A 1,153,433-nucleotide genomic window follows, 5' to 3' on the forward strand; every position below is an offset into this window, starting at 1 on the left:
TGCTTGCTTTTCCAATTTGCATTTTTTGTCATTGTTGTTTGTGTTAATTGTTTTGTACTGCTGCATTGCCTTGTCCCTTAGTATATATATCTGAGCTCAGTAGATTTAAGTTAGCTTAAGAGGGGGTAGAATATATAAGAACCTAACTATGGAAAATAGGGAAAGAATGCAGTGGGAAGTTATATGAAAAAGATTTGGGCCAAAATGAGTATTGTACAATGATCAATAATTATTTTGAAAGAAATATTGTTAGAATACAGAAAGGAGGTATAGATAGGACTTTTTGGGAATAATGATGAACGAAGGGAGATCTCCAAGAACAAAAAAGGTTTTGTTTGCAAAATACTGCAGTACCAAATGTTACACTGAAAACGAACCCTGTCCTTTCCATTGTGTTATCCCCCTATGTGTTTGTGTACCCCTGTGTATTTGTGTTTTTCCTGTCTTGATGTGTTTAGCTAATAAGATTTATGTTGTAGAATTTTTCTAGTACTAAGGTACATTCACTATGATGAGGAATACTGTTATCCTTAAATATAATTTATATTAATAATATGTTATTCACTTTGTAAAGATGTTTAGACATTATTATTAATTCTGTTCTGTTTCAATGCTCAAGTGTGAAATTAATGTTTTGAAAACTATTCTCATTATTTTATATATTTACTTATGTCATAATTCCTGTAACACTGATGTATATGTTTGTTTCTATTCTTTTGTAAAGTCTGTGTTACTACAAATGTTATCTATGCTGTTATGTTCTTTAATGATGTATTTTGTTATGTTATAAAATTGTAATTGGCACCAGTTCATCAAATTAAGTAACTTGTAAGTTACATTTTACTGCACACGTTGCTGTTGGTCATAGTATATGGACAATATGTGAGAAGTAGGGACTGTTAGTGTTTGGATGTGTGTTAATAAGTCAGCAAGGGACTGATTAACAGCATTGCTGGTTCTAAGGACATTTCAAAAAAAATTTTTTTTGAGTGTACAAGTGGTGGTTCATGGACTTACTATTTGTCCGCAAGACTCTTCGATGGTGATTGTGCACCTGCACAGTCGCAACAGATGGCTGCTGGCCATCTCTATAAGCACTACAGTGGGTCTGAATCTTTGATGGCCCACCAGTACCATTATCTCTACAAGGACTGCAGTGGGTCTGCACCTCTGGTGACCTACCAATACCGTAATCTCTAACAAGACTACAGTGGTCTGTTCTGTGTTGACCTACCTACCAATATTCTTCAAAACTTTGACTCTGCGGTGGGTTTGCTCTGTTGTGGTGCATGTCAAGAGTCGGCACTGTCTTTCCGTTGGAATGACAAATGACAACACTACTTCTTCAAGACTGCATGGAATTCCACTACTTCCGTGTGCATTTTCTTTTACTGCTCAGACTTTGAGAAAAACACTGCAGTTTTACTGTGATGAACGATGAGGACTGTCTTTATGGACTGTGAGAAAATTTTAGCTTTTAACCAACATTGTATCAATAAGTGTGTGCATTTGATTTCTTTGTTATTGTAATTATGAAAATCTTTTCAAATCTGTATTGGCCACTGCCCAAAACAATTTGTAAAAACTTTTGTGGGGAGCATGGGGGCTATGTTAGTAGGCTGTTTAGGTTTTTATATTGGTAACGCCAAGTAGCACTATGAAAATCACTGGCTGTGCTGTGTGCAGTCTGTGGCTGGGTGGCATTGTTGTAATATTCGCTATTGTAGTGTTGGGCAGCTGAATGTTAACAGCACGTAGCGTTGCGCAGTTGGAGGTGAGCCGCCAGCAGTGGTGGATGTGGGGAGAGAAATGGTGGAGTTTTGAAATTTGTAAGACTGGATGTCATGAACTGCTATATATATTATGACTTTTGAACACTATTAAGGCAAATACATTGTTTGTCCTCTATCAAAATCTTTCACTTGCTAACTATGCCTATCAGTAGTTAGTGCCTTTAGTAGCTTGAATCTTTTATTTAGCTGGCAGTAGTGGCACTCGCTGTATTGCAGTAGTTCGAGTAACGAAGATTTTTGGTGAGGTAAGTGATTTGTGAAAGGTATAGGTTAATGTTAGTCAGGGCCATTCTTTTGTAGGGATTTTTGAAAGTCAGATTGCGTTGCGCTAAAAATACTGTGTGTCAGTTTAAGCACAGTCCTGTATAATTTTTCTAAGGGGACGTTTCAACATGAATTCCTGCTTCAGTGCTTCTAGTAACTAATAGACACAAAAAAATTTATAATAATTTAAATAAGAAGGGGAGGCGCCAGTGCAACACCAGAAATGAAAGAGTCCCGCCCAGTAGGTCTACGTAGACTGCACGCAACAGATATACACATGAGTTGCTAGTATTGTTTCTTATTCCCAGTACGGCTCTGAAAAGCAGAGTTCTGAATGTACTCGAAAATTCTGAGGAAGTTTTAGTGGTTGAGAGGTGATACTTATTTTCGACCAAGCCGCTAAGCGCGAAAAAACTTTCTTAAAAAATAGAATTACCAGATGTTAGTAAGTTAGTGTTATGGAAGTGTTGCTGGGGAATCTGGCCATCATAGTTTAAATGCAAGTCCTTAAGACATTGCTGCAGGACAGTGACGAAAACATTGTCATCCAGCCATATTCGAAACTTGTTCGAAGAATACTCATTTGTCGTCACGTGTAGCCGGACATTTACAATAGTAATTGCCAGGTACTATTATAAATTTCACTACTAAGAGAGTAGCGAAAACTGTGGTTTGCGAGTTCTAGTATTCAATACAGTAAGACCCGTCTTATCCGACAGCAGTCGGCGTTGTAAAAGATTGCTGATTATTGTAGGCTTTAATATGAAGAATCTGAAAGTTTATATTTGACACCTGTAGCAGGTTCGTTGATCAGCCGAATAAGAGCTAGTCTTAAGAACGACTATGAAATTCTAACCTACCAGATAAGGTCACGAAATTTATTTTGGATTAATAACGGTTGAAATGCTATTCATTGATAAGAATCGGTAAATAATTTGCCGTTGTAAGTAAGTTGACACCATGGAGTTCTTTATTAATTCACGATTACATTATCTTAGAATGGCTTTCGCATAAGTACATCACAATAAGAGTGTGGAACTTTATCATGAAATAGTAGTAAATATTTATCGTAATTAACCGACTGAATCAGCGCTAATACTGTAATGAAGCCTGAGCAAACTCTAGCCCAGATACTGGCTTTAGCAGAACAAAAAGCTATCACAGAAGTGGGCTTATCGAAGAAGTGGGGTTCATAAAATGATGGTTATACCTTTCATATTTTCTAAGAGTCAGTGAGCAGAACGAAAATGACTACAACGATTTCTGAAGTGCGTATGTCAGAGTCTCTGGAATCTAACTCAATTGACAGTCAAAGATGTGGAAATCACGTAAAAAGACTCGAAATATAATGATATACATTGTCCGTCCGAAATATGGCACGCCGTGAAGAAGCGGGAGTGTCTCGTCTCAGGAACTTCTGTGAGTTAGCGTTTACTGTACAGACTGTCGTTCATATCAAGGGATCGAAATTGCACGTTTTATTCAATGGCTCCATAAACCACCAGTATTGTCACTTACCCCTTGTGCCATTTGGTAATATACACACAAAGCTGTATCACAGGCTACCACACACGGTCTTGGCACTCCTGCAAGTTTTTGTTATCTCCGCATTAGCAGAGCACCAAGCGGCTAACAACCCAGATCGCGTTCGCTATGTTGGTCTGTATTATGCTTTACAGAAACAAGAACGTTTGTAGCGCAACAAGTTATAGAAACGTCAAGAAGAGGCCAAATTCGTCATCTTTAAGTTTTATGAGGATGGTGAGGGCTCACCAGGTTTAAGAAATCAAATATGAGACTTTTGCAACCAAAAATTCTCTGGAGAAGCAAATAGACCACATAAGCGTAAACCTTATTAATGACAATACACATTGTAGCTGGTTGTTTAACTATTGAACCAAAATTTCCGTTCATTCCTATCTTTAAAAAACAAATATTTCTGTGGGCATGTTTGCTTTCATTCGTTCACAAAAATCTGCAGCTAGAACTGTTTGTCCTTTTTACGATTTGTATCTATACTACTTTATAGAGACAACTTGTAGTTTAACGTTGGATAGATTGCTACTCACCACTTAGCATCGGAGATATTGATTCGCATACAGGCACAACAAGGAGACTACGAAACACGTAAACTTTCGGCCAGAAGGTCTTCTTCTTAAATAGACAACGTATACATACACATTCATGCAAACTCATCTCTCACACACACACGGCCACTGTCTCTGGCTGCCGAGGTTTCAACAGAAAACTGGAAAAATGTATTTAGCACTTATCGGCTTATGATCAGAATACCACTATGTCATCTGAATCGTCCGAAACTTCGTAATCTTACCCATTCGCAGATTAAAACCACACGAAATACTGTCGTTGAAGATACTTCTCACAAACTCAGCAGCGGGAGAGGTCTGTCTCACCCCATATGCCGATGACTCCAACCGATTTACCCATTCATTTTAAGCGACTTCAGTTTCCAATCAAGGTTTCTTTTGTAGCACCAAAAAACAAGGTTCAGTGTCAGAGAGATAGAGGAGGAGGACAGAAAGGGGAGTGGAAATGAACGTAGAGAGGGAGAAGGAGCGGATGGACAGGGAGATGTGGGCAGGCGGAGAATAACAGAGAGATGGAGAAGGCGTTGATGGACAGTGAAAAGGGGGGCGGGAGAAAGAGATGTATAGAGACATGGGGGAGTGGGGGAGGCGACAGAGATTAGGACGTACATACAATTCCCAGACATATTTAGCAATGCGAAGCATTGTCGGGTTCGCTAGTATAATAAAAACTGTGATTAGAATGTTGTTTTTGCTGTCTGGTAATAGTACAGCATTATTTGTTGGACGTCTTTCTTCGTACGTAGTTCCAGTCACTGATAACACCTGACTGATATGAGCTCTTACTTGTACTTTTCTGTTTGAATTATATCTGTTTAATACTTGTGATCACATCTTGCTTGCACTTTGCATCAGTCTCTGCTCTCTTTCCGCTATATTTTTGTAAGCTATGGTTTAACTTTCGACACAACTCACTTTTGTCTCCAAAAGATGAATGCAGTACTTTGTGTTCACAGTTGGTAAAACCGTTGTTACTGCACGAAATATAACTGTTGAATATGTGTGTTGGTTCAACAGTTTCATGAGGTGACGTGTTGTAAGGACAATTTTTCAGTGATAAAATTATTGCTTGAGATTCATTCACATAATTCGTGAATTTAAGTGAACTATAATACAATCAGTTAGCATTATATTTACACCATTTATTGGTAGCACTTCGTACAATATGGAATAATGATAAAGACGAATATTTTCGTCAGTTGGCGTTTACTGTTATTTTACCATCGTTCATGTCTCTTATTATTAGACCAGCGTCTGTAAGATAAAACTACTGACTGATCCAAAGAGATAAATCTGATATGACAGGAATGTCTTCTACATGAATGACTTTGGAAACATCTGATGGTCTGTAACAAAGGCATAGAACTACATAGTTTTATTTTCAAGAGAATGATACGATTTTACAAGAGTATATATTTCACATGCAAGAACATAGAATCATAGCGTACCTTCTACAAAACATTTTGAATGAAAGTTTTTATTTATCGATCACAGATGTTTAACGCATGGCAAGCATCCACACTTTCTCGAGCATGCCTGGAGTTAAGCGCAGTATTTTCTGTGCAAAAATATTGTGTCAATATATTGCGCGAAAGAGCGAAGCCACGAACGGCACACTATTATTTTCTGTTTATACTTGGGAAGCATCAGTTAGAACTTCGACTTCGTAGCCAACATGTTGGTCCTCGATCGCATGTATTGCGATAAAAGTTGCTACGTGCTGCAAGACGAAAAATAAGAGCAAACGCGTTCGGCGGAAAAGGGGCTTGGAAGGCGTTCTATACGAGGCCATACTAATATATATCTCGTGGAATTAACTTTCTACAATGCTGGAAGCTATTTATAAACCTGAGAGTAAAATAAATTATTGCGGTGGAGTGGTAAGTAGTGAGGTTGTATATTTCTGCAGTAAATAATTCAAGTTTCCGAAGCGAACAAATAAGCACTTGAACACTTTTGTCGAATATTTCTGAGCCTAATTACTAAGTACTAAATATGTAATCAAAATACTCCCCTGAAAGTGCTTCAACAGATCAACTCTTTCATCTCCCTTCCCTTATGTATTCTTATTCATATGGCATCGCTATATCAGGTGTTTGCATGCCCGGAAGTCACGATGTCTCGGCAGATGCTGCCGTGTATTGGACAATATGATCCTTACACGGAACAAAATTTTGCGCAATGCGTTCATCGAGCGTCAATATTTTTATAGCTCTGAAGTCTCCTTCGCTATATTGCACAAACAGGAAATATCGCTCTCACACGGTCAGTACTATTGCGCAATACCGAGTATTGCATGAAACTCTGGAGAGAGTCTTTTGTATTCGGCTATGTGATTCTTGCCGTGTCCGCTACGTTCTTATGTTGTGGCGGTCCACTTATCCTCCTCAAAGGAGCATAACCTGATCACTGAACAGTGAACGTAAAAGAAATTATTATCTTCCATCTTCAAACCCAGTCTGAATTCGCAAAACTCAAGACGTTGCTTACATATGTAAGTAAGGCAAGATGGCCAATGATCTCTTCAGTGCAGGCCGCGCGGAGTGGCCGCGCGGTTAAGATGCCGTGTCACGGACTGCGCGGACGCTCCCGCCGGAGGTTCGAGTCCTCCATCGGGCATGGGCGTGTGTGTTGTTCTTAACATAAGTAAGCTTAATATAGCTTAAGTAGTGTGTAAGTTTAGGGACCGATGACCTCAGCCGTTTGGTCCCTTAGAAATTCACACACATTTGAACATTTTCTTCAGTGTAGCTGCACAAAGGATTCGAACTCTCACGGTAATCTGCGAAATGCCGCGAGTAATGAGGATAATGGGCAAGGGGCTCTACATTAGTAGTGTGTGGTATAAGTTGAGACTTTGGGTCTGGCGGGAGGCTTGCTAAGATAGTCCGAGTAGTTGCGATGACCACAGTGTCCGGATGGCGCAGTGCTCAGTGCGTCTGCCTAAATAGGCAGGAGAACAGGGTTCGAATCAGTGTCCGGCAAAAGTTTTCAACTTAGCTCATTGATTTAAATCAATGCCCGCTCGTAGCCAATGCCTGTAATTCCTTTGTGTATAGAGTACTGGATATATCTAAAAAGGACATTCACAAATGTTGGACAGACAAAAATGGGGACAAGAAAGGTAACTGCGAAGGAACCATGGGTAACAGAAGAATTACTACAGTTGCTCAATGAAAGAACGAAGTAGAAAAGCGCTCAGGGAAATTCAGGAATGCGGATATAACTGTACAAGTACTTAGGAATGAAATAAAGTGGGGGGAAGCTATGGCGAAATGGGTGAGTGAAAAACGTGAATAAATCGAAAAAGGAGTGGTCGGAAGGAGTGCTTGAACAGAGTCAAAATATTGATTTTTGGACAACATGGTTGCGGAGATCAAGCAGTGATTAGTATGATTAATCAATTATTCAAAAACAGTCTTAATCGCATTTATTATTATTATACCGCCAACTGGTTTCAACCCGGGTGTTATCTTCTGGGCATTTACACCATTCGTCGACTGCTGGTGGTGTCACTCCTGTCTACATAACGGCAGGAAACTATAGTTTAGAGTGTCACTCTTGTCTACATAACGGCAGGAAACTATAGTTTAGAGTGACACCACCAGCAGTCGACCAATGGTGTAAACGCCCAGAAGATGACTCCTACGTCGGGATGAAACCGGTTGGCGGTAACATAATAATAAATGCGATTAAGACTGTTTTTGAATAATTGACAGTCAAAGCAACCTTTGGTGAAATTAACAGCAAGGATGGTAACACGAAGACAGCAAATATAATTCCACTGTTAAACGCAGGAGGGAGAGCTGATAGGAGGAAAGAGTACATTGGTGCCGTGTATAGAGGGGGTTGGGGGGGGGGGGGGATACTTGGCTGACGACGTGGTAGAAGAAGAAACAGGATCCATATAGAAGAGGTAGGGAGTCCAGTATTAAAATCATAATTTAAAAGAGCTGCGGAAAGGCAGAAGGAATAGATAAGATTCCATCAGAATTTCTAATACCATTGGAGTAAATAGGAACCGAACGTCTATTCAAGTTGGTGTGTAGAATCTATGGTACCATCAGACTTTGGAAAAATATCATCCACATAATTCCGAAGACAGCAAGGGCAAATAAGTGCGAGAACTACCGCACAATCAGCGTTCATGCATCCAAGCTGCTGACAAGAATAATATACAGAAGAAAGGTAAAGAAAAGTGCGGATCTGTTAGATGACGACCAGTTTGGCTTTAGTAAAAGTAAAGGCACCAGAGAGGCAGATCTCACGTAATTCTTCTTCACTTCTTGGAGTATAAGAAATTTCACAGTATGTAAGATGAAGAACTGCTCATAGCTCTTAAGGCGTGCATTTTAGAGCCCATGTTTCTTAGAGTTCTTTTCCTTCGAATGAGCGTTTCTGTCATCTCTCTGAATATTGGCCATTCCTCCTGGGACCGCTGTATATTTTCTCATGAACTACGGACCTTGCCGTCGGTGGATTGGCTTGCGTGCCTCAGAGATACAGATAGCCTTACCATAGGTGTAACCATAACAGAGGGGTATCTGTTGAAAGGCCAGACAAATGTGTGACTCCTGAAGAGAAACAGTCTGAGTGATTGACTGACGTAACCAAAACGATGTTGCTGTGCTGGTACTGCGAACGGCTGAAAGCAAGGAGAAACTACAGTCGTAATTTCTCCCAAGGGTATACAGCTCTACTACGTATATGGCTAAATGAAGATGGCATCCTCTTGGGGAAGATATTCCGGAGGTAAAATATCCCTCATCCGAATCTCTGGGTGGATACTACTCAGGAGGACGTCGTCATCACGAGAAACAAAACTGGCATTATACAGACCGGATTGTGGAATGTTAGATCCCTTAATCTGGCAAGTGGGTTAGGAAATTTAAGGAGGGAAATGGATAAATTGAAGATAAATGCAGTGGGAATTAGTGGCAGCAGGAACAGGACTTCTTGTCAGGTGAATACAGGGCTGTAAACACAAAATGAAATAGGGGCAATGTCGAAGTAAGTTTAATAATGAATAAGAATACAGGGTAAGCTGCTATGAATAGCATAGCGAATGCATTATCGTAGCCAAGATAGATACGAGGCCTACACCTAGCACATTAATCCAACTTTATATGCCAATAGCTCCTCAGATTATGAAGACGTTGAAGAAGTGTATGATGAGAAAAGAAATTATTCAGATAGTTAATGGAGACGAAAATTTAGTTTCGATGGGGAACTGGAAATGGATAGCAGGAAAAGGAAGGAAAAGTAGTAGGTGAATAAGGACTGCAGGAAAGGAATGAAAGAGGAAGCAGCCTGGTCGAATTTTGCACATAGCATGATTTAATCTTCGATAACACTTGGTTTAAGTGACATGAAAGAAGGTAGTATGCGTGGAAGAGACTTGGAGACACTGGAAAGTAACAGATTGACTATAGCAGTCTTGAACGACCTGTGACAAAAGCCTGAACAACAGGGGTCTGAGTTACTGGGACATCCACAGATACTACGAAATAGTGCACTGATAATTGTAGGCAAGAGCTGAAATCTAGAATTCCTTAATAAAACCTGAAAGAAAAGAACTACTGATTGCTGTGCTCCATCATTTAGTAAGTCGTATCACAGTCGCTGAGTGCATCCACATTCCTAATGGAAGGAACTTGATGAGATTGATTATATATTGATAAGATAGAGATTTCGGAACCAGATTTTAAACTGCAAGACATTTCCATAGACAGATGTGTGCTCTGGCCACAATTTACTGGTTATGAACCAGAGGTTGTTGAATGTTTCAGAGAGAGCATTATGTACGGTAGCTAGGACAGAGGAAAGGAATACAGTAGAAGCCGAATGGGTAACTTTAAGAGATGAAATAGTGAAGGCAGAAAAGGATCAAGTAGGTAAAAAGACAAGGCCTAGTAGAAACCCTTGGACAACAAAGAAGATACTGAACTTAATTGATGAAAGGAGAAAATATAAAAATGCACCAAATGAAGCAGGTGAATGGGAATACAAAGGTCCAAAAAATGAGGCTGACAAAGTGCAAAATGGGTAAGCAGGAGTGGCTGAAAAGAAAATGAAAGGATTTAGAACCATGTTTCACTAGGGGAAAGATATAAACCGCCTCCAGGAAATCTGAAGAGGCCTTTGGAGAAAAGAAGAGCAGCTGTATGAATATCAACAGCTCAGATGGAAAGCCAGTCTTAAGCAAAGAAGGGAAAGCTGAAAGATGGAGGGAGTACTTAGAGGGTCTACACAGGGGAGAGGACCTTAGAGGCAATATTATAGAACTAGGAGAGAACGTAGGTGAAGATGAACTGGAAGATATGAGACTGTACGAAGAATCTGACAGAGCACTGAACGACCTAAGTCGAAACACGAAACAAAGCCCCAAGATTAGGCAACACTCCGTTAGAACTACTGATGGCCTTGGGGGGGGGGGGGGAGCCAGGTATGACAAACCTGTTCCATCTGGTGTGGAAGATATATGAGACAGGCAAAATACCCACAGACTTCAAGAATATAAGTCATGGTTGCAAAGCATTAAAACCAATTCTTTACAGAAGAATGGAAAAACTGGTAGAAGCAGACCTCGGGGAACATCAGTTTAGACTTCGGAGAAATGTAGCAATAGCCAAGGCAATACTGACCCTACGACTTATCTTAGAAGATACGTTAAGGAAAAGCAAACCTACGTTAGCATTTGTAGACTTAGAAGAAGCTTTTCTGAATGTTGACTGGAATACTCTCTTTCAAATTCTGAAGGTAGCAGAGGTAAAATACAGGGATTCAAAGGCTATTTACAGCTCAGGTAGCAATAGCCAAGGCAATACTGACCCTACGACTTATCTTAGAAGATACGTTAAGGAAAAGCAAACCTACGTTAGCATTTGTAGACTTAGAAGAAGCTTTTCTGAATGTTGACTGGAATACTCTCTTTCAAATTCTGAAGGTAGCAAAGGTAAAATACAGGGATTCAAAGGCTATTTACAGCTTGTACAGAAACCAGACAGCAGTTACAAGAGTCGAGGGGAACAGTTATTAAAGGTGTTGAATGATTGTCTTTAATTACCTTTAACTTTCGGTTCATGGGGATGGTTGGAATATCCCATACTAATAGGTACATCCAGACAAACATAGGTTATTAGAATAGCTGTTCAATTAGAAAAACCTCAATTCATTGTACTAACGCTGCAAACTGAGACTGTCTGAGACGACAAGGGATCACCAGCTTAGTATTAAAGGGAAGCTTGGAGGGGGGGGGGGTAAAAACCGTAGAGGGAGTCCGAGAGATGAATATAGTAGGCAGATTCAGAAGGACGTAGGTTGCAGTGGTTATTCGGAGGTGAAGAGGCTTGCACAGGATAAAGTACGAGTGTTGCCCAGAAAGCAATGCACCGAATTTTTTTCTCAGCCGAAAACAATGCTGCGAATGCGAAACGTTACGTATGTATTATTTGAAGTCTCCTGAGTGAGCGCACCAAGTTTCCGTCACTTCTGGCAGATAGCGTAGCTAGAGGTCAGTTTCAAAATGACGTCTGTAGGTGCTGTACGCTACAAGCAACGTGCCGCCATTGAATTTATCACTGCAGAGAAAGAAACTATGGAGACTATTCACAAACGCTTGTGCAAAGTCTATGGAGCATCTGCTGTCGACAGAAGTACATGTAGTCGCTGGGTACGGGGGGTGAGGTCATCAGAAGGCGATTCGGCGGAGCTCCACGATTTGCAGCGGTTGGTGAGATCATCTACGACTCTAACACTGTAATGTCAACGCCAACATTTTGTGTCGCCAGTGTATTCGACTATGCTCAAGACTTATGAAGCAGTGAATATTGTTCCAGAAATGACTTTTAAGCCTATATGTAAAAACCGAGAAAAGACTTATAATTACATTGTGACTAAATAAAAAAATGTAAATGTCGTGTGGCTAGGGCCTCCTGTCGGATAGACCGTTCACCGGGCGCACGTCGATGGGGATGAAATGATGATGATTAGGACAACACAAAACCCAGTCCCTGAGCGGAGAAAACCTCCGACCCAGTCAGGAATCGAACCCGGGCCGTTAGGATTGACATTCTGTCGCGCTGACCACTTCTTTTCCTTTTTTTTTTTTTTTTCTTTTTCAATGTAATTTTGTTCGCTTTCGTTCGTTGCATCTGCTCTGGGCGGACGTCGCAAGACACCCGTTTAAGTTCGTTGTTGATCGATTAACTCAGTTTTTTATTACAGAGGGCTCCTAACCCTCTGACCGAACACGCTGAGCTACAGTGCCGGCGAGCACTCAGCTACTGGAGGCGGACATATTGTGACTTATTATTATATTGTGAAATGACAACAATATATTTTATTACTTTTATAACCAGTTTTCTACAAAGAATAATCCTATAACAAAATATAATGCCACTAAAGGAATGTAATGGCATTGTGTTGTCTGAGATTTTTTCCTTCTTCGGTTCTTCTCTATGGTGTATGAAGCGGATGAGATCGAAGATAAGCTAGGGTCTGTTCTTTTAAATAATGTAAATGGTAGCCATAAGTGATAAAAAGAAAAATATAACGTACAGTTTACTAAACAGAAATCTAGTATATGGACTTTTATTTGAAACTAGATAACCAACTATGAATATTTTAAGTTTGTGTCCGCAGCAGTCCAGACTGTTCTCTGTCTGCCGCCATTACGTGAGCGTATGGAGCGGCAATTTCAAACTGCAGAAATAATCAGACGTTAATTCTTTCGATCGTTATTACAATATTTGAACTCCGAGGACAATAATCCACAGGAATTTATCATTTGGCTATTCTAACACTGAAAATAACATTCAGTAGAACAATTGTAGACTCTACGTATATGGAGTAATTTTTATGGCTGGTGCTTAAGATTAATTTTTGTCAGAATAATTTATAACTGACTTTCAATAAAAACATTTACGACACCAGTGTTGTTATGGGTACATGTTGTGGTATGACATGTCGCAGCGAGCTGATGATGTAGTTAGCAAGGACATTAAAGGATACCGTTTATAGAAGACATTTCGAGGACGATGAGGTGATCACACAGTGAAGCACTGGTTCCGCCATCAGCACAAGGATTGGTACCCTTCAGGGCGTACTCGTCCTTGTTTTGCGCTGGAGCAAGGCCGTAGAACGGGATGGAAATTACACGGCAAAATAGGGTGTGCAGATAAAGCACCATTCTTTCGCGTGTGTAATTCTCATTATGTTCAATAAAGAAGTGCTAAAGAAAGAAATGCATTACTTTCTGGGGACCCCTTGTAGCGTGGAGAACTGCATCAGACCAGTCTTCGGCGTGAAAACCCCAACAAAACATTTTTATTCATTATGTTTAATCATTAAGATCAAATATCACAAATGCATGTGTGTGAACATAAATGTCTCGATGTATATTGATGCATATTTCCCGTTAGAAGGCCTGTTTCTGACTATCGAAACTGATCTATCGATTCGTAGTATCGGTGACCTTGGATACGGTGATTGCTGGCGTAATGGTATGACAGATGGATTTGATTTCGTGTCGAGGGGCCGTCACACGTCAGTATTTATTGCACAGTACTGACAAGGAACACTATGACTGCGAGGTTACAAGTTCATTCTTTAGTAATGCTCATTTGAAAGTTGTGTGTTAGCTTCTAGTGATTCACATGCGCATCAAGAGGTCGACGGAAAATGAACGTCCGCGAGGTTTAGAGATCAGCCTTCTATGGGATACGATGGATTACCCTTTTCCTAATGGACATCGTCTGCATTCAAGAAATTTTCAAAACAAATGATTAATTTGCACTACGAAACCCGAATGACAAGAGGCGCGTCACAGTGATCGCAAAGGTTCGCGCCATCAATATCGAAGGCTAACTCCTTGGGAGCTACAAACAGTGCAGGACGTTCAGTTTGCTATCCACTCGTGAAGAATGCGTATTGGAATGCGATGGCATGCAACCGAATGCGAAACAGTCTCCCGTGGGGCTTACCTGGAAACTAGGTAGCTGCAGATGTATGATAATATGTTTTAAAGACACGTTAAAAACAAACACCCAGAGGCAAAATTAGTCCAGTCGTCCCAGGTGGTATTGTAAGAAGGCTGTTTAGGTTTTCTTATTGGTAATGCCACGTAGCGCTCTGTATGAAAATCACTGGCTGTGCTGTGTGCAGTCTGTGGCTAGTTTGCATTGTTGTCTGCCATTGTAGTGTTGGGCAGCTGGATGTTAACAGCGCGTAGCGTTGCGCAGTTGGAGGTGAGCCGCCAGCAGTGGTGGATGTGGTGAGAGAGATGGCGGAATTTTGAGAGCGGATGATCTGGACGTGTGTCCATCAGAAACAGTACATTTGTAAGAATGGATGTCATGAACTGCTATATATATTATGACTTTTGAACACTATTAAGGTAAATACATTGTTTGTTCTCTATCAAAATCTTTCATTTGCTAACTATGCCTATCAGTAGTTAGTGCCTTCAGTAGTTTGAATCTTTTATTTAGCTGTCAGTAGTGGCGGTCGCTGTATTGCAGTAGTTCGAGTAACGAAGATTTTTGTGAGGTAAGTGATTTGTGAAACGTATAGGTTAATGTTAGTGAGGGCCATTCTTTTGTAGGGATTTCTGAAAGTCAGATTGCGTTGCGCTAAAAAATATTGTGTGTCAGTTTAACCACAATTTTTTCAAAGGGGACGTTTCAGTATGAACTGTAATGTCACACATTTCTCACGAGAGATAGTTTGCTGTAAAGGAGTACGATTTTTATACGCAGAACAAGAACCATGCAAAAGCAATTTATTTTGACCAGCTATTGGCCAAAAGCAGTGCCCACACCACAGTTGTAGTTCTCTTTCGCCCATTTTACCATCTTTGCTTGCTGTGACGTAAATATTCCCCACTGCCCTTGCAAGATCACGCAGACGAGAAAGAATCGTAGGAGCAGTGCACCTCCAACTTTTGGCAGCGCAATAAATAACTTTCCACCCATTTTACGATTCAGATTAACAGTCGGCAGAATTGTTTACGAATGCTTTAATGCACTGATGTTAGTCGATCTTGATAGAATTCTCTTGATACCTCTAACTTCAGCGTTCCGTTCATAAGCATTCCCTCTAAATATCCTGATTGGTCGGAACTGAAAACAAATTCCTTAATGAACGATGGGATAACTTTATTTATCTCGTCTACAGATTTTCGGGCCTATTTCGCATCGTCAAGTTGACGCTTTGTCTGAAATGTGGTTAACTTCCATCTTACAATTCTGTCGCGCTGTCTGAAGTTATGCAATCATGCAGTGATTCCCTTGAAATTAGTGTACTCTATGTCGCTCACAATTCACGTCCTGTAAACTGTATCGAGCATGGTTGAAATGGGGAAACACCAGTTTTTGTAAAAAGTGTGCCTTGTTCTCCCTTGAATGTCCTGCATGGTCATATTGCTGCGGACTTATTCGAAATCTGTTCATAATTGTTTTTTTATTATGCTGCGGATCATCTTCCATGTACGTAATTATGTTTAGTACCCGCTCCTTGGACAACGATTGTCCTTTAATACGTTTCACTGGAGACGGGATTTGTGACTCCCTGTCCGACTAGGATGATGAACAACATGGCTCGACACATGTTTCAAAATCACTTTCACTTGTTAAGCACGTATAGTGACCATTGTACTCCTGAAGTACATTGTACGCACAGTCGAGCGTATACGACACCACACATTCCACTGATTCATCTTCTCAAAAGCTAATATTTCATCTGCCACTTCTTATCACTTTGAAAAATTCCTGGTTGCCATTCTGGCGAAACGTCAACTTCGTCAACTGTTGTAGATATAATGCAATGTTTGTTTTGTTTATTGTTGCCATTGCTCTGTTTTGTACCAACATCACTAACACTGTATAGCTGATTTGGGTTACTCATCGACTAATCATTTCAACTACTCTCCGTAGCATCATGCTATGCTCACCACTGGATATCTCCAGTCCCGCCTACTATCGCCATTAGCAGCCGTTATTGTGATTGTAGGCGTAGACAATGTGTGCGGCGTCAATGCCGTGAATGTCATTGGCCTTTTGCAACCCCGCACTTTCGGGGTTCCTCATGAGTACTGCGCGATAATTCTGATCGCCTGAGAGCAGCATTGGCGGTTTGCGGAATATAGGCCTATTAAAGGAAACTGCAGAGCTTTAAAAATATTGGTGCGAGCTTCTTATATTGCACAATATGTTGTACCGTGTAAAGGGGCCCTCAACACTCAATATTTATTGCCTGATACTCAGTATTGCGCAATAATATTTATCGTCTGAGAACGGCATTGGCGGTTTTGCACGATATATTAAAGTAGACACCAGAGCTTAAAAAATATTGACACCCACCCAATATACTGCGCTATACTTGGCGCCGGGTAAAGTTCCTGCAGAGACTGACAAATTCAAACCGCTCCGAACGAATTTCCGTAAAGAAATGGAAAACGTAAATGATAAAAGACCATGCAGTGTGCTGGGGGATGTAAGAATATGTTAAAGCAACATGCCGTACTTTAGAAAATGAATTTTTTTGCTGTTTAGGATACGTTAGACACCCTGTTGACCACAACAGCAGAGTAAACTGCAGATCATGGTATCATGACAGTAAGCAGAAATGTGTATTTTACATGTAATACTTTTCAGAACTGACAAATAAGTTCAGGATAGCTTTCCTGTGAGCATACATGATATTTGTTTTTGATTGAAACAGTTGGCACACTACGTACTTAAGATCATGTAAGCTTTCATCAGTAATCAGCAAATAACTCTTTTACTTTGTTTGAAGCAATTGTGAATACGCATTTCAAAAAAAGTTTTGCACCACCTCAGTTCCGAGAGTTCCGGAAACTGTACAGAAAATTGGAATAGAGATCGACATAAACATCATTTCCGCCCTTTTTATTGCTCATGAAAACCACATATTGCGTGTTGTACCCCATACAGCTAGACCTTCAGACGTAGTGGTCCAGATTGCTGTACACACCGGTACCTCTAATACCCAGTAGCACGTCATCTTTGCATTCGTGCATGCATGTATTCGTCGTGGCATACTATCCACAAGTTCATCAAGGTACTGTTGGTCCAGATTATCCCAGTCATCAACGGCGATTCGGCGTAGATCTCTCAGAGTGGTTGGTGGGCCACTTCGACCATAAACCGTCCTATCCCACGCACGTTCGACAGGGTTCATGTTTGGAGAACATGCTGGCCGTTCTAGTCGGGCGATGTCGTTATCCCGAAGGAAGCCATTCGCAAAATGTACACGATGGGGGCACGAATTGTCGCCCATGGAGACGAATGCCTAACCCATATGCTCCCGATATGGTTGCACTATAGGTCGGAGGATGGCATTCACGTATCGTGCAGCCGTTACGCCGCCTTCCAAGACCACCAGCAGCGTACCTCGGCCCCACATAATGCCACCCCAAAACAGCAGGGAACCTCCACCTTGCTGCACTCGCTGGACAACGTATCGTGTGTCTAAGGCGTTCAACCTGATCGAGTTGCCTCCAAACCGTCTCCGACGATTGTCTGGTTGAAGGCATATGCGACACTCATCGGTGAAGAGAACGTGATGCCAATCCTGAGCTGTCCATTCGGCATGTTGTTGGGCCCATTTGTACCGTGCTCCATGGTGTCGTGGTTGCAAAGATGGACCTCGCCATGGACGTCGGGAGTGAAGTTGCGCATTATGCAGCCTATCGCGCACAGTTTGAGTCTTAACACGACGTCCTGTGGATGTACGAAAAGCATTATTGAACATGGTGTAGTAAATATGCTCTCGGTACACTTAAATGTTTATTGGAAACTTTTCAAACTTATTTCGTCCGTTCTACATAATTTCTGCTTACGTTTTGCAAGATAAGCAACTCAGTCGGAATACAAACGAGTTCCACACGTCCGAGAGCCGACATGATCGCTAAGAAGGCAGATTTGTAACTGATCGGTTATTTAAATCACTATGTGAACCGTATCGATATGAACTTCAGAAAAACAGTGATTACTACCGAATTGAGTAAACTGTGTACTGCGCTTTTGTTCCTAGATGAACAAAGACAGTTTCCGCGTCTGTAATGGAGACAAACCACAGGGTCGCTGGTGAAACAATACATGTGCACATTATCATATCTGAGAATTACGAGATCATGTTTTGATTCGAATAACCCTTGAAAAGCGTTCTGTTGCTCAAAGATGAGGAACTGTTTCGCGTATGCCACTGAGGGACATTGTATTCATAAAATAAAACTCCGTCCATAAATCAGCTCCACGTGTATCACATTGTGCACACTCTGGAACTGCGATTCCACGAAACTGAGCTTCGGCACACTATCTTGGAATCTTGCAATGAGTGAGATGCAACCAAAGTGAAAATTTTTGAAACAAAGTGGCTTAGGTTCTCAATTACAAAAGTGGTGTCCTGTGTTTTTTTTCTCTAAAACATAATTTATGGTTCTTGTAATTTTGAGTAAGATATACAGTACTGTCACGAACTGCCGCAACAGTACTAATATATTATATGAATGTAATGTTTGACCCATGTCTCTCCCTACAATTTTTGGTCAAATGTTTGAGCAGAGCGAAACCAACGCTCCCTAGAAATTGCGCAATGAACTTTTGCCCGACTTTTTATAGTCAAACGAAGAATGGGAAGTGGAGAAATGGGGTATGAAACTGACTGGCGTTACATCTGGCCTTGAAATTTTTTTTAATTGCTTGAAAATTATAAGCGTATTTAAGAAAAACTTAATTAATGATCTGATGAAAACTGTAATATTTCACGAACAGATTCTGCTAGCTATGAAAATGAAGTGTCAAAAATGTCAATTCAGCAGCATAAACTGAAACCTATCTGCTTTGTCTTGGTCTATATACTCTTAACAGAAAACCAACCGATATGTAAATAAATTTCATGGTTTCAGAACAAAACTTGAAAAAGAAAAAAATTGAAAAATAAAACAATTAAATGTTAAGTGTAATGATTTGTCGTAAGACAAGAAATAAAATATGTTAGGTTGGTTGGCTGGTTTTGGGGGAAGAGACCAAACAGCGAGGTCATCGGTCTCATCGGAGTAGGGAAGGACAGGGAAGGAAGTCGGCCGTGCCCTTTCAGAACAACTATCCCGGCATTTGCCTGGAGCGATTTAGGGAAATCACGGAAAACCTAAATCAGGATGGCCGGACGCGGGATTGAACCGTCGTCCTCCCGAATGCGAGTCCAGTGTGCTAACCACTGCGCCACCTCGCTCGGTATATGTTAGGGAAACATCTGACGCGCCTTTGAATGTTACTCGAAATTACGTACAGCAAATTGGCTGTCAGTTGAGGATTTAAAGTTCAGTACACAACCTAGAATGTACAGCCACTGTGCATGATTGCGAGCACCACTCAAAGGTGCCTCAAATGTTTCTCAAATATATTTTATTTCTTTTAGGCAAATCATTTTTCGAAACATTTGATCGTTTTTTTCCAAATCTTTTCCTGTTAGTTTGTAAAATAATAGTCACACATTCTCCCATTCGTTCAGCGCATTTGCCATTCTGATTTTTCACGTAATAAATGAAGTGTGCCTGCGAACCTACCATAAACCTGATTTGCACTGGTTGGTCGAGAACCGCGGGAGGTGATGTGTTAAAATTTAATAGCCGGTGTACATGTGTTTGGGGCTGGTTTGTTTACAATATTATTTGAGAGGCATGGGTTGGGCGGTCAGTGGATTTCAAATGACTGTGAGCGTTTTTCCGCAACCATAATTATTATTCAAAAACATTGATGTTTGTTTAATTTTCTTGGTGATGCTTTTGCGTGCTTGGGTAAAGCTACAGGCGAATATATGAGTACGACTTCATTGATTTTGAGTTGGACAGTAAATTTAATATTTTTTTATTTTTATGTCAGAATCCCACACGTGGAATTAATGACCCTTGACTTACACAGCCAGGTTTATTCAGTGTAACATAATGATATTACAACGCCTGTCGAAAACCATATGCGAGCGGTTCTAGGCGCTTCAGTCTGGAACCGCGCGACCGCTACGGTCGCAGGTTCGAATCCCGCCTCGGGCATGGATGTGTGTGATGTCCTTAGGTTGTTAGGTTTAGTAGTTCTAAGTTCTAGGGGACTGATGACCTCAGATGTTAAGTCCCACAGGGCTCAGAGCGAATTGAACCATTTTTGAAAACCATATGAACCAGTTATTTACAACTGATGCGATAGTAGGCTTTTAGTTTGATCCATAAGTTAAAACGTACCACAAGTTCGTATCTTCATTCATGTAGAAGAGGGAACTTTATGAAATAGAATGAATCTTTTCTGAACGTCCTGTATCTTCCAGGGATCGTAACTGCTGCGTAGCAATACCAGATCGTCTGCCAGCATCTAGGTAACTGTAACTGAGACTCTATATCTACATCACCTGTAGTAAGCTCTGAGATAATGACACACCTAAATCTAGAGAATAAGACTGTTGGGTAATGTGCTCTAACATGACCTCAAACGATCCCGTGGCCAGTGATTGCAACAGATCGGTTAAGTAAGCAATTAACGCAGCTTGCCCAACGCCATCGTGTGGTCGGGCTCTCAGGTTCACTTTCCCGCGTACTCGTTATACGAGAGGAGCGTTTAGACGTTTTTCGAAAGTCTCCTGAGACTGGAAAAAAGCGCAGGTGACGCCTGGATATAAGAAGGGTAGAAGGACGTATCCTCAAAATTACAGACCAATATTCTTAACATCGGTTTGTTGCAGGATTCTCGAACATATTTTCAGTTCGAAAATAATTAATTTCCTTGAGACAGAGAAGTTGCCGTCCATGCATCAGCATGGCTTCAGAAAGCATCTCTCCTGCGATACTCAACTCGCTCATTTTTCACGTGATATCTTGCGAACCGTGGATGAAGGGTATCAGACGGATGCCATATTCCTTGACTTCCGGAAAGCGTTTGACTCGCTGCCCCACTACAGACTCCTAACTAAGGTACGAGCGTACGGGATTGGTTCCCAAGTATGTGAGTGGCTCGAAGACTTCTTAAGTAATAGAACCAAGTACGTTGTCATCGATGGTGAGTGTTCATCGGAGGTGAGGGTATCATCTGGAGTGCCCCAGGGAAGTGTGGTAGGTCCACTGTTGTTTTCTATCTACATAAATGATCTTTTGTTTAGGCTGGATAGCAATGTGCGGCTGTTTGCTGATGATGCTGTGGTGTACGGGAAGATATCGTCGTTGAGTGACTGTAGGAGGATACAAGATGACTTGGACAGGATTTGTGATTGGTGTAAAGAATGGCAGCTAAGTCTAAATATAGATAAATGTAAATTAATGCAGATGAATAGGAAAAAGAATCCCATAATGTTTGAATACTCCATTAGTAGTGTAGCGCTTGACACATTCATGTCGATTAAATATTTGGGCGTAACATTGCAGAGCAATATGAAGTGGGACAAGCATGTAATGGCAGTTGTGGGGAAGGCGGATAGTCGTCTTCGGCTCATTGGTAGAATTTTGGGAAGATGTGGTTCATCTGTAAAGGAGACCGCTTATAAAACACTAATACGACCTATTATTGCTCGAGCGTTTGGGATCCCTATCAGGTCGGATTGATGGAGGACATAGAAGCAATTCAGAGGCGGGCTGCTAGATTTGTTACTGGTAGGTTTGATCATCACGCGAGTGTTACGGAAATGCTTCAGGAACTCGGGTGGGAGTCTCTGGAGGAAAGGAGGCGTTCTTTTCGTGAATCGCTACTGAGGAAATTTAGAGAACCAGCATTTGAGGCTGACTGCAGTACAATTTTACTGCCGCCAACTTACATTTCGCAGAAAGACCACAAAGAAAAGATAAGAGAGATTAGGACTCGTACAGAGGCATATAGGCAGTCATTTTTCCCTCGTTCTGTTTGGGAGTGGAACAGGGAGAGAAGATGCTAGTTGTGGTACGAGATACCCTCCGCCACGCACCGTATGGTGGATTGCGGTGTATGTATGTAGATGTAGATGTAGACACGTCTCAAAAATGTAAGATCCCCTCACCGGCTACCCTGGGACGCGGGTGCGGTGCGTCAGTTTCCATTCGTGGCCGTGCAGACGTGAGCGTATGCGGACGCTGAGTGCGGGCGTGGCCGGGGGTCACGGGGAAAGGCGGCGCCCCTGCCTGGGGCCACGCCTCGCCGTCGGATGGCCGGGAAGGCGCGAGTGCTCGGTAGGCGAGCGGCGCCTGGCGGCAGGCCAGCGGTCGGCGCCATTCCGAAATCAGATACTGCACTGTAAAGCGTACTCAGGCGCGGATACAGAATCAGATCGCAATTTAGCAGTGATGAAGAGTAAGCTGAAGTTTAAGAGAGATAAGAATGAAGAGTGGTGCTTGAAGTTCCATGAGGATATAAGTACACCAGTAATGAATAGCTCAGTAGGCAGTTCAATGGAAGAGAAATGGACAGCTCTAAAATGGGCAGTCACCGAAGTTGGAAAGAAAAACTTTGGTACAAAGAAGACAACTGCGAAGAAATAGTGGTTTAGAGAAGAAGTACTTCGATTGATCTATCAAAGAAGGAAGTACATAAATGCTGAGGAAAACAGAAATATAAAACACATTTCTTTTAAAGACATCAGTCTTCTGTTTTGTTGCGGCCCGCCACGAATTGTTCTCCTCTGGAAACCTCATCTCTGAGTACACTTGCAACCTATGAAACGTCCCCTTAGAAAAATTAAGAATGACTGTGCTGGTAAACTACGTTATTTGATTTTCAAACAGCTGAGCAAAACTGAACGTACTCAAACAGTTTTCTCTTTACTTATTCTGATGAACAGACACACAATATTTTTAGCGCAACGCAATCTGACTTTCAATAATTCCTACAAAAGAATGGCCCTGAATAACAATAACCTATACCTTTCATGAATCACTTACCTCACAAAAATCTTCGTTACTCGAACTAATGCAATACAGCGAACGCCAATACTGCCAGCTAAATAAAAGATTCAAACTACTGAAGGCACTAACTACTGATAGGCATAGTTAGAAAATGAAAGATTTTGATAGAGAACAAACAGTGTATTTACCTTAATAGCGTTCAAAAGTCATTATATAATTTTGGGACATCAAATTAATCTAATTTCCTTTTTCTGATACACACACCTCCAGTTCGTCCGCTCAAAACTCTCGCATCTCTCTCCCCACATCCACCACTGCTGGTGGCTCACCTCCAACTGCACATCGCTACGCATTGTACACATCCTACTGCCCAACACCACACAAGCGAATATTTCAACAACGAGTCCAACCAGCCACAGATTGCACACAGCGCAGTCAGCGATTTTCATACAGAGCACTACGAGGCGTTACCAACATAAAACCCTAAACAGACTACTTACACCTACATTCTCAGTTATTTTCCGGGTGTATTTCAATCTCCGTTTTCCCCTACAGTTTTTAGCCTCTACAGCAACCTCTAATACCTTGGAAGTTATTCCTTGATGTCCTAGCAGATGTCCTACCGTTCTGTCACTACTTCTTGTCAGTGTTTTCTATATATTCCTTTCCTCTCCAGTTCTCCGAAGAACCTCCTCATCCTTACCTTACCAGTACACCCGATTTTCAACATTCCTCTGTAACACCACATCTCAAATTCTTCAAGTCCATTATTATCTGGTTTTCCTACAGTCCCTGTTTCAGTACCACACAAACGTACATCCTCAGAAATTTCTTCGTCAGATTAAGGCCTAAGTTTGATACTAGTAAACTTATCTTAGCCAGGAATGCCCTTTTTCAGTGCTAGTATGCCTTTGATGTCGTCCTAGCTCCGCCCGTCATTGGTTGTAGGTAGCAGAATTCCTTAACTTCGTCTACTTCGTGACCATCAATCCTGATGTTAAGTTTCTCGCTGTTCTCATCTCTGCTACTTCTCATTACTTTCGTCTTTCTTCGATTTACTTTCAATCCGTATTCTGTACTCAATAGACTGTTCACTCCGTTCAGCAGATCCTATAACTCTTCTTTACTTGCACTGAGGACAGCAATGTCATTAGCGAATCTCATCATCCTATCCTTTCACCTTGAATTTTAATTCCATTCTTGAATCGTTATTTTATTTCCGTAATTGATTTTCCGAACTATAAATTGAACAGTAGGGGCGAAAGACTCCATCGCTGTCTTACACCCTTTTTTAATCAGAGCAATTCGTTCTTGGTCGTCCACTCTTTATTCCTTCTTGACTCTTGTAAGTATTGTATACTACCCGTCCCTCCCTATGGCTTACTCCTGTTCTTCTGAGAATTTCGAACATTTTGCACTATTTTTCACTGTCGAACGCTTTTTCCAGGTATCTTTATTTTTCATTAGTCTTGCTTCTACTATCAACTGTAAAGTCAGAATTGCCTCTCTGATGCCTTTACCTCTCCTAAAGCCAAACTGTTCGTTATCTAACACATCCTCAATCTTCTTTTCCATTCTTCTGTCTTTTATTCTTGTCAGCAAATTGAATGCATGAACTATTAAGCTGACTGTGCAATAATTCTCGCATTTCTCGGATGTTGCAATCCTTGGAATTGTGTGAATTATGTTAATCCGAAAGTCAAATGATATCTGATCAGACTCACACATTCTGCACACCAACGCGGGTAGGCGTTTTATTACCACTTCTCCCCATGATTTTAGAAATTCTGATGGAACTTACGCATCCCTTCGATCTTAAATCCTCGAAAGGTTTTTTAAAATTCTGATGCTAATACTGGATCCCTACCTCTTCTACATCGAATCCCGTACCTTCTCCCATAACACCACCAGACAAGTCTTTCCCCTCAGAGACGCCTTCCCACCTATCAGATCTCTCCTCTGCATTTAACAGTGGAATTCCCGTTGCGCTGGTAATGCAACCATCCTGCTTTTAATTTCACCGAATACTGTTTTGACTTTTCTGTATGCTGAGCCAGTCCTTCCGACAATCATTTCTTTTTCGATTTCTTCACATTTTACCTGTAGCCGTTTCGACTTATCTTCTCTGCATTTCACATTTATTTAATTGCTAAGCAACTGATACTTGTCTGTTTCTGAATTTCCCTAATCATTTTTTACTTTCTTGTTTCATCGATCAACTGAAGTATTTCTTGTGTTACCCATGGTTTCATCGGATTTACCTTCTTTGTAACCACGTTTTTGTTTCCAGATTCTGAGATCGCCCTTTTTAAAGATGTCCGTTCCTCTTCAACCGAACTGTCTACTGAGCTGTTCCTTATCACAGTATCTATAGCTTCAGAGAACTTGAAGCGTATCTTCTCATTTCTTCGTTGCCGGCCGGTGTGGCGGTGCGGTTCTAGTCGCTTCAGTCTGGAACCGTGTGACCGCTACTGTCGCAGGTTCGAATCCTGCCTCGGGCATGGATGTGTGTGATGTCCTCAGGTTAGTTAGGTATAAGTAGTTCTAAGTTCTAGGGGACTGATGACCACAGACGTTAAGTCCCATAGTGCTCAGAGCCATTTGAACCATTTCTTAGTACTCCCGTACCATCCTGCCTCGGGCATGGATGTGTGTGATGTCCTTAGGTTAGTTAAGGTTAAGTAATTCTAAGTTCTAGAGGACTGATGACCTCAGATGTTAAGTCCCATAGTGCTCAGAGCCATTTGAACCAACTCCCGTACCCACTTCTTTTCGTGTTGATTTTTCCTGACTAATCTCTTAAACTTCTGGCTACTCTTGATTACGCCTGCCGGGGTAGCCGAGTGGTTCTAGACGCTACAGTCTGGAACCGCGCGACTGCTACGGGCGCAGGTTCGAATCCTGCCTCGGGCATGGATGTGTGTGATGTCCTTAGGTTAGTTAGGTTTAAGTAGTTCTATGTTCTAGGAGACTGATGACCACAGACGTTAAGTCCCATAGTGTTCAGAGCCATTTGAACCATTTCTTAGTACTCCCGTACCATCCTGCCTCGGGCATGGATGTGTGTGATGTCCTTAGGTTAGTTAAGGTTAAGTAGTTCTAAGTTCTAGGGGACTGATGACCTCAGATGTTAAGTCCCATAGTGCTCAGAGCCATTTGAACCATTTCTTAGTACTCCCGTACCATCCTGCCTCGGGCATGGATGTGTGTGATGTCCTTAGGTTAGTTAGGTTTAAGTAGTTCTAAGTTCTAGAGGACTGATGACCTTAGAAGTTAAGTCCTATAGTTCTCAGAGCAATTTGAACCATTTTTGAACTCTTGATTACTAAATTATCTGAGTTTGCTTCTGGGCAAGCATCGAAATCGAGTATCTGATTTCAGACCGTAACTGAAATCTTCCCGTACCTCTCAGCCCCTTCCAGGTTTACCGCCTCCTCTTGTGATTCTTGAGTACCGCTTTTACACTTAGGAACGAAATAATTGGGAGGTACAGGGAAGCTACATGAAAAACGTGAATAAACAGAGAAAGAAATGATCACCAGAAGGACTGTCTGAACATATAGAACAGTCAAAACAAGATTTGGTGAAATTAAAACAAGGGTGGTTGCATTACCAGTGCAACGGGACTTCCAATGTTAAATGCAGAGGAGAGAGCGGGTAAGTGGAAAGACAGCATTGAAAGCCTCTGTGACGGTCAAGATTTGTCTGATGTGATAGGAGAAGAAAGAGGCGTCGATATAGAAGAGATAGGGGATCCAGTAATAGAATCAAAATTTAAAAGAACTTTGGAATATTTAAGATCGAATAAGGCAGAAGGTTCAAATGGCTCTGAGCGCTATGGGACTTAACATCTGAGGTCATCAGTCCCCTAGAACTTAGAACTACTTAAACCCAACGAACCCAAGGACATCACACACATCCATGCCCGAGGCAGGATTCGAACCTGCGACCGTAGCAGTCGCACGGTTCCGGACTGAAGCGCCTAGAACCGCTCGGTCACCGCGGCCGGCTAAGGCAGAAGGGATAGATAGATTCCAGCAGAATTTATAAAATCATTGGTGGAAATGGCAATAAAATTCACGTTGGTGTGTAAAATGTATGAGTCTGGCGATGTACCATCGTCCACAAAATTTTCAAAATTATCGCATAATCAGCTTAACAGCTCATGCATTAAAATTGCTGACAAGAACAATATATAGAAGAAACAAAAAGTAAGTTGAAGATGTGTTAGAAGGCCATCAGTTTGGTTTCAGGAAAGGTAAAGGCAACCGGAAGGCAATTCTGACGTTGCGGTTGGTAATGGAAGCAAGACTGAAGAAAAAAAAATCAAGATACATTAATAAGATTTGTCGGCCTGGAAATAGACAATGGACAATGTAAAATTGTGAAATATGCTCCAAATTCTGAGAAAAGTAGGGATGAGCTACAGGAAAACGCGAGTGATATATAATATGTACAAGAAATAAGAGGAAAGAATAAGGGTGGGAGACGAAGAGCGAAGTTCTCGGATTAAAAAGGATGTAACACAGGGATGTTGTCTTTCCCCTCTTCTGTTGAATCTATACATCGAAAAAGCAATGACGTAAATAAGACAAAGGTTCAAGGGTAGAATAAAAATTCAAGGTGAAGAGATATCACTGTTAAGTTTCACTGTGTTTCTCCCATGATATTAATCTCATACGGTTGATGCAGTTAGTTAAATTAATTACAAAGTCAGTTGATTGTTTTCTTTTATTGCCAAGCTTGTTTAGTATTTGCTGAGTTTAAGAATAAAACCAGATTCTGCTAAGAGCCGAGTTGTTGCAATATACTTCTGATTCCCAAGAAGTAAAGCTAATTTGTTTGTGAAAGTTAAATAACATCTGACTCATACTGTTAAACCTAAGAATCGAAAATGTTAAAAGCAGAACTATCTTCTATTGAAAGATCTTTAACTTGTCCCATAGCTTTCTTCATTAGGTAGGATAAAGATAAACTGGTGTGCTGCCAAATTAATACTTTGCTGCGTCGTTGTTGTCCTTTGTGTACAATGGCCAGATTTAATATTAGGACATTGTTTTTTCACTAACTGCAGCAGAAGCAGCTTGAGCACACATGCTCTACCCAAAATTTATAATTTTAATTTAAGTCGACCCTCTTCAACTTTTATCCCTAAGAGTGAGGGGTGGGGGTTGCGAAGACATTCGCCTATCAGCATGATTATTTCTGTAAGACCTGAAAGAACTTCAAATAAACAAGGCACAAGTATTTTTTATCTAGAAAAATATACTCTGGCGGTGAGACACCCCTAGCAGCCCTATGATTGAGGAAGAGTGAAAAGGGATTACATGAAAGCAAACATCTCGACCATTTTCAATATTTAAAAAAATTGAGAGATTGTGAACAAATGATATGATACAGTAATAGCTGGGGTACCCAGCCTCACGGAGGTTGTATTCATTGTCCTGACCCATGCTTCTCTTAGGGTGATATTTTCATGACTGGCTTGAGTTCGCAGTCTTATGAGATTATGTCGCAATTCTTGATTTTTCATTTTTTTGTTCTTCAGTTTCTGTACTTATCAGGATTATCATTGCTGTTCGTTGAGAAAACCGTGCTTCGCGCTTTTCATTTGTTTCGTTTTTTTCGCCGTTCTTTTAGTTTTCGCCGTTTTGATTGAGAACTGACAAGATCTTTCCCATTTTTACGTTTGCGCACTGTCTAAAATATAAATCAAATCAATTTTTTATTAATAAATACACTAAGCACACTTATCACACTTTACTTTCGATTGATATTCAATCACTGTATAACTGAGTACTCACACTTCAATGTTTGTAATTATTCACCACTGTACGACTATTTCGGTTCCTCGCTTCGTCACTGATAAGAAACTGACGTTAGAACCCACGACCGGTCTTGCTTTGAGCCCGGTCCACACGCAACGATCTGTCTGCGCAGACATCGGCGCAGATGTCTGTACATGCAAAAGATAGCTGCAAATGTGGTGTGTTCACACGACACAAACCCCAATCTACTACTCGCCCGCCATCTGTCGGTGTAGACAAGAAATATCAGTAGCAAGCGACTACACTCCCCGTAAACGTCAAAAATTTAATTCAGTTATTTTGAAATATAAAAACGGACGAAGTTCTGTTGTGGTCTGTGTTCGCAACTTCTGTTGCAAAAAACATTCGGACCAACCGCAGGAAACAGAGAAAGCGGTCAAAATGGTGTAGACAGTGGCTGCTAAAGCGAAAGCAGTTTTCTCACGTAAATTTACTGCAAGAGTTGCAGGGCGAACCTAACGACTGGCGAAATTAATTGCGGAAGGATGTCGAAACTTATAACTATCTCTTAAAGCTTGTAACCCGTCATATTATGAGAAAAAATACTTGTATAGAGAAGGGCAATTTCTCCTCATGAACGGGTGGCGGTAACATTAAGATTCCTAGCAACAGGAAGGAGCTACAAGGATTTGGAATTTTTAACTGCAATATCGAAACAAGACTTGAGTGAAGTAATACCCGCAATTTTTCAATTAGAGCATTGTATGCTGCTGTCTTTTTGTCTCGGTCACTATATTCTTTACCTTAATCTTCCACAAACATGGGTGGTTTCTATATATTTCAATGAATTCACTTACAAACTCTCGAGAACACTGACGAGTAGCAGCCATTTTAATGCCCTGTGCGCACAAATACAAACACTAGACTGAGCAAACATCTGTTTCGCGCCAGATTTGCGGCGATCTCCTGTCCACATGCTCCAACTTGTCTGCGCAGATGTGGTTTCGCTCAAACCTCCAACTCCAACTTCCAGGTTTGCACACACCTCAGGTTGGTGCAAATCTTCTGTCCACACGCAAAGATCTGTCTGCGCAGATGTGATGTGCGCAGACATTTGCGCAGACAGATCGTTACGTGTGGACGGGCCTTTAGATACCCCTAACAATGGGTAGCCCCACCAGTGACGAATTCCAGAACGTGCTAAAAAGGCTTCGGATGGTCCTCAATGTTCCAGAACATTCCACAACATACGACAGTGTTCTGGAATGCTCCACAATGATGTGGGATGTTCCGAAATTATCCAGAATATTCTGGAATCTTTCCGAAAGCTCCAGATTATTCCCTAACATTCCAGAACATTCTGGATCATTTTCGAACATTCCTTCTTCATGGATAGGGGATAGCAGTCTACCACACAATAGAGACTCCCTTGATCGTCCCGAGACTCGTTTCTGAGTTTCAGCGGCACGCATATTGAACACTTACTTTGGTAATACACGTTGATTACAATTGTAAATAGTGTAAACAGTTACCCTACACTTTTCCCACTTCTTACTTAGGCAGACTTACAAGTTTACGTGGGATTCAGATGAACCTTCAGGGTGTAATTCACTGCAAATAAGATCAAATGTGTTATATGCGAACTGTATACATATGCAGAAGGGAAGGAGGAAACTAAACGAAAATTCACGAGTTGAGAGTGTAGGCAATGTTGTTTCAGAGGTTGCAAAATCGACTCAAATCAAAAGATAACCTTGAAATATGAGCCAACTCATCAGTATGACGTTGCACCCTCTCTGATCTGAAGGTAAGCAACGATTTGGTTGAGAAGAGTACCGTAAAGTCGTTGTATGTTCTCCTGAGGCAAGCTGGTTCGTAAGTGTTTTAAGTGGTCCTTGATATTCTGGGTACTGACACTGGGACAGAGTTGATGTCTGAGTTGTATCATTGAGAGGTATGGGCACTTGGTGATCGTGGGAGTACTTTAATATCAGGCAGACAGTACATGAAGACACTTGCTATGTGTTGAGGAACATTGTCCTGTTGAAAAATGGCGCCAATTAATGAATGAGACATAACACGTGAAGACGCAGAACATCCTTTACGCAACATTGTACCAACAGAGTTCCGTAGATCACTACTAGCCGTGACCTGAAGTCATACCTGATGGGTTTCCACACCATGATGTCAGGAGTGAGACCGGTGCATGTCCCCAAAGCACTGAGGTGGGCATCTCCACAGGTCGCTACCATATTCGCTGACGATTGTCATCTGCGGTAGAGCTGAACTGCGATTCATCACTGAACGCTTTGGGAAGCTATTCAAAAGCAGTTCATTCTTTCTGGTCATGCAAACACAGCCGTTTGTTGTATGGTGTCAACAGCAGCCTACACATGAGAGGGCAATTTCCTAGGCAAGTGGGTCAAATGGCTCTAAGCACTATGGGACTTAACATCTGAGGTCATCAGTCTCCTAGACTTAGAACTACTTAAACCTAACTAACCTAGGGACATCACACACATTCATGCCCGAGGCGGGATTCGAACCTGCGACCGTAGTAGCAGCACGATTCCGGACTGAAGCGCCTAGAACCGCTCGGCCACAGCTGCCGGCTAATTTCCTAGTCCGACTGCTGCCAGTCTCTGACCAATCATGTAGGATGGCAGACGATGGCACTTTGAATCGTGAAAGCTTGAAGTATATATGGACTGTCACATCATGACGGTAAGTAGGTCATTCATGAAGTTGAAATTCGAACCCTGCCATACCCACACTATACACTTAGGTGAGATAGAGAGAGTGGATATATCTGCAAAAAAATGTATGTGCGAATGTATACAAAACAGTATGACCCATTATCCCAGTGTAAATAGAAGTGTGTGTGTGTGTATGTGTGTGTGTGTGTGTGTGTGTGCGTGTGTGTGTGTGTGTGTGTGTGCGCGCTTTAATTGCAACCTGTGTATGCATCCTTGATTTTCGTTTCCCCACCAATATTGCACCAGCTGTTGTCAGAGAAAGAAACTGTAAATATTCTCTTTAACGTTGCAGCAGATGTAAAGTTTGATTATAATCTTTTTTTTAAAGATGCTAACAGGAAGAAGAACATATTGTACAAAATATGTTATATTTTGTGTATGAACAATACAATTTATTTCCAAAGAAAGAAATATATTGTATATACTGTGAATAACAAAAAATTAATTGGTTACCACATGTCAATGTTCTTGTTTACAAACAAAACCATACGTCGATTTTCAAGCCAAATCATGTAAATATATGCTTGGAAATGAAACAACTCAGTATAAGGAGTTGAAACCGCTGAGTGCCGGCCGGAGTGGCCGAGCGGTTAAAGGCGCTACAGTCTGGAACCGCACGACCACTACGGTCGCAGGTTCGAATCCTGCCTTGGACATGGATGTCTGTGATGTCCTTAGGTTAGTTAGATTTAAGTAGTTCTAAGTTCTAGGGGACTTATGACCAAAGCAGTTTAGTCCCATAGTGCTCAGAGCCATTTGAACCATTTGAACCAAACCGCTGAGTGTAAAAGGAAGTGTTTGACACGAATAGTCATATATATATATATAATAATCAGTTCATGACATCCAGTCTTACAAATTTACTGTCTCTGATGGACACACGTCCAGATCATCCGCTCTCAAATTTCCGCCATCTCTCTCCTCACATCCACCACTGCTGGCGGCTCACCTCCAACTGCGCAACGCTACGCGCTGTTAACAGCCAACTGCCCAACACTACAATAGCAAATTCCAACAATGCAAACCAGCTACAGACTGCACACAGCACAGTCAGTGATTTTCATATAGAGCGCTACATGACGTTACCAACATAAAAACCTAAACAGCCTACTTACAACAGGTCCGGAGTGGACAACTGGATCAGGATTGTTAACTAACCCTACTGTGAGACGCTTAACAGGTCGGTACCATGGACTGAATCCGTGGGACACTGTGGGCAGTCGGCCCTGCCTTCAAACTTTTAGCAAAGAATTAAGAAATGGTTTGTATTTTTTTTTAATCTACTGCTGTTACCCTCTCCAAGTGGGTGGTTCCTACACGTTCTTCCCCCTTCCGCAGGAGTTGAGTATTAATGTTTAAATTTTTAATAAAATTCAGTGATGGAAAGTCACGATTCCCTTTGAGAGACAGAACGGACTGGGGCCTTATGAACTGGGTGGGCGAGTGGGGGGAGGAGGGACATCATTACTGTCATCTCATTTCCAATGAATACGTCCGTACTCCAGAACTTAATGCAAGTAATACAAGGTTTTAACAAAAGTCATTGTTTTTACGATGTGTTTTTGTTTGTTGTTTCTTTTTAACTCTCTTTTTGGTCACAAAACTTTCTTTGGATCTCAAAACTATGGCCTTGCCACGTCTCACCTTGTATACTCAGAGAGGTGATCTGGTCAACCGTGAACAGGTGCGGTGCGCAGTGGCAGCGAGTAGAGCGTTGCGGGTGGGGGCGAAGGCCGCACAGCTGTAGCGGCGCAACACAGGATCCGCAGATCGTAGCCACTGTGCGGAGGTGCAGTGTCTGGTGGTGTATGCTGAGCTGGTGTCACCCCGGTAGAGATCCCCAAAAACCCAACACTCTGTCTGATGGGTACTAGCGTGAGGCCCAGGCGGAGCGTTTATACAATGAAAAGGATTACAGGCACTGGGAGTTCTTCCCCGTGAGATTATATTACCTCCACTAATAAAGACGGAACAAAACTATAAGTAATTAGGCTCTAAACTAGTCTTTTCTTTGTTGCTGTCAATATGAAACTAATCTTTGTCGAGAAAGTCCAAAGAAACAGATATAAAGCCCAATAATCCCTTTAAAACCGATTTAACATGAATAATATAACTATCTAGACATTTGTGTGGGGGAGGGGGGGAGGGGAAGGGGGAGGGAGTGTCCGTGTTTCACTGGCTGTTAAAAGTTGTCTGAGGGCTGGCACTTTGGAACAATAGATTGAGGCGGTTTGCAAAAGCGTTTACAATAACCCGATTTTGTATAAAAAGCGCATAATAACACCAAGAGCACAACTAGGGCTAGAGGCCTGGAAATGCTCCTAGGCTCTGGTGCCAGTCGTCAATCAGCGCGATTGTCTGACCCACACCAATTCCTCCATTTTCCTGGGTATGAGTTTATCCAAGGAATTTAGTATACGGTCGTCGCTAAAGTTAAGTGGCAACGACGAAATGTAACGGGAGCGCATCTCTAAATATAATTCGGGTATGTAAATGCCGTGTGGCTAGGGCCTCACGTCGGGTAGACCGTTCGCCTGGTGCAAATCTTTAGAGTTGACGCCACTTCGGCGACTTCCCTGTTGATGGGGATGAAATGATGATGATAAGGACAACACAACACCCAGTCCCTGAGCGGAGAAAATCTCCGACCCAGCCGGAAATCGAACCCGGGCCGTTAGGTATGACATTCCGTCGTGCTGACCCTTACTTACCAGGGGCGGACGTAATTCGGGTTAAAGCCATTGTTAAAGTGGTTTTCCATCTGAGTAGAAAATTTAGAGGAGTGGGTGATAATGTCACACTGGGACACTGGGCAGGGGAGAGTGTGAGAGTGTGGAGTATAGAACGCTGGTGCAGCCCATTTTTGAGTACTGGTCCATTGTTTCGGATCCGTACCCAGGTCGGATTAAACTAAGACTTCGAAGCAATTCAGAGGCAGATTGCTAGATTTGTTACCGGTAGGTTCGATCAACACGCAAATATTACGGAGATGCTTCGTGAACTCAAATGGGAATCCCTGGAGGAAAGATGACGATCTTTCGTTAAGTCACTATTGCGCAGATTTAGAGAACCGACATTTGAGGCCGACTGTGAAACGAGTTTACTGACCCCAAAAGCACATTTCACCCAAGGACCATGAAGATACGAAAATTAGGGCTCGTGCAGAGGCTTGTAGGCAGTCGTTTTTCGCTCGGTCCATTTGCGAGTACAACAGGAGAGGAATGACTAGTAGTGATACGAGGTACCCTCTGCCATGCACCTTACGGTGGTTTGTGGAATATGTACGTATATGGTCGCTATTGCATAGCTTTACACTACCAATCGTAGATACATGATAAGTTTGAGGTGCCAGGGTAAAGTCGTGGCGCACTGGGGTAATAGTCAACTGTTTTGGCATGAAGCAGTCTGCTACTGCCGACTGGAATGAACATTGGCGACTGTAATGCAGCCACAGTTCGTGAACACGATGGTTTAATAAACTCGGCAGCCGGCCGCTGTGGCCGAGCGGTTCTAGGCGCTTCAGTCCGGAACCGCGCTGCTGCTACGGTCGCAGGTTCGAATCCTGCCTCGGGCATGGATATGTGTGATGTCCTTAGTTAGTTAATTTCAAGTATTTCTAAGTCTAGGGGCTGATGACCTCGGCTGTTAAGTCCAATAGTGCTCAGAGCCATTTGAACCATTTTTGAATTAACTCGGCTAGCGTAAGAACTACCTCACAATTAGACCTATGTGTTAGAACTGCTAAACCCGAACTCAATTTTTCGTTCGGACACATCACTGGAACTCGGCAAGTGTCAAAGTGGCATGTGCTTACCGGTCCTTAGTAGATAGGGAATCATGGGCCTGCAAGTAATATATTTTCACAGAGATTCCCACACAACAGGAAAACTGTGTAACTGGTAGTATACCAGCTCACAGGTAGTGCTGGTGGTATGTAGTTTCACTTGCACCTTGAGACTGTTATACAGGGGAGACATTTCCAAATAGTCAGCACTGTAACAATAAGACAGGTACGAATCAGTCACTGGGTAGATCATTTGCAACGGTGCCGTAAGGCAAGTGGAAACATTAGTTAATACATGCATGAACAAGTCAGTAGGCGAGAGGGTAAAACAAAGTTCATGTTTCAAAATAATTGGGTCGTAGCACGCAAGGCGTTTACATGAAGTTGAGCTGCATGGATGTAGGAGAGAAGAATCTGTGTTGCTCGTGTTACTTCTAGTGCAGTGATGAGATTCGATAAGTCCTCACGTACAGACAGGAAGTCTTGGACCAAAGTTTTTTCGAATTTCTCATACTGCTGTGTCAACTCTGTTGTGATTGTTCGGACTTGTTGGGAAGTAGCTATCAGATTGTCCTCTAAATGCATTAAGTAGCACATGTTTGTAAATGAGTATGTTGTTCAAAAAGATTTCGGGCTTTCAGCCGGGCGTGTTTTTACGACGACCGGCTGCAAGCCCGAAATCTTTTTGAACAGTTGATTCGCCGGGAAAATTTCAAATTTTACAATGAGTATGTTATGAATGCTACCTGCATTGGCAATGGCATGATGAATAATTGTTTTCCAACGATTGGTGTCTACGTAGTCAGGTGATCCAAATGCAGTTTTGCAGTTTTAGGTGTAGATCCTCCTGCTTTAAGCAATGCTTTCTTCCTACTCAGTGGGGTGGGACGGCATCAGCGATGCTGCGTAACTGTTCACGGACATCAGTACATAATTATCATTTTTATTGTATGCCGTAAGGAGCAGAAGACTTCAGTTTGCACGATGTTGACCAAAGCTTACTCGCACTCTATTAGTCTTTCAGTCACGAACAGCAGTTTGGCTTCTTCACTGTGGAACAGTGACAGCTTGATTTCTGCAAGAATTACGACCTGGTGTGACGTATGCAATAGGTTGTTCACACGTCCAAATAACGCTTCCGATCGAGTTGGATGGATGTGGAATGGCGGCAACCTGGTAACAGTGGTTCGACAAATGAATATAATACGACACTTCATTCTGATGCACTTGTTAGAATGTTGAAGTTCATAGGACAGACAGGGTTGCGGTCAGTTCAACACGTAATTTCACCGGTAGGTCGTGCAGTCACAACGATGACGGTAGACACAACTACCCAAAATCACAATTATAGGATGGAGTTGAAAATGTGTATCATTTATCTCCGAGCCAAAAACGATGTACTGCTATATAATTACCTGTGTTCAGTGTTAGAGGTGCCAAAATGCGGTGTTTAGCCGACATATGGTAGCGCGAAAGAAATACAGTAGAAGAAGAATGGGTAGCTCTGAGGGATGAAGTAGTGAAGGCAACAGACGATCAAGTAGGTAAAAAGACGAGGGCTAATAGAAATCCTTGGGTAACAGAAGAAATATTAAATTTAATTGATGAAAGGAGAAAATATAAAAATTCAGTAAATGAAGCAGGCAAAAAGGAATACAAACGTCTCAAAAATGAGATCGACAGGAAGTGCAAAATGGCTAAGCAGGCATGGCTAGAGGACAAATGTAAGGATGTAGAGGCTTGTCTCACTAGGGGTAAGATAGATACTGCCTACAGGAAAATTAAAGAGACCTTTGGAGAGAAGAGAACCACTTGTATGAATATCAAGAACTCAGATGGCAACCCAGTTCTAAGCAAAGAAGAAGGCAGAAAGGTGGAAGGAGTGTATAGAGGGTCTATACAAGGGCGACGTACTTGAGGACAATATTATGGAAATGGAAGAGGATGTAGATGAAGATGAAATGGGAGATACGATACTGCGTGAAGAGTTTGACAGAGCACTGAAAGACCTGAGTCGAAACAAGGCCCCGGGAGTAGACAACATTCCATTAGATCTACTGATGGCCTTGGGAGAGCCAGTCATGACAAAACTCTACCATCTGGTGAGCAAGATGTATGAGACAGGCGAAATACCCTCAGACTTCAAGAAGAATATAATAATTCCAATCCCAAAGAAAGCAGGTGTTGACAGATGTGAAAATTACCGAACTATCAGTTTAATAAGTCACAGCTGCAAAATACTAACGCGAATTCTTTACAGACGAATGGAAAAACTGGTAGAAGCGGACCTCGGGGAAGATCAGTTTGGATTCCGTAGAAACGTTGGAACACGTGGGGCAATAGTAACCTTACGACTTATCTTAGAAGAAAGATTAAGAAAAGGCAAACCTACGTTTCTAGCATTTGTAGACTTAGAGAAAGCTTTTGACACTGTTAACTGGAATACTCTCTTTCAAATTCTGAAGGTGGCAGGGGTAAAATACAGGGAGCGAAAGGCTATTTACAATTTGTACAGAAACCAGATGGCAGTTATAAGAGTCGAGGGACATGAAAGGGAAGCAGTGGTTGGGAAAGGAGTGAGACAGGGTTGTAGCCTCTCCCCGATGTTATTCAATCTGTATATTGAGCAAGCAGTAAAGGAAACAAAAGAAAAATTCGGAGTAGGTATTAAAATTCATGGAGAAGAAGTAAAAACTTTGAGGTTCGCCGATGACATTGTAATTCTGTCAGAGACAGCAAAGGACTTGGAAGAGCAGTTGAACGGAATGGACAGTGTCTTGAAAGGAGGATATAAGATGAACATCAACAAAAGCAAAACGAGGATAATGGAATGTAGTCAAATTAAATCGGGTGATGCTGAGGGAATTAGATTAGGAAATGAGACACTTAAAGTAGTAAAGGAGTGTTGCTATTTAGGGAGTAAAATAACTGATGATGGTCGAAGTAGAGAGGATATATAATGTAGACTGGCAATGGCAAGGAAATCGTTTCTGAAGAAGAGAAATTTGTTAACGTCTAGTATAGATTTAAGTGTCAGGAAGTCGTTTCTGAAAGTATTTGTATGGAGTTTAGCCATGTATGGAAGTGAAACATGGACGATAACTAGTTTGGACAAGAAGAGAATAAAAGCTTTCGAAATGTGGTGCTACAGAAGAATGCTGAAGATAAGGTGGGTAGATCACGTAACTAATGAGGAGGTATTGAATAGGATTGGGGAGAAGAGAAGTTTGTGGCACAACTTGACTAGAAGAAGGGATCGGTTGGTAGGACATGTTTTGAGGCATCAAGGGATCACAAATTTAGCATTAGAGGGCAGCGTGGAGGGTAAAAATCGTAGAGGGAGACCAAGAGATCAATACACTAAGCAGATTCAGAAGGATGTAGGTTGCAGTAAGTACTGGGAGATGAAGAAGCTTGCACAGGATAGAGTAGCATGGAGAGCTGCATCAAACCAGTCTCAGGACTGAAGACCACAACAACAACAACAACAACAAATGGTAGCGCTGACTTACAGTACTTCCTGATCACTAGCAAATTTTAAGGATGGAAGCCCCAGTGCGTAGGAAAGCACTGGTCAGTTATTGCTGAAGAGTGTTGAAAAAGGCATTTCTTCTCGTCAGTGAATGTCGCCTCTCGCACGAAACCAGAATCAGTGGCTGTAATTCGAGATGCTCCCAGGGCAGAGTTTAAATTTTAATATCACGGATTGGCCACACAATATTTTGCAGGATGACAGTAACCATTGTTGACTGGAGGTTAGGTTAATCGATTCGACATGAAGTTTAGGGCAAAGTCGGGTTACGAATTCATTTCTGGGAAATTGTGCAAGGAAGTAGGAGTGATTTTCAACTAGCTTTAGGATTGGTGGTTTTTCATACAAACCATAGCTTCATAGTCAGTCTTTTCATTGTGCGCTATGAAAGACTGCTGTACCGACACTAGTTTGGAAACAAGGGTTCCAGAAAAATTGGAAGTTAGGAGGGAGGGAATGACTTCTTCCTTGTAAGTAGGGTGTGATACCAGTAGGTGGAGACCGGATAAGGCATCGAAGCTTTCGCTGCTTAGATCTGAAGCAACAGAGATCCTCAATACCTTTTCTAGGGCCAAGTGCATAGATTGGTAGCTGAAATAAGTGCAAGCCGGAGGCAAAGGGTAATGGGATTGACAGTCACGGGAGTGTATTGTTAGAGCATATCGAAGATCTGGTGACGAAATTAATGGAGAGTTGGAGACGATGTAAAAGATGTATCCAGGTACGAAAGTACAACAGGAGCCCTGATTACTGTCAGCTGATGACATAGAGAAGGTGAGAAATTTTACCTGCATCCACACAATTGTTTGAAGGATACAAAACCACAACATCTTAGAGAAGAAGATCAGGGTCACACTGAGGGCAGTGGTGTAAAATTAAACGTGTAAAATTAACAATGTGCATTCAGCATCAACTGCATATCACATAACCACATTTATAAAAGGTTCATCCTTACGACAGAATTTTGTGTAGATGCTAGTCGGCACGGTAAGAATGGAGACAATGTCTCTGTGGTCTTGGCTGAAAAAGGTGAGATGGTGAACCGCCAGCAAAAGAAGAAGCGAAAGCTAGCGTCGACAGTAGAGTAACAGACAGGGACGTACTCAAATAAGTCCAGTAGCAAACGACGACAGTTGCCCATCGATACTAATTCACGACACAGATCGACGGAATAAACGACTGCTGTCATGCATCTCTGGTACCGGAAAGAACTGAGCTGCTCAAAATATATCGGAAACAGCCTCTATTTATCGTTTGTGTCATAGCATCTCCCTAATTACCCATTCGATAAGCAGATACGCAGTAAACCAGCGGACAGATGGCGCAGTTTTTCATCGTGAACTTCTGTAGCATGTGTTCCTTGGTACCGAGGTAAAGCAAGGTAATCTAACTTACAGTATGTAATCCACAATGTGTAAGACGTGGTTGTTAAATGTTCCATCAAGCTGAAGGGCGATAGAAAAGAAATCCATAGAACTGGACAGTGTTCCCTCACGAAGATCGTCCTCGATAGATTCTGCTGTTAGTAACGAGTTTAACGATCAACGTGGGTGACTTAATTACGTGTTCCGTAGAGACGTAATTTCATCAACACCAGGAAGCGTGCAAAAAGGTGATACGGTGTAAATAAAATAATGTAAGACGTGATATGATGTAAGCAATACTACATCGACGAGTGTGGTTAAATATACCCTGAGGTGACAGAATCATGGGATAGCGGTATGTACGTATACAGATGGCGGTAGTATCGCGTACACATGGTATAAAAGGGCAGTACGTTGGCGGAGTTGTCATTTACGCTCAGGTGATTTATGAGAAAAGAATTCCAGCTTGATTATGGACGCAGACAGGAATTAACATACTTTGAACGCCGAGTTACACTCGTGGGACAATCCATTTCGGAAATCGTTATGGACTGCAATATTCCGAGATCTACGGTGTCTACAGTTTGCTGAGAATACCAGATTTCTCACCATGGACAAATCAGTGGCCGACAGTAGAAATCAACGAGGCACATATGACGAACGTATCTATCAGGATAGTGCGGCGAAATTGGCCATGAAAGGGCTGTAGCAGCAGACGACCGAAGCGTGCGCCTTTGCTAACAGCATGACATCGCCTGCAGCGATTTTCCTGGATGATATAGGTTGGACCTTGGACCACTGAACAAACATGGCCTGGTCAGATAAGTCCCGCTTTCAGATTGTGAAAGCTGATGGTAGGGTTCGAGTGTGGCGAGACCCCACGAAACCATGGACCCAGGTTGTCAACAAGGCACTGTACAAGCTGGTGATGGCTCGATTAATAGTGTGTGGGCTGTGTTTACACTGACTGGAAATGGTTATGCTCAGTTACTTGGAGACCATTTCCAGCCATTCATGGACTTCATGTTCCCAAACATGTTTCCGGGCCACAGTTGTTCGTGATTGGTTTGAAGAACATTCTGGACAATTCGAGCGAATGATTTGGCCACCCAGATGGCCCGACACGAATCCCATCAAACATTCAACAGACATAATCGAGAGGTCAGTTAGTTCACAAAATCCTGCACTTTTTTTTAATTTTTTTTATAGAGGTTGAGCTCCTCCACTCACACACCGGCATGATGGCCAAATCAAAAGGTCTACTGCCATCTCTGCTTAACGGTTACATTTCACTAATGTGGGTATGTCTGGTTAAGGTTAACCGTTAATATGTGCTCAAATGGAGATAGATTGGGTCGAAAGTCGAACGAAGGGTAGCGGTTTAAAGGGCAGAGGAAATAAGGTGCCAAGGCAAGAGTCAACGGAAAAAAACCTCTGCGATAGTTAGGTCGGGTAATAAGAGCGGTAGCGGATGTGTTGCTGCCTGCGACAGGTCATGGAAGGGTAGGCTTGGTTAGAAGTAGGTATCATGCATGTCGATACCTTTGACGTTGTGCGGTGCTGTTACTCGGCGGCTGCCGCTGGGTGTATTTGTTGATTTCTCGGTCAGCGTGAGAATGCCTGTAACAGTTAGGTTCATCATCGTTAAGTGTCCGATGGGTCAAATATCAGATGCACAGTGCAGGGTGATGTTGGCGATTTGTTTGTGCGTTTGTGGGCGAGCTCGTCGGTTTCCCTGCTGTGGCCAGTTGGTCGGCTTTAATGGCAGCTGGCATATTCAGTCAACGTTGCTGATATGCAGGGGCTTGCCGACGTTTGTCGCTTGTTGGTGTATGTTAGATTGCCAAAAGTGGTTATGCCCTAGCTAGTAGTGTCTTTGGCCGATTATGCTTCCACCTATGAGTTTTATCATAGTTTCCCAAAGTAAGAAGTGTCTCGAGTTTGATCATAGTTTCCCAAAGTAAGGAGTGTCTCGAGTTCCTTTATAGTCGTGTGGCGTGTTTTTTTTAACACTTCCTTTAGGGTTTCAAGGCGGATTCATTGTGAAGATCCACGGTGCGTGTGTAGCGTGGGGCGTTGCTGATGATGCGTAGCACCTTGTTCTGTATGATCTGCAGGCGGTGCAGGCGTGTAGGAGCTGCACATTCCCAGACAGGAGCTGCGTGCATCAGAGGCCTTATCAATATCATGTATATGGACCTCTTCACCCTCCTATTCAGTGTGCTTTTCCTCTTGAGCATTGGGTAGAGTTGTTTGAGCCTTGTGTGCGCTCTATTGACAACGTATTTGATGTGGTTCCCCCATGTAAGTTTCCGGTCCAGCCAGACACCAAGATGTCTGACTTCCTCTTGGAAACGTATTGGGGGTGTATGTAGGGTCTACAGTTTGATGTTTGCGCAGTAGTTTCGGTCTGCGTGTCAACAGAACTGCTTCGCACTTGTCGACGTTTATTTTAATACGCCATCGTTCCAACCAAGGCTCAACTGTTCTGAGTGCCGTCTGTATTCGTGAATTAATGTTCTGCTGTTGCCAAACTTGCGCAAGGATGGCTGTGTCATCCACGTAGATAGCTAACGTCGTGTTTTGTGTTGCTGGGAAGTCGTTAATGTATAGGTTAAACAAGATGGGACCTAGGAAGCTTCCCTGGGGTACTCCACCTTGGATACCGTGTTGTGTCGATTGTTTGCCCTGCACGTCAGTGTTGAAACATTTGTTCGTGAGATATGAATGTATGAGACGAACGAGTCTGTCTGGGAAACCAGCTTCACTTGGTTTGCATATAAGGCCGTTGTGCCAAAGACGATCGAAAGCTTTTTCGATGTCCAGGAACACGGCCCCTGTGGCTTTGTTTAATGTTGTAGCCGTGTGTTATATGTTTGACTACGCAGAGGTCCAGCGCCGGCAACGCTTTCGCAATTATGGACGGCTATAGAGGCAGCATGGCCCAGTATTTCTTTAGGGGACTTCCAACCACTTGAGTCCATGCGAAATCGAGTTACTCTAGTAGACGAGTCGTCATAAACAAACAAAAAGTGAAGCGTCTACCTTATGGGGGTTATCTATTTATGTGTGGAGTGACTAGAGTTTCGTGCTAATCATTCCGCATGTCAAAATCACATGTGTGTACGTAGAACACGCAGGAGTTGCAGGCTTATAAAAATTGTCGCTGCAGACAGCCAGTTAAGATAGACAGCAAGCGGCATAACAGTACAAAACAATCCTTAGTTCTGAACTACAAAGTGTTTAGGAAGGGGTTCCTGCACAACAGTGTATAAAGATCATAAATAGGACACAGATGATACAAAACATCGTCAAAATAGCAAATCTTTGAAGCATCACGGAATTACACAACATAGGAATTAACCACAACATAACTTATTCACCTCGTTTACTGATTATCACAAGCTCTGAAAATAATTGTGTGTTATTCTGTCATCATTCCTTATGTTGAGGAGGAAGTTCGAGGGGAGAACCCTTATTACCAAATGATTAGCTGACTGACGCCAGCGCTTCTTAAAAAGAAACCCAAACGGAGCTAGTGAGGGCTGACGGTCGTAGGAAGTAACAGCAGGTATCTGTACCCTAACGACTAACAAAGACAGGACTGAGCCACTTGTGGGCGCTGTTTATTAAAATTAATTGTTCCTGCAGTGTGACATGAAGCAGTTCATGCCAACAGGGGGTGGGGGCGGCATTTCCTCTAACACGACCCTAAACTAGACATGCCGTAGAGGACAGTAATTTGTATGCTTTTGTGGCGTCCCAGGAGCAGGTGCGAAGATTGCTGGCAGAAGTTGGGGTGTTTTAAGAGCAGACACAACAACTCGTGACAAAAGATGTAGAGTTAGAAGGTTTCTGGCCGGACCAGCGTGTAGGAACACGCGATTCAATTTCCAGCAGTAAAATTCCTAATTTATACTTTGCATATTAATCGTCAACGTAATGTGTGTGTATCAATTGTGTGACATTAGCAATAGTCTCGTTAAGTGTAATGATTAGTTCAACATAGGTTGCCTTTAACTGTGACCCATGGAATATGCCTTGCTACACTCCAGGAAATGGAAAAAAGAACACATTGACACCGGTGTGTCAGACCCACCATACTTGCTCCGGACACTGCGAGAGGGCTGTACAAGCAATGATCACACGCACGGCACAGCGGACACACCAGGAACCGCGGTGTTGGCCGTCGAATGGCGCTAGCTGCGCAGCATTTGTGCGCCGCCGCCGTCAGTGTCAGCCAGTTTGCCGTGGCATACGGAGCTCCATCGCAGTCTTTAACACTGGTAGCATGCCGCGACAGCGTGGACATGAACCGTATGTGCAGTTGACGGACTTTGAGCGAGGGCGTATAGTGGGCATGCGGGAGGCCGGGTGGACGTACCGCCGAATTGCTCAACACGTGGGGCGTGAGGTCTCCACAGTACATCGATGTTGTCGCCAGTGGTCGGTGGAAGGTGCACGTGCCCGTCGACCTGGGACCGGACCGCAGCGACGCACGGATGCACGCCAAGACCGTAGGATCCTACGCAGTGCCGTAGGGGACCGCACCGCCACTTCCCAGCAAATTAGGGACACTGTTGCTCCTGGGGTATCGGCGAGGACCATTCGCAACCGTCTCCATGAAGCTGGGCTACGGTCCCGCACATCGTTAGGCCGTCTTCCGCTCACGCCCCAACATCGTGCAGCCCGCCTCCAGTTGTGTCGCGACAGGCGTGAATGGAGGGACGAATGGAGACGTGTCGTCTTCAGCGATGAGAGTCGCTTCTGCCTTGGTGCCAATGATGGTCGTATGCGTGTTTGGCGCCGTGCAGGTGAGCGCCACAATCAGGACTGCATACGACCGAGGCACACAGGGCCAACACCCGGCATCATGGTGTGGGGAGCAATCTCCTACACTGGCCGTACACCACTGGTGATCGTCGAGGGGACACTGAATAGTGCACGGTACATCCAAACCATCATCGAACCCATCGTTCTACCATTCCTAGACCGGCAAGGGAACTTGCTGTTCCAACAGGACAATGCACGTCCGCATGTATCCCGTGCCACCCAACGTGCTCTAGAAGGTGTAAGTCAACTACCCTGGCCAGCAAGATCTCCGGATCTGTCCTCCATTGAGCATGTATGGGACTGGATGAAGCGTCGTCTCACGCGGTCTGCACGTCCAGCACGAACGCTGGTCCAACTGAGGCGCCAGGTGGAAATGGCATGGCAAGCCGTTCCACAGGACTACATCCAGCATCTCTACGATCGTCTCCATGGGAGAATAGCAGCCTGCATTGCTGCGAAAGGTGGATATACACTGTACTAGTGCCGACATTGCGCATGCTCTGTTGCCTGTGTCTATGTGCCTGTGGTTCTGTCAGTGTGATCATGTGATGTATCTGACCCCAGGAATGTGTCAATAAAGTTTCCCCTTCCTGGGACAATGAATTCACGGTGTTCTTATTTCAATTTCCAGGAGTGTATATGCCACAATTTGGAGTGGCGAGGAACGGAATATACTTAGGTGCAAGTTACACGCTGGGAGGAATAACAGTGGCCGAATACTTTAGTTTATTTGTAAAAATTGTGCTTTACATGATGTTCAGTTGGTATCGGTCGATGTCACGGTTGTTTAGCATCACTGTACTCATTGCCCATTATTCAAAACGTCAATGACCGATGAACAGATAACCGAAGGCTCCTAACTGTCCTTGCTGAATTATACCGGTCTAGCAGTTGGGTTCTGACAACAGCCCTGATTTATTCACATCGGGACTGTCTTGACTTTGAACTCATGTTAAATGTACTAACTACTCAAGGCGTGCTTGATTATGCATGTGTAAACAGAAAGGTAAGAGTTGGCGGAATCCAGGCAGACAGAATCTGTACATAAACCAATGATCGAAGCCTGGTAAGGGCGGAAGCACTAACATCACTGAAATATTCCTTCTGAATGATCCATATTACGAATAACTGCCAATTAAATGTTATATCACTTTTGGTAAATTTGCAACAGTGTAAGTAGAGAACTACTGAGCATGTGTGTCACTCGCCAAAACGTCGACATCCAAGACAGACGAATGGCGGTCAGCATGTGATTCCTCAGCTCAGTTCAAGACAATACTTTTACGAAATGAAGTTCTGGCAACGCTGTAACTATGTGCAGCGTGGCCAGGAACAGGTAGCATTAACTCTGCGCTGTGCCGGAGGTGTCCCATTAGCTCAGTGAGCCAAGCCAATGCCGGATATACAGCTTCGCCGATATTCAAGTCGCATTCGCGCTAAGCATTTCTTTCAGATAAAACATCCAACTGTATCCAGTTTACACTTCCACAGTGCGGTATCTTCGGGAATTTCTTTCTGTTACAGCTATCTTAATTTAAAGATAAAGACATATCATGAACTTATTACAGACCTAAAAGATGAGTTTTTTTCCATGACACAAGTAAAGACAACATACAATAACAGTGAATACAGAAACATCATTCGTATTCAATGAGGTACAAAGAACGCAATAAGTAGGCCACAATAGGATGGCTACACTAAGTCGCATATTACGCTATGCACAGTAATTCCATTCCGTACGTTTGACGTCCAGACTTATCTTCACAGTGCCGATACGTACAAAAACGAGTAACGTTGACTTCAGAGAATATGTTCAAAGCGACCCCCTTGCATCTACATCGCCACTGGCTGGATCATATTGTGCTGGACCCTATGCAACACACTTTCATCCACCACTGCCGAAGCGGCATGCAGGCGACTTGTTAGATCGTGCACATCCATGGGTAGACAACTTAAACTTATACTTTTCAGTGTCCCCACAAATAAAAAAAAAATAACGGATTAATGTCCGGGGACGTGGAGACCACAACATTGGACCTCCATGACCAATCCATTTCCCTGGAAACGCTTCACTGCAATAGCTACGCACATTCATTCCAAAGTTTGGCGGTGCACCTTCATGCTGGAACCATAGCTGTCAACGAATACGAAATGGAACGTTTCCTAATGCGTCAGACAAATTTTTACAAGGAAATGTATGGCCGTGCGGTTAAAGGCGCTGCAGTCTGGAACCGCAAGACCGCTACGGTCGCAGGTTCGAATCCTGCCTCGGGCATGGATGTTTGTGATGTTCTTAGGTTAGTTAGGTTTAACTAGTTCTAAGTTCTAGGGGACTAATGACCTCAGCAGTTGAGTCCTATAGTGCTCAGAGCCATTTGAACCAAGGAAATGTACGGTACGAGGACGTATTCCACTTGTCTGGCAACAGGTAAGGGCCCAAAAGCACTCCTCTCATGATTCCAGCCCACAGGTTTATGCCAAAGCATGCATAAAAGTCACGTTTTTCACGATGACGTGTAGTTGTGTTCCGGCCAACAATGGCTGTTGTGGAGGTTGAAAAGACCTTCACGAGTGAAACTAGATTCATCAGTCCGTATCACGTTACTTATAAAACGTTCGTTACCTCCCACTTGGTGCAAAAGCCATTCGCAAAACTGTACTCGTCGAGTGCGGTCTTCTGGCCGCTGGCGTTAAACTGACGTGCAATGATATGGATGCAGTTCTTGACCATGGAACACATCAACAACCAGTCTTGATGATATTTGCAACTGGCTTGCAGTATCACGGGCACTTCACCGAGGTGACTGGTGGACGGTTTCAAGAATCGCGTCCTCCGTTTGTGGGGTACGTCTAGTCCTAGGACGACCACTGGCCATTACTTACGGACGAAGATTTCCGATTTGCCTAAGGCGTTGCTCCAGGCAACGAAAAACACCCTTATCGGGATGGCAACTTTGGGGTACCTTGCAACATACGCACGAGCAGCAGCAGCAGCAGTAGCAGTAGCATCAGCTTGGTTATCAGATACACCGGCACCGAAAGTATATCGACTGATTCATCGTTTGTGTACTCCACTGGGAAGCCGCCCTAAATGAACTTGACGGTATTAGTTATGGTCGTGCACCGCGTGGTTGGTAGACACATGCACGCACTTTAATGGGTCATACTGTTATGGGATAAGCTGTTGTCATTTGACAAAAATGATGTTCAACTTCTAAACGACGAGATCTGTGGAACATATTTCTAGAAAATAAAAAGGAACCTGAGGGGATTTGAACCGTAGTCCCATGGTGGATGTGGGTTTGATGTTCCAAAATTCCAGTGAGTGAGCTACAACAGCTGGTGCGGCAGTGTCGGCTGATACATGTTCCGCTGCAAATTCTAATGCGCTGCACGAAATGACAGTGATGCCAGTTTCGCGTCTTCGTGCACGTGTTAAGTATACCCCATCCGATTTAGCTACATAATTTTGCTACAAGTGCGTCATTTTTTCTTCACCCTGCATATGCCATAAGAATGTGCAGGGCAGAATGTGGTAGTTTTCCATGCTGCAGCTGCACTGCAATAGTAAGAGGTGAGGCGAGCAGATAACAGTGAGCGTAGCCGAGCAAGACTCACAAGGGAAGGGTCAAGTCCGACATGTCGAAAACTACCCTGAAATTTTTCACGCGGAGAGAGTGTACCAAAAGAAATACACCGTCAAAATTTTATCTGCTAAGGCCTACTGTAAGTATTGAAAAAAAGTTCAAGTTACTCATTTTTGCCGTACGAAGAACCGCCTATAACAGTGGTTTGTACAACCCTTCTTGCCTTGCTCCCCACTCGACGAGTAAGCAGAGGCAGCCGGGACAAGAGGACGTGGCGCCGCGTAGCGTCAAGTCCAAAGAGTACACACGAAAATTTTAAGCACGTGAATCATACCAAAAATGTCTCAAATCATCATTCTTTAAAAAATCTTTTCAATTCATGTCGACAGCTACACTGTTGCAGACCGAATTGTTACACGTGTGACAAGCAAAGGAAAGAAAATGAAGGCAGTGTATAATGTTACGTTACAGACGATTTCCATCAATCGGGACTTTAATTTGTTTGGCAGTAAGTATTTTATAACAATTTCTGTAGCACAGTTCTGATAATAATTTTTGAATAATGTATATTTTACTAACAATGAAGAAGTTCCTCGTTTATTCTCTGTAATCACGAAACTGCGTTTTACTGGATGACGAAAGCAAACATTTTCCTTCCACCTGGTACACCTGATAAAAGAAAAATTAATGTAGTCAAGTACTTCACAGTAATTACTAATTTTATTTTGACATACTCGAACGCAGTAAGAAACTGTCGTGGCCGTTGTTCTGCATATTGTGCTGTGTATCAGGCATATTTAATCAAATTCCTAAAATGCGGTGATGCAAGATGACAGTACAGAAATGACTGGTGTTTAACTATAGAGTTCCACTGAAAAACCTGAGATGGCAAAGATCTATCAGTAATTGTAATTGATCGGCAACTTTATGAAAAATGCTTTACACAGTTGAATTTTTTTTATCGACAGGCTGAGATACACTGTAAGTTCCGGGTGGAATCCGAATTATATTAAGTCTTTTCGTCACCCTTCTAAAGAAAGAGCTGTCGTTATGTCCAGGCGAAGGGTCCAGAAACAGCAATTATTTTCTGCAAATGGTAAGATGACGGTTCTGATATAACACTCAACATTTTTCTCTCGAGTTTATCCATATTTTGCTACCTTAATTACAAGATTTTTGAAAGTAAACTGTCCTTTTGTCTAAGTTTTGGTCCTAATTAGCCATGATGTTCCTGGAGACAGATATAAAACTGCGGAAACAGTAGCCACTGCTACATATCACTGTCGTTGTTGTATACGTTTGTATTTTATAAATTATGCAGTTAAATTTTATAAAACTGAAACATGGATGTGAAAATGATAATAAATGTGCAAATAAATTGAAAAACTATCACCACAGGCGTAATTATAATTATGGGCTTCATGTTTATGTAAGTACGGACATATCTTCGACAAATGCTGCCTTGTCACTTATAATTGTTCCACTTGTTCTGTCACTAACAGGCGTCTCATCATAGATCTTAACCATCATTTATGAGCCTCAGCCGCAGATTTCTTCACATCAAAGTAGAAATTTAAAACTTCCCTCACATGACGAGAACTAGGCTCGTAAGTTAACATATTCAGCCGAGAATATCTTTAAGATGCAATCAAAAATCGACTAATATATTGATGGCGTTATGTTCTCATATGATTAAGCTTACTGTATGACACTTACGACCTACGACTTGCGCCACTACTTTCCAGTAATGCCGTCTACTGCAAAAAGGCGAAAGCAAAGTTGTAGACCTAATATTTATACAGTCATCTCCAGCAATATAAACAAGTGTGTGAATGTACAAACACCTGAGGATGGGCACAAACCCGAAACCGGTCGTGTGGCGAACAAATAATCTTTTATTGTGACTGGTAGCGTAAATTTTTCTAAACCCTACTCCATTTTTGTTCTGGACTTTATTAACACAATAATCATCGTTCAAACTACAGTTCACGGAAACGTCAGAGTTATTTCCTGTTTCTTCTAACATTTCCACAAATTATAACTAAATGTCGACGCGATTCGAATGAATGTCTAAGAAATTAACATATAAATTATAATTACGTAGCTCTTCAACAGAAGTATGTGACTTCGATTGCATACTGTGATCGTCACATTTCACTTTCACAAGGTTAAAAACATTAATTGGATTCCACATTACTGTGACATTATGGAACCTGCACAAGCAAAGACATACGCCGTTAGAAAGTATATACGAAGAAATCGCAAAGAAAAATAGTTCAGCTTTACCTCCAACGTTCACAATTAGCGATACCGCATAGGCAACTGGTAATATTGTGTGTATTAATCCTAGCTTACTAAACCCTCGTAGAATGAACGATTGCAGTACGATACGAAACAGGACATTTTGCACTTAATTTAGTATGTAAAACACAATTCGGGATCTAAAAATTGTAAGTAACTAATTCATAACCTTTGAATAAATTTGGAGCTGTACAATTTACGATTGTCTAGTGGCAATGCAACATTTTACCTTCTGTAGTATTCTGGGATTAAATGAGTTGAAAATTCGAGCGACATTAACTGTGAACAGTTGTTTCAGAGACATTATTAATGGGAGCTGGAATTCGCTTTACAAATTACGATCGCTTAGTGCCGTGTTATCTGTTTTACCGATGTCCCAACAACCAAGGTTATCTGCCCTCCATGTTGCGCATGTGCTGCCTGCTATAGCTACTGCATGGGTGTCCAGCGAGCAATGAATTTGGAATTTTTCCAAATTGCTAAAAATATTTGGATTGGTTCTTAGCAGCTAAAACTGACATTGTATTTCTTCCTGTATAAAAAAATTTAGGGCATGTTCCGACAGGTGGAGTGGACCATTCCCTTGTCAGAAGCTGATATGGTGGATTCTAGACAGTGCACAAATTCCAGTCAGTGTGATTGTCTCAGCCATAGGATAGCGCACAGGGTCTGAATTCTAAAGAGCAACTCGCCATTGAATAAGGTGGTGGTGGTGGTGGTTAGTGTTTAACGTCCCGTCGACAACGAGGTCATTAGAGACGGAGCGCAAGCTCGGGTTAGGGAAGGATTGGGAAAGAAATCGGCCGTGCCCTTTCAAAGGAACCATCTCGGCATTCGCCTGAAACGATTTAGGGAAATCACGGAAAACCTAAATCAGGATGGCCGGAGACGGGATTGAACCGTCGTCCTCCCGAATGCGAGTCCAGTGTGCTAACCACTGCGCCACCTCGCTCGGTCATTGAATAAGGAAGGAAGAACAAATGGGAGTGAGTGTAAGGTGTTGTGCATGTTATTGTAGTGGTTCAAAATGGCTCTGAGCGCTATGGGACTTAACATCTGTGGTCATCAGTCCCCTAGAACTTAGAACTACTTAAACCTAACTAACCTAAGGACATCACACACATCCATGCCCGAGGCAGGATTCGAACCTGCGACCGTAGCAGTCGCGCGGTTCCGGACTGAGCGCCTAGAACCGTTATTGTAGTGTCTCTACATCATGGTTGTATGTAAAATATATGATGGGCACTTACCAAAATGTCATACAAGCAAAATGATATATCTATCATAAAACAAAGGCAGGTAAAATACATCACATGGAAACTCTAGAATACTTTGTGGATACAACCCACTACTGTACCGATATCAAAGATGTTCCAAGAGGATTCAGACAATGTCACGGAACTAAAAATATCTCTAACTAGACACAGGTGTTGACTGTTAGTATCGGTACGATCACGACCGTCATGTAACGCAACTTATGGGTGGAAACGAAGTGCGGTAGCGCCAATACTTGACCAGTGTACTTCTGAGGTCTAAGATTAAGAAACGTATTTAGTTTTTAAGGGATGTATGCTTGTGTTGATACAATCGTATAATGTGTATTGTGTGTCTATTATACGAATGTAAAATGGCTTGTGCGTGTGCTGGATACATGTAGTAGAGTCAACACTGACTGGATCTGTCTATAAGAGTGAGGTAAACTATGGTTATCCTCTTTATTCAACTTAACTAATTTCATGCAGAGGATTTAGGCCACAGTTGCATATGTGGCTCTGCTGGGTATCTCTCTCAATATAGGCACAGATTGTGTACACTTGAAATACCCTCTAACAGCAAGCACATTAAAGTGCATACCAACGCCAAACTAATCCTTGCATGTTACCTTCAAGAGCGGCCAACAGTCCCATCCGTAAACACGCAATACAACAAGGTATGTGCTGCTACGGTAAGGGAAACTCATTGCCGTAAGTTCCGTCACAACATATATAATGTTTTTATTAGTGATGCGAAAGGATATTGTTTCTGCACTATTAGAATAATTTTTATTTAAAGGAACGTTAATACCCCTTCTACACTGTAGTACTAACCTGATTTTAATAGAGGCCATACACGGATGATAGCAGAGTTGATAGGTGGTGGGCATGTGGCTGTTATCTCAATATGCAGGCAGTAGCGGGCGCGGGAGACGGCGGTACTAGGGGTAACAGCCCCATCCTTCATCTTGGCCAGCTGCAGCACATGAAATTCAGCAGCGCATGGCGAGTTTATATTCACAGTTACTCTCACCTTAATTAAGACAGCCAGAAATCTTCGAGTTTAGGGACGCCGACACGGTTGAACGATACGATACACATACAGTCCACGAATTTCAGTCTTTCTAATCACGGGACCACTTTCCTTGTCTAATAAGAATCCAGTTCGAGTGAACAATTGTTTCAGAGACACTATTAATGGGAACTGGAATTCGCTTTACAAATTACGACGTGGTGAAAAGTAGCATGTTTGTAATTGAACATAGTTCCTTGCATTATCATGATAAGAGTTCTGGGAAATTTAATTAAATAGATGAATTTAGTGCATTACATTTTAGGTATACCCTTTATTCAATTTCAGATCAAGTAGGGTAAGAAATTGCAGCCGGAAGATACCGTCTAACTGGTAGAGTATCTAACTCAGACAATAACTGCGAAAATGCTTTTGGAATCTGCAGTAAGGGTCGACAGAAATATGTGAGAGCCCACTAAAGAACTAGTTTCTTAACACAACAAGAAATGTTTTCACAGGTGTTATTCTAAGGGTGCAGGCAAGTTGTATTCAACTTCCTCCACATATGCAAACGCATAAAAAGGGTTGTAATAAAACACGTATTTTGAGTGTACAACTGGCAGTAACTTGGCTGTTACGAAGGAGCAGCTCATAGGATGGCCATAAAGTTCCCAAAATGGAGTATAGCATGTAGACTCGTGGATTGTGCTGTTACAAGCAGACTGAATAAAGCGAACGTATCTGTTCGAATCACATTGTGTTCTATTTACGTAATAGGATTACATTAGCGCGATGGATTTATGAACTTGCTCAGCATGTACAGTAGCCTTAAGATGAAAGAGGATGGTCCTCCTCTTTTTAATTCTAAGCAGCTTACACACTTGTACAAGCAACTAGCCATAAAACTTGTTCTCTTATCGGTTAAGATAGCATCAGGGCTACAAAATGGAAGTACCATGTGATTTGCAAGTGCCTTACTCGTACTATTATTACATGTCTAGAGAAGTGATCAATTATTCAGAGAATATACTTATTTTCATGCTGGGTTCGTGAAAATGGCTCTGTGTTATCGAATACTACAGTCAAATGGTAGGTTTCCAAAGGCATTCATAAGCACAATGGCTGTGACCAATGTAGAATGCAAGGGAAACATGCATGTACTTACTTATCGACCGACGTCATGGAGACAGTCCGGCCATATGGTAGCAATGCAGAGGTTCATAGCATTTTTGCGGCTACAGCAAGCTTGTATGTCATGGCACTGAACAATGATTTGGATCTGGGGTGACTGTGGTATCACCAATCAGTTTCCCAGGGGGTTTTGTGTCTTCGGGCACAACATCAACCATTGCGGCATATTATTGGTCTACAGAAATATAGGAACCCCACTGGCTTTTATTATTCTTGCATATCCAGATTTCAGCTATAAATAGCTATCCTTAGCGTATTTGGGTGACTTATAACCCAAAAAGCTCCCACTAGTACATGTCACCAAGAAAGTCGTATGGTGACTTGTGTTGCAGGGGTTTCGTTGGATTATACATCCACATACACTGAGGATATGCAAAAATAATAAAAAACCAATGCGATTGCGACTGATTGCTGTGTTCCTATCTTTCCTTATAATAATATACAGTTGCTGTGCACAACAGTTTCGTATGGAGTCAAAGCTGACACTGTTGGCAATTGGGGTCTTCTTCCTGGGTATCTTAATCCTACTATTCTTTTCTTCTACTTGTACTACTTGAGAATTTCTGCTGAGGATGTCTGCATTCAGGCGCAGCTATCTGGGTTTCATATTCTGCTGGTTTTCTAGCTAAACGCGTCAGTCGACTACTGCAGTCTTAAGTTCAACAGCCATAACAAGGCAGCATGGTCAGTTGCCACAGTAAATTTCCTGCGATGTAGGTAATAATTAAAATATTTAGCACCAAACAATAAAGCCAACAACTCGTTTTCTGTGGCAATGTAATCCAAAAGTTACTGCTTTCTTTAACAAATCAGTTAAAGGTTTAAGCATAGTAGCATAACACTTTACCAAATAATGATAATAATTTGACAATTCCATGAAACTTTATAGTTATTTTAATTTTATGGAGTAGGGAAATAATCCATGGCTTCTATCAATCATGGATCCAGCTTAACCCCGTCAGAGCTAACAATGTATCCCAAGTACTGAAGTTGTGACCCTGCATAAGAGCATTTTTTTTTTCAACTTCAGACTTAAATGAGCATTCTGTAAACACACCAACACATTTCTCAATCATTCTGCATGTTCCTCAGTAAGTCAAGAGGATACCAAATAGGTTAAAAAAGTAGTGGGTTTCATATCTCTTCTCTGCCTCGTGATGACTGGGTGTTGTGTGATGTCAAAAAAAAAAAAAAAAAAAAAAATGGTTCAAATGGCTCAGAGCGCTATGGGACTTAACAGCTGTGGTCATCAGTCCCCTAGAACTTAGAACTACTTAAACCTAGCTAACCTAAGGACATCACACACATCCATGCCCGAGGTAGGATTCGATCCTGCGACCGTAGCAGTCGCGCGGTTCCGGACTGCGCGCCTAGAACCGCGAGACCACCGCGGCCGGCTGTGTGATGTCCTTAGGTTAGTTAGGTTTAAGCAGTTCTAAGTTCTAGGGGACTGATGACCACAGCTGTTAAGTCCCATAGTGCTCAGAGCCATTTGAACCATTTTTTTTTCATATCTCATAACAACAAAGCATAAATTCTCTTAAATGTAGCAGGCGAATTTCTTAAGTCAGAAGGCATCGACAAAATCTCGTAGAAATTATAAGAGAAATAAAAACTATTTTTGGTCGGTCCTGAGGAGCTATAGGAATCGGGTGATAGCCTGAGTGCATGCCAAGGGTAGCGGAAAACTTAACATTTCCCTAAACTATCCAACATTTCGTCAATGCATGACAAGGAGTAAGTGTCAGGGATTGCAATTTTGCTTACAGCTCTTACGTCCACACAAAGGTGATAGGTCTTCCCATCGTTAATTTATTCAGTATAACTACAATCGGACTTGACCAGGGATTGGCTGATGGTTGAACAGTTCCTGTATCAAGCTGTTGCTGGATTGTATCTTTCGCAGCAGACTGTAACTGATACAGTAGATTTCATGGTATACGAGATCAGTAACTGGGAAGTATTGCCTCACTTCAAACAACCACACGAATACCCCTTTAAAAGTGTGTATAACCAACCTTGCTCATCAGTCAAACAGGAAAACTTTTTCTGCAATAGCTGCTTAAGGAGTGGCATGTTTGTGTACACTTCTTGGACTGGTAATCATTTTTCTCTTTCCTTAATTCTCTTTTTCGGTAAAATTCTTTCTTCTCACAACTGTATAGACAAAAAAGAATTCTTACTCTCTCCCCCCCCCCCCCTCAGTTTCTGCTCTACATATGCTTATATGCTTCGTTTCAAATACAACGTCATTTCGACAGAGCATCTCAATCAAAAAGACGGTCCCTTTAGGCTCCTTCAGCTTGGCTACCGACCAGAGAATTCTTCCAGTGTCGCCGTTTATTGCTGCAGATGTGTTTGCCTTTAACACCAAGATACTCGGTGTATCGGAATTTTAGGGAATTGGCCACTTCTCCGGATTTCCTGCATCTGTGAGATGCTGCCATCACCAAAACAATAAACATCTTCACCTAATTTCATACTTATCAACCAGAAATCAATCATATCCCGATTGTGTCTTATAGCCTTCATCTCAAACTCACAAATGGTACTATCAATTTCGAACTTCACTGCGACTTACCTAGTCACCTGTATCCGCTACATTTCAAGCCAGATTTCCTAGTATTTCTCCCTTCACAGATACATCTGACAGCTCCTTTAAACATCGGTAAGGTACAGAATTGATAGGCTTTACTGCGGGATGGAGCTGCGTGGCTGTGGCTACCCCCTGACATTTCCATGATTAAAATGCACATTTCCCTGGGTACATGGATGACATCATGGCCACAGGACGGCATATTATGGTTCTGTGGGGAGTGCAATCCTAAATAGCCAAAATATTGGCAGTTAGGTCAGTAAAGGGCTATTTTTTTTCCATATGACTAGCTGCTTGAAGTTGGTACAAAGACTGGCTCGCTAATAAATATGCGGTGAGTCTCACTGTTACATCTCGAAGCAGCAGTAGTTCCAAGCAAACTCCTTCAGGAAATGAGGTGGTTGAGGGTACTCTGGCCTCTCCTGTAATCTGTGGGATGAATAAAAACATCAACTGCATGTGCTGTGGCTTGTACCACATTGTACACCCGAAAAATTTGTCATTTTTTCTGTTTTCCGTCGTTCCGTAGTTGTTCCAAATTCGTGGAAGTACGTTCCGTCTTTCGCTTCTTTTATTTGTGAAGATGCTTCACAAATAAAAGAAGCGAATTGCGTATGGCAATAAATTGTCTTCAGTTAGTTGCATAGACGGAACACATCTCCACGAACCCGAAAAATTGTTTAAGAGAGTGTCAAAGAATAGTTATAATTCCCTCCTAGACATCCAAATGATGAAGTAGCCTACTTCCCTATATGATAAATCAACGATTTGGTTCATAAAAACAAAATTTAAAAATCGCCTTTCCAGCTTGTGGCCAGTGGAGCTATAAAAATTCGTTGTTGTTTATAACATGCATCTGATGAATCAAAATATGGCGGGATAGTCTGAAAATATTGTGGTGGAAATCTTTCATTTCCGTCTACTGTTGTTAAGGCTTCGATCGTAAGTACATACTTGTGACATGAGAGAGTATACAGACGGCTGCTGCTAGTTTCATTCGCAGTAATTTAAGTTGGGCTCTTAGATTCCTGTCTGACCACACTCTCGGAAATCGCTACGTATTCCTAAAAAAAAAAAAAAAATGGTGAATTACTTGTGACAAGAAAAAGTTTAAACGTTACTGTCAGTTGTTTCACACACAGTAATTTCATCTTTCATTTCTTAAACATATGGAAGTCACGAAATTGAAGATACTCGTAACTGAGGAAGCGCGCTCTTACATGTTAATAACAACGAATATTTCAGAGAAATGCTTAACTTTGTCGATTAACGAAGTCTCAGTATGCATTAGAAACACGAAGAGGAAAAAAAAATTTTTTTCGTACAGAGCAGTACGCGAACCTACAACCTGTGATACAAGAGTTCGTTGCCATACCAACTTCGCTACAACAACTCACATGTTGTGGGTATTTTACCTTAGTAATACCAGTCGAGAGAGATGCAGGCTGACTTGGTTGCCGAATGACGTGGGCATACATAAGCCGTAAATGCATGAGATTTTGGAGGGTTTTCTCTATCAGGCTTCACAAAATTCTTTTGCATTGTTACGTAAAAGTTTTAAACGCGTTTCGATAATTAATAAGTAACCAATTTGCGGAAAAAAAGTACGCAAAGTCACTAGTGATTTCAGATAAAATTCATGTGATAGAGGTAAGCAGAACCGACCTCTTAAAAATTTAATGATTTTTTAAACTCTTAATTACGGAAGAATAACAGGTATTTTTGTGAGAATATTGACCAAAACTGTTTTTATGTAATAATCATTACAGTACCAAAAACACAAACCATATTTCTAACGAAGGAAAATAGTCTATTATGAACTCACTTTCCACTCAGACACGTCATGGTGTTTCTTCAGTAACACAATTACTAAATCCGAAGCTAAAACCGATCAATATGTTTAAAATAACAAATTCTAGGTCTAAATAAAACGCACCGAACCGAACTAGAGGGTCATACCGAAATTCAAAACCTTTCGGTACAGGAGGACTGATCGGTAAAAGGTTTCAGAAACTTACTGAATAGGAACTTTGGATTAAAAAACCGAAATTGATGTCACTACCGAGGCTAACCTAGCGCACTGTTCGGTATGAATGATACAGAATAGGGCCCCAGTGAACCTCAATCATGTCATATTTGATAGAAAAGGTACAGGCCATAGCAAAGATACTTCCACATTTTCTGTGGATTTTCCCGAGACTAATAATAACTTGAACCAGAGTGAGATTTTCACTCTGCAGCGGAGTGTGCGCTCAAATGAAACTTCCTGCCAGCTTAAAACTGTGTGCCGGATCGAGACTCGAACTCGTTTGCCATTCACCGGCAAGTGCTCTACTATCTGAGCTACCCAAGTACGATTCCTGACCCGCCCTCACGCTCCTACTTTGTAAACTTCACAGAAGCTCTTCTGCGAATCTTAGACATTGACATCTACATTCAGTGCGGTAAATTGACATTCTGGGTACCAGTTTTACATATTTGTCCACTAGTTTAGTAACTTCTTGTTGCAAAGGTCTGACAACGTCACCGTCGCCATTCACTGAGACATATACCCGAGGCCGCGCTTTTGGAGGCATGATTATAACAATAGGGGGCCTAACAGTTAACAATAATGAATCAAAATGGAACAAGAAATAAAACTTAAAGGGTGAAGAGTCCCTGCTCCTTGTGGCTGCTAGGCATGCTCGTACATTCGCCGGAATACCAGTGACAGGATGCAAAAGCAGTACCTGGCATCACTCACATTAGTCACACTGTGCAGAGATGGTGACGGCAGTGACGCGGCTTGACAGTGCAAACAGCTTGCCCCGTGGCACGCGATGGCGTTTGAGGCGTGCGTGGCTCGTGATCCCGCCATCATGTATTTTACACCCTGTTTTTAACGTACTTCCACCTCATTACGTTAACTTAAATTACTACTGTCACTGAGTGACTGCTTTGCCTGACCGTGAGTGACGTTAGCGGCGCGTATCGATATATCCCCTCTCGTAGTATCTTTGCTTGACTTCTATGACTTCGCGGGCGATGTCTGTCGTAAGGCGAGTTCGGGTCTGCCAGTCAGTTGGAACGCGTCTGGAGCTCGGGGAGTTGCAATGCGGCAGTAGTGCAGTCGGGTTGGAGCTGTGAGGTCAGGGTCGACATGGCTCGCCTGACCATTGTCGCCTTTCGCGTTCCGCACCACGTGATCCTGTCGTTGCTATATCCGCTAGCTAGAGGAGAAAAAAATGGCTCTGAGCACTATGGGACTTAACATCTGAGGTCATCAGTCCCCTAGAACTTAGAACTACTTAAACCTAACTAACCTAAGGACAGCACACACATCCATGGCCGAGGCAGGATTCGAAACTGCGACCGTAGCGGTCTCGCGGTTCCAGACTGAAGCGCCTAGAACCGATCGGCCAGCTAGAGGAGAGTTGCACAACATCCTCTCATGGGCCATGGCCGAAAAGCTTACCTTGCAACAATAAACGGGGCTTGTAATTAGTCAAAGATTAACCACCGAGGTTCGGAAACAACTTGAGTGCCGCCACATTTGGGAAATGCAGCGAGGTGACGAGCAGTTACATCAGTATGTCGACAGACTCTTCACAGCCTCCTTGGCCTTGCTGGTCGAATTACCTGAACGCGAATTCTCAAGGGAATGCGTGCGGCGGATAAGTCCCATTTTGTTTTCCGTACGCAGCCTGAGACCTGGGGAGAACTCCGTGATGGGGAGACCTCCACATTACCCCTTGAGAGCCACGGGCGTCGGGAGGTTGTAGGGCGCGACATAGGGGCCGATTTCGGATTATCCACATCCGTGGAAGTTAGCAGTAGGGAACCCAGGCGTTGTTTCAGATGCGGCAGTACAGCTCATTTCGTACGCTCTTGTGATCAGACTCGTGCCCTTAGAGCTAGTAGATGACGCCGGGGTGGTACGCGATCCCGGGTTTGAACCTTTGGGCCTTGGTGTACTCGCGTGGTCGCCCCCGCATCGTCCCCTTTGCCTTATGTTTGTTCTCAGGTAGGTGGCGAGCCTGTCTACGCTCTCTTGGATTCCGGTAGTTCCGTGTCATTATTGAGTTTTGAGTGGTTTTTGGGAATTTGGGCATCTTACTAGACTTCGTTCTGTTCCGTCCCCGGTGTTACCTTTGCAGGGTTGGGTCCGGGTTGTCGATTTTTCCTGGCCTGTATCTTTAGCTTTGGTTAAGGGACTGCCTGTTAATCTAATATTGGGGTGCGATTTCATTTATAAAACAGGGCTCATTTTGAATTATTCCTGACGCACCTTTTCCTTTGGGTTGTCTCCTGGCTAGAAGTTTGGCCTTTGCGAGTGCGCTAAACCTGGTGCATGGCGAACTGCCGGGACCTTCAGCGTAGAGGTGGCAGCTAATGAATTTGATCTGGCCCATCTCTTGCCTAATCAGGCGTCTCAGCTATGCGATTTGTTGTACAGTTTTTCTCAAATGCTTAGCGATAATCTGGGTGTCACCAGTGTTCTTGAACATCATATCCGTTTGTCCGATGACACCCCCGTTAGGCAATCTCCATACCGCCTCTCACCCCCGAAGGTTAAGATACTCAAGACTAAGATATCTCAGATGCTGGAACAGGGAGTCATCGGACCCTCTGCTTCTGCTTATGCTTCTCCAGTTTTTCTTGTACGTAAGGATCAGGTGAGGGATTTTAGAGCGGTCGTTGACTACTGGCGTTTGAACGCCACGGTTGTAGTCGAATCAGTACCTTTGCTGGATTTGCATAATTATTTTACTTGGTTTTCCGGCGCTAATTGGTTTACTGTTCTTGATCTGAATCAGGCCTTGTAACGCCGGAAATGCATATCCTCCTATTTCCATCTATTGTACTATTATTTTTTTTCCTTGTTTTGTTACCTCAAGATATGACATTTCTGTCTCTTTATATATTGTAATTGTTTTACTGTTTGTATATATATATTTATGCACTCATGTCGATGTATAATTGGTTTGTTTCGTAAATATTATTTGTATTTTTACGCTGGGTCTTGCCTAGGGAAAACTGCTATCGAACGATTACATCGATAGGTCGTGTAAAGAATCAAAGTTTGTAGGATCTTTGGTAGTGTTAACTCTGCCGCGTGGAGCGCGGGCGGAACAGAGTCGGAGTCTGGCTGGAGTAGCGAGTGGAGCAGGTGTGTTGTGTGACGCTCCCGCGAGTTGCCGCGCTTTCGGGGTTTGGCAGCATGTAATTGCGCTCGACTCGCGATGATAGTTTCTGACATGGTGTCGCGGACGGGAAGCATTAGCTGGCGCACATCAAGAGCCCGTTTCGCCTGGTGACCGTGTCGAGAAGAAGGCGCGCCAACATCCAGCTTCTGCAACAGCGACGGCCGACAATGAGTGACTGTCGCCACCTCCTCGATCGACGGCTTCAAACCTTCAATCAACCAACAAGGAAGACTAAAAGCACGTAAAGTTTCAGAACTGTATGGCAGACCTCAGCTTTTCAAATTGTTCCATTTGCCTCGCAAAATTACAGCAACTTAGCATGAACCTTTGTTGCTCATTGTCCCAATTTCATTGCCAAGCAGGGTCCCTTCCTTTTCCGAAATGAACCCGAGTGTCGTTGAAATTCAAACGCCAGCATTAAAATAATATAATTAGATTTCACTGCTTTAATTTCAAAGTTCAGTAGCTGGCTACAATATTTAGGTTACACGAGCACAAATTTAGAGTGCGAGTTTTGTTAGCATATTTTAGCTTACCTGTGACTGCAGCTCAGCTTGGTACGTACTAAATTTTACTATTGTTAATAGTTCAGAATCATTTAATTCAAGTTCAAAGTTAAATCTCTTGTTTCTAAATTGCGTAGAGTCAAGTTGCTTTTGAAATGATTGTTGAGGTAGTCCAAGACTAACCGTATTTTACTGGATTTCGATGTGCTTCAGAAAGAAAGCTCACTATTAACTTCAGTCACTAAATTAACTTTCGATTTTCCGGTTTTATTAATTCTTTTGCTAAATTAAGTCAGAGTGTAGCGAAATTTATTACTTCTGACAAACTTTCAGTTTTCACACTACACGTGTCAACCTTCAGTTGCCACGCTTCTAGTGCTAATTATATGTGTAATAACCTTTCTTTTTCAGTTACTATAGTAATTGTCCTTAGGACTGGCGACCGTGATTTCCCCCAAATCTCAAATACCTAATTACCGCTACTTAATTGTTAACGTAACGGCTGCACATTTACCTTCTTTATTAACTTTACCCCTTTTCAAAATTAATTTCCACCAGTTTCATTAGCACATTTCCTTTCATTTAGATGTAACCCTTTCCTCCCTCTTTACCGACAGGTTAACTTCGGTGACGATTGCTTTTCCAAAACTCCCATTAGGTACACGCGGTTTCATTTTTCACTGTCATTAAGGTCGGTAAGTGAGGGGGGAGGTTACACGTGGCGACCTGGTGACGGGACAATCTTCGGATTTGAGGTTGTTCTGGACACGAATTTGGCATTGTGCAAATCTCGTAACAAAGTACTGGTTACGTACAGGCCGTTACGTCAGCGAGAATAAGTAGTGGGAGTAATCCTAATTACATTTGAGATTTGTCATTTATATATAAAATTATTAAAATGAGTGAAGGCAACAATTACCAAAATTTGGTAGACTTGGATACGGAACAATCGGTCGAACAGTGGGAAACGCGCACGGCGGTTCCCATTGTTCAGGGGCAGGCGGCTAGCATGAAAGACGCGACCGCCGAAACGCAACAAAGAGCAGAAATGGAATTCCAAACTTTAGAAAATGTTTCGGAATCGGAAGCGAAAATCAAATCTGTACCCCTTGATGATGAACACGGGGGAACATATATAGAGGAACCAGCTACGGAAGTAAAACCGGTAGTCTCCGGGAATTTAACTGATTTATTGAATGTTTTGATTAATGAAATCAAGAGTCAATCGGTAGAAATTATAGCTCTGTCTGCCAAGCAAGAAGCTCAGTCTGAAAAAATTGAACGAAAGCTAGACAATCAGAACAAAGCTATTAATGTTGTTAACAACAATGTTGGAGTTGTTAATACAAAAGTTGATAAAATCAAAGAAGATATTGTTGTAATTAATACCGAAATCGGTAATCTTAAACAGGAAATGATAGGCGTTCAGGCGGAAATTGCGAGCATAAATACTCGTTTTGATTCCGAAATTAGCAGAATCGAGAAAAGTGTAGGAGAAGCAGTTGCTCCGATCATCGAGAATAAGGTGACGGAACAAATTCAATTAGTGAAAAAAGAGGATCAACAGAAGGTGGAAACTTTAAAGGCTTTAGTGTCCGAAGTGAGGGAGCAGGCTAATACCTGCGAAGAGAAAAAGAGGGAAGTGGAAACGCTTGCGACAACCACTTGCCAAGTAATTACGAGAGTGTCGGAATTAGAAAAGAAATTTGATGAAAAACAGAGCTATGTGCCAATCTGTGCACATAGTTCGGAATTGTTGACGAAAGAGGAGCGGTTCGACCCCTTGAAAAAAGGCGGTATACACGCGACGGATTTCATTAAGAATTGTGAAAGAGTTTTACCCAGATCATGGACTAATGAGAGAAAAATTAATGCGGTTATTGATGCGCTGGCTGGTGATGCCAAGCGTTGGGGCTTAAACCTCGACATTACGAACCTGAATTTTGACGAGTTTAAAAATTTGTTTCTGGCTGAATACTGGTCAGAGCAAAAACAGCAAAGTGTCTGGCGCGAATTTGTCGTATCGAGGCCTTTCGATGCGAATTCGCGCGGTTCGATGAGGGAGTTTTGTGAGGGCTGGATCCGCAAGTTGGAATATTTGCGTGATCGCCGCACGGAATCCGAAATAGTCTGGGAACTCTACAAGAAGCTTCCAGATGATACAAAACGCTACGTAGGAAGCAATTACAGGACAATCAATGATTTCCTGGAAAGAGTTGAGGACGAGGACAATTGGCGCAATAATCGCGACAGTGGTAGAGGCCGTGGTAACAACAACGGGTACCACAGCAACCACAACAACGATAACCATGGGAATAATGCATACCGCAACCATGGTAGCAACAACAATAATGGTTCAGACCGTAATAACAATCGGTACAATGCAAATAATAACAGGAATGACGGAAACCAGTATCATACTAACGTGATACGGGCTTCACAGAATAGTAATAACGCCAGAGGGTGTGACCAGCCGCCTCAGCAGCATCCGAGGAGCGTATCTGCTGGGACGAGACAGGGAAACCATTAGCCGCGCCGGTGAGGGGCCGACCGGGCGTGGAGAAATTTTGGCGGCCCAATAACAGGAGAAAACCGAGGTGTCGTCGTTATGAAAATTCCGTATGGACTAATCAACGGCGGGAGAGTGTGCCAGTGTTAGGAGAAAGGAGTGCGTCCACAAGTAGTAGATCAACTGTATACACGGCAGTAGAAAATACATTCACTGTCAGTGACAACAATTTAAGTAGTGTTCCGGAAATCGATTATAAAGGGGCAGCTGTAATACCCACAGCGGAGCTGGAGATTGAGTTTAAGAATGATTCGCAATTGTTGAGAGAAGATCAGATGTCGGATAACACGTCCGTCATTGAGCGAGGGGATGCAGAGAGGGATGAGGTCTGGTTAAGGCAGTTCGGTCGCTTATACGACGAACTAAGAGATTATAGGGGCCTGTACGGGAGAAGCATTTATGGAGAGCGCGGGCAGAATTTGCCGCGTCTCGTCCCACAGGAAGATAGTATTTGTGAAGTGATAGAAAGTTCTGGCCCTAACCGGCAGACTTTACTAGAAATAGTTGATGTTAATGGGGAGCACGAGCAAGATGCGTCGTGTTTCGTCCCGCGGGAGTTGAATGTTGAAGTAGTAACGGAAAGTTCTGGCCCTAACCGGCAGACTTTACCGAAAGTTGTAATGGTAGAAGTAGCCGACCCATCCGACGCGAACATCCAGTTTAAACATTGCGAGAGTATTAAGGAGAAAGATTACGAAAATTTTAGTGATAGCCGGACACGATTGGTAGAAAAGCACATAGATTACAGCGAGTATGAGGTTAGAGCTGACATTATACGGTCAGACGATAGCAGTGTGGGTTGCGCAGATCTAGAGGAAGTAATTGCAGATACTACTGGGCACATTTCTCCAGGTAGATTGGCAGATGAGATCAATCTGACTAAAGAGGAATCAACGAAGGTTACAATTAGTGAATTGATAGCAAAGAAACACTCACTAGTTGACGAGTTACAGGAAAAGGTTTCGGTATTGGAGGCGACGCTACAGACTAAGCCTCAGGACAAACGTGTTGAAATTAAAACTGTATGTGAACAGAGGCTGAAAAAGCCGCCAGATAAACCGGATTTAGGATCAAAGCCGGATGGTTTTTTCTGGAATGACCTGGATATAGATGAGGATTTACTGTGGGAAAATAAAGAAACAGTCGAGGACAAGTGTAGACAGATAGTAGTGTCTGTTAATATGCACGACCTACAACTAAACGTGTTGATTGACACCGGTGCAGAATTGAGTGCTGTATCTGGGAAAATATTTGAGTTACTGAAAGACAGACCTGGCATCGTAGTTATGCCAGTAACAGGAGTGAAAATTATCGGTGCTACTGGGAAGGCCAGTAAACCGGTCACAAAACAGATTTTTGTCAACTTCGAGATATGTGGGGCACGATTTGAACAAGAGTTTGTCGTCGTGCCAGACTTAACTACGGAAGTAATTATCGGGTTAGATTGGCTATTAAAGTGATTAACTGCGAAAGCAAAACATTGACATGTACGTCCCAAGATAAAACAATAGTAGTTAGTTTTGACGAGGCAGGAGACGGTGTGCATAGGCAATACCAGCCTATACACATTGTTAACTGGCCGAATGGTATTGACGTAGGTATGAATTTGAACTACTGTAATGTGAGGAATCTCGGCATTGACAATAGTGTAGAAAATGAATTGGAAAGTATTGTAGACGGTGTGTCAAACGTAACACACGAACAAAGACGAGGCCTGTATGAAGTAATAATGAGGAATAAGAGTGTGTTTTCAGACAAACCGGGTCTTGTGGAAGGATATAAATGCAAGTTGCATGTAATTCCGCACGAACCATTCTTCGTGAGACCGTATGCTATACCGCTGTCCAAAAAGGAAGCAGTGCAACGGGAGATAGATAAGATGATCGAATGGGGAGTGATTGAAAGAAGTACAAGTCCATACAATAACGGTTTGGTCATTGTAGCAAAACGGGATGGTAGTGTGCGTATTGTGATTGACGCACGCACGTTGAATAGGGTCGTTCAACGTGAAACAGACAGACCAGAGAGTATGGAGGAGATTTTGCAACGTTTTCATGACGTTAAGTTCATGACTAGCCTCGATCTGACAGCTAGTTACTGGCAAATAGAACTCGAAGAAGAATCTAGGCCATACACCGCCTTCTTGTTTGCGGGCAGGTGTTATCAGTATAGAGTACTGCCGTTTGGACTTAATATATCTGTGTCCGTATTCATCAGGGCCCTAGATAAAGTGCTAGGACCGGCTTTGAGTTCAAGATTAACTGTATATGTTGACGACCTATTGTTGGCCAATGCCACTTGGCATGACCTTTGTGACCTGTTAGATGAAGTTTTTAGAGCATTGCGCCGTGGCGGAATGACTCTAAAGCTAAAGAAATGCGAATTTGTGAAGCAGGAACTGAAATTTTTAGGGCATGTAATTACCACTGCTGGTATTACGAAAGACCCAGAGAAACTAGAGGCAATAAGGAATTGTCCTCCACCCAAGTCTAGGAAAGAGTTAAAAAGTTTTCTAGGGCTCACAGGATTTTACCGTAAATTTGTAAAAGGACAAGTGTTTAATGATGAAAATTTGAATAACCTCTTACGCAAAAATGTTCCGTTTGTGTGGACTGACGGGTGTCAGACCGCTTTCGAGAGATTAAAAGACGAGTTGTTAAGATCTAAAATACTATTTCATCCTGATTTATCGCTACCCTTCCATCTGGGAACGGATTCGTCGAATTACGGGGTGGGGGTAGAACTGTTCCAAGAAGTTGGTAAAGGAGAGGATAAGGAACACCGGACGATAGCGTTCGCGAGTCGAACTTTATCAAAAAGTGAGCGAAACTACACGATTTCTGAGAAAGAGTGTCTCGCTATCGTGTGGGGATTCAAGAAGTTCAAGGGTTACCTATGGGACCGTAAGGTGATTATTCATACGGACCATAAGGCGCTCACTTATCTGAAGGATTGTAAACTACTTCACGAAAGACTGACTAGGTGGTCGCTGTATTTACAGCAATTTAACTATGACATCTGTTACGTAAAAGGGACCGACAATTGCGTAGCGGATGCGCTGTCGCGGTTGCCCGAGTCTAATCAAGGTCTATTGAAAGATGAGGCAGATGGAGTGGTCAAATTGTACTATTTTAAAGAAGTTGAGGGACGTAAATTAATAATGAACATTTGTAAGAATCTACGTCGTCATCAGAACGAGGATGGTTGTTTAAATATGGTGAAAACCCGATATGATGAAAAGAGTCCAGAAGGAGAGAAATTAAGGAAGTATTACAAGATATACGATCATATCTTGTACATACGTAAGGGTGAAGATAGTAATATTTGGCGGGTATGCTGGCCCAGCAAATACGTCACGGAAATAATAGACTACTACCATTTGGCGTATGGTCACTGTGGACCAAAGAAATGTACGGAAAAGCTGAGTGAAGTAGTGCATTTCAACAACATGTTAAAACGAGTTACTGACAGAGTGAAAACTTGCGATTTATGTCAGAAGGTGAAGGTTACCAACTGTACGAGTCGTGGTCCCATGCAAAGTATAAGGCCTAACGACACCTTTGAATTACTGTGCGTGGACTTGTACGGACCTTTGCCCAAGTCATCAGGAAACTTTGCCTACATTTTAGTAGTGCTAGAAGCTTTTTCCAAGTTCATCAAACTATACCCGATTAGGAAAGCTACAGCCAAAGCGGTCTATAGCAAGCTTGTGAACGATTATTTTGTTCATATTGGCAAGCCCAAGGCGATTCTATCAGACAATGGGGCACAATTTACTTCTAAGTTGTGGAATGAAGGCATGGAAAGTAATGGGGTCGAGGTGATCCATATTTCAGCTTATTGTCCGGCTGGGAATCCCGCTGAGAGGTATATGCGCGAGCTAGGCCGACTTTGCCGTACGTATTGCCATCACAACCATAGGGCATGGGGCAAATATGTAGCAGTATTTGAGAGAATTATGAACACCTTGAGACATGAATCTACGGGATTTTCTCCAGAGGAAATCCTGTTGGATGACAGAAGTAAAAGTTTAGTGGAAGAGGTAATCAAATTCCCTCCACGGATTGACATTAGTATTGGTGTGAAAAAAGATCGTTTGCGAGAAGTAATGAAGCTTAAAGCCGATGCTCGCATACGTCGTCATGACGCTAAAGCGCGTTTTGCTAAGTTTGCGATCGGAGACTTAGTACTTGTAAAAGCTCATGAGAAATCGAGCGAGATAAACAATGAAATCTCTAAATTTAAGTTTGTTTATAATGGACCATATAAAGTCATTGGTATGCCTCACACAAATGCTTACGGAATATTGTAGACTTGAAATTGTACCAACCTAGGATCGATTAATACCACACAATGGGTAATTTATACAGTATGTAAAATAGAGTGTAAGATTTAACGATTTGCTAGATTGCCATGCTTTTGACTGTCCAAGGTCATTAAAGAAGTTGTAATTAATAAGTAATTAATTTTGATTAATCAATTTAATTTTAATCAATTTAATCATGATCTAATCAACTGAAAAATCCAAGCTGCTAGTTTAAGTTTTCAGCTGAGTCACAGTAGATTAAGGAATGTAAATATGATTTTGTAAATAGCTGTAAGATTTCATGAATATGTGATTTACTAGTCATTGCCGATGTACTTAGACGCTGTTTTAAGTTTCAGGCTAGTACATGCGTGTGATGATGGACAGTGTTGAGTTATCCACTGTGATAGTGTTTATGGACTCCTTGAGATTACTCGGGAGTGAGTTTTTCCGAAAGAATTCAGTGAAACGGACGTTCTGGAAATGCCGTTAGACAGGCGAGTGAGATCAAGCGTGCCGCACAGGCGGGCGCAACAATACTGACGAGGCGGGGCCGCTGTCGGCTCTTGTGCCGCCGTAGGCTCTCCGTGCCGTTCTCGGCATTCTTTGTACTTGCGAGTACGGAAGGCGGAATTGTTTTTCTTCCTGGACAGCTGAAAGAATTCTGCTGTCAATATTTACGTTTTTTTCGATCTACTGAATATTATTTTCTTGTTTAGCGTTAAGTGGAATCTCATGACGAGATAATAATTATGAAAAGGTTATATAAAATGTGTATTCTATGTAATTAATAATTAATTTGCGTATTTTGATCTACCTGTTTTTATGACCATGCAATCTAATTAATTTTGCAAATAGTATTCCATTTCTCATAGTGTTACGAATTTTAATGATTTTGGATAGCTAAACCATTTTCTATGTTTTCTATGAATTTTAATATGTTGTCAACCTGTTTTATTTTGTGCAAGATGACAGAGTGGAATAAGATTAGGAGTGTCTCCACTCAATTATTATTGTCTAAAAATTGGTTTATGGTTAATTAGAAGAATGCTAAATTTTGTTGATGTTTTGAGCATATGCATTTCCGCTGTTTCTTTTTTTGGGACATTTTCTGAGTCTGTTTACGTTACACGAACATCCTCAGACAATGTGGGGCACGTGTAACGCCGGAAATGCATATCCTCCTATTTCCATCTATTGTACTATTATTTTTTTTCCTTGTTTTGTTACCTCAAGATATGACATTTCTGTCTCTTTATATATTGTAATTGTTTTACTGTTTGTATATATATATTTATGCACTCATGTCGATGTATAATTGGTTTGTTTCGTAAATATTATTTGTATTTTTACGCTGGGTCTTGCCTAGGGAAAACTGCTATCGAACGATTACATCGATAGGTCGTGTAAAGAATCAAAGTTTGTAGGATCTTTGGTAGTGTTAACTCTGCCGCGTGGAGCGCGGGCGGAACAGAGTCGGAGTCTGGCTGGAGTAGCGAGTGGAGCAGGTGTGTTGTGTGACGCTCCCGCGAGTTGCCGCGCTTTCGGGGTTTGGCAGCATGTAATTGCGCTCGACTCGCGATGATAGTTTCTGACATGGTGTCGCGGACGGGAAGCATTAGCTGGCGCACATCAAGAGCCCGTTTCGCCTGGTGACCGTGTCGAGAAGAAGGCGCGCCAACATCCAGCTTCTGCAACAGCGACGGCCGACAATGAGTGACTGTCGCCACCTCCTCGATCGACGGCTTCAAACCTTCAATCAACCAACAAGGAAAACTAAAAGCACGTAAAGTTTCAGAACTGTATGGCAGACCTCAGCTTTTCAAATTGTTCCATTTGCCTCGCAAAATTACAGCAACTTAGCATGAACCTTTGTTGCTCATTGTCCCAATTGCATTGCCAAGCAGGGTCCCTTCCTTTTCCGAAATGAACCCGAGTGTCGTTGAAATTCAAACGCCAGCATTAAAATAATATAATTAGATTTCACTGCTTTAATTTCAAAGTTCAGTAGCTGGCTACAATATTTAGGTTACACGAGCACAAATTTAGAGTGCGAGTTTTGTTAGCATATTTTAGCTTACCTGTGACTGCAGCTCAGCTTGGTACGTACTAAATTTTACTATTGTTAATAGTTCAGAATCATTTAATTCAAGTTCAAAGTTAAATCTCTTGTTTCTAAATTGCGTAGAGTCAAGTTGCTTTTGAAATGATTGTTGAGGTAGTCCAAGACTAACCGTATTTTACTGGATTTCGATGTGCTTCAGAAAGAAAGCTCACTATTAACTTCAGTCACTAAATTAACTTTCGATTTTCCGGTTTTATTAATTCTTTTGCTAAATTAAGTCAGAGTGTAGCGAAATTTATTACTTCTGACAAACTTTCAGTTTTCACACTACACGTGTCAACCTTCAGTTGCCACGCTTCTAGTGCTAATTATATGTGTAATAACCTTTCTTTTTCAGTTACTATAGTAATTGTCCTTAGGACTGGCGACCGTGATTTCCCCCAAATCTCAAATACCTAATTACCGCTACTTAATTGTTAACGTAACGGCTGCACATTTACCTTCTTTATTAACTTTACCCCTTTTCAAAATTAATTTCCACCAGTTTCATTAGCACATTTCCTTTCATTTAGATGTAACCCTTTCCTCCCTCTTTACCGACAGGTTAACTTCGGTGACGATTGCTTTTCCAAAACTCCCATTAGGTACACGCGGTTTCATTTTTCACTGTCATTAAGGCCGGTAAGTGAGGGGGAGGTTACAGCCTATTATCAAATTCCGTTGGCTGAGGAATGTAAACATATCACTGCCTTTTGTACTGATTCGAACTTGTTCGAGTTTAACAGAGTCCCCTTTGGATTAGTTACCGGAGCGGTGGTACTTACTCGTTTATTGGATAATATTCTTGGGGATTTGAAGGTAGTTTGTGTCTATAATTATTTGGACGACTTGGTTATCTATAGTTGTTCGTTTGAGGATCATTTGGAGCATATCCGGCAAGTTCTTTTGAGGTTACAGCGAGCTGGTCTAACTGTTAAACCAAGTAAAATTACGCTAGCTAGGCGAGAAGTATCTTCCTTAGGCCATATTGTCTCGGATCAGAGTATTCACATTGAACAAGAGCGGGCGAAAGCCCTGTCGCTTAATTTATAGGCATGACAAATTACTTTATTCATTTTGTGCCCAGTTTTGCTAAGTTGGCGGCACCCTTAAATCAATTACGCCGTAAAGGTGTGCTTTTTGAATGGGGACCTGCCCAGGGGGCCCCTTTGAGCATATTAAGACTGCGATAGCCTTCCCGCCGGTTCTTGGGGTACCCGATTTTAGCAAGAGATTTATCGTGCAGACTGATGCTTCTAATGCCGGCATTTCATCTGCTCTCCTCCAAGAATTTGAGGGGCAGAGACAACCATTAGCTTACGCGTCCCGGCGGTGAACAGATGCCGAGCTTTAGTACTTTGTCTATGAATGCGAGGCCTTGGCCGTTTCGTTCGCATTAGAGAAGTATCGGTTCTACCTTGAGCATCGGGTTTTCCAATTGGAAACCGACAATCAAGCGTTGAGCTGGGTACTGGCGAGGCCATGTAAGACTGGCCGTATTGCAAGGTGGGCAGTACGTATCTCGGCATTTCAGTTCGAAATTAAACATGGTAAAGGTTCTGAAAATGTCTTGGCGGATGTTGTCAGCCGAATGTTTACCGAAGACGTGTCTGGTCAGGGAATCAAGCAGGTAGACGGCGACAATCTTAATTCTATGGTGTTAGGTGAAATTCCCCTTTTGTTTCAAGACATTGCGCACCATCATGATCAGGACCCTGTGTGGGCTGGTATTAAGCAACGTGTGTTGGCCGGAGAGGTTTAGGAAGAATATGAGATAAGAGGGATATTCTTTGCAGGAAGGTGGGCAATGTTGAGCAGTCTAAGATCTGTTTGCCTGCTACCTTGATGCGTCCAGCCATTCTTTATTTTCATGATTCATTGGTGGGCGGCCATTTAGGGACTTATAAGACCCTCCAAAAGATCAAGGAGCATTTAACTTGGCCTTCTATGGACCAGGAGGTTAGACAAATGGTAGCTCAATGTCGCTTGTGTAACGTAGCCAAATCCGACCCTGCCCTTCAGCAAGGCTGGTTGAGTTCTGAACGAAGAGTCCTCTCTCATGCACAAGCTCTATATTGATTATTTGGGGCCTTTGCCTCGGACTAAAAGGGGTCATCGATATGTACTCGTTATGATTGATGCATTTTCTAGGTTTACTAGGCTCCTTACGAGCCGTAACGTTACCGCTACCACCACGATTGATCACTTGAGTAGTGTCTTCAGTGTTTTCGGGCCACCTAAGCAGCTGGTTGGTGATAACGCTCCCGCCTTTCTTCCGGGCCTATTTAAGGCTTTCTTCTTTCAGAATGAAGCTAAGCATGTCACCACCACCCCGTATTATCCCCAGGGGTCTTTTGCGGAAAGGGTTAATCTGAACCTTAAGTCCGTTTTGATTATTTATCATCAGAAAGCACCCAGCAAATGGGACTCCAGTCTTCCCTGGCTCAGTTTTGCCTTTAATACCGTCATTCATAAAGCCTCGCAAGTCACGCCTGCATCCTTGATATTTTCATACCCAGTTAGTTCCCCTCTTTCACACTTGTGGGGAATTCAGGATCTTATACCACCTGACGTTAATCCGCAGGTCATCAAGGAAAACTGGAATCGAAGACAGGCGTAATATACTCTGAGATCATAATAAGCAAGCCGAGCGTTAAAATCGTAATCGGGAAAGCTTTAAGGGTAGGCTGGGGGATCAAGTTTACGTCCGCAATTGCCAAGGGGCCTTGCACTATTGTTGGCCAAGGAGAACAACTTGGGCAAGCAATATCCGGTTCACCTTAGTCAAGTTAAGTTCAAGTAGCTCGGGCTTTGAATTAACCCATTCCTGGGTTAAGTTTGAGGGGGGTGGGGAGGTTGAGCCTTGCTCACTCTCAACTATGCGTTTTCGTGAACTTCACTGTCTGTTTGGTTTCCCGCCCTTGTTGCGGTTACGTCGTGGTTCTTCTTCCTTTTCTTCCTTCTATGTGTGGCAGCAGCGATGTGTATCGATATTTGCACCGTGTACCATCTTCGGTTTTGTGCATATAGTTTCCGGTAGTTTCAGGCTAGGGGGTCTGCAGTGAGTCGGTCGGTTGCTGCGGACCAGGGAAGTTATCTCCGCGCGGTGCAATCGGCTGAGTCCGCTGGCGGTCCCTGCGCAGTGTCGGAGCGTGTGTGGAGCTGTCCGATCGCTACAAGCTTCGTGGTTCACCGACCAAGGACGTCAAAGTTGAGTAGTGGTTTCAAATACCCAAGCAACGTGCATTCACGTTGTGTGGTTCGTTTCGGTGGTTCGCTGTTGGGGAGGTTTTCCTGTGAGCAACTCCGAGTGTTTCTATTCTTGAAATTTAGCCACCATGCGGTGCATTTAACTGTATTGGTTGACTACAATTCGAGTGCACCAGCGGAATTTTCTGCCTTGTGGCCGTTAGTGTTCTGGTTACCTGCCCTGGCCACTAACGTAATTTCAGGCAGCGTCGCCGGCCGGGGTGGCCGAGCGGTTCTAGGCGCTACAGTCTGGAACCACACGACCGTTATGGTCGCAGGTTCGAATCCTGCCTCGGGCATGGATATGTGATATCCTTATGTTAGTTAGGTTTAAGAACTAAGTTCTAGGGGACTGATGACCTTAGAAGTTAAGTCCTATAGTACTCAGAGCCATTTGAACCATTTTTCAGGCAGCGTCCTTTCCTCACCTGTTGTCACTGTCCGACGTGGTGTGTAGTTTTGACAGCTAATACATATTTCATTGTGGATAATCACGTTTGTAACCTTTTGTGTTTGAGTTCTCATGTACTGATTGGTGGCAAGTAAGTCGTTGTGTCGTTTGGTCCATAGCTGTCCCATGGTTGGGTTCCGACGCATCAAGTGTAGTTGGGCTCACCACCTGTCTCACCTAGGCTCACCACCTGTCTCACCTAAGTGAACGAGGGCAGACCGACCTCCCTGGAGGCTCCTGTGTGCCGTTTTCTTTATTGTCCTTCTCACCAGCGTTTGTCTGTTTATAATCTATCATAGCCACTGATTTAAAGATTCTTGTTTTTACTGGACTTTATGTATTTTTGAATTTTGGAAAATCAGTTGTGGGCCTTAAGCCGCTTAAAACCTTATTCTTGAAATTACCCTTTAAGCAAAAACATTGCGTCCTTGTGCCTTTAAATATTATGGTAACATATTTTAATATTTTAAAATTTAATTGTGGCCCTAAGGCGCTTGTATTTCACCTTGCATTGTTTGTTCTATCTACTTTTGCCTTGGGGCTTTCCAGCTTAGCTGTGATACCATACATATTTCTATTATTTCGTTTGCTATTTTAACTGCATTTTTGTTGACTTTTATGATTTCTTGTTTGGAGGCCCTCAGCCGTGAAATAATTGCCTTTTTGGAATTCGTGGTTCTAAAGGTTCGGCTATGTGCCGTTTTGGTTTAAAGGTGTTATTAAATTATAACAAATTACAATTTTGAGTGAACCTGACCGACACCTTATTTGGCCCTTTCCACAATCCTAATCACCTGTTCTGCCCTGCAGCTCTAGCGGGCGTCTCAGCGTTTTTTTGCAGACGACGGCAGGCGGGCTCGAGGTCAACGTGGGGTCCCTCATAGCGACGACAGGAACAGGCAACAGCGACGTCGAGTGGAGTTCGGCCTGTAGCAGCGAAGTGGCAGCAACAGGTGGCGAGATGAACAGGTCCGGGCTGTAGTGGCGTTGCAGGAAATCTGCAAGGCCGGAGTCAGCGAAAGATTCAGCACAATGAGACAGAGGCAGCTACAGGCTGCACCAAAAATTGTGTGCCGCATCTGCCCGTGGTAACTCGGCATGCTGACGGCAACCAGATCGTTTGGTGAGAACGGATACCATGCACATGACATCAGATTTGTACGGGTGTGGAGTGGGCATACGGATCGAGGTCCTCAAGTAAATGAGAAGTCGGCCAATTTCCAAGATATAATTGTGAGTGGTTTATTCGTGGAAAGGAGTATACATTTGAGGCACTTATGGAAGCAACCACTGCCAGTAACAAGAAAATGTGTTTTTATATTTAAATGTGTAGAAGATGAGAGAATGAGTAATAAATGTTTATCAAGAATTCAAAGGAGTAACCTTACTCCTTCTGCAAGTCCAAGGATCAGTTTTTTTTTTTAAGTTCTTAAAAGAGTTTAACTTGAATGACGGGTAGTACTACGGTTTGTCGTGATTCTTTTTCTTTACCTGACGACACCTCTCCCCTCATCCCCTTTCGATACTAGCTTGTTTACATTATGTAAATACCTTATTTAGTAAGAGCAAGCAGTAGAAATTTGTACGAGGCACGCACAGGCTTCTTCAGGAACACTGGATTTCTTCCATTCACAGCGCACTACATTTAGTATTTATTGCTAATAAAACAAATAGGTTTCTGAGAAGTGTCATACACGCAGAATACAAGTCACTTCTGCATGGACTGGCTGTAGTGTTCTTCTGTTTACTGCAGTAAAAAATTTTACTAAGCTGCTTGTTGAAAAAGACAAGAAATTTCGTAGAGATCAAGTTAGCAAATTGAAACAAAATTCAGAGCAGCTACCATATTAGGGCTACTCGAAACAATTACCTTATCAGTCCTCTGACCGGTTTGATGAGGCCCGCCACGAATTCCTCTATTGTGCCAACCTTTTCATCTCAGACTAGCACTTGCAACCAGCGTCCTCAATCATTTTCTGGGTGTATTCCAGTCTTACTCTACTGTTTTTGCACTCTACAGCTCCACCTAATGTACTGGAAATTATTCGGTGTCTTAACAGATGTCCTATCATACTGTCCCTTCTTCTTGTCACTGTTTTCCATATACTCGTTTCCTCGCCGATTCTCCGGAGAACCTCCTCATTCTTTACCTTATAAGTCCAACTAATTTTCAACATTCTGTAACACCATATCTCAAATGATCAGGTTCTCTTCTGTTTTGGTTTTTTCCACAGCCCATGTTTCACTACCGCACAATGCTTTCCTCAAGACGTACATTCTCAGAAATTTCTTTCTGAAATTTCTAGTAGACTTCTCTGGGCTGGAACGCTCTTCTTTGCCAATGCCACTTTGCTTTTCATGTCCTCATTGCTCTTTCCGTCATTGATTATTTTGCTGCCTAGGTAGCAGCAGCATTCCTTAACTTCATCTACTTCGTGATCACCAATTTTGACGCTAAATCTCTCGCTATTCTTATTTCTGCTACTTCTCATTAAAATAGATGAAACGTGGTGGTTTGCTTTTGTTCTACAGTACTACTTTTATTGTGTTAACCGGATTTCGACTTACAAGGCCATCTTCAGACATTTATTGAATATTGTCTATTTCTTTTTGTTACAATACTCAGTAAATGTCTGAGAATGGCTTTGTAAACCGAAAACCGGTAACACAGTAAAAGTAATACTGAGTACAAAAGCAAACTAGCTCTTTCATTAATCATAATGCCATTCTACCAAGAAGAGCGTGTCTTGATTTTTCTTCAGTCTTGCTTCCGTTATCAACCGCACCGCCACAACTGCCTCTCCGTTGCCTTTCATACAATATGTCCTCGGCTTTCTATCCCATTCTTCTGTATATTGTCAGCAGCTTGAATGTATGAACTGTCAGCTCATGCAGTAATTGGTATATCGTCAGTCTCATATATTCTGCAACCAATGTTAATAATCATTTTGTTGTCACTTCCCCAGTGAACTTAGAAATTCCGATGGAATGTTATCTATCCCTTCTGCCATACTTGAGTTTAAGTCTTCCAAAGCTCTGATTCTAATGCTGGATCCTCTCTCTCTTTTATGTTGATTGCTATTCCTTCTATCTCGTCATCAGACAAGTCTTCCCCCTCAATAGAGGAACTCTGTGTACTCTTCCCACCTACCCGACCTCTCTTCTACGTTTAACAGTGGAATTCTCATTGCACTCGTAGTGTTACCGCCCTTGCTTTTAATTTCACCAAAAATTGGTTTTATTTTGCTACACGCTGAATCAGTTTTTCTGACAATCATTCCTTTTTGATTTCTCCACATTTTTCATACTGCCATTGCACCATAGCTTCCCTGCAACTCCTTTTTGTTTAATTCGGAAGTGACTTGTACTTCTGTGTTCCTGAACATTTTTGTACTTCATTCTTTCGTCGATCAACTAATGTACTTCTTTTACCTATGGTTTCTTCACAGCTGCCTTCTTTGTACCTATGTTTTTCTTTCCAGCTTCTGTGATTGCCCTTTTTAGAGATGTTGATTCCTCTTCATCTGAACTATCTACTGAGCTGTTCATTATCTCAGAACCTATAGCCTCAGAGAACTTCAAGCATATCTCTTCATTCCTTAGTACTTCCATATCCCCCTTGTCTGGCCGCTGATTTTTTTCTGACTAGCCTCTTAAACTTCAGCCTACCTTTCATTAATGCTAAATTGCGATCTGAGTCCTTACTTGCTCCTGGATACGTCTTACAATCCAATATCTGATTTCTGAATCTCTGTCTCACCATGAGTCTAACTTAAATCTTCCTGCATCTATTGGTCTTGTCCAAGTACACCTCCACCTCTTGTGATTCTTGAACGGTGTATACGCTGTTACCATCTGGAATTTATTGCAAAACCCAATCATTCTCCTCTCTTATTCCTACTACCAAGCCCTTATTCTTCGGTAACCCTTTCTTCTGTTCCTTCCCCTACAATTGGGTTCCAGACCGCCATGACAAATTTTCATTTCCCTTTACTTTCCGAATTACCCGCTCAATATCCTCTTATACTTTCTCTCTTCATCTTCGGCTTGAGACGTCGGCATGTATACCTGAACTGTTGTTGTCGGTGTTGATTTATGTTGATTCTGATGAAGACAACCCCATTACTAAATTGTTAACAGTAACTCAATCTCTGCCCTGTCGTCCTACTCATATCAAACGCTATTCTCATTATACCATTTTCTGCTTCTATACTCATTTGACCAGAAGCCCTTGACTTCTTTCCATTTCATTTCACTGATTCCCAGTATGTCTACAATATGCCTTAGCTTTCCCTTTTCAGTTTTTATAGCTTCACTACCACGTTCAAACTCCGGAGATTCCACGTTCCGACTCGTAGAACGTTATCCTTTCGTTCGTTATTCAGTGTTTTTCTCATCTCCATTAGCAGCCTTTCCTGCAGATCTGAATGGGGAGATCATAATGGAGGTATGGTCATGACACTTTTCCAATTACAGGGCACACGTCTTGTGGATACATATTACAATTTTTCTTTAAAATAAGATAGAGTTTCATAAAAGGGAAAAGTAAATTTGTAGGTTAATGTAGCAAATGGAAAGATAGGAAAATTTTTATTTTCATGGATGTATAGTCAGTCAGCCGGTATAAAATATTACAAAAATTCTCTGAACATTGACGAGTAAAAAAGTTATAAGTGCGTCGTATCAGTTCTTCCTGCAAATTGTCTTATTTCTGTGTCTGAATTTCAGATGCGTGCTAGTTCCCTACACTTCCCTCATAATTACGCAGTTAAATTGTTTGAAAGTAACTGTGTGCATATGTTTCTGCTAATACGCAGCACACAAAAGGCAATGTTTCAGCTTTCTTATCGCTGTCAGTTTTGTGTCTGAATTTAAGATATTGACTGGATAGGTAGTTGAAACGCAAATGGAAAGCCGGCCTCACAGATATTCCATAAAAAGTGCTGTCACAGTTCAAACATGATACACAAAGGGTTTAACGGCTACATAAATCCACTGCTTTTAGTTAACGATATTACTGTATTTCGTGATAACTGCTGTAGACACCAGTGGTCTCTTTCTCTCTCTCTCTATCTCTCTCTCTCTCTCCGTTTGTGTGTGTTTCATATATTCTTTATTTGCATATATGCTTTATTTGCAGGCATATCACATATTTGATTCTGTATACAACAACAGAGGCACCTCTGTAAAAGGTCTATCAGACAGATATCTGAACACTAACTCCATAATGTCCACAGCAATTTGTGTCAGCCTATCAAGTCCATAATGTCCACAGCAGTTTATGTCAGCCTATCAAGCTTTTTATGAACTGTTTTGAAATCAATGCAATTTTTCCACAGACTGGATTATTTTAATTGTGTATTATATCAACAAATCTGCATTAAAATGCCTGTATGTCTTCCCATTTCAAAGAAAAACTTCTTCAGTTTGTCTGTTACAGTACACTCCGACAGTGAGTGCACTCTTTCAGGAATTAAATAACACCGCCAATAATCACGACTTGCAAATAACACTTATGATAATAGTATTAGCTCATGTATTAATATACCGCCAATAATCACGACTTGCAAATAACACTTATGATAATAGTATTAGCTCATGTATTAATATTTGTGAAGAACCACAGAATAGAAAACACTCTGCAGTTTCTTGTACTAAATACAACAAATCATAAGCTTCTGAAAACAAAATCATATTTTAATTAAATCCATGAAAACTCTCTTAAAATTCCGTTACTTGTTTCAACAAGTGACTGCAAATGAGATAACAACAAAAACTTCTGACTTGAAAAATCATGCTCTAATTTGTGTGGTGTCTGTAAAATGCCTTTGACTTGTAGTAGTGGTCATTTATTTCTACACATAATTTCCCTACTTAAAGAAGCCCTCTTTACTAGGTAATGAAGCCACAAAACATACTGTTACGCGACCTGAGGATGATTTGATACAGACACACATACTTAGCACAATGGCTACTCTTTGGCTTCTGCAGTGATTGACTATTGTTAACTCAGTGAATTTCTCATCTAGCCTTGGATTCCATAAGCATAATCTAGATTACGTCTAGTAGGCAAGGCAGGTGCCATAATTGTGGTTTTAATAATAATTTATAACACTTAGCTGTTAGGATCTCTCAAAACATTGTATCAATACGGCGAAAAAACTGCTTTTCTGGAGCTCTCGAGGTAAACTTACCTTCTGGAATCTGAAAACTATTTCTTAAAATAATGTAAATCTTTTCTATCTATACAATTCATATGACGAGAGAAGTAGTTCTCGTTCTACTAATGATTGGTCTGAAGGCACAAGATCATTTCTCATATTATTCCTGAGCAAGGCATTAGTCTAATGCCTCATAGTTACTCACTGTCACCATCATGAAAAAGTTGTTTATTAAATTGATGACTGAAAGAAATGTAAATAAACATATGGGATTTTCTGTTGACTTGTGATGATTAAATCCCAAAAAATACAGATTTTTACGTAGAACCTCAGGATTAATATTACGTGAATCACATGAGACACACACGTCACCATATTTTATACAAAGACCTGCTCCCCAGGGTAGTCGTGAAGTATACAAAGTACATGAAACATTTGGTGAAAGAAATACTGGCCTGCTGATCTTGATTATGAATAAAATGCACTGTGTAAACAGAACATAAGCTGCCACAAATTACTCGAAACCACAAATGCACTCCGCTATTCGTTCTGCTTCCATACCCATGGACATTTCCAGTTTGGCTCACCATGTTCGTAATTATAGAATCCAGAATAGATACATGGAGAAATATTGTGTGCAATTCTCAAGAATAACTTAATGAAAACAATACGCTTTCATACATTGATCTCCTCCTTTCTCAGTATAATTCAATGCAGTCGCGCTTATTAGCACAAAATGTCATATGCGTCTCAAAGCACATCTTTACTGCAGAACAGATTCGAACAGAGTAGGACGAAGAAAAAGGCTTTGGTTCGTTTCAAACCTGTACGCTCTATGGGCAGGAAAAGCTCTCTCAGTCCTGACTGGCTAAGCCCGGTCTCGCCTCAAAGAAGTTACAATTAGCCAGGACAAACTAGTACAGCACAAGCAGCAGTGAGTATACGGAAAATCGGTCAGTGGTTGGAGATAAGACAGTTAAGATTGCTCGTGAGTAGCAGGGAAGATGAGATGGCAAATTATAGCAGACAACAAAACTTTCAGAACTGCATGGCCACTGGTTGCCGCCTTGCAGTTGTTTCATCGAGCTAAAATTTGACGCAGATAGTACGATCGTCAACGCTCACGACTCTGAGTAGGTAGACACAAATCACGCTGTGTGCCGTTTCCGCTATATTCTTCATGTAGTGCTCTATACACATGGAGTGAAACTCCAAACAGCAGTATTTGTGGTGCGGGACATACGCTGTGGCCGATGTGTGTAGTCTCGATATCTTGCATTTCGCAAAGATTCTAAGGAAGCGTTGGCGTGAGTGATGACAGCTGCATAAATGAAGAGATTCTTAGATTCTAGTACAGTTGTTCACAAATCTTACAACAAATGGCTCATACGTTGACAGAAAATCAGCTGAGCGACAATGTTTACAATTTGCACTTCCGATAGTTCTATTGATTTTCAAGATAGCTTAACATTTCTAATCTCTAATGTTTACAATTTGCACTTCCGATAGTTCTATTGATATTCAAGATAGCTTAACATTTCTAATCTCTTCGCTATCAATTTGAATGTGGGTTTTCCAACTTAGATCTTTTCATCATATGGTGCAAATGCAACTCGTCACTGATCTCTACATACCGTCTGTATTCACATTACCGAAAGTCGCGAGATACCAGAAACTGAGCACACTACATGAATTTTATGAAGAAGGAAGCATTCTTCACTCGGTTATCTGTTATCTGCGGTTATCTATTATAATGTAGGATGCATTGCAAAAGAATGCGAGCAGAGAACACTTGAGTCATCAGAGTAGTCTGAGACAGCACAGAGAATTTAATGTGGAAAGCTGTATTCGATAACGGAAAAGTTACTGTATTGGGTATTTCAGTAAGGTTCGTTCGACTATACAGGTCTATGTCCCCTACGTGAATGAAGATATAGACTTAAGGTCAATTTTAACTTACGCACTGGGCTAAAAAGTTTTTATTTTTGAGAAAACCATCTGTTTTTACATCATTTATACGACCAGTGCTTACATATGTCTCTCAAGCCTGGACATTAACAACTAAGATGTTGAAACACTGGATGCATTTGAAGGAAAAGTACTTAGACGAATTATCGGCCCAATCTGTGAAAGAGGAAGATGGAGGAGGAGATACAACCATGAGTTGTATATCATTTACAAAGACCAATCCATCAGAAGGGTAGTGAAATCATCCAGACTGAGGTGGGCGCGACTTGTAGCTCGCATGACTGATAACAGAAGTACCAAAAAGAATATTACAAGGAAAGCCAGGAGGGCAGAGAGGACGTGGTCGTCCAAGAGCTAGATGGGAAGATGGAGTAATCGAAGGCCTTAGGAAGATAGGCTATAGAAACTGGAGAGTACTGGCAAACGACCGAAAGAAATGTAAGGAAATTGTAGAAGAGGCCAAGGATCACCATGAGCTGTAGAGCCAAGATAGAAGAAGAAGAAGAAGAAGAAGAAGGGTCTAACTTTTACATGCATATACATTCAACTCTGAGATACTTTTCATAGTTTCGTTTTAGATCAAGGTTTTCATGCTCCTTTTGCCAAATGTTTAATGTGGACTTGCAGGCAATGACTCCAATATCGTCGAAAACAAATGTCATCGCAAGACACGCCAGGCAGACACATAGCGAATGGCTAATTTTCGGTTGACACGACGAACAGACTTCCGTGGGCTACGTGCAAAGCTTTTTGAACACACTATATGTCTTGAACGAGCACAGGAGGGGGGGGGGGGGGGGGGGGGGGGGAGCCAACCTGTTGACATCCACTTGAAAGGCGTCAGTCGGTCCACCTTTCACGTGGTTTTATAATTTTATTAAATTCTGCAGAGTGTTATTTCTCGTCCTCCTTGCAGTTGGAATAAAATTTTGGTTGGGAGTTAGTTTTTTTCGTGTTATGTGATTTCTATAAGCTTCTATTCGTTTGTTGGAAGCAATTTACAAGACTCATGTAAGTGATAATTTTCCTGTCGTTTACCTAGAATCATTTAGGACCGACTTTGTTCCTTATTCTATCACGATTCACTTCATCCATCGTGATCCAAATTAAGTCTCGTCTTTCCGCTGTGGGTTGCAAGCCACTTGTCATAACTCGAACTGTGCTCCAGGTGTTGAATTTTGCCTTTTGTTATCTTTGAGAGTCTGAATTTCTGCAGCATGCGAGTGTTCATGTTGCGTTCTTCGCGTAACTTAATACACGCTGAATACTAATGACTAAAAATTGTGAAAAACAGATACCCCTTAAGGAACCACAGTGACAGAATTTTGCACGTATTAAACGTTTACTGAAGCTGAGGAGTGCGCTCCATTGTACGAATAAATGTAGCTTGGAATCAAATTAGTACGGTAAATTTCTTTCTAATAACCACATCATCCAATACTCTAGAGCTCAGTAATCCCAACTGAACTTTAATGTAAATGTACGAGAAGGTAAATCTTGGATTTTATCCCCCAATCAGTCGTCCTGAAGTCTGACAGAATTCCCCTTGCACACAGTACTGTATAATTTAGGACCAAATTCAATTAGCGTTTCGTGTGACTTCATCCGGCTTGGCATTCAGTGGAAGTTAGAGAACGATACGCATTGTTCAAATGGAAACACGCAACTACGAAAAAGTACATATTGTATGGCGATAAACTCGGTTACCAAAATTTAGGTGTTATTAATGATTTATAAACAGTAGGCGGCTTTCATCCTATCCTCTTCAAACTGTTGGTACCGTTGTCGAACGCTTTGAGCTGTAAGAAGTGAGGTGCACTGCTCAGGATGAAAATCATGCCTCACTATTCTAACTGAATTGCACCTGTTGAAACCGAGACCGCAAGAACGCTTCTTGTTTTTGTGTTATCACGATTCGGCGCAAATTGGGTAATGGAAGAGCCAGCCAGCGACCTACCTTCTCCAGGATGACTACTACCGGAAAACATACGAACGACAACTTACGACTAGTTCCAATGTAAACTATCTATTCCGATGTGTAAGTTAAAATTTTACCAATGTTTCTATCTTCATTCATTTAGAAGATTCGGCACTGTGAAATCGATTGAATGTTTTTGAAACATTCTCTGGTACGTATCGTGGCGCTCCAGTGCATCGTAGACCAGTATTCAGAGGAAGTTCATACACAGCCAGTGAAATGCAATTAACGACACACGGTCCAAACTTGATACATCGAATGCAGTGTTCGGGTGGCTCTGTTCGGCGACTGCGATAGGAATCGCTCCGCATGCAGCTGCTGTAGCACTTGTTGCACGATGGCAAGGACAAGCGACTCGAGACGTGAAGTATTCGAGGACGGTGGCTTTGCCGGCCATATGGTGTTCAGTTAAGGCGTTTGGCACTCCATCAAAACGGGTGTGTTACCACGTCTACTTCATGAAAAACCGACGCTTCGGCTGCAGTTACTAGTTGCGTTAATCAAGCCGTTTAATTCAATTCCAAAAGCGAAACTTACTGTCGTACTATATCTTAAGGCGTTACTGACTGGGAGACACTTTCTTACAGACAAACGTGGTAGATAAATACTGTGAGCCGAGCCGCAATTCGCTTCGGAACCTTGGCAGTCCCATGGACGATTCCCAATAGAATCACGTAGGCTGTGACTAAGCCATTTTTCCGCAATATCCTTCCTTCCAGAAGTGCTAATCCTGCAAGATATCCGGGAGATTTTCTGTGAACTCCAGGAAGTAGAAGGCAGTTTTGGCGGATGTAAAAGATGTGAGTGATGTGCGTATCTGGATAGTTCATTTGGTTGAGTATACGACCGCGAAAGGCAAAAACTTGCTGACAGACTGAAGGTGAGGATGTACATTTGAACGCCGGTCCCGTGCGCAGTTTTAGTCTACGCTATCTGATTATAAGTGCCCGGACATCTGTAAGACGACATTGATATGGGGTGTGTTCACCACTCTTTTTGATAATTGTTTTGCTGGAGTCACTTTCAGTGTGATGACGATGTCTACTGAAGAATGACAGCCCTTTCCCCCACAACAGCCGAAACCAGAGAAGATAGTGAGATTGGGCGCTGGGGTCTGTAGCGAAGTCGACGCTCTAACTCATTCCAAAGACGTTCCATTGGGTTCAGGCCGGCACTATGGGCAGCTCAGTCCATTTCAGGAATGTTGTTGCCGACAAGCCATTGCGTCACAGATGCTGCCTTATGACACGATGCATTTTCATGAAGATACAAACGATCATCTAACTTTTCCTCTACTGAACGGAGTACGCAATGCACTTGGCGTTTTCTTAAGCTCCATAAGATGACTACACCCTGACCATTAAATACACCCAAATTGCATTACATCACCTCCTCCGTACTTCACAACTGGAACCACACATGGTAGGTAACATTCTCCAGGCATTAGTCAAATTCAAACTCTCCCATCGGATTGCGACAGGTTATAGAGTGATTTATCACTTCAGATCATTCTGTTCCATTCATCCACTTTTCAGTGGTGTCGCTTTTTACACCACCTCAAGCATCATGTAACACCGACCACAGAAATGTGTGGCTAATGAGATGCTGCTCGACTATTGTACCCCATTCGTATGCACTCTCTACAAAGAGTCATTCTGTTACCTGGACTGCTGGTAGTGGTTCGGAACTCACGAGTGATTCCATCCGCTGATTTTATAAGACTTTTTACAAACTCCTTCCGAAATATTCGACGGTCCCTCTCTCGTCAATGTATGAGACCAGCATGGTCTTGATTGAGCTGTGGTTGTTCCTTCGCGTTTACACTTCACTATCACGTTACCAACAGTCGACTTCGGACTCTTTAGAAAGGCTGAAATGCCCCTGTTGGACAGGATATTCGGATGACATCCAGTGAACAGTCTACAATCGAAGTCACTGATCTGTACTGACCGACCCATTCTGATATTACGCTTTTGTACTGACAAGTCCACCACCTGTGACACCCGGTGGTCAACTCCGCATTACATCTGGTAGTCTATATACATTTGACAAGATAGTGTTTCAGGGCGTTTAACATCAACGACCACTCCAGTGACGGAAATTATCTCCAACCTGTGGCCCCGCCATTCCTCTAATACATCCTATCTCTCAATAATATTAGTCTACCTGAGCGAGAGAATGTTTGAATCGTTGGGAAGGTTTGTCAAAATTGATGTTACGAAGGCAACTCGTGAATCTCGTTGGATAACTGTGTTGGTAAGTGTATTGTCTGCGAGTGGCAAGGGACCAAGCTCGAGTCTGGGTTCAGCAAACAGTTTTTATGTTAGACTTCAGTAAGCACGGTGAGTCGTCCACTATATCAGAAACTGTAGCGACAGCGTCCCTTTTCTTCGATGAGTACACTTAGTGACATTAGTTATGGCTTATTGAGAAACCGACTAGAGCGTATCACAATCTTCTGTCTAGGGATCCTGTCAGAGGCACACTGAAATTTGTCGCTACTACACTTCGCCTTTGTCTATTTTTAAGCAATGTTTTCTTTCGCACAGTTGCTTCACTGAGCTTAAAAGAAGTTCGTTACTTTTCGGGGCTGATATCATTAATGATAGTGGACGAGAAAGTGATTCCTATCTACTACCACTCTCGGGAGGACGACGGTTCAATCCCGCGTCCGGCCACCCTGATTTAGGTTTTCCGTGATTTCCCTAAATCGCTCCAGGCAAATGCCGGGATGGTTCCTTTCAAAGGGCACGGCCGACTTCCTTCCCCGTCCTTCCGTAATCCGATGAGACCGATGACCTCGCTGTCTGGTCTCTTTCCCCAAAACCAACCAACCAACCTACTACCACTCTCAAACGCTATGTGGGGACCGAAAAGGGACGGACTCTGCTCTTTTTAATATTATAATACCCGTCTAAGGGAATCTCCTTTCTCACCATATTAAAGAATTTTTGTTAGTTATCCAGATAACTCAGGCAATCCTTATGAAAAGTTTTACTTCCGTTACTCTTACACTATGTGATCATGAGAATCCTGACACCTGGCTGAAAACGACTTAAAAGTTCATGGTACCCTCCATCGGTATTGCTGGAATTCAATATGGTGCTGGCCCACCATTTGCCTTGATGAAAGCTTCCACTCTTGCAGGCATACGTTCAATCAGGTTCTGGAAAGTTTCTTGGGGAATGGCAGCCCATTCTTCACGGAGTGCAGCCCTAAGGAGAAGAATCGATGTCGGTCGGTGAGGCCTGGCACGAAGTCGGTGTTTCAAAACATCCCAAAGGTATTATATAGGATTCAAATCAGGACTCTGTGCAGGCCAGTCCATTACAGGGATGTTATTGTCGTGTAACCAGTCCGCCAGAGGCCGTGCATTATTAACAGGTGCTCGATCGTGTTGAAAGATGCAATCGCCATCGACAAATTGCTCTTTAACAGTGGGAAGCCAGAAGGTGCTTAAAACATCAATGTAGGCCTGTGCTGTGATAGTGCCACGCAAGACAACAATGGGTACAAGCCCCTTCCATGAAAAACACGACCACACCGTAACACCACCGCCTCCGAATTTTACTGTTAGCACTACGCACGCTGACAAATGACGTTCATCGGGCATTCGCCATACCCACACCCCGCCATCGGATCGCCACATTGTGTACTGTGATTCGTCACTCCACACAACGTTTTTCTACTGTCCAATCGTCCAATGTTTACGCTCCTTGCCGGCCGCGGTGGCCGTGCGGTTCTAAGCGCTCCAGTCCGGAGCCGCACTGCTGCTACGGTCGCAGGATCGAATCCTGCCTCGGGCATGGGTGTGTGTGATGACCTTAGGTTAGTTCGGTTTAAGTAGTTCTAAGTTCTAGGGGACTGATGACCACAGCAGTTGAGTCCCATAGTGCTCAGAGCCATTTGAACCATTTTTTACGCTCCTTACAGCAAGCGAGACGTTGTTTGGTATTTACCGGCGTGATGTGAGGCTTATGAGCAGCCGCTAGACCTTGAAATCCATGTTTTCTGACCTCCCGCCTAACTGCCATATTACTTGCAATGCATCCTGATGCAGTTTGGAATTCCTGTGTGATGGTCTGGATAGATGTCAGCCAATTACACATTACGACCCTCTTGAAATGTCGCCGGTCTCTGTCAATCAACAGATGAGGTCGGCCTGTACGCTTTTATGCTGTAGGTGTCCCTTCACGTTTACACTTCACTATCACATCGGAAATAGCACACCCAGGGATGTTTAGGAGTCTGGAAATCTCACGTACAGACGCATGACACAAGTGATACCCAATCACCTGACCACGTTCGAAGTCCGTGACTTCCGCGGAGAGCCCCATTCTGCTGTCTCACGATGTCTAATGACTGTTAAGGTCGCTGATATGGAGTACGTGGCAGCACTGCAACTAATATGTTTTTGGGGATGTCCGGATACTTTTGATCACATAGTGTATGTAACCAATAACATCGCTCACCGTACGTGTAATTGTCGTACCGAACCCACGTTAAATGAATAGATTAAGCAGTAGTTCAACTGATACTGAAGGTTCAACGAATAGAACGCTTGGGATTCTGCACGACCGTACGGTAGCAAGCAGTCCTCTAAGGATTATTTTCTCATACAGAGAAGCAACAAGTCACTTATGTGCTGTTATTACTGCAAGGGCCTCCTGAGGAATGTTATCACATAATCATTTAACACATACGGCAATGGTAATAAGAGTGGAGACTGTGAGAAGGGTGAATCAATTAGGAAACAGCGTCAAATGTTCAAAAGTGTATGAAATCTTATGGGACTCAACTGCTAAGGTCATCAGTCCCTAAGCTTACCCACTACTTGACCTAAATTATCCAAAGGACAAACACACACACCCATGCCCGAGCGAGGACTCTAACCCCCGCTGGGACCAGCCGCACAGCCCATGACTGCAGCGCCTGAGACCGCTCTGGAAACAGTGTGAACGATTGAGTATTTATTACACAGAATTCTCTCTCAACATCGGAGGCAAACATTACATTAACCTTAAGGTCTCTTACACAATGAAGTCTATATCTACTTAAACAAGATGATCTGCAAGAATCATGGTATTTGATGCTACGGAAGCTGACAAGAAAGGGATAAGACTGGATCATCTAGCAAATCAGTCACACAAAATCTAAGTTCATCCCACCTGACAAAATTCAATTATTTTAATAAAATGCAACCCAGAGAAGAGTTATCAGGTATAAAGGGAATCGTTACACTGAGAATAATTAGTACCATGGAATTAGAGAGGCAGAAAACGGTTAGGTAAAAGAAAGATGGCCATTCCTCAAAATAAGGGACATAAATTTCAACAAAATCTGTTTGAAGGAAATCTTAATCATGGGTGAAGGGATTCATTATAGTCCGCAAGGTGTGCACCCATTGATCGAAGGAATCTCTGACCACAAAACAGGTTTGAAACCACGTGAAGATCAGTGCTACGCAAAGAATAGGCTCAGAATAAATGAAAGAATAATGAGTGGAATTTAAACAACACTGAACCAACAGTACAGTGGGCCAGCGCTCACGATGGAAAAAACTCCGTTACACCAGAATAAATTCATTCAGAACGCGCACCACGACGCATTAACACTCCGTGTAGACACTGGTACTGAAGATATCGAAACCTGAGATACTAAGCTTAGCAATAACTAGCATGCGAAGCCCATATGTACAAAGCATAGCTGCAACATCACATGTTAAGCACGAATTTTATTAGACCGAAAATGCGAGCCTCACTAAAAGCACGTTCGATATGACAACGTTGACTCTTTCACCTCTACCGACGTCCTAGCTCACATAAAGTGACGTGTCACACTAAATCATGTTTCAGCGGAAGAAGTGTAATCATACCAGGACGAATGTAGCAAGAGTGCCTCAAAAACCAGCCTCCGGGAGTCTGTTGGAAACGGCGTCTGGCTTTTTGCACGCCGGCCAATAGAGTGAATCGAAAAACCCGGGAAAGCTCCGTACTTGCAGCATGCTGTGGTAGAGGACGTCTATTGAGCGGAAATAACTAGGTTGGTTTGCTAAGCTCTGAAGCAAAGCAATGTCCCCACTGCATCTGAAAACCACTCATCCATGCATCCATGTCGTACAGACAGATATCCCATGATTGGTAACAGATAAGGAAAGGTGTTACTGATCTCAAATGAAATAACAGAACTGCACCACTGTATCAGTACACCCTCGACTCTAACGCAGTGGCAACAAAACATACGACATTAGGAATGCAGAAATCCAAAATTATGAAAGGGAGCTAAAAGACTTTCCTCTTTGAACCTCATCCGACTAAATATTACCCACTCTCTTAGAAGAGACACTTGTCGCTTCTAGCGCTGTAGAGCGTTGATAGTGTAGAAGTACCACGCGGACAAGTGACCCTCCACGGCTGCGTAGGTCATGGCAGTGAAGAGGTGTGGACGTGAAGCTCGGTTGTATGGAATCTCACAATAATATGGGTCCACGTAGAGACGTGACAGAATGGCAGAAAGGAGCTGTCGTGTATCCACAAGGAATAGTGTTCCATTTGTATCGAAGTAGCGCAGTGTAGGAACAATGATTGTGAAAAGATCCTAACCGTGTAACTTTTCTAGGTTTAATTTTATGAAATTAAACTAGGGTAAACTAAGTTGCTGTTCTTTATGCCCGTGTATCTGAGTTGTTGTCCTGAACAATATGAGTTGTGTAAATACGGAAACGATGTCTGATAAAATGAGTCGCCAAAACTGAAACTGTATTTCTAATTATCTTTCCCAAATTATTGGAAAACGTGTCTGTATATTAAATAAGCTGTTCCGTGAAATTCTGTTGTGAAGTACAATGAAGCATGACGTCACAATACGTGACTTGAAATTCCAACACTGATACTTAACAGAATAAAAATGCCAAATAAATTTAAGAACCGAATTTTGAAAAAATGAATAACCAGAATTATTTCTACTAAAACGCACTGTTATTTTACGTGCGCAAACTGACTAAATAAATTTCCAAACGCTGAGTAATACACTCGCAAATCTAACGGTCCACTGTGAGAATAAGGCTATCTGCATACGAATTGAAATCTTAAATGATCTTTACCTAAACTGAACTGATACTGAATTTTGAAAGCAAAGCCAATTTAACGGAAACTTGGTACTGATAAAAGTGACGAACTAAAACTAGGCAGCGACAGCAAGCAGGCTAAATAGCAATTAAAAAGCATTGCGCAGTGCTATGCAAGATCATGCAACTATTCTAAACAGCTCATGCTTCAGTTTTACTGTGTTCAGCACAATGCATGGGGCGACACACATAGTCAGAAAATACGAAATTCTTTCGTGAGCAGACGGTGGTGGAATTTGAAATTGCTAAATGGCTGAAAGTAATTTACCCTTCAAAACACTGTATTACGAAACTGATAGTCAGTCCTAAAAAATCACAGTGATCTTTACAAAAAATATTGTGTTATAACCAATAAATTGGTAAAGGAGCGGTAAAACTTCAACCTCTGGGTGCAAGCCATGGAAACTGATAATTTTACTTACTCACGTCTGAAGAATGACTCTAAGCCAAACCCATAACGTAAAATTCAATTACAACCTTCCACTGGTTCAAACACATCACAGCTACGCGCAAGCAAGCAGTGCAGCAACAACTTTACCCGGAAATCTTCACGTCTGAAATTAATCTTTAACAAATCATATTTCAAAATCCATCCTTCTCTGGATCTTCATCCCCGTGCTCTGCAAGCCATTTCAGTCCACTCAGTGGCCTAGCAACACACAACTCTCCCACGAGCCTCACTAAGAATGCATGCTGCAACGATAATGCTGTAAGCAACCAAAGCAGTGGACAGCTGGAGGCGAATAACACGCAAATGGCAATTGCACACCACGGCACATAAAACGGCACGTATTCAGTGCGCCAAACAACATAGAAACAGGACAGAAGCTGACTAGAGCCGTGTTGTGTGGAATGGCGAGTCGCAGTTTTATATCCTTTCAAGTGGCGCAAAGAGTCAAGTGCACTGACGACTCAGTGATCCATTTAATCTACAGTGTGTGGAGGCTGCAGTTTAAGCCTGAGGTGCTTCTTCGACGTTTACGGGGTGTTCTCGTACCCGTTCGAGGATATTGTCATCGACATGAACTAAGACGATTATTTACACCAAGGGCGGCCAAGATTTCGGCACGCGGGCCGTGCATTGGCACGAGTGCTATAGCTCTCAGTTTCCCTGCACGCCTTCCCCAACCGCCACACCATGCTGTCACAGCGGGTGGAGGGGGGAGAGGGGGAAACTGCATACGTGCCGCATTTTTGAACATTTCACAGACTTTCGCTTTCATGTCGCCACGTAATCTTGACATTTAGTTTTATAGTCGAAAAAAGTCTTTCACACAAATGTATCGATCGAAATATCGTAATACTTTTGCAACCTTTTTACGAAAACGTGGAAACTGTACCTGAGGAAAGCAATGTAGACGTCCTGCTAATTTTAATGTTTAAAAGGGAATTATCTTGCCGCATCAGTTACATCTGCACATGCACAGGGGCACTTTCAGCTGAAACGTCAACCGCTATCGAAAACGGCTCAAAAACAGATGTCAATTGGACAGTGTCCTTGAGACGTTTAGGAAATTGTTTTTGTAATTATTTTGAGATCACAATGAATTCTTCAAATCTTACCTTTTCCTTAACAGGAGTGATCTTAGAGAACTGGACATTGTTTGTCAGATTGTGTCCCTTCTATAATGTGATTTTCGTTTAAATGCATCCCCATCAAATCAGAAAGAAGTTGCTTCTCACCTTGCAGTGTCTTATTGTAGGCACTGTGCAGTCAAGTTCACTTAAAATGCGAGGTGTGCAACCCGATAAAGATGTTCTAATTTTCCTTAATGCATTCCTTTCTCCTTCACAGATTCAAAAATAGCGAAAAATCGTTCCACGCATGCTTCTTGACTTAAACAAGCTATATATAAGGTCTCCATACTCTTCATTGAACTCCATGGAAAACTGTTACATTTGACAAAGGAACAAGGTGCGTGACTTTAGAAATTTTGGTATTCACAGTACCAATAACTTCAAGGATAGCATGCCTGCCAATTTAGCACAAAGTGCTTCTTGATGTACTGAACAATGCATCCCGTCTGCCGATCACTGTAATTTTCTTGCTCTAAACCATTAAATTCTTTCTGCTTGGAACTGTAACATTGTTTCGTAGCAAATTTCCAGTAGCCGTCCTTATGCAACTGCATGACATATATTGAGAATTCTCATCCATCTCTTCTGTCATTACTATTCATTTTTAAATTTGCCTCTTTTTGTGCAAACTTCCACTGGACCTGTGCGCGGCCTTCATACCACGAATAAACAGCGAAGGTCAAACAGCGCTGACATCACGATTCTGCGGAATTGAAGAGAGTTGTGTCTACCGAAAAATGCCGCATCGCAATATTAAATGAAACGTCGCGCTCTAACGAGTACTTCCGGAAAGGACAGATAGAGCTTCGGGCAGTACGTCGTGGCTTGCCAGATTTCCACATTTTAAGTGAACAAGAGTTATCCTTTCTTCCACACTTTAATAATGAATATGCTGTGGTAACTCCCGTTCTCCAAGATGACAACAGTGTTCGCACGGCTGCGCGCATATAAAATGGTTCAAATGGCTCTGAGCACTATGGGACTTAACATCTGAGGTCATCAGTCCCCTAGACTTAGAACTACTTAAACCTAACTAACGTAAGGACATCACGCACATCCACGCCCGAGGCAGGATTCGAACCTGCGACCGTAGCAGCAGCGATATTAATGGCAGATGGGAGTTTTGAACATGGCTCGTCCGTTTTTTTTTTTTTAATTTTATTTTGTATTGTATGTGGAATTTATTCGGGGCTGATGTCCAATGACACCCGTTCAAGTTGTTCGTTGATCCGTTCACTCAGTTTTTCTTATTATAGAGGGTAGCTGACCCTCTGACCGAACACGCTGAGCTACCGTGCCGGTAAACCGCTCGTCACAGACGCCGGCTGCGCGCATACGTCGCTGGTTTGACGAACATTCATAGGTGTCACATCGCAACTTGATTGGCCCTCCAAATGATCCGATTTTAATGCCATGGGAAATATTTGGGACAATTTGGAACAGAGAACGAAACGCAGGAATGAACATTCCAATACTTTATCAGTTCTGCGGAAACTAATCTTCAACGAGTGGCTATACTTCCAAATGATGTGCTTGAAGAAACTTATGGACGCTCTTGCTCGCCGAATTTCGATAATTTAGAGCTGGTGACACATGGTTCCTGGGACTGACTAATTTTTAGGCCCGTGTGCTTATTTCTTCAGTTTTTTCCTTATTTTCCTGATTCCTAGCTACCCATCGGACCATACTACGTGCCACGAGTCAGCTACTGTCCAGTTTCCCAGTTGTGTGATCCACTGAGACGTGTGGTTCCATGTGCTGCTCTTAGCAATGGCCTTCTGCGAGCTGCCAGACTTCGTGATTATAATATGGTACACTTATGCCACCTACTTCTTTTACTTTCTAAGTAGACTTGTTTGGCTCTACCATAACCTTCTCCAAAACACTTTTACAAAGTAACGGTCATATTGTATAGCGTTATCTGCCAACTTTTTTTCTTCAGTTCATTAACAGCTTTCTCCTGATTATCTTAGTATTCTTCGTGACTTGTAGAAAGATGTTCCTATACATTGCGGGCATCTTTCGATGACTTGCATTCAGGAGGACGACGGCTCAGATCCACGTTTGGTTATTCCATATTTAGGATATGACTTCGTAAAACGCTCCAGGCACGACCGTTTTTCTCCCCCATCCTCGTAACATTCCGAGCGTGTGCTCCGTCACTAATGACCTGGATGTCGACGATACGTTAAAACCTAATCTTCCTACTTTGTCGGTAAAGGCTGTCGTGTCCTTCTGTAGAAGATAATGTCAAAGTCCCACACTTATTCGTGATATTTCAAAGAGCAATGCCACATTTCTCTAATTGTACAAATCTGATCAGTTTCCAGAGATCTGAATTATCCAGTACGCGCTAATACTGGTTTCTGATGAACATCAACCTAGACTTAATGCAGAACGGGGCTTGAATTCGATTTTTACTGAAGTCAGTGTTTATACATTCGCACATCTGCAGTTTCCGGGTCTTTGTATCTTACCAAATACTTTCCACCTTTTAAATATAGAATATTTAATGATTCAAAGTTGGTTACGACCTTCTATAACTGTTCCTTTCATTTTTTATTCAGAAAGAAGTAAGAACCGCTTCGAAGCTTACAACGGAGAAACTGCTCTGATACGCTGGTCGCACCGCTTGCGGCAGCTGCCGAAGAAAGTCTGACGTTTTGTTTCGCAAATACAGTGCTAAGTCGTCTCGCCAGCTTCTTATTACTGTGCTGAACCGATTGCATTAGACATTAGGCATTTTGCGTTTTGTGACAGCTAATGAGCGTTTAACGACATGCGTAAAGTCCGTTTTAGTTTCCCAGACACAGTAACTTGTTCATCGTCTCCTCGAATTTTAAGTAACACAAAAAATGTTGTCAGTGTATACTACTAGCTGAAATGTGAGGGCATTAGGCCCACTGCTGATACGAATATGACAGAAGACTCGTTTAAAAACTACCATTGTTCCACAGATTTGTATTTGTTTTTCGCTCATCGACGAGCATTCTTTTAGAAGTCTTCGAGTCCATGCAGCAAGATTTATAGTTTTACATACGAGCGGCCATTTGGCACTGCGTTAACACCTAAAGGTGACATGACCTCGCCAATAGAAGAAGCAAAAGGGAGACGAAGCTCAGTCTTGGAAAGAATGAGAACAGAGAAGGAAATCAACCGCGTCCCATTCAGAGCAATAACACCTGCGCTTGCCTTAAGCGATTTAGGACATCCATTGGATGATCAGAGCAGTATTTGAACACCAGTCCTCCTGTGTGTGACGCCAAAATCTTAACCTTCGCTAATCACTGGGGCTCAGGTCGAAGGCAATTCTACTCCAGTCAATAAGATTCCAAGCCGAAGACGTGACTGGAGACGCCCTGGACAGCGCTGGAATACCAACCCGACTGTCGTATCGAAGTACATTTCTGGGCACCAACTTTTTGTCAAAATCGTCAAATTCCGTAACTTCCGTTTTCGTTTATATCTCTTCTCACAACGCGTGCTGCCGATGTTACTGTACTGTTAACACGGAATAAAGTCTGTTCTGAAATAAAACAAACTTTCGTTGTCATTTCATGATCTTGCACAGAATTTATACTATGCCTAGTGTCAGATCAGTAAAATATCTTCACTACGTTCGATATAACAATTTCAGATTTTTCCGAATGTCTTTTCGCCCTTTACGCACACCGGCCGGAGTAGTAATACATGTAAGCCCTTACTTCTTCATTCCCTCACTACCAAACACAAGAGACTGCACCGCTACTCGGAAACCACGGGTGAGCATACGATATCGCACGGAAACGCAGAAGATTCAGATGGCGCTGGCCAGGGCTGTTAATATTTTTAAAAATATTGGCAATCCGATATATCGATATTTAAAAGATATCATTGCGACCCTCGGTGAATCAAGAAAAGTATCGATATAACGGCAGAGAAAATATCGATGTACCTGCCTATAAAAATATCGTCAGCACATTGTTAATATACTGCCAGCTTTAGAACTGTATTTTTAAGTGTTGATTTATTATTAGATATACTCTCTAAATCGCAAAGTTAACAGCCTGCCTATCCCCCTTCGAGCAAGAATTGGAAGGAAAACGATGCACGTTAACGCTTGGCGATAGCCGCTTTGTTAACAATGGTTAAAAATGGTCAAATGGCTCTGAGCACTATGGGACTTAACATCAGTGGTCATCAGTCCCCTAGAACTTAGAACTACTTAAACCTAACTAAGCTAAGGACATCACACACATCCATGCCCGAGGCAGGATTCGAACCTGCGACCGTAGCGGTCACGCGGTTCCAGACTGAAGCGCCTAGAACCGCACGGCCACACCGGCCGGCTGTTAACAGTGGCAATTGCATGTAACTGCACAATAAAAGATGTCCAATGGGTCCGTCGATCGGTTTCGTCACGTATCGGATTTGCTAAGAACACTTCACGTCGACTTCTCAATTTTTTCTTTTCTGCCGACGCCACTGACGTAGCAGCTGTGAAGTCAAAATTGCGTGCTGGAGCTAAACGTTGCAGTTTCTGCTGTTAGCGCCGAGCGCCAATTACGTTAGCATTTCCTCCGCATACCGCGAAGACCAATCTTGCCATTTAGATTTTTGTACATAATTTTTAGCACCTGATTTGAAGAATGCCGATGTGAAGAAACTGCACACTAGTTCCAGAATGGGATTTTCACTCTGAAGCAGAGTGTGCGCTGATAAGAAACTTCCTGGCAGATTAAAACTGTGTGCCGAACCGAGACTCGAACTTGGGAGCTTTGCCTTTCGCGGGCAAGTGCTCTACCAACTCAGCTACCCAAGCACGACTCATGTCCCGTTCCCACAGCTTTACTTCTGCCAGTAGCTCGCCTCTTACCTTCCAAACTTTACAGAAGCTCTCCTGCGAACCTTGCAGAACTAGCACTCCTGAGAGAAAGGATATTGCAGAGAGATGGCTTAGCCACAGCCTGGGGGATGTTTCCAGAATGAGAGTTTCCCTCTGCAGCAGAGTGTGCTCTGACATGAAACTTCCTGGCAGGAGAGCTTCTGTAAAGTTTGGAAGGTAGGAGACGAGGTACTGGCAGAAGTAAAGCTGTGGGGCGTGAGTCGTGCTTGGTTAGCTCAGTTGGTAGAGCACTTGCCCGCGAAAGGCAAAGGTCCCGATTTCGAGTCTCAGTCCCGCAAACAGTTTTAATGCGCCAGAAAGTTTCAGCACACTAGTTGTGTTAAAAATTGTTTTTTAACACCACTGCTGTGCTAGTTCCTCACATCGAAAACCCGGTTATTCCTTTCACACCGCCATCCACCAATGCAAACGGACTACTTCTTTTTGTACTACATATACTTGAATCATACAGTCAATTGAAAGATTGCTCAAAAAACAGTAAGATTCCATCGCACAGTGAAAATAAAATTATGATCTACTACAATTTCAAAAGAACTACTTCAAATATTTACCGAAAATTGTGAAAAAATATAATATGAAATAAAAATATCATCAGCCGATATTGCCATTTTGGTATCAATATATCGGGGGAAAAAATATTACCGATGTATATCAATATTTTTTGGAAAAACTCTTATATATAGATATTTTATCAACAGCCCTAGCGCTGAGCCACTGCACCGTCAACGGTGTACGTGAGGCAACAAAGCTATGAGGCCAGCGAATCACAGTGCTTAGCGCCGGCGGACTGGAGGGAGCGCGTGTGACCTTGACGTGTCTAATTTCGTGACGCCTTGTATAGTGTTTAGGAGCACCCTGTTAAGCGCTTACTGTTTAACATGGGGCTCCACAGCAGAAGACCTCTACATGTTTCCGTGTTGCCACAAAGTCATCGCCAGTTATGGTTGCAGTTGGCGCAGCATCATGGTGATATGAAAGGCATCGCCTGGCTGGCTCAATCACTTTTCTTATTACACCAGGTCAATGGTCATGTCAGCACATGGCGTCGTCCAGGCGAAAGGTTGTTCAAATGTGCACCGCGCCATGGATGCAGGCCATAGGGGTCACTGTAGTGATGTGGGTGACTTTTGGTAGTAATCGAAGGCACCATGAGAGTTGTGGACTGTGTGAATATTATCGTGGAACACCTTAATTCTTTTATGCTTGATTCTTTTCCGACGGTCATGGAATCTTCCAGCAGTAGGAAAGTTCATGGAACAAAGCCAGAATCATAGAACAGTGGTTTGAGGAGTATCTTAGTGAATCAATGATGTAGCGGCCATATACTTCGTCTGATCTGAGCCCGATAGAACACATCTATCGGGTGCTAGTTGCGCGCCCACAAGCCACCGGCTCGTAATAGGGAATTGCGTGGACTTTGTGTAGACATCTGGTGCCGCATATCTCCATAACCTACCCAGCCCCGGATCTACGATATTACCGGGCAAAAACCTAATGGTGGCGCCCGACCTCCCGTGCGAGTGCTTAATATAGGATGTCATAACTTACAAAAAAATTAATTTTTCAAAAATATTTTAATTTTGTAGCGCACATCTTTCTGAAGAGTTGTTGTATATACACACATGTTCGAGGAAGTGTAAGACACGTTACTTGGTGTGCAAAAGTGCAGTGCCACACCTCTTCACACAGCATTCTCCTGTCGTACTTCATTGTGTTTTGCTCTGTGGAATTCAAACGTTCATATTTTGTCATCGAAGCCATCAAACCTGTATTCAGCACAGTGGAAGCTGAAGTGTCCTGTCGTGCGTCTCCTACTCCCAGTAGGTATTATTTGTGACCGGGAAAATAAGAACTCTTCAGAAAATTTGCACTCTTTATTGCCTATTAGCTAATAACTTTCTCTTGTGTGATACAAAATCAAATATAGCTTTAGGAAACATAACAGCAGTAAAGTCAAGAGACAAACAAGACAGTACACATTTCTTCAAAAGTCCCAGCCTTTTTCTAATGGTAAAAAATGGCTCTGAGCACTATGGGACTTAACATCTGAGGTCATCAGTCCCATAGAACTTAGAACTAATTAAACCTAACTAAACTAAGGACATCACACACATCCATGCCCGACGCAGGATTCGAACCTACGACCGTAGCGGTCGCGCGGTTCCAGACTGAAGCGCCTAGAACCGCTCGGCCACGCTGGCCGGCACTCTCTAATGTTGCTACAATTTTACACGGAGTGCTTTCCTTTCTGCGAAAGAATCTGTTATCTCATCGAAGTTCGTCAAACGTTTTGCTACATGAAAAATCAAAATTACGCTGTCTAATACTGAAGAAGATGGTCATTTCTATCCACCGAATTTGCATAAATAAGACGACAGAATATAATTCACGAAGTACGAATATCATCAAATGCCCATTTGCAAAAAGTTTTGTATTAGGGTATATGAGGGTGAGTCAAATGAAAACCATAAATTTGTAATAACAAATCGAAATTTCGCTCCGTTATCCTGTAAGATGGCAGGCGTGCTACAAACAGCGTACAGAATGGGCTTTAGGTGGTAGCATAGTGCAGATGCACACATACCTTCGCAGTATCAGTATAATGATGGCCGCCCCACTTGCGACTTGCACCAGGGAAGAACAGCGTTCTGTTATTCGGTTTTTGAGTAGTGAAAGTGCGAAACCTATTGAAATTCATCGACAAATGAAGGTTCAGTAGGTGATGCATGTTTGTCACAGCAGCAAGTCTACGAATGGAGTAGGTAGTTCGCAAATGGTGTGACTTCAGTAGAAGATGTTTCTCGTCTAGGTCAGGCACAACGAATTGTGACCCCACAGACCATTGCAGAGTTGAAGCCATAGTGAAGGAAAAACCGCTGTGTGACACTGAATGACATTGCAGCATGTTTACAGATTAGTCATGGGTCAGCACATCACATTGTGCATGATGTGCTACAGTTTCACAAAGTGTCTGCAAGATGGGTGCTACGGCTACGGCAACTGACTCCTGAAATGAGAGAACGACGTGTTGATGCTTGTGAAGAACTTCTTCGGCGCTTCGAACGAGAACGTGATGGCTTCCTTGCAAGAATCGTTACTAGGGCGCCATTCCTCACCACCAAAACCAAAGAAGTTTCAAACAGAACCATCAGCAGGGAAGGTTATGCGGACTCTCTTTTGGGACGAAAAAAGGCGTCATTTTGGAGCATTACATGCCTAGAGGGACCACTGCCACTAGTGCATCATACACAGATCTCCTAAAAATTCATCTGCGGCCTGCAATCAAATCAAAGCGACGTGGATTGCTGTCAGCAAATGTCCTTTTGCAACATGACGATGCAAGGCCCCACACTGCCCGTACAACAGTTGCAACAATCACAGACCTGCATTTTGAGTTTCTTCCTCATCAACCATACTCACCAGACCTTGCTCAAGTGATTTCCATATGTTTGGACCACTCAAATACTCAATGGGAGGAAAGAAGTTCCGTTCTGATGAAGAGGTACGCCACGCGGTGCATGAATGGTTGCGCGGACTACCAAAAGAATTCTTTTCTATAGTAATTTATGCACTTTGTAAGCACTGGAGGACTTGCATTGAGCGTGGGGGAGATTATGTTGAAAAGTGTTACAGTTTTCCACCACTTATGCACAATAAATAATATTTTAAAAAATATTTAAGGTTTTCATTTGACTCACCCTCGTAGTTTCACATTTCGTTCATATGCTCCAGTTTCTTAAACATGAGATCGAAAAGTAGTAGTAGAACGAAATTTTTATATAAATTTGGAATCGTCATATTGTTCTATATAATTTGTGTTATGTCCCCGATCCTTCTTCTTCCTCGCTCTAACAAATAATATCGTCATCACTAATTCTGTAACTATTCCTGCCAATTCCAAAGCATAATTATCTGGTTAACTTCACTAACCCTGCCAAAATCACCGGTTCAGTTGTTCCGCGTTTATTCCCCGGTTAGGCGTTATTACGTGTTCGTAAAACACGTTTTCCGCACTATTCCGAGATTAGAACTTAAGCGGCTGCTAACTGGGGACTGTACAACTGGCCCTTAGTAGTATAGTTTTCTGGCGAAGATTTTCTGTCAAAATTGCATTTTCTTGGATACACTGACAAGATAATGTATAGTCTTTCGTACCTGTTATCCCTGTCAGTCGTTTATTTTACACTGTGCTAGTCTGAATCTATGGATGCCGCTAATAATTACAACATCGCTTGATCGTGGCACACCCAATCAACAACATAAACAAACAGCGATTTGCGGCATTCACCATTTGGGGTTTATTCGGCTCAGCTCGTCTAGCTTTTGTCTGCAGGGAAGTTTTTTATTTATAGACGCGACGGGGACTCCCCTGGAAGAGATGTCACGTCCACTATGCACACATTCTAAAATCAACTTACGATTCGTTCAGAAATCAACTTAAAATGTGTTCAACAATGTTAAAAAACCAGTAGCGATGCGTTTCAAAAATATGAACAATTGATAGACTAAGGTGCTTTTGATGCTAGGCTCTTTGTGAAACAATGTTTTTTCTTCAAGAATCTGAATTAGACGGCCCTTGATATTGCAGCACGGGGCAGATAACCTGGTTGCCTCTCCCCCCCTCGCTCTCTCCCCCCCCCCCCCCCCCCCCCGTCTACATCCGGACCTGGCCTGAACCTACAAGAGACTTGCCGAAACCATGCCACGCAGAATCGCTGTTGTATTGCTACCAGCACTATAATAAGTCTGTTTTCATTATCTATTGGCTCATCAATGTATGTAAGTCGTAACACATCGTTGCTGTATGCGCAGCACGGTTTGTTTCTTCTGTTGCACAATTTGTTCTTTTAATGCTGAACAATGGAAATCTTTAGTTGCGGGAAGCATTGGGACCTTGTATTTTGCCGTACAGAGCAGTGTGCTGCCAAAAGTAAATGTGCCAGTCGTAAAGATGCCGATATTTACGCTGGTGACAGAGAAAGTGAAAGGAGGGCACTCTGCCTGCTGTGTCAAAACTTTCTGGAGCGCCACTGAGCTGTTCACCTTTACACACATCACTGCACGTAGCACTGTCCTGTTCTTTCATTCCATTACACTACGGAGAAACGAACAGTGGACAGGTGGGAATACCCATGTCATGCAGATTTGCTTCTTTTTTCGTAATTTTGGACAATGTGTTTACATACTTCTTTCTGTGCTTTTTAAATCGTAATTCTGTTGAAGGAAAGTGCCGAAATGTTTCCTACCTTACTACTTTTACTTTAGAAGCTAGCTAATTCGAGTGAAAAACTGTACATGGAAAATTAAATTGCTTCTGCATTCTCACTGACAGTTTATGGAATCAGTATCATTTTACTTGACTTTTCTACCGTATAATTTGTGTCATTTAAAACGAAGACATCGATCGCATTGCATGTAGATGTTCTCACAGATCGGATATTGAATTTGAACAACCTGTTCTAGCCGGAACCCATAGTTAACTGAACTCAAAATCATATTTAACTGACGGTGAATCTTCTGGCTTGTGTAGTTATGGTCCATGAAACTTTTTCGTCCGTAATGTTTCGCTTAGGACTTCCCTGGACATCTTCAGAAGTACCCGTGGTTACGTTAATTAGCAAGACTCAGCGGAACCACGAGTACATCTGCAGATGTCCAGTCCAGGTCTGGACGAGACGTTAGGAACGGAAATGTTTCATGGACCAAGACTGTATAACCCGGAGGATTTACTAGCAGCTAAGACATCCGGTCGTGAAAACATTCATTGTATGATCAAAGCCATACTCATTTGGTATTTGGCTACACTGAAAAGCGAAATTGTTTTTCAATCGTTACATCCTGTCCCCATGTAATATACTTGCCTGCAAAACCTTAGGTCAAAAGTAACTGACAATAAAATAGGTCGATGACTTCGACATACATACATACAAAGAAGAGTTACAGTATGGTACAGAACAGTACATTACAGAAAGTAACTGAAAGAAATGCGCAATGTGATGGACAGAAATGATACATTTATGCAAAGATAAGAATTATACTGAAGTCACGGCGAATCACAATGGTCCCCTGGACATTAAAAGAGCAGGGCATGATTCTTAATAGGGTGTGTGATCACCACCGGCTATAACGCATGCTCTGCAACGTCTCCGATGCTGGCTAAAAAGTGCGTAAGAGTTCTTGTAGTGCGTTCCACTCCAGTATCAGTGCACTTGACAACGCATGGTCGTTGGTGTATTTGGACACGCTGCAATATGTCTCTCCATACGTGCTCGATGGGATATAAGTCGGTGGAACGGGTAACGTACTCCATTCGCCGAATATCCTCTCGTTCCAAGAGATCCAGCACCCTCACAGTTCGAGGTGGTGGCGCACTGACATCCACAAAAATGACGTGAGGGCCGAATGCACTCTTGAAAAGACGCACATGGGGAATGAATACAGTGTCGCAATAGCGTTGATGGGTGTTTATCGCGTTTATCGTGTTCGACAATGTTCCTGGGTGCATTAAGTGCTGCATCCTCTCGCCATATGACGGTACGTCTAGCATTTCTGAACATGTTCTATACCGTTTCATACTGTAGCAGTTATTTCTATGTGTGGTCCAAGTTTCATCGAGCTGTGTTTCTTGGCAGTGACACATAATGTGAAAGTTGCGGAAGTTACGAAAGTTACTTCCGTCCTTAAGCTTTGGATGCCAGTGTGGCATAACGAGCATCATACTTATTGACCTTTCGTGGGGTAGAAGCGTTTCCTTGATGTACTTACTTAAGAATTTCTCGTTGTCATAGTAAAATCCAAGGTATGTGGTCATTATCAAGTCTGAAATTTAATACCGTTGCAGTTAGAATTTTAGCCCACTAGGTATTCTTTAGGAACCATTAAACCCCTAGCCCGACACTACTTTGATAGGAAAGCGTTCACCTGTTACTCTATTAGCGCAGTTAAAATTGCATCGTATACACCTTGGTATCGTTAACACTGAAAGCTGTTCAAGTCTGCGATGACGGGTAAGATTCATGTCAGTCCCTCTGTATTTCTGTTGCCAGGATTTGACCATCAGATCTTAAATCTGCACCGTAATTTAGAATCTTTAACCAAATGTTTATTCTCCCTTTTTGCAGTCTTGGATGTAGTATCCGTTGTAGATGTGAAGACGAGCTTTTGGATAATACTGGCCGCCCGTAGTCGAACTAGACTACGAAGAAACGAACACTTTACGATGTGCCTGCTTGCTAGCTGGATGTGGGAACTGATGAGTCGCACGCTACTATTCTGTTTTATTGAGATGTAAAGCAAACCATATGAGCCCGATTATCCGCGGAGCGTCTGAAGCGGCACCGCACGAAATCCCACTTAGACGTTGCCACGGATTATTAATGATTACCGGTTTGGCAGCGGTTTCCCGCAGGTGGTTCTCGTAAGCGTATATTAAAGGTCGTTCCAGCCTCACTTCTGAATATTTGGGAGTGCTGCGCAACCATGGGGGCTCCCTTCGGTGCAAAATCGTTAACAACATATTTGAACACCTGTCGTTGAGGAGTACTGATGCAGCCTCTTTAGTTTCCCTGTCTATTCGTCATCGCTTTATGAAAAGATACTCTTCAGAACAGCTTTGAGGTAATAATTTCACGCGATTCCGCCGCGGTGCCTATTGTCAATTGTTAGCTCGTTCTAGTCCTGGTGATACTATGAAATTTCGAACAGGTGATTCAGCGTATCCTAGAAGGAACAGCTTCCAGTGCTTAATACACTGTAGTATCAATCACTTTACGTTTCTGTATACTTACAACACTATAAAGTGAAAGTACTCTCAAAGTGCATAATTTTCTTGGAAAAATTCAAGCATGGTTCGTTGACGTTTATGGAAATGAAAATATCTTGTAATTTCACAGCCAACTGTAACGATAGCTTCCGTAAGCCCAGCGTGACGTCGGATGTTGAAACAAATCGGTGAACTGAAAAATGAAATTACCAGACATTGTTGCAAAATGTGTTAGTAATTCACTCCGTTTGGTTTCTCTATTATCGAGTGGTTGTTGTTAAAATATAACCTCGTTAACACGAATCCGAGAGGGCCGAAAAATCAAGAGCTCGTGTTAAAAGAAATTGACCTGATGTGATCAACTATGTCGGAACGTCCACCATGACTTATACTAATAAAACAGTTACATACGGAACACTCTGCTTCGTAATCAAAACGACCTTTCTTAATAAAATTCCATTCCTTGGAATAACAGTCACTGAACTTGCAGGCACGTTTCGGCATTGCGTTTCACAGTACTGCAGCAATAATACCACTAATATGAGAAAAAACTATTGCAGTTTGTCTGACAAAACATCAACTACTACACTGTTCTGACAATGAGTGTGTGAATAAGTGGCGCGACAACAATCGGACGGTTTCATAGCTCTGTTACAATAATACAACTTACTACTTGTTGGCCAAAGTACCGCTCAAAGTAAATTATTGTCTGAGTGTATCAATACTGATACTGTGATTACTAGTATGGGACAATGGAGGTTTTAGACAAATAAGCTAAAATATATTAATTTCTTGTGTTGTATTTCCTGTAATATAGCGAAATCCCAAAAATCTGAGAAACTTTCACGAAATGTACTTAAAAACTGAATTCCGGGACTTTTGAGCGTCTCGAAACAAATTTTCGGGACACCGGAGCACAGGGATGTAAACCGGGACAATCCCGGTTTTCCGGGACGTTTGGTCACCCTATGTTAGGTGCATGCATATGAATGAACCATTCTAGCAGTAACGTCACGTTGTCTTCATATGTAGCGCAATGAAGCCGTTCAGATGTTTCCGGAACCTGATGCAGCAGAGCTCTCTGTTTTCTCTTTGCCATGTTTCGCGAGCTACTGTTTGTAGATTTTTATTCAGTATTCTAACATGATTTGGGTACGACTAAAAAAACACCTGACATCGAATACGTTTCTGAATGTTAATCAACACATTATTCATTTTATTTAAATGTTACGCACACGCTGATTGTTGAGGTGATAAACGCGGTTGTTGACTTCCAGTGCGTTAGAAACGACTCAGCAATTGGTTGTTAGCTTTGTAGTTACATTTCTTGCATTAATTTCGGAAAAAATTAACACTTAAAAATACTGTAACTTCGGAAGTTTATATTACAATGAAATTTAATTACGCTAGCGACTGAAAAAGAGTTCGTGATTCGCCTTCACCGAAATTTGGGTTAACAGATAAAACTTGACACAAGAACCAATGTATTGCTCCCGGGGCCAATATTTTTTCGTGTTTTTCGCGAGTTCGTCTTAATCGATTTCGCGCTAATGATATTATTCTGTATTATTACTTGATGCGTACATGAAGAACGGAAATATGACTACGGATTTGATAAAATATTACAAAACATTAAAAATGTATCCATATTCTGATGAAAACTGAGGAGTATTTAATACGTCTCCGATGTGAAAATCGAGTGATAAAACATTCTAAAATTGATAAACATCTTAAAAGAGACATCAACATGACAGAATGAAACAATAAGATGCAAGCTTCCCTTAAAATGTATGTCGTAGACCTCGTATTAGAATATCCGCCTCTGTAGCCGAGGTGGCCCCCTTGCAACACCACAACTATGTGGATGACCATACATTTTCTACTTGTTTTGCGAAGTTTGCTTTATTAGTTGTGCTTAATATTATTCTTGTAACTATGTTGTCAAGTACCAAATGCTATTTATTATTTAAGAAAGTGAATACACATGGAATGTTAACATTTTGTAAGTAGGCACGCTGGCCTAGTCAGGGAAAAACTATTGTCAAAGACTAATAAACTGTAAATGCATTATCGCTGGGCGTGCGAGCACGCCAACAGGAGTAGAAGTTGGGAGTCGCTAGGAGACGATTGGTGTCGTTGGTCGTGTATTCGCCGGTGTGGCTATCCAAAAGTGCGGAGGAAAAGTCTGTTTCCGAAGTGCGGAACAGTGAAAACTGAAATGATTGTTCTGGCGGATATTTATTATGGGCGAGCTATGGCATTTATTGGGCACAATACAAATGCAGCAAAAGTAATTCACATAACATCAAGAGTACTTGGGCCCTTGTTATTGGCTACGGTATAGCAAGAAGATCAACCTGTGCCCTATTTACCACTAAATGAAGCCACTCGACAAACCAACAGCATCATGAAGTGAAGTAAGATATAGACTTTTATAACTAGAGGTGTAATAGACTGACCAGCGTAGTTGGAATTTTATTGCTTGAATAACATTGTTTTCGTGGTTATTGTCACGTAAATAATTTTTCTAAGTCATTATCCAAGTAGTCTCCATGCTATCCCTTTGTATGAACCGAGATAATCAGAAAACGAACTGAAAGTGAACATTAATTTGTTAAATTATCAGAACATAATTTTTCCAACTTTTGGACGATTACATAATAATGAAATACTTGGTTGCAGTATGAATAACGTCAGAAATAGAATCATGCAAAAGCCAGTATTAATTCACACTGACATGTGATTACATTTTCACGCAATTTGGGTGCATAGATCCTGAGAAATCTGTACCCAGAACAACCACCTCTGGCCGTAATAACGGCCTTGATACGCCTGGGCATTGAGTCAAACAGAGCTTGGATGGCGTGTACAGGTACAGCTGCCCACGCAGCTTCAACACGATACCACAGTTCATCAAGAGTAGTGACTGGCGTATTGTGACGAGCCAGTTGCTCGGCCACCATTGACGAGACGTTTTCAATTGGTGAGAGATGTGGGGAATGTGCTGGCCAGGGCAGCAGTCGAATATTTTCTGTTTCCAGAAAGGCCCGTACAGGACCTGCAACATGTGGTCGTGCATTATCCTGCTGAAGTGTAGGGTTTCGCAGGGACCGAATGAAGGGTAAGGCCACGGGTCGTAACACATCTGAAATGTGACGTCCACTGTTCAAAGTGCCGTCAATACGAAGAGGAGGTGGCCGAGACGTGTAACCAATGGCACCCCATACCATCACGGCGGGTGATACGCCAGTATGGCGATGACGAATACACGCCTCCAATGTTCGTTCACCGCGATGTCGCTAAACACGGATGCGACCATCATGATGCTGTAAACAGAACCTGGATTCATCCGAAAAAATGACGTTTTGCCATTTGTGCACCCAGGTTCGGCGTTGAGTACACCATCGCAGGCGCTCCTTTCTGTGATGCAGCGTCAAGGGTAACCGCCGACGTGGTCTCCAAGCTGACAGTCCATGCTGCTACAAACGTCGTCGAACTGCTCGTGCAGATGGTTGTTGTCTTGCAAACGTCCCCATCTGTTGACTCAGCGATCGAGACGTGGCTGCACGATCCGTTACAGCCATGTGTATAAGTTGCCTGTCATCTCCACGGCCAGTAAACAACCGTACTTTGATTAATCTTTGAAAATTAGTATGATATGTTGTATGTGTTTGCTATTTGATTATTATCCAACTAATGTGGCATGTGTGGTGTGGAGTACTTGAAAGTCTGCGTTAGGTACTGTTCCTACGTCATGACTCCAATAACTATGCTTACCTAAGATTGCTCGGTTATAACTTCGTCTACTTCTCTCGGTTTATTATTCGGAACCGGCCGCTGTGGCCAAGCGGTTCTAGGCCCTTCAGTCCGGAGCCGCGCGACCGCTACGATCGCAGGTTCGAATCCTGCCTCAGGCATGGATGTGTATGTTGTCCTTAGGTTAGTTTGGTTTAAGTAGTTCTGAGTGCTAGACGACTGATGACCTCAGATGTTAAGTCCCATAGTGCTCAGAGCCATTTTATTCCTCGGAGTAGATACCTTTTCTACAGGGAGTAGGGACTTCAGGTACACAGTCTTATAGAAAATCCTAATAAACCGGATAGGTAGGAGGATTATACCCTGTTTCCTCCGCGCCCCTCCATCTGTGGTCGAACCGTAGGTTTTCATTTGCCCGGAGGATGTGTGTTTCCCTGCATTCAAGTCTCGTGCTATAATGTGGATCAAATGATGGATTCATGGAGTCTGGAACAAATTGCGACTCGGTCTTCTATTTCGCCGATTACCTCCGAAGGGTTTTGCGCCAACAGCTGGAATGTTCCTGTCATGGTTGGATCGACTGCTGGCGTGGCCTACTACTAACACATCCCTCACGTTATTCCAAGTCTCTGATGGGCGCAGCGCCTGATACCACACCGTTCTTGTTTTCCATTCCTGTTTCCCCTACCTAGCAATGAACTGTCACACGATGAAATTTCATGGTTACAATTAAGTATCTCCTTCCTTGACTGTCCCTATTGGTCGTCTTCCTGTTGGTTGATGGTGTTGGGGACACCGGGCCCAGGCCTCGTGTGGTCGACCTCTGCCCTCTCCTCCCCCGCCTTGTCACGAGCCTGAGGCGACATAGATATACTCGTATCCCATCATCCCTACCTTCCGTCTTCTTAAAAGGAACAGTCAGTTGTCCCTATACTATTTTCTGACAGTACGCTGATTTGGAGTAATGTTTCTTTTAAATTAAGTCTCTATTAACTTAAAAATGTGGTTAAGGCGATTGTAAGTTTAAAAAAGTTGTAAAGGGGGCCGATCACGATAAGCAGGAAATCCGACTGTGCTGTAAGGTAAGCCGTTTTGAATCCTGGTGGCGGTTGAAATTTTCGCTGCCAAAATTTTACCGGTAATGGGAAGAGAGATAGTGTAGTAAGTTTCCTAATCACCGGTTGAAACGTCCCCTTTGAACAATTTATACACGACTGTGCTTAAACTGACACACAATATTTTGTTAGCGCAACGCAATCTGACTTTCAAAATTCCCTACTAAAGAATGGCCCTGACAAACATTAAACTATACCTTTCACAAATCACTTACCTCACAAAAATCTTCGCTGCTCAAGCTACTGCAATACAGCGAGCGCCACTACTGCCAGCTAAATAAAAGATTCAAACTATGGAAGGCACTAACTACTGATAGGGGTAGTTAGCAAATGAAAGATATTAATAGAGAGCAAACAATGTATTTACCTTAATATCATCACAAATCATAATATATAAATATAGCAGTTCATGACAAATTTCAAAACTCCGCCATCTCTCTCCACACATCCACCACTGCTGGCGGCTCACCTCCAACTGCGCAACGCTACGCGCTGTTCACAGCCAGGTGCCTAACACTACAATGGCGAGTATTACAACAATGCAAAGCAGCCACAGACTGCACACAGCACAGCCAGTGATTTTCATATTGAGCGCTACGTAACGTTGCCAATAAGAAAACATAAACAGCCTACTTACATAGCCCCCATGCTCCTCACAAAAAATTTTACAAAATTTTTTTTGGGCAGTGGCCAATAATGATTTGATAAAATTTTTCATAATTACAATAACAAAGATATCAAATGCACACACTTATTTATACAATGCTGGTCAAAAGCTAAAATTTTTGTCACAGTCCATAAAGACAGTCCAGATTGTTCATCACTGTAAAATTTCAGTGTTTTTCTCAAAGTCTGAGCAGTAAAAGAAAATGCACACGGAAGTAGTGGATTTCCATGGAGTCTTGAAGAAGCAGTGTTGTCCTTCCAACGGAAAGACAGTGCTGACTCTTGACATGCTGACAGGTAATGGGCCACAATATAGCAAACCCACAGCAGAGTCATTCGACGTTTTGAAGAACATTGGAGGTAGGTCATCACAGAGCAGACCCACCGTAGTCCTGGTAGAGATTACGATACTGGTGGGCCACCAGAGGTGCAGACCCACTGCAGTCCTTGTAGAAATAATGGTATTGATGGATCATCAAAGATGTAGACCCACTGTAGTCCTTGAAGAGATGGCCAGCAGCCATCTGTTGTGACTGTGCAGGTGCACAATCACCACTGAAGAGTCTTGCGGATAATGTAGCAAGTCCATAAACCACCACTTGTGCACTCACAAAGTTTCTGGAATTGTCCTTAGAACCAGCAATGCTGTTATCCAGTCCCTTGCTGAATTATTAATACGCTTGCAAACACTGACAGTCCCTACTTCTCACATATTGTCCATGTACTATGACCAACAGAAACGTGTGCAGTGAAATGGAACTTACAAGTTAATAATATCATGAACTGGTGACAATTACAATTTTATAACATAAGAATACAATAACAAAGGTACAAAATACATCATTAAAAACATAATAATACAGATAACATTTGTAGTAATAGGGGCTTTACAAAAGAATCGAACTAACATATACATCAGTGGAATTATGACATGAGTACATACATAAAAGATCACAATAACTTTTGAAACATCAACTTTACACATGAGCATTAAACAGAATAAATAATGTGTAAGCATATTTATAAGGTAAATAACATATTATTAATGCCAATTATATTTGAGGATAACAGTATTCCTCATCATAGTGAATGTAGCTTAATATTAAAAGAAGAAAAAAATTCTATGAAACTACACAGAGACAGGAAGAAAACAAATACACAAGGGTACACAAACATATAGTGGGATAACACCAATAGGAAAGGACAGGGTTCGTTTTCAGTGTAACATTTGGTACTGCAGTCCAACCCAAAACTTCATATATCTTTCCTCTTATTTCATCCTTTGTTTCCACCAAAAAAATTCGATCTAAGCATGCTTTCTGTATTTATATGTTCACACATTTCTTACCTCATTTTTATTTTCCATTATCTTACCTCATCATTTATTTCCTAGAAAATCCTACCTATACCTGCTTTCTGTACGTTTTTCGTATAGATTCTCAATGCATTTCTTCCAATTCATCGCAACTCATTCTCTTCTATAGTCTACCCCCTCTTAAGCTAACTTAAATCTACTGAGCTCAGATGCTAAACTAAGGGACGAGGCAATGCAGCAGCACAAAACAATTAACACAAACATCAATGACGAAAAAAATTCAAATTTGCAAAGCAAGCAGCATTAAACCTGGCTTAGCAGAGTAACACAAATTAAAATTCAGTAGCACTACGCCTGGCAAACAGCAGCAACTTATACCTAGACATGACATAGCTCAAGCAGAAAAAATATTACACTAAAATGGCCATGTCTAAAACCTATGTCACATCTTAACACTAGAGTGATGCATCACGAGAACTTACACTAGCAGATAAGTTACCAAATCGTAAAGAAATTATTTATGCAATTCCTGTGAAGGGAAATGTCTATTTATGTGCCCTCGTTTTCTTGTAAGTAGATCATAAATTTCTTATTGACTGGATCTGTAGGCATAAAATAACTATATTAGTACATATATTAAATTTTATTTTAACCAATGCTGCAGTGCAGCTAGAAACTTGATATTAAACAAAATGTGTAAATAAATACATAAAGCAAGCCATATGGCATTTTTCTTAACTAGCAAGACAATAGCTGTGAAATGTTTCTCATCGTTTCATTAGGCATTTCAGTAAAATATCATAAATTACGAGCTCCACAGTATGCTTTCAACAAGGAGATGTCAGTAGCGCGGACAATGGCCTTCCCTTTCTTTTTTTTTTTTTTTCTACCTGTGCTTCTGACGAGGCACTCACACTAATGGCTTGTTCTCCAGGCGTCTGACACAGCTGGGTGCCCGCGACGCATTACGTGCAGGTGGTCACTTAACTTTCGTACGGAAATATTTACGACAGCAGTTTCTGCTACCGTCTCACATAGAAATATTTCACAGGTCAAGAATTAGCGTTGCAAATCTGTAGAAACAAAATGCTATTGATATAACAGTGTCCAAAAAAATTTTCGTCTGCATTGTAATACATTCACGAATATACACACACATTTCATAACTCTTAAAGTACGATTCTTGGTTTCCAACAACCTTTTCCACAAATCAGAGTCCCTAAACACTACTCATTATTCCTTACCTTATTCGTCGACACTTCTTCAGTATTTCATCATAAGAAATACGTAGCATAATAAACATTCCTCAACAACATAATACACATCGTTGTCGTAATAATAACATCATAACACCTCAGTCAAATCTCAAAATCGTCGTAGCTTCCTCCAATAATTTCTAAGCCTAAAAAGAATTCTCTGCTCATTTAAATAGTGTCATCTACCTCAAACGTACTTTAAAAATCATGATCTCATACCCAATATATCATTCAAAGCTCTCATAGTATCACAGTGATTCCGAAAAAATATGAACAGTTTACAAAGTACAGACAAAATACAGTTTCATAAGTGTGAAGTTATCCAACTGTGTAATTGCGTAAACATGTGTCACTGATATAGTAAAAATAAATGTTTGTCTCTCTCAGTTAAATGATCAGATAGCTGTGTAATTTGTGTGTTAGAGAAATATGGTACCGATGTGTAAAGTTGTATAAGCAAATACCATATTAGCTAGGGTTCCTTGTGCTTGCCAAACACATGGTACACAAAGTAGGCGTGTACCCCCCTGAGGATTAATGTAATTATACCCTCAGGTGTTACAGATTACACCAATGGAATGAAATATATCACGGAAAAACTTTGTATCATTGTGTTTCAAATATCTTTGAAAATAAATGTTTTTTAGTACAAAATTGATCACTCAAATACGTGTCCTGTAGCGCTAAATGTGCGTCTTGTTGCAACATAATCTCTGTGGAAGTGTCGTAGTTATCGTCCTCCGAAAGCTAAGTTCTGCAGAAGTCAATGTACTTACCTCATGATAAACAAAAGTGAAATGCTTTGCGTAGAGATATCTTAGTTATTACGCTTATTGTTGTAATGAGGAAAGTACTGTGCTGTAACGTATTGTTGTCCTACGTAAAAGGCTGTCTCCTTGTAGCAATAGCACAAAAGTTACTACTAAAACATGTCTTACTTTATAGAAGAATTCAGAAAACTGTGCAGATATAAAACAGAAACACCGCAAAATCAACATTGTAAATTGTCACTCATTAGTAGCGTCGTGATAAAATCGTGTAGCTGTCACATAAACTAACCTCTGTGTCATCTGGTATCTCTCAGAAAGCACTTTAAATTCAGAATGTATTTTCAAATAAACCAAAATGTTGCATTAAAATCTCATTAGCAGTACTGGTAAATGTTCTAATCGTGCAACTAACAAGCAAGAATGTACACACACAATTACACTGTGTCGTCTGTTCGCAATAACAATGCATTCGTAATTTCTGTTTAAATAATTTCTCTTGGTTCTTGGCTGGATATCTAACTTCAAACATTGTTGCATGTTAACAGTTTCTTAAGTCTGACAAAGCATACTAGAAATGTGAAGTGAAAAGTTTTATACCAAAGACTAAGTTAAAAAGCAGATTATCTCTCAGTAAGCGGTTTTACATGTGAAGTGTGGTGCAATCCTTTACTCTTCCTAGTACGCAGACTTTCAACTTGAATGCAATTATCATGCGGTATTCGTCCGTAAAGAATACTGGAATCTTGCTCAAGGTTAGCGTCAATGTTATTTTTCTCTGAGCCAGCCGGCGCACGCGGCTGCCTGCGGTGTGAGTCATTGTCTGCTTCTTTGTTGGCGCGCGTCGTTATTGGGATTAGGAGACCTAACTTCTACAAATTCACCTCCTCGAGAGGGCCCTGCTCTGTTTAAATCTCGCCAGTTCTGATGCAATTCAGGTCTGTCGTTTTGTCGGTAGTTTCTGTAGTTTCTTTCTTGTCGGTTAAGTCGTGGAGAATTTCTCCCTGAATCGTAACTGCGCGCTGAACTGTTGCGTCTGAAGTTATTCTGTCCCCCTTGATAATAATTATTTTGGTTCCCATATTGTCTGTTTCTCTGATTGTCTCTGTGATAGTCATTACTGCGGAGAGGTGATCTTTCCCTGTAATTATTACTACTCTGCCAACGGTTGTCATACGGGTGGTGTCTGTTTTGGTCACGATATGTGTTGTGAGAATAGCCTTGTCGTGTCCAGTTATTATTTCTTTCATCGTGGAATTGTGACAGATGTGACCTGTAATTGTTGTGCTCCTGTTTCCGCGTTCCCCGATTGTCAGTGTCAATTTCCAGTTCTTGTAACAGACCCTGAAATGCTTCAATGTCATCTTTGCAGCGTCCTGCTAAAATAATATGTCGTAAATGTTCAGGCAATTTGAGTAAGCAAATACGGATGAGTTCTGAGGGGCTGTATGGGTTTGATAGATATTGATTCTTATGCAACATGTCTTCAAAATATTTGACAAGACTGGAAAATTCAGATTGTTCAAAGTGTTTCATCATCATGATGCTATGTTTTACACGGTCTTGTGTAGCTTGAGACCAATACACTGAGAAGAAGGCATGATAAAAATCTCCTTCACTGTGACAATCGTGAATGACCGATCGCATTCTTACACCTGGTTCATTCTCTAAGTAGCCACACATAAATTCTAACCTGTGCTCCAATGACCAGTTGGGAGGGAAACAATGAGAGAATTGATGGAGCCACGCTTGTGGATGAATGTCGTTGGCAGAATTCTTAAACGTTTTGAATTTACGTGTAGTAATGAACAGCTTATAGTCAAAATCATCGTGTCTGCGAGTAGCATCTCGGTCATAGTTACGTCGTGTCGGCGGTTCCATCTCAAAATTCGGTGTACCTTGCCAATTTCTTTCATAATTACCGAAATGCCCTGTGTTATTATTTTGTGCCTTTTGCGTATTTCTAAGTTCCTCTTCCCGTGTTGGAGCGCGAGTGTCTTCTGAAATACGTAATTCTTGTATTACCTGTGTCAGCTGATCTTGTACTTCCCGGATTTCTCTTTGGTGTTGCGTATCAATTTGATTCAGATTTTGTTTCAGTTTCCTAATTTGTTCGCTCTGTTCTGTGTCATTAAAGACTACCGGTTTTGCGTCATTCAGATTATCATCTACCTTCGTAGATAAATTATTTAGCTGATCCGAAAGTTGAACTACTTTCTCTGATAATGAACACATTTCCTCAGTGTGTTTTTCTGAACCAAGTTTCAGAGTGTCCATTTGTGTTGAAATCGAATCTACTGTGTCCTTTAAGTTATCCTGAGTTTTTGCAAGTTGCGTAACCGAATCGGTAGATGCAACTGAGTCAAATTTAGCTTGCAAGGTCTCATGATTTTCATGAACAATAATTTGCAGTTCTTTTATGGCTGCTTCGTGATTCTGTAATGCATTTTCATGCCGCGAAAAAATAGGTTGAAAATGCTCACAAATTTGTGTTTTTACGTCATTACAGACTTTTTGACATTTCGATTCAATGTTATGTAACTCAGTAGTTAAGTCTTCACGTGTTTGTTCAAGAGTTTGTTCCAATGAGTCTAACTTTTTAAGATTTTGTTCCACTGTGTCTAACTTTTTGAGATTTTGTTCCACTGTGTCTAACTTTTTGAGATTTTGTTCCACTGTGTCTAACTTTCGAAGATTTTGTTCCATTGTGTCTAACTTTTGAAGCTTTTGCTGTGTTTGTCCCATTTGCTGTATTAATTGTAATAACAATGCACTGGTGTCTGGAACATGTTCCTCAGTGCTTTTCGGCAGTGAATTTGCACCGGCAACATTCACATTTTGACAAGCAGAAAATGTGTCTTGACTTATTTGAGAAAACGGTGAGGAACCAAAACCTGAATCTACAGTATTTGCGAGATTGTTTCCTGTCATTTCGGATTCCTGAGGCGAGCTGTTGCCGACCGATCGTTCGATAATGCGTCCCTCTTCACTAATTGTTTCACTGTCCACGCCATTGTTTGCCGCCCGCTCCATTTCCCTATGCACAGTTACCAAATTACTACTTTGAATGTCTGTTAATTCATTACTCTGCGGCGCTAACACACTGCTTTCATCTTCACTGTCATTTCTCAGTTTACTTTGGAGCCTAGTATTACGTTTTTCACACGCCATTATTGTCACAATATTTCACACGACAACACAGAAAAGCACAATTTGAAGAGCAAAAATAAGAGAACACATTAACATAACACTGAAAAAATATCTAGTTAATTGCACGCGCTGCTGAGAAATACTTGGTGTAAAACTGCATGCATGCTACAACTGTTTTACTGTACCACAATGAAAGACTGCAACTACAAAGGAAATTCTCTCTATAATTACGCGCTAGCGATAAACAAAAGCTACACTAAATACACAAACTACAAGAAAAAATCAGAAGATTCCAGTGAGGTATCCTAGGCTAAGGGTCGACATATGAAACGTCCCCTTTGAACAATAATACACGACTGTCCTTAAACTGATACACAATATTTTTTTTTAGCGCAACGCAATCTGACTTTCAAAATTCCCTACTAAAGAATGGCCCTGACAAACATTAAACTATACCTTTCACAAATCACTTACCTCACAAAAATCTTCGCTGCTCAAGCTACTGCAATACAGCGAGCGCCACTACTGCCAGCTAAATAAAAGATTCAAACTATGTAAGGCACTAACTACTGATAGGGGTAGTTAGCAAATGAAAGATATTAATAGAGAGCAAACAATGTATTTACCTTAATATCATCACAAATCATAATATATAAATATAGCAGTTCATGACAAATTTCAAAACTCCGCCATCTCTCTCCACACATCCACCACTGCTGGCGGCTCACCTCCAACTGCGCAACGCTACGCGCTGTTCACAGCCAGGTGCCTAACACTACAATGGCGAGTATTACAACAATGCAAAGCAGCCACAGACTGCACACAGCACAGCCAGTGATTTTCATATTGAGCGCTACGTAACGTTGCCAATAAGAAAACATAAACAGCCTACTTACACGGTATAGGCGCCATTGTCCTGGATTAAAATCCAAACCCCTCTGCTGTGTTCCATAAAATGAGGGAATGTGAAACTGCTGATGGTGATCCGTCGTTGGGCTGGAGAACATAAGTGAATGGGGCCCCTTGTTGCACTTTAAGAGGAGCAGGGTACATGCCGGACCTAGCTTAACACTGTGTCTTCTGTCATCATCATCATCATCATCATCATCATCATCCGACACAGACATAACACTAAACTATACACGCATCCACTTAGCTCACCTTCATTCTACAAATAGACATGCGCCATAACTCTCTCACACATTCGAATGGAAAGGGGCCAATGTGCACAGAGGAAGAGCACCCCTTCCGACAGGCGGCTAAACCCACCCCTTGGGATATCCCATCCGACAATGCCGTATGGCATTTACACTACAATGGCATTCATGCCTCGCTTGTGATGAATCCATAACAATAAAACATTTACGTATCAACCTCAGGCAAGTGCCAGATGCAAAAATTGGATACGAAAATGCTGATACACATGGGTATCCACTGTTCACCGACGACACCGTCCGTTCTAAAACGATGCACGTTACCTCTTGCTATTTCTGTTGCCTGCACCATATCCAGCTTCATTCCAGCAAAGAATAACATCCGTAAGCCTTTTAAAGTGTGTGACCCTAAAGTTCCCGCGGCCGGCCATATTTTATGATGACGTGAGACGGTATGCACCACGGATTGTTGCTGAACGTTGAGATTCAGGCCCACGTAGAATGTGTTGAGAAATTCATATCCACAATGCTGAATTTCATTCTCGTGGGATAATGTCCTCCACAGACTTCATTACTCGTTCCGTGTGTTGACTTGTGCACTAGAAAACGCGGAGCTGGAAACACTGAGTCTAACATATTTCACATACTGGACCAACATCAAGCTACGATTGATGGCAATTTTGTTTACAATCTGATGTGTGGTACAATCGCTTCTGAAAGGAAGATAAATAAATAATTTTGTTTGTTCCACAGTTATGGAAACTGGGGACGTCAGGTGTTACAAATTTTGTTATGGGGAATAATAGGCTATGCCCTTACTACATTTTCTACAGTAAATTGTGTCTGCTATTTTTTGTTTACTTGCTACCGATTTCGAAGCAACTACGGCTTCAACCACAGGTGATTCAGCTCAATGATCGATGTAATTTATCACTGCAAGTATGTCTGACTAGATGAGCAGAAACGATTGAATCAGAATTCTTTACCCACGCGCGTGAACGCACTTGCGAACTCTTTCAAGGATTTCCGTGTTGCAGAACAACTTAAACTGATCATTGATGGTCACTACTCGAGACCTCGTACGTGTAACAATTGAAATGCCACCCCTGGCTCATCGGGCCCAAGGCAGGCTTATTCACAGATTTCATGAGTTCCAAAGCGTTTGGCGAAATTATTTTACCATTCAGGTATTTCTGACAGTTAGCTTCAATAACATAATTCACGCATTTCCATTGGATTTTCTTTCTGTTATACTCATAGAAGTTCTCTGCATCACAGCAGTTAAAAAATATATTCCCAACAGGACCTGGAAAATTCTGAATGCCGCCAAAGATGAAGGTGTTCGGCTCCTGAACCCGAAACCTATTCAGGTGGAAAATACTTTGAAAGGAAGGTGGTGAGTATTTGGAGATGTATGTAGCATGGAAACTGGAGGGCTATTAAATAAGGAAATAGAATTCCTACAATGAGGTTATTAGCTAGACTAATCGATCAGTAATTTACGTTCTTCTGGGCCTGCAGCGTGATTTAAGTCTTGTAATCACTTTATAAATATGAATCTAAGTCCACTGCTTTAGTTTAAGTTCTTTACTGCAATAGGCCTATTTCGGCTTAAAATTCCCTTGTCTAATTATCTGCGAATAATATAACAGAACTTTTTATGACGTTATGGCTGCATGGTGTGTTTATGTAAATTAGTACTTAGGTCATAGTTATTCTTGACTTCCATTTAACTTCGGTGGGTACTGTCGGTTATTAAATTGCTGTCATGGCTATGTTTGTATTTTGGCGAATTTGTGACAGCTTGTTGGTCCTTTTTTACATTAGTCGATGCTGTCCAACATATTTTAGTTTATATTTATATGGTAACGACTTTCTGATGGATTATTTGACAGTTGCACCAATGATGCTATATGATTACAAAGTTGCTACATATAATCTATGAAGTTATTGATTAACCGTTTGAGCTTTGTTGCTAATTTTATATTTGACTATGAAGTGCTTTTGTTATGTTTCTATTCATCCGTTATTGTAATTTAAGATTTGAATAAATTAAAAACTATATAGAAAACGTTATGCAAATCTTAAATTACGATAACGGATAAACAGAGACGAATTGTGGCCGCTGCACTAGAAATTGAGGAGACGTGTGGGATTGGGAGTGTGTACTATTCTGTACGTACAGTATGCTGGACTCTTTTTTGTTTTGGAATAATGTAAATATGTAATATTTAAGTGTTATTACGAAGAAATGACTGAAGTTTCGTAATGTTTCCTTTAGAATTGTTACCCGATGACTGTACTGCGTCACGCCTTTCAATTCCCCAAGCAGAAGTGGTTGATTCAAACATTTGAATTGAAACCGTCTCTGTTTATCCGTTATCGTAATTTAAGATTTGAATAACATTTTCTGTATAGTTTTTACACTTATTCAAATCTTAAATTACAATAACGGATGAACATAAACATAACAGAAGCACTTCATAGTGAGGGCCTAGAAGTTTGTTATGGGAATTTCCGAACACCCTGCATAACAGACCATATAGCCATACCGTATATAAAAAAATAAATAAATAAATAAGCAAATGATGGCCGGCCGTTGTGACCGAGCGGTTCTAGGCGCTTCAGTCAGGAATCACGCTGCCGCTACGGTCGCAGGTTCGAATCCTGCCTCGGGCATGGATGTGTGTGATGTCCTTAGGTTAGTTAGTTTTATGTGGGGGACTGATGACCTCAATTGTTCATTCCCATAGTGTTCAGAGCCATTTAAGCAAATGATGATAACTCTATGTATTATTCGCAGGTAGTTTGACAATGGCAATTATATCAGATATACGCTTAGTGCAATGCAGAATTCCAATTGGAGCTGCGGACTTGGATACATATTCATAATGAGTCCACAGCTCGTGGTCTAGTGGCTAGCGTTGCTGCCTCTGGATCACGAGGTCCCGAGTTCGATTCTCGGCCGGGTTGGGAATTTTCTCTGCCCGGGAACTGTGTGTTTGTGCTGTCCTCATCCTTTCATCCTTATTGTCAGCATTCGTGACAGTGGCTAGATTGGACTGTGTAAAAATTGGACTGCGTAAAAACTGGGACTTTTTACGGGTGCTGATGACCGCTCAGTTGAGCGCCCCACAAACCAAACATCATCATCATCACATTCATAATACGAGGCCTGTTCAGAAAGTAAGCTCCGATTGATTGCCAAATTGAAACCACAGTGAACATCAGAAATGTTTTACTTGTAACAATTAGCTACACCTTTCAGCTACTTCTCTACGTAGTCGCCGTTCTGACTTAGACTTTTGTCATAGCGTTGTACCAACTTTTCAATAGCCTCATCATAGAAGGCAGCCGCCAGTGCTTTCCGCCAATTCTCCACGCTGGCCTACACCTCGTTGTCTGTGTCAAAATGTTGTCTTCAAAGACAGCGGCTCATGTGACCAGAGATGAAACTCAGGCGGAGACAATTGCGGACTGTATTGTGGGTAATCTCACATTTCCATTTGAAAACGATGCAGGAGCATCGTCATTGCCCCTGCCGAATGCGGCTGAGAATTGTCTTGAAGAAGAAACAGCACGACAGTTATGTAATGTTAGCTGCATAGCTTCAGGCGAAATTTCTCACCAGGCCCTCGTACTTGGCGGCAGACACTATTTTCTAGACATCTTTACGCACTCACTGCGAGCTCAGAAATAAGAAGAGCGACGTGATGCTAACTGGGGTTATACTAGAGACACTACCCAACACATCTGTGCAAAGCTTTATCGGATTTTCATAGTCGTTTCCATTTCGCGACCGATCGGAGCTTACTTTCTGAACGCCCCTCGTATCATTAATAGATCAACATTTGTATACGGAAAACGAACACGGTGTTGAGTCTGTCTTGAGGATGAATACTAAGTTCATGGAGGTGTATCTGCAAGTGAGCCCAAGGCAGGCTATGAAAGAGGTAGTGGTAACCATTCTATATCTTCTAGATCTGGAAGAAGTCGTATCAGAAGTCTGCAACAAATCTATTGTGACAGAAGTAAATTAGGTTTACATAAAAACACCATAGGAAATGCCAAAACAAACTACTGTTGGATCCGTCAGAGGTGGGTGCCGACGAATAGGTGGATGCTTAGACAGAAAGCAGAAATAATAAGCACACATAATCTGAAAAGAACAGTGACTTTAGCTAACATGGAACAGCAAGTCTTAGAGACTCCATTAATCAGAGCTTAGTCGGCACACACATTAACAAAACAGATAAACTATTATAAACGCTCCTGAGGCTTCTGGGCAGGCTTCGCTACGGCGTCTTCTTATCCGGCTCGGTGATGGCGGTAAGTGCGCGTGTAACAGAATGTGTGTGCTCTACCATCCCGGCGTTGGCGATGCCCTTACATCAGTTACGACCAACTTCGGGATGGATTCTGTCTAGTATGATATCGATATTGTACGACACCATACTGGCACCAGAAAGAGAGAAACCAGTGGAAAATGCAAGGCTGTAGTGTGTCGCCGACACTGTTCAACGTCTACATCGACGACCTGGTCAGGGAATGACAGACTACATCAGGGAATAAGAACTAGGACAGGTGAATTTCTGAATAAGATGCTTTTTAACGAAGACCAGGTAATCGTACAGGACAGTGAAGACAAATTACAAACAGCCTAAATTATAATAAGTTGTTGTTGTGGTGGTCTTCAGTCCTGAGGCTGGTTTGTTGCAGCTCTCCATGCTACTCTATCCTGTGCAAGCTTCTTCATCTCCCAGTACTTACTGCAACCTACATCCTTCTGAATCTGCTTAGTGTATTCATCTCTTGGTCTCCCTCTACGATTTTTACCCTCCACGCTGCCCTCCAATACTAAATTGGTGATCCTATGATGCCTCAACACATGTCCTACCAACCGATCCCTTCTTCTAGTCAAGTTCTGCCACAAACTTCTCTTCTCCCCAATCCTATTCAATACTTCCTCATTAGTTATGTGATCTACCCAACTAATCTTCAGCATTATTCTGTAGCACCACATTTCAAAAGCTTCTATTCTCTTCTTGTCCAAACTATTTATCGTCCATGTTTCACTTCCATACATGGCTACACTCCTTACAAATACTTTCAGAAATGACTTCCTGACAGTTAAATTTATACTCGATGTTAACAAATTTCTCTTCTTCAAAAACGCTTTCCTTGCCATTGCCAGTCTACATTTTATATCCTCTCTACTTCGACCATCATCAGTTATTTTGCTCCCCAAATAGCAAAATTCCTTTACTACTTTAAGTCTCTCATTTCCTAATCTAATACTCTCAGGATCACCCGACTTAATTCGACTACATTCCATTATCCTCGTTTTGATTTTGTTGATGTCCATCTTATACCCTCCTTTCAAGACACTATCCATTCCATTCAACTCCTCTTCCAAGTCCTTTACTGACTCTGACAGAATTACAATGTCATCGGCAAACCTCAAAGTTTTTATTTCTTCTCCATGGATTTTAATACCTACTCCGAATTTTTCTTTTGTTTCCTTCACTGCTTGCTCAATATACAGATTGAATAACATCGGGGAGAGGTTACAACCCTGTCTCACTCCTTTCCCAAACATTGCTTCCCTTTCATGTCCCTCGACTCTTATAACTGCCATCTGGTTTCTGTACAAATTGTAAATAGCCTTTCGCTCCCTCTATTTTACTCCTGCCGCCTTCAGAATTTGAAAGAACATATTCCAGCCAACAAATTATAATATGAAGATATCAAAACAATTACATTTTTAGGAAAATACTCCATAAGGACTAAGATAATTAACATAGTAATACAATAGGTGTCCCACTTGCCGTATCTAGGATCTGACAACTTTTAAAGAAGAGAGAGACATAAAAAAGAAATTTAACATCTATCAACATAAAAGTGGAACGATAAGAACGTTAAGGAGTTAGAAAAGAAACCCACATGAAATTCTATAAAGTCATGGCAATACCTTCAGTATTAAGTGGAGCAGGAAGTTGGACATTAAGATCAAAAGAGCCAGGACAACTTGAAAGATCAGAAACGAAATCCCTTGGATCAGTAAAAGGCTGCACAAGAGAAAACAAAGTAAGAAATGAAGAACTAATGAAAGAACCGGGGTACAGTCATTAACTGAAAAAGTAATCCAACGAAAGCAGGATTGGAAAGAGAATGTACTGAAACTTCTTTATTTAAATGTGTGTGTCTGTACTTAAATTGCTCAATGACTGAGAAGATGAAACTTCTACCTTATTTGATTCTGAAACAGCTGAGTAAATCTGAAAGTACAGAGCCTACTTTCTCTTTACTTTTTTTTTATCATGTCAACACTGACCCACAATATTCTAGCGCAACGCAATCTGACTGCTCAAAAAGAATTACAACCTGACTTCAAATAATTAATTCAAAAGAATGGCCTGACTCAAAAGAAATCTTAACAATAACCTATACATTTTATTAAGGACTTACCTCATAAAAATCTTCATTACGCGAACTACTGCAATACAGCGATCGTCAATACTGCCAGCTAAATAAAAGATTCTAACTAATAAAGCCACTAACTACTAATAGGCATGTGGTTAGTAAAGGAAAGATTTTGTTGCAAACCAAATAATGTATTTTTTACCTTAATAATGTGATATCCAGTTCAAACACGAATATAACTCGTCATTGACATCTAGTACAAAGGTATATAATCATGAATAACATTCAATCTCCAAGTCGAAAATGTACAGATCGTTAGCCTACACTAACACTTCAGACCCCTGCCCTCCATCAATGCGAACTCCTCACATCTAACATCCATCACTGCTGGCTGTTCATTTCCAGCTACCAAACAGTACTTCCATCACTGCTGGCGACTAACTTCCAACTGCCCAACACTACTGACGATTAACTTCCAACAACGAATCCAACCAGCCACAGAGTCTCTTACAAAGAAAGCACAGTCGGAGATCCAATGCAAAGCGCTACAAAGCGCTGCCATCACAGAAGCAGCCCACTTACAGTACTACGGAAATCACCTCAGAGAATCCTTCGATAAACGATGGAAAACAATCACACTAGAAAAAGGATCGTGGAAATCCGAGGGAGAGTGACGCTGGAGAAAGCCGTTAGGCCTAATTCTAGATTGGCAGATGAAGAAGAAGAAGAAGACAAATCTGTGTACAGGTAACTCGTAAGACGATGCTAATAACAAGTCTTGAGTGAAGAAGCTGTCTTTAGAATCTTTAGAGCACTGTCAAAGTTTTATCAGTGACAAAGACATCAATATAAAGTAATACTAATCACAAACTATAGAAACATAAAACAAGTAACTTAAAGTAGGCATGTCCACCTATAAGTGGGTGGAATGTAAAGATAAGGCCATGGATGACTAAAAGCTGGCTGTCTCAAGAGAATTTGGAGCTGTGTGAATCAGATTTTCGTTATTGCAGGCCGCGGAAACAACTGACAGCAGATCAAGTAATTCGTGTTTTGCGCTTCTCCGCAGTTAGAGTTGGTAGTGACGACCGTAAATCCCCATTTTTGGTGTTACACGTGAATCTTCCAACTCTAAGGCCTAGGATATTGGGAAAACGCTATGTAGTACATTTCTCTTGGTTACAAGAAGGTGTATTTTCAGATGTTTGAGATCAATGACGGCTGTTTGCCGTATCCTACCGGAGCTTTCCACATTCTATTATTGCTTTCTAAGACATTGCTGGTTCTCATCAGACTTTTCCTGAATCTCAACCTCTGGACGGTTGGCACCTAATCATGTAATGCAGGCCTACACATTATGATCAGGCTTATTCTTTCCACACTGGGTGCAATCTGACGACGGCTTCGTGAAGGACAAATACCTGCCAGATGACATGACTTGGCTAATGATGCACGCAACAGACATCCATTAATAAGCCTGCTCGTCTCATTTAGTATCTTGTTGATCTCTTTGCTTGGACAGCCCTGTACCAATACGGTATGAGTATTCTACCACGGAGTAGCAGACTCATAACGCCTTTGCTCTTGAAGTTGATGATTCAGGCTCCCATGTACTGCCGATTATCTTCCTGGAGGAGTTACTTCTGGTTTCCACGTGTAACTTTGTTTTGTGGCAATGCCGCTTGTAAGTGAAAGTGCCACCAAGAATGACATTTGAGATATGATGTAGCATCCAATGGTACGCCTTGTCATGTTACACTGAATTTATGATGTTCCTATCAGTGCTTAAGACGGAAAAGATGTAGTTGGGTTTTAATTGGGTTTGGGAGAAGTTGACCATTGTCGTAATAAATACTCGTTATATTCAATGCAACTGTTCTGGTGACCATTTTTCATCTTCCAGATATAGGATACGTCGTATAGGTTGGCCAACTCGTTCAGCTCTTCCAAGAAATGTCGGACAAGGGTAATTACAAGGCGTACGCGAAAAAGAGTGCGTCGAGTTTCAGGATCTCTAGAGGACAGCCAAAATTGAGTAGTACGGTAAACCACCAGTTGTCACAGGTGACAATTTGTCCCAGGCGCCTGCGACGTCCTTGTGTAGCGAGCGGAGCAGGACAACATTGGTGATGAGCGCTCTAGGTCAGGGAAAACGACGACGGAGTCCGCCACTCCCAGTGCGATATGGACGCTGATGCCACACTTGACCTTAACATTTGGACGGATACGACGAAACAGTGAGCTCTGTTTATGCTTCATAACTTTTCTCCAAGATCTGTTCATGGTACAAAGACAATTCATAAATATGACAAACGTAACGGAAGGTATCGACTTAATTGCTTTTTAAAAATAAAAAAAAGCGATCCCTTAAACATACATCAAATTGAAGGTAAAAATTTAAAGATTGTTAGGCCACATCAAGTTTCTCTTCAATTTATTGTAGGCGAGTGACCTTTCGATCAATGTGCTGCGCTCTTGATGTGCTAGCAGAACACCAACGTCACGTTCACTTGTAAAGGTTAAGTTTTCTCGAGCTTATTCTTAAGAAGTGGGGGTACTAACTAAAATTCTTCCGGTTTCTACTGATTGGCCATCGTCACTGGATAGAGAGCGAAACAGGCAGAGCAAGATAGGAGAAATGTTTATCAAAATATTATTGTCGTGCTGCAGAGGTGGTTTTGTTTGTACTCGTTGTTGCACCGTAGCCGCTTATTTAGTAGCTTGATCGCGGGAAGCCACTTAGCGGGGCGCCTATAGCAGTCTTCTGTACTGAAGTTACATTCTTCGTCCAAATCTCACCTGCTTTTCGGACTTTCCTTCTGTAAACTCTCTTGTAAACGCAACACTATTCTTTGACAGTGTTTGGGTAAACGTGAACAACAGATGTTCCTGAAGCAGATCACAGCAGAGAGGTCATAACGGCGATAGTGTGCAAGAAATTGAAGAGGAATATGAAGGAGAGGAACTACCTACATGGTTGTACCTCCAGTGACAACAATCATGAAAGACTGCAGAATTACATACATGAATGTGGTCAGCACAGCATTTACTGCCAATGCCCTTTTTATCATTGCACCACCATGATAAATAATTTTGAAATTTACTAAGCTGTTATTTACGGGCTGATGATGCAACTTCTGTTTTGCTCCACAACAGTCTTCAGTCAAATAAGATTCCTTATTTTTATGTTTTGAACTCTTTCACTTATGCAGACTATATCGTCGGCGTTTCTTAACAGATTTTACATTTTTATCTCTTTTTCTCAATGTCGCTATGAGTGTTTTCTTGGCTTAGTGATATTAGTGTTACTTAAACATCTATAAACTATCGATTTATCGATAGTATCTGCACTATAGTCACTATCGATAATCTGGTTTAAGTATCGATAGTCCTATCGTTTATAATGTAGTTCTTTTTCAATTGGCGCCTGAAAAATTGTCGGTTCCTATTACCTCCATGGTGTTTGGAGTGCATGGGGAAAGCAGATTGTATGGAGGTATTTAAACAACAACAAATATGATGGCACCTTAGCCAGTCTAAGTTGTTTATAAACTATGTTGTTAATATATTGGTCACTGTGGGGGAGGGGTCGTGAAAGAGGGAATTTTCTTGTTTGTCTTCCAATGATGACAGCTCACGTCCCGCGCATCTCTTACTGATCAGATGCTAATGGTAAAAACTACACACGCAAATAACATAGTTTCGTGAATATGCATTAAACTGATTTTCATCTACAAATGTGTGAGTTTACTTACTTGTAGCAAAGAATACAAATGTAAATAAGGCTGTGTAATACAACACAGTTAGTAGAGGAAAAAATGTCATATTAAAGATTTGTTAAGTGTTTCTGATTGTGCTGTATAATGCATTTTAAAATAAATACAATTATTGCCATTTTTAATTAAACATATGTGCTACAGTTCTCTTCTATCTCTGAGTCCTCATTGTACCTACAAGTGTTATCGGCTGTACATGTTAATGTGTAAAGTGATTCGAAAACACAAAAGACAGACGCAATTCTAATGCCGCTGCATCACTTCTGCTGTTGCAGAAGCACAGATATCATTCATATGTTGGTTCCCCATGTTGTCGCCGGTTAGCGGAGCTTGTTCCTTCAAGGGCGCACCAGCTCCCACAAAACTGAACATAGTTAAAGCACAAACCGTCCAGAGTCAAGCTTTCTTATTTGTATGGTAGCTGGACATAATCATTAAAATATACAGCTGTATTTACATGCTATCTGCTTTCACAGCATTGCACTGCATATTCATAAGTAATTCGGGCGAAATGCGAATGTTTCGGTGGATTTGAGACAAAACTAATCTCTTCTTGCCAAGAGTTGACTGCCAATGTCCAGGAATGTTTTTGCAAAACTCCAAATCCTGTAGATATTTCTTAAGCTTTTTCCCGTCAAAGCTGAAACCCATTGTTTGAAACTTATGCAGTGGGAGGATAAGCTCAAAATTATTTTTATTTTTTTAGTTTACATTATTCTACAACCTGATTAATATCTTTCCGCGCGTCACGAGGAAGAATTCTGTCTTTAAAGCTGCTAGCTCCCACGGGCGGTGACCTCAGTGCGCTGACAATGGCTTCTTCGTCACTCTTTTCGTTATTTGAACGCCACACAACACGTTTATTCTCCATCACGCAAACTATAGTGCCACAATTGTTGAATCGCTGTCGATGGCAGCAATGAGACAAACAGCACAGCAGCGAAGGAGTCTTCCGAATGGTGCCGACATGAAACGATCAGTACTTTTCGTTGGCTGAGGAAATTCCGCGCTTCCAAGATTACTTTGCTTATGTACGAGCTGCATAAATAGAGTTTTTTGTCATGTTATGAAAATGAGTATTAAAAATCAATCATCTGTGTGGAATTTTTTCAACAGATTGGAGGTTTATAGTCGGTTTGTAAAGTGTACCACCTGTATTAAAGATTGTAAACATGATCAGGGAATAGGACTAATTTAAGAGACCACTAAAAAGAAACCACGAATTAGTAATAGAACTGAAAGGTGAGGAATCAACTTGTGAGCTAGATCAAGTGAAAGAGGTGCTGCCAAAAGAATCGAGAAGCTCGAGAAAAAATTATTTTAACAGAAGTCAGTTGTACGATGCCAGTTCAAAAGTAAAAAAGAACTTGATTCTCTTTAATCACAAATGATTGCTATCGACGTGCTGCTGTACAGAATTTTTGACCAAGATTTGAAAAATTTATTTATGTTTTAGACAGCGGATGTGATTAACCAGGTAAAACCAAAAAACTATAGGACAACTATAGGAAGAGATAGAAAATAAATTAGAGAAAGCCCTTCGAAAATGAAATATTTTTAGTGTTACAATGGATATGTGGAAAAGCAACGCGAATGAAGACATACTGCCACTGAGTTGCCATTTTCTTATAGACGAAAAATTAGTTTCACCCGTATTAAAAGTGGTAAAAACTGCAGATCATCACAATGTTGAATCTATGCACATGTAACTAGTAATGTATTTTTTTGGCACTGTCACCCCTCCCCGCCTCCACTTTCCCTCATAACTCTTCGCGATAGAAATCTGATGCCATCGGATCATTTGTGTTCTGTTTCCGGACACTGTCAACCGTAATAAATCATTGAATAATTGTGTTAAAGCAGGCTTAATATATTTTCTTATACATTACTACAAATAAGCAATACGTTTGAACGTAGATGTCTCTATAATGTGCTTTCCCAAAACAGTTACTTCCAAAGTATGCACTTGAGAGTTTGTGCGATGGCAGACTGGCAAGTAAGAAACGAATGCGAACTTGTAAAGCACATTAACGGCCAATGAAGGACGAAGTGCTCTGGATTCCTTGATTAAATGGTTTCACTCTTTCATTGACTGATTTAATATCATTGAATTACTTTTGAATGCATTATGGGAACAGCAGTGATCAATGTCTTGTAAATAATTACTATTAAAAACAGTCTTGATCGCGATTTATTTTATAAGGTGACCGGTTTCGACCACTGCTGTGGTCATCTTCAGACCATTGAGTGGAAACCCCTTTCTGTTGGAGATTCTCCAACAGAAAGGGGTTTCCACTCAATGGTCTGAAGATGACCACAGCAGTGGTCGAAACCGGTCACCTTATAAAATTCTCCAACAGAAAGGGGTTTCCACTCAATGGTCTGAAGATGACCACAGCAGTGGTCGAAACCGGTCACCTTATAAAATAAATCGTGATCAAGACTGTTTTTAATAGTAATGATTTAATATCAGTCAATGAAAGAGTGAAACCATTTGATATATTGAATGTTAATATGCTTGTGACATTATTAGATCTCAGGTTTAAAAACCTTGTTTCAGGACATTTCAAGAGGAAGAGAACGCTGCACAAGTATTTCAGAAAGAAGGTGCTGCTATCATCGCATCAACTACAAGAATAATACCCGAAACAGAAACATCCATGATCAGTGCTAACACATCTACTAAAACGACCAACAGTTTGAAATCGCGTGATCTACTTTTATTACCCAATCAGCAACAGCGTAACGGCTTCAAATGGTTCAAATGGCTCTGAGCACTATGGCACTCAACTGCTGTGGTCATCAGTCCCCTAGAACTTAGAACTACTTAAACCTAACTAACCTAAGGACATCACACACACCCATGCCCGAGGCAGGATTCGAACCTGCGACCGTAGCAGCAGCGCGGCTCCGGACTCAACAGCGTAACGCCGATGTCGTTACACCAGTCAGTGATTCCATAATTGTCTTACGTCAATATTTTGAAAAACCTGTAATAGACAAGCATGCTTGTGTATTAGAATATTGTACAAAATCTGATAGTCTATTACGTATAACCGCCGTTAAATTTTTGTGGTGTCCGGCGACTTCAGTTCCTGCAGAGAGGGTATTCTCCATGGCAGGATAAATAATTACTTAAAAACGCAACAGACTAAAGGAGAAGAATTTAAACACCTTACGTGTATCTTTTAATATTGTATTTTAAACAACAGACTAAAGGACAAGAATTTAAATGCCCTACTTTTTATAAAAAAAATTGCGTATGTTGTATTGCTGTATTTTAAGCAATAAAAATTCTTACAAAGCTATTTTTCATTTGAAATACCTGCCGAAAACAATTGATAGTTAATCGATACATCGAAAGTTTATGATAGTACCATCGATAATAAGGGATCTGTCAACTATCGATGTTTAAGTAACACTACGTGATACACTAAACTAAACTCCTCCCGAACAGGCCATGCAGGCCCAATGGTACCGACCGGCCGCCGTGTCATCCTCAGTTGATAGGCGTCACTGGATGCGGATACGGAGGGGCATGTGGTCAGCACACCGCTCTCCCGGCCCTATATCAGTTTCCGAGACCGGAGCCGCTACTTCTCAATCAAGTAGCCACTCAGTTTTGCCTCGCAAGGGCCGAGTGCACCCTGGTTGCCAACAGCGCTCGGCAGACCAGATGGTCACCCATCCAAGTGCTAGCCCAGCTCGACAGCGCTTAACTTCGATGATCTGACGGAAACCGGTGTTACCACTGTGGCAAGGCCGTTGGCACTACGTGATATAGTTCAAGTAATTTATAGATTTATTTTACCCGTAATGGATTAGTAGAACTATGTCACAGTATCTAGACTCCTAACTATGCAGTGATAACAACCAGTCAGTAGTTAATTATTTTTCTCTTTCATGCTAGGCCCGAGGAAAGAACGAGTGAGTGATCGTCTAAAGACACCACACGTCAGAAGTATTCACGATGCATAAGCAGCCAGTAGACGCAGAAGGGTGTAGGTGCTTACTGGTGAATGCACATGCTATAAATACTACTCTTTTACATCTAGACGATCACTTATCCTTTCTTTTGTCGTCTATTACATCCACTGAAGGTAGGCGTCATGCTAGCAATTGGTTTTGCAGCATAAAATAATCGACCACTGCTTGCTACCATTATTTCACCACCTAAGCTACTGTTTTTCGAGAGAAACTGCTAAGAAAGTGATACAGATAGACAATGTCGGCAAAAAAAAAATTGCAGCATCACGGCGACGGCAAGGAAAGAACGGAAAACGTATGATGCGTACTGCATCCTAGGATAATTATGTAAATGATTAGCATTTCCTTGCAACTACACGAACTAGGTAGCAGCAACACCATTTACAAGGTAGTTATAACTAAGCCTTCGCTACGAGTGATCGTAGGACCATAAAACATTGTGGAAGCTTTTGTGAGGATATGCAGGAGAGAAATAAGCATAAACCATTGACAGAAACACATTTCAATTTCCACATGAGAGGATAACATTTGTTAATTGAATGCCATGTTTACGTTCCAGGTTACAAACGTTGCTCAATGTGACGATCACCTGCATCGAAGACACCCTAGAACCACTTTAGATGTACCATTCTAGAACTGATCTCAACGCTTTTCAAACGGTGGACCATGAAATGTTCAACTGTCGAGACATAGCTCGTGCAGTGCTTGATTGCACATTCCGTCCAGCATTATTAGCAGTGGAAACAATAACTTCCTCAAGAATTTCCAGCGCAATTGGCCGTCGGCCTCTCCCAAGAACAATTCCCAAATCGCTATTTTATTCGAGATTCCGAATCATGTCCTTCAGACCCAGTGCGGAAAGATATTCGCCAAGAGAAGCGGCACTACTGCTGTTGTTTTGATAAAACAGCTTTACGAGTAAAGCCCTGCTCACCTTGTCCAGACCCATGTTGACTGTCTGCAACTGTAATGCACACTGAAGCTTGTGTTTCAAGCCTACGTCGCCGTACCACTACCGGCGCCTAACTGCAAGTCATGAAGTTAACACTACCAAGGGAAATCCTACAGCGCACAGTTTCAGCATTATCCCTATAAGTACGGTAAATAGCTCTACTTCTACAATGAATCAAGTAGATAAAGTTTAAGGATAACCACCCTATATATTTTTGCCTCCCACCAGAAAGTGTGTAAATAAAGCTAGGTAGTCTCTAGAATGAAATTTTAACTCTGCAGTAGAGTACACGGGTATGTTAAAACTACCTGCCGGACTGGACTTTTGCTTTTCGTAGACAAGTGCTCTACCAAATGAGCAACCCGAGCAAGGACTACGACCCGTCCTCACAGCTTTACTTTCTCATAGCCAGCCTTCGAAACGTCACAGAAATTTCATTCCGGAAACAATCGCCCAGGCTGTGGCTAAAGCATGTCTCTGCAATAGCATTTCTTCCATGAGTGGTAGTCCTGCAAATTAGGCAGAAGAATGTCTGTGAAGCTTGGAAGGTAGGCCTCCAAAAACTACGCTAATTAATTGAAACTGCAGGTAGAATGGAGCTGGAAATGCAAAGGTGCCAACTCAACATACCCGGAAAGAAGAAAGATTTTTGCAACATTTATTGGCCTCAGCGGCAATGGAAAGATATTGACCATAATGAACAACTAAATTCCTGAGAAACATAATATTTCGGTTAACAGAATTATTTTTCTTCGACCAAAACAATTATTAATGAACCACACAATCAAAATGGCACTTCAAGTTATTATACTAAAAATCAAATGGAAACAGTCTCCACGGCGTGTTCAAATTTTTATTCTTTAGCAACTGGTTTCGGTCCTTTCCTCAAACAGTCTTCAGGCTTTTCTCTGCTGCTATACAATAATAATACGTGTTCAGTATGGAGGAACGAACGGGAAAATACCCACTTCATCGCAACTTAGGAGATGCTGTGTCCCATCGCTCGTGCGCCGGTTGCAACAACACATTGAAACTCACTTAAATCTTGATAATCTGCCATTATGGCAGCCGTAACCGATCTAGCCACTCCGCCAGACACTTGTTTTCCTATATAGGCGTTGCCGACCGCAGCGCCGTATTCTGCCTGTTTTCATATCTCTGTATTTGAATACGCACGCCTATACCAGTTTCTTTGGCACTTCAGTGTAGGTTTCTATATTTCATCTCATTAATCTTGGATTAAAAAACAATAATGTTAGCAATTTAAGACATGAGTTTTTAACAGGAAACAAACAATTCACAACATCAATCCTTCTTTACAGTTTTAACACATGTGCCTTTGCAAAGCAAACACACCAGTCAAAATGGTTATTTCTATAACTAGTCGTTATTGCCCCAGGCAGTAAAAAAGTTTTTTGGCAAAGTACTGCTTTTGATAAATGGCCTTAAGAATAACTCGGAGGATGCTCTAGTAGTTCTGAATGCTGATCGACATTGAGGATTAAGACAAATACAGCAGTCACCAATTAAAGCTAGGCAAAGTTATACGTGAGAACTCAAATTTAATTTCTCTAACTAGTCCTCGCTCAAAGGACGGGGGTTTTCGTGAGTCACAACCAGCACTTCAATCGCACGTAACAAAAGATGCCCACCATTTTCTGCCTACGTCGGTCCTTGGTTGTGTAGTCGGTACTGGCAGCTAGGCATCCACAAACCAAAGCAGTAGAGGGAAAACGTGCCGACTCCGAAGGAATCCGAACTCGTGACCATGAAGGCTGTGGGAAGCAGTAACTCATCGAAAGCCGGAGGTACACTTCTCGCAGTTATGGATCGCCATCCATAACATGATTAAGCGGTCCTCTGTCGTCGGTGAACAACCCTAGATAGCAACCGGAACAGAAAGCAAAACTCCCTCAGCCGAGAGCGCTTGTGTGGCTGCGCCGCCTCTGGAGGGATGCTTGTGAACCCATCGTTACGATACGAAGCGCAGAGAAGTTGAATGAGTGACAGGCATCGATACTAACACACACACAGCTCAGTAATGCCCAAAAGGTGTGTGTGTGAGAGAGAGACAGAGATGTCGCAGAATCACACGTAAGCTGCAAGCTAGAACGGGGATATCATCTGAAAAGAACAAAACTACACTATGTGATCAAAAGTATCCGGACACCTTACTGAAAAGACTTACAAGTTCGTGGCGCCCTCCATCGGTAATGCTGGAATTCAATATGATGTTGGCGCATCCTTAGCCTTGATGACAGCTTCCACTCTCACAGGCATACGTTCAATCATGTGTTGGAAGGCTTCTTCGGGAATGGCAGCCCATTCTTCACGGAGTGCTGCACTGAGGAGAGGTATCGATGTCGGTCGGTGAGGTCTGGCACGAAATCGGCTTTCCAAAACATCCCAAAGGTGTTCTATAGGATTCAGGTCAGGATTCTGTGCAGGCCAGTCCATTACAGGGATGTCATTGTCGTGTAACCATTCAGCCACAGGCCCTGCATTATGAACAGGTGCTCGATCGTGTTGAAAGTTGCAATGGCCATCCCCGAAGTGCTCTACAGCAATGGGAAACAAGAAGGTGCTTAAAACATCAACATAGGCCAGCGCTGTGATACTGCCACGCAAAATAACAAGGGTTGCAAGCCCCCTCCATGAAAAACACGACCACACCATAACACCACCACCTCCGAATTTTACTGTTGGCACTACACACGCTAGCAGATGACGTTCACCGGGCATTAACCATACCCACACCCTGCCATCGAATCGCCACATTGTGTATCGTGATCCGTCACTCCACACAACGTTTCTCCACTGTTCAATCGTCCAATGTTTACGCTCCTTACACCAAGCGAGGCGTCGTTTGGCGTTTACCGTCGTGATGTGTGGCTTATGAGCTGACGCTTTACCATGAAATCCAAGTCTCCTCACCTCCTGCCTAATTTTCATAGTACTTGCAGTGGATCCTGATGCTGTTTGGAATTCCCGGGTGATGGTCTGGATAGATGTCTGCCTATTACATATTACGACCCTCTTTAACAGACGGCGGTCTCTGTCAGTCAACAGACGAGGTCGGCATGTACGCTTTTGTACTGTACGTGTCCCTTCACGTTTCCACTTCACTATCATATCTGGAACGGTGGACCTAGGGATGTTTAGGAATGTGGAAATCTCGCGCACAGACCTATAACACGTGACACTCAATCACCTGACCACGTTCGAAGTCCGTGAGTTCGGCGGAGCGCCCCAGTCTGCTCTCTCACGATATCTAATAACTACTGAGGTCACTGATATGGAGTACCTGGTAGTAGATAGCAGCACAATGTACCTAATGTGAAAAACGTAAGTTTTTGGGGGTGTCCGGATACTTTTCATCACGTAATGTACATGGGCATAATTCAGTTGCTGTCTATCTGCAAACTAATTTCCTGCAGAGTGCAATGACGTCCTTATCCCTCAGACACTTATCTGAAATCAATAAGTTTTTTGAAGACGTTCAGACGTGTGTTACTCCGTATTCGACAAACCAGTTGAGATCTGGATCGTAAAAGGAATTTTATTATTTTGGAACGATCCTTCCATTGTAGACGAACTAAACGACAATGTTGCTCATTATTTTTATGATAATGACCGACCCTCTATCATAGCAATGAACGCAAGTACTTGCAGTGTCATCTTTGGATATTGAGTATGTTCAGGTGACGGTGTAACACCATGTGGAAGTTACTTCATTGTGATATCGTATGCAACAGAAATCGGCAGTTTTCGTATCCGTCATGTTGAAAACGCACCGAGGATCCTCACAAATGAACTGCAATCCTCATGATGATGTTGTGGTTCGAAATCTACGTTGGATGAAGAAAAACGCTGTAGGTAAGACACCAGACGTATTTCATTTTCAAATTTTCCAACTCATGCACACTCCACTATCTTCTGTACAGTGCGTGTCGGATGGTACATCATACCAAAAGAGCGATTTTCGCTGTTGAGCGAGAAAAAAAAATACTTTCTTTGCGTATGTGAGCAACTTAATCTTCCTTATATTATTATCATGATCCCTAAGCGAGTTATAGAGCGGTGTACAAACAAACAATGTGGGCAAAGCTGTACCGCACGTTGCGGTCTTGGGGACAAGACAATGTCTGTCCCGTTCCGCGGTCATGTCACATGGCTCTGCCATTTCTCCTTGCTGTGTACTGTATTCCATCCACGTATGATGCATATCCCAGCAGACCGACTAGTTTCCAAGCCTTCTAGTTGTATACAAGAAGATACCATTGGTGACTGTGCAGCTCGTTAGATTGAATTCACAATTAAATCAATACAACGAAATGAATACCTTTATCTGCATACAGGCGTTGATATACGTCAACGCAGACAGTTGAAAGTGTAGGCACCGACCGGGACTCGAACCCTGGATCTCCTGTTTACATGGCAGACGCTCTATCCATCTGAGCCACCGAGAACACAGAGGATAATGCGACTGCAGGGACTTGTCTCTGGCACGCCTCCAGTGAGACCCACACTCCCAACTTATTGTCCCGCACTATAATCGTAGTGCCCCTGCCCATTACACTCACTACTCGCGGCTTTACCGATTCCCGTAAGAGTTCGGGCAATGTATGTGCATCCGCACAGAAGATGGTCAAATGGCCGGTGAGCCTTAACTGTATATACCAAAATGGTATCTGATCTTTCGGACATTTCGATGGCTCAGATGGATAGAGCGTCTGCCATATAAGCAGGGGATACCAGTTTCTAGTCCTGGTCGGGGCACACATTTTCAACTGTCCCCATTGTCGTATATCAACGCCTGTATGCAGCTAAGGGTATTGAAAGTCTCTTCGGGTTTCCTGCCGGATCCTAAAATCAACTTGACTCGATATTTCGGCGAACCAACTGATCGCCATCTTCAGGAAAATGCTGCTTCTGCTGATGAGTCTCGCTGAGAACTGACGCCAGGTTGCAAAGCGACGTCCTATATAGGCCACCGTTCAGTACACGGCGCATGCGCCGCCCATCACGGTTTCTGCCTTCCAAAACAGGGAGGTGCGCCGCCCTTAGTGAAACACTGCTGGCAACGATATATCGCAATCAAGGCCGCACCGAAGAACGTTCAGTTTTGATGCGAGATAATACAGGATTCCACGTTTTGCTAAGAGGAAACCCATTGTCTTTGTTGATTAAATTATCAGCCAACCTAATTTCAATCGCCCCTTTATAGACACTGTTCCAAAAACCGGAAATGTTGGCAATTACAACAGTTTCCTCAAATTTCATTTTGTGTCCCTCATTTAGGCAGTGTTCTGCTACCGCCGATTTTTCCGGGTGCTGTAGCCTCGTATGGCGGCGATGTTCCACATACCTGTCATGCACTGTGCGAATAGAACGGCCAACGTAAGCTTTCCCACATTGACACGGAATTTTATACACCCCGGGTTTCCTAACCCCAAATCATCCTTCACAGAGCCGAACAGAGCCCTAATCTTAGAAGGTGGACGGAACACACTCTTAATGTTAAAATTCTTTAAAATTCGTCCAATCTTAAACGATAAGCCTCCAGCATAAGAGAGAAAGGCCACAGATCTATGTTCCTCTTCGTACACCTCCGGAGTTGGTCCAAACTCCATAGCCCGACGAATCTGCTTCTCGGTGTATCCATTTTCCTTAAAAACAGTCTTCAAATGCTCAAGTTCTTGGGTTAAGCTGTCTGCGTCGGAAATGGCATATGCTCTCCGTACCAAGTCCTAAGGACGCCACTACGTTGGTGTGGTGGATGATAACTCTTAGGATGCAGATACCAATCTGTGTGTGTCGGCTTTCGGTGAACACTGTGTCCCAAAGTTCCATCTGTTTTCTTATAAACCATTACGTCTAAAAATGGAAGCATCCCATCATTTTCAACCTCCATAGCAAATTTGATACGGGGATGAAGACAGTTGAAGTGGTCCAAAAATCTGTTAAGAGCATCACGTCCATGCGGCCAGACGGAGAAGGTAATGTCCACGTATCTCCAGAAGCACGTTGGTTGCAAAGCTGAAGTCCTCAGTGCCATGTCCTCGAAGTCCTCCATAAATAAATTGGCGACTATGGGTGACAAAGGACTACCCATAGCCACTCCGTCATTCTGTTCAAAAATGTTACCGTTAAATAAAATATACGTGGAGGTCAGCACATGACGACAAAGCTTCACCAGCTCTTTATCCAGTTTTTCACTGATCAAACTAAGGGATTCTTCCAGACGAACTCGTGTAAATAGGGATACCACATCGAAACTCACTAACAGATCTGAAGGACTCAACTTCAAAGATCCCATTCGTCGAATAAAATCCACCGCACTGGATATATGGTGTTCACACTTGCCAACAAATGGACTTAGAGCAGATGATAAATACTTTGCCAGGTTGTAAGTGGGTGCACCCAAATTACTAACAATAGGGCGTAGAGGAACCCCTTCCTTATGCAACTTAGGCAGACCATACAACCTAGGCGGAACGGCAGCACCAGGATGAAGTTTCTTACGTAAATCATCTGACAACGAACTCTTTTTCAACAGTAAAAGTGTCTTACGTTTGATCCTTTCTGTGGGGTCATTAGATAGTCTTCTGTACGCCGGGTCGTTGAGAAGTAAATCCCATTTAGGACATAATAATCCCGCGTCATTACCACCGTGGCATTCCCCTCGTCAGCTGGTAAAACTACTACTTCGTCATCACTCTAAAGGGAACGAATGTTTGCTCTCTCTGCGGAAGAGATGTTATCCCGCGGTGGTCGAGCCCGACGTAATGTGTGCGACACTTCTTGTCTTATTTCCTCTGCTTGTTCCTCGGGTAGTCTGTGTACTGCTTGTTCTACAGAGCATATGAACTCTGTGATAGGAAGTCTCTTTGGAGTGGGCGAAAAATTAAAACCTTTCTCCAATAATGACACTGTGGGCCCATCCAACGCCTTGAAGAGCTGGTGAAGCTTTGTCGTCATATGCTGACCTCCACGTACATTTTATTTAACGGTAACATTTTTGAACAGAATGACGGAGTGGCTATGGGTAGTCCTTTGTCACCCATAGTCGCCAATTTATTTATGGAGGACTTCGAGGACATGGCACTGAGGACTTCAGCTTTGCAACCATCGTGCTTCTGGAGATACGTGGACGATACCTTCTACGTCTGGCCGCATGGACGTGATGCTCTTAACAGATTTTTGGACCACTTCAACTGTCTTCATCCCCGTATCAAATTTGCTATGGAGGTTGAAAATGATGGGATGCTTCCATTTTTAGACGTAATGGTTTATAAAAACAGCAGATGGAACTTTGGGACACAGTGTTCACCGAAAGCAGACACACACTGATTGGTATCTGCATCCTAAGAGTTATCATCCACCACACTGACGTAGTGGCGTCCTTAGGACTTTGGTACGGAGAGCATATGCCATTTCCGACGCAGACAGCTTAACCCAAGAACTTGAGCATTTGAAGACTGTTTTTAAGGAAAATGGATACACCGAGAAGCAGATTCGTCGGGCTATGGAGTTTGGACCATGTCCGGAGGTGTACGAAGAGGAACATAGATCTGTGGCCTTTCTCCCTTATGCTGGAGGCTTATCGTTTGAAACTGGACGAATTTTAAAGAATTTTTAACATTAAGAGTGTGTTCCGTCCACCTTCTAAGATTAGGGCTCTGCTCGGCTCTGTGAAGGATGATTTGGGGCTTAGGAAACCCGGGGTGTATAAAATTCCGTGTCAATGTGGGAAAGCTTACGTTGGCCGTTCTATTCGCACAGTGCATGACAGGTGTGTGGAACATCGCCGCCATACGAGGCTACAACACCCGGAAAAATCGGCGGTAGCAGAACACTGCCTAAATGAGGGACACAAAATGAAATTTGAGGAAACTGTTGTGGTTGCCAACATTTCCGGTTTTTGGAACAGTGTCTATAAAGAGACGATTGAAATTAGGTTGGCTGATAATTTAACCAACAAAGACAATGGGTTTCCTCTTAGCAAAACGTGGAATCCTGTATTATCTCGCATCAAAACTGAACGTTCTTCGGTACGGCCTTGATTGCGATATATCGTTGCCAGCAGTGTTTCACTAAGGGCGGCGCACCTCCCTGTTTTGGAAGGCAGAAACCGTGATGGGCGGCGCATGCGCCGTGTACTGAACGGTGGCCTATATAGGACGTCGCTTTGTAACCTGGCGTCAGTTCTCAGCGGGACTCACCAGCAGAAGCAGCATTTCCCTGAAGATGGCGACCAGTTGGATCGCCGAAATATCTAGTCAAGTTGATATTAGGATCCGGCAGCAAACCCGAAGAGACTTTCATGACTTACTACACCGGGAAAGCCTACGTAATCACAGCTAAGGGTATTCATTTCATTGTATTGATTTAATTGTAAATTCCCTCTAGTTGTGCCCCGTTCAAGGCGACTATCATTCGGATATTGCAAACCTTGAGGTTGACGAGACGTATTGGCACTTGCTTTCATGTATTCACTCTTTCCGATGGCTCTTCATCTTCTGAATTAGGTGTAATATTGACCTTCCCGCTCCACCAAGTGAGGTTGTAGCCCGATGCTGCAATTTTCATAAACATTAGTTTGCAAAGGAGTGAGCTAGTGATGCCCACTATCACCTACATTTTTCGTTTTTGATCTTAACAGTTGTAATACTAGAATCTGGTATTCACAACGCTATAGATTCTTATGTCTAAATCTGACGTCAACCAGAGGGTAGTGAAGAATAAAACAAGGACAGAAAAAATAATCAAATTTTTTAACATAACATTCCTACCACTGCAACTGTATATTTGTAAGAGACGAATAATAACAAAAAAGAACAATGCTTCAGGGAAATTAGATTCTTAAGAGTGGTAATGGGAGGTCTAGGAGCTTATAGAACACGAAACGAGAGAACTAGAAAATAAGGAAAAACAGAAGTCAAATACTAAGAAAGACAAGGTATTGAAGTTATGGACAGTTCGTGACGTCAAAAAGTGTCTACCAAGCAATCGGAAGAAGGGACGTAGACAGACCAGAGAAAAGAGTAGCACGTAAATCGGAACAAACAAATATTTAAACTACAAATTTAAGAAAGCGACCTGCATGGTCATGACTCTAACTTCTCACACATGCTTTCAGATGCGAATGAGGTATTACGAAGATTCGCCCAGGGAACAGTGTTTTTTGCTTCCAGAGAAAGTAAACTCTAAAAGTCGGCCGGAGTGGCCGAGCGGTTCTAGGCGCTACAGTCTGGAGCCGCGCGACCGCTACGGTCGCCGGTTCGAATCCTGCCACTGGCATGGATGTGTGTGATGTCCTTAGGTTAGTTAGGTTTAAATAGTACTAAATTCTAGGGGACTGATAACCACAGTAGTTGTCCCATAGTACTCAGAGCCATTTGAACCATTTTTTAAACTCTAAAACTAGGTTTCTAGTGGGAACCAGCGCAAAAACATGTATATCGAATTTAAGTTGGTGCCTTTCGACAGCAATATTACATTTGTCCTCGACAACGTTCAAGCGGAAGTGAAACTTATGAAAACACGGTAGTAAACAACTACTACTGAGCTGCTGAAGTTAACTTTAGTAAATATTGCTAGTTTAAGTAGTGTGTAAGTCTAGGGACCAATGACATCCGCAGTTTGGTCCCATAGCAAATCACACACATTTTTTTGAACGAAGTATTGGTAAATGGGCTTGCCTATGGTACTGGAATATAAGAGACCGCTCAAACTTCAACTCTGTTCTTGCTCCGCATTCTAGTTCAGAAGGGCCACCGCAACAATCCCGACCGCCGTGTCATCTTCTGCCAATTGCGTCAGATGCAGTATGGAGGGGAGTGGAGTCAGCACACCGCTGTCACGGTCGCTGTCGGCTTTCTTGCCGTTAGAGCCGCTACGTCTCACTCAAGTAGCTTCTCAATTGGCATCACGAGGCTGGGTGTACAACTTTCCAATCCTCTCACCAAGAAAAAATTTATGGTAGTACCCGGAATCGTACGCGGGTCCTCCGCGTAGTAACCAGACAAGCTGATCACAGAGTTAGGAGACACCGCTCAAACATAGTGATGTGGTCATGAATCTGATGGGTTGAGATATGATCAAGAAAGTATTTAGCGTTAAATCTGTAGCACGTTATTGTAAACACGAATGCATATCCTTCCATGCAAAAGGTACTTCTGTATACGAGTTTAGCAGTAATGATCTGCTATTCTTACTCCGATAAGAAAGACAATTAATTTACTCACTGAGCGGACATTTCAGAGGAAGCAATTCATAACGACATTGGAGATGACACTAAAGAAGTAGCTATAAGTGGGAAGAATACATTATTTTAAACTGAATTTGAAGATCACATTCTGGAAATGAAATAGTGGATGTGAAGGTAAAGCACAAAAGCGAGGGTCAGCACACAATTTTTTTTTTTTTTTTTTGGAACATGAGTATGAAAAACTTTGACTTACGTCGTAAAAAATCCGAGAGCTCACGTCCCAAAATGAGTCAATAAATAAACCATTCTCTCCAACGCACGTCCCACCTAATGAGCATAATGATAAAATTGGAGAGATCCCGGTTCTAATAAAGGTATACGGACAGTATATCTTTTCATGTACGAGTGCCCGCGATCAACTGTCTTCTCGCCATTGGACAGAAGCTGGCAGTGGAGGCTACCCACTCAGTAGCTATTTTGCTCGCATTTTGCGCCTGAGCGAACCACTTGGCCACCAGAGCCCTCGGGCGCTATGTAGTGATGGGAGCAACCGAATGTTAACAGTCGATGCAGTCTGGCACGTTCAGTTCCGAGCGGAAATATTCGATCCCTTTGTCATTATTAAATCACTTGTTGAGTTCATTTGTTCATTGTTATTGGTGTTCCGATATTTCATTTTTATTGAGTGCCAAAAAGTAGCTTTCAGTTCAGTTTTAAGTCCATGTTTAGGAACAAGCGTTATCTTAATAGTGAAATTTGTATCTGCTTCAGAATGCCGAAACGCTCGGTGGCCTGACAACGGAAGAAATCAGATGACTAGATAAAAAGTGACTTTCAAGCCAAATTCAAAGCGATATACAGTATCTGCAAGACGATACATTTTATGAAACTGTATTGATTAAAGAAATTCGAAGAAAATTAATGAATGGTGGTAAATATTTCTTGCAAAACAATGCTTCAGAGGCCGGCCGCTGTGTCCGAGCCGTTCTAGGCGCTTCAGTCTGGAACCGCGCGGCCGCTACGGTTCTAAGTTCTAGGGGACTGATGACCTCAGATGTTAAGTCCCATAGTGCTCAGAGCCATTTTTGAACCAATACTTCCGAAAAGTGCCAGTAAATGCTTAAAATGAGAGTGATTAAGTCACCCGTATTAACTGAATAAATAAAGATATTTTTAAAGTACTTCCTTTTTTAGTAATTTTTATTCAACTTTCCTTCAAATAAGATCCTTCATTCGTTTCTAAACTAGTTGGCAGCGCCAGTCGTGGTTCACGTATAACCGAAAAGACTGAAAAAGTATAAATGAAACCACTCAGACCCGGAGACTGAGTACTAAGATTCTTATAACTGCCGTAACTGCCAGATACTTGTGTCAGTGAGTTACATCTCAGTAAGCGAAACCACGCAAACCCGGAAAATGAGCGAAAACATTCATATAGTTGACATGGCCGCAAAGACTAGTTTCAGTCGGTTCTTTTATTCCACTGAAATAAAAACCGACTGAACGAAGAAGACAGTCCACTGGTCAATCTGTCAATCGGTTGTGAAAAACCAGTCGGTTGTTCCACCAGCAGCGCTCGGCCAAGGAAGTGCAAACGCATAGGCGATAGAGCGGTAGGCTGCTACCTGCTTGTCCACCACTGTTTCCGGGCGCTGAGTTCTCCATAAATACCTCGCTGTTGGCAGACGGGTACTTGAGATGGAACAGAAAGAGCGCGTAGAAAGAGAGGAGAAAGTGGCTGTAGTGCTCCGTGTCTTACCAACCATAACACACTAAAAAGTTACATGTGAAGTACTGATGTACCGAGGTTCATTCAAATGAAACCTGGTCAGCGCGCCTACCTTTGCCTTACACGTAAGGTGGCACCCCGTAACTGCAGTAATGGTGGCGCCATCTATTGGTACAGAGACTGGCGCGTGCGCACTGATGCTGCATAGCACCAGTGTCGTTTCACGCCGAAGAGAAGGTGGGCACACGAGTTATCGTCCACTACCGAACATGCAGGCGAGTAAGCAGGAACAACGGGGAGTGATTCGATTTTTGGCGCCGGAGGGAGTTGGAGGCCGCGAAATGTATCGACGGATCAAGCTGTGTACGGTGAGTACAGTCTGAGTCGTTCAAGTGTTGTGGAATGGCGCAAGTTTCCTTGAGACTGGAAGACTATGCTCGTCCTGGGCAGGCTCATCGTATCATTACACCGGAAATGGTTGCGGAAGTAAATGCTGTAGTCATTGACAACCGCAGAATCACCGTGGAAGAGATCCATCGGTTACTGGGTATTAGCGTGGGCGCCGCCCACACCATAACGCATCAACACTTTCGAAAAATCTGTGCGCAGTGGGTTCCCAGCCAACTGACCGCCGAACAGCGCCATACTCGAATGGCGCTGCCATTCAGTCATCTGCAACGTTATCATGAGGAGGAATACGGCTTTTTATCGGGTACTGTCACAGGTGGCAAAGCATAGTGACACCATTTTGAATTGTAAAGCAGCCGTCAGAACAAGCAGTGGAAACACGTGACTTCTCGACCTCCAAAGAGATGAAAGATGGTGCACACCAATTCTGGTAAGTTCATGATGTCCTTCTTTGCCGGCAAGGGCCCATTGCTTGTCGAGTTCCTAGAATTGGGAACCACGATCAATGCCCAGTGTTATCAAGCCTCTTTACAGAACCTTAGACTAGCCATCAAGTCGAAACGCCGAGACATGTTGTCCAATGGCGTTATCCTCCTGCTCGATAATGCCCGCCCACACACGGCCAATGCGATGAAGACGACACTGCAGCAGTTCCGGTGGGAAACGCTGGAACATCCACCGTACAGTCCCGACCTTTCACCATGTGACTGGATCCGACTGCATCCTACTAGCTTCTGCAAGGATGAAATCGACCGGCTAGTGTCGCAATGAGATAAATGTGTGCTAGCAGTTTGGCGACTATTTTTGAGTATGTGTACTGTGTATAATTACATTTCTGAGTCAATAAAATCGTTATTGTTACTTTACACTAGTGACTGGGTTTCATTTATAATGTCCCTTACATTTGTAGCTGTGGTGAAAGGCAGCCAATTTCTGTGTGTATAATTATGTCGAAATGTAAGTGAAAAATTAGTTTTTGCAGCAACAGTACTATTGCCACAAGCCGTGCATCATCTGCTGTAGCTTAACAGTTATAGTCGCTCGTTGGTGGTGCCCTTGTTACCTATTCGATCCCTAACGCCTACAATGATTTACCATCCACATTCATGACTTTCCAGAAGTTCAGGGACTTACGTATTTATGAAACACTGTAATTTGCTTGCACATACTATGTATGTATAAATTACGACCAATCTCTGGTGAGAAAGGCGTTTCTGGATGGTTAGAACAGGAAAGAAACTGAGGAGTAAAATGACCTGGCGTGCTATTGATGAATAGAATGAGATTCTCAGTGTATCGCAAACTGACATTTTACAGTCAGTATTTATTGATTTAGGCCATTGAGGAATGGAATGTAAATGACAAAATCATTCAGAATACTGTAGGTTGGAGAGATGTATGTTGGGAATTACTGGGAAAGAGAGGAAAGCAAGTAAATGGATCACACAGCAAACTGCAGCGCAAAGTTGTAGGTCACTCCAGAAGAAATGCACACTGCTTTTGTAAAAATACAGTTTTCTTTCTGCATGTGTGAAAGATTTACAGTGTGAAGACACATCCTTCCCGCTTGTTTCCAAACTTAGTTCAACCTGATCCCGTGAGTGGCGCTGTCACAGCATGTCTTCAAGATGGCTGCTATACTTAACGTTCATCAGAAGCAACGTGCTGTCATACAATTCCAGTGCTGTGAAAACGAGACAGTTGGAATCATCCACAAGAGGGTGAAAAAGGTGTATGGAGATGCTGCTGTCGATCGCAGTACAGTTAGTCGATGGGCAAGCATGTTACGTGATGAAAGCGGGCACGGCAGTATTGAGGATTGTCCTCGCAGTGGTAGGCCTCGTACTGCACACACTCCAGACATTCTTAACGAATTGGTGACTGCTGACAGACGCATCACAGTGAACGAATTGTCACGCTACGTTGGGATAGGGGAAGGAAGTGTTTGCAGAATACTGAAAGTATTGGCGTTAAAAAAGGTTTGTACCAGGTGGGTTACCAGGATGTTGACAGTGGCTCACAAAGAAACAAGAAAAACGGTATGCAGCGAACTTTTGTAACAGTACGAGAATGGTGGAGATGAATTTGTTGGAAGAATTTTGACAGATGATGAAACATGGCTTCATCATTTTTCACCAGAGACGAAGTGGCAATCAATGGACTGGCATCATGCAAATTCACCCAAGGAAAAAAAAATTTCAAAACCGCAACTTCTGCTAGAAACGTTGTGGCAACAGTGTTTTTAGATTCCGAAGGACTCTTGCTTGTGGATATCTTGCCAAGTGGAAGCACCATAAATTCTGATGCATATGTGACGACACTGAAGAAACTTCAAGCTCGACTGAATCGTGTTCGACAGCAGGATGTTTTGCTGTTGCACGACAATGCACGGCCACATGTCAGTCAAAAAACCATGAAAGCGATCACAAAAGTCGGATGGGCAGCACTGAAACACCCGCCTTACAGTCCTGACCTGGCTCCATGTGACTATCATCTCTTTGGGAAACTGAAAGACTCTCTTCGTGGAACAAGGCTTGAAGATGATGACTCCCTTGTGCAGGCTGCCAAACAGTGGCTCCAACAGGTTGGTGCAGAATTTTACCGTGCGGTTATACAGGCGCTAGTTCCAAGATGGCGTAAGGTAGTTGAGAGGGATGGAAATTATGTGGAGAAATGAAAATATTGTTCCTAAAAGATATATCTACACACTGTAAGACTTTCAAACATGTAGAATAAAAGATGGATTAAAAAAATAGTGTGCATTTCTTTTGGAGTGACCCCCGTATAATTGTGGCTGTAATGAAAATAAAAATGTATTGCAATGATCTAGCGAGTAAAGACACGTATACGCAACCTGGCACTGCTAAACGATTTCATTCGGTCTTTAACTGTGCATGGTTTCCAGCTTTAGCAGTTACGAAGCACACGAGAATAGGACAGTTTCTTGACCTGAGAATTTCGCCACAGTAATTGGCAGCTTATGACTGTCGAAAATTCTCTACTGGTATAGAAACCGGTCTCGAAGATTAACAGACGTTTTCCTACATATAACGTCGTCCACTTGTGTTTTATGGCCGCGCGACTAATGACGTACAGGGAATGCGAATGCGGTAAGCGGCTGCGCGGCGTCCACATTTCATCACGACGGCGACGTAAATAATATGCGGGCCCCAACAGGCCGCGTTCGGGATCGCTTCCTGGGGACGCGGCGCCAGAGAAACTATCCGCTCCACCTTTCACTGTGTAAGGCGCGCGGGACAGGGCCACACCGTGCCGTAGGACCGACTGTGGGGAGGCGGGACAAGAACGGAGACCGCGCAGCCACCGTGTCGGTTTCGGCTACGCTCGCCACAAATTGCAGCTGCTCCGTATTTGGTCCGCTGGCTGCCGGAGGCGTGCGGGCAGCCAGAGTCGCCGCGGGCTCTTCTTGCGGGCGCCTCGCCTCTCCCTGGGAGACAGCTCACCCAGGCTGTCCCAGCGGTACCAGACTGCGTAGTCCCTCCTATATATGTCGCGCCGATCACTGCCTGTTTCACATATTAAACGTGCTGCAGTACAACAACAAAATAGCTCCACTAGGCATTTTTGTGACCTGTAGAAGGCACTTTGTAACACCATAGCTTAGATATTACATACCTTTTGTTGATTCATTTAACTTTCTATTTTGTTCAACACCCCATCGTTGAACTTCTGTAATTAGTGTTCGATTAATTCGATACTGTAATGAAGTATAATCTCTGTAATGATATGTATTGTTTTCTTACATAATCTCTTTGGTTATCTTTGAGGATGAATAATTTTGTTTAAATAACTTTTTTTATAGAAATGTCAATAGGTGCAAAGGTTCTGTTTTATTTAAAATGTTTGTTTGCTGTTATGTGAACTGCTGACCTTCACTTAGGGTTCTCAGTTATTTTGTATGTAAAAGGTGTTGTGGTTCCCCTCGGGAACGGAACTGTGTAGCGCGCACAAATTGTTGTTGGCCTAGGTAGAAAAGGTGGAACCTCAACTGCTCATGTAAAAATTGTGTATTGATGTCTATCATCGCCACCAAGAAATGACAGAGTCCGGCAATTCTACATGCAAATCCACCCACCAACATGCAATCGCCACCACATTGCGCAATCACTGTAATTGAACACTATAGTAAAGTACAGTGAAGGATTACCTCATTGCATGTTTAGTGTACTCAAATACAAGGTAAATTTTTTTAACTGAACTCTTGTACCTACCGTGATTTATCCTCAGTCACATATCCACTTAGGGTCCCTCCCACGCTAAAGTGCTTACCGAGTGTCCTTTATTGAAAGAGAGTTAAAGTTAATGTGGCAAGAGAGTGAGCTAAAGTACATGATGCTTGTTGAAAATAATTTTTCTATTAAAACTGCTTATTAATGTGTTTTTGCCAACTTCTGAATTAAAAGTTCATAAAACTGAGGCTTATAAAGTTTTGTTTAGTAAATGATCACATTGCTGCCTGTTGTAGATCGCAAAAGGTGAGTCAGTTACTTACAGATAGGTTAAGTCGTGTTTTACTGCAGTAAGAATTGAGAACTAATATTGTTTGTTACTGTTTAAATATTTGCGTAATTCTGACTTTCACTTCCGATAAGCCACCACCGTCAGGTACAACACGGTCAACATAACAAAATTCCTCTCAGAGGGTAACACTGCTCTGTTGCTTTATACCATAATTGCTTTAACAAGATTTTATTTCACGACCTGCCTCCAACTTTAAGGTTACGGTATAGCAGTAACGCACAGTAGTGTTATAACTTGACAGTGCGAATTTCAATAAAGTGAAATTTTATAAAGTTGATGGTTCAGCTAGCTAATGGGTACGGCCATTTTCAACCAAAGGATACAGAAAGTTGTTCTTAACGATTCAGCCTATGGAAGCAGGGGAGACTGACTGCAGAGTAATCACTTTTGGGATCTCACACATGGCGCCCCCAGAAGACGGGGTCGGGTGTCAATGTGACTTCATGCACATACACAACATCGGCATGTATGTAAATTATTAGAGCTGCAATTCCTTGTGACAGATAGAAAAGCCACGACAGTGCATTAGAGTTGCTCCTGTTTATTGTTATTACTATATCTATAAGGGCAAGAACAGCGAACGATGTTGGATGATCTCTGAAGGACACGAACATCTACATCTACATGGATACTCTGCAAATCACATTTAAGTGCCTGGCAGAGCGTTCATCGAACCACCTTCACAACTCTCTATTATTCCAATCTCGTACACCCCACGGGAAGAATGAACACCTATATCTTTTCGTACGAGCTCTGATTTCCCTTATTTTATCGTTGTGATCGTTCCTCCCTATGTAAGTCGGCGTCAACAAAATAATTTCGCATTCGGAGGACAAAGTTGGTGATTGGAATTTCGTGAGAAGATTCCGTCGCTACGAAAAACGCCTTTCTTTTAATGATGTCCATCCCAAATCCTGTATCATTTCTGTGGCACTCTTTCCCATATTTCGCGATAATACAAAACGTGCTGCCTTTCTTTGAACTTTTTCGATGTACTCAGACAGTTCTATCTGGTAAGGATCAGTATCCTAGAAGAGGACGGACAAGCGTAGTGTAGGCAGTCTCCTTAGTAGGTCTGTTACATTTTCTAAGTGTCCTGCCAATGAAACGCAGTCTTTGGTTGGCCTTCCCCACAACATTTTCTATGTGTTCCTTCCAATTTCAATTGTTCGTTATTGTAATTCCTAGGTATTTAGTTGAATTTACTGCTTTTAGATTAGTGTGATTTACCGTGTAACTGAAGTTTAACGAGTTCCTTTTAGCACTCATGTGGATGACCTCACACTTTTTGTTATTTAGGGTCAACTGCCAATTTTCGCACCGTTCAGATATCTTTTCTAAATTGTTTTGCAATTTGTTTTCATCTTCTGATGACTTTATTAGTCGATAAACGACAGCGTCATCTGCAAACAACCGAAGACGGCTGCTCAGATTGTCTCCCAAATCGTTAATATAGACAAGGAACAGCAAATGGGCCTATAACACTACCCTGGGAAACGCCAAAAATCACTTCTGTTTTACTCGATAATTTTCCGTCAATTACTACCAACCGTGATCTCCCTGACAGGAAATCACAAATCGAGTCACATAACTGAGACGATATTCCATAAGCACGCAATTTCATTACGAGTCGCTTGTGTCGTACATTCTCAAAAGCCTTACGGAAATCCATAAATACGGAATCGATCTGAAATCCCTTGTCAATAACACTCAACACTTCATGTGAATAAAGAGCTAGTTGTGTTTCACAAGAACGATGTTTTCTAAACCCATGTTGACTGTGTATCAAATGTCTCTGAGCACTATGGGACTTAACATCTGAGGTCATCAGTCCCCTAGATTTAGAACTACTTAAACCTAACTAACCTAAGGACATCACACACATCCATGACGGAGGCAGAATTCGAACCTGCGACCGTAGCGGTCGCGCGGTTCCAGACTGTAGCGCCTAGAGCCGCTTGGCCACTTCGGCCGGTCCAGGAAATCACAGATCCAGTCAGATATCTGAGGCGATATTCCATAAGCACGCAATTTCACTACGAGCCGCTTGTGAGGCACAGTCTCAAAAGCCTTCCGGAAATCCAGAAATACGGAATCGATCTGAAATCCCTTGTCAAGATGCTGAAACCTTGTGTGAGACAGCGTCATCTGCACCTGATAGTTTTATAGGTTTCATAGTGGGTCTCCATTTGGCGGCTCGTCGAATCATGCAATATACAGATTTATAGGGCATTCGTATGTGATTCTTGCCTGATGATGGTGTGCTTGGGAACTTTAGGGCAGACATGTTCGTCATCAAGATTCCAGTGGACCATGTCTGATCACCACAAAGGGAGTGTCGCTACATTGTGTGTCAAGGACATCGTAATCCCTTCAGTTCTGCACCTGCCATGAGACCGAGCGAGGTGGCGCAGTGGTCTAGCACACTGGGCCCGCACTCGGAAGGACGACGATTAAATCTTGCGTCTGGCCATCCTGATTTAGGTTTTCCGTGATTTCCCTAAATCGCTTCAGGAAAATTCCAGGATGGTTCCTTTGAAAGGGCACGACCGACTTCCTTCCCCATCCTTCCCTAATCCGATGAGACCGATGACCTCGCAGTTTGGTCTCCTCCCCCAAATCAACCCCAACCCCCTGCCATCCGAGAACATGTAATGGACTGCTGACGGCATTGTGAGTCATCTTCCATCCTGACTGTCCTTAACACCACAACACAAACAGCTGCGTTTGCAGTGGCGCCGTGACCAAGAAGTGTGGACTGCTGATGAATGGTGTCGTATCGCGTTCAGCAGTGAATCGGATTTCTCCACAGCCTGGGATGATCATTTCCGGTGGGTATGGTGGTGACCTGGAGAAAGTCCCATTCCTCCAACGTTTTGGAGAGGGCATTTGAGTTTTTTGGTGTCATGGTGTGGGGAGCCGTCGCGTATGACTTCAGGTCACGCTGCTAGTGCTTGAGGCAACTGTCATGGCACAATGGTACTTCACGGACATGCTGCGTCCTCATGTGTTATGTCTCATGCAACACTATCATGGTGCCATTTTTGAACTGTACAATGGCACGTGTCTCTATGAAGTGTCTGGTTCTTGTACTTCTGTGGCTAGTAAGATTCACAGAGCGTCCCCGGTAAAAGACGTGCAGGAGAGAGAGAGAGAGAGAGAGAGAGAGAGAGAGAGAGAGAGAGAGAGAGAGAGGGACGGAAATCGGGTTATGTGATGTAAATGTGCAGATCAACAAACGATTACAATTTCAGAAAAATCGGATGATTTATTCAAGAGAAAGAGCTTCACAAACCCAGCAGGTCACTAGCTTGTTGGTCAACCTACGGCTTTTATGAAAGCAGTTATTTAGCTTGGCACTGATCCATAGTATTGTTGAATGTCTTCCTGAGAGACATTATGCCAAATTCTGTCCAACTAAAGCGTTAGATCGTAAAAATCCTGAGCTGGTTGGAAGCCTCTGCCCGTAACTTCCAAAAGTCCTCAGATGGGGAGAGATCCGGTGACCTTACTGGCCAATGTAGGGCTTGGAAAGAATGAAAAAAAGTAGTAGAAACTCTTGCCGAATGCGGCCTATCATTATCTTGCTGAAATGTAAGTTCAGGATGGCTTGCCGTGAAGGGCAACAAAACTGGACGCAGAATATCGTCGACGTACCGCTGCGTGGTAAGGGTGCCACGGATAATAACCAAAGGCGTCTTGCTATGAAATGACGTGGCACCCCAGACCGTCACTCCTAATTGGCGAGCTGTATGGCGAACGACAGTCAGATTCATACCCCAGACACGTCTGCGTTGGTCATCCGGGCTCAGTTGGAAGCTGGACTCGTCGCTGAACACAGTTCTACCCCAGTCAGATATATTCCAGGCCTAGAACGTATCCAGAGGCGCACCCGACAGCGGTGGGATACCAGCCTCAATGTCTCCCTCCATATGGTCCGACAACCAGAAGTGATAGTCAATGTGACATGTCGTTCCACAGCAGGACGCCTTTGGTTATTATTCGCAGCACCCTTACAACACAGCAGTAGTTCAACGTAGTTTACGTCCTGTTTTGTTTCTTTTCATGACAAGCCATGCGGGGCTTATATTTCAATAAGGTAATGCCCATCCGCAAACGGCGTGAGTTTCTAATGCTTGTTTTCGTTCTTTCCAAACCTACCTTGGCCAGCAATGTCGCTGAATCTCAACCCAATTGAGAATGTATGGATTATGACCTGGGCTCGCCACCCAGCTCGGGATTTTGAAGATCTGACGCGTCAGTTGTACAGAATTTGGCACGAAATCCCTCAGGAGGACTTCCAACAATTCTGATAGTCAATGCCACGCCGCCGTCCAGAGTGGCCGGGCGGTTCTAGGTGGTTCAGACTGAGGCGCCTAGAACCGCTCGGCTACAACGTCTGGCCCTGCAGGGGGTCTCCCGGCCAATGACGCCAAACGCTCATTTCCATTTCCAGCGCAAACGTGGAGCTTGCCCACTCTGAAACAGTATAGGCTGCGATCTGCGGCAGATCTGAAGATAGGGTAAAATGGCTGCCGAGGCACAAGTGTTACGGAGCACATCATTCAGCGCACTTTGTTGAACATGAGTCTTACGACTCAAACAACACATACATTAATTACGATTCCAGTGGTATGGGATGATTATAACTGTACCACGAATCAATGGAAACGTGACGACTGGTCCGATGAATCAAGTTTCCTGTCACACGGCGTCGATAGTCGTGTCTGGGTACGCTGTCATCTAGCTGAACGGCTAGTCGACAGGTGCACGGTGTCACAGATGCAGGCCTTTGGGTTCAGTATTGTGCTGTTGGCAACATTCACCTTCCGCGAGACAGTAATCGAAGGCACCATGGCAGCTGTGGATTATGTAAACATTATTGGCGACTACCTACATCGCTTAGTGTTTGTTTCTTTCGAGATGGTGATTGCATCTTCCACTGTGATAACTGCCCTGTCACAAGACCATACTCGTGCTACAGTGGTTTGAGGAGCATGATAGTGCACTCACGTTGATGTCTCGGTCACTAAGTTCACCTGATCTGAATCTGACAACACGTACATCGGACGCTATACAGGATGAGTCGCGTAAGACGTAACACCCCATTTATTCTGAGGGCGATTGCACGTATCGGCATGCGCTTTTCGGCGAATCATAGCGGACTATTGGGCACATACGTTGGTACATGCACAATAATCACAACGTTTATATTGACCGAGATAATGAGGCCAGTACATGTTTTTTAAATGGGACGATATACTTTTTTTACCATCATTCGAACGCTCTGGAAAAGACGCGTAGAGTAACGCATGTTGCTATTGTGATTCAAACTTTGCTTAAAAGAGGGCGGATGAGGATTTACCTATGTAGCATAGGCCGTGCATGCTGCATAGAGCACGGCAACTCGGCCTGCGGATTGCGCGAGGCGTGTTTACAGTCTGCAGCCGCTTCCGACCGCCTCGACCTTCAATCGTACAATCTTTCCCAGCGTCTTTTAAGTTTGAATCACAATAGAAACAAGCGTTACATCACTATACGCGTCTTTTTCAGAGCGTTCGAATGATGGTAGAAAAAGTATAGCGTCCCATTTAAAAAACATGTACTTGCCTCATTATCTCGGTCAATATAAACGTTGTGATTATTGTGCATCTACCAACGTATGTGCCCCATAGTCGGCTACGATTCGCCGAACACCGCTTGTCGATACGTGCAATCGCCCCCGTAATAATGGGGGTGTTACGTCTTACGTGACTCACCCTGTATATCCCTGCGCCCACAAATTACCGATACGTAATTTACGGGATTGGCGTGACCTGTACAGATACATCTGGTGCCATACATTTACTGAAACTTACCATGGATTTGTCGAATCAATACCATGTAGAATTGAGTTTCATTTCAAAGGCTGACCAACATAGTATTAAGCAAGTGGTCGTAATGTTTTGGTGCTTAATGCCCGTACATACAGCGACATATGTGTTCTGGCGCAACCACAAGCATCGAAACGAACATGAAGAAAGCAAGACCACAGAAGGCGGTGAAACGACGTCGGCCAATGGTGCGTGGAGCAGGACCGCACCACGACAGGAGCGCCCTCAAGCCGAAGTGAATATAAGCGCCGGTCCTGACAGCCTTAGTCAGGCCACTCAGATCGGCTCGGTATACGGACATCAGTGGACTGTATTCGCAGAGGATTAGCTCGGCCTAGCAGAGAGTGCTACGAGAACAGTTATCAGTGACGTGTGTCAACTTGCAGGAACATTGCATATAGCCAAGGATTCTGAAATATATTGCAAGTCGCCCATCGCTTGTGAAAACATTGTGTACATTCAAATTAAGTACTGTCAAATATGCTTTACTGAAATAAAACTACTAACGTTATTATCTTGAATTGTTATACAGGGTGAGTCACCTAACGTTATCGCTGGATATATTTCGTAAACCACATCAAATACTGACGAACCGGTTCCACAGACCGAACGTGAGGAGAGGGGCTAGTGTAACAGTTTAATACAAACCATACAAAAATGCACGGAAGTATGTTTTTTAACACAAACCTACGTGTTTTTAAATGGAACCACGTTAGTTTTGTTAGCACATCTGAACATATAAACAAATACGTAATCAGTGCCGTTTGTTGCATTGTAAAATGTTAATTACATCCGGAGATATTTTAACCTAAAGTTGACGCTTGAAGCCTCCGACGTTCAGTTGCGTGTTGTAACAAACACGGGCCACGGTCGGCGAGCAGCATCTGCAGGGACATGTTTACGATGACGACCGTGTTTACGAGTGTGGCTGTAGTGCACTGTTGTGGTTTGGTATAGCTGTCGCAGTGTCCGAATGTAGCGCTTGCTGCTATTGTTATTCTGCATTCGTCTCCGCACGCAGACCAACTGTAGTGCACCGTGTTACCAGACGTCTGTGATAGTATAGTGTTGTAGGAACTGTGACCATGGTGTATTCGAACTCTGAAAAGGCGGAGATGATACTCATCTATGGCGAGTGTCGACGAAATGCAGCTGAAGTCTGCAGGGTGTATGCAGAACGGTACCCGGACAGAGAGCATCCAACGTGCCGCACATTGCAAAACATCGACCGCCAACTGTATGCAACAGGTATGGTCGTAGCACGCAAACGGGTCCGTAACAGGCCCGTCACAGGAGAAGCGGGTGCAGTTGGTGTGTTAGCTGCTGTTGCCATGAACCCACACATGAGTACACGGAGCATTGCGAGAGCCGGTGGACTGAGTCAAAGTAGTGTCATGTGCATACTGCATCGTCACCGCTTTCACCCGTTTCATGTGTCGCTACATCAGCAATTACATGGTGATGACTTTAATCATCGAGTGCAATTCTGTCAATGGGCATTAACAGAGAATGCGTTGCACCTCTACCTGTTTGCCGATGAAGTGGGTTTCACAAACCACGAGGCAGTGAATCTACGGAACATGCATTACTGGTCCGTGGACAATCCTCGCTGCCTCAGACAGGTAGAGCGACAGCGACCGTGGACTGTAAATATATGGTGCGGAATCATTGGCGACCACCTCATTGGTCTTCACTTCATTGCAGGGGCCCAACAGCTGCAACATACATCACGTTTCTACAGAATGATCTGCCAACGTTGCTCGAAAATGTCCCACTGGAAACACGTCGACGTATGTGGTATCAGCATGATGGTGCACCTGCACATTCCGCAATTAACACTAGGCTGACCCTTGACAGGATGTTCGACGGGCGTTTCATAGGACGTGGAGGACCCATAAATTGGCCAGCCCGCTCTCCTGATCTTACACCTCTGGACTTATTTCTGTGGGGTACGTTAAAGGAGAATGTGTACCGTGATGTGCCTACAACCCCAGAGGATATGAAACAACGTATTGTGGCAGCCTGCGGCGATATTACACCAGATGTACTGCGGCGTGAGATTGCAGTTGTGTGCAGCAAATGACGGCCACCACATTGAACATATATTGGCCTGACATGTCGGGACACACTCTATTCCACTGCGTAATTGGAAACGGAAACCACGTGTGTACGTGTACCTCACCCCTCATGGTAATGTACATGTGCGTCAGTGAAAAAGACCAATAAAAAGGTGTTAGCATGTGGACGTAATGTGCTGTTCTTTCAGTCTCTTCTGTACCTAAGGTCCATCACCGTTCCCTTTGGATCCCAACGTAATACGGTGCTCTCTGATACACAGGATCGAACAGCGGAGGAGTGGTACTCAAGCGTCAACTTTAGGTTACAATATCTCCGGATGTAATTAACATTTTTCAATGCAACAAACGGCACTGATTACGTATTTGTTTATATGTTCAGATGTGCTAACAAAACTAACGGGGTTCCATTTTAAAAAAAACGTAGGTTTGTGTTAAAAAACATACTTCCGTGCATTTTTTTATGGTTTGTATTAACCAATTACACTAGCCCCTCTCCTCAGGTTCGGTCGGTGGAATCGATTCGTCAGTATTTGATGTGGTTTACGTAATATATCCAGCGGTAATGTTAGGTGACTCACCCTGTATAGCATTCCGAGAGCGCAGCATACCTTAGGCACCCTATACGAGACGAGTGGGTAAGACCCATCAATATGAATGGTAAATAACGTTCCTAAAGGTGTTATCGAGAGGTTTTCTGCAAATGGTCTCTCTCAGTTTCACAAACATACAAAAGGTTCAGTTCAGTACATGTAGAGGTACTACCCCTTTGATAAATGGAACACATGGTGAGGATTAGATTAGATTAGATTAGTACTTGTTCCATAGATCATGAATACGAAACTTCGTAATGATGTGGAACGTGTCAGGTTAATAAAAGGTGTCTATACAAGATATTACATTACACAAAATATTACATGACACTCAATATTTTTAATTTTTTTTGTGTGTGTTGGGGAAATTACCCACTTACTATAACCAAAAATTCATCTAATGAGTAGAAGGAGTTGCCATTAAGAAATTCTTTTAATTTCCTTTCAAATGCTATATGGCTATCTGTTAGACTTTTGATGCTATTAGGTAAGTGACCAAAGACTTTTGTGGCAGCATAATATACCCCCTTCTGAGCCAAAGTTAGATTTAACCTTGAGTAGTGAAGATCATCCTTTCTCCTGGTGTTGTAGCCATGTACACTGCTATTCCTTTTGAATTCGTTCGGATTGTTAATAACAAATTTCATAAGCGAATATATATATTGTGAGGCTACAGTGAAGATCTCTAGCTCTTTAAATAAGTGTCTGCAGGATGATCTTGGATGAGATCCAGAGATTATTCTGGTTACACGCTTTTGTGCAATGAATTTTAACTCAATGATGAGTTACCCCAGAATATGATGCCATACGAAAACAGAGAATGAAAATAGGCCTGGTAAGCTAATTTACTCAGATGTATATCTCCAAAATTTGCAACGATCCTAATAGCATGAGTAGCTGAACTCAAACGTTTCAGCAGATCCTCAGTGTGTTTTTTCCAGTTCAACCCCTCATCAATGCGTACACCTAGAAAGTTTGAGCCGGCCGAAGTGGCCGTGCGGTTAAAGGCGCTGCAGTCTGGTACCGCAAGACCGCTACGGTCGCAGGTTCGAATCCTGCCTCGGGCATGGATGTTTGTGATGTCCTTAGGTTAGTTAGGTTTAAGTAGTTCTAAGTTCTAGGGGACTAATGACCTCAGCAGTTGAGTCCCATAGTGCTCAGAGCCAATTGAACCATTTTTTAGAAAGTTTGAATATTCTACCTTAGCTACCGATTTCTGATCGAAGTCTGTACTTATTAATGGTGTCACTCCATTTACTGTGTGGAACTGTATGTACTGTCTTTGTCAAAATTTAATGAGAGCCCATTTGCAGAGAACCACTTAATGATTTTCTGAAAAACATCTTTTACAATTTCACCAGTTAATTCTTGTCTGTTGGCTGTGATAGCTATACTTGTATCATCGGCAAAGAGTACCAGCTTTGCATCTTCGTGAATATGGAATGGCAAGTCATTAATATATATTAAGAACAGCAGGGGACCCAAGGAAATAATAACTGGCGAAATTTAAAAGGAAGAAAAGAAAAAAACAAAACAAAAATCTTGAATTCTTAAAACAACTCAGGTCTGCCACGTTTTCAGTTCGAATCATTTAAATCTTGGGAAGAGGTAGACTAGTAAGGTAACACAGTTTTCGTTTTTTCTTTCAGTACTGTCCTATGCTGGAATATCCTGGGGGAACTCATCTTTAAGAAAGAACATTTTCAGTGGTGAAAAATCATCTGGTAATCTGTGGAGATATCTGTTTATGGACTCAAATATTTTGTGTACTGTTTCCCAGTATGTGCATTCCTCCATGAAATTCGTTGTAAATAACCCACTGCAGATCAAAAGGAACAAGAATGTACAGGATTACAACACTGCAGCAAAAAATGATACACATTATTTCATATTAAGGTCAACTTTTGGGTGTACAATGCAGCTGCTAAAATTTTTCATCACCTATCCTATAATACAAAACATATGACAGACACAGGAGTTAAAACTGAAAGAAACTGAACCGCATTCGAGCAAATTTGGTATGTAGATAGCACATCCTTGCACATAAACCACATTAAGAAGTTAGCAATTTTTTTTGTAACGCATACGTTATATAATTATAGCTAATTTCAATAGCACGCTGCATAGGTGCCCCATACACTCACCCCTCGCTGTACATACCGCTCCGCAGCGACGCTGCGCGTGCCGCTGCACCATGTCGTGGGGCAACTGGACGTGGAAAGGACAAGGGGGGGGGGGGGGGGCGGTGGAGAGTGGAACGGCGCACATCACAAGCCGTGTTACCTGAACAGACAGACACGTGAGGGCAGCTGGTGTCAATGAATGCAGAATATCACTAGCAGCAGGTAACAGCTAGTTAACACATAAAGAAACTTGTAAATATTCAGCATGAAACTGCATGTACGTATGAATATAAAAATGACCTGTTCATTACGATTAATCATATTAATGATTCACGGATCGTGAAAACAACTAGATAACTAACAAGTACTAACCAAGATACGATTACACAGAGTATCGTCGCAAATGTGTGATTGGCTTGAAGAATGTTTAACTAATATAGCCCAGTAAGCTATACTGAGTGCCAAATGATGCACTGAAACGAATGAAAGAACTAGTGCAGATCCAACGTAGTAGGACCATTAATGTTCTCAGAACGCATACACGATTTACCAGATCGCATCAGTTGCTCTTTAAGATTGTTCGCTGGTGGTGACATTGTGTACAGGAAGGTATCGCAGCCGGACGATCGGCGGGAAACGCAGAAAGATGCACAGAAATTTTCCGCTTGGTATAATGAAGGACATCTCTCTTTGAACGCCTGTGAAGGAAGTAAATTGCCCATGCCCTTTCAAAGGAACTGAACTGGTGGTCTCCATCAATTGTCATCCCGATCGTTGTGAGTCGATTTTCGATGCCTGCTTGTCTTCTTCACATCTTTGGCGGATGGCGATTTAACTGCGGCGTGCACGCTCTGAAGGGGCTAGAGATCGAGTATCAGCTGTGTGAGCGACAGTAGCGCGTGGCTCTGTGAATGTAAGCTGTGTGGCGAGTGGACGAGTCGGTATGGCGGAGGAGCGTGGGCAGCTGTTGCGGCGTGTTTAGCTGTTGGAATGCAGATCTGCTGCCGAAGGTGATTGGGATTTCCTTGAGATTTGAAGAACAGATTTCCTTCGCGTCTGTTACATGTTACTCAAAGTGAATGAACTGGAGTCGTCGAATTGTTCGTTGGTGGGTCCTGTTCATGTTAACTGAATACCCGAGTGCACTGATAACTATCTTGATTGTTTCAGTTACTTGTCACTGTATTTGGTCTGGCCGCCTGATATGTTGACGGCATGTAAGGGAGTGTTTTCTACGCACAACAAATAGACATGAAGCCGTGCTTAATGCGCAGCTAGAGGTCATACCAAGTAGTGCGTAAATCTGTGCCTGGCATTCGAGAGCTAGCCGAAATAATTTTCCCTATTTCCTTTTTCTATGTTATTATTTTATTTGTTTGTTTTTGAGAACTGGCTAATCAGTTTTTAAGAACCATTACTGGGCAAGTGGTCACGTAGGTTAGTTCTGATTGGCTTAATTTTGTGCCGAGTAAAATTAAAGGTTTATTTATAACCAGTTGGGCAGATATTTTTTCTGTATCTGATGCACCAGAATGTTGTCTGCCGCTGATGTGTTTATGTTTCAGATAATTGGCAGTGATCAACGCGAGCAAACTCCGATCGGGGTATCACGGTGGAAGTGGGAAATTTAAGGACCTGGATCAGTATCTATGGTTACGTTGTTAGTGTCCTGCAATTCCATATTTCCGGTAGAGCGCTGTGGTTTTCCGGAAGCTTAATCGTAGCTCAAAGTTGAGTATAGTTCTACTTAACCTTCTAGTCCGTGAATCTCCTGTATCTGGTAGATCCTTTCGGTCTGCTCGCGTCCAATTTTCAACGTAAAATTGAAACGGCTCCATATTAAGAGTATTTAATATACTATTATTATATTCTGGGGATGAAATGTGAACCTCGTACCTGTAAGTAATATTAAAGAGAAGCCTAGTTGAGTGTATTAATCTGATAACATTTTTAATTTGTTAGAATTGCTTACGATCAGTCCATGGAAGATGTCTTAGTTGTTGCAAGCAGTTTTAGTTATGTGAAAGCCAGTTTCTATGAAGTCATAAAGCATGTTTAAAGGGTTTGTGTGATTCAATTATGTCAATTAAATGGTTGTATGAGCATTGTTTCAATTAGTGAAAATTGGTTGAGTAAATTTTGAAAGATCTGTGTCTATCTGACGTAAATGGATTAGTGTTTTAGTCTGAGTCCTGCTGGTGTTTCTGTAGGGCAGGTGCCTTTTATTATAATCGTTGCTACTGTTAATTTCATTAAGAGCATGTGTTTATAATAAAGAAGCGTATGACAACTACAAACTGGTTATGTGTTTAATTTCAATATGTCGAAAGGAGTAAAACATCAGGAACTATCCAGGAATTTACATGGAGCGACTTAGGGAAATCCCAGAAAATCTAAATCGGGATGCTCGGACGAGGTTTTGTACCGTCTCGTGCCGAATGTGAACCCAGTATGCTAATGACTGCCGCTCCTCGCTCAGTATCAACGCTAGAGGATCCGAATAAAAGATTTGGATTTGGTAGAAGGCTTCTGGTAAAATGCAGCGCATGTGCAAAGGAAACCACATACAAGATGCTAGGGTGACCAGTTTTAGAGCACTGAGAACGGGTCACTATGAACAGTACAAGCTTCCGTAATCCGACGTATATAGCGGAAGCAGTGGCAATGATGGACGTTATCGAGTACTGTTTACCTTAGAAAGACGAGAAAAATTTGTTTAAGACTCAAAAAGTATCCTCACAGACAGCAGGAACTGGGAAAAACAGTAGTAAAATTATTATCGATAGAGCCCACGAAGAAATAAATAAAATACTCGTAATTTGCTTAGGATACAAGCTCACACAGGCATATGTACAATGAAACAGTGGACTAGTTGGTCAAGGGGGGGGGGGGGGGGGGTTAGTGTTTAACGTCCCGTCGACAACGACGAGGTCATTAGAGACGGAGCGCAAGCTCGGGTTAGGGAAGAATTGGGAAGGAAATCGGCCGTGCCCTTTCAAAGGAACCACCTCGGCATTCGCCTGAAACGATTTAGGGAAATCACGGAAAACCTAAATCAGGATGGCCGGAGACGGGATTGAACCGTCGTCCTCCCGAATGCGAGTCCAGCGTGCTAACCACTGTGCCACCTCGCTCGGTTGGTCAAGGAATCTACTGCATCTGGAGCTTATCTTGATATCCAGTTACCATTCATCGACTTCCTATATAAAGAAAAAATGGAAGTCAGATACCAGAGGTAACAGCAATGCGAAACGTCAAACGTAAATATAGGAAAATATTGTGAATGTGTTCAATCCAACATACCTCGCTTGAGTTTCATAACCCGCTGTCTCCAGTCATTCGAATGACATTCAACCACTGCAGTTTCCATGATGTTTTGTATCACTAAGAAATTCAAAGCTAAGAAATTCAAACTTAATTGATTGCAATAACACAGACATTGGCTATGTTAATCGTTTACTCTTCGCTTTTTCCACGTTTCAGGAAAAGAGGGTGTAATTACGCTCATAACTGGAAACTCTCAGGATTTCATTCCGTAAAAGAGTTAATAGTTCTCCAGAAGGCAGTTCTCAGACATCTGATACTATTTATTTTAGTTAGTACTTTTAACATCTCGCCAGGGGAGAGCAGATGTGCAATCAGTTTGTGGATAATTATAAAACAGTTTGTATCTCAAAGACCAGTGACTTTACATAACTGTTTGACAATGTTTTTTCAAGAGAACGATCTGATAATTTATTCAGAGTTTTTAATTTAAAAGCATTTCCTGTTTTGCGGACAGCAAAGAAATATTGTTTAGTTACTTAGAGCAATATATTACTTTCTATGGTAAAATAAAATACATTTTTGAATTGTTGATGACTAAATAGAATCGTTGTTGAAGACTAAATAGTCTACTCAGGCTGAAGGCCAAATAGAAAGATATAGAGTATTTTTCTAGTGTTTGGGTCCTTATCAATTATTTATTTATTTATTTATTTTGGCCTGGAGGCCATACAGCCATCCTTGTGTATGACAACAGACACATCAAACGATTTGAAAGGATCTTAACAGGTCAATATAGCCCATAGGAAAGTTTAATGGAAATATTTGGCGAACTTAAACGGGTATCTTGGAAGAAAGACAATGTAGTTCGCGCGGAATGTTGTTGGGTACATTTGGATAATACAATTCGATAGTTTAATCTGATCTGAGCCAGTTTTATTACGACAGGCGCAGGCAGTGCTGCAACCAGGTTTCACCTTCTCCTTCTCTCTCTCTCTCTCTCTCTCTCTCTCTCTCTCTCTCTCTCGTCATAAACAAGACAGACATGATATTAAACTCTATACGCACTCTTGGCAGCTCTCTACACTAGGCACGCAGACATAATATTCACACACTGCAGACGAAAGATGTAATTGCGTACGAGCGAGGAAAGTCTTTCCAATCAGGAAGCTGAAGAACCAGTTTCTGGCACAAACCTCTCATTTATTATTATAAGACTAAGAAATTTTGAATAATTTCGAACATATTAAATTCTTATGACAGAAGGACGAAAAGCTTTCTTGGATTATCACACTTAAGATCTTGTGTAGAAAATGTCTTCATTATAAATAGAATTTCCGCTGAAACACGAACGCTTGCTTACCTTGCCGGTACTTACCTCCTATGGTACTGTGTTTGTGCAGAATCTGTAAATTGATTAAGCATATCCTTATCCCAGACGAAGACGATCATAACGATCTGAGGAGAGTTCATGAGCGTTGTACAGCTATTTGTTCAAAAGCTATCCGAACTACATCTTTCATCTACACTCCTGGAAATTGAAATAAGAACACAGTGAATTCATTGTCCCAGGAAGGGGAAACTTTATTGACACATTCCTGGGGTCAGATACATCACATGATCACACTGACAGAACCACAGGCACATAGACACAGGCAACAGAGCATGCACAATGTCGGCACTAGTACAGTGTATATCCATCCACCTTACGCAGCAATGCAGGCTGCTATTCTCCCATGGAGACGATCGTAGAGATGCTGGATGTAGTCCTGTGGAACGGCTTGCCATGCCATTTCCACCTGGCGCCTCAGTTGGACCAGCGTTCGTGCTGGACGTGCAGACCGCGTGAGACGACGCTTCATCCAGTCCCAAACATGCTCAATGGGGGACAGATCCGGAGATCTTGCTGGCCAGGGTAGTTGACTTACACCTTCTAGAGCACGTTGGGTGGCACGGGATACATGCGGACGTGCATTGTCCTGTTGGAACAGCAAGTTCCCTTGCCGGTCTAGGAATGGTAGAACGATGGGTTCGATGACGGTTTGGATGTACCGTGCACTATTCAGTGTCCCCTCGACGATCACCAGTGGTGTACGGCCAGTGTAGGAGATCGCTCGCCACACCATGATGCCGGGTTTTGGCCCTGTGTGCCTCGGTCGTATGCAGTCCTGATTGAGGCGCTCACCTGCACGGCGCCAAACACGCATACGACCATCATTGGCACCAAGGCAGAAGCGACTCTCATCGCTGAAGACGACACGTCTCCATTCGTCCCTCCATTCACGCCTGTCGCGACACCACTGGAGGCGGGCTGCACGATGTTGGGGCGTGAGCAGAAGACGGCCTAACGGTGTGCGGGACCGTAGCCCAGCTTCATGGAGACGGTTGCAAATGGTCCTCGCCGATACCCCAGGAGCAACAGTGTCCCTAATTTGCTGGGAAGTGGCGGTGCGGTCCCCTACGGCACTGCATAGGATCCTACGGTCTTGGCGTGCATCCGTGCGTCGCTGCGGTCCGGTCCCAGGTCGACGGGCACGTGCACCTTCCGCCGACCACTGGCGACAACATGGAGAAAACACTAAGCTCTGTGAAGGTGCTATGTTCAAAAAAATGTTCAAATGTGTGTGAAATCTTATGGGACTTAACTGCTAAGGTCATCAGTCCCTAAGCTTACACACTACTTAACCTAAATTATCCTAAGGACAAACACACACACCCATGCCCGAGGGGAAGGTGTTATACGAACGGGCGGAAGCTCGTACATATGTGTTCATGTACAGACAAACAAATCCCTACGACTGGATAATTTATTCAGGAGAGGCAGCTTCACAAACTGAGCAATTCAAATGGCTCTGAGCACTATGGGACTTAACATCTATGGTCATCAGTCCCCTAGAACTTAGAACTACTTAAACCTAACTAACCTAAGGACATCACACAACACCCAGTCATCACGAGGCAGAGAAAATCCCTGTCCCCGCCGGGAATCGAACCTGGGAACCCGGGCGCGGGAAGAGCAATTCCATAACGCGGAGATCCATCTCTGCCATTATGCAATCATTTATTCAGCTTGGCATTGACAGAGTTGTTGGATGTCCTCCTGGTGCTTAGATCGTTAGAATTCTGAGGTGGCTGGAGGGCCCTGCCCATAATGCTCCAAACTTTTCCATTGGAGAGAGGTCCAGCGGCCCAGAGGGCAATGTATAGTTTGGCAAGCACTAAGACAAACAGTGGAAACTCTCGCCGTGTGCGGGAGGGCATTATCTTTCTGAAATTTAAGCCCAGGATGGCTTGTCATGGAAAGCAACAAAACAGGACGTAGAGTATTGTCGACGTACCGCTGTACTGTAAGGCTGCCACGGATGACAACCACAGGGGACCTGTTATGAAAAGAAATGACACCCCAGACCATGGCTCCTGGTTGTCGGGCCGCATGGCGGGCGACGGTCAGGTTAGTATCCCACCGTTGTCCGGGACGTCTCAGACGTGTCTTCGCTGGTCATCGGAGCTAAATTAGAAGCGGGACTCATCACTGAAAATTTTACTACAGTCAATGAGATCCCACACCGTATGTGCCCGACGCCATTGTAAACTGGCTTGTTGGTTCAAAATGGTTCAAATGGCTCTGAGCACTATGGGACTTAACATCTGAGATCATCAGTCCCCTAGAACTTAGAACTACTTAAACCTAACTAACATAAGGACATCACACACATCCATATCCGAGGCAGGATTCGAACCTGCGACCGTAGCGGTCGCGAGGTTCCAGACCGAAGCGCCTAGAACCGCTCGGCCACTCCGGCCGGCTGGCTTGTTGGTGCACATAGTTCAATGGTAGTCGGCGGGAGGGGCGCCGTGACCTCAGCCTCGTCTCTGTGAGCCGCATATTAATGGTCCCTGTGACCACTGAAGCACCAGTTGCTGTTCGAATCGATGATAACGATGAATCCGGGGCTCTGAGTGCCTCTCTGACGGTTGCTCGGTCTTCTCGTTCTGTCGTCTCTCTAGATCTACCGCTTCCTTCTTGACATTGTGTTCGGCCACGGTTCATCCATTCCTGCCAACTTCATCGAGTAGTGGCATCGTTCCTTTTCAAATGTCGAGTGATTCGCCGATTACTCCAGCCGGCTTCTTTGAGCCTAACTACACGTCCTCTGTCAAATGCTAACATCTGCGTATATTCCAGAATGAGATTTTCACTCTGCAGTGGAGTGTGCGCTGATATGAAACTTCCTGGCAGATTAAAACTGTGAGCCAGACCGGGACTCGAACTCGGGATCTTTGCCTTTCACGGGCAAGTGCTCTACCAACGAAGCTACCCAAACACGACTCATGCCCCTTCCTCACAGCTTGACTTCTGCCAGTACCTCGTCTCCTACCTTCCAAACTTTACAGAAGCTCTCCTGCGAACCTTGCAGAGCTAGCACTCCTGAAAGAAAGGGTATTGCGGAGACAAATGTAATGTATTGCGAATACATAGAAAGAAGGATCCTTTATTGTATGATTATATGATAGCGGAACAAACACTGGTAGCAGTTACTTCTGTAAAATATCTGGGAGTATGCGTGCGGAACGATTTGAAGTGGAATGATCATATAAAATTAATTGTTGGTAAGGCGGGTACCAGGTTGAGATTCATTGGGAGAGTGCTTAGAAAATGTAGTCCATCAACAAAGGAGGTGGCTTACAAAACACTCGTTCGACCTATACTTGAGTATTGCTCATCAGTGTGGGTTCCGTACCAGATCGGTCTGACGGAGGAGATAGAGAAGATCCAAAGAAGAGCGGCGCGTTTCGTCACAGGGTTATTTGGTAACCATGATAGCGTTACGGAGATGTTTAATAAACTCAAGTGGCAGGCTCTGCAAGAGAGGCGCTCTGCATCGCGGTGTAGCTTGCTCGCCAGGTTTCGAGAGGGTGCGTTTCTGGATGAGGTATCGAATATATTGCTTCCCCCTACTTATACCTCCCGAAGAGATCACGAATGTAAAATTAGAGAGATTAGAGCACGCAGGGAGGCTTTCAGACAGTCGTTCTTCCCGCGAACCATACGCGACTGGAACAGGAAATGGAGGTAATGACAGTGGCATGTAAAGTGCCCTCCGCCACACACCGTTGGGTGGCTTGCGGAGTATAAATGTAGATGTAGATGTAGATGTAGACATGGCTTAGACAGCCTGGGGGATGTTTCCAGAATGAGATTTTCACTCTGCAGCGGAGAGTGCGCTGATATGAAACTTCCTGATATGAAACTTTCTAGCAGATGAAAACTGTGTGCCAGACGGAGACTCGAACTCGGGACCTTTGCCCTTCGCGGGCAAGTGCTCTACCAACTAAGCTACCCAAGCACGACTCACGCCCCGTCCTCACAGCTTTACTTTTGCCAGTACCTCGTTTCCTATCTTCCAAACTTTACAGAAGCTCTCCTGCGAACCTGGGTAGGTCAGCTGGTAGAGCACTTGCCCGCGAAAGGCAAAGGTCCCGAGTTCGAGTCTCGGTCCGGCGCACAGTTTCATTCTGCCAGGAAGTTTCATCTGCGTATATTGTTCACATGACTGTGTATGAGGCATTCTTACTGTCCAACTTATGCCCTGGCATCGACATGTTCCCTGCTTACTAACCTTGCCGGCTGCGCGTTGAAATTGCACTGCAGTTTTACACAGTCAGCGATTGCCACCAAAGTGTACAGTTTTAAGTTTTCCGTCAATATGAGTATGAATATCAATTTGTGACCAATTTGCGTAACTCGTTAGTGTTGCATCGTTTTTTTTTTTTTGTTTTGCTTAGAGAGTATTTTTTTTGTTTTGTCTTAGCGTGTATCTTCCATCCTCCCATCTATGGGTAGAATCGGTTTTCTTCTGGCCATTACTTTTCTATCTAAGTAATTTTTCAATATGGCTATAGCCCTCTTACAAAAAAATTTCCTTAACGTGTATTGTACAGTCATTGTTAGCAGAGTGCTGGACGACTTTGAAGTCTAAATCGTGGTGGCCTTCCTTCATTAAATAGATGGTCTGTGTACATACACATACGCGCACCTCACCATAAGATAATTGTAAAACGAGTAGAAATAACGATTGCTTATCCTTGTTTTATCTCACCAATGAGTCCCACATTACAGTTCTCATTTCTGCTCCCACAGAACTGCTTAGCAGATGCGTCGGATGGCCTTCCACTTCTTACAGAGGCAGAATAATCTCATCTAAAAACACTAAACTGTCTCCAAAGAAGAGAAACTACGGAACTATCGCGTTTCTAGTTCTAAAGTCTCCTACGGTCTTCAGGATTTATCTCTGCACTGTTAGTAAAAATATGTGACATAAAACTACTTTTAGATGACGGCTTGTGGTCTGGAACAGCGAAATGTAGTGCTCTTCCCTGCTGTAGCACTGTCGATGAAGCGTGACGGTACTGTTTTCCCGGACCGAGAGAGAAGCGAAAGTCTCAACGGTTCTTATCCGAGTTTCCGGATATTTCTGACAAATTACGTTTTACAAGTTCTTGATTTCCTGTTGAAAAATTGTTAGCAGCAATGTTGTTATTCTTTGATATTCAACAGTGTGAATGTAAAATGACAGCGCTATGTTAAGCAAGTAATTTAGCATTGTTATTCTTTTTAAGGCTGATAAAAAACCCTGCTCTAAAATTAAATAAATCCTGTGTTGGTATAGTAATGCTTACTGTCAAATGATGCACGTACAGAAAATTATGCTAAAAATTTTTATTTGTCTTAGATAACATGGATACGCTGCAAAAATTACCATGTTTTAACGTTTTATATTTATCTGTGTGAAAATTCATGGCATCTTCAAAAAACATAATGAAACTCAAATATGTAAAATATCCGGTGAGGGCACACACAACGTTTTCCTTAAAAATAAATCCTCTGAAAGTTTTATTAATTGCTAAACATTTTTCCTTGTGCCCTCCAGTATCATACTCGTCACTATTTGGCTCTTATTACGGTACGTAGGAAAATGTCCAGAACGAATAAGCTTAGTTTTGAGGAAATTTTCAACAAATCTTCATCTCTTCTAATAATTTATTTGAGCACTGTTTCTTTGTAGAGTATGAAGGTGGAAGTGCAACGAACCTTAAATGTGTATAAAGATTTTTTGCATCTTTCCATGTTAAGCGGAAATTTTGCAGATGGGTGTAGAGTTACGTGTCATATTGTCAACTAATAATTGATTTACACTTTTATTGGCCTCTTCAAGTTGCTAGACTCTGCTTTCAATGTCATTACTATGTCTCCTTCATTCAGTGACTGGTGATTGCGATATCACCGCCAGTGAACCCGAATATCGACCGCTGACAGTGCCTGTCTGACGCTAAGGGTTTACTGAGTCCTCGTTTAGAAATAATACAACTGTTGTCCTAACTCGTGTGTTCAGCTGACTTGCTGCTGTTTATTTACGAATGTGTGACATATTTTATGGGGTTTAAAAAAAGTATTATATTCCTGCAGGACGTAGTACTGGTCAAAATTAGAAGACAACTACCTATAAGGATATGTTCACGAAAAAATACCTTTTGAGGCATCGACCAATGTGTCCTCTGGTTCCCATCCGTCTGTTACGAAGAAACAGGCAATATAGAAAGTGTTGCAAGTAGTTGCCATATACCCGGAAACATTCTTCAGCATTCTTTACACTGAATCACGCACTCTTTCGAATACATCTGGCGCCATTTGGATTTTGTCACAAGCGTCACACGATCCATTAACGACTGTACGTTGTCGATTGGTTGCTCATACATAAATGTCTTTAAATGTCACCGTAGTCAGAAATCCTACACATACAGTTCCAGTGAACGGTGAGGCCATGTTGAAAAATGCGTGTAAATTTTCATAGGAATTTTTCTTCTTCTGGCTGTCTGGAATCGCGTTCGTAAGGTTTGAATTACTTAGACGTGCACGCGCGCAGCGTCGGCAGAGGAGCTGCGCCGCACAGAGATCATTTAGAGGGATCTTTGCTCTGCTAAGTCTGGGGAGCCAGACAGTTTCATGTCAGAGGTGAACAGTCGAGTTTTGGTTTAGTAACGGTAGCAGTAAGCAGCAAACAACGGAGATTTTTGGGAATTACGAGTATATTAGGAATTAATGGGAGAGTTACAATGGAGAGGAAAAGAATTGATTCTTGAGTTGGTACGACTGCGCCCTTGTGAAGAATGGGTTACAGGTTATGATTAAATTTGTTTGATTTGACACAGCAGTTTGATAGCTCAGCACTGTTTGTTCGACAGACACCCACATCATAAATCTTTGTGCTTTTCATTTTCTTGTTAGGATTTATCGACCATTGTGAGAGAAGTGGCTTTAAGAATTATATTTTGGAATTTTGTTTAAGGAAAGATTATATACGTGACGTTTAATTTTTGTAATTGTTGGATTATAGTTACGTGGTTTCAGAGAAAGCTTAACCAACATCGAAGTTTTATTAAATGTTACTAAGTAAAATGATGTGAGATTGCTATTGACTTCATTTAAGCCGGCGCCATTGTCCACATCCCAGGAATCAATTTTCAATTTATTTACAACAGTTATCAAAAACTATGAACCAAGAATAATAGCAAAGTTTTTTAGGTAACGCACTGCATCTTTGCGTATCTCAGTAGTTAGATTTTGCAGCTCTGTTACTGAGACGTGCTGTAGCTACGAAATCAGTTTGCACGGACTTATCCATCACGGCTCAGGTATGCCAAATAGTGTAGGAAACAGATTCTTTCTTTAATTACGTTTTACAAGGACCAACGTTGGTTTCAAAGTAATCATTTTTTTCGTCGAAGTTCATAGTCAGATTTTGTGATAACAGTAGATTTCAGACAGGGCATAATTTACTTGCAGTTCTCGCAATTACATTTTTCTTTCCATTCTCGCAGGTGAATTTTGTCGCAAATAGTTTATAGGGTTACGCAAGTTGTAATCGCTTTGCAAGGTGGCACTCGGGTTTGGCGCTCACAACTTGCGTATTACTATGAACTATTTGCGGCCAAATTCAACGGCGTCGCCCGCCTCCAGCGACAGGTGGACGTCGCTATCACCTGGCGCCGGACAAACCAAATAGCCGCAATATGACGATTGCAGGTGTGCAGGTGACCTGGTCCCCGACAACCACTCATCTCGGGGTCCAGATGGAGCACAAGCCGCTCCTCCACTGTCATGCGGAGTATGTCACCAACAAGGGGCAAAAGCTAACCAGGGCCTTGTACCCGCCCCTTCGCAGTGGTGAACCTAACCTGCATACCAAGCTCCGCATATACCGAACAGTTATCCTGCCTGCCCCGACGTATGGACCCGCTGCATGGGCCACGATTAGTGTCACCAGGATGCGGACATTGCAGCGCCTGCAGAACAAGTTGCTCAGGTGGAGCCTGCACGCCCCGCCACTCACGAGAATTTCCAGCGACAGGTGGACGTCGCTATCACCTGGCGCCGGACAAACCAAATAGCCGCAATATGACGATTGCAGGTGTGCAGGTGCCCTGGTCCCCGACAACCACTCATCTCGGGGTCCAGATGGAGCACAAGCCGCTCCTCCACTGTCATGCTGAGTATGTCACCAACAAGGGGCAAAAGCTAACCAGGGCCTTGTACCCGCCCCATCGCAGTGGTGAACCTAACCTGCATACCAAGCTCCGCATATACCGAACAGTTATCCTGCCTGCCCCCACGTATGGACCCGCTGCATGGGCCACGATTAGTGTCACCAGGATGCGGACATTGCAGCGCCTGCAGAACAAGGTGCTCAGGTGGAGCCTGCACGCCCCGCCACTCACGAGAATTGTTACTCTCCACGAGGAAGCGGATATCGTCCCCCTAAAGACGACCATACGCAACAACGCGCTGCGGCTCTATGAGAAGCTCCGCATATACCGAACAGTTATCCTGCCTGCCCTCACGTATGGGATATCGTCCCCCTAAAGACGACCATACGCAACAACGCGCGGCGGCTCTATGAGAAAGTGGATGCCTTGCGGGACACCGTCCATGGGTTACGCCACGTTGGGACCACACTTCCACGCCGCTGGCATCGACATCCGGTTCCCCTAACCATCCTAGAGGAAACGGATTCCGACCATGGCTAACGATAGGTCTGACACGCCCACCACGGACGCATCCTTTGGCGGGACTAGCCCGACAACCACTCATCTCGGGGTCCAGATGGAGCACAAGCCGCTCCTCCACTGTCATGCTGAGTATGTCACCAACAAGGGGCAAAAGATAACCAGGGCCTTGTACCCGCCCCATCGCAGTGGTGAACCTAACCTGCATACCAAGCTCCGCATATACCGAACAGTTATCCTGCCTGCCCCCACGTATGGACCCGCTGCACGGGCCACGATTAGTGTCACCAGGATGCGGACATTGCAGCGCCTGCAGAACAAGGTGCTCAGGTGGAGCCTGCACGCCCCGCCACTCACGAGAATTGTTACTCTCCACGAGGAAGCGGATATCGTCCCCCTAAAGACGACCATACGCAACAACGCGCTGTGGCTCACCAACAAGGGGCAAAAGCTAACCAGGGCCTTGTACCCGCCCCTTCGCAGTGGTGAACCTAACCTGCATACCAAGCTCCGCATATACCGAACAGTTATCCTGCCTGCCCCGACGTATGGACCCGCTGCATGGGCCACGATTAGTGTCACCAGGATGCGGACATTGCAGCGCCTGCAGAACAAGTTGCTCAGGTGGAGCCTGCACGCCCCGCCACTCACGAGAATTTCCAGCGACAGGTGGACGTCGCTATCACCTGGCGCCGGACAAACCAAATAGCCGCAATATGACGATTGCAGGTGTGCAGGTGCCCTGGTCCCCGACAACCACTCATCTCGGGGTCCAGATGGAGCACAAGCCGCTCCTCCACTGTCATGCTGAGTATGTCACCAACAAGGGGCAAAAGCTAACCAGGGCCTTGTACCCGCCCCATCGCAGTGGTGAACCTAACCTGCATACCAAGCTCCGCATATACCGAACAGTTATCCTGCCTGCCCCCACGTATGGACCCGCTGCATGGGCCACGATTAGTGTCACCAGGATGCGGACATTGCAGCGCCTGCAGAACAAGGTGCTCAGGTGGAGCCTGCACGCCCCGCCACTCACGAGAATTGTTACTCTCCACGAGGAAGCGGATATCGTCCCCCTAAAGACGACCATACGCAACAACGCGCTGCGGCTCTATGAGAAGCTCCGCATATACCGAACAGTTATCCTGCCTGCCCTCACGTATGGGATATCGTCCCCCTAAAGACGACCATACGCAACAACGCGCGGCGGCTCTATGAGAAAGTGGATGCCTTGCGGGACACCGTCCATGGGTTACGCCACGTTGGGACCACACTTCCACGCCGCTGGCATCGACATCCGGTTCCCCTAACCATCCTAGAGGAAACGGATTCCGACCATGGCTAACGATAGGTCTGACACGCCCACCACGGACGCATCCTTTGGCGGGACTAGCCCGACAACCACTCATCTCGGGGTCCAGATGGAGCACAAGCCGCTCCTCCACTGTCATGCTGAGTATGTCACCAACAAGGGGCAAAAGATAACCAGGGCCTTGTACCCGCCCCATCGCAGTGGTGAACCTAACCTGCATACCAAGCTCCGCATATACCGAACAGTTATCCTGCCTGCCCCCACGTATGGACCCGCTGCACGGGCCACGATTAGTGTCACCAGGATGCGGACATTGCAGCGCCTGCAGAACAAGGTGCTCAGGTGGAGCCTGCACGCCCCGCCACTCACGAGAATTGTTACTCTCCACGAGGAAGCGGATATCGTCCCCCTAAAGACGACCATACGCAACAACGCGCTGCGGCTCTATGAGAAGCTCCGCATATACCGAACAGTTATCCTGCCTGCCCTCACGTATGGGATATCGTCCCCCTAAAGACGACCATACGCAACAACGCGCGGCGGCTCTATGAGAAAGTGGATGCCTTGCGGGACACCGTCCATGGGTTACGCCACGTTGGGACCACACTTCCACGCCGCTGGCATCGACATCCGGTTCCCCTAACCATCCTAGAGGAAACGGATTCCGACCATGGCTAACGATAGGTCTGACACGCCCACCACGGACGCATCCTTTGGCGGGACTAGCCCCCATTCTACGTCCAATACTTTCCAATCATACCTGCCCATGTTAGGCAAAATTTTTCTGCCTGACTCATGCAGTACTGTCACCGTCAGAGGGTGGTACGGGACTACAAGTCCCACCGCCACACCTCCAAAGTGAATTGCAGTGACGCAGTCACTGCCCTGTGGAAATTTACTGCCTCACCAACACAGTTAGACCGCAATAGACCGGTGATGCTGTATTGTAACATATCACAAAAAAAAGTCATCGCTATGGTCAGGTATGCGCACCATTCTAAAGAGAGGGCCCAAAACTTCATCTAACACACAATGTAACGTTAAAATCACAATCAACAATTCAGGTCCACTTTCGCTAAAATAAAATTTAAATAGATATCTTTCAACGTTATCGGATATCTTCGACGAATCCATCGCCCATGAAACATTATGGTGGTGCCCCGCCTGAATAAGCCACGGTCGCATTTCTGTTAGGGTAACGTTCTGCAGTAGCGTTGAAATCGGCGATACGCAGCACATGTTAAATTGCTTGGTAAGTTGTTTCACCTTACGCGTCTGTCACCGATAGATCTTGATCATACAAAGATGCTGAAGCGATCCCGATGCATCACCTCAATGACTGCTAGGTGATCTGCATCTAAACATACGTGCGTGTGGTAATTTACTGTACCATCTCTGGCCTACACCACCGAATACTTCACATTATTCGTCACAAGTAAAACGGTCCATACCTCGACAGGTATTGGTCTCCGCATGTTGAATTATAGGAACTTTTCTTCTAGTTTTGGTCAGTACTACCTCCTGCAGGAGTATGTGAAACTTTCTAAACATCCTTATGTCTACAGGACGTTCATAATTATCCATGACTCGAAAGCAACAAATTAGACACGACACGGCGCAAGCGAAACATTAAAACAGAGTGAAATAGTACGATCTGATGTAGGTCATTTTTCATAGGGACGAAAAAGGTGACAGTTTCACAAAACCAAGTTGATTAGCACTAACAGGGACAGTACGTAAGGAATTGTGAGTCACGAAGGTAACAGACGTGTTTATGACTTCCGTAGAAACTCTATGGTATTCTTCTTTCAAAAAATGGCTCTGAGCACTATGGGACTTAATTGCTGAGGTCATCAGTCCCATAGAACTTAGAACTACTTGAACCTAACTAACCTAAAGACGTCACACACATCCATGCCCGAGGCAGGATATGAACCTGCGGCCATAGCGGTCGCGCGGTTCCAGACTGCAGCGCCTAGAACCTCTCGGTCATCCCGGCCGGCGGTTCTTCTTTCAGAGCAGCCGACTGAAGAAATTCGAGCAACTACGGACATGTAGAAGCATTCTAAACATTCTCTGTATATGTACATACTTTACAGGCGCTCACGGTGAGGTTATCAGCACCATCATAAATACTAAAAAAAAAGAACGAACGTGGGGAAAAATAACACTCACTATCACCTCATCCACATTGTCCCACACAGTCTATGTCACACGCAATAAGATAAAGGAGAAATGATGAATGCTGTACTTGGGATTAAAACATAAAAAAAACGACAGAGAAACTAAAGTAACGTCACAGGTAAATGTGACTGGCTGGCCACTTACAAAAACATGGGTGAGCCAGTTACCCTGTTAACACATTAAGAACATCTTGAATTTTATCACAAAACCTTAAATTTCTAACAACATTGGTTTGAACGTCACTGAAAATACTGTCGGCAAATCCGCCGCTGTCCTCTGGTTTGAAAGTAAAACACAATCTAGTAAAATCTGATGTACAGTCACAAGCACCACACATCGAAGGTCCACTCGCCGGTGCAATAAGCCGTACGTCAAAGGACTATGATTTAGGACGACGCCTGTCGGACAAGTTTTCTCTGCGCATCTATTCCGGTTCCATAATAGATCCTGTAACGAGTAATGCTCCAACCTCAATAACCAGGCATAAACTGCAAACAGCCGATACTGAAACTTCCTGGCAGATTAAAACCGCATACGTGATCGGGATTCGAACCCGAAATCTTTGCATTTCTTGAGCAGATAATCTACTGACTGTGTTTTCCTGGTATGTCTCACTGCCCACCCTCCAGCCTTACCTGTCCCTGTAACTCTCTCGTTACTTTCCAAACTTCGCAGAACTTTTGCTGCATACATTGTGGGTGTAGCACTCCGGGAAGGACGTATAGCGCGGAGAAATGGATTAGCCACAGCCTTTGAGAGCAGGTCGTGAGTCGTGCCAGTACAGATCAGTCGATATGAGAGTTGCCCGTGAAGGGTAACGTCCTGTCATCGAGTCCTGGTCCAGCACAGAGTTTTCATCTGCCAGGAACTTTCAGATCTGCTTGTACTCCGCTGTAGAGTAAAAGCTAATTTTAGCGTTTGTGTATGGTTTTTTCAAGGTATAACAAACAACGTGCATAAAAGATATTTGTTGATAAACAGTTTACACACACATACTTCACACGCTTTGCTCACCGAAGTCCTCGACCCGCTTCAAATATTTATTTCCTAACATTGGTTTCTGATCTCAAAACACGCATCTTAGGATTCTTTGCCGTTTACATAATTTGGACCCTGTAGTTATAGGACACTCTATATAAAACTCCACAATCACTTTATTACTTGGAAAGAGGAAGATATCTGTGTTCCAACGTGAAGACGTACCGCACCGCACACACACACACATACACACACACACACACACACACACACACACACGCAAGATTGCATACATGGCTGTCTTGTTTGATGATGTTCCTACCTCTGATATTTCATGGGTGACAAATGGCTCAGGATTTTAAACAGACCAAGACACATCTCTTTCGCTTTATGAACAAAACCCGGAGGCACCGAGGAAGACAACCCATCTCCAATAATCTGCGGTGCACCCAGGAAGACAACGCTTTTCTAATGATCTGCGATGGAGAGCCCTGCACTGACGTTTCCACTGGAAACACTCCCTCTTGTGACGTAGCACACACCTGACCTTGCATTCCATTAAGTTTCCATTAAGCGTTCTGCTCACAGTACTCGATGATATCTCCCTTCCGGAGGCTGCAGCAAGTGCCAGCCTTCTGTGAGCCAAATGTGTGGATAGGAAAGAGAGAGTGAACAAAGTAACATCCTGACCATGTGTCTGAATCTAACCTCTCTCATACTCCGTTTGATGAACAAGGGGTCAGTAAACCGACATTTATCATCCTCTTGTGTGTGTGTGTGTGTGTGTGTGTGTGTGTGTGTGTGTGTCTTGAAATGCTGAATGATATAATTGGTGTAATTTCGAAAACGCTATTTGGTAAAACGAGTTGTCAAAACTATCAAACTGTGTAATTGTTTTTGTATTAACTTTTAGCAAATTAATTAGAAAACCTAAAACTGTATACTAAATAAGTTATACTGTGAAAATCTGTATCGTGCAGTGCAATGAACAGTGCTACAATGCGTGACTTCACAATGAGTGACTTTCACTTCCAACACGCCAAGCTAATAGAATAAAAGTTCAACTTAAAATTACAGATCGAATTTTGAAAAAATAAATGCCTAGAATGCTTCTGTGAAGTTGCTCTGTACATTTGCGTTGGAAACTGACTGAATAAATTACGAAACATTAAACGATACACGCGAATGTAATATAACACCGCACTGTAAGAGTAAGACAGTCTGCGTAAGAAACGTAATCTGATAATAATTTTGTAATTCAAAGCTTAACTGTGAATGATTAACAGATTTTTGTGGCTTACCTGTGGCAACGGCAACTCGGTACTGCTCGAAAGTAACAAACATTAAAATACAGCGCAGCAACAAACCAGCTATAGAAAGAGACCTTGTGAGGTGCAATGCAAGGAAGCGCAGCGATGCTACACACTTCAATGGAATGGAAATAGCAGATAACAAATTACAAAAGGCATGTTTATTAAATCTTGATCATGGTTTCTACAGTTTTAAAACTTCCTTATTCAGGAGGCATTGTATTTTTTATTTATTTGTCCATATAAATATCTTTTTCAGTACATATATTGTACACAGGATATTGGACAGAAACCTTTTTAGCTGTTTGTTTTTCAAACGTGAAACATACATTATTTAAATTTTATGACAAATTGGATCTATACAATTAATAATTACAAATTTTCGAAATACTGAATATTTATAACTTATTTCTACAATTAAAGATACAAATTACATGTTTCTTGCATAAGATACTGTGAGATTGAATAGAAGCCGTTTTTCACAAGGCAGGCTGTCACAGACTTTTTAAAGCTTTGTAGTTCAGGAAGTCATTTTATATGTCTTGGTAATCTGTCGTAAAGTTTTGTTCTTGCACGATATACACCTTTATGTTATAATGTGGTGTTATAGTGATTAACATGAATGTCACTGTCTGACCTGGTACTGTAATCATGGACGCTATTGTTTTGAGGAGAAAGGTTTTCTTTTCTCAGTATGCTTTTTTTGACATGCATGACTACTTCCAGTATATAAATGCAGGGAAGGGGTAGGATCTTTAGATCTTTAAAGAAATATATAAATTCTACAATTATTGTAACCAGTCACCTTTTGTTTTGTTCTTCAATTTTTGCTATCCCATTATTGATTGAATGTTTTCCAGTGACGTTAATTTTACTGCATTAATTTTGACGTCACTGGAAAACGTTCATTGTTTTCCGGAATACTGTGTGCACCAGAGACAATCAATAATTACACTATGTAATCAAAAGTGTTCGGATATCTGGCTGAAAATGACTTAAAAGTTCGAGACGCCCTCCATCGGTACTGCTGGAATTCAATATGGTGTTGCTTCACCTTTAGCCTTGATGACAGCTTCCGCTCTTGCGGGCACACGTTCAATCAGGTGCTGGAAGGCTAAAATGGTTCAAATGGCTCTGAGTACTATGGGACTTAACTTGTGAGGTCATCAGTCCGCTAGAACTTAGAACTACTTAAACCTAACTAACCTAAGGACATCACACACATCCATGCCCGAGGCAGGTTTCGATCCCGCGACCCTAGCGGTCGTGCGGTTCCATACTGTAGCGCCTAGAACCACTCGGCCACCCCGGCCGGCGTGCTGGAAGGTTTCTTGGGGAATGACAGCCCATTCTTCACGGAGTGCTGCACTGAGGAGAGGTATCGAAGTCGGTCGGTGAGGCCTGGCACGAAGTCGGCGTTCCATACATCCCACAGGTGTTCTATAGGATTCTGATCAGAGCTCTGTGCAGGCTAGTCCATTACAGGGATGTTATTTTCCTGTAACCACTCCGCCACAGGCCGTGCATTATGAACGGATGCTCGATCGTGTTGAAAGATGCAATTGCCATCCCGGAATTGCTCTTCTACAGTGGGAAGCAAGAAGGTGCTTAAAACATCAATGTAGGTCTGTGCTGTGATAGTGCCACGCAGAACAACATGGCGTGCAAGCCCCTCCATGAGAAACCGACCACAACATAACGAATTTTAGTGTAGGCACTACACACGCTGACAGATGACGTTCAGCGGGCATTTTCCATACCCACAATCTGCCATCGGATCGCCACATTGTGTACTGTTATTCGTCGCTCGAAACGTTTTTCCACTGTTCAATAGTCCAATGTTTACGCTCCTTACACCATGCGAGGTATCGTTTGATATTTATCGGCGTGATGTGTAGCTTATTAGCAGCCGCTCGTGGCGTAATATATCGATTATTGAAGAGATTTGTATGACAATAACAAGGTGTAAAGATATTGAATATGACACATCACATGATTACATGACTTTCATTGAATACCAAAGATAAGCTAGAAACCTAATACGTTTAAAAGTAAATGAAGTACCGCGTTAGTCAACATCCGTCATGTCTAGCATATTAAGCGATTACGTAGCAGAACAGACAACTACAAGAACTCATTTACTAGATTGGGCAGTTTTCTTAACTTTACTGCAGCATCACATGATATAAAAAAAGATTTATGTAACGTTCTTGGCTTAACAACATCACAAATACGCTCGGCATCTAACGTCGAGAATACACTGAGATGAGAAAAGTCTTGGGATAGCTTCTAGTATTGTGTCGGATCTCCTTTGCCCCGCGTAGTGCAGCATGTCGACGTTACATGGGCTCAACAGGTCGTTGGAAGTCCTCTGTAGAAATACTGACCCATGCTGCATCTATAGTCGTCCATATTTGTGAAAGTGTTGCCGGTGCAGGATTTTGTGCACGAACAGACCTCTCGATTATGTTCCATTAATTTTCAACGGGATTCATGTCGGGCGATTTGGGTGGTCAAATCATTTGCTCTAACTGTCCAGAACGTTCTTCAAACCTATCGCGAACAACTGTGGTCCGGCGACATAACGCATTGTCATTCATATAAATTCCGTCGTTGTTTGGGAATGTGACGTCCATGAATGGCTGAAAATGGTCTCGAGGCAGCCGAACATAGCCATTTTTAGTCAAAGATCTGTTCAGTTGGTCTAGAGGATGCAGCCTGTTTCGTGTAAACACAGCCCATTACCACCAGCTTGGACAGTGCCTTGTTGAAAACCTTGTAGAGTCTGCGCCAGACTACCGTCACCTCTTTTCAACTGAAATCGGGACTCATCTGTCCAGGCCACGGTTTTCCGTCAGTCTAGGGCTCAACCGATACGGACACGAGCACAGGAGATGCGCTGCAGGCAAAGGCTCTCGAGTCGTTCGTCTGCGGCTGTAGTCCATTAACGTCAAATTTCGCCGCTCTGTCCTAACAGGTACGTTCGTCGTACGTCCCACATTGGTTTCTGCGGTTATTTGAAGCGACGTAATTCGTCTGTTAGCACTGACAACTCTACGCAAATGCTGCTGCTCTCGGTCGTTAAGTGAAGGCCGTCGGCCACTACTTTGTCCGTTGTGAGAGGTAATTCCTCAAATTTGTTATTCTCGGCACACTCTTAACACTGTGGTTTACGGAATATTGAATTCCCTAACTATTTACGAAATGGAATGTCCCATGCATCTACCTCTAGCTACAATTTCGCTTTCAAAGTCGTGCGGCCATAATCACATCGAAAATCCTTTCACATGAATCAACTGAGAACAAATGACAGCTCCGCCAATGCACTGCCGTTTTAAACCTTGTATAAGCGATACCACCGCGATTTGTATAAGTGCATATTGCTATTCCATGACTTTTGTCACCTCAGTATATTTACAAGTACAGATCAGCAGGTCACCGGATAAAATATTAATTTACCCTTAAAAGAGCACTGATTCGTTTGGAGTCCTTTAGATGGTGTAAAACTGTTTACTATGTCATCGTGTGACGCTCCAATTATGTACCTCACGATAGTAAAGTGGTGTGTGTGTGCCAGTTCTGTTGTACGGAATCACTGCAGTAAGACGGGACGGTGCAGAGGTGTAACATAGTAGTAGAAAGAAGCTGAAATATTTGGATGTTCCTGTGACCACATTGAAAATGAAGTCGCCCAATTTGTTGGTGTGTCAACGGGTACTGCCTGACGTGTCTACATCGAATGGTGCACCATTCACAGCCATGTAAAGCGGCGTAAGAACAGTGGTCGTCAACAGATCCTAACCAACCGGGACTGTTGACAAGTGTCTCGCTTTTTCAATGACAATCGGTTTCATATCCGACAGAAAGTGTTGTTCTCTGGAAATGCAAGTCCATCTCAGATGGTTGCCAAGTGAACATTGCGAAAAGAACTGTATTTGGAATAAAGTACCACGTAAAAGGCCATTACTTTCAGCGGTAGATAAAGTTGCACGTGTTCAGTTTGCCAAACAACGCAGAAACTAGACAGTAGCTTACTGTAGGCGCGGGTTGTGGTCCGAGAAGTCTCCATCTTAATTCTTTTCGGATGATGCAATGTTTCGAATAAACAAATTGGTCATTGAGGCTTACGTAATCGGCAGTGCGTGGAGGGAGTATTTCAGAGAGAAGTTGGGGGTGTTTTTTTGAACCATGAAATGGAACCACACATTAAGGTCACCGTAAACATGAATCTGGATGTTTATTTCAACGCTTTCGGTGACCGAGTGTTGCCGGTTCTCCTAAATTTTCATATGTTTTCTGTGGACGCACTCGTCTGCCAGACGGACAACAGCGGAGTTCACCGAGCTGAATATTTGCTCAGAGGTGTAGACACTCCGCTTTCAACCTGCCCATGACTGCCTGTTAGCCAGGCAGGCAAGCTGCTGCAAGCTATCAGGAAAACAGGTAGACTGCTCAACTCCCATTGCTATCAGAAAAACATGTAGACTGCCAAGCCGTGCCGAACCCAAGCAGGCTAATAACAACCTCGCGTGCCTACCCGTCTTCCAACTGCACTACGCTACGTAGCAGTTCTGTAGTTTCAGTGTATTCTATTGAGTAGGATTCGGAGGTTGATAATCTTTTTTTTACCCGCATATCAAGGCAACATCCCATTAGAACTACTGACAGCCATGGGAAAAACTCTACCATCTGGTGAGCAAGATGTATGAGACAGGCGAAATACGCTCAGACTTCAAGAAGAATATAATAATTCTGATCCCAAAGGAAGCAGGTGTTGACAGATGTGAAAATTACCGAACTATCAGTTTAATAAGTCACGGCTGCAAAATACTAACGCGAATTCTTTACAGGCGAATGGAAAAACAGGCAGAAGCCGACCTCGGGGAAGATCAGTTTAGATTCCGCAGAAATGTTGGAACATGTGAGGCAATACTGACCCTACGACTTATCTTAGAAGATAGATTATGGAAAGCCAAACCTACGTTTCTAGCATTTGTAGACTTAGAGAAAGCTTTTGACAATGTTGACTGGAATACTCTCTTTCAAATTATGAAGGTGGGAGGGGTAAAATACAGGGAGCAAAAAGCTATTTACAATTTGTACAGAAACAAGATGGCAGTTATAAGAGTCGAGGGGCATGAAAGGAAAGCAGTGATTGGGAAGGGAGTGAGACAGGGTTGTAGCCTATCCCCGATGATATTCAATCTGTATATTGAGCAAGCAGTGAAGGAAACAAAAGAAAAATTTGGAGTAGGAATTCAAATCCATGGAGAAGAAATAAAAACTTTGAGGTTCGCCGTTGACATTGTAATTCTGTCAGATACAGCAAAGGACCTGGAAGAACAGTTGAACGGAATGGACAGTGTCTTGAAAGGAGGATATAAGATCAACATCAACAAAAGCAAAATGGAGATAATGGAATGTAGTCGAGTTAAAATGGGTGATGCTGAGGGGATTAGATTAGGTAATGAGACACTTAAAGTATTAAATGAGTTTTGCTATTTGGGGAGCAAAATGACTGATGGTCAAAGTAGAGAGCAATAAAATGTATACTGGCAATGGCAAGGAAAGCGTTTCTGAAGAAGACAAATTTGTTAACATCGAGTATAGATTTAAGTGTCAGGAAGTCATTTTTGAAAGTATTTCTATGGAGTGTAGCCATGTATCGACGATAAATAGTTTGGACAAGATGAGAATAGAAGCTTTCGAAATGTGGCGCTACAGAAGAATGCTGAAGATTAGATGGGTAGATCACGTATCTAGTGAGGAGGTATTGAATAGAATTGGAGAGAAGAGAAATTTGTGGCACAACTTGACTACAAGAAGGGATCTGTTGGTAGGACATGTTCTGAGGCATCAAGGGATCACCAATTTAGTATTGGAGGGCAGCGTGGAGGGTAAAAATCGTAGAGGGAGACCAAGAGATGAATACACTAAACAGATTCAGAAGGATGCAGGTTGCAATACGTACTGGGAGATGAAGAAGCTTGCACTGGACAGAGTAACATGGAGAGCTGCATCGAATCAGTCTCTGGACTGAAGACAACAACAAAATCACAGAACGTGGCTCAATGATATATAGATTTATTTTGGGTAGTCGTAGGCGAGAAAATAGTGGACCTTATTTGTCCTTTTGCGCCGTATTTCGGGCTTATTTATTTATTTCCACGTGAACAATTGTCACTGCAACTTCAACCTCTTTCGAGGGGTACTGGCCATTCTCGGTTCAAACCATCATCAGGTCACCGCTAATACATGTTTTCTGTAGTAAGCATAATCATCTCTGTAAGTCGAGATGCTGTGTACCTAAAAACCTGAAGATGTCTAATATGCTGCAAGGTTTCGGAAGTCTAGTTTCTGCAATCTTAGTGTGTTCCAGCCAAATATGATCCCAATTATCCGATTTTAATTACTTTTTGAGGATGTATATTGGAGGGTCGGTGAATTCACTCAAAGTGACCAAAATATGTTATTCTAAATTTCCCAAATCCATTATAGCAAACACGAAGTTCGCTTTCCATATTATGTTACTCTCAAAGGTACTTGTCTGAAATAAGAAGCTTTACCTCCTTACTAAGTTCTCTAAGTTGCATATTACCAGAATGCCGTTTAAATGTCTACTAAGCTATACTTTTTTTCTATTTCAATCAATGTTTGCCCTAAACTGAGCAAACCCATATACGGCTGAATGGCTTCAAGTCCTTAGCACATATTTCAATAACATCTGCCAGCCACTAAATATTTCTACATCTACATCTACATTTATTCTCCGCAAGCCACCCAACGGTGTGTGGCGGAGGGCACTTTATGTGCCGCTGTCATTACCTCCCTTTCCTGTTCCAGTCGCGTATGGTTCGCGGGAAGAACGACTGCCGGATAGCCTCCGTGCGCGCTCGAATCTCTCTAATTTTACATTCGTGATCTCCTCGGGAGGTATAAGTAGGGAGAAGCAATATATTCGATACCTCATCCAGAAACGCACCCTCTCGAAACCTGGACAGCAAACTAAACCGCGATGCAGAGCGCCTCTCTTGTCCTCTTTCAAAATTTTTATGAAATAAGTAAATTGATGGTCAAATTTACAAACATGTAACAGACTCGAGTTTCCCGAATGAGTGTTTAAAAACTATTTGCACAAAAAAATGGTTCAAATAGCTCTGAGCGCTATGGGACTCAACTTCTGAGGTCATTAGTCCCCTAGAACATAGAACTAGTTAAACCTAACTAACCTAAGAACACCACACACATCCATGCCCGAGGCAGGATTCGAACCTGCGACCGTAGCGGTCTCGCGGTTCCAGACTGCAGCGCCTAGAACCGTACGGCCACTTCGGCCGGCCTATTTGCACAATCTGTACTGAGAGACACCTACCGATTTATTTGAAGATTATTAGTAAACGCACGACTTTAGCCCTACTGGACGTGGGTTCTGTTTCCTGATTGGTATACATTCCGCAACTCTTAATTTCTCCTCAATGCATTCATATATTCGATTTTTACTTTGCGGTTTTGGCTGAAAATGGATTTAACTGATTTTAGGCATGTTACAGTGTCTGTATGCAATGAAACAGAAATAATAAAATTTATTCTTACGTTCAAACAGTTATCCTACTTGTGTAGCACTTTGAACGAAAAGGGTAGTATATCCACTTATGGCATATTCTCATATTGGTATTACTGAGAAACAGTACCAATGTATATTTTAACTGTTTTACTGTCTAACGTGCTTTTGACTTGGTCAGTCATCCCCAAAAGAAAAGCCGACAGCAAATGGCAAACATATGAAATACTGGTCATCAGCGGCTTCGTAGTTTCGTTTTTAATTACGAAATTTCAATTTCCTGTTAATAACGAGGAGTGGAGCTCATATTTACATTCATGTGCTTCCTTTATCAGCGCAGAACTGATGGACAGCGGATGACGGGAATTAAGCATCCGCTGTTAAGTATTTTTCCACATTTTTAGAGTAATAAGGAGGGCTAACAACTGAATATCCGTTGTGATCTGTCCGATTCGCGCTGCAAGACGCTGTCGATTTCTCTAAGAGGACAGTGGAAAGCCAAGCTAGATAGCCAGCTCTTTTTCCTTTAAAGCCCAGGTTTTTCTGCCGCGTTTTGCTCCATAATGTCGCAGTAGCAATTTTCGTTCCTTCTTTCGCAAGTTTCATTTCCAACGTAGTCGTTTCTACTACAGCTTGCAATTGAAAAGCGTATCTCGTTCACAGTCTTACTGAGCCGTAAAGAGTTATAGATTCTCTTTCTACATCTGAAACGAACCATCGTTTTGCAATATCATTAATCTTCAAACCAACCGAAACAATATAAAAACGTATGTTTACACTCCACTGTGTTCCAAAACGAGTATACGTGTTCTCCGTTACATTCCACTGTGTTCCAAAAGGAATACACGTCTTATCGGTTACATCGTGAAATTACTCCTTTCCTCAGTAAAATATGGCAGACCTTAACGGATCAAAGACGGAAAATAGTACTTCACTTGCTCGGTGATAATGAAAAGGTGAATGACATACTAAATACAAGCACCAGGGGACCAGAAGAAATATATTTTTAGACTTTTTCTTTATTCCCTGTTGTGATAATGAAAAGGTGAATGACATACTAAATACAAGCACCATGGAACCAGGAGAAATATATTTTTAGACTTTTTATTTATTCCTTATTTTGATTTGTAATTCAGTAGCTGTAGCTATTGTTAATTTCAGTTTGAGTTGCTGAATCGTCTACCACAGAACAGCGATACATAAATTTTTGATACAGTGAGTAACATTAAAATAACTTAATAATGTCCATTCTTATCTCTGTTTGCCTAAGTTAGTTTCGAACGTTTCATGATACCTTTGCTATTTTTGTGCACCCCGTGCGAGAGTCTCTGGTTGCAGTGTTTTGAAATAATGAGAATACGTGCTTGACATTGAAAAATTGAGTTGGTCCTGGAGGTATGCGTGAAAGACGTTTATGCTCGCGATAAGTAGAAGACCCGCCTTCGAAAAGCGTTCTGGCACAAATTTTCGTTTGTCACGACATTCACTGCTTTTAATAAAACCGTCCTTGGAAATGCCTCTGGAGACTCCGCTACGCAGCACATCTCTGAAAAGCGATGATTATGTCGATATCGTTCCAGACAATGTTAACCACGAACTGCAGCCGTTGGCAGGCAGTTTGTCAACTCTGTAATCGCTATGGCCTAGCTGTCAGTCATTACCTCTGTTCATCATGGCACCCGAGATCACGAAGTCGTTCTTAGAATTCGCTGGGTGCATTATGCTGGTCCTACAATGGCTGCTACCAGAAGACATCTGAGTGTATGGCAGCTAGGTTATGATCTTCAAAAAATGGTTCAAATGGCTCTGAGCACTATGGGACTTAACATCTATGGTCATCAGTCCCCTAGAACTTAGAACTAACTACTTAAACCTAACTAACCTAAGGACAACACACAACACCCAGTTATCACGAGGCAGAGAAAATCCATGATCCGGCCGGGAATCGAACCCGGGAACCCGGGGGTGGGAAGCGAGAACGCTACCGCACGACCACAAGATGCGGACTATGATCTTCCTTGTGGCCTCACCCCGCAGCGTTTTCAATCAGCTAAGTGAGTGAAACTGGATTTCTCCCCGATTCTTGAAACACCACCAACACCAGGATTTCTATTTTACTTGCAGTCTCTCCCATTACCAGGGAAAGGAGTTTATATCCTGGTCTACCATATAAATTACGTAAACTTATATAAAGGTTTCTTTTTGTTATGTTAGAACTTGAGCAATAATGTGAATTAGGTATCCAACTGATACGAGAAATAGTTTAGGTTTTTATCCATATTTAGAGCACTTGTGATCGGTGCAAATGTTGTTCAAATGGAAAATTAAAAATATCTTGTCATGATAAAATTCTTTCATTTAGACTTTTTATCTCCACTGGAAATTCATCCAAGGTTGCGGAATGTTTATAAGGAATCTGTTTCTTCATTTTGCACGTTTGAGGACTGGGTGGTTGAATGCAAAAGTGTGAGCACTTCTCTTGAGGATGGTTCTTATGGAGGCCGCTGTGCGCCTGATCCCGGCGGAGGTTCGAGTCGTCCCTCGGGCATGGGTGTGTGTGTTTGTCCTTAGGATAATTTAGGTTAAGTAGTGCGTAAGCATAGAGACTGATGACCTTAGCAGTTAAGTCCCATAAAATTTCACAAACATTTTTTATGCAGCATGAGACAGAAATAATTATATGAAAAGGTAAGTGTGTAATATGGTCTCGGAAGATCAACAGTTAAAAGCATAAGAACTAATTAATGCCATAGGAGTATCAGAACAAACAGTACTGTACATTTTGCAGAAAGAAGTAACGATGACAAAGCCGTGTGAGAAATAGATCTGGCATGTGTTGAACACTGACCAATAGGAAATGCGAAGAACGTTTCCTCATGTCTTTGTACCGGTTTAAAGTAATCCAAGTAAGTTTCCACTGGTTTGGCGATAGGAAAGTGATTAATCTGCTCGGTCAGTGCTCGTGCAGTGTAACAGAGGTAATTGAGATTGCAAGTCTTTATTCTGATACAAATCAACATTATGACAGCAGGGGAAAAAAAACAAATTTTTAGGCCTATATTCCGAAGTTCTTTACTACTACACATAATGTATAAATCTCGATAAATGAGGAAGAATTACTAACCGAAAGTACGTGTTGTTTTGAAATTGCAGTTTAGTAAGACCGTGAACATCAATGGGGAGACAGTAAGAAATCCGTTACCAATTCCTGAATTGATATCCAGCTCGAAACAGCTTCCACAGTTTCTTTTATTCATGAAGTATCGTTGTCCAGTGGAAGTTTACACGCCATCTGTTTTACGTTGCTATAATTTTTTGTAGACTGAACATGGCGGGAAACATTGCGAAGTCCCACAATATGTATTGTTGCAGGCCTCACAAAAGCAGCGCTTCCGGGCGGGTCAGTCAACCGGTCTACACTTATTACACTGATAAATACACTGCCACATCCCAAAACTGTCCAGTATACGTAAAAATAATAAAATGAAAAAAATTGTGCCTCTGAACGGTGTCACCTTCTATGACGCAACAGCTACAGTTGAAAACAGAACATGCGTAACTTTTGTTACTGCTCCAGCCAACATCCTGATACAAGACAAACTTGCTTCAGTGCAAACTTCAGCTTTGCTATCTACATTTCACAGCACGTAGCTCACGCCATGACGCCAATGGCACGTACAATAGAAAGTAAACTTCAGTGGTCACGCCGCCGGAACCGCACCCTTCCTTTGCTGCACAGAACAGTCAGTACACCGGCTGCTGTGTGTAACGTATACTGACCACAGATGAGCACATCAGAAATCTGTAATCCGGGAACAAATATATAACTTCCGTTTGAGGGCATTACTGCAGGATTTACAAACAACTTATAGTTAATGTGTCATAACTATTTTTAAGTTATTTGTAGAAATGTAATGTTAATCGTTTCCTAAGATATCTAGGTTTTTAAGAAAAATTTAATTTTTTAAAGTTAATATGTAGCATAGTGCGACTCCGATGCTGCTATATAAGCACCGACATATAGGCAGGAATTAGTGTTGCACTTGTGCCTTTCCCATGTGTTGGCGGTAAATGCGGAAACGTGAACTGTGGCAACGTTATTACCAAATGTGTCAAAACGGAGCCAACGTGCTCTTATTCTTTTGCTGGCTGCCGAAGGACAAACGACAGCAGACATCCATCGGAGAATGAAGAATGTGTATGACCAAATACGAGGGTGATTCAATTATTATCCGCAATTTAGTTATGTTTTTGTTTATTTTGGTAGTACTGTCGTTTTACGTTGATGACGCATGCTTTATTTATTTGTTGTTATATCTTTGCAATTGTCCAGCTGCTAGGTTAGTTTCGTTATCACTGCCGTGCTGTTAATCATGGCTGCTCCGCTGTCTATTTGCACCAAAGTAGAGTAACGTTCAGCGATCCGTTTTTTGTGGTCTGAAGGCGTATCAGTTGCCGAAATTCACCGAAGACTTCGAGTACAGTACGGGAACAGTGTTTTGCCACAACGGAGTGTCTACTAATGGATTGAAAAATTCCTAAATGATCGCACAAGTGTTACGCACGATGAAGGAGCCGGACGACCGTTTACCGCCACAAATGAAGAAACCACTGAGCGTTCACGTGAAATGATTCTCCTAGACAAACGATTAACTATTGACAAAGTGGCACATCGTCTGTAAATTAGTCACGGCTCTGCCTACGAAATTATCCACAACAGATTTGTGTTTCATGAAGTTTGTGCACGACGGGTCCCAAAACAACTCGCGCAGTTGCATAGACAAACGCACTTGGACATCTACAAAAAACATTTGGACCGCTATGGTAACGAAGGAGACAGCTTCTTAGACAGGATCATTACTGGTGACAAAACAAGGATCCACCATTACGATCCGGCGAGTAAACGGCAGAGCATGGAATGGAAACATCCAAATTCGCGGTGCAACGAAAAGTTCAAGACCCAACCGTCCGCAGGAAAACTGATGCTTACGGTCTTTTGGGACGCACGAGGTTCAGCACTGGAACATTATGGGGAAAGGAGCACAATAACAAACAGCGTACATTATAGTGGAATGCTTACTGCCAGGTTAAAGCCTGAAATTCGAAGCAAACGCCCGTCCGCATACTGCTGCCCACATTGCGGAAACGCTCCAGATACTGAAATTTGGAGTACTGGATCATCCTCCATGTAGTCCCAATCTTTCCCCTTCTAACTATGACTTGTTTGGTCCACTCAAACAGGCATTAAGGGGCCGTCGATTTGCCTCGGACGAAGCAGTGGAAGAAGAGGTGCATTCCTGGCTCGCCGCTCAACCGAGAACCCTCTTTTATGAGGATGTCAGGAAGCGTGTATAACGACGGACCAAGTGCGTTGAAACGCATGGAGACTATATCGATAAATGATGTTCTTGTAAGTTTCCTATTTGATTACAATAAAAACTACTTTAAGGATAATAACTGACTTTCCTTCGTATGTCTGTAGAAAAGCACCGATGTGGAATGGTGCTCCAAGTTCCTTGCTGGCCGCGATTCGACACAAGACCTGGTATCTCGAATACCGGGGAACGGTACTACGCACGCTGTAGAAATTATGGCGTGCAATTAGGATGAAACGTTCGGAAAACTGCGACAGGGGGTGCCGCTGCTTCGGGATAACGCACGCTCCATATCGCAAATGTAGCAACGCAGAAGTTTCAAGTGAAGTGGCAGACATTCAAGCACCTGCCCTACAGCTCTGATTTCTCCCTGTGCGATATTCAAGCCTCCAATTCCTTATACATGTCTTGGCTGATCGACGATTTCTGTCGGACGAGAATGTATAGCAGACACTAACGGACGTATTCACGCAGCAGGACAACCGGGTGCGTCGGTAGAATGATTGTCTCAATGCTCACGGGGGTTTTGTCTGATTGGCCTGCCGATTCAGGTCTGTATATTCTTTTAACGGAAATTTTTTGTTCACTCCCTGTATCATCAGAACCTTCTCTTCACCTTGTCCCATTGGTTCCTAACTCTTTCTATTATCACCAACAGGATGATTCTGATAATTACCTTCTTAACAATATCTTAACTATAATTATGACCGTACTCAACGATACATCATATTAACAGAGTGTTAATGGCCCGACACCATAATTACTAATAGATTCGATCCCAATTTTGATCCCAAATATGTTGATGCCCCTACATGATTACAAAGATGACCTGCAAAATGAAATGCGAGGCCACTTAAAGCGAAAAAGGACAGCCGCCGACAATTTTTACTAGTAAACAACGTAGACATTGGCAGAATCACTGAAAATCGAATGAAAAACTCAGATTCCAAGTTACTCTGTTATCAGGGGAGGTACAAATGGTGGGTGATGCATACTAGTAATTTTTGCAAAGAAAAGATATTTACTGTTCAACAGTGAAAACTAGTAAGAAAAAAGTTGCGATACAAATGATAAATATCGATCAACGAATTCGATCTTACTGTGAGCCCCGCTTATAAAGCACCTATGATAGAGTCTCTAAAGAAGAATCAATAAAGATTATACAAGCTGAAAGAAAATGCAGGCACTCGAACTTCGCAACGCTATTCTCACGTACTAGCAATACATAAATGAGTCTCACAAAATTTCGTCCTGCGCATATTACCGATGGTAAACGGACGTTAAAAATTGGCAGTCTGGCAACACTGCAATCAAATGTACGGTAACTACGAGGGGCGTTCAGAAAGTAAGCTCCGATCGGTCGCGAAATGGAAACGACTATGAAAATCCGATAAAGCTTTGCACAGATGTGTTGTGTAGTGTCTCTAGTATAACCCCAGTTAGCATCACGTCGCTCTTCTCATTTCTAAGCTCGCAGTGAGTGCGTAAAGATGTCTAGAAAATAGTGTCTGCCGCCAAGTACGAGGGCCTGGTGAGAAATTTCGCCTGAAGCTATGCAGCTAACATTACATAACTGTCGCGCTGTTTCGTCTTCACGACAATTCTCAGCCGCATTCTGCAGGGGCAATGAAGATGCTCCTGCATCGTTTTCAAATGGAAATGTTAGATTACCCACAATACAGTCCGCAATTGTCTCCCCCTGAGTTTCATCTCTGGTCACATGAACCGCTGTCTTTGAAGACAACATTTTGACACAGGCAACGAGGTGTAGGCCAGCGTGGAGAATTGGCGGAAAGCACTGGCGGCTGCCTTCTATGATGAGGCTATTGAAAAGTTGGTACAACGCTATGACAAAAGTCTAAGTCAGAACGGCGACTACGTAGAGAAGTAGCTGAAAGGTGTAGCTAATTGTTACAAGTAAAACATTTCTGATGTTCACTGTGGTTTCAATTTGGCAATCAATCGGAGCTTACTTTCTGAACAGGCCTCGTACATCTGTCAGGACAGACGGCTACCGCAGTGCAGCTGGTGCAGAGGTTAGTGTTCTGGGTTAGCACACAGGAGGTTGCGGGGTCGATTTGGGGTTGAGGCATATTTGTTTTTATTTGCTAAATGTAGTCTGCTTGGCACGGTATTTGCCGTCTTCATAGTCATAGCGTGATTACAGTGGGTCTTCCAAGACATTCACACCTACGTGTTACCAACACAGAAATGGAAGTACAATCGATTTCACTGATCAGCTATTAAAGAACCCTTTTGCACGTCGTGGAGGCGAATTGTTCCGCACCACTGCGTCTTCTAAATTCCAGACCTGTTTTTCATGTAACCTCCCCAATGGTCCCATGGATTAGTGCCAACTATTGTTCTTGCCACGTTTAGGTCCATTACATTTTGTTAAAGCCTTAGTCGCTAGTAGGGCTATCAACGTGCTTTGTACATAATTTCCAAACTCGATTACCATTTGTATGTATTATTACCATGGAACAACTAATACACATGCCAGGACTGATAAGCGCATGCTGTTAAGTATCTCCATGCGCTACTATTGTTATTATTATAATCTATGGAAATGGATATGAGTGTTTGGCGTTATTGGCCGGGAGGCCCCTTTACGGTGCAGGTCTTATTACATTCGACGCCACATTGGGCGACCTGCGCGCCGGATGGGGATGAAATGATGGTGAAGACAACACAACACCCAGGCTCTGAGAGAGAATCGAACCCGGGCCCCTTAGGACGGCAATCCGTCTCGCTGACCATTCAGCTATTGGGGCGGAAATTATAATCTATGGAAATGTGGAAACATAACGTACATTACCGTTAGGGAAACAGAGTAATTCGAAAACTAGTATTTCATGATTAGCAGTGTCGGGATGAATCATGCAGAGCAAAAGCAGTAAGAGCGGTAATGCGTGTTTAAGTGGAACAGCCCTCTGCGACTAATGGCGTGTTTATACTGTATGCGCTGTTTGCCAGACAGGGACGCGCTGCCTGCGGTGTAACACGCCAGTGACAGACTCCGTGTAGAGTCGTACACTTATCGTATTTTCTTTTTGTATTAATCTAAAAAAGTTTAGCAGACGTATGGCATGCACGAACGACGAATATGTGGATATGCTTCTGGTCCTTGGTGCATCTGGCAACCGGGGTAGTGTTGCAGCTCGTGAATGTACTTCTAGATACCCTAGTCGATATCATCCAGATAAAAGCGTACTTCGTCATCTGGAGCTTTGCCTTCGGGAGGCAGGTTCTCTTCTTCCACCAACGCTGATATAGGGGTCGTCCACGGACTCGCCGTACTACCACTAAGCTACTGAGGATGCTGTGCTGGAGGTCATACACCACGAACCCCATCGAAGTACGTGTGGAGTAGCAAGGTAGCTCAGTGTCTCGCAACGCACTGTCGTTGACGTGCTGCATGAGCATGGGCTACGCTCCTATTATTATTCTGTAACGCAACATCCGCATCTTGCACACCGCCGTTTGGGGATGCAATTCTGTGAAAGGTTCCAACGAGAACAGGAAGCCTACAACGACTTCACAAACACTGTAATATGGTCGCATGAAACAGCTTTCACTCCTCAATATGCACAAGGCCTACCGTTGGTTTGACGTTAACCCGACGTCACCCGCGACCTTGGATATCAAATCGAGTTCGCTTTGGCACCAGCGTCCGGGCCGGAATATTGGAAAACAGGAGTTTCAGTCGCTACTTGTTGCCAGACCGGTTGACTGCACGAATGTATCGCGCATTCTTCTCAAATTACTTGGCTGACGCACTGAAAGATGTTCGACTTTATATTCGGCAGAGGTTATGGTTCCAACATAATGGTGCACCTCCACACTTTGAAATTAAAGCGCGACGGTATTTAGACAGAACATTTCCAGGGAAATGGCTAGTACAGGGAGGTCCAGTTATATTGCCTTCCTGTCCACCTGACCTAAATCCAATAGTTTTCTTCCTGTGGGGACACTTGAAGGAGAGCGTGTATTTTTCTCCGCCGACACATGTGGAAGAATTGACAGTGCGTGTTCTTGCTGTTCTTGTATCTGTGGATGCAGCCATGTTGCGAAGAGTCCAGGGCTGTATGATCAAGTAGATCAAGCAATGTATGGACGCGCGGGGGGAGGGGGCGAGGTCGCTTTGGGTACCTGCTCTGAGGACAACGCATTCTTTTGTAAACGTCGTGCGATCATTAATATGGAAATTATTATTGTCACTGGTTGTTATTGTGTTACATATGTGCGGACTTACTGCATGTAGTAAAAGTGACTAGAGGATGTTGAGTTATTAATGTTGAGTTTAGCATCTCTAAACTGATATTGTTTTTGCATTTATTCTGTCCTATGACAGGTCATTACTTTCATATGCCCATTTCTGACTTATCTGACCACGTTTTTGCCGTGTTCTTTGTTACAAAACACTATGCTATGGAAATGTCGGATACGTATGTCTTCAGAAACGGTGTATACTACAGCGTTATATGGCAAAATAAAATTGGCAAATATAAATAAATACGCCTCCACCCAGAATCGAACCCTCGAGCTCCTTCATGCAAACACAAAACGCACAGCACTACTTCAGTATGCCGACACAGGTAGACACCGTATATGTGATCACCAGATTGCCATTCCTTACCATCCATATACTGGCGGAAATATGCACAGAACGAAATTTTGTAAGCCGGTAGATGTGGCCGAGCGGTTCTAGGCGCTAAAGTCCGGATCCGCGTGACTGTTACGGTCGCAGGTTCGAATCCTGCCTCGGGCATGAATGTGTGTAGTGTCTTTAGGTTAGTTAGGTTTAAGTAGATCTAAGTTCTAGGGACTGATGACGTCAGATGTTAAGTCCCATAGTGCTCAGAGCCATTTGAACTATTTTGAAATTTTGTTAAAGACATTTTTGTATTGCTAGTGTGTCAGGAATCGCTTTGCGAAGTCCAAGTGCACGCATTTTTGTTCACCCTGTACATCACGTATGGATCCCCTTTACGTTATTGGCTTCAGCCGTCATGTAAGTAGGCTGTTTATGTTTTCTTATTGGCAACGTTACGTAGCGCTCTGTATGAAAATCACTGGCTGTGTTGTGTGCAGTCTGTGGCTAGTTTGCATTGTTGTCTGCCATTGTAGTATTGGGCAGCTGGATGCGAACAGCGCGTAGCGTTGCGCACTTGGAGGTGAGCCGCCAGCAGTGGTGGATGTGGGGAGAGAGATGGCGGAGTTTTGAAATTTGTAAGACTGGATGTCATGAACTGCTATATATATATATATATATATATATATATATATATATATATTATGACTATTAAGGTAAATACATTGTTTGTTCTCTATTAAAATCTTTCACTTGCTAACAATGCCTATCAGTAGTTAGTGCCTTCAGTAGTTTGAATCTTTTATTTAGCTGGCAGTAGTGGCGCTCGCTGTATTGCAGTAGTTCGAGTAACGAAGATTTTTAGTGAGGTAAGTGATTTGTGAAACGTATAGGTTAATATTAGTCAAGGCCATTCTTTTGTAGGGATTTTTAAAAGTCAGATTGCGTTGCGCTAAAAATATTGTGTGTCAGGATAAGCACAGTCATGTATAATATTTCAAAAGGGGACGTTTCATATGTCGACCCTTGCCGAGGATACCTCACTGGAATCTTCTGATTTTTTCTTGTAGTTTGTGTAATTAGTGTAGATTTTGTTTATTGCTAGCGCGTAATCATAGAGAGAATTTCCTTTGTAATTGTAGTTTTTCATTGTTGTACAGTAAAACAGTTGTGACATGCATGTAGACTTGCACCAAGTATTTCGCAGCTGCGCTTGCAGTTAACTAGACATTATTTTCAGTCCTATGTTAATGTGTTCTCTTATTTTTGCTCTTCAAATTGTGTTTTTCTGTGTTGTCGTGTGAAATATTGTGGCAATAATGGCGTGTGAAAAACGTAATACTAGGCTCCAAAGTAAACTGAGAAATGACAGTGAAGACGAAAGCAGTGTGTTAGCGCCACCATGTAATGAATTAACTAATGTTCAAAGTAGTAATTTGGTAATTGTGCATAGGGAAATGGAGCGGGCTGCAAATAATGGTGTAGGCAGTGAAACAATTAGTGAACAGGGAAGCATTATCGATCGGTCGGCAACAGCTTGCCTCAGGATTCCGAAATGACAGGACATAATCTTGCAAATACTGTAGATTCAGGTTTTGCGTCCTCACTGTTTTCTCAAATAAATCAAGACACATTTTCTGCTTTTCAAAATGCGAATATTGCGGGTTCAAATGCACTGCCGAATAGCACTGAGGAACATGTTTCAGACACCAGTGCACTGTTATTACAGTTAATGCAACAAATGGGACAAAGGCTACAAAAGTTAGACACAACGCTTGAACAAAATCAGAAACAAATGGGACAAAATCTTCAAAAGTTAGACACAATGGAACAACACCAGAGACAAACACAGCAACAGTTAGACACAATGGAACAAAATCTTCGGAAGTTAGACACCACACTTGAACAAACACGTGAAGATTTAACTACTGAGTTACATAACATTGAATCGAAATGTCAAAAAGTCTGTAATGACGTAAAAACACAAATTTGTGAGCATTTCCAACCTATTTTTTCGCGTCATGAAAATGCATTACAGAATCACGAAGCAGCCATAAAAGAACTGCAAACTATTGTTCATGAAAATCACGACACCTTGCAAGCTAAAATTGACTCAGTTGCATCTACCGATTCGGTTACACAACTTGCAAAAACTCAGGAAAACTTAAAGGACACAGTAGATACGATTTCAACACAAATGGACACTCTGAAACTTGGTTCAGAAACACACACAGAGGAAATAATTTCACTATCGGATAAAGTAGCCGAACTTTCAGATCAGTTCACTAACTTATCTACAAAGGTAGATGATGATCTGAATGACACAAGACCTGTAGCCTTCACGGACACTGAAGAGTATGAACAAATTAGAAAATTCAAACAAAATCAAAATCAAATCGATACACAGTACAAAAGAGAAATCCGGGAAGTACAAGATCAGTTGGCACAAGTAATACAAGAATTATATATTTCAGAGGACACTCGCGCTCCAATACGGGAAGAGGAACATAGAAATACGGGACAGCTACAAAATAATAACACAGGGCATTTCGGAAATTATGAAAGAAATTGGCAAGGTGCACCGAATTTTGAGATGGAACCGCCGACACGAAGTAACAATGACCAATATGCGACTCGTCGACATGATGATTTTGACTATAAGCTGTTTATTACTACACGTAAATTCAAAACATTTAAGAATTCTGGCTACGACATTCATCCACAAGCGTGGCTCCATCAATTCTCTCATTGTTTTCTTCCCAACTGGTCTTTGGAGCACAGGTTAGAATTTATGTGTGGCTACTTAGAGAATGAACCAGCTGTAAGAATGCAATCGGTCATTCATGATTGTCACAGTGAAGGAGAATTTTATCATGCATATTGGTCTCAAGCCACACAAGACCGAGTAAAACATAGCATCACAATATGAATTTTCCAGTCTTGTGAAATATTTTGAAGACATGTTGCATAAAAATCAGTATCTTTCAAACCCATACAGCTCTTCAGCACTCATCCGCATTTGCTTAATGAAATTGCCTGAACATTTACGACATATTATTTTGGCAGGACGTTGCAAAGACGACATTGAAGCTTTTCATGGACTCTTACAAGAATTAGAAATTGACACTGACAATCGCGGAACGCGAAAACAGGAACACAACAATTACAGGTCACATCCGTCGCAATTCCGCGATGAAAGAAATAATAACTGGACACGACAAGGCTATTCTCACAACACAAATCGTGACCAAAACAGACACCACCCGTATGACAATCACTGGCAGAGTAATACTTACAGAGAAAGTTCGCATTACCGTAGTAATGAATATGACAGAGACAATCATAGAAACAGACAATATGGTAACCAGAACTATTATTATCAAGGGAGAGAGAATAATTTCAGACGCAACAGTTCAGTGCGCAGTTACGATTCAGGGAGAAATTATCCACCACGTGACCGACAAGAAAGAAACTGTGGAATCTACCGACATGACGACAGACGATATAATCATAATGACAGACCTGAATTTTATCAGAACTGGCAGGATTCAAACAGAGCAGGGCACTCTCGACAAGGTGAATTTGTAGAAGTTAGGTCTCCTAATCCTAATAACGACGCGCGCCAACAAAGAGACAGACAATGACTCGTACAGCAGGCAGCCGCGTGCGCCAGCTGGCTCAGAGAACAATAACATAGACGCTAACCTTGAGAAAAATTCCAGTATTCTTTACCGATGTATACCGCATGATAATTGCATTCAAGTTCAAACTCAAAGTACTATGAAGAGTAAAGGATAACACCACATTTCACATGTAAAACCGTTTATTGAGAGATAATCTGCTTTTTAACTTTGTCTTTGCCATAAAACTTTCCACTTCACATTTCTAGTATGCATTGTCAGACTTAGAAACTGTTACCATGCAACAATGTTTGAAGTTAAATATCCAGTCGAGAACCAAGAGAACTTATTTAAACAGAAATTACGAATGCATTGTTATAGTGAACAGACGTCACAGTGTTATTGTGTGTGTACATTCTTGCTTGTTAGTTACACGATTACGTAACGACTATCAGGCTTACATACTGAGAACATATACTGGTACTGCTAATGAGATTTTAATGCAACATTTTCGTTTACTTGAAAATACATTCTGGATTTAAAGTACTTTCTGTGAGATACCAGATGACACAGTGGCTAGTTTATGTGACAGCTACACGATTTTATCATGACGCTACTAATGAGTGACAATTTACAATGTTGCTTTTGCGGTGTATCTATTTTATATCTGTACAGTTTTTCTGAATTCTTCTGGAAAGTAAAACATGTTTTTGTAGTAACTTTTGTGGTATAGCTACAAGGAGACAGCCTTTTCCGTAGCACAACAATACGTTACAGCACAGTACTTTCTTCATCATGGCGATACACGTAATAATTAAGATATCTATACGCAAAGCATTTCACTTTTGTTTTTCATGAGGTAAGTACATTGACTTCTGCAGAACTCAGCTTTCGGAGGACGATAACTACGACACTTCCACAGAGATTATTGTACAACAAGACGCACAGTTTAGCACTACAGTACACGTATTTGAGTGATTAATTTTGTACTTAAAACATTTATTTTTAAAGATATTTGAAGTACAATGATACAATGGTTTTCCGTGATACATTTCATTTCATTGCTGTAATCTGTAACACCTATGGGTATAATTACATTTATCCTCTGGGGGGTACAAGCGTACTTTCTGTACCATGTGTTTGGCAAGCACAAGGAGCCCTAGCTAGTATGGTATTTGCTTATACAACTTTACACATCGGTACCATATTTCTCTAACACATAAATTATACAGCTATCTGATCATTTAACTGAGAGAGACAAACATTAATTTTACTACATCAGTGACAGATGTTTACGTAATTACAACGTTGGATAACTTCACATTTACGAAATTGTATTTTGTCTGTACTTTGTGAACTGTTCATATTTTTTTGGAACCATTGTGATATTATGAGAGCTTTGAATGATATATTTGGTATGGGATCACGATTTTTAAAGTACGGTTGAGGTAGATGACACTATTAAAATGAGCAGAGAATTTTTTTTAGGTTTTGAAATTATTGCAGAAAGCTACAACGTTTTTGAGATTTGGCTGAGTTTTCATGATGTTATTATTACGATGACAATGTGTATTATGCTGTTGAGGTATGTTTATGATCAATAAGCTGATGCTATATGAGGAATTTGATTATGCTACATATTTATTATGATGAAATATTGACGAAGTTTCGACGAATATGTATATGTGTAATAAGGTAAGGAATAATGAGTAGTGGTTAGGGACTCTGACTTGTGAAAAAGGGTGTTGGAAACCAAGAATCCTACTTTAAGAGTTATGAAATGTGTGTAAATGCGTGAATGTATCACAATGCCGGCAAAAATTTTTTGGATACTGTTATATTTATAGGATTTTGTTTCTACAGATTTGCAACGCAAACTCTCGACCTGTGAAATTTTTATATGAGACTGTGACTGTAGTGCAAACTTGTGCCATAAATATTTCAGCAAGAAAGTTAAGTGACCACCTTCACGTAATGCGCCGTGGGCACCCAGCTGCGTGACAGTCACCAGGAAAAAAGCCATTAGTGTGTGCCTTTCAGAGGCACAGGTGGAGAAAAAAAAGAGGCCATTATCCTCACTATTGACATTTCTTTGTAGAAAGCATCGCAAATACGACACGCTCAAACTTGAAAACATATGATTATACTGTGGAGCTCTTAATTTATGATATATACTAAAATGACTAATGAAATGATGAGAAACATTTTGCATCTATTGTCTTTCTAGTTGAGAGTTTGCTCATTTTGTTTAATATCAAGTTTCTAGCTGCACTGCAGCATTGGTTATTATAAAATTTAATAGATGTACTAATATCACTATTTTCTGTCTACAGACCCAGTAAAGAATACGTTTAGGATATACTTTTTTAGAAAAGAGAGCACAAATAGACATTTCCCTTCACAGGAATTGCATAAATAATTTTTTTAATGACTTGGTAACTTTCTTGCAGAATAAGTTTTTGTGATGCATCACTCTAGTGTTAAGATGTGACATAGGTATTAAACATGGCCATTTTTAGTGTAATATTTTTTCTGCTTGAGCTTTGTCATGTTTTGGTATAAGTCATTTCATTTGCTGCTGCTGTTTGCCAGGCATAGTGCTACTAAATTTCACTTTACATTACTCTGTTAAGCCAGTTATACTACTGATTTATTTTTCTTGTTTGCTGCTCATTGCCTTATATTAGTTGTAATATTGCTGCTTGCTTTGCCAATTTGCATTTTTATGTCATTGCTGTTTGTGTTAATTGTTTTGTGCTGCTGCATTGCCATGTCCCTTAGTTTAGCATCTGAGCTCAGTAGATTTAAGTTAGCTTAAGATGGGGTAGGCCATATAAGAGAACAAGTTGTGATGAATTGGAAGAAATGCATTGAGAAGCTATAAAAATGGTTTGGCCAAAAAAGTATTTTGAAAGAGGACATGAACCAAAAAAGTAGGGTTTATGGACAACAGGTTTAGGTAGGATTTTCTTGGAAATAAATGATGAGGTAAGATAATGGAAAATAAATAATGAGGTAAGGAATGTGTGAACATATAAATACAGAAAGCAAGCTTGGATAGAATTTTTTTGGTGGAAACAAATGTTGAAATAAGAGGAAAGATATAGGGAATGAAGTTTTGGTGTGGACTGCAGTACCAAATGTCACACTGAAAACAAACCCTGTCCTGTATTTTTGTGTTATTACACTATGTGAATTTGTGTTTCTCCTGTCTTAATGTGTTTGGCTAATAAGAGTTATGTTGTAGAATTTTTCTAGTACTAAGCTACTTTCAATATGATGAGGTATACTGTTATCCTCAAATACAATTTACATTCATAATATGTTATTTTCTTTGTAAAGATGTTTAGACATTATTTATTCTGTTCTGTTTTAATGCTCATGTGTGAGATTAATGTTTTGAAAACTATTCTCATTATTTTATATATTTACTTACATCATAATTCCTGTAACACTGATGTATATGTCTATTTCCATTCTTTTGTAAAGCCTGTACTACAAATGTTATCTGTACTGTTATGTTCTTTAATGATGTATTTTGTACCTTTGTAATTGTATTCTTATGTTATAAAATTGTAATTGACACCAGTTCATCATATTATTAACTTGTAAGTTCCATTTCACTGCACACATTTCTGTTGGTCATAGTATATGGACAATATGTGAGAAGTAGGGACTGTTAGTGTCAACACATGTGTTACTAATTCAGCAAGGGACTGGATAACATCATTGCTGGTTCTAAGGACAATTCCAAAAACTTTGTGAGTGTACAAGTGGTGGTTATGGACTTGCTATATTGTCCGCAAGACTCTTCGATGGTGATTGTGCACCTGCACAGTTGCAGCCATCTCTACAAGGACTACAGTGGGTCTACACCTTTGATGATCCACCAATACCATTATTTCTACAAGGACTGCAGTGGGTCTGCACCTCTGGTGGCCCAAAAATACCGTAATCTCTACCAGGACTACAGTGGGTCTGCTCTGTGATGACCTACCTACCAACATTCTTCAAAACTTCGACTGACTCTGCTGTGGGTTTACTCTGTTGTGACCTATTACCTGTCTGCATGTTAAGAGTCAGCATTGTCTTTTCATTAGAAGGACAACACTACTTCTTCAAGATGGCATGGAAATCCACTACTTCCGTGTGCATTTTCTTTTACTGCTCGGACTTTGAAAAAAACACTGCAATTTTACTGTGATGAACGATCAGGACTGTCTTTATGGACTGTGAGAAAATTTTAGCTTTTGACCAACATTGTATCAATAAGTGTGTGCATTTGATTTCTTTGTTATTGTAATTATGATAATGAAAAATTTTTTCAAATCTGTATTGGCCACTGCCCAAAACAATTTGTAAAAATTTTTGTGGGGAGCATGGGGGCTGTATAAGTAGGCTGTTTATGTTTTCTTATTGGCAACGTTACGTAGCGCTCTGTATGAAAATCACTGGCTGTGCTGTGTGCAGTCTGTGGCTAGTTTGCATTGTTGTCTGCCATTGTAGTATTGGGCAGCTGGATGCGAACAGCGCGTAGCGTTGCGCAGTTGGAGGTGAGCCGCCAGCAGTGGTGGATGTGGGGAGAGAGATGGTGGAGTTTTGAAATTTGTAAGACTGGATGTCATGAACTGCTATATATATATATTATGACTATTAAGGTAAATACATTGTTTGCTCTCTATTAAAATCTTTCATTTGCTAACTATGCCTATCAGTAGTTAGTGCCTTCAGTAGTTTGAATATTTTATTTAGCTGGCAGTAGTGGCGCTCGCTGTATTGCAGTAGGTCGAGTAACGAAGATTTTTGGTAAGGTAAGTGATTTGTGAAACGTGTAGGTTAATGTTAGTCAGGGCCATACTTTTGTAGGGATTTTTGAAAGTCAGATTGCGTTGCGCTAAAAATATTGTGTGTCAGGATAAGCACAGACATGTATAATATTTCAAAAGGGGACGTTTTACTCACCATTCACTGGATTTACAGAAATGAGAACGAAACAGGTAAAAAAATGGTTAGTATACTAGAGTCAGAAAATCTGATAGTCCTAAATAATACGCGCCCAAGACGAAAGCAAGGACCCAATGAGTCCCCAGAGCAACAGATCTCCTACACCATCGACTGGAACAATGTGAGAAGTGGTAAAGTATAGATAATTTACAAACCACAAGTCAGTCGAAATTACAATAAATCTACGACCCACCGAAATCGTAAAGAAAACAACTATTCGGAAATGTAATTCAAATATAGCTGATTAGAATCAATAAGAAATTTCTTTGGATCAAAAATGGAAAAAATATCTGGAACTTGAACTACCGAAAGAGACTATGAAACTCGACAACGCTCATAAATACAAAATGCTCTCTGTTGACATTGATTGCCCTAACCTCAACAAAGCACAAGCCAAGATGTAAATTGTTAAAGAAATAGTTTTTATCTCGGGTTTGGAATGTCGTAAGGTATGGTACATAAAAAAGTCATGACCACGAATAAGTGTATAGTTCCTCAGTCAAACGAACTGTTATAATTTTTCCAGCCTCCTGTTGTACCAAATACTTATGCCAACCTAAGTAATTATTTTCCGTGAAAGAACTTCAAACTGCATTACTCAAAGGAAAGAGAACTGTATGGTTCCAATTATACTGACTACCAAATGGTGAGATATCTGCAACTGAAATGAAAATTACTGTTGATAAAAATGTGCAGAAAAGTGTGCACACGACGTCTGAGCCGTGGCTGGCTCGCGTCATGCCTTGTTGTTTTTTTTTTCTTTTTTTGTGATTGGTTGAAGTCCAGTGGTGTCTTATTTATTCTTCGATTACCGCCATAACATTGCTGCCTTCTCTCCGTGTGTGGCAGCAGCAGCGTGTGTCGATGCTAGTACTGCTGTACTATCTTTGGTGTGGCTGATATATTTTCCGGCTTGCGGTGTGTGACAGTCGGTCGGTTGGGGCAGAGCAGCAAGGAAGTCTCCATGGCGCATGGTCAGGCTGGAGCCGCTGGCGGCCAACAGCTGAGGTGTTGTCAGTAGTTTTGGGCGTTTATTCGGACTTGGCTGGATTGTTCACCAATATCCAGAACGCTGTGCTATTGACATCTTGTTGTCGTTTTGCTGGTCGGGGGAGCAGAACTGATCTTGTTGGTTGGTTCGTCAGCTGGCTTCCGGTTGGGTTGCCTTCCGATTAAGAGGTTGTCGGTCTGGCTGCCTAGCCCACCTAAACGTGCGTGAGCGTTACCTTCCCAGGCCGATCCTTGGAACCTTCTGAGCGCCGCTCCTTGTGTTTTACATAGTGATTACCTTTTTAGTCTTAAGTATCTGTGTGGCCTTCAGCCAAGTTTTAGCGTATTAAAATTGCAAGGCTTTTCTTCTTGGGTCTTAAGCCGTAAAAAAAATTGTTTCTTGTTTGGTATGTGGCCTTCAGCCGAATTCCAGCCTTTCAAAATTAAAATAAAAAATTCCTTGTGCCTATGCCTTAAGCTGTAAATTTGTTTCAAGTTGGTATGTGGCCTTCAGCTGAGTTTTCAGTCTTTTCAAATCAAAAGCTGAAAAATTTTGTCTAGGCCTTAAGCCGTAAGAAATATTTTCTAGTTTGTATGTCGCCTTCAGCCGAGTTTTCCAGCTTAAATTAAAAATCGGAAATTTCTTTGTCTGGGCTTTAAGCCGTGAGATTTTTTGGGTTTCCTGTGTGGCCTTCAGCCGAGTTTTATGTCAAGCATTTTAGGATAAAGCCTTTAGCCTATTTTAGTTGAAATTTAGAAACTCTTCCCTTTAGGCCTTAAGCCGTAAAATTGTTTTCTTCATGGTGTGTGCCCATCAGCCAAGTTTTAATCTCTCTTAAATTATAAATTCAAAATTCTTGTCTTGCCCATAAGTCATAAGATTGTTATTCTTTAGTATGAGGCCTTCAGCCGAGTTTTACACGAAATATTTTAAGATAAGGCCTTCAGCCTTTTCAAATTGAAAGCTCTTCTTCCTAGGCCTTAAGCCATTAAATTGTTTAGTTGATATACGGCCTTCAGCCGAGTTTTCAACTTAGTTAGATTAAACATTGAAAATCTTTGTCTCAGCTTTAAGCCGTAACACTGATCTTGAATAACGTGAGGCCTTTAGCCGAGTTCTATGGGAAAAATTTTGAGCTAAGGCTTATATCGAAGATTAAAAAATTTTGTTTCTAAAGAAATGAAACCTCCAGAAGAACTCCTGTATCTCAATTTCTTGCTTAGGCCTTGTACCTTGGATTTTCGATGTGGCCTTCAGCCAATCTATTTAAATCAAAGGAATATTTCGTTAAAACCTTGAGAGTTTTTGATTCTTGTTTGGGTGATTGTCTGTTTTCAGAAATAAACTTTATATGTTGAGTGCAACTGACAATAACTTATTTTGGCCCCTTTCCACAAATATAACAACAGCCGCTCTGTCCTGCTACCCCAGGGATTTCAAAGACCTGAGTCTAATGAAAAAATTTCCATTCCAAAAGTAGAGAATGAGAGGATAGACCACAGCGATATCGACCTGTCACCATACTACTGTGGTCACCAAATGTAATGGAAATGATTGTTAAGCTGCGTTCAGAGTGGTGGTGAGAACCAGAAAATCCTACGAGAAAAAGAAATTATTTTTCGTAAAGGGAAGCCTAGTACTGAAATCTTATTATGGCTGGTCACTATCATACAACTAAATATTCTAGGAACAATTTGACGGTAGACTAACTCACAATAACGTGCACTGCCTCACATGGCGAGAGAACTTACGGCTGCCCATGTCTGACGACAACAAACTGACTGACTCCCTACAACGGCCTCTTCTTCTTCCTTAAAGATTCTACATGGTCATGTGGCACGATTACACCCTAACTGTTCATTGCCCAAGCTACCGACTTCAAAGACCACAACTGATACTTAATTACTCCCCGTATATCAGACAGAAACATCTAAATCAGTCAACGTGCAGTCATAAAATAAAGGCAAAGGGCTCTCCCGTAATAGATGTGAAAACATATTTGATACGTATGAAGGGTAGCTATATCAACAGACATCTTCCATCAGAGTTCCCTCGAATTGGAGGTCAGACTTGGAATGTTTTCTGTTGAGAAGGTAACAGTACACATTCCCCAGTACACATTCCAAGCTAATCGTGAGCATTACACTTAAGAATTCATCTTCAGCCACCAAAAGCTATAACGTAGAACTTCTTTAAATATACTCTAATACTCAATTACTTCATTTACTTGCAAATGACCTGTAGTTATTTGTATAATAAAGAATCGTGATATCAGAAAGATATTTAGAACAGAACATAATATGTCTGAGGTACTACAGAATCAATTTGGTGGACGAAATTTCGTCGTCGTCGTCGTCGTCGGCTGATACTCGTATCCGAGTTTTCATTTCTCTCCAGAAATTTCCTTTGTCAGGGTTCAGGCGTGGAACTGTCTTTGATGACTTATTAGTCCAATCCTCACGTGAAACATGCGACCACAGAAATTACAAATGATGGAAGGTGGAGGACATGGCTGTGCCTGGAGGAGTTTACGTCTCTGGCGTTTGTCATTCTCCAGTCTTCGACGTTCCAGCTCAAAGTTCTGAAGAGCATTTCAGGTATTTGAGCACCAGCCACTACGATCTTCTCTGAGCCCACTCGTTATTGGGAATTCATTAGATGTTCCATTCTGGCAGATGATCTGTCCAGTCACGTCATCGTTGAGAGCTTTAACCAGGTCAACAGAACGTTCAGGGCAGCCGAAACATTTTAATACCATCAACATGGCTTCTCTGGGAACTGTATCAAAGGCCTTGTCCAGGTCGTAAAAAAACAGTAAAGGTTTTTGTTGTTCTCTGCACTTCTCCTGCAGTAGTCGTGCACAGAAAATCATGTCAATCGTCCCTCCTGACGAGAGGAAACCGCATTGAGACTCAGGAAGCACAGTCTCTGAAAGTGTCTGAAGGCAATTTAAAAGGATTCTGGCAAAAATTTTACCAGCGACAGAGAGCAAGGGTATTCCACGGTAGTTACTACAGAGGCTTCTGTCGCCTTTCTTGAAGTTGGTGACAATTGTGAAATTTTTCATGTCGGCTGGTACCTTGCGAGATTCCCACATTAATAGTATGAGTGAGAAGAGCCTAGTTTTTAGAGGCAAGCCGCTAGCCTGAATAATTTCCAACGGGATGTTGTCAGGTCCAGGAGCCTTTCCTGGTTTCATACTTTCGAGTGCCTTTCTGAATTCTTAAAAAGTTGGAGGATCAGCCATCTAGGGTTGTGGAGGATGCTGTGGGACATGTTTGAGAAAGTCTCCATCGGCAGTAGAAGTGCGTTTCAATAGTCAGCAGAAGTGCTCTTTCCAACGATTTAAGATGACCTGATTTTCAGTAAGGATGGTGGTGTTGACAGCAGCTTTCAGTGTTCCTGAGCAGGAGCGGATGGGCTCATAAAGCTCTTTAATTCCAGCATAGAAGCCACGCAGGTTCCTGGCATCGGAAAGATTTTGGAGTTCCGAAAAGAAATTTAATATCTGGCTTTACTGTAGCTTTGATGCTACACAAGTAAGAAATAATGTAAAATAATTAATGTAAGAGCTTAAACGTTGCCTCATTGTGCCCGTGATATTACATTATTAGATACATCGTCCTCAAATTTAATTGAACAGTTAATCAATTTAAATCTTATGTGTGGCAGCATTCTGTCCGTGATATCACGCGAAGAGGGACATCATCCTTAAATTTATTAAATAGTGAAAATCAATCCGTTGAAGGGTTAGGTATGGCTTCTCTGTGCCCGTGATATTACAGAAGGTGGTGCAACATCCATAAATTTAATCAAAAAGTGAAAATCTAATAATTTAAAGCTTAAGGAGGGCCTCATAATGGCCGTGATGTAACTCAGAGGTGCATCATCCTTAAAGTCAATCAAACAGTGAAAATGAATTAATTTAATTGAATGCACTGCTTTTGCATGACTCATGTTTATGAATTTTTTGGCTCTATTGTTCTACTATTTTCCAGGATATACCCCATCTACATCATCGGCTGCCATTCCTTACAACTAACTACCCATGCAATGTTGGCTTCTTTAAAATACTACATTCGCCATTCATCATTACGTACACAAGCAAAGTTCAATCATTTTCTCTAGAAACATCACCAATCAAGTGAATGGTCTAGTTGAATGCATGAATACGTCTCAGGCCAATTATAAGGTAGAACCTCTCTTCCTGTAGACAAACATTCACGAGAGACAAAGAAATTTAGTAATCAGAAATCACTTGCACGTGACAAGAATAACTACAACATCCAGAACTGAATAATTTCTTAACCTAGGCCTCAACGCAAAGGATCCCCATGTAGACAACAACAGTATTAACAAAATATGAACATGAGTATTTATATCGTTATTAGGTATCACCAACATTTTCATTGTTATGATGATCAACATTATCGCAGAAATGAGTCATGTGAAAGGATGCACTCAGTTAAATTAATTGATTTTCACTGTATCATTCAATTTAAGGATGGCACACCTCTTTGTGTAATGTCACAGGACCATTGAGCCGATAATTGAGCTCTAAATTAGTTGATTTTCACAGTTTGGTTAAATTTGAGAATGATTTAACAGATTATGCAAACATGGCCACTTTAAGCTTTTAAGTTATCTTTCTTATACTATTTCTTATTTGTGTAACATCATAGCTGCAGTCCGACCTGATATTAAATTTCATCTACCAAGTTAACTCATATTAATTGAAACATATTATATTTGATTCTGAAACATTATTTATCTGTAGTTCCTTCATTTTCTAAATATTGCAACAACTACAAGCCATTTTATTATGTGCAAGTAAGTGAAGGAATTAATGTACTAGAGAATATTTAGTGAAGTTCTACATTATCTCTCTCGGTGAATGAAGACGATTTCTTTAGGATAAGTCTCATGGTCAGCTTAGAATTTGTACTGTTTAATTCAACACAAGTCTCATCTGCGGTACCATGGAAGTCTGATAAAAGATGTCTTTTGATATAACCATACTTCATACAGATCAAGCACTTTTTCGCATCGGTTACGGGAGACCTCTTTGTTTTTATTTTCTGATTGCATTTTGACCGATTCAGATATTTCTCTCTGCTACATGGGAAGTATTCAGTTTTACTTGTAGTCTTTGGGGTCGGTAGCTCGGCCAGTGAATGGCTACGCCGTGGTTGTGTCAAGTCATCACGTAGCATTTGAAAGGATGAAGGAGAGACAGTTGTGCGAAGTCAGTCTGTTGTGATCAGATCTGAACAGTCTATCTATGTTATCGTGAGTTAGTTAGTGCTGAGCAGCTTTACGTATGAAGTTGCTGTTATTGTGGAGTGCTGAGCTGGAAGTGACCGTTTGAAAGTTGTCTGTATCAGACAATGTATGGTCTGATAATTCTGATGCCACTCAGTTGAGTGGAATTGGTACTGGAGTGTATATAGTATTATATGTTGAAAGAGCGTGCTATATTTTTTCATCTGCTTATGACAAGTACATGTTGCCTCATCTTTCCTATTCTGTTCAGTGATCTAGGTAAGGTGTTACTGTTTACTTCCTCACGGTTTGGTGTCTCATAATAGAGTGTATGTTACTGCTTAGCCTTTCCTACGACCCGTGTAGCAGACCTACGTGTCTGTGAAATTAATCACACAAAGTGTCCAGACAAGCGTGTTTTATAATCTCGTTCTTTGGAAGCCTATATTTGCTATTCGTTTACATATCAGTCTGTTACTTTGAACTGTGCGGCTGGTCCCGGCGGAGGTTCGATTGCTCCCTCGGGCATGGGTGTGTGTGTTTGTCCTTAGGATAATTTAGGTTAAGTAGTGTGTAAGCTTAGGAACTGATGACCTTAGCAGTTAAGTCCCATAAGTCCCATAAGATTTTACACACATTTGAACATTTGTTACTTCGAAAATAGTGCTAGATTCTGCACTCGTCGTTAAAGTACAGGTAAAATAAATTCTAGACTGAACTTGAGAAAAGAAACAATGAAACGAAAATGTGTAGATGGTTTAGTATTAGTGTTCACATATCACGGAAAACAAGACAAGTTAGACAAGATGACGCCGTTCAGAATAATACTCACCAATCACTAAACAGTGTATTCACGAAAATAGTAACATGAAATCGTAAATGACGAGTGTATCCACGAATATACTAACCTGAAATAGTAAATGACGCATTTACACAGCAGTCGTGTCTGCGCAAACATTCACTCAGTTATAGGGCACAATAACAAAATAGGGTAAGAAACTTTTTCTCACTGTTATTTCTAACTGCAAGTCACTGTAACGTAAGATATCGATATTTTTACTTAAATAATTGCACAAAAATTTTCTCAGTCTAAGACTGTTGTGATTTAGACTAATAAAAATGACTATTGCAGTTGCTATGTTTTGTAGTAGGAGTGAGAGTCATTATAAACTATCCTTAAAGAAATATCTATTGCAGCAAATCTTATTTACATCTATTAATTCAACATCGGTTAGGAATGGGACAACGGATGTAGCGCAATAATACTCTGAAAACGTGTAAGTGCGGTTCTTTAAATTAAATATTCTACCATAAGGAAAAAACGGAGGTAGTGTTCATTAGAGTTCTTAAAAACGGAGGGCAAATTCAGAATGTTTCAAGGATAGGAAAGTAAATCGGCCGTGCCCTTTAAAAGGAATCAACCCATTTGCCTGCAGCGATTTAGGAAGCTCACGGGAAAACCTAAATCTTGGATGGCCGGGCACGGGTTTGAAACATCGGCTTCCCGAATGCGAGTCCAGTGTGCGATTGGGTAAGTGGTTCAGTTTTATTCCTAAGCGGCCTTTTGAATACCAGAAGCAACACTGCAGCGATTCCATCTTTATTTACAACACCGACGGACCATTCTTTCACCGACCAACGGGTATCACAGCTCCGTCGCAAACCCGTGTGACAACCTACTGCCTTATCGCTGCGATTGATGATGGAGAGCAGATTTAGGACAAACAAGGAAACAAACATTCAAACATTCCATTCGTAGATCTGGAGAATAATATGGAATGCAGTAACGTGTTCTCCGTTTGTACAGAATGTAGTGCCAACAACGGGTTATAGAGCAATCAATTCTCTTAATACAAAGAGTGCGGACAGAGCTGATAAAATGATAGGAGAATCCAAAATCAGGAAAGATGAACGGCAGTGTTGCCCATTGTTAAGTGAAGGGTCAACCTTTTTGTGGAAGCTGTTTCTCAAGAACAGAAAATCAACATGACACGGTTCGCTGATGATGTAGCAGTGCTTTCCTTTCTATTCTGGAAGGGGGGCCGTCCGGTGTGGCCGAGCTGTTCTAAGGGCTTCAGTCTGGAACCGCGCGACCGCTACGGTCACAGGTTCGAATCCTGCCTCGGGCATGGATGTGTGTGATTTCATTAGGTTAGTTAGGTTTTTCTAAGTTCTAGGCGACTGATGACCTCAGATGTCCCATAGTGCTCAGAGGCATTTCTTTGGAAGGGGGAAGGGGGGGGGGGGAAGCAGGAGAGGGCGCAGGGTGCCCTCAATCTTCTGGGTGGGGTTGATGGGTTATAAGACCAGAATGTCGCGATTATCTCTTAAACGGTTCGTTTGCGGACCTGTGTTTGCTGGAAATTTTTGCTTCTAGTAGGCGTTTACACCATTAATTGTGCTATCCCTGTATATTGCTTTAGCTGCTGTGCAATTTGTTGCAACTACTAAGAGAAGTCTTCAGCTCATATATCTGCACAACTATTATTAAAGTTCTGATGTTGGTGCTTACGGGCGCTCGACGACGACGTTATCAGTCAATTTTGATGTTCCTGACACAAACCGTAATACTTCCTACTTTTTTTGTGGGGGGGGGGGGGGGGGGGGGGGAATGTCTGTCATCACTCTTCTTATTGGTTTGATGCGGCCCCCGACATGAATTCCTCTCGTGTGCCAACCTCTTCATCTCGGGGTACCACTGACACCGAACGTCACCAATTACGTGTTGGGTATGTTCTGATCTCTGTCTTCCCTTATAGCTTTTGCCCTCTACAGCTCCTTCAACAGTCAAGGAAGTTATTCCTGGATCCTGTAATTTCATTTTGTGTAAATGGAATGAGATTGTGGCTGGTTGAAGACTTAACGAAACAGACACCGACAGCGTAACTTTATTTAACAACTTTATTTAGCTACCAATTTTGGTATCTCATTGGCACAATCTTCAGGCCTCTATACAGGAAACTGGTGTTCTAGTCGTGATTATTCAGTGTCTCCCGGCATATTTCTTGCTCGATCAGTCCATGGGTGAACTGCCCGTCCATAGTGTCCAACGCGCACAATATTTCGGCGATCAGACATGTCGTCATCATCAGGTGCACTGACGAACTGAGCTCCTGAGGGCGGGCGGCCGTCTTAAATCCCCTCCCCTCGCGAGGCGAGAGATAGCCACTGCCTATATATCGTATACTGGGGCACTATCGGGGAAAATAGGACGAATATTGAGGAGACACCGAGTAAGAACTCTCTTTTGCCCACCAAACAAAACATGAGCATTATTGGGAAGTGTCAAAGACGATCTCGGTTTGCGGAAGACCGGCGTATACCAGATTCCGTGTCAATGTGGGAAGACTTATATTGGACTGACAGTGCGCACCATCGAAGATCGTTGTCGAGAACATCAGAGGCACACTCGACTTGGGTACCGCAACAAGTCGGCGGTGGCAGAGCACTGTTTGTCCGAAAATCACGAAATGGGTTACCAATAGGGTCTTGGCACAGACATCTAAATACTGGGACAGCGTCGTTAGAGCGGCTATCGAAATTCGTACCAGGGACGGACTCGTCAACCGAGATTGCGGCTACAACCTCAGCAGCGCATGGGAGCCAGCATAGAGCTCAGCAAAGGAAACGAACGGGCGGCTAAGGCGGACGAGGCAATTGCACCGACGCCACCACAGACGCCGACGCCGCTGACACGCGGGCGCCGACCGGGGGGAGAACGCCTCGCGAGGGGAGGGTATTTTAAGCTCAGTTCGTCAGCGCACCTGACGATGGCGACATGTCTGATCACCGAAATATTGTAACCGTTGGACACTATGGGCCGGTAGTTTTCTAGTCGTTTGTGCTGTTATAGGGACTTCTACATCCAGTTGGTTTCCGTAGGCTTCTTAACACTTCTCGGGGGACGTGGTCTCTTCACACCTCGTTAGAAGTTGAAGGACCCGCGTCGACCGAGAAGTTTTTAGAAGTCTACGGAAACCAACTGGATATACTGGTCTCTATAATAGCACAAGTGACTACAGGAATTGCCTAGTTTCCTTATAGGGGCCTGAAGATAGTGTCAGTGAGGCAGCGAAACTGTTAGCTAAATAAAATTATTAGATAAAATTGCGGCTGCTAATATCTATTTTCTTCAAGTTATTCCTGGATGTCTTAACACATGTTGTATCATCCCAACCCTTCTTCTTGTAAATATTTTCCACAAATTCCTCTCCTCGCCAATTTTGCGGAGAATCTCCTCTCTTTTTATATTATCAGTCTAATTTTCAGCATTCTTGTATAGCACGACGCCTCAAACATTCGATTGCCTTTCCCTCTTGTTTTCTCGCATTTCATTATCCACGTAAATGGAATGCCCTGCTCAAACGTTTATACTCAGAAATTTCCTCCCAAAATTAAGGCCAGTACTTGATAGTAGTAGACTTCTTATGACCAGGAATACTTCCTTTGCCTCTTCAAGTCTGCATTCTACGTTTCTTACGACATTTGTTATCTACCTTCCAAAGTAGCCGAATTCCTTCGTTTCGTGTACTTCTTGGTCCTAAACTTGGCTGTCGTTAATACTTCTACGACTCATTACATTCCCCTTATTTCCTTTTACTACCAATTTATAGTGTTTGCTCGTTAGTACATTCAACAGGCCCTGCAATTCTTCTTAGATTTCACAGGGGATAGCAATGCCATTAACGAATCTTATCATTAATATTATTTCACCCTGAATTTTAATCTCACTACTGAAAGTCACTGCTTCTTCGATGTACAGGGGTGAATGACTACGTCCCCGTCAGGTAACTACATTCTTGGTCGTCAGTTGTTCTTGTTCTCTCTCGGTCCTCGTACGTATTGTACTCGTACATTACCCGCATTTAAGTATCGTTTACACATATTTTCCTGGGAATTTCTAACATCTTGCACCATTTTGCATTGTCATACTCTTTTTGTAAGTCGAGGTATCCTACGAATGAGTGTTGACATTTCTCAAGTCTTCATTCCATCATCAACCACAATGTCAGAAGTGGCTCTCTGATGCGTTTACCTTTTCTAAAGCCGAACTGATCATCGTCTAACAGATTCTCTATGTTATTTTCCATTCTTCTGTATAGAGGGTCTATACAAGGGCGATGTACTTGAGGACAATATTATGGAAATGGAAGAGGATGTAGATGATGATGAAATGGGAGATATGATACTGCGTGAAGAGTTTGACAGAGCACTGAAAGACCTGAGTCGAAACAAGGCCCCCGGAGTAGACAATATTCCATTGGAACTACTGACGGCCGTGGGAGAGCCAGTCCTGACAAAACTCTACCATCTGGTGAGCAAGATGTATGAAACAGGCGAAATACCCTTGGACTTCAAGAAGAATATAATAATTCCAATCCCAAAGAAAGCAGGTGTTGACAGATGTGAAAATTACCGAACTATCAGCTTAATAAGTCACAGCTGCAAAATACTAACACGAATTCTTTACAGACGAATGGAAAAACTGGTAGAGGCCAACCTCGGGGAAGATCAGTTTGGATTCCGTAGAAACACTGGAACACGTGAGGCAATACTGACCTTACGACGTATCTTAGAAGAAAGATTAAGGAAAGGCAAACCTACGTTTCTAGCATTTGTAGACTTAGAGAAAGCTTTTGACAATGTTGACTGGAATACTCTCTTTCAAATTCTAAAGGTGGCAGGGGTAAAATACAGGGAGCGAAAGGCTATTTACAATTTGTACAGAAACCAGATGGCAGTTATAAGAGTCGAGGGACATGAAAGGGAAGCAGTGGTTGGGAAGGGAGTAAGACAGGGTTGTAGCCTCTCCCCGATGTTGTTCAATCTGTATATTGAGCAAGCAGTAAAGGAAACAAAAGAAAAATTCGGAGTAGGTATTAAAATTCATGGAGAAGAAATAAAAACTTTGAGGTTCGCCGATGACATTGTAATTCTGTCAGAGACAGCAAAGGACTTGGAAGAGCAGTTGAATGGAATGCACAGTGTCTTGAAAGGAGGATATAAGATGAACATCAACAAAAGCAAAACAAGGATAATGGAATGTAGTCTAATTAAGTCGGGTGATGCTGAGGGAATTAAATTAGGAAATGAGGCACTTAAAGTAGTAAAGGAGTTTTGCTATTTGGGGAGCAAAATAACTGATGATGGTCGAAGTAGAGAGGATATAAAATGTAGGCTGGCAATGGCAAGGAAAGCGTTTCTGAAGAAGAGAAATTTGTTAACATCCAGTATTGATTTAAGTGTTAGGAAGTCATTTCTGAAAGTATTCGTATGGAGTGTAGCCATGTATGGAAGTGAAACATGGACGATAAATAGTTTGGACAAGAAGAGAATAGAAGCTTTCGAAATGTGGTGCTACAGAAGAATGCTGAAGATTAGATGGGTAGATCACGTAACTAATGAGGAAGTATTGAATAGGATTGGGGAGAAGAAAACTTTGTGGCACAACTTGACCAGAAGAAGGGATCGGTTGGTAGGACATGTTCTGAGGCATCAAGGGATCACCAATTTAGTATTGGAGGGCAGCGTGGAGGGTAAAAATCGTAGAGGGAGACCAAGAGATGAATACACTAAGCAGATTCAGAAGGATGTAGGTTGCAGTAGGTACTGGGAGATGAAAAAGCTTGCACAGGATAGAGTAGCATGGAGAGCTGCATCAAACCAGTCTCAGGACTGAAGACCACAACAACAACTGTATATTATTCTTGTTAGTAACTTGAATTCACAAGCTATTCAGCTGATGTTCCAATAGTTCTCGTTCTGCCCTTACTACCTTCGATACTGTGTGTGTGACAATTTTCCAGTGTCACAGATTCTACACGCCGACTTGAACACTCGTCTGATAGCTACTTCCCCTGTGTTCTTAGAGATTCTGAAGGAATGTTACCTTTGCTTTCCGACTTGTTTGGTGGCAAGTCTTCCAAAGCTCTGTTTAATACTAGGTCTAAATAGCTCTGAGCACTATGGGACTTAACATCTATGGTCATCAGTCCCCTAGAACTTAGAACTACTTAAACCTAACTAACCTAAGGACATCACACAACACCCAGCCATCACGAGGCAGAGAAAATCCCTGACCCCGCCGGGAATCGAACCCGGGAACCCGGGCGTGGGAAGCGAGCACGCTACCGCACGACCACGAGATGCGGGCAATACTAGGTCTCCTATGTCTTCTATATTGACTTCGATTTTTCTTCTGTCCTGTTAGCTAATAGTTCCTCCCCCTCGCAAAGGCCTTCCGTGTTCTCTTTACACCTATTCGCTCTCTCCTCTGCTCTCTGAATGTTGACGTCTTTGACTTTACTTCCATCGAAGGTAGTTTTCAGTTCTCTGTATGTTAAAGGAGTTCTTCCGGCGATCTTTTATTCGAATTAGCGGTAGTCGACTAAAATGGTAATTTACAGTTCCAAATACAAAATGTAAAACTGAAACTGGCATATAAAACGAATATTAGCGAGCTGAAATACTTTTCCTCATGCGACAGCAACTACTAGCGTCAACAGAGCCGCATATGAAAAAATGTGATTTTTTCGAAGTATTTTTGACTGTTAAGACCTAGAGGCCACCGTGATATGGGGCGGTGATTATTTAATAGAGACGAAAGCAACATCTTGTGTAACTAAAAAAACTATCGTGATGCAGTTGATTATGTTCCTAATACATCTACATGATTTATGACATACCGTTAGATGTACTCTAGAATTGCTCTCTGACGAGACTTTCAATAGTAAAGACTATATATGAAAAATGTAGATTCTCACTGAATATCACGCATTTTGTTTTCTCACACTTTCACTACAACTAGTTGAAATCCTTGGGCAGAATTAGACACGGACGGCCCTGAGTTAATCCAAGGGCGGTGGTAAATTTTCCAGATAAGTACCGAGGATATCTAATCAGTTCTAGTTCCACTTTCTGTCTTTGCTTTGAGGGATTCGTCCTCTTTTCCATGGCAGCGTGCCATGGCTAATAGAACGATCGAGAGATGCAGTGTTTGTCTCCCACTAACCGCCAGACAACATTTTACTTCTGTGCTTTTTATGTTACAAACTGGAAATTTCCATTACGTAGATGTGTATTGCTTCATTCTTGATTCACTTCTAAAATAACGAAATTGTAATTCGTGAGTCACCAACTGACAACAATAGATATGAACCAGATTCTTGTGATTCGTACAGATATAGATGTGCAAATTTCCCAATACTAAACGGCAATGTAAGATGACATTCTATTTAGTCTAAATATTTTGACCGAATAGTCGAGGTACTTTAATGAACAATGGACCTTGCATCGGTGAGGTGACTTGCATGGCACGACGATACAGAAAACTGAACCCTACGTGCAACTTCTTCGGGAATGTGTGTGTGGCGAGGCGAGACTTATATACCCCTCAGCCTTTCCAGGGGATGCAGGGTCTACAGTCTGCATAATTGACTGCTCGGGCCTTGTTGCGATAGCCAACGTGGTCATGCTATTTTGGTAATGAGGTACAGCAGTTTGTCTGCATGTAAGATGCGACAAGTATACAGAGACGACTATTTTATACCTGCAGAAAACATGTCGATAAACTGACATTTAAAATAAATATTACATGTTGTCTAGCATAAAGTTTTAAACTAGAGATGTCAGGATGCAAGGTTATTCCCAGTGTCGACTGCCTGACGGATAAATTTAGGAAGGGCTTCGATAACAAGCTGGTAAATACAAATTTCTACCTTGAGAGTTCAAAAACGATTTGTTTGGCATGTACTATTGCTGAATTGTTCTATAGAAATGATTTGAGCCACATAAATATATCAGTTTTAGAGTTAGGTATATATTCTTCTACCGTAATTCTTATTTCGGGCGAATTCTTATTTTACGCTTGCTTTTATCTGTCTACAATCCTACATACAGGATTTACTTCGGAAGAAAACTTCCTTTAGAAGAAAATGTAGTGCTTCTTCAGTGGCCCTTATACGTTACAACCACATTGCGCTGGAATCTGGGTGCATGACAAAATAGATGTATATAAGGAAACCTTATAGCTCCATACAGAACAGTGTTTAGCGCAACGCCATTACTCTTAGAAGTCAGAGCGGTGTTTCAGAACTGGCCGCACAGCATTATGTATGCTCCTCGCCAAGCATTTATAACTGTCGCACAAATTCTGTTCTAGTCGTGCCTACCTTTTATGCACTCCTTTTTTGCAGGAGCACTGCGACACGAATCCCCTGCAGCTATCAATATAACGCTGCCGACAAAGCCCACCACACATACTTATCAAGGTATGATCTTCTGAACAGAATATTTGTGAAACGCTTACAGTGATCGCTTGCATGTTGCCACTGTCGTTCATTAGCGCAATTTAGGTAGTTGCTATGCAGCACGCTAGGCAGCATGTTTCACATTCGACTGTGCAGCTGCAGGACTTCAGGTGACTCAACTGAGATACATTCCTCATTCTCAATCAAGAGCAAAGCCGTAGGTAGGGTGACCAGTTAGTGCAACTGTACTAACGGCCATAATTAAACTAGGCGTCTCTAGAGACCGTGGACAAGGTGGTGATGACGCTAAAAATGCGATGAATCAAGTCTCTATTCACAGAGTGGGGTCGCCGAAAACAGAAGAAAAAGAGATGAAACGTTCCGTTGACATCAAGTTTACTGGATCTTCAAAAGACGTACGTATACCGCAATACCACACTGTCGGTTGGTATCAAACATTACATAATAATGGGTAGTCTATCAAATATGTGATAGTTTCGTAGAATTTTTTACTTTTGGGACCCAGTAGGCCAACGTTATATTGGGCGGCAATTATTTAATGGAAATGAAAGCAACATCTCATGTAAGTAAAAAAGAAGTAATATAACAGATAATGTTCCTAATACATATGAATTATTTATTAACTAGGGCTAGGTCTATTCCAGAATTATTCTCTGATGAGAATGTTGACAGTGCAGTTTCGTTGCTAGATAATTGTAGGAAAGTGCACAGGTAGGTACTATTTCCACTGTAGTGGTTATTCTTCTTATATTTACAGAAGGAAATGGCATAATGATTAAGCTACCGGGCATTCGAGAGGAGCAAGATGCTAAAACTCGTCCAGGCATCTAAATTTAAGTTTCACATCGTTTTATGAACCATTTAGGATCAATCCCGATGTGGTTTGAAAACGACAAGATCGATTTCTTCCTTCATCCTTTGCAATATGAGTTATAGCTCCGTTTCTAATGACGTCGTCATTGGACATTGATTTCCTCTCTTTCCTTTCTATTTAGATCTGAAAAGCAGAAAGAGTAGAGTTTAACGTCACGTCGGCAGCGAGGTCATTAGAGACGGAACAAGAGTGGGTAAGGAAGGATAGGAAGGAATAGGTCGTGCCCTTTCAAAGGAACCTTACCTGCATTTGCCTTGAGCGATTTAGGAAAATTACGGAAAACCTAAATTTAGATAGCAGGACGAGGATTTAAACCGCCGTCCTCCCGAAAGCGTGTCCTTAAATTTGAATACATTCTGAGTAGTACGTATCAATAAGAGAAAGAAACAGGAGGTCTCAAAGTATCGCATGAGAGATAAACCAGTGGCACCAGTCACATCATTTAAATCCTGCGGGTGGAGTTAAACGACTACATGAATGAACTGTAGTGAAGATCAATGGAAGTTTTGGAAGTATTAAGACACTGTCTCATCACAACCTACTTTCAACTCAATAGTGACTTTTATGAACAGACTGAAGGGGTGACTATGGGCAGTCCTCTTAGTCTTGCTGTGGCCAACTTGTGTATGGAGACGTTTCAACAACGGGCGTTGCAGACTGACAGTAAGAGAACAGCCAGATGGTATCGCTAGGTCGATGACACTTTCGTAGTATGCACACGCGGAGCAGAAGAGTTGGGTGCCTTCGTGATACATGTAAACAGTATTAATCCCAAAATCCAATTTACTATGGAGACGGAGAGAAGCGGGCAATTGAATTTTCTGGATGTGCCTGTGATTAAACGACGGAACGGAAAGTTGGGCCGTAAGGTGAATAGAAAGGCCACACATACTGATCGTTATTTGCATAAAGATCCAAACCATCACCATATACAGAAAAGAGGTGTAATAAAAACCCTTGGTAGACATGGCGTACAAAATTTGTGAACCTGATTATTTAAAAGATGAGTCTGAACATCTATGGTCGACTTTCGCTCAAGGCAGAGAATCAGGAGTAACGACGAATAACAGCCGCCCAACGGCAAGGTTTTGCTTTCGTTTATTAGTAAGGTCACATATCGCATTGGGAAAATGTTAAGCAAGTATGGGGTGGAAACTATTTTCAGAGCCACCAGAAAGAAAAAAGAATATTTAAGATCGGCAAAAGGCGCACGACATCCTTTGGCTACACCAGGGGTATATAAAATTCCTTGTAGTTGTGGACAGGTTTATAGCCCTACCCCAAAGAGAAGTGTGAACAACCGTCTGGTTGAACATAACAGGAATTGCCGCCTCGGTCATACGGATAAATCGGCCGTAGCAGAATATGTTTACCAGGAAGGCAATCACGAAATCAGCGAGACGAGCGTCATATCTAAAACCTCGCATTATTATGCGCGCATGTATAGAGAGGCTATCGAGATTGATAAACACCGTAATAATTTTAACAGGAAAGAGGAAGGTGTCAAACTGGATAAAATTTGGATTTCAGCGTTGCACGGGAAACGTGACGATCATTACTTTCAATCGAGAATGTTGGCATCACAGTCTTAAAGCAAAGGCTACTTGAAGGACTGCCTATATAATCAGCGCTTCCTCGAGTTCTCTTTGCAGTTCGTCTCTTTACCTCGGATGACGTCTCCCGCAATCGGACACGAAATATCAGGGGGGAGTTTTATACATCGACCAAGGCTTACCAGCCCTGAAGTTTTAAGTGAAGAACTTACCGGCCGTGAAAGCGTACACTGTATGATCAAAAATCAAATGGCTCTAAGTACTACGGGACTGAACATCTGAGGTCATCAGTCCCCTAGACTTAGTACTACTTAAACCTAACTAACCTAAGGACATCACACACATCCAGGACCGAGGCAGGATTCGAACCTGCGACAGCAGCAGCGCGCGGTTCCGGACTGAAGCGCCTAGAACCGCTCGAATGGTTCAAATGGCTCTGAGCACTATGGGACTTAACTTCTGAGTTCATCAGTCCCCTAGAACTTAGAACTACTTAAACCTAACTAACTTAAGGGCATCACACACATCCATGCCCAGGCAGGATTCTAACTAGCGACCGTAGCGGTAGTGCGGTTCCAGACTGTAGCGCCTAGAACCGCTCGGCCACTCCGGCAGGCCACTCATATTACGACAAAGTTCGGAGTATCTTTTGTGGTAACCAGATGTTGTGAGTCCTGCATGTAGGTCATTTCAAATAGAAATTGTGAGAAACAAAGTCAATGTTGTCCTCCTGAAACGCTACTGGGTAGATTTAGAGACCTGGAAATCGTAGCAGGTTTTGCTTAGATATGATAACGCTTGAATGTTTCGAGTAATCACTACCGAAATTGCCTTATACACTGACGTCGTCATTTATTATATGTGGTGTTCTGGCATACGAGTCTCCTTCGGATAGCCGAGACTCGTTAGCACGCTGTTTCCTGGATTCGCGGAGGCGCGCTGGCCTCGGATCTAGTTCACCTGGCTGATTAAAGACGAGGGCTGGTGTGCCGGTCAGGCTGGATGTGATTTTTAGGCGGTTTCCCACATCCGACTAGTTTAATATCGGGCTAGTACCCATGTCCCACCTCAGGTACACGATTCGGAAACAAAGAAAAACGTTCTCACATTTCTCCTGGGATAACACTAGTAGCAGACAGAATTGGTAAACAAATTCCGTCCTGGGAAGGGAAGGGGTGACGCCAGGAAGGGAATCAGACCACTCTCTTCCACTAACACCGACAAATCCAGAATTAACATTCCGGCCCAGTGGAGACATGGGATAAGGCCAAGAAAAGATGAAAATTTTTATGATACATGTAGGCCTATCGGTTCTGTTTGGCATCAATAATTACACTATTGGACTGCAGTTTTCTGATGTTGATTGAGGACTACGAAGTTGAGTGGCTAAGAAAATGTTTGAGCATATAACCCTCAGTACACACACTGTGTGATCAAAAATATCCTGACACCTGCCTGAAAATGACTTACAAGTTCCTGGCGCCCTCCATCGGTAATGCTGGAATTCAATGTGGTGTTGGCCCACCCATAGCCTTGATAACAACTTCCACTCTCACAGGCATACGTTCAATAGGCGCTGGAAGGTTTCTTTGGGAATGACAGCCCAATCTTCACGGAGTGCTGCACTGCGTAGAGGTATCGATGTGGGTCGGTGAGGCTTGACACGAAGTCGACGTTCCAAAACATCTCAAAGATGTTCTGTAGGATTCAGGTCAGGACTCTGTGCAGGTCAGTCCATTGCAGGGATGTTATTGTCAAGTAACCACTGCGCCACAGGCCGTGCATTATGAACAGGTGCTCAATCGTGTTGAAAAATGCAGTTGCCATCCTCGAATTGTTCTTCAACAGTGAGAAGCAAGAAAGTGCTTAAAACATCTATGTAGGTCAGTGCTGTGATAGTGCCACGCAAAACAACAAGGGGTGCAAGCCCCCTCCATGAAAAATAATACATCGTCTGACGTGACAGTCTTCGCCATTCCACTTTCCCAATAACTTCGTTAGAAAGAAGCCTGCTGCCACATCTTAACACTGGCGTTTATCCTCACCATTGCAACCACTAGTTTGCCTATCGACTTTACAACAACTTCAGTGGAAAGAAGTCTGCTGCCTCATCTTTGGAACGGCGTCCAACTTCACCATGGCAACCAGTAGTTCCAAATGGTTCACTAACAGGCCTTGAGAGGGCAACCCGTGTATGTTAAAACGAATCTCATTTATCCTACATATTTAAATATTTTTAACGCTTCTTAATTGACAATAGCTGTTAAAAAAGCTAAGTTTGGTGTGTGTTTATGTTTATTTCTTGACAATGTTCTTTTAACTAAGAAATTTTACATTGTTATTCGACTTATAACTCATTGGCTAGTAACGACATCATGCCGTCAGAAGTGGGCGGAGCCTCCATTATACAGGGTGAGTCACCTAACGTTACCGCTGGATATATTTCGTAAACCACATCAAATACTGACGAACCGATTCCACAGACCGAACGTGAGGAGAGGGGCTAGTGTAATTGTTTAATACAAACCATACAAAAATGCACGGAAGTATGTTTTTAACACAAATCTACGTTTTTTTAATGGAACGACGTTAGTTTTGTTAGCACATCTGAACATCTAAACAAATACGTAATCAGTGCCGTTTGTTGTATTGTAAAATGTTAATTACATACGGAGATATTGTAACCTAAGGTTGACGCTTGAAACCTCCGACGTTCAGTTGCGTGTTGTAACAAACACGGGCCACGGTCGGCGAGCAGCATCTGCAGGGACATGTTTACGATGACGACCGTGTTTACGAGTGTGGCGTAGTGCACTGTTGTGGTTTGGTCTAGCTGTCACAGTGTCCGCATGTAGCGCTTGCTGCTATTGTTATTCTGCATTCGTCTTCGCACGCAGACCATCTGTAGTACACCGTGTTACCAGACGTCTGTGATAGTGTAGTGTTGTAGGAACTGTGACCATGGTGTATTCGAACTTTGAAAAGGCGGAGATGATACTCATCTATGGGAGTGTCGACGAAATGCAGCTGAAGCCTGCAGGGTGTATGCAGAACGGTACCCGGACAGAGAGCATCCAACGTGCCGCACATTGCAAAACATCTACCGCCAACCGTATGCAACAGTTATGGTCGTAGCACGCAAACGGGTCCGTAACAGGCCCATCACAGGATAAGCGGGTGCAGTTGGTGTGTTAGCTGCTGTTGCCATGAACCCACACATGAGTACACGGGACATTGCGAGAGCCGGTGGACTGAGTCAAAGTAGTGTCATGCGCATACTGCATCGTCACCGCTTTCACCCGTTTCATGTGTCGCTACATCAGCAATTACATGGTGATGACTTTAGTCATCGAGTGCAATTCTGTCAATGGGCATTAACAGAGAATGCGTTGCAGTTCTACCTGTTTACCGATGAAGCGGGTTTCACAAACCACGGGGCAGTGAATCTACGGAACATGCATTACTGGTCCGTGGACAATCCTCGCTGGCTCAGACAGGTAGAGCGACAGCGACTGTGGACTGTAAATGTATGGTGCAGAATCATTGGCGACCACCTCATTGGTCCTCACTTCATTGCAGGGGCCCAAACAGTTGCAACATACATCGCGTTTCTACAGAATGATCTGCCAACGTTGCTCGAAAATGTCCCACCGGAAACGCGTCGACGTATGTGATATCAGGATGATGGTGCACCTGCACATTCCGCAATTAACACTAGGCTGACCCTTGACAGGATGTTCGACGGGCGTTTCATAGGACGTGGAGGATGCATAAATTGGCCAGCCCGTTCTCCTGATGTTACGCCTCTGGACTTCTTTCTGTGGGGTACGTTAAAGGAGAATGTGTACCGTGTTGTGCCTACAACCCCAGAGGATATAAAACAACGTATTGTGGCAGCCTGCGGCGACATTACACCAGATGTACTACGGCGTGTACGACATTCATTACGCCAGAGATTGCAATTGTGTGCAGCAAATGATGGCCACCACATTGAACATCTATTGGCCTGACATGTCGGGACACACTCTATTCCACTCCGTAATTGAAAACGGGAACCATGTGTGTACGTGTACTTGACCCCTCATGATAATGTACATGTGCTTCAGTGAAAAAGACCAATAAAAAGTTGTTAGCATTTGGACGTAATGTGCTGTTCCAGTCTCCTCTGTACCCAAGGTCCATCACCGTTGCCTTTGGATCCCTACGTAATTCGGTGCTCTCCGATACACACGATCGAACAGCGAAGGAGTGGTACTCAAGCGTCAACTTTAGGTTACAATATCTCCGGATGTAATTAACATTTTACAGTGCAACGAACGGCACTAAGTACGTATTTGTTTATATGTTCAGATGTGCTAACAAAACTAACGGGGTTCCATTTTAAAAAAACGTAGGTTTGTGTTAAAAAACATACTTCCGTGCATTTTTTTATGGTTTGTATTAACCAATTACACTAGCCTCTCTCCTCACGTTCGGTCTGTGGAATCGATTCGTCAGTATTTGATGTGGTTTATGAAATATATCCAGCGGTAATGTTAGGTGACTCATCCTGTATATAGTAAGGCGTCCACTGGTTTTTCCAGTAGTGATTCTTCAGCAGAAGGAGGTTCCTACTCATTGGTAATTCATCGTTTTATAGCTTTATAACTTTATGTATTTTCTTTAATGTAAGTAGCCCTCTAATTAAAGCTTTGTATACGACTTATAAGTCTGAAGATGACCACATTAGTGGTTGAAACCCGTTACCGTAATAAATAAATTGTGATTAAGACTGTTTTTAACAGTAAATATTTGTAACACGTTGATCACTGTCACTCCCATAATGTATTCAAAAGTAAGAAGAGAAGTGTGTGATATGAAAGGCTACTTGGGAAATCCAGCAGTTTCCTTCATATGGACAGACGGAACTGTTGTCCTCATCCTGAAAATGCTGTGAATTTGTTTTGCTGTTTGGTTGGTTTCCATTTTTCTCACAGCGTTCACTCAGAGAGCTTTTATAGTTGGACCGACAGGAAATCTAAAGTCAAATGACAGAAGTAAAACATATGCAGTAAATGTAAACAGTGCAGCCAAAATAAATGAAAATATCTGTTGAACGAGTCCCTTTACGAATGACATACCATTCTTTCACACTTTAGGCTATAATCAGAATGGTTAGTATTCCGATAAATGACGGAAGCTGGCATTTTTTATCATAACACTTCCACCAGAGCCTAATGTTTGGGCAACGAACATGGCGGACGTCGGCTTCAAGTTTGTGAAATCTTGACAACTTCCCTTGGGGCCAACGAAATATAGGAGTCTTGCAACGAACATGTGACGTCACACTAGTACGCTTGTTCGCCACAGTTTGGGAACACTCGGCTGCGTGCATGGCCTACGGAAAATCAATATTTAATTGAAAAATTACCGATTAATGGTCTTAATTTTTTCGTGTGCTATCGATAACTTGCATACATTTAAACGCGCAGTCAAGAATTATTAAATTTATCTGAAATAGTTACTCGCTCCCCGCCAGAGGTGGCTGCTGGTACTCGTAAGACCAGCAGTGTCACGTGCTGTGACGTACGCGCAACGGCCTGTCCTTCTCGTGGGCTTTGAACTCCCTTTATTAAACATCCATGTATATATCGATACTGCTTACAGCAACATCTTTGCAAACTACCAGCGAAGATGAGTTCTGGAGTTAATGAAAGAAATCATTGAAATAAATGGATGTGGCCGTTCAACAGTCAACTTCCACAGTGCCAGGCCATGCATTTAGTAAAATACTGTTATTACTTCGGTTAGTTTCATTAAATAAAAGCAGCTGTTCGTATCAGTAGACTACACTGGCAATCTTAGGCAAGTACCATCTGCAGAGAGTGGAGTACCACTGCACAGACTTTATATATTCACCACTTGTAGATAATACTGACTTAGCTGTTTGTTTAATCGCAACTTTCGTCTGCGAAATGGATTTTCACTCTCTCTGTACTTTAGGGGCGGCTTGCTCATACAGTCGCGGTGAATGTTATTGCTCCTTAAAATACCCTTACAGAAAAGAGAAGAAAAAAAAAAACAGATTGCAGCAGTCTCTGCCGTGAATCAGCGGAGTGACTGGTGAATGTGCTGTTCTCTGACCGTTTCCGGACTGCGCGTATTTGCTGGTTTTCTTGCGCGAAATAAATGGGAGAAGGGTTCTGCATCATGCGGTCCGTGGAAAATTTCTCCTGCTCTGTCGACCGACTCGAAAGTGAGAGCGGTGGCGGTCAGTTACGTGCTGTGTTTCGTCTCGTCTCGCCGTCCGCTGCATTGTGTTTCGCACTTCTTGCCCCTGGGTGCTGCGATCGGGATCGCAGATGAGGCTGGCTCCGCTTACAGAGGTGTTGAGACATACTACGACGCGTGTGCTGTTGTTTCTATCCAACAGTAAACAGTTTTCTGTAAACGAATGAAATTTCTTGACAGTCAAATAATTTATGCAGCTCACTCACTTTGCTAAGTGCTGTATTTTTTCCAATCTGATTACATCACATAAATGTCAACGACACTGTCTGCTGAGATAAACAAAATTCTTCTACTTCTTCTTGCGCCATAATCGCACTGGGAGATTGGCGTTCATTGTTGGCTAGATTTACTTTGTAACAGCTCATTGAACATCAGACAGTGACCACATGAACATGCGATGCAAATCCTTCGTAGTGATTCTGCCTTCACGTCTACGGCATGTGCTTCCCTACGTGTCACCGTGAAGAATGGCTCGCTGGAGTTGGAATTTTTAGTGCTGCGTGATGTGATCAATTCATTTTTTGATGTTGTGCTAATCCCTGTCTTTGGAGCATACGTTGTATTCCTGTAGCGTTGGTCACTCGGCACCTCCGTAATAATCTCCTCGTGCTATGACCGACCGACGGTCGTTTAAACTGAGATACGGCCGGGAGAGCGGAGTGCTGACCACATGCCCCTCCATACCCGCATCCAGCGACGACTGTGGACTGAGGATGACATAGTGGCCGGCCGGTACCGTTGCACTTTTTTTTTTTTTTTTTTTACTGCAGAGCGAGGTCGCGCAGTGACTACCACAATGGTGTCGCATTCGGAAGAACGACTGTTTAAATCCGCGTCCGGCTATTCTCGATTTAGGTTTTCCGTGCTTTCTCTAAAAACACTGCAGACGAATACAGGCTTGGTTCCAGAATGAGATTTTCACTCTGCAGCGGAGTGTGCGCTGATATGAAACTTCCTGGCAGATTAAAACTGTGTGCCCGACCGAGACTCGAACTCGGGACCTATGCCTTTCGCGGGCAAGTGCTCTACCAACTGAGCTACCGAAGCACGACTCACGCCCGGTACTCACAGCTTTACTTCTGCCAGTCCCGAGTTCGAGTCTCGGTCGGGCACACAGTTTTAATCTGCCAGGAAGTTTCATAACAGGCTTGGTTCCTTTGAAACTACGTCCCCCACCTTTCATAATCCCAGCTTGTGCACCGTCTCGAATGACCCTACTGTCGACGAGATGATAAACTCTAATCTTCCTGCTTTCCTTCAACGTGCTGTGACGGCAACTGAACATAAAAACATTCATTTGTCATGTGCGTGAGTACTGATGTCTCAGCACTATAAAATTAACTGGAAGAATAATATTTGACGGTTCTAATTCCTAGTTTTAGGCTTATAATCTTGTCATAAGTGTTACTGACCGATTATTTATCAAGTATTGTTAAAATACAGTTAAAGATTAAATAAATTTTGAAACTCAAGGTATTGGAAACCAAGGCAAATTTCCAATTTCAGAAGATGTAAAATTGTTAAGACATTAAAGAAACTCATTGCACTGCAAGTATAACATATCCTTTTGGAAAATAGGTCCTTCTGTTTTAACGTACAAGATGTTGGACGACCGTAGAATGATGGCTTAACTGTCCACATTTTACATAAACAGATCTAAAAATATACAGCGTTTCAATCTCTGTAAAATTCTGTACCAGCAAAGTTAGCAATACATTTCAAAGACCTTTAATATACTATGCAGCACTTAAATGTGTAGAATGTGAAATATTTACAAATGCGACTCAAAACACAACTTCATCTCTAATAACAACAAAAACTGTGGAAAATGGTAGAAACTGCGTTCGCCAGTTTTAGTGCGCATTCCTTCATGAGAGTATAAAATCGGCCACTAAAGAACCGACCAAAAAGCATCGTATGATCCTAGGTACACAATCCTCTAGGTACAACACCCTCCCATACGTTTCTAAGCCAGGAAGAGTCCAGTTATAACATTGTTTAAATGCCGCATTTTTCTAAGGCCTCCGATTTTTTTCCCCGGATCGGAAAGAGATAGAAACATTCGCATTGTTTTAAAATGAGGCCGCGTTCATTGTCAATACGTCCCAGAGATGGCAGCACCGTACGGCAGATGGAATTTTACCGCCAGCGGCGTGAACGAGAACTGTTTTAAATACTTAAAATGGCGACGTTTTCCTTACTTGAACAGCGTGCAATCATTCGTTTTCTGAATTTGCGTGGTGTGAAACCAATTGAAAGTCATCGACAGTTGAAGGAGACATTTGGTGATGGAGTTATGGATGTGTCAAAAGTGCGTTCGTGGGTGCAACAGTTTAATGAAGGCAGAACATCGTGTGACAACAAACCGAAACAACCTCGGGGTCGCACAAGCCGGTCTGACGACACGATCGAGAAAGTGGAGAGAATTGTTTTGGGGGATCGCCGAATGACTGTTGAACAGATCGCCTCCAGAGTTGGCATTTCTGTGGGTTCTGTGCACACAATCCTGCATGACGACCTGAAAATGCGAAAAGTGTCATCCAGGTGGGTGCCACGAATGCTGACGGACGACCACATGGCTGCCCATGTGGCATGTTGCCAAGCAATGTTGACGCGTAACGACAGCATGAATGGGACTTTCTTTTCGTCGGTTGTGACAATGGATGAGACGTGGATGCCATCTTTCAATCCAGAAACAAAGCGTCAGTCAGCTCAATGGAAGCACACAGATTCACCGCCACTAAAACAATTTCGAGTAACCGCCAGTGCTGAAAAAATGATGGTGTCCATGTTCTGGGACAGCGAGGGCGTAATCCTTACCGATTGCGTTCCAAAGGGCACTACGGTAACAGGTGCATCCTACGAAAATGTTTTGAAGAACAAATTCTTTCCTGCACTGCAACAAAAAAGTCCGGGAAGGGCTGCGCGTGTGCTGTTTCACCAAGACAACGCACCCGCACATCGAGCTAACGTTACGCAACAGTTTCTTCGTGATAACAACTTTGAAGTGATTCCTCATGCTCCCTACTCACCTGACCTGGCTCCTAGTGACTTTTGGCTTTTTCCAACAATGAAAGACACTCTCCGTGGCCGCACATTCACCAGCCGTGCTGCTATTGCCTCAGCGATTTTCCAGTGGTCAAAACAGATTCCTAAAGAAGCCTTCGCCGCTGCCATGGAATCATGGCGTCAGCGTTCTGAAAAATGTGTACGCCTGCAGGGCGATTACGTCGAGAAGTAACGCCAGTTTCATCGATTTCGGGTGAGTAGTTGATTAGAAAAAAAATCGGAGGCCTTAGAACTTGAATGCACCTCGTAAATATCAGCACACACTTCATGGATTAATAAGGGGTCTCATACTCGATCTTTGTCGTTGCTCGGTTTTAGGACATGCAGATACACATACATTCTTTAATTCCATAATAAAGTAAAAATAATCGTACATGTTTGATATAATCACGAAGATTATCCAGTCATTATTTTTTGATATTTATGACTCGTGCTGTGTAACAGCACATTTACGTCTGTGAAATATGAATACAAAAGTCAGTAAAGATTTGCATATTATTTGTTACCATCTCTTCGATAGCGATAGGTGTTTCTCTGAAGCTTTAGGAAACCCTCAGGTCTTTGCGATGAAAACGTCCAGAGTCCTATAACTATTTAAATATATTGTAAAGCGTTTTTATAAATAATCTAATGACTAAATTAGACCGGAAAGTTTTCTCCCACGATGAATGGTTATGTTGGCACGCCATTGTGGAATATGATATAGCTCTGGCACACGCACCACTGACAGTAAGCGCAACCACTACTAAAGAAGGTCTTCGAAATTCATGTACGCCTGAAATTCTTTCCATGCATTCCGGCAGCTAACTTTTCAAATGTGTTCCTAATCGTTACGAAAATAATTTCACTTCAACCGTGTAAACATATTTACAGGAATACAATAATACCTACAAGATTCAAATAATTTGCACCTGACGGTGAAGTAAATTAGTTGACTCGTGTTAAGGTAATGTCAGACATTTCTAGTTTGTTCTACTGATTTTCGTACTCACATTTATCAACAAACTGTATATTCCCTATTCATTTATCCGATGGGGATTTTGTAATATTAAGCAATCTGTTAGAAGCATTTTTTTCAAGCCACCTGTTACACAGTTTTTAATTTCCATTCCTTTGATGTACTATGAGTATAAAAAACTGTATTTCGACTTTGAAGCTTGTTTAGAAAGCCAATCACTGGGCTAGCAGGATCACACGCAAGCTGTTACAGGAGTCACTACGTGGTACTGTATCACAGATTGTTGCTACCAATTTGATTACTGTTATCTCATTTCGATTTAATTACGCAGTTGCCCTGTAACATGTCTTTATGTTATAAATTAACTTTTTATGTGAGTGATATTTGACAGTTGAGTATCATTTGTCGAAATACGTATGTCTCTGTAAAGGTAATATCTTTGACTCGTTCTATTGCTGATTTTCTTTAATGACAACTCGTTCACAACACAATGTCTCCAACTACTCAGACACTTTCTATGTACTGGCCAAGAACATAGTGGCTGCACTTTATAACACAAAGATTTATCTACGTTTTCCTGAAATGGCCTCTTGACTGGATAGCCTTTTGTAATTAATAAGGCAAGAAGAAAGCTGACTTAATGGGTGAGTGATCATATGATTGTAAGCAGAATACTGTTGTAAACTAGTTCATGATGATGTGCTTAATTCTCTTCACAATATATACATCAAAGGAATCGTTATTAAAGCCAGTGACTGTTAATTATGCAGCTTTGCTTCGCAGCCTTATTTTAATGGCAATGATACAATGCGCGTTGTTGCAGTCGTGCTTATAACGAAGCAAAAGTCAAGTGAAGGGCTTATAATACATTTTTCGTAGGGGAGTGCTATTTGAAAACACGTGTTATACTGTTTCTAACGAGCTTGTAGTACACTGTACATTACTTAATGAAAAAAATCACTTGTTTCAGAATTACTTTGCTCAAAGGATAGTAATTTAATCGTGTGGTATTAACAGCACACAGTTATTTTATGCAGTGGTGTATTTAGTTCACTCACTTTTTACAGGCACTAATTATTACAGAGTGGAAGATTTGTTTATATTTTCGTGTTCATTTGCCTATCCTGGAGATAGCAATTTTCCGAAGTATGGACTTTTAGATAAATTGTTTGACTCAGTGTGTGTGTGTCATTTCTGTACCCGTTACAATACTGTTCTTAATTCGCCAGATTTTTCTCCTAGTCTCTTACTACACCCTTACAGATCTTTTCATGCAGAGTTCGAAGTACAGCCATTGTGAATATTTACAGAGACACTTTGCGCATTTTAACCCGCTCAACAGTTACAGTTCAAACATACAAACATATTTCTTTTTTTTTTTAATTGCAGAGACTTCAAGACAAAGAAATAATGCTATTCCTATTCCACTATCCTAGCTACGGCTGTCGTTTTTGCTCAGAGCTCTGTTGTCAAAAGCCTTAGGTTCTCTTCCTCTCTGGCCCTGCCCATCTTCCAGGTGAACATTTTTATCAATACTCTGGATACCAGTGGGAAGTGCGTACTACATGTTAGGATGTCTCCCCTTTGCATTCTCAAATAGACTGTAGGAGTAATGATTGCTTAGGCTACGTTTAGATGACGGAACTAGGACGAGTTTTTTCACATCGCTTGTTAGACATCCTACATTCAATTTACAACCGATCATTTTTCACTGAAAACATCTGTAGACGCAGGCGAACGCTTGTTCGTCGCGTGGTTAGAAAGAGATGGCGCTCGTGTGCTGCTCAGTTGGTCACGCTTTTCCGTCGTGACCAGACGTATTTTCTGGCTGGAACTGTTGTTTTTCCTTGTTGGACTTTGAGACAAATTTGCGAAACCTAAGCCGAAATACTGACATAGAGCTGCTGACGAAATAAGATAAAGACCAGCATTCGGGAATACAGCGCTGGAATTGTATAAAAATAAATTTTGGAGACGATGAGCTTGGTTAGGTTTGGTTTCGATTCTATGTGACGGGAATGACTCAGAACATAAGAAAAATATACGTAACAAGTACACTTTCATTCGTATGTTCAAGTCTACCTTCATTAAAAGATAGTTAGAAAGTTGCCCGAACGTTATCCGTAATTGAAATGGACGGTCCATTGCGGATAATATTTGTACTTATACATTTCTATTCTTCTGCGGTGTCTCCATGTTTAAATTCTTTTCTAATTTGAAGATAACTGTGAAGAATTGTAATCGGTTTTACACTGTGTTCGACACAAACCACGCTGTCACCTAATGAGCGATGTAGTATTCTCCACTTATTACGCTATGTACCAAAAGTATACGCTATAGCAAGCCGCTAGTTAAATATCTTTTTTTTTTTCGTAGGTCAGGGGTTCATTAAATTTTCCACTGCGCAAATTCTTCGTCACGTGCGATCATGTAAGGAAATGCCATTTCGTATTTTTCCGTTAAAGATCTTACCTTCGGTACATCTAAAGATTTTTCAGTAAGCTTTTCATGTACAACGGAATGTTTGAAAATTCCTGACTCATTGTGTTTTCCACAAGCGCGAATGTCTACCTGACAAGCGACAGTCAGAGCCTCATAGCGCCAACAGCACGATAGAGGAAAATGTTTATAAGGGAAGTACAAGGAATTTGAATGTTCTGGATTTCTTCTGATATGTTCACTACTGAGTGCTCCGATGCAATGAGGAAACATTGCGTACTCTTAAAGTTCTAGAAATACTACAACCCAGCCGGCCGGAGTGGCCGTGCGGTTCTAGGCGCTACAGTCTGGAGCCGAGCGACCGCTACGGTCGCAGGTTCGAATCCTGCCTCGGGCATGGATGTGTGTGATGTCCTTAGGTTAGTTAGGTTTACTTAGTTCTAAGCTCTAGGCGACTGATGACGTCAGAAGTTAAGTCGCATAGTGCTCAGAGCCATTTGATCCATTTTACTACAACCCATTTTTCTTCACCTTGTGTTGGCATCACACTGCCTTCAAATATCGTCCAGAAAATTTTGCATACTAGGCTAATTTGTTAATGTAATTCCAATTTCATTTGAATAGTGCAATCCCGTCACTGAAAATCAACTTGTAACATGACTGAAGCCGAAAGAAACTGCAGGAGAGTAACTGCATCAACTAATGCACGACTAATGCATTCTACCACTGTTAGCTAAACTCTTTTGAAATTCGATCACGCTTTGGCGTGATTCAACGCGCGTTACGTATAAAGTTATCTTAATGCCTCTAAGCTCACTGTAATTGCTTCCACTCTTAAATTCGCCCAGAAGCTTCATCAGTCTTACATTCGCTGTCCATGCTGGAGCGATATGTAAGCAGCTATAGTATAATCCTGTATATCTCAGTTTAAGCTGATTCCTGAAATTTTGTAAATAGACTCCTGGGGGAAAGTTAACGCCTATATATTCCGAAGATGGCAGGGGTCATATACAGGGAGCGAAAGGCTATTTACAATTTGTACAGAAACCAGATGGTAGTTATAAGAGTCGAGGGGCATGAAAGGGAAGCAGTGGTTGGGAAGGGAGTGAGGCAGTGTTGCAGCCTATCCCCGATGTTATTCAATCTGTATATTGAGCAAGTAGTAAAGGAAACAAAAGAAAAATTCGAAGTAGGAATTAAAATCCATGAAGAAGAAGTAAAAGCTTTGAGGTTCGCCGATGACATTGTAATTCTCTCAGACAGCGAAAGACCTGGAAGAGCAGCTGAACGGAATGGACAGTGTCTTGAAAGGAGGATATAAGATGAACATCAACAAAAGCAAAAAGAGGATAATGGAATTAAATCGGGTGATGCTGAGGGAATTAGATTTGCAAATGAGACCCTTAAAGTAGTAAAGGAGTTTTGCTATTTGGTGAGCAAAATAACTGACGACGGTCAAAGTAGAGAGGATATAAAATGTAGACTGGCAATGGCAAGGAAAGCGTTTCTGAAGAAGAGAAATTTGTTAACATCGAGTATAGATTTAAGTGTCAGGAAGTCGTTTCTGAAAGTATTTGTATGGAGTGTAACCATGTATCGAAATGAAACGTGGACGATACATAGTTTAGACAAGAAGACAATGGAAGCTTTCGAAATACGGTGGTACAGAAGAATGCTGAAGATTAGATGGGTAGATCACATAACTAATGAGGAGGTATTGAATAGAACTGGGGAGAAGAGAAATTTGTGGCACAACTTGACTAGAAGAAAGCATCGGTTGGTAGGACACATTCTGAGGCATCAAGGGATCACCCTTTTAGTATTGGAGGGCAGCGTGGAAGGTAAAAATCGTAGAGGGAGACCAAGAGATGAATACACAAACAGATTCAGAAGGATGTAGGTTGCAGTAGGTACTGGGAGATGAAGAAGCTTGCACAGGATAGAGTAGAATGGAGAGCTGCATCAAACCAGTCTCTGGACTGAAGACCACAACAACATCGAGAGTATGTTGTATGATTATCGATATTATTTTTTAAGTATCGATGTATACTATGTTTATCTATCCCCCTACCTCCACCGCTTCTCTTTCTGAAATTATTGCAGCTGGTTGTGGCATATGAGCCATACCGTTTTGACGTAAGCAAACGACAGTGTGTGAGGAGGGGTTCGGACGGCGCCAAGCGGCGGAGCGGGAAGAGCTCTTCAGGCACGGTGTGTTGTGATTTGGGCCTTGTGATTTCTTTTTCGGACGACTGGACTTTCGGTATTCCGCTTTGGGTTGCGTGTCCGAGAATGTTTTCATCCTGGCGGACACGCGGCGGGCGAAACTATTCCTACTGCGGAAGCCCGTGGTTGCCGCGCCATGGATAAGAGGAAATCTCGCCGTCTTAGAACTACGGTGAGGTACCTGACTTCTTTTGAATGAATTTGGGGGGCAGCTTGAGCAACGCAAAATGTTCCTTTCTATTGTCTTTCCCAGTACTTCGCCGTCTGCTTATGCGCCTTACCCACCAGCTCAATCTTCCTGATTGCTTAGGCCCCGGGTCATGGGTACGTTGAGTGTGAGTTCAAGAGGCCTGCACGTGTTCGCACCAACTGCTTGTTAGACCAGCGTAAGTTTGTGATTTTCTGTAACTAGGACATACTGTGTTCTTACCTCCTTGTGTATGATAGCCTTGTGGATTTTGGTTTAAGTTACCTCATTTATTGCTGTGAGTGTCTTTGATGCTTGCCATTTAACTTGTTAATTCTGGAAGAAAAGGATTCGTACCAATTTCTTGGTATTTAAGGTACTGTCTGCTAATGTATTGAAGATCATTTGTCAACCGTGAGCATCCATTCAAATCCTGTTGATTTTCCGTTCCGCGTAGCTGCTCCTTACCACCGTTACGTCAGTGGGCGTTGTGAAACTGAATCGCTTTTGGCATGCGAATCTCCCTATCTCCTTGTTGAAATTTTGATCTGTGCTCAGTAATAAGTCCCTGATTGTGTGTGTGTGTGTGTGTGTGTGTGTGTGTTTTGCAATTAATACTGGAGGGTTTGGTTTCCGCCTCTTTGTTGATATGTGGGTGTGTGTGTAATTACGCTCTTAGCCATAAGCTACACTCCTGGAAATTGAAATAAGAACACCGTGAATTCATTGTCCCAGGAAGGGGAAACTTTATTGACACATTCCTGGGGTCAGATACATCACATGATCACACTGACAGAACCACAGGCACATAGACACAGGCAACAGAGCATGCACAATGTCGGCACTAGTACAGTGTATATCCACCTTTCGCAGCAATGCAGGCTGCTATTCTCCCATGGAGACGATCGTAGAGATGCTGGATGTAGTCCTGTGGAACGGCTTGCCATGCCATTTCCACCTGGCGCCTCAGTTGGACCAGCGTTCGTGCTGGACGTGCAGACCGCGTGAGATGATGCTTCATCCAGTCCCAAACATGCTCAATGGGGGACAGATCCGGAGATCTTGCTGGCCAGGGTAGTTGACTTACACCTTCTAGAGCACGTTGGGTGGCACGGGATACATGCGGACGTGCATTGTCCTGTTGGAACAGCAAGTTCCCTTGCCGGTCTAGGAATGGTAGAACGATGGGTTCGATGACGGTTTGGATGTACCGTGCACTATTCAGTGTTCCCTTGACGGTCACCAGTGGTGTACGGCCAGTGTAGGAGATCGCTCCCCACACCATGATGCCGGGTGTTGGCCCTGTGTGCCTCGGTCGTATGCAGTCCTGATTGTGGCGCTCACCTGCACGGCGCCAAACACGCATACGACCATCATTGGCACCAACGCAGAAGCGACTCTCATCGCTGAAGACGACACGTCTCCATTCGTCCCTCCATTCACGCCTGTCGCGACACCACTGGAGGCGGGCTGCACGATGTTGGGGCGTGAGCGGAAGACGGCCTAACGGTGTGCGGGACCGTAGCCCAGCTTCATGGAGACGGTTGCGAATGGTCCTCGCCGATACCCCAGGAGCAACAGTGTCCCTAATTTGCTGGGAAGTGGCGGTGCGGTCCCCTACGGCACTGCGTAGGATCCTACGGTCTTGGCGTGCATCCGTGCGTCGCTGCGGTCCGGTCCCAGGTCGACGGGCACGTGCACCTTCCACCGACCACTGGCGACAACATCGATGTACTGTGGAGACCTCACGTCCCGCGTGTTGAGCAATTCGGCGGTACGTCCACCCGGCCTCCCGCATGCCCACTATACGCCCTCGCTCAAAGTCCGTCAACTGCACATACGGTTCACGTCCACGCTGTCGCGGCATGCTACCAGTGTTAAAGACTGCGATGGAGCTCCGTATGCCACGGCAAACTGGCCGACACTGACGGCGGCGGTGCACAAATGCTGCGCAGCTAGCGCCATTCGACGGCCAACACCGCGGTTCCTGGTGTGTCCGCTGTGCCGTGCGTGTGATCATTGCTTGTACAGCCCTCTCGCAGTGTCCGGAGCAAGTATGGTGGGTCTGACACACCGGTGTCAATGTGTTCTTTTTTCCATTTCCAGGAGTGTATATTGTGTTCAGTTCCATGACTGAGGGGTTAAAGATCATGTATGATTTGGTTATTTGTTGAACTTAGAGTTCCTTTTTCTTGCCAGGCTAGACTAGCAATTACTAGCGCCACGAGAAGAATTGTCTCTCTCTTATCCGGGAGGTTTCTGTATCTGATTTACGCTTACTAATTACCTGGGAGCAGTCGGTTGGATTCAGAGGTCGCGGGTTGCGCTGTCTCTTGATCAACAATAATCAAGTGGCCAAAAATATTGCTTGACGCAATATTATATCTGTATTGTTTTCTGTTTTGAAAGAGTTATGTATTTTTGGAAATGTGTATGTGTCCTTTTGGGAAAGTGAATGTAAATTTTAAAGTTATTGTTTAGTAAGTTTTCATTCCTTTAGTCAGTAGTGTTGTGAAACATTCTGTGACCCCAAGAAATTGTATATCAACAGGCAGTCAGAAAACACGAGTTGAATTGCCAAATTGTTTGTGACACAAATTCTTGTTGTAGCTCTCGTTTTGAAGTATACATACTGTATTAAATTTTTTGCATCGTTCTTCTGTCACATAACCTTGTACTACAAAATTTACTGTGTCCTAACTGTTACTTGGTATCTCATTACAGGAATTGATACTTAGTGATAAGTGATTAATTCTCAAGGAACTGCAGCAAATTTCTTTGCCTCTGTGACATGGGTTGTTGAAAGTGCCGGTATTTGCTTCAATAACTCTGTTAGTTAAGTGCGAAGCATATTGTTTCTCTCAACATAGATATTTGCATAACCATATATAACATTTTGGGTTTCCTATGTTTTTAACAGTAGGCCTACAATATAGGTCTACAATGTGGGTCAGTGCGACAGTGTATTAAAGTCTTACTTAAATGAAAAGCAAACACTGCAGCACACGTTCTGGAATGTGCACATTTATGAAATTTGATCACCTTTGAGACTTGTTGTTATTGTTTTTAATGTGTTTTTAATTAATTATTGTACGCTTACTAGTAAATATTTCTTAATTGGTTTCATTTTTTAAGCGTGGGTTGTTCAGTAAATATTTTAGAGCATGGGTTGTTCAGTAAATAGTTTAGTCACGAATGATCTTCAACCCTTACTTGGGCCTAGTCTTCCCTCTCCTAGACAACGCCACGCAGTAGCTATGTAGCAGCATTAGTGTGAATTTCTCTATGGTTTAGTATTAAATATGTCTGACTTAAAATCGCTTGCTATTTGTGCTTCATTTTAACCCAAATATGTAGTGCTTTCGTTTACTTATCTTGCTATAGTAACTAATGATTACGTCTCAGATACAGTGTCAATGTTACCTCCCTCCCTTGGTATCCTCTTAATTATTGATGTCTTATAGTCCACTGCTGTAACGAGAGACTAAACTTACAAAGCTGACCGTCTTCTGCGTTAGATGTTCCTTCTCAAGTTAATTATAACTTGTAATTCTATAGTGAATTATCTTTGCAGTTGACACTAGTTTCCAAACATGGTACTTACTCTCATATAGTAACTTGAACCTGATAACACTGTTCTAACTGGTGCATGGGGAGAGTGATATGGAATGACAGTTAACGATGCATATGTGTTAGTACACTTAGAATAGACGCTCTCCTTCAACCCCTGTTGTTCTGAAGTGTACGACGATATTTGTATACTGCTTCGTGATTAGTTCAAAAAATGGTTCAGATGGCTCTGAGCACTATGGGACTTAACATCTGAGGTCATCAGTCCCCTAGAACTTAGAACTACTTAAACCTAACTAACCTATCGACATCACAGACATCCATGCCCGGGGCAGGATTCGAACCTGCGACCGTAGCGGTTGCGCGGTTCCAGACTGAAGCGCCTAGAGCCGCTCGTCCAAAGCGGCCGGCCTGTGATAGTTCAGCCGATTTAAATTTCGGGTGGCGTCTGCTGCCGCCAAGATTCGTTCCTAATTAAACACATATTTCATTGCAACTCACTCAAACAGCAAGCTAATATGTGGAACATTGTATCATATCAGAGAGAAATCTCAGACGAAATTTTTGATGTTTTTTATGAGACTCTAGCGTCTGTCAGTTGTCAGAAAACACGTGTAGCTATGTCCTTATGCACTAGAATGAAGGAAACGCTATCACATAATAGACTTTATTTGATTTATTAGTCAAGGTATATAATTTTTACTCTTGTTCCGAATTTTCAGCCAAATTCAGCTCCAGATGAATGTTAAATTTCTTTGTAGTCTAAGTGGGTTTCTGAAGTCCACCTCCATTATAAAAGGCATGGTAGCACTGTTGTAGAGAGAAAGGAAAGAAAATTTATTTTCATCTTCTGCACTGAAGCGTCAAAGAAACTGGTATAGACATGTATATTTAATTACAGAGATAGATAAACAGACAATATACTGCGTTGCGGTCGGCAACGCCTTTATAAGACAACAAGTGTCTGACGCAGTTTTTAGATCCGTTACTGCTGCTACAGTGGCAGGTTATCAACATTTAAGTGACTCTGAGTGTGATGTTATGGTCGGCGCACGAACGATGGGACACAGCATTTCCGAGATAGCGATGAAGTGGAGATTTTTCCTTACGACCATTTGAGTGTACCGTGAATATCAGGAACCCGGTATACATCAAATCTCCGACATCGCTGCGGCCGGAAAAAAGATCCTGCTAAAGCGATACCAACGACGACTGAAGAGAATCGTTCAACATAACAGAAATGCAATTCTTCCACAAACTGCTGCAGATTTCAATGAGCCATCAACAAGTGTCACGTGCGAACCATTCAACGAAGAAACGTAGATTTCAGATCGTATCGAGCGGATGGACGAGAATAGGTATCGAGACCTCGTCAATCCATGGACCCTGCATGTCAGCGGGGGACAAATCAAGCTGGTGGAGGCTCTGTTGTTGTGAAGCGTGTGCACTTGAGTGATATGGGACACCTGATACGTCTTTATACGACTCTGACAGGTGAGACGTACGTAAGCATCCTGCCTGTTCACATGCATCCATTCACGTCATTGTGATGTGCTTTTGGTGGGGAGTGGTACGATACCGTTAAAAATTACTAGCCCCACTATAGGATACTTGAAATCTTAAATAACTGGCCAAAATAACTTTTTCCTTAGTTTCTTAACATGTTCTTGTACACGTACTCAAAGAAACAGTTTTGATGGCTACACAGCCTGACGAAAATAAGTTTGTCATCCAAAAGGTACGGCCGGACATCAACTTAACTTCCTACACGTACACACGATTGACGAGTATGTAAATAATATGAGTTGTAATTCTCGGTCTCAAGTAGAACACCCACTATAGTGCATCATTGTTGTTTGTGATTATTGTTGTTACGAAGACTGCTGGGTTATATAAGAGATGTGAACAACGTCATATGCTAAGTAATCATTGTCCAGGAATGGAGAAACTTGCAAAAGACAGCAAGACAGAGGTTGAAGCAGATTTCATTAAGCGCCTCCATTCAGTCAGCTGGTCTAATCATGCAATATACGGATATGGGGCAATCATACCTGACACTGGCCGAGTATTGGACTGTATAGAGTTGTGAGGAGACGCATATTAATCAAGATACTGGCGACCACGTCTGTTCATGGTAGGGGAGGATCACCATATTTTACATTTTTTTTTTTTTTTTTGTGATCAGATCAGTCTACTGACTGGTTTGATGCGGCCCGCCACGAATTCCTTTCCTGTGCTAACCTCTTCATCTCAGAGTAGCACTTGCAACCTACGTCCTCAGTTATTTGTTTGACGTATTCCAATCTCTGTCTTCCTCTACAGTTTTTGCCCTCTACAGCTCCCTCTAGTACCCTGGAAGTCATTCCCTCATGTCTTAGCAGATGTCCTATCATCCTGTCCCTTCTCCTTATCAGTGTTTTCCACATATTCCTTTCCTCTCCGATTCTGCGTAGAACCTCCTCATTCCTTACCTTATCAGTCCACCTAATTTTCAACATTCGTCTATAGCACCACATCTCAAATGCTTCGATTCTCTTCTGTTTCGGTTTTCCCACAGTCCATGTTTCACTACCATACAATGCTGTACTCCAGACGTACATCCTCAGAAATTTCTTCCTCAAATTAAGGCCGTTATTTGATATTAGTAGACTTCTCTTGGCCAGAAATGCTTTTTTTGCCATAGCGAGTCTGCTTTTGATGTCCTTTTTGCTCCGTCCGTCATTGGTTATTTTACTGCCTAGGTAGCAGAATTCCTTAACTTCATTGACTTCGTGACCATCAATCTTGATGTTAAGTTTCTCGCTGTTCTCATTTCTACTACTTCTCATTACCTTCGTCTTTCTCCGATTTACTCTCAAACCATACTGTGTACTCATTAGACTGTTCATTCCGTTCAGCAGATCATTTAATTCTTCTTCACTTTCACTCAGGATAGCAATGTCATCAGCGAATCGTATCATTGATATCCTTTCACCTTGTATTTTAATTCCACTCCTGAAGCTTTCTTTTATTTCCATCATTGCTTCCTCGATGTACAGATTGAAGAGTAGGGGCGAAAGGCTACAGCCGTGTTTTACACCCTTCTTAATACGAGCTCTTCGTTCTTGATCGTCCACTCTTATTATTCCCTCTTGGTTGTTGTACATATTGTATATGACCCGTCTCTCCCTATAGCTTACCCCTACTTTTTTCAGAATCTCGAACAGCTTGCACCATTTTATATTGTCGAACGTTTTTTCCAGGTCGACAAATCCTATGAAAGTGTCTTGATTTTTCTTTAGCCTTGCTTCCATTATTAGCCGTAACGTCAGAATTGCCTCTCTCGTCCCTTTACTTTTCCTAAAGCCAAACTGATCTTCACCTAGCGCATTCTCAATTTTCTTTTCCATTCTTCTGTATATTATTCTTGTAAGCAGCTTCGATGCATGAGCTGTTAAGCTGATTGTGCGATGATTCCGCACTTGTCAGCTCTTGCCGTCTTCGGAATTGTGTGGATGATGCTTTTCCGAAAGACTCATATATTCTACACGCCAACGTGAGTAGTCGTTTTGTTGGCACTTCCCCCAATGATTTTAGAAATTCTGATGGAATGTTATCTATCCCTTCTGCCTTATTTGACCGCAAGTCCTCCAAAGCTCTTTTAAATTCCGATTCTAATACTGGATCCCCTATCTCTTCTAAATCGACTCCTGTTTCTTCTTCTATCACATCAGATGAATTTTCACCCTTATAGAGGCTTTCAATGTATTCTTTCCACCTATCTGCTCTCTCCTCCGCATTTAACAGTGGAATTCCCGTTGCACTCTTAATGTTACCACCGCTGCTTTTAATGTCACTAAAGGTTGTTTTGACTTTCCTGTATGCTGAGTCTGTCCTTCCGACAATCATACCTTTTTCGATGTCTTCACATTTTTCCTGCAGCCATTTCGTCTTAGCTTCCCTGCCCGTGAGGCCATTTTCTAGGATGGCCTTCGGCTGTGCGTCTGAGCAGGACTTTGAGGTTTTTATTCACTGTAGTTCTAATAATTATACCATAAAGGCCTGTACCTTCCCTGTCGAAAATCGTAATACCTATGGGCACACCTTATTCCATTAGGCATAAACACAAACTCTCTGTATGCTTCCCTGAATTGCCGTATTAAATCATCAAGGTTTGGCTTAAAATACCAGAGTTCTTCCAGTACAATTACAGCAGCTGAGTAATTAATCTTGTTTCCATAAAATGTAATTGCTAATTCATCAGTTCTTTCTTGACTGGTAGGGACAAGGAAGGCGAGCCGTAGGTTGTCCGTGTAATTTCTGATATGGTCCCAGTTGCCATAAAAAACGCCAACGCAGACATTAGCAGTAAATAACAATCTTTATTCAGAACGTTACTGTACCCTTGCGTTTACAAAAAGTCACGTACACTCTATTTCTAACAACAAACGTTACATATTTCACTTCACTTTGAACTACATCATTCTTAGCAGGTTCACACCTTGAAATATCTTATTTTTTCCACGACATGGGGTCTCCATATCTGTCCATGATTTAATTTTTGAGATATCAGCACTTGTCTCGGGCTTGGAATACGTTACAAACTTAAATTGATTCTTTCTAGTGTACTTACGCCAAGGAACGCTAGATGAACGGTCAGGTCTAAGACTAAATGGACCTATTTTATTGCTACAGGCTATACGAACTTTTTCCAAAGCTCCTTGGTCTTCAAAAATTTTCTTATTTGCTCTATCATCCAATGTTAAACGTTCCACTCTTACATTAATTCTGCACTTCCTATTTATTTCATTCCTCAGCGACTTGTATTTCTGTATTCCTGATTTTCCCGGATCATGTTTGTACTTGCTCCTTTCATCAATCAACTGAAGTATTTCTTCTGTTACCCATGGTTTCTTCGCAGCTGCCTTCTTTGTGCCTATGTTTTCCATCCCAACTTCTGTGATGGCCCTTTTTAGAGATGTCCATTCCTCTTCAACTGTACTGTCTACTGCGCTATTCCATATTGCTGTATCTATAGCGTTAGAGAACTTCAAACGTATCTCGTCATTATTTAGTACTTCCGTATCCCACTTCTTTGCGTGTTGATTCTTCCTGACTAATGTCTTGAACTTCAGCCTACTCTTCATCACTACTATATTGTGATCTGAGTCTATATCTTCTCCTGGGTACGCCTTAAAATCCAGTATCTGATTTCGGAATCTCTATCTGACCATGATGTAATCTAATTGAAATCTTACCGTATCTCCCGGCCTTTTCCAAGTATACCTCCTCCTCTTGTGATTCTTGAACAGGGTATTCGCTATTACTAGCTCAAACTTGCTACAGAACTCAATTAGTCTTTCTCCTCTTTCATTCCTTGTCCCAAGCCCATATTCCCCTGTAACCTTTTCTTCTACTCCTTCCCCTACAACTGCATTCCAGTCGCCCATGACTATTAGATTCTCGTCCCCCTTTACATACTGCATTACCCTTTCAATATCCTCATACACTTTCTCTATCTGTTCATCTTCAGATTGCGACGTCGGCATGTATACCTGAACTATCGTTGCCGGTGTTGGTCTGCTGTCGATTCTGATTAGAACAATCCGGTCACTGAACTGTTCACAGTAACACAACCTCTGCCCTACCTTCCTATTCATAAAGAATCCAATACCTGTTATACCATTTTCTGCTGCTTTTGATATTACCCGATACTCATCTGACCAGAAATCCTTGTCTTCGTTCCACTTCACTTCACTGACCCCTACCATATCTAGATTGAGCCTTTGCATTTCCCTTTTCAGATTTTCTAGTTACCCTACCACGTTCAAGCTTCTGACATTCCACGCCCCGCCTCGTAGAACGTTATCCTTTCGTTGATTATTCAATCTTTTTCTCATGGTAACCTCCCCCTTGGCAGCCTCCTCCCGGAGATCCGAATGGGGGACTATTCCGGAATCTTTTGCCAATGGAGAGATAATCATGAAACTTCTTCAGTTACAGGCCACATGTCCTGTGGATACACGTTACGTGTCTTTAATGCAGTGGTTTCCATTGCCTTCTGCATCCTCATGTCGTTGATCATTGCTGATTCTTCCGCCTTTAGGGGCAATTTCCCACCCCTAGGACAAGAGAGTGCCCTGAACCTCTATCCGCTCCTCCGCCCTCTTTGACAAGGCCGTTGGCAGAATGAGGCTGACTTCTTATGCCGGAAGTCTTCGGCCGCCAATGCTGATTATTTATCAAAATTTTAGCAGTGGCGGGGATCGAACCCGGGACCAAAGACGTTTTGATTATGAATCAAAGACGCTACCCCTACACCACGGGTACATTAGGAATAGCGTAAATTATTCTGATTTGTTTCTCCCATACAAGGACACGTAAGGAAATTCGTGCAACATTCTTTGTTATCCCGCAACATTGGTCGGAGACTGTCAGCAGTCGGGAATTGCTGTCCCATGCAGAGGCTGCCATTACACCATTTATGGTAATGTTGTGACTGGGAAGCATAGATTGCTGAGGAATGGCGTCGCATCGTGTTCGGAGATAAATCGTCGATCTGCGCTACTCCGGATGACCAACATTGGCTATTTTGCCTCTTAGGTTTCCCGACAGTGACATGTTACTTTTCTGACCTTTGTGACATTCACTTCACTGTCTCTTTGCCTGATGCGTAGAAGAATCGAAGGCGTTCATTTTGCGACTTTCAACAGTAGTGCGCCATATATGATACCTCTTCAAGAAAAAAGTGTTATGTCAAAATATAGTAGACCCGTTACTGTGCCAATGAACTAACATCTACCACTTGTGTTACCTATAGCCGAGCCTGTACGAACATTACATTTCATATCTTCACAAATTGTTACACATAGGTATCAGTTAATCGATTCTACTTGTGAATAACTGACATTTTAGTCATAGGATACTAGATATTTTCGTGTTCTGAAACACATAATTTTAAATTTTCGTACATTTAAAGCAAATTGCCAACCTTCGCACCACCTTGAAAGCTAGACTGTTGGTTTTGTTAGTTACTTAGTTACATGTATCATACATCATTTATCGATTTTTTTATCGAAATGATGGGAACGAGTCAGTATACAGAATATATATATACATGATTAACGTTAACATTAATGAACACATTATTTTTTGTCCTAGTCATGCAACTACACTTAAAGTCACGTCTTTTCTAGGCTACCAGTTTTTACATAGAAATTCATCCATTGAATGGAAGGAGTTGTCCAGGAGAAATGATTTTATGTTAGATTTAAAACTTGCTTTGTTACCTGTCAGATATTTTATGGTATTGGGAAAATGATCAGAAATTTTTGTTGCTACATACTGAACTCTTTCTGGGCCACTAACAGCTTTAATAATGGGTAATAAGGTCATTTTTCCCTCTATTGTTGTACGTATCGACATCCCTGCTTTCAAGATGAGCAAAAGTAGCTGAACTGAGAAGCCTAGAAAATGCATCTTCCAGTTCGAGTTTTCATCGATATGTACACACAAAAATTTGGAGCATTCTACTGACTCCTGCTCATGTGCTACACCAGTTGTCGGTATGCCTGTATTTGTTGTACACAACAGAATATAGCGTGCTTTTTTTCCAATATTTATGGAGAGTCCATTTTCTGAGAACAGTTTAGTAATTCTTTGGAAAGTATCATTCACAGCCTCTTCTGTTGCTTTCTCTCTGATAGGGTTTATTATAAGACTACTATCGCCTGCAGAAAGTACCAATTCTGATTGTTGAATATTAAGTGGAGGGTCGTTCACATATATAATAAATAACAGTGGACCCAAAATTGAATCCTGTGGGACTCCGTTTGTGATTTCTCCACAGTCAGTAAAATGTTCTACCTTCCAACATTGCTCGAATTACTAAGCAAAACGTTTTGTATTCTGTTTGTTAAGTATGATTCAAACGAGTTTGTGTACCTTATCACGATCTACTTGTAAGTTTGTGCAGCTTTTTTCAGACAGTACTTCAATATCAATAACTGCATCAGCTGTAGAAATCATCTGCCAAACGTATTTCCATGATGTATTGGTGAAACATTTCGTTTCATTGCATATATTATCCACGAAGATCTCAATATTAGAACTAACGCTTCATCCTGTCTTTGGCAGACATCTCATTTAATCCGAAAGACACCAACATTGGCACTGAAGTTCTCGTACAAAATACTGGGGAACAGAGAGCTACGTATATTAATCAGCCTTTATAATTACTGAGTGGTATACTGTGCATTCGTTCATGTGTATGATATATTACCATTTACTATACTTTGGTTCTTGTCAGATGAAACGTAATACGTTAGTCTGTCCGTATAAGATAACGTACAGGTCATTGTTTTATGTAAAAACGTATTTAAAAAAGTCTATTTTTACCAAATACGATTTTATAAATATCTTATATTAGATCCACTTTCTACCTTGCCTTACTGTGATTAATGTAGTGTAACGGAGTTCATCAAGCCTGCTGAACTTTTATTGATCATCTGTAATGAACTTTGGGCTCAAAATAGGAATAAGCGTAAAATCATCTAATTAGTCGTATGAATAAAACGGAGAGTGCGCCTACTCTTGGAATTTCGGAGTACATTCTCAGGTTCGAATGAATAAAACGAGTTGGAGAATATATCTCACCAGAGAATGTTCTCAGCTTGAGTAAAAGGGTTGGAGAAGTTGCTTGGCGTGAAGAAAATTCTCCTATTTTACATGAATAAAGTTAGAGAAATTTTTCAAAAGTGGAGAACATTCTCCGTTTTCTAAAATGAGCTCTGTAGCATACTTCGAGCTGAGTGAGTTCTGTTGAGGCTAAATTCTACGCCGAGCTTTTTAGGAGAAATGGGAGGATTTATGTTGCTCGGAGGAAAAAAAAAGGTATTCGTAGCCCGAAGAAATGGGAGAAACAATATAAGCTTATAAAGGTTTAACAATTGAAATATTTCGGCTGGTGAACCATATCCTTCCCGAAAATCATGAAAGAAGAGTTGGCGCCCTTTCAAACGAACGCAAATTAAAAAAAAAGAAACAATTGCTCTATTTAGTAGACCCAGATTTTCAGGCTGCTGTAGGAGAAGACTCAGATATATATCAAACAACTGTGTCACTGACATTCTCAGACGTTCTTCATGTGTTACACAAAATGCAGCTTTGTGGATCCGATTTTCCAGAAAGGCAGGAGAACGAGGAACAGTAAAAGTCAAATGGCAGCCAAGGTATAAGTTTCCATGTGCTGTGGGGAATCTCTATTGGCACGACATACCAACCGTAAAACCTTCTGTATATGGAGGTGAATGTATTAACCGAAAGGGCTTTCCTAGTATCAACGTGAAATGTTTACTACTGTCGAGGTTTGGGTCTGTACATGATGCTAGGATATGGAGGAACTTCGGTGTATGCCAGATACTAACAGAGTAATGTATTAATTTTAGGAGATGAAGTGTATGGCTTTGCTCCATGGTTAAAGACACCATTCTAGTATCCACAAACATCTGATGAGGGAGCCTAAAACACACTTCAACATGGCAGAATGAAGCTATTTTGGAAAATTCAGTGGAGCAGATGATTATTCCACCAAATGACTACTGTGATAAGTGACGTTGATGCTTCAAACATCTGCCATAGCGGTGAGAGTGATGTCACCGAGTTTTTCTGTAATCATCATAGAAATGAAGCCAGGGAGATTCAGCTGAATGCCTGGAGTGCGTAGTTTACGACTGTAAGTAGCTACATAACAAAACTACATTGTCGTTAGTCCTGAAATTTTAATAAGAATGCCTTGTTGGTAACTCATTCCAAATGAAGTTTACCTCAGAAATTTAAACTCTAGATCTCAAAATAAACGTTGGGGTTTTTGTATTGCTTTTGTTCTTTCTCCCAGTACCGGTTGGCCTATTTAAGACACGTTTTCTCACCGGATAAATCTTATTTTTGTGTTATGTTAGAAGTAAGTAAGCGGATCAGAAAAATTAATAACTCGTTAATAACAAACCTAGCGATTTGTTTTTCGTAACGAAACCTTACGCGCGACCACTTGGTACTTGACGCACGAGCGAACCATTGAGCATCACATTTAACTAAAAGTATTTCATGTTAGAAATGTCTGACACAGTTCCTGTTTGGAGTAGATCAAAATGTGATATATTCTTAAGATATAGTTGCATAAGGTGTTCATCTAACTAAAATAACAAAAAAGTTTCCCTCACGCCGAAAATTCGGTAAAGTCGCCAGAAAATGCATTTTCGTAACCTGTCCGTATATCGTCTTAATAATTCGTTTCGCACGTAAAACTAATATCAAAGCATAGTACAACCGTTTCAGAACATGCCAGTTCCATAACTGTACGTTGAATAGTTTGCTTATTGGAGCGAGTTGAATGAAATGTTAGATTACGCTCTTTCCCGTGTCGGACGTGGCGACACATCACACACAGAGAACTTTCTCAAGAAGGAGGGGAGGTAGTGAGAAAGAAGTCCCTCGTCAGAGAATATACTGCCAATTTTTTATTCATACGGAATAGAGAACTTTTCCTGTGAATGTTCTTTTGCTGTGAGAATCTTCTGTGGAGAGTGTTTCCTTTTTTATTCATATGACCCAATATCTATACAAGTACTGAAAAAAATCAACCCAGGATCATTACGAAACCAATTTCTGTTCGTCATAGAGGACAAGGAATTTGTCATAGGTATGGAGATCAGAGCTTATAGAAACAGCGTTCATCCGTGTTAGGCAATGCAATGCACAGTGATATTTTGCAGATTTCCTAAATGTGGAACAGATCCGTGCTAATTACTGTACCCTGGCTGCACTGCGTTGCGCCTGCTATTTTGTGAATTTTTCACGCAAAGTTCGTTGCTTTCGATAGGAGTAAACACTATTTTCATTTAGTTACCTACTCTATACCATTGGTGATTGGTGTTTTGTAGATAATTCGAATAAACCGCTGTCGCTCCAGCATTCGGACAGTGGTTCGCTTGATGAATGCGTGAACCGTTGTAGCAGGCGTTAGGCATGAACTACGAGAGTTTTACCGATATAAAACAATATGTACACCAACTATAGGCGTATGAATAGTTCCTTTTCAGTACGGCTGGGAGCGTTTTCTCGCTGTCTTCATTGTGTTTGCTTTCCATTCCATTTCATGCTACGTAAAGCAATGAGAGAAACCGTCATGTCACGTGCCTGAATAATGCGATCCGTTCTGAAAAAAACGAAGTAGAATGTACGTGTTACACTGAAAATCAAGTGTGGTACCGACCTCAGCTGCGAGCTTGTTTTGTTTACGCCCGACGGAACAAGAGAGATGGAAGCAAAATCACGTACGCTTTGGAATTGCCCAAGGGGACAGTTGTCTCGCTGTTCGAAAAAATAATCACTGAAGTTACAACAAAGTGCTACAAAAACAAAAACTTTTCCCCGTTTTCTGTGCTGCGGCCCGCAACGTGTCGTTCACAATACCCTCGAAAATGCGTTCTAAAGTCATGTTGTACTGTTCGTCAACAAATACCAAGGAAACATCTTTTTCCGACTCGGCCGTAAACAATTATGTTTTCTCTTTGAGGGATGTCTGACTAACTTTCACAATAGGTGTCTTCTAGTGGTCATTATACACTTTTTATTTTATCTATTTACTTATTATTGTTATTATTATTAATATTATTATTATTGTTAGTCTTTGGAAAGGACTTAGATGTGACACAGTAACGGATGTTCTTTCGAAGTATGGTCTCAAAGACCCGGTGGCTTACAGACATGCATAAGATATACGTCAGAAGTTTAAGAGACGTGAAAAGACACAACAATTAAACATCCATCGGCATTGTTGTCTGGCTATAGCAACACAGACTGCTATCTAGCAGGTACTAATTCGACGTGGTATATCTGCATTAACGACTCAAAAACACTACTGGTCTCGTTGTGGTACCTTTCTTCCCTAACAAATTATGGGGAACTGTGTATTGTGAGTAGCGCGAGGCCACTCATCTAATATGAAATCTTCTGAAACGGTAGTTTCGGAAAATATTCCCTTTCCTGTTCACAGCATCGGAGACACACCTGCAACACTGAAGATGGTTGCAGGTTGTCATTAGATTGCCAATACGTTTGTTCCGCTAGCTCAAATTACGCACACTACCGCGTCGTGCACTTCCTTCCATACTCATCACTCCGTCTTCCTTTAGTACTTTAACATGCTGGACACAGCAAGATGGCAGATGGTAAGATGCTGCATTCGTATTCGGGAGGACACCGCTCAAATTTAGGGTTTCCGTTGTTTCCCTAGATCACTTACAGTGAAGGGCAGCATTGTTCCTTCAAATAGCAAGGCCGATTTCCCTAGTCCGAGTTAGTGCTCCGTCTCTAATAACCTAGTTATCGACTGGACGCAGCTCGTGGTCTAGTGGCTAGCTTTGCGGCCTCTGGATCACTGGGTCACGGATTCGATTCTCGGCCGGGTTGAGGATTTTCTCTGCCCAGGGACTGGATGTTTGTGTTGTCCCCATCATTCCATCACTATCGTCATCATTTGTGACTGTGGCTAGATTGGACTGCGTAAAAAAAAAAAAAATTTGACGGTGGAAAAATTGGGACTTCGTAAGGGCGCTGATGACCGCGCAGTTGAGCGCTCCACGAGCCAAACACCATCATCATCATCGACGGGACGTTAATCGCTAATCTCCTTTCCTTTAACGTACTGTCAACTTCTACGAAGGTGTAAGAGTCCAGCTGGTAGCAAAACACATTCTTATCGGCAGCTTTATTTCGTTACTTTTGGATTTAGTTATCATAGAGATAAACTGCACTTTATCACATTGTAATGGGCCTACTTTAATCAGCGCACAGCCAGGTCCTTACAAAATCATTCCATCTGCAGAAAACTTTGCTTTTAAAGTATTTATTGTAATAGTCTCAGTTGCAAATTGTCGCAGATGACAATTATTTTTAATCACACTATGATTATCTTCAGAACTACAAACAAAAATAAAACATTAATGTTTTTAGCATCTAAAGATTGAAATTATTTACAATTCTAATCACGAATTTCGAAAAGTTAATTTTTTTCTGTAAAAGAACACAACCATAAGCTGTACAATAAGAGAAAAGCACTATAGCAAACTTGTAACAGCAGTCAGTGGATTTCACTAATCCCACTTGGCGTTGCACAAACCTATCTGTCATGGACGATGGGTAGGTGAGGGGGGGGGGGGGGGAGAATGGGGGGAAGGTAAAAATGGATGTGGGAGGGGTTGTGACTAGGCAGTATTAAACTGTAACCAAGATATTGCCTAAAATATTTATAGTAATTAATTTAAAACTGATAAGCTATTTAGAAAAATGCATTTAATATTCATACATGAGACGTCTTTTTAAAATTCATCATTAAATTGATAACACTTGGTTCAAGAATCATAAAAGAAGGTTGTATACCTGGAAGAATCCTGGCGATACTAAAAGGTATCAGATAGATTATATAATGGTAAGACAGAGATTTAGGAACCAGGTTTTAAATTGTAAGACATTTCCAGGGGCAGATGTGGATTCTGACCACAATCTATTGGTTATGAACTGCAGATTGAAACTGAAGAAACTGCAAAAAGGTGGGAATCTAAGGAGATGGGACCTGGATAAACTGAAAGAACCAGAGGTTGTAGAGAGTTTCAGGGACAGCATAAGGGAACAACTGACAGGAATGGGGGAAAGAAATACAGTAGAAGAAGAATGGGTAGCTTTGAGGGATGAAGTAGTAAAGGCAGCAGAGGATCAAATAGGTAAAATGACGAGGGCTAGTAGAAATCCTTGGGTAACAGAAGAAATATTGAATTTAATTGATGAATGGAGAAAATATAAAAATGCAGTAAATGAAGCAGACAAAAAGGAATACAAACGTCTCAAAAATGAGATCGACAGGAAGTGCAAAATGGCTAAGTAGAGATGGCTGGAGGACAAATATAAGGATGTAGAGGCTTGTCTCACTAGGGGTAAGATAGATACTGCCTCCAGGAAAATTAAAGAGACCTCTGGAGAGAAGAGAACCACTTGTATGAATATCAAGAGCTCAGATGGCAACCCAGTTCTAAGCAAAGAAGGGAAGGCAGAAAGGTGGAAGGAGTATATAGAGGGTTTATACAAGGGCGATGTACTTGAGGACAATATTATGGAAATGGAAGAGGATGTAGATGAAGACGAAATGGGAGATAAGATACTGCGTGAAGAGTTTGACAGAGCACTGAAAGACCTGAGTCGAAACAAGGCCCCGGGAGTAGACAACATTCCATTAGAACTACTGATGGCCTTGGGAGAGCCAGTCATGACAAAACTCTACCATCTGGTGAGCAAGATGTATGAGACAGGCGAAATACCCTCAGACTTCAAGAAGAATATAATAATTCCAATCCCAAAGAAAGCAGGTGTTGACAGATGTGAAAATTACCGAACTATCAGTTTAATAAGTCACAGCTGCAAAATACTAACGCGAATTCTTTACAGACGGATGGAAAAACTGGTAGAAGCGGACCTCGGGGAAGATCAGTTTGGATTCCGTAGAAATGTTGGAACACGTGAGGCAATACTAACCTTACGACTTATCTTAGAAGAAAGATTAAGAAAAGGCAAACCTACGTTCCTAGCATTTGTAGACTTAGAAAAAGCTTTTGACAATGTTGACTGGAATACTCTCTTTCACATTCTAAAGGTGGCAGGGGTAAAATACAGGGAGCGAAAGGCTATTTACAATTTGTACAGAAACCAGATGGCAGTTATAAGAGTCGAGGGGTATGAGAGGGAAGCAGTGGTTGGGAAAGGAGTGAGACAGGGTTGTAGCCTCTCCCCGATGTTATTCAATCTGTATATTTAGCAAGCAGTAAAGGAAACAAAAGAAAAATTCGGAGTAGGTATTAAAATTCATGGAGAAGAAATAAAAACGTTGAGGTTCGCCGATGACATTGTAATTCTGTCAGAGACAGCAAAGGACTTGGAAGAGCAGTTGAACGGAATGGACAGTGTCTTGAAAGGAGGATATAAGATGAACATCAACAAAAGCAAAACGAGGATAATGGAATGTAGTCAAATTAAATCGGGTGATGCTGAGGGAATTAGATTAGGAAATGAGACACTTAAAGTAGTAAAGGAGTTTTGCTATTTAGGGAGTAAAATAACTGATGATGGTCGAAGTAGAGAGGATATAAAATGTAGACTGGCAATGGCAAGGAAATCGTTTCTGAAGAAGAGAAATTTGTTAACATCGAGTATAGATTTAAGTGTCAGGAAGTCGTTTCTGAAAGTATTTGTATGGAGTGTAGCCATGTATGGAAGTGAAACATGGACGATAACTAGTTTGGACAAGAAGAGAATAGAAGCTTCGAAATGTGGTGCTACAGAAGAATGCTGAAGATAAGGTGGGTAGATCACGTAACTAATGAGGAGGTATTGAATAGGATTGAGGAGAAGAGAAGTTTGTGGCACAACTTGACTAGATGAAGGGATCGGTTGGTAGGGCATGTTTTGAGGCATCAAGGGATCACAAATTTAGCATTGTAGGGCAGTAAACCATAATGGGTCATTCTCAGCTGTTCAGACCTTGCTCCGAACATACGCGGATAAGACGTACTGAACGACGCGTTTGAATGCATTTGTGCTCCACATCTTCGTTCTCACAACTGAATATTTGATATTGACTACTTAGATAATCTGCAATCTGAATACTGTCGCCGGCAGCTGTGGCCGAGCGGTTCTAGGCGCTTCAGTCCGGAACCGCGCTGCTGCTACGGTCGCAGGATCGAATCCTGCCTCGGGCATGGATGTATGTGATGTCCTTAGGTTAGTTAGGTTTAAGTACTTCTAAGTCTAGGGGACTGAGGACCTCAGATGTAAAGTCCCATAGTGCTCAGAGCCATTTGAACGATTTTGAACCACAGGGCGTCTCAGGTGTGTTTTTCTGTTTGTGTACATTAGTCTCCGCCTGCTCGCAGACGCGCTGCCAAGCTGCCAGCAAATGCGGCTAACCTACTAACGTTGTCTTCTGTCGAATGGGGTTGTAACAAACACAGACTGTTATTGCTGACTGGGCCGCCAAATTAGTACTTCGTCAGAATTCTGAAAATACACAGATGTCTAGCAGTCACACTGAAAATTGAGTACTTTAGTTCTTTCTTTGAGATGAATGTCCATAGATTTCAAGTTCTTCCAAAATGTTGAAGAAACGATTTTTAGGCACAGTGTGTAAAATTTCAATATGTATCTCTAACGAGTGTTCAATTTCATTTAGATGGTCTCCGGATGCTGTATTACAGGGGTAGTCAACCTTTTTTCACTTACCACCCCCGTTTGTATCTCTGTCAGTAGTAAAATTTTCTAACAGCCCACCTGTCACACTGTAATGGTGATTTATAAAGTATGGAAGTCAGTTCACTTTATAAAATTTATCAAACAGAATTACAGCAACTTGAAGCATATAATAGTAGTTACTTACCAAACACCTTACCAAAATTTTATGAAAACCTAATGAAATGTCATCAAAATCTGTACCACCCGCCCCCACCACAAAAGCTGGAACGACTGGTGGGTGATAAGAACCAGATTCACTGCCACTGCTTTATTATTATTTCGTAGTGAAGTAAATTTCTTAAAGCAGGTCTCGATAATTCTAGGAGTCTGTCCCACTTAGGCTACAATCACTGCTTATAATTTTATACACAACTGATTCACTAAACTTTTAACTTGATTTATTTGTACCATGTTTCAGTTTAAAACGAAGAATTTTCCTTGTACGAAAGTCTCTTCTGAACTCAGTTTTTGGATACTGTTGACCTATTGTATCTGACTCCGATCCCTTTCTATATCCATATAAATAGCTTATTGCACTTGATTCTCTCTTTTAAAGCAATATTTGTTTTCCGTGTGTGTTCTGTTTCAGTTTACTGAAATAGTCTAGTGGCTTCTTCAACAGTAACCATTACTTACACCGACTAGGTTAAGAATGGCTACTTGTTTCTTTCTTTGCCGCTCACTTAAATGTAGTTTAAATGGCCTCTTGATTATTCAACGAAAGTATACTATGTTGTACGTAGTTGGATGACGTGATGTAGAGTCTACAATGAGCCCCGTCAGAGTTGGTCTCCTGTAATGTTGAATTTTGTCTACCATCTTCTTTACCGACAATTATACCATGGAAATTCATTACCGCTTTATATTCATTTTCAACGGTGAAGTTTACTTTAATGTGGAAAGCATTAATCTTCACAGCAACGTAATTGATCACATTTGCATTCCTTTTTCAACAATAAAATGGAATGGTCAACATGTTTGTGACAATATATTATTTTCTTAGTAATTAATTAAAGCGGGTACGCTCTCTTACAAGAACACAATTTTTGTTTTGATTAATCTTCAAACATGTTTCGTCACAGTTGTGTGATATTCAGTGAGTTTTTTTCTTTTATCGGTTCTAAAAATTTCCCATAGAAATTTTATGTAGGTTAGTAATACGTTGACATCAAATTTAGTTGTTGTTTAGATTACATGCATACTTTAATTGCACCGAGCGAGGTGGCGCAGTGGTTAGCACACTGGACTCGCATTCGGGAGGACGACGGTTCAATCCCGTCTCCGGCCATCCTGATTTAGGTTTTCAGTGATTTCGCTAAATCGTTTCAGGCAAATGGCGGGATGGTTCCTTTGAACGGGCACAGCCGATTTACTTCCCAATCCTTTCCTAACCCGAGCTTGCGCTCCGTCTCTAATGACCTCGTTGTCGACGGGACGTTAAACACTAACCACCACCACCATACTTTAATTTTTCTTAATTTTGTGTGCCCTGTGACTTCCAACAAAAATCAGCCACAAGTCTATATTAACACAGCATGTCGTCTACAACACAGGGATGGCAGAGCAGCGTCTGAATGTAATTTTTTTTTTAGGTTATAACGTTTGAAGTATTTATTCCCGTAAAGTAGTGGCACACTCGCTCTTTGCGCTTACCATTGATGTAGTTGACCAGTCCTGCGTTGTATTTGGTTTTTATTTACCTGCTATGGACAACGGTAAAATTACATGAGGTTCTGGTATGGAAAACTATTTGGTGTGATTTGCTATTTATAGATTGCGTTACGGGTTTTTAACAGCGTTGACCTACATTTTCTCGTGCTCTTTGTGAATTCTGGATGATCTTATGTTGGTGTGGCTTAGACATACTTTTTCCTTTCGCTGCACATTTACTTTTTAGATAGGCTTTTGACAGTCGTTTGCTTCACTGTTTTGTTTTTAATTGTCGGCCGCGAAGTTTGAATTTTTTCTAGTGTGTTTTCATTTCCTTTACGTGTGTGTGCGAGAGAGAGAGAGAGAGAGAGAGAGAGAGAGAGAGAGATGGAGGGGGAGAGTGTGTGTTTTAATGTGTATTTTTTGATAATTCGCTTAGACTACTGAGTAAAGTTTTCTTGGATGATTATGATTTTTTTTTTGTCCTGTGTTTTAACTTTCTTATATTGGTAATAAGTGGTACAGATTACTGTGTTTCTAGGACCCTAGGGTTGTGATTCTTTTCAGTGAGGTTGTCTGCAAATATGGTGTGTGAGCTGTTCGCTTTTAAATGCTGAAAGTATCTTATTCCGACATTTCTACATGTCTGTCCCACATTTACTGAATCACAAACCCTGCAGACCAACTGGTATAAACCTGCTTTACTGAACTTATCTATAGTGGTTTTTGGTGCTTTTAATTTTTTCTGTGTGGTATTGTTTGTTCCTCGTTTTCTCATAATGTTTCCTATTTTGTGGGATATTTTTGTTGTCATATGTCAGCGTGTGACTTGTTTTCCTGTTGTTTGTGGTGTCTTTATCTTGAGTAATTTATGTGCTCTTTGCTGTGTGATAATAACTGGTATGTCATGCTGTAAAATTATTGTTGCCTCAAGTTGGCTCGAGTGGTCATTGACCTCACAGCAACTTGTTTTGACGTTACGGGACGGCTGGCAAGTCGGCAGGTACATAGAAGCAAGTAGTCGTCTGTTACAGAGGATGTGCGAATGGTAACAAGTTCATTTATCATTATCAATACAGCAGTCGAAGGTGTCATCTTGCTTGGTCGTAGCCAGCAGCAAGTGCTGACCCCGGGAACCAGTGCTTGGGTCAGCATTTAGCAGCAGGAGGTGGCTGGGGGTGCGAGTCGCTAAGATGGAGCGTCATGCTGCGGTGAAGAAGCAATGTTAGCACCCTAGTGAGTACAGAGCTGTGTCAGTCCTCGGCAGGTGGGTTCAGTGCTGGAGGCGTCTGAGCATGGGCTGTGAGTCATGGACCATTGGTAGGCGCCTTAAAGTCAGTTGAGGTCAGCCAGCAGATGGTCCTCAGCTGGAAGGCACAAGTTCACCTACCGTCATCAGGACTAGGTGCAGACTACAGACCCGCAGCCAACGGGAGCAGTGTCTAGTAGTAGTAGAGGCAGCATGACCCTCATCAAGTCGACAGCTGGCACGAATTACTTCCAAGCGCTGCCATCGGATGATGCCATGGCGATTTCTACCTGTTGAATGTAGATTTCATCGTATAACTTGATATAATTTTGCGCTGTGATTACTTTCAAACTGGTAAAGACTTTAATGGCTGTGTTTGTGTTACAATGTTTGTCTGTCTTAGCTGTTTTTCAATTATTTTGATTGCTCACCTGGTGTGGAAGTGTATGTAGGTGTGATGTCAAATAAGAGTACTGCAGGTGTGTAAGGTATATTCATGTTTTTGATTTTGTAGATTAGGTCGTAGGAGCTTTCTAAGCTCCATCTGTTTGTATGTGTGTAACGTTTTTGTGGAAATGTGTGCATGTTTCTGATTACACGATATTCTGTTGCAGTTCTGATGTCAACATATTCCTAACATACATAAAATTTGTACATACATATTTTAGAAACAACAAAAGAAAGAAAAACCTAGTGAAGATGCCACAGCTGTGGTGAAACATTATTGAGGATTAACCATAATATAACTCGTGTTCTTATAAGCAACTGAATTCATTACAATGTTTTTGCAAGCATGGAAACATAGCTTAAAATTCCATTGTGATAATTTCAGTGCTGTGCCAGACATTTCCCTCAAATCTCAACAAAAACTACAGCAATGCAGCTCCACCAAACCCTACTAAATATTAAGTTTAATAAAATATGTTTATCTAACAAGGTCATACAGCAATGCAGCTCCACCAAACCCTACTAAATATTACGTTTAATAAAATATGTTTATCTCACAAGATTATTCCTAACTATGCCAAGATAAATGTAAACAGCATTTCATTACTATGTATACAAAAAGCAGAGTCTGAATGGCTCGAAAGGCAATCCAAGAATTGCACTTGAAGAAGCAGCTACTTAGCACCACTCTATACAAGACGCATTTTAAACTAGTCAATCACATTAAAAATCCGCAACACTTTACAACATTACTAGCAGCACAGACTCCACATACAAACAGGAATAGAGAAGAAGCTGGAGAAACAAGACCAGAAACTGGAGAAAATCTTGAACACTAAACCACACAATAGGAATGACAGACACCACCACACAGAAATGCATCTGTGAGAGAGTTGTAATTTAACAGAAATAATGTTTTCAAAACGGGTAGAAGAATTACTCTAAACGGGGCGAAAATGCAATTTAAACACACATCACACTCAGAACAGAGTACGTTATCACAGAGAGTATATACGAAAAAAAGAGCAAGAAAATAAAGATACAGGAAACTTCCATGCATTGATGACCCTATAACTGATAGCAAAAGAAATCAGGGAGAGTATTAGAAACAACAAGAACACCATCAATGACAACAAGAAAACCACATAGGAGAAAACAGCCAAAGACACACACGACAAAGCGAAGGCACATAATAAACATTGGTCATCATGTATGAAAGGGGCTATACCAAAAACACTGAAGTTCATAACAGAAAACAATATACCAAGGCTAAACAGGGATGTCAAGTAAAGATTACAAAGGAACATACAAAAATTATTCAGAAAGATTAAATCCGTTTTCTCACAAAGTCAAATAAAAAGAACAACACTGAAATACCACAGACCACACACAGTAGTTTACCAAAAATTTACAAACCCAATATGCCAGACCAGTGACAACTTTCAGAATGCACTAGCAGTCATTTAGACAGACACATGCACACATTTGTACAAAAATACTACGCATACACAAATAACAAAGCTCATAAAACACCATTCATCCAATCCACTAAATCAAAAACATGTATATATGCAACACAGCTACATTACTCTCATTTGACATCACATCAATGTACACTCACATACCACCTGAAGAAAACAATCAAAATGATAGAAAGACAATAAAGACAGACAAGCATAATACCAGAAACGCAGACACAAGAATTCTCAACCATTTGGAAGGTAATCGTAGGACATAATTATATCAAATTCAAGAATGCATACTATGTTGAACAGAAAGAACGCTCAATTCCATCACTCTTAACTAGTTTATTGGCCAATATCTTTCTTAACCATCTTGAATTTAAAAAAAAGTAATCAGTACAAAATAATGTATTGGTACTGCTATGTTGATGACGTAATTTCTCTGGTCCATGTAACTCGTGGCTGGACACTTCAGATACACAGACATCAATACTCCCAACCCAACATCCATTTCGCACCTGAAGTCAAAACAGACATAAAATACACTTCCTAGACATCACAGAAGAAAACAAAAACTGCCTACAAGACTTCTCAATATACAGAAACCCTCAAAACCAGCAAATAGTACAGTACAGATCAAACCATTCCACAACATACAAACACGCCACAGACAGCCATGAAATATGTTTTCTACCACTTCTTGATTTCAGCAGGGCTTTTGGTACTGTTAACTTCAATATTTTACTTATTAATCTGAAACAGCTCACTCTTAAGCAATATTGAGGTTCGATAACTACCATAAAAACAAATGTAAATGAAGCACTTGTGCACTGGACACGTTACCAGGGGACTTCCAGCGTTCAGTACTTGGTCCATTGCATTTATTCAAGTACAACAATGATATTTCATTTGTTTGATTGAAGGACAACAAAGACAGACGAAGTTGTATGAAACTACCACTTAGATAGAAATCCAGCTGTACCTAAGAATATTACTTCTGCTCTGTTTTATGTGTACGACAGTCAATCAGCATCACAATGGGCACAGAAACTAAGCCTTATAGAAATCCCTAAGAAGTCACATGTGATCCTTATATTACATGAAAAGTTGATCAGGGAACATGTTTGTGTAACACTTCCTCCCTTCTCCACGTAACTCACCAAGAGAAAGTTAAATATTTTGGCATATCTTGGGTGAGCATCAAAAGTCGGAAAAGCAAACTGTCCTACTATACAAGAGATTTCTTTCTTACCTACATGAAAATAAAAAAATAAATAAAAAATTGAGAGTTACCAGCACCTAAAATAAAGCAGAAAATATGGTTATCTAATAACGCTCATACAAGTGTGCCGACATAACGTCTGTAATTTTTTCAGTATGATTATCATCAAAGTGGAAGTAAATGCACCTGACTCCCTTGGTAACCTTATTGTGTTTGGTTTTCTGATCTGACGTTCCTACGATGTATTACGTAATTTCAAAGTTAGAGGCCACAGCCATTTATACTATAAGTTTCGCAGTTCACCATCTTTGTCACATTCAATCCCTGGCAGTAACAGAAACGTCTTCCTCATCCCGCAGTTTCGGGAAAATCCCAGGCAGCATGTGTCCGTTTACGACCAGGTGACATCTTTGTCCCCTCATAGGTCCCTTCTCATACATACAAAACACGCCTCCTGACAATCAGCAATCGGCGCTATCAGACGGCAATAATGTTTATGTTATCCACTGCTGTCATGGTGCCTTCGATTACTACCACAGGTCCAATGGAAGCCCAGGTTAAATATCTCCCAAAACCTAATACCGCCCCCAGTGGCATATGTCCGTAGCGGGGTTCACGTTTTGAGCACTTGTTCGTCTGGACGACAGCATATTTGGACACGCGCATCGACGTGGTGTTACATGTTTCGTCCGATCAAGCGACACATTTCCACTGATCCAGTCTCGTGTCCACTGCAGTCTTATTGGCGATGTCACTGGGTAAATGTGGCAACACGTAGGGGTCGGCTGTCGTGGAGTCCTCATGTTCAACAATGTGCACTGAATGATGTGCTCCGAAACACTTGTGTGTGCACCAGCACTGTACTCTGTCGTCATATCCGCCACAGATCGCCGCATATCCTGTTTTAATTTCTGTAACGAGAAGTAGACATCCAGTGCCTTGAAACCAATTCGTGAGTTCACTGTCCTTTAACCACTTTCCATAAATGCTCACTACAGTAGGGTGCGAACAGTCGATCAGCTTTGTCCTTTCCGAGGTGCTCATTGACAGGCGCTAGGTCATAACAGTCTGCCCTTTGCCAGAGTTGTTTATGTCAGTGGATTTCCCCATTTTCGGCGCGTATCGTAGCTGGAATGATTCACTATTCATCCCTGCTCAGCTTATAAATTTTCCTTGGTGCGGCAGATGCCTGCAACGCTATCAGACGGCAATCAGTTAGCAGTGGCCTGTGGTCATAATGTTTTGGCTCGACTGAGTATGTGAGTAACGTTCAGTTAGCCCGCTCCGTTAGCCGTGCGGTCTAACGCACGGCTTTCCGGGCGGGAAGGAGCGCCTGGCCCCCGGCGCGAATCCACCCGACGGACTTGTGTCGAGGAACGGTGAGCCGGCCAGTCTGTGAATGGTTTTTAGGCGCTTTTCTATCTGCCACGGCGAATGCGGGCTGGTTCCCCTTATTCCGCCTCAGCTACACCGTGTCGGCGACTGCTGCGCAAACAAGTTCTCCATGCACGCGTACACCACCATTACTCTACCATTCTAACATAGGGGTTACACTCGACTGGTGTGAAACGATCCCTGGGGGGGGGGGGGGGGTCCACCGGGGGCCGAACCCTGGGTTCGGTGTGGGGCGGCGGAGGGGTGAAGTGGACTGCGGTAGTCGTCGTGGGGTTGTGGACCACTGCGGCTGCGGCGGGGACGGAGCCTCTCCATCGTTTCTAGGCCCCCGATTTCCATACAATACAATAAAATACAACGTTCAGTAGCTTGATCATGTCAGATCCTTCAATGCTGAGTCAGGTTGCATGCGATTAGGCAAGCCTTGTGATTTATCACACGCACTTCATCGGTTTCTTGGTCACTGGTGTCCTGAATACCTCTGCTTGTATATAATATACAGTACTTATCATCATTCCATAACTGTAATCTAATACATCCAATGTCTAGACTGCATCTAGGCGTAACACTAAATATGACTACATCTTCATCTGCACTTCAGCCATCAGCCATATGACTCTCAAAAATACCACCCAAAATGAATCAGAAAAACACTACATTCAAGAGGAAGTTTAAGCCTTACCCACTGGCATACCATCCCTCTCGTCCCTCTCTGTCCAACAGTGAACCGCTAGTTCTGTCACACTATGCACTTTATGCTAACTTTACTAATCCCATATCCCTTCTACGTTCTCTGCTAACTTAAGCCCATTACAAAGCTATTCCTGTGCATAGTGAACTTCTCTAGAATTGACTCCTTCCATTCTGCTGCTTGCATTCATTACTGTATGTACTGTTATTATTATGATTATTATTATTATCATGTACAGCTTCTTTACTATGCATAGTGTAATTCCGATTCATTAACAAGATACCGTTAGATCTAATAGTGCGCCTAACTCCTCAAACTTGGTAGATGCAACAAATGCATAAATAAATAACGCTAATGGTCTCATAATTCACTAATGGAACGCTTCACATCCATTTTTAACGAGTAAATTATTTCCTCCGCCAGCCACAGCTGATATGTATCTGTGTAGCTCTTTTTTATTTGTGTGATAGTGTTTTTGGTCCATTCCGTCTCCTTCAACATCTAAGCCCTGGCTGCTTAAATGGCCTTGCTATCATCTTGTAGGTAAAATTTACATGGCCATATGCAAACGACCACCAGTAAACCAACACTTGCTTTGTACACTACACACGAAATATTTGACACTAAAAATTAATTTTCCGCTTACGAACACAAAAAAAAAAAAATGGTTCAAATGGCTCTGAGCACTATGGGACTTAACAGCTGTGGTCATCAGTCCCCTAGAACTTAGAACTACTTAAACCTAACTAACCTAAGGACATCACACACATCCACGCCCGAGGCAGGATTCGAACCTGCGACCGTAGCAGTCGCGCGGTTCCGGACTGCGCGCCTAGAACCGCGAGACCACCGCGGCCGGCTACTTACGAACACTAAATGGGATATTGTTATCATGTTCTGGTTGGCATTTAACTTGATAACGTCACCACCAAGTCATCGTACCCGTCCATGAAGCATCTATGTAAGCGATTCTTATGCCTACACTTTGAAATAACAGCACGCATCACTTTACGCTTGATTGCGACTGTAACTAGTCACGTGTTAAAGCTCAGTTGCTGCAGCGAGTGACCAAAAATTTATTTTGTTATAAGTAATTATTTATACATAAAAGGCCAATGGTACTTTTTGCTTGTTTGAGTGTATTTCTCTACATTACATCCAACCTTAATATCCATATCACACTGAAAGGTGGCTACACTGAGCCACAGCGCCAGAGATTGCGCCAAAGAGTATTATTCAGCCGCCTCCACTGGCAGTTCTTGTCGAGAAGTCGTGGTGGAGAGTGCTTGTCGAGATGTGGCAGTAGTCAGTGCTTATCGAGATGTGGTAGTAGTGAGTCGGTGTTGAGATGTTGTAGTAGGGAGTGCTTGTTCCATGTTTTATGGAGTTGTTTGATGGGCTAGACAGCAGATGTTGTTCGAATGGAGATATTGTAATGATCAGAGTGCTTTTCGTCAATATACACTCCTGGAAATTGAAATAAGAACACCGTGAATTCATTGTCCCAGGAAGGGGAAACTTTATTGACAGATTCCTGGGGTCAGATACATCACATGATCACACAGACACACCACAGGCACATAGACACAGGCAACAGAGCATGCACAATGTCGGCACTAGTACAGTGTATATCCACCTTTCGCAGCAATGCAGGCTGCTATTCTCCCATGGAGACGATCGTAGAGATGCTGGATGTAGTCCTGTGGAACGGCTTGCCATGCCATTTCCACCTGGCGCCTCAGTTGGACTAGCGTTCGTGCTGGACGTGCAGACCGCGTGAGACGACGCTTCATCCAGTCCCAAACATGCCCAATGGGGGACAGATCCGGAGATCTTGCTGGCCAGGGTAATTGACTTACACCTTCTAGAGCACGTTGGGTGGCACGGGATACATGCGGACGTGTATTGTCCTGTTGGAACAGCAAGTTCCCTTGCCGGTCTAGGAATGGTTGAACGATGGGTTCGATGACGGTTTGGATGTACCACGCACTATTCAGTTTCCCCTCGACGATCACCAGTGGTGTACGGCCAGTGTAGGAGATCGCTCCCCACACCATGATGCCGGGTGTTGGCCCTGTGTGCCTCGGTCGTATGCAGTCCTGATTGTTGCGCTCTCCTGCACGGCGCCAAACACGCATACGACCATCATTGGCACCAAGGCAGAAGCGACTCTCATCGCTGAAGACGACACGTCTCCATTCGTCCCTCCATTCACGCCTGTCGCGACACCACTGGAGGCGGGCTGCAAGATGTTGGGGCGTGAGCGGAAGACGGCCTAACGGTGTGCGGGACCGTAGCCCAGCTTCATGGAGACGGTTGCGAATGGTCCTCGCCGATACCCCAGGAGCAACAGTGTCCCTAATTTGCTGGGAAGTGGCGGTGCAGTCCCCTACGGCACTGTGTAGGATCCTACGGTCTTGGCGTGCATCCGTGCGTCGATGCGGTCCGGTCCCAGGTCGACGGGCACGTGCACCTTCCGCCGACCACTGGCGACAACATCGATGTACTGTGGAGACCTCACACCCCACGTGTTGAGCAATTCGGCGGTACGTCCACCCGGCCTCCCGCATGCCCACTATACGCCCTCGCTCAAAGTCCGTCAACTGCACATACGGTTCACGTCCACGCTGTCGCGGCATGCTACCAGTGTTAAAGACTGCGATGGAGCTCCGTATGCCACGGCAAACTGGCTGACACTGACGGCGGCGGTGCACAAATGCTGCGCAGCTAGCGCCATTCGACGGCCAACACCGCGGTTCCTGGTGTGTCCGCTGTGCCGTGCGTGTGATCATTGCTTGTACAGCCCTCTCGCAGTGTCCGGAGCAAGTATGGTGGGTCTGACACACCGGTGTCAATGTGTTCTTTTTTCCATTTCCAGGAGTGTATATATATGAAGGTAAAAAAATTCCTTTTTTTTCATTATGTCTTAAACAATGCTTCGTCACAGGTTCAGTCAACAAAGCATCTGGCTCGTGTTCTTGTATTAGAGTGTAATTCTGGTTTTCTTGCGCAATTATAGTATTTCTATTTTTTTTAATTACTTCAGTACAAATGGTATTTAAAATTTCTTGTCTTATTGAAGAAGAACCGTGCCAGATGTGTACGTTGAATCACACTTCCACACACAGAACAGTTACACTTGTGCTTTGGTCAGATTGCAGTCAGATTGCGTACTAAAACTAGTCAGGGCCAACCGTTTACGACACTTCGTAATCGGACAGACAACTACTAAAAAATTAAAAAGTATTTTCATATCTATATAACTTGTTTATTGATATTTACTGGGACTCGTTTGTTAACTTGCATTCGGTAGTTGCTCACGTTCTAATGATAATAATGCCGCTGTATTTAGACCATGCCCATTATTAGGGAACTTTAAAGGCGTTTACGAGGAGAATTTAGAATATAATATTTGGGAAAGGCAGAATAAGCACGACCGGGAGGGATTTGTATCCTACAGCTGGCATTAATTACATTTCACTGCTACTGATGAATAGTAAAGAGAAAGTGAACGTCAGCAGGTTGTAGAGGTAAAAATATCATACGACAGCGGATGACTTTCAGGGAGTCTTCCACAGCAGGCAGCTCATTAACACTCAACTTTCACCCCCAAATAAGCAGTTTCTGGAATTCAAAATAAAACACCAGGGAAAGCTGCGATCTCATGATTTATATCTTCGTTACCAGAAGCTAAAGTATGCGTCGCGTAGGTCGTGGTTTATTCTAGAAATTAGTAAAGCACTAGCGAGCTATATATTAAAAGGAAACAGTGCCGTGTTTACAGTTGTCTTTATCTAGTAGCATAGCATCATTTCCAATTCACTGTAGTCACTGACGTAAATAATCATCCTTTATATCACCAGATATGTTAATCGCACATCAAATAGATCACATCGTGCAGGAATTAACCATCGCATATGATACCTAGACTGTCTCAAAGTCAGTTACCTTTAAAAAAAAAATATTCATGCTGCAGTGTAACTCAATAGTAACTGTTGCAACAAATAGATCGTTAGGTTGGTTTAGACATTCACGTAATTTTATGTGACATTATTCTTTTGTGTTGCCTACATGAGTGTTGAAAGGTATTCACCGGAAGATTCCTTAAACATTGCGATGCTACGGAAACGTAATCACTGAAAAGAATTGCTTTCAAATAATCACGAACATGCACCCTGTTCTGTAAGATTTTTTCATCTCCATAGAGTTCATGTTAGGCATGGGTCAAGTTACACCATCGATACATATAGACCACTCATGCTCATCTCTCTTCTTTGCTCAGATTCGAAACCAATTTCTGTCACGTGATGAGTAGAATAAAACTTAGTTTCTAGCATCACGTAGTTTGCGCAGTGAATCTGGCAGTTACAGTTTTTTCAGTTATTGCTGAAACAAGCATTTATTTGAGCAACTCAGAGACTTTTTGTATGAGTATCACACATGTAGTACTACGTTTAATGTAATTTCTGCGTTTTAACAATCGACCAAGTGAAAGAATAAAAAACAAACGTTTTAGCAATGGATCAAGTGGAAAAGTGATAAACAAAGTCTTAAATATTGTACTTCTATCCTTCTTTTTAAAAGCGGTAAAAATACTGTTTCTTCCGTGAATTATCTCTTTTTGCTACAATATGTGACATTTGGTTCATGAATTCCATAAGACAAAATAACAGTTTGGCGGAAAGCATTTAATTTTCAGACAGTTCCTTAAAAACATGTGAAACGTTATTTTATGATATAAGAAATGATATCTGATTTTTTTCACCACATCCTTGCACTAAATAAGCATTTAGGTTTTATGACGTTTATTAAATCCAATTCTGATACCGATCAGTATCAAGACATGAAGCAGAAAGCATTATAAAACGTTGATTTTTTTTAAACTTCTGTAATGAGTCAGATAATAGCTGTGTAATCTGTATCAGAGACAAAAGTCAACAGTGTTAATGTTAAAATATACCTGAAAAATAAATTTCGCTTTTAAGAGTTCAGCATAATTCTTAAGTTATCGGCAATGAACACAAAAGAAAAATGAACACCGAGCGAGGAGCCGCAGTGGGTAGCACACTGGACTCGCATTCGGGAGGACGACGGTTCAAAACCGCGTCCGGCCGTCATGATTTAGGATTTCCGTGATTTCCCTAAATCGCTTCAGGCAAATGCCGGGATGATTCCTTTGAACGGGCACGGCCGATTTCCTTCGCCATCTTTCAATTATCCGATGGGACCGATGACCTCGCTGTTTGGTCCGTTCCCCCAAATTAAACAACCAACAAAAATGAACAAAAAACTGTGACGGCGACAGTACAAGAACTTTCTTTATTAATTACTGCGATACACGGAAACACCACTTACGTTGTGTTCGTCAAATTTTCTGCACCGATTCTGAAGAGCAATTACAATCATTTTGCTGTGAGTACACACACAACATCTGCAGATGTAATTTTACTCACAGTATCCTCACTATTAATGCTCTGATAATAGCAGCTCTTATTTAACAATGCTAATAATGGTGTTTTTCATATACTTTTGTAGAAACCAAACTACAATTAAATGTTGATGTAGATGGAATGAAGCTGTCCGTTTAGGCTACTCAAGCTTGTGGGCAACTATTTTCTTTACATTCATATAGATGAGCGTAACAAATAAAATTCATGTTATACTTCATTTTTCGACACAGATGAAATTTCTTGTAGATTTCTCTGAATTAGCAATTTCCTTTTTTCCCTTTAGATTACATATTAGTAAGAAAATGAAAAATGTATGACAGAACGCCTGTGTTAGTTTTCTCCCGGTACTTCAGGATCAAGAGACTCAGGCGTAAAAGTTTTGCTGCAAAGCACTGTGTGGTCGTTTGCTTTATAGTTCTTTATTTCCAAAGCAACCGTCCTAATGTTCCTTCGCAATTGATCAATGGAAAACTATTACCAATAATCGGATTACATAAAAGAAATGACGATTCGTAACATGAAAAGTAAACATAACTAAATCTAAAATAATTAATTTGTAAGAAATTTCCGCATGTATTTCTGCATCATTTTCTAATGAATCGTATCACTAAATTCGTGTTTATGTAAACATAAATGTTCTCAATTAGAACACGATTCGCATCTGCAGGTAAACGATATCTCTCATAGCCGGAACCTACTGTTCATTGACTTGGTCTCGAAAAATGTGTTCGTAAAAGTTTTGTATTTTTAAATCCACTTTACCTGTGGAAGGAATTATTATTTTTTTCGTATATTTTTTGATGAAACCAAACGTTTCATAGATTCTCCCCCTGTAATGAAAAAACATTTATTGAACGTGGAACAATACAGAAGAAATCTTTTCGTTCCAGAAGTTACCTGCAGACGGAACGCACCCATGAGCTGACCATGATATTCGATATAACACTGTCAATTGTTGTCTGTATCACCTATGGTTTAACGGTAACTAGGCACATCACATTATAAAAGCATGAGCTACATGTAACAAAAATTTAACACACACTGTAATTTAGTTTTGTGATGTGACATATATACTTGTATATTAGGTATTCATGCGGTTCCTTACATAATGGTCGTCAAAACTTACTTCTTGTAATGAACCAAATATCACAAAGTGCTATTCAGGAGATACAGAGTTCAAATCTGTTTCAAAAAAGGGAGTATAACAAGAAGTATTTTTATAATAAAATCAAGGAGGAATTTTTTAGCAATTTCATTATCCTCCTTCAGGATTTTTCAACGTGTGAGTGCCACAAATATTATTTTGATGATATTATCGAAGCAGCACAACATAACAAACTTTATTTTTTTCGGAAAGCTGTAGTCACATATCGTTCGTAGACACACCACCACATACTGCACACTGGTTTACGGAAAACACACGGCCCAAATACATCAATGTGACTACCGCCTATGTTCGACTTCAAAGTGCAATAACCACTCACAGACGTCAGGTGGCACCACTGGTAGTGGAGGATGTATAAAGCTTGTAGGAAACTCATCGAAAAGTTGCGGCAAGACGACGCCACCATTCGGCTGATCACCCGAGAAGGTTTCATCTTTGTGAGCTATGTTTGTTAGAGCATTGCGTTGAGCAGTAAAAGACGAAGGCAACAATCAAAGTAAGATACTGGCCGAGGTGAAGCCTTAAGGGCGGGTCATGAATCGTGTTTGGATAGCTCATTCGGTAGAGCACTTTCCGCGAAAGGTAAAGGTCCTAATTAGACTGCTGCCCTGGTATGTAGTTCTGTTCTGTTAGGAAGTTTCAAAAATGAACCTACTTCATTTTTCTGATAGGTGAATATCACATTAAAAATAACATCTAAATATCCAGATACTCCAGAATGTCCATGTAAAAAAATTTCTCATCATGCAATTGTATGTATTGTAGGTAAATTTACCCCAAAATAATAAGTTTATCTATCGCACTATCCTATGACCGTTTCATCGGTGTACGAGTACATGACTGAAGGACAGAACATGAAGAAGATCTCAGACTTCAGAAAGTTACTGGATTTCTAAGTTAGATTTACAAGCGAAAAAGTCTGGTACTCACTAACTCAAGGGGATTTATCAGCTGTTGTGGGCTAGCTCAACGTGGCATTAATCCGCATTTACCTCATGGGACAGGATTGATCTCTGATAGATAACAGTTTAACTGTTAATCCTCACCGTATTCAATTTGGCCCTGCACTGCAATTCCATTTAGACGGTTTTTGCCTTACGATTTAATTATATACGAGTTTATACAGGCAGGTGTTTCATCTACATTAAAGTCTAAATACAGTGAGGGGCCAAATGCCATGGGATACGTCCTAACAACGTGTCGGACTTTCTTTCGCCCTGCGTAATACAGCAACTTGACGTGCCATTGACTCAACAAGTCGTTGGAGCTCCCCTGCAGAAATATTGAGCCATGCTTACTCTATAGACATCCATAATTGCGAAGGTGTTGTTTGTGCAGGAAGTGACCTCTCGATTATGTCCCACAAATATTGAATTGTCCAGAATATTCTTTAAAACAATCGCGAACAATTGTGGCGCGGTGACATGGCGCACCGTTAAAAGTCTGGTCTCCAAGTAACTGAACATAACCATTTACAGTCAATGATCGGTTCACTTGGACCAGAGAACCCAGTGCATTCCATGTAAACACAGCCGACTCCATTAGGGAGCCATCACCAGCTTGCACAGTGGCTTGTTGACAACTGAGTCTGTGCCACACTCGAACCCTACCGCCAGCTCTTACCAACTGAAATCGGGACTCATCTGACCAGACTGCGGTTCTCGTGTCCGACTGATATGAGCACGAGCCAAGGAGAGGCGCTGCAGGCGATTTCGTGCTCCCAACAAAGGCACTCGAGACAGACGCCTGCTGCCATAGCCGATTAACGCCAGAGTTGACGGCACTGTCCTAACTGATGCGTTCGTCTTACGTCTCACATTCATATTTGCGGTTATTTCACGCAGTGTTGCTTGTCTGTTAGCACCGACACCTCTACGCGAACGCTGCTGCTCTCGGTCGTTAAGTTAAGGCCGTCGGCTGCTGAGTTGTCAGTGGTTAGTGGTAACAGCTGAGATTTGGTATTCTTGGCACACTCTAGACACTGTGAATATCGGACTATTGAATTGCCCAACGATTTCTGAAATGAAATGCCCCATGTGTCAAGCTCCAACTACCATTCCGCGTTCAGGGTACATTAATTCCCGTTGTGCAGCCATAATAACATCGGAATACTTTTCACATGAATCACATGTGTACAAATGATAGCTCGGCCATTGCACTGATCTTTTTTATCTCGTATACACGATACCACCGCCATTTGTATACGTGCATGTCGCTATCCCATGACTTCATGTCACCTAAGTGTATATTCTCTATATTTATTTATTACAATAGATGTCTTAAGTGTAAAACTCTTTCTTACCCTCGGCCTTTATCCTCTATCTCCACCGGATCGCAATTTGTACACTCCGTCTGTTTGCATCTAGTGGTATCCCATATGAAAGTGGACAAATGTTTGCAAATCGTAGAACGGGACGCGGGTACCAGCCCGATATTCACCTAGTCGGACGTGGGAAACCATCTAAATACCACATCCAAACCGGCCGGCACACTTGTCCCCGTCTTTAATCCGCCGGACGGATTCGATCATGGGCCGGCGCGCCTCACCGAACAACGGAAATGACTGTCTAACGCGCGTGACTATCAAAGCGGGTAGGCATGCAGCCTATCATTTCACATCTTCTTGTCGACCAACTGACCAAACTGCCCACATGTCTACAGCAATTATTATTGGTTTTTCGTGTCAATATGTGCTCGCACTTCATGGCGCTGAGAATATCAGTGAGATGACAAAAAGTCGTAAGATACTGATATGCACATTTACAGATGGCGGTACTATAGCGTACACGAGACATAAAAGGGCAGTGCGTTGGCGGAGCAGTCATGTGGACGGAAGTGATTCACGTGAAAAGATTTACGACTTGATTATGGCCACACGACGAGAATTAACAGACGTCGAATGCGGATTGGTAGCTGGAGCTAGATGCAAGGGCATTCTAATCCGGAAATCGTGTCGGAATTCAGTATTCTGAGAACCACAGTGTCTAGAGTGCACCGAAAATACCAAATTTCAGCCATTATCTCTCACCACTAGCAACTCACAAGGGAACCTCCCCATCGCACCCCCCTCAGATTTAGTTATAAGTTGGCACAGTGGATAGGCCTTGAAAAACTGAACAAAGATCAATCGAGAAAACAGGAAGAAGTTGTACGGAACTATGAAAAAATAAGCAAAATATACAAACTGAGTAGTTCATGTGCAACACGAGCAACATCAAGGAGCGCGTAAGCGTAGTATCGCCGTGGTCCCGTGATTAGCGTGAGCAGGTACGGAACGAGAGGTTCTTCGTTCAAGTCGTCCCTCGAGTGAAAACTTTCCTTTCTTTATTTTCGCAAAGTTATGATCTGTCCGTTCGTTCATTGACGTCACTGTTCACTGTAATATGTTTAGTGTCTGTGTTTTGCGACCGCACCGCAAAACCGTGCGATTAGTAGACGAAAGTACGTGCCTCTCCAATGGGAACCGAAAACATTTGATCGCAAGGTCATAGGTCAACCGATTCCTCCACAGAAAAACACGTCTGATATATTCTATGCGACACTGGTGACGGCATGTGCGTCACATGACAGGAATTTGTTGTCGACCCGCCTAAGTTGTACACTTAGCGAATGGGCAAAAAGATCCTTCTACCTTGCCCGATTTCGGTTTTCTTGTGGATGTGATAATCACTCCCAAGAAACTGATGAAAAAAATAATAGTTTATCAATTAAACTGAAAATAAAAAATTAAACTTTTCACTCGAGGGAAGACTTGAACCAAGGACCTCTCGTTTCACAGCTGCTCACGCTTACCACGGGACCACGACGCTCCCGTGCTTATACTATCCTTGATGTTGCGTATTTTACGCATGGACTACTCTGTTTATATATTTTGCTCATTTTTTCATAGTTCCACACAACTTCTTCCTGTTTTCTCGATTGATGTGTGTTCAGCTTTTCAAGGCCTATCCACTGTGCCAACTTATAACCAAATCTGAGGGGGGTGCGATGGGGAGGTTCCCTTGTCAGTACCGGGCGGCCTTCACATAACGACCGAGAGCAGCAGCGTTTGCGTAGAGGTGTCAGTGTTAACAGACAAGCATCATTGCGTGAAGTAATCGCAAATATGAATGTGGGACGTAAAACGAACGTATCTGTAAGGAAGTGCCTTCAACTCTGGCGTTAATCGGCTATGGCAGAAAACGTCCATCGCGGGTGCCTTTGATGTAAGCACGAAATCGCCTGCAGCGCCTCTCCTTGTCTCGTGCTCATATCGGTCGGACACGAAAACCTCAGTCTGTCAGATGAGTCCTGATTTCAGTTGGTAAGAGCTGGCGGTAAGGTTCGAGTGTGGGGCAGACCCCACGAAGCCAGCGACCCATGTTGTCAACAAGGCCCTGTGCAACCTGGTGATGGCTCCACAATGGAGTCGGCTGTGTTTACATGGAGTGCACTGGCTTCTCTGGCCCAAGTGAACCGATCATTATCTGGAAATGGTTTCGTTCAGCTACTTGGAGACCAGCCGTTTAACGATCGAAATTTTATGGATAACAATGCGCCATGTCACCACGCCACTATTGTTCGCGATTGTTTTAAAGAATATTCTCGACAATTCGAGCGAATAATTTGGTTCAAGAATCATAAAAGAAGGTTGTATACCTGGAAGAATCCTGGAGATACTAAAAGGTATCAGATAGATTATATAATGGTAAGACAGAGATTTAGGAACCAGGTTTTAAATTGTAAGACATTTCCAGGGGCAGATATGGATTCTGACCACAATCTCTTGGTTATGAACTGCAGATTGAAACTGAAGAAACTGCAAAAAGGTGGGAATTTAAGGAGATGGGACCTGGATAAACTGAAAGAACGAGAGGTTGTAGAGAGTTTCAGGGAGAGCATAAGGGAACAATTGACAGGAATGGGGGAAAGAAATACAGTAGAAGAAGAATGGGTAGCTCTGAGGGATGAAGTAGTGAAAGCAGCAGACGATCAAGTAGGTAAAAAGACGAGGGCTAATAGAAACCCTTGGGTAACAGAAGAAATATTGAATTTTATTGATGAAAGGAGAAAATATAAAAATGCAGTAAATTAAGCAGGCAAAAAGGAATACAAACGTCTCAAAAATGAGATCGACAGGAAGTGCAAAATGGCTAAGCAGGGATGGCTAGAGGACAAATGTAAGGATGTAGAGGCTTGTCTCACTAGGGGTAAGATAGATACTGCCTACAGGAAAATTAAAGAGACCTTTGGAGAGAAGAGATGAATATCAAGAGCTCAGATGGCAACCCTGTTCTAAGCAAAGAAGGGAAGGCAGAAAGGTGGAAGGAGTATATAGAGGGTTAATACAAGGGCGATGCACTTGAGGACAATATTATGGAAATGGAAGAGGATGTAGATGAAGATGAAATGGGAGATACGATACTGCGTGAAGAGTTTGACAGAGCACTGAAAGACCTGAGTCGAAACAAGGCTCCGGGAGTAGACAACATTCCATTAGAACTACTGACGGCCTTGGGAGAGCCAGTCCTGACAAAACTCTACCATCTGATGAGCAAGATGTATGAGACAGGCGAAATACCCTCAGACTTCAAGAAGAATATAATAATTCAAATCCCAAAGAAAGCAGGTGTTGACAGATGTGAAAATTACCGAACTATCAGTTTAATAAGTCACAGCTGCAAAATACAAATGCGAGTTCTTTACAGACGAATGGAAAAACTGGTAGAAGCGGACCTCGGGAAAGATCAGTTTGGATTCCGTAGAAATTTTGGAACACGTGCGGCAATACTATCCTTACGACTTATCTTAGAAGAAAGATTAAGAAAAGGCAAACCTACGTTCCTAGCATTTGTAGACTTAGAAAAAGCTTTTGACAATGTTGACTGGAATACTCTCTTTCACATTCTAAAGGTGGCAGGGGTAAAATACAGGGAGCGAAAGGCTATTTACAATTTGTACAGAAACCAGATGGCAGTTATAAGAGTCGAGGGGTATGAGAGGGAAGCAGTGGTTGGGAAAGGAGTGAGACAGGGTTGTAGCCTCTCCCCGATGTTATTCAATCTGTATATTTAGCAAGCAGTAAAGGAAACAAAAGAAAAATTCGGAGTAGGTATTAAAATTCATGGAGAAGAAATAAAAACGTTGAGGTTCGCCGATGACATTGTAATTCTGTCAGAGACAGCAAAGGACTTGGAAGAGCAGTTGAACGGAATGGACAGTGTCTTGAAAGGAGGATATAAGATGAACATCAACAAAAGCAAAACGAGGATAATGGAATGTAGTCAAATTAAATCGGGTGATGCTGAGGGAATTAGATTAGGAAATGAGACACTTAAAGTAGTAAAGGAGTTTTGCTATTTAGGGAGTAAAATAACTGATGATGGTCGAAGTAGAGAGGATATAAAATGTAGACTGGCAATGGCAAGGAAATCATTTCTGAAGAAGAGAAATTTGTTAACATCGAGTATAGATTTAAGTGTCAGGAAGTCGTTTCTGAAAGTATTTGTATGGAGTGTAGCCATTTATGGAAGTGAAACATGGACGATAACTGGTATGGACAAGAAGAGAATAGAAGCTTTCGAAATGTGGTGCTACAGAAGAATGCTGAAGATAAGGTGGGTAGATCACATAACTAATGAGGAGGTATTGAATAAGATTGGGGAGAAGAGAAGTTTGTGGCACAACTTGACTAGAAGAAGGGATCGGTTGGTAGGGCATGTTTTGAGGCATCAAGGGATCACAAATTTAGCATTGGAGGGCAGTGTGGAGGGTAAAAATCGTAGAGGGAGGCCAAGAGATGAATACACTAAGCAGATTCAGAAGGATGTAGGTTGCAGTAGGTACTGGGAGATGAAGAAGCTTGCACAGGATATTGTAGCTTGGAGAGCTGCATCAAACCAGTCTCAGGACTGAAGACCACAACAACAACAACAACAACAACAATTTGGCCATCCAGATCGACCGACACGAATCCCATCGAACATTTATGGGACATAATCGAGACGTCACTTCGTGCACAAATTCCTGCACAGGCAACACTTTTGCAATTATTGACGTCTATAGAGAAAGCATAGCTTAATATTTCTACAGGGGAGTTCCAACGACTTGCTGAGTCCATACCACGTCAAATGGCTACACAAGGATAGTCAAAAGATGGTCCGACACGATACTGGGAGGTATCCCATGACATTTGTCTTCTCAGTGTAATGTTGCAGTTATTAAATTTGGCTTGAAGAGTTAGTATAGTGACCAAGCCAAACTATGAATAATATATGTCTAAACAATATAAAATTTAAAATACACTCATGCTCATAAATTAAGGATAATGCTGATATATGGTGAAACAACGCTCTGGTGGGCGTTTTGCAGGTTTAAATCACCTCGGGATGTGACCATGCGGTGCATTTGACCTGCGATCGTCCCACGGTGGCGCTGGCAACAGTCCACATACGCACAGTTGTGTTGGTGCATGTCAGAGTACGGTGCAGCGAGTAAGTATGCAGACGATTTCAGACGTGCTAATGGTGACTGTTTGTTGAAAATGGCTTAAAGAACACATATTGATGATGTTATGAGGGATAGAATACTAGGGCAACTGGAGACTGGTCATACACAGCAGGTCGCAGCACGGGCCCACCGTGTGCCACCAAGTGTGATCTCAAGATTATGGCAACGATTCCAACAGACAGGAAACGTGTCCAGGCGCTACTGTACGGGACGCTCACAGTGTACAACACCACAAGAAGACCGATATCCCACCATCAGTGCCCGCAGACGGCCCTTGAGTACTTGCTTGATACCTTACCGCAGCCACTGGAACAGTTATCTCCAGACAATCAGTCTACAGACGACTGAGCGGACATGGTTTATTCGCATGGAGACCTGCAAGGTGCATTCCACTGACCCTTGATCACAGGAGAGCCCGTAAAGCCTGGTGTGAAGCACATGGTCATTGGAACAGTGGTCCCAGGTTATGTTCATGGACGAGTCCAGGTATAGTCTGAACGGTGATTCTCGCCGGGTTTTTATCTGGCGTGAACCAGGAACCAGATACCAACCTCTTAACGTCATTGAAAGGGATCTGTATGGAGGTCGTGGTTTGATGGTGTGGGGTGGGTTATGATTGGCACACGTACACCCCTGCATGTCTTTGACAGAGGAACTGTAACAGGTCAGGTGTATCGGGACGTCATTTTGCACCAGTATGTCTGGCTTTTCAGGGGTGCAGTGAGTCCCACCTTCCTCCTGATGGATGATAACGCACAGCCCCACCGAGATGCCATCGTGGAGGAGTACCTTGAAACAGATGATATAAGGCGAATGGAGTGGCCTGACTGTTCTCCAGATCTAAACCCCATCGAGCACGTGTGGGATGCTCTCGGTCGACGTATCGCTGCGCGTCTTCAAACCCCTACGACACTTCAGGAGCTCCGACAGGTGCTGGTGCAAGAATGGGAGGCTATACCCCAGCAGCTGCTCGACCACCTGATTCAGATTATGCCAATGCGTTGTGCGGTCTGTGTACGTGTGCATGGTGATCATATCCCACATTGATATCGGGGTACATGCGCAGAAAACAGTGGCGTTTTGTAGCAGACGTGTTTCATGACGGTTTTCTCAACTTATCACCAATACCGAGGACTTACAGATCTGTGTCGTGTGTGTTCCCTATGTGTCTACGCTATTAGCGCCAGTTTTGTGTAGTGCCTCGTTGAGTGGCACCACATTCTGCAATGATTGCTTAATTTATGAGCAGAAGTGTGGATCATTATTGACAGATACAAAAACTTGCTTGTAAAAATATTTCTAGTGAATAATTACTACGGAAATATGGAACTGTCAAAATAAGACAATCAGCGATAGTTCTTTTTATTTTTCAGAAGATGTTTGCTTAAAAACTCATTTCTTTTTACCTTCATAGTTTTCGTCGAGAACACCCTTGTGTGTATGTGTGCTGCGCAAGGTTTATGTATGCTTATTAGTTGAGACAGATCTACGATTTATAGTGTTGTGAAATGAACCGCCGGCCTCTTATCAGACGCTGGTGTGGGGTTCACTAGGTTGTTAAGAGAACAAACGCCACCGGCTAGCGCTGTATATTACGTTATTGGCCGCATGATATTCGGCAGATAGTAATCAATGTGTGTTTGCGCAACCGGTATCTGATGTGAATGGCCCGTCGGTAGGCTAAGGACAAGGGGGTCTGCCTTGCAAGAGAAAGAGTCCAAGTTTATATTGTGACTAGTAATAATTTCGAAGTGTCTGTGACCTGTGCATAGCTTTCGAAAAAGCCCGTCGGTAGGCTAAGGACAAGGGGGTCTGCCTTGCAAGAGAAAGAGTCCAAGTTTATATTGTGACTAGTAATAATTTCGAAGTGTCTGTGACCTGTGCATAGCTTTCGAAAAAGTTATGGCTGTTGAAATTTCAACTATTTGTACTAGAGTATGTCGTGAATACATGAAGAAGTCTAAGAAATTTGGTGCCTTAGTTTAATAGAAGTATCACGAGGTAGGAAAAGGCAAGCTGTTTCTTCTCACGTCTACAAATAGCCGGATGCAAATTCACAAAACTTTAGGAGGTTGAGTGTGGTACTCCACTTACCTAATAATTCATAGTATTGCTATAAAACATTCATTGAAAACATATCATAAATGCTTATAATGACATTCTTTGGTTGCACCATCTTACAGCGAGCACTTAAACCCGGCATACCTCTTTAATTTACGACGACAGAAAGAAGGTCAGCATAGGTTGTAATATCATCTGTTTTTTCTACTCAACACAATCTTTTACATATGGGCTATAATACAGATGGCGCTGGTTGTCCATTATGACGGAAACCGAGATCAGCTTTATGGTTCTGTTAACAGCAGCCTCAGTTGGACCAATGTTTGTACATGCCTCAGTTAAGTTAGAGTATGTGTTGCTATATTTACGTTGAACCTACATAAATACTTGTACAGCTATAAGTATGTAAATATGGAAGGGGAATTATATACAGCTATGACATGTCTTTTGAAAAACATGCTGTTTCTATAACTGATTCTTGTATTTTTATTTATAGCTCTTATTATACCTGCACTGTTAGATGAAATGTAAATCTGCCATAAAAAAGGAAGATGAATTAAGACCGATGCTGATCTTGTTTCTGTCCTGAATTACATCACGGTCGCGGGACACAATCGCTCCCAAGGAATCTAACATAATCTTTAATTTATGTTCTTTGTTAAGCAGTGTTAATTATATTTACTTAAACTAACGTTTATAAGTGTGGTGTAATAATTGTCTCTACAGGTGATTATTTGGAGTAGGTACATCATATCCTGATCTTAACAACCTGTGCAGCTGGTTGAGTTATCCGGTCTTCTGTACTTTACTGGAAGAAAAAAAAATACAATTTAAATGCAGATGATACTTGTTGGAAAGGAAGTGAGGGTGTGGTTTTATGACCTGCAGAAAATTGAGTTCATTGGAAATGGTATACGAGAGTATTACTAACTGACTAACCATGTTCGTGGTTAACGGTTCACAGATTCAGTTGCAGATTGCCTATCTAAGGTCTTCAAGAGGCAACAAACATTTGATTTTCAATATTTCATATAATGTTTGACCGAATGTATAAATATAAAACACTATCAAAATCTACTCATTAAAAGGTACCATTTTATGTTAAAGATTCAACAGAGTAAGACAAGTATCACAGTTAGAAACTCGAGGCAGTGTAGCTCTCTGCGCGAAAGTGACCGTGACTATATTCACCAATAATTGAGAATGAAAGCATTTAACGACTTCCAACAAACTTCAAACATAGTTTTAAACATTTATGAAACTTTTTCTCGGTAACGCTCCTCACAAAATGATGAAAGGAAAAAGGGCATCGCATTCTACATTTTCACTGCTCCTGCAGTAGAACATCAGCATCAGGTATGACGTTTGAATTTATTTCTTTTTTACTACTAACTCTATTCGCCACCTATTTTTCAGACGGTATCGACATATAGCACCGAATGTACCTGCAAAATCGCATCATATACGACACACAGTTCTGGAGATATAACGTCATAAACATTGAGATGCGGGAAAAACTAGCTTTCGCTTAAAATGGAGTGCAAATTACCCTGGTTATTTTCTTCCAGTGTTTCATAATGGGAGCACTTAGCGACTTTCAACAAACTTTAAATATAATTTCAATCCTTTACTAATCTCATTGTCGCTTAAGTGGTTAACGTCGAACATATAACACGTTAAATGGTTTGTAAAGTAATCAAGCTTTCCAAGCAATGTCATTTATGGGAGTTAGATTCTTTAAAGAATCGGGGTTTACTGGTTAGACAGGAATTTGAAAAATAACCACCCCTCTGATCTGTTAGGCATTATGTGAAAGAATTTAAAGTAGCAATCGAAAATTTAAATCAATCGTCCGGCGAGTATGTCTGGTTGGATTCTCGAAAATAAAAAATGGATGCTGTTCATCAAATGTTACAAAGATGTGTTACTAAGTACTTGAGTATTCTGCTGAAAACGAGGAGGGACTGTGGTTCAAATGCAAACGCACTGAAGTAGCCTACGTATACTAAGTAAGTATGTGACACTGAAGTTACTAAAACGTTTGTCACGGCTTAAGGACGAATGCGAAAATCGAAAAACAGGATGTGTGTGTGTGTGTGTGTGTGTGTGTGTGTGTGTGTGTGTGTGCGTGTGTGTGTGCGCGAGAGAGAGAGAATTATATCCTTCCTTACAAACAAAAGCTAGGGGAATCGACATAGCTACGAAAGAAGTCTTTGATAAATCTTACCTACAGAATTATCAAAGCATTTCTGGGTTTTCAGCTTCCGTCTAATATCAGTTAAAGTATCAAAAACATCTATCCAATCCTCGGTTTTCATACTAGCAACAGTAAATCAGATGGAAAGACTAAGGACCAAGATTCTGAATTGAGACTTCCGAAACTGATGCCTAGTAGAAGCATGTGTGTTTCGCCATCCCTGCATTTAGTTGTCGAAGGGGAACTAAAATGTCAGATGTAGTGAAAAGTGATTTCGGATTTTTGAAGGAATCGAAGATACACGATAATGGCAAAGCCACTGTTCCTAATTATAAATATGTATACTCCGCAAGACACCTTATAATGTATGGCGGAAGGTACATCTGCTGCCACTATCTGATCACCCCTTCCCCTTTCCATTCGCGAATGACTCGTATTTTCTCGCTGCGGTCATTTCGAGAGACGTATATGAGAGGAAGTAATACATTTGTCCAACTCTTCCCGGAACCTATTCTCTGTAATCCACAATGTTTCTCTTGTAGCGTTTGCTTCTGCAATTGGTTCAATCCCTACGTAACGCTGTCTCGCCTAGTAAAGGGTAGCGTGACTAAATGCGCCGCACCGTTCTTCGTTGGATGTTGTCTGTCTGTTCTATTAATCCAACACGGTAAAGGACAAAGACTGATGAGCGATACTCAAGAATCAGTCGAACAAGTGTAAGTCACTACTTTCGTGAAAGTACTGCAATTCCTTCAGCTGATAATAGCTTTACCTACCATTTGCTTTATGTGGTCATTCCACTTTAGGTCGCTCCGGTCAGTTGCTCCTACGTATTACCGGCAGTCACTGTTCCCAGTGTTTCATAACCAACAGCGTAATGGTACAAAAGTGGATTCCTTCGCCCATTTACGCGCAATATATTGATGCTATTTACGTTCATGAGAAACTGCCAGCCCCCACACCAACCATCGGTCCTCTGCAGGAGTTCCTGCAGTTCTCAACAGTCTTCTAGCGTTGCTATCTTCCTACAGACAAACGCATCATCTGCGAACAGATTTCCGTCAGTAATGGTCTACCAAATTTCCTTGGAGTACACTACTGAAATTACCTTTATATTTACCGAATTTGGTCCGTACCGAGCGACGTGTTGAGCTGTATCTGCAAGGAAGCCCTGAGTAGAATCACAAACCTGGTCCGGTGCTCGATAAGCGCGTATTTTTTCGCCAAACTACAAGTCGCGTCTAAATAAAATGTGCTCCTGAAATCCAATTTAGGTGCCAATGGATCTCATGGATGAACGGAGCGAGCGGAGATTTGCAAGCTCTCTGTTTGCGAAATCCACGTTGATTTTTACAAAGGATATTTCGTTCTCCAAAAATTTCATAATACGTGAGCATAAAACATGTTCTCTAATTCCTCAACAGACTGATATCAGCGATATAGACCTATAATCATGTGCATCTGTCGGAAAGCCCTTCTTCAAAGTCGGAATGACTCGCGTTTTTTTCCAGTAACCTTCGTTGATCCACAGAGCAACCATAAACTAATGCTAGAAGTGGAAGAAATTCTTTCACATACCGTACCTCTGTAGAATCTTACAAATGTCTCATTTGGTCCAGATACCTTTTCGCTCTTAACCAATTGCAGTTGATTCCCTATTCCGCGACCACTTTTCTCAGTATCTTCCATTTCGCCGTTCGTACGAGGACTGAAAGGAGTGACCGTATTACGCTCTTTCGCTGTTAAACGATTTCGGAAGGCCGAATTCAGCACTACGGCCCTCTCCCTGAAATTATAGCCCCTTAGCTACTGAATAGATGGTTTCAGTCCACTTACTGACTTTACATAAGATCAAAACTTCTTAGTGTTGTTCTCTCTGTGGTCGATGAGCGTTGAATAGTTGATTTCAAAGAGCATGCTGACTTCTTAGGATTCTTAATAAAATCGGTTGGCAAAATTTTACTTTCTGATTCACTGAACATTTCTCTCATTTCTCTTCTTACGGACATTTTCGCTTCGAACAGCTTTTTTTTCCACAGCTATGCTTTGACTTCGCTTAAATTCGTGATGAAGACCTACTTCCTTAGCAACTTTGTAATACGGTTAGTAAACCATAATGGGTCAGTCTCAGCTGTTCAGACCTTGCTCCGAACATACGCGGATAAGACGTACTGAGCGATGCGTTTGAATGCATTTGTGCTCCACATCTTCGTTCTCACAACTGAATATTTGATATTGACTACTTAGATAATCTGCAATCTGAATACTGTCGCAGGCAGCTGTGACCGAGCGGTTCTAGGCGCTTCAGTCCGGAACCGCGCTGCTGCTACGGTCGCAGGATCGAATCCTGCCTCGGGCATGGATGTATGTGATGTCCTTAGGTTAATTAGGTTTAAGTAGTTCTAAGTCTAGGGGACTGATGACCTCAGATGTTAAGTCCCATAGAGCGTCGAGCCATTTGATTTTTTTTTTAAACTGTCTCTCTAGCTAAGGAAAAACATTCCTTGTAACACTTTTCATCATTCATACCATCACAATCTTATGGTCATCGATGCCCTCCTCGGCGATATCAGTCTTTTGCTAGAGGGCCTAAGACGTTACCACCACGAGTTGGTTCCCTATCCGCTCGAAATAATTTCCGGACAAGATATTTAGAAGAACGTCACAAAACCGCTGTCGCTGTCACCAGTTTTGATCGTATGATTTTCTTATTCTATATCTGTCAAGATGAAGTCTCCCTTTCCTAGTAGCACAACCAGGAAGCTTACGCACGGAAGTCTGCAAGTTCTCTCTGAAGCGCGCTGCACCACGACTCCTGATGCAGGTCGTGTACAAGGGCATCTGATTGCCAAGTTTGATCTATCTTTGGTGCTTAACTTCACTCAGATTATTTAACATTCGGAATCTATAATAACTAAACTACATTTTATTGAATTCTGTATTGCAATACCTAGGCGGGTACCTTTGGCGTCTGACCTATTCTTGCGATACTCGTATATATTCCTACCTGAATTTAGGACTTCGTCACTATTCACTTCAGCCAGTTTTCTGTTCCTAATACCATCTCGTCATTGTTACCTTCTATAAGAGATATTAAATCTGGGACTCCATCATGGATGTCCCCACAGTTTAGAACTCCTGTTCTATTCAAGGAGGCCCTATATTTCTCCACTCTTTAACGGAGGTCGAGAAATTCGCATTGTGTATCGTCGCAGAATCGTCTGAACCCTTGGTTTAGATTTTCCATTGTGCTCCAGACCAGAGGGTCGCGATCGACTCTTGATACAATCCTACTAACAGTGAGCTGACGTTGCACCCTGCGTGCGATACAAGCTGCTTTCACCTATACGACAAACCGCCGAAAGGAACAGAGGATGGCCTCAGAGCACAAGCGGCAGACGTCGTTGGTGCCGACATGAGCGACGATTTGCAGCCAGTTGGTTCCACTGCATTCAATAGCCGCCGGCAGGGGTTCCTCCACATATCATATGTGACCTCCAGTTAAATATACCAAGTGCACGATGTTCTTCTTTACCGACCTGCCTGTTATTCCCCTGAGGGGCTTCATTACCCGTCTAACATTGGAGTTCCCATTGATTAACATACCCGCCCTCCGCACTTTTCCTAAATTGGTAGGAATATCGCTACCAGCGTAGCAGGCAAGGCGCGCCATGCTGGGAAAATGTGGTATTTACAGTGGGTTACAGCACATGTCTGTTGCTGAGGCATAAGGGGCAGCTGTGAAGCTAATTCCCACTTTCGCCCTCCTCGCAGAGATATATGACCACTGTCTGCCACTCCCCCTCGAGTGTAGACAGGCGGGTCAGATACTGCGCATCGGAAGAGCAAAGATATCACAACTTTCAGCACTGGTGCCTTTATGTCTTTGCAGCTTAAAGCTCCAACCTGAAACCTGTCGAACGTGGCTTCCGACAGCAGTCAATTCTCGTCATGAGCGCACGCAACACGCCCAGTCACAAGGCTATCCACTTTGTACTGAGTAAGAACTGTACAAAATCACGAAAGATAAAAAGAATATGTCTGTTAGGTTGTGTATAGGTTGCGTAACAGATGTCACCTCTCTTCTAGCAGGTGTTTGTCGAAGATCCATGGGGTAACGGAGGTTCACTTAATTCTGGAAAGTGACTCATGTATCCTATGTCTTAACACAGAGGGCAGAAGAGTCATAAATCTATTAAAAAGGAGAAAATCATTCTTACATCTGATGCGACCCCTTCGACAAATGAGTAGCTGATAAATAGGAGGCTGAAGACAGCAACAAGGTGGTCGATGGCCTGTTTATTGACTTTCAATAAACGTTTTACACACTTTCCCGATATATCTTATTAAACAAAATTTTTGCATTCTGAAAATCAGGGCGAAGGCACTTCTAACAGAAAGAGCAGAATATTTCGTTTAAATGAAGAAAAGTGATCAGAAATAAAAACGCAGTAGAGTGTATATACGTCAGCGAAAGGCAACAGGACGTTTACTATTTTCCGTACATATGCCGTAATACACACTATCGTTCTGAAAACAGCTCCATTCGTATAGAATGTGCCATTGATAGACACTGTGGAAAGCGGCAGAAATACTTTTTTCGTCTGAGTCTACGCAGCTTTCCATCATCAGTAAACGCTAGCGCTGGCCTCATACTGACTACTGTGGAATTATGTTACACTACTGGCCATTAAAACTGCTCCACCTGAAACGTCCCCTTTGAACAATTATACAAGACTGTGCTTAAACTGACACACAATATTTTTAGCGCAACGCAATCTGACTTTCAATAATCCCTACAAAAGAATGGCCCTGACTAACATTAACCTATACCTTTCACAAATCACTTACCTCACAAAAATCTTCGTTACTCGAACTACTGCAATACAGCGAGCGCCACTACTGCCAGCTAAATAAAAGATTCAAACTACGGAAGGCACTAACTACTGATAGGCATAGTTAGCAAATGAAAGATTTTAATAGAGAAAAAACAATGTATTTACCTTAATAGTGTTGAAAACTCATAATGTACATAGCAGTTCATGACATCCAGTCTTACAAATTTCAAAACTCCGCCATCTCTCTCCCCACATCCACCACTGCTGGCGGCTCACCTCCAACTGCGCAACGCTACGCGCTGTTCACATCCAGCTGCCGCTGCCCAACACTACAATGGCAGACAACAATGCAAACTAGCCACAGACTGCACACAGCACAGCCAGTGATTTTCATACAGAGCGCTACGTAACGTTGCCAATAAGAAAACATAAACAGCCTACTCACATAGCCCCCATGCTCCCCACAAAAAATTTTACAAATTGTTTTGGGCATTGGCCAATAATGATTTGATAAAATTTTTCATAATTACAATAACAAAGAAATCAAAGGCACACACTTATTGATACAATGTTGGTCAAAAGCTAAAATTTTCTCAAAGTCCATAAAGACAGTCCTGATCGTTCATCACAGTAAAATAGCAGTGTTTTTCTCAAAGTCTGAGCAGTAGAAGAAAATGCACACGGAAGTAGTGGATTTCCATGCAGTCTTGAAGGAGTAGTGTTGTCCTTCCAACGGAAAGAAAGTGCTGACTCTTGACATGCTGACAGGTAATGGGCCACAACAGAGCAAACCCACAGCAGAGTCATTCGAAGTTTTGAAGAGTATTGGTACGTAGGTCATCACAGAGTAGACCCACTGTAGTCCTGGTAGAGATTACGGTATTGGTGGGCCACCAGAGGTGCAGACCCACTACAGTCCTTGTGGAAATAATGGTATTGGTGGGCCATGGAAGGTTCAGACCCACTTCAGTCCTTGTGGAGACGGCCAGCAGCCATCTGTTGCGACTGTGCAGGTGCACAATCACCATCGAAGAGTCTTGTGGAGAATATAGCAAGTCCATAAACCACCACTTGTGCACTCACAAAGTTTTTGGAATTGTCCTCAGAACCAGCAATGCTGTTATCCAGTCTCTTGCTGAATTATTAACACACGTGCAAACACTAACAGTCCATACTTCTCACATATTGTCCATATACTATGACCAACAGAAACGTGTGCAGTGAAATGTAACTTACAAGTTACTTAATTTGATGAACTGGTGTCAATTACAATTTTATAACATAAGAATACAATAACAAAGGTACAAAATACATCATTAAAGAACATAACAATACAGATAACATTTGTAGTACAGGCTTTACAAAAGAACAGAAATAAACATGCACATCAGTGTTACAAGAATTATGACATAAGTACATACATGAAAGATCAGAATAACTTTTGAAACATCAACTTCACATATGAGCAACAAAACAGAACAGATAAATAATGTCTAAACATCTTTACAAAGTAAATAATATAGTATTAGAAAAATTCTACAACATAGCTCTCATCAGCTAAACACATAAAGACAGGACAAACACAAATACACAAGAGTACACAAACACATAGCAGAATAACACAAGAGGAAAGGGCAGGGTTTGTTTTCTGTGTTATTTGGTACTGCAGTATTTTGCAAACAAAACCTTTTTTTTCTTGGAGATCTCCCTTCGTTCATCATTATTCCCAAAAGTCCTATGTAAGCCTGCTTTCTGTATTCTGTTCACATCCTCTTTCAAAAATAGTTTTTCTCCACTGTACACAACTTTTTTTTTTGGCCAAACCATTTTCACTGCTGGCGGCTCACCTCCAACCGCGCAACGCTACGCGCTGTTCACATCCAGCAGCCGCTGCCCAACACTACAATGGCAGACAACAATGAAAACTAGCCACAGACTGCACACAGCACAGTCAGTGATTTTCATACAGAGCGCTACGTAACGTTGCCAATAAGAAAACATAAACAGCCTACTTACACACCAAGAAGAAATGAAGATGATAAACGGGTATTCATTGTGCAAATATATTATACTAGAAGTGACATGTGATTACATTTTCACGCAATTTGGGTGCATAGATCCTGAGAAATCAGTACCCAGAACAACCACCTCTGGCCGTAATAACGACCTTGATACGCCTGGGCATTGAGTCAAACAGAGCTTGGATGGCGTTTACAGGTACAGCTGCCCATGCAGTTTCAACATGATACCACAGTTCATCAAGAGCAGTGACTGGTGTATTGTGACGAGCCAGGTGCTCGGCCGCCATTGACCAGACGTTTTAAATTGTTGAGAGATCTGGAGAATGTGCTGGCCAGGGGAGCAGTCGAACATTTTCTGTATCCACAACATGCGGACGTGCATTATCCTGCTCAAATGTAGGGTTTCACAGGGATCGAATGAAGGATAGAGCCATGGGTTGTAACACATCTGAAATGTAACGTCCACTGATTAAAAGTGCCATCAATGCGAACAAGAGGTGACCGAGACGTGTAACCAGTGGCACCCCATACCATCACGCCGGGTGATACGCCAGTATGGCGAAGACGAATACACGCTTCCAATGTGCGTTCACCGCGATGTCGCCAAACACGGATGCGACCATCATGATGCTGTAAACGGAACCTGGATTCATCCGAAAAAATGACGTTTTACCATTCGTGCACCCAGGTTGTCGTTGAGTACACCATCGCAGGCGCTCCTGTCTGTGATGCAGCGGAAAGGGTAACCGCAGCCATGGTCTCCGAGCTGATAGTCCATGCTGCTGCAAACGTCGTCGAACTGTTCGTGCAGATGGTTATTGTCTTGCAAACGTCCCCACCTGTTGAATCAAGGATCGAGACGTGGGTGCACGATCCGTTACAACCATGTGGATAAGATGCCTGTCGTCTCGACTGCTAGTGATACGAGGCCGTTGGGATCCAGCACGGCGTTCCGTATTACCCTCCTGAACCCACCGATTCGATATTCTGCTAACAGCCATTGGATCTCGACCAACGCGAGCAGCAATGTCGCGATACGATAAACCGCAATCGCGATAGGCTACAATCCGACCTATATCAAAGTCGGAAACGTGATGGTACGCATTTCTCCTCCTTACACAAGGCATCACAACAACGTTTCACCAGGCAACGCTGGGCAACTGCTGTTTGTATATGAGAAGGTTGGAAGCTTTCGTCATGTCAGCATGTTGAAGGTGTTGCCAACCTTGTGTGAATGCTCTGAAAAGCTAATCATTTCCATATCACAGCATCTTCTTCCTGTCGGTTAAACTTCACGTCTGTAGCACGTCATCTTCGTGGTGTAGCAATTTTAATGGCCAGTAGTGTATTTAGTCTTTTATGCCACACACAACGGAATGATTACTTCTTCCGCTACATAAATGCTACAGGAGAGTAATCACTCACCTCCAGTTAGTACTGTATACTGATAGCATACTGACCTCGTCGGATAGCTCTGCTCTGCTATTAGAATGGAGCTCTGCAACAGAACGCTGTCTTCTCATTGGCTTTTGACAATACAGTCCCAGTGCGAGATTTTGCGTCATTTCTCCTTGAGCGAAACTTCGATATATAGGACGTATAGAAAAAAAATGGTCTGCAAAGTTCAGTATGATGCACGGGACAGCGAGCATCTCGTTTTTGAAGAGGCAACCTCTGTCGGAAAATGCATAATTTGGTGGTTCTACGGGCGTTGACTTTTGAATTCGAATTGTGTTTTGTTCACTAATTAAGTATCCAACACATTACGCATTAAAGTAGGATGGACGCTCGTAATGCGCCTGCGCAAAGGTATGTTGAGTGTCGCGACAAACTGTCCATTTTTCAAGAGGGAATCACTGTTCAGGAATTCCTGCTTTTGACACTGTGAGGCGTCAGCCTTTGAGAATAGTTTGCTAGAACCTAATCACTGCAGTGCACAAATGAGTAAATTAAAAATCGTTCAAAACTTTGAACTTCACCTTGACTACAGAGAGTACATCACAACATTGATACATACCTCGAAGTTAGTGCGGCTGTGCATTCCGTAATTCAGCCAGAAAATGGATTCACGAAAATCCTGTGATGTTAAACGAATAGCATACGAAATAGTCTTAATAGCACACCACAGCGTATAATCAAGAGATGTAATACACGGTGACCGTGAAACCGGTCCCCCTTTACATGACCTCCACTTGATGCCAGACATTTGCATCAAATTGTGCTAGAGTTGCGTCGTTTTGCATCCACATTATCCGACAAAACTGCTGAGCCAAACCATGCAACAAAGTAGGAAGAACCTTTATGAGAAAATTGAGGTACATCGGTCGTGTTAGCTTGCCTGGCTTATTTGGTATCGCCCCATGATGTGATCAACCCATATTTTCACTTGGACCTGTAATCGCCGATCACTCACTTCTATGTAAATATGAGTGTTGTACAAGTGGATAGTGGGGGCGATACAAGGGGAAGGATTTATGGACGGAAGACTCCTGTTAAGCCGATATTTCGTGGTAAAACGCGCGCCGTCAGTTACGACTATAATGGCACGGAATCATCGAGACTGGATGGTAACATGACACCTGATTTGATAAATCACGTTTCTTGCTGCTACAGCGATGGACATTTCCGAATGTGCTACCATCCAGGAAAACAGGTGCTCGAAATGTGTACCCCGTCGTGTGGTGGTGGGGCAGTATTATGCTGTCGGTACACTGATCTAGCCTTCCATGTGGCCTGTGATAGCAATCGAAGTGGCGATTATAGCTGTCGACCACATGGTCATTGTTGTGGACCACCTGCATCTTTCTTGCTTGATGTCCTCTCCCACAGGGATGACATCTTCTGTAACAGGCGGCACTCCGATTTGGGTATATACGCACCGACATCCGGGCAAGGCATTAGTGTGGCATTCATGTCTTTCCAACGTGCGTGCAGTAAATGTGCGTGAATTATGCGACGTTATTGCTAAACGCGTCCAAGCAGGACCATAATGCTGTTATTCTTTTGTTGACTGCCGAAGGACGAACACAGGTAGACATCCATTGGAGAATGGAGAATGCGTATGGAGCAGCATGTCTGTCGAAAACCACCGTTGTGGAATGGTGCGCCAAGTCCGGTGCTGGTCGATCTGGAAGAAGCTACGCCAGCTCAAGTGGTTGGTTGGTTGATTTGGAGGAAGGGATCAAACAGTGAGGACATCGGCCCCATTGGATTAGAAAAGGAGGGGAAGGAAGTCGGCCGTGCCATTTCAAAGGGACCATCCCGGCATTTGTCTGAAACGATTTAGAGAAATCACGGTAAACGTACATCAGGATGACCGAACGCGGTTCGTCCTCCCCAATGTGAGTCCAGGGAGCTAAACAATGCGCCACCTCGCTCGGTCAGTTCAAGTGGGAGACGCACGAGCACTCACCCTACAACCCTAATCTCTCCCCAGGGGATCATCACACCCTTGGTTCCTTAAAACAGGCGTTGAAGGGTCGACAATTCCTGTCGGACGAGGATGTGTAGAAGGCAGCTAGCAACTTCTTCACGCAGCAGTGCACGGTGTTTTACCAAATGGGTATCTTCGACTTCGTGCATTGATCGCTCTCTTCGCCTCAGCGGTGAATAAAAGAATATATGTAGATAAAAGAAGAGTGTCCGTTTGTTCCTTTGTTAGCTTGTAATTCATACAAATCTACAGTTTCATTCTGGTGTTAACGAAATTTTGCACATTTACCTTCAAGACAAGAGGAAGATCAGTATCTACATAAGATCTGATCATGTGACTTGAAACATATATGTGTGTAGTATACAAAGGGGAAAGGTTGTTACCAAAAATCTCTAAAAGCTTTTGGCCAATTTACTTCACATTTCTACACGGTCCTCTAATGAACATTTGGGTGGACATAGGCTACAAATTTTTTGATATACACAATGTATAAACATAAAAATTTATTGCAGAAAATTAAGTATATTGTAATGATAAAAGTATGTATTTTACACTTGGATTTTAGGTAGATGATGCGTGCAGATATATCAATTTAATATGTAATTTAAAAAGCAATCAAAGAGTAACCTATGATGTCACTGTAATTACTAAACTTTCTGGTTTGAAATAGGTGTATATTTGCAAAAATCAAGACCGGAAGCCTAGAACCTGATGCCGCAGGTATTCATTCGTCGCATTGTGTTGTCACCCAGTGATTAAGATCTGCACTTCGATTTAAAGCTATTACTGTTTCCCACGTGGCTTGCACTCGCTATGAGTATCAATAAGGTACAGGGCTAGTCAGCTTGTATGGCAGATATTAAATACACAGGGGAACTTTGCCCACTGCAGCTGGTAGCAAGATAAATGTCCGTGTCAAAAGTCCAAAAATGTGCTACAAAAGTTTTAGCAGTATGATAGTGTACTCGGGATGATGTCTTGGGCACCAAATTCGCCTGATATGAATACGAAGAAACACATGTGGAACATACACTGAAACGCCAGAGAAACGGGTATGGGCGTGCAGATTCAAATACAGAGATATGTATGAGACAACAAGTGTCTGGCACAGTTGATAGATGGGTTACTGCTGTTACAATGCTATAAAGATTTAAGTGAGTTTGAACGCGGTGTCACAGAGGGCGCAGGAGCGACGGGACACAGCATCTCCGAGGTTGCGATGAAGTGGGGGTTTTCGCATACGACCATTTCATGAGTGGACAGTGAATGTCAGGAATCCGGTAAAATTTCAAATTTCCGACATCGCTGCTACCGGGAAAATATCCTGCAAGAACGGAACCAACGACGACTGAAGAGAATCGTTCAACGTGACAGAAGTGCAACCCTTACGCAAATTGCTGCAGATTTCAATGCTGGGCCATCAACAAGTGTCAGCTTAAGAACCATGCAACGAAACATCATCGATATGGCCTTTGGGAGCCGAAGACCCACTCGTATACTCTTGATGACTGCACGACACAAAGCTTTACGCCTCGCCTGGGCCCGTCAACACTGACATTGGACTGTTGATGACTGGGCGGACGAGTCTTTTTCAAATTGTATCGAGCGGAAGGACATGTGCGGATATGGAAACAACATCATGAATCCATGGACCGTGGATGTCAGCAGGGAACTGTTAAGCTGGTTCAAAAATGTTCAGATGTGTGTGAAATCTTATGGGACTTAACTGCTGAGGTCATCAGTCCCTAAGCTTACACACTACTTAACCTAATTTATGCTATGGACAAACACATACACCCATGCCCGACCAGCCGCACAGTCCATGACTGGAGCGCCCTAGACCGCTCGGCTAATACGGCGCGGCATTAAGCTGGTGGAGGCTCTGTAATGGTGTGGGGCGTGTGTAGTTGGAGTGATATAGGACATAGGACCCCTAATACGTCTAGATACGACGCCGACAGGTGACATGTACTGAAGCGTCCTGTCTGGTCACCTACATCCATTCATGTTCATTGTGTATTCCGACGGACTCGGGCAATTCGAGCAGGACAATGCGACACACCACACGTCCAGAGTTGCTACAGAGTGGCTCCAGGAACACTCTTCTGGTTTAAACACATCTGCAGGCCACTAGATTCGCTAGACGTGAACATTATTGAGCATACCTAGGATGCCTTGCAAAGTGCTGCTCAGAAGAGACCTCCACCCCCTCGTATTCTTACAGATTTATGGATAGCCCTGCAGGATTCATAGTGTCAGTTCCTTGCAGCAACACTTTCGAGTCCATGGCACGTCGTGTTACGGCATTTCTGCGTGCTCACGGGAGTGCTACACGGTATTAAGCAGATGTGCCAGATTCTTCAGTGTAGGAGGCTAGCCCTGTGCCCACAAATCATTGGCTCGTAACTTACAGGAATTGTGTGACCTGTACCATGTAGCTCCAAAAACGTGCCATGGGCTTTCCGAATCCGTGCCGCGCGGATCGCTGATGTGTTGCATCCCGAAGGTGGACCAAATGGTTCAAATGGCTCTGAGCACTATGGGACTTAACTTCTGACGTCATCAGTCCCCTAGAACTTAGAACTACTTAAACCTAACTAACCTAAGGACATCACACAGGCAGGATTCAACCTGCGACCGTAGGGGTCACGCGGTTCCAGACTGTAGCGCCTAGAACCGCTCGGTCACTCCTGCCGGCGAAGGTGGACCAACGCGCTGTTAAGCAGATGGTAGTGTTGTGGCTCATCGGTGTACGTCTCTCGTGTGCTCGGAAGCAGAGCAGTGCGTCTGTACGTGGAGGGCGGTCGCCCGGAAGGGAAGTCGCGGTTCCTCGGCGGAGACGGCGACAAGTGCGGCGGCGGCGGCGGTGGCGGCTGCTGCTGCCGCGGCGGCACACTTTCCCCCTCCGCGGCCCACGCGGCGGCGGCGGCGGCGGCCGGCCGAGCAGGCGGTCGGCCCGGCGGCGCGCTGGCGCAGTCCCGTGCGAGATGCGGCCGCCGCTCCTGCTCGCGCTGCTCGTGCTGTTGGCGCCGCCGCGGCTCGCGCCCCCCGGCTCGGCCGCCGCCAAGGCGCCGCCGCCGCCGCCCCAGGCGTCGCGCCTGCCCCGGACGAGCGCTGTCAGCGCCTCCCTGCGCGCCGCCGCCGCTGCCGCCGCCCCCGCGGCCGCCGCCTCCACCGCCGCCCCCGCGCCGCCCGCCTCCCGAAACCAGACCGGCAGGCCCGGAGGAGCCAGCCTCAGAGCCAGGTAGGGCCGCCTTCTCTTAGGTCAGAGGCCGACGCAGGTGCGCCACGCGGTCGGCCCGGCCTGTTACGACGCGTTCCCCGCCGTGCGTTAGTCTCGACATATGTACTCGGCGAGTCATCGTAAGTTAGTTGTCGGGGGCTACACAGTGAACGAGAATCACTTCCCCACTTCGCCAATGGCACAGAGGAGAATCTCGTTGGTACCCTACACACAGGTTGAATCGCGTAAGACGTAGCACCCTTTTATTTACCTAAGTGTTCAAGGTATAAAAAGTGATTTTCGGCACATGAAAATGGACAGAGGCATGCAATTTGATTGAAAACTTAATAAGCCCTTTCATCAACCGAGATATTGCAGATAGCATTCTTCTTTTAATGGCATTCCAGAGCTCTTGAAAAGACGAATTCAGTGACAGTGCTTGAAAGATAAAGTGGCAGGCTTCGAGTATTGCCTTGTACACACCATCAAGTCGGGCTCTTACGCCAGGCTTTGTAGTCGTATATAGGAAGAATATAGTCTTGCGATAATAAGATAAAAAGTATTTATGATTTTGTTCATAGCTGTTATTTTTTCACCGACTAAGGTATTTAAAAGCAGTCATCAGCTGCACTATTGCATTTTTTTGCGGGGGGGGGGGGGGGGGGGAGGGGGGGGGTGGAGGGCTTTACCAGTTACGACAGATTAATCTGCTATCTTCACAAGTTCAATAGTGGCTCACAATCTTTGACAAGCCGAAGTCAAATTATGTTCGGATGGTTAAGACATCCTAATTTGACGTCTGATTATCCATATTATAAGCCAGTATTGAATTTCCAGAGCTGACAGATTAATCTGTCGAAACCGGTTAAGTCCAATAAAAGATTCCAACTTTGCAACTGATGAATGATTTGACTTTGAGGGAAGAAAAATCCTTGTAGTTTTACTTTATAACGAACTGGCTAGTTACAGGTACAGCTAAAATTGTTGCAAGAGGGACTGTGTAAAAACTCCTAGCTTATCAGTAAGAGCTTTGTAAACTGTACGTCCTCATGTTCAAACGAATAGCTTTTATGGAAACATGTAAACAGTCCATAGGCTTGACGGAGACACAGCCTGGCAGGAGAGCCACACCTGTCGGTGTTTACAAACGCAGCAGCCTATTCCGGCCGCTTGCCTTTCAGTTCCAACAAATTCCTCGGATAAGTTTGAGAACAGTTCCGACGCCAACATCAATAAACTTTGTATCATTACCACTTACCGGCATTAATCACTCCCCATTTTATTCATTTCACTCGAACCGAAGAGTTTAACACTGTCTACATGCCTTCAAACATACCCCAGTCTCATTTTATTTTCACGTATCGGACGTGAGGAAGGCAATGCAGCTGTTGCCCGTTCTATCTTGAATTCTGTTTCTTTAAATTTATCCAGATGGAGTTTGGGAGAACGACGCCGCCTTTCCTTCAGGACTCACGTTTAAGTTACTTGAGGACTTTCATATGTTCTACATCCATTTCTTAAGGTCTTAGTAACACATACCTAAATTCCTTAGACATCTGCTAACACGCGTACTTGAGGACAACAAACGCCGCTGTCTTCGTAGCACACGCTCACATTTTCCAGAATTCTCCCAATATATGTGAGTCATTCATTATCTTTCCCCTCCACTGATTTCATTTTTAACTCTATATGATGTCACATTCACTTCAACAAAATTATGGTGTTTAAAAGTTTGTCATTATTCATGCGACATGGCTTCTTTTTCTTGGTTGTATATATTATCTTGCATTATCAACATGTAGTGAGAACTGTCTTTTAGTACAACAAGTGAAAGTAATTTCTTTCACGTTTCCTACCCTTGCAATAGTTTTATCGTCACCAATCGTGAACTTAATACTTCATCCAACAACAGTTTCGAACTGGGCGCAACAGTTATCTTGTAGAAAACTTACTGTTTTTCAGTCCTTTGTTTAGGCAAGTATTTAACATATGGAGCAGGAAATCTAGAAGTACAAGCGTGAATGCACCGAATCTTTTACATGCACATAACTGTCTTGTACTTACCAGCGCCGTTCGCTAAAACGATTGCCCCTTTAGTAGAAAAGGATATGAGTAAGACATCGTGAGAAACGTAAAGACAACAGCAAACTGTTGGTTTGTCAGTTTTTGTGTCATTGGGTAGGAAAATTTTGGCGTGTGTGTTAACTATGAGCAGAAATACTTGCAAGAGCATTTCTGACTACGACAGTTACCCATGAACCTATGTTTGGAGCGAGCAAGCCACCGTACGGTGCATGACAAGGGTACACAATCTACAAATACTATTTTGCTGCCTTCCTATTTCATTCGCAGATGTGGGGCGGTACGAACGACTATTAGTAAATATCTACACAACATCACATTTCCTTACCATAACTGTTAGTATGTGGTATGTTGTTTCGTTACTCGTCTTTAAAGATGCTCTCTCGGAATTTTAAGAGGAAACATTCCCGAGATTCACAACTTCTTCCTTGATCCAATTCTGAAATTGTCCGCCTGTTTTTTTTCTTTTTTTTCTCTTATAAGTCTTCTATACAGTGACATTTTAACTGATATTCCGTAAGCAAGTATTTTATTTATATAGCTACAATGAGCAACTATACTGAAGCCTTTTCGGTCCTCACAAAACAGCAACCATCATCGAGTCCGCTATCTAAAACCTGGATCTGCTTAAGCGATCTCGGTTTCACTCGGAGAATGAAGTAGGCAGAACATCTTCATCTATATTTTGTAGAGAACCTGTGAGTATGAAAAGCGGAAACTGATGTGTCACAACAGCTCTTGGGGTCAACTGATACGTGGAATCCATTAACAAATTAAATTATTGCACTTTATTCAGAGAATCAAGTAATCAATGACGTCTTTCTTCTTCAACAACTTGAATGTTGTTTCACTACTTTCTCGTTACTTGAAAATGTTATTTTGTCGATTCTGTTGTTTTAACTACGGGTTATCACTGTTTATATTCATTCAGAACCTTAACTCCCACGACCTTTCGAAGATACCACGGTTTTTCTTTCCATTCTTCTGAAATCAAGTCACTTGTCTTACGCTCAGTGTATTCTGTAGAAGGAACAATCCTCCGTTCATGCAGTGTTCATTTTAAAATACCCCTACGTTTGGGTTAGATTTGTCCACTCGTCTTCCGTTTCTGCGGTTTTGATGATCAAAATCTTACACCATCTCCATACGACTTTTCGTCTCACACCACTGTTTTCGTAAGGAAATACGTTAGACGAACACTCGGAATTCTTAACAGTTATTACAGATTTATTGAGAAGCCGAGGGCGGAAAATGTAAAATCGGTACACTATTTATTTTTCTCCTCCACTTATTATTCGATTTTTTGTTCATACTGACACGACCTTTACCTTGGCTGAGGCAAGGTCACCTTTTCTCCAAACACAATCACCAGCAGATATTGCAGTACGGAAATTTTAAATTTACGTACTTCTGTTGCCGCAGACATCGGAACACATTTTTAATTTTTCCATTATGATAATGGTTCAAATGGCTCTGAGCACTATGGGACTTAACATCTATGGTCATCAGTCCCCTAGAACTTAGAACTACTTAAACCTAACTAACCGAAGGACAGCACACAACACTCAGTCATCAAGAGGCAGAGAAAATCCCTGACCCCGCCGGGAATCGAACTCTGGAACCCGGGCGCGGGAAGCGAGAACGCTACCGCACGACCACGAGCTGCGGACATTATGATAATATCATTGTGTAGTTTAATGTTGCATAAATCTCACATAGATTTTGAAATAACATAAGGTTCAGTTATTTGTAGACATGAACATCGCCATCAGTCATACATTCGCTCTACTTACTTTCACTGGAAAAAGTTCAAACAATGTAGCTACGGCACAGTGAATAAGACAGGTGACGTGTTTGGAGTAGCAGACGGACTGAAATTCCGGTATATATGCCTTAATTTAAGTGTTTCATTGGCTTCCTAGATCGCTTTAGGCGTTCTGGGAACAGTTCATTGTTGTTTCCATCTGCAGTTGCCAGTTAATGTTTCAGCTGAGGTGACCTCGCTGTAGTCAGGACTTTTCCAGAAAAGAATTGGCCGCATTTTTCATTTCAATCAAGACTTGGCAGGCATCCACGCATCGTTATTTTTGTTCGGGAGTCAAGGTGTGAGGAACAATTTTTCACACTCTTTTCTCTTCTTCAAAACATTCTGCACAGTCTTGATGATTGGATTTAGATCTGTAGCCACAATGCTGTTTGTGACACACTATGGTCGCACGCCCTCTACTTAACACTGGTTGCTCACAACTGACTGGTCCAGTGCACAGCTATTGTTTACTTATCTTAGTTCAAGCTACCATTGTAGATCCTACGCTGATATAGCTTTCACGGCAAGAATAAAATGAGTATCGGAACTTCTTGGACAGATGATGGCCGGCCGAAGTGGCCGCGCGGCTCTGGCGCTGCAGTCTGGAACCGCGAGACCGCTACGGTCGCAGGTTCGAATCCTGCCTCGGGCATGGATGTGTGTGATGTCCTTAGGTTAGTTAGGTTTAAGTAGTTCTAAGTTCTAGGGGACTAATGACCTTAGCAGTTGAGTCCCATAGTGCTCAGAGCCATTTTGTTTTGACAGATGATGTATTTATTAAAAAAATGAACGAATGAGGGAAGTTCAGATCAAATAATACTGAAAATATAAAGACATCTGAAATACGGTTTTAGAACATATAATTTCAGTATCAGATGCATCTGCTGTATGTTACTGTGTGATGCTTTTAAGATAATTCTTACATTTTTCGAACGCCTATACATACTCTAGAACGAATACGCAGCCTAAGCCGAGATGTTATCCTCAGCAACACTTGTTTTACTGTGCGAATAGTCTACTTCAGCAGGACCGATGTTTTCAGCAAAGCGCGTTCAACAATTACATGTGGTCCTCAGAGGTCACCTCATTGCGCCAACCGAGAGTCAGCCAATCCTAAAGTGCATGTCTGGCGTTTTTTGAGGCGACAGTTGTGATTAGAACCAAAAAGGATTCAGTTGCTGAGTGATAATGATCGTTACAGGTCTAAAGAGACTAAGCATCTATAGTCATCAGTATCGTATTCACCCAAAGGATGGGAATCTCCGTCCACCCCATCTGTCTGCGTCTAGAGTGCATCCCATGCGCAAGCGTGAAAAGTTTACCAAATGTCTGCTTGACGTGAATCTGAAGCAGGACGTGGATACTAGCTCGGCGTTTGCCTCCGCCTAAAAACCACATCCATGTGCGCGGCTCACAAGTCCTTGTCGTTAATCTGCGAGGCGGAATGGATCCGGATCAGGTGACTCCCCGTATCCACAAAGCGACGCGTTAACGTACTCGGCTATCCAGGTGGGTCTCAATTGCTACAAGACTCCGTTTATGTGTCTCACCTTCCAACAAGTTTGGGTGAAATGGAAAGCTGCATAGCGATGGAATTAAATGCAGTAACTATTGACAATTAAATCTCTGGAATTTGTTACTGTGTCTGGACATCTCACAATCGATCTTCCTCCTCCTCCAATCATCTACAGTTAAAACTTTATCGTACAATCGGTTAATTCATCTCGCGTGCCGAATAAGAACAATACCGTGTACTACGTGTGCGTTTTCTTCGTAATGAGACCTGAATTTAACTTGGCCCGATCTTTAAATGAGACTGAGAAGCGCATCACGCCCCCCGCATGATTCGCAGCGGTCTACAGCCGTGGCGGATGATATTTGAAGCGGCGTGTTAGAAGGCCGAAGCATCGCGCTCACTCCGCTGCGTTGCGTAAGCGGCGATGCGCCTTTAAACTCGTGCTCCGTTGATGTAGCCACTCACGGCCGGCCCGCCGGGAGAACGGGTTAGCGGACTCGGGCGTAAACACATCATCCTCGCGCCGCCGACGACCACCTGTGTTTTCGCCCCCGGAACACCTTAAGGTCGCCGTGATTTGTTTCTGGTATCGCCCCTCCATCACAGTAAAGCTGAAAACAGGGAACGCGTCAACGCGGAATTTGCCGCTCGCTAACTCCAGTAGAATTACGCTTATAAACCACTCAGTGCTGCTTCCGTACTATATTCTGAAGTCACAGAAGTGCGCTGCACATAATTTCGCCACAGCCTTAGCTAAAAAGAAAGGTGCAGTGAACCCGGGGTGTTCATACACTGACAGAAAAAGTGGCAACGTCAAAAAATAATTGCTGCAGAGTAATGAAACTTTGGGAATACATTTGTCTAGGTAATATATTTGAGAGACTAACATTGGGAAAGCACAGGTTAATGTAAGCTGGAAGAAGTCGTAAACGCCAGACTGTTGAATGCAAGCGTGAAAACGAGCGTTCATTGTGTTGTACAGGTGCCGGATATCAGTCTGTGGGACTGAGTTACGTGTCTACGGCATTTGGCCGTCCAATACAGGGGCATTTAATGCTGTTTGTGGATGACTGAAAGTGTCGTCCGTTGACGTGTCATATGTGCTCGACCGGACACAGATTTGGTGACTGAGCAGGCCAGGAAAACATGTAGACATTCTGTAGACCAGGTTGGTCACAACAGCGGTATGTGGGCCAGAGTTATCCTGTTAGAAAACACCCCCTGGAATGATGTTCATGAATGGCAGCACGACAGGTCGAATCAACAGATTGACGTACATATTTTTGGTCCTCCCATTGTCAAACGAAATCGCACCCGAGACCATAACTCCAATTCTAGGAGCAGTGTGTGGAGTACGCAGACAAGTTGGTTGCAGGGCCTCAACCGGCTTCCTTCTAACCAACACACGGCCATCACTGGCACCGAGTCCTAACCAGTTTTCATCAGGAAACGCAATAGACCTCCATCCTGCCATCCAGTGGTCTCTCGCTTGACACCACTGAAATCGAAAATGGCGGTGCAGTCAGTGTAATGCACAATACAGGGCGTCTGGCTCGGAGATGTCCTTGAAGTAACCACTTATTAACACTTCTTTGTGTCACTGTGGTGCCAAATGCTGCTCAGATTACTGCAGCAGAAGCAGTACGATGTGCCAGAGCCGTACACCGAATACGATGATCCTTCCTCTCCGTGGTGCCACGTGCCCGTACAGAGCCCGGTCTCCAGGCATCACCGCTGCCAGCATTCAATTACAGTGGCTACATTCCTTTCAAGTGTTTTCGCAGTATCGCAGAAGGAACATTCAGCTTCTCATAGCCCTATTACACGATCTCGCTCAAACTCATTGAGGTGTTGATAATGGCATTCTTGACTGTCATCAAACCACCACGTCAAATGTCAAAGGCAAGTAACGCTCACGATCATTACAGCGTGCGTTTAAAGCAAACCTTATTTGCACCCTCATAGTAGCGTAACTAGTGCCACTTTTATGCGACTGGTGCAAAATTTCAGTAAATTTCATCTTTCAGTTGTGAAACACACCTACCAACTTTCGTTTATCTCGCACAACTTCTTCTTGATGTTGCGATTTTTTTCAGTCAGTCTATTTTACGTCATATAGACCTGTCAGCTTCTTCCCCTGCCTTGCCTTTCCCCGTTCCTGTATGCGGTCAGCTTTGTTATATGGGTTTGGGCAATGTTAATGATTCAGTTGCTGACCGGATGCCTTTCGTGACACCACCGCTCTTCCATTGATAGGATTTGTGTACCTGCTCTGCTTGAATCTAGAATAAATCTCATGTTCAAGTGAAAGAACGTTTCCTAATTTTTGCATAGCATGTATCTGTGACAGAATGTGGGTGTTAGCCTGGTGTTTATCTAGCTGGGTCACATGGACATCTTAGCTGCATGGCTGTAAATTGCACACGACTGAGGTGAGCGCTAGTGAAGTGTTTTCATTATAGTTCTGCATTTAGAAGTACAGGACTACTCTGCAATTCACAATTAAGTACCTGGCAGAGGGTTGATCGAGCCACCTTCAATCTATTTCCACTCTTGACTAGCGCAAAGGAAAAACGAGCACTTAAATCGTTCCGTAAGAGCTCTGAATTCTCTCATTTTATTTCGGTGATCATTTCTCCCTATGTTTCTGGTCACCAGTAAAATATTTTTGAATTCGGAGGAGAACGTTAGAGATTGAAATTTCGTGAAAAGATCTGGTTGCAACGAGAAACAGCTTTATTTTAACGATAGCCGTCGCAACACACGGGTCATAACCGTTACACTCTCTTAGCTTTGGTTGCGATAATACGAAAGGAGCTGCCCTTCATTGAACTTTTTAGATGTCTCCTGTCAATCTTATCTGGTAAGACTCCCATACAACACAAGCGATAATCCAGAAGAGACGCACAAGCTCAACGAAGACAGTCTCTTTAGTAGGCTTGTTACATCTTCTAAATTTTCTGCCAATAAAAGTCTGTGATCCACCTTCCCCTCAACATTCTCTTCGTGATCGTTCCAATTTAAGTTCTCCGTAATTGTAATCCCTAGGTATTTAGTGAAATCCACAACCTCTAGATTTGTGTGATTTATAGTGTAACCAAAATTTATCGGGTTCCTTTTAGTAATCGTGTGGATGATATCACAGTTTTCATTGCTTAGAGTCAGTTGTCACTATTCGCGCTATACAGATGACTCATCTAATTCACTTTGCAATTGGTTTTGATCTTCTGATGACTTCACTAGACGGTCAGTGACAGCATCACCTGAAAACGATCGAAAAGGGCTGCTCATATTGTCTCCTAAATTGTTTAGATAGATTAGCAACGACAGAGGGTTTGTAACTCTTCCTTGGGAAATGCCAGATGTCACTTTAGTCAGTTACTAAGACAGAAAACGAAGAACACAGTCGCAAAACAGACATTACTCCAAGGGCACGAACTAATTAGAAGTCGCCTATGAGGACTGGTGTCAAAAGCCTTCTGGAAATTTAAAAACATAGAATCAATTTTACATCACCCGTCAACAGCACTCATTACTTCGTGTTTATAAAGAATTAGTCCTGTTTTACAATAACGATACTTTCTGAATCCTTGCAGACTATTCCTCAATAGATAGTCCCTTTCGAGGTAATTCATGATATTACAACACAGTATATGTTCCAAAATCCTTCTGCAAATCGATATTAGTGTTATGGTTCTGTAATTCAGCGGATTATTCTTATTTCCTTTCTTGAGTATTGATGTAACCTGCGCAGCTTTCCAGTGTTTAGGTGCGGATCTTCCGTCGAGTGAACGGATTACTAAGTGTTGAGCTATTATATCAGCGTACTCTGATGAACCCTCTGCCAGGCACTTCAGTGTGATTTTCAGAGAATTAATGCAGATGAAAGGAATCTAATTAGAGGCCATGCCTTTATTACGTGATTTAAGCTGCTTCGCTACACCGAGGATACCTATTTCTAAGTTACTCAAGTTGGCAACTGTTCTTGGCAACGCAGTTGAACGCTAGAATAGTTACTTCGTCTTCTTTGGTGAGGGAATTTCGGAAAACCGTGTTCAGTAACTCTGCTTTAATGGCACTGTCTTCCGCAAAATTTCGATAGCTGTCGCTCGGTGAAGGTATTGATTGTGTCTTGCCGCTGGTGTAATTTACACGTGAGCATAGCAGTTTTATTATACAGAGTGCTTCAAAAAAACTCATACGATTTTGCAAGAATGAAGATTAAAAATTGGGGTGGATTTTAACGTATGCATCGAAACAAAAAGTTTAGCTTGGCACTAGTGGTAAGTTTTGGTTCGTGTGGTTTCTGGTAGCGGTCTCCCTGGTGCATCCCGCTCGCTCGTCAAATCGTCCATTCTCCAACGTGCGTCTTGAAGAGAGGGCTGTAACATAGAAACAAAAACCGTTTTGCGTTCTCTATTTCACCTGATACAGTTCAGTTACAGCTTCATCGAGAGTGGGGCACAGCACCTCCTACACTTCAAAGCATTCGACGATTGTACCAGCTGTTTTATGACACTGTTTAGTTAAGGAGAAATCCAGAGGGCATCCCCGTATGCTCGATTAAGATGTAAAGCGCATTCAACATTTACAGTTGGTTCACAGGGATTTACTCCTGGTGTCAGCCGAGAAGTAGAACATCCCTCAAGTGTCTTTCTGGAGTGTTTGTGTTTCAAACCACACAGAATTTAGTTGCTACAAGATTCCGCTTATGTGCTACCCCTTGGAACAACTATACTGCTGTGGCACAGTGAATACAGTAACTCACTACATGCTAGCAAATGCATGGTACGAGTTTGATTGTCGTCTGCGTCCTTGTTGTGAGGTCGGTGGAGGGCACATTGAAACATTTTTGAAAGGTAAACGACCCTATACATAATTCTTAACAGAACTCCAAAGTCTCATGCGCGTGCTTATAAATGATACACCCATATAATCGGGTGGTTTCCTTGAAAATACCGAGTGAGGTGGCTCGGTGCTTAGCACACTGGACTCACATTCGGAAGGACGATTGCAATCCGCGTCTGACCAAGCTGATTTAAGTTTTCCGTGATTTTCCTAACTCACTTCAGGCTTCCTGTCTTATGATATCCACATCGAAGGGACGTTAAACCCTAATCTACCTTTCTTCTTTCGAAAATAAACACTTTTCAGTCCTACGCATAAGTTAATATTTACTTTGATGCCTCCTACTTCACTTCTAAAACCACTAGTACGACCGTAGGTAAAGATTCCTATCCAGCGACTAGATAAAAGCGACAGTCCTGTATGACGGCCGCGCAGATGATGCCGAGCGGTCAGTAAAAACAAGCATCGTCTTGCATTTACTTTCTTCAGGCGCGATGGCAGCCTTTCTCCGCGTGGTCGAAAGATTGCGTCTTCAGCGTAACTGGTTAAGTGGCCGTGATGAATTAGCGTACAGTACAGTGTAGTGCCTGTTAGCATACCGTATCTTACGCTTCTATACTCTTTGCTAAACGGTTTGGTGCCTAATGTAGCGTAATGTTTCCGGAGGTTTTTCACGTCGGATGAATGTGCAGTTACGCAAAGTGAGATCGTAATCCGTCACAAATATCTGGATCTGCCGACATGGAGTAGAGTGGATAACTTTTTGTGTAAAGCTTATGTAATTAAATTAGATTTAAGAAGTTTTGCAACCTGACCGTTACCAGAATGCCTGTTTTATTGTCATATCGATTAACAGCGTAAAGTTACATTTAACGGCGATCAGAACAGTGAAATCAGGAACAAAGTTCACTACACATTCCACATCAAACCAACTTGATGTTGTATCCCAGAGTTGTAGTAATAGAACTGAACTCTAAGTGACAGTGCAATAACTGCGAAGAGTCCATTTGATCCAAGTTAAATAAGGATACAAACTGCCTCATTTCTATATATCAATATCACGTAATAATAATATATGATGATGAATTTCTAAATATCTATATCACTTAATAACAATAACTGATACCGGCCGGGGTGGCCGAGCGGTTCTAGGCGCTACAGTCTGGAACCGTGAGACCGCTACGGTCGCAGGTTCGAATCGTGCCTCGGGCATGGATGTGTGTGATGTCCTTAGGTTAGTTAGGTTTAAGTAGTTCTAGGGGACTGATGACCTCAGATGTTAAGTCCCATAGTGCTCAGAGCCATTTGAACCATTTGAACCAATAAATGATGATATAAAGGAAGAAAGGATGATACCAACATGGTGGGGCAAAAGTGAGGCTGAGAGGGAGGGAGAGAAATCGAGGGCTGGGGGGGCGAGCTTACTACATTATCCCAAAGAAGGGCCACCATCTGCAGTGATACATGCCCCCATCCGACGACATACTGCACAGAGATAGGAGATTAAACCCAGAATTGTCACATAGTTTAATATAAACGAAATGCATTTGCACTTGCGAATACGAACAACCATCAGCTGTATAAGGGAATGACGACAAAAGCAATTTGTACCGGACCGGGACTCGAACCCGGCTATCCCGCCTTACGCAACCGGTCGTCTTAACCGCTTTGGCTATCCGTGTACGACTCACGACCACACTCAAACTTCCATATGTCGTCGTTCCTGCGTGACAACCTGTACTCGTCCACACATTATGTAATTCTGGACAGGGAAGCACATTTCAGTTGAAATCCCTGCCTGATATTGCGGAATAATACGATATTGCAGTGCCTGTGCTATTAAGAAGAACGATGCGATGATACGTTTGGATACGCTTAACAACACAGGCGCTGCAATATCGTACATAGTTTGACGATAAGAAATTGCGCGTCACTGGCTTTTCCAATCAAATACTGGAGATAATCTTTTTTGTTTCCCACAGCCATGACTCGAACTGGTTACCTCTAGGTCGAGCTCTACTGTTGTAGAGTGTGTTACAGACGCTGGCTACAGGTACAGCCAGTGTGGTCAGTAATTTAATTCGAATAATTTACACACAGTCTAGCGGTCAGGAATGGTATTCGTCTTCTTTCTGGCTTAACTTTATTCTGTTGACGACCGACGGGATGGAGTCAGGCAGCTTTCAGACTAAATACTTCTTTGCTGCCGGAATTTAGCGATCTCCCGAACCTTTATTGGTACGGAAATGCTTTGGCACCCACGTTGTAGCGCTATAATTGCCATATTGTACAATCAAACTATTATTCTTAATAATTTTATCGATGACTTTCATTGTTACTTTCTCTAAAGATATGTTCAGCGATTGTCGGTGGGTTTATCGAATAAAATAAAATAAAACAATACATAAAATAAATCGTCATGAAAGTTCTCGTGCATGAAAATAAAATTCCTATGTGGACCGAATAATTTTGACTCTCATCGAAGAGTACCTCATTTAATCGTCTTCGCCTCGTTGTCCGACGGACAGCTCGTGGAAGAATAATGGGAAACACAAAATGGTGGCAGCACGTAATAAAATCATTGAAAATTCGTGAAAAATGCTTTCTTCCCATGAGGCTTGTAATCGAATATTGCACAATATTAAATACAAATCAATAAAAAAGTTTTTAGCGATATAAATATAAAATAAAATAAAGCAGAGTCTGAACTGGTTCACGAATACCTAAGATGAAGAAAATGAGTCATGTACAAAAAGTATCTTCTAACGATGTTGGCTGCGATCAACATAAATGGAGGTAGATTTCGGAAGCAAAATCGAAATATTGACTTCAAATGACTTACAATTACGAGAAAATTTGTCATAGACAGTTTAGTAAAGTCATAGCAGGTATTCAATGTCGCGCCTTGATCATTCAATTTCTTTTTCAATATTTAACTGAAATTCATACATGATGTGTTTTACTATGTGCACCATCAGATAATGAGAAACTGTAACTGAAGATAAATATTGTGGCAATTTAAAGGACAAGGAAGTACAGATCTGGTGTGTACTGCATATTAATAATGAAAATAAATTTCGTGAATAACTATGTCATCACGGAATTTTTTTTTGGAATAAAGCCGTCTAGGCCTTTTAATACATTTCTTTCTTTATAACGACGCGCTGGTTACTGATGTCATAAGATTGGAACTTAGAACTTGCAATAAAACCTATGCCCAAGCAGGGCGTTAACTCTTAGCCATAGGTTTTTATTGAAACTGACACCGAATATTGTTTTCGTGTCAACGTACATAAAACTGTAATCACGGCTCGATAAATATCAAGTACTGTTTGTATTCATGCAGGGACGACCTTCCCGAGAGTATGGGTAGTATATAGGCTGAAAGTGTTGAGTTGAAATTTCCTCAGACTTGCTTAGAAACTTCCATAGAAAAAAAAGTAAAATAAAATAAAATAAAAATTGCTGCAAATTTTTTTATTATTATTACTTGGGGTCTTTTGGTTATTAGTAGAATACCCTGACGCTCTCTAGTGTTGCGTTGCAGCAACTGACGAAGTGATTTAGTTATTATGATAGTCTAGCGCCTCATACGGCAGTGGAGTCTGATGTGGGGTAGGCGTATGGATGCCTGCAACCCGCTTCGCTGCGGTGTCTGGCTTCGAGCCTACATCACACACAAGCTGCTATATCGTCGCGAAGGCCCGACAAGTTGCCGTCCCCGCCGGCTATGTTTTTCTATACATGCTTCCACTACTAAGGTTGAACCGCGAACTGAGAGTATTGTCGTGGACCTGAAATGGGCGGTTTACATATTCGATTTACTGATTACTGTAAACTTGTCGACTTGCCGGGAGCTCAAACCGCGCAACACAGGGCTGCAGCCGGCCGCGGTGGTCTAGCGGTTCTAGGCGCGCAGTCCGGAACCGCGCGACTGCTACGGTCGCAGGTTCGAATCCTGCCTCGGGCATGGATGTGTGTGATGTCCTTAGGTTAGTTAGGTTTAAGTAGTTCTAAGTTCCAGTGGACTGATGACCACAGATGTTAAGTCCCATAGTCCTCAGAGCCATTTTGAACAGGGCTGCACGTTCCAGATCAAAACAATGGCAAGCAATCCACCTTGAACACAGTACCACAAGACGAAAGTTCTTCAACGAGTGTGAGAATTTCAGGGATGAATATCACCGAGTGGCAGTCGTTATTGCTTTTTTCCTCACTGTCAGATTTCGTGACAACCGGTTTCACAGGCGAACGAAACACCTTTCACTCAGTTCAGATAAAACAAGCGCTTCAAAGGACGGGGCGAAATAATTAATTTGGCTCAGTTCCCATTTAGAGATCAAGACTGGATTTTCTGTGTTGCGACTTTTTTGCTGGTGCTTATCGAAACAACTTGAGATTTATCGCCGGCCGGAGTGGCCGAGCGGCTCTAGGCGCTACAGTCTGGAACAGCGCGACCGTTACGCTCGCAGGTTCAATCCTGCTTCGGGCATGAATGTATGTGATGTTCTTAGGTTAGTTAGGTTTAAGTAGTTCTAAGTTCTAGGGGACTGATGAGCTCAGAAGTTAAGTCCCATAGTGCTCAGAGCCATTTGAACCATTTGGGATTTATCTCACTGGACGAGATGAAATTAGGAGTAGAACGTTGAGGACGATTTAGGTATTTAACAGGTGGAGCGTAGGCAAGTAAGAATAAATCAATCCCAGTTATTGTTGGTTACACAGACACAGCTGGTTACAAAGGTAAATTTTCGTTAAATATACTGGTACTCCAGTTGTAGATTATGTATCGACTGCCGTTTTTATTTTCGTTTACGTAACCGAAATTTTCAACGGTGATTATGATTGTGATCTGCTAGGCAATTCTGTAGCATCGTTTAAGCATGCTGCACGTATTTACAAACGCTGAGAGGCCGATATGGTACTCTTATACGGGTTTTGGAATGGTAACGTTACTGCTGCGTGTGAAGAATACGGTAGACGATTTGCTAACCGCAGGGTACCACATGCAAAAGAGTTGACTCGTGTTTTCACTACACTGCATGAGACTGGGGCGACGTCTTTTTGGGTCCCGTTGTCTAGACTTCCTTGAATACGTGCTTCCTGCATTATTGGAAGAGGTTCCTTTGGCTACAAGGATGGGTATGATGTACCTCTCTGCACATTCGAGTCCTCAAATTACAAATCACTTAAACAAAACATTCCTCGTAAGACTGATCGAAAAAAATATTCACATTACTTGACCAACAAGTACCCCACATCTCAACCAAAAAATGGCTCTAAGCACTATGGGACATAACATCTGAGGTCATCAGTCCCTTAGACTTGTGTTGTTGTGGTCTTCAGTCCTGAGACTGGTTTGATGCAGCTCTCCATGCTACTCTATCCTGTGCAAGCTTCTTCATCTCCCAGTATCTACTGCAGCCTACATCCTTCTGAATCTGCTTAGTGTATTCATCTCTTGGTCTCCCTCTACGTTTGTACCCTCCACGCTGCCCTCCAATACTAAACTGGTGATCCCTCGATGTCTCAGAACACGTCCTACCAACCGATCCCTTCTTCTAGTCAAGTTGTGCCACAAGCTCCTCTTCTCCCCAATTCTATTCAATACCTCCTCATTAGTTACGTGATCTAACCATCTAATCTTCAACATTCTTCTGTAGCACCACATTTCGAAAGCTTCTATTCTCTTATTGTTTAAACTATTTATCGTCCACGTTTCACTTCCATACGTGGCTACACTCCATACAAATATTTTAAGAAACGACTTCCAGACATTTAAATCTATACTCGATGTTAACAAATTTTTCTTCTTCAGAAACGCTTTCCTTATCATTGCCAGTCTACATTTTATATCTTCTCTACTTCGACCGTCATCAGTTATTTTGCTCCCCAAATAGCATAATTCCTTTACTACTTTAAGTGTCTCATTTCCTAATCTAATTCCCTCAGCATCACCCGACTTAATTCCACTACATTCCATCATCCTCGTTTTGTTTTTGTTGATGTTCATCTTATATCCTCCTTTCAAGACACTGTCCATTCCATTCAACTGCTCTTCCAAGTCCTTTGCTGTCTCTGACAGAATTACAATGTCATCGGCGAACCTCAAAGTTTTTATTTCTTCTCCATGGATTTTAATACCTACTCTGAATTTTTCTTTTGTTTCCTTCACTGCTTGCTCAATATACATATTGAATAACATCGGGGAGAGGCTACAACCCTGTCTCACTCCCTTCCCAACCGCTGCTTCCCTTTAATGCCCCTCGACTGTTATAACCGCCACCTGGTTTCTGTACAACTTGTAAATAGCCTTTCACTCCCTGTATTTTCCCCCTGCCACCTTCAGAATTTGAAAGAGAGTATTCCAGTCAACATTGTCAAAAGCTTTCTCTAAGTCTACAAATGCTAGAAACGTAGTTTTGCCTTTTCTTAATCTTTTTTCTAAGATAAGTCGTAAGTCAGTATTGACTCACGTGTTCCAACATTTCTACGGAATCCAAACTGATCTTCCCCGAGGTCGGCTTCTACCAGTTTTTCAATTCGTCTGTAAAGAATTCGTGTTAGTATTTTGCAGCTGTGACTTATTAAAATGATAGTTCGGTAATTTTCACAACTGTCAACACCTGCTTTCTTTGGGATTGGAATTATTATATTCTTCTTGAAGTCTGAGGGTATTTAGCCTGTCTCATACATCTTGCTCACCAGATGTTAGAGTTTTGTCAGGACTGGCTCTGGCAAGGCTGTCAGTAGTTCTAATGGAATGTTGTCTACTCCGGGGGCCTTGTTTCGACTCAGGTCTTTCAGTGCTCTGTCAAGCACTTCACGCAGTATCGTATCTCCCATTTCATCTTCATCTACATCCTCTTCCATTTCCATAATATTGTCCTCAAGTACATCGCTCTTGTATAGACCCTCTACATACTCCTTCCACCTTTCTGCTTTCGCTTCTTTGCTTAGAACTGGGTTTCCACCTGAGCTCTTGATATCCATACAAGTGGCTCTCTTTTCTCCAAAGGTCTCTTTAATTTTCCTGTAGGCAGTATCGATCTTATCCCTAGTGAGATAAGCCTCTACATCCTTACATTTGTCCTCTAGCCATCCCTGCTGAGCCATTTTGCACTTCCTGTCGATATCATTTTTGAGACGTTTGTATTCCTATTTGCCTGCTTCATTTACTGCATTTTTGTATTTTCTCCTTTCATCAATTAAATTCAAGAACTACTTAAACCTAACTAACCTAAGGACATCACACACATCCATGCCCGAAGCAGGATTCGAATCTGCAACGGTAGCAGCAGCGAGGTTCCGGCCTGAAGCGCCTAGAACCGCTCGGCCACAGCAGCCGGCCACACCTCAACCCTATAGATTTTTGCCTGTGGGGCTAGTTGAAAGGCGAAGTCAGCAAGTAAACACAAGAGACTACTTTACCGTTCTGAACGTAAATAGCTCTGCCCTGATAAAAGAACCCCAACATGGCCTCACAAGAACTACACATGGTGTTGTCGAGAGAATTAGAGAGAACACTGAAGCGGGGCCGCGCGGGATAGTCGCGCGATCTACGGCGCCTTGTCGCGGTCCGTTCGACTCCCCCCGTCGGAGGTTCGAGTACTCTTTCGGGCATGGGTGTGTGCGCGTTGTCCTTAGCGTAAGATATTTAAGTTAGTGTGTAAGCTAAGGGAGCGATGACTGCAGCAGTTTGGTCCCGTAAGACCCTACCATAAAGTTCCAAATTTTTCCAAACTGAAGCGGGAAATGGAATTTAAGAATTCAACTTTGACCTTAATCGTCAGCCTCAGCTTAACACCTTCTGTGAATGTTCGTTTGGGTTACATTCTAATAGCCGTATCTCTAAAACTGAACATAAACTGTATTTGAATTAGGGTAAACTACCACCTTCTAAAATATTTACTACTCGTCGTGAAACAATACACAGGGTGTTCCAGAAGGAGTGGTCAATATTCAGGGATATAACAGGAACGACCATTCGAAGAAAAATGTCCAGTAAACATGGGCTCTAAAATGCATGCCTCAAGAGCTGTGAGCACTTCGTCGTCTTCAATACAGTGAAAAAAAAACCCTTGTACTGAAAGCTCTTTGCTTGCTCTTGCGTTAATTGCTGTTAAGGTATGCACTTCTGAGACTATGTTTACTGGACTTCTTTTCATACTTTGGCCCATACTACCAGTTCTCAAAATATGAAAAGCAAAAAGCTTGCAATATAAGAGGCTTGTTTCACAGTATCGAAGATGAACTAAGTGCTCAAGTCCTTTAAGTAGGCATTTTAGCTCTTATATTTACTTCACTTTTTTTCTTCTAATGATCGTTGCTGTCATATCCTTTAACACTGATCACTCCTGCAGGGACACCATATACAGGATGTCTTTCCTAAGAGCAGTCAGGCACGTTTTCTCTGGTCTTTCAGCAGCTGTTTCTTTTCTTTTTTTTTTTTTTTTCAAAGTGTATCTGGAGTCATCCGAAACAAATACTGCTCATAACGTCTTTCATGCGACACCTGGCGTCGTTGGAAGGTGTCACTTTGTTTGCAGTTACCAGCAAAATCATTTTTAAAATAGAATTTCCCGTATCCATTCGATGAAATGGTCTCAGAGTAGGCTAGTGTGTTATTCCCATTGTCGGTATGTATTAGCAGGAACAGTAAAACACGAAGAATAACCAGTACTGCATCACTGACAGCACGTCGTGTTTCGTGCTGGCTGCAACAGCTATGCAGAAGCGCTGCCCAGTCGCTGTTGGAGTACAGGTCATAAATTTGGAAATTTGTGGTAAGGTCTTATGAGACCAAACTGCTGACGCCATCGGTCCCTAAGCTTACGCACTACTTAATCTAACTTAAACTAAATTACGCTAAGGACAACACACACACAGCCATGACCGAGGGAGGACTCGAACCTCCGACGAGGGAGCCACGCGGGCCGTGACAAGGCCCCCTAGACCGCGCGGCTACCCCGTGCGTCCTATTGGTTATACTTCCTGTTTTACTGTCTCTGCTATTGCATATCAATGGAACGAATAAGGCAACAGACTAATTTCAGATCGCTATACCGAATGGCCATGCGAAACTCCAGTTTAAAAATGGTTTTGATTGTAATGGGAAACAAACCGATGCTCTTTATCGACGCTAGGCGTCATTATGAAATGTCTGATGAGCAGTATTTCTCTGGGCTGACTCCAGCTGCACGCTGCCAAAACGAAATTGCAAATATCTCCAGATACACCAGAGAAAATGTTCCTGACGACTCTTCGGAGCCCGCTTATGTAGTTGAGTGGTTAACGCGACAGGCACTCTTGTGTGTGTGTGTGTGTGTGTGTGTGTGTGTGTGTGTGTGTGTGTGTGTGTGTGTGTGTGTGTGTGTGTGTGTGTGTGTGTGTGTGTGTGTGGGGGGGGGGGGGGGGGGAGACCTGGGTTACTGACTGGACTGGGGCTGTCTCTGCCTCGTGATGCAAACTGAGGAGCTAGGAACCACTTGGTTAAAAGGTAGCAGCTCCAACGTCGAAACGTTGACAACAGCGGTGAGAATATATAACACTAAGAACTCCGTCTTCAGGCCACAAACGGCCCATCGGGACCATCCGACCGCCGTGTCATCCTTAGATGAGGGGATGCGGATAGGAGGGGCGTGTGGTCAGCACACCGCTCTCCCGGTTGTTATGATGGTTTTCTTTGACCGGAGCCGCTACTATTCGGTCGAGTAGCTCCTCAATTGGCATCACGAGGCTGAGTGCATTCCGAAAAATGGCAGCAGCGCATGGCGGTCTGGATGGTCACCCATCCAAGTGCCGGCCACGCCCGACAGCGCTTAACTTCGGTGATCTCACGGGAACCGGTGTATCCACTGCGGCAAGGCCGTTGCCTACGAATATATAGGATGAATGTATATAATATGCACCGAGATTGGTCCAAAAAATTTGCCACTAAATTGAAACTTCACGTCCCCAGTGATTAAGTGAGTGACTTGGCATGGATGTATCATCTACAGTAAATCCTGGTGTCGTAAAGTATAGTGGTAGTCAAACCAAACCTTGGTATGAAAATTGCTTTACATTTTTTATGAGGTGAATGGCTCGCCCTTGCACTAGCTATTAAAGCGAGGGCCAGATCTGCGACACAGGCAGCAGGTTCGTAAAAAAAAAAAAAGAGAGACTGAAATTAAATCAACACGCCGAAGCAGCTTGTTACTCCGCGAGATCTAACTGGAGCACGACCGCTGTTTTCAATAATGGGGCCTGACCGCAAGTGGAGAGCTCGTTAGGGAAGCGGGCCGAGGCTTCCTGCAGCCTGCAGCCGACAATTAAGAACGTGTTCCCCACTGGTCGCTGCTCTCTCACTCCAGGCGTGGGGAGCCCAGCGAAAGTCTCGCGGACACGTTTACGGCCATTGACGCGGGCAGCACGCTGCAGTCATTCAGGGCCGCTGCTCGTCCCATCCCGGGCAATGGCCGCGTGCCGGCACGGCCAGACACTGCCATCTCACCCAGTAGTGGACGAGTGGTACACATCTTCTTTAACACCGGCATCCATATACCGGCGACGGACAGCGGCCAATTGCACTGACGTTTTCAAAACACGTGACGTCACGCCGCGGCACGGGGGCGCGCGGACACGGAATTTAGCGGCAGTCAGTAGCGAGCCAGTGTGTGTGTTGGACCTTCCATCAAGCTACGGACCCCCTTGAAGATGTCTCCCGCAGTCGGAGACGAAACGTTGGAATCACCTCAGAATTCATCAACCGACCACGGCATAACAGCCCGGATAATTATAATGGACACAAAGGAAGTTAACTGTATTATAGTTCGTCTATTGTTACTGGATGTCAAGTTGACATTGAAAGTTGTAGTACTGAAATAAAATTGGTGGTTTTATTCTGACGCCGGAAGCCAAGCATAAATTAAGTGCACTACTACTGAATGTTTTGTATGTAGTTTAATACTAATTTTTACGCTTCATATCCATGTAATTGTTATTTAACTCCTTGTTGTGCAGTGGGATTATTTAATACAATCTGACTGCGTAACTTGTAAGTCAATGACATGGGATATCTATTCATGAATACTGAATCAAATTGTCCTCGGGGTGAAAATGTATCTTGATTTGCACTCTACGCCCAAGTAGGGGAGAGATGACAATAATATGCTTTGTTTTACTTTTATCAATATGACGAACCCCGGTTGACAGCCTCGTTGCCACCATGGAGCCGTCAGTGTAGATTATTGTCGTGATATTCGTGAGAATATGAAATTAACAGACCACAATTTTATTCGTTTTTGAGTTACTAATTCTTATCAGTCATTTAGATTCTTGTCACCGACTCCTAATGTACATAGCTAGTACCGACTGAACCATATTTGTGAGTCATGTTAAGACACTTCAGCGAGCACTGAAATGAACGCAGCACTTTGACTGTTATTCACTCTTGATACTCGCGCCTAACTTGCAACCTCGAGATGATTTTTTAAGGTCAGTCAATTCTTTTTCAGTTTCCCTCGTACAGTTCAGACCGTGACCGCACTCCATTGACTGTTGTCTCTCCGGAATTTCTCTCTTCCGTACATCTGCGACCGTCGCCACTTTGCGAGGGCCCATCGAGCGTATCTTCGGCACTGTGTAATCCCCTGCCTGTCGCGCTCTGATCACGTCAGCTCAACGCAAGTGTTCACAGATGTGTAACATGCGTTTCCCAAGAAGTAGTCTGACGAGCACAATATTTTTCTGAACTATCTCTTTTTTCGCGGTACTTTTGTAAGGAAGCAATTGAATTAAGAAGGCAGTGAGTCAAGTGCCAAATATAGATATTAGTTTATATATTAAAATATGAGGCAACACCTCAGGCATATGAGGACATTGCTCGCCTTGCAGTACGTCGCCTCCCAAAAACATGATACTCTTCGTCAAAACTGCTACATCATGAAGGAAGGTTTCTTCTTATCCTCTTCCTCCTACTCCTCTTCCTTCCCCTTCTCCTCTTCCTCCTACTCTCTGGCGATTTTAATGTGGTCAGAAAATTCACTCTATTATCACGATTTGACCATATTTATTTATCTAAACATTCTGGCCGAATGTACTTTCCGCAGCCAGCATAAAAAGGGCACAACAGGTGATTCAGGCTATGGCTTGCATGAGCTGAAAAAATAACAACTCTCTGAATGGCCTTTCTAAGTACTGTAAACGTGGGGAAAAATCAAGTTGTACGTCGATTAATGTTCCACGTTTAACTATAGGTCCCCCATAACTAAATGTATATGTTCTTCGGACGAATGTCGAGCTGTCTCTAGTAGGATGATAACTAATAAAGCACTCTGGTGTTCAACCAGTTTTGGTGTTGAGAACCACTTTACTTTCGAGAAACGTTTAACGTTATAAATCATTGTCCATCAGTAGTAAATTCTTAATAGACAAACTTACAAACTTTGAACAGAATATTGCATGATTTATTGGAAGCATTCTAGGAAAACATGGTTCATACGTGAAGGCGACCACGTGAAGAACACTTACACGATTCATTTGTGAGTACTGTCTAAGTGTGTGGGATCCCCGCCAGGTCGTTAAGACATGGAAGCAATTCTGATGCGCGCTGCTGGATTTGTTGTTGATGGTTTCGTCAACATGTGAATATTACGTACGTTATTTCAACGAAATACTATTGTGGTAGTTTAGAGCACCGGCATTTGCGGCAGACTGCATAATTATTCCATTGCCGCCAACATACATCTCGCGTAAGAGCCGCGAAGACAAGGGAATTCAGGACTCGTACTGAAGCATATAGATAGTCGCTTTTTCCTCGCTCCTTTTGCAAGTGGGAAAAGAAAGGAAATAACGAACTGGTAAATAGCACCCTCCGTCATGCACCGTGCGGAGTGTGTATGTAGATGTAGATGGTAGGCTTTCGCGGCCGAAGAGCATTCGGTAAGATTCTTCTGGCTATGTGACCGACCCGTGATACGAAAAACTACAAAATTTTCGGCTACTCTTGCAGGCAGTGTTAATCAGGGTGAATCCCTGATTAAGTCTGCCTGATGTAATACCTGAAACGCTGGTAGTCTTATACCACGACGCGCCCACATACCAAGAAGAGTCTTTTTGAAAAAGAATGACGCGACTTTCTAAATGTAATTTTTCTTGTTGCTAAATAGTCTCTCGTAAGGGAGACAATGTTATGTGAGTGCTGAAGACGTGGGCGCACAGAATTAGACGAATTTTTAGGCTAGCTCACCATAAAGCTTGATTTCGGTGCGGGAAATCTGAAATGTAAAGCGTTGCATCTGCAGGATTGTCAAAAAGTTGGGAAATGCTACATATGTTGACTACTTCTCTGATCTTTGAGCTGGCCGACGTTTATTAAGTCCTGGACAGTACAAACGAATTGCCTTGCACTGTATACACCAAACCAAAGACTCCTCGATCGACCGAGGAATAGCTGAAACATGGAGTGACGTGCTGATTGATACTTAATCTTGTGCGTTAAGTTTGTCCTTATGTTTGACTATCGAAATGGCCGAGAACCTATGAAACGCCGTAGCGGTGAGCGTCGTTTCCCAGAATAACACGAAGACCAATTCCTAGGCGTGTCTCAAGCACTGGCGCTATCGCCGAAATCACGGTTCCTCTGAGGCGGAAGTACTCTCAGCGGTCACTTTTGTATAAAGTTTCCTACGACACGTCAAAGCCAAACGACGCCATAGGACAACTTTGAACAGAATGGTGCTGTATCAGTAAATTGTAGTATCCTCAAGAGCTTTATACCAACAGTTTAATGGTTCTTCTTGGGCTTAGTTATATATTCAGTATTTACTCTTAGAAGTAAGTGCACAACATTGGTTTCCAGTTTCGGTAACGCTACGTTGCTGAGCGGTTACAAGTGTAGTGGGAAAGAGCTGTTATCGCGTGGTGTGATGTATTAGCACAACCTGACGTAAATTTATTACACATCGAGATGCATGTCAGGTCACTAAACGAGTTGCGCCTCGTATAATTTATGGCGAAGTTACGTAATACTGTTGGATAACAGCCCACAACGTCCTTTCATACAAGATGTCAAGGGATTAAAAAAATATAAAACGGAGATAGAAAACCGTTTTACGATTCAGTGAGGCATTGAGCAAGGCTCCCTGGTTTCATTATATATTCGTCGGGTGAAAAAATAAGTCAGTGTAGGAGGGGAACCAATGATTAGAAATAGTTAAAGGACTCGAAAACTAGCCTTAGAAGTGCGTGCGCCTTTTCGAATATAAACCACATCACTATAATGACATTACACCTGAAGGCGAGAACCACGAACTTCGGACTTCCTGTAATTATATAAGCTACGGCGTAGTAGGGAATGAAGACAGTTACCGAGCGAGGTGGCGGAGTGGTTAGACACTGGACTCGCATTCGGGAGGACGACGGTTTAATCCCGCGTCCGGCCATCCTGATTTAGGTTTTGGGTGATTTCCCTAAATCGCTCCAGGCAAATGCCGGGATGGTTCCATTCAAAGGGCACGGCCGACTTCCTTCTCCGTCCTTCCCTAATCCGATGAGACCGATGACCTCGCTGTCTGGTCTCCTTCCCCGAAACAACCAACCAACCAATGAAGACAGTTATCCAGGAAGCAGAGAATTTCTTTCTTCAATTCCAGTCAATGACCACAAATTGTCGTTATTTGGTGCTATTTTGCCTTTATCAAGGTACGAAAATGAGAGACTTCTTCTGTTTTATGGAGATCAGAAGATGGTCATTATAGCCCGAAATCGACTGACAGCAATTTGCTTGTCATCAATGACTGGAATTTATAAAAATAAATTACATTAGTTAAGTACATGGTTGATAACGAGATAATTTTTTAGAAGGAACGTTTTTTGAACAGCCAAATGCCGACTACTACAACCAAGGTCTCCGCCAAATCATTCAGTGCTGGGAGAAGTGTCACATTGAAGGGTGATTATGCGGAAACTTCTATAAGCGTATTTCGTTTTCAAAATAATTTACTGTCTGACACAATCAAACCAATAAATTATTTTCAGAACAAACAATAACTGTAGTTTCCACCTCGAATACAAAGTCTTTCTTGGTAAAATTGTTGCGTTTTGTCAGACAGTCTGCATGAAAATGAGGGAAAAAGGTATCAGAGGTTTTTGACATATTAATCACTAATATTCAACGCCGCTACCTGGAAAGGTGTTAAAAACAATCAGATTCGGGTCCACGAACTGATATTTCCGTCACTGACGGTACCTAAATTACATCATGCAGCGAACTCAGGAGCACCTTACGCTCCGGGCGTACGCCAACGTGTAGAGTTATACAACTACCGTAGGCTAACGTAGGCTGTCATAAGTAAGCTGGACTACAGTAGTTTTCCCTTGTAGCTTTAATGAGTTAAGGTCGTACCGGCGTTACCTCTACGTGGTGTGTTGCATACCTATCAGGCTCTACCCCATAACGGTCGATTTGCATACGTATAGGATCAGTGCCTTACTAGGCGTTACTTAAAAATAAACAGTATATACAGCAAAATTGAACTTTTCAATGTTTAATTCAGGTTTTATTCGAAAATTGCTGATTTGTGAAGTGAAAGAGAGGGATGATGTATTAAAAATAAAGAAAACAATATAGATTTATCATATAGCGCTAGAAATAGCAATTTCCTTAAAAAAGGTAAAATAAAAAAGGTAAAATAAAAAAACGGCTGGCCGGGGTGGCTGAGCGGTTCTAGACGCTACTGTCTGGAACTGTGCGACCGCTTCGGTCTCAGGTTCGAATCGTGCCTCGGGCATGGATGTGTGTGATGTCCTTAGGTTAGTTAGTTCTAAGTTCTAGGGGACTGATGACCTCAGCAGTTAAATCCCATAGTGCTCAGAGCCGTTTGAACCATTTTTGAAAAAGAAACGGAAAACGAAAATATATCAGTCGTCGCTTCACTACTTCGTCGAAATCATATAAAACATGGTTCTGTTATTCACTAATAACTTTCGCATTTATCAATAATAGCAGGAAACTCTTGCCTCTGACCACGATGAACGTTCTATTCAGCACAAAATAACAATAATTATTCCATATATTTTTCATGTTTGTGCACGTAAACTGTACTTGCATCACAAGTAATTGCTTTGGTTACATAAAAGCGCAGAAGTTACGTGATCAACTAATTTTTGTTACTTATAAAATGTAGTTTTTATTCTGTAAGGATATAAAATAAATAGAGGATTAATAATGATGTGCTGTTCTAATTACGTGCAATACAATCAAACCACAAAAAAGAGAGAGCAATCGTGGGGTTCTAGTTTATCTCTTACACATTCATTTATCTTTCTTTCCCTACAATGCTACGAAATATTAACGGTAATCCTACCATTTACTATGTCATTTATGTAGTATACCGAACCGTAGTTTTGGTAGAGAGCAATTCTACTGACGCGTCTTCTTCAGCAGCAAGAAAGAAAGCAACGTCTCAGAATTGCACCTCGCTACTAAGTACGACAGCCAAAAACTATACACCCCAACCGGCGGTCATTTACTGACCGTGGAAAGTTCTTCCACCGCCAGGTTTTGAACTGGTTACTCACGGCCCGAGCTCCTCGTTAGCGACCTCAGCTCCGGACGCGCGTTCTTCAGCATGCAATTTGGCGCTGCAATATTCTGCTCATATTTGTTTGGTGCTTCACGAATGAACACCTGCTTCTAAAAATTGCACACTAGGAGAAAGACAGGGAACGCTCGTCTGTCGAGAGTTCTTTTTTCCTCGTAACCAGTGACCTACGACCTCTGGAGCGCTGGCCACTGCCGTGCGGCCATTTTAATGAGGGGGAAACTGAGCGCCGGGCTGGCGGCTGACCTCAGGGACGGCCAGGAAAAGAGAGGCCGGCGCTTTTCCTTGGCGGAGCGACCTCTGCGCCGCTCGTCGCCCCCACCTGGACTCGGACGGCGCAGCCCCGCCCGCTCCAGCCTGCCTCCAGCGGTCGCCGAAGGTCGACTCCTTTCCCGCTGCTCACAAATTGGTGCAGAATTGTCGCTCCCCGGTTATTATGCTTTCTGAGAAGTCAGTCCGTGGTGGCGTGTTGTATCTGTGCTCCAGCGGTTTTATAGCTCTAATGTGGACCAGCGCCGCATTGCAATAGGTGGAAAGTGGCGGGCCCTTTCGGACTTAAATACCCGCCTGCCACACTCCCAGGCAAACTGGGTGCGCACCGGTTAAGGCGTACGAAATATCCGCCACGCTAGCAGAACGCGCTCTCCGTTTCAGCTGTCTCCTGACTTCTAACTGTACAATTAAACTAAATACATGTGTCCAAACATGTTGCTAACTCATAATTCTATGACATCTAAACTGTGCGATCAAAACACCTATTAATAGAGATTAATGTGGGGTGTGTCCACCTTTCGCCTTTATGACGGCTCGAACTCAGCTGGGGACACTTTCAACGTGGTGTCTGAATGTCTGTGGAGCAATGGCAGACTATTCTTCCTTAAGAGCCGAAACCAGAGAAGGTAGTGATGTTGGAGGCTCGGGCCCGAAGCGAAGTCGACGCTCTAACTCATCACAAAGGTTCAGATCAGGAGTCTCTGAATACCAGTCCATTTCAGTAATGTTAAATGCTTTATGGCAATATGCATTGTCACGCTGATAGAAACAATCAGGGGAAGAGGACATTAATTCGGGTGTGTTCACTCTTCGTCTTTTTGTTGGGTTCGCTGGAGATTTTGTAAAACCTCGTCACCAGTTTTGAAAGGCCTCATTGCTACTATGTTGTTACGGTAGTCCGAGTTTGTGAGTTCGTGAAACGGCTTTTGGTGCAGTACACCTTTAAGACAATTTCTCAGTGGCACTGTTACACAGCTATGCCCCAGGGTCAGGTATCTACATTTATACTCGGCAAGCCACCCAACGGTCTGTGGCGGAGGGCACTTTACGTTCCACTGTCATTACCTCCCTTTCCTGTTCCAGTCGCGTATGGTTCGCGGGAAGAACGACTGTCTGAAAGCCTCCGTGCGCGCTCTAATCTCTCTAATTTTACATTCGTGATCTCCTCGGGAGGTATAAGTACGGGGAAGCAATATATTCGATACCTCATCCAGAAACGCACCCTCTCGAAACCTGGCGAGCAAGCTACACCGCGATGCAGAGCGCCTGTCTTGCAGAGTCTGCCACTTGAGTTTATTAAACATCTCCGTAACGCTATCACGGTTGCTAAATAACCCTGTGACGAAACGCGCCGCTCTTCTTTGGATCTTCTCTATCTCCTCCGTCAGACCGATCTGGTACGGATCCCACACTGATGGGCAATACTCAAGTATAGGTCGAACGAGTGTTTTGTAAGCCACCTCCTTTGTTGATGGACTACATTTTCTAAGCACTCTCCCAATGAATCTCAACCTGGTACCCGCCTTACCAACAATTAATTTTATATGATCATTCCACTTCAAATCGTTCCGCACGCATACTCCCAGATATTTTACAGAAGTAACTGCTACCAGTGTTTGTTCCGCTATCATATAATCATACAATAAAGGATCCTTCTTTCTATGTATTCGCAATACATTACATTTGTCGATGTTAAGGGTATCAGGGTAGGAGAACGTAGTTTCCACAACACTCCAACAGATTAGTAACACAGTCTCACAAATGAGTTAAAAAGGTTTCCTTATCTTTGTGACTAGCTGAATATTGAAGTTTGCAACACTGCTTGTAATATAACACAATAAAGGCCCTCAGTGGCTAAGTGCAAATAATCGTCGGTAACCTTCACAGTGCATTGCAAATGCAATTACAACAACAGTCTGTCCAATTCTTAGAGTTCACTAAACGACGTTCCCTGTCTAAATCAGCTCTGGACGATGATCTACAACTAAGTGGGCGGGAACTGCTCTTCTATCTTCCGAGTAGTCCGTTGACGTCCGGTAATTGGCGGATTGTACTCGGCCGGCGATTGGCGCATAAAGGATGTGACATCATGCGGTGTCGACATTTCACTTTCATTGTACGTGTCTGATCTCTTCACTTGGTAATTCATGCAGTAGCTAATACAGTATGTGACAAAGAAAGTCAGCTGCATTCAGTTTCCATTATTCGAACACTCTATTGCGAAGAAGAAAATGTGACTCGAATCTTACTCGATAGTGGTGACAGACTGGAACCACACATGACTATTTTGCGTTGGATGCAAGATGATTCGGAGTAGCGACTCGCACACAAAACGTATGTTTAAAGACACGTCAACAAAAAGTAAAGTTCTCTTTGTATAACCAGAAATGAGGAATAACTGTCAGACGGCGGAGCACAGAATAAGCATGAGCTATAGCAATAATCTCAAAGCCGGGAAAGGCGGAAAAGGACGTTATTCCAAACTGGGTACTGGAGATGGCCGCCAGAGGTCAGCGGCCAGCACTAAACGTCATGGCCGGCTGGTGTGGCGCTTCAGTCTGGAACCGCGTGACCACTACGGTCGCAGGTTCCAATTCTGCCTCGGGCATGGATGTGTGTGATGTCCTTAGGTTAGTTAGATTTAAGTAGTTCTAAGTTCTAGGGGACTGATGACCTCAGATGTTAAGTCCCATAGTACTCAGAGCCATTTGAACGATTTAAACGTCATGGTTCAATGATCACACTAGTACTGAATTGGGTAGTCCACCTAAGAAACGAGGGTTTCCACAGTAAGCACTGACAAAGGTATAATCACCGCGTGCGTCATGAAATGCATATGCATAGAACAGTAAGGTAGCAATATGTTTCGATACGCGTATTTACTTTAATTGTACGGCTTGAAGTCGGGTGGCAGCCACTGCGGAGAACACAATCTGATCAGAAGAGTCCGTACGCCCCCACGTATTGAGGGATTGACCACTAGATGTGACGGCGGCCCCTGCTGTGTAAACGAAGGTGGTCAGTATCATGTTGTCAGAAGAGAAGCAGCAACAGCAAAGTGGGTCGGTCAGGATAACTCAGTGACTTCGAACGTGGACTAGTCACTGAGTAACATATCCGTCAAGAATATTTCAACCGTTCTAATGCTGGCCAAGTCGACAGGTGGTGATACGACTGTGAAATGCAAACGGAAAGGAACAACCACATCTAATCCAAGGCCACATAGACCTCATGTACAGACGGACAGGGACCCCCGAGCACTGCAGAGATTGATTCTAAAATATCGCGTGAAAGCAGAGGACGGAATCATTCCTGAATTCCAAAGTGCCAGCAGAATGTGCGTAGGGCGTTGAACAGAATAGTCGAGCAGCTTCTCATTACTGGACCTTCTGTGGTCACTGCTGAGTTGCATTTGAGGTGCGACGCCACTGGACAGTGGACGACTCGAAACGAGTCATTTGGAGAGATGAATCACGCTATACTCTGTGGAATCCGATGGAAGGGTTTGGGATTGGCCGATGTCTGAACAATGTTATCTGACACAACGTGTAGTTCCAACAGTGAAGTGATTTTCGCGGGTAGGGTATGGTCCACTTATAGTGCTTAAGAAACGCAAGATGTGGAAGGCAATGACCTCATATTACGGCACTGTGTACTGCATGCAATAAAAGGAACAGTTCGCAGACGATGATCGTTTGTACCAGCATGAACATGCACAGTGTCGTAAGACGGTACCACTGAGGCAATGGCTTGTGGACAATAACATTCCTGAAATGGACTGACCTCACCAGGGTTTCGTTCTGAACTCAATGGAACATCTATGAGACCAATCACAACGTCGACTTTGCTCCAGACCACAGCTGTATCTTCTCTAGTTGCTCCTCTTGAGGAAAAATGGGTTGCCTTCCACCTCTCCGAATGAGAAACCTTGGTCGGTTTGTAAATACTGTTTACTTTGTGTTTAGCAATCAATATACGGCCAATTTTGTCCGTCATTCTGGAGATGTATAGTAGAAAGCCCTACCCGACATTTCTTCTTCCGGAGTGTCACTTCGCTGGGTGTTACGTGTCATGACTTTTCTTGTGCAACTGCCGAAGTGCCCATTGCTGCATTCCAGGTGTTCCATCCGACGTCCTGTGGCTCATATATCTGTTTTGTGTGCGTTATGAGCGAATTGATTATTCTTCTTCACTGGCTTGGGTAATGGTTTGAAAGTTTGTGCAGTATCGGTCCGTGTGCATTGGTTTTCGATTCACGCTGTTGTGCAGGTTCTCACCTTTCCTTGTAACCAGCACATCTAGAAATTATTAGTTTCCTTTGTAATCAGTGTTAACTTAATCTTCGTATTTTGTCATCGCGCTAGTCACCACGATAAACAGTATCCTTACTTGCCGCCATTAGAGCCGCGCTGTCGATATATGTCGTTCGGGGACCGCGCGATCGATATGCAACGCTTCTTGTTCTCAAACGTGCTCATCAAGTTTAGCTCTTTCGGCTAAGCAGGGGATATCCCAAGCGCCCAGTTGTATATCAGCCTTCCTCTAGCCGCACCCCACGACCCGGCGATTTCTTCGCCCTATGTCTAGTTGGCCCCATCGCCTCCAGCTCGCACACTCGCGCAGCCGCCGGTGCTGACGTGGTGCACTCAGCCACGCCCTTCTGTGGAGGCGCCCGCTCTGCTTGTCCGTTCGGAGGAGACGGCGCTGCCGTTGCCAGGCGGAACCTTGATTCTTGACCACCAGACAGAGACTCTAGCTATCGAGCCTGTACGTCTGTGAAACGCTCGTAACTCCGCGCGCATGCCCTCTGTAGCGCCACGCTCGAAGCTGTTGCTTAGTAACAGTCAAAAGTGTCTAACCACACACAATATCGATAGCATCCGACATGGCTCACAGCCGCTACTCAAAAATCCTTATTGCTTAGTAGTTACGATCTTACGATCTTGGATAGAAATTACGTCATTTACGCAATTCAGGGCCGGTGGACTGATGTTCTATCCTGTTGCAGGTACAGGTCACTAATAGAACGCTGTACGTGAGCAAACGGATGTACTTGAGCACGCAGAAAGTTCTTGTATCATTCACCGATGAGAGACTTAGATTCAGTATACGCTCCGTTTCAGCTCATATTAAAACCAACACATTCCTGAACAACACCCTGTAGACGCAATGCCTTACGTGGTTTACAACCTATTCCTATCCTGCCATTGGCGAACTAACATGTGCCGTGACTCATTAGTCAAGCCGACATTTTCACTTTTTCTTTTCCGTTTACCTGCTTTGAGTGTTCAATGGCTGTTGCTCAGTACCGTTGCTAAGCTGTGTGTCTTGTCACTTACAGTAAGCTCCTGTGACACACATATAAGACGTCGTTCTGAGGTCTGTGGATGTTCAGCGGTCGCTGTTGCCCTGCATTTAAATGAAAAATCATCTGTGGCACTGTACGGCGACTATTCGCTGTTTTTACCCGCAGAAGTCGACACCTAAAGGGAAGAAGAATAGAATTTAACGTAGTTCCGGCGACGAGGTACTTACATTATCATCACTGAATTTGCCTTAAGCTAGTTAGGTAAACCACGGAGAGCTTAAAAGTTGGTTGGCCTAGGTGGTTTTCAACTGTCGTCCCCAAAATGCGGATCCAGTATCTTACAACTGCGCTACTTCGCTCCGCACAGCGACAGCTACCGTCAACACGTTGTAGCCTACGGCAGTTGACTGTGGAGCCGGCGGTTTTCTCCGAATAGAGAAGCTCAAGGTACACACACTCCCCTCAGTGCCACAGGAAACGCCTGGTGTTGACGAAACACTGGAGATGGAGTGCGCGATGCACTGGACTCTCAAGATTCCGTTATAATCAAACTCGCTTATGTTGAGCGTTCTGGCCACTAGAGTGTCGGCGGCTAGAGCAGAATCTGGTGACATCACGGCCACCCGTATTTTATTCGCTGTGGCGCCACTATTGTGACCTATCCATCACAGTAGCTCTCTCCGGTTGAATTTCTTATGAGCGTAGACTAATGGACGAGTACATACGGCTACAGTTTGAACGACATTCTACAAAAATAAGTACTCATATATCAAAATGAGATATTTATAGTTTATACGTTGACATTTCGTACATTATATAGTGAGAATGTGTACTTTGTATTTGCTGCGGAGTACGAGAGGAAGTGAATGTTTCATCATCTCGACGAAATGAAGATGACACCATGAAACTTGGTGCTGCTCATCCTCTACCCTTCAATATGACACATTTTTCCTAACGGTGAATGATGTGGAGGAGACGTTCATTGTAGAAATCTCCATTTTGTTTTTCAAGAAATTTCCTACCATAAAAATTATTTCGTTGCCAGTCTGCCATTCCTGCCATGAAACGGCTTTTTTCATCTGAGGAAGAAGTCGTAGGTTGCCATTTGCCACGCCAGACGAAGGAAAAATCTGATAACCCAAAGATATAGCCTGTGTGATTGTGTCCCGTGCAGAATGAATTGCGGCGTCGTCGTCGTCGTCGAACAAAAACACTCGGCAAGCTCAGATCCTACAACGATGGATAAAAAAAAAGTCGTATGGCATGAATGACTGAGAGACCACGATGGGCTGTTCATCCGCCTAATTGGAAAACTTAATCCTATCCAATTATGTGAATTCGTGTTGTTTCTGACATGTCGAAAGAACAGACACCACGCATTCATATACAGGGTGTTTCAAAAATGACCGGTACATTTGAAACGGCAATAAAAACTAAATGAGCAGCGATAGAAATACACCGTTTGTTGCAATATGCTTGGGACAACAGTACATTTTCTGGCAGACAAACTTTCGAAATTACAGTAGTTACAATTTTCAACAACAGATGGCGCTGCAAGTGATGTGAAAGATGTAGAAGACATCGCAGTCTGTGGGTGCGCCATTCTGTACGTCATCTTTCTGCTGTAAGCGTGTGCTGTTCACAACGTGCAAGTGTTCTGTAGACAACATGATTTATTCCTTAGAACAGAGGATTTTTCTGGTGTTGGAATTCCACCGCCTAGAACACAGTGTCGTTGCAACAAGACGAAGTTTTCAACGGAGGTTTAATGTAACCAAAGGACCGAAAAGCGATACAATAAAGGATCTGTTTGAAAAATTTCAACGGACTGGGAACGTGACGGATGAACGTGCTGGAAAGGTAGGGCGACCGCGTACGGCAACCACAGAGGGCAACGCACAGCTAGTGCAGCAGGTGATCCAACAGCGGCCTCGGGTTTCCGTTCGCCGTGTTCCAGCTGCGGTCCAAATGACGCCAACGTCCACGTATCGTCTCATGCGCCAGAGTTTACACCTCTATCCATACAAAATTCAAACGCGGCAACCCCTCAGCGCCGCTAGCATTGCTGCACGAGAGACATTCGCTAAGGATATAGTCCACAGGATTGATGACGGCGATATGCATGTGGGCAGCATTTGGTTTACTGACGATGCTTATTTTTACCTGGACGGCTTCGTCAATAAACAGAACTGGCGCATATGGGGAACCGAAAAGCCCCATGTTGCAGTCCCATCGTCCCTGCATCCTCAAAAAGTACTGGTCTGGGCCGCCATTTCTTCCAAAGGAATCACTGGCCCATTTTTCAGATCCGAAACGATTACTGCATCACGCTATCTGGACATTCTTCGTGAATTTGTGGCGGTACAAACTGCCTTAGACGACACTGCGAACACCTCGTGGTTTATGCAAGATGGTGCCCGGCCACATCGCACGGCCGACGTCTTTAATTTCCTGAATGAATATTTCGATGATCGTGTGATTGCTTTGGGCTATCCGAAACATACAGGAGGCGGCGTGGATTGGCCTCCCTATTCGCCAGACATGAACCCCTGTGACTTCTTTCTGTAGGGACACTTGAAAGACCAGGTGTACCGCCAGAATCCAGAAGCAATTGAACAGCTGAAGCAGTACATCTCATCTGCATGTGAAGCCATTCCGCCAGACACGTTGTCAAAGGTTTCGGGTAATTTCATTCAGAGACTACGCCATATTATTGCTACGCATGGTGGATATGTGGAAAATATCGTACTATAGAGTTTCCCAGACCGCAGCGCCATCTGTTGTTGAAAATTGTAACTACTGTAATTTCGAAAGTTTGTCTGCCTGAAAATTTACTGTTGTCCCAAGCATATTGCAACAAACGGTGTATTTCTATCGCTGCTCGTTTAGTTTTTATTGCCGTTTCAAATATACCGGTCATTTTTGAAACACCCTGTAATTTCATTTGCCTAGCTGGGCAATTGATCCGCCTTTTTCAAAGCGAATGCGCAAATACGTCCGACTTACTGTGGGAATCTCTGAGAGCGAACATGGAGGAAATGGACAGGGACTGCGGATAGGTGGCGCTCGATGGAAATTTTGGTCAGCCGTAAAGCGAGCCGAGATAGTCGCGTAGTTGCGATAACGCTGTGTTCCGGATGGGGCAGCCCGCATCTCGTGGTCGTGCGGTAGCGTTCTCGCTTCCCACGCCCGGGTTCCCGGGTTCGATTCCCGGCGGGGTCAGGGATTTTCTCTGCCTCGTGATGGCTGGGTGTTGTGTGCTGTCCTTAGGTTAGTTAGGTTTAAGTAGTTCTAAGTTCTAGGGGACTGATGACCATAGATGTTAAGTCCCATAGTGCTCAGAGCCATTTGAACCGGATGGGGCAGTCGGCTTTTGGCCGTGGTCGCGTAAGGACCGGCTGTGCGCGCCGGACAGCGCACTACAGTTGTTTACTTCCGGGTCGCGGTATTTCGTGTTGTGTAGCGTCCATTACTACTGCACCTCGTGGCGCACTGTCACCGCCGAGCGACACTTAAAGTAACATTCCAAGCCGAACATGCACGACCACGTGCTTATGAAATTGAATAATTCATTCTCGAAGAGCTACGTCTGGACCCCCAGGAAGTGATAGGTATTCACTTCTCTATCACTGGCAGTATCGTTTATATAAAGATGACGACGGAGGAAGCATGTGCTGAGGTAATTCGACAACACGCACATGGACTCAAGTTCAAGCATTCTGACGGGCATATTGGAGAGGTAACGGTACATCACGCTGGTTTCGGTCTTCGAACAATTCGGGTCTTTGAGCTCCCCTTCGAAGTGCCACAAGACGGGATCGTCGAAGCTTTCTGACCCTACGGCAATGCTGAGGCACATGGCAGAAAAATGGCAGACGTTCACGACGTACCAAGTGTTGAACGGTGTCTCCCAAATCAAATCGAACTCTCCAGACGTGTACCATCCTAATGCTGACAGGTGGTGTGCCAGCCATCGTTATGTATGATGGCCAGTGGCAGACGTGTACCAGTTGCGGACAGGTGGGCAATGTTCGGTCAGACTGTCCTCTCCGACGATTGATCCAGGTCCCGACCGGTGACGCAGCTCCCAAAGCGACGATCACTTCTTTACCAGACAGCTACGCCACAGCCGTACGCAGTCCTGATGCGTCACTTCAGGAAGTGCCTGTTCTCCCTCCGGCACTCCCCACTGGAAATGACGGTGCTGCCACGGCCTCACCGGCACCATCTCCTCCGACGGCTACTACTCCACCAACTCTGTAGAGCTCAATGACCAGCCCGTCCGCTACGATGGACATCGATGTGAGTGCGGTAGCGGACATCGATGTGAGTGCGATGCCTACCTCTGTTTTTCTCCAGACGGATATTGAGCGTCCACACTCTGATACAGGACAACACCTCCGAAAGCAGCGGTCGCCCCGAAAACGGAATAAGAGAAGTCAAACGCCATACGGCGACACACTTCTTCATGTGGCTTCACAGGCGGTGGAGCGGATGCAAGACAGTGATCTATGCCGGCCGAAATGGCCGTGCGGTTCTAGGCGCTGCAGTCTGGAACCGCGAGACCGCTACGGTCGCAAGTTCGAATCCTGCCTCGGGCATGGATGTGTGTCATGTCCTTAGGTTAGTTAGGTTTAACTAGTTCTAAGCTCTAGGGGACTGATGACCACAGCAGTTGAGTCCCATAGTGCTCAGAGCCACAGTGATCTATCTTCGAGGGCCCTGCCGACAGGAGTGGCCGCTCCTGATGTCCCATCTGAGGAACGACCCAACCCGACAACGATGGATTCCAGGGAGGGAGAGTCCCTGGATCCCGCTACAGCAGCGTCACCATAACTCGTCCTCGATGAGTGCGATAGTACCTTGCCACCTGTTCCAGTCTCCTGGGCTGATGATGTCGACGATGGAGTAGATCGCAATGGTGGCCCTCCCGTCAGGCAGTGGCCCTTTTAGGTGCCTGACCCACCTTCCACCAAGTGATTGCTGCTACAGTGACTGCGTCGGATATGACACGCTGGCCGGACATCTCTGCCGGAACATCTGTGCTAATGGTGGGAGGACGCTCACAACAGTGCCGCATCGCGACGATGCATCTGACCACCATTCGGGCTTCCCACAAACTGGCACTGTTCCGAGAGACCATTTACGCTGCTGATGTCGACATTGCCCTCCTCCAATAAATGATCGTCGCTGATTTATACGCCCCCACTGGCTACACGGCACGTATCTCCCTTGCTTCTGACAATACTAGTGGAGTCGCCATCCTCCTCCGCTCTGGACTCCCTGCTGAAGATGCAGTGCACCTTCCTAATACCAGAGGGATGGCTTTCACGCTGTTCGGCGTCCCCATCCTCAATGTATATGGGCCGTCAGGCTCCACTCGACGTCGTGACCAACACATCTTTCCTAAAGAGATAACGCCGCTTTTCGAGGGTCCCCTGGATGAAATGGTCCTCGGTGGCGATTTCAACTCCACACAAGGCCCTGCTGACCAACTTCCACATCATTCCTCGTGTGTGGCCCTCTCCGTCATCAACGACAGACTTCAGCTTGTTGACTCATGGACAAAGGTTCATGGCACCCGTGCAGGTTTCACATACTATACGGCGCATTCGTTCAGTCGCCTCGATCGTATATACCTCACACGTTCCCTTGCTGCCGACACTCGTCATGCCGACTTATGGCCTCTGGCTTTCTCTGACAACGACGCCTACATCCGCAATGTTGTCCTCGCCCGCCAACAGGTGTGGCACAGCCGCGGCCTGTGGAAATTAAACGTTTTCCAGCTGACTGTACCTCATTGCCGACGGATCGTTGAGGATCCGTGGGCCCTCAGTCATCGACGTCGTCCCGCACACACATCCACCTTACCCTGGTGGCTATCCTGCTCGAAACCAGCTCTACGCAGTGCACTGATGGGATATGGCAAAGACTTCAAATCTTGGCAAGCGAGCACCATGGACTTTTATTATGCAGTGCTTCGTGACTGCACTCCCGTCCGTCAGACGATAGTGCATCGTGCTAAAGCGCAGATCACTTCACTCGTGCGACGACCCATGGAAGGGACCATGTAAGATCCTGCACCAGTGACCATATGCCTCACGAAACGCCATCGATGTACCACCTCCTTACAGAACGCCGACGTCGTCGTCGAGCTCTCATCCACGATCTGACCGATGCGGAAGGCCGACGTTACACTACGCAATGCGCCATTGGTCACGCTTTCTATTCTCATTTCCGCCGGCTGTGCGCTGCCTCCCACATCCCCTGACATTAACATCCCATCCGACGAACGGATCGCGATCAGCAGTGTCATATGCCGTCACTCCGAGAAAGACTGCGGAGAAACTTTTATTTAATTCAGTTCTGTACGTCACCATTCATTCGGTCCCCTCTGACTCAGTCAAAGAGAAAACTGAAATGGTTGAAATGGCTCTGAGCACTATGGGACTTAACTTCTGAGGTCATCAGTCCCCTAGAACTGAGAACTACTTAAACCTAACTAACCTAAGGACATCACACACATCCATGCCCGAGGCAGGATTCGAACCTGCGACCTTAGCGGTCGCGTGCTTCCAGACTGTAGCGCCTAGAACCGCTCGGCCAAGCCGGCCGGCAAAGAGAAAACTGCAACACGTATTATAGCCAGACAGTCACCAATTCACGTACTGACTCCGTCCGACAGTGCTTAACGTCGGTGAACTGACGACAACTGATGTATCCATGTCGGCACGGTCGTTGACACAAGGATAATTAAGGGAGTAAAATGAGACCTTCTCTTTATTAAAGTTTCCGATTACGCAGGACACTGAAATTCTGCGTCAGGTCTGGGTATTGACTGGGTCGATGTTACGAGCGAAGAACATCTAAATGTTAATGATCGAAACCATTGCAAGGGGGCGTCTCTCATCAATGATTTCTTCGTGGAGTGGGTGCCGACGCTCTACGAGTAAGGAACTCTATACCCAACAGCTCCCTTAAAGAATTACCAAATCAGTCCTGTTCTCATATCTGAATGTCTCCACACCGTGATTCAAGAATCTGAAGAGGTATGAATCTCGAGAATCAGTACATCTTTTGATTTCCCATCGGGTGATCTACGAACACCTTGCTGTCAATCTGACCACCAAAAATACAGGCGAAGCTCCTCGCTGAACACCGTAGATTGGCACATAGTGTGCCAGTTATGCCCTCTGTTGCCTGTGGTATGGTATCAGCGGTGAGCCACGTAAGGCAAAGCGAGATCTCAACCAAGCTTGCAGTTTTCTTTTCCCGGAGGTTCGTAACGACGCTCTTTCCGTAACGTCTACATGTCTACATCTACATCTACATGACTACTCTGCAATTCACATTTAAGTGCTTGGCAGAGGGTTCGTCGAACCACAATCATACTATCTCTCTACCATTCCACTCCCGAACAGCGCGCGGGAAAAACGGACGCCTAAACCTTTCTGTTCGAGCTCTGATTTCTCTTATTTTATTTTGATGATCATTCCTACCTATGTAGGTTGGGCTCAACAAAATATTTTCGCATTCGGAAGCGAAAGTTGGTGACTGAAATTTCGTAAATAGATCTCGCCGCGACGAAAAACGTCTTTGCTGTAATGACTTCCATCCCAATTCGCGTATCATGTCTGCCACATTCTCTCCCCTACTACGTGATAATACAAAACGAGCTGCCCTTTTTTGCACCCTTTCGATGTCCTCCGTCAATCCCACCTGGTAAGGATCCCACACAGCGCAGCAATATTCTAACAGAGGACGAACGAGAGTAGTGTAAGCTGTCTCTTTAGTGGACTTGTTGCATCTTCTAAGTGTCCTGCCAATGAAACGCAACCTTTGGCTCGCCTTCCCCACAATATTATCTATGTGGTCTTTCCAACTGAAGTTGTTCGTAATTTTAACACCCAGGTACTTAGTTGAACTGACAGCCTTGATAATTGTACTATTTATCGAGTAATCGAATTCCAACGGATTTCTTTTGGAACTCATGTGGATCTCCTCACACTTTTCGTTATTTAGCGTCAACTGCCACCTGCCACACCATACAGCAATCTTTTCTAAATCGTCCTCCTCGATTTCAGCTATTGTTTATTCGTCGGAGCCAGTCGAGCAATCCTACAGTCCTTTTGGAAGCACCTGTTTTTACTTTTACTTCTTATTGCGACGCTGTTGTCCCGAATCCATATAATCATCACTGGATTCGGGAATTATAAACATCAGGGAAACTGTATGAAAGGACTAGCCCCCTTTAACTGTCGTTATTTATCCTTGGACAACAACAATTGTTTTTGCAACAGCAGGTCCCCTTTGAAAAACAAGTAGAAAAATTGAAGTTAATTTGCCATTACAGACACGAAGGCGTTCAAAATGGTTAATGAGGCAGCAGTTGAATTACAATAATAATAACCTCAAACAACATCAAGAAATAAGACCTTAACAATATTGCCCTTTTCAAAATTTTTCAGTTAAATAATTTTAAATAAATGAGCCATTTAAAATTATTTAACAGTTCTAGATAAAACTCTTCAAACGAATTCAAATCTAAGACATTAGACAGCCACCCAAAAAACTAATTATTAACAAATATAACAATTGGCCTTTAATGATTACCGAAAAGTTTTACACCAAAAAATTTTCAATAAAACTTAGAACAATGGTACAACATGCACTGAGTATTAAAGAGAAAATTTCCTGTGCGATGCGAGTTAATAAAAGCCATGTTGTCGGACAGCAAAATTTAGTTAACAGTCTAAGTCAGACAGCATAAGGTACTCAGTTTGAGCATAGGCAGCCAGGACGCGCGACTACAAACAAATAGCGAACCGCGCTAGGAAATGGTCCATAGCCGCGCACATCGATGCTCTCCCAGCAACACGTAAGTGCTGTTAACAATCAAGAAAGATAAGTGTCTGACTGGGTTATACTACAAGTAAAAGTTACTGTTTAACCAAGATTACAATTGTAGAGCCTTTCCAATAAGTTGAAAGGAAACAAGCTTTCCTGATAGGGAACTACTGAAAGGGAACTGTAATTTCTTCCGTGAAGCAATATCAGTAACAAATTGCTAAGGTCTTACCAGTAGTTGAAGTTCACAGCATGCTTACAGGGCTGGATAATAGTGATACTAGAGAACCCACCAGCTTCTAAAACAAATGCACTACTGGCCATTAAAATTGCTACACCACGAACATGACGTGGCACAGACGCTAAATTTAACCGACGGGAAGAAGATGCTGCGATATGCAAATGATTAGCTTTTCAGAACATTCACACAAGGTTGGCGCCGGTGGCGACACCTACAACGTGCTGACAAGACGAAAGTTTCCAACCGATTTCTCATCCACAAGCAACAGTTGACCGGCGTTGCCTGGTGAAACGTTGTTGTGATGCCTCGTGTAAGGAGGAGAAATGCGTACCATCACGTTTCCGACTTCGATAAAGGTCGGATTGTAGCCTATCGCGATTGCGGCTTATCGTATCGCGACATTGCTTCTCTTGTTGGTCGAGATCCAATGACTGTTATGCAGAATATCGAATCGGTGGATTCAGGAAGGTAATACGGATCGCCGTGCTGGATCCCAACGGCCTCGTATCACTAGCAGTCGAGATGGCAGGCATCTTATCCGCATGGCTGTAATGGATCGTGCAGCCACGTCTCGATCTCTGAGTCAACAGATGGGGACGTTTGCATGACAACAACCATCTGCACGAACAGTTCGACGACGTTTGCAGCAGCACGGACTATCAGCTCGGAGACCATGGCTGCGGCTACCCTTTACGCTGCATCATAGACAGGAGCGCCTGCGATGGTGTACTCAACGACGAACCTGGGTGCACGAATGGCAAAACGTCATTTTTTCGGATGAATCCATTTCTGTTTACAGCATCATGATGGTCGCATCCGTGTTTGGCGACATCGCGGTGAACGCACATTGGAAGCGTGTATTCGTCATCGCCATACTGGCGTATCACCCGGCGTGATGGTATGGGGTGCCACTGGTTACACGTCTCGGTCACCTCTTGTTCGCGTTGACGGCACTTTGAATCAGTGGACATTACATTTCAGATGTGTTACGACCCGTGGCTGTACCCTTCATTCGATCCCTGCGAAACCCTCCATTTCAGCAGGATAATGCACGTCCGCATGTTGCATTTCCTGTTCGGGCCTTTATGGATACATAAAATGTTAGACTGCTGCCCTGGCCAGCACATTCTCCAGATCCCTCACCAATTGGAAACGTCTGGTCAATGGCGGCCGAGCAACTGGTTCGTCACAATACGCCAATCACTACCCTTGATGCACTGTGGTATCGTATTAAAGCTGGATGGGCAGCTGTACCTGTACACGCCATCCAAGCTCTGTTTGACTCAATGCCCAGGCGTATCAAGGCCGTTATTACGCCCAGAGGTGGTTGTTCTGGGTACTGATTTCTCAGGATCTATGCACCCAAATTGCATGAAAATGTAATCACATGTCAGTTCTAGTAGAATATATTTGTCCAATGAATACCCGTTTATCATCTGCATTTCTTCTTGGCGTAGCAATTTTGATGGCCAGTAGTGTATCAAAATGCAGATACAGCTGGTTCTATTGCATGAGAATTTAGGAACAAACATAATTGAAAAATAAGCCTAGATAAGGCGTAAGCTCCTGATATACCTATGCGCGACAGCTGAACACATTACATAACCATAACAACATGGCAAATTTTTTGAGATGGAAGGTTGCCAGAACATTAACGCAAGTTACTTGAGAATCACAAAGAGTACTCAGGGCAATGCACTAGTTCTAAAATCACAGAGCCAAATAATAAGTCGTACATGACTACTCAAGGAACATCAACACGAAAATCTGCTCAAACGGCTTGCGGAGCGAGAAATCGGTGCACAGAGCTGAACAAATTGTTGCGCAAACATATGCGAACCAGACCTTTGCCTACTGCGCAATACTGGCGTAGAAGAGTGAAAGACGACCCGGGAAAGACATCGTGCCGATCCGCATCGCTTGTCCGTTGCTTCAAGCAGTGCTGCTGCCCCCAGCTCCATACTGTGCGACAACTGCCCGTCCGCTGCTCACGCCGCGCTCTTCGGAGGTCTCTGCCCAGACGCTACTCTAACGGCCTCTTAAAAAGACCAGGCGAGGCAATAAGGGAGTAATCCGGGCCACCTGGTGAGTCGTCAGCTAGAAGTTATCGCTAGTGGGAAGGTGAAATGAGCCGCCACTGCTCGGTTACTCGTTCCACAGTCACTGTGCAACAGCAGACTGTCTGCGATCTGTCGGTATGATGTTCCCATTTCACTCATGCCAATGGTTCGATCTTCCTCAAAATATGAAAGACGGCGATAAACTGCACCTTTCAAGTCCTGCTGTGTTGCGATAGCCACCTGAATAGTTTCAGTGACGTTAGACACAGCCAACAGCCACCATATACTCGCTGTATTGTACACCTGTAGAAATGGCTTTATGATATGCTGAAAATAAGTTGCATCGGGATGAAATTTTAAACAAGACACCCCAGAGGCAATAAAATACTTGAGTATAGCTTTGGTAACGTTCAAAGCTTTCATGGAATAACAATTTCCATTTCCGTGCGTCAGTATGAAAAAATGTCATTAAAATGAAATACATCTTTTCGTTATACTAATGTTAGACTCCCTACACTCTGATCTTATTTTTTTTTGTGTAATTATCCACGGATTTCTGCGTTCTCGTGGGTCTTTGGCAGGCTCTTCACAGCGATCATGCTCGGTACGAGAGAGAAAGTCTTCGCAGTTGTCTGAAACCGAGGACGAGGATAATCATCCGCCTCTCGCTGGCCGATTCTGCACGGTGTTACCTTAGCGTGTCCAAGAATGCAGCGGTTTTGCTGCTAGTCGCTAGTAAAGCACAACCTCTGGTTAATCGTCCCTCAGTAGAGAGACACCATCTCTACTGACAATCAGTGCATGTGCTTTTTGTTGGCGAGCAGAATTCCAGATATTTTGTACCTTTCTGCGTTATTGGAATATTGTGATTAACATTGGTTCTGTGCATCCAGAAAGAAAAGATTTAGTGGCCAGACCGACCACAACGGATATAACGCTTTTAGGTCTACAGTCAAATTTGAGGCTAATTAGAGAGAATTAATGTGGAATAGATCGGAGAATTACTGTATTCTGTGGCGACTTCAACCAAACCTGGTCACAGTTTAAACGAAACAAAATCTTGAATGCAATAAAAATCGGTTGATAAATTATGCATTTGATTCCCGCTTAAATAACAAATTGTCTGTGAGTCATAAAAGTTCTAGCGTCACAACAGATGATCAGCTTCAGATTTATGATGAAACAAATTTATTAAGAATGTCATTTTTACGCTCTTCATATGGTTTTGTTTCTTATTACGAAGGAATTTAATACCGTCATCTTACTAATATTAAGGTCTTTACCCTGTTGCATATCCGAATTGTATAGAGATATAATTAATGACATGCTCTATGCATCGGGTGTGCTCTGGAATAAATTTGATGTGTGACATCTCAGATTTAGCATTTATTCAAACATAAAAAGCTTATTTGTGGTGCAGTTTTTCTTATATAAGGTGTACTTATAGCGTGTACCTTCGCACGTTCGTTAGTGTCTTTGGCAGTACTCTTCCAATACAGAAATGCATTCCTGTATGGGAACACTGTCGAAGCATTTATACCTTCTAGTAACTTCATTCGTGTGAAATTAAAATAAAGCAGTAATACTATCAATAAAGGTCTTCTCCGTCGAATCAATACCCCTTTTAATCAATATTATGACGAATAGCAGATATACGAGAGCGCGCTGAAAAGTAAAGCCTCAATATCGGTTGAGGTACTACGCCAAGCACATTTGCCCGACCTTGCCGCTTCGCTGTCGCAAGATGAAATCCTCTTCCGCTAGAAGGCTCCGAACTGTAGCGTGTAACATGTGTGTGTGTGTGTGTGTGTGTGTGTGTGTATGAGAGAGAGAGAGAGAGAGAGAGACAAACACACACACACACACACACACACACACACACACTCACTCCCGAGGAAGGGCTGGAGCCTCTGCCGGGAGGGGCCGCGCAATCCATGACATAGCACCTCAAACCTCGCGGCCACTCCGCGCGGACGTGTAACATGGCGCTGTGGAACGTAACTATGTCGTTGTGTGAGAAACAGAGTGCTGTATTCGAGTTCCTAACCGGATTTTGACTCCTGACATGAAACAGAGAAAACTGTCATCAATTTCTTTTGCGTTTTGAGCTTGATAGGTGATGAAAGCTGGGTTGACCATTTTGACTCCAAAAAACAGAGGGCATCAATAGAGCTCCGCCGTAAAGAGTCACCGACGCCAAAAAAAGTTCAAGTCATTCTCACAATGTTCTGGAACTTTCAAGGTGTGGTGCATTTGGAATTCGTGCGTTAGGCACCATCATACACTCTGCAAGACCGAGAAACCTGAAATCACGAATTCGAAGAGTTCGTCCACACATGAAGCACCTTCTCCTCCTCCCGATTCTTAAAGAACACCTTCAAGGAATTCACGTTGATAGCAATGAAGCGGTGCAAGTGGAAAAGCGGTTGTGGCTTCGTCAACAAAGTCCGACATTCTACAATAACGGTATCAACAAACTGGTCCGCCATTGGGAGAATTGTGGTCGTCGCCAGGGTGATTATGTTGAGGAATAAATAAGTAGAATGTTAATAAACTCTTTTTATTTAAAAATCATTAAGAGTTTTTACATAGAAAAATTCTAAAACATTAATTTTCAACATAACCTCGACAATGGTTCAAATGGTTCAAATGCCTCTGAGCACTATGGGACTTAACATCTATGGTCATCAGTCCCCTAGAACTTAGAACTTCTTAAACCTAACTAACCTAAGGACATCACACACATCCATGCCCGAGGCGGGATTCGAACCTGCGATCGTAGCAGTCGCGCGGCTCCGGACTGAGCGCCTAGAACCGTAACCTCGATAATGGAAATTTTGCTATAGTACCCGTTAAAAATAACATTTCCTTTATTTTCAATAAATTTCAATTAAAAATATGAAATAGCCTCAAAAACATGAAATCGCACGTCAGACCATCACTCCATGTGTAGGTCCCGTGCGTCTAGCACGAACACAGGCTGGTTGCATAACCTCAACATGCCTCTTCCTAACCAACGCTCGGTCATTATTGTCACCGAGACAGAATCAGCTTTCATCAGAAAACAGATAGGACGTCTACCTGTCCTTCCATGAGATCTCGCAGTTTCCTTCTTGAGTGCTATTTAAGTAATTGGGTTCTTGGCCTTCCCTTAACATTGTCACACTCTTACAAATAACAAAGTGCTTAGTAGTAGTCTGTATGAGCCGAGTCCTCTGAGGGGGTTTCTCTCGGAAGCTGGTGTAATACGGTTACGTTGTTTACGAGGTATCCCGCATAAAGAGCGGCGTGGCGCGGCCGTGATCCGGTTTCGGAGCTTGTCCGGTCGTTGTGAAGGAGCTTTTTTCGTGGCTTCCGTGCATAATCCGCGGTGCGTGCGGGCGCAGTCAAGGCCACGGCCAGTTCCCTCCCTGCTGCCGGCAGATAGCGGCGAAAGTGGTCTCGTCTCTCTAACGACCTCATCGTCGCGCAGCCGCTAAACGCCGCCCAGGAGAGACGCGAGGTCGCTCCAGCCGGCCGCCACTCGCCGTCCACCCGGGAATATCCTGCCGGGCTTCGCTCTGCAGGCCGATGGACTCCGCTCACACTTTTGACTTGACTGTGTCTGCTCGACAGTGACATGACGATTTTTTCTCTTCCGTGTGTGGCTAGGCTACAGCTGTCCTCTTGCGGGACGTGGAAACGCACATGGACAAAGCGCTGTTGCTGTCACATCATGGAGTTCCAAGTTCGAAGCCTGAAATGAAGATTCTGGCATGCTAGATTTTAACCTCGTGAAGAAGAACTTTGTCAGTGAGGTGCGGCATCGGGTTTACGTCACAAGTAAAAGTAAACATCGCATTCAGTTGATTTTATGTTATTAGTTTGGTGCATAAATTCGTAGCATTTTTCCCTTGCTTGTTGGTATTCCGTTTACCGTGGGTTTATCTATCGATTGTCATTTTTATTTGTAGTACACTGTTGCTGTTTGAGTTTACATATTGTTATTTGGAGATAGTGAGTGGAGCTTTGGATGCTAGAAAATGGAGTGTCAAGCGGAGAAATCGAAGCATTCCCCCGCATTTTCTTCTGATTGAGTTTAGTGGAGGGGTCACAATAGCGGAAGCAATCAGAAACATTTGTACTGTGTATGGGGATAATGGCACTGGGCCGGCCGCTGCGGCCGAGCGGTTCTAGGCGCTTCAGTCTGGAACCGCGCGACTGCTACAGTCGCAGGTTCGAATCCAGCCTCGGGCATGGATGTGTGTGATGTCCTTAGGTTAGTTAGGTTTATGTAGTTCTAAGTGCTAGGGGACTGATGACCTCAGTTGTTAAGTCTCATAGTGCTCAGAGCCAAATGCCACTCGACAGAGCACGGCAAAAAAATGGTTTTCCCGTTTTAAGGAGGATCGTTTTGGCAGTGACTGTCCATGTTCAGGAAGATCTTCAGGGTTTGATGAAGATCGTTTAATCGCACTAATCCATAATGATTCACGACAGTGTACTCAAGAGCTGGTAGATGTGTGTAACTGTGATCATTTCAACATCGTGAGATTTTATTTGCATGCGATGGGAAAGGTTTAAAAATCAGGTGTATGGGTATCGCATGCTCTGAGCCAAAATCACAAAAATCAGCGGGCGCATCTCTGCTTGCTCGTCATCAATGGCTCGTATACAACACCGACGGTTCCTATCGTGTTTCGATACTGGTGACTAGAAATAATGTCTTTACGCTAACATAAGGAAATGATACGAATGGTTGAGCCCAAACAAAGCAGCAACTCCCCATAAAAAGACCCGCATGCATCCACAAAAAATGTTATGCATCTGGTGGAACAGTGGCGTTGTGGTGTACTACGAATTGCTTCCTCGAGGTGCAGCCTTCACTGCTGACATTTATTGTCAACATCTGAGGCGTCTTGCTGACGCAATCCAAGATTAACGAACAGGAAGACTACGTGAAGTGATGCTACTCCACGATAACGACCGCTCGCACTTTGCTAAACTGACAAAAAAACTATGTACATAAGGTGGGTTGGAATGTCATTCCGCACACACCTTATTCGTCTGATCTTGTGCCCTCAGATTTTCATCTTTTTTGCTCTCTATCAAACAACAATGAACTTCCTTTTCTGGTGAAAATGCACTCCGAACGTGGCTCGACGAGTTGTTCGCCTCAAAACCGCGTGATTTCTACATTCGCGGAGTCTAAAAGCTAGCCCTGCGTTGGCAGACTGTTGTAAATACTGAAGGAGAATATACTATCGATGATTAAAGTCTCTATTGTGTGTATCTGCTGTGTTTATTTAATTTGTGGAAAAACTCTACGAACTTATACACCGACCGAATATATTCAATTTAAATAGAAAATGAGATGCAGACTCAATTGAGTAAACGAATAACTTCCAACAGCATGTATCTGATATCGTTGTACAGTATTGTTTGGAGTTCCCCTACCATCAATTCGCTATTCAAGCCATAGACGAGTGCAGGGTCTTCCTCGCGATTTTCTCCACTTCTTCTTCGACAGTCGCTAACAGACTTAACGCAACTATTTTACGCGCGCGCATTTACGTAAATGAACTGTGTGAGCTGCGAGCCAGATGCAGCTGTGAACTGCCGCTGGGGAGCGCTCCGGAACGAAATCACCAAGACGAGCACGTTCCTTGAGAAGTAACAAGTCGTTGCAGAGCGTGCACCAACCTGCGTGATCTGTGCATACGCATCTGGTGTCACAAATCTCTGGATACCTACCAAGGTAATGTTGGATCCGTGGCGTTCCAAAAGTCAACCAACGTAATATTAAGTAGATGGTCATAATGATTTAGCTCATCATCGTGTTGTATGCTGCAGTGCTGCGTGGGTTCTGAAGGTAGAGTGCAAAGAATGAGAGACACAACAACAGTCATATAAAAGGTGTTTACTTAACTCAGTATTGGACGAATACAATGCATTCAGAACCAAAGTGCAGTTCAGAGAGTGCCATTCCACAGCTGAATTAGTTACATGTAGTCACTGGCACAAAGAGGGTGTATACACGCGTGCGATTATCACGATATTGAAGGGGGACTGATGGCAGCTTTTTATGGCCTCTTATACACTACGAGCGCGACGCAGCCTGTACCGACCGTGGAGGGCGTGTCGACGTAGCGGCCATCGTGGGCCGCTGGTTGCTGTTTGGCTGTCTCTAATGGTGGTATTAGTAGCGACTTGTGCCAACCTCGGGACAAGGAACAGACACGCCTGGCGTAGCGTCCGTCACAAACAACACAACACAGAGTGCCTTGCTCAGCTATGTTTGTATTTTGTGCAGCCGTCTCTAGCTACAATCTACCAATGATACCCCCATAAACATGTCGGCTGGCTTCTTCGGAAGCACTGTTCTACGTTACTTCCGTTGTCGCCTACATCATTTTTCTGCAATCTTCTAACGAATTTGATAATACGTCCGGCCGTGCTTTAACCTCTTCATTTCAGAGTGGCACTTACACCTACAGTCCTCAGTTAAGTTGGATATATTCAAACCTCTATCGTCCCTCAAAATTTTTACCGTTTACTGTTTCTCTAATATCTGGAAAGATTTTCCCTGATATCTTAAAGCTGAAGTCCTATCATCCCGTTCCATCTTCTAGTTAGTTCTGCGTTGGACTTCCTCATTCTTATCTCATTAGTGAACTAAATTGTCAGAGCATTATGTAACACCACATTCCAGGTACTTCTAGTCTCGTCTTTACCGGTTTTCCACAGCCTATGTTTCACTTCAATACAGTGCTACACTCCATACGTTAATTCTTAGTAATTTCTTTCTCCAGTTAAGGCCAATTTTAGATACTGGCAGACTTCTTTTGGTGAAGGATGCTCTCTTTGCCTCAAAAAGCCTTTCTCTTATGTCTTCCTTACTGTATCTATCATGCCTTACTTTGTTTCCAAAGTAATCGAATCCCTTCACTTCGGCTACTATTAGTACACTGTCTCCAATTTTGAGATTTCCACAGGACATGGAAACTGTATTATGTAGGAAAGACTTCCTTGATGTTCTGCTAAATATTATTTATTTTGTGACGAAACGGCTTCAGACCTCTTATGCCACGGTCGGGTGATAACTTCGACTGGTTGATTCGGAAGGAAGGGACCCAAAAGCGATGTCGTCTGTCCTATCGGATTAGGGAAGGATGGGGAAAGAAGTCGGCCGTGCCCTCTCAAAGGAACCATTCCGGAATCTGCTTGAAACGATTTAGGAAAATCGTGGAAAGCCAAAACAGGATGGCCGGATGCGTGTTTGAACCGTCGTCCTCCCCAATGCGAGTCCATTGTGCTAATCACTGCGCCACCTCGTTCGGTCTGACAACTGTCATTGATGTCATTGCTTTCTGTAAGTGGCCTATATAAATATGATGTTTTACATCGAATCTTTATAAATGATGATTTTTCATTCCCGATAACATAATTTATTTAGCAAGAAAGATTAATTCTTCAATGGAAACTGAATAACAGATCAAAGTTAAACCATTAAGTGTATCTAAGGCTTCCAACTGATTTTAAAGTGGTTCGTTAATCATAAATACTTTTCTTTTTTCAAAACACGAGATAGGCTAATTTATATTAAATCAATTTAGCAAGTAATATTTAATATGGCTTCCTCTGTCCACATAGTAAACTTCGACAATGGGACTGTTATTCTAACTTACGTAGTATGCCTACTGTCGCGACTTAGCTGCTGTTGTAATATATAACTTCATGCGATGTGCTCGGTTGTGGAAACATTTACATTGAATTTCTAATAAATCTCCACAAAATAAATCAAATATTGCAAGGTATGGGGAACGAGGCTGCCTATGAATAAGCATGGGTTCTCTGCACCTTTTCCGCCCAACCCCTAGTTGGTACCCTTCTTCAGAAATCTACTCGGTGCCAAGCTGGCGGCACACCAATGTTGGTGGAAAATGTAACCTTCGGTTTTCTTTTGTAACGCTTAAGAAATCTAGCCGCGGGTCAGTTTCAGGAGACAAAACTCCTGCGAAAAGAAAAGTATAAGAAAGTGCTCGATTGTGGAAGCATTTATACTGAATTTCACATAAATCTCCACATAAGAAATCTCTTCGGTTTTGTGCACCATTTTTGCCCACCCCGTAGTAGATAATCTTGTTGAGAAACCCATTCCCTGCCAAAGTAGCGGCACACAATGTTTCGTGTTTCAGGAGGTAATGGTCCTGCGAAAAGATAGAAGGAAGTGAGTCACATACTCTTCGGAAAGAAACTGCACAGAACGTCTTTAAAGTGACCTTTGCCAGCCGCGGCGGCCGTGCGGTTCTGGCGCTGCAGTCCGGAACCGCGGGACTGCTACGGTCGCAGGTTCGAATCCTGCCTCGGGCATGGGTGTGTTCTCAGTTCTAGGGGACTTATGACCTAAGATGTTGAGTCACATAGTGCTCAGAGCCATTTAATTACTCTACCATTTTACTTCATCCTGTCTGTTATTCTTTAGTTCCACTTAGGTGTATGGCCTCTTATAAAATGTAATGCATTTAATGTAAAACATGTAGAATGCCTGGTTAGATGTAAGAGAGGACCTAATTTTGCCAGGATAAACAAATTAGTAAATTCCGGATGTGTTCAATTTATCGAGTGTCACCTCCATAAGAAAAGAAGAGGCTATTAGAAGACTAATCGAGTTCGACGACTCACATTCACGAGAATGTTTTGTCCGAATGGAAATAAGGCGGTGTTACACGGCGTAAACAACTCGTGTCTCACTAATGAGTGGATGTCGGCGGCGGGGAGAAGTCGCCCACTTGGGTGGTACGCACCTGACTTTTACTTTCGCGTTCACGAAACGCGGAGAAAGTCTCAGCCAGGGAATGGTCACTAAATACGTCGGTTAAAGCGAAAACGCGCAGACGGCCAGGGCACTGTTGTTTCTGCTCGTCGGTGATGTCAAGTCTTGAATTTGAAAGGCCATGTTGAGTCTCGCAAATGGACCTGGTGTCATTGCTCTTACGTTTAATGGACTACGAGGAGCGTAAAATGCCAAAGCCTCACGTTCCGATGCAAATATAACGAGGTGGGCGTTGCCGTTCTCTGCCTTTGAAACACTCACTTTGAAAATATTACATATTCTTTAAAATTTTGTTTTTTTTACATATTTTCTGTTAATTTTGCCGGACCGCTTCCGTAGCCGAATGCTTAGTGAGGCTGATTTCCGTGCGGAAGGACCCGGGTTCCATTCCGGGTACCTCCTCACATTTTCTGAGGTAGGAGATGTCGAACGGCGTCCATTCAGCCTCTTGAGGCCAAATGAGGAGTTGCTCGAATAAAGAAGCAGCGGCGTCACCAGGTTTCATCTACTGAGAATAACGGCTGGAGGTGATGGCGACATATGATCACAAGTCTTTCCTTCATAGATCGCTCCTCCTACTGCCCTATAGACAGCAATCGGCCAGTCGGGAAAGGCCTAAGGCGTAATCCGTGAGTTGTGGTTACGACTGTGATAATTTCACCGAGTGTTCTTCACGTTTTGGTGTTGACGATATGTGTATCAGACAGGCTTAGCGGATACTTTTGTTCGTGCGCCCGCTCTGCTAAAACCTCTAGGCTGTTGCCTGTAGAATTCCCAGAACAGCTGCTCATTCTTGTTTCGGCAATATAACTTGATTTTCTTTTCCAGACTGCCCATGGCACGCACTTTTATTCCACTTATTCGGTTTCCGTATCTCACCTGCAGTTTGACCGCCTTTGTGGTTTCTTGGTTAAGAGCTTTTATGACAGCCGAGACGGAGGCCCCATTTTAGATTCCCACTGGAGGATGTAAGGATCTCGCGTGAGGCACAGTAAGTTAGTATAGTCACCTGAGAAGCTCCACAAGTAAAGACTGAGCCAAGCTATCAGCGTGGTGTTGAGTGAAAATATTTAATACGCAACTAGATGAAGACGTAGCTTCCCCAATGCCTGAATTCCAGTTTCATCATTGCTAGTAGAGATGGACGATGCATCGCAACACATTCATGTCGGACTTCATTAATCAAATTAATTTTCAGTGCAATATTCTCATTTTGTTTCTAGGATGTCTTATCCCTAAACTTTGGCGACTGCTTGTTTGATTTGACGTTCTTTAAAGAAAAAGAGTACTCATTTCCTTTAAAATCAACGTGTCGACATGATTAATAATACAGCAGTAAAACTCACAGTAAGTTTCGGAGGGGCTACCAGATGCTATGAACTTGGATGAAATTACAGAAATTTCAGATATGTGGTGGTGTATTACTTTTAGCCTTTAGAGAGCGCTTATATAGAGCATAACTGGGTGCCGAGGCTACCATTTTGCAGAAGCTTTAAGGTAAATTTATTCTCTTCGTATCATTATCAAGACGTCCTCTGTTACGTTTCTGGTTGCCATCGTCAGTGTTGAAAATACGAAGTTAAAAAAAAAAAAAAAAAACTTCTTTTTCGGACTGCTATATTAAAGCATTCTGAAACAGCTAATCCTAATCTTTTCTTGACATGTTTTTTTTTATTCTTACCACATAATTAATCTTTTAGCACAGGAAGAGTAAAACCTAGTCCCACCAACATGTAAGATAGACTTCAATACAGCGAATTTGTATTACTTTAATAGCTGTGGAAATTCCAGATTAGTCGTCACAGAGAAAGGACGAAAATAACTAGAAAAACTGGTTAGAGTTAATCTGCCGAGAGTGAACAGTGGTAGCTAAGTAACAATAAGACTGCTTCACCACTACAGATAGCGCAGGTTGTTCTATGTTGAAGAACACACAGCTCACGTGCACAGGCAGCTACGTACGTAATTTCAACGTGTGAAATTGAAAATGAATGCATCTCTATTTGTAGCTGATTTCTTCTAAACGCAGTTCAGTGTTTTTCAGTTCACTGTCTGGAGTAGAAAGTAGTTCAATTACTTTAAAAAAAGTGTTATTGAGTAAGGACGTGATCCTATGCGGAGCAAGCCTAGTCCTCTCGGAGTTGACGCAGTAAATCGCTATCTTGTCCTCTCGCTATTCATACTGAGAGGTCTTCAACCTGTGATGAATGTCTCTCTCCGGCGCACTCTAAACTGAAAATATCTTTTCTGACAGTTTATAGCTGTGTGCGGGGTCGAGACACGGTATCTGAACCTCTGTCATACGAGCGAAACGAATTTTCCTGTCCCTAACAATCTGGCTTCAAGCGTCACTCTGTCAGTAATACCTGTGCTATCCTTGCACTTGCTCATTCCTACGTATCTTGCCGGAATAGCACGCCTGAGAAGTAGTTTTTGGGCGAGAATGGCCCAGTCACAGAACTAGGGGTTAGTTCCACCACGAATACGGTCTCTACAGCGGAGTACGGTTTACCCTGGGTACTTGATTAGTAATGAATCCAGGATAGAGCATCTGTGAACTTCGGAAAGGAGGTGGAATTTATTGACATACTGAAACTTTAAGGCTCATTTAACAGAACGTTGCCCATATATAAGTGGATGTGAGACGAAGTCATGCGGAAACAGAGATATATAGCAGTGATGAGAACGAGCAAGCAAGGCACGGATTATTTGGAACCGCAAGGATAGCTCTAATGGGAGCATTTCAACTTCACATCGTTGGAACATGCTCGCAGAGCTGCTGCATGTAGTACGATGCCCTAAACGCTATTTGATGATTAATCTAATTCGTTTTCTTCCTGCTCTCCTGATGACTGTAACAAGTTTTTAGTACTTCCCAAAAATGCGAGTCGGACAAGAATGAGCATTGATTTCACACTGAGAACAGTTTTCAGATCCCCGTGCACCAACTCAGATTAAATTCTTCATGGTTTACTGCAAACACTCATTTTCAAAAGAATCAGTCTCGATATATTCCTCAGCACTTTACTAACAGAGTTAATGTCCCTTCACCAAAACCTCACCAGCAACAGTACCCCATACGTTATATCAAAACCAGTAATCAGCATCGAAAATCGTACATGTTAATGAGAGAAACGCATCCTATAGCGGCATCGGTGATTATATGGTACTACGGAGCTAACAACTTGCTTTCTAATGATGGGAAGACACAAGAAGCTATCAGCATTCTCCTGGTTTGGTGACTTCTGTATTGAAGAAAGAATGCAAATTACCGAAGCTGCGAGGGATTGTCAGGGGCGAGAAATGGACTCAAGATATTTTTAGAAGAACCTCAGGTACCAGAAGCAAGTAAAGAAAGACTTATAAGACATTTTCTGAAAGATGGATTCCCTCAAGCTGCAAATGTAACACGTGGGGTGAAAGCGATATGACGTAAACAAGCCCCACTGTAAAAAACTGAACTGACAATGCGTACAATTTTAGTTGGTATTGGTTCAACACCAGTTTATCTAATTTCGGAAGTAAAAAACAGCAGCTAAATACGAAGCGTATTCGGAATGCAATGTCCGATTAGGCGCGAAATGGAAAACACTGTGAAAGTCCGATGGAACTTTGCACAGGTGTGTTGGGCAGTGTCTTTGGTGTACCTGCCGATCACTTACCGTCGCTCTTTTCAATTCAGAGCGCAAAATGATCACGTAGAAATGCCTAAAACAGTAGTGTCTCCCAACAAGTACACTATGTCATGAAAAGTATCCCGAAACACCCAAAAACATACGTTTTTCATACCAGGTGCAATATGTTACCACCTACTGCCAGGTACTCCATATCAGCGACCTCAGTAGTCATTAGACATAGTGAGAGAGCAGAATGGGGCGCTGCACAAAACTCATGGACTTCGAACATGGATAGGTGATTGGGTGCCACTTGTGTCATACGTCTGTACACGAGATTTCCACACTCCTAAACATCCCTAGGTCCACAGTTTCCGATGTGATAATGATGTTGAAACGTGAAGGGACACGTACAGTACAAAAGCGTACAGGCCGACATCGTCTGTTGACTGACAGAGACCGCCGACAGTTGAAGAGGGTCGTAACGCGTAATAGGCAGACAACTAATCCAGAACATCACACAGGAATTCCAAACTGCATAAGGTTCCTCTGCAAGTACTATGGCAGTTAGGCGGGAGGTGATAAAACTTGGATTTCATGGTTGAGCGGCTGCTCATAAGCCACTCATCACGCCGGTAAATTCCAAACGACACCTCTCTTGGTGTAAGGAGCGTAAACATAGGACGATTGAACAGTGGAAAAACATTGAGTGGAGTGTCGAATCACGCTACAGAATGTGGCGATCCGACGGCAGTGTGTGGGTATGGCGATTGCCCGGTGAACGTCTTCTGCCAGCGTGTGTAGTGCCAACAGTAAAATTCAGAGGCGGTGGTGTTATGGTGTGGTCGTGTTTTTCGCAGAGGGGGCTTGCACCCCTTGTTGTTTTGTGTGGCACTATCACAACATAGGCCTACATTGATGTTTTAAGCATCTTCTTGTTTCCCCCTATTGAAGAGCAATTCGGGGATGGTGATTGCATTTTTCAACACGATCGAGCACCTGTTCATAATGCACGGCCTGTGGCGGAGTGGTTACACGACGATAAAATCCCTGTGATGGACTGGCCTGCACAAAGTCGTGAGCTGAATCCTATAGAACACCTTTGGGATGTTTTGGAACGCCGACTTCGTGCCAGGCCTCACCGACCGACATCGATACCTCTCCTCAGTGCAACACTCCGTGAAGAATGGATTGCTATTCCCCAAGAAACCTTCCAGCACCTTATTGAACGTATGCCTGCGAGAATGGAAGCTGTCATCCAAGCTAAGAGTGGGCCAACACCGTACTGAATTCCAGCATTACCGACGAACTTGTAAGTCATTTTCAGCCAGGTGTTCTAATGCTTTTGATGACATAGTGTATGTGGATTTGGTGAGAGATCTCCCCTGAAACTATGCAGCCCACATAACATAAATGTCATGCGTTTCTTTATTCAAGAAAGTTTCCAGCCGCATTTTCCAGGTGCAATGAAGACGCTCCTACAGCGTTTTCGATCACCCACAATACAGCCCTTAATTGGCTCCCTCCTTTGTTCATCTCTGTTCACTTGAACCGCTGGCTACGAAAACAACATTTCGATGCGAACAACGAAAGACAGACCAACGTAGAGAATTGGCGAAAAGGACAGGCGGCTGCTTTCTGTGACGAGGGTACTGGAAAATTTGTACAATGCCATGACAACTGTATAAGTCGGAGCGGCGACTCTTCAGAGAGGTAGTTGGAAGGTGGGGCTAACTGTTGAAAATAAAAATAAAAATTGATTTTCGCTGTGGTTTTCATTTCGCAACCGATCGTACCTTTCTTTCTGAACAGCCGTCGTATTTTGATACGTTACTAAAAGAAATTCATGCGAATGAAGTTGCGCCAAGTAGAGAACACAGTTAGTAACAACGGGTTCGTGTATTCAGGTTCGCCCCTGTCCGGCCATATTGATTTACGTTTTCCATGGTTTTCTTGTATCATCGAAAGCGAACACCAACATGGTTCCTATCATAAAACTGGAACAGACTGCCCCGTGCTTTCTTCGAATGAGCTTCCGTTCTGTAGATCATAACCTCATAGTAGCCAAGACTTTAGACATTTTTTTAAGCTGCATCCCAGATAGGAGTCCTCCATGGCACCCATGCTGCCATTTAACAACCTGGCCGCACTGCACGTCACGTTTCGCAGCTGTACCTACCACTTTCCTTTTCTCTAATCTTCACCGGAAGGTTTAAATCAGCTCATATTCCCACTGCTGAATGAAGGACTCCATTCAGGAGCCGCAGGACAATCGTGCGAAGCTGTGGATCGCACAGCAGATATGTAAATGTAACAGCGGGGAAGCAAATGGCAGGCCACAGCTCAGTCAGCGGGAGCTATCGAGCATCGCCTGAGGCGTTGCAGAACACCGGTTGTTACGTGATAGCAACGGCCTTTCTCGCAGAGTGAAGTAAGAGGTTTTGCTCTGCTGATTTGGAGCTGATGCTGATGATGTGTCCGAGGCAAACGTGTTCTGCAGTGCGGGTAGCATTTGTATCTATCCTGACGCCTCGCGACCCATGTGAGTACAGAGATGAAAGCCGTTTCGTGCGAGATGCTGCCCTGAAACTTCATGTAATGCCAGTGTACTTCACCGGGGCAAAGAGCTCCGTGCTCTGCCGATGACCTACAAACGCTTCGTCACGTGACGCATCAGCTGGAGCTCTCCAGCAGGCGAGTCAGAAAGCGGCTGTCACGTTCACGCGTACGAATCGTCTTGCAGCGTTTCATCATAATTTTAAGCAGATGTTATATATCCTCCAGGAACAATCCCTACGTCGAAGTTTAGACATTCATGCAGCGTACGCGACTCGGTGAAGGGTAGGGAATACCGTAAGGCACTTAATTTTCATAAGCAAACATTGACTTGTGTAAAAGAGGAAAAAGAAAAGATGGAGGAAATATGTGTACTGAAAGACATGATAATACGAAAAGCGACAGCCTTAACCGAGTAAATGAACTACAAGCTACCTTGCCATGCTGCAAACCAATGTCAACAACAGTGTTATTACCCACTGGAAAGACTGAAAGTCAATCTGCATGATATTCAAGTAAACTATAGAAGAACATTACAATACTATGTGCGGTACAACTTGTAAAAAAAGAAGTCCTGTACGAAGATTGGGGCAGAGGAGCATTAACAGAAAAAATTTAAAATATTTATCATATTAAATGATTAAGAAATAAAATTTTAACTATTCTACTCTTAAGATTCGTGGTGCACCAGTGTGTTACTGTTATGCCTCGCACCTTCACACGTGTAAGCCTTCCACCGTAAATACCGGTTCACATCGTATCCAGCTAATGGTCGAAATAAATTACATCATGTTCGCTTTGAAAATTTTAACTAGAGGACCTATACCAGACTTATATCGTGAAATGGACAGCACTGGTTGAAGAACAGTGAATATTTACCGTTTACTCTCTTATTTTTAGCAAAAGCGGCGAAAGGTATCTTCTACCTCAGAAGTTTAAAATCCGTCATTTCTAAATGCTGTTCCCTATTTCTGAAAGTGTGGCACAGTAGAAAGCTGAGTGTTGGATTACCGTAAAACAGAGGGTGATTCAGTGATGATGTTACAAACTCTCAGGGATGATGGAGAAGGGTAAACTTATCAATTTGATGTTATGGACCCTCGTCCGGAAACGACGGAGTGGGAAGCTATAAGAGATGATCGTTGCAGTACCTCCGACAGCGAAGTACATGCACCGGTACTGTTGTTGCTAAGATTCTAGTGCTGAGAACCTTCACAGGTGGTTTTATGGACCAAAACGAGAAAAAATGGCTGGTAAACATGGGCTCAAAATGTATAACCTAAGAGCTACGAGCACCTGATCATCTTCGACACTATAAAACACGTCTCTTCTACTGAAGAAGTGCCGTTAGCACTTAATGTATGCACCTTGGAGCCCATGTTTACTTGACACTTACTCTTGTTTTGATCCATATTACCTCTCCAAAAGTATGGAAACAATATAGCTTGCAGTAGAAGAGATGTACTTCACAGTATCGGAGATGAACAAGTGCTCACACTTTTCGCTTATAACTTTCAACTCGGCTGCTTCCGGACCAGGGTTCTTTACCTGAAATTGATACATTTACCCGTCTCCCTCATCCCTGGTAGTTTGTAGTATCATCCCGGAATAACACCGCTAATAGGCTGTCTTTTGTGCATTTCTTTGGTTGCTGACATAGGTAAAGGAAAAGATTTATGAGAGTTTAAAAAAAAAGATGAGAACAGGATTTCGGCCGAAGTGATGAGCTGTTTCTTTACCCACATTAACGACAGTGAACAATCGAAAAAAAGTAGGCAGGTCGTACGCAACTATTTTCATTACACCACCTGCCATGTAGGGCATAATAGGTAAACTCCGACGGAACAGGCCATGAAGGCTCAACGGCAACGACCGGCCGCCGTGTGCCGTGTCATCCTCAGCCCACAGGTACCATTGGATGCGGATATGGAGGGACATGTGGTCAACATACCGCTCTTCCGGTCGTATGTCAGTTTACGAGACAGTCATATAAGGCGTGCTGAAATGAAATATAAAAAAAATTAATCATTTGTCGGTGGTCTGGCTACATACAACAATTTTGCACCCTCTCCGCTATACTGGGCATGTCAGCTACGCCCGAGGGATTTGGTTCGACTCGTATTGCACTCCTCGTTTCTCCAGGAACCGAAACCATATTCGTATTTACCGAGCGAGGTGTCGCAGGGGTTAAAGCAGCGGAATCAATCCAGAAAATACCCAGGTTTAAATCCCATTTCCAGCTAAAAGGACTGCAGCTCGTGGTCGTGCGGTAGCGCTCTCGCTTCCCACGCCCGGGTTCCCGGGTTCGATTCCCGGCGGGGTCAGGGATTTTCTCTGCCTCGTGATGACTGGGTGTTGTGTACTGTCCTTAAGTTAGTTAAGTTTAAATAGTTCCAAGTTCTAGGGGACTGATGACCACAGATGTTAAGTCCCATAGTGCTCAGAGCCATTTTTTGAACCGGCTACAATACATACAAGTGCGATTTTATTCCTCGTCCTTCTCCTACCTGAGTTTCTGCTCCGTTTCGAAATATGTTCTTGTCTGTGAAACGTTGAATCCTACTCTTCTTTTTCCTTACACAAAATGGTTCAACTGGCTTACGCACTGTGGGACTTAACATCTGAGGTCATCAGTCCCTAGATTTAGAACTACTTAAACCTAACTAACCTAAGGACATCACTCACATCCATGTCCGAGGCAGGATTCGAACGTGCGACCTTAGCAGCAGCGCGTTTCCGGACGGAAGCGCCTATAACAGCTTAAACCTAACTAACCTAAGGACATCACTCACATCCATGTCCGAGGCAGGATTCGAACGTGCGACCTTAGCAGCAGCGCGTTTCCGGACGGAAGCGCCTATAACAGCTCGGCCACAGCGACCGGCTTTCCTTACAGATCCATAGTTGACCACATTTCGTCAGACGCCGTGTGGGTTATGTGAATGCCCGTAAGTTGCCTTCGTTCTTGACATAGATACAGATTCGTTTGAAGTCCGGGCTCGGCGTTCCTGGCGTTATTCTTTCTAGATTTTTTATTTCTATCGCATTATTGCATCAAGCCAGGTTTCGCACTGAAGACTACAACAACATTCGTGGTACGGATTTCAATGTGTACCAAACTGCAGACACGTAGCTACAAATAAATAAAAAATTTACAGAACAAATTTTCACTGTGTGGTGGAATGTGCGGTGATTTGAAACAACTTCCTGGACAACAACTAGAAACTTTCTTCCAGGTTTGCTAGGCCCGCAAGATACGCAGGCAGAATAACTTCTGTGAAGTAGAGAAACACATACTGGCGGCAGTGAAGATGCGAGGGTGGCGGGGTGCGTGTTGAGGGAGGGGAAAATGAGAAGTGTTTGGAAACATCAGTCGGTAGGACTGTACGACAACTGCCCGCGAAAGGCAAGGGTCCGAGGTTCGAGTCTCGGACTAGAAAACAGTTTCATAAAGTTTCAAATAATAAATTAATACCTCAATTTTTCGAGGTGATTGTTAAATCATTATGACTAACAACCATAGATTATCGTGTTCCCTGTGTGAATCTTTTGTTACACGTCGTTTAACGGTCGTGAGGATGTTGCAGAAGACTTGGATACCTGTGCATACTTGTCAACGCTTCTACTGTGTGAGCCGGAAATACCTGTTATTCTGGATACTAGCAGGTGGTTGTCATAACAAGACTCGACAACTGATATGTGAAGCGCAATCAAACACGGTTCCCTTCACTTATGTAGATGTTTTGAGCGTGCCTGTTTAAATAATTGCACCTCCAGTCTCGCAACCATTCCGTCGGAAGGCACGCCTTGGTCAGCTGACCGGGTCTCGCCTTTCGAAACGCCAGTCTTTTGATTACACTTCGCAGTCGCTACCCGATGTAAGGCTGTATGTAAATAGCGATCAGGAATGTGGTCCACGCACGCGAAATTCCAGGCCGAATAGTGAGGTACGCGGTGTCGCCTAGGCGGGCGGTTCAATTGCTCTGGTCAGAAAGCGTGCTCGCCGGCTTTCTCGGCGCGTAACCCAGATATGGCGAGCCGCGCTGCGCCTTGGGGCCCGGCCGGCGGCTCGCGCACGCAACGACCTGCCGCGGCTACTGACCTCTGCAGACAAACTTCCTCACGATTCTGCTCTGCCAGGACTGGAAACATAACGCGTACTCCCAAACTAGATTCAATCACGTTTCTGTCAGTAAATGGGTACGTACGTGCTGCCCCACAACTCGCAAAATGGTTGACGGAAACTGAAAGTGTTACACGACGAAGCATCAGTCCGATATTTTCCAAACATTATGGAAATGTTTATAACGTTACGAGTGTTAAATAATCAAACCTTTAATGGATTCAGAATTGATGTCTTCATCAGTATGAGGTGTGACCCCTAATGGGGACGAAAACACTCGTGTATTCTTTGTGTTATGGAAGCACACAGCCTGACAGTGCCATCTTGAAGATTTCCTTCCATGCCCGAGAGACATGTTCGATCAGTTCATGAAGATTTCTGGCAGTGTGTTGGTATGAAAATATAGAGGGCTCCAAAAAAACTATCCACTGTTTAAAAGTCCATAACTGGCAAACTAATTGACGGAGTTGTCTCATCTTTGGTAGTGTAATAGTTTGTAGTTCCGGCAATCGCCACACAAGCGTTGTATTGCGTTGTTTTATTTTTACAGATGACAGTCTCAGATAGTCAGAGTTTTGTTCTTAGTTGCACCTAGTTACTCGAGTAAACATGGCTGGCGCAAGTCCTACATTCGATGAAAGTAAGTCAGTTTTGAAGTGGTATTTTAAGTACGGAAACATTAATGAGGTTCAACGGCAATGGCACAATGAGTATCAAACAGCGCCACCGACACGTTTAACGATTCGTCGCATTCGAGACAAATTTGAAGCCGAAGGCTGTGTTAGAGATGTACACAAACAACGATCTGGACGACCTGTAACAGTAACAAGTCCAGCTAACTCCCGTCGTGTGTTACAGCAATTCACTCGCTCAGCACAGAAGTCTGTGAGACAGTGTGCCCGTGAAACTGGAGTGAGTCGCTCAAGTGTTCGGCGAATTTTGAAGTCAGCAAAGTGGAAGTGCTAATTCCCACGAATGCTACACACAATGAACGAGGACGACCCAGATCGTAGAAAGGAGTACTGCGAGTGGTTTACTAACATGGTGCAACGATGAAGAGTTTGCAGAGATGATTGTGTTGTCTAACGAGGCACAGTTCAAACTCAATGGTACAGTAAATAACCACAAATTCATCTACTGGGGCGCCAAAAATCCGAACGTCCATGTAGACAAAGCCGTGAATTTGCCAGGAGTAAATGTGTGGTGTGGGTTGTCTTACCGGGGCTTGATTGGGCCATTCTTCTTTGAGGGCACAGTTACCGGTGAGGTGTACCTTCAGAAGCTTCAGACATCATTTTACCTGCCATCTGAGATTTGTATGGAGACGGAAGAGTTTACTTTCAACAAGATGGTGCCCCAGCCCACTACCAAAAGAGTGCGTATCTCGACGAAAATCTACCAGGAAGATGGATAGGCCGTAGAGGTGCTGTGGAGTATCCATCACGTTTCCCAGACCTAACTCCTCTGGACTTTTACTTGTGGGGAACACTAAAGGACGTCGTTTATCGACAAAAGTCACCCACGTTGGATGAACTTCGAGAAACCATCGTACATTCATGTGCAAATATCCAACTGAAAACGTTGCAGTCAGTAGTTCGTGCTGCAGTTCGACGGCATCGTTTGTGTGTGGATGTTAATGGTGACCATTTCGAACACCTACAGTGATATCTTTAAGTTGGACTTTAAGCTACACTTTCACCAAAAATGAGACAACTCCGTCAATTTTAAACAGTGGATACATTTTTGGACTCCTCTGTATATGCCTTCCCATCACATCCCAGACATATTCTATGAGTGACAAATCAGGGTGCCTAGAAGGATCTTTACGTTTCTCCAGGCATATGTGATGTGAACTACAACGTGGAATCTTGATCCATGCAGCTGGAAAATGTAATTTGAACCCTGGTCATGATCGATAGAGATTTATCATACTTGCCACATACTGGCGAGCCTTCTGACTCCATTCACCGTTTAGCAGACCTTTGTAAATTCAACCTTGCAATAGATGCTTACAAGGACTTCGGCTGTTCCATATGGAATGACAGTTAAATCACCTGCAGCCATATATTTTGCATTTAATTTATCTTCGCTACCAGTTTCCGTGTCTCATTACACCATCCTCAGGCCCCTTGACCAGAGTAAATTTGGAGGAATCCAATCTCGTGTTCAGTCATAACAAAAGCCAATATTATTACCAGCATTCATAGACACTATGGATGTTTACCAAATCTGTCCTGATTACATTCCTGTAGCTTTCCAAACGTGATTACAAACCAGTCCTGTTGCCATTCCAGTAGCTTCCCTAACAATGATTCCAGGGACTGGAGTGGTATGGGTCTTGGGAATCCATTTGAGGCTGACTGCAGAACGATTCTGCTGCTGCCAACGTACATTTCGCGTAAGGTCTGTGGTGATAAGAGAGGTTGGGGCTGGTACGGAAGCATGTAGAAAGTCGTCTTTCCCTCACTCTATTTGCGAATGGAACAGGAAAGGAAGTGACTAGCAATAGTACAGGGTCGTCTCCGTCACGCACCGTAAGGTAGCGTGCGGAGTATGAATATAGATGTTGAAGGGCTGCTTCCTGTAACCTTTCAATAGATTGTCTACGGTTCCTACGGACACGTTGCTTTCGACCTGGCCACGAGAAACACTGCTGAGCACCACACAGTGTCCTACTTGACTCTGTCAAGTCATGCAAGTCATACTCGTTTGTGGTATATGGTGACAGCAGTAAACAACACATGGCAACTGAAGGTCTCAAGGCAGCTGCCAGTAATGTTTCGACAGTTTTTAGTGAGAGTATATCTGTAATCTTCGCCGAGATTTCAGGCTGATAGGGTAAGGATACCATGGTAGCAACTGTAACGAACAGAGGAGCGGCAGGCACTGGGATCCAGCAGAGAAGTTTTTGATAGAAGAATTACTTTTATTTTCCAAGAAAATTTGTCATAGTCATTAAAAAGACATATTCAACTTGATTCAATACAGTTTAAACAAAGCACTCTGGAAAAAACGATCAACTAAAATTAAATAAAAAATTAATTGAAAAATCTTAACCGTTAAGGTTACAGCTTGAACTAAAAAATGTTCAAATGGCTCTGAGCACCATGGGACATAAGTTCTGAGGTCATCAGTCCCCTAGAACTTAGAACTACTTAAAACTAACTAGCCTAAGGACATCACACACGTCCATGCCCGAGGCAGGATTCGAACCTGCGACCGTAGCGGTCGCGCGGTTCCAGACTGTAGCGCCTAGAACCGCTCGGTCATCCCGGCCGGTACAGCTTGAACTAAGCAATTACAACTATCAGAGCGGTTTAAAAATCGATAAAAGAATTGAGTAACACATTTAAATTACAGCTTTTCATATCTGATTACTAGCAAAGTTGATAGACGGACAGGTTTCTAAAGACATGAGAATTCATAATCAGCTCCTCTATAGCAAGAGCACGCAATCAACAAACGAAACAAGCTCGGGTCCATAGACAGGATACGTGCACCTTGCAAATTACGAAGACCACTAGCGCCAATGAGTCACTTGACTAGAACATACAGAAAAGAAAGTTACACATATGCCATTTTGAATATATAAGAAACATAACCACTCAATGGACATCAAAATATGAAGTGGGTGCCAACAATAATTACTAGCTAAACCGTCCTTGGCAGTACAATGGACTTAATAATCCACAGGCACAAATCTTTTCAGTTTATGTAACATGAAATGCCTCACTGTCTCGTACTTTACGTTAACAGACTTCTGGAAACCAACCGGAATGCAAACTGGTTTCACTCCAAGAAGAACCACTTGAAAACCGTGTTCAACAGAAATACTTCTAATATCGCCAAAGCGCGGTCAGGAACAGTACAATCAAAACGGGTCTCCCACACAACAAAACGCACTGTTTCAGATTAACAAATGAACGCTGACCAGATTCAGGCAGAGATCTCCAACGCAAGCGACGCAACACGCTGCCGGACAACACCGTTCCTCACAGCGCACCGCACCCCGGTAAACAGCTGCTACAACCTGTCCACTGTAAGGTGTGGCGCCTCTACATTCTTCCACACGAGGCGAGGCGACGTACCAAACAAGAGCTCTGGTCCAAGACCGGGCGAGCGAGGCCTCTCCCTCTCTCCTCCGCCGTGCTGCGTTGAATCGTCACTTTTCCTCTTCGCAAGCCTCCAATCGGGCCGCGGCAAAGACCGTCCCGGGCCGCGGTGGAGCAATACGAACTTAGACCACTCTCATTAGATACCGGTAGGAGCCCGCAAACGGCTCAACAGTGTTTCATTCGACGGCCACTCGATGTGGCCGAGTGGTTCTAGGCGCTTCAATTCGGAAGCGTGCTGCTGCTACGGTCGTAGGTTCGAATCCTGCCTCGGGCATGGATGTGTGATGTCCTTAGGTTAGTTAGGTTTAAGTAGTTCTAAGTCTAGGGGACTGATGACCTGAGATGATAAGTACCATATTGTTTAGAGCCATTTGAACCATTTTTTTGTCTTTCATTCGACGGACCCAATCGAACAGTCCTATGATCGTCTCGTGGTGTTGTTCTTCTGGAAGGACTCGTAGCAACCGTCGTCTTGAGACTATCACGTCAGCACTCCACTCCGAAAGATGGAAATAAACTGCTGGTGTTCGTCTATGCTGTGTACCGATCTCGAACTGAAAAGTTCGAATGATGTTACACACACTTAACAGCCATCACATACCCACATATACCTCATCCTTAGGAATGATTTTTACTGTACGGAAAACAAGCTCGCGTAGGCACGAAATTTAAATCAACATGTCCCACAGGTATGAAAATACTGGAGTATCAGCTTCATAGCCGCTCGGCCAAGGCGTTCATCGTATAAGACTTTCCCTTCCCGACAGTGTATTTAAAGATCATCATGACCACCAGAATTATCTGCTGCTTCAAGAAGAACGAATTGAGGACTATCAGTTACAGTCACACCGAGCATAGGTCCCTGAACAACTACAGAAAGCGTAAAAATTATTTGACTGATTTTGTCATTAAAGTATAGCAATCGGTGGTTCATGGTGTGGGTTCCTGTAGTCATGTCCTAGTTCATGAACCACGGGCAACGTATGAGTGGCCAAGTAAGTGGTCCCGACAGTCGGGATACCAGTTACTTTGGAATAAGGCTGGGCATCTCGGACATATTCTGAGTCGTGGCCACCTTTGTGCTCATACGGCAAAGACCACCAAATCCACCGGTTAGTCCCTCAGCCGTTAGGGGTAAAACCCAATGCGACTCGGGGCAAGTAAGGCCAGCAACCTGCTTCCCTGGTACTTTAAATATGATGCTGGCAACAATCAGAGCAAAATGCCTCGGACCTTTGGAGGTGACGGAGTCCCACCTCTAACTGACAAACCAGGGACTCCTAAGATACGACTTGGCAAACAAATGGTAATGAGATGGGGAGCTATTAATATCAATGGGGGCTACTCTTGGAAGAAGGTAGAGCTGGCAGAGGCTGCAAGTAAGATGGGGCTGGACGTTTTAGCTGTTAGTGACATTCGGGTAAGGGGTGAGAAAGAAGAGGAAGTGGGAGAATATAAGGTCTACCTGTCAGGAGTCAAAGCAGAATAGCACAATGGGGTGTAGGGCTTTACATCAGGAAAGAAATGGAACCCAGGGTAGTTGCAATAAGGTATGTAAACGAACGACTGATATGGATAGATTTGACAGTGTCTAGCAAGAAAATTAGGATTGTGTCAGTATATTCGCATTGTGAAGGGACAGATCAAGATAAGATGGATAGTTTTTATGAGGCACTCAGTGATGTAGTTGTTAGAGTAAAGGACAAGGACAGTGTTCTGCTCATGGGTGATTTTAACGCCAGGATTGGAAATCGAACAGAAGGGTATGAAAAGGTTATGGGTAAATTTGGAGAGGATATGGAGGCCAACAGGAACGGGCAGCAACTCTTGGATTTCTGTGCCAGTATGGGCTTAGTGATCACAAACTCCTTTTTTAAACATAAGAACATTCACAGGTATACTTGGGAAAGCAGGGGAACCAGATCTGTCATTGACTATATAATAACAGATCAGGAATTCAGGAAGGCTGTGAGGGACACACGTGTATTCAGGGGATTCTTTGATGACACTGATCATTATTTAATCTGCAGTGAAATTGGGATTGAGAGGCCGAAAGTGCAGGAGGTCAGGTCCATATGTAGGAGGATAAGAGTGGAGAAACTTCAGGATAAGGAAATCAGGCACAAGTACATAACAGCGATCTCAGAAAGGTACCAGTTAGTTGAATGTAGTCAATTACAGTCATTGGAAAAGGAATGGACAAGGTACAGGGACACAGTACTAGAAGTGGCTAAAGAATGTCTTGGAACAGTAGTGTGTAAAAGTAGGAGGAAGCAAACAGCTTGGTGGAATGACACAGTCAAGGCAGCCTGTAAAAGGAAAAAGAAGGCGTATAAAAAATGGCTACAAACCAGAACCCAGGTAGACAGAGAAAGTTATGTTGAAGAAAGAAACAAAGCCAAACAGATAATTGCAGCATCCAAGAAGAAATCTTGGGAAGACTTTGGAAACAGGTTGGAGACATTGGGTCAAGATGCTGGAAAACCATTCTGGAGTGTAATTAGCAGTCTTCGAAAGGGAGGTAAGAAGGAAATGACAAGTATTTTGGACAGGTCAGGAAAACTGCTGGTGAATCCTGTGGATGCCTTGGGCAGATGGAGGGAATATTTTGAAGAGTTGCTCAATGTAGGTGAAAATACGATCAGTAATGTTTCAGATTTCGAGGTAGAATGGGATAGGAATGATGATGGAAATAGGATCACGTTTGAGGAAGTGGAGAAAATGGTCAGTAGATTGCAGTGCAATAAAGCAGCTGGGGTGGATGAAATTAAGTCGGAACTCATCAAGTACAGTGGAATGTCAGGTCTTAAATGGCTACACAGGATAATTGAAATGGCCTGGGAGTCGGGACAGGTTCCATCAGACTGGACAAAAGCAGTAATCACACCAATCTTTAAACATGGAAACAGAAAAGATTGTAACAACTACAGAGGTATCTCTTTAATCAGCGTTGTGGGTAAAATATTCTCAGGTATTGTTGAAAGGAAAGTGTGGGTATTAGTTGAGGAGCAATTGGATGAAAATCAGTGTGGGTTTAGGCCTCTTAGAGGTTGTCAGGACCAGATCTTTAACTTACGACAAATAATGGAGAAGTGTTATGAGTGGAACAGGGAATTGTATCTATGCTTTATAGATCTAGAAAAGGCATATGACCGAGTTCCTAGAAGTTATTGTCTGTTCTACGAGATTATGGAATAGGAGGCAAACTTTTGCAAGCAATTGAAGGTCTTTACATGGATAGTCAGGCAGCAGTTAGAGTTGACGGTAAACTGAGTTCATGGTTCAGAGTAGTTTCAGGGGTAAGACAAGGCTGCAACCTGTCTCCACTGTTATTCATATTAGTTATGGATCGTATGTTGAAAACAATAGACTGGCTGGGTGAGATTAAGATATGTGAACACAAAATAAGCAGTCTTGCATATGCGGATGACTTAGTTGTGATGGCAGATTCGATTGAAAGTTTGCAGAGTAATATTTCAGAGCTAGATCAGAAATGTAAGGACTATGGTATGAAGATTAACATCTCCAAAACAAAAGTAATGTCAGTGGGAAAGAAATATAAACGGATTGAGTGCCAAATAGGAGGAACAAAGTTAGAACAGGTGGACGGTTTCAAGTACTTAGGATGCATATTCTCACAGGATGGCAACATAGTGAAAGAACTGGAAGCGAGGTGTAGCAAGGTTAATGCAGTGAGCGCTCAGCTACGATCTACTCTCTTCTGCAAGAAGGAAGTCAGTACCAAGACTAAGTTATCTGTGCACCGTTCAATCTTTCGACCAACTTTGTTGTATGGGAGCGAAAGCTGGGTGGATTCAGGGTACCTCATCAATAAGGTTGAGGTTACGGATATAAAAGTAGCTAGGATGATTGCAGGTACTAGTAGATGGGAACAATGGCAGGAGGGTGTCCACAATGAGGAAATCAAAGAAAAACTGGGAATGAACTCTATAGATGTAGCAGTCAGGGTGAACAGGCTTAGATGGTGGGGTCATGTTACACGCATGGGAGAAGCAAGGTTACCCAAGAGACTCATGGGTTCAGCAGTAGAGGGTAGGAGGAGTCGGGGCAGACCAAGGAGAAGGTACCTGGATTCGGTTAAGAATGATTTTGAAGTAATAGGTTTAACATCAGAAGAGGCACCAATGTTAGCACTGAATAGGGGCTCATGGAGGAATTTTATAAGGGGGGCTATGCTCCAGACTGAACGCTGAAAGGCATAATCAGTCTTAAATGATGATGATGATGATGATGTATAGCAATCGTGATATATCTCTAACCTAAAAAAACTACATGCTCACTATATTTTATTCATTTGCATTCTATTTCTCTATTAAATAGTATCAGCCAGAAATCCCCTTATCCTTTACAGAATGGAACTGCCATGTATAAAACAGCTTCAAACGTCTGATTACTTTACAAAAGAGTTAATGACTAAAATATTTTATGTTAATCAGCTAAGCGAGGAAAGGTTTAGAAAAGGTTTGAAATTATGCTTAAAGTTTGCTGGAAGTCGCTATATGCTCATGAAACACTGGATAAACATAGTCTGGGTACTTTGAGCTCGATTTCAAGCAAAAGCAAGTTTTCAAGTATCTCAACGTTTATAACATCATATCTCCAGAGCTATGTGTTGTGCAATGATATAATTTCATGGGCACATTCATTAATACATGTAGACGTTGTCTGCAAAGTGTGTTGTGAATAGAATTGGCAGTAAATAAGTTTTAAATTAAAACGTCTTGTCTTATGCTAGAGTTTTAATGCTTGAACAGCGAAAAACATCGATAAGCTTTTTCCCTTTTATTATTTGTGGGGGTCGCCATAGATAACAAGTTTCGTAAAGGTTTGAAATTATATGTTAAGTTTGTTGGAAGTGGCGAAGTGGCATCATTTTCAAACACTGTGTGAAAATATTCAGGTAGTTGAGCTCCGTTAGTTACGCTGCCTCAGGAAAGACACACAATTTTTAACTGTAACACTTGTATTATTGCTTTAAACCTTTAACGTACTCTTAGTGAGTAGATTATGACAGCATTTTAAAATTTTAAATTTAATCAATAATTACTGCGAAACACTGAGGGATTAATTTTTTTTTTGTCCTGGAAGCCGTTATAAAGACAATTTGAACTGGTTTGGGGATCTGGGAGAAGTCGCTTACAACTTCATGATTTTACAAAGGCATTGTCTTTTAAGGAATTGTCAGTTTTTTTCCAACATAAGATCGTGTTATCTTCATCATCATTTCATCCTCATCGACACACAAGTCACCGAAGTGGCGTCAACTAAAAAGACTTGCACCAGGCGACCGGTCTACCAGATGGGAGGCCCTAACCACGCGACATTTCGCCCTTTGAAAGACCATACTTGTCGCTGCAGATGGTGGATAACAGATAACAAGTTGTTGCGTGAGCCTCTGTTACTGACGTAAGCCGTGAGGGTGAAGTGGTGTACACTCATATGTGCGTCGTATAAAGTCAGCGGAACATAATGGTTTGATGTAGATATGTGACAGAATTGCAGAAAGGAGCTGCCCACGGCCTGTCGCAAATTAAGTTGCCCGGTTTGTTGATGTATCAACGTGGAGTGTCGAGAGTGTCTACAGTGAATGGTGTACCGCTCGCAGTCACGTAAAACTGCCCAAGAACGGCAGTCGTAAAGAGATGCTAATCGACATATAGATCTTGTCAACCATAATCAGTTTCAAAGACGACTGTCAGTGAACACAGGTTCGTCTCAACCAGTTTCTGAGTAAACGTTTGGAGTCGGGTACCTCGTAAAAAGCCGTTGCTGAGTGTCACGTACGGTTCCAGTTCTTCAAGGGAGAAAGCACTGCAACTGGGCAGTAGCTGGCAGGGCCGTGTAGTGCTGTATGACGACTCGCGGTTTTGCCTGCCTCTTTTCAGATCATGCAAGGCTTCAGGTGAATCGATGGCTCAACGAGGCGTTTAACTTGCAGTGTTTGAAGGGAGCAGTCCAAGTCGGAGATGGTTCAGTGTTGTGATGTAACTCGGACGAGCTCATTCGGGAAACCGTAATCATGAACCAGGAGGTTTATTTCAATATTCTCGGTGCCAAATGTCGCCTTTTCTTCTGTATCTTAATGATGATTATGCGGAAGACATTCCCATCTTCCAACACGACAACAGCCGTGTTTACGGGGCTGCATGCATATGCCGCGCGGAGTAGCCGAGCGGTCTGAAGCGCCTTGTCACGGTCCGCGCGGCTACTCCCGTCGGAGGTTCGAGTCCTCGGGCATGGGTGCGTGCGTGTTGTCCGTAGCGGGAGATAGTTTAAGTTAGATTACGTAGTGTGTAAGCTTAGAGACCGATGACCTCAGCCGTTTGGTCCCATAAGACCTTACCACAAATTTCCAAATTTTCTGCATACATATTTTTCTAATTTGACGAACATTCAGGCACACAATCACATTTCGTCTGGTCCTCTAAATCACTCGAACTTAATCCGATAAAAAATGTCTATAACTATCTGGAACAGATAGTGGAACGTAGCAATCAGCAAATCCTCAGTTGGGCTGTTCCATGAAATCTAATCGTGAATGAGTATTTTGTAAATCCTCGTCGCCAGTTTTGTAAAGACCTCGTCGCTACTGCTGTGGAGGCCGAGTTGCCACTGTTCAGTAGGCCCAGTTTGTGAGTTCGTGAAACGGCTTCTGGTGCAGCACATTGCTAAGACAATTTCTCCCTGCCACTGTTACACAGCTACGCCCCAAGGTCAGGTAACAGGATAGGAGAATGAAGGTTCTGCAAAACTCCAACAAATTAGTAACAAAGTCACACAAATGAGTTTAAAAGGTTTACTTACCTTAGTGACTTCTCGAATAGCGAAGTCTGCAACATTGCATGTGATGTAGCACAAAAAAGGTCCTCAATTGCTAAGTGCACTGGTAAGTAAATTTCTCAGTACATAGTAAACACAATTTACAACTACTGTCTGTTCACTTCTAAGAGTTCACTAAATGACGTTCCTTGTCTGTGTCAGCCCTGGACGATGATCTATAACCAAGTGGGCGAGAGCTGCTCTTCTATATTCAGAACAGGTTTCTCTGTTGTCGCCCGATCATTGGCGGATTTTACTCGGCCGGAATTCGGTATCTTCATCCTCAGGGCCGCCCGTGGCGCTGGTGGAACTCGCGCAAGAGGCGAGTCTCTACGGCACTGGCATCGGCTCGAATTTTTGCACCTGTGGTGCTTTTTCCCTGGCTGCGTCTTGTCCGGACGACACAGCAGAGTAGATTCACCTGGATTTGGCATATCTGAAGAAAACTTGTGGACTCTCTTCTTCGCCGAAATGAAGCCATTATGAAGGCTTTAGACAGTGTTTCACGGCATTAGCATGATACTACCTAGGAGTGACTAATATTTTGCCCAGTTTGTTTACCAGTCCCTTTAATGATAAGCAGCATAATGTGCTTGAATGGAATAAGTTTTCAGGAAGGTGCTCAGTGTGCTCATCGCGGTTTCCTGGTTTTTCGAAATGGTGCCCCTGAGCACTGCGTTGCTATGAATTCATTATTTCAAGCTCTTACCTCTACAGACGTAATGCAGGATGGTCTGCATCTACAATTACGTGATTACTCTGCTAATCACAATAAAGTGCCTGGTAGAGGGTTCAATGAACCATCTTCATGCTGTCTACTGTTGCACTCTCGAACGCCACGCGGGAAAAACGAGCACTTAATTTTTTCGGTGCCATCCCTGATTTATTTTATCGCGATGATCATTTCTCCGTATGTAGATATGTTATACTTAAACGTTCGCTGCCTGAGCCAATGTAACGGGAAAACTAGTCTATGCTTATTCAATATTTATAGGAATAATATTCAGACCGTACGCTGCACGATTTGCGTTGTTTCAAGTGTTAGTTTCATGATTTGTTTTTAGGTGTTGGTACTGGTACGGAGACGTAGTGTTGAAACACAAGCAGCAGTATTCATTACAGTTGTAGACAGTCAACAGAGATCTCGGCAAGGTGAACAGGGCTTTACTCGTAAAGCTGTTGTATCAAAACAACAGCAATAGTGCTTTTGCGCTTCGTGAATATCGACACATTCAAGGAAAACGGAGAGGTCCTTTTTCCGCACCGGGGTCGAAGAACTTGATCGGAAGTTCGAATTAACTGGCGTTTTGGAGATGCCGACTGCCAGTTGCGCCACAAATTGCTGAAGAAGCTACTGTGGCCGTGGCTGAAAATTCTCGAAGGAATGCGCAGTCTTCAAGTAGTGCACGAGCATTCTCGGGACAGCTGGACATTTCAACATCCACCGTTGTTTCGGACAGCAATAGAGAAATCTGCAGTACGGTTCCAGACTGTCGTGGATGCAGATGGTCGTCAGAATAAGGAACGTTTGTACAAGTAATCTGGAACGTAAACATAACAACTTAACAAATGTTATGCTCTCATGTGCAAACAAATGTGTTTCTTTCAATGATTTATTCGTATTTCTCTTCCGTCTTCACAAAAGTTTCCACGTAGTATCATTGTCCTACGACCACTCGTTTCTCATGAGGGTTCTCTTAAGTAGAGAAATTATAAACAGTCTGTAGATTCTATTCGTCAGAAAACTGGTTCTATTTCAGAAACTTTTACGAAAAGCTAATTGGATTCATACTGCGTTTAAAGCGGCGATTTTCTCTGCGAGATCATTTAAATATTGTCAGTAGTAACTGCATAATGGAGAGGTTGCTAAAGTGCGTTCATATTGCTAACTGGAGGTGGTTGGGTCTGACGATTGTTCGTTTCTGCCCTATCGGATTTCATGCAAAAAGTTATTTCTGAGTGGCATTGCATTTCTCAGGTAGTGCACATTTCTTGCTTCCAGAAGCTGAAGAACGAACTTTTTGACTTGATTTGTGGTTTAATGAAAGGTACCACAACGACATAAAACGTAACTGAGAATAGCGATTAGTTATGTTCTGTCAGAAGGTACATGACTATGAAAATGTGTGTGCACAGAGAGTACGCCACCTGAAGGCTGAACATTAGAAGTGTCGTTTTTTTCGTGTAGCATCTTTTGTACGGCTATTTATGAAATTTAAACAGATATGCTGTGTAAATTTACCGTCAGTACGCTAAGAATGTTGTAACACGCTTCAGTGTCGAAGAGAAGGTCAGCGGGAGGGTTCGGCTGTAGTGATGTGCTTCAGAGTGAAGATGCAACCCAAGGTGTTGGGACACGTACTGCGATAAAGGTCACGCACGTTGGGTTCTGACAGAGCAAGAGTTATGCAGAACTTCCCACTTATGACAAACAAATTCAAAATGAAATGTGATTGGAGCAGTAAGAAAGGAAGGTGAGAGATAAACTTACCATTTATATCACTGTCAATAGAGTACTATATAAACGATTTGGGAGACAATCTGACCAGCCGTTTTAGGTTGTTTGCAGATCACGCTGTGGTTTATCGACTAACAAAGTCATCATAACGTCAAAACTAATTGCAAAACGATTTAGAAAAGATATCTGAATAGTGCGAAAATTTGCAGTTGACACTAAGTAACGAAAAGCGTGAGGTCATCCACACGAGTGCTAAAAGAAATCCGTTAAACTTCACGTACATAACAAATCAGTCAAATCAAGAGCCCGTAAATTCAACTAAATACCTAGGAATTACAATTACGAACAACTTAAATTGGAAGGAACACATAAATAATGTTGTGGGGAAGGCTAACCAAAGACTGCATTTTATTGGCAAGACACTTAGAAAATGCAACAGATCTACTAAGGAGATTGCCTACACTGCGCTTGTCCGTCCTCTTTTAGAATACTCCTGCGCTGTGTTGGATCCTTACCAGATAGCACTGACGGAGTAAATCGAAAAAGTTCAAAGAAGGGCAGCAAGTTTTGAATTATCTCGAAATATGAGAGTGTCACTGAAATGATGCAGGATTTGGGCTGGGTATCATTAAAAGAAAAGCGTTTTTCGTTGCGATGAATCTTCTCCCGAAATTCCAATCACCAACTTTCTCCTCCGAAGAAAAAGGTTCAAATGGTTCAAAATGGTTCAAATGGCTCTAAGCATTATGGGACTTAACATCTGAGGTCATCAGTCCCCTATACTTAGAACTACTTAAACCTAACTAACCTAAGGACATCACATACATCCATGCCCAAGGCTGGATTCGAACATGCGACCGTAGCAGCAGCGCGGTTCCGGACTGAAGCGCCTAGAACCGTTCTGCCACAGCGGCCGGCCCTCCGAAAGGTAAATACTTCGTTGACATCGACCTACATACGGAGAAACGATCACCACGATAAAATAAGAGAAATCAGAGCTCGTACGGAAATATATAGGTGTTCGTTCTTTCCGCACGCTATATGAGATTGAAATAATAGAGAATCGTGAAGGTGGTTTGATGAACCCTCTGCCAGGCACTTGAATGTGATTTGCAGAGTATCCATGTAGATGTAGGTGTAGATATCGAATGGGAAAAACTGGGGAAAATTAACGGTTTTGCTGCGTTCAAGGCTTCACTTGCTTGAAGTCATTTAAATAAGCCACGTAAAATCCAAATAAGATTGGTGGGGCAGGAATACCAGGATCCTGGTTCTCTACTCAATATTCCTGTTAGCCACTGCGTCCCATCGCTCGACGCTCTTGAAATACAAACATGACAATAATGCCAATCGGTAGTTATCGTGGGTTCTGGTATTTCGCCACTGTTTTTCCTTCCTGTAATGGCAACTGTCGGAGTTAACAGGTAAGTGAACGGGTTTAATGAAGCTTGAAAGAGAAACACAGTTCGAGTCCGAATGTCAGGTGCAGTTTTCTCTGAACTGCCGTGTTTACTAGCTTTTCGAGGCTAACGGAGTCACGAATGCACTACCAAGTGGATGAGTCAGCCAAATCACCGCGGCCGCTAGTTCAGTGCACATACCTAGTGTTTGGGGAGACAGCGCGTGGACAAGAGGGTCACATACCGCAGACGGCCGATAATATGCAGTATCGATATTCATCAATATTTATCCGTCGAAGAAAAATTCAACGGACGGTACTTTATCGCTGGCATTGTTGTAAATCAACGATCGTTGTCACCAGTGCGGGAGATAGCATCGACATATTTCCGCATCTGCGGACCATGTTGTCCAAAAATATTGTAAGGAGACTGTTGCCGGTTTAGCATAACAAATCAGCACAACAGACCCAGAATAGAAGAGTAACAAAACAGTGCGGGCTCCTTCCATTCATCCCGTTCAATGTACTGGGTAGATAAATGAGTTTCGTATATGCCATAGAAAAGTTACCACCGCGAAGAGAAGCTGTCAGCTTGAAGCACTAAGCATGATTTTGTGACATACATACGACTATGAGTTGCATTTCTTCTATGTAACCAGCCATTCGACTGGTTTGATATTACGTCCCATCTCTTGCTCTCTCAAATGGTTCAAATGGCTCTGAGCACTGTGGGACTTAACATCTGAGGTCATCAGTCCCCTAGAACTTAAAACTACTTAAACCCAACTAAACTAAGGACATCACACACATCCATGCCCGAGGGTTCCAGACTGAAGCGCCTAGAAGTGCTCGGCCACACCGGCCGACCCTGCTCTCTCATTCCTTACGTATTGCAGCCAACATCCTCGATTGCCTGCTTGGGATTTTGTAATATTGTTTGCAACTATTTTTTTCCATTAACGCCCCCTACAGTTACTAGTTAACAATGCTAGAGTTTTGTAGCTCTCTTATTGTGATAACAGTTCTTCGTATATTTTATCATCATCTATACTTGTAGTTCCTTTTCGTTTCGTACAGCACCACGAACTTGTTAACAATCTTACGTAGCACAACTGTTTCAAATGTTACGCTTCTAGACTCCAGTTCTTGCGTTTTCTCGCTGTTCACTTCTCACTTCACAACGAAACTTCTGAGCCTCTCAGCAAGTCTACAGAAAAGGAAAAAAACGGAAGTTATTTCCTAATTAATTAACATCATTTCTCTATAATATGGGATTGTAGGTCCGCCTAGATTCAAAACACTTTTGTTTAATATCTTCCCCAACCTAGTTTTAGTGACTTCTCGCCATCATCAGAGGATTTCTTTATTCTACAACATGCAAAAATTAGCATCGTTACAAAGCATTTCGAATAACGTTATTAAATGTTTGATTCCAGACACCGCATTGTGTGAACAGTTTTATAACACATACTTTACTTTTGAGTCAGTGCATAACGTCTCCGTCTGTTGTCACTTTTTTTTTTTTTTTTTGGCATGCAGCACGTCATCTGCAGCGGTATGAGCGGCTATTAACAAATACGAAAATGTGAATTTACACACATCAGTGTACCCCATGTGAATTCCGTTTGTGTTGTGAATATAGTTTAGGATGGTTCTAGGTGGTAGCGCAATGTACAATGTAATCAAGTTACTTGATCGGCGTGAAGTTTCTCTAAAAACACAGAAAAATATATCACCTTGGCAGTGATTCAAAACATTACGCCATGTTGCTGTTCGCCTGGATCGGAATGTTCCTCTTTGTAATAAGAGTGAAATTTGAGTATGGCATTGTTATCCGAGAGTCTCCTTCTGAGGATTTCGGCCACCTGGTGAAAAGCATTTCTTTTTTTTAATATTATGCGATTTATTTAACTTTACAAAAGTATTGTTCACAAATCAGCTTTCGAATGCAATCTTCTAGATGCAAGCTACAATTTTACACTGTATAACTACTATCATAGTAAAGATTGCCTGATATTGTATTTGTAGTAGGCAGCGCTGAAGATCTTAGCACCAAAAGCTTTTATTTTAGGTTTGTGTTCTGTTAGCGTGCATGATTGTATCTCTGGGAAATAATTAAAATGCTTGTTAAAGAAGAATCTCAGTCAGAAAGACCTGAAAAGATGACTTTTCCACATATAGACACAATACTGCACAAAAATTTTTCTAAATGATGGTGGTAATATTGGAGAGCTTATGTTTATTTCACTTTTCTGTTTTTTTTTTTTTAACAATTTAGGAAGTACCATGAGCCACACACTTAATATTTTGGTTGTGCTATTCCGTATTATAAAATAGGTGTAGTATTTAAACTCTGCCCGAACAGGCCTCGGAAGGCCCAACGGTACTGACCGACCGCCGTGTCATCCTCAGCCTATTGGCGTCACTGGACGTGTATGCGGAGGGGCATGTAGTCAGCGTAGCACTCTCACGGGCATTGGCAGTTTTCGTGACAGGAGCCGCTACTTCTCAGTCAAGTCGCTCCTCAGTTTGTCTCACAAGGGCTGAGTGCACCCTGCTTGCCAACAGCGCTCGGCAGACGGGACGGTCCAAATGGTAGCCAAGCTCAACAGTACTTAACTTCTGTGAACTGATGGGAACCGGTGTTACCGCCGCAGCAAGACCGTAGGTGTAATACTGCTTTCGAAAATAATAGCTTAGCTAGCCTTGTTGCGACAAGCTTTTTACGAAAACTTACCCAATGACAGGTAACGTATATGAATTTCTCTGTCACGTAAAGGCCAGTGAAGTGCCTTAATCTTCCTTTTGAACAGTGTGATATGACGGATACGAATCACCCTATTGCAGATTCTTAATAATCTTGTAAGATTCATAAAAGAACTGCCCAGAAAATCGGGTTTTCATACAGCTGAAACAACATTCTAAACTCTTGAATATCTGTGCAATATTGTCCTACTAAGTAGGGTACGCATGAAAGTATTTTCAGCTAGAGTGCAGCTCCACACACTCGTTGTTCCCTGGCTGCAGAACATGTCAGCCTGGCCGTTTTACCGGTCGTTGCGCCACTTCCACGTGTTTTACCTTAACTAGCTCACATTACACATTCTGAGGTTAGCTCACATTTAGAGTGAGTCAGATACATAAAATAATTGCGCCTGTAGAGTTTGCAAGAGAAAGGAAAATGAATTCACTCAAGAAGGTGAGACGTTCTATACTGTTTCCGTGAGACGTTTTTACGCACATATTCCTGCAGGATATAGTATTGGTCAAAACTAGACGAAAAGTTGCTATGGTGATGTGTCCAAAAACCAATATTTGTTGAAGTACTGCCCATCTTACTTATGATGAGTAATAAGTAGTATTTAGAGATGAGGCAGGATTCACAAGAGACAGCATGATAAATTACCACACTGCGAACGCGTGGACAGTTGCGAATCTTCGAGCAATCATGGGCGTGAGACATCAGGGTCGCTTCAGTACCCACGTGTGGGCAGGAGTTGTTAACAGACTCATAGGGCCATACACTTTACCAAAAACAATGTTCAAATGGCTCTGAGCACTATGGGACTTAACATCTATGGTCATCAGTCCCCTAGAACTTAGAACTACTTAAACCTAACTAACCTAAGGACATCACACACATCCATGCCCGAGGCAGGATTCGAACCTGCGACCGTAGCGGTCACGCGGTTCCAGACTGAAGCGCCTAGAACCGCACGGCCACACCCGCCGGCTACACTTCACCAGACGGATTAAGAGATGCTGTGTATCACCGTCTTCTGCGCGATGAATTACCCTTGCAGAAAGAAGATTACTGTGTCTTATAGGCGATTCGACACCACCCCATTTCCTATGGATCGCGCGGTGGTACCTCAGCCCAACGTTTCATGGCCGATGCATTGGTCGAGAAGGTCAGGTAGCATGGTCTCTCCTGTTCACCGGACCTTGATCCGTTGGTTTTCTGGCTATGGGACGACACCTTGAACGACTATAGACAGGACGTTCATGTTTACAGGATTGTTTTGCAGAAATGATTTGCATTTCAGTCACCTCGGTTCAGCAAGTGTCCTGTCTAGTAGGCACAGGGTCCGCCACGTGCCCCGATAGCGAGTTCCATGCGTGATGGCATCAGCGCATACAAGGCGCGAATGGCGTCCTGTGGTACAGCCATCCATGCTGCATTGACCTGGTTCCAAAGTTCATCTGTGGTGGCTGGCAATGGGTCACAGCGCTGCGACGTTGTTTCACCATATCCCGCACATTTTAGATTGGTGACAAGTCTGGTGATCTGGCGGGCCACGGCGAAACGATGACATCCTGTGACACCAAGAAGGCATGTGTTTGTGCAGCGACATGTGGTCGTGAATTGTCTTGCTGTAAAATGGTGTCTGTGGTGTTGTTCGGAAAGGGTGTTGGTACGGGCCGCAGGATGTCATTTACGTAGGTCATACTGGTCACAGCGCCCTGGACACGCACCATCTGTGATTTGTAGTTGTGCCCAATAGCACCCCACGGCAGAAGGTCTTGAGTTGACGGTGCATGTCTTGTATGAAAGCAGTCACTGTGATGCCGCTCCACCTGTCTGCGGCGAACCAAAATGCAGCCATCATTTTCAAACAGATAGAACCTATATTCGCTCGAAAACAGTATCTGTGATACCATTCCTGTCCTCAGTGACGTCGTTCGATACACCACCTGTCGTCTAGCATGTTTCTGCACATTCTTCAAATGTAGGCGGAGAAGTGGACGACCCGCACGTAACTCGTTCCGTAATATACGACGACGGAATGTCACTCTTGATAGTGTAAGGTGTGTTACAAAGTATCACTGTAACGCCAGAGCCACAGAGGACGCAGATCTGTCCTGAAATACCATTTGGATGAGGTATCGGTCCTCTCGGGGAGGGAGGGGGGGGGGGGGGTTGGTGAGGGTCTCGTCGGGTTCAGCATACACTCGTTGCATTGCCGAAACACTTCGTCGCACACGAGCAGCAATTTCCCGGATGGATGCACAACATTCTCTCATGAAAATAATGCGCCCTCTTCAAACTCACTGATTTGATGGTACGGTTCGCTCAAACGTCTGCGAGGCATCCTGCAGGCCTGCTCACGTCGCACTGATCCATTACCTTCGGTTTATAGCGACAGCGAGAGCCGCAGACACATTTTACCGGTAGGTGGTGTTGCGGCGCGATCTCGATGTTGACCTTGAAGGCCGACGTGGTTCAAATGCTATTTCTGCGGAACATACAAATGTACATGTGCTGAATACCAAGGTACTCTCTTTAGTCGTTTAAGATCTGTTTTTTTTCTGAATGTGAGTGTAATAATTTTTTTGCATCAGTGAATAATACTTATACATTGCTTCAGCATAATGTCCAAGAACTTGTAATTCAGAGAAACATAGCCTTTATAAAGTAAACATCAGAATATATGCGTAGTAACTGTGTCTCACAAACAATTTAAGAACTAAAAGAGAAACATACTCTCACAACTTGGAATCTGTCATTTAGGGAAAATGTAAAATCGAAATATGCGTTCACAGTCATCAGTGTTTCCCTAAGCACTACGATTATGAACTCTGGTTCGGAGACTATGAATTTACTAGTGTGTCAAATGAGAGAAATGTGTTTCCGCTCACTTTTAGAAAGTCAGATTTTTTTCACCTTCTGTAAGGTTTTACTCTTTCTGTATCCTGTTACTCAAGTTCCTGTGCTTTTTTGGTTCTACCTGTGGACTCACGAACGGTGACGGAATTGTTGTTAATGAAAGGTACGGTTAAGTTGTAAATTGCGCCTTTACCTGCCTGGAATGTCAGCAGTCAAGCCCCGACCTCGTCTAAGTGAGTAGGTGCTCACTCAAGTAGCTGAAAAGTATATTGTATTAAACGTAGTTTGTAAGTTCTGGAATCCCGTCTCATTTTGGATACTCTCAATTTTAATCATCTGAATGAACACTTTACGTTGGTGGTCAATGCATTGTTTTAGGACTAACTGAGACTAAAATAATTATTTTAAAATAACTGGTGTGATTCACAGAAATTTTAGGACATGTTCTAAATTAATAATATTTACTTTATAAAATCATTATTTATGTCGAATACTCAAAAAACTCAATAATAAATACCTAAAAATTACGAAAATAATTCCACGGATGTGAAACTATATCTAGTTGCCGAATGTAGGCTCAGTGCTACATCGAATAAACATACCACTCTGTTGTTGTGATGAAATTAACACTCATTTATTCGATAGTTTATGGTACATTAGCATACCACAGCATATTATAATCACATTCTAGTCCAAAACTACTAACAAACATTTACGAAGAAATATTATTTCTGGAAGACATGCTGACAATGCAAGAAACAGTTTTCTTGAAATAGATACTTCTACTTACTGAGAGCATACTGAAATGAAAACAAGTTGTACACATTGTTTTAAGCATACGCGACAATCAGGCACAACGACATTAGTTTATTCCCTGATCTAGAAACAAAAATGTCTGATGTCGCACATATGATTCATAAGGTCTGAGGACGATAATACTACTTCATTCTGAGAAAAAGAAACTGAAATGTAAAATTTAGAGATTTATGTGGGTAAAAATACTCTGAACAGCCAAAGATACTGGTACACCTGGCTAATATCGTATAAGTCCCCACGCAGAGGTGCTGCAGCACGACGTGGCATGGATACGACTAATTTCTGAAGTAATGCTGAAGAGGACTGACACCATGAATCCTGAAGGGCTGTCCATAAATGCATTAGAGTACGAGGGGTGGAGATCTCTTCTGAGCAGTATATTGCAAGGCATCCCAGATATGCTGAATAATGTTCACGTGTGGGGAGTTTGTTGGCAGGCAAAAGTGTTTAAACTCAGAAAAGAGTTCCTGAAGCCACTCTGCAGCAATTATGGTGGTACGGAGTTTCGCATTGTCCTGCTGGAATTGCCCAAGTCCGTCGGAATGTACAATGGACATGAATGGATGCAGGTGATCAGACAGGAGGCTTACGCACGTGTCACCTGTCAGAGTCGTATCTAGGAGTATCAGGAGTCCGATATCATTCCAACCGTACATACCCCACACTATTACGGAGCCTTCACCGGCTTGAACAGTCCCCTACTGACATGCAGGGTCCACGGATTCATGAGGTCGTCTCCATACCCGTACACGTCCATCCACTCGATACAATATGAAACGAGACTCCTCCGACCAGGCAACATGCTTCCAGTCATCAAGAATCCAACGTCAATGTTGACGGGCCCACACGAGGCGTAAAGCCTTGTGTCGTGCAGTCATCAAGGGTAGACGAGTGGGCTTTGTGCTCCGAAAGCCCATATCGATGATGTTTCGTTGAATGGTTCACACGCTGGCACTTGTTGATGGCCCAGTACTGAAAACTGCAGCGGCCGTGACGGGTAGCCGTAGCGTAAGTTAGTTCAAATTATATTAAGTAGTGTGTAAGCTTAGAGACCGATGACCTCAGCAGTTTGATCCCATAAGATCTTACCACAAATTTACATTTTTTTTTTATAAATCTGCAGCTGTTTGCGGAAGGGTTGCACTTCTGCAACGCTGAACGATACTCTTCAGTCGTCGTTGGTCCCGTTCTTGTAAGATCTTTTTCCGACCGCAGCGATGTCGGAGATTTGTCATTTTACCCGATTCCTGATATTCATGGTACATTTGTGAGACGGTCGTACAGGAAAATCCTCACTTCATCGCTGCCTCGGAAATGATGCATCCCATCGCTCGTGCGCCGACTACAAGACCACGTTCAAACTCAATTAATGGGGATAGGACGTCAAACGGGCCGACTTGGAGCAGGAGAGGCATCACAGACATTTTAATTTCCAGGAATTCTGAATCCTTCCTGGTCATGCTGACAAAGTTTTATGAATTTTTTTTTGTAAAAGTATAGACAGTGAAAATTAAAATGTTCTGTGGTGCCTCTGCTGATCCCAGTCGGTCCGTTTGACGTCCTACCCCCCTTTTCAGCAGCAGTAACCGATCTAACAACTGCGACAGACACTTGTTTTCTTATATAGGTGTTGCCGATCGCAGGGTCGTATTCTGCCTTTTTACATATCTCTGTGTTTGAGTACACATGCCTTTACCAATTTCTTTGGCGCTTCAGTGTATAAAAGCTCCGTCTCTTTTTTTATTCTTTTTATTATTTATTTATTTGGTTTCCCTATGACTCTGACGCCCTCAACCTCGTTTTCGTATAGTATTGCAGATTTTTTTGTCCTGCAGTGCAGTTAATAAACAATTTGGGCACTCGTAACAATCTTGCATCTAACAAATTGGCCTAATAGGAGATGTGCATGTTTAAGTCTCTCCCTCTCTCTCTCTCTCTGTTTGTTTGTTTGTGTGTGTGTGTGTGTGTGTGTGTGTACAAGAGACTAAAGTCGATGGATGCCTTGTTCGACATGTGTACCGTACGTACGGATTGAACTGAGAGGAGACGAGCAGTGAAGTATATGAGACGAGAAATTAAAACGGTCGCGAGAGCAGTACAAGTGACGGCGCGATAAGGTCGGCGCTTGTGCCGTCGCTTCTTTCTGTCGCGTCGCGAAATCCTGGACGTGGAGAGGGAGGCACTGTACGAGACGTTATCGGGCGGAACCTGTCGGTGCAAGGCGACAGCGCAGGGTGGACGAGGCGGCGGCCGCAGCTGGTGGGCAGCGGCGCGGGCGACGTGGGAACGGCGTGGGGCTGCCGCTGCCGCTGCGGCCGCTTGCGCAACGCTCCTTTCACTGCGCTCGGCTCCGCGCACAACCTGCTCCCGCTATCGTTGGTACGGCGCGGCACGTTCGTCCGTTTCGCAAACTGGACCGATCTCTGCCGACCCGGGAGCCCGCGCGTTCCTTTCTGCCGGAGGTCACCGCCGCGCGCAGCTGCGTAACGCCGCAGAGTCCGTGAAAAAGAGAATGCCGCACACAGGCCGTACTGGGACCGACACGCCACGCGACTACTCTTAATTGCCAAGTTCCCTACCGTTCCATTCTTCCGACTTTCACATCCCGGGACACATCACGGACAATGACGACGTAATAGGGAATAAATCACACAGTCGAGTGAGTCAAATCTTACGTCACGTGTCCGAGTTTTCACTTTTACTTTCCGCTTTAGTTACTTGCGTCTGCCCCTGTGGTCGAAGTTACTGACGACACTAAGCTGTGTTTTCACCGAAAGACCACAGAAGAGGAGTAGCGCCTCTCTTAAAATACTATACCGCAGATCCCCGAAAAATGGAAATTTGTGCTAAGTTCTATGGGACCAAACTGCTGTGGTCATCGGACCCTAGGCTTACACACTACTTAATCTAACTTAAATTACCTTACGATAAGGACAACACACGCACCCATGCTCAAGAGAGGACTCGCACCTCCGACGGGGGGAGCCGCAGATCCCCGAACAAAATGCTTTACCCAATGGATGCAGAAAAGCCACAGACCACACCAATATCCAAGAAGGATAGCAGAAGTGAGCTTTAACAATAATAATAATAATATACGGAGTAAAAGCAGCTACCAGATGTGGAAGGTAGCAGTCAAAAGCTGTTCACCTAGGGTTCAACCCATATAAATTGGCGTTCTTCAGAAGTCTTACTACGTTTTACATACAGGTCATCATGTGCCGCCAATAGGTTTAGTCATAATTGAAAATAGCAAATCGTAAAAACGTCCGCCTGTCTTTATCATAGACAAAATGACACACATACTAGACGGGCGCGTGTGACAAAGGCAGACGGATGTTTTTACGATTGCTAATTTTAATTATGACTAAACCTATCGCCGGCACATCATGATCAGCAACTAAAACGTAATAAGACTTCTAAAGTACGCTTATTTGTGTGGGTTGAAATTTAGCTCAGGAGCTTTAGACTGCTACCTTCCTGTAGTGGCTGTTTTTATTCCATGTATTACATTTGCACAGATGCCGCTGCAGCCATACTTAAGATTCTAATAATAATAATAATAATAACAGACTTCCGTCCAACTTCTATCTATCCGTCGAGTGAGGCGCACACTGCACTCATAATCTATAGGACGACGGGTCATCATCTTCCTGCCATCTAGATTTAGCTGTTCTGCGATTTCCCTAAATAGCCCCAAGCAAATGTTAATTCGAGTCTGAGCTCTGTCTAATGAGCTTCTTGTCGCCGTAGAGTTCCTTCCTATGACTTTCATTGCTTATGCTGTCTTAGAACGTAATCTGAGAATAAACATAATGAGATATCTCGAACAGAATGACATTCTCCGTGTTTCACAAACATCGATCATACGACGGCCAATTCACACATTCCTCACATGGTTTCCTGAAAGTGAAGACTCAAGGTAGTGAAGACTCAATTTAGTAGCAGTCCGTGACTTCCGAAAAGCACGTGACTAAGTACCCTACTTATGAACCGAAGTCCGATCACGAGGAGTATCAACCTAAATTTGTGTTTGCATTCAAGATGTATTGGTTGGGAGGACTAAGTATGTTATCTTGGATGTACAGCACATGTCGTCGTAACTTTAGTAACTTCAGGCGTGCGCTAAGAAAGTGTGCTTGGACGCTTGCTGTACATGTTGTACATTAATGACCTGGCGCCAATTTTAACAGTGCCATCAGACTTTTTTTCCATATGATGCAGTTATTTATAATAAAGCAATGTCTGAAAAAGGCTGCACGAATGTTCAAGATTTCAAAGTAGTTTCAAAGATAAGGAAATGTAAAATTTATCTCGTCACAAAACACGAAAATGTAGTATCCTACGACTACAGTTTAAATTAGACACAACTGTATCACTCGTCCATATAAATACCTGGTACAACAACTTATAGTGATATGCTATAGCATGATCACACAGCCTCAATCGTACTTCATTGGTAGGATATTGCGAAAACGCAATAACTACTTAAAGAACACTAGTGCAGTCGATTCTAGATTAGATTATCGCTCAGGTGTGTGGGACCCATACCAAATAGGACTAACGTCAAACATTGAAGGGGTAAGAAGAAGAGCAGCGCGAATATTCAGTGGTTCCTCTGACTCACAGAACAGAGACAATGAGAAGCTGAAAAACCTAAACTGGTAGGTGATTGAAGATATGTGCCTACTATACCTCGATAGCCTGCTTTCAACTTTTTTGTAAGAAAAAAACCAGTGTTGAAGAATCTAGGAGTATTCTACAAGCATTTACTTATCGCTCCCACAGGGTCGCGAAGACAAGATTAAACTAATTACAGCGTAAACAGAGGCCTTTAACCACTCATTCATCCTGCGCTCCATACGTGAATCGTACGGGAAGAAACCTCAATAAATGGTACAATGGGACGTACCTTCTGCCATTTGATTCACATTGGTTTGCAGAATATAGATGTAGATGTAAATGGACACGTCACTCTGGCCAGTAAACCTCGTTGATATATCGTATGAAAAGAGCGCACAATACTTTCCCGAAGCTGATTTGTTCGAGATATAGTGTTGGCTCACTGTTTTATGAACACATGCAAGAACTCACGGTAACTGCTGCCAGCACCAGGTAAAACAGGTGTCCGGGCTGACAGGTCTACATAAAAAGCTATAGCCCTGTTAACTTGCTGTACTTCCTACTACTTCGTAAGACTGAATGACTAAAGGATTCACAGTGCTCTTTCTACCTTCCACATAGACGGCAGATGTATCTTTGAATTATGTGCGGAGAATCTGGTGGTCACGGGAGTATTGTCACGTGTTGACGGTGGTCTTCCAATCATTTCTTAACACACAAAAACGTCTAGGTGGAATATTCTATACTCCGAAAAAAGGACAATCATTAAAATTCTTTGTTGATTAACTTACCCCCTTTCTAACAGCTTATCGAAGGACGCTGGAACGACAAACATTCAAAGCGAGTAGAAAAAACCGGAACTTATTCACGTGTTCAAGAAGGGTTATCCCTGGAGCAAATCTGTTATAGACTTGAGAGATGTGTTTAGTAACTGCCTATTATGACGTTTCTCGGAAACGAGAATATCCTCTTAGAAATCACATAGATTCTGCAAACAACGGTCTTCTGAAACTCGCATCGCTCTGTTCGTTCATATCTTCGGATTCTATACAATACCACACTGTCGCCTAGCGGAATATCGGAACTGTTATTTGATGGTACTGAGGATGTCTTATGAGATAAAACTCAATTCTTAGTTTACAGAAACAGAGTTCACAGGGATCCGAGCTAGTGAACAAGACACTATTGTATTTTTCCTTCTCTTCATTCATTTCATTCTAATCATTGTTCATCTGGCTACCAGCGTAGCTCTATAACAAGCATCCATAAGAATGAAGCACAGCATACAGTGACCAAAAAAAAAAAAAAAAACCGTCACAAATTCACTGAAAAGAAATAACGAATCTCATGTCACAGTGCCTACCGAAAAAAAACGACATTATGGTTTTAAATTAAACCTCAGTCCTTTAGACGTTTATTCTCGGTAAAAAAATAAGGTCATTATTGTTGAGCACCTGCTCAAACATGACAGTTATCGCTGAACGAGATGGCAATGACCTTGTTTAATTACTCATTGTTCAAGTTTATCTCCTCGTCAAGAATCCATTCAGCAGCCTCTATAGGCGGTGCAGCGTGTCAAGGACGAGGTGAGGACTCAGCAATGGCGACATCCAACGAACCGCGCCACCAATCACTACATGCGCCTAGCGAAATAAGAGTAAACATTTATTACTACGGCCAGAGTGGGTTCCATTTCGGATCCTTCAATAACCATCTACAAGGCCATCACTAATCCACAGTCCTCGTACACCCACATTATGATTTATGGCAGACACAAGAAACATAATTGCGCACTGATGGCCATTTCCATGGGTTGCTATCCGATTACATAATCAAATGCATTGTTTCATAGCTGCGACCTTTCATCGCGCCATGTTTCGACGCTTAGTGGTCATCTATATTGTGAGTATTAAGAGGTTCTTTATAGTACTGATACATATATTGCTACGTAATTTTCGTTGACGGGCACTGAACGTTCCTCAGACTGTACATTTCAAATTAACCTTGAGGGAGATGTTTATGCTCATTCAAAAATTTACTAAAATATTCGAACTTAATTTCCGTTATTTATATTTGCAACAGTAATTGCGGCTGTTAGATGGTGTATGTCAACTTCTTCCACAGTCACAATCGTGTCTGCAAATCAATTATAACCAGTTTCGACGTTTTAATCATCTTCAGACAGTCCTATTCTCCACCTATGGTATCCTAGTATCTATGAAGAGACGTCGTCTTGCAGCGCTATTAAGAACCTGACAAGGAAACGTACGACCGTATTTTGGGGAATACAGAATGTAAGAGACGTAGAATGAGGTTATCTGAAAATATGTAAAGTGACGTAACCGGTTGCAGATGCATAAATCATGCGCTATTGTGGTTGTGAACAAAAATCTACCATACATTAACTTACGTGTTGCTGTAATGTTCCATTGTGACACTACAAAAGCTAACGACATTATATTTTCGATATGTAAATGTTATGTTATTTCTTGGCCACACAATGAATATTCCCACCGAATTCATGTGTTTGTGGGTACGTGGAGAAACAATAGAGAAAAAGGAACATTATCACCAGTAGCGGTAGGTTATAACCAGTGAAGTACATAATTTTGAAATGACGTATTTTGACAAAGTAAAATCTTTTGCGTAGCATCTATGTTTATGTTTATGTCTATGTTTATGATTTGGGTATAACTTCAAATAAAGGCAGTAGGTTCACAGTTACAGAAAATTACTGGATTTCTTAAACAAGGTGTGTCCAGTTTTACGCATTAACAGGTAACTACAACAGCAGAACAAGAACAAGTAACTGCATGATTACGTGATACATTCTTTTCTTATGATGTCAGCACTTAGACTGGTTTCCAACATACTTCTCTCACAATCTCTCTAGACAGCTATCCCCATTTTTTTATACATCTTCTTCCATAACCTACTCTTCTACCGGGATATCGATGACGATTGCTCTGTGTGGCACATTAAATATCTTAACAAGTTTACTAAATTTACGGGACACTACATCATTTTTCATAACCTGATGTCCATGCTGCTAACCATGTCCACGTCCATTGGGGATTAAAACTTCCTGCACTTTCATCTACCATTTTGTTCCATCACTGGCTGGTTTAGCAACTTGGGTATCATTCACCCTCATCTCCATATCTGATGTCTTTGCTTACCTTTCCTCTTTATTATTGTTGTTGAGTTATACAGTTTTCCACTATATGAAGCCTCTACTATATTATTGTTGTTACTGTAACTAAATGCAATTTTTGATGTTGCTGTGAATGTCCTTGATTTAATATTTCTACGACTGGTTAAATTTACCACACTTGTGGAATGCTCGTCCTCAGGCAGAAATATTTAATGCTGTCTTTTAAAATCGGCTGCATATTACTTCTTCACTCAGAATATGATTCATAACATAAAAAACGTCAGCAATATTTTGTCACAACCATGATGTCAGTGGTGAAACAGAGAAAAATACAGGGTGTAATAGGTATAATTGCCGATATTTATATAGGCAGAGGAGATTATATGAATAACATTACATCTGTATTTACTTCATTTACTGACTAATAATCGTAGCTATTAGATATAGTATGTTTTTAAGTTGCTTAGTACCACCAAGTACATACAGCATAAGGAAGCCATTAATGCTTATTTTCCACTGGGCAGCAGGCCAGGTGTTGAAATGTGGACACATGGATGCAAAACATATAGCCTATACTGACAGGTGTAGTCCACTTAGTGTTGCAGTGACAGCCATGCAGAAAACATCAGGTAGTAAATTATGTGACATGTTTGTGGAAGACAGTTCGGCACAGAGACAAACAACCAACACCCTGATGTTTTTACATGTTAAGGTAACACATTTCAAAATATATGCATTTAGAACCCCATTACCTCTGTGTACACTCATATTTATCTTAATTCTCCAAAATAACGTTTTTGTACAAAAGCAAAATAAAATATGTATCGAGAAAATATTGTTCAGTTACCTGCTGGACATTAACCAAAATATTTCCTTTCTTGTAACTTTGTTCATTACGAAGACACAAACAGCAGTAGTATGTCTTCCCTAAACAGAATCGTGTATTTTTTATATTTTTTTATCAAATAATCCATTTCCTCTCTTCAAGAACTGTTCAAAAACGCATCACTGTGTACCGTTCATCCAACGAAAACCTTATCGAAAAGATAATACAGAACTGAACTCATCTCTCATGTACTAGAGCACTGTCTGTGTACTCCAGGCAGTGTAACTCGTCCACTTGCTGGAGTTGACTGAAAACAAACGGAAACAAGAGGAAAAAGCACATTGGTTATTATTGTTCTGCTAACTTACATTCTCCATAGCTGAGTAGTATCTCTACCTTCTCTTCGTTGGTGTGCACTGTATTCACACCTTCAACTGAAGATGGTTGGCCGGCCAGGGTGGCCGAGCGGTTCTAGGCGCTACAGTCTGGAACCGCGCGACCGCTACTGTCGCAGGTTCGAATCCTGCCTCGGGCATGGATGTGTGTGATGTCCTTAGGTTAGTTAGGTTTAAGTAGTTCTAGAGGGGACTGATGACCTCAGAAGTCCCACAGTGCTCAGAGCCATTTTTTGAAGATGGTTGACCGAATAACTGGTGTACATTTTCCTGGTGTTTCCATTTGTTAGTTGTCAACTCCAGCGAGTGGACAAGTTATGTTATCCTGGGCACAGGAAAGTCTAAGTCAGTTTTGAGATATCTTTAAAAAAAAGTCATGTTTATGTGAAAGATACAAAAAAATGTTCAAATGTGTGTGAAATCCTAGGGGACTTAACTGCTAAGGTCATCAGTCCCTAAGCTTACACACTACTTAACCTAAATTATCCTAAGAACAAACACACACACACCCATGCCCGAGGGAGGACTCGAACCTCCGCCGGGACCAGCCGCACAGTCCATGACTGCAGCGCCCCAGACCGCTCGGCTAATCCCGAGCGGCCGAAAGATACATCTTCTTGTATTTTTTAACAGATCTGGAGAAGAGGAAGTGAATTGCTAAATAAAAATTCCAGGATGCCATTTAAAACTATGTACTGATGTTCACATCTTCGTAATGAACAGAGTTACAAGAAAGAGAAAGATGCTGAATAATGTTCCTGTGGTAAGTGAAGAACATTTACTTGATACATTTTTATTTTACCTCTGGTCTTAAACTTAGTTCGTGCAGTCATGTTAATGAGACAACGTGTGTACAGGATGATTAAGCTGCCCCTACCGATGGTCTGTATGCAACCTTCAACTCATTCAAAATCCACACACAAGAATTTCGTTTTCTCTCGCTCATTTTGTGGATGCTGTTAGTACTGCATAAAAAATAAACAGGGCCCTCTTGTAGGAAATTTAATGTACGGTAACCAAATTTTGTTCTGGGATACATTGTCACTGGAGGCCACGGTTCTCGAATTAGTCAAAGAAAACTCGATTGAAGATCATTTTTGTACACTTTTCTTCCATAATTAGAGAACTATGGCCTCTATCGAAAACGTATCCCACTACAAAATATAACTACATTAAATTTCCCACCAAAAAGGTCTTGTTTATTTTTTCAATAGAAGTAATCGTTTGTACGTCGTGAGCGAGAGGATTCAAAATTCTTGTGAGTGTGGTATCTGAAGGCATTGCGGGTTGCATAAAACCCATCGGTAGGAGCACCTGACTCACCCTCTATATCGAACGAAGCAGGTAAGGTCAAAATTTCGTGCTTTTCGTAAATCGCTTAAGGCAAGAGCAGGGATGGTTCAGTTGAAAAAGACATGGCCGATTTCCATACCTGTTGCTCCCCTATCAGAGCCTGTGTTCAGTTAATTACGACTCTCATCGACGGATCTTGACTCCTCCTCTTCTTCCTTTGGGCAAGTCAGGTAATCACGAAGAAGCGAGTAACTGCGTGTACGAACACTAGTAGCAGGCAGAATACGGCGCCTTGGCCAGCTTTTCAGTGACTGATGTCGCGTAAGAACAGGTGTAACAGTAGCAGGAAGTGGCTGTTAGAAGTAGCGGGCCACACGGGTTGCAGGCCTGGCGTCGCGTGTCGCGTAATAACTGAGTTGCCGCGTTCGCGGGAATGGAGCTCGTATTTATGTCAGGACACGTCCGAAAGGAAAACCAGAGTCCATATGAAGGTACGAGCAAAGGGACCAGCGCGGTAATTCACAGAGGCTCGGCGAGTGGAACGGGAGCGCAAGAGCGGCCGGCGGCGCCTGATGAATGCGCTGTCGCGCCGCAGGACCGGCCGCTGCTGCTGCCGCCGTCGCTGCCATTGCTGCTGCTTCTGGTTCACTGGCCGCGCCGCCTGCGCTGATTTCTCTGGTCGCCATCTCGCCAGGGCAGTCTCTCTCGTTTTGACCTTTCGCTGTAGGCTTACGTGCACCAAGTGCTTATAGAAGCTTTGTTTTAGCCACTGGCGTCCACTGGTGCCGGAAGGGAGGGGGGAGTGTGGAGGGTGAAAAGGGAGGCAAACGAGGACAGTTGTCTTCTTCTGGAGTCTGGGATACAGAATCACAAAATTCTCACTCATTTATGGATATAATTGTCGGCGTTTATGCAGAGTGGGCAGAATAAAACTGACCTGGAAAACATGTCATGCACCTTAAGGTAGACAACCCAACATCCATCGATCAACCCGGGTACAGACTGTGGAAGCTGCGTTCCTTATCTTAAAGCAAATGATATATTCGGTTGGTGCATAAGTACGTAGCTTTTTTCCACAAGTTCAACAGATACACTTATCACAGACTTTAATCATCAATAATGTAGTCTCCTTCACTATTTACAACAGTATGCCAACGCTGGGGTAAATTTTCGAGTCAGCGACTGTAGATATCACGTTTTTTTCTTCTTTTTTCTTTTTTTTTCGGAGCGCACTTTCGTCCGGAAAGGAAGTTCCATGAAAGTTGTTCGGCGGACAGCGCAAAAGTGTAGCATCGCTTCATGCTGTCTTCCGGTCGCTGTTCTTGGACTGAGTCTGAAAGACGTCTCAGATGCTGACAATAAATGTCAGCAGTGATGGCTACACCTCGGGGAAGCATTTTGTACTGTCGCTGTTCCACCAGATGCGTAACATTATCTTCTGTGGATGGCCGCAGGTCTTTTTACGGGGAGCTGCTGCTTTGTTTGGACTCAACCATCCCCCTTTCTTTTCCTTATGTAGCATAAAGACACCATTTCTCTTCGGTAGTCACGATATAGGATAGGAATGGTCGGTGTAGTGCAAGAGCCAATTAATGATGAACAAGCAGAGATGCACCATGTAGCTACACGCTGATTTTTGTGATTTTGGCTTAGGACGTGCGGTACTCATACACCCGATTTTTGAACCTTCCCCACAGCATGCAAATACCACACGATGGTGCAATGATCAAAGTTCATCACATTTGTCAGTTCTCTAGTACAGTGTCGTAGATCAGTGTGAAATAATGCGTTTAAGCGCTCTTCATCCTACCCCGAGGACCTACTTGAAAGGTGGAGAGTCAAATTACTGGCTGCCTCCACTGCTGTCATCCTCCTATTGCTCAAATAGCAATAACGTGCTACAAATAAAAAGTGCAAATCGATGAAAATTGATCAATAAATCCAGAGCATATGGAATACCAACATGCAAAACAGAAACGGTACGAACTTATGCACCACCCTAATATTTCCTGATCCAGCCTTATTTTGCTCATGCTGTACTAGACTGCATGTTTGACAGTGCTGAGTGCGACGGGAAATACATCGGCTTTGGCAATTGCTATGTTGCGTGATGCAAGAAGAATCGTAGATTTTTAGAAGGCGGGTGTATTGACTAATTCGAATAAAATATTATATATAACATGTGTCCGGCTTTTATTGGTTACAGAGACAAGTTTTCGTTTTCGTGTTAGTGCTGCAATGTCTAAGAGTTCATTTATCGATTGTTATTTTTGTTTTGAAATTAAAGTTCTGTGCCTGAGTTCATGTTAATGAATTTTGCAACTTGAAAGCATGCCACACCTTTTGAAATTAAATATTTCTATAAAGGGTTTTCCGAAGTCTTTCTACCAGACGTCTTCGGTCGAAAGTCTTTCTACCAGACGTCTTCGGTTGAAAATAAGGTCATGTTAAATAACTTTAGTTCGAGACAGAAAGCTCGCTGACACTTCCTGGCGACACTCGGTGCCCTTCTGTATTGCTATGCCCTCACGAAGTGTCAGGGTGTAGAACATAACGGGGAACGTATGCTTTGTGTGTTGCCTATAATCCAGTCACCTGCTCCATATAAAACTTAAATTAAAGTTCCTGATTGCTTTTAAAATATCTTTCTCCACTTCGAGACATCCATTCTTAAGGATTCCTTGTTGAAAATCAGTCAGTCCGTTTACAATGATAGGTAGTATGCAGCACCTGGTTTCTAGACCCTGCTAGTTAAATGAAATCTCTGGCGAACACTAAAAGATGTCTAGCGCCGCCAGTTTATGGAAAACATCAGTAATTATTCATACCCCCGTCCCCAGCAACTATGACCAACTATGGCCAGGGACATACAATACGAAAGAGTCAGGTTCGTGGTGACTGATCAAGTTCGCTATAAGTTTTCGGCTTTCTTGCGATTGAAGTACATGTACCCTATACTCAACCATGTGACATGCATTGCACGTGGTCTACACCGTATTTGCGGAAGTAGCAGGGAGAATTACTGCAATAAAAGACTTCACTACTGGTTTGGACAAGATTCCAGTAAAGGCTCCCAGTCGTCAAGTTTTGTAACAACAAATGACAGGGCTCCACCCTAACAATTAGTCAGCAACAAATACCTTGAGCTGTAACTTTTTTCACTGTACGGCAACAAGTATTTGCCTGATGTGATTCAGAGTTTGGGAGAAGGTATGAAGAAGGAGAAACAGTAGAAGAACATGATGAGCGTCAGGGACGTTCTTGAGGGACTGTATAAAGACAAATTCGAATTACATTCGAAGAACAATCCAGATTTTGAAAATTTTGCAACTTTGACTAATCTTCCTTTATGGATGTTGACAATGTGTGCTCTGTTGGTTTCTGTAGATGTCGAACGGAGTTTCTTCAGATATAAGGAGATATTGAGCTCAAAGTGACAGCGATTTAGTATCTAAAACACAGAAATGATATATGTAATCCAATATAACGGAGCACTGTAAATGGAACATGTAATTTCGTCAACACCTTTTTTGAAATCTTTTCAAAACCTTCCTTCCTCCCTTTCCTAACCAAAAATTGCACCTTAAGGTCCTTTCATTAGTAATTATGAAGTTCCAGAAGTGGAAACTATGACGAATAGCTAAATAACACATACAAAATTTGAATTACAGCAATGATTGCAAATATCGTGCTATATCGCCTCGACATGTATTAAGTCGGACCTTGTAGACTCAGTTGGTGCAATACAAATATGCACTGCTTAAGCACAAGGTATCAGATTAAATTGTTTAATATCCTCATCATACTTTACAATACAAATAAATTTAAAATGGTGTTACAAGTTTCTTAAACATTATCTTATAACTAAGAGAAACTGTTTGCAAGTCGCTTGAATCCACAAATGGTTAAATTACAAACGGATGCTGATTTTCATTTGTTCCGATGATGAAGCAAAGGCATTGCGTTCCCCACAGAAAGTTCGAATGCAAAATGAAAGCGAAAAGAAAACACAATTCAGCACCACCTTAAAGCAAGCATAAATGCCAACAACGTAAATACACTCCGAGTACACGTAGCTTGCTGCGATCTCGCCGTATTCCTGACAGTTGTCGGTTGACAACTACTTTCATCCAGCAAGAGCAGTATCAGCCGAAGAAGTGTGTCTTGTATGGCTGTATGAGGAATCAAAATTAAGATCTCAGCGGCCAGAGCTCTGATTGGCTGGCACCAGTCAGAGATTGAGCTTGTTCCTACGATACGCTTCGATATTCCCTCGAAAATAAGCACAGTTCTAGCAGGCAGAACACCGCGAGTGACTGAGATATGGCCGGCCGCGGTGGTCTAGTGGTTCTAGGCGCACAGTTCGGAACCGCGGGACTGCTACGGTCGCAGGTTCGAATCCTGCCTCGGGCATGGATGTGTGTGATGTCCTTAGGTTAGTTAGGTTTAAGTAGTTTTAAGTTCTAGGGGACTGATGACCACAGAAGTGGTCAGAGCCATTTGAACCATTTTTGACTGAGATATCTGAGGCCGAGAGGTGACTTACATAGAGCGAGCGAGTGCGCGTGAAAGAGGATTTGTTTCAAATTGTGATTGTGACTACGATTCGTTGTCTAATTCTACTATCGTTTTAGGATGCTGCACGTATTAACGTGCTCTAAGTGTACTAGTATGGTGTTTGTGTAAGGGTTTTCCAATGGAAGCGATGCTGCTGCTTTTAGGTAGTACGATAAACAGTTTGTTAACGGCAAGACACCAGATTCAAGAGTACTCGTGTTTTCACTAATAGCATGAGACTGTTGTAGTACCTAGCTATCAAATTTCGTCCGAACGTGCAAATGACCAGAGTACGGATGAAGTAGAAGACATCATTCAGCTGATAGAACGTCGATCTTTCGGAAATACATGCAGAATTTCTAAGCGTATCGCTCTTTACATACAAGCATACGACGATCATTACGTATGGTGCGCTCAATCATTCTTTTTTACTGTGGATTTAGCGCCTTCGACAAGGAGATGAAAGTAGACAACTGGAATTTTGTTTTTGGCTGATTGAAAATCGCTGAGTAATCCCATTAATGAAAGAAAATGCCATTGTTCGATATACAGGATTTTTTGAACATGTATCCGCGTGGGTAGTGCAGTGTGGAAGACAGACGTGCTCCGAACAATATAAGATGTTTATTTGACACGGCACATTACATATAACAATCCGTACTATTTCTTATACAAGTTCCTTTATGGAAAACTATGGACAACCACGAAGAAATTCCGTCCAGATGCTCAGAATTGATTGCAGTTTTCTACTTTCCAGGCAATGATGAATGGAAAGGTAAATTTCTCTAAATTTGTTTATGACTACCAATTAATTTGCGATCCATTAACCAATTTTTCCTACATAAAATATCATTAAAGCAGTACTGTCCAGTATACATTCACGAGACGAAACTCTACCAGGGAACGTTAGGTATTCTGTATTTAACAGAAACTGTCCGTTTAGCTTGAGAATAATTACACTGCGTTTAAGAAGGCAGAATGTGAGAAGAGTTCACCAGATTTTTACTTTAAAATGTGTAGTCACATTTATATTTTACAAATCAATATTACATTCAGGTCAGACTGAAATTTGGAGCGATGCTCCAAAAGAATAAAAAGCATCTGTTGGTGTTTGGATGGAAACTGATTTCCTTTTCGTTGAAATTTACGAGCTATAAACACGTATGTTTTGCGTAATTGATCAATAATGCAGATCAAACTTCCCGAATCTTCCCTGTTTGTGATAACGGGAAATCCGCACAGCTTATATTCTACGTAATTTGTTGATTTCTGTCGTGCATTCCTTTCAAGACACTGAAGAAGTGACGCAAGTGTTTTGCTAATCCTCGAGCAGAGGCTAGAATTTACTGCAGAACGTTGTTAATCTCCGCTACGTTCGCAGTTGTTTCTTTGGTTCTCAACTGGTGCTGAGACTGGCACTTGGATCTGGTTTGTAGGCTCGTATTTTAACTACCAAGGATGACAGGATTGCGCCGTGAGGTCTATATCTAAGGCGGTCACGCCCAATACAAATAAAACCGTAATCGCGGCTTTAAGTACCTAAGTACTTAAAAAAGGCTGGCATGTGACCTGATAAAAAATCCTTTTATATATTAGCATACTGGTCGATTTCATTATATACTTAGCGGATCTTAATTTAGGGGAGATTGCGGGCAGCCATTGGGGAAGAATTAGGCGAGTCACGGTGTTTTGTTGCCTCTCCTCACCCCACCCCCCATCCATAAATTCACAAGTATCATCTGTCAGCGTTAGACATTTGCAGAACACACGTTGCTACTTTCTGCAGGCAAAACTGTTTTGCTCCTGTTTTCATTTTCGATGGTGCCTAACAGATGCTGCAGTATTTGCGACGGCATTCTGAGAATTACTTTGGAAAAAATTTAATTAAATTTTCGTTTCATTCTGATATTTATACCATTTTTTGGAATGTGAAGCATAAACGTGGGCTGCATCCTTTGTTTTCTCACAGGCGCTGAACAAAGCCCTTGCCTTGTTCAGGATATCCGCCCTTCACATTGACGACGCTTATATATCTGCTTTCCAGCTTCTGGATAGTCATCGTGTTCTCTTTAGTGGGAAATTCGTGTACCTTTCTCCACTGACCCTATAGACGTGATCGTGCTGCAACAGTTATTTGATTTTGTGTTCTATTCGTTACACTTTTATTTACGCGCATTCTCGCCCATCGATTGTTTCTTTTGTGATCTGACAAGTAAATGCTGAATCTTTTTTCCAGTAATTTCGTTCGAGGCCAAAGCATAGAACCTTGACTGATACTTTTCCAGCAGTTACATTCAATATTTATTCCTGACCTAGCTAGGCTGTTGATGTGTGTGAGCGCTCGTAGTCGCCTCTTTAGTATTATGTTCGTACATAATATTTCTTTTATGTCTGACATGCCGATTTCCAGTGAATTTCATGACATTTACATATATACGCGTCATAAAACACCACTAACTGTACTGAAGCAAAAGATGATGTAATATTATAAAGCATAAGATCCGTAAGATAGCAACATAAACTCCTGGAAATTGAAATAAGAACACCGTGAATTCATTGTCCCAGGAAGGGGAAACTTTATTGACACATTCCTGGGGTCAGATACATCAAATGATCACACTGACAGAACCACAGGCACATAGGCACAGGCAACAGAGCATGCACAATGTCGGCACTAGTACAGTGTATATCCACCTTTCGCAGCAATGCAGGCTGCTATTCTCCCATGGAGACGATCGTAGAGATGCTGGATGTAGTCCTGTGGAACGGCTTGCCTTGCCATTTCCACCTGGCGCCTCAGTTGGACCAGCGTTCGTGCTGGACGTGCAGATCGCGTGAGACGACGCTTCATCCAGTCCCAAACATGCTCAATGGGGGACAGATCCGGAGATCTTGCTGGCCAGGGTAGTTGACTTACACCTTCTAGAGCACGTTGGGTGGCACGGGATACATGCGGACGTGCATTGTCCTGTTGGAACAGCAAGTTCCCTTGCCGGTCTAGGAATGGTAGAACGATGGGTTCGATGACGGTTTGGATGTACCGTGCACTATTCAGTGTCCCCTCGACGATCACCAGTGGTGTACGGCCAGTGTAGGAGATCGCTCCCCACACCATGATGCCGGCTGTTGGCCCTGTGTGCCTCGGTCGTATGCAGTCCTGATTGTGGCGCTCACCTGCACGGCGCCAAACACGCATACGACCATCATTGGCACCAAGGCAGAAGCGACTCTCATCGCTGAAGACGACACGTCTCCATTCGTCCATTCACGCCTGTCGCGACACCACTGGAGGCGGGCTGCACGATGTTGGGGCGTGAGCGGAAGACGGCCTAACGGTGTGCGGGACCGTAGCCCAGCTTCATGGAGACGGTTGCGAATGGTCCTCGCCGATACCCCAGGAGCAACAGTGTCCCTAATTTGCTGGGAAGTGGCGGTGCGGTCCCCTACGGCACTGCGTAGGATCCTACGGTCTTGGCGTGCATCCGTGCGTCGCTGCGGTCCGGTCCCAGGTCGACGGGCACGTGCTCCTTCCGCCGACCACTGGCGACAACATCGATGTACTGTGGAGACCTCACGCCCCACGTGTTGAGCAATTCGGCGGTACGTCCACCCGGCCTCCCGCATGCCCACTATACGCCCTCGCTCAAAGTCCGTCAACTGCACATACGGTTCACGTCCACGCTGTCGCGGCATGCTACCAGTGTTAAAGACTGCGATGGAGCTCCGTATGCCACGGCAAACTGGCTGACACTGACGGCGGCGGTGTACAAATGCTGCGCAGCTAGCGCCATTCGACGGCCAACACCGCGGTTCCTGGTGTGTCCGCTGTGCCGTGCGTGTGATCATTGCTTGTACAGCCCTCTCGCAGTGTCCGGAGCAAGTATGGTGGGTCTGACACACCGGTGTCAATGTGTTCTTTTTTCCATTTCCAGGAGTGTAGTTGTGCCGAAACCGTTTAAATAAATCTAATAAATGCTTCACTAGCTATATTGGCGTTTGAAAGTTTCTTCAGAGTCCACCTTTCTATATTGACATTCAGTAGTTTCATCTTGCTAATTTAGGTATATATTTCTTAATTAAGCGACAGATTAGAGATTTAGTGTTTTTCATTATTATTTAAATTGTTTACCTCTGGATATTGTGACAAGTGTTACCATTTATTTGCGATGGCGTTCTCGGGTCCTTTGTTGTAATGCCATTAATTTTACCTATATGTAGTGTATCGTAAACGAGAAAAACTATTCCGTGGACACTAGCTTCTTTGCAGAAAGAATTCATTTATTTTCTTGGGGGTATGAGAAGACTTAGTAATGCATAACCCCTTCGCTGGTATTACGGCTGAAATGTTCATGAATCATATAGAGTAAAAATTTTTCGGTGAAACCCAGGGTTAACTGCGAAAAAATAGATACTTTTACCAATATGTTGATGATTCTATTTTATTGTTCAAAAGGAATGTAGTGAAATTAATGACGTTGCTGCGAAGTTCAGTGCTTTCCACCCCAACGCACTTGTAAAATTTACGGTTGAACTTGCATGTAAAGGGATAAGTTCCCTTGACGTAGCTGTTGCTGAAGAAGATGATAGACATACATTCAGCATTTACAGGAAACCCACTTGCACATACATCACTATAGTTTCTACAGCATGACATCCAACTATTAACAAAACGGTATACAGTCGTTCCTTAATTAACAGTTTGCTCAAGAACAATTAAGTGAGCATGAAAGAAAAAAATGAAATAAGCCATTCTTAAGTAAGTCACTATAAGTAATGGTTACAGACTGAAGTATTCACTAAAAATGTTTCAGAAATTTATAACAAGCGCAGACGGAGAACAGATACTATTACGTTAAAAAAAAGAACATCCAGCGCAAAAATCTTTTTACATTCCTTCAGAATACAAAGGAAAATACAATCACACAGCAGTTCGAAAATCCAGGGTAAAAAAAGTCTTTCTCACAAGTGGAATACGTAGTTTTAAACTAGAACATGACACAAACGAATCAAGCTAAAAGTTTAGAGTGTCAGGTATGTATAAGATTAAATGCGACGGCTGTCATAAACAGTAAATAGGTCGCACTGGTAGAACTTTCGAGATCCGATTTAAAGAACACACTTTACTACGAAACAATAAAGCAACATTTGGGGACACTCACTGGGACCAACAGAGATACATCTTGAAATTGTACTCTCGGCGCCCAGCGGACCTTTTTTGAACAATTTGGAAGAACTTGAAATAAAGGGTGTCACAGAAGGGATGATCAGTATTTAGGGCTATGGCAGGAACTATCATTCGACACAAAAAAATCTAGTAAACATGGGCTCAGAAATGCATACTTAAAAGGTATCAACACTTGTTCAGTAGACGAGATGTGTTTCACAGCAGCGAAAATAAGTGCCAGCGTGGACGATGGCATGTTGAGCCTAATGTACACATGCAGAAAACGCACCTCAGACGGCCTGTGATGCAAAATGTAAACACTCAGTATTTCATTTACTTACTTATTACTTAGCCTGATCAGATTAGGACCTTAAGGTCCTCACAGCGATGTGCACATATACATATGGTGGTAGTATCAAACACACAAGATATAAAAGGCCAGTCTATTAGCTGAATTATGGTCTGTACTCAGGTGATTCATGAGAAAAGATTTCCCCCGCGACTACGGCGGCACGACGGGAACTGTATTTACATTTCGGAAATCGTTAGGGAATTCCGTATTGCGTGATCCACAGTATTAAGAGAGTGGCGAGAATATCAAATTTTAGGCATTACCTCTCACTACGGACAACGCAGTGGCCTACAGCCTTCACGTAACGACCGAGTGCAGCGGCGTTTGCGTAGAGTTGTCAGTGCTAACAGACAAACAGTATTGCTTGAAATAAACGGCAGAAATCAATGTCGGACGTACGACGATCGTATCCGTTAGGGCAGTGAGGCGAAATCTGGTGTTAATGAGCTACGGCAACACAGGAGGGAAGCCAGTGTCTTTGGTAACATCACGACATCGCCTGCAGCGCCTCTCCTCGGCTCGTGACCATATCGTTTAGGCCCTAGACGACTGGAAAACAATTGCCTGGTCATATGAGTCCCGATTTCAGTTGATAGGAGCTGATGATAGATTTCGAGTGTGGCGCAGACCCCAAAAACCCATGGACCCAAGTTCGCGACAAGACACTGTGCGAACTTGTAGTAGCTCCATAACGTTGTGATCTGTGTTTACACTGGTCCAGCTGAATCGATCATTGACTAGAAATGGTTATGTTCGGCTACCTGTAGACCATCAAACGACTGTGTCGCTGGTCCAAAATTGTTCGTGACTAGTTTGAAGAACATTCTGGACAATTCGAGCGAATGATTTGGCCAGCCGGATTTCCCGACATGAATCCCATCGGACATTTATGGGACATAGTCGGGACGTCAGCTAGTGCACAAAATCCTGCACCTGCAACACTTTCGCAATTGCGGACGGCTATAGAGGCAGCATGGCTCAGTATTTCTGCAGGGGACTTCCAACGACTTGTTGAGTCATGCCACGTCGACTTGCTGCATTACTCTGAGCAAAAGAAGTTCCGACACGATATTAGGAGGTATCCCATGACTTGTCACCTCAGTATACTAATAACAGTAAAAATAATAAAGGAACTGATAATGATCTAAGTTGAGTTTAGCACACTTTAAGCCATGTTTTAGAACATTCCTTTAAATGTAATCATGAATTTTAAGGAGATGTCTCATCTACTAGTATTATGTGCGTTACATAAATTGATTCTCAGCTTTAAATTAATTGCATTAGATCTTATAGACAGTATAGCCCTTACATTTTAATACCGCACAGTATTAGTGCCTTTCCTCTCCTCCTCCGATTTCCCTCCCTCCCTGTCCATTATCCTTGAAACACGGGTCTGTTTTATTCAAAGTGGGTTTAGGCAGATGCTGGATAACAATGTCAGCTGTCACAAGTATACCATGCAGTTGTTCTTCGTATTTTATACCTTATGACTACATTTTTTAAAAAGAAATTTGACTTTTCTAACTCAGATTAATCAGGTAAAATTTTAAGTTTTAAATTTAAAATATTTCAGTCCACATTCTCTACTTAAATAGTTACTTATGAACGTTGTATTTTATTTTATTTTTGTTTCTGAAGATGATCATCAAATTTCGTTGAAACTAGTCATTAACTGTAACTAATAACAAATGAGACTGTCACAAAAAATTAAGAAAATGCTGTTGTATTCAATAACATTTTAACTACATCAGGAATGTTAAAACAAAAACAAAGTGTTTCTTTTTCGATGAGAGAGAGCTATTTATTGTAGCATGCTCTCGTTTAGTTCACACGGCTGAAAAACGCATTTACGTCTACATAACTACCCTTCAGTCCACACTTAAATGCTTGACGATGAGTCCATAGAATACCTTCAGACTATTTCTCGACCGTTCCACTTTCGAATAGCACGTGGAATAAACAAGAACCCAAATGTTTTGTTGCGAGCTCTTATTTCTCCTTATGAAGGTGGCAGTTAACAAAATATTTTCGCATTCGAAAAAGAATGTCGGTGATTGAAATTTGCTGAAAGTATCATGCGTAACGAATAACACCTAAGTTACGTTGCCGTCTCAACCCGCGTATCATATTCGTGATATTCACTTCCCTATTTCCTGATAATACAAAGCGAGCTGCTCTTCTTTGAACTTTGTCGATGTCCTCCATCGATCGTATCTGGTGAAGACCCCAAACCGCAAAGCACTCGAAAAGAGTGCGCACAAGCGTTGTATAGGCAGTCTCTCTTATGTTACGTCTTCTGAGTGTTCGGCCAGAAAAATGCGGTCTTTGGTTCGCCTTCTCCAAAACATTTCATATGTTGATTGTTCCGAGTTTAGTCGTTCATCATCCCTATGTATTTAGTTGAATCGATTACCCTACAATATCCATGATTTGCCGTGCAGCCGATGTTTAACAGGTGTCTTTTTTTTTTTTTTTTTTTTTTTTTTTTTTTTTTTGTAATATTCCTGTGGAGGACTTCACACATTATAGTGTGCACCGTAAATAACCACTTTTTTCATGCAATACAGATATCTTGTCTAAATCATTTGCAATTCACTTAGACCCTCTGATGACTTTATTAGACTTTAAATGGCACCATCATTTAAATCGTTTATATAGTTAAATAAAAGCAGAGAGCCTATAGCATTTCCTTGAGAAACAACAAATATCACTTGTTTCATGCGATGATTTCCCATTAATTCTACGAACTGTCACCTTTCTGACAGGAAATAAATAATTAGGAATCCAGTACCTGATTCATTCAAGACTGAGACGATTCTCCGTAGGTAAGCAATCTGACAGAAGTCGTTTGTGAGGAACGGTGCCAGAAGCTATCTCGAAACCTACAAACATAGAATTAACTCGGGATACCCTGTCGATAGCATTCACTACTTCGTGTGAATATAGAGATAGTTGTGTTTCACAATAATTATTTTTTCTGAATCCGTGCTACGTGTGAATAGGTCGTTTTCCTTGAGGTAATTTGTAATGTTGGAGCACAGTATATGTTCCAAAGTAGTACTGCAGATCTATGTATGTGGTAAAGGTGAATAATTCAGTGGATTACTTCTATTTACTTTATGTTGGGGTGACGGGCGCAGCCTTCCATTCTGTAGGTATGAATCTTCCGTCGAGTGAGTGGTTATATATGATTGCTAAAGCTGGAGCTATTTCATCAAAGTATTCCAAAATGAACTTAATTAGTATACAATCTGAACAGAAGACAACCTTTTATTAAATGACGTACGTTGAGTCGGTGCACTGTCGTATATTTTGGAAATACAGAAATGGATGAAAATATCTGATATGGCAAAGAACGACGTGTACAACTAACTTTAGATTTGAACCTTTGGCAACGTAGGGATGATTGAAAGCTTAGCTCCAGCTGAGCTTAACAAGGAGTGAAAGAAAGCAGTCTGTTGAAGGAAATTATTCTCATTTTACCCAATAAGTTTACAGAAACTAAGGATAATCTGCACAATGAAAACAGGCAAATATCTATTTGAACCTCATTCATCGGGAAATTGAAAATTTGTGGTAAGTTCCTATGGGACCAAACTACTGAGGTCATCGGTCCCTTGGTTTACACACTGCTTAGTCTAACTTAAACTAACTTACGCTAAGGACAACATACACACCCATGCCCGAGGGGGGACTCGAACCTCCGACAGGGGAAAGCCGCGCGAACCGTGGGTAGGTACCTTAGACCGCGCGGCTACCCCGCTTGGCGAACCTCATTCATCCAGAAGAGATATACCGCGCGAGATGGCGCTTTTAAGTTCTGGGTGCTTACTCCGGACGAGAAAATCCCCTTGTGGTCAGTCTAGTACAGGTTCTCGCTATTTTCTTAAATCGATTGCGACTTTTTATAAGTATGAAACCGACATCTTTCGCCATCGCTGTCTATTCTGAGATTGTGCTATGTCTCTAATAATGCCATCGACGACAGGGGGTTAACCCGTAATTTTTCCTTTCAATTTCTTCCGAATGCGAGTCCAGAGTCTTAAACACGATATGCTTCTATTGGGTACATTGTAGCGCAGGACTGGCGACCTGATCGAAGCGATTTATGGAGCACGGCACACTGAATAAAGAGCCCAAGGCTCTTGTTGCGCCAGTCACAGTCAAACGCGAAAGTTGGTAATACAGATCAAAGAATTGCTCTCATGACATGGAGCAAAATTTTTTCTGGCGTATTACTCTCGAATTAAATTCTTTTCTCGATGGAACTTTTACTTGCATATCAACAGTCAGAAACTCAATATCTACAAGTCGATTCTTGCAAAGAAGAAAACTTTGCCCAGCCACTGCTAAAGTACTACTTACAAAAATAGTGCCGTTACCATTTTCGAGCTGACAGGTTCATCTTCACTATTTATGTTTAGATTTGTTGTAGTTTGCGTTAGTTGTGGAGTAGTTTTACCTTCTTGTGACGAAAGTTCCTTGTGGTGGCGGTGCAGTCGAGAGGTACTGCATCTGAAGCAGCTATCTGAGCAGCAGTTGGCTCCACAGTGACACGACGAACTGTTGCAATTCGACTACTTCAAGGACAGCTCCGAGCCACACGCCCCGTAGCGTGAATTCCAATGACACCAAACCACCGCCGTTTGCGACTTCAGTGGTTTAAAGCGAGAGCTCATTGGAGGACAGGGTGGAAATCTCTAGTGTTTCCCGCTAAAATCTGATTCTTTCGCGGTGCCAATGATGACCGTGTCTTGGTTAGATGGAGAACAATTGAAGATCTGGACCCAACCTGTCTACGTGCTAGACGCACTGGACCCACACCTGGAGTTATGCTCTGGGGTGCGATTTTGCATGACAGCAGGTGCACTTTCGTAGCTACCCCACCCAAATTGACTGCAAATCTGTACGTCAGTCTGGTGATTCGACCTGTTGTGCTGCCATCTGTGAACAGCATTCCAGGCAGTGTTTTCCAACAGAATAACGCTCTCCCACATACAGCTACTGAAACCCAACATGCTCTATAGAGTATTGATATTTTGCCTTGGCCTACTCGATCACCAGATCTGTCTCCAATCGAGCACATATGGCACATTATCGGACGACAACTCGAGCGCCATCCACAAACAGCATTAAGCGCCCCCCATATTGACCTACCACGTGCTGCAGACATGGAATTCCATCTTACAAACTGAAATGCGGCAGCTGTGCAACACAGTGCGTGCACGTTCGCAAGCTTGCAACAGCATTCTGGAGGTTACACCGGTTATTAACGTACCATCAAGTCATATTTGCAATGGCTTATCTCCAGCGTACATTAATCTGTGAGCTTACAATGGTAATCACTTAAATACGTTACCTAGACAAATGCATTTTCGAAATTTCATTACTCTGCACTAGTTATTTTTCGGTGTTGTGATTTTTTTCTCGTCATTGTACTTTAAGCGTAATTACAGACCTTTACTAAAAGTTAGCTTGCATGCTTCACGCAAATACACATTAACTGTTTTGTTAAAGTGATCCACAGAATGAGATTTCCACTCTGCAGCGGAGACTGGAATAGAAGGGAGAACCGCTAGAGGTACTCAAAGTACCCTCCGCCACACACCGTCAGGTGGCTTGCGGAGTATGGATGTAGATGTAGATAGATGTAGATGTGAAACTTCCTGGCAGATTAAAACTATGTGCGGGACCGAGACTCGAACTCGGGACCTTTGCCTTTCGCATGCAAGTGCTATACCATCTGAGGTACCCAAGCACGACTCACGCCCCGTCCTCACAGCTTTACTTCTGTCAGTACCTCGTTTCCTACCTTCCAAACTTTACAGAAGCTCTTACGCGGACCTTGCAGAACTTGCAAAAAATGTTCAAATGTGTGTGAAATCTCATGGGACTTAACTGCTAAGGTCATCAGTCCATAAGCTTACACACTACTTAACCTAAATTATCCTAAGGATAAACACACACACCCATGCCCGAAGGAGAACTCGAACCTCCGCCGGGATCAGCCGCACACTCTATGACCGCAGCGCCTTAGACCGCTCTGCTAATCCCGCGCGGCCAGAACTAGCACTCCTGAAAGAAAGGGTATTGGGGATACATGGCTTAGCCACTGCCTGGGGGATGTTTCCAGAATGAGATTTTCATTCTGCAGCGAAGTGTGCGCTTACTGCCAGATTAAAACTGGGTAGCTCAGGCGGTAGAGCACTTGCCCGCGAAAGGCGAAGCTCCCGAGTTCGAGTCTCAGTCCGGCACACGGTTTTAATCTGCCATGAAGTTTCATATCAGCGCACACTCCGCTGCAGAGTGGAAATCTCATTCTGGAATCATCCGCTAGGCTGTGGCAACCCATGTCTCCACAATATCCTTTCTTTCAGGAGTGCTACTTCTGCAAGGTTCGCAGGAGAGTTTCTGTAAAGTTTGGAAGGTAGGAGACGAGGTACTGGCAGAAGTAAAGCTGTGAGGACGGGGCGTGAGTCGTGCTTGGGTAGCTCAGTTGGTAGAGCAGTTGCCCGCGCTAGGCAAGGTCCCGAGTTCGAGTCTCGGTCCGGCACAAAGTTTTAATCTGCCAGGAAGTTTCAAGTTTCAAAGTGATGCACATTTGAAGCTGTTTTATATATGAGAATCTTATTTTTTAAAGGGTGTGATTTAGGGGTGTTTGCTGGTACTTTCCTAAAGAGCTTTGGGAAAATCACTGGGACCTGAAACCAGGACTGGAGGTTGAGGATGTGAAGCCCGCTGCTTTCGTTCAAAAGACCAGCGTTGGCGTTGTTTGTGTCGTGGCGGCGGCAGTGGCGGCAGGCGCGGAGAGCGCGTGAAGGGAGCCGTGGGCCTGCGTTACATAAAGCGCTGACCTCGCCCGCGCTCTGCCCAGATCGGCCGCCGCTGCCGCCGCCTTCGCAACCGGTGCCGGCTCTGGCGTTGGCGCTGGAGCTGGAGCTGGAGCTGCCCCACGCCTGCCTGCCTCGCCGAGCCGAGCCCCGCGCCCGCGAAATTACGCGCGGCCACGTCTGCGGCGCACGCAAGGTCAGCGCGGCGAGCGCTCCCTCCTGCACGCCTCGGCTGGACGGCTGCACTCCTCGTCTGCTGCAAAACAGGCGTCAGCTGCAGCTTACAAGATACACAGTCTCCTACTATAAACACTCTGTGCGAGTAAACAGACTTTTCGACCATGTATCACCTATCTGTGGACAGATCTCTGGAACTGTACAGTTCATTTCCTTACAAACTAAGAGTATTTAATTAGCTCACTAATAACATTTTCAATCATGGACTCGTACAGGAGGCAAAAATTACAAATGCAGTGACAGCAACCAATTTTTAGATTTCCAGAAGGCTTTCGACACCGTTCCTCACAAGCGTCTTCTAATCAAACTGCGTGCCTACGGAGTATCGCCTCAGTTGTGCGACTCGATTCGTCATTTCCTGTCAGAAAGGTCACAGTTCGTAGTAATAGACGGAAAGTCATTGAGTAAAACAGAAATAATATGCGGCGTCCCCCAAGGAAGTGTTATGGGCCCTCTATTGTTCCTAATCTATATTAACGACATAGGAGACAATCTGAGTAGCCGTCTTAGATTGTTTGCAATTGATGCTGTCATTTACCGTCTTGTAAAGTCATTAGAGGATCAAAACGACTTGCAAAATGATTTAGATAATATCTGTATGGTGCGATAAGTGGCAATTGACCCTGAATAAGGAAAAGTGTGAAGTTAGTCACATGAGCACTAAAAGAAATCAACTAATTTTCGATTACGCGATAAGTCACACAAATCTGAAGGCTGTAAATTCAACTAAATACTTAGGGATTACAATTACAAGTAACATAAATTGGAACGATCACATAGATAATATTGTGGGTAGAGCAAACCAAAGACTACGATTCACTGGCAGAACACTTAGAAGGTGCAACAGGTCTACTAAAGAGACTGCTTACACCACGCTTGTCCGCCCTATTCTGGAGTACTGCTGTGCGGTGTGGGATCCGCATCAGGTGGGACTGACGGATGACATCTAAAAAGTACAAAGAAAGGCAGCTCGTTTTGTATTATCGCGAAATAGGGGAGATAGTGTCACAGACATGATACGTGAATTGGAGAGGCAATCATTGAAACAAAGGCGTTTTTCGTTGCGACGGGATCTTCTCATGAAATTTCAATCACCAGTGTTCTCCTCCGATTGCGAAAACATTCTGTTGGCACCCACTTACATAGGGAGAAATGATCATCACGATAAAATAAGAGAAATCAGGGCTCGCACAGAAAAATTTAAGTGCTCTTTTTTCCCGCGTGCCTTTCGAGAGTGGAACGGTAGAGAGACAGCTTGAAGGTGGTTCATTGAACCCTCTGCCAGTCACTTTATTGTGAATAGCTGAGTAATCACGTAGATGTAGATGTAGGACTAATAAAACGAATTTTCTACAAGTCGGAAAACTTAGTAGGCACATATCAATAACAATGTCAATTTTCTTCTACCTTCTGGACACGTCGATGTGTTGTCCAGTTACCATTCCATTGGATGGTGCGAGCGAGTAAATCTTAATATCACCCTAATAATTAATTTGAAAAAGTCAGGAGATGGCGTAAATAGAGCCGATCCGTTCGTGTTTGTGACGCAGACACGCCAACACGGGAGAATATTGTTCTTTCACTGAAGTCGCCCTCTTCGCACCACCGCAGAATGGCCAACGTGAACGCCAGGGAGTCTTCCCTCACGCCTCCAGTCAATAGTCTCTGGAACGGTCAGCGCTGCCCCCTCCACCGCTAGGAAGCTCGGCTACAGGAGCTGTTGCTTTCCGGAGCAAGCACTCCACCGTAGTTGCTCCGAGACAGTAAAACCTCGGAAACCTTGTCTCAAAGTCCACTCTTACGCAGATTTTCAGACGGAGCCCATTTGATTGAGATTGGTGGAAGTTAATGCAGAAGTCACCGTCGTCTTTACTTAAAATGAACTGGTTTCCATCACTTTGGACTCTGTAGTACAATCAAATTGATAGGACTCAGCTCACGACACAAGAATATGTACGGTCTGAGGTTGGCCGTTACCTGCCGAATCGAACTTCATGTCATGAAGCAAGATACCCTCTACGTCACTTTTTACGTTTATTCGGGTTACCAGTTTGGACTCGCGTTACAGATCCTCCTCAGGTACAATTTCTAATTAATGTGAAGAGCGGCTGGTCAGCAGACAGGAATTTTTTAAGTGAACAAAGATCGGAACCGGCATCCCAAATAACCAGGAAAACTGAGCTACGCTGTGTCTGTCTTTCCTTGAATTATGCCCCACATTGCCTGAGTCTACAGGCCGATAATTGTGACAGATATATAGGAGGCAGGTAAGAACGGGGTGCTACACGATACAACCATATATCCTTATTGTTAAACATTTCTATGAACCTAGTGAAAGTCTGATGTGACTACGTAGGCTTCCAGGCGTATTAAGACATGATATTGTTCTTCGGTCTGTAGCCGGATCATACGATCACAATATTTCTGCGGTACACCCGGCCGTCCTCTTTAGGTGAGGATACTGTTAGTTAATCTCGCCGGAACTGATTGATGCCGTGAACGGCGGCCCTCTTTTACCCCGCGGAAGACCAACAAGGCCTGCTCCAGAAATCGTCGTTACTGCTCCCTAACGCAAGGGACGGTGCAGAGCCCCAATCGGAAAAGCTGGTGTCATCATACAGTCGCTATCGAGCACACATTCAGCAGGACAATTAAAAGAACGTTCCTTTCTAATGTCAGATAAGGAATTATTTCAAATTTTACTTAAAAGTGAATCCTTGTCTCCACTTACAATGTTGTCTGTCAGTCTGATCTGAACCTTCGCCGAAACCAACAGAAGGTTCATTTCGCAGATAGATTGCTTTCCTACCATATGCTGGAGCCGTATCGTCAGCATTTCAAAAGAGTATCAAAACAGTAACTTATATACTGTTTTTATATCATAATCTAGAGCTTCTGATAATAATATATTAATTGACAGAAGGTATTCTCCCCATTGACTGGACCGCGAACACCTGCCTTTCGCGGGAAATACTCTTACATGGTAAGCTATCCAGGAACGACTCTCTCTCCATTCTTCCCAATAACGGACATGAGTTTGAGCCTTTATTTGGTACACAGTTTTAATCTATCGGCGTGTTTCGAAACAGCACACACTTCTCAGTTAAGTGAAAGATTCAAACTAAAAAGTACAATTTGTTCGTTTCCATGTATTCTGTATAGGGCGAATTAATACATTCACGTAGCTCTGTAGATCTGAGACACACATCCAGATACCTTTTTATATTTTCTGCCTACCTATATAATTAAATGTGAATGAAAACAAAACAGTTAATACAAAATATGATTCCTAAATCCCCTATTAGATTAAGACTATAACAGAATTACGATTTCACTACCGTACACAGTTTAGTGTTAAAATGGTTGTCTCGGTACTTTCGTTAAAATTCAAACTCCACCTGTCTAGATCTTCGACAACCTTCTGGATTCGTCCTTGACTTTTGTTGCAATGTCATCCTCAGTTGTGTGAAATATTAACTGATTTCAATAACGTCAAAGCATTGAAGTCGAACGTTCCTTCAAGACATGATGCATATGTAGAAAAGAAACGCAGCTTACAAGGTTACTTTACCAGAGTGACTTGTCGGTGCAAAGTTAACGGGGCATTGCTTTCACCGTTAACTTGACGCCGGTGTTGGAATAATTTTACCGACACACTGGTTTCAACGACGTTAGATCACACACCATCGAAGGGCACTGAAAGATTTGCTTTTAATGTATATAAAAGCCACAGATAATATTTTGACCTGTATAGAAAAGCGAAGCCATGGAAAGGAGAAATAATGAGAACAGGGTAAGATTTGGTCTCCATGGTCAATTTTACAATGTTACAGAAGAATAGTGTTGTCAGACGCACGACAGTGTAGGAGTCTCGAACTGTGGACCTTTTCTGCCCTACCCTTGCTTTCAGCTGACTCTAATGATTTAATTTACTCGGTGCCTGAACACAGCGAAATATGTTCCTGGCAGACCAAGGGTGCATCCTCGAAATGCTTGTTCGCATAAGATAATACATTCTCAGTTGTTGTACCCCCTTCACTTCTCAGTCCCACCTCTTTAGCCACGTTTCAGAAGCCTTCTACAGGGGACATTCTTACTGCATGTCAACCGAGATTATGAGACTTATGTGAAGTCTGGGTCATGCATTAAAAATAAAACTAGTAATCTGTTGCTGTTTTTTGTGGCAAGTGTTACTAGTTAGCTGTTTATTGTCTCTCTTCAGACTTGTGTGTTTTCCTTCTTACCCAATATGTACAGTTGGCGAGTGTTGAAACTTTTGGTGTTGAAAATGTCTCACGTCGTCAGAAATTGTCCCATTGGCCTAAGGTGAGATCAAATAGAGGTAGATTGCACATATTATACGAGTAACCTAAATGATAAAGTGGGTGAACCACTGGACTTCGTGACCGTGGAATATTTGAAGTTCCGTCAGGTCACACAGCATTTATTTTCTCAGTGTTCCCCATAACAATTGTAATCAATTAACAGTTCACGGCTGATTTACTATCCTATCCACGTCCAATTCCAGCTTGTGCTCCAAGATTCCCCTTGCAATCTGAAGTTGCACTTTAATTTACCCCTTTCTTCCTCACCAGCTATTCGTTTTGTAACTGATATGCAGGGGTCAATGTCGCTAAATGCTACGCAATAATGTGAGACTGCAGTTCTTTCGCTAAAGTTACCACTGTGCGCTGCAGGCGGACATGCACGATGGCTGGATGTTAAATTATAACATTCAACCCTTGAAAATTTGGATTACCACGAGTATTTAGAAAGCAGAATAGATGAAGGAGGATGATAGAAGAAAGTCATAGTCACGAGAATTACACAAGACAATAGGCTTTCTATAAAAAGGAACAACACAAATTTGATACTGGAGAACGATTCATGAAAAATCTTCTTAGGTACAGCTCTGTGTGGATCCGAAGAATGGAAAATGTGGAAGACTAGGAGTATTAGAAGCCCTGGAAATGTATTGTTACGAGTGATGGTTGAGAATTGGAGTAAAACTCACGACACATCACAATGAACATTTCATGCTCAAATCAACTCATGAACAGCAATGTTCTGTATGATGTATCATGGGCTTTTATGTTTACTTTCGTATGCCACTATGGCAGTAGTCATACTTAAATCGTTGACGAGTATGGAGCTTTGTTTTCGTTATCCAACTACGACAGCTATTAGATGTTTAAATGAAAGCCGAATATTGTTTACACCCTTACAGGGTGATTGTGCATAAAATTACGGGGATATCAGTGAGCACTTGCAAATGGCACAATAGCGAAATCAGGTGACCGTGTGAAATAAATGACTGATCATAATACGGCCAAAGTGTAAAATGGAATTGTCTCTTAATAAAGAACTTAATGAACCGAGGATAAAAAGTGGTCAGCCATTTGTAACAACAGTACTTGTCATTGCTGAAAACGGTAGCTGAACGGACGGTGGAGGGAAAAGTTTGCAGGAGAGAAACTAAGTGTACGGAAGTTTTAGGAAAAAGTGTTACATACTCCTACAGAAGGTAGTACTGGCCAAAACTAGAGAGAAAGTTCCTACAGTTACATGTCCAGAAACCAATACTTGTTCCAATATGGATCAGTCTGTCCTTTCAGCCCTATCTGTCTGTTACTTTGTAGCAGACAATTTAGACAGTGCTACCTATGGCTACCACGCATGCTGACACACCTTTCAACCCTTCTTAGCAGTGAACCCACTCTTTCAAATACACCTGGTTTCGTGTACTGGTCAAACGCTCCTGTGACGTCTGCACATTGTCGATGGCTTGGGCATACACCAACACCTGTAAATGACCCCATAGCTAGAAATCCAACGGATTCAGTTCCATTGATGGTGAGGGCATGCTGCCGGACCTCTTCGACCAATCTATCAATCGTGAAACGCTGCGGTGGAGTACTGTCCACGATCCGTAGAAAATGGGGTGGTGTCGCATCGTGTATCAACCACAGTCGTTGCCTACCTGCAAGGTAACGTTCTCCGATACCACAAATTACAACCAGTCGGGCATGCGTAATGAATCGCAACAGTATGACGGAGTATATCATCGACAGTAACTAAACATTGCGCATCACAAGTAAAACGGCCCATAACTTAACGGATATTAGTTTACGGATGTATAATTATAGGAACTTCTCTTCTTGTTTCTATGAATACTATCTAGTTGAGGAATATGTGACCATCTTTTTAAACACCCTATCTAAGGAGAATCGTATTCACAAAAATACACACATTACTTTGAATTTTAAATTATTGTCTAGAACAATTTTTCTTCTTCGCCTTCTTCTTCCTGCTGCTCTTCCTTGTCTTTTCCCTAGTTTCTACGGTGCCGGCATTGTTATACGGCCTTTGGCAGCGTTAATGATAGATGGTAGCCTAATGCTCCTCTTGACGCCAATATCTGAGACAAATGATGTCCCAGGAATAAAGTTAAACAGCTCGAATCCTGATCCGAACGAGAATCTCGAAAGTTTGCTTTGATTATCAGGCGAATGTCGGAATTGGAAGACCTCTGCCAAATATTCCCATTTGGGATTCCCTCTGTCTCACTCCAAACTTGTAGGATCGCGGCTCTTTAATGGAACGGATCTCAAACAACTTGCTCTGCTCCTTCGAGTAGGAATCAAAAGTGAAAAAAAATTATGGATCCAGGTTGGAACGATGGTTGAAATGGTTCAGATGGTTCTGAGCACTATGGTACTGAAAATCTGAGGTCATCAGTCCCCTAGACTTAGAACTACTTAAACCTAACTAACCTAAGGACACCACACACATCCATGTCCGCGGCAGGATTCGAACCTACAACTGCAGCTGCAATGAGGTTCCGGCTTAAAGCGTCTAGAACCTCTTGGCAACAGCGGCCGACTGGATCGATGGTCAACTTGTCCTGGAAATAAACTGAAATATTTCCTAATACCCAGTTACAATAAAGGCTTTCTGGAGGCGAATGCCGAAACCGGAAATCCCCTTTCAAACTGTCCCAATTGGGATTACCTAAGCCCTACTTTCAGCATAGTGGGATGTTTGTCAGAAAATAAAGAAGCTCGAGGGGAATCCCAACTGGGAATATTTGGCAGGGGGTTTCGAGTTCCGAGCAGGGAAAAAAATATGCTAAAAGTAAAAAAAAAGGTATTCTAGCTATGGGACTCTAGAAGTGCATCATTTCTACTTCAGGCTTGATGACCGAAAGAAGAACTGCTATTTCGACTGCACTTAAAGAACTGGTCGAGTAATGGTGTAGCAAGCTGTTAACCGCATAACGTTTCTCACACTCCATCAATGTTTTGTATTAGCCAAATTGTCGAAATAACTGTCTGTGTTCCAACTGCAAACTACACTACTGGTCAATAAAACTGCTACACCACGAAGATGACGTGCTACAGACGCGAAATTTAACAGACAGGAAGAAGATGCTGTGATATGCAAATGATTAGCTTTTCAGGGCATTCACACAAGGTTGGCGCCGGTGGTGACACCTACAACGTGCTACAAAAAGCAGCAGTATCGCGAAATTGCTGCTCGCTTTGGTCGAGATCCAATGACAGTTAGCAGAATATGGAATCGGGGGGTTCAGGAGGGTAATACGGAACGCCGTGCTGGATCCCAACGGCCTCGTATCACTAGCTGTCGAGATGACAGGCATCTTATCATCATGGCTGTAACGGATCGTGCAGCCACGTCTCGATCCCTGAGTCAACAGATGGGGACATTTGTATGACAACAACCATCTGCACGAACAGTTCGACGACGTTTACAGCAGCATGGACTATCAGCTCGGAGACCATGGCTGCGGTTACCCTTGACGCTGCATTACAGACAGGAGCGCCTGCAATGGTGTACTCAACGACGAACCTGGGTGCACGAATGGCAAAACGTCATTTTTTCGGATGAATTCAGGTTCTGTTTACGGCATCATGATGGTCGCATCCGTGTTTGGCGACATCGCAGTGAACGCACACTGGAAGCGTGTATTCGTCATCACTATACTGGTGTATCACCCGGCGTGATGGTATGGGGTGCCACTGGTTACACGTCTCGGTCACCTCTTGTTCGCATTGACGGCACTTTGAACAGTGGACGTTACATTTCAGATGTATTACGACCCGTGGCTCTACATTTCCTTCGATTCCCGCGAAACCTTACACTTCAGCAGGATAATGCACGACCGAATGTTGCAGGTCTTGTACGGACCTTTCTGGATACAGAAAATGTTCGACTGCTGCCCTGGCCAGCACATTCTCCAGATCTCTCACCAACTGAAAACGTCTGGTCAATGGTGGCCGAGCAACTGGCTCGTCACAATACGCCAGTCACTACTCTTAAACTGTGGTATCGTGTTGAAGCTGCATGGGCAGCTGTACCTGTACACGCCATCCAAACTCTGTTTGACTCAATTCCCAGGCGTATCAAGGCCGTTATTACGGCCAGAGGTGGTTGTTCTGGGTACTGATTTCTCAATATATATGCACCCAAATAGCGTGAAAATGTAATCACATGTCAGTTCTAGTATATTTGTCCAATGAAAGCCCATTTATCATCTGCATTTCTTCTTTGTGTATCAGTTTTAATAGCCAGTAGTGTACCTTCGCGATAGTAAGTGCAAGTTGTGCTCCGGGCCGCAGGAAGAGTGTGACGACCGGCTGGCGGAGAAAAGGAGTGCTGTATGTCCGGATTCCCACGCACGTCGTGGGCACAATACAGGCCTTCCTTGTGGCGGCTGGCGCGCAGGAAGCCAGCACGCCGCTACGCGTAGCCGAGACCCGCGCTCGTTGCGTAAAAGGCCGTCCACCGCCGCGGGGAGCCGCTCTGTTCTCCACTTGCGCAAGCCGCGAGTACTGCCCGCCTGCCCCTGCCTCGGCGGAACAGCCAGTCTCTCATTTGAGGGAACGATACTCTGCTGTTATTCAAGAGTAGGCTGAAGCGTAAGACAATCGTCCGGAAGTAACAATGTGGAAAGAAGGGCGATGCTGAAGTAAATGGACTACTTTAAAAGGACCAATCACAGAAGTTGGACAGACAAACATAGGTACTTCGAAGGTAATTGAAAAGAAACACGGGGTAACACAGAAGTACTAGGCGGTTACAATTAACGTGCAGTTAGTCACAGAGGTCGAGAATGGGCTGTAATGATCGTATGGCAGCAAACCTTATTAGATATGTTAATGCGTTAATGCTGAACGTATTTACGCTGGAAAAAAATTCATTTCCAATTTTGGTCACCAGGTGCAAATTTGGCGCTCTACGGCATCTCGTCGACGTCTCCGGTGCTCGTAATGAACAAACTGCGTAGACAGCGGTTATTAACAAAATGAACATTATGCCTTTCTCACTTGTTTAATCTTTTCTGTCCACGTCCGTTCCTAATTCATTACGTACGCAGGCAATTCCATATGTCTTGTTTGTATTTACAGCGCCAGATTTGCATCTAGTGGGCAAAATCGGAACAAATTTTTTCCAGCATAAATCAGTTCCGCATTAACGCATAATAACGACTAAGTTCCGCTGCCATACGATAATTACAGCCTACACTGGAATTCTGTGAGTAGCTGCACTTTAGTTATAACCACCCATTACTGAAGTAAATGGACGCCTCTAAAGTCACAGAAGCTGGATACACACGTAAGTGCAAGGAAGGTACCTGAAAAGGAATGGAGGGTAACAGAAGAAATACTTCAGTCGTTCGACAAATGAAAGAAGAACAAAAATGTTTAGAAAAAGACAGGAATACAGCAATGTAAATCATTGAAGAATTAACTAAATTGGACGTGCAGTGAAGCCAAAACGAAATGGCTGCAGGAAAACTGCGAAGTAATCGAAAAACAAATATTCGTCGGAAGGACTGATTCCATGTACAGAAAAGTCAAGACAACCTGCGGTTAAATTAAAAGCAAAAGCTTCAACATTTAGAGTGCAACAGGAATTCCACCACAACACAGAAGAGAGAGCAGATAGGTGGAAAATTTATTATCAATGTCCTCTGAGAGGATAAGATTTGTCTGATGACACGATAGAAGAAAAAGTGGGAGACGACGTGTAAGTCATAGGAGATCGAGTATTACAGTCATAATTCAAGAGAACTCGCCAGCAAAAAAGGCAGAAGGCTTGGACAACATTCCTTCGAAATTTCTAAAATCGTTGGGAGAAGTAACAACAAAACGGCATTTTTTTTCAGAAACAAATTCATGATAATTAGGTTTAAAAACAAATCAAAGAAGGGATTATCAAGCTTCACTACTACTGAGCAAAATCTTCCAACTTTGGTTGCCTCGGCGTCTCAAGCAGAAGATTTTCTGTTCAAGACACACGATATAGTTGACAATCCAGGGTCTGCAATTTTCCGCAGACAATGTTGGTGGTATTGACAAGGGAGTGCTATTTCCATAGTGCCCTGGGTCTTCTAGCCCCAGAACGAAAATGACAAAAGCACCTCCACACGATTCATGTTTCCAAAGGGAGAGACAAGGCAGAGTTATTCTCAAATGGACAAATCTACAGTTGTTTCCTTGCTGTAACTGCTGCTGTTTGAAACACTGAAGTATTCTTGGAGAAACTTCTTCTGGACCTAAGCCTATGGGCTGCTGGAACGAGGCCGTGTTGTGGATGGTATTCTCGCTTTGTTCTCTCCGCATTTGCAGCTTCTTCACGATACCAGCGAACTGTTAGAGGTTTAGGTGTGGCACTGGTTTCAAAAAGAACCTTAAAAAACGAAACTTCCTAGCAGATTAAAAGTGTGTACCGGACCAAGACTCGAATTCGGGACCTTTGCCTTTCGCGGGCAAGTGCTCTACCGTCTGACCTACCTAAGCACGACTCACAACCCGTCCTCACAGCTCCAATTCCGCCAGTACCTCGTCTCCTACCTTCCAAACTTCAAAGAAGCTCTTCTGCGAACCTTGCAGAAGTAGCACTCCTGGAGGAAAGGATATTGCGGAGACATGGCTTAAAAAAAAAAATGGTTCAAATGGCTCTGAGCGCTATGGGACTTAACATCTGAGGTCATCAATCCCCTAGAACTCAGAACTACTTAAATCTAACTAACCTAAGGACATCACACACATCCATGCCCGAGGCTGGATTCGAACCTGCGACGTAGCGGTCGCGCGGTTCCAGACTGAAGCCCCTAGAACCGCTCGGCCACACCGGCCGGCAGACATGGCTTAGCCACAGCCTTGGGGATGTTTCCAGAATGAGATTTTCACTCTGTAGTGGCGTGTGCACTGATATGAAACATTCTGACAGATTAAAACTGTGTGCTGGGCCGAGGCTCGAACTCGGGACCTTGCCTTTCGCGGGCAAGTGCTCTACTAGCTCTACCGCCGGTTTCTCTTGTGGAGATTTGGAAAAAAAATTGTGTTGTAAATCCTTGAATTTTGTGTAAAAAGTGTGGAAAATGTATGAAATTTCACGTGTGCTTCTCATACGAAACTTTCGCTATTTCTTTCATTACTCTTAATTACAAATTTCTCTGATGATGAAGTCATTCCGTTTCCCGTCAACGGTGCTGAAGACTTCTCGCTACCACTGGTGGAGAGTTGGTTAACTCTTGGGAGAACTATGCTTTTGTCTGTAGTTTAGTAAGGACGTGTGTCATCCTTCACGCCATCGAGAATTTCCATCGCCTTTTTTCTTTCCTTTAGGAGACCCCATATGAGAATTCAGTTGTAACAACTGTAGTACACGCTTCTATTGAGTACAGAAAACCTGTTATCGTAGAAATTAAAAACCAGAAGGAGTAACAAAGAAAAAAGGTGGAGTGATCAAGCATTAGCAATTCAATAAGCTATGTTTGTTGGAAACGAAAAACCTTAAGACTTGACAATATTCCATTGGGGTCTTGCCTAACCGCCCCACTTATTAAGGTTTTGCTTGACAGGTGTGTTGGCCACACAATATTATCCAATTATTACTTGTTATAAGCTCGCAATTACTTCTTCGATTGATTACTAATTCCCCAACAAATTAATAATTTAATTACTGTGCAATTTTCAGCTCTGTTATTTTCAGTCACGACTTTGTAGAACATGAATAATTTCACTTGGAGTTTTAATACACTGCCCGCGTGCACACTTATGAAATAACCCGATCGTAAAATTTGTCTGCCTCCGCTCTAAAATAACAATGACGCAGCGAAACGGTATCTGTCTGATGTACAAAATTATGTCTGTCACATCCAGTTATTACTGAGGATTATTTTGTTTTTTCTCTCATGTTGGCGGAAGGCACAGGTACATCAACAGCCGAGTACCGGTGAAACAGATTTTTTCTTTCCCTTTAGCTGCCTTTGTTGGTGTCAGTTTTAACGTTATCGATTTCGACGTTAGACAGTGTTATCTTCAGACATCTGGATGCATTCATATATCAATCGAGCTTGCATTGCCTTATACAAATACAAGTATACTTATACGAACTGCAAGCACCAACTTTGCTTGAGAAACGATATCATGCAGCGAAAACTATGCGCATGCGACACAAAGCCAGATTTATTTGGCGTAAATGTAGTAATAAATTCACCTGAAAACGATTCACCTGAAAATGAATAACTGGTCGTTAGCAAAAATATTGAGCTGTCAGCGTCGTCTGACCGCAGTCCAGAAATCTTTGGAATACAGGTTAAATTGGGAAAACTTGAAGATAGACAGTTTTTAGTACATCTGACTTATTTAACATCTTTGGAATAATGTGTTTAAATTATTCATTACGTTGCCAGTCATTTTCTTTGTGTTGACGTGATAATAATAAAGTATGTACCGAGTGATATTTATTTTTTAACACCACAGTGTTTATCGTTGACGGTATAGTATTCATTCCAATATTAGTTAGAAGAGTCGCAGCCTGCTTCAAGGAACAAGAAAGTTCCCTTTGGGACATGTGATTTTAAGTACGGTCGGGTATTGACATGAAGGAAAAGTGCACGCCACTTCAGCGCGGACGGACGTAGGTGCCGGAAGGAAGCCACGCCCTAGTGGTAGCAAACAATAGAGAGTGACATCGTTTGGCACCGTCTCCTCATATCCTGCCTTTCGCTGTTCAGCATAAGAGAAAGCATACGTGCTGCTGGCGATGATATCGTGTCCACGAGCGATTGTCTTCGCTGTCACTCTGGGATACTTCTGAGAAAAAAAGCTGAGCCGCATGACCATGAAACTTAGTAGGCCTCACGAAAAATTTGTTTTCTTTGTCTCCTTACGTAGTTTTGATGACCTTCCTTCATTTTGAACATCTCGTCCGTAAACTTCATCATGAGAAAACAAGTTTCTGCAATTCCATAACCAACTTGAATATTGTAGGATGTCACGCCGAATAAATGCAATAATTATTTCACTGGTCGGCAAATTGTTTGGTATTTCATTCAGGTTTCCCATGTATCTGTTATTTTTTGTAAACTAAAAGTGTCCGAAAACATTATATTATACAAGAGGCTCTGACTTGCTGAAGGAACTATTTCAAAATTTGCCTACGGTGAGTAGAGAAATTTTAATAGAGGCAGCCACACCAAACCTGAAGCATTAAAAAATGGTTCAAATGGCTCTGAGCACTATCGGACTTAACATCTGAGGTCATCAGTCTCATAGACTTAGAACTACTTAAGCCTAACTAACCTAAGGACATCACACACATCGATTCCCGAGGCAGGATTCGAACCTCCAACCGTAGTGGTTGCGCAGTTCCAGACTGAAGTGCCTAGAACCGCTTGGCCACAGCGGCCGGTCCTGAAGCATTATTTCCTAGCTTCTGAATCCAGTGCGCCTTAATCGTGCGGATTTTAGACCATTGTGAATGCAATAGGGACTATGTGCAGTAAACACTGTCGGAGGACATCAACGCTGAACTTTGGTTCAAATGGCTCTGAGCACTATGGGACTTAACATCTGAGGTCATCAGTCCCCTAGAACTTAGAACTACTTAAACCTAACTAACCTAATGACATCACACACATCCATGCCCGAGGCAGGATTCGAACCTGCGACCGTAGCGGTCGCGCGGTTCCAGACTGAAGCGCGTTTAACCGCGTGGCCACACTGGCCGGCAACGCTGAACTTTCTTGAGATTCCGACAGAAGCCCATTTGGTGTACAATGACAAACTGATGACAGATTTATGTTTATACAAACGGTAAAAGTGGGCCTAACCTTTGAAACAGAGCTGAAGAACCATTTACTTTATCATTTAGCCCTCACCTCCAACAACACCCCGCCCCCCCCCCCCCCCCAAAAAAAAAGAAAAAAATCTGACACATGCGATTTTTCTTTTTTATCATTAGTCTTCGATGCGGCCTGCCACTTGTCCTGTCCACCGACAACCACTTCGTCAGCTCAGATTAGCACTTTCACCCAACGGTCTCAATTATTTGTTGGACATGTTCCAATTTCTGACTTCCCCTAGAGTTTTTACCCTGTACAGCGCCATCAAATTCATGCAAGTGGTTCTCTGATGTATTAATACACATCTTATCATCTTGACCCTTCTTGTCGATATTCCTTTCCTCGTCGATTCTGCGGAGAGCGACTTAATTATTTTATAAGACTACCTAATTGTCAACCTCCTTTTATGAAACTATATCTCAAACGCATCGATTCTCTTCTTTTCCCGTTTTCTCCCGGTCCATGATTCATTTCCAAGCAATGCTGTGAAGCGGACGTACATTTTCAGAATTTCCTTCCTCAAACTTATGACAGTGGTTTGATCCTAGTAGACTTCTTTGACCGGTAACTCACTCTTTGCCTGCGTTAGCCTTCTTTCTATGTCCTCCTTGCCTTGCCGATGAAGTGCTATTTTGCTTCCAAGGTAGCACAATTCCTTCACTTTGTCTGCTTCATGATCACCGATTTCGATGTTAAGTTTATCACTAATTTGATTTCTGCTACTCCTCACTACTTTCTTCAATTTACTCTCCATAGTGTGTCCCCATTAAACTGTCCATTGAACAGGCCTTGCAATTTTTCATCACTCTCACTATGCCTTACAACACAGTTTTGAAGCATTCTTTCACTGTTCACATTGCTTGATTATCCTAAGACTCCAGCTATAACTCCTTATGGCGGCTGGCAATCATCTTATAGGAAAAGAAACTTGTTTCAAAACGACAGCTGCATGTCTTCAATGCTATAGTCACAATAAGAAATGCGATATCAATTGTTAGTCACTATTCTTTCGACAAAGCCTTTGGCTACCATTCCTGATGTCCAAGTATTCGTCGTAAAGTACCTCTTCAATATTTTCTTGCTTTTTTTATATAAAAAAATAGCTCTCTACAACGGTTTAAAAGTTCAAGATAGCATGGAACTTCGTCTACGTATCTGTTCAGCATTTCTTAGGTAAATTGATGCTTTCGGGGAAAGTAGTAGCACCTTTCCTGTATCGTAGGTATTGGTTACCATAGACGTTAGCATTTTTCGATGCTGATATTTTAGATGCTCTGGAGTTTTTCCATTTAACAATTGTTGCCTCGATGAACTTAAAGTACTCTCTTACCAACCTTTAATTACAATATAAACATATTTCGGTTTTATTTCTTTGAAGGTAAACTCAGAAGCAATCTTATTACATGCGGCCAATGGACTCGCCGCGGTAGCCATTTCCCGCCAGATCCCTAAAGATAAGCACCTTTGGGCTGTGATGCGGCCTGGGTCCGCTGTGCGCTGTTGACAAGCGGGGTGCACTCAGCCCTTGCGAGGCCAATTGAGGACCTGGTTGACGAGCAGTAGTGGTTCCATGCCCAAAAAGTGACAAGAGCCGGGAGAGCGATGTGCTGACCCCATGCCACTTCATATCCGCATCCGATGGCGTCATTGGGCTGAGGACGGCACGGCGGTCGGTCGGTACGATGGGCCTCCTCCTCCATGGAGAGAGTTGTTACGCGCAGCGTCAATTGTGGAATTAAACATTTCGTTTTCAAGTCCTTTATGTTAATCTCTTAGCTCCTCTATCACTAATACTCTCTTCGCTTGTTAATATGAACTACTGCATTCTCAATCGATCTCTACTGCTCATTTTGCTATCGCGCCATGCGCATTTCTCCATTTCATCTTTCATCGTTACGTTTTCTTCTTTCAGCTTCACATGGCTTTTCGCCAAACGACCTTAGTATGCCTGATATATCTATTTATTTATTTATTGTCCCATTGCTGTCATACAAACTCTTCTTGTTTACTGCAGGATCAAGTTATGAAATACAGTCATCTCTCACAATCACTGAAAGTAGTTGTATTCGTCTGGAAATAATGAATAAATCGGCATTACAATTGAATAACCACGAATTCTGCAAAAAAGTGTACGACCTTATCTGCCGTTCAAACAGATCTTCGAAATTGGAGAAAATAATCACCAAGAGGAAACAACGTTTGCTGTCTTTAGCTAACTGTTATTGCGATATATATGGAAGAAGAAAAATTCACGGAGTGCTCCGCTGAGAAAGGTACTTGTCTGCGTAGCGCCATATATCTTGAAGGTTCACAGACAGTATTGTGCAACAATAGCAGGGCCGTAAATTGCATCAGAAAGGGGAAAGTGAGAGAAGGGACACAGTTATGAAACGAATTCCGGCCCAGCCATCGTAATTACATTTTCATTGGTACTACCTGTTATACTGAAGTCATTCACCTGCGCGCATTGAGCTGTGACGGAACTACAGGAACGGAGGAGCTCGTGTGACTCCCTTGGGCATGTTGGAAATGAAAATTCTACTGATGGAATGCATTGGTCAGCAACTCAGTCGTGTCTTCAGTCCACCTGAGGTCTCAGTCATCATCTTCCCACGCGTAGTAACATGCAAGCTTGCGCTTCCACTATTCCCCTTGCGCGTTCACAGTTCGTTCATCAAGGTCGGACAGCGAACTCTTCGTGGTGAACACTGTGATATCAAAACGGAGAACAACAATATGAAATAGTGCCTCCGTATTTCTTAGGTTGCAGGTCTCTGCTCTTTGGGTTTCAGGTGCATCTCCACCCCATAGAAGTGTGCGAACGAGTTGTTTTGCTCCTGTTTGCGAACAGATGTGTTTATTGAGTAGGAAGTACGAGGGACGGGATTACATATACAATATAACAATGGTACCTGAAGTATCATCCACCACACGTTGCAGGTTGGCTCAATATAGATGTAGATGCACATTGTCACCCGTAGAAGATTGTAGATCCGTTTAAACACATTGTTTCTTCTAACGCTCATCGAAACACAACTTATTTCTAGCTGCAAAGGGAATCAGTTCGAAAGTTGGTTATCCACTGCATTGTTCGGACTTTGCTCCCACTTTTCCAGCACTCCACTCCACAATCCTAGAACTAATTCCTTCAACAATGTATATGGGTGCAAGCCTGGCGTCTTCAACTACAAATCTACACAAATTTCTTCGTACACTAAACCTACCGACAACCCCAGGGTCGATAAAAGGTTCTTGATGACGAAGGGAACTATAGTACTAATTTTTTGTGGCCTATTCAGTTACAATAACAAAAAAATATTTGAGTGGAAAATAACGAAAGATGTCTTACGAACTTTTGCATTTCAAATAGGTTTTGATGATTCTGCATACCACTTCTTATAAAAGGCCATACAAACAAGTCTTAAGTTCAAAGTCTGACTTTGTTTCTCTTCTCTCTTTACCATTGTTCTTCGATATCGAGGATAGGCCACCTTTGTAGAGTTTTCATACGTCTTTCCAGGCTTAGAAGAATAAGCAGAATTTTGTATCCACAAAAAAAGAAAAAGAAATTAAATTTTGATTGGGTTTTCCTTGCATCGCGATATGTCGTTTAATAAACATTAGGCTGTAGCAGCTTGGTTTAATCAGATTTCTGTGGTGACATTGACTACTATATGTGGTGGAGTATGTCAAAGTTTCAGAGTTTTACTTTCATTTTAAGGTCTGTGATTGTGACTTTCCGAAATACTTGCTTCTCAAATTTCGCCCTATGTGACATACATTACTCCGGTAGAGACATTTGCTGGACTATGGACACCCTCGTTTACCATACGAGGTTGCAAACGTTCCGCTGTTTGTAGGTTTATTCTACTAAGTGCGACAATTATGTCATTGATTAGGTCACCCAGTAAGTTCTTGCAGAAGAGGACGAGGAAAGCCGTCGTAAGGTACACCTACTATATGCATCAACAAAAGTTTTCCTTCACCTCGATATTTCGTGCGGGTGTGTTGCTATTGTGACTGTTTCTGCACTTATCGAAAAGTCATCCCTGAGGCTGTTTGCGGACACACACAGTCCCCATGAGAATACCTACGGATAGAGCATTGCACTCGAATGGACTGCAGCGTTTCAGTTGAAAGTAAAGCACCAATAGGGACCCATTAGTCTGTGGAAGAGTAGAATGAGCAACAGGTATGCCAGGAAGAAGAGTCACGACCAATGAGCGGCCCGCATCATCATGTTACGTACATAAGGCTTGTCAACCAGGGAAGCTACTCTACGTGTGCATCGGAGTCAAAGTGACGTGTGCGGACATGGAATCCGTTCCAATTGACAGATAGTACGGAGGGTTTAAATCGCACACGACTGACAGATGTATAGTATTATCGATATCTACGACTTTTCATTCAAAGGAACAATGGAGTGAGTGCTCCACAAGTGATTCGGCATTCGAAGAAGCTATAGGATGTCATTTATCGCATCGAACTGATACGAGCCGATTAAATGATGCGAATCTTCATTCCCGACAACCATGGCGAGCCTCATGCTGGTACGGTCGCAGGTTCGAATCCTGCCTCGGGGATGGATGTGTTTGATGTCCTTAGGTTAGTTAGGTTTAAGCAGTTCTAAGTTCTAGGGGACTGATGACCTCAGATGTTAGGTCCCATAGTGCTCAGAGCCATTTGAACCATTTGAAGTAGTAGAAACTGAAGGCGAAACATTTATATCTACATGTACTTATGTCATGCCAGATATTAGGTGAGAAGTTAGTAAAGCCTTTTCTTCCCAATGAAACAGGAATTCAGCATTGGGGAAGTTTTTAAGAAGTTAATATTACTACTTTCAAGTTTATTATTTTGTAACATGTCTCCATGCACTGTGCCATGAATGAATATTTCCAGTTCTCCATATAAACCAATTTTCTTGTCCCTTGTCCATTTTATCTAATATATGAAGATCATGCATGGTTTTCATGGCCTGTGTTTTTTTTTATCTTGGTGATTACTGCTGATTCATCGTAGTTGTTAGTGTGGTAGACATTTATATGTTCGTTGTATCTTGTTGGAAGTCTCGCCCAGTTTGGCCTGCGTAGAGGGCTTTGCAGGTTGTACATACTGTTTTATGACTGCCTTATTGTGTGTATCGGTATCTGTGTTGCTATTGTCTCCATGTGTGTTACAGTTTGTTATGTGTCGTCAAAGCTATTTTAATGTCGAGTGTGTGAAAATGTTTGCTGTATTGTAGGAGAGTACCGTGACTGGCACACAAAGCAGAGGAAACTCACCTCGCTTCGTATTAATTACAATGCAAAAGTAGATGTAAATGCACCTGATGATGATAGCATGCTGCCGAAACACGTTATGTTAATAAGATATTAGTAACAAGTGACTGTTGCAGTTATTATTATTTCATAAAAGCCTTACAGTACAGTCGTCTCCCTCAAATAACATCCATGCAACATGGATAAATTTAAGTTTTCCTGAGTAGTTTAAAGAAGAGTCGAACTGATTTTTTTTCGACACTATCAAAGACACTAAATTTGTTGATACGATGTAGACAGATACAAGTGCCATCTACAACGGTGGTTTATTAAGAACTGACCGTAGCATAATTTCCATTTTAAAGACGTACAGCGTCGTTTATGGCGGCTACAGGCACCGTGATTACGACTGCGCTGCGCGGGCTGGCTAGCTAGAAGCCAACGCCACGTGCGGGGCAGCTGCATAATAGGCGTGGCTGGCGGCCGCTATCTCGACATCAGGGCGTGCGACGGCGGCGGCAACATCATTTAGCACGCCGGACAGTTTGTAGCGCGCACTGTCTTCTCGAGACATGCAGATCTTTGGTCGCAGCTGAGAGGTAGTGGCAGACACGTCTGGTCGGACAGCGGACTTTGTAGAGCCTTCGCTTGTCGCGGCTGTCGAACAGTGGTGGTCACTGCCTGTTGGTCGGGTACCCTACAACTGCCCACCAGAGGTTTGACTTGAGTTTTTTGTGTTGCCAAAAACACATTTGAAACGTAGAATGGCTTGTCTTCTTACTTAGTACACGGAACATTTATGATATTTTGTATTATCTGTATGATGTGTGTGCTGAAGAAGTGGAACCCTAAACTTTCAGGATCGAAATGATACAAATGATCCCAAAATAAGTACTATGAAATATTGTGCTGATTATAGAAATGAATATGTAGTTTATTTATTGCCATAGTCAAGATACACGTTATAGCAACAACTTACTCTCACAGCAGCTGTGCAAAGTGAAGACAGCCAGGAACACTGTATGTAACCTCCAAGATGAAAAAGAACGACGCGCCACGAGTGATGAACATGTACAGACAAACAAATAATTACAATTTCAGAAAAATCGGATGATTTATATAAGAGAAAGAGCTTCAAAAGTTGTGCAAGTCGGTAACATGTTGGTGCACCTCTGGCTCTTAGGCAAGCATTTATTCGCTCGGTATTGACTGATAGAGTTGATGGATATCCTACTTAAAGTCATGGTGCCAAATTCTGTTAAACTGGCGCCTCAGCTCGTCAAAAATACGATCGGGTTGGAGGGCCCTGCCCATAATGCTCATAACATTGTGAATTGGGAAGAGATCAGGCGACCTTTCTAGCCAAAGTAGTATTTGGATGGCACGAAGACAAGTGGGAAAAATTCTCGGCGTGTGCGGGTGGCCGTTATCTTTCTGAAATGAAAGTCCAGGTTGATCTAACATGAAGGGTAACAAAACGGGGAGCAGAATATTGTAGACGTACCGCTGTGCTGTAAGGGTGCTGCGGATGACAATGAAAAGGGTCGTACTATGAAAAGAAGTTTCACCCCACACCATCACTCCTGACTGTCGGATCGTACGATGGGGTGGTCATCGAGGCTCAGGTCGAAGCGGGACACATCTCCTAAGGCAATTCCACACCAGTTAATGAGATTCCAGGGCAAAGACGTGTCTGTAGACGCCCCAGACAAGAGTTAGGGTACCTACCTGATTGACTTTTTCTCTGTGTGTGTATCACATCTGCCGATTTCCGTCCCTTTCGAATGATTCCTTCTTAGTATTTTTTTTTCTTTCTTTCTTAAGGTTTATTACTAAGGCGCATAAAAAAATAGCCGCACTTCATCCAATATCCTTGCTCTGAAACTTCCTGACAGATTAAAACTGTGTGCCGGGGCGAGACTCTAAGTCGGGACCTTTGCCTTTCGCGGGCAAGTGCTCTACCACCTGAGCTACCCAAGCACGACTCACGACGCATCCTCACAGCTTCAGTTTTGCCAGTACCTCGTCTCCTGCCTTCCAAACTTCACAGAAGCTCTTCGCAGAAGAACTGGAATGTTTGGAATCCTCATCACGTCGGGCTAAAGAAAGAAAACGAAGTAGTTCAGGAGCGTGCTCCTAGATCTGCCACCGGTACGTTCCAGCAACATGCCAATATTATTTAAATGAATGGAGGGAAGAGGACATCCTTTTCGCGAAACACTGTTGACAAAGTTGAAAGAACTGGCATTTGCGACAGACTGCAGAACGATCCTGCTGCCACATACATCTCACGAATGGACATCAAACTCGAGACAAATCAGGCATCATATGAGAGCATACTGACAGCATATGCGAACAGGAAATGAAATGACTAGCAGCGGCACGGCAGCTTGCGACGTATCTGTGTCTGTGTAGATGTAGAAAAAACTTCATAGGAGTGAGATCTAATGATCGCTTTGGCCTTTCCTTTGGTTTCAGTGAAATTTTAAACGTTGCATTACGTCATTTAAATCGTTGAGATTTCCCTGACGAACATGGCAAGAAAACGTTTGCGCTGGAATTATGTGCGTAGATGCAGCATGTGTAATCACATTTCATGCAGTGAATAGTACTGTACGAAAGGATTATACGTTCGTGGAAGCAAACAGCTTTTTGCTTCTGTTACAAGCGTTCTTTGTATAATACATATCTGTGATATTATTAGCGAATTCCCGGCTGATGATTTCTCCAGTCTATTGCTTTCATAGTTTATTCATATTGTGTCCCACGCGAAAACGCATGGCTCCACAGAGAACTCACACCTTTGCCGCCTGTATAATTACGCTGTTCCAGAAACCTTCTACTTTGCAGACCGCTGTTTTCTCAAAGCCACACGGAACGCCCCTTCACCAGACTTGTGTTCGCGCGCTCCAACTTTTCCTTTTTCGCGGGCGGAACATTTTCAGTTCGACCGCTACGATACGCAACGCTGCGTCTGATCGATGTGCGCCTTACCGCACTCACGAGGAATGCGGCAGGGCGCAGTCTGGTGAAGGGGCACACGCTCCGCTGTGAGTGAGCGATTATTCCTTGGGAGACATCGATTATGGGAAGGGTGATTAGGAACGCAATAAATGTACGAACGCATGAGAAAGAGAGAGAGAGAGTCACCCTTCGCGATAGGCAGATAATGTCAGTAGGGCCAAGCGCCTTGACCTGACGCACACTGGGCTTGGACGACCTGGTTCTACGCCTGCACCACCTTGGCTGTTAACGCAAACGAGTGCCCAGCTTGACGTCGCGCTTGCCTTTCTGCATCGACAACGAGTCGATCAGCTACAGATCTCGCACAAGGGTGTACATAGTGAGAGGACTACCACACGACGTAAAAGAAATAGCTTCATCTGTCACTGTGAAAAGTGCAAGTCAATGAATAACTAGGAATGAATGAATGTTAGTCGACGTTAACCTCATAATAATACAGAAATATACTGCCTGACAAAAGAAAGTACATCAACTACAAGGGGCAGAGGAAACTAATTTAGATGCGTTGAGAGGTCATGCGATGTTATTTTAGTGATTACAATATCGAGTCGAATTAAAAAGAATTGGGCAGTATAAGCCTACTCATCAGGGGCTTGGGATACATGCACTGATTTGTTTATGAGGGGTGTCATAAAGCCGCTGTATCTCCTGAAGCAACCCGATCAGCAATCGTTGTACCTTGTTCTGATTCTGGGACGGGGTGACGCCTGAACTGATCTCACACATGTTCTTTCGGGGGCCGATCTGGGCATGTTGCTGGCCACGGAGGACCTAAACAATAACCAGACAAAGCACAGAGACACATCCCATGCAGTACACCATCGGGCTACAGTCGTATCTGAATGCCCTCAAAATGTGACGTTGCACGGTTCGACTAGCCCGGCCAAATGTAAGCCTACAATGAAGCCCTTTTCAAACTCTGCCACGTGCTGATAACGCTGCCTCACATGAGTACGCTGCATGTCGGCCTCCCTCACATTGATCACTCAACATACCCTACCAGACTTTTAACAAAACTAAACACGAACAACACTAATGCGCTCTGGTGGCCGTTTTACCTGTCAGAGAGAGCTGCAAGTCTAATCATTTACATAGTACCTGCTGATGTTGTGTACGTGTACGAAGTTTTACATTGACATCCGACCATACCTTCCGCTTCAATTATTTTGTCAGGAAGTCTATTTAAAGTTTTTGAGACGTAAAACAAAACTAAACGCTAAAAAGAGTATTTAGTGAAATATTTCGCGCCTTGGTGTTTATTACGTCATAGCCTCGAGTAAAGCAGGCTACAAATGCATCCCTGTACCAAGTGAATGTTTCTCAATTGAAGTTGTATCTGTGGTGCAGAGAAGAAATCCAGAACGTTTCTAGAATTTTATGGAAGAGCTTTGGAGTGTTCAAACACATCTCCAGCCATGTGTTGAAGGATAGGTACCACTTCCCTGTCTTAGCGTATCCTGCAATTTGCAGATACTAAGATACCGATACTACATGCTATCCATTACCATCAAATCCATGCATCTGCAATGGCACTGTATATTTCTGCTTCTGAATAGGCCTCTCCAGTATGGTGCAGACCATGGTATTCCAGACAGGGAGACACAACCGTCAATGAAATATGGAGGCTGACTACAGGTTGCCTCAAGTCTACTACAACAGACAAAATTAACTACCCAGCTGGGATAGCGCTACCCACTGTACGCAGATAAGTGCCTGCAGGTAAGGAGAGGCTTCAAGTGGAGAAGAACAGTACCCACCCATTGCTTGGACATACTCCTCCTCCTTGACGGCTGTAATTCAGGAAGAGTTCCATACGATCCTCCAAGAAGCTTAACCTGTCTCCCTAGAAGGTGTAACTGTGGGAGGAGACAACACCTCAACTCCATAAATGCTATTGTTATTGTGTGTCTTATTTCAAACCACGTGGTGTCCCGTAACGTAATGTAATACAGCTACGATGATTATATGGAAAACGTCGGCTGAGTTAAATCCTGTAGTGGACCATGAAATGTACGGTATGAGGGGCTTCGTCCTCTTGGGAATACCGGGGCGTATATTTCTTCTCCCGAGATGTTACAACCCCATAAAATTCTTACAGCCGTATCATTGTATGTCCCTAAAGTTCGACCCGGTCTGTTACACAGTACACTTCCTGCAGGGGACTCCTGGTAACATTAGCTGTGCGGACTACCTGTAAATAGAGAAATATGGATGGTATCCGTCAATAAACGGTTTACGATCCGTAATGGGAAGAACTGTAGAGGAAGACAGAGATTCTCTGAGATAAAGAGGCTGGCACAGGAGAGGAAATCATGACGGTCCGCAACAAACCAGTCAGAAAACGGATTAAAAAAAAAAAGATGCGAAGATCCATGGCCTGTAAATGTCGATGATATGTGCTGCAAGCATACAAGGGCAAGCTACAAGCCACATGCTTCAGTAGCCAACAACCTACACAGAGGATGATGCCATTCATGCCAAACTGAGTGCCTTTGAGGTCGCAGAGTTCAGGGCACATTTGATATGTAGGTACAAGTTCACTACATGTCTAATTTATATTATTTTTATTTAACTGTCCGCGTACTTGTATTTTTCTGGATTGATAGTAATAAAAGACATCACTTCCGACGTGATGCAGGATGAAAGGAGATGGTGTCACCCTAAAGCGTCATACGCATCCTCGTCCACTGCTGTAGTCCAGATTGGTGTGAGACTCAAGACATTTGTCGCTATTTGGCTCTCCACTGTTCGTGCTGACGACCTATTGTAGTTATAGCAGCTTTACATTAATTTTCAGGAGTCCCCCGCAGGAAGTGTACTGTATAACAGACACGGTCGAACTCTAGGGACGCACAATGATACGGCTGTAAGAATTTTGTGGGGCTGTAACATCTCTGGAGAAGAAGTATTCGCTCCGGTATTCCTAAGCGGACGAAGTCCCTCATACCGTACTGATGTCATATTTCGTTGTCCACTACAAGACTTAACTCAGTCGATGTTTTCCATAGAATCATCATAGCAGTATTACATCCCGTACAAACTTCAATTTCACGTCACGGGACACCACATGGGTTGGAATAAAACATACCACAACATTAACATCCGGTCATTAGCCTCCGTTTAAACTGTGAGTGAGAGTTTCATAGTCTCCCTGATAACGACAAGACGCAGTGATGTAACATGTGTCGTAGCAGACAGCGATGCATAATACTCTGCTAACGTGCGCTTTATCTCTTGTAATTCCAATAACTCGTCGTTCTCTGCTTTGAATTCCTTTTAGATGTATTACTTTTTGCCAACTTCCTTATTTAATCAATGACTGTAGTGTTACGTTCTTTCTAAAAAGGTATTCCCGCATTTATTTGCGTATATTGCTGTTTCAAATGGTTTGCCGCCACGAGTGACTATGTATTCTGTTAAATTCTGCAGTTCGTTTGGTGCACTTTTATCTCATTTATAGTGAGCACCAACACTGGGAGAAATGTATCCTTGTTCTTTCAGTGCTGATGTGTACTAGGTTGCGAAAGAAACAAGAAAGGTGAATCCGTAATGTATTCGGTGACTTGGTGGGATGACCTAGTAGAACAGCTTACATCTCTCAATATAAGGTCGTAGCGCAAATGGTTTTTCGGAACTTCTCTCTAACATACGTGCCGTCGGATGTACAGCTGTAGTGTCGATGGCAATAATAACTCCTGACTTATCACTACCTTGTCAAGGACGAATGAAGGAAGTCCAACACAATACATCCCTTGCTTCGCCCTCCTCACAGAACAACATGGAAAAAATTTACCACTGTTCGAACCAACTCCTTGAAGAAGTGAGTTGCTGAATTGCCGTCATTCAGTGACTAAGACCCCGTTGATATCTCACTGTTTTAAAGTGGTCGCCCACTTCACAGAATTAACCAATACACAAAATATCAGTTAACGGAAGTATGATGTCATAAATATTCTGAGGATAAGTCTGTGTACAGAGACAGTTCTTTCGAGAAAGCTAAAATCGATGGATTCATCCATTCTACTCCAGTGTGTATATTGCCCTCTATGACAACTACAATATACACTAAAATTTAACCTCTGTACCTGCTTTTCGGCCCTGGAGTGGCATTTCACGTCTTGTGACACAAATAACATCCATAAAATAGGCAAAATAATCGATATGAATACAATGACGATATTACAGCGCACGTAAGGTGTTTAAGGAAGCAAAACAAAATCATAAATTTGAAATTTGTCCAAGGTCATAGAAATGAGATCCTGTAGAGCCTTGAGCGCTTGTACCGAGCAAGGTCGCTCAGCAATAAAACGGTAGACAGCTCACCGAATCGGGCCGTGGCTGCATCCTGCTCTGGTCCATTTAATTTAAGAATTAATTGCCAGAGGTTGCCCTTCGAAAAGGTACGGTGGTTGTAATTTTGATTATGCTGCAAACTTCTTCAGTCTCAGTTGCATCATTCTTATTTCTGTTCTAAGGACTTGAATTCCAGGTTCAATTAATTTCCTGTTAGAACATAAGAGATTTCTAAGACATGCTGCCGTCACTGTATTCAGTTGGCAATGACACAATACTACAAAGAAAGGAGAGATAACAGGAAAATGTTAACAAGCTCATGTGGCTGTGTTCCGCAAATAACACGAAAAAGTGTAGCCCACGATCAGGCCTAGAGGAGCACGGGACATTGGGTGGCCGCCTTGTCGCTCTCTGTTAATATGGCGCCATTTGAACTCGGTGTCGAGGGGCATGGGGTCATAAGTCACTCCACCTACCGTTGTCAACTTTGTAGACATAACCTCTTACTCAAATGGCTCCTCCATGGCCTCACTAGACTGACTGTATACCAGTCCAGTGTTACGACCACCAGGGCCGAACCGCACAGTAATCCTGGGTTCGGTGTAGGGCGGTGGAGGGGTGGGTGGACTGCTGTGGTATGTTGCGAGGTTGTGAACCATTGAGGGCTACGGCGGAATGAAGACTCTCCGTCGTTTCTAGCTCGCCAGTTCAATACACAAACACAGGCGTCTATCACATGATCGGTAAAGGAAGCCCATAAAATTCCGTTTACGTGGTACTGATCGAGGGACTTTAACAGCCGACCGAAGTGGCCGAGCGGTTCTAGGCGCTTCAGTCTGGAACCGCGCGACCGTTACGGTCGCAGGTTCGAATCCAGCCTCGAGCATGGATGTATGTGATGTCCTTAGGTTAGTTAGGTTTAAGTAGTTCTAAGTTCTAGGGAACTGATGACCTCAGATGTTGTCCCATAGTGCTCAGAGCCATTTGAACCATTCCCATAGTGCTCAGAGCCATTTGAACCATTTTGACTATAACAGTGACAAGGATAGACTGTACTGAGTCTTAATGAGAAGCTCCCTTCCATATAAGATCGCTGTTTTCTGATTTTATCGCCTTAGTCACTTCGCAAAATATAAGTCCGTCGGAAAGGGGGAGAGGGGGAGGGGGGTTGGTAATACGTCACAGAAACTGTTATTGGAAACTACATCCACAGAAGTTTAACGGTAAACCTATTCATGACGCACAACATTTCTCACATGGCGTCTCGAACCTACCAAATGAACCTAAGAAGAAATGTATTTTCGGAAACCTTCTCTATAACCTATTTTAATCTTATCTTGACTTGGCCTCCGACTGAAAAGTAATAATTGGTCAAATGAGGGTTTTTTGAGCTACCTTCATTGTGGGTGGCTACAAATTCCTTACCATTCTTCCAGTGCTGATGTTCGAATCTCTTTAAATCGGTCCGCACTCGAACTACTAGAAATTTTACGGTTTTGGCCGTTTCGAATGACTACAGTGATTGAAGCAAGTCGGACACACGCATTGATTATCACGTGACTTCAGCAGTCGTATCGTCTCGGTTAGCTAGGGTATGTTCCACTTCAGTTAACGATTACTGTGAACTAAAATTCCGCTCGCCAAGCGCAATAAACGCATCCATTATATGTAGTGACTTCCATCGTTTTTGTGTTGAACTGCAGATTGTGTTAACTGTTAGCGCGCTGGGACAATCAAAACACCAAATCCTGATAGTGTCACCGTCGTAAGGGACATACGGGAGTAAAAACATACGCAGAAAATCATATCACAATGTAATCTAGACAGTTAAACAAGTAGTGCCGCATTCAACGTTGACCAGACAAGTTTAGAATCAGCGGGGAGCAAGTGTAAGTGAAGACATGCCCACGCTGCCTGACTGCAGTCGTACATCGTCTGGACACCGCCCTGGAGGCATTCTCCGCTCTCACAGCTGCGCAACTAATGGGAGCACACACTCCAAGGTCGCCAGCCGTCTAGCGGTATCTGCCACCAACACACTCGTACCTGCACACACGCTATACCACTTGCCTTTCTATTTATCTTGCCACAAATGACTGTTTCCATGTTTTCATTTGCGAGAGTCTAGTCGTGAACGTTATCTTAGCACCGCGAGCGGCGGGAGACCTGCTGTGAGCTCGGGACAGTTCAGTAATTAATTTTTTTTATTGTTTCAGTAGCGTGGCAGAAAGCGATACTGACAGCAAATCGCCGAGGTACTGTTAACGATAACTGCAGGTTTCGCCTGATGCATTAACTGTCTACTCAGAAAGCCCAGGACGTTTACTGCTAACGAGAAATACAGGCAGGGAGCTGATGAGATTATTTGTTGCCATAATGGCCACTTATTGATGTTGCGACTGTTGGTTAAGACACTGCTCTCACATTTCTGATAGTAAAGGGAAAGTCCGCAGCTCGTGGTCTTGCAGTAGCGTTCTCGCTTCCCGCTTACGGGGTCCCGGGTTCGATTCCCGGCGGAGTCAGGGATTTTCCCTGCCTCGAAATGAGTGGGTGTTGTTGTGTCGTCTTCATCATCATCATCACCATTCATACCCATTACGGTTGGAGGAAGGCAATGGCAAACCACCTCCGCTAGGACCTTGCCTAGTTGGCGGTGCAGGTCTCCCGCATCGTCCCCTACGTATCCTCATCATCATCATCATCATCACTCTACACAGTGAGATGACAAAACTCATTGGATAGCGATATCCACACATATAGATGGCGGTAGTATCTCGTACACGAGGTATAAAATGGCAGTGCATTGGTGGAGTTGTCAATTGTACTCACAGTCGAGTGACTCATGTGAAACGGTTTCCGACGTGATTATGGCTGCACGATGGGAATTAACAGACATCGAATACGAAACAGTAGTTGGAGCTAGGCGCATGGGAGATTCCATTTTGGAAATCAATATTCCGAGATACACAGTGCTGAGATGTGCCGAGAATACCAAATTTCATGCGTTACCTCTCAGCATGGACAACGCAGTGGCCGATCGCCTTCACTTAACAACTGGAAGCAGCGGCATTTGCGTAGAACTGTCGGAGTTAACAAACAACCAACACTGCGTGAAATAGGCTCAGAAATCAATGTGGGACGTACGACAAACGTGTCCGTTAGGACAGTGTGGTGAAATTTGGGGTTCATGGGCTATGGCAGCAACCAAACGAAGCGATTGCCTTTGCTAACAGCAATACATCGCCTGCAGAGCCTCTCCTGGGCTCGTGACAATATAGGTTGAGCCCTAGACGACTAGCCGTGCGGTACTAGGCGCTACAGTCTGGAGCCGAGCGACCGCTCCGGTCGCAGGTTCGAATCCTGCCTCGGGCATGGATGTGTGTGATGTCCTTAGGTTAGTTAGGTTTAATTAGTTCTAAGGTCTAGGCGACTGATGACCTCAGACATTAAGTCGCATAGTGCTCAGAGCCATTTGAAGCAGCCTAGACGACTGGAAAACCGTGACCTGGTAAGATGAATCCGTATTTCAGTTGGTAAGACTTGATGGTAGAGATCGAGTGTGGTGTAGACCCCCAGGGAGCTATGGATGCCGGCCGCTGTGGCCGAGCGGTTCTAGGCGCTTCAGTCCGAAACCGCGCTGCTGCTACGGTCGCAGGTTCCAATCCTGCCTCGGGCATGGATGTGTGTGATGTCCTTAGGTTAGATAGGTTTAAATAGTTCTAAGTCTAGAGGACTGATGACCTCAGATGTTAAGTCCCATAGTGCTTAGAGCCATTTGAACCATTTGAAGCTATGGTCCCAAGTTGTCAACAATGCCTGTGCAAGTTGGTAGTGGCTCCATAGTAATGTAGGCTGTGTTTTCGTGGAATGGAGTGAGTCCTCTGCTCCAACTGAACCGATCATTGACTGGAAACGGTTATGTGCAGCTAATTGGAGACCAGCCATTGCCATGAAACTTTTATGGTTGACAACGCCCGATGTCACCGCGACACAGTTGGTCGCGATTGGTTTGAATAACATTTTGGACAGTTCGACCGAATGATTTGGCCACACATATCGCCCGAAATGAATGCCATTTTTTGGAGATAATCGAGAAGTTAGATAGTGCAAAAAATCCTCCACAGGCAAAACTTTCACAATTATGGACAGTTATAGGGGCAATATGACTCAGCATTTCTGCAGGGGACTACCAACGACCTGTTGGGTCCATGCCAGACCGAGTTTCTGCACTACGTCGTGCAAAAGGAGGTCAGATTTAATATTAGTAGGAATCCCACGAATTTCGTCAATTCAGTATAAGTCGTATTATACATCACAGGCTTTACTAAGCGGAGATGGTATACTGTTGCTTTCCTCCTATGTTTGGAGTCACTTATCTAGCCAGTTACAGGGGGGAGATATGGTTTAACGTGACCTCCGATATACGGCTCAACCCATCGTTTTTCACGTAAACTTACTTAATTCCTTTGACAACAATGGGGGCATAGGCCATCTACAAGAATTCGCCAATGTTTTTCGCACTGACACTGCCGGAAATGAAAGAAATGATCAGTGACGGAAGATAGTCCAATGATTGACAGGGGATCGAAACCGAGACTTCTGGATCGGTAGACTGATAGTTCATCACTGAGCCTCTGGAAGGACAGAAATCTCCGGCCGACCATTCTAATTTATCCGCCCCGCTCAAGAAGAATGCCGGGGTGGTTACTGTGGAAGTGCTTAGGCCACTTTCCTACTCTATCCAAATTCACGCCGCATTGGTACTCTGCCTCTAATGGATTCGTCTTCGGTTACTGTTAGGACACGTTGTTCACATATCGATGTTCTCATTATTGCAAATGTTGACAAAAGTTACTCAGTAAAACTTTTGGAACTGAGGAAGAAACCACCTGCAGAATGTACCTGCAGAAGGAGTTTTGAAACACGATGGACTTATCTACAGTAACGGAAGTAGGAGGAAGGATCGGCCTTTTATGGTGAAAAGGAGAACAGTCATTGTTACTAAACAGTAAATTAGTCACTTCTTTGATTTTATTGCTGCATACAACAATCAATAGTCTCGGATAATACGTTTCATCCATTATGCCGCGTGGCCGAGCGGTTCTAGGCGCTACAGCCTGGAACCACGGAACCGCTACGGTCGCAGGTTCGAATGCTGCCTCGGGCATGGATATGTGTGATGTCCTTAGGTTAGTTAGGTTTTAGTAGTTCTAAGTTATAGGGGACTGATGACCTTAGAAGTTAAGTCCCATAGTGCTCAGAGCCATTTTTTGAACTATGCACAATGTCAACAGGTTCTCATGGTTTTCGGAGTACGTAATACTACATCAGAAATACAGACTTTTTGGTATGTAGTGTGTGGGCTGATAAAAATTAATTTCATGAAACCATCAGCAGCTCTTCTCACCTTCATATCTGCTTTTATGAGATATCCGCATTTCCGCACGTGGATATTACTGCTGTGATAAATTTTAAAAGCTTACACCTGCAGGCCGACAACTTAATTTCCACTGGAGAAAGCAAGATTATCCGTGCTACCGCATTTCATGAAACCGTATCTACTTTCTACAGACCTGGCGGATAATCTCTTGAAATAACTTTCCAACTCTGAGTTTTTAAATGTACAGAAATTTTTCCAGGTTTTAACCTCTAAGCCCGAGTAAAGTCTATTGATGTTACTGTGCATTTGCTCTATTTTCTATTTCTTTTAGCTTTAGAAAATCGTTCGTTCCATACTGTAGACAGAACCCTTTTCTTTTTCTTCTTCTGAAAGTCATATTTCACTCACAATTAGGAGTGTAATTTATGAAAACTTGGTTATTGCTTCTGCCTTTTAGCAGTCTGAGCTCTCTGGTTACAGAAACCCTCAGACCGGAATGTCAAATGTTTTCTTGTGGTTCTAGAGGAAGCTGAAACGAAGTGGCGGCGTTGTTGCTACATGACATTTTTCAGGTACTATGTTTTCAATGTGTTGCTAAGCGCTTCGAGGCCTGCGCAGTCTCTTAACATGCTTTACTTCAACTCCTATGAATGTATTACAAGGAACTAGGTGTTTTTTGTCCTAATGTCGTATTATTGCCGATTTATTTCGGCAGCATCTTTTCTTCATTTGTACTGCGTAGTCGTGCTAACATGAGCTGACGTACCAATTTTAATAACTGGACCCAGTGGGAATCAAGAGCTCCACATTGGTCTTTTTTTTAATGGAACGGCAGACTTCCTTCCCCGTCCTTCCCCAATCCGACGGGACCGATGACCTCGGAGTTTGGTCCCCTCCCCCGAATCAACCCATCATCGTTCTCGCAGATTCCCTTATTAACTCAATCGCCAAGGGTACTAAGCGTCGTCCTAACATCACAGTACATTTCTAGGTATTTAACTATTGAACGTAGCGTTTCTTGGGTTTTTCAAGTGAACAGTCTCATCTCTCAGCCGTTTTTTTGGCGAAAAGCGAAGGAGGCGTAGGAGGTATCTCTGTGACATGCGATGTCTTAAATGCTACGCCCAGCCCCCAGTCCCTCAAGAAATACAGTCATTAGTATTAAAGACCGTAGGGTAATGGTGTTACTGATCCATTTAGAATGTTACTCCCATCCCATTCCTTTTGACAAAGGGAGAAACGGTTTATTCAAAGCCATTTACGCGTAATGTACTGTACAGTAGTTATTCTTGGTTTGTTTTACTCATTCCGATGAGAACTGATTCGTGAATCGGTAATCCAAACGACAACCACAAGGCTCTTTATTTTGCTTTAGCGAACGTGATCGAAGAGAGTGGTATAACTCCACTCTAGGTATTCGCAACAACTGAGACAAGTGACTACACAATCAAGGTAGGACTATATACTTTTGACAACAACATTTAGTAAAATTACATATAACATTTGTACATATTCCCCCGCTATCTAAGTTCTTACTGCGTGTCAAAACAAAACTTACAATAAATGCGCAGCGTCATGGACTTACATAACGTTTGTGTACAGCGCCTTCAATAAACAACATTTACGGTGCTTTATACGGCCCTCTAATGGCAATGGGCCGTACTGATCGGTGTAGCAATGTACTCCGATAACAATCTCACACGTTTGAGCAGCGATCCGCACGATGTAACGAAGCGTAATTGTGTAAAACCTAGTTCCAAATCTAATTAAGCATTTCAAATGTTTCTGTTAATAGAATAGTTAGCGGGGAACTCGAAAAACTGTGCTACATAAGGTATCGTGTGTACGCAAGCGTGAAATTCGACTGCGCATGATTACAGCAATAAGAATCGCTCAGGTAGTTTCAGCTAACGGTGTGCAACGACACGATAAATTGACCACGCTAATTTCATCGAGGGAAACGTCAGTTACCTGGTCCCATTCATCACAAAGACCATTATCTCTAAACCATTTTCATAATCTATTCCCACGAACTGCAGACACTTGTTAATGCTGTAGACGATGGGCTGTAAGCGGAAAATGTTAGGAAGAAAGATTTAGAACGACTTGATTCGTCGAAATGAAGTCGTTGCCGAAACGGCTGTTGAAGTAGAAAATCTCAGCTATAAAGGCCAGCCATTTCTTGAGAATCCAGTAGTGAGATTTGGAACGTCAATTGTAATTCAGCCGATAAGATTAACGCAGGCAAGGGCTGTTTTGTGTTTCGTGATGAATGTAAGGTTATCTGCATATGAACAGTATGGATAATACACAACCATGTACAAATTCATTCACCTGGTACTCAAGTTTAGCGCCGTGTACCCTTTAGGAGGAAAGTGATCATTTCGTATCCCCTGCAAAGATAACTAAATTGCTGTGGTCCTAGTTGTTATCTACGGGCTAAAGAGAACTAGGTAGCCAAGCGAAGGGGCCTTGTGACATGACAGCGTCATAGGTACCTGCCTAATAAGGCATGGGCTTCATTTATCCATGAACAAATGATTTCACATTTCATTTTAATTAAAAATAGTTTTGGGGTAGTAAGGTCTATGGACTCTTACACATATTCGTGGGCCACTATTAACAAAGATGGCTACAGTAAAAGCGAAATTAAGAAGTACGATCGCCAAAGCAGAGAAGCAACCAAATAATCAAATGGAGTTTTATGAAGCATACGTTTCAGATCAAAACGAAAATTAGGGTATTTAAAATTATCGTAGAAAGTATGCAACGGATGGGATATAACTGAAACAATTAAGAGAGACGGAGCTAAAGCAAAGCGATGATCATTATGCTGTTATTTATGGAATGCCTGTGTCACCTTTCGGAAGGACTGGAAAAGGAGATAGTAGTCAGAGGTAGCTAAATTCCAAATGGATTTTGATATTCAAGCCGCGATTCTTTTATCAGAAGGCGTTAAGTGATATGCTCACGCCTTCATTTATTTTTTAACAAAGTTTCTTTGTACATAACAATGTGTTAAAATTATGAATGAATTTGGTACGCTAAGAATTAACACCATCTGTGCTACCTCTGCCGTCAGACCAGCACTGTGAAGGGACGCTGTGAACCATTTACATGGTGTTTTCTGAATTGTCGTCTTTTAATTGTTAGTGCGCTGTGGCCATGAAGCGAAACCGTTCAGCCATTCAACTATTCGATTAAATGGGTGTAAAGCTCCACATGAAATATCCAGTTTAACGGACGACTATAAACTGCAGCTATTCTTTAATTCATCGCGAAGATTAAACACACGTTTGACAATGTTCTTTCTGGAAAAAAAAAATCAGACCACTTTACCTTGTCCAACAGCGTTGTTGGAAGGACTACATGCGGAATTTCCGAATTTGGTAGTTACTGCATACAAGCTGCAAGATTGAACCTGCCACTCTGACAGACGGACATTCCCAGTACGAGAAAGTTCCCAAAATCCGGAATGCAGAGTGGAATTTCCATCTTCGCTACTACATAACTCTTTAAAAAATCCGTTCGAAGAATTTCCACAATTAGTCATATTGACTATCATGCATGTTGGTCGTAGGGACAGCTTTTCTTGGGTGTACAGCAGGAAAGACTCCGCATCTCCTAATGAGCCTGCTTTAAGAAATAAGTAATAATGTAGATGTACTAATTATGGCCCAGTTAAGGTTCGGCATCTTTTGTATTTCTAATTTGGATATACAGGAAAACGCTATCTACAGCACTATATTTCTCTATTGGGGAAAAAAGGGGGAAATTAAGATTCCGTAATTTTGCTGGAGTACATAATTAAGAGTTAAGTCATCAAATGGGCTAAATTAAAATCATGGACCCAAATAAGGCACAGTGGGTGGCCTTAATAAAATCCATGCTCGTAAATTATTCTCGAAATAGAAAATAAAAACAAGCGCTTGGAGATGAAATATTATCATGCTGCTGTAACAAAGTAATGTAACTGCAAATTTCCCATTCTTCTGCAGAGCTAGAAGTGATCGCGAATTAAAAAAATCAATTGGGATTTACAAACGGAAAATATTCAAGGAGGCAAAATGGAATGTAAAATGAAATACGAAAATTCGGGTTAAACTGGCTGTGAAATGTTCAGTTGTCTCATTACATCTCATCGCCGCAGTCTGCAAACAAAGACTTCCAAATAATTTCTTCCTTGGTATTTATTGTCTCACGTCGTGGAGCTCTTTTTTAACACAGTTTTAGGGTAGATTAAACATCGTGATAGCCTTAATTCGATTCACTAGATACTGTGGATGTTTCTCCGCCATTATTTGTTAGCGTTATTCGAATGTTACCGATTGACAGATTCACTGACTTTATTAACCATCGTAATAACCTTTCCGTCAGAAGATTGTTCACCTGTGCCAACTCTGACAAAAAAAAAGTAATTAATTACGACTAACTGAAGAGGGCAGTATGGTGTGATATGATTCTCAATAAAGAAAACTAATCACTCTTATTAATAAAATAAATGCCTTAAAAATACCCATTCGGGCCTTACTGCAGATCTCCTATTTTGTCTTGTTCAGTTTTTCACTACTTCCATAGGACTGGTTCAAATGTGTGTGAAAGCTTACGGGATTTAACGGCTAAGGTCATCAGTCCCTAAGCTTACACACTACTTAACCTAAATTATCCTAAGGACAAACACACACACCCATACCCGAGGGACGACTCGAACCTCCGCCGGGACCATCCGCACAGTCCGTGACTGCAGCGCCTCAGAACGCTCGGCTAATCCCGCGCGGCCCATGGCACTGGTAATTTGGCGAATTTTATTATGGACTTTATTGCGAATAAACGAGCCTTACAAGCACACATAATAGATTACTTTCAAACAACTCGAGGCATCTTAAAAAAAAAAAAAAAAAGAACACTCTCTCAGTAGCTGATCAAACACAGACTGAAACGCAGCGACACAAAATGGAGGGAAAAGAATCACATCTGAAACGCCTTACTAGTGCCGTTGTGTGCTTTCTAGCAGGACTTCAGTATGTGCTGTCATCTTGCCGGTCTCGCCTGCACTTCCAGAATTATGAGTAGTGGCCGTTATTTGAAACACCAACATTATTTCTCAGCGCTGGTGGACTGGCATGTCAAGCGTTAGACTCTGGGCATGGATGGTTTAAATTCAAATGGCTCTGAGCAGTATGGAACTTAACATCTGAGGTCATTAGTCCCCTAGAACTTAGAACTTCTTAAACCTAACTAACCTAAGGACATCACACACATCCACGTCCGAGGCCGGATTCGAACCTGCGAACGGGCCATGGATGTCCCAGGTTCAATACCGCGTAGGGGACGGTACATTTTCCTCGTTCAAATTCCTCCAAGACGGCCCCAGGTCTACTCTGCTTGCTATCAGATTGAGTACCGGAGCTCTTTTCCGGGAATAGAAGACGGCTAGGGCGATGGGCTCCCCACCCTTACCCTCCTGGGCCGCGGCGAACGAAAGGCTGCACTCTACTTGCCATCAGGCCAGAAGCCCCTTCACGGATTGAACGCCATAGACTCTCCCTTTTTATCTACTATATTTCCTATATTACGTTGTTGAAAGCCGGTTGTTGGTCCACTGTTGGCTATCTAGACCTATCGCAGCGGTAATATGAAACAGAGCAGTGCATTGTTGCCTTTCCTTTTCATTGTGGTCTTGGATGAAATAATAACTAAGGTGGCAGAAAAATCGGGAGAAGACAAGAAAAAAAAGCAATGATGTTCGCGAATGATGACCTGGGGAAGGAGGGAGGAGGAGATTCAGGAACAGCTGGATATTTGGGAACTAACTGTGAGACGGTACGGAATGAAATTTAATGTAAGCAAATGTGCGATCCTGGTTAAAAATAGGAAGAAGAAAGACCAACTAGCAGAATAATGATTGGAGGGGAACAACTGAAAAATATGGAAAGTGTTAATTACTTGGAACGTGTAAAAGAGGAAAATGAAAGAAATGAGAAAGAAATGAGAAAGAGATCAGTGAGATTGGCAGACAGGCTGTAGTATTCCTGCAGTGTGTTAGGAGCCTGGTTTGGAACAAAGAATTCCTACAAAGAAGCAAAGAAGAAAGACAAGGGAGTTTCTGCATCCTGATACTGACCTATGCATCTGACACATGGGTAGTGAAGAAAAGAGATGTAAGCAGATTACAGGCAGGTGAAATGAAGTTCGTCAGAAGTAAGAGAAGTAAGGGGAGATAAAACGTAGAATGAAACGGTAAGGAAAATAGTGATATAGGAACACTAGCAGATCAGGACATAAAAATCAAGGCCAAGATGAAATAGGCATTTGAAGAGAAAGGAAAACGAGAGGATTCCCTAAAAAGATACTTGAAATGGAGATGCGAAGAAACGACCAAGGGGAAGAACAAGTGATAGGTAGCTGAAAGGTGTGGAGGAATGTGTTTAATAAAGACGCGAGGATACAGAAATATGGCGAGAAAACAGGGCTAGATGACGAAGCTTATGTTCCAAACAGACCCAGCATGGTTGAATAATATCTTGTTATGTACTACGGTAGTAGTCGTATGCCTTTGATGACCATGTTGTCCGCTGAATATAAAATGGAAACTTCCCTTGCTGTGTAGCTGCGGTGTTGTGAAATTATCTACAGAACTACTCGACTGCTGCAGACAGTAACAATGTCGTATTCAAATATCATGGTGTGCATCATTATCACGTTCTAAGCGAAGCGTAACTCGACGCCGTAAGAAACATGTTTTAGCGCATCTATACGTGTAACAGCGCATAAAACGCCGTCTCACGATGAAGCAGCCAAGCGTGGCCTGCAAACAATATCTTCTCCTCGGCAGCCCGTTTGCCCCTATTGGACATCCGACAGCACGCGTCTACGTGAGAAATTCACGAAGGATGGAACAGGCAGCATAAATACAACGCTGAAGCTCTCTGTGATTAAATTCAGCCTCGGTCACGAGTGTACGTCAAAAACGTGTTCGCACTGAATTATACATACGTTATTACACGTGACAGAAGCACCGCAGTTGCGAGCAAAGACACAGTACGTCGGTGAAGACAGAAAGCGTGTTGTTGCGCGCTGTTTCATACGGTGACACAGATTTTTCGGTCTGGGGCGTGTGTTTAGCGCTATAATGGATGTCGAACAGAACCCACCTCCCTGTCTCGTGCGACCCTGCTTGGTCATGAATCACATTCGGCCCACGCACACATGGCAGATCCGGAACAGATAACTCCCGTCGGGAGATACATCGGCAGCGATTACAGCAGACTGATGTAGCGAGTTACAACGATTATGCTTACAGATGGTGGCGCAAGTCTTGCATAAGCGGCAATGATATCGACATGCCGAATCTGCATCCTCATCTGTATCTATATAAATACTCCAGTCGCCATTGTTTGGCCCCTCACAGAGCTGTTATTAGGCGTCACTGCTGTTCCATTTAGGAACAGAACGTGGGATAAGGCATCGTTTACCAGTCACCGCGTGATAAGCAGCTGGATGTCTTTTCTATACAGTTTAATTCTTCTGGCTGGACACTACAGCCTCAATAATTTTGAAGAATATCACTGTTTCCACCACGCTGTTATATTCAGTGAGGACGTTCATGAAATTGACCGAAAACGTCAATTTTAAATTTAGTTTTAATTTATTAGTAGAACATATGGACAATAAGTTTCCAACGTTTCAGTGATGCAATCGCATTTGAAGTGCCTGAAAAATAATTAATGTGTGACGTGACCTTCCTGATACGCACACTTTTTTTAAGCAAAACTTAAATGGTAGCTCAGTGAAAAAGTGTTTCGTGAATTACTTTCAAGCAAACTTGCACTGGATACAAGACTGTGATACACACTCTTCGGTTTTGTAGATCATATGTGCCTCTTTTCCGTATCTTAGAAACAATAACAAACCAGCTGCTTTGTTCTTGAAGAAGCAGTTCCTGTTTTGCCTAGTGCTACTGACGGAGATTTACGCAACTGTTCCATTTTTTCGTGATTCAGTGATGTCATGGTCACAAAGAGTGGGTACAATGAAGGCATTACGGAGAATGGGCTTTAGGATAGGAAATTTCACACAAGACATCTTAAGTAAAATAGATCTACAGCGCACCTTTCCAGCTGAAAAGTCAGTTGAAGACATGGTAAAGGAAAAAAATGCAGGAAACACGAAACCAGAAGAGAAGCCTTGAAGGGAAAGAGGACCCTGAATACAAATCTGAGGCCTTGAGGTGACATAAGAAAAGACGTCATGTTGAATTTTAAATTGCATTGCCTGGCAATCGTGTTTTTTAAAGTTTATGTACATTTTTCTCCGCGTCTATAAAGGCTAGAATTATGAAATTTTGTACACTTATTTTTGTAAACTCAATAAATGTTGTCTCAAAAGAAAATTTTGCAATTCTGAGTGTATTCTGTGATATGGGGCAGAGTGCTTGGAATTTTGGATGAATTTTATAATACTTACAGAATCATACTCAAATAAATAATAACATTCTCCTATTCATTATAATAAAACCTCATGAGAGGAAGTTACTATCAGCAAAGATATCAAACAGAGAGAATTTTGTAGCACTCTCTTGAATAAGTTCTGAAAAAAGGTACGACTATAATGTTTTGAAAATAAAATTTTTAAATTCCGTAAAAAAGATAAATATATATAATCCTATGGACTTAAAAGTAAACGTGTGAAATTTCATGTAAAGCATGACACAAAATTCAATTTCCGTATTTTTAAAATTGTGGATTTGGTGCATCTTTTAAATAGTGTGTGTTTTTTGTGAACATCCCCCTTTAAATTAGTACTTTATTAACAACTGTTGACAAATTTACAGCGTATGTTCATTAAATGCACAATGGATGGCCTTTCAGAGGTCGTGCACACTGACGATCTCTCCACGAATAACCTTGCGTGGCAAGTGATTTCTGTCTTGTATTACTTACGGGGACTGTGTATCCAGTTCTGTTGCCACTTGGGAATAAGCATATACTCATGGCTACCTGTTAGTGCTTCTTGAAGTTATAATTGAAAATAACAGCCTTCTGGGAATGAAGTTGTTCTTTAGAATACTATTGGATTTCATCAGAATTGCTGTTATTAAGCTGTAATTAATAGTGACGTACATAATGTGTTCGCCTGTCTAAATGCTCTCATAAAATTTTTATTTTTACGATTAGACTTGACATATATAATCTAATATGTATGTAAATCCTGATTTAAATAAAAGGTAAAGAATAATTGCTATATTAGTATTAGTAGTAGTAGTAGTGGTTTTAACCTCGAAGACCGGTGTGATTTAGCGCTGAAATTAGTATATCTTATGCAAACCTATTAATCTCTACAGAGCAACTACAATTCTTACTCTCCACACTTCTTTTCATTACCAAACTGACGCCGGCCGAGGCGGACGAGCGGTTCTAGGGGCTACAGTCTGGAACCGCGCGACCGCTATGGTCGCAGGTTCGAATCCTGCCTCGCGCATGGATGTGTGTGACGTCCTTAGGTTAGTTAGGTTTAAGTAGTTCTAAGTTCTAGGGGACTGATGACCTCAGCAGTTAAGTCCCATAGTGCTCAGAACCATTTGCCCAATTTTGAACCAAACTGACGATTTCTTGATGCCTATCGATCACAGTACAGATTAAATAACACGGGTGACTTGACATAAGGAAACACTTGTGTTTGGTACGAAATTATTTGATTCGAACGCCACAAACCGTGTATTTTTCTTTGACATTGGGAAGATAGTAAAATGTCAGACAGGCAGCACTCCCGCAAATTTGACAGAATGCTTAAAGACGTCTGGACGGTTCACACGGAAGCAGCCATTCTAGCATTCACTTCTAGAATTTAGCAAAGGTGACTCTAATGTAAATTGAAACATCCTTAACAAGATTCAGATCACTGGTTTTCCACTTATGAGTCGAACACTATACATTATTGTAAGTATCTAAACTATAGTGATACATTTCACGAAATAATCGTGATCTAACGTACAAAACTTTTTTTAAATCGTAATTAACCAGAACCTTTCTGAAGGTGAGACTATCGTTTCGACCCATTCGCGAGTAACAAAACCTGGCAATATTTGGAGACGCGAATGCCCGCTGATGTAGTATGGTTATTTGTGAATCAGTTACCTGTTTGGCTGTAGATGATAAAGGAGATTTGCGGCGGAAAAAAAACTGTGTCGATGATGGTGATTTCAGTAACCGCCCGTCACACGTTATCCTTGTACAAAATTTCTTGTAAATACGAGAGAGGCTTATAACGATACCATCGCTTATAGCCATTCACCACCTTAGGTAAATTCAGCACGTTCGTGTAAACTGGTTTTATATTGCCACCAAACGGACTTTCAGTAAATGAAGATAGCAAAAAACTCCATATCGGAAACAATAATCTCTTCAAATAGAAAATTGCCTGTATTTCACCAAGGTCAGACGTTTTCGAGCAACGAGGTTAATCGACTTGTAACAATATCGGGATCGATATTATGATGAATTTTTAAGGTTTGACACACTTTCTAAATGACTGCAGGAAAACCTCAATCTGTGTCCTTTCTGAGTCAATCTCCTTGTTCAGTGTCCACTCTAACGAAAGACCGTTATGCAGTGGCTGCTAAAAGAACCGCGAATGAAGTGATTTTTTTATCATCAGTCTTCTAACAGCTTTCATACAGCCCTCCACGAATTACTCTTCTGTGTCAACATTTTCATCCTGCCCTTCTTCTTGTCAGTATCTTCCATATACTCCTCCACTCGGCGTTTCTGCGGAGAACCTCCTCATTCCTTACCGTATCGATCCACCTAATTTTCAATATTCTTCTGTAGCACCACAACTAAAATGTTTCGATCCTCTTCTTTTCCGGTTTTCCCAATGTCCACGTTTCGCTGCCATACAATGCTTTCTCCAAACGTGCATTCTCAGAAATTTCTTCCTCAAATTAAGGCCCATGTTCGACACTAGAAGTTTTCCCTTGGCCAGGAATGCCCTTTTTTCCAGTGTCAGTCTGCTTTTTGTATCCTCCTTGCTCCGACCATGGTGGGTTATTTTGCTGCCTAGGTAGCAGAATTCCTTAACTTCGTCTGCTTCGTGATCCCCAATTCTAATGCGAAGATTCCATCTGTTCTCATTTCTGCTATTTATCATTACAAGCGACATTAAAAACTTTCAATTACACATATTTCACCTACATACATTGAATGAGCAACGGCTATCATCGGTAGACCATCGACTAACTACCCGTTAGTCCCGTCGAAAAATAAGAGTAATTAATCTCTAAGTCGGGCACTCTATTTCCTCGTCTCAGTTACGCGATACCAATAAATGACATGATACCATATGAAAGAAGTACCAGTAGTTGCACTGGAAAGGACATGGTCTGGAACTTTTCAACCATTTTCGTCACAGGATTCGACATTAATAGCCCATATTGTCAGAAACAATTACGTACACTGTGTCAATATATTACGTGACGATAGAATATTTTACTAACCTATACGTCGCCTGCTGCTATAAAATAAATTTTTTCTTTGCATACTAGTGATACAAATCTACTTTTATAAAACAGATGCAGCTGATCGGCGTGTAACTTGTCTAACTTACACCTGAACATGTCTTCATAAAAAGAGTGGACATGTGTTAAAAAGTAGGTGGTTGAATGGTTAGTGGATTCAAATCCAAGTTCGAGAATCGAGGTATATGTTTTTGAAGGTAACTCAAAATAACTTAAGGCTGATGCTTGGATAGTACTGTCCATGTCTAGTCCGAATTTATGGTACAATGGCATAGACATGTCACTGGACTTCAAATCTTAATTTTCGTATTTCATGAGTTAATGCTTCTGTAAACAAGACCCTGTCCATCCTCTTCTTCCAATTTATCCTGTACAGACTTGGGTACTGCTATATCTTCACCTGTGTAACGACTGTAGTTACAACTGTGAAAATCGTTGCCTATCACCGTATCCCTACATGACAGACAGTAGCGCTCACCTGCGTATTTTCCGTCCTTGGACGTGAAGACATCGGGATTTTTCTCTTCGTAGGTATGTCTTCGCCTAATTGATAGTTTAATTCAAAGAAAAATGGATAGTGAGAAAGCTGCAGATCGATGGTAGCCGAGCAGTGTCATTAAATTTGAATATGCACTCCAAGACAAGAAACGACGCTCTACGAAGGTATTATCCGAATGTGACGGAAATAGGTAGCCGTAAAGTACATGTACAGACAAACGAATGATTACAATTTCAAAAAAATTGGATAATTTATTTAAGAAAAAGAGCTTCACCGAGTGAGCAAGTCAATAACGCGTTAGTCCACGTCTGGCCCTTATGCAATTATTCGGCTTGGCACTGACTGATAGAGCCATTGTGTGTCCTGAGGGATATCGTGCGCCGGCCGCGATGGCCATGCGGCTCTAGGCGCTGTAGTCCGGAACTGCGCGACTGCCACGGTCGCAGGTTCGAATCCTGCCTCGGGCATGGATGTGTGTGATGTCCTTAGCTTAGTTAGGTTTAAGTAGTTCTAAGATCTAGGGGACTGATGACCTCGGATGTTAAGTCCCATAGTGCTCAGAGCCATTTGAACCATTTTTTTGGATATCGTGCCAAATTCTGTCCATTTGGCGCATTAGATCGTCCAAATCTCGAGCTAGTTGGAGGGTCCTGTCCATAATGGTCCAAACGTTCTCAATTGGCGAGAGATTCGGCTACATTGCTGGCCAAGGTAGGGTTATTTTGCTGAAATTTGAGCGCAGGGTGACTTACCATGAAGGACACCATAGCGGGGCGTAGAATATCTTCGACGTACTGCTGTGCTGTAAGCCTGCCGCGGATGACAATCAAAGGGTCCCTGCTATGAAACTAAATGGCACCCCTTACCATCACTTATGGTTATCGCGTCGTATAGGAGGTGACAGTCAGGTTGAGTATCCAATGCTGTTCGGGAGTCTCCACATACGTCTTTGGTGCTCATAGGGGCTCACTTCGAAACGGGACTCATCACTGAAGACAATTCTACTCCAGTCGATGAGATTCTAGGTCGAAACGTGTATGGAGACGCCCAGTACAGTGGTGGGACACCAGCATGGCTGTAGCCCTCCATACGGCCCGACAAGCAGGTGTGATGGTCTGGACTGCCATTTAGTTTCGTAGCAAGATCGCTTTGGCTGTCATTCACGGCACCCTTACACCACAGCGGAACTCGACATTCTTCCACGCCCCGTTTTGCTGCCCTTCATGGCAAGCCATCCGAGGCTCAGATTTCAGCAAGATGATGCACGCACGTACGTGGCGAGAGTTTCTACTGCTTTTCTTTTTTCTTTTTTGTATTTGAGAAAGACACGCAAGTGTGAGGTAGTCTGTCACAGTGTTTTATCGCATACACCCACATTCTGAATGACTTGGCGGGATGCCAGCTTGCTTAGGACATGGACTGAAACTGAAAACACATCTAAACACAATGAGAAATAGAGACGAGAATAGGACCAGCCCCTAGAGAGCGCGAGGAATGTTTCACTATAATGAATCAAAAAACTGAGAGTTGTTAGTCATGAATTCCGTTTTACGTGCGGGTTACGAACGACAAACTTATCACATTGCGATCAGTGGAGTCGCGATACCGGATTCTCGCATTGCTAAACAGCATGATTGCACGAAAGTAACCACCGTAGCTTCTGCGTGCTTTCTATCGCGATATATGCTGATCCAAAAAAAATGGCTCTGAGCACTATGGGACTTAACTTCTGAGGTCATCAGTCCCCTAGAACTTAGAACTACTTAAACCTAACCATCCTAAGGACATCACACACATCCATGCCCGAGGCAGGATTCAAACCTGCGACCGTAGCGGTCGCGCGTTTCCAAACTGAAGCGCCTAGAACCGCTCGGCCACCCAGGCCGGCTATGCTGATTCATCAGTACGGTCTTCGCACAAGGCCGCTCCCAAGGTGATTGAATGTAACGTTTTCGTATCATAATGTCTGTAACAGCACACTCCTGCTATCTACGATGTATACACGTCCAGGATCTACAACCGAAAGGGTCTGGAGAGTGGCTATCCGCGTTATTTGTAAACTCGAATGCTGCGCCGTAATGTGCGTCCGTAGCTAACAAATAGGATGCGGCAGCCAACATGACAGGGAGTGGAAACGAACCGCTGGTGCTGCCTCGCTCTGACGGGCAGCTCGGTCTCTTTGGCTCTCAAGTTGAGACACTTGTTTGGTCACCAGTTCACCGAACGAGGGAACAACAAGTACGCTTCCACCACTGTGTGGTTTGAATTCAAATGTAGCAGACCGAAACTTTTACAGAGTTTCGGCATCCTGAACACCTCATGCGTTAATTGAGTGGTGAATGCGGTAATTATCTCGGCCTCTCCTTTCGGCGGCCCTGCGTATAGGTAATCCATCGGTGTTGTTTGTTGGTCAGAAAGGATTAATATATTTGGTTGGTACGCACCAAAAAGATACACATAATAGGAACTTTAATCATCAATAATATGTTCTTCTTGACCATTTACAACAGTATGCCAACGTTGCGGTAACTTTTCGGTTCCGCGGAAATAGAAATCACTTGGTTTTGAGGCGAAAAACTCGCCGAGACATGTTCGGAGCACATTTTCATCAAAAAAGGAAGTTCCTTGGAGGCTGTTCGCTAGAGAGCGGAAAAGGTAGAAATCTGAGGGCGCAAGATCAGGTGAATAAGGTGGTTGTGGAATGACTTCCTAACCCAACTCCTCTACAGTGTTTTTTGTCCGTCTTGCAGAATGAGAGATCGCGTTGTCGTGGAGCAGTAGCACTTCACGCAGTCTTCCTGGTTGCTGTTCTTGGATTGCATATGTAAAACATCTCACTTGTTGACAATAAATGTCAGCAGCGATGGCTACACCTCGGGAAATCAATTCTTAGTACATCACACCATTACTGTTCCATCAGATGCATAACATTATCTTTTGTGGATGAGCACAGGTCTTCGCACATTGAGTTGCTGCTTTGTTTCCGCTCAGCCATTCCTTCCTTTTTCTTATGTTAGCATAAACACACCATTTCTCGTCACCAGCAGCGAAACACTATAGCAATGGTCGGTGTTGTACATGAGCCAATTGACGACGAGCAAGCAGAGATGAACCCGCTGATTTTTGTGATTTTGGCTTAGTGCTTGAAGAACCAATACACCTCATATCTCAAACTTCTCCATTGAATGCAAATATCTTAAGATAATGGAACGATCACAGTTCATCACGTTTGTCAGTTTTCGAATCACTGACGTGGATCATTCTGAATTAATGCGTCTAAACGATCTTCATCAAACCCCGAAGGTCTTCCTGAACGTGAAAAGGCACTAGTATCAAAACTCTTTCAAATTCTGAAGGTGGTAGGGGTAAAATATCGGGAGCGAAAGGCTATTTACAATTTGTACACAAAGCAGATGACAGTTATAAGAGTGGAGGGACATGAAAGGGAAGCAGTGGTTGGGATGGGAGTGAGACAGGGCTGTAGCCTCTCCCCGATGCTATTCAATCTGTATATTGAGCAAGCAGTAAAGGAAACAAAAGAAAAGTTCGGAGTGGGTATTAAAATACATGGAGAAGAAATAAAAACCTTGAGGTTCGCCGATGACATTGTAATTCTGTCAGAGACAGCAAAGGACTTGGAAGAGCAGTTGAATGGAATGGACAGTGTCTTGAAAGGAGGATATAAGATGAACATCAACAAAACCAAAACGAGGATAATGGAATGTAGTCGAATTAAGTCGAGTGATGCTGAGGGAATTAGATTACGAAATGATACACTTAAAGTAGTAAAGGAGTTTTGCTATTTGGGGAGCAAAATAACTGATGATGGTCGAAGTAGAGAGGATATAAAATGTAGACTGGCCATGGCAAGGAAAGCGTTTCTGAAGAAGACAAATTTGTTAACATCGAGTATAGATTCAACTGTCAGGAAGTCGTTTCTGAAAGTATTTGTATGGAGTGTAGCCATGTATGGAAGTGAAACATGGACGATAAATAGTTTCGACAAGAAGAGAATAGAAGCTTTCGAAATGTGGTGCTACGGAATAATGCTGAAGATTACACGGGTAGATCATATAACTAATGAGGAGGTATTGAATAGAATTGGGGAGAAGGGGAGTTTGTGGCACAACTTGACTAGAAGAAGGGATCGGTTGGTAGGACATGTTCTGAGGCATCAAGGGATCACGAATTTAGTACTGGAGGGCAGCGTGGAGGGTGAAAATCGTAGAGGGAGACCAAGAGATGAATGCACTAATCAGGTTCAGAAGGATGTAGGCTGCAGTAGGTACTGGGAGATGAAGAAGCTTGCACAGGATAGAGTAGCATGGAGAGCTGCATCAAACCAGTCTCAGGACTGAAGACCACAACAACAACAACATCAAAACGATCCTCCTTAAAACGAGAAAACCCTTTTCTTGCCGTGATCTGTCCAGTGGTATTATCCCCATACAAGGTGCAAATGTTTCTAACTGCCTCCGCTGCCGTCACCGCTCTACTGAACGCTAACAGACGAATACGTTGGAAATGTTCCAATTTCTCCACTTGGCCCTCCTTTTTCTAACATCCACAGCTGTACTCACTATCTCCAAATGTCAAAATGACAATACGGAAACCCAAATAGCAACAGTAAACTACAATAAAAAATAGCGCTCGGTAAATAAATCCATATTAACCAGAATACCAGCAAAAAAAGCTACGAAATTACGCACCAAATTAATAATTACAAAATTGACCTATTAAGTTTTATGACTTTTTAATAATGCTCCATCTGGCCTGACGTTGTCTCGGATTGTTGCTTGCAATCTGAATCTGTGAATGGAACTTTCAAATTAATTTCATTTCTGTATTTCTCTTTGTAGTATGGACTGGCCTGGACAGCCGTTGTAGCCACACCATTCGCGCGGTTGGCCTTCAGAAGTATTCATATTGTACCTGGTAGCACATGCTCGCTCACAAATACAGAGGAGAATGCCTTGAAGAAACTGTGCTAAAGTGCTGCTTGTTCTTACTAGTTGGTATTTTTTGACGAAGAATGTCACTGGCGGGTTTGCATTCGCTCCTCTTATAAGTTTTGATGAATTACTCCGTTGCGAAGTAGGCCCTTTTCTTTCTGTAAGATGTGTAAACGTCTATTCGCAACCAAGTCAGAAAGTCAAAGCAATATTTCGGTTGTGAGAGATACTGCATGCGGTTGTTACCCGGAATGTTTAAAGAATAAAGTTTACTACAGTCACATGTGCCCTTAAACACTTTTACGGTTAAACAGGTTACGACTGGTAAGTCTTTTCAACGGCTCATGGATACTTCCTAGCTGATTGCTACGTCAGAACATGCGGAGAGCCAACATTTTCATGAGGTCGTATTAAAAGACCTCACAACTGTACTACAGTCCGTAAGTTAAGAGCTCTTCAACATAAAAAGAAACCTAGCTTCAAAGCTACACTGCGGACTCAACTGGGATAAGACAATGCGAAAATGCATGGTAAACATGTCTCATCACTACGAGACGACTTAGTGTGCTACAGTCCGTGTGGACGAAGGCTTGGGTATAAGTGTCCTGACAGCTTGTGTGTTTTTGGTAGAACTAATACATCTGATCGTGATCAGATAAAGAGATTATTTCTTATAGATAGAGCACTTCAGAAAGCAATGACCGACCTTTTTCGATTTTTTTAAATTTTCAAGTTTGCTTCAGAAAGAATGATCTTACTTACACGTAATTAACTTTCCTAACGTTCTCGAAATGTCCTGAATTTAGCACCTCACCCGAAGGGAATCATTTCGAATGTTAAATACGACGGTTTTGAAACTTTTCATGCGCGAAATAGCTACATCATGAAGAGATGAATTTTTTGGCCCCTAATTTGTCTTCCTACAGACTACAGTTCTCTAAATGTCCTACATTTAGTACCCGATTCGAATGAAATGTTTTTAACACTTAAATATCACTTTTGAATGCATTATGGGAACAGCAGTGATCAATAAAATTGTAAATAATTACTATTAAAAACAGTCTTGATCACAATTTATTTTATAAGGTGACCGGTTTCGACCACTGCTGTGGTCATCTTCAGACCATTGAGTGGAAACCCCTTTCTGTTGGAGAATCACAACTGTTGTGATTCTCCAACAGAAAGGGGTTTCCACTCAATGGTCTGAAGATGACCACAGCAGTGGTCGAAACCGGTCACCTTATAAAATAAATTGTGATCAAGACTGTTTTTAATAGTAATTATTTACTTAAATATCACATCAATGTAACTTTTTATTCGTAAAATAGCTCGGACTTGAAGAGATGACTTTTTTACACTTACATAGGTAGCCTCAGCTGTTCTTGAAACATTTCAATTTTCTCTCAAATCACTAATGAGTTTTTTGTTAGTTACCCTGATTACTTCCGTGCAATTAAATATCCATTTGCAAAGCTAGACGCCACGCTGGTCAATTTTATACCCCATTTGTCTATTCCGCGCTCTTCGTTTGCTATAGAAAATCTACAAAAATTTACCTTTATAATTAATATTTTACGATTTACCATGATTACGTTGAAGCAAGTAAATCCTTTTCTGTTAAACTAGGCCTCGAGCTAGTCAATTTGATGCCCCATTTCTCCATTGTCCACGTTTGGCTATGAGAATTTGGACAAAAATGCATCACGTAATTTATAAAAAGCTTTTACTATCGCTCCACTCAAATTTTTGTCAAACAAAAAAAGGCTGAGATTACACGTCTATCCGTGAGAGAGCGACCTGTAACCATTGTGCGCGCGTTATCATCGCGAGCCGATTTTAGCGTTGTATCACCTGGTGGAGAGCGCGCGGTAACCGCAACGACGGCCGTTGGAGCAGCGCGCGGGCGTTCACCGTAATTCTTGCGAGACGGGCGGGGGAGCACACGTTCCTTTCCGCCGTGCAGCCAACCGCGGAAAGAAAACGAGAGTGCCTTTCGATCTCGACCGGCGTTACTCCCGGCAACTGTGGCAGAAAACGAAAGCAGAGCTGTTAAAAAAAGGGGGGAGGGAGGGAAAGAAGAAAGGACAGAAGGGAGGCGGTGCCGGTAGGGCGGAGAAAGTCTCAGGACGGTGATTTGTCAGCGTGCAACCCGCGTCCGCTGGCGCGCGCCGCGCCGCGCCGCGCCGCGCCGACGACGGAAGCGGTTACGGGCGGGGTGACCCGCAGACTAGGCCACTGAGTGACGGCTTGGAAAGTGACCTGCGGTGCGCTATTACGCGGTCTCGGGCGCGGGCGCGGGCGACGCCGCCGACGCAGGCAGGCCGGTGCCGGTTTTAGCGTCGCCCCGGGAGGCCCGCGTTATGCAAGCCGGCCCCGGCGCGCTGCAGTCCGACACTTTTATCTCGGCGAGCCGCCGCCGCCGCCGCCGCTGGCGCAGGTCTTATAGCCGTTGCCGCCCCTGCCGGGGAACCGGTAAAGACAGCGCCGAGGCGGCAGCTCCGTGCTCGGACCGCCGCGTGCGCTAATGGGTCTGGTTTCTGAACCGGCGGCCAGGCATTTACTCGTGCCAGATCCATCGGATACCCATGCGCCTGTCACTTTGCGTAATTTTCCGCGTCCGTCTCGTTTCCGCTGCGCTTGCTCGATTTATCAACAGATGTAGCTCGATTACCCGCCGCCGTTCCAGCTCGGATACTGGCAGCTGAAATATTTTACATCACTAGAATTAGAGCAGGCATGGGGAAACAGCTGCGATATAAAGTTACTGCTCAATAAACTGACATCCAACGACGAGTACTATTCGCAAACTTTAAATAAAATAATTCTTAGTTTCACGTCATCATTCTTTCGACTACATTGAGGCCACCCTACATGTCTTCCCGTATTCCATCTGTACCCTTATTAATAAAACCAACTACACTTGGTCTTTAACTAACTCTTACCTCTAAACCTGCTTTAGTCTTACAAACCACTTCCTTACCCTCACAACCTGACTCGACACACATACTTTCATCTTAGACAGAATCTTTCTCCAGCCCCGTCACACAAGCCTAACATTCTCCTGTATTCTCCGTCCCTATTGAGCTAGTTGCCGAAGGGACGTTAAAACCTAATCTTCATTTTTTTCCCCCTAAATTCTGTGCCGGACACGTAATCCCCACGGTCCTAGGCCGAGCAGCATTTGGCTCTGAGCACTATGGGACTTAACTTCTGAGGTCATCAGTCCCCTAGAACTTGGAACTACTTAAACCTAACTAACCTAAGGACATCATACACATCCATGCCGGAGGCAGGATTCCAACCTTCGACCGTAGCGGTCGCGCGGTTCCAGATTGAAGCGCCTAGAACCAACGTGATGTGGTTCATCTATAAAGGAGACCGCTTATAAAACACTAATACGACCTATTCTTGAGTACTGCTCGAGCGTTTGGGATCCCTATCAGGTCGGATTGAGGGAGCAATTCAGAGGCGGGCTGCTAGATTTGTTACTGGTAGGTTTGATCATCACGCGAGTGTTACGGAAATGCTTCAGGAACTCGGGTGGGAGTCTCTGGAGGAAAGAGGGCGTCATTATCGTGAATCGTTACTGACAAAATTTAGAGGATCAGCATTTGAGGCTTACTACTGTACAATTTTACTGCCGCCAACTTACATTTCGCGGAAAGACCACAAAGATAAGATAAGATAGATTAGGGCTTGTACAGAGGCATATAGGCAGTCATTTTTCCCTCGTTCTGATTGGGAGTGGAACAGGGAGAGAAGATGCTAGTTGTGGTACGAGGTACCGTCCGCCACGCACCGTATGGTGGATTGCGGAGTATGTATGTTTGTATGTAGAACCGCTCGGCCACACCGGCCGGCCAAGTAAAATTTCGCCCACCAGGTCACTTACAATACTCTCAACCGAAAACCCCACTCCAGTACTGTAAGTACTATCTGTGCCACCAAACCTGTCCGACCCTCGCAGGCTATTCCCTTTGCCTTCCTCATCTACATATACCGTACCTTTCTCCCCCCCCCCCCCCCCACATTACTGCCGCTGAAATAAACACTCATAACAGTTCCCCTGTAGAACTCGTCTGCTGGCTTCAGTTTATTTCCTCCAAGGGGACACTCACTACCCCAGCACATCTGTCCTGAGATATATCCCGAGACAATGTCTTACTAATTTTCTTAGACGCATGTCTGCATAAGTCCCTGATCCAACCCCAGGTTCATACTGTACACTATCAGTTAACCATTACCTTTTCACCATGCACCCCAATCCCACATCCATCCAAAAGTTATCCACCAACTGTAGTGCCTGTTGATTCTCCAGGAAAACGCGTACAGGCAGCCACCTACCAGCCTTAAATCATATTCGGAATATCAGTCACGAAGCCTCCTTTCGTCAGCAGATCATGTCAGGCGCTATATCCACCCAGTCCCTACCAACCAAGATCATCTACTCTAACCATCCCACGCCATCTCACTTCCTACGCTTCCCATTCACACCTCTAAGTAGGGAAAAATATTATATCGATTCACTGGCAGTAATTCCATAGCCCACTAGCCACTCCTCCACAACAATCCAATACCTTACAAATAGAGCAAAGCTTTCCACTTTCCTTTCTATGTCTCCGACACCTTCACAATCCCTGACGACCTTCATTTCGACTGCTTCCTAGTCTCTACAATGCCAAAACGTGCGGGTATCACTGCCCCACTCCTCCTTCGCCGCGTCCACTACTTGTACAACATTTCAGTAACAGAACAATTACAGTAAAAACGCAATACTGAACCGGGTCATTAAGGAATTACCTACAAACCCTTAAAATAATGCCTCTCTCCCTTCTTAGTAATACTTTCAAATCTTTACAATACAAACGTCTCCTTAGGTTACTATTCTGAATTGTTTGAGACTTCCCAAATCCCAATTTTCCTCAATCCAAATAAATCCCATAATGATACCGCTCTGTCTGGATCATCTAATCAAAGTCATTGATCGAATTTGCCCTCTCATATGCCAGTATTGCCTGGATATGCACATCTCCAGAGTTATATCGCCTTGCCTTCCATATCGGTTTGCCTTTCCACACTAGGACCTTCCATTATCTCCTCACTCACATTGAATATCTCCGTACAAATTATACCATTCGCAACTCGACCACAGTGACCTAGTTCTTGACCCTCTAATTTCTAATCTTGGTGCGCGGAGTGGGCGCGCGGTTTAAGGCGCCATGTCATGGATTGCGCGGCCTCTTCCACCTGAGGTTCGAGTCTTCCCTCGGGCGTGGGTGTGTGTGTTGTTCTTAGCTAAAGTTAGTTTAAGTAGTGTGTAAGTCTAGAGACCAAATACCTCCGCCGTTTGATTCCTTAGGGATTCACACACATTTGAATATTTTCGGCTGCCTCTCCCGAACCACGAAATCCGCGCCGCTATGTACAGATTCTATCAACTCTTCTTGTTCTATCCTCATCCCCCTCCACCCTTTCCCTCTCCATTGGCCTGTAAACTGAAGAGCGAGAAGGCGATTCCTCACCCTCTCTACGCAACTACGTCACATGCTGTTTCCCATCGTAATATAGATCCTTCCGCAGCATACCTTTTAAATGAATGGCAGTCCAGTATTTCGATACGCCTGGGAATGTTTATTTTCCACTAAATGTAAAAACAATACACGAAATACAGAAAATAGGAATTCATATAACTAACGCAAGAAACCCACACCAACAGAAGCTTCTTCAATCACTGTACACTGCACTGCACTGGTAGACAGGAAACTGATGCTTAGTCTTCCTGTACGGCAGTTGCAGCTTTCTACAGGTAAGCAACTCTCCACACCACAAACGCTGTTCGCTCCTCAATTTACTGACACACTGTATCGCTCGTCATACTATGGCCAGGTCCACACTATAGTCCCCTAATGCCATTCAACTTCATTCCATCCAATTCAATAGCCCCCGTTACCTCCACAGTTACAAGCAACAGGACCACTTTGTTTACACATACAACCTACAACCCGACAGAACACTTAACGTTCCGTTCCCAAACTATCTTACCACTGCCCATCCTCATCACCATGCTTTGAAATGTTGACGCGTCTTTCTCCCCCTCCGCAAGTGACTTGACAAACAACAACAGTGAATATCATCTTCCACGTTCGATGACATGAGGTTGATATCATATTCAATATGCTTTGCTAATTTGGAAGTTACAGAATCCGATTCCCAACTAACACGTGGAAAAATGGTGTCATTATTTAATCGCGATTGAGGTGAGCGTATTTTCAATATTTACAAATTCCGTGTTTGCGAAACTCTGAGACTACTCACCAACGATTTATTCTGACCTCCATACCCCTGCTTTCTGTTCTGTGCTGTGACGTCACAGCTTGCCGTGTCTGGAAACTTGTCTCCCCTTCCCTCTTCATATCAGCGTTCGGTTTTCTGGGCCTCAAGTAACTTCCCTAGCAGCGGCCATAATAATTCACTCGTATAATATCCGTGACCAAACTCGAGTGCTTGAACGTAAACTTTTGTGTTAAAAGTTTCAGCTGTTTCTAAATTTTAGGAAAAGAAGCACAGCGTGCTCCCAAGCGGATACGGGAAACCTAAAAACTCAACCGAGCAACACTAGTTAGTCACATCGCCAGGGGTTAACACGTTTCACTAAAACCTTTCTATTTCGCTTGTCTGGTAATGGAGGCAGTTGACGTAAACTAACCTTGCTCATACCGTTGAAAAATTATTGTTTTAGATATTGTGATTGGCATCAAAGCAAATGAAAAATGATGCTTTTTTTATATGTGCCCACAGCTGTAATACATTTTATGAACGTGAAAATCGTTTTGTCAACCATAGGCTGTTTGATGTACTAGAAAAAGCTGAAATTTTACTCCAATATTTATTTTGCTTTCCTGGCGAGTTTCCGTCCATGACGATGTTCCAATGCACATCTACTTCGTTTATGTGTGTGTCTTCATATTTAAAATCTCCCACGAACTGGTTTTAAATATGATGTCACACACGTTATCAATGTAGAGAAAGGGCGGGCATAATGGAAAGTGCAGGCACAACGGCCGTTTAAATTTGTGATTCCGTCCCACGCGCCCCAACTGCATAAAGATGTCACTCCAGTTCCCTCAGTTTCACAAATTCATCCAAAGGAGCCAATTTACTTGCCATCCTTCAGGGTGAATGTGAACTGAGTTGTTCGTTCAGTGGTTTCATGCATTTTATGCTGCACGTAAATCCCACCAACAGCGATCCGCTATTGCTGATATTGGATGGGCATTCTGTCAATACCATAAACAGTGAATTTACTCTAATGACAAGGTCAGCCATAAACTACAGCCACTGGATGTCTCATTTGTGGCGCCCCTCAACATGTCAGGCTATTAAATGATTCTTAAGCAACAATCCTGGACGAGTGGTGAGTTGCATTTTTCGGGGAACATTTATTTATCCAATCACTGCTGTGAATGGTTTTGGAAAATGTAGTATTCAACCGCTTAGTGAACACATTTTCTCCGAAGAAGGTACCAGAAATAAGTCCCCATACACGGTACTAAACCATTAGATATGCAATAATGAGACTGCTATTACCTGAGCTAAAAATTGTCAACAGTGTTGCCCGTCAGCCGTCAAGATGGCCCAAGCACTGCAGCCAGGGTTTTAGACCGATTGGACTGCCAGTAAAAAAGATGAACATAAATATCCACCAAGTTCATTACTTAATGTTTGCGCGTATTTGGGCCAAACGGAATGCCAAAGAGCAGAATAAATATTTTGCTACGCTATTGTCCCGAAGTCCTTGCAAAAATTACAAAAATTGTCTTGTTTTGAGAAAGTCGCAGGGGGAGAAATGAGAATGAGAACATTAAGAAACGGAAAAGATTTGAGCTGAAAAAGAATGCCAAAAGAACTCAATGGGAGCTGCTAAGAAATCCAGACTCATCAATGTTCATCGAAAGGACAGACAATGAAGACAGATGCTTGTACTGTTTTGTAAAAATTGTAATGCCGGTTTCTAAAGAACGTTGGATCAACTGCCCAGAGTGCGTAATGTGGCCCCACAAACAGTCCGCAAGCATTGGTTAGAAAGAAAATGGCTATTTGTGCGAAAAGTGTGGCTAGTATTTTGTAAGACCTTTGCTTTTTCTCGGTAGTAGTAATCAAGATTTTCTTGAAAGAAATGTTAATTACATTATGTAACCAATGTTTTACTAAAAAAATTTATTTTTATTGTAAATGCTATTTTTTCTAAATTAACTTCTTCAAACTCGTAAATTATTTTTTTAATTTATTTAGTCTATTTTAACTGTGTGACCATTATGCCGTACCCTGTCGGGTATGATTGGTCACTTGGATACTTAACGTATTATGATCATTTAGGTATCTTCCTTTTGCCGACGAAACTGCAGAAAATCAGGTAGATAGGAGGATATTATGACTACACAACCAGTTATTTTGGTCTTTTTAGATCGACTTCAACTTAGCTAAAAAAAAAAAAAATCTGCAAACTTTAGGATGGCCGTCATGCACACTCTTGACCATGGACCGAAACTCGCTAGCAACGCAAAATATGCGCTGAAGTAAAAGCCCTACTTGTTCCAACTAATTAAACAACGTATGGTAAACAAAACGAATGTCTACTTCAGGAAACTTGCAACGATTACGTTACCTAAATGTCGATTAGCACAAGCGAAAACTCTTATTTTAAAATACTCGTAGTAAAACACAAATTTCCTAAGTAACGAGCATATATCCTAAGTCACAACGGGGCTCACGTTCAATAGTGCTCAGATACTGACTCGTTGTGGAAGTAAATGACTTCTTGTGCGTCGTATAAGTTTCAAATTGAAATTTTTAATTAATTCCCTAAATTATTTCATGTGAATGACTGAATAATTTCCTTAAAAGGCTATTGCTGCTTCGATGTCATAGGATGCTTCTGGTGAAATCTATAGTATACCGTCCCACCCGATCTCGATACCTACGTCGCCCTAAAACACTAATCATCATCGACACCTACGTGAAGTTGAATTCTAGTACCCGTCTTCCCTCTCTCTTTCTGAAGGAATGAAATATTAGCACTTTTTATTTCCAGTTACAGTTTCTGTGAAAAGACCTTCTAGGTGGTGCTGGTAATTACGTAATTAATATATCAAGTTGGCCACAGTGAAGTGTTTTCCGTATGACCGACACTATCAACCTGCAGTGTCAGGTAGAACGTTCTTGTACCGATGTTATAATTTCCTTATTGTGCTTTGACATGTAGTAATTACAGTCGCAAATCCTGCAATCTCGAATCATACGTCCTGCGTCTCATGTTTTGTTAAGTAATACAGTTTAAACGTGGCCTTGCCTTAATTTCACTCAAAAACGTTATGCACTTTTTTTTAGCCACTTGTCTTTTTTACAAAGCGGAAAGCCACAGAGTATGAAACTGCGTGACGACAAAGTCCACGTTCTCATGTGTTTGCCGAGTAGGATACTTCTTTTCAGTAAATACAAACCGATTAGTAATACTTAGCTAAACACCTTCAGTTGGGCTTACGGAATATAGACATAGGTATAGCGATTTTTGCCAGCGAGGTGCACGAAGTAAGAAAATGAGAAGTATTAACATTCATTGTATTCATTTTGCGCAGCAAATAGCTCGTCTACAAAAGCCCAGACTATAAAGTAACTTTTAACTCCTGAGACCAAAAAGGGTTTCATGTATTCCACAGTATTTTAAGTTATGTTATTGACGTTGTTTTACAATGACTGGTGTCTGAAGTTGGCGACGAAGCCTCGAGAGAGATAAGTTTTTCGCCATCATCTTTTGCATCGCATTGCTCCATTAAACGAGTGATTATCTTGGTGCTTAGAGACAAGCGTAGAGACAGCTGCGCTCTTCGTTCTCTTTACCCACTGAGCAGTTTGTTAAAGCTTTCTTTTCTGTCTTCGACCTTAATATTTCTTTCTCGACAGAAATACTCGTTCCACCAAAGCAAATTCCTTTCCGTCTGTCTCCATAACATACGCCTACTTCACGAACCTTCTCCTGGATCTGCACCTAAAATTCAGAGAAACTGCACCTATTTCCAGCTTCGTAAGACAGCTCACGTTCCACGTCCTCCCTCAATAACATAAACCTCTCTGTACGTCGCTTCTCTAACAGTACTCACTCGTCTATTACATATTCATAGGCCTCTAGCGAAACCTTTTCTTTCTTCGAAGTTATTATCAGTCAACATCTCTCCGTTTACGATTCCTCGTGATTAAATGCTATTAATAAGACTGAAAAAGTGCTAAAATCATCCTGTATGTAGTTACATTATTATTTTTTGTTAAAACCGGAAAACCGACACGTTCATTACTATAATTATCCCAAACGTTGAACCGAATCATATATATGAGGTGACTTCGAAAAGTAAATTACACATTATTATGGCATCTGAAGTAACTTTTACTGAGCGCTGTACTAAACATCATTTTTTAATGTAAGTCACAAAATCGCTGTAAACATAGGTCCAAACATTCTACCGATTGTTTAACTCCAACTCCTCGACGATTGCCGAAATCATTCGAGAACTACCGTGTGATTGTCCTCATTGTTGAAAAATATCTTTTCCCCAGATGTTCTCTCAGTCTGTAGAAAAAATGGAAATCGTATGGTGCAAGATCTATATTTCACGAACAGCTTCACCCATGCTGTGGGGCCTTGGTCAGATTGTTTGGAGCATTTCTCGAAAAAATGGACGCAGCATTGCATTTGATCTAAATAACGCCAGAATTTTACTATGAATCTCTGTGCAATATAGCCGTTCTAACCTCGTACAGCCCTGAGTACTTCAGCTTTGGAGTTCCAGGGGTCGCCCCATCTCTATCGCGCACTGTGATGCACCAGCGCTCCGTACCACAGCAGAAATGTGTCAGCAGGAAACCAGGAACATGTACACTCTTCTGACAATGCGCACAATGATCCTAGCGTCGGCCGGCATGTGTAACTCACTTTCTGAAGTCCCTATGTATAAAAAATGGGTAGATGTGAAAAGTATGTTTACAAAATTTAGTCTGTATAATAATGAACACTAACATAATCCTCTGTGATGTCATTGGTACTTAGGTGATTCATGTGAAAATGTTTCCGACGTGCTTATGGCCGCACGGCGGCAACTGATGCATGAGGGCTTAATTATTATTAAATTTGAAAATCATTTTTTTATTTTTCGTAGCTGTATGTCCGATTACGCTGTGTCTCGTAAACGGTTGGCCCTGACTAGTATTATTACGCAATCTGACTGCATAGAACAACAACAAAGAATGAAATGAAAATTTTCGTTAACACAATTAATTAATTAAGTCCCCAGCAACTATAAAACCTACGAAACCAAAGCACAAGTGTAATTGTTCTGTGTGTGGGAGTGTGACTCAACGTACACATCTGGCACGGTTCTTCTTCAACAAGACAAGAAATTTTAAATACCATTTATACTGAAGTAACTACAAAATAGAAACACTATAATTGCGTAAGGAAAGCAGAATTACACTCTAATACAAGAACACAAGTCAGATGCTTTGTTGACTGAACCTGTAATGATGCATTATTTAAGACATTGAGATAATAAAAAGAAATGGAAAATTTTTTTTTCTTTTACCTCCATATATTGACGAAAAGCACTCTAATCATTACAATATTTCCACACCGACTCGTTACTATCACATCTCAACAAGAACTTTTCAGTATCACATCTCAGCAAGCACTGCCTACTACGAGTTCTCGACCAGCACTTTTCACTAGCACATCTCAACAAGCACTCTTCACTACGACATCTCAGCAAGCACTCACTACTACGAGTTGTCCCCAAGCACTGCCAGTGGAGGCGGCTGAATAATACTCTTTGGCGCAATCTCTGGCGCTGTGGCTCAGTGTAGCCACCTTTCACTGACAATGCTGAAGGGTAGTTGGAACCAGACGCATGGAATATTTAATTTTCGAAAATCGTTAGGAATTCAATATCCTGAGATCCACTGTGTCGAGAGTGTGCCGAGAATATCAAATATCAGGCATTACCTCGCACGACAGGCAATACAGTGGCCGACTGAGGGCAGCCGCGTTTGCAAAGAGTTGTCAGTGCTAACAAACAAGCAACACTGCGTGAAATACAGAAATCTGTGTAGGACGTACGAAGAATGTATCCATTAGGCCAGTGGGACGACGCTACTGCCTTTCCTGACAGCATGACATCGCCTGCAGCGCCTCTCACTGGCTCGTGACCATATCGGTTGGACCCTAGACGACTGGAAAACCCGTAGCCCGGTCGAACGAGTCCCGTTTTCAGTTGGTAGAGTTAGAGTGTGGCGCAGACCCTAAGAAGCCATGCGCCCATGTCAACAAGGCACTGCGTAATCTGGTGGTGGCTCCGTCCTGGTATGGCTTGTGTTTACATGGAATGGACTAGGTCCTCTGGTCCAACCGACCCAATCATTGACTGGAAACGGCTTCCTGGAGACCATTTGCTGCCGTTCGTGGATTTCATGTTCCAAACCAACGACGGAATTTTTATGAATTACAGTGTGCCACGTGACCAGGCCATAATTGTTCGCGATCGTTTTGAACAACATTCTGGACAATTCGAGAGAACGATTTGGCCATTCACATTGCCCGACGTGGTTCCCATCGAACAACTATGGGACATAATCTAGAGATCAGTTCGTGCACAAAATTCTGCACCGGTAACAATTTCGCAGTTGGAGACGGTGACAGAGGCAGCGTTTTCAGTGTTTCTGCAGGTGACTTCCGACGACTTGTGAAGTCTACGCCACGTCAAGTTACTGTACTCTGCCAGGTAAAAGGAGGTCCGACTCGATTTAGGAGGTATCCCATGACTTTTGTCACTTCAGTGAATTTCACCGACATACTGCGATCTGTGACGGTGAAGATTCTATTCCAGAGGAAAAGTTCCAAATGGTATTTTGCCGGAAGAGGACAGATACAGCAAGCAAAGAATATAAACAAACGTAACTAACTTAAGTGTACTGTCACTGCAGCAGTTACTGATACAGCTGAAACATAAACAATAACATTCGTATTCTAGATCTTTTGTGTAAAACAGTTTCTCACAGCGATGGAGGTAATTAATTGCACATAACGAAAGTAAAATAATATTTCTGACTCAGTAAATCTCCTAGTCTTCATAGAAAATAAATTTTCAAACAGAGAGCGATCCAGCGTATGATAACACACACGTATAGCGAAATTTCGCCTCACCTTGGCCGATGAGAAATCACTCGAACGTAGTCGTAATTTAGGCCTTATAATGAGAAAGAGAAGCCGCTCCAGCGTTTGTATGTTTGTTGCAGGTAAGCTGAGTCAGCCGTCGCTAATGAGTCGTCCGCAGCTGCCCAGGGATCTGGCCGCCCGCCTGCGCCTCGCCGCTCGCTTTCTCCGCCTAAAAAGTAAGTTTCTTCCAGGATGAGAACCTCGGGCGCCTGTTACGCCACGGAAAGACTGCTGCCCGATTTTTATTGTACCACTCCGCCGCCAGTCACCTGGCCGCACTGCGTCATTTCACTGTTCAATGACCTGCGAACAACAGCGGCAAACGTTACTTCCCGATTTAGTTCCCTTTTCCGAGGCGTAGAGCAGCAAGCTTTATGAGACAAGCTATACAATGCGTCCTTAAAGTCATGGCAGTTTCTGTCGGTGACAGAAAAGCAAATGAAATAAGATACAAATGTGAAACTGAAATGAAAGACAAACTCTCCAAGTGTGCATACCTGTTCAGCGCAGTTCGATGTGGCTTCCATTTTTTGCCATACACACTTCTAAACGATATTTCAGTTCTTTCTACACATATGTAAGGACATCTGTTGTAGCATAGAGAACATGTGATTCTCTGTTTAAAATGAATAGTCGTTGTTACATTCACGTTGCTTCGCTTAACCCTTAAAGTAAAAGTCTAATGGGGTTAGGACCAGGGATGGTGGTGGCCGCGACTTGAAACCACTCCTTCCTATCCACCGCTGCGGAAATTTTGTATGCAGAAACTCGTGAACTTTGTTGGCATAGTTCAAAAATGTTCAGATGTGTGTGAAATCTTATGGGACTTAACTGCTAAGCTCATCAGTCCCTAAGCTTACACACTACTTAACCTAAATTATCCTAAGGACGAAAGCACACACCCATGCCCGAGGGAGGACTCGAACCTCCGCCGGGACCAGCCGCACAGTCCGTGACTGCAGCGCCTGAGACCGCTCGGCTGTTGGCATACTGAGGAGGAGTACCGTCTTAGTGAGAGATGACATCTTCTGGAAATTATGGCACTGCAGACAATTATCGACTAAATTGTCTGACGTCATAGTCGGCTCTGAAAAGAAAAATGGGCCCACAACTTTATCATGCTTCAGAGCACGCCAAACGTTCACCTTAGTTGTGTTATGTTCGTACTCATTGCAGGCACGAGGACTTTCACACGCCCGTATTCTGACGTTATAGCGATGACCATGACCACAGACATGGAATGTGGCTTCATCGCTGAACACAATCTTCCTCATAAATCATTGATCACAGTCGAGGTCATTAAGCATATCTGTAACGAACTCGAATTGTTTTGGGCCATCAGTCGGTTTAACAGCGTGCGGTAACTCCAAATTGTAACCTGGAGACGTTTGTTTAAAACGCTATGAACGTTAGTCCTTTTTAGCTCTGATTCGCTCCTCAGGTACTCATACAGTACAGCTTCTACAGACCCGAGACTTACCGAAGGCCTACCAGAAGGGGATTTGTCCAACAAGCTGTCGGTATGCTTTAACTGCTTACCCCAACGATTTATGTTATTTCTATGTTGTGGTTCTTCTTTGTATATGTGGCTATTTTCGCGTTAACAATGGTCGCGGAATCGATATTAGCGAGCCACAGAGCTCACTGAATTTCACTCTGTATTGTCCACACCTCGACTGCCGTGGCCTGATCCGCTGCTGCTACCGGTTCGTTTTGTTGCACGTGCACATCACTGAGCATTACACTCTTTGCGATAATGTCCAATGTAGCGCAAGTTTCAACCTTTCGTTCCAATTAGCCTCAACAAGAGTTCTTAACTGCACCATGACTTTAGGGACGCACGACTTTCGACTTACGCCTTTATTATGAACCGTGATTGTCTCCGTATTGTAAACCATTGTCTTCGTTTGCACCGTAACCAGGCATGAGTAAGGAAGTTTCTAAACGCAGTGAATCATATTCGCCAGACCATGGTGGTACACTAATCAGTTAAAATGTAACGAGAGTTTTTATTTTCTGTTTTCTTGCATCCACAATGCTACAATATCTTAGAAATGACAACGTTTTCCGTTTACACTGTTGTTAAATATACAGGGTGAGCATAAAGTTTTCTGCGGCTACAAAGATTTTTTTCTAACGAACTATGCTAGATTCAGATATGCGTTTTGGTGAAAATGGTAGCTTCACTCTTAAAGTTTTTTGTGGATAAACAGGCATGTGTGATTTTTTTTTTTTTTTTTTTTTTTTTGTCCATCGAACGTGTAGGGGATACCGAATTTCTTTCTATGTCTTTGCCAATATTTCCTCCGTCACCGCCTCTACAGCAGCTCATATTCATGGTGTAAGCTTGTGCACTCAGGCACAGGGGAACTGAACACATTATACTTAGCGTAACCCCACAAAAAAGTCTGCTGAGCATGGTGCCCATGATCGCCTGTACCCATCCCCATCTCTACCGAAGGGTTTCATTCAAGAACAGGCGAACAAATAATCCCCAGTGTGGTGGAGCACCATATTGTTGAAACAATACCCACCGTTGAAATTCCTGTAGCTGAGGTGCAACGCAAGGTTCCCGCTCGTCCAGCACGTCTGAGCCTATCATGCGATTGAAAAAATTGCAGAAGTTGAATTCTGTGTACATGGAAACGCAGCCGTTTATGTGGAATCTTCACGGCAGCGCACTGAGGTATGCTCGATTCTCTGGAAACAATCCACGTCGCTTTCCGCAAACTGCGTTGAGATGCTGTAAGCCCGGTATCTCAAAAGTCGTCATTTGTTCCAGATCCACCGCTTCTTGTTTTGTCACCAACAGTGCCAGTCTCTTTTAAACTTTCAGCATCATCCTTTAGTGCTCTTCACATACCGTACATCGGATCTCGACCGTAGGCACTTCGGAACAATCGTTGAACTGTATTAGGCGCTGGTCTTTCATGAATCCAGAAAACACATTGCACGTATTTCTGCGTAGTATCAACAGCACTCCTGAATTACGTGTTTCAATAAGAGGAAAAAAAAAACATGCTGTCAGAGCACATGTAGAAATGTAACCATAAAAAATTCATGAGCAACTATTTGCAACGAACTACATAGCGACATCTACATAGTCCTTCAGAAATAAATTTTTGTAATCAGTGTAAGACTTTATGCTCATCATGTCTTTATTCATCACTATAGTGATTTCAACCTATTATGCTATTCTCAAATGATAACTCACTAAAAACCGAATCAGTGGACATCCTGCACAATCCTCTTCGTAGCCATGTATACATATTCTATGTGTGTAATAAAGCAGGAGTCTTGGTCGTTTCTATAAAAGAATGTATCGCTTCCTCTATCGGCTGCAATCAAATCCCAATAAAAAAGTCATTCTGTCAAGTCCTGATTTAAGCAATTTTCACCAGCCCGTAACTGACATCGAAGTTTGTCCCTTATTTAGGTACTGTTGTTATTAGCAGCTTGTCTGAGAATGTTAGAAAACGCTAGTGAATGTCAAGGCGCTTGGTGTCCATACAAGGAGGTGACGGACATCATGGTGTACCTGCTTATATCATGTCGGACCTTCTTCTGTCCGATGTAGTGTAGCAAATCGACGTGACATAGACTTAAATAGTCCTTGGAAGTCACCTGCAGAAATATTGTGACATGTTGCCCCTGTTACCGTCCATAACTGCGAAAGTGTTACGTGTAGAATTTTGCGCACGAAATGACCTCTCGATTAAGTCCCATAAATGTTGAATGAGATTCATATCGGGGATCTGAATGGCCGAATCATTCACTCAAATTGTTCAGAATGTTCTTGAAACCAATCACAAACAGTTGTGCCTCGGTGATGTGGTGCACTTATAACACTACCGTCCTCTATTGCTATACCATAACCTTAAAGTTGGAAGCAGGTCGTGGAATAAAACTATTTTGTTAAAGCAATTATGGTATAAAGCAACAGAGCAGTGTTACCCTCTGAGAGGAATTTTGTTATGTTGACCGTGTTGTACCAAACGGAGGTGGCTTATCGGAAATGAAAGTCAGAATTACGTAAATATTTGAACAGTAACAAACAAAATTTTGCCTATCTGCACTGTTTAACGTATAAAGAGAGCGGTCGCCAGCCTAACTAGGCAAGAGAATGATTAACATTCTCGTTCAAGAAAATAGTTATTAATAATTTTAACGGATAAACACAACCTATACTTTGTCACACGTGAGTGCAATGAACTCTGACACATACATGTGTTTACGTTAAGATTGAAGCTAGCAGCTAGAGCAGCACAAACTATTTGCAAAATTATAACAGATACAGAAACACACTATTACTTTCAGGGCTTACACAAACTGAATGGTCTTTATAACGTTATTATTACTATTCACTGCAAAATCATTAATTGGATATAGGTTAAGTCTCTCTCAGTTAAATACTTTACTATTTAAAATGAAAGTTAATTGTAATCTATAACAGGTTGCTTCTCACTATCATTTGAATAAAGAAATAATGTTTTTCATAATTAGTGGTCTTCCAATTACTTGTTACCTAGCATTAACACAATAGACAAACTGTGGATCCTGTTATATTATTAGTATACACTTCCAATACACAAGAGAGGCAAACACTTAGCAAACGGAGTATATAACGTTTCACACTGCAGTTTTCCACTTTTACTACATTGAGAGACAAAATTAACATATATGTAAGATACTGACTCACCTTCTGCGATTTACAACAGACAGTAATGTGATCATTTACTAAGCAAAACTTCATAAGCCTCAGACTTAAGAACTCTTAATAACCAGTTTTACTAGGAAAATTATTTTCAGCAAGCATCATTAACTTTAACTCAGTCTCTTGCCACATTAACATAAACTTTTTTTTACTATGTCCAAGAGGCATTAGTTAGCAAAAACACTGGTCTTTAATGTTCTTTCAGTAGGGACACTCGGTAATCAGTTTAGTTCAAACGGAGAGGAACCGGAGAGGTGTTATGAAAAGGAAAAAATCAAGGTAGGTACATAAATTCAGTTATAAGTTACCTTATATTTGAGCACATTAACACATCCATTAAGCTGATCCTTCACTGTACATCATTATAGTATTACGTTACAGTGATTGCGCAACGTGGTGGCAACTGCATGTTGGTAGGTGGATTCGCAGGCAGAATTGCTGGACTTTGGCCCTTCTTGGTGGCGATGATGAATACCAAATCCAGAATCGTTCCAGCTATTTATCCATCCATCCGAGGCATTGGAAAGTAGCAGAAAAGCCTCTCTCGGAACCAGCACAATATGCAATTTTTACATGGCAGTGCACAGTTTGGTAGCTCGTCCCCGACTCGTAGCTCGTCCCCGACTGACTCTTGTTCCACCTTTTCTACCTAGGCCAACCACAATTTGCGCGCGCTACACAGTTCCGTTCCTGAGGGGAACCACAACAACTTTTACACACAGAATAACTAACAACCCTAAGTGAGGATCAGCAGTTTACATAACAGCAACCAAATACATTAAATAAAGCAGACCATTTACACATATTGACATTTCTACCAAAAATTATTCACACAAAATTACAATTATATACAGTAAGTTTTGTTCCCCCCAAATGGGACAAAGAATGTAAATGACAGATACACTACATTGCATAGAATCAAACCATGACATCAAAGTTCTTACAAAGAAAGGAATATACAATTTTATGTTATCGATTCAAACAAACACATTTACAGAAGCTCAACGATGTAACATTAAATAAAACAAAAGCAAAATAAATCAGTAGAGTATAAGAGCTATGGTGTTACACATTGTCATCCAAAAACATTCCATCCTTGCTTGGGAACATGAAGTCCATGAATGGCTGAAAATGGCCTCCAAGTAGCCGAACATAATCATTTCCAGTCAATGATTGGTTCAGATGAACCAGAGGACCCGGTACGTTCTATATAAACACAGGCCACACCATTATGGGCTCACCACCAGCGTGCACAATGCCTTGTAGGTAAATTGGTCCCATGGCTTCGTGGGATCTGCTTTACACTCGAACCCTACCATCGGCCCCTACCAACTGAAACCGGGACTCATCTGACCAGGCAACAGTTTTCCAGTCTTAGAGGGTCCAATGAATACGTGACGAGCTCAGGAGAGACGCTGCAGACGATGTCGTCCTTTTAACAGAAGCACTCGCGACGATCAACTGCTGCCATAGCCCATTAACACCAAATTTCGTCGCACTGTGCTAACCCATACGTTCGTCGTACGCCCAACACTGATTTCTGCGATTATTTCACGCAGTGTTGCTTGCGTGGTAGCACTGACAACTCTAGGCAGGCGCTGCTGCTCTCGATTGTTAAGTGAAGGCCATCGGCCCCTGCGTTGTCCGTGGTGACAGGTAATGCCTGAAATTCGGTATTCTCGGCACATTCCTGGCGCTGTGGGTTTCGGTCCACTGAATTCCCTAACGATTTCCCAAACGGAATGTCCCATGCGTCGAGCTCCAATTACCATACCGCGTTCCAAGTCTGTTAATTCCCGCCGTGTGTCCATAATCAAGTCGGAAACCTATTCACATGAATCAACTGAGTACAAATGACAGCTCTTCCAATACACTGCTCTTTCTTCCTTGAGTACGCGACACTACCGCCACCTCTACATACGTAGTGTAGTTCGTTCTCCATCCTACTCTATCCTGTGCAAGGTGCTTCATCTCCCAGACGTACTGCAGCCTGCATCTTTCTGAATCTGCTTAGTGTATTCATCTCTTGTTCTCAATGGCCTTATAGGCACACAAATATTAAAATACAAGAAAAATGCTACTATCTGCTTTATTTATTACGGCTTCTTGTAATTTAAAATCTTGTCTAAAAGACGAGGTTAGAGCACAAAATTGTATGGGCAAAGATGAAGAAGAAAATCAGATGTGTCTTTGCCAAAGGAACCACCCTACCATTAAGGAAACTACAGAGAAACTCGATAACAATAGCCAGACTGGGATCTGAACCGCAGTCTTCCGAAATTTGTGTTCAGTATTCTATCCTCGCTCGCTGCTTCTGTTTGCAAAATCAGTGAGACTCAGTCTTATTACGAAAAAATATTAGAATCGACGTTATGATTAAACCGATGAGCTTCTTTAAACATCTCATACCTACGTGATTCTAGCACCTTTGACCTTGACGTTGCTTGTTGTCGCAACTGAACAAACGTAACAGTTAAAATAGGTCTCTTTTCCTCTATGTGCGCTCGCGCGCTTGGTTTTGTGTGTGTGTGTGTGTGTGGGTGTGTGGAAGGGTTGGTGTGTTGGTGGTTGGAGAACTAATGCATTTGTTCATGAACTTCACATTTTAGTTGCCTGCGTCTCAAACACAGAGAACCGACCGGTCAGGTAATAAACACAAACAGTTATTCTGAGGTAGCTTTTGTGTCTTATTCATTATAGTCTATAGCTCAACTGTGCTCTGTTAGTTTAAATAAGTAAACAAGAAGTATGGCTCATAGGCCAAAGATCTAGCACATGCGTAAGTGCATACATTTGTTCGGGGGTAAATGTAATAAAATGAGAAATAGTCAAAAAGTAATGGTCATACTTCATCGTTCATCGACTAAATTGAATAAAAATACTTTATTCGTAAAAATACACGAATATTCCCCTTCTCATAACGATAGTATTTTTTAATTTCGTATTCATCTGAATAACGCTAGTGCCTCCGGCCAGGTCTTGTTTATCATATAACTTTAACTTTTTTATAAATCGTAATTTTGAAGTTTTAATGACCTATCCTTAATTTAAATGAATGCTGTTCTTGTCAAAATGATCAAGTAGTCACGTATCTATAATTTTTGCTCAAGTGTAGTAGTAACACCGTCAGCAACAGTAACCTTCAACAACTCACTCCTTTGGACACACACGTACCCGCTCTCAATCACTATTCTAAAACACACACACACACACACACACACACACACACACACACACAAACACACCATGTGCATAAAGAAGAATGCAAAATGTAGTCCTGCTGTAGTGGATACATTAAGTTAGACGATTATTATAGCTGGTTGATTGGTATCAACTTGTTTTCTTCTCGGTATTAAAATACACTGGTGAGCCAAAACGTTATGACGACTGTCCACCGCGAGGTTGAATGCCTTCTGGTCGTGTTTCGGGCACGTGACGCTGTAAGGAAAGAATGTAAGCGGAAGAGAGACGAATGGGCAGTCATTAAAGCGAAAATACAGGCCGCAAACTCGGAAATTCGCAGATATTAGTGGTTTTGACAAAGGGCACATTGTTGTGGTGCTGCGGCTTTGAACGAGAATCCCTGAACGGCGAAGCTGGTCGCCTGTTGGTGGACTACTTTCTTGAACACCCATGGCACGTGGTTGAAGGATGGCGAAATAATGAGTAGGCCGTCTCATCAGAAAACGTAGAGGTCTGAGGATCCCCCACTGCGTAAATCAGGATAGGCAGCGATTTTGGCAGATCTGACGACAGAGTACAATGCTGGTGTAGGCAAGAGTGTTTCGGAGCACACTGTTTGAAGGCCATTGTTGAACATGGAACTCCGCATGACACGATCCTTGCGTGTTCCTTTGTTGAACCAACGACTTCGTATAGTTACGATTGCAGTGGGCACAGCGTCACTGAGTTTACACCGTGCATCAATAGAAACGTGTCGCTTGTTGAGAGAATCACATTTATTGCTACACCAGGTCGATGGTTGGGTCCTTACACGCCATCATGCAGGTGAATGGCTGCACGTAACATACACCGAGCTACAGATGCAGGCTAGTGAGGGCAGGATTATGCTATAAGGTACATTGATTTGGGCTTCCAAGGAATCTGTGATGGCAAACGAAGGCATCATCACAGCAATTAGATACATGAACATTTTTGCGAACCACCTGTATCGCTTCATGCTCGAAGTCTCCCCCTATGGCGACGACATCTTCCAGCAGGATATCTGTCCATGTTACAATGACAGAATCGTGCTGCAATGATTTGAGGAGCGTTACAGTGAACTCGCATTAATGTCTTGGCCACCAAATGTGCCTGATCTGTACCCATTGCTACACATATAGGGCGCCAGCTGCTGGCTCGTAAACCACCATCCTGCGATTTGCAAGAATTTAGTGACCAGTGAGTAGATATCTGGAATCCTATCAATGACTTTCAGAATCCATGCCAAACAGAATCTCTGTTGTGCTGTGTTTGAAAAGTGAAACAAGTCGTTAGGGAGTCAAAACGTTTTGGCTCATTGGTGTGTGTAACAGATATTAACGTACTTTAAAAAAGTATATGTATACCACAGAATTCCTGAGCTAAGAAAACGAAATTTGTTTCTTCGTAACCAACAGTTTGTATTTTATCCTACCCACAGTACCAGTATCGTCTCCTGTAGAGGACTTCATTATGTTGTTTCTTCGTAACCAACAGTTGGTATTTTATCCTACCCACAGTACCAGTATCGTCTCCTGTAGAGGACTTCATTATGTTATTTGCGAAAAGGATTTCTTTTAGTTTATTAATGAAACGTGTCATTGGAAGTGTATACCTGTAGCTTTACTACTAACATAAAATAAAGTTACATTTGTGCAGAAATTTTTTAGCTTAATACTGTATTGGATTTGAGCGCATGGATGAGTTGAAGTAAACAGAAATGTTTCAAAATTCTTCCATAGCTGGAAAAATTGGAAGAAATTTTACAAACTACTTCTACAAAATTTTGCAACTTTAATCTTTTAAAGTATTTTAAAATATTTCCTTTTTATGATCTGCATGCTTATGGTATTTTAACGGTGACCGATTACTGTAAAATTGGCTTTGATCTGAAAACTGAATAGTTTGTTGAACTAAACGAAGTATTAAAAAATCATGATATTAACTCTGGCTATGTTCTAATAAATTTGTTACGGCGGACGAAAATAAATTACCATTTTGTTGAGCTTATATTGCTGTTACATCCAACGATCGTATTAGATTTCACTGTGGTTCGTATCGAACATGACTCGGATACAAGGCCACAAGTATAATCTCTCTCGAGTTCGGATGTTTTGGCGTGGAATGTGTGGATGCGGTGTTCCGAAACAGAACTGTGGTGTGAAAAGCAATGAGCCTGTTTCCACAAAGAATTAATCACACTTTTCGTCAAGGCGAGTAAGGAGTATATGTGCGTCCTCCTGTCCTCGTGTCATTAGTGAAGTCGGAAAGGCATTTCCGCTCCATGTTGGTACAGAATATGCATTAACTAACACAACAATGTTATTTGTTGCTCCAGGTGACCTTCAGATTTTTTATTTCAATACGACCAAAGCCAATTTCCTCACCCACCTTCATTCGGGCTCTTTCATCTAACGAACACGTGTCGGGACAATTTTTTGTTATACAGCTCACATCATCCATCATTTTCGCCTTAATACTCCTTTGGTACACTTTTTGATTCGTTTAGTGTGCTCCAGATTTCCTTTTTTCAACAGTGGTGTTGTTTTCGGTCACTGATTGTATTTTTGTTAAAAGAGTTAGATTTTTTTATTCGTTTACTCTGTCCCAGTTTTTTTTCAGCAGTTGTGTTTGTTTCGACCACTGATTGTATTTTCGATGAAGAGACTGAAGCAGTAGTACGCATTTCTCAGAGTTGTTAGGTCTATAAATCATGTTACGGCAACAGAAATATTACTGATATTGTCGAAATTTCTAAGGTACTGTCTAATAGAGGGAAATGGCCGTTACATCTTGGCTTTTATTATGAAATATTAACCGTCTCGAAGCAAATACACCGCAACAGAAAGGCCGTGTTCTTCGCAATAGTTGCTCTGGCGTGACCGGAACCAACTGCTTCTTACGCAATTACTGGGTAGATTAATATCGACAAGGCACAACGGAAAACGCTACGCCCGCTGATTCAATTTAGGAAAAAAATAATACATAGAAACTTGCGATGTCACGAGCCAGTAAATATGACGTGCTGCTGGACGCGAATGTAATTGCGTCTACAGTCCTATAATTAAAGGCTCACACTGCCCACCACAACATTACAGGCACGTTCTCTTCGTCACAGTGATCGTAGATAATGGATAATTAAGTAAGAGAAAGTCTGTTTTAAGGTCTCGCTGATAAACGTTTCCAGTTGTTTTTTACGAAATAGGGAAGTTTAGAACGAACGTCCAGTCATAGGTGGAGGACGGAGAGTGAAATCAATCTGTATTGGTTCAAGTAAGCCACGGGTAATCACTTTAAGTCACTAGTGACTAGAAGGATCTCGGGAAACCTTATTTCGGAGTACTGTGTCGCAACTATTGCGTCTTAGCTTTAAACCTTTTCAAATTTGTTGTGTTCCATTTTGTTTGCTGTACGCGATATATTTGATCCGTATATTGTGAATCGTCACTTTTGAAGAACATTTGAAACATTCGTGCATACAGACAAACACTTCATATTTGGAATCCAGATGTAGTTAAACTGCAAAAACTGTAACTGGAAGATCGATGTTTAGAAAAAACGAATTAGAGAAAATTTTTTCTTATGGTCAACTTTTGAAATACTCATGCTAAATGAGATTCTCTCTCTCTCTCTCTCTCTCTCTCTCTCTCTCTCTCTCTGTGTGTGTGTGTGTGTGTGTGTGTGTGTGTGTGTGTGTGTGTGTGTGTGTATTTTGTGGTGTTACGACAGAGGATGTATTACACTACAGAGCAAATTATGAGCCACTAATATCAGTTGCTGTATCTGTTACTGTACTTCAGGACGAATGTTAAGTAAGGGAGAAAAGTTCAGAAAGTGATTCCTGACAGGAAAATGAACAAAAGAAGTTCATACCAACATATATCTGGATGGTGAGTCTGCAAGGAAGCAATTGTTGTGATGATTATGGTGATAATGTGTTGCTTTGAGCGCACACAACAACGCTTTTAGCGCCCGTACCAAAATTTTATGAGACAGATGTGGCAAAATAACAGAAATTCATTACAATTAAAATATAAAAAACGTCCTAAGAAACATTCACTCGCAAACACACACACAGAGAGAGAGAGAAAGTCACGCATTTTGTCCGTATTGAAACTTATAATGAAGAAAGAAAGAACTAAGAAAAGTATTAAGATAGTGGCTTGTTCATAGATAGAATAAAAAGCCTAATAAGCTTAGACTTAATTGCAGACAATAAATAACATTTTAAAATTTTTACCACACTTGCTTCAGCATCAGCTAAAATAGATGGCAGCTCCCCACCTAAATTTGTTACTGCCCTCCCATCACAATATGAAATGCAATTGTATTGTGAGTTACACATCAGACGCATCCTAACATTAGTACTGGTACAATTACATTAAATATTATACGGCATTAATTCATTATTTAACTAAGACATACTTGCCAACACGATTTTGTAATTGGAAGACAGATAACAAAAATGACGAAAAACCGAATTTCTGTTGTACAACCGGGAATGCATTTCGGAGTAGTCAGTCAGATATCCTTAGGGTGATAGCACGTAAAAAGACGAAGCTGTGGAATGTTAGCTATTTTAAATAACGAAAATCTCACTGAAGAATGAATCTGGAGAAAACGGCACTGTGGCATCAAAGGCACAGAAAAGAAACGGAAGATTACAGACGTACTGTACGTAGAGCGGGATGAATCATCGTACCTACAGCAGTTCGCGCATGCTAGGCCAAGCAACTCCCCAACGGAACTGTCTAGTTGTAGCAGCGACGTACGACAATGCGGCTGTCAGTACATGCAGGCAAAACTATCGCGCTGTTTTATGACCCTGTAATTGCACGGCAGGTTTGCGTTACAACCAATAAATATGTCATAATATCGAGAAAGTTTTTGCCAGCCTGCGTCTCAGAGCAACGACACGGCATTGCAAGCCGATAATACTAGTGTAGATACAATCACGCGCGTTCATTCATAAACAGAGTAACAAGGAAATGGGATTACATAAACATTACCATCCAACGGTCGATTTGCTATGCAGCCTATAAATAGAATCAGATTCTGCATCCTTACCCAGGGAAGTGACACAATCACATTGGACGCTCATTCAGGGCGACGACGGTTCAAATCCTCATCCGGTTATCCATATTTAACTTTCGGGGAAATGCCGGGACGATTTCTTTGAGTTGGGCACTGCGACTTTGTTTCCTTGCCGTTCCCCATTCCAATGTTGTGTCCCGACTCTAAATCACCTAGCCGTCGACGGGAGTTAAATACCAATCCTCCTTTGTTATTGGCTCTCCGGCAGTCTGATGATCTCATTTGTTTTAAAATTTTGCTTTAAATTTCTCTCGTTCAGTTTATATCTTGCACGACGTCTTTATCACAAAGGGTCCAAATAAAAGGAGGATTTTCGTTTTCCTCTGCAATCTGTGTCTTTGGATGAACGTCCCTAAACAAGGATAGATACTTAGGCATTAGTATTGCTATCTAATCTTTCTGGTCATTGTGGTTGACAGAGACTATTACTGAGTCCATAGGAATTTGGGAACAAATCGAAAGTGAGTATGTTCTGATAATTAGTGTGTAATTTCCTGGGATTATTTAAGTACACCATGAAAGTCCTAAAAAACATATTCAAATTTTTACTGTAGTCATTGTTTTGAAGATACTGATGTTGAAAATGATATGGTATGAGTGAAAATAAGACATACGTTTCATTTAAAGTTTAAGAAGGAATGGAAACTGACTCTGAGACATGTAAAAAGGGATGCTCAATGCTCTCTAACGGCTTTGCTAGGCAATTCAGAATCTGTTATTCCTTTCTTTTAAGACCTTAGTGTGTACGTGCAACCACTGTGTTCCTCCAATATAGTATGACCTTTTTGAGTGTATTGAAAGGCAATGGCGAGTGGTTTTCTGGTCTCATGTTGTGTTTCTACTGTTAGGGGTAAATATCGAATAAAAGGAAGAAGAGGGTTTAAAGTTGATGTCAGCATTCAACTGTCTGCTCTGAAACAGCAACAAAGATTCTTAGAACTTAACACAACCCTCTCATGGACAGATCATCAACGTCCATCAACATCAAATTTATGACACGCTCTTGAGATGTTTCGTAAGTATCCTGGGACATTGGCGTACAAACAGGGTGGCAGATGAAGTAGTTTTCAGTGTCGAACGGTCGTAAACCGTGCAAATATAGCAATAAGTGACTGTAGAGCTCATAAGTGATTAAAGTCACTCGATAACAGAAAAGGCCCTACAGGTGAGGATAAAAATTAGGTTTTAAAGTGAGTGCGCAACTGCACTGTCCCCTTTTATCGAAAATCGTTGGACCAGTGGATGGCCTCATGTCGCTGAAAAGAGATACAATACTTCATGTTTATAACACGCACAAAAGTATAGTCCAGCGTCTCTGACGTCATAGACTTACTTATGTCCGATTGTGATTACATACACAAGGACTGAACAACTGCCGTATGAAAATCAACCGTAATTCGAGAGTCTGTTCTATTGTTTTATTATTTTCAAATAGTCGGAGAGAATGGCTCCTGGATTAATACCGTGTTTATTGACTTTTGGAAATATCGACCAAGTTAAGGCACTGGTGAAGAAACCGAAGTCATATTCGGTATTGTTGGTATACAAAACTCCAAATTTATTTTTTTCCTAATTTTTCTAAATGTCGGAACAGGCCGCAGCCAATAATTGCCCAAGCTTTTGTAATCCGATCTTGTGCTCAGAATCTACTTACTCTGGCTGTCTGTTGAACTCTCGTTCGTTGTCAATTCTTTACTTTTGGAGTAGCTTGTACTACAGAGCGGTTAATTAGTAGGAAGAATGCGTGCTTGTGAAATATCGCACTAGTTACGCAATGTTTGTTTGCTAGCAGGCGCTACATTCTGAATGGACTGACATCGCCGGAAGCGGAAACTGCGACGGGCGTACCACAAAATAATGAGTTGGACAATTGCTAAGACTGTATGTGAAGGGCTCAGTAGATACGGTCCTACGAGGCTGTTGATGGACGACAGTATTGTATACGTAGAGAGAGAGACGGCGTAGGCAAAAGTTGTTGGGAAATGCCAGAATACTTGCCGATTACTAAAATCGAGAAAATATCACGTGCGCGTTGTATAGAATTAGCCAGTAGAGTCATCCATAAAATTCATTTATGAAGAAAGCTGCTTAGAAAACTGTTGTTCTATTTGTTCCTGATTCTTGATTCTCTGCCTGCGATTTTGTTCAAAACTCGAAGCCAGTGGGACACAAACTTCGAAAGAAGGCTTCCGCAATTCGTGTAGTCATACTGAGGAAGTCATTCATGTGCTGAAATAGATGCTCAAAAACAGACTTGCGATTAAGAAAAAACATTTCTCGTAAGGTAAAAAAGAAAGAGGAATGGTTTAAGAGAGGAGACTTGAAAGATGATCGAGGCGCCCACGTACTCGTACATATAAGATAAGGATGAAATTGGAGAATTCAGAGCAAGTACAGAAGTTCACAGGCAGTCGTTTTCCCCGTATACTATAAGTGACTGAAATACGAGGAGGGACTAACAACATTCTTACATTAATAATCTCCACCACACACTGATAGTCTATAATGTGAAGGAACCATTATACAACCCATAGTGCATGTCAATTTTCTTCAGGTAAGGTTAGCTCTATTGTCAACTTATTCATCCGTCCAATTGCTAATCAAAGGTTTCACGTATTTCCCTCGATACTCTGAATGGATACAGACCACCATCTGTCTCCAAGATAGCACCTGTGCCCATTTTCAAAACTGTACAACTTTACCTAAGGTGCAAAAGGGAGACCACTGGAACAGCTATAAAAGGAAAAGATGAGCCTGATCTGAAGCTTTGGGAATTGAAAATTTTATTTTACTAGTGCCTCATCAGCAAATGTCGTTCGAATTGCGTGTCAAGTGATGACGCCTGCTACAGAACAGAGCGGTTCCATTCATTAGGCTGAGCATAAGGGAATACGTAACGCAAAGACAGCAAAACGCCTTTTACTAACTCATTTACAGTCTGTTCGCACCTAGTTCCTAGAATACACACGCATAAACGTTGCAGTGTTGCTAATTTGAAGTTACGACATATGTTTGTACTTTCCCTGCTCGTAAATACAGAGTGAATCATGCTCTTGTCATGCTTTGTTTTCCTCTGCATTGTATTTACCTATGCATCGCTAACAGTGGCTCTTGTTCCATGAAGATCTCCGTCCTTTTTTTTGTTTTTATAAGGATCGTTTGAAGGCAACGTCTGCTAAGCTCAAAAGCAGAAATAAGGTTCTCCATAAACTCTGTTACACCAGTTACGGGTAGTCAGCAGATACTCTTCGAGTATCAGCACTCGGATTGTTTCTCGTACACTCAACAGCAAGCTACTATGCGTCTGTTTGGCCTAATACTACGTGTGTGAGAAAGATAAATGTGCAACTCGACTAAGCTATACACTTCATCAGTGGGTCAATACTATCTACTCCCACATACTGGTCATCTATCTTGAGTCACATGCCACATCCTGATATCAGACGGATGCGAGAATGCAAGAAGATTGTTGATAACTCCGGCTTTTCAATATTGAACTACGTATACAACGTGGACCAAAAAATTTGGGTATCACCCTCATCACAGCCAGGACTCCTGTTGTTGTTGTTGTTGTTGTTGTTGTTGTTGTGCCTTCAGTCCTGAGACTGGTTTGATGCAGCTCTCCATGCTACTCTATCCTGTGCAGGCTTCTTCATCTCCCAGTACGTACTGCAGCCTACATCCTTCTGAATCTGTTTAGTGTATTCATCTCCTGGTCTCCCTCTACGATTTTTACCCTCGACGCTGCCCTCCAATACTAATTGGTGATCCCTCGATGTCTCAGAACATGTCCTGCCAACCGATCCCTTCTTCTAGTCAAGTTGTGCCACAAGCTCCTCTTCTCCCCAATTCTATTCAATACCTCCTCATTAGTTATGTGATCTACCCATCTAATCTTCAGCATTCTTCTGTAGCACCACATTTCGAAAGCTTCTATTCTTTTTTTGTCTAAACTATTTATCGTCCACGTTTCACTTCCATACATGGCTACACTCCATACAAATACTTTCAGGGACGATTTCCTGACATTTAAATCTATACTCGATGTTAACAAATTTCTCTTCTTCAGAAACCCTTTCCTTGCCATTGCCAGCCTATATTTTATATCCTACTTCGACCATCATCAGTTATTTTGCTCCCCAAATAGCAAAACTCCTTTACTACTTTAAGTGTTTCATTTCCTAATCTACTTCCCTCAGCATCACCCGACTTAATTCGACTGCATTCCATTATCCTCGTTTTGCTTTTGTTGATGTTCATCTTATACCCTCCTTTCAAGACACTGTCCATTCCGTTCAACTGCTCTTCCAAGTCCTTTGCTGTCTCTGACAGAATTACAATGTCATCGGCGAACCTCAAAGTTTTTATTTCTTCTCCATGGATTTTAATACCTACTCCGAACTTTTCTTTTGTTTCCTTTATTGCTTGCTCAATATACAGATTGAATAACATCGGGGATAGGCTACAACCCTGTCTCACTCCCTTCTTAACCATTGCTTCCCTTTCATACCCCTCGACTCTTATCTGCCATCTGCTTTCTGTACGAATTGTAAATAGCCATTCGCTCCCTGTATTTTACCCCTGCCACCTTCAGAATTTGAAAGAGAGCATTCAAATCAACATTGTCAAAAGCTTTCTCTAAGTCTACAAATACCAGAAACGTAGGTTTGCCTTTCCTTAATCTTTCTTCTCAGATAAGTCGTAGGGTCAGTATTGCCTCACGTGTTCCAACATTTCTATGCAATCCAAAGTGATTTTCCCCGAGGTCGGCTTCTATCAGTTTTTCCATTCGTCTGTAAAGAATTCGCGTTAGTATTTTGCAACTGTGACTTATTAAACTGACAGTTCGGCAATTTTCACATCTGGCAACACCTGCTTTCTTTGTGATTGCGATTATTATATTCTTCTTGAAGTCTGAGGGTATTTCGCCTCTCTCATACATCTTGCTCACCAGGTGGTAGAGTTTTGTTTTAGGACTCCTACCGGAAATGAATTCAGTGCCATCGATGGATGTCAACGCTTGTGGCAACAAAATTGTCTCTACAATGCCTGAAATTGTTCTGCGTTCAGTACGGATTTGATCAGACTCGGGCTATTTGGACTACGCTGAACCGCATACGAACGGACCATGGAAGATATGCAAACACGTTCCCCAAGTGGGTCAAATCATCATCACCATATTGTGAAAGTTGCGGAACGACAGAAAATTGCTCATGCATCAATATGTTCTACACGTGACTACAAGGATCCTTTCAAAGATTTCTTAGCAGGGTCGAGTGGCGTGATAAACTACAAAAAATACCTTGCTGTTTGTCTACAGCTGCTGTCATTTGTATTATATTGTGCTGGAGAGCTGTGTTGAAATGGTGATAAATAGTAGTTTAGTCATATTTGTATGTGTACAACTGTTCTTGAGATTCAAAAACCCATAATGTATGACATATGATGAATAAATAAATACTTCAATAGACCTGTGTTTATTGTAACCACTCTGTATCTCACATAAGACCGTAATAGTAGTTGACCTTAGTGACCATTTAATTATTGATCTGCATTAAAGAAAGGATTTAGGATTCACCAACGAGCACTTCTGTCTTACTGATATGTTTCGCTCAGCAGGTAACGTTTCCTGTCGTCAGTATTATCAGTTGTCACATGGACCTAAGCTATGATTATGCTTAACTCTTTATTCTTCGATGTATTCATTATCGATCACTTCCTTGTGACAGCTGTTCTGATGTACCACATGTAAAGACCATAGGATCGGTGTTCTGAAGAAGAAGTACGCTTTAAGTTTTGACGACAAACCAGCGCATGTAGCTGGCAGATACAAGGTGCTTTATATACTTTGTGGATTCCGAAGTCCGTAGGCGTTACGTGCTGTGAAACTGATGTAGCCATCTTTCCACATGGGCTGCACAATGTCGTCTTTGTTGTACTGGTCACTGGTACACTCCCTGAGTATCATGACACCGCGTACGTCACAAAGCATGTATTGGAACAGTGCTCTGGGCCTTCGAGTCGATACACCGATATTATGACGACAAACAAGCTGAAACATTGTAATCATTTAGGCGATAAAGTAATTGGTGCATTCACTTTATTATTTAAATCAGTATTGACATAGCTACAGGCTTTCTAAAGCATCTTTTATGATGGATTAAACATAATTGTGAAATATTGTATTAATTCAGCGTTGGAGATCATACTGACAACACATAATAACAACAAATATGACAATAATATGTACTTGACAAACACGCTATATTTAATGCTTGAAAATGGCCAATGACAGACCTTATAGTGAAGTAAATACAATGAAGATGATGTTGAATTACTGAGGTAGAACAATGATTACACATTTTTCACTGTATGTAACTACTGTGTATATAGTCTTGTTTTGCCATGTACAAAAATGTACATTCACCTTCACGGTTCCTGGTCTACACTTTGCTACGCATTGTGATTTCCATTTCCGGTTTGGCTTCCTTAAATCTTTCTAGATATAACGCTCGTCACATTCTTTATCAAGAATTTTTTCAGTCGCCATCAAAACTGATTTTGTGATATTTTTGTGAGAACGTGCTTCATCCTACTGATCTATCAGTCCAGAGGACAAAAAATACTTCGAATGGAAAAGGCTTGTAGAAGACGAAAAAGGAACCTCGGGTTTACAATTTACAAAGGAAACTACTGGCAGTTAAGTACCTCATGGCGCATTTATAATTTGCGTTGAGTAGTACACATGTGAAAGTTACGTGGACGGTATAGATGTTCCAGTAGATCGCCACAAAATCTGAACCTGAAGCTCCGTACGTGGATGGTAAACCCATCTTCGCAGTAATACATTACTGGTGACCCCCTGTCGGTTAACTCTTCGCTCACGTGCGAACCGGCGGATGAGTTTCTCCCGTGAATGTTAAAGACCAACGTGCCCGCTGGCTCTGTAACACCAGTGATCGGCAGAGCTCTGGAAGCTAACAACTGCACTCTCAAGTGCACACACATCTGGCTCCTGTCGAGTAGTCATGGTTACGGTTCCTAACTCTTGAGGGGTCATTAGTGAAGGAACAGACGGCCGGGAGATAATGGTAGCACCCAAACATGTTACGTATACTTCATGGCCACCTATCACCAGGGCTCACCATCGAACTCACCCAGTGTCATATCTGGTTTTGCGTCCTAAGCTGTTCAAATATAGACCAACCGGTCACTGTCATTTAGGTGTTTCCTATCAAAATGAGTCGACAAATAGAATTGATTAGGAACTGCATCGTGCAATACACCCCTGTATTTATTTTTATTTTCACAGTCGGATTCGGTCAAAATCCGACCATAATATTATCGTGATGTTACTCTTTTCGAAAAATTTAAGATTTATGGAAATGATCGCTTTACACACAATTGGTGTGAATCACACAGAACAAACACAATACAAAACTTGGGTAGTATAATTCATACCATATTGGAAGGAGGGAAATTGTTAGTGGCAGGGGAGAAACCACAAAGGGAATCCTACAACGTTTGATTTTTGGGTCCACTCCTATTCCTCAAACAGAATTGGTAATTATTGCAGTTATTGCAGACGATTCTAGTGTTAATGGATCCCGTGACAGAGAAAGCAGCAAAAGAGATTGTTAATGATGTTTTTCGAAGAATTATGAAGTGTTTCTCTAAAAATGGACTCTCGCTACGTTTTGAGAAAACACTATATTCTGTTCTGTACAGCAAATAATCACATAACAATTGATGTCGCAGTGAACAGGAGCTAGTAAACAGGGTAGATGACTCCACATTTTTGGATGTACTTACTGGAGAAAAAGTACATTACTGAGCTGTTTAAACAATATTAAGTTCAGCTACTATACTGTTAGTATAACTGCCAGCCATGGAAACAAACGAATGAATGTCCTGACATATTTTGCATATTTCCACTCAATAATATGTTACAAGGCAATTTTCTGGGGCAACTCACCACTTGGAAAGAAAATACCGATTGCATAAAAGGGAGCAGTAAGAATAATATGTTGTACTCATCCACGGTCGTCGAGAGGGCACCTCTTCAAGGAGCTGGACATTTTATCTGCACCGTCACAATACATATATTTGCAAATGAAATTCATTATAAAGAATTCTTTCTTTCAGGAGTGCTAGTTCTGCAAGTTTCGCAGGAGAGCTTCTGTAAAGTTTGGAAGGTAGGAGACGAGGTACTGGGAGAAGTAAAGCTGTGAGTACCGGGCGTGAGTCGTGCTTCGGTAGCTCAGTTGGTAGAGCACTTGCCCGCGAAAGGCAAAGGTCCCGAGTTCGAGTCTCGGTCGGGCACACAGTTTTAATCTGCCAGGAAGTTTCAATTCATCAAAATTTGAAAAGAATAGTGATGTCCATACCAACAACACTAAAGGTAAAATGTTACTTTTTGTACCCAGTACTGAAGCTGTCAGTGGCTGAGAAAGGAGTTCAATATGCAGCAACCAAAATTTTTAATTATTTGCCCAGTAAAATAAAAGTCTGACAGGCAGCAAGGTAAGTTTCAAATCTGACCTAAAATCGCTTGTCCTACACAACTCTTTCAACTTCGGGGACGACGAATTTTTAGTTAAAAACTAATAGCCTGTAAAAAAAGGAAGCATAGCTAGTAAGTGTAGTTGTGTGAGAGGTTGAGTAAGAATCAAAAAATGTACATTTATGTTAACACCACTAATGTATCCATATCCTGTAGAACGACTCGTTCCTCACTGTTTAGAAAAAAAAGTGTTCAAATGATCTGTAGATCATGTAACTAAGTAATTTACTACCTATAAAAGATATTTAAATGTGCATTTCACAATTGCAATAATTAACCAAAATTTGGGGCGCACAATTAAACACGTCGTTAATGGCATGCATGAGTGTGGTCACATTTTGCCCTAAATCGAACGTCAAAATAAAAATAACTACAGCTGTGTATTGCCTGTTGCAGTTCCCAATCTTTATTAAACCCGTTCAAAAGGGCGTGCATAGAATAAATAGAAATGAATGAGTCGAATCGGGCGTGGTTTACGACCACGTAATCAACCGTTAGCTATATTGAGCATGCCAGCTGTGGTACTAACCTTTTTAAAACAATCAGTGTAACAGAGTTAGTTAATGCTTCAATTAGAGACCCTGTAGGGGCTTCTAGGATAGAGAGCTAGAAAATATCGCTTCTTTTAGTAGAGATGACACCTTTATGACCTACTGGAAGCTGTTTCGCCCATAGCAGACTATAAACGGAATGGTTTGATGAAACTGGTAAATTTCCATCAAAGAATGAGACATTTTTGTTGGACCTTCATGGTTGGTACATCTACATCTACATCTACATGCATACACTGCAATTTACGGCATTTAGATTTGATTTATCGTGTAGCCGAAGTTTAACGGAATCCTTTTAGCACTCATGTGGATGACCTCACACTTTTTGCTATTTAGGGTCAAGTGCCAATTGTCACACCATTCAGATATCTTTTCCGAATTGTTTGGCAATTTGTTTTAATCTTGCCGCCCGCAGTGGCCGAGCAGTTCTGGGTGCTTCAGTTTGGAACCACGCGACCGCTACGGTCGCAGGTTCTAATCCTGCCTCGGGCATTGATGTGTGTTATGTCCTTAGATTAGTTAGGTTTAAGTAGTTCTAAGTTCTAGGGGACTGATGACCTCAGAAGTTAAGTCCCATAGTGCTCAGAGCCATTTGAATCATTTTTGTTTTGATCTTTTGATGACTTTATTAGTCGATAAACAACAGCGTCATCTGCAAACAACTGAAGACGGCTGCTCAGACTGTCTCCCAAATCGTTTATATAGATCAGGAAAAGCAAAGGGCCTATAACACTACCTTTGGGAACGCCAGAAATCACTTCTGTTTCATTCGATGACTTTCCATTAATTACAACGAACTGAGACCTCTCTAACAGAAAATCACAAATCCAGTCTCATAAGTGATACGATATTCCGTAAGTACGCAATTTCACTACAAGCCTCTTGTGTGGTACAGTGTCAAAAGCCTTCCGGAAATCCATAAATACAGAATCGATCTGAAATCCCTTATCAATAGCACTCAACACTTCATGTGAATAAAGAGCTAGAACGACCCATGTTGACTGTGTGTCAAGTTTTTTTCGATGTAATTCATTATGTTCGAACACAATATATGTTCCAAAATCCTCCTGCATATCGACGTTAACGATATGCCGGTAAGCTTGATTATTCCAAGGATCGTTTAAGGTATTTCAACAATATACAGCTTATTGTTGACAACCGTCTGAGTTGGTCAGTGGCTCGACTGCGATTGAAAAGGGAGAAAACCGACTTTCGTGTTGTTATCAAACACTATCGTTTGAAGGGTTGGACAAGCATCGAAGACGAAGCGCTCTCCGGCCGTCCAATTGAGGTCACCACAAAGGAAGCTATTGACAAAATCCATTATACGGTAATGCAAGCCCGCCGAATAAAAATTCGTGAGATTGCTGATACTGTAGAGATCTCAACTGAGCGAGTGCATAATGTGTCCTGCACGGAGATGCTGTGAGCGAAGTGGATGCCGCGATTGCACACAGTCGACCAAAAGCGCGTCTGCCACAACACTTCAACACAATGTCTGGCGATGTTTAATCGCAGTCCGAAAGACTTTTTGTGAGGATTTGTGACTGTTGGAGAAATCGTGACTCACCATTACACTCCAGAGCTAAAAAGGCAGTCAAAACTATGAACAAAGGCTAATGGAAGTGCACTGGAAAAGCAAGGTGGCAAGGTGAGGGCCACTGTTTTCTGAGATTCCCAACGAATGATCCTCACAGATTACTTGGAAAAAGATAAAACCGTAACCATACCCTGTTATGCTTCATTACCGGACAGTTTGAAAGTTTCGTTGATTGAAAATAGACAAACGTTGACACAAAAAAGTGCTCTTTCAGCGGGATAATGCACCATCCCATACAGCAGCGATAACATTTGCGAAAGTGGATGAAATGGGCTTTGAATTGGTCCCTTATCGACTCTATTCCACCGACTATACCCCACGTAATTTCTTCCTGTTCCTAACTTGAAACTTTGGCTTGCTGGGAATGCACCATCTCACATTTTAGCGATAACAATAACGAAAGTGCGTCTGCATTGGTACCTAATCCACCCTCTTCATCAGACTTGGCCCCAAGTGGCTTTTTCCTGTTCTATAACACGAAACTTTGGCTTGCTGGGAGAAAATTGTCATCAAATGCGGATGCATTTGCATTCAACGAGTATTTTGCGGAGTTTGAAAGAACCTAGTTTTTCGGTGTGATAGAAAAGCTGGATGATTGGTGGACCAGGAATTTAGCCCTCAAAGGAGACTATATCGTGAAGTAAGGGGAGTTGTTTAGGAAACAAACATTTTTTTCTTGTTCTTTTATTAGGCTAGTCAAACCATTCTTGACACTGTACCCTACTACTTTTAATACGACGTGGTCTGAGTTCATTGTTGAGGTACAGAATATTAATATCGGAGCCCCAGGTGTACTTATTATTTCCGGGCGAAGGGAACACAAACTTGACAGATATCACGACGGAAGGGAACTTTTTCATAGTACCCTCTTCCCCTCTCCATTTGGTGTATTCTGACAGGCTGAAGGTTCAACGCAGACGGTCGGTTCTGCTCACTGGCGGCCACTGTTCTCACCTGCTTAGCCGCGGATAGCTGTCAGTCTCTTTGCCGGCCGGGCGTGACGCACGCTGCACGTATCTCAGTCGTAGAAGGGCCGGACGGAAAGACAGGAGAAAGCGCGGGCTCAGTGCGAGGCAAACACGGGGGCTCGTTTACAGGGACGAGAGCTCTGCCGAGTATTCCCAAACACGTCGTATGTGCTCCCCGATGAGGACCCGTCGACAGCTGATTCTCGAGGAAAACGGGTTCCCCCGGCGCAGGTATTTAGAATAAGCAGCGGCATGGAGATCACTATTAGCTGTCTATCACGTTCTACGGCAAATAACTTGTCCACGATGGAAGATTGCCGTGTATCACAAGTAGTGAAACTACTTTCCATCCTGCCACCCTGCCACTGAGCTAGAGTGAAGGTACCTTTTTCAGTCCATACTTAGTGAGCAGTGTCTTGACATCCACCGCACATATTCTTAGAAAGTCACAATCATCCACATATCTCCATATCTATTCTTCTTCATAAATAATCTCACTGCTGACCTTGTACTTTTATGCATCGGAGTGCTACGTTAGCAGCCGTTGACACTGGTTATTACATCCATGCATATTATAAAAATGGATGTACGTATATACTCGTATGAATGTAAGTACGTATTGCATCTCTTCCTCAACCGCTGGACCGATTTCAACCAAACTTGGTACACGTACCACTTATCGCCTCGGAAGTATCGCTGTGGAGGTAAGAACCACTTCCTTATCAAAGAGGTGGGGATGGGGGTGATAAACAGGTGTAGCTCGCGACGCGCAAATACCCAAACTTTATTCAGCCGTTATTTGAGAATGACAGCACTTAGTTACTTTACACATGATTTCACGCATCAGGCATTAGGTTTTATTCTGTTACTTCTTTACTACTAAAGTTATTCACAACACATTGTTGAACCAGCAAAATTATATCACTGTGCCACACATACTTCAGGAGATATGACTTCATATAGATTGAGCTACTGGAAAGATTACTCATCTTTAATGTCGTTAAATTTGTTTCTTCTCGGCTACTATTTCTATTCGCAATAAATTTTGCAGACAGTATCCAAACAGACCATTGAATGCACCTACAACATTGTATCATTGTACGACACATTGTTCAGGATATATGACGTCATAATCATTGAGCTGAGTGAAAATGAAACTGCAAGGCGAAATTCGCTACGTATACACTTGAAATATATGTGCAAATATCTGTAGCATAGGTTAAATATCTTTAAAATCTATGTGACGTGTACATATTTTGGCAGAGTCCCGGCTTAAAAGCTCCTCCTAAAGCCCTCAATCGATTTCAACTAAACTTGGTACACGTATTACTTACTATCTAGAAAGAACTCCTGTGGGGATAAAAACCACCAGCGTCCTGTTGTGACTGGGATGACAACTTGTTCATAGTGAAAGAAGGTGATGGTCACAGAGAGGGAAGGACGAGGTGGGGGGAGGAGGAAATGGACGGACAAAGGGAAAAGGTTGAGGGAGACGGAGAGAGAAATGAGGAGGAGATCAACAGAGAGGCGGAGAAGATAGAGAGAAGGGGGAGAGACGAATGACAGATGGAGAAAGAGGAGAAGATGGCCAGTGAGAGAGGGAGGTGGAAATTAACTAAGGAGAGTGAGGAGATGAACTTAGAGAGGGGAAGAGGAACTTAGAGGGTGGAAGAGGAGACGATGTTAGAGATTGGAAAGAGATGATTGACAGAGAAAGGGGGAGGAATATCTCGTTAGAAAGAGGGGGGGGCAGATAGACAGAGAGAGGCGGTCGGAACAGATGAACAGTGAGAAGGGCAGGAGGAGATTTAAAGAGAGGGGGATGAACAGGGAGAAGGGCAGGAAGAGATTTAAAGAGAGGGGGAGGAGGAGATTGACAGAGAAGGAGGAGGAGAAGATGGACAAAGGGGAAAGGTGGATTTTGGAATAAATACATACCAGGACAACGCCGGGTACTTAGCTATTATATTTAATGAAGCGGAGTGAGTCTCAATAGGAATGATATCAAAGAGATAACTAGATTAATTGATGAAATATTTTTGGTGACTACCTAACCTGCTCACCTAAAAGCTACTTCTTCCCCCATCTACAGACGAACGATGCCTTTCCTGAAGATCTGTCAGCTTGACAGTGTCAGCGTCAGAGATCAAGCCTACATCAGGCGTTAGAGACAGAAAATATTGTAGAATAAGAGAACGAGAAAGGTCACAAACACCTAAAAGAAAGACTGAGAGTCACTTCAATTAATACAGTAGAATGTGAAGCATAATGGGACAACACTAGTTAACAGTTTCGAATTTTCAGTCATTTCACTGTTCCTCCACTGGAATAAGAATTATAAAGAGAAATTTATCAAAGATGAATAAAATGTTTGTCCAGCCCGTAAAGGACTTCTAAATAGTATAAAAGTGGGAAACCACTTTGAGATGAAGATGGAAAATATTGTTGACCATGAGAAAAACGAGACTCGAATGGAAAGGGCAGCATGCTTCGCAGCTCTTACCTGAGTAACATGGGAGTGAGACGTACAGTCTGCCCACTGAGCAGACAGAGCGATTGCGGCGACCACGTGTATCCCCTCGTCGTGCTACCAGATTTTTGCCGATATGACTCTAAACGGAACTGACTCTGAAGTAATGGAGGGCAGTACATACCAAGCAAAGACGGTGAGAAGTTCTGCACCAATTCGTTCAAGCGATCTAATAATGGGACCACAGGGAAATAGGTTTTCTTTGTAATTTTTTATATTCCTGGTCAGTGGAGTTTAGAACTCAAAGTATACCTCTCCCAAAGCAGTTCGATACAACTCACAAACATTCTCGAAAATAGTAGACTTTGAAGTTTGTGACCACTTTTAATATGCTAAAATAAGTTATATATATTTCGTTAACCAATGTGGTTCTGCATTAAAATAAATAATGTGATGTGGATATTCGGAAAAAACTGTAATGTGACAGTCTGATTTAATATTTATTGATGATCTGTGTACTGAATATGTAATGTGTGTGAAACAAGAGCTGTAGAGCTTTATGGATTGAAATGTCATAGGTATTTGTCAAAAAGTTATTTTCAGTAAAAGAAAATGGTACAGTGCTCGCTATCTGTGTGGGTGGCACGTCCGAGGAGCATTTACGTGATGTCTAAAATACAAAAAGATAGAAAGGATTTGTAATTTTTTAAATTACACAGTCTAGTTTAACAATATTTTATGCAAGACTTGTAATTAAGAGTTTTTGTTTGTAATGAAAACTGGACTTTTGTGTGCACTATGTAATTAGAAATTGGAGACGTACATTTTCCATAAAATGACTAGCAGATGTGTTAATTAGCTCATGTTGTTGTTGTTGTTGTTGTTGTTGTTGTTGTGGTCTTCAGTCCTGAGACTGGATTGATGCAGCTCTCCATGCTACTCTATCCTGTGCAAGCTTCTTCATCTCCCCGTACCTACTGCAACCTACATCCTTCTGAATCTGCTTAGTGTAGTCATCTCTTGGTCTCCCTCTACGATTTTTACCCTCCACGCTGCCGTCCAATACTAAATTTGTGATCCCTTGATGGCTCAGAATATGTCCTACCAACCGATCCCGTCTTCGAGTCCAGTTGTGCCACAAACTCCCCTTCTCCCCAATTCTATTCAATACCTCCTCATTAGTTATGTGATCTATCCATCTAATCTTCAGCATTCTTCTGTAGCAGCACACTTCGAAAGCTTCTATTTTCTTCTTGTCCAAACTATTTATCGTCCATGTTTCACTTCCATACATGGCTACACTCCATACAAATACTTTCAGAAACGACTTCCTGACAAGTAAATCTATACTCGATGTTAACAAATTTCTCTTGTTCTTAGCTCATATTTGACGAATTTTGTATCCAAATAACGTAGGTATTTGAACTGAATGTGAAAACAAAATAGTAAAAATAAATATCGAAATGAGACTCAAAGTAACGATTATCAATCTAGTGCGCATTATGTGTTCTACACTTCACAAAAATCGTTCTCAAAACATCCAACTTTGCTTAAAAATTGGATTCCAGCTGAAACCGAATTCTAAGAATAAAGCTTTCCTTAAGCTCTCTTTACGTTTTTAAGTTCATAGGTCTCTGAGACTACAATAGATATTTGATTTGTCGTATCCTGTCTGATTCAACAGGATATCAGACTAATAATTCATTACTTATTGCTATCAATAAACATGCAGTTCCTGATACGTAGCAGCCAGGACAATATTTCATGTGTCTGATTTATGACTGGAACTTGAAAGTCTCCAACTGTGTGAACTACGATTGTCCGAGAAGATTATTTGGACAAAATCACTTTACCCCAAGACTTTCTTTGCAACGTAGTTTCATTTACACTCCTTTATATATTCAAAGTATGAAAAATTAACGAAAATAAAACACTACCTTTGTGGTTCCTGAATCATGTTTCAAAGTAACAAAGATAATGTAAGTCGGGCGAAAAGGGTCAAATTACACAGCGGTGGTCCTAATCGGTTTCGACCGCTACAGGCAGTCTACAGGCCTCGACTGAACGGTTACAGTGTAACACGTCACGTTCATAACCGTAAATTACTGCATCGGCATAAAAAATATAGAATCTACTTTAAGGTAATATGCACCAAATTATCCTAACGAGGTAAACTCATTTCTTCGACAGTTCCTTATTGGCTTGTTCTTGAATACCCATTACGTTTATAACCTCCTCACTGTCAAACAACAGATATTTCATTTACCATACACCATATGGTTTGATAACATTTGACAATAACAAAACATCATTTAGGTAATTTCATTTACAATACACCATATGGTTTGATAGCATTTGACAATAACAAAACATCATTTAGGTAATATCTGAATCAAGTTTCAAATTAACGAAAGTAATATGACGGTAGACACTAGAATTTAAATGCTTCTTAAGAAAGTTTTTTTTCTTTTTTTTTTTTACTGTAGTTCGAATGATGTTGGTCGCTGTGAAGTATTATCAATACAACAACTGTACACTGCAGGAGGAAAGTATCAGAGAACTTTACTAACACAGCTTACAGCAGTGTCTACCAAGCACTGTAACGGGTGATGATATAGAGACTGGGTAGAATAACGTTTTACTGCATACAGAAAGCAGCTTTTGAAGCAGTCAAAAGAAAAAAATAAGAAGAAAACAGGGGTTGAGGTTATGGACCTCAGAAACAGAGGAAGCCATGCAAGAAAAATAGAAAACGTAAGAACTTCTACTACAAAACAGAACACAAGAAACGGAGCAGCAATACAAAAACAAGCTAAAAAAGTAACAAGAAAAGCATACAAGGATTCTTGGGATAAATTGATTACAAAAATTAACCACGACTTACAAGGAAGTCAGGATATTGCCAATAAAATGTTGAAAAACATGAAACAATCGGGAAGAGACAACGTTAGAGTTAATGTAATCAATAAAGAACAATGGATAAAACAGTATATGGTATAATAAACTGTAGGGAATACATGACTCCCAACATAATAATAATATTGGCTCACTAACATTAGACTGGCGCCTACATAATCTAAAAAGCCTAAAAAATCGTAAAGCGTGCGGCCCAGATGGAGTAAATACCGAACTTATTAAGTATGGAGCGATGTTGTGTGAGTCAAGGCCTTTACACTAATTCAATGAATGTTGGCGAAGTTGTATGGTTCGCGCTGATTGGAAGGCCACAGAGGATTGAGAAGTCTTTTAAATGCAGTTTATAAAATGTATTCAAAAACATTAAATGATCGCCTTAAAGCAATAACAGATGTATTGCTGGTAGAAGAATGAAATGGATTTAGGCGAGTTCGCTCTCCGAAGGAAAATAATTGACAAGAAGTTTATAGAAACAACGCGAATTTAATCTAGAGTCACACTTTTACTGACTTCGAGATAGCTTTTGACTCGTCGTTGAAAACAGACTGGGGGGCTATGAGGGAAGAAAATAGGTGTCCCATGCGTCGTACACAATCAAAAACTTATATGAAAGTTTCAGAATAATCACAGACACAGGCAGTTCGGAAACAGATGAGACAATAATAAATCAAGATCTTAGGTACGGATGTAGCTTGAAACCTACGCTTTTTAACATCTGTACTGAGGATCTCATAAGGAAATGGAAGAATAAGGTACATGAAGGTATACAACTGAAAAGAAGCTGTCGCCTAAAGGTTATGGAGGATGCAGGTGTAGCCTAAATACAGAATAAGGAATCAAGCTTCCAACGTTCGTGCGTAGATTATATGAACTAGAAAGACAATACTACAATCTAAAAATATCCACCGTTATAACTAAAATTAGGACTCGCTATGGAAAACACACAGTTTGATCACAAATTATCATTGACTACAAGGCATGGGATCAGTCTCCTGTTTAAGGTATTTAGAATATGATATTCGGTTAAATACCAAGTACCTAGATATTACAGCTACGAACAACTTAATTAAGAACGACCGCGTAGGAAATGTTAGGGGCAGGTGAACCAAAGACAGCGTTTTATCGGCAGAACATTTTAGAAGATGCAACAGGCTTACCAAAGAGACTCCTACGCTACTCGTGTCAGTCCTCTTCTGGAATACTGCTGCGCGATATGGGATCCGTACCAGATAGGACTGAATGAGAACATCGAAACAGTTGAAAGAAGGGCATCTCGTTTTCTATTATTGTTAAATACGCAAGATAGTGTCACGGATATCATACCCGCATTGGGATGTCAATCATTACAACAAAGCAGTCTTTCGTTGCGGCGAGATCTTTTGACGAATTTTCAATCACCAATTTTCCCCTCTGAAAGCAAAAATATTTTGTTGACGCGTATCTACATTGGGGGAAATGATCATCGTAATAAAATAAGAGAAATTAAAAATTGCTCAGAGAGATTTAAGTGTGCATTTTTCCCGCGCGATATTCGAGCATGGGACGGTAGAAAATGGTTCAAATGGCTCTGAGCACTATGGGACTTAACTGCTGAGTTCATCAGCCCCCCAGAACTTATAACTACTTAAACCTAACTAACCTATGGACATCACACACATCCATGCCCGAGGCAAGATTTGAACCTGCGACCGTAGCGGTCTCACAGCTCCAGACTGTAGCGCCTAGAACCGCTCGGCACCTCCGACCGGCTAGGACGGTAGAGAAATAGTCGGAAAGCAGGACGATGATTCCTCTACTAGGCATCTAAAGAGGAATTACGGAGGAGACATTTAGATGTAGATATCAACTTAAATGGCGATAATCATGTACAAAATGGAATTAATAGCTTTCAGCACAAATGTCGAACTCTGAATAAAACCTTAAAGAACACGATGAGGAAAAACATAAAAAATTGAAATTGTACACGAGAATGTCTGTGTCTGTGTTGCTCTGTGATAATGACCCATGGAAAAAAAAAAAAGAAAATAAAAAGCAGCAGCACGCAATCGGTTCAAATGAGATTTTTAAGATTGCTCGTGGAGGGATATTAGGAGAAATGAGAATACATGAGAATTAGAAACATTTAACTCTTACGGAGAAATGGAGGCAACGTCTTAAACGTCTGGTAGAAGACTGAATGCCAGTAATTGTAAATAAGTGAAAACCCTTGGGAAAATGAGGTGTTGGAAGACCGAGGAAAAGATAGTCTTAAAAAGCTGAAGACGGAACAAACATATTGGCTAAACCTTGAAGTGAAGAAGAAGAAGGAGGAGTTCTTCTGAGGCAGGTATTTGCCACGCGTAACAAACGAGGAAACCAAACGGGTGCTAGAAATAGACTAAAATGGAAACTCCCCTGAGAAAATTTTCTCCGCTTCTAGTGGCCTGTTGGCTTATTCCCATGAACTTTCGAAGCCTCTAATTTGGTGGCTTCCTACTTTTCAATTTCCGACGGACCGCGGCCACTTAAACTACGCCGTTGTGCAACCAGATGCCTCCTACAGATCAAGGTAATACACAACGGCCTCGTTGAAAGTACTTGGAAACGAAGAGAAACTTCATCTGAATACTGTATGTGCCATTTCTTTCCTGCAGCACTTTTCTCCTTTGCATCTGCTGTTAGCTATCAATTTTCTCTTCGCGGTTACAACATAAATCTCTGAAGATCGTACGTTTTAAGAAAAAGGAGATGCATTGTAAACAAACCATGTCTGATTAATTACACTGACGAGCAAATGAGTTCGATGTCTTCGTTTTTAGGACAGCGGTACCGCTGATTCGTCGTATTACATAGTCCACAAGGCACCAGAAAACATCAGCATCGCTAGTCCATGGTCATTAATAACCACAAGAAACCAGGCAATTTGGTCGCAACATGATTTTGAAATCACTCGTCTGTTTTGACTGTATCATTTATATGAGCAGTATGGATCAGAATATGTAACAGTAGTCACCAGGGGAGTACACTCGTCACTACGCTACGCTCGTTGAACCATTCTGAGGGATTTCGGTAACGCTGGGGACTGTGCGTCTCTAATGAACAGTTCATTGTCTTCCTAAACGTATAGTTTTCAAGCGGTATGCGGTATGCCTACAAGGAGCGATAACAAGCTTACAATGAGTCCCATTCTGTCTCTCAGAAATATTCCTCACACTCAGCGCTACCACAACCGTGTTGAACTGTACGCTGCATTTCGAAGTATCTGTGCCCTGTGTTTGGTGTACACGAACCAGTTTCCATGTTTTGCATGCCCACCACCATGCTGACCTCTTTGTCACGGCAAGTTACTCTAGTGGTAAAGTCATGATGATGATTTTGGTTTGTGGGGGTGCCTAGCGGCGTGGTTATCAGCGCCCGTGTAAATCCCCAATCTTAACACTGTCCAGCCTCTCCATTTTCGTTTGTCCGGACGGAGAAAATTCCCGACCCGACCGGGAATCGAATCTGGGATTCCGTGATCCAGAGGTAGCTACGCTAACTACTAGACCACGAGGTGCGGTCTGTGGGAAAGTCGTGTAGATTCTAGGAACGGCGTGTTTCGGGACCCCAAATACTAACTTTGAGGAACAATGGATCCCATGAAGAGCATTATTTTAAATGCACCTTTCATTTTAACCGTCTTTTATGAGTTATGTACCGAAGTATAGCTTGTCACTCATGGCACAAAACACATTAAATCGAACCTGTCATTATTCTTCTAATCCTTCAGTGTCCCTTACTTATTGCTGTTTACACGAAAAGACCTTATTCACTTGTGTTACGATTAGGCGAAGAGCCATGTCAAAAAAGTTACTCCTATGTGCGAGACTCGGTTTCTCACATCAATACAACGTTCGCACTTTATAAGCCGAGAAACAGGAAGTCTTCGGTCTGGATGTATTGGTGCTGGAATGTATGATGTGATGAGGAACAGTAGATTTTGAGAATGCGATGAGTTTACTAAAACATCTTAAACAAGCGTGCTGTGACAAGTGCTGTGGGCAAAGCTCATGCAGTCATTTGGAAAGTATTTCGAGAGTACAACTTCCAAATCCGGCACTTCAGAAATCACACACACACACACACACACACACACAAACACACACACATACTAGGACTACTCGGTTTCACAACTCGTACGGAATTTGTGCAATGGTTTCTTCATCGAAACACTTATGGTGCTACCTACCTTGCAAATATAGTCTTCAGTAGCAATGAGTACTTTTAGTGTGCCATTTTTTCTTCAGTATCTGAACAGTGAGAACCGAATTTTGATTGCTGCCAAACTGAACTAAATACGACTTTCTGGGAAACATATGCCTGCAATTTATTGGTTGCCATCTTCAGACACCTGAAACAATTCTTAAATAGAGCGTCTAACCATCAGTTTCTGAATACTATAATTATGAAACTGCTAAAGAGAGTAGCGTTTTTTGTCCACAGCACCCTATTGTTCCGATACGGTGGAACCCCAGGTAATTTAAAATATTAATACGCGAGAAAAGCTAATTGTCGACTTTGGGGAATTTTGAATAAGTTTGACATTTTCGACTGATTTAATGGGAAAATCTTTCCTTCTTTGTAGGCTTGTCATGAATTACACCGACTACTGCGAGAGCTGCACCGATTGTCTGAATCAAAAATATACTGCATCACTTGAAATACAATCATATGCACTACACAGTTGGACGGTAACTGCCAGGAAGAAGAGTTGCAGTTTAATGTTCTAGTGAAGTCTTCCTAGTGGAACACGATCCCTACATTGGTCAGGAAGGAAACAGTTTTAACATTATTGACGTTATTATTCGAGTATTTGACAGAAGTGTTTCAAATAAATCACGGAGGATGTCACTCGGAATGACGGGACAGGTATTTAAATCATGCTCTCTCCAAATTCCGTGTAACCTTGCTCGGTATTTTTGCTCATATTGCTCCAGCGGGTACTGAAGCGAGCGGACAACTGACGAATATGAAAGCTACAGGACCTCAACATTTTCCTGGAGTTTTTCAGAACAGCGTAAAGCCTCTGAGCATTTGGTTGTAACTTTCGTCAAAAATTCGATCGCACCAAGATGCAAATCGGCAGCCGGTTGCTTGAGACAAAGGAGAACAGTAGCAGTGTTCTTTTATGCTAAACTAATTTTCACTTTGTTGGACTACTTTCCACGCGTGTGTGGAAAACGTTTGTCATTTCTCCGGTAGGCCATCCACGTGCCATGGTTTAGCGGGAGCGGAACACGCTTTCCAAATGCGATTAGCACGCCGTGACACAAGCGAGAGGTGCGACCCTGAAAAAACAAGAGGTGTCGTGGTTTCTATCGTATTCAATGCAACTGGAACAATCTCGTTTTCATACTTTCATTACTCTGGAAGTATTAAAGATTTCTAGAAGACAACATCATATCCTTCCAGCCGCCAAAACATGGGATGATTTTAGGGGGTGGTGTACCAATTGGTCGCTGATTAATTAACATACTTTAAGAAATTTTATTTTACATTCTGTGCTTAAATAAACTCTTTTAAGTCGAAATGAGGCTAGATTAGCGAAAAAAATAGATCGGGCTCTCTTATGTTGTACGCTGTGTGAAAATCAATGTTATTTTTCCAATTGCATTTCTTACAATATTTTTACTCCCAGCGTTAGTAAGATTAAACGACGAAGCTGAATATAGCGCTTATCTAATATTACAAACAGAAATTTTTACCCTATAAATTGAGAATGTGGATGAGTTGTTTACTCTGACTCGTTTTCATGTATACATCTCGTTCAACGCGTGCTGTTGGGAATGCTTGTTAACAGTAGTTGGATGTTGATTGACACTTACGAGGCGCCGACGCTGGAATTTATGCCTATGGAACAGAATGATTTATCAAAATTAGTATTGCTGTGACAGACATTTGGGCTATTGTCTAACAATTTATTGCTGATGTGTGTGCGCATGGTGCTGTTGAAATTGTGCCCGTTGAAATAAAATTAGCTTTGATACGTACCTGGTCGTGTGTCCTCGTCGTGCCATTACCCAACGGTTGAAACACACTGTCGTAACATAGTTCACCTCCTGATTGCCACGTACTTTTAAATGATGCAGCTATCTATTTTTTGATTACCTTGCTAAATCAGAGCTGTGGTCGAATTGTGCGTATTAGCATGATAGATGGACGTTTCAGCGGACTCTGTGGTGACAAACCAGTTTTATGACGAACCATCTGAAAATTTCAGTAGCTTTTCTTACTTCCGACAGATGTGAATGTCATGTCGCTTAATGGTGTGGAAAGCAGACACCAAAGCGATATTTTGGTAATTGGAATGGAAATGAACATTAAAAAAAAATAACTTATGGGAATGCAATTGAGTGACGTCGTCGGCAACCGCTGAAGTTTCGACAGGAGCACACTGTTCTTTTCAAGGAATAACTGCAGCAAGTAACCGCGGTGCAAGGGAATTAAAAACCTCGGCTTGCAGAGAAACTCTGGAAAGCTAACACACACACACACACACACACACACACACACTGTAAACACTAGCGCCATCATGAACCAAAGATGACCGACGTCAGAAGTTAACCGATAGTGAGATTATAATCTCCACCCCGACGTTTTTTGACAAGGGAGAGAGTAGATTCAACCTAGAATTTCCAACATCTCCATGTGTAAGGTTACCTATTAATTTAATTTCAGCTGCTTCCGTAATAACTATCCCAATAGCTGGAACTGCATGACAAAATCTCCGTGATGTTATATTCTACAGGATAACCGCTGCCAAAGCAATGTTCTGCAATGGAAGATTTGCTGGGCTATTGTTAGCGCGTGTGACGCTTATGCCCAGTACTCCGGTTCTCCGCAGTACTGATAGTCTGACCAATATATGACATGCCACAACTGCAACTAATGCGGCTGACATCCGCCTTACGCAAAACCAAGGTCATCCTTTACGGAACCTATAAAGACCCTTATCCTAGATGATGGTCTAAAACACATTTCACATCATATTTCCGCAAATTCGACCGGTCCTGTTCAAAATACTCCCGGCGTAAGGAAAAAGGCCGAAGAATTTGGTACCGCCTCAGTCTTATCGTCGCTCACCATGACACAATTGGCCGAAAGCCATCGCACGTCTAATCTGTCTTTCCCTGTAACCTTTCTGACGCAAGGTGATGTCGAGATGACTAACTCAGTTGACGAACTGCCAGGGTCTGAGATGACATGGGTACCGTGAACCAAGGTACGAAGTACCCCTTCCCGTTGAACCGGATTGTGACAGCTATCAGCATGCAGATACTAGAAGGACTGAGTAGGCTGCCTATTAATAGATGACCCAACGTACCATCCAGTTCCTCCTGACCAATAGATCAAGGAAGAGAGAACAGCCATCCCTTTCCACCCCCATTGTGAAACAAATATTCTGGTGAATTGAATTCACGTGTTCTAAAAAGCCGTTCAAATTCTCACTGCCGTGAGGCCAAACAACAAAAGTATCATCCACATCAAAAAACGCGCAGTTTTCAAAGCCGACGACTCCAAGGAACGTTCCTAGAAGTCTTCCATAAACAAATTGGCAATAATAGGCGACAACGGGTTTCCCATCGCAACTCTGTCTGCTCGTAGAACTGGTCATCGAATAAAAAGTTAGTGGGAAGCAACACATATCGAAATAAGTTTGTTATTTCAATACCAAACCTAATCTCAATCAAACGTATCGAATCAGACAGAGGAATACGAGTGAAAAGATAGACCGCACCAAAACTCGCTAGAATATCAGTCATTCAAACGCATTCCCTCTAATCGACGTAAGCCGCGTGATGCTGCACCAACCTACTATAGGGCTCAACAGAGTAGCAAGATGTTTTGCTACACACTGTGTCAGAGCACCAGTGTTACTCGCAATGTGGTGTGTTGACCGGGGCACGTCCACTCAAGAGTAATATCACAGCAGCTGAGAGGGCTGCTTTACATTCACTAAGAGTTATCCGGATATTGTTATTTTACCTGCGGACAAGGGTAATGCTGTCATTGTTTTGAGCAAGCAGGATTACTTTCAAGAGATGTAGTGTTTCCTGTCTGATTCAACGTATCGCAATGTCGGTTCTGACACCACAAGAAGTGTTGAGAGAAAGACAGTCTCCTGAAGAAAAGTTCCCTATTGCTGGAGACCATCGTAAGTCTTCATTCTTATTGCGCTGTTCCCCCTGGATTACCTGGTTTCCAGTCTCCAGAAACATAACAGGACATACAGCAGTGGAAAGAATAACCAATATCTGTAATAATGTAGCGTCTCTCAGGCATCGGTTTGTGGCTAATAATGTTCCTGAAGGGGACTTTCCTATCCAGGATCCCGACTTCAACCCAGTGGTAGTCCTCTGGTATGAATTAGAACACCGCATTCATCGTCCAACATTAATTTCTTTGCGTTGGGCTTTTGAGGAAGAACGGGCTGCCATTCCTTCAAGAACATTCAGACACCTCAGGGAAAGTGCACCAGTAGAGTTCGAGCTCTCATAACGGCGAATGGAGAGCACACAAAATATTTGTGTCCACTAACAGGTATCCGGATACTTATTACCGGATAGTGTACATATAGCTGCCTGGGTGTCCCGGAACTGTTCCTCTACTGTATGCAGTAAACAATGCTGTAAGATTTGTTCTTCTGCATTGAGCTTTTCTTTCTTGTGTAATCGGGGTTCTACAGCCTACACACGGAAGACATCCTCATAGCGTAACACTACCTCCTCTGTATTTCTTTATTCGCACTACATATGATGTCAGGTAACGTTCGCCAAGCATTTGCCAAACCGAAACCCTTCTATCGGTCTGCTAGAGGGAACCAAGTAACACATTTCCATTTATCATTGGTACAGCTACAGAAATGTGTGACTTTAAGGAGCTGCTCCACCATCGTACCCCGCTCTTATTAACATCCTGTGTGCAGTCATTGTGTTACCGCACTTCTGCTAGCACTTCGTAACTCTTCCGCTGATTTTTACAATGCCTTCCGCACTCTTCGATTCCGGATGCCCTGCTATCAGACGCAAGAGCAGCAGTCTGGCGGCGAAAGAGCAGCAGCGAAGCCTGCCTGCAGACGCTTGGGACTCTCGTCAGGGGGTCTATCAGTGCACGCGCATTCTTAAAATTCTCAAAAAGGTGGGCGGGTACCACCAACGGTTTCGGTGGACTAGGGAGGTCTTAGAGGGAACCTTCGCCATCTTGAAAATTCCTGGCACATTAAAACTGTGTGCCGGACCCAGACTCGAACTCGGGACCTTTGCTCTACCATCCGAGCTTCCCAAGCACGACTCACGCCCCGTCCTCACAGCTTCACTTCCACCAGTACCTCGTCTCCTGTTTTCCAAACTCCACAGAATCTCTCCTGCGAACCTTGCAGAAGTTTGGAAAGTAGGAGACGAGGTACTGGCGGAAGTAAAGCTGTAAGGACGGGGCGTCAGTCGTGCTTCGGTAGCTCAGATTGTAGAGCACTTGTCCGCGAACGGCAAAGGTCTCAAGTTCCAGTCTCGGTCCGGCACACAGTTTTAATCTGCCAGGAAGTTTCGTATCAGCGCACACTCCGCTGCAGAGTGAAAATCTCATTCTTTGCCATCTTATTCGTGCATGTGTCAATATCGCTTCCCCCCATCATTACGCCACAGGACGACACGAAGTAGAAGCTCTGGAAAAGCATAAGCAACCTTTTCGGCTTCGTATCACGTTCAAATTTCGTCGAAAGATTTCGAACGGTCTCTAGTATTTCAGCCTGTACACGAGAGCGAAGCTTGTTGTCGCGCTGCTATTCAAACGAGAGCGACCATGTTAGATGAGGTTGGAGATTCAGAATGGCCTTAGAGAAGACACGCCCGAGAGTGTCAGCAGTGTCCAATTCTGTGAAGAACGTCTCCTTGTTCTCATCGCACTGCTAACTGTCGTTTTCGATGGAAAAATGTGCAGGAATCAAAGCCCCAGAAAAAGGGGTTGTTTCACTGATGCCATTTATACCACCCCCTGCGGCCTCTTCACGCCAATTCTGAGCGGCGGTGCGTCTGGAATGTTTTCTTCGGCCACCCATAAGAAAACCGCTTGATTTTATCGCTGGGCGTCGTCGTTCTAGCCTTCGTCGCAGAAGTGTCAAACGAAGGAGTGAAATATGGCTAAGAGGAGGTGTGGCGACCTTTGCATCGTGTGTTACGTCCACGTTGAGGTGAAATTTGGTGCCAATGTGACATCATTAACCCAGCTGACAAGGCGCATGAACTTCCGAACAGTGGCATACACGAAAAAAATTTCGTATACGCCGACATCTTGATATTTCAAGTGTCGTCGAACCTGAGGTTAAAGTCGCAGTGCGCTACGCTTTCGCACGTTTACAGAGAAAGGTACTGCGACCTTTGAGCCAAATTTCAAACTTAAGTGTCGCAGTGGCTGAGAAATATGGGGTTTCGAAAAAAGTGATCATTTAATTCTGTTTCGCAGTGTAGAAGTCTTATTTGGGATGGGAAATCATTTCCTTACAATCCTTACAGCCTCTGCTTGGAGACAGGATCGCCAAACTCATTCTTCCATTCTCCGTGGTTCCGTTGTCGTCAATATACACCCCGAAATATACGGGAAAATTATCAGCAATGACAGTTTTTGCTGATTACACTGCTGCAACGAATGTTTTTGTTGGAAAGTAGAAAACATCGGATGCTAAAGTTATGTCGGTAATCGGAATTAGGATACGTCCGCAATCTTCAGAGATCAGATAAAATGTCCTTTACATGTATGAAGCACTTATATAGTTCTGTTATTTGTGCATTGTTCATTATCTGTCCATTCATCTCTCCATAAAACAATCTTTTGAGCTTCTGTGTTAGTGGGTGGTCAATTGCGAAGAACATGTTTGTCATTAATGTTCATTGTAAAATGTTAGGGTTTTCTGCAGCTCCTGCTAACAATGCATTCGTAGGTGTCGAACACTTATCTCCTAGGCAGGTCCTGATGCAGCTGAACTAGATTTTCTATAGTTTCTGTTACAGTGCGAACCAACATTATCGACCCGTAAAAAAAGAAAAGAAAGTCTAGCTAATTGAAATGGGTTTACCAAGTGAGATGGTGTAGTATTGAATCCTCTGCACGAGTATTCGGGAGAAGAGGGTTTCAGATATCCCCCACCCAGCCATTCACATTTAGACCTATCCGTGGCTGCCCCGAATCGACTAAGGCGAACGCTATCTCTCTCTCTCTCTCTCTCTTTTGTCGTTTTGTAACTATCGGAAGCTGTGTCTATAGAATTAAGTACTCAGTTAATAAATACGTTTCAGAATTCGGAATGTAATCACAAACCTCGGTGCTTCACCCTATTTGGAGGACAGGAACAGGTCTCCTGGCTCGAACAGCTGCTCTCATGAACTATCGGCACGGCTGCTGGCCACTGGAACCGACTTCTAACGGCCTTGAGTTGCCAGCTTACAGCTAACGGAGTGGTCTGGTCTGTTGCTATGAATAGCACAGACTAGACGTTGCTAACCATTCGCCTAAAGAGATTATGAAAATCTATAACGTTAACAGAGACATTAAGTAAAAGATGATCGCATTGCTATCGACAGAAATGAAATTTCCATTAGAACCAGAGCACGTCTAGGCAGGCATCACAAGAAGATTGCTCATTTTTCTAGAACTACTTAAACCTAACTAACCTAAAGACATCACACACATCCATGCCCGAGGCAGGATTCGAACTTGCAACCGTAGCAGCAGCGCGGTTTCGGAATGAAGCTCCTAGAACCGCTCGGCCACAGCGGCCAGCACAAGGGAGTCGAACAAACATCAAAAGAGATACCAGCATACTTCAGAAGCAACGAGGCAACGGACCTAAAGAGATTATGAGAATCTATAACGTTAACAGAGACATTAAGTAAAAGAATATCGCATTGCTATCGACAGAAATGAAATTTCCATTAGAACCAGAGCACGTCTAGGCAGGCATCACAAGGAGATTGCTCATTTTTCTCAAGGCTTTTCGCAGAATTGTATGCTATATCTACTGAAATAAATGAGGTTAGACTGCGGCGTCTCGTTGAAAACCAGGTCATTAGAAACGAGGCAACAGCATTGATGTAAAAAGTAATTGGATGAAGTATTGTAACAATTATACCGACATTCAACTGAAGTGGTTTAGCAAAACCGCTGAAACATAAAATGAGGAAGTCGGACGAGGAATTAAAACGATTTCCTTCCAGACACGAATGCAGAACAACACATCGGTCAGTACTGTCATACAAATCTGTGGGCTGAGCTACTAATGAACTTCACAAATCAGATTTCCATCACTTCAGGACCACTTGCTTATCACGAAAGAACTGATTAAAACGAGATAACGCGTAGATGAAGACCAGTAGCAAATGAGATAAAAATATTGTAGCAGCGAGGTGGTGATTACATGCGCACAGCACGTACATTTTGAACTCATGCGACAAGAGGTGAAACGTGTAGATCATGTGTCACGTCTTTCTGGTTCGTTGACATCAGGAGTGTTATACCTTAACTGATATATTTGCACTTCACTGAATCATCTTAAGTGACCCTTCTTTCATTCTGTACGGCTAGTTAGCCGAGCTTGTCGATTCTCGTCTCATTTCAAAATTTAATTGGCTATGCCCTGGTTCTAGGCTATTCTTTATTTCGATGAGACTGCAATCGTCGGGTAATGATTTAATTACTGCCAGTTTGTCTGTAGCTGAAGAAAATCTGTTTGACTCTATTTCACTTACGTGTGGTAAAGGCATTCATTGCAAATATCTGAACGGATAGTATTATCGTCCACTTAATTTGGACAATGTTTCCCTAGGACGCCTATCGACTGGTAATAGTTTCTTGAGACAGAAGTTTAGCATTCGTCGTGCTACTGTGTCTCTTAGTATCTGTCCGCGATACGGTACAGTGATCTTTCGCGAGAGAGCGACGTTTTCATTTCGAATGCAATACCTAGTCAGAGGCGACGACAAAGGAGCTTAAGTCTGTTCAGCGATATTTTGGTAAGTTTACGCTGCGTCAGTCTATACAACGCGATGTACGGGAGGCATTTCGAACATGTTCGAATCGTTCCTTTTATAGGGCGAATCAGGTGCAACTCTAATCGTGTCGTGCATTATTCTCGAAAGCCATGTGTCTCTCATTTCTAGGACTTGTCTCATTTTTGTTGTGAGAGTACACTCAGTTAATGAAGTTCGGTGTAGCGAACTTCCTGACGTGTCGGAGAACTTTTCTGCTTGGTGGGCAGCCACGTTTGGCTTTACTAAGTTTGGTCAAAGCGCTGTTGTCTATAGTTGATGTATTAAACTTCTGTTGGTTTAAAAGGTCTTATCACTTGCTATTTCTTATAGACTCTATCTCGCCTCACTTATCACACCAATAAACCTGACGTTAATTATTTACTGTTTGGGAAGAACAACATTCATTCCAACCAAACAATTATTTTTCATCTGTGGACTGTAATTACAGCTTCATAGGGTTTTGGACTCAGAAAAACCGATCGGCAAACTCAGCTGGTCTAAGATGTTGTTGGAAAATCGCAGAAAAAGAAGTATAAGCTGTTGGGGAAACGAGTAATGTAGAAAACGAACAAGAACCAAGGGGAAAAAAATTAAAAAAGGTACAAAGCATGAAATACTAGGAACAGTTGTGTTCCGCCCTAATATTCATCCTGTACACTGAAAAACAATGACAGGAATGAAGAACAGCAGCAGGAATGGGATTAAAATTCAGCGTGAAAGTATATCAATAATACGATTCTTGAATGATATTACAGTTCTCAGGGTCCATGAATGGAGCGAACAGTGTAATGAGAATAGAGGACGGACTGACGGTAAACCAAAGAAATACGAAAGTAACGAGGAACAGCAGAAATGAGACTAGCGATAAACTTAATATCAAAACTGGGGGTCATGAAGTAGAGGAAGATGAAGAATTCTGCTACTCTCGAAGCAGTATTATACATGACAGACCAAGATGTCATAAAAGTAGACTAGTACACACAAAAAACGCATTCATGGCCAAACCAAGTCTTTAGAGTCAAACACGGGTCTTAATTTAAGGAACAAATGTCTGTGTATGTACCTTGGTGTACAGCTCTATGTGGACAATTCATGGATTGTGGGGAAACCGGAAAAGAAGAGAATCGAAGCGTTCGAGATGTGGCGCTATGGAAGAGTGTTGAAAATTATGTGGACTGATATGAGAAGAAGAGATTCTCCCCAGAATCGGCGAGGAGAGGAAAGTACGGAAACAGGAAATAACTTCCATGTTACTTGAGGAAAGACACAAAGAAATTACAGACACTGACTGCGAGTGGGCACTGATTTAAATCAATGGGGAAGGCTGAAAATTTGTGGCAGACTGGGATTCGAACTCGGGTCTCCTGCTTGCTAGGCAGACGCGCCGACCACTTTTATTTTATTTTATTTATTTCATTTTCTTCGTGATTTTCGTTCTGTTCGTGACGGACGTCCCATGATGTTTGTAAAAGTACATTGTCGTTCCATAACTTGTTTTTTTTTTTTGTTACAGAGGCCGGCTAACCCTCTGACTGAACACGCTGAGCTATCGTGCCGGCGGACACAGTGGTCGTAGCAACTGCGCGGACTACCCTAGCACGCCTTCCGTCAGAACCAAATTCTCAACATATCCCCACACTGCGAATGTAGAGCTCCTCATTACTCGCGTCATCACACCGGTTCTCGTAAAAGTTCGAGCCAGGTGTGTATCCGCACTGAAAAGATCATTAGCCGTCCTTGTTTTAATTTTATATATATCATTGGTCTCCGGGAGGCGCGTCTGTCATTCCGTGACACTGCTGCTCGTACAGGGCACGTGGCTTCAGTAGAAAAACGTGTGTGGAACGAGTGGAGAGAAGAGGGCCGTACGCGGCGTACGCAGTATATATATACTACTGGCCATTAAAATTGCCACACCAAGAAGAAATGGAGATGATAAACGGGTATTCATTGGACAAATATACTATACTAGACCTGACATGTGATTACATTTTCAAGCAATTTGGGTGCATACATCCTGAGAAATCAGTACCCAGAACAACCACCTCTGGATGGCGTGTACAGGTACACCTGCCCATACGGCTTCAACACGATACCACAGGTGATCAAGAGTAGTGACTGGCGCATTGTGACGAGCCAGTTGATCGGCCACCATTGACCAGACGTTTTCAATTGGTGAGAGATCTGGAGAATGTGTTGGCCAGGGCAGCAGTCGAACATTTTCTGTATCCAGAAAGGCCCGTACAGGACCTGCAACATGCGGTCGTGCATTATCCTGCTGAAATGTAGGGTTTCGCAGGGATCGAATGAAGGGTAGAGCCACGGGTCGTAACACATCTGAAATGTAAAGTCCACTGTTCAAAGTGCCGTCAATGCGAAGAAGAGGCGACCGAGACGAGTAACGAATGGCACTCCATACCATCACTCCGGGTGATACGCCAGTATGGCGATGACGAATACACGCTTCCAATGTGCATTCGCCGCGATGTCGCCAAACACGGATGCGACCATCGTGATGCTGTAAACAGAACCTGGATTCATCCGGAAAAATGACGTTTTGCCATTCGTGCACCCAGGTTCGTCGTTGAGTACACCATCGCAGGCGCTCCTGTCTGTGATGCAGCGTCAAGGGTAACCGCAGCCATGGTCTCCAAGCTGATAGTCCATTCTGCTGCAAACGTCGTCGAACTGTTCGTGGAGATGGTTGTTGTCTTGTAACCGTCCCCATCTATTGACTCAGGGATCGAGACATGGCTGCACGATCCGTTACAGCCATGCAGATAAGTTGCCTGTCATCTTGACTGCTAGTGATACGAGGCCGTTGGGATCCAGCACGGCGTTCCGTATTACCCTCCTGAACCCACCGATTCCATATTCTGCGAACAGTCATTGGATCTCGACCAATGCGAGCAGAAATGTCGCGATACGATAAACCGCAATCGTGATAGGCTACAATCCGGCCTTTATCAAAGTCGGAAACGTGATGGTACGCATTTCTCCTCCTTACACGAGGCATCACAACAACGTTTTACCAGGCAACGCCGGTCAACTGCTGTTTGTGTATGAGAAATCGGTTGGAAACTTTCCTCATGTCAGCACGTTGTAGGTGTCACTACCGGCGCCAACCTTGTGTGAATGCTCTGAAAAGCTAATCATTTGCATACCACAGCATCTTCTTCCTGTCGGTTAAATTTGGCGTCTGTAGCACGTCATCTTCGTGGTGTAGCAATTTTAATGGCCAGTAGTGTATATATATGCGTGTGTGTGTGTGTGAGAGAGAGGAAATATCCGAAATAACAGACACCTCGTATATTACTTGAGGGCACTTCAGAGGGTAAAAACCATAGCAGAAGACTGGAATATAACCAATAAATAAGTGAGAATGTTGAGTGCTCTTGCTGCTCTGAGATGGAGCGGTTGGCATAGGAGAGATAGTCCTGTCGGGCCACATGAAACCACCAACTTGATGGCATGAAACAAACTGCTCTCCCAGAACTTCGTGGATAAACATAAAGTGTTTGGTAGCAGTTCGGCCATATTTCTGTGCCCGGCTCCAGTAAGGACCGAGCGGAAATCCCCTAGTTCCTCTTTGGCCGCCTCCCCGGCTACAACGTGACCCGGAGCGGCTGTGTGTGAGTGTGTTGGCGGAGTGCCGGCCGGCCGGCGGCTACCGGGCGACCACGCCCTGGCGGCCTTGCAGCGTCCAGCAGTGCCGAGCAGAGCCGGTACCGCCGCCGGCCGAGGCCGCTGCTCGCTGCCCGCTACTTTCTGCACGCTCTCCAATTAGAATAATCCCGCACGTGAGAACCGGTACGGCCGCTGCGTGTGTGCCGCGGCCGCAGCCGCCGCCGCATAAAGCCCCGCGCATTAGCGCATCTGCATGCCGGAACCTGAAAGCCGCGTCGTGACTCAGATTCAGTGCGCCTGTCGTTACAGACGCAGGGCGGACGCCACGGCCGGAGTCGCCTGCGTGCGCGTAGCCTCTCGGGGACTTTCCACTCCTTTGCTGCGGTACTCGCTCCGTTCACCCGCCGCTGCCGTGTTTCGGGATACAGATCGACGCTGACCCGCGGGTCACTAGCTGACCAGGAGAACACTATCAGGACAAAAGTGTCCAGCCATGCGAAGAGGCCTAGGAAGGCTCAACGGTACCGACTGACGGCCGTGTCATCCCTAGCCGACTGGCGACATCAGATGCGGATACGGAGGGGTCAGCAGGTGGCTCCCAGTAAGGCAGCAGCGCATGGCGATCCGAATGGTGCCCTGTCCAAATGCCAATCATGCCCAACAGTGCTGCCTTATGGCTAGGGCCTCCCATCGGGTATACCGTTCACCTGGTGCAAGTCTTTCGAGTTGACGCCACTTCGGCGACTTGCGTATCGATGGAGATGAAATGATGATGATAAGGACAGCACATCACCCAGTTCCTGAGTAGAGAAAATCTCCGACACAGCCAGGAATCGAACCCGGACCGTTATGTATGACATTCCGTCGCGCTGACCACTCGGCTACCATGGGCGGACCCTAACAGTGCTCAACTTCGGTCATCTGATGGAGACCAGTTTCTCCACTGTGACATGCTGTTGACCCTGACATGTACATGAACTTTGTATGGCCCTGCCTCAGATGGCCGAATGGTACCGATGGACCACCATGTCAAATGGTTCAAATGGCTCTGAGCACTATGGGACTTAACAGCTGAGGTCATCAGTCCCCTAGAACTTAGAACTACTTAAACCTAACTAACGTAAGGACATCACACACACCCATGCCCGAGGCAGGATTCGAACCTGCGACCGTAGTGGTCACGCGGTTCCAGACTGAAGCGCCTAGAACCGCTCGTCCACACCGGCCGGCGCCACCATGTCATTCTCAGCTGTTAGGCGTCACTGGACTTGGATATTGAGAGGCATGTGGTGAGCATACCACTCTCCCAGTGACCGAAGCCGCTATTTCTTAATCAAGTAGCTTCTCATTTTGACCCACAACGGCTGAATACACCCCGTTTGCCAACAGCACTCAACAGACCTGTATGGTACCCATACAAGTGCTAGCCACTACCAACAACGCTTATCTTATGGAAACCGGATTATCCACCTTGACATTGCCATTGACCCTGACATCTACTCCTGGATATTAATATGGAGTTGTCTACCCTTAGCCTTCAGATTTACTGGGGACACTTTCTGCGAGGTGTCGGACCGTCTGTGGAGGAATGGCAGCTCATTTTTCCTCAAGAGCCGAAACCACAGAAGGCAGTGATGTTGGACTTTGCTATTTGGGTCGAAGTTGACATTCTAGCTTATCAGGAGTTCCATTGGGTTCAGGTAGGGGTTCTGGGCAAGCCAGTCTTTTTCAGGAATGTTAATGTCCACAGATACTGCTTTGTAACAGCATTCTCGTATTGATGCCAACAATCATCGTCTCTGAAATGTTTCTGTCTTGTAATCAGTGCACTATCCTGTAAAATACTTTTCTATTCTTCCGTATTTAGAATCTTCTTAAGTTGCAATAGGGGAGGGGGGGGGGGACGGGTAGCACAACGTAAACACGAAAAACAACCCCATACCGTAAAACCACCTCGCTCTTTACGCCAGCTCAGGCGTCGGTTGGTGGAGGCAACAGAAATGTTTCGCACTGTACCCAACCTCCTATGCAAGGTAATTGTGCCAGATAGACTGCTGGCAGCATTTTGGAACTTACGAGTTATTCCCTCCGCTGATTTAATTTTTTTTTTTTTTTTTTTTTTTTTTTTTTTTTTTTTTTTTTTTTTTTTTTAGCCATGCTTGGTAATGGTCGACGGTTCCTGTTTGTCAGTACATGAGGTCTGCCTGGTCTTCGTTTATCTGTGGTTGTTGTTTTATGTAGCCGCTTCACAGTCACATCACCAACAGGCGACATTAGTGGCTTTAGTCCGCCCGGGTAGCTGAGTGGTCAGCGTGACAGACTGTCAATCCTAAGGGCCCGGGTTCGATTCCTGGCTGGGTCGGAAATTTTCTCCGCTCAGGGACTGGGTGTTGTGTTGTCCTAATCATCATCATTTCATCCCCATCGACGCGCAGGTCGCCGAAGTGGCGTCAAATCGAAAGACCTGCACCAGGCGAACGGTCTACCCGACGGGAGGCCCTAGCCACACGACATTTCCATTTAGTGGCTTTAGAAGGGTTGAAATGTCCTGTGGTACTTGTTAGTCAGGTGACATCCAGTGACTAGTCCAACTTCGAAATAGCTTTCCTGAACAACCTATTCTGCTGTTACTGTTTTCTTACTGGCAACACAATACTCCCCGCCCAATTTAATACTGCCGGGTCAGCTTCCAGGTACATCTAGTAGTCGATTCCGCATTACATAACAGTGTCCACAATCTTTTGATCTAGCAGTCTACATCGGTGGTCACAGTCACATCACCAACAGGCGACATTGGTGGCTTTCAAGAATGGTTCAAATGGCTCTGAGTACTATGGGACTCAACTTCTGAGGTCGTTAGTCCCCTAGAACTTAGAACTAGTTAAACCTAACTAACCTAAGGACATCACACACATCCATGCCCGAGGCAGGATTCGAACCTGCGACCGTAGCAGTCCCGCGGTTCCGGACTGAGCGCCTAGAACCGCTAGACCACCGCGGCCGGCTATTGGTGGCTTTAGAAGGGTTGAAATGTCCCTGAGGTACTTGTTACTCAGGTGACATCCAGTGACTAGTCCAACTTCGAAATAGCTTTCCTGAACAACCTATTCTGCTGTTACTGTTTTCTTACTGGCAACACAATACTCCCCGCCCAATTTAATACTGCCGGGTCAGCTTCCAGGTACATCTAGTAGTCGATTCCGCATTACATAACAGTGTCCACAACCTTTTGATCTAGCAGTCTACATCGGTGGTCATTAAATTTGCAACAGAAGATCTAATAGAAAATTTTCTTTTCGTGCGTATACAATATAGTATGAAGAACATGTGATAAATTTATTGTTGATTTGGGGACACATCAGATGCAAAATTAACTACACTGAGTTGCCACCTCTAGCAGCAACAGTTGCTCTAACACGACTGGGGATGGATTTGAAATGTGCTTGGACGATAGATACGGGCTTCAACTCTCTTTCAGTTGTAGAGGCTGGCAAGCCGTCGTGTGTCGTTCTCTCGATAACCGATTTTGAAGTCTTCTCAGTAGGGGTGAGATATGGAGAGCATACTGGCCAAGACTGCAGTCGAAAATGCCCTATGTGTCGAGTCTTGGGTTTTCTTATTGAAACACGAAAGCAATGGAGTTCTCGAAGACATAGCAAAGCCATAAATGTAAAGCCTGTTCTCCAGAATACTGGCTATGTGGACAAGAGGTGATCGTGTTGTGTGCTGAATAGCACCTCGTAACATCACACTAGGTGTGGGACTCAACTTCTGAGGTCGTTAGTCCCCTAGAACTTAGAACTAGTTAAACCTAACTAACCTAAGGACATCACACACATCCATGCCCGAGGCAGGATTCGAACCTGCGACTGTAGCGGTCTCGCGGTTCCAGTGTGTGGAATCAAAGAGTGCCTGAATATGCTGCTGAGGAACAATCTGAAACGTAGTTTGTAGGTGTGTCCATAACGCATCAACTGTGACTGCAAGAGGACCTGAACGAACAAGTTGCCGACCAACCATATCCCAGACATGTTCGATTGGAGATAAGTCAGGCGAATGGGCAGGCCAGGGAAGCAGTTGTACCTGTCGTTCCAGGAAGAAGGCCAGCACACTTCTCACCATATGCGACCGGACGTTGTTCTGCTGAAATATTACATATGGAACGGCCTGCAGGCAGGGCAGTGTCTCTGCCATAAAACGTCCCTGATGAAGGGGTGGCTGTTCATATTGTCCTCAAGACGTAGGATGACAGATCATGTGTTATAGGCAATGGCGCCCCAAACAACCACACATGTCGTTCGTCCGCTATACCTATCAATAATTCCTTCTGCCCGATTGCGTTTACCATGGCGGCGTCGAACGCGCATGCGGCCATCACTGCAGGGCAAGCTGAAATGGGACCCTTCCGAACACACTGCATTTTGTCACTCAGCACTCCAGTGTTGGCGTTCATGTGCCAATTGCAGTCTGTAGCAATGGTGGATTCTGGTCACTGGAAACCGATGCAGTGGCATGCGTGCCGCCAATTCGGCCCGAAGAAGACTGTATCGCAACGTCGACGCAGACCTGTCCACACCCGTTGCAGTGTTCCAGCGTCGCGGCAACACTGTAGACGAGGCTGCTCTGTCCGATACAGCCAAGCGGACAAGGTGGCTGTCACCTCCTGCTGTTATCATTTTGTGTTGACCATTGCCCTGCTGACGCTGCGTACGGCACTCTTCTCTCCACTCGTTCCACATACGTCTCACTGTTGAAGCAGCGTGCCCCGTACGAGCAGCAGTGTTACGGAATGACGGACGCGCCTCCCGCAGACCAATCATTCTGCTCCGTTCGAATGCACTCACTCCACCTTGTGATATCAACCAGGCATAGTGGCAGTTGGTTACACATCTCAATTTCCTATGATGGCTCCGCACCGACTGAGCATCGCACAACACTGACCTGTACGGCGACACAAAAGATGACGCTGTCCAGCCCACATGAAAGCCACCTGGCTGTCATTTAAATCACTTATTATGGTTCCACTGTTCTACATGTCCTCTTGTCATAGCGTATTGCAGACCACTGCCTGAGTGTTTCACTTTCTACACTTTGTGTGGTTCCGCTGAAATGCTTATCAGATCCATATCTAAGCATGTAGTAGACTTAATGACAGTTTGATGTTTATTGCACGCTGCCTCCATGGTACTGCAATCTCAATGGCCAGCAGTATACTATTCGTGCTTATTTAATAACCAATGAAAGCCGTTCACGATGTTGTTTTCCACTTTAGGAACTCTATAAGAAGTATTGTGCCCATGTTACAGTGTCAGCTGCTGGAGCATAGGAACAGCTGATCTCCATCTGACGAGTGGGTGATACAGCCGTCAGCAGCAGCTGGCGCCCATCTGCATCTCGAGCCCAGCCTAATATGGACGGGCAAATTGGCGACAGCTGCAGCTGTAAAGGTCACCGTTATTTACGGAACTGTTTCCAAGGATATTGAGGGATGTGAACTATCACCTTGATCGGATAACGTAATACTTGTCGCAGTTTCTTCCGTGAGGTGGAAGCCGACCAGACCTGGACTGAGTCGACCTACATCTACATCTACATCCATACTTCGCAAGCCACCTGACGGTGTGTGGCGGAGGGTACGTTGAGTACCTCTATCGGTTCTCCCTTCTATTCCAGTCTCGTATTGTTCGTGGAAAGAAGGATTGTCGGTATGCCTTTGTGTGGGCTCTAATCTCTCTGATTTTATCCTCATGGTCTCTTCGCGAGATATACGTAGGAGGGAGCAATATACTGCTTGACTCCTCGGTGAAGGTATGTTCTCGAAACTTTAACAAAAGCCCGTACCGAGCTACTGAGCGTCTCTCCTGCAGAGTCTTCCACTGGAGTTTATCTATCATTTCCGTAACGCTTTCGCGATTACTAAATGATCCTCTAACGAAGCGCGCTGCTCTCCGTTGGATCTTCTCTCTCTCTTCTATCAACCCTATCTGGTACGGATCCCACACTGCTGAGCAGTATTCAAGCAGTGGGCGAACAAGCTTACTGTAACCTACTTCCTTTGTTTTCGGATTGCATTTCCTTAGGATTCTTCCAATGAATCTCAGTCTGGCATCTGCTTTACCGACGATCAACTTTATATGATCATTCCATTTTAAATCACTCCTAATGTGTACTCCCAGATAATTTATGGAATTAACTGCTTCCAGTTGCTGACCTGCTATATTGTAGCTAAATGATAAGGGATCTTTCTTTCTATGTATTCGCAGCACATTACACTTGTCTACATTGAGATTCAATTGCCAATCCCTGCACCATGCGTCAATTCGTTGCAGATCCTCCTGCATTTCAGTACAATTTTCCATTGTTACAACCTCTCGATATACCACAGCATCATCCGCAAAAAGCCTCAGTGGACTTCCGATGTCATCCACAAGGTCATTTATGTATAGTGTGAATAGCAACGGTCCTACGACACTCCCCTGCGGCACACCTGAAATTACTCTTACTGGTTTCTCTCATTTCATAGAAAGTGTACTGCACCCATTTGATCGATAAGACGTCCTTTTTAAGCCTCGGATGCACGTACTAAAACGTGGAGGAGGATAAATGTTGACAGGATTCGCATAGATGAGATGTACATAGCATGTTTGCCTAATTCTTCCCCTCCCTCCGTAGCCCTCCACATCTCGATTAACACGGACGAGGGCGGAAGGAGGAGTCCATTCATTACGAACTGAACATGTCAGTGACCACAACCTACGTTCTACTACGTGCAATAACCACTCCCAGATGGCAGGTAAAAGCACTGACAACACTAGCAGTGGAGGGAATGTAAAGCCTGGCGGCGACTCAGTGCAGTCGTTGTCGTAGTGCGGGAACAGTGCAATAGGGCATGGTCATTCACCTTTGGGCATAGTTTGTTCACGTGACGCCGTGGTTAAATACACCGTGCATGGCAGAATGGTGCAATCCCAAACCGACGCTGAGGCAGCTGAGGTGTACAATGGGCCATAGGTAGCAAGGGCGAGCGACGGCTACGTAGATGTGCAAGTGCGAATAGACGCACAACTGTTGACCGGCTGACAGACCAGATGAACCGAGGAGCTACCAAAAGTGTCTCCTCAACGACCGCTCAGCGAACGTTTCTGCTTATCGGCCTCTGCAGCAGTCCCCTGGTTTTTGGTCACGGGTTCGAATCCCGCCGCTGCTCAAATTTAGCTTAATAATCAGCATTGGCAGCCGAAGACCTCCGGCATAAGAAATCACCCTCGTTCTGCCGTCGGCCTTGTCAAAAAGGGCGGAGGAGCGGACAAAGTTTCAGGACACTCCCTTGCCCTTGGGGTCAGAAATTGCCCCTGTAATTGATTACCTTTCCATTGGCTAAAGATTTCGTAGTAGTCCCCCATTCTGATCTTCGGAAGGGAACTGCCGAGGGGAAGGTGATGATCAGAGAAATATTGAATTACCAACGAAAGGATAATGCTCTACGAGTCGGGGCGTGGAATGTTAGAAGTTTAAAGGTGGTAGGGAAGCTATAAAATCTGAAAATGGAAACTCAAAAGCTCATTGAAGATATAGTGAAGGTCATTGACGTGAAATGGAAAGAGGGCATGGGTTTCTTGTCAGATGAGTATAGGGTAGTATAATAGCAACAGAAAATGTTGTAGTCTGGAACCGCGCGATCGCAACGGTCGCAGGTTCGAATCCTGCCTCGGACATGGATGTGTGTGATGTCATTAGGTCAGTTAAGCTTAAGTAGTTCTAAGTTCTAGGGGACTGATTACCACAGAAGTCCCATAGTGCTCAGAGCCATTGAACCATTTGAAAATGGTGCAACGGAAATAGAGTTCATTGTGAATATGAAGGTAGAGCAGAGAATGTGTTTCTGTGAACAGTTCAGTAATAGGATTGTTCTTGTCAGAACAGATAGCAAACCAACACTGACAACGGTAGTTCAGGTATACATATCGACGTCGCAAGCCTTACATGAAGAGACAGAGAAACTATCTGAGGATATTGGACGGGTAATCCAGTTCGTAAACAGAGATTAAATTCTAATTGCCATGCGGGACTGAAATGCTGTTGTAGGGGAAGGAATACAAGAAAGGCTTACGGGAGACTATGGGTTTCCTACTAGTAATGAGAGAGGAGAACGACTAAATGACTTCTGCAATAAATTTCAGCTAGTAAGAGCGAATACTCTATTCGAGAACCACAAAAAGAGGAGGTACACTTGGGAAAGGCCGGGAGATACGGCAAGATTCCAGTTAGATTACATCATGGCCAAACAGAGAGTCAGAAACCAGATAGTGGATTGTAAGGGGTACCCAGAAGCAGATATAGACCAAGATCACAAATTAATAGTGGTGAAGAGTAGGCTGAAGTTTAAGAGACTAGTCAGGAAGAGTCAATGGACAAAGAAGTGGGATACGCAAGTACTAAGGAATGAAGAGACACGCTTGAAGTTATCTGAGGCTATAGATACTGCGATAAAGATTCAGTAGGAAGTTCGGTTGAAGTGAAATCTCTGACAAGGCTAATCATAGAAATACGATAGAAAAACATAGGTACAAAGAAATTAAGTGCGAAGAAACCATGGGTAACACAAGAAATACTTCAGTTGATCGATGAAAGAAAGTAGAAAATGTTCAGAGAAATTCAGGAATACAGAAATATAAGTCGCTGAGGAATGAAATAAATAGAAAGTGCACGGAAGGTAAGACGAAACCGCTGCATGAAAAATTTGAAGAAATCGGAAAAGGGATTGCTGTCTGAAGGACTTAGTCAGCACATAGAAAAGTCAAAACAACCTTCCCTGAAATTAAAAGCAAGGGTGTTAACTTTAAGGGTGCAGTGGGGATTCCACTTTTAAATGCAGAGGAGAGACAGGTCGGAAGAGCACACTGAAAACCTCTATGAGGGGCGATTCGTATAATGTCATAGAAGAAGAAACAGGATTCTATATAGGGGATCCGTTTTTAGAATGAGAATTTAAGTGGGCCTTGGAGGACTTAAGAACAAATAAAGCACTAGGGATAGATATCATTCCAGCAGAGTTTCTAAAATCATTGGGGGAAGTGACAGTAAAACGAGTATTCACTTTCGTGTGTAGAATATATGCGTCTGTCGATACACTCTCTCACTTTGGAAGAAATATCATCCACACAACTACGAAGAGCTGAGAAGCACAATAATTATCATACCGCTAGCTTAACAGCTCATACGTCGAAATTGCTGACAAGGATGATATACAAAAGAATGGGAAAGGAAATGAGGATGTGTTAGATGCCGATCAGTTTGGCTTTATGAAAGGTAAAACGCCAGAGAGGCAATTCTAAGGTTGCGGTTAATAATGGAAGCAAGAGTAAAGAAAACTCAAGACACGTTCATAGAATTTGTCGACCTGGAAAATGTGTTCGACAATGTAAAATGAAGCAACATGTTCGAAATTCTGAGAAAAATAGGGGTAAGCTGTAGGGGAAGATGGGTGATATACAATACGAATAAGAACCAAGAGGGAACTACAAAACTGAAAGACCAAGAACGAAGTTCTCGGATTAGCAAGGGTGTAAGACAAGATTGTGATCTTTCGCCCCTACTGTTCAATCTGTACACCGAAGAAGCAATGATGGAAATAAACGAAAGGTTCTAGAGTGGCATTAAAATTCGAGGTGAGAGGATATCAACGATAAGATTCGTTGATGACGTTGCAATCCTCAGTGAAAGTGAATAAGATCTGCTGAATGGAAGGAACAGTCTAATGAGTATGGAATATGAATTAAGAATTAATCAAACCAGAACGAAAGTAATGATAAGTAACAGAAATGAGAACAGCAAGAAACTTAACACCAGGATTATTGGTCTTGAAGTAGATGAAATTTGCTACCTTGGCAGAAAAATAGCCAATGATGGACGGAGCAAGGACTTAAAAAGGAGACTAGCATTGTCAGAAAGGACATTCTTGGCCAGTAGAACTATCAAACATAATACTTAATTTAAGGAAGAAATTTCCTAGAATGTACGTTCTGAGCACAGAATTGCTTGTTAATGAAACATGGGTTGTGGGAAAACAGGTACAGAGGTGAGTCAAAGCATTTGAGACTTGGTGCTGCAGACGAATGCTGAAAATTCGGTGGACTGATAAGCTAAGGATGTAGAGATTCTCCGCAGAATCGGAGAGGAAATGTATGTATGTAAAACTCCTTCAGGACGAAGGGATAGGATGATAGGACATCTTTGAAGACATTAGGGAACAAGGTCCATGATACTAGAGGCAAAGTAGAGGGTCAAAACTGTAGAGGAAGACAGATTCGAATGCACGCAGCAAATAACTGAGAACGTAGGTTGCAAGTACTACGCTGAGATGAAGAGGTTGACAAAGGATAGGAATTCGTGGCGGGCCGCATAACACCGATGATCAAAAAGAAAAAAAAAAAAGAAAGAGATGATCCATATGTTAGCAATAGACATTTGAATCAATTATACTCCACAAGCTTTTCTTAATTACCGCCGCAGAGTGTCCACCAATGCTCAAATTTTTATTTGGAATTATAATACTCAAGGCAGAGGGTAGTGTCGTGTCGTGTGTGGATGGATGTTTGGAGAAGGGATTTGTGAAGGGTGATGAGGAAAGCGGTTCCGATCCAAGACTCAGGAAATGGTTGGAGAGGAATGGAGGCGAAGGGAGCCCTGACAGGGGGAGGTTGATGCGGATCTCCCAGATCTGGTAGGAAGGTTATGTGTCTGATTGGATTTCTTGCTCGGGCAACGGAAGACGATTAAAGTTTTGGCGGGAGGGGGTCGAGAATATGGAAGTGTAGTGTTGGGGGAATTTGGTGGTAGATGCGCAGCAGAGTACCGCGATTTGTGAGCAGGGTGTCGATTAAGGGGTATGTGGTAGCTAGTCTACAGAACCTATGTAAAACTAATTCTTTTCTTTATCGTTACATCATCCCCACCTGCACTCCCTGCCCCATATGGGCAGAGGATGGGCTGTCGGCGGATACGATTTGCCGCTCTTCAGCTACCTGAAAGGAAAATTTTAAAAAAACGTAATATAAAAGATGGACATGGCTGTTGACAAAAATACACATTTTGTACAATAAAAAGGCAGGTCGTCAGTTGCACAAGGTGAAACGGAACTGTCCTATTTGCCATTAAGTTTGTCACGAAGTTGTGACCATAAATGTTAATGAAGTTCCGAATTTGATAAATGTACTCAATCTTTATAGTACCGATGTAATCACATTCTTTATAAGACTGTTCAAAAATGGTTCAAATGGCTCTGAGCACTATGCAACTTAACTTCTGTGGCCATCAGTCCCCTAGAACTTAGAACTACTTAAACCTAACTAACCTAAGGACATCACACACATCCATGCCCGAGGCAGGATTCGAACCTGCGACCGTAGCGGTCGCTCGGTTCCAGACTGTAGCGCCTAGAACCGCACGGCCACTCCGCCCGGCTATAAGACTGTGTTCGAGACCAGAGATGTTGGTCAGAGTAACTCAGAGAGTAGAGGCGGCAGTGTGTGTTGGACAATCTGGAAATGTACTTGCATTAAAAAGGGTGGGAGCTGACCAGCAGTGCAGTGGAGGCAGCCTTATTTAAAAAAGAATTTAATAATAATATGTTTTTGAGAAAAGATGTTGCTCAAATGAGATTATATTAACGGAAGAATGGCAAAGACCAAATTTTAAGAAAATCAAATTTATCTTATATTTGTAATTGTTTATCTTCTTATTGTCATAACATTGCGGATTGTTAAAGTTTGCTGTAGAAAATTTATAATGCACCATACAGTCTTATAGTTGAAAGAAGTGTCAAGGAAGGATACTGTAACGTGAGAATTGCGAAGAAATATTTTGCTAACGTGTCTAGGTGTGAGAACTTTATGGAAAGGTGTATTGTTGCCAAGGCTTAATGAAGCATAATTTAATTGGAGTCTTTGTTGTCATTTATTAGTCGTTTAGATTAGTTCCCCATTTAACTTACTTTCACAGTCGCAATGAGGAGCCACTGTTTGCACCAGGAGGTGAAATGATGGGAATGGAGCTGGAGGGATAGTTGGGATCCTACCACTAACGTTTGCTCAGCCCATAGAACAACGCCGACTCCATAACAAAAACGAGAAAAGGCAAAGAAAGAACACGAAGTGAATTTAGTTTGATAAATTTTTGCCATGGGAAATGACAATGCCTAGCCACTATTCTCTGATAGGGTCGTCACTGTCGCCCTGCCGGCCGGTGTGGCCGTGCGGTTCTAAGCGCGTCAGTTTGGAACCGCGTGACCGCTACGGTCGCAGGTTCGAATCCTGCCGCGGGCATGGATGTGTGTGGTGTCCTTAGGTTAGTTAGGTTTAAGTAGTTCTAAGTTCTAGGGGACTGATGACCTCAGTAGTTAAGTCCCATAGTGCTCAGAGCCATTTGAGCCACTGTCGCCCTCTTGTGCACAGGTGGCTTTGCGCACCGGCTGCGCCTCCCAGCGCCCCGTGGCATTCTCGGTGGTGGCGCCACGGGCGGCGGCAGCGGCAGCGCGGCGATATGGCGGTTATTTAGCAAAGCAGGAACCTGCTGGCCGCCTGAGTGATCCAGGGCGAGCCTAGTGAAAGTGGACGGCTGCCTGTGCTGTACTGCTCCGCGCGACAACTCGTGCCGTGTCTAATGTATGCCCACAACCAGTTACGGCTTGTCACTGGAATGAATGCACAGTCGACGGCACGCTTGTAACGCTCTCATAGCGGCGCTACTGTGTCTCATTGCAATGGGACGTGCTTTTGAGCCTTAGCTACATATTTACCTGTCCATTACACAGGGGGAGCTAACTGCCTAATTATAAAAGACTTCTGGTATCCGAGTGCCGCGCCTGGACTACAGTAGGCTGCAGTTTCTGCAAATGTGATTTCCAAAAGCACTGCACAGTATAAGCACTGTTATTTTTTGTTAATGATACCGTCTAGATCTGTGGTCGTCAAAATGTGGTCCGCAGGCCGTACGGGGCCCGAATCAAATTCTCGTGTAGTCTGTGGTTCTCATCCCTACTTTTCAATATGCGTCTAGCAACTAACAGCTGAATCCAAAATCGTTAAGTGACGTAAAGAGCTTTTTAAGAGTCTAGTTTTCCTTTTCAGCAACAAAGAAAATTACAGAGATAATAATATTTTAAGACGTGCTTCGCTGTAACTGACGTTGCTGAATGCCACCATAATATAAGTGAAGTTGGTCGCTTACCCCAGGGCAGAGAAATAAATAGCGCGGCCATTGCAGGGGGGCGCAGCCCCGAACCTCTAGCGGTCAGAAAAATGGTACCGAGTCCTTCCAAGCCCGCAAGTGTCTGAGAAACGATGGCACCGAATCCTCCCGTTTGAAGCAGGTAGCAGTTCATAACGTTATGAATACTCCAAGCAGACGAAGGAAAGCATATGAAGTTATAGTGGAAGATGTAAAAAATTTTCGCGTGTATTGTGAGTATGTTTAAAAGTTTTGTATTTAATCTTATTTAGATAAAGTCAGCCGGCGCAGCGCCAGCCATTAAGTCCCGTTCAAAGCGTGCACAAGTGAATCAATATTTTTTGTTCAAAACATGTGAGGGGTAGGGGAAGGAGATAAGGAACATGGCAGAGATAATTATATTACTGTCTATAACACAACATACAATGTGTCAGTTTGGGAGGATTCGGTCCTGTTATCTGCTTACCTACCTGGTTTCGGGAATATTCCTGCAGGGGTTGCTAATGTGAGAGAGAGAATGCTTTATTGTTTGTCTTCCAGTACTACCGACTGAGGGGTGCGTGTGACTCTTATCAGCCATCTGTTATGGTAAACGTTTTCACGCAGGAGTAACATGGACTGGTGGCCCGCCCGGTTGGCCGTGCGGTCTCACGCACATCTTTCCGGGCGGGAAGGAGCGCCTGGTCCCCGGCACGAATCCGCCCGGTGGATTAGTGTCGAGGTCCGATGAACCGGCCAGTCTGTGGATGGTTTTTAGGCGGTTTTCCATCTGCCTCGGCGAAAGCGGGCTGGTTCCCCTAATTCCGCCTCAGTTACACTATGTCGGCGATTGCTGCGCAAACAAGTTCTCCACGTACGCGTACACCACCATTACTCTACCACGCAAACATAGGGGCTACACTCGTCTGGTGTGAGACGTTCCTTGGGGGGTCCACCAGGGGCCGAACCGCACAATAACCTTGGGTTCCGTGTGGGGCGGCGGAGGGGTGAAGTGGACTGCGGTAGTCGTCGTGGGGTTGTGGACCGCTGCGGCTGCGGCGGCGACGGAGCCTCTTCGTCGTTTCTAGGTCCGTGGTTTACATACGACATACATACAATACAACATGGACTGCTGACTGAGCATTACAGACAGGTTATCTTCAAATACCGTAATTATTTGTAGCAGGGAATATGAAAATACACTAACGCATTTGTAATACAACTCAGTGGTGAGAAGAAAAGTGACAATCAAAAGATTTAGGAAACATCTGTGATCGTGTCCCGCGCATTAATATAAGTTCAAAAAAAAAAAAAAAAATGGTTCAAATGGCTCTGAGCACTATGGGACTTAACATCTATGGTCATCAGTCCCCTAGAACTTAGAACTACTTAAACCTAACTAACCTAAGGACATCACACAACACCCAGCCATCACGAGGCAGAGAAAATCCCTGACCCCGCCGGGAATCGAACCCGGGAACCCGGGCGTGGGAAGCGAGAACGCTACCGCACGACCACGAGATGCGGGCAGTTCAAAAATGGCTCTGAGCACTGTGGGACTTCACATCTGAGGTCATCAGTCCCCTAGACTTAGAACTGCTTAACTCTAACAAACCTAAGGACATCACGCACATCCATGCCAGAGGCAGGATTCGAACCTGCGACCGCAGCAGCAGTGCGGTTCCGGACTGAAACGCCTAGAACCGCTCGGTCACAGCGGCCGGCTTAATATGAGTACAATTGTTTCTATCACTCAGTTTAACATCTGCCAACATAGAAAACAGAACAACACTTCGTTAGGTAATTACAGCGTCACAACTTTAGGGTTACTGACGGTGGCAACAATCTGTAACTGAATGGTCGACATGAAGTGTTTCGAATAGTGGCGAATGTTAACAAACATTTCACATCTTGGCTGGCGGCCAACTTATCAGGCTCCTACTATAGCTAGTTCTATTAGGGGTTCACAAAATACTAATTTTTGTAGGTTACCAATTCATAATGAGGTCGATACATATACGGCCTGATGCGGTGTCAGTATTGGGCCTTGAAAAAAATAGTTTGACGAGCTCTGATCTAGATCATTTAAAATATTTTTATTACTCTTTTGTTTCAGGTACTCCCATCATCAGATTCAAAACTTAGGACTTGTGATACAAAACTTATGCCGAAGTGCGCAGTTCTTACACAAAAGTGAGGCGTCACCAGCTAGTACGCAGTCGCTAGTTTCAGGTTATTAGTTCGCAACTGCCAGTTCCCGTGTCAAAGCAGGGCATCACCTGCTAGTAGACAGTAGTCATTTTTAGACTGCCACTTAGCAAACGGTAGTCTATATGTCAGACTGAGGCGTCCCCTCTAAGTAGGCAGTTGCCAAGTGCAAGATTCCAGCTGGCAGTTCCTATGTCAAAGCAGTGTGTCACCTGCTAGAACACAGTTGCGAGTTGGCTGTTGCCGCTCGACATCTCACTTTTACTTAGATTTTATTGCAAGTGGCAGTTAATTTTGTTTCACAGATTGTAAGTTTTGGATTTGATGATGGCAATAGCAGAAACATGTTACTGATGTAATACACAAAACTTATGGGTGCACAGTTCCGGGCCGCGCCGTAGATTTTTTCGTGAAAAATTAAAGATCAAATTGGAACAAATGATTCATATTAAGGAGCAGTTTAATTTATAAATCTGTTTAAGACAATAGTTATAGTAATAAGTATAATATTTACAGAACGGATAAATGACAACTTTGGCTGTTGCTGTCAACCACATAATCACTTTGCAGGTTTTTTTTTTCATTTCCCTTTCCATGCAAACTTTTCTCCGGCTCCCGTCTCCTATAGTTCTGAGCGTATTTAAGAGTCACACGAGACTTCTTTCAATTTAATAGCGTTTTTCTTATAAGTTACGGTGAATATTTTTATTATCTCACTTTAAGTCGTAGTTGTGCTCTGCTAGCTCCTCATAATGCCACCCGAATCAATGTCTTAGTTAAACTCGTTTTTATGCTACAGCATTTTATAACTGTACACAGAAATAATTCGTAACAACTACGCGAATGCGCCTACACAAGTACGATGACGTCACAGGCAAAACAAATATTGTGCGACGAACACGTGCAGACACGATCTATCCGTTATGGACTTAGTCATTTTTTATGTATTATTAGTGTCATAGTTATTAGCTACTCAAATCAGACGGTATTTTGTTGAATAAGGAAGGTCAACCAAAGAGCAAATGTTTTCACTTCAAAAATACATTAAGCGATCTAGACCACATAATTCGCTAAAGTTCATAAAAATTAGAGACTGATTTAAGGAATTTATTTCCTTTATTAACTGTTGGACATTCCAGTGATACTGTGCAGTGTCTTTTTCTTCTTCTTCTTCTTCCACAGAGTTTGTCTAACAATGCAGCGGCGGTCTCTTTCAACGAAAACCCGTGTTTTGCAATTGTATCTTGGTCTGCGCGAAGTACGTGCCCCTGCTACCTTAGACAGACGGCTTTCTCTCATATTCTCAACAATAGATGCCACTCCGCAACGTCTACATAATTTGTGTATCAGCTGTTTTGTGACGTTCATATCCAATCGATGCTTCTAACATTTCGGTAGGCGTGAATCTCCAGCACACTGATAGCCACAGTATCAATTGGTGGCTTAGGTGCAATGCAAAAACAAAGAGGAGGTATGAACGTTTTAGGGAAAACTAAGCTGTAAATTCAAAGATGCTAGTTTAAATTGCCTTAAGAGAAGCAGAATAAGGTTTTGAAATGGCAAAAATACTATTTCTGAGAGCTCTACTGGTTAATGCCGACCGCATTATTTTCTATTAAGAACGAATTCCTCTTATAAATGCAGTGCGTCGAAAATCCCTTGAGCAGAAACTTGCCCCTTACTCAAAAAAGTAAAAAATAAACAACTGCAAACAAGATATATGAACCTATCTACAGCACTATAGTCACGAATCTCGATCTGTCTCACTTTATCAATAAAGTGACGCGCTTGGAGTAACAAGGCATCTGAAAACGAAGAAAGTGATACATTTAGCTTGGCTTCATTAAGTATAATGAGCGGTAGACAACCATAACGAGGTCACTCCGGTGTTTACTGATTATTAAAAATTCTTATCATTCCATGTCACATCGAACGGACCTGGTAAATCAAATTTATTCACGACAGGTACCTAGCTAGATCTACAATCGTACAGAGGGCTCAATTTTAATCTCTCAAGTAGCGTGGACAGAGTCAAGTCATTGCTTCATCTTCTTTTAAATTTTACATAAATCAGGTGGCAAAATGCCCACCACCAAAAATAGCCGTTCCACAACTTACACTTTTCCCTCCTTGAGTTCTTCTTGTTGACGACTTAAAAAGTCCTAGTTTTAACTGGTATACTGCCTGACATAAAAAGCGAAAGCACCGAGAAGACATGGTTGACGTCAATGTAACTTCGAGCACGTACAGACCGTCAGCGGATATGTGATCACTGTGAAGTGAAGCCACATACTCGTCTGAGACAGCATGATGAGCACCTGATAGAGTTTGAAACAGGCGTCACTGTGAGGGACCACTAGTCGAATCATACAACATGCAGATTTATAGGGCGTTTGGATGTGACAGTGGCTCGAAGTAGGACCGCATGGGAACGAGACGGCAGACACACTCATCGTCAAGGTTCCGATCGACTGCGTGACCACCACAAGCAACGATCACTGTACTGTGCATGAAGCACATCGTAACCGCCTTATATCTGCGCCTGCCATCTGAGAATAAGAATATTCTGTGTCATACCGCACCGCTGGTCGGAGACTAACGGCAGCAGGACTTGGGAATTACCATCCAACATGTGCGATACCGCTAATGCCACGACACAAAGAGCAGCATTTAGAGTGGTGCCTGTGATCGGAATTTTATTTACTTGTTTATTGCAAATTTAAAGACCTGATATTTTAAAGCAAGTTGTACAGGGTGACACAGAATAATGGGAATGTTTGAAATGAGTGGTGGCAGCCATGGGCAGGTGTCAGTTAGCGAATGAAAAGTCCGCCGTTTCAGTAATCATGGATAGGCGGAACGGACTACGGCGTGCGTTAGCCTTAAAATTGTCTTGTAACAACAATGATAGTTTGGTAGCGGCGCAGAGGGAGTTTCGACGTTTTTATGATTTAGGACGTCATGATGCCGTCTCGTCGAAACACGCGATAAAATGTTGGATTTATAACTTTGTAGAGACTGGATCTGCCCTCAAGAAGACCACCAAGAAGTGTGCAGTCTCCAGCGATCATTGATGTTGTACGCGAGTCTGTCTTACGGAACCCACGACGTTCAGTTCGTCAGCAAGCAGCAGTCGTTGGAATGTCCCGGAAGAGTGTTCGCAGAATTCTTCATTTTGATTTAAAATTTCATCCGTACAAACTACAGATGGTGCGACAACTGAAGGACAACGATTACCGGTTACGATTAGGATACTGTCTACAAAAGATAACAAAAACAACAATGAAGATGAATTTCTAAACAAGTGGTGGATATCAGATGAGGCACATTGTCATATCACACGTTATGTGAGTAAACAGACCTACCGTTATTGGACAAACACAAATCCTAATAACGTTCCTGAGCGCCCTTTACACGCTAGCAAAGTGACAGTATGGTGTGGTGTTTCATCACATGGGATTATCGGACAGTATTTTTTAGCAAATGAACAGGGAAACACAATAACTGTCAATGACGACCGTTACGTCGAGATGTTGCGAACTTTCGTTACACCTGCACTGAACAACTTTCCAAACGTTCAAGTAGCCTGGTTTCAACAGGACAGAGAGACAACACACACTGTACGGCAATCAATGGCATATCTACGAGAATTGTTTGGCCACCGTGTAATCTCATGATTCGGTAACATTCCCTGGTCCCCCTAGATCGCCAGATTTATCCGTTTGTGATTTTTTTCTTGTAGGGCTACCTCAAGGACAAAGTCTACACGACCCGACCAAGCACCCTGTATGAGTTAAAACAGAGAATTCGAGATGCACTCCACGGCATCCCAGCTGAGATGTTTCAGCGGTCAATGAGGAATCTCAACAACAGATATCACGAATGTATTCGTACAGGAGAACGCCATCTAAAGGACGTAATTTTTTAAAGAATGATAAATGCCATCAATGTTTCGTAAGTGGCAAAGTTGTAAGGTATCAATTACTATGAATGCAATTTCTATCTTTCATCAGTTCTAGTTTTATTGGATTGTGGAAATGTTCCCGTTTTTCTGTGTTACCCTGTACATATTACAGTTTTCGCTTGTGATTGTTTTTGTAGTTTTTTGTTTTGTTTTTATTTTAACACGGAATAACTAATTTTTAAAATAACAAATAATTTAAGGCTGCAATATAGATAAAATTTTGTTGTCTTCAGAAGAATGTAAAATGATGACAGGGTAAAGGGGACATTTGTTAGTGCCATCGCCGATTATCAATGGCGGTGAATACGTCGGAATGGTTTCTTCGAGCTGTTGACCGCCAATCACAACGAAATAATTCATTGTTAGTAATAGAGAGACGGTTTGTGAGCGGAAAGCGTGGACCGCTGATGGATGGCGTCGCATTACGTTCAGCGATGAATCGCGGTTCTGCTCTGCCCTGGATGACGAAATAACGGTTACCCACCGACATCTTGTGTCCTCATGTGTTAACCTATCATCCAATAGTACTGTGCTGCCATTTTTCAAGAGGACAATTCTCTTCCACACATGGCCGGTGTGTCTATGAACTGTGTACGTGATGTTGAGGTACTCTCACGGCCAGCAAAATCCACAGATCTGTCCCTGGTAGATGTGTGTGACCAGCTTGGACGTCAGCTCCGTCCCAGTTCCAATAGTCAGGATATGATAGGATATTATGGACCAGTTGTAACATTATGGGGACCAGTTGTAACATTATGGGCCATATGCTTCATGAGAGGATGCAACGGTTTTATGATGACATCCTTCCCAATCGAATCAGTGTATGCATCTGGGCAGAAAGGGTGCAACGTCTTATTGGTAAGCTGGTTTATACTGCCAACTTATTTGCAAATTTCACTCGACATTACAACTACTGAATATTTCAACCCGTGAAGTTTAGTTTTCTTGGCTCTGAGCACAATACGACTTAACTTCTGAGGTCATCAGTCGTCTAGAACTTAGAACTAATTAAACGTAACTAACCTAAGGACATCACACACATCCATGCCCGAGGCAGGAGTCGAACCTCCGACCGTAGCGGTCGCTCGGCTCCAGACTGTAGCGCCTAGAACCGCTCGGACACTCCGGCCGGCGTTTAGTTTTCTTGTATTTCAGGACTAACAGTACGGTCTTTCATAAACAACAATTACAGGTATTGTTGCTGAAGAATGAAATCAGCCACAAATACTTTTATGTAGCTTTATTTGATGCCATTACCGGCTTCGGGCAATCACGTTCATCTTCAGATGGATAATTTTTCCAATAACATTAATGTGCTTGTCGGCAGCGTGTCGTCTGTTCCTGCACTGCACAAAAATATTTGAGTATTTAGCACCAGGTAACATGTTCTTTGGATAGCAAAAACATGTTGCTGTGTCTATATTTGATTGGATATAATATGGAAGTTGTATAGACATACGTATGTTCCAGTGATCGGCGTTTCATCGTGATCTGTTTCAGTTCCAAAATGCAATCACAACAGCATGTTTTTGCTGACTAAACAACACATGAAGTAGCGCTAAATACTCAAATATTCTTGTGCAGTCCACGAGTGGAAGTCATGCTGCTGACAAACATATTAATCTAACTGGAAAAGTTAACCATCTAAATATGGAGATGACAGCGTGAAACAGGTCGTGACATAAAATAAAGCTTTGCGAAAGAATTTTTGACTGTGTGTATTCGACATGCATAATCGTTAAAGGCCACAGAGCTCCAAGACGGATAAAATAACATTAACAGCATCTTTGTTCCAGAATTAATTTTTCACTCTGGAGCGCAGTGTGCGACGTTTAGCATCTGGACAGGAGAAAGGATATCAGCAATATATGGCTTAAGCACAACCTAGCAATAGTACAATTAACGCTTTCACGATCGGATGTCTTAGCTGCTTCTGGGTTACGGTAAGATGCGGCGTAACCGCGAGTATCTCTGAAGATTTCTACCACATCGCTGTACGAAACGTTAGGAACGGAAAAGCATACAACCCGGAAGACTCGCCAGCAGCTAAACTACGAATTTCCAGAGTTTCTCGTTCTAGGCTCAGACAGTCTTAATCTGGAGTTTCAACAACTATTATATAAGACAAATAATTTGAAACAGCACCCAGCCACGAGTGTGAGTTGAAGAAGTTTATTTGCATCAAATCATTACTGGTTTCGGATTTATCACAGATCCATTTTAGGTGGCCCATTGATTTGTCAGGGCCCGCCGGCCGGTGTAGCCGTGCGGTCTGGGCGCTTCAGTCTGTAACCGCGTGACCGCTCCGGTCGCAGGTTCGAATCCTGCCTCGGACATGGATGTGTGTGATGTCCTTAGGTTAGTTAGGTTTAAGTAGTCTAAGTTCTAGGGGACTGATGACCACAGAAGTTAAGTCCCATAGTGCTCAGAGCCATTTGAACCAATTTTGTCAGGGTCTCGTTTGTCTTCGTTCAAACTTCGGTAGACGTATAAGGGCTGTTCATCTTTGCTTCACAGAACCATACTTGAAGTGCTTTTAACGTTAAAAAAAATTGGCGGAAGCTTCAGTGGTGAGTATTTCTGTGCGACGAATTCGTCAACAATTTGCTTCATAATTTTTAAAGTTAAGACACTTTCATATCTGCACTATATGGATGATATTAAATTTGCCGGAAACTGATTGAACACACGCCATTCCATGTGTTATTGCAGTACACAGGGTCAACATTTACAAAACGTCTCCCAGCTTTACATAAGTAACAAAATTTACTCTTTCAAAGATGTTAGAGTAGTAAAGATGTTAAGTTACAGATGCTGTATAGAGTATATGGCTCATTGTCAGTAAAGTATTTCATTGCTCGAGCGATTAATTAATTTAAACGTCAAAAACACAAGTACAATTATGTACAATAAATACTAATATGCCATTTATTGAGTGGCTTTGGTTATAGAAACAAATATAATACATAAACAATAACAGGTTCATAGGTGTCAAGTATCTACTCACATCTGGTGTGTCTTGTACTGTGATCAGATAAAATATTTGTAGCACCAGCACTGCACATAGGTATTAGATGGCCAACTCTGTGAAGGGTGCAAGAACAAAAAAAGTGTTTTTTCCTTTGTTGTGACATTAATAAAACTACAAACACCGAATCTAAATTTGCATTCTATATTATACATAGTATTATGGTATATTTTACTGGTTAGCCATTTATAATGTAATAGATCTGCTGAAAATATGAAACTGTTAATTTGTTTGGTTTAAATAAACTTTTTAAAAAATCCTTGTGGCTTGTTGTTGATTTAAATCATAAATCTTATTATTGTATAAAAGCCATAACGCCTACTTTCGACAAGACAGCTTTATGTTATAAGAATTTACGTGCTTCCTTTATTAATCTATGACATAGAGTTTGTTTGATGTATAGTGTAAAGGTTGTAGGAATCGTGCAAATTTTTATAAGTGGGTAGAGCAGTCAAAAATGGTCGAGACTCAGTGACTGACGAACACCGTTCTGGCCGACCAGTTGCAGTTTCAACTCCCTCTCTTAAAAGTCGAATTGATGACATTATTCGTGCTGACCACCGTGTCGCTGTGGACAGTTGATAAGGTTCAAGATAGTACTGATACAGTTCATAACATTATCTGTAACAAGCTGAAGTACCGCAAAATATGTGCAAGATGGGTCCCAAACGAGTTGACGCGGCTACGCAAGGAAACAAGGTTGCGAGTGTGCACAGAGCGAATACATGCAGCACTAGTGCAGGTAAAGACAAATCTTTCTAGGTCCAGGTTAATACTTAATGCAAAAATTCTACAGATACTTTAACCTAAAAAATACACGCTCCAGTAGTATAATAGATCAAGGTTAACAGACAATGATGTTTTAAAAAGATGTCTAAACCTAGAAAATATGTGCACCAGTAGTGCAAGTAAAAGCAAGTCCAGGTTCTCAGAAACAGAACAAGGTAAAATGGATGCACTCTTAGAATCAAATAAATGTTTAATTGGAGAATATCTCTACTACTGTAATGCTGACCCACATTAAGGACTTAGATTAAAACAACGGCCACCAGTATAAACTGTACCAGCTCATGACAAGAACATCGAATGCAATTCAGTATGAAAGCTCAGCGGTTTTAAGTTCACCGAGTACAAGAAATCATGCTCACCGTTATCCCTGTGTTGACTAGGAGAATTAAGGACGGTGCATCTGCCAGTGTCCACCAACCAAGGAAACAGGATACAGGCCTAGCCGAATTCAAGAGCCGGCCGGAGTCGCCGAGCGGTTCTAGGCACTACAGTCTGGAATCCCGCGACCGCTACGGTCGCAGGTTCGAATCTTGCCTTGGGCATGGATGTATGTGCTGTCCTTAGGTTAGTTAGGTTTAAGTAGTTCTAAGTTCTAGGGGACTTATGACCTCAGCAGTTGAGTCCCATAGTGTTCAGAGCCATTTGAACCATTTTGAACCGAATTCAAGAAAATGGCCTGCTACCGCGCAGGCAGAGGCAACCGGCGATTGTCCAGTTGTTGCTGGCATGCTCCTCAAAGTAAACATCCAACATCCACATGCAGCGTGTGGACATCGACGGCTATCAGTCTCAGCTGTTATACGCAGAGATTCCTTCCGACCAAAGTAAAACCCCCGACAGGCAGATCTCTTGTGTGAGCTACGTGGCCGCTTAAATCCCGCTCTGCATCCCGTAAGGACTTTTAATCTTAACTGATACTGACATTGCAAGAATCTGCCTCTGTTCAGGTTATCGTCGTAACAGAGTAGTGAGTTTTGGGGCCACCAGAAGAGACGCGGCCTGTGTTTGCTGGGAAGGCCTTATGTATGGAAGGACAGCCTTGTGGCGGACTGAAAGCTCAGGGCCATGTTGGGAGGAACGGGCGTTGTCCGCAGGAGGTGGGGAGTGGCCGAGCCCGTATATGGCGGCTGCTCTCTGCCCGCTACCTGACAGATACCCCGGCGGGGCGCGCGCGCAGCCTGCCAACAAACGGAACACAATCTGCCGGGCACATGGCGGCCTCGGCGAATGCCTCGCCGGTATCTTTGGTTTGAATTAGAGTTAATGCCTCTCGAGTTCCATTTGCCAATTATACACTATCTGATCAGAAGTATTGGTTCAAATGGTTCTAAGCACTATGGGACTTAACATCTGAGGTCATTAGTCCCCTAGAATTAGAGCTACTGTACTTAAACCTAACTAACCTAAGGACATCACACACATCCATGCCTGAGGCAGGATTGGAACCTGTGACCGTAGCAGCCGCATGGTTCCGGACTGAAGCGCCTAGAATCGCTCGACCACAGCGGCCGGCATTAGAAGTATTCGGACGTCTTTTAGTACATCAGTACTGGGTGTCTCCATCCTTCATCTTCGTGACGGAATGAACTCTGTTGGGGACGCCTTCAGTGAGATGTCTCAATGTCTGTGGAGAAAAGCCCATTCTTCCTCAAGCGACGAAACCAGAGAAGCTACTGATGTATGACGCTAGGATCTGGAGCGAAGTCGATGGTCTATGTCATCCCAAAGTGGGATCCGTTGGGCTCTGTAGAGTCTCCGGCCAGATCGTTCCATTTCGGAAATTTTATTGTCAACAGACCACTGTGTCACGGAGGCTCCTTTATGACAGGGTGAACTATCATCCTGCTCTACACCTTCACCTACATCAATACCCTGCAAATCACGCTCAAGTGCCTTGCAGAGACCGGCCAGTGTGGCCGAGCGGTTCTAGGCGCTACAGTCTGGAACCGCGCGACCGCTACGGTCGCAGGTTCGAATCCTGTCTCCGGCATGGATGTGTGTGGTGTCCTTAGGTTAGTTAGGTTTAAGTAGTTCCAAGTTCTAGGGGACTGATGACCTCAGATGTTAAGTCCTATAGTGCTCAGAGCCATTTCAACCATTTTGAACCATGCAGAGAGGTAATCCAACCACATTCACTATAATTCTCTCGAACAGCGCGCGGAAAAAAAGCGAACTCCTATATCTTCCCGTGTGAGCTCTGTTTTCCTTTATTTTATTATGATGATCGTTTCTACCTATGTAGGTCAGCATCAACAAAATATTTCGCATTCGGAGGAGGAAGATGGTGATTGAAATTTCGTGACAAGATTCCGCCGCAACGGAGAACGCCTTTGTTTTAATGGTCTCCATCCGAAATCCTGTATCAGATCCGTGACACTCTGTCCCCTATTTCACGATAATAAAAAACGTGCTGCCCGACTTTGAGCTTTCTCGCTGTACTCCGTTAATCCTCTGTGGTAAGGATCCCAGACCGCACAGCAGTACTCCAAAAGAGGAGTGACAAGCATAATGTTGGCGATCTCGTTAGTAGCTCTGTTACGTTTTCTAAGAGTCCTGCCAATAAAACGCAGTCTTTGGTTTGTCTTCCCCACAACATTTACTATATGTTCTTTGCAATTTAAATTGTTCGTAATTGTAATTCATAGGCATTTGGTTGAATTTACGGCCTTTATATTAGACTGATTTATCGTGTAACCGAAGTTTAAAGGACTGCTTTTAGCACTCGTGTGGATGACCTCACACTTTTCATTGTTTAGGGTCAATTGCCAATTTTCGTACCAATCAGATATGTTTTCTAAATCGTTTTTCAGTTTGTTTCGATCTTCTGATGAGTTTGCTAGACGATGAATGACAGCATCGTCTACAAACTACGTAAGACGGCTGCTCAGATTGTCTTCTAAATCGTTTATGTAGGTAAGGAACTGCTGAGGGCCTGTAACACTACATTGGGGGTCGCCGAAAATCACTTCTGTTTTACTCGATTACTTTCCGTCTCCTACTTCACACAGTGCAATATATATATATATATATATATATATATATATATATATGTGTGTGTGTGTGTGTGTGTGTGTGTGCATCTGAGTCTATATTATTTTGTTTTACGTATTGGACCTTTACATTGGGGTTATAAATCTGACACTTCTTGATTTTCTATGTCGTAATGATAATTAAGGTATCGAGTTACAAATTTAGTAGAAGCTGTTCTGCTTATGTTCTTTTCCAGTTTTAGAGCTGTTCTTCTTTCGCTTCAAGCCTTTCTATAATTTATTTGCACAGTAAATGTCCAATATATAAAATACAACAGTGTAAACAGAAATATGTATACAAAGCCTACAAAAAAAGAAAGAAAAAGAAAAAGGCGCACCAGGAAGGAACTCTCCGAATGGAACGGAACTCGATAGATATGATGCGCACGTACAGGCAAAAAAATTACGTTTTCAGAAAAATAGGACGATTTATTCAGAAGAAAGAACACTAATTGAGCAAGTAAATAACGCGTTGGTCCACCTCTGGCACTTATGCAAGCACTCATTCGTCTTGGCATTGACGGATGGAGTTATTGCGTGTCCTCCTGAGGGATATCATGCCAAACTCCGTCCATCTGGCGCGTTAGACCGTCAAAATCCCGAGATAGACTTCAGGCACGCTTCGGCCTGGAATCTCATTGGCTGGAGAAGAACTGTCTTCAGTGATGAGCCCCACTTCTATACGAACCCTGATGGCCACCGAAGACGTGTCTGGAAACGCCCCGGACAGCAGTGGTATGCCAGTTTGACTGTCGACTGTCATACGGCCCCTACAGCTAGCAGTGATGGTCTAGGGTGCCATTTCATTTCACAGTAGGATCATGTGCGGCACCCTTAAAGCACAGTGATACGTCGGCGATATTCTACCCCCTTTTTGTTCCTCTTCATAGTAAGCCATCCTGGGCTTACATTTCAGCAAGACAATGCCCGCCCTTACACGAGAGTTTCTGCTGCTTGTCTTCGTGTTTGTCAAACCCTACTTTGGCCAACAAGGTCGCCACATCTCTCCCAAACTGAGGACGTTTGGAGCATTACGGGTAAGAGTTCCAACAACAATCTAAAGTGACAATTAGACAGAATTTGGCGCCATGTCCGTCAACAGGACATCCAACAACCCTATCAGTGCCAAGCCAAATAATTGGTTTCAAAAGGGCCATAAGTGGACCAACGCGTTATTGCCTTGTTCTTTCTTTTGAATAAATTATCCAGTTTTTCTGAGATTGTGATCATCACGTCTACCAATTTCCGTCGCATTCGGATAATTCCTTCATGGTGAGTAGGTCCTTTGTGTATGTTCTTTCCCCTTAGAGTGTATTTCAGGCCATTCAAGGACTTTCAGATAATAAAGAAGAAATGCGTTTCATTCACTTGCAATTAGACGGATCAAAGGCAATAAATATCTAAGTAATGTTACATGGAGCTGAGGATGACAGGACAGAAAGATTAAAGATGTTATTAATAAACGTTTCGTCCTAGTCTGTCAGAGACATATTCAGAAACAGAACTGATAACCCGCCATTATTCTTCAACAGAATATTTTTGCCGTTTATATTGCATACTGGTTGTTTAATCTTGCCTAATAGCAATTCGTGGAAATAAATTATCCGGTAAGGAAGGAGGTTTATGAAAGGCGGGGGTCACGAAAGAAGGACGTCAAGTTTTGTGAACGATAAGTCAGTCAGATGCGCCCCGCATGAAAATATTAAGCAGTGAATACATTATGAGCCGGAACCGTGATTCATTTCTCTTGCTCACTTTAGTGAACAGAAACAAAAATATGGACACTACATTTCCCGTCTTATGGTTATAGGTACATAATTAACAATTCCGAGCGCGGAGGCTCATGAGAAGGATTTTCGCTCAACGTTTCCAAGCAGGACACAAGTTTATACTTTTTAAAATGAAGTTGCCAACACGCTAGAAAAATATAAACTCTTTACAGCTCCTGTACGAAATTTGGCACGACTTTCATGTGTTAACAGAATAAACTTTGGCTTAAACACTATGAACTGTATTTTTTGTTATCCGATTCCGTTTCTAATGATGGACTGTCGATGAATGTACTCTTTCATTACCATAAAATTATAATCGTTAACAACCAAATATACTCAGTATTTCACTCATTATAACCGAATATTCTGAAGGAAGCTACGAATAGCCTCCAGAAGACGTCACTTAACAAAAGCTAAACGTTTCTGCACACTTCTGTGTCTATTATCTATCCAAATGAAACGGATAAATAAAGAGTCCAAGTCAAGCTGTAGATAACGACTCTGATCAAAATTCATCCATAATTTTCAACACAGTAAACGACAGACCTAGACTGCCTTAGCAAAACAGTGAAGCATCCAGAAGACACGGTTAGATGTCAATGTAAATTCGTACACGATCTTAACATCAGCGGGTATGCAAATGATAATGGTGGCTATTATCTGTGATAGGTAGAACGAACACCAGTGTGCATTAGTACTGTTTGTGTTGAGCGTTGTTACCCGGCGCGTAGGGTGTATAATGGGCTTGGACAGTTTCACCATTTGGACGGCTGGTTGAGTGGATCATTCGACTGCCTCAGAAGACTCAGATCTAGGTCAGCACCGAAAGAACATGGAGTATTACAAAATTATTCGGATGTGACAATAGAGCGATGCATGTGAATACGAGAGCAAGAACACTCGTCGTGAAGATTTTTGTCAACCGCTCCTCACAACCATAAGGGATGACCGCCGTATTGCGCATCAGGTTCATCATTACCCCTTCATATCTGCGTCTGCCATCCGAGAGGATGGTCCCACACGTAGGCAGCCATTAACACCACAACACTGCGACTGGAATGGTGCCGTGTCCGGGAAGCATGAATGCTGACGAATGGCACGGAATTTTGTTAATCGATGAATCGTCGTCCTGCACTACCCTGGAGGGCCTCGTCGGCGAGTCTGGCGACTACCTGGGCAGAGGTTCCATTCTTACGATTTTTGGAGAGGTACAGCGGTGTTTCTACTGGTGTCATAGTGTGGGAAGCCACATGGTGTCACTTCACCTCAAGTCTGATTGCCCTTGGATTTTTCTTAATTGCTGTAATCTTTCTGATCTTCGATATAGAAATTGCATTAATTTTACCAGTCATGGCTGTTAGTTCTTCGAGGACCCATTAGGTTGTACTACCTCTCATGTGGCGCTATGGTGGTGCCATTTTTCGAAAGGACAATGCTCGTCCACACGTGGCACACGTCTCTATGAACTGTCTGCATGATGTTGAGGTACCCCATGGTCAACGAGAGCCCCAGATCTGTCTCTAGTAGAACATGTGTGGGATATCAACTCCGTCCTATTGTCAATACCCAGAGCATTAAGGGCCATTTACAACAGATGTGGGCCGACTTGCTTCAGGAGAAGATATAACGGCTTTATGAAACTCTTCCCAACCGAATCAGTGAAGGCAGCCAGACCAGAGGGGTGCAACGTCATACTGTTATGTGGGCTCATTGCTCCAAGTTCTTCGTAAGTCTAACTCGTTTTTGTAATAAAAGAAATAACATCACATACTCTGTCAAAACTTGAAGTTAAGTTTCCTTCTCCCCATCTGGGTGCTTCAGTTTCTTTCAGGGATTAAATTTAAGTCTCCCTGCTTTCAGTCCATATGATCGTGTCCGGCTAGCGAAATATTTCCTAGACGTAGCTCGCTGTTATCAAATCAAATGGCTCTGACCACAGTGAGACTTAACTTCTGAGGTCATCAGTCCCCTAGAACTTAGAACTACTTAAACCTAACTAACCTAAGGATATAGCACACAAGAGTGGCCGAGCCGTTCTAGGCGCTACAGTCTGGAACCGCGCGACCGCTACGGTCGCAGGTTCGAATCCTGCCTCGGGCATTTTGACATCACACACATCAATGCCCGAGGCAGGATCCGAACGTGCGACCGTAGCGGTCGCGCGGTTCCAGGCTGTAGCGCCTAGAACCGCTCGGCCACTCCGGCCGGCCGCTGTTATCATCAGGTAATATAATGAGCTGTCGTGGGAGCTGCTCCTCCATTTATACCTATCCTCTATGTTCAACACTCGGATTCTAAGGACCAGACGACGGTGTTCCTTCATACAGTCTGCTCTTTCGTCCGCGCCCGCGATCTCACGCGGACGAATTAACGCCACCAGAGGATGACCGGAGGAAGTGCTACTTCCGTTTCCGCTGTCACAGACTTCAGTAAGTGCAGAATCCGTTGCTCCTTCAGTATTTTGAACACGTCGTTCCCCTGTCTTTCTAGGCTGGTACCCAGCGTCCCAAATGATGTTTTATCCCAGCTAGTTTTCAGTCGTCTTCTTAATGTTACTGTCCAAGGACCTGGCAATGTGCTCCAGAATTACCGTCTACTCATACTTCTTGGAGTTCTTGTATTCGAGACAGTGCTCAGTTGCTTGTTTTACTGGGTTGTCCTGCACTAGTGTGCATTTGGTGTTCCTCACATCGAAATTCCGCTATTGTGGTTGTTCGGCCAATGTGTGGCAAGTAATGTATGTTGTAGATGCCTGACTTTCGTAAGACTATTTCATCGTTTTAACTGCCAAATAGGCGTACTGTCTTGGTAATTTGGCTTATCATATGTTCTACGCAGTGTTTTTAGAATTGTGCTGATCTTCGCAGATGCGGCAGACACAGCAGTGTGTAGGCTAACGTTTTAGCTTGTCCTCTTGTATTTCTTTCTTTTGCTTAGGAGTTGATTGACGTAGTACACATTCGATTTAGGCTGTGAAGCGCCTATTTCTTTGGAAGTGAGGATCATTCGACTGCCTCGGAAGACTCAGATTAGGTCAGTACCGAAAGAACATGGAGTGTTACAAAAATATTTGCATCGTTAAACAAATGAAGTCTTTCATGGCTTATGTTTACTTCTGTTCAAATCGGTTAGGAGCCGATGGTTCAAGAAATGTCCTACTAGAGAATTTCTACATGAGGAATCTGACAGAATTTTGTGTGTTTTAAGGGAGCCATCGTCCAGCAATATATTTATGGTTTGCAGAAAATCACTAGATAGTCTAATCTGGCACAAACGCTAAACAGTTTTATGAGTATTGATTAAAATGAATGTTAGATAGGTTGTGACGATACATCTGTTCGATTTAACAAAAAGAAAGGCAACCAGAATAACACGATTCGAACACAGTACGCCCACTCTTTGAGTCGGCCCCCTTAGCCGATTGCCCGCCACTCATCACGGCTGGCGCTGTCTTATGGTACTCAATAGACTCTTAAAACTTGGAACTCTGCTTTTCAGAAAACGCTTGAGAAACATACCGTACTAAAGCAACATTCTTTGCAATCACGTAAATAGGGGCGACTGGAGCAAGTTGACGATGTTATTGGTTAACCTGCTTTAATAGAATCATTTTTGGAGATAGTTAGTTTTTGTTTGCATGTAAGAAAAAGTCCTGCTTATTGTGTTGTGCGAAGTTGTATAAATTTTTATTTCAATACAATCACAAAATTTCATTACTTGATATATTGGACACACTCTTGTAACATTTTATTTTGTGATGGTTATAAACTGGTAACTGTTATTACGATCTATTACTATACCATTAATTAAAAAAAATTATCCTTTTAATTGTAGTATTACCGTCCTTGTTATTCCAGGCTGTTGTCACCCATCGAATCTTACCTAATGATTCCGTTGTATGTCATTATATCTGTATTTGGTGACACCCGTGTAACATTTTAATCTGCGATAGTTGTAAACTCATTTTTTCACAACATATATTTTATTTGTCAAAAATTCCAAAATGGAACGCATCTTAAAAAAAAAAAAACATTAAAATCATATGTTTTGACAGCGCACAGAAGAAACTGTGTGATTGTGTGAAACTGTTGCGTTCATGTGTTGCAGCTTATGTCACAAAAAATTACGTTCTCATCATTTCCTTGAGAGTGATCACATTCATAAGAACACCTAAATCGGGCAAGCAGGCGTATCTGACTCCTCACTGACCAGACCTACGAATTAGGTGCCTCGTGCAGAAAATTTGGAAATCTGTGGCCCCGCACGGCCCTCTGGAAGAATGCGTGTATGTCACACCAGATGTGCTTACCGGTGGAGGATTCGGTTGACTTGCCGCCTTGTCATCATCAAACATTTGCGGTTCCCATTTGAAAGTCACTTCGTTTCGGCTGCTAACAGAGTAGTTGTGCAGAATCAACTTTCGTATAGGTCCGTTCCTTACACCTCCCTGTTGCAAACGGACGTTACACCACGACACAAACAGAAATTTGAACACAGCGAACAGCAATTTAAAAAAGAAACGAACTGACATAAGAATAAGTACAATATTTCAAGAAAATAAAAGAAAAAAACAAATAATAACAAAAAAGAACCGCGCTTCCATCCATGACTACATCCATGGAGAACTTAACACGGCTCGCCCCCGTGGCAGTCGAACACCGTGACCACATAATCACGACGCCGTTGCATAGCATGGACGCTCTGTGTTACATTTCTTATCCTTCGACCGTTCACTTTTTTTTTTTTTTTTTAAAGTTCAGTGCACCTCGTTCCGTTTTCACGCTTGGGTCGTTCAATAAGCAACACCCCACACTTTTGTAAGAAGCCATTAATATACTTAGATAAAGGTCTTTGTTTTTGCTTCACATTTAATGTTTGTTCTGTGCCCCAGTGAAGTTTAGAACCAACCTAGCAGGTGACAGAGCCGTGGTACAGCGTCAAAATGGCGTCTACATACGACTCACGTTACAAGCAGCGTGCTGTTATTGAATTATTGTGTGCAGAAAAAGAAATCGTGGTGAACATTCATAAACGTTTGTGTGCAGTTTATGGCGATGCTACAGTTGATAGGAGAACAATTGGGCGATGGGTAAAGAAAGGTACATCCTCAGGAAATGAAGAAACGGAGCTCCATGACCAGCCACGCTCGGGGCGCCCTGTCACAGCCGCTGCTCCAGACGTGTTGGATCGTGCACCCTCGGACAGCCATCTCTTTGGGCGGCTTAAATATTCTCTACGGGAACACATTTTGAAGATGACGAGAGTGTCAGTCATGCAGTGGCCACATGGCTACGCATACAGCACAAGAGCTTTTATCAGCAGGGAATACATGCTTTTCGACAACGTTGGCGTACGTCCGTAGAACGTGGTGGAGACTACGTAGAAAAATAGGACATGGACAAGATACATTACGTGATCAAAAGTGTCAGATCCCCCAAAAACATACGTTTTTCATATGAGATACATTGCACTGCCACGTACTGCCAGGTACTCCATATCAGCGACCACGGTAGTCATTAGACATCGCGAGGGAGCAGAATGGGGCGCTCCGCGGAACTCATGGACTTCGAACGTGATCAGGTGATTGGGTGTCACTTGCGTCATACGTATGTACGCGAGATTTCCACACTCCTAAACATCCCTAGGTCCACTGTTTTCGATGTGATAGTGAAGTGGAAACGTGAAAGGACACTTACAGCACAAAAGCGTACAGGCCGATCTTGTCTGTGGTCTGACAGAGACCGCCGACAGTTGAAGAGGGTCGTAATGTGTAATAAGCAGACGTCTATACACATCATCACACAGTAATCCCAAACTGCATCAGGATCCACTGCACGTACTGTGACAGTTAGGCGGGCAGTGAGAAAACTTGGATTTCATGGTTGAGCGCCCGCGCATAAGCCGCACTTCACACCCGTAAACGCCAAACGACGCCTCACTTGATGTAAGGAGCGTAAACATAGGACGATTGAAGAGTGGAAAAACGTTGTGTGGCGTGACGAATCACGGTACACAATGTGGCAGTCAGATGGCAGGGTGTGGATATGGCGGATGCCCGTTGAACGTCATCTGCCAGCGTGTGTAGTGCCAACAGTAAAATTCAGAGGAGGTGGTGTTATGGTGTGGTCGTGCTTTTCATGGAGGAGGTTTGCACCCCTTTCTGTTTTGCGTGGCACTGTCACAGTACAGGCCTACATTGATATTTTAACCACCTTCTTGCTTCCCACAGTTGGAGAGCAATTTGGCGATGGCGATTGCATCTTTCAACACAATCGAGCACCTGTTCATAATGCAAGGCCTGTGGCGGAGTGGTTAAATGACAATAACACCTGTAATGGACTGGCCTGCACAGAGTCCTGACCTGATTCCTATAGAAAACCTTTGGGATGTTTTGGAATGCCGACTTCGTGCCAGGCCTCACCACCGACATCGATACCTCTCCTCAGCGCAGCAGTGCATGAAGAATAGGCTGCCATTCCCCAAGAAAGCTTCCAGCACCTCACTGAACGTATGACTGCGAGAGTGGAAGCTGTCATCAAGGGTAAGGGTTGGCCAACACCACATTGAATTCCAGCATTACCGATGGAGGACGCCACAAGTTGAAAGTCATTTTCAGCGAGGTGTACGGATACTTTTGATGACATAGTGTATATTGAAGTATATTTTGTCACCAAGTACTGACTCTTTCGATAAATATGTTCTGAGAAAAAAATGTTGGGCATAAATTATTGAACGACCCTCGAATATTCGTGTTTGGAAGGGCTGTTCACTGAGCCCTCTTTCCACTAAATCTGAGGGGGTTGCGATGAGTAGTTTGCCTTGTGAGATAGCTGCGTGAAACATCCGTCGCAACTGCGTAACGACTTGGCCGTGTCAGCGCCATCCATCAGCTGGGGCGGCTTTGGTGCGCGGCCTGCTCCGCTGCAATGGTGCGAGCGCGCGGCCGGATTAAGTCAATCACTGGCGCGGTGTGTGCGGCGCCGGCGGCGGGGGCACGCCTCCGCACCGCACCGCACCGCTTCGCCTGCGCCTTCGCCGGGCGCTACAGTTTCACTTTCAGCCATAACGGAGCCCCGTTACGTCACCGGCAGGCCGGTGGCGAGCAGCGAAACAAGAACGCCGGAGCGCCGCCCTCCGGCCGCAAAGTAGCGCCGAACTTGTTATTTGGCCAGCCGCGGAAGGAATTACGCCGCCCGCGTAATGGACACGCGCCGACCGCCTAATTAACGGCGCCAAATTCCCCAAAATTACCGGCTTCTTCCCCGCCGCAGCACGTATCGGGTTGCAAAAAAGGAACTGCCGCCTGGGAACGCTTTCAGTGACTGATTATTCGGCAGGAAACGGGCTGAGGGAAAACCGGAACGGCCCCTACGGGAGGACTGCCGCGGAATGATCCGTCGTTACGGGCCCTGCTCCTCCCAGGAGGCGGAAGAAGCCAGTGTGAGGTCTGCTGAGGTTTGGCAATCGACTGTTGCGTGTGATCACGCGCGAGCTGCCGTCACGAAATTGCCTGGTAAGAGAACAGGAAACCGAGGGTGCGCTAACAGCGTTTTGACCACGAACGCATATTTGCTCCACTTCTTGTAAAAGGTCATTCTGAAAATCAATGCACCTTAATGGCTCTCCCCCTACCCCCCCCCCCCCCCAATTCGATTCGTTATTCCGTAAATAAACTAACGTTCATGTATAACACATCTTCTAACGTCTAATTACTTTACAAATGAATTAATGTATTTAATATCTGACTCTAAGCACGTAAAACCTTTGTAATAAAATGCAATAGCTGCAGTCGTCGTTTAGATTTTATTTTATTACATGGCAACCAGTTTTGATGACTCAGTACACCATCCGCAGGCATTAGCTAACGCTAAGGGGGTGAACTCCGGTCGTATACATCACACCATCGGTGGCCAAGATCTATGAAGTGCAGACACTACATCGCTGATGCAGTTTTCTGCAGAAGCCAGTTCACCGGCCCATGTGGCCGAGTGGTTCTAGGCACTACAGTCTGGAACCGCGCGACCGCTACGGTCACAGGTTCGAATCCTGCCTCGGGCATGGATGTGTGTGATGTCCTTAGGTTAGTTAGGTTTAAGTAGTTCTAAGTTCTAGGGGACTGATGACCTCAGAAGTTAAGTCCCATAGTGCTCAGAGCCATTTGAACCTTTTTTTTTTAAGCCAGTTCATAGATGTTCGCCACTGATGGGATCGTGGAAACTGGTTGTCATATAAAAAAATAAAATAAACGACGAGTGCAGTTATTTCATTTTATTACGCAAGCGAACAGCCGAAGTCCTACGCACCATCGGTCATAAGGATGGACATATAGAAACTTAAAATCTTTGTTCCTGAAGACATGAAACTCTTGCTACGTTAGTTTTATTAATTTCGGGTTATTCATCCGTAGACCAATGAAAACGCCCAAGCCAAAACTGCCTTCATTATCAAACAATGAATGAGGATAACTCAGTAATTTGCGCTTCGTTAAAAAAATGTATTTTGTCACGCATCTCATATTTTTTGAAGTTATATCTCCTCAAATACGTGTAATACACGTTTGAAGGTACGTACAGTAAGTGGATACATAGCAAAGAAGCAATAAAGCAATAAAGTAAAACGCCATGCCTGATCCTAAAATTTTATTCCATGAACAGGGAAAATGTGATAACCGACAAACTTTTTTCCTCTCCTTATTGTGTTGGGGATGTCAGCGAGAAAAAGTGTCGAAAAAGTTTGAAACCGTGTGTAAAGTTTGTTGAAAGTCGCTGTTATTGAAAGCATTACGTGTTCCTACGTTCTCGCATTTTGTTGGTCCAGGCTCTATTGTGAGAGGAGTCATAATGTTGCATGGTACGTATTTTGTTTTTAAAATCATCAGTCTTCTGACGGGTTTGATGCGACTCACGTCGAATTCCTCTCCTGTGCCAACCTTTCCATCTCAGAGTAGCACTTGCAACCTAAGTCGTCAATTATTTGCTGGATGTATTCCAATATCTGTCTTCTTCTACAGTTTTTATCCTCTACATCTCTCTGTAGTACCCTTCAAGTGATTCCATGAGGTCTTAACAGATATCCTATCATCCTGTCCCTTTTCCTTGTCAGTTTTTTTTCTTTTTACACCTATTCCTTTCCTCTACGATTCTGCGCAGAATCTCCTCATTTCTTACTTTATCAGTCCGACTAATTTCCAACATTAGTTTGTAGCGCCACATCTCAAATGCGTTGGAGAGAATGCACTGCCGTCCATGGTGGTCATGAGGACCATGTAACGCGTTTTGTAACGTCCACGTTATTTCACTGTAATTATTGGCTTTCAGTAAAAGTGTCACTTCTCGTCGACTCACTGTGTATTTCTTTCAGTTACCTTCTGTAGTATACTGTAGTAATTCGTTCTATGTGTGGTCCAAGTCACCTGAAACTATATTAATAGGTAGTGGCACATCATGCAAAAGCTACTTTCAAGCATAAGTTTTGCACACCACTGTACTTCTTAAATCAATTACATGACAATGTACTTCTCAAATTTTCGTAAGATTGCTTTCAAAATTCTGTATTTCTCTTAACTGCCGTTTCTAGAGTACTGAGTATTGATGGCAGCAAATTTTTATTATTATTATTGTATTGAAACTTTTATATAACTATATTACTAATAATCTTAGGCATTTATGACATATTAAAAGCGGGGGTGACAGTAAGACATTAGAGGAGGGTTGGGGGGGGGGGGGGGGGGGGCAGACAGTAACTCATTGTATCCTCTTCCGGAACAGTATTCCATATCGGCGCCTGATACGTAGGAAGTAGACTGCCAGGCTAGACAAGCAACTCATTGGTTGGAAACATTTTAGGGAAGTTTAGTGTTTGGCGGCCCGTTGAGATTATTAAAGGCCGAGCGCTAGCTGAAATGAATGAAGAATTTTGTTTTTTGCTACCTCGGGGTCGTAAGGGTAAAGGGTAGCGTTGTTACCTAAGAATGAGGAGGTCGACCCCCACCTAGGGAATGAACGTGGATATTAAGTGAGCCGTTGTTATGTGTCTGTATATATCCATGTACAGGTCTGAAATAAACAACCTGATAATAAGATCAATACGACTTAGGGGACGTCGAATCGAGCAAAATTCTCCAGAAATGCACCATTCTGAAGCTACAGTCATAAAACGACACTCAACTACTGGGCGAAATTTTGTCGTTTCTTCGAGGAATGTTAGTCCCACAAGTTTTGCAGGAAAATTTCTGAAGTTTGGAACTAGCGGAAGTAAAGCTGAAGGGACGCGCTGTGAGTCGTTCTACCGTAGTTCAGTTGGTAGAGCAGTTGCTCGCGAAATGCATAGGTCGTGAGTTTGATTCCCGGCCCTACACACTTCATTCTTGAACTATTTCGTCGTATCCGTATTATTCCTGCGTGTTTTCCAATGCTGTCTACTCGCTCTTCATTAGCTTGTCGTCTCGGTCTTTTTATATCAGTTCGCATCCAGCTAAGAACTTCCTCAGTTCGTCTACCACCTATTCATCTAGTCGCACGTCTTTTCTGTCTCCATTTCGTTTTCATTATCGTCATAATCATAGCAAATAATTTTTGACCTAATTCGAATGTCAGCGATCTTGTATCGTAATGTAACAAAAAACGATCAGTAGTCAACGACAGGTCCCTCTTGTGCTTACAACGGCTCCGCAAATCAACCACAGATGTCACCAATGGAGACATTATCAGTCTATGTACGACTGAAACCGATTACTATGCCATAAAAACCAATACCGATTAGCGATCTGTACTGATTTTTTTTTTTACATTATAGACATTATAATTATATCTTCTACTCTTCTCTGTTCCCTTATTAATATGTCTTTCTGTCTTTCCTATTAATTCTCAACATGCGCCTCTCCAGTACGCCTTGAGATTTTGGAAGAGTTTCACACAAAAAAAATTTCCTACTCCCACAAATCAAAGCCACTATACTGTATACTGATTGTAAACTGCAGATAAAAAGTAAAATTTGTTGCCAAATTTAATGCAGTGTACGTTCTCATCTTGAAATAAATCCTCATAAGTCACTTGTCACAATTTACGAAAATTACTCCAACATTTTATATGCATCTCGAATATCTGACTGTACATAATTTCAATGAAACATTCAAAAGATTTGTTTATAAATCAGATCAATACAACATACGTGATTTGAAAATTTTGGAAATTTGTGGTGAGGTCTTACGGGACCAAACTGCTGAGGTGATCGGTCCCTAAGCCTACACACTACTTAATCTAACTTGTATTAACTTACTCTGTTGTCAACACACACACCCATGCTCGAGGGAGGACTCGAACCTCCGACGGGGTGAACCGCACGAAGCGCGACAAGGCGCCTCAGACCACGCTGTCCGAAATACTATTTTGTACTGCTTAGGAAAAGCATGAGGTAATTTTTCCGTAATACGGCCATAATACTTTAGTGTAATACACTATTTTTCCTTATGTGGATATCGTCGCGTTTATATTTTTAGAGACTCTGTGAAACTAAACCTGTATTTAAACCATTCGCTACTACTGCGTGTCTGAGGATGTATTTAATTTTAACTTTATAATCTCTGGACGAACAGAACATATGAATACATAATAAGCAACTGAAGGCGCCTGTCAAATTTTGATAAAGACACCTGTCGAGTTTTGGATATGCCGTTAGCATTACATTACAGTGAAATCACATTTGTTACATTGCTGATGTGCGAACAAATCTTTTGAATGTTCCACTAAAATTATGTACAGTCAAATATTAGAGAGGCATACAAAATGTTGGAATACTATTCGCATATTGTAACATGTTATTTTTTATGTTTATATGAAAATTGCTCCTTCTAGTGTAGGTAATGGTTTGTAAAATCATATGCAGCACTCACGGAAACATTAACAAATTATGAACAATGCCATTTGTCCGTAGCATAATCTTCTATATGGAAACAAATATAAATTGGATTTAGCAAGAACAAATTGAAAGTGTCAGTATTTTATCAAACAAATCGTACATGATGTGACGGACCTAAACCACTTTAGAAATGTGTGTAATTGTAAACTCGAATAAGCAAAGTTAGATGCCAGGCTACAAAGAGATTCATCGAACGAGGGGGGGGGGCAGTAAATTACGAGATTTTGTTTCAAATAATGAGGTACACTGCATGAAATTTGGCAACAAGTCTTAGTTTTCATCTGCAGTTTACAACGGTATATAATAGCTTTGATTTACGGTAGTGGGACATAGTATTTTTTAATGTGAAGGTCTTTCAAAACCTTCAGGAGTACGGGAGAGTTGCATACTCTAAGTTAATACCAGAGACAGAAAGACAAACATATTAATAAGGGAACAAAGAAGAATGGAAGATATAATTATTAAAACGTAACAAAAAGCATTCAGTCCAGGTAGCAAATTGTGTTTATTTTTATGGTGTGGTTGGTTGGTCGGGGAGGGGGGGGGGACCAAACAGCGAGGTCATCACTCCCATAGGATTGGGGAAGGATGGGGCAGAAGACTGGCCGCGCCCTTTTGAGAGAACCAGCCCGGTATTTGCCTGAAGCGATTTAGGGAAAACACGAAAACCTAAATCAGAATTGCGGGAAGCGGGTTTGAACCGTCGTCCTCTCGAATGCGAGTCCAGTGTGCTACCAATTGCGCCACCTCGCTCCCTTTTATGGCATGGTAAGCGGTTTCGGTCGTACATATACCAATAATGTCTCCATTACTGGTAAGTGCGGTAGATATCGGGAGCCGTTGTAGGTACAAGAGGCACATGTCGTCAGCTGCTGATTGTTTTTTTGTTACTTGCGACAGAAGATCGCTGACATTCAAATTAGATAATCAAAAATTATTAGATATAACGATAGTGAAAATGAAATGGAGACAGGAAAAACGTGCGACCAAGTGAACAGCTGGTAGATGAACCAAGGAAGTTAGTGGCTGGATGCCAACAGACGACAAGCAAATGAAGAGTTGGTAGAGAAATTTGAAAATACATAGGAGTGAGGGGGATGCTAGGAAATAGTTCACGGATGAACGGCCGCACGTATGTACAACGAGTGGAACATTTCGACAAACCACCTCGCTGCTATCATCAGGTGCTCTGACGAACATGGGCAAGTGTGGCTCAAGCCCGTAAAGCGTGGAAAAGTCCAGAGGAGGGTATTTATTCAGCAGTGGATTTTTAATGGTTCGCTCGAACCCACGACATTCTCGCTGCGAGGTAACGACTCTAGTCTGATGCAACGAAGGCGGGGCTGAGTTTGAAAACAGCGATCTCCTATTATATCAGTATTGCTGTCTTGACCAACGCCCTGGACATCTTGTGGCTCGGTGCTGCCCTTAAAAACTACTCCTGAAATCGTGCTATCATTGTGCTACGATGCTGTAACAGGTTATATAACTTCACTCAGGTGCCACACCATTTAGACACAGAACAATATAGGGCAAACCTATTATGTGAGAGCAGATGGAGCTGGGGAGGTAGCTGACGAAATAGACCGGTGTATTTGCTGGGCGGGGGTGAGTAACCGCAGTGACATTCTTGCCTAGAGCAGCAGGCAGCGGTGAACGGTGACAGTGGACTGGGCGTGGAGCGGTCAGGGGCCACTGCCCTAGGCTAGCACACTCCACTTTCGCCGCATACTTCTGAGTGTGTGCGATAACCGCGGCCAGGCGTAGGCGCAGGCGCATGCGCTGACCTGTGATACACCAGACTGGCGTCTAACGTCTCAGTAAAATGGATACGGTGCTGGAGCAGAAATCTGAAAGAAGCTCTAAAGACGGGAGATAGATTAGGATAAAAGTCCCATCGAGAACGAGGTCATCAGTGTCTGAGCACAGTGTCGCACAGGACGAAGATGAATAAGGAATCATTCAGATTAATCGATTTACCGAAACTGTGCTATGATGACGAAATACGACTTGCAGTGATTAGATGTGGATCTGAAGATGACATGAGTGGAACCGGTTAGTCCAAATAAGCGATGAAACGTGGGTGCTGTTTTGCCCCGTTCCTGTATTCATCGCAAACTGCTTTTACGTGATGAAATTTCCGAAGATGCATGCGTGTGTCGATCGATGGTACACCTTGCATGACTGTCTTTGGGCTGACAAATGGTGGGGTCACCATAGTGTAGGGTTTGGCAGGTGAAAGTTTGAAAAGATTCGGTTTATGCTTTAACACTCTTCGTAAATGTTAAGAACAAGGCGAAGTCGGACCTAGAAGGAGCCACATGCTGCGTTAATTGGTGTGATCGCATAATGCTCGCAGAGAATACATGACCATCATAATTTTCTGGGTGACTCTGTACCCATGTGGGTGAGGACATCCACTCAATCTTTTAAAAGATGTTTTTGTGTAATACTTATTGATACTTTCTCGGCTAAAAGCAAATTAATAAAATGCTCGAGTACCCTTCTGTCGAGCCTTACTTTTACGTATTGGGAACTACATACTGGAAAGTTGTCTTTCTTTGAAGAGCTGAGGCCCACATGTATGAATACTGCTCCCTGCAGTATTGTCTCATGAATAACATCCACTGTTACGTCTTAATATCTCCATTGCTACTTTCACAATTTCTTCATAGTTTTTGTGTACTGTTAATCTACGGCTCCACCTTCTTTGTCAAGCTTGTATGTAAAATAATCTGCTTCAGACGTGAATAGTTTTCTCAAGGTCGCATAAGCTTATAACAGCCAGTTACGCTCGTAGCTCTATTTAACGGTACTTTTCTTTCTTAGATATCTTCTATTAGTTGTAGCGTAGCAAACAATTTCGACCAGGTGTAATTTGCAGCCTCACAAAGTAAGTCGACAAGTAGTGCATTGTGTGGCCAATTTTTGTACATTTCTTTGAGTCAGAATCAAGTTGCTTCTCTTCATATACTGAATTAATCTTCTTCTTCTTCTTCTTCTTCTTCTTCTCTACAAGGATTAAGCCTTCGTGACCTGTTCTGGCTTCATGTGATATATTCGTATCTTTTCTTTGGTCTTCCTACACTGTTTCTTTCGATGGCTTGTATCCACTTGCTGTTTTTGGTAGTCTTCTTTCATTCATACGTTCTAGATGGTAATTCCATTTTCTTACGTAGCTGCTTTTTATCATTTCTAAATCGATCTCGTTCAGAACATCCGTTTATAGACTTTATAAATTTCATTTCCACACTTTGTACTCCAGTTTTATCTCTCTCTCTCTGTCTCTCTCTCTCTCATTATCCATAACTCACTTCCACAAAGCACCGTAGGTACAGTTATTAAATTATTGAATCTGTGCTGGGTCTCATTTATTAATATTTTTATGGTGTCGCATAGCTTAGGAAGAACCCCCAAGAGCCAAAATAATGATAAATAACAACTAAATGAAGAAGTCTCTAACTTTAGCTCCCTTGGATACAATATATCTTTTGACGACTACGCAGACATAGGTGCTGGATTAATATAATTTGCAGTCAGTGGCATACCCTCTTTTGTTTGCTTTTCAATTTATTCATGTAGAAGATTTTGAATCCGTGGGGATCCACAGCCTCTAAGTGTTTAATAAAGAAGTACATTGTCCATTATAGGCTGTATTGCGCTTTATTGGAAACAGTCTTCTGACTGGTTTGATAGGGCCCGCCACGAATTCCTCTCCTATGCTGACTTCATCTCAGAGTAGCACTTGCAACCTACGTCCTCAGTTATTTGCTGGATGTATTCCAATCTCTGTCTTATTCTACAGTTTTTGCCTTCTACAGCTCCCTCTAGTACCATGGAAGTCATTCCCTCATGTCTTAACAGATGTTCTATCATCCTCTCCCTTGAATTTACCAGCGTTTTCCTTATATTCCTTTTCTCTCCGATTCTGCGTAGAACCTTCTCATTCCTTATGTTATCACTCCATCTAATTTTCAACGTCCTTGTGTAGCACTACATCTCAAATGCATTGATTCTCTTCGGTTCCGGTTTTCCCACAGTCCATGTTTCACTACCATACAATGCTGTACTCAGAAATTTCTTCCTCAAATTAAGGGCGATATTCGATGTTAGTTGACTTCTCTTGGCCAGGAATGCCTTTTTTACCATAGCTAGTCTCCTTTTGATGAGCTCCTTGCTCCATCCGTCATTGGTTATTTTACTGCCTAGGTAGTGGAATTCCTTAACTTCATTTACTGCGTGACCATCAATCTTGATGTTAAGTTTCTCGCACTTCTCATTTCTACTACTTCTCATTACCTTCGTCTTTCTTCGATTTACTATCAATCCATGCTCTGTACTCATTAGACTGTTCATCCCGTTCAGCAGATCATTAATTCTTCTTCTCTTTCACTCAGTATAGCAATGTCATCAGCGAATCGTATCATTGATATCCTTTCACTTTGAATTTTAATTTCACTCCTGAAACTTTCTTTTATTTCCATTATTTCTTTCTCGATGAACAGAATGAACAGCAGGGGCGATAGCTATATCCCTGTCTTACACACTTTTTTATACGAGCACTTAGTTCTTGGTCGTCCACTCTTATTATTCCCTCTTGACTGTTGTACATATTGTATGTGACCCGTCTTTCCCTATAGCTTACCCGTACTTTTTTCAGAATATCGAACTTCTTCCACCATTTTACATTGCCGAACGCTTTTTCCACGTCGACAAATCCTATGAACGTGTCTTGATTTTTCTTTACTCTTGCTTCCATTATTAACCGCAACATCAGAATTGCCTCTCTCGTGTCTTTACTTTTCCTAAAGCCGAACTGATCGTCATCTAGCGCATCCTCAATTTCCTTTTCCATTCTCCTGTATGTTATCCTTGTAAGCAACTTGGGTGCATGACCTGTTAAGTTGGTTGTGCAATAATTCTCGCACTTTTCAGCTCTTGCAGTCTTCGGAATTGTGTGGATGATGCTTTTCCGAAAATCAGATGGTATGTCGCCAGACTCATACATCTGATGGAATGTTATGTATCCCTTCTGCCTTTTTTGACCTTAACTCCTCCAAAGCTATTTTAAATTCTGTTTCTAATACTGGACCCCCTATATCTTCTAAATCGATTCCTGTTTCTTCTTCTATCTCATCAGACAAATCTTCCCCCTCATAGAGGATTTCAGTGTATTCTTTCCACCTATCCGCTCTCCCCTCTGCATTTAACAGTGGAATTCCGTTGCACTCTTAATGTTACCACCCTTGCTTTTAATGTCACCGAAGGTTGTTTTGACTTTCCTGCATGCTGTGTCTGCCCTTCCGACAATCATTTCTTTTTCTATGTCTTCACATTTTTTCTGCGGCGATTTCGTCTTTACTTCCCGGCAGTTCCTATTTATTTCATTCTTCAGCGACTTGTATTTCTGTATTCCTGAGTTTCCCGGAACATTTTTGTATTTTCTCCTTTCTACAATCAACCGAAGTATTTTTTCTGTTACCAATGCTTTCTTCGCAGTTACCTTCTTTATACCTATGTTTACCTTCCCAACTTCTGTGATGGCCCTTTTTAGAGATGTCCATTCCTCTTCAACTGTTCTGCCTACTGAGCTATTCCTTATTGCTGTAGCTATAGCCTTAGAGAGCGTCAAGCTTATCCCGTCATTCCTTAGTACTTCCGTATCCCACTTCTTTGCGTTATTGATTATTTCTGACTAATGTCTTAAACTCCAGCCCACTCTTCATCGCTACTGTATTGTGATCTGAGTCTATATCTGCTCCTGGGTACGCCTTATAATCCAGTATCTGATTTCGGGGTCTCTGTCTGACCGTGATGTAATCTAACTGAAATCTTTCCGTATTACCCGGCCTTTTCCAATTCTATCTCCTCTTCTCGTGATTCTTGAACAGGGCACTCGCTATTGTTACAGAACTCAATTAGTCTTCCTCCTCTCTCATTCTTTGTTCCAAGCCCATAATCTCCTATAACCTTTTCTTCTACTCCTTCCCCTACAACTGCATTCCAGTCCCCCATGACTGTTAGATTTTCATCCCCCTTTACAAACGGCATTGCCCTTTTAATATCCTCATACACTTCCTCTATCTCTTCATCTTCAGCTTGCGACGTCGGAATGTATAACTGAACTATCGTTGTCGGTGTTGGTTTGCTGTCGATTCTGATAAGAACAACCCTATCACTGAACTGTTCATAGTAACACACTCTCCGTCCAACCTTCTTAACCATAACAAATCCTACTCCCGTTATAACATTTTCTGCTGCTGTTAATATTACCCTATACTCATCCGACCAGAAATCATTGTCTTCTTTCCACTTCACTTCACGGACCTCTACTATATCTAGATTGACCCTTTGCATTTCCCTTTTCAGATTTTCAAGTTTCTCTACCACGTTCACGGTCCTGACATTCCACGCCCCAACTCGTAGAACTTCATCCTTCCGTTGATTATTCAATCTTTCTCTCGTGGTCACTTCTCCCTTGGCAGTCCCCTCCCGAAGATCCGAATGGGGGACTATTCCGGAATCTTTTGCCAATGGAAATATCATCATGACGCTTCTTCAATTACAGGCCACATGTCCTGTGGATACAAGTTACGTGTCTTTAATGCAGTGGTTTCCATTGCCTTCTGGATCCTCATGCCGTTGTTCATCGCTGATTCTTCCGCCTTTAGGGGCAATTTCCCACCCCTAGGACAAGAGGGTGCCCTGAACCTCTGTCTGCTCCTCCGCCCTCTTTGACAAGGCCGTTGGCAGAGTGAGGGTGACTTTTTCATGCCGGAAGTCTTCGGCCACCTACGATGATTCTTAATCAAAATTCATGGTACATTAGTGAGGCAATGGGCTAGTATCCGGGGGGATGACGGTCAAAATTACCGTGTGACAATATGATCTTAGGATCTTCAGATCGTTTAAGCCAAATGCTGGAATGGTTCCTCTGAAATTGTAAAGCCTACTTCCTTCCCTATTTTTCCCCAATCCGAGATTGTGCATTGTCTTTAAGAAGTTCGGTGGCCATGAGAAATTTCTTGTTTTCCTTCCCCTGCGCTATTCAATTATCCGAAACGGCACACAATTTTACTGTGTTAAAATTGCTCATCTAAGCTAACATTCAGCTACAGAGCAGCAAAATGCGATGCCTTTCCAGAGATTGTTTGCATTCCTTTTATGGCTAACAAATTTTTCGAATAAGACAGAAGATATAGAAACAATTGACAGAAAATACAGAAATTCATCACAAGCCCTATGATACTAATTTGCAACTGTTCTATGCAATATAGCAAATAAAATGATCAAAAGCGTTTGTCGACCTCTTTTTCCACATGTGCTTACTTGAATTTCGGGATGGTTCCCAATCTCAGAGACGATACAGCACAACTAAATCCGAATGCACGGGAAACATAGTTTACCTGGTACTGAGATAATATTTATACACAGCATTCTCCTTTTGGATTAAGGAAATAATGAGGCGTCAGTATGTCCATTTGGTAACTGAAACAAGTGACCCATCTACAGAGGAAAAAGATCAGGTACGGACACCACAGTTTGGGATAACACCCGAAACAAACCAAGAAAGAAAGCTTGCCGGTCTTCACGTCAGTGTCACTGTATCAAACTGCTGCTCGCAATTATCTACGAAATAACTGCAACAATTATACCCACCGTCCATCCAATTGTTTCTGAGATTTTGAAAATGAGGTATAAATCCACCTTATTATAAAATCACTTTAAACTGAAGGTAGCCGCAGAATCAAGTTCAAAATGGTTCAAATGGCTCTGTGCAATGTGGGACTTACCATCTCAGGTCACCAGTCACCTAGAACTTAGAACTACTTAAACCTAACTAACCTAAGGTCATCACACACATCCATGCCCGAGGCAGGATTCGAACCTGCGACCGTAGCGGTCACGCGGTTCCAGACTGAAGTGCCTAGAACCGCACGGCCACACCGGCCGGCAGAATCAAGTACAACGAATAAATAGAGCATATAAGCTAGAAATAGTGGATACAGACAACTCTCTATATTTTCAAATAAATATAAATCTGTACTTACTACGAATAAACAATGCACTAGACAAAAAGTTTCCTTGTTTTCATTGTATCTGACATAAAAAGCGACTGGGTGTGGCATGTTCCTGAGTATGTACCCCATCAATGATGCTGTTTCTTTGTAATTACGTAGTGTCATCTACCAAACTTCTATTATGCATGGGCTTTTCTTATCTCTGAACTACTACCACAACCACGTCTTTCACATCATACTCTAGTGCCATTTTCTCAGTCCTATTTAGTCATTCGCTTTCCATCTAGTTATTGTCTTTCACTGCACTAAGTAAGAATTTAATTATGTTACTATTGGACCTTCAGTTTGCTGTAGAATATATAAAATGATCAGGCTGGGGCTACTAACGTAGTCACATTTTTGGATAAAATAATTCTTTCCAGAATAGTGAAGTTGTTGATAGATCCGCAAAATGAAACGAACGCCAGCGAGCTATTGCCGGTTCCTCAAAGTTTTGTTGAGTGAAAGTATATAAAGTATTAAGATCACTTACTTCACCATTTTCGGATGAATGTAAAATGTACCACGGCAAAAATAATGAAGTGGTCTGAGAAAAAAATTTTGACACCCTTGTTCAATCGCACTTAATAGAGGGATTTGATTAACAGTTGATGTTTAACTACACGTACTGAAAATGAGAAAGTGACATAATATATTGTGTAACACACAGAATTTGAGCTTGCTATGCAGGGAAGTAAACCAGACCCAGACTCAAACGGCGCAACGGAATAACGACCATTGGTGTGACTCATTAGTCTATCTGTGACTTTCGGATGATTTTTACCACCCGATTAGGCTAAATAGCTGGGCTGATTCCTAATCGCAGCATTAGAAAATGAAAAATACTGAATAACTATAAAGTCCATGAAACTATTTCGAAAAATCGGTATATGTAAATAAATAGCTAAACAAAACGTAGGAAATGTTAAATACCACCTCTCGAAGTATTTTTACAGGATTTGTAAGTGTTCTATGCGTCCACCTTTCGTCACACGGGACACATACAATTAGTAGTCCAACCCTGGCCATATCCAAGGCAGCGACGGTAAGAACACCTGCTGCTTACCTGGTGGAGGCGGAAAATGAGCGGTATCAAAAATGGTTCAAATGGCTCTGAGCACTATGGGACTCAACTGCTGAGGTCATTAGTCCCCTAGAACTTAGAACTAGTTAAACCTAACTAACCTAAGGACATCACAAACATCCATGCCCGAGGCAGGATTCGAACCTACGACCGTAGCGGTGAGCGGTATCTTTGATACGGAGTAAACTCCGACGACTGCGGTGCCCACTAGAGTAGCCCCAGGTCACCATCTGCAACGCGGCCTATCGAGTGATGTTGAATTTGTCATTCATGTAATCTCGTACGCAACTGTAGAAATGTGGAGAGGCGCCATCGTGTTGAAAGATGAAATCCCTGTTATGAGTTTCGAGTTATGGTATGATCCACAACTGCATCATGTCGAGATAGGTGATACCACTGGTTGAAAGTTAGTTCTCTTAGTGAAGAAGATGGATCCATAGACTGTCTTGTCGAACACGGTACACAGAATATGTTAACTTTCTTGGAAGCTCGAACATGTTCGACCGTTGCATGTGGTTTCTGTGCCTGATTCGCTACCACTTTCAGCAACAGCCGTCGGTGGTGCCACTGTAGGCGGTTTTCAAAATTAACTTGCCGGAACCACTAAAAAAATACCCTTAGAGAGTTTTACTTTTGTGTACAGTATCGTTTGTTACGGTTATTTTTAACAATTTACGTGTTCTGATTTTTTTAAGAATATTTCGCTAATTTCATTATTAGGCTATCCTGTAAAAATTTAAAATACGGTAACACACAGACCACTGCGCGAGGTAGCTGCGCTGTCTAGGGGCGCCTTGCTACGGTTCGCGCGGCTCCCCCCGTCAGATGTTCGAGTCCTCCCTCGGGCATGGGTGTGTATGTTGTCCTTCGCGTAAGTTAATTTAAGTTAGATTAAGTGGTGTGTAAGCCTAGGGACCGATGACCTCAGCAGTTTTGTCCCACAGGAACTTACCACAAATTTCCAAAATAACACAGAACTAGGTTTACACGATTCAAAGACAGACGGTGCACACTACTTTACTCGCTTAGGTCAAATGTAGAAAGGACAAACGGCAGCTAAATCCAACAAAAAAATAAATTTGTCAAACAATAAAAATAGCGGACCCCGCACAACCGTATAAAAGCTAGGAGAAAGACTGAAGAGAAAAGAGTAGTGTGTTTCGCAGAGCATAGTTGCTTTGGAAGACGGATATGCATTGGTCGAGACTTAATCTGTAAAAGTAATATCGGTTTCTTAAGCACAGGTAAATGCACGCATGAGATTGACTCTAACGGGATTTCTGGAGTAATGATAATGTAACCCAGAGCTGATTGGAACAGACACCGTTAATTTCACAAGGAAAGATACTTAGAATACTATCAATCAGTCTGTACACGGCCGCAAAAAAAGGCAGACACGCGCAGCATCAGAACCGATAGTTTGTTTGCGTGTCCATTCCGCTCGGTTTGCGAGATTACTGGCAAATGCCAGTCGGGGCACTTGGTTGCGCCAGAGAGCGGGTTTAGATGAGCGTGCGGAATGCCGCGCACGCATCATCCTCTGCTAACCTTTCCTCCACATGTAGCCTCGTACCACCAAGCAAGAACAAATTTGGCGCCGCGCGGGATTAGCCGAGCGGTCTGTGGCGCTGCAGTCCTGGACTGTGTTATGCTGGTCCCGGCGGAGGTTCGAGTCCTCCCTCGGGCATGGGTTTGTGTGTGTGTGTGTGTGTGTGTGTGTGTGTGTGTGTGTGTGTGTGTGTGTGTGTGTTTGACCTTAGGATAATTTAGGTTAAGTAGTGCGTAAGCTTAGGGACCGATGACCTTATCAGTTAAGTCCCATGAGATTTCACACACATTTGAACAAATTTGGCAGCTGTAGCCCAGTTCAATGGAATGAGATCGAAGATACGGGTCAGAGCATCATGGAACAACGTGCAAACATCAAGCTTCGTTACAAACTGGAAAAAAATTATAGAGACTAAAATTTATAGTAGAAAAGCCGCTTTCGGAAAATGCGCTTCAGGTTAGTTCAGAGGTTTTTGGAAGCCGAGGAAACTGTTGATGATTTACCACATACAGGGACACTAGCCTCCGAAGAGGCCTCGGAAGGTCCAACGGTACTGACCGACAGCCATATCATACTCAGCCCAGAGGCGTCATTGGATGAGGATATGGAGGGGTATGTGAACACCACGCCGGTTCTCGCGGTTTTCATGAGCGGAGCCGCCACTTCTCTATCAAGTAGCTTCTGAATTCACCTCACAAAGGCTGAGTGCACCTTGCTTACCAACAGCGCTCGGCAGTCACCCGTCCAAGTAATAGTCAAGCCCGACAGAGCTGAATTTCGATAATCTGAAGGAAACCGGAGTTACCACTACGCCAAGGCCGTTGGAACCACTTACAGAACCGTTTAAAATAGGCCCGAACGATTACATATATTGTTGTGCACTTTTTTTCAAGTTATAGCTGATAATGTGGTGAATTTTGTAAAGCGCGCTAGCAATTTTCTAAATTCAGACCTGCCGAAGTGTGACACCGACTTCATTCTTTTTAAACTTTGAATAAAAGTCATCACCAATGGAAGCCGAAGACTTCCGCTCAAGAAATCATCTTGGTTCTACCACCGACCTCGTCAAAGGGAGCAGAGGTCCTGTCAGAGGTCGGGGCAAACTCTTGCTGTCGGAGCGGTGCATTGTCTCTAAAAGGCGGAAGCATTATCAGTGATCAACAACATGGCGATACAAAAGGTAAAGGAAAAAACTGAAAAAACTGCATTAAACACATTTAGGGTGTATACACGAGACATGAGAAATTCTGGACTAGTCCCCCATTAGGATCTTCGGGGGGGGATTGCCAAGGGGGATGTGACCGTGAGCAAAAGATGGAATAATCAACGAAAGGGTAACGTTCTACTATTCGGGGAGTAGAATGTCGGAAGTTTGATTGTGGTAGGAAAGTTAGAAAATCTGAAAATGGAAATGATGACGCTCACTCTAGATATAGTGGAGGACAGTGACCGAAATGGAAAGAAGATAGAGAATACTGGTCAGATGAATATACAGCAATATTAACAGCAGTAGAAAATGGTGTAACGGTAATAGGGTTCACTGTGAATAGCTCGGTGGAGGAGACTGAGTTACTTTGAAAATTCTGTGATAGAATTGCTCTCGTCTGAATCGATAACAAGCTAGCGCCAACAACAGTAGATAACATTACATGCCGACATCGCAAATAGACGATGAAGAGATAAAGAAAGTATGTGGGGATACGTCTTATTCAGACGTAAAGGGTGACGAAAATCTAGTAATCATGGGGATTGAATCACAGGAAGAATAGGATTAGGGGAGGGGGGGGGGGAATATGAACTCGATGGCAGAACGTGAAAGGGCGAAGATTAATAGAGTTCTGCTATAAATTTCAGCTAATAGTAGCAAATACATTGTCCAAAAATCACAATAGGAAGAGATATACTTGGAAAAGGCCTGGAGGTACAGTAAGATTCCATCTGGATGATATCATGGTAAGATAGAGATTCCCTAATGAGATATTGGATTGCATGTTGTTTCAAGGAACAAATATTGACTCGCATAACAATTTAGTGATACCGAAGAGTGGACTGAAGTTTAAGAGAATTGACCGCAATAATAAACGTGGAGTGAAATGGGTTACTGAAGTATTGAGGAGTGATGAAGAGCATTTGAAGTTCTCTGAGCCAATAGAGACTGCGATAGTGGATTCCGCAACAGACATTTCAGTTGACGAGTAATTTACAGATATATCTAAAAATGGAAATTACAGTATGTAATGTAGGTACCAGGAGGATAACTGTGAGGAAACTTTGGGTAACCGAAGAAATACTTTAGCTGGTTAAAGAAAGAAGAAAGTACAAAAATGTTCAGGAAAAGACAGGAATACAGCAACACAAGTCATTTAGGAATGAAATAACTAGCAAGTGCAGAGAAGCTGAGGGTAAATGACCGCAGGAAGAATTGGAAGAAATCGGAAAACAAATCATCGTTAAAAGGACCGTTACAGCAAATAAAGAAGTAAACAATCTTCAGTGAAATGAAAAACGATGGAGTTAACTTTAAGGGTGCAAGAGGTATTCCACTGTTAAAAGCAGAGGGGAGTCGGAATATCTCGCACAAATTCCTTCTTCCATCATGGATACAAACTATATCGTAAGATTTGATAAAGTAGTAATTCAATGAGTAACAACGATCTGATATTATGTAAGGTAACAGTTAAGGATGAATTGTACGTATCTGCCCACCTTCTTATGTTTACCGTTCCTAAGAGGAATACGATGTGAATCCAAGTCTTGAAGGAAATTAAAATAAAAAGGTATCTACAATACCGCTATTATTATTTTACAAATAGTACTGATGCCCTCCTCCGTCGTGTCTCTACTTCTCGTTTCAAATTACTTTTACTAAATCCACCCCACATTTATTTGCCTTTCTTGGGACGAACCATTCGTAAATTACAGTACTTCATGCTAGCAGTGTAGGATCTTATAGCGTTCTTCCCTCACAGCATTCACGAATGGAACGGGGATGAGGGCAAACAATATTGTTACCTGAAGTAGCCTCCACCACTCACCATTCGATCGTTTGCAGAGTAGACATGTAAATGTAGGTACTCTTGATGAATCGCGGTGTACCAGTACGGTGTAATCCACTTGTATTGATATTGTTTGAGAAGAACATCTGTTAAGACAAGGCACTATGCGAAATAAGTGTTGGAATTCCGTCGAAAGTCGCATTAAGAAGTATCCTTTATTTGTTGGAGTTTACTAGTTTCGAACATTATGTCCTTTTTCAAATCCTCAGTTTCCTCTGTACTGTTCATCATAGTTTGTTTATTTTCTGCTGAATTATCTGTATTGCCATTCTGGATTGTCTGCTGTGTCTATTTAGAAGCGTGTGTATTTGACCGAATTTCAGTCACTTAGGGAGGCGGATGGTTTGAAAATGAATGTAAAGCCCGAAACTATTCACAACCATTAACCATAGGATACTTCTTAATGCGAATTTCGACGGAATTCAAACCATTTATTTCAATAAAGGAAAAGTTGCTCACCTGTTTCATCTGCAGCATGCTGCAGGTCTATAAAAATGGCATGGTCGTGCATTATCCTGCTGAAATGTAGGGTTCCGCAGAGATCGAATGAAGGGTAGAGCCACGGGTCGTAACACATCTGAAATGTAACGTCCACTGTTCAAAGTGCGGTCAGTGCGAACAAGAGGTGACCGAAACGTGTAACCAATGGCACCCCATACCATCACGCCGGGTGATACGCCAGTATGGCGATGACGAATACACGCTTCCAATGTGCGTTCACCGCGATGTCGCCAAACACGGATGCGACTATCATGATTCTGTAAACAGAACCTGGATTCATCCGAAAAAATGACGTTTTGCATTCGTGCACCCAGGTTCGTCGTTGAGTACACCATCGCAGGCGCTCCTGTCTGTGATGCTGCACCAACAGTAACCGCAGCCATGGTCTCCGAGCTGATAGTCCATGCCGCTGGAAACGTCGTCGAACTGTTCGTGCAGATGGTTGTTGCCTTTCAAACGTCCACATCTGTTGAGTCAGGGATCGAGACGTGGCTGCACGACCCGTTACAGCCATGCGGATAAGATGCCTGTCATTCGACTGCTAGTGACACGAGGCCGTTGGGATCCAGCACGGGTTTCCGTATTACCCTCCTGAACCCACCGATTCCATATTCTGCTAACAGTCATTGGGCCGGCCGGAGTGGCCGAGCGGTTCTAGGCGCTACAGTCTGGAACTGCGCGACCGCTACGGTCGCAGGTTCGAATCCTGCCTCGGGCATGGATGTGTGTGATGTCCTTAGGTTAGTTAGGTTTAAGTAGTTGTAAGTTCTAGGGGACTGATGACCTCAGAAGTTAAGTCCCATAGTGCTCAGAGCCATTTTTGAACAGTCATTGGATCTCGACCAACGCGAGCAGCAATGTCACGATACGATAAACCGCAATCACGATAGGCTACAGTCCGACCTTTATCAAAGTCGGAAACGCGATGGTACGCATTTCTCCTCCTTACACGAGTCATCACAACAACGTTTCACCAGGCAACGCCTGTCAACTGTTGTTTGTGTATGAGAAATCGGTCGGAAACTTTCCTGATGTCAGCACGTTGTAGGTGTCGCCACCGGCGCCAACCTTGTGTGAATGCTCAGAAAAGCTAATCATTTGCATATCACAGCATCTTCTTCCTATCGGTTACATTTCGCGTCTGTAGCACGTCATCTTCGTGGAGTAGCAATTTTAATGGCCAGTAGTGTAATTAAATCGAAGGCTGGAATTGCAGCAGACAATTAACTCAGTAACATGAAGGACTTGTGAGCACAGCAGGTGCAGGGAGGTGAATCAGGGTATCAGAGTACGGAGACAGCAGAGCAACGGGCCTGCAAGGACAGTGGGTGCCGCTCCACTGGTAACGCCGACCCTTCTCGTCCAGTCTGGTTAAGAGCGAGTGCAGAGGGCGAGGACAACATATCCGCGCCGGCACACAAGGAAACTAGCGGATCGCTATGACCCACCGACCTGACCACAGCTTCCCCTCCTAGGTGTTCTGTAATAACCCCAATTGACGTCAAATCGATTTCAGTCATATGTGTCGTGATTGACAAGCCGAGTGTTTTTCTCCTGAAATATCATCTATTTACGGGTTATGGCGTTAAGATGCTTCAAATTTCCGCAGTCTGCTCAACTTTATGGAGTCTCAAAGTGCAAAGCGCTGTCGCCTAGTATCTTGCAGGAAACACAGTTGCCCTGATACTGATCGTAAAATGTCGTTTTAACTGAGAACCATCGTCAAGTAATGAGTACACTGCTTACGTCAGCAGTTTTAAGAAAATTTTACCCTTCAAGGAATCTCATCTGTTCTCGTGAGAAGCGGCGGCAAGCAAGGAGACACGGTGCCTCCTAAGTCTATGGAGAATGTGTTCAAGTGTTTATTCTGGGAACAGGAAGGAATCAACGTATATGGAAATAGTGTCAATCATTTTCCCATTGCAGATGAAACCATCTTTTTTAGCAGCGACACAGACGAACTGTACCAGTGTCTCGTGAACTCGAAAATGCATCCCAAGGTGCAAGTTTCATTATCAACCTTCAAAAGACTAGGCATGAATCCTGTCTCCATCGAAAACAATGTTCTGGAGTTATTAAATGAATATGTTTACTTGGGACATAAAATCCAGCTTGCAAAAGATAACCGGGTAGCACAGATCAGCCGGCGAATCGACCTTACCTGGATGGCATTCGGAAATTATTTTACATTCTCCGCAAACAGATTATCCCTATAATTTTAAAGAGAAAGTTTTGTGAGACATGCAAGCTGCCAACAACATAAGTGCTCGAAACAGTGACATAACAAGCAGCTCAAATCGGCTCCGGGTCTGTCAAGGGCAATAGAGAAATTTTTGGAGTGAATCTGAGAGACAGAATCAAGAACGAAAACAACTGGGTTAGTGAGTCGAGTGCACAGCGAGACTGAGGTGGCGCGGGACACGAAACTTAGCAAAGAACAACTGCAAATGGACCATAACACTGATGCAGTGGCGTCAGAGGGAGCTAAAGAGAAGTATTGGATGTTGCCAAGCACTTTGGAGACCGGTTACTTTGGAGAGTATTGGGCGTATGAAAACCGCCATTTATGCCATTATTTAAAGCGTTACTGGCGCATATGTAATTGACGTAGTTTCAAGAGTAATAAATGTTACAAAAAGGACTAAACTTGAAGATTTATTTTTCATATTTACTTTAGTTCTTTGATAGTTAACAAATAAGAAAACAGTGCGAAGTGAGCTATTTAGCGATTTGTTCCTCTTGAGCTACCAAAATTTCTTGCTCACTCAAGAAAAGAGACGTATTTGTAGCAGAATTAAAGCAAGCTGCGAAACCTAACGAGTACACGCACAAAATTACAACAGCAATTACTTTCGCTAATGTTTCTTTCAGAATAGTTCTAGAAATGGACAAGAGAAGGCAGCAGCAGTCAAGGAACAGGTCGTGAGACGTTCGTACATTGTTCTCATACGAAAAGAATCTAGTTTTCGATTGACAGGTATCTCATGCGTCGAGAAAAATCGCGGCCTGACTTGTATTCGGGCACGAACTTTTTAACACAAAATTGCGGATCGAGCTATGCTCGGACTTGGTCTCCAGGATGCTAGCGAGATAGAGAGACAACATGCACCGACACGCTGGAAGAAACGTTCCAGAGCGCTCAATAAAAATCGACCTGGAAATATCTGGAAGATGCGTTTGTCAAGATGTCGACATCTAGAGGCTGAAAAAGAAAACGAAGAAGTTCTGTTTTAATTGTCACATACTAATAATTTTGTCTTTCCTCCAAGACATTTCTTTTGATACTTAAAGCAACCCCTTTACAAACCAGCTCCTTTATTTCATCAAGTAAAGCGCAAAGTTAATCTAAACGTTCCACTTCGAAATTCACATCGTCGTCATTTGGATAAAGGCTCCCGTGCAATGGTTTCTTCATCCGAGGAAGCAGAAAGAAGTAAATGTGTGCTATATCACGAGAATAAAGGGATGAAGCAAAATTTGATAGCTCAAAGAATCAACATGCGTGTTAGTGTCCTGCGTAGAATAAGCATTACCGAGAAGCAAAATTACCCACTTCGACAATTTTCCACGTCGTTTCCTCTTGACAACCCCACGTAACTTCATCAGGAGATTTCAGCAATATGCTCCCGTGACAGTTTAACGCTTGCGACCAAAATCGGTTAGCACCACACCATGGCAGGCCCGAAAAAGACAGCATAAGTGTGCCAGACACTGGGTCTTCGCCTTTTTCGACGGATGTTTCTACTGCTTGCTTTGTTCCTTCACCTAGGGATTTAGCGATACACCAGTTATTCATGTATGGGTTTTAGGCGACTGAAAATAACGCTTGGATTCGGCTGACACAATTGAAACATTTTTAGTATTTGGTCTGTTCCGTGAGCTTTTCGAGTAGGTGTGAGAAGTCGCGGAAGCGATCGGGGGCCGTGCAATAAGTTGGAAACTAATCCTTGATTTGATTATTACTTTTTTCACTACAGCTTACATTGTGATATTCCTGCTGTCAGGCACCAGAGCTTCAAGTCTCCTTGCGATTCCTTTCATAGAGGGAACGTTTTCCACTTCGTTCGTTCGTCATTTGGACTTGTTTGGACAGAACAGAATCGTCTGTATCACATAACCCCTGTGGCAGTTTACGATGCATTGTATCCTTATAGTTCTGGACTATTGCAGCGTTGTTCCTCTTAAAGTGCAGAAAATGAGCTACCGCACGATATTCCATTTTATCAACTGGCTGCACCATTTTCTTTAGGATCCTCTAGCGGCGTGTTAAGATACTGTGGCGCGATGAGTTCAGAGCGTACCATGACTGCAGACTTTTACCTGCAAGTAAACGAGAAATTCATTTCAGAATTTTATTGTTCAGGTTCGTCCGTCCGAACAGGTTTTTAGGGTCCAGAGGCACCGTCCGACCGCCGTGTCGTCCTCAGCCCAACGCATTCACTGGATGAGGATATGGAGGAAATGTGGTCAACACATCGCTCTCCCTGCCTTTCTCAGTTTACGAGACCGGAGCCGTTACTTCTCAATCAAGTAGCCCCTCGATCTGGTTCACAAGGATTGAGTGGACCCAACTTTCCGACAGTGCTCGATAGACCTATAAGTGTTAGCAAAACTCGACAGGGATCTGACGGGATCCGGTGTCAACCACTGCGGCAAGGAACTGATTAATTATCCATCAAGGTGCCAGAGGTGAGAGGAGGGGGAGGGGGAAGTAACTGCCAAGAATACGACTATCCCTTAGATCAACCGCCAACTCTCAAGTGTGCTATGGTGTCGTGTGCATGTATCTGTGCTGGCGTAGTATTGTAAATGGCTCCACTCACCGTCCAGCCTCGGAGTCTATGCGATATACTAACGGTCTAGGAGCTATGCTGCAGACAGCATTAACCTTGGCAAACTAACAACAGGACATAGTGGTTGTCGTCAGCGCAGAGCGGAAAAAGGAACGCTGGGCGCCGTTGTGTGTGACTCTTTCTGCTCCCGACGTCTCAATAGCGTTACGCTCACCGGGCTGGCCGCGAGCGCCTCGACTAACAAACACGTCTTCCTACTCGGCCCTTTCACTGGCTCGCCGCGCGTACCCTATTACGACGTCGCCATTCACCTTTCAGGTGAGCCCGCACCAGTCACGGTACAGCTCGCTGATGTATGGACAGGTTAAAACTTTTAATTGCGTTCCGGGTGCTGGGTTTCTGACTGTCCGATTGTCTCCCTCGCCCGTCGAAGTCTTATGTTGTTTCCTGATACTGGATAATAAGGACGATGGGAAATGCAAACAACGGGATAAAACAATGACATGCAACAACTGGAAGGGGGCAGGCGGATATAGTTGGAAAGGGAAAGCGGAAACCAGCACAAAATTACGTTATGTTTCACGACAGTTGATTCATAACTCTGGTAAAAATGGGACTATAATAATTTTTAAAAAAAAATTAATTTGGCTTTTATACAGTGCATGCACAGTAATCTGGTGTGCTCAAAGTCTATATTAACTGCAGTTTGGTTCAAATGTCTCTGAGCACTATGGGACTTAAATTCTGAGGTCATCAGTCCCCTAGAACTTAGAACTATTTAAACCTAACTAACCTAAGGACATCACACACATTCATGCCAGAGGCGGGATTCGAACGTGCGACCGTAGTGTCGCGCGGTTCCAGACTGTAGCGCCTAGAACCGCTCGGTCACCCCAACCGGCTATTAACTGCAGTTTGCAGTTCATACACTATCTAGTCGGTAATTTGGTGTCTGTTATTACCAATTTGCATCCATTATTAGTACTGTAACACAGAATATATACACAACTTGCATTTTAATGTAGAACTGAAGGTATCTTTACGTCGAGTGTGATGCTTATTTAACCTTTATATGTACTCTCTCATTGTATCACGATTCGTATCACTGTAAGGCACGCTTTGTACTGCAATACGCTTTTAATGCATTTTCCATAATTTCTAATACTCACACTTTCGATTCGTATCACTGTAAGGCACGCTCTGTACTGCAATACGCTTTTAATGCATTTTCCATAATTTCTAATACTCACACTTTATACTGTGGTAAAGTGTTACAAAGGAAATAAAAGAATGGTTCAGGAGTGAAAATGAAATTTAATGTGAAACTATATCATCGATCATATTCACTGCTGACATTGCTACCCTCAGTGACAGTGAAGAATAACTACAGGACCTGTTGAATAAGATGAACTATTTAATCAGCGCACACCATGGATTGATAGCCAACGGAACATAGACTAACGTAATGAGGAGCAGTAGAAATGAAATTAGAAATAAATTTGACACCAAAACTGCGGATCACGAAGTGCATGAAGTGAAGCAGTTCTGCTACCCAGGAAGCAAAACGTAGACACGATAGACGTAACAAGGAGGATAAAAGACTACCATAGGAGAAAAGGACATTTCATGGAAAAATAAATCTGGTTGTAACAAACATTGTACTTAATTTGACGGAGAAACTTCGGAGAATTACGTTTGAAGCAGAGCGTTGTATGACAGTGAGTCGTGGGCACTGGCACAACCGATGTCTTTGAGATATGGGGCCACAGAAGGGTGGTCAAAATTGGGTGGACTGATAAGAAATGACGAGCTTCTCCGCAGAATCGGCGACGAGAGAAACATACGGAGAACACTGACAAGAAGAAAGGGCAGGATGATAGGACAGGTGTTAAGAGATCAAGGATTAACTTCATTGGTACTAGATAGAGCCGTAGAGGACTAGAAAATATAGGGGAAGACACAGATTGGAACAGATACAAAAAAATTACTGAGGACGTTGGATGTACGTCCTAGTCTGAGATGAAATGATTGGCACAAGTGAGGAAGTCATTGCGAGCAGCAAGGCCGTATCAAACCATTCAGAGCACGAAGAACTCAAAAAAGGAGTACAATAACGTCTTCCTCTTAAATAACGTATCCGTACATCTTTTGTTACCGATAAAGTAGAGTCGATATTTCGAGTCTCGGAATTAAGAGTTTCCCATAAGTCCTGCTTCGTGAAAAAAAAAAAAAAACAAAAAAACCTGTACTGCATATCGATCCTCGCTCATACCACACCAGTCGAACCACTCGCTCCCCTTTGTTGTGTCTGTGTTAACGAACCCACACATACGATTCTTCCGGTTTTTAAAGCGCACCTTTTGTTGAAAGTGGTATTTTAGGTTTGTTATTATCGATACAGTACAGTGACGTGTTTCGATTTCTTTGTTGGCTATTTTTGTCTGTACACCTAAGAAATGACTGCTTCAACAAAGAAAAGCAAATTTGTCTCTTTGAATGTTAGTTAGAAGCATTCAAACAACTCGACGAAGGAAAAACAGTAAAGAAATTGCTCTCGAATACAGCATCGACGAAGCTGCTGCTGGTGACTGGCGAGGGAACCAACTTAAACTGGAACAGTCTTCTTCAAGGAAATACTCTGAAGAATCTCTCAACCGAAAAACCATAAAGTAGTCGGAGTTTGAACAAACACGTGAGGCGTTGTTCATGTGCTTTATTCTTTTCTCTTCCCACATAAATTTTGATAATCCGAGTATCCAATAGTCTGAGATTGTCCCGGTCCTGTTCACCTCGAATTATCGAGTCCCTACTGCACTACATTTTATTTTTGAGCGTATTAACCACTTAGATTTCGTTTTCCTCCTCGGGCTCTTAAAATTCGTGTTATCTATTTCTACCATATCCACATTTGTTGCAGCATCTCTATATTAGTTAAATACTGTTCGTTTGAAGCATAACAGTATTTAAGTTTTTAAAGAACTCCCAATAGCCTTCCTTCTCACTTTATGAACAAAGTCTCTCTCCATTTAATAATACTCTTAATGACCAAGATTTGTTTCCCTTGCACATTAGGGTCTTTGTGAACGCTACCAATTCAATGACTAACTAGTATGTCGTTTGTCGTGGGTAGGGGCGGGATGGGAGGAGGGTTGGGGGAGGGCGCTTACAACAAAGGTCCGGGTCTCGATACCCAATCGGAACCATTATTTTTTTCCTCACGTATCTATTACATCATTCAATGATTTGATAACGTGAAAATTTCCAAGCTGCACCAAGGTTCGAAGTCCATTTTAAATTGTAGGCCCCCTGTAACTGTAGGTCCCCTGTGGCGATTGCAGCAAACACATCGCATGGGGGTGGTCGTTTAGTCGTTAGTATGTTGCAAGTAGGGTTGCCAACCGTCTAGTGTGTTGAGGTATTCCACTAGTTTATCTTGCTCGTGTAACACATTTGAGGAAACTGATTCATTGTTAGGCCTACATACCATTGACTAAAATACTAAAATATGAATTTGTCTTATAACACGTCTGCCGGAATAACGGTACAGTTCGACACATTACTTATTTATTCTTACAAATGCATTTAAAGTGAAATTTGCCTTATTTAAACTGTAATTCAATAGCCAAAGTAGCTTAAATAATACAATTTATGTATTGCTAAACAATACTTTGTAGTTTCAAAACAACAACAATGAACGATGCTTTATTTAAACGACCCAGTAGTAACTCCAGCCGTAAACCAACGTCAGTTACGCGTAAACATTAGACGTCAATCATCAGCGGATAACTTTCGATATTATTGGTTTGTTGTGCGAATATGATTAGCAACGAAGTAAAAATGTATAATTTATCTACTAAGTGGATTTAACGCTTATGTGTGTATCTACAAAGACAAAGAAAGAAATATCCATGGCAATAACAATTCGTTGAAGGTGAAATCTAAGTTGTAACTCAGACTTGTAAGAAATCTTTGAAATTGTTATGAATGACAAGGCAATGTCGACTGCAGCAAAGAACTAGGCAAATACGATTTCGTCAGAGATCAGAATCATGAAGGAATGATATGTGATAATGTTCAAAGTGCATTCTAAGTTCTTAACCAACCTCTTTAGTATTTACATTCAAAGCTATTAACAAATTATTATACACTAAACCGATAAACAAATTTTCTGATTACTACACTTTGTATGTTCCTTAATAAAATAACAGCTGATTGACGTAAAATTGTGGAGGTATCATTAGTGTCTCGTACAGGAGCGTGTTAGATGTTGGAAGCTGTAGCTTCAGGTAATAAATACTCAGCCTACCGGCGGGATCAGCAGTTTTTGTTTTGTTGTGGAACCCTCTGTATGTCGATCCTCAAATACAACTGTTTATCTTGCTTTCCGGACCTTGAGTTTGATGTGGAACTGTCTCTCTCTCCGTGTGTGTGTGTGTGTGTGTGTGTGTGTGTGTGTTGCTTTCTTTGCGACTATTCTGATTTTGTTCGGTGTTTTCGGCCATCAACTTATCTTACCAGATCTAAGTTTCCACAGGCTACCTGCATTTTTTCAGCAGTGGCTTGTTACTTTATGTCGTGCTATGACACAGAAGAACAACCTCCGAAGAAAAATCATAAATTTAACCTCTGTTCAACATATATGTTACGTGAACGGTTAAAAGAACACATACAGCATTTCACAGCAATTGCGATCGTCGATAATAATCAATCAATACAGACTTTTTTTATATAGTCAGCAGCTCATTAAGATTTTTTTTACTGTCAATATTGTTGCCTTCAAGTAAACAACATAGTTGGATACTATATGGAACTGTAGGATGACTTACTATTTCCAATTTGTTCACTGAATGGTGGTGCTTTTTAAGTGCGGATAAATCCTAAGGCACACGCTTAAACAAGGGAAGAAATCCAGTATTGCTAGATTCCTGCGTTAGAGATAAACATCTGAAGACTGTTATATCGTCTACATGCTTATGATTTTAGTACTGAGCTATAAGAGAAAGAACGATGAAATTAGGGACAGTCAGTTTCCCCGACGTTAATGGAGTTGGACAAGGCATGGTAAATATTGGTATAAGATGTCGTCAGCCAAATACAGAAAATGTACATAACCAATGTAAAAAGCAAACAAAATGTATAGCTGTACGGCGACTGGGAAAAGCCAATAAAGTAAGAAAAAACATTGGATGAACTCGAGCCTGTGACTCGAGCTTTAGCACGTTCCTTGTTGCGTTGCTAAAATGGAAATCTGAAACAACGTTAGTACTGACTTCAAATTGAATTGGGGATTGCACCGCCGGAAATCACAAGTTGTCCATTGTGACAACATGTGATGCTCACCATCACATCTACCAATCTACCACGTCACGCATTACTCCCTACGTGCTGCGTAGCTATCCCACATAACGCCATAAGTGTCTGTAGTAAGACACGTCAAAAATTCGTTTTTCTCTTTCTGCGTAATTATGACCACACGCACGACTGATAACTGCTACGTTCCTGTGTATACTTTGAAAAACCACAACGAGGGAATGAGAGATTTGTTGCTATAGTGAACGTCATATATGATGTCTGACAATTTGTGGAGCGGAAACCTTTAGTTTTCCCACTGTTCACCTCTGAACAGTTTACTCTACTACTGGCAAATACGCCGTATTTCCATGTTTGTTTACTTTCTACACTGTGATGCATTTCTAGGCCCTTTTGTTTACATGCAAGCGTCATGAGCGTAATAAACAAATTACTTCATCTATAATGAACTTCAAAACTCTGTAGTTCAAAGTACGTAGATCCGGCCGAAGTGGCCGTGCGGTTCTAGGCGCTGCAGTCTGGAATCGCGAGACCGCTACGGTCGCAGGTTCGAATCCTGCCTCGGGCATGGATGTGTGTGATGTTCTTAGGTTAGTTAGGTTTAACTAGTTCTAAGTCCTAGGGGACTAGTGACCTCAGAAGTTGAGTCCCATACTGCTCAGAGCCATTTGAAAATGTGAAATCTTATGGGACTTAACTGCTCAGGTCATCAGTCCCTAAGCTTACACACTACTTAACCTAAATTATCCTAAGGACAAGCACACACACCCATGCCCGAGGGAGGACTCGAACCTCCGCCGGGACCAGCCGCACAGTCCATGACTGCAGCGCCTTACACCGCTCGTCTAATCCCGCGCGGCAGCCATTTGAACCATTTGAAAGTACGTAGAATGTTCTGTTGGAAGATATGGAAGTGATGAAGAATGATGTTGAAAGGTAAGCTGACTAATGTTGTGTACGTATGATATATTGTAATTGTTGTTCCTCTTCTTGTTGTTGCTGCTGCTGTTTTGCAAAGACCAGTGTATTGTTTTCAGTATACAGTAAATTTGCAAAACACAGTTGCTTCAACATACCGGAGGTTCATTTTCGTTGCGTTTAATTGTGATGACACACTAAACCGATGAGCAACGCTGTACCATGTCACTGTATGAGCCGTCGCCGTGAACGCACATTTAGGATTCGTGTTTGCCCTAAGTAACAAAGTGACATGCTATGCTATGATGATGCTGCGATCCATCAACAGCTTATATCTGACCATGCTATAACCTTTAAATCATTTTACGCTGCAGATACCTGCGCACTTTACCTACCAATTAGATACAAACATTATTAAATGACACGGTCGCGATACCCCTCCATATCCGAGACAGGTAAGGAATGCTTGTGCGGTAGCGCTCGACTCCAAGGTAAGCGGTTCGAATTCAGGTAGAGGGTTGAATTTTCACCACCAGTATTTTACAGGCAAGGGGTGCAAACTTGTTGGCTCAAAGTTCCTGATCAGCAGACTTTGCTCCAGTGTCCTGGATTGAATTTGAAACCTCTCCATAGATTCTCACGAAGCGAGGGCGTTCACAATATTGTTGGTGATATTTCCGTCGGACGAGGACGCCAAGCATACCGATCTTCTTTATGCTATTTGAGGAGAGTACATTATGTACCGGCACTACGTTTCGACCTCTCGTGTCTCTCATCAGTGTCCAATGCAAGCATGACACTACGGTATACACACAAATAGTGCAGTCAGCTATATTCTACAGACAAACTTGTACGACGTGGAAAGGGACCATTGTGCGCGAAGTAGAAAACCTTTTCCGATTGGCCAGCTGAACAAACCGTCTATGTCTCCTAGCAAACGACTCGCAGAGCTTCGAGAATATCGAAGACGTATTGAAGAAAAGGCTGTAGCTGGTGTGAAAGCGACTTGAACGCATGGAGAAGTCTCTGAAACAAAGGGAAGTTATTCCTACTATGGAAGTTGTCCCTACTGTTCGTTCTACTTCTGTTTACAAACGTTATAATGAGAAAGTGTCGTATTGTTTAGGAGAGGGGAAGTTGACGATCCTGTTGTTTGCGGATGGTCTCGTGGTTAGCAAGAACGGAAAGAGAAATCACGGAAAATGGCGTGAGGTGAAGGGAGGAAGTGGCGAACGACCTGTAGACTGCCGTCCGGCGCCAGGAATTCCGCGGTTACCTCTCCATCAACGTAAGAAAACGGAAACACCAAGGAAAGTGGCTAGGAAGCCTAAGTTAATTACCGTAACATCTGTGACTTCCGTCCGCAACCATATTTTCCTCCCTGTTCGTCACTGCCATTCTCCTCACGCCAGCCAATAGCCTACCTCTACGATTACTTTGTTTGAAATTTGGTGTAACTCATTTCCGATTTAGAATCTTTGAACTTGGATTCACATAACAACAAGAAAAGTATCTGCCACGTTTATAGTGTGACTGCGTTTTTAGTTTAGACGAAGATTATAGTCTGAAGATTGTTATAATGAATGCTCACCAGGATTATTAGAATAGACCCTCGCCTGCAAGGGTTAGAAAAAGAGAATGGCAGACTGAAAGTTTGAATCGACATGCGAAACTCTCTGAGCGATCTCAACTGGTAGGGCACCATCTATGAAATGCAGTTGTCAAGGTTTCAGCCAAACACTTTAAATGTTTCAAATGGCTCTGAGCACTATGGGACTTAACATCTGAGGTCATCAGTTCCCTAGACTTAGAACTACTTAAACCTAACCAACCTAAGGACATCATACACATCCATTCTCGAAGCAGGATTCGAATCTGTGACCGTAGCGGTCGCGCTGTTCCAGGCTGACACTTTAAGCCAAATGTAATCTTTCAATATTGTATTACTTGATTCCTTGCACAAGCAAGTTATGAGAAGATGGTGGGAGTGTAGCTGAATCACCAGCTGTGTTAAAGAAGCTCATGTTTTAAAAATTTGGTGAATGATATCACGGGAAAAAAGCAGATACGTACTTTATATTTGCTTTTAAAGTAATCTCCAAAGGTGAAAATACCGGTTTGTGAGTCTGCTGGATAGTGTCATCGGATACTTCTGAGAGTGACTGAAGCATTATTTTGAACTACCTTACGTCGTATTAGAGTGTCGTGATCTGTGCACTGCGACCCATGGCTGCCTTCCCGGCGCTGGATTGAACTGGTAGCACCAGAATTATCCCTGGAACTGATCTTTGTAGAGCGGAACGATTTCGGTCACGTGTATCAGTGAAGTAGATTGCTTGAAGTCGTATTAAAATCACAGATGTCATAAAAGACGTTTTGCTGTAAATAACAACTGCAAGCTGCTAAGTGTTTTTATTTCTATTATTCTGTAATTGAAGGGGCGACCAAAAAGTTTCCGTTTCAGTACGTTGATGCAGCGAATATGCAATCCAGTGCGACTCCGGTGTGGGTATACAAGCTATACGAGCACAGACATGAAGGCGAGGGCTTGGTTAGGCCTTTGGAAGGAAACTTTTTGATCGCCCCTTAGAGTTTCAACCTTTAAGTCACTGTCTGGCAGAATCTAGAAATAACAAATAACAAACATTTTTTATCGTAAGAGAAAAGACGTAATGCAGTGTACCACTAACCAGCTGAAATCCCTAAGCACTTACTTTTAAAATTATTTGCAACGGATACCTTACATTTACAATTTAAAATCGAACTCATGATTATTTATCACTTCAAGTATATGTGACCGCACGAATACAAGTATGATTGATAAACAAATATGCCCTGACGTTTCAGATCACAACAAAAACATTTCACATTCAGTCATGTGTCTGGCTTACAGCACGATACGTCAAGTTTGGAGTTGAATTAGGGCTGTACACACAGTCTAGTTATGGGCAAGACAGGGGGAGCGGTAAGCAGATTTACAATCCATACAGCCATAATGTTATATAACAGGCGATTGTACGACAAAATTGCTGTACCTTGTTTAATAAGCCTGTGGCCATTCTCGCTGCCATCGTTTATCCGCTCTATGTGCCCCGTTAGTGTGACGTGAACATTATTCCACTGTAATTAAACAACTGTGCTGTAAGCAAGCTTGTTCATAGACGAACTATAGGTTACAATAGCCTACCAGCATCCATGGCCGTACTTTGCATTTTATTGTAGTTTCATGATGCTCCTCCCATTTATAGCCAGTTCGAGTCCCAGTGGGAGATAAATCACGCCGCTCGGGTTTGGCCATCCTACCTTTACCTCATACTCTCTTAAAAGTTGAGAGAGAAAGTGAATTTTACGCTCAATATTGGCTATTATTATTATTATAATATTTCCTTAACTGTTGTTTGAATATTGCAAGTTCATTGATCAATGTTTCATTATTCTGGTATTTGTTGTTGTAGTAAGTTGTGGACATGTGACTTCATATAAAATGCTCTTGTGCCATTGTCACAGGTGTCCGTGTGTATTGAAACACGTATGTTGTGTGGCGGCGATGGCGAGGCATTGCAAAGTCTCTGACCAGAGAGCCATTTATCGTGGCTAGTCTGCGCTTGACCGCGCGAGTGTTGCGAGCAGTAGTCAGTGGGCAGTCTGTGAGCAGTGCAGTCTGTCGGTAGTAGCAGCCCAGTGCAGTTGTGTGATGTAGTCTGTCGGTAGCAGTAGGCCAGAGTAGTCGGTCCGCAGTAGTAGTCGAGTACAGTTGTGTGTGAGGAGTCGGCGGGCGTCGACATGGCACTCTGGTCAAGATTCAGGACGAGGTAATAACGTAAATTAACTGTAACTAATTTGTGCAACAATCGCCCCAATAATAATTTTGGTTTTCAAAGCAATTTTTTAACAAAGAATCCTTTAATGAAAAAAAAAATATTCTCTTGATATTCCTTAAAGAAAAGTTTCCCTTAAATTCAAAATTTTTGCAATCAATTTCCTTAATAAGGTAAGAATTTCAGTTTAATTAATGAACAGGGCCTAAGATCGACATTTTGATTTGTTTGTGTTTTCATTGTCACTGAGATTTTATTATCACTGAATTGACTTTCATTTTTTTGTGAGGAACTTATACTTGGGTCAGATTGCTAATTTTTGTTTAATTGTCATTGTGATTGAATTTATTTGCTGGGAGGTTACGTTAGGTTGTATTCTTGTTAACATTCAACTATTGTGTTTCAAAATTTCTCTGGGGAGCTTACACTTAGCTCAATGTCCATTAGCATTTAAAATAAATTTTTTTTTTAAATTTCTCTGGGGAGGTTACAGTATAATGAAATAATCAAAAAGATATGTTGTAGGTTAGTCGCCTGTCTATTACTAGCACTTACCTAGTAATTCGAGAGTACTTTAAATCACTGGTGCAACAATTTTCTGTTAGGAAAATACGTATAGAATGTACTGTTACTCATTACTCAGTCGAATTACATCAACAATTTTGTTTCCTGGATACATGCGGATAAACACACACAATGTTATGCTCATAATGTGTCAGCACCTTAAACTACTACCTTTTACGGTTCCAGTTGACCAAGAATAATATACAGAAGAATGGAAAAGAAAGCTGAGGATCTGTGACATGACGCTCAGTTTGGGTTTGGCTTTAGGAAAGAGAGGCAGTTCTGACGTTGCGGTTCATGATGGAAGCAAGACTATAGAAAAAACAAGACACGTCCATAGGATTTGCCGACCTGGAGAAAACATTAGACAAAGTCAAATGGTGCAAGATGCTCGAAATTCTGAGGAAAATAGAGGTAAGCTATAGGGAGAGACGGGTAATATAGAGTGTGTACGATTGCCAAGAGGAAAAAATAAGAGTGGAAGACCAAGAACGAAGTGCTCAGATTAAAAAGCGTCTAAGACGGAGATGTACTCTTTCGCCGCTACTGTTCAATCTATACATCGAAGAATCGTTGACGGAATAAAAGAAAGGTTCAAGAGTGGAATTAAAATTCAAGGTGAAATGCTAGGATGTGCCGGAACAGATTCGCTGATGACATTGCTATCCTGAGTGAAACAGAAGTAGAATTACCGGCTTTGTTGAATGGACTCAACCGTCTAATGAGTACGGAATACGAATCAATAGTAAATCAAAGAAAGACGAAAGTAATGAGAAGTATTAGAAATGAGAACAGCAAGAAATTTAACAACTTAGTTGGTGATAAGGAAGTAGATGAAGTTGAGGAATGCTGCCACCTAGGCTGCAAAATAACCAATGATGGACGGAGCAAGGAGGACATAAAAATCAGACTTGCACTGGCAAAAAGGGCATTCCTGGCCAAGACAAATCTACTAGTGCAAACATAGGTTTTAATTTGAGGAAGAAATTTCTGAGAATGTATGTTTGGAGCACTGTACTGTATGGTAGTAAGCATGGAGTGTGGGAAAACTGAAACAGAAGAGAATCGAAGAATTTGGGATGTGGTGTGGTGCTACTGAAGAATGTTGAAAATTAGTTGGACTGCTAAGGTAAAGAAAGAGGAGGTTCTGCGCAGAATCGTAGAGGAAAGGAATATGTGGGAAACACTCAAAAGAAGAAGAGGCGGTATGATAGGTCTCCTTTTAAGGCATTATGGAATAACTTCCATGCTATTAGAGGAAGCTGTAGTGTGTAAAAACTGAAGAGGAAGACAGAGATTAGAATACATCCAGCAAATAATTGACTACGTAGGTTGCAAGTGCTAGTCTAAGATGAAGAGATGTGCACAGGAGAGGAATTTGAGGCGGGCAGCATCAGACCGCCAACGGCCTTGCCACAGTGCTAACACCGGTTCCCGTCAGATCACAGAGGTTAAGTGCTGTCGCCATGGGCTAGCACTTGTACGAGTGACCATATGGTAATCGGGGTGCACTCGGCCCTTGTGAGGCAAATTCAGGAGCTATTGATTGAGAAGTAGCGGCTCCGGTCTCGTAAACTGACATACGGCCGAGAAAGCGGTGTGCTGACCACATGCCCCTCCATATCCGCATCCAGTGATGCCTGTGGGTTGAGGAAGACACTGCGGCCGGTCGATACCGTTAGGCCTTCATGGCCTGTTCGGACGGAGTTTTTTTACAGCCTCAAACCAGTGAGAAGACTGATGATACAAAGTAAAAAAAGAATTGTTGCGAGAAGGTGTGTACTCGTCGCATTATACTGACCCGGAACGCAGCTGACTGGAACACTTGGGCGGTGCCAGCTCCAGGGTTACCGCACAACTTGTGCTCGGGGCGAGGCCGCCCCCTGACCTTCAGCTGCCGGTGGAGCAGCTCTGCGAATCGCTTGTCTACCACGCGCCCTTCACTGGCTGCTTTATGCAGCGAGAGTACAGCCGCCAACAGGTGCTAGAGCTCTTGTCCGAAACAATTTACAAGAAATCACTGACTACGTAGCACCGTCACCAAAACATCAGAAGTGTACAGTAACTTTCAGAGGAGAACAATGATTGCTTATAAAACTATTGTTTCTGTAACATGAATACCAGTTAAACGAAATAACAGTAAGTACCACCGTTCTTGCCATAGTCGGTCCAATCGGAACCGGGAGACTGCCGCGTCACGCTCAGCTGATTGCGTCGTATGGGGGTTGTATGGATGGGCGGCGGTCAACATTCCGCTCTCCTGGCTGCTGTCGATTCCACAGATCTGGTGCTAATACTGCTCAGCCAAGTAGCTCCTCAGTTGGCATCGCGAGGCTGAGTGTACTTACACTACTGGCCATTAAAATTGCTACACCAAGAAGAAATGCAGATGATAAACGGGTATTCATTGGACAAATATATTATACTAGAACTGACATCTGATCACATTTTCACGCAATTTGGGTGCATAGATCCTGAGAAATCAATACCCGGAACAACCGCCTCTGGCCGTAACAACGGCCTTGATACGCCTGGGCATTGAGTCAAACAGAGCCTGGATGGCGTGTCCAGGTACAGCTGCCCATGCAGCTTCAACACGATACCACAGTTCATCAAGAGTAGTGAATGGCGTTTTGTGACGAGCCAGTTGCTCGGCCACCATTGACCACACGTTTTCAATTGGTGAGAGATCTGGAGAATGTGCTGGCCAGGGCAGCAGTCGAACATTTTCTGTATCCGGAGAGGCCCGTACAGGACCTGTAACATGCGGTCGTGCATTATCCTGCTGAAATGGAGGATTTCGCAGGGATCGAATCAAGGGTAGAGCCACGGGTCGTATCACATCTGATATGTTACGTCCACTGTTCAAAGTGCCGCCAATGCGAACAAGAGATGACCGAGACGGGTAACCAACGGGTAACCCCATACCATCACGCCGTCTGATACGCCAGTATGGCGATGACAAATACACGCTACCAATGTGCGTTCACCGCGATGTCGCCAAACACGGATGTGACCATCATTATGCTGTAAACAGAACCTCGATTCATCCGAAAAAAGACGTTGTGCCATTCGTGCACCCAGGTTCGTCGTTGAGTACACCATCGCAGGCGCTCCTGTCTGTGATGCAGCGTCAAGGGTAACCGCAGCCATGGTCTCCGAGCTGATAGTCCATGCTGCTGTAAAAGTCGTCGAACTGTTCGTGCAGATGGTTGTTGTCTTGTAAACGTCCCCATCTGTTGACTCAGAGATCGAGACGTGGCTGCACGATCCGTTACAGCCATGCGGATAAGATGCCTGTCATCTCGACTGCTAGTGATACGAGGCCGTTGGGATCCAGCACGGCATTCCCTTTTACCCTCGTGAACCCACCGATTCCATATTCTGCTAACAGTCATTGGATCCCGATCAACGCGAGCAGCAATGTCGCGATACGATAAACCGCAATCGCGATAGGCTACAATCCGACCTTTATCAAAGCCGGAAACGTGATGGTACGCATTGCTCCTCCATACAGGAGGCATCACAACAACGTTTCGCCAGGCAACGCCGGTCAACTGCTGTTTCTATATGAGAAACCGGTTGGAAATTTTCCTCGTGTCATCACGTTGTAGGTGCTGCCACCGGCGCCAACCTTGTGTGAATGCTCTGAGAAGCTAAGCATTTGCATATCACAGCATCTTCTTCCTGTCGGTTAAATTTCGCGTCGGTAGCACGTCATCTTCGTGGTGTAGCAATTTTAATGGCCAGTAGTGTAGTTTCAGTCGTCCTACATATGAAAATTCCCTGACAGTTCCAGCAGTCGAACCCTGGGGTGTAGCAATTTTAATGGCCAGTAGTGTAGTTTCAGTCGTCCTACATATGAAAATTCCCTGACAGTTCCAGCAGTCGAACCCTGGGCCTCCGCATGGGAAACAGACCCGCTGACTACTCAGCTACGGAGGCGGGCAAATGAAATAGTTGTATGGCTGTATTGACTGAGAGACCCCACGTGGGCTCCATGGCTGCTCGGTGCAACTTTTCTATTTGACTCTACTTCTTGGACTTGCGCGTTTGTTTGATGAATATGAGATGAAATGGTTAGGCCAAAACAAAAACCCAGTATTGGAGCGAAGAAAATCTCGGACCCGGCTATCTAGAGTAGCTAGGCTAACCACCAAACTACGAGCTGTGAGCATTACCAATGTTCGTGTAGCTTGTTAATACGTAAATGATCTTCGAGGAGAAACAGTGAAAATTTACAAGGTGGCAATACAGACTAATTGGAATAAAGCATTCCGTATAACAGCTGGTGACAGAGATCTAATTTTGCGAGCTGGTACTTTAGTTGATACGGGTGTATTATTGATTACCGTTTTTGTTGTTATGTTCAAGATGTGAAGCTGCGCTTGAGTTTACGTAATTAAATATTTTGACGGTGATTCGTTATTTCATCTAAAAAATTCATAGTTACTGCCTTGGTAGATAAAAAAAATGCAGTTAGTGCCAGTACGGAAAATTATGTATTCCTTTGTTTAAAATCATTTGCCAGAAACTTCGTTGCAATACTTAAAGCGATTTATAGAATATTCGGAATGGTCATGTCATGTTCCTCATGGTGTGGAGGGGGGTTCCAGTTTCCCTAGAACAGGGGCGGCCAAGAATTCGATTCTCTAGCCGTGCCCTGGCAAGCGTGCCACAACGCTCAAGCTGGATGAACATTCCCCCAATCGCCACGATGCGCTGCCTCGGCATTTCGAGGGGAACAGTGGGAAATGGCGAACATGCCACATTTAAATGACTGTGCAGTCGCACAGCATACGACGTGGTTTTATAATTCACATTTCTCAACAACATAGATCACAGACAAAACAAATTTTTACTATTGTATAATTATTTTTAGCGCAATGAAGACATAATTTTTGTCTGGCACAAACTGTCGGCATACGGACAGACACAGACAATTCCACAGATTTTTCCACTCAGGTTGCCACGTAAACATGACTTACCCAGTATTCTAATTTTAAAAAAAATGCTTCCACATTCATACGGTGACCGAAATATTGCAACACTTTTGCAACCTCAGTACAGTCTTGGAAACCCTAACTGAGGAAATGAAGTAAAGGTGGAGACATCCTGGACAGTTTCAACGTAAAAGGGTAAAAGGGTACACGGCAGATCAGTCATTTACATCTGAACATGCACAAAGGCGCTTTCTACCGCAACAGCAAACGTTCTCGAAAAAAGTTCGAAAAATTATGTAAAATTGGCAGTACTCCTAAAACGTTTAGAAACCTACCCTTATAATTCTTTTGCCACAATGCATCCCTTAAACCTAGCGTTCTCTTTAGGGCCAGTGAACTTGGGGAACTGGGCTGTGTTTTTCAGAATATGTCTGTCCTACAATGCAATTTTCTTTTTAAATTCATCTCCATCAAATGAGAAAAAAATGGTTCAAATGGCTCTGAGCACTATGGGACTCAACTTCTGAGGTCATTAGTCCCCTAGGACTTAGAACTAGTTAAACCTAACTAACCTAAGGACATCACAAACATCCATGCCCGAGGCAGGATTCGAACCTGCGACCGTAGCGGTCTTGCGGTTCCAGACTGCAGCGCCTTTAACCGCACGGCCACTTTGGCCGGCCTCATCAAATGAGAAATAAGTTCTTTCTAATATTCATTGTCATATGGTGGGCAGTGTGCAGATAAGATCACTTAAAACGCAAGGTGTGCAATCCATTCTGCACGTTCTAATTTTTGTTCCTGCGCTTCTTTTTCCTTCATAATTTCAATTATAGCGGGCTGTAAATTAACAAATCGTTCCAGGCATGTTCCTGACTTAATTGAAATTTATAAAAGCTCCATTTTGTTCGTCCCTTTTCCGACGAAAACAGTTACATTTGACACTGGAATAGTTCGTGTGACTTCAGAAACTTGGCCAGTTTCACCATGTGTTTCATTCTTGCAAATTTAGCACAAAGTACTTCTTGATATACAGAATAAAGAATCCTGTCTACCGATCGCTGGTATTATTTGATTTTTCATTATAATCTAAATCCTTAATTTCTTCATGCATGGTATTGTAATGTCCTTTCATAGCAAATTTGCGGTATTAGTGTATTATGCGACTACTGAATACATTATGTGATCAAAAGTATCCGGACACCCCGAAAAACATGTGTTTTTCCTATTAGGTGCATTGTGCTGCGACGTACTGCCAGGTACTCCATATAAGCGACCTCAGTAGTCATTAGACATCGTGAGAGAGCAGAACGGGACGCTCCGCGAACTCACAGTCTTCGAACGTGGTCAGGTGATTGGGTGTCACTTGTGTCATACGTCTGTACGCGAGATTTCCACACTCCTAAGCATCCCTAGGTCCACTGTTCCCGATGTGATAGTGAAGGGGAAACATGAATGGACACATACAGCACAAAAGCGTACAGGCCGACCTCGTCTGTTGACTGGCAGAGACCGCCGACAGTTGAAGAGGGTCGTAATGTGTAGTAGGCACACATCTACCCAGACCAACACACAGGAATTTTAAACTGCATCAGGATCCACTGCAAGTACTATGACAGTTAGGCGGGCGGTGAGAAAACTTGGATTTCATGGTCGAGCGGCTGCTCATAAGCCAGACGTCATACCGGTAAATACCAAATGATGTCCCGCTTGGTCTAAGGAGTGGAAGCATTGGACGATTGAACAGTCGAAAAACGTCGTGTGGAGTGAAGAATCACGGTACACAATATGGCGATCTGATGGCAGGGTGTGGGTATGGCGAATGCACGGTGAACGTCATTTGTCAGCATGTGTAATGCCAACAGTAAAATTCGGAGGTGGTGGTGTTATGGTGTGGTCGTATTTTTCATGGAGGGGGCTTGCACCCCTTTTTGTTTTGAATGGCACTATCACAGCACAGGCCTACATTGATGTTTTAAGCGCCTTTTTGCTTCCCACTGTTGAAGAGCAATTCGGGGATGGCGGTTGCATCTTACAGCGCAACCGAGCACCTGATATAATGCACGGCCTGTGGCATAGTTGTTACACTACAAGAACATCCCTGTAATGGACTGTTCTGCACAGAGTCTTGAGCTGAATCCTATAGAACACCTTTGGTATGTTTTGGAACGCCGACTGCGTGCCAGACCTTACTGACCGACATCGATACCTCTCCTCAGTGCAGTACTCCGTGAAGAATGGGCTGCCAGTCCCCAAGAAATCTTCCAGCACCTGATTGAACGTATGCCTGCGAGAATAGAAGCTGTCGGCTGACGGTGGGCAAAACCATACTGAATTCCAGTATTACCGATTGTAGGCGCTACGATCTTGTAAGTCATTTTCAGCCAGATGTCCGGATACTTTTGATGACATAGTGTAGATATCGAGAATTCTCATGCCTGATTTTTATCACTCCCATTCAATTTTAAAGGCTTGTGACGATAGATATCAAGACTGCTTTCTTTGTGCAAACAGCCGTTGGATCTGCGAACGTCCTTCACACCACTAACAGATAGCGAAGAGTAAATAGCGCTGAGACCACGATTCTGCCGAACTGAAGAGAGTTATGACGACCGCAAAACGCCACACCGTAATACTAAATGTAGTTCTGTACCGGGTGCTTCTGAGAAGTACAGAGCAAAGTCATGTCAGGCCGAGCCGCGGCCCGCATTCGGACTGCACGGTAGGCTCCCGTAAAGTCTGGCACGCCGAGACTTCCATTCCAATCTAAATCTTTAATTTCTTTATGCATGGCATTGTAACGTCCATCTACAGCATGTCTTATGCGACAGCTTAGTAGATATTGACAATTCTCAAGCCTATATCCCGCCATTTCCATTCAGTTTTGAAGCCCTAGAACAAACACTGCATATAAACGTGTAAATATTGTGAAGAATGGACCCGAAATCAACTACAGCATTTTCTCCAGTCAGGGACATGGTGTTGTATTGGCCTTAATGTTCACATCGTCATCATTGATATTCCACTATTGAGATGACTTTATGGACATGTCCCAAGAGCCAATAATCAAAATAAAAAAATTATTTAGTTAAAAAATTACAACATACCACAGCTGCTTTTAAAAAGAACATACATAGCGTATAACACTTCAGAAATGGAAGCAAAATATTCGTTATTTCGCCTTTCCGCAGTGGATACACCGGTTCCCGTGAGATCACCGAAGTGAAGCGCTGTTGGGCGTGGCCAGCAGTTGGATGGGTGACCATCCAGCCGCCATGCGCTGTTGCCATTTTTCGGGGTGCACTCAGCCTCGTGATGCCAATTGAGGAGCTACTCGACCGAACCGTAGGCGGCTTCGGTCAAGAATACCATCATAAAGACCGAAAGAGCGGTGTGCTGACCCCATACCGCTCCTATCCGCATCCTCCTCTGAGGATGACACGGTGGTCGGATGGTCCCGGTAGGCCACTCGTGGCCTGACGACGGAGTGCTTATATTCCGCGTGGCATGTCAATATAATTCTTTGGAATCATAAACTTAAAACTACAAGAAAACAGTCCTCCTTCATCCAGCATACGTTTACTTGTGATAAGCCATGCAAACTAACACTAGAATTCGTATACTCCATCGCTAGTAAAACTTATTAGTCCAAAAAGTTTCGAGGCTAGATTAATAAAACAAATAGAGAAATGTTGAAATGGACATTTTAATGTTTCGAGTGTTCTACATAGTCTCTCCCACTTACACAAAACCCAGAGAAGGTTCACACAACCATGTGAAACTGTCAGAAAAGTTCTTCTTTGGTATGTTGTTCAACTCGCACGTCACATTGACTTGATTGCCGGTTATGAGGTCAATGCGTTGGCCATTCATGTGAATTTCTGCACTTTGTCGTTTTGTGGAAGGTTCGTACCAATAACACACAGATTTTTTCCCAGAAAAGAATTTTCCGCGATTTTCATTTCACTTAAGGCACGGCAGGCGTCTACAGATCACTTTTCCTTCTTTCTTTGTTGTTGTCTGGAGGCAAGGGATGAGAAAAAAACTTTGCACACACTCTTCTCTTCTTCAAAACATTCTGGTGAACGTCATAAACACTTCCTTTAGAGATGTTGCTCCACTGTCATTTGTGACACAACAACGTTTACACACTACGACCACACATCCACTACTTAATGCTGCTTTCTCACAACTGATTGATCGAATGCACGTTTTTTTTACTTACAGTTGTTACTGTGCTGACGACATATATACATAGGGAATAAAATCAACCTCGAGACTTTTTGGACGGACAGCAGGAGGTGAACAGCTGGATATGCAGCAGGCTAAGGTGAAGACAGGTATTAAACGTACATTTCATGGGCTAACCGTACACTGTCCAAGTGAAACGTTCCGTCATAGCGTGTTGGGCTGCCACTGGTCTCTGTCTTAGTAGCATTCGTCCCTCAGATCGATTAGGGAAGATGCTGCTTAGACATCATGTGGATTACACTTGTTCACCCACCAACGTCTTACGCTGGAACATCATCTACACATTTTGCTAACCCTGTAATCTTTCAGAAACGCTGCACATCTCACCTGAAAACTAAAATCGTCACTTTTGATAACTAAAGAAATGTGCACTTATAACCACAACCGCGACGTGCTTAATCACATGTATCGCTATTACGCATGACTTATGCAGGGTCTTCGGAAATTCCCGTTACAGACATCTAGGACTTGTAGAGGGGAGTGAGTACATCACATAATGAATAGGAACACATGTTCGGGAACGCCATCCAACGAGGCTACAGAGCGTCAAAGTTATAGGTGCTGCAGTCTGTAAATGTATATATACACAGGGTGATCCCGTGATGGTGTTACAAACTGTCAAGGATGATGGAGAAGAAAAAATGTATCAATTCGAGGTAAGCGTCCCTAGTTCGGAAACGAACGAGTCGAAAGTTACGAGCAAAAATCATTTTCATACATGTGACAATGGAATAAATGCACATGTACTGTTGTTGCTAAGAATGGAGGGTATGCAACTTTCAGAGGCGATAGTATAGATCAAAAGAAGAAAACAGTTTAGTAAACAAGGGCTCTAAATGCATACCTTAAGAGCTGTGAGCACTTGTTTATCTTCGCTAGTGTTTAACACATCTCCTCTATTGAACAAGTGCTCATAGCTCTTAATGTGTGCATTTTAGAGCCCTTGTTTACTAAACTGTTTTCTTATTTTGATCTATACTATAACCTCTGAAAGTTGCATACCCTACATTCTTAGCAACAACAGTACCGGTACCGAGAGAGGTGGCGCAGCGGTTAGCACACTTGACTCGCATTCGGGAGGACGACGGTTCGATCCAGCGTCCGACCATCCTGATTTAGGTTTTCCGTGATTTCCCTAAATCGCTTCTGGCAAATGCAGGGATGGTTCCTTCGATGGGCACGGCCGACGTCCTTCCCCATTCTTCCCTAATCCGATGAGACCGATGACCTTGAAGTTTAGTCTCCTCTCCCAGATAACCCAACAGTACCGGTATATGTATTCCACTGTCAGAGGTATCAGAACGGTTTACGCTTATAGCTTTCATCTCGTTCGTTTCGGGTTAGGGATCCTAACCTCGGATTGAGACATTTATCCTTCTCCATTATCCTTGAAAGTTTGCAACATCGCCACGGTATCACCCGCAGCATACATACATTTATAGGCAACGGCGTCTATAACTTTGACGCCCTGTAGTGTCCCTGATAACGTTTCCGGACATGGGTTCCTATTCAAAACATTATGTACTCATTCCCCTCTAAAATTTATAGAAGTTTTTGAAGGAAATTTCCGATCTCTATGTATGTCTCCCATATCATGACATCCGAATTTTTATTCACTTGACGATAAACGTAACAAGTCTACTTAATTACATGATACATGTATTTATTAATTTTAAAAATATGAATTCTAACTCCGAAAAAGACATTTTATTCTGCAGCTTCAAAAAACGTGACACCGTGTTTCGCTGTATGTCATCGTCATTATTTAACTGTCAAAAATATGTTTCACATAATCCGATTTTGAAGCGATTTTTTCAAGACGAACTTGAGAACTGAACGGACTGGCTGCGTCTTCCAGTAGTAGTACGAGACAAATTAAGATAATATCAACAGCAATAGAGAGATCAATAATAATGTTGCAGATCCGGATGACCGTGTCCTCCGTCAGCGGGAAAATGCTCTTCTCTCTATTCCGGATATTTTGATGCTCTTGATTAATGCCAGCCGGGCTATAGCACTCAGCTTTATCTTGCTCTGCGGCAGGGGAATTTCCATACAGCAAATAACCTCCTGCAAACACTCAGCGAGCGCAGACTCATTCTGCGAAGACTGATTGGAAGCCTCATTTTTGAGGAGAGCTACATTTTTACTTCCAGATTAGTATTTGATGGTGAAGCTTTCTGAACAATACAGTCAGCAGCTTACAATTGTGTGTCCCATAAATGGGAACCCACAATGTAAGGCATTCTTCGAAAGTAATCTGCATGTTATGGAAAGTAGCGTTGCGTAATTGGCAAAGGCTAGAAGTGTTTGTAATTTAATCGTGAATGTGTACCGGTGGTAATGTGAAGGTTGTAATCAGTATTGAGAAACTAAGGTTTAAACTTGTCTGCTTTAATTTACAACTTCCAAGTATCAAGTTTGCATCTCTGTTACGAGTCGATTATCCGTGTAGTCACCACTGCTTCTTAACTAAGCTCTTTGAGTCAAGCACCATGAATTGCGAGACTTAAGGTGAACAAAGCTTCTTCTTTGTCGTCTGTTCTTTGCTGACTTCCGTCGTGCTCACGTCTTTTGTGTGTGTTGCGGTATGGTAAGAAACGCGGCTGGGTTTGTATATGTAAAGTTACGATGAGAACCATGTACAGCATTTCTCTGTTCACCTGCACTGGAAAACAAGGTAACATTTCTCTGTAAACGCGAGCTTGGCGAGACTTATTGGAGCGAGGGTTTCCTGTCCGTATTGAGGTAGCATGAGTAATGAAGTGGGACAAGCACTTACGATTAATGTGATTCAGTTTCCGTTCTCTTTAGGCACTGCATTTGATTAGTAATCGAACTGTGCAAACACGTTCTTCGTTCACGTAATGTTTCTTACATTTTTTATAGTTTCACGACTACATTGTAGACTAAGTCTTTGTCTTGAGTACCACATTACTCTTGCAACATTAATCATGGTCTTACCTGTAAACCAATTATATTTTTTGGGGTTCAGTAATCATCAAGTGATACAAAATCTTTTTGTTTTCATTTACAAGTCGTTCTCACATCATATAGAGCATAAATATGCAGTTTTATAATGTCTGTGTTTGCCTAACGGTGAGGCTATGCGCGTATATATCGTGCAGTGAAGATTACTAATTGCAGTATTGAACCTTCAGCACGATCGCTACTTCCATGAGAATTATTTTTCACGTCTTCCAGATTTTTCGACAACGTGAGATTTCTCACAAAACTGTAGTAGATTTCTATCAGGTTCCAGTAGACAAGGTTCCGTGGAGAACTTCGTATCAGTAGTTGTGTGCCACGGTCCCTGCAGTGTTCTATGTACATTCAGTTTTCCTTTTGTAGGAAATTTCTGAATTACAGTCGAGAGCCAAGCATGCTCCTTGTACCTAAAAGGCCTGCATAGGATATGTTTGTAGGATAGCTTGTTACTTTCAGCGATAGGAAAATTTGCTCATTACAAGTCAGTAAGCGATTCAGAGGCCCAACAGTTGCTCTTAGTGTGATGTCTTGTGTCAAATTATTCCTGATGGGTATTCCGGTTCCGTCATATTATTTTTATTGGTCCGTATTTATAAAGGAATCAGCGTGTTTTTCAGCAAGGTAGTTTTCTGAGGCAATCCGATGTCCACTAGTTCAGTTTAATAAAATGCAGACAGCATACAAGGCTGGTGGTCGCTATTAGAAACGACAGTGCTGGTTTTCTGGTTTCCGGGAGACGGAAATTGTTCTCCAGCCTAGATGTAATAGACCAATCTTCCCTTCAAGCGGTTAATTGAGAGGTGGTCTTTCTTTTAGGAAAGAAACTTCTCAAAGTACTGGCTGGCAGCAGTATCTTAAAGGAAGTGCTACGAGCGTTGGCAGGAAAGGTAATTTAAGTGGTTGCGTTTTTCTCTGGTGATTCACTGACCAAAAGCTTGAATGTTTGAATAATTTCGTGGAGCGGTTTTGGGGCTCGCGAAATCGGGAGTCAGACGGCAGCTCTCGCGAGGTTGGTACTGGAGTCGTCGGACGTGTGTAACGGTTTTACGTATTGAAAGTTTTGCAAGGTGGAAATCAGGAGTGAGCAACCCTCGGTGATCTGTTCTTCTGCTACGGAAAATTTGAAGAGTGGGCAAATACGTTTCCCGCGCGTGGGTGTGACGCACTCAGCTATTTTCCTGTAAGCATGCGACTTAATGATCGATCATTTTCTAGGTGGCGAGAGGTCTCATATTAGAAGGTGGAAATAATTTTGGGACAGTGTACAAGAAGTACGTCAGTTCTTTAAGATTTCCTTCGGTGGTATATACACTGATGTATAGATAGAACTAATACTGTGCTTAGCTGCGTTCCAAATGTTTACAGTGAAATAGATCCAACTGAAATATATGGTTTACGCTGACTCCAAGCGGTCGATTGAGAAATACGCAAAGTTTATGAAGGTCTATTAAGGAACAACAGCGGATGTCAGAATCGTGACGGGTCACGCGGCGGCTTACGTAAGAAACGTAACGTCGCTCTCAATCACTCAAGATTTCGTTTTCGTTCCTGAGGCTCTGTTCCGCTTCCTCTTCAAATAGCGGTTCTCATTACATTTTTTTTTCTCAACAGTGGAAAAAATATTCTGAGTTCAGTAAAGACTAGTAGTGCTTCTTATGAAATCTGAAACAGACTACTCTACAAAACGTAAGGACGAACTAGATAAAGTAAAATAACTTGTTAACTAAGCTGTGAAAATGAACGAAAGAATGGGACCATGTTGCAAGATGTCTCCCATTCTTGCATGAAAATTGAACGTCACTTGGCGTGAGGTCGGCATGGTTGTAGCGCCAAATGGGGGTCGCCCAGCAACACGAGGCAGTGTAAGGAATGGGAAAAGACACTATGTGTGTGTGTGTGTGTGTGTGTGTGTGTGTGTGTGTGTGTGTGTGTGTGTCGATCAGCAAACAGTTACGATGCACTGTGGTGAAGTTCTTCATATTAGAACATGACCCAGAGACAACGTCTGGATGACTTCACACGGGTAAGAATCATCAGGAAACTGGAAGAACAACGGAGAGTGACGAGTACAGCCGAGGAGGTGGGATTTTTGTTATAGCGTTGTTTCACGTGCGTTCTGAGCCACAGGCACTGGTGCCCGAAGGAGAAGAGGCAGTCGACCAAGTCAACTACAGCAGCAGATTCCCACTGCATTGTGCAGCAAGCAAGAAGAGACCTACGGCAAAGACAGGGTGCAACTGCAAGCACATATAACATTACTGCAAGGCAGTCCCACGTTCCCCAGTGGCACGGCGACGGGTTTAGGGGTGGTCTCATTCCCCGACGACCAGTACTTGGTATTACACTGATATATTACATTGTCGGCGGCACCGTTTACCATCGCGCCAAAAGCGTGGGTACTGGACCGACGAGGAGTGGGTTCGTGTGTACTTCTCGTATGAGAGCAGATTTGGTATGTTTGGTGATTCTGCTCGCATCCTCAAACGACGAGATTTTTTAAACAGAGGTTGAGCCCCTCCACGCCCACACCAGCATGATGGCCAACTCAAAAGGTCTACTGCCATCTCTGCATAATGGTTAGTTTTCACTAAAGTGAGGTGTCGCAGGATGTGGGTACTGTGATGTTTGCGTACGTCTGGTTAAGGTTAACCATTAAAACGCGCTCATCTAGAGTTATATTGGGTCGAAGTCGAAGGGTAGCGGTTGGAAGGGCAGGCAAGAGCCAAGGGGAAAAAAAGCCTCTGCGATAGTTAGGTCGGGTGGTAAGAGCAGTAGCGGATGTCTTGCTGCCTGCGATAGATCGTGCAAGGGTAGGCTTTGTTAGTAGTGGGTATCATGCATGTCGATACCTTTGACGTTGTGCGGTGGTGTTGCTCGGCGGCTGCCGCTGGGTGCCGGTGTTGAGCTCTCGATCAGCGTCAGCAACCTGCAACGGTTAGGTTTACCATCGTTTCTTTGTGTCCTATAGGTCATATATCGGAAGCACTGTGCAGTGTGATGTTGGCGAATTGTTTGTGCGTCAGTGGGCGAGCCCGTCGGTGTCCCTGCTGTGGCCTGCTGGTCGGCTCTAATAGCAGCTGCTAATTTCCAGTCAGTGTTGCCGATATGCAGGGGCTTGCCGACGTTTGTCGCTTGTTGGTGTATGTTAGTTTACCATAGGTGGCTATGCCCTAGCTAGCAGTGTCTTTGGCCGCTTGTGCTTCCACCTATGGTTGTAACGACGAGAGGTGGGACACGTAATGCACCCAGGAGCATTGCCGAACATGAACGTTGTGGTGGTCTTTATGTTATAGAGTCGGGAAGCGTAATGTTCTATGTAGATACTGATCTCCAAATCTTTGAACTGATGCACTCACCGGTCAACACTGTACCCCTGTCCCATGTGCGTCCTTTTAGCGGTAAGTTCGGATGGATGACAATGTACGACTGCAACAAACAGTGCAGTTGAAGGAGATATTGGAACGAAAGGATATTCGGCAAACGGACTGACCTGTCCGTTCCCCGACTTAAACCCCATCGAGCACGTGTGGGATGTGTTGGGGAGACGTGTTGCAGTAGGTCCGCACCATTCATCAGTTGTCAGCCGCGCTGTTGGAGGAGTGGAACGCCACACCAACCCCGCGGTCAGCGTGGGAGCGCGCTGCAGAGTATGCACTGCCATTAAGAAACCCTGTCCCGCCTTTTATAATATCGAAGGAGCCAACATAAATAGCGGTGACTTCGGTGTAATTTATTGTCTTTGAATAAAAGTCTAGTTTCTGTTCGCCTCATCGCGTGTTACTGTTTTACCTTCTGTATTATACTGTAGCAGGTCTTTCTATGTATGGTACAAGTTCCACGGAGCAATGTAAGACGCTCTGCTAGCCCCGCAGGACAGGACAGATTAAGTTGTGGAAAGGGGCCAATATAAGAGGCTGTCAATTACAATCGTACATACAACCTTTTATTTGATCAAACATTACAAGAGCCACGAATTTTTTTTTTAAAAAAGCTTTAGTTTTAGAACTTAACTATCGGCTAAATACGCCGTACAATCTTATGCCTTAAGGGCAAGACCACTTTAATTTAAGACGGCTGAAAGCCAACAACTTAAAGTTCAACCAAAATCAGAAATTTAAAAGGCAAAGGATTGTCGTAAAACAATTCCTTAATTAGGCTGAAGGCCAAAGGATCTAACACTTTAAGAGAAAACAACTTAAATTCAAAATCGGCCAAAGGACCAAAAAAACTTAAGACTCAATAACATTAACTTCAAAAATGCCAAAGGCCTTAGGTAAAACAGTTCTTAAATTAGGCTGAAGGCTCAAACCATCTGACACCTTAAGGGAAAAACAACCTTAATCTAAACATCGGCTAGAGGCCATACAAGTACAAACAATAAGAACAAACAAGAAAAGTCAGTACACCCAAGGGCGCTCAGAAGTTCTGACGGTCGGCCTGGAATTCAAACACTAACGCTCGCTCAGGTGAGACAGGCAGTCGGCCCAATCATTGTCGACCCAACAACAACCCAACTGAGAGACAGTCAACAAACCCACCGACAAGACAATCTCTGCTTCACCCGACCAGCACACAACAGGGAGTTCAATGGAACAACGTAGAAGGAATTGGCACTCACAACCAATTATACATTGAGCTTTCAAACTACACACAGTGCTGGACAGCGACAACACCATGAGGAAAATACCCTCAATTTACGTCAAACGCCGGGGCAGGTAACCGGAATGTTAACGGCCACAAGGCAGAAGATTCCGCTGGTGCACTTCAATTCATATAACCAAGTACAGTTAAATTCCACCGGAGGGTGGCTAAAATTTGCCAACTTGAAAACACACCCTGTCACTCGCAGGAATATCCCAACAACCGACAACGAACTCCAAACGACACAATGTGAACAGTCGTGACTTGCTGGTAGATTAAGGCAAAACTCAACGTTCATGTCCAAGATGGGTGAGCCACGAAACATCGTAGCTATGGGAACGGCACCGCACACTCCAACACTGCATAGAGGCCGCTAGCAGGCCCGGCCAAACTTCACACCGTGGATATTTCCTCGCTGCTCCACGCCAACCGACCAACTCGTAGGCCTGGAGTCGGTCGCTCCGGAGACGATGAGACAGTGCACTTGTCGATCCGCGCTGCTGCTGCCGCTCATGGGCAAGTAAGGAGGAAGTTAGTGACGCCAGTAGATGGAATAAAAAATACGAGGCGGCAGTACCCTAATAGAAGATGACAAATAATAAATGTGATAAACGCGAGCCGTGCACGGCTCACAATGTTACTTAACAGTGACATATTTGTGTTTTGCACTCCATTTTCGTTTCCACCTTAGTAGTATACTATAACTTAAAGTTTGTAAGAGTCTTACAAGCTCTCAGAATGTGATAATTTTATATCTTCTAAGACGTTCACTTTCCGCATCAGTGGTTCATGAGGAGCATACAGGTCTAAGAGATCGCTGTTCATCAGGTCTGATTATCTGAATATCATTTCTGACGTTCCGTTTTCACATGGTCCAGACACTTTAGAAGTTCGTTGTCATTTGGGCCATTAAAGATATTACACCATCATTTTCTATTCCAATAACATTCATTTTATCTATGAAGTCCAGTATAATCCTTCAATCACACCTCCACAATCCCATAAACAAATAATAAATTATAATCCTTCTTACTATTGCGAAATATAACCAGCACGTCCTGGATTGATAAGGTAAAACAGAGTTTCACGTAGTTGAAACTACGAAGAAGACGTGCCAGCACAGGTTTAATCGAATGTAAAACGCAAGATAGACTGGGAAGTGTTGTGAAATCGAACGACCAAAACCGAAAGAAAATGTCTGTAAAATACGGACATGTTGGTTCCATTACCATTCAAGCCCGTATTTGTGCGTAATCATCGTTTGGACCTACGGACCACACCAGCACAAGTCGCTGAAGAATCAATGTAGTGCAACAGGAAATTATGGCACCGTATTCAAAAGATTCGGAAGTGAGGTATTATTCGAAAGAAAATGTAAATATTTGCCTTAAATACGTGTAATACAGTATCACACATGCAGAATCATTTTCTATGCATCTGCACCGCGGCAGGCCGATACTGAAAGTCACTGCGGTCACATTATCCAGATGATTGCAAGGAGCTGTTTCATTCTCCTGTGTTTTAATCGCTTTACGAAACTCCACGTTTGGTCTTCGATGACGAATAAAGGGATAAATTACGGAAACACACTACTTTCTATTTAGGGAAATATGTCTTTGTTTGTTTATATGCTCAGTTAACTACCCTAGCCCCAGCTGTTACCCCGTGACAGCCGTTGCTCAGTCAGTAATCAAGAGATGCACGTTCAGGGTTGCTTGGAGAGGAAGGAAGACAAGCAAACGAATTACGGAAGAGAGGAGAACAGCTGTGACAAGTAGAAATGATACTAAGGTGTGCTAGACATTAGCCATCCAAATGTGTTGTGTATGGGGCAAAGAAGTTCGATGCAGAACTGTAATCAGCAACAAAATAAATAAAAAATGATAGGTGATTAGGTGACGTTAGAAAACATGCTGGATCACTATTTATGCGTATCCTGCGAATCTTTGGCGCATTGAAAAGTCTGAAGGAGGCCCTCATCCAGAAGTAGATATCTTGTAATGACGACCCTCTACCACTAATCATTCGTTTTACTGTTCGTCTCCCAGTGGGATAAATGTCTTAACGCGCTTGGTGATCAGTTTTGAATGAAACCACTCCACGGTCTGGCAGGTGCTCGATTTCCATTTGACTGCATCTCGTAGACTTTGATTTAGAAGCAGATGTAGAAATCAGTTACTTGTTTTAACAGAGGCTTCATCTTATTGGAATCTTTCCGTGATATCGGATTTGTAAGAGACAGAGTCAAATTAAAACAGTGGTTGGACTAAACAAATATCGTGAGACTCTTTTCTTGTATATCACACAGGATAACGTTATCTCGGAGGACGGTTGCTCATTTTATTCCTATTGCACTACTGTTTGCGCAAAAACATTGTACTGTCGAACGGCAGGTGTTGGAATAGAAGGCAGGAGCAGCACTCGTGCCTCCTCTGGAGCCTGCTGGAAGGGAAGGGCGGGGCAGCGGGAAGGTTGCGTACAAGAGCCGCGTGCGACTCGACCCCCTGCCGGCACGGGATGTGAGATCTGTGTGAAGGACGGCCCTGGCGCTCCCCGCAGGAAAGCCGAAAGCCCGTCGAGAAGACGCGCAGCGCCGCAGAGCTGCTGGAAGCGAAGTATGGACCACGCACTTGGTTCACTACTTCCTGTGAATATGTCTGCAATTCAAAGAAGGCGGGGGCTGGCACGGTGAACAAACACTACAGATCACTCAGTTCAACAAGTTGTAGCTACAAAATACCAATTATATACAGAAGAATACAAAGGCTGATAGAAGATGAGCTTGGGGAACATCTGTTTGGGTTTCGGAGAAATGTAGGAACACACGAGGCAATACTGCATCCTATCACTTGTCCTAAAACATAGACTAAGGAAAGCCAAAGCTACTTTTATAGTATTTGTACATTCATTAAAAAGATTTAACATATCAGCAATACTCTGTTTGGAATTCTGAAGATAGTAGGTATAAAATAGAGGTGAAATGTTATCTACAACTTCTACTGCAAATGACAGTCCAATTATGATTCAAAGGCCATCAAAGGTAACAATAATCGAGAAGGAAGTGACGCAGAGTTGTAGCTAATCCCATATGTTATTTCATCTGTACATTTAGCAATCAGTAGTCGAAACATAGTGCAACATGATTACTCTGTAATTCAAAATTAAGCGCCTGGCATAGGGTTCATCGAACCACCTTCACGCTATTCCTCTACCGTTCAACTCTAGAACAGAGCATGGGAGAAAGGAACGCTTCAGTCTTTCCGTGCGAGCTCTGAATTCTCTTATTTTACTATGATGATCATTTCTCTCTACGTAGGTGGGCGTCTTCAAAATATTTTCACATTGTGAGGAGAAACTTGGTGACTGAAATTTGCCGGCCGGAGTGGCCAAGCGGTTCTAGGCGCTACAGTCTGGAACCGCGCGACCGCTACGGTCGCAGGTTCGAATCCTCGGGCATGGACGTGTGTGATGTCCTTAGGTTAGTTAGGTTTAAGTAGTTCTTAGTTCTAAAGTCCTAGGGGACTGATGACCACAGCAGTTGAGTCCCATAGTGCTCAGAGCCATTTGAATCTTTTTTTTTTTTTTTTTTTTGACTGAAATTTTGTGAGCAGATCCTGCCACAGCGGAAAAAGCCTCTGTTTTAATGACTGTCACCCCAATGCGTGTATCATATCATGGCACTCTCTCCCTTAGTTCGCGATAATACTGAACTCCTGAAGAGGACGGACAAGCGTAGTGTAAACAGTCTCTTTAGTAGACCTGTTACATTTTTCTTAGTGTTGTGCCAAGAAATCGCAGGCTCTGGTTTGCTACCGCAGCAAGACTATGTGATTGTTCCAATGTGAGATACTCATAACTGTATTCCCTAAGTATTTAGTTCTGTTTACAGCCTTTAGGTTTATGTGATTTATCGTGTACCCGAAATTTACCGGATTCGTTTTAGAAGCGTGGGTGACTTCACACTTTTCGTTATTTAGAGTCAACTGCCATTTTTTTGCACGGAACCGATATCTTGTCTAAATTATTTTGGAATTCGTTTTGACCATCCGATGACTTTAAGAGATTGTAAATGAGAGCACCACACGTAAACAATCTAAGAGGGCTCCTCAGATTGTCTCCTAAATCTTATGTATGGATCAGGAACAACAGATGACCTGTAACACTTAATTGAGGGAACGCCGGGTATTACTGCCGGCCGCGGTGGCCGTGCGGTTCTAGGCGCTCAGTCCGGAACCGCGTGACTGCTACGGTCGCAGGTTCGAATCCTGCCTCGGGCATGGATGTGTGTGATGTCCTTAGGTTAGTTAGGTTTAAGAAGTTCTAGGGGACTGATGACCTCAGATGTTAAGTCCCATAGTGCTCAGAGCCATTTTTTTCGGGTATTACTTCTGTTTTACTCTATCACCTTGCGTCATTACTACGAACTGTGAACTCACAAATCCTGTTACATAACTGGGATGATACTCCGCGGGCAAAGAATTTTATTAGAAGTCTCTTGAGGAACGGTGTCAAAAGCGTTCTGGAAATATGAAACAGAACTAATGTTAAGGGAAAAGAAGGAAAAAATTTGAATGCCACTGACATTCTCTCAGTGACAGCATAAGACTTCAAAGATACTGAATGGAATGGACAGTGCCAGCAAAAGAGCTTATACGATGAATGTCAACAAAAGCGAATCAAGGGTAATGGGTTGTGGTCGCATTAAACCAGGTGAGGATGAAGGAGTTAGATTACGAAATGAGACCAAAACATAGTAGATAAATTTTGTTATTTGGGCAGCAAAACAACGCGCAATGGCGGAAATGAAAAGGCTGTAAAAGGTAGTCTGGCAACACCAAGAAAAATTTTGGTGAAAGAAAAATGTGATGTACTTGTAGAGACGAACAAACGATTACAACTTCAGAAAAATTTGCAAATCAATGACGCCTGTTAAAACTACGGCTTCAGGCAAGTAGTTATTCTGCCCAACTGGCTCGTTAGATCGTCAAAATCCCCAGGTGGTTGGGTGGCCCCGCCGGTAAGGCTCCAAACGTTTTCAATTGGTGAGCGACCCGGCGACGTTGCTGGCAAAGATGAGGTTTGGTGAGCACGAAGACAAGCAGTAGAAACCCTCGCCGTGTGCGGGCGGGAATTATATTGCTTCAGTGTAATCCAAGCATGGCCTGCCATGAACGGCAACTAAGCGGGGTGTAAAATATGGTCGACGTACCGCAGTGCTCGGAAGGGGCGCAGCGAGTAATAACGAAAGGGATCCTGCTATGGAAAGGAATGGCACCCCAGACCACCAGTCCTGGCTGTCGGGCAGTATGGCGGGCGACACCCCAGCGCTGTTACGGGTGTCTCTAGACACGTCTTCGCAGTCATCCGGACTCATTTCGGAGCCAGACTCACCAGCCAGCCGTTTTAGAGTGTTTATAAGTGGATATCACGATTGATAGGCCGTGATCCAGCGAATCTGTCTCATTCCTGTCGTTTCGCTTGGAGCTACGCCGACGTGTAGTGTTTTACCTACAGTTATTAGACGTAATTGGTTAATTCGATCCTTCTCCCTTGAGACATGTCATGGTTATGGACTTCGTAGTTGTTAAAAGTTTCCGACTGTTCCCCAGCTGAACCTTGGCTCAAAAGCTGCAATCCTAGATGTTATGCATTTCTTGCAAACTCTACTCTTGAAGTCACTTTCATGCTTATAAATCCGAATGTCTCACCATACAGTAGTCGTAGAAATGTGTGGTGGTGGCGAAAAAAGAAGTTTATTTAAATTAGAGAATGTGGTTGGTATGGATAACATGCAACATCCTACCTCCAACGTTTAAGCCTAATAACAATGACTTTAAAACATGGAGATGTGTCTGTTCTACCTCCCTACAAGGTCATTTATCTGTAAAACTCAATATTTGTGCACAACAGATGTTTACAGAGACGAGCGAATAAGACATAGCTCACGTTTGTGTAGGGCTCTTTTACGTTTCGAACTAGTTACAAGAGGTATACTATTCGGCGATAATATTTTTGAAGATTAACAAATCTAACGAATGCAGAAGCATTCAGCCCCCGTGGGTTGTTGTTCGATAGGATACATGATCAAGTATCACTTATCGTACCGTATTACAGTCTTTCACTGCTCTTTGTTTCACTTCTTACTTTTAAATAACGTAGGACCCTCGATTCGCCTTTCTTGATATTCGTTATATAACCTCTTTTGCGGCCACTGTCCATTCCATTCAATATCTCCGAAGTCATTGAAAGAAACTCAGTGTCATCAAGGAGCCTCCAATTTTTTGTTAACGTAGGCTTTCGCGGCCGTTGTCACAATCAATAAAATTCTTCTCTGTTTGAGGCCGCATTGTCATCGGTAAAATTCCGACGTTTCGGCGACTGTTGCAAGGCGCCTTCATCTGGGTGTATTGCTAATGCACCCTCAGGAAGGCGCCTTGCAACAGTCGCCGAAACGTCGGAACTTTACAGATCACAATGCGGCCTTAAATCCCAGAACAATTTTACTGACTCAATTTTTTTATTTATTTTCCCTTAACTTCAGTTGTCTTTCCGTATTTCCGGAAGGCTTTCGACACCGTTCCTCACAAGCGACTTCTAATCAAATTGCTTGCCTATGTACCCATTTCTCTCGAATTCAATGCTTAATATTCGTTGTCCTGTTTGTTTGTAAATCTTAAACATTTGAAATAATGAGACAAATCTTGGCTCTTCCCAATATTACTATTGTGGTTCGGTCCTTCGTGTTCACTTACATCGCTATGATAATCTTTGATTAATCGAAGTTTAAACTGGCTCTTCGATTCACGCCTGTAAGTAGGATCGAGTGCGATATTTGCAAGGCCACACGGTTCGGCATCATCTTCGGCAGGCCGTGGTGGCCGGGCGGTTCTAGGCGCTTCAGTCTGGAACCGCGCGACAACTACGGTCGCAGGTTCGAATCCTGCCTCGGGCATGGATGTGTGTGATGTCCTTAGGTTAGTTAGGTTTAAGTAGTTCTAAGTTCTAGTGGACTGATGACCTCATATGTTAAGTCCCATAGTGTTCAGAGCCATTTGAACAATTTTGAGCATCATCTTCTTTGGGTCCCAACTGGAGTGAGCGGAGCGCGCCAGCAAGGTGTATCACCATGACTACTCTCAGCCATGGGCTCTACAATGGCCCCATGACTATACAGAAAGTAACGGGTATAAGTGTAGATATTTTACATGCGTGGTACCTCAACACATACATATACATATTTTTTGTTTATTCTCTGCGTCAGTCACATAATTTGGTACCTGGTGTTCTCTGTACGGTCGTAGCTGCGCCACTGAATGACCTACATCTGTAGTAGAGACAAACTTTTGAGTCCACGCGTCTACACTTCACCACCTAACGTGTTGCCCAGGGGAAAATAAGCATTAACGGCTTGCTCTTTCCACATGCACTTTGACGTACTACCCAAACTAAAAACAAACGGCTTGTAATGGCTGTAATTATTAGTCCACAAATGAAGTAAATGCTGATGAAAAGTAGTTCAGTACTCAATCCTCTCTCACCAATAAGAGTATCTCCACTTATATCTGTTACACTCTGTATATGTGTGTGCAGAAGCTTTTCTGTTTTATTGGTTACGCCAAACGACGAGCGCCTTCTGCAGTTAGGTCTGATGGATCGCTTCAGAGCAGACCTGTCTGGGCGGCTCGGCGCTCTGGCTGGTTTCCGTTGCGCAAGTGCTGTAGCAATCGCGATCTCGCGCTGCAGCGCTTTTACCGCGCTAAATTGCGCGGGAAGGTCAACAGTGAAAACCGTACCCAACATCATTGTACTGTGCTTTCCAGAATAGTTGTTATTCCTGCCTAGAGCGCTGCGGCATTGGGAACACTTGAGAATTTACTGTGAACTGGAACTTAACGGGACGCTTTCACATAGACCGTTTCTTGCGGTGCAGCTGACAAAGAATATTGCTATCAGAGAAAAGTACAATATTGATAGAACCATAACTTTCGAATAATGGCTAGAATTCACAGGTGATAGTTATGACGGCAGTAATTTAGTTTTCATTCTTGTTATCCGGTGTGCTATAACCGTGTACCATATCTCATCTCCAGAATGAGATTTTCACTCTGCAGCGGAGTGTGCGCTGATATGAAACTTCCTGGCAGATTAAAACTGTGTGCCGAACCGAGACTCGAACTCGGGATCTTTGCCTCTCGCGGGCAAGTTCTCTCCCCTAGTCAGTGGTTAAGCCATGTCTCCGCAATACCCTTTCTTTCAGGAGTGCTAGTCTTGCATGGTTCGCAGGAGAGCTTCTGTAAAGTTTGGAAGGTAGGAAGTAAAGCTGTGAGAGCGGAGCGTGAGTCGTGCTTGGGTAGCTCAGTTGGTAGAGCACTTGCCCGCGAAAGGCAAAGGTCCCGAGTTCGAGTCTTGGTCGGCACACAGTTTTAATCTGCCAGGAAGTTTCATATCTCATCTCCCTTAAAAATTTGCACTAAGGTAAATGCAACACATTTTTTCCCCGGCCAGTTTCGGTTGAAAAAAAATGCAGAATTTTTTGTGGGGCATCGTAGTTTATTTCCCCTGCAGGCTCTATAGTTTTGTGAAGTTCCGGTAGGTGGTGGCACTATACGTAGCCTTCAAAATGGCGTCTGCAACGGAGGTGCGTTGCAAGCAGAGACCTGTCATTGTGTTTGTTTTAAGGGAAAACCAGAGCATCGCAAATATCCATGGGCGCTCTCAGAATGTCTACGGAGACCTGGCAGTGAATAAATGCAAGCAACAAGATCACACAAGCCTGTCCGATCTGCCGCTTGCCGGCACGCGGCTGTGACTCCTGCAATGCTGGAACGTGCGGACACTCTCACTCGAGGTGCCACAAAAATGCAAACGAACTTCTCCTTCTCTGTGACAACGCAAGACCTCTCACAAGTCTGCATACCCGAGAGGAGCTCCTCGTCCACTCTACAGCCCGGATCTCGCACCTTCCGAATCCCATGTGTTTGGCCCAATGACGGATGCACTCCGCGAGAAACAATACTTGGATAATGGGGAGGTTATTGATGCAGCAAGGTGTTGGCTCTGACGTTGGTCAGCAGAGTGGTACCATGCTGGCATACACGCCATCACATTGAATGGAGATTATGTTCAAAAATAGGGTATTTTAGCCAAAAAGAGTGGGGAATAATATGGTGTATTGGTATCATGAATAAAACCAACCTGCTTTCAAAAAAAGTGTTGCATTGCATATTGAACGCCCCTCGTAAATGTGCGCCATCGTTGTGACCCATGTATTGTTACACTTCCTATTTTTTCATTAATTTGCTTCTTCAGATTTTTGTTACCGGTTCCCGTCAGATCGCCGAAGTTAAGCGCTGTCGGCCGTGGCCGGCACTTGGATGGGTGACCATCCGGGCCGCCATGCGCTGTTGCCATTTTTCGGAGTGCACTCAGTCTCGTGATGCCAACTGAGAAGCTACTCGACCGAATAGTAGCGGCTCCGATCAAAGAAAACCACACGCTCCTCCTATCCGCATCCTCACCTGAGGATGACACGGCGGCAGGAGGGTCCCGATGGCTGTGGCCTGAAGACGGAATTAAAACTCGGTTACTTAAAAAAGTACGAGGTGAAATCCAAAATTTTCGGGACTGGTGGTGCCATCTGGAAAGTAGGAGTAGTAGATCTTTGCACTGCAAGGTGGAGAGAGCTGCATTTCTGATGAATCAGTGTGCGAAGTGGCATTCAGCTGGGAAGACGTGTTGCATGTCAACAGTGATTTCCGTAATACTCTGGTGTGTGGCGATTTTACGATGTGTTAAAGTGTGCAAGGACCTTCCTCAGACCGCATCTGATGATCCAGCCTTCTTGTCACGGGTTATCACCGACGACGAGAGCTGGATTTACGCTTATGACCCCGAGACAAAGCAACAATCGTCCCAGTGGAAGAGCCCAGGCTATGCAAGACCCAAAAAAGCGAGACAGGTGAAGAGCAAAGTGAAGAGCATGATCATCGTTTTCTTTGATGCCAAGGGAATTGTGAACAAAGAATTCGTCCCACCCAACCAAACAGTGAATTCCGCGTACTACTGTGACGTTTTGCGACGGCTCCGTTAAAACGTGCGGCGACGACGCCCCGCACTTTGCCGTCAAGGGAACTGGCTGCTGCATCACGACAACGCTCCCTGTCACACGTCCTTGCTCACAAGGACCTTTTTAGCAAAAAACAGCATGGCGGTTGTGCACCACCCACCGTTCTCGCCACATTTGGCACCTTGCGACTTCTCGCTATTCCCAAAACTGAAACTCAGGTTGAAAGGCCATCGGTTCGACACTCTAGAGAGAATTTATGGAGCATCGCTGGCAGTGATAAGCACCCTCAGAGAACAGGACTTCTAGAAAACGTTTGACCAGTAGCAGAAGCGCTGGGACCAATGTGTATGTGCAGATGGGAACTACTTCGAAGGCGATGGTGACCATTAGTCTAAAGGTAAGGTTTTCAACAGATGGCAGCCCCAGTCCCGAAAATTTGGAGTAGCACCTCGTATACCTGGTGTGTGACTTTTGTTTACATGTGACTATCGATGTTCAGCAGTAAGTATTGCTTGTGGTATCCACGCCGGCATTCCTGGAGCGAAATTAAGTTTACGTCGTGATACATGTTTCCAATCAGGTGTTTACTGATAAAAAAAGGAGAATTTCACCATTCATTTCCTTCTGCTGCAGAAATACGAGGGTTATCCCTAACACAAGTTCACTACAACGCTGAAAGACAATAAACAACACATTGCTGAAGGCATATGTTAGCGAAGGGGGGAAGAGATACGGAAGACAGCAATAGTTTGTAGCAGCTGCCACCACATTGCCACTGGAGCGAGTGGAAATGGCTGATGTGACTTTTTTTCACGCCAACTACGTGACTAGATTAAGGTTAACTTCTTTTGACTGCACATATTGTCGTGACAAAATGAAATTCTTCTTCAGCTCCAGCGTACTACCTCTCCAGAAAATCGATGCTACGTTGTCAAAGAACAATGGGTAGGGTTTAATAACCCGCTGACGACGAGATCCTTAGAGAGGAATAGGGCAAGGATGAAGAAGGAAACTGACCGCTCTTCACAAGTAAATTGACTTGGTTTTCCTAAGTTGCTTAAGGGATGTCAATCATACTCTGGATTGCGGGATGCAGGCTTGAACTCAGATACTTCCCAATTCGAGTCCAGTGCATAGACCAGGCGCGACAGCTTACAATACTCAGTACACACAGAAGATTGCCCACTAAAATAATTAATTGGACTTAGACACATCACACACCCACACCTGCGCGGAACAGACATACACACAGTCTGCAGTTAGTAACAGTGCGTTTTTTTTTTTAAAGATAAATTGCCCGTAATCAACGTAAACAGGAAAGTCAATTTTTTATGTTACAGCATTCTGAAAAAATGCCTCTTGCATTCGTTAAATATATTGGTTTAATGTTATATAGCAATGTGAAAATATACATATAATAATCAGCATAGCTAAGAGTCAATTTTATTGCATATTTCGTTGAAAATGTCGTCAAATAATGACACAAGACCACATATTAGAGTCTTCCGCGATCTGTTCTTGAGGTTTGAGATTTTCACCAAATTTGTCTCCTGAATCAATTGGAACAGTCAGTGGTGTGCTTTTAGGAATTTTACCTTCGGCCAGTCAAGAACTGAATGTTTTGATGTTAATAAGTGTACTTTAAAATTATAATCATTGGGAAGAAGACTAAGATATTTTCCTGAAAGGCTGGTGGTTCGTTTAAGTTAATACATATTACATGTAGGGTAAAAGACTATTCTGTCGCTTTTACTCCTTGTTTATGACAAGAGCACGTTTCGAGGTTCACGGTAAGTAAAGTCGTACGGTTTAATTGACTGAGCGACTCCGAGGGGCAGGTTCGGCGGCCTAATTGGGAATGTTTTTCCTGTCGTTCGCGGCCACACGCGTCTTTCGTTCCCTGTGTGCGCATGTATTTTTGTTAAGTGTGGCTGATTATAATGGTTGTGTGTCTAGTGTAGTGTCATGTTCGTGTTGATGAGAAAAGGTAGAGGGTGAAACCCGGTGCCGGTACTTAGCTTATTCCTCTCGAAGAGCGCCAAGGGACCTTCAAGCTTAAAGTCCCCATCCGATGGACGGATCGCCATCAACAGTGTCGCATGTCGTCAGTTCATGAGACACTGCGGAGAGGTTTGGAATTTAAACCAGGACACAGGCGCAAAGACTTGTAACCAGTATCTTTACGCCACTATCCCCCCCGTCCCATCTACTGTACTGGCAGCAAAGCCCAACGTACTCGAGCACTCACCATAGAAGTACTTGTCACTTTTGACGATGCTTAACGGAGGATCCGACGGGAACCGGTGTATTCACCTCCGCATGGTGGTTGACTCGAGACATACAGTAGCTTCGGTTTGTTTACTTCTCGAGTGAAACAGGTAAGAGGGCTCCTAATAATGCTAAGAAATTACATTTCACATGTTATCGATACAGTGTAAGCTGCAACAAGTCTAGAGCCAGGCCCACACTCCATATACGCAATACGCAGACGTGGAATACACCTAACCTCCACCGTCTTAACTCCAGCTTCAGCTGCATTCGTGAAAGGGAAAGACCGATCGCGGATACTGCACGCGCGCTGACGCAAACAACGCTCAACTTCGCGTACAGTCACTATGACAGTAAATGCGCTCAAGGTTTCATGCTCCATATTTTCTAGACTTTGGTATAACGTTGTCTCAGACTGGGAATTAACCTTTAGTCCCCGAAAGTAATTACAGCCTGCAGTCGATAACAATAAAATACCTGAGCGCCGCCACGGCCGCACTAGTCACTGACACAACAGCACGCCTCTACTGTTGTCTGATCTGACTGAAGTATAGTCGCGTGGGAGAGAACAGGGCACTTCAATCGAATAATGGACATGGAGACCGTATTTCGTTCTGCACCATTGCTCGGAAGACATCTGCTACAACTCTGTGCTCTCATTTGAGCTAGCACTACGATTACTGGATTCTCCCTTGTAGCCACAGAAGAGAAATTATTATCTGTCAATACGGGGAAAATCAATTTGGATTCCGGGAAAAGGTAGGAACAAGCGAGGCAAAATTTACTCACCACTTTTCTTAGAAGATAGGTTAATAAAGACAAACTTACGTTTATATCATTTGTAGAGTTAGAGAAAGCGTTTGACAATGTTAACTGGAACATACTTAAAATTCTGAACATAGGCATGAAAGGTTATGTACAACTTGTACCGAAACCGGACGGCATTTATAAGGATCGAAAGGTATGAGAACTTCCTCATTCCTTAATTTATCAGCTGACCTAATTTTCAACATTCTTCGGTAGCACCGCCTCTCAAATGCTTCGATTCTCCTCTGTTTTCCCGCAGTCCATATTTCATGCCATACAACGCTGTGCTCCAAAAGCACATTCTCAGAAGTTTCTTCCGCAAATTAAGACCTATTTGTCGTAACAATAGCCTTCTCTTAGCCAGGAATGCCCTCTTGGCCAGTGCCAGCATTTTTTATGTCCTCCTTGCTCTGTTCATTGTTTCCTAGATAGGTCTTGCTTCCTACGTAGTAGAATTCCTTAACTTCGTCTACTTCTTGATCCCAAGTTCCGATGGTAAGTTTCTCGTTGTTTTCATTTCAGTTATTTTTCGTGACTATCGTCTTTCTTCGGTTTACTCTCAGTTCATATCCTGTTGTCATTAGACTGTTCATTGCATTTATGTGCTAGGAAGCCTCTTTGGAAGGTATCTGGATGGAATGTATCCTTGTGCGTAACTGAAACGTACGCAGTTGATACAAGAAGAGAATAGAAACTTTTGAAATGTAGTGCTACAGAAGATTGTGTTGGTAGAGCGTGCAGCTAATACGTAGGCATTAAACAGAAAAAGAAATTTTGGTCATAACTTGGCTAAAAGAAGGGATCAGTTGATGGACGCATTATGAGACAAGAAGAAATTATCAGTTTAGTACTGGAAGCAAATTCGGGCGCTGGAAATTCTAGAAGAAGACAAAAAGACGAATACGGTAGGCAGGTTGAAATGAACGCAGGTTGCGGTAGTTATTCTGAGATGAAGTGGCTTTTATAGGATAGACTAGCGTGGAGTGCTGCATCAAACCAGTCGTCATACTGATAACACAACAACTCAATAACAAGAACAGAATGGAGACTCACGTTTTCTATTGTAATTTGTAAGATGGAATCAAAAATTTCCACTGCTACAACGTGTAGCATTATGGGAAGAGCCGTGACATTTGATCGACGCGTTAGTTGGCGATATGAGCGGATCTCTAAATCCGAAGAGAAAGTTTTCTTACAAGGTAGAACAGGTTTTCGCTTTTTACGACTTTGTTCTCTGTGTGTTCCAAGCTATCATCGTGATGAGTACCTTCGATCTCATAGCTGCATTCACCAGGATACCATTTTTAGTTTGTCTTCCAAAACAGCATATCAGTCACTGTTGCTAACACAAAAATGTCCAACATTTGGAGAGAAAAGTATGGGCGTACGTACATGCCTGCCGGAAAATAATTGGTAGGATTTCCAATTCACTCAAGTTTTATTGTTGCAAAAGTGGATATGGAGTACCTGAAATGGTTACATTTAAAGATCAATAGCACAAGTGTTCCCGTGGTACCAACCATACTAGTAAATGGTGTAGCCTCTACAGGCGACAATGCGAGCACCAACTCCGGCAGCCAGTCGGTCGTACAGATGACGAATACTGTCCTAGGATATGTTACGCCATGCCTGCTCGACCCGTTCACGTCGTACTGTAAGAGCTGTTGCCTGACGAGTCGCACGAGTCACCTCTCGTCCCATCGTATCCCACACGTCCGCGATTAGAGACAAGTTCGGAAATCGTGCTGGCCAGGGAAGTTGTTGCGTGTCTTGCAGAGCCCGTTGAGTGTCACGGGCAGTGTGTGTAACAACACTTCACCTTCCCGTTGCAAGAACCACCAACGGTGTACGAGTGTTGTAGTTTATCGCAACCCAGACATTAGGGTTGGAGAGGGACTCACTAGGTCTACATCGTACAAGGAAGCGACCATCACTTGTTTGGAGGTAGAATCTGCTTTCATAGCAGGAGACCGGGGCCCGTCATTCCCAGTGATCCTCTGGCGTTGCCAGTCGAGCCGTGCACGTCGATGCTGTCGAGGTTTGTATAACCGTAGTCCCACTGCTAACAAACTTACAATAAGTTCCTGGCGGGCGTTTGTGGTCCGAGGAGACCAAGAACCTCGTCTACGGGTTGAGAATGTTCACATGATACCAGTATCGTTGCAAAACTGACGCAACAATCTCTGTTGTACCATTGTAGACGCGGTACAGAGGTTAGTCAAATATTTAACAAGGAAAACCGCCGAAGAGCAGTGTTGTTTGAGAAGTTATTTTGTTTTATTTTCACAACCAGTTTCGGCAATTCAGTAAGCCGTCTATCGGCTATATGTGCACGTCATGTATAGACACTCAAACGTATCGATATTGGCCTACTGGAGCCGTCAATTTCTGGATGTCGTGAATTCGTATTTCAAGTGCTTCCTTCGGAGACATGACTTAAGGTGCTGTCATGTCTTCTGACGCAGTACGTCCAAGTTGTGTGGCGATTCTCTGAAAGTACCATCCTGCCACTCGGAAGGCCACGGCCAGCCGCTGTGGCCGATCGGTTCTAGGCGTTTCAATCTGCAACCGCACTGCTGCTACGGTCGCAGGTTCGAATCCTGCCTCGGGCTTGGATGTGTGTGATATCCTTAGTTTAGTTAGGTCTAAGTCTAGGGGACTGATGACCTCAGATGTTAAGTCCCTTAGTTCAAAAATGGTTCAAATGTCTCTGAGCACTATGGGACTCAACTGCTGTGGTCATAAGTCCCCTAGAACTTAGAACTACTTAAACCTAACTAGCCTAAGGACATCACACACATCCATGCCCGAGGCAGGATTCGAACCTGCGACCGTAGCGGTCGTGCGGTTCCAGACTGTAGCGCCTTTAACCGCTCGGCCACTCCGGCCGGCTAAGTCCCTTAGTGCCTAGAGCCATTTGCACATTTTTTTTTTCCACAGTCTGGGATTCTCCAAAAATGCATCGGTCATGACGGGGAGTACGTTGAAAAATACAATACTGCCCATTAAAATTGCTACACCAAGAAGAAATGCAGATGATAAACGGGTATTCATTGGACACATATATTATACTAGAACTAAGATGTGATTAGATTTTAACGCAATTTGGATGCATAGACCCTGAGAAATCAGTACCCAGAACAACCAACTCTGGCCGTAATAACAGCCTTGATACGCCTGGGCATTGAGTCAAACAGAGCTTGTATGGCGTGTACAGGTGCAGCTGCCCATGCAGCTTCAACACGATACCACAGTTCATCAAGAGTAGTGACTGGCGTATTGTGACGAGCCAGTTGCTCGGCCACCATTAACTAGACGTTTTCAATTGGTGATAAATCTGGAGAATGTGCTGGCCAGGGCAGCAGTCGAACATTTTCTGTATCCAGGAAGGCCCGTACAGGACCTGCAACATGCGGCCGTGCATTATCCTGCTGAAATGTAGGGTTTCGCAGGGATCGAATGAACGGTAGAGCCGTAGGTCGTAACACATCTGAAATGTAACGTCCACTGTTCAAAGTGCCGTCAATGCGAACAAGAAGTGACCGAGACGTGTAACCAATGGCACCCCATACCATCTCGCCGGGTGATACGCCAGTATGGCGATGACGAATACACGCTTCCAATGTGCGTTCAGCGCGATGTCGCCAAACACGGATGCGACCATCATGATGCTGTAAACAGAACCTGGATTCATCCGAAAAAATGCTTTGCCTTTCGTGCACCCGGGTTCGTCGTTGAGTACACCGTCGTAGGCGCTCCTGTCCATGATGCAGCGTCAAGGGTAACCGCAGCGACGATCTCCGAGCTGATAGTCTATGCTGCTGCAAACGTCGTCGAACTGTTCGTGCAGGTGGTTGTCGTCTTGCAAACGTCCCCATCTGTTGACTCAGGGATCGAGACGTGGCTGCACTATCCGTTAGAGCCATGCCTGTCATCTCGACTGCTAGTGATACGAGGCCGTTGGGATCCATTACGGCGTTCCGTATTACCCTCCTGAACCCACCGATTCCATATTCTGCTAACAGTATTTGAATCTCGACCAACGCGAGGAGCAATGTCGCGATACGATAAACTGCAATAGCGATAGGCTACAATCGATCTTTATCAAAGTCGAAAACGTGATGGTACGCATTTCCCCTCCTTACAGGAGTCATCACAATTACGTTTCACCAGGCAACGCCGGTCAATTGCTGTTTGTGTATGAGAAATCGATTAGAAACTTTTCTCATCTCAGCGCGTTGTACGTGTCGTCACCGGCGCCAACTTGTGTGAATGCTCTGAAAAGCTAATCATTTGCGTATCACAGCATCTTCTGCCTCTTGATTAAATTTCACATCTCTAGCACGTCATCTTCGTGGTGTAGCAATTTTAATGGCCAGTAGTGTATTTAGAGTCTGGGATGAAGCGGCGAGACCGGAAACAGAGGAAATGATGAAAAGAGCCACAAACGAGCCGTGTACTCATTATCTTGTTCGGAAGTGATTACAGAGCAAACTATCGTGTAGCGTGTGGAGAAGATGCAGAAAGAGAGCAGGGCTGATCATCATGCGCTTAAACGGAGCGTGCAAGGCCTGGGGCGTTGTGACGTCAGCAAACCACAGGTTGATGGCTGGCGATGCTCGCTCGCCATGGAATACCTTCCCTGCACGCTCAGGAGCTTTCTGCAATCATGATTCGTCCAACCAAGATCAGGCTAACAGTTAATACTTTATAAGTTTCACCTGTCGTTATGATCACCTCCTATATACACTACTGCAGAGCACTATTGGCGCGTTAGGTAAGGAACTAATTGATGAAATTTTACTTACTAAGTGTATTCGCTGAAATACGACTACAGTTGTAGGTGATTTTTGACCATATAAGGTGTGCAGTTTAATATACACCGTTGATACCTCTGGCAGCAATAATGTCTCTAATCGACTAGGCATCTTTGCCGATCTGAACCAAGACGACAGTGGTACCTCTTTCCATGAAGCACTGCAGGCAGCATGGCTCCAGATAAAGAGTGGCACGTATCAGCACGTCACTGAAGTAATTTTGTCTGCTGCGGTTGCTCATAACACTGTGGCTTAGCAGTGTTCAAAATGGTTCAAATGGCTCTGAGCACTATGGGACTTAACAGCTGTGGTCATCAGTCCCCTAGAACTTAGAACTACTTAAACCTAACTAACCTAAAGACATCACACACATCCATGCCCGAGGCAGGATTCGAACCTGCGACCGTAGCAGTCGCGTGGTTCCGGACTGCGCGCCTAGAACCGCGAGACCACCGCGGCCGGCTTAGAAGTATGTTGAATCTGTTAGTATGTAATCCTTCAATCTTACCATAGCTGCTGCACTCTGAGCGGACGTTCCTTTCATACTTCAATAACATCTGGTGCTATTCAGTTCTCATGTTCCTTATTCATAGTATCGTCACTGCTTCACTTAGATCATAGCAACCAAGGAACGTTTACAAGGATTCTGTTACAGAAATGCCACCTTTCGCAGTTTGAAATCAGCTAAATCTCCTGTTTTGCTTATCAGGTAAGTTGTAGCATTTATTCAAGACACCAGAGAGTGGTACGTTGTGATTAGGCGTTCTAACTTCTAAATTATTTAATTTTTCAAATTTGTCATTTGGGTACGAGTTTTCTCTATCCATTTTTTTGCGTTTAGTTCATATGATTTAGAAGGATGATGCATGATGCGCACAAAAACGGCTTTAAAAATAACATTCACATCCAGTACGTGAACACAGACACATGGATGTCAACGGTCAACTAATGGTAGCAGGAACACATACTAGTGTGTCTTGTCCAACAGTTACGTATATTCTACACCTTGTCATTCCTCGAGAAACTATCACAAGATCTACTTACATTTACAAATAGACTGCTGAATACTTTAATTTGACATAAAATTCTAATATTATTTCATTTTAGTCTAAGGAAAAAAAATCACAAAAAATACAATAACTGTGTCGAAGCTAGAAAACGTGCGAGAGACATGTGATGTGAATAAAGGAGTCAGGAAGTTTATTGTTAGTTTGAACAGTACAATGCTTTACTAGTTGTTGTTGTGGTCTTCAGTCCAGAGACTGGTTTGAAGCAGCTCTCATGCTTTACTTAGCTTGGTGATACAGAAACTTGTATGGCGTTTCTGTGCTCATTTCTGAGAACGATCTTGCTCAGCCAGCTATTAGGTGGAACCGTAGTTTAATATGGGCTCCTGCACTGCTGGGACGTATTATGGCACTTTCATGTTCATAAAACCCTGCAAGACATCACAGTCACTTGAAACTTCAAAACGTCCCAGTACCCCACGTTTCGAAACTCCTGCACTGTTAGGTCTCATAGTTACTCGAGAAGTCAGCAGCGCGACGTTTGTAAATATCTGAAATAGTAACTGAGGAAACATTCAAACAGTGTACGAAAAGTTATTAAATAATTGATAAAAACCGTGAAAATTTGGGGAATAAGAATGTCATGTTTATTGAAGATTAAACACAGAAGAAAAGAATGAGCGAAAATAAATCGAAAGAAGCTGTAGGTGTCCCACGTTGGACATAAGAAAAGTCTCTGTAGTGAGCTCTACTGCTGGTACCAGAACACCGTGGCAAGACCACTCTCGGCCTAAGAATTAAGCAATTTCTAATACCTGTAATCCTCTGGAGAAGATAGTTACTACCATAAGACTGCTGTAAATAATAAAAATTAATAAACAGTTTTTCTGTGGCTTAACTACGTGCACACATACATTTTTGCTGTGCATAAAAACGCAGGCCTCATGTGGTACATTCTACGTCGCGATTACCTGTGAAAATAGTATCAAGTAAGCACACGGACACTTTCAAATTTTCGCGTGGTGTTATTTTTCACTAGGACTGACTAAATCGTAGATGGAACAAAACTTGACTCGCATCAGGCAAGCACCCTAGTACTTGCTCATCACGATTTCGGGAATCAAAATCAGCGTTCTGAAACCAGATCTTGAGCTGTATGTTTGATAGTGACAAATCGGGCGCCGGTTCCTGTCCAGTTTGTGAGCAGGATACACAAAAAAAGAGCGTAATATGTGGTACCTCTTCTGCAACCACACCATTTTGACTCACTAAGAAAATCTTGTATGATACAAGAGAGAACCTGAAGCCCCTAGTCTTTCAGATGCAATGATCGCCGAAATAAATCATTTTCCACATGAATATTCCCACTAACGGCCTCTTGTGCGGAACCCTGCATAGAGGATGATCAGACAGCCTAGCGAAGTAATTTCTGCCGCTTCATAGCGTCATTCTTGGCTTGAAAAGAATACTCAGATTCAGCTTCAGATCTAGTCGTTCCGCTTGAGGCTGTACACATAAACGTGAGAAGTTCATCAGTTATAATAGTTTGCATATCAATCCTACTTAGATCGAGTAGGTGACGAAAAAATTTTCCGACCACCTCACAGTAATTACAAAACAACCTTGCTTCAAACGAGTGCGTGCACGGACAGTTACAAGAACTCATTGAGTTAACTCAAGAATTATGACTTATCCCTCTAACATCATATTAACAGTACGATTCATGAAATACACTCCTGGAAATTGAAATAAGAACACCGTGAATTCATTGTCCCAGGAAGGGGAAACTTTATTGACACATTCCTGGGGTCAGATACATCACATGATCACACTGACAGAACCACAGGCACATAGACACAGGCAACAGAGCATGCACAATGTCGGCACTAGTACAGTGTATATCCACCTTTCGCAGCAATGCAGGCTGCTATTCTCCCATGGAGACGATCGTAGAGATGCTGGATGTAGTCCTGTGGAACGGCTTGCCATGCCATTTCCACCTGGCGCCTCAGTTGGACCAGCGTTCGTGCTGGACGTGCAGACCGCGTGAGACGACGCTTCATCCAGTCCCAAACATGCTCAATGGGGGACAGATCCGGTGATCTTGCTGGCCAGGGTAGTTGACTTACACCTTCTAGAGCACGTTGGGTGGCACGGGATACATGCGGACGTGCATTGTCCTGTTGGAACAGCAAGTTCCCTTGCCGGTCTAGGAATGGTAGAACGATGGGTTCGATGACGGTTTGGATGTACCGTGCACTATTCAGTGTCCCCTCGACGATCACCAGTGGTGTACGGCCAGTGTAGGAGATCGCTCCCCACACCATGATGCCGGGTGTTGGACCTGTGTGCCTCGGTCGTATGCAGTCCTGATTGTGGCGCTCACCTGCACGGCGCCAAACACGCATACGACCATCATTGGCACCAAGGCAGAAGCGACTCTCATCGCTGAAGACGACACGTCTCCATTCGTCCCTCCATTCACGCCTGTCGCGACACCACTGGAGGCGGGCTGCACGATGTTGGGGCGTGAGCGGAAGACGGCCTAACGGTGTGCGGGACCGTAGCCCAGCTTCATGGAGACGGTTGCGAATGGTCCTCGCCGATACCCCAGGAGCAACAGTGTCCCTAATTTGCTGGGAAGTGGCGGTGCGGTTCCCTACGGCACTGCGTAGGATCCCACGGTCTTGGCGTGCATCCGTGCGTCGCTGCGGTCCGGTCCCAGGTCGACGGGCACGTGCACCTTCCGCCGACCACTGGCGACAACATCGATGTACTGTGGAGACCTCACGCCCCACGTGTTGAGCAATTCGGCGGTACGTCCACCCGGCCTCCCGCATGCCCACTATACGCCCTCGCTCAAAGTCCGTCAACTGCACATACGGTTCACGTCCACGCTGTCGCGGCATGCTACCAGTGTTAAAGACTGCGATGGAGCTCCGTATGCCACGGCAAACTGGATGACACTGACGGCGGCGGTGCACAAATGCTGCGCAGCTAGCGCCAATCGACGGCCAACACCGCGGTTCCTGGTGTGTCCGCTGTGCCGTGCGTGTGATCATTGCTTGTACAGCCCTCTCGCAGTGTCCGGAGCAAGTATGGTGGGTCTGACACACCGGTGTCAATGTGTTCTTTTTTCCATTTCCAGGAGTGTACGTTGCCTTGACATTTCTGCCGTTTTATTGTCTCTTTACTCTTCTGGGCGACTTTGTGGTTTTTTTTTTAATTGTGAAGGTAAGCCGTTAGGCACTAAGTCAAGTCCATAATCTGACGGCGCACATACTATTGCACTGGTTCACAAAAACGTTTCCCCGACTTCACAGCACTCGAACAGATTACTGTAAGATTTGTGCTCATATGGCAGACACTTCGCTGCATTCCTATGGAGATAAGATCACAGGTAACGGCTGAGGCTAATCAGTTAGACTAATACTTGTGTAAAATTAAATTATTTAAAAATATTATGTAAAATTTTCTTCTACCGAAATGTATATTTGCTCGCCATATTAGCTCCAATACAAGTGCCTCGTATACACAGAGGGACTGAAGACTAGGGTTTAATAAGCCGTACAAGAATAATTCATTGGAGACGAAGCTTCGATTCGCACAGGACTAGATAAAGTTTCTGCTGTTATCCGCAGTTGAAAAGCCCCTTTATCTGTTAAACACAACGATAGAGATTGAAACTTTGTTTACTGCAATGATTACACTTATCACAGAGTGTAATCTTTAATTTTATTTGATGCTTTTCATTCCGTCATTGAAGAATGACCTACAGCGACTTTCCAGTGGAATATCAGCCCAGTTGGTAGTGGGGCAAAGTGAGTCCCAATTAGGAACGTTTGGGGTGGATTCCTAATTCCAGCTTTTGCATTAGAATGAAGCTAAACCTCCTGAAAACAGAGATCATAACGGGGATGGGGAGGGGGGAAGTCAACTACGGAACATGCGACAAGGCCACCTCTTCCTCAGCACAGACAGAACGAAACTTCAGTGCTTCAGACATGCATCGACTGACTGACAGAATATGAAAGACTCATGGGTTCATTGAATTGCGTGAGCAACTTTTACTTGGGGGGGGGGGGGGGGGGGGTTAACTCTCTCACTGGAGATATGCTGCAAGAATTAACAGAGACCGTCAAGTTGAAATGATTACAGACTCGAAGTGTCTAATGAAAGCGACAGAAGACTGAGAACCATTATAAATTTTTTTATCGTGATGCTCTTGTATTGCATAGTGTATGTTGCCTTACTGAGCGAGGCTAGTAAACGAGACTCTTCGTGCCTAATTAACAATGTTGGTATTGGACGGTGGGCAGAAAGGATTTGCTTTTCAGGAACCTCTAACAAATTTAGATAAATCCCATCTCTGTCCCTAAACGTCGCCTCATAAATACACGACACAACGAGTTAAAACATAGAAACGCATCGAACAAATTTCAAAACTGCATACATTACTCCACAGAATGAGAAGTTTCATCTTGCATGTTGTGGTCAAGGCCTTTCTCCGCTATACGCTTGCTTTCAGGAGCCCTTGGCCGGCAAAGCATGAGGAGACGTTCTGTGGCGTATGGACAATAGGACAGCAGAAGGTAAGCAGTGGAAGTGATATGTGCTCCGCCGGTAAGAATAATCTCGGACTGGCACACAGTCTTAATCTACCAAGAATATGCAATCAAGTAGGTAACTCATGCGTTTCGCAGACAGACAGCATACGCGTCCTCCTTTACTATTTCATTAACACGGTGTCAGTAGGACGACTGATGACATGTAGAGGTGCCAAGAAAAAATTAATTTGTTGTTGGATTTGCAGCATGGGGAAACAGCAGGAGGAAAACAGTATTTATATTACTTATTTCGTTAATCAGTCATCTAAGACCCACAATAAGCACACAACCATTATGAGAAGTGTTCTTCTTTGTTGCATTTTAGTTCAACCAGTTCATTACCATTAGCCTGTAGTCAGCAGCTCGTGGTCTAGCGGCTAGCGTTGCTGCCTCTGGATCACTGGGTCACGGGTTCGATTCCCGGGCGGGCTGGGGATTTTCTCTGCCCGGGGACTGGGTGTTTGTGTTGTCCTCATCATTTCATCATCATCCACATCATTAGTCACAGTGATTAGATTGGACTGTGGAAAAAACTGGACTGTGTAAAAATTGTGATATGTATGCGCGCTGATAACCGCCCAGTTGAGCGCCCCACAAATCAATCATCACCATCATCACCACCATTAGCATGTATGTGTTCCATGATAGGTTATCAGAGACCAGTGCAAGTCTACTGTATCTTATTACTGTGTATAGATGTCCCACTGGTAAAGAGAAGCCTTCTAATGGTTTGTAAAATACTTATAATTAGCAGATTGCGTCTGCAGGTTGTGCTGTCTGCACGTTTTGTTGTAAATGCTCCATTCCGCACTGCTGCATATAGGCAACCCAATGAACATAAACGCAAAGCGAGCTGCTGCCGTTCCTTCCTGGATGATCTGTAGCTTACAATAGAGAGAAGGATGCAGTTTTTCGTCCCGATATTACCTCTGGGACGATGTGTACTGAGATCTGTCTCCACGTGGCTTTTATCTCATCTGCAAGGTCCCCATACCTGGCCGCCTTCTCCTTGCAGGTCGTTTGCAAATTATGGGTGTTGGATACTGTGATATCTGTAACGAAGTTGGTTTGTTAGTCTTTATTGACTACGGCTATGTCAGGTACGTTACAGTGATTTCTTTTATCGGTTATTGTGCTATGGCTCCTGTAAATTTTGACATTTTCGTTTTTTATACAGCAGTAGATTTTCGGATTAATGATGACGAGGATAGTCTTTCATGAATTGATACTGCTGTTCCAGTCTCTATTGGATTATTTTGGAGACCTCATAATGCCTTTTCAAACAGTCCTTGACTGCCAAGGTTTGAAATCCAGATGTAATGTTTGATACCGTCTCCTTTTGATCTCTACACTTTCTGTAGCTATCATCCATCCCTTGATCTTTCAGAATATTATTCATGTAGTTCTTTTTGGAAGTGACCTGTTTTTGTATCGCTGTCATAAATCGTTCAGTTTCTGCATGCAAATCTGCCTGAGTCAATAAGTTGTTCGATATTTGCAAACTGGCATTATCCTGGCTGACGTCATTAGAATATTTCCGGTGCAGTTAACTTCTGTGCCAGCCTATTATCTTGATAACAATTATTTCCGTTTCAGTCTTCTGGACTGTTTTGAATGTTTCTGCCATATTGGATAATGTGTAGTTAATGCCTAATGCTAGTATTGCTTTATGGATTCATGAGTTATTGTTGTAAAAATACTGCTTCAGGTTGAAAAGTTACTTTTCGTGTAGCTGTTTAGTATCTTTCTCACGTGGACTAGTTAGCCTATCAACAGCTGATTTAGGGTAAGAGATTCCATACTTGATCAACCTAAATTATTAGACGTAGTATCTCAAATCAGATCCCCATTTATTTTTTATTTAAAAAATAAGAAATAGAAAAAATATGTTTTAAACGCTGTAATATATGCTTTATAACGTTATGCAGAATTTATATTTTGCTCTTAGAAAATATAATGAAAATTCATTATTAAAAAATTAATTTCCGAAACTTGGGAAGTTTGAAAAAAATTGCCAAAATCCGACCCCTTGTAAAAATAATGAAAATCTTGAACAAAATTAGAAAAATTTATTAAATTAGAGAAAACATAATCTGGTTTCAAAGTATAACATCTTCCACAAGGTTATAGAATTTCTCTGTATTTCTTTGGATGAACCCAAGAGCCCAGTTATTGGGTTCCCTTCCGGCTTTCTTTCTGACAACTTAATTTTGTGACATTTAAGAAGAAGGGTAACTGACTTACTCCCAACAGTGGCGTTTTTGAGAGAGTGTTCAGTGTTACTTCTCTCTGTCAATTGCACGGCCATTATTCCCAAGTCAGTACGAGGAAGCACAAGGAAATAAGTAGGCTTCGACAGGAAGACTATAGTAAACCACCTCTTCAAAATATTTACACAGAATTGTAGGTCAGCCTCTTTTTGTTTTCGCTGCTTCCTTACGTGTACTATATTTCATGTTGTGGAACCTCATAATTATTGTTGTTGGACCATTAAACTGTTTACTGGCGTTCTTCCAACCTCTTTTCTCTTTCTGAATTACATCAATAGCTACACTCATTTTAGACGGACTCCACTTTCTTTGACCAAGCTTCCACATTACTTGATATCTGCAAGACAATTCCAAAAGAATGAGTTGGTGTATTAATGCACACAGAATATAAACACGAAAAACCTCAGCGATCCCATCTAAGCAATCAAAGGGGGTATAGTTTACGCGACTGGAGTCTCCTTTGTGCTAACCCGATAATTTTTTGCCCAAACAACTAAGTGAAACGGTTTAATGTAAACATTAGCGTTAAACCTTACTATTTAAGGTCACATGTCGGTTGAAAGGCTCAAATGTCAATGTCTAGGAGAAATGACACATGTCGCAAAATGTAAAAACTTTTTCCTTTGTCAGAACATGTAATGGCGATCCGATAAAGCAAAAAGTGAAGCGAGCGACTTGTTCTCTATGCCACAGTGTGGTAGAGGCCCAAACTACTATTTAAACTTGGTTCCACTGGAGTTGAGGAGAAAGCAGAGACAAGAGACCCGGGAGTCCGCTTTAGCGGGAAAGAGCACTTTCTGGCACTTTCGTCTATTGTTATCATATTTACCATTATTATCTACTGTTTGCTTCCTGCGCGAAGTAAAATATTAGCTGGAAGGAAAGCCATTAACGACAGTCAGTCCTCTTTTTTAGAACGAAATTAATGAAAGCAAGCTCCTGTCGTACCTCCTCACTCCGCTGCTACCTTTCGACATATATAACTTTGAGCAATGCGCTTCGTGTTGGAGCCTATATTGTGTGCTGGTATCGATGTCATGAAATGGCAGGAAAGTTGCTGTACCAGGAAAAGTCAGAAATATCGTTATTTATATCACATCTATCTCACTTTTTAAATCGTTCTGGTTTGTTAGTAGTGGAAGAATTAATGTGCAACGAACCTTTTGGGGAAAGTGCAGCACAGATCTCGGTCCTCGATAACATCTAAAGTCGAGAAGAAATACTGGACAGCGGCCACAGTCAGATACGTACAGTGGTTTACGCAGCCTTCCGCTCCAGTGGCCAGCCCGTGGCAGTCCTTTCTCCGGTACGACCCGCACTGTTTTCTCCGATTAATTTTCGTCTCACACGAGTCCTTGTCTTGCCGCAGCTTTCTGGGTTGTCTATCGCGGTCACCGACTAGCTCAGAGCAATCCTTGTCCTGCTTTCAACGTCCGCTGCATTGCCCGGAGCCGTCAGTCCTTGGTTCCTGACTTCCGCTCAGCTGCGCCTCATATAGAGTGGACGATTACGGAAGCGACATCTCAGGCACTCGTGACGGAGGAGGAAGACTTCCCTGTCATGTCATCGAGGGGAAAAGAGGGAGAGATGCTTGTTAAGACTCTTAAAAGGCACACTGGGTAAGATATTCCGTGCATCTAACTCTCTAGGACTGGCATCATCGTATCGTTTTAGAACGTTGACGTGGTTCTGTCGTTTCATTGTACTTGAAGAGTTTTCTACGTTCAGTGTGAGTTTGAGGAAATTCCTCATAACTACTCAAGTAAAGCTTTTTCTGATGCATGTTGAATGTTACCCACGATTCATTCGTACTAACACTGTTTTCCAGAATAAGTACAGTACTTCGATTTTCCTTATGCTTTCGATAGTGTGTATTTCAGTTGGTCTCTGTTTGTTTGGGCGCTTCTGCAACACTGCGGGGGCAAAACACAGGGCTGTAAACTACGTCTCTTATGTTTTCGTGAAGAATTTTGTTCTCGTAACTCTTAAACATTGGTTCTAGAATGTATAACACTACGAGGTGTACTAGGTGTCCTGGAGCAGCTGTTATATGCTATTATTTCATCTTCACTACATATAACAACTATTTAGTGTGCATGGACATGTGTCGATAGCCAAGAGATGTTACTTATAGTTTTCTTTTTTGCCATTAGTTTTTATCATCGTTCAGCAACTCGATGTGGCCCATATGTAAAAACATACCATCATATTAATGGCATGTAACATTTACATCTGCGAATAAGAGGGATATGTAGAGCAAGGAACACGGAGGTGACAAAAGTCATGGGATAGTGACATGCACATATCCAGATGCCACTGGTATCACATACACAAGGTATAAAACGATAGGGCATTGGCGGAGATGACATTTGAACGCAGGTGATTCATGTGGACGGGAATTAACAGACTTTGAACGCGGAGTGGTAGTTGGACGTAGTGGTACGGGAAATTCCATTTCGGAAATCGTTACAGAATTCAATATTCCGAGACCGACAGTGCTAAAAATACCAAATTTCACCCATTACCTCTCACTATCGCAGTGGCAGACGGCCTTCACTTAACGAACGAGAGCAGCGGCGTTTGCATTGAGTTGTCAGTGTTAAAAGACAAGCAGCACTGCGTGAAATAACTGCATAAATCAATGTTGCACAAATGACGAACATGTGTTAGGACAATGCGGCGAAGTCTGCCGTTAATGGGCTCTGGCAGCAGACGACCGACGCAAGTGATTTTGCTAACAGCACGACATGGCCTCCAGCGCCTCTCCTGGGCTCGTAACCGTATCGGTTGGATCCTAGACTACTGGAAAACCGTGGCCTGGTCACGTTAGTCCAGATGGCAGGACCTGATGGTAGGGTTTGAATGTGGTGCAGACTCCACGAAGCCGTGGCCCCAGGTTGTCAACAAGGTACTGTGCACGTTGGTGGTGTGGGCTATGTTTACATGAAATGGACTGGGTTATCTGGTCCAACTGAACAGATCATTGACTGGAAACGGTTACGTTGGATTACTTAGAGATCATTTACGGCCCTTCGTAGACTTCATGTTCCCAAACGATGACGGAATTTTTATAGATAACAATGCGTCATGTCACCGGGGCACGATTGTTCGAAACGGGTTTAAAGAACATTCTGGACAATTCGAGCGAATGATTTGGCCATCCAGATCGCCCGACATGAATCCAGTCGAACATGTATGGGACATAATCGAGAGACCAGTTCGTGCACAACATCCTGCTATAGAGGCAGCATGGGTCAATATTTCTGCATGGGACTTCCAACAACTTGAGTCCATGCCGCCTCGAGTTGTTGCACTGCGCCGGGAAAAAGGAGATCCGACATGATATCAGGAGGCATGCCATGCCTTTTGTCACCTCAGTGTAAAGCCAGTAAGTAAAATAAGAGTAACAAACTTGTAACTCTAAGTTTTACAAAGTAAACTGAATCACTGTCTCCGAATCACTGTGGGTTGGGGGTGTACACATTTCCTCCAAGTTTTTTTTTTCCTTCCTCTTCTTCTTCTTCTTCTTCTTCTTGAGAAGTTGATTCCATGTATAACACACAGAAAATTTTTCAATTGCTTTCATTAAATAACAGTCCGATTGCAGGTTCAGTTTTAAAGCTACCCAGCAGCATCTTGTTCCAAATTAAATAAGGCCAGTAGAAATAAGCAAACTCGGCTACCCCAACTGGTTGCAAAGGGCAGTTAAGAATTCCTCAAACAATCCTCCCTTCTCCATAAGAGGAACTGAAAGCGAAATTTTCTGAAAAAACGTTATTGCATAAATTTTCTCTTTGTTTACAGTTAACGATAGCAAATAAATATCAGTAAATGATCGAGTTCACCATTACCGAGCATGCTCAGTTCTAAATACAACCATAAAGTTAAAAAACAAAACCACGATACTCCAGCAAGAAGATGTCAAATGTCGTATGTTAAATGCATCCAACATGGCAAGACAACATCAAGCATGATGATTTATTCTTTTCGTTGTGCTGTGCTGACTGACCGCAATGTTTATTTACGATATTTTAATACTTCGGAGCAGTTCACTGTGAAGCTTGGGTCACATACCTTTGAAATTTATCCGTGTTCGCAAGTCAAAGGCCTTCAGCACTGATTCTCATACCTAAAATTGAAAGAAAATTAAGAATTCAATTGTTTAATAACACGGTATGTAATGCCTCCATTTTATTGTAATAGGTAATGTTATAGTGAATGTCTAGTATGAATGACACTAATTTACATTTACTTGCTTTGCAGGTGAGTCCAGTGACATCCTGAAAATGCTCTCAGAACGACGCAACTGCTGCCTGTGTGTAAGTACTACGCGTCTAGAGAAAGAATGGTATGGCGTAGTGTAGTGCTTCCAGTAAGGAGGAATGCTGACCATGCTTGTAACAGAGGAAAGCAATAAATTCGTTGACTGGCGAAAATATGATTCGTCACCGATGGCTACACGTTTAAGACAAGCAATGATAATTGTATAGGCCGTTATGCTATTACCCACGGTTTTGGTCAGTTTTAGGAATGGTAATGCGTTCAGTCTATACATTTTATTCGATAAGGTGATAAGTTCATGTTTAAAAAAAGAGATAATTTTGTAAGTACACCAACTACGGTGGAGTCTATAGATAAGGTACGAAGATATTATAAATATGCCAAAATAACGGTGAATAGGAGCAAAACAGCAGTGTCAGTTTTCCAAATAATAATAATAATAATAATAATAATAATAATAATGGCGTGTGACGAGGGCCTCCCGTTGGGTAGTCTTTCGATTTGACGCCACTTCGGCGACTTGCGCGTCGATGGGGATGAAATGATGATGATTAGAACAACACAACACCCAGTCCCTGAGCGGAGAAAATCTCCGACCCAGCCGGGAATCGAACCCGGGCCCGTAGGATTGACAGTCTATCGCGCTGACCACTTTTTTTTTACTTTTTTTTATTCCACAAAAACAGTAACAAAAATGGCTACAATGAAATGACATGACGGGGGCGGACTTAGCAGTGTCAGCTTTCCAAAATGTTACATCTTCCAAAAAACAAATTAATAGTCAGTGTAGTTCGACCTCATTGTGAACATGTTGTGAAGCACATACGCAAGAGAATCAAAGGAGGGTACTGCCCTGGTCTGCTAGAATATCTCGTGATAGTTGCAACAGCTTTTTACAATTTGTACAGAAACCAGGTGGCAGTTATAAGAGTCGAGGGACATGAAAGGGAAGCAGTGGTTGGGAAGGGAGTAAGACAGGGTTGTAGCCTCTCCCCGATGTTGTTCAATCTGTATATTGAGCAAGCAGTAAAGGAAACAAAAGAAAAATTCGGGGTAGGTATTAAAATTCATGGAGAAGAAATAAAAACTTTGAGGTTCGTCGATTACATTGTAATTCTGTCAGAGACAGCAAAGGACTTGGAAGAGCAGTTGAATGGAATGGACAGTGTCTTGAAAGGAGGATATAAGATGAACATCAACAAAAGCAAAACAAGGATAATGGAATGTAGTCTAATTAAGTCGGGTGATGCTGAGGGAATTAGATTAGGAAATGAGGCACTTAAAGTAGTAAAGGAGTTTTGCTATTTGGGGAGCAAAATAACTGATGATGGTCGAAGTAGAGAGGATATAAAATGTAGGCTGGCAATGGCAAGGAAAGCGTTTCTGAAGAAGAGAAATTTGTTAACATCCAGTATTGATTTAAGTGTCAGGAAGTCATTTCTGAAAGTATTCGTATGGAGTGTAGCCATGTATGGAAGTGAAACATGGACGATAAATAGTTTGGACAAGAAGAGATTAGAAGCTTTCGAAATGTGGTGCTACAGAAGAATGCTGAAGATTAGATGGGTAGATCACATAACTAATGAGGAAGTATTGAATAGGATTGGGGAGAAGAGAAGTTTGTGGCACAACTTGATCAGAAGAAGGGATCGGTTGGTAGGACATGTTCTGAGGCATCAAGGGATCACCAATTTAGTATTGGAGGGCAGCGTGGAGGGTAAAAATCGTAGAGGGAGACCAAGAGATGAATACACTAAGCAGATTCAGAAGGATGTACGTTGCAGTAGGTACTGGGAGATGAAAAAGCTTGCACAGGATAGAGTAGGATGGAGAGCTGCATCAAACCAGTCTCAGGACTGAAGACCACAACAACAGTTGCAACAGATACTGATTCAGCTGTAGGAAGCGAGTACAACGATCATGTACATTTTCCAGTGTGATGAAATATATGTAATCCTTACATCAGCAATGATGTTGTTGAGAACAGAGGATGTAAAAATCAGACGAGCTTAAAAATACTGACATCGGAGATAGGTCGATATTTATTCACACAGAAAGAAAATTGAAGGTAATAGAAGAAGTGGGGATTGACGTATAATAAACAAAAACGAAACAGAAAAGGCAGTGTTGTGGTATGGGGTTTAGTCGTGGCTAATGTGTGGATTCTTAGTTGCGCTTAAGAAAACACTAAATACGGAAGAATATTAACGTATTTTACAGCATTTTGTACTCCGTAAACCAGAGACAGCGCTCTAAGACGATGATTCTATCAGTATGACAAAGCATTCTGTAATGACGCCAGCATCTGTGAGGCAATAAGACTTTTATCCATTGTGGATGTGGAACACTGCGACTGTGGTGTGAAAAGGTTTTCAGAAATTACTGCAACCAGTCGCCTTTTATGTAGATGTATTTTATTTAACCATGACCGGTTTCGAGCTGCCTAGCAACTCATCATCAGATGGTATATACATTTAGTGCTTTTTTGTACCCATTGTGTGGGTGGTTGAGTATCTGTGGCTAGACAGAAACGAGAACAAATAATCGCTACATGTGGTACAGTAACACGAAATATTTACAGCATAATTTATGTTTAACGTATAAGAGCAAATAATCACTACATGTGGTACAGTTACACGAAATATTTACAGTTTAATTTACGTTTTGAGGTGTTACTTACAGATAAATCTTTCTGCAGGTATATATATCTCTTTTAGGACGTATTTTTGAAACCATTGTGTCTTGTTTTTCACAATTTCACAAGTTAAAACTTTCACTAGATGTATATTACTTTTATGAGGCACTGTTGGAAACATATATCTTGTTTTTCGTAAACATCGCTGAACACACTTAGCCACAGATACGAATACAGGATTACACATTATAAACAAGCCAAAGATTGCAATATAACTACAGTATCAAAGATTTCAAGTTGACCAGAGGCATTATTAGTCATCACACACACTGACAAGAGATTTGTCTTTATTACATAGAAAATAAATGTAAATTAGCTTAAACTAGTAAAATGTTTATAAATTAACTGTGCAATTTTAACAGGGATATAAAACTAGATTTTTTACATTATATTTCAGTTACATTTAAGATTATTGGTATTGAGAGTATTATGACAGCTAATTTCTTGCTCCTTCCATTGGCTGATCTTGGCATATGATGTCTGGGATGAGAGGTTGATGGTTAACTTGAAATAATAAGTAATGCTGGTACTTGAAAGGGTGTGGAAAAGGAGTTGGCGGTGGGGGGGGGGGTGTATAGGAAAAAGGAGAGGGGGGGGGTTGAGAGGGTGATGTGGAGAGAGAAGAGAGCTGAAGGGGGGGGGGGGCAGAAGTGGTACAAGCTTTTATGTGTGTGTGTGGGGGGGGGGGGGGGCATTTTGTTTCTGAATGACTGTTTAGTTTTTTAAGTTCAAAGAATCCTTAAAATTCTGAAAGAAGGAGTTATTCGCCAATTCTGTCTGCTCATTTAAAATGGTATGTGGGGAATTATGTTTGTGGGTAAAAATCTCTAATTGTTCGAGAAGATCCATCTTTGGTTAAATAAAATACATCTACATAAAAGGCGACTGGTTGCAGTAATTTCTGAAAACCTTTTCACACCACAGTCGCAGTGTTCCACATCCACAATGGATAAAAGTCTTATTTTGCTACCTAGCCAGGTAAAAGGAACAATGAACAAATACAGGAAGTGCAAAGTGAAACTAATGAAAACTATTCTTGCCATCAAATTTAATAAGCAATGTATCTTAGAGAATGTAACTCCTAATTACATAAGAGTTGTAGTTAAAGACCAGAGTGAATCTGCACAAGCAGCCAAGAGAAAATGTGAAATTGTATGGATCAAAAATGAAATTAGATCACATTACAAACGAAAAGACTTGTTAAACAGGGACATCTACATGCTGCACTTAGAGTTAAGCAACTATCTCACTCTAAGCCAAATCACGAATTTCTTAGATCTAACCCAACTAAATGTGGATAAAGAGATGTTGAAAATTGCACATAAATAAAAAGAAAAGCTCTCACTCCTGATTGCCAAAAAATCCCCCATTCCACCAAATGAATGCCCTCCCGTGCAACATAAATTCTTTGAGAGAGTAGTTAACACAACAAGCATTAATTTCAATAGCACAGAATTAAATTTGTTAAATAAGGGACTTAAACATAATATTGCCACAAAACTTGATTACAACAGTGTTAAAGACCTAATAACTAACACCAAAATAGCATGTATAGCATCAAAACTAGATCAGAATGATCAAAATGCTCTAGCCCATGATGCAAACAAAATAATAAAGAAAACCATAGATGCACAAAGGCTCCATAGTAATAAACATGATGAATCTGCAACACTGAAACAAATTAACAAAAAGCTAACAAACAGTAGTGCCCTTGTTGTTAAATCTGACAAAGGCAGCACAGCCGTGATAATGTACGAGTCTGATTACATTAAGAAAACCCTAGAATTTTTCAAGAATAATAACATAACTGAGTTGAAATCTGACCCCACTCCCAAATACCAAGCTAAAATAAAAGACATGTTAAAAAATTGTAACTTTCTGCTGACATCCATTGAAGCCAAACAATGTATTATAATGAACCCTACAGCACCAAAGCTTAGATCACAACCTAAAATTCATAAAGATGGACACCCGATACGCCCGATTGTGAATTCCATAAATAGCCCAGGGTACAAAGTGACTAAAAAACTGCATGAAATACTCAAGAAATATTATACATTCCCAACCAATTATTCCATAAAAAACACCTATGATTTGATTGACAGTATCAGAGAAATTTCCATTCCCAATGCAGCTAACTTTGCATCCCTTGATATTGTCAACCTGTACACAAACATACCTATAGTAGACACACTTCGAATAATAAAAAATAACTTATTACAACATAAAAAATTAAGTGACATGGAAATCTGTGAGCTGATGGATTTACTTGAATTAGTGCTGTCCCACAATTACTTCACCTTCAACAACAAAATATATATTCAACATGATGGTCTAGCAATGGGCAGTAGTCTAGCTGGCCTTCTTGCTGACATCTACATTAATGATCTCGAAATTAAATTCTTTAAAGCAAACCCAATAGAAACAGACAAAATCATTTATTATAAACGATATGTTGATGACACCCTGTTGTTATATGATGGGACAGCCACTGAAATTGAGGCCTTAGCTGGTAAACTTAACAATGTTCACCCCAAAATACAGTTCACAGTAGAACACCAAACCCAAAAAGGTATCTATTTTCTTGACCTAAACATAACACATCACAACAACAAACATAAATTTCAGATATATAGGAAACCCACCACTTCAGATGTCATAATAAACAATACATCATGCCACCCAAATCAGCATAAACTAGCTTTTTTCAAATCAGCACTTAACCGTATCAACAAGATTCAAGCTGATCCTACTGCAAAAATTAATGAAATCAATATATTAAAAACAATAGCATCAAACAATGCTTATGACCCAAGCATAATTGAAAAATTAGATAAAAACATTATATCTAACAAAGCAAAACCAGCAAGCCAGACCTCAGTAGCAGAAGAAACCAAATTCGTTTGTATGCCGTTTCTCGGCAATATCTCATACAAACTTGCTAAGCTATTCAAACCACATAATGTCAAAATAAGTTTTCACACTAACAACAAAATACAGAACAAAATAGTCCACAACACCAAAAGAGCCAGCACACCCTACCAAAAATCTGGTATATATAAATTAAGATGTGACAGCGGCTCCTGCTACTACATAGGGCAAACAGGTAGAAATTTTGAGATCCGATACAAAGAGCACACTGATGCACTTCGCCTAAACAACTTAAATAGATCCACTTTTGCTACCCATCTAGCAGATAATAAACATTCCATAACAGACATTAAAACTAACCTTCAAATCCTACACACTGTAGACAAGGGATTCAAGATGGATCTTCTCGAACAATTAGAGATTTTTACCCACAAACATAATTCCCCACATACCATTTTAAATGAGCAGACAGAATTGGCGAATAACTCCTTCTTTCAGAATTTTAAGGATTCTTTGAACTTAAAAAACTAAACAGTCATTCAGAAACAAAATGCCCCCCCCCCCACACACACACATAAAAGCTTGTACCACTTCTGCCCCCCCCCCTTCAGCTCTCTTCTCTCTCCACATCACCCTCTCAACCCCCCCCCCCCTCTCCTTTTTCCTATACACCCCCCCCACCGCCAACTCCTTTTCCACACCCTTTCAAGTACCAGCATTACTTATTATTTCAAGTTAACCATCAACCTCTCATCCCAGACATCATATGCCAAGATCAGCCAATGGAAGGAGCAAGAAATTAGCTGTCATAATACTCTCAATACCAATAATCTTAAATGTAACTGAAATATAATGTAAAAAATCTAGTTTTATATACCTGTTAAAATTGCACAGTTAATTTATAAATAAACATTTTACTAGTTTAAGCTAATTTACATTTATTTTCTATGTAATAAAGACAAATCTCTTGTCAGTGTGTGTGATGACTAATAATGCCTCTGGTCAACTTGAAATCTTTGATACTGTAGTTATATTGCAATCTTTGGCTTGTTTATAATGTGTAATCCTGTATTCGTATCTGTGGCTAAGTGTGTTCAGCGATGTTTACGAAAAACAAGATATATGTTTCCAACAGTGCCTCATAAAAGTAATATACATCTAGTGAAAGTTTTAACTTGTGAAATTGTGAAAAACAAGACACAATGGTTTCAAAAATACGTCCTAAAAGAGATATATATACCTGCAGAAAGATTTATCTGTAAGTAACACCTCAAAACGTAAATTAAACTGTAAATATTTCGTGTAACTGTACCACATGTAGTGATTATTTGCTCTTATACGTTAAACATAAATTATGCTGTAAATATTTCGTGTTACTGTACCACATGTAGCGATTATTTGTTCTCGTTTCTGTCTAGCCACAGATACTCAACCACCCACACAATGGGTACAAAAAAGCACTAAATGTATATACCATCTGATGATGAGTTGCTAGGCAGCTCGAAACCGGTCATGGTTAAATAAAATACATCTACATAAAAGGCGACTGGTTGCAGTAATTTCTGAAAACTTTTCTGTGAGGCAATGTTTTGTGAACAAGAACATTCTTGAAATGGACCCAGACTGTCGACGTGAGGCTAATGGAACACCTGTGGGATGAATTACAACGACGACTTCGCTGCGGATACCACTGTCCAACATCAATAGCTTCTCTGATTTCGGCTCTTGAGGAAGAATGGGCTGCCATTCCTCCACATAAATTCTGACATCTCATCTCACTGAAAGTGTCCACAGCAGCGTTCAAGCTGCCACAAAGACGAATGGTGGACACTCGCCATATTAATGTCCACTAATAGCTGCCCGGGTATTTTCGACCAAATAGTGTATAACAGCACACCAAAATTTGGAAACAAGTACTGTCTTTTGCGTTGCAAGCACGTAATTCTTGGGAGCTAGATCATGCGGCATCAACACAGAATCTCAGACAATGCACTGCAGCAGTTTTACAACTGTCTTATGTATGTTTCACTGAAGAGTGTTGAACAGTCTGTAGCGAATTTCATTTGCCAATAGGAACAAATAGGTAGATACTACTTGTCTCCTATGAGTTAGATCAAGGGACCAGTGATATAACAATTAGGCCAAGTGGCTGTTGATACAGTAGACAGCAGAAAGGATAACACATCCTTGTTTATGAGCTAGACGCCCCAGGTAGGTCATTCCGTATTTATCACAGCCAGGTGGCTCTTGTCTTTTGGTAGTGGGAAGCCCGTACACTATGTGATCAAACGTATCCAGATACCTGGTTCAAAGTGACTTACGAGTTCATGGCGCCCTCCATCGGTAACGCTGGAATTCGATATGGTGTGATTCGTGACTCCACACAACGTTTTTCGACTGTTCAATTGTTCAATGTTTACGGTCCTTACACCAAGCGAGCGTCGTTTGGCACTTACCGGCGTGATGTGTGGCTTATGAGCTGCTGCTCGACCATGAAATCCAAGTTTTCTCACCTCCCGCCTAACTGTCACGGTACTTGTAGTGGATCCTGATACTGTTTGGGACCCTCGTGTGACGGTCTGCATAGATGTCTGCCTATTTCACATTACGGGCCTCTTCAACTGTCGGCGGTCTCTGTCAGACAGCAGACTATGTTGGCATGCACGCTTTGGTGTTGTACGTCACGTTTCCACTTCTCTATCACAGTTGATGTCTTCTTGCTGCTTTGACAGATCACCGTCCCTCCCAATGATTCTTCTGTTCCACAGCACCAACCCTAAAACAATCGAGGAGGTTGTACTCCTTCTCGACTCCGTTATAACGGTTAATTAGAGGAAAACACAGCGTACAGCATTGTCGTCAACTTCCTGATTGCGTCACACGGGCCACGCCAAATCTACAGTTGTAGATCGGACTTGTGCCGGAACACGACAGCATATTGTAGTGTGCTCGTACTCAGTCTAAACCTATATGTAACCGTCACATGTATTATACAGTAGGATTTCCATCATATTTTTAGCGTATGACGTAGCAAGGTACAGTCTCTACAATTGCTACAGAACTTAGTACGGAGTTAGGTGTATGTACGCTGGCACTCCTGTGACAAAGAACAGATGAATGTATACTGAGAAGGGAAGTGCAAGCAGATCCTCAAATATTTCCATCTGAAAGCTTATCATTAATGTCTCAGCTTTCTCACGAAGAATTCGACTCTATATTTATTCCTTTGCTACGTAAAATGGTAAAGTTCCTGCTCATCAAATCGTTTTGACGGCGTTGCTTTATATTCCAAGAAAACGCACGGTGTAGTTAGTTAACAGCACACGAACGTCAAGGCCCTGCTAATAATGGGTGGCGCGAGAGCGTGACTGGCGAGGCAGATGAGTAGGAGTACAGAGACAGCGCGAGCGAGTGCTGCGTGCCGCACCTGGGGTCTGGAGCCACCCGGCTGTCAGGCGAAGTGTGCCGCATGGCGTTCTGACATTTTCTCCAGCTCAAACATGGAAATCGTCCCAACGGTCTGTAAAGAAAACTACTGAAAAACGTATCAAATAACGTTAGAAGCGTTCAAGGAAACTTATGGCTCAAAAAAAAAGTATCAAACGAACGAGGCTGCCTTCTGGATTTTATCCAAGAAGGGGCAAGACTCCATAATTAACAGCTATCTACTTGTCTATTTACAGTGAACTTTTTAAAAAAAAACCACCTTGAACGAGTAGAAAGAGTAATCTTCACAGAAAACATGTACTTTAGTAAGTTCCGAAGAAATGATTAGCATTTCAAGCACATCGGCCCCGCGGGTTCAAGGTCAGCCTCGATATGCAGCGCAATACCACCTACCGCAAAATGTGCCTGCGGTTCACATTGTCGAAGGTAATGGATCAGTGTGACTTGAGCATACGTGCAGGATGCCTCGCAGACGTATCTGCAAACTGTACCGTAAAATCAGCGAGTCTGGAAGAGGGTGCATTATTCGGAATAGATAATTGTGATACATCCATCCGGGAAACTGCTGCTGTGTGGAACGATGTGTTTCGACAGTGGAACGGATGTGTGCAGAACGGTTCACGGAAGGCGGTAGAACATGACCATATGGATCAGGTCGCACCACCGAAACCGTTCTCCGAGATCAGCACCTCATACGAATGGCATTGCAGAACAGATATGCGTCTACCACGGTTCTAGCGCAACGGTGGGACTGTAGTAACACATCGTACACTGTTTGGGGTGACAGCCCCTCGCCATTTATTACGGCACAGGTTACGTGCACGTCGTCCACTTCTCCACCTACCTTTGACGAATGTGCAGAAACATGCTAGACGGCAGCAGTGTATGGAACGACGTCACTGGGGACAGGAGTGGCACCAGATATTGTTTACGGCTGAAACCAGGCCGCATTTTAGTTCGCCACAGACAGGGGGAGCGGCATCACAGTGACTGCATTCGCAGTCATGGAGCGCCAATTCAAGGCCTTATGGAGTGGGGTGCTATTGGGTACAACCACAAATCACAAATGGTGCGTGTCCAGGGCACTGAGACCAGTGTGCCGCACCCTCTCTGCAGAACACCCCAGATGCCATTTCAAGACAATGCACGACCACATGTTGCTGCACGAACACGTGCCTTCTTGCTGTCACAGGATGTCAGCCTTTCTCCCTGGCCCGCCAGGTCACCTGACGTTTTGCCAACCTTAAATGAGTGGCCTATGATGAAACGACGATTGCAGTGCTGTGACCCAGTGCCAACCATGAACTTCGGAACCAGGTGAATGCAGCACGGATGGTTGTGTCACAGAGCGCCATTCGCTTGTTATACGGGTCGATGCGATCACACATGGAACAATAAATTAAAGCATAGGAATAGGTAAGGTTCTGTCATAGTATCTGATATTATTGGGGGAAGTGGAAATATAGTGACTGTTCATGTTGGTGCGTGGATCCTGTGAGTCTGCACGGCAAAGGTGACTGATTGATAATGCTTTCTGCAGAACACACTAATTTACATGTCCTGTGAATATGAATGTCCTATCTCTAGTCCTTCAAGGTGTTCTCATGTTTCTAAACAAGAGTGTAAGTTGATAAAAAAAACTACGAATGTGTAAATGTTCCACATCTCCTAGACCACTGGATCGATCTCATCCAAATTTGGTGCACAAATCGCTATGTTAAAGAAGTGCTGTGGAGGTAAGAACCGCCTACATCCCATGGGAATGTGATAAAAAAGTGTTGACACAATAGCGTAATTCACTTTCGTCTGGAGCAATTTCAACCAAATTTTGCACGTACATGACTCATTATTTGTATAAAAATAATGTGGGGACATACGAGTATACCCCTACCACCTGTAGGGGTGAGTATGAGAAGCTGTGACACGTAAAACGTATCGATAATGACCGATATTACTATCGAACCCTTATTGTCTGGGTCGCTAGGTTTTCTGGTGATAACGTTTCTCGTCTATGGGTCTGCAGGCTGCGGCGGGAGAGGGGGGGGGGGGGGGGAGCAGGTGCAGTGACAAAGGAATTGACATATCGGCATATTTCTGTACCATCTAAGGCAATTTCTACAAACTCGGTACAGTTATCATCTAGAAAAATATCAGTAAGGAATCGAATTCTCCTGTGTTAAACAGCTTCAAACTTCTGATTCATTTACAAATGAGTTAAATATTCGACGTAAAAAAAGTAAGCGAGACGAAATGTAGAAAATACAATATTGCAGTGCCTTTGTTATTCTGAATTACGATGCAAAGTTCCTTTGGACATGCATGCATGTCAGAAGGAATAACACAGGCACTTCATCATATTTATCTACCCACGCCGGTCAGATGATTTAAGTAAAATGTCTCCCCTGTACCGGAATATACGTTTGATTGTAGACGCGTGGTTAACGACATATACGGAAGTTTACGTCTGGTCGTGAGTCGTTCTCGGCTAGCCATACGGTAAGGCAACCAGTCACTATAAGCGATAAAGCCGAGTTCGAGTCCCGGTCCGTCACAAATTTTCAATGCCGTCATTCCATTATACAGCTGATAGTTGTCCATATGCGAAACTGCGAATACATTTCACGTATGAGCGTAGCAAAGGTTTGGCATTATGAAATCGTATTTAAAGTTTACGCTCCGTTTAAAGCAAAATCTCGTTTTCCACGCATCTCGATGTCTATGACGACACATTTCCTGAACTGTCGTACAATGATATAATTTTGCAAGTACATTGAGTGGTATATGTGTTGCGAATAGAGTTAGTAGTTCAAAATGGTTCAAATGGATCTGAGCACTATGGGACTCAACTTCTGAGGTCATTAGTCCCCTAGAACTTAGAACTAGATAAACCTAACTAACCTAAGGACATCACACACATCCATGCCCGAGGCAGGATTCGAACCTGCGACCGTAGGCGGTCTCGCGGTTCCAGACTGCAGCGCCTAAGCCCACACGGCCATTTCGGCAGGCAGAGTTAGTAGTAAAGACGTAATAAATTAAAACCTCTTACCCGGTGCAGTTTTACTGCACGAACAGTGAAAATGTAGTAAGCGATGAACTTTTTTCGTGAACATCATTTTGTATGGGTGTCACTGAGAAAAAGGTTTGAAATTACGTCTACAGTTTGCTGTAAGTCACTAACTGCTCTCGCTCTGAAGCACTGAATGGATATAGTCGGAGTAATTTGCTCGACATGAGTTATGTTCTCTCAAGACATATTCACAGTTCCTCACTTTTATACTTGACATACTGTGTTAAAATTTTTAACAAAAATTCGGTCTTTTATAAGAGGCTTTATTTTCGTTTTAGATCTGAAGATGGCTTAATTCGGCCGAAACCGATAATATAATCTGAGTAGAAGCGTGATCTAGACTGTTTTCTTCGTAAAATACCGCGTTTATAAGAAAAATAGAGAAGTTGGGATTGTCAGATCTCCTTCAAGACTTGCACTTTTCTCACATGTTATCCTGCGAACCATGAATGCAGGGCAACTTGCAGATTCCATATTCCTAGATTTCCAGAAAGCGTTTGAGGCAGTGCCCTACTGCAGACTGCTACGAAATTGCGAGCACCCAGATTAGGTTCCTAGATATGTGAATGCCTCGAAGACTTCTGAATTAATAGAACCCAGCACATTGTCCTCGACGGCGAAAGTTTATAAGAAACAAGCATATCGTCAGGAATGACTCAGGGAAGCGGTTTTATGCTTTACTTACGTAAATTGTCTGACAGAAAGGGTGAGCAGCAATTTACGGTTGTTTCCTGATGACGCTGTGGTGTATGGGCGGGTGTCGTTGTTAACTGACTGTAGAAGGATAGTGGATGGGTTACAATTTCCAGTTGGCGTGATAAACGACAGCTTGCTCTACATGCAAAGAAATATACGTTGATGGGTGATATGTCTGCGTAAGCAGAAGAAACTAATGATCAAAGTCCGAATACAATTTATAGGACTGTTCAATTAACCAAAACAAATTCTCCAAGTATAACACCAACACAAAACAGTGATCCGTCTTCTAATCACAACTACAGACAAGAATAATATAGAAAACAACTAAAATAATTTCCTACTAGTCTCCGCCAGAGACTTCTCCGATATACCAATCCTAATCCAGAGATCAGCGAGAAGATCCAAGCCGGGCTGCCGGGGCGGCAGCTATCCACGTCTGCTGGCGGTCGATGAACTGTCGATGTGCTGCCGAGCGCCGGCCTTTATAGCGCTTCGGCGGATGAGTACCTCCGAACTATTTTCCATCACGTGATTTGACGTGTGAAAATAGTCCCGGGATCTGCAGCGACCTCTTCCTTATGTTTATGTGGGCCGGTAGTGACCCCTGGTGGCCGCTGGTGTCTTTGCTGTGGTGTTTCTTGGAGAATGCCACAGCAATGGGGATGAGTAGGAAAAACAATCCGGTAACGTTCGACTACAGCATTAGTAGTGAGATGCTTGACAGAGTCACATCGATTAAATATCTACAGGTAACGCTGCTGATCGATATGAAACGGGATGAGCATGTCAGGTTGGTAGTAGGGATCGCGAACGGTCGACTTCGTTTTATTTGAGAAATTTTGGGAAATTTGTAGCTCATCTTTAAAAGAGGTGGCATATAGAACGTTAATGCGTTCCTTTCTTGAATACTGCTCGAGAGTTTGGGATTCCCACCAGGTCGGATTAAAGTAAAATGTCGGAACAATTCAGAGGCGAGCTAGTACGTCTGTTAACTGTAGGTATGATCAGCACAAGTTTTACGGAGATATCCGCGAACTCGAATGCGAATCCCTGGAGTGAGTACTGCATTCAAAAGTGGTTCAAATGGCTCTGAGCACTATGGAACTTAACTTCTGAGGTCATCAGTCCCCTAGAACTTAGAACTACTTAAACCTAACTAACCTAAGGACATCACACATCGTAGCGGTCGCGTGGTTCCAGACTGTAGTGCCTAGAACCGCTCGGCCTCTCCGGCCGGCAAGTACTGCATTGTCCTCGTGAGGCTCTCTACAGGAAATTTAGAGAACCTGAATTTCAGGCCAACTGCAGCACGAGGCTACTTCCGCCAATGTACGTTTCGCGTAATGACTGCGAGTAAGATGAGAGAGATTAGGGTTCATACGGAGGCTTATAGGCAGTCGTTTTTCCCTCGCTCTGTTTGCGAATCGAACAGGAAAGGAAGTGACTAGTAGTGGTTGAAGGTACCCCCCGTCAAGCACGGTGGCTTGCAAAGGGCTTACGTATTGTAGATGTAGATGTAAATGCAGGCAGCGGAAGGGATCAGATGTGAATTAGTAACGCTTGACCAAAATTTTATGCTTCTCCTGAGATTTCCTTTCGTTTTTGCGATTTTATTTCTCAATATTGTGTCATAAATCTGTGACAAGGTATGTCTCGTCAGATCCCGCTGCCCGGATTGCGTAAGAAAGATAGGCGCGAGGATGTTATGGGAAGTCGGCAGCAGGAAAGGTGCGTAGCGCGGGGCAGGCTGTGCTGCGTGGTGCGGGGCGCGCGCTTTCCACTTTGCTTTCACCGCCGCCGCCTCTGCCTCTGCCTCTGCCTGTGCCGTGCTCCGCGCGACAGGTGCCTCGGCCGCTGCCGCTGCTGCTGCCGCGCCGTCTGTGCGTCCGTCCCCGCCGCCCGCCCGCGCTCGCATCCGCCCACGCCTCTCCGGGCCGCGGAGAAAATATACGGCGGCGCCACGCCGGCCGACCGGGCCGCGCCCGCCTCGTAAAAACCGCGCCCGCTGCACCTGTCGCTAACGACCTTGATGTCGGCCCAATCGGACGTGAAATCCGCACTTCGCCGTCCCCCGGTTTCTCCACGCGATGCTGTCCTGTCTACACCCGGCAGTTTCCTGCACTCCTCGCTTCTATCGCCCTCGCTGTCTACTAGGGCGTCTGACGTGAAAAGTGTGAAGTTATGTCCAGAAACCGTACTGTGCCGCTGTACTTGTGTGGGCGGCAGCTCCGAGGGAAACAAACCAGGAAATTTTCCTTTACTTGTTGTTCTGTCGGTCGTTAACCCTGAGGCTCGTCTGATGCCGTTCGACAGCAATACAGCTCGCCGGCTATAGTCTTGGTTCCAATTTCTGCGTATTACAACAACAACGATCTGAAACTTCCTGGCAGATTAAAACTGTGTGCCGGACCGAGACTCGAACTCGGGACCTTTGCCTTTCGCGGGCAAGTGCGCGGCAAGTGCTCTACCAACTGAGCTACCCAAGCACGACTCACGCCCCGTCCTCACAGTTGGTAGAGCACTTACCCGCGAAAGACAAAGGTCCCGAGTTCGAGTCTCGATCCGGCACACAGTTTTAATCTGCCAGGAAGTTTCATATCAGCGCACACTCCGCTGCAGAGTGAAAATCTCATTCTGGAAACAACGATCTGCCTTACCTACACTGGGTGATTCAGCTGCCCCTTCCGTTATCGTTTTATGTAACCCTCAATGTTGTGTTTGACCTTCATATTGCCTCGCTCGGTGTGCGCAACATATTAGCCCTACAGAGAAAACGAACAAGCTTTTTATTGTAGCAAATTCAAAGTAGATAAATCGATACTTTGATCGGAAACTGAACTCGCTTAAAAGGAACGGGTAAATCGTTTGGGATCATTGGTATACGGGCTATGAGAGAGACCTCTTCAGCCGCTGAACGTGCTGGGATAGTAGCTTCAAAGACAGTATTTCGTTTAGTAGTAACCTGGGAACGGATAGCGTTACAAAGTTTTGGAGGATTCAGATTCCGCAGCAGTATTTAATCATAACCCGATGAACCATGTATACGACTTTTCTGTTTCCAGTTGAAACCGACTGAGAGTAAGAAAACAATACAGCACATTGCTGTCCATACAGTTTTCGTTTAAATTTTATATAAGGAGAGAATACATGTGCCAGAAACAATTTATCCAATGATTTAAATGTCCTGATATCGTAGTTACGCTTACTGCGAGAATGAACGCTGAACATTTTTTTTGCAGTCCAGCGCAGCATTTTTTTCTCTCGCAGTCGGTTTTAACACCTAATCTGTATATTATTCTGTAAATAACTGTTTGCACTTTGTCGATTGATGTCGAAATTGTTTACAGAAAGGTAGTATGTTCATATGTATGCAGTGTTATTAGTTTGAATGAGTATTGGAAGGTTTAATTACGTAGCGAACAGCCGTCCCGTAACTAAAAACGTCATGTAATTGTTTCGCCCTTATGTGCTAGTAAAATTTTCTCTCGATGCAATATCTTCGTTAGAGCCTTGGTTAGTCTGATCTACAACAATCGCCTGTCACATATTTCAAAGATTTCTAATTGTTTCATTTCTGTCTTCCCAATCGTCCACGTTTCGCACTTAACACGAAGCTATTTGGAATCATACGTAATGTAATAAAATGATACCTAAAACTTGGAGCTATTGTGGAGAGCGCCTACAGAAATAAATTAAGGATGCGAACCTATGTCCAGTAACTTCGTCCAAAGACACTACAGCACACTGAATTTATTATGGCCAACGCATCCTGCAAGGCCAGCCCTACGGCTACAGACTTGGACAGTCCGGAAGCAGGACATATCGCAATGGGCCTGACAGGGTTTTAGCTGCCGCTAAGGGCGTACGGTGGCGTCAACTTACGAGCTTACGTTTCTTGTCTAAGTGGTGGCCTAACGGCAGCTTGTCCCCTGTAACTCGACACACTGTTGGATGACGTTTCCTCACGACGATGATTGTTTGAACTGTTTTTATAAAATAAATACAAAGTTCTATTCGATCATTGTGTTATTCCGCTGCTGCCTTCACTGAATCTGTTTCCAAGTGCTATTAATTAGTCATCTGAAACGCCATTAAAACATCGCGACCAGATGACTGATCTGGTAGTCAATAAATCTAGCAACAGCTTTCCGCGTTTGCACTCCCTTATGATTTCTACCTAGACAACGCAAGTATCAACACATATTCACGCACTCAAGCTCATACACACCGGTAAAGCTAACAGAATTTAAACAGCAATCAATTACAATAATAGTAATAGTTAACTGAGTAGTTGATGGAGGATATGTTAAATAAAATCGGTATTCTACTTAACAGATTATATGATGAGAATTGCTAATGAATATGTCGTATTCCTATCCTGATTATGAAACAACGAATTGTTATTGACTATTGCTGAACAATACACATGGTACGAGTATGCAGTGAGGTTCATCGAGTATAAAGATCAATAACATGAATTCTGACTGAGCACTTGTATGCTACAAATCTGAGATCTGAACTGCGTATTGTCCGTACTGCAACACTCGTGAGTAGTTATAACTGCTAAAGTTTTCTGTAGTTCACATCTTCCTTCAGTAAATTGCTTTTCTTTCTTTTATCATTCCCACTGCGTCAAAATGTTTTAATAATTTGTTTGATGTGAATACCGTAGAGGTTTGTAGTAAAAATGCTGTTATATGGTTTTGCGGCTGCTCTAAAAGATGTATACGTGAGATTCGCCTACCTACCTTTGGTTATAGACTGCCGGTTGTCTCTGGATGCTGTGCGACACTCGCTGTACCACGCTGGTATCGCTAATCCAAGAGGGCTGCAAAAATGGTGGCGTATCTGGTTTCCAATTTAACAGTATTTCGCTGAAATCGAAACAGCGGAGACTCTGACTTTAAACGCCTTGAATAAGCCAGAGAAAACTTCAAATGGATTTAAATTAAATATCTTGGTAAAAACACAAAATTACAGGAAAGGGAATACATTTATAAATAAAGTTTCATGTATTATGATGTATTCATTCATATTTTATATTTACATTAACAAAAAATCGAGAGGCAGTTTGACACAGGGGAAGAGAGAAAATGGATGTTCTGATAATTAATGTCCTGTTATGACTTGCAACAGGAAATCAAACAAGAATGGGAACTAATTAGTATATATTGGGAAATACAATCATTTCTTCGTATGTGTCATCTGTACGTATACCGAGTAAAGACAGTAAGTCTGCTGTGCGTGGCAAGTTGCGGATTATACCATCAATCACGTACGGGCAGAATGTGCACTAAGGTAACCACTTTCAATGCCGGGAGGCTTTCGTAGATCGCATTTGCGCAGGTCTTCTGTCTGCGATGGAATATAAGTACCGTATGTGAAATCGCGTGCAGTGGAATCGGTTACAGGAGATGTGTGAGGTGTGATGGATATGCCGCAGAAGGAATGTAAGACAAACAACTCGCATTTAGGAGCAGTAGGAAAGTCCCTGTGGCCGTCGTCCTGCTTTTTACGCGTACCCGCCAGTCCATTACTTTAGAGCGAAGTGGCCATTTCCCTCCCTATTCGGTTTCACAGATGTTTTCTTTTCCCTCGTGAAACGCGACAACAGCTGTCATTCTGCGTCGTCGCGGTTTCGCCTTTTCCGTCCAGACTTCTGTGAAATAGCTACAAGCACAATTACTCTTAAGATCCTGACATAGTTTCTACAGCTTCGTTCAACAGTTGATGGAATTATGTCCATCGTTAGTTATTAATTATTACCAGGACTGAATGACTTTCGTAATACTTTGATTTTAATGCAGGCAGTAAACCGAAGGAGTAATCTGTCTAGTAGACGATTAGAAATTTCACAACTGCTGCCACACCGTAGGTTTAGACACCGTCTTCTGAAGTACGGATCGCTCAGATACTTTGGGATCCCCACTGTTACAGTGACCGTAGACCATTATACAAAAATTGTACATTTTCCGAATAAGGCACGCAAAGGATGAGAAATACCCAGAGTTTTGGAATCTTGCAGTCGTCTTACTACTCTGCTTCTGACAAGTTACTGTCTCTTCTTTATAGCAGACAAAACGCCAAACACTCTTCTCACAGCGTCATACAACCAAACAGATTTTTTTTCTTCCTTCCTTCAGACGTGATGTTTCTGCAGTCATGACTATGATCAGCCGCCCGCTGTCGCAGAGCGGTTCTAGGTGCTTCAGTCTGGAACCGCGCTACCGCTACGGTCGCAGGTTCGAATCCTCCCTCGGACATGGATGTGTGTGTGATGTCCTTAGGTTAGTTAGGTTTAAGTAGTCCTAAGTCTAGGGGACTGATGACCTCAGATGTTAAGTCCCATAGCGCTCAGAGCCATTTTTGATTATGATCACTATGTTTGGTCTCCGTCTTAATAAATGATAGTTCTACGAACGCCGTTATTTGCAGTTAATTACTTGACAGAGTTGCATTTATCATTCTTTCAAAGAACACGGTGATATTCGAAATGTTATCCGCCTGCGTTGAAAAACTGCATGGAACGTACGTTACACGAGAGGGAAAAACATACTGAACAGGTTACTGTCAGTAAACAAATACATGAAGGTAACTAACTATTGTTGCAGTTAACCTCATTCAGTACAGCCCATACCAATGGTTTCTTTCTGTAAACCGCTTACACCAAAACCTCGAAATGTCAGACACTCAGATCGGTACGGAACATTGTGTGTCGATAGAGTATCAATGAAAACACCGATTTAGTTGGTGCTGTCGTCCAGTAGAACAAGCGTAAACGGTAATTAAAAGTAACACCAAAACTGAGTTCAGTAAAAGCGTACCTGTGAGTAATTGTGTTGCACATCTCGCGTAGATGAGTTGGTAGAGCGTGAGGCCGTCCTACCAAAGGTCCCGTGTTTAAACTCCACTGATGACAATTTTTTTTAACTGTTAACCTGTGAACCTGTTATATGGGAGAACATTTTCCAGACATGTAAAAGGACTTTTCAGTGTTTGTAGCAATGTTATTTTGGCAATCTGCTTTCGCTTCGTAAGCTGAAAGTAGCAAACCTGTAGAGTATATTTGTATAGATATGTGTGGTGGTCTCTCGTACATGTCCGTTGTTTTGTTGTTGTTGAGTTGATGCGTACACAATACCACGTTCAGGTACCACAGATTTCGCAGGATGCCGTAAGTGGAAACATCTCTAGCATTCTGTACGGCGCTGTTCAATAATGCACACAGTAGTTTGACGGACTACGCCAGCTATTGCATAGTGCCGTACAGAACACTCACTAGACGTGATACCGCATACGGTATCCTGATAAATAAGCGGTAGCAGAGCATGTTCTGAAAAACAGAGACCTAATTGCATTCGACAGGACATCTATAATTAAATGTACAAATGGTTCATGTGGTAGCTTTATACAAAAAAAGGGATTGACATAAAAATTTTTGAGAACGCCTTCAACACAGACGCCGGACTGCAGCTCCGTACAACTTGCTAACCAGCCTTCGGTAGGCTAAAACGAATGTGTGACAAGAACATAACCTTATATGGCGCTGAACTGGGCACCAGTAACGTCACAAGCGATGGCGCCGCTATGTAAAGACGACAGACAGCAGCAACCACACGACGTCACCACTTGACGATGACCAAGGAGTTCCCTGTCGAAAGCTCGTGCGTTTTAAGCAACCTGACGCCGCTGGAAGCAGGAGAGAATTTTGTCAGCATCTGTCGCCCTGAAACGATGCAATCATACAGGTTGCACATTGTCTGAGTTCCTTAAAAATGTCACAAAGTTGGATGCGACAATCACTGAGGATAAAACTGTTTGTGTGTTGCGCACCAGTATACGCACTGGACATGGAGCGCTCTATGTATTGTGGGTCATCTTGTACTTTTTCTTAAGAAGATCAGTTAGCTTTAAAAGGGGACAGACTATCGTCAACCATGCGAGGTGCCTTTCAGACAATACATCGGAAAGCACTTCCCGAAATTAGGTCAGCAAATGAGTCAACAGCTACCATTTCCCTTGCTCATAACTGAGAGTTAGCGATTGCACTGCACGCCCCTCTGTACAAAATAAGGTTGCTTTAGAGAATGAAATGCAGTTCCTTGGAATTGTACAAACATACTATAGTACACTGGTCTACAACAGCTACCATTTTCCTTCGTCATAACTGAAAGTTTGTGATTGCACCGCACGCCCCTCTGTACAAAATACGGCTGCTTTCGAGAATGAAATGCAATTCCTTGGAATTGTACCAACATGCTATAGTACACTGGTCACATTCTACACGCTAAGTTAACATTACTGTATATACTGTACACAACTTTTACTGAAGAGTATTTCATCAAACGTTTTTCTTTCGTTTTGTCATCAATCTTCTGACTAATTTGATGGGGCTGTTCAACTGTTCAGTTGTGTGTGAGTTCCTAAGGGACCAAACTGCTGAGGTCATCGGGCCCTTGACTTACACACTACTTAAACTAACTTATGCTAGGAACAACCCACACACTCATTCCCAAGGGAGGACTCGAACCTCCAGCAGGAGGGGCCACGCAGTCCGTGATATGGCGCCTCAAACCGCACGGCTACTCCGCGCAGCCGCAAAGTAGCGCTTACACCTATTTCTTTAATTATTTGTCGGATATATTCCAATCTCTGTCTTTCCTTACATAGTCCCTCTTTACAGCTCCCTCTAATATCATTACAGTTTTTCCCTGGTATCTTAAAATACGTCCTATCTTCCTTCTTCTAGTCAACATTTTCCACACTCTACCCTCCATGTCGATTCTGCACAGACCCTCATCATTCCTTATCTTGTGGTCCACCTAATTTTCAACATCCCTCTGTAACACTACATGTCATATGATTCGTTTCTCTTCTTTTCCGCTTTTTCCACAGTCTATGATTCACTTCCATACGATACGTGCTCAAAAGTCCATTTTCAGATATTTCTTTCTCAAATTGAAGCTGACATCTGGTAACAATAGACTTCTCTTAGCAAGACATCAGTATTTTGGTTGTAAGTTAGCAGAATTTTTTCACTTCGTTTATGACACTGTCCTGAATATTGACGTCAATTTTATGACTTATCTCACCTCTGCTACTCCTAATTACGTATATTTCTTTGGTTTACTCTCAATCCAGATATTGTGCTCATTAGGCTGTTCATTCCATTCGTCGGGTCCTATAATTCGTCCCCACTTTCACTGTGGACAGTAATGTCGTCAATGAATATTATCATTGAAACCCTTCCACCTGACGCTTTCTCCAACTCTTGAAGCTTTCATTTTCGTCATTGCTTCTTCGATCTACAGGTTGAACAGCAGGGGCGAAAAACTGCGTCCCTGTCCTACACCCGATTTAATCCGAACACTTTGTTCTTAATCTTCCATTGTTATTGTACCTTCTTGGTTCCTGTACATAGTTCATTTTATCGTCTTTCCCTATAATTTACACCTAAGTTTGTGGAAATTTCGTACATCTTTGACCATTTTACAATGTGAAACGCTTTTTCTAGGTTTATGCACGTATCTTGATTTGCAACGAGTACAAGTTCAAAATTGCCTCTTGGCTAGCTCTGTCTGTCCTAATGCCAAGTTTCCTTTCCGTTCTAAGGTATGCTATTCTTCTTATCAGTTTGGATGCAGTGAAGCTGTTAATCCGATTGTACGATAATTCTGGCACTTATCTGATCTTGGTTTCTTTGTGTAGCTCATAATCTTTCGAAAGTTCGATGGTGTGGCTCCAGTTCTATAGATTCTTCACATTAACTTCAAGAGTCTCTTGGTTATTATTTCGTCCAATGATTTTAGGAATTCCAAATAAGTGTTATCAATCCCTTGCACGTTGTTTGAGCACAGGTCTTCCAAAGGTCTGACAAATTATAATATCAGGTCCGCTATGGCTTCTCTGTCGATTTCTAATTTTTCTTCTATCACGTCAACAGCCAAGAAGTCTTCAAAGCACTCTTTCCACCCATCCGCTCTCTCCTCTACTAAGGCAGGTTGCTGTTAACGTCTTTGCTTTCTCTTTACCGGGTTGTTTTGACTTTTCTGTCTACTAAATCTTCCCGATGAGTATTTCGTTTTCGATATCTTCACATTTTTCCTGTAAATGTTTACTTTTAGCTCCTCTGCTCTTTCCATTGGTTTCATTCGTTAGTCTTCAGTTGAAACTTCCGGGATGAGAGGCCGTGGTCGATGTATAAAATTTCCACCTAATTTCCACGCCGGACGACCTCAGAAGATGTCTCCCGCAGATGGAGACGAAACGTTAGGTGGAAATTTTATACTTCGACCACGGCCTCTCAGCCCGGAAGTTTCAACTGAAGACAACATCGGCCATGAAAGCCCACATTGAATGATTCTTTCGTTAGTGATTTATTATTTGTAACTGAGGTCATCTGCGTTTTCACCAAACACCTTCACGTTATTTCACAGGAAGCCTCACCATCGTAGAGCTGTCCGAAATTCCCTAGATGTCGTAGAGAATGTACACAGGAGGTACAAAAATTTTAGGAGCCATAAGTGTGCACTGTCGCTTCAAACTTTCCAGTGAGAGACTCAGCCCACACGCAGAGTACCAACAGTCCAGACGCCGAGTCAACGTCGTGAAGGTGAGAGTGTTGGTCTATTTGTTTTAGTTGAGAGCACTTCCTAGACCATCTGACACGGCGGTCCACGAAAGGCCAACATCCCACACACCTCTTCAAACAGGTGCGATCAGCTTCCGACGCTTTTGTCTTAGGTCAAATAAGTCTCAACGCAGAACTGTGAAAGGGGAGATCGATACATCAGCAGCTATTCCTTATGCTACCTAGCGTGATACCGCTTGAAAGTCAGCTATTGTTAATGGCGTTTCGTTGCATTATTACATAATAATGTTGTTGGCAACATTGGCAGTGCTGTTGACTTTTAGTGCCAGAACTAGATGAACATGCACTTCTTCCTCACGTGGCGATGATCTAAAAGACTAACGAAAATCCTCCAAGCTATCTGATTCCTTTCACTATCTTAATTTCTCACTGGGACTACAGCACGCTATGATCCCGTTAACTCTGTTAGCGCGCAAGTGTTGTATAGTGTATATGGTGCACAAGTCTCTCTCACTGTCAACTGCTTGCAGACGGCGCTCATGTTAGTTTAGTATACGAAGAGATGTCAAGTGTCACCACCACAATAAATCTGTGACTAAATAGTTGAGGTCTCATTAAACAAATGTTAATTTGGTTTAAAGGGTCTGATAACAAGATAAATGCGCTAGTCTGAATCTCCGCGTCTCCAAACTTCTACATATACGTTTTCCAATCCTACACGCTCCGCCTTCTTACCGAAGACCGCGTATCCTTTGTCATTTACTTGGAAAATATCGGTAAACTATTTACTTACTTATCACAAACGAGACGATCGTCGCGAGCAGCGGCAACAATTACAGCCTCCAGTTCTAAACTATTTATAGTTCTCTTCCTCGAAAGTTTAGGACCCATCGTATTATTCTTTACTGTTCTAAAATTCTCTTTGTTTTTTTTAACCTTTACTCAAACAGTGTCTTTGAGCTTTCTCCATTCTTGCCACATCTTCATTCCATGTGTTTCTGTGTTTTCTTACTGCCACATTCTAATTAAATATCTTTCCAAGCTAATATCGTCCTCTGAATTCTTATGGAGACATATATATGTCGCAAAACTTCTGAAAAATGCCCAATTATTCTGTCCTGTGGTTTCATTATTGTAAAACAATTATATCTAATTGCTCTGAAATTGCTTTGTAGAATTTATTAATTAGATGACGTATGCTGTGTCTAATCTTCTCCTTATTGGAGCCACAGATAACATTTAAAACATGATGTAGTATGCTGTGTCTAAGAAGTCTGACAGCTAGTGAGGTATCGCTCAAGTTCACATATTCATTTTGTAGTTTGAAGCAACGGAGCTCGAATCACTGTCCAGATACGTAGATTAAATTTTTTCTTGTTTTCAATAAGCACTAGCGCCGAATGCTTATAAATATCCCTTCTCTTTCTTTAATTAAGCTTGTGCTCCACCTCTATGAACATCTAAATTTAGACGGTATTAAACTCGTCGTCATCTTCAAGGACTAGGCCTTTTGGCCTGTTCTGCATCAGAACTGTTTCTCTCTTTAAGTGACGTCCAGCGTTTCTGTTTCCTGTTGAGCTACATGTATCGCAGCTTTAGTTATCCTATCATTATACATACGTTGGACACGGTCTTTCCAATTCAGTGGACATTTTTCAGTTATGTTTGTAATACGTCAACTTTTAGTTTTTGTCTAATGTCGGTGTTTGTTTTATGGTCCAATAATGAATACCCCGGTACAAAGCGGAGGAATTTCACCTCAGAAGATTTCATTGGTCATAATTGTTCCGATGTTATGATCCAACATTCAATACCATGCAGCAACAAACGCAACGCTATTACTTCGTAAAATTTAATTGATGTTTCTTTCTGTACATTACGTTTTAATGTGGGTTATATGGTTCCACAGTAATGTCTGAATCCGGCCTATTTCGGCTCTAAATCACCTGACTTGAGATATTTTAAATAGCACCCTATATACACTCCTGGAAATGGAAAAAAGAACACATTGACACCGGTGTGTCAGACCCACCATACTTGCTCCGGACACTGCGAGAGGGCTGTACAAGCAATGATCACACGCACGGCACAGCGGACACACCAGGAACCGCGGTGTTGGCCGTCGAATGGCGCTAGCTGCGCAGCATTTGTGCACCGCCGCCGTCAGTGTGAGCCAGTTTGCCGTGGCATACGGAGCTCCATCGCAGTCTTTAACACTGGCAGCATGCCGCGACAGCGTGGACGTGAACCGTATGTGCAGTTGACGGACTTTGAGCGAGGGCGTATAGTGGGTATGCGGGAGGCCGGGTGGACGTACCGCCGAATTGCTCAACACGTGGGGCGTGAGGTCTCCACAGTACATCGATGTTGTCGCCAGTGGTCGGCGGAAGGTGCACGTGCCCGTCGACCTGGGACCGGACCGCAGCGACGCACGGATGCACGCCAAGACCGTAGGATCCTACGCAGTGCCGTAGGGGACCGCACCGCCACTTCCCAGCAAATTAGGGACACTGTTGCTCCTCGGGTATCGGCGAGGACCATTCGCAACCGTCTCCATGAAGCTGGGCTACGGTCCGCACACCGTTAGGCCGTCTTCCGCTCACGCCCCAACATCGTGCAGCCCGCCTCCAGTGGTGTCGCGACAGGCGTGAATGGAGGGACGAATGGAGACGTGTCGTCTTCAGCGATGAGAGTCGCTTCTGCCTTGGTGCCAATGATGGTCGTATGCGTGTTTGGCGCCGTGCAGGTGAGCGCCACAATCAGGACTGCATACGACCGAGGCACACAGGGCCAACACCCGGCATCATGGTGTGGGGAGCGATCTCCTACACTGCCCGTACACCACTGGTGATCGTCGAGGGGACACTGAATAGTGCACGGTACATCCAAACCGTCGTCGAACCCATCGTTCTACCATTCCTAGACCGGCAAGGGAACTTGCTGTTCCAACAGGACAATGCACGTCCGCATGTATCCCGTGCCACCCAACGTGCTCTAGAAGGTGTAAGTCAACTACCCTGGCCAGCAAGATCTCCGGATCTGTCCCCCATTGAGCATGTTTGGGACTGGATGAAGCGTCGTCTCACGCGGTCTGCACGTCCAGCACGAACGCTGGTCCAACTGAGGCGCCAGGTGGAAATGGCATGGCAAGCCGTTCCACAGGACTACATCCAGCATCTCTACGATCGTCTCCATGGGAGAATAGCAGCCTGCATTGCTGCGAAAGGTGGATATACACTGTACTAGTGCCGACATTGTGCATGGTCTGTTGCCTGTGTCTATGTGCCTGTGGTTCTGTCAGTGTGATCATGTGATGTATCTGACCCCAGGAATGTGTCAATAAAGTTTCCCCTTCCTGGGACAATGAATTCACGGTGTTCTTATTTCAATTTCCAGGAGTGTATTTAAATTCTTTTACTTGTTCAACTATTTGTTCAATAATAACAATTTTGGTTCTTATGGGTTCAAATTCTCGAAAGTGCCATCACGTCTATTTTATCCGTCGATATTCTCATTCCGTATTCAGAGGAAATTTGACTCAATTTATGTACTGCAATGCCTAGTTAGCGTGAGATTCTCTCATTATAAACTGATCATCACAAAACACCATCGTGAAGTAATTCAAATTAGCACTTGTTAATGTATTATTTGTTATACTCAACCATTTATGAATGATGTCCTCGGTATAAACACTGAAAAAGGTGAGGGACAATTGGCAGCCTTGTCTTACTCCTTGATTAATATCGACAGATGCCGTCCCATTCCTTACGGTACGGATCCTCATTTTATTATTTGTATATAATGTGCTTGTTCCTCCATTTGCTTTAATAATTCGCATATCATTTTCCGCTTTAGCTTGTCAGGCACCTTTTCATATTAGACAAAACAGTAATAAGTTGGTAGTCTAACTTCTCTGCTTTTCTCGATTACTTGAGCCAAAGAAGAAAGACGATCAGAACACGACCAATCTATTCTAAAACCATGTTGTACCTCTAACATGCGTGCTTCCTCTACTGGTATTAATCTCTTATTTATAATTTCAGCATACAGTTTGAACAGTAATTCCTCGAAAATTTGTGCATTGTGATTTATCGCCTTTCTTGAAAATCTCGCATACCAAAGCTTCATTATATACGTCTGGCACATGTCCGCTCAGCCAGCAAACAGTCATAAATTTTAAAAGCCTATGTTTTGGTTGATCCACTATCAGACCATAAAATTTAAAGTACTTTAACTAAAGATTTAATTGAAGTAAATTTTTGTAAAAATGAATCTTCCTGACAGATTACAACTGTGTGCCGGACCGAGCCTCGAACTCGGGACCTTTGCCTTTCGCGGGCAAGTTCTCTACCAACTGAGATACCCAAGCAGGACCCACGACCTGTCCCCACAGCTTCAATTCTGCCAGTACCTCGTCTTCTACCTTCCAAACTTCACAGAAGCTCTTCTGCGAACCATGCAGAACTAGCACTCCTGTAAAGAAAGGATGCGGCGATGACATGGCTTAGCAACAGCCTGGGGGATGTTTCCAGAATGAGAATCTGTTTCGGATACATGTGTCCGTTTCCAAACCACCCATATCGTGTGACAAATACAGTGGGCACCCTATGTACAAAAACTACCCCTGCAGTGATGATCAAAGCAACACTATGGCCGACTTAGCAAAGCTTTTGTACATAAGGCTGTCGCCTGTATTTGTCACAATTAATGTACCGATAGTTTTAAAATGGGCACAGATCTCCGAGATTTGTCACCATCAAGAAATAAAAGAACATATTTCTCAATGTAGGTTATGACGAAGCTGCAACCTTTTATTTCAATTATAAAACAGTTCGGGGACCTGGTTTTCACCTGCAGCATGCTGCATGTTCGTAAAAATAGATTTACTTTTATAATCCTCCCTATAATTCATATTTATAGTTATTGACAAGTAGTTTGCTAAAAATGGTCGTTCCAAATCTTTAATTCCTTTTTGGAATATTTATTTTTTCTCATTTCTAATATTTCGGTGGCTGGAAGCGTTATAATTTATGAGGAATCAGGACTCAGCCGCCTACGGGCATTGAAATAAATTAGTGATGAAAGCTGAAAATTTGTGCCGGACTGGGAGTCGAACCCGAACGCTCCGCTTCTCTAGAACGGCCATCTTAACCGCTTCCATCCGGACACGCTTCCTGTCTAACTGAAACTCTCAACTTGTCACACACACTTAGGACGCCTCCATCCATTAGCCCCACTGCTCGTGGCACTCATTACGTGCCGCAGGGTTTCGGAAGATATTGTGCATCTGCATTGAAAGTATCTAGAACCGTCCACGCTCATATATAGTATATATTGACTGCTTGAGAGAATAGACACCACATATCAATATTTTCCGTTCTCTGTTTTGATCACTTCTTACTAACAAGTGATCCGGTGATACATCCAAGCTCCTGGACACTGTTTTATTCGTCCTCACGCCTATCTATTTGGAAGAATATAGTCTACTACCGAAGCTGTACTTCCAGCTGCCCATGTAAATTTTCGGATGCCACGAGGTTTAAAAAAGATATTTGTTATTTTTATTTTATTATGTGTTACAAACTCTGTTAGCTTCTTTCCGTTGTATTCAGTGTCTTTTCGTCCTCCCTCTGTATCTACTGTATCCTTAATAGGTATTTTGCCCATTCGGCAATTTGTCTCCCATGAGAAGTATATAATCATTTTTATTTATTTTTCCCATAGTGTTCGGTTACAGGCCATAAATTTCAGGTCATAAAATTCATTGTTATTTTGAGTTTTTCCCACTTTTCTTTTTGCCTTTCTCAGATTAAGAGATTTCACAATTCCTTGTTGTAGAGCCCGTCGTAGGGGACATCAGTGTAAAGATGGCCTATGGCAACATTCCAACCACTCACTCGAGATTCATAACATTGCAGGCAGCTGTGGCCTGACGCTACAGGTGAAGCATTTATGTATAGCGACTGTAAGAAAAGTACTCTTGTGAGTAGCTTCTGTCACGATTGATAGACATGCTGCCGTGAGAATGTTATCCATAGACGATCCCCTATACTTGCCCCCTTAAACTTGCAGTGCCGGATGCTCTGCCACCAGAACAGTCTCTAATTGGTTCACCTTAGTATCTCGAAACAGAGGCGTTGCCTGAAGGCTGTAACTGTTCGTCGCCTTGAATGTCACTTTTTTCGTCGTCGCTCTGCAGCGCGGAAGGGCTGAGACGGGTAGGGCGTTGACAGGCCAAACAGAGAGCCGTGCATACGTATTTACCAAAGAAAGTTGTTGACTTGGAATGCCGTCTTGCCGTTGCGTCACTTAAAAAGCAGAGAAAAGGAACAAAGGACGGATGAGATGGTAGACAAATAAAGTTTTTGGAGGCTACCAGCTTTCTCCCACGTTTGGGCACAAGTATCTTACTTGATGTACAAAATAAGTTAACTACTTACTAATCGTTAGCATAATCCTTTGAGTGGTAATGATTCCTTTTCGACTTAGCGTATAATAGAGAATCAGTGATCATAAGGCACTAACGGTTTTAATAGGAATGGAAATAAACATTGGAGGATATTTCTGTTTGGACTGTCCAACAAGAAATAGATTTTAGATTGCGTGAGCAGCTGACAACTGAAATTGTTGAGTATTAACGGCCAAAGTTGAAGAGCATTGTACAGTTCGGTTTCAGTATGCGTGGAACAAAGTTGCGGACCACCGTGGATCGACAGCCGTGTTGGGAAGCTGCCCCGAAAGCAAAACGAGCGTCACTGCAGATTTGAACGTGGCCGAAGCGTCATCAACAAACAAAAACTGAACGAAGCAAAATTTCGCCTAAGCAGAGCTGTAAGTGAAGCGTTCAAGGAATTCGAAAGTAAAATTCCGTCTACTGAGCTGACAAGAAACCCTAAAAGTTTTAGTTTCGTGTTAAATCAGTAAACAGATCAAATCAATCTACCCAGAAACTCAGTGACCATAACGCCATTAAAACAGAAGGTGACAGAGAGATGATATTCATCCTTTAAATCCTCATACGAATGCTAAAATGACAGATATCGGCGTGACCAATATACTGTTTCCTATTAGGTGTTTTCGCGGGCAGACCGTCAAGGCAAGATTATAAATACTCGAGCTCGCACTGAGGCTTGCCAGTGATCGTTATTCGCCAGCAAAGTCTGCGACTGGAATAAAAATAGAAGTAAGTGGCGCTGGTACACAAAGTAGCCTCCGCAACACACCATAAAATAAATTGCGGAGTATGGATTTTGATGTAGAGTATATATGACAGTTATGCACCGTTCGTTATCATCACATAATGATTACATCAAGCAGGACCATTCTAACAATTTTTCAATTTTTTAAAATCTCTCTGGATTAAACTCGGACAGAAACCGTGGTGACACTAAACCAGATAATTCTTCAATAGTGTTCTCAGCAATAACGTTACATTTTTTTCCAGTCTTCTGACTGTTTTGATGCAGCCCGCCACGAGTTCCTCTCCTGTGACAACATCTGAGAGTAGCATTTCCAATCTACATCGTCAGTTATTTGCTGGATGTATTCCAATCTCTGTCTCCCTCTACAGTTTTTACCCTCTACAGCTCCTACTAATGCCATGGAAGTTACTCCCTGATACCTTAACAGATATCCTGTCTTGTTCCTTCTTCTTGTCAATGTTTTCCATATATTCCTCTCCTCTACCATTTCTGTGGAGAACGTCCTCATTTCTTACCCTGACAGTCCACTTAATTTTCAACGTTCCATCACAACTGTGAATAACAGAGAACATCACGGCAATTACAATTCACTGGGACTGTCATCTGCCTCAGCGATAACGGAGATACGTAGAGACGTGAAAAAGTAAGTTACACATGGCGAACCACGCCAAGTCCATTACACAAGAAGAGTGGCGCATTGTTGGAAGAGAGTACATTTTCCGAGTATCTTGCAGCCACAGTTCTCCTGCGTTATGGGTAAAAGGTGCATCACATTGTGTGAGGCATATGGAGCAGCATACTCTGAAGCTGAAGTACGCTGAATACTGCGACTCTTGTGGGCAAAACGTCTAATTTGCACACAGATACGCGGCGAAATTATGGCAGTGTATGGATCAAATACGATTTCACGTCCAGCAATAGTGAAATGATGGTAACAATTTGACCAAGGCGCAGAGACTTGGGTGAAGCTGACCCGCCATACAGCTCAGATACATAGCGTCATACCATTTGTACATTTTCGGCAAGCTGTAACCACATCTATGGGAAAGAGATTTTCCAATGGTGAAGCTGTTCTCGAATGGCTCCTTGATCAAGAGACTAATTTCTATCGTCGAGGAATTGAACGGCTGGTACAAGAGCATGCTGAAATGTAATGCCTCCGAATTTTTTGTGCGAGAACTCTTAAAGCATTTTAAATAAAACAAACGTTATTAACATTCTACACTTTTATTCTTCATGTCTACATATTTGCAGCGCTCTGCCGCTAGAGGGCTCCGCATTGTGGCTCGTAACGTACCCGTGTGTAACGTAATTATATCGGCGCTTGAGAAACTATCGAGTTTCGGATTCCAAGAGTTCGGCCACACGTATAGCACCCTCTCCTTCAGAAAAACAGTGTCGTACCACACCGAAGTGCTGCGAAATCTGCGAAAATCGGACGCCGTGGATTCACTGTCGTCGTTCATCCTCCATACTGTCCCGACTTGGCTCCATCCGATTTTCATCTGTTTCCAAACCTTAAAGAACACCTTCGAGGACTTCACTTTGGTAGTGATGAGGCGGTATAGGCAGAGGTGAGGTTGTGGCTCCGTCAACGAAGTAAACCTTTCTACAGTGACGGTATCAACAAACTGGTCTCTCGTTGAGAGCAATGTCTTCGTCGCCAGGGTGACTATGTTGAGAAACAGACATGAAGAATAAAGACGTAGAATATTAATACATTTTGCTTTATTTGAAAATATTTAAGAGTTTTTACATAAAATGTTCGGAAGCATTATTTTTCAACAAGACCCCGTAGAACGTTCCGGCGGTTATTCACAAAGATTTGGTGACTATGCTGAAAAATAGTGTCACGTATTTGCGCCACTTTGATGCGTAGTGCAGCATTGAATAAAAAGTCAAGTAGTCTGCCATAATGTGTAACTTACTTTTCTGCCTCCTCGATGATACAGTCATACGCTATTCGTTAAGGCACAATATTGGGTTTGCTTATCGGATTGGTAATTGTGTTATCTAGACAATACAAACAACGGAAATGAATCACGACTATTACATTAGTGGCCTCATATTTCGTCTGTGGCAACTGGCACCTGACGTGCCAGAGCGATACGACAACGGTCGATAGAATTGGCTGTTGCTATGCCAGTTGCTCTCTAAATAAGATGCTGTCGATGACTTTGTTATTCTGATCCAGGGATAGATTATGCTCCAATACTGTGTTAAAAAGAGACATTTTTATCACTGAAAACTTTTAGGAGCTAGATGACGAGGTTCCATACACCCGCCCCATAGCTGCTGCAGCATTTAATAGATTTGTAACATACTTAATAATAATGGACGTGAAGTGCACACTGTTTTAAACCCTCTAGTCTGCCTGATAATGACGTAAATTGTCAAAACTAGTTCCAGAACAATAATGTTTTCGTAAGACGGAAAGATTTTCGGTTCAGGTAAATGACCGAACGATCTCTGAAATTGTGTTACGAACTGTGGTTGAACAAGAATGACAAACCTTGACCTAAGGAAGCTGCTGTTTCGCCATAAAGACGAGCGGAGTGCGCCGTGTGAACTCGTGTGTCGAAATAAGCTTGAAACAAGCGCGGCTTTGCGGACGATAACGAGACGCTAAGCACTTCTTCAGTACTGCTTAACGAACACAAACTGGCCTTGTAATTTCTGTGGATATCGGTCATGAACACCAGTACATGGGCACGGGAAAACAACGACGAAACAAACAGTTGATTACAATCTAAGAAAGCTGAAGCGGCTGGCGTCAAGACTCCAAAAAAGCGAGACACAGTTTTCCATTTATGCCACCTAAATAACAGAAAAGTGTCAAGAAGTTGTACATCTATCAAAGCGTTGCATTTAATTAATTTGAAATATCGAAATTCAGTACTTCAAACACAAAATCCGAGGTTACATTTGAATTAAGAGACAAATTTCTCACCATTCTCGTTGTCAGGCGAATTTTAAGCCGTTTCTGACAAACAGTATTCATCATACGACAGTTTGAACGACGTCTGTGGATATTACTTGCGTTAAAACCTTCATGGATCTCTAGTGAGGGAAATGTACGTCGCTGTCCATTTGATCCACCTAGCAATGTACTCATGACTTGCTCTAGTAGATCTTATTGGTGATTGTGCAACTGATCATCAACAGAAATTGGCTAGGAAGGAAGACAGAGATGCTGACGTGTAGTTCTCGATAACCAGACTGCGCCCCAAATCACGCTTCACAATAAACATTTGAGTCATCCAACGGTATGGACGTCCGCCTCCGTACCTAAGTGGTCAGCGCGACTTGACTGCCATGCAGAAGACTCAGGGTCGATTCCTGGCGCTGCTACGGATTTTTCCTTGATGGGACGGCTGGAACAGGGTGCAGTCACTCTCGCCATTATACGCTGTTAACGAAGTGCGAGCATGTGGTATAAGTTCACTGGTATGTGTGTGGCTCGAAGACTTCTTAAGTAATAGAACCCGGTGTGTTGTCCTCGACGGCGAATGTTCATCAGAGACAAGGGTATCGTCAGAAGTGCCTCAGGAAAGTGTGACGGTACCGCTATTGTCCTCTTTATACATAAATGGTTTGGCGGACAGGGTTGTAGCAATCTGAGGTTGTTTGCTGATGATGCTGTGGTGTACGGTACGGGATCGACGATGAATGACTGTAGGAAGACACAAAACGACTTAGACAAAATTTCTAGTCGGTATGGAGTGGGAGCTAGCTCTAAATGTGGAAAAATGTAAGCTAATATGGGTGAGTAAGAAGAACAATCCCGTAATATTCGGTTACACTATTACTTGTGTCCTGCTTAACACACTCAAGTCGTTTAAATATCTGGGTGTAACGTTGCAAAGCAATGTAAAATGGAACGAACATGTGAGAACTGTGGTACGGAAGGGGAATGGTCGAGTTCGGTTTATAGGGAGAATTTTAGGAAAGAGTGGTTCACCTGTGAAGGAGATCGCATATAGGACGCTGGTGCCACCTGTTCTTGAGCGCTGCTCGAATATTTGGGATCCATACCAGGTCGGATTGAAGGAAGACATCGAAGCAGTTCATAGGTGGGCTGTTAGATTTGCTACTGGTTGGTTCTAACAACACATAAGTGTTACTAGATGCTTCGGGAACTCAAATGGGAATTCCTGGAGAGAAGGCGACGTTCTTTTCGATAAACACTACTGGGAAAATTTAAAGAACCGATATTTCAAGCTGACTGGCAGCTATTCTTCTGCTGCCAACATAAATTGCGTTTAAGGATCACCAAGATAGGATTCAAGAAATTAGACCTCATAGGGAGGCGTACAGACATTCGTTTTTCCCTCGCTCTATTTACGAATGGAACAGGAAAGGAAATGACTGCTTGTGGTACATGATACCCTAGTAGAATTTGTCTGGATGACGTGATAAAATAACTCAAAGCGTTAAGCTAGGAGATTATGAGATTACGTGGAAAAACTTTGAGTTTCAGAAAACCATTGCCAACATATCTATCGAGACTTGGTGGGCTGGAGGAGGGGTTAATTTCTTTGTTGTTTTCGTGGAGGTACGTACCGTCTATGCAACTAAACATATGTGTTAACAGCGCTGTAAATCGTTAAGTAACACCGAACGATACAGTCACAATACGGAACTTGTGCTACAAAAGTTGCTTCTAACCTAAAAAGCAAGAGAAAAACACGACAAAATGTAATACAGCAGCATATTATATCTATCACATAATACTTTTGCTTTATTTATAAAAAGAAACATGTATTTCAGGCCACTGATGATGCTGCCCAAATAAAAGAAGCGAAAGTCCTATGGCAACAAATAAACTGCCTACATTTAGTTGCATAGAGGGTAGATACCTCCACGAATGTAGAGCAACTAAGGGAAAGACGGAAAACAGATAAAAATGACGACCTTATTTGTTTGTTCCACATATACTTCCACAATTTTCAAAATTCGTAGGAATCTAATCGTATTTCTGAACGTATTGCTTGGTGGGAACTGCAGTGCTGGGGAATGTTAGGCCAGAGTACCCACCGTTGTCTTGCGGAGTACCTGTGTAGATATAGATGTACATGTGATGCCAATTAAGGAGCTTCTTGGCCGAGGAGTAATGGCTCCAGGTCACCAAAACTGACAACGGCTGGAAGATCGGTGTGCTAACCCACACTCCTCCGTACATCGTCTAACGACGCCATTGGTGGACGATGACAAGGTGGTGTGTCGCTACCGAACGGCACGCCAGAGTCTGTGGTCGGATTAAGAAAATGGTACGAGCTCACTCTCAAAGGGATTTGGTCAAGCTAACATACCAGGCCCCGAAGCCCAGCATCCTGCATGGACCTGACTAAAGTCTACGGAACGGCAGTTTGTGGTCGAGAAAGGCGCTGGAGCCTGGAACTTCCTGCAGTAAGCAAAGTGCAGTTGAGATCAGCAGAGACCTGGATTACAGCCAGTCGTGCTCCTGATACGTACCGGTAATTTGCACCTGGAACACCTTTCGAAAATCCTTGAGGGAAGGTCAGCCGCTATTCCGAGAATTGACGATCGCAGTGCGTGCTCTGGCCTACACATTCCCCAACACTGCAGTTCCCACCACGCAATACGTTCAGAAATACTATTTCATTCCTCAGAATTTTGAAAATTATGGCGCTATATGTGCAAGAAACAAACACACAAACAAAAATTAACCCCCCCACCCCACCTCACCCCGCCCACGATGTCTCGATATATATGTTGACAACGGTTTTCTTAAAGGCAAGTTTTTTCCACATAGTCTCGTAGCTTAACGGTCTCAGTTATTTCCTGACATAATCCAGGGAAATTCTACTAGCCAGAATAGCGCCTGTAGCTTGCACCCTCGCTTGTGAAGAAACAGATCCTGTAACGCATGAGCTAACTGTCATCAAAACGTGCTACTCACGAGACGCCTAATGTCTCTTTTACCCTATCGAGTTTCTTGCCTCAACTGACTATTTGAGACAAGTGAGTCTGCTGCGATCCTAGCGTCTTATTTCTGTACTGGCTCTCGCCTGTCTCGACTGGCCATTTTCATTAGCACGGCAGCGCAAAATTTGCGTGTGTTGTGAGAGTTGTCACTGTGCAGTTAGGCACCTCCATGTTCAGGTTACCAGGGACTATCCTTTTTACGTAAAAATTGAAACGTAATAACGAAATCTAGGAAGAAGCAATGATAATAGACTTCATTCACGATCACAGCAAAATTTATAGTGGATGTTCTTGTCAAAGATCGTATGGTAGATTCTTTACACTCTTGAGTGTCGTCCAAACATTTCAAACCATAAACATTTATTTGTCCGAGAAAATATGTACTTGCACACGCATCAAACTATCCAGAATGAAGTAAATAGCGCGTTTTTAATTCATCCTTTACTCCTCTATTTTCTTGCTAAGTGCCAAATAACCTCCAAAATTATTTTTCTCGTCAAATAATTCGGTCATTTTCACTACTGAAATAATTTTCATTAAAACATCTTCATCTATCTACGTTCAAATCTACGCAAAGTGTAGGCTTTTTCTCTGTGAAGCATAAACACCTTTTCTCTTTCAGTTTTTTCGTTTTTCTTATCGCGGGACGCTAATAGGGGAAAAAAACAGGAATGTGCAACCTATTCAATAGGCCATGAAAACAATGGGAACAACACAATAAAGATTAAGAAGACACGAAAGTACTAAATCAATTTTTTATAATAGACGTGAGGTCGGCCAGAATCGCTTCTCTTCCGGTGTTAGCAGACGGCGCCACATGTGCAGTGTGCAGCATGCTCCGACATTTAGAGCTCCACACTCGACACACCCTATAGTAGGTCTCAGACGTCACAGACACACTTCAGTAACGTGGTTGGCTGCTGATTTCCAAGCACGCACGAAGGGCGAACGCACCTCACGTAGTCTATTTTGACCAGAAAGTCGCTCGTGTAAAACGGGCTTTACAACTTCCTTCTGCTGGTATCTCCTCTCTACCTTCTAGAGAAGCGATGTAGCTATATATTTATGATTACGACCGCTATCAGTCAAATAACTGCATATTTTACACGTTTTTCTTAGTTGCATCCACACGGACATATACGTTTCTGGTTTTCGCCCATTACCTGTATCTAGTACCATACTCCACAAGCCGTGTTACATACGTAACGGGGGGATACCACGATCATTTCCTCTTTTTCCGATGCGATATTGCCATGCATGTCAAACGGACGGCCACTGCGGCAACTGCAGCCGTTATGAAATACGTTAAATGTATTCGTAATTGCGAATATGGACAACAATCAGCTACAGAATGGAATGACGACAATGAAAAAAATTTTTTGTCCCGGACTGGGACACGAACCCGAAGTTCCCGCTTATCGCGAGCGGTCGCGTTAACGTTTTTTTTCCTTTTTTTGTTCTCATTTTGTTGGATATCGTTTGTTGCGGATGTCCAATGACACACGTTCAAGTTCAGTGTTGAGTCGTTGCCTCAGGTTCTTTTTTTTTTTTTTCACGCTGAGCTACCGTTCTGGTTTCACAACCACCCCCAAACTTTCATATGTCGTCAACCATGCATCTACAACCTGTATTCTTACAACCGTTATACATATTCCCTACAGGTGACACATTATACTTGAAAGTCACTTGCCTAGTGTCGGCGGATAAAACGATACTGCAGGGCCTGTGTTATTCAGGCACCATAATTCGAATAACACAGACATTGTAGTATTGTATTTACCCGTCGACACCAGGTAAGCGGCTTTCGAGTAAAATGTCTCACCTATACGGGAATATACATAACGGATTTACGAGTACACATTCTACACGTACGGTTGACGACATATGTAAGTTTGCGTCTGGCTGTGAGGCGTGCGTGGATAGCCAAATGGTAATGAAACCGCTCGCGATACGGTCCGGCTCAAATTTTCACTGTCGTCATTCCATTGTATAGCTGATGGTTTTCCATATACGCAATTGCGAATACATTTAATGCATCCTTCTACCCTCTCTTCTGTTGTAATATCGAACGGTGCACAGGAAGAAAGATTGTTAATAAGTCTCCATATGAGTACAAATCTCACTAATTCATGGTATCTCACTATACAGGGCTTATGATAGAGCACATTTTTCACATTGTAAAAAATATTCTGTCTTAGCGTATTGTTGAGTTAAATTTATGTGCTGTCGGGTGGCTGGGGTTTATCAACCGATGGAAAGCTATAGAATATATTACTGGCATAGCAGCAAATGGAGAGCTAATATGGCTCGTATTTTTTTCCACTCTTGCATGGGTCGCCTGAAATAACGGAGAACACTTTAGCCACATTCTAGGGGTTGTTTCCATAGTGAATCCTCTCTAATTTCAAATTTTTAGGATCACGTAACGAAGATTTTTGCTTCTTGTACTGTGTATTGCCCAGTGTTACACTGGCACTCTCCTCATTTACAATGACATTCTATTCCATTTCTGTTTAATATACCTTTGCAATTATTTTCCCGTTCTAATAAGTGAGTTGCTCAAGCCTTTCCCGCTCTTAGACAACGGTGAATGATTTTCGCAAAACATAATATTGCTGTGCTGTCTTCTCGTGTAATTATTGATGATATTTAATGTCTTTCTTGCGGAAGTGTGCATGTTTAGCAAGACATAATAGGCATATAAGTTCCTCGATTATTCGCTATCCTCTGAATATTTGGTCTTGAAAAAAGTATAAATAATTTGCCATTTTTTACTTTGGTTTCAGTTTCCTCATGATATCAGATATAGCACAGTGATTCAGATACCAAATTCAATTAGCTGTTATCAATAACTGTGCTGGTAGTTTATAGCCAAGTGACCAAATTCAGTTAGTTGTTATCAATAACTCTAACTTGTCTCAGCAATTAGTTCTTTAGATTTTCTATATTTCTACTCTTCTACAATAAAGGTGCAATAATTGAAAAGTACCGAATTTCAGTTTGGGAATATACACATGTATTCCGCTTTGTTCAAATATTGGATACCATACTTTTCTGGCACGAAAACGTTCGCATCCTGTTCAAACAATGGCTCTGAGCACTATGGGACTTAACTTCTGAGGTCATCAGTCCCCTAGAACTTAAACCTAACTAACCTAATGACATCACACACATCCATGCCCAAGACAGGATTCGAACCTGCGACCGTAGCGGTCGCGCGGTTCCAGACTGTAGCGCCTAGAACCGCTCGGCCACCACGGCAGGCGCCTCCTGTTCTCTAAACTTGGAACATCAGACTGAATAGTCTCCTACATTACAATTTTAATATCTATGAAATTGCGCTTTGGTGCTGAATTCTGTCTGTAATTTTAATGCGTAATATTACTATGTCTCTGATTCCATTTTCAGGTTGCACTTCATATGGATCTATTGTTCTCTCTCTTTTTTCTCCTTCTTCATCTTGAAACATTGACTTTCGCTCAGTTCCTCTTCAGTACGGTTTGTTAATCACAGTTAAGATAAAATGCTATTCAACTTTGCTTCATGTAAAGTTTTATTTAGGCCAGAATTCCACGTAACATTATTTCTAGACCGCGACAGTTCGTGACGTTTACTTCAGTGCAAGTATGAGATCGTTGGAAAGGAATCAAAAGTTACGGCTGGAAAAGCGACATGTATTAATAAGATTCAGTATTTTTCAGTGATGTGGCATTCATAAAGCACTGGAATCATTAGACTTAAAGAAATCTTTGATACAGTTTCTGACATGTATCATGCACGAAATTTCCGAAGAAAGAGCATGCCGTCGGTTAGTGAGAGAGATAATAGAAGAAGTGCTATGAAACTGCGTAATTTTTACTGACTCGTTACTATTTACATCACGTGGTGGTTATTTCGCGATATAATAAAAATGCAGAAGCAGTGGCCAATCTAGTTCACCCGACTAGCTATTTTTATCTATTTCATGATGTATTACTTCTGACAATTATTAGCTCCGACTGTGCCTAAGCCCATATAGTGAGAGATACCATGCAGCAGACCATCAAACAGACTACGCTAAATCCATTGATTCAAGGATCATGTCATAAGTACACAGCCAAAGAAAAGAGACAAGATGGTTATCGTTTTACAACAGTTTCTCTTGTTCTAATCAAACAAGAAGTGTAATATTTCTTTTTAAAAAGATTAATCTTGCTATACTTCCTGTATGAGGGAATTACTGGAGTGATTCAGCCTGCTTATAAAGAATTGCCAACAGTCTTCGTAGCAGCAGGAAATGGTTTTAAGGCGAGATCTCATGGCCTTTGGAAGTCTAGAGATACTGTAAAAACAGTCATTTTAAAATGAAACTGTTAATGATCCGCTCTAGCTGGAAACCGCTAATGGAGTACCAGAAGAGTGCGCTGAAAACATCTTTATCGAGTGCGGAAATTACAATGGTTGCATACGTGGCCAAACAGGTTCTGGAGCGCAGTCTCCGAGAACGATGAGAAACCGGATAATTTCCTTTATCATCAAATTCATAGTTTTCTAAGTAGCGACAGGTGAACTATAACAACGTAAACAGAACCCGGAACTAATCCAAGTAAAAGGAGTTGTTAGCAGTTCTTATATACTGCCGTAATGGGTCACCCAAAAACAATAGATCCTTCTTGTTAAAAAATTGTATTTGACACGTTTCGGGTATAGCCCCTCCTCATAACATAAAAAAATGCCTTCATACATAGTACAGCGTTACTTGAGTATATTCTCAGTATCGGTGCTCACCTGTTTAAAGTAGCAGATTTCTGTCTAATTCACTCGATTAAATTTAGATGGCATAAGCGTCAATATCATTAACAGTAAAGTGATTATTGTGTATACAGTATACAGATTACGTTTCTATGATTCTTAGTCTCTTGTTAATATACAGAGTGTTTCAAAAATGACCGGTATATTTGAAACGGCAATAAAAACTAAACGAGCAGCGATAGAAATACACCGTTTGTTGCAATATGCTTGGGACAACAGTACATTTTCAGGCGGACAAACTTTCGAAATTACTGTAGTTACAATTTTCAACAACAGATGGCGCTGCAAGTGATGTGAAAGATATAGAAGACAACGCAGTCTGTGGGTGCGCCATTCTGTACGTCGTCTTTCTGCTGTAAGCGTGTGCTGTTCACAACGTGCAAGTGTGCTGTAGACAACATGGTTTATTCCTTAGAACAGAGGATTTTTCTGGTGTTGGAATTCCACCGCCTAGAACACAGTGTTGTTGCAACAAGACGAAGTTTTCAACGGAGGTTTAATGTAGCCAAAGGACCGAAAAGCGATACAATAAAGGATCTGTTTGAAAAATTTCAAAGGACTGGGAACGTGACGGATGAACGTGCTGGAAAGGTAGGGCGACCGCGTACGGCAACCACAGAGGGCAACGCGCAGCTAGTGCAGCAGGTGATCCAACAGCAGCCTCGGGTTTCCGTTCGCCGTGTTGCAGCTGCGGTCCAAATGACGCCAACGTCCACGTATCGTCTCATGCGCCAGAGTTTACACCTCTATCCATACAAAATTCAAACGCGGCAACCCTTCAGCGCCGCTACCATTGCTGCACGAGAGACATTCGCTAACGATATAGTGCACAGGATTGATGACGGCGATATGCATGTGGGCAGCATTTGGTTTACTGACGAAGCTTATTTTTACCTGGACGGCTTCGTCAATAAACAGAATTGGCACATATGGGGAACCGAAAAGACCCATGTTGCAGTCCCATCGTCCCTGCATCCTCAAAAAGTACTGGTCTGGGCCGCCATTTCTTCCAAAGGAATCATTGGCCCATTTTTCAGATCCGAAACGATTACTGCATCACGCTATCTGGACATTCTTCGTGAATTTGTGGCGGTACAAACTGCCTTAGACGACACTGCGAACACCTCGTGGTTTATGCAAGATGGTGCCCGGCCACATCGCACGGCCGACGTCTTTAATTTCCTGAATGAATGTTTCGATGATCGTGTGATTGCTTTGGGCTATCCGAAACATACAGGAGGCGGCGTGGATTGACCTCCCTATTCGCCACACATGAACCCCTGTGACTTCTTTCTGTGGGGACACTTGAAAGACCAGGTGTACCGCCATAATCCAGAAACAATTGAACACCTGAAGCAGTACATCTCATCTGCATGTGAAGCCATTCCGCCAGACACGTTGTCAAAGGTTTCGGGTAATTTCATTCAGAGACTACGCCATATTATTGCTACGCATGGTGGATTTGTGGAAAATATCGTACTATAGAGTTTCCCAGACCGCAGCGCCATCTGTTGTTGAAAATTGTAACTACTGTAATTTCGAAAGTTTGTCTGCCTGAAAATGTACTGTTGTCCCAAGCATATTCCAACAAACGGTGTATTTCTATCGCTGCTCGTTTAGTTTTTATTGCCGTTTCAAATATACCGGTCATTTTTGAAACACCCTGTATATGCTATGTCTCGTTTCATATCCTTGGAGGTTCTCCTTTGTGATATGATCTTCGGAGCACGATGAATAAATTAATTACTATATGAACGTTGTCATACGCTCACTCTGAGAGCTATAGCACGGTACCACGCCGCGTTGACTAACACGTTGGCACTCGACCTTGAGGGGAGCAGTTCAAAACGAATTGATTGAAGAAGTTTTTGTAACTATTATTTTCCCGGCAAGGGGAAAATGGGTAGCATCGATAAAATTGCGCGCCAGTGTTTTACTGTAGGTCTAAAATATCTTTCGAGTCTTCTAGTGAGAGAAACTGTTGACAATGGTCTTTCCCTTCCATTTGGTCCCGTTGATGATATTGGGAATGGTTTGGTTATCACTGCTATCATGTTTTACTGTCCCTTCCTCAATCATTCTCATTCATAAAATGACAAACACAATACTGCAACGCACATGCACTCGTCAGGGCTATCCACAAGACATAAATATAATTTATGTATTCTACTGAGGCAAAAAGGGAACTGTCACTACTGCGGCATGTCCTATGAACACCCACGAAAATGGGTTTCGACGTTTGAAATCAAACAGTTGAGTAGAGGCGTATGGACAGTATACTCAACACATCTCTGCATGCCTGCTAGAGCGATTCAACGTTCTTTGTGGTATCAGTCCCTGTAGATGAGCGTTCGGTTTATCTGGCTGTGACGTGGAGGACCCGGGTTCAATTTCCGGGACGATCAGGGATTTTTCCTTGGTGGGACTACTGAAACGGGATACATATAGCCTCTTGCGGCGAACTGAGCTGCCGGCAACGGCTGGGAGAGTGCAATGCTAACCACATACCCGTCCATACTTTATCCAATACGTTCGGTACTCAGTGCCTGGCCATGGAGTTAGTTTTAGTATCACTGACACTTTGACATGGAACGTTCCATTGTGGTAAGGTGTAGCATGCAGTGAATTTTATTTACTCAACGACCGGTTTTGTATTTCAAGCATAGATTTTCCCGAGACTGTAACGTTAATTGTAGCTTGAAAAAGGCTGATTGAAGTCCGAAACAGGTCGCTGAATTAAATCAGTTGCACTGTGTAACTGCGACTGTGTATTGTCCGCCTTATTCCGTATGCTTGCTAGTGATCCGGACCACCACGATGAAAGTAGCCAATTCCACGGCAGAGTGAAAGTTTCATTTTCGAACTCAATCGCTCAGATATATGGTTTCTTAAATATTTTTATAGACTAATCGGTTTTCCACGAGTACGCGGACTCGCTTCTGCTGCAGTTTTTCCGTTCCCTTGTTTGCGCTGACGACTTTCTCTAATCCTGTGTGGTCGCATTCCCTACAAGTTCCGTCCTGTATCACTCTCTTCAGATTCTCTTCCTCTGTAGGTCCTACCGGGTAATCAATTTACCACTGGAGTTCTTAGCCAGTCGGTGTTGGACCATTTAGTGCCTGCGTCTTAAGAAAGCGACGAGGTGTGTCTCCCCCACTTCTGCATCGAGTCACCTACACAGAAAGCCGCTGAGGCCTTTTCACTAGAAATCCCAACTACGCCGCGTCTTTTCTACCTCTCCGTGTCCTTATAAAGTGTACTAGAATGTCTCCAAGCACTTGTCTTATTTGTAGAGCTGTGAAACGGAGATCGTGGTTGTCAGTCTACGTTGCGTTGTAAAGTGGTCCCATTCTGTATAACAGTATTGACTACTGTGTACCTGACCGCACCTTCTAACTTCAATTACAGCTCCAGGAAACACTTCTACAATTTTATACACGGACGAGCAACGTAATAAAATATACGAGTACTTACAATGCTGTGGAGAGACCACTCACGTCGACTTAGCTAACACACTGCTGGTCATTAGAATCGCATCACAAGGAAGGATAGTAAACAAAATTTTACTTGCTCTGCATGCAGGAATAAAACATAAATAGATTCGAGAGTAAACAGGCTGCGAAATTTATTACACAAAGCCTCCACCTGTCGCACCAAATGTGACTTCAACCCGTGTAACCATCGACTTCAACTGTCACCGGGTACTTCAAACCGTGTTATTTCAGTTCTGTGCCAGAGGTTATTAACCGCACTGGCTGATGAGCGATGATGTGCTAGTCCTTCCACAAACCATTACCAGATGTTTTAAGTGGACGAGAGATCTGGAGACCTTGCTGCCAGTGCAACATTTGAACACCTACTGTATTGATATAGGGTAGGTCAGTAGTCTTACGTTAATGAAGTCTTAACGGTCATTTCCATTGGAGTAAACATAATTTATAACTGACTCCATCTCTTAGTAACCGTGACCCTTTTGTTATTTAAATAAACAAACACCCTGTGGCTCATAACTTTTTACTTACCGACTATCGGTTTTAATTTGCATTACAGATGATCTTCACGTCTGGCGCCGCAAGGTGCAGTTTGTCAACAGTTCTTTGAAACACAGTACAGCTGTTGACAAACTGCGCTTTGCGGCGCCGGACGTGAAGATGATCTGCAATACAGATAAAAACCGGCAGTCAGCAATACAAAGTTGTGATCCAGAGGGTGTCTGTTTATTTATCACAACATAATTCAATGCTTTAATTGAAAGCTGGCCAAAATTGCAGGTATCTGAGTAATCCACACCTGAAACGTTTCTGCTACTAAAAGTTGAGTCATGCAGTATCACTTTTTTATAACACAAGTTTCGGTACGTAGGACGTCGCCACTGAGATGTATAATAATTAATTTAGAGAGATCCGCTTCAGTTGTATTAATATTTATTTAAAACACGACCAGTTCGGAGATTTTAAAATCCCTTCTTCAGTTGTATGAAATCTTAGTATTTGGTAATACCTCCACTGGTTGGCGTTCGTACCGTGTGGCTGCCCGGCAGCAGACGGTTTCCATTAACATGCATGGACTGGAACTCCTGCACTGACTGACCCGACCGCATGTTACGTATTACCAAATACTAAAATTTCATACTCCTGAAGATAGAATTTTAAGATCTCGAAACCGGTCGTGGTTTAAATAAATATAAATACAACTGAAGCGGGTCTCTCTAAATTAATTATCACTTTTTTATAAATACTGCTGTAGCTCTCAAGTAGCATTCTTTTCCATGTGGCTCTATTCCATGTGTAAGCACACAGTAGTGGAAAACGGTGTAAAGGCACGGATGTTTGTAGGAAAATTGACTTTGTCGGTTGGAATAGTTGCGCACAGTGTATATGCAACAGTATGAGATCCAGTATACTGACAAATGCAATCAAATGGTATCGCATTCGATGTCAACAGTACAGAGACATTAACGATTCAGGTGGTAGAGGTTGGAACTCAGTATAAGTGTAGTCGACCCTGTGGGGTGATGGTGGAAACTACGACTGTGAAATAGCCATACGGAAAACAGTTATAATGTGATGAAAAGGCAAAATCGGTGCCTAGAAGGAAACAGGACTCTCTGATCGTCAAATCACCAAGAAGTTGAATCGTTCAACTACAGTTATTTGTAATTTCGTTAGATTCTTGCATGATATGGAAAGAACGGAAAATGTGGGCAAAGTTGAAGATAGTTACTTTTGCGCAAAGCAAGGGGGCACAAACCGTTATTCTTCTCAACTTGTTGCTGATTTACATTTGCCAGCAACTGCCAGACGTGTACGACAAATTTTGTCAAAGAAAACATCTTTCATTCAAGAAACGACCGCAGAAACCTGCTCCAACACCAAAATATAAACAAGCTAGACTGGAGCTTGCTGAAAAATATATGTCATGGGCTTGAAAACGGGTTAAAGTGCTCTTCAATGAAGAGAAGAAGTTTAATTTAGACTGTCGGGATGGATTTCAATATGACTACTGGCGCGATATGAGAACAGAGCAACGGGTAGGGAAATACAATTGCCTTATTCTGTTACTCGTGATATGAAAGAAACTACATAATTCTCTCATGACTGTTTATGTCTTATATGTGCTTACTACTTTCATAATAAATTCGATACCCGCATGCTTGAAGCATTGTGTATTACTTTCATAGGAACTGTGCCTTTATGCTGATTTCCGGTACTGTATCACTCTGTAGAACTACAATATGCAATTATATACGAATGAAGAAATTAATTAGCTGTACAGTGGCGCGAATTTGTAAATTTACAACATTTATACGGCATTTATCTAGTAATTTAGCTACAATGTGTAAACTTTACTTTGTTTTTTTTTTAAACAACACATAATCAAAGTTAATCCTGCCTGTACTCTTTACGTTGCGTTGTACAATATATAAAGATTATAGTAATGTTGAAGCTTTATATACTATACACGGTACAGTCACATTAATGTCACGGCCATCTATGTTCGATGTCAACGTGCAATAACCACTCACATACGACAGATGGCAGTACTAGCAATGGAGGGTATATAAAGGGTGTCAGGGGAGGGGGGCGGAAGCGGGAAACAGTGCAGTCGTTGTAATGAGGCAACGGAGCAGTTTATCTGAGGCCCAAAAGGGCATGATTATTGGCTTCCGGGCCAAGGTTGGAATCATTTGAGAAACGCCTAAGTTTATAAACTGTTCGCGGTCCGCCGCGGTTAAGATGTACCGTGCATGGCAAAATGGCGTTATCCAAAACCGAGGCAACTGTGGTACACCGTGAGCCGTAGATGACAGGGCTGAACGGCGACTGCTGAGTTGTGTAAGCACGAATAGACGCGCAACTGTTGAGCAACTGACTACCCAGACGAACCAAACGGCTGCTTATACTTATATGACTGTATAGGGTGGATGAAATACTTCTAGATGTGGGAATTTGTGTGAGAAAGGGGTTGCTGGTAGAAACAGTTGTGACTATGGAAGCCCTCGAGCAGTTTCAATCAAAACTGATAATCAGACGAGTTACTAACTGAAATAAAGTAATGTGACGATAAAACACACTTAGCACCGTTTTGTGTAGGGATGGGCATGATTGTTGTTGTTGTGGTCTTCAGTCCTGAGACTGGTTTGATGCAGCTCTCCATACTACTCTATCCTGTACAAGCCTCTTCATCTCCCAGTACCTACTGCAACCTACATCCTTCTGAATCTGTTTAGTATATTCATCTCTTGGTCTCCCTCTACGATTTTCACCCTCCACGCTCCCCTCCAATACTAAATTGGTGATCCCTTGATGCCTCAAAACATGTTCTACCAACCGATCCCTTCTTCTAGTCAAGTTGTGCCACAAACTTCTCCACAATTCTATTCAATACTTCCTCATTTGTTATGTGATCTACCCATCTAATCTTCCGCATTCTTCTGTAGCACCACACTTCAAAAGCTTCTATTCTCTTCTTGTCCAAACTATTTATCGTCCATGTTTCACTTCCATGCATGGCTACGCTCCATACAAATGCTTTCAGAAATGACTTCCTGACACTTAAATCTACACTCGATGTTAACAAATTTCTCTTCTTCAGGAACGCTTTCCTTGCCATTGCCAGTCTACATTTTATATCCTCTCTACTTCGACCATCATCAGTTATTTTTCTCCGCAAATAGCAAAACTCCTTTACCACTTAAAGCGTCTCATTTCCTAATCTAATTCCCTCAGCATCACCCGACTTAATTCGACTACATTCCATTAGCCTCGTTTTGCTTTTGTTGATGTTCATATTATATCCTCCTTTCAAGACACTATCCATTCCGTTCAACTGTTTTTCCAAGTCCTTTGCTGTCTCTGACAGAATTACAATGTCATCGGCGAACCTCAAAGTTTTTATTTCTTCTCCATGGATTTTAATTCCTACTCCGAATTTTTCTTTTGTTTCTTTCACTGCTTGCTCAATATACAGATTGAATAACATCGGGGATAGGCTACAACCCTGTCTCACTCCCTTCCCAACCACTCCTACCGTTTCATGCCCGTCGATTCTTATAACTGCCACCTGGTTTCTGTACAAATTGTAAATAGCCTTTCGCTCCCTGTATTTTACCCCTGCCACCTTCAGAGTTTGAAAGAGAGTATTCCAGTCGACATTGTCAAAAGCTTTCTCTAAGTCTACAAATGCTAGAAACGTAGGTTTGCCCTTCCTTAATCTAGCTTCTAAGATGAGTCGTAGGGTCAGTATTGCCTCACGTGTTCCAACATCTCTACGGAATCCAAACTGATCTTCCCCGAGGTCGGCTTCTACTAGTTTTTCCATTCGTCTGTAAAGAATTCGCGTTAGTATTTTGCAGCTGTGACATATTAATCTGATAGTTCGGTAATTTTCACATCTGTCAACACCTGCTTTCTTTGGGATTGGAATTTTTATATTCTTCTTGAAGTCTGAGGGTATTTCGCCTGTCTGATACATCTTGCTCACCAGATGGTAGAGTTTTGTCAGGACTGGCTCTCCCAAGGCCGTCAGTAGTTCCAATGGAATGTTGTCTACTCCGGGGGCCTTGTTTCGACTCAGGTCTTTCAGTGCTCCGTCAAACTCTTCACGCAGTATCGTATCTCCCATTTCATCTTCATCTACATCCTCTTCCATTTCCATAATATTCTCCTCAAGTACATCGCCCTTGTATATACGTATATACTCCTTCCACCTTTCTGCTCATCTGAGCTCTTGATGTTCATGCAAGTGGTTCTCTTATCTCCAAAGGTCTCTTTAATTTTCCTGTAGGCAGTATCTATCTTACCCCCAGTGAGATAAGCCTCTACATCCTTACATTTGTCCTCTAGCCATCCCTACTTAGCCATTTTGCACTTCCTGTCGATCTCATTTTTGAGACGTTTGTATTCCTTTTTGCCTGCTTCATTTACTGCATTTTTATATTTTCTCCTTTTATCAATTAAATTCAATATTTCTTCTGTTACCCAAGGGTTTCTACTAGCCCTCGTCTTTTTACCTACTTGATCCTCTGCTACCTTCACTACTTCATCCCTCAAAGCTACCCATTCTTCTTCTACTGTATTTCTTTCCCCCATTCCTGTCAATTGTTCCCTTATGCTCTCCCTGAAATTCTGTACAATCTCTGGTTCTTTCAGTTTATCTAGGTCCCATCTCCTTAAATTCCCACCTTTTTGCAGTTTCTTCAGTTTTAATCTATAGGTCATAACCAATAGATTGTGGTCAGAGTCCACATCTGCCCCTGGAAATGTCTTACAATTTAAAACCTGGTTCCTAAATCTCTGTCTTACCATTAGATAATCTATCTGAAACCTGTCAATATCTCCAGGCTTCCTCCATGTATACAACCTTCTTTTATGATTCTTGAACCGTTAGCTATGATTAAGTTGTGCTCTGTGCAAAATTCTACCAGGCGGCTCCCTCTTTCATTTCTTAGCCCCAATCCATATTCACCTACTACGTTTCCTTCTCTCCCTTTTCCTACTACCGAATTCCAGTCACCCATGACTATTAAATTTTCGTCACTCTTCACTATCTGAATAATTTCTTTTATTTCATCATACGTTTCATTCAATTTCTTCGTCATCTGCAGAGCTAGTTGGCATATAAACTTGTACTACTGTAGTAGGCGTGGGCTTCGTATCTATCTTGGCCACAATAATGCGTTCACTATGCTGTTTGTAGTAGCTTACCCGCATTCCTATTTTCCCATTCATTATTAAACCTACTCCTGCCTTACCCCTATTTGAATTTGTGTTCAAAAATGGTTCAAATGGCTCTGAGCACTATGGGACTTAACATCTGTGGTCATCAGTCCCCTAGAACTTAGAACTACTTAAACCTAACTAACCTAAGGACATCACACACATCCATGCCCGAGGCAGGATTCGAACCTGCGACCGTAGCAGTCGCGCGGTTCCGGACTGCGCGTCTAGAACCGCTAGACCACCGCGGCCGGCTGAATTTGTGTTTATAACCCTGTAGTCACCTGACCAGAAGTCTTCTTCCTCCTGCCATCGATCTTCACTAATTCCCACTATATCTAACTTTAACCTATCCATTTCCCATTTTAAATTTTCTAACCTACCTGCCCGATTAAGGGATGTGACATTCCACGCTCCGATCCGTGGAACGCCAGTTTTCTTTCTCCTGATAACGACATCCTCTTGAGTAGTCCCCGCCCGGAGATCCGAATGGGGGACTATTTTACCTCCGGAATATTTTACCCAAGAGGACGCCATCATCATTTAACCATACAGTAAAGCTGCATGCCCTCGGAAAAAATTACGGCTGTAGTTTCCTCTTGCTTTCAGCCGTTCGCAGTACCAGCACAGCAAGGCCGTTTTGGTTAGTGTTACAAGGCCAGATCAGTCAATCATCCAGATTGTTGCCCTTGCAGCTACTGAAAAGGCTGCTGCCCCTCTTCAGGAACCACACGTTTGTCTGGCCTCTCAACAGATACCCCTCCGTTGTGGTTGCACCTACGGTACGGCTATTTGTATCGCTGAGGCACGCAAGCCTCCCCACCAACGGCAAGGTCCATGGGCATGGTAAGAGTAGTCAAAATCGACAGACATTGTTGTGGAATCCATAAACTAGGTACACAGCCCAAGACAAAATATTTTTGAATGCTTTTTGTTAAACAGCAGTTTAATTTCATGGATTATTGAGCACTGATTCCATATCTGACCTATTTTTTTATTCTAACGCGTACAGTTCTGTCACAATCTGACTTCGTTGTAAATTGAGAATTTAACATCACATAGCTAATTTGAATGAAAAATAATTTAATTTTTCAATATAAACAAAGACATTATTAAATTTTAGAAGTGTAAACACATAATGCACTTATGAGTTATGTGTGCGTTGATAATTTCCTGTTTCTCTTCTTAAAAAGTCTAATACATTTCTTTCCCTATGAACTGCCCGTTGTACGGTTCAGTGAAGGAACCAAAAGGATTCTCGCATCATATTGGTATTTCATCTGCCCTGATACCGTCTTTTCATAGTTATGTCTTGTTCTTGACTGATATCACTCAAATTTTCGGGGAAAAAAATCAAGATCCTTGTTAAAAAGAAAACCTTCAGATTCATCGAACAGCCTAACTTCTTGAAAATTACCAGCATGTTGGCTACAACAGAAATCTAATATATTTTTTGCTGCTTGTGTCCTGCAAACAACTTTACTAAATGATATCCAAGGCAATGTCTCATTCACAATCATTTGTGATTCAAACAGAAACTCGAACATTATTTGTCAAATATCATCTCCGGTAAACACACTTTTTTTTCGTTTTCGCTTCTGATTGATGCAGAGATTCTTCGTGTAGATATTTCAAACATTATCATCTGTGGCTGTGAATACAAGAAAGACGTACAGAAACGTTTCCATATATAGTGGATTAGGAACGGGACATGGGTAGAAAAGATTAAACAAATGAGAAAGGCATAAATGTTGGCCGGCCTGTGTGCCCGAGTGGTTCTAGGCGCTTCAGTCTTGAACCGCACGACCGCTACGGTCGCAGGTTCGAATCCTGCCTCGGGCATGGATGTGTGTGATGTCCTTAGGTTAGTTAGATTTCAGTAGTTCTGAGTTCTAGGGGACTGACGACCTCAGATGTTAAGTGCCATAGTGCTCAGAGCCATTTGAACCATTTTGAATCATACATGTTGGTTTTATTATTAACAGCCGCTTATACAATTTGTTCAATATGAGCGCTGAAGACATCTACGAGATGCTGCATCCATAAAACGTGATCAACAGTTTCTCACAGCAGTTCCGATCCAATCTGAGCAACGTGTTCCTGTATACTGGCATTCATATCAGGTGCAGACCGAATGTGTTCCTGTTAATCGAATTGCTTTAGATATCCCAAGAACCAAAATTCACATAGATTCAGATCAAATGATCTTGCATGCTATGCATCTGGAAAATCTCTGAAGATAACACGTTCGTGGAAAGTTTTATTAAGCAGATCTTTCAATGGGCGAGCGACATGAGGTATTGCCCCATATTGCATGAAAAGTGTTTTCACACAGTTGCGCAATTCAAAAGCAGGAATCACATGCTATTCGAGGAGTTCTTGATAACGTGCTGACGTCACGGTACACTTGACAGGCCGTCTGGGTGTATTCTCGTCGAGAAAGAACGAACTTTCAAATGTGTGTGAATTGCTAAGGGACCAAACTGCTTAGGTCATCGGTCTCTAGACTTACGTACTAATCAAACTAACTTACGCTAATAACAACACACACATCCATGCCCGAGGGAGGACTCGAACCTCCGACGGGAGGGGCCGCGCAGTCAGTGACAGGGCGCCTCAAACCACGCGGCCACTCCGCGCGGCGACGAAGAACGAACCGAGAATAAAGATGCTTGTGAATCCACACCACACAGTCACATACGTCTATTGCAGTGGCTCTTCATGCCCAACAAGCGGTTTAACAGTACTCGAAATTCGGCAGTTCTGTGTATTCACTGCACACTGTAGTCGGAAATGTCCCTCGTCACTCCATAGAAATGCCCAGTCACGTGTCATCAGCTTCGATCCGTGGGAGAAACCGATTTTGTAAGGGCACCTGTTTAAAATAGACCGCAAAACTTTCCGTACTTTTGACCTTAGGATGGACAATTCTCGTCACACTGCACGAGCCCTAGCGCGACCCGGAGCTCTGCTGTATGGTCAGAATCCAGCAACACCGACCTCGTCAATAACTTGCACTGGGATAGGACGCTTTCCTCTTCCAGGTGCCACATCTAGCTCAGCCGCGTTTTCGAATTTCGTTATCATCTTCTTTAAACCACTGGATGATATTGGGCTACTCCCCAGACCTTACAGTCGGCTATACTCTCTCAATGCAGCACTATAATTGCTGCCATTCACGTAGAACAGTTTCACTAGCAGCGCATGGTCTCTCTTCTCGACAGCCACATGTTCACTCACGTTACGGCTTGTCAAGTGACAGCGTGGATGTCATACCGTCATACAAACAATGTACAGTGCCAGATTTGCACCTGGTGGCCCCAACTGGAACTACTTTTTTTCAGAGTAAATCGGATCCTCAATAACGCATTAGCGTATCTACCAAGTTTCGCTACCGTACGATAATAACACTGGACCTCCCTGAGTTGTTGTACTTCAGTTATAACCACCACCTACTTTCGTTACCGCATCACGTGTCCTCATCGTCATCAGGCGGCAGCAATATCGTGGTGGACAGTGGTCGTCATGCTTCATCTCATTGGTGTACAACGTTTTATTTAATCTAATACAGCAAAGAAGGAAAAGCAGAAAGGTGGAAGGAGTATATAGAGGGCCTATACAAGGGCGACGTTCTTGAGGACAATATTATAGAAATAGAAGAGAATGTAGATGAAGATAAATGGGAGATATGATACTGCGTGAAGAGTTTGACGGAGCACTGAAAGACCTAAGTCGAAACAAGGCCCCGGGAGTAGACAACATTCCATTAGAACTACTGACAGCCTTGGGAGAGCCAGTCCTGGCAAAACTCTACCATCTGGTGAGCAAGATGTATCAGACAGGCGAAATACCCTCAGACTTCAAGAAGAATATAATAATTCCAATCCCAAAGAAAGCAGATGTTGACAAATGTGAAAATTACCGAACTATCAGTTTAATAAGCAACTACTGCAAAATACTAATACGAATTCTTTACAGACGAATGGAAAACTGGTAGAAGCCGACCTCGGGGAAGATCAGTTTGGATTCCGAAGAAATATTGGAACAGGTGAGGCAATACTGACTCTACGACTTATCTTAGAAAATAGAGTAAGGAAATGCAAACCTACGTTTCTAGCATTTGTAGACTTAGAGAAAGCTTTTGACACTGTTGACTGGAATACTCTCTTTCAAATTCTGAAGGTGGCAGGGGTAAAATACAGGGAGCGAAAGGTTATTTACAATTTGTACAGAAACCAGATGGCAGTTATAAGAGTCGAGGGACATGAAAGGGAAGCAATGGTTGGGAAGGGAGTGAGACAGGGTTGTAGCCTCTCCCCGATGTTATTCAATCTGTATATTGAGCAAGCAGTGAAGCAAACAAAAGTTCGGAGTAGGAATTAAAATCCACGGAGAAGAAATAAAAACTTTGAGGTTCGCCGATGACATTGTAATTCTGTCAGAGACAGCAAAGGACCTTGAAGAGCAGCGGAACGGAATGAACATGGTCTTGAAAGGAGGATATAAGATGAACATCAACAAAAACAAAACGAGGATAATGGAATGTACTCGAATTAAATCGGGTGATGTTGCGGGAATTAGATTAGGAAATGAGACGCTTAAAGTAGTAAACGAGTATTGCTATTTGGGGAGAAAATAACTGATGATGGTCGAAGTAGAGAGGATATAAAGAAAGCGTTTCTGAAGTAGAGAAATTTGTTAACATCGAGTATTGATTTAAGTGTCAGGAAGTCGTTTCTGGAAGTATTTGTATGGAGTATAGCCATGTATGGAAGTGAAACATGGATGATAAATAGTTTAGACAAGAAGAGAATAGAAGTTTTCGAAACGTGGCGCTACAGAAGAATGCTGAAGATTAGATGGGTAGATCACATAACTAATGAGGAGGTAATGAATAGAATTGGAGAGAAGAGAAATTTGTGGCACAACTTGACTAGATTAAGGGATCGGTTGGTAGGGCATATTCTGAGGCATCAAGGGATCACCAATTTATTATTGGAGGGCAGCGTGGAGGGTAAAAAAAAATGGTTCAAATGGCTCTGAGCACTATGGGACTCAACTGCTGAGGTCATAAGTCCCCTAGAACTTAGAACTACTTAAACCTAACTAACCTAAGGACAACACACACATCCATGCCCGAGGCAGGATTCGAACCTGCGACCGTAGCGGTCGCGCTGTTCCAGACTGTAGCGCCTAGAAACGCTCGGCCACCAGCGGCCGGCGTGGAGGGTAAACATCGCAGAGGGAGACCAAGAGATGAATACACTAAACAGATTCAGAAGGATGTAGGTTGCAGTAGGTACTGGGAGATGAATAACCTTGCACAGGATAGAGTAGCATGGAGAGCTGCATCAAGCCAGTATCTGGACTGAAGACCACAACAACAACAACAACAGTTCTATAGAACCTTCGCACATAAAAACAAATGCCGGCTGAGGATGGATAAATAAGCAGCAGCGCAATACTCGGTAGATATTAAATAATAGGAGAAACAATTGACGACGTCACAATAGCGAAACGTGTTTGTAGTGAAGCTAAACATTAGGCGAATCGAATATCCAGCAACGTATTTTATATTTCCTTTTTTTCACCACTCTCCAGAAGTTTTCTACTTTCTAAACTACTTAAATCAATGACAGTCTTCAAAGTTGGCAGCCACTCGAAGAGTGCTTCCCAGCATGCGTTCCGGGAAGCATGCGCTGTGCGAGGGGATTTCCTCGCGTTCTGCTTTGCCGCTGGTGGCTCCGCCGCGACGCATGCTGTGTGTGGCGCGCTCGCGCGAATTGTGTCGTCCGTTTGTAAACCTGTCCGTGACCTTGAGGCCCGGTGGCCGCGCGGGCTAACGACCCGGCTGCAACTGGCGCTTTCCTCGCACGCCCCTTTGTTTTTCGCCTTATCTAAAGCTCGCTATCAGACGCTAAGGATCCTACTAAATTCCGTAACCTGTCGTCTCCTGCATACATTTGTCGGCTCTCACTTTCACACGATAGTATCAGATGCGTATCCTCATAACTGCTTACCGCTGTCCCATTTTTTTTCTACACTTATATTCGTAGCTCCTCAGCACTTCTTTCATCATTTTCTTGTTAATGTTAAACACGGTGCCCGTTTTCTTATTCGTCAGCTTAATTCTTTCTATTACAATATCCTGATTAACCTTTCGTTACTGTGGTGAGGTTTCACACACCCCAGTCGATGTGTTTCTCAACGTTGCCTTCAGATGGCGCATAATTTGTACTTGACCATTTCGGTTGATTACTTTTACAATCTCTGGAGTCTGCAGGTCTGCAGGTGGCATTATTGTCGTTAATGTTAGTTTGGCTTCATTTCTTCATTTGTGGAGAAAGACAATAGGTTTTTTTTTTTCAAACCCCACCACAGTAGTAGAGTCTCTCTGCTTTCACAAATACTTTAATTTGAAATTGTAATATAAGTTATGTTATATGTAGTCTGTTTAGGAACCCCTGATGGGGAATGGAAATGGCAATAAAGGAGAAAAAATAGTCTAGGAGTTAATTATTTATGATTCAGCTGTTCAGTAAATAGTGTTCAACCATTGCTTGTCAGAAAAGTTGTAAAGAAGGAAATTTCCCTTGTAAAAGGAATTTTCATCTAAAATTTTTCCACAAATTTTTCAAATTTATACGCTGCCGCAGAAGAAATAGCCCAACTGGAAACACGACGATCGTTCTGATCCGATGGCAGTATACAGGGTGTAAATTTTAAGTTGACAAACCAGATTAACTCGAAAAATAAGCTTCACACGTAAACATGTGTAGAATCCAAAGTTGATTATGTTCGAGAGGGACATCTGCTGGTGCTAAAATTAGCCCGCCACCCAAGCCCCGTGGGGGTGGGGCGGGAGGCAACTTTAAAATTCCAAATGGTAACCTCCATTTTTTATTGCAGAATCAGATTCTACATAAAAAAGTACGTACATTTTGTTTTAAACATTTGTTTTGATTCTTGGTAGTTGGCGCTGTAATTCAGGAAAATCCATGTTCTCATTTTTGCGTGGAAAATGGTTACGGATGAATAAAAAATACTTATTTGCTTCGTAAATTTTGATTCGCTAAAAATAAAACTCTCCCTCTCTTCCCATAGGATGAGGTTTGAGAGAGAGTAATTAGAGTTTTACAAATGTTGACCCAAATATTTGGGTCAACATTTGTAAAACTTTAATTCCTCTTCCGTTTCCAGCAGAGGCTTGCATTCTAAATTCTTGTGCTGTCGGGCCTATCGGTAACGACCCACCGCCATGTCACCCTCTGCCAATGGCGTCACTGGATGCGATATGGACAGGCATGGTATCAGTTCACCACTCTCCTGGCTGTCGTCATTTGCTACTACTAGTTCACGTATCTCCTCAGTTGGCATAACAAGACTGAATGCAACCTATTCCAGCCCTCTCACCAAAGAAAAATCCTGACAGTACTGGGAATCAAACCCGGGTCCTCCAAAAGGCAGTCAACCTGACCTTCAGCTATGGAAGCAGACAAAATGTTTGTGCCAATGTTTCTATATTTCTTTGCAAGTGGTGGGGCCAGTTATTTGTTTCCATCCTAAGACATTTTGGCATGCAGCATATTTTTTGCAAGGCTATAATGTCTTCTAAATGAAGAAAGATAGAAAGTTTGGTGGTTTTTAAACCGCGCTTTGAAGCTGGAAGTTTGACTTGGCACCAATTGTAAGCTTCTGGTTAATGTGGTTGCCAGAGGTCTCCTTGACGCTGCTACCCCCTCTCTCGTCCGTTCCCTAGTGTGTTTCGAGTTGACATGGCGATGACACAGCAACAAAAGGCGTTTTGTGTTCTCTGTTCAGCAGGTGTAATTCAGATACGACTGTGCAGCGTAGATTTCGTCATGTGAACGACACTGCATCACCTACAGCGTAAGAGGTGTGCGGACCTTCCATTGTACCATGGGCTGCAAGGTCGCCCGATCTCGTAGTACGCGATGCTTTTGTGGAAATTTGTGGAAGACTCCAACACTACGCCGCCTCTTCCAACCTCTTAGGGGAACTGCGACACCTGCGCCACATATCAACGACAGTGAATGCAGAAACTCCACATCCTCGCAAAAATGTGGCATGAGTCTGATTATAGTCTGGGTCATAGAATGCACGCTTTCATCGCTGGTATTTGCGTTACTGTTGATATTTGTTTTATGGGCATTAGGCCGTGGTCCAAGACACAATTCTCTGCCTAACGTTTAGTCTCCCGCTGCTGGAGACATCATCAAAGGTTTTAACAATTCAAAAAGCAGTCACAGTCTCAAACGAGTTCAGCAGATCGAACTGTTTATACGTACCCATGCAACGGTCGGTTCTTGACGTCATTAGACCGCTGCCGAAGATTGCAGAGTCCCGCCGACGTACGTTATGGAGCTTGTAGTGGAGAAAAGTTGGCGTTACTTGCTTTATTTAGACACACAATTTATCTAATTTCAGTCCTTCTTCTTTTCTGTTAAAGTCATTTTTGTGCTTTAGAACTTAAGTGGCCTGTCTGTACATCCTAGCACAGTAATGATTAGATCTTGCTAAAATCACGGTTCCACAGAAACTAATCTGGTGGTTCCCTGGTCCCAGAACGCGATCTGCTACTGCTGATTTAGCCGCCTTGGCCTAGCGACATTTCGAATTGTGTTCCTTGAGGCGAGTGTTAGTGCTTTTTGTAATTCATATGTACACCTGAGAGTAAGTGCAAGGAATTTTGTAGCTCCTGCTGTGGTAAGAACGGGCGTAGGTCCTTTGCAGCGTCCAAATTATCACTTCTTTTGTTGATTTCCGCTTGCCACAGCGGGAGTATGTAATATCCCTTTCACTTCGGGCCATGTGTACATTGAAACTACAAAAAAAAAAAAAAAAAAAAAAAAAAAAACACATTAACACCCGTCTTAGGAAACAGGTGTCTTCTGCTTGTCACCTGTGCAAGATGAATAAATCAGCAGTAGCAGATCATGCACTGGGATCAGGGAACTGTCAAATTCGTTTCTTTGACAATATGGTTTTCGCAAGATCTAATCATTACTGTGCTAGGATGCGCAGAGATACCAGAGAAATTAAGGAACACAAAAGCAACTTTAACAGCAGAAAGGCAGGATTGAAATAAGACGAGTTGTGTGCCATAGTGTTGAATAAATCAAAAAGCGCAAACTCTTCTTCATTACAAGCTCCATAACATACGTCGGCGCGACTCCGCGATCTTAAGTGGTGGTCTGAGACGTCACGACCGACCGTTGCTAGGATACATATAGTCAGCTCAGTTTGCTGAGCTAGTTTGAGACTGTAACTGCTTTCTGAGTCTCCAATGGTGTCTCCAGCATTGGAAGACGAAACGTTAGGCGGATAATTAAGCCTTGGAACACGGCCTAATGCCCGTAAAACAAACACCAGCAATATTGTCTGGATGTTTTTCGTGCATCCACTGGACGACACATTGAGCGTTTTCAGAGGTAAACGAATATTTTGATCTTAAAAGTAATCTTCAACATCTCGTCGTAAAATCACACGGTTGTTTACTAAATAAGAACTTTGAAATCCTACATCTAACTTACAATTAACCCCAAGTTTCTCTTCGCGTAAAAGATACAGGTTTGTGAAAGGACTGTACTTTCGAATACAAACATTAGTGGGGCAAAGACATTGAAATCTGCATCTCGAAAGTTCGGTGAACGGACTCATATGTAAATGGTGAAGTGTGTCAAAAGTGCTCCCATGAGCGTGCGCTTGTGGACTTTCTCGGGAAACTGCTTGACGAGAAGCATCACATACAAGGGAAGCAGATTCCCAGTGGGAGCTCATGTTTCTCACGACTGCAGTAAATATTTAGATTTAACACATGCTGCTCTAGTACGATGCGCTTCTCAAAAGTTTTCCAGAAATTAAGGTTCCTGATTTTACAAGTCAGGTGAATACAATACGAAAGAACCAGCCATCGAGTAGCATTGTTAGTGCAACCCACTAAGGCGGCAGACTAGAAGTGTACCAGTATTGAGTTAAGAGTCCCGTCAGCTTTTTTCCTAACCCTCCACCAAACTCTTGCATCGCAAAAAAGAATCATGATTTTTCGGAAAGCAACAATAAATTTTACGATAATCATACAGGCACATCTGTAGCTGAGTAAATTACAGGTATAATAACAAATCATGATTATTTACATTGATGAGCCAAAATTTATGACTAGCTGTTTACCTTTGAAATGCAGTGCAGCAGCGATTCTGCATGTCATGGATTGGACATGTTCTTCGTAGGTATCCGGAGATACGTGGTATCAGATATCAACGCATAGGAAACACGGTTCCCATAAATTACGTGACGGTAGTTTGTGGATGGGGATCTGTCATCCGACAGCGTCCATACCTGCTCAACGGAGTCATATCAATTGAATTTGGTGAACAAGGCAATTGTAGTTCATTGTAATGCTGCTCCAACCACTGTAGCACGATTCTGGCCTTGTGACATGGACAGTTATCCTGTTGGAAGGTGCCATTGTTGCCAGAGAAGAGATAAAGCATTAAGTATACCTTCTCGTAGTCCATATCTGACATGGTGCCTTCGATTACCGCCACATGCCTCCTATAAAATGGTACTGCACTCACTGGCCCGCAACTGTGCCACAGCGCACGTTTCGAGTAGTCGTTCGTCAGGATGACGGTGTATCCCCTCACGGCCATCGACCTGCTGTTGAAAGAAGCGTAATTCATTTAACCAGGCGAAACGTTTCCAACTGTCCGTGGTCCTGTCTAAATGATCCTGTGTCCACTGCAATTGTAACTGGCTAGCGCCACGTATGAGTCATGAACTGCGGAGCCCCATGTTCAATAATATGTGCTGAACTGTGTGTCCCGAAACAGTTGTGCCAGCACCAGCATTGCACTCTTCCGTCAGATTTAGCACAGATCGCTGCATATCCTACTTTACAGAGTGGGTAAGCCTCCGACCTCCACTTTCTGTGATGAGGCGTGGACGTCCAACACTTGCCTATTCATTGTTTCACCACCCTCGCTCTCGATAATAATATGCGAACGGCCACAGACCGCACCATGACCATCTGATCAGAGTTGCTTAAGTCAGTGGATTTTCCCACTTGAGGCCCGTATCATCGCTAAAATGATTCCTTAATCGTCCCTGCTCTGTTTTTACACTGCCCTTATCGCGCAGCTGCCCGAAACGTCACTGTGTGGCATTCGATATGGAGATGGGGATTCATCAGTGTATTAATCGATGACTTCATGGGAGTATCGCGCTGAAATCGTATCAAGCTACACCTGATCAAATAGTGTGCACTGCATCTGTGTTGGTTTTAGAGGACCACTAGAAAGTAGCTTTTCCCCTTGTCGATGGGATGAGTCACCATTGCCTCTTTTCCTAATTGTTGTTTTGTTTATGACTTCATTTCGATACTGCAGAAGAGGCAGAATAAAACTGGTCCACAAAAGATTTCACGCTCCTTAAGATAGGCAACCCAATAGGCAATACCCGTGTAAGTTGGGTTGCCTATCTTAATGAGCATTAAATGCTTTCCAAGCCAGTTCTATAAGTGGCGCTCAAATAGTTTCTTGCAGTGAACACATGGTGTGTCGTGGGGCGATCACTCTGTTTTTAAAATAATTTAAAAGCCACGATCGCTTCAATATCGTTTACTAGATGACCGGTTTCAGCACTCTGAAAGTGCCATCATCGGATCTGAAACGTGGATTATAAATGTTTATCCACGTTTCAGATCCGATGATGGCACCTTCAGAGTGCTGAAACCGGTCATCCAGTATACGATATTGAAGCGATCGTGGCTTTTCAATTATTTTACAAATAGTTTCTATTTGAGGGCGTTGCTGCAGCGTACACGCAATGAAGCGCAACTCCGATTGAGTATATAAGCATAACATATAGACAAGGGATTAGTGTGGCATTCGAGTCTTTCTAGGTGGGCGCGATAAATGTATAAACGTGAACTATGGCGATGTTGTTACCAAATGCATTCAAACAGGACCAACGCGCTACTTTTTTTTTTTTTTTTTTTTTTTTTGCTCCTGAAGGACAAACACCACTAGACATCCACCGGAGAATGAAGAATGTGTGCCGGCCGGAGTGGCCGTGCGGTTCTAGGCGCTACAGTCTGGAACCGCGAGACCGCTACGGTCGCAGGCTCGAATCGTGTCTCGGGCATGGATGTGTGTGTTGTCCTTAGGTTAGTTAGGTTTAAGTAGTTCTAAGTTCTAGGGGACTGATGACCGCGGTAGTTGAGTCCCATAGTGCTCAGAGCCATTTGAACCATTTTTTGAAGAACGTGTATGAGGTAGCATGTCTATGGAAAACCATTATTGTGGAATGGTGATGCAACTTCCGTGCTGGTCCCACGTCTCTATGTCGGACAAGTTACGCCAAGTGGAAGACACTCTAGCATCCATCCACTCTGTAGTCCTTATCCCTCCCCTTGCGATTGTCACACCTTAGGTCCCTTAAAAAGGCCTTGAAAGGTCGACGATTCCTGTCGGGCGAGGATGTGCAGCAGGCAGTTACGGACTTCTTCACGCAGCAGGTCACGGTGTTTTGCCAAACGGGTGTCTTCATCTACATCTACATACATACTCCGCAATCCACAATACGGTGCGTGGCGGAGGGTACCTCGTACCACAAGTAGCATCTTCTCTCCCTGTTCCACTACCAAACAGAACGAGGGAAAAATGACTGCCTATATGCCTATGTACGAGCCCTAATCTCTCTTATCTTATCTTTGGGGTCTTTCCGCGAAATGTAAGTTGGCGGCAGTAATATTGTACTGCAGTCAGCCTCAAATGCTGGTTCCCTAACTTTCCTCAGTAGCGATTCAGGAAAAGAACGCCTCCTTTCCTCTAGAGACTCACATCCGAGTTCCTGAAGCATTTCCGTAACACTCGCGTGATGATCAAACCTACCAGTAACAAATCAAGCAGCCCGCCTCCGAATTGCTGCTATGTCCTCCCCCAATCCGACCTGATAGCGATCCCAAACGCTCGAGCAGTACTCAAGAATAGGTCGTATTAGTGTTTTATAAGCGGTCTCCTTTACAGATGAAACACATCTTACCAAAATTCTATCAATGAACCGAAGACGACTATTCGCCTTCCCCACAACTGCCATTACATGCTTGTCCCACCTCAAATCGCTCTGCAATGTTACGCCCAAATATTTAATCAACGTGACTGTGTCAAGCGCTACGCTACTCATGGAGTATTCAAATATTACAGGATTCTTTTTCCTATTCATCTGCATTAATTTACATTTATCTATACTTAGAGTTAGCTGCCATTCTTTACACAAATCACAAATCCTGTCCAAGTCATTTTGTATCCTCCTACAGTCACTCAACGACGACACCTCCCCGGACACCACAGCATCATCAGCAAACAGCCGCACATTGCTATCCACCCTATCCAAAAGATCATTTATGTAGATAGAAAACAACGGCGGACCTACCACATTTCCCTGGGGCACTCCAGATGATACCGTCACCTCCGATGAACACTCACCATCGAGGACAACGTACTGGGTTCTATTACTTAAGAAGTCTTCGAGCCACTCACACACTTGGTAACCAATCGCATATGCTCGTACCTTAGTTAGGAGTCTGCAGTGGGGCAGCGAGTCAAACGCTTTCCGGAAGTCAAGGAATATGGCATCCGTCTGATACCCGTCATCCAAGGTTCGAGAGATATCATGTGAAAAAAGGGCGAGTTGTGTTTCGCAGGAGCGATGCTTTCTAAAGCCGTGCTGATACATGGACAGCAACTTCTCTGTCTCAAGGAAATTCATTATATTCGAACTGAGAATATGTTAGAGAATGCTGCAACAAACCGGTGTTAAGGATATTGGTCTGTAATTTTGAGGATCCGTCCTTCTACCCTTCTTATATACAGGCGTCACCTGCGCTTTTTTCCAGTCGCTCGGGTCTTTACGTTGGGCAAGAGATTCCCGATAAATGCAAGATAAATAAGGAGCCAATGCAGTAGAGTACTCCCTGTAAAACCGAATTGGAATCCCATCAGGACCTGGCGATTTATTTATTTTCAACCCATTCAGCTGCTTCAAAACCCCAGGGATGTCTATCACTATGTCCTCCATACGGGAATCTGTACGAGACTCAAACGGCGGTATGTTTGTACGATCCTCCTGCATGAAAGATTTCCCAAATGCTAAATTTAAAATTTCAGCTTTCGTTTTGCTGTCTTTCGTTGCCAGGCCAGACTGATCAGTGAGTGAGTGGATGGAAGCCTTCGACCCGCTTACCGATTTTACGTAAGACCAGAATTTCCTTGGGTTATCAGCAAGATCCTTCAATCTGTTGCGTTGGTGGAATTATTGCCTCGATGCTGAAGGCGATTTTGTCTGATCGGAATACCGATTATGGACTATGTGGCCTTCGAACTGAAACTTTTTGATGACCCTTATATTTTGCCTACCACGTAGATAGAGTCGTGTTATTAGTGAACTGTTCGCAACTGCTCTTCGTGGCGTTGTCTTTCTGTCTTCTCAGCTCCAGTTGCCTTTCACCAGTTGAGTGGCTTTAGTTGACTTTCTTACTGTTCAACCGTACAGCTCAGAACTTGTCGTTCCGGTGTCCTTTGGTGGAGATACGATGTCAGTCAGACGTACCACGTGTCTCCCACGTCTGAGCAGCGAACAGACGCGCCTGGTGCTGTGGTGGAGGACCACCTGTGGGATGGGTGAATGGCGGGCAGCGCGAAGTGTGGACGTGGGCGCGGCGGGCCGCGATGTGGAACGGCCAGAGCAGAGGCTGAGCCTGCGGCTGGCGGGCCGCCGGCAACCGGCCGGCCTTGGGCCACTTGCAGGACGCTAGCCGGCTGCTGGCTGCTGGCGGCGGCGACCTCGCCCCAACGGGAGCACCGCGGGCCGCGCCTACCGGCCCACCACACCACAATGCCGCTCTCTCAGGCGCCGCTAATGACGGCCTTACAGCCTCGCGGAAATGGCCACTCGCAGCCATATTGTCTCCCGCCGCGTGGTGCGTCTGGAGATCTCTGGACCCTACCTCTCCCACCAGCCGCCACGGTCATCGGCGTTGGAACATTCGTGCAGAGTGACACATTCTGCAGAGAGACATTTCTGAGCAGCCTGCCGTTCTTACTGGGATAAGCGGTTTTCCGCAAGGGTCTCTTCATGAGTTGGTGAAGCAAACGAATGTGAAGGCGAAAACCCTGGTTGTGGTGACAGTCTGAGGGGTTCAAGTGGCTCTGAGCACTGTGGGACTTAACTGCTGAGGTCATCAGTCCCCTAGAACTTAGAACTACTTAAACCTAACTAACCTAAGGACATCACACACATCCATGCCCGAGGCAGGATTCGAACCTTCGACCGTAGCGGTCACGCGGTTCCAGACCGAAGCGCCTAGAACCGCACGGCCACACCGGCCGGCTTGTAAGAGGTTTATCAGCACAGTCATTCATTAATTTTTCTAAGGGGACGCTTCAACAAAGCCAACGAATGTGAAAGCCAAAAAAAAGAAAAATGTAAAACGTTGAACATAGCTGCTAAGGTTCAGTGACCGTGTCAGAATTATATTAGAACAAATAAGCCCGTGTTCACTCAGATACGAGCAGCCCTCAGCGGCTCGCCATCTTATCTTATTTACAACTTGTCATGACGTCGCCTTTCCGGCTTAGATTTCTTTAGAATGTGACTTGTAAGTACTGCATCTCTTTCCAGTCAATACACACTTTAATTTATTAATGTCTTATATACCTATTATGTTTTAGAACAGTTAGTTTAATTCTGAAGACGACGCTCTTAGTAGCATCGAAACGTGGTCAATTTTGACTTAATATTTGTGACCGAGGGCTTATTTGTTCTAATATAAACAAAAAAAATTGGTTACTGTGATATACTGACATGTAGCTTAGCCTGAGATCTAGGTTAGGTTGGAATGTGGCTATTCGGTTGTGATTTGGCGACACCAACCAGTGTGAAAGGAAAGAACTACATGAAGTGACTTTACACCAACCATCTCCACTCTGCACACCTCTCATAAACTGGTGGTCAGCCTCTTTTGCTATGATTCAATTACATTTAGATGCGGTTCGCCGATTTTTTTCAACCACACACTCCTTTAGGAGCGCCGACCGGTGTGGCCGTGCTGTTCTAGGCGCTTTAGTCTGGAACCGCTTGACCGCTACGGTCGCAGGTTCGAATCCTGCCTCGGGCATGGATGTGTGTGATGTCCTTAGGTTGGTTAGGTTTAAGTAGTTCTAAGTTCTAGGGGACTGATGACCACAGATGTTAAGGCCCATAGTGCTCAGAGGCATTTGAACCATTTTTGTAGTAAAGTACTCGAAAGGATAATTCGAGCATACGAAAGCTAGCTTTGTTTCAACAGCGTTAAATTCAAAACTTATCACGTCACGGCAAAGAAAGATGTTGCTTATGTTATACAGAATACAAAGCAGCTGAACGAGTTGATCCTGTTGTAAAACTACTGCAGGCTACCGTAGACTACACTACGGTAGTTTTCCTTGTACCTTTGGTCAGTTAGTGTTGTACCCGCATTAGCTGTGCGTTAGGTGTGTTGCATACTTATCAGGCGTTGCCTCCTAATGATAGCTCTCTCTGAGTACGCGATCACTGTCTTACTAGATCTGCTTGAACGAGGAGTGGAGGCTCAGAGGTCGGAAAGCGGGCCCTGTTCCGTTCAGGGTTGGCAGTGCCCTGTGCAGCCTTTTCGCTTCGACGCTCAGGCACTACGCAGCTTCAACTGAGGCGTTCCTCTCCTAAAACATCGAAGCTTCCGTGACGACGCGCAGGACACTCCCGCGACCGCGGCAATAACCCTCGCACTCTTGGCGGTGTGCAGAGCGCGAGACATAATTTCAACAAAGCACTGCTCCAACAATTAATGGAAAACGTTTATTGGCGGACCCGGGATAATTATTTACACCACCACTCTACCTAATCAATTTAAAGAAGGATCGCCAGCCTTGCCTTGATTCGCGAGATTAGTTTAAACTTCTCATTACTTCTGTGCCTATAATTAAAATCCGTGTAGCTCTCTACTCCCAGGAAAGTCTTAAAGATTAGACTGTTGGGTTGATATAGGGTCATCACTAAGAACGACTCCAACCGTCAACTCGCAACTCCCGCCACCACAACAACAAAACAGAAATACACCTACATCTACATCTACATCTACATCTATACTCTGCAAATCACACTGAAGTGCCTGGCAGAGGGTTCATCGAACCACTTTCACAATTCTCCATTATTCCAGTCTCGTATAGTGGTCTCGTATAGTGCGCGGAAAGAGTGGACACCTATATCTCTCCGTACGGTGTCAACAAAATATTTTCGCATTCGGAGGAGAAATCTAGTCATTGGAATTTCGTGAGAATATTCCGCCGCAACGATAAACGCCTTTGTTTTAATGATGTCCACCCCAAATGCTGTATCATTTCTGTGACACTCTTTCCCATATTTCGCGATAATACAAAACGTCCTGCCCTTCTTTGAACTTTTTCGATGTACTCCGTCAGTCCTACCTGGTAAGGATCTCACACCGCGCGGCAATATTCTAAAAGAGGACGGACAAGCGTAGTGTAGGCAGTCTCCTTAGTAGATATGTTACATTTTCTAAGTTTCCTGCAAATAAAACGCAGTCTTTGGTTAGCCTTCCCCGCAGCATTTTCTATGTGTTCCTTCCAATTTCAGTTGTTCGTAACTGTAGTTCCTAGGTGTTTAGTTGAATTTACGGCCTTTAGATTTGACTGATTTATCGTGTAACCGAAGTTTAACTGATTCCTTTTAGCATGCATGTGGATGACCTCGCACTTCAAAGTCAACAGGGAGATAATCATACAATAAAAAAATTGAGAAAAGCATCAAATAGTTTGTGGAAATATTTGTCTTGAAGCAGGAACTGAAACACATTAGAGAATCATTTGAAGCACCTCTCAATAATTCTCTATATCATGTACGTCAAATCACACTGCACGGTCCACATAATCAACCGGAGTAGTGCTCTCTGGTACTCTTTATAATTCTTATATTCCAAGTTAAACATCTCAGTTAAAAGTCCCAACCGTCACCTTATTTGCTGTACATGATTTCGGGCATAATTCAGGGGCGAGTCAAATATTTCTCTAATCTGTTTTCTTTCTTTTTCGTTTAGAAAAATCATTTCAGAACAAACTTGACGCTCTTTTTTCAGTTTTTTTATTTCACTGATATATTTCTTGAAGATTAAATGTCAGACCAGTGCAACTTTTTACGCACAAAACAGCTAGGCCTTGAAGAGAAGAACTTACATTTACTTCTTTTTCTTGCGTAGCAGTAGCTGTTCGTGAAGTATTTAAAATTTCCATTAAATCACTAATTAAATTTTTCTTATTTATCATGGTTACTTTCAAGCAACGAAATATTTTTTTTTTGAAAGCTAGTCCTTAACGCTGGTCGGTTTGAAACTTCATTCGCCCACTTACCACTCTTCGCTTGACTTTGCAAAATTCGGAAAAAACTCCATAGTGTAATTTCCAGGAAGTCTTGTTTTCACCCCGTTCAAACATTTGACCAAAAACATCATCCTCAAATTTCCACGGATACAGATGTAATTCATTTTTAAATGAACACCCCGCCATTTGTCTGTATTGTTGTTTATTTAATTACGACCCAGGTTTCGGCTTTTTATGCTATTTTCAAGTGATTGCATTTATGTGTTTAACATTAGCACGATGTTCTGAAATATATGTTAATGACATAAACTTAACCATTTGAAAATTGCATAAAAGGCCGAAACCTGGATTGTGATTAAATAAACAACAATACAATCAAATTGCGGTGCTTTCATTTAAAAATTATTGTATGACTGTTGCTCAGCAACATAAAAAAGATGTAATTTATTGGCTTCTAAAAGCTCGGCAAGTTTGTCTCGTTGATCATGCCCATCCAACTGGCTACTGGCTCCGGGATCTGATGTAATGGCACTGCCTGCCTAGTACGTGCGATGATATTCTTTTTAGATCTTCAAAGTGTAGCTTTTAAGAAAAAGTACAGCCCAGTTATCAGTCACTGTGCGGCGCAAGATTCGTATAAAAACCACGTTGAATGCTATCAAACCACAGAGAACAAACGATGAATAAAAGTATATTCTCATTCAGCGTAATTCACATTCATCACAATACGTTTTTCCAATATCCATAACGCTCCAGAAACGTTAACAAGCGGTTATATCAGTCTCGGTCCAAAGACACGCCATTCACGTTGTTACTCTGATACTTGGTTACCTGACCACAGAAGGAAATGATAACGCCAGGAATCATCTCTTGTGATAATGGTTTGCACAAGAGACAGATCTTTGTTAGGCACGTTTATAAATTTTCAGTAATTACAATCATTCAAATTTTTAGGACAAATATGTTGCGGTCGGATGAATTTTTACTCCTTAAAAGACAACTGCCGTAGCATGGAAACTGATAGATCAGAAATGTCGGAATATATTTTGCAGTTACGATACGGTTGGATAAGAAAGAGCTCCTAGGTGCCAGGATAGTGTGCCGTGACGGATTGTACAGAGGGCAGATAAAATTGCTAACCATAATATTAATTTCAGTTGGGAAGAAGAGCCTCCTTAGATCAATGGTGTCTGGGTTCTGTTGCTGAAGTATGTATGTATGTATGTACGTATAAGTGTGTGTGTGTGTGTGTGTGTGTGTGTGTGTGTGTGTGTGTGTGTGTGTCTGTGTAAAGTATAAACACCTCCAAAATAATTAATACTAAAAATCTAAAAGAAGATCGAGATATAGTTCTCTTTAGTAATCTTCTTCCCCCTACCAAATTTTAAGAAGGAGGAGTAGCCATATTTGATGATATTAAAAGAAATCACCACAAAGCATTTTAGGTATTTAATTACCGCCTCCTATGGTGGAACCGTGGCTATAGAATACAACAACGAAGCTTGAGTTTCAGAAACATATAAGGTACCTATACACGGAATTTCACTTTGATCAGCAGGAGTCGTTCTGTGACGAGCCGTCATCTTCTTTGTAAATGCTCCCTTTTTATACGCTATCGAGATACATCGTTAGAATGTTTGTCTGGATTAAGATCTCTTCGAAATCGTGCCGTGCTCTTACAGGAAATTGTGGGCACCTACACTCAAGTAAGATCCAGTCCCCTACAGGGAATAAAATCATTATATACAGATAAATATGATCCCTCAAAACTGGTTCGTAGTAAAACCGATGAAGAGCACCTTCCGCATAGAGCAACAGTTGCAGAGAATGCCGAGCCAACGCTACCCAAACCATAACGCCTTCCCATTGGCTGTCCTCTTCCGACGTAGTTTGCAGACATTTCTCCAGGGACATTGTGACGACGATCTACCATCTCATGATGCACAGAACTTGGAGACTGGTTGGGCTATGTGTGACCAATCAGATAAAAGAAACAGGTCCTATAGACGATTTTCACTGATTAAGTGTTCTCGGGTTATCCTATGACAAAAAGGGTCATCTTGAAGCAAGATACGTTCCCTACTAGTCGTATTCTCATCTTCGCCATACTTTCTTTTCCTTTACAGGACGTAAGAGCACAATTTAATTTTCGTCAATTAATATGTCCTTCCAAAGTAATAGTTTCAGATACGGTATGTTAAAAGTTCTCTATTTATTCTTCGATACTTAAATGTTACGACCTTTTTTCGCGTCGTAATTCATCATTTTCCCCATAACAATCTCTTCTAATGACATGGAAGCTTTCACACTAGTCACGCCTGCCGTTAGGCTAATACAACGCGCTCCTTCTAACGCGCAGCTGCTACTCAATTAAGTCAATGGGCTTCTTATAACGCAAGGTTATGCCGAGCGGTGATTCACGAGCTCTCCTCGTCACGAATAATGAAGCACAACACGTTGAATGAGCAGCTCAAGGCTCTAGTTACACCAAGTGTAGTAAAATTTCTAAAAAAGCATTGCAACGAATAAAACAGCTTTCATTGAAAAACTTCATGAATTAAACTTTACCATTTACAATGCCCTTCGTTGTCACTATCCAGTCAGCAGTCAGAAAAAGATAATGCATTGTTGATAGTAGCTCTCTTTGAGGTCTAAGACAAATGGCTCCGATTGGAATGGTAAAATGAACGCTTAAGGAAGTTCTCCATGATTTATAGGAACATTTATCGAGAAACTGGACTGAGATTTGAAATCAGGAGCTTCATTCCTTTCTCTGTCTTCTGTTTCTTCAACTGTTCTCTTTTCTCTTATCGTATCTCTTTTTTTCTCATCTGTAGCCTCTGGTTTATTTTTTTACTCTTGCTGTTCTTTTATTTTTTTCTCACCTCTTCTTATTTCTTTCCACCTTCTCTTCTCTCCTCTATTCTCCTCTCGTCTGCTGTGTTCTCCTCTCCTCTCCACTATTCTCCTCTCCTCCATTCTCCTCTTCACTATTTTCCTCTACTCTCTTCTCGTCTCCTTCCCACTCCTCACCTCTACTCTCCTCTATTCTCCTCTACTGTCCTTTTTTCTCCGCTACGCTCCTCTGTTCTCCCCAATACTCTATTCTCCCCTATACTCTTTTCTCCCCTATCCTCCTCTACTCTCCTCTCCTCTCTTTTAGTCTCCTCTACTGCTCTATTCTCCTCTCTTCTTTTTTTCTTTTATTTCTTCTCTTCCAATATCAAGTCGGTATAAATCGTAAGATGGGTCAAAGTTATTTTATGTCTCTTCTTAGCCATTTTTATGCGTGCATCTACATGCCTACTCTATAATTCACAATTATGTGCCTGGTAGAGAGTCCATCGAACCACCTTCAAGTTAGTACTCCATCGTTCTATTGTTAAACAGCATGAGAAAAAACGAGCCATTAAAGCTTTTCGTGCGAGCTCTGATTTCTTTATTTTATTACAATGATCATTTCTCCCCATGCAAGGAGACAAAAAACGTAAGATTTCCGCAATGAATCTTTCATTGTTCAACCAATTCGGCGGATTAAAACTTGTTCCAAACTGGGATTGAAAGGCTGACCTTTGAATTTCATGGAGTTATCTCGAAACGGCACTTGATGTGCCTCACTGCTCTTCCTAAAAGCACCTCTCTCCTTTGGACAGTTGTCAGTGAAATGCATCATGAGTTGTCCCAGAATACCTCAGCTGCTAAATACATTACTTGCCTAAAGCAATGGTCTGTGTTCGAGCGCGACACAACGAAGTTTCAAGTTCAGATTTCTCTCTGAGAAATGCTCCCAGCCTGGTGCATGACTAACAACTTGATGAAAATTCAGTGTCTTGTTGCAGCTTTTTCATTCAGACTGTTCATAGATGATCTTAGAGGCTGTGTGGACATGCTCCCACACCAAATCACTGCAGAGAAAATTTGAAGTCAACGCAACGTATGCCTCCATAGTCACCAATGTAAATCACTGCAGCACAGATGTCGTGTTAGGCTTTCAAGTAACGAGAAATGTAAGAGGTTTAGTACGAATATGTGCTCACAGAGTTGGATAGACTTTACTAAATCAGCAAAACATTTTCGTGAAATGTATTCGCATCGTATTTTTCTTCGTACTTCTGAACAACACAGGCACCGCAATATCGTACAGAAAAATATTTTCTGTCAGCTCGCTTTTGCTAGTGAACAATTTCAGTTTACAGTGAGAGAATAAACCCTGCCTGTACTCACGGTGCCTAACATAAATTCAAATTCAAGCTGTGGTATATAGAAGTCGCTGTAATAAAAAATCTGCACCCTCCAGCCAACGTGACGTGTTGTTAGATTCTAAGGTAGGTCGAATCCCACAGGTTGAAGATGTTTTCTGCACTACAATTTGTTGGTTGGTTGGTTGGTTGGTTTCGGGGAAGGAGACCAGACAGCGAGGTCATCGGTCTCATCGGATTAGGGAAGGATGGGGAAGGAATTCGGCCGTGCCCTTTCAGAGGAACCATCCCGGCATTTGCCTGGAGTGATTTAGGGAAATCACGGAAAACCTAAATCAGGATGGCCGGACGCGGGATTGAACCGTCGTCCTCCCGAATGCGAGTCCAGTGTCTAACCACTGCGCCACCTCGCTCGGTCACTACAATTTGTCAAGCAAGCAGAAGACAGGTGGTGGTGTCAAGCTCCTGTTGTATTTCATGTCATTTAAGCAATCACAGAGCTCTCAACAGTATATGACGGAACTACGACACGTGACACTGTCATTCGTGTTCCGTCCGTTGGACGATAAGCTAGGCAATCCCTTCGTATTATTCAAGCCGTGTGGGCTGTTTGCCTTAACAGGCGTTTCATCCGCCTCGTCCTTTTCATCCATAACAACAAAAATGTTTCACTGTACAGGCATTCACCACGGTATCCTGACATGTAATCGAATCTAATGGGTCGTAGGATCGCAACGGAATACCATTACTATTGGTGCGACAGTACTGCATCTATCCTTTACCTTTCATTTCCTAACAGTGAGACTGGCTTAACTTCAATACAAACCAAATTCGTTTAAGCTTCTTGTCAGATTAAAACTGTGTGCCAGACCGGAACTCGAACTTGCCTTTCGGGGTAAGGTGTTCTACCGACAGAGCTACCGAAGCACGACTCACGCACCAGCCACTCTCACCGCTTTACTTCCGCCTGTGACTCGTCTCGTATCTTCCAAACTTCACAGAAGCTCTCCTGCGATCCTTGCAAGACTAGCACTCTTGGAAGGAAGGATACTGCTGAGACATGGCTTAACCATAGCCTGGGGGATGTTTTCAGAGAATTCTGGAAATATTTATTGAATTGTTTTCTTCAGCAGTGCAGCAACATTACGGCGATCGATATCGAATTCAGTGTTCTGTTATGTAATGTAATGCCCGTCGTCCCGTGGTGTAATTGAGAATTTGAATGACAATACAATTCCTTACATTTTTTGCATTCAGTCATTTCGTGTTCGTGTTCCGACCACTTTCTCCGTAATCTCTCTGCTGGCCAGCTCTACACTTGAGTCCCGTCGTTTATTCTTTGACGTTGTGTGATGACTCGAATATATTCTCATTGTTGCGCACTGATATCTGGCAGACAAAGCAGAACAATTTTAAACTGTTATTGATCCTAATTTTGACACTGTTTTGTTCTTTCATTGTTTTCCAGAGAGCACGTGATCCTTACAACCGCAAATCATTTGGAGTACGTGTACAAAGTAGAAAAACTTTTATTTCACAGACATTGTTAAGATGTTCTCCCGTAAGAGTTTATATGGAACACTGATTTATGTGTTATATATTCATGGCCTTTACTGTTGCAGGTCCGTTAGTAAGAAACAGCAGATATTAGTTTCCATTCTTTAAGTATCTGTAAAGACTTGTTCTATAAGTACAAGATACAAATGTATCAAACATTCTTATTTGCACCGTCATTCGGTTAAGATGTCCAGATCTATAAAAATCTTAAGGCGGTCTTGGAAGTCAGTTCTTTATCGTTAATTTAATTTCAGACGATGTGTCGTTTTGAGACGTCAACCAAGCGGCAAGAATGTTTTTGTGTTCGCTGAAGCAAACATCATTCGTGTGTCATCAAAATATTCTGCCGCATTCATAAGGTAATGATGTGGTATCTGCAAGAGAAGAGCAAACATGGAAAGAAAAATATGTTCAGTCAATAGGATCCTGCATTAAACTTTCTGCACAAGAATTCCCCCTCACCGAACTAGTTTGATATTTTAACGCCGGCCGCTGTGGCCGAGCGGTTCTAGGCACTTCAGTCCGGAACCGCGCTACTGCTACGGTCGCTGGTTCGAATCCTGCCTCGGTCATGGATGTGTGTGATGTCCTTAGGTTAGTTAGCTTTAAGTAGTTCTAAGCCCAGGGGACTGATGACCTCAGAGGTTAACTCCCATATTGCTTAGAGCCATTTGCACCATTTTTTGATATTCTAACATGCATGTCTTAAGAATGAGAGAGAATTATATAAGCTTCATATTTTGCACAAGGTAGTCAATAGCCGTGTTCCTTTGACTGTGTCCTCTGTGGCATCTTTGAATGTACTGAATTTGTGGATTTGGGTTCACCGCGAGACTGGAAGCCCTGCCACTTTCGCGGCTAATAGGTCAGCCGGCTGCGACATACGCGCCTGTCACATGACTTGCTTATTGCAGTAATCAATCAGTTCCTTCGAATGAGGACGGCTATACATTTTAATGAATGACTTTATTGTGACTTAGCTTCTCTCTGTACGTGCAACAAATATTCGTTTTCCAATCAATCTTCATTACTTTCAAAAAGTACTGTTCCGTCTGTCAGATATGAAGATCAGAGTCGATGTGGCGAGATTACCTGCTAATGGAGAGCATTCTTTGGACTACCCTTGATGTTCTATTGTAAACCCGTTATTCATATTTAATACACATTTGACTATACCGCGTTGTCTTAATAAATGTACCTTGATGCTTGAGACTGAATGTTTGCTGCTACATATAACTCACTCGGATAGTAGCGAATGATCGGTCAATCGAAGAGACACCATCTAACGCACTGGGTGCGGTCTGCTTATCATGCTCTTTCCACATATAAATGGATTCCGACCACTTTAGTGCCTGGGACCCAAATGAAACTCTGATGAACAGGTTGGACCAAAGCATGGACTCAGGGAATGAGTGGTGATAAGCGAACCGCACCCATCTGATCGTGTCTCTTCGATTAATCTATCATTCACAAGTCCGTTCAGGGGTGCGTTTTTTTTTTTGGGAGGGGGCGGACTTACCGTTTGTCACGTGTGTCTCTCTCCCTCTCTCAAGCCTCCCTCCTTCCCGTCATAACAAATATAATTTCCTGCCACGCTCGCCTTTAGCATACAACAGATGTCTACGTTTTTAACAATAATCACAATAAAACCTAATAACACCGGCTCTCATAGTTAACCCGCCAAGCGGATTCGATCTGGGGCCGGCTCACCTCCCACAATCCTGGAAGTGACGTACTAACGAGCACGGCTATTCGGGTGGGTTTGTTAAACGTAGATTGTAATTTCTAAAATTCCTTACCTTTTCGAGACTTAGTTTCCACTCTACTACGTTCTTCAGTTAAATTTGAAAATTTATGTACAAATATGTAAACACTTCTAGCAACAAGTTTTGAGCCCCTCCCTTGATTGTGACTGAGCCTCTTTTGCGCTGATTGTTAAACGTGACATAAATGTTGTAGGATATTGTCTAAATCGTCAATTGATAAAACGTCGTAGGTGAGTTCTTTCATTATTCAGTGGCAGACTTAGGGTATTCGGCATACTAACAGATACTTTAATTGCATGTAGTACACCTCAGTAGAGGAGGAAGATAAAATTACATGTTTCAGACAATGACTCATGTTAAAACTGAGCACACGATACATTTGACAGAAGCGTATACACGGTGGTAGAAACAGTTTGAAAAGCTTGTAAGGGCGTTGCAGGAGAGGCTATGCCGAGAAATAGTTGTTAAGAAAACAAATTAGATACGCTGCGCCGTTTCTGAGTTATTTAGCACTGAAGTTAGCAAATTAGGCCGTTGCGCGCGAAAATTAAACCACTTGCACGCGCTAAAAAGCGGTAGCGCACAGACATCAGTGGGTTCGTCAGTAACCACTTGTTGGAATGATCATTACCAGTTAAAATGTGCCTTTTATGGAAGTGAAAAATTTAAACTAGGTGAGTAAAAGCTACGTTTATTCTGTTTGAGAAAAGCAAACAAAGAACAAGCGTGGCGACACTGTCTCTCACAGGCTGCTCGAATTTGCGCTCGCGATGACCTGAACCGCTACCTTCAATGCTAAATAACTCGGGAACGTGTAGAATTTTTTTTTTTTTTTTTTTTACAATTAGTTCTCAGCACAACCTCCCCTGAAACAACCTTACAAGTTTTCCAAACTGTTTCTAACCGCCCTGTAAATCATTATGTAACGTCCGCCCCGATAGATGTGTGGTCAGCGTGACGGATTGCCGTCCTACGGGCCCGGGTTCGATTTCCGGTTGAGTCGGAGATTTTCTCCGCTCAGGGACTGGGTGTTGAGTTGTCTTCATCATCATTTCATCCCCATCTGGCGCGAGTGGGGGGCGGGGGTGGCAGTGTTTCATGCGCTGACTGGTTTCATCCACTCCGCTATAACTATGTCTTTGTCTTCACCTCAGAGCAGAGCCTACATCTAAAGTCCCCAATTGTTATTCGGATCTATTCTATCTCTCCGCACCAACAATTTTTACACTTTGTGGCTTCCTCTAGTGGCACAGAAATTATTGCTCGATATTTTAACACGTGCATTATCACTCTGTTCTTTCATAGTATTTGTTATATATTCCTTTCCTCGCCGATTCTGTGCAGAACCACCTAATTTCTTATCAATCTACGTAATTTTCAGCGTCCTTCCATAACACCACACGACAAGCGCATCACTTCCGTTCTTTTCCAGTTTTATTTATTAGTGATATAAAATCACTGCACACCTCAGATTTCTGCTACGGTAATGTTAATTTCTCTAGCCGGTGCTAAGTCACGACAGATTGGGGGGGGGGGGAGGGGGGGGGGCGGACGGATGGAGGACTGTCAGATGAGCCAGGAAACAAATGGCGTCCCCCACCTGTGCGAATTCTTCTGTTATTCATATTCCCAGTTGTGTGGGTACACTGTCCCCGCATGGCAAACGAGTGTTTACGCGAACAAGGTTGACTTGCAGCGTCGCGCTACCTTGAGCCTTGAGGACGATGGGTGAACTACTCCCGCCTCTTGGCTGCATCGCTCTCCAAGGATCAGCAGGAGTAATTCTCTACGGAGTCGTACAAGTGAGTCAATGCCAACACAATACTTTCTCCCCACACAGGCCTACAGCAGCTGTTCCAGTGTCGCTAATTATCGAAATATCCAGCTTATCAAGATGTGGAAAATTAATTACAGGCACCTTAAACAAAAAAAGGGGAGAAAGGACTGGAGGGAGAGAAGCCCAAGAGATATCGCAATCTTTCCGGATCCGAAGAGTGGATTACAGATTTCTTGCTACCAAGGAAGTCATAGTGGAGACTCAATCAATCCGGAGGAGGCATGGGCTAATAAGGGTCGTCTTGAATCATTGATGCCCTAGGTAATGGAAGAGCAGTGTCGAACAGAGTATTACACTCACATACAGGAAGAAAATCCACTGAAAGAACTGACAAGTAGTCTACAAACTCTGCTCTCAAAACGTAGTAGTTAGTGTCTTAATGTCACTGTAATTAGAACTACGCTATTCTTTTAAATTTTCTTTTGTAAATTGATGGACGACAGAAGAAAGTACAAAAATGTTAAGGGAACGACAGGAATACAGCAATATAAATCCCCTAGGAAGGAAATAATAGGAATTGCCGGACAGCCAGGGCGAATGGCTGCAGAAAAATAGAAGAAACAGAAAAAGAAATGATCGTTGGAAGGATTGACTCAGCCTAGAGAAAAGTATAAACAACCTTCGCTCAGATTAGAAGTAATGGTGGAAACATGAGGAATGCAGTGGGAATCCCACTGTTAAATGCAGAGGACAGAGTGGATAGCTAGGAACAGTACAATGAAGGCCTCTATGAGGTGGAGAACTCGTCTAATGACGTGATGGATGATGAAATTTGAGTCAATTTGGAGAACATAGGGAATCCAGCACTAAAATCAGAATTTAAAAGAGCTCTGGAAGGCTTGAGATCAAATAAGGCAGAAGGGATAGATGACATTCAATCGGAATATCTAAAACCATTTGAGGAGATGGCAACCAAACGAGTATTCAATCTGGTGCGTAGAATTTATGACTCTGGCGGCGTATCCTCAGCCTTTCGGAAAAATATCATCCACAGAATTCCGAAGCTAGCAACGGCAGGTAGAGGGGAGAACTATCGCACCATCACATTGATAGCTCATGCATCCACTTACTTACAAGAATAATATACGGAAGGGTGGAAAACAAATTTGACGATCTGTTCCATGACGATCAATTTGGCTTTAGGAAGGGTAATGGCATCAGAGAGATAGTTCTGAAGCTGCGTTTGATAGTGGGAGCAAGACTGAAGAAAAATCAAGACATGCTCATAGGATTTGTCGGCCTAGAAAATGTAAAATGGTGCAAGATGTTCGAATTTCTGATTAAAAGGAGGAAGTTATAGGGAAAGACGGGTAATATGCAATATGTACAACAACCAAGAGGGAACAATAAGACTGGAAGACCTAGAATGAAGTGTTCGGATTAAAAAAGGTGTAAGACAGGGACAATGTCTTTGCCCCTACTGTTCAGTCTATACATCGAAGAAGCAATGACAAAAATAAGAGAAAGGCTCAAGTGTGGGAATAAAATTTTGAGTTAAAGGATATCAAAGCTAAAATTTGTTAATGACGTCGCTGTCCTCGGTGAAAGTAAAGAAGAATTACACGATGTGTCGAATACATTGAACAGACTAATGAGTACAGAATTTGGATCGAGAGTAAGACAAAAGTAATTAGAAATAGCAGAAACGAGACTTCCTAGAAACTTAACATCAAAATTGATGACAACGAAGCAGGCAATGTTAAGGCATTGTGTTACATTGGAAGCAAAACAACTCATGACGTAAGAAGCAACAAAGACATAAAAAGCATACTAGCCAGGTAAAATGTACATTCCTGGCTACGAGAAGCTAGTAATACGGCACTTAAGCCTATATTTGAGAAAGAAATTTGTGAGAATGTACGTTTGTAGCATAATATTTTATGATAGTGAAATATAGGACAGTGGTAAAACTTGAACAGAGGAGAATTGAAGCGTTTGAGAAGTGGTGCTACAGAAGAATGTTGAAACTTGTGTGGACTGATAAGATAAGGAATGAGGAGGGTCTTCGCATAATAGGCGAGGAAACGAGAATATGGGAAACACTGACAAGAAGAAGGGACAGTGTGGTAGGACATCTGTTGACGAATCAGGGAATAACTTCCACCATCGTACTAGAGGGGGCTGCAGAGGGCAAAAATTGTATGAGAAGATTGAGATTGAAATACATCCAACAAATAGTTGAGGATGTTGGTTAAAAGTGCTACTTTGAGATGAAGGGGTTAGCGCGGGACAGGTAGTGTGGCGTGCCACATCAAAACAATCAGGACAACGATAACAAAAAAAGAAAAACAAAAAAAGTTTTCTCCTGTCGGTAGACTAACGTTTGCTCGATTACATTGGTATCTTACAAATAAAACTTTAGCAACATCTGTAATCTCAATCTGCATGAGGAGACAACTACAGCCCTTCTCAAGACGACCATTCGCCATAAGGCTCGCCAACTGTACGGAAAAGTGGACGTCCTCCGTGAGACAATCGCTGGACTCCAAACCATCGGCACCACAGTTCCACGGCGCTGGCACCGACACCCCGTTCCGCTCACCATCCTGGAGGACTCAGATTCGGGCTATGACTAACGATAGGCCCCATACGACCACGTTTTTCTGCCCGTTTCGTACAGCCACTAGCAGTGGCCTGTTCACGTACAGCCACTTTCCACCTTGACCATGGCGTTGGCGCATTACTGCACCCCTCCTCTGTCCTTCCACCGTCGGAGGGTGGCACGGAACTTAAAGTTCCTCCGCCACACCTTCAAAGTGCTATGCTCGGCTTTTATTCAGCCGTTGCTTTGAGTCTTACTTGTCCACCGAGTAACCGGCCACAGTAAAAAACTCAAAGGACAATCTACAGTATAAGTATCCTTTAGTACCATACTGTATAGATAGGAAAATGACATCTGTTGACCCTAAAGAAAACCTTGCTTTGTCCAAAATTTCGATATCTTGCATGAGCACCTTGTATATTCACTGGGATGTCGAAACATATCGATTAAATTGAGACTTTTACTGCTGCTTGAACCACTAGCCACTGTGAACGACTTGCAGTTACCTGACAAAAACTCTATCTTCTGCCATGCCTCATCTATGATGGGGCTTTAAAAAGGAAGTTACATATTATTGTGGCATGCCAAGCAACTTTTATTGAGTGCTATATGCTGTACTACACTTCAGAGTGACACATATACGTAGCACTGTTTTTACGGCAAGTGTCTGTAAACAACGGTCGGAAAATTCTACCAATCGTTCAGTTCCTTGACAGCAGAAATCCACTTCTTGGTCTCTGAGCTATTCGGGAATTACGATCAGTATCACTCACGTTTGTGCAACTTGGTTCAAATTTTTGGCACAACTTCAATACGGCTGGACACGACATTGCGTTTGGTCTATGAGCCGCAGGAATCTCAAAACGAATTTGTGCGAAATGTAGACGTTCTGGGCACAAGATTCCTGCTGTCCTGCATACTTCAATTCTGAAGTATGTTTCTTGTAGCTACGCCACTTCACTAGCGCTCTGTGATGCACCTGTCATCTCTGCTGCAGCAGAACTGTGCTTGCAAGAAACTCAGAACATGTGCGCTCTTTTGACAATGCGCCACCCTTGTTGCGCAATGATCTTAGCGTGGGACAACACGTGTAAATTGCTTTTTGGAGTCTTCTCGTAGACAGTATGAAAAGCGCCTCTGTGCTCGTAAAATGCACAGTAATCTAACGCAATAAAGGAACCGTTAACTGGAGCTTACCTAAGCCGCTAGTGCAAAAAATAAGATGGCGAATTTCGTAATGGTTAATGAGAGAAAGCCGGGCGGTAGGAATGAGGCAGGCAATTGTCGCGTGGCAGGGAGTGCTGAGTGACCAGCGTGTGTCTGCTTGGCCGGTTGCCAGGCAACGAGGCGCGCCGAGCTCCTGACCTCTGCCACTGTCGGCTCCGCCCGCTGCTATGGATTAATCCCGCTCGCTCGCGCGCCCACTGCAGCGAGATAATGTGGACTGCCGCTGAGGGAGTTCCCTACCTGCGTGAAAGCAAAGTCGACGCCGATTACATCACTTCTCCCTTTCTGTCGCGATCAGTGTTTGTCTATGCCTCGGATTGCTACACGATAGATACGTACCAGATAGTTCCCTTCACACGACACACAGAATCAGACTACTAGGCTCACCTGAGAGACGACCACAGATGTACGGGGAGCTCTCTCAGGACACAGGACTGTGATACAGCGGAAGAATTCAGTACTAATACAATCCGCACGTTTCCAGAATGAGATTTTCACTCCGCAGCGGAGTGTGCGCTGATATGAAGCTTCCTGGCAGATTAAAACTGTGTGCCGGACCGAGACTCGAACTCGGGACCTTTGCCTTTCGCGGGCAAGTGCTCTACCGACTGAGCTACCCAAGCACGACACACGCCCCGTCCTCACAGCTTTACTTCCGCCAGTACCTCGCCTCCTACCTTCCAAACTTTACAGAAGCTCTCCTGCGAACCTTGCAGAACTAGCACTCCTGAAAGAAAGGATATTGCGGTAGAGCACTTGCCCGCGAAAGGCAAAGGTCCCTAGCTCGCGACTCGGTCGGGCACACAGTTTTAATCTGCCAGGAAGTTTCATATCAGCGCACACTCCGCTGCAGAGTGAAAATCTCATTCTGGAAACATCCCCCAGGCTGTGGCTAAGCCATGTCTCCGCAATGTCCTTTCTTTCAGAAGTGCTAGTTCTGCGAGGTTCGCAGGAGAGTTTCTGTAAAGTTTGGAAGGTAGGAGGCGAGGTACTGGCGGAAGTAAAGCTGTGAGGACGGGGCATGAGTCGTGCCTGGGTAGCTCAGTTAGTAGAGCACTTGCCCGCGAAAGGCAAAGGTCCCGAGTTCGAGTCTCGGTCCGGCAAACAGTTTTAATCTGCCGGGAAGTTTCAGTACGCACGTTGTTTCTCTTCGGTTTCCTGCAGGACGTGGCAGGCAGCGGAGTAAATAAGGCTCAATTCTGGGGATAATATTCAGTGTGATTCCTTACTTACGCAAAAGGTGTTCATCGCACAAAAAAAGTTATTATAATTAAACATGGAGTCCTCACATACACATTTTACACATGTCTCTTTTAGCAGCTGATTTTATTAACCACATCCACACACTACATTTACTCACTTTTCAAATTTGTTTTCAACAGTCTATCTAAGATGGCGAGAAGAAAAACATGATCTACGTTCCCTTTAGTGAATATAACTCTGGCACAAAAAGGGCTGAAATACACAGTTATAAAAACCTTTAACCATACATTAATGGTAGTAAAAGGTGTGGTTGATACCACAAGTGTGTTAAAACATAGGTTAAACATGTTCCTCCTTAACAACTGCTTAAATAACCGTCAAGCAATCTTGAATAGAAATAACTACAAGTCATCTATACAGAAAAAACTGTAACTGACCATTTTATAGTCATATAAATATATTCGTCAACTTAAACTATAAGAAAATGTGTCCTATGCTTGTTCTGTCCATACGTTCGACGACCATAATGTTTATCGTGAAGATGATCTATGGAACATGTCAACGAACTAATTAGCTAACTTTATCCTCAATCAAGGATAACACTGATTTCAGTGAATAATCGTGTTGTAGTATTGATACTTTCTCCTCATTTTTTTTTTAAATCGTTGTTATCCGTCCCGTCTGACGTGAATTTGACTCTTCTCAGCAGGTTGGTGATTGCTCCCTGGTTGCCTACATTTGGGTTTTCCGTGATTTCTCTGTTTCGCTTACTGCATATGTCAGTATGGATCCTTTGAAAAGACAAAACCGATTTCCTTTCCCGTTCTTCTCGAACCGGAGCTCGTTCTCCGTCTCCAATGACTTTGTTGTAGATGGAAAGTTAAAAACTAATCTTTTTTTCTAGTGCGCCACTCGCTTCAGTCGAGGGTGCTACTTTTGATGATAGCATGTTGGCCTACCTAAATTCAAATTCAACAGCAGTTTATTAATCCATTTCGCAGTACTACGAAAAGTATTATGGCTGGTTACTCAGAGAGGAGAAAGCTGAAGTTTAAATGAGTAGATCAGATAGCTAATGAAGAGGTATCAAAGAATAGTTAACCGTGTGTTGCAGTTGTCCACTGCAGTACTGAGGCTGTAAATGCACGCAGGGCACAGAACCAGTAGGGAGAGTCCACTGGAGTTGACTGCGCACACTTTCAGCCTGAGGAGTGATTAAAAACGACAAAGAAGCTATATTAACAGCCGTCCACTGCAGTGGACAACCGCACCACAGGGTTAAATTTTTAGCGGTGGGTTTTTTGGGGACGAGGGGAGGGAAAAAAAAGTGTAAAGAAGAGCAAAGACTTGATTACCATCAGAAGATTCAAGTCGATATAAGTTTCACTAATTATTCAGGGTCGAAAATACTTGCACAGGATAAGACGTAGAGTGCTGCATCAAACCAATCTTTGAACCGAAGACCACGAGAACAGCTCAAGGAAAGACAAGATGCATGTTTGTTACACCCCACAGGAGATGGATATGGGAAGAGGGATGGTTGCTTCATCGTCCTCATGCAGTGTTGTTAATAAGAGAAGCGCAACCTGTGGTTTATGTTTCGCACCATTAATCCAGCAGGTTAGAACAAGTAGTCCACTTGCTGAGGTCGATACTGTCACTGAACGCATCATACTGTCTGTGCGAAAATAACCTAATCGTTAACTGTCAATGCCACAACAATGCCTTGTGGCTATAGTCCAGAGCCTTCCTTTCCAGCTCGATTGCTGGCGTCGCCTGCGGGCACAATTACGTGCGCACTTAAGTGTAGTGAGCGGAAGACAAGCAAGAGGTTGAGGAATAAAACCTAACGTATTTTATTTACTGCCACGAAGGGAAGGGCAGCGATGAGGATGGAGGCCCTGCCTCTGTCACGCATTGCCGACACTATGCCTGTGCTTTGTAGCGTGTGTCTACGAAAGCAGTGGAGCCGCACAGAGCTAACAGCCTTTCAGATTGTTTATGAGAGCGAAACTGAAAAGGAGATATGTTTATATAGGGTGTATCATATTTAATAGCGAAAATTGACTTGAATGAATGTTTACTGTAATACGGGGTAAGAAAGAATGAATAGTACGATATGAATCACATCATACGGCATCACTGTTGTTCCTGCGCGAAATAAATTTACCCGCGCTGCGTTGAAGAGGGGTCGCCATTTGTAATTACGGCCTTGTGGAGTTCACAGTATCGTGCACTCGATGTCGAGGAATATTTCAGAAACAACATCACAGTTCAGTGACTCCTCCCTCGCCATTTAGATTTTAAACGGAATGATAAAGTCTGGGATCATGGGACGACTGTACGGAGTGTATAACAGCTCAGGACTACCGCATCGTGTGCTGAGAAGACGGAGGACACAGTGGATCTGCGTCAAGCAGTCATTCGAAGGCCCCAACGTTCTGCTGCCAGAAGACAAGCCTTGATGCATCCATGCGGCACATCATCCAAGTTAACCTGCATTTCGAAGTACAGTAATTGCAGGTCGTACAGAAACTAAACGAACAAGATAATGTTGCACGACCGACCTTCGTCTTGCACTTCCGGGAACGCTTAGCAGCCGACCCGCAGATTCGAAACACCTTGCTGTACTGTGTTATAATGAAAACCGAGAAAGGTGTATATGATATGTAATGGCATATTTTTTTTCCAGTATGAGCTTCAATAAATCTGTCAATATGTTTCGAAATGACGAAATAAATCTCGGATGAACAGCCTGGTATAAGTGTGCATAGGACACAATATTTCAGCAATCGACCACGTTGCCATCATCAGCGCACCTGATGATGGCAACGTCGTCGATTGCCGGAATATTGTGTCCTATGCACACTCATACCAGGCTGTTCACCCAAGATTAATTTCGTCACAAAATACGCCTGGAGAAATTGAAGAATCACATGTTTCGAAATTTTGTCCTTTTCCTACAATGTAGGAAATACATGTTAAGTTACAGACGTACAAAATTAAAAGACACTAACATAAAGCTTTCGGCCACAGCCTTCATCAGCGAGAGAGAAACACACACAATTCTTACCGTATTCATTCTGCTAGTCAACGCCCTTGCTGCAATGGTGACAACGGTTCCCGTCAGCTCACCGAAGTTAAATGCTGTCGAACTTGGATGGATGATTGTCTGTGAGGCCACTTGAGAAACTGCTTGACAGAAGTAACGGCTCCGGCCACGAAAACCGACAGCGGCTTGGGAAGCTGTGTGCTGACCAAATGCCCCGCCGTACGTGCATCCAGTGACGGCTATCGCGTGAGGATGACACAGCGGTCAGTCGGTACCGTTGGGTCGAAGCCTGTTCGGACGGAGGTATTCATTCTGCCGGACCCAGTAGAAGCAAAAACGATCCAGTAAACATAAGTTGCCTAACGAGGCGTTTCCATGATAACTGCGCATGAGCAAGAAAAGCCGGCTCTGACTTCAGTATGAAATATTGTCATGCATAGCACAAACGTATTTAAAACGCTAACTTGAGTGAATCCCCATGTAACTTTGCTGATATTCTACTCATGGCCAACGGCTGGGTAACGTGGTTTATGCTTGATGAGGCACCGGTGTATTTTGATGGTGATATAAGACGAAATGTGACGCGCCATAGCGGTGCAAGCTGGACAGGTCGAGCAGAGCCTGTTCCTTTGCCTCCAAGATCACCCGACCTCAGTCCTTTGGATTTTTCTCTCTGGGGTCATCTCAGAAGTGAAGTGTACAGCGTTATCACTGAGATGGTTGAAAAACTGGAGAAGGGAATTGTACAATCCTGTCACTATTTACAAGGTGATTCTGGAATATTCGAAAGAATTTGCAACTCACCACAGAAACGAGTACAGTGCTGCATGCGTATGCAGGACGATACGTGGAGCACCTTCTTTTATCGGGAACGTTCATACAGTAAATTATAGTACGTAACGTGCTGAAATAGTGTTACATTTCTTGTTAAGATAGGGCATGGAGGGAATTTGAGCCCAATTAATAGGGGCTTAACAGAAAAGTGTACATTTGAGATGAAGAGAGTGTAATGGCTACAAGTGTAGATTTTGTATATGCGGTACATTAATATGTTCACACCTCAGTATGCTGCTTGTTTTTCCCTGTGGCGAACAGTCTTCCCATAAACACGTCACAAACGTGACGACCTGATTTCTTCTGCACAGTCGTAACTGCACCTCTGTGTGGACTACACACGTCAGTATAGACTAACCTTTCCGTATCCAAGAGTCATGCTTCAACGCGTGACCTGCTGCCCAAAGGAAAATAAGCATTAATCGCTTCTCCGTGCCACATGTACGTGGAGGTACTACCCAACCTAAAATCATACGACTTGTAATAGCTACAACTATTAGTCTGAAAATGACATAAATATTAATGTAATGTTTTTCTATAGACCGTCATCAGTCTCCAAAAGAAATACTTATACCCATTACGTCCATTATTTGTACTAAACGGAACAACATTTCTCACTGAAGTTAGTGGTGGTTTATAACATTCACAGTTCTCTCGCAAACGGCTTGTTTGAGGACCTATGTCTACTGGAACGTATTTGAGTTTTCTGTCGTATACGTTCATCAACGTCGGTTATCACCATTAAATGGGACGGTGACTTGATCAAAAATTAAATCAATAACTAACAAAATGAAACGGTACTAAGCAATCCTGCTGCACACAGCAATGTTTGATAGCCAAGCGACCAGTGCACAACCCAAAAAATTACCGGTTCGATGTCTCCCGACTTCTACTGATTCAGAACTAAGAGGTCTGGAGGTCTAGATAAAGTACGTTCATAATAACTGCTCTAGGCGAATACGCTTATATTACATTAATAGTCCTTCATTGAGCAATTTTGCCGTAAATTTAGAAAGAAATAAAAAGTCAACTACTGTGACAGTAAAAATTGTTGTCCCCAGGGGACCTGTCGAAATTTTCGCACTTTTATAGTTTTAAATAATGACAGTATTTGGTATAAGCGTAATCGTTGCGATAACGGTAGTTGTGGAAATTAAGAGAAAACATCTTTGGAGACGAACCGAACAACGTGAAATAATAATCATGAATTAATGAGACACTGCTTGTACGATGAACAGAGATCAAGGACTGTGAGTAGATTCACATAACCTGTAACCTGAACTCGACAAACACTTTCAGTTACAGTAAATACGTTAGGCCACAGTAGCAATAAGTAAATCGCAATTCAAGGTGATAATGATAAATGCGTGTGCGTTTCTGAAAGTATTTTCGTTTAGAAAAGTCAACTTGTACGACGGGCAGAGATAATGGACTACTGAACTGGTCACGGTTATTAACTCTGACAATGCTGTATAAAAATTACTGAGTTAATAAGAACTTTAAAACAAATTATATGGAATTTTTAATAAGATAATGTGGAAAGAGTGTCTCTTATTCGTGATTAATAAGTTATCTTCGCAAAATACAGGTGTGAAGCTGGGCATTCGTGATACCCTTTCGCTTGTGATAGTTAAAAGTCTATTTCACGTGAAAATTTTCCACAAATAATAAGCTTTAGCGGAAAATCGGTACGCATTGTGTCTGAAGGCTATTAAAAAAACCTTTCTCAACATACCTCGTTCATACCTGCGCAATTAGATTGTGATAAGAAAACGGGATGTTGACTTGAGAAATAATATATATGAATATTGTTATTGATTAGATCTGCTTACCGCGCGGCTGCAACGGTCGCAGGTTCGAATCCTGCCTCGGGCATCGATGTTTGTGATGTCCTTAGGTTAGTTAGGTTTAAGTAGTTCTAAGTCTAGGGGACTGATGACCTCAGATGTTAAGTCCCATGGTGCTTAGAGCCATTTGAACCATTTTTGAGCTCTGCTTACAAAAATAAGAATAAATTTTATCTTTTACCAGTGCTTGATATGTGAGTAGGTATTCGAATATAACAACATGTTTTTTTCAAAGCTCACATGAGGAGAGCTGAGGCCTAACAAAGGCGTAAAACTAATCTGAAAATTTTCTATTAGGTGTACAAAAATGTTTCTGAGCAGCTGAATTAAAATTAAAAGAACATGAAGACCGGATTGTGGTACTACATATACTTACTTATTTCGAAAACTAAACTGAAATCAAACCTTTAATGTCTCTAACAGTTAACTGTCACCGACCGTTAACACTTTCAGGAAGTTCATCTGCTGTTCCTTCACTTCTCTGCAGTGATTTTGTCCAACGTTATTCTTAGCTGAAGTATAAGACTATTTTACTCATTAGAAAGTTATGTGACATACGCCTGATAATTTTTAATGTGTGTTTCGTGCCTCTTTAATCTTTGTATGTATTCGAAACAGGCGGTGGAGGCAAAAATTCCAAGTGAATTGGCAGCGTGAGTGTGTAAAACGACCTAAAAATAACACCCAGCCCCAGCGACTTGCCAGATGTCGGCCGACATTCCAAACCGGTCTTGGTTCATTCCTCTATCTAGGAACAAGTACACACGTAACTCAATCTTATACTAAACCAGCCTCCGTAGCCGAGGTTGCTAACGCGCGATCTTACGGTGGAGCACAACGCGAAGTGAGTCGGTACGACTTCTGGTGGTAGAGTCTGCTCGGCATGGGGAGATTCGTATAGTTGCTTAGCATCCACTGTGCCCTAATGTCCTGGTTTAGATTCAAAACATACCTAAGGGTCTCTGAGGATTGAGGGCACCTGACTCTGTTGACTGTTTTCCTTCTGTACTACTTGGACGTTGAACCCGATGACCCCCTTAGTGCTATGCGCTGGCATCGCGTTCTGTCCTCTACCTTTTTTGTTACCGTTATTAACTATACAAACAGGCCATTGCACTCAACACGCTATCAACTGAAAGTGAAATGGACTCAAATCGAGAGATTGTATCAGGCTATGAGCTTATTAATAGAAAAATCTAACAGTAGTGGGAGCTAGAGCCCCTTCGTTGGTCTCAGTAAGAGTTATTGTCTTACGCCTCATATCTTGTGCAGCCCTATATATGAAGGGCTTATTTCAATAGTGGTACAAGTCCATTACCTCCACTTTTATGCCTCTAATGCTTCTGAAATTAATGATCCAAACAAACAGAAAGAAAGGACCATCTCTAGCAAGAAGCCATATGCTTGAATATTTCTGGTATCTCAACTGCTGATTTTTCAGCGCTCATTTAACTTTAGGATTCTGTATCTCAAAATGAACGATAATGGACTTGTTCGACTATTGAAATAAGCCCTCCATATGTAGCTATGAAATATCTTAATTTGTTCCAAATCTGACAGAAGCTGGAAAACGGTTCGTCTATGACTTATGTGTGACCTATTCCGTTGTTTTTCTGATATCATCTAGAAAAACCAGTAGGAGAACTAAATAACTCACAAGAGTTTTACGCAGTTTAAGCTCAGGTCTTTCTGAAAGGAAGAAGATCAGAGTTCTGGACAACGCTATCACTAGAGACGGAGCACAAACTCGGATTACGAAAGAACGGGAAAGAAAATCGGATATGCCCTTTTCAAAGGAAACATTTCATCATTTGCCTTCAACGATTTAAGGAAATCGCGGAAAACATGTATCTGGATGGCCGGTTGGAGATTCGAACTGTCGTCTTCTCGAATGTGAGTTCATTGTGGTGACCATAGCGCCACCACGCTTGCTAGGTCTTTCTGAGTAAGAGTCAATAACACTCCATTGCAACACTTTGCAAGTTCTGTTGTCTTCTTTTGGAAGAAATTGGAAACACTTATACTCAAAGCTTCAAATCCGCCGCCGACAGTTCAGATTTAGCTTAACCGTAATTTTTCTAAATCGTTCCAGGCAAATTCCAGGATGGTTCCTTTGAAAAGGCACAGCTGCTCTCCTTCCCCATATTTAGCAAAAGGATTCCCACCTTGTGCCCCGTCTCTGATGACCTCTGTTGTCGACGGGGCACCAACCCTCATCTTCCTACCCTCAAAAATGGTTCAAATGGCTCTAAGCACTATGGGACTAAACATCTGAGGTCATCAGTCCCCTAGACGTAGAACTATGTAAACCTAACTAACCTAAGGACACCCCACATACATCCATGCCCGAGGCAGGATTCGAACCTGCGGCCGCAACAGCAGCGCGGTTCCGGACTGAAGCGCCTAGAACCGCTCGGCCACAGCGGCCGGCTTGCTACCCTCGTTTACTTCAAATCAGGAGTCCTTATGAGAACAGTCCTTAAATGGATCGCTAGGGCCGTACCACAAGACAGCATAGTATTCAGTACAGACCTCGTATCGCCCTTCTGATGATAAGGCTGAAACAATTATTCAGTTTCGTAATGTGGTGTAGAAGACTTACGAAATATGTGCACAACATAGCTCCTGAAGTTGATATATATATATATATATATATATATATATATATATATATATATATATATATATATGACGGAAAAAATCACAACACTAAAAAATAAATAAACATTTTTATAGGTAACATATGTAACTGATTACCATTGTAATGTGACAAGTTAATGTAAGCGCGAGATAAACCACTGCAAACGTGAAATGCTGGTACATTAATAACCTATGTAACAACCAGAATGTTGAATGCAAGGATGCAAACGTGCACGCATTTTGTTGTACAGCTGCAGATGTTAGTTTGTGGGATGGAGTTCCATGCCTGATGCACTTGGCCTGTCAATACATTTGGTAGTAGATGCTGGTTGTGAATGACGCTAGAATTTTCCGATGATGTCCCATATGTGCTCGATTGGACGCAGACCTGGTGATCGAGCAGGCCAAGGGAACATGTCGAGATCCTCCTCGTAGAACATGTAGGGTTACAACAGCGGTAGGTGGGCGTGCGTTATCCTGTTGGAAAAATCTAGAGTGTTCCTGCTGTCATGCGAAAGTGCACCCCTGGCCGTAACCCCAAGTCTAGGTCAAGTGTGTCTACCACGCAGAAAGGTTGGTTGCAGGCCTTCAACTGGCTTTCTTCTAATCAACACACAGCCACCACTGGACAGGGACAGAACCATCTTTCATCAGAAAACACAACAGACTTCCTCCTTGCCCTTCAGTGAGCTTTTTCTTGACATCAGTGAAATCGGAGAAGGTGTTGGTTTGGAGCAAGTGGAAAGCACGCTATAGGGCGTCTGGATCGGAGCTGTCCTTGAAGTAATTGATTTGTAACAGTTCTTTGTGACACTGTGATGCCAAAAGATGCTCAAATTGCTGCTGCAGATGCAATACGATGCGCCATAGTGCTACACGAAACACAATGGTCTTCCGTGTTGGTGATGCTACATGGCCGTCCAGAGTCCGGTCTTCTTGCGACCGCTGGCTACAAAGTGAGGTGTTGATAATGGCGTCTACGTCACCTTAAAGGCATTCTTGATTATCAGTTGTAAAAACACCCCTATCAAGTTTCGTTATGTCACACAGATCCGTTTTCCCGCCAGTGTCTTATATATATCACTTTGTTTTGCGTTTCAAGGGTTAACAAGTAAAACCAGTAACGATGACTTAAATGCTTCAGGTATCTGAAACTTCCCAACTTTTCTGGCTAACAATTATTTTGTGTAGTCCGTTGAACTCTTTGCCGGTTAGTGACGTATGCATCTATTGCTGTTATATTCTTTTTTTGTAACGGTATTAGATCATTATCGTTCGTCCTACGACAAGTGCTCCCTTCACCGAGCAATAATTCTATCGCTAAGTGTTCTCATTAGCAAGGCACAAACTCGGTGCCTTTTTCGGGAGTCAACAGAAGAATCTAAAATTTAAACTTCTCGTAAACGTCACGGTAACTGCCACAAATTCGGTTAGGCAACGGCGAGGGACAAAATTGGCTTACTCGCAACAAAACTGATTTAGGAAAACTGTAGAAAATATAAATACGGCTGGCCAGCCTCTCGGGGAAAATACAGCCCCTTTCTGCTGGGTGTGAATTCGTATCTAAACCGCTGACTTATTCCGTTAGATCAAGTATGACGAATCACTCTGCCAAGACGCACATAAGCAATGCGATGCTCGCTTCTCACCTGTTAAAGCACAAAAAACGAAAGAGCTTCTGGAAGTTCGCTAAAGTTGCGCAAGATTACATAGCTTGGAAACCGACTGAGCTCCGTTCTCGTTTCTAGTGACATCTATGCGGCTAGGACGTTAAACGGAAAGTAAAGAATATTAAGAAAGACTTACCGCTTCGGCACACGTCTCGCGTGTCAACCACCTCCAGAGGTGTGAGTGCGGTGAAGATGCAATCCGACACACCGCAGCTGCCGCAGCCTTGTGCAGGGTGTCGTGTGAGTGTCCTAAATGCAAGCGAGAAGAAAATTCGTCCGGTAATACGTGTTTGTTACGAGTGTCGCTCGCTCGCGTACAAATTCAACTGAGTGGCACCGCCAACCGCAGATGTTATTTCAGATTGACACAGGACATCTCTTTTTACGATGTTTTCCAGGTGCACAGAGCCAAACGTGGAATGATGAAAGGCTGGTCTTTCATTTTCATTATTTCACTGCTAGCCTATTGGTCAAGTGAAAAACGATTTTTCTACTTTTTTATTTATTTATTTGAGTGGAAGAGCCTGCAATTCAATCTGTGGCTTGTGGCAAATGAAAGGAGCTACCTCTCGCACACTTCGTTTTCAGAATGAGTGTTGCTCACAAAGAAAATAAATTCCATTAATTGAAGTCTTAGGAAGGAAAATAATACTGTTAAGTTAAATGTAGATTGTACTGCTATACACTGCATACAAACAGAAAATTTGCAGGAAAGAATATTGATTATCAGTTGAAGTGATATTAAGCACACAAGAATACTTGCAAACAAAATTTCGTCAGTATGTTATGCCCATAGAGTCCAGTCATCAATGTGTAACAGCTAATACCTTTTACATACCATTTATATATATACTCAGTTCATAGCTATAGAATTCTATCCCAGGAAAGAATGCGCAAAAGAGGAACACAGTTTTGAAACTAACAAAAGTCTATTTACAACGTTACACCTAGAAAAAGTGTTCACACCTAGAAAAAGTGTTCGACAATGTAAGATGGTGCAGGACGTAAAAAATTCTCTGGAAGCTATAGGGACAAACGGGCAGCATACAACACTTGCAACAAGCGAGAAGGAAAATTAAGGGTGAAAGACGAAGAACGAAGTTCTTTGATTGGAATGGGTGTAAGACAAGGACGTTAGCTTTCGCCCCTAGTCTTCAATATATATATCGAAGAAGCAATTATGGAAGTAAAAGAAATATTCATTCGAATCGTGGCAATGACTTCCGTTTTTTAGGAAGTGTTGGCTCAAATGGCTCTGAGCACTATGCGACTTAACTTCTGAGGTCATCAGTCGCCTAGAACTTAGAACTAATTAAACCTAACCAACCTAAGGACATCACACACATCCATGCCCGAGGCAGGATTCGAACCTGCGACCGTAGCGATCGCCCGGTTCCAGACTGTGGCGCCTAGAACCGCACGGCCACTCCGGCCGGCTAGGAAGTGTTCAGTACATTCGCCTACCTGCTGTTTTATTGCGCAATTGCGTATCTTATCCATCATGTGTCCGTGTCATTTCTACATCTACATCTACATGGGTACTCTGCAAACCGCATCTAAGTGCCTGGCAGAGAGTTCATCGAACCATCTTCACAATTCACTGTTATTCCAATCTCGTCTAGCACGCGTAAAGAAGGAACACCTATATCTTTCGGTACGAGCTCTGATTTCCCTTATTTTATCGTGGTAATCGTTCCCCCCTATGTAGGTTGGTGTCAACAAAATATTTTCGCATTAGGAGGAGAAAGTTGGTGATTGGAATTTCGTGAGAAGATTCCGTCGCAACGAAAAACGCCTTTCTTTTAATGATGTCCAGCCCAAACAAATCCTGTATCATTCCTGTGACACTCTCTCTCATATTTCGCGATAATACAAAACGTGCTGCCCTTCTTTGAACTTTTTCGATGTACTCCGTCAATCCTATCTGGTAAGGATCCCACACCACGGAGCAGTATTCTAGAAGAGGACGGACAAGCGTAGTGTAGGCAGTCTCCTTACTAGAACTGTTACATTTTCAAGTGTCCTGCCAATGAAACGCAGTCTTTGGTTAGCCTTTCCCACAACATTTTCTACGTGTTCCATCCAATTTAAGTTGTTCGTAATTGTAATTTCTAGGTATTTAGTTGAATTTACGGCTTTTAGATTAGATTGATTATCGTGTAACCGAAGTTTAAAGAATTCCTTTTAACACTCATGTGGATGACGTCATACTTTTCGTTATTTAGTGTCAACTGCCAATTTTCGCACCATCCAGATATATTTTCTAAATCGTTTTGCAATTTGTTTTGACCTTCTGATGACTTTATTAGTTGATAAACGACAGCGTCATCTGCAAACACCCTAAAACGGCTTCTCAGATTGTCTCCTAAATCGTTTATATAGATAAGGAACAGCAAAGGGCCTATAACACTACCTTGGGGAACGCCAGAAATCACTTCTGTCTTACTCGATGACTTTTCATCAATTATTACGAACTGTGACCTCTCTGACAGGAAATCACAAATCCAGTCTGTTGTAAGTTGGACAGTCACCGTAATACGCTGTGCTATCTACAATCTGTCCTAGAGTTCGGCAACGACGGGAGTCATCTACGTTTCACACAACTGTCACTCGCACAATATGCGTTTGCTCTTAAAAGAAAGACATGAAAATACATGAGAACAAAACACATTCCATAATGTTACAACAAACTGGCGTCAGCAGCATAAAGCAATGAGGCTCCGAATTCATCTTGTTACTGTAATGGGTTAAACATTAGAACAATTTGTCATTTAGCGAATCGTTCCGTTCCTTTTGACATCTGCAATAAACTGTTGATAGAAGAGAGGCTTTATACATTTCGCATAACTGATGTAGAATATGTCGGGAAAGTTTCCAGACGCACTTGCTTTCACTCTATCGAGTGATTTTACCGTCGTCGTGTAAGACAGACAATATATAAAACAATTGAAGACGTCGAAATGACAACATCAGCTGCTGACAAGAAAAAGAATACTATCAAATCTGTCGCTGCACACTCTCTACTCGATGGACCCGCAGTCTTTTGTGGTTGCAGACTTAACTTCAGCATTGACATCAATGATTCTTTCACCCATGGCAACGGATGGTTAACAGTCGCTATTGTACGTGGTGGTACGGGCGTTCCGAATGTATCAGGACTGGAAAGCCTCGGTTCTTGTGACGAACGTGAGGGGGAACTGTAATATGATATTATTTCAAATACTAGGCAAAAATATAGAAACTCCGCGGGAAATGCATGCTTTAAGGGGGGTAGGACGTCAAACGGACCGACTTGGAGCAGAAGAGGCACAACACGACATTTTAATTTCCACTGTCTATACTTTTACATAAAAAAACATAAAACTTTGTCAGCATCACCAGGAAGTATTCAGGATTCACACTCACTGCAGTGGAAGTTCGAAAACATAACAAAATAAATTTTTTTTTACGTGTGAAATTTCATCATTTTTTCGCTTACTAATGGCTGCATTTGTTGCTATAGGTACACTTTTCTCCATAAGTTAGAGAGATTCTTCGATGATTTTGCACATCATACATACCATACTCGCACGTGTATGAAACTCTAGAATTTTTTTAATTTATGAACAAACGAATGTACTGTTATATTTTAAACTTCGTGTTTAGAAAAAATCAAATACTGTAGTTAATTATCTCAATTTTTACCACAGTTTTTAATAGATTTGGAAAATTCTAGAGTTTCATACACCTGTAAGTATGGTTTGTATGCTGTGCAAAATTCATCAAAGAATCTCTCTTACTTGTGAAGAAAAATGTACCTATAGCAACAAATGCAGCTAACAGTAAGTGAAAAAATGATGAAATTTCATATCTAAAAAAAATTTCGAACTTCCACTGCTATGAGTGTGAATCCTGAATCCTTCCTGGTGTTGCTGACAAAGTTTTATGAATTTATTTGTAAAAATATAGACAGTAGAAAATTAAATGTCCTGTGGTGCCTCTCCTGCTCCAAGTCGGCCCGTTTGACGTCCTACCCCCCTTAACATAACTGCAGGTTCTAGCCGAGCCTGCAGGTTGTGTTGTTGTACAATCTGAGAAATTTCCTCAATACTTTGTGTCAGTCGCCGTCATGGCAGTGTTCTGTGTGGTTATGTCGGAGCTAATTGAATTCGAACGTGGCAAAATTGCTGTTGCCCGTGTGGTGGGTGTTTCTGTAATCAAGGTGGATGAAGTTGTTTCTTTTCCAAGAGCACCTTATCTAAGATTTATACCACATAGAGGAAAAGCGGGAAAACATCCTTCGTTAAGTGAAAACGCGGACGAAAGTTCGTGTTGAGTGATCGTGACCGACGATCACTGAAGAACACTGTGACGACGAAGTCACTGCAGAAGTGAACGTCGCATTCACGAACCCTGTAAGCACCACAACAACACGAAGGGAGCTCCAGAAGGAGGGAACTGCAGGGCAACCTGCAATTCCAAAACCATTCGTCAGTAACGCAAACGCCTGTACGAGGAGAAAGTGTTGCCTGAGCAATAAAACCTCGACTACGGTTTGTTGTTTGATCGCATGAGTCTTATTTCACACTGTTACGAACTTCAGGTCGAAGGGTGAAACATAGCGGGGTTTCGATGTTGATTTGGGCAGCCATATCATGGTATTCCACAGACCCCATGGTCAGTCTGTAAGATCGAAATACTTTCAAGAATTATGTGGCAATTTTTGCTGATCATCGCATGGTACAATGTTCGTTCCCTAATGGTGCTGCTGCGTCCAAAGACGACAGGGCCTCTGTTCACATACCTAGCATCGTCCACGACTGGTTTGTGACCACGAGAATGAATGGTCGCATCTGCCCTAGCCACCATATTAACCAGATCTCAATATTCTTGAGCTTTTGTGGCCTACTTTGGAGAGAAACGTGCGCGATCGCTGTCCATCTCCATCGTTACCTGAACTTGAAGGAGAACTGATATAAGATTCATTTCACATCCGCACAGGAACTGTATTTATGTATTCCCAGACGAATGGAAGTTGTTCCTAACGTCAACGGTTTTCCTACGCCGTTTTGGCATGGTTGTGTGTAATGTTTTTCGTCCACACTCTGCAATTTCGGAACATAAAATTTAGTAGAAAGCTTAGTACCTGAACAACGGAGAATGTACAGCACCGTTGCGAAGAACACTCTGTTTCATGACAGTCGGATGTTGCTATCTTGCTTTAGGCAAAGGATTTACCCATTAGGTCAGTGAACACGAGTGATACTGACAAGGAGACGGCACGACCGTGGGGGTCGGGAATTTGTCCGAAATTTTGTGTGGTGAAAGAGGACCCCTAACACCTCACATGGTTAAAGTATTAGGACGCACTACTCGGAAAATCCCGAGAAAAATCGATCCAAAGTTTCTTACGTGCAGTATGAGAATAAAATGTTAGTCCGTTGCTGAGCCGCCGTTTGGCCTACATGGTTAGCACTCGGACCATTACGCCAGAGGTCTCGGGTTCGATTCCTCCTCCGGCACTTTATTTTTTTTTTCTTCTGTTGCTTGCAAAATTGCAGCGCATTGTTACAGGACAATCGTGAAATTAATTCCCGGGATGATTGTATAAAAATTCATTCTATAATTCACCATCAATTATGGTCACCAATATTCCGAGACATGATTCAATATTCCTGTTTTGCCTCAAAATTATCAGAAACTCACAACATTTTCGTAAATGTTAATGGGGCATGTTTTTGTACAGATTTATTGCAAACGCCCTGTGATTGTAAAAAATCCGCTTTTATATGCTGCGCAAGATGTCGCTAAAATTATTGCTTTGTTTGTTTTTACGATAATTACCACTGCGCTTCTTGTTTATAATTATTATATGTATAAAAATTGAATGTTCCCAACCGACTTTGTTATTCTGATTAAAAACCCAATGTTTCTCCTCATATACTTTACAATGAAAAATGGAAAACCCACCGACATGAATTGTGTTGTTGGACAAAAAGAAAATAATTTTTATTCAATAATGTAACTAATTCGTTAAAGATAATGTAGGTTTGGGAAACTTTCTGAATAATAGGTGGAATAACAAAAGAAAATGAAACAGAAGGAAAAAAAAGTGCCGGAGGAGGAATCGAGCCCGAGACCTCTGGCGTAAGAGTCCGAGCCCTAAACATCTTTTTTTTTTAATTCCACAAAAATAGTAACAAAAATGGCTACAATGAAATGACATAAATAAGGTGACAGATAATTGCAGTCATAAATTACAGCATTCAAAAAATGAGTCTTTAGCAGTAGCACAATTTAGCACCTTCACTATCACCTTCAACTGGTGAGGACAGACGGCGGCTCGGCAATGCACTAACATTTTATACTCACACGGCACCTAAGAAACTTTGGATCGATTTTTCCCGGGATTTTCCGGGTAGTGCGTCCTAATATTTTAACCACGTGGGGTGTTAGGGGTCCTCATTCACCACACAAAATTTCGGACAAATCCCTGACCCCACGGTCGTGCCGTCTCCTTGTGAGTCGTATATATAGCTTTGAATAAAGTTTAACATCATACTAATGACTGAATTGCTACTAGCTGCCACTTGAATGGGTAACGTATGCTTTAAAGGATTATCTTCTTCTTTTGAGTTAGCTACCAATTAGCTTGTTCTAGGACACACCCTTTCCTTCCTTTTCGTGGGTTCGAAGCTACAAGAACGAAAAATCGCATAGTCATTCAAAACATGGCCCGACTACCGTATTGCCCAAGATGCGCTGAGAACAGACATTTACACAAGATTTAAAAAGCGTCACAAGTGAAAAGGTAGAAAACGGGAGAGCGGAAGATTTCCGCCTAAAGCAGTGAGAGTTCTGCTGGTTCCTCCTCTGGTCTGTTCCACACTGACGGCTTGTGGGAAGAGTTTCGGCTTGGAACAGCAGACGTCATTGGGGTATTTTAAGTTTGTTTTCCGTCAGCTTCTTTCCGGAAGTTACATGTTATTTCACGGAACCCTACATCCAGCCTTTTCTGCATAATACGGTATATTAATTTCGCTTGATACCAATTGTTCACGTTTATCCTTTGAAAAAGCAATGAGTACTACTCAGTATTAACGAACTTTACTGTCGTTGAATAAGTAAATCGCTCGTGCAGCTTCCTTTCATCGTTTCCAAACATCATCTTTGAGTATTTGCAAGCTCCCAGGTTAATCTAACTACGATTCAATTACGACGTATTTCTCGGAATGGCGTCGTCTAGCACAAGCGAAGAAACACGTACATTGGTACCAGTGTTGACAACGCTCTTGAGAAAGAAAGTTTCTTTAGATGCCAACCATTTAATGCTTCAATTTATTGCTTTAGCTATTCTGGCACCTTGAGGAGCATGTGGTCAGCACACTACTCGCACGGTAGATGTCGCATTTCTTGACCTTGGAAACACTACTAATCGATCAAGTAGCTCCTCTGTTGGCCTCACGAGGCTGAGTGCAATCACCCCACTACGGAAAATTCCCTGAAAATATCGGGAATGGAATCCGGGTCTCCCATACGGCAGTCAGCCGTGCTGTGCACTCAGCTTCGGAGGCGGAGAAGAAAACAAGTTCGTTTTGATAATTCAGTATCAGTACCAGGTGGCTCTTCTGAAGTTAGTTATTGTTTTCTTAACTCAGATTTTTCAGTTTTTTAAACTATGCCTTTTCCTTCCTCAGTTCTTTATTTCGACAAAAAAATGGTTCAAATGGCTCTGAGCACTATGGGACTTAACATCTTTGATCATCAGTCCCCTAGAACTACTTAAACCTAACTAACCTAAGGACATAACACACGTCCATGCCCGAGGCAGGATTCGAACCTGCGACCGTAGCAGTCGCGCGGTTCCGGACTGAGCGCCTAGAACCGCGAGACCACCGCGGCCGGCTTTATTTCGACATCCATGGAATATTTACTAATAGTTTGTAAAGAATACTGAGCGAAGTTGGAATCGTTTTCAGAATGTTCCAGCATCTTTGATGCTCCTTCACGTTTTCCGTATGCCTCGAGTCACACCCGAAGCAAATATTCTTGTACACTTCGACGTTTTTCCTACGATTTATTTATTTATTGCAGATTCTTTGTTTCATTTACACCAGAAGCAATGAATAGAATCTTTGCATCAGTGTAGTAGTAGAAAGTTAACTGAGAAACTGCAATTTAAATCGAGTGAATTTAAAAGTTTGAAAATCGTCTGCAGTGTGTTCTCCTGTAGTAATTAAACTACAGTCTTTCACCAAGAACTCTGAAACAAGTCACGATCGTAAAATTGCGACGTAAAGTAAACCCATGGCGTTCCTTACTGGCGCCATCGGCAGTGGACACAGTACAGTCCAAATTGAAATGTCACGCTACAGACTCAGCTACTGTTACTTTAAGTGATAAGGAGATTGTTATCGGATGCGGGAGCTAGTGTGTAATTTTTCTAATAATCAATAGCCGAAAAGGAATGAAGGTTAGGATATGACAGCGCGTCGTTCAGTAATCGACATTTGAAATGGTAGTCGGAAGCTATAGTAAATAAGGGATGGTATTCAAAAGTTGCGCTTCACGGGCAAATGGTTATGACTACTCTGAAAGGCTGCTAAGTGCCCTCCCATACATTCTTCTTGAAACAGTGGGGCAAATGGCTGCGACCTGACTGCTATTGTTAGATGTATTTCCGTGAGTTTGCGGTGTTGCGATGACAGTGTGTCCATTTACAGTTTTGTTTTAAACTTGGAGAAACCACTGCAGAATGGCAAAAAATTCTGAAGCATGTTTTTGGCGACAAAGCTGTGTGTCATATAAGGACTTAAACTGATACGAGTGTGTCAGAATCGGGCAAACATTGCCCGATGACGACGACGGTTTCGAGCGTCGGTAAACTGGCATCACACCAAAAAAATGTTCAGAAAGTGGTAGATCTGTTTCTGCAAAATCGTAGACAGACCAATTAAGATCTATGCAGTATCTTGGGAATAAGTACGATCCATGTGAACTTATTCTGTCCGAAAGATTGAACGTTTGTACTACAAGTGAATCAAGAAGGGGGGGGGGGAGGGAGTCTTGAAAGTCTGCAGATAACTTAAAAAACTGTTTCAAGAGGATTCATTCTATCAAAGGCTGTCACTGGTGACGAATGTTCGATTTATGCATACGACCTTGAAGTTAAAGAGCAGTCGTCGCTACGGAAGAGACCTCCTTCGCCTCGGCTAGAAAGCTCTCGAAAAGCTAAGAGTAGCATTAAGTTCTCCGTGATATTTCTTGATATATACTGATGGAATTGTTCACAAAGAGTACGTCCCTCCAGGTCAGTCGATCAATAAAGAGTTCTATTGCGATGATCTAAGATGTTTGAGGGACAACATGAAGTCAAAAAGTGCACAGAAGTGGCAGACGAACGCTAGGAAACTTCATCATGATAATGCGGTCTTCACGAGTGGAGATATCGAATTTGTTTCATCACTGGGTCAAGGATTAGATCCGTTCTCAAATGATTTTGCTAAGGAAATAGTTGAGAAATGCAATTCCTGGGACAAGTTTTGCTTTAGCAGTGTGTCTCAGATGTCGTGGTCTTCCGTCGGAAGACTCGTGTGTCACAGCATTTCATGACTTCTTATTTCTGCATAATTGCTACAACATACATCCATCGTTGTTGCTGTTATTGTTGTATTTAGACTGAGGGCTGCTTTGACAGAGATCGCAGCGTTAGTGTATTGTACGAAGATCTTCGTTTCCGAATAACTATTATCACCTAAAACACCTGAACTTGCTTACTATACTCAATCCTTGTCTTCCTCTACAGTTTTAACGCCCTCCACCCCCCCCCCCCCCCCCCCCCCCCCCCGCAATCCTCATCCAAAAACTTCCCTTCATTTGGAAATTAACTTTTCCTTGATGCCGCAGAATGTGTTCTAAGAACCTATCTCTATTTTAGCAACATGTTTTCTTAACTTTCTTCTCTCCCCAATTCGATTCAGAAGCTCCACGATCTTCCCATACAATCTTCAACATTATTTTAAACATCACCTTTCAAAATTTTCCACTCCATTCTTCTCTAAATTGTTTAGCATCCACATTCAATTTCCGTACAATGCTACACTCCAGACAAATACCATCAAAAAATTTAAACATATTTTGTGAGTGATAGCCAACAGCTGTTATACTTTTTAGGAAGTGCATGACAGAGATCTGTCGATATATCTATTTTATTGTTTCAGACTGTTTCGTCTATCAGCTATCTTCAGTGTGTAAAACGTCAGATATTAGTTTCGTAGCACGTTGGTTTTCTATATGGAAAGCCTTGAATCTCAGCAGGAGTGAAACAGATGGATCTCCAACAAGCAATCCGTAATCAAGATGTAGTGCTGTGGTAGCGTATTACGTAGATGTGAATGCACAGTTACAAGTTTTCGTCAGATGACACGTAAGTACTTAATATATAATTTTTATAGAGCTGATATGATATCTGCTATCACCAGCTGTAATAATAATATAAATATAGACAGCTGTGTGTTAAACAATTTCTACATAGCTATTTGGTTGAAAATTGACATTTTGATATCGTGGCTGTAAACAAAGTAAAAGATGAGTCTTGAAAATAAGAAAACAGCAACCAGTCAGTGTTAACAAAGCTATTTATAAATACAAATAGCTCCCTTAGCTGTTTGTAAAATATCTAACAGCTGTTGGGAATCGCCGACAAAAAATATTTCTGAAAGTATTTGTCTGGAGTACGATTTATCTGACGATTAGTTATAACTATGCCGTCATCTTTAACAAACTAACATTTTACTTACTCTTGATTACGGATTACCTTTCGGATACCCATCATTTTCAGTTCTGAAGAAGTATAAAGCGATCTTAATAATCTTACCGCGTCGAAGATCGACATGCCACGTTGCTAATAAAATAAACGTAGACAGCTGAAGGTGGCAGGAGTAAAATACAGAGTGCGAACTTCTATTTACAATTTGCACAGAAATCAGATGGCAGCTATAAGAGCCGAGGGACATGAAAGGGAAGCAGTGGTTGGGAAGGGAGTGAGACAGGGTTGTAGCCTATCCCCGATGTTATTTAATCTGTATATTGAGCAAGCAGTGAAGGAAACAAAAGAAAAATTCAGAGCAGGAATTAAAATCCATGGAGAAGAAATAAAAACTTTGAGGTTCGCCGATGACATTGTAATTCTGTCAGAGACAGCAAAGAACCTTGAAGAGCAGTTGAACGGCATGAACAGTGTCTTGAAAGGAGGATATAAGATGAACATCAACAAAAGCAAAACGATGTTAGTGGAATGTAGTGGAATTAAATCGGGTGATGCTGAGAGTATTAGATTAGGAAATGAGACGTTTAAAGTAGTAAATGAGTTTTACTATTTGGGGAGCAAAATAACTGATGATGGTCGAAGTAGGGAGGATATAAAATGTAGACTCGCAATGGCAAGGAAGGCGTTTATGAAGAAGAGAAATTTTTTAACATCGAGTATAGATTTAGGTGTCAGGAAGTCTTTTCTGATTGTATTTGTATGGAGTGTAGCCATGTATGGAAGTGAAACGTGGACAATAAATAGTTTAGACAAAAAGAGAATAGAAGCTTTCGAAATGTGGTGCTACAGAAGGATGCTGAAGATTAGATTGGTAGATCACATAACTAATGAGGAGGTATTGAATAGAATTGGGGAGAAGAGAAATTTGTGGCACAACTTGACTAGAAGAAGGGATCAGTTGGTAGGACATATTCTGAGGCATCAAGGGATCACCAATTTAGTATTGGAGGGCAGCGTGGAGGGTAAAAATCGTAGAGGGAGACCAAGAGATGAATACACTAAGCAGATTCAGAAGGATGTAGGTTGCAGTAGGTACTGGGAGATGAAGAGGCTTGTACAGGATAGAGTAGCATGGAGAGCTGCATCAAACCAGTCTCTGGACTGAAGACCACAATAACAGCTGTGTGTAAAGTACTTCGTAAAAGAAACTTTCAGAAAGTATTTCTTAACAACACTTCAAATTATATTTATTTCTAACAAATTTCTCTTTTCTGAAACAGTTTTCTTGCCACTGCCAGTTTACATTTTATATCCTCTCCAGCCTTGTTTTGCTGCTCAAACGAGAAAACCAACCATTTTTATAATTTCGTTTCCTCACCTAATTTCCTCAGTAACAACTCAGTGCACAATAGCTGATCATTAAATTGAGCATCTTTTTTTGGCCGGAACGCAGTGATGAGAAGAACCACGTTTGTCTTTTCGCAGGGAGCAGTACCTGTTCAACGTGTTCGAGGTGGTGGTCTCGACGCTGGAGTCCAAACTCCAGCGGATCGAGAACCTGGACCGCGCCGTCGAGCACCTGATGCGGCGCGTCGAGCTGCTGGACGCCCGCGTCACCGACAACATCGACAAGACGGACGCGGTGATCGCGCGGCTGCGCGCCCTCGACCTCAGACTTTCCGCAGACCCGAACCCCGGACCTCCGCCGGGACCAGCCGGCGAGGCGCTCGACGCCCGGCTGATCTCGCTCGACCAGAAGGTGAGCACCTGACTCTGCGGCTGTAAATTTTTTACCCTATGTTTTCGGTATTGTCGAGACACTTGCCGGTTACTAACTATTATTTATTCGTTACTTTCGTTACGGAATTTCATTACAGGTGTAGTCTACTCCGCATCCGCAACTGATAGCCATGTGCGAGGTTCAAATGGCTCTAAACACTATGGAACTTAACATCTGAGGTCATCAGTCCCCTGGAACTTAGAACTACTTAAACCTAACTAACCTAAGGACATCACACATATCCATGCCCGAAGCAGGATTCGAACCTGCGACCGTAGCGGTCTCGCGGTTCCAGACTGTAGCGTCAGAACTGCTCGGCCACTCCGGCCGGCTCATGTGCGAGGCCCAGGTTCGATTCCCGGCAGGGCTGGAGATTTTATCCGCTCGGGGCTTGAGTGGTGTGTTATCCTCGTCGTCATTCCACTATCATTGACAATCAAGTCGCTGAAGTGTCGTCAAATAAGAAGGCTGGCATTAGGCAACGGAAAAACCCGTGATGGCGTTTTCCGACTAAAAATGCCATTCCATCATTTCATTTCATTATAAGTAAATCCTGGAGACTGATGACCTCCGATGTTAAGTCCCATAGTGCTCAGAGCCATTTGAACCATTTGAACCAAGTAAATACTTTTTTATTAACCTAAGGAGTTAAAGGCTTAACCGTGCTGGTGAATGCGTTATTAGAATGGGATCTCTTTTTCCAGAAGGTCTTTCTCATCTACGTTCTGATGAACAATCACCATGTCTGTAGTGGCATGAATGGAAACAGCTGAAGGCACAAGACTTGAAGTGGTTGCAGTATCAAAATAAGCTGCCTGACAAAGAAAAAGGAAGCACCCAGAAGACGTGGTGGGATGTCAATGTAACCTCGTACATGAACATGCCAACAGTGGGTATTTAAATTATTAGAGCTGCGATTCGCTGTGAAAGGTAAAATGGCCACGTGAATGCATTGATGTTGTTCCTATTTCGGGTTGTCAAGAGGCCTGGTAAGGATTATAAGAAGTGTGAACAGCGTCGGATGTTGAGTGATCACTGTGAAGAACTCACTGATTCCCGGTATTCGTGTGAGACAGCATCATCAGCAGCTGTGTTCCCCGTATGGCCAGCTGGTCGAATCTTGCGATATCCAGATTTGTGGAGCATTCTGATGCTACAGCGGCCCGATGCGGGACTGCTTGGGAAAGTGAGAACAGGCGTATTCGTCTTCAAGCTTCCGGTCGATCTCCTCTGACCATCACAATAGAGGATTGTCGTGTTGTTCACCAAGCACTTCGTAATCCCTGTGCCTGCCATCCGAGAACGAGTAATGGACATCCTGCGACATTCTGTGTCATGTCGGAGACTAGCTGCGGAAGGACTAGGGGATTACGACCTCATTCGTAAGATGCAGCTGCGTTTGTAGAGGTGTCGTGACTGGGAGCCACAGAGGGCTGCATAATGCTGTCGCATTGTGTTCAGCGATGAATCACAGTGCTGTACTACCCCGGATGACCATCGTCGGCGAGTATGACCGCGGCCTGGGGAAAAGTGCCACTTTCTTCAAATGTTTTGGAGAGAAACAGCGGTTTTACTTCTGGCGTCATGGTGTGGGGAATCATGGGGTATGGCATGGCCACGGCCGGTACTGATTGAGGAAACTCTTGACAGGACAACGGCGCGTCACTGACATTCTGGGTCACCCCTCATAGCCGGCCGCTGTGACTGAGCGGTTCTAGGCACTTCAGCCCGGAACGGCGCTGCTGCTACGGTCGCAGGTTCGAATCCTACCTCGGGCATGGATGTGTGTGATGTCCTTAGGTTAGATAGGTTTAAGTAGTTTTAAGTCTAGAGGACTGATGACCTCAGATGTTAAGTCGCATAGTGCTTAGAGCCGTTTGAACCATTTCATCCCTCATATGGCACTACCCTGATGCCATTTTTTGACAGTGTAACGCTCGTCTACACACACACACACGTGTATGTATGAGCTGCCTGCGTGACGTGGTATTCCCGTGGCCAGCAAGGTCTCTACATCTATGGCCGATAGAACATGTGTGGCATCAGTTCGAACAACAACTGCGTCCCACTGTCATCTTTCCATGACACTGGGGACCAGTCACAACAGTTGCGAGCCATAGAGGCGCAACGTCGCACTGACAGGTGGGCTCATACTGCCAAGTTCTTTGTACATTTGACTCGAGTTTGTAATGGTTCAAATTGCTCTAAGCACTATGGGACTTTATATCTGAGGTCATCAGTGCCACAGACTTAGAACTACTTAAACCTAACTGACCTAAGGACATCACACACATACATGCCCGAGGCAGGATTCGAACCTACAATCGTAGCAGCCGCGGGATTCCGGACTGAAGCGCCTAGAACCGCTCGGTTACAACGACCAGCCGAGTTCGTAATCACTTACCCTCTCTACCCGGGAAGTTTCATGTCGTTTCCTCTCCTCTCATTCTGGATGTATCCCTTTTTCGTCAGGCAATGTAATACGGCACTGCCTCACGTGCACCACTGCAGGCGGCGCGGCAGTTCTGACGAATGATGTCCGGTCTCTAAAGCGGCAAGACAGGGCGACCTACTACCTCCGGACGGCAATAGTGGTGTCCGAAACACTTGCCGTACAATGTGAAAACTGTCCCTTAAAGCCGTAGTCTATCGTATAGCCGACAATTTGCTATACGGTAGAAACTGTAGCGTTTGAAAAGAAGCAACTGGAGGGTAACGAATACTGCCGATCCCGCCCGAATTGGAAACGAATTTCATGTGGGGAAAGAAAACATGGCGAGAGAAAAAGTGTATTCGATACTCACTAACAGCTCGCTCCGCTGAGAATATGAAGTTGGAGGAATGCGGAAACTACCGGCTGCGCCACGCCCGGGCATGAACTGCGTGCCGGGGTGCGAACACGCGAATAACGAAACTTTTCGTGCAGTAACGAAGTGACACTTCGAGTCTCATGAAAGACTCGTTACTCAGTAACGAATATATACGGTACGGTACAGCCCTAGCTGACTCTTACCCGCTACTGCTGCTGCACACGTGCATTTATGCCGCAAGTACTGATTTAAGTACATTTCAGATGACGGCATTCACTCTTGTCTTCAGCGGAATGGAACGGGCAAGTGGTTCAAATGGCTCTGAGCACTATGGGACTTAACATCTGGTCATCAGGCCGCTAGACTTAGAACTACTTAAACCTAACTAACCTAAGGACATCACACACGCCCATGCCCGAGGCAGGATTCGAACGTGCGACCGTAGCAGCAGCGCGGTTCCGGACTGAAGCGCCTAGAACCGCTCAGCCACAGAGGCCGGCTAGTACTGCCAGATACAAAATCCAAATCCTCACCTTATCCACTATCAACAACAAGATACTCTCTTTTATCTACATCGACTTTTATGTTTCATTTTTTATGGGCATCCAGTAACTTTCTCATTTGATACATGGCATCAGCGATATCCAGAGTCATCAGTAACTGATCATCTGCAGATAGTAATAAATGTAAACGTTGATGCTATACTGCAACCTCCAAATTTCTGCAATGTCTGTTGCAATTACCAAGAACAACTTAAACAAGCGTGGTTATATGTAACATCCTTGTCTTAATCCTTTACTTGTTTAAAAACTTGCCGATACCTTAACGCCAACGTTCACAACTGCCGCTCATTGGTGGTACATCCTTTTCACCAACTCTATTAATGCACTATACACTTCAACATTTCCAGTTCTGTCCATAGTAACTTTTGGCACAGAATCGTACACCAAATGGAGATCTTGCTATTTTCCAGTTTCACCTCTTCAAATCGTCGACATATGTAGGAACTGCAATGGATCTATAATACTGAAATGGCTCACTTTTAATGTCGTTTTTGCCATTATTTGTGGCCAGTCACGCATGAAACAATGAAATAACAATATGGTAATTACAGGGAATCTGCAAACATATATCTTAGACAGCCCCTGTTCTCACGAACCGTTCTTAATGTATGAATGCTTTCGGTATATCAGGTTCGTCGTAACGGTTACTGGGAATAGGAACACAGGGCAGTCCGTTGTACGATCGCATATGTTAACGTAGAACAAGAAACGCGAAATGTATCTTATTCCTTTCTCCTCCGCAACACAGTGTCGACAAGCAAGGAAACTGGGTATCCTTGGGCGGCTGACCACATGCGTTGTCGCACTGTCTGTGCGCGACTTCGGACCGTTCTACAAGTTCTCATTCAAATCACTAGCTCGCTCTGATTTTGACGACATACCTGCAACCCTGTGTTGCTCCGTTACCGATATTTCGCAGCTTCTAGTACTTAGAGAGTTCTACTAACGTGGTAGATCCTCACTGAACTTGCACATGGAAAAATTTCAAGCGCTCTCCGACGTTCTGCACTGGCGGGAACAAAAGAAAGCTGTATTTTGTTTGCAAGAGTGCAACTGGATCTTACTTACAGACACGACTACTAAAATGAGTAATCAGCTGAATATGGGAACTAAATGCCAGGTCCCTCATCTACATGTAGGTGAGGCTCACGCAATCCATCTTCATCTACTGAGATGTTGCATAGACCTCAGATCCTTCCACAGTCTTCCGCTCCGTCCAAGTCCTAGAACGACTTCACTCCGTATCGTTTTTCGTATCCGAATGCTCTTTCACACCCGTAACCTGCACCAACTAATAAAATTGCCACATCTCTTCAAAGACTTGGACCGACTTTGCATGTCCTACACTTCCCCTAAACACGAATCCCAACAGCTTATTGTATCTCCGATCCTCGACAAACTGGCTTGATCAAAACGCTTGATCAAAACGCTCCGTTTCCATCTCCAAACACTCCACATCTTTTCCTACCCACTTCCCCTCCTAGACCACGAAATAACCCCGGAATCCATTCATTACAACCAAAAGAGCCTTACTCCTTTCACTCGAAATAAGGGCTCCATCCCATTCCTTCCCTGCCCAAATGCAATACTATCCACCTCTCAACGCCTACATACCATCCATAAATTCAACTGCACATACTCGTCTAACATATTTCCTTTAATGTCCTCTCCAGTTCCACATTCTTATTCAATCCTTCCACTTACTTTTACCGGGAGCCTCACCAATATCTCCATATAACAAAAAGTGACTCTCATCATTAATTTCATTTCATGCTTCTCATCATTTTTATCTTAAAGAAACATGCGTATTTGAAGATTTTAAATCTAAGACTGTATCTTACCGCTGTCAACTCGCCCCCTTCAAGAGGAGTTTAAATGGCAAATAAATAAAATAAACTTAAAAAGTCCTGCGATAACTCACAAGAACAGTTGAGAGACTTTTCACAGATGGGCATATACAGGATATAATTTCCAGCTCTCATTTTCTTCAATTAAAAATGAAAAATACTCAATATGGAAAAGCAGGTACAGTTTTGCAATCTTCTGTTCTTGCTGTTGGTGATTTAATTACTATAGTTTTGTTACTTCCTCTGTCCCAAATACGTAGCATATGTTTTTTAGGCTCATTCCACTGGTACAAGCAAACTAAGGATCAATGCCTATCATAATTGCCAAGAGTGTCTGCGGTCAGAGAGGTAAGACCATATCCATTGCAATACACTTCCGTTTATGACAATATTTGTTAAAGACGTCAGTGTTAACATTAGTTGCCGTGCCGGTAGTTCATTCTGATGTGTTGCACATATTTCTTAGTGTTGTGTATAAAGAGATGTTTCTTCATTGCTGGCGACTATCGTAGGTTTGCCTTAAACTGTCGCTACAGCCTTACTGACTCCGCTGACCAACGTTATAGATAATTATGTAGTTATATGATAGAGCTGATTAACTATAATTGGTAGGATGCAAGGTGTGGTTTCTTTAATTACAATTTTCGATGCAACAGATTTCTCAATAAAATTACAACCATTTTCGCTGTACCTCGTTTCAGCATGATCTGAGAGACACGGGATAGCTTGCATATCGAATAACACACTAAGGAGTCACAAAACGTCTCTTAACCAACCATGAAGTCTTATGAGGTAGGATTTTTTAAATAGCTGATACCACAGCAATGAAGTTATTAAAAGACGCTGGCATTTCCCACTTTTGGTGAATTAATTTTATTTGTTCACAACTAGATTCAATCTTTTAGGTCATTCGCAAGTGATTTTGTGGTTCTGCGATAGAAAACTATGTCTTGCACATTGAAATAACAGCGTCTTTAAATTTGTGTTTTCTGTTCAGTTCTGAATGATTTGAGAAAATCAGACAACCGGTTGTAGTTATAAAGGTTTATTAACTACCCTTGACCGTGATTTCAACAACTGTAAAATTATCTTCTTCAGAAGTACATGGGCCCACTGAGGAATTGTTTTACATCATAATTAAAAATAACTATCAAGGGATAAAGGATGTACAAAATCACTAGATAAAAATATAATAAACAAAAACTACTTACACGTAAAATAACATACTGGCGAAGACAAATGTCATAGCAAAGTAGGTCATGTCAAGTAACACGATATATGCGACCGCCTGTAAAACCAAATATAATCCATTAAAAAGCATTCCAAATGAGATGATCTAGCAGTAACGTCTTCAGATTAAAATGCACATGCCATTAAGAGGCAGTGAAACTGCCCATGTGTGGCCGTGCCATGCAACGACTGACGTAGTTATCGCTAAGAATTATGCGCATGACAGTCAGATCAGGTGTAAACTATCAATCACCACGTTATATCGAAACTACTTTAATCAGTCTGAAGTATCGGCTTAAAACCTTCAAGAAACTGTCCACTCGGAAGTTGCATTGACCATGAAACATGTTACCATCCCTATTGAGTGTGTGTTTAAAATTTTTCAGTCCTTCACGTAAGTCTAATTTCCGTTCTTTAACCTGCTTACAAAAAATTAAGATTTCACCGAGATCTTTAGCGGAATGATTAGTTACGAGCAGATGTTCAGCACATGTAGAGTGTTGAATGTGGTAACACATTAAGAGATCCGCTGCAACTTGCGGGTCGACAGTTCCTTGAAGTCACGATTACGTGATCGCCTTAGAGCCTAATGCCACTTAATGACGGGACTGAAATTGCTATTCTCATGTTTCTGTAATTACACTTTCGAGAAATCAGCGTCACCGCTTCACAGTATGTCAGGCTTCCTGTACCACCGACACGAAGTACAAGCGCTAGGAGAAAGGGGAGTAATCTCGTTTAACGTGATGGAACACACGTCCCTGTGATCGTGTCTGAGTATTTCGGTTACAGCTTTCACTCGCTCAATGATGATTATTGATACGGAAGTGTTCTTGTGTGTCTGTCTTCTCTGTTTCTCTATCCCTCCCTGCCCATTATGACGAGTAATCTGCTTTCTTTTCAGCAATTATGTTACTTTTATAATGATCCCTAATATTTTAAGTTGTATATCGGACAGATGATAAGAGTCTGAATAGCGTCAACTATTTACAGATGCTTCTTTTTTTCGAAAACTATAACCAAAAAATACCTAAGCGTGTGTATTAGTGCAGTCGTTCCTTATTGCTTGAGGATTTTCATAGTGAATATTCTGTCAAATAATCACTTGTCCTCGGCAGAATTGTGTTCTTGACAGCAGTTTTCTTAAGTTTCGGATATATCAATGTTGGAGATCCTGTTTCCATGTGGAAGACATCTAAACATTACAAGTTTATTTAGACGGCAATGCTACAGTTTCTTTTTTTCAAAAAGAAGGAACAATATCAATGAAATGAGCTTCTGTAAAGTTTGGAAAGTAGGAGACGAGGTACTGGCAGAAGTAAAGCTGTGAGGACCGGGCGTGAGTCGTGCTTCGGTAGCTCAGATGGCAGAGCACTTGCCCGCGAAAGGCAAAGGTCCCGAGTTTGAGTCTCAGTCGGGCACACAGTTTTAATCTGCCAGGAAATTTCATATCAGCGCACACTCCGTTGCAGAGTGAAAATCTCATTCTGGAAACAATATCAATGTTTAACGTCTCGTTGACGTGGGGCACTAGCTGGGTCTAGTCCAGGATTGCGGAAAAAGTTTCTGTTTTGCTTTTTCGAAGCAATCATTGCGACATTTTCCTGAAGTAATCTGAATGGAAAGCCGTTAAGCTAAATTATTATGGTCGTATGGGAATTTGAAGCCCGGCCCTTGATTGTTTAACATTAAGATACGTCGCAGTACATGTCAGAAGAGTGATGAGCAGTTAAGTTACACACGTCTCCCAAGAGCCAACCGTCGAGTAACTGATGTATGAAAATGTCTCCAGTACCCCTAAGAGTAGTAGATTAGCCAAAACTTACTCCACTTACATATGATACGGGCTATTGAAGTGGGGGATTTCGCCCATGAAAGTGATCTTTTGTCAACTGGACTTTGAACATAAAACTCGGAACTGAATGTTCCCGCAACATGAAGGTCTTTGAAAGGGTAAATGGTGTGTATCAAGACACCAGAGAGAGGAACCCTTCGATATATTTACTTCGAAAATTTGACAAGAATCCAAGATCGAAGTCTCTAACAGCACAATACGGCCTCAGACAAGGTGACGGTAATAGATTTTTGTAGTAAGCTAGAATCACAAGCTGCGAAATGGTCGCGAATTGACCAGTGACCGGAATATAGAATAAATTTCCTTTACTTCAAGTGAATGGTCACAATTTTTTTTCATCAGACTATAATGACCCTCTTCAGTTCTGTTTTATAAAAACATGTCTTAATATACTGGAGTATATAGGACATGTATACTCCAGAATATTAGTACATATTTTTATAAAACAGAACTGAAGATGGTCATTATATATAAAAACAAGAGTCCAAGATCGAAGCCTCTAACAGCACAATAAGGTGTCAGAAAGGTGCCGGTAATAAATTTTTGTAGTAACCTAGAATCACAAGCTGCGACATGGAGGCGAATTGAACAGTGACCCGAATATAGAATAAATTTCCATTACGTCACGTCAATGGCCATAATTTTTTTTCTCATCAGACTACCGGTTTCGGTCTATAATAACCATCTTCAGTTCTGTTTTAAAAAACATGTCCTAATATACTGCAGTATATAGGACATGTATACTCCAGTATAATAGGACAGGTTTTTAAAAAACAGATCTGAAGATGGTCATTATAGATCGAAACCTGTAGTCTGATGACAAAAAATTTGTGACAATTGACGTGAAGTAAAAGAAATTTATATAGCCTACAATATCCAACAGTTTTCCTACATGTTACCAGTTCTCGCAAGTGACGATTCAAATGAGAAGACGGCCAGTGTCTACCGTTGACAGCGTCCTGGAACTGTGGAACTGTTACATTGAATGAACCGAGGACATTTGACGAGAACAGTTTAATGAACAGTTAACAAAGATCGCGAAGAGAATTTATAGTAAATTACACTCAAATCAAAACACCAAATCAAATCGGCGACCGCGGACCCTGTAGATCACTTTGGATCCAGTTGTCACGGCCTCCTAGTTGGCAAAGGTATTTCTGTACTCATCCTCAAATCGCTTTCTGGGCCTTCCGACTGGACGGGTACCATCGGGTCTTCCCATAAGTACGCCTTTTGCCCGAGAGGTGTCTGGTCTCCTAGCAATGTGGCCTGCCAAGCTTAGTCTCCGCGCTGTCAGTTTTTGAACGATGTTCGGCTGCCTCATCAGCTCATACAATTCCTGTTTTTTTTTTTTTTTTTTTTTTTTTACGTCTCCCCGAGCTCCCTTCCTTGATAGGCCCAAAGATTCTTCTCATAATTTTTCTTTCGAAGACCAACAAGTGTTCTTAATCCTTCTCTGTTGCGTTCCATACAACAATATTGGCACTATCACGGCATTGTATGCTTTAAGTTTGGTTTTAATTGACAGGTTATTGGGTGACATTATTTTTGTCTCCCGCCTCGAAGGCGGCGCATGGGTTGGATCGGGAAAAAGTAAAACACGTCGGTACTGCTGTGTGAATTTTAAATCCCCTCTACTCAAGCAATAAGAATACATAACTTGGAATGAGGTGCGAAGCTGAAGCGAAGTGTCCTGGCTGGCTGCACCTGATGAAATGGGGCAGAATCTGTAGCGGAGCTTGTAGAGCTGCACAGCACCAGCTAGAAGGTGCTGCCGTCGGTGTCTCGTGGTAGTGCCAACCTTTGAAACTATGTTGCATCGTTACTATCGATACCACAATTATTTGCTATGTAGATAATGTCATAGTAAATTACACTGCTTGACAAAAAAAAAAAGTGAATCGACCAAAAGATATTATCATTGTAAGAATACATACACGCCAAAAGCGAGTATGTAAAATGATTGGAGTTACAGTTATCTGTGAGACGCAGGATTGTCACTAGTGTACATTAGTGTTGTTCGAGTTTCGTGTTGTTACCAAGCACTGTAGGGTATATAAGGAGAACGAACAGCGTCAGATGTTGAATGATCATCGTGAAGGACACGGAGATGCCGCGTAGTCCTGTGAGACCTTGTCAGCACATTCGAAGGGATCTCCTTGTGGGTCTCCATTTGGTCGGCTGATCGAATCGTACTTTATCCGGATTTGTGGAGCATTCCGATGTGGCAGTGGACCGATGTTTGATTGCATGGGAACGGGAGGGCAGGAAAACTGGTCGTCAAGATTCCGGTCATCTAAGTCTGACCACCAAAAGGAAGGAATGCCGTATTTTGTACCAGCGCCTTCACATCAGCGCCTGTCATCCGTGAACAAGTAACGGATTTCCTGCAACGTTCATCATGCATCTTCTGTCGGAGACTACTTGCTGTCGGTCTAGGAAACTACCGTCTCATGCGCATGCGTCCTCTAACACCACAACAGAAACGATTGTGTCTGGAGTGATGTCGTGACCGCGAAGCATGAAGGACTGATGAGTTGAGTCGCATAGTGTTCAGTGATGATTCTCAGTTGTCCACTGCCCCGGATGACCATCGACGGTGATATGGCCCCCACCTGGGGAGAGATCCTATTCTTCCAGTGTTTTGGAGAGGCGCAGCGGTGTCACTCCCGGCGCCGTGGTGTGGGGAGCCGTCGGATATGAGCTCAGGTGACATCTGTTAGTGACTGAGCGAACTCTGGCAGCACAGTGGTACGTCACGAGCATCCTGCATCCTCACGTCTTACCCCTCCAGCGGCAGCATGGTGGTGGCATTTTCCAACACAAATGGGACGTGTCTTTCTGCATGGTGAGGTACACTCCTGTCCAGCAAGATCCCAAGATCTGTTCTCGACGGAACAGTTTTGGGACCAGCTAGGGCGTCAATTCCGTCCCAGTGCAAGTATACGGTATATCAAGCATCAGTTACTTTTTGTGGGCTACCTTGCCACAGGAGAGGATACAACGGCCTTATAACACCATTCCCAATCTAATCAGTACATTCATTCAGGTCAGAGGGGGTCTAATGTCATACTGATAAATGGTTCAAATGGCTCTGAGCACTATGGGACGTAACTTCTGAGGTCATCAGTCCCCTAGAACTTAGAACTACTTAAACCTAACTAACCTAAGGACATCACACACAACCATGCCCGAGGCAGGATTCGAACATGCGACCGTAGCGGTCGCGCGGTTCCAGACTGAAGCGTCTAGAACCGCTCGGCCACACCGGCCGGCTACTGATAAATGGGTTCATATTGACAAGTTCTTTGTAATTTGTAAAAATCACTCAATCACTCTCATCCATGCCCTGCACAAGAAAGGTGATAAGCAAAATGTAAATAACTACAGAGATATATCTTTGGTGCCAGCGGGTTATAAAATATTTTCAACAATACTACTAAACAAGGTAGAAGCAACACTTGATAGCCAATTCGGAGAGTATCAGAGTGGATTTAGAAAGGGCAGATCTCGATCACAACAGATTTTCAACCTAAAGTCCATAATTCGTCACAGACTCACAAACTCCAAAGATATAGTTGTAACATTTATAGATTTTAAAAAGACACTTGACTGCGTTGATAGGGAAACACTAGATAAAGTAATCAGAGATTTTGGCATCAAATCTAAATTAGCAAACCTTATTCGTGGAATGCCCACAGACACTAAATCAAAAGTAAAGTTTCAGGGTGAAATATCGAAGGCATTCAACACAAAAACAGGTGCAAGGCAAGGCGATGGCCTGTCTCCACTCCTCTTTAACTGCGTACTAGAGAAAATAGTAAGAGAATGGAACCAAAAACTAAGAGAAAAGAAGCTATGACCAATCAGACTGGGAACTAAAAACAAAGATACTGAAATTCACTGGTTAGCGTTTTCTGATGATTTTACCATTCTTTCTGAAAACCTAACAAATGCTGGAATACAAATCAATCTCTTAGAAGAAATAGCCAACAAAGCAGATTTAAGAATATCTGTAGAAAATCTAAATTTATGACAAATATAAAAAATGCTCCGGAATCCCTAGCAAATGATATTGGCCAGATAAAGAGGGTAAATAAATTCAAATATTTGGGAGAAATTATCCAAGAAAATGGCTTAGAAAAACTCGCTATAGAAGAAATAGTACATAAAATGAAGAGAGCTTATGGAATAACTAGGAATGTCTACAACAAAAGGTGTCTGTCTAAAAATTTGAAGATACAGCACTAAAACACAGTTGTAAAACCAGAATGTCTTTATGCAAGTGAATGTTTAGTACTGAACTAAAAATTACACAAACTTGCAGTCCTAGAAAGAAAACTCATTCGAAAAATACTTGGACCACCAAAAAATTCAGAGGTATTGAAATTAAGAAGCAACGAAGCAACGAAGAAGTTCATCGCAACATAGAAAACATAAATGAAACACTACGAAAGAGGGACTGCTATTTTTTGGACATTTATACAGAATGAACAGCAACAGGTTAACCAAACAGATTTTTAAATATCTTTGGGGCAAGAAGTCAACAATAGCCTGGATTCAATAAGTTAGGAAAGATTTGGAAAGAAACAACATAAGTGAAAAAGACGCAACAGAAAGAGAGAGTTTCAAAAGGAAAGTGTTAAAAATGGAATGACTCCAAGGCAGGAGGGAGAAGAAGACAGGGTCAAAACGGTCCGAGGAGAGAAAAAGGATACATAGTGAAAAGATGATAGAATATTGGAGGAAAAAGAAAGAACAACAAAGAAGGAAGCATTGAAATTGGTGCGTGATCCTTAGATGACCCAAACGAAGAAAGAAAGAAGAAGAAAACACATACTCACTCAACTTGCGAAGTTTCATTTCGGTTCTTCCACCCTTTGTTGTTGCTTCACTTTTTCTGTCAGGTAGTGTACTTCTGGGAAACAGCTTGAAGTATACTGCAAAATTTGCTATGTACTCTTTGTAAACTGTTTCAAATGAAAATATTCTTTTCTATGATAAAGAAAAGCCTTCAAAATGTCACTCGGTGGATTATATTACCCTCTGAGAACAGAAATAATGAGTTGCAACTGGAGTTAGTCACGTAAGCGTAATCCAATAGTAACAGAGCTGACAGACACGGAACATAGCAGTTTGTAAGTGATCCCATTTATTAGTAAGATAAGGAAATCCACTGTTCTTCTACAGAGGAGGTTAGTTCTGTATGACTGGTGTCAGGTAATCACGGGGTTCAGTCAGGTTCTAACGGTTTACGCAGAGACTGTTTGTTGCTAGTAGTAAAAGCGCCTCAACCTCTGCCATCGGTTCAGCAAGCAGCGTAAACTGACTGTATTTGGGTGGCATTCGAGGATACCGATTTCACAAGCAGCACGTTCCTTACCTCCTTTTTGGTAGCGCCTCAGTCAGAAACTAGTCGTACAACAGACACATTTATCTTGATGCTACCATTTATTCGCGAAGCCCAGACTAATGGTGGAAAACAAGACCGGAGCAACAGTTTTGAGGTGGACTGGTTCGTCGCCGCAGCTGTTGCCCACCGCCTGCAAGCTGACGCGCGATGCCAACTCATTTGGAGTTTTCCTGGGCTGTTCGGACCCACCACGATCTCTCTCTCTCTCTCTCTCTCTCTCTCTCTCTCTCTTCTTTCCGCCTCTCTCTTTCTCTCCCTCTCGCCCTATCTTCCTTTCTCTCTCTGTGGCGCGAGCGGGATATAAGATGAAGGTCCCACTTGCTTCAGTCCCCACAATGTGTGGCAACCATTCTCGTTTGTACCTTGCTGAACAATGTACAAGGATAGAAAACGGTTACACGTGTTGATTTGCATGTTGTTTTACTTTCGGGTGAATGTGTATCCTTGTTTCTTCTTTTCTGTCTTTGATTCTTTATACTAGACCTGCCAATTAAGCGGAACCTTGTTTTCCTGTCACAGTCACTAGACTACGCATCATTAGCAACATACAGGGTGTTTCAAAAATGACCGGTATATTTGAAACGGCAATAAAAACTAAACGAGCAGCGATAGAAATACACCATTTGTTGCAATATGCTTGGGACAACAGTACATTTTCAGGCAGACAAACTTTCGAAATTACAGTAGTTACAATTTTCAACAACAGATGGCGCTGCAAGTGATGTGAAAGATATAGAAGACAACGCAGTCTGTGGGTGCGCCATTCTGTACGTCGTCTTTCTGCTGTAAGCGTGTGCTGTTCACAACGTGCACGTGTGCTGTAGACAACATGGTTTATTCCTTAGAACAGAGGATTTTTCTGGTGTTGGAATTCCACCGCCTAGAACACAGTGTTGTTGCACAAGACGAAGTTTTCTACGGAGGTTTAATGTAACCAAAGGACCGAAAAGCGATACAATAAAGGATCTGTTTGAAAAATTTCAACGGACTGGGAACGTGACGGATGAACGTGCTGGAAAGGTAGGGCGACCGCGTACGGCAACCACAGAGGGCAACGCGCAGCTAGTGCAGCAGGTGATCCAACAGCGGCCTCGGGTTTCCGTTCGCCATGTTGCAGCTGCGGTCCAAATGACGCCAACGTCCACGTATCGTCTCATGCGCCAGAGTTTACACCTCTATCCATACAAAATTCAAACGCGGCAACCCCTCAGCGCCGCTACCATTGCTGCACGAGAGACATTCGCTAACGATATAGTGCACAGGATTGATGACGGCGATATGCGTGTGGGCAGCATTTGGTTTACTGACGAAGCTTATTTCTACCTGGACGGCTTCGTCAATAAACAGAACTGGCGCATATGGGGAACCGAAAAGCCCCATGTTGCAATCCCATCGTCCCTGCATCCTCAAAAAGTACTGATCTGGGCCGCCATTTCTTCCAAAGGAATCATTGGCCCATTTTTCAGATCCGAAACGATTACTGCATCACGCTATCTGGACATTCTTCGTGAATTTGTGGCGGTACAAACTGCCTTAGACGACACTGCGAACACCTCGTGGTTTATGCAAGATGGTGCCCGGCCACATCACACGGCCGAAGTCTTTAATTTCCTGAATGAATATTTCGATGATCGTGTGATTGCTTTAAGCTATCCGAAACATGCAGGAGGCGGCGTGGATTGGCCTCCCTATTCGCCAGACATGAACCCCTGTGACTTCTTTCTGTGGGGACACTTGAAAGACCAGGTGTACCGCCAGAATCCATAAACAGTTGAACAGTTGAAGCAGTACATCTCATCTGCATGTGAAGCCATTCCGCCAGACACGTTGTCAAAGGTTTCGGGTAATTTCATTCAGAGACTACGCCATATTATTGCTACGCATGGTGGATATGTGGAAAATTTCGTACTATAGAGTTTCCCAGACCGCAGCGCCATCTGTTGTTGAAAATTGTAACTACTGTAATTTCGAAAGTTTGTCTGCCTGAAAATGTACTGTTGTCCCAAGCATATTGCAACAAACGGTGTATTTCTATCGCTGCTCGTTTAGTTTTTATTGCCGTTTCAAATATACCGGTCATTTTTGAAACACCCTGTAGAATAATTACCCAAAGTGTAGAGGGTGCTACTTTCGTGCCGTGTTATTGAAGTATACTACGTGAATGTTATATACACTTGAAAATCCATATGGCAAAATGGAAACAACAGAAGCAGTGGAAAAGAGGGCATTCCTGGCAAAAAGAGGTCTACCTTTATCAAAGACCGGTCTTAATTTGAAGAAGGAGTTCTTGAGAGCGTATATTTGGAGCACATCGTTGTTGTGAACCGTGAAGATTAAAATACGTCCACATTTGATTTTTTATTTTTCTGTCCAGGTGTTCCATTATACTTGTCCTCAGGTGGGTCAATGTAGAGTAGTGGTGTATTCCGTACCACCCCATCACAGTCGTGAAATACCTACTGTAAAACTCTCCACCATGATATGCTTGGCCGGCCGCTGTGACCCAGCGGTTCTAGGCGCTTCAGTCCGGAACCGCGCACCAGCTACGGTCGCAGGTTCGAATCCTGTGTGTGATTCCTTAGGTTAGTTAGGTTTAAGCAGTTCTAAATCTAGGGGACTGATGACCTCAGATGTTAAGTCCCATAGTGCTTAGAGCCATTTGAACCATGGTATGCTTGAAGGTTATCAGGATATTGATTCGTTCGTGTCTGCAACAATGGACTTTGGGAGAACTAGGAAAGAAGAGAATCCAACTGTTTGAGATGTGGAGTTGTAGAAGAACGTTGAGAATTAGAGGGGCTGAAAAGATAAGAAACGAGAAGGTTCTCCGCAGAATCGGCTATGAGATGTACGTTTGGAAAACGTTGATAAGAAGAAGGGATAGGAGGGAAGTGTAGAGGGTAAAAACTGGGTGAGAAGACAGAGATTGGATTATATCGAACAAATAATTACGTACATCTCCTGGATAGCTTGCACGACTAGCACTCTTGGGAGGTATGCGGGAGAATTGTGAAGTTTGGGAATTGGATGAGAAGTACTGGCGAAATCAAGCTGCGAGGGCAGTTCGTGAGTCGTGCTAGGATAACCCAGGTGTTATAACATCAGCACACGAAAGGCAAAAGTTCGGATTAGACTCCCGGTCCGGCACACAATCTGCTAGGAAGTTTCAAATCAGCACTCACGCCACAGCAGGCTGAATATTTATTCTGAAAGATACAAAATTTTAAGAACGCCGCTTGGAATAAGGAATAAAAATTACGGTTTATCGTTCCGTTGACAGCGTGACAGTAGACACGGAACACGCGATCCTTTGAGAGAAGGACAGTGAAGGAAATATCACTGCAGTAGACTTAAGCGACTTGAAGAAACATCACCGTCATAAACTAAAGGCAACGCGTAGTTGATGTAGCCGTCCTTCTCTGACACTCACCATCTTTACCGTTTGGTTGTAGCTGCTGCAGAATAATTCCACTGAAAAAAAAAATTGTAACTTGAATGTTGTAGGCCTGTGTCTTGATTATTCCCAGGATTTTTCTTTCTAAGATGACTTTTTATGAGACTGTTATGGCAAATTAAGCGTCCAGTTAATTTAGCTTTTTTCTCTGCATCATATTAATCATTATCCGCTTCTCTTTCATTTCTTTCAGTATTTGTCCATTAAATTTTCTTTGAGCCCAAGATGTTTTTGTCGCACTTCTCGATATCCACATCTCTATTGCTTCTAATTCTTTCTTTCCTTGCTTCACCAGAGTCCATCCTTCACAACCATAGCTTAAAATGGTGCAGGTAAATGTGTTGAATGGTTTCTTTTTTGTTTCCCAAGTAAGGTGGTTGTTGGTTAATAAATTAATCCAATTTATGAAAACATTTTCAGTCATCGAAATTCTTCTTTTTATATCTCTTATACATTTGTTGTCATCCGTTATTATATTTCCCAAGTAGCAAAATTCATTTACATGCAGTAATATATTATTTCATATCTTAATATTGTCTTTACTTGTCTCTTCCATTTATTCATTTCCATTATTTTAGTTTTGTTTATTTTCAGTACGTGGTTGCCCAAGGCATAAGACAATTTTCTTCGGAATCTGCTAAGACTACTGTATCATCAGCAAATCGAATACAATTTTTTTTGTTTACCACTAATTTAGATCCCTTTGGTACTGCTTTTCTATGATAAATTAAATAAGTATGGAGATGGCCTTGCCGGACACCTCTTCTTATCATAGACATATTCTTACAGTATTTATGTACTGTGGTTTTCGAAGAGAGTGGGAATCAATCTTTCATCTCTCAAGGCCATTCGGGTAAGTTAAATGTGGATGGTCATACGGGGATTAAACCCCACTACTCTCTAACGCTAGTTTAATGCCTCATCCACTGCGCCACCTCTCCAGCCAACAGTCCATTCGGAGAACTCTTTACCAAACCATCAACGTGGAATTTCATTTGATGTACGACAAGTTTTGGAAACATTGTGTGATTTTATAAAAGATGTTAGCATCTCTAGCACATACGATGTTTGACAAGAGGGATCAGTGTCGACCGAGAAATAAATCTTGCGTCTAAGTGTACAGAGGCGTATAAATTACATGAAGAAATGTAATCATTTATGGCGATTGTCACGAATCCAATTCACTTTACTTTCCGGTCGGGCGCTCTGCCACATCAAATTATAGACGGAGTCGATTTCTATGTCTGTGCGAAAAGGAGTGAAAGTTAAATTTTAACGTGCTCCCAACATCGTGGTCGTTGGCGTCGAGACACCATCTCAGCTGCCTCAGCATGGAAACAATATACCTCCCGATGCTCTGATTAGAGTGATTCAGGGAAATCGCGATAAGCCGGCCGGAGTGGCCAAGCGGTTCTAGGCGCCACAGTCTGGAACCGCGCGACCGCTACGGTCGCAGGTTCGAATCTTGCCTCGGGCATGGACGTGTGTGATGTCCTTAGGTTAGTTAGGTTTAAGTAGTTCTAAGTTCTAGGGGACTGATGACCTCAGAAGTTAAGTCCCATAGTGCTGAGAGCCATTTCAATCATTTTTTGAAATCGCGAAAAAACTAAATCTGCGTTTAGAAAATGAAAAAGGATAAATTGGAAATGACATATGCTACAACTAAAGAACATGGTGGCAAAATTTAAGTTAGTAAAATAGTATCACTATTCATCTGCATAATATTTGTAAAGATATATCATCGTAAGAGTAGAACTGTCAAGCTAATATCGAATCATAATTCGCGTGTTATTTTCAATACATTTTCGTCAGATACCATCTAATCAAAACATTGACAGTTGTAATACTGTTCACTAGCGGCGTAATATGAACGTCACATCATCCTAGACGTGAGAACAATACAGTCATTAGTGAAAATGATATTCACATTAATACACGGCTCACAAAAATTGGATTCGCGGGTACTTGACAATGGTGAAAAATGCGAAACAGTCTGTCGCTAATAAAGATAAATTATAAGCAGATATTCTGGGCCATCTTTCTAATAATCATTTCATTGTCTGATATATATTAAGCTGCTGGCCTTAAAGAAGAAAACTAATAGATCAACCGTAACTGCAAGAGCCAGAAATGTTAGAATGTTTGCCAGACTTCCAAATGTACTACAGATGATACTCGAGGAAGAACACCAGGACCTCGCATCGCTGATACGGCAGATAGTGATACAAGAGGTGGGAGTGTTTATGACACCTGTTCCTATCGAACTCAGATGGCTGGAGACAGCAACACTGAATATCAAATCCGGCCAGGAGGAGATGGTGTCGTTAATTCATGAAATCTTTGACACCAATCTGTACAAGACAAATCAACATTGAGGAATGAAGTCAAGAACCTCGGACTTAAAACCGCAACCGTGAAACAACATTCACGTTTCTCGGTGACACTGATACAACTGGCTTGCTCGTCAATTCGATCGCCGCGCAGACAGAAACTGAAATATGGAGAATGAAGGAAACACGTCGATATGTTTCCATTATGAACGCCATAGGAACGCCGCCGTATTTCATAATCTGATAAAGTAAACAGAGACAGCTGATGATTCTGTAAACTAAGATGCAGAAGTTGTGGAGGGGAAATTATTACCAAATTGGTTGCAACAGTTCATTACAAACTACATGATGTCAATAAATTCGGTAGTGGTGTCATTCTCTGCCAATGGAATCATTCGAATGCGATACGTAATCAGTATAACATTCTCCCAGCGATTGCCCTATTTCCAGACCTTGCAACCGGTACTTTTCATTCAAGCAACTCCTCAGTTGGCATCACGATGCTGAGTGCACCTCGTTCTAGCCCTCCCACAAAAGTAAAATTTTTTGGCAGTACCATGAATGGAGTCCCCTGCTTGGTAGTGAGTCACGATGACCGTCACCTACAGCTACAACGTTAAGCACATTGTCTGATAAAGAACACAAAAGTATGCATTTCTTTGTTTGTTTAGTAATCTCCACAACAAAATGACAAAAACAGCTAAGAGTCGCATGTGTAATGGGAAAAACTGCTCTGTGATGTATGTAGGTAGATTACTAAAACAGCGTTGTTTGTGAATGGTGAATCGTCACTGGAAGAAACAGACGGAAGAAACTCTAGAGAAGGCATGAGAACCCTCATGAAAAATGTGGATTTCTTCTAATACTCAAACTAAAATAGTGAAAATGACGATAAAATCTCACATTATACCAGCTGAAAAGATGGAGATTAGAAGCAATGTTAACATTCTTGAAGTGTTGTAACCAGCAACTAAATCGGATATTAACACTGTCCTTCAGATGCATCATGACTAAGAGCAAATATGTAAAATAACTGTGAAGACTCTGTCCTACGCATATCGTATAAGAACTGTAGCATATTTCAGAACTAAAACAGCTAATAACCACAAAAGGAGAAGCAAATACTTTAAAAGATTGATTTTTTTAGTACAGAGGCCCTACTCATGAAGTAATTGCATAAAATAAACATGAATGGGTGGACGTCTCATTTCTGAATAGCTAAAAATAGTAATCAGTATATGTTTCTCGCTGTGAATGCTTTTCTCTCAGAAAAAAATTATGAACAGAATCAATAGTTTCGTTAGAGTAGTGTGGTATGGCGGATGCTTCGGGGGAGGAAACGGCCATACTGTAGCACGAAGTTAGCCACCTAACACTGAGAATAAGATAAATTCCACAAAATAACACAGAAGAAGCAACTGAACTGTATCAGACACACAGAAATGCGTGGTGATTATCACGCTTGCCATGTTACGCTTACACTATATCCCGACAGCATTGAGGATGATTTTTAATTTGGTTGAAACCCGAATTAATTTCAAGCCACTGTGTTGTGTAGGGACTTATTGTGCTGCTGACGGTTGTGCGTCAAAGTGTATATTCTTTTTTTCCTCCGCTCATAAAATTTCAAGGAAAGTGCCCTTGGATTTCAGGGACACGACCCATCTCCTTTTACCGCTTTATTAGCGGCCAAAGCCAGATGCTTTCTGGAGCACTGTGTAAAAATGTCAGTCATATTAAAGTTTACATAACGGAATTTAATAACAAGGCTGCCAGTTGCGTAGATTCAGAGAACACGCGCAAATAAAAAAGCGATTATAGGCTTTAACCCCGACGTGCTGAACATCTCACGCACGTTCTTTTGATAAATAATGATTACCTCGCCACAAATTTTCGCCCAATAATAGAGTACGATATAGCTTCAGCCGTTAAATGTAACATCACATGGCGAACGCTGTCGTCCAGCATACTCGAGCGGCAATGTAAAGTGGAAAGAGTGGTGTAATCACTTTTGGTAATTACGCATGAGAGATGCAAATAAAAGGTTTCTTGCAGCATCCGTTATTCAAGGCCTCTTAGTAATAACTGCTCTTGAGTTCAGCAGTCAAGGAAATGCACCATAAACCCACGATGTAGTTGAAGCGTGATAAAAGCTTACTCGGAGGCCTACCTCATCTCAGTACTTCTCAGATAATAAGAATAGCCATTATTTTCACAAGTAATTGCAAAATGCACCGTCTTGTATTATCTCGTACAGTGCTATACGCTTTCCTAGCCGTGAGAAATACTTAATCAGAAGTGCACAGGGCTTGAAAAAGATGTTATCAGACGAAGCTACTCATCTGTTTATTCACACAGTTTTACAATAAATGAATTTTCGTTCTTCTTACAAACAACACACATTATGATTCTGCAAAGGTATGTAAAAGTTAATTTGGTAGCAGAGAATCGACTTCAGGCAGGAACTGCGGGAGTTACGAAGTCACCTTAAGAATATACGATCTTACAACATGTGGTTGGCAGTTCAATTTTATTTTCCTCATTTAGTTTTATACCCCTATTATTTACGCAGATATGTACGATGTTATTCATAAATGCCTCCGGGGTTCCAGAAGACGTGCATCCAATTCATTGCAGTGCACAAGCAGTGTCCCTCTTTGCAACCCTGTGCATTGGGCTGCCCATCTGTAGGCGCGAAGTGCCTCTATGCGACAGTACAGAGCGTATGATTTATCTACATTTTCTGACACGCCTGTGCCCTAGCTGAATGCTCTGGAGCCACGCAACGGCGCATGTTACAAGTCGAAACCTGGAGAGATTCTCTGACCACTAATACGTGTCATTTTTAGGAGTGTGTTGTTTTCCTGCAGTCATCTTCTGGAACCTCGGACATATTTGTGAATAACTCTGTACAGTATATGTTACGAAGGCTATTAGGAAACTAAGCTCCCATCCATCGCGAAATGAAAACCACAGCGATAATTAAAAGTGCAACAGTTTGCTACAATTTCCAGCTACTACATTACATAGTCACTGCACCGATTTACACATTTGTCGTAGCGTTGTACCAATTTTCCAATGGCCTCGTCATAGAACATATCCACCTTTACTTTCTGCCACTGCTCTTCGCTGGTCTGCAGTTCTTTGTATGTGGAAAAATGTTGTCTTGATAGCCAGCGGTTCATGCGAGCAGAGATGAACATCAAAGGGAGCCAAGTTTCGGCCACATGGTGTATAATAAAACACTTTCCATCGAAAACGCTGAAGGGGCATTCTCAATGTCCCTGTAATGTGCATCTGAAAACTGTCATGAAGAAGGAAATGCATAACAGGTACGTTATGTGGGGTTGCATGAAATCAGGTGCAACGTCGCAGCTTCCAACCATTCTTGGCGTGAGACATTATTATAATAGGCATGTTTACGCGATCACTGTATGCTCAGAACTGAGAAGCGCGACGTGACGCGATCTGCAGGCATACCAGAGACACTGCCTCAACACATCTGTGCAAAGCTTTAGAGGATTTTCACTGTCGGTTCCTTTTTGGCGACCTATTGGGCTTTAGTCTCCGAACAGCCTTCGTATATACGTTTTCACATTCATAAGTATACCGATGTAAGCCTTTCGAAATTACACACTGAAGCAAATGAATTTCAGATCTCCGCATCCATAGGGTAATATCTACATTTGTATCTATAAGCCTCCAGACGGTTTGTGGCGAAGGATACCTGATGTGGGAGTAATTTACTGTACTGATCTCTATGCACGCTAGAATTTCAGTAGCTCTGTCCTCTGATACGTTAAGCGAGGTAGTTGTTCCAAGAAGAAAAATATTTCTTGGCCCATATCTCATTGCAAGCTGTTGTATTGCCTCCCTTTTGTAGAGCACTTCTCAAACACTATTGTGCTGACCAAACAAACGTGATCAGTCTTAACTGGATCTTCCCTCTCTCTTCGCTATTCCTAGTTTGTAAGAGTTTCATACATATGAACCATGCTCAAGAATCGGTTGAACTAGGGTCTTGCAAGAAACCTCTGTTGGTGAATTATACTTCCTGTGGAATGGTCCAATAAATGTATCTGAAATCCGTTTTTATTACGGTTATAATTCACTGGATCCATTTGATGAGATGATTGCATAACTGAAATTAGATTTTGTGTATCAAAGTATTACTAGAGTTAGTAATAAAAACTTATTTTAAGTAAAACTAGTCATCAAAATCGAGGTATTTCGGTCTCGTGATTTGAGAGATACATCTTGATTTTTTAGAAGTCTTTTCTTTATTTATGTGTCAAAATGGCTATGAACAGTGTCCTTATACATGGTTTTGCAGGATCAGTTGACGGAACTTCTTATGCCGCTCTGAGTGAAAGGTGGGTTTCACTTCCAATACATGTTAGTAAAGCTGAGTATAATTTTAAAAGAGAAACCAAATACGAAAACTTGAACCACACATCTACAGCTAATAACGCAAATACAAATAAAAGTATCGACATACAGTGGGACAGATAATATTATGCAGTTTTATGCAGCGGCCGAAAGCGTTTGTCATGGTACCTCAAGATCAGTTTTTATCGAGTAGCATTTTAGGTTATAGTTTACAAAACGGTTTTTATCGGAAGTAATGGCAAGGAGAAGATAAAGTGCCCACAACCATTCTCCAAATTTACGAAATCAGTGGCTAGTTCAATTCAACTGTCTCACAATTCATACTCATAGATATCTGAGAGTTGTAATTGATTCCAGTGATAGATGTCCTAGAGGATCTTTCTACCTATTTTAGGCGCATTGCCTTATATCCTTTGATGTTGAGAACAAGTGCAGTACATCCTCATACATTCCTGCACTCTGTGACAATTTTATAAAGATGTGATTTCATTGTATATTACTGCATCGCCTGCAAATAGTCTCTGTGAGCTGAAATCAGTCCCTTCTGGGCCCTTTGTATACACAGGATGTAATGGGTATAAGTGCAGAAATTGTTATTGGTGAGTGAGAACAGTGTACTAAACAACATTACATCAGTATTTAATTCGTTTCAGACTAATAACTATAGCTATAAGGAGTAGCATGTTTTTAGGTTTATTAGTACCTCCAAATACATGTGGCAAGAGCAAGCTATTAAGGCTTATTTTCCCGCGGGCAGCAGGGTTAGCTGTTGAAGTGTGGACTGGCGGATGCAAAACGGTTCGCCTAGACTGACAGGTGTAGCCCACTTAGCTGTGCAATTAGCAACGTGCATAAAACATCAACTAGTAAATTATGTGACGTGTTTTTGAGAAGACTGTTCGCTGCAGAGAAAAAAAAAAACAGCATACTGATGTTCGTATATGTTAAGGTACCACACATAAAAATATCTGCACTTATATCACTACATCCCACATATTGTAGTAACCCTAGAATACTTCACTGAGGTAGCCTGGAGGCTGCTTTCGCTTCAGAAGACTTCTGATCTTTAAGAATGACGTATTGGATTCTTTTGCTACGAAACATTCTACTTACCTGTTCGGATAATCCGTAAGCACATGTGTTGGGTGACTTGCGGAACTACATTAGCGACTTTCCAGAAATCCAGAAATCGTGAAAAAATGTGTCAACCTTGGCCCCATACCTACAACCTTCTTCTAAATACGGCACTGTGAATGAAAAGCGTGAGCTGAGTTTCTTAAGATGGATAATTCTAAATGCATATTCGTTCCCACAGAAGAGTGTGAAAGCGTACAGTAGCGTGTCATACACCAACCAATGTTAATGCACGTAGAATCTGGTTTGCAAAAATTATTTATTTACTTTGTGTATGTTTTAAAAAATCATCATTTATGTGGGTCACTAGTGGTCACAGGTGTAGAATGCGTCACCAGAATTGCGGACAACTCTCTTCAGATTAAACACAAGATTGATATTGCCGGTACAAACGAAAAGGTTACAAATAGCGACATGACTTCATACTCAACATAGGAAAATTAATGCAGCCAAAGGATCATTGTATCAACTAAAAATATAACAAACGGCTAAGGAAATATAAGTTTTCCATTGAACCGCACATACTGAAAAATTTAATGGTATTTTCAACACTGGCTATGTTTTTCTTTTTGAATCTTATCATCCCAGTCTGCTGAAAAGTGTATTCATAACTAATGTGGGTCAGTAAAGTGAGATGTAGACAGTACTTTCATTCTGTAAGTGTGCCATGCTCGCTGACATATTTCAAAAATTTCTGTCATTTATAATTTTAGTTACTTACCAGTCTAGATACTAAGGAATGACTCGGATCATAGCGCCTGCCAGTCATTCTCCTCCGCATTTGACGCAGAAGGTGTGCTGTTTGCTGTATTTATTCTCTCATCTTTTCAGCTCCACTCGAAGTTGTGGCTCTAGGGCTAACATTTCGTGAATGGCAGTGGGGTGAAAATGAATAAATAAAAATGAAAAGCAGTAAAATACCATAATTATCTTCGAGGGAAATGCTTGAAGGTATCCTTCAGTTACGTGTTAGAACTTCGCTTGTAGCGACCTCCATATCACCGATATGTCAAACTCCACAACTGATTTGTTAAATAACACTTGATACACGAACACAAAGTCCTCATGCTCTACACTGTGTGGAATTTACAAGATTACGAAGGAAACATTTAAATAATTTGAGACATGGCACATTAAGAGTGGCGAACACTATGAAGACGAGTAGTTACAAAATACACTATCTCATCAAAAGTATCCACAAACCTATTAGGAGACATTAATATGGGGTGCATCCACCACTCACCTTTATGAAAGTTTGAACTCTGCTTTCAAAGAGGTGGCTGAATGTCTCTGGATGAAGGCCAGCCTAGTCTTCCTCAAAAGCCGAAACCAGAGAAGTTAGTAATGTCAGACACTGGAGTCTGGATCTAAATCTACGTTCTAACCCATCCCAAAGATGTTCCGTCGGGATCCTGGGCAGGCGTATTATTGTCCACAGACCACTCGCTCACAGAGGGTACTTTATGGTAGAGTGAACTGTCAAGCTAATACAATCATTCTCTTCGAACTGTTCCTCTGCTATATACGGTGCACAATGTTGTAAAATATGTTCATATCCTTAGGCATTTAGCGCTTTCTTAAAAGCAGTAAGGGAACCATATTCTAAGCATCAAAAATACTCCCATACCAGAACACCGCCATCTCTGTATTTCACTGTTGCCACTACAGATGATGGCAGGTAACGTTCTCAAGGTATTCCCCAAAGCCAAACTATGCCATCGGAGTGCCGTACGGTATAGCGCGATTCATCAGTCAAATCACTGCTTTCCATTCATCCACTGTCCAGCAGCGTCGCTGTTTACACCACATCAAGCCTCACTTAGCATCGACTACAGAAACGTATTGCTTATCAGAAGCTACTCGACTATTGTACCCCAATCTTTTTTAACTCCCTGCGCGCAGTCATTGTGCTGGGTAACTGGTAGCACTTTGCAACTCACGAATGATTCCTCCCACTGAATTAATCCGATTTCTTTACAATACCAGTCACAATGGTCGATGATGCCTGTTCATCAGTACATGAAGTCTACCTGGTCTTGGTGTAGGTGTGTTCGTTCCTTCGAGTTTCCACTTCACAATGGCGTCACCAATAGTCGACTTGAGCGACTTTAGAGTGTTGAAATGTCCTTGATGGATCTGTTACTGAAGTAAGACCCAGCAACTCACTTACTAGTTCACATTCGTAGTTACTGAGCTCTCCTGACCGATCCATTCTGTTACGGGTAGCATTCATCTTACGCTAGGTGAGGAGAACGCTATATCATAGTGACGCAACGCTACGTCATCATGACGTTAACAACCTAAATGGACTGCATGAGTACGTATATCGATCTTTGCAGTTCTACTGATAACATCAAAGTTAAATGTAAATACATGTGTACAAACGAAGTGACAGGAGTTTTGTGGCGCTTCATCCCAGTTGAATTAATTATTAAGCTGTAATCCCAACAATTTGGCCGCGTGACTGCTTCGGTCGCAGGTTCGAATCCTGCCTCGGGCAGTTAGGTTTAAGTAGTTCTAAGTTCTAGGGGACTGATGACCTCAGATGTTGAGTCCCATAGTGCTCAGAGCCATTTTTGAACCAACAGTTTGGGATGTTATTGTATGTTTCATGAACGTCATGAATGTCTGCACGAAGGAACCATAATGAAAGTAAAAAAAGAAGCTTGTAGTCACTTTTTTAAAATCCGATGAATCGTGCATAAACCGTGTGATAGAAACGTCAATATCTGATTGAAGGAATCATAACCATAACGAAAGTTAAAAAAGTGTGCAGTCATTTTTAATCCGATTAATTGTACATAAATTATGTGGAGAAATACGTAAAATAGAGACAAATTAAAGTATTTTGTATTTTTATAAAAGCCAATGAATTGTATATAATTAACGTGGGCAGAAACGTTAAACTGAGAAATTGAAGTGGTTTCGAAGATAATTCCGAATGTTGCTGGAAATGCACACGAACAAATAACAATGCAGATTCAAGACGCGCACAACAGTCGATATATGCAGAATGCAAACAACAGTCGATAGGACAACTCGCGAAACTCGTGATGAAGCGTGCCTACGTCATTATGACGTAGGGCTCTCACCTAGCGTGAGATGAATGCTACCCTTCTGTTACTGCTGTACTTCCCGCCTCCTTTTATAGACGCGGATCCGCCGTTAGCGACGTACATTGGTCAGTTCTGCATTACATAGGACTGTCTACATGGTTTTGATCAGGTAGTGTACTTAGTGATTAAAGAAGAGAATAGAAAGCTGTGTTTCGAGAGTGAATCGTTCACTTTTTAGCGGAGGGTGCTATGTTTTGAACCTTCCTAGTAGATTCAGACTGTGTCCTGGATCTGGAGTGGAAATCGGAGCCTTGTGTTTCGCGGGCAATCCTCTTATCGACTGAGCTGGCCAGGCCTGACTCACGACCCACCCTCACAGCTGTACTTGCGCCACAACCTCGCTCCTCCTTTCCACACTTCATCGAGGGTCCCTTGCATACCTTCCAGGATGCGGTTCTAGGCACTGCAGTCCGGAACCGCGGGACTGCTACGGTCGCAGGTTCGAATCCTGCCTCGGGCATGGATGTGTGTGGTCTCCTTAGGTTAGTTAGGTTTAAGTAATTCTAAGTTCTAGGGGACTGATGACCTAAGATGTTAAGTCCCATAGTGCTCAGAGCCATTTGAGCCATATCTTCCAGGACTATTACTCCAGTAATTAAGGATATTTCGAAGGAACGCCTCAGCCACAGCCTATTGTTTCCGGAGTGAATCTTTCACCATGCAACTGCTTTTAAACACTTTTTCTGATTAATACTGCGTGTGGGACAGGGATTCAAACCAGAACCCTTACCTTCTGTTTAGTTGTCCGGTTATTTGTCTGTTTAGTTATACGGTGCCTTGGACACATCTGTCATTTGATGAAGTTGCTGTATGTTGATGAGGAGAAATTGTTGGCCTTCTACGGCGAAATTAGAGCACTTACGCTCGGGAGATGCAGGCCGAAGAAAGTTGAATTGTTCTAAATGTGCCTGTCGACAACAAAATGTGAAACAGCAGTCAGAACTATCTAATCGGCATGGAAATGACGGACTGTAGAGCATCATATTCGATAGTGGTACAACCTTGGACAATTGGTACACAGCGCATTTTATGTTGCCGCTATTAAACAGTGTTTGCTGCACTCTTCTTTCTGGTTAACATCAACAGTGACGCGCCGTCATACAATGAATAGGCATTCTCATCGTGGCTGTTGTGATGACTGAGGAAATTTGTGACGCTGGAAACGTCAATGGAATTTACGTTATCGAACATCATACTTGATAAACGTCAGGATGCTGTCAAGAACGTCCGCTACATGATGGAAGTTATATAGCTCTAAAGTGCACCTTTCTTACAATATGTCTCTTCTACTTTGTTTTAACAGTGTAATGTTGAAGATAAAATCTTCTAGGTCTTTAGGCCAGGTCCTGTTCCTCTTCAGTCTAATCGCACGCAATTGACGTTTAGACCCTCTGCTGAGAGCTTCTTCAAGATCTTCTGCTGTCGCCGGTTACGCGAACATTGTCAAAGAGCAGACCTGAAGATTCAGTAATCAGTACAGTTGAACAGTGGACTCGGACACTTGTAATGTGGAATACCTTGCCCTAGGGGCACATTTCAAGATGATTCTATTTAATCCCTCGATTAGAGGTTGAAGAAGTTTTAGGAATGTAATAGTTCTACATTTACTGGTATGTATATATTGTTGTATTTTATAAGTTGGTTTATTTCTGATGGATCGTTGACAGTGTTGTGTTTTAGAATTGTTTCAGAAAATATAAATGACGTAATTCGTGTAAAGTTGTGAATTTCTTAAGCCTATGATATTTTTAAATACTCCAGTATAACTTCGAACTGAAATGAAATTAAACTTTTTATGTCTCGCCCAACGAGATGATGGCGTCCACGAAAAACGCTCGGGGTGAGAGCGGAGTACCACACTTGCACATGACTGACTTTAGCGTCCGTGTACCCGAACCAGGAAAGCTGCGACTCCAGAAACACTGACCAATGCATTCGACACGCACACCACTTACGGTGGAGTCGCAGATCATTCCGACTGTAGAGCATAAATCACTCCTCGTCTGACATACATGTGCCAAGTGGGGATACAAAAATATGAATACATGAAACCAGTAGCAGAGAAGGCGAATGGAACACTTAATTTTGTTGGAATAGTTCTGGAAAATTATAGTGCAGCTATTAAAGAAACGCATAAAAGACACAGTCAGCATTGATGGACTGATCTAAATCGTCGCCCTACAGTTCAGGCTGGACATCAGAATGTCTGGATTTGAATTGGTGCCAATAGTATGGCTGGTTCGTATGTTCTCCCAGCAAGTCCTACAGGTTCTGTATGCAGAGACTGTATTCGAAAGACCCGATGTCTGTCATTTGGATTTTTATCCCTGAGGGCACGTCAAACGATTGGTATCTGCAGCAGACAAACGAGATGCAGAAACTTTTCATCAATGTGTCATGGAAGCATGTGCAACCATTCGACACCTTCAGGGAGTACTTGAAAGGATGTAACAGTCCATGTTTGGACGAGTGTGTGCAGATATGGGATCAAGAGGAGGATATTTTGAACATTTGTTATGAGTTTCTGAATTGATGATATGTCGGAAAGGAGAGACGCCACACATTAATGATTCCCTAGCTGTATACAGGGTGAGTCACCTAACATTACCGCTGGATATATTTCGTAAACCACGTCAAATACTGACGAATCGATTCCACAGACCGAACGTGAGGAGAGGGGCTAGTGTAATTGGTTAATACAAACCACAAAAAAATGCACGGAAGTATGTTTTTTAACACAAACCTACGTTTTTTTAAATGGAACCCCGTTAGTTTTGTTAGCGCATCTGAACATATAAACAAATACGTAATCAGTGCTGTTTGTTGCATTGTAAAATGTTAATTACATCCGAAGATATTGTAACCTAAAGTTTACGCTTGAGTATCACTCCTTCGCTGTTCGATCGTGTGTATCGGAGAGCACCGAATTACGTAGGGATCCAAAGGGAACGGTGATGGACCTTAGGTACAGAAGAGACTGGAACAGCACATTACGTCTACATGCTAACACCTTTTTATTGGTCTTTTTCACTGACGCACGTGTACATTACGATGAGGGGTGAGGTACACGTACACACGTGGTTTCCGTTTTCAGTTACGGAGTGGAATAGGGTGTGTCCCGACATGTCAGGCCAACAGATGTTCAATGTGGTGGCCATCATTTGCTGCACACAATTGCAATCTCTGGCGTAATGAATGTCGTACACGCCGCAGTACATCTGGTGTAATGTCGCCGCAGGCTGCCACAATACGTTGTTTCATATCCTCTGGGGTTGTAGGCACATCACGGTTCACATTCTCCTTTAACGTACCCCACAGAAAGAAGTCCAGAGGTGTAAGATCAGGAGAACGGGCTGGCCAATTTATGCGTCCTCCACGTCCTATGAAACGCCCGTCGAACATCCTTTCAAGGGTCAGCCTAGTGTTAATTGCGGAATGTGCAGGTGCACCATCATGCTGATACCACATACGTCGACGCGTTTCCAGTGGGACATTTTAGAGCAACGTTGGCAGATCATTCAGTAGAAACGCGATGTATGTTGCAGCTGTTTGGGCCCCTGCAATGAAGTGAGGACCAATGAGGTGGTCGCCAATGATTCCGCACCATACATTTACAGTCCACGGTCGCTGTCGCTCTACCTGTCTGAGCCAGCGAGGATTGTCCACGGACAATGCATATTCCGTAGATTCACTGCCCCGTGGTTTGTGAAACCAGCTACATCGGTAAACAGGTAGAACTGCAACGCATTCTCTGTTAATGCCCATTGACAGAATTGCACTCGATGATTAAAGTCATCACCATGTAATTGCTGATGTAGCGACACATGAAACGGGTGAAAGCAGTGACGATGCAGAATGCGCATGACACTACTTTGACTCAGTCCACCGGCTCTCGCAATGTCCCGTGTACTCATGTGTGGGTTCATGGCAACAGCAGCTAACACCCCAACTGCACCCGCTTCTCCCGTGACGGGCCTGTTACGGACACGTTTGCGTGCTACGACCATACCTGTTGCATACAGTTGGCGGTAGATGTTTTGCAATGTGCGGCACGTTGGATGCTCTCTGTCCAGGTATCGTTCTGCATACACCCTGCAGGCTTTAGCTGCATTTCGTCGACACTCGCCATAAATGAGTATCATCTCCACCTTTTCAGAGTTCAAACACGCCATGGTCACAGTTCCTACAACACTACACTATCACAGACGTCTGGTAACACGGTGTACTACAGTTGGTCTGCGTGCGGAGACGAATGCAGAATAACAATAGCAGCAAGCGCTACATGCGGACACTGCGACAGCTAGACCAAACCACAACAGTGCACTACAGCCACACTCGTAAACACGGTCGTCATCGTAAACATGTCCCTGCAGGTGCTGCTCGCCGACCGTGGCCCGTGTTTGTTAAAACACGCAACTGAACGTCGGAGGTTTCAAGCGTCAACTTTAGGTTACAATATCTCCGGATGTAATTAACATTTTACAATGCAACAAACGGCACTGATTACGTATTTGTTTATATATTCAGATGTGCTAACAAAACTAACGTGGTTCCATTTAAAAAAACGTAGGTTTGTGTTAAAAAACATACTTCCGTGCATTTTTGTATGGTTTGTATTAAACAATTACACAGCCCCTCTCCTCACGTTCGGTCTGTGGAATCGGTTCGTCAATATTTGATGTGGTTTACGAAATATATCCGGCGGTAACGTTAGGTGACTCACCCTGTATATACGTGTTAAAAGAGAAATATCGACGTCACCCACATGAGGGTTGATACTTGGTACTTATTGGAATTAAGGAAAACGTGGAAGGGAGGACCCACCAATATAAGTTTCTTTTCACACAACCTGTTTATTTAACAATATGAAACGATAAAATTTTCTTTAACAAATGAACAAATTTGCAAAATTCTTTTGACCTTAAACCTTAAGTTGAATAAGCTTTTACAAAAGAAATCTGAAGTGCTGTATTGCAAAACAGCAAACAAAATGGCAATGATTACAAGATGGCCGGACCTGCAGCCCGCCCATTATCGGGTGAAACAATGGTGTTTACTACCTCGCTGGACACAGCGTATCTTATTAAATGCCCTTCTTCAACACATGAAAACTACATAACCACCATTGATGACAAGAGTGATTCAATTACTCAAAACAGATGTAACTTTTAATTTGAAAGCTGTATGTCGAAAGGTTCGGTGTTAAGATGCGCACCTGTGCTTAAAGGTTAAACAGATTAGGAAACAATATGACAATGTTAAGGCTTACTTCGAACCAACCAACCTCTTAATTTCAGTCGGCAACCAAGGTGCGACTGGGTCCCAACCCGTCCCTTCTGACAATTTTATTTTGACTAAAGCTCTGGTGACAGTTGGCTGTTAATATTTTCAAAGTAAAACTGACAGTCAGTTATTAAGACCGCTCTGAAGGATCGTCTTAAAACATTACTTGTGAACACTTATTACAAGAGAACTCACTCGCGAAACCACAAGATCCAGCTAAATAGACCAATAATGACCCGTTCTTTCAAACATAGCAATGAGCAGCTTATTACAACAGGCTGTTCAGATTATAATTGATGGCTGAGAAATGCATTTACAATCAAAGAATTGAACTGGTTAACATCTAAATCTAACCACAAGGTCCCTCTTTTATTTAACAGCTACCTTTGCCTTAGTACAAATTGTTCTGGCTTACGACCAGGAGCTGATTCATTAGAACCTTTATAATCGGGCATTGAAATAATTCAGTGGCAATGGGTGAAAGTTTTTTGCGAACCCAGATTTCCCACTTCATGCGACACGTCACCTTAATACTTTGGCTATCCGAGCATGCTTCACGGCCAGCCCAGTGTTGATGCACCCTAGGTTCAGCCTCTTCTGGGTATCACTGCTGTGAGCAGTGAGCATTGAAGATGGTGGACACGGGGGGCGCAACAGAGGCAGTGTGCGACAGGTAGAGAATTTGGGCCAGACTTGAAGCGTGCTCGGGTAGTCAAAGCCAGACTGCTTACATGAGCAGGAAATTCAGATTCGAGTCCTGGTCAAGCACAAATGGTCAGTTGTTGACAATGAATTATTTCACTATACTCACGAAACGACCGTCGGTGTTTCTATTTCACCAATTTCTATCATCTGCCCCAGTTCCAGATGATATAAGTTGGGTTGTCTCTCTTCAGGTGCATGCAGTATTTTCCATTGTTTTATTCTGCAGACACTGCATTAAATTTTTTCTCGTTTCGGTCTAATGAGCCTGTCCTCAAAGTTTGTAAAAACATTTTTGAATCACCCAATGTAGTGAGGTCTACTGCTCAGGCTTCGTGACACGAGGAGCACTGTACCACTGTTGAGGGCCGTGCATGATGGTCGTCTGTCCCGGCAGGTGAGCGACATCGACTTGAAGCTGTCTGGCCTGAAGTCACAACTGGATTCTAACCTGCTGCCCGCCGACGACATCAACGCTGAGGCCAGCGAGAAGAAGCCCATCAGCATGAGCCTGGGCGACGTCGCCAAGGTGGTCACCGCCGAGGTGGTGACGCGCGTCTCTCGCGAACTGGAGGGCCTCCGCGCCGCCACCAACACCGTCGACCGCAAGCTGCAGTTCCACATCAACCTCGTCTCTGAGAACCTCGGCAAGGTGGGCCCGCTCTGCACCCAGCCCTGCACCACAAAAGCATGCACACCACACACCAGTCTCATGGCACGCTTAGATGCAACCATTTCACATCACTGCATGCTTACTGAACGCACTCTCCTTACCATCAACTCTTGTAATATGGGATGTCTAGAATTACGCAGCATTTTCTTAGAAAACGTAGATTTGCTTTTAGTTTTATTTGTCTGATATGTAGCTGAAGTCAGTACAAATCATACTCAGTAGCTCCTGAAAACGCCAGTTGTTCTTCGTGTCGAACTAAATATCGTTACCAGACTGTTATGAAATGGCTAAAGATGACATAATTACACACTAAATAGTTTCTTTGTAATGAGAAGTAAACCTATATTGTTCGATGGCACTGGGCATCATGTGAATCATCCAATGATCCGCTGATTTCACGTACATATTAGCAGGAAACGAAATCGAAAACTTAATGACACCAAAGAAAATACGGTTGGCGGTTTTCAAGAGCGACAGTCTTTTTCTCCGGTTGTTAAACTTGCTCTGGGAATGGTAAAGACACTGGAGAGGCAGTTATGACGTCGCGCTTGATAATGGAAGCAAGACTGAAGAAAAATGAAGACAAATTCATGGGATATGTCGACCCATAAAAAGTGTTCAACAACGTAAAATGCTGAGAGACGTCAGAAATTTCGAGAAAAATAGGAGTGAGCTACAGGGGAAGACAAGAACAAAGAGGGAACAATAAAAAATAAAAGAACAAGAACGAAGTGCTCAGTTTAAAAATGGGTGAAAACATGGATCTAGTCTTTCGCCCTACTATTCATTCTATACGTCGAAGAAACAATGATGGAAACAAAAGAAAAGTTCAAGAGTGGAATTAAAATTCAAGGTGAAAGAATATCAATAATAAGATTCGTTGATGACATTACTATCCTCAGTAAAAGTGAAGACTTACAGGGTTTGTTGAAAAGATTGATCTAATGAGTACAGAATATGGATTGAGAGTAAATCGGAAAAAGTAATGTGAAGGAGCAGAAATGAGAATAGCGAGAAATCAACATTGGTGATCACGAAGTAAAGGAATTCTGCCACCTCGGAAGAAAAATAATCCATGACGGCCGAAGCAAGCAGGTCATAAAAAGCAGACCAAGACAGGTAACTAGAGCATTCCTGACCAAGAGAGCCGGCCGAAGTGGCCGTGCGGTTAAAGGCGCTGCAGTCTGGAACCGCAAGACCGCTACGGTCGCAGGTTCGAATCCTGCCTCGGGCATGGATGTTTGTGATGTCCTTAGGTTAGTTAGGTTTAACTAGTTCTAAGTTCTAGGGGACTAATGACCTCAGCAGTTGAGTCCCATAGTGCTCAGAGCCATTTTTTTGACCAAGAGAAGTTTACTTGTATCAAACATAGTCCTTAATATGAGGAAGAAACTGCTGAGGATTTGCGTTTGGACCACAGCATTGTAGTGAACCACGGACAGCGGGAAAATCGGGACAGCAGAGAATCGAAGCATTTGAGATGTGGTGCTACAGAAAAAGTTGAAAATTAGGTGTACTGATAGGATAAGGAATTTATGAAAAACACTCAGAAGAAGAAGGGACATGATAGGACGTGTTAATACATCAGGGAATGACTTCCATGATACTAGAGGGAACTGTAGAGGCAAAAACAGGAAGACAGAGATTGGAAAACATCCAACAAGTAATTGAGGACGTAGGGTGCAAATGCTAATTTGAGAAGAGGATGTTAGCACAGGAGAGGAATTCGTGGTAGGCAACATCAAGCCAGTCAGAAGACTGATGACTCAACAACAACAACAACAAAAAAAGGAAAAACCACGTCACCATCCTTGCAACGTCCTCAGTCAGTCATCGCATAGGTCTCTTTATGTCATCATCTGTGGAAAGTATATTCATTGTTTTCTAATACTATGACTGCTCATAGAATGGTTATTTTTTGATATTTACTTTGGTATGAAATCCTCACCTGTTTTTCAGACTTATTTTCCATACGTTGTCCCGTAACTTTCTAAACGACAATCTAGGAGTCCAGGAGTAATCCTTTAAGCTGTAAACACGAACAAATTTATGAAAAAGAGATAAATCTAGTTCAATGTTACTGGACATTCTTTTGTATTACACTAAACATTTTCTCATTAGTTTCATCTGAATGTAAAGCAAAATTGTTTCGAAGTAGTGAGCTTTACTATTACTTAATATTAGAGTTTTCAAGATTTATGTTTTTCTCACCTTGTCCTTCATCTTGATATCGCATTTCAAAGCCACTCTTGTTAATGTTTGTTTAGCTTTCTAAACAGCAACATTCATGGTATAAAGGATTGTCGTTGATGAAGTCAAGATACATTGACGAATACTCTGTCAAAAAGCCAACCCACTGCACGTCCGAGGTCTGCTCAATGATTATTTTTATTTTATGTTTTTTCTTCAAAATCATTGCAGATTTCAGTGTTTACATTGTTTAAAGTTGCAGCAGTCTTTAATTATTTTCAGCCGCAAAGTTCTGAGATACGATGGAGGTAATGATTTTTCAGGACTTGAAGTGTTTGCAGTCCTATCCCAACTCGTAACAGAATCTTAGCACCATTGCCGTAGTTTCTAAATCTGTGTTCAATAGTTAATCTTTTCTTATATATTTCCCTTCGCTTATAGATATAACTTAGTTGTAATTCCACGCGTTGGTACACCTTTGGATCGCTATACAGGAACGATTCTGCAAGCGACGGATCCGACAAGTTCTTCGTATGTTTCGGGAGGTATGTAGCATTAAGTGTTTGCACACAGATCACGCAGTTCTCGTAAATTATGGTCCGGCGGTTTTTGGGTGCAACTGTTTTACACCTGGAGCTATGGTCTGGCATGCGAATTCGTTTGATAGCAGGAGCACTCTCGTATTTGTCCCACGCACCGTGACTGCGATTCGCACCCAGTAGCTGAAGCCGGCACGGTAACTCAGCGTGTTCGGTCAGAGGGTTAGCTGCCCTCTGTAATGAAAGAACTGAGTTAATGGAGCAACGACGAACTGAAACGGGTGTCTTCCGACGTCTGCCCCGAGCAGATAGAACGAAAAAAAAAACAAAAAAAAAAAGTGGTCTGCGCGACAGAATGTCAATCCTAAGGGCCCGGGTTCGATTCCCGCTTGAGTCGGAGATTTTCTCCGCTCAGGGACTTAGTGTTGTGTTGTCCTAATCATTATCATTTCATCCCCATCGACGCGCAAATAGCCGAAGGGTCGTCAAATCGAAAGATTTGCACCTGGCGAATGGTCTACCCGACGGGAGGCCCCAGTCACACGACATATATACACCGAGACTGCAAATTTGTACGTCAGTCAGGTGAGTCGATCTGTTGTGCTTCCACGAATGAACAGCTTTCCAGAGGGTGTTTTCCAACAGGATAACGGTCGCCCACATACTGTTGTTGTAACCCAATATGCTTCATAGACTGTCGGCATGTTGCCTTGGCATGTTCGGTCACCAGATCTGTTTACAATCGAACGCATATGGGACATCGTCGGACGACAACACCTGCGTCATCCACAAACAACACCGACAGTCCCTGTATTGACCTACGAAGTGTAACAGGCGTGGAACTCCATACCACAAAATGACAACACAGTACATGCACGTTTGCATGCTTGCATTCAACATTCTGACGGTTACTAATGTGTCAGCATTTCACATCTGCAATGGCTTGTCTCACGCTTACATTAACCTGTGATCTTGCTATGTTAATCACTTAATATGTCACCCAGACGAATGTATTCCCGAAATTTCATTGCTCGAATTAATAATTTTTTGGTGTTGCGATTTCTTTGCCTCGGTGTATACTATTTCTGATATGCTTTCATATTTGTGAGAGGTGTGTGTGTGGTGTGCAGGTGCTGTCGCTGGCCTCCGAGCTGCACAGCGCCGTGCTGCAGCCGACCGCCGCGCCGGGCTCCTGCAACGCCACCACGGGAGGCGGCGGCGGCGGCAACCTGGAGCGGCTGGTGCGGCCGCTGGTGGGCGTGGCGCACAAGGTGGACGACGTGTGGGACGCCGTGTCGGCGTCGCGCGGCTCGCTGGAGACGCTGCTCTCGCGCACGGACGACGCGCTGGGCGCCGCGCAGAGGCAGCAGCGCACGCTAGCCGACGCGCACGCGGACCTCCGCTCCAAGGCCAACCGCATCATCGCCGGCCTCGATCAGGTACGGCCGTCCAACTCGCCCAACATTCCCTCGCGTGATCCATTTCCCGCACTCCCACTCAGGACTTCAACTAAGAGGATTGTCCGTAAATTAAGGTCTCCAATGCTTTTTCACGCAGTAAACATCATTTTATTGTATAACCAATTACAGATTCATCTACATCTACGTCTACAAACATACTCCGCAATCCACCATACAGTGCGTGGCGGAGGGTACCTCGTACCGCAACTAGCATCTTCTCTCCCTGTTCCACTCCCAAACAGAACGAGGGAAAAATGACTGCCTATATGCCTATGTACGAGCCCTAATCTCTCTTATCTTATCTTTGTGGTCTTTCAGCGAAATATAAGTTGGTGGCAGTAAAATTGTACTGCAGACAGCCTCAAATGCTGGTTCTCTAAATTTCCTCAGTAGCGATTCACGAAAAGAACGCCTCCTTTCCTCTAGAGACTCCCACCCGAGTTCCTAAAGCATTTCCGTAACACTCGCGTGATTATCAAACCCACCAGTAGCAAATCTAGCAGCCCGTCTCTGAATTGCTTCTATGTCCTCCCTCAATCCAACCTGATAGGGATCCCAAACGCTCGAGCAGTACTCAATAATAGGTAGTATTCCCAAAATTCTACCAATGAACCGAAGACGACTATCCGCCTTCCCCACAACTGCCATTACATGCTTGTCCCACTTCATATCGCTCTGCAGTGTTACGCCCAAATATTTGATCGACGTGACTGTGTAAAGCGCTACACTACTAATGGAGTATTCAAACATTACGGGATTCTTTTTCCTATTCATCTGCATTAATTTACATTTATCTATATTTAGAGTTAGCTGCCATTCTTTACACCAGTCACAAATCCTGTCCAAGTCATCTTGTATCCTTCTACAGTCTCTCAATGACGACACCTTCCCGTACAGCACAGCATCATCAGCAAACTGCCGCACATTGCTATCCATCCTATCCAAAAGATCATTTATGTAGATAGAAAACAACAGCGGACCTACCACACTTCCCTGGGCCACTCCAGATGATACCCTCACCTCCGACGAACACTCACCATCGAGGACAACGTGCTGGGTTCTATTACTGAAAGCTTCGACTCTTAGCTATTTTTCAACGTAGTCCCCGTCATGATCGATGCATTTTTGGAGACGATCCGGAAACATTTTCATATCATTCGTACCATTCTCCCTCAGTCTCGCGCAGGAAGGAACAGATAGCTGCCTTCAGCTCTTTGTCGCTTGAGAATTTGATTCCCCCAAGTACTTTTTCAAGTTAGGGAACAGACAGTAGTCATTGGTAACCAAATCAGGGCGATATAGGGGATGATCCATGATTTCGCACCCGAATTTGGCGATGAGATCTGTTGTGAGTCTGGCGTCGTGAGGGTGAGCGTTGTCATGCTACAGACTAACTCCCTTTGTCAGCCAACTCCTCCTGTTGTTCTCTATAAATGGTTCAAATGGCTCTGAGCACTATGGCACTTAACATCTGAGGTCATCAGTCCCCTAGAACTTAGAACTACTTAAACTAACCTAAGAACGTCACACACATCCATGCTCGTGGCAGGATTCGAACCTGCGACCGCAGTGGTTGCGAGGTCCTAGACTGAAGCTCCTAGAACCAATGGGCCACACCAGCCGGCTGTTCTGTATAGCCGGTGTAGCTTTGTTAGTGTCTCGCAGTACCTTGCCGCGTTGATTGTTGTACTTCTTCCACGTAGTCGATCAGCAGAACGCCTTTCCTATCCCAGAATACCGAAGGCATCACCTCCCACGCTGACGGCGTTTGCTTTAAGCTCTTGACATTTGTAGTCTCTGGCGTGAAGTAGTGGACCCAGTCTCGTCCCCGGTAACAAATGAATCCAGAAATTCCTCACCCTTTTCCCGATAATAGAGCAGAAACTTGCGGGCACTTTGGATGTGCTTCTTTTTGTGTTCATCAGTGAGTATCCGCGGCACACACATGGCCTACACCTAGTCATCCTTCAAAATGTCCATCGAAAGCTTGTCCACGGTAATCTTAGAGACGTCCCTTATCAGTTCGGCAATCTCTCTCACACGCCGATCCGCAAGCAAAACTTCTTCGAGTTTCGTCACTGTCTCGTACGAAACTGATGGACACCCGCGGCCGGCCTCGTCGTGCACGTTTGTACGGCCACCTGCGAACTATCTCCACCAATTACGCACATGTTTTACGCCCATACACTTGTCTCCATACATATCGGTCAACTGGCGACGGATTTCAATAGGGGTATACCTCTTAAGCCACAGAAATCTAATGACAGAACGCAATCCACACTTCGCGGGAGCGTCGATTTTCCCTTCCATCGCTACCGGGTGCTATGCCAAGAAAAAGCGCCGCAGAGACGTGGGGATTGACAAGAATAGTGGTGCAGGAAGTAAGGAACACGGCGCTGTTGTCAGATTTAAGCTCCGTTCCGAAGGGGGCTGGTTGGAGACCTTACTTTACGGACAACTCTCGTACGTTAATACCGCGTCACTTGTTAAAAATGTCAAACCGCACAAACGTACCCCTGAGAGGATATGTAGCAAAACTGGTGAGATGGGAGTATGATAGAAGTGCACTCCAAGAAGATCGTTTACAATGACTACGGTGTCAGCTCCAGGCAGCTGGCCCACCAGCATGGGATAAGCCAGACGAACGTATGGAACGTTCTACAAAACTACCGCTCTCCGTATCGCTTACAAAACTTGCAGACCTTATTACATACAGATTTCTCTTCACTGGCTCGTCACAAACGCCACAACTCTGCTGGTATTCCTGTCCCTCATCCTATTCACAGATGAGGCTACCTTTACGACAGGCGGTATCGCCAACCTTCACGAAGAATTCACGTCAGTGCCGGTTCAGCCTCAGTGTGTAGGTGGGGTTTATTGGCGACTGCGTCGTGCGACCAATCATGCTTTTATAACGCCCCATAGGCGACGCATATCTGCACTTTCTGCGGGTAACCCTGCCTTCCCTGTTGGAAGACGTGCCTTTAGTGGTATGAACAGTAATGTGACCACTACATGGTGGCGCTCCATGTCACTTCCCTCTTGAATGTGGAGGTAAAATACTCGCATAGGCAGGACAGTCCCACTTGCATGGTGAATTCTCACGTGTAATTTCTATCATTGGATCGACACTGTCAAAGAGATCTTTTATCTCACTTGAAAAACATTTCCTGCCATATGTCCATGTGATCTTTTTTTGCTCATTATCCTTTAATAAGTCGTCTCCTGTAGTTTGTCCCATGTAGTAAACCCCCCCCCCCCCCCTCCCCCATGAAACCTTCCAAATGGATGACAATTTTTTTGACAGGACGTGGCAGTTGTCCTATGTATTTATGTGGAATTAACAGTATTAGGACCCATATGTGCAACTGTGGATTGATAGGCACACCAGGGCAACTATTTTTAATATGACAGTATATTGAATTTACACAGGTAGTGGATAAAAGGTCAGATATGTATATAGCATAGTCTATAATGAAGAAAAATGATAGCTGCTTGATACTCTAATGAATAACTATCCGAAGTTAAGTTACATGATTATCGAAGTACAAGTATATTCGAGGAAGAAAGTGAAGTAAGTAGCAGTGAAAACAGGTCATTACGAAATACAGACAGGCAAATTCTAACGACTACGAAGATGGAGAAACATCACTAGGAGATAATGACAAGATGAATATCTGCCTTTCTAACAATACGAGAACTGAAGAGTCTACAGAAGATCAGTAACAAAAGATTAATGGGAGGCATTTTTTTTGTACTGATCGGCGGAGTTAGGGATAGGGGTGTGGGGGGCTTGGGGGGGGGGGGGGGGGGGGCGGTTGGAGAATAAACTTTCCTCTGCTGTGCTCTTACATGACATTTCACGGGAACGGCTCCTGATGAGTCCAGTCAGGATGAGGCGTTGGATGCTGGCACACCACCATTCTGAGGTTGCAGACAGTAGAGCCACCTAGGCAGTACCAGAAAATTTTCTCACAACACGATACTCACATGAAGCTCACAGAAAGAAAACAATTTGGTATCAAAAAGACTTCCAGTGCTCTCTGTAACTTAACACTGGACAGAGTAATTCATTATTAGTCTGATTGTTGTTGTAGTATAGTGTATAGCTATACTGTATGTACCTTGTTTTTCTTGAATGGTTATGTACAATTGTGAGTGCCGCAGCACCAGCTGCCCCAGCGATATCAAGTAGTAATTTATTTATAAAATGGTACATCTATGCAAAGTGGCGTAATCCTGCTATTTAGTTTTAAATACTTAGGTGGTGGGTTCTCAGGATAGATTATTCTAGCTGTAGCAGATTTTTTCAGCACCGAATATAGATGCATGAATGAATGCGTATAATATTCGTACAATTACGTTACATGTTATACAACCTGCATAGAAACCAGGTTTAGTTTCTTAGCAGCACTAAATAAATGAACGTGGTCTTCCAAAACTGCTACCAATAATTTCGGTGGATCGAAGGTACCAGGTCACAAGACAATTTAATTTAAAAAAAAATTCACAAACCTTTACTTCAATTTTTACTGCAGCAAACTTAACAAGCAATAACAAAGATAGTTAAATTTTTAATCATTTATTCATGTTGGTCCAACTTGAGCAATCCACCTCGAAAACATTAAGCATAGCAGGAAAGACTTTAATTTGAATTCTTGCACATGAATTCATCAACTATAAAACTTTCATCATATCAGTTCTTAAGGCAGTTCAGTCTTCGCCTCGGCTCATGGGCAAACTGTTTAAATGGTTAGATACGTTTCGATAATACAACGAGAATAGAGAAAAGTTTGTACAGTAAAATAATCACAAGACGCAACTTGTTAATGCAGTGAACACAGGGCACAAACAATACTGACACTAAATTAACCAGCTGCAAACGGAGTGATTACCCAAGCAGAAAAATTATTTCACTTTAATATCTCTCCTCTGAGACTGACCATAAGCCTTTAAACCAATATTTTAAAACATAAAAGTATAAGAACCATTAAAGTTCTGTAGCACAGACGTTGTGTGCATTTACAACAAGACTAGTAGAGCTTTTACTGATCAGCTAATGCACATTGTTTAGCGTACATAACTGTTTTATAAATCTTTTCTTCTTTCGTCAGCACAGCAGCCAACGCAACACGTGACGTAAAGGCTAGTTACTGCGTTATACACTGTTTACATAGAATTGTAATTGCTTATAACCACTTGCGAAGAAATCATGATAATATGACTTATAGTTTAAAAAAACAACCTTTAAAAAACCATAAAACAATTTTATTTAGTAGACTCTGATACGGCTAAAGATTTAACGCTCAGTTATACTCTATGTCGATGCATCGAACATATGGGATGCTCACCTTTATGAATGTAGCCGAGTGATTTCTCCAACATCATTAACTAGTTCCAAAATCTGTACCATTCATAAACGACCAACATGATGAAGATTGTTCATGGCGTCGAATCACTGCACGCAGAACCGGGTACACTCCGCACTGACTTGAGCTTGCTTCGGTCCACGAGACCTCCGTCACCTCAGATAAATCATCAAATAATGCTGGAGACGCGAGTCTGTACCCTATTTACAACTGATTAACCCTCTGAACGTGGGCGCCTCAAACCAGAGTCGTCACTGTGCCAGTGCTAAGCGCACGCTGACACAGAATATCAGTCTTAAAGTCACTGGGACTTAGGTATCTGACTGACTGCCAGCTGAGTCTCCGACTAGGCGCCGCCGACGCGGACTCATAATGTCTTAGTAGTGCCGCCGCCGCGCCACCTAGGAGGACACTGCACCGCGATAACCTGCAAAAATGATCACAATCGATCTGTCGCACTCGAGACAGTAACTATTAGTCTCATACGAAATTTTCTGGAAGCGCTGTAACAAATACGTCTGAAGACGCCGCGCACAAAATCACGGTTCGGTGTTGGTGGAGCGCAGGAAGAGAAGGTGTCCTGGTGCTCGGTTCCTATTTGAACTACGAACATAGGGTAGAAGTTTTTTGGTTTACCCCGATCAGCGGCCATTTGTATAGCCATTCGAACATCTGTCGTACTGTAGCTATGTTACAGTGCAATAAGCGTGGTTTGAACGGTGAACCGTAACTGTCACCTAGACAAAATTTTGCGAATCGATTAATTCCTTTTGCATAAGATTTTAATTGGACTGAAATTAATTCTCAGCTAATGGCACCATTTGTATGGTGCACGTTCGGACTTTATGCGTAAAACCGTATTAAAACCACGTTTTTCTGGAAGGTTTTTGAAACACGTCACTTCTGTATTTTAAACTTGGGCCAATCGGTTCAGACTTCGCACGAAGGTAGATAAATGACTAAACTGAACAGGAAATTCTTTGTGTCCACATAATCTTTATCCGTTGCCGAGGTAACATGGTTTAAATTCGAGCTACATGCAGCTAGTAAAAATACACGTTTTCCTGGGAGAATTTTTAAGCACGACACTTTAACACATTAAACTTGTACGAGTCGCTTCAAACTTTGGACTAAGGTAGTTAAATGGATAAAGTCAAAATAAAGTTTCTTTTTATCCAATAATCTTTATCCGTTGTCGAGATACGATGGTTTAAAGTTGAGTTAAATATAGCACACGTCCTTCTCGGAGGTTTTTGAAGCGCACCACTCATATGCTTTAAACATGTACGAAAGAGTTAAAATTTTGGACGAACGTAGGTAAGTTGATAAAGTGAAAACTAATTTTTTTTATCCGATAAACATTATCCACTGTCGAGATACGATGGATTAAATTCGAGCTAAATGTAGCAAGTAAAATTCATTGTTACGTGAACCGAAAGCGCCGACACGGCTTAAAGTGAATGAAATAAAAAAAACTGCATAGATACGATAAAATTGAAAACTCGCTTTCGAGAATCTACCTTCATTCGGATTTTACGTGGACAAAACACGTTTCTTGTGAGACCTTTCTTTTTTTACCCGCTCCCCCCTTCTTCATTTCAAACTTGTGTGAATAGATTCAAATTTTATGAGAAGATAAACAAATACACGTAATTAATAAATTGCATTACAGTAAAAGTTGGGAACCAGAAAGATAAATGCTCCTATCGTGGCACAAAAAAGGCAAATATGTCATGTGCAGAGTTAGAGATGTAAAACAAGTGAACTAGTTTTTCGACTTACAGGTAGCTTCAAGAGCATTAAAATCAAACCATCTTTACATATTTGCTCTGTTTTACTTATTAGTATTGGTACCCATGTCACATAATATAATGCATCGTGTCAAATAAAGCAACATGATACATAATGTCATGTCGTAATACGTAACACATGACATGATATCATTCAACATGGCAAGTGTCATCTCGTGCAATACGACGCAACTTGTCATTAAAGGTTAGGATGCATGCATCCACACTCTGGGATACTTCCTATTATAGATGCTGCCCCACTCTCGGATACTTCCTATTGCAGTTGTATCTCATACTCTAGAAGCACATATATTTGTGTCTATTTGTTCTTACACCCTTCCTTATGCACGTAATGGGGGGTGGTTTTTTGGGGAAAAATGGTCCCCTCGAGGAAAAATCAGTCTCTTCGTTGATAAATTAAGAAAAAAAATTAGCGCCCCCAGGAACAAATCCATCACAAAAATTTTGTCCCCCCCAGAAAATCTTTTATAGCAATTACTTTTATGCTCTTAGCCATATGATGTTGTAGATTGGCTACTGTGGCTGGCGAATGTTCTGGATTTTCAGCACATGATCAGGAACCTTAGCCTGTAAATTATAAGATGTCGGTGTGCCAACACCTTGCAGCTAAGTGAGCTCACTACATCGAGGAAGTAGGGTTAACTCATCAAAACGCGAGTGAAAGATTATTTGTAACTTTCGCATAAACCAGATTACAGTTATAGAAGTCGGAGGACATGAAAGGGAAACGGTAGTTCGGAAGGGAAAGGGACAGAATTGAAGCTCATTCCCTATGCTACTTTGTCTGCACACAGAAAAGGTAGTAAAGGAAACCAAGAAAAATTTGGAAAGGGAATGAAGTTCAGGAAAAAGAAATAAAAACTTTGCGATTTGTAGATGACATTGTAATTCTGCCACAGAGAGCAAAGGACTTGCAAGATCTGTCGAATGGAATGGATAGCTACCGTACTTCAAACGAGGATGTACGTGGAATGTCAGCGACAGTAAAACGCAGGCAATTAAATCTGAGTAGGACATGCGACAGTAAAAGTAGCACGTGAGTTTTACCATTCAACCAGAAGAACAATCGACAGTGTCAGAAGATGCTATAAAATACAGGCTTGCTGTAGCAAGAAAAGCTTTTTGAAGAAGAGAAATATTATACCATTTAACAGAAATGTAATCGTTAGGAGGTCTTCTGTGAAACTTTCTCTGGTTTGTTATTTATGGAAGAGGATCGTGGACGATAAACGCTATAGAGAAGAAGAGAATAGTATTGCAGCAAAAGAATGCTGAATATCAGAAGGACTGAACGCAAAATTAATGAAGAAGTTAGTGAGATGAATCGGGGAGAAAAGAAATGTGTTTTACAAACTGACTAAAATAAGGGATCTATTGATAGAACACGTCCTGAGGCATCAATAAATAATCAACTTTATAAAATTATAGTATGAGACAAAGGCTTGAGTGCACTACCAGATTCCGGTGGATGTAGGATGTGCTAACTTTATGCTGAGATGAAAATGCTTGCAAAAGATAGACTAGCGTGGAGATCTGCAGCAAACCAGTCTTCCGACTGGAGACCATAAGAAAAACAAAAACATACCTAAATGAACATTCCCTTGGTTTTATAGACTAAAACAGTTCGGTCTAAGTGCGAAATTATCGGAAAATCTTTCGTCACGGAAGTCACACTTTCTCGTAATCGAAAACGTGCTGTGCGTAACTCAGATTCATTTTGATATATCCCACCTAGATCTTCTAAATGATGTTTTACGTAGAAAAGTTATTCGATAAGCGTAACACTAACGCCTTTTCGTGGCTGTAGCTTTCACACGTATTTCCTGAAAGCCTAACCACAACAGCACGATCTTTATCCGTTACACGAAGGTATCTCGCTTCGCACTAAATGCATCTCGCCAGCCTGCAACACTCCCCACAAAGAGTTAACGCAATCTCTTACGTCTTTCAGAGATTTTATCCAATTCCTCCGCACTTACACAAGAACCTGTTAAAAACAAGTCTCGCGGTGTCCGTTATTACCTTGTCCGACGGCTCTAAGTTGCTGTAAAACGTCTGGGTTGTTGGGTGGAGATCTATGGAGATCAACATAATTTCCTAACTTTTTCTACCGGTTGCAACATACTGTATCCATGAATATAAATACAAATAATGCGAACAGACTCTTTTAATTTGTTTGTTCATTTCCATAAACTAGTTTTCCAATCTTTTCGGGTTTCTCTTCAGACGAGACATACAGATGATGAAGTTGATTCTGGATGTAGGGCGCGCAACATCATGGTCATCGGCTCCCTGGCGGAGAGCCATCATGCCATTCTAATGAGGGAGTGTGGGGGACAAAGGCTTTCCCCACCGGCGGAGTATTTTTACAATGCATTTATCCTAGCAATATCAATATATTTTTCATAGCACGTAGCCTACTACAAAAGGAGGGGCACACAAAAAATAAGAGGAACTAATTTAGTTAATCGTTTTTTACTTTTGTTAACAACATCCTTTTTAAGTAGAAACTGATGTATAAGTAGGGTCCAGAACCTGAAAATATCCTTTAGTACTATCTTAGCAGAACTAATGCGTTATCCGTAATATCTACATAGGGAGGAAAGGAACGTTTTGACCACACCAACAAATTGTAAGAAACAAAAATTTTGTTAATTGCCGTTGAGTTTTATTCACAACATACTTTTTAAATATGTACTGGTGCGTGAAAAGGTTCCTTAACTTGAAATTATGAATATAACATCTGTTGTGGAATATCACATTTACTACTATGATTTGGGTTACGTTTTACTGAAAAATTCAAAACAATTACGGGATCTAGTGTAAGAAAGCATTAAAAGCAACACATATTTTTTCCAAAATTTTAAAATGTAAAGTACATGACCAGATTACAATGTTTTCAAAAGCTAGGCGTAAACTACCCCGTCCCCCCCACCACCCCACACGGCTTGGTATTGCTAGGGTTAAAGCCCACTTCCCCTCCTCAGCACTTTAGGGATGAGCCCAGAAGGTCACAAATTTTCAAAACCGGTGGTTATATATTTATTTTCGTACTATCATATTGGGTATTCGCTCTGTGGCGAGAAGATAAGAAACACTTTAATATATCGCCTTGAGTGATAGTTATATGGCAAATTGGCTTGACATACAACTTTCTTTACCTACTATGGCAGTATGGGCAATATTGTAGCTAATATCCACCTGACAGCTTACATTTCCACTGCTTGTTAGCCACAGAATTAATCACGTGCCACAGTAAGCACTGACTGTCACCGTAAATCCGCTAGCATCTAACACGTGCTGTAAACAGATCATCTCTCAGAGATTAACATTTTCCGCTTGGAAACAGTTCTTTCATTTCTGAGTACATGTGTTATGTGGCCAGATACATTGATCCTGGATTGTTTTTAACACGAGTGTTAAAAAAATAGCTTTCAGTAATTACAGGTTCTGAAAATAGCACCAGTTGACATACGTTCTGTTTCCATGAACAGACCAAATATTTGATTGTTTGATGCCATTCTTGCTCATAATCTAGATCTGGAATCGATCAACGGTTATAATATTGCTACCGAACCAATGTCTTTGATACAGCGCATGTTCGTAAGTAATCAGATGAAAGTACATGGTTTCACAGACATTTCCAAGTCTCAAAAATGTATGATGCGTCTATACAGGCTGAAGTGACGACTGAAAATTTGTACCATGGTCGGAATTTTTAACCCAGGTCTGCTGCTCAGTAAACAGGTGGGCTAACCATTACGCCATCGTGGCACAGCAGCTTTGCACAGCTTCACGGACTCCCGTAGTCCACGACTGTCTCCTCGATCCAAATTCCCATTCACATTTTAGACCACTCAGTATTCCACCTAAATTCGAATGGTACCGAAGAGGCTACCCAGCTGTATTGGAACAGTACCTCAACGTTAAACGAAACGGAGGATCCTGCCTGAACCGCTTAATCAAATGAAGGTCCAGAGACTTTTTCATGTCTCAATCATCTATGATGTATATATGCAGACTGAAGTCAGGGTGGCGTATTGGTTAACGCATCTGCCTAGTTAGCAGAAGACCTGGGTTCAAGTCCTTGCCTTGGTACAAATTTTCATTCGTCGCTACGGTCTGCATATATACATCATACAATGTTCGAAACTTGAAAAAGTCTCTGGAACCACAGAGTCACTTTATTAAAGCACCTGTGCTTGGTTTTCAGACAGTCTCGTTCGATGCTATGGTGCTATTCCAATACAGCTGTTTGAGAGTAAGAGGAATACCAAGTGGTCTGAGGCTTGAATGGGAATAGGAATTGAGGAGGGAGGCGTGCCAGGGCATTCCGTGTAGTTGTGCAAGGGCACTGTGACAGCGCGGCGTAGTGGTTAGTGAGCAGAAGACCGAGGTTCGAATCCCGGCCTTGATATAAATTCTCATTCGTCGCTTCAGTCTGCCTATATTTGTCTGTACTGTTCTGATTAATGTGAGAAGTTGCTTTTTCTGGGGAACCAAAAAAAATGGTTCAAATGGCTCTGTGCACTATGGGACTTAACATCTGAGGTCATCAGTCCCCTAGAACTTAGAACTACTTAAACCTAACTAACCTAAGGACATCACACATACCCATGCCCGAGGCAGGATTGGAACCTGCGACCGTAGCGGTCGCGCAGTTCCAGACTGAAGCGCCTAGAACCGCTCGACCACACCGGCCGGCCTCTGGGGAACCGTTAAACAACATTTATATGGCGACCTCTACCACACATTAATTTCAGTAAGCCTCAAAGGCACCGTTGGTCGAAGTATTTAGCTACACTTCTGACCACTCACGTAAGTTTTGGCAGTGAAGTGGTGAGTGTGTTCGACTCAGATGTCTAGAATCAAGGTAGAAAGATGAGTCGACGTGGAAGTAATGGAAGGAAGAATCTATAGTATTTGGAATTGCCCGTGAACAACGGTGATTAAAGTTGTTCAATTTCGTGTATCAAAGCGCATTTATACAGTCGCATCTACGCAACACGGAGTAAGAGCAGCGGTCCTCACAATTTCCTAACCATCACGGACCGGAGACGCCTTGTCACTGACAATCGGTTTTAAAACCGACGGGAGTTATTGCTGCCAGTGTTAGGAGATCAATCTCAGCCACTTTCAGAGCGAAGTCAACTGCAGGCAGTGGACATTTGGAGTCGGGTACTCCACTAAAGACAGTTGCTCACAGTTGCACTCAGATTGTTTTCGAGTGTATAGCCGTGTTACATACGCTTGTACATATACCTGTCTGTTTTTCCATGGTATTTTGTCTGGCAATATAAGCTCAGCCGCTATGTTACCTTAGAGGGCCTGATGATGGCAAAATGGAATACCGAAACCAGTTGCTCCTGGAATAAACGAGAGATGAAATTTTAGCTGTTGGTTTATTTGTTGCTGGTTGTAGATATCGGTTGACGCCCTACCGTCTCTCCTAGAAAGGATAGATCAAGTGAAAATGGTTTCTGATTTATGTTTCTATGTGACCGCCTTTCCATCCCAACCCCTATGCGACGTAGGTAATTCTTAGCCCCACAGTACTTCCTTCCAGATAGGAAATGATATATGTTCCAAGCATGATTTAAATCGTAGCAGTGATGAAGGATGAGAAATGGAACTTACGTATATTCGTACATCAATGATTATTGTACAACACTTAGTGTTCTACAATTCCCATCTTAGATATCAACGGGTAGTAGAGCAGACTTAGAAAGTAAGTTTTTGATAACGAACGCATGTCCGGAAATGTATTCTTCGGCTGCGAAATAACTTTGAGGTTGGTCACTATCAAATCTCCAGCATCACAGTACGCACGTAGAGAAGACATTGAGATATGACGTCAGTGCTCTACCGGAGCCCATGGTATGGATCATGTTTAGAAACAAGGAAGAATCATTGGGTTTTACGTCCCGTAAATATCGAGCTCATTAGAGACGGAGCACAAGCTCGGATTGTCAGGGATGGGAAAGGAGATCGGTCGTGCCCTTTCAAAGGAACCATCCCGGCATTTGCCTGGAGTGATCTAGGGAAATCACGGAAAACCTATATATGGATGGCAAGACGCAGATTTGAACCGTCGTCGTCCCGAATACGAGTCCAGAGTGCTAACGACAGCTCCAACTCGCTTGGTGATAATGTTTCGAGTTGGAACTCCCTGGCAGATTAAAATCGTGTACAAATCCGGAACTCCAACCTGGAACGTTTGCTTTTCGCGGACAAGAGCTCTACCGATTGTGATATCCAAGCACGGCTCACGACTCACGTTCACAGCTTTAATCCCACCAGTGCCCTAACTCCTGCCTTTAATATACCAGTAAGTTTCAGATCAACTCACACTCCACTGCAAAGTGAAAATTCATTCAGGAATGTTCCGCGTAGTCGTCGGATTCTCTTCTGAGTGTACCAGCTTCTAGCAGCCGTTGTTGAAGTTGGAGGAAAATGGTAACTGATGTCATAATTACAATAGGGAATGACGATGACGCCCTGTTCTCAGTATGTGTGCTTGCCGTGAAGTGGGAGACTTGAAATTGGTCTAATTTTCAAAGTTATTTTACATCAGAACGGACATTTAAGAACGTGGATTCGTTAGCAGATCTTTATCTGCTAAATGCCCTCTACAACTCCCAGAGACATTTAACAGGATATATGGATAGAGGATAGTGTGACCAGCGAGCTTCGACTGACTGGAGAGGACGTATGGACATGACACAGTAGTCAGCAATTCGTTGTCTGGTAGTGCAAGAGGCAGTCTGTTGTCGTTGCAGGTGGAGCAGCGCCTCAAGTGCGGCGACGTGGCCGGTGCGGCCTCAGAACCGCTGCTGGACGCGCCGCTGGAGGCGGAGCCGGCCCTGCACGGCCACAGCCACGCTCAAGCGCACGCCACGGAGCCGCTGCTGCCGCCACCGTCGCCAACCCCCTCGCTGGGCACGGCCGCGCCGCCCCCTCCACCCCCGCCGCTACCGGCCACTGCCGCAGCCGCCGCCGTGACGACGACGGCGCCGCCTCCACCCCCGCAGCCGTCGCTGCCCGCCACGGCCGCCGCCTCCGCCGCCTCCGCCGCCACCGGAGCGCCCCCGGCGTCTTCCTCCGCTGCCGGCGGCCGCACGCCCGCTCCGCCCGCGCCTCGCAGCCGCGGCTCCGTCATCTTCCCCAGCGTCAAGAACAAGCCGACCATCGCCAACAACACCTTCTCCACCGACTCCCTCGGCGCCATCAAGGACGTTAAGGTATGGACACAGAATATCCTGCACCACAGATCACATGTATATAGTTACCGTTGTACGGGACGAAATAGTACTCGTGGGTTCTTAGTTTTACTCCTGCAGGAGGCGACGTGATACTACAACACATGAAATATTAAACACTTGATTACAACTAGAACAAGATAAAATACTTAATTTAAAATCTTCTTGGTTGTTAAGCCGCGTCATGTTTGAAACTTCCTGGCAGAGTAAAACTGTGTGCCGCACCGAGACTCGAACTCGGGACCTTTGCCTTTCGCGGGCAAGTGCTCTACCAACTGAGCTACCCAAGCACGACTCACACCCCCTCCTCACAGCTTCACTTTTGCCAGTACCTCGTCTCCTACCTTCCAAACTTTACAGAAGCTCACTGTAAAGTTTGGAAGGCAGGAGTCTAGGTACTTGCCCGCGAAAGGCAAAGGTCCCGAGTTCGAGTCTCGGTCCGGCACACAGTTTTAATCTGCCAGGAAGTTTCATATCAGCGCACACTCCGCTGCATAGTGAAAATCTCATGTACGTCATGTTTCTTCAAACGATCGACGTTTCGACCCCTCTGATGGGATCTTTTTCAGTCTTATAGTGTCCACTATAGATTGTGCACTGTCAGAGACAAGTGTCGCCTTCTCTATAAAAGAGAATTTTCCCGCTCTTGTACTGGAGAAGTGGGATTATTGGGTAAAAATACTATGGTTACCATAGGTAGGCCATCTTCACTGGATGGAAAGAGAAATAGCTCCACGCTAATGCCGAAGAACCGTGTTATTGGCTAAAACTATTGTGGCTACCATTGACGGGCCAACCGTCATTGATTAGAAAGGGATTTTTCGCGCACTTATGCTGAAGAAGAATTACTGGTTAAAATTCCTCCTGTTGCTGTTTGTGGACCAACATCATTGGCTAGAAGCGAAATGGGCGGAGCATGAGAAGAGGAATGTTTATCCAGGATAATGAAAGAGACAAATTAATCTGGAGAAAAAAGGGTTTATTTTTACAAAACAATACTTTCTCTACTTTTCAACATAATCAAATGGCTCAAATGGCTCTGAGCACTATGGGACTTAAGTTCTAAGGTCATCAGTCCCCTAGAACTTAGAACTACTTAAACCTAACTAACCTAAGGACATCACACACATCCATGCCCGAGGCAGGATTCGAACCTGCGACCGTAGCGGTCGCGCGGTTCCAGACTGTAGCGCCTAGAACCTCTCGGCCACCCAGGCCGGCTTCAACATAATCCCCTTGAACATTTATGCACTTGTTCCAATGGGATACAAGCTTTTTTATTCCAGGTGCAAAGAACTGTTTATTTTGATGTTTGAACCAATTTCTCACAAACTTTTTCACGTCCTTGTTGTCCTGAAACCTTTTCGCCCGTAATGCCTCCTTCGGTGCACCAGACAAATGGAAATCGCTAGGTGCTAAATCAGGACTGTAAGGGGGATGAGGCAGTACCTCCCAGCCTATTTTGTTGATGGTTTCACGGGTTAGTTGAGCAATATGAGGACGTGCGTTGTCTTGCTGGAGAATCACACCTCTCCTCTGAGATCCACGACGTCTCTCTCATGGCAGGCTTCACCTTGTTTAAAAGCAAATCCGACTAGTGTTGGCTGTTCATTGTACGCTGCTCTTCGATATAACCATAAAAAACTTTAGCATCCTAAAACACCGTCAACATTACTTATAGTGTCCACCATAGATTGTGCACTCTCAGAGACAAGTGTCGCCTTCTCTATAAAAGAAAATTTTCCCGCTCTTGTACTGGAGAAGTGGGATACTTGGGTTTGTATTTTTTCTTGATAGGTGAGTTGGTGTGCTTCCACTCCATGCTTTGTCTTTTTGATTCTGGCTCATAGTGAACCCAAGTTTCATCACAAGTTAAAATTTTGTTGAGGAAGTGCTCACCAGCTCTTTCATAACGTTCCTTTAGCTCTGTGCACTCTCTCAACCTTGTTTCCTTGTGTAGCTGCATCGACTCCTTTGGGACCCATCTTGCACATGTTTTGCGGTACTTCAGCTTGTTACAGATAATGTTATGAACCGTACCAATACTAACTCGAACGTTATCAAGTATCATTTCCACAGTCACACAGTGGTCGACACGAATAATGTCATCAATTCGGCTTTCAAGTGAGGGAGTTTAAACTGCAACTGGTCGGCCAGAACGGTGTTCGTCAGTCACTCAGTCGCTACCATTTTTGAACAGCTCTACCCACTTACAAAAATTTCCAAGATTCATACAACCTTCACCATAATCTTTAGACATTCTACAGTTCGTATTCACTGGTTTCTCGCCTTCAGCAAGTAAAAAACGAATCACAGAAAGTTGTTCAACTAATGTGGACGTTTCAAACAGACTCACTATCTTGAAATGTATTTTTGAGGTTATAAACAAAACAATGGTGATACATCAACTGATGAGGGCTCATCCCAGTGATGCCAACTTAGAGCCATAGAAGTACCAAACTTGCCCTACTAATAGTTTTTTTCCCCAGACCAATTTGTCTCTTTAATTACTGAATGAGCCTCGTGTTATTGTCCGCAGAGGTGGCTTCCAGGGCGTTTTTGTAGTATTCACTTCCTTGGTGGCGGGAAGCCAATAGCCATCCTCTCCACTGTAGTTACATGCGTTCTTAGAAATTTCAATGGCTTCTCGGACTTTTCTTCTATAAATGTTTGTTTCTTAGCCAGCACATGTGCGTTGTCGAAATCGGTGTCAAGGCCACAGTTCTCGTGATGTTCCGCTACCGCCCATTTCATACTTCAATATAGCCGCCTGTGGCGTTTCTTAATACTTTCTTTAACACTCCTTCCCGTTTTGCCTATATACACTTTGCCGCAGCCACATGTCAGTCTGGAAGCACTGCTTGCTTCTGGGCTGGGTGGTGGTGCGAAGTGACGTCTAAACACCTGTTTCTTTTAGTAGGCTTTTTATACAGTGTGTCCTAGAGTGTTGTCAGATCTAGGCGCGGGAAACCGATCTCGCTCTCAACCTCCAAGGCAAAATTGATTTTGGGGTGAATTCCATTTAAGAAATTGTGGAAGCAATGAAGCTCTTCTTCGCTGTGTGCCCGTATAACAAATATGTCATCCACATAGCGGAGGCAACAGGAATGCTTCAAAGGTGCACTACTTATGCCTGTTTCTCAAGAGTTCCATAAAAATGTCTGCCACTACTGGCGACAAGGGTGAGCCCATAGCAAGACAATCAGGCTTTTCATAGAATTCACCGCTGTATTTTAAATAGCTCGTTTGAAGATACAAATCAGTCAGTCATCTGGAGCAACATTCTGCCTTGTGATCTCCATATGTTTCATATTGGGATGTTAGTAAATAACGATGTCACATCGAAGCTAACAAGATCGTCATTTACGGATATTTTCACCGTGCACATAATTTCTAAAAAATATGTTGAATCTCTGACAAAATTATTTGTTTTTCCAACAAGATTTCCCAGTTTTCCCGACAAATGACTTGCTAAAAAGTAAGTTGGTGAGTTAAAACCATTCAGTATAGGTCTCAAGGAACCGATTGTTTGTATATCTAGGGTAGTCTTTGGATGACACTAGTGTTTAGACTCCGAAAGTGCACAGTCTGCAGTGAACACTGAAAGATCCTGAAGAATATCCCAGCAGAGGCGTCGAAACGTCGATCGCTTGAAGAAACATAACACAGCCAATCCAGAAGTTTCAACTTGAGTGACAATGCCCACTAAAACCTTCAGTCTTATATGAAATACTTAACTTTGTAACAATCCATGACCACAGGAGTGTCACGAGTATTTATTACTGTCACTGAACATTATCACTCGATACAGAACAAGGTACTAGCCTCTCCTCACAACATACAATTGACGACGAACATTCATGCAGAGTTCAGTCTAATGCAACTATCGCACTGCTAGCACGGTGGAGAGACGATGCTGCCGTCTTCGGCGATGGTTGCAGACTGAGCTGAGCGGAAGTGCGCTCAAACAAGTAAGCGAGCTGATGCAGTGGAGTATGGAGGCTGGGCGCGTCTACTCCGTCGCCGCTCATTCGGCGCTGCGTCTGGCAGCGACTGTGCTTTTTTTGTAGTTTCGTCGTGAGATACCAATCTTGCCTTGGCACCTCATTCTTCAGTCGACACCACACTTACATCGCCCGTCCAAAAAGTTCTGAGGCTGATTTTAGAGCAGCAACTACTGCGACAACTTGAATAAACACCTGTAAACAATGTGCATCCGAAGAGTTAGTTGTGAGCAGGCAGTGTTAAGTAGCGGACGTGCAGCCGTAGTGTGTCCACGTTGTTATTTCACAAATTGCAGTAGAGCACATGTTTAAACCGAGTGTTCAAGACCTTATCCAGAATGATTTGAAGAAGAGAAAAGTGTGTACAAATTTTGTCCCTCACCTCTACACTCTCGAACAAAAACGACGATGCTAGGACGACTACAATAGTTGATTGAAATCCAAAATGCAGACAGTTCATTTCTGAAAAAAAAAAGTCAACAGGGATGACAAGACTTGATGTTATCAATATGAATCTAGCACAAAACAGCGAACTGCAGTAATTCATATGACTGGTCACTGCCCTGATGACACAACCGACATTGTACCCAGCGTGATGTGCGAGTTGAACAACTTCCCAAAGAAGAATTTTTCTGACAGGTTCACGCAGATGTGTGAAAGTCCTGTGCGTTGTACACAAGTGGTGTTGCGGGATGAGGGACGAGAATATGTAGAACATCTCAGGCATTAAAAACACCGTATTCGTTTTTTCGCTACATTTTTATTATTCCAGGCTCCAAAATTTTTGGACCAACAGAGTATTTACTTTCTGATTAATCGAGACTACATCTACAGATTTGGGATCAGGAGGCATAACTAGTCTTGTTTGAAGCTGGTACACTGTTGTGAGGAGAAACAAAGAAGCATCAATAGAGAAAATAGTAACTGATGTTTTTTTGAAAGTTACTGAAAGTTTGAAAAAACACGGCTCACCAATTTTTGTGCTGTTAAACATATTCCACTGCCTTTTAACCTAGCATACCAATAAGAAATAATAAAATGCGTAGAAAGTTCTAATTTCTGAGGTGTACTTGCTGATCGAAACTTAAATTGGAAAACCTATATAGCAGGTCTGCTAGAGACTGGCTACTTTTGCCATAAGAAAAATTGCCAAATTCGGGGCTACATAAATCAGTAAGTTAACATATTTTGAGATTTTTCATTCTTTGAACTGTTACTGAGTAATGTTCTGGGGTAACTCCTCTCCTAGCCAAAAAATATTCACTGTACAGAGGAAACCTACTGAAATTAAGTGTGTGGTTCACACACATATATCTTGCAGATATCTCTTTAAACAGCTGGAAATGTTAACCGCAGCAGCACACTACATTTATTCGCTTATAAAATTGGTTATCAGCAGTCCATCTCTGTTTGAGAGTAACAGAGATATTCACAAGACTAGAACGAATAATTACTCCCTAAGGAATATAGCTTAGGCACAGAAGTGGGTAAAATATTCAGCTATAAAACTCTTTGACAATCTATCCATTGAAATGTCTGACAAATAGAAAAAGTGTTTCGAAATATAGATTAAAATTGTTTCTCCTTGACAAATCCTTCTTTACCACAGAGAAATTCTTGAATGGAAATAATTAGTCATTTTTTTTGTAAAAAAAACACCTGTATATGGCCAGCGTGCAGCTACATAAATATTTTTTCATTGTTTTAAGAATGTATCCTATGATTGTTCAGATGTCTCATTATACATCGTAATGTTTGTCGTCTATCTGATAGTGGAACATCTAACCAACCAACCTTGTATAGTAATAGGATGTTGGTGGCGTCTCTAGATCAGATTTGCGCTTAAATGACTTTGAAATTTGCAGGGCTCGAGTGGGTTGCCTACATTCAGGGGCAGGGTTCATTGATCTCTCATCTCGACCTTGACCTCGACCTTGACCTTGACCTTGATCTTGACATTCACCTCATGATATAATCATGCCCCTCCCCTACTCTCCACTCACCCTCTCCTCCCCACCCTACCCCTCCCTATCAACAACCAGTTGCATGGTGTATTAAAAATAAAACAGCCAATCGGAAACCAAGATTAGGGAAATTTCTCAATTGTGTTTTGTATCGCTGTGGCCCCTCCCCGTCCTTTCGAGCCAGTCAGAGTGCAGTATTAAAATGATGAATAAAAATGACACCAAATTGCATTACTTTCGTCATACTTACGTAAAATTTCGTAAACACACCGCACAATTTACCACTTCCCTCCCGTCTCTTCCAGTCAGAACCCAGTATCTTAGCAGCTATTAAAATGAAACGGCCATTCACCCTGTGGCCCAGCTTGACTGTGCTCATAGGTATCTGAATGACCTGAAATTAGATATTACATATAAAATACATCACACATTTAAAAGATACCTGAATTACTTAAAACGATAGTAAACATATTGGCAATCATATTTTCATTACTGACTTACAAAAACCTTTTATGGAGTGGCATACCAGTCACATCAGAAAATTTCGCCGGATGCTATACACAATTCGCTGTGGAATTTCGGAACGATCATCTAACATACACTTTATAGATAATTAACACCAACATTTGTTTATAAAATGTAATTAACGAATAAGTAATACGTATTTGCTAAAGATTGGCTCCTGCCGACTTAAAAACCCGAAAAAATCAACTGCTGAGTTATGTCCCCGTTGCCTGTTGTCATCAACAGATGTCTGCACGGGCATAAACGTTCGAAGATAGACCTACGGACCGCTCATGGTGTAAGACACAACACAGCCTTAAATTAATTATTTTCGACTTCGATGATGCTAGTCAAATATCACTATACTCTGAAATGTCTGCGAAATACATCAGCAATGCAAAATAATGCGGTATTTATGTCCTGTATCACAATGTTTATACCTAGCTTAAAAATGGTTCAAATGGCTCTAAGCACTATGGGACTTAACATCGGAGGTCATCAGTCCCATAGACTTAGAACTACTTAAACCTGACTAACCTAAGGACATCACACACGTCCACGCCCGAGGCAGGATTCGAACCTGCGACTGTAACAGCAGCGCGGTTCCGGACTGAAGCGCCTAGAACCGCTCGGGCACAGCGGCCGGCTTTATGTCAAGAATCACGACCTTATTTTCCACACATATCCGTCAAATTGGTGACTATAAAACGTGATTGTGAGCTCTAAAATACGTACCAGGGGAAGTGGAGTGAAAATAATGTATCATCAAAAAATATAATCGATAACGATTATTGGACAAGATTGTGTCTAGCTGAGGTTAAGCACGAAGGTGTCCTGAAAAGTAATGACTCCGAATCTTTTATGTGAAAACTCTTGAAGCTTTTTAAATAACACGAAAGTGATTAACATTTTACATCTTCTTTATTCATGTCGATATATTTATTTCTCAGTGTAGTCATTCTGGCGACGAGTATCGAAGAAGCTACGTTTACGAACCGATGATTTATATTTCTTCCTTGCTTGTAAGGGCACAGAATTCAACATCACATACACCTACTGGAAACGCCAAAGTCTCGTAAAATATCATCACGTTGTGTTTTATGGTTATACTTTTTTGTGCAGTTATTAAATTTTTTCTCGATATTCTGTTTAATATTGACTTTTTCAGTGCTTGGTAGTATGCAGCCAAGGAAGCTAAACTTGTCAACTTGTTGAACGGGTATCTTAATTAAATTGCAACTCGTTCTACAGAGGCACATTTTACAATTACATCCTAGGTAATGGCGTGTTTCGATCTTTCAGTAATGCCTATTCTTCCAGTGTACATATTTATTTATTTATTTATTTATTTACATAGTTTACGCCCACAATGGACACTAAAATCAAACACAGTACAACAGAATCTACAATGATCAAGTTTAGGTCTTAGCAGTCAGCAATTTCTTCGTTTCCCAAAACTTCTTCATTCGCTGTGATCTGGCTGCTCGTTCTTCTGCAGATATGACATTCTTCTTCCGTTCTGATGGTCTGAATGTCATCCGTGTGTATTTGTTCTTCAGAAGCAGCTTATCTTCTCTGTATTGAATTTGGTGTGTGGTGTGTTCAGTTCATCCAAATCACTTTGTACTTCTTTAAACCAGATATTTTTGTTTTTACTGTTCCAGAAGTAGTCAAAAAATTGCTTCAGGATTCTAGTTCTTGGAAGCGACATATGCGGCCGAAAAATGCAATCCTTCTAATCCTTCTTTTCCACATTGTATCAATAATGGATTCACTTTCTTTATACACTACTGAATTGGGCAAAAGTCTCCACTGCCTATTAACTTGGTGTTTCTTACTGATAATTGTTCGGTGTAGGTATTAAAGTCCATGGAAAAGAAATAAAAACGTTGAGGTTCGCCGATGACATTGTAATTCTGTCGGAGACAGCAAACGACTTGCCTCAAATGCCTCTGAGCACTATGGGACTTAACATCTGAGGTCATCAGTCCCCTAGAACTTAGAACTAGTTAAACCTAAGTAACCTAAGGACATCACACACATCCATGCCCGAGGCAGGATTCGAACCTGCGACCGTAGCAGCCGCGCGGTTCCTGACTGAGAGCCTAGAATAGCAAACGACTTGGAAGAGCAGTTGAACGGAATGGACAGTGTCTTGAAAGGAGGATATAAGACGAAGATCAACAAAAGCAAAACGAGGATAATGGAATGTAGTCGAATTAAGTCGGGTGGTGCTGAGGGAATTAGATTAGGAAATGAGACACTTAAAGTAGTAAAGGAGTTTTGCTATTTGGGGAGCACAATAACTGATGATGGTCGAAGTAGAGAGGATATAAAATGTAGATTGGCAATGGCAAGGAAAGCTTTTCTGAAGAAGAGAAATTTGTTAACATCGAGTATAGATTTAAGTGTCAGGAAGTCGTTTCTGAAAGTGTTTGTATGGAGTGTAGCCATGTATGGAAGTGAAACATGGACGATAAATAGTTTGGACAAGAAGAGAATAGAAGCTTTCGAAATGTGGTGCTACAGAAGAATGCTGAAGATTAGATGGGTAGATCACATAACTAATGAGGAGGTATTGAATAGAATTGGGGAGAAGAGGAGTTTGTGGCACAACTTGACAAGAAGAAGGGACCGGTTGGTAGGACATGTTCTGAGGCATCAAGGGATCACAAATTTAGCATTGGAGGGCAGCGTGGAGGGTAAAAATCGTAGAGGGAGACCAAGAGATGAATACACTAAGCAGATTCAGAAGGATGTAGGTTGCAGTAAGTACTGGGAGATGGAGAAGCTTGCTCAGGATAGATTAGCATGGAGAGATGCATCAAACCAGTCTCAGGACTGAAGACAACAACAACATTCTTCTATCAACTTTCTGCAATTTGTCAGTTGTTGCTTGAGTATTTAGTCTGAATAGTGTTTCACTTGTATATGTTGCTTCCGGTTTAACGACGAACATAATTGTAAAAAGAAAATTCTGACTTATCCCTTAGCTCGTCGTGTACTTTCTCCTCGACTGCACGTACTGCGGTCTCTTGCGACTCGCATCTGTTTCTTCTGCATTCTTTGTAAGTTTACCTTTTTGCCATCCATTCTTTCGTCATTTCGGCCTCATCTCAAAATCCAAATAGTTCTTCAACTAATTGATTGAATTTAGTCTATCAGGTTGTCAATAAATCAGTGATTCGGAGACTGGACTCGAATTCGGAGGAAGTGGGTTGAAATTTGCATCCCGCTGTCCTCGCTTCTTTCTGCAAACGACTTGCAGGCGAACAATGGAATGGTTCCTTAAACCAACGGTGGAAACTTCATTCCACTTCCCAGCACAACTGATTTACTGTTCCACACGAAATCTCCCTGCTTTCCAAATGCAATTTTAGAAAACCTGTGAGACGTAGGTACTTTCGGTTTGCAGCATCACGTAAATAAGCTCAAAGTTTTGTACAAAACATTAATAGACTTTGTAACTCTTAAAATGTCTAGACCGTACTCTATCTCAACCCATGTGCGCACAAGCATGTCCCGTTTGACGGAGATTATGCATCCACAATTCTTCTGCGGGGACCGCCAAGGACACGTAGAGGCAAGGCATACACATTGTCTTTCGTATAACCCTCTGGAAGAAATGCAGTGGGGTTATGTCCGTAGATCACCATGGCCACGTGGTTGTTCCTCCACGTCCTCTCCATGTTGTAGAAATGCTCGGCCCAAGAAGTCACGAAAATTTACACTCCATAACCGTAGGGCACCATCCTCCTGGAAGGCCGTATTTAGCTGGAGGGAAGAATCTGAATAACAGAAAATTACTCAAGCTTGTCCAGATAAACGGTTCTTGTTACTGTTTGCTGGATGAAGATAAGTGGCCCCAATATGCTGTCTTTTATCAGCGCACACCACACATCCACTTTTCGCTGTCTCTGGCATGTTCCAGAGAACTCTGGGGGTTTTCCAAACCCCTGACGCAACTGTTGTACCGATTAACTTTCCCACACGAGTGGAAGGTAGCTTCGTCAGAAAAAAATCCTAAATAGTTGGTTTTTTTGCGACCCAGTCCAGCATCTCAATAAAAAATAGCTGCAACTCGTTTCACTTCTATGCTTGTACAGTTTAAACTTTGGAAGTGATCAAGCGAAGTCGTTCCTGCCTGACCTTGTGAACTGTTGACTGAGTGATGTTTCTTTTCGTAATGCCCGGCGAACTGACTATGGTGGGCTTCTTTACAAGATGTCTTCGATGACCACTTCATCAGATATGCGTTTCCTGCCACAACGAGACTGTTTACTCTCCCAGTGGCTAGGAACTTGTCGTACCAAACCTTAACCGTCTTAATTTCTGATGCGGCTCCTTTTGAAAATAACCTCGAAATTTCTTTGGATAGCAAAAGGTGATTTCGTTTCCCTATATCAAACCACGCATTGGACTCTCCTTTGAGGTGTGGTCATTTCTGGTGATCATTTACTACCTGAAACAAAAGGAACCGTGTAGAAAAAAACTTTTTGAGTTGCTTCACATGACACCGCAAGCAGCAAGTGTCTATGTCTCATAGGTCTTTTTAATTGCATTTGGAAATAAACGAAGCATCCTGTGCACACCCCGTAATCTGACTCGACAGGATGTTTCTTCTATTGCTATTATTCGTATAACTCCTCTTAATTAGAACAGAAATCATTCTGAGAACTAATTACCATAAATGTAGAATATGCACACCACCTACTTCTTGACTTTTAACAGTTAATAGTATTTCAACTGCCAAAATAACTGCAGTAGTAGCTGTCTTACAAGTTGTCAATCAATATGACACCACTTATACTTTTTGACATTGAAAACTGTGAAAAAAAAACATGCCAGTCAAGTTATTTAACGACTTGCATGATGCGTTCAAGTTACGTCGACAAGACTTGTACGTGTAACAATATAAACAGGCTGCACGTCCTCCATTAATGGCTCTAACAAGGCTATGAATATTAATGAAAAGTTCTGGTTTAACGACTACACATTCTACGTAACTAATACAGTAAAAGTTTTTTGCTGTTCCTTCGGCCAGCAGCTTCAGTTTCATCATACGAATTACGGAGGCGAATCGGTTTTGCTCCTCATCGATATTCTATTACGCGAATGCATTATTGTTGCACGATTCTCTGTCTAATCCTCAATCGTTTTTTTGATACTTCACAGGCGGTATTAGTAACGGCTAGTTGGAAGCTGTCGATGAGCAATAGTCCCCCGAAATACGCACATTGTCAAACGTCACCACTCAGTATTACCTTGTATTAAAGGAATTGTTTTTCTTGGGAATAAATGTTAGTATATCTCCTGATCTGGTCAATAAACATAACTGTGTTGTTGTTATAGTGGTATTTATTGTTACAATTTTGTTAGAGCCATCTCCGATCCAGTTTCGTAACAACTTAATGTAAAAGTCCTGTTTAGGACAATAGTTATGGCTCTCAGTAAACTTGTGATACACCTTTTTCTAAATTAATTGGATACTGCACCTCCTAGCAAAGCGTGTGTCTACATTGAAAGCTAAGACGGAAAAGACTGAGGGAGACAAGATCCCTCGCTAAACAAAACTAGAATCATTTGTTTCAACAGACATTGGGTTAATTTGAAGAGTCAGAGATTACGTTTACATAATTTTCTTATTACGTCGCGTCGTGCCGTCTGTGGAGCGGTAGTTTATTCAATTAATTTAGAAAAAGGGATATCACAAACTAACTGCAGTGTTTGGAAGCAATTGAACAAATGGTGCGAGTGGTACAAACCGTAAGTTAAACATGACGTTGGAGTCAATGGGAAAATCCAGATGTGTAAATCTACATTTCCTTTTTTTAACCAATGGGGAAGTTCGTGTAAATACTAAGCCATAGAATAGCATCAGTTATTACTCCTGGGATGTTCGGCAAATTGACGACAGACAGAGAGTAGCTACTAACCATCAAGTGCAGAAATAGTGACTTTCTAGTCATGCAACGCATCCACCAAAATTTTGCAGAAGTAGTTACTGCTGTCTGAGGAGGTATCTTAATGAAGCTTGATAATGTGGAAAACCCTTTACAGTGATTAGGTCACAGAAATGAAAATGATCGGTATCCACATATGTGAGGAAACCAAGAGTATTCTACGTTTCTCTAGCCACAACAAAAATTCTGCATACTCGTAACACGGAGTTCAACAACGCCCAGCATGTATAAAATAGTATTAACATTCAGTTTTTCACTTTTTTTAAATCGGTAATTGTTATGCACATCATACTTCTGTTATAGTTTTGCAACATCTGTAGTAAATTCAGATATCTATCGGCTGCTCTCGTTTTCGTAAACTGATACTGAACTACCTGTTTTTTTTATTATTTCTGTGGTTACTTCTATGGCAATAGTCTTTCCATTGCCCCCTTTTTCAAACCTCGTATGTTTATTACGAGGCGTCCCTCGTATTTCTTTCGGTTTTATTACTGACATCCTTCTGTGCTTCTTACCATGAGTTCCTTGTTTCCTATGTCTGCGTTCTCTCCCGAGTTACTCATTACTTCTTCCAGAAAGAATGCGAATTAGGAAATCCACGCATAGTTATTAATTTTATCTGACGTGTACTGAGAACTTTTCAACAACATTATTTGATATCAGCGACAGTAACCATATAACCTAGAAATTCCACAGATGGCCTTGTATTTCTTTTCCAGCGTTATGCCGTTATGTGCATTTAAATTAATGGCTATGTCGTTTCTTCCTAACCGTAATAGTGAAAACGACGTTCCTTTAGACAGTTACAACTTGCACGAGTTGTATGGACTTCGTTACGGAACGTGAGGCAACAAATATTCTTTCCACTCACGGAGGAATGACAGGCATCTGACAGCAGACAACGTCACGATTTGGTGTTATCCACGACTTTCATTTTAAGAAAAGAAGTGCAAGGCGTAATGAGACATAGAAATCGTACATTCAAGTGGAAGCCATGCAGTTATGAGAACCTCTGGCGAGCAGCTGTATCGTGGGCACACTGAGTTTTGGTATGCACCATACCTTTGCTGCTCTTGTCACATCTCTTTGTAGTTTAAACTATTCCATCCATTTTACATAGCGTTGAGCAGTGTTGCTAAATGCTTTTTTGTGACCGGAAAGTCTGTGTGTCACCTTTAAACGTTGTGAGCGGTCACTGAAAGTTTAGGTGGCTATATGTCCTGAGGTAGGGACATTTTTATTGGACTCCGAAAACTGAGGAAGTATTCGGAACGAGGGAAATCCCAAAGAACTAACACTAAAGTTCAGTAGTTAGGAATTTTCTGTCTGTGAGCCATGGAATGGAAATAGGTGAGCCGGCCGACGTGGCCGAGCGGTTCTAGGCGCTACAGTCTGGAACCGCGCGACCGCTACGGCCGCAGGTTCGAATCCTGCCTCGGGCATGGATGTGTGTGATGTCCTTAGGTTAGTTAGGTTTAAGTAGTTCTAAGTTCTAGGGGACTGATGACCTCAGAAATAAAGTCCCATAGTACTCGGAGCCATTTGAACCATTTTTTGAAATGGGTGACTAGGGCCTCCCATCGGGTAGACCGGTCGCCGGGTGCAGGACTTTCGACTTGACCCCATTTCGGCGACTTGCGCGTCGATGGGGATGAAATGATGATTATTAGAACAACCCAACACCCAGTCCCTGAGCGGAGAAAATCTCCGTCCGAGCCGGGAATCGAACCCGGGCCCGTAGGATTGACATTCTGTCGCGCTGACCACTCAGCTACCGGGGGCGGACCGTCTTTGAGCCATAAAAACTGTAGATGAAGTGGGCTACATAGATAGTGCAGAGGGGCTGCACAAATACACCGACGGAAAAAAAATCGCCCCAAGGAGGCGTTGTGCGACATAAACATTTGGTAGCCGTGTTCCTACATTTGAAAGATGATGTTTATTCCAGTTTCGCGCCAGTGGCATAAGAGGGGCGCTAGTAGCGCCACTGTGAGGATGCAACTCAGGTTTGCTTTAAATACGCTGTAACGGATGTGACCATTCAGTTACCTTTGAGACTGGACGTGGTGAGTTAACGTTAGTCAAGAATGCCTTTAATGCGACAAAAACGCCATTATCAAAATCTTACTGAGTTTGAACAAGGTCGTGTACTAGAGCTACGAGAAGCTGGTTGAACCTTCTGCGATACTGCAGAAAGACTTGGCAGGAATGTAGCAGCTTAACACGATTGCTGGAAGCGGTTGTCACGCGAGTGTACGGTCGCAAGAAGGCCGGGCTCCGGACGGCCATGTGGTACAACCGAGAGGGAAGACCATAGTGTTCGACGTATGGCTCTGACGCATAGTACTGCAGTGCAGCAATAATTTGAGCAGCAGTTGGCACAACAGTGGCACAACGAACTGTTACAAATCGGTTACTTCAAGGACAGCTCCGAGTCAGACGTCCTGTAGCGTGCTTTCCACTGACCCAAAATCACCGCCATTTGCGACTTCAATGTTGTCAAGCCAGAGCTGATTGAAGGCCCGAATGGAGGGCTGTTGTGTTTGCTGATGAAAGTTGGTTCTGTCACGATTCCAGTGATGGCCGTGTGTTGGTTACGAGGAGGCCTGTTGAGGACCTGTATCCAACCTATCTGCGTGCTAGACACGCTGGACCACACCTGGAGTTATCGTCCGGGGTGTCATTTCGTATGACAGCAGCAGCACTCTCGTGGTTATCCCATACACTCTGACTGCAAGTTTGTACGTCAGTCTGTCGGTTCGACCTGTTGTGCTGCCACGAATGAACAGCATTTCAGGGGATGTTTTCCAATGCGGTAACGCCCGCCTACATACCGCTGTTGTAGCCCAACATGCTCTACGAAGTGTCGACATGTTGCCTTGACCTTCCCGATCACCAAATCTGTCTCCAAGCGAGCACATGTGGCACATCGTCGGACGACAACTCCAGTATCATCCTCAACCAGCATTAACCGTTCCTATATTGACCGAGCAAGTGCAACAGGCATGGGACTCCATTCCACAAACTGACATCCGGCTCCTGTGCAACACAATGCGCGCACGTTTGCAAGCTTGCAATTAACATCCTGGTAGTTACACCGATTATTAATGTACTAGCATTTCACATTTGCAACGGCTTACCTCGCGCGTACTTTTACTTGTGATCGTGCAATGTTAATTACTTAAATATGCTACCTAGACGAATGTATTCCCGAAATTTTATAACTTTTTTGGGGAGGTGGAGGGGATGCAGTTTTTTTCCGTTAGTGTACTTAAGTCGAGAGATATACTGCTGACTTATGAGAGGTGAGACGTGAAATTCCAAGTTCTACATCTCTGGTTCGGTGTACACATGAGTACGGTAGTGAAAAGTGTTTAAAAAACACTGAGTTTTATAGACTACAACCTCTCTTCTCTACCATTCGCTGAAATGAGGTCAGGCAGTCAACCCCGTGTGATGAATTTCCGAGAACATCATGGAACTGCTCGAAGCTTGCTCGTCCCCCTTCATGTGTCGCTACGAGAGAAGGTTCCTTGACTTTTTCGTTATTGTTACTTCTCCTTAGGTGGAATCGAAACCTCCTGCTTAAATTCCTTTGCTCAACGTTCCCAAGCTTAGAAGAGTGCAGGGTTATGAATTCGCATGAGCAGTTGGTAGAAGCTACGTGCTCATAGCAGGCCTGATGTAGCCGTGTCCCTGGAAATCTCGACATGACCAATAGTAACAGACGTCTTCAGCACCTCCGGCTGGACGACCGAACCGTACACTTCGTGGGACTCACAGAAAGAACGGTTGCGTTTCTGCAATTTGCTCAGCTGTATCAGTTCGCGCATCTGATTCCGCCTCTCAGTTTCTCCCACATTAACACTTGCGGCTGTCGTTGCAAATCACTACAGAGTCAGTAAGCTTCATATGTGAGATATTCTTAGCAGGAATCCTTGGTTCCCGTTCTTCTGTGAAATAAAAGAGCTCTGGGTTGTTGCTTCAGACATTCTCCATGGTCCCATTCTAGTGTCATTGCTTCTAACATAGTCCCCTCTGAAAAACGCATAAAAAATTACATTATCATGGCAGATGGAACCACATTGTTGAGCCAGCAGGTATGGTCGCTTAGTTTCTTTGTGGCTCTGAACCCTGATGCCTAGTTTAGTGTTCTGTAGGTTCTGTGACATCCTACATTTCTCGTAGAAGTAGCTGGCGGATCGCCTAAACCTCTCCTGGTGGTACGTGCAATACGTGTCTGAGAGCTCGATTTTGCATTCTCCGTAACAGATTGATGTATGTATTGATCCTGTATCCCTAGATTACTCCAGTGTGTTATCTGCACCATTTTTCTATGTTTTCGAATCATTAGGTCTAGAGCGTTACTCGCCAGACTGATTTTGGTAGTCATTGCTTGAAATTATATCGAAATTGTTCCTGGCTGAGCCAACAGTTTTTAAACATTATTGTGATCAGCTGATACTTGAGCGATGCTTCGCAGTCAGTTTGCTATACCAAGTGCATCGAAAATGTGAGTAATTAGAGACCGAATTCCTCATGTCAAAACAATAAGAAAAGTCTATGAGATCATCTTCTCCTTCTTCTTTCATCATGGTCTGTTCCGTTTTCTGAGTATCTAGGCATCTTTTTGTATGTGTTACTATGGATCTTGTACCTACAGGTCTGAAGTTTAAGGCTTGCTTTGGCAGTCTTGAATCTGACATTCTTTGTAGATGTTCTAGCCATATTTGTCGATTAGACTTGATCTTCTCGTTTATAGCATACATCGTAAGCTCTGCTCTCATATCGTCGTCTCTTACTCTACCTAGCCGGCCGAAGTGGCCGTGCGGTTAAAGGCGTTGCAGTCTGGAACCGCAAGACCGCTACGGTCGCAGGTTCGAATCCTGCCTCGGGCATTGATGTTTGTGATGTCCTTAGGTTAGTTAGGTTTAACTAGTTCTAAGTTCTAGGGGACTAATGACCTCAGCAGTTGAGTCCCATAGTGCTCAGAGCCATTTGAACCATTTTTACTCTACCTAATCTTGAACGCCTAACTTTTCTTAGAAATTTCGTTTCTGCCACTTGTATTCTACTTTTCTGATTTTTAATATTTGCTCACAGTTCATTTCCAAATAGCTTTGTGGGGCTGGCCATTACGTTACAAGGCTTGATTTTTGTGTCTTATCTCACTTGATTTCTCAATGTTCTATTGATTGTTCCCCATATCATTTGATTTTTCTGCAGTTTGTTGTCAATATAGAGTTCATTCTGGTAGCATACAATATTTTCACTGGGAAATCAAGTGACTAACTTGTTCATTGGTTTTGTTTCCTATTAAGATCTTAGGTCTCAACGTTTCTTTCCCTTTGCAAGTTATCGATTTTATTTTTGGAATGGACTTTTCGTACTATATTCTTTAGAAAATTGGTGCAGTATATAGATGGAGCACTGTAGCGAAGGCTCGCTACCCTGTACAGTTGCAAAGTCGTCTGCAAAAAGCATCGTATAGAAAATAACTCGTGTGAAAATCTCAAAAAAATAGTTCAAATTGCTCTAAGCACTATGAGGCTTAACATCTGAGGTCATCAGTCCCCTAGACTTAGAACTACTTAAACCTAACTAACCTAAGCACATCACACACATCCATGCCCGAGGCAGGATTCGAACCTGCGACAGTAGCAGCAGCGCGGTTCCGGACTGAAGCACCCAGAACCGTTCGGCCACAGCGACCGGCTGCTAATCTCAAGCTTGTATCAACTTGTTCTTTCCATGTTTCAATCATATCGTCAATGTATATATTAAAAAGTGTGGATGGTAAGCTATATATTTGTCGAACCCCTTGGTTTATCGGTATGTCTTCCGATTTAGCATAATTAGTCTTCGTTCTTATTTTTGTACCTCTTTCTAGACCTTCTGAAGCGCCTAGAACCACTAGACCCCAGCGGCCGGCGATGTGTCAAGATGAGAAGAGTTCATGCTTAAGTAAATCTCTTGATCTATCTTCAATAATAGACAATACATTCCATTCAACTTATCTATCAGTTTTAGCGTAGCCTTTACTAACCTAATTTCCTCAAAATAGCCTGATTTAATTATTTGACTACTTATCATGAAACTTGTTTTACTTTTCTTGATGTTCATGTTACAACCACTTTTCAAGATCCTATGCACTCCGTTAAACTACTCTTCCAAGTCCCGTCCTGTCTCTGACACAATAACGCATCAGCAAACATCAAAGTTTTTATTTCTTCTCAATGAATTTTAAGTCCTTTTAGAAATTTCTTTCTACAGTTTGCTGACATTAAGATTGAATAACATTGGACATAAGTGTCTCACTAGCTTTTCAACTACTTCCTTTCTGTTACGTCCTTCGATTCTTATAACTATAGTCTAGTTTCTGTACAATCTGTGAATGGCCTTTCGCAACCCGTATTTTATCCCTACTACCTTCTTCTGTTTCTAAGAGTACGGTACAGTCAACATTACGAAAAGCTACTTCTGAATCCTCAGAGGATCTGAACTTGTCGTTCTTCAACCTATCCTCTCAGATAAGTCCCAGGATAATTGTCTACTGCGAATGGCGCAAAGTAACGGTATTTTACCTTGTATCTGTCGTGTTGTACTTGAAGTCAACGCAATGGTATCTTCTTAAAAACGCGATTTATTAGACATTGGTTTAAAAACAGTATCTTACTGTCGATGTGTAGGCTAGGAAATAGACGTAGGAAATGTATTACGGAATTTAAATATCATCACAAATTAGCGAGCTTATTCGGTGTGTATTATATCAACATGGTGCTAAGGAAAAGCTTCCAAACACTTGACACGTAAAGAAACAACGTAAATAAAATTAACACAATTTGAAGCCAATCTGACTATTTTTAGACCGTGACTGTCTCAAGAAATATGTAAAGGTATTTTTTTTTAATTACCGCTACCATTCACAAACTTTGTCAACTACAGTATTACTTATTTATTTGGCGACATGTTTAGAGGGTTATACCTCATCTTCCGGCTAAATTGCATTACAAAAACAACTTTACAAAGAGGTCATACTGATGTTCAAAGTCTTTTCGTAAATGCTGTGGTCATCTTTGTGCTTCTGGCGTGGCAGTCTCGTAGTAATGCGTTGAGGTGTTTGGATTTCCGTAGCTGTCTTGGTTACTGTTCACAAATTGTCACTAACATAGCAGTAACTTGGAAACACGATCACAAACAGTTTTGTAGTGCAGTGGACAAGATGGCGGTCGAAATACAGCTGGTTTCGATTTGACTATCGATTTGTCTATCTATGTTGTGTCAGATGTTTACATGCCTTCAGCACGTCTTGTTATCGTATTACAGATGTAGGTTGACCACATACATTACAAACTGAGCACCTGTTACAAAATTTTTTAATACATCGTGATACAAACTATTTATTTTACATATTTCTAAGCTATTGCTTCTTTTCCAATTTCACTGGAGTACTCCTAGAATAAAAGATACATAACATGACAATCGTTTGACTCTAGCTACAGCAATAGCTTAGAAATATGTAAAATAAATAATTTATGTCATGATGTGTTCAAAAATTTTGTAACAGGTGTTCAGTTTGTAATGTATGTGGTCAACCTACATCTGTAATACGATAACAAGACTTGCAGAAGATATGTTAACATGTGACACCACATAGAGCGACAAATCGATAGTCAAATCGAAACCAGCTGTATTTCGACAGCCATCTTGTCCATTGCACTACAGAACTGTTTGTGATCGTGTTTCCAAGTTACTGCTATGTTAGTGACAGTTTGTGAACAGTGACCAAGAGAGCCACGGAAATGGAAACACCTCAACACATCACAACGAGACTGCCACGCCAGAAGAACAGAGACGACCACAGCATTTACGAAAAGACTATGAACATCAGTATGACATTATTGTTGCAACGGCCTTGCCGCAGTGGATGCACTGGATCCTGAGATCACCGAAGTTAAGCGATGTCGGGTGTGGTCGGCACTTGGATGGGTGACCATCCAGCCGCCATGCGCTGTTGCCGTTTTTCGGGGTGCACTCAGCCTCGTGATGCCAACTGAGGAGCTACTCGACCGAATAGTAGCGGCTCCGGTCAAAGAAAACCATCATAACCACCGGGAGAGCAGTGTGCTGACCACACGCTCCTCCTATCCGCATCCTCACCTGAGGATGATACGGCGGTCGGATGGTCCCGATGGGCCACTTGTGGCCTGAAGACGGAGTGCAGTGCATGATCTTATTGTAAAGTTGTTTTTGTAATGCCATTTAGCCTGAAGATGAGGTATAACCCTCGAAACATGTCGCTAAATAAATAAGTAATACAATAGTTGACAAAGTTTGTGACTGGTAGCGGTAATTAAAAAAACAAAAAAACCTTTACAAAATAAACAGAATCTGAACAGGGCGCGTGACAGACCGTTTCTCGCTACGCTCCACATGGCACAGGCGCCGGCGCCAATGCGTGTGGCCGGCAGCCTGAGAGTGCGCGTGTTGATTCGCAGCACGCACGCAGTTGGCGCGCGCAGCACGGGCCAGGGTGTTAGTGTGCCGCCGCCGCTGCGTCTCCAGAATGAGAGCACCGCCGCTCCCACAACTCTCGGGCCCGGAATTATACCTGCCTGGCCCGTCGCTGCTTTGCTCTTCCCTGGCAGGTTTCTTATCGGGTCTCATCTCTACACTTCGACTGCTCTGCCCCAGTTTTTATTTTATTTTTCGCGGCCTCTCCGTCCAGAGGACCTCTTCGACGCAAATTATATCCGGCTTAAGAGGAGCCACAAACATCAAACGAATCTGCCGCACCTACCGTGTCACTGAACTGAAATCTGACTTCCGCTGAAATTTTCTCTGTGGTGGATGTTCGAGATAGCTTATTTTTGTGAGTGCGTTGCGTATGTAAATGCTGAGATTTTCAATGCTTTGTGACACCAAGAAAGGCTATCAAAGTGCATTTGTGTTGTTTGTTTCTAGTGTTGCCACCAGGCCTGGTACATCTACATCTACATCTTCATACATACTCCACAATCCACCATACGGTCCTTGCCGGAGGGTACCTCGTACCACAACTAGCTTCTTCTCTCCCTGTTCCACTCCCAACCAGAACGAGGGAAAAATGACTGCCTATATGCCTCTGTACGAGCCTAATCTCTCTTATCTTATCTTTGTGGTCTTTCCGCGAAATGTAAGTTGGCGGCAGTAAAATTGTACTTGCAGTCAGCCTCAAATGCTGGTTCTCTAAATTTCCCCAGTAGCGATTCACGAAAAGAACGCCTCCTTTCCTTTAGAGATTCCCACCCGAGTTCCTGAAGCATTTCCGTAACACTCGCGTGATGATCAAACCTACCAGTAACAAATCTAGCAGCCCGCCTCTGAATTGCTTCTATGTCCTCCCTCAATCCGACCTGATAGCGATCCCAAACTCTCGAGCAGTACTCAAGAATAGGTAGTATTAGTGTTTTATAAGCGGTCTCCTTTACAGACGAACCACATCTTCCCAAAATTCTACCAATGAACCGAAGACGACTATCCGCCTTCCCTACCACTGCCATTACATGCTTGTCCCACTTCATATCGCTCTTCAATGTTGCGCCCAAATATTTAATCGACGTGATTGTCTCAAGCGCTACACTACTAATGGAGTATTGAAAAAACATTACAGGATTCTTTTTCCTATTCTTCTGCATTAATTTACATTTATCTATATTTAGAGTTAGCTGCCATTCTTTACACCAATCACAAATCCTGTCCAAGTCATCTTGTATCCTCCTACAGTCACTCAACGACGACACCTTCCCGTACACCACAGCATCATCAGCAAACAGCCGCACATTGCTATCCACCCTACCCAAAAGATCATTTATGTAGATATAAAACAACGGTGGACCTACCACACTTCCCTGGGGCACTCCAGATGATACCCTCACCTCCGATGAACACTCACCATCGAGGACAACGTACTGGGTTCTATTACTTAAGAAGTCTTCGAGCCACTCACATATTTGGGAACCAACCCCATATGCTCGTACCTTAGTTAGGAGTCTGCAGTGGGGCACCGAGTCAAATGCTTTCCGGAAGTCAAGGAATATGGCATCTGTCTGATACCCTTCATCCATGGCTCGCAAGATATCATGTGAAACAGGGCGAGTTGCGTTTCGCAGGAGCGATGCTTTCTAAAGCCGTGCTGATGCATGGACAGCAACTTCTCTGTCTCAAGGGAATTCATTATATTCGAACTGAGAATATGTTAGAGAATACTGCAACAAACCGGTGTTAAGGATATTGGTCTGTAATTTTCAGGATCCGTCCTTCTACCCTTCTTATATACAGGCGTCACCTGCGCTTTTTTCCAGTCGCTCGGGACTTTACGTTGGGCAAGAGATTCGCGATAAATGGAAGCTAAGTAAGGAGCCAATGCAGTAGAGTACTCTCTGGAAAACCGAATTGGAATCCCATCAGGCCCTGGTGATTTATTTATTTTCAACCCATTCAGCTGCTTCACAACCCCAGGGATGTCTATCACTATGTCCTCCATACGGGAATCTGCACGAGACTCAAATGGCAGTATGTTTGTACGATCCTCCTGTGTGAAAGATTTCTCAAATGCTAAATTTAAAATTTCAGCTTTCGTTTTGCCGTCTTCCATTGCCAGGCCAGACTGATCAGTGAGTAACTGGATGGCAGCCTTCGACCCGCTTACCGATTTTACGTAAGACCAGAATTTCCTTGGGTTTTCAGCAAGATCTTTTGCTAAGGTATGTCGGTGGTAGTGGTTGTATGCTTCACGCATTGCTCTTTTTACAGCAGCACGAATCTCTACTAAATTTTCCTGTCCTCATTCTCCCGATCTTTCTTGTACCGCGAGTGCAACTGCCTTTGCTTCCTGAGCATTCTATGAATTGCGCTGGTAGGATATATAAGGGGCGTAAACAGCGTCGGATGTTGAATGATCAATTTGAAGCACGCGGAAATACTGCGTACTCGTGTGAGACAGAGTTTGAAATGGGCCTCATAGCGGGTCTCCATTTGGCTGTATGGTCGAATCGTGCCGTATTGACATATATGGAGCATCCGGATGTGACAGTGGCCCGATGTAGGATTCCATGGGAACTCGTCTTCAAGGTTGGGATAGACCACGTCTGACCACCACGATGGAGGACCACCGTACGGTACATCAAGTATTCCATAACACACTTCACATCTGTGCCTGCCACCCGAGAGCAAGTATGGACACCCTACAACATTCTCCATCATCCCGCACCGATGGTCGGTGACCAACAGCAGCCGGACTAGGGAATTACAGACCCATGCGCAGGCTGCCATAATATCACAACACAAACGGCTGCGTCTGGCGTGATGCCGTGACCGCGAAGCATGTACTGCTGATGAACACAGCGCCGTAAGGAGTTCAGCAATGAAACGCAGTTCTGCGCTAATCCCGATTACCATCGTCGTTGAGTATGGCGGTGAGCTGGGGAGATGTTCCATTATTCCAAAGTTTTGAAGAGACACAGCGGTGTTACTCCTGGAGTCGGGGTGTGGGCAGCCATCATGTAAGACTTCAGGTCGCAGCTTGTAGTGATCGAGAGGACTTTGGCGCCACAATGGTACGTTACCGACGTCCTGCGTTCTGTGTTTCCCCTCATCCAACTGTGTCGTGGTGGCATTTTTCAACAGGTCTGTGCCTGTCCATACATTTTACGTGTCTCGGTGAGCTGTGTGAGTGATGTTGAAGTACTCCTGTGGCCAGTAAAATCCCCAAATCTGTTCCCGATAGAACAATTGTGGGATCTGGTCGTAAACGCCGTCCCAGTATCCAGCATGTCAAGGACTAATTAAAATGGCCGTGGGCCACCTTGCCTCAGGAGCGGATACAATAGCTTTATGACACACGTCTCAAACGAATCAGTGAATTCATCCAGGTCAGAGGTGTTGTAACGTCACAAGTGGGGTGGTATTGCCAAGTTCTTTGCAAATTTGGCTCGATTTTGTAATGACTGGAACAAAATCAATATCCTGCCAACCCGCGACGTTCCATTTAGTTTCCTACACCCTCCCCCCTTCTGGGTGTTTTAGCTGTTTTGGCAGACAGCGCAGTGTGAATCACCTACCAAATTTGGAGGTTATACAAAGATATCTCTTATCTGGAGTGAAGCCACAGTACAGCTGTAACTGATATCAATGCGAATATTGTGAAACATGAAATGTCCAGGTAGGTGATTTATTTACTATAAAAACACAACGTGTTTCGAGACGACATTATTCCTTTATCTAGTTTTATAAATGAGGAAAATACAAATCATTACTTCGGATACTTCACATATACCTGTAATCAAAATTTGTTTGTATTGTTCGCATAGTATTAGTTACCTTGAGAGTGTAATGCCATTAGGTTCAATCAAAACTAGGCGGTCATCAAACAAAAACTGCCAAACATATAAGACTCTTCACTATACATATCATGGCTATTGCGTTCGTAGTTACTGGTGGTGCTTAACAATCTCACGGGGCTCTGTTTACTAACAAAAGTCATCTGCCAGTTATCTACCAAAGACTTCAATACAGCAGTCGACTCAAGAGACCGTTGAAAGTCTGTATGGCTCTCACAGAAAATAACGAGATCACCTCGTCCCGAAACATGTTGTATTTTTAAAATAAAGGAATCACACATGTGCGTACTGATACGTTCAGGGATATTTCTGAATAAGCGTCTTGCGTCGTTACAGAGTAATAATATAATTACGATTTATTTCTTTTGTTACCCCAAGTATCTTTGTTTCTGTGAAAATACCTTCACAACAGTGATAAAGTCTGTAACATGCTATCACCAAAATATCCATCACTTGTCCAGAAGGAAAAGTAGGTATTGTGGTGTGGTTGCCGTCGCTGCGCGAAGAGCCCAGCATAGCGTCGTTTTGCCGGTATTGCATTATATTCTGTCACCCCATACGCGAGGCGCACCTCACCCATACCTTCGACTGCAAACCTATCCATACTGCTGTCTACAAACTCAAGAGGGTACCGGGAAATACTGGATGCAAGCTTGAGGGCAGTCATAGAGAGAAATAAGTTTATTTCCAAACAAGGCACCCAGCGCATACCGTCGACATTTCCACTCTTTTGCGGGTTTTTCCAGCGGGGTATGGATACAAAGATAAATGGGGGCAAGAAATCGAGTGAAATTCAATTACTCTGTAACGAGCCATCGGGGACCAGAGATCCATATTCCAAATTAAAATCTTCCTGAGAAACCTCCGAAATTTCATCCGTGGACTTTGGGTTTACCCTTTATAGATGGTAAACAATCCTAAATTGAGTAAGTTATTAAATATCACTAATGAACATTCAGTTTTTTTTATAAATCAATAGTATCAACCGATTTCGCATTAACTTTAATTTTACTGGTAGTTCCGGTTTCGATTACACGAGAACCATCACCAGATTAATTTCAAGTTCACAAGAGAAACCATTGCACGTAGCACTTGTCTTATTACCGTTGAGCAGTTGGTGACGTTCGTACTTGGTAATAACACAGCGGTTATCATGTCATAACTGACAGTACTTGCATATTTTTATATGGAAAACACAGACGGGTCAGATCAAGCGTAGATCCATTTACAGCATATCCCGTCACAACATAGCGAGCAGAGGAAAACGCCTAAAAACCTAAACATAAATTGTTGAAACAATTAACTGTGGATACACGAATAAAGTAAATTAATGTTCGTGTCATTACCACGTGCGAACAAAATCGTTCAAATGGCTCTAAGCACTATGGAACTTAACATCTGAGGTCATCAGTCCGCTAGACTTAGAACTACTTAAACCTAACTAACCTAAGGAAATCACACACATCCATGCCCGAGATAGGATTCTAACCTGCCATCGTAGCAGCAGCGTGGTTCCGGACTGAAGCGCCTAGAATCGTTCAGCCACAGCACTCGACACGTGCGAACAGCAAAATGTATTGATAGTAAGCAAATACACACACACACACACACACACACACACACACACACACACACACACACACACACTAAAAACATTATGTAGAATGTTAATTCAAAGCTGATTTCGAATTATCTGTAATAACGCGATATATATTTCCGCAAATATAAAACCCATCAGTCCTAACAGAAAAAGATACGAATGATATGAAATTCGGGGAGGTGCTTCGATGGTATGTGGTGATCGATTCTTCGTTGGGCACACAAGTCAGCCCATCAGGTTTGATCGGTGGTACAATTAAAGCACGTTTCTTAGAAAAATAGATAGCCAGCAGTATGTAATGACAGGCTGGAACAGGACCTTCTTTCTACAGGATGATTCCTTGATGATGTTAGAAACTTTCATGGATGACGGAGAGGGGTGAATGCATTAGTTTGAGGTAATGGGTTCTGGTCCGCAAACAACCGAGTCTAATGTTATAAGCGAAAGTCTGTGGAATACATGTACCAGTGCTGTTGTTAATAAGATTGTGGGGCAGGCACCTTTCAAAAATGGCAGTATGGAACAAAACAAAGCTGTCTAGTCAATATGAACTTAAGAGCTACGAGCGCGTTTCGTAGCCCCATCTTAACACAGCTGCATGCTTCGCCGAAGGTGCACACCAAAAATTTTGGCAGCTTACGATAAATGCGTTATCCGCAGTTCCTAAACAAATTTATAAGATCCCTCAGGAGGACGAAACGCATCAATAAAGCTTCTGCTGTCATTGCAGCCTAGATTGGATTTTTCCTACTGAGGCCTCTTCTTACCGTTTCGTAGTCTTATCCCTAAATATTTATACGATAAAGAGTAGCCAGAGGGTTTGCAATAATCTTGTGACTGGATATTATCGTGTTGTCTTTCAATGTGATTGGCATTATACTGCACGTGTACATAATTAAATACAGCTGCCGTTCAGTGTACCATCTTGATAAACTGTAAGACGTTCTTTTATTAACAACAAATAAGGCGACGGTAGTTCCTTGTACACAATACCATCATCAGCAACAAATATGATACTGCTGTCGACTCTATCTAGTGAATCATTTACGTGTACTAAAAGTTTTAACTCTCCTATTATAACTCCTTTTGGCGTGCCCGATGCTAATTTCGTTTTTGTTGAATATTCACCACCTTGCCACGAAAATATGTTATACAAAAAACAGTGATTGCCTTACGGGTTATCAGAGTCAGAAGCCTAGTACTATTAAGCATTCTTCAGCTACTTGATACTAGCAAAATAAAATTGGCCCGGAAAAAAATCATGCACCTTAAGATAGGCAACCCAAATTACATCAGTGCATCCAGGGATGTAAGTTGGGTTGCCGAACTTAAGGTGCACGAACTATTTTCCAGGCCAGTTTTATTTTGCCCACTTCGTACTACTGGTGTCAAAATTAGTTCGAAAACTGTAGAAGCGATGTCTCATTATCCACTGTGCTCCAAGAGAAGTGCGAAATCTGTAACCAAAAGAAGTGTATTCGTTCTAAAAACTTCAATCCACAGTGAGCTTCACTTGATTCCTTTGATAGGCGACATGTTTTTCCAATCTTTTACAAGGAACGTAAAGCCTTTGACCCGGTCACGAGCTCTGAGTTTCAATTCAAGGGAGAGCTGCGGCCGCGAGGTATTAGCCGAGCGGTCTTAGGCGCTGCAGTCATGGACTGTGCGGCTGGTCCCGGCGGAGGTTCGAATCCTGCCACGGGCATGGGTGGGTGTGTGTGTTTGTCCTTAGGACAATTTAGGTTAAGTAGTGTGTAAGCTTAGGGAGTGATGACCTTAGCAGTTACGTCCCATAAGATTTCACACACATTTTGGAGATCTGCGACTTTCGCTCTTCGTGCCTTACTTCTGTAGTCGTAGTCCCCTGTCATGTCGTTGACCATTGCAGTCTTCGCCATAAAACCGAAGACAACAGACGCAACCAAGTTAGGTAGGAGAAGCCAATAGGACCATTGCTTGTCTCCGTGTGTGGTAACGTTCCATAATCCCCTGGTACACTTGCGAACTCCAAGAATGGATGAACAAAACGTTATTCAGACTTAGGTTGTCCATTATAACAGCAATCTCAAACAGACAGTCAAGATATGGAAGAATCTTCGATAGTTTGTCAGCCGTGACGCAACTCGACGTGTCAGCTCGGCGGATTCTTGGTGAGCGTGACGCTACTTCTGCGCGGCAAGTGACAGGGCTTGATGGGGAGGTCGTTGCGTAAATCCCGATTGCTCTGCTTCACTGACGTAAATACTGTTTCCTGCGTGACCTTGATTGCTCCAACGGCAGTGTGAGTGCCGCTCGCATTCACATAACTCTCAGGTTCACTTCACTTCCTGCCGCCTACGGCATTCTCTGGCCTACGCTTGTAACAGGCTGTACAAGAGGACAGTGAGAAAGAAGGTGCAGTTACAAGAGCGTGATGGTATAACTGTGTATGTGTGAATTAAATTAACGATTGTGTGAAACAAATATATTCCAGCAGGGTGTCCCGAGAGGCTGTAGAAATTCTGAATGTTGATAGCTGCACCTGATTTCCTCAAAATTCGCGATCCACTAGCACACAAAAGAAGCGGCACCCGCGCATGGAGGATGTGGGAGAACCTAACGTTAGGGATGACTTATCTGCAGTCTGTAGGAAACAGCGGACACTTGAAAGAGGCATCTAAGCTACTCTCTTGTAACTCAAGACGAAACGATTTTTCGCGGGTTCAGAATTAACCACACGGCCCCTCAATTCGGGATGTTGCGATGACGAATATCGGCTAGATATGCTATGACTAAAGGACCATGATAAGTGTCAAGATAGCTCGTTGCTTCTGAAAATGACGATGTGATGGACATTGCCGAAACGGTAAGCAGCTGTCTGATTTGATGTGTGGGAGAAGGAAACAAAGAAGACTGGGATTTAACATCTGTTCGAAGACGGCAACATTTATCAAGTCGAGCGTACGTGCTTCCCCTCATCAATTTGATTCATATTGGTAGGGTGTGAAGGGCACGACTAAGAATGCAAGAAATGTAACCATTTTCGAGAAAATCGAGTTTGAAAATTATAAGTTCATACGTCGTACGGTCCCTAGTATTCCTGTACCGTCTTCTGCAAAGGCTACTAAAAACTGTAATAAAATGTTACGATAACCACAAATCAACTGTGTCAATAACAAGTAAAACTATGCGTGTTTATGTATGCAAATGTGCTATCAATGATAAAATAATATTTTGTAACGAAAAAATTCCCCACCTTTACGTGTTTTGAACATTAAATATTAATAATATATTTCTGTGTAACAAATACTACGAATAACAAATATTATAAGTATATCAGGTCATGGAATTTCGACATATTTGTGGGATAAAGACTTGGACGAACAAAATGATCACTCTGATATCAGCTCTCGAACCTATTAGACGCTTTTGTACGAGGTTGCTTCTGAACGCACGATTTTGTTAATTGCACGTAAGTTTTTTCACAATATGTGTATAAAAAGTATTTGTCGTTTTAATCTCATTTCATACCTCTCCCTTCATGTGAATATAGTTAGGTGGAAGTAACTTTTTATTCCCAGGATTCAAGTTTTATCATTGGCCATTTGCCATTCTTTTGTCGTAATGGAGCATTGACGGCCATTACGTGAGATACAACTTGTCACATGATTTTCGAGCTTCATCCACTAGAAAACAGGAAAAAATACTTTAAATATTTTTTCTATCAGGAAATGAAAATATTTTTTGCAAAAAGGTTTTCATTAAATATTCAGTTTTGAACAAACCACACGCATTTTTGAGCTAGATGTGTGTGTCGACAACATACGTAAATTGTTACAACTCAACTTAGTACCTTTACTCAGAATCATTTTCCTACGTTGCAATATTGATGACGGTTAGCACATATTTAGCCGCTACTACGAGTGTGCGAAATACACGAGACGTCACGACTTATAAATGTCTTCAGCTACGATTCTAAACGTAACAAACCGATACCTCTTAAGGAGAGAGAGAGGGAGAGAGAGAGAGAGAGAGAGAGAGAGAGAGAGAGACAATGTAGTCTGCAGCCGAGCGAGTAAGCGATTAGTTTAATACGCTCAAGTTCTCTGTATCGAATTCCGCTGCCATTACTTGGTTTTTCTTTTTTTTCGTTTCCGCGTAATTCTAATAACAGATTTATTATGACTTTGCAAATTATAAGTCTCTAATGATTCATTAATTATTTTCATAATCATTATCCTGACAAAAAGAGTAAAAAATATTCGTAAGGCGTTTGGATATAAAAAAGGATACACGAGAACTTCCAGTCAAATAAGTCTAGTGATTTTGTTTAAAACAAAAATGGGAAACAATCATTATTGAGATGTGCAGCACCTGTAATGAATGCCGAATTTTTGCGCATGTGTGGTTTTCAATGTGCCTACAAAATAAAAGGTTGGTTTACATTCATAAATGGTTTGCGCAAATCAATCAATTTCGCGGCACGCCTCACATGTCGAAGATTATCACCGAATATTTGAGCATATAACTGAAAGTGTGCGATTCATCAACTTTTTATGCAGTCATCTCTAAATGATCTCTCTATTCTGTTCGATGATGTACGCGCAGGTCCGTAGTCGTTACAAGAATTTTCTCACGTGCCTGTAAAAATGTACAGCAGCGAGATTCGATCCAAAGGGGCTGCGACTCGCCCGGCTGTTTTGAATACTAGCAACCTTACAAAGGAAGCACACCTAAAACTTTCAAACTTAATTTTCTTGATAACGGTTGAGAGTTCCGTCTTCCTGTTTATATATGCTGCCGTCTTAGTCGTGCTATACACCCTGTCTGTATTAACCCAGTTGGTCACGAAAGAAGTTCGTATAGCCCCCTTGCGAGCTGTGACACTTGTTGCAAACAAGGAACGTACCCTCGCGTTTATCACTCCAAACTTGTAAGGGGGGGCCCTGTTTAAAAACATGAATATTGGGTGAGTGTCGTGTTTTTGTTTTCAAGTAAAATAAAAAGTAATTCTAAATCTGACAATATAGTTTTATTCCTTACACCTCTGTTTTTAAGAAACCATTTTTCTGTTCAACACGGAGGATCCCTGTAACCGCTGCACCAGGTGGAAAGACCCCTTGCAGCCGGAAAATTGGTCATCGGCTTGAATTCCCGAAGCCCTCCTATTGGACCTGTAAGAAAATAATTTTGTATAAATCATTTTCAGTATATTTCTCTTTCAGCATACATAGGATAATTGAAAAATATTCAGTTCTAACAAAGTGGTGACGCATTGAAACGATCATCATTCTCTTCGCCCAAACAATCGAACAGGACCGTGCATCGTAAATAGACTTTTGAAGATACAGCTGATAGAGAATTCAATTTAGAAAACCACCGTCAAAGTCCGATCAAAATCGTATGTACCGTTCTCAAGTTATGTTTCCTGTCAATTTGAAAAATACTGTTTGGAGAAATACGAGTTTAAAGTTCTACGTTACATTTTTTTGTAGTCAAGTGAAACATGCCTCTAGTCAGCGATTCCTGGACCATTCTTCCGCGTCCAAAAAGAGATCCTCCTCCATCTTCTTCGTGGCCGTGGTGGTTGTGCGGGCCCCTTTGGCAGCTTCTACCAACCGCTGGTCTGCACGCTTGATACGTTTCTCGTCCGCTTCTGTGCAGAAGTTTTAACAAACTGGTCAAATCTGAACTTCGAGAACGTTCCATAATGCCTGTTAGGCCGTCGTTAAAATTGCACGTCTATTAATTTGTTCTCGCTATGGATGGTTCGCTTAGACACTTTTTTACAAACTCCTGTTTTAATTTTATAACGGAATTTCTAGTGGACTTGGAATGAACATTATAATAGGCATCCCAGAGAACATTTTGAGCAAAAATATCGATTTTTTGAAATATTCAAAGAGGACTACAACCTTAAGACAAATTCAGATATAGTATCTTCTTCTTCTGTAGTGGTCAGTCCAAGGATTGGTTTGCAGCAGCTACAATGGCAGCTTGTCTCCACTCTGTGCGTCTTTCAGCTTTTCTCTTCATTTCTTTATAGGTGTCACATCCCACATCTTTCACGATTTGATCCATGTACCTCAGTCGTGGTCTTCCTCTTGTTCTTTTTCCCTCGGTAAAAACGCCTGTGAATCGTGTGTATCAAGTCCACGGTAGTTCTGAACGTGGTCTGCCTGTAGTAGCAGTGTAATGACATTTAAAATCAGCAGAGCGCCCACGGATAAATCATAGTCACTTGACTTTGGAAGCAGTGTATGTTGGCGACAAAAAATTGTGTTGCCCACATGAATGGTGACTCCGTAGAGTCAAACTTTTTTGCTCAAGAGCCATTACTGACATAGTGGGGCGGCATCTTGTTATTAACTGGTGGCCTACATAAATTGATAGGTTATGATCCCGCCCCGCTCCCCTCCACAAGCTAACCATATTAAGAAGCGAGAAGTTGGCCGCCGGCCCGCAAGTACTGATCGTTGAAAGTCGGCGTCATTCGGAACACTTCGTGTCACCTGTTTTTAGTTTCAGCCTGCTGCCACTCTCAGCGATCCCAAAGTTGTGACTCTGTAATTAATTGCCTAACCAAGTGTTGTCCAAACGGATTATTAACTGGTTAGTAATAATTATTTTACTTATATGTAAATGAATTATGCAGTATGAGGCACGATCACGGCTGTTTACTAAATGTTTTGATTGTAATTTTTGTTCGACTCACTGCTTTATGGACTGAAGCGCCAAAGAGACTGGTATAGGCATGCGCATTCAAATACAGAGATATGTAAACAGGAACAGTACGGCGCTGCGTTCGGCAATGTAAGACAACAAGTGTCTGGCGCAGTTGTTAGATCGGTAACTGCTGCTACAGTGGCAGGTTGTCAAGATTTAAGAGAGTTTTAACGTGGTGTTATAGTCGGCGCACGAGCGATGGGACACAGCATCTCCGACGTAGCGATGAAGTGGTGATTTTCCCGTACGACCATTTCACCAGTGTACCATGAATATCAGGAATCAGGTAAAACATCAAATCTCCGACATCGCTGCGGCCGAAAAAAGATCTTGTAAGAACGGGACCAACGACGGCTGAAGAGATTCTTTCAACGTAACAGAAGTGCAACCCTTCCGAAAATTGCTGCAGATTCCATTTCTGGGCCATCAACAAGTGTCAGCGTGCGAACCATTCAGGTAAACATAATCGATATGGGCTTTCGGAGCCGAAAGCCCATTCGTGTACCCTTGATGAATTCACGACACAAAGCCTTACGCCTCGCCTGGACCCGCCAACAGCGACATTGGGCAGTTAATGACTGGAAACATGTTGCCTGATCGGACGAATCTCGTTTCAAATTCAAGCAATGGATGGACGTGTATGGGTGAATCCATGGACCCTGCATGTCAGCAGGGACTGTTCAAGTTGGTGGAGGGTCTATAACGGTGCGGGGCGTGTGCATTTGGAGTGACATGGGACCCCTGATACATCTAGATACGACTGTGACAGATGACACGTACGTAAGCATCCTGTCTGATCAGCATCATCCATTCATGTCCATTGTGCATTTCGACGGACGTGGGCAATTCCAGTAGGACAACGCGACACCCCACACGTCCAGAATTGCTACAGAGTGACAGAGTGGTTCCAGGAGCACTATTCTGAGTTTAAACATTTCCTCTGTGTACGAAATTCCCTAGACACAAACATTACTGCGCATATGTGGGAAGCCTTGCAACGTGTCGTTCAGAAAAGATTTCTACTCCCTCGTACTCTTACCGATTTATGGAGTACCCTGCAGGATTCATGGCGTCATTTCCCTCCAGCACTACTGCAGAGCCGGCCGCCGTGGCCGAGCGGTTCTAGGCGCTACAGTCTGGAATCGAGCGACCGCTACGGTCGCAGGTACGAATTCTGCCTCGGGCATGGATGTGTGTGATGTCCTTAGGTTCGTTAGGTTTAAGTAGTTCTAAGTTTTAGGGAACTGATGACCTCATAAGTTAAGTCCCATAGAACTCAAAGCCATTTGAACCATTTTGAACTACTGCAGACATTAGTCGAGTTCATGTCTCGTCGTGTTACGGCACTTCTGCGTACTCGCAGGGGTCCTTCACGATATTAAGCAGGTGTACCCGTTTCTTTGGCTCTCCAGTGTGTTACGACAGCCTAAAAGTAATTTCATATTACTTGCTAGAAACACGTACCGCCTTTGAAGATGGCCATCTCTCTAATGCACATTCACGAATCCATGATAACTTTTCTTTGGAGTTTATACCATAGCAGCTGATCGGTACGAGTGGCGCACACCTATGGGTTGTCAGTATTGTGAGACAAACAATAAAATCTTCCAGCTATCGCAACATGTAACAACGCAGGCGCAGCGTTTAGTCTGCCCCGAAGGTAAGCGGCCAACTTTACTCAATACCAACGTCAATTGAAATGAAGCACGTCTTAAGATATTACTGTTTCTCTAAGTGATTTTGTTTGTTTCCGGGCAGTAAAACTACACTCTTAAGAACTTCTTAGCGTTAGTTGCGTTCTGCAATTCTGCTGTTCGTTGCTAGACGTATGTTATTATAAAATACGGCTAGGACGGCAAGCCGCACGAATACTCGATTCACGCCGCGTGCGGTCCGCGGGCCGAAGTTTGACAACTACTGCCATAGATGTTTCCGCTCTGTGAGTGCGGACAGTTGGCAGTCCTGCGCGCGGACGGAGGCGGGGCTAGGCGACGGCGCGTCTGCTCTTCCTGGTGAGCGCTTTCCTTCCGTTTGGGCACTAGCGGGGCGGCGCAGAGCAGCCGGGAACGTGGAGCAGAGCCGGGCAGCGGCGCGACGCTTTCTAGGAGGGAGGCCGCTTTCGCGGAGCGTCTGCCGCCGCGGACTCGTAACTCAGCCCGTGTCACGCAATCCTTGATTTCTCCGGCGCTAGCATTTCGCGGGCGCCGCTGAGCTTTCCACGGCGGGCGCAGCGCTCCCGCGTCGCTCGCGATAAGCCCGCGATCAATCGGCCGCTCTCCGCTCTGCACAGCTACAGGGAGGTCAAACGAAATGGCCGTACGGCACTTTTCACTCGTAGACCGCGTCTGGGGTTGTTCGGCAGCCAGGTCGCAATATTTCTATTTGGCACCACTTATATGACTTGCGCGTCTAATTAAGCTGACATAAATGATAAGGCAAGTACCCACTCGCGCGCGGAGAAAATCCCCGTCTAGGTTGTGACTCTAACAGAGGGTCCCACGATCTCACCACGAGTTGCTGACACCAAAGAGGTAAAGAAGGCGCAGTCTCTTCAGCCAGAAACACATGCTCCTGCGTCTCGGAGGCGTGCATACAAGTACACCGACTGGGGCGCTCCTGGTAATTGGTAACCATGCGACACCATGGGTAACTAACATGCTCCAAAACGCTGCGCATCAAAACGGGATTTTGCGGTACTCATACCTCGGATTCAGATGGCGATAAAAAGGTATAGTCAAGTGCTTTGAATAGCCCTTGGACTAGGGACCATTTCTATATTCAACAGAAGAATCGTCTTAGTCTCACTGCCCTACAGTATAGGGTCAAAGTATGCATACACACGGTTCCCCCTACTTAGGCAAATGGAGAAAATCGGTTCAAAGTATGCATACACACGGTTCCCCCTACTTAGGCAAATGGAGAAAATCGGTTCGTTCTTTTGCATTTGATGTTATCTACGGTGGGCCTTAAGAGGCTTATGGAGGCACAATTAGTTCATGGGCCGTTCCTCGAAAAACCGCAAAAAAATGGTATTTGCCATTACCAGTGGACCAAAACCCAGTCGAGGATTCCGAGACCGCTATGGACAGCTGAAATTTTTACAAAATATATGCCTAAGATCCCGATATCGAATAACCTTCAAAATGTTCGTAATATCTGAATCCATTTCCAAGGTACAGAAGCTCAAATTTACCCTACTTCTACACGTAAAATTTGGTATGGGGCGAAACCTAAACAATAAACAACCGCAACAAATTGCTCAAATTTTAACAATATGTTCTCTAGACATTTATCTTGAAGTGCTATATCCCAAAACTTTTTGTCTTTGTCGAACCCAAAAACTTGTTTTTTGGGTACAAAAATCCACCTGCAGTTTCCGAGACAGCTATGCACACAAAGTGGCTGTAAAAGTATTGCTAAGGTCCCGATGTCGAATAAAGCTGAAAATCTTCTTCGTATCTTTATCCGTTTACGAGATAAAGAGATTCAAAATTACCCTAACACGCACGTAAAATCCGGTCTGAGGTGTAAGCGTAGCTTATAAAGCGGCATATCAGGGAGAAATATGCAGTAAAATGCCATCCCTATCATCTGGGAACCTCATGTTATAGTAGTGAAGCACATGCAAAATTTTTTTGCACATTAAATCTGGTCTGATTGAGGTGTAAAATTAGTTATGCGTTGCTTCAGTTTCTCATAAATAAACTATCCAAACAATACATTTCCTACCATATGTTTGACATGCTCTGCTGTGACAGGGAAAAGAAGGGAACCAACGACAAAAATACAAATATGTTGCTGTTTCATTAAAAGATTCAAAGTGAAAAATGAGGTACCAGCTGGCTCAGTCTACCTTTCTCAGCGCTGCGTTTGAACATTTTCGCACTCTTTTATGCTGAGGAGATGAAGACAGTAACAGTGAGAAAGAGACGAGAATGTAGTAAATACTGGAATATACGTAGTAGACCGTCGTTCTGGTATACGTAGAGGGAGCGAAGGAGAAAATGGCAGTGTGATAGTAAGAGAGGGACACAGTGGCAGTGGAATATAGTTGACGGTGACAGAACGGTGCTAATAAAAGAATAAAGGAGACAGTGCCAGTGGGGAGAAATAAAAAGAGAGAGAAAGTAGAAGTAGGTAAGAGCCACTGATTATGAGAGACAGAGCATTTGACAATGACGACGAGACAGAGAAAGATAGTGATAGTGAGAAAACATAGCAGCAGGATACAGGTAGGAATGAGATACTAATAGTAAGAGAGACCAAGATGGACACAGTGACTAAGGCGACTGTGGCTGCGACATAGGAGACGATGAAAGAGAGCCACAAAGAGATAACTACAGTGAATTAAGCAGAATGAGTGAGTGAGTGAGTGAGGGCAACTGGCTGTGGATGGGTATGGGCGCCGGCCGCGGTGGCCGTGCGGTTCTAGGCGCTACAGTCCGGAACCGTGAGACTGCTACGGTCGCAGGTTCGAATCCTGCTTCGGGCATGGATGTGCGTGATGTCCTTAGGTTAGTTAGGTTTAAGTAGTTCTAAGTTCTAGGGGACTGATGACCTCAGATGTTAAGTCCCGTAGTGCTCAGAGCCATTTGAACCATTGATGGGTATGAGCAACTTTACAGCGATGGGCTAGTGGGTGTAAGTGAGTTACCGTGTTAGGGGAGCTTGTGGGAGTTTGAGGTGAGTTGCATGTTAAAAAAGCGAGAGTATATTCGCATGTCAAAATTTTTGGGAAAAATTTAAAGTTGCTGAGGAAGGTAAAATGAAGCAGCTGATACCCCATTTTTCACTCAGGATCTTTTAAATAAACAAGAGCATATTCGCATTTTTTGTGAACCGATAGAAGGATTTTTCAGCTGCTACTACATCTACATCCAAGCCACCTTATGGTGAGTGACGCACGGTTCATCAGCCACCATCGACATTTTCCCCTTCCCTGTTACGTTCGCGAATGGCGAATAGGAAGAAGGATTGTCTCCAAGACACCGCATTAGCTCTAATTTCTCGGATTTTCTCGTTGTCGTCATTTCACGAGACGTTTACTCACAAGCCAAAACGCTATAGCCACAACCCAACGCAAGACTGAATGCCGCCTGGCGAACACGAGACGCGGCAAGTAAAACGGATACCGGTAATTTAGTCCCGAGTAACCGGTATTTGTTTGGTCTCAGCTATAACAGAGGATTTTTATTTTTGACTAAAAAGAAAGCAAATGTCAATTTGCCTTAGCAGCAGTGATAAAATATTTCGTTTTTAAATAAACCGTGTTTAAAAAAAAAAGAAGTAACTTTTATTCATAAAATTTGCGTTTACTTGAAATATTGCGTTATTATAGGAAATGGGAAAAGCGGTCAGTGCTATTTTAATAACAATGCCGACGAAAACGAGCAACAAGTACATGGAATGGAACTTTGTACAGCTTTGGTGAATCAATAATTTTCCTGATGTCGTGTGTCTGGTGAAGTGTGCGTGCAGTGTGCAAAACGTGTCCCCAGCTGTACTGCACGGTAGTTTCTCGCTGTCGTCGCCGAACATCCGTTGTGTTGCAGAATGGGAGCAACTCTAGTGTGCAAAGACTTTCACGAAACGACATAGCAATGAAGTACAATGCTTTATGTTCTGTAAGAGATTAAAGATTTGTCTGCCATTTCTACGAAATAATAAAAGAGAAAGGAAATTATGGTAACAGTAACAAATTAAAAACTTAACAACAATTCATTCGCAGTACACAATAAAAACGGAAAGTATTTAATCTGCTGCCTGTGCCTTCATAATAGACCTTTATCTGACTGTAATCCTTGTAACGGACAAATCAGCGCGAAAAACAGTTCTTCAATCCCATTTTTCAACCTTTAACACTGACTCTTCGTAAATCAAAACAATAGTATGATCCCCGATTGTAACATGATTTTTGAGCACAATTTCAAAAAATCAGAATCAATGGGACAATACTGGTAATTATTTCTAGTACTCAACAAATTATCACTTTTCGAGGAAAGCAGCGGACGGTGGACGGACTAATTTTTTTTTTTTCCTATTTAACCTATTATCTTAACTCCATGTATCTATAAATTGAGTCCAAATTTTTCAGTCTCAGTTCGATTTCTACGTTAATTATGGGAAATAATAGAAAAAACTGAATATCGGTTATTTCAGAAACTGGTTATTTTGAGCGCTTTTAACAGTCAGGTTGAAATGATGTGGGAAAACCGATGTAACCGAAAACTGGTTGTTTCAGCGCTAACAGTCGTCCCTAGTGTATAAGCGGAGACGAATGGATAAAATGGCTCTGAGCACTATGTGACTTAACATCTATGGTCATCAGTCCCCTAGAACTTAGAACTACTTAAACCTAACTAACCTAAGGACATCACACAACACCCAGTCAACACGAGGACGAATGGATAAACCGCTGACAAAGCTACTTCGAGAAGGAGCAGATTGTTATGGCCAGACGAGCATTTCGGAAACGACGAAACTAGTCGGCTGTTTGCGTGCTGCTGTCGTGAGAGTCTGTGGAAAATGGTTGAAGGACAATGAAACCTCGAAGAAGCGATAGGATGTTGTACGTTCGCGCCTTCTGTAAGGCACGAGAGGCAGTGATCTGTGGCACGTCGGACGACAGGGTGCAACGCAGGAGCAGTCGCAAGTGTTTCAGAGCACATCGTTCGGCGCACGTTGTTGGACGTTGCGTTTCGCAGCAAACGACCACTACGTGTTCCCTTGCTGACTCAACGGCGTCGTTACCTGCGATTGCAGTTCATTGAGCTGAATCAACGGAAACTGTCCCCTGGTTGAATGAATCACGATTTTCGTTACACCAGGCCGATGGGTGAACCGGAATAAGGCGTCGTTGAAGCGAACGGTTGCTCAGAATTTGCACCGCGCAATGGACGCAGGCCGGTGGGGGCTGTAGTGTGCCGTGGAGGACATTCACCTGGGCTCGCGTGGGACCTGTGGTGGTAATCAAAGGCACCGTTGACAGCAATGGAGTACCAGAAAATTATTGCGGAGGACCTGCACCCAGACATGCTTGATCTCTTCCCCGAAGGCGGTGGCATTTTCCAGCGGGATAACCGTCCTTATCACAAAATCAGAACTGTGCCACAGTGGTTTCAGAATCATGATATTCAGTTCACGTTGTTGCATGGTCACCAAATTCACCCGATCTGAAGCCAACCTGGGGCGCTGCTGCGCACCGCCTTTTCGCCATCAAACCACCTGTCCGTAATTTACTGGAATTATTTGGACTCTGCGTAGACAACCGGTGCAACATATCTCTGGAAACCTACCGAGGACCTGACGAATCCGTGTCACTTACAATCTTATCATTGCATTTTGGTGCACAATTGTATGTAGGAAGAAGTCATATATTCTGGAACGTACCATCTCGAAGTTATAATAGCAGACGAATTCGCGATGCACAACGCTTCTTTTGTAGCGTTTGCCACTAGAGTCGGCCAAGCATATCCGTAATACTCTGGCGTCGAGTAAACAATCCCGCGACGAAACGCGCCGCTCTTCGCTGTACCTTGTATAACGCTTGTATTTATCTAACCTGGTACAGATCCCATAAACGTGAGCAAACCTCAAGTATCGGTCGAACAAATGTTTCGTAAGCCACTTCTTTCGTGGATGGATTACATTTTCTTAAGATTTTTCCAATGCGTCTCAGCCTGGCTTCTGCTGTTCCTACAGTTGGGTTTCGCGCTCATTCCTCTTTAGTCCTCTCTGAATAGTTATGCCTGGTATTTTACGGTAATTACAGTTTCGAGTGATTTTTCAACAATAGTGTTATCGTACAGCTGTGCAGTTCTTCTCATATTTATGTGGAATTCGTTACATTTATTTACTTTCAAGGTCAATTGACAATTCCCGCATTAGTCACATATAGTTCGCACATCCTTCAGCAATTCGTTACAGTCTGATGGCCATGCTAACTACTCATAGACGACTACGTCATCTGCGAACAGCTTCAGTTTTTTATGTGTATGCGAACTGCTGTTGTTCTGCAACTACAGGATGGTCTATTGATCGTGACCGGGCCAAATATCTCACGAAATAAACGTCAAACGAAAAAACTACAAAGAACGAAACTTGTCTAGCTTGAAGGGGGAAACCAGATGGCGCTATGGTTGGCCCGCTAGATGGCGCTGCCATAGGTCAAACGGATATCAACTGCGTTTTTTAAAATAGGAACCTCCATTTTTATTACATATTCGTGTAGTACGTAAAGAAATATGAATATTTTACTTGGACCACTTTTTTGGCATTGTGATAGATGGCACTGTAATAGTCACAAACGTATAAGTATGTGGTATCACGTAACATTCCGCCAGCGCGGACGGTATTTGGGATACACTACCCGTGTTAAAATGGGCCGTTTACCAATTGCGGAAAAGGTCGATATCGTGTTGATGTATGGCTATTGTGATCAAAATGTCCAATGGGCGTGTGATATGTATGCTGCTCGGTATCTTGGACGACATCATCCAAGTGTCCGGACCGTTCGCCGGATAGTTACATTATTTAAGGAAACATGAAGTGTTCAGCCACGTGTGAAACGTCAACCACGACCTTTGTAGTTTTTTCGTGTGATGCTTATTTCGTGAGATATTTGGCCCGGTCACTATCAATGGACCACTCTGTATATAAGAATGCGTCTACCAAGGATTCTAACGAGCGCTGCTGTTTACGCTGGCGACATCTGCTGCCGCCAGACTCAATGAGCATCGAGCCCCGTTTATCCGTAACGCAGCCTATGTCCACCACTTCACTACACTGTCCGACGAGCGCTCTTTTTCCGAATCGCTGTTCACCGGGGATAACAAAGACGTGTTAAACCAAACGGAACACACGCTTAATATGGCGCAAGATAGCCTTTCACACGCATAACTGCCTGAATCCCACCGTGACATCGAAGCGTATAAATCTGTGGTGGTAATCAGTGGAACTGCTCAAGGAAGAATATCATATTGTCACGGTTTACGTTATCTCTGAAGGTGATTTTATAACAAAACCATCGAAAACGCCTCCTACAAAGTTAAACTGTCCTAAAGAATAGCTTAAAAACATTATTTACACCATAACACAATCTCCACCAATCATTAGTTAATAGAATTCCTCGTCTCACGGAATGCATTGAGCTCCATCAGTTATATGAAGAAAATAACGTGAATTATTCAGAGAAGGCAACCTGTCTACAGTCAGCCGGAATCCATTCCAGGCACTGTCGAGCAAATTAAATTGTTCAAAAATATTTACACCATAATGCTGTCTCCACCAATCAGCGATTATGTAGTATTTATCGTCCCACGGAATATACCGACCTCCATCCGTTGCGTGAAGAAGTTAACGTGAACTGTCCAAGTAAGGCAACACGCTGCCAGTCAGCCAAAATCCAACTGCGGTCTGTCGAGAAAATTAAAATCTCAGAAATGCGGAAGTCGTAGATCTCAAAAGACTAATTATTACGTCACAAAAATTTCGTTTACAGTCTACCTTCACACCATAGCATTATCATTACAATTGAAGGTTTCGGCCTTATTCGGCTATTTTCACATTTATGAGAACTGGCTTTCTGCACTACGAGGCGGTTGGCCGAGAAATCACATGTCTTTGACGAGTTGGATCGTAACTTAAACTCTCCTCTCGTAATGCTTAAGATATGGCCGAAACTGGTACAAGTAATAAGAATAGTACTGTGTTTTCTCCGGTTTCCAGCCTCGGTGGCCGAGCGGTTCTAGGCGCTTCAGTCCGGAACCGCGCGACTGCTACGGTCGCAGGTTCGAGTCCTGCCTCGAGCATGGATGTGTGTGATGTCCTTAGGTTAGTTAGGTTTAAGTACTTCTAAGTTCTAGGGGACTGACAACCTCAGATGTTAAGTCCCATAGTGCTCAGAGCCAATTGAACCATTTTTTCTCCACTACACTGTTAATAAAATTGCTAAATAACACCAGTTGCAAACAAACTTTTCAGACAAGTTAAAAAAAAGTAGGTATAATTTACATGAATGTAGAAAGCCACTTGATTATCTTAGTACCATATATTTATTTTTGAAAGATACTCGTCAATATTACTGACTCCGTCGTCATAACACATAACAAGACAATTACATTAAATAGCGCGTTGCGAAGGTATTCCATTCATCTCTCACCGGAGAAACACAGAAAAGAACGTTTCATAGACACTGAAGAAGGGAAATTTCTTTTCGTTTTACAAAAGAAACCGAAATAAAGCGATGAAACTTTCGCAACATCCACTGAAGCATTGATGCAGACACATGAGCAGGCGACCACTGTCGGCGTAATATCATTTTCTTATTGTCTGCGTCACGAAAGCGTCATTCGCCTGGCAACTCCGTTTTAATCGCAGGACAATGCCAGAGAGACGGGTGAAAACGCCATTCTTCGTGAGTGGCCATGTTCACTTTCCTCGGCTCGTTCCGTCCTTTTAGTATGTACCAGCACGGCCAGACACCATCAGGCAGCTCTAGCACGCAATGAACGCGCCTCTCAGAATACATACAGCTTTCACGAGAGAAACTTTTGCATCACAATCCCCTGACAACTCAGATACTACAAACATGAAGGCGAATACATGTGTTGTGTGTGTATGTGTGTGTGTGTGTGTGTGTGTGTGTGTGTGTGTGTGTGTGTGTTAGAAACAAACCTAGAAACAACTGCCAACATATCCACCATGAGGTATTGATATTTAAAATTTATCGTTTACTTTGCCATCTCACTTGCACGTTTATTTTTATGATCTGATTCATTTCGAGCAACGCTTCACCATCTTCAGATTTGCGAAGTTGCTTAAGGAGCCAGTCATATAAGTAACGAGCGATATATCAATTATTTTAAAAGAAACTAGATTTCTTCCACACACCCTAGCAGTCCGGGTTTGGGCGTTTGGTGATACTTTCTTAAAATATGCATAAATTTGTTTTTGGTGGGTACCTGACAATTCTATCTCACAAGGATAATATGTTACAATCGAAAACTGATCATAAACATAAGATAAAAAAGTACAATGTAAATAATGTGGCTAATTTCGCCGGCCGGAGTGGCTACAGTCTGGAACCGCGCGACCGCTACGATCACAGGTTCGAATCCTGCCTCGGGCATGGATGTGTATGATGTCCTTAGGTTAGTTAGGTTTAAGTAGTTCTAAGTTCTAGGGGACTAATGACCTCAGAAGTTAAGCCCCATAGTGGTCAGAGCCATTTTTCTTCTTTTTTTTTTGGCTAATTTCATGAACGTGTAAGAGACTGCACGCTATGCTTTGTCCGTACTTCTGCTCTGTCTCGGTCATCTGACTGTCAGCACAAAACTAAATGGAGTAATACCTACAAGCCCGCCCGGTTGGACGTGCGGTCTAACGCACGGCATTCCGGGCGGAAAGGAGCGCCTGGTCCCTGGCACGAATCCGCCCGGCGGATTTGTGTCGAGGTACGGTGAACCGGCCAGTCTGTGGATGGTTTTTAGGCGGTTTTCCATCTGCCTCGGCGAATGCGGGCTGGTTGCCCTTATTCCGCCCCAATTACACTATGTCGGCGATTGCTGCACAAGCAAGTTCTCCACGTACGCGTACACCACCATTACTCTACCACGCAAACATAGGGGTTACACTCGTCTGGTGTGAGACGTTCCCTGGGGGGGTCCTCGGGGGGCCGAACCGCACAGTAACCCTGGGTACGGTGTCGGGTGGCGGAGGGGTGAAGTGGACTGCGGTAGTCGTCGTGGGGTTGTGGGTCACTGCGGCGAGGACGGAGCCTTTACGTCGTTTCTAGGTCCCCGGTTAACATACAATACAATACAATACAATACCTACAAACTATGTGACTTTCTTCTCCAGTTATAAGAAATGCCGTATGGCTTCTGGTTGAAAACGTGGAAAAACCTTGCACAATTACATTATAAAAGGAACTCCACAAGACATCAAAACCCTATATCCAATTTTACCACAAATTTTGTGCCAGGCAATCTGGTTGCCCGTTCTCCTAGGAGAGAGCCATCCCTCGCACTATTCCCATTGTTGTTTTCTGTCTTCATTTATGACCACCAGTCCTCACCCCTTACTTGGCTACCTGTAAGATTAGCCTTGAGAATGGAAGGACTGGTCTCTCCCATTCTTGGATGCAGATCCAACAGTGGCAGTGATGCAGCGACTGATATGCGGAACTCGACAAGTGAATCGTCATGAATGGTCAGCCAAATAGTACAGTTCCACAGTTCCCACACAAACCTATGTCAACGACTGGGCTGTATGCTGCACCTTGTCACTGTTACATCTCCAATCTACCAACAGCTTACCGCGAAGGACATCTACGTACCGCTTTCGATAAAGATACTGTTATTGCTGTGAGTGTGCTAAAGAACTGTTGCTGAGTATTGCCTTCTGCGTGTCTGAAATCGTTATTAAATACCACTATGGCTCAGTATTTGTCTGAACCGGACTATAATAAAAATCTAATAACTAGTCAATTACAGTTCCACAGGTCATCTAAACGATTTCTTAGCAAAATTATGTGGAAAAAGTCAGCTTATCGGATGTATATACACGATACGTTTTAACATTAATGCGCACATTATTTTTCAGTCTTACTCATGCAACTTTTTATTTCCTTTTTTAACGGCTATCGCGTTTTAAATAAAAAAATCGTTCCTGGAATAGAAGTTGTCCACGATAAATGATTTTAGGTTAGGCTTATAACTTTTACTGCCTGGCAAACGTTTCGTGTTGTCCGACAAATGAACAAAATTTTTTGTTGATGCTTATTGAAATCCTATCTGAACCATTGACAGCCTTAATAATGAGTAATGAAGGTCTGTTTTTCTCCTAGTGTTGTTGTTATAAACGTTACTAATATTCTCCAGTTATGATGGATCATTTATGAAAAAATTCATATAAATATCACATGGTCAAGTCGACAGTGGCTGAACACCATGGATTATTGTCACTGCTCGCTTTGTGCTATCAATACTTTCTTTAACAGAGATGAGTCATCCCAGAAAATTACTCCATATGATATTACTGAGTAGAAATGTACAAAATATGCTAGGCGTTTGATTCGTTTGTTTCCAAGACTAGCATTTATACGAAGAGAAGCTCAATAATCAGTCTCCTCCAGCTCATGTTTTTATCAATATGTTCACCCAAAAATTTGTACCTTTCTGCCCTCTTTACCCATTCCTGTTCGTGTGCTACATCAATTGTTGAATTGTTGGCGTGACCCTATTTGTTGTACAGAGCAGAATGTTGTGTGTTTCCTCAAAATTAAAAAAGAGTCCATTTTCAGAGAACTACTATAAATTCTTTGAAAAAATATTAACAGTTTGTTCTGTTCTTCTCGGTAATGGGATTTGTTATTGGTATTATTTGCAAAAGTACCAGTTCTGCTAGATGGATGTTAATTGGAAAGTCAAACACATATGTATGAAATAGGAGAGGAGCCAAAACTGAACACTGTGGGACACATTTCGTGATCTCCTCAGTGACTAAAATTTTCTCTCTGTCCAACAAGTTTGAGTTACAGAGTCAATAACACAAGCAATAGTTCCGGATATCCATCTGTGTCCACGTTTCAGTAGTCTGATATGCTGAAGGCAAAGCAGCAATCACGTATAGTGGCCCTCCTTACAGTATGTGACTATTTCTGCTCATTCGTCGAAATATTGTGCAGTTGAATCAGAGGTAGATGAGGTGTCGGGCAGAGTGTTCTATCGTTTTTTCTTTATGTAAATATCTGCCTTTAAAATATATACACTTTCCTACGCATTCTAACGAATTGTGGAAACATTTTCCTCCACTCTCTTGTTGCTGTCTCAAAAACATGGTTTCGGAAGCATTCAGTGGATCTTTCAGTTGATGAAATCGCATCCCCAAGCATTTTTTTTTATATAAAGGAACAAAAAAAGTCTTTGGGCGATAAATCACTTGAGACATTGTCATGAAGAAGAATGATATGTCGTTTTCGGTTATTTTTCCTGATTCCATCGATAACTTATGGCAAATAAATTGCTGTGCACCAGTCAGAATTATCTATGCTCCTGACAAAAAAGTTAAGCATCAAGAAGGGGTGATAAACGAAATGAAAAGTCACGGGTCGAGAGATTACATGATGCTATTTCAGTGATTACAGACTCGAGTCGAATTTACAAAGAACTTGGCAGTATGAGCCGACTTATCATAATGTCGTGCCCCCTCTCATGCACTGACTCGGTTAGGAAGGGTGTAATAAATCTGAGGCAAGCTGGCCCACACCTGTTGTAATTATTCTTTCATATCCTGGATACTGGCATGGGATGGAGTTGACGTCCCACACATGTTCTAGCTGGGGATCTTGCTGGACATGCGAGAACCTCAACATCACGTATGAGAGGTTACACATGAGAACACAAGATGTCCGCGACGTAGCGTTGTGCTGTCACAGTACCCTCACTCACTACTAACTCAATGGCTTCTCGCACTAGGCGCCAGGAGCAACACCGTAGTGTTTCTCAAAACTTTGGAAGAATGAGACCTCTACCCAGGTAGCCTCCGTATTCACTGACGATGGCCTTCCGGGGTAGTGCAGAACCGCGATTCATCGCTGAACATAATGCGTCGCCACCCGTCAGGAGTCTACGTTTCCCGGGCACGATATCACTGCAGACGCAGTCGTCTCAGTTTTAGTGTCAACGGCAGCCTACTCATGGGACGGTAATTCCATAGTCCGCCTGCTGCTAGTGCTCGAACGATGGCGCGGGATAACAGAGAATGTACCAGGATTCCATTACTTATTCTCGCATGGCAGGTGCGTGAAGGATCTGCGATGCTTGATGCGCAGTACATCGATTGATCCTTTTTGTGGTCAGACATGGTCTTTCCGAACTTTGGCGAGTATGGCTGCGCGCACGTTCCCATGCAGTCCAACATCGGGCCACTGTCGCACAAGAATGCCCCACAACTCAGGATATTGAACGATCTGGCCATTAGGACTGAACTATGATTCTGATCTTTTCTTTACTTATTAGTTGCTGATGTCGCACATTGCCTGCACCCTAGGAGAGACTGCAATCTGTGTTTCACAGTTACTTTTGTTATTAAAATCCACTGAGCATTAAGGAAAAGATATGTACGAGGGGGTACCCAAAAAACCGCAATTATTTTTTAAAAGATATATATATTTTCAAACTGTTTACAGAACAACCTTATCCACTCCAAAATACTCTTCATCACAATTAATGCATTTGTCCCACCGGCGCTTCCACGGTTCGAAACATTTTTTGTAGTCATCTTTAGAAATGGCTGACGACTCCTGCCTCGAATTTTTTTCTTGCTTCTTCTATGGTGTCAGATCTACACCAGCGTCCTGGCTTAAATTCCAAACCTCTCCGCAGTGTCTCGTGTAGTGATGGCCTGCGACACTGTTGGTGGTGATCCGTCCGTCAGACGGGGACTTAAGGCTCGGCGGCCCTCTTCGAGAGGAGTAGGCTGTATGGTGACTACGGATTTCACCAACTTCCCTCTCTCATCATTATCCAACACATACATGACACAACACTGCACGCACACCGACAACAGTCACCTACACCCAAAAGTTATACTTAAGCACACAACTCTCACACTTCGCGAAGCAAAGGTGCCTACGGGTGCGAAGTCTAGATACACCTTTCCAATTCAGGCAGCTAAACCTGCCCTTTCCGGTTTCCCGGCCAATCATGCCATACAATTTTACTTCATTTTACCGACTGCTATACGCAGTGAGAACACGACGCTTTGAGATACATATGATCATTGTGTCAATGCTTTGATCACTTCCTTTCTTTGGCCAGTTCCCCTTGCCGCGTTACTCTGGAGTAGGACGAGGGAAAGAGAAGCGCTGGGGCTCGTGTCGCTCGTGACAAGTCGCAGCGGCCGCGACACGTCAACAAATAATTTTTCCAGATCGTGTGCGTTACTCACGGCTATCGGGTAAGTTATGCGCAGCTGTGCGGCGTTTAGTAGATCGTGCTCTTAAGTGGTGAAGGTGCGCGACTGGAGGCTGTGGCCTTGCCGATCTCAGGGCCAGCTGACCTGACGCTCGCACCCACATCCTTAAACTAGTGCATGCGGCGTCGGACTCAGGCTTCAGTGAGCTACGTTACAACAAGGCAGCTTACAGACGTACATCTGTAACGGGTTGGAAACATAAAAAAGAAATAACTTTTTCTCTCTTGGCTGATATGACGTTAGAGTGCCCAGCTGCTGTGGTACTCGTGCGGTACGGCTCTTTTTTTTATCACAGTTCCGTACTTCAGGAAATGGAGTATTAATTACAGTTCACTAGAACACAACCTAACCATGGTACCGGCCGCTGCGGCGGAGCGGTTCTAGGCGCTTCAGTCTGGAACCACGCGTTCGCTACGGACGCAGTTTCGATTCTTGCCTCGGGCATGGATGTGTGTGATGTCCTTAGGCTAGTTAGGTTTAAGTAGGTCTAACTCTAGGGGACTGATGACCTCAGATGTTAAGTCCCATAGTGCTCAGAGCCATTTGAACCTAACCATGGTCCTTTTTCCTTTGTGCATTAGCTTCTACTCCGTTTTCGTTCTCCACTTCCTAGGGTTTATATTTATTAAATTTATTTTCCACCCACTCAACAAGGGAGTGCAGAGCGCTCGAATAGGTAACCTGGAACCAATCTAAAAGCATTTCTTGTAATCTTCAGTCTACTAGTTGATATTTCAGCTCCATCGCCTGTCATGGAAGTGCATTCGGCCTTGAAAGTAGCAAATCTCCTACGACATAAATAAGAAGCAACTAGCGCACTTTTTAATTGAAAGTATGATAGTGCTGCAATGTTCAACCCTGCTAATTAAACTACCGGGTGTTTATGTTAAACATATAATAATATAACATGTAATAACTAGAGAAGTAATTCAGAGATATCTTGACGGTATGTTTCTACAAGTATGGTAACTTAATTTTCTTTTACGCACCTAAAACACCTCGATGTCCACACCATTAGTGACGCGACGGACATCTAATCTGTATTCCACTTCTCTCCAAGTCTTTTGCAGTACTGCAGGCTTAACATTTACCATAGCAATACGAATATGATGGCTCATGTCTCAAAGATCACGAACTACAAACTGATGTCTGGTACACTTTTTTGTTTATTGAGCTTCCGGCAGCTACCGACCATTTAGCCAACTAAATGTTAAATAAGAGACATGTAATACAGACCATAAATTGATGACGTAACAGCGATACAAGTATAACAATATAACCATTATCATTGTTGTAGTGACGCAAATATAAATAAAGATACACATATATATTTAATAAAGGTGTTGCACATGCTGAATATCAGTTTTACTCAGCATCTCAAGATAAAAGAACTCCAAAAGTTAGACGTCTGGGCCACAATTTTTGTCTCATTGTAATTCATGACATGACCAGTGGAAATAGAGTGTTCGGCGATGGCAGACTTACAAGGCTGAAGAAGGCAAGTACGCCGCTGATGTTCTGCAATGTGATCCTGCACTGTACGCGTCGTTTGCCGTATAAAGATTTGTCGCAATCACTCGAAATCCTGTAAACACCTGCCTTGCGCAGCTCTGGGTCGTCTTTGCCAGATCCCAACAGCGACGAAATTTTTGCAGGAGGGCGAAAGATTGCTTTCACTTTATATTTTCTTAGTATTCTACGTATTTGCGCTGAAATATTACCAATATTTGGTAAATAGGCAGTCGTTTTAAAGGCCTCTTCCTCTTCTTTGCTCCGTCGTTTATATGTTTGCAACGCTCTCTCCACTTGCTGGGACGAATACCCAATCTTCAGAAATACAGTTTGCAGGTGCTCCAGTTCCGTTTGCAAACTATTGGTGTCAGAGATGACGTGGGCTCGGTGAATCAATGTCTTCAAAACATCCACCGTTTGTGCCGGATGATGACAATTAACGGCTTGCAAGTAAAGGTCTGTGTGAGTGGGCTTTCTATATACTGAATGACCAAGTATTCCATCGCTCTTACGTTGCACCAAGACGTCTAAAAACGGCAGGCAACCCCCTTCTCAAACTCCATAGTAGAACATCAGCGTCATACTCGCCTTCTTCAGCCTTGTAAGTCTGCCATCACCGAACACTGTATTTCCACTGGTCATTTCATGAATTACAGTGAAACAAAAATTGTGGCCCATAGACTAACTTTTGGAATTCTATTGTTAACGAATCCGTGGAAAGACGGCTGTCTGACAGTGAGTCTCTTATTAATCGAGACGGCGGCTTTCAATTGAATTCGGCATGGAAACCAATCGTTGAAAAATTTCGTGTCTTCCGTAGCCGGCGTAGTTCTGTGATGTAACCGCGGGAAGACAATCGAGTTGATATCGATGCGGCGAGTTTTCACCTCGGAGGGCGCGCGGCGCAGCAGAATCGAACGCGCTCAGTAGCGCACGCGCAAAGCCAAGTGAATCCACCACGCATGTGCCGGCGGGGCCTTAAATACCAGAGCTCAGTGCGTTTTTGCCAGTGTCACTTGAAGATAGCCAGAAGACTCTGTGCCGAAATATTGTGGCAGGAAGTTACAAACATCCGGCAGTTCTCCCGAAATTCTGTGGAACAATGACCTTCGTTTGTACGAACCATATTACACGTTATACCTTACTGTGTCGCAAGAAAGTGTTGCCGGTTTCAAGTTATTGCCGAGAAATATTGCTGACGGAGCAGGCTGTTACTGGTAGCTGCCGAGCTGTGGTCGAGGTGCTGCCACTGTTGTCTGCCTGGAGCGGATAATGTTTCACACGGCCGGGCCATTTGGACCTCCTCCTTTATCTGTTAATGTTTCCTTCTCAGTATCTCACTTTTGTTCCTCTTCCTCACGCTGACGGTGCTGCAGCGTCAAGTCGGTAATCTGAGCAGTGCAACAATATTATTTCACTTTAATCCGAAAGTTGACACGTCTACTCAGCCTCGCACTGTAGTTCGCTTTCGTCCATTTCCGAGCATTACTGCGGCCTGTATAAACTCTTCTGGCCAGGAAATGCATTGCTGTAACCATTGCTGGCCAAGGGTGACTAAAATTCCTCCGTCAGCAGAATATTGCCCAGTTATATTGTCGGCAATCTGCTTTCCTACGGCCCGTGTTAACGTACACATAGGAGCATGACTGATACGTATTGCTGAATATTGTAAGGCACAGAGGAGGTCTTTAACCAGCAATGCATGTGAAATGGCTTACAATAGGAACTTGTAGGACTTGTAGAGGGGAGTGAGTAAACAATATTATGAGCAGAAACCCATGTCCAGAAACGAACCATTTCCGTTCTACTGCGGTTTCAATTCAGATGTGTAACGCGTCGACTAAAGAGAAAAGTCTCAGAGTTGCTCATCCTTGTATGCAATAGGGTAGACAGTATGACCTGTACTACGTCAGATGCTCACCTGATGTCACTTAGCGTCTGCCTTCCTGCGAGACAGATCTACCAACACGGGCTGCGGCCGCTGCACTAGAAACGGAACAGGCGCCAGGTGGGATACTGAGTGTGTACCACTACATGATTCGAAGGTACAGTGTCTGTAACAACGTTGGTGGTCACCACATCGAGCCGCTGTTGTAATACACCACCACTGTTCTGTACGTTCAGTTTTGCAATGATGTAAACACGTAAGTTTTAAGTATTACTACTAGCAAATGTACTCAAGTGATAAATTGGTATTTCGTAGTGGTTTCTTTCGAATTGTTACATGATAATTGTACTGCGTCATGCCTAATCAAATCCTCAAGCAGAAGGGACGAGTTAAACATCTGAACTGAAACCGTCGTAGAACGGAAACGATACGTTTCTGAACATGGCTTCCTATTCAAAATATTATGTACTCACTCCCCTCTACAGGTCATAGAAGTTTGTGACGGGAATTTCCGAACACCCTATTTAACACTGGCGCACGCTTAAACTCAACTGTATCTACTGTATTGTTGTACCGTGAAATTCTAGCTTTAAATATCCCCAAAATACATTTGTTGGTTACAGTGCAGCATTAAATTACACACAACTGCGACATTTTGGCATTTTTAATTCGTTAAATTAAAATTTACATTCGGAATCCCATCACTTGAGTTGCGCAGTTGTCTGTTGAACATGAGCGCTAGCAAAATTTATTCCAATGCACTTGACTGCACGTGGACTGCTCACAGGCATTTGGTCGAATGCATTACTTTCCTCAGTTGCCCCATGTCTCAGAACTGGTTCCTCCGAGACGGTGCCGGCCAAATATTTGAGCTGCTCATTAGCGAAAACACGTTTCAAACCAGCGCTCCCGTGTGGCACGGTTTTCTCTGGCGCGCGCGCCTCAGTCTGATTCACCTTTGGCATGAACATCATCAGCATACCAAGGCTGCCACGTGAGTGGTGCAGTGTCCGGTATCAGTGAAAGCTCGGCCACAGTTCCTTGCAGCTCGAGAAATTTGCTCTGAGTCGGAACGAAGTAATTATTTCGGCATGTGGTTCCTCCTGTGAAGGAAGCCTGGTAGATTCAGGCGTTCCTGTGGGCTTAATAATCAGGATCTATGGAGCTTGTCTCCGTCATATCTTTGGTGACGGTTTGTGGTAAACATCATCTGGGTTGACCTATTGAAAGGACATAACATGATAACTACCATTTCTCTACTGACTTTTACGGCAGACATGGACGAAACTTTAACAAGCTGTGTCTTTGATGGACTATTTTCAACAGCAATGAACATTACTAACACTGAAAGCGTGAATCCACTTATGAAGAGGATCCGGTGGTGAGCGTATTTCCTACAAAAATTGGTTCAAATGGTTCTGAGCACTATGGGACTTAACATCTGAGGTCATCAGTCCCCTAGAACTCAGAACTACTTAAACCTAACTAACCTAAGGACATCACACACATCCACGCCCGTGGCAGGATTGGAACCTGCAACCGTTGCGGTCGCGCGGTTCCAGACTGAAGCGCCTAGAACCGCTCGGCCACTCCGGCCAGCGTATTTCCTACAGCTGAACGTACTAACGTTGGTACACATTTCTGAAAACTATTTTTTCAAATCAAACCAAATTTTAAACTTGCATTAGTTATCATATAAAAGTGTATTAAATATATAGCAGCATCATTGTCATCACAGCAGAAATTCACAGAAAAGTATGGCACTTAAAAAATAGTCATTAAAAAACTAAATATTTGTCACATGTTTTATTTCATTGCCCTATCCTCATACATTTTAATAAAAGTAAAGCAGTTAACTTCCGCGACAAGTTTCATTGGCATAGATGTGTTACATTCAGAGAAAATTGTATGTAAGACAAAATGTTATGTTTTCGGGACAATGCATTTAAAATTCTTGATATGATCTGTTCAACCTACATTGAAAGTTAAAACTCACTAGGTCCCTAGCTGTCATTCTTGCGGGTTTCTGTATTCTCCAGCTTACGTTTTGAGGCCCTCTTTTTGTCATTTGTAGGGCAGTTTTTTCAGCCTACCGTATCCTCAGCTGGTCAGTTGCCAGAAGCGCATTCTTCATTAAATGTATTCGCAGTTGCGAATATGGGCAATCATCTGTTGAGTAACGGAATGAGGACAAAGAAAATTTGTCCCGAATTGGGACTCCAACGCGGTTATGTTGCTTATCTTGAGCAGTCGCCTTACTATTAGGCTGTCCGAGGATGACTCACTGCCAGACCCGAACTTCCATATGTCGTCAACCATGTGGCTACAGCCTGCACTCGTACATTCATTAGATATGTCCATAGTCGCAACTGCGAATACATTTAATGTATTTCATAACGGCTGTGGTCGTTGCAGTGGCTGTTCCTTCGGACATGCATGCATGTCTGAAGGAACATTGCAACGTACTTCTGAATAAGGCATTGCAGTATCGCATCGGGCGTTCTTCATGTTCACCACAGATTCTACGCCGATATCACTTTAGCACACTGGACTCGCATTCGAGAGGACGACGGTTCGATCCCGCGTCCAGCCACCCTGATTTAGGTTTTCCGTTATTTCCCTAAATCGCTCCAGGCAAATGCCGGTATGGTTCCTTTGAAAGGGCACGGCCGACTTCCTTCCTCGTTTTTTCCTAAACCGATGAGACAGATAACCTCGCTATCTGCTCTCCTCCCCCAAACAATCCACCCCCCTCCCCCACCTCGCCCTCAATATCACTGAAAACTTTCAGCCTGTTGGCTGACCCTTCATTGGAACAAAACACTGGGTCCTTGATTCCGACTTTTAGAGTTCTGAGGCCCACAAGTACTGTTTTAGCCAAACCTTCCCACAGACACGCCTCCTGAGACTTTCATTGGGATTTTGAATTCTCCCATGAATGTATTCAACGAGCAAGTTTTTTTCAGATAAGTCTCTATAGATAGGTTTTATAACATCCGCTTTTGACATTGGTACGGGGTGGTTGTGTCTATGTACATCACCAGTTACACTAACTCTCTGACGTTTGCGCTATGACTCGGGGCCCATTAGACAGAGAGAATGACAGGGATCCTCGTCTGTAGCGATCGTGTGAATGACGGTGGTCCACACAGCTTTTCTCACTCCTTCTCAATTATTAATATTTCTCCGTATTATTCTGTCCATGTTTCAGATTAATACAGGTAAAATATAACTATAATCGCAATACGATTACTTTGAAATTAAGCTTCTCCTTCAAGTCACCAAGACGAACAAAATGTAAACAGAATGCTGAAGTGATCTTCAACTGTTACCTATACTCGTTTAGCACCGGGATGACCAACTTGTAAAGCAGAGCCAAGGAATAAAAAAAAACTGAGAAAGTCTCCTGCAGCCGGAATAAACACAGCAGAATTGAGAAAAGAGGTCGTTTCGTTGTTTGGAAAATGCCGTCTCTTTCTTGTCAGTATTTACCAAAAATTTGAAAACCATACATGTTCTTGCTCAGGAAAAACTGGAGTATGACTAAAAACAATAAAAAAATTGTTATTTTGATGGATTTTTCACTTCTTGGTTTCCTTAACTTCGGTTGTGTTCGTTATATTTAATGATAAATAAATTTCATTGCCCGATATTAACAAGAATGAATAACGATGTAGCAAGAGCGTTTGTACATGATGAAATGATTTCTTTGGAAAAAGTATAAATAAATCAGTAGTGTACATTAGGAATAAATCGAATTGAACTGCACTGTTTTGAACAGACTGGAGTTTTATTAAGGAGAATGGAGGCTCCAGTCTCCAATCTATAATCTATCATTCAGATTAGGTTTTCCGCGATTTCCCTAAATTACTTTAGCAAATGCAGGGATAGTGGTTACTATAAGGCCGCTACCGATCATCTGTTCCATCCCTGTCAAACTAAACCTGTAAGTGCGCAAACGCGTTTGTAAGTGAACTATGTTTCTTTTCCTACTGAAGCTGTAATACATGACGTGTCTACATACCTCTAAACGTGATCTCCAAATGCATAAAACAACAACAACTACTACTACTACTTATATTAGCAAAGCAACAACAAAAAAAGATCAGTGTATGGTTGTGCTGGAGGAGCTTGAAATATTTTGCGCGAAAAAAAAAAAGAAAAAAAAACAGATCCAGACAAGATTTTGAACGAGCGGAGTGAGCTGTCACGGACCGATCATTTTAGCATGTACGATGACGATCCGTACTACGCCTTGCTTTCCTACACGTGAATACGCGTTCCTGTGTGTGGTTGTGCGTCCGTCTGCCTGCAGCGTGCTGACTATAAAAAGATGCTCAACATGCCGCACATGACATTTCGTCTTCTGTAAGCTCGCAAATTTTAAATTTTTAAACTTTTTTACAATATTTAATATGTATTAATTTTAATCTTTTAAGGGCACGTAATTTTAATCTTTATTTTGTTTAGGCTTTTACTTTAAAACACAGTAAATTATTTTAAAGGCAAATTCCACTATATGAGGGCGCTGAAGTGTGGAGCCAAAAAAAAAAAGTTCAAATGTGTGTGAAATCTTATGGTCATCAGTCCCTAAGCTTACACACTACTTAACCTAAATTATCCTAAGGACAAACACACACACATCCATGCCCGAGGGAGGACTCTAACTTCTGCCGGGAGCAGCCGCACAGTCCATGACTGCAGCGCTTCAGACCGCTCGGCTAATCCCGCGCGGCAAGTGTTGAGCCACGTCGGAATATGCGCGTAGTAGTTTTAACTCTATCTTTGACAACTGATAACATGCGCTTCGTGGTACTACCGTCTGATTTGCCTCTTGTTGTTTTTTGCATACTGTCACTGTACATTCTTTTATGTCAGTTTAAAATTATACTTGTGCTGACTTTCTCTATTTCTTTCCTTTTTAGTATTTAATGGATCTGAGGATGACCTAAAATGGTGGAAACCATTTATCCAATAAAATAAAACAGCGACCTAGATGGCGTCTGCCTTTCCGTACAGGAGAAGTGATCACGGTACTCATTGGACACCATATCATCAATTATGACCTCCCCGCGTGTACCTTAAGTGACTTTTGAAAACCACGAGGAAACCTAAATATTGGTGTTTGGAAGGGCATTTGAACCACCTTAGTCGTGTTGCGACTGACCGATTGCTGCCTGCAAGGCAGACTGTGGGACATGTGATCAGCTGTTATTGCCAGTAGGTGCATCTTTATTCAAGCAGCTCCTCATCTGGCCTCACCAGGCTAAGCAAACTGCGTTTCACACCTCCCTATCTGAGATATAAACCTGTGGAGGTACCGGGAATCTAACACGGGTCGTTTCGCACCGAATGCAGCTAGGCTAACCATTCCGCTAAGTAGTCAGTGTACCGTTGATATTATAGCAAGTGAAAGTGATCTACCTGCACGGCCTTGGGAACGGAAGTATCCCATGGGTCGGGCCTCCACAATATGAGCGTGTGGCTTATTTACTCTGAGGTAGACTCACAGCGATCGGTAGTGAAGATCTGACGACATGCCAGTCACGTGACACCTCAAATTAACCCAGTCCCTGTAGAGACGCTAAGAAATCATCGAACATTAATTCACAAACTCAAATATTCTGGAAAAGAATAAGAGTGCTAACTAAGTTCAATGTGCTCCCAAGTTGGGCACAATGAATGGAGAGAAAGAAGATTTGCATACAGTTGGTTACTAAATCAACGGTATCTTTCTGTAATAACATTAGTGTTTCGAAATTGTAGAGATAATTTGTCAAAAACAGTTTTTTCTTCCTATGTGGATTCATGAGTGGGTTTAGGATTCGGTTCTGAAAGGTCACAATTGTTTACTGACCCTCCCTTCCTCCCTTCTCAGCCGGCCGAAGTGGCCGTGCGGTTCTGGGCGCTGCAGTCTGGAACCGAGCGACCGCTACGGTCGCAGGTTCGAATCCTGCCTCGGGCATGGATGTGTGTGATGTCCCTAGGTTAGTTAGGTTTAATTAGTTCTAAGTTCTAGGCGACTGATGAACTCAGAAGTTAAGTCGCATAGTGCTCAGAGCCATTTGAACCATTTGAACCTCCCTTCTCAAACTTAACATGCCATCGCTCTGAGTTCTAACATGCCAGAGGTGTTTATGATTTTAATAATAATAAAAGATACATAAAATATTGTAGTATAATAATATTCAAGTGTTTAATTACCATAAAATATAACGTTGTGACAGTGGACGCAAAAGTCTGTGCCGCATGTCGAAATATTGTCAGTTTCTCCAAAGTGGTTAGATAACCACCAATATATGTTACCACATTTTCAAGACACGAGATATGCAGTTCGAGTCACATGAGGAGATTCTAGATAAAATACACAAGTTCCCTAAAGAACATTTGAAACATAGAATGAACTAAATATATTTTACGTTTGTGATTCAAAGTCCAATCCATGTTTGACAGCTTACTCGGTCTGGTCTAGGCTGTGAATATTTGCAAACCAACACAGAAATTTTGAAAATTGCTCGGAGGTACCTAGATGAGCACTGCTAGGCAACTCGTGGGTAATCAAAATTTTGTACATGGCTGCACTTTCAGAGACCGTGAATAGCTACAGCTGAAAGAAAAACAGCCCTCGGTCACAATTTTTAACAAATTAACCTGGTTTCAACACTGTTAGGAGTGTCTTCATCAGAATTTAAATCAAAGAATGGTCTACATTCTATAAATTGTCACAGAATTATGACTACAAACGTATGATAAGATATAAGTACAGAATCATTGTGAAAGACTGGCAGTACTTATACATCATTTATAAAATAATAAATATGCCCTTTATTATTTTATAAATGACATATAAATACTGCCAGTCTTTTCACGATGATTCTGTACTTATACCCTGTCATATGTTTTTAGTCATAATTCTGTGACCATGTTTTAGAATATAGACCATTCTTCGACTTAAATTCTGAGGAAGACACTCCTAGCAGTGTTGAAACCAAGCAAATTTGTTAAAAATTGTGACCGAGAACTGTTTTTCTTTCAATTTCCGTGGATAATCATTCTTAAAAATCGGAGGGAACCTGCTGATCTCTTCACTTTATTAGAGTCGTAATTCGTCTGGCTCCACAACTGAAATTGCTGGCTTGTGGCCATGCGGCCTCCTAAAAGGCAGCAGAGCGGAAAGATACTCTACTACACCCTCTCTGTTTTCGTACACAAGACCAGCGTAAGGAGTAATGTAGTGACGCTGGCGCCACCTGTCTGAGTTAGCGTCCTCTGCAAGCCTGAATGTTGTTGTTGACGTCTGCCGGGTAGGCAACCCAGCTGACATGGCCGTACCGAGTGACGGCCTAACCCGTAGGATACAGTACCTCCATACATACACTGGAGCGCCGAAGAAACTGCTATAGGCATGCGTATTCAAATACAGAGATATGTTAACAGGCAGAATACGGTGCTGCGGCCAGCAATCCCGAATTAAGACAACAAGTGTCTGGCGCAGTTGTTAGATCGGTTACTCTGCTATAATGGCAGATTATCAAGATTTAAGTGAGTTTGAACGTCGTGTTATAGTTGAAGCACGAGCGATGGGACACAGCGTCTCCGAGGAAGCGATTAAGTGGGGACTTTCCCGTACGATCATTTCGCGAGTGTACAATGAATATCAGGAATCCGATAAAACATCAAATATCCGACGTCGCTGCGCCCGGAAAAAGATCCTGCAAGAGCGGGGCCAACGACGACTGAAGAGAATCGTTCAACGTAACGCTGCAGATTTCAATGCTGGGCCATCAACAAGTGTCAGCATGAGAACCATTCAACTAAACATCATCGATATGGGCTTTCGGAGCCGAAGATCCACTCGTGTACCCTTGATGAATGCATGACAGAAAGCTTTTCGCCTCGCCTGGGCCCGTCAACACCGACATTGTACTGTTGATGGCTAGAAACGTGTTACCTGGTCGGACGAGTCTTGTTTCAAATTGCATCGAGCGGATGCACGCGTACGGGTATGGAGACAACCTCATGAACCAATGGACCCTGCATGTCAGCAGTGGACTGTTCAAGGCTAGTGGAGGCTCCGTAATGCTGCGGGGCGTGTGCAGTTGGAGTGATATGAGACCGTTGATACATCTAGGTACGACTCTGACAGGTGACACGTTGTGAGCATCCGGTCTGATCACCTGCATCCATTCATGTCCATCGTGCATTCCGACGGACTTGGGCAATTCAGACAAGACAATGTGACACCTCATACGTCCTGAGTGGCTCCAGGAGCACTCTTCTGGGGTTAAAGACTTCCGCTGGCCATCAGACTCCCCAGACATGAACATATCTCGGATGCGTTGCAACGTGCTGTTCGGAAGAGGTCTCCAATCCCTCGTACTCCTACGGATTTCTGGCCAGCCCTGCAGGATTCATGGTTTCATTTCCCTCCAGCACTAGTTCAAACGTTAGTGAGTCCATGGCACGTAGTGTTGCGGCACTTCTGCGTGCTCGCGGGGGTCCTACACGTTATTAGGCAGGTGAACCAGGCTCTTCAGTGTATATAAAAATGTTTGTATGTATATGCATGTATGTTCCACATCTCCTCCTAAATCACTGGATCGATGTCAACCAAACTTGGTACACGAATCACTTACCGTCTGGAAAAATCATTATGGTGGTAAGAACTACCTACCAATAAAACGGGTGGTGATTGGGACGAAAAAGCGGTGTACCCCACGACGCATGAATAGCGGTACTTTAGTCGCCGTGTATTTGAGATGAGAGCACTTAGTGACTTGCAACAAATTTTACACATAATTTTAAACCCTCACGAAACTTTTTCTCCCTGGCAACCCCCGCAAAATTATGAAAGGAGAAAAGTTAATAGCTAATTTCTTTTTCGCTGTTCATGCAGTAAAACTGCCGCGTGAAGCACGACGTTTTTGTTTATTACTTCTTTACTATTACCGGTACGCGCGACACATTTTACACACAATACATACATATGCCATTGGATGTACCAGTAAAATATATCATTATAAGACACATAGTTTAGGAGCTATGACGACATAAACATTAAGCTCGTGAAAATGTAATTGCTGGGCGAAATTCACTAGAGATGCAGGTGAAATATGTTTACAAATACGTTAGAAATATGATAAATATACGTGAACTACAAAGAGACGGGGAGGAGCAGATGAACAGAGAGATGGGGAGGAGAAGATGAACAGAGAGAGGTGGAGGAGGAAATGGACAGAAGAAGGGAAGAGGAGCAGATGCACAAAGAGATAGGGGAGGAGAAATTGGACGAGGTAAGGAAAGAGCATGAGATGAACAGGAAGAGGTGGAGGTGGAGATGGACAGAGGAGGAGGGGGGGGGGGAGGATGAACGATGAGATGGACAGAGAGAAGGGGAAGGAGGAGATGGACTAATAGCAGACTGGAATAAATACACACCTGGGCAACGACGGGTACTTAGTATTAAGTATTTTTATCTATTAACAATAATAATAATTTGTTTACGTTGCTAAATAGTACTATGCTTTAACATAATGTCAAGAGACAGCAACTGGAAAGCGTAAGCCGGCCGCTGTGGCCGAGCGGTTCTAGGAGCTTCAGTCCGGAACCGCGCTGCTGCTACGGTCGCAGGTTCGAATCCTGCCTCGGGCATGGATGTGTGTGATGTCCTTAGGTTAGTTAGGTTTAAGTAGCTCTAAGTTCTAGGGGTCTGGTGATCTCAGATCTTAAGTCCCATAGTGCTCAGAGCCATTTCAACCATTTGGAAAGCGTACTTCCAAAAATTTGGGAAATACACGTATTACACAATTAAGTCCTATAACACCAATAAACTCTCACAATACGGATAAAGTCATAATTTACGCATTATAAAATTTAAGTGTGCACCTACAATAGTTCACTAAGTACTAGAACTTTACACACTGTTCCGCAAACTACTGGTATTCAAGCATGTAAATGAGGTAGATGCTGTTCTTTTTAGTCGTTTCCGCCTACGTTTAGTCAGTTCCTGTTTTTTCCCCCCTCGGTGGAGGTTGTTTCCCTTTCTGTCTTTCCTTGCTCAACTTCCTGTGCTTTGCCGGTTCTGCCTTTGGACTCACGAACCGTGGCGGATTTGTTATTCACAGCGGGTAGGCGAGTCTGTGGATATGCGCCCTACCTGGCTGGAATGTTATCTGTCAGGCCGCAAGCACATCCACTTGAGCAGGCCCTAAGCAGGCACTTAAGTAAGAATGAATAATGAATGGATCACGACGAGGGTCATGGAGGGATATATGTCCTTCAAAGGTTATTTTCCCCACATTCATCTGTCACAATTTCTGCACTCTCACACTGTAATTATCGTCTTTACGCAGGCGACCTTCGATTACACCTGAGCGCCTGGCCAGAAAAATTTAATGCACCAATAAACTTGAATAATAAACATCTCAATTCTGTTTACGACGTCGTCAACAAAATACCTTTTAAATCACTATCAATTCCCCATCAAATCACAAGACATTCTGTGTAGAGAGAAATCGACAATGGATAACCTGCCTCGTAATTGAAAAGTTACAGACTTTCCACTTTCTAATATAAACTAATGCCTTATCCCCTGAAAAAACAGTGGCTCGGTTTTCACTTCGTATTGAACCAGACCTCTAAATGTAATCTGCCATAATTTACTGCCCAAAGCCTTCAACAAGTTTAAGCCCTCTCTCTTTTTTTCCTCTTTTTGAATTATATTTTTATAATATATATATTTCAACTGTTTTAACCTGATGAGGTAAGTGTCTTCAGGCCGTGTTTTATATCGGTCCGAAGTTTACACATAGAAAACATTTGCATTGCCGTTTAGTTAAATAAAGACAATGATTAGAATATTAAAAATAATAGTCGGATGTTAAAGTTATTTATTACATACCTTTTGAGATGGTTTTGTTTAGAATGTTAACTATTTGGTATCGGGTTTCCTTGAAAATAGATATATTTGAGGATTCTGCCTTCAGGAAAGGACAATTTCTTACTGATTATTGTTTGGCCATTCATTTTTTTCATGTTATACCATCAGTAGGAAATCTCTGTTTTACTGGTAAAAATAAATAATGTTGGATAAAAATACATGCAGATTACGATTATGTTTATCAGATTCACAAACTGTTTCTACCAAACACATGTGAAAATAATGCATTTGTCTCTTTTGTGTGTTGCCGGTGATACATCTAAAAAGTTTGTCATTAGGAAATAATAACTTTTTTTACATTGCTTTACTTCCTATGAAAGGCAAAACTTAAGTTTAAATTGAGAACCCGGGCGCTTGAGCTATTTTCTCATTTTTTAAAGATAGGTGGCTACCCCAGTATAAAAGAAGGTCTGAATATCGTTGGTTACCTTCAACGAGGGTCATCCACGGACGTTGAAACTATTACCATTCCATTTTGCCCTTCTGTAGCATCACTGAGTTATTCTCTCTCGTTTTCTTCTTTCTCTCGGTTAATTCATTTGACGTGCATTATGGAGGAGTAATTTTCTAATCCCAGATTTATACTTTCCGTTGTATATGTAAATAGCATAAGGCGATTGCCACAGTGATTATATTGAAAAATCAGCGGCGACTTACCTGCTCTGTCGCCAATGATTTCATTATAGACGGGGAATCAATCCCCAAAAATCCTCGTCTACGTCTTCAATATTTCTTCAACACAAGCACACCGGACAAAAAAATTAATTCCTTCGAGAAGGTGTCATGGCAGTACCGTTTAGTACCGCCTCTACCCTTCATAACGAGCTTATCTGGCGAATTAGAGAGTCCAGAGTTCTTCCAGTGTACCGTGCCCAGATGAAGTCGCTCATTCATGATTAGATCGTTTAGAGCCACCATTTTGACAGGATGTTGATTGCTACGTTTCAACCGGTTCAAAATAAAGCCAGACATCTTAAGTAGAATAAACGTCGGATTTTTTTGCGGGCCAGCAGAAGTGCGATAGAACCCTCCAGTGTTCGTCAAACCAGGGAAGAGCCCTGTGAACGCTCTAGTTCCTATCATTAGGATACTCATCGGGAAGGTGTAAGGAAGAGCCACACGTGGTCAGCGAGAATGTTGAAATAACTCAGATCATGTTCACGGTAACCTGAATGAGTTGAACAAGGTCAAGGTTGGTAAAACACTACCAGAACATCACAGTAACACCTCTGGCTTGAGCCAATCCCTCCATACACTGCAAGTTAAACGCTCTTTGGGGCATCGGTCCACTCAACGTCTCTTACACCTTGAAACATAATAGTTGCAAATTGTACACAACTCCTTGTACACACACTGTTCATTCCACGCTGATATAACAAGGCTTAGTGATAGAGAGCTGGGCTACCGTTATCAGCAGAATCGTTGCGTCGATTTGTCGCAATGTTTCTACAGGTTTCCTACTCCTCATCTTCAGGAGAAATGTTGCGTCAACTCGTCGCCACGATTCGCCTGACAACCCGAGAGAATTCCACCAATGAAACTCGCCGAGATACCCTGCATTCCCGTTTATGGACTCAGAGATCTCGAGTTCAATCCTCAGTCAGTACTTCGATTTTTATCTATCCATTATCATTTTTCGTTTCTGGAAATATTTGCTGATGTGAAAAAATTCGGAATTGCAGCATGGGAAGGAGCCCACGTTAACCCTTAGGTTCACCTACAATTGACTGACAAGGGGAAGGTCTGACATGTGGATCACCGATTTTCATCAAGTTTTGCAAGGATGATCTATATTGAAAATAGAGGCACAACTGTTTCGACTTTTTGCTAGGCACTCCCTAGTTTTTGAAAAAGCGAGGTCAAAGCTGATGGAAAATAGTAATTTGATGCTATATACACCGAAACATTGTCTAAAAGTAAACATCGATGTGGGATCCAAAGTTAATAATGTTCGAGTTACTGACGCTTTTATGTTTTCGCGCAGTAGCTAGGATACTCGTGATTCTATGCAAGGTCGGTGGGCGAGCAGTCAAGGCATTAGGCACCAAACTGCTGGTCCGTATTCGATTATTGGTATTAGCTTTATTTCATTAGATCTTTTTTTAGACGCATCCGATACTATGCTGATAATGGGAATACTTTTCCTTGCTTTCTTGAAGTAAAACATCGTGAGGTGTGATTAGTATTCAAATAAGTCTGTATAATGAATTTACAGCTATTTTCATCGTGATACATAGTACAAAAACATACCTAGAGTATATTATTGCATAATCCTAACTGATCGTCTCCTCGTGAGCCTTCTCGCAAACAACGAGGTGAAGAAACCTAGCCGGCCGGGGTGGCCGAGCGGTTCAAGGTGCTACAGTCTGGAACCGCGCGACCGCTACGGTCGCAGGTCGTGATACATAGTACAAAAACATACCTAGAGTATATTATTGCATAATCCTAACTGATCGTCTCCTCGTGAGCCTTCTCGCAAACAACGAGGTGAAGAAACCTAGCCGGCCGGGGTGGCCGAGCGGTTCAAGGTGCTACAGTCTGGAACCGCGCGACCGCTACGGTCGCAGGTTCGAATCCTGCGTCGGGCATGGATGTGTGTGATGCCCTTAGGTTGGTTAGGTTTAAGTAGTTCTAAGTTCTAGGGGACTGATGACCTCAGAAGTTAAGTCGCATAGTGCTCAGAGCAATTTTTTTTTTTTTTTTTTTTTTTTTTTTTTTTTTTTTTTTTTTTTTTTTTTTTTTTTTTGTTGAGAAACCTACCATAGAACTTAATGTTTCTCGCACTATGTGCAACACGCGAACGAAATCTCTCCGCTTTGACATGTTTTTCGGAACATTGTTCGTGAGCCGGCCGGAGTGGCCGTGCGGTTCTAGGCGCTACAGTCTTGAACCGGGCGACCGCAACGGTCGCAGGTTCGAATCCTGCCTCGGGCATGGATGTGTGTGATATCCTTAGGTTAGTTAGGTTTAATTAGTTCTATGTTCTAGGCGACTGATGACCTCAGAAGTTAAGTCGCATAGTGCTCAGAGCCATTTGAACCATTTGAACTATTGTTCGTGGAAAACATATGTGATTCACGTTCCTACTAACAAATCTCGATGCATATCAAGCGTACAAAAGCATATCTTGAAAGACGGGTTGGTTATGGACGAACGCATGAATTTTAATAACATCCGCCCTATCTTGTAATTCTCAGCTCTGCTGTAATTTCCCTTGATTTTGAAGTGGTGAGATGAAATTCTTTACCTGTCGGAAACAAAATAAACGTCACACAGTTGACAAAGGTTACGATGGTATCATTTTCACTGTGCATGTCCGTTGAGCATTGTCATCTAGGAAAATATCTATCGTAGTGCGTTAGCGTGTCATGTATCACTACGAAAACAACGGTCAGTACGTTATTTATACTTTTTTGACTATTAATCAGACCTCCCTATGTTTAACTTCAAAAAATGGCAAAGAAAGGTATGCCCCTTATCTGAATATTATCAGATACACCGAAGAAACATCGAATGAAGAAAAAAAAAACTGCGACTGATTCTCGAACACGGATCAGCAGTTTTTCAGTCTAACATCTTGACCGCTTGACCACTGTACCGATATACTGTACAAAATATTAAAACTTGCGACGAAAAGTCAGACACGTAACAAAGTAAAATGAAAATAGTAAAAAACTCTGAAAATGCGCGTGCAATGGTAATTGATAATAAAATTAAATAATAATGGTACAAACAGGCTCTATAAGATAACTGTATAGTATCTCTGTGCTAATACATTATTCTTTTACTCGTTAACGAAAGAAACTAAAAAGACCAGCGTTATTACTCACTCTCCGTTCTAGTCTCGAAGCTAACGCACGCTAAAGCGGCCATTGTGCATTGTAAGTTGTAAATTTTAAATAATATATGGTAATTTATGCTGATTGAGTATTTTTTCCTTCGTATGTCTAGTGACCTTCATGCAGAAATAAAAATATTATTTGCAAGGTTTTCAGTACGCTGGATAAACGACAAGAACGGTCGAACAATCGACCATTCATGGCAGACATCTTGCGTAGGAAAAATTTCGTTATAAATTTCATTGCGTTCCGTCATCAACGGACGCATTAAAAGACTTGCACCATAATTATTAAGGAAAAGAAAGCGAATGTATTGTTTTATATTGTATGAAAGTAAAAACTGAGAACATTCCCCCGCTTCTCGGCAAGACGAAGAATATAACGTTAAGAAAAAGGGAAATACCTTCTTTCAGTACAAGGTTTCTTTAAATTAATTTTCACCACAGTAAAGATATCCTGCAGCAATACTTTAATGTGATAACACGACATACAATCCCTGAGATTATGTTTTTTTTATTCTTTTGTCAGTATGAACGCTCCACGTAGACTTTAGTTTTAACAAATGCTAAAAGTGTCTCACGCAATGCTCTATTAACAAGGCGGTGAGTCGCGCGCTGTTCAACAATCAGAGTTCAGAGAATTGTTTTGCGAAAGTATAGAGTCAGGTCCAACATAGTATCATGATTTTTTCTTGTGCTCTATTCACGCTCTTGCCGGGCGTAAATATCAGTAACGTGGTAAAATGTTACACTCTTTTCGTCACATTCGTTGAGTACACCGTAGTATACTTAAGACGGTGTGCAGACCTGAGCGGTAGCGGCACACGACCAATCTCGCTCTGCTAGACGCACAGAAAGACAAATACCCTAGCTACATCATGTAAACACAAAAACGTTAATAACCCGAACATTATTAACTTAGCAGCCGAAATCATATTAATAATAAACGTTTATTTTTAGACGATCTTTCTATGTGTAGCGTAGAAAATGCGATTTTTCGTCATCAACTTTGACCTAGATTTTTTTCAAAAACTAGCAAAAAAGTTGAAACGCATGTCTCTTCATTTTCAGTACAGATCGTTCTTGCAAAACGAATCTGTGACCCACGAGTCAGACCCTCCCCTTGCGAGTAAATCTGAGGAAAGCAATGGCATACTAACTCCAACGTGGCCAAGCGTAATAATGCGCCGTAGTGTTCCAACCAACCTTCGGATTGATGATAGCTTTGGATTTTTCTTAACAAACGCAATTGTTTCTTGCTGTCATTCTCTCACGTCTCCACGCCGACCCATCTTAATCCGCTGGTAACGTAGGTCAGTGGTGGAGGTCGACGCGCCCACATGGTACCAGTTCTACACAATCTTCTACGTTCCAAAGCGACCAGTAAGATCTTTTACGTTGGCTGACTAATGTTGTGTCCCTGTAGGTCCATCTGTATACACATGGTTGAGGGATCTCGGCTGTTAAATACAAAATGTCAAATAAAAAAACTTCAGCCGTCTAAATTTCCAGTTATTATTTTATTTGAGCAACTAGTTTCAGCGCTACTTGAGTCGGCAAGTGATGATCGAAGGGATCACTGTGTCAAAAAACTGCGGATACCACTCACTGAATGCTGGCCCCTATTTTGACTGGACCAGAGGTGGGGTTCTTCCTACACGTCGGTTAGGGGGCCTGAAGATGGCGTAATACAGCTCTGAAACTGGTTGCTCAGATAAAGTAACAACTGGAAATTTAGAAGGCTGTAGATGTTTTGCCGGCCGCAGTGGCCGAGCGGTTCTAGGCCCTTCAGTCTGGAACCGCGCGAAGGCTACCGTCGCAGGTTCGAATCCTGCCTTGGGCATGGATGTGTGTGATGTCCTTAGGTTAGTTAGGTTTAAGTAGTTCTAAGTTCTAGGGGACTGATGACCTCAGATGTTAAGTCCCATAGTGCTCAGAGCCATTTGAACCATTTGAAGGAGTTTTTACTCTGCTTTTTTAATATTATGTCTGGTGAGAAGCTAGACAGACAGCTCATAAACTAAGATCTTTTTTTGCCATATTTTTAAGGCGCCTTCCATGCATGGTTGAGTACTGTTACGATTTACAGATGTATTTGTGGCCTGACTGTACAGCTGTGTCCGGCGTGTGTTTGCAGGGCTACTCGTGCGTGGACCTGTTGAACGCGGGCATGCGCGACTCGGGCGTGTACTACCTGCAGATCCGGGGCACCACCTACTGGTTCCTCAAGGTCTACTGCGAGCAGGAGGTGGCCGACGGCGGCTGGACCGTGAGTATCGCCTCGCTCTCTGCCTGCCCGCCCTATAAAATATCGCCTCACTCAGCTCCTAATTGTCTTAGCTGACGACGCGGCGCAAAAAAGCTGTGCTACAGTAGCCTTATGTCCCTAGCAAACGAGACGTGTAAATTTCGACCGTATAAATATTAAAAGACGTTTTTGCGTGTTTTCACTGAAATATTATCTCTATCTGAGATGATGACCCTATTTACTAAGCAAAAACGTGTCTGATAGTCGGATATTATGCATTGTGGTCCAGAGTTGTATCAACCGTTTATCCTGTGTCTGAATATTACGACCGCCTAGAGTTAAGATTAAGCTGTAAGCTAAAAAAAAAAAAAAGTTATACATATTTATGGCCGCCAAAATTCCATTAGCACTATAGAATTGCTGTTAATTCGTGGAAATTGCATGTAACCTAGAAGCAAGAACTGTGCCTCCACATATAATGTATATTTTATAAGGTTGTTTCCTAAAGCGTCAACTAGTGTTAACCACAAAATTATCTGGTAATATTTTACGAGCTCGCCTCCACTGTCGAGGTCACCAGCTCGCAGGTATTCGACCAAGGGCAGCCATTTTGATACCTGATGGCGCTCTGAGTGATAACGTCCAGCCAGCTGGCTGTCCTCGGAGGATTGAGACATCCTTTTATCTCATAAATCCATTTTCAAGTTTTTGTGCAGTAGATTCCATCAAAATAGATTTCGGCCGGTTCTAAGCACTCGTAAAATCACATAACGGTAATAAATTGTTGAGTGTTGGCTGCTTTTGACAAATAGAGACATGTCACGAGATATACCTAGAATAATAGTGATATAATGTTACTTAAAATCCGTCTTGATGTGACGTAGCATGTGAAAGTTGCTGGATTTGGACGGGTTACTCCTGTAACTGAAATATCAGATCTGAAGATGGTTCTGAATGAACCGAAACTGGTCATATGAATAAAAAAAATTTGCAATCAAGACGGATTTTAAGTAACATTATAAAATCACTGATTGCTGTTATCCCATAAGACATTATGCCTGTTTTTGCAAAATAGTGATATAGCATACCACTTGCAGTGTGAGAACGAACTGGAATATGTGTAGCGACAGCACTGGCGGCGATATGTCACTGTACATGGTCCAGTACTTGTAGATGGTATGCTAGTGACTTTTCACTTAAATACTCTTGGTTTCATGTTTTTAATTCTGAAGTCTGACCAACAGCATATCATACGTCACGATTGTCTGATTTTAGGAATGTTTTAGGAAAGGTAAAGGCATGAGAGATGCAATCTAAGAGGAAAAAATGCGGTCAGAAGCCCATATTAATAAGGGAGTGAGAAAGTCATGCAGTCTTTCGCCACTGCTGCTCAGTCTATATGTCGTAGGATCAATTATGGAAGTAAATAAAAGACTCAGAAGCGGGACTAACATTCAGCTAGAAAGGATATCAATGGCGAGTTTCACTGATGACATTGCTATCCCAAGTGAAACTGAAGAAGAATTATAGGACATATTGAATGTAATTAACAGTCTAACGCGGAGACACTGTGGATTCAGAGTCATCCGAAGAGAGACTATACTAATGAGGAGTAGTAGAAATGAGATAAGTGGTAAAACGTAATATCAGAATTAGGGACCACGAAATATTCGAAGTGAAGGAATTTTGCTATCTTGGGAGCAAATAACATATGACAGATGAAGCAAGGAGGGCACAAACAGCAGACTGGCACAGGAAAAAATGGAGTTCCTGGACAAGTGTACTAGTATGAATTATCGATCTTAATCTGCGGGAGAAGTTTCTGATTCTGGAGCACAGCATTGTGTGAATAGACTGTTGGAAAACCATAAAAGTGTGAATTGCAAAGTAGTCATCAGGATTAGATGGAAGAAGAGGACTGAAGCGTTTGAGATGTGGTTTTGTAGGAGAATGCTCATAATTAAGTGGAGTAATAAGAAATGAGAAGGTTACCTGCATAATCGACGAGGAGGGGAACATGCAGAAAAGATTGGCATGACAGTATGATAGGATATCAATTAAGACAACTAAGAATAATTTCCTTGCTACTTGCGGGATCTGTAGAGCGTAAGAATTCTTGAAGGACATAGAGACCGGAATATTTCCAACGAACAATTGAGGACGTAGGTTGCAAGTGTTACTCTTAGATGAAGAGACTGACATAGGAGTGGAATTCGTGGCGGACCGCGTCATACCAGTCAGAAGACTGACAAAAAAAAGCGAATGCTTGACCTCGAACGAAAGTGTGGAAATTTTGATGTATTACACACCTAAAACATTTAAAAAGGGCTTCGCAGACGAAACTGTGCGATGTTGAAAGCAAAATAAAGGACTGTTTTAATACACAGAATAGCATCCAGTCTGGGTGAATGTTATCATTCGGATAAATTGTGGTGGCTATCACCCCCATGTTGCGCAGGCGGTAAAGAAAAGATGCGGTTGCGTATTGTGCAGTACTTGGCCACCCGCTCTCCATTGTTTTCTGCAACAACAAAAAAAAGAAAAAATGAAGCACAGTGCACAGATTTCCTAAATGCTTTTGCCGCATTACCGTTAAGCGAACTTTCCCTCAATGCTTGAACACAACATAACGGCAATATTAAATAGAAAACGCTTTCGTGAAGTTCTTATTTTGTTGCTCACCAAGAAAGTGTCTTCCATTTAATTTTACAGTAAGCGTGATCTGTAATGTTAATACAGCGGCCATAAGTATACAAGTATATCTCACTGTCGGTGCACTGACATCCCGAGATAAGTAATGTGGCAGTAGCATTCAGTGCGTGCATCAGAGTATGTTTCCGCCTTACATATAAAAATTTCATTTCAAATTTCCGTGCTTAAAATACCTGTTTCTGTTCGCAGTTACGATATCTTTGCAGCTATTGCCTCTACTCCGCAGTGCGAATGAAGATCCCTGAAAGCTAGCACCGCTTTTGCCAGCTTTCAAGCGCTAAGTACGTACGGCTGCCACAACACTGATTGATGGCCATTCCTGCCTAACACCGCAACAACACTGAGACGTTCCCTTAGAAATGTAAACTACACTTCCATCTTAGCCAAAAAGCTGAGAGTTTATTAGAATTGTAAACAAATCTGCGTTACCTGATACTGTGGCATTTATCCCCCATTTCAGCCCTCGTTTTGTGCAGTTTTATCTGCGTTGTTTGAAGGCTCAGGCTGCTGAAAGATAGAGAGCAGGCAAAATCAGTGAGCTACCCCTCAAACGACAGATGGCCGGAGAACATGAGAATGAAGCCGATTCTTGGTAAAGCGTGCATAGAGATCTGCCATTCAAGCGTCAGCATTGGCACCAAGAACATAAGTTTGATTATTTATGTGCACGGTTTGATCATGTTTGTGCAGAGTGCCAACTATGCTGATGACGGTATCCACACTTACGGCTTCCCAGTTTTGATTTCAGTAGCTCTAATTACACACTGAGAGCTTAGTTAAGGATTTCATTAAATGTTAGAATATATAACTTTGGATTGAACCGACCAATCATGAGCACGCCCGGAGGAGGGGAGGGGGACGGGGGCGTCAGGCGCGGAACTGTAGGCTAGCTCGCTACATGGTCTGCGACTAGTTTTCTGAGAGACAAAACTTACGTACGGAGGATGTTATGTTGTTTAGCGTTGAAGTGAATTGTTAATTAAAACTGCCTCTGGAACATTTATGAGCGTTTATATACGTCAACAGACTCATGTTACGACAGTTGTTACATACAAGTGATAATTATACTGTACATAGCGATCTTTGATGCAAACCGTAATACTAGACTGGCTTATAGAAAATGTTCATTATAACATTGTTTGCAGGTTTTGAGACTGAAGTAATGAAAAAATCACACGGCATCCCATTATTTATAACTTTTATTATCTTAGTGTCGAAATATTCCAACACGTTATTCCAAAGATTTACTGTTTAATACTTGCACGTTAAGATCTGTAGTCGGCGGAGAAGAGATCGAATGGGCACAACGAGACGTGCATAGAAGAGATGAGGTAAGCATACTTCTTCCAAGTCACGCTAGGAGACTATCAGGGGAATATGCTGTTCCTCCCGGAATGCTCACCATAGCCCTCCACACGCAACAATCCGCAAAGAACTACTTGCGCTCTTAGTATATCCGAATCAATAATGTGTTACGACAAGAACGTTCTACAGGGTGTTCCAAACCGATATGTTCAAATTAATACAGAAGACAGAGAACATCAAAACACATATATTTAATTATGGTACTTATAGTCCCTGACGGCAGTTTCTGATGCTAAGGACGATTTACACAGAGGGTAGTCTAGCACGCTAATTACAGCAGTGACATCCACAGGAACTGCTCGAATACGCGACCATTGGCCTATATGCACGCCTTACACCGTCGGACCATTGACTGTCGTGTGGGTTCGAAGATTTTTCTTATGTCGGCAGTGTTACCAAGAGCTATGGAAATTCTAGCGACAAGGTATTCTTCTGTTTCCACAACGGCTTCACACATCAACTGAGGTGACCTGGATGGCCAGGCCACAGGGCCACGTCGGCCAATCCATCGTTGCCGAAGTTGGCTCTTAGACGATTCCTCACAGCAGTACTGAAATGGGCTGGCGCCCTATCGTGCTGCCTCTGCCTAAATTTTCAGAGGTACGTCCTCCAATAGCTGTGCCAACAGATGTTCTACAAAGATTCCCCATCGCGCCGGAAATACATCCTTTGTCTAGCAGTCTAACATCCTCGAGCAGTTCTGGCAACACATGTTCCACAAAGATTCGATATCTACGTCCGATGAGGCGGATTGGAAGAATGTGTGGTCTGCTCAACAATGCCGGCTCACACATCAACACCAAATCTTTGTTGATGAGCACGAGGTCGAGTACCTCGTGGATTCCCATGTGCCCAAACACGCGAATTGTGGACATTTGAATTTCAGTGCACATTCCCAGTCAGTTAAACGGACACAACAGCTTTCCTCAGCACCTCGTAACAAAATGTTCCCTAACATTACAAGTTAACTTCAGAGACCATATGTTCCTTACCGAAATGCATTAATTTGAACGAACAGTTCCGGAACACCCTGCATATCTCATCCTAATTAGTTACATAGTTAGGAGGGGATAGGAACTGCTACAACAGGTCGCCGCAGACATGCGAATCAACCGCGCCAAGCCCACTTTAACTGCCACGGAACTACAGAGTGTCCTAGAAATTCCTGTACTCTTATGTTAAACCATTATAATGTATATTGGAGAACTCGCCTATAAAAGACTACGTATGTAGCAGATCTGTATGTACACCGTCGCATTCTAGGCAGAAATCTATGCGTCTCCATAATATCCTTCACATTTTGTGCAGCGTCTCAGTAGCTATGCTTCGAAAGCCTCTATAATTTTGCGTCATTCTTCATTAGTCCTGTACTGACGTTGATGAACATGTGACTTGATTACTTCCCGATATTGTTGAAACACACTCAGTGCAGTGGCCTCGAAGCTGTTCATCACGGACCTCACACCCCCGAATACAGTGCTCTGGAGCTCCTTCCTGCTGAAAACACACACGATCACTGATTCCTTTGTCTTCGAACTGAGGTATTAATCACATTTGCAACTTGTCCAAATAAGAATTTACATTCAAGTAAACTTCAAAAAAATAGGCATGAGAAAGGTATCACTTGATACGAGTATCCCGACCCATACCAATCACTGGGTGCACTCCGTTCCAACTCTTGCACATAATGGGAATTTTACGTAGACCAGCAAACCACATTTCTCCTGCGTGAGCCGAGATGCATCTCACATTCATCAAAAAGTAATATCCTTTACGGAGTCATGGTATTTGCAAATTGTACGAACAAAGCACAGCAGAATGTAACTGACTACTCCATGCTATTGAGAGATAATTCGTTCAGAAACGTAGATCAAAAACCTTTCGTTTTCAAATCATTTTAATGCGTCATGCGTTGTTCATCGCGGTACTTGAAATTCAACTGCTCTTTTGCCAGTGGATTTCATAGGTGACCGTTCAACTTACTGAGCAACGGTGAAAAGTCAAGAGGGGTATGGGGATTTCTCGGACGTCATCTATAGTACAGCACATTCGTGCCAGCCTCCCATGAAATGGCAGGTCGTGTCACAGGTGTTGATACTCGTATGTTGTATATCATATCACAGTATTAACTCAGTTTAATCTTTCGGGTTTTTTTCCTTTTGCATGTAATCCGAATCCAACTATTTGGTTCCACGTCTCGTCACTAGGTTTTTCTCACTACAAAGAAAAATCAGTTCCTTCCACAGGCTGAGGTTAAACACGTGATAGTAGAACAACATCCAACTGTAAGCACTGGTACAGTTGCTAAATAGTTTATTTACAGTTTGGTTTTGTTGTGCTATAGATCGCAGAACGACTACAGCATGCGGTCAGTACTCAGGGAGCAATCAAGACGCATATAAGCCTTTTTCTGTTGTTTCTTTTTCTTTCACCAGTCTTCTGACTAGTTTGATGAGGCACTCCACGACTTCACCTCCTGTGGCAAGAGCAGTATTTGCTCCTTGAGTCCTCAGTTACTTGTCGGATAGTTTTTGTGCTCTACCGCGCTCTCCAGTACCATGGAAGTTACTTCGTGATATCTTATCCCATGTCATATCTTCTTTTCCCTTCTTCTTGTCAGCGTTTTCCATATTCTCCGTTCTTCGCTGATTCTACGGAGAACTTTCTCAGTCTTCATCTTCAACCTTGTCTTCCATCCGGTTTAACCCCAGCACTTCCTTCTTAATCTTCGTTCACAGCGTCAGAACTGTACCTCTGGTGACCTTACCTTTCCAAAAGTCAAATTGATAGTCATCTAATGGATCTCAGTTCACTTTTCCATTCTTATGTCTATCATTCTTGTCAGCAACTGTGATGCATGAGCTGTTAAACTGATTGTACGTTAGCTTTCGCACTTCCACTTCCATCTTCGGAATTGAGTTGATGATTTTCTTTCCGAAAGTCTGATGGTATAGCTCCATTCTCATAGATTCTACAAACGAACTTGAAAGGTCATTTGGTTGCCACTGTCCCCAATGATTTCAGAAATTCCAAAGGAATGTTACCTATTCCTTCCTTCTTATTTGATCCTGAGTCTTCAAAACTTCCTTTAAACTTGAACTGTAACATTGGATCCACATAGGCTCCATATTGACTCCCATTTCTTGTTCCCCTCTTAGAGACCTTTAATGTACTCTTTCCATCCATTCATTTTCTCTTCTGCGCTCAAATATGCCGGCCGGAGTGGCCGAGCGGTTAAAGGCACTACAGTCTGGAACCGCACAACCGCTACGTCGCAGGTTCGAATCCTGCCTCGGGCATGGATGTGAGTGATGTCCTTAGGTTAGTTAGGTTTAAGTAGTTCTAAGTTCTAGGGGACTTATGACCACAGCAGTTGAGTCCCATAGTGCTCAGAGCGCTCAAATGTGGACGCCCATCACAGTCTTCATTTGCTGCCATTGCTTTTAACTGTAATGAAGGTTGTTTTGGCTTTCCTGTATGCTGAATCTGTCCTTTCGATTGACCAGCTGAAGTATTTCTTCGGTTACCCAAGATTTGCACCTATGTTTACACCTATGTTTGTCTGACAAATATCTGTGACTTCCTCTTTGCACCTATGTTTATACCTATGTTTGTCCGACAAATATCTGTGACTTCCTCTTTAACTGACTCTCCTATTGTGGTGTTCACTATCGCAGTATCTGCAGTCGAAGACTTCAAACGCACATCAGCATATCTCAGTAGTTCAGTATCCCTTTCCACATTGATTCTTCCAGACGATTCTCTTTAACTTTAGCCTATTATCATCAGTAAATTGTGAACTCTATATCTGGTCCTCAGTATGCCTTGCAATAACTTATTTTGCAGTCTCTCTGTCACCATGATGTAATCCAGCTGGAATCTTTCTGCGTATCCAGGCCGTTTCCATGTATATCTGTGATTTTTGAATAGTGTATTCGCTGTTACTAGCTGAAATTTACTGTAGTATTCAGTTAGTCTTCCACCTCTCTCATTCGTACTGATACTCAGTTAGTCTTCCACCTCTCTCATTCGTACTGAGATTCTTCCAGACGATTCTCTTAAACTTTAGCCTATTATCATCAGTAAATTGTGAACTCTATATCTGGTCCTCAGTATGCCTTGCAATAACTTATTTTGCAGTCTCTCTGTCACCATGGTGTAATCCAGCTGGAATCTTTCTGCGTATCCAGGCCGTTTCCATCTATATCTCCTTCTCTGGTGATTTTTGAATAGTGTATTCGCTGTTACTAGCTGAAATTTACTGTAGTACTCAGTTAGTCTTCCACCTCTCTCATTCGTACTGCTGAGCCCATATTCTCCCGTAACTGTTTCTTCTATTTCCTCCCCCTTGGTTACAAGACTTTCATCTCCTTTTACATATTGTATTACTCATTCCGTGTCCTCACCTGTATCTCTCCATCAACTACTTGTGATGTCAGCACGTACCATATACCTGAATTATTGGTTTTGCTGTCGATTCTGACGAAAAAGATACTATCACTGTTCACAGTATCTCACTCTCTGCGCAACCTTGTTACTCGTGACGAGTCCTACTTCCGGTACATAATTTTCTGCTTCTGTTGATATTACGGAATACTCGTCTGAACAGAAATCGTTGTCTTTTTTCCATTTCGCTTCGCTAGCCGCTATATCTAGACTGAGCCTTTGCGTTTAACATTTCAGATTTTATATCTTCCCTACCACATTCAGACTTGTGACATTCAGCTGTCCAACTCTTACAGTTTTAAAGTTTAGTCGGTTATTCAGTCTTTATCTCGTGGTCACCTGCCATACAGCAGACTCTTCTCAGCTGAATGAGACTAATCCAGAATATTTTTCCAGTTTAGAGACCATCACCAATCATTTTCAGTTACAGGTCACATGTCCTGCTGATACACAAGTTTTAATGCAGTCGTTTCCATTGCAATCTCCATTCTCAAGATGTTGACCATTTCTGATTCTTCGGTCTTTTAAGGGCAGTTTCCCACTCCACGGGCGAGAGGGTGCCGTGAAACTCTGCCCTCTGACTCGGCCGTTGAGAGAAAGAGGGTGACTTCTCATGTCGAAAGTCCTCGGCCCCCACTGCTGATGTTGTTCATTCAAAGTTTGAGCAGCCGCTAGTATTGACTTCTAGTTCCAGGACGTCTTGATTATAAGCCAAAGACGCTCTCCCTAGAATATTACCGACTCTGTCGTATTAAAATGTGTTTTTGTAGTGCTGAAACACACAGAGTAAAATTGACGCTAGTGTGAATGCATAGTCAATGGGATCTCATACTTTGCAGACGACTGTGCTCCATAAAGAAGGAAAGTTCGAATCGAAGTATGAAACAGGCACCGCCCTTGCGATCTGGTGAGGCACACCCACGAGAAGCCGCAACATATGGCATAAAGGATAGCAGGTGGTCGACGACAGATGGCTTGTGCTGGGCAAGGTTGAGCACCGGCGGCTGCAAGACGGACGCTTCAAGTTCCTGGGCCGTGAGAAGCGGGAGAAACGGATCGCGCGATTTATGTGACGCTAACTGCCACTGGCATACTAACATTCCCAACAGTGACCAGTAACTGGCACTTAAATCGGCAGCTGCCGTCGCTCAAGGTTTGGGGCAAACCCATAGAGTAGCTGCGACCATATTCCCTCACCGTAGAGCTGTCATGGGAAACTGCGTCACACTCAGAGATTTGCACGAATGCAGATATCCGCAAATACGTCCATGAATATCCAAAGTAATAGTGATTTTGTGGGTAAAAGCCAGTTTCGTTGTGGATATCCAAAATAGTTATTACTTTGTAGACGGGGTCAAATACACGATTTCCCTCAATTCAACTTTACAGACGGCCGATAATAGCGATTATTACCGTTTAAGTCGTTATTATAATCCGAAATGTACGGATTACCATTATATTGTATTGAATGTGCAGTATTCTGGGAATGACAGATACGTTGTTCACATCTAATAGGGCTAACGATTGAGAAATTTTCCGCACAATTACGTGTACATTGAGCTTCCGTCGTACCAGCAGCTGTTTTACATCTGGGTTCTTCCTGTTTCGTTTACATTATCAGAGGCCACTTATGTAATTAACGAAAGGTGGCACAAAGCGGCACTAAAGCTGTCTAGGACTCTACATCCAGTTATATCTTCAGTTCATCATTTGAGCCCTGTTTGTGTATCACATACGACTTAAACAAGGTTCGTTATAAAATTAGTAATGCCACCAAAATTTCTCGAACATATTTACAAGTACACGATGAAGAGCTTACTACATTGAGAACCGTAAACATTAACATGATTTAACTCTATTATTAATTAACGTAAGGTGACCGTATTCTTAGAAATCGAAGGAGGAACCAGTTTTATTTCTGCTCATTGCTCGGTAACTGTTATACATCATTTGAGCTTACAACCATTGAATAGTAGCCACCAAAAGGTAATATAACAAATATAACTTAAAACATTAGCACATTCATAGTTGTTGTATAATTACTAGTATAATACACTTTGTCTTGAAAAGATAGTCAACAGGACAAAATAGATTTGGCCATTGCGTAGTTGGTTGCGAAGTGAACAATGAACCTATTTCCCGCTCTGTATGTTCTGCAATACTCACGCCAACGAAACAGACACCGCTAAGAAAATCCAGCTCAGTAACACCAACCTCAGTGCAAGTATTATTGAAGGCTTCGAACGTGAACGCATTATCAAGCACGTCATGAACGTATTGCATAATACGGCGCGACATTGTATGTTAGTTGACGGATACAAAAATTAACATATAGCATAGATACTTTTATAATGATATAAATATTAAAAAGTTATACTGCAAATTGAAACCTAACATAAACGAGAATTTGATTTGATTTCTTAAAACCAGAACATTTAGGCGTCAAGCAGACGAGGACAAGGGGACTAGGCTCCAGAAATCGGAACCGTTCCGGCCGAATCAGGACAATTGGTCACGTTAGCTAACGACATTTGGCTAACAAAATCTATGGCTAACAGTTAACAATATGCAATATGTGACGGCAATTTGTAACAAGTATTAATTTGACTTCCAAATGTAATGGAAATATCCTGTTGAAACTTTCACAAATCCGTTTCAGGCAAGATAGAAAGTTGTGTCTTAAGGAATGTACTGAGAACGTGACAGATTTTACTGTATTAATACGTGGTCAGGACCGGACTCCACATTCTTAACCCGTGGAATGTTAACTGAGAGGTCAGACTTCAGCAGCGTACCCATGGAGTATAATTACAATAATTTAATATGTATAGATACAAATGCGGATAAAAAGACTTGATCATGCAGATAAGGGAATTGCCGCTGCAGTTGGAGTGTCCCGTACATATGTTTAATTTTTAACTATTATAATAGTAAATACAATATTGCTTGAGGGTTGTGTTTAGAAAAACCTCTTCCCTCATATTGCAGTACAGTCAACAACCAGCAGTATTGTCCTAAATTCATCTGCAAGAATAATTCAGCAGATCCGTTTGATTTAATTCTGCTGCCACATGAGGATAAGTACACCTAGTCTATCGCAGCAGTAGCGGATGTCTTTAGACTATTATTTGGGCGCTACATTAATACTCCAGCAAATATAGGTTAGTTCAACAACTGATGATAGTAACGAACAAAAGTAACAAGAAATTCTCTTTGTACCTTTTTGTTTTATTGATTATAACTCAGCGTTCCTTTACATCAAATAAACGTATTGGAAGCTCAAGGGCTGAATCGAAAATCCAATCGTTTTTGCTTAAAATAAGAGCAATCCCTGGAGCAGCCATAATTCGTACCGCTCAGAAGTTCATCGCAACCCGTAGGAGGATGACGAAAGATAAGGTTCTAAAATAAGCCCTACGGCATGGACTCGCACCAGCTATACATTGTCTTTGTCGACATGGCTAGGAGTCATACACACAGTTCTAAAATTCCTTGAGAAAAGAAATTTATTCCTCAATAATCAATTTAATAAATTTAAGCACAGTTGAAATGCATACTACAAGGTGCAAATGCGGACAGTATTTTTCTTATCGGCGCTTACTCTGAAGGAGAGAGTCTTATTTGTTACTTGTTACTGACACTGCAGTAAAATCCTGGAGAAAACTCTGCCGCTGCATCGATTACCAACAAAACTCCTATACTCGTCCATTCCCTGCGGTCAAAAAATTTGTCGAAGAATTTTTCACCATATTGACGGTGATTATGGCTGTTAATTCCGTCAGTCTGTTTCCAAAGACCAAGTAGTAATCACGTGCTACACCATAAAAAGGTATATAGGAGCTAATGTAAAGAGCGTAAAACCCGTAACACAGTGGACGTATCATTATAATTCCAGAAAATCCACTCATGTACAAAGGGTGGATGAATGTAAAAATATGAGAACTCTAAGAATGTTGTTGCATTTCTAGCAGATTGACAAGATTAACTAGAAGAAAAACAACTGAAGACATGCTCTTCTGTTATCGGTGAGATTTTAAAGATGTTACTAATAACCGATAGTCAATTCTGAGATTACACTTACTACTAGAAAGAAGAATTATAGTATCCTTCAGGTTCTGTGTAACTCGTTAACTGAGATCCACATGACTGTAGGAAAGAAGACGTGTAGTTTATAACATCTCCAAGAAATAAGTTGTCGTGACAAAACTACAAAACACAATAAGAGCATATGTTTGCGTTAAAAATATTTCCAAATGATTGTGCATTATATAAAAGTAATGTAAAGCTTCTTGGATGACAAGGCAATGACAGTAGCATAAGAAATGTTCTCAAATGAGCAAATTTTTCGATGGGGGACGATAAAAGCGTTAAGATTCCCAGATGACCCATCAGGGGGACAACATCGATGACTTCATATTGCTCTTAAATGCAGGTGAACCTACAGTATTATTTAGAACTGTATTCAAGTTAAAGTTGTGAGGTATAGTACGTGTAGAAACAAGGGTAAAGAGCTACACGATAAAAATGGTAAGGCAACAGCCGACGAAATGAATAGAATAATTTCTATTGTTTAGTAGTCAGGGTAACACATTATCACCGAACAAAGATAATAAACTGCGTAGGATAGTGAGGGAGAAAATCGCTCTTTTCAAGAGACGGAATCTGATGGTCCCAATCATTGGCCTCGAAAAAAGCAAAAAGAATGCCGCATTGTTTCTGGAGTGTAACACTTGTAGAAGTTGACAGAAACAACAGATAATTCACTGTAGCAGAAATTTGAGATATTTGTAATGTGATACAACAGAACGATATCAAAAATTAAGACTGCACATAAAATGCGAAATAAAAAACAGCGTTAACGGATCATGCAACGATAACAGTAATTAACTTACACTTATCAGGAAAAGTATTCAGTTTCTCGAACATAATTTCCGGCATACAGAATTTCTTGATTTACAGTAGAAGCCGTCAGTCGTACATGAAACTATAGCATCTGCCGTCGATTACTAATGTCGTTGTTTGTAGTAGAAATGCAGAGCTGGAGAGACTACTTTGTTGCCTAAGAAACAGAAGATCGCTGTAAACTTACAAATGTTTATAATTTGGTAGACAGATGCAGGTGTCTGCTTCGAATGGAGTCTAAAACTATCGTTCTGATTCACATAAAAAATGAGATGAATTAAATACATCTACATGTACTAGTAAGGGTCGGTTATTCTACACATCCACGATTATCACCACCTGAAGAACAAAATATACATTTCTGCTCATAAGTCACGAACAATAAGATAAGTTGATTGTGATATGTTGCAGGTGATTCAGCGGCGAGATGACTTCGGAGAGCCGCGAGAGAGTTTCAACCGTGATTGGGCTGACTACAAGAACGGCTTTGGCGACCCGGCCAGGGAACTCTGGCTGGGCAACGAGAACATTTACATGCTCACCAACAACGAGGACTATGTACTGCGAGTCGAGCTGGAGGACTTTGAAGGCAATAAGAGGTAGCGCTCAACACTCTGTTTACGTCCTACTCATAACAAAATCCACCTCACTGTATCTTTGTGTTTCTGCGGTGTAAGCGTCCATGTTATTGTTCATCTTTATCGAAAAGCTGGAGCTACAGCTATTCTGCACTTGACTATAGACTATGCACTACCTATCACAATGAGAATAACATTCTCTTGTTTGTAAATATTATTAATTATTACATTACGAGAACTAGCGTTCTGAATTTTAACAGATGATACTGTATCCATCAGTGTTCGTCAGTTGTTCGGTTTTAAATACAGAACTAACTTCACTTGCCGTATTCATATATAAACTGAATCAGTGACAAGTAAGTCAATGCTCAAAATTTAAAAATAGAAGCTCATGAAAGATGTGTCTGACAATTTGACTTCGTGCTTTGTAGATATTCCCCACATCATAATGAAAAGTAATGCTTATGAGCCATATAAGAAGCAACAACTAAAGTAAAGAATATATATGTATCCCACATAGTAAACGATACGTGTACCAAATTTGGTTGAAATCGATCGAGTGGTTTAGGAGGAGAATACATACAAGCTTACATACATTAATACATACATTTTTGTAGCATATTCGCTTTTCCCCCCACAGATTCGCTCACATACATATTCGACACATATATTTGCACTTATTTCCTCCTCCTACTCCCCATGTCCACTTCTTTCTGCTCTCCCCCCTCTCTCTGTCCACTTCATTCTCCCATAATTGTCCCTCTGTTCCTTCCCACTCTCTTTGTCTCTCCATCACCTCCTTTTCCTCTCATAATTTATCTCCTCTATCTGACAATATCTTCCTTCCCCTACCTCTATCCTCTCTCTGTCCATCTCCTCTGGCCTTTTACTTTTCCACCTGTCCACTACCTCTCTACACCTTCCATATGCCTCCTCCTTCTCATTTTCTCATCCCCACTCTGTCTGTCTCTCCATCTCCTCTACCCCTCCCTTTGCCCATCTCCTTTGCCCCTTCCCTGACCATATATTCCTCCTCCTTCCCTCTGCCCATATTCTCATCCCCTTCTCTCTCCATCTCCTCCACCTCCTCTCCTTTTTCCACCTGTCCACTATCTCTCCACACCTTCCACCTCACTCCCTGTATCTCCCCTCCTCCCCCCTCTCTCTGGCCATCTCCTCCTCCCTCCTCCCTCTTGCCAATTGCTTCTCCATCCTCTCTCTGATCATCCTCTCCTTGGATCTCTTTCTCTCTCATTCTTTCTCACACTCTTTCTATCCATCTCCTCCTGTGCCCATCTCCACACCTTTGCTATCTCTGTCCACCTCATCCTCCTCTCTTTGACCATCTTCTCATCCCCACTCTCTCTTTCTCTCCATCTTCTCCTCCCACCCCTTTATCCATCCCAACTGCACACTCTCTCTGACCATATATTCCACTCTCCTCCCTCTGTCTTTATCCACCTCCTCCTCCTCCTCCTCTCTGGCCATCTCCTCCTCTCTGACCATTTCCTCCTCCCTCTGCACTCTGGCCACCTCCTCCATCCCATCCATCCTCTCCTTGTGCCTCTTTCCTTCTCATCTTTTCCCACACACTCTCTATTCATCTCTTTCTCCCCTCTGTCCACCTCCACCTCCCTGCTCTCTCTGTCCACCCCAGCATTCCTCCTCTTTCACAGTCCATATCCTCTCCCTCGCCTCTCTCTGGTCAGGGGTGCCCATCCACATATGTAGGCTCTACAAGGCATTCCAATATTACCCACACGATATACCTCTTGTGCACAGCAATCTACACACCAGAGGTAGAAAAGCCATTTTTGCCCATATTTCTGCTACTATGGGAGCTAGGATGTAGCCCCCACAGTGCAAATTCTCATGAGCAAGAGGTATGTTTACCAAATGCAGTTGAAATCGATCCATTGGTTTACAAGGGGATGTGGGACATGCAAACATACTTACATAAATATATACATGTGTGCATGCTTCTTGTTTTATATACCTAAAGATAAGGATAGTATACTATCTGAAAAACCCATCACATAGGGACTTCTTCTATTAGTCCATCTCCTCCTCCCTCCTCATTCTGTCTGGATCTCTTCCTTCCCCTATCTTTATTCACCTCCTCCACCCCTCCCCCTACCAATCACTCTTGTATCTGTCGATCTACCGCTTCCCTACCTCTCTCTTTCCATTGGCTCCGCCCCACCCTCTCAATATCCTCTTCCTCCTCCTCATCCTACTCCTCCTTCCCATATTAACTACACAACATGTCAGTCTTTCACGAAATCCAGTTGGACAGGTAGAGAGTAGGGATGAGGAGATAGACAGTGAGGAGCAGGATGAGATGGACAGAAAGAGCAGGGAGGCGGAAATGGACCGAGGAGGTGATGGACAGGGAGAGTGTGGGAAGGATGAGGGGGATGGAGAAGAAAAGACTGGATGGACAGAGAGATGGTGGAGAAGCAAATGGTCAGACAGAGGAGTTCTTCCTCATTTCACACTGAGGAAGGACTACTGTTCCTACCCCACCCTGACAGGGTGTTCTTACTCTGACAGTGCTTCTTTCAAGACAGAAAGTTTTATGTGCATGATTCTTCGTTAACATCGCTCCAGTAGTTTAGGAGACATACATACATCCTGGTTTGTAGTACACCACTGGCCATTAAAATTGCTACACCACGAAGATGACGTGCTACAGACGCGAAATTTAACCGACAGGTAGAAGATGCTGTGATATGCAAATGATGAGCTTTTCCTAGCATTCACGCAAGGTTGGCGCCGGTGGCGACATCTACAACGTGCTGACGTGAGGAGAGTTTACAACTGATTTCTCATACTCAAACAGCAGTTGACCGGCGTTGCCTGGTGAAACGTTGTTGTGATGCCTCGTGTAAGGAGAAGAAATACGTACCATCACGTTTCCGACTTTGATAAAGGTCGGATTGTAGCCTGTCGCGATTGCGGTTTATCGTATCGCGACATTGCTGCTCACGTTGGTCGAGATCCAATGACTGTTAGCAGAATATGGAATCGGTGGGTTCAGGAGGGTAATACGGAACGCCGTGCTGGATCGCAACGGCCTCGTATCACTAGCAGTCGAGATGACAGACATCTTATCCGCATGGCTGTAACGGATCGTGCAGCCACGTCTCGATCCCTGAGTCATCAGATGGGGACGTTTGCAAGACAACAACCATCTGCACGAACAGTTCGACGGCGTTTGTAGCAGCATAGACTATCAGTTCGGAGACCATGGCTGCGGCTACCTTTGACGCTGCATCACAGGCAGGAGCGCCTGCGATGGTGTACTCAACGACGAACCTGGGTGCACGAATGGCAAAACGTCATTTTTCGGATGAATCCAGGTTCTGTTTACAGTATCATGATGGTCGCATCCGAGTTTGGCGACACCGCGGTGAACGCACATTGGAAGCGTGTATTCGTCATCGCCATACTGGCGTATCACCGGGCGTGATGGTATGGAGTGCCATTGTTTACACGTCTCGGTCACCTCTTGTTCGCATTGACGGCACTTAGAAACAGTGGACGTTACATTGCAGATGTGTTACGACCCGTGGCGCTACCCTTCATTCGATCCCTGCGAAACCCTACATTTCAGCAGGATAATGCACGACCGCATGTTGCAGGTCCTGTACGGGTCTTTCTGGATACAGAAAATGTTCGACTGCTGCCCTGGCCAGTACATTCTCCGGATCTCTCACCAATTGAAAACGTCTGGTCAATGGTGGCCGAGCAACTGGCTCGTTGCAATATGCCGGTCACTACTCTTGATGAACTGGGGTATCGTGTTGAACCTGCTTGGGCAGATGTACCAGTATACGCCATCCAAGCTCTGTTTGACTCAATGCCCGGGCGTATCAAGGCCGTTATTACGGCCAGAAGTGGTTGTTCTGGGTACTGATTTCTCAGGATCTATGCACCCAAATTGCGTGAAAATGTAATCACATGTCAGTTCTAGTATAATATATTTGTCCAATAAATACCCGTTTATCATCTGCATTTCTTCTTGGTGTAGCAATTTTAATGGCCAGTAGCGCATAAAGAGATATATATTTAAAAATAAAATACAAACTGCCCATGTTCTATAGTACCAAAAACATCGAGAGTTTGTGCTCTTATTGCTAATCATGGAACTTCCCTACTAAACAGTGACTGAAGAATCCATCAAAATGAACCTTAATTCAGTAGTTTCAGTGGTTTATGAGGAGAATACAATACAAGCTTACATACATTAATACATACATTTTTGTACTTCATATCACTAGCAAACTCTACTCATCGACTTCCTAATGTGTGACTTTGCTTTTCTTTTAAATAATCTGTAAGGATTAAATATATACATAAAAAAATTCATCCAAACATTCGAGTATCATTGACAAAACTAAATGTAAAATGCTCACAGGTACGCGCAGTATTCACACTTCAAGATATACTCGGAGGCCGAGTACTACAAGCTGGAGGTGGATGGTTACGAGGGTAACGCTGGCGACTCTCTCAACGACCCTTGGTACGGAAGCAACAACAGTCCCTTCTCCACGTACAACAGGTGAGCATTCCAGTCCACCACAGTAAGTGCAAAAATAAAAAAGTAGCATTACCTACCAAACAGGTCAGCATTTTTCTCAAGCTGAATCATTGTCATCTGCCACTATTTTGTTTCGCATATGTAATATAATAAGCATTAGCAAAAATTTCTTCAGATTTCATTCCAGAAAAATATGCCTCTATATCGCTGTTTTATATTTGCTACGCACAATGACGTGGCAAAACATCATTGCCGCTTTCTTAATAGTGTGTTAGTCGACCTTTGGAAAGCAATCCAACAGTAATGGTGCATGGCACTGATTCGACAAGCTCTTGTTAAGTTTACGAAGGTATGTTCCGCTATATCTCTGCTCACAGGCACATAGCTCCCCTAAATTATGGGCGGGTGGTTTGTTGGCCCGGAGCTGGCACCCTATAGCGTTTCAAATGGGTTACATCGGCTTAAAATCGACGTCAGTTAGCTATCACGCTTCTAAAACCACTGTAACGTGATTTTGGCCTTGAGACACGGGCATTTATCCTCCTGGAAGATGCCATTGCGGTCGGGTAAGGCATCAAGCGTGAAGAGATGTGGGTGTGCTGCAGTAATGTTCGCGTAATCCACAGTTGTCGTGGTATTTCGATTACTACTGTAGGCTCCATCAAAGCCCAGACGAATGTCTCCCATAGCATAATATAGGGGACAGTCAAATGAAAACGTGACAGATGGAAAAAAGTAAGTAAACTGGTTATTATTTCAAAAGTAATCGCCATAACTGTTAATACATTTATCCACTATGAGACGAGACGGCAAATGCCTTAATGGGAAAATGTTTGTAGTTGCCTACGCAACCATAATTGTACCCAGGCATTGACCTATTCATCCGAAGCAAATCGAGGGCCATGAATGATTTTTTCACGGTCCAAAAGTATGGCAATCGGAGTAGGAGAGGTGGGGTCTGAATGGAGGATGTGCAAGGGCTATCCAGCGAAACTTCTGCAGAGCACTCAAAACATCCTTGGCAACTTGTGGTCCCCCCACGCCACGGCTGGGTACAATTATGGTTCCGTAGGTAACCGCAAACATTTTTCCATGTACACACTGGCTATCTTGTCACACAGTGGGATAAATGTATTAACAGTTTTGGCGATTGCTTTTGAAAAAAACCAATAGTTTACTTGACTGCGCCTTATACTTCCCACATCAGCTTCCGAATTTTGCGCGAAGCATATTTCGAGATACCGTTCACCTGGATGACGCGTATTCTGACATGGTCCTCGACATGGAGTAACAAGAAACGTGTTTCATTCGAACAAGCGAAATATTTTCGTTGATACACCTTCTACATCTACATACATACTCCACAAGCCGCCGAATGGTGCCTGGCGGAGGGTACCCTGTTCCACTACTTATCATTTATCTTCCTGTTTTACTCGCAAATACAGCGAAGGAAAAACGACTATCTATATGCCTCCGTACGTTCCCTAATCTCTCTACTGTTATCTTCGAGGTCCTTAGAGAAATGCACGTTGGCATCAGTAGAACCATTGTGCAGTCAGCCCCAATGTCGATTCCCTAAATTTTCTCAGTGCTCCTCGAAAAGAACGTCGCCTTGCCTCCAGTGATCCCCGTTTAAGGTCCCGAGGCATCTCCCTAATACTTGCGTCTTGTTCAGACCTGCCGGTAACAAATCTAGCAGCCCGCCTCTGAAGTGCTTCAATATCTTCCTGTAATCCGACCTAGTTCGGATCCCAAACACTCGAACAGTAGAATGACACAGTTTTAATCTGCCAGGAAGTTTCACTCGAACAGTACTCAACAATGGGTCGGAACAGTGTGCTACATACTGTCTCCGTTACTGATGAAGCACACTTTCCTATAATTTTCCCAATAAACCGAAGTCGACCATTTGACTTTCCTGTTGCAGTCCGTACATGCTCATTCCATTTCCTATTGCTTTGCAACGTTACTCCTAGATATTTAATCGAAGTGACTGTGTCACGCAGCATACTACTAATGCAGTACTCAAATATTATGGGTTTGCTTTTCTTACTCATTTGCATTAACTTACGTTTTTCTACGTTTAAAGCTAACTGCCATCCAACAGATCAACTACAAATTTTGTCTAAGCCATCTTGTACCCTTCTGCACTCGTTCAACGACGAAACCTTAAAAAGGTGTGTGAAATCTTATGGGACTTAACTGCTAAGGTCATCAGTCCCTAAGCTTACACACTACTTATCCTAAATTATCCTAAGGACAAACACACACACCCATGCCCGAGGGAGGACTCTAACCTCCGCCGGGACCAGCCGCACAGTCCATGACTGCAGCGCCTCTGACCGCTCGGCTAATCCCGCACGGCGACGAAACCTTCCTATATGCCAAAGCATTATCAGCAAACAGCTGCAGACTGCTGTTTACCCTGACCGCCAGGTAAAGTAAAATGTAAATGTCGTTTGACTAGGGCTTCCCGTCGGGTAGACCGTTCGTCGGGCGCAAGTATTTCGATTTGACGCCACTTCGGCGACTTGCGCGTCGATGGGGATGAAATGATGCTTATTAGGACAACACAACACCCAGTCCCTGCGCTGAGAAAATCTCCGACCCAGCCGGAAATCGAACCCGGGACCTTAGGATTGACATTCTGTCACGCTGACCAGTCCCCCCTTTTCATTTTGTTCGTTTTCGTTCGTTTCATCTGCTCGGGGCGGACGTCGCAAGACACACGTTTCAGTTCGTCGTTGATCCATTAACTCAGTTTTTTTTTTTTTTTTATTACAGAGGGCAGCTAACCCTCTGATCGCACACGCTGAGCTACCGTGCCGCCCCCTCAGCTACCGGGGGTGTCCGCCAGGTCATTTATGTATATAGAAAATAACATCGGTCCTATCATACTTCCCTGAGGGATTCCTGACGAAACACCTATCTTTGAAGAACACTCGCCATCGAGGACAACACACTAATTTCTGTCCCTGAAGAAGTCTTCGTGCCTCTCACGTATCTGGAAAACTATTCCGTATGCATGTACCTTCGTTAGCAGTCAGCAGTGCAGGACCGTGTCATTTGCTTTATGGAAATCTAGAAATATGGCATTCGCCTATTGCCCTTCATCCGAGTTTCGCAGAATATGATGTCACAAAAGGGCAAGCTGAGTTTCGCACGAGCGGTGCTTTCTAAAACCGTGCTGATTTGTGAACAGAAGCTTTTCCCTCTCGAGGAAATTTCTTGTATGCGAACTGAGAATGTGATGAAGGATTCTGCAGCAAATCGATGTTAAAAATATTGCTCCGTAATTAAGCGGATTCATTCTTTTACCCTTCTCATACGCAGAAGCCACCTGCGCTTTTTTGCAATCGCTTGGGACTTTGCAGAGGGCGAGAGATTCGCGATAAATGCAAGCTAAGTAAGGGGCCAACGCTGTAGAGTACTCTTTGTAGAACCCAATTTGGATTCTGTCAGGAGGGATCTGGCGACGTATTTGCTTTCAACTCTTTCAGGTGTTTCTCTACACCAGGGATGCTTATTACTATGTTGTCTATACTCCAGTTCGTGCTATGATCAAACAACAGTTGTTTGTACGATGTACGATTCTTCTGCGTGCACGATTTCTTAAATACGAAATTTAAAACAACGACTTTACTTTTACTGCTTTCTACTCCTCCTCCTCCTCCTCCTCCTCCTCCTCTTCCTCTTCTCCTGCCTCAATAATCCCACTGGAATCGTAACTGACGCTGTCGCTGGGAACACATAGGAGTCGTCTGCTGCAGAGTCCATATTCTACAGTCTGCAGTGAGAGGTGTGCTCCGTAACACACCTGCAACTGTACTGTAACCTTTCTTCAGACATGCCACACATCGCCGCTTATCCTGTTTTGCAGAGCGTGCAAACCTCTGACCTCCACATTCTGTGATGAAGCCCACTCCTGGTTTCACCGTCCTCGCACCACTTGATCAAGCACCATGTGACCTGCCGACCAGCACGACCGTTACGGAGATACTTGTTTCCAGGTGATGGGTCATAAAAATCAACCCTTTGTAAAAACCGCTTATGTCAGTGGATTTCCGAACTTTGCGTTTCCTATCGCCGCTAGAATGATTCCGCAATCGTCTCTGCTCTGCTTATGTTCTTCCCATATCACGTCACATGCCCACAACACCACCAGGCGGCATTGGGTCTCGCGCTGGCCAAGAGTCATGATATTTGGGATCATCGGTATATTCAGTAGAAACTGACGGGGAAAAAGTGCAACACGAGGACGGAGTAGTGCGACACAAACTAAACTTGGCAGGCATGTTTTTACATCTGAACCTAATCAAATTTCGCACCAATCGCATAAGAGTAGCGCTAGTACCGTCAGCATGAGGACGCAAGTCAGTTTTGCTATAAATACAAGCTGTAACGGTCTTGAACGTTAGTTACCTTTGAGACTGGACGTGGTGGGTTGATGTTATTCAAGAATGTCTTGAAGGCGACAATGACACCACTATCAACACCTCTCTGAGTTTGAACGAGGTCGTGCAACAGGGCTACGAGAAGTTGGATGTTTCTTCAGCGATACTGCAGAAAGACTTGGCAGAGATGTAGCCATTATACATTGTTGCTGGCAGCGATGGTCACGAAAATGTACGGTCACCAGAAGACTGAGCTCTGGACGGCCACGGGCACTACCGAGAGAGAAGACCATCGTGTTCGGCGTATGGCTCTGGCGCAACTTACTGCATCTGCAGCAGAAGCTTGACCAGTAGCTGGCACCACAGTTGTACAACGAACTGTTACAAATCGGTTATTTCAAAGACAGTTCCGAACCAGACGCCCTGTGGCGTGCATTGTACTGATCCCAAACCACCGCCGTTTGCGAGAGTGGTGTTAAACGAGAGCTCGTTGGAGGGCAGGGTGGAGGTCTGCCGTGTTTTCAGAGAAAAGCTGGTTCTGCCACGGTGCCGTGTGTAGGTGAGAAGGGGGCCAGTTGAGGGCCTGCAATCAACATGTCTGCGTGCAAGACACATTGGACGTACACCAGGAGTTATGGCCTGGAGTGCGATTTCATATGACATCAGCAGCACTCTCATCGCAATCCCACGCACCCTGACTACAGATTTGTATGTCAGGCTGGTGATTCTGCCTATTACGCCGTCATTCACGAACAGCATTCCAAAGTTGTTTTCCAATAGGGTAACGCTCGCCTACATACCGGTGTTGTAGCCCAACATTCTCTACAGAGCATCAACATGCTGCCTTGGGCAGCTCGATCACCAAATCTGTCTCCAGTCGAGCACATATGGGAAATCATAAGAAGACAAGTCCAGCGGCATCCATAACCCACACTAAACATCCCCGTATTGACCGACCAAGTTCAACTCCAATTCACAACTGACATCCGCATCTGTACAGCACAATGCATGCACGTTTGCATGCCTTCTCTCAACATTCTGGCTGTTACACCGGTTATTAATGTACCAGCACCTGACATTTGCAATGTTATCCCGACAAATGTATTCCCGAAATTTCATTATTCTAAATTAATTAATTTTTGGTGTTGCGATTTTTTTTCTGACATTGTAGTTTCCATCCAGCAACTTTATATTCCTTACCTGCATAAATTATTTCCAAAGATCAGAGGAAATTACGTGAAACACTGTGACTATGAAAATAAAACCGGAAGTTGTATTACACAGTGGTTCTTCAACATATTTCATGCATCGAACTGTAAAGTGCTTTGTGAAGGGTACATACTATTAATACCAGTGTCTTTTTATTCTATTCGTTTTGTGTTTGGAGTCAAGAAAAAAATGACCATCTATATGTCCCTGAGTGCTGCCTAATGTCTCTTATTCTCATAGCGCTTGTAGACATGTAATGGACGCACCAGAACAGTTGTACAGGCCACCTCGAAACCGATTCTCTAAATTGCTGCGAGAACGAAATTTCTTCTTATCTAAATTAACCACTTAAATTACGCTTCAATGTAGGCTATACAGATACGACAGATATTAGCAGCGAGCTTCTGAATACGATAGACGTCTTGAGTTCGACGCATATACCACATATTCATCACATTTTATGTCGTTTCATGGTATTAACGTTAAATAATTAAAAAAAGTTAACCACTGATAATCAGATACTGTCAAATTCTTTCTCTTTGTTACATAAAGTATCTTTAATTTATGCACACAAGTATATATACGTCAAACGCGTTGTAGAACTATCGAACTTACTTTTGTGCAGACGACATTATCATCATCCAACAATCTGAGCGCGGTGCAGACATTTTTATCTTTCAGGAATGTCGCTTTGTTCAAGCTTATAGTCTGGTCTTTGCTTATGTTACAGACAAACGTCTTCATTTCTGTACGTCCGTTCTTTTGCCGTTCTTGTCCACAGAAGAGACTTGTGGTACTTTACCGTCAAGCGGTACTGTTCGCTTCGCGAGAAATTCTTGACAAAAATGAGCTCACAATGGGACTAATTTCGTGTCGTATTAAATGTGAAATCTATTAGGAACCTCACTTGGTCTGTTGCTTTGTTCGCTTTGAAAATACTCAATTCCTTTTTCAGCACCATGAGTGCTTATTTCTTTACCAATAATTTGGGAGTTTGTAAGGCTGTTAATCGTTTGCAGCGTTAGAGAAACCTCATTTTCGGCCATGGTTCTGAGGTTCTGACAACCGATTTTTATATGACTCGCAAAGTAAGTTTCCTTCTACTCTCTTTGCAGTTTCCAGAAATGAGACACATCAACTTTCATAGATTACTGGAAACGTTTAAGAATTATAGCCGTCCCATTTCTTAATTGTACTTGTCCACGAAACTGGTCAATTTCATAGCGAAGTGAGACTATGCATAAACTTGAAACTGCTATTTCAAATTAACTGAGCTGCGTTAGCACTTCCCGACGCTAATATTGCCGACCTATGCTGCCTGACAAAACAAATGAAGCACCGACATGATGTCGACGAATGTCAATATAAGTTTTCATACGTACACACCGTTGACGGTATGTAAATCACTACAGTTTCAGTCCTCTGTGGTTGGTAGAATGACCACAAAACTGAATTAGTGATGTTCGTGTTTAGTTTTGTTCCAGGCCTATAGGGTATAGGTCCTATTAGGGGTGTGAAAAGCATGAGATGTTCAATGATCACCATGAAGGACACGGAAATGCCGCGATCTCGCTTGAGGCAGCTTTATCAGCACCTGGCAGAGTTTCAAAAGAACCTCATAGTGGGTCTCTATTTGACTAGCTCGTCGAATCCGGATTTTTGGGGTATTCAGGTGTGGCAGTGGGGTGATGATGAGATGTTTAGGCTCGTGAGAACAGGCATACTTCAGTCGACTATATACGACCGCCGCAAGGGAGGATCACCGTAATGTGTACCAAGCACATCACAACCCCTTCAAATGTGCGCCTGCTATCCGAGAACATGTCTGTGTCATACCACACCATAGTCGAAGACTAGCATCATTCGGACTAGGCAATTCTTGTCATACGAGTAGGTAGCCGTTAACACCACAACGCAAACGGCTCCGTTTGGAGTGGTGCCGGTCAACAAACTGTTTAACATCACCAACAAACCAACGGGTTCCTGTCAACTTCAGGAAGCAGTAACTATCAACATCAGGACGCAGCAACACAGAGCGTCAAGACCAGGGAGGGATGAAAGTTGTAGCAGACAGACGAACGATGAATCGATCTTAACAGATTCAGCCTCCCAGAAGCACCTACAACGAACTGTGTAAAGCGTCAAATCATTTACAATTTACAATGTTGAATTATCTATATAAGTTCATAAGATGTCGAATTTGCTATATAACTTCATAAGATAACAAAAATGGTTATTTTTTTAAAAAAAGGAAGCAAATAATTATTACCAATGGCATCGTATTGGCTTCAGCGATGAATCGCGCTTCTGAAATATCGAAGATGACCATCGTTGGCGAGTATGGCGACAACCTGGTCGGAGGTCCCATTCTTCCAGTGTTTTAAAGAGGCACGGGGGGGGCGGGGGGGGGGGGGTTACTCCTGGCGTCATAGAGTGGAAGCCATCGGGTATGACTTCGGGTCGCGGCTGGAACTGATGGAAGGAACTCTGACGACACAACGTTACGCCACAGACATCCTGTGTCCTCATGTGTTACGTTTCATGGTACAGTATTGCGTTGCCATTTTTCAACAGGACAATGCTCGTCCATTCATGTCATGTGTCTGTATGAACTGCCTGCGTGATGCCGAGGCACTCCTGTGGCCACCAAGGTCCCAGATCTGTGTGAGACATGTGTGAGACCAGCTCGGATGTGAGCTCTTTTCCAGTGCAAGTATGAAGGTTGCAAAGGACCAGTTAAAAGAGTTGACGCCAATCTTGCCACAGGAGGGAATACGATAGCTTTATGACACCTTTCCCAACCGAATCAGTGCATGCATCTAGGCCAGAGAGGGTGTAACGTCATAGTGATAAGTGGGCTCAAATTGTCAAGTTCTTTGTAAATTTGATGTTATAACACAATGACTGAATAACATTACATACCTTGTCAACCTGTGAAGTCTCAGTTAGTTTTTTCCTCCCCTTCTGGGAGCTTCACTATTATGGTCAGGCAGCGTATTTACAGCGCCGTCCGTATTTGAGAATTAGTCCTGATAATGACTGTACTGTTGATGATGTTTTTATTGTTTTAACATAGGGAGCCTTTTCAGATACCAGCTGATAGTCATTGCCAAATAAAAGTCAAGAAAACTAAAATTAACAATGTAATATACTGATATCATAACTGATATTTTTCTTATTACCCTTAGCAAAGTAAAGTACGCACTCATAATTTTAGATATAGCTCATCTGTATTGCGCACTGTTTGTAACAATGCATCACTCACGTCAAGTAAGTGTATGTGTACCGCTGAATGCCCACACCAAATGGGCGTTGTTGTATGTGTGTTTTTACATGGTGCGCCACGCTTTGTTGCAGGGATAACGACCGGTCGAGCCTCAACTGCGCCTCCATGCTGAAGGGTGGCTGGTGGTGGAAGTCGTGCGGACGTGGCCTCAACGGGCTTTACCTCAACGACCCGCAGGACCTCACCGCCCGTCAAGGTGCGTACGCAAACTGAGCTCTTAGCCTACAACTGACACTGCTACATTTCCAGCGTCAGTCACAGCTGCCCATATTGAAAACTGATCCTCCGTGCCGTCAGTCGAAGTGTCCTCTGTGCAGTGAGCAATAACACCGATGCAAATGGGCAGCCCACAGTCAATACACAAGTGACTTATCCCTTGGAAACTGCGAAACTCAGGAATTATCCGCAGCATATTCAGCACTATAATTATTCCTGACTCGTTTGATATCTCCTCCAGTCACATATGGAGTTTAATATCATCCTGCACAGATTGTTCACAAATACATGAAAACCTCGCTAACATTTTAGTCTGGTCTGGACGATACACTAAAAGACAGGAGCTAAATCTTTGACTGGCCATGAATTTTTACCACACCTACTTCTGCATATACACCCTCCTTGTATTGTGCTCGTCGGAGAGTAGCTCTTACCTAAATTGGTGATTAAATGTTCTACTCCATTCGCGAACGGTGCGACGAAAAAATTAATGCCCATATATCTCAAAAATGGTTCAAATGGCTCTAAGCACTATGGGACTTAACGGCTGAGGTAATCAGTCCCCTAGACTTCCAGCTACTTAAACCTAACTAACCTAAGGACATCACACTCATCCATGCCCGAGGCAGGATTCGAACCTGCGACCGTAGCAGCAGCGCGGTTCCGGACTGAGGCGCCTAGAACCGCTCGGCCACAGCGGCCGGCCCCATATATCTCAGTACGCTTCCGTATTTCTCTCCAGTATATTAGAAAAAGGGCAGGGGACTATTGTGTTGTTCATAGAGAAGCATCAGCGCAAGAATGGGTCGGTCAGGACAGCTCAGTGACTTCGAACATGGATTAGTCATTGCATGTCACGTAAGTGATAAATCCATCAAGCGCAGTTCAACCCTTGTAAAGGTGCCCAGGTCGAGTGTTGTTGATGTGATTGTGAAGAGAAAACCCAAAGAAACAGCCACAGCTGAATCAACACCACACAGGCCTCAAGTACTGATGGAGAGGGACCGTCGAGCATTGCAGAGGATGGTTGTAAAAATTCGCATGAAATAATCCGAAGAGGTCACTAGTGAATTCCAAAGTGCTACAAACAGTCCAAGCAGTACAGTCACTGTGTGTACGTCATAAGCCACATATTCCTGTAGTCAGTGATAAGCGACGCTTGAGGTTGTGTAAAGAGCGAATCCACTACACAGTGGATGACTGGAAGAGAGTGGTTTGGACTGATAAGTCATGCTATACGCTGTGGCAATCCGATGGAGAGGTTTGAGATCGCGAATGTATGGGGAACGTCACCATGGGTAGTGCCTCCATTTAAGTACAGCGGAGGTAATGTTACAGTAAGTGGGTGTTTTATGTGGTTGGGGCGTGTACCCCTTATTGCGCTTAAGAAACTAATAAATGGAGAAGTATACTGAGGTGACAAAAGTCATGGGATACGTCCAAATATCTTGCCGGAGCAGCCGGCCGGAGTGGCCGTGCGGTTCTGGGCGCTACAGTCTGGAACCGAGCCGGCCGCGGTGGTCTAGCGGTTCCAGGCGCTCAGTCAGGAATCGCGCGACTGCTACGGTCGCAGGTTCGAATCTTGCCTCGGGCATGGATGTGTGTGATGTCCTTAGGTTAGTTAGGTTTAAGTAGTTCTAAGTTCTAGGGGACTGATGACCACAGATGTTAAGTCCCATAGTGCTCAGAGCCATTTGAACCATTTTGAATCTGGAACCGAGCGACCGCTACGGTCGCAGGTTCGAATCTTGCCTCGGGCATGGATGTGTATGATGTCCTTAGGTTAGTTAGGTTTAATTAGTTCTAAGTTCTAGGCGACTAATGACCTCAGAAGTTGGGTCGCATAGTGTTCAGAGCCATTTGAACCATTTGCCATCTTGCCGGACCTCCTTTTACCCAGCTTAGTGCAGCAACTTGACACAGCATGGGCTCAACAAGTCGTCAGAGGCCACTTGCAGAATTCTTGACTCATGCTGCCTCTATAGCCGGCCGTAATTGCGACAGTGTTGTCCATGCAGGATTTTGTACACGAACTGACCTCTCGATTATGTACCCTAAATATTAAATGCGATTGATGTCGGGCAATGTGGGTGGCCAAATCATCGCTCATATTATCGAGAATGTCCTTCAAATCAATCGCAAACAATTGTGCCCGGTGACATGGCACACTATCATCCATAAAAATCCCACTGTTGTTTGGAAATATGAAGTCGACGAATGGCGGTAAATGGTCTCCAAGTATCCAGTCAATAATCGGTTCAGTTGGACCAGATGCCTCAGTCAGTTCCATGCAAACACAGCCCCCACCATTATGGAGCCACCAGCAGCTTGCACAGTACCTTGTTGCCAACTTGGGTCTGTGGCTTCGTACGGCCTGAGCCACTCTCGCACCTTCCCATCAGCTCTCACCAACTGAAATCGGGACTCGTCTCACCAGGCCACGGTTTTCCCGTCGTCTAGAGTCCCACCTATATGGTCACGAGTCAAGAAAAAGCGCTGCAGGCAATGTCGTGCTGTTACGAAAGACATTCACGTCGGTCGACTGCTGCCATAGCCCAATAACGTCAGACTTCGCCATATTGTCTTAACGGATACATTCGTCGTACGTCCAAAATTGATTTCTGCGATTATTTCAAGGAGTGTTGCTTGTCTGTTAGCACTGACAACTCTATGCAAACGCCGCTGCTATCGGTCGTTAAGTGAAGACCGTCGGCCATCGCGTTGTCCATGTTGAGAGGTAAAGCCTGAAATTTGTTCTCAGCAGACTCTTGACACTGTGGATGTCAGATTATTGAATTCCCTGATGATTTCCAACGGAATGTCCCATGCGACTAGCTCCAACTACCATTCCGTGTTCAAAGTCTGTTAATTCCCGCCGTGCGGCCATAATCACGTCGGAAACCCCTTCACATGAATCGCCTGAATACAAATTACAGCTCCGCAAATGTTCTGCCGTCTTAAACCTTCTGTACGCGATACTACCGCCATCTGTATATGTGCATACCGCTATCCCATGACTTTTGTCACCTCTTTGTATACGAACGCATGAACAGCACTGTGCAGTACATACCATACAGAAATATTTCAGAGAGTATGATTGTATCAGAAGACGGTGGACCCTGTCATAAAGCAGAATTTTTGAAGCAATGGTTAGTGGACAATAACGTTCCAGGAACTGACTGGCTTGATCAGAGTTCCGACCTGAACCCAATAGAACAGCTTTGAGAGGAATTAGAACCGCGTACCGGGTTTCGTGCCTTGAGGAAGTATGGGCTACCATATCTCCACAGATAATCAGACACCTCATTGAAAGTGTTTCCAGCAGAGTTCAAGCCATCATAAAGGCGATGTGTGGACATGCCGTGCATTAATGTCCTCTAACAGTATACAGGATGATTATAATTGAAGTTTAACTTTCAAACCGCTGTAGAAATAACACCACTGGTCAGAATGACTTGAAATTGCAACATAATATTATCGGAGAAGTGGGAAAACGTATGGCAGAAGAAAATTAAATAGTTACAAACTGTAGCAATAGATGGCGCTGTAAGCATCATAATTTAATAGTGATCGACTACAAATGACAAATGAGTGATACAACAAAGCCTAAGGTGTACATCTGGCGTTAAACAAATTGTACTCATTGGTGTACAGATGTGATACTGTTAGTTACGTAAACCCATCCACCACGCAAGTTCATATCATATCGGATGGGAAAAATTGGTTTTTAATTGTCCTGAGGCCAAAAACCGCATAAAAAGCATCACTCACATCGGTTTTTAATTGTCCTGAGGCCAAAAACCCCATAAAAAGCATCACTCACATCGGCTTTTAATTGTCCCGAGGCCAAAAATCGCATAAAAAGCATCACTCACACCGGTTTTTAATTGTCCTGAGGCCAAAAACCGCATAAAAAGCATGAATCAAACTCAAATCGTATTATTAATTTCCTTGAGACTGACGCAAAACATGTTTTGTATTCTGTTCACTGTTTTGTTCAACAAGTTGAGATCGAGAAACAGCATGTTCCGCAACTGATCCAAGTGTTTCCAGGGTCACGTTCAGAATGTGTTGCGCAATGCGTGCCTTCTGTGCACCTAAGTTTGCAATCGGAACACTGAACACAACAGCTTTCAGACAGCCCCACAGTCAGAAGTCACACGGATACAGATCAGGTGATCGGGACGGCCAGGCTGTAGAGAAATGGTGGCTGATAATTCTAGCATTTCCGAAATGGCGATTCAACAGCTTCTTAACTGGATTTGCAATGCGCGGAGGTGCGCCATCTTGCATAAAAATGATCCCATCCACACATCCACGCTGTTGGAGAGCTGGAATGACATGGTTGCGCAAGACTCTCATAGCGCTTACGAAAGACGGTACAGGTAACTGGACTGGAAGCACCTGTCTCTTCGGAAAAATATGGCCCTATGATAAATGATGCCGTAAACGTCCACCACACTGTGACCTTTTCAGGATGAAGTGGTACTGGCTGATGTGCGTGTGATTTTCCGTTGCCCACATTCGACAATTCTGCGTATTGACATACTCTGTCAGATGGAAGTGGGCTTCATCTGTCTACAAAATCATCCGCAGCCAATCATTGTCCAGTTCCATCCGAGCAAGAAATTCTAAAGCAAAGCTCTCTCTTGCTGGCAGGTCAAACAGGAAGCAACTCGTGCATATGGATAGTTTTGAATGGATAGCAAAGACGAATGTTTCGTAGGATTTTACGCTCCGTGCTTACGGGTATGTCCAATGTTCGAGAAATTCTCCGTGCGCTACACGTTTGCACATCACCACTCGTCTCCTCTACCACTGCTTCCACTGACGTACTGACGTTGAATCAATTCGTTTCCTCCATCTACCAGGTTGCACACCAAAAGAACCTGTCTTTTCGAATTTCCGAATCATTCTCTCTCGACCCACGACAGGCATCGGACCAACGCACTTTTTCAAACCCCTAAGGGTCCGGAGCTTCAGCAGAGTGATGTCTGTATAGTCATCATTCTTGTAATACAGCTTGGCAAATAGAGCGCAATCCTGCATTGAGACGGTCATGGCGAACGTCGCAGGCGCGAAAAGAGAAAAAGCCGTGTACCCGGCGTGTTTATACCAACTTCAATGGGTCGTGCGCATGGCAGGTGTTTTAATTTACGTATTCTGACACATATAGCACCATCTAGTGATCAATTTTCACACTTTTTTTTTTCTTCTGCCATACGTTGTCCCCCTTCTCCGATAATATTCCGTTGCAATTTGACATCATTCTGATCAGTGGTGTTATTTCTACAGCGTTTTGAAAGTGTAACTTTAATTATAATCACCCTAGAATGAGATTTTCATTCTGCAGCGGAGTGTGTGCTGATATGAAACTTCCTGGCAGATTAAAAGTGTGTGCCGGACCGAGACTCGAACTCGGGACCTTTGCCTTTCGCGGGCAAGTGCTCTACCAACTGAGCTACCCAAGCACGACTCATGTCCCGTCCCCACAGCTTTACTTCTGCCAGTAGCTCGCCTCTTACCTTCCAAACTTTACAGAAGCTCTCCTGCGAACCTTGCAGAACTAGCAATCCTGAAAGAAAGGATATTGCGGAGACATGGCTTAGCCACAGCCTGGGGGATGTTCCAGAATGAGATTTTCACTCTGCATCGGAGTGTGCGCTGATATGAAACTTCCTGGCAGATTAAAACTGTGTGCCGGACCGAGACTCGAACTCACCCTGTTTATCTGTCACGCTGAATTAAAGGTCTATGTCAGACAGGTTGGACGCGTGCTGATGTTGACGAGCTGTTTCGTGTTGCAGGTATCGTGTGGTTCCGCTGGAGAGGCTGGGACTACACGCTGAAGAGGGCGGTGATGATGATCAAGCCGAGGGCCAGCATCCCTTCGCTGAGCGCTGCGGGAGTCAACGCAGCCAACGGCGGCGGCGGAAGTGGAGGCAGCGGAAGCACCGCATAGCGAGCGTGCCCGCTCTAGCTGCCAGCACAAGAGGCTACCAACGGCCCCGCGGCCGCTCCACCAGAAACCCGCTGCATTATTTATAAAACCAATGTCGAGCACTTCTTACCCTCCTTCCAAATTTCAATGCAGCTTCAAAAAATGAAAACCAAACATCAGCAGTGCTCTACAAATAGCGCGTCAGTTTCCGGAGAAAAACTGACCGTCTTCAGCGTGCCCACTGCATTCCGCTGTGTACAGTTTCACATTTCTCGGAACAATTTAATAACCTCCCAAATCCTTTTCGCCCCGTTCAGAGAAACCGTACAAGAACCAGTATTATTAGCACATGTGTAACAGTCTGTGGTATCACATGTTTTATCTGTTTGTGTAATATTTGTTTTTAATTTAGAAAAAAAATATATACGTGTTTATACGGAAACGACATTGAAAGAAATTTAGAGAGCTAAGTTTCCATGACAGGTATGGACTGACAACGCGGGCTGTGGCCCAGCTTAAGCAGGACCCTCATGCACAGCCAGCTGAAACCCATCGCGGCGTAATTAACTTCAGTGAAGTGATGACTGAGCGTGTAACCCCTTTAGACTCGACGCAGACAAACGTTTCACAACAAATACTCTGACATATTTCATGTACACGAGAGACAACGGAAAAAGAAACAACGAAACCTTCCAGAAACTACACTTTCACAAACTGGTGAGGGTCTTGTAGATATTTGGGACTATGTACTTTAAAATCTTATGTATCTTTAAATCATTGCGTTGTTGTACATAAATCGTGTAATTTGTATAAAGTAAAACCTCGTTTTTTATTAGTGACTGTGTTTCATTTTATTGACCTGCCCTCTGACACCTATAGATGTAAGAAGTAATCAATAAAACAACATTTCTGCTGCACTAACACAGTTTTTCATTGCTATTTCGTTGTCTTTATTTTTCGTGCAGCTCCCTATAATGTTAGCTTCCTTGTACAACAGTGCTATGAAGCAGTTAATGCCATATATCTGTTCTGTGGAGCAAGATCCTTTATTTAACACTGCCTTCCCACAATTGATTGATCAAATGCACATTTATTTTTTACAATTGCTAGTTTAAGCTACCAACGCAGTTAATGCGCTGCATCGCTTATACGCCAGGAATAAAATCAGTCTCGCAACTTTTTGGGCGGATGGTGTGTACGCATAAAACGAACACATTGAAAAGTTTTTTTTAAGAAAATATTGGTTTTCGTGACTGTTTCTGTTTATCGATTTCGCATTGAAAATTACTTCGCTTGGATTGCACTAAAGGTTGTTTGAGAAGTTGCGTCTGTTGCTAGCAATGAATCGAAACAGGAGTTAATCTGACTGCTTGATTTCCAAGAAAATGTACTGAGTCGCCTAATAAGGAAAACCAGGTTCTACCCAGATTCCCTTCGAAAATCGCAATACCGTGTATCACACTTCTTTACTTCTCAGACATGATATTTGACAAAACGTTAGCTGATTTCCGGTCATGTGAAAAGAAGTTCCTTGAAATCTGAAACGTATTTTTTTTGTCTCTTTTGGCTTACTTGTGGCAATGAATAACGCTCGGGCAATTTCCCTCCGGAACGGGGGCTGCTGCTACTGAAAGCTAATAAAAATGCGCGTCTCATTTATTGGGCGGCTAACTAACTAAGGCTAACTCCGTGTACAATGAGTTCTCGTAATGTGCCTGCATTTTAAATTGCAGGTTCTAAACTTTAGCTAGTGAATGACATAAATTGGGAAATGTATGATGACATTGTAAATTAGGTTAATGGTGATTCCTTTAAAAGGTGTATTGGCAAATTTAGAAAAGTCGCTTGACAAAAATATTCTTCGTTATAACCAAGAATTGCAAAGAAATGAACGACTCTGAAAATACTTTTAAGTTTTTTTTCAGCAGTGTCATACTCAAAGAATTATTATAAAATATATATGTTCATTGTAGATTATAAAAGGTTGCATTAATTGGGTAATCTTACCTGAACTTTCGCTAAAGTCACCTAATTAATAAGAGGGGGGTTCTGTGTTGATACTTAATAATAGTGTGTAGGCGGCAGCTAGCGCGCATTTAAAGCAAAGGAAATTAATTATTACCTTATTATGAAGTCTTCAGCAAATAAACCAAAATATCTTTCTCACTCGCATTAAAGATATCAAAAACCGCATTCGTTTCCTCAATAAAGATGAATTTTCATCACTCTTGCGATACCGCTTTGTGGGCCGTGGGTACTTCGCGATCACACGATGCGGACTGTCCTTGCGACCAGTATCCGTGAAGAGCGGTCGACGCAGAGATGTTATTGCAGAAACGTGGTGTCGCAGATGATATTGCGCGCTTTCTGAGGAACAAAGTAAGCGCGATGCCGTCCGTGGAGGCTAAAAAAGAAGGGAGGTGGCACTACAGATTTAGCTGTACGTTGTTTAGAAGCCAGAGTGGGCGGGGCCTGCTGCCATTTTAAGTAGCCCATAACATTAGCAGACTACGGTTTATGATTGCTTCTTGTTCATTATTTCTCTGGTTTGTGCACAACAACTGTTTTAAATGTTAAAAATTACAGGGCTTACACGAATAACATAGAGTCAGGAAGGCAATTTCGAACGTTTTTCTGTTCTTGAATGGGTATTTGTCCTAGTAATACGACACATTTGGCCTCGTTAGCATAACTTGCTTTTTGCTGCTATATTTGAGATATCCAGAAATAGAAGGAAGTGATGTGAAAAACATGCTTTTTAAATCCATTTATTTCCACTTTTACTGTATTTGTATGGATAGCAAATGAAATTGGAACCAACGCTTGTTTACTTACTGGTATCGGTACTGCTCCTTATTTGTTACATTTTCAGCTTTCAGTTCAAATGCACAATATTTTCTGTGTTCGCGCTTGAAAGAAACTTACCTTCGCTAGCCGATAAACATGTGGAATGAGAAAAGAAGCAAGCCATGCTATCCTATATTGTGGTTGTCAACAATGAATGATTATTGAAATGTCAAAGGAACAGAACATAGAGGTACAACCCTATGCAGAATAGAGTTCTTGTTTTATTAGATTGTCAGTGCATTAGTCTCACTATAGTTTACCCATCTTCTCACATTGAAATTTTACCAATGATGCGCCATTCAGTGTGTGGCTGATGTGGCTGATAACAGCAGCTTTCAGGGTAAAAAAAGATGTAGTTTTTTAAACATCTTCAGAATTATGGAATGCTATAGTAGTTATTACGGAAATTGTCTCAAACGCTTAAGATCCCTTAAAATGCATATTTTGCTTTAACATGAATGTAACTTTTTAGCAATAATAGCCTAATCTGTGTAAGATATAAGACTACTTTTCCATTAGAATCCTATCTGCGTCTTTTTCTGGAATATTTCTAGCCAGAAACTGTCAATTTTTCAGGAATAACCAAACGTAGCACAATTGGAACATATGTTTACTTTGAACGTCAGCTTCATCTTACCTTTGCATTTCATTTTGAGGTTTTCAAAGTATATAATTCTCCACCATGCTTTGTGATATACCAATAGTTAGTTAGTTAATATCATGTTCCATGTATGATCCATGCAATAAATCGTAATGATGAGGAATGAGTCATTATATACTTCCGGCGATTTTTTTCTTTTTTTGTAAATATGCATTCACAGTGGTCATTCATGGTTTTTTACATTTTTTAATTAAAGACAGGCAGATGTTAGTCAGTAATTCTTATTCATCATCATTTGCACATTACAGTGATGAATAATCTTCTGCAGAATAGGAGGAGTCACCATAGAGTTTCAAATTTTACTTTTCTGCGTGACAGGCATTTTATATCAAAGGGTAAGTGATCAAAACTTTTTGTTGCAGCGTTGTGGACCCCTGTTTGTGCTATGGACGACATTAATGTGGCGTAATGAATGTAATTATGTACACCATTGTTCCTGGTGAAATGCAGTGGATTGTTTACAACAAACTTCATGAGGCAATAACTATACTGTGAAGTGGACAGATTGCTTCTCACACGTCGAGCACAAGACAGGCATGACGAAAAGACTATTCACATAAATTTCCATCCAAAGCCTTCTTCACAAAGTATGCACAGCACACACACAGATTCATACAATCACATACACACAGAACTCAATGCACACATGACCTCTGTCTCCAGCTGTTCTAACCAGAATCTTTTTCAAAGAGGGAGGAAATGTGAACAGTGATCAATAAAATTTGGCTTAGTTAGTGAGTTAGTTATTTATATGTTCCATGGATCATTTTGCATGATAAATCGTCATGATATGGAACGAATCATTTTACATTCATATTCAAATTAATTTGTACATCTATTTGCTCTCTAAACATCATATTATTATTATTATTATTATTATTATTATTATTATTTCCCAAAATGAAAACAATATATACAGATTGAGTTAGCAATTCCTACCCACCATCTTTTAGCCATTACAGACATTGAAATTCTTCTGCAGAACAGAAGGAGTTGTCAAGGAGAAACTTCTTCAATTTATTTCCAAATTTTACCTTGCTCTCTGTTAGACATTTTATATCACTGGGTAAGAAATTTTTGTTGCAGTGCTGTGCACACCTTTCTGTGCTAAAGACAACCTTAATGTTCTTAATGTTCAGTAATTAATGTCATTTTTCCTGGTATTGTAATTATGTTATGTACTTCATTGTTCCTTTGGAACTGTAGTGGATTATTTACAACAAATTTCATGAGGGAATAATATACTGTGAAGTAGTAATCAGAATGCCCAACTCCTTAATCAGATGTCTACAAGATGATCGCAGGTGAGCACCACATATTATTCTTACAGCGTGCATTGGGCAATGAAGACCTTCTTTCTTAAAGTTGAGCTACCCCTGAACATTATTCCACATAACATTGCTCAATGAAAATAAGCAAAATATATCAACTTATTGATTTCTCTCTCTCCAAAATTTGCTGTGATTCTAAGTGCAAATGTGGCTGAACTAAGTTGTTTTAGGAGTTCCAAAAATGTCTTTTTTCCAATTTAAATTCTCATGAATATGGACACCTAAGAATTTCGAAGTTTCCACCCTATGTATTATTTCATCACCATGTGTTATGCTTATCACTGGTGCAGTACCCCAAGAGCTGCAGAACTGAATATGATGTGTCTTTGTGAAATTCACACTGAGGCCACTCGCAGAAAACCAGTCAATGATACATTTGAGAACTTTGTTCATCATTTCTTCCATTTCTGTATGTATACTGGGAGTGATTACAATACTGGTGTCATCTGAAAAAAGAACTAATTCTGGTTGTTGCATATTAGATGGTAGATCATTTACATATATGAGAAACAGTAGTGGACCTAAGATTGATTCTTGGGGATCCCCATACGTGGTTTCTCCCACAAGAATTATGTCCCTGGATTCTGTTGGTTGAATTACTGCTAAGTACAGCTTTCTGCATTCTTTTGGTTAGATATGACATGATCCATTTGTTGGCTATACCATCAGTTCCAAAAAACTTCAATTTATCTATGAGTATACTATTATTCACACAATCAAATGCCTTGGACAGGTTTTGCGATTTTGTTATTTATTGCTTGTAATATCTGGTGTGTGAACATGTAAATGGCATTCTCAGTAGAGCAACCCTTCTGAAACCTTAACTGTGATTTGTTGAGAATATTTTTGTTGCCAAGTGAGGTACTAGGCTAGAATACACCATCTTCTCAAAAATTTTGCAAAGCAATGTCAGAAGTTAAATAGGTTGGTAGTTAATGACATCTCTCTTATCACCTTTCTTAAAGAGGGGTTTAGCAACAGTATATTTTAGTCACATATTTCGGACAATACTGAAGTTGTTGTATGGGAACAAATCTTTAGTACTCCACTGGAAATACCATCAAAACCAGTAGAGCTTTTATTCTTGAGAGAATGTATGAACCTCTTAATGTCAGAAGTCGAAGTTGGTGGTACATTTATATTATGTAATTTTATGAGAGTTACTTCTTCAGTATATTGTTGTGATCTTTCTCTTGAACTGTTGGTCCCTATGCTTTCTAATATGTTTAATAAACTCTTATCAAACACATTTGATATCTGTGACTTATCAGATATAACCCATCCATTCAATTCAATAGTAATGTTATCCTCTTTGGTAGTTGGTTGGCTTGTCTCTTGCTTCAGTTTATTCCATATTACCTTAACTCTGATGTCATATGTACTGATTTTCGGCATTATATGCAGGTTTCTAGACTTTTTAACAACCTCTCTTAGTAATTCTGAGTATTTTTTGTAGTGTGCAACTACTGCAGGGTCTCTACTTGTTCTTGCCAAAAGATACATTTCCATTTTTCTTTCACAGGATACTTCAATCCCCTTAGTGATTCATGGCTATTTAAATGACTGTTTAATGTCCCTTCTGACTAACTTATTTGAAAAGCTATTTTCAAATACTGATAGGAATTTATCATGGAACAGATTAAATTTTATATTGCCATTTGGTTCTTTATAAATTTCATGCCAGGTTGTTTCTTGTAAACTACTCTTAAAACCATGTGCCCTGTAGTCATTAATGATTCTAACTGACTTCCACTGAGGTGCATAGACACTGTAAGGCACTATGTCATTTATCCTGACTAAATGTGCATCATGATCAGAAGAGCATTTGTTACTGGGTAAACTGTTATTTTCTTGCTTTGTGCCTCATCAAAGGAAACATCAATTAGGGACCTACTGTCTTTATTCACTTGTGTTGGAAAGTTAACTACTGAGAGCAAATTGTAGGACCCAAATAAAATTTCGAGATCAATTTTCCTATCAGAATAAAAAAATATGGTTCAAATGGCTCTGAGTATTATGGGACTTAACTTCTGAGGTCATCAGTCCCCTAGAACTTAGAACTACTTAAACCTAGCTAACCTAAGGATATTACATACACCCAAGCCCGAGGCAGGATTCGAACCTGCGACTGTAGCGGTCACCCGGTTCCACACTGTGGCGCCTAGAACCGCTCGGCCACCCTGGCCGGCCCTATCAGAATCCTTTAGGAAATCTACATTCAAGTCACCACAGACTATTAACTCCTTTCTGATGTCTGGCAGACAGCACAGTAAGGAATCCAGGTTCCTCATAAATAATTAAAATTTCCCATTGGGGATCTATATACTGTTAAAATTAAAAGTGAACTATTTTTCGGCATTAATTCACAAGCACACACTTCTATGTGCTGGTCACTACAAAATCTACTTTGTCAATCCTTTTAAACTTGTATTCTGTCTTAATACATCCAACATCTCCTCCTTTTCCCATATTAGTTCTGCATGAGTAAGCTGCTAGAGTGCTATACTGAAATCTTTCATATGTAACTTATCTAACCCTGTGATTATGTGGTGCTTAGACAGGCACAGAATGTCTATCTTCTCCTCTAAATTTTGCAAGCAGGCAATAAGCTCTTCTACCTTATTACTGAATCCTCAATATTTTGTTGGAGTAAGCTAACCTTGCTTTTATGTGCATTCTCGTACCGCTCTTCTGTTACAGTGACTTCTTTCAAAACAAGGTGCCTGAAACACGATTCTAACTTAAAAAAAAGACCCTCTGACAGCAGTAACCACAGGGATCTTGCATTGTATGATAGTGGCCTCCTGCACATTTCCTGCAAGAAGTTCAGCCAACCTATCTTTCCCTCTCCTATTCAGGTGCAGGCTATGTCTAGTATAACTTCATCTCCCAATTGTAGCAACGGGCACTCCACTCATATGAGAATTCATTTCGGTCTCCATTAACCTGCTCAACTCAGAGTTAACACGGCTCACAGCAGAATCAACCCAGGGCTGGTCATGGCGCTGCAGGACCTACATGAAACATCTGTGTGTGTAGTTACTACACTTTTTTTATCCAGGTCACCTTTCATACTGTAATTAGTTCTTAGCCACGCTATTTCCTGCTCCACTTACTATAATGACCTGATTCTCTTTGCCAAAACCTTTGCACAATTATCCTATGTCCTCTGTCACCTGGCTAAGGCTAGTATTTGGCTTCACAGTACTTCTGACCTGGTACCCTGCTCCTAACTTCTCCTGCACCATCTGGCCTACACCCCACCCACGGCTACGACCTAGCAGCAAGACTCTTTCCTTCCTACTCTCTTTTGGTACTTACCTACACTGAGTATCCTGGCCGGTCGCTGTGACCGAGCGTTTCTAGGCGCTTCAGTCCGGAACCGCGCTGCTACTACGGTTGCAGGTTCGAATACTGCCTGGGGCATGGATGTGCGTGATGTCCTTAGGTTAGTTAGGTTTAATTAGTTCTAAGTCTAGGGGACTGATGACCTCAGATGTTAAGTCCCATAGTGCTTAGAGCCATTTGAACCATTGTGAATTTAGTTTCCTGGCTAGAAGCCTGCTGCACCTTACTATAACCTACAGCTGTATGAGGCTCTTCCCCTCCTGATTCAGGTAACAAGCTAAATTTATTTGATATAGATAGCTCAAACGTAGAAGAAGTTTATGAACTGTTCCCTTGTCCGCAGCTCGTGGTCGTGCAGTAGCGTTCTCGCTTCCCACGCCCGGGTTCCCGGGTTCGATTCTCGGCGGGGTCAGGGATTTTCTCTGCCTCGTGATGACTGGGTGTTGTGTGATGTCCTTAGGTTAGTTAGGTTTAAGTAGTTCTAAGTTCTAAGGGACTGATGACCATAGATGTTAAGTCCCATAGTGCTCAGAGCCATTTGAACCATTTTTTTGAACTGTTCCCCTTTCGCCCACTGCTTGTTACCTTTACACAGTTCCAACGACCTTTTCTCCCCCTTCAATCTATCTAGTTCCAATTTTGCATGATCTAATTCGGAATTAAGGGCACAAATCTTTGCCTCCTGTTCAGTGATTCCCTTGTCATTTTTGCAGAGGCTACAGTTCCATGGGAGAGCTTTATTGAGTTCCCCATTCAGTTCCCCACTACAATCACGCCAGTGAAATTCCATTCCACAGTCTGCACATAGCACTCTCTATTTGGCTATCCAACGGCAACATCCACACTTATCACGCATTGCAAGACAGATTACACGCTTAAAAACAGAATTAAATCACTCAACACGCTTTACGCTACACGAATGTTCGTCATTTATGAGCAGCAAAAATTGGGCCTACATTTTAGCGCTTCAGGTGTTTTACAAAACGTAAAAAGTTATTTATTTTTGCTTACAAGACAAACTTAGGACTCACTTAAATTCAGTATCTGTTAAATAACATGATCACAGCTGAATGGACTTTACGGTACGCACACTGAATATAAACAAAAGACTAGTTCGAAAATTTCTAAATAAAATAACTTTGCACTGTTGTAACTGACAGTATACGATAATGTAAACAAAAATTACGCCAAAGTTCTCGTCTATGAAATGTTTTCTTTTTCCGAGAAATACGCAAATAAAAATAAAACATTCAATAGATGGTTTACAATAGGAACTAATTTAATTATTTATGATAGAATATTGCCTTAATTAATAGTTTTTACACAAGAAAACACTTATCTTTGCGCGAGCTCTGAATGTTGTACTGGATTTCCTGGGGTGGTCATGAATTTGAAGTTTACAAGTCCCATGTGGTGATAGTTCTTGTATGAACTGCTCGCGCAGTGCACCAAAGAGTAATCAAATGCATTGTGTTGCAATGTATTCCATGAACGTTAGAGATTCTGTGTCTGAACTCTCTATTCATTGGTCGTCTTCTTCTGTTACTGGTCTTGAAGAGAAAAGAACGATTGTCTGAATTTCATCTTGCTGTAATTGACTATGTAAGTTTAAAACAAAGAAAAAATATAGTTGTTCGTAACTCAAGATTTGTGTACAGAATTCAATAATGTGTACTCTTCAACCTTGCTTGGCCTGAGTAGACGTGGCCTTAACGGAATATTGACCATTGTTAGGCACCATACTAGATAATAATTAGTAGTTTCCTTTCAGCCCGTCCTCGAAACATGCCACCGGTAAGGACACTAAACTTTCTTTCAGATTCCACGAGCTATGCAGCCGCTAAGAATAATTTAATATATTTCATTTTCGGATTTTGTCGAGGTTGCCAGATAATATCCCAGGCAGAAAGGCCTGGTCACAGGATTCTAGTCCTAGTATAAGATTTCATCTGCAAAAGTTTAGGCTTATTATCTTATATTGATATTTGAGACGAAACCACGATCTTGAGTTGTGGGGTTCATTACCTCTCATTGAACTGACATACGAAATATTATCGGGTGCTATAAGCACATGAGGTTTAACTATACTTTGGATATACGTACATTGGGGAATATCTGTGATGATTCAAGAGAGAGACAATTATTTATAATCCCGTAACCATCCTGAGTACTGAGCTAGTTTGCTGATTGCTGATCCGCGTCGGGCTAAATTAAAAATATATTACACTGTTCATAGTATTATTAGTTACTTCTCTTTTGTTTTGACGCCAATTTATTAGAAGATATCAAAGCAGAGAAAACAAATTTAAAATTTTATTAAATTACATTACAATGTGCCCAACTCGTCAACCAAAGATCACGTTATCTTGACGTCGGCGAGAGGAATTTAAGGCGTCAAACGCTGCCCCAACATTAACGTGTTTAAGCAGCCGTGTCTTGTGCAGGTACGAGACCGTTGATACAATTTGGTTTAGACGTCGGAGCGTTTGCGAATTTGAAGACAGTGAAAAACACAGGAAACAAGAGAGAGAACGGACAATGAGTAAATTAAGGCAAATCTAAAGTCAAACGACAGAATAAAACTGTTACAATAAAAGTAAACAGTGCAACAATAATTCACGTACACAAAAGAAAATATTGCTCGAATTGCTTCACTTACGAATAAAATGCGAATCCTTTAAACTTTAGACTGTGATCTGATCGATTAGTACACCCATAAACAAAGCGTTATTGATGAAAAAACTACGTCACCAAACACGGTCGAAACTGGACATGGGCACGTCAGAGTGACGTTACGAGGAAGTATCAAAACAGTGAACCGCGGTGGTATGAATGCGGTGTAGCTAATCTTTTGGGCTAGTTAAGATGGCGGACATCGGCTACAAGTTTGTGGCGCAATCACACCTCCCTTCCTTTTTTACCTCCATGCTGCAGTCAGTGTATCCTAGTTATAAGGAAAGCTGATAGTGAGCAAATATCAAGACCTGTTTTTACACTTACAAACACTACGCATAACGAATAATCTTATCATGCTACATAGCAAATTAAGTTTACAGATATATGATATAACGAAATCGCACTCACATTACGTATGTATATACAGCGATTTCGTGATGAAACTGACGAAATCAGAAAACAATAGCAGAAATATTCTTGAATAACAGTACACAGTACACATTTGAACAGTTTGGCAACTTTTGGAATATTACATCACACTGTGTTGACAGGATAAGAAGAAGTAACCTTATACTTTATTTGTTTATACGATTCTCCATTCATGTGTTTTATAGTTCTTCGCTCTTATTTGCATTGTATTTGTTTAAAATTTTATCTTTTGCAATTATATTAATCTATTTTCTGATAATATGTAGCGCTCCACTTCTCACACTCGTAATATTGCAAGTCTAATAAAGTTACAGGCGGTGTCAGTCTAAATATACTTCTAGCCACTAAACTAGCAACGCCTGGAAGGCTAGCAAATGACCAAACTTCAGTTATTCTGCATATAGTAGGAGGTACACATGATTAAATTTGAGGGGGTTTCTGGATATACCGGCAGCGAAATTAAGTACACAGAGTTGCCGTCCCTGGCTCTGAACCTGCTGGACTTGAGGCGAACTGAGCACGAATGGCAGACATGGGAACATCATTCCATGTGTAGCGTTGCTCTTGGGGGACGAAAATAAAAAGAACTGTTACTTTTTTTTTAATGTCGAAAAAGTAAATATTTTTGGTGGGCCACTTGGCAACAGAATCAGGGATTTATTACGCTATTATAATAACATACGTTGACCATTAAATACCTGAATAAGAGCAGCATATTGATATATATATTTGAGATCGCTCGGAAGAAACATGATCATTTCTGTGCATTTTTATAGTCGCGATGTAGTCATACCCGGATCAACACTAAGGGACCAGAAGATTTATAGACTTTAAAAGAAATGCAACACTACACAATTAAAAAAAATTGGTTCAGAAATAATAGGAAAACGATAATGTTCCTTCTGCCTCATGCTGCGTTCGGTCCATCAGCGTGATCGTAATTTCTGATGATGAAGTAACACAAAATAATTAACAGTTAAATAAATAAGGAGATGGACTCATCAAGGTTAATTTACGAAAATAAGCACACTTATCTTTAACACACTTTTTTTTTAATGCTACGTACCTTTTCATATTAAATTACAATAGATGGCCATTGTGGTTAAATACTTTACGCATAACAGTCAAAATGTCCTCTTGATGCTGTCTGTTCGATATCAGTTACAAGAAACTACATCTTTTCTGATTGGAAAAAATAACAATTAGCATATTCACTCAATATTTTCACATCAAATATAAAATACAGTTGTGGAACGCAGCAAGTCCGCGTCCGCCTCTCATGGAATACAAACAGTAAAAGGTGAGGCGCCAAAAGCCTTATTTGTCTTGAAACAACAGAATTCTTTTTTATACCATTAATCGATACATGTACATAGAGATTTACTGGCACCGCGCAAGAACGGCAAAGATAAAGAATAATAGATTCTGTCGCTGCTATGCGATGATTCATTTCTTTTACTTTACAATTGTTCGATAAGTTTAGGCCATTAGGCGTTTACTATTGAGCGTATATTAATGTTTGTGAGGCGAAAATTACTAATATTACACTGCCTCCCATGAGGAGGGAAGGAATACCGAAGGTATTACTTTCATCCTCATGCCCATTGGAATATTTGTAATTTTCGGATGTAACATACAGGTTATTAGAAGTTTCATTTCATATTCATTCCATAATAAAAGAATTAACGTTTCAATTTGTAATTACTGACGGTGGATCATTGTGAATTTGTTCTGTGTTTCTATCAGTGTTTGTATGGATTCAGTCTATCTTGATGATTCTTAAAATTAAGGCTATAAGTACACATATTTACTAAATTTATAAGGAAATAGAGTCACACTTCATTTTTCATCGTTGCAAAAGTAATTTGATTATCACAACTGGTACACAACTTTCTGTTTTGACAGTATTCATTATATTGTCATCGTCTTGTCGATTGATTGCCTTGTCCGTCGTCGCACTTAATTATACATTTATTTTCGTCGCACATACACTATTTATGATAGACTTGGATTGTAGAGCGGCCACTGGTGATGGCTTCGACAAGGAAGTCCATATCTTTCACTTTCAGGGCTCGAGTGTGGCTCTCCGAATTATTTCACATATGAAACAGATAAAATATCTTATATTAGAATAGCTTACAAAACTAATTTTATATACATGTGGGATGGGATATAGGAAGGATCGGATCCTTTGACGTATTTTCGTGTGCTTATTTTCATTCGTATCGTGACCTCTCGTCAAAGTTTACATTTCAACAGTGTTCAGAGGTGACCTTGTGACTTGTCTCTGTGTACAATCAGTCATTATAATAATTACGTTAACTTCTCTATCTTAGAGTCTCTCGGAAGGTTTATGATACATACAAAATGTTTTCAGTACTGGGTGTGAATGTTTTTGCTACAGAATGTAGCGCACAGCAACTGTGTTGGCGGTTGAACGTTTACATTATTTCGTCGCGTGGTGGCTGTCCGCCTCCACTGTTGCGAGCAATCTTGAAATTCAGTCTGTGCGCGCGCACGTGACCGGAGCTTTCTTGCAGAGCGTTGATTTCGCGCTTGAGGTGCCGTGCGTCGCTTTTGTTCGGCGGATCGTGGCTTTGTGCTTTTTAGATTGCTGGAGGGAGCTTCTGCCACCGAAACTGCCTCACATCACTTCCTGTCCACTATCCAGTTACGGATTCACAGGTAAGTGGTAGCTACCGCTGCAACTGCATGTGTGGAATGACACTGATTATTACACACTGCACACATCAACGAAATTTTCACACATATGGTGCAGTAGAATACTGCCACTGAAAATCGTCGAACTTTAAAACTTCACTTGCACTGTGGTGGGCGTCTGCGTGAACGGTGTATTAAAAGAAATTCTCGCGTCAGAACATCACACGGTGTTTACAAGTTGATTTACAGACTAATATTTACAAGAGTTCATTTAAATCGAGAAATAATCTAATTGACCACTTTGAATCAAAACAATTGTTTCTTAATTAGTCTTTTTTTTAATTTAAGCCTACGGTCACAGGTAGGCTACTATAAGTCCTTTTTCTTTGACCAAATCCATTCCAATCTCCTTTACAAATTAATTTCATTCATAGTAATCTTTATCACGCTTGCTTATTCGTTTTGTAGGACCAATACATTTTTTTTTAGTGCTCGTCTTATTTAGTGACTTGTGAGGGGAGCTTCATTTAGGTCAAAAGTTTTTCTCGTATGTGCTTGTCTTTAAAGAAAGTTCGAGGACAGATTTGAAAATAGCAATTCCGCTTCTGAGTTTCGCGTAGAAATACAAACAGTCGAAAAAAGAAAGGTGGGAAAAGCGGGCCTACTCGCTGATCGTCGACAGAATTTGAATTACTCCTCAACCAGGTCGAAAATTTAATTTACCTTGCGCATTACAAAAGCAATATGCGCGTCGCGAACCTACTCATTTTTATATGTAGTGCCTCACTTCCTAAGCACACGTGCATCTTTACAAGTTGATCCTGAGGAGTGAATAGGATCAAGGATCTTAAAGGATTTGCACTTAGGAAAGGGATTCAATAATCACATAATCACAGAGAAAACAATAAATATTGCAGTGCACACTTAAAATAAAATCTATCACTTCAAGCATGTATATCTAATATGTATCTTGCTGCAGCTTGCTTACTACTCTTTGCTCATTTCTTAGACTAAGTCAAGTTTATGCATTACGCATTTGGGTATTAATTATCATTTGTATATATAAGCCTCTCACTAGAGTGTTGTTGTTTGCTGCTGTCGCTACCTGTGAAGCTTGGGCGAGATCCTTATTCTATGTGCTGCTAGCTTGTGAATTTGCAGTATCGCTAATGCTCAATAGTACCGTGAAGTTGCCATAATAAACCATGTTACTCATATCTTCTCTTACTCAGCTTGTTTATAGTCTGGACTCATCTTACTTTGCGTTATATAATAAACTTCCTTTTTATTCCATCACGCTTTTACTTAAGGTTAACGTCAGGCCTTTTTAGAACGATTGCACTGCGTTATCAATCTGTTCATGCTTAATCCTAGGTATCTGTTCACTACAAAGAGATGTTATTTTATCGCTGGCACAGCACTGTGCTGGAATTTACAAGTTAAATCTACCGACTGTTTTGCGCTAACAGGTGGTGCCTTATTTACGTCACATTTGAAAATAGGGAATAACCTCATGGAATCGAATTTTTTCTTACAACTTTCCTCTTTTGTCTGGACGTTTAAGTATTTCCTTTTAAAACAGGTCATTAATTTGTCCTCGATTAAATTTCACTTACTAATACTAAGCACATATAATCATCATTTTCATGTTACTATTTAGTGAGAGAAGTGCATTATTCGCTCCTTCCTGCTCATTCTCAAATTACTATTTAGCGAGAGAAGTGCATTATTCGCTCCTTCCTCTTTCCTCATTTTAGTACCTCGGGGCTAATTAATACCTCTCGAGTACGCCATTTTTTTTTACATACTAACTTATAACTAAAATTGAAAATCGCCTCTAGGACATGTCCTCCTGTTTGCATAAAGATTATTCATGTAAATACTTGTCTACAACTTATTCTGTATTTTATTTTCCAGACGGTTGTTTTAATACATAAGGTTTCCTTTTAGCACCGGTTAACGTCCGTAGTCAGTTCAGTTCCGTTCTTGTTACTCATTGGTTAATCCTGATCTCCAATACCTTAGAATTTTCTTACAGCTTAAATTAACTTAATTCCTGGCGTTATAAAATTTTCTTAAATCTTGATGGTGGAACAATCCTTTGATTTTATTCGTGGCAGGGTCAGATAACAAATAGCTACCAATGTGTGGTTTCCTCATTATCACAAAGGAACCTTCATAAATGTGTTGCCACTTACGATTCTTCTTTAACAACAGGGATGGTTTAAAGTGAGTCCTGACTAATACCTTTTCTCCTTCTTTGAAATCTATAACTCTGTTTACCTTCTTATCAAATGCCTTTTTTCGGAGGTTAGCATACGTTGTCAATGATATGAGAGCTTGCCTGATTTTTGCGTCCAGGTCCAATTCGTTGTCTTGTAACTTTGGAAGGGGGTCTATCCATTCATTCCTCTCTTTTGATCTTGACATTAACTCATGTGGCGTGAATCCGGTCGACAGATGAGGAAGGTGGTTTACAATCTGTTCGAATGGTGTTACGAAGTCTACCCACTTAGATTGCTTATTCGGAATGTACGTCCTTATAAATCTGTTAAATTCTTTGAAGATTCTTTCTGTCGGATTCGATTGCGGTCGAAACAGGGATATCAAAATTTGTTTGATTCCATGGCGAGCAAGAAATGCATGCCACGGGCGTGATGTGAAATTTGAAGCATTATCAGACAAGATTGATTCGGGAACCCCGAATCGTGGGAAATAATCATTTTCAATGCGACGAATTATTGGATTTGCACAAGAAGATTTTACTGCGTACAGTCTTATGTGCTTAGAAAAATTGTCCAGGATTGCTACTAAGTATTTAGCGCCTCCCCTACCGGTGGGTAGTGGACCTGCTAAATCAATACTAAGAAGCTGGTTCGGCCTTTCAGCAACTATTGGATTTAGTGGAATTGAAGTGGAAATGTTTAAGGATTTTGCCTTTTGACAGATGACACAGTTTCTCAATAATTTATGAATTCTCTGGTGTAGATTCGGAACATAACAGTAAGTCGAGATTTTCCTTTTACATTTTTCTGGTCCGTAGTGACCCCATGAAATGTGAGTGTACCACAGAAGATGTTCAATGAAATTTCGAGGGATGCAAACACACCACCTCTCAGATGACTCAGACGTCTTATGAAATAGCACTTGGTTATGAACTTTATAAAACTTGGACAACTTGCGGGTTGGATTTTCGTGAAGAATTTGTCTAACCTTGTTCCATTTTGGATCTGTATTTTGAAGAATCTGAATCTGCCTACATAACTGAAGAAAATACTTTCTGTGAATTGGATCTTTCATTAACAAAACTTTATAATTAGACATTTGTTCCACCAGTTCGATGGTTTCTAGTAAGCCCTCAGGTGAGCGAGAAAGTGCGTCTGCTATAACATTATCTTTACCTTTTATATATACAATGTCAAAGTCATATTCCTGCAGGAATAAGCACCATCGAGTAAGACGAGGGTGTTGCAACTTGCATGTAAGGAGGAATGATAAGGCTTGATGGTCTGAATAGACTTTAATTTTTCTTCCATAGATATAATAATTAATTCGCCTAAAAGCCCATTTTACGGCAAGTGCCTCCAACTCCGTAACCGAATAAGACTTCTCACACTCTGATAACACTCGACTCGCAAAGCTAATCACTTGGATTTGCTCGTGTCCATTTACTAATTGAATCTGGAAAAGACAAGCGCCGATACCCACAAAGGAAGCGTCTGCAGTAATACAAAATTCCTTATCCATCTGAGGATGATGGAGAATGTTACTGTTAACAGACTGTCTTTAATTTTCTTAAATCCGTCTTGGCATTCCGGCGTCCAATTCCAATGTGAATTCTTTTTTAAAAGGTTGTGAAGAGCGGGATTGTTCAATACCTGATTGGGAACTAAACGTCTGAAAAATGACGTAAGACCGATAAATCCTCTCAGTTGCCTTTTTGTAACAGAGGTTGGAAAGTTTTTTATAGCAGACAATTTTTCCGGGTCGGGTTTAATTCCTTCAGGGGTGATGATGTGTCCTAAAAATTTAATTTCACTTTTTCCAAACTTGGATTTCTTAAGATTTGCTGTAACACCATACTCTCTGAATCGTTGAAATATCTTTTGCAGAAGGGCCACATGATCTTCCCAATTTTTCGATGCTACAAGAACGTCATCCACATAGACTGTTACCTCATCTAAAAGTTCAGGACCTGGTACATAGTCAAGGGCAGAAATAAAAATTCCGGAACTCACATTTAGTCCAAACGGTACAACTTTGAAATGGTAAGATCTACCTGCAAATATAAACGCAGTGTACTTCCTTGACTCCTGCGCAAGTTTTACTTGCCAGTAACTGCTTTTCAAATCAAGGGTACTCAAATACTTAACTCCATGAAACTTCTGCAGATGCTCTTCAAGAGCCTCTGGTCTCGTTCTTATGGGTACTATAATTTTATTGATTAATCTTGCATCTAGGACTAGCCTTACGCTACCATCTGATTTTAGCACAGACAATAAAGGACTCGAATAAGGTGAATGAGATACTTCTATCACATTCCAGCGTAACATTTTCTTGATCTCGCACTTGACAGCTTCGCGTCTCGCATATGGAATGGAATAGCTTGTTCTACAGTAGGTTGAATGGGGCAGGACATCCATTCGATATTCAAAGCCTTTTATTAGTCCAGGTTTCTTAGAAAATACTTGAACGTAATCTGTTAACAAATTGTAAAGCTCATTCTTCTGTTGTTTAGATAATTCAGTGGACTCACTAGCTTTACCGTATAATTCATTCTGACCGGAAATTAGGTCTTTATACTCATCGTCATTAACACTTTCAGGATCTGTCACGTCTTCTGTCTGACTGTACTGTTGTCTTTTAGTCCATGGCCGTACTGCTATTTGAAGCACCCCAAAGTTTGTCTTCACCTTACTTCTTAACAAATTTACAGTTACTTGTTGCTGGCTCGCTACTAGAGTACAGATTCCACACTCGATGTCAATTTTAGCTTTCGTCTGCCTCAAGAATTCCATACTCAGGATACATGGCACTGATAGGTTTTTAACAATAAGAAAAATGCACGTTACTGAAATAGACTCTATCTGGATTTGAAGCTGAGTCTGAAGATTTACACGTTGTGTTAGTGGACCAATTGCTCCCGATACGGTGCAACCTTGAATTGGAAGTGATAAAACTTTGCATACAGAGGATATTTGCTTAAATAAACATAAAGATAAGACATTTATATTAGCTCCTGTGTCTACAATGGCTGTTACTGGTATGTTGGCAATTGATACTCTTATGGAAGCTTGAACTTGTTCGTCCCATACGTCATCATTGTCTTTCGTCTCAGTGTCTGCTACTAGATCATCCCGTAAGTTTGTCTCTTCGTCATACCTAATTGCTTTAATTTCGTGTGGACTAAGGGACAGGGTGCCCCCATTCAAACCTGCAGCATCCTCTAGGAGGCTCAAAGGTGCTGCTTTTAATTTTCCGCTCGACGCTTACTTTCCTGCTGATTTATATTTCTTAAAGTTTCTTCCGTCTGGAACTGGTGTTGGTTTTGTGGTACGAACTCGGCTGGAAATGGATCTTGTTGTCCTGGCGTATTCGCTTGCGCATAATAAATTTGCGTATTATGCAGGCGTTTAGGCTTCAGACTTCCCAAAGGTCCGTTCGCTTGTTCCGTGATGTGTATATTTTGTGGCTGAAAGGTATTTTGCTGTGGCTTGTGTTGATTGTAACCGTTACTGAAAGGTGTACATTGGTCTCCACCTTGATTATGCCATTTATTTCTTTTCCACTGACGATTTGAATCGTAAGACTGATCGTTTTGATAATCACCGTTGATCGGTTGCGTGTTTCCATATTGCTGGGGCTGTGTGCTATAATGCGCATTTTCGTACTGAGGTGGTGACGAATTATATATTGGATTGTATCTCTGGCCGTTATTGTACTTATTTTTGTATTTGCTGTTGGAGTACGTAGTGTGTTTATTTTTGAAACCGTTGGGGGGTTGGTACTGGCTGTCGCTGTGACGCGCTTTCGCTCGGCCACCATTGTTGCCTACGTATTCTGTATTGTGCTGGCCGCCTGCACTGAAGTGGGCGTTGGCAACATCAACTCTAGCGTCCTCGTAAATCAGATCTAACGAGTCTAACACAGATAGGAAAGTGTCCGTATCGTCCTCAGACACGTTTACTAACTTTTCTCTGATCGCAATCGGTAGCTTAGTTTTTAGAATCATAATAACGTCTTTGGCGGTGATCGGCGAATCCCAGAACTTGATTTTCGCTAAATACTTTTCAAAATATTTTCTCAAACTACCGCGCTTACTGTTAAACACTTCGGCATTGTAAACCTCTTTTCTCAGGCGCTGCTGCACACCAGAACTCCAGAATTTAGCTAAAAACATCTGTTCAAACTCTTTGTAACTTTTACAAGAGTCGACCATTTCGGTTCCCCATAAGGCAGCATCGCCTACGATAAATCCACTAACGAATTGAATTCGCTGGCGGTCACTCCAGCTATTCGGGAAAATTCCTGAAAAATTTCGGAGGAACACTATAGGATGAATTTCTCTTTTCTGTGGGTGAAAGGTCGGAAAAATACGATGTTTGATCACGCTTTCCTCCTGCATCAAACTGTCAAAAGTGGGTGGGCTGGTACCCTGGTTAACTTGCGCTTCTATAGAACTATGAGTTTGAGCGTTATCAAATGGTGAACGGTAATGTACCTGCTGTTGTTCATTACATCGTGGTGAATTATTCCACTCTCCTGACACGGGAGGTGGGGAATTTTCAACTTGACATTTTAGTGTACGAACTTCATCAACTATTTGTTGACGCCATTCAGGTAAATCTTGGGCTAACGTTCGTCTTATCTGGCCTAATTCTGACATCACCGTGTCTCCTGTTTTTCCAGGGGCTGCCAATATTTCAAAGGTCACGTTTTTGACAGTTTCCCTGAGTTCGTTCTTGACCTTGTCTTCTATGAATCCGTCTTTGTTTCTAATCCACTCTTGGTAGTGGTCGGACAATGCTTCAGCATGTGCCTTAACAGTATTCTTTATTTGATCCTCTACATTAAGAGTCTCAATCTGTTTGGAAAGATCATCAACAACATTCTCGATCGTGTCTACTGCGGTTTTAACTCCTTTGACCTCATCAGAGATTGCAGTATAATCTTCTTTTAAGGTCGCAGCTTGTTTTTGATATTCCATCACTTTTGAATTTATTTCTCCCTTGGCTGCTTCGATTTTTTCATTTAACCGTTTTGAAATATCCTCTATTTTTGACTCTACTTGTGTGTTAATTTCTAGCCTCATGGTCGTGATCTGACTACTGATTTGGCTTTGGACATTACCCAACAGGGTATTTAAATCAGCTGTTATGTCTGCCTTTAGTTCGGCCTTTACCGAATTTAACCGTGTATTTAGGTCATTTATCTCCGTTTGCAGATCTGTTTTTACTGAATTTATGTCTGCTTTTACTGAGTTGCACAGATTTGTAAGGACCTGATTTTTATTATGCCGTCTTTCGGCCTTCTCTTTTTCTTCGCGGGCCTTTTCATCTAATCTTTCCTGTTTTTGGCTTTCGAACTTACGTTCCATTATTGCTTCGATCATTGCAGCCAAGTCATTTTTTTCAAAAGCGGGAATAGTTTGCACACTAGGACCAGCTTCTAAAACTTCGGTCGAAATTGCTTCTGCCTCCGTTCGTGTACCTATCGCGCGTGATCGTAATGGATAGTGAGGTCCATTCGCATCACCGCTGTCGTCTGGTTTTGTTTGTGTCCGCTGTTTACCGTCAGCCATGTTCATGAATTATTTGTCAAACGTCAAAATGCTACAGATATTGTTTGTCACTGCCGTCAGTCGTTTGTCTGTGACGTAGTGCTATGGCTTACTGGGACCTAAGATAAAAATTTTGACTCCGGGTAACAACTGACGTTAATTTACGCCAAGAAGACAAGATTGTTCCTACTAATTACAAACAAATGAAATATCACACGTTTTACCAGTTTTGAGCGTAGTTATCCGCAATATCGTAATTTTTTTTATGCACTGACAACAATGGTACACTTTCACTGAATTTAACTACATAAGAATGGACTATGGACAAATTGAAATAAAGCTGTTTCAAGGCAAGGAAAGACAGGTTTACGTTCTGATCAACTCGAAAGATGCTACGTCACTACGAAAGCTTGGCTACTGCGTATAAAAATTTGACTTACTATGGCTGTCTTGATAATGATACAGCTGGATACTCGCGTTTTTTGGTAATTTCATCAATCGTTCTTCTGAATTAATTAAAAGGTTTTCCCACTTCTCTTTCTCGGTTGAATTGCATCCACATGAAAAAATGAAACAATTACTAGAACAAGCACTGAAAATTTTTAAACACATACATGAAATGATTTTTTGATCAAGTCCCTGTTCGGGCGCCAAGTGTAGCGTTGCTCTTGGGGGACGAAAATAAAAAGAATTGTTACTTTTTTTTTTAATGTCGAAAAAGTAAATATTTTTGGTGGGCCACTTGGCAACAGAATCAGGGATTTATTACGCTATTATAATAACATACGTTGACCATTAAATACCTGAATAAGAGCAGCATATTGATATATATATTTGAGATCGCTCGGAAGAAACATGATCATTTCTGTGCATTTTTATAGTCGCGATGTAGTCATACCCGGATCAACACTAAGGGACCAGAAGATTTATAGACTTTAAAAGAAATGCAACACTACACAATTAAAAAAAATTGGTTCAGAAATAATAGGAAAACGATAATGTTCCTTCTGCCTCATGCTGCGTTCGGCCCATCAGCGTGATCGTAATTTCTGATGATGAAGTAACACAAAATAATTAACAGTTAAGTAAATAAGGAGATGGACTCATCAAGGTTAATTTACGAAAATAAGCACACTTATCTTTAACACACTTTTTTTTTAATGCTACGTACCTTTTCATATTAAATTACAATAGATGGCCATTGTGGTTAAATACTTTATACATAACAGTCAAAATGTCCTCTTGATGCTGTCTGTTCGATATCAGTTACAAGAAACTACATCTTTTCTGATTGGAAAAAATAACAATTAGCATATTCACTCAATATTTTCACATCAAATATAAAATACAGTTGTGGAACGCAGCAAGTCCGCGTCCGCCTCTCATGGAATACAAACAGTAAAAGGTGAGGCGCCAAAAGCTTCATTTGTCTTGAAACTACAGAATTTTTTTTTATACCGTTAATCGATACATGTACATAGAGATTTACTGGCACCGCGCAAGAACGGCAAAGATAAAGAATAATAGATTCTGTCGCTGCTATGCGATGATTCATTTCTTTTACTTTACAATTGTTCGATAAGTTTAGGCCATTAGGCGTTTACTATTGAGCGTATATTAATGTTTGTGAGGCGAAAATTACTAATATTACACATGTCGTTCCAGCTCTATGCCAGAGCTCATCAATCGAAGTGCCCAGCGAATAGAAGAATCCTGGTCTCTTGGCAGCCCCTAATCAGATATTTTCAGTGGGTAAGAGATCCGGCGAACGTGCTGGAGTGCGCAAGAGTAGAAGCCCGTTTCACCAAGATAGGTCAGGACAGCACGGGGTACATGTGGTTTTGCATTATCTTCCTGAAAGACAGCGCCAAGGAGACTTCGGAGTTAGGGCATGGTAACTGGCGTTAAGACTTCTCAAATGTAATAGCTGCTGTCCAAACTACTGCCTGTGCGAATCAGAGGTGAAGTGTTGTGTACCCAATGGTATTCCATACCGTCACAACTGTTGCCAGGCCCTTATGATGACGATAAATGCAATCTGATAGCATTCGTTGTCCTCAGAGCCTCCACATGTGGGTACGTATATCGTGATGTCTGAAAAGATGATGTGGTGCCACTCCAGTGTTGTCGTCGGGCGCACAATCGCCTCTCTCTTCTGCCATGTTAAGGGAAACCACAAAAATAGTCGCTGTGCTCCAGACGTCATCGCAGTGTCCATACAGACACGTCTTGCTGAAACAAGGCCATGGTCTAAGGTATAATTCACTGTCTAACGTTTCGTCTTCTAATGCTGAAAACATCATGGCTTTAACAATTCAGAAAATAGTTACAATCTCAAATAAGGTCAGCAACAAGTTTTCTGATTCAAGGTATTTGGGTGTCCTCTCGGGCACTAGTCGCGTGGAGTCGTCAACATCCGCTTGGCGTTGTGTATGATCCTCCTGAACCCACTGATTCCTTATTCGCACGACAGCCACGACATACAGATCAGCATGAGCAGCAAGACTGCGGAACGATAACCCCAGTCTCAGTAGGCCACGATCCTGCTGCTGTCGAATTCTGACGAGTGCTGAAAGACGTTTCTCCCTCTCGTTATTATTATTATTATTATTATTATTTTGGCTCATATGTCTTCTAACTGGTTTGATGCAGCTGGCAGCGAATTCTTTCACTGTGTCAAACTTTTCATTCAAAGTAGCATCTCCATCCTACGTCCTCCATTATTTGCAGGTTGTACTCCAATCTCTGCCTTTACCTACAGTTTTTACCCGCTACAATTCCCCCTAGGATCATGGAGGTTTATCCCTTATGTCTTACCATAAGTGCTGTCAACTTGTCCCATCTTCTTGTCAATGTTTTCCGCGTGTTCCTTTCTTCGCCGATTCTGCAGAGAACCGACTCATTCCTCATCAGTCTAGTAATATTCAAAATTCTTCTGTAGCACCACATCTCAAACGTTTCCGTTCTCTTCTGTTCAGGTTTTCCCACCATCAATGATTCAGTACCATACAATACCGCAATCCAAACGAACATTCTCAGAAATTTCTTTCTCAAATTAATGTCTATGTTTGACTTCTCTTGGCGGAATCCCCTCTTTGCCTGTGCTAGTCTGCTTTTTATGCCCTGCTTGCTTCGTCCGTTTAGTGTTTTTTGCTTTCAAGGTAGCAGAATTCCATAACTTTGTCTTTTTCGTGACCATCAGTTTTGATGCAAAGTTTCTCGCTCTTCTCATTTCTGCTACTCCTCATTACTTTAGTCTTTCTTCGGTGTACTTTCAGTCCATATTCTGTACTCATTAGACAGTTCATTCCATTCAGCAGATCCCGTAATTTTTCTTCGCCTTCACTGTGGATAGCAATGGTATTAGCAAATCTTATCATTGACATCCTTTCTTCTGATTATAATTCCACTCTTGAACAGTCCTTTTGGTTCAAATAGTTCAAATGGCTCTGAGCACTATGGGACTTAACATACTGAGGTCATCAGTCCCCTAGAACTTAGAACTACTTAAACCTAACTAACCTAGGGACATCGCACACATCCATGCCCGAGGCAGGATTCGAACCTGCGACCGTAGCAATCGCGCGGTTAACAGTCCTTTTATTTCTGTCACTGCTTTCGAGGTGTATAGATTGAACAGTATGGGTCAAAGACTGCATCCCTCTCTTGTTGTTGTTGGTTGGTCGGTTGTTTTTGGGGAAGGAGACCAGACAGCGTGGTCATCGGTCTCATCGGATTAGGGAAGGAAGGGGAAGGAAGTCGGCTGTGCCCTTTCAGAGGAACCATCCCGGCATTTGCCTGGAGTGATTTAGGGAAATCACGGAAAACCTAAATCAGGATGGCCGGACGCGGGATTGAACAGTCGTCCTCCCGAATGCGAGTCCAGTGTCTAACCACTGCGCCACCTCGCTCGGTCTTGTTGTTGTTGTTGTTGTGGTCTACAGTCCTGAGACTGGTTTGATGCAGCTCTCCATGCTACCCTATCCCGTGCAAGCTTCTTCATCTCCCAGTACTTACTGCAACCCACATCCTTCTGAATCTGCTTAATGTATCCGTCTCTTGGTCTCCCTCTACGATTTTTACCCTCCACGCTGCCCTCCAATGCTAAATTTGTGATCCCTTGATGCCTCAGAACATGTCCTACTAACCGGTCCCTTCTTTTTGTCTAGTTGTGCCACATACTCCCCTTCTCCCCAATTCTCTTCAATACTTCATCATTAGTTATGTGATCTACCCATCTAATCTTCAGCATTCTTCTGTAGAACCACATTTCCAAAGCTTCTATTCTCTTCTTGTCAAACTATTTATCGTCCATGTTTCACTTCCATACATGGCTACACTCCATACAAACACTTTCAGAAAGGACTTCCTGACACTTAAATCTATACTCGATGTTAACAAATTTCTCTTCTTCAGAAACGCTTTCCTTGCCATTGCCAGTCTACATTTTATATCTTCTCTACTTGGACCATCGTCAGTTATTTTGCTCCCCAAATAGCAAAACTCATCTACTACTTTAAGTGTCTCATTTCCCAATCTTATTCCCTCAGCATCACCCGACTTAATTCGAACGCATTCCATTATCCTCGTTTTGCTTTTGTTGGTGTTCATTTTATATCCTCCTTTCAAGACACTGTCCATTCCGTTCAACTGCTCTTCCAAGTCCTTTGCTGTCTCTGATAGAATTACAATGACATCGGCGAACCTCAAAGTTTTTATTTCTTCTCGATGGATTTTAATACCTATTCCGAATTTTTCATTTCTTTCCTTTGCTGCTTGCTCAATATACAAATTGAATAACATCGGGGAGAAGCTACAACCCTGTCTCACTCCCTTCCCAACCACTGCTTCCCTTTCAAGTCCCTCGACTCTTATAACAGCCATCTGGTTTCTGTACAAATTGTAAATAGCCTTTCGCTCCCTGTATTTTACCCCTGCCACCTTTAGAATTTGAAAGAGAGTATTCCAGTCAACACTGTCAAAAGCTTTCTCTAAGTCTACAAATGCTAGAAACGTAGATTTGCCTTTTCTTAATCTTTCTTCTAAGATAAGTCGTAAGGTCAGTATTGCCTCACATGTTCCAACATTTCTACGGAATCCAAACTGATCTTCCCCGAGGTCGGTTTCTACCAGTTTTTCCATTCGTCTGTAAAGAATTCTCGTTAGTATTTTGCAGCTGTGACTTATTAAACTGATGATTCGGTAATTTCCACATCTGTCAACACGTGCTTTCTTTGGGATTGGAATTATTATATTCTTCTTGAAGTCTGAGGGTATTACGCCTGTGTCATACATCTTGCTCACCAGATGGTAGAGTTTTGTCAGGACTGGCTCTCCCAAGGCCGTCAGTAGTTCTAATGGAATGTTGTCTCCTCCCGGGGCCTTGTTTCGACTCAGGTCTTTCAGTGCTCTGTCAAACTCTTCACGCAGTATCGTATCTCCCATTTCATCTTCATCTACATTCTTTTCCATTTCCATAATATGGTCCTCAAGTACATCACCCTTGTACAGACCCTCTATATACTCCTTCCACCTTTCTGCTTCTCTTCTTTGCTTAGAACTGGGTTTCCATCTGAGCTCTTGATATTCATACAAGTGGTTCTCTTTTGTCCAAAGGTCTCTTTAATTTTCATGTAGGCAGTATCTATCTTAACCCTAGTGAGATAGGCCTCTACAAAAATGGTTCAAATGGCTCTGAGCACTATGGGACTCAACTGCTGTGGTCATCAGTCCCCTAGAACTGAGAACTACTTAAACCTAACGAACCTAAGGACATCACACACATCCATGCCCGAGACAGGATTCGAACCTGCGACCGTAGCAGTCGCACGGTTCCGGACTGCGCGCCTAGAACCGCGAGACCACCGCGGCCGGCTAAGCCTCTACATCCTTACGTTTGTCCTCTAGCCATCCCTGCTTAGCCATTTTGCACTTCCTGGCGATCTCATTTTTGAGACGTCTATATTCCTTTTTGCCTGCTTCATTTACTGCATTTTTGTGTTTTCTCCTTTTATCAATTAAGTTCAATATTTCTTCTGTTACCCAAGTAGTTCTACTACCCCTCGTCTTTTTACCTACTTGATCCTCTGCTGCCTTCACTACTACATCCCTCAAAGCTACCCATTCTTCTTCTACTGTACTTCTTTCCCCCATTCCTGTCAATTGTTCCCTTATGCTCTCCCTGAAACTCTGTACAACCCCTGGTTCTTTCAGCTAATCCAGGTCCCATCTCCTTAAATTCCCACCTTTTTCCAGTTTCTTCAGTTTTAATCTACAGTCCATAACGAATAGATTGTGGTCAGAGTCCACATCTGCCCCTGGAAATGTCTTACAATTTAAAACCTGGTTCCTAAATCTCTGTCTTACCATTATATAATCTATCTGATAACTTTTAGTATCTCCAGGATTCTTCCATTTATACAACCTTCTTTCATGATTCTTGAACCAAGTGTTAGCTATGATTAAGTTATGCTCTGTGCAAAACTCTACCAGGCGGCTTCCTCTTTCATTTCTTACCCCCAATCCATATTCACCTACTATGTTTCCTTCTCTCTCTTTTCCTACTCTCGAATTCCAGTCATCCATGACTATTAAATTTTCGTCTCCCTTCACTTCCTGAATAATTTCTTTTATCTCCTCATACATTTCTTCAATTTCTTCAACATCTGCAGAGCTAGTTGGCATATAAACTTGTACTACTGTAGTAGGCGTGGGCTTCGTGTCAATCTTGGCCACAATAATGCGTTCACTATGCTGTTTGTAGTAGCTTACCCGCACTCCTATTTTTTTTATTCATTATTAAACCTACTCCTGCATTACCCATATTTGAGTTTGTGTTTATAACCCTGTATTCACCTGACCAAAAGTCTTGTTCCTCCTGCCACCGAACTTCACTAATTCCCACTATATCTAACTTTAACTTATCCATTTCCCTTTTTAAATTTTCTAATCTACCTGCCCGGTTAAGGGATCTGACGTTCCACGCTCCGATCCGTAGAACGCCGGTTTTTTTTTTTTTCCTGATAACGACTTCCTCTTGAGTAGTCCCCGCCCGGAGATCCGAATGGGGGACTATTTTACCTCCGGAATATTTTACCCAAGAGGACGCCATCATCATTTATCCATAAAGTAAAGCTGCATGCCCTCGGGAAAAATTACGGCCGTAGTTTCCCCTTGCTTTCAGCCGTTCGCAGTACCAGCACAGCAAGGCCGTTTTGGTTAATGTTGGCAGGCCAGGTCAGTCAATCATCCAGACTGCTGCCCCTGCAACTACTGAAAAGGCTGCTGCCCCTCTTCAGGAACCACATGTTTGTCTGGCCTCTCAAACAGATACCCCTCCGTTGTGCTTGCACCTACGGTACGGCCATCTGTATCGTTGAGGCACGCAAGCCTCTCCGCCAACGGCAAGGTCCATGGTTCATGGGGGCAGACAACCTTATTAATCCGAGCATTTCGTTCTTGATCTTCTAACCTTATTATTCCCTCTTACCTTGTACATTACTCGTATTTCACTGTAGCCAACTCCCTTTTTTTCAGATTTCGAACATCTTGCATCATTTTACATTGTGGGACGCTTTTTCCAGATTGAAAAATCTTATGATCGTGTCTTGATTTTTTCTCAGCCTTGTTTCCATTATCAACCACAATGTCAGTACTACTTCTCTGATGCTTTTACCTTTTGAAGCCAGACGTATTGTCGTCTAACAGATCCTCAATGTTGTTTCCCACTCTTCTGGCTATTATTGCAGCAACTTGGATGGATGAAGTGTTAAAGTGATGTTGCAACACTTCTCGCACTCATCTACCTTTTCTAGCTCCGGAATTAAATAGATGCTATTTTTCCGTAAGTTTGATGGTACGTCGCCAGATTCGTAGATTCCACGCAGCTTGAATGGTCGTTTGGTTGCCACATCCCCCAGTTATTTATTAAAAATTCCGATGGAATTTTATCTACATCTTCTGTCTTATTTGATCTCAGGTCTTCCAAAGCTCCTCTATACTGGATCTCCTATGTCTTCCATATTGACTTTCCTCTTCTATCACATCATCAGAAGATTCCTCCACATTACAGAGGCCTTCACTGTAGTCTTCCCATCTATGTGCTCTATCCACTGCGTCTAACAATGGAACTTCCATTGTACTCTTCATGTTACCACCTTCGCTCTTAATTTCACCGAAGTCTGTTTTGACTTTTCTATATACTGAGTCCTCCTCCTGACGATCATTTCTTCACATTTTTCCTGCAGCCGTTTTTGCCTTGGCTTCCCTGCACTTACCATTTATTTCATTGCTAAGCTACTTACACTGCTGTATTCCTATCTTCCCCTGAAGATTTTAGTACTTCCTTCGTTCGTAGATTGTTATTCAAGTATTTCTTCTATTGATTATTACTATATTGTGATCTGAGTCTACATCTGCTCCTGAGTACACCCTAAAATCCAATATATGATTTCGGAGTCTCTGCCTGACCAAGGTGTAATTTAACTGGAATTTTCCAATATCTCCAGGCTTTTCCCAAGCATGTCTCCTCTTCCGATTTTTGAACAGTGTACTGAAAGGTACTGTAAAACTCAATTAGTCTTTCTCCTCTCTCATTCCTACTACTAAGCCCGTATTATCGCGTAATTCTTTCATCTATTCCTTCCCGCACAACCGCACTCCAATCCTCCGTGAATATTAGATTTTCATCTCCCTTTACATACTGAGTTACACGTTCAGCATTCTCATCTACCAATAACCCTAACTTACGACAGATATGGAACAGACTTAACAATCGTATAAAATAAATCATCTCGACACGTAGACAAAGACAATGGGACGATACTTGCGCGAGACTCAACTACAGAAACGGAGGACAATTCTGGAAACGGTTTAAAACACTAACGGGACAAAGAGCGACAAACACAAATACCCCAATCGTAACAACGAACCAACGACAGACCCACAACAACAGGCCATCATATACAAAGGCGTGTTACAAGACGTATTCTCGTTTCCACAAGACAACAACTTTAACGAGGTTTTCAGACGAACTCCGACTCCCGCGATTACTTTCCACACAAACAGCAGAGAAAGCAAGCGACCACTCCCTAACTAAACCAATAACCGACAGCGAAATTGCAGATGCGATACTAACGGGACGCAATTCCGCCCCAGGACAAAACGACATGTAACGAATACATCTACAAAAGGCATTTTCCCATCCTCATCCCTATCCTATCCCTAATCTTCAACTTCTGTATCAGCACTGAAATCATCCCAACTGCCTGGAGGATGAGCAAGACGATCACGATCCCAAAACCGGACAATCCAAGAACAACCCCACGATCGTACAGACCCATCTCTCTCTCAGACGTGCTAGGGAAAACCTTCGAAAGAATACTTACAGACAGACTCAAGACATACGTGGAAGACAAGGAACCCCTCCCCTTGATTCAAGCAAACACTCCATCAACGACCCGCTGTTCAAACTTGTAAACGGAGTCGCTCAAGGCTTCAATAACGGACAATGCACACTCGCGGTGTTTTTGGATATTGAGCAGGCGTTTGACAAACTATGACATGACGGCCTCCTCTTCAAGCTGTGCGAAATAGGAATTCCTACCAAAGTGGTTCGGCTGAGCCAAGCATACCTAACCAACCGAACATGCAAAATACACAACCATTTACCCCACAAGTAGGCTTGCCACAGGGTGGCATCCCGTCCCCGCTGCTTTACGCGCTGTACACAGCAGATATACCCATCACCCATTCCCCAGACGAAACATTTGCGCTCTATGCAGACGACACCGCGTATTGGTGCACATCACTAAGAACAGCAACAATACAAAGAAAGACGGACGCGTACCTAAAACGACTCGAAGACTGGATGCAAAAATGGAGGTCAGACCAAACCCAGCAAAGACACAAACCTTACTCTTCTGACACAGAAATTTAACCAAAAAGCGACAGCAAAATGACAACGACACACAGCTGACTCTCTGGAACACGCCACTCAGACTTGCCAGCACTGCCAGGTACCTCGGCGTGTTCCTAGACAAACACATGAACTGGCTCACTCACTTGAACTACCTCCCTGACAAGGCCATAAAACGCCAAAGACTAATAAGACAAGTACAAGACGCCTCCGTGGTTGCAGCATGTAAACTGACATGCACACTTACAAAACATTTATAAGACCTGTTCTGGAATATGCCAGCACCCCGCTAGGATGTATTCCACATACAGTAGCAGACAGACTGTACAGTACTGAAAGACGACTGCTCCGAAGCCTCGCGAAACTCTCGACAATGACGCCCAGTAACGACGTGTATGAAATAGTTAATGTTGAACCGCTCCAGACACCACTGACAAAACTACGCGCGAACTACGGAAAACGAATACTAACACTAAGACCGGACATGGAGAACATATTAACAACAAGACCCCAAGTACACCGACTACCAAAGTACAAGTTTATCTGCCCAGCGCGTACAGTAGCCCAAAACACCGCAGACCAATTCCCAGACTTAGCACCTACTATAGAACCGTTAATAACCCACAACACCACTCCTCCTCCCCTAGACGTCAGGCAATAAAACACAGACACACGACACAGTAACCATCATCCAACTTCCAGACGCACACACAAACACACGCACACGTGAGCGCCCACACACACACACACACACACACACACACGCACACGCACGCGCAAACACACACACACACACACACACACACACACACACACACACAAGCCGACACACTCTACAGTCACCCACTCTTGGTCTGCCACTACAATGAATCTATAGTTGTATATTACTACCTAATAACTTAGCAGTCTTATTTCAATGGCTGCAAAAACTCTTTGACAGTCTACCACCTACATCTACCAACCCACAACCACATTAATTATAGGACCTATTACCCATCTCCGATACTTACCATATCACAACACTATGTCTCATACAAACAGGTAATCCACCTTCCAAGTCTGCAGTGTATTTCTACTAAACCCCGACATAATACATCCCACTTCCTTAGTATATAGAAATTAAATTGAAAGCGATTAATTAAACCACGTGGAAAATTATGTATTTTAATATGAAAAATTATGTCTCTTAATATGAAAAATTATGTACTTTATGTTTTTAATTTTAATTTTTATTCTTTTTATTTTATTCTTGTATGAAAAATTACGTATGTAATATGGAAAAGAAAACCTGCATTGTAATCATCAAACGTACAAATTGTGAATGAACAACTCAAATGTACTCAAAATGTAACTAGCTCCTTCCATGCAAGCAATTTAAAATTGTGGTAAACAAGTAAATAAAACTGTAAAAACCATCACTGGCTAAAAAGTGCAGTACAAGCATTAGAAAAGCCGGCTCTCCCCCCTAAGGGGAGGGAATGAAATGTGCTTTAAAAAAAAAAAGACACTGGAATCAGTATAGGACAGCACCTGAAGAGGACTGCGAGTCACGCAGTCGAAATATCGTGCAGGAAAGACGCGCATAACCAGCAGAAATCCAATTAATCAACATGACTACACTTCGCCGGGAAAGCTTGAAGAATTACAGCAACAGTACTGCAACTGTTCGCGAGTATCGACGCATTAAAGGAATACGGAGAGATCCTCTTTCTGCACCAAGATGGAAGAACATTATTCGATAGATCGAATTAACTGGCGATTTGGGACTTGCTCCTGGGACAGGCCGACCGCCTCCTGCCCCACAAATTGTTGAAGTTATTTTTGACCTGGCTGAGAATGCAGGACGTAATGTGCGATCTTCATGCTGTGCACTAGCTGTGTCACGACAGCTGAACAATCCATGGTCCACCGTTCGGAAAAGTGCTGTGAACAGTTGCGAAATGGTATCTGTACAAACTTCACATTACTCATGACGCAGACATTAGAGTAGACTTCACTCTTACGTTTCATGCAACGGTTGAGGTTTACGTCATATGGCCTTGAAACATTTTGTGTAATACTAGAGAACACGTAACGTACATGCAGTGAACAATCACAGTTGCCGTGTTTCGGAATCGTCACTGCCAATGGAAGTTCGTAACTTCCCCTGTATAGTGAACGTATCACAATGTGGTGTTGCTCCATGGTACAGTTCATCACTGGTCCATTTTTCTTTGAGGAACTCCTATCATTGGCCGATTGTTCCAAATTGCGTGGCCACCAAGATCACCAGATTTGAGACCGTGTGATTTGTGGCCATGAAGTTACCTGAAGGACAGATATTATCAACGGGACACTAACGCGCATTGGAGGTTGAAAATGAGCATAGCGAGGAAGGTAGCCAACACCCACCTGAGATGCTTCGGGCAGCAGTAGAGGAATCTCTAGTGCGTTTCCAGGCCGTCATGGATGAAGATGGCGGCCACAGTGAGCACGTTCGTAACCTGGAACGTAAACATGGTACGCTATTAACAAATGTTATACTCTCATGTGGAAACTAAAATGTGTTTCTTTCAATGGTTTATTCGCTATTTCTCTTCTGTATGTCCTTTCAAATGATTCCACAAACTTCCATTGTCCTACGTTCACTCGTTTTTCATGGGGGCCCTCTTTCAAGTAGCGAAAGTTTAATCGTAACCACTCTGAGTAAATAAATATCTAAACTCGCTGCTCAACTCAGTGCCCCCTTGAAGTGTCAGTATCATTGCAAAAGTATCTTACGGAAAAGGAATTGCGCAGGAAGAGTTTTGCACTTCTCTGACGATCACGTGAGACACATGTTTTTGTTGCTGTTCACGTGATCACAGTGTGCGACATGATTAATCAGGCTTATGCAATAGGTAGACTAGTTTTGTACAGTAGGGTGACAAAAGTCATGGGACAGCAATATGCACATATACAGACGGCGTTTACAAGGTACAAAAGAGCAGCACAATGACGGAGCTGTCACCTGCACTCAGGTGATTCATGTGATTTGCCGCACGACGGAAATTAACAGACTCTTGATGTCTGCTAATGGAGTTTGTTGAACATCTCCGCAACGCTCTCGCGTTAGCTAAACGATTCCGTGACGAAACGCGCCGTTGGATCTTCTCTATCTTCTCCATCAGTGCTACCTGGTAAGGATCCCAGATGGATGAACAGTACTCAAGAATCGGTCGAACCAGCGCCTTATACACCACTTCCTTCGTTAATGAGTTACATTTAATTAAGATTCTTCCTATGCATCCAAGTCTGGCATCTTTTTTTCCTATGTGGTCATTCCACTTAAGGTCCCTCTGGATAGTTACTCCTAGATATTTTATAACAGATACTGTTTCCAACTTTTTGTCATCAATAGTGTAGCCGTACAGTAGTGGATTTCTTTTCCTATGAATGCGCAGTATATTACATTTATTTACGTTCAGGGTCAACTGCCAGCCAGAGCCCGCACCATTCAGCAAATCTCTGGAAGTCATTCTGCGAATCGTTACTACCTTCAGGGATTGCTGCTTTGTTATACACAACCGCATCATCTGCTAACCGGCTTAGAGAGCATCCGACGCTTCCTACTAGATCATTTATACATAATGTAAACATTAACGGTCCTACCGCATCTCCTTGGGGTACTCCGGAAATTACCTTTACATCTGATGATTTTGTTCCGTTAACAGCGACTTGTTGAGCTCTATCTGCAAGAAAGTCTTGAATCCAGTAGAAAATCTGCTCCGACACTTGAGAAGCTCGTATTTTTTTCATTAAACGGCAGTGCGGGACGGTGTCAAATGCCTTACTGAAATCAAGGAACACGGCGTCAAGCTGAGCGCCGTTGTCTACGGCACTGTGGATCTCATGCAGGAACAGAGCGAGCTAAGTTTCGCAGGATCTCTGTTTGCAGAATCCATGTTGATTTTTACAGAGGAGATTTTCGTTCTCCAAAAACTTCAAAATTCTGGATCGTAAAACGTGTTCCATAATTCTACAAAAAATTTGTGTCAACGATGTATGTCTATAATGGTTTGCGTCTGTCCTACCGCTCTTCTTAAAAACGGAAATGAATTGTACTTTCTTCCAGTGGCTAGGTACCCTACGTTGCTCAAGCAATCTACGATGACTTACTGCTACAATTCGATCAAGTTCTTTTGCATAATCTTTGTAGTATCTTATAGGTATCTTATCTGGTCCTGACGCCTTTCCACTACTAAGCGATTGTAGTTGTTTTCTATTCTGCGCTCGGTTATCTCAGTATCTGCCATTTCGACATCCATACTACCATTGAAATTAGGGTCCCTTTTGCGATCTTCCTCTTCGAAGCAATTTCGGAAGACCGAATTCAGTATTTCGGCCTTCTCTCTGCTATATTGCCTTTATATGCCACTATGGTCACCGAGCGAATGAATAGAAGTTTTTGATCCTCTTACTGATCTGTGGCGATTGCGTATTATAGCCTTTTTCGCTCCTGCGAATTATTTTCGTGGAAATAAAGACCAGTGGAGTAACAAATGGAATAGACTACATTCTAAGTCAGTACTGTAGAATACGCGTTCCTTATACCAAAGTACTCGGAAAATATCGCTGAAAAACCTCCGCAAATTTGTCAGTGGTGTTCAGATCAGAGTGTAGATGTTGTTCTGATGCAACATCAGCATATGAGACGTAGTTATAATGGCTCTGAGCACTATGGGACTTAACTTCTGAGGTCATCAGTCCCCTAGAACTTAGAACTTCTTAAACCTAACTAACCTAAGGACATCAAACACATCCATGCCCGAGGCAGGATTCGAACCTGCGACCGTAGCGGTCGCGCGGTTCCAGACTGTAGCGCCTGGAACCGCTCCGCCACTCCAGCCGGCAGACGTAGTTATAATCATTTTTATTCTAACGCTATGCTTCCCACAAAGAGTATGCAATGCCTTTTCGAACTATACACTCTATGATGAAAAGTATCCTGACGTCTTTTAGCAGACATTAATATGTATGCGTCCACTCTTCGCTTTTGCGACGGCTTGAACTCTGCAGCGGACACTTTCAGTGGAGGAAAGGCAACCTGTTCTTCCTCGTGAGTCGAAGTCAGAGAGGGTAGTGATGTTGGACGCTGGTGTCCGGAGCGAAACCAACGTTGTAACTCACCCAAACGGAGTTCTTTTGGGTTCAGGTCAGGATCCTAGGCAGGCCAGTATATTTAAGGAATGTTATTGTCCACAAACCATTGCCTCACAGATACTGCTTTATGATCGAAATGTTCCTCTGTTGCACGCAGTACACAGTGTTGTAAAATGTATCTTTCCGCATTTAGCGTTTTATTAATCGCAATAATGGAACCACGCCGTAATCACGAAAAACGCCCTCATACCATAACACTACCCCCTCGTACCTCACTGCTGTCACTACATGTGATGGCAGATAACGGTGTCCAGGCAGCTGCCAAACCGAAACCCTTCCATCGAATCGTCGCATGGCATAGCCTGATTCATCACTCCAAATAACTCGTTTCCAGTCATCCGCGGTCCAACGAGGTTGCTGTTTACACCAGCTCAAGCACCGATCAGCACTGTCTATAATAGAAGTGTGTATGTGCGGCTTATGAGTAGCAGCTCGACCACCATTGCAACGTTCTTTTTTTTTCTTTTTTGACTCCCTACGCACACTCATTGTTTTAGCTAGATTGCTGGCAGGTTTTTCGAACTCACGAGGATCCCTTCCATGGATTTCATGCTCCTATTTAAAACAAACTTGTGCAATGCCCGTCTGTCCTTGGCCGTCAGTACATTCAGCCTGTCTGGTCTTGGTTCACATGTGGTTGTTCCTTCCCGTTTCCACTTCACAGTCACATCACCAACAGTCAACTTTGGCGGATTTAGATGCGTTAAAATCTCCCTGATGGATTTATTACTCATGTACTCGGGTTACTAGTCCACATTCAAGGTCACTGAGCTCTCCTGCCGCGCTGAGTGACCCCGCGGTTTGAGGCGCCATGTCACGGACTGCGTAGACCTCCCGCCGGAGGTTCGAGTCCTCCCTCAGCCATTGGCGTGTGTGTTGTTCTTAGCATAAGTTAGATTAAGTTAGTTTAAGTGGTGTGTAAGTCTAGGGACCGATGGCCTCAGCAGTTTGGTCCCTTAGGAATTCACACACATTTGAACAGTTTGAGCTCTCCTGACCGACTCATTTGCTGTTACTGCTTCTATGCTGACAGGACAGTACTCCCTGACTGCTTATACGGGGTGAGTCACTAACTATTGCCACCTAGGATAGTTCCGAAAGTATGATAGTAGCTGAAAAGTTTGGGGGACCGATGTTGCATGGCGCAACGGGGGCCATAATATGACGTTGGTTTTTTGATGCTATGTTTGGTCGCTTCAGAGATAAGAAGATCAATTTGCTTTTCAAATAGGATGTTATAGTTTGGTACTTATTTTCTGATAGCGCCTATCGAGACCAATCCAATAATGGGTAAGAGTAAGGTCTCTGAAGGTCAACGAAAGTCAAGAAGGTGCTATGGACGTCCATTTACAGAAGGTGTTCGAAAAGATGACCATTGGTATCAGTGCAGTGCTGCAATCTTCTTATCATGGATTGAATGGTATTCCTTACACTTCGGCACCTATCGAAGCACATGCTCTGACAATTCTCTCTGGTACCTCTACATCTACATCTACGTTATTACTCTGCTATTCACAATAAAGTGCCTGGCAGAGGGTTCATAGAACCACCCTCAAGCTGTCTCTCTACCGTTCCACTCTCGAACGGCACGCGGGGAAAACGAGCACTTAAATTTTTCTGTGCGAGCCCTTATTTCTCTTGCATACGTGGATGGGTGGCAACAGAAGGTTTTCGCAATCGGAGGAGAAAGCTGGTGATTGAAATTTCGTGAGAAGATCCCGTCGCATCGAAAAACACTTTTGTTTTAATGATGCCACTCCAATTAACGTATCATGTCTGTGACACTATCTCCCCTATTTGGCGATAATACAAAACGAGCTGCCCTTCTTTGTACTTTTTCGATATCATCCGTCAGTCCCTCCTGATGCGGATCCCACACCGCACAGAAATACTCCAGAATAGACCTGTTGCACCTTCTAAGTGTTCTGCCAATGAATCGCAGTCTTTGGTTTGCTCTACCCACAATATTGTCTATGCGATCGTTCCAATTTAGGTTGTCTGTAATTTTAACCCTAAGTATTTAATTGAACTTACAACCTTCAGATTTGTGTGACTTATTGCGTAATCGAAATTTAGCTGATTTCTTTTAGTACTCATGTCAATAACTTCACACTTTTCCTTATTCAGGGTCAGTTGCCACTTTTCGCACCATACAGATATCTTATCTAAATCATTTTTCAAGTCATTTTGATCATCTGATGACTTTACAAGACGGTAAATGACAGCATCATCTGCAAACAATCTAAGACGGCTACTGAGGTTGTCTCCTAAGTCGTTAATACAAATCAGGAACGCCAGACATTACTTCTGTTTTACTCGATGACTTTCCGTCTATTACTACGAACTGTGACCTTTCTGACAGGAAATCGCGAATCGTGTAGTACAAGTGAGGCGATACTCCGTAGGCACGCAGTTTGGTTACAAGACGCTTGCGAGGAACTGTGTCGTATATCGTGCAAACAGTAAATATTTGCCGAATACGGCGTATCTATCTAACGCGCCATTGACATGTAAACACCATTTGACGGTTTTACAATACAATACTAATAGGAACGGTAAGGCTAGTATCGTCGAATCAAGCGAATGTGAATGATGTATTCCTTCGAAGAACAAGTCGATACGCTTCTCATTTACGGAGAATACCAACGAAATTCAGTGAGAGCTAGAGTCTTATACGCTGAAAGGTATCCTCAACATACTCACCCTACACGTCGTACATTTAAATATGTGTATGATAAATTGAGAACAAATGGATCTTTAACGCATCGGAAACAAAGGAAAGTTAGTAACGAGGAAACGGATATTGGTACTCTTGCCACTGTGGTTGGAGATCCTCGTGTTAGTTCACGTCAAATCGCAAGGGAACCTGGCGTGACTGAGAGTAGTGTTGTTCGTGTTCTGCATCGCCACAAATACCGTCCTTACCATATCAGTCTCCACCAAGAATTAACTGGTACGGATTGTATGCGTCGCATTGAAGTCTGCCGATGGGCTTCAGATTTATAGGGATGACACATTTATTAATTTGATTTTATTTACTGACGAGGCTACATTCGCGAACCATGGAAATGTTAGTTTGCATAACATGCATTATTGGGCAACTGAAAATCCAAGTCGGCTGTGGCAAGTTGCACACCCGAAATCGTGGTCGGTGAATGTATGGTGTGGGATTCTGGATAACAAAATTACAGGTCCCTATTTCATGGAGGGAAATCTTAATGGTAGGAAGTGCACCACATTCCTGCAAGAAACATTAGGTCTGATATAGGAAGAAATACCTTTAGGAACGAGGAACAGAATGTGGTATCTACACGATGGGTGTCCGGCACATTTTTCGCTGATGGCTAGAAATGAGTAGCAGAGACAATTCCCAAATCGTTGGATTTGACGTCGAGGAGATGTGTCGTGGCCGGCATGTTCGCCAGACTTGACGCCACAGAATTTTTTCTTGTGAGGATTCGTAAAAGATATTGTTTATAAAGACGTTCCAACTATACCTGAAGATATCGAGAGAGAATTGTCAGAGCATGTGCTTCGATAAATTGCGAAGTGATAAGGAATACCACTCAATCCATGATAAGAAGATTGCAGCACTGCATTGATACCATGGTCATCTCTTCGAACACCTTCTGTAAATGGACTATCATGCCAACTTTTTGACCTTCGTTGACCTTAAAAGACCTTACTGTTACACATCACTGAGTTTGTATCGATAGCAGCTATCAGAAAATAAGTACCCAACTATAGCAGCCCATTTAAAAAAAAGTTGACCTTTATATCTCTGAAGCGACCCTACCTGTTGTTGTTGTTGTGGTCTTCAGTCCTGACACTGGTTTGATGCAGCTCTCCATGCTACTCTATCCTGTGCAAGCTTCTTCATCTCCCAGTACCTACTGCAGCCTACATCCTCCTGAATCAGCTTAGTGTATTCATCTCTTCGTCTCCCTCTACGATTTTTACCCTCCACGCTGCCCTCCAATACCAAATTGCTGATCCCTTCATGCCAAATGGTCAAGTTGAACCACAAATTCCTCTCCTCCCCTATTCTATTCAGTACCACCTCATTAGTTATGTGATCTAGCCATCTAATCTTCAGCATTCTTCTGTAGCACCACATTTCCAAAGCTTCTATTCTCTTCTTGTCCGAACTATTTATCGTCCATGTTTCACTTCCATACATGGCTACACTCCATACAAACACTTCCAGAAACGACTTCCTGACACTTAAATCTATACTCGATGTTAACAAATTTCTCTTCTTCAGAAACGCTTTCCTTGCCATTGCCAGTCTACATTTTATATCCTCTCTACTTCGACCATCATCAGTTTTTTGCTCCCCAAATAACAAAACTCTTTTACTACTTTAAGTGTCTCATTTCCTAATCTAATTCCCTCAGCATCACCAGACTTAATTCGACTACATTCCATTATCCTCGTTTTGCTTTTGTTGATGTTCATCTTATACCCTCCTTCCAACACACTGACCATTTCGTTCAACTTTCTTCCAAGTAGTTTGCTGTCTCTGACAGAATTACAATGTCATCGGCGAACCTCAAAGTTGTTATTTCTTCTCCATGGATTTTAATACCTACTCCGAACTTTTCTTTTGTTTCCTTTACTGCTTGCTCAATATACAGATTGAATAACATCGGGGAGAGGCAACAACCCTGTCTCACTCCCTTCCCAACCACTGCTTCCCTTTCATGTCCCTCGACTCTTATAATTGCCATCTGCTTTCTGAACAAATTGTAAATAGCCTTTCGCTCCCTGTATTTTACCCCTGCCGCGTTTAGAATTTGAAAGAGAGTATTCCAGTCAACACTGTCAAAAGCTTTCTCTAAGTCTACAAATGCTAGAAAAGTAGGTTTGCCTTTCCTTAACCTTTCTTCTAAGATAAGTCGTAGGGTCCGTATTGCCTAACGTGTTCCAACATTTCTACGGAATCCAAATTGATCTTCCCCGAGGTCGGCTTCTACCAGTTTTTCCATTCGTCTGTAAAAAATTTGCGTTATTATTTTGCAGCTGTGACTTATTAAACTGATGGTTCGGTAATTTTCACATCTGTCAACACCTGCTTTCTTTGGGATTGAAATTAATATATTCTTCTTGAAGTCTGAGGGTATTTCGCCTGTCTCATACATCTTGCTCACCAGATGGTAGAGTTTTCTCAGCACTGGCTCTCCCAAGGCTGTCAGTAGTTCTAATGGAATGTTGTCTACTTCCGGGGCCTTGTTGCGACTTAGGTATTTCAGTGCTCTGTCAAACTCTTCACACAGTATCATATCTCCCATTTCACCTTCATCTACCTCCTCTTCCATTTCCATAATATGTCCTCAAGAACGTCACCCCTGTATAGACCCTCTATATCAGGGCCGGCCAAACGCTGCACAGTGTGCAGACGTGCGGAAGTGCTGCACATGTGCGCACGTGTGCGACAGCGACATCTGTCATTAGACATGTGTCCTAAATGATCGGCGGCGGCTCCTCTTCCCTGTTTATGTGGTACAAGCAAGAGCGCAACATACCCAGTCTCGTTTACCCCCTGGTGACCGTAACCCTGACAGAGAAGTACTGAGAAATGGCAGGTACCGTGAAAAAGCAACGGACGGCAGATCTATGTTCTCAGTCGTTTCGCTCAAGCATCAGTGATGAAAATCTGCCGCAATTGCTTGCGTTTGTCAATGAGCCGTGCTTTTGTACTCGATATTAACTATATCATTTCGGCCGGCCGCGGTGGTCTCGCGGTTCTAGGCGCGCAGTCCGGAACCGCGTGACTGCTACGGTCGCAGGTTCGAATCCTGCCTCGGGCATGGATGTGTGTGATGTCCTTAGGTTAGTTAGGTTTAAGTAGTTCTAAGTTCTAGGGGACTGATGACCACAGCTGTTAAGTCCCATAGTGCTCAGAGCCATTTGAACCATATATCATTTCGCATGACCAGTGGTAAACGTGTTTGGATTTATTCCTTTCATAATTAAAAATTAGTGTTTACTAACTGTGCATTATTGCCTCATTCTGCTCTATGTTACATTATTATCAGGAAAATTGGTCATTAAACCGATTGTTATATACTTACATTTAGGTTTTTTTTTAAATGTGTGAAGGGCTAAGCTCAGTTGAAGTCGATAAAACATAACATTCATCTAATTGTCGTTTATTACGCAGATTTCAGACGGAACTGATGAAAGATATAGCAATAATGGTACAGGTGATCTGCGGTTGTCATTCTGTTCAGAGGTCAGCGAGACAGAAATTATGTGGGTGTAACTGAGGGCACCGAGAATTAGTTATAGGAAACCTTGCACTGGTTTAATGTTATTTGAAATCATGACTAAGGTTCGTTGGAAGTCGCTAAGTGCTCTCTTTCTTAAATACTAGATCAAAAATATTACGCGTATTTACGTGCCGTCAGTCAAGCTGCCTTAATAAAAACGCACGGTTGTTAACTGTATTACTTGTCTTATTGGGTTAAACTGTTAACATAAAAGCAGACGTCTCAATGAGTAGACTGTGACAGTATTTTAAATGTTTAATACGTGAAATACCTTCCCATGGTTGGCTTGCAAGCTGTAGAAAAAGCACTAGAATGCGCCGGTACAGAGTATCTCAGCAAGTGGATAAAGCGACATCTGTGCGTACAAACATGCACTACATGAACACTGACGGCTGCGGCGTGCACGCTGTGGCCCGGAAGTTGCACATGTGCAGAGGCACTGCACGCGTACGGAATTTCTGGCCGGCCCTGCTCTATATACTCCTTCCACCTTTCTGCTTTCCCTTCTTTGCTTAGAACTGGGTTTCCATCTGACCTCTTGATATTCACGCAAGTGGTTCTCTTTTCTCCAAAGGTCTTTTTAATTTTTATGTAGGCAGTATCTATCTTACCCCTCGTGAGATAAGCCTCTACATCCTTACATTTGTCCTCTAGCCATCCCTGCTTAGCCATTTTGCACTTCCTGTCGATCTCATTTTTGGGACGTTTGTATTCCTTTTTGCCTGCTTCACTTACTGCATTGTTGTATTTTCTCCTTTCATCAATTAAATTCAGTATCTCTTCTGTTACCCAAGAATTTCTACTAGCCCTTGTCTTTTTACGTACTTGATCCTCTGCTGCCTTCACTATTTCGACCCTACCTAGCAACAAAAAACCAACGTCGTATAATGGCCCCCGTTGTCCCATGCGACTTTTGTTCCACAGACTTTTCAGCTCCTATCATACTTTCGGAGTTACACTTAGTGGCAATAGTTAGTGACTCACTCTGTATACGGACGGGTCCGTATCTCGTGATATCTATTGGTCATTCTGCGTTACTTAGGACTGTTCGGATAGTTTTTACCAGATAATGTATATATTTTAGTGGCAAACGGATTTCTTTTTCAATATTTCATCATTCGTAAGCTCCTTAGCATTCAGGCACTTTCTTCTTTTTTTGAAACCCACATTTTTTCATCTTAAATGTTACTCTAACCATGCACCCAGAAATTTTGTGCAAGATGTTTGATTAGTGCTGGAAGTCTACATCTATAGGCCTAGCTTTATTTTGCGAATGGGTTTTGTTGTGCAGCTAAAACTAATTCATACTACTAACTTACTACTTAGAACCTTACATGTATCCCAAAACGATCATTCTGCTTCATCTGATGATACAGACTGCTTTTGTTGTAAATGATCTATACTGAATTCTTTATTTTAAGGAAGGCCTGTACTGCTGATAATGGCATAGCAAATTATTTACAAATATCAGAACGGAATAGCTCGGAACCTTTTTACCCAACATTCTTTGTCCGTCAGAACAAAACACCGCTAAAAGGTGGTATGTCATAGAATAAAATAGCCGGACTCCAATATAGTGGTTGAGTCCTAAACAAATCGTACAACAGTGATCCATTGGTAAGGAAATATGAAAGAAAACTATTAAGACCTAATTTGGAGCCAGAATGAGAAAGCAAGAACTGGTTGCCACAAAATGGAGGAATGCTCTACCTAGACAAAATTGTCAAGTAAATAGCTGTTGGTGGAAAAGCATAACCTGAAAAGCGAATTTACCGTTTCTCCGGCCTATTCGGAACCGCGTACATGGGACGCAGCCGCGTGCTCTGTCATACTGACGGCCAGAACTAAACAGCTTGACGTGGACGGCTCGCGCATGCGCTGATGATGCGCGGGCTCGGGCGAATGATTGGTTGTCTTTTGCGGGATACACCAATGGTGAATGAGAACAAGGAATATTGGGATAAAAATAAATATTGTTCTGACGGACAACGAATGTTAGGTAAAAAGATTCCGAGCTTTTCCACTCTCATGTTTTAGTCATGTGAGTACTGACATTTTGATATTCTCATGTAAAAGTTTATAATATTTTTAGAAAAATATCTCAGTGTTGTTATTCCTTCTGGATTTTTTGTTATACAAATGTTCACCTGAAGATGTCGCTTTTAGTGCCACAAATGCGGTAGTGATCCAATAGTAAAGGATTAAATACAGCTGAAGCGGTTATTTGTACCCAAGACGACTTCTCATAACTGTGGTTGCCCTACCTACAAGGTTGTCTGCATTTACAAATACTAGTACAAAAATAGCTATGGCGCTACTCTAGTGCCTTTTCTACAGTCATCAGTAGTCTGTTTTCCTTAGTATGTAGAGAAACGAATGACGATATCCTACATCATGTGGCGGCCTGGACTGCCTATCGATACGAGTCACCCGAGGATAGTAGGCTGGCCACTTTGTCTTCAGGATGTCGAGTGTCGGTGACCACAGGGAATGGGAAATGCCCAGTCCATAGCAATTGCTAAGTTACGAAATGCTCTCACAAGCAACCCCTTGAGTGATAGATCGCAAGTTCAATCTTTAGTAAGGCTCATTTGAAACTGTTGTATTACCAATTACGACAGAAAAAATATTAGTTGCTAATGACTCATCATATGCATCAGGAGAGCGAAGGAAAATGGGTGTCCGAGAGCAGCAGAGATCAACCTTATATGGGATGTATGTATTGTTGTTGTTGTTGTTGTCTTCAGTCCTGACACTGGTTTGATGCAGCTCTCCATGCTACTCTATCCTGTGCAAGCTTCTTCATCTCCCAGTACCTACTGCAACCTACATCCTTCTGAATCTGCTTAGTGTATTCATCTCTTCGTCTTCCTCTACAATTTGTACCCTCCAAGCTGCCCTCCAATACTAAATTGGTGATCTCTTGATGCCTCAGAACATGTCCTACCAGCCGATCCATTTTTCTACTCAAGTAGTGCCACAAATTTCCCTTCTCCCCAATTCTATTCAGTACCTCCTGATTAGTTATGTGATCTAACCATCTAATCTTCAGCACTGTTCTGTAGCACCACATTTCAAAAGCTTCTATTCTCTTCTTGTCCAAACTATTTATCGTCCATGTTAAAATTCCGTACATAGCTACACTCCATACAAATACTTTCAGGAACGACTTCCTGACACTTTAATCTGTACCCGATGTCAACAAATTTCTCTTCTTCAGAAACGCTTTCCTTGCCATTGCCAGTTTACATTTTATATCCTCTCTACTTCGACCATCATCAGTTATTTTGCTCCCCAAATAGCAAAACTCCTTTACTACTTTAAGTGTCTCATTTCCTAATCTAATTCCCTCAGCATTAGCTGACTTAATTCGACTACATTCCATTATCATCGTTTTGCTTTTGTTGTAGTTCATCTTGTATCCTCCTTTCAATACACTGACCATTCCGTTCAACAGCTCTTCTAGGTCCTTTGCTGTCTCTGACAGAATTACAATGTCATCGGAGAACCTCAAAGTTTTTATTTCTTCTCCATGGATTTTAATTCCTACTCCAAATTTTTATTTTGTTTCCTATACTGCTTGCTCAATATATAGATTGAATAACATCGGGGATAGAGTACAATCCTGCCTCACTCCCTTCCCAACCACTGCTTCTCTTTCATGCCCCTCGGCTCTTATAACTGCCATTTGGTTTGCTGTACAAATTGTAAATAACCTTTCGCTCCCTGTATTTGACCCCTGCCAACTTCAGAATTTGAAAGGGAGTGTTCCAGTCAATATTGTCAAAAGCTTTATCTAAGTCTACAAATGTTAGAAACGTAGGTTTACCTTCACAAACTGGACGTCGTCGACATTCAAGAAAGACTCAAAACAAACCATTAACTTGCACCATGAACATGGAATGAAAAATGACGCGTCGGAGTAATCACAAAGATTTGCACCATAAAAATCGAAGGCGAAGTCCTTGGGAGTTACAAACTGTGCGGGATATTTAGCTAGATATACACTCTTAAAGACTATATATAGAATCATATTGGTGTAACGGACTGATGAAAATTGATGGAATGTGACGGCATGCATTCGAATGTGTAACAGTCTGTCGTGGACCTTGTCGTGAAACTGGCTATCCTTTAAGGCGTGGCTGCAGATAGTCCATTAATATGTTTTATAGGTACGGAAAAACAAAAACCCAGAGCCTGAGTTTGTCCAGTGGTTCCAGTTTGGAACTGCAATGTCACACACTAATCAGGAGTGGTAGTTTGGTCTAAAGGAGTATGAATTTGAAACTTCCTGGCAGATTAAAACTGTGTGCCCGACCGAGACTCGAACTCGGGACCTTTGCCTTTCGCGGGCAAGTGCTCTACAAACTGAGCTACCGAAGCACGACTCACGCCCGGTACTCACAGCTTTACTTCTGCCAGTACCTCGTCTCCTACCTTCCAAACTTTACAGAAGCTCTCCTGCGAACCTTGCAGTCTCCGCAATATCCTTTCTTTCAGGAGTGCTAGTTCTGCAAGGTTCGCAGGAGAGCTTCTGTAAAGTTTGGAAGGTAGGAGACGAGGTACTGGCAGAAGTAAAGCTGTGAGTACCGGACCTGAGTTGTGCTTCGGTAGCTCAGTTGGTAGAGCACTTGCCCGCGAAAGGCAAAGGTCCCGAGTTCGAGTCTCGGTCGGGCACACAGTTTTAATCTGCCAGGAAGTTTCATATCAGCGCACACTCCGCTGCAGAGTGAAAATCTCATTCTGGAAACATCCCCCAGGCTGTGGCTAAGCCATGTCTCCGCAATATCCTTTCTTTCAGGAGTGCTAGTTCTGCAAGGTTCGCAGGAGAGCTTCTGTAAAGTTTGGAAGGTAGGAGACGAGGTACTGGCAGAAGTAAAGCTGTGAGTACCGGGCGTGAGTCGTGCTTCGGTTGCTCAGTTGGTGATCAGTGCGGCTCTCGCAGCCGAGCGAAGCAGACGTGCGGTGTGTGCTCTCCGCTGTCAGAGAGAGCCCGCGCGCCTTGTTTACTTTTTTCGGCCGACACTAACGTGACGCCGTAGCGCTACAAGACCATGGCAAACCAATACAGAAGATCAACCTTGAAATTCACATTTCGGAACGACTTTACCCGACCAAAGGCGCTCGAAGTCGAACGCTTTTTAAAAGAGGAAGCCAAGATCCCGGCTGCCGACATTGTCGGCATTCACTTTTCGATCGTCAGTAGCACGGTCTATGTAAAGCTCATAAACGAAATTACATGCGACAAGGTGCTTCGTGAGATGAAACAAGAACTCCGCTTCTGCCACGCAGATGGCAATGTTGGCAACGTCGAGGTCGGCCATGCCGCAATGGGACTGCGGACTATCCGCATATTCGAACTTCCATTTGAACTCCCGGCGGCAGAAGTTGTAGCGGCGCTCCGCCCCTACGGCACGGTACACGAACACGTGGCTGAAAAATGGACCCAGTTTAAGACGTATCCAGTACTCAATGGAGTACGCCAAGTGCGCATAGATCTCCAACGACACGTGCCATCCTATCTACAGATCGGAGGATGCCGGGCCATAGTTATTTATGACGGCCAGCCGAAGACGTGTTCCGGATGCGGCAAAGAAGGACACCTTCGTTCCGAGTGCCTCCAGCGTCGGATCACACAACTCCCACCGAAGGACGTTGCGCCACCAGCGGCGAAGACTGTTCTACCCGTGACTTACGCGGCGGCGCTCACGACGTTCTCCACACAACAGACACGGCCGACCGCTTCAGCGGTACAAGAATCACTTTCCACGGACAAAAACCTGGATGATCCGCCGACCTGGCCAGTGGTGGAAAATAGTACTACGACTCTGGAGCTACCGAACGCGACAGACATTGACGGCGGCAAGATGGCAATTGATTCCCTTATTGTACCGACCGAAGCGTTTGTTCCGGCGGAGCGTGAGTCAGTGCCGTCTTCTGACAATGAAGGCCATGTACGGAAACAGCGATCACCGAAACGCCGAAAGCGCCGTCGTCGGACCGTGTCGGAACACAGCGGTTCGCATTCGGCCGGGGAATAACAACTAACCACTCAAGAAGCCAGCCGCGAAGCTGAGGCTGTTTCCACTGACTCCAACCTTGCAGAACAGACAGAAAAACATGCAGCTTTCGAACATCAGCCCATTGACAGAAACAGTGAGCAGCGGGAAGGTACCAGTGCAGGCAGCGAAGTCGCCCGGTCCCTTACTACCAAACATTCCGAGGCTATGGAACATGAACAGACATCCGCGCCCGCTTCGTGGGCCGAGGACGTCGAGACACAAGATCCCGACCCGCGGCCAGCTGAGGCGCCGCCGGATCATGCAGCATAAGCAGCACAAGGAGGACCGCGTTTGGCGGGGGGTGACATCACTTCCGATGTTCGCTTCTCTCCAACATGGATAACCTCGCCCAAACAACGCGTTGCCAGGCTTACCGCCTGGCGACAATGAATATCAACATGATCAGTTCTCCTGTCAAGATCCAACTTTTGATAGAAACCATACGAGCCATGGGAGTTGACTTTGCTTTCCTACAAGAAGTGAAAACGACTGCACTCCCGCACTTTTACGGTTACGCCACACATGTGACGCCCGGAAGCCCTGCAGACACCGGAGTGGCAATATTAGTGCGTGAAGGTATTGAAGTTACCGACGTCACGTTTCTTCCCTCCGCGAGAGGAATAGCATTTACGGCACTCAACACCCGATTCATTAATGTTTACGCGCCGTCGGGTACCACAAGACGTCACGACCGCGCCAGATTCTATTCCACAGATGTCGCTCCCCTTTTCCTTGGACGATACGAGCACAGCGTCTTCGCCGGCGATTTTAATTGCGTACTTCACCCCAAGGACCAAATCCCACATTACATGCCTTGTCCGGAACTGGGTGCGATGATCCAAGAACTTCACTTGTGCGACACGTGGGAAAAAGTCCACGGTAACCGCTCTGGCCACACTCATCTTACCAGTCATTCGGCCAGCCGACTTGACCGCATATATGTGTCACAAGATCTCACACACGGTGTGGTGGACGCCGAATTATGGCCTCAAGCCTATTCCGATCACAGTGCCTATATCTGCACTATACACCTACGCCCCCAACAAGTCTGGCGCAGCAATGGCTTTTGGAAGCTCAACATAACTCATCTCCAGGACCTGGATTGCCGTCGGCAAGTTGCAGCAACGTGGACTGACTGTGAACGCCGCCACCCACGATACACCTCGACCCTGGAGTGGTGGCTCCTCTGTGCCAAACCAGCAATCCGTAGGACACTTATGCGTTATGGCAAGGACGTGACTGCGTGGCATCGACAGACCCTCGATTTTTACTACGCGGCACTCAGGGACCTCGACGCCTTACCCCCTTCCCCGGAGAGACAACATGACCAAAGCAGAATCAAGGCTCACATACTATCATTGACGAAGCATCGACTAGAAGGTGCAGTAGTCCGCTCGCGACGGCACGACCGAACGGTTGCAGAGGAACCCACTATGCACCACGTTTTGGCGGATAAGCGCCGACAACGTCAACATTTAATCACACAACTCAGGACACACGACGGTCGCTTATGTACGACCCAAGCAACCATAGTAAAGGCGGTGGAGGATCATTTTCGTCATCTTTACAAGGAAAGAACCGTCATTGACGAGGCCACTACTGAAGTGTTACAGCAGATAACCCGTACTATCGACGAGGCTACCGTGAATGCACTAACAGAGGAAATCTCACTCGAAGAAGTCGAAGACGCCGTGGACAAAGGTGCGGCCAATAAATCTCCTGGACCTGATGGATTGCCCATCGAATTCTACCGGACTTTCCGTGACATCATGATGCCTCGCTGGGTTATAATGTTCCGCGAACTTATGTCTCCAGACTGTGTTGTGCCGCCAGCGTTTGTAGAAGGTCTCCTCATACCAATACACAAGCCAGGTGGAGGGCTATCGATTAACGACTATCGGCCGCTTACAATGTTGAACGCCGATTACAAGATTTTCACCAGGATTATGGTGAGCCGTATTAAGACGACTTTGCCGATGATCCTCGCTCCAGAACAGACGTCGCAGGGGGGAGAAGCCAACATACACATGGCCACCGGTGACTGCAGGGACTTAATAGCGATCGCTTCTGCGTGCCGTCTGAGAGCGGCGATCGTCTCCGTCGATTTCCACCGCGCCTTTGATAGAGTGCACCACAACTTCCTCCTACGAGTGATGGACTGTATGGGATTCCCCCCGGGCCTCATCGACACCCTACGGCGTCTTTGGGCCGCAGCCAGCTCACACGTTCAGGTCAATGGAAGGACGGTAGGACCAGTACCCATTAAGAGATCTCTACGACAGGGTTGTCCCCTTTCAACCTACCTTTATGCAATCGCACTCGAGCCACTCCTTGGGGGCCTTAACCACCGCCTATCTGGTATCACGCTGCGGGACGTCACCTTTCGCTATAAGACATACGCTGACGACCTGCTACTGCTGGTTCGTTCCAATGACGAAGTTCAAAGCGTACTAACCTGGATTGAGCGATACGGACAGGCCGCAGGCAGTCTTCTGAACATCAACAAGTCGGCGGCGTTGGACATTGGGCGTGGTCTCGGACCGGAAGCCCTCGCTCCCCTCCCACCAGTTTCTGATCTGCGATATTTGGGAATCACGTTCAAGAAAGATGTACGTAAAACAGCTGCAGCAAACTACCGACGGTTATTACAGATCATACGCGCAATGGTGCGACAGAACCTACTCCGGGACTTGAATCTGCTACAACGTGTTGAATACCTGAACCTCTACGTGGCATCAAAACTCAACCACGTGGCACAGGTCCTCCCACTACCGCTGCAGATAGGTCGCCGGCTTCAGGCGGCCTTCAGTTACTACGTTTCCGCAGGTCATATCTTTAAAGTACGATATGACACTCTTACCCTCCCAGTGCACAAAGGAGGGCTGGGATTGGTCAACGTCAGGGCGAGAGCAGCTGCTCTTTACATGAGCAACATGAGGAAACAATGGAAAAGTCAATATGCCTCTCTCACGGGTCGTTTACTGCAGGTTCTGATGCCAGCCTCTAACGTCCCGCCGGTGTCGGTTGCGCACGTCGCACCACAGCTCTCCCATGTGTCGACCTTCATTCTTGATTACAGCTATGTCAGCTTGAACCTCTCCGCCACACGTCCACCAAAGGCGAAAGATTTTTATACCAACCTTCTGCGGGCTGTTCACCATAACGTGGTGGAAAACAAGTACCCTACGGTTCACTGGCCAAGAGTGTGGAAAACGATACACCACCACTTTCTGTCATCCACGGTGCGTTCGAAGTGGTATCAGATCGCCAACAAAAAATATGCCACACGCCAGCGACTTCACACTATTGGACTGGCAGACTCCCCTTATTGCCCAGATTGTCACCTTTTGGATACCGATGAACATCGTTTTACTTGCGCATCATCGTCCGGAGTTTGGCGACTAACACAGAAGATATTGGCTTGTTACCTCCGGGTCACACCTGATATGATTGACCCGCAGACCCTACTCTGTCCCGATGAAACTTACTTTCCGGCTGCAAAATATCATGCGCTTACATGGTTCAAAGGACTTACCGTCGCCTACATCTTTAGCGACGGAGAGAAAGAGCAGCTTGATTACTGGTGGTTCCTACAAAATGCTCACAACGCCCTCGAACGCACACCGAAATACCGTACGCTCTTCGCAAATTATTTACGCAGCGTTTTCGTTAACCCCCCACTCAGCTGGGGAGTGCCAGGCTGTGGTTAATGTGCTGTGCCGCATCACACTAACGGCTCTGCCTTGCCAGCCATGACCAAAGGAAGAGACAAGCTGCTGCAAGGATACTGTTTTCCTTGAGGCACTAACGAAGCAGAATGCCTCCGTTGCAGATGCCCTTCAAAGGCGCTATTGGAGATTTCAGATAACGATGCCAAGGCTCCAAGTGGAACCAGTTACATTATTGAAGAACCTTTTAGTTAGAATTACAACAGTGGTTTATATTTTATTTTTTTGATTACTCTTTTATGCCACCTTTGTTGTTGTAACACTTACTTGTAACACTTAGTTACTAGAATTCTCATTTGTACACGCTCCCTAAATGTAATCATATAAAAAAAAGTGGCAACGGATAGCCCTAACCTTGATTCCCATACTTCCCCTGGTCTATAGGCAGCTCTCTGGGGTGGGTTTACTCAGGAGCTAACGCCTGAAGTGGATCAAATTTTTTTTGTTATAGGATGACAAGTGGCGGTGGCACTTAGGTTGTTTTATTTTTTTTTATTTATTTATTTTTTTAGTTCCATTTTCCTAAGGGGCTTCTTAAGGGAAGAAAGTGGTTCAACAAGGGGGTAAAAAAAACAGAAAAAAAGGGGTAGAAATCCATAAAAAAACAAAAAAATAAAAAATAAAAAAGGTCGCCGGTTCAATAAAAAAAATATATAAAAAAGAAAAAAACAAATAAAAAAAAGCAAAAAAAAAAAGTTGGTAGAGCACTTGCCCGCGAAAAGCAAAGGTCCCGAGTTCGAGTCTCGGTCGGGCACACAGTTTTAATCTGCCAGGAAGTTTCATATCAGCGCACACTCCGCTGCAGAGTGAAAATCTCATTCTGGAAACATCCCCCAGGCTGTGGCTATACCATGTCTCCGCAATATCCTTTCTTTCAGGAGTGCTAGTTCTGCAAGGTTCGCAGGAGAGCTTCTGTAAAGTTTGGAAGGTAGGAGACGAGATACTGGCAGAAGTAAAGCTGTGAGGACCGGGCGTGAGTCGTGCTTCGGTAGCTCAGTTGGTAGAGCACTTGCCCGCGAAAGGCAAAGGTCCCGAGTTCGAGTCTCGGTCGGGCACACAGTTTTAATCTGCCAGGAAGTTTCATATCAGCGCACACTCCGCTGCAGAGTGAAAATCTCATTCTGGAAACATCCCCCAGGCTGTGGCTAAGCCATGTCTCCGCAATATCCTTTCTTTCAGGAGTGCTAGTTCTGCAAGGTTCGCAGGAGAGCTTCTGTAAAGTTTGGAAGGTAGGAGACGAGGTACTGGCAGAAGTAAAGCTGTGAGTACCGGGCGTGAGTCGTGCTTCGGTAGCTCAGTTGGTAGAGCACTTGCCCGCGAAAGGCAAAGGTCCCGAGTTCGAGTCTCGGTCGGGCACACAGTTTTAATCTGCCAGGAAGTTTCATATCAGCGCACACTCCGCTGCAGAGTGAAAATCTCATTCTGGAGTATGAATTTTATACACACACCAGGAATCAAGCATAAGCAAGTTATTTTGACCAGTTATTGCCTAAAAGCAGTGCTCATACCATAGTAGTAGTTCTCTTATGCCCATTTATCCATTCTTGCTTGCTGTGACGTAAATACACCCTACTTCCCTTGCAAGATCACACACACGTAAAAGAGGCGCAGGGGACAGAGCACCTTCAACTTTTCGCAGCACAATAAATAACATTCTCGGCAATTTACCATCCAGATTGACAGTAGGCATAATTCTGTACGAATGCATTAAGGCATTGACGTTAGTTGATCTTGATACAACTCTCTTGGTACCACTAATTTTCAGGGTCTGTTTCGTATGCATTTCTCCCTCAAATGCCGATTGGTTAGAGTTGAAAATAAATTCCTTATCGAACGATGGGATTAGTTTGTTTACCTTATCTATAACTTTTCGGGCCAATTCTGCAGTTTGCTGTGCATCGTCAAGTTCACGCTCTGTTTGAAGTTTCGTTATCTTACGTCTTCCACCAGCGTCCGACTATAATGATTTAGGTTTTCGGCGATTTCCCTAAATCGCTCCTGGTAAATGCCGGGATTTTTCCTTTGAAAAGGGCACAGTCCAGTCCATTTCCTTCCCCATCCTAGAAACAATCCGAGCGTGTTCTCCGTCTCTAATGACCTCGATGTCAACGGGACGTTAAACCCAATCTTCCTCCGTCTTCCAATCCTGTAGCACTGTCTGACATTATGTAACCAGCCACTGCCTCCCTTGAAATCAGTGTAATTTATGTCGCTCACAGTTTGGTTTGCATAATGTAGTAGGTCGCTAACATGCATATCCTCTAATTGTATCGAACATCCTTGAACGCGCAAACACCAGTTTTCGTAACAAGTGCGCCTTGAAGTACATGTATTTTATCTTGCATTTGTTATTATTTCAGTACTACTGTAGAAATCCTCGATGCATATCCATAGCTTTTCTTATGCAATACACGCTTATAGTGCTGCGGACTTATTCCATATCTGTTCATTTTAGCCCCCCTAGGGTGACCGTGCGGTTCTAGGCGCTACAGTCTGGACCGCGCGACCGCTCCGGTCGCAGGTTCGAATCCTGCCTCGGTTATGGATGTGTGTGATGTCCTTAGGTTGGTTATTTTGTGGCGGTGTTCGTAGCGACAAACACTTGGCTGTAGAAATGGCTTACGAAGTCACCGCCACACTTTTAATAGCGGGCCGACCGTTCCGCTGGAACAGTGAACAGAAAGATGAAAGCCCAAACACTCAGATTAAATAAAAGTCGGTACTTATCTTTATTACGAAGATACAGAAATACAGTAGTGAACTCGGTGTCTACAGAAATCTGTCTAGTTCGAGTCGGAGCGGCTAGGTCAGCGTCGGCTGACGACAAACAACAACTCTGCTGCGATGAACACACAACTGACTAGCAAGTACACAATTCGGTGGCGAGTATACAACTGAGCGGCCAATACAGAACTGTCCTAGCGCTCGCGACTCCAGCGCTTAAGAAGCCAGAAGCCAGCGGTGGCGCGCGCAGACTTGCGGCGATTTGCTGTCTCGCTGGCGCTGCTTATGCGGACGGCGTCCGTATTTTGATGCTGCCAACCTTTTGGCAGCGGGCTCGGTTGGCATTACTGGCTAGGATACAACACTCCTCCCCCCCCAAATCGCCGCACCGTCGTTGAATAATGACGTGGCGAGCGTCGATGGCGGGGGAGGGGTCCGGCCGCAGGCGTAGCAGAAGAGACCGGGGCGGAGACTGTTGTCGGTGGCAGTCCCCGGTCCGCACCCCAACATTGGCTGCGCGGGGCCCCGGGAAACACCGACTGAAAACTGAGGTCAGGGTGCACGCCTGTGACCACGGGCGCAGCTTCTGGTACTGGACGCGACGGGGCGTCGGGACCCACGAAGAGAGGCAGCGTCTCCTGACGCTGCGTCGACGGCTGCCGAGTGGGCGCCGGACAAGGCGCTGCGGTGTCAGACTCCTTGGGGGTGCCCAAGGAAAGCGGCTGCAGGACAGGCTGCACAGCCACCGCTGGGGAAGGCGGCCCGGCTGAGGGGTCGACGTCCATCAGCTCCGAAGGCGGTGGCGACTGAAGAGGGACCGCAGGCGCCGGAGCGACCACCTGGGACGCTCCCGGATGAAGCTGCGCGGGAGGCATCAACGGGACGGGCTGTCGGCGTGGTAGCGGCGACGGCTGCTGCTGCTGCCCTGGGGGCGGCAGCGAAGTCGGAAGGCGCGGCTGGAACCCGCCGCGGACCAAATCTGTGGACAAAGAACGAGCGGCAGAATCCGGGCTGCCAGCGCGGCGCCACTGGTTCTGATGCCTCCTGTGCACCCCAGTAGCACCTTGAACAGTATAAAAACCGCGACCCTGGACCCTTATCACGGTACCACGTTCCCAACGACGGCGACCGTGATAAACTCTGAAAAAAACGGCGTCGTTGCGCTGAAAACGCGTGCGATGCGCAGAAGCGGCGGGTCGATCCGGGGGGTGCAACAACCGTAGTAGGGTGCGATGACGACGGCCGTGGAGAAGCTCCGCAGGCGAAGGGCCGTCGCGTGGCGTGGTCCGGTACGACGACAGGAACGTGATGAGGGCCTGCTGACGAGAGTGCGTAGCACGAAGGCGGTCCATATGATCCTTGAATGTGCGTACAAAACGTTGCGCTGCACCATTCGATTGAGGGTGGAACGGCGGAGTAAGAACATGGCGAATGCCATTGGCAGAACAAAAACTTTCAAATTCAGCAGAGGTAAATTGTGGACCATTGTCAGACACTAAAACTTCTGGAAGACCCTCAATACAAAAAATTGAAGTCAACGCCTGTATAGTTTGTGCAGACGTTGTAGACTGCATGGGCACAACAAACGGAAAATTACTAAATGCATCTATCACGATGAGCCAACGAGAATTCCAATATGGACCAGCGAAATCAATATGTACTCGCTGCCAGGGACCGGCAGGGCGTGCCCACTCAAAATAGCGTTGAGGCGGAGCAGCTTGGTGTTCGGCACACGTCGAACAATCTGTAGACATCTGCGTAATCTGCTTATCAATGCCGATCCATGTACAATGACGGCGGGCAAGCTGCTTGGTGCGGACCACTCCCCAATGACCTTGATGCAACAAGTCGAGGACCTTGGATTGAAGCACTTGGGGAACCACTACACGAAGCTGGTCATTCTCGGTGCGTAACAGCAAAACTCCGTGCGAAACAGACAACAGATGACGTTGCGGATAATAGCGACGAACCACAGGATCCGATATGTCCTTTGCCGTGGACGGCCAACCACGTTGAACAAAACGTAATAGTAAACTCAGATGAGGATCCGTAGCTGTCTCACGTGCCACCTGACGATAATCAATCGGAAAATCCCGGAGGGATTGATGCTCATCGGAGTCAATCTGATGGCAAGAGTCGTCAGAGGAATCGAAGACATCATCCGCAGCAATCGGCAATCGAGAAAGAGCGTCAGCGTTTGCATGCTGAGCTGTATGGCGATACAGTATCTCATACTGGTATTGTGATAACAAAAGAGCCCAACGTTGTAGTCTCTGAGCTGTCCGCTGAGGAACTGGTTTAGACGGATGAAACAGTGACGTCAGAGGCTTGTGATCTGTTACTAAATAGAATGGTCTACCATAGAGGTAGTGATGGAATTTTGTGACACCGAACACAAGAGCCAACGCTTCCTTGTCCAGTTGGCTATAATTACACTGAGCTTTGTTTAGCAATTTAGATGCGAACGCAATAGGACGTTCGGTGTTACCGACTCGGTGAGACAACACAGCACCGAGGCCGAAAGAAGAGGCATCACAAGCTAACACCAGAGGCTTGTTAGGGTCGTAATAGACCAGACAACGATCATTCAGTAAAGCCTCTTTAAGCTGCTGAAAGGCTGATTGGCAATCAGCTGTCCACACAAACGGAACATTCTTACGGCGGAGACGATGCAACGGTGCAGCAATCTGTGATGCATTAGGTATAAACCTAATATAATACGTCAATTTGCCAAGAACTGCTTGCAATTCATGCAGATTGCGAGGGGCGGGCAAATCACGAATAGCTGCTAAATGTGACTGGGAGGGATGAATGCCTTGAGCATTAATAACATGTCCCAGATACTCCAGCTCCGTAAGGAAAAATGAACATTTATCGATGTTGCAACGTAGGCCTGCCTGAGACAACACTTTAAACAAACACTCCAAATTACGGAAATGTTCAGCAGGCGTCCGACCGGACACAACAATATCGTCTAAATAGTTGCAACACGATGGCACATTAGCCAGAAGTTGTGACAAAAAACGCTGAAAAACAGCTGGAGCTGACGCACAACCAAAAGGCAAACGCAGAAAACGGAACAACCCCAACGACGTGTTTATGACAAAATACTGTTGTGATTGCTCGTCGAGGGGCAATTGCAAATATGCTTCACGGAGATCAATTTTGGAAAAGAAACGAGCTTCCCCTAACTTATCCATCAGCTCGTCCGGTCTAGGCAAAGGAAAAGAATCAATGACAGTCTGAGGATTAACTGTCGACTTAAAATCAGCACACAAACGTAACTTGCCAGACGGTTTCTTTATAATAACTAAGGGAGAAGCCCACTGGCTCGCTGAAACGGGTTGAATAACACCGTTGTTTTGCCAACGACGAAGTTCATCTTCTACAGGTGCCCGGAGGGCGTGAGGCACTGGACGAGCACGACAAAATCGAGGCTGAGCATTATCTTTTAACGTAATATGAGCGGCAAAGTTCGCAGCACAACCCAGTTCGTCTTTAAATATGTCACTGTATCGTTTACACAACTCGGTTATGCTGTCTTGAGGAACAACAACAGAATTAATTTGCAACACATTGTCTTGGATAGACAGGCCAAACAAGTCAAAACAGTCTAATCCGAAAATGTTTACACTGTCTGTAGCGCGGAGCACTGTGAATGAAACTGTTTTTGTATTGCCACGGAATGTGGCTGGCACGCTACATACACCTAACACAGGAATTTGTTCTCCACTATAAGTAGCCAAAGAATGTTTTGCCGCTGAAAGTTTAGGGCGGCCGATAGCCGCATACGTAGCACTATTTATGAGAGTCACAGACGCACCAGTGTCTAATTGAAATTTGAAGGTCTTATCCTGGATGCGTAGCTTCACAAATAGTTTATTACACTGTCTCTGGATCGGTGCAGTGGAGGCGGAAGACACAAAATCAGCGCGTTTAGCGCGTGTCCGCTGCTTACGACAACTCGTGGGTTGGGCGGGTGGAACAACAACCCCCGCGTCACTTGCAGTCTGTACATTACTTGTTACGGCGTTTGAATTACGCCCGGGTCGCATGGCAGAGGGCTGGGTGGGTGGCTTATTGCGAACAAGTTTATTACCCACACGAACCGTGGAAGAGTCTTTAAACGCGACCTTCTGGGCGGGCTGGCTTTGAAGAACATGAATATCCATGGGCTGGGCAGCACTAGAATTGTTCTTGCGTTTACGCAAACAAACAGTCTGGATGTGTCCTTTCCTTTGACAAAAGTGACAAACTGCGTTTCTTAACGGGCAACGTTCACGAGGATGAGCAAGAACACACTTAGGGCAAGATTTAACTCTATCATTTTGCACACGCGGCTGACGAATGTGTTTAACATGACGCGGCCGGCTAGTGTTTACAGTCTGACTCTGCCGGCGGGGCCGCGGGCGTGACCTAACTTGCTTAGCACAGGCAATTTGAGAAATACATGGCTGATCTAACTCACACTCAGCATAGTCAAAAGTATCTTGGGCTTCAATGATGTTCATCACAGTCTCTAATGACGGGTCAGGCAACTTTAAGATAGCAGCACGAATACGAGAATCTGCAATGTTTTGAGTAATAGCGTCTCGTAGCATGACATCACTGTAGGAAGCTCCACACACACAATTAAATCGGCACTGACGGGTGAGGCCTCGTAAATCTGTTAACCACTGTTTATGAGATTGATGTGGCAGTTTCTTTAATCTGAAGAACTTGAATCTGGCTGCTGCCACATGAACTCGCGACTCGAAAAACTCAGCAAGCTTGTTAACAACAACGTCATAGTCTAAAGCTTCTGGCTGGGATTCCGGGAACAACTTACAAAGTAGTCGATAGATTTCCACGCCTGCAGTGGCAATTAAATAAGGCTGCCGCTCAGTACCTGTGATTTTGTAGACTGTCATGTGCGCCTGCAACTGCGCGAAATATTCTCGCCATTCTTCTCTGGATTCATCAAAAACCCTGAACGGTGGTGCTGCCTGTGCTTGTTCCGTTTGCGTTGGAGGATTAGCCGCTTGTTTGGCGATTGCTTCCACCAGACTTTGTATTTGCTGACTCTGTAACAAGATCAACTGTTGTAATTCGGCAGACATAGTGAACACAAATTAAACCAGCCCCCAAAAGTTTATCGCTATAAGTAGTAGAACAAGAACAAGTTGAACCAGCCCTGCACACGAGTTCGGAAGACCTCGTCGCCAGTTTTGTGGGGGTGTTCGTAGCGACAAACACTTGGCTGTAGAAATGGCTTACGAAGTCACCGCCACACTTTTAATAGCGGGCCGACCGTTCCGCTGGAACAGTGAACAGAAAGATGAAAGCCCAAACACTCAGATTAAATAAAAGTCGGTACTTATCTTTATTACGAAGATACAGAAAGACAGTAGTGAACTCGGTGTCTACAGAAATCTGTCTAGTTCGAGTCGGAGCGGCTAGGTCAGCGTCGGCTGACGACAAACAACAACTCTGCTGCGATGAACACACAACTGACTAGCAAGTACACAATTCGGTGGCGAGTATACAACTGAGCGGCCAATACAGAACTATCCTAGCGCTCGCGACTCCAGCGCTTAAGAAGCCAGAAGCCAGCGGTGGCGCGCGCAGACTTGCGGCGATTTGCTGTCTCGCTGGCGCTGCTTATGCGGACGGCGTCCGTACTTTGATGCTGCCAACCTTTTGGCAGCGGGCTCGGTTGGCATTACTGGCTAGGATACAACAGGTTAGGTTTAAGTAGTTCTAAGTTCTAGGGGACTGATGACCTCAGAAGTTAAATCCGATAGTGCTGAGAGCCATTTGAACCATTTTTGTTCATTATTATGCTGCGTATGATCTTCCACATACATAATTATTTTTAGTACATGCTCCTTGGACAACGACGGTCCTATACTACGTTTCACTCGAGACGGGATATGTGGCTTCCTGTCCGACAAGGATGATGTACTACATGGCTCGACACTTATTTTAATATCACTTTCACTTGTTAAGCACGTTTCGCCATTACTGTACTCCTCATGTACATTGTCCGCACAGTCGAGCGTATACGACACAATACATTCTATTGAATCATACTGCAGAAACGTTAATATTTCATCTGCCACTTCTTTCTCACTATGCGAAATTCCTTGGGTTCCTTTCTGTCGAAATGTCAACTTCGACGACTTTAATTGCAGATATAACGCAATGATTGCTTTGTTTATCGTCGTCATTGCTCTGCTCCGTACCAACACCAATTGCACTGTAGCACTGCTGTGAGCTACTCGTCGACTAAACAGTTCAACTATGCTCGTTAGCCTCATGCTGTCCTCACCATTGGTCGCGCGGGGTAGCCGCGCGGTCTGGGCGCCTTGTCACGGTCCGTGCGGCTCACCACGTCGGAGGTCCGAGTCCTACCTCGGGCATGGGTGTGTGTGTTGTCCATAGCGTAAGTTAGTTTGAGTTAGATTAAGTAGTGTATAGGCTTAGGGACCGATGACTTCAGCAGTTTGGTCCCATAAGCCCTTACCACAAATTTCCAAATTTGTTCTCACCACTGGGCAACTCAAGTCCTGGGGGCGTGATATGCCGTAAACATCATTGGCCTTTTGCAACCTCACACTCAAGAAGTTCCTTGTCAGACGATAAGCAATTCTATCGGCAACTCGTCCTATACAACGAAGTCGGACAGGGCCCGTTGTCGTGGACCGCTGAGCCGACGAAATGTGACATCGGCATTGTCGGCGGCTGCTGGCTGGATCAGCCACGCAGAGTAGCTGGTGTCAGCAGGGACTGCCGTGGAAAAGCCGGCCGCCTGGGAGAAGGCAAAGCGCGTTCGACGTGGCCCGGGCCTGACGCAAGGAAGCTTGCGGAGTGCGGGACGCTAAGGTGGCAGCATAACGGTGTCGGCCAGAGGATTTTCGTAATTTGTGTTCCACTTGTGGCCCACTCGAGTCGATGTCGCAACAACAGATTACAGCTCATCCCCACAGATTATCCGACAAACTAACATTTTCCGCTTGCTAGGGTTCTGCTAAGATGTGCACATACTGGCGACGTATTGTTTGTAACTTCATCAGACGCTTCAGTCATCTTAGTTAAAAAGGGCCAAAATTAACCTTTTTTATTTGAACTTGCTTAAATATTTGACATGGAGGATTTCTACGGTAGTATTGAAATAATAACAAATGCAAACTTTAATACATATCATTTAAATTATTCCATCTACAGACCATTTTTACATAACGTCCATCGATCAGGTATGAACAATGCCAAAGAATCTTAGTGAAAAAGAAATGAAAACACCAAAGCTAATTCTTATTGTCTTTTAAAGTAGTACCCATTATCTATATAACGTTCCTTCTCTTTGCAGCAGCAAAACGTCTCTTCACATTGGTATTAATCTTTTTACACTTTTTCTTGTACGCTCATGAGCGACGTCTGAGTATATTTTAATTATACAGGGTTTTAGTCCATATTTATGTTATTCCCGATTTTACTATAACAGTGACGATACATTATTAGTGTTGTGCCTGCATGCATTTGCAGCCTCATGGCCGGTTGGAAACGCCAGAGAAGTGACCATTAAAAGCTGTCCACTGCAATGAAAATGGTGCACGACATAGACATAGTTGTTTTAAATCCTTGCTGAAATTGTCTTTGTCAGATCAAGAGAACAATCAACGCCCTTCAGTCAGCAGTACTTGGACGCACTTCATTTTTCATCCGAAATAAACGCACACTAGGTATGTCTTTCGCGACTGACTAACAACAAGACTAACTCAAGAAGCCACTATAATTTTCATGGCGCTTATTATCTCTCTGTTCAAACATCTATATAGAGAGATACTCTGACGTACATGCCACTGGCAGTTTTCGACCGAAAGACGTGACTGAAGTGCCTTTCCTGAAAATTCTCACAGTACATGGCTGTGATGAGGGTTGGTTGGAAATGACAGATAACGTTAAGTTTGACTTCAGGAAAGATAAAGGCGCCAGAGAGGCAGTTATGACATTAGGCTTGGTAATGGAGGCTAGACCTAATAAAAGTCAAGGCACCTTGAAACGATTTGTAGACACAGAAAAGCATTCTGTAACGTAAAATGGTGCACGATGTTTGAAAATCTCAGATAAATTGGGTGAAGATATAGGTACAATTAAGTGCAATACATACAAGAACCACGTGTGTACAGTAAGAATGGTAGACGAAGCGAGAATTGCCCAGATTAAGATGGTTGTAAGGCTAGAATGGAGCCTTTTATTCCTAACGTTCGACCTGTAGATTAAGGAAGGAAAGACTTCAATAAAATAAATATTTAGGAGAGGCATTAAAATTCAGGATGGAACGACATAAATAATAAGGTTTGCTAAGGACATTGCTACCCTCAGCGAAAGTGAAGAAATACTACAGGACCTGCAGAATGAATTGAATACTTTAAATGAGCAAGGAATATCGACTGATAATAAACCAAAGAAAGACGAAAGTAATGAGATTATCAATAAATTTAACATCGAAACAGGGGACCACGGAAGAGACAAAGTGAAGTAAATCCGCTGCCTTGGAAGCAAAGTACGGTACGGTCGACGAAGCAAGTTGACAAGCACAGGAAAATAGGGCGTTCCTCGCTAAGAGCAGTTGAGAAGGACCCAGAAACACCCAGTGAAAGGTATATTCATATTTGTTCACATAAAAACACGAAAGTTTTGATTACATACACTTCCTCTCTATTCAAAGTTTTGAGGAACGGTACGAATGACTTGCATCCATTAGACCGGGTTCAGCAATTTAACTTCTCTCTACCTGCTGGCCGGTCACACACAAACTTGAATCCGTTTGCAGTTTTTCAGAAGATCAACCTACCGTCGGTAGATAGTGTTAGTAAAAGAATCTCAAAGCACGTTTCTCGTCACAAATTCGTCAGAAACGACACAAAGCGGAGTAAAAGACAATCTAAACTACTTACCCAATTTTTAAAATTCTCACTTTGCAACATTGATTCAATTTTTGAACACATAGTACATCGTTCATCAGTCTAGGTATTCTGCCGCTGGCCTCTCAATATATATGTCCTTTAACTTCGTTTCTCATTAATAATGGCAGCTAGTCACAAGAATTAGCAAGTTTCATTCAGTTAATACTAGTCAGAAATCCAATCTGCATTTGGATCGCGCTTCCTTGACTCTTGTGCAGAAAGGCGTGCAGTATGCTGCTGCATCCATTTCCGATAAGAATTCGAAAACCTTAGCACTAATCCACGCGCTTTTAAATCTAATATGAAGACTTCTCATGTGTCACTCCGTCACTCCTTCTATACTGTCGAGGAGTTCCTTGAAAAATGAAGCTCATTCCTGTGTTAAATTGTTAACTGCGTTTACTTAAACTTATGGCGTATCGGTTTTTTGGGTTTATAAGCATTTCATTTTATCTGTTATTACTTTTATGTTGCAATTTCATGTACTGATACATTCCATGACCTTAGAGATTTGCTCTCAATTTGGTCTTGCGGGACTAGACGTGTAAAACAAAGAAACAAAATCACCATCTGACAGAATCACACAGCCATTCTGCCTTAATACAGCTTTGCATTTCGAAATTACTCAAGTCGTTACGATTATAATTGCTAACAGGATATCAGAAAGGCAACGTCAATGCTTTCTGTGATGTATTACAATTACTGGAATTAGACAATGTAAACCATTCATAAAGAGACACTCGTCATGCAAAGGACGTAATTATGATGACAAACAATACACAGGAGGGCAGATACAACATTTCAATCAAGGAGCGTATCGGAACGACAACCATTTTCAACCCGAATCAAATTACCAACGACATAACCAGCCACGATTTACCGCGGCCATTGTTTAACTCAGATAGAAAAACGAATAATGACGCAAATTGACAATCACGTCAGCAAACATACATTCACTCACACCACACAGGGAACAATTACGTACGGAGGAATAACTATCCGCACAGGTAACGACAGCAGTCAGAGTATCTGAATCATGCCAATTACAGACCATATAGCGAACACAGAGATCACGACAGGAATACGGGCGCAGATGACAGCGCAGTTGAGAGCCCCACAAACCAAACATCATCATCACGACAGGAACAGGAACACAAGATAGGACAACTGGAACAGGCCCAATTATTTGAATGAACAACATTTTTCTTTAAACAATTCTGATAGGAGATTTCATCCAAGACAGGGTAACTTAGAAGATTAGCCACCGCAGCGCTCGTTCAAATTGCTGAGGTTCGTCCACCGGATGCCCGACATGGTAACACAAGAGATGTGACAGCGTGGAACAACAGAGACCAGAAATAAAGCCTCCGCAAGATGCGCTCGCACTGTCAACACAGAATACTACTCATTCCAACAGAATCATTACAGACTTGATCAATCCGGAAGACATCAGGAACACGTTACTCCAGGATAAACAAGAAACTAAAGAAAACATTACTCACCCTGTCATTAACATACACTCATGAAAACATGCTTTATTTGCAGTTTTGGATTCGGGCTCTCCAATCTCAGTCATCAGTGACACTGGTATCAACAGATGTACCGAAGATGGAACTTGCAGAACAATATCTTTACAGAGTTCGAAAGTAATAGATGCTGTTTTTTGGAAAAGGAGTAGGTGTTAAAACGCAAATATATTTAGAATTCACTCCACAGCGTCACACATTTCTTGCTAACTTCTTAATCGTTTCATCGTTTCGCTGCTTACAACCGAAGTTCTGTTTCACATGGATTTCTTGAGTAGACATGAAGTTATACTTGATTCCAGTAATTCTTATATTTCTCTACGAAATAACGACACTACGGTAACATTATATTTCGATCTTTGCATGACGAAAGAAGAACAAGATCTTAACAGACTTCACTTTTTGAATTCACCTAGGAATATGAATTGGTATTCATTCCATTATACTAATGTAGAAATCTTCCACATCAACGAAGACAACGAATCTGACATAGATCATTTTCAGGTAAGGCAGAACAAACCAGACAAAGTTGAGACAGCGACAGATAGTGAAAAGCAACAATTATACCCCATATTAAAGTCTCACTCTCACATTTTTCATGACATTCCAGGATTTGTGTATGAATTTCAGATAAAAACCTCATCACGAATTTACAGTTCCACTATATAATAACTCACTCGTGTACAAAAAAAGAGTCCAACAGAAGACTGAGATTAGGCTAAAATTAGTTATGATCAAACCAGCAATCAACTCGTATAACAGCACGCTTCATATTGTTGAGAAGAGTGGTGGTTCTATCAGACTAGTAGTGGATTCCAGACAAACAGATACAAATCTAAATTTGAAAAATCTCACATTAAATTTATAGGATATATCATTCGGGCACAGGCATTCTACCACATCCAGAGAAATTATAGCACTTTGTAACATTGGACATATTACTACAAAAATTTCGTGGTATCATCGTATTATCCACCGCTGATCTCAAGTTGAGTTTTTGGCAGATTGCGTTGCTCCCAAACTGTTTTGAATACATAGCATTTTTACTTGTTGGAAATTTCTACCAGTTTTGCAAATTACCTTTCGGTTTAAGGACGCCTATTTCTTCAGCTGATTTTATTAGAGGTTTGAATATCATTCTTCCAAATAACTTTAAAGACAGAATCACATCTTACGTCGATGAGATTCTCGCTTCGGAGAAAACTTGGTACGACCTTAATTCCGCTCTGAAACTGTTGTTAGAAACCACCTCAAATCTTGGCAAATGTGAATTCGAAAAATCTCGCATTAAATTTATAGGACATACCATTTTGGGAAAAAACATTCTACCAGATCTAGATAAATTACAGGCACTTCGTGACATTCAAACTTCTACAGCAAAACCTTAAGTTAGAAGCTTTCTAGATCTGATAAATTTTTTGCGACACTTTATTGACTGCAAAATTCTTGACACTACAAGGTTACGCCAATTAACAGGTAAGAACACAGTTTGAAATTGGGATAAAGAAGCTCAAACAGAATTTGGTAGTTTAAAACACTCATTAATTAACGCGCCATTACTTTTAAATCCTGACCTTTCTTGTGGATTTCTGCATTGCCCCAGAGTCTTTTAAGACTGCACTTGATGCACTCTTATTTCAGAAAATTGAAGAGAACAATGTTATAGTTCAAAAGAGTATTGTTTTCGTTAGCCGTGTTTTACTACTTTCAGAACACAATTATTCACCCACAGAACTAGAAGCATTAGCAGTCGTTGGGGCTTTTACAATATTTCTATGCATCCTATTTGGAAAATACACTGAAGTTGATACTGATCATCGTGCACTGAAGTTTTTAATGACAACAAAACTCTCCCACCAGACGTTTCGCTCGTTGGGAGCTGTACCCGCAAGAATTTCGGTTGACTGTCGTACACATTCCTGGCACACGGATCATTACACTCTTTCCGGTCCACTGAGGAACACAATATGATACAGCAGAAAGATTTTGCCAAAACAACTTTAGCGTTTTCTATCTACAACAGGTAGCTTTTGAAAATTTCGTCTCATCCGGTCTGAGCGACATTTCAAAAGAACAAGATCCGATTTGAAAAGAACGATTTGAAAAGACATCAAACAACGATGGTATGACAAGAACAATTCGACTGTGAAAACTACCACTTAATGAGGAAGAATATTCTTTTCAAACGATAGAACCCAAACAGTTCTATTTGTCTTGTATGCATTCCTGAAGACCTTATAAAGACACTTGTGTGGTATATTCATCTCATTTATGCTCATTGTAGAGCAAGAAAATGTTTTCGCATACCAAGTCTGACTTCTTATTTCTTCAACATGGAAAAACGTATTCATCGTGTTCTTGCTAAATGAAAACTTTGTCAGAAAGGTAAGCCACCCACAGTTTCGCACTTTGCTCATATATTTTCTAGCATTCCAAGCAAATTACATCTAGCCACAACTGATCTCTACGGGCCAGTCCCAACAACAAAACAAAGATTTTCTCATGTACTCGTTGCTGTAGAGTTAACTTCAAAATTTGTTTCTTTCAAACCTTTACGAAAAGCAAGAGACAAAACAATATCTACAGTCTTTGTAAAAAATTTCTTACGAGAAGTAGGTCGTATAGACAAAGTATTTCTGACAATGGACTACAAATTCAATGCAGTTTTGATTTCGCACTTTGAAAAGCATAAAAATAAACCGGTATCATGTGCAATGAAATCCCGCAGAACGTATAATGAAGGAATTAAATAAATTATGTAGAATGTACTGTCACGGTATACCGATGCCTCTTCTTTTAATCGTCTTCTTGTTTGTTCTAGCTTTTGAGATCTCTTGATGAAGACACACGATATAATAACTTCCGTAGTGATACAGTGAAGTTACGCAACAGTTGGTGATTTAACTTTTGAAACTGCTGATTATTGGCATTTATGGATAGAAAAACACTCTCATACTCTCATGCAGTCAACAACTTGCGTGTAACTTTTGAAGTAATGTGACTTAATGCGTCTCAAATCGTTCTGATAAATTACTTAAGCTGCATGAAATTGTGGCTAGGCAAAGTAATCAACACGGTGTTACGTGTCTCAATTAGAACTGAACCTCGATATTTTAAATAAACTTTCGGTTCATTTGTGTCAAAATCAGTACTTGTTGCAAAATTAACTTCCAATTTAGTGCGTTAAGTCCAAGCTCATTGGCAAATTTTGTATGCGATTTACAGGACAGCTCGATTACGCACTGGCGTGTAACGTATTTTAAACCGAGAGCGCAAGTTCCAGTTCTCCCTAATGGGCTAAACGAGTCTTTTGTAATAACATGATCTCACGTAAAGTCTAACTGGAACTGAATTTGTGTCCATCCGAGTCAAAATAAAAAAGATAAAATTCACCGCACACGTCAACGAACTGTACACATGCACTTTTGCACTCTAAGTGATAACTCGTCTCAGAGTAAAAGCCGCACATAAATTCACACTTTTTTCATGCATAAAAAATCAAAATACCTTTATATTTGACCGATAAATTATGGCATACAATTACTAATTAAACGTTTCCTACTCTGAATAAACTTTAAGAACTTGTATTTCATAATCAATAACATTTATCGCCCGAGATAAATTATTAGATTGCTAAAACGGATTCAGATTACAGTCAACTCGTGTCTGGACGATGACGTCACGAATCGACCCTTAGTTGGAATGAACGAAATACCTGTACTGAAAAATATTGTCCGTTGAGTAATATACTGACTTTTACGACAAATTTGGAACCCCTTGCATCGCTAAACTGTCCCCCAATTTGTAATGTCGCGATAGGATCTAAGACGTTACAGGATTCACTGGAGCGTGCTAGGGTGGTGTACTGTGCTGTTATAGCTTAGTTCAGGCATTCCAAGATTCATACCATGAGTTGTAACATACACTTTACATCAAATTTTACATGAGTAATTGTAAATGGGGGCCTAACAGAAATTGTCCGTCTAAATGAATCTCCAAAGGTCAATGAATTTGTTTGAATTTTACTTTCTAACACGATGCACTTCACACTCACTACACAACACACACAACACTTCACTATTTGGTGAGAAGCCCTTTCAACTGGCTGCACAGGGCAGGGATTGCAGCCAGTCCCGATAGAAAATGGATAGAACTATGACCTCCACCGAGCTCCATACGCAGCTATAGTCGGCTCAGCCAGCTTCTTCTTTCTTGCTTTTCAAACAAGCAGCGTACAGTGTCGAGTTGAATGACATATAGCTGGTAACATCATCTCACAGTGTGTCTTGCGATTCTCTCTGGAGCAAAACGAAGTGAATGCTAAATTATTCCAGTTCTTTGGCGAATGTGTTTCATAATTTGTTTAATAAAGATTATTTCTCTGAAATTTGGGTTACAAAAGTTGTTGTCTGTTTCACGGCTTGAAGTTCCTTACTGCGGTTGGCAATTTAAAACGTTTCACTTTCCAACTGTCAAGTGCTGGTTTATTGTTATAAAAAGCGTGCTACAGATTTACTTGTGCGCTTTTCCCTTATTGTGCAAATTTGCGTCGTCATGATAAATACTGAGTATGGTTCATCAGTATTTGTTTTGGTGCATTTTTTGTCATATACATTGTCATCCAATATTGAAGTTTGTTCTGTCACATAATTGTCCTCAGTTTATATTAGACAGTAATCCTTTCATCTTGCTACCACTGTACCTTCATGAGATTTGTATTCATTTTTCTTACCATAATGGTTATCGGTTCATCATGAAATTCAAATCCTTATTTCCGTATGTTTTGGATCATAGCTTCATTGTCTTCAACACATGGTTTTTTTTATTCCTTTCTCATATTTCCTCTAGCTTTGAGCATGCCCATTACACACACATGAAATATGCTTCCTACCATTAATACATATAAAATTCCTTCAACAGTTCATGAACATAAAATACTTATGCCTCTAGGATAGCATTCTTTTAAACTTAACTAATCATCTTAAAGTCAGTTAATGTTGCTTTCTCTTGTTCTTCAGTCTATTAACTGCTTTTTTTCTCTTTCCAGAAATTATCTTTTCTGTGAACTTTTTCAATTTAATCTCCTTAAATTATATTATTGTGGTTTGTTTGTCATAACACATACATTATATTTAATAATAACTGAATAAAATAATACTCTTAACTATATAAAAAATAATGAACGAAATAATACATCTTGCAGCTCATCCTGTGGCTCAAGTCTAATATCGGTGTCCTGTTGGTAAATACCCTTCTCATTCTCTTTTCCTTCATTTTCTCTTCATAAATGGTCCATATTTTCTCATTGATAACATTTCTTTATATGTGTGTGGTGGAATAAACCTTTCATCACATCAGAATCACAGTCAGCAGGTATATAACTTCTTTCATGGGAAATTTTTATTATTCTGTATGGTCCAGTATATGAATACTGACATTTCTTATTTAACTTTTTTTTATCTAGGCCTTTGGATTTTCTCAACAATATTTCTTCTCCAACAGCATAGGTTATTGCCTTCTTCACATTTTTAGCGAATTTCGTTTTACGTAATTGAGTTTGATGTTGCAAATTTAAGTAAACTTTCTTCGAGATGTCCTCCTTAGTGAGATTGTCCCCTTCAGTTTGTGGCCAGTACGAACTTCTCATATCAAGGGATGCACGCATGAATTGAATATTTTTACATCCTCTGAGCCTTCTCTTAGCCTACTCATCCACGGACCAAGTTTACAGACGCTTAGTTGCTGATGTCATTGGAACACTTCTGGAACTCAATCCCGCACTGAATCTTCGCTGAAGGTTACTACGCTGATAACATGCTACGCCCTTTTGTGTTGTGCTACGAACTTCCACGTTGTGAACAGAACATTTCATGAAAATAAACAATGTGCTGTGTGTATCCCCTATCCACTTTAAACAATGCCGTCCCACTCAACTTAATGGTATCATTTGTATTTGTAAACATGCTTATAAACACGGTCCGCCCCGATAGCTGAGAGGTCAGGGCGGTGGCGTTCGATTCTCGGCTGGGTCGGAGATTTTCTCCTGTCAGGGACTGAGTGTTGTGTTGTCCTCATTATCATTTCATCATCATCAGTGTAAGGCAATGGGAAACCACCACTGGAATCACTTCCCTAGACTCTCATGCGGTGGACCTCTCTGACGAGGTTTCCCCCAAGCCAAGACCTGCCGTCAGGCAGAACACAAAGTTAAGTTGTAAACAGTGATAATTACAATTTTTGTAATTCATGAGAAAACAAAAAATAACATACCACATACTTCAGTATTAAATGCTACAAACCTAAATATCTTCAATATGTTACAACTTCTGAAACACATACTTCCATTGCTACATCTTTATTCCTTATGTATCTTTCAAGATTATTTGTAATTTGATATAATTTTTATACCACTCTATAACTTTATTTAAACACTTGTTTAATCTCACTTGTCATTCGCAATAGAGATTTATTTTTTCTTAACTTCGTTAGCGAATTTGGCAGACTAAGCCTTGTCATCCACAAAACTTACTAGGCCAAATTTTGGTCGGAGAGGTCAGGAGGCTGTGAAAGAGGTGTTGGTATTTGTTCTCTATCAGTTTCCCTTATAACTTGGATAGACAGACAGCAGTCGCTCTCACTTTGTTTCTCGACTCTGCCTCGGCCGCTCCACCCGTATGCTGGTCGCAGACAGTTAGTCCGCATTCGGTAATGGTGAAGTGAGCCACAGCCGAAAAAGCAGCATGGAAAGAATCATAAAAATCCACAATTATTGAGGAAATTGGTCTATTAATATGATTGTTGATATCTTTTTCGCGAGAGAAAGATTTTTTGATTTATTGGATGAAGACCTCATAATAAGGTCGTAATTAATTTTCTTTGCTTTAATTGCGTGCAAGCTGCTGCCTGCTCATCATTATAACAATTTGGTGTCCAACACAGAACTTTCCCCTTTTCTTAATTAGGTAACGTTAGCGACAATTCAGTGAGATTAACTCAATTAGCGCAACTTTTTGTAATCTATGATGAACATATATATTTTGTAATAGAACTTCTTTGAAAATCTTGATTACAATGAAGAACATTTGTTAAGTGACTTTACTAAATTTGCTAATACACCTTTTAAATGAATCAGCATTAACGTAATTTACCATGTCATCATCCATTTTCTAATCCTTGTCTCTTTGACGAGATAAAGTTTCACAACCGCAACTTAAAATGAAAACGCACTACGTGGAATCATTGCACGCAGATTTAATGTGTAGTTAGTTTGCCGCTCAACAGAACGAAACGTGTTTTTTAGTTAGTTTTCAATAGCAGCAGTAGCAGCATTTTCAAAGCAGTTGCCCAAGCGTTATTGATTGCCATAGGTAAGCCAAAAACAGAAAAAGAAAAAAATTACATTTCAAATTTCAAGAGACTTCCTTTCATTCGACCAGGGAACAGTTAAGATTCTGCCAGATTTCATGTCAGAGAAGTAAAGAAGTATGAAACAGAGTGTTACGATTTTTGAAGGAAATTTAGGTAGAATCTGATTTTCTTTATTAGGCAACTCCGTACACTTTCTCGGAAATCACACACTCAGACGAATTTACGTTTCAATTCATTGTTTGCAGTAGACGCAATTTCTTAAACAATCTTCCAGACAACGCAAGCAAACCAACTCTCAATGCAAAATCTATAAATAGAAACTTGTCAATAATAATAAATAATTTTTAAAGAAACTTTCAAGAGAAATTACTCATAATGTGCGTCTGGAGCACAGCGTTGTATGGAGGTAAATCATGGACTGTGGGGAAACTGGAAAATAGGTAGAAACATCTGAGAGATGATGTTCCAGAAGAATGCTGAAAATTAAGCTGACTTATAAGATTTGAAAATGGAGAAGTCCGCCACAGAATCGTCGAGTAAAGGAACATGTGGGACAAACACTGACTACAAATAGGAACAGATTGAGAGGACATGTGTTAACACGTTTGAGAATAGCTTCCGCGGTAAGAGAAAAAAAACGATAGAAGGCTTAAACCGTAGGGGAAGATTAGAATACATCCAACATATCATTGAGGGAATGTGTTGTAACTGCTACTCCTAGATTAGAAGGATAGCAACAGGAGCAGGTGTTGTGTCCGGTCGTATCAAACAAGAAAAAGAACTGATGGCCCAAAAATAGATGGAAGTGAAAAATAGATGTCAGGCTCTAGTTTATGCCTTCCGAAAAGCATCAAGGATGCAACCAGATATGCTGTGTACATACAATGTAAGGACGACTTCCTGTAGTATCACTTTTGGGACATCAGTGGTAGTTCTGAATCCAAGCTAGTATCTTGGTGCTGCCTCCTAACCATAAACCCATAAACTATCAGCAGAAATGAGAAATGTCAGTCTGCTTTTCTTTCTTCTTTCATATCGCTCGCATTTACTGAGCTCTACAGTATAAAATCAGCGAATACTGCAGTTTCATGTACACAAGCCCGGAAGGTATTATAGTCTCCTAGGAAACTAACAATTTCTCTCACTCCAGTCAATATGTGAATGCCGATGGCAGAACATGAGTGTCTACGTATCAAGCAGGCTCCGCACCTGCCGAATACTCACTCCCCTGTTCGTCAGGATTCAAGACAAGGAGCCGAACGTCGTGCAGCACATATACTTCCCAGTGGCATTCCAACTGTTCTGGCAGATATCACACACCAACAACGTTATTCGTTCACACTTAACTCCACGGACTTGAACCGAATCACTTTAGCATCACAGCTGTTTCTCACTACCTCCCCAGCATCACTACTGAACAAACAAACATTCTGTATACTGGAAACCTGTCATTTGCGATACTTTTACATCTTCGTAAACGTTACACCAATTGTTCGCAGCCTGGGATTAATTGCCCCCGTGGGATAAATGTAAATTTTTGAAGGGTAGAAATCAAGAAAGTTTCGATAGTCGCTCAGACACGAAACAATTTTCAGTAGATCATTATTATTACAAGATCATTATTATTATCATAAATATTGTAAGGTTGATATTGATTACATAACACCAGTAATTACTTGTTTTCGAAATACTTTTATTAACATGTGACGCAATGCTAGGTTACAGCTAGCGAGGCGAATGTATCAACAACATTTTCTTCGTACATCCACTCCAAACACAACTACTTCGTTCTCTGTACCGTGCATGTATGGCAACAAAAGTGAGACGCATAGTAATGCTACATATCTCACGAAAATTTCTTCTCCAAGTTGTAGGTACCTCCTACAGTGGATCATAAATTGCTTCATTTCTCGCCTTGAAACAGATAAAGGCACTATTGGATAGCAAAGCACAACAGTAGCTACATGATGGCTAATATAGCGCTGCACGCAGTATTATTTATTAGTAGTATTATTAATACGCAGAATTTGGCGGGTTCTCCATCAGCAGAACATCCAACAACTCTCTCAGTCAATGCCAAGCCGAATAAGTGCTTCCATAATATTTTATCTTTGTCATTTTAAAAATAGAAGTGTTCAAAGAAAAGTCGTTCTCGCTTTAAAGTTAATTAGGCGCTAATGTTGCTGATGGGGTGGTGATGGTGGGGGAAGGTGCACAGGGAAACCGGGCATACTAGCTAATATCTGATTGCGCACATGGGTAGCGGTCTCAGAAAAGTCAGGAAGCTCTCCATTACACACTGATGCTACTGTGCGCCTCTACCATTACATTGTCTGCTTCGTGCACAGCTGAGGAGAGGCAAGTCAGAACATCTGCATAGATGATGAGAGTGCAGGTAGAAATCCCGCTCATAATCACAGAAGGACTTGAAGTTGCAGCGAACAATTTTTCAGCGCCACTGTGAAAGTGTAGTGATGTGAATTGGATTTACTTACCCAGCTTGAATAGCTGATTTATATTAATTACTTTTATTGTTATAAAATTTTCCGTCTGAGTTTGACGTTTACAATGATTTTTGAATAAAAAGTGTAAGTCCGCCAGCTGCAGTGTAGAAGCAATACACATTACAATTACTTTTATTTTCGAAAGGTGCTCAATTTTAGGCTATACCTAGATTGATTGCAGCGATCCCTTGCATAACTTTAGTAACTGAACAAGTAGTTAGTTATCCCCTTAAAAAAGCACATTGGTTGCTTTGTAGAGCTGTAGGTGGTGTAAAACTAGTACCAGGTGGTCGTGTGACCATTCACTACTAACCTGAGTCGTTACAGTGAAGTAGTGTTTATGTACCAGCTGATGGTATGGAATCAACACAGTAAGTAAACTCGACATGGTGACATGATATAATGGTAGAAAGGATACATCGTATTTGGCTGTGCCCCTGACCGTATCATGAAAGAAATTGCCCAATGTGTATCAAGAAGGACTATGTAATGTGTATACAAGGAAAGTAGCTGTGTAACAAGGCATAAGAATAGTGGTCGTTAAAACGCCTTGATAGGGATCAGAGACGAGTGTCATACTTTGGCAATGAGCTTAACAACATTGAACTAATGAGAGTAACAGTTGATTTGGAAAAGCTCATCAAACTGCAGGCGTTCAAAAGGCATTTTTAGAACATTAATTACCAGCAAAGTCAGTAGCAGTATGGATTCCAGAAAGGCCTCCCCTATGTACATGCCAACTACCACTGCATTAACCATGCATTAAAATATCTGCATGACAAGATTTCACTTACTGGACTTTTTTGTAATATGTGTAAAACATTTGAATTTGCCAAGGAGAGATTTAAGAGTTTATGGGACTTGATGTACAATGAGTAACTGGTTCACTTCATATTCAACTAATAGAAATGAAGGGTCATGACAGATAGCTCACACAGCTCTTATTATGAAACTTATTCTGAGTGAGGATAAATTTCTACTGGTATTCCTTTGGGCTCAATTCTGGATCCAGTACTGTTCTTGCTCTATGCAAGTGACCATAAATCTTACACTGATAAACTAGAAATAGTGGCCTTTGATGATGATGTAAGCATAATCAAACCCAACAGATCTGCAACAACAGAATGAGCAGTAGACGAAATAGTCAAAAGTGTTATTGATTGGTTTTTAGTAGATGGTCTAACACATAACTTACAAACCCAGAGTTCATTCAGTTCTATACAAGACAAGATACATGATATTCAATAACGATACAGTACAGACACAATGGAAATATATAAAACTCGTTCTGCAAAATTTCTGACATTGCATATTGATCAGAAAATGAATTGGAAATCACATATTACAAACCTTCTCAAATACTTGAATTTAGCAACATTTGCCCTGTGTGTAAATGCCAATTTTATACATGAAAGAATTCCATTCATTGATATAATATGGAATAATTTTCTGGATCAATTCCACACTTTGGGATATCTTTTAGACCACAAGATTCCTTGCGCTGAAACAAGTTGTCAGGATAACATGTAGTCACCTTCCTCAAATTTCATGTAGGCAACTGTTAAAAAAATGTATAGCAGTGACAGCATCATGCTATGTTTGTTTTACGCAGAAATAACGAAGTATACCTCCACAAAAGTATTTGAGCACCTCCTTCAGGAATAGGCACTGGAAAACAAATTTTAAAAACATACAGAAATAATTTGCAATTGACAACTCCTTTCTGAATCGATTGTGTCTAAATGTTTTTGGGTTACATTTATCAGAGCTTCTTGCACAGTAAAAATATAAATTGCAAGCATGAAGCGATATTTTCACAGAAAAAATTTAACTTATGTATAAACCTACATACACTTTTCACATCAAAATGGGTTGTCACAAATATGATCAACAGAATATGCAAAAATTTAAGCTAAACTAAACCAGGTCTTCTGGAAGATAGCATCTCAAGAGAATCATTTTCTTAAGTTACATCAAAGACATTCCAGATGGTATTAGGCTACTGTTAGTGAAAGCAAATGAACCTCCAAGGATATTTACAGCTGGCCAATAAGCTGAGCTTAAGTAAAACAGCATAAATTTCCGTTTAAAAAGGGAAAATAACACTGTAACATTCATGAAAATGATTTTATGGATGATTATTGACTGTCCGTTGAAATGAAATGCACACATATGATACCAGCAAAGAGAATGCAATCACTTGCCCTCAGAAACCTGTTGTCAATATGTAATATCAACTGCCTCATAATTACATAGTATTCCTAAAACACTCAGTCCTCAGCTATGGAGCCATTTTTTTGGCAGCAAGTGCACTACACTAAAAGTTCAGAAAAGGGTAACTATAACAGTAAATGGACTGATAGTGAAGAGTTGACAACTCTAACAGCACCTTATGACTATATATCTGTTTATTATATTTAGAAGAAGTTACGTAATTTCACACTAACAGCTATGATCGTGGAGTGAGACTCAGAGTTAACCTACAATACTAAGAAAATTTAAAAAAGAACTAAAAACAAAATTTCTTACCAGGTGTTAACACCAGAATCTTTAAAGTGGCAGTACACTTCTCAAATTGTGTATGCTATACAGTAAAGGCTTACTTAAATAATATGAAGTAGGGGTTGTTAAAATATTGCAAGTGGTATAATTTGAAAATAAAACATCTTTGTCATTTCAAACTATACTTCCAGGAGTATAGTGCATTTTACTGGAAAACTGTATACACTAGATTTTTGATGGAAGATGTTACACTTCTTCCATCTTCCTGGGGTCAACTGATTCAATGTTTCATATCGACAAGTGGGAATACAAAAAGAGTGTAAAAGAAAGGCAAGTGTTAATCATATTCCTGATGTAAACCAAAGGATGTGTGTGTAAGATTTGAGTGACTGCACTATGTGCAAGAACTCCTGACGAGATGTGAATAAGTAGTATAACATTGACTTTGGAGTTAACTAGACCTGTTAGCAATTATAAGCTCATAAGTATACTAACTTTTAATAGTGTTTTATTGTTGTATTAAGCAGATATGTCCAATATCATTGGAAAATGATGTGTCAACAGATAAACAGTTAACTAGCAAATAGTAATCAACCGTCTCAGTAAACATCATTTTCTAGAAAGTACAGGGATTTTGAAAAGGGTTTCTTCACTAAGTACAGAAATTATTCTTCTTGTGTGTAATAACAAAAGCGCTGAAACCAAGCACATTTTTAGTTTCTGTGTGTGGGGATTTTGAGCGATAACTGAAGTCCATTGAAAAACAACTGTCACTTTGTAAGGGTACAGAAAATTCGAAGTTTTAGTTTCAGAAAATTCCAATGAATATTGTCTTTGATTTAAAATTTCTATACTCTTGGCATTGGATATGAATGAATAAACGTTATAGATTGTAAGTTTGGAGTAACATGAATAACTATTAAATAAGACTTCAATTTTGACAGTCCATGACTTATTTATGTAGCATGTACTAGATTTAGTTTCTGCTTGTGTGCCGTGATTTCTCTTTGAAGTATTTGTTGAGCTTCGAGCCATGTTGCGGACGACGTGAAAGAGTCTCTGACATCAGCACAAGTACAGAAGAGTGATCTCAATGCCATACATCGTTCCAAGGAATACTTTAACTAGAGGTTTCCTTGGAAAAATGTTAATAATGGTCTACAAGAGAAAGGATTTTTTTTTTTTTGGCTAGGAGAGAAAGTTAGTCATACGAAATCCTTGGACTTGAAATGTTCTGTGTAACTAAATAGGGCAATAAATCTGTTTGTTGTATGAAAGTCCTCAGTTACTTACTGTACGAAATTTGAGTAACATCAGTACGCCTATGTTTGGAAGAATAAAGTGTATGAGTGCCCTGCAAGACTAGGAGACAAGTAATTTTATCCTGCTGGAACCTCTCAACTTCTTCTGACTACAGCTGTAAGAAATACTGATATATCTAAATAAATAATAGAATATTCAACAATGCGGAGGGCGGTAGGGAGAAATTCGGGGTTGGACTGGTCCTCATACCAGCTGCCCCTCACATTTCTAAACGTTACATACTCCCCAAACTCCCCAAACGTAACCCCACTCGTCTCCCTACTAGTCGTACCATTGTGGCTGTGTACAATGCTCCCACCAAACGAACCTCTGCCTTTGTGAACCAACACCTGCAAACTACTGTCCATAACCACCCATCTTACATTTAAGAGATCACTCACTTCTTTCGCCGTCTTTCCACTGTTCCTGACCCATTACTACTAGATTTCCTGTTGGTAATTCTGGATGAGATATCCTTACACACCAATATTTCCCTTTCCCGTGGTCTTGAGATCGTGTGACACTACCTGTCCCAACTTCTTCCTGATATAAAAATCACTGTCTCTTTCCTAATCCTCCTAGCCAACCACATCCGTCCCCTCAGTCATTTCACTTTTAAAGGCCAAATCTATAACCAAATGTGTGGTATTGCCAGGGATGCTTGCATGGAATCGTCCTACATCAACTTATTTATGGGCCATCTGGACGAATCCTTACTGTCTAGTCAATATCTAAGATCCTTTGTCTGGTTTAGATTCATTGATGATATTTTTATGATTAGGACTCATGACAGGGACAACTTTAGCTCTTATCTCCATAATCTCAACACCTACTTTCAAATCCATTTCACCTAGCTCTTCTCTGCTCAACGATCCACCTTTCTAGATGTCGAACTTCACTTCTCATATGGCTTCATATATACATCTGTTCATACCTAGAGCACCGAACCTTCACTTTGACAGCTGACACCTATTTCATGACAAAATGTCCCCTCCTTACAGTCTCAACGTCTGTGGACGCAACATCTGCATTGGAAATATACCGATAATATTACCAGAGCCCTTAACTGACAGCTATATCCAATCCAGCTCATCAATAAACGGGTCTCCTGTGCCATATCCTCCTCTGACACTTGGAATCTGATAACTATTCAGCAACCTCCACTCTTCTGGTCACCCACTATTACCCTGGGCTTGAGAAGCTCAACCACAACCGTCACCAGGTATCTGACAGCAATTCGTTGTGCCCTGAAATGTGGTATATCATACACAGAGTCCTGCCCCATCACCCATATTTGTGTTTTGCCGCCCACCCAACCTACAGAATATCCTTGTCCAACCTTACTCTTATCCTGATCCTGATCCAGCACCCCATGGGTTATTCCACTATTGTAGGTACAAGACCTTCCCCATGCACCCTACTGCCTATTGCAGTCCAATCAGAGGTATGAGATATTTCCTACTCTATAAAAGGAAAAGCCACTTGTGAAAGCAACCATGTATGTATCAGCTAAGCTGCAATTACTGTGCAGCGTTCTATGTGGGCATGACAAGTAACTAATTGTCTACTCACATAGATGGCCTCCAAGCAACAGCGAACCACAAATTTCACCATCCAGTTGTTGAACTTGCTGCACACCACAACACAAATGACTTCAACAACTGCTTCTCTATTCGAACTATTTGGCTACTCCCTTCCAGCTCTAGTTTCTCTAAATTAGCCAGGTGGAAATTGTCTCTCCAGCATATCCTGAGCTCTCGCAATCCCCCTGGCCTAAACCTCTGCTAACGTGTTTCCAACTGTCTCGCCTTATCTTTGCCCTACTCTCTTCTGTCCACATCACTCCTTCCCCGTCCTTCCCACACCACTCTTCCTCCCTTCCATGATGACATTCTCACCCCAACTCTCTCTCTCTCTCTCTCTCTCTCTCTCTCTCTCTCTCTCTCCCTACCGTTTCTGCCCCTTTTTAACCACTTTCCCTTTCTCTGTTCCCCCCCTTTTCTCCTTCCTCATCTCCACTGTATATTTATTTCCTCCTCTTCCTTTTACCTCTTCTCCTCATTCCTCTCACTGCCTCTTATATGCTCTACCCTCTGAACACCTTTTGTCTTGTTGTGCAGTCACTTTCTGTCGAATTACCTGCCTCACAGTATCCCACTATTCCCTCCTCGCCGTGAACATCCTTCGCTGCACCCTCCTCACCTCTGTCAGCCCAGGCAGCTTCTATCGATAATCAACAGTCACTCTCGCCACGGACCCAGTTCAGTTCGTTTGGGTGTCTGTGTGGTTGTGTGTGAATGTGTGTACTTCTACAAGAGAGAGAGAATGAGCTCAAAAGCTACCGAATATATTGTTTTCTGATGTGTGCGTCTATGTGCCACACATCATTCAGCTACAGGTGAGTGATTTCCTTTCCTTTATTTTAGGTGTTAACGCATATTTTTGCATTACCTGTACGATTTTCTTTTAAAAACAGCATACCTGAATTTTTCTCAACTTTCTCCAATTTTTAGCCACAAATTGTACGTGACACAATTTTAGTTAATGTTAGCTTTTAACCCTCTACAGCTCCCTCTAGCACCATGGAAGTATAGTACCACAAATCACAGAATGAAACCAAATCCTGAAGATGTAATAATGGTTCAAATGGCTCTGAGCACTATCGGACCCAACATCTGAGGTCATCAGTCCCTACACTTAGAACTACTTAAACCTAACTAACCTAAGGACATCACACACATCCATGCGCAAGGCAGGATTCCAACCTGCGACCATAGCAACAGCGCGGTTATGTAATAATCACCTGTATTTAATTATATGATTAGAAACGTCTTACTACTTATGAGAAACAGCCGGAATTGATGAAATGTTGCTAGGAATCCACGAGTGATGAAGCTTCAGAATGTATATGGCATACATTTATACTGCAATGAGTTTGTCATTTCAAGAGAAGTGTAGCGCACCTACCACATTTGGGCATAATAGTGTGAGGCTGCTCGGTGTATTGCAGCCATACTGGCAGCAGGTAAATGCAGGATGTTGTCATTGTAAAAACTGAACAAGGCTGATGTAGCTTGCTGAAACAGCGAACTCAGTGGAGCTGCATACACTCATGGGGCAAGGGGCAAGGTATATTTCCATACTGACAGTGGTGTTTTAGCATATGTGACTGGTACTGGTGCCGATGCACAATGAGTGCGCCACAGTCAACTGTGAGTATAGGACATTGTTGTTGTGCTCTTCAGTCTGAAGACTCCTTTGATGCAGCTCTTCATGCTACTCTATCCTGTGTAAGCCTCTTCACCTCCGAGTAACAACTGCAACCTACATCCTTCTGAATCTGCTATCTGCTTACTGTATTTATCTCTCTTTCTCCCTCTCCAGTTTCTAACCCTCACACTTCCCTCCTATACTGCACTCGCAATGGTTTGAAGTCTCTGAATGTGTCCTATTAACTCATCCATTCTTCTAGTCAGGTTGTGCCATAAATTTCTTTTCTCTCCAATTCTGTTCAGTACCTCGTCATTAGCTACATGATCTACCCATCTAATCTTCAGCATTCTACTGTGACACAGCATTTCAAAAGCTTCTATTCTATTCTTATTTAAACTGTTCATCATCCATGTTTCACTTCCATACATCTCTACTCTTTATACAAACACTTCTTGACTTTTACGTCAATAGCAGATGTTAACAAACTTCTCTTGTCCAGAAACGCTTTTCTTGCCATAAATAGTCTACATTTTATATCCTCTCTGCTTCGACCATCACCAATTATTTGGCTGCTCAAATAGCAAAACTCATCTACTACTTTAATGTCCCATTTCCTAATTTAATTCCTTCAGCATCACCTGATTTAATGCCACTACATTCCATTATCCTCGTTTTGCTTTTTTTGATGTTCATCTTATATTCTCCTTTCAGGACATTACATAATAAAATTTTTCTCAGTCGCGCAACTCTCCCAGGACAACAGAGCTGTGCTTGGTGAGGCCACTACATGTAACTGCTGGTAGAAGTCACCTGTTCAAGGCCATGGTGGTGCTCTATGTGCTGAGTCCCTCCCAGACTTAAGCCACGGGACAGCGGGCCATCCCATGTCTGCTCCAGCAGCACATCCGACTCCTTCCCAGGGTGCAGTGGGGATGCCAGCCATCTTCCGTCATCGCAGAACGAGCGCCTCATGAAGGGCCTTGAAGCCACCTGGGGCTGCCGCAGATACGGCGTCGTCAAATATTGGTAAACGCCGTTGAGGGGGGGGGGGGGGGGAGGGAGTCTCGCAGTCAGCTTACATAACGAAACCGCCAGCATCATGGGGCGTGCAAGCAGCCAGCCCATCGTAACAATCAGCCGGCCGGCCACTGACCCGTGTACTACGCAGCACAGATGCTTCAGTAATGAACGTGTTACCCTTACAGCCGCCTTTCTCTGGGATCCGCTGGGCTCCCACTTTGCCTCTGTCAGCCACCCGCATCATCATAGCTCATAGCCACCACTCCCTGCAATGGGGTTGCTACAGTTTGGTGTCAGATGGTCTGGACCCCGACCTACAGTGTCAACACAGTGTGCTACATATAGAATTGTAAAACCACCGTAAGTAAACGTAGATTGCGGTAGTTTTACAAGTAACTTGGTTCAGTTAAGGCCGCAACCGCGTCACCTGTACATCAGGCGTGTTGCGTACCTATTGGGCGTTACCTTATTTTGATCACTTTGTTTGCGTAAACAATCGGTGTCTGACTAGACTCCGCTAATAACCTGAAATATGAACCACCTAGAGCGCCGGCCTAAGTGGCCGAGCGGTTCTAGGCGCTACAGTCTGGAACCGCACGACCGCTACGGTCGCAGGTTCGAATCCTGCCTCGGGCATGGATGTGTTTGATGTCCTTAGGTTAGTTAGGTTTAAGTAGTTCTAAGTTCTAGGGGACTGATGACCTCAGTAGTTAAGTCCCATAGTGCTCAGAGCCATTTGAACCATTTTTGAACCACCTAGAAATTGAGCGAGGCTATATAAAGTACCGCACGACCAACGGAACATTTTTGCTCTAAATAGTTATCTTCCTGTCTGTTATTTAAAAATAAACAGTGTTTATGGCAAATCTGAAATTGTCAATGTTTAAACTCAGGTATTATTCGAAAACTGTAGATTTGTAAGGTGATACACAGGAATGTTGTAGCAAAAAATTTTGAAAGAAAAGGTACAGATTTATCAAACAGCGCTTGAAAACGCAATTTCCTCAAACAATTGTAAAATTAAAAAGAAACGCAAAACAGAAACATATCAAACATTACTTCAATAATTCGTCGAGCTTCTATAAAATATGTTTCTGTTTTTGCTAAATAATTTTCGCAATTGTCAATAATAACAGCAAACTCTTGCCTTTGATCATGATGAAGAATGTTGTATTGCTTAGAAAATAACAAGAATAATTACATAGTTCTTTGTGTTTATGCCTGTAAGCTAACTTGCATCAAAAGAACAACTTTAGTCATACAAAAGCGCAGAAATTAAGTTATCAAATTTTTTTTTTTGCTTATAAAATGCAACGTATGTTCTGTAAGGACATAAAATACACAATGAGCTAACGCTGAACGACGTGCGGTTCTAACTATGTTCAAAACAAACAAACAAGAAAGCAAAGAGAAGTAGTCGGCTTCCAGTTTCTTTCTCACACGTTCAGTCATGTTTATTTCCTACCAGTGCTAGCAATACTACCCTTAAGTACGTCATTTATGTACTTTACCAAAACTACCGAACCGTAGTTTTTCTAGAGCGCAACTCTAGCTGTGTGACAAGCAAGGCATGACTACCACTGTAACTTGAAGGTTATCTTGTTTATGCCGGAGCAGTCAACTGACTTACCCGATTTTAAGGGTAATTGTACAGAGCAGTGTTTGATGTCTGTAAGGTGCACGCAGTGTAAATTGCTCGGGCATACTGCACCATGCTTAGAGTCAGTGCCTCTAACCTGTTATACTTGTCATCGATATGGTCATATTACGAGGCAGTATAGAGAGTCTGTGATGATCTTATGGATTTGTGATTTCTTGTGTATTATTGTGTGTAATGGACAGTAAGAGTGTAGCAATGGCAGAGTCAGAGACGCAGGGTTGGGGCACAGTGATGCAGCAAACGTTTTGTTGCAGCAGATGCACCAAAGCATCTGCATTCTGCTATTGGGTAAGCGGTACACAGTAGACGTGGGATATTTTCTGCGAACATGAAGTGTTACAGGTGTGCATGGATGGGAAATTTACAGAGACTGTGTCATCAACCACAGGGAAATAAAGGAAATGTAAGGTTTTAGCAGCAGAGTTTTGGTAATGGGTATAACGGTGAATGATGAGGCGGTAAGCAGCCATTAAACGCAAGGGAGAACCCAAAGTCCACCTAAAGGTATTCTTGTTAAAATTAGATGTAATGAATACATATGCAGAGGTGGAGTGTGCAGTAACGTGTGTCATAAGAGGTAAGGAGCACAAGTTTCGAAGACAGATCAGTAGAACTAACGGGTGTACGGGAAGAAAGGACGAATCTGAATTTTGCGCCATTTTGTTATACGACGGTTAGCACCCATGGTTTTTTCATGTTTATTACCTGCGATCTTTCCCATTAGAAGCCTGATAGCTTTCGTGTGGTGAGCATTTTTGTTTGATCTTTATTTTCGTCCTGGAGCATATGACAACTGCGCACCGTACCAAAGTGATAAAAACTTGTATCCAAGGTTCTCGGGTGTCCAGCCGGATCCGATCGTCTAAGTTCCACGATATTTCGGCGAATAACCGCGTGGAACGCCGCGTGGCGGTGGTGGGGGGAGGGGGGGGGGGTAGCTGCAGCCACGGCCGGTGGTAGGCGCAGTCCATTTCCGTCCGCCGTGGCGTAAGGATCTCGCGTCCGCTCGCGCCATTGCTCTTTGATGGTGTTTAATAATGGTTTCCAGGCCTTGCTAAGTTGAAACCTGGTGCCCTTTTTGATGAGGGTATATGTTACGCGAATTTCTATGGCCTCCTTGTAGATGCTGTCCAAGTAGGCACTTGTGGCCGTCAGCATTTTTGTCTCTTCGAATTTCGCTGTGCCCAGTTTCAATGCTGTGTTCTGCTAGGGCCGAATGGCTGGGTTGGCGTAAGCGGGTGTGACGTTCGTGTTCCTTGCAGCGGTCCTCGACTGTGCGAACTGTTTGGCCGATGTAGGATGTGCACAGCCGCACGGGACTTGGTACACGCCCGCTTTCTTAAGGCCTACGTCATCTTTTGCCGTTCCTAGTAGGTCACGAATCTTTGCTGGCGGTCGGAAGACTGTGTCAATCTTGTGTCGCCTTAACTGTCTCCCTATTTTTGACGACACGTTGCCAGCAAACGGCAGAAAGGCCCGAGATTGTTTCTCTTCTTCGGGTTGTTCATCATCTCGGTTCTTGCTGCACTTCTGTTATCGGAAGGCCCTTTGGATTTGGCGCTTGCCATCCCCATTCTTGCGGAACACGGTCTCCAGGTGTTTGAGTTCCGTTGGCAAGTTCTGTTCATCAGAGATCGAGTGAGCTCTATGTACCTAGGTGTTGAGCATTCCATTAAGCTGCGCCGGATGGTGGCAGCTGGAGGCATGTAGGTACAGGTCAGTGTGTGTAGGCTTGCGGTACACACTGCAACCCAGTGAGCCATCAGACTTACGTTCCACTAGGACATCAGTCTCCATGATGAACCGAATGTTACTGTGGACCGAATTTAGATGTTGTAGAAAAATCCGTAGCTGTTCCTGTCCATGGGGCCAAATGACGAACGTGTCGTCCACCTAGCGAAAGAAGCATACAGTTTCAGTTCGGCGGCTTCCAGTGCTTCCTCTTCGAAACTCTCCATGAACAGGTTGGCCACCACTGGGGAGAGCGGGCTCCCCATGGCTACTCCGTCGGTCTGCTCGTAGTATTGACCATTGAAGAGAAAGTACGTAGATGTTAACACGCACCTGAACAGTTGTGCCAGTTCAGGCCCGAATTTCTCACTGATTAAGTGGAGGGAAACTTCCAGCGGGACACGTGTGAATAATGAGACGACATCGAAGCTGACCATGATGTCGGATTCTTGTGCTGTCATCTCCTTCAGGCTGCCAATGAAGTCCGTCGAGTTCCGGATATGGTGCGCACATTTCCCCACGTAAGGTCTTAGCATGCCCGCCAAGTGCTGCGCCAAAAGATACGTCGGTGCCCTTATATTGCTGACTATGAGTCGCATCCTTCTTTGTGCGTTTTTGGGAGACCACATATCCTCGGAGCTACCGCCGAATGTTGTCGAAGTCTTTTGATGTCCTTGTCCTCGAGCGCGCCATTCTTCAACAAGGTGGTGGTGCTTTGTTGTATCTTCCTGGTCGGGTCTGTGTTGATTTTCCGATATGCTGGATCGTCTAGCAATTGCAGCATCTTCTGTTCGTAGTCGCGTCTCTCAAGGATGACATTGGCATTTCCTTTGTCGGCAGAAAGAACGAATATCTCCTTATTGTTTCTGAGAGCTCGTAGTGCTGCTCCCCGAGCAGTCTAAAGGCTAGGCGCAAATTGAGACGTGTATAGCGCGTGTGGCGCGACGCAGCGCAGCGCGCGTTTTTGTAACATCACAGGTTCAAATGGGACCGCGCAAATTGCGACGCGACGCGACTGGGACGCGACACGCGCCTGCGCCAGGTCGCGTGGCTTTGTGGTTGAGGCACAGTTTCTCGCGCCGCGCGTCGCGCTTGCCTCGGTAGCACCGTGGGAAATTTGAGTCGGGCAGTCGAAAAGTAGCCCGGCCATATGTTCACATCGGAACGGAGCATATCAGCAGTGGTAATATTGCCCATATGATAAATTTTGCCCTACTGTGTACTGAATTTTATTATCTTTGGGTAGTGTTTTGTTTTTCGCCATTTAAACGCTCCAGCTTTCTTCATTAGCACGTTATACTTTTCTGTTATTTATATCTGCATAGTTTTGTTTTGTTTTTCTTCTGTCAAGAAAAATGTGTACTTCAGTAACTGATGAGCCATTGGCCGCTGGAATTGCACCATATGCCTCCGCAATGTTTTCAGATTGCAAGAAGGGACAGGGGGTAGTTAATAAGGAAGCAAGGAATATTATAAAATCATGTGATTAAGAATCAAGGCAGGAAAGTAAAGCAAGTTTATCTTCTCACTGCCTAGTAAGCTAGCGTATCTCTACGATCTGTTACAAAAATTTAGAAAGGGATTATCTCCACAGGTGTGATCCCTTTGTGCTTCTGGTAAAAAGCGTCCAAGATCTGAAGTATAGAAGTTTCACTGTGATTTCTCTGATATGAATGTAATAATGTAATACAACACACTGTACTACATGCATGTGAACAACATATTTCCACTGCAAGCTAGAAACAGTCGAAAAGCAGTCACAAATAACAATCTTTTAATTGGTTCGCCGTGATAAGAAAAAGCATTTCAATTGTTGCATGGACATATCAGCACTAATAAATTAATTATACAACAGGCTACACAAATGAAGTAAATGGTCGGTACTATTACGAAAGTAGAAATATACTAAAAGAGTGTTATGAGTAGACATACTTAATTTGTTGAAATGTGCTGCTGACAACGCCAGACCTACTTTCATGACAATAGTTTTCGAACTGCATCTCACAAGGCACATACGGCTAGCTTGTGCATTCCTGTCGCATGCATTATCCATAGCTGCTGACAATACACTGACCATTGTGTTGTGCGACAGATCAATTGTTTATTTTTCTCAATAACAACTATTTTATTCGCGATCACCCAATTTCCCACGGTGCTAGCGACGCGCGGCGCGAGAAACTGTGCCTCAACCACAAAGCCACGCGACCTGGCGCAGGCGCGTGTCGCGTCCCAGTCGCGTCGTGTCGTAATTTGCGCGGTCCCATTTGAACCTGCGTTATTACAAAAACGCGCGCTGCGCTGCGTCGCGCCACACGCACTATACACTCTCAAATTGAGACCCGTATAGCATGTGTGACGTGACACGACACTACAGCGGGACACACACGTGCCGCGCGAGTCGCGCGGGTGCAGCGCATATTGCGACGCATACATCATACTTCGCACGCGCCGACTGGCGACGCTCTGTACTGACGGAACCGAAGCACGCGCAACCTGTAATTTTTCTCAAACGATTTTACAGAAACTATTCACTGAAAATATTTGATTTTTGCCTTACTTGTAGCATTGTATGTCAGCTTTGTGGCGAAGTGCCCATCATCTCCCTAATGACCATTCTTTATGTGATGAACACATTTTAGTAGGACTCTACGAAAAACTCAAAAACTTTGCAACGAAAATTAGGGGTCGCTGTGATTTTGAGTTTGGTGCGTATTACACCATATGTTGCTGCATTTGAAATTTAGCTAACATGTTGAATTTTTGTTTAGACTTGGGAGGAGTTCTCTATCTGCCTTCGATCTCGAGAGAAACTAAACACTACCCAAAGGCAATAAAATTTAGTACATAGTGAGGCAAAATTTATCATCATGCCTTACTGTGTACTACATTTTATTGCCTTTCTGTAGTGTTTCGTATTTCCCCATTTAAATGCTCTGGCTTTCTTCGTTAGTACGTTATACTTTTCTGTTATTTATATCTGTATAGTTTTCTGTTGTTTTTCTTCCATCAAGAAAAATGCATACTTCAGTAACTGATGACCCATTGGCCACTGGAATTGTATCTTATGCCTCCGCGATGTTTTCAGATCGCAAGAAGGGACAGAGTGTAGTGAACAAGGAAGCAAGGAATATTAAAAATCATGTGATTAAGAATCAAGGCAGGAAAGTAAAACAAGGTTCTCTTCTCACTGCCTAGTATGCTGGCGTATCTGTACAATATGTTACAAAAATTTAGAAAGGGATAATCTCCATAGGTGTGATCCCTTTGTGCTCCTGGTAAAAAATGTCCAAGATCTGAAGTATAGAAGTCTCATTGTGATTACTGTGATATGTAATATGACACACTGTACTACATGCATGTGAACATCACATTTCCACTGCAAGCTAGAAACAGTGGAAAAGCAGTCGCAAATAACAATGTTTTAATTGGTTCACGGTGATGAGAAAAAGCAGTTGAATTGTTGCATGCACATTATCAGCATTAATAAACTAATTCTACAACAGGCTACACAAATGAAGAAAATGGTCGGTATTATTACGAAAGTAGGAATATCCTAAAAGAATGTTATGATTAGACATATTTAATTTGTTGAAATTTACTGCTGACAAAGCCAGATCTACTTTCATGACAATGTTTTTCGAACTCCAACTCACAAGGCACACATGGCTAGTTTTGTGCATTCCTGTCTCGCGCATTATCCTCTGCTGCTGACAATACACTGACCATTGTGTTGTGCGACAGATCAATTGTTTATTTTTCTCAGTAACAGCTATTTTATTCGCGATCACACATTGTCAGTTTGGCAAGCCCTGGGTGAGTAAACAGTATCTGGCATGTGCCTATCATTCCACCTGAAGGAACGCTCGTCATTATTTTAATACTGCTCAGATCAAGAGAAGGAATAAAATCCTTTGGTAAGTTTCCATTCCAGTCGCTCAGTGTTAAAAATACGATGGGTTACGGGGATTCCACCACAATTCCAACAGAACTGGCTATTTATTTTTGTGAGAGTTGTTAACGTTCTCTCATTCAAAGAAGCATCACCGTTTGTGAGTAATGGCCTCATTTCTCTTGGTGAATGGTTTAATTGTACTTCCTTTGTCACCGTGTAATTTGCCAAACTCATCTCGCAGCAGCCATTGAGACAGAATTCCGAAACGGAGTGCCTCATTAAACAAGTAATTGGCAATCACAGAGCTCAATAGCTTACGAAAAACCTCATAGTGTCGGTTTGCAGTAACATAAATGAAGAAATTTCATTTTTATTTTCATACTAGGAAGCTCTTGTTTCGCTAGCTGTCGATAACTCTTAAAAAATTACAGTCACTGGAGTGAAATAAATAAAAAGGTAAGTATAAGTACTGATATATCGCCATAGATAAGAAAGTTCCGTGTGTTTAAGAACTGACAGAACACTCTCCTTCTTGTGTGCTATCATTCGCCAAACTTTCGTTTCGATATCTCGAGCGGTTTAGGAGATATGAGAGATGTTGCGAGTATTTCTTTCTCGCGGGCGTGAGATCGGAAGTGAGCGCGCTACATGGGATCGATTTTCTCGAGATCGCAGGCAGATAGAGACGTCCTCCGAAATCTAAACAAAAATTCAGCATGTTAGCTAAATTTCGTACGCAGCAACATATGGTGTAATACGCACCAAACGCAAAATCATAGCGACCCCTAATTTTCGTTGCAAACTTTTTGAGTTTTGCGTAGTGTCTTACTAAAATGTGTACATCACAATAAGAATGGTCATTAGCGAGTTGATGGGCACTTCGTCAGGAAGCTGACATATAACGCTACAAGTAAGGCAAAAATCATATATTTTCAGTGAAAAGTTTCTGTAAAATCGTTTGAGAAAAATAACAGGTTGCGCGCGCTTCGGTTCTGTCAGCGCAGAGCGTCGCCAGTCGGCGCATGCGAAGTATGGTGTACGAGTCGCAATATGCGCTGCACCCGCGCGTCTCGTGCGGCACGTGCGTGTCGCGCTGTAGTGTCGTGCCACGTCACACGTACTATAAGTTTCTCAATTTGTGCCTAGCCCAAGGCGCTACAGTCGTGGACTGCGCGGCTGGTCCCGGCGGAGGTTCGAGTCCTCCCTCGGGCATGGGTGTGTGTGTGTTTGTCTGGCGCTTGATATTAGAAAACAATTCGATCCAGTGAAAGGTCTCGTATTTTACACATAGGAGGCTTATAAACGGTGACAAATGTAAATGCGCCTTTAGGAGAGTAAATTACAGCAGCCACTGCTCGGCAGACTGCTGTCCTAACGAGGGAATGGTCCAATCCTACATGTCGAAGCTAACGCTGAAATTTTTTATGCAGGAAGAATAGAATGAAAGAAATACACTGTCAAAGTTATAGCTGTTAAGATGCAATGCAAGTATGTTTTTAAAACTGTTGAAATTAGTCGTTTCTGTCGCACGTAGAACCGCTTATGACAGCGGTTTGTACAGCCCTTCCCGCTTAGCGCGCGGTCGGCGTAGAGTGCAAATATCCTGAATGACACAGGCAAATTTGAAGCACCTAAGCCACACAGAAAACGTCATAGATCATTAATATTATGAATGAGAGGCAGTTCGTATCGTCAGATAAATTGTTGCATATGTAATTCTTAACAAAGGCGACTAGCAGAGGAAACTAAATCGAGGCAGTGTTTGATGTGACATTACAGACGACTTCCAACAATCGTGGCTTTAAAATATTTCTTACACATACATCATTTTTAACAGTTCCAGTGGCATATTTCTTACCATATTTTTTTGAATAACGTATATCTTAGTAACAATAAGACAGTGCCTTGCTTATACAGCTTAGTCGCCTGAGTAAAGCGAAATGTCATTTGAATGACAAAAGAAAGAACATCTTCCTCACATCAGGCACACCCCGATGTAAGAAAAATCACTGGTCTCAGGCACGTCACGGTAACTACCAGTTTTGTTCATACAGAAATGAGATGGAGGAAGAAATGGTCCTGGTCACTGCTCTGCTTTTTTTGCTGCATATCGAGCATACTTAAAGCAATTCATAAAATGTGCTGATGCAGACTGATAATGCACAAATGACTGAAATTTAAGACTACCGTCCTGCTGAAAAACATCAAGTGACACAAAGCTGTTGGAAATTATATTGCCTGACAATTTCCTTAAAAATTCTATCCAAAGTCGAGAAAATTCTGTATAGAGAGTCACATTGGTTGTTTCCGATGGAATTTGAATTATATCAACAGTCTTTTCATCATCCTCCTGAAAGACAGAGGCATCGCTGTGTCCAGGCCAAGAATTCAACAAATGCAATGAATTAATTTTTTCTGTAACTGGTTAGAAACAGTTTCGAATGAAATGTTAATAATATTCTTTCCTATTTTTCCATAATTTGAAAAGTCTGTTATAAGATTCTTGCAGCCGAACACACCTTTTTTTAAAAAAAATTTTTGGTCCTAATATGGCTTGAGGTTTCTGAAGGCAGCTATAAAGGCTACACAAACAGTAGGCCACTCATACTTATCACAGTCGTTGTTATATATGAATATGTTATAACTTTAATCGAATGTATAACAGACTCCATCTTTTTTCACCTTGAAATCATAAAGCGCAGTTTGCTTGCAGTTCTTTTATGAAGCCTGACTAATCAGCATTAGACACAGCATTTGGGGGGGGGGGGGGGATAAAAGCAAGCTTTGTCTACATGTCAGCTACGAATTAATGGTATATCCTCTATTACTTTATTTGAACTAAAATTCGTTGTTTTGTGACTTCCTTTAATGTATGATTTCTTGAATTTACCTAACCAGGTCGAAGAAGACTTAAAAACAGCCGTTTTAACCTAACTGCAATTTGGAGAGCCCTGTCTTGTAGATTTCCATCGGTAATGAAGTGCATTGCCTCCCACAAGCAGCTTTACATGGTTCATATCTAAAGAAATCTCGTTTCAAGAACTACTGTTCATGATATTTATTCAAGTATAGGGATTTATGTGAGTTATTAATTGGGGACTGGGGGGGGGGGGAGGGGGATAGCAGGACTTTGTGGCCACCTTGTACATTAGATAGTTTTGTCAGAATTCTGCAAGTTTCACTTGGCGCATATTTATTACTTGGTGTAAGTCTTTGTTCCCTTTATATAGTTCATAGTCAAATTTCATGGAGCAAAACTGGGTTTGCGCACTGCTGAACATTAAGTGTCAAACACAATGAGTATTAATTTCAGTTTTACATCCATTGTTAACGCTGAAGCTACTGTAAAAGCAAACTGGCGATTATTATGGATATTAAATGAGTTGTAAATTTGAGTGAACAGTAGTTGCAGACAACTGTTTCAGAGCAACTAGCAACGAGAACTGTAATTTGCTATAGAAATTACGATCACGTCAAGTCGTGTTACCTGTTTACTGATGCACCGTGAGCCAAGGATATATACCTATCATGTACCGCACATGTGCAGCTCACTAAAGCACTGGTAGGGGTGCACATTTTTTCAGACGTCTTGTGAGCAACGTATTTGGCAATTTTCAATATATTTTTAAATACTTGTAGCACATCTTAGTAGCTAAAATCTTGACAGGGTCTTTCTTTTGATGTATTCTTCCTGTATGTACAAAAATTTCAGGGCATGCTTGGAAATGTCAGGTTGGATCATTCCTTTGTAACATTGATGTAGTATTTTTTAAACTCAATTGTATCTCTCCTTAAATGGCTACTCCTCCTTTTCCATCATATCTCTCATGTCTACAAGTTGCGTATCCCTTGAATTCTATTTGACTAAGTGTCTTACTCTAAGTTTCATAAATACAGGCTACTGATTCGTGGTTGCTGCTAAGTTCCTTATAGAGACTTTCTCTGTTCAAGATTATTGATCATGCATTCCAGTGAAGAACTTTAAAGGACATAATTATGCTTCTGATGAAGACGTTGAGAGAACTATGAGACTATGGCAATGGAAACAGAGTGTTGACTTCTTCAGAAAGCTTGTTCATTGTTGGCAGAAATGTATCCATTTGGCTGGTGGTTATGTGGAAAATTGAATATTGGTAATTTAAGATCACATGCTAAGGATTATTTCTGTATTTGATTTATTAAAATATTCCCATCCAGACCCAATTAACGAAGGCAGAGGCATTACCTTTGAGTCAACCCTTGTATATATATATATATATATATATATATATATATATATATATATATATATATATATATATATATATATATATATATATATCAATATTATGTTCGCCATTCACTTTGGTCACTATTGAAGAATTCTCCAATGGAGTATAATGAGTAATCTTTCAGATTTCCTATTGAATATTCCTAGGGGCAGGGTTTGCACTTTGCAGGGGAATTAGTTGAAAATTTTTAAAGCAACCATTGGAAAACTATCTCGTGTTCAGTACATTCAACAGCTTGGTATATCAATGTTGCTCTTGTTGTAGGGATCATGGTTATGTATATCTTGCCTCATGCTGAAAACTCCTTGGTTTTCTTTTGCACTGATGAGGCATAACAACACATACTGGATGAAGATTGTCATTATTCTTAACTGGTCGAATGTAGGCTTGCAGAGCTCCAGTCTTTTGCCTGATGCAATGATTCTGACTGTGATGTTACATTAATAATTGTTCCATAGATCATGGCATTTCATAATACTGTGGAACCTGTCAGTTTAACATTATTTTTCTTTACACAATATTATAATTATAATTTTTATTTATTTACAGGTATACTTCACATCCAAAAATTCATCTTTTGAGTAGAAGGAGTTGTCATTCAGAAATTCTTTTAATGTGTTTCTAAATGTTGGTTGGCTATATGTCAGGCTTTTAATACTACTTGGCAAATGATCAAAGATTTTTGTGGCAGTATAAGTCACCCCTTTCTGTTTCAAAGTCAGTTACCCAGAACAGTGAAGCTCATCCTTTCTTCTGGTATTGTAGCTATGTACTTTTCTATTATTTTTGAATTGGGATGGGTTATTGATAACAAATTTCATAAGTGAATGTATGTATTGCGGAGGTACTGTGAATAGTCTGAGTTCCTAAAATAAATGTCTGAAGTTGATCTTGGGTGGGAAACAGCTATTATTCTGATTGCATGCTTTTGTGCAATAAATACTTTTTCTCTTAATGACGAATTATTCCAAAATATGATTCCATATAAAAGCAGTGAATGAAAATAGGCATAGTGGGCTAATTTACTGGTATGTTTTTTCACCAAAATTTGCAATAACCCTAATAGCATAGGTAGCTGAACCTAACATTTTCAGCAGATCATAAATGTGTTTCTTCCAATTCAAGTTTTCATCAATGCACATATCCAAAAAGTTTGAATATTCTGCATTAACAACAGACTTCTGTTCAAAGTCTGTATTTATAAATGGTGTTATGTCATTTACTGTACAGGATTGTGTATAGAGCGTTTTCTCAAAATTTAGTGAGCATCCATTTGCAGAGAACCACTTAATAAATTTCTGAAAGACATTATTTACAATTTCCCTCTGCTGAATCTTGTTTGTTGGGTGTTATTACTACCCTTGTATCATCAGCAAAAAGAACTAGCTTTCCATCTTCATTAATATAGAGTGGCAGGTCATTAATATATATTGAGAACAACAAGGAACCCAAGACTGAGTTCTGTGGTACACTATTCTTCGTACTTCCCCAGTTAGAGGAACCTGCTGAGTTTCACAGACTATCTGTACTGTTAATTTCAACCTTCTGCGTTCTTCCAGTTAAATGTGAATTGAACCATTTGTGCACTGTCCCACTCATACAACAATACTGAAGCTTGGATAGAAGAATTTCATTATTCACACAGTTAAAAGCTTTCGAGAGATCACAAAATATCCCAATGTGTAATGTTCAGTAATTCAAAGCATTTAATATTTTATCAGTGAAAGCATACATAGCATTTTCTGTTGAAAAGCCTTTCTGGAAACCAAAATGACATTTTGTCAGTATTTCATTGTTACAGATATGTGATGCTACTCTTGAATACGTCACTTTTTCAAGAATTTTGGATAAAGCTGTCAGAAGTGAGATTGGGCAGTAGTTGTTAGCATCAGACCTATCCTCTTTTTTGTCCAATGGTTTAACAATGGCGTATTTCAGTCTATCTGAAGAAATGCCCTGTTTCAGTGAGCTATTCCAAATTGTTTTAATTTTATTATCAAATTTGCTAATCTCAGACATGATGCACATACTTCTGGACTTTTTAATAACTTTTCTTAATACAGTTTTTATAATGTTCCATTGTTTCTGGATCATTACTCCTTCTAGCTATAAGATACATTTCCCTTTTCTGTTTACAAGATATTTTTAATCCTTTAGTAAGCTAGGGGTTTTTAGGTGGTTTCTTACAATCATATTTCACTGTTTTCTTAGGGAAACTGTTTTCAGATATAGTCACAAAGGTATCATTAAATAGGTTAAATTTTGAATTAGCATCATGTTCACTGCAAACCTCATCCCAGTCTCACCATTGCAAGCTTTCCCTAAAATTTACAGTTGTTAAATCGTTCACTGAATGCACTGTTTTGGAGGACTGTTTTGCATTACTGTATGGAGCTATGTCATATACTGTAATTATGCATCATGATCAGACAGACCAATCTTCACAGGAAAAGTTTTTATTTGATTAAATTTATCTTCGTTTATAAAAACATTATCTATCAGTGTGCCGATTTCCTGGGCCACCCAAGCAGTAAAATCAATAACTGACATAAAATTGAAAGAACCAAGTAATACTTTAAGCTCAAGCTTTCTATCGGACTCTTTCAGAAAATCTGCATTGAAAAACACCACACACAATAATTTGCTTCTCTCTGTATCACAGAGAGCACAACAAAGAATCAAAGTTTTTCAAAAATAGCTGAAAATTTCCCAGTGGGAACCTATACATGGCAACAGTTATGAAAGTACTTTTATTTAGTTTAGAGTGACATACACAGTCTTGTATATTTTGCTGTCTTTTGTATCATTAATACACCCTTGAAATCTGCAGTGTCCCCCCATAATTTATTTTGCTACGAATTAGCTCAAAATACACTGTTATGAGATATGGATCAATTAATATATCTTTTTTTTTTCTCCTTAGATGGTATATTCCACGGGAGAGCCTGGAGCACACATACACTGCATGCTCATTCATTGATAGTTTGCTGTCAATTATGAATTCCAGCAGTTATGACATAACTGGTTTAATCGTTCGGTCGTGGTCAGCTTCGTCTGTTCCTGTTACCAGAATACTTGTGCCATCAGAAAATAGTGTAGCATGCCCTGAAGTAAGCTTCTCGTTTATATCATCAATATATGGTAGGAGCAGTATGAGCCCCAGGATTGAGCTTTGTGGTACAAGCATATTTTACAGGTATTATCTGACGACAGATGGTTTGCCGAGGCGTTTTTCACGTTGGTCAACAAGGTTTAGAGTTAAACTGTTAATAACTAATCTATATTTCTTAATATTTTCGGGAGCGATCAGAAAACCATGTTATAATCGTTGCTATGCAGAGATAACTGTAACATACTCTTTTATTCAGCTGTTCGTGTTGTTGTATAGTTGGCTGCAGTGTCACCGCATTTCAATGGTAGTAGGTTTAATGTTTGTTGTGTTTTGGAAGCATGGCGAATTTTAGCGATGATTTGTTCAGTGTTTTCGAGGAAAATGAGGGTCAGGATGATTCCATTCACACAATATCTTTACATGAAGACTCTCGTGGAGATGACCATACTTCTCAAGACAGCGCTGAGTAAGTACAACTACTCTACTGGTATCACGACTGAAAATTGAGGTTATGTTTGTGTGTTGTTCAAGCTCTGTAAGTTTGTTGGGAAAGATAGTGATGTTCATGTCACTTAAAATTACCAGAACAAACCGGATTAATCTGCCGTGTGTGTCTTGTCCACAACAAAGGAATCAAGTAGGTACATTTGTTTATAAACTGCGTGAATTTGAAAGTTGGGAAGTTACTGAGTACGATTTGAAGTATGATATACAGCTGACTGATACAGAATAGGATATTGTTCCTCGTCTACTTCATCTATTGTTTCCGTATTTGCATTTGTTTTCATGCAAAAGTTTTGAGATTTCAAGCATCCACGCCATTCCAAAACTTGCTGGTAGAACCACAATTTATCAGTACAGAGGATGAGTACTGTGTTAAATGATTCTTTAATTTATTGGTAATCACCTGAAAATGAAACTAAGTTCAACTGTGTAAACAAATTCTGTCTGAAGAAACTGTTTGGCTTATATCTGCACTGTAACTACTATTTCCTGTACATTTTGCCTTTATATTCATATTAAATTCGCTGTGTATTTGATATCTACAAGATCATATTTATCATGGTTTTCTCGTGTTTATTGTGGGCTAGATACTATTCTGACAGTCTTCATATTTTCTTTGTGTGTGGAACTAAATTCTTACTCAGTTTACAAGTATTCGAAATAAGAAGGTAGTTATTGGGCACAAGTAATGTGAAATAAAGCCATTGAAATTGCTCCTAATTATCCTCCAATACTATGTCACATGAACCATGTGATGCAGATTCTACATCATCATACTATAGTAGATACACTATTTACTTGAGAGTTATGATGATAAGTTGATTTCCACTCTTTGTTCAAGCTATAAACCGTGTAAAGTAGTTGATATTGGCATTATTTTGTAACTTATTTATGATATTCCATAGCTATCTTACTTTTATCCCTGGGGTAAAGAAGTGACACTTAACCCTTCACTAGTTCATGTTGACATATATTGGGCCCATTCACTAAGATTTACTCAGTATTCCAATCAGTCTTTTGGGATCCTTTAAAATTGTGCAGTACCTATATATTGGTATGAATTTTGACGATCTGTGAGCACTATAGTGTGTAGACATTGTAAATGTGCAGCCTTCTCGAGATAGACCTGTCTGGGACTATGGGATCTGGCATTTGTGAATGAATGATGAATTATTTTATTTTCCTATTTTGCTAGAGCACATACTTGCTACAGCCATTGCTCAAAGGTACAAGGTTATATGTCATTCAGCTGAGCCTATCGATGTCAGATGTCAGCCGCATCCCATAGCATAATTATGATTTGGCATGTAATGTCATACATGGCTAAATTTACATATTGGACCATTCCTAAATCTTGGTTGTTGTGATAGTCTGATCTGTTGTGCAATCCGAGGTCTAGGTTGGGTTGAAAGGTAACTATTTAGTTATGGGCTGGTAAATAAATGGAAATGTCGTGTGGCTAGGGCCTCCCGTCGGGTAGACCGTTCGCCTGGTGCAGGTCTTTCAATTTGACGCCACTTCGGCGACCTGCGCGTCGATGGGGATGAAATGATGATGATTAGGACAACACAACACCCAGTCCCTGAGCGGAGAAAATTTCCGACCCAGCCGGGAATCGAACCCGGGCCCTTAGGATTGACAGTCTGTCACGCTGACCACTCAGCTACCAGGGCGGACTATGGGCTGGTGAAGCCAATGAATGTGAAAGCAGAAAATGTGGGCGTTATAATAAACTGACCCATAGCGAAGCCTAATGTTTATGTCCATGCCATATTGAAGAAGGCAAAGGGGATCCAATACGTAACTTTTATGCAGACAGGATACAGACACTACTTTTTTCCATTTTTTGTAATCTCTGGTAGTTTTTTGGATTGTTGATTGTTGTGACAGACTAGTCTGTAGTGTAGTCCGAGGTCTATGTTTGGTTGGAAGGTGACAGCTTTATTGTGAATTGGTGAAGCCATAAATGTGAATACAAAATCTTAGATGTAATGACATACTGATCTGTATCGTGTTGAGATGCTCACTGTATAAGGCAGAATGGCCCTAGACTTGGTGCCAACTTGGTATTATCATCACTCATAGGTGTTTGAGACTCTGGAACCATATAGTTTCGTTTCATTAAAGCACCTATGCTTGTATTCCTGGAAGGATATCTCATTTTGTTCAATGCTGAGGTGCTATTCCAATACAGTTTGAGAGCCTCTACAAAGCTGTTCATCTTTAGAGGGAGTACCAAGTGGGCTGAGGTGTGAATGGCAATTCACATTGAGGAGAAAGGCACGCTAGGGTAGTCAGTGCAGTTGTGCAAAGCCACTATGCTAGGGTGGTGTAGTGGTTAGCGCATCTACTTAGTGACCAGGAGACTTGAGTTCGTATCCTGGCCTTGATACAAGTTTTCATTCATTGTTCCAGTTTGCTTTTATATACAGTGCACTTATGTTTGAAATATAATAATGCTAATTGACAGAACAGTTCCTCACTTACTTGAAAATATCATATTCAAAACACAAAACAAACTAATTGTATTGTTAACGGTGATAAACCATGTTTTATAAATGTGCACTTGGTCAACATTGGGCACTTAGTGACCCTAACATGAATTACTCGAAACTATACATGAGGAAATTTAATACCAGGTGATTTATATTAATAGATTTTCAAGCAGGCCTAATTGAACAGTAATTATAATGTGTAAACATTTAAAATCAATATTCAGTTGGGATTTTTTGTAGTCAGTTGTCACTTTTTTAAATTAAAAAAAAATCTTGTTAGAGGAGTTTCAGTTAATATTTTGACTTGCATAGAATTTTTTTCTCATACGCTTCCCACAACTGAACTGCTTTTTTGGATTTCCAACACACCTTTCATGGGCCCAAAACTTGTGTTTTTGGCACTGGACCCAGACACCATTAAAACTTTTTGACCATAGCTTCCGACAGTTGATACATTCAACTTTATCCTCGAATTAATTTCCACTACATGCCTCCTCAATTTATGTATCATATTCAGAACTGGGGAATTTTCATTGCAATATTTCCTCAATCTCTTACCACCTCTCTTTTCTGTGAAAAGTTTGAGTTTCCTGGAGGTAGGCTTATTTGTATAGTGGGATTCAGATTTTCAAAAATCATTGTTGTTTGGAGTGTACATAATTAATTTCACTGACTAACCTTTGGTCCTCTTATGTTTGTTATAGTTGGGCTTCGGCTGGGAAGCAAACTTGTTGAGATTTGCTAGTCATTTACTGTTTATCATTATCACTACTTTCTTTGTTGTTGGATGTTCACCACTTTCTTTGTTGTTGGATGTTTTCTGGTCAATGGGTTCCTCTACAAAGTTGGGCTCATTGAGTAAGTTCCCGTTGAAGTAGATACCAGCTTTCCTAAACCCATTTGGGGCAGTTCCCATTGTTGCCTCTTTAATATAAGCTTGTCTCAAAAGCTTAGAGGTCTGGTACTGTGTAACTAAACATACTGGAGCTCTGCGATTTGCCAGCCATGTCTGAATTTCAGCATTGTTGAAAGTCAGCAGTGAATGCATAAATGCAATGCAGTTTGGTACAGTTCATCAGAACTGTATCGAGAAAAGGACTGGATCTGATGCAGAAGGGTTGGTAGTTTATACAAAATGTTTAAATCATTTCATGAATATGCCTATCTTGATCCACCCAGGTTTGTGACAGTTGAATATCAATACTGGGACTGCTCCATTCTTACTCACTCTCCATATTATGTCTTGGAAATATCAGGAGCAGTGGCACGTAATTTACAGCTGCACTCATGCAAACAACAGTGGTGACTAAGCTTTCCCATTCAGAAAAAAAGTTAGCTACTTGCTTCTTCCCTTTCTTTGCTATGACCTTGACTTGTTTTGACTATACAACAATTAACCTTGTCTCATCACAATTGTAATTTCTATCAGGTTTGTAGGAATATCATTTAATCTCTCCCAAAGTATCAAAGCATTGGCACACACTTTCTTTGTTGCTCTGGACAATGATGTTGATTCACATGTCCTTAAAGACATGCAACTCCGTATTGTCCCTCTTCAAAGATCAGCAATAGTTAACTAACATCACAGAATTCCACTCCCCTGATAATGCCTTTCTATCTCTTTCATGTCCAGGTGGGACCACTCCCTTGTTCTTCATAAAAATTGCCCAAGTTTTCAGGGAAAAAGCTGAGATGTCTATTAAGGAAATGCAGATTGATACTCATATTGCAACCTAAATTTTTTTTAGCCATCTGCATATCTGCCACAAATTTCTTGTAACATGGGTGCTTTCAGTTCCCTGAAAAACCATTTATCGCATTCTTGAATCCTATCTGAGGCATTCTTTCCTCACAAGTCATCAAATCCTTAAATTGTATGTTATTAGATTGCTTATCTGTGGTCCCACAGATCTGTCCTTTCAGTTTAGCAGCACACAGGAAGAAAAATTTGTGACAGATATACTTAAAACATTCAGCACATTTATTCAGTCACGTTATGAATTGTTTCATGATCCCGAGTTTTCTGTGGAGAGTTCACCAAACTTGATTTAATAACATTCTTGTCTCCTGGATCCAGATTTGTTTTAGGTACCCATTACTTTCTCACCCAGTGTAAATCATGTCCACAACTATCCCAGCAGGGATATTTTGTGCAGCCTGACTGTTGTCCAAGAAACGTTCCTTGAGCTTTAGATCACCACCCATTATATATTTTTGCTCTGAATATTTTATTGCTGTTAATATCATTGAAAAGGTTTTGTAGTTTTCCTTCAAGACATGAGTAACCTAGTGGCATTGAATCATAATTATTGATAATGTGCAGGAGTACAACCCCCCTTTTTCTGGGTTCCATAAATAAATAACCTTCATTCTTTATTGTTGTATTACAGTAAACAAGAGGACATCTTCAGTGAAGTACACACGAAACTCCTCGTGTTTGATACCAGGAGAATGTTGTACCAGATGTTATCAGTCTTTTTCCGTTAAGCAAGAGCCCAAAATCATTTACTTCATCTTGGGTAAACAGCCCTGCTTTCAACCTTTTGGTAGGCACCAAAATTTCATCAGCATCTGCAGACTCAGAAGATGACAATCTGATGGCTGATTTCAGATTTGGATACCCAATTCTTTTAATACTCGTTTTGTTATGGCCCTATTGTTGTGGTTTGTTTGGTGTAACCACATCATTGTAATTCCTAAAAGTAATGAATTCTTCTTCTCCTGCATCCATTTTTCTTAATCTCGTAACACACATACAACACTTACTGTGTGGCACATATGTCTTATCTTGGTCTCCTAACTTGACACCAAAATAAGCTAGTTAAGCTTTTTTTCACATATGGGGTTACGTTCTCCCTTCTAGATTTCAAAGTAAATGAGCCACAGATGAACCAAATTGAGTTTGGATTGTTTACACGCTGACATCTTGAGGAGCTCACCATTTGTGTGTGTGTGAAATCTTATGGGACTTAACTGCTAAGGTCATCAGCCCCTAAGGTTACACACTACTTAACCTAAATTATCCTAGGGACACACACACACACACACACACACACACACACACACACACAAGGGAGGATTCGAATCTCTGCCGGGACCAGACGCACAGTCCATGACTGCAGCGCCTTAGACCGCTCGGCTAATCCCGCGTGGCTCACCATTTGTAGACTGACTTTAATGCACCAGTAAATGTAAGAGTTGTACAAAGCATACTTTTTGAAACAATTAAGCTCAAGTTCATAATAACTTTCACATTAGTGTGCCGTAACTGGCCATAGGGATACTGACATGTGAATAACTTAAGGCAAGTTCAACCAATCCAGTTGTCATAAAACCAACATTAGAGCAGTTACCAGAAAAACTTATAACAAAATTTAATTACAACTTACAGACGCATAACATGCACTAATGCAGCCATAAACAAATCAACCTTTCATCACTATCAGATACATCGGTACATGGCTCACTTTACTACAGTCCCAAACTAAGGACAAACATGGCAAATGACAAATTATTACTGTAAGTCTTAATCGACTTTATGTTCACCCTACCTCTTGAACATGAGGCAATTTGGAACAACACAGTCAAGTGCAACTTGTAATCACAGAAATTAATTAACCCCCTTACATACAAATTTCGGCCATCAGAACCTGCGAACATGTATCCACAGTTACGGAATGCCCTGAAGCTGACTTCACTTCTCTAGAATACTGTGCACATAGTTCAGCATATTTGCAGAGCCCAGAAAGTCTACAAAAGAAAGGCTCCGATTAGCCACACACAACATTGAAATTTGCAGAACACTGCCAGGGTACAATTTCGTGTCACTATAGTCAGTAACAAGCCCAACCTTCTCTTTGGCTCTACATCCAATGTGATGTGTCCCAGAAGAATTAGGAAAAATCCTCACAAGACATTCTACCCAAAAACAGTTTAATTTACAGGTTAACCCTGCGTGCGGCCGGAGTCGATCTCAGATGGACAAATTACTGTTCTAGCCAAGATGAAAGACTTAAGTTCAAATTCAAAACTGAATGCCGATGCTCACCAAATTCAGTAGGAGTGCAAGGCACTAATTTGGATGTGATATGCTTCCCGCCATCCACCGACTAAACAGCAGACTCTGGGTTGCTGACCTATCACTCAGGCAATGCCATAGCACTTTCCACAGTTCCAGTCCACAACTAGCATGCGCCCAGCCCTTATTACATAGCTTACTCCGCCCTCTGTTGTCCAGACCACCAGTTACTTAAAGCTTGCCGAGTGTGCAGTTAAAACCATCCACATCTGGCATCTCTGACCACAGAACCATTTTTATTTTCTTAAAGGTGTATAGATTGTCTGGTCCAGTGACCATGATTCCAGAATAGAGCTCCAAATACAGTAAGCCCTAAGGAAACTTCCAAGATAGACTTGTAACTCCCCACCAAGACAGAAGAATAAAGACAGACCTTTCCAATAAAATGGTTTCCATTGCTCGGTGGAAAATGAATGCACCTGGGACTCGCGCAGAAGAATTGAAGCACCCTGCACAAGAGACCTCATGTTCATGTCTCTTAGAGACACACTTTCGAACTGCTGGCAAACCTCTGCTGTGGGCCTACAGTCTGCACAAAATATATGACTATGGTAGTAATAATGTCAGTACTGGTTATATTTGTGAATGACACATTATTCATCACCAGCCCCACTTACTATTGTTGCTATCAGAGTGAGTATATAAAAGCAAATAAAAGTATGATCCTTATATATGCTATCCCATGCTCATATAGATATAAATGCTCTCAGGTTTTGGCTCACCATTCGTCCACCCTCCAATTCTCTTCATGTGATATTTCAAAACGTAAGTCGTACTGTTACTCTCCTAGTATCTGCCTTTAAGGTTGAATTAATAGAAAGCCTGTTTCAGAGTGTATCTGTCAACTAAACAGGAACAAGGGACTCACTTCAGCATTTTGTCAGGGTCGATATGAGCCTTTGCTCTGTCCTACTGTTATTTGGTCATTGATCTAAATAACACGAGTTTTGGTGCCAATAATGAGGTCTTCAAGCAGGTGATTATAGCTTTAGCCATATTGAAAAACAGTATTGTCATGAATACCCAAAGGGCTGTGCATGAGGCAATGGTGAAGGATGACTTTTTCAATGTCACTTCCTTAGTCTGATAGACTTCAGCTTTTCATACCATCCATGGTAGTGTGAAGTTAGGAATCTTGAGCGTCTTCTTCAGGTGTTTCAACTTTGAGGAAACATGCACTCACCTGTTTTGGAGTTCCCACTAGGAGCTGAAGTCCTCTCTACCTTTGACATGAGAAAGCATCATAGGACTGGAGCAAAATTGGTGTACCATGTTAAATTATCTGTCTTCAGACAATAAAGGTATAGTACTTCTTGATTATTTTAATAAAATTTGGTGTCACATTTAGTCTAGGAAGAATGCAGTAATTTTTCTATTGCGATCTGATAAGGACAATGCCAGTCCAAACAATTACTTAAGTGTCATCCTCATCAGCTGCTTAGAAAGGGTTGACTAGATGGTTATCCATCTTGAACCCCAAAACTTCCTGGGCTGCTTTCACCATGAATTGAGATAATATTGTTCCACCATGGTAAATTAGTCCTATAAGTGTCAGTCATTCAAGAGTCTTTTACCTGGGATAATTTGGAGGTACATCCTTTTCTGAGTTCACAGTTGCAGCTTATGAGTACATCTGACAATTCTGACACAGGCTTTCAGAAGCATTTTAAATGTAACATTATCTATAATAGCTATTAAAATTGTGTCATTCAAAGTGAGTAGTTCTGTCAAGCAATTTGCTGTTTGGTTATGATCTACTTTTGTGTAGCCTTACAACAATAGTGGAAAACAATTTATGTAAATGTCATCTGTTCATGTCATAATTTGAACCAAACTGATCTGGACCTAATCTTTAACAAGATCGTAATATGGTTACCAGTCCTAAAGGACTGAGGAATAAAAAGGATAAAATCATTGAACATTGTGAAATGCATTAGCTGATACCTGTGGGATACCATGGCGTCACTATTTATGGATAATCTTGGGTCTGGTACATCATATTGGCAGACATTGTCCACCCTAAAGTCATCCGCTGCCAACAGTCGCCTACCAGCCCAGTTCCAAGTCTGTTTGCAGAGGCTTGGTGAAGTGCCACTTTAAAGATTTGTTGCCATCTATTGGCAAGACTGCCCTGAAAGTTCTAACAGTCACCTAGAAGCCTGTGAAATGACTTTCCACGCTATTTTGATAGAAATCTTGCAAGTTATCTGTGAAATTTGGAATTAACTCTCTATTTGCGTAGAATATATAATTTGCCATGTTCAGTTACTCCATTGTGAGATATACATATTTTGCTGTTGACCGCTATTTTAAGTAGGCCTAACTCAATCTTTTCTTTTCCCACAGTGAGCTAATGTACATAAATTTATTCTTTCAGGTTTAAAGATATAAGTATTACCAGACCGGCCTCTGACCAAGTGAAACGAGATTATGAAGATGAGTTTGGAGGTGGAGAATCTGACCACAAAAAACTGAAAAGGGAAACAATCCTTGATGACATAAAGTAAGATTACTTTTGTATTGTGCTATAAATTATGTAAATAGTTTTCATACTCTAACGTAATTTTTTCTTTTGCATTATTGCGAAGAAAGCCTACAGTTGCCTGTGTAGATCTGATAATGAACCACACAAAAAAAATTATAGAGCATTAACATTTTAGCATTTTCCTTGATACTGTTTTTCATGTTATTTATAATTTCAAAATAATGTGATGTGTGATTGTAGGGCAACAGTGTTAAATGCTTTCCTGTTGACTTGCCACCTTTGTGCAGACCTTATTCATTGATTTATAGGTGTCATGGTGTACTAGGGAGATGTCCATGGACATTAATTTTTTTCATTCCAGTACTTAGAATTCATAGTTAAGGCTTCAGTACACAGGGCTAAAAAATCAGTTTCTGTGATGTCAATTTCAGTTAGTATTTGGTGTCTGGTGTGTTTCTGTCTGTGAAAGTGTCAATATTCTTAAATCCAGAGCTATTTTGGAAATGAATCACAGTTACAAACATTTTTGTTGTCTGGGGCAAGACAAAGATTCTAAGGCTCTAGCTTCAGAGTCATGTTTGCCTGAAAACCAAGGATATTTTACATATGTAGAGTTGTGGAAATGAAGAAGGTGGAAAATGAAAATGATTTTAACTTAAGAAGCTCCTGCTGCGAAAATGTTTAAACATGAAAAAACTGTTCAGATGTATCAAGTAATATTGCTGTAACCTACAACAATAAGCAATCAAACTTTAGTATAGCTTAAATCATCAGATCCTTGCATCAGAAAAAATTTAAAATCCATGAGAAAGTAAATGAAACAAGAGGAACTGACATGTGAGTACTCAGCGGGGGAGGGGGGGGGAGCACATGACTTCTCATCTCACATGAATGGAGGCTATAATTGTGAAGTATAATGCGTTAAAAGAGCCTATTCTAGATACGTTTGGGATGTATATATGACAGGCTATTACAAACTGGAGACAGATGGTAACGAATTTGTATGTGGCCAAGGATTCACATGCCTGAAACTAATTGGTGTTTGGCCATACCCAAGCAGAAGCGTAGTACCTGGCAGGAGAGGGCCAGAGCTCATTTTTGTTGTGCCAAACTCCAATTAAACTGTATCCAGTAGCTGGCTATGTGGATGTGTATCCATAGGTACCTGATGTGTAGCCCAGCTTGCGTCGTGTGGATGATCTTCGCCTCCTTTGCTTGTGATAGCCATGTAGTTTGTCTTGGCTTGCTGTGACAGACAGCAGCAATATGGCTTGTCCAACCACAAATTACACAATCAACTATGCAGCTGGGACAGGCATAACATTAGTGGTGGCAGAAGCTCTGTAGGCAGTGTGGAACCTTACTTTAATGCTGGTAAAAGTGGGCTGGCTAGTAGTCAGTGGCAAAGGTGGCTGTTGGTTGAAGCTGTGGAGGCAACATCTCTCAGTTGCGACATTGGGCACCAATGGCCTGTGTGCAGTGGCTAGGATTTCTTCCAAGGTAGGATCTAGTAAATTAACATGGATTTGGACTTCATGGTTGGGTGCATCTTGGACCATTCTGTCATGTATGAGACTGTCTGCCTGAGATCTAGCACAACTCTCTGTTGTACAAGTGAATTTATGAGGTCAAAAGATCTTCCTTCAGTAAATGTGTCCTCCAACAGGTGTGAAGTGGACATCCTCCATCTCTCTCAGTCCTGAGCATCCTCCTTCATTTGCTTGTATCTTCTTCCTCTCATCACATATGTTAGCATTCCAAACCTTGTTTTTCCTCTACCTTTTTTCTTTCTACTTTTCCCTCCATGCTTCCTTGTAGTGGACTATTCCTACATAATGTCTCTCATCCACAGTGTTTTCCTCTTCTGTATTATCTTTGTTAAGTTCCTCTTCTCTCATACCCAGCTTACCACCTCCTCATTTCTCATTCTGTTGATCCATCTTATTTCTTTAACGTCTTGGAGTTTGCCTGTCATGCTTGTGCAGCACAGTGAAAGAAACACAGTTGTTCTGACACCACATGTAACTGACAGTATAGTATTGAACTAGTGTCTCCACGAGCTTGTCCAGGGTAAAGGCAGAAGGTTCACTCTGAGGGGCAATCTATTTCGTACTGTGAGATGTTGTCACAAGCATGCTGCGTATTAACTGCATTCCGTGCATTTGTTGTTGAACACAGGGATTCGGACCAGTATGGGCTGTACTGGAGATGGTGGGGCCCATCTCGGAGTGAGACAGTAGCTGCTCCATAAGGTGCACCTGTTGCTGTCGCCTGTTGCTGCTGCTGTTTGTATCATTTTCCCTGTAGTTCCAGTTGTTTTTTCTGTTGTCTGATGAGCTCAAAAAAATGCTGCCTGCATTTCTGATGCAGTGTCTTGACCTTACAAACTGTAGGTCTAGATACTGGTTTTCACATGTTATGTTGTGGTTACTCATTTTGTGGCTGTCTCCCAAACATGATACTTAATACCTCATTGTCATTTGGCCACCAGACATTAACACAATTTAAATATTTGGATCATGGTTTCAAAAAAACATTGTGCAACTTGTGGAAGGTTTCATATGACATAGGCCTTGATAACACAGAAATCCAGAGGAAATGTTTGGAGTATATCACATGTAGTCTGTCGCTGCCAATGGAAACAAAAGTCCAATGGCAGTCCAGTAGGCTGAGATGCTGAATTCAGCAGAGCTCAATGGATCAAAGTGATACCGTACCCAGAGTCTAGCGACAGTGATGGACAGAAGACAGTCGTTGAGCGTAGCTGGTGGTGATCTGCTTGAGGTGGTTGCCTGAAGAGAACTGACTTCTGCCTTCCCTGTGGCAGGTTATTTTGCTGTATTCAAAGTTGATGCTGACTTCATGATTGGTGCTCACATGGCACAGTTACATTGTTGTGGCAAAGCCACTAAACCTACGATGTCATTGGTCTCTGCCACCAATATGTTTTCAGTGGGAAAAATATAAGAATAACAAAAAGTTTTTTACTACTGAAATAACAACTTCAGAATTGATTTCACTTGTTTTTCACATTGATTTCCTCTAAGGCGATAAGATGTTCTTTAATTTGTCTCCACTCATATCGATGTGAGCCAAAGTAGAGATGTGAAAAAATAACAATTTTTTCTGACATTCTTTGTGAAACTTCAGAGTTACACAAAGATTCTTCATTTCACTTTTCTAGCTCATTCAGAATAATTAGTACATAATATTTGATGTATATATTTATTTGCGCAAGCGTGCGCGCGTGTGTGTGTGTGTGTGTGTGTGTGTGTGTGTGTGTGTGTGTGAGAGAGAGAGAGAGAGAGAGAGAGAGAGAGAGAGAGAGAGAGAGAGAGCAGTTTGTTTCTTGTTCCCTATCTTCACTTAGGGTCTCCCTCCCAATCTTAATTGATTGGATCAATCACACTTATGTTCTGACTAAATAAAACCAAGACAAAGCATTTAATCCTTGTTCTCTCTCTCATGTTGATTCTGTTAGCATTTCCAGACAGAGGACTGTTGTTCAAGCATGTATCAGACAGGCATTTTATAAGCAGCCTTCTTTGTAAATGAGTGTCAAATTTTAATAATTCTTCCAGTAATCTTATCCTGACATCTACTTTGTCATCAACTAGAGTTGTTGTATCATTCCATCTTGCTTCTCTGCAGATAAGAACATTCAAATATTTTATAAGTGTAACTGACTTAAATGGATATTGCATAATGTTTAATCAAACAATATACAGTTATCTTCTTTGCTATTCATGCACATAACATTAGCCTGCATCATGAATCAGCTGTCAGTAATTTTTTTGTGCCACATGATGCTAATTTGGAATTCTTCCCACATTTTGCTATAATGTTCTGCAAAAACTACCACTTTACACATAATTATTCAGCCGTATAGAGTCTAAGAGGAACACTAACGTAATGTGCCTAGTCATTTACATTCACTACAGAAAATTCTTAAAACAATTACTTTGGTATTATAAAGTGAGTATGTTATTAGCACAGTAAAGTTGCACCAAACTACACTGACAAATCTGTGTTATTGCAATGATGTGCATCATCTTATGTAGCAGACACAGGCATGTTTGAGAGGACGATGGCAGTGGGTGCAGCAGATTTGTGAACAGATGACTGGAGTTTGCTTGTTTGTGACTAGCTTAAGGGCCAAACAAAAAGTTTCTGTTTAAAGGCTACACAGTCCAGAATCAGTATGCCAATCAGACAAAATTACCATGAGCATTGAGCCAATCATCCCACCATTGTGCCTGGTTGAAGATACCCGCTTGGTAAAACGCCGTGTCCTGCTACATGAAGAAATTTGTAACTGCCTGCTGCACACTCTTGTCCAACAGGAGTCATTAACCCTTCTAGGTCTGTTTCAAGCGATCAAAGGCGTGGTAATTGCAAGGGGAGAGATCAGGACTATAGGGCAGTTGCCCAGATGTCTCCCACTTGGATGAGACTGGCCACCCGGATGACCAGTGTCTTGTGTCGAATCGCGACCAGCACGAAACTTGGTGCACCATTCCACAATGGTGGTTTTTGACAGACAGAGTATGCCTTACACACATTCTTTATTCTCTGGTGGGTGCCTACTAGTGTACATCTTTCAGCAGCCAAGAAAAGAACAGCAGCATGTTGGTCCTGTCTGGATGCATTTGGATGCATCACCACAGTTCCCATTTCCACATTTACCATATGCACATCAGAAAAAACAAATGCCACACTAATCACTTGTCTATATGTAGTGCTTATATACCTGCATCAGTCATGCTACATTGCATGTACGTGACAGCAACACCCTCAAACTGAAGCTTTCTGATCACCATTGGTAGAGTCATTGGAACATTGCAGACAGATCGCAGTAATTTCTATCCACAAGTGACTAATGTTTCCTGTTACACACTCAAAGGAAACTAACTAGGCCTACTGTCTCCCTTGTCGTAATCAATGGAGCTATTGTAGAGTACTGCACAAAGAATAATACTGAAGTTATACATCTGCACCATTCACTTTTCATCACTAAAGGGATAGACTGATAGCTGTTGTGCCAAAAGGAGAACATGCTTTAATTGACATTCCCAGTTTTAAGTGAACAGCAATGCTTTTATTAAGTCACTGACATACAGCTAAATGCAAAACAACAGCTAAGTAGGAGCCAAATCACACAGTTAACAATGAGTCACTGAAAGTAAAAAGTAATTCTTGAACTGTGATCAACAGCAGAGATGAAATGTTCACTGTTTTGATAAAGTCTCTGAAGTTCACTTAAATTTCAGTGCTCTACAAAGTCCAGCTGCAAGGTTATCATTGAATCTAACCAACAGGAAATTTCTCACAGACTCTTTGTCCAGCTTAGAAGTTACTGTCCATGAATCCAGAGTCCAATGACTCAGTGGTCAGTGATGAACGATGGCTGCATGCGGTGACGGCTTGGTTGCTCAAGGAATTTACAGAAGAGCTGCACATTCAGGTCTGGATCTTCGGCTGAAACTGGTGGGCTAGGTGCCAGGTGCTTGCTTAAGTGCATGCCAAATGGAAGGTTACTCAATCAGTTCCCAGGTGGCACCTGGTGAGTGTAGGAAAATAGTTGGGTGATTGTGTTGTTGCCTGGGACAATGTTGGCAATGTGGCACGGTGTCTTAAGACAATCCACTGACCATCTGGTATTTATTTACAGGCAGATGGCTCATGGCAAGGCAGTTGTCTTTAGCCTTAGTTGTGCTGAGGTACAGTCAATATCCCAGTATACAGCAGTAGTGATGTGCACGTTATGCTGGGCTCTGAATAATGAATGACCATTCATGTCATGGCGAAGTCATGATTTGGCTTGTACAGTTACAATAGATCTATGCTAATATATATAAATTTTTGAAAACATTTTGTAGATAGAAAATATACTCACCAAGTGGCAGCAGGAAAAAATACATATAAAAGTACTGAAATTTGCAAGCTTTTGGAGCCAGTGGCCACTTATACTGCCAGAAGAATTGGAGATGAAGCACGAGGGGTGAAGGGAAAGGACTGATGAGGATTAGGAAATGAACATAATTCGGAAAAGTCACCCAGAACTCAGGTCAGCGGAGACTCACTTTCTCATGACATCTGGTAAGTATCGATTGACCCAGGGTTATGGGTGACGTTTTTGAACTCTCCCCAACCCCACAGATCCTTTTTCTGAAGCCATCTTCCTTCCGTTTCAATTCTTCTGCCAGAAGCTGGCTCCAAAAGCTTACAGATTTCAATACCTTTATATGTGTTTTCTCCTGCCATCACTTAGTGAACAGATGTGTGCTGGTGGAATGGGAATCCACAATCTGCCATCATCCATCAAACGTATCAGGGGATGATTTTGAATGGGCAGCTTGTGATGGGTCCAGAGGGCTGCAGCTTTTTAAATGGAGCTCAGATTTGATGAAATGACATTTTTTTTCTATATACACTTAGTGGTCAAGTCATGGAAAGGCACAGTAACAGGAGTTGATCGACAGGTGCCGAAACTTGCATGGCACATTTCTCTCTCCACAGTCATGATAGAAATGTGGTCGTGACACTCCACATTCAAATCAACAGTCATATAACAAACAGTAGACCCTCAGTTAGGCCTGGTGATCTAGTGTTAAAGTGCTTACCCGGAAACCAGCCTTCACCTCACAGTGATGTGAAGGTTTTCCAGGAATGGCCCATGGTTCAGGTTCCGCATTAAACAGTAGGCCCCTCTCTCCCGGCAGGATTAGTGGGCTAGATGAAGGACACACAAGTCACAGCAAGTTGGCAGACGATGCATGGCGGAGGTTACCTTATATCATAGCTAGTTATCCCATTTCCTTTTTCCCTTGCCGATGGATTGAGGGAAAACAAATGTATATATGCTTCCATACGAGTCCTGATTTCTCCTCACAGTCCCTATGTGACATGTACATTGCTTGCAGCAGAATCATTCTGCAGCATGTCACTAATGGCAGTTCTCTAAACTTTCTCAATAGTGTTTTGCCAAAAGAACCTCTTTTTTCATCTCTTCCAAATTTCCATTTGCAGAGCATTTCAGTAAAACTCAGATGTTGATTGAAACTTACTGATAGCAAATCTAGCAACATATCTCTGAATTCCAAAATGAGATTTTCACTCTGCAGCGGAGTGTGGGCTGATATGAAACTTCCTGGCAGATTAAAACTGTGTGTCAGATCGAGACTAATACTCAGGACCTTTACCTTTCGCGGGCAAGTGCTCTACCAACTGAGCGACCAAAGTACGACTCACGCCCCGTCCTCACAGCTTCTGCAAGGTTCGCAGGAGAGCTTCTGTTAAGTTTGGAAGGTAGGAGACGAGGTACTGGCAGAAGTAAAGCTGTGAGGACGGGGCGTGAGCCGTGCTTGGGTAGCTCAGTTTGTAGAGCACTTGCCCACGAAAGGCAAAGGTCCCAAGTATGAGTCTCGGTCCATCTGTCATGAAGTTTCATATCTCTGAGTTGCTTCATTGTCTTCGTCTAACCCAACCAGGTGGGGATCCCAAACATTTGAGCAGTGCTCAAGAATTGGTTGCATGAGCGTTCTGTATGTGACCTTCTTTATAGATGAGCTACACTTTCCCAGAAATCTTTCAGTAAACAGAAATTGACCGTTCACCTTCCTTGCAGCAGACCTTACATGCTCGTTTATCATATCACTTTGCAGTGTTATGCCTATATATTAATCAGCACAACTTCAAGTCATCCTGTATCCTCCTATAGACGCTCAAGAACGACACTTCCCCATGCATTACAATGCTATCAGCAAGCACACAGATTGCTGCTCACTTTGTCTATCAGATCATTTATGCACATGGAGAACAAGTCCCATTACTTAAAAAGTCTTTCAGCCACTCACATATTCCATACACTTGGATCTTCTTTTTATCATCAGTGTCAAACACTTTCTGGAAATGTAGGAATATGGAATCTGCCTATTGCCCTTCACTTGTGGTTCACAGGATATTATGTGAGAAAAGAGCAAGCTAAATTTTGTACAAATGATGCTTTCTAAGTCCATGTTGATTTGTGGCTAGACGCTTTTGTCTCACTAGAAAATTTAATATATTATAACTTAGCATATGTTCAGGAATGGTGCAGCAGACTGACATTAAGGATACTGGTTTGTAACTTTTGGAGTCTATTCCATTACACTTCTTTTATATAGCTGTAACCTGTGCTTTTTTTCCAGTTGGTTGGAACTTTGCACTGGGTGAAAGCTTTGTTACAAATGCAAGCTAAGCAAGGGACCAGTGCTGAAGAATACCCTGTGTAAAACCAAATTGGGATGTTGTCTGGACCTAGCAATTTGTTTCAACACTCTATTGCTTTCTGTGTTCCCCATATAGGAGCTTGTGCAGCAGTTAAATGAAAGTATGTCTGTACAATCCTGTATGAATTAAATTTTTAAACACAAAATTTCATTTAGCTGTTTTCTATTGTCTTCCTGTGTAATCTCCTAAATGCTATGACCCATATATCCTGCACCGATTATCATCCTACATTAAAAGACTGTGAATTTGGTACTTACTACATACTTATCTGTTTGTGGGTATTGTACACTGAGGTGACAAAAGTCTTGAGATACTTCCTAACGTCATGTAAGACCTCCTTTCGCCCAGCTTAGTGCAGCAATTCGATGTGGTGCGGACTCATCAAGTCTTTTGAAACTCTCATGCACAAATATTGAGCCTTGCTGGCTCAATATATCCATTCATAATTGCAAAAGTGTTGTCAGTGCAGGATGTTGTACAAGGAAATAATGTCCCACAAATGTTGGGTAATCTGGGTGGCCAAATCGTTCACTCGAACTGGCCAGAATGTTCTTCAAACCAATCACGAACAGTTGTGTCCCAGTGACATGACATTATTGTTTGGGAACACAAAGTCCAGGAATCCCTGCAAATAGTCTCCAAGTAGCTGACATAATCATTCCCAGTCAATGATCGGTTCAGTTGGACCAGACAACCCAGTCCTTCTATGTAAAAACAGCCCACATCATTATGGAGCCACCAACAGCTTGCACAGTGCCCTGTTGACAACTTGGGTTCATGGGGTCAGCACCACACTCGAACCATACCATCTGCTCTTACCAACGGACATTGGGATTCGTGTGGCCAGGCTACAGTTCTCCAGTCATCTAGGGTCCAACCTATTGGGTCGTTAGTCCAGGAGAGGTGCTGCAGCAATGTCGTGCTGTTAGCAAAGGCACTTGCATTGGTCGTCTTCTGCCATTGGCCATGAACAGCAAATTTTGCCCACTGTGCTAATGGATACATTTTTTGTATGTCCAACATTAATTTCTGCAGTTATTTCACTCAGTATTCCTTGTCTGTTAACACTGACAACTATGCTGCTGCTGACAACTACGCTGCTGCTCCTGGTTGTTAAGTGAAGGCCAATGACCACTGCATTGTCTGCGGGGAGAGGTAATGCCAGAAATTTGATATTCTTGGCACACTCTTGACATGTGGATCTCAGAATACGGAATTTCCTAATGATTTCTGAAATGCATCTAGCTCCAACTACTTCTTTGGTTTCAAAGTCTATTAATTCCTGTCTCTTGGCCATAATCATGTCGGAAATCTTTTCACATGAATGACTTGAGTACAAGTGACAGCTCCACCAATGCACTACTCTTTAATAGCTTGGGTACGCAATACTACTACTACCATGTGCATATGTGCCTATCACTATACCATGACTTTTGTCACCTCAGTGTATATATGCATGATTTTCAGCATATAATTGCAACTTGCAGGTGTCATTCACTGCACGTCTTGAAATGAGACAATCCTTCCATGACTTTTGGCCTCTTAATTTAATTATTTCATCCTGCAGCACCACTACACTAGAGTAAACAGGGCTCTTCTTGTGTACAAATATCTTCAGCAGCAAACGATTCAGTGTATGAGTTGGGGTACTCACTACTCTTACTAATTGTTTTGAAACTCTTGTGTGTTCAGAGTGGCTTACATCATTGTACAAGGGTAATCCCAAAAGTAAGGTCTACTTTTTTTAATTACATGGGTCTGTTTATTTCTACAATGGTTTACATCAGTTTACAGCTTGAACATTTAGCCATTTTTCGACATAATCACCAATTCTGTCGATGCATTTTTGTAGACGCTGTGGCAGTTTTTGTATGCCCATGTCATACCAGCTCACCATCGTGCTGTTCAGAAAGTTGTTGCTTGGTCTCAGGTGTAAAGTGGTATGCTCAGGTTTCTTTACCCAAGATAATTGAGTCCAGAAAGTTGTCCTGTTCGGCTGCATTGAAGAAACGCGTCAGAAGCAACAACTCGCTGCCGCATGTGGTCCTCAGTCAGCATGCATGGCACCCATCTTGGCACACCTTCTGGTAGTTCAGTGTTTCCATTAAAATTCTGTGAGCGGTGCTTCGGGAAGCCTCAGGAACCAACGTGCAGAGATCATTCAGGGTGATCTGCCGATCTTTACGCATGCTCTGCTCAACCTTCAACACTGTCTCCTCAGAAATTGACAGTCTCCCGCTCCTTTGTTTGTTGTGAGTTTCGGTCCGACCAGCTGCAAACACTCTACACCACTTACGAACATTTTTTACATCCATGCATGACTCATCATACACTTCCATCAATTGGCGATGGATTTCAATCGGTGCAATGCCCTTTGTGTTCAAAAACCAAATAACTGTGCGCAATTCGCACTTGCCGGTAACATCCAACGGAAGCTCCATTCTCAACGGCTGCAAATCCAAGACTGAGCACCTCAGTGCGGCGTGTGCATGTTTACACACAGCGTGTGAAGCACTCTTCATAACAGTGTGACCAACTGCCACACAAACAGAGTTACTTGTGGGATTACCGTCGTATGTTCTGTCTTGTTGCTGAGGATAATCACGTTCCATGTTGATCTTACTTGTGCTCTATCCAACTGACACATCCAAGCCATTCATGTAACTCGTCCAAAATTCAAACATTCATTCTGTACACAGAATTATATTACTGCATTTTATTTACACTCTGTTTTATTCTACTCTTTGTGTAGGTTTCATCTCTAGCTTCTGCATTATTGCTGTTTTTGTGATTCTTTTCTTTTTGTAGTAAAAACCAAAGGGTAACGGGTATACTAGCTGCCCTGTCATACTTTCTTGAGGTACACCCAAAATTCTGACTGTATCATCTCTTCACTGAGAATATACTGCAATCTTTTAAGTTAAGAAGTCCATAGTGCAACTACATACCTAGTCAAGGTCAACAGCACATTTTTAGTAATTGAAAAATACGGTGTTAGTCTGGATGTCACTCTCTAAAAGTCTGATTCTTGGAAATACATAGGACAAACATGAGTTTTGCATGTTTACAGTTTGCAGTATTGATTCATTTGCTTACAGACAAGTTGCTGAGGCTCCAGAAAAGTCATCACATATGGACATAAAAATTGTCCATAATTTTACAACAAATTGATGTCAGCAATAATAGATCCGTAGTTCTTCACAGCTTTCCTGTGATTTTTACTGATAATGGGATGTCACATTGCTCACTGAAACCTACCTACCTTCGTGCATCATGGTTACCTAATAGATTAGATGTGCTGTTCTGTTGAGTTTCTTCAGACGATCTCTGTACTTATTCATCTTACAGGTCCTATGATCTCTGTACTTACTCATCTTGCAGGTCCAGTGAAAAGCAAGGACTGTGTTTTAAACTATTGTTTTTTCAGTTCAGGAATATGAAGCTCAGAGTTTCAGCCATCATTTTCTGTTTTGATACCATTTCTCCAGTATTAATTTGTCTTACAAATTTTTGCCACTCTCCTCAATAGTATACAGATGACTGCATCTGGATCATCATTTCACAAGCAGAGTAAAAATGCAGTATATTGCTGTTCCAGGAGCTCACCCAAAAAATTGTGGAATGTACCACTTATTAAATCCTTCAACACACTGATTGAATAGTAATAAACATTGTTGAAGATGTGCCACAAGTAGCAGCTAGCTACTTATTTAAATTAATATGGTTTTACTTTTCTTATATTACTATATGTGTGTGAGTAGAGTAAGTTATTTTAATCTATTTGTAGCAAGAATACATTATCAGCTAACAGCAGTAGTGATGTGTGCGCTGATACCCCAGTACTATAGATCATTTACACTGCATTGTACTACTGTGTGATTCAGTATTAGGCATAGCATTTTCTTCAGTGGAAGTATTGTGATGTGAGTAATATTGTATGATTTTGCATTTTCCTGGTGTGGAAATACCTTGAATATTTTTCAGATGTTCAGTTGGGTGATGCTGTCCAGAATATGCAATGTTTCAGCAGGCTGACTTGTGGCCATCTTCAGGCATTCCTGATGACTATCTTTCACTAGGCACCCAACAGCAGCCTCTAGCCAACCACCTCCAAGCCTGGACCTGGTATGGAGATGGGGTAAACATGTTACCACCAGCACCAGACGTTTGTCTGTGCCAGTGCAGCGACAATACATTCATGTCCTCTTCAGCCACCATGACAGACAGGAGTGGATTTCCATGTAGATTGCTGCTGTGCTTCGGCCATGCTCAAGGCTGGATCCCAGGCCATGCTCAACTGAAAACCACCGCCTTTATTATTAATTTGTCACATAGTCGGATATCTACAGAAACTTTTAGAATACAGTTCCAGAAGGTGGTGGACTGTTGCAACAATTAGGTGCCATTGTAATTTATGACATGACCATGGGAGATGCAGTGCTCTACCACAGTGAATTTTGTTATCTGTTTGATGTTTGTGTGGCATTTGTGTTCAGTGCACCTCCTCTGCATGCACTTTGCCCACCACTCTGCCAGGTCTGCGACTGGAGACTGCTGGGCAGGGGGTTGTTATATAAAGTCGATATTCAATGAAAGTCAGTCAGTCACCAGGAAAGCCTGAAGACGGCAAGAACTCAACTTGCCAAAATATCACATCTTCTAGACAATGCCACCCGGCTGACTGCCCAGTAAATATTCAAAAGTAAGGAATATTGTTAAAGATCTACATGTACAGGTTACCTGCTGTCTATTTTACAAAATACTGTAACCTTTCTACTTTTTGTGCAGATGTTTCTTCTACTTGCTAATACAATTTTGTCATGCTTGTATGTGTTTTTATTTAGTTGAACATTTTACTTACAGAAAGTATTGCGTAAGAAACATTCTGTTCAGTGTTTTCCCTTTCTTTCCAGTATCAGTGAGCTGCAGTCACGAATAAAGGTGCACACTGTGGAAACATTAGAAGCATGTACACATGAAGTGGCTGTACCACCTAATATGGAGTATGTTCCTCTCAAACAGATATCAACAAAACCGGCAAAGGAGTACAGATTTATTTTGGATCCTTTCCAGAAGGAAGCTATACTCTGTATTGATAATAATCAGTCAGTACTAGTTTCAGCACACACATCAGCTGGGAAGACTGTTGTTGCTGAGTAAGTTAAAAGTGTAATATATTGTCAATGTTTTCTTCTTTACTGTTATTGTGTTTCATTTATGTAAGTAGGAGGAGGAATGCCTTTCTTGAAACTCAAATTGTTAAATTGATTAGATCGTAATAGATAGTGATGATCCACACATTCTGTACCAGAAGAGCATGCCCCAGGTCCACCATATTAAACTGTAATACTAACTAACCAGATGATTTTTTAACTTCCCTCCGTTTCATTTCGCTGACACCAGATTACGTCTAGATTCACTATTTCATTTTCCATTCCCCCTGCAGGTCCGGGGATTAGAATAGGCCCAAGGTTTCCCTGCCTGTCGTAAGAGGCGACTAAAAGGAGTGTCACACATTTTGGCCTTTGTTATGGTCCCCTGTAGGGTTTGACCTCCATTCTTCCAATTTTTTCCAAAGAGCGAGCCAATTGGGGAAGGACACCTTACATGGTGCATTGTTTCCATCATGCGCTGAGACCTCTCGCATCCTTCGTCGATGTGGATCTGCACTTCCGCCCTTCCTCCAGGTGTTGGGTAAGGTCACCCTCCCGGGTGTGTTTTCCTCCATCCACTGTGCAGTATCATTTTCTGCACTGACATTGCTAAAGGACTTCTTTGCACCCCATCCAGCCTGGTAGACAGTCCATTAAGGTGGGGCCACCATGTACCCTGTTGGTTGTAGCCACCTGACCACACAGGGATCGCTCTGCTGATGCCTGCGCCATTAACTCCCCACGTATGCCAAGGAGTACCGTATTTACTCGAATCTAAGCCGCACTTGAAAAATGAGACTCGAAATAAAGGAAAAAAAATTTCCCGAATCTAAGCCGCACCTGTAATTTTAGACTCGAAATTCAAGGGGAGAGAAAAGTTTTAGGCCGCACCTCCAAATCGAAACAAAGTTGGTCCATTGTAATATGAGACACAATTTAGGTCGAATGAATGACGATACAGTTACAGTAGTTTGGTTCGAGTCGTAAGCATAGCAGTTAAGCTTTACCAGGTAGCCATTGCTATGCGGCAGATGCTCCGTCCGTATTTATTCGGGTACCCTCCCTTTTTCACGTGCTTCGTCTGGTTTGAATCGATTGCTTAGTTTGCTTCGATCTGATAATTGCCGTTTTCTTTGTTATAGGTGTTTACGTCACTCTTAAGCTGAAAATGCATTACTGTACTGTGCCGTGCATTGTTTGTCGCATTCTGATAGCGCGTGTTTACGGCCTGTCGCGGCTCGCGGCATGGCTTGCTTTTGTGCGTGCTACCGCCGCTTACAAAAAAAAAGGAATCGTCTCATCAGCGAAACAATGGCAAGAGACTGCTATTTGTTGTTACTTACACTGCTGCTTTCTTTGATAATGATCAACAAGAACCAAATAATAGACTGCGTACGATAGAACATGTTCTGAACGAGAGTTAGGTGAAAATTTTTCTCCGTTTGAAAATCTTTGCGGCCGCTTCTTTAGTACATCAAATTGTGTACAGAAATTGGTCATCTTAGGTTTAAAAATCTAGTCAGTTGCCGTGCTTCATTTCTGACTGTATCACTATTAGGCATAAGAATAATACGATATAAACATGACATGATGTGTATGTTCTTCCGCATTTGCTGTTGTCTCACTCTAGTTTCGTAGTTTATTAGGCAGACAGGATTTAAATGAGATAGCAGCAAACATGAAAAATACATGGCAAAGTGTTTATATTTTTATGGTGAAGAGAATACTGCATGTGATTCACATTTCATCGGGTTCCTATTAGCAACCATGTCTTCTCACAGGTAGGAAAAAATTGAGAACGTAGAGTTGGCCATATTGACAAACATCCCAAACAGTCTTGCCAGTCGGATTTTCGTAGTACATTGAAATTCTGCTACATTCGAAGATGAACAATACGGAATTTGTATTTACTTCGTTGGATAATGTATGAAAATGCAGTGGTCGTTTTTTTTTTTTTTTTTCTGGCGCAGAGGTTTTGGTGCCAGTGTTTATCTTTGTGCCTACAAAGCTTGCCTGTGTAGCGCTACATATATTCGACGGCAGAAGTTAGTTGTGGCAGCAGCTACCAACATTTTTCAGAACTTCTGCTTGCTTTGCACTCGATTCTAAGCCGCAGCCGGTTTTTTTTATTACAAAAACCGAAAAAAAGTGCGGCTTAGATTCGAGTAAATACAGTAGATGCCCGTTACCCTGTGGCATTGGGACTCCCAGCAATGGCCATTGGCCATCGTGCCAGATTGGCCTTTGCTGTGGCTTGGTGGCATCCGTGGGGAGGTCCCCTGGTTGGCAGCGAAGCTCATTCACCCCGGTACCTCATATGTACGAAAGTTGATGGAGAATGTGTTGTCAATGAAACCTCAGTTTTTTGTGGAGTATTTAGAGGACAAATGTGGGGAGATGGAAGTCTTGTCCAAAATGCGGTCAGGGTCGGTTTTGCCCAATACAACATCCTCTGCCCAGTCATGGGCACTACTTGCCTGTGAAGCTGGAGGATGTTTCTGTTTCAGTCACGCCCCATAAGATCTTAAATATGGTCCAGGGTAATGTATTTCAGAGGGACCTTCTTTTGCAGTCTTGACAATGAACTGCGTGCCAATTTAGAGCGGTGAGGAGCTGCGTGCCAATTTAGAGCGGTGAGGTGTCCATTTCGTCTGACACGTCCACCTGGGTCCGAGGGATAATCAGGTTGCTACCAGTGCCTTCATCTTGGCCTTTAAGGGTGGCACATTACCCGACAAGGTCAAGGTGATGGTCTACCACTGTGACGTAAAGCCATATATCCCTCCCCCGATGCAGTGCTTTAGGTGCTGGAAGTTCGGCCGTATGTCTTCCTGCTGTACTTCCAGCGTCACCTGTCGGTATTGTGGACGTCCTTCACATCCCAATACTCCATGTGCCCTGCCTCCTGTCTGTGTCAACTGCAGAGAGCACCATTCGCCTTGCTCACCAGACTGCAGGATTCTCCAGAAAGAAAGAAAACTAATGGAATACAAGCCCCTGGACCAACTGGCCTACACTGAGGCTAAGAGAAAATATGAGAGGCTACATCCTGTGCAACGTACACCACTGCCACGACAACGGTTCTACCATCTTCCGTTCTGCCACGTTCAGTTGGCTCTCAGAGCCATCAGACTCCACCTGCCCTCTTGAAGGTGGGGGGCACTTCTATCCTTGTTGGTCCTGCACAACCTACTTAAAGAGCAACCCCCCCTACCATCAGGTACGTCAGTCCCCACTTCTCAGCCAGAGAAGCGTAGGTCTTCTTTGGCTCCATTCGCCAGGAAGGGATACCTTGGGTCACTCACTTCCCAGGTTCCTACCAGTGGCAAAGCTGACACCCGCCAGTGGCTGAAGCAACCACAGGTAGCTGGTCATAGGGCTTCACAGCCCTCCTCAGTCCCTGAGACTGAATCAGTGAAGCCCTCCCAGCCGGAAAAACTTAAGGAGGAGTGAGAGAAACCTAAAAAGAAAAAGACCCCCAAGAACAAAGGCACTGTGGTGGCATCCACACCAACACTACCTACAAGCTCTGTGTCTGAGGATGAGGTGGCGATTCTGGTGTCCACTAAGGACCTAGATATTGCTAGGCCCTTAGACACCATGTATGTTGATCACACAGGTACTCATCGGGTGGCAGCAGGTGACCCTGAGGTAGTGACCAGTTCCCCATCTTCCTGTCACTCCCCCAGCGTCATGCCCATGGAAACCTACCCAGATGGGCTTTAAACAAGCTGAATCTCCTCCACATGATGCCATTGATGTTGTCATTGAGCAGGTCACTTGAATGAGTATTCCATGCCTTCCCAGTCTCACGATCACGTAATCCTCCAGTGGAATTGCGGCGGTTTTTTCCGTCACCTGGTGGAGCTAAGGCAGTTGTTACGCTTTACACCTGCTTTCTGCATTGCCCTCCAGGAAACCTGGTTCCCGGCAATGCGGACCCCTGCCCTCTGTGGCTATAAGGGATATTACTGTAACTGTAGCGACCATAATAGTGTCAGGTGGAGTTTGCGTTTGTCCCGAACTCGGTACGTAGTGAACCTGTGCCCCTTCAAACCCACCTTGAAGCTGTGGCTGCCAGGATAAGGACGACACAGGAAATAACTGTCTGCAGTGTATATTTTACTCCAGATGGTGCAGTGCCCCTGAATGTATTGGCTGCACTGATTGATCAACTCCCTAAATCTTTCAAATGTTTTGGAGATTTTAATGCACATAATGTCTTGTGGTGTGGTGCCATGCTTACTGGTTGAGGTAGGGAGGTCGAAAATTTACTGTCACAACTCGACCTTGACCTCGACGTCGACCTCTGCTTCTTAAATACAGGTGCCCCCACACATTTCAGTGTGGCACATGGCACATATTCGGCCATTGATCTCTCGGTTTGCAGTCCTGGCCTTCTCCCATCTATCCACTGGAGAACACATGATGACCTGTGTGGTAGTGACCAGTTCCCAGTCTTCCTGTCACTCCCCCTGCATCAAGCCCACGGGTACGGGTACCTATCCAGATGGGCTTGAAACAAGCTGAATCTCATCCACATGATGCCATTGATGTGGTTGTTGAGCAGGTCACTACATTGATTGTTCCTGCGGCGGAAAACACAATCCCTCATTCTTTAGGGTGCCCCTGGCGAAAGACAGTCCCTTGGTGGATGCTGGGAGTCACTAAGGCAATTAAAGAGCGTCGGCAAGCTCTAAAGTGACTTAAGTGGCACCCTTCCCATCAGAAACAGGAGTGTTGGGATGGGTATGTGTCAACCATTGGGTGCCATACATCACCTTCCCAAGTCTGGACGAAGATCAGACATCTTTTTGGATACCAGACCCCAACAGGTGCCCCTGGCATTAACATCAATGGTGTGTTATCTAACGATGCAAATGCAATTGCCGAGCACTTTACTGAGCGTTATGCTCGAGCCTCTGTGTTGGGGAACTATGCCCAAGCTTTCGCACCCTCAAACAGCGGATGGAAAGGAAAGTCCTCTCGTTAACTACACACCACAGTGCACCCTATAACGTCCCATTTACAGAGTGGGAACTACTCAGCGCCCTTGCACATTGCCCTGACACAGCTCCTGGGCCGCATTGGATCAACAGTCAGATGATTAAACATCTCTTGTCTGACCACAAGCGACATCTTCTCATCATCTTCAACCGGATCTGGTGCGATGCCTCCTTTCCATCGCAATGGCTGGACGGCACCATCATTCCGGTGCTCAAATCCGGTCAAAACCCGCTTGATGTGGATCGCTACCGGCCCATCAGCCTCACCAACTTTCTTTGTAAGCTGCTGGAACAAATGGTGTCGGCAATTGGGTTGGGTCCTGGAGTCATGTGGCCTACTGGCTCCAGGTCAGGGCTGATTCCGCCAGGGTCACTCTACCATTGATAATCTTGTGTCCCTTGAGTCTGCCATTCGAACAGCCTTTTCCAGATGGCAGCATCTGATTGCTGTCTTTTTTGACTTACGTAAAGCATACGACACGACCTGGCAACACCATATCCTTGCCACATTGTATGAGTGGGGTCTCTGGACCCTGCTCCTGATTTTTATCCAAAAATTCCTGTCACTCCGTACTTTCGGTGTCCAAGTCGGTGCCTCCCATAGTTCTTCCCGTATTCAGTAGAATGGCATTTTGCAGGGCTCAGTATTGAGTGTCTCTCTATTTTTAGTGGCTATTAACGGTCTAGCAGCAGCTGTAGGGCTGACAGTCTCACCTTCTCTGTATGCAGATGACTTCTACATTTTGTACTGCTTCTCCAGTACTGGTGTTGCTGAGTGGCACCTACCGGAAGCCATTCACAAGTCACAGTCATGGGCTCTAGCCAACGGATCCCAGTTTTCAGCTGTGAAGTCATGTGTCATGCACTTCTGTTGCCGTTACACCGTTCATCCAGAACCAGAACTTTACCTTAAAGACGATCCATTCACTGTAGTGGAGACATATTGATTCTTAGGACTGATTTTCAACACCCGATTGACTTGTCTACCACACCTTCGTCAGCTTAAGCGAAGTGCTGGCGGCACCTCAATGTCCTCCACTGCCTGAGCAACACCAACTGGGGGTGCAGATCACTCAATGCTGCTGCAGCTCTACAGAGCCTTTGTTCAATCCCGCTGTGACTATAGGAGTCTGGGTCACAGTTCGGCAATGCCCTCAGTGTTGCATTCACTCGACCTAGTGCACCGCTGGTGGCCCAGGTCAAGGCATAAGATTGCGGTTCACATCTGGTCCCTTCTGTCTGAACTGGAGTCCTTCCCATTACCACCTCTCCTGGAGATCCATTCATGTACGCCGCCATGGTGTATACCTATGCCACAGATTCTTCTGGACCTTTCGCATGGCCCTAAGGACTCCGTTAACCCTGCGGCTCTCCACTATTACTTCCTCTCGATTCTCAACATATACCGGAGCGATGAAGTGCTTTACACTAACGGCTCGATGACTGATGGTCATGTAGGCTTTGCATATGTTCACGGAGGACATATTGAACAGCTCTCCTGCCCATAAGGCTGCAGTGTTTTCACTGCAGAACTGGCGGCCATATCTTGTGATCTTGAGCACATCTGCTCGTGCCCTGGCATGTCATTTCTCCTATGTACTGACTCCTTGAGCAGCCTACAAGCTATCGACCAGTGTTACCCTCGTTGTCCTTTGGTAGCATCCATTCAGGAGTCCATCTATGCCCTGGAACAGTCCCACTGTTCAATTATGTTTGTGTGGATCCCAGGACACTTTGGAATCCCAGGCAACAAACTTGCCGACAGGCTGGCCAAACAGGCTACGCGGAAACCGCTTCTGGAGATAGGCATCTGCAAAAGTGACCTGTGCTCTGTCTTACACCGCAGGATTTTTCGGCTTTGGGAGACAGAATGGCATAACAGTACACACAACAAACTGCATGTCATTAAGGAGACTACGAATGTGTGGACGTCTCCCATGCGGTCCTCCTGCAGGGAATCTGTTGTCCTCTGCCGCATTGGCCATACATGGCTAACGCATTGTTACCTCTTGCGTCACGAGGACCCATCTCGGTGCCGCTGTGGCTCACAAATGATGGTCGTCCACCTCTTGCTGGACTGCCCACTTTTAGCCACTCTGCGGCGGACTTTCAACTTTCCCAGCACCCTACCTTCAGTGTTGGGCGACAATGCCTCAACAGCATCTTTAGTTTTACATTTTACTTGTTAGAGTGGGTTTTATCATTTGATCTAAGGTTTAGCGCATGTCCTTTGTCCCTCTGTGTCCTCCACCCTAGTGCTTTCAGGGTGGAGGTTTTAATGTGTTACAGAGTGGCTCGCTTCACCTTTTTACTCTCATGATCAGTCAGCCACGGCAATCTGCTCCCTTGTTATCTCTTCTACGTGTTTCTTGTGTGTCTCAGTGGTTTTCTTGTCTGATTTTGTCTATTTTAATGTTTGTTGCCCTTCTGTCATTCTTGTGGTTTTCTCTTTTCTTCCAGCTGTGTTTTGTATGTCTCGATTATTTTACTCCCACCTTTGTGGAATTATTTTAATCGGAATGAGGGACCAGTGACCTAGAAGTTTGGTCACTCCCCCCCCCTCTTTTAAACCAGCCAACCAATCGTTTCCATTTTCAGATTTTATGGCTTCCATACTACATTCAGACGTCTGAATGGGATTTGTTATGGTTAGGAAGGTAGGTAGGGCAAAAACGGAGTTACTGTGAACAGTTCAGTGACAGGATTGTACTGTTCTCCAACAACTATAGTTCAGTCACAAGCTGATGTCACAAGGAAATGGTGATTAGGTAGAGTGAATACACGAGGGAATTGAAAGGTTAACTAGTAATCAGGGAAAACTGGAACTCCATACTAGGAAATGAATGAAAGTGGGGTTACAAGTAAATATAGACTCACAAATAGAAATGAGAGAGGAGAACGCCTCTATGATTTCTGCAATAAATGTTGGCTTGTTGTTGTTGTTGTTGTTGTTGTTGTTGTGGTCTTCAGTCCTGAGACTGGTTTGATGCAGCTCTCCATGCTACTCTATCCTGTGCAAGCTTCTTCATCTCCCAATACTTACTGCAACCTACATCCTTCTGAATCTGCTTAGTGTATTCATCTCTTGGTCTCCCTCTACAATTTTTACTCTCCTCACTGCCCTCCAATGCTAATTTTGTGATCCCTTGATGCCTCAGAACATGTCCCACCAACCGGTCCCTTCTTCTTGTCAAGTTGTGCCACAAACTCCTCTTCTCCCCAATTATATTCAATACCGCCTCATTAGTTATGTGATCTACCCACCTAATCTTCAGCATTCTTCTGTAGCACCACATTTTGAAAGGTTCTAGTCTCTTCTTGTCCAAACTATTTATCATCCATGTTTCACTTCCATACATGGCTACACTTCATACAAATACTTTCAGAAACGACTTCCTGACACTTAAATCTATAATCGATGTTAACAAATTTCTCTTCTTCAGAAACAATTTCCTTGCCTTTGCCAGTCTACATTTTATATCCCCTCTACTTCGAACATCATCAGTTATTTTGCTCCCCAAATAGCAAAACTCCTTTACTACTTTAAGTGTCTCATTTCCTAATCTAATTCCCTCAGCATCTCATGACTTAATTAGACTACATTCCATTATCCTTATTTTGCTTTTGTTGATGTTCATCTTGTATCCTCCTTTGAAGACACTGTCCATTCCGTTCAGCTGCTCTTCCAGGTCCTTTGCTGTCTCTGACAGAATTACAATGTCATCAGCAAACCACAGAGTTTTTATTTCTTCTCCAGGGATTTTAATTCCTACTCCGAATTTTTCTTTCGTTTCCTTTATTGATTGCTCAATATGCAAATTGAATAACATCGGCGAGAGGCTACAACCCTGTCTCACTCCCTTCCCAACCACTGCTTCCCTTTCATGTCCCTCGACGCTTATAGCTGCCATCTGGTTTCTGTACAAATTGTAAATAGCCTTTCGTTCCCTGTATTTTATCCCTGCCACCTTTAGAATTTGAAAGAGAGTATTCCAGTCAACATTGTCAAAAGCTTTCTCTAAGTCTACAAATGCTATAAACATAGGTTTGCCTTTCCTTAATCTTTCTTCTAAGATAAGTCATAAGGTCAGTATTGCCTCACGTGTTCCAACATTTCTACGGAATCCAAACTGATCTTCCCCGAGGTCAGCTTCTACCAGTTTTTCCATTCGTCTGTAAAGAATTCGTGTTAGTATTTTGCAGCTGTGACTTATTAAACTGATAGACCGGTAATTTTCACGTCTGTCAACACGTGCTTTCTTTGGGATTGGAATTATTATGTTCTTCTTGAAGTCTGAGGGTGTGTAGCCTATCTCATACATCTTGCTCACCAGGTGGTAGAGTTTTGTCAGAACTGGCTCTCCCAAGGCCGTCAGTAGTTCTAGTGGAATGTTGTCTACTCCCGGGGCCTTGTTTCGACTCAGGTCTTTCAGTGCTCTGTCAAACTCTTCACGCAGTATCGTATCTCCCATTTCATCTTCATCTAAATCCTCTTCCATTTCTATAATATTGTCCTCAAGTACATCACCCTTGTACTGACACTCTATATACTCCTTCCACCTTTCTGCTTTCTCTTCTTTGCTTAGAACTGGGTTTCCATCTGAGCTCTTGATATTCATACAAGTGGTTCTCTTTTCTCCAAAGGTCTCTTTAATTTTCCTGTAGGCAGTATCTATCTTATCCCTAGTGAGATAAGCCTCTACATCCTTACATTTGTCCTCGAGCCATCCCTGCTTAGCCATTTTGCACTTCCTGTCAATCTCATTTTTGAGACGTTTGTATTCCTTTTTGCCTGCCTCATTTACTGCATTTTTATATTTTCTCCTTTCATCAATTAAATTCAATATATCTTCTGTTACCCAAGGATTTCTACTAGCCTTCGTCTTTTTACCTACTTGATCCTCTGCTGCCGTTACTGCTACATCCCTCAAAGCTACCCATTCTTTCTGTACTGTATTTCTTTTCCCATTCCTGCCAATGGTTCCCTTATGCTCTCGCTGAAACTCTGTACAACCTCTGGTTTAGTCAATTTACCCAGGTCCCATCTCCTTAATTTCCCACCTTTTTGCAGTTTCTTCAGTTTTAATCTACAGTTCATAACCAATAGATTGTGGCCAGAGTCCACATCTGCCCCTGGAAATGTCTTACAATTTAAAACCTGGTTCCTAAATCTCTGTCTTACCATTATATAATCTATCTGATACCTTCTAGTATCTCCAGGATTCTTCCATGTATACAACCGTCTTTTATGATTCTTAAACCAAGTGTTAGCTATGATTATGTTCCGCTCTGTGCAAAATTATACCAGATGGCTTCCTCTTTCATTTCTTACCCCCAATCCATATTCACCCACTATGTTTCCTTCCCTCCCTTTTCCTACTCTCGAATTCTAGTCACCCATGACTATTAAATTTTTGTCTCCCTTCACTACCTGAATAATTTCTTTTATCTCATCATGCATTTCATCAGTTTCTTCATCATCTGCGGAGCTAGTTGGCATATAAACTTATACTACTGTAGTGGGCATGGGCTTCGTGTCTATCTTGGCCACAATAATGTGTTCACTATGCCGTTTGTAGTAGCTTCCCCGCACTCCTGTTTTTTTATTCATTATTAAACCTACTCCTGCATTACCCCTATTTGATTTTGTATTTATAACCCTGTATTCACCTGACCAAATGTCTTGTTCCTCCTGCCACCGGACTTTGCTAATTCTCACTATATCTTACTTTAACCTATACATTTCCCTTTTCAAATTTTCTAACCTACCTGCCCGATTAAGGGATCTAACATTCCACGCTCCGATCCGTAGAACACCAGTTTTCTTTCTCCTGATAACGGCGTCCTCCTGAGTAGTCCCCGCCCAGAGATCCGAATGAGGGACTATTTTACCTCTGGAATATTTTACCCAAGAGGACGCCATCATCATTTAACCTGTATGGTTAAAGCTGCATGCCCTCGGGAAAAATTACAGCTGTAGTTTCCCCTTGCTTTCAGCCGTTCACAGTACCAGCACAGCAAGGCCGTTTTGGTTAGTGTTACAAGGCCAGATCAGTAATTTTCACATCTGTCAACACCTGCTTTCCTTGGGATTGGAATTACTATATTCTTCTTGAAGTTTGAGGGAATTTCGCCTGTCTCATACATGTTGCTCACCAGATGGTAGAGTTTTGTCAGGGATGGCTCTCCCAAGGCTATCAGTAGTTCTAATGGAATGTTGTCTACTCCTAGGGCCTTGTTTCGACTTAGATCTTTCAGTGCTCTGTCAAACTCTTCAAATAGATCATATCTCCCATTTCATCTGCCGTCCCAAGTGGCCAAGCGGTTCTAGGCGCTACAGTCTGGAACTGCGCGACCGCTACGGTCGCAGGTTCGAATCCTGCCCCGGGCATGGATGTGTGTGATGTCCTTAGGTTAGTTAGGTTTAAGTAGTTCTAAGTTCTAGGGGACTGATGACCTCAGAAGTCCCATAGTGCTCAGAGCCATTTTTTTCCCATTTCATCTTCTTCCATTTCCGTAATATTGCCCTCAAGTATATCGCCGTTGTATAGACTCTCTATATACTCCATCCACCTTTCTGCCTTCCCTTATTTGCTTAGAACTGGTTTCTCATCTGAGCTCTTGATATTCATGCAAGTGGTTCTCTTTCCTCCAAAGGTCTCTTTAATTTTCTGTAGGCAGTATCTAACTTACCCCTAGTGATATATGTCTCTACATCTTTACATTTGTCCTCTAGCCATTCCTGTTTAGCCATTTTGCACTTCCTGTCGATCTCATTTTTGAGGCTTTTGTGTTCCTTTGTGCGTGCTTCATTTACTGCATCTTTATATTTTCTGTTTTTGGCAGTTAAATTCAATATCTCTTCTATTACCCAAGGATTTCTAGTAGCCCTCGTCTTTTTACATGCTCAATCCTATGCTGCCTTCACTATTTCATCTTTCAAAGCTCCCTGTTCTTCTTCTACTGTATTTCTTTCCCTCATTCTTGTCAGACATTCCCTAATGCTCTCTCTGAAACTCTCTACAACCTCTGGTTCCGTTAGTGTATCCAGATCCCATCTCCTTAAATTCCCCCCTTTTTGCAGTTTCATTAGTTTTAATCTAAAGTTCATAATCAATCAATCAATCATGGCCGTAGTCCACATCTGCCCCTGGAAATGTCTTGCAGTTTAAAACCTGGTTCCTGGATCTCTGTCTTACCATTACATAATCTACCTGAAACCTTCCAGTGTCTCCAGGCCTCTTCTTTCGTGATTCGCAAACCAAGTGTTACCTATGATTAAGTAATGCCCTTTGCAAAATTCCAATAGATGGCTTCTTCTTTCATACCATGCCGCCATTTCATATTCGCCTACTACCTTTTCTTTTCTTCCTTTTCATACTATCGAATTCCAATCCCCCCATGACTACTAAATTTTTGTCTCCCGTCACTATCTGAATAATTTCTTTTATCGTATCATACATTTCTTCTATCTCTTCGTCATCTGCAGAGCTATTTGGCATATAAACTTGTACTACTGTGGTAGGCATGGGCTTCATGTCTATCTTGGCTACAATAATATGTTCACTATGCCGTTTGTAGTAGCTTACCTGCACTCCTATTTTTTTTAATTCATTATTAAACCTAATCTTGCTCTACCCTAATATGATTTTGTATTTATAACACTGTATTCACCTGACCGAAGTCTTGCTCCTCCTGCCACCGAACTTCACTAATTCCCACCATATTAATGTATCCATTTCCCTTTTTAAATTTTCTAACCTACCTGCCCGATTATGGTATCTGACATTCTACGCTCTGATCCATAGAACGCCAGTTTTGTTTCTGCTGATAATGATGTCCTCCTTAGTAGGAGATCTGAATGGGGGCTATTTTTCCTCCGAAATATTTTACTCAAGAGGACGCGATCATCATTTAACTGTACAGTAAAACTGCGTGTCCTCGGAAGGAATTAAGGCTGTAGTTTCCCGTTGCTTTCAGTCATTGGCAGTACCAGCACAGCAAGGCCGTTTTGGTTAATGTTACAAGGCCAGATCAGTCAATCATCCAGACTGTTGCCCCTGCACCTACTGAAACGGCTGCTGCCACTCTTCAGGAACCATACATTTGTCTGGCATCTCAGCAGATACCTCTCCATTGCGGTTGCACCTACGGTATGGCTATCTGTATCACTGAGGCACACAAGTCTCCCCACCACCAACAAGGTCCATGGCTCATGGGAGAAGATCTGGCTATTATGGATTATAAAGTTGGTTACTGGTTTTCATATGTATTTCTTGTATGTTTTTTGTAATATGAAACATTTTCTTCAGATATCATTTTGTACTCCGATGGCTCCGATGTTATAGTTTGGTTGTGAGTTGGCAAAGCGTATGAATGTGAGCGGAAAATAACTGCTAATGGTGACAGACTGATCTGTAGCACAGCCCGAGGTAGAAGTGAGGTTGACATGTTACATTTTGTTGTGAGGCGGTTGAAGTCAGCAAATGTGACCGAAGAAAAACTGGCTGTAGTGACAGCTGATCTGTAGTGTAGCCCAATAATTGTTTCAAAAATTTTGTAGGGTGTTTTCAAAAACCCCATTTTAAATTTTAAAGATTGTTCTGTTGTATGAATCAGCAGTCTGCACTATCTATTCCATTTCCCTGCCATGTTATTTCGTATACTCCACATCAGGAAAACGTTTATCGAACATCATTTTCTTATTGGTTCCACCATCTTGTCTAATCGTCTGACTTTTCATTCATCATGTTCATTTTCCATCATTCATCATGCAAACAGTTACCAACTGTGGAATGCAAGGGAAAAGCTCAAAAACATAAGTGCACATTTACATAAAATGAAAGCTGAGGGAGAAATTTTTAAACATTGTTGAAAATTATTAGTATCACATCTGAAGGCTGCTCCACATATATGTCACTGCGCAGCTGAAAATTTTCTCCACCAGGGGGCATTACAAATGGGTGCAGAAAAAAATATGAAGAAATCAAAAACGAAGTAGATGGTTTGAAAGGCACCTTCATTGTATAGAAAAAACAAAAAACTTTCAGAGGAATTAAAAACAAAGGTGTTAAGATAAAGAGTGCAAAAGAAATTCCATTCTTAAACAGTAAGAGGGAGAGTAGAAGTAGCACATTTATGGTGTCTGTGAGTGGAGAAACTGCCTGCTGAATTGATAGAAAATTGTAATTCAGCAGCACCACCAATCAGCACTTTCATACATTGATTTAGTTTTGCATAAATTATTACCCAGTCCTTCTAAATGTCATGTGTTGCGTGGCTCCACGATCTTGGTAGCAAGTGTTTTTTCTGTAAGACTGCAGATTTATGTCATTTATGTTGGCTACAGGAAATTCAACAGTGACATATGCTTTTCTTTTGAAACCTTTTGATTCTTTGCTGTCTGTTTTTCACTTGTGCATTTCTGCCTAATGTTGCATTTGGACATTTCCTGTCGAAGTGACTCTCCTGTTTGCAGTTGTTGCATGAATAATTGTGTTTACAATATGCTGAATAATTACCACATGATATATACCTGCACTGTTTATTTACATGCCTGTTTTTGCCACATTTGAAACATTTAACTGTAGACTTTTCCTGCTGACTTGCTTTGAAAAGATATTTATTTTGTTTTGAGTTGAAAGCATTTCGGGACATATTTGACTGTTCTATCTTTTCACAGACAAAGACTTTCAAATAATGTGTTGAGAGTTTTGTTGGATGCTGCTACATTACCCCATGCGGTACAGAACTGGTTAAGTTTTGGTGCTAACATTTTGAGAATTCATGACATAATCCACCTGTTTCACAGCTTTACCTTCTGCCACTAAATCTTCCGCATATTCTTGAATATGCATACAGTTCTGCACAGCTGACTTACTAGTATCATATTTGTAAATCCCGTATTACACGATGCGCCTAAACCTTACACCTATGCACCAGCACCCCTAACGTGCACACCTGTAAATACAGACTAGTTCACTGCCGACCTATTACACCATCCACGTAGAATGTACCTAGTGCGCATGCGCAGCAGCAGATGATACGCACGAAAAGAAAATAGAACTGTCTGATGTCTTGTAAAGTCATTCGTTCTACCGCCGGCAACTCAAGGGGGACTGTATGATATACTGGAACATCGTATGTTCAGATTATTTCTATGCACTCAAGGTTGCTATTTAATAAGAAATTATTTTTTACCATTATTAATTAAGTAATTGTTTCTCTATTATGTAGGTTAGTACTGTTCTGAATTAGAGACTCAACGGTTTTATATTGTGACACTTGGTTACACAGGTATGTGTACAGCGAAATTTACATTTATACAGCATATTGCACATGGAGGACCCACTCATTTTTGGAACTATTGCCCTGGCAGTGACTGTAAATCTTCGGATTAGGGCAGAACGGTGACGAAAACGAAAAGTCAGATGTTGTTGAGTTCAACCCTGACTGAAAAGAAAGGACACAGGCAGGGGAATATATTCACTATTAATGAAAGAACTGAGGCCCGAAGATCCACAAGAATTTTGGAACTTCGTTAGGATGGACATGACCTGTTTTGAGAAGCTGCTGTCTGTGATAGAAAATGGAATCAGAAAGTGTGACACAGTCATGAGGGAGGCTATCTCACCTTCTCGAAAGTAAGAATTAAATCATATGTTTATACATTTTGTGATCATACCAGCCTAGATCACTGATAAAATACTGGTAAACACCCTGTTATGTTGTAGGCTGGTTGTAACATTACGTTTCCTGGTGAATGGGGAATCTTTTACAAGTCTTGGCTTTTAGCCACAAAATAGCACAGCCCACCATTTCAAAAGTTGTTGTGGATGTATGTACTGCAGTTTGCAGCAATACTTAAAAGGTATGCTTGTGATATTTTTTCAAGTTTTGAACATACGGTTTATAAGTGCTACTCAGAGTTTTTCAGTCCTCGCCTATCAAACTGAGCGAAACTGCACAGACTTTGTTGCCTATCACTGTCAGTTTCTCTTTTCTGGCATGCTGAAATAAACAAGAGATGCAATCAAAACAAAAATGAACTTTCGTAAGCTAAGGCATTATGATACAAATCGAAAATCATCGTGTGGCATTATAGGCTTATTACTCAGAAAGAAACAATTGCCGACATATCGTATTATGATGCAGCGAGTAACACATGCACCCTTCCTCACTGTATGCCTGAATTAAAACACTTAACGCCTCTTTGCTCCATTTCATTTTTAGAATACGGAATAATCAATAGAAATAATGCTTTCACAAACAGCTGATATAAAAGAAAGTCTGCTGGCAAAAAAAGTTTTTACTCTGCATCTATGAAAACCTACTTACTGGGAAAAAAAAGAAGAAAAAGACCGCAAAAAAACCCCAACACGAAAATCTGAAATGAGCTAATATCCACCAAGCAGTAAGCAAATAACAAGCAGAAAACACTGCGGTAGCCCCTTCTGCACATGCATGAGTTATCGCTGCCTAGTGCGCATGCACGGATTGATGGCAGTTTAGAGCTACTCTCTATTCTGGCACACAGATAATGTGTCTGCTAATTTTCGTAGTTTCATTCGTTCTACTGCTAGATGGCTGACGCACTAGACCAGTACCGTTTGTGGCGAATCGTCATGTAATACTCGCTTAACTAAAGAAATTTCTCTGCAAACCTTCGATCATTGAATCTGGTTTTATAGCATTTATAATTTTTTAAAGATTTGACTAGCAGACTTACAATTTGCTTTTTTCTTGGCTATATTGCTGCTGACATTCAAACCTATAAAAATTTGTGCCCCATAATCTTTCTCAACCCAAGACTTTACATTTAGTACAGTTCTCCTCCTATCAGTTTAACTTGCTGCCCAGTTGCTACTGAGTAAAACTTTTTCGACTTTAATGTTATGTATAGTTTAAATCACCAAGAGACGTAGTTGAGATTTCCATAATGACACTCCAAAAAAGTTCCAATTGTGACTTAATAGAATCCATCGATAACAGACAAATTTACTATATGTGAACTTAGAACATGTAATGGACTTTTCTGACTGCACTTTGGCTGATTATCAACAAAATTCAATGACTTTAATTCCTTGCAACTAACTTGCTGCCTAACGCTACTTCCTATTACTTGCTAATATACAATGCATCAGTGACCTGTTTGTGTGCTCCTTTATAATAGCTGACGAATAGTTATATATCGAATTTTCTACTTGTGTGTTTCTGGGCCCACAATCTCTTGATAAATTCTTGTTGTAAGGATAAGTAACTATTTTGTTGTCTTTAAAGGAATACACTTCAGTGTAAATTATTCACCTTTAAATACTTAAACAAGAAACAATTGACAGGGCAGAATGTACTATTGCGTGCAGCATTATTTAAAGTAAATAAATAAATGGAACATATCTAAAAACACCTTGCACAATATGTAACAAGAGGACATAGAAAAATAGTTAGCTCTCAACATTCCTGTGGGGTTTTTAAAATAGTTGAGGAAGTGGCAACTGCACAATTATTGAAGTTAATGTGTAGAATATAAGGGACTGGAGACAAGATGTTAGAAAAATCAAGACCCCCCTTCAAAGCATTTGTTGATTTAGAAAAAGCATTGGACAACATTTGATACCTAGAAAAAAGTTGTATGCTGTAGGGAAAGATGCGTGATATAAAATACGCGCAAGAACCAAGAGGGAACAACAAGAATGGAAGACAAAGAGATCAATTTTCAGATTTTTAGGTTTAAGTCATTCCACTGTTTAACCTGTATGTAGAAGAACCAATAAAGGAAGAGAAAGAAAAATTCAGAATTGAGATTAAAACTAAAGGTGAAAGGATATCAGAGATTAGATTTGCTGATGACATTGCTATCATCTCTGAAGGTGAGAGAGAAGCACAAGAACTGTTATGTGGGATGAAAAGTGTGCTTGGTCCCAAATATGGATTGAGAATAAACGAAACAAAGGCAAAAGAGACGATGAGATTACTGATGAATGTAATATCACGATTGAGGACTATGTAATAAAAAGCATTCCTCATGTAAAGAATTCTACCGTTACGAAACATAGGCCTTAATTTTAGAAAGAAATTTGTGAGAAAGTTTGTCTGGAACACAGCACTGTTTAGAAGTGAATCATGGACTGTGGGAAAACTGGAAAAGAATTGAAGCATTTCAGGTGCTGAAAATTGAGATCAGAAGTGAGATGTTTCTCTACAGTCAGCAATGGAAGGTATGTGTGGAAAATACCATCTAGAAGAAGAGAGAACAAAAGGGCATATTTCAATAAATCTGCTTGTTTTCATACCAATTAGTCAGAGACAGTAAAGTTCTATTAACCATATGTCAGCTGGGACATCACACTTTCTGTGATCAGAAAATATGTTGCTTTTTAATTATCTTGGTATTCTGGTGTGCTTCTTTCAGTATGTCACATTTAAACTTGCTTGTTGACAAAAATTGAGTTGTAAAACTGTTCAGTTACTAACTTGATTTGGTTCTGTCCCATCCTTCTAGCCCTTCTTTCTTCATCAATACCAAATGAGCTAATAATTAGTAACAATGTTTTAGATATGACAGAAATTTTTATTTTGAATTTATATAAATGTGTACACATGTACTAGGCTCTTTGGATTGAGATTATTTTCTTAACTGTTTGATTGTGCTTGTCTTGTTAATTCATGTTACATGTTGATGTTAGTACCTATCTGCTTCATTTCCAGTTGGCTTAAAAAAGTACATGCTCAAACTTTAATTCCTAAATTATATTAAAGGTAAATGTTCTTTTGACAGGTACAGTATTGCCATGTCACTTCGTGATAAGCAGAGAGTGATTTACACAACTCCTATAAAAGCTTTGAGTAATCAGAAGTACAGAGAGTTCTATGAAGAATTTAAAGATGTTGGGCTCGTCACTGGAGATGTTACCATCAATCCATCGGCTAGTTGCCTCATTATGACAACAGAGGTATGTAACAACTTCAGATATGTAGATTTTGGTGTTCTTAGTCTTATAGTGCCAGGTGAATTGCTGTTGAACTCTTTGGATGATTGTGATTTTGATGTAAACTTAGTACACCGTCCAGGGTGTAGATGTGTTGGATAAATATAAAAATTATTCAATCCATCTGAAACCAGGTTAGTGGCAACTGACTGTACCTCAAAATAGTAATTGTTTGTTTACATCGCTATGATCATTGTGGCAGAGTTAGTGTTAGAGGGCACACAATCTGTGCAGGCAGCTTTATGTATTTCAAGTGTTTGTTGTTCAGTGAATACTAGTTTCAGAACTCTTTTATCTTCCTGCCTTTCTTTTGGCAACTATGTCATGCTTGTCATCTTTTTTGTGGTTCAGAAATAAATGTGTGTGCATTAGCATGGAGGATGATTTTGTTTTTCTTGGCCAGTCAACTGGTAAGTCAGAATTATTCTCTGGTTTATGAATAACGTTTCCAGTTTTATCCATTCTTGTTGTCATTCAAAATCTCATTTTTTTCTCTCAGTTGAATATGTCCATTGCATTTTATACACAATCTTAATTATTGCTGCAGTTTTTGTCTAGTGATCATGCATTTCAATGCACATTCAACACACAAAATTCTACAGAAATGTTAGTGTTATAATAGTGCGGAGTTAGGTACTGTTTCCTGGATGTTGTCTTTCCTTACTTTGTATTGGGTGAGTGAAATGGTGACACTGAAATCTGTTTGTTGTGACACACGGAGGTGATGTTATGCAATGAAATTATCTGGTATCTTTTGTGGTAGAAATATGAAACAGTTTAAACTAAACTGTACTCAGATGTAGTATTTTGCCTGTATTTCATAACCTTTCTCTGTTTTTAATTTTGTAATGTAATCTCTATTTCAAAATTTTCAATTTCTAGATCCTCAGGAATATGCTGTATCGTGGGTCAGAAGTAATGCGTGAAGTAGGCTGGGTTGTTTTTGATGAAATCCATTACATGCGTGACAAAGAACGTGGTGTTGTTTGGGAAGAAACACTTATTTTGTTGCCGGACAATGTACATTACGTTTTTCTTTCGGCAACCATCCCAAATGCTCGTCAGTTTGCTGAATGGGTAGCACATTTACATCGTCAGCCGTGCCATGTTGTCTATACCGATTACAGGCCGGTGCCTTTACAGCACTATATTTTTCCTGTTGGTGGCGATGGAATTCACATGGTTGTGGATGAAGCAGTAAGTAGAAAATTGAATAGTAGAACTTTTTGAGAAACTGTACTTGTAATTCTTCACCAGCAAAATTGTTTTGTTTTAGGGCCAGTTCAAGGAGGATAATTTCAACAAAGCAATGGCAGTTCTGCAGAATGCTGGAGATGCGGCTAAAGGTGACCAGAGGGGTCGACGGGGTGGAATGAAAGGCGAAACGAACATCTATAAAATTGTAAAAATGATCATGGAGAGACAATTTGCACCAGTCATTATTTTCAGCTTCAGCAAAAAGGACTGTGAGCTTTATGCTATGCAGATGGCAAGATTGGATTTCAATACTGGTAACACTTTTGTGTAATCATTGAGTCTTTCTGCCATTATCATCATATGGTGCAAAGGAATATTTTGAGAATTATGTTATACACAGTAGTCTAATAATACATCATGATTCTTATTTCACTTTATTTTTCTTGCTAGTTAAACATTTCTTGCAAATTTCAGCCCACAACAAACTCACCAACTACATAACTTTTCACTTGATTTAATTTTGTAGATGAGTTGCTAGGAATAATTGCAACAAACCCTGAAAGTTGTCTTAGTATTTCACAAGACGTCTCTACCTTATTTATTGTAATGCTCCTTAGCAGTTCAAGTTAATGTCTGTTGCTCTCTGTTAATTGTGACTCTGACAAACTCTAAGTTTTGAAAATACCTTTGATAAAGGGTTGATTGTATTGTTTTAAGACATAAATTAGTTGATATTATCATAGTTACTAACTTAAAATTGTTTGCAACCTCTTAAATAAAGAAAGTTTTTTCTCAGTGGTACAGTACTTAGAAAAATGAAAATACGAGTGCACATTTTGCGCTGGGTGTTTAAAAGGATGAATCTGCATTCATTTTCACTTAGGGAACAGTACAGTTTTAACACACAGAAGTATTCACACCATGAATAGCTTTTCAAAATAATGTGATGGAAAAGAAATGGCACACCAGTCCAAATATATAATTTTGCATTCAAACTGGGCAATACTTGCATCTAATGCACTTGATCTGTGCACACAGGAGAACATAGTATGAGAATGATGGATGGCATTAACTGCTTGGGAAAGGGTTCTATACAGCTTGGAGACAACATGGAAGTCTTGCCACGGGTGATTGTACTATAATTAAGGAGAAAAGGTTAGAATGAATGTTGGGATTATTCTATAGCAAGGTACAATAAATACACTTCTACAAATTGTATCTAATAGAATTGAATGTGTCCATGTGAAAATGTAGAGTGTGAGTTCCTGTATTGTAATAGACTGGTCTTGGGTGTGTGGTGGGAGGGGGAGGGGGAGTGTCATATATATGTGGGAGCAAGCAGGTTTGAGTCCACATTTGTCCAGTCTAAATCAGATCTCCTTTGATTTCCATAATGACAAACTGGTTTGGAGGAACAAAATATAGTACTATAGTTCTGTGAATGCAGAAGCATTCTTAGAAACGGTATGAAAATAATGTGTTGTTTCATCAATCCTCATCCTTTGGTTTCAGTATGCTGATAACGTTTTCACTGTTTGGACCTGCAGTGAGACTAAACTTCCTGTATAATTTAAACCTGTTCTCACAGCTAAGGTTCACAGTCAAATTGTCTGGATACTGTGTCACCTTCCCTGTTGTTAACATCCATTTCATTGTTGCACACTTCCATAATTCTTTACATATCAAACCCTTCATCTAATAGCAGTGCTTGCACTTTGACTGTTAACATACTTTTTGCACGAAATGCGTCCACAGTAGCAACAAGAGGATTTCTCATGCAATCTTAACTGATGGGGAAATGTTGATTGCTATGAAAAGCAACAAAAAAGTGCACTTGTGAAACAACTCATGATATACAACAGATGAGATGTAATAATTAGAGCTTATTTTGATATGACAAAGGCAATTTTGTCTGTAGGAATGAATAAAGACAGAATATATGGGTGTCACACACAGTACCCCATGAGTAGCTTGCTCAGTGAAATGATAGCCGTAACTTCTACTCCTGCAGTACCACTAGTGTAATTTTTATTCCATCCCCAGCACTTCTGAAGTACATGGCGTCTTCCTACCACCCATCTCCCACTTTCAACATAAACATTATTCATTTATTTGTTTTTTTCCTTTTTTATTTTTGTTTTTACATTTTGAAACTTACGTTTTTGTCCAGTTTGTGTTCTTTTCTCTTTTCTATACTTTTTAAATCCTGTGCTTGTCAGTTACTTTCTTTACCATTTCTAGCTACACTTTTTCAAAACTTCTTGGATCTCATGATGCCAAAGTCTGGTTTGCCTATCACATTCTGTTTGTTCCTGTGTTGTTCACTTTTCTCTTTTTGTTTTGCTTATAGTGTCCTTTCAGCAGAAGTAAACCATTCCAAGGTGTGATTACTTCAATATTTTGGCATTAGCAGTCTACATATCGTTCTGAAGCAGGCACAGAAATTGACACAAGATATATCTTAACATTCAGAAGCCGGAGTTCTTTCATCTGGCAAAAGAAAGGAAACATTTAGAACTAATAGATTAATTAGGAAATTCCTACAGGCCCACATGTTAACCAAGTTGTAATAGGCAGTATAAGAGGAAAATGAGTGGCTAAAATCTGAAAATTGAGGACAGAAAGGGCAGTTTACAAATCAGATGTAAATAAACACCAGATGAAAATAAAATTGCATAAATGAAACAGATACGAACTTCAACAAACAAAAACAAAAATAGTTTCATATCATGGTCAACAGGTAATAAATGGAAGAAGCCAATAAAATATGTAAGAGAGACTGGTTGAGATGCAAGAACAATATTCCAAATCTGGAAATTCCTGTTTAATTTCAGTTCCATCAACCATTTCTTTGTTTCTGACAGAAAAAATGAGATGGATGAACAAGGTTCCACCAGCCATTTTTTAGAATGTGTCTGCATGTTATTCCTCTATCTTCACTTGACTTTTAATTGGAGAGATTTTTCTCCTTGGATATTGTGTGTAGTTCATTGTTTGTAAGTCTGATGTGATATCACAGATAAAGTGAATAACTCAGAAGTTCACTCCCAGTAGCTGTCACGAATAATCAAGTGGTCTCATTTTGTACAGAATTCTGCAGTGCAACTGCATCCTTAATTTAATGGTGGGAATCATTACCAAATGTTTGTAAACTAATAGTGGGAAACAACTTTTTTTCTGTATCTTACAGCTGAAGAAAAGAAGTTAGTGGATGAAGTATTCAATAATGCAATGGACGTTTTATCCAAAGAGGATCGTCAGCTTCCTCAGGTGGAAAATGTTCTACCACTTCTTCGAAGAGGGATTGGTATTCACCATGGAGGTTTGTTGGGAAATCTGTGGTTGGAGTTTGTTTTTAGAGATGTTACAGTGTTTAGGTGATCTAAAATTTTTTTACTTTTTTCCAGGATTATTGCCAATTTTGAAGGAAACTATAGAAATTCTATTTGCTGAAGGTTTAATAAAAGCTTTGTTTGCTACTGAAACTTTTGCAATGGGTCTTAATATGCCTGCCAGAACGGTGTTATTTACTGGCCCTCGAAAATTTGATGGAAAGGATTTTCGTTATGTAATTATATCATATATATTTTAAGTAAGCAAATTAAATAGTAGAAGCTATAAACATGAGTAAATGTTGGTAAGAACTGTTAGCAAAAATTTATCTCTGTTACAGAATTGGTGTAGGGAGTGTGTTGTGGGGAGAGCTTTAAAGAGGAGGGATCATTCTTGAAAGAAAATAGTTTGTCATATGATGGAGGAGTTTCCTTAGTGAAAAATAGTTCTTGAAGTGAATGATATCAATGACTGTTCTAGAGAACTAAACATGAGAATTTTAAAACAAAGTATATAAATTACCAAAGAGGATGATTTGCACATCAGTGTGGAAAATGTAGGAAGTGTTGACATTATCATAGTTCATGAAGTAAAAATATTTGATTATCAAAAAATTACTGTCTTTTACTAAAGTTTATAGCTTCTTGATTATATAAATAATTTTTTTTTTAACTGATCAAAAGTTCTGTTGAAATACATCGTGTAGGTCGTAGTTTATTGAGAGTAGGTTTTTTCCTTGTATTTTCTATCTACCTTGTCTCTTGATGAAAAACTTAGTACTGAGACTCAGTCAAAGCATTGGATTGTCCTACAAAAGAAACTTGATTTGGATTCATACTAACTTAATTTTCTACCTCATTTGTGGTGAGAACTGGCATAATTCACAATGAAGTTGAAGTTCCTTTCTCATTTCTTGTCCAGTTAAGATAGTGTTCTATACGTTTATACCTTTAACTGAAATTAAGTTTCGGAAATTCATAAACAGAAATATGAATATGGTGTTTGTTATCAGTCTGTGGTTACACCATCACAGGGAAATTACTATTGAAATTTGCACAGTCACTTGAAGAAACAGGAGCATAAAAGAAAAAATCACGAATAAATGCCCCTAAAGTTCGGTTTAAATGTACTTATTCATGTGTAGTGTTGCACTGTTAAAACCAAAATTCATTAAATGATTGATTGGCATAGCATGTACTCAATAGCTGTGGTAGAAAAATACTGATGTCTGTGCTAGGAGCACAAAATGTTAAGTACTTCCAGTGCAAATGTGCAGTGTGGTGTGACAGTGTACTTTTACTCTTTTGCCTACTGCAGTATTGATTGACATCTGGAGAATCACAGGGGAGGTCTACAACCCATTCCTGATATGGATGGTCATACCCTCATTTCTTGTGGCCTGAACTAGTAAGCTATGTGAAGCTAACTGATATCATCATGTTCATTCATTAGATGAAGCATTGTTCATGGTGTGTAAACTGCACCATGATAATACCCCTATTCTAGACTCCACAGTTACTGAATTTGAACATTGTCAAGCTGTTGTAATCTGTAGCAGATAATCATTTAAGGTATATTACTCTCCTCCAGAATCTAACTGTTGAAACAATTTACATGAGAGTAATTGCATAAAATCCGAGTGAAATTGCATAAAATCCCAGTGACTGCCTTCAGGAGTAACAATACATGCTTTGAAAAGAAACTTCCTGGCAGATTAAAACTGTGTGTGCCAGACTGAGACTCGAACTCGGGACCTTTGCCTTTCGCGGGCAAGGAATGACATATTTGAACCTTAAATGGTGTGATTAAAAGATGTATATCTAAGTGTTGGCAACACACGAAGAGACCTTAAAAATCAAAAATTTTTTCGCCAGTAATTAGGTGTTAGCATGAAACTTCCTGGCAGATTAAAACTGTGTTCCGGACCGAGACTCGAACTCAGTACCTTTGCCTTTCGTGGGCAAGTGCTCTACCAACTGAGCTACCCAAACACGACTCATGCCGCGTCCTCACAGCTTTACTTCTGCCAGTGCCTCGTCTCCTACCTTCCAAACTTTACAGAAGTTTCATATCAGCACACACTCTGCTGCAGAGTGAAAATCTCATTCTGAATACATGCTTTGACGCCCAGGATACGTGTTGTCTGGGATGCCAGGAGTGACTCTACACCAAATTAAGTGAATGTTAATTTTATTTTATCCAGGTCCTTCAGTAGTGTTGCATGCTTTAATAGTAGTGATAAATGCAGTTTCTTTCTTGATACAATTTCTAGACATTGCATTTATATTTATAGCTTACATCAGGAGAATATATTCAGATGTCTGGAAGAGCAGGTCGACGTGGTTTGGATGAAAAAGGAATTGTAATCCTTATGATTGATGAAAAAGTGAGCCCAGCTGTAGGCCGTGACATTGTGCAAGGCCTGCCAGATCCCATAAACTCAGCTTTCCATCTTACTTATAATATGGTACTCAATCTCTTGCGTGTGGAAGAAATTAATCCGGAATATATGCTGGAGAGAAGTTTCTTCCAGTTTCAAAACCAGTCATCTATACCTCATTTGTATGAAAGTAAGTGCTTACAAATTATTTATCTTCACTTGTTGTGTGCTCTTTTTGGATGTGCATATTTGTTGTACAGTTTTTGTGCTGCTGCTATTTTATCTGTATACTTTTAATTACACTGTAATGTGTGTTGCCTTTTATTGCCTTGACATGTATCATACATATGGAATGAAAAAAAGAAGTATTGTGTGAGATGCGTGCTTAGAAGTTATGTAGGTACATGTACATATTTACAGTCTCATGGCTTTCAAAACTATTTTTTTTTTTAAAGGATACAGATAAACAACTGGATTAAAGAATGAATGTAGGTTCACTAAAGGCAAGGTAGAAATATTCTTAACCCTAAATCAGGAGTCACACATTACAATGAAGTGTTATGAACAAATAGCCAAGATTCAGTGGGAAAGAGAGAATGAGATATGGATGCTAATGAATGACTAATTATTGCAAAAAGAGTGAGAGGAAAAGATAGATAGGTCGAGGGAGAGCTAGAATATGACAAGTTGAACGAAGAGAAAATAAAATTAGAGACTTCATGTGTGTGCACAGCACTACAGGAAAATTTTCACTTACTAGGAGCACTGACAGTGAAATAAGAAGGCAATAAATGACTAAATTAATATTTACATTTAAGTGTACACACTGCAAGCTAGCTTAGGATATGTGGCAAAGAATACTTTCTGTACCACTGTCACTTCCCCTCCTTAAGTAAGTACAGTAATAATCACACACATACTGAGTGTAAACTACCAATTAATGTGAACATTAGCGTACAACACATTTTTAGAGCCCTTTTTCACATTTAGAGGTGAGAAACACTTGCTTTTTGAGGTTAGCAAATTTTACAAACCTGAAATAGAATACTGCTGCAGCCCATATCTTAAGTGATTACGCTAGTGAAATATTGCAGACCTAATGAGTAAAACGTTGTAATGCAAAACGGAATAAAGAAATATTACATGAAATTTTTCATTGGATGAAAATGGAAAATTGTTTTGTTTTATCCATCAGAAATAATTGATCCAAGGTCATTAGAAAGAAAATGTTTTCTCACCATTTAAATTACGCAATATTTACCCTGCAAGTAAATAAATCTTTCTTGTCAACACTCAACTGTCGACTTTCTTTTGAAGTATTTTACTATCCTAGACAAAGAAGAGATGAAATAGATTTTTAAATTATTCTAATAAACATGTCTTGTTGTACTATCTCCTGAAAGAAACTCTTGAGGTGAAAAAAGAACCTATCTAAGGCTCAGATTGATAGTGAAATGTCTTCTTACTATATAATGACCCTCGTAATACTTTTTTCTTCAGTGTCAGTTCTAATTTGTGAAATTATGACCTTTTACAGTTTTTTCTCTTATTTATGATGATGTGTTAGAATTTACAAAATATTTATTTTCTTCAACATTTCATTTGATAAACCTCGAATGGTAGAAGGGATCAATTTGACACTCCTTTAATTAGTTTTCTGAATCATCATCATCATCATCATCATCATCATTTAAGACAGATTATGCCTTTCAGTGTTCAGTCTGGAGCATAGCCCCCTTATAAAATTCCTCCATGATCCCCTATTCAGTGCTAACATTGGTGCCTCTTCTGATGTTAAACCTATTACTTCAAAATCATTCTTGACCGAATCCAGGTACCTTCTCCTTGGTCTGCCCCGACTCCTCCTACCCTCTACTGCTGAACCCATGAGTCTCTTGAGTAACCTTGCTTCTCCCATGCGTGTAACATGACCCCACCATCTAAGCCTGTTCGCCCTGACTGTTGGATCTATAGAGTTCATTCCCAGTTTTTCTTTGATTTCCTCATTGTGGACACCCTCCTGCCATTGTTCCCATCTACTAGTACCTTCAATCATCCTAGCTACTTTCATATCCGTAACCTCAACCTTGTTGATAAGGTAACCTGAATCCACCCAGCTTTCGCTCCCATACAACAAAGTTGGTCGAAAGATTGAACAGTGCACAGATAACTTAGTCTTGGTATTGACTTCCTTCTTGCAGAAGAGAGTAGATCGTAGCTGAGCGCTCACTGCATTAGCTTTGCTGCACCTCACTTCCAGTTCTTTCATTATGTTGCCATCCTGTGAGAATATGCATCCTAAATACTTGAAACCGTCCACCTGTTCTAACTTTGTTCCTGCTATTTGACACTCAATCCGTTTATATTTCTTTTCCACTGACATTACTTTCGTTTTGGAGATGCTAATCTTCATACCATAGTCCTTACATTTCTGATCTAGCTCTGAAATATTACTTTGCAAACTTTCAATCGAATCTGCCATTACAACTAAGTTATCCGCGTATGCAAGACTGCTTACTTTGTGTTCACATATCTTAATCTCACCCCTCCAGTCTATTGCTTTCAACATATGATCCATAAATAATATGAACAAGAGTGGAGACAGGTTGCAGCCTTGTCTTACCCCTGAAACTACTCTGAACCATGAACTCAATTTACCGTCAACTCTAACTGCTGCCTGACTATCCGGGTAAAAGTTTGCCTCCTATTCCATTATCTCGTAGAACAGACAATAACTTCTTCCTAGGAACCCGGTCATATGCCTTTTCTAGATCTATAAAGCATAGATACAATTCCCTGTTCCACTCATAACACTTCTCCATTATTTGCCATAAGCTAAAGATCTGGTCCTGACAACCTCTAAGAGGCCTAAACCCACACTGATTTTCATCCAATTGGTCCTCAACTAATACTCGCACTTTCCTTTCAACAATACCTGAGAAGATTTTACTCACAACGCTGATTAAAGAGATACCTCTGTAGTAGTTACAATCTTTTCTGTTTCCATGTTTAAAGATTGGTGTGATTACTGCTTTTGTCCAGTCTGATGGAACCTGTCCCGACTCCCACGCCATTTCAATTATCCTGTGTAGCCATTTAAGACCTCACATTCCACTGTGTTTGATGAGTTCCGACTTAATTTCATCCACCCCAGCTGCTTTATTGCACTGCAATCTATTGACCATTTTCTCCACTTCCTCAAATGTGATGCTATTTCCATCATCATTCCTATCCCATTCTACCTCGAAATCTGAAACATTACTGATCGTATTTTCACCTACATTGAGCAACTCTTCAAAATATTCCCTCCATCTGCCCAAGGCATCCACAGGATTCACCAGCAGTTTTCCTGACCTGTCCAAAATACTTGTCATTTCCTTCTTACCTCCCTTTCAAAGACTGCTAATTACACTCCAGAATGGTTTTCCAGCAGCTTGACCCATAGTCTCCAACCTGTTTCCAAAGTCTTCCCAAGATTTCTTCTTGGATGGTGCAATTATCTGTTTGGCTTTGTTTCTTTCTTCAACATTTTCTGAATATGTGCAAATAATCCAGCAATGAAGTGGCAACAGTCAGAAGTCATGCAGAGTTGTTGCTGTTCATTGTTGCATCTCGGCACATGCACAATTCAGTCTGCCACAGTTTATATCTTATTATTCAGGTAATATTCTTTGTCTTTGAAAGACATTTTTGAACATGTATCATCAGCTTGGACTTTCTGATGAACTGTTATAGCCCTTGGAGAATTCCAACATTGAAACAGAATTGACATCTCTGATAAAAATAAGGATTTTGTATCAGAAACAAGTGAAGATGAAGACATTGCGAATGAAGGAGGGATTAGTGGAGGATGCTTATCTATGCAAATCCTCACCTTATCCATCACAGCAGGCCCAAGTGAGTGCCTCTACAAAGATGATTGCTAGGAATGGAACCAAATGGAAGGTTGCCAATTTTCCATCTTCTGGATGAAAGTTGGCTGTAAACATTCTAAAGGAGAGAGGAAGTCCTACTATTTACACTTGCAAATGAGCAGATGACTCTTTCATCATATCCTGTTTTATTTTTGACAAAGCAATGCTACATCTCATGAAGAAATGTGCAGAATCAAATGTGTGAAAAGTACTAAAAAATGGTGGTTGGATCATGTCACGTGCGGAACAGGAAAAATTGAGAGCCATCATGTGTACTCGGGGTGTCACAGGTGCAAAAAGTATGTCTGTGAATGATCTCTGGTTACATTCTTGAGGGCTTACTTTCATCATTTACATTATACCAAGGGCTAGATTTCAGGAGCTTCTAGGATTTTTCTGTTTGATGAAAAATCAACCTGAGTTGAATGTCTGCCACCAATAAATTCACTCTTTTATCTGAAATTTGGAGAAAGTTCATTGAAACTCCCATTCCCACTTTATAAGTAACTTATAAGCACTTAGGTAACTTACACAACTTTTGCTTTAGACAGATAGAGCATATGGTTCAGGAAAGAATTTGCACAGTCAACAAAAAGAATAACTGTTTAGTTTATTTAAGGGAAGTATATTATGTAAAAAGACACGCTGGAAATCAGTGTCCTCTACTTTGATATCCGTCACAAGTTTCTGCTACTCAGCATCCCTAGGATCATCAGCAAACAGTGATCCACTGCTTCAACAGAGCGAGAAGTGTGAAGGTTTAAGTAGTATGTGTGATGTATACGGGGGATGTAAAATGTACGCTAAAAGGTACTGCAGTCCTCCCTGCACCCTGCATGCGTCAGTCCATTGTAGAGTTGAGACAGAGGTGCATTTGTTAGTGATAACAGCTGTCCTCATTTTCCTGATGGTTTGATGTTCAACTTGAATAATGGAAGCTCATCAAACATGTTCTCCTTGTAAAAGATTGTATCTGGATCAAGTTTCTGATACCTAATCCATTGCATCTTTAGCCGTGAAACTAGAAGGTTTTCTTTATCAATCGGTCTCAAGTTTTTTCCATATTTTCTACTACTAAAAGCTCTTCACCAGACATCACAGCAAGAGAAAGGATTCTTTTTCTTTGATTTCGTGATAACTCTAAACCAGTTAGGAGGGCAAAACATCCCTTGACACTTCCTGTACAATTCAGTTGAGCCAAAGTCATTCAGAAGACCAGAATGACCTGTGATAATGAACTATTGATCAATGGCTTTGATATTGGTGTCTTCACTCAAAACTACCCTCAGTAAATTTAACGCCATCTTCCGGTTCCGGTTTCGTCCTGTGCATGTATCGCTGTATAATACAATGTGTTTTGCTGTTGGTGCTCTACATTTTTGTTTGACTAAACATGCAATGATTTTGCGTGAGCCTCGAGATCCTACAGTTTCATCTCAACAGTACATGTGGCCTAGTCCTGTTGATAACTCTTGGAACTTAAGTTATAAAGGTATAAATTACATGTATTATAAGCTTTTTGGCATGTTAGTTTTGGGAGGGGTAATGACTTTTTCAAATCAAATGGAAAAATAGTAATAGGAGCTATCAGAAGCCGATTTTTCAGAGTCTTCTTTCATAGCATCTCTTACCTTCTCAGCCTTTTGTCAGTGAAGTTCATGTTTAAGTTTATGTTCTCTCTTCTCTCGGTCATCTACTGAGGAGTTTATCGTACTTTTAAAGGAATCGCATTTCACACATCTGCCATTAATGTGTAGCATAAAAATTTAGACTGAACTCCATATTAAATTCAGACAAACATGTGGTTCCTGAAGAGGTGCAGCAGCCTTTTCAGTAGTTGCAGGGGCAACAGTCTGGATGACTGACTGATCTGGCCTTGTAGCATCAACCAAAACATCCTTGCTGTGCTGGTGCTGTGTACAGCTGAAAGCAAGGGGAAACTACAGCCATAATTTTTCCTGAGGGCATGCAACTCTGCTGTGTGGGTAAATGATGATATGTCCTCTTGGGTAAAATATCCCAGGGGTAAAATAGTCCCCCATTCAAATCAAAGAGTGGCGACTACTCAGGAGGATGTTGTAAAATCAAGAGAAACAAAACTGGCATTCTGTAGATTGGAGTGTGGAATGTTACATCCCTTAATCAGGCAGGTAGGTTAGAAAATTTAGAAAGGGAAATAGATAGATTGAAGTTAGATGAAGTGGAAATTAGTGAAGTTAGGTGGCAGGAGGAACAGGACTTCTGGTGAGATGAATACAGGGTTATAAATACAAAGTCTGGTAGGGGTAATGCTTGAGTAGGTTAATAATGAATAAGCAGATAGAAATGTGGGTAAGTTACTATGAACAGCACAGTGACCGCACTATCATAACCAAGATAAACACGAAGCCCCTGCGTACCACAGTAGGGAAAGTTTATGTGCCAACTAGCTCTGCAGTTGATGAAGGGATATAAGACATATATTATGAGATAAAGGAAATTATTCAGATAGTCAAAGGAGATGAAAATTGATTTGTGATGGGGGACTGGTATTCAATAGTGGGAAAAGGAAGAGAAAGAAACATAGTGGGTGAATATGGACTGGTGGGAAAGGAATGAAAGAGAAACCTGTCTGGTAGAATTTTGCACAGATCACAATTTAATCATCGCTAATACATGATGTAAGAACCATAAGAGAAAAGGTAGTATACGTGGAAGAGACGTGGAGACACTGGAAGGTTTCATATTGATTATGTAATGGTTAGTCAGAGATTTAGGAACCAGGTTTTAAATTGCAAGACGTTTCCGGAGCAGATGTGGACTCTGACCATAATTTATTGGTTATGAACTGTAGATTAAAATTGAAGAAATTGCAAAAAGGTAGGAAATTAAGGAGATGGGAAGGGAGGGTTAGGCAAAAGTTGACTAAAATAGGAGAAAGGAATACAGTAGAAGATGAATGGATAACTTTAAGAGATGATACAGTGAAGGATCAAATAGGTGAAAAGACAAGGCTTGATAGAAATCCATGGATAACACAAGAGATATTGAATTTGATTCAAGAAAGGAGAAATTTTAAAAACACAGATAATGAACCAGGTGAAAGGGAGTACAAATGCTTGAAAAATGAGACTGACAGGAGGTGCAAAATGGCTAAGCACGAATGGCTAGAAGACAAATTTAAGGATTTAGAAGAATATTTCACTAGGGGGAAGGTAGATACCGCCTATAGGAAGATTATAGAGGCCTCTGGGGAAAAGGGAAACAGCTGTTTGAATATCAAGAGCTCAGATGGAAAACCAGTTCTAAGCAAAGAAGGGAAAGCCAAATTGTGGAAGGAGTGTATAGAGGGTCTGTACAAGGGAGTTGAACTTTAAGGCAATATTATAGAAAGGAAAGTGGACATAGCTGAAGGTGAATTGGGAAATATGACACTGTGAGAAGAATTTGACAGAGCTCTGAAAGATCTAAATTGAAAGAAGGCCCCAGGAGTTGACTATAATCTGTCAGAGCTGATAGCCAGCCATGACAAAACTCTTCTATCTGGTGTGCAGGATGTATGAGACAGGTGAAATACCCCCAGAATTCAAGAAGAGTGTAGTAATTCCAAGACCAAAGAAATCAATTGCTGAAAGGTGTGAAAATTACCAAACCACCAGTTTAATAAGTCATGGCTGCAAAGTACTAACGTAAATTCTGTACAAAAAAAATTGGAAAACTGGTAGAAACCAACCTTGGGAAAGATCAGCTTGGATTCTGAAAAAATGTAGGAACACACAAGGCTATACTGACCCTATGTTTTATTGTAGAAGACAGGTTGAGGAAAGACTAACCTACATTTATACCATTTGTAGACTTTGAGAAAGCTTTGAAGATGTTTATTGGAATAATCTCTTTGAAATTCTGAAGGTAGCAGGGGTAAAATGCAGGTATCGAAAGGCTATTTACAACTTGAACAGAAACTAGATGGCATTTATAAGAGTTGAGGGGCATGTAAAGGAAACAGTGATTGAGAAGGGAATGAGACAGGGTTGTAGCCTATCGACCATGTTATTCAGTGTGTACATTGAACAAGCAGTAAAGGAAGCCAAAGAAAAATTTGGAGTAGGAATTGAAGTTCAGGGGGAAGAAACTATAATTCTTTCAGAGACAGCACATGACTTGGAAGACTAGTTGAATGGATTGGACTGTGTCTTGAAAGGAGGATGTAAGATGAACATCAACAAAAGCAAAACAAGGGTAATGGAACGTAGTTGAATTAAATCAAGTGATGCTGAGGGAATAAGACGAGGAAACAAGGCACTTAAAGTGGTAGATGGGTTTTTCTATTTGGGCAGCAAAATAACTAATGATAGCCAAAGTAGAGATGATATAAAAGATAGACTGGCAATGGTAAGTAAAGCATTTCTGAAGAAGAAAAATTTATTAATGTTGAATACAGGTGTAAGTCTTTTCTGATAGTATTTATCTGGAGTGTAGCCATGTATGGAAATGAAACATGGACAATAAAATGTTGAGACAGAAAGAGAATAGAAGCTTTCGAAATGTGGTGCTACAGAAGAATGTTGAATATCAGATGGGTCGATCATCTAACAAATGAGAATGTACTGATTAGAATTGGGAGACAAGAAATTTGTGACCAAAAGAGAGGACCAGTTGATAGCACACATTCTGATACTGATACGTCAAGAGATCAGGGAAGTCTGTGGTGGGGGGGGCTAAAATCATAGCGGGAGACCAATAGATCAAAATAGTAACCAGATTTAGAAGGCTATAGGCTGCAGTGGTTATTAGGAGATGAAGAGGCTCGCACAGGATAAAGTAGCATGGAGAGCTACATCAAACCAGTCTTCAGAATGAAGACCACCACACATTTAATTTTCTATGATAAATATGTTCTTTAACTGGTTCTTTGCCCTGTTCAGCACAGTAATCCTTGTAGAGGTTAAATAATAAGCGGATATTTAGAACCTCTGACAAATATTTTCTTTTCGTGTTCTGGGATCTTGTGTAATGGGACTGGTATGTGATTTTTCGATGAAGTATTTTATTTACCGGGACATACTTTCACTGGTTGTGTGAGCCTGGTGGCTGTCCAGCTTTCATTTTCTTAGAGGCCCTAGTAATCCAGCAATAAGATATTTGGAAAGTTTTTAGGAAATAATTCTGTCACTTTGCATAACATAATACTGCTTAGTAGTGGACTTTACTGCTCTACAGCAGTTTTTGGACAGTGAAAGAACCTGCCTTCCAGAATGAGTCAAAAGCATTTTTTTTCTGTGAATCCTCTGAAATTTTTTCAGAACATTCATTCTTGCCTTGGAATTAGGATTTTTAAATTTTTTCCCACTAACCAATTTTCTTTTTCAGTTTTATAAGATTTTCCTGCATTTCTCATTTTATTGCTGTCTACTCTGTTCTTCTGGAATTGTTTTGTCTCATATTCTGTTTAGACAATTTCTTGACCTTCTGCGGGATGAAACTGCATCTCTTCTTCCTCTTCTACATTTTCGTCTAAAAAATAATTCTGTACGTTTCAAGCAAATGATTTGGCCAGCCAGATCGCCCAAAATGAATCCGATTGAACATTTATGGGACGTAAACAAGAGGTAAGTTCGTGCACAAAATTCTGCACCGGCAACACTTTGGAAATTATGGACGGCTGTAGAGGCAGCATGGCTCAGTAATTCTGCAGGAAACTTCCAGCAACTTGTTGAGTCCATGCAACATAGGGTTGCTGCACTATGCCATGCAAAAGGGGGTCTGACACAATGTTAGGAGGTATCGCATGACTTGTCATCTCAGTTTATTTGTCAACAGATTCTTTGTCAGCCAATATATGTGATGAGCTAACACTATCCCTGTTGCTTTCTGAGCTTATTGCTTCACTCATTTAAAAAACAAAATAACTTTGAACGTACAGGGTGATGTGGAATATACCGTCAGTAGCATATAGCATCCATGACACTATAACAAAAACAAGTAACTGAAATAGTGGTGTAACTCCCAGGTACACCACTTTGCTATCAACAGATAACTGACTTCACAAACTTGTGCTGGCATCTGCTGAGTTGTTTGGGGAACTAGGAATTACACTACTATTCTTGTTGATAATTTTACATATTCAGAATTCATTTCTAGCATTAATACACATTTTTAAAAAGTTTGGCTTTAAAAGACTAGTATGTAATGCTTTCCCATACTTCAGAAAAGAGGACAGGAATAGAGATAAGAAACCTCTCATAGCATACATCGTTTTGCATCTCATGGAACCATTTCTGAATTAAGGAAGAATTGTGATGACAGATGACTTGTGCATGTCTCTTCAGCTTGATAAGAAGCTCAAAGGAAATAAAACTTCATTAGTTGGTACAATAAACAACAATCCCTGATGATGTAAAGAAGCCAAATGCTGAAATACATTCCACCATTATCCTGCACCAGACTGGCAACACAGACTGCTCCATGACTATATGCAAAGGAAAAAAAAGAATAAAAATGCCAGTCTTCTGAGTACATTGCATGCTGGAGTGTCAATAAATAAAGAAGAAAACTGAAATTACAACATTCTACAATGCAACAAAGTATGGGGTAGACATGGTTCATCAAATGAACTGAAACTATACTACAAAGGTTGCTTGTAAGAGATGCCTGATACATTTCTTCTACATAATCTTGGAATGGTGACAATAAATGCATGAGTCATCTACAAAACAATAACGAACAAGAAAATAGAGTAGTAGTAGTTGATACTACAACTGGTGAATGAACTCAAGGGAATGAAAGAGCAAGAACAGGAACAGACAAAGGGAAAGGATACAGGTACAAAAGCATCTAGAAAGCAGAAGACATACCGTATCAGCCTCTGCAGAGGCAACAAAACCAGTGACATTTGGGTGAAGGGCCACAAAGCTGTATATGGAAAGTGTACACACAAAACAGAAATCACCTTTGCTAAATGTGTCTAGCAGATTCAAATGACTTGAGTAAAAAGTAGAACAAAACCATATGTAGAACACATGTGAGTATAATGTGGACCACATAAACTACTTGTATCTAGACTGTTCTGCAAATGGTTAATAAATGAAAGACTACAGTTTAGGAAGCTTGTTAGCATTAGTAACAATAAATTCATAAGATATTTTGTTGTTGATGTAAATAAGTACTATATTAATCATGAAGTTAAATAGTTGTTGTTGTAAGTCTAAAAATTGTGGAAATTAAACTATACTAAAATAAAGTACACATTTAAGTTCAATATGAAAAATATTTTATGTGGTGTCAAAATGACCCCTTTTCACCATTTTAGGAAAGTCAGAAACTTTGTCATTCTCGTGTTAAAGTATTCTATGTGCGTGAAAAGTTACACTTTAAAGAATGTATGAATGGCTTAATTATGTTTACTTTGTATCATTAGACTTGCTGTCACAACTGTCTGATCCCTTTTTATAGAATATTCTGTAGAAAAAAAGAAACTTTTTCTAAAATAAATAAATCAAGCAAACTGTTGTAAAACTGGGGTTTTAGATTCAACTGCAGTATGCATGTATTCAGTCTGAAAAAAGCACAGGGTATTGTTGTTGAATGAATTTCTTATTCTGAAAACATTAAATGTCCTGTAACTGTAGTCACTTCATTTTTCTTTTACAGAAGCACAGAGGCTCCAGAACGAACACGATTCCATTATTGTTCCAAAGGAAGCCCAAGTGGCTTCATATTACAGGATCAGGCAACAACTGGAACAGTTAGGGAAGCAGTTCCATACATTCCTCACAAAGCCTGAATATATCATTCCTTTCTTGCAGCCAGGAAGGATGGTAAAGGTTAGTTCTTGGTTGACTATACATATTATATAACTTCCGGATGGAAAATCCTTATTTGCTGCAGTTGGAGTCACGAATGTTGGTGGCTTCTCCTGCACACTTATGTCACGCATTCTCCGATAGCCAGTGAGCATTCAAAAATGTTCTTTATGCTCTGCTGCAAGTGTTGTCTGCAATGCGGATGTTATACACGATTGTAGCAATTTATTTAGTGAATTTTTATTCCATTTGCTATGAGTTGTCGTGGCTGATTGTGGTGGTGAGTTACAAATCCTACACAACCAAGCAATAGACGTAATTTTCAGTGTACACTGTTTCATCAAGCGCAAAGCATGTGTATGCTTGGAACCAGCAACAATGCTATCACCGTCCTTGTCTCAACCAGCGTGAACTGCTGTCATTCGTGGACTGGACCATAATAGCCTTAGAGGAATATTGCATTAAGTACAAATTTTTCCTTGCAGATTACTTCTCACAGAGCATTTTAATGGAAGCAGTAAATGGTACAGAAAATTTATATTCAGAATAATTTATTTATTCTCTATGAGAAATAACATCATATTAGTAGTATTGGTTAAAAACAGTCTTGGTTACAATTTTACTTTTCTATTTTTCAACTACGTGTTTTGCCTTATTCAGGCATCTTCAGGTTGATCTTAATTTGGTATTTCTTAGACCCATCCTTTAGACAGTATAGCCAAAGGGCATCGTCAAATACATCAGGCCAACATCATCTTCATTAAACCCAGTAAAAACTTTCCTAGATCTTATTCGTTACTAGGTCTTGTGAACGGGAACACGTTATGCAGGTCTTGGAGTCACTCTCGTCTATCTAGAAAAGTTTTTACTGAGTTTAACGAAGGTGATGTTGGCCTGATGTATTCAACGATGCCCTTTGGCTACACTGTCAAAGGATCGGTCTAAGAAATACCAAATTAAGATCATAAGGCGAAACACTTAGTTGGAAACTAAAAAACTAAAATTGCAACCAAGACTGTTTTTAGCCAATACTGTTAAGCACTGGTTTGCTGTATGCCACAGATGGATTGGAAGAATTTCATATTAGTAGAGTTGCAAGCTTTATTTTTATGTGCACTGGATAAATGCAGATATTTCCTTGTTGCACTGAAGTACTTGGGAAACATCTATTCCATGTGGTGGGAAAGCTGCATATTCATTATTAATATTTCTTTTGAACACACATTAGTAAATTCTGCAAAATTAATTGTTTCGTAAGAACTGGTTATAATAGACTTGCATTTAATTGGTACAAGTTAACTAACTTAAAACTAACCTACGTAGCTACAGGGTGTGGTGTGTAAAACTGGTCCATATGGTCAATACATGAACATAAAATGAGGTGTAATGTATTGATTATGATTACTCACTGTCACAATAGGTGCTGAAAGTGTCCTCTGCCCATTCAGCACACATGTGAGCATGCTTGAGTAGATTCATGTATACCCTTGTCAGTTCTTGTGTTGTGATATTATTGATAACATCCTGGATCCTGGTCTTCAGTTGTGTGCGGATGTGTTTTGTATGCTCTTCCCTTTAACAGTCTCCACAAATAAAAGTCGTAAGTGGACACAGTCTGGTAACCGAGGACGCCACAAGCCTTTGCTGATTGTCCTCTGTGAGGTAAATGTCTCGTGCACATTGAACGATGATGCAGCTGATGTATGGCATGTTCATCATCCCGCTGAAAGTAACATAACTGACTCTCCTTTTCTGTCAAGTTGAATAAAACTCCTCCAGGATTCCCAAATAATATGGCCCCTATAATGCTTGTGGGGGAAAACACCAATCTTGACATCATGCAAGGCTACCTGGTGGATCATGCATGGATTTTCTGTTGACCAATACCAGCTGTTTTGGTAATTTATGCACCCATACAGGTGGAACCACATCATGCCAGTCATGGTGAACCATAGTGGGTCCAAAACACCACTGACAACATTTATCAGCAGCCATGAACACAAATACACATTCTTCTTGCAGGCCAGGCTCCATCAGTTCTTGTACAACATTTGTCTGGTATGGTTTTCACTTCAGTGCCATTATTTAAATCACATCTGCAACTTCTCTCACTTGCTTGAACCTGTTGACTCAGTCTCCTGGTTCACTCAAGACTTCTTGTCAAAATCTCCTGCACCTGCCTCTTTGTTTAAGATGTGCAGACATGCCACACCCTGGGTGAATTTTTAACCGATTCTGTACATCACCATTTTTCAATCAGTTCCTGTATGGTACTTTTTGCTGGCACTGAACATCCTAGAAATTTCTCCTGAAACAAATTCTTTGTTTTCACAAAAGACCCAGAGTGAATGAATGCTTCAGTAGTGGCAATATGCTCTGGTAATTAATCCCTGTTATAATCATTTAGTTGCTGTTTGTTACTATTCATTGCAGTAAGGTGTTTTACAATATTGCACTTGCTGTCAATACAGCTCTTATAGGCCAAATAAATTGGTAGAAAATCTAGGTTCGAGTACTAGTGTATGTATGAGAATAGATAACTATGATAGGGAAGTACTCTTTGAACAGGCCTTGGAAAGCCCAATAGTTCTGACTGACCACCTTGTCATCCTCAGCTGATAGGCTTCACTGGATGCAGATATGGAGGGGCATGTGATCAAGACACCACTCTCTCAGCTATTGCCAGTTTTCCTGGCCGGAGCCTGTACTTCTCAATCAGGTAGCTCCTCAATTGGCCTCACTAGGGCTGATTGCATCCTGCTTGACAACAGCACTCAGCAGACCCAGACAGTCACCCATGAAAGTACTACCCAAGCGTGGCACTACATAACTTTGGTGATCTGACAGGAACCAGTGTTCCCACTGTGGCAAGGCTGTTAGCAAGAAATGTAAATAATTTAGGATTAAAGGAGACCACCCTGTGAACAGCAGAAGCCTTCAATAATCTGTAGGAACACAAAAAAGAATGAAAACTTGCTGGATTTTGGATAAAATAAATCTTTTAGTGAACTAGAGAAAACCACACACACACACACACACACACACACACACACACACACACACACACACACCTACCTCTGTGCAGCTACATTGTGTTGGCTGAACACACATGGCAGGACTACAGTTTGGTGTGTGGACTGGAGTAAGGGATTGTGCTTGGTGGGTTGGGTAGAGGGAAAGAGGTGAGAAGTGGGAGGAGAGGTTGGGTTGGTGAGGACCAGCTGCTGGCTCAGAGAGAGACAGTCAGTGTGCGGGACAGGAATGCAGGAGTGGGAAGCAGCAGGTGTACCGGATAGGAATAGGACATGAGCTCAAGAGCTAGTGAGTTGTGCAGTGCATAATGATGTTGAGGTGAAGGAATGAACTGCGAAGAAGTGAGAGGACAAGAGGGGAGACTGTTAGGGAGAAGATGTAGCCAGGAAGCTTACAGGAGCTAAGGATGTATTGCAAGGTTAAAACACCTGTCAGCATAGTTAAGAGAAGGTGGGGTTAAAAATGTAGATGGCACAGGTTGCAAAGCTACCATTGAAGTCGAGCGTGTTATGTTCAGCCTTGTGTTCTGCCACCGGGTAGGCAACGCTGTTCTCAGCCTCAGTTTAGTGGCGTCCATTCATTTTTGTGGACAGCTTTTTGGTGCTCATGCCCACATAAAATGCTGTGTAGAAATTGCAGCAGAGCTGTGTGTGTGTGTGTGTGTGTGTGTGTGTGTCTGTGTGTGTGTGTGTGTGTGTGTGTGTGGTTTTCTTTAGTTCTGGCTGCTTTCACAAGTGGTCCTCCCTCTGATGGGATAGGATAAGCCTGTGACAGATCTGGAGTAAGATGTACTGAGTGGGTGAATTGGGAAGGTCTCGCATCAGGCTATTCCACAGTGATATGTCCCCTACATCAAAGAGTTGGGAGTGGAAGTTCAATAGGGGTAGATTGGAATGTTGTGTATGTTGGCTGGATGCAGAATATTATCACTTTAGAAGGAGAAGGATTGTGGGTAGTATGTTCCTCATATCCAGGCATTATGATAGGTCATGAAAGCCTTGGTGAAGGACATGATTCAGTTGCCCAGTTGTCCCAGGCTGAAGTGATTTGGGTGATTGACAAGTTCCTTTACAACTGGTTCTTGGGGGGGGGGGGGGGGGGGCGAATAATACATATTTTTTGTGAGTAGGTGCTTATATGTGAACACCTTTGTGGGTCCTTCAGCATACTGGGCACATTTCTGTCCCTGGTTAGACAGGCTAAATGGTAGCGATTATTTGGCGTGTGAGCTGTCAAAATGCAGCCCTTTTCTGGGTCAGGTTCATTGATGATGTCTTAATGACCTGGGCTCGGGGCCAAGATACCATACACTCATTCCTCCACAAACTCAACACTACCTTCTCCATCCACTTCATCTGGTCATACATCTGTCCATATCGAACTTTCTGATCACTAACAACACCTGCATTTTGACAGCTGTCATCCCATACACATCAAACAATTGCTATCATTTAGCCTGTCCACCCAGGGACAGCAATCTGCAGTTATGAAAAGCCCTTGCCCGGTATGCTGAAAAAACCACAAAGGCCTTTACATACAGGCACTACCCCTCCTGCCCAAAACCTACTCACCAAAAATATAGATTATTCAACCCCACCCCAAGAACCAATTGTAAACGAACATCTACTTCATCACCCAAATCACTCCAGCCTGGCGCAACTGGGCAGCTAAATCATATCCTTCACCAAGGCTTGATGACCTATCATAATGCCCGGATATGAGGGACGTACTAGTACTATCCACAATCCTTCTCACTCCTTCTAAAGTGATATTCTGCACCCAGCCAACATACACAACATTCCAATCCAGCCCTGTTCCACTTCCTCTCCCAACTCTTTGACGTAGGAGACATATCCCTATCGAACACCCAGATGCAAGATGTGACTAACTCACCCACTCGGTACATCTTCCTCCAGACATCTTGCAGTCTTATCCTATCCAAACAGTGGCAGGGCCACTTCTGAAAACAGCCATGTCACATACCAGCTCTGCGGCAATTTCTGCACAGCATTTTGTGTGGGCATGAGCACCAAAAAGCTGTCCACTAGAATGAATGGACACCACTAAACTGAGGCTGCGAACAGAGTTGCCTACCCAGTAGCAGAACACATGGCTGAGCGCAATATGTTTGAGTTCAGTGTCCGCAGCTCGTGGTCTACTGGTTAGCATTGCTGCCTCTGGATCACAGGGTCCTGGGGTCAATTCCTGGCAGGGTTGGGAATTTTCTCTCCCTGGGGACTGGGTGTTTGGGTTGTCCTCATCATTTCATCATCATCATCACATCATCATTCGTGATAGTGGCTCAATTGGACAGTGTAAAAATTGGGACTATGTACGGGCACTGATAACCAGGCAGTTGAGTGCCCCACAAACCAGTCACCATCATCATCATCGAGTTCAATGGCAGCTTTGCAAGCTGTGCCATCTAGATTTTTAACACCAGCTTCTCTGAACTATGCTGACAGTAGTTATCCTTGAAATACATCTTTAGCTCCTGTAATCCTCCCAGCCACATCTCCCCAGCAGTCTCCCCTCTTGTCATCTCCTCTAGATGGCTTGTAAACAGACTGGCATAAGTGTGTTCCATGGTTGTGATACTGGTTTCTTGGAATGTCTTTCCCTCCAAGGATTAGTAGTTCTTAGTGAGGAATGGTGTAGTGGAGTTGGAACTGGAAGGTGCCTGTGTGTCGCCTCCCTGTCCCGTACATCTGCTGTCTCCCCCATTCGCATTCTTATCCTGCCTCCCTCCAAGCTGCCAGCTACCCCTACCCAACCTCTCTCCTTCTGCTTTCCAATTCTTTCTCCCCCCCTCCCCCCCCCCCCCCCAAAAAAAAAAAAATCCCTCCTGACACAACCCCTCACCACAGTCCACCTGCCTGTGCGTGCGCATGCATGTGTGTGTGCATGTGCACACGAAGGAGAGGGACAGTGTGTGTGTGTGTGTGTGTGTGTGTGTGTGTTGTGTTCCTATTGATCACTATTCAGTGTGTGGTCTCCTTTACTCCTAATTGATTTATGAGAATAGATAACTATTCACTGAATGGAAGAGGCATTGAGCAGCAGAGAGCTGTGCAGAAAAGAGTAATAAATATGGCACAACCCCAGTTAACCAAACTAAGGAGGGAAGCCATTTCAGATAACCTTTTTTTTTTTTTTTGGCTAAGCCATGTTCATCTATGCTAGTATGTGCTGCAGTATTTTGTATTGTAATTGCAGCAGGTATTTTTAAGTTTTGAGATTCAAACAAGGAGAAGGATTTTGTTGGCAACATCGTGAAATGATGATCTAGCATTTGTAGACTTAGAGAAATCTTTTGACAACATTGAGTGGAATACTTTCTTTCAAATTCTGAAGGTGGCAGGGGTAAAACACAGCGAGTGAAAGGCTATTTACAATTTGTACAGAAACCAGATGGCAGCTATAAGAGTCGAGGGGCATGAAAGGGAAGCAATGGTTGGGGAGGGAGTGAGACAGGGTTGTAGCCTATCCCCGATGTTATTGTCTGTATATTGAGCAAGCAGTGAAGGAAACAAAAGAAAAATTCAGAGTAGGAATTAAAATCCACAGAGAAGAAATAAAAATATTGTAATTCTGTCAGAGACAACAAAGGACCTGGAAGAGCAACTGAACGGAGTAGACAGTGTCTTCAAAGGAGGATATAAGATGAACATCAACAAAAGCGAAATGAGGATAATGGAATGCAGTCGAATTAAATCAGGTGATGCTGAGAGTATTAGATTAGGAAATGAGACACTTATAGTAAATGAGTTTTGCTATTTGGGGAGCAAAATAACTGATGATGGTCGAAGTAGAGAGGATATAAAATGTGGACTGGCAATGGCAAGGAAAGCGTTTCTGAAGAGCAATTTGTTAACATCGAGTATAGATTTAAGTGTCAGGAAGTCATTTCTGAAGGTATTTGTATGGAGTGTGGCCATGTATGGAAGTGAAACGTGGATGATAAATAGTTAGGACAAGAAGAGAATAGAAGCTTTCAAAATGTGGTGCTACAGAAGAATGCTGAAGATTAGATGGGTAGATCACATAAGTAATGAGGAGGTATTGAGTGGAATCAGGGAGAAGTGAAATTTGTGACACGCCTTGACTAGAAGAAGGGATCGGTTGGTAGGACAATTTTCTGAGGCATCGAGGGATCACCAATTTAGTAATGGAGGGCAGCGTGGAGTGTAAAAATCATAAGAGGGATGTAGGTTGCAGTAGGTACTGGGAGATGAAGAAGCTTGCACAGGATAGAGGAGCATGGAGACCTGCATCAAATCAGTCTCTGGTCTGAAGGCCACAACAGCAACAACAACAACAACAACAACAAGGTACCCTGTAAGTTTAAAGTACAGTTCCTAGAGTTTTTGTGACATGGAGTCTGTAACCACGAACAAAAGAATTGCAGATGACAAACTACATTGAAACATTATTAGCTGTTCTGTAAAAGGTAGAAAGTGACATCTACATCTACATGGTTACTCTGCAATTCATACTTAAGTGCCTGGCAGAGGGTTCATCGAACCATTTTCATACTACTTCTCTACCATTGCACTCTCGAATGGCGAGTGGGAAAAAGGAACACCTAAATCTTCCGTTTGAACTCTGATTTCTCTTATTTTATTATGAGGATCATTTCTCTGTACATAGGTGGGTGTCAACAAAATATTTACACATTCGGAAGAGAAAGTTGGTGATTGAAATTTCATAAATAGATCTCACCACAAAGAAAACCGCCTTTGTTTCAGTGACTGCCACCCCAACTCGCATATCGTATCAGTGACACTCTCACCCCTATTGCGTAATAACATGAAACGGGCTGCCCTTCTATGCACTTTTTCGATGTCCTCCATCAATCCTACCTGGTAAGGATACCATACTGCGCGAGCAATGTTCCGGCAGAAGACAGACAAGTGTAATGTACACTGTCTCTTTAGTAGATTTGTTGCATCTTCTAAGTGTTCTGCCAACAAAGTGCAGTTTTTGTTTTGCCTTCCCCACAATATTATCTATGTGGTCTTTTCAATTTAAGTTTCTCATAATTGTAATTCATAGGTAATTAGTCGAATTGACAGCCCTTAGATTTGTACGATACCCAAAATTTATCAGATTTCTTTTAGTACCCATGTGGATGACCTTGTGCTTTTCTTTGTTCAGTGTTACTTGCCACTTTTCGCACCATACAGAAATTCTCTCTAGATCATTTTGTAATTGGAAATGATCATCTGATGATTTTACTAGATGGTAAATTACAGCATCATCTGCAACTAATCTGAGGGGGCTGCTCAGATTAGCACCTAGATCATTTATATAAATCAAGAACAGCAGAGGACCTATGACACTAACTTGCGGAATGCCAGATATCACTTCTGTTCCACTCGATGATTTACCATCTATCACTACGAACTGTGACCTCTCTGAGAGGAAATCACGAATCTAGTCACACAACTGAGACGATACTCCATATGCATACAATTTGATTAATAGTCACTTGTGAGGAACAGTATGAAAAGCCTTCTGGAAATCTAGGAATATGGAATCGATCTGAGATCCCTTGTCGACAGCACTCATTACTTCATGGGAATAAAGAGCTAGCTGTGTTGCACTAGAACGATATTTTCTGAATCCGAGTTTGTTATGTATCAATAAGTCATTTTCTTCATGGTGATTTGTAATGTTCGAGTACAGTATATGCTCCAAAATCCTACTGCAAATTGAGGTCAGTGATATGGGTCTGTAATTCAATGGGTTACTCCTATTTCCTTTCTTGAATATTGGTGTGACCTGTGCTACTTTCCAGTCCTTAGGAATAGACCTTTTGTCAAGTGAGCGGTTGTATAGGATTGCTAAGAAAGGCACTATGTGTCTGCATACTGTCAAAGGAACCTGATTGGTATACCATCTGGACCGGAAGACTTGCCTTTCTTAAGCGATTTGAGTTGTTTCGCAACGTCTAAGATACCTACTTTTATGTTACTCACGCTAACAGCTGTTCTGGTTTCGAATTCTGGGATATTTACTTCGTCTTCTTTCGTGAAGGAATTACGGAAAACTGTATTTATTAACTCCGCTTTAGTGGCACCATCATCAATAACATTTCCATCGCTATCACACAGTGACGGTATTGACTGTTTTTTGTCACTGGTGTACATTACATACGACCAGAATCTCTTTGGGGTTTCTACCATATTTTGAGACAATGTTTTATTGTGGAAACTATTAAAAGCATCTCGCATTGACATCCGCACTAAATTTCGAGCTCTCTTGGGGATTTTGCGTTGTTCTAAATTTGGCATGCTTTTTTCGTTGTTTCTGCAACAGTGTTCTGACGTATTTTGTGTACCTTGGTGGATTAGTCCCATCTCTTATTAACTTATACGGTATGATTCTATCTATTGCTGTCAATACTGTATCTTTGAATTTGAGCCGTATCTGGTCTACACTTACATAATTACCTTGGAAGGAAAGGAGACTCTCTCTTCGGAAGGCATCAAGCGAATTTTTATCTTCTGTTTTAAATAGATATATTTTGCGTTTATTTTTAATGGTTTTGGTTGATATGAATTTGTGCTTCGCTACAATGACCTTGTGTTCACTAATCCCTGTATCCGTCATGACGCTCTCTATTAGATCAGGATTATTTGTGGCTAAGAGGGCATGTTTTTTTTGCAACCATTTATAGTTCATGTGGCTCATGAAATAATTGTTCAAAGAAATTCTCAGAGAAAGCAATTAGTACAATTTCGGAAGATGTTTTCTGTCTACCACTGGCTTTGAATGTGTATTTTTGTCAACAAATCGAGGGTAGATTGAAGTCTCCACCAATTATAACTGTATGAGTGGGTTACTTATTTGTAATGAGATTCAAGTTTTCTTTGAAGCATTCCGCTATTATATCATCTGAGTTGGGGGTTCCGTAGAAGGAGCTAATTATTATTTTGGTACGGCTGTTGAGTATAACCTCTACACATAGTAATTCGCAGGAACTATCTATTTCAACTTCACTACAAGATAAACTACTACCAACAGACACACATACCACCACCTACTTTATTTAATCTATCCTTTCTGAACATGGTTTGCGCCTCTAAAAATTTTGGCAGAATTTATTTCCGGATTCAGCCAGCTTTGTGTTCCTATAATGATTTCAGCTTCAGTGCTTTCTATCAGCACTTGAAGCTCTGGTACTTTTCCAACACAGCTACAATAATTTACAACTAGAATAAAGACTATTGCTTGGTCGATTCTCGTCGGTTCTTTTCCCTGTACTCTTTGAGACTGGAGCCCTTTTTTATCTTTCCCAAGACTGTCTAACCTAAAAAACTGTCCACTCCACGCCACACGGCCCCAGCTGCCAGTGTAGCCGCCTCCTGTGTGTAAGGACACCTAACCTATTTAGCGGAACCCCACCACCCTATGGTGCAAGTCGAGGAATCTGCAGCCTACACTGTCACAGAACTGTCTGAGCCTCTGATTCAGACCCTCCACTTGGCTCTGTACCAAAGGGGCGCAGTCGGTCCTGTCGACGATGCTGCAAATGGTGAGCTCTGGATAACATATGAGCCTTCATAAACAAAAATCATCTCAAGATTATTATGTTTTTCGTTTTCTCTTTGACTTCAGGATTTTTATCATATTTTGCAAATTTTGTTAGTAAATCAAATGAACTTACATTTTGTAGTAATAAACTATTGATGTTCCTGAGAATGGATACAAATACTTTATACTCTTACAAAATAAAATGTCATCTGAACACAGTATTTTAATTTTAGGTAAAAAACGAAGATGAGGAATTTGAATGGGGTATTATTATTAATTTCAAGAAGGAAGGTGAGGCAACTCCAGGAAAGAAGAAGGGCAATCCTATGAATGCACCCACCATAGTTGTGGATGTTTTGCTTCATGTAGCTGAAGGGACTGGTGGAGCAGCCTCAGGCCAGCCCAAGCCGTGCCCAGAAGGAGAGGCTGGAGAGGTTGAAGTTGTTCCAGTTCTGCACACATTGATATCAAAAATAAGTTCTCTCCGTTTGTATTATCCAAAAGATTTACGACCCCCAGATAATAGGAAATCTGTTCTGAAAACAATCCAGGTACATGTTTTATGTCAGTGTTTTAATTCCACTTGAAAGGTTTTTTATGTAAAGCATCCATTTTATGATAAATTACAGTTCAGTATAAGGAATATAGTTCCAATCGAAGAATTAAAAGTGATGAAGAGCAAGTTTTTACTTTAAATTGTTTATTTTTTTCATTCTCATCTTTCACAATGACTAATTTATCATATTCAACTTTCCTCATAGGAAGTGAAGAGACGGTTTCCAAAAGGCATACCACTTTTGAATCCAATTACAGACATGCACATAAAGGATAACATTTTTGAAGATGTTGTTAAAAAGATTACAGCGTTTGAGGAAAGGCTGTATGCTCACCCATTGCATGAAGATCCAGATTTAGATGAACTGTATGCTATGTATGAGAAGAAGTACCAGGTAATAATATTTATGAGATATGTATAATTCAGAATTGTTGTCTTGTCAAAGTGTCATTCCCTGTTGTAGGCAATTGACCATTGATTACTTCGAAAAGAGTGGTATCCAGATTAAATTTGCTTCTGCTGCTTATCTTACTTCTTATTATAACCCCCCCCCCCCCGAGCGCGCAAGCGCGCGTGCGCACACACACACACACACACACACACACACACACACACACTCTCTCTCTCTCTCTCTCTCTCTCTCTCTCTCTCTCTCTGTGTGTGTGTGTGTGTGTGTGTGTGTGTGTGTGTGTGTGTGTGTGTTATTTTTTTGCACCAAATATTATTTCTTGGTTTTAGGCCTAATGTCTGTGTAGCTGTTTCAACTATTGAAAATTCACAGTGCACTTAGTAATAATACAGCCCACCATGTTATTTTCAGACACTCTGTACTGTGAACAATATAAATCATGAGGGTTGGTGCATTAGAAGTAGTTTCGCTAGTTTTGTTATATGGAAGGTCTGTGTACATACTTCTTATTGATACCATCAAGTATGCCTAATATCTGTCATCTATTTGATTATTTTATGTTGAGTACTTGTCATTAGACTATAATATGTATCAGGATATCATTGAAACAGATGTAGGAAGAAACACACACTAGTATGTGGTACTATACCCTGACAAACACAAGTAGTCTCTATGTATTGTGCTTATTTACATTCTGTATATGTCTTGGCTTGATTGTATAAAATAGGGTAGTTAAAATGCTTTACAGTGGATAGTCAGAAAATTTCAACTATCACCTATTAAAAAATTAAGATTATAAATATTGTACGTGCCTGGAGCAGCACCTGTAGGATGAAATCTCTGTGAATAATAATAATAATAATAATAATAATAATAATAATAATAAGCAGCCAATCAACTGCAAAGTAGAAAGTTTATTTAATTAATAGTCACAACCTAAGCTTGTTGTAATAATTAATTACAAATACAAACATTATTCGAACTTAGTAGGTTACATGTTGTAGCAGAGGTATGTTAAAATATAGTCGAAAGGCATCGGTAAAATTTCACCCCCATAAGGCTTGACCTGTTATAAGAATGAGAAATTTTTAACATTTTTCTCACAATGATAGATCCATTTTGAATGAACGAGTGCAATTAAAAAATAGAAATTTTGATGATGGTTTTAGAGCCCCAATTTCATTAATGTTGCGGAAGTCGCTTGATCTTCCATATGGTTGTTGGATATGTCATGATCTTCATCTGTTAATGCTGGTAGTACTCTGTTTCTTCTCTGTTCTGATGTTAGTGTACTTCTTGAAGTTTTGATGCTCACAGTTTCTCAGATACATTGTGTTTTTTTCTAATGTACACATTTTCTTTTCTCCCCCTGCACGCCACTACCCCCAACTCTCTCCACCCCCCTCTTTCTAAAATTAAAAAAGGAATCCCTCTGGTCTTATTTTGTTACTTATTATTTAAATTATCTCACAGTGTATGTATTTGATTTTACTGCAATAATCTTTTCTTGGTTGTAACTTACTATTTGTTGACATTTTGTTAATTTTAGATATGTATACAGCTAAATATGATCTGGTTTTCAATGTCATAATTTTTATTTCTAACATTTTAAGGAAGTTTAGCATAATGAAGTTCATTCACTATTCTGCACTCTCCTTTCACACATTACTGGGTGGTTGTAATTAAACTTTCCCTGTCTAACACATTATAACATGGAAACTAGTTACCGTACTAGTACCAAACTTGGTAACATTAATGTCCAGAGTATGGGTTGCATAATTTCTATGCAACACAGTGCCACTGACCAGTTCCAACCATGGCCACACCGGGTGCTGTGATCGGTCATTGTGCTTCATAATCTCACACACCTGACCGGTTCAGTGCACTTGTTGACGTGTCAACATGAGCTTGGACAAAAGGAGCAGGGCACTATTGGTGAAGCTCTATTATCACAACAGTAATGCTGCAGGTGTACTTTGAGAATATCACTGGCTGAAAGGATTACAGAAGGATCCTCTTTCTCCACCTGCTGTGCGAAGCATGATGAAGAATTTTGAATCAACTGGAGAACTGGGCGTCGCTCTGGGAAGAGGCCGATGACCGGTTGCACCGCACATTGTGGATGAAATCCCTGTTGCTATAGCAGACAATGCTGTGTGAAATTCCTGACCATCAGGCAGTGTGTGTGCTGTGTCATAACAGTTAACATCCTGTGGTCCACTGTACGGAAGGTGCTTCGAACCATTCTCAAATGGTATCTGTACAAGATCCATATTGTACAGCAGCTTGCACCACAGGATGCACGACGACATGTTGACTTCCCTCTCCACTTTTTCGCAAGGATTGAAGTTGATGAGGGGACCATCCTATGGACAGATGAAGCTCATTTTTCTCTGACGGGTGAGGTGACCACACAGAATTGCCGAGCGTGGGGATCTCCACCTCCAGTCACTATGCATAAAGTTTCTCTGTATGGTGAATGTGTCGCTGTATGGTGTGGCTTCATGGCTATGTCCATCATTGGCCCATTCTTTTTTTTGAACAGGTTGGCACTTAAGGACCAAAGACTTGCAGTGTGACTAGTCTGCCTTACTGCGGTATGCTTCGCCAGCATGTCATACCTGCCCTACAGGAGAGAGATGCTTTGAACTCAACCGCACATCACTTGTGAAGTGCACCTGCTTCTCCAAAACACATTTGGAAACAATCAAATTATCAATCAGCCGTTTCCAAATGCTTGGCCGGATGATCACCTAAGTCGCATGCCCTGTGATTTCTGCTTGTGGGGCTACCTGAAGGACAGGGTTTGCAAGGGGAACATTCACACGTGCTGATCTGAAGCGTAGCTTATCGAGAGAGGTAGCCAGCATACCTAATGACATGCTTTGTTCTGCTGTGCAGAATGCAATCCTGCACTTTTGGGCTCTTCTGGACACTGATGAGCACCATATTCAGCCCATTTTGTAGCAATAATGGTACAGGCATGTAATTCTATGGTGTACCATAGCAGCACATTAAAATTGTTTCAGTTGAATTGATTCTGCATTATTTCTCTTCCCATGTCCTTTATATTAGTGCTACCAAATTTGGTCCTCTTATGGTAATTAGTATTTCAGCTTAATTTTCACTATAAAGAATTGAAAATTTGATGCATGTGCGGTAACAACAAGTGTGCTGAGTCAGATATGCAAGTCTGCAGAATCTCATAAGTCATTCATGCGGTGTTGTTTATTTAATAATATTATAAAAAGATAAGGATAAACACAGATGTACAACTTCTTTCATTTTATAGGTATTGTTTGAGTGAGAAGAGGAATAAAAAAATCTAAAAGCTTTAAAGTCATGAAAAATATTTGTAATTCTAAAAATAAAATCTTAACAGAGTGGAGAATAGAGGAGAAAAGCGTATCGGGGATTAAAGATAATGACCAAATTGTCCACGACACCAAGCATACGGCAAACCCCTTTAATAATCATTTTCTAAATATGACTGAGAGATTCAATACAGTCAGTTCTAAAGAAAAAGCAGTGCAGTATATGCAATGATGAAATCAGGAAAATAATTAACTGTCTTAAAAGAGAAAGCTAGTATTGTCGTGCACCAATTGAAATTGCTTTGTATCTAAAAGTAATTTGTATTCCCAGGTCGCTGAGGAGCTGAAGGCTGTTAAACAAGAATTGAAGCAAGCAAAATCATTACTGCAGATGGATGAACTTAAGTGTAGGAAAAGAGTTTTAAGAAGGTTAGGCTATTGTACAGCTGCTGATGTAATTGAAATGAAGGGAAGAGTTGCATGTGAACTGAGCAGGTAAGAATTCCTAAGAAGTGAATACCAGGACAATAGATTGGGAGTGGTGTTAGCAATTTTGTTTGATATGCTGTCTCTCCATACAGAGCCACATGAAGTTCTCTGTCAGATGACATGATGGCAGGCTATTCCCTTTGTCAGAAAAGTTCCAGGAAAGGATTAAAAAAAAAAAAAATAGAAGATTGCATTTAACATGTGATAATCCTAGTTCCTATCAAAGTAATCCTCTTGGCTATCTACACACAGTTGCCAGCATTTCTGGAGGTCTTGGAAGCAAACAGGGAAATTTTCAACTGTGATGCAGGGAAGCTCATTTATCATGCCCGTTGGATGTCTGCTAAATGTTTAAAGCTTTTCTCTCTGTCGCCTTTTCACTCACGGAAACAAGAAAAAACCATAGGGTGAGAGGTCGGGTGAATATGGCGGATGTAGGATGGTAATAACAAACAGAATATCTGACCAGGTACTCAGTAACAGTTAAAGCAGTATGGAGTCTAGCATTGCCATGCAGTAAGAACTAGCCGTGAGAGTGCCACAAATCAGAGTGGCGATGTCAAATAGTGTATTGCAAACATTTCAAGACTTAGATGTAAGTAGTTTGGTTCACTGTTTGACCTGGAGGAACATACTCATGGTGAGCCAATCAAAATGAACTTGGTCTCGAAAGGTGTCATTTGACTTTTCTTGAGACTGGTGATCCAGGACTCCACCATTCACCATTTTGACACTTTGTGTGAGGGTCATACTGGTAGCACCAACTTTCACACCAGCTATAACCTTTGACAGAAATGCCAGATCAGTCTGGCTCTATCCAGTAGCTCAGCAGAAATTCTTTGTCTTTCCTTGTTCTGTTTATCTGTTAGTATGCGAGGGACAAGTTTTCCATTAATTTCCCATTTCTCTAAAACTTCGCGTAAAATCTTATTACACACATCTCGATTCAAATTTAGTTCTTCTGATAGTGCACGTACAGTTACATGACTGTCTTCTTGCAATAACTGCCTTATAAGCTCTAAATTTGCACCGGTATGTGCTGTAGATGGGCGACCAGGTCTGGGATTGTCTTACACTGAATCTCTGCCTTCAGGAAAACTTTTGAGTCACTCGAAAGCACGACTTCCTGATAGTGCTTCACCTCCAAATACTTGCTTAACCATTATCCATGTTTCACTAGGGGTTTTCCCAAACTTTACGCAGAAGTTAATATTTGCTCTTTGCTTGCAGTCAGCATCCGTTGTGTCACCATAACTAATGTGGCAAGAACCCAAACAGTGTGTTTCTAAGCACTGCTATCCCACCAAGTGAGTTTGCCCAAAAACATGGCCAACGTCATTTCAAGGATGCACACATACCAGGTAACATAAAAGAACTTTTTTTCTTATTTAGTATGGCTTACCCAGAAATAAGAAAAGTGTCCTGGAACTTTTCTGATAAAGGGAGTATTTTGATATGTATTGTAACATTCTAGTAATGGCATTTACGTGGATGTGTAATACACTAAAATTCTGCATCTCTGTTTGAAATTACTGCCTATTACTAGGAGACAAAATGATTAATCAGTACATTCCATTATTAAATGAAATTCCATGTACTGCAGATAAAACTTAGGAGAGAGAAGACTGATAAGTTGAGGGAAGTTGAAAAGGAGGAGCAATTTAGTCCAGCCACAGGTTTGAGAGAGACTCCATATGCTGTGAGGTCAAGGGAAGATGAAGCTGAAGAGGGAGGCGTTGGAGAAAATAGGTCAGGCTTAGTACATATGTAAGCATTTTTCCAGCATTAGTCCAGAGGTGATGGGGTAGAGAGAGAAGTAATGATTGATTGAAATAAGAGGAAGAAAGAAGAGATGGAATGAAGGTGCAGTAAAGAACTAGGAGGAAAGTGGAAAATGCAGAAACCAAAAAGAGAGGGGGAAAGATAAAGATAAAATAAACCTATTTTTTACTTTTTTTCCTACTTGTAAATGTATCTGTCAACAATACTTGGAATATCACCTATTGAAGGCAAGTATTGCTCAACCGTTGTGTCTGTAATTTTACAGTTTTCTGAAATTAATTTTCTTTTGATGCAAATCACTATCATTTGCACACCTAGTCAAGTCTTTTTAATAACTTATTGTTTGGATCATTTAAGAGTGAAGTTAGGAGTTCCAGGTCTCTCTTCAAAAGATTGTGTGTCAGACGGACAATACCTCATCTTGCAAATAATTTCTTAAAGCATAGACCACTATTTTTGTAAAGTCAGTTTAAATCCAAATGCACCAGAAGGACAATTACTAGTGAATATGCTGTTCAATACATTTGTTGAACGTTTAATGTAGAGTAGATGAACTTCATGCTAAAGCTGTTACTACAGAATGAAATGCTGTCAACATTTTTGTCCAGTCCTTCCAGTAATTTTACCAAATCATGGTTAGCTTAAAACCTGTATGGACATACTGTCTCAAACTTGAAATATATGACATGTCGTTATGAGGTTAAAAGTTATCTGGGACTAAAAAGCCTTTCATTGCTGAAAAGGATTCATCAGTACCCATTTTATCACTATGTTTATAAACTGTGGCACTTCAGTTCACCTATGACAACAGTCTCACATTACCGATTAACATGGGCTACATAGAGATACTTTCGGTGCACGGGATATCACTGATCATCGCCTTACCACATTTATATGTAGGTCAGCAGCCTTGATTTTAAGGACTTGTGAAGTATGTATTGCTCTCGATGAACCTAGTCTGCGGTATTCCTCTACTGAGCCATGTGACACAGTGGTGAGACACAGGATTCAAATTTTGAAACTGGAGGATTTAAATCCCCATCTGGTTATTCAGGTTTAGCTTTTCTGTGGTCTCCATAAATGATTTAAAGCAAATGCTGGACCGGCTCCTTTGGAAACACATTAAATATCTCCTATTCGAACTTACGTCCTTTTTATCAGTGTGACTTTAATCCTTAACAACTCTTCCGGTAGGGATCCGCAACAATTTCAGTCTTATGGATCACAGGATAACGCAGTAATGAAGCTTTTGGAAATTTTGAGCTTCTAAAGCATTTTTGAGCTCTTGGCTATGGACTTCCTTGACTAGTGTTGTAAAAGGGGTTTTCAGTAAGTAATGCAACACTTTTTTTTTTCTGAAAGGCGGTTGGTTTTATTCAGGATTTCAATGCACCATAATATTCCCCACTTTTTTGGCTACACAGCCCTGTTTCTCAACACGGTCTCCCTTCAGTGCGATGGGCTTGTGCTGCCTTACATAGTACCACTCCCTGGTCGCAGCCAGTGTTTTGCTGCATCAATAACCTCACTGTCATCCATGTTCTGCTTCCAGTGGAGTGCATCCTTCATTGGGCCAAACAGACTTGAGTCAGAAGGCACAAGATTGGGCTGTGAGGAGGATAAAGAAGAGCAGTCCAGTGACGTTTTGTGAGCAGCTCTAAGGTGTGAAGTCATTCCTTCAATTTCCTGAGGATATCACAATGCACTTAAGAGATATTTGTTAAACCTAGATGGAGGACATCAAACTCTTAAAAGAGTCCCAGAAGACCATTGGCATGACTTTACTGGCTGAGGGTGGAGCCTTGAACTTTTTCTTTGTAGGAGATGTTCTGTGATGGCACTCCATGGATTGCCGTTTTGTTACCAGTTCAAAGCGATGAACCCATGTTTCATCACCTGTGATGATGTTTGTCAAAAGATTATCATGATCAGCCCTGTAATGTGCAAGCAATTCCGCATAGATGGTCCTCTGTTGTTCTTTATGGTCTTCTGTTAGGCGACGAGGAACTCATTGGGCACACACTTTGAGTACTCCAACTGGTGGATGAGTGTGTATGCAGTGCTAACAGGAACACCCAGCTGTGCACTGAGGTGTTTGATTGCGATCTGTCTATCACTTTGAATGAGTGTGGCCACATATTCCAGCATTGCAGGAGTTACAACTGTATGTGGCCGGCCTGCAGGCAGGAGATCGGACAGGTTTGTGCGATGTTGCGTTGAAAACAGACACCTCGCGCCCAACGACTTTCCATGCTTTTGTTCACTGGCAGGTCTCCATAGATATTCTGCAAGTGCCTATGAATATCTGTGATGCTCTGGTTTTCTGCCTAAAGAAACTCAATTACAGCCCTCTGCTTGGAATGCACCTCCATTACAGATGCCATTTTAAGGGAACATATAGCACCACCATCTATCGGAACTTCACTATGTCCCACAACAAATTCTGCATTTTTCAGTGAAAATTTGCTGAGTTAAAATTTGCTGAGTAAAAAGCCTTGCATTACTTATTGAATACCCCTCGTAGTATCACTATTGTAGGATTTAAAAAAAAGTTGTAATGAACAACTGAAACATGTCTAGCAGTGGCTAAGAAATCTTCTCTGGAATTTACTATTTGCAGTGAGAGGCAATACATCCTTTGTCAAAACTTATGATAAGACAGTTACATTTTCATCTTTTGCTGTTAACTCTTTTTATTTAGTTAGAAATTCAGTCTTTACACAATATCATTTGGTTCTTGCTATTTCATTGGCATTCTAAACCATCTATTTTACATTTTCAGTGGTGATGAACTGCTTATGACAGAAATGATATTCAATGGCATGTTCAATGACCTTTCAGTACCGCAGTCTGTTGCACTTTTGAGTTGTTTTGTGTGTGATGAGAAGAGTTCGGAAATGCCAAAGAGGTCAGAAGAGTTAGCTGGTCCCTTGAGACAAATGCAGGTATCAATATAATTCCTATAACATTTTGTTGTATACTTCTCAGTAAATTATGTGGTTAGATGACTGAAAGATTTACTCCTTGTTGTTGTGTTGTAATGATTGCCTTTTCACCTTTGTAAATACTGTGTCTTTGTGAAAAATCTCAAGCTTTTGTAGGCTTTGGATTCTGTATTAAGCCGAGTGAGTCAGTTCTTGGGCCAAAGGAAGATAAGTGCATACCAACTCCTCTGTATCAGAGTTGGATAAACTACTGTGTTGTCCAGATGAACCTCTCCGTGATAACTGTTTCATTTGCACCCAGTGAGTTGATGTGCTAAATAAACCTCCAGTAGAAAACCCACCACGAATTGTGATACAGACAAGTGTGTTTCAGTAGTGAAATGTGACACCGCTGATTGGTTTCAAATATTGGAGTGCTACAAATGGAGAGGGGAGGGGGGGGGGAGAAAGGGGGGGGGGGGAGAAAGGGGGGGAGAGAGAGAGAGAGAGAGAGAGAGAGAGAGAGAGAGAGAGAGAGAGAGAGAGAGAGAGATTCATAATAAGTAAATTTTAATTTTCAATATGTACAGATCCCCACTATGAAACTTTTGAGCAGTTTGTTAGACACCACGATTTCTTGTTACGCAAGCTGTTAGGCAGAAAGCAGCTGTTCATGATTTCTAATTATTTCATTGTAAATTTTCTGAAGGCTTGTGAGAGGAGAAATGCTCTAGGAATACATTCTATCATACACTTTTATTTCAGTAATTAATTTTCCAGTGAGTGTGGATGGTTCTGATAAGATCCGATCGATAATTTCTTTGGAGACAAATCTCAAAACAAGCAAAATAATTGATACTTCAAATGAATTGATTCCTGCATAGCTAGTTGCTATAAACATCTGGTGGTACAATATTGAGATACTGCTGTAGCAATCGACTGCGATAACTAATTTATAACAGGTGGAGTAGATTAAATTTGTAGTGAATGGAACTTGAATGTAAAATTTCACATGTCTATGGCTGATTTGTGTTGTTGTTGGAAAACACCTTTTTCAGTAAAGTGATTAGAAAGGACATAAAATAATGACATAAAAACCTACACTGTGGTGATAGATATGGGATTAGAGTATCTTGTGTTGGATATAGATATGGGATTGGAGTATCTTGTGTTGGAAACTCGAAATAAAAGTGACAGAGGAGGGTAATATCACTATTGGCCTGTAATAATGTTGAGTGACTAGTTCAGTTTGCATAGCGGCAATTGGTGGTGTCACTGTATCCGCCAAGCAGTGACAGTCAAGTATACTTTTTAGACCTGTGGCAGACAGAGATTGTGCTGTGTGTTCTGGTGGGTGAAACCTGGAGAAATGGGTCCACACATAAGGGAGAGGCCTTGGCAATGACATTTGCTGACAGTAGGCGCAATATATCCAAGAGGGTGTGACAAAGTCTGTCGTGGAGCCACTCCACCGAGCTGTGTCTCTTGATCAAAATGGTCCTCTAAGTGTTAGAAAACTACAGACAGCATTAGCAGCAGTGTTAGACATCATTACCTCACAGAGCTGGGTTTTGGAAGGTGTGATAAAGTGTCCATATGGCTGTGTGAGACATAGCAAAAAGGCACAGTGCTAGGGTTGAATCTCATTATGGATGCTAAAACAATTCTTGGTCATGGGAGGTAAATGCTGTCCCTTAATTAGAAACCAAGGTGGGTTGTGTGCTTTCAAGAGCAAAGATTTTTACCAATGCTGCAATAATTGCAGCAGTAGTGACCTGAGACATGTGAAACACTAAAGGGAAGTGAGATATGCTATTGATCACAATAAGTCACATGGAGCCCAAAAATGGCAAAATTTAAGTGAAGATGCTCCCACAGGTTCGTAGTGTCTGGGAAGGGAGAGCATCATTGGGAAGGTGCAGCATTATGAGCCTGAGAAGTGGAACATTCATGGACCAGGTCGGCAATCTCTGAGTCAAAATTTGTCCAAAATATGTGTTGTTGGGTCACAGTTTTCATTAGGGACATGCCTCAGTGGATGTTGTGTAGGAAGCAAAGCACTTGTGGCTGAAGGAAGGGAGGAATCAGGATGCAGCAGTGGTCTTCATCTGAGACCCCCAACAGAACCCCTTGGTTTAAGTGTTATTGATGCCATCATGGCTACTAGGGATGAAATTTGGATCCAGGAGGTATGTGCAGCAACTTTTGTTGTACAAAGTGAGCGAGGTGGCTTAATATCGGGTTGTTGTCTGTGGTGACCAAGGAAAGGTTGAATTGGTTCATTATGGCTTAAGTCTGGGTCAGTTCCCATAGGGAATCGGGGCACAAACAAATTAGTGTGTAATCTTGCTGCTCGATAGTGGATAGAATAATGGAAGTTGTACAAGTACAGTGCCCAGCCCTGGAAGTGATTGGGTAGTCAAATGTGGAAAGTGATGCATAGGGCCAAAGGTAGTGAGCAATGGATGATGAGCAGCAAAAACATTACACTTCTGTCCATAAAACAATAACTTAAATTTCTGAACTGCACAAATGATAGTGAGGGCCTCCTGCTCTATTCAGGAATAACTTAGATGAGATGTGGATCAGGTCTTGAAAGCAAATGTGACATGGCAGTCACTGGCGTAGCAGTATCTGCTGTAAAGGACGGCACTGATACCTTGGGAATTCATCAGTTCCTACTACCAAAGGCATGCGAGAGATGTGTGTTGTCAAGTGAAAGTGCCCTTAGGGAAATTATGCAAAGCCTAAATCTTAAGGTCTTGGACGGGTATTTGAACCATTGTCATCCTGAATGTGAGTCCAGTGTGCTAAACACTGTGCCGCCTTGCTCGGTTTGACTGAGGGTAATAGGCATTAAAATGTCTCCATGTTAGTTTATCCAGCTCTTTTTTAGAGTCAGAAGCATTGGATGTACGGGAACTGTCACTTTAGTAATGACTGAGCTTTGAAATCAGTTGTCTTTCCTAATCCAAGATTTGAGCACATCTATCACAGAGAGTTTTAAGGAGAGGCAAGGCTTTCAAATTGCATGGTATGCCCCCCCTCCTTACCCCCACCGTACACTGTTACTTGCAGCCTGGCATAGGCAGCCGGAGACTTTGGTAGTGTGTGTGTGTGTGTGTGTGTGTGTGTGTGTGTGTGTGCGCACGCATGGGTGTGGGTATGAGCATGCATGATTTGTTTTTGCATTGAATGTGTGTGTATGTTGTTTGTCTAACCCAGAAGAATACCTTTTGGCCAGAAGCTTATTTGTTTAGCAGTCTCTTTGTTATGCCAGTCTGGACTCCAATAAATGGCAAATATGTCCTTACTCCATCCTGTGTTTTCCATTGTTTGAACTTCTGTAAAGTGTTTGTTGAGGCCCATGAAACCACTTCTGATGTCATCTGGCCACATTCCTTTATCCATGTAAGTAACTTTGTTGTAATACCTACCTTAGGACATACATAGCTTCAACACATGCAAGACGTGATTATGAGGAAATGCATGTGCTTTATGAAATGGCCTTTTTAAGTTCTGTAAAGTGGTTTAATGTTGCCATTAGTATCTGTTTACAAAACTAATGTTTTGTGCAACCGGCTTCTTTCTCTCTCCTTTCTTTTTTTTCCCCCATAGGATCTGGCACGGAGGATAGCAAGAGTCAGCGCAGAAGCAAAATTAGATGTAAATGAAGATAATTATGTAGATCAATTTAAACCGTTCCTTATGGATGTTCTGTATGCATGGTGCAAGGGAGCTACATTTTTGCAGCTCTGTAAAATGACAGACATATTTGAAGGTAAGTTGAAAAACTTGATTGCAGTTGTACATTGGAAGGTCAGGTAACATACCTTTGAATCTAACATAAACAATATATTCAAAGATGTGTCACTTCTGTTGCGTTACAATAGATTAGCAAAATTCAGTGCATGCTGTGCTACTTCACTGGTGTCCATGGGTCTCAGCTTTAAAACCAAGCCTGACATTTTGGGACAACTTAAAGTTTACTATTAACTTCATATGAGAATTAAAACTCAATGTGATTAATTACTGCTAGTGGCAGCAGGAAGGAATGTTAGACCCAACTAATAAAAGTACTATATTTTATGGACTATAAGACACTGTGAACTATAAGACACACCTTAATTTTTAAACAGGTAAAAAAATCTTTATTATTAGATTGCAACACCAGACTTAAAAAAATTCTTACTGTATAAAACCAAACTGAGCTTTAAAATCCCTGAAAATAATCATCTGAATCATCATCATCATCATCATCATCCTCTTCATATGTAAGATGGTTTCCATTGACAGTGAGAGCATTACTTATGACACACTTCTTGAAAGATTTATCAATAATGTCTTCTCTTACTTTAGACCATGGCTGTTTTATTTACTGACACAGTTGTTTGATTGTAAGTCATCTTAAAGCTCCCTTCGGCATGAATTGCTGTTGAGTTTCATCCATTTGTTCCATTGTGGTAGTGGAGCGGGAGGGAGGCAGTGTTAGCAAGCTTGTGAATCTCCACAACTCATGTTTGTTGCATCGGAGCACTGCTGCTGTCTGTTGAATCCAAAGTTGCCAGGTAGAGATGGGTTTCCTGTGGCATCGAATTTATGGCATTTTTAAGACTGGTGGGTGTAGTGACGTAACAAGACTGTTACGCCACACGGTAGTAGCCAAAAGAAAGGCACGCTAGACTAACGCTGTGGCCGATAGTGCACGCACAGCAATAAGCATACGGTCGTGAAGTCTGGAACATAAAAACTTATGAATGAATAAGAAGAAAAGTATGTAGATGCTTTTTACTTAACTTTTATTTATCCTTGGAATACATCTCTCTTGAATACTCGTAAGCTATAGGCACTGATACAAATGGCTCCTTGCTAGTTCGTAGCCATTAACTTTGCTGATGGCTATTCTGTCTCTCGGCTAATGAGAGAGAAAGGCTTCGTACAACTGGGCGATAGCTAGGTTCGCGTACAACTGGGCGGTAGCTTGGTTCTCGTACAACTGGGGTCGAGTCCACTCTCGTATCACGAGACCTGCCTTGGTGGTGGCGCTAGGTCTGCGATCACAGTGGCGACACGCGGGTCCGACATGTACTACATGGACCGCGGCCGATTTAAACTACCACCTAGCAAGTGTGGTGTCTGGCGGTGACACCACATTCCTCCCCCGCAAATCGGCGAACGGTCGTGAGATAAGGCTTCCGCCCGCCGTGGGGAGGACCACATGTTGACGTATGCGATGAGGTGGGGAGCCTAACAACAGGCGAGGCTGTGCCACCCGCACCCGGCCATCCGGTCCGAGGGGAGCTAGGAAACGCCTGCAAAACTAGTCCAGGGTGCACGTCAACATGCGGTGTATGCGGCCGTAAAGAAACATGAGGGGCCGAAGTGTCGACCTCCATTGCGTCGGGGTAGCCGACGCGCGATGACGTCACGTGGTCCGGAGCGGGCGGGAGTTCCATGGCGGCGGACAGCTGGTCACGGGAAGCGATCGGCGGCGCGTGACCCTGGGAGGCGCCTGGCGGCGGCAACGAAGCGTCGAATGCGGTCGGCGGCGGCGGCGGCTGCTGCTGCTGCTGCTGCTGCTGCGGCGGCGGCGGCGCGTCGCCATGGGGCAAAATGGAAGGCATCGTCGGTAACACCTGGGGATGAGGCGAGCCAGTAGATGGGTCCCCAGGGCGCTGACCGGACGGCACCGTCGCTGAAAGCAGACGGGGAGCGGCAGAACCCGAGCGACGACAGAGGCGCAGCTGATTGAGATGCCGACGCACCTCACCAGAGGCCCCCAAAACCAAATACATCGCGCGGCCGAGGCAGCGAAGAATGCGCCCTGCGAGCCAACGCCGTGAACCGCGATAGTTGCGATAAAATACAACGTCGCCTAGAGCAAAAGCAGGAGTCTGCCGCTGCACAGGAACCTGATGCGGCGGATGCAGCAAAGACATCAAGGTGCGATGAGGACGACCGTGGAGCAACTCAGCCGGCGAGCGCCCATCTCGGGGCTGAGAGCGATACGAAGACAAAAAGAGCAACAATGCGTCCTCCCGAGAATGCGACTCTTTCAACTTTAACATCTGTGACTTGAAAGTCCGGACCAATCGTTCAGCGGCACCGTTGGACTGAGGCGAAAACGGCGCGGATGTCAGATGTTGAATACCATTGGCCTGGCAGAATGACTGAAATTCTGCGGACATGAATTGTGGGCCATTGTCGGAAACAATAGTCTGCGGAAGACCTTCAATGCAAAAGATAGCAGACAACGCTTGGATGGTGGCGGAGGACGTCGTGGAAGACATCCGGACAACAAAAGGAAAATTACTGAAGGCGTCGACCAGAACCAACCATCGAGCATTCCAGAATGGACCAGCAAAATCAATGTGCAAGCGTTGCCAAGGGGAAGTGGCTTTTGGCCACGCAAAGACTTTCCGCGGCGGTGCGGACTGTTGTTCGGCACACGCCGGGCACGAAGAACACATATTCGTAATCGCAGCATCGATTCCGAACCAAGTACAGTGCTGACGAGCAAGTTGTTTCGTTCGCACTATACCCCAATGTCCTTGGTGAAGAAGCCGTAAAACAGAGGACTGTAACGCACGTGGGACCACGACTCTGGACTGATCATTATCAGAACGCAACAACAAAACACCACGTCGAACAAAAAGTCTCTCCTTGTGAGCAAAAAATCGGCGAACCAACGGATCCTCGATCCGAGACTTTGACAAAGGCCATTGCGTAGCAACAAAACGTAAAACAGTAGCAAGGACAGGGTCAGCAGCTGTGGCTGTAGCGACACGACGAAAATCAATCGGAAACGATTCGACCACTACATCGGTTTCCGAATCAATGAACATGCAAGCAAGTTCGGAAGAATCGAATGCTTTATCCTCAGCAACAGGCAAACGGGACAACGCATCGGCGTTTCCGTGCTTAGCAGTGGACCGATACAAGATATCGTAGCGGTACTGCGAGAGGAAAATAGACCAGCGAATGAATTTCTGCGCTGTACGTGGAGGTACAGGCTTGGTCGGATGAAAAAGCGATGTCAAAGGTTTGTGGTCTGTGATGATGGTAAAGTGACGACCATACACGAAATCATGGAACTTAGTAACACCAAACACGAGAGCCAAAGCTTCTTTCTCTATCTGTGAATAATTTCTTTGCGCAGACGATAGCAATTTGGACGCAAAGGCAATAGGGCGATCATGGGAGCCAACTTTGTGCGCAAGCACAGCACCGATCCCGAAATCCGATGCATCTACCATTAACAAAAGGGGTTTCTGGGGATCGAAAGGCGTAAGGCAAGTATTAGAAAGCAACGCCGATTTCAACTGGCGAAAGGCGCGTTCACATTCCGTCGTCCAGACGAACGGAACACCTTTACGGCGTAAGCGATGAAGCGGAGCTGAAATGGAAGAGGCATTGCGCACATATTTATGGTAATAATTAATTTTACCCAACACACTCTGTAGCTGTTTCAGATTTTTAGGGGACGGCAAGTCTTGTATGGCACGGAGGTGCTCTGGACTCGGATGTATGCCTTGGGCATTAATGACATGTCCCAGGTATGGTAAGTCACGAGCAAAAAACACACATTTGTCCTTCCTCAAGCGAAGACCATTCTGCCGCAAGACCTGAAATAATGTTCGTAAATTCGCAAGATGATCTTCTTCTGTCTGTCCGGAGATCACTATATCGTCCAGATAGTTTGCTGCAGTAGGGACCGACGCACAAATAGTTTGTAAATATTGCTGAAACAAGGCAGGGGCGGATGCACACCCGAATGGCAGTCTTTTGAAGCGGTACAATCCAAGATGCGTGTTAACCACCAATACGCGCTGGGATGCGTCGTCCACCGGTATTTGCAAGTACGCATCGGCTAGGTCCAATTTTGAAAAATATTTTCCCGGGCACAGTTTAGCAAAAAGATCTTCCGGGCGGGGCAAAGGAAAAGTAGCAGTCACTAGCTGTGGATTCACTGTGGCCTTGAAGTCCACGCAAAGTCTCAATTTTCCGGAAGGTTTTGGCAAAATGACTAAGGGTGAGGCCCAGAGAGAAGCTTGCACACGTTCAATTACACCCTGTGATTCGAGATCGTGTAACGTTCTTGCGACCTCATCACGCAATGCGTGGGGAACATTGCGCGCCCTGAAAAATTTCGGTTGCGCGTTTACCTTCAGTTCTAAATGTGCTTCATAGTTTTTAGCGCAACCTAAGCCCGGTGCAAAAATGTCTGCAAATTCGTCACACAGCCGAGAAACACTGTCTGTAGGCACAGTTTGATTCACTGATAGGACCTGATTTACAATAGACATGTTAAACAACTTAAATAAATCTAGACCAAATAAGTTCACTGCAGAAGAAGAACGAAGAACGTAAAATGACACAAGTTTTGTTTGTCCCTTGTATGTTGCAAGAAGGCTGCACTGTCCTAACACAGGAATTTTCTGTCCGGAATATGTAGTTAGCTTAACATTTGCGGAACGCAACGGAGGTTTGCCCAGTTGTTTGTACGTGTCGTGATTGAGCAATGAAACTGCAGCTCCGGTATCGAGCTGGAATGGTATCACTTTGCCTTCAAAGTCTAAGTCCACAAAAAGTTTATTGTTCTGCTGACGACAAGAGCGACTGTTTTGTGCAATTGGAACAGACACTGGTACAGAATCACTTGCTAATTGACGTGATTTCCGGCGACGTCGACGCACAGTTTTTGTGGGACGATCACTGTCACTGTGAGAGAAAGTGGCACTGGACGACGTGGAATTAACGACATGAACGTCCATAGGCGAAGGTCCACGAGCCTGAGTGTCTTTGGTTCGATTCCGGCGCGAAGCAAAGGGCCTGGAATGATCGTGATTGTCTGATCTGAGCTTTTTCTGGCAAACACTTTGAACATGTCCTTTCTTATTGCAGAAAAAGCAAATAGCTTGGCGTGACGGGCAATGTTCACGCGAATGTCTAGTAGCACACCGCGGGCATGATTTCACTACATTTGTGGGCTGGCGCGGCACACCTGGCTTAGCACGCGGCGGTCGCTGTGCGTCCGTGCGCGAGGCCCGGTTACCGGGCCGCGGAGCGCGTCCAGCGGGCCGGTTAATGTTACACACGGCTGGCGAAGTTTCAAAAGATTCCTGAGCACAGTCCAGTGTGTCCTGTCTATCCAATATGTCTATCACTTGTTGAAGGGAGGGATTAACTAGTTTCAAAATTTGCTCCCGTATGCGAACATCAGAAACGTTCTGTGCAATTGCATCACGCACCATTGTATCTGAATAAGAAAGACCACAGTCACATTCAAAGGCACAGTCCCTAGTAAGTCCTTGCAATGTTGCTACCCACTCCCTATTAGTTTGACCGGCCGTACGTTTTGTACGAAAGAACGTATACCGTTTTGCAACCACATTAACTGTTTCTTTGAAATAGGCATCTAATGCAGACAAAATTTCCTCGTAGGACAGAGTTGCTACGTCTCGTCGGGGAAACAATTTCACTATCACACGGTATGTGGACACACCGACACAAGAAAGCAAAAACGGCTGCCGCTCATTACCTTGAATTCTGTAGGCAGCCATGTGAAAGGCGAACTGACGAGACCACTCTTGCCAGGTCTCATCGGCTGCCACGTATGGACGAAAGGGAGGTGCAACAGCGTTCAGTGGCAGCGGTAGCGAAGAAGCGGCGGCGGCCGCCTCGGTGTGCAGCGCACGTTGACCCTGGACGAGCTGTCCAAGGGCATCCAGTAACGCCTGCGTCTGCTGATTCTGCAAGCGATAAAATTCGGACAGTACATCTGGAGAATGTGGCGAAGCCATGACACAATGAAATGTAAGCAATCAGAAATAAGTTTTTACTCGTCGCCAATCTGTAGTGACGTAACAAGACTGTTACGCCACACGGTAGTAGCCAAAAGAAAGGCACGCTAGACTAACGCTGTGGCCGATAGTGCACGCACAGCAATAAGCATACGGTCGTGAAGTCTGGAACATAAAAACTTATGAATGAATAAGAAGAAAAGTATGTAGATGCTTTTTACTTAACTTTTATTTATCCTTGGAATACATCTCTCTTGAATACTCGTAAGCTATAGGCACTGATACAAATGGCTCCTTGCTAGTTCGTAGCCATTAACTTTGCTGATGGCTATTCTGTCTCTCGGCTAATGAGAGAGAAAGGCTTCGTACAACTGGGCGATAGCTAGGTTCGCGTACAACTGGGCGGTAGCTTGGTTCTCGTACAACTGGGGTCGAGTCCACTCTCGTATCACGAGACCTGCCTTGGTGGTGGCGCTAGGTCTGCGATCACAGTGGCGACACGCGGGTCCGACATGTACTACATGGACCGCGGCCGATTTAAACTACCACCTAGCAAGTGTGGTGTCTGGCGGTGACACCACAGTGGGATTTTTAAATCAGACACTGGACGTTTTTATTTTAGTTTTGAGTATAAGACACACCTGAATTTTGGAAGCAGTTTTTCAAAGAAAAAGATGTCTCTTAAGTCCATAAGATATGGTGTTTTTTGAGCATCTGTGAGAGAAGTTATGTAACGAAAGACATTTCACTGCCAAAAGGAAATGTAGTTGAAGTTGTATGCAGATTAATAAGAGAGAAAAATATATTCAGAGGTGAAGAAAGCATAATGGCTTACGTGATACATAACACCGAATTAATAGGGTCGGCGGAAGGAGGTGCCAACCCTCAAGTTGGTAAGAATTAGTCTAACCATACTGTCAGTATTGGTTTAATCTAAACTGTATGTTTGTAATAAGTAGTTCTATTGCAACTGCTGGAAAACAGTGTCATACCACAGTATCAATATGGTACTGACATCAAAATCTTGTAGTGAGTAAAGAGATGGATGCTTGATGAGAAGGTTAATGAAGACAATGATTTGTTCATTGATGACAGTGATGCAAATCATTTGATGATGAAGATACCTTAAGTGTGACTTGGCATTATATTACCACTGGTCTAACCTCAAAGTTTTACACACAGAATTTGTTTAAAATTTCGAGGAATCATTTAATGTTGGTAGTATACAAATCTAATCTAATATGTATCCATAAATGCCTTTAAGGTTGTTAAGTCACTGTTTGGCTTTACATCATAACAATTGAAAACGAATCTAAATGCAACAAACGGAAACTGTGAAGATGGCCAATACATTAACTTCAAACATGTCTGCCTCATGACAGCGATTGTCAAACATCAAGTGAATGCAGACTTCTCAAATATTTTATTAAAAAGGTAGAGGGGCAGTCCGTGCCACCCCAGAGTTAGCAAAAAAATGTAATGGATCACATCTAGTACAGAAAAAATGGTTACCACCAACATATCACTCTTTTATTTTGAAAATCTTCAAGTGAATAACAAAGAAAATGAAGATACAAAATTGTTTTGACTACACAAAAGAAACTCCTATTGTTTCTTCATGACTTTTCTACACATATTGTGTTGTAGCTTATTTATGGGGGAAATTTTGACCCTATTTTCTAATTCAAAAGAAAATGAACAGAGAAGTTCATAAATGCTTTGTCCATTAATTTAATCACTATAAGAAAACTGACATTGTTACCTTGCAGAAATGTAAGGCTATTATGGTAATAATTATTTTCTCTCTTATGTTTAGCAACTTCTACTCTCTGATGTAATGTAGTAAAAGTCATTCATTTGTTTGCAAAACTTTTCAGAATACATTTTGATGAAGACATTGTTAACTCACAGTAATTGTAAAATTTATACTTCATGACTGGAAATACCACACTTATTAAAATATTCTAATAACTGAAAATCCAGGATGGAATGTAACAATATTATGAAAAGGATAGTTGCTACTCACCATATAGCAGAGATACTGAGTCACAGATAGATACAACAAAAAGACTGTCACAAAATAAGCTTTTGGCCAACAAGGTCTTTGTCAAAAATAGAAAACACACACACACACACACACACACACACACACACACACACAAAACAAAGACAGTCACAAAACAAGCTTTTGGCCAACAAGGCCTTTGTGTGTGTGTGTGTGTGTGTGTGTGTGTGTGTTTTCTATTTTTGACAAAGGCCTTGTTGGCCAAAAGCTTATTTTGTGACAGTCTTTTTGTTGTGCCTATATGCGACTCAGCAACTATCTTTTTTCATAATAATATTATTAAAATATTCTGCAATACTGTAAAAATGTAACCCACAATAGTTGGGACAATGCAACGAGTAAACAATTTTGTAGAACTAATGAACAATTTTTTACCCATTTAACAGATTATATAGCTAAATGAATAGTGTAACAGTTCTTAGAAAAAGTAGTTCTAGGTTCACTGTGATTTACAGTTCACAGATTTAATCAAACATATGACACACAAAAGCTCAAAACTATGCTCTCATGGGTTAGCTCTTTATTCTGCCATGCCCTTCAGTTGGAAAAAGAATAGACATCTGTTATCTTTTCAACATTTGCTTTGATGATAAGTGACAAATGGAATTTCAGCACTCTATGAGTAGAAGCAGTGATGTTTATGCTTGTCTATTATACAGGCCATCTTAATGGAGGCAGCAAAATACACGAAAGGCAGGATTGGACTGATTGATATCCTGAAATGGAACTTGGGGGGAAAAGAAAAGGAGAGAGAAGAAGAAAAGAAGCATTCATGTCTTGCTGTTGAAAAGAAAGTTGCTCTTCATTTCACTTAGCTCTCCAAATACAAATTATGCTTCCTGTCATTTGTAAAGATAAGTTGTAAGCTAATCTGGAGCAAGTAAAGTTGTCTGTGAATAGATTTATTCATTAGTGTGTTTCAAAAAACATGTCGTCATCATCTTCAGCCCAACGGCTGGTTTAATGGAACTTCCCCTGCTAGTCTAACCTGCATAAACCTCTTCATTTCTCCATAACTACTGCAATGTACATCCATGTGAACCTGTTTACTGTAGCAAGCTTTGGTCTCCTTCTATTTTAACCCCGCACTACCTTCCATTATCAAATTAAGTACTCTGTGATTGTTCAAGAAATCTCCTGTCAATCTACCTCTACTTTTAGTTAAGTTGCACCAGAAATTTCATTTCTCTCCAGTTTTATTCAGTTTGTGGATATTATTTACTCAATCTATCCATCTAACCTTCAGCATTGTTCTATAATATTACATTTCAAAAGCTTCTTTTCTCTTCTTGTCTGCACTGTTTATTTTCCACTTCTGTATTGGCATATACTTTAAAAAAACACTTTGTAACACTTATATTTATATTAAATGTTAAAATATTTGTCCTCTTCAGGAACTATCGGCAGTTTGCATATTTATCTCCTCTACTTTGGCTATCGGAGGTTATTTCACTCTCCAAATTACAACGCTCATCTACCACTTTCAGTGTCTTATTTTCTAATTTAATTGCCTCAGCATCACCTGATATAACTAAATTGTTTTATCCTCATTTTACTTTTGTTGATGCTCATTTAAAACTTCTTTCCAAGACACTATCCATTCTATTCAGCTGCTCTTAAAAGTCCTTTGTGGTCTTTGACATGTCATTAACAACCCTCAGAATTTTTTGTTCCCTCTCCCTGAAGTTTAGTTTATTTTTCCGATTTCTTTTTGTATCCTGTACTGCTTGCTCATTGAACAAATAGCCTGCAGCCCATCCTCACTTTCTTTCATGTCCTTTGTCTCATACAGCTGCAGTCAGGGTGCTGCACAAAATGAAGAAAAGCTTTATCTCCCTCTACTTTATTCCTGCTATCTTAAGAATTTCGAGGAGTGTGTTTTGGCTTTCTCGAAATTTACGAATGCTTCGGTTTACCTTCCTTCGGTCTATCTTTTAAGATGAGTTGTAGGGACATATTGTATTACATGTTCCTACAGTTCTCTGAAACCCAAACTGGTATTCCACTAGGTTGGCTTCTGTTGGTCTTTCCATTCTTTGTGTCAGTACTTGCAGCCATGACTTTTGGTTAAGAACTGGGATTGTTATATTCTTGGTGAGGTCTGAGGGCATTTCACCTGCCTCATAAATTTTGAATACTAGCTAAAATAGTTGTCTTTTATGTGGTTCTCCCAGGGATCCCAAGAATTATGGGGGAATGTCATCTACTCCAGGAGCTTTATTTAATTTCCCAGCTTTCTGCAGTTTCTTCACTTTTACTCTGCAGTTCATATCCAACAACAGGTGTACAACTGTGCTTCCACCATTTGCCAATAGATGGCGACAACGGTAAATAACGGTAAAAAAAAAAAAAAAAACAGATCATATAGACATCAGGTAGTTAGCTTGGACCTCGGTCAACATAACCTCATTCAAACATTAGTTGATTTGTGTCTGCATCATAAAGTTGTTCTTGATAGAAAATGTCAGTTTATGAGCCTAATTCTTGTCATTTGTGGGAGGTGTTACTGTTTTGTTTCAATATGAAGAAAACAGTGGCTGAGTCTCATCGAATTCTCTCAAGTACATATGGTAAGGATGCTATTAGTGAAAGAACGTGTCATGAGTGGTTTCAACATTTGAAGAATGGTGATTTTAACATTGCACACTGGCATAGTGGTGGAAGATTGACACATTGCTGAATAAAGACTCACATCAAACTCAAGAAGAATTGGCACAATTAATGGGAGTGACACAGCAAGCCATTTCAGAATGTCTCAAGGCTATGGGCATGATTCAGAAAGAAGGAACTTGGGTCCCGCGTGAACTGAAACCAAGAGATGTTGAAAGGCATTTCTATGTTTGTCAACAGTTGCTTCAGAGTCAAAAACAGAAGGGATTTCTATGTTGCATTGTGACCGGGGACGAAAAAGGGTTCATTATGATAACCCTAAATGCAAAAAATCATATCCCGGCCATGCTTCCACGTCAACGGCCAAACTGAATATTCACGGCTCCAAGATCATGCTCTGCATTTGGTGGGACCAGCTCGGCGTCGTGTGCTATGAGGTGTTAAAACCAAGTGAAACAATCAAAGGTGCTCATTATCAAACACAATTAATGCATTTGAGCCGAGCATTAAAAGACAAACGGCCACAATGCAGCAAGAGGCACGATAAAGTGATTTTGGTGCACGACAACACTTGACCCCACATTGCAAAAGAGGTCAAAATGTTAAAATGGGAAGTCCTACCCCGTCCGCCATATTCTCCAGACATTGCTCCCTCTGACTATCACCTCTTTAGATCAATGGTGCATGGCCTGGCTGACCAACACTTCCGCTCTCATGAAGAAGTCACAGTTTGGATCAATTCATGGATCGCTTCAAAAGATGATTTTTTCGACGTGGAATTCATACAATGCCCAAAAGATGGGAGATAGTAGTGGCCAGCAATGTAAAATACTTTGAATGATGCATATGTAACCAATTTGTTTCATTAAGGCCTCAAATGTTGGGGAAAAAATGGCGGAAGTAAAGTTGTACACCTTGTAAATAATGGACAGTCTACATCTGCCCCTGGCAACATACAGTGTTGTGTCAAATTCTTCTTCCTGTATCACATCTCCTATCTCATTTTCATTTACTTCTCGTTCTCTTTCCATAAAATTGTTTAAAGTTTCTCTCCTCTGTACAGCTCTTCTATATATCTGTTCCATCTTCAGGCTTCCTTTATTTGCATAGCCTTGGTTTACCATGTAAGCTCTTGATATTCATACTGCTGCTTTTTCTGTCTCCGAAGGTTTCTTTAATCTTGATATAGGCAACATCTAGTTATACATGCTTCTACAGCTTTGCATTTCTCTTACAACCATGCCTGATTTCTCATTTTTCTCTTCCTGCCACTCTCATTTTTAGATGAATGTATGTCCTTTTGCTTACATGATTCACTGCAGTTTTATATTTTCTTCTTGTATCATTAAATTCAAAATTTTGTGTGCACTCAATGATTTTTACTGGGCCTTCTTCCTTTTCCTATTTGATCGTCTGCTGGCTTCATTGTTTCATCTCTCTAAAATTTCCTTTTGTCTTCTGTTGTATTCCATTTCCTTTTCTGGTAGGTCGTTGCCTAATGCTCCCTTTGAAATTCACAACCACCACTGGTTTTTCCAATTTATCCAGGCCCCACCCCCTTAATTTCCCCACCTTTCTACAGTTTCTTCACTTTTAATCTGCTGTTCCTATCTGCCCCTAGTAATTTACAGTTTAAAATCTGGGTTTGAAGTCTCGGTTGTACAATTACATAATCAAAGCTGTTTTAATAGTGCCCCATAATGCAGTGGTGCTCTTGGGCACTCTTTAGCTCATGCGCAGGCTGGCACAGGTAGCGTAGCCTACCCGCCAGGCGGCCCTATTGCATGCATGAGCTATTTGGCCTCCCCTGCCTGCATACACTCAGCCATTCTAAACCGAAGCCTACAATTACATTTTTTGTAAATATTAAGTGGGGCCACTTCACACCCACACTTGCATGGTGACCATTCAGAAAGATCTGTTACCTCCTCTCAGTTAGTATCGAAAAAGAATACCACCGAAAATACAGCACTTTATTTTTGCCTGGTTTGTTTATCATTTTTAACTTTCAGAGAAGTGTCACAAGTGGGGAATTTTGAGTAGAACCTACACATTCCTCTTGTTGCCATGTTAAAATTTGCTTCTTTTGCCAAAATGCTGCAGAGTTTACACAGTCTCACCTTACTATCATATTGTGGAGACGCAATTGTGAGAGAATTCTGAAAAAGTGGTTTATTAAGTGAGGAACTAAGGAAAAGTAAGGTGAGCATCTTATGAAAAAGCACATCCTCGGTACAAAATAAGCATGTAATGACATCACTTATGTTGCTCCAAGACCCATAGCATTTCTTGTTTCACCAGCTATTGACAGGCCTTAAAAATTACTTCTTTCATCGGAGAAATCTGAAGTTAGTGGAATAATGAGGTAGATAATGCAGTTTTGCATAATAATCATACAGCAAAATGCTCTCTTCTTTGTGTGCGATTATTTGCCAAAATCTCATTTCAGTACCTCAAACTGTTCATGAAATATGAGGAATGGTGTGGGTATTTCACTCTGGCTTTATTGCTGGAGCGGAGCAATCATAAATGAGTGCACTACATAGATAAATTTTTTCGAGAGCGGTGAAACCTTCACCCAAATCTAAAGAAAAATTCAATATGTTAACTCAGTTTCATACACACCAACATATTATGTGAAATGCCCCCAAACGCAGAGAATCGTAGTGACCACTATTTTCCACTGCAAACTTTTTCGAATTTTGCATAGTTTCTTACTGCCATATAAGTATCACAATAACTATGACCATTAATAGAATGATGGGCACATCATTGTGAACCTGACATTCAAGCTACAAGTGAAACAAAAATGAAATTTTTTTTTACCGAGTAGTTTCTGTAAAATCATTTGAGAAAGATTGCAGGGCAAGCACGTTGATTCTCTTATTGCCATCCAGCCAAAAGATGGAAAACACTTGTCAGCCTCCCCTTATGAACAGAAGAATGAGCTCGGCCCAAGGTTCGGATGAAAACTGGTCACTGTGGATTGGCCACTGTATCCTGCACGACCTATATGACCTGCTTTGCCCACGACTGTGCCTTTGTGATCACTCCATTTCTTGCCCCCTACAAACTGCTACACCCATGTATTAGTATAAGTTTACGGATTCCAGCTGTGACTCTTTGATACTGTAGTCCCACGGTACCAATCTTTTTTTGTGAAGCGCACAGTTTTACATTTATGAACATTTAAAGCAAGTTAGAAATCCCTACATCTCTTTGAAATTGTATCATATATTCAACAGATTTTATGAATTGGCATCATTATTGAGACTGAAATTAGATTTTAGTATGATAGTGTGATTGCTTACAGCTATAATAGTGATATGTTTATAATGTCTACAGGAAGTATAATCAGATGCATGAGGCGCCTTGAGGAAATTCTTCGGCAGCTGTGTCAAGCGGCAAAGAATATCGGTAATACTGATTTAGAAAACAAGTTTAGTGAGGGTATCAAGTTAATGAAAAGAGATATAGTATTTGCTGCTAGCTTATATCTGTAACCAGGAATGACTTCTATGTGAATATTTTAGAAGTGTACAGTGACAAGAACATATTTTTGTATATTTTGTTGATACGAAAATTAACATGTGTGAAATACATGCAAATATATTTGAAGAGACTGTGACTTATTTGCTGAAAATATTATGAGAGACATGTTGTGATTTGCATTTTATTATATATTTTAGCTTTTGTAAGAGCGAAAGTAATGTTTCCTGGAGCTGGGTGATTTTGTGTAAAAAAATTTTAGTGACTTTACAGCAGAAATATTCTCTTTTCTGTAACTGACAAAAGTGATTAGACCAGGAGGCTGTGCTGGCTGAGAAATGGAATGAACTAAGCTAACAGGAAAACACACCTCTAGCCTGTGGAAGTAAATTTTTTTTCAGCACACAATTGAAAGAGATTAGAACAAAGTTATTTATTGGCAACATAACAAATAATTCAGAGCAGAACTTTGTCAGCTATTTGTGACAAGACTGTGAGATGTTGATAATAATATTAAAAACTGACTGGTTATGTTTTGTCAAAGAACAAGTATTTGTAGTATAAAAATGCTTAGAGATAGTTGTGGTAACCCAAACCTAGTAAAAAGTGAGAGGGTTAACGAATGCAGAGCAAAGAATATTAAAAGTCAGATGCAAAAAGAAAAAAAAAAAGTCTGTCGTAATGCAGAAGGAAAGAATTACCATTGCATGATATATATAGAAATCAGTAATAGGTAACTACGTTACATCAGTAACATATGTTATGGATGACATCTTAGGATCTGTTTTTTCCTTCTTTGTTGCCTAATTCTGTACAATTATGTAGTTTCTTAAACAGGTTTCTTCTCTGTTCATCATTATCTTGCTCTCCTACACTCTCATATCTTGTTATGATTGATAGTGTTCTCTGGAGTCTCTGTCCATGTTCTCCCTTTTATTTATAATGTTTTCAGTTTTCATATGATGTGGCGTAGGTACTGCTGGTAATGATCAGAACTACCTCCCGTGGAGTGGGTTACGCCATATATAGTATCCTGTTTTACAAAAAAATTGTTGCCTCATTTCTCCAATTATCCATTATACAAGTGCAATTAAATATATATATCTGGAAACTGAAGAATATTTTTTTATCTGTCTTCCTATTGGCTTGACTTTTCTCCACAGTCATGTACAGTAAATTTAATATTTTGTTCGGTTTTTATATTTAGACTTAAATGGCAGATTTTATTTGATAATGGAAAATGTTAATGACGTACAATGATCTGTCTTTAAATTGAGCAATCCCATCATTATTTTGACTTAAATGTATATGATAAACTTTTTTAAATATTTGATTTGTTTTTGGATTATATACAATGAACACAATGACAATTTCAATTTAGTTTGTTGCTTTTCAACAAACAAAATTTCATTCAATGAATGAGAAAATAAAAGATTTTACAGATAATTAGCATTGTGCTTTATTTTTTTAAAAAAAAAATCTCACATTTCCTTCAGCATCTATCTGATTGGAGAGTGGAGGTATTCTGGTTTGTAGATAGTATTTTTTCAACTGTTAGAAGCAGCTGGGGCAGTGGTTAGCACACTAGACCCACATTTGGGAAAAGGATGATTCAAACCCATACCTCTCCTTCCTGAGTAAGTTTTCCAAAGTTACCTTACATCATTAAGGCAAATAAGAACAACATTTCTATGAAGTGCATTTCCTTCCCCTCTTTCTCCAATCCAATGTTGCCCTCTGTCACAAATGACCTCATCAGCAGTTGCACATTAAACCTTAACCTTCCTTTATTTTTATATCGATAGAAACCCAATGCAACATTTATTGACCTTACATTTGTTATTAGTGGCTACAGAAAGTGTCCCAAGAAAGCTGTATAAACTATGAATCAACTACGTCTTCAAAACACTATAGTATGTCTCCTTCAAACAGCTTTGTATTACGGCATTGTAGGCATACCAGCTGCCTTGAGTACTAAAAATTTTGCTCACTTAGACTGCTTGGTGCATTTGAGAGAGAGAGAGATGTCACATGACGACAAATTTGGGCTGTATGGTTGTATGCAGAGTAGTCTGTGTGCAATCTCCTTAGACGAGCTGTTCCAACACTACCCCACCGGGCAAAGGCACCTGTGCCCAGCCCTCATCATGCTTGCAGGCAAGCACAGGTAATGTAGGCTGTCTGACAGATATCCTTACTGCATATGTTCTGCACGTGTGTAAGTTGCTTAGCCACTCCTTCCCGAAGTGAGGAAGCTTTGGAATTTGATCAGGTATGCCACAGCACTGCTGCAAAACTAGCTGCATGTCAGCCATTTGCCCATCTCGGCAAACCAGTATCACTGTATCCCAGTGATTTTTCACTAATTCAGTAATTCTTCTGTAGAATAAACTCATCTGAAAGACAAGGCCACAAAAGAAATATAGCTGCACTTGAAACTGCTATTATTACTACAAAATATGGCAATTCCAATAAAACCAAGGATATTAACCTCTGAACTGATTATCCCAGGGTAACTCAGATTAAACTGTTTTGCTGAGAAATATTATCCCAAGATAACTGAGGCCTCAAATTTTACACATCTCTGCACAAATATCACAATTACGAATGTTTTAGTTCCTTTCACTGCTGCTAGTTAGCACCAGTATCCAGATTATAATCATTGTTGTTACTTGTGCTGTACTAGTTAGTGATTTTTGCAGTTTCGCGTTTTGTTACAGTGTATTGCTGTTGGCTTTTGCTCGTGAAGTTGTTGCAATATTACCATGTTATTTCATCGCATTTTGTTGCAATTGTTGCATTATTCCTGTACTTGCAGTCTTCTTAAATGAATAGTGATTATTCCAGTGATGAAGAGCAGTGGGAAGACCTCCTTGTTTCTGAATCTGGTTATCGCTTCTTTGAACTTTCTTCAAGTGAGGAAGAAGGTTAGGAAGACACTGACATACATTGGTCTCAAGTGAGTATCTGGCATGTTTTTGATCAAAATACTGATTGTGCTCCATCAAGGTTTTCGTTTACTACTAGTCCCAGCTCCACAGTTCCTTTTGCCAATTATGAACTTGAAATATTTGAACACTTTTTTGATAGGGATTTAATGAAAATGATACGTGTGGGAAGAGCCAATGGTGTTTCGACCACTGAATGTAATGTTTTGCCACCATGTGAAGAACTTCGAATTTTCCTTTCTCAAACCATTTTGAAAAGTGTTGTTCAGAAACCTGAATTGCAGAGGTACCGCACAGGGCGAGCCAGCGTATCAACTCCATTTTTCAATGACATAATGTCAGGAGGTTCTGCGAAATCAAAAAGTATCTCCATTTTTCTGATAACGAAGTGAATGATTCTGCAAATCACACAATTCCTAAGCTGAACAAAACTTGACCAGTTTACCAGCGCCATGAAAATAAATTAAAAACTTCTTATTTTTCTGAACTGGACATACAGTGGATGAAAGTCTGCTTTAGTACAAGGGCACGTCATATCCCGATGAAAGTAGCAAAATTTGGAATAAAATTCTACATGGCGTGTGAATCATCTAGCAGATATGTGATCCCTGATTATTTACGTGGGAAACGGGACAAAACTGGGTGCAAACTTTATAGATTTTCCAATGTCGTCACAAGTTGTTTTGATACTCGTAAAACCACTCCTGAAGCAAGGTTACTGTCTAACGGCACATGCCCACAGTAGCAGATTTCCTAATTTTGAAGTCCACTGATAGTTACGGAACAGTAAAAATGACCTGGAAATAGGTGCCACAAGCGCTCCAAAATAAAAAATTACAAAAGGGGGAAATTGCAGGTGAAAAGTGAGGAAAAAAGTTCTAGCATTATGTTGGAAAGGTAAGAGAGACATAGTACTTCTTTCAACTATCCACACTGTGGATATGGTGAAGACTGAGGGAAAGTCAAAGAAAATAATGAATCCAAAGCTTTTGCGTGACTGCGACAGCACAATGGGAAGAGTGGATCAGCTGGGAAGAGTGGATCGAGCTGATCAGAGAATGGCATCATTTCCAACACCCAGAAAGCAAGGCAAGAAATCCTAAAAGAAAATCTTTCTTCCATTTGTTTTAAATTTCTGTATGGAATTCTTTTATTTTGTATGGAAAATATTGAGGGAAAAGGTCCCCCTGGAGTTTAGGTTGACCTCCCCCCCTCCCCCTCCCCCAGAAAAAATAATTGGAAAATGCATAGGGAGCGTCATTTCTCCTAAGCCAGCCTGACCAAAACAAACACCCCACCCTCTTCAGTTGACAGGAAGACATTTCCCAGGAGTCATCGAGCCAACAGAGAAGAACAGCGATCTGATATGAGTGTTTACAGTTTGCTCCAAGAAGCAGGATGCATGTGGGAAACACTTTCAGAGAGAAACACGATACTACTGTCCCCAGTGCCAGGTCCCCTTGTGCATTACACCATACAAAACAGATTTCAAATACCATTCTGGTGTGGTTCTCATACATTATCTGCATTCTGATTTGTATCTCTAAATAAAAAATTTTTATCTTTGTAATAAACTCTGTGTTGTAACGATTATTTGCAGAGGTTTGTGATGAGTCCAAGATATCTCTGGATAATACCTTTTATCCATTTCCCCCTACAATATCTCCTTAGATTTTCAAGGTAAACGTAGGATTGAGTTGCCAAAGCAATATATTTTTAAAAAAAGTGTAAAATTACATAGAAAAAAAGGTAAGTTTTCGAAAGTTTTGTGACAGGAATAGGTACGTTAGGAGGTTAAAGAAAATGCATTTATTTTCTTCCATCAAGATATAAGAAGCATTTTAAATCAAAAAGGTGAACTTCTCATTTCCATTCAGAAAAATGAAAAGGTAGGTGGAATTTTGACAGACTTGCTATGGGTCACATAAAAATCACTGAAATTGAATAGGTTGTTCTTGATTGTGTTACTTGAGAACCAATAACAGAAAAAGGGGGACAGGCTATATGTATTCAAAGAATAAAATTAAGTTGCAAGGCCTTCAGGTCAATAAATATTCCGTTGAACAGCTCTCTGAATGCTATGCAACAATAATAGACCAGGAAACACACAAGCTTATAGTACTGACAGTTTCCAGACCACCAGCAGGAACTGTCTTAAGCATCCTAAAGCAAGTAGACTCAGTTTTAATAAGGTTATGCAGACTTGACTAGAGAATCAGTGTTTGTGGAAATTTTAACATTGATTTTCTGTCAGGCATTACTGACAGATGCACCTAGTAATGTTAATGTTCAACTTTGGATAATTTTTCGCTGTGAATTTCCCCACGAGGATTGAAACATACAGGACTACAGCTATTGGTAGTTTATTTTTGGACCCAACAACCTGCCATGATTTAACTATAAAACGATTAGTCATCGGCTTCTCTGACTATGATGGTCAGATGTTAACAGTAAAATTTAGTGACCAGTCACAGGGTGTCCAGCAAAGGATTCTTTGATTTCAGAATTAAATATCTTGAAAACTAAGATCTATAGATGAGTGCACAAAAGAAGGTATGTTTATTGTGAAAGCTGTAACTATTTTACACAGAGGTCATAAAGAGGTTTCGAAATTGTTTGAAAGGCTGCTAACACATGGCGCTGTATGCTGTGCAGCTCATACAGTATTAGTGTGTATAATTAAACATGTGCTGTGCAACCAGTCTTTGCATTCACTTCACAATCATTGTGAAATGTCCACCACTCACAGTACAGAGGTGATGCAAACAAACAATGAAATGTGAATCCTGTTGTGTGTCAATGAAAATGGATTCCAGTGCCACACAGATCGCTGATTCAGTCTCTTCCAGTATGGCGGGGTGGTTCTGATAGAAGGTGTATTTCAATGTGCCCTCATAAAGTAGTCATAAGGAGGCAAGTTGGGTGAATACGGAGGCCAAGCCATCCCTGCTCCAATAAATTTGCAATAATCCAGCTCTATTCTCAAAGTATTCATCAAGAAACTGTTTGATATGATGTGGTGTGGCAGTTAGTACTATGTGGTCTGGCCCCATCTTGCATGAACCACTTGGTTCCTCCTCAGTGCTCCAATAATAGCTGTGAGGTGACAAATTGTTCCAAAATTCCATTGTTAACGTTCACGGGTAGTTGTTGCTCACATGAAACAAGGGCCAAAAATGCCTCAGCAGCATACCACAGTCCAGACAGCAAAATGGGGAGAATACAGGGGTTTCACTTCACACAAATGGAGATATCTGGAACCACAGAATCACCAATTTCGTTTACTCACAACTTGATTCAGGTGGAGGTGTGCTTCATCTGTGAACCCATATGTACCAAACATCGGATCCTTCATTATCAATCACTGTGAGAATGTGGTTTGCAGTCAGCCCTCTCTCACACAGCTTGGACTGGTATGACCTGGTGGCCTTGGATTTTGGATGGAAACATGTGTATGTTCTATCTCAGTATTTTCTGCGTGGTGGAATACTTCAAACCAGTCTCTGCTGCAATTCCTTCATCAGATTTCCTTATGTCTTGCTGAATAATTCCAGAAACTGGTGTGACAGTTTCAGGAGTAACTACAGTTTGCCCTGGGCCATCATTCCCTACTACATCATCAGTCATGTTGCCTGTGTGTTGGAATTTGGTAAAGAGTTTGTTAATGGTCCATGTGGAACATTAGATCATGTTTTAAACCTGCACCTTTTGCCACAGGGCTATGTTTTAAGTTGTGTTATTCCAGTACCAGAAAAATATGTTGTTCAATGAAATACATGATGTAAACAATTTCTTTCTGTGTGTTAACCTTCTTTCACGTTTCAGTTGTGGAACTGTTCACTCTGATCTACAGCACACTACTTCTAGGCACTGTGTATTGTGCCTACAGTGTCATCTGTTACGGGCTTTTTAAAATATTTCGAAACTTGTGTATAAAATCGTTAGAGCTTCCACAATAAATATACTGGTTGCCGCACTTATCTGTTGATTTCAGTTTTCGAGATATTTAATTTTTAAATCGGAGACTCCTTTGCTTGACACCATGTAGATACAAATCAGAAGAAAAATATTGTTTCACAGAATCATAAAAAATGACTGCGACAGTATTTAGAGAGAGAAAAATATGCTGGATTTAAACTTGTGAAGCTGGCAGTGTTGATGGAAAATTGTATCTCTTTCTTAAACTTATTCCTACTGCTCTGTGGGTCTTGTTTTCTGTAAAACAAATAGGGCAAAATTGAACAGAAGCAATGATATGGGACAGATCACTCTTGGAATTGAAGCAGTTTGTGCTAGGAAAAGACAGTTCTTCATAATTAAGAAACAAAGCAATAGTAAAGATGTGAAACTCCTTTAGCACCAGTATTGTCATATCCTCCACTCAACTGTTAATAAAGAAAATCTCATGTGCTACGCACAAGAAATAAAACACACTATAAGTAAGGCAAAAACTATTTGGGACATTATCAAACAAGAAACAAGCAAAACTAAACATCGAAATGAGACGAGCCCCCACAAATTAGCTCTGGCAAAACTCGTGACACTTTTGGTCATTAGCCACCAAATACAATGACAACTTCCCCCTAGTGGCCACAAACACTGCACCCAGTAATAATCAACCAAGTATTGGTGAATTAGATTTACTTAAGCAGACACTGCATACACCAACAACAGACATCGGTTTCAAAAATACAATCCTAAGGAGTTACAGAATTCAGCATGCCACTAAAAAGTAGCAATTCTGCTGCTATGATGATGTTTCTAGCACTGTTGTTCCCAACCTGGGGATAATTACCCCAGAAAGGGTAAAAGGAAATTTTATGAAGGGCAAAAACAAAAGGGTTTGATTGTGTTCTGGTGGTGATCATGAAACTATATTGTTTTTAAAAGATCATTACTATTATCACTATTTCATAAGATTGTAATATTTATTGCATAATTTATGAACAATTACATTTTTCTTGAAATATTAGCTCTGACGCATTACAAACGTGGTGGCAGCTACAACTTGTGAAATGAATGTATGAACATCTCTGGTAGTGGTATGTCCATGACCCTTCCCGTCTCAGTGCAGATTACGATGATCTGTCCACTGAATTTAATGCTCTAAGCACACAGATTGGCACCTTGATGTTGCAAGTAGGTCCTAGTCGCTGTAGTTGCAAGTGATCTAGGAGCCGTTCCCTGACTCAGTCTGTATCAGATGCTGGTTCACCAACTTGATGGTACCATTGAAAATTCAGAGAGCAGACTAAAAAGTACACTAGCTCCTGCAGCTACCAAAATGCAAACAGCAATCAGTCGTCTGTGCCACCGGCTGCCTAGCTATGTCCTGACACCAGCAGAGTATTATCCCAGAAGTCTTTTATATGCACAGGATCTGACCTTAGTATCCTGTCCAGAGCATCACTGCACTGTTGCAGACCGCTCACTAAATTTAGCTTGGCCACTGCAAATAATTTAGGAATTGTGGTGTACAGCACATGGTGTGATGAGTTGAATTTGGGACTCTGCCATAAATTCACATGGGATTTTATTGTAGTAGATGTGGCCGAAGCAATTATTTCCTAGCTCACTACTAGCTCCTGGTGGATGTGGCAAATGTCCTCTTAGTGGACAATATTACCAGACTTACGACCACTGGGTATCATCATGACGCTAGAACATACGTCATCAAAATCATACAGGTTGTGGACGAGGAGTACCGTGCACTGCTGCACGAGTTCCCAACCTTAACGAGACCTCCAGGCATGCCACAGCAAATTTTGCCTGTTACAGTCCATCCCACAAAAACCACAGATGGACCACTTGTGTCTTCCTGGCCAAAAAGGTTGGCTCCAGGGTGCCTCCATTGAAACAGTGGAATTTGACACAATGTTGCAAGAAGGCATCATCCAACCTTCCGGCAGCCTGTGGGTGCCTGCACAGTGAGTAGTATCCAAAAAGGAAGGAGCCTGGTGTCCATTGCGACTATTACAAAGCACCCAACTTGTGAAACGTGCCTGATTGCTACACAGTGCTGCTGTTAAGGGATTATGACCACTTGCTGCTTGGAGCCACTATATGCAGTGTTGTAAACTGCACAGAAACGTATACTAAGATTCCTATGGCAACAGAGGGCATTCTGAAGACTGCAATTATTATGCTGTTTGAATTGCATGAGAGCAGGTTTACGACATGGTAGCTGTTTCCTCAACTCTGTCTTGTGTGGATTGAACTTCTGTTTTGCCTATTTGGGTGACCTGTTAATGTATTCATCATCTAAGGATTAACATTGCCTGCACCTGAGAGAAGTTTTTGAGCATTTCAAAAAGTGTGGCCTGGTTTTGAACATGGAAAAATGTGTGTTTAGGCAACCTGAAGTTGAATTCCTAGGTTGTGAAATATTTTCAGCTACCTTGTTACCACTCACTGAGAAGGTTGAAGCCATATTGCAGCTAATTAAGCTGTCTGCAATAAAAGTGATTTGTAGATGCTTAGGAATTCTCTGTTTTTACTGCCAGAATTTACCACATGCTGCAGAACAACAGGCACCACTGGCTGGTCCCAAGCTCAAGAGCATTCTCGTGTGCAGTGGACCAAGGAGATGAGAGCCTAGCACAAGCAGCACTGCTGGTGCACCCCAGGCTCGAATCTCCACTAGCATTAGTCAATTAAATGCCATTGGTGCAGCCTTCCAACAGTGGGTGGACAACACTTGGCAGCTGCTGGCTTATTTTTTGCATGAGCTATCACCTTCTCAGCAGAGATGGAGCACATACAATGGGAAACTTTTTGTATATCAGGCAATCAAGTTCTTCCAACTACAGGTTGAGGAGGGAGAGTTCATGATATACATCAACCACATGCCCTTAACATATGCTTTCAACAAACATGCAACACTTGCTCCCTGTAGCAGTATGGCAAATTGGAATTTATTAGCCAGTTCAGTGCAGACATTCGCCACATATCGGGAATCACTAATGTGGATGTGGACTGTCTCTCTGGAGTGGCTAGTGTCTCATGGCTTGTGAACATGATGGCGCTTGCCAAGGTGCAATAAGAAGATCCTGAGCTGCACACCATATTGCTGATGATACTGCAGCACTTAAGTTACAGCTAGTCAACATGCTCAGTAGAAAATGAAATTGCATTGTGACGTGTCACATGGTAGATCACACCCTTTCGCCCCTGTTGCATTTTGTAGGCCGGTGTTCAACGCCTTACATAATCTTTGTCACCCTAGAGTCCAGTTGACAGTCAAGGCAATATCTCAGCTGTTTGTGTGGCCCAGGATAGGTAGAAACAGCCACGAGTGGATGAGAACTTGCAGCTTTGCAAAATCACTCACTACATTCATTCCCCAATCAGAGAGTTCTTCGCACTTCGTCCACATTCATCTTGACATGGTGGGACTACTTCCTCCATCAGACACCAACATTATATATTCACAATGATTGGTAGATATACGTGATGGCCTGAGGCAGTACCTACATACATCATCTCTGCAGAAATGCTACCCACCACTTTCACATCAACCTTTCTGGCAAGGTTCAGTTTTCCACTTCTTAGCACTACTGACAGTTTGAGTCAGATTTGATCATGCAGTTTACAAAGTTCTGTGGCTACATCCATCACAAGATGACCAGTTATCATCCAGTCAGCAATGGCCTGGTGAAACATTGACATCGGACGCTGGAGGCTGCGCTAATATGCGATGAGACGTCGTGGACATCTGCACTGTCCACAGTCTTGCTGGGCCAATGAGCCACATATAAATCAGATATAGAGTCCTCAGCAGCAAAATTGGTTTATGGTGAGATTCTGCACCTGCCAGGGGAGATAGTTGATGCCAGTCTACTGTCAGAAATGGACAACCAACTGGAGTTCCTTCACAAGTTATAGAGACTTTGACATCAAAGCTACAAAGTCCCTCAAGCATAGCTGTCCAACAACTTTTGTGCACGACGATTTCAACAGTTGTTTTCATGTCTCTTTTACATACAGAGTGCATCAAGCCGCCATTGCAACCACCACATGATTTCTGTAAGGATATCTGACTCATTAGTTTATGGTTTTATAAAACATCTACAAAAACTATGTATTTTTTTTTGTCATTTTAAAAATAAGTATTTGGAGAACATTCTTTTTCATTCTAAAGTTTACTTAGGTGCTTATGTTGATGGTGGGAGGAGGGAAGGAGAAGAGGTTACTAACTAATACCTGATAGCACATAGGGGGAAAAGTCTTGGAAAGGTGGGAAAACAATGTTCTAGCAGAATATTAAAAACTTGTGCTGCCTCAATGGGATTACCTATAAGCTAGCTTTATAATCAATCAACAACTTGAGGTGTCTTTTCCTACACACTTAAATTTGTTATTCTAACACCCATCTACGGAACTGGAGATAAGCAAATCATATATAATTACAGACCCATATCCTTCATTTCAGTAATTTTTAAAGTGTTTGAGAAAGTGGTGTGTGATAGGATACGGACCCATTTAACTGAGCAGAACTTGGTTACGTACCTTTCTGTTTGGCCTTCATAAAGGATTCTTCACAAAGAAAAAATACAATACTTCTCCACTGAGGTGCTAGTCTTGTTTGCATCAGTCTTGTCTAGTATATCCACTGCAAACTGTTCATGCTGGGGGTGTCTGTAGGCTTTACTGCCTGAAGCAGCTGCACATTGTGGGGATATAGCCATAATCTCTTATGCAAGACACTGTGCACAGTTGATTGCCTCATTTCCACCTCTCTAGCTGTTGTGAGCACAGATTTTGTCAGTGTCCTTGCAGATAACTGCCATGCATTGTCCATGTTGGTGTCTGAAGTACATGGGTGGCTAGCCCTCTTTTCATGGGGGAATACTACCTGTTTCCATAAATGATCCAAGCTCAAATAGTTGGTTGGGATGGTGATTGCCTTCCATACCATGTTCATAATTTCATTGGACTTGGGTATCAGACGTAATCTGCATGAACAAGGCCACACACTGAGCTTTCTCCTGTGGGATCCAATTTTTATCAGGTTTTCAAATTCAATTTTGTGTCTAAATTGTGTCACATGTAAGATAAAAAACTTTGTGTTATCGTGTCACATGTTGAAAACCATTTGTTAATATATTGTATAGTTTTAAAGTTCTTAAAGGCTTAAGTTTAAAGTTAATTTATGGATACTCTGTACAACATAAGTCATTGGATGTAAAGAAAGCTCAGTGTTTCAACTGAGTCAGCACAAGATTTTTAGTAATTTGTTAAAAAAATCATCACAGTATGAAGTTATACCACTTTTTAGTAATATAAAGTGCTTTATAATCTCTTTAGAGGTTGTGTTTTAAAACTTCATGCACACATTACTGCGCCTCCACCACCACTACCGTGGTGCTGATAGATACCCATGCTCATTGGAGCAGTGTGCCATTTGGCTTCTCTGGTCCCCCATCAAAAGCCGCTGACTTTGATCTGATGCCTCTATCATATGCAGCCAGATTAAATGGCGCCTGGTGGACAAATCCTTCCTACAAAAGCCATGTAACAGCTCCAGCTGGCAGTCTTGTGTATGTTTCCTAAACTGTATTGTACTTATGCTGTCATGCCATGACTTAATAAACGGCTAGTTTCTTATAATCATGGTTTTTATGGTGTTCAGAGCTAGAACACTATTGGAAGTATTCAACTTCAGTGATTGCTTTTGCATAACTTGTCCATGGTTGCAGTACTTCAGTCACTATTCCGGCAGCAGCATCTTACTATGGCCACCTTGGAAAAACTCATGGGTACATGGCCTGTTCAGACTACACCATCTCAGGTGCACCTATCATCATTTCTGCCTAATGATCACTCTGCTTGTGAAAAATGTGTCCCCCAGCACTTCACTACATTTAGGACATTGGACAAAGAAAGTTTCAAGGCTTTTTTTTTAAATCGTGAATACTTCCTCACATGCACCAGTTGTTGTGTCTGTTAGCCCTTTGCAGCAACTAGTCTCACTCTCTTTTGATGAAATGTATAGTCTGTTGTCTTCTTATCATTGCAGCTGCACCTATGCCATTGCTTCTTGTGTCAAATTTTATCAGTGCTGCAAGCAGCCACATCAGTCTTTGTGTGCTTCCTCACAAAGAACATCGCCTTCCATCCAGATATTCCAATTTGAGTTCCCAAAGCATCTCTGTAATACTTACACGATGTTTGAACCTACTGCTAATGAATCTAGCGTCCTGCCTCCAAACTGCTTAAATGTCTTTCTTTAGTCCAACCTTGTGTGGATCCCAATGACTTGAGCAGTACTCAAGAATATTTCAGACTAGTGTCCTATATGCAGTCTCCTTTACAAATGAACCACACTTTTCCAAAATTCTCGCAATGAACCAAAGTCAACCATTTGCCTTCCCTATAACAGTCCTCATGTGCTCATTTCATTTCATCTCACTTTGCTGTGTTACACACTGACATTTAAACGATGTGAGTGTGTCAAGCAGAACACCACTAATGCTGTATCTGAACATTATGGATTTGTTTTTCCCACCCATTCACATAACTTACATTTTCCTACATTTAGAGCTTAGCTGCCATTCATCATAACAACTAGAAATTTTGTTTGTGTCATTATGTACCCTCCTACAGTCATTCAATTTTCACACCTTCCCATACACCACATGGTTATCAGCAAACAACTACAGATTGCTGCTTGCCCTGTCTGCTGGATCATTTTTGTATATAGAAAGTTTACTTTAGTTTAGTAATGTCATGTTCCATAGATCATTTTCATGATTATTTTATCGATATGATGTGGAACAAGTCAGATTACAAGATATATATACACATATGAATAGTGCTAATATTAATATTACTGAAATTTTTAGTTGTACACATGCAACTACATTTAGAGGTACTCTCTCTCTCTCTCTCTCTCTCTCTCTCTCTCTCTCTCTGTGTGTGTGTGTGTGTGTGTGTGTGTGTGTGTTGTATATAGAAAGTTTACTTTAGTTTAGTAATGTCATGTTCCATAGATCATTTTCATGATTATTTTATCGATATGATGTGGAACAAGTCAGATTACAAGATATACATACACATATGAATAGTGCTAATATTAATCTTATTGAAATTTTTAGTTGTACACATGCAACTACATTTAGAGGTACTCTCTCTCTCTCTCTCTCTCTCCCTCTCTCTCTCTCTCTCTGTGTGTGTGTGTGTGTCTGTCTCCCTCTCTCTGTCTTCTTTTTTTTTTTTTTTTTTTTTTTTTTTTTTTTTTTTTTTTTTTTTTTTTTTTTTTACCGGTTTTGAAACAGAAACTCGTCCATGGAATAGGTGTTGTCCAAAAGAAATGATTTTAAGCTAGATTTAAAACTTGATCTGCTACATGCCAGACAGTTGGGCAAATGATCAAAGATTTTTGTTGCTGAATAATGTACTCCTTTTTGAGCAACTGACAGCTTCAATAACGGACAGTGAAGGTCATTGTTCCCTCTAGTTTTATATGTATGAACATCACTGTTCTTTGCAAATTGAGGTGGATTATTTATAACAAATTTCATTAGCGAATATATGTACTCTGATGGTGCAGTTAAAATACCTAACTCCTTGATAGGTGCCTACATGATGTCCTCGGGTGAACACCACTAATTATTCTCACTGCTCTCTTTTGTACAATCAATTCTTTATGTCTAAGTGGTGAGTTACCCCAGAAAACTATTCCATAAGACATTACTGAGTGGAAATATGCAAAGTACATTAGGAGGCTGATCTGTTTATTACCAAGACTAGCAATTACACGAAGAGCAAAAGAAGCTGAACTTAATTGTTTGAGACAGTGAAGTACATAGGAGGTGATGTTACAGTATGGTGCTGTATTTCATGGTTAGAGTATGGTCCCCGTACTGCACCTAAGAAAGCGCTAAATACAGAAGAATATCAACACATTTTACAGCACTGTGTACTTCATACAGTAGAGGAACAGTTCAGAGATGATCACTGTTTATACCAGCATCAGTTTGACAACACACCCTGCCATAAAGCAGCATCTGTGAGTCAATGGTTTGAGGAAAAAAACATTCCCAAAATGGACTGGCCTGCGCCAGAGCTCTAAACAGAACACAATTGAACCCTTTTCAATGAGATAGAAAGTTGACTTTGCTCCAGATCCCAGCATCCAACACCCTGCCTTCTCTAGTTTTGGCTCTTGAGAAAGAATGAGCTGCCATTACTCCACACACAAGTTGACACCTCACCGAATGTGTCTCCAGTAAAGGCACACACCCCATATTAAAGTCCACCAATAGGTGCCCAGATACTTTCAGTCAGATACTGTATATATTTACAAAATAAAAGAGAGATATGCTAATTTTCCTTCCACAAATCCTAAGTGAAATGAACCTCATGACTGTGCAATAATTCAAAAAAATCTTAAACATAATTTCATAAAAGAGGCAGTAACAAATATGTTACAGAAAATGAAACTGTATAATGCACTGAGGTGCATATGATAATTCTTAGGCTACAATAACCACACATTGTCAAACACAAAATTAATTTACATTTTTTTTCTTTTTTGTACATGATCAAAAGTATGACTGCATGGGGAATGAAGTGATATTTGTGACTGGATTGGGGATTTATTGGTAGGGAGGATGCAGCATCTTATATTGGATCTCCAGAAGTAGAAGTAGCTTCAGTCATGCCCCAGAGAAGTGTGTTGGGACCTTCGCTGTTCATTTTGTATATTCAAGACCTTGCAGACAATGTTAATAGTAACTTCAGACTTTTGGCTGATGGGGAAATTATTCAGAATGAAGTACTGTTTGAAAAATGATGCACGAATATTCAATCACACCTTGATAAGTTTTCAAATTGATGCAAAGATTGGCAACTTGCTTTACATGTTCAGAAATATAAAATAGTGCACTTCACAAAATGAGAAAACGATGGAAGTTTATTGCTACAGTATCATTGAGTAGCAATTGGAATCACTAAACTCATAGAAATATCTGGGTAGCAGAATGAGATTTTCACTCTGCAGCGGAGTGTGCGCTGATATGAAACTTCCTGGCAGATTAAAACTGTGTGCCGGACTGAGACTCGAACTCGGGACCTTTGCCTTTTGCGGGCAAGTGCTCTACCAACTGAGGTACCCAAGCATGACTCACACCTTGTCCTCACAGCTTTACTTCTGCCAGTACCTCGTCTCCTACCTTCCAAACTTTACAGAAGCTCTCCTGCAAACCCTGCAGAACTAGCACTCCTGAAAGAAAGGATACTGCGGAGACATGGCTTAGCCACAGCCTGGGGGATGTTTCCAGAATGAGATTTTCACTCTGCAGCGGAGTGTGCGCTGATATGAAACTTCCTGGCAGATTAAAACTGTGTGCCCGACTGAGACTCAAACTCGGGACCTTTGCCTTTCGCGGGCAAGTGCTCTACCAACTGAGGTACCCAAGCACGACTCACGCCCCGTCCTCACAGCTTTACTTCTGCCAGTACCTCGTCTCCTACCTTCCAAACTTTACAGAAGCTCTCCTGTGAACCCTGCAGAACTAGCACTCCTGGAAGAAAGGATATGGCAAAGACATGGCTTAGCCACAGCCTGGGGGATGTTTCCAGTATGAGATTTTCACTCTGCAGCGGAGTGTTGGTAGAGCACTTACCTGCGAAAGGCAAAGATCCCGAGTTCGAGTCTCGGATCGGCACTCGGTTTTAATCTGCCAGGAAGTTTCATCTGGGCAACAGTTAGATAGAATATGAAATGGGACCTTCCGTAAGCTCTGTTCTAGGTAAATCAGGTGGCAGACTATAGTTTGTTGGTAGAATATGAGGGACAATTGATAACATTTTTTGGGAACTCACCAAACCCTAACACTTCCGTTGGATTGCCACATGGCATAGCATGATTTCTCACACCAAATCAATGATTTCCAATCGTCCACTGTCCAGTTGCATCACTCTTTACATCACTCCATTCTTTTTAATTGCCTACACACAGTCATTGAGCTAGCTGGACTGCTGGAAGCACTTTGGAACTCTTGGGTTATTCTTTCTGCTGATTTCATGCGATTTTTCCTGACTATGTGTCTGTGGTACAAACTACAGGATATCTAATCTGAGCCTTTTTTTCCATATGTGGCACGGGGTTGGGTGGGGGAGGAGGGGGGTCCGGGTTGACGGGTGAGGGGTGGAGGGGGGGGGGGGAAGGCGGGTCTTAAAGGTGGGGATGCCAGAAGTATGTTGCATTCAAGATTAATTTCAGGCATGTTACTGGCGATACCGATTTCGTTTTGCTCGCAGTATCATTTATCCCCACTCGACAGGTGTTCCGATCTGTTGTGTTTGTCTGGAGGTCCCGTACCAAATGTGACAATACAGGCCGTCGCTCGCGATCGGCGGAGCTTGTCTAGCACTGTGGATCAGAACCGAATGAAGCAAATGGGAAAGGAAAGGCAGGGGAAGGGAAGGGAAGGAATGGCGGAGAACGGGGAGGGTGGGTGCGGCGCTGGCACGAGGCCTGGCGGCTCGGCGCGGCGCGGTGTTGCTGAAGGAAGGAAGGCCGGCCGTCGGAATCAATAACAAGGTACTGGCGCCGCCGGGACGGCAGGGCACGGCTCCCGGGCTCCACAGCTGGCAACGCCGCGCCGCGCAGCCAGCCGGCCGTGCGCGCCGACAACTTGCGTATGGCCCGGGGGGGAGGGGGTGCACAGCCAACGGCCGGTCCCTGTGTTGCCTGTAATTGGACTTGCTTGACCTCTACATCACAAACATGCACATATTAGGAGCTACCGTCACTTACGCTCATTATCAAACGTACCATCGATTGACGATTTTTTGGTAGGGAGGACCACCGAGAGTCCGCAGAAATTTTACCAGCGGGTGGGGGTTGAAGGTACCAAGACTTAAACACTTCCATTTTTTATATAAATCTATATAATGTGAACATTGATAAAACCGATAAACTGCAGGGATGGAATCTGCACTGAAAATGTAGGAGATAAGGTCCTACGAACAGGTTTCTGGAGATGCATCGTTGCCACAGCAGATGGCAGTGGCGGATGACAGTTCCTCTGACCTTGTGCCTTGAGTTCCTTGTGTGTTGCAGTCTTCGTGATTGACGCAGCATAATGTAAGCAGCCAAATGGTCTGGTATTCGTGTCGGGAAAAAGCCGAGATGGTGTTTGTGTTCGGCCAAGCACATGGAAAACGGTCGAGTGGCAGCACGGCTATACCAAAACAAGTACCTTTACATACACCAGCCACATCACAGGACATTTCAAGCCCTCTTTGCGCGTTTGTGTGATCATGGGTCCTTGCAGATAACATGAATGTGCAGGGAGGCAGCAGATTGTGCGTACATCAGATTTGGAGGACCGGGTTCTACAGGATATTGACACGAACCCTAGTACAAGCTCCAAGCAATTGATCTGGCAATATCGTGTAAGCGAAAGTACGATTATGTGTATCCTGCATAACAACTGCTACTCTCCCTATCACCTACAATCCAATCGAGGCCACTTTGAACATCTGTTGTGACGTGGATGCAATGCAATTCTGTACTGTGTTCCGGGACGATTTGTTGCCTTTGCACGCACACCATCCGTTTCTGGACACATGGTCATACGACATTTTTTCCTCTGTTTCCAGTTAGGAATCAGTCTCTGCAGTTTGTCGGTTTGATTAATATTTCACCCTGTACGTAAAAGACAATGTCCTGACTGACTGACTTATCATCGCTCAGACAAAACCGCGAAGGAGAGAAACTTGAAATTTGGTGACGGTGTTGATGATCTTATACTGTAGGCATCGTTTGAGAGGGTTTATTTATTTATTTATCTTTTGTTGGAAATTCCTCCCCTAAGGAGGTGAAATAGCAGATGATTTTTTTAAAATATGCGCCATTAAGGCAGTTTTGAAACTAGACTTGCGAAAAGTGGTATTTATTTTCCTAGTCGGAAATAAAGAAATACGTGTTTCAGCATTTTTGGATATTTAACCACTATGGGGGTCAAATAGTAGGTGAAAGTATTTTTTAAAATAAATCGTTATTAAAGGACTGCTAAAGCACTTTTAAAGCTACGTCCATGGAAGTTGGTATTTTACTTCTCGGTTCCAAATTTTTAATAATGCGTGTTTCACCGTGTCTGGAAATTCAACCCCATACGAGAGTGAAGATGGGGACGAAACGTTTTACGTACTTATTTCATTATGAAAGCATTTTCATAGCTATATCTGAAAATTTCGATTTGGCTCTCTGTTACAAATTAAATAAAAGTATATCACTGTTTTTGGGAATTCAACTCGTAAGGGGTAAAACAGGGGATGAAATTTTTTTTAAGAAAATTTTTCTTCATATTAAAAAAATCTTAAAGCCAAATCTATGAAAACTGATATTTCACTTCTCGGTTAGATATAACGAAATACGTGTTGGGGTGAAAGTTTCTATGGAAATATCACAAGAGCACAAAAGGTATGAATAAAAAAACTTTGGACTGCAGCTAACAGAGTCGCTTTTTGACCAGAAGTACATTCGCAGAAGACCATGCTTCTAACTCTATAATTAGCGTGAGAAGTTTAGAAGGTGTTGCAATTTGTGAACAACATACAAATTCGATTAAAAAAAATACAAACAAAATTGTGCAGACCATACAGTCTACGTGAGCGTAGTAGCGGCCGCTAAGCTACTTATTATTGTAGGTAGACTGGTTTGATATTTGAAAGGTAAGCAAGATTCATGATTAAATTCAAAGTAAACATTTTTAGCCAATGACATTTTTCTGCGTTTGTGACCACATTGTCAATATGTAAAACGTTTAGGTCACTGTTGCAAGTGACCTCCTTCACGTTGCTTTTTGTTTATATTAAACCTTTTTTTATGTTATTATATTGATTAAGGACATGACACATCTTTGAAGCTGACGACTTATAACTATATCCTTTCACAATTAATTTGACATGATACCAACAAAATGTTCAATAAGTTAGGAAATGAAGCAGTAAAATATCCAGAAAATATATTTTCAATTGGGAAGCGCCTCGTAGCCAACTTGACAACAATACTTCGAAGAAGGCAACAAAGGAAATCGGCATGACACACAAGAGTGGCTTTTTTCCGCCTTCTTTTGATCCACGATACAGCAGTGTGGTCATTGCTGAGGAGGGCAGTGCGACCTAACAAACGAATGAAACCCGCGCTGCATAATCGAATGTCTGGTATTCATTTTCTAAAGATGGTGATAACGGCCATAGTATTATCTAACTGCCATCAGCCACATAAAGCTACAGTTGGCTAAATGAGAGGTTTTGTGAAATCACGGAAATCACTTCTAGATATGTATGAGAATTTTGTAATAATTAAAAACTCTGTACTCCAGTTTCCAGGGTGGGGGGGGGGGGGGGAGGGGAAGGCAAGTGGCCCCTCTCGTTGGACTAACTGGGGGAGGTCGCAGCTCGTTATCGTAGATGAAGAGTCGTCGACAGATGTGGACGTTACTTTGGGTGTGTCCCAGGGATATGTATTGGGACCACTGCTGTTTATGTTGTTTATTAAAGACCTTACAGACAATTTTAAGACTTTTCGCGAATATTACAGTTATGTATTACGAAATACTGTCTTGAAAAAAGCTTCACAAATATTCGGTTAGACCTCGGTAATACACTCCTGGAAATTGAAATAAGAACACCGTGAATTCATTGTCCCAGGAAGGGGAAACTTTATTGACACATTCCTGGGGTCAGATACATCACATGATCACACTGACAGAACCACAGGCACATAGACACAGGCAACAGAGCATGCACAATGTCGGCACTAGTACAGTGTATATCCACCTTTCGCAGCAATGCAGGCTGCTATTCTCCCATGGAGACGATCGTAGAGATGCTGGATGTAGTCCTGTGGAACGGCTTGCCATGCCATTTCCACCTGGCGCCTCAGTTGGACCAGCGTTCGTGCTGGACGTGCAGACCGCGTGAGACGACGCTTCATCCAGTCCCAAACATGCTCAATGGGGGACAGATCCGGAGATCTTGCTGGCCAGGGTAGTTGACTGACACCTTCTAGAGCACGTTCGGTGGCACGGGATACATGCGGACGTGCATTGTCCTGTTGGAACAGCAAGTTCCCTTGCCGGTCTAGGAATGGTAGAACGATGGGTTCGATGACGGTTTGGATGTACCGTGCACTATTCAGTGTCCCCTCGACGATCACCAGTGGTGTACGGCCAGTGTAGGAGATCGCTCCCCACACCATGATGCCGGGTGTTGGCCCTGTGTGCCTCGGTCGTATGCAGTCCTGATTGTGGCGCTCACCTGCACGGCGCCAAACACGCATACGACCATCATTGGCACCAAGGCAGAAGCGACTCTCATCGCTGAAGACGACACGTCTCCATTCGTCCCTCCATTCACGCCTGTCGCGACACCACTGGAGGCGGGCTGCACGATGTTGGGGCGTGAGCGGAAGACGGCCTAACGGTGTGCGGGACCGTAGCCCAGCTTCATGGAGACGGTTGCGAATGGTCCTCGCCGATACCCCAGGAGCAACAGTGTCCCTAATTTGCTGGGAAGTGGCGGTGCGGTCCCCTACGGCACTGCGTAGGATCCTACGGTCTTGGCGTGCATCCGTGCGTCGCTGTGGTCCGGTCCCAGGTCGACGGGCACGTGCACCTTCCGCCGACCACTGGCGACAACATCGATGTACTGTGGAGACCTCATGCCCCACGTGTTGAGCAATTCGGCGGTACGTCCACCCGGCCTCCCGCATGCCCACTATACGCCCTCGCTCAAAGTCCGTCAACTGCACATACGGTTCACGTCCACGCTGTCGCGGCATGCTACCAGTGTTAAAGACTGCGATGGAGCTCCGTATGCCACGGCAAACTGGCTGACACTGACGGCGGCGGTGCACAAATGCTGCGCAGCTAGCGCCATTCGACGGCCAACACCGCGGTTCCTGGTGTGTCCGCTGTGCCGTACGTGTGATCATTGCTTGTACAGCCCTCTCGCAGTGTCCGGAGCAAGTATGGTGGGTCTGACACACCGGTGTCAATGTGTTCTTTTTTCCATTTCCAGGAGTGTATGTCAAAGTGATGTACAGACTGGCTTGCTTTAAATATTAAAAAATGTAAAATCGTGCACTTCACATAATGAAAAAGTAATAGTACCACATCCTATGGCTACAGTCTTGGGCGTCTGCAGTAATTTTTCGAACAAGAAGCAAGATTCAAAACTAATCAGTTTTGATATGAGTTCTTCGGCGAGTCTGAAAAAGTTGTCGTGTTCCAAGAATTAAATTTGACACGAAGTACGCAGTACTTAACTGTATCTGAAAAGGTTGATTGGTTATCTACTAGAATTTTTAAAGAAGATTACGTTTGTACCTTAACAGTAAGTACATTTCAATAATATATACGAAGTATGTCTGTTCTGTTGTTAATATGAATATGGGCGTGGCCTTTCTGATTCAACGATATGAAATTACAGCCTCGTGTTATTAAATCCAGGATATCCAAAGAGTTATGAAGTAAAATTAGAAAGAATTCACAAAAGTAATTTTTTCAGTCGCTCACAATGTTAGGTTGAAACTGAAAATGAAAAATTAGAGCTAGGAGACAAGAAGTGATAACGATTGAGAAAATCCTTCTGGACATCAACATAAATGCCACATTGATACACTTCGAAGTGTAGAAACTGAGAACAAAATTTAAAATGGCTTACTCAACTTTGATGCCTTCTACAGCACTTCGTTTACATGTAAAACTTCAAGTCCTTTCACGTTAATGATTTGTTGCATTGCTTTCATGATTTTTGTCGTTTTACTGTCGACTGTCGTAACAAGGAGAACAAAATGTGTTTTGAAAGCTACGTTTTTTTATCGGCTGGCTAGGAAAGTGTAGGGCACGACCAATGTACGACTAGATGAATGCTGGAAACCACCCTAGAATTGTCCCACAGAATCAACTATTTTTACAATCTATTTCCAAACTTTGTAGCGAACTTATGATGAATAACATAGCACGAAACCTAAGGGTCGCGAAAATGGCAAGTTGCTTGCTTGAGAGATGGTCTGTCGGACCGACGAGCTGTAGAAAACACCATAGCCAGCTAAAGGTGCCCACTAAATTGTTGACCACAAATCCGCCTTGTTCATGAGCACAGGGAAGTTGAGTAAGGAAAGACAAAAAACGGAAAAAAACAGTGTCCTTTGCCAAACGTAGATGGGAACGATCGGAACGGACAACATTTCCCTCCATTTACACCTTGCATAGCTATAGTCTCCAGACTTTTTGTCACAATCAGAATCGAAAGTGAAATACGGATATTGGTAAGTGTGCTCATGGATTTTATGTTGTGTAAATTATGAAATCGTCAAAGCTGCGAAAGTTTGTTGCTACACACATCAAAAAAGCTTTGTACCACCCCGGTTCCCAGAACTCCTGAAGATAGACGTTGACTGTGGATATTGTATCACAGACACAGTCCCTTTGACTGTTCAGAGATATCACTAAACACACCCAAAGATGTCAACAATCAAGCATGAGCAGCGTCTATTAGACGGAGGGGGTCCGACAGCCGATCAGTTCCCGTCATTCCACCAGGAAGGAGATACACGGCTCGTTTTGTCTGTAATTCAACCATGCCTAGATGGTCAATACCGCGGTTCGATCCCGTCCGCATTGTTACTTCGTGCCAGGAAGGGCTCTCAACAAGGGAAGTGTCCAGGCGTCTCGGAGTCAACCAAAGCGATGTTGTTCGGACATGGAGGAGATAGACAGGAACTGTCGATGACATGCCTCGCTCAGGTCACCCAAGGGCTACTACTGCAGTGGATGACTGCTACCTAAGGATTATGGCTCGGAGGAACTCTGAGAACAACGCCACAATGTTGTTTAATGCTTTACTTGCAGCCACAGGACGTCGTGTATTATGACTCAAAACTGTGCGCAATAAGCTGCATAATGCGCAGCTTCACACCTGACATCCATGGCGAGGTCCATCTTCGCAACCATGACACAATGCAGCGCGGCACAGATGGACCCAACAACATTCCCAAAGGACCGTTCAGGATTGGCATCACGTTCGTTTCAGCGATGAGTGTCGCATATGCCTACAATCAGACAATCGTCGGAGACGTGTTTGGAGGCAACCCGGTCAGCCTGAACGCCTTAGACACACTGTCCAGCGAGTGCAGCAAGGTGGAGGTCCCCTGCTGTTTTGGGGTGGCATTATGTGGAGCCGACGTACGCCGCTGATGGTCATGGAAGGCACCGTAATGGCTGTACAGTACGTGAATGCCATCCTCCGACCGATAGTGCAACCATATCGGCAGCATATTGGCGAGGCATTCGTCTTCATGGACGACAATTCGCGCCCCCATCGTGAACATCTTGTGAATGGCTTCCTGCAGGATAACGACATCACTCGACTAGAGTGGCCAGCATGTTCTCCAGACATGAACACTATCGAACATGCTTGGTATATATTGAAAAGGGTTGTTTACGGACGATGTGACCCACCAACCACTCTGAGGGATCTACGCCGAATCGCCGTTGAGGAGTGGGACTATCTGGACCAACAGTGCCTTGATGAACTTGTGGATAGCATGCAACGGTGAATACAGGCATGCATCAATGGAAGAGGACCTGCTACTGGGTATTAGAGGTAGCAGTGTGTACAGAAATCTGGACCATCACCTCTGAAGGTCTCGCTGCATGGTGGTAGAACATGCAATGTGTGGTTTTCATGAGCGATAAAAAGGGCGGAAATGATGTTTACGTTGATCTCTATTTCAATTTTTAACGGGTTCAGGAACTCTCGGTACTGAGGTGATGCAAAACTTTTTTTGACGTGTGTATAACAGTTCTTACATCAACTGCATGCCATATGTGTTTCCCAAAGTATAGGATGGATACTTTTCAGTTTGTGCATTTCTGTGAAATGCAGTTACTTTGATGTTATGCCATAGCGATGTACACTGGTGTGCAAAACTTAAGGACAGAAGTAGCTTTCATGTGATGAAGTTTTGCCAAGTAACTCAGGTCGATGAAATCTGGACCACACATAGAAAGAACTGCTACAATATAGTACGAAAGGTAACTGAAAGAAATACGCAATGAGACGAACAGGCATGACACTATTATTCACAGACACTAATTACATTGACGTCACCGCTATTTATAATGGTCTCCTGGACATTACATAAAGCGGGAGATGCTTTCTTAATAGGGTATGTGGTCACTACAGACGCCAGTGCATGCTCCGCAACAGGCTTCGATGCTGGCCTCAAGGTTGGTAAAGAGTTCTGGTAAAAGGGCGTTCTATTCCTTCACCAGCGTGGCTTACAGCTGCCGGATGCTCCTTGCTACATACAGGCGTGCTGCAATACTTCCCCCCCAAAGCATCCGCACGTGCTGAATGGGATTAAAGTCGAGGGTCGCTGACGTTCCAAGAGCTCCTCCAACTGCGCGTTCGGTGCGGTAGTGTGCTGTTGTCCGTAAAAATGATGTCATTGCCGAATGCACACCAGAAAAGTCGCACTTGCGGAAGGAGTACAGGTCTCAATAATTGTTACCGGTGACTATACTGTGTTCAGAAATTCGGAGGTCTATGTCCTTGCAAGCATGATCCTCTCCACACCATAACAGCCGAACCACCAAAACGATTGTGTCCGACAACGTTCCTGGGTGCATAGTGTGTTCCGAACTCTCGCCACATGACGGTACATCCAGCATTGTCGAACATGATCATTTAATGGTCTAGGTGTTGTTATGGGAAGCCATAATATTGCGTGGCCGTACTGACCTCAAATCTTTGAACATGGAACACTCACAGGTCAAAGTTCCTGTGACACCATACTGCTTCCCCATGTCTGTCTTTTCAGAGGTGCATTTGGCCCTGACTTCATTTTTAGGGATGACAATGCGCGACCGCGTCTACCACCGCATCTGAAGGAGCTTTTCGAACGAGAGGATATCTGGCGAATGGACTAGCCTGCCCGTTCCCCTGGCTTAAATGCCATCGAGGACATGTGGGATACGTTGGAGACCTATTGCAGCACCTCCACATGCACCAACGACAATCCAGCGGATGTCAACCGCGCTAGTGGACGAATGGAACGCCCTATCTGCATTGCTGCTCTTGGTGACCACACGTCCTGTTAAGGACTATGTCCCGCATTTTGCAATGTCCAGGGGATCGTCATGAACTGCGGTGGCTTCACTGTGATTATTGTCATTGGATAAAAGTGTCATTTCTATTCGTCTTGCCGCATATTTCTTCCAGTGACCTTCTGTGCTATAATGTAGCAGCTATTTGTATGTACAGGCCATGTTTCATCGAGATATGTTACTTGCCAGTGAGACATCATCCGAAAGTTACTTCCGTCCTTAAGTTTTGCAAAGCAATGTATTGTGCACTGGTTGAAGCAAATTAACATTATTATAATAAAACAATTTAAATATTGTTATACTGTTATCAGTCCTACGCATCTGTGAGATATGAAAACTGAAGGGAGGGGGGGGGGGGGGGGAACGGTGAGTTTTATTATAGCGAGAGGATGGCGGCAAGAGAGTAACCGTCGATGTGGGTCATCTGAAGAGAAAGTAGCCTACACACTGAACAACAAAATCTGATGGCAGTGGGGGATATGCGTCAGTCTCAATTCCCCTCTCTCCCAACAGAGATTTCGTAGATGGAACTTACTTTGAAAATCGCCCTAAATCACGAAGAAACTGTGACTCCCTCACCGGCAAAGGACTGAACCTGGCTCCGCGCTTGTCGGCAAACACATACAGACGGGCAAAGTTCAGCACTTCATTATAGAGGAACAGTTTTCCACGGACACTGAGGCAAATTCATATGTGCCCCAGGAAGCGCGGTCAGCCCTCAGGCATGGGTGTGTATGTCGTCATTAGCGTAAGTTAGTTTAAATTAGATTAAGTAATGTGTAAGCTTAGGGCCCTATGACCTCAGCAGTTTGTCCCATAACACCTAACCACAAATTTCCAATTTTCCAGGAAGCGCACTTTGGGCGCTGCTGTTCGTATTATCTACCACACGTGAGGTCACTTTTCAACGTTTCAGTGCCGCCGACAGCTGCATGTGTAGCCTGATGTGGTACGGAAACGTCTGCTTGAGCGAGCTCCGCTGTACACGGAAATAATGTATCAGCGAACGGACGCTGAACACAAGAATAGACGCTACGAAGTGACGTACATTTTCCGATCCTCCGTTTAGATCCATACATCGGACCGACACTAAGTTAGAAGTAGATATTTCTGCATACCGTTGCATTTTATCTTGTAAATTACGACAAATTATTACTTTTCACATAAAATACGGTGTATACAGGGTGGTCCTTTGATAGTGACCGGGCAAAATATCTCGCGAAATAAGCGTCAAACGAAAAAACTACAAAGAACGAAACTCGTCTAGCTTGAAGGGGGAAACCACATGGCACTATGGTTGGCCCGGTAGGTGGTGCTGCCATAGGTCAAACGGATATCAACTGCGTTTTTCAAATAGGAACCCCCATTTTTTATTACATATTCGTGTAGTACGTAAAGAAATATGAATGTTTTTGTTGGACCACTTTTTCGCTTTGTGATAGATGGCGCTGTAATAGTCACAAACATATAAGTATGTGGTATTACGTAACATTCCTCGAGTGCGGACGGTATTTGCTTCGTGATACATTTACCGTGTTAAAATGGACCGTTTACCAGTTGCGGAAAAGGTCGATATCGTGTTGATGTATGGCTATTGTGATAAAAATGCCCAACGGCTTGTGCTATGTATGCTGCTCGGTATCCTGGACGACATTATCCAAGCGTCCGGACCATTCGCCGTATAGTTACGTTATTTAAGGAAACAGGAAGTGTTCAGCCACATGTGAAACGCCAATCAAGACCTGCAACAAATGATGATGCCCAAGTAGGTGTTTTAGCTGCTGTCACGCCAATCCGCACATCAGTAGCAGACAAATTGCGCGAGAATCGGGAATCTCAAAAACGTCGGTGTTGAGAATGCTACATCAACATCGACTGCACCCGTACCATATTTCTATGCACCAGGAATTGCACGGCGACGACTTTGAAGGTCGTGTACAGTTCTGTCACTGGGCACAAGAGAAATTACGGGACTATGACAGAATTTTTGCACGCGTTCTATTTAGCGACGAAGCGTCATTCACCAACAACGGTAACGTAAACCGGCGTAATATGCACCATTGGGCAACGGAAAATCCACGATGGCTGCGACAAGTGGAACATCAGCGACCTTGGCGGGTTAATGTATGGTGCGGAATTGTGGGAAGAAGGATAATTGGCCCCCATTTTATCGATGGCCGTCTAAATGGTGCAATGTATGCTGATTTCCTATTTAATGTTCTACCGATGTTACTGCAAGATGTTTCACTGCATGACAGAATGGCGATGTACTTCCAACATGGATGTCAGGCACATAGCTCGCGTGCGTTTGAAGCGGTATTAAATATTATATTTCATGACAGGTGGATTGGTCGTCGAAGCACCATACTATGGCCCGCACGTTCACTGGATATGACGTCCCCGGATTTCTTTCTGTTGGAAAAGTTGAAGGATATTTGCTATCGTGATCCACCGACAACGCCTGATAATATGCGTCAGCGCATTGTCAATGCATGAGCTGTGTCGTCACACGTATTGCCAAATGCATTGAGGTTGATGGACATCATTTTGAGCATTTATTGCATTAACGTGGTATTTACAGGTAATCACGCTGTAACAGCATGCGTTCTCAGAAGTGATAAGTTCACGAAGGTACATGTATCACATTGGAACAACCGAAATAAAATGTTCAGACGTACCTACGTTCTGTATTTTAATTTAAAAATCCTGCCTGTTACCATTTGTTCGTCTAAAATTGTGAGCCATATGTTTGTGACTATTACAGCGCCATCTATCACAAAGCGAAAAAAGTGGTCCAACTAAAACATTCATATTTCTTTACGTACTACACGAGTGTGTAATAAAAAATGGGGGTTCCTATCTAAAAAAAACGCAGTTGATATCCATTTGACCTATGGCAGCGCCAGCTAGCGAGCCAACCATAGCACCATCTGGTTTCCCCCTTCAAGCTAGACAAGTTTCGTTCTTTGAAGTTTTCTCGTTTGACGCTTATTTCGTGAGATATTTGGCCCGGTCACGATCAATGGACCACCCCATATATATATATATATATATATATATATATATATATATATATATATATATATATATATATATATATATATATATATATATAATAAAAAAGTGAAATGCCCAGAAGACATGGTAGGATCTCAATGAAACTTTATACACAGCAACGGAGGATGTGAAAATGATCAGAGCTGCAACTCTCAGCTTCATGTAGAACGGCCAAGAGTATGCGTTAGTGACGTTTATATTTAGTGTTATTACAATGCCTAGTAGGGTGTTGTTGACTGACCCCTTTGAAGAACACGGAGATGCCGTGAACTCATGAAAGACAACATTATCAGCACATGACAGAGTTTGAAAGTGGCGTTGTTTTGGTTCTTCATCTGTCTGGTTGGTCGAATCGTGCAATATCCAGATTTGTGGTGCATTCAGATGCGGCAATGGCCCGATGTTGAACTGCATGGGAACGTGAGAGTAGCGCACACGTCGTCAAGGTTCCGGTCGACCACGTTTGACTACCACAGGGAAGGGTCGCCGTACTGTGTAACCCCTCCACATAAGCACTGGCGTTACGAGACCAAGTAGTGGACTCCCTCCGACATTCTGTGGGACCACACACACCATTAGTCAGCGAGTAGCAGGAGCCGGACTAGGGAATTACTGACCAATGTGCAGGCTGCCGTTAACACCACAATACAAACGGCTCCGTTTGGAGTGGTGCCGTGACCGCGAAGCATATTCCCATGCCGGCCGGAGTGGCCGAGCGGCTCTAGGCGCTGCAGTCTGGAGCCGGGCGACCGCTACGGTCGCAGGTTCGAATCCTGCCTCGGGCATGGATGTGTGTGATGTCCTTAGGTTAGTTAGGTTTAAGTAGTTCTAAGTTCTAGGCGACTGATGACCTGAGAAGTTAAGTCGCATAGTGCTCAGAGCCATTTGAACCATTTTTGAAGCGTATTCTGACGTTGATTGTGCTCAATGACGAATCGCGGTCCTGCGCTATCCTGGACCATCGTTGGCGAGTGTGGTGACAACCAAGGGAGAGGTCCCATTCTTTCAGCAGTGTTATTTCTGGCGTCATGGTATGGGCGAGTATGGCTTCAGATCATAACTTTAGCGATTGAGTGAATTCTTCCAGCTCAACTAAACGTCACGGATACCTCTCATACGACAGTATTTTCGTGCTGTTTTTCAATAGGACAATACTCGTCCACATATGCACGTATTTCTAGAAACTGTCTGCATGGTGCTGATGTATTCCGCTCTCTAGATCGGTCCCCAACAGAATACGTGTGGAACCAGCTCGGACATAAACTCGATTGCAGTGCCAGTATGTAGGATGTCAAGGACCAGTTACAGCACTTGTGGAGGTGGCTGCCTCAGGGTAGCATCCATTAGCTTTTATGACACCTTTCCCAACCGAATCGATGCATGCATCCAATCTACAGGGGATGCAACATACTGATAAGTGTGCCAAGTTATTTGTAAATATAACTCGATTTTGCAATCCTTGTCCCCTTCTGGTTGCGTAACTTATAAGTTAAGCAATATATATATATATACATATATATATAAACTGAAGCGCCAAAGAAACTGGTATAGGCATGCGTAATCAAATACAGAGATACGTAAACAGGCAGAATATGGCGCTGTGGCCGGCAACGGCGTAGTAAGGCAGCAAGTGTCTGGCGCATTTGTTAGATCGGTTACTGTTGCTACAATGGCAGGTTATCAAGACTGAAGTGAGTTTGAACGTGGTGTTACAGCCGGCGCACGAGCGATGGGCCGCAACATCCCTTAGCTAGTGATGAAATGGGGATCTTCCCATACGACCATTTCACGTCTGTACCGTGAATATCAGGAATGCGGGAAAACATCAAATCTCCGACGTCGCTGCGGCCGGAGAAATATCCTGCAAGAACATTTCCAACGACGACTGAAGAAAGTCGTTCAACGTGACAGAAGTGCAACCATTGCGCAAATTGTTACAGATTTCAATGCTGGGCCAGCGTGCGAAACTTTCAACGAAGCATCATCGATATGGGCTTTCGGAGCCAAAAGCCCACTCGTGTATCCTTGATGACTGCACGGCACACAAGTATTGGACTTCTGATGACTGGAAACATGTTGCCTGGTCGAACGAGTCTCGTTTCAAATGGAATCGAGCGGATGGACATGTACGGTTATGAAGACAACCTCATGGTTCAAATGGCTCTGAGCACTATGGGACTTAACTTCTATGGTCATCAGTCCCCTAGAACTTAGAACTACTTAAACCTAACTAACCTAAGGACATCACACAACACCCAGTCATCACGAGGCAGAGAAAATCCCTGACCCCGCCGGGAATCGAACCCGGGAACCCGGGCGTGGGAAGCGAGAACGCTACCGCACGACCACGAGCTGCGGACACAACCTCATGATTCCATGGACCCTGCATGTCAGCAGGGGACTATTCAAACTGGTGGAGGCTCTATAATGGTGTGGGACATGTGCAGTTTGAGTGATATGGGACCCCTTATGCGTCTAGATACGACTCTGACAGGTGACACGTACATAAGCATCATGTCCGATCACCTGCATCCATTCAGCTACTGACGGGCGTTGATATATATCAACTGAGACAGGTGAAAATGTGCGCGCCAACCGGGCTCAAACCTGGGATCTCCTGCTTACATGACAGACGCTCTATCCATCTGAGCCACCGAGGGCACAGAGGATAGTGCGACTGCAGGGACTATCTCGCGCTCGCCTCCCGCGAGACCCACATTCTCACCTTGTATGTCCACACACTACATTCGTAGTGTCCCTAGCCAACACACTCATTACTCGTGGAGGGCATTCTTACCAAGTCCCGTAAGAGTTTGTGTAATATGTGTGCATCGGCACAGAAGAAGAAGGTCATGGCCGGTATTGCCAGAAGCATATATTTATACGGATATGGTATCTGTTCTTTTAGACATGTCCGAAAGAACAGACACCATATCCATATAAGTATATATGCATCCATTCATGTCCATTGTGCATTCCCACGGACTTGAGCAATTCCTATTCAGCTATGCTGTTCACCTCAGACACTTCCTGAACCGTTTGGGATATCGTAGTTCGGTCTTGACTCAAATGAACTGTAAAATGCCCTCACTAAATGGCGTGTGATTTCATTCCACAGTTATGTTAACTGCAGAGGTATCGGTATCTCCTTAGATTTTTCAAACGGAACTGTAGTATCTTCTGCCGGTATCATTTTTCTAAAAGAGACGAATTTAAAGGTGTTTTCAAAATCCATTTATTAGTTTCAGAGAAAATGCAATATTTAGAACTTAGGATTTGTCTGTGCCTGAAACCAACTGGAGTCTATGCAGAAATCTGTGTTTTTATCCCGAGCTGACGTCTTATAATGGTGCGTTCCAGATTGACGCAGCTATGAGAGTGTAATTACAAAAACGGAATAGTGGAGAAAAGTTAAATTTATAAGTGATACTAATCACTTGGTTGGAAGGCAAAAACGTGACATCTAAGGGTGATTCACCAGTTAACTACGCTCTTGTTTCTGTCAGAGCTTTGAGACAAAGGTTCCTTTCAAAAATTGAGTGCATTTGTAAAACAGTAAATTAGAGTGAAGTAGGAGGAGGTTAGTGTTTAACGTACCGTCGGCGTTCTTTTACTTGTTGAAGTTTTTGCAATGAAAGACCGACCACGTGGGCTCCAATAGTCAAGCAGCAAACGTCCACACTCCACTGCCTCTGAAGTTCAGCTTGCCTCAGGCAATGCGGATTCTGTGTGACGCAATAAAGCACAGATCTTACAATCAGCTTTCCACTATTGGTAAAGGCAGCTTCATCTGTAAAGAGAATTCTGTGAAGAAAGCGCTTATTGTTCCTAATGTCGCACTACACTGAGGTGGCAAAAGTCATGGGATACCTCCTAATATCGTGTCGGACCTCCTTTGGCCCAGCGTATTGCAGCAACTCGACATGGCGTGGACTCAACAAGTCCTTGGAAGTCCCCAGCAGAAATATGGAGCCACGGTGCCTCTGTAGCCGGCCATGACTGCGAAAGTGCTGCCGGTGCAGGATGTTGTGGACGAACTGGCCTCTCGATTATTCTCATGATCTGGATGGCCAGAGTATTCAGGATGGCCAAACTACTCAGTTGAATTGTCTAGAATGTTCTTCAAACCAATCACGAACAGTTGGGGCCTGGTGACATGGCTCAATGTCATCCATAAAAGTTTCATCGTTTTTTGGCTGCAAATGGTCTCCAAGTAGCGGAACATAACCATTTTCAGTCAATGATCGGTTCAGTTGGGCCAGAGGACCCAACCATTCCATAAAAACAGCCCACATCATTATGGAGCCGCCAGCAGTTTGCATAGAGCCTTATTGACAACTTGGGTGCATGGCTTCGTGGGGTCAGCGCAACACTCGAAACCCTCCATCAGCTCTTACCAACGGAAATCGGATCTCACTTGACGAGTCCATGGTTTTCCAGTCGTCTAGGGTCCAACCGATATGGTCACGAGCTCGTGAGCGGCGCTACAGGCGAAGTCGTCCTAGCGTCTGTCGTCTGGTGCCACGATCCATTAACGCGAAATTTCGCTGCACAGTCGAACGTTGATTTCTGCGGTTATACGACGCACTGTTGCTTGTCCGTTAGCACCGACAACTTTATACAGACGCTGCTGTTCTCGGTTGTTATACGTAGCTTCAAAATGCGTCTGTAACAGAAGTGCGTTCCAGCCAATGAGTTGTTATTGAGTTTCATTTGGCGGATAACCATAGCAGCGTAGATATTCATATGCACTTGCATAATGTCTTCGGAGACTTGGCAGTGAAAAAAAAGCACGGCGAGTCGTAGGGCGAGGCATCTGTCATCATCGCAAAAAGGTAGCGCAAACCTGACCGATCTCCTGCGTGCTGGCCTGAGGCGCAAAGCTGTGGCTCCTACAGTGTTGGAACTTGCGAACACTCTCTTTCGAGGTGACGGACGAATCACAATCAGACCCTTCGCTGCCTAAATGGACGTCTTTGTTGGTACTGCTGACACACCCGTCTACCAGTTTGAGTACTTAAAGGTGTGTGGTCACAGGGCTCCTCGCCTTCCGGCTTCCATCTGTTTGGCCCAGTAAAGGACGCCCTCCGCAGGAAGCAGTACGTAGATCATGTGGGGGGGGGGGGGGGGGTTACTGATGATCCGACGTCGACCAGTAGAGGGATACCATGCGGTCATGCAGGCCTTCCTAGTACAGTGGCGTAAGGCTATCATATTGAACGGAGATTATGTTGAAAAATAGGGTTTTGTTGCCAAAAGAGTGGGAAATAATATGATGTATTGGAAACCTGAATAAAACAAACCTGCTTTCAGAAAACAAAGTGTTTTGCGTTACTTATTAAACAGCTCTAGTAAATGCCATGTTCTAAATATTATACACTACTGGCCATTAAAATTGCTACACCAGGAACAAATGCAGATGATAAACGGGTATTCATTGGACAAATATATTATACTAGAACTGACATGTGATTACATTTTCACGCAATTTGAGTGCATAGATCCTGAGAAATCAGAACCCAGAACAACCACCTCTGGCCGTAATAACGGCTTTGATACGCCTGGGCATTGAGTCAAACAGAGCTTGGATGGTGTGTACAGGTACAGCTGCTCACGCAGCTTCAACATGATACCACAGTTCACCAAGAGTAGTGATTGGCGTATTCTAACGACTCAGTTGCTCGGCCACCATTGACCAGACGTTTTCAATTGGTGAGTGATTTGGAGAATGTGTTGGCCAGGGCAGCAGTCGAACATTTTCTGTATCCAGAAAGGCCCGTAGAGGACCTGCAACATGCGGTCGTGCATTATCCTGCTGAAATATAGGGTTTCGCAGGGATCGAATGAAGGGTAGAGTCACGGGTGGTAACACATCTGAAATGTAACGTCCACTGTTCAAAGTGCCGTCAATACGAACAAGAGGTGACCGAGACCTGTAACCAATGGCACCCCATACCATCACACCGGCTGATACGCCAGTATGGCGATGACGAATACACGCTTCCAATGTGTGTTCACCGCGATGACGCCAAACACGGATGCGACCATCATGATGCTGTAAACAGAACCTGGATTCATCCGAAAAAATGACGTTTTGCCATTCGTGCACCTAGGTTCGTCGTTGAGACGTGGTTGCACGATCCGTTACAGCCATGCGGATAAGATGCCTGTCATTTCGACTGCTAGTGATACGAGGCCGTTGGGATCCAGCACGGCGTTCCGTATTACCCTCCTTAACCCACCGATTCCATATTCTGCTAACAGTCATTGGATCTCGACCAACGCGAGCAGCAATGTCGCGATACGATTGCGATTGGCTACAGTCCGACCTTTATCAAAGTCGGAAACGTGATGGTACGCATTTCTCCTCCTTACACGAGGCATCACAACAAAGTTTCATCAGGCAACGCCGGTCAACTGCTGTTTGTGCATGAGAAATCGTTTGAAACTTTCCTCATGTCAGCAGGTTGTAGGTGTCGCCACCAGCGCCAACCGTGTGTGAATGCTCTGAAAAGCTAATCATTTGCGTATCACAGCAGCTTTTTCCTGTCGGTTAAATTTCACGTCTGTAGCACGTCATCTTCGTGGTGTAGCAATTTTAATGGCCAGTAGTGTACTTTCTCTGAAACTACTGATGGGATTTTGAAGAGTTAAAACCTGTTGAACTTTTCTCTTTTAAAACTATGATCTGTGATACAACTGGACAATGTGTTGGCTGACCTTACCAAGATGGAGGACCGTGGATGGAAGAGAAAAGCAGAGAATGGAGATGTTTGGAGGCAGATTCTTGAGGAGGCCAAGAGTTATCAAGGGCTGTAGAGTCAAAGAAGAAGAAGAAGAAGAAGAAGAAGATGAGTGATACTAGCAGAATAAAGTACTGTAAATATATTTGGGAAAGCGAAGTTGATATCTATATATACATAATTGATAGAGCTACGAAAACAGGCTGGACGCCGTTTGGTGGAGACTTTCTCAAAAATCATTTGGTGAAAAAGGAATTGCGATAACTTGAATGGTTCGTGAAATATTGTAGGTCAACAGCTTACTTAATTCACCCTGGATTGCAAGGTGATTCAGCTTCCCCTGCTGCTTGTATCCAACCCACAATGCCTTGAAATGCGTGTAAGATTTTTGCAATCTCTCGCTCATTACATGCATACTATTAGCTCTAGAGAAAAAAACAGGGCCTTTTAGTAGGAAATTTAATGCAGCTAAATTATGTACTGGGGTACTTTTCCTTAGAGGGCATAGTTTTCGAACGATCCAAGAAAAAAGTACAAACGCGTTTTTCTTGTTTAATCTGAAAACAGTGGTCCCCACCGAAAACACATTCCAGCACTAAATTAAGCTGCATTAAATTTCCCACAAAAAAAGGACATGTTCCTTTTTCTGTAGGACTAATAGTTTGCGTGTAGCTAGCGAGAGAGTACGAAACTTGCACGCGGTATTTTAAGGCATTGCGGGCTGCATAAAACCGAGACGCTGGGGCAGGCTGAATCACCCTCTATACAGGATTTCCATTTATCTTGACCTCCCCAAATAACTTTTTGTCCAGGAGTTAAATAGAAAATGAACCAAGCAAATGTTGTTTAGCTACAAGGGGAACCTTAACTAGCATGATTGCCTTTCTTGTAACTTTTTTCGTTACTAGGATATGAACAGCTATACATCTTTTTTAAATAGGGCCCTAAATTTTTTATTTGTTAACCCACTTCCTCTCCTCAATACCTGATCAGAAACTCACATGTAACCATGACGTTACTGAAAATGTTAACACATAATCGACTTTGGCTTTCTCGTTCTAGCACCAGTGCAGATACTCCGGGTGACGTAACTTGTCTGCATACAAGAGTTGACAATAAAGGAATGGGAACAGACGGGAAATATAGACCAGTCATGCAGTCAATAGTTTACAGCTGAAGATCAGTGTGAGTACAATGTGCATTAACGAAGAGACAGCAGAAATGCTACTTATGATGCCGTGCTGAAAAGTAACAAATCCTAATTTTTTATGTGAAAACTCTTAATACTTCTAAAATAAAACAAAAATTGTTAACATTCAACACCTTTATCCTTCATGTCTACATATTTATTTTTCAACATAGCAACAAACACATTTCTCCCAACGACAGAGCAGTTTGTTGATACTGTAGAATGCTGGCGGAGCCACAACCTCACCTCTGCTTGCACCGCTTCATCACTATCAAAGTGAAGTCCTCGAAGGTGTTTATTAAGTTCTCGAAACAGATGAAAATCGGCTGGGGCCAAGTCGGGCCTGTATGGAGGACGATCGATGACTGCAAACCCAAGGCTACAGTTCGGAACCCTCTAGAGGCAGAGGGCTGCAGATATGTAGACATGAAGAATAAAAATGTAGAATGTTAATAACATTTGTTTTATTTAAAAAGCTTTAAGAGTTTTCACATAAAAAATTCGACGTTACTTTTCAGCACGCCTTCGTATTTGGGGTGGTCAAGGTAAATGCGACTGTTGGTTTCAGGCGGTGGGATGTGAGTTGGCTCGTTGGGATCCCATACAGTCATCTTCAGATCTCCTCCAGGTTTTCATCTACATCTACATCTATACTCCGCAACCCACCTAACGGTGTCTGGCGAACGGTACATCTAGAACCATTAACTGGCCGCTCCCTCCCGTCTTCCGTGTTCCATTCGAGAATGCCGCGTGGAAAGAATGATTGTAAGCGTCTGTTTTTGCTCAATTTCTCGAATTTTCGCGAGATGTATGTGGGAGGAAGTAATACAGGGTGATTCAAAAAGAATACCACAACTTTAGGAATTTAAAACTCTGCAACGACAAAAGGCAGAGCTAAGCACTATCTGTCGGCGAATTAAGGGAGCTATAAAGTTTCATTTAGTTGTACATTTGTTCGCTTGAGGCGCTGTTGACTAGGCGTCAGCGTCAGTTGATGCTAAGATGGCGACCGCTCAACAGAAAGCTTTTTGTGTTATTGAGTACAGCAGAAGTGAATCGACGACAGTTGTTCAGCTTGCATTTCGAACGAAGTATGGTGTTAAACCTCCTGATAGGTGGTGTATTAAACGTTGGTATAAACAGTTTACAGAGAATGGGTGTTTGTGCAAAGGGAAAAGTTCTGGACGGCCGAGAACGAGTGATGAAAATGTAGCACACATCCAGCAAGCATTTGTTCGCAGCCCGGGAAAATCGACTCGCAGAGCTAGCAGAGAGCTGCAAATTCCACAATCAACTGTATGGAGAGTCCTACAAAAAAGGTTAGTTATGAAACCTTATCGTCTGAAATTGGTTCAAGCACTGTCTGCAGCTGATAAGATTAAAAGAATCGATTTCTGTGATTTTATCCTTGCTCAAATGGAAACAGATGAATCTTTCGTTTCAAAGATTGTGTTTAGTGATGAAGCAACTTTCCACACTAACAGGAAAGTCAACCGTCACAATGTCTGTGTATGGGGCACTGAGAATCCGCAGGAAACAACTCATTATGAACGTGACTCGCCTAAGGCGAACGGTTTCTGTGCCATTTCAGCCAATAAAGTTTTTGGTCCCTTTTTCTTCGAAGGTGCTACTGTAACTGGACTACAGTATCTGGAGATGTTAGAGAATTGGCTGTTACCTCAGCTCGAACAAGAAGCACAACAATTCATATTTCAGCAGGATGGAGCGCCACCACATTGGCACTTATCTGTCCGTAACTACCTGAACGTCAACTACCCGAGGCGATGGATCGGCCGCCAGGCAGCCCGTGACAGAGCACTTCATCACTGGCCTCCAAGAAGCCCTGATCTTACCCCCTGCGATTTTTCCTTATGGGGGTATGTTAAGGATATGGTGTTTCGGCCACCTCTCCCAGCCACCATTGATGATTTGAAACGAGAAATAACAGCAGCTATCCAAACTGTTACGCCTAATATGCTACAGAGAGTGTGGAACGAGTTGGAGTATCGGGTTGATATTGCTCGTGTGTCTGGAGGGGGCCATATTGAACATCTCTGAACTTGTTTTTGAGTGAAAAAAAACCTTTTTAAATACTCTTTGTAATGATGTATAACAGAAGGTTATATTATGTTTCTTTCATTAAATACACATTTTTAAAGTTGTGGTATTCTTTTTGAATCACCCTGTATACTGTCTGTTTTTTTTTTTTTTTTCACAGAAAGTACTCTCTCGAAATATCAATAGCATGCACAACTCCTCCCTTGTAGCGTCTGTCACTGAGTTTTGTTGGGCATCTCTGTAACGCTCTCCCGCCGACTAAACGATCCTTTGACGAAACGCGCCCCTCTTCGCTGAATCTAATCTATCTCATCTATCAGTCATACCTGATAAGTGTCCCAGATTGACGAACAATACTCAAGAAACGGTCAAACAAGCGCGTCGTAAGCCACTTCTTTCGTGGATGAGTTACATTTCGTTAAGATTCTTCCTATGAATCTCAGTTTGCCATCTTCTTTTCCTCCTCTTTGTTTTGTGCGGTCATTCCACTTCAGGTCGCTTTGGGTAGTGGCTGATAGATATTTTACAGTAGATACTGTTTCCAATCTGTATGTTGAGCAAGCAGTAAAGGAAAAAAAAGAAAAATTCGGAGTAGGAATTAAAATTCATGGAGCAGAAATAAATACTTTGAGGTTCGCCGATGACATTTTAATTCTGTCAGAGACAGCAAAGGACCTGGAAGAGCAGCTGAACGCAATAGACAGTGTCTTGAAAGGAGGATATAATATGAACATCAACAAAAGCAAAACGAGGATAATGGAATGTAGTCGAATTAAATCGGGTGATGCTGCGGGAATTAGATTAGGAAATGAGACGCTTAAAGTAGTAAATGAGTTTTGCTATTTGGGGAGCACAATAACTGATGATGGTCGAAGTAGAGAGGATATAAAATGTAGACTGGCAATGGCAAGGAAAGCGTTTCTGAAGAAGAGGAATTTGTTAACATCGAGTATTGATTTAAGGGTCAGGAAGTCGTTTCTGAAAGTATTTGTATGTAGTGTAGCCATGTATGGAAGTGAAACGTGGACGGTAAATAGTTTAGACAAGAAGAGAATAGAAGCTTTCGAAATGTGGTGCTACAGAAGAATGCTGAAGATTAGATGGGTAGATCACATAACTAATGAGGAGGTACTGAATAGAACTGGGGAGAAGAGTAGTTTGTGGCACAACTTGACTAGAAGAAGGGATCGCTTAGTGGGACATATTCTGTGGCATCAAGGGATCACCAGTTTGGTATCGGAGGGCAGCGTGGAGGGTAAAAGCAATAGAGGGAGACCAAGAGATGAATACACCAAACAGATTCAGAAGGATGTAGGCTGCAGTAGGTACTGGGAGATGAAGCAGCTTGCACAGGATAGAGTAGCATGGAGAGCTGCATCAAACCAGTCTGAGGACTGAAGAACACAACAACAACTGTTCCATCATCTTTCGGGCGTGCACTCGGGACAGCGACAATTCTTCTTGCGATATTTCGGCTAGAAACCTCCCAGCCATCTTCAAGGCGAGTCAGAGAATGAGTTCATAGCGTTTGCGCGTGCCTATTTATACGGAGAGTCACGTGATACAAAGCTGCTGAGGATTGAAAGCGCATGCGTCAAAGATATCAAAGTCGACACTACTGCGCTAGTCATAGATAAGATGTATATAGCAAAGATAAACATATAAGCGCAGAGTGCAAACAAAATAGTGCTGCTGCGAACCCACCGTGCTTGTAAATAAATAATTAATCTTTAAAAGTGGTAACATCTGTCGGAAGTGAAGATGCAGAAATTCTTTCCGAACGAAGGTGTGAAATAAGCGGTTTCCAAGCATTGTCAAGATGAAATCCTTCGTCACGGTTTAGCAGGTTGTCGGCTAGTTGTATTTCTACAGCTTCCTTAACAACTGAGTCTCAAAAAGATGAAGCAGTAGTTAAAATCTTAACATCTTTACAATCCATGGCATGGCCAGTAGAAATGCAGTGTTCGGCAACTGCTGATTTATTGGACTGAAGAAGACGTGTGTACCGCTGGTGTTCGACGCATCGTTCCTGTACAGTGCGCGTGGTTTGCCCTATGTAACGTTTGCCACACTCACAAGGGATTTCATAAACTCCCGCCTTTCGCAAGAGCAGATCATCCTTAACGGATCCCAACAAGGCTGCAGTCTTAGCTGGTGGGCGGAATATCACATCCACTTTATGTTTCTTCAAGATTCTAGCGATTTTAGAAGAAACATTACCCACGTATGGGAGAAAGGCTGTAGATTTCACTTCCCTTTCCACTTCGTCATCCTTTTCCTGTGATTTTTCTGCAGTTTTTATTTGCAGGGCTTTCTTAATCTGCTGTTGCGAATAGCCATTTCTCCTAAAAACTGCCTCCAGGTGTACAAGCTCATCCTGCAGGCTGTCAACATCAGACACTACATGAGCCCTGTGGACCAAAGTTTTCAGAACACTCATAATTTGCGACGGATGGTGGCAGCTAGACGCCTGCAAATACAGGTCTGTGTGTGTGGGCTTACGGTATACGCAATGACCTAGGGATCCATCTTCTTTCCGGCGAACCAGCACATCCAGAAACGGTAAACAGCCATTCTTCTCTCGCTCCATAGTGAACTTGATGTTTCCGTGAATGGAATTGAGATGTTCCAAAAATTCTATCAGTTTATCCTCTCCGTGGGGCCACACTATAAAAGTGTCTTCCACGTATCTCCAGAAGACCGTCGGTTTTAATACTGCTGAGTTGAGGGCTTTCTCTTCAAAATCCTCCATAAACATATTAGCCACAAGGGGAGAGAGAGGGCTCCCCATAGCGACACCGTCAATTTGTTCGTAATATTGTCCATCAAATAAAAAATAAGTGGAGGTTAATGCATGCTTAAACAAAGCTGTTATATCATCCTCAAACTTGCTGCTAATGAGATACAGGGAGTCAGCCAGAGGTACTTTGGTGAACAACGAGACAACGTCAAAACTAACTAATAAATCTGTGCTATTGAGCTTCAGACCTTTCAACCTACTGATAAAATCCGATTCATGTCGGGCGATGTGGGTGTCCAAATCATTCGGTCGAATTGTCCAAAGTGCTCTTCAAACAAATCGCAAACAATCGCGACCCGGTGACGTGTTTGGTGTTTGGGAACATGAAGTCCGTGAATCGCTACAAATGGTATCCAACTAGCCAAGCATAAGCATTTACAGTCAGTGCACGGTTCAGTTGGATCAGAGAACCCAACCCATTCCATATAAACACAGCCCACATAATTACGAAGCCACTACTAGCTTGCACAGTGCCTTGTTGATAACCTGAATCAATTGGCTTTGTGGAGTCTGCCCACCACACTCAAATCAAAAATGGTTCGAATGGCTCTGAGCACTATGGGACTTAACATCTGAGGCCGTCAGTCCCCTAGAACTTAGAATTACTTAAACCTAACTAACCTAAGGACATCACATACATCCATGCTGGAGGCAGGATTCGAACCTGCGACCGTAGCAGTCGCGCGGTTCCGGACTGAGGCGCCCACAACCGCTCGGCCACCGCGGCCAGCCACTCAAATTCTACTATCAGCTCTTACCATTTGAATTCGGGGCTCATCTAACCAGGCCACGTGTTTGCTGTCGTCTAGGGTCCAACTGATATTGTCACGAGCCCACAAAAGGTGCTGCAAGCGATGACGTGCTGTCAGCAAAGGCACTCGCGTCGGTCGTCTGCTACCATAGACCATTCGCGCCAGATTTCGTCGCACTGTCCTAATGGAAACGTTCGTTGTACGTCCCGCATGATTTCTGCCCTTATTTCACACAGTTTCGATTTTCTGTTAGCACTGACAACTCTACGACATGCCGCTGCTCTCAGTCGTTAGGTTAAGGCAATTGGCCACTACGTTGTCCTTACTGAGAGGTGATGCCTCAAATTCGATATTCTCGGCACACTCTTGGCACTGTGGCTCTCGGAATATTGAATTAAAAACTAAACTCCGCCCGAACAGGCCATGAAGGCACAACGGTACCGACCGGCCGCCATGTCATGCTCAACCCACAGGCGTCACTGGATGCAGATATGGAGGGTCATGTGGTCAGCACACCGCTCTCCCGGCCGTATGTCAGTTTACGAGACCAGAACTGCTATTTCTCAGTCACGTAGCTCCTCAATTTGCCTCACAACGGCCGAGTGCACTGCGCTTGCCAACAGCGCTCGGCAGACCGGATCGAATTCCCTAACAGTTTCCGAAATGGAATGTCCCATGCGCCTTCCGCCAACTACCATCCTGCACTCAGAGTCTCTTGATTTCCTTCATACGGCCATAATCACGTCGGAAACCCTTAAATGAATCACCTGAGTACAAATGACAGCTCTGCCAATTCACTGCCCTTTTGTACCTTGTGTACTCGTATCCATTACTGCCCCATCTGTGTGTGTGCTATCCTATGACTTTTGTCAACTCAGTGTCCATTGCCTCTCACACTTCCTTGAGGTACTCCGAAAATTACCTTCACATTGGTTGATTTTGTTCCGTTAAGAACGACATGTTGGGTACTACCTGCAAGGAAGTCTTAAATCCAGTCGCAACTCTGATCCGATACTTGGTAAGCTCGCTTTTTTTTTTTTTTTTTTTTTCATTTAACAGCGGTGCAGGACGAAACACTTCTCTGAAGCCAAGGAACACGGCATTGAGCTGAGCACTGTAGTCTACAGGCTATGGATCTCACGGAGGAACAGAACGAACTGTTTCGCAAGATCTCCGATTGCGGAATCCATATTGATTTTTTATAGTGGAGATTTTCGTTGTCCACAAACGTCATAATACTTGAGCATGAAACATGTTGCATAATTCTACAACAGACTGAGGCCAAAGTGTAGGCCTATAGTCATGTGCATCTGTCGTACGACCCTTCTCGGAAACGGGAATGCTTAGCACTTTTTTCCAGTCACGAGGTACCCTCAGTTGCTCTGCCAAACTACTATAAACTGTTGGTAGAAGGGGAGAAAGTTATTCTGCATTATCTTTGTGAAATCTCACAGGTATCTTGTCTGATCTTCATGCCTTCCCACTACCAAGCAATTATATTTGCTTTTCTATTCGGCTATCGGTTATCTCAGTATCCACCATTTGTACGTTCGTACGATGATTGAAAGGAGGGCACTTATACGATCTTCAGCGGTGTAACAATTTCGGAAGACCGAGTTCAGCATTTCAGTCTTGTCTCTGTTATCTTCTGTTTCGGTGCCCGTGTGGTCACTGAGTGACTGAACAGATGATTTTGAACTTCTTGCTGCTTCAACGTAAGACCAAACTCTTTTGGGGTTTTTAGTCAGATCGGCTGACAAAATTTTACGTTCAAAGTCATTGAATGCTTCTCTCATTGCTTTCCTTACGCTCATTTTCGCTTTGTTCAGCTTTTGTTTGTCTGCTCTGTCTTAACTTCTTTGAGTGAATGGTGAAGCTTTCTTTCTTTACTAGCAGTTTTCTAACATATGTTTAAAACATCGGTGGGTCTTTCCCATCCCTTAACACCTTGCTCGGAACAAACCTGTCGAGGACATACTGAACGATGCTTTTGAATTTTTTCGAGTTACGCTTCACATCTTCGTCTTCAGGACTGAATATTTGATGCTGACTACTCAGATACTGTGCAGTTTGTATCCTGTCACTCTTGCGAGGCATCAATATTTTCCTGTCTTTCTTAACATTCCTTGTAATACCCGTTGTCGTAGTTGCTATCAGTGTTAAGATCACTATTTCCTTCTTCTACGTTAACTGATTCGATAAGTTCAGATATGTTGGTTGCTAGGAGGTCTAAGATGTTAGTTTCACGAGTTGGTTGTCTAACTACTTGCTCGAAGTGCTTTTCGGACAAAACATTCAGAATAATTTCAAACTAATCCCTGTCTCTGGCACCAGTTTTGATAGCATGGCTCTCGCAATCTGTACCTCTCAACTTGAAGTCACCATCTATTACAACAGCTTGATCAGGAAGCTAATTCATGTTTTCTGCAAGTTCTCTCTGAAGCGATCTACCACTACAGCTCCTAACGAAGGTGGTCTTTAAAAGCGTCCGATTACCATTTTTGACCCATCTTTGATACTTCATGCAGATTAATTACCATTCGGAATCCGTGAGAACCTCGCTACATGTTATCGATTTCTTAATGCAATACATACGCCGCTACCGTTGAATGGTTTGATTTCTTTGGGGTGTACCTTTCGTGAGTACCTTGCAAGGTGCCTTGCGGTCAGATCGTCTCCCACGAATATTTTGCTACCGCCTTGAAACATCGCCTCGAACTCGCCCTTCGCCAGTTGCGCTTTGGGTCTGATAAACTTATTTGGTGTTGCACTGCCAGTACTTTGGGGTTCTTAAGCGAGGCAGCTCTTCTTCTTTTTTATGGGGACGTTTCCTAAAAAAAGATTGCTATCCCTGTTGAAAAGTTTGAATGCGTTCTGAGGCTTTCCGCGTGTTTCTGGTGTGAGCAAAATGTCGAAGTTGTACTGAGAAACAAAAATACACTAGTGGCCATTAAAATTGCTACACCACGAAGATGACGTGCTACAGACGCGAAATTTAACCGACAGGAAGAAGATGCTGTAATATGCAAATGATTAGCTTTTCAGAGCATTCACACAAGGTTGGCGCCGGTGGTGACACCTACAACGTGCTGGAATGAGGAAAGTTTCCAACCGATTTCTCATACACAAAAAGCAATTGACCGGCGTTGCCTGGTGAAACGTTGTTGTGATGCCTCGTGTGTGGAGGAGAAATGCGTACCATCACGTTTCCGACATTGATAAAGATCGGATTGTAGCCTATCGCGATTGCGGTTTATCGTATCGCGACATTGCTGCTCGCGTTGGTCGATATCCAATGACTGTTAGCAGAATATGGAATCGATGGGTTCAGGAGGGTAATAAGGGACGCCGTGCTGGTTCCCACCGGCCTTGTATCACTAGCAGTCGAGATGACAGGCATCTTATCCGCATGGCTGTAACGGATCGTGCAGCCACGTCTCGATCCCTGAGTCAACAGATGGGGACGTTTGCAAGACAACAACCATCTGCACGAACAGTTCGACGACGTTTGCAGCAGCATGGACTATCAGCTCGGAGACAATAGCTGCGGTTACACTTGACGCTGCATCACAGACAGGAGCGACTTCGATGGTGTACTAAACGACGAACCTGGTTGCACAAATGGCAAAACGTCATTTTTTCGGACGAATCCAGGTTCTGCTTTCAGCATCATGATGGTCGCATCCGTGTTTGGCGACATCGCGGTGAACGCACATTGGAAGCGTGTATTCGTATCACCCTGCGTGATGGTATGGGGTGCCATTGGTTACACGTCTTGGTCACCTCTTGTTCGCATTGGCGGCACTATGAACAGTGGACGTTACATTTCAGATGTATTACGACCCATGGCTCTACCCTTCATTCGATCCCTGCGAAACCCTACATTTCAGCAATATAATGCACGACCGTATGTTGCAGGGCCCTGTAAGGGCCTTTCTGGATACAGAAAATGTTCGATTGCTTCTTTGGCCAGCACATTCTCCAGATCTCTCACCAAATGAAAACGTCTGGTCAATGGTGGCCGAGCATCTGGCTCGTCACAATACGCCAGTCACTACTCTTGATGAACTGTGGTTTCGTGTTGAAGCTGCATGGGCAGCTGTACCTGTACACGCCATCCAAGCTCTGTTTGACTCAATGCCCAGGCGTATCAAGGCCGTTATTACGGCCAGAGGTGGTTGTTCTGGGTACTGATTTCTTAGGATCTATGCACCCAAAGTGCGTGAAAATGTAATCACATGTCAAGTCTAGTATAATATATTTGTCCAATGAATACCCGTTTATCATCTGCATTTCTTCTTGGTGTAGCAATTTTAATGGCCAGTAGTGTATTACTTGTTGTTAGTTTCAAGTTGATAATTCCATTAGCACTTTACACAATGAGGCGATGGGGCTGCAATACGCACATATACAGATGGTGGTCGTATCGCGTACACGAGGTATAAAACCGGCAGCACATTGGCGGAGCTGTCATTTGTACTCAGGTAATTCTTGTGAAGAGGTTTCAGACTTGATTATGGGCGCGCGACGGGAATTAACATATTTTGACCGCGGAATGGTAGGTAGAGCTAGACGCATGGGCATTCGTTTTCGGAAATCATTAGGGAATTCAATATTCCGAGATCGACAGGATCAAGAGTATACCGAGAATACCAAATTTCGGGCATTACCTCTCGCCACGGAGAACACAGTGGCCGACAGCCTTCAGTTAACGACCGAGACCAGCAGCGTTTGTGGAGAATTGTCAATTCTTTGCGTGAAATAACCGCAGAAATCAATGTGGGACGTATGACGAAGGTATCCGTTAGGACAGTGCGGCGAAATTTGGCAATTAATGGGCTATGGCAGCAGATGCCTTTACTAACAGCACGACATTTGCCTGCAGCGCCTCTCCTCCGCTCGTGACCATATCGGCTGGACATGGTGAACGAACCTCTAAAATAATATCGGTTGGCCCCTAGGGGACTGGAAAACAGTAACCTGGACAGGTGAGCCCCGATTTAGGTTGCTAAGAGCTTATGGGGGGATGAGTGGCGCAGACCTCACGAATCTGTGAACCAAGGTTGCCAACGAGGCACTGTGCAAGCTAGTGGTGACTCTATAATGGTATAGGCTGTGTTTATATGGAATGGACTGGGTCCTCTGGTTCAACTGAACCTTTCATTGACTGTAAATCGTTGTGTATGGCTACTTGGAGACCATTTGCAGCCATTCACGGCCTTCGTATTCTCAAACACGTGACCGGGCCACAATTGCTCGCGAGTGATTTGAAGAACATTCTGTACAGTTCGAGCGTATTGTATGACCACCAAGATCGTCCGACATGACTCCAATCGACTATTTAAGGGATATAATCGAGAGGTCAGTTCGTGCACGAAATACAGCATCACCAACACTTTCGATATTATGGACGGCTATAGAGGCAGCTCAATGTTTACGCAGAGGACTTCCACCGACTTGCTGAGTCCATGTCATGTCGAGTTGCTGCACCACGAGGGAAAAAAGATGTCGACACAATATTAGGAGGCGTTCCATGACTTTTGTCGGCTCCGTGTGTAGCTCTCTGTAGATGTTTCCTGCTATTTGCCGTAGTATGCTTTCATTAGTCTAGAAGGGTCGCTCCTTGGGTCGAGACCACATTCAGTTATCTTGTTCCGGACTTCTCTGATTTTTCTCGTGATTTCCACAATATGGATTAAAAAGTTCGTCTCTTTAAAGCTATTCCAGAAATGCTTGGTTTTGGTTAATTGCATCTTCAACTTGTTTGTTTTCGTCAGCATTTAATGGTTGTTCCTAGCCTGATGTGTGTGCTAGTGTCCATAAATGTGTTCAGTTTGTACAGGCGTTTCGATGTGTCTCCTGGCGTTTGCAACTTTCGTGTTACTTTGACGATGGTTTCTCTCCTGTCCTTGGTAGACGCCAGCGGTGTCTATGAGAGCGTCGCTGTATGTTTAGGTAGTTGATCTGGCCACATTGTAGTTTCTTGAAGCCATACCACGAGTCATCACCTCTACATACGGAGTACCTTGCTTTCGCGTTTCGCGGAAAGTGACAATCCTTTCAGGGATGCAGCCTGCACATTTTACAGGTAATGCCAGTAACAGCAGAAATTTTTTGTGTGATGCAGCCTTTGGAATCTCCCGCATTGAGGTTTTGTGTATAGTAGGTACGATATTTACGAAATTTTGTCTGTTTTTTATGTTTCTCTCAAGCGACTGCATAGGCCACTAGTGGTATTGAAATTCCATTGTCCTTATATCATTTTTGGTATTGACTCCCTTTACTGTAGCCGGCCGGAGTGGCCGAGCGGTTCTAGGCGCTTCAGTCTGGAACCGCGCGACCGCTACGGTCGCAGGTTCGAATCCTGCCTCGGGCTTGGATGTGTGTGATGTCCTTAGGTTAGTTAGGTTTAAGTAGTTCTAAGTTCTAGGGGACTGATGACCTGAGATGTTAAGTCCCATAGTGCTCAGAGCCATTTGAACCATCCTTTTATTGTAAATTCTTCCTCCTGGAGATCTGCTTTGATTAATTGTTCTGGAATTTCAGTGGGCAGGTGTTTGATCATCACCTTCAGGTCTTGGTGTGTTTAGAAGGTAATGTTCCTGTCAAGGCAGAATCTGAGTGCTGTCTCTGGTCTTCTTAGGACTCAGAAAAGTTTTTGATACCGTCACTACGGTATTTCGCTCTCAGACCTTCTTTGATAATTCTATTGAATCGTAATTCAGCATCGTGCAGTTCCCGACATGATGGATCACTCTTGGCGGTACTGTATTTATTTATTCATTTATTTATTTACTTATTTGCCTCCTCTGTTTCTGCATGATAGTGGGAGGTTCGTGCTAGGTTTTCACCATCTTGTAACTTGTGTGAAAACGTTGTGGATGTTACTTGTTTCTGAAGTTGTTTTTTTTTGTTTCCCTTTCTTTTAAGATCCATGTTCTCAATTCTATGACCACATCAACTGCATTTCCGTCCGAGAAAGCATTCTCTGAAGAAGATCATTCTTCCTGGTTGCTCTCTTCCTCCGACGAACTGTCGATGCTTTCATCGTCTTCCTTTCAGATTGCTGGATCTCATCTTGAGTAAGTTTCCTGCTAGTGTTGATGAATTCCTGTGTTTGTTTCTCTTACAGGAGACGTTGTCACTGTCTCTTCGTCTCCGTAAGATTTCGTCCGGTAGCTATTGCTTCAGGTTTCATGTGTTTTCCCAACGTCGATCCCATCGAGGGTGCAGAATCTACCCGACATTTCCTTCGCCGCTATTCTTTTTAGCTTGGTATACCAGACCGCGGGGCAGGCCCACCGCACCAAGACCTCTAGGTCCGTATTTTCCCGGCTCTCAAAGCCCTATAACTCCTGCTATTCCGCATTACGTCGCCTAGCAAGAACCTTGGTCTGTGATCAAACTCGCAACGAGAGAACATCACATTGCCACAAATGCGGCTGTTTATGACGATATGACGTGACTATTCTCCGTTAAATCCGCGTTCAAAGCTCACAACGTTTTCGCAATGTGACTCCAACCGTTTCTTGTTTCCCCATTCGTCTCTGCTCCGCTTGTATTTTCTCCTTATCGTTTCACGTACCCAGGGTGCAACCAGGCGAGATTCTATCTCTGGGTGGACAGTGGTCATAATTTTTTGGCTCGTCGATATACAAGGTGTAAATTCAGTTCCCTATATACGCGTTGAGGACTTATAGTACCGTTTTTCCGCTACAGGCAAAATCCAGGGTAAGCACAAAGTCTTTCCCTGATTATAACAATTTATTACAGAATAACCGTTTGAAATAATAATTTACATTTGATGCCGTTACATAGGTTAGTGTTACTAGTTTTTTTCAAGACCAATTACGTTAGTAAACCTCAACGAGTGCTCCCTTGGTAGCTCTGAGAATGTCGAGACGGTATTCGAGTTCCCACCAGCATTTTCGTAACATGTTCACTCACAGTACCCACAGCAGCTTGTATCCTAGCCTTCAGTTCGTCGACGTCAGCAACTGGTGTGTAGAAGACTCTGTCCTTGATATAGCCCCAGGAAAAAAAGTCATGGGGCGTAATGTCTGGAGAGCGGGGTGGCCAGGGTGTTGGACAGTTCCTTCCAGTCCACCGATCTGGAAATTTTTCATCCAGGAAATCATGCACTATCAGAGCTCAGTGGGGACGGGAGGAGGGGGGGGGGGGGGGCGGAGGGTGCTTCTTCTTGCTGGAAAAGCATCCATGGTTGATATTCTTCTAACTGTGGGGCAATTAACTGTTGCAAAACGCCTAAGTAAATGTTAGCGGTAATGGATTTTTCCGCGAAGAAAAACGGTCCAAAAACCTTGTTATGCATGAGGCCGCACCAAACATTCACTTTTTTGCTGTCTCGCTGTAACTGTACAGTAGCTAGTGGAGACTCTGAACCCCATACACGGACATTATGCCTATTTACCATTCCACTGACATGAAAGGTGGATTCATTGGTAAAGCATATGCGATTTAAGTAATCTTTAGCGCCATCAATCCTGTGGAGAATCTCAGTTGCAAGTTCAGCACGTGTCAGAAAAGCATTCGGTTGCAAGACCTGCACGATTTGCACTTTGTAAGCGTGCAACCTAAACATTTCATGGAGAATCTTCACCACTCTTGGTTGCGGTATTTGAAGTTCACATGATGCTTGACGATTTGATTTAGACGGATCCGTTGAAACGATTGCCGAACACGATCAACAGTTGCATCACTCACACGAGGCCTGCCACTTCGAGGACCATCTTCAACACTGCCTGTTTCGTTAAACTTTGCATACCGTCGCTTTATTGATTTAACGCCAGGAGGGCTGCGTCCATAAGAAGCCCTAAATTTACGCTGAACACTGATGGGCGATTTCGTTTCGTGAAACCAAAGCACACATTGCGCTTTCTCCTGCTTCGACGCCATTTCGCCAGCAACTAATGTGACCTAACAGACCGCATCGGTGTTGTTGAGCACTAGCGCCATCTATTGGTCACAATAACTAGTAACACTAACCTATGTAACGGCATCAAATGTAACTTATTATGTCAAACGGTTATTCTGTTATAAATTTTTATAATCAGAGCAAGACTTTGTTCTCACCCTCTATATGAACACGTGTTTAAATCTCTCGCATTTTCGGCGCCACTGTCTAGGATATTGTTGTTGTTGTGGTCTTCAGTCCAGAGACTGGTTTGATGCAGCTCTCCATGCTACTGTATCCTGTGCAAGCTTCATCTCCCAGTACCTACTGCAACCTACATCCTTCTGAATCTGTTTAGTGTACTCATCTCTTGGTCGCTCTCCACTATTTTTATCCTCCACGCTGCCTGATGCCTCAGAATATGTCCTTCCAACCGATCCCTTCTTCTAGTCAAGTTGTGCCACAAATTTCTCTTCTCCCCAATTCTATTCAATAGCTCCTCATTAGTTATGTGATCTCCCCATCTAATTTTCAGATTTCTTCCGTAGCACCACATTTCGAAAGCTTCTAATCTCTTCTTGTCCAAACTATATATCGTCCACGTTTCACATCCATACATGGTTACACTCCATACAAATACTTTCAGAAACGACTTCCTGACACTTTAATCTATACTCGATGTTAACAAATTTCTCTTCTACAGAAACGCTTTCCTTGCCATTGCCAGTCTACATTTTATATCGTCTCTACTTCGACCATCATCAGTTATTTTGCTCCCCAAATAGCAAAACTCATTTACTCTCTAGGATATTATGTACAACATTTTCCGATCACCTGATGACCCATGCCCAGTACACGTTTGCCTACATACCACTCAGCTGAGTTTGTGATTTGTACAGAGAGGCTTGTGCGTGCTATTGTGCATGTGGTCTCTTTTCATACTGTACTTGTGTTCAGTAGTAATCATTCACTACAGTACAGAATGCAAGCTGTATGTACATTTTAGTTTTAGTGTTTGTTGTTGGTCACAGTGCATGGCACGTTCGCGGAATACGCCGACATGTTGTTATGCGTTGAAGCTCGATCCACTGGGAGGACTGCTCGTCAGTCATATGCAAAGCGCTTTCCGCACCGCCAGACAGCTTCACATTCGCTATTTGCTTTGGTGTGACAGCAGGCATCGGAGACGGATACATTCCCCACCAGCAGGGCCAGCTGTGGCGATCACGGCGGCGCCGTACAGTCTAGCTTGCAGAGGCTGTACTCCATAGAGTGGGAAAGGATGCGACGACAAGTACTAGAAACATAGCAAGTAGACGAAGTCTGGTCACAAAACTGTGTGGCGTGTTCTGCAAGAGCAACTGTGACGACCGTACTGCTGTATCCGATATTCCGGAGATAACCTACGTGGAAAGTCAGATCGCACTTAACACACTTCCTCACAGTCTAATAACTGACACAGTTTTTTCATGAACATAAAGTAACTTATAACATCAGATCGTGGCTCAAGTTCAATGGAGAATTGCTGAAATGGATTACACAACAGCCGGCCGGTGTGCCCGTGCGCTTCTAGGCGCTTCAGTCTGGAACCGCGTGACCGCTATGGTAGCAGGTTTGAATCCTGCCTCGGGCATGGATGTGTGTGATGTCCTTAGGTTAGTTAGGTTTAAGTAGTTCTAAGTTCTAGGGGACTGATGACCACAGATGTTAAGTCCCATAGTGCTCAGAACCATTTGAACCAATTACACAACACCAAATTTCTTTTTGACTTAAATGATAAAAGAAAACATTCTTCTGAAAAGTATCTTATTTTTTTCTGCAGCTCGGCGGTATTAGTCCCTTTGGAATAAGGAGTTAAATCCTGCTGAGGAAGCAGCGAAATATTTTTAAGTCAGAAATAAAGTTTCTCCAACCTGGACGAAGCAAAGAGCAGTCAGAATTCCGTCGCAGATCCACGCGATGAGGCGATTACCCGAGCTGCTAAGTCCGGAGTGATGACAGCGTGATCCTTGGTCGCAGGCTGTGATGGTTCTTTCTTCAAGGGCAGCTGCGCCGAACTACAGCGTGGCAATTATTGGACTATATGAAACAAAATCGTCACAACTTCTGAACGGTTTGTGTTGAGACGTTCAAAGTGCACGGTTGGCCACGGGACATGATGGGAATTAGTAAGCGCATGCATGTTTCGGTTTAGCAACGAAGCCCACTTTCATTTGGTTGAGTTCGTCAATAGGCAAACTTGCTGCTTTTGGGGGACTGAGAATCCGCATTTCGCCATCGAGAAGTCTCTTCACCCTCAACGGGTGATTGTGAGGTGTTCCTTGATGTTCCTTGATGTTCCTTGATGACTACCCAATCGTACGTGAAGGTTTTGGAAGATGATTTCATCCCCATTATCCAAAGTGCCCCTGATTTCGACAATATGTGCTTCGCACAAGACGGAGCTCGACCCCCATCGAAGAAGGAGAGTGTTTGATGTCCTGGAGGAGCACTTTAGGGACCGCATTCTGGCTCTGGGGTACTCAGAGGCCACTGGCATTAGCCTCGATTGGTCAACGTATTCTCCGGATCTGAACACATGCGACTCCTTCTTGTGGGGTTATATTACAGACAAGATGTACAGCAATAACCCCAAAACCATTGCTGAGCTGAAAACAGCCATTCAGGAGGTCATTGACAGCATCGGTGTTCCGACACCAGCGGGTCATGCACAATTTCGCTATCGTCTGCGTCACATCATCGCCAATGATGGCAGACATATCGAACATGTCATAACCTAAATCAGAATATCTGTAGTGTCGTTTACATGTTGAATAAATTATGTGCACGCTGAAACGCCCTGCTTAAGTATGCAGGACAGAACAGGTAGTTGGAATTGTGGAAAAGGGCCAAAAGGGGCTGTCAGTTACATTCAAACGTATAACTTTATTTAGTTGTCCAAACAATACAGCAACAATTTTTGAACTTAGTTATCATCTGAATAGGCCACACTATCTTGTGCCTTAAGGGCACAGCCACTTAAATTTAAAAACGGCTGAAAGCCATTAACTTAAAATTCAGACTCAAAACAGAATATTTAGAAGGCAGAAGGCCTCATGTAAGTAAGTTCTATAACTTGGCTCAAGGCCCAACAAATCCAACACTTGAAAGGCAAACTACTTTAATTTAAAGACGGCTGAAGGCCCAACATTTAAGACTCTAGGTAAAATTAATTAAAAAAAACACACAAGGCAGAAGGTCTTATCTTTAATTAGGCTGAAGGCCCCACACAGTCTGATACTTGAAAGATAACAACTTAAATTTAAAAACGGCTGAAGGACTATTACTTAAAACAACTAAAATAATTTTTAATACGCAGAAGGCCCAAAGCTTTATCTTCAAACAGTACTTTACACAGGCTGAAGGCCCATTATTGAAAAACACAACTACAATAAATTTTCAAAAGGCAGAAGGCCCAAAGCGTTATCCAAAAAATGTTTTAAATGAGGCTGGAGGCCCAAACAATGGAAGACTTGACAAGTAAGGAACTTTCAGTTTTAAAGCGGCTGAAGGCCACTGGACTAAAAGCATACAAATTCAAACCATCGGCTATAAGCCATTAAAATACACAATCAAACACCAATAAGAAAAGGCAGTACAGCCAGCGGTGCTCAGAAGTTTCCGGGGGTCGGTCTGTACTTGAAATATTAACATTCGCTTAGGGGAGACAGGTAGTTGGCCCAACTATATCCGATCCGCCGGCAACCCAAACAAGGGACAGTCAACGGACCTGCCGACAAGACGACGTGCTTTCCACCCGACCAGTGCACGAGGAACTCCAAAGCCAGAACGTGAAAGGCGTAGCCGCCCACAACCAAGTATGCATAAGCTGTCAAAACTACACACACGTGTTGGTCAGAGACAACACTGCCTGAATTTTACGTCAGCGGCCAGGGCAGGTAATCGGAACGCTAACGGCCACAAGGCAGAAAATTCCGCTGGTGCACCAAATAACCAAAATACATTTAAACTCCTCTGGATGGTGGCCAAACTTTCGCCAACTCACACTCGCTGTTGCTCACGGGTATACCCCCAACAGCCAACCTTGAAAAAAAAAATGGTTCAAATGGCTCTGAGCACTATGGGACTTAACATCTGAGGTCATCAGTCCCCTAGAACTTAGAACTACTTAAACCTAACTAACCTAAGAACATCACACACATCCATGCCCGAGGCAGGATTCGAACCTGCGACCGTAGCAGTCGCGCGGTTCCGGACTGCAGCGCCTAGAACCGC

General features: G+C 42.5%; 2 protein-coding genes and 2 pseudogenes across 2 annotated transcripts; 2 read left to right on the plus strand and 2 right to left on the minus strand.

The window, feature by feature from the left end:
* Positions 1-133,875: 133,875 nt before the first annotated feature.
* LOC124796889 lies at positions 133,876-133,993 on the minus strand (annotated as a pseudogene).
* A 166,890-nt stretch (positions 133,994-300,883) lies between these two features.
* LOC124795104 lies at positions 300,884-901,137 on the plus strand. The gene is made up of 10 exons (XM_047258952.1): positions 300,884-300,981; positions 743,466-743,739; positions 778,284-778,538; positions 782,419-782,727; positions 796,708-797,169; positions 866,600-866,731; positions 880,547-880,734; positions 885,134-885,277; positions 894,217-894,341; positions 900,169-901,137. Exons 2-10 carry the CDS (start codon positions 743,563-743,565, stop codon positions 900,321-900,323), a joined length of 1,947 nt encoding a protein of 648 aa, XP_047114908.1. The 5' UTR covers positions 300,884-300,981; positions 743,466-743,562; the 3' UTR covers positions 900,324-901,137.
* Positions 320,972-321,089, minus strand: LOC124797084 (annotated as a pseudogene).
* A 98,107-nt stretch (positions 901,138-999,244) lies between the features above and the next one.
* Positions 999,245-1,098,924, plus strand: LOC124794747 (exosome RNA helicase MTR4). The gene is made up of 16 exons (XM_047258355.1): positions 999,245-999,433; positions 1,008,422-1,008,547; positions 1,021,714-1,021,956; positions 1,040,737-1,040,911; positions 1,041,830-1,042,144; positions 1,042,224-1,042,458; positions 1,045,335-1,045,466; positions 1,045,552-1,045,712; positions 1,047,771-1,048,047; positions 1,059,401-1,059,573; positions 1,070,358-1,070,675; positions 1,070,886-1,071,074; positions 1,074,735-1,074,898; positions 1,079,457-1,079,619; positions 1,083,217-1,083,379; positions 1,097,422-1,098,924. Exons 1-16 carry the CDS (start codon positions 999,306-999,308, stop codon positions 1,097,577-1,097,579), a joined length of 3,120 nt encoding a protein of 1,039 aa, XP_047114311.1. The 5' UTR covers positions 999,245-999,305; the 3' UTR covers positions 1,097,580-1,098,924.
* The last annotated feature ends 54,509 nt before the right edge of the window (positions 1,098,925-1,153,433 follow it).

This window comes from Schistocerca piceifrons, chromosome 4 (assembly GCF_021461385.2).
Source record: "Schistocerca piceifrons isolate TAMUIC-IGC-003096 chromosome 4, iqSchPice1.1, whole genome shotgun sequence".
Classification (NCBI taxonomy): domain Eukaryota; kingdom Metazoa; phylum Arthropoda; class Insecta; order Orthoptera; family Acrididae; genus Schistocerca; species Schistocerca piceifrons.

Excerpts from the sequence above, each read along its gene's own strand:
- LOC124795104 (XM_047258952.1), top strand. The coding sequence starts at position 743,563 with ATGCGGCGCGTCGAGCTGCTGGACGCCCGCGTCACCGACAACATCGAC. Across the intron at positions 778,539-782,418 it reads TCTCTGAGAACCTCGGCAAG|GTGCTGTCGCTGGCCTCCGA; the intron begins GTGGGCCCGCTC and ends TGTGGTGTGCAG. Across the intron at positions 885,278-894,216 it reads CCCTTCTCCACGTACAACAG|GGATAACGACCGGTCGAGCC; the intron begins GTGAGCATTCCA and ends GCTTTGTTGCAG.
- LOC124794747 (XM_047258355.1), top strand. The coding sequence starts at position 999,306 with ATGGCGAATTTTAGCGATGATTTGTTCAGTGTTTTCGAGGAAAATGAG. Across the intron at positions 1,042,459-1,045,334 it reads AAGATTGGATTTCAATACTG|CTGAAGAAAAGAAGTTAGTG; the intron begins GTAACACTTTTG and ends TGTATCTTACAG. Across the intron at positions 1,059,574-1,070,357 it reads AGCCAGGAAGGATGGTAAAG|GTAAAAAACGAAGATGAGGA; the intron begins GTTAGTTCTTGG and ends TTTTAATTTTAG.